Here is a 1,153,433-nt window from a genome sequence, read left to right on the forward strand (position 1 = left end):
AGTAGAAACGGTGGAGCTTGAGGCTCGAATGACCGAAAAAATGAGATTTAACTCTTTGAAAAATCGCAAAATGCAGTAAAAGCTCGCGAGCTATAGCACGAGGACTCCCAACACTTGAACGTGCGGTAAAAATCTGAAGATGGCTGCCAGATGAGGGGCTTATGTAGAGGGCAGTCATTGGCTGGGGGCAGTGCGACCCAGAGACCAGTGATTGGTTATTAGGAGAGACAGTTCAGAAACAAAACTGATTTTTTCTTTACCGAGGATTCCCAGCCTGACGGGGAATATTCATGAGCATGCGAATCCATGCCAGACCCCATGCTGGCGAAATATAAAAAGAAGAAAACTGTGCTGATGGAGGGGGATAAGGAGAGTCATGGCCAAGAAGACAACTTAAGAGGACTATCTGATGAATCAGACATATTTAATCGTATTTAGCCCATCTTTGCTAATAAGCAAGACAAATGAAAACCACAGGCCATAGTTAAACAGAGAACGTATATCAGTCTGTCATGATTAAAATATAATCCTGGGAATACTCAGATCTGTAAGGCCATGGCATTTCATGAAGGTTCCTGTCAAATATTGCAAAGGCAGCTTGTACAGTAATGGAAAGTAGATGAACATACATACACACAGTGTTTAGCTTTGTTGTGCAGAGTCTCAAGGGTTCAAAAAATGAGATTTATATGAACAAAGAACAAATAACGTACCTTTTGGTAATGTTCTTTCTGATGGACGTTCCTCCCATTGATTCCTTATTTATGATATCCCTTATCCCATCGCAGCTGTTCTCAAGAAACATTTATGCCACCAGGGGGGAACAGCCCAGCTCTGCATCGGCTCCGTCTGATGCCTTACGTGCCTGATATGTAATTGGGGACAGTAGATACAGTGGTGCCACACCCCATGACCTCAGTTCCACCCTTTTTCCCCTACCACTCTCAAGCTGAGGGACCGTAGAACCGATGGTGTGCTAGCAGGCACGGAGGGCGATGAGGAATCCATGGGAGGCACATTCATCAGAAAGAACATAACAGAGAGTTAAGTAATTTGTTCTTCTAATGGATTCCTTCCTTTCACGGATTCCTCATCTATGGTAGTCTCCCAAAGCAGTACTTAAACTTGGAGGAGGGAAGATGCAAGAACACCACCTAAACCAGAAATCTCTGGAGGACTGCCCTACCAAAATGGGCACCCTGACCCGCAAGGGAATCCAAACAATAATGCTTTGGAAAAGTGTGCAAAGATGCCCACATTGCACCTGGAAAATGTCCAGGACTGGGACTCCCCTCTGCAGGGCAGATTTGGCAGCCACTCTGGTAGAATTAGCTCTCAGACTCACAGGTGCATCCTTCTCAGCCAGTTCATAGCATCCAAGTTGCAAAGAATTAGCCACCTGGATAGGGTCTGTTTGATGATAGCCCAGCCAGTATGAGCACCAGTGTAACCAACGAAAAACTGATCCTCTTTCCTAGCCTCTCTTCGAAAAACATATCTTCAGGGCCTAAATCAGGTCCAGCTGATGGAATCGTTCCTCTGCCTTGGAAGGGTCAGGTGGAGGGAAAAACGCAGAAGGATTGATCTGAGAGAGATGGCAATCCAAGACCACTTTCGGCAGAAAGAAGGACCTCACTCTCAATGTCAATTTCTCCTTGGAAAATTAAATGGGGAGGTAACAGACAACGCCTTTGAGCACACTCATGGAAGGGAGGGCAACTAGGAAAATCACATTAAAGGTGAGGATTCTAATAGGACATAAACAAAGGGGCCTGTAAGAAACGTTAAAACCAAATTGAAATCCCACGAAAAAAAAAACTGGCGGGGAGGACCTGGTTACACAACCCCTCGCAAGAACTGTATAACAGTGGGGATTGCGAAAAAAGAACTCTGTTCTGGGGACCTTTTGAACACTGAAATATCAGCGAGGTAACCTTCTGCAGTGCCAATTTGAAGGGCTGCCTGGGACAAAGATAGCAGAAAACCTAACACAGGGGACAGAGGACAGGATAAAGGATCCAGGCTCCTATGCCAGCACCAAGTCGAAAATGTACACCACCTGCAGGCATAAATGGATTTCATATCGGGACCGAGATACACTCCTTGTATCTCAGCTTCTCAGTAGCCAAGCATGAAGGTTCAGGATGCTGAGGTTCGGATGGAGAACCCGCCCCTCCGATTGGGAGAGCAAGCACACACACCCCGGAAGGTGCCACAGAGTGAAGATGGACATATCCAGCAACTCCTGATACCACGTTCTCGGGGCCCAGTCATTGTGGTTCCGAACAGGGGCAATCTCCTGAGAACCAGCAGGATGACAGGGATCGGCGGGAATGCATTAATGAGTTTGCATCCCCCAAACCTCCATGACAAGGAAATTTCATAGAGCAGAACAACTCGCACTTCCTGTTGGCACTGGAAGTGAAGAGGTCCACTTGCGGAGCTCCCCAAAAGGAGAGGATCTCCTCCAGAACATCCTAAATGATATCCCACTCGTGGCTTTCTCTTGTCCGGCCAGATGAGTCACCGTCAGAGAGAGACTTTTCTCCAGAGCCCAGAACCAGTGTCTCATTGCTTTGCTGCAGAGAGGCAAGGACACCACACCACCTCGTTTGTTGATGTAGTGCATGGCCACTGCATTGTCCATCAGAATCAGCACAGCCTTGCATTTTAGAGGGGAGGAAAGTGACCAGGACCAGTCTGAACACCCTCAAATCTAGCAAGTTGATGTGTTCCTGAGACAAAAGACGCCTCAGCAAGTTGTACTGCACTGCCCCAAATGCCAGATCCTGGGCTACCAGGTTCGAGACTTGTAGAAGGTGAAGGCAAGTCTTTGTTTACACTCACACCAGAATTAAAACAACCCTCTAGGGAAAGAAGCCAAGAGATAGCTTGCAAGGATAACAAGGTTTAATGGTACAGAATACAAAATATCAGCAAAGTACTTTGCTGCTCGAGAACATTCTGGTCCAAACTAGTACAAGCAGAGACTTAAAAAACCCTAACACATCAGTACACAGTACAAATGTGTGCCTCTGATTGGTGAGACCCTATACATGGGCCTGCTCCATAGGGAATGCCAGGCTACAATTGGTTCATTTCTTAGCTGTCTGTCGATCCCCACGTGTGTCAGCTGGGCTCATCCCTCCGTGGAGTGAAGGTCAGGTCTCTCATAAGTTACATTCATCAAAAACAGCTCTGATACACTAAGCCTACTACTACATCACTATGGCATGCACCTGGGAGGCTTGGGGACTAGTGCAAGGGGGAAGGGAAGAAGAAATAGTCATACTGACCCACACATTCTGTGCTTTGTTGATACCGCTCCACTCGCACCTAAGGCTTCAAACTCGTTTTGATCTATACTTTATCCTCCCTTTACCCCATTTTACACAGGATGTATTTATGTGAAGAGGTGAAGCAGTCGCTCGTGCGTAAATCTTTTATGGCCCGTAGGTTTATGATTTGGGCTGGGGTCATTCACTATCATAGACTGCAGGGGTGTGGGGATCAGGTCAGCAGTCTGGGCCATGGCTCTGGGTAGGTTGAATGGGGGGATTAGAGGCCTTCTGGCAGATTGGCTGTGAATGGGCACTGCGAGAAGCCTGGTGTTGTCTAACGGTCAAGCAGGGCGCATTCCTCCCAGTGATACTGAGTAATTGCAACAATGGAGGGACAAGATACCACTTTCGTGAGAACTGCTTATGCAGGCTTATCCCGTCTTAATGATCGTGGCCTAATTGAGTCCTTCCCTGCCGCGCGGCCCTGTCAACTATGCATCAGCCATTATTACAAAATGGAGGTTCTATGCACACTCTAGGGTTATGCATTTATCATTCTTGTTATATGTTATCCACGCTGAGTTTCATAGCATGTTCCTCCGACACCCTTTTACACTTCATGATTTTGTATGGGCTTAGCCTCCCCTTAAAGCTCCTAGGGGCGTGGGATAGGCTAATTTCCATCCCACAAAAGTCCAACATGTGTCCCTGGAACTGGGACCTTGGCAACGGAGAAGCCACTGAAGCAATCTTCTGCGCAGCCTCGCCTTCAGCACCACAAGCATGCACATGAAATTTGAGGCACCGACTCATTCCTGTGATTGGAGGACATTGACCAAACCGAAAGATATTCGCCACTCGATCCTTGGGTGTTAAGACCCTGCTCAGGCAAGGGTCCAAGACTGCCCTGCTGAATCAGAGAGACTGGGACAGCAGAACCTGAGACTTTTTCAGGGAAAAGCTTAAACTGCGTAATAGAGTGCATGTGCGCAGTAGATGGTCTGACACTAGCTCTGGGGAGTGAGTTCAGACGCGCACGTCGTCCAGGTAGGGAAAGACATGGATGCCTTCCCTCCCAAGGCGAGCTGCTACAACTGCAGCAACTTGGTGAAAACCCTGGGTTGGGTGCCAATGAAAGGCCGAACAGCAGGACCTTGAACTGGTAATGCTGTTGGCCCACTACGATACTCCGGTACTCCGTGGGCTTCAGATGAATCAGCAAATGGAAGTAGGTGTCCTGAAGATCCAGGGAAAACAACCAGCCCTGGATTCAAGGGCTTACTGGATCCGTGCTAGAGTAACCATCTTGAACTTGTCTTTGTATAAGAACAATTTCAGCAGACGCAGATCAAGAATGGGGAGCAAGCCTCCATCCTGCTTTGGCAGCAGACAGTAGGTGGATTACCAGTTCCTTCCTTGTTCTGAGCATGGGACTAGTTTGATCACGCACTTCGCCAGTAGCTGACTGACATCCTCCAGGAGGATGGTGTCTGGAGACTAGGGGACCATGGTAATGAGGGGGGTGGGTCGAGGAGAAACTTGAGGCAATAACCCTGTCTGATGACCTGCATGGCCCAAGAATCAGACGTGGTCTCTGGCCATTCTGTGCTGAGAAAGGTGAACTGGAGGCTTCCAGCCTTTTAAGATGAGTAGCAGTACCCTGCTTTTAATGTCAAGTATCTTAAAACAGTGAGTACAACGAACATCAGCAATCGCTCGATACTTTGACTACTTCATAAAAAAACGTGGGCTTTTGTACCCAAAATTGGTCATTGCTGACGTGTTGACCTGCATCATTACCAATGTCATACTACGTGGCAAACTACAGAAACTTATCGGGAAGTGGGATTGGTTCTAAGTGAATAACTAAATATAGGTTCTATATTTGTATGGCGTAACGGAGAGAGGTAATAGGATAGTTAACATCAGGTGGGGCAACTAAGGCCTCCCTTCAAAATGGCCACTATGAATGTCACTAAATGTACGACGTCCCATTAGCTACACAAACTATCGGACCCACAACTACGTGGTCCCCTACAATGGGTTGTATACTAACCCCTGTCAGTAATTTTCCACCTACGTGAGCAGCACGCAGATTGAACAACCAGGTGCGGGTGAGCTTGTCTCGATACCAGCTTCCCACCAATTAAAATCACCTCAATGGTCCAGTGTCAATTAGTACGCTTAAGTTGGCCTTGAGTCTGTACTTTTCTCTGAGAATGTTTAAGGAGTATGGGCACTATCCAGCTTCCGTGCTTAGGTGTGATCATCTCGCTCATCCAACTTTCTTCCATCACTTGACTGGACACCATAAAATTAAGCCTTTCTGTGTATTTTATTTTCGAGAGTCTTCTGACGTCTTGTTTTTACTTGACCTCTCGAACAGGAGCTTCTGTTCTTTCACATTAATTGTATCTGATGTCAGCCAACTCCAGTTTGATAAGACCATGGCCTTCTTGGGTCAGTGAACTCCTTAGCTGCACTTTTATTCTGTTAAATTCAATGGCTTTTCTCAACTGCGACACTAGAATGAGGCCTTCCTCCTTGTTCAGTACTGTTTATACTCAGTGGAAATATTCATCCTTTACTTATCCATATGTTTTTATGAGGTATATGTATATTTTGGCGCTTGCCGCAATCTAACTATTTTAAAAGCAGGTTGCTAGCTTCATGATTACTTAGCTGCTCGCATTACATTGCATCTGTACACGTTTAAACTAAGTTTCTTCATTAGGTTTGTGGCATAAGTTTCTTCATCTTGATCCCAAGATGTCCCTTATCCTTGGCATCTCTCTGGTCCAGTTATCTTTCTATATGGGCGTCAATTCAAATTTGTATGATGTCACCATTCATTTTGGTCAGTTTCTTGGCTTCTTCAGGAATCTCATTCAAATGGCCATCATATTGTCTTGTATGCAAGTATGGTTTTCTCAATGGGTACTTTACATCCCATATTCTCTTAGGTATATGTACTGTTATGGGTACTGCACAGAGGCGTGCTCTTCTCTTTGCTGGTTCATCTGTTCAGTATACGTCACATATTTCGGTTCATACACTTCAAGTAATGTAGGCGGGGCAGGCGGAATGTGGGTACTTGGCTCCTCCTCTACAAAGGAAAGCCCCCACCCCCAACTGGAAACACGCGAGAGAAGACTTCACAAAGGTTTGGTGCCTTGGGGCACGGTGGGGATAGAGGCCACATCCACGCCACCCTTCTGGGCACCTTTTCCCCCTGCCTCTCAGGAAGACTCTTGCCTCTTCCCAGGGAGATTGACAATGGCCTCTCGGAGCAAAGGCGTTGAAGGGGTGAAAATCCCTGTCCTGGGATGACAGTTGTGTGGAGGGATGTTGCAAGTCAAGCCCCAAGGACTTAGCAGTTGCGTTTGCTCCAAAAAGGTTGTTGCCATCGAATGGCATGCCAACAATCTGGTTTGAACATTAGCCACAAATCCAGACTTCCGGAGTGGTGCCGGACCAACGTGCTGGTGACCATGGTCCTACCTCCTCAGTCTGCTCTGTCCAGCCCTGATTGCAGCATTTGGCAGTGCCGCCTCCCTGCCATAAAAGACCAGGGCCTTGAAACCTTCCCTCATTTCCCCTTCAAGAAAACTTTGCCATGGCACATGAGACATTCAGGGTGGAAGTGACATTACACGACCTTTGACCTCTGATGATAGAGGAAGTGATGCTATTTGACCCCCACCCCCGAAGTGATGGAACAGGACCTTTCACCCCTTGACAAAACAGTAAGTCAAATCACACAGCATTGTTCCCAAGTACAATACAAAAATGATGGTTCCGATTTCAATGTAATGTGATATATATTTCATACAAGAATGGATCATCATATGCATCGTTAATATCAGTATGTACAGGCCCATATTACCAAACTACTGTGAATGCAAGCAGATGTCTAAGGCCAAATGTTAATGATGTGTTATTATATAGCGCTTATTCTTAAGTGCTTTATATAGTACAAATATACATATAATATCACCCAACCTGTGTTGCTACTCATTGATCAACCTCTGAAGGATGAAAGGCCGAGTTGGCCCTGCCGGGATTCAAACCTGCAGATTTCACACACACTGCAACAGTGAGCACTCAACCCACTGAGCTATCTTACCGGTTATAGCTTTCTGGTGCAATGTTGGCCACATGTCAAACCTGCGTAGGAACTACTTTTCAGGCTTCCGATGTTGGCAAACTCCATACCATTGGAAGGGTTCATAACTGTGTATTAAAGAATTTAGAGTAGCGCAGGGAAAGCAGCGCACTCGTTACCTCGTACATGCAAATACACATCCTGAACAACATGTCATGAAGATAGGAAAGATAGACACATTACAACAAAGCATTAATTGTGGCAAAATGAAAGAAAGGGCCACTTCATGTACTATGGTCAAACATTTCTACAGTGTACACAAGCTTTTAGGCACAAGGATTTTGTCAAGTGACCGAGAACACATAGATGGAATGTCTTGTGATCATCGTAACAGAGACAATGGCAGAAAGAAACATGCTATAACTCCAACTTGTGAAAAGCAAGATACATAGTACGAAATTGATGCTTATTATACTCTAAATACTTTTAGGCGTTTTTGTCTTCATTGTGAATTTGAGGTGTTTAAGAACAGACTAAATCAGTGACTCACCTCCTGAAGTGTGCCTGAAATAAACCTTTAATGAGTCCAGCAATTATTGTATAGAATTGCAGAAAGGTAGCACAACACAATGGTTCAGTAGGACAATGGTTATTAAAAAAATACAGTGTCTTGCATAATCTTACATAATCACATAGTAATGCAAACAGGGGAGACAACCAAACTAAAAAAGCTAGCCCTGGAGAAGAACATCCTAAACCCTAACGGGGGTGCCTCACCCTAGGTGGTGTGCGGTGCAACGCCTATCTAAGAGGGATAGAGGAGAGAGCTGTCCCTAACCTATGATGATGGCATAAACCTGTTTGGACACTGTAACACAAATTCAGAACAGCTCCGACTGGCTGATTAAGATTATGCAAGACACTGTATTTTTTGAATAACCATTGTCCTACTGAACCGTTGTGTTGTGCTACCATACTGTACCGGGTTAACGGTTAGGGATTGGGATCGGCTAGTCCATCCCCCCTCATTTTTCTCTCACAAATTTACCATGCTTGTTTATACACTAGAATTGCAGAAAGACATTATTTGTTATTCCTATTCTTTCTCATTTAGGGTCACAGGTCAAAGTGTTACACTTGTGGTATCCCTTTTTTTGTTTTATTTTTGTTTAGAGGTCTGAACAAGAAAGCCAGCCACTCCAGAAACAAAGAGCCACAATGCGCTGACCACAGCCCAGGAGTTTCAATTTTTGTAAAAGAAATACTTGTTTTTTTATGGGTAGCAAGAGAGACCTCAGGGGTTGCAGGTGCGACCCCTGCCAACCCCCAAATGACATCCCTGAGGCAGGGCCTGTGGGTGCTTAGCTACCACAGCTTCCATTGGACCAGGCACAAGCCCTTAGGCATGCGGGGGTGGTCCCTGAAAGTCCCCTGGTGATGGCAAAGCTTCCCGAGGACAGCTGCATTGGGATAGAGTTATCATAGGTGAGGAATCCGTGGGAGGAAGACATCCATTAGAAACTGTATTGTTTAAATATGACACTGTCCAATAAGTGTCACAGATGCTTGTTCAGAAGGAGTTTAAAGTGTTAAAGGAATTTCTAAAGTTGAATATATTCATATTGGCCTCAGGACAGAATGCGCTATTTGACTTCTTAATATTTGTTGGATTTTAAAAGCTGAGTTGTGCGAATACCTATGGAGGCATATAACTAAGTATCACATTTAACAACAATATTCCGGACCAAAATGGAGTAATATTATATTTAGGTTTCAAAATATAACGTTGGATAAATGTTAACTGAAAATATATTAAAGTTAACTTGTGAATGGGTTTCACTTTGGCCATGGGAAAAGGGTTGTATACTAATTGACCTTTTCAAAATTGACCTCGTGAGAATTGACCTAATTTAGAAGGTCAATTAGGACATATATGCGGGGGGAACCCGCTGCAACCCCCCACCCAATCCAAAACCCCCCGCAATCCCCTACCCAATTCCCTTATATTATTTATAATCCAAAACCAACCCACTACATATATAAAATAATTAAAATAATATAAAGGTCAATTGTGCAAAAGGTCTTTACTGCTTTTTTTTTTCCTGTCATGTTTTCTGCACAGGAGGTCATGTGGGACTCTCTTTTGGTTTGGTGAATAGACCCGTGGGATACCCTTATGGCACCAATGGGTAGGGGTACAACCTGTGCCCCTAGTGTATGTTTTTGGGCACCTGTGTGTGACCCACAGAGCAGGGTACGGGCTGGTGGCAGCTCCGTGATAAAATGACTGGTGCCTTGAGCGTCCTTCATTTTGGGATGCCCAGGCCCTGTCATTGGAATCGGTAAATTCCTGATGGAGACAAAATGGCCCCCATGGCCTCCTGCTTTCCATTACATGGTACCTTGATTTTCCCGAAGTCCTGGGAAGCCCTGCCTCTGTCCCTTCCTCCTGACTGGCTGCTGGGTGGAAGTTCTGTATATGGTAGTGTGGGGAAGTGCCGACCAGACTGGCTGGATCCTTCTCAACGACCGTATGTTGTGGGTACGCCTGTGGGTGGGACCTGGGTGAATGGAGTGTGTGACGAATATACATTCTATGTTGTGGCTGTCTAGTATCTGGTGTTTGACACAATGGTTGAGACAGCCCTGCCCGAAACCGGTATGAATGCAGCTTGGAGTGTTGAATGGCTCGGTACTTGTCCCAATACACAGCTTGTTGTGAGCGTCTGGAGAGAAGTGAATGGCCTGAATACCTTGTGTGCCTGATTGGCTGCCTTCCTGCATGAATGCCCATAGTCGTGATTGGATGCTTGAGTGTGACCCAGCGGAATGAATGGGAGATCAACAGTATATCTGGGGACCTCTCACTGCTAGGAATCGTGTTCAGAAGCTGAAGTCCACTACGACGAGTAACTGGAGTAACTGAAAGTTGATCCTGAAGCCCTGCTGGACGAGAAGAATTGCTGTTGCTCTCCTTTTCAATCTGAAAGCTACTGTGCTTCAAGAACTGACCCAGAGAGGACCTGGTAAGGCGCCTTCTTCCTGACCTACGAGGGACCATCGTGCACAGCTAATCTTTGCCTAAGCTCCCTCTTAGACAGACCTTCGACAGGCTGCTGACTCGATACGGGGACTGCTGCGGAACTCCAAGGAGAAGCACCCGGACTGTTTTCCGCCACTGTCGACGACCGCCGTCGCCGACTGGAGCCACCGTGCTCCCGTTGCCTAAGAACTTAATTGATCCAAGGACGCTCTCATCCGCATCGTTGCCACTGTATCCTGCTGGAGGCCTGACCGTTGACGCGCCGAGGAGCATTCACCGGTGGGTTTCCCGCCACCCAAAGACCACAGAGATGCCGACAACTCGACGCCCTTGCTGGGCCACAGTTCTTCAACTCTTTGCGGTCCAGAACTATCGATACCGAGGTGCCCCGCATGCCTCTTCCTGGCAGGACGTTTACGCTTCCCTGTCAACGAGCACCGCTAGGAACGACGCGGCCACTTCACATCGTAGCTCGACCTGTTCTCCGTCGGAGGTTCAACGACCCGTGACTCCTGCATGAAAGGGAGGACACTCAAGAAGGGTTGTCGATTTCCCCGACGAACGCTACAACGCCAGGTACTTTGGGGTTGCAGAACTATTGGAAAGTCTAGTGGGAACAATATATGGATTGGGCTTGTATCTTTATCCTACAGGTTGCCAAGGTGGCAGGATCTCTACACAGAGCTGTGTTTAACAGCAGTTACCAGTATTCTGCCTATTGCACAACCACCTTGCTTTCCTTCCTCTCTCTACTGCTGGTTTCCTCTTTATTTTGATCTGTGTGTCATTCTGACCATATGCACTTTAAGGAGATCAAATAACGTTAGTGGTACCACTTTAGAATTGTACATATTTACCATTGTTGATTTTCGGAGTACAAAGTGATTTATCGTGATTGTGTATATGACCTTGAATATTAATTATATAAAGACTGTTTTAACCGATACAGTGTGTGGACATTCCTTTGTGGGTGCTTGGGGACTACACTGTACTTAAGAACCAGCTCGCATCACCTCCTAAGAAGCTAGGCCTTGATTGCTCGACTACGTTACCATAATAGAGAATCTTGGCAGGGGTCTCTGTGCCTCCCCTCTAATATATAGAGAGCGGAAGTGCAGACCCCCCACCCTCCGGTCTTTACAGTAATACCGGGAAAAGAACATGAGCCTGAAAACATAACTTCGTATGAGGTACCACAAACGCCATCCAGTTGGCATCTGCTGACCAATCGTTGAAGCCCACAATTTTGAATCAGGAGCCATCGTGGTCTGCAAGCTTCTATGGGTGATAGAGTTACCTGCATGACTCTTCCCATATTTTCTCATCGAGGGTCTCATCATAACCGACATGGTGAATGCTCCAATTTGGAGAATTGTGGTCTCTTAGCCATTGTTCATAAATTCAACCAAACAAGAACAGGAGGAAAAAGCATGTTTCGATCACACACCCAAGAAACTTAGTGAACATAAAATGTTCATATAAATGAAACATATTAAACAATTGTGAATAAGACTATCAAGCGCTATGGTCTGCATTGTTTTCCAGTTTATTTTCTTTTTCTACTTTGCAAAGTAGTGAGTATTTCACATGAAGGCACAAAGCTCAATTAAAGGCAAAAAGTAGCTTCCGTTTCCATGACGTAAGACTATTGTCTGCAAAAAAAAGCTACAGGAAGTATTTATTGCTCTTGGTATTTATACAATGATAAAGCCATTTTAAAAGAGTAGAATCACTGTGATGTTGTAAAGACCTTTTTTTAAAAAAAAAGAAATCTATTTATTTGGCATTCACAAAATATCTGTGCGTTTATTTTCATTTTTTAATAAGCGTTCCTACATTTGTCAAGTCATCACAAGAGTGCATGTTTCTAACTCCTTGGACGGAATTGTACAGCCCTTCGGGTGCTTTCTGGTTTGGGAGGACATTTTACAAATGCTAGATAGATGCTTAGATGTGCTCTTAAAAGAATACAACTGAAACATTGCATTCAGAAGATAGAACAATCATTGTGAAAAACAGTGTACACGTGTTGAATTTCAACTTAAAAATCAGCGTTGGAAAAGTCCCAATCTACATACATGTTTGCTATACTAAGACCTGAAATTGACTGGTTTCAATTCTCTGAAAACGTAAACCGAGTTTGCAGAGAATGGCCCCAAACCGAATAGTGTTATGACAGTGGTAACAGTCTCCTCCTTAGTGGGCCTTTTATAGTGTTGAGAATCAAGAATGAATGACCGAATACAGTACATATATATTAAAGGCACATGTTACAGTACCACACTTTTCTTAAGAGGACTTAGACCCAAACAGAACCCACAGTCATAACTGGCATAAAACCTATGCAGAAAAAGAAGAACAATTATCAGTAGTTTTTGTTTTATGCAATCATTAAGTCGACATACACATTCCAGTTTTAATTACACCTACTAAGACTTAAACTTCCAAAATGGAAATTAGTGTCATTAGTTACCGTCATGATTATACAGGTAAAGTGTGCTAAGAGATCCGCGGACGATACCACCGGTACAACACAAGACAAAAGAAATCTGGACAGATTTACATAAAAATATTGATATTTAAAACTCATAAAATGTCATTATTTCTCTAAAAACAAATATAAAATTACAAAAGCATCCAATACTTTTCTTAAGTCAAATCGTGAGCTTGGAAATGTCAGTTAATGTAGGCTGCCGGTATGTCCTCCATTGACTGAATATAAAGGTGCAGTGTTCACGCTTAGACTAGGTGGTGGGCAGGGTCGCCATTCAACAAACGCAAAGGTTTGGGCCAGGACCCTGCCCGTGAGGCCAACTAAGTTTAGAAACTGCCCCAAGTTTCTTCATGACTGTTCCATTCCCTGCTTCTGTGATGAAAATGAAGAAAATAGATCACGTGATACAAATCTGAGTCACAGGCATGGCATTTACATAACACAGTAGTTACTTAAGGGACTGAAACGTGAAATGGGCTTCCAGGGATGTGCTGCTCGCCCCATTTCACAGCCAAAACGTAGTCTCCCTTTTCTTTCACAATGTATGTCACTGTGTACTGCTTATTTCCAAGATGTTTCACCGATACTTCCTCACAAGGGATTGTGGGCCCATGCACACCTACTAACAGCATGTTGGAGCCTAGAATAAAAAGATATAGCCTTGGTTAGCTCCAGCGGGTGGCAATGTATTATGTACCATAAGCAGATGAAATGTACACGAGTATTAATACAAACATCTACTATCACACAAAACCCTTTGCCTTCAGGTGAATGTACCTCTTTATGTTCTGAATGCCCTTTGTACATTGTTTATAAGGATGTAGCTGATTTGACCGAATCCATGTTTTTGAAAGAGTGAAGTGACGGAAAAATAAAATATTGTGGGGTGAGCCCCCCTGTAGCCCTCCTTCCTTCTCCTACCTTTATTAATATCACTTAACCCACCCACACATATATTTTATTTTTAAAAAATTCAGTAAAAAAAGAAAACAAAATAAAAATAAGAAACATCGATTTAGTCACTTCTTCCTCGAAAACGCTGGATTCAGTCACTTCTAAGGTATTGTTTTTATAAGTGATGAGATCCATAGACATTCATTAATTTAATTTGAAAGTCTAATAATGAACCTGACAAATCCTGTCGGGCCACTTTGATGAACTTGTGATTAGCGCAAATTTCACAGTCCTTTAATCTTCCAGGAAGGCCATTGCAGTTTATTTCTTGCAGTACAAATCTATTCTGCTGGGATCTGCACAGACCCATGGACCATGGCATTCAGTGTGTTGGAATGAATGGCCTAAGATATCGACAACTTGCATCTATCTGGCAAACATAATAGATGTCATTTGGAAGAATAGATTTTTTGTGAATGAAGAGGCTTGGGATGGACGGTGCGTAGTTGGGGCAAAGGAAGCGAGAGGTGTGTAATCACATATGAGTGGACAAGTTTAAAGGGTGGGTCTTGGGTACTTCTCAGAATTATCATGAAATGGCTCTGGTTTAAGGTGCAGATCCAACCTTTTCCACAGCATGGGAAAAGGTCTCGAATCCAGGGAGTTATTTCTCCATATTTCTTCCTTTTTGTTGTGCCATGATAAGGCAATGCCGCATTTCGTGGCCTAATGTTTCTGGTGGACAGGTGCAATAGCGTGTAACTATTTACTGAAGAGGGGGAGATGAACCCCCACCCACACCAATTAGTACAGATTCATTTGCCTGAATGTAAAGCACTAAAGAAATTGAAATCCATTCACGTTTTGTGAATTGACATGTAGTAACCACTGGGACAAAACCAAGGTTTCTTGGTCTCATTTTCTTGGAGAACAAAATCAAAGAACAGAAAAGCAAACAAATTACCCACTTGGGCTGGAAACAACCAATCAATGAACGCTGAAAAGTTAGAGGGTGGAAAGTGATTTCTCTCTAATCTCTTCAACAAAGATTACAAATTGTTGGGGTATTTTTAAGAGTATTAAATCATGCAAGGGATGTTGTGTTCCAATATGTCTTTAAAAAGTTTAGATTGTGTGTGAAACATGTCCATGTAGTTGCCGGCCAAACAATCTTACCTGCTTTACTACAGTCCACAGTGAAGGTGCTTTTTTGTCCCACGTAAGCCTTCGCAAGACCTGCCCCTTTAGACGTCACTTTGCTGGCATCAGATGCAAATTTGGGCATTGCACTATAGGAGGTCTCTGTTGTAGAACGGGTCACCGATTCCACCAGGATTGTAGAGGTTTCATTTGGACCACTTGTGCTCACGAGGCGCTGACCTGCAACCAATGACCAGTAATTGCTCAACGCACGTACTATTTAATGGCAGACCCCAATAGCTCCATTATCATACATCATGACTACACCCAAGATAAAATGGATGGTTGCAGCTCCAATAAGAGTAGTTCTTCGGAAAAGGTACTTTTCTAACAAGAAATTCAATCCTGCATTTTGTATGAATGGGATTTACAGAGTAACTGGAACTACTGATGATGGAAACTTATCAGATAATTATATTTTGGAGTTGGAGCACAATGCTGCAGCCAAGAAGGTCTAATTTAACACAAGCATACATGGAGCACCAGTGAGTTACCAGAAGGAATGGCAAATATAGCTTCTTTTGTGCTTTTCAGTACCTTTGAAAGTGCAGTTTCAAAGGTACTGTTCAAAGGCTGAACAGTACCTTTGAAACTGAATAACCCTGATGTCATTCTATAGCAACAGATGGGCTAGTGTTCTACAGCGCCCCCCACTGGAAGGCCTTAGTAGTGGAAATCCTTTTACAAAACCCTGCGATCTGCTTCTTGCAGGATCCTGCTGCACGCAATATTAAAGCTGGGTATTATTTAAGCAACCGTTGCTTTCTTGACTACTAGAAAGGAGCAATGAAAGAGCGATTTTTTAATGCAATCAATTCCCAACCTAAAAAGAATATATTTGTAAAGATGGTTCTTTTTTTAAGCCTTACAGAAAGCAAGTAACCCTTACCCCAAGAAACAATGTAACACTCACCCCATGGGCTGACTCTCAGATGCCATGGATCAGTGTAAGCCTCAGCCCATAAAGCAATATCAATCTTGCTCCATACGCTGACTCTCACATGCCAAGGACCAACATGAGCCATAGCCCAAGAAGCACTGCAAATCACACCCCATGTGCTGACTCGCAGATGCTAAGTGCTAACGGAACCCTTAGCCCAACAAGCAATAGAAATCTCGTCCCATGTGCCGACTCGCAGATGCCAAGGATTGATTTCACCCTTTGACTAAGACTCAATGCCTTGAAACACTTGTGTATAGGTGCATTATAAATGCCATATCAATGCAACCCGGTTTCCGTATTCTCTCAGATGCCAAATATCAACATAACCTTTAGCCCAAAAAGCAATGCAAATCTCTCCCTGTGTGCTGAATCAAATGCCAAAGATCAATGTAACCCATATCCCAAGAAGAAATGAAAATCATGCCCCAGTGCTGATTTTCAAATGCCAAGGATCAATGTAATCAATCCAACCCTTAGCCTCAGGAGCAATGCAAAACTTGCCCCATGTGCTGACGCAAATGCCAAGGATCAACGTAACCCTTCTCCAAGTACCAATATCAATCTCGACCACATGTGCCAACTCTCCGATGCTAATGGGAATATCACCTCATGTGTGGAATCACAGATGCCAACTTCACCGTTAGCCCAAGAAGCAATGTACATCTCTCCCCATGTGCTAACCTTCTGATAATAAGGATCTGCGTAGGCCATCGCACAAATATCAATGTCCCTCCCACCTCCTGTGCAGGCTCTCAGGCATCAAGGATATCCTTATCCCAAAAAGCAATACAACAGTCACACTATTGGCTGACTCTCGGATGCCGAGGATCAATGGAACCCACTACCCAAGGAGCAATTTTACACTTGAACCAAGAATAACGAAATCCCTGCTTGTTCTATTGCACGTCAGCACCAAGAGGCAATTACGTTTGCATTGTGCAGCTTATAAAAACAAATTAACATAATTAGGGTACATTTTAAGCCGGGTGACCTATGATCAAAACAAAGTTCTTTCTTTCTTTGCGTGTGGCGAACCCTATGGGATTAGGTGTATGATTTGTCACACTGATGATTCCAATTCCATAGCACTGTAGTAGGCAAGTTACAAAACCCTGGTCCAAGAAGTAATATAGAGAATGCTTGCACATACGGTTTCCTCTTCACAGATTTGTATTAAAACCTCCAAGTAGCTACTCCAGAAGGGAACACAACATTTTGGTACAGGGTATATCTTCAGGAATGTCTGTCCTCAATGTGTATATTCTTACAAGCTTTATCCACTGTGCCCTCGACTGAGGGGTCACTGAAGCATTCAAATCCCTATTCGCTAGTATTGTCCAGACTGACATTTTGAAGGGACAAGAACCCCCCTGAGCACCACGTTGAAGATCACTTGTGGCGAGCACAGAGTATCTGAGTAAGGCTCCATAAGCCATGACTTTTTTTAACAGGGCAAAGATATATACATATTGCCTTACTATGATCCGCCTATAGAAGAACTGACTTGTGCAGGGATCTGGTGATTTGAGAACCTCTAGGTAATGTGCACAGAGGTTTAGATGAAGCATGAATTTAAGAATCTAACGACTTCAAGGCATTGCTCAAATTTCTCCCGTAGCCTACCTATCCCTCAGAGCACCTCACCCTTCCTTGTGTTTCCAGCTGTTCAATGTCTGGGGAGAAGGTGGTAAATCACCTTACATAAAACTCCCCAGAGTCCAATCCATCTACTTATTGTAGTCAAAATAAAGATTAATGAAGGCAGGTCTGCCATATTCTTCCTGCAACCCTTTCCTTCTTGAGCTGTGCAGGTTCTGTTCTCCACTCGTTTTGTTCCGAACTCTCTGACCGCAGCTACTCTGTATCATGGTTTGGCCAACACTCTTCTGTGCTCCCTCTTCATAAAAGATTGCCCACCCAAGGCACTGACATTGGTCCTCTTCTGTGCTCTCTTCATACAATTCCCCTTTCAGCATTTATCTATTCTTTTAATCTCTATCATTTGTATGCCCAGTATTCTTAATTCTTCGGTTCCTACTCAACCTTTTCTGATTCTCTTCATTCTACTCTTTCATATGGCCATCCAGTCTTGGAGGTCCACTCTTTGTCTTCATTTGATCCTTCCAAAACGGAAGTTCTATTTTTTCAATCACCTCATTCCGTCTATTTTTTCCTCTTTCTTTTACCTCCTTGTTAGCTTCCGCTTTCCTCTTCTGCTCATAATCAGAGTAACTCTTGATTCTTCTGTTCCTTTCTCAGAGTTCTAACACTGCTCATTCTTGTGACTTTCATCTATACAATATTCGTATAGCATACATTTTGTTGTTTTATTAAGCTAGTAAGCTCCTCGTCTCTACATTAATCTTTACACATCACAATTTTTCATTCCTCCCAGTTGGATCCCGCTTCTACTGTGCTTGCTCCGTTTCACTGACTCTGTTTTGACACTCACTTAGTTTTACTTTCTCGGCACAGTCTTTAAAGGCATTCATCATATTTCCGATCTTTGACCTTCTGGCCACTAAGCATTGGAACCAGTTACCTCTTCCTATTAGATCCTCTTCTTTTCCTAATGTTCCCATTTGTCTTAAAGAGCACTTCATTCCCTCTCTTTCTTCTTAGTTTATTTGGATTATTGTAAACTACCATTTTATTTATTGTGTGTGCCAATTCCTTTTGTTTCAAAACCTTTGCTAAGGTGCTTTGTACGCTCAGCAAAATACAAACTAAATATACAAATGCAATTGCTCATTTGTACAAAGGTGATATGCAAGTAGTGGACCCATTTTGCCGTTAATGAGGGTAAGCAAGTCTCAAAAGCTGCATTGATTTCTACATTTGTCTAATAAAGCTTTTCATTTATCCAACACAAGTACAAAAAATAATGCCAAGACAGGCATAACTATTAATCACTAATCAAAAGAAACACACCTTCTTGACAAGTCAAAACGAGAAGTTTGGGACTTACCAATCCACTGAACAATAAAACCCAGTCATGTTTTCAGGATTTTTAAGAGATGAGAAAGAAATACAAATTTGCATAGTTTTTGGTTGGTCTAAACCCAACTGGATGTTGCTATTCTGTCGGTAGATAAGCCCAGTGCAAAAAATAAAACAAGAACTAAAGGAACACAGTGTGATGAAAAACCTGGTACATGAAAGCATTACACGTGTAAGCTCTGAGGGGATAATTGCTTTACCTGTTACTTTAGCTTTGAAGGGACTGCCCGAAATATGGTTGGGCCCGCCATATTTAACTCCGATCGAATAATTCCCTGGAGCCATTGGGGTGTACATGACTTTGTATCCTTCCGGGCTTTCTTGGCAGTCCATAGTCACCTTGGAAGGCCCTTCGATAGTAACAGCTAGCGTTCCTGGACCGGCTTTCATTGTATTGATGATGAACTCGGACTGTTTACCTGAAAATTAAGCAAGATGTCAATCATATATTCTTTATCAAAAAGAAGACCTTACCTGGTCATTAATAAAACTAAAATCAACAAAAGGTGTTTTCAACTAGAAAGAGAAAAATAGCCCTAGAAATTAAACCTTTTGGCATTTGTAGCATAGTTTTGCTTTTTTATAATTCTCACATTAGTGGTGACTGAAAACACCTCATGCTGCCCCCGTGCCAGACGTCCCTACAGCTTGCCACAGGGATCTACACTCTCCCTAATGAGATAATTTAGAGTGCTCAAAGATTAGCTTTCACAGCAATTCCTGGTGATTTTTAAAGTTTGCATGATTTGTACGATTCCAAAATGACAGCGGGAGAAACAAAACAAAAGTTACTATCACCCCCTTACTTACCCTCCCCTCCTCCCCGGATTTCCTTTTTATGGAATTGGGGGACACTCACGCACCACCAGAAGTCCCAGAATGTCGTTTGCTTTTCTCTCTATAATTTATACGGACACATATTTGTAAGGCCATGAGGAATAGGTCAGTAAGAGGGCATTTAGGAGTTGACATTATAAATGTCTGGATGATGGACAGGAAATCTAATATGAGCAGCTCAACCTCATGGTTGATTCCAAAAGTGCCCAGATGCAAGGAATCCAGGGATTTTTGCATAGTAACCTATGGATGGGACATCAGATTGGCAAGTTGTACCTGTATTCTTTAGCCTCAGTTTCCTTACCAGTTTTCCTTACTTGTTTTGAAACTGTGTGATCCTGGCAGTATCAGGGGTGGATGGGCAAAACATTGACTTCCTGTATATAGGTGTTTAACGTTTTGTGTCTAATCCAGAGTCCTGTTTGGAAATGCCAATGACCTTCATTACGAGTCCGGCGGTAGCCGTGCCTTTAAAACCGGGAGGCTGCTGCCGGACTTGTGGGGCATTACCGGCACCGGACTTGCTGGAATTACCGAGGCATTTTAGCCCCGGTGATCCAGTAATTACGGCACTGGCATTCCGTTACTCCCATTACCATAGAGTCCGTTAGGACTCCATGGGACTGGGGGCCGTGGAAACACCGGCACCATGCTGTAATGGTGCTGGCGTTTCCTTGTCCGTCTGTGGCTGGTGGCGTTATGCCTGCCAGGTCAGACCTGGCAGGTGTAACACCACACAGCCACAGAATGTGTAGATGGTCCGGTAAACGGTGCCGGCACGGTTTTACCGGCACCATTAAATCCAGACCGGCTAACTTGTAATGAGGGCCAAAGTGTTTATTAAAAAAATTACAGTGTGGTACCAACCAACCAGGGTCATGTGATTTGCCAACAACAGACCGTCCAACACTCCATGTGCTAATGCTTTAATAACAGAATTGACACCTTCGGACCTTGACATTCATCTCACCCTACAAGGTTTCCTAGCAACTCTAAAAACTGGGTTGTTCACTCAGGCCTTCACTTATCAGCACTATTCTCTGCCTTTAACAGTGGGTTTCTCTCGTAGTCCTTCGTGGATTCTTTAATGATCCATGTGCTTCCATTCCAAGGAGATTTATCGTTACATCAGCTATTAGAACATCATGTAGCATAAGACACATCAAAAAGCTCTATTGTGATGGTTTTCCCTCTAAAAATGAATGGATGCAGGTTTGCAGTGATATGAAAGTATGCCTTGGATATGTAGATTCATGAGGTTTCTTAGAGTAACCATGCTAAAATTCTTGCTTTGTTCTCAGACTCTGATAAAAGTATTTTCCTTGATAAGGCAGAATTGTCTGAAGCTTTCAACAGACAGGAATGCATTGTTAAGTGTATGTTCCAATACTACACTGTTATTGAGGAAAGTATATTGAGGGCCTCAATCTATTTGGTCCATCCTCCCAATCTGTGAGGATCCCTAAGATCAGGGTCCTCTAAATTTATAATTTGAATATCCTATTTCAGAAGGCTGCTAGTGTCAAAGTGTGGTTAAACTAGACAGTGGTCCGGAGCTTGGAATTTCTATTAATTGAAGCCTCAATTCACTGGACAATATCTGCCATTGACTATGTGATTGCTCATTACACAGAGCTTCCACTTGGCGTAGTGCGGGACATTTAGGTACTACAGAAAGCAAATGCTCGGATTAGGAAGTGGGTTAATCACAGACACAAAGAACATCTCCTACGTGACTTCAACCTCCTCGGCAACAAGGCCACCAAACCGATGAAGGAAGTTCACAAAAGACCCAATGCACGAGAAAGGTAACATCCTCGACCTAATCATCACTGTACTGCCTTACCTCCACTACAGTGCTCCTCCTGGCCGTGCCTTTTAACATCCTGCACACCAACCCAGTCAAGAAGAAACCAACAGTAACACATCAGACAAACCTTCAGGTATTTCAAGAACTTCCTGGTGCAAGCCCTCACGGAAGACCTTGCCAAACTCCACCTCACATGAACCGAACACCTCCAACCGAACTGCAACTCTCTACTGGAAGCACACAATGCCACCCTCTCATCCTCCATTGACTGATACGTGCCTCTGAGACAATGGCCCTGAAAACAACCTATCAGCACCCTGGTACACGCAAGAAATCAACATCAGCAAAAGAGTCATCAAGAAACAAGAGAAAACCTGACACCGCTCTAGGAGCGCATCAGAACTGGGGCTACTCAAGGAACTCAGAGCAACACACTGACAACTAATCAACACAGTCAAGGCCTCCTACTATCAGAACACCATAGCAGAAGTGGACAACAAAAGCAGAGCCCTCATCAAAGCGATCAAGCACTACATCAACCCACTACCCGACCCTGCCATACCACACTCCATCGAAAAATCCACTGCCATCAACACCTTCATCGACAAAATCAGCAAGATTCGCCAGCACAGAGACCAGCTCTGTATTCACAGATCCACCTAGAGTCCATCCTCACGAAATCTCCACACCCTGGACAACATTCAAGACACTCTCTACAGAGGACCTGGAAGAAACCCTGGCCGCCCTCAAAGCCACATCGTATACAGACAACAAGCATCCATAGTCAAGACCCTCCCAGCAGAAGCTCTCCTTCCCCAACTGGTGATCATCAACAGCTCCCTAACTCAAGGCACCTTTCTATCCACGCTAAAGACCCCCTCTACTAAAGAAACCCACTCTGATCCCAACAACCTAGGTAACTATCGCCCCATCACCCATCTTCCTTTCATAAGTAAGACGATCGAGAAAGCGGTAGCCGCGTAACTGCAGCAAAACATCGACACCAAAAATCTCCTCCAAACCTACCAATTCGGGCTCAGACCCAGATGCAGCACGGAGAAGGCAACCATACAGGTGTTCGACAATGCCCTCAATAACCTTGACGACAGCCACCCCTGCTTCCTAGTTCAACTCGACCTATCGGCTGCTTTTGAAACAGTAGACCACTAGGCGCTCACGGACACCCTACATTGGCACATGGGACTCAGCAACCTTTTTCTACACTGGTTAAAGCCCTACCTCACCAACCACCAGCAGTTTGTTCAGATGAACTCTTCTAGATTGCCAATGCTAGCTGTCATCTTTGGAGTCAGGCAGGGTTCCATCCTCTACCCAGTGATCTTCAATCTATACATGGAGCCGCTGGGAGCCCTACTAGCCACACACAACATCCACATCCACCAATATGCAGATGACACAGCTATACCTCAAGATCGACTCCATCAAAGACATACAAAGGATCAACACCTTCCTCTTACTGATCATGTCTTTGATGTCAGCTCAACCCCTCCAAGACCGAATTCCTACTCCTCACCAACAACACCGAACACCCAGACATACAGACCTGAGAACATCATAATCAGTACTGTATAGATTTAGAGGTAGTTCAAGGTGTAGCCAATGAAGCACTAATACTTATATATATTTTATAAGTAGATATGGTCCCTTAACCAATCCCTCCCTTCGATAGGTTTTGTATTTTGTCACGTAGAATGACATCATAGATGACGCATATTGGAGTATAAGACCTTCATGTAATCAAACGTGGTTGTGAATGTGCAAGCATCAGTCCGATGTCTAAATGACCCTGCTTTATTAAACTAATAATAAAGTAGTACCTTGCCATATTCTTTGAGTCTGTCCGGTTATTTGGTCTAAGATCTATTATTGTAATTCCATCTAGCACAAAAGACGCTTCAAGGTGCTATAGCACATTACATTATCATTAGGGCATCCAAAGGGGGAGGGTTTAGTGTTTTCAATTTATAGAGAAAATACTGCCACAAGAGTGCTAGAACTAAAGAACCACCTGATGCGTGGGAGAAAGCATGTTCCCAGCAATGCTGCAACAGACATGACTGCTCACCAGGAGACCTCCATTTCATTTCACCATGGAGACTTGAACCCTGGAACTACGTAAAAGTAGTTCCACACCCATAGGTGATGAATACAGATCCAAGATGGTGCCCTGTAAGGGGTGGGTTAGTGGGAGCAGCAGAGAGCCTGCAAACTATAACAATTCAGCCAATCCATTCCAGGAACACTATGACCCACAACTGAGTGTGGTTAGGCATGGTCGGGCTACTGGGAGCATGGCCAAGCCATTTTATAACCCAGGAGCTGGGACATAGTGGTGTGTGTGTGATTTGGGAATTAGCGATTGGTGAAGACAGTTGGTCGTGAAGAGAGAAGGAGGAGAAGGTGAAGCATGGAGGCACAGACTGGCGAGAAGTAGCAAGAAGGTGGGAAAGGAGGCGTGAAGTGGAGAATAAGTAGGTGGTGGTAAACAGGAACACAAGAAGGTGAGAGGTGGTAGAAGTAAGGGCTGTGGTTGGACAAGAGGCGGTGGAGCATATTTAAGGGCTGGAACACTCATAAGAGGTTTGGGGGAGATGAAAAACATTGATGAGGGAGGTACCCAGGGGGCCTGAAGACAAGAGGTTGGACAGGTTGAAGAGGGGTGGAGGCATGAGCATGTGTGGAAGCACAGAGGAGGCACACAAGGAGGTCAACTAGAGAGGTAGTGAAGAGGAGAAAATAAGAGATCTAGAAGAGAACCTGTTAGGCACAAGTCCATGTGAATTACTGAAGAGGTAGACAAGAATGGGATGTTGAGGACTGCAGGTGGGACTCAGTCAGGGAAAGAAAATACCAATTTGATGATACCTGTAGAAAAGTCTAGCTGGCCAGCCATGTGGACATGTTGGGCCCCATCCAGTTGCCATCCAGCCCAGACATCTATTACACCTGGCTGAGGTGAATGTGGAGCCGTCAGGACCAGGAGTGGAAATTGAGAAGCAGAAGAGCATAGACAACCAAAGGAAGAGTCAATAATTAAGTACAGGGAAACTAGATTGAGTGAATGAACAAATGCACTGGGGAAGGAACTGTAGACTTAAGACATTTTGTCACAAGTTAACCCACTTAGGCAACAATCCATCCTTAATACACTTTTAGGTTTGATCACACAGCTCTGCGTCACTCTTCTATTCATCAAACGTCATAACACCCTGATGATCAAAATGCTCAGTGGGTTGAGAAACCCCTACTGAGGTTTGCATGTAATCTGGAGTGGACAGGCTCCAATTCTGGGACAGTTCATTAGCCTGTACTCCATGTGAAATGATAATCATTCAGGGGGGTTATATTATTTATGTGGCAAGAGACAGACCACTCCATGTTATGCATCATACAAATGGTCACTATTTATTATTATTATTATTATTATTATTATTACTACCAGGGTGTTGATTGAGAACGGACCTTGCTTGGCAATCATAGGGTCAACAACAAGGTTAGGTAGCAGAGAAACAAGGGAGTGGGGATCTAACAGGGGTGGGTGGTCAATTGTCGGGAATGTGTATACAAGTAACTAGCACAGGAAGCAGTGGGGATCAGATCACCCAGTCTTCAGTAGGGTGGGGAGTTGGTGGTGTATGGACATATGTGCTAGGGAGGAGCCATTCCTTGAAAAGGAGGGTCTTGAGCTGCTTCCTGAACTGTAGAAGCAAGGGGGTGAGTTGAATGTTGATGGGGAGGGGGTTCCAGAGTTTTGGGCGTAGACAGAGAAACCAAATCAATCAATAACCGGTCTCTTGCATTGTGGGAAATCAAGTTGCCCAATAAGAATATTAATACTACCACCACATGTGTGCACGGTGCTCCACCTCAGATTATCTCTGCTGCAAGGAGTTGCAATAATAGGTGTTATAACATGGACGAAGGGCAGAGCCAACAACACAGTTGAGTGATAAAGTCAGGAAGGTATCCTACTGGCTAACCCTGTCAAATACCGAGAGACCTACTCAACATTTTACTTTTTGATGTGGGTTTTTACAAAAATGATTCACAAAATGGAACATAGGTGTTCATAACTGTATGACGCCTGCTGCTAAAATCATTAATACAAAGGAGTTAATTCACTACATCCTGCCAAGGCATCAGCCATGCCCCCAATGGAAGGAAGAAACACAGGTGCTTCCCGATACAGGATGTTCTGGACACACTGTCCCCACCCCCGCCTTTCACAGCTCCATGCATGGTCCACTGAGGAGGGTAAAAAACAGGATAATTCTCCCAGAAAACGTAAATATCATTCAAAAGTCCTACGAGCTAGCTACGCCAGTAGAAACACTACAAAATTACAAGAACTTGTTCAAAGAATATGTTTTCTTCTGCTTTCACTGGTTCCCAAACAGCCGAACACTTTACAACAATGTTTTAGAAAGGGAACTAACTGTGGGATGAAGTGACTCATTTGATGCAGACTTCTGTCAGTCTTATTTCTGTACAGTCCCGGGTCTCTCTGCCTCCTCAAAAGCTGGCGTGTTCTGGCATTGAATCACAGACAAAATGGCTGAAAAGACGTGCTATGCAGTAATTGGATTTCCAATCAGAAATCTGAAACAGATGAGCAAATCGGGAGACTCTAACCTTGCCCTGATGCTTTAAAGCATTTATAAACCCCAACAATGCCTCCTAAAGTATATACAACAGTGAGTGAACTATTTGCCCAATCTATAGTATTTTAATAAATGTCAGTCCAAAATCCAGCTCTGCTGACCTTTGGATTACTCAGACATCACATGCAAGAAGACTTGCAGCACCCCGAGACACTTCCAGAGTTCTGGGGCATAATATAGACTGTAAACAGTTGATGAATGAAGATGAAGCACTTAAATGAAGGGGGGGGGGGGGGGTTTAACAATAATTAGGAAAGAAACAATGGAAACACTAACATGTTGGATTTTTGTATAGTGAAAATGTTTTCATTGTGGAGACCGATGAATCACGGGTATTTGTCCCATCTCCCACGGCAGGAGGCCCCTGTGAGACTAGGGACGCGAGCCCCCGCTGCAATACCCTCCATAAGGGTCAAGGCAAATGGGACCTCACTGAGAGAGACTCCTCCCTCTTTGGGTACAAGGACTCCCGTTCCTGAGAGGAATTCACCAAGCCATTTCCCATGGTGGCATACATGGGACTATCAGAGGTGAAGAACAGGATAAAACCCAGAGAAATGGCTGCGGACAAAAGTGAAACAAGCTGTTACATCAAGAAATGGATCGGTCTCTTTAAAATGAGACCTCCATTTAACTGAGACGAGGAGGCTACAAAGAGCCGTACGCAGGCAGGGAAGCCCCTTGTCGGCATCACACCTGACAGAGGCAGAGCATAACATGAGCCCCCACCTTGAACTTAATTATTGCCCCAAGCATTATCCCTGCTGGCACCAATGAAATAAAACATGACAGGTATAAATTAGCTCCTTTTAAAGCGGTCTGTCTTTGGCCAGCACATGTAGATTTAAAGTGACAACCAATTTAGTCGTTGAACACAGATGTGTCCTTATTGAATATGTGCAAAACATCAACCCCATCTTGGGGTTTCATCCTGTGGCAGAATCCTAGGTGAAGAAATGCAACTAGGTGGGAATTGGCTGCAGATTATCCCAGGGCAGGTTTATTGACATCTGCATGGCAGCAAAAAGGAAGGCGGCCAGCAGGGAAGCTAAACACTTAAATGACCACTTAGGAGGAGGTTTCAACCGGACCATGACGGGCCTGGGTCATTTACTCACAGAATTCTTCTCACTGATTGTAAATAAATAGTCTATAAAGAACAGCAATGTATTTACATTATGCAGACTAGATGGAAACAAGACCACCTGGGGCAATCCTAAGTAACCTAAAATGCAGGTTTGTGGTTGAAGTATGTATTTTCTGAGGCAGGTGGCCTTGCCTAAGCCACCTTTTCCTTCTTTAGATCTACCCCAGCATGTTGGCCACAGCCACATTTAAGGGCCCACTGTCAATTTTGCGACCCGCTTAAAGTGCTGATGAGAGGGACAGTAGCGCTATAGAAATGGGCAAATGGGGAAAAGCATACTGGCGAGGGGAGTAAATTCAGGTGCAGTGCATCATGAGCTTTGCAGAGCACTAAAGCAGAGAACAGTAGTGGTATAACAGGCAATTACCAAAGTGCTGCACCTGACTGCGTACCGTGAGAGTTGTGAACTACAAAGAGCCCACTGGTAGATGCACCAGGTTGCAATATGCGACCAGTTCATGGATTACAGAGCATGCGTTAACAGCCAAATTGTGGATACTTACATTACACGGGTGCTGCCCACCTCAGAACAGTAACAACATGTGAGCATGACCAACGCGCCAAGCTCGTAGAGCTATTCTCATAATATTTGAGCTTCCTGTCTCCTGTAACAGCAGACTGGAAGAAAAGATAAGCCAGAGACCATAACATCAGAAATGCCTTGGCTCTAATAATTAAATGGTTGGTCTGCAGTAATGCTCGTCTGTCACTGAAAGTCAAAATCAAATAAGTATTGGACAATAGGTCTGGCTTTGCGATGGTCTCAGCAAAGCCCCCACAGGACAAAAGTGAATCTGAGCATATACCGTTGGACCGCCATGTCATGTTGGCTGCGCCAACGGTCGTTTAACTTTGCTTCACACCACTCTCGGTCAGGGCACTAGGAACTGCTAGATATGGATGAATAAGGTGGTGTCGTATGGCTGCCCCCTCCACTTAAGGATTTGGCACTGTTGTACAGGAAGCCGGGTGAGTAGAGTTAATTTTCACCAATCGAGTTACACAGAGTGAGGATTGTGATAATATTACGGTCAGGAACCTAAGGAGACTAATACTATTACTCTTAACATGCAGGTTTTGGATGACAAAATGCCAAACTACTAACAAAGGGACTTAAGGTCAGTGCCTTATCTCTTACAACAAGCACCGATAGTTAGATTACATTCAGTCTGCCTTTCACTTGTAGGTGATAACTCAAGTCTCGAGTAAACGGTTTTAAGAATAAGGAAATGTATGCTCCAAGGTCCTGAAGATGGATTTTTGAAGAATCCGAAAGGCGTTGGCAATCATCACCTATAATGGAGTTTACTAGGATGATCACAATTGTTCATATATTTGATGTTCTGATGTTCCCAAGTGACATTGTGTGAACTTTGTAATACAATCCTATTACTTTAATGTCCAAGCACGTCTTGGTGCACATTATGTTCTCACCTTTGAGTTTGAAGATCATTTTCCTTCATGATGCTCGTTATTAACACTATTCTAAAAAATAAAAACTTAATTAAGTATATGGTATTATTTTGAGAGTGACAATCTCTCACTTACCACATGTGTATGAATATTATGTGAATTCTCTAATTGGCAGAGTTGAATTTATTGATGAAAATTGAAGCATTACGATGGTAACGGTAGAGATGCGGTTACTCTGAAACTGTTCGAACATATCACATTACTACTGTATTAGAGAAGCCCAGTTGTATGGCCCAGCTCTTCTACATATATGAAGTGACTTGGGATAGTATGTCCTTTGGGAGTGCATATAAGGGTTACCGGTTGGCAACAACAGGTCTTGTTCCTGTATTCTCTTTAAGTCTCGGGTGGCCTTGAGACTCTTTCCCCTTTTTGCACCTGAAATAATTTAGAAGCCAACAAACCTACAGAATACTTATAGACATTTAAGTTACGCTCATTGTTTGAATATTATTTCTATAGTTGTGCCCCCGACCCAAACTTTTGTTTCCTAGGATATATCTACATGTCATGCACAGTAAACGCTTGTGGATTAGGTGCGCATGTCATAGGTGCATGTTATTAGTGTTTATATACTGTGACCTGCTGGAATAAGGAGTCTGACAAAGGGGTAGCATGTCTACAACAATCGTTATTTAAATAATGAGAAATGCCTACCTTCCCCCATCTCTAAAGGACTTTCCCCAACTAAAGAAGAACTTGGGTACTTGTCGTCGGGGTGGTTGTCAAACTCAAATTGTCCGTCCAAACTAACCCACTGTAGCCCGACAACCAACAAAAGACAGCAACATAAATGGCTCCAGGAGAATTACTCTCTTCTGCTGGTGCAATGAGATCAGTCCTAGGGGCATATTTCTAGTAGTCTCTGATAATAGTTAAAGTTCTCCACTTGCAGAGAATACCAGAATTACTCCCTTCTCCTAATCCAACAGTTCATCAACTGCTATGACCTCCTGGCAGACTTGGTCAGCCTCCAAGCTGCTGTTTGCTAACCTTTTGCCTTAGTTTCTGATTTAACAATTTAGGTGCAAGAACCCGGAGAAGGACTCCCATCTCTCCTAGTTCAGTTTGTTCAGCCGTTGATTGACTTTGGTTAGTTTCCTGCAACTGTTTTTTTTATCAACCTTTGCACTTCATTCCAGGCTTTTCTTGGGGCTTCCTTAAAAGTAAAACAGTTATTTCTGGTCTCCCTTTCCCTTCCACTTGTCGGTGAAAACAAAGGGAAATGTTCCTGTAGTGTCCTTGATTTCTTCTAACACTCTGACAAAGGAGATTGTTCTTGTGACACTCTCTAGCCTGAATGTCTCTTTTGATGATAAGGTGTTGAGGGAGAGTACTCCTGATATGTTATTCTCTTTGAGTCTCTTTGACAGAACAACTGAGACGAGGAAGATCAGTAGTGATGTAATCTTCACACTTGATACTTCTATCTCAACTCTTGAGAGACGAGGGAGATTACCCCTGAGGTTTTTTTCCTTCCAATACTCTGATGTCTTCTTCCCATTCGGTTCTGCTGGCACAAGTACTGAGATGAGGGCGATTACTACAGATGCATTCTTTACATTCAATAATTTTGAGGCAATTACTGAGACGAGGGAGACTTCTCCGGAGGCTTTCTCCCCATTCAATATTCTTAATACAGTTACTAAGACGAGAGAGATTACTCCCGATGTCCTCTTTAGCTACAGCACCCTTCCCCAGTCCCCTACAGTGACTCCGGTTACCTATTTTTTGCTGGAGCCACTTCGTCTGGGTCTTCCTGGGGTGTTGGGTCAATGTGTTTCCATGGAATGTACTCTGCTTCTCTTTCCGCTCCCCACTGCCGTGCTTTGGCTTTGCGGGGTCCCCGGGCAAACGATGCCGGCATAGTTAATGGACCACTCGGTCCACCTGCTCATTGTCACGTGACAGTCGGTCGGTTTCCAGCTTCCAGTCAGGCCTGCTCTGGGTACACCTGCAGAAGATTCCGGCAATCTGCTGTCGGTGCCCTACCTACTGGAGGTTCGCTTACCTGACATAGCTTCTTGCTTCCAGGTTGTAACTTCTGGGTTTGCCAGGCTTTAGGCCTGCTTCACTTGCTATGCTGCTTCCCCTCATTGGGTCCTTTCACCATTTTCATTTCATTCAGCTGGTTCCTCCCCAGCAGAGTGTTACAGTCCTTTGTGTCCATAGTGCATTCTTCATGCCTCCTTGAGGCTTTCACTTCCCAGTACCTTTTATACTTGGCAAAGGAGTAGTTTGTATAACTATGAATCATCTTCACAATAGTCCTGGAAGATGACTTGAGAGCAGACTGTATGTCCATTTTAGTCTTCCTGATTGTTTATTGTTTTTTATATGGCGCACCAAACCCGAAGGTACCTGGGCGCAAGGAGTACAAGGAGACTTTAGACTTGATGATACATAGAATTACAGAGATAGTATTACCAAAACAGGTGGCCATACTTACAGTTCCCAAGTTATGGCTCACAAGTTACAGGTGAGTAGTTAAAGATATATACAGTTACATTACATTGTATGCAGTTACATTCAGGGATCAACATAGGGTGTAATTTCAATTGCAAACTTATAAGATGGCATTGTTGACACTAAGATATGGGGTGAGCGTCATTGGTTCTAATCCATTTCTGTATGTTTCTTCTGAAACTAGGGTACGTTTGGTCAGCCCGGAGTGTGTAAGGGAGTGAGTTCCATGATTGGGCTGCCATGACTGGGAAGATTCTGCCACCAGATTTGGCTAGGTTGAAGCGCGGTACGCTAAGGTAGCATGAGTTAGAGGACATAGTTAGGCGATTGGCAGTTTTCTTAGCTATCTGCCCGGAGGGGATACCGTGGTGCGGCATGGTTGAGGCATTTGTGGGTCAAGGAGGCCGTTTTTAGCATAATTCTTTCTTTATTTGACAGCCAGTGGTTTTGTCTTCTAATCACAGATATGTGATCTTTATTTGGGATATTTAGTGCCGTTCTTAGGGTGTTATTTTGTAACATTTGGATTTGGTTTAAGATGTATTTGTTAGCCTCCATGTAGAGAGCATTACAATAGTTCAATCTTGAGAGTATGAATGCATTAGTAAGGGTAATGCAGCTAGTTGGGGATAGGTATGGTCTGCAGGCCCTGATTAATTTACAAGTGTATGCTGATGTAGACGCTAAGGAGTTAACTTGTTTGCTCATGGTTAGGGTGGAGTCAAGGTAGATCTTGGAAGTATGGAACAAGTTACTTACCTGTAACTCCTGTTTTTCAGCATGAGTCTTACATGGATTCACATGCTCATGAATATTCCCCGTTGTCAGGCTGGGAATCCTCGGTAAATTTAAAGCAGTTTTTTCTTTAAACTAAAAAACAGCTTTTCTCCTCCAAAGCCTATTCGTGTCACTTTGGGTCAAAATGACACTCTTCCTCCTAAGCTCCACCCCTGGAGACCATCTTCAAATATGGTAGCAGTAAAGTGGCAGTATGAAACAAGAAGAGCCAAGGCGTGGAGGGGAAGGTTTGCATATGAATCCATACACGACCCACCCTGGAGAACAAGAGTTACAGGTAAGTAGCGAGTTCCTATCTCCAGCATGGGGTCTTGCATGGATTTACCTGGTCATGAGTACGATTACACAGCCGTACATATACACAACCTCAGAAGGTGTCAAGGCTCACAGAAGCAATACACTTACCCCTGGAACAGACTCACCTCAAGCAAACAGGTTGCGCAGCACTGAATGGCAGACCCAGGACTCCAACCTGGAATCCCTGTTGATGCAGTAGAATATTGCGACGATGTGGGTAGACCTCCACATAGCAGCCCTGAAGATGCAGATGTCGAGCAGGGATACACCAGACAGGAACACCATAGTAGAAGCCACGGCCCTCGTCAAGTGTAATCTTGGTCTTCCTGGAAGGGGCCTTTTGGCCAGACGATAGCAGTGGGAAATGCACACTGACAGCCATCTCGCAATGGAAGACTTTGAAAGGGTGTTGCACTTGCCAACAGGTCTGAAGGCAACAAGCAATTGTGGTGACTCTCAGAACTCTTTAGTGTGAGCCACACACACACACACACACACACAACTACTCTGCGACATCCAGGAAATGTAAGGATCGCTCCGCCAGAGATTAAGGCGAGCAAAAGAACAGTGCCAGAATCAAGGGTTCATAAATGTGTAATGCAGAAGGAAGGGTTTGTACGAAAGACCACCTTAGATTGATGAAAAGTCAAGTTAGGAGGCTTGCAGGAGGTGCCCTGAAGTTTGCCACCCATCTGGCGGAAGTAATGCCAACTAGGAATGCCATCTTCCAGGAGAGAAACTTTAAGGAGTCTCTGTGTAGAGGCTTGAAAGGGGAGCCCATTAGCTTCAGGAGGACCCCGGTGGTGGTGTCCATGTCCTAAACCAGGTAGAACCACCACCTGTTGAAAGCCAATCATGGGAGTGAGGAGGAGAGAGAATCAGCGGGCATGTAGGTCCTGATCATTTGCCAGGTTCAAGGTGGTGGAAAGAGTGACTGGAGAAGTTATTTTCCCTGATCACGGCCCTCTGCTGATTTTGTTAACATTTGAAGACCTGCAAAATTGCTTACTCCAACCGCCTCCAGAACTCCCTGGTAAAAAGACTGATCTTCATTCACATTATAAGGCAATTCTGCAGTAAAGTCACTTTGCCCCGTCTGTCCCAGGCCCAATCACTGCTCTGACGTCTCTGTAACCTGTGGTTAACAGCACGAGACATTATTTACTTATGTAGGTCACCTTCTGTTTAAAAAAATTATTTGATTGGAGACCCAATTCCTTTGACAGTCAAAAGAATTCTCATCTGTAGTTTCTAAATTAAAGGCATATTGCTAGTTTGGACTGCATGGCCAAATGTCTACAAAAGCAACCATGAAACCGCTGCCAAAATAAAAGTGAACATGCGCTTGCAACACACAATCACAATTGTTTCCACTGCATGCCAAAGTCAGATGGCGTTGCCAAACACAATTTTCAAAAGGACCAGCGACGATCCGTCTTTCTACAAGCTAGCGCTAGGAAAACTAGGCGCTCAATGTGTGCTCAAGGGCCCGAGTTGCAGACTGGGATAACACTCCGGATTCGCCACTCAAGCAAGGACTGCGCGCCAGGGCAAACCATTTTCTCCGACTGTGCTTTGAGAAGTCCCTGCAAGCGATTCCACTCTCACTGTCTGCTTCCCCAAGCAAGCCTCAATTAAATAAACTATTCAAATATTGTAAAGCACGGGTTATGTGTTGCCTGGCTTACTCCTGGCACCGTCTTTGAATCGAACGTCTCTGGATCCCCTCGAGTGTCAAAGCCTCACTATGCGATGTCATTTTCTCTGACGTCACTGCATATGCATGTTAGGGAGTCAGCAAACATGTTGATGCCCACGGTGCCACGCATGCGAGGGCCGGCTTTGACCAGTGGGCTTTAAATTGTCCTGGAACGCTCAACTTCACGGGAAGCAGGAAGAACGGGGAAGCGAGTCTTGGAGTTACAGCCCTATCGCCACACCCAATCCCAAAAAAGAAATTCAACTTTCACAAACACACCCCTTGGAAAATGAAATTCGAGACGTCCTCCTTTTAACCTATTTTCTCGAAGAAACATGGTGGAATCTGAACCTCTCAAGCAAAGCACGAGGCGTGGAGAGTCTTGTGCAGAATGTTTAGCTAAGTGAGTAACTTTCTGGGCGCAATGGAAGTGCCATTTCCTGTCTCTACAGTCAACTTTCTGATGATTGTGGACATTAGTCAAGCATCCCCCAGCAGCCCCAAACACTTCCAGCAAATGTTCCAAAATGACACATCCTGTTGATGCAAATGGTCCTCTATGTCCATAGACAGCCACCCCTCCACCTTATATGTAGGAATGCATAGTGACTTTGGTTTAAAACACAGAACCCAGGACTGACCGAAAGGGACAGTCATGGCGTGTGGACAGAAACACTAGCCTCAATTACAAATTGAATTGGCTCTCCTGTGCTGGCATAGCACAGACTATGGCACTGTACCAGCAGCAAGGCACCTTAAAACAAGTAGTTGGCCAGGAGCACAAGGTGTGTGCAAAGTAGGTTTCTTATGGAGGGGATGAATGGGCACCACCCCATTTGAGCCCTGGGAGCAGGGTGCCAGCCACACATACTCACCTGTAGGGTATGTGTCCATGTAGCTCTGCGGCCCGGCAATGCAGGCTGGGGAGTGTGCAGCATGAGTGCGTAAAACATTGGTGGCACCGCTGCTGGGAGGCCAGCAGGTTACTCTGCAGGTGAGCATAGGTGCCCAGTGGCACCCAGGTGCAGACCTTCATATGCGGGCTGCCCCTCGGCCCGCCGGTAGTGCCACATGCTAGGCAGGCGCCAGCTGCTCGTCCTTAGGAGTCACCTTGCTCTTGCACCAGGGCTTGTACTTGAGCCAGGGTAGTCCAAGCGCATGGCCTGCTTCCCCGGCGTCTGAAGGCAGCAGTCACTAGGCGCCCAGGCGCTTGTTCAACTCGGATGCCTTGTGGATCTCCTGGACTATTTTGGCCACTGGCTCCTTATTCACAACATGAAGGCGTTTATGGACGACTACACCTTGTCTATGGGGTTTGCAGCTGACTCGGTGGGGGGTGGAGGGGGCATTTCTACTCGTTGCCAGGTCCAGCACCAAGGGACACAGCTGAACCTACTTCCATCCACGTGATAGATGGATCCCAAGTCTAGTTGTGCTTTACGAGTAAACGCAGGAACAGAGACAGTAATATAATGAGGACAATGCAATGGGCAACACCTCTGCAAGAAAACATCACTCCATCATGCAGGGCCACTAAACAAGCCATTGAAAGCAATCTTTAGCCTCTACCACTGGCTCATACGAAATATCTGCTGCTGTAAGAAATACGGGGAAGGAGAACGACCTGGGAAGACATTGGCTAGGGCAGTGAAGGCTGAACATGGCCAGGCTCAAATTGACTGTCCTGATTGCGCAGATTGTCAGACCAAGATATTCTGGAGGTCTTCCGTGACTTGTTAGGAACACTCTACACTGCAGGACGATCGCGCGGCGAGCAAGCCATACGCTCTTTACTTGAGGGGTACCACTGTCCCACCTAGATGCAGAGTATAGCGATACTAAGAGTACGCCACTAATGATCGAAGAGCTCTTGACAGTAATCAGGGAACTCCTCAGAGGGAAAGCCTCTGCTGGGCCTGATGAACATGGGGCGCTTCTGGCTGCACACCTTATTGAGGTCTGGGTAGAATCATTGAGCAATTGTCTGCTACCCGAATCCATGCGGAAGCCACAGTAACTGTATTACTTAAGCCCGACATATCCAGTGACAAATGTAGATCTTACTGCCCTCCCTCACTGATGAATGTGGACACCAAAATGTACGCAAAGTGCTGGCAAACCACTTGCTCCCACTAATGCCTCATATGATCCATCGTGATCAAGCTGGGTTCATCCCAGGTAGGTCCACATCTCTTAACATTCAACGCCTGTTTGATGTCATGGCCAGACTGAGTCCGGAGTGCGAAGCAGTGGCAGTGGCGATAGATGCTCAGAAGGTGTTCGATATGGTTTCCTGGAAATATCTTCTGGTGGTACTGGACATAATGGGACTGGGCACTGTAATGATTGGTTATATTAGGCTTTTATACAATCATCCCCTGGCCAAGGATCTTGTCAATTCTAGTGTATCGGACCAATTTGAGCTGGAGAGGGGCACATAGCAGGGTTGTCCCCTATCCCCCATACTGTTCGCCCTAGCTATTGAACCATTGGTGGGCCTGGTATTCGACCTCCATAGACAACGGGGTATACGCCTCAGGGGCCCCCCGGAAATAACATTGTTATACGCGGATGATGTGCTGCTACTCGTCAGAGGCCCACAGTCGAATCTTGATCAGATTATCTGAAATATTACACGAATGGGTGAGTACTCGGGCGTCACGATAAATTACACAAAGTCTGAAATGTTCCCCTGGACGAGGTGCATGAAGGAACCTAGAGGTGAATATCCCCCTGATGGGCCCCAGATAGTATTAAATATCTTGGAGTGAAGCTGTCTAGAGAAAAGTCCTCCCTTCTGTGAGATAACTACACAGTGCAGCAGTGACACGTGGAGGGCAGACTGGCTAGGTGGAAGTCACTCCCTATTAACTTGGTGGGCAGGCTGGCCTTAGTAAAGATGGTACTATTGCCCAAGCTTTTGTATGCTTTCGTTAATGTTTCCCTATGGCCCGGCAAACCCTTCTTTTCCAAGATGCATGGCACACTAGCACAGTTCCTATGGCATGAGGGGGCAGTGCGTGAAAAGTGGGCCGATATAGCACTCCCATATGATAAAGGGGGTATCACTGTCATACACCTCGAAATATACTGGCTATCTGCCCAAGCCCAGTTTGCTACATATTGGTACGGAGAGGGTCCTCATCCACCCCATGTTAAACTTGAGGAGTTAGTTGCGGGGGACACTGAACCCAGGACACTGGTCTTGGACCGAAAATATAGGGATGACTGCCCTTACGACCCGGTGGTGGTTACAGTGAATGCCTGGTGTACCATTTTGACCAGAACTGGGGCGGATCAGCTGTTGGGCCCACATGGGGTACTACATTGGCAACGTGATCGGAAGGTTTGGGCTACCGTGCTTTGGCGGATATGTTTTCAAATGGGAAGTTTATTACTCCACAGACATGGCGGCAGGACATGGGAATACAGCTGTAGATTTGTGCAGTATTACAGGATCCGTGCCGTATTTGTTGCATGGTGGGGGGAAGAGGGGAGTATCCGGCTGAAACTCCCGAAAATGCGGAACTGGTGTATATAGTGAACTCCAGAGACTGTCGGGGGATTCCATCTACATTATATGGGATGCTGTCTGGCAAAACAGTAGACTTAAATGGGCAGATAATCTGGGCGTTGGCCTATCTGACGGCTCAATGCAAAAGCGTGTGTTTGCATACCAAGAATGTATCGTTAAACTCAAGGTTCAAAATCATGCAATTCAAGATGTTACAGAGATTATATTACACACCCGAGGAACTTGGTAAAATGTACCGCATTGAGAATCAGGCATGCCCAAGATGTTGTGCACTAAATGCTGATCATATGCATATGTTTTGGAGCGGCGCCCGATTGGCTGGATTCTGGGACACTGTTCTGAACACAATGTCCGAGGCGATAGGATTTCGGTGGGAGCACACCCGTCTAGGCGTGCTGTTTGGGTGGTGGACGGAATTACCGGCCACGCGCCTCAGAGCGTTTCTATATATGGGTAGCACGATCGCCAAACAATGCACATCGCAAAAGTGAAAAGACAAGAACCCGCCTGCCGCTATAGTATTGCTGGTTGAATTTACATGGGCTCAGAACTGCAGAGAGGCTTAAATGGCGACGTTGCCCTGTACATCCAGACCCAAGGATGTGTGGCCGGAATTCCGTTCCCATTTATCCAGGCAGACCCGCGACCGGTCGCCTTGGGCATGGCTCCTATGCTTTTGTGCACCGACTGATGCCTGGTGCTGTGTGCCATTCCCAGTCGGTATGTTGAATCTGCATTTCCACATTATGCTGTGGGTTACCCCCTTGGACCTCGGTGCCTCGTTCTTGTTGCATGTGTATCGTAGTCAGATCTGGGAAAATATGTATTTGCTTTGCCGTGCCCGTGTATGCCAAGCCTAAGTAAACGTTCTTTTAAAAAAAAAAAATGTCTGCTGCTATAATGGAGCTTTTGACAGAATGCACGGTTATATATTTTCAGTAATTCGGCCAGGGAGTAAACCCCTTTCTATCCAAATCATAAAATGACTATAACCGTGACGGTGTTACTTTCACCAAGTGCCAGAATGAACTACATTCTATTACGCAACTGACATTGGTCCCTTGGGGTGGACTATGGGCCCTGAGAGTTAACTGTCAACCAGATGCTTACACTGGAGTGACAGGGAGCACCTGGATCAAGTGGTGTTCTTCTCTTCCACCACAACAGGCTATAACAAATGTGATCCAATCAAAAGTATGGAATCATTGTAACAGTGGGCGGGGCTTACAATTATTTCCGTCATAATTGCGGATGAAAATATACCCCATTGAACTAGGAATAAGACATGGACGAGGGACTAGATTAGGACTGGGGCAAGGGTGAAGGGGGGATTAAGACTAGGGACTGTCATGAAAGGAGTAGGGCTGAGATTAGGGCTGGGGCGAGAGACCAGGTGTAGGACTGGGAGTAGGATTGAGCCAAGAAACTGGGATGAGTAACTAGGAGTAGCACTGGGATGAGGAATGCGACAGATGACTAATCCACTGACAAAGATCTCAGGTTTTATTGTGCTTTATTGCATTTTTAAAAGAATTCTTCAGGCAGACTGCAACAAGTGAGACTTGGGGCCCAATTCTGAGGTGCATGCAAAAATAGAAGTGTGATGTTCCGTGAAGAAAATACAACAGATTCATTTGGAATGCAAAAGCGGTTGATTGCACTACAATCCACGGACTCACTTTGTGGTTGGCAAGAGTCGCGGTGACTGCTCTAAACGCTGAGCACCCAGTGCAGGCCTATTCTGCCAACCCAGCACCACATTTGCGCCTAAAAAAAGTTAAGCTAAAGTACGGCACCCGTGAGGTGTCGTTAAGGAAGAAATGTAGCCATGAATTGTGCTGATAAGCAGAGTAAGTATACGTTCCCTACAATATTATTTCCTAGTTTTGCCACAAGATGGCAGTATAGTGTAAAAAAAAAATCCAATAAAGCGCAGGTGTTTTAGGCATAATAACCATGCTTTCTTTAGCAGTGTGTCTGTCACATGTCCGACACTACCGAAAGTACTACTGAGGATCTGCAGAAGGAGTCCTTAAATGTTTCGGTTTTGCAGACGGCGTGCTGTGCACAGGGAAACCTAGCAGCGCAGCTTCTGCGCCCTCTTTACATGAATTTATAGGGCTGCTGCCACGACAACTCTCCACCACTCCTCCCCACACCTCAGAAAGGAAGGGAAAGGATTTGGAGAGGGGGAATGTCATATTTGGACGTGGAATTCAGCACGCCCTCAGAACTGGGCCCCAACAGGCTCCTATGATTCTCTCGACCTCCACCCACATGGGCTCCCTCCACCATAGCCAGGTGTCCCTAACTCTCAAGGTCTCAGAGGACTCCCAAGGCAAGGTAACCCCTACTGCCTTGGTCTTCTCTTTTTCAAGAGGGAAACCCAAAGGCCACCCCGATCCTGTCTAGCTCCCCCGGGGAATCTCTGGAGGATGCTCTTCCTTTTATCAGGAGACTGATGCCCCCAGCATTTCGCCCCCTACACACTCCCCGTCTCGTTGCACCTCCGTATCTCCCTCTATATCCATCTCTGAGCTTCTCCCTCCGAGATCTTCCTACCCTCTCCCTAGCTCCACCCAGCCTCTTCTCTACCTGCCTTCGCTCCTCTCTCAATATCTGCTCCTCTCTCTCTCTCTCCCTCTCTCTCTGTGCCTCACATTCTTTTTCTCCCCATTATCACTCACTCGCTCTCTCTCTGCTCTTAACCTCCATCTATGCCTGTGTTGATCTTAACGCACTCTCTCTGCCCAACTCTTCCAAAAATGCCCTCCTCCTGCTTCACTCTGCCCTATCCGCGACCGCCTTGCCCTTTCACCACACCCTCCTACCATACACTGACTCTCACACTCCCCCCCCTCTCTATCTTTAATTCTCCTGTTACATCATTTACACCCCCCCCACCAGACAGTCTTTAACTGCACACGCTGTAAAAACATGCCACGGTCTTCTCAGCCCTGCGCTCCACTGTTCGTCCTCTACCCGGCCTCTTGATCCACCACCACTCCACGATCATCTGTGCTGGCTGGGCTTTTTTAGCCAGCCTTTCCTCTTCTAAGTCTCCTTCCATCTACCATCGGTGCCACTGGCCACATGCTCCCCTTGCCAAATCTCTGGCTAAGATAATCCTCGTGAGGGTTGGGACATCCTCTGGGAGGCATTAAGGAGGCTTTTAGCAAAGCCCCCTTTGCAAACTCCATTTGCAGGGTGGCAGCCATGTGCGCAGGCTGCTTGCTTTCCTTGTGGCTTTCTCCACGTGTTTGTGAGCTGCGTTTCCAATTGAGTTTGTGGAGGATTTCTGTGTCCCCCCGCTCTCTCTCTCTCTCTTCCAGTCCCTTCTCACTCAGTTTCTTTTCTGTTGCCCGAACCCTCGCCTTGGGTCTGGCTGTGGTTGGCAGGTTGGGTGTTGGCGGTTTAATCTGTTTTGGGTAGGAACAAACCCAATCTATTATATTTGTATTCTCCATTACATTCCCCTGGTTATATTATAGTCCAGGTTTTCTTCTTTGTGCCCAGGTGCATTCTGGGAGATGTGGTATGAAAAAGAACTCTGGCAGAACAAAGGCCGACAGACATTGTGGATGGACAGCAGTTATACACACTGAGGGGGGAAAGCCCTAGTATCCGGCTCCCCCAACTCTGTCACTGCACCCCTGGGGTAGAGCCGGCTCTGGCATACACCTAGTAGGCCACCTACCTCAGGTTGGGAATCGTTTATGTTCCCCCCGTGACAGGGTCATGGCCCTGACCCTGTCACAGGAACTAGAAATGGCATGGGGACTGGATAGGACTGCAAGAGAGGCCGAGATGAGTGACTGGAAGGAACTAGGCCAAGGGAACAGGACTGCATCAAGGGGATGAGTAGGTCTGGGGCAAGGGACACCCACAAGGGAATGGAAGCAAGATTCAGACAATGCACTTGGATGAGGACCACGAGTAGGACTGGAACAAAGGACGGGTCTAGCACTCGGCCGAGGGCCTAAGAGGAAGACCGGGAGAAGGGGCCAGGATAAGGGGCTGGCCCGGGACGAGAGTCTACAAATAGGACTCAGAGGAGGGTGTAGGAGTGGGATTACTTAACAGGGACTGTAAACTTCTTTGGTTTGCTCCTGCCTGTGCTGAGACATGCTGGCAGACGAAGACATGGTAAGAACAGGGACCCACAAATGATCTCTGATGCAGCCAATGCATTCCATTCTAATATCATTAAGGATTGCCAGGCCCGCCCATTATTCCGCTTCTCAACAACCCGTTCCCTTCTCACTCGTCTGCAAAGCATTGCTGCGTTTGCACCACCCTGCGAACATGTCACTCAATGTCCCAAAACCAGGCATACCTCCGAGTTCCTAACATAGTGGCAATAAAATATCCAAGAGTTGAAGAGTGCTTACAAATTCAGTGTCACATCACAGCAACAAGTCGGATGATTGAAAATGGAGATGAAGCCCAAAACAAGCCATAGGGACTACGAGAGAAACAACATTAATAAAATAAACCTCGGCATTAGTGATTTTGAAAACCAGCTAAATATGTATGTATTTCGTTTTGAAAATCCCAAAAAATGTATAACGAGTGAACCATGCATGCTTCATAGCAGGAATTATCTAAATGATTAACCCAAGAACAAACTTTCTCGGGACGACGCTCATTCAGGTTTTTTTTCGTTGAGTTTTTTGCTGCCGATTTTCGGCTGAAAAAACGAGGGGGATGGGTAAAGGGATGTAAGGGCTAGGGTGGTGCGGGGAATGGGTAATAAATTACTGGGAAGGAGGGTTTGGTGAGGAGACCCCCCCCCTGTACCTCTGATGTAAAAAAATAAATACACATTTATGAGTTTTTTTGGCCAAAAATCGGCAGCAAAAAACTGAGTGGGGAAAAAAAATGCCGACCAAATGACAGAACCATATTTACATTTGCACAAGTGAAACGGTCAGCAAGCTGTTCCTGTTTGATAAACAAGAAGCAGTTGCCAGTGCACGCCGTCAATGCAAAAACAGATTCCTTGTTTCAATGTGCACATTTGCATTAAAAAGGCATGGACAGGATTTGTCTGTCTCAATGGAAAAAATGCCTAATTCATGCAGGATAAACTGACTATATCACACAAATGCCACCCGGACATTTGACTCCTTCCAGTCTTGGGGCCAACACTATATACCAGTCCATATGCACAACATAAAGAAGCTTTAACACACGTTTGTTTACTCTTAAATTATGCTCTTCGTATTGACCAATCTCTCTCATTAACCCAGACGATAGGATTCTAACCAAAATTACAGTCAATCAAATTCAGCCGTTGATATCTAACGTGGGAGACCCGGATCCGCTTTCTAGCATAGCTCCTTCAGAGTGGTACGCATCCCAGGGCGAAGCTACGGATACACAACGGTCTCTCCACAGAGATTCGGTGGCAAAGGGGCACACAGCAGGGCTGCCCACTTTCCAGGATGCTTTGCGCTCCAGCAGTTGGGCCTCCAGCTAAAATGCTAACAGAAAAGCACTTCCATTGAGGTACAAGGCTGACTTGGTGCTCTTTATTAAAAACCCTGAGCAGAGCCCGACACCAATCATGAGACATCTATGGGTTTGTTGAACACTCATGCCTTCAAATGAACGTTGCTAAATCCGGTTCATTTCCTCTCGCAGATACGACGACGGCCTAGGCCTCGACCAGCAAATGGAGAGCAGCCCTTGGGCTAGACATCTCCAATATACCAGACAAACTACTCGAAGGCGAGCGAGAAGCTGGAGTTACAAATTGCAAGATGATGCTGTCTCCCACGGTCACTTAGAGAATCTCATCAAAACGTCGACCCTTTTTAAATGTTCGTAGTTGTTTATTAGCGCCCCCCTTTGAGCCTGGACAAGAAATTCTTTGCTCAATTGAGGTGGTTGCTGCTGGAACTTGTATGGGCGGGGAAACCGGCAAGAATCAACTGGGACATTATCACCACAACTATAGAATGAGTCTGGCAGTGCCCAATTTTGAAATTTACCGCCTTACTGCCCTCATGTCCAAATCGCGAGAGAAATTGCAGCCACAGCACTACGGGAAACGGTAGTCCTTTATTTATTTATTTTTTATTTGTATATAATGGTCTGTGAATAAGGTTTCCTGCACATGTACTACGTGGAGGGGGTGGGAAATAAGTGGGGTCCAGCTGCCCATTCTCAGCCTTAGAACTGTGAGCCATGTGGCAGGGCCAACCATCACATCGGAGAAACTAGTTATTGATGCTATGGCCATGTTAAGGATATGCAACTTTGCGACCCGTTGAAAGAAGGCACGTTTATGGCACTGAATGCATGGGAAGGTAGAGGGGTGGGGGGCTCCCATCTTTTTTAGATTTCAGGATTAAGAGTGCTCTGCGGGAAGTCTTTGCATCCTTTCCAATGACACCAGAGACGAGGGGCATCCTCCATCACACAATCATGGCACGAGGGCAAGGGAAGGGACAGGAAGGGAACCTGGTCTCTCAACTATATTGCCCACTGAAGTAAACTAAAGGTCATGCTTCCCTCCTTACCCAGATGAAAGCAAAGGATCAACGAACACTGTTAATGGGGACAGCAGCCGAGGGCTGGGCTTATGTATGTAGTCAAATACAAAAGAACTCCTTTAAGCTCCTCCAATCCAGGTATCTGCATCAAGCAGATTAGTCTCCAGCTGGCCTCAACAGAATCTACCCACAATCTGAGGGTATGGGGCATGGCAGAGCACTAGAATGGGTAGATCACAGCGCTGATCACTGGACAATACGGGGGTCCCTGCTGCCGGTGAATAGGGTCTTGTGAAACGATGCCCTTCCGTGTTGAAAAGTGGTTCGGCCAAGAACAGAGTGCATGCAAAAGGTGTTTTGATGTGAATGCTGATTTTTCTCGCCTAGCCCGGACATGTTGGGAAATTAAAAAATTCTGGGCGGCAATGTTTTAAGCAATCAGCATATATCATATCTTATCATAGATGAGGATATGCCCCTTGACCCGTTAATAGGATTGTTGAATTTAACCAATCATGCTCTCCCTCATGCCTGGAAACTCACGGGTCTCTGCAGACTTTGCAATAACGAGGCAGCCCCCATGGTAGCAACGTGGATCCGGGAAGTTATGATACATAGGACAATTCTGCTCGGACGTTGCCCCTGGTGGCCAGAGCTGCCGCCATCTGGATTCTGTACAGAAACTACCTGATGAAAGCACTCGCGCAGGATAGCAGCTCCGCCCCCTAATCCTGGAAGTGCTTAAACCAGCATGCGGCCACCCTTTACCCCTTATCCTTAAGGGGATCGACCTTGGTCGTCATTCCACACTGCGATCAGAACGGCATGCCTTCCGAGGTTTCCTTCGTTAATGACTCTTATTAACTCAAAATTACAAATAAACACCACAACATTAAAATGACCTCTTCAAGGCCCATCCTTTGTATGTCAGGCCCGGATCTTGGGATTAGAGGCCAGCTGCAAACAAAGCGCCTCAGTCTGCACCTCCACATGGACGTCACACGCCAATGAATACTGCGCGTCGGCTGCTCACAGTATGTGCAGAGCCCCTTCATATTCAGCCGGCGTAGCACCCAGGCTGACCTCATACCAACACCTGGACAGATGTGGGCAAGGCTCATGATTACCACGTGGACAGAACAGAATTAAATAGATAAGTTAAGCTCATACCCAACTTCGTTCTCCTCCCCGCAAGCCACCTCAGTCAATAAATGAATCAGACAGGAACCGCCTCCCTAATAAAGGAAGTGCCATTATCATTGGCACATTCAAGAGTCTGGTCGATAAGAGCACTGCAGGTTCTAGTGCCGCGCTAGGATTGGTTTCAGGTTCTAGTGCCACGCTAGGATTGGTTTCAGGTTCTAGTGCCGCGCAAGGATTTGCTTCAGGTTCTAGTGCCGCGCTAGGATTGGTTTCAGGTTCTATTGCCGCGCTAGGATTTGCTTCAGGTTCTAGTGCCGTCCTAGGATTTGCTTTCCGATCAACTGGCAGCAATTTTGTGAATTAAAAAATAAATAAGGCACGTGTACAGAGATGATAAGAGATTGGTGTGTAACAGCATCGGCACCTAAAGGCGCTTGGACATTATGCAAACATGTACTCTTCTGGCAGCAGATCTGAAGAGCAGGAGGAGGAAGGGCTCACCTGTGGTGCCGCTTTCTAAGCCAGGACCATAAGCCGTCACAAGTCCAGGATCTCCTGCCTGGCCAGGCTCTCCGACACGTACTTTAAAGGGGCTGCCGGGGACATGGCTGCCGTTAAACCTCACATCAATGGTATGCACACCATTCTCACGGGGTATGAAGCGCACAGCATACCGGTCTGTAAAACAAGGAACAGTCTTTGGTTAATGATAGGGTGGCGTATTCAAATCAATACCCAGAGGCACTTTCTCTGCTGGATCAGAGACCCAGTGCTATGCATATTAGTAATTGGGTTCTGTGCCCACTACTGATGCATCCAGGACATGTGCCAATGGCTGGCCACCACCATACAGTCACAGAGTACGAGTGTGTGGCGGGGACAATGAGGGAGTCCCCGCTATTGCAGAGGGATCACTTCCTTCCGACTGAAGTCTTAAACCTTATATTTAATAAAGAGGGGTGTAGCTTCATGTAACTTCTAAAGGGAATAACACCAGCAAAACTTAAGTAAGGCTCAGAAACTGTTGATTTGCATTTCACAAAATAAAAATTAAAGTGCACATCCATCTAAAACTACAATTAGAGAACACGTCATGTTTACAGTATCTACAATAGTATTTTAGCCACAATCACCTCTTAGTGCCTAGGTATCTACAGAATACCTCACTGTCTGTATCTTCAATACATCACTCTAATGTCAGTATGAGCACGAGAAAGAGGGAGAGAAGAGAAAGAGGGAGAGAAAGGGTAGAGAAAGACGGAAAGAAAAAGAAAGCAAGAGGGATTGAGATAATGATGTTATTTATATAGCGCCTTTATCCAAAGCTCTTTAGAGAGCACATATTTGCATACAATATCACCCAACCGCAATTGGTACTCATTTGTCGACCTCGGAAGGATGAAAGGCTGAGTTGGCCTTGCTGGGATTCGAACCTGCGACCTGCAGATAATGCTCAGATCACAGCAGCGAGCGCAAACCCGATAGAGATGTAGAGCGAGAGAGCTCGAGATGTAGCATATGCAGGGAACCAAAGAGCCTGGGAAAAAGGTATAGGGGCAGCCAGTGTAAGTTTAGAGGTTGGCCATGATGGAGGATACTGATACCCGTCTTTGTAGTTAATGGGACCTTGATGGAGTTGTTAACAGCCCATAATACTGCTCATAATTTCTATGAAAGCAGCCTCTTGTGATTTGCATTCCCATCACCTGGGCCTCTGTTCCACAAGTCGGCAGCCCCTCCACAGAGAGTCCATGGAACGGGGCTATACAGGATTCCAGATGGAGCAGTCCCTTGGTTCCCTCACCTTGTATGGCAAGATGCTGTACTAGTTGCCAGTTCTTGCTCCAGGTTTTGCGTTTATGTAAATCAAACATTAGGGGTGGAGAGATTTCTTTGTGACTGCCGCAGTGGTGTGGAAGCTCCTTCTCATATCTCTTCGGAAGACTGAGGACCATCTACGCTTCCGAAAAGCCATGAAAACGTTCTTGTTCAACCAGTCATTTTTGGGGCACTGTTGAGGTGCTCTCTTTCTCTTTTTACCGTTTGTCGGGCTCCCTTCCTTTTGGTCGGCGGCCCTCTGCTTAGCGCCAGGATGCCTTCGGGCCCCTGCTGCTCTTAACAAAATGTTGTAACATAACAGCGACATTTGTAGTTGACAAGTATTCGTCTATATATTCAGAACTAGTGGGAGGATTTATAGTCATGGTGTGCACCAACTAAAAAGAACCAGTCTCCAGAGGAATACTACCACACTGAGCTGGGCCGGCTTCCTCGATCGGAGATATTATGCAACAATTCCTATGACAACAGTCTTTTTCACTATTGAAACCAGGCTCTGCCAGAGGTCTGCACGGCCGATATGGCTTTGAGAAGCAATAGCTGCTGTACCTTTGGCCTGATGGCCAGACTACTGCTTCCGAGGAGACAGGCTTTGTGGATCAATGTCCGGAGAATAGTCACATAAAAGTGGCCCACTAAGCGACTGCTTAGATTCTGCCAGGGATTGTAAAACTCGACCAGATAGGCTCGTGCGGTTATTGCACATAATGAGTCCACTGCACACCGAGCCCGTGTGAAAAAGGACAGAAAAGAACATAGCCGTAAACCCGTTTTCCTTAGACTGAACACCTGTCTTGTACTGTTGAAGCAATGATAACAATGGAAAAGGATAAGTTGATGTAGCACCAGGCTGTCTTAATTCAATAGAGTTGATGCAATCGTGGGAAATTCTAGCCGGCAAGCCCTACAACGGTCTCTAGTGCTACAGGGTTTAAGGCGTCTCATGGTCCACGTCTTCCTGTGGGGATAGGGGGTACTGCAGAGTGTGGTACTGGTGACAGAGATAAGGAAGGGGCGACTAGTGACATCTGTGACCAGTGTGATAACAAGGAATATCAGACAATTAAACATCCATTATGTAATTGCCCTGGCACTTGGAACGTGAGGTCCCGAAGACTTAGTGGGTTTGTCCATATGATATGATGCAAGTTGGTTAAACACCGATGCGTTTTGGTGCAGACCATCATCAGGCAATGAGAGCTTCCTATCTGTAGAGGTGGTTAGAATTCTGAAGGAACTTAAACTGATGGTAAACTGACACTTTCATGGTGAAGGGAAATGAGATGCGATTAAGAAGCTGTATGCAGCTTGATTTATACTAGGTAATGGACTAAGTGTTTCGCTTCTCTCTTTTGGTGGCTCATGTTTTACTCTTTGCTCTTTTTTCTTTTAAATTTGAATGTTTTGAAGGATTATTCGCAAATGCGATTGGATTATGTATATTGTCTCGTTTATATTTTTGATACTATATGTATGTCTTTGTTGAATGTGCTAAAAGTCAAAAAATGTGGCTATCGCACAATAAATAAATAATCATTTTTAAAAAAACAACATAGGGAGTAAACTGCTGACCACTATTCCACTACACAAGGCACTAGATAGCAACCCCCGATTTGGATAATGTCCGATGAAGAAGCAGAATCCACGATCCAACACCCTCTTTCGGCTTCCAGTTAGCAGGCCCTGCACATTATATCTGTGAAGAGCCCCACATGCTTACATGCAGCCTGCGCAGAGAGTCATCAGAAACATTAGCAGACAGGTATGTGAAGGGGACCCCCAGAAGGGAACTCCAGGTTCCAGCTATTAATGATCACTAATAAAGGAGGTGTTACTTAGACCATAAAGTACAGGCAAGATGGATATCTAGGCAGCAAACTGGGTAGTGCGCTCTGTTTTTGTACAGTCATGACTGATAGTAGATGCCACCTGCTGGCATGACTACCCGTGGAGGAACCTGGCCTTCAGTCGACGGAAGCAAAGCTTGCATAGGAGTCCGTCACCTTCATGTGAATGGAATCTATTTCCAGGACTCCCAGCAAATGTGTACATATTTCAGAGAAGAGTGCGATTATGCACCCTCAGTTATGCAGTGGCTGAACGCAAACCCTGGTTTTGAATTTCCAAGTGTAAATGGCATCGCAGTAAGTATTCTACTGCGCATTCATGCAATATAAACTCTGGATTGTGGTCCAAACCTTAAGATGCGCCATGTGTCCAATGGAGCTGCACGCCAGGAAGCCGCTGTAATAACACAATTTGGCTTCTCGTTCCAGACAATTATTTAACAGAGAATCACAGTTCTCTTTTTGTATGTTAATCAATCATTTAATATTTGAAAATATGGCCACTGTTGACAACTACCCAACAATGGTTAACATAGTTCAACATATTGTAAACATGAACGTCGTCATGGCATCCAAGCAACAGCTGGTTGAGGAGCTACAGCGCATCTCCGCTTAGATTTCTGCTGGAAGCAACAGACTACAAGGTATGGAAAATGCACTCACTTATCATAGGAGGCCAATAACCTAAAAAGCTCACCCGGATGCTGTGATTTAGGGCCCCGCGGGCAAAGTGCCACTGTGTTCCACACCCAACCTTGCAATGCACGATCCAGCAGCCAGAGGTGCCCTTCTGCTGCTGTTTCCCAAGGCAGTCGCCTACAATTTCCAAGCAATGATCTACGGCAAACTCACCTGGCTCCAGTTCAGAGACCAGACATTCCTCTACGGCGCCAGAGGGGCTATGGACTTTGGCATCGATCTTGCCCTTTGCGCCGTTAAGTCTTAATGCAAAGGACACCGGCTGGTTCACCTTTTGTCCGGTTTCCTGTGAATGAAATACAACTTAGTTAGCACAGTAGCAAGTCTGGGATTACTAGTTACCTTTGAAAGCTGCTGAAGAATTTATGGAGATACGTTGTAAAATAAATAAGACTATCCTAAGAGATAAATTACTGTCAAAACATACACTTGGTATAAGTTAGAAGGCACCCTGATTCAACAGAGCAAGGGACAGGACACACTTATGAAAAGATTGCCAGAAATAACTACTACGAGCGCGCCTTTTAGATTGGTTAAAAATCACACAAGGTAAATGCCAAATGTGTATTCCCGTTGCATTAAGGATCTCACTGGAAATGGATACAGACTGACACAAGCGTGGCCATTTGGGTATTCTTCATGCTTGAGCACATAATGCACAGGAAGCGATCCGTACACTGGAGTGATGCGTTTTCAAGAGGTGTTTTGAATCAGCTGTAGGATATACTTGCTTTAAAACAGCCAAGGCAGGATCTCTCGACCAGACCATCATTTCCCGATGAGATAATTAGTGTTTTCACACATGACAAAAAGCTTCCTTATGCCCCTGGCTTTTGCCCTGCAATGAATGAGGTTCAACAGATGTACATGCCTAGCTGTTCAGTCAAGCTGGCATCAAGAGTCACACACAGATGACCATTGTGCACCCACATCCTTAAGAAACCTCAACCTATACCACAACTGCCACACCTAAGAGAGGGGCCAAGAGGGTGGCCAAAGCCTCAGGCATCCTCAAGAGTCTAGTATACAGCTCTGATGGAATACACATACCACACACTGAATCACCCAGCATGACAACCAGACTCAGTCTGCAGTCAATCAAAGGCCAGGGAGCGGTCACAAAGCCGAGCAGGATCAAGAACACAGAAGTTTGCCCAGAGTTTACACAGTATTTATTTCAAAAATATGAGCTGAATTTGATTGGAGTATAGAACAAATGCCCAAAAGCCTACTCTCAATCTCGAGTCTTCCCTCCCCACCTCATTGTGCCTCCTGCTATGTGGTTTCCGGGTCTCAACTGGTTGATTTACTTATTCCCTCCCCCTTCCGGTTTAACCCAAAAAAAAAAAAGAAACAGAAGAAACAGGATGGCTTCTTCTCCATGCTTTCCAGTAAAGCGAAAACAAAAAGTGATGAATGAAGCCAAAAATTCTTTGGGTAAAAGTAAAAGGTTTCCTGATGTAACACAAAGTCTCTCAATGTGAAACATCGCCCTGTGACTGTCGCAGACACGGACAGTGTAGATGCTTAGGGACGCTGCACTTTTTTCTTGGTTGTTGGTCCCCTCGGATGCAATCAGCTTCTTCTCGTCCTGGTTTCCCCAGTTTGTGCGAGACCCTTTAACCCGGGTATCAGGGCCCGAGTGTACTTCCGTCTTACACGTAGGTAGCCAAGAGAGGACGGGAAAGAGCATTCCCAGGCCAGTTGAATGGTTGCGACCATGGCCGGGGCCGCTCTAGTTGGTATTTGGGCATGGTTTGGTACTGTATTTCTTCTCCCGGCTTCCAGAACTTAGCTCGCTTGCCAAGCGCCACCTCCTGGTCTACCTCCTCGATGAGTCGTAATGTCTCGTGCCGAAGGGGCTTTCTCCTGTTACAACTAGAGTCTTACTCTTCTTGCTCTCCTTTCCACCCCCTTAATGCTTCGCAGGATGCTGGGATAGAATAACCGAAGCTGGCGGGGTGGGGGTGGGGAGAACCCTGTGCACAGCGCAGCCAGTATAGTCGCCCTCACTATCCACCAGAGCAGAAGAGAGGGGTGGCGGTTAAAAGCCGGGATGGCTAGCTGGCTTAAAGACCCAAGCTGATAGGAGAGTGAGAACATTCCCATCCTTTTGTATGAGGGACACTAGCCTTGGGGGACTGGGTGGGTCCAGCCATGACCAAACGTGCCTCAAAGAGGGTGGAAGGCGTGTGATTCCCTGGGCTCGAGTAACTCTTTACTTCTAAAGAAACGCATTTCACCTGAAAAGAAAATCCAGGACTACATGGTCCAGCATGACCCAGAAAACATAGGCTTGAGTGATCGAGACCATGGCTCTTCAAAAAGCTATTTAGCAGAAACCCCCAGAACGCAGGTAAACTTCACAGCTTTCCTTTGACAATCTTGCCCAACGAAGGAGAGGCAGATTGCAGAAGCTCGTCTGATGTGGAGCATTGAATGTACATAAACTGCTTGAAACCGAGGCAAATGTTTAGCAAACACTGCCCACGGTGAACCGGCTGAGCACCATATGCACCAGACTGCTCAATTAGCAAACACTGCCTGCAGTGTACCGGCTGAGCACCATAAGCACCAGACTGCTCAATTAGCAAACACTGCCTGCAGTGAACCGGCTGAGCACCATAAGCACCAGACTGCTCAATTAGCAAACTCTGCCCACGGTGAACCGGCTGAGCACCATATGCACCAGACTGCTCAATTAGCAAACACTGCCCACGGTGAACCGGCTGAGCACCATGGACCGGTGTAGTCGCACGTCTGCTCATATCTGTAAATAAAAAGTGGCGCAGAGGGCTTGATCCCCAATTTAAAGACTCGGCAGAAACAGTTAGAACTGCTATCCAATTTACAAATCAATGAAGAGCCGAACAATGCGATAGAGAAGTAATAATGAGCCTAAGGTTCAAAAGGAAACAAAGGGAAGTGCACAAGGGAAGACCCACTCGGGGAGGAACACTAGGAATAAGCAGACAGGCTTCATCCAATCCCTGCACACACAGGGAGAACACTTCTTGCAAAGAGCACTGCACGTTGACAGGGATCACAGGCAAGCATTTAATGATGACATGGGGTGGGAAAAGTTCTTACAACATAGTATTCAATTTATGAATTTGGCAGTGTATAAATTTTGACAGTTTTAATATTCTATGTTGTTAATGTATGTATGATATGATAGATTATTTATAACACGCTTAATACCCAGAGATTTCTAACCACGGACCCGGAGATCGAACCTGTGTTGCTCCGTGTCGTCTTGCTTCCAAGGCGATCACGCTGCCCCTGAGCTATCCTTCGAGACATTTATAAGAAATGTGTTATAACTGTTAATGTGTAAGGTTTTGTAAACCGAATCACAAATAAATTAATTTTAAAAAATCAGCATTTACTACTTGAACTTGCTTCCGTTTTGGGTAGCAATGGATAGATAACATTAAGGCTATGAAAGAAGACCCTTTACAGACCTCAATAAACAGATAACAAGGAAGATTTGGTTCATACCGAGACCCCTTTGGAGAAAATGCACACGAAAAAAGCGTAATGTAACGGGGTGGCAAGAAGACAGGTGCTTGGCGTTCTGGGAATGTACGCGATGGTCGGTTCCGTCCAGAACTATGATGGGACAAAGAGCCAAACGACCTCTGTTCTGTTCCCAAGAAAACGGTCAAACTCTCTTAATCCCCTCGCACTGGGAAATGTATACTTCAGAACTAAAACTCCACGCTACATGCCACGCAGGCGTGCTCATCTTCTCCCGCTTGAAATCCACAAGGTTGAAAGGATTCTAAATTTAGTGACCAAAACATTTAGAGACTATTTGTTCCACCTGACGTTCCCACTCCATGAGGTGCAAAGAGCTGCATGTAGGAGAATATAGCTCAGGGATCTGCAACCTTTGGCCTTCCAGATGTTTTGGACTACAAATCCAATCCGCCCTAGTCATCAGTCAATGATGAGGAATCATGGGAGTCGTAGTCCAAAATACCTGAAACAACACAGATCACCGAAACCTGATAAAGCTCTGCTGAAGCCATTACTCAATAAGACACTGAACGCCGCTATGCTTTACATGCAAAAACCAAATGTTTGGCACACCATACGCAGTTTCTGCCGCAGCTGCACTCCCTACTTTTTGTATTGTGTCATGTTCACATAGGTGTGCACTGTGCACAAAGAACTTGCCCCAGGATTCCGAGCACAAAGGCTCTACGTTGCTATCGCCTATAACCCTGTCAATTCCGTCCCAGAAAATAGATCGGGCCCTTGCACGCTAGCCAGATGTTGTTATGCTAGGGGAAAGAATAAATATTTAAATAACCCTGCCCCGAAGGCAAAGCCTCGCTCGACAGCTACAAGTGCAGTATAAACAGACAGCAGCAGTTTTATGAGACGCATTTTATTTTGCAGAGACTCTAGTATCCGTCGAAGCTTGCAGCTGTGGCTTTTCCCCCAAACAGTTGTCAACTTTTCTTTTGATTCTTAACTGTTCAAAAAACGCAAAGCAACAAGAGAGAAGGGAAAAACAAATAAAACGACCCGTTAAAAAGTAGCTACAACCCACCCACTTGTAAAGATAAATGGTTCAGAGCATTCAATTATAATGACATTTCCATCCGTAGATTCTTGAATGAGCCTCCTCTTGTGTTTTTCTATCTGGGAGGGTGGGGTTATGAGGTCATTGCGTAACGTCTACATATAATGCTCCGATTACTCATTACTAACCTTCATTATTCCTCGTCCTACTCTTCCTCATTAAACTACTTAACGCCAAAGGCATCCCCCTTCAGACAGGAGCATAGTCCCAAAAACCTTTTAAAAATAAATTCTTACCCGCTCCCTTTAGCATCCAGGACACAAGGATTCCTCAATCCCTAGGAATAACCTGTATTATACAAAGAAGGGAGAGGAAGCTGCCTGGAAGACATGTGTAGGCACATTCAAAGAGGTGGGGTTTTCCCAACTCTTTAATGGAGACACACATCTCTCCTATGCCAAACCATGATGATGCAGGACTCGCACCAATGGGAAAAGCGGCCCACAGACGCCTTCCATCAAGCCACACTGCCATCCCAATTTACACATGATAACAGGCATTGCTAAACCAGTTCATTCTGCAAAATGTTAGGCTATGTTATGGCTCTATGAAATGTCTGGTTTATGCAGACAAAAGGATAGCGGAGAAGAATGCACAAACTAAAGAATGCACAAACTAGTTTCTGCACAAACATCCCTAGTTCTGAACAGAGATTCTGAAGCCGCCTGAAGCCTACTCGTCTAGTGGCAATGGGGATGGCCATATTTAATTCAACTTCAATCTGAACACAACGTATTCAACTGAGAATGAGGTTGCGTAACTGGAGGACGCCTATAAACCAACCAAAATATCTTAACAATATACTTGAACAGCCAAAACACCTCAGCAGAAGGATTGCAACCGCTCCCTACGCAGCCCAAAAGAGTCCACTTTCAGAACTACACAAGCCAGTTAAAGGGCAGATGACATATTCAACAAGGGTCATTTCCAGTATCCAGAAACAGAGCCAGTAACATTTGTACTCTGCTTTGACAAGCTTTCCCTGGCTCTCATCAAGACTGAATTTCTCAAATACTTTCAGGGTCAATGGAGCCGGGGCGTTGGAACGGCATGTAGACTTTCCATTGAGCAGCCAATCAAAACAAGCTTCTTTCTGAAAGCCCTCCCCCTTTGTCATCAAGCATGTACTCCATTTTGAATTGTGCGGTAGCAACAGAGCTCAATTTAAAGATCTGTTTGTACACCGTGTAAATCCATCTCCCATTTTTGTTAGGGACCATGTAATCTGTTGATGCAGTTTGCCTTAAGATTTTTATGACAAACGTAGAAAAGTAAGCCTCTGTGGTGTTGAGTGCGTTGTCAAATCTTCATGACCAGCCAGCAGGAAACAAGCTTTGTATTCCGTGCTGCATTAAATGAAAATATGACTGTGCGTTGCCCTTGTAGACAAGACCCAAATTCCACTGCAAAGGAGGAAGGAAGAATTTCAGTGCTAGAAAGGTGTTTTATACTTCTCTTAATGGTCTTCGTATTCTTCCCTGCTGATATTCTTGGACCCTCAAGAGCATCCAGTGACCCTACACAGGAATTTGTAGAGCGTGATGGTTTAAAGCCTTCAAGATTCTCAGTAGCCAGGAATGCCAGCTGACCCATGTAAAGCAACGGTAAATGCTAGAAACCCTGGCTCTTACAGAGGGGTGTTACATGAGTCTTGATGTTCAGATAGGCAGGGATGCTGTAGACAACAATCCACTCCTGATATGATATGGCATTTATAACGCGCCTATACACAAGTGCTTCAAGGTGCGACGAGGCAAGGGCGGGGGAACAGAGGGAAGACAGACAACAATCTTACTAGGCCAGGTGGCATTGAGATCGCACAAGTGCAGGGAAGGGGGAAGGGGAAACGTGCAGAGGGGAGGAGGAGGGGGCAGTCCAGTACATGAATAAATAGAATAAAAGCAATAAGTAAAAGGTGCGTGAAGGTGAATTGTTCTGTTTCATGGCACTCAATGTGGTGGATAACTCAGGTAATGTCCCAGGGCCCATACCAGACTGGGTAATTGAACCCCCCCCACACCCGGTGAGGGGCTTATTGCCATTAGTACCCTGGCCCTTTAGACTGGTGTGTTAATAGTGTCATTTCTCAGTTGTGAACCGCTACAGAAAAAAATAAGATGGCCACCATGGAATGGGATACATAGTCCTTTCTCTGTTTCCATTGCAGCCATCTAAAAAAGTAAACAGACAAGATGGTCACCATGGAAAGGGAGAAGGTACTGCACGTAGTCCCTTCTCGATTTCCATGGTGGCCGTAGCATCGAGGGACGCAGCGGCGACCGGTGCCTTGTCGGACTGGTAAGGACCCGGCGAGGGTCAAACAGATCGCTTGTTGCAAATTGATTGACCCACGCCTGGTACTAATAAAGGGTAGATCTAGGTGAACAGATTTGGCATGGCAGAGGTAGAAGAGGCGTGACTATGGTAGATATTTGATACTGCAAGTTGTAAATGAGGGGAAGTTACAGAAATTGGCAGCATTACATATGACATTAATCAGGACCAAATATGCTTTCATTCACATGGGCGCACATATCCACAGCTGTAAATCAGTAAGTCATTTTGTGATGTCTCAGTAACCTTTTCCCAGGAATGAGAGGTTTAATCTGAGTGTGAATGTCCTGATGGAGGGCATGATGAGGGGGAATTAAGAACAAGCACTGACAAAGCAAATTGTTCTGGTTTGTTAAAAGCGTGCATGTTTCTATTGTTATGTGAATGAATGGAGGAGTCTGAGTATGTGTATGTATTTTGGTGGATGGATACAGCCTTGTTTGTGGTTGTATACATGGTTAGTGGATGGAAGAATTGTGATTGCGTGTGGATGCCTAAATGAATAGACAGTACGTTTTTTGTGTGAATGGTTGGGTAATAAATCAGTGTTGCATGGATGAATAAATGAATGATGGGTGAGGTTGATATGTGTTGTAACCTAGTGCCTAGATGTAGGTTAGTGTTTGGTATGCCATCTGCTATTTGAGCTGTGTGTCTGTGTGTCTGTGTGAGTGGGCAGTGGAGATTGGAGTGTTGGTGTGAGGCCTGGAATGGGGTGAGTGAGGAGTCCAGGATTGACGGTTGGGGTCTAGCAGGGAGAGAGCCAAGGGAATCAGAAGCGCATCACCTGATCTCCTGTCTCACCTTTCCTACTTATAATGTAACAAAGAAGACTTACCTTTTGATAACCCTGGCTCTGGAGTGGTTCCCCAGTATCCTGCTTGCGTTATTAACCACTCCCAAGTTACATCAATATGCATATGGATGGATTGATGGGAACTGTGTGTGTAGGGATGAATAAGCTGAAGGTAAAATGTGCAGTGGGTTGTCAGTTTACCTGCGTGTGCATGTGTAAGATAGGTTGGTCTGTGTGGATGACTAGACGGATGATAGTTTGTCGATAGATGAGTTTGTATTCATGGATAAATGCAGTGTGTGTGTATATGGATGATTTGATTGTGTGTGCATGCGTGGATAATTGTGTGCGTGTGTTTGGGTAGAGGCTAGTTGTCCTTGTTGATGGATGTGAAGTACATTTGTGGGTGGATGGATGGGACTGTATTCTGTACTATGGAGATACGTGTGTGTTTGAGCTAGTGGATGGAGAGGGAGTTTGTGATGGTGAGTTTATGGTTGTAGATACACGGGTGGCGATTTTGTGTATGCTTGCCTGTGGTTCATTGGATTGATGGATGAATTGTGCATGTGTGTATAGGTGGATGGTGAATATGTGTAAATGGACTGGTGGGTGCTGAGCAGGAAGGACAATGGAAGTGGTTTTACCTTAAACTCCACTTGATGCTGCATAGGTCATATTTGTGCATATTATGGGTAATTGGTCTGGGTGGGTGTGTGAATGGCAAGCAGAAATCACAGGAACGGGGAGGGAAGGGAATGCCAAGATTGGGGCACAGAGAGATCCAACACTAATGGAGGATGCAATGGGCGGCCTTGTACAACTGCAAGGATATCTAGCCCAGGGTAGGAGTTTGGGGGACTCTGGAGTCAGGATAAAGAGTGTGGGTCAAGCATTGTAATAAGAAGGGGGACAGAGAACCAGAGTGAAGAGGCGGATCTGATCTATAATTAGTTTGAATAAGAAAGTGGTGATCTATTCTGACAGAGAAGATGAAAAAGACTGAGGCAGAAGCATTGGGAGTAGAGGGGATAACACAGTCGGGTGGGAGTGAAGAGAAGGGAGCGGGTAACAGCACAGGGGAGTGGAAAGGACAGTGGAGAAAGCAACACAGGTCAGCAAAAAATAGTGGAGACCGAAGTGGTGAATGGGGGCAGAGGGGGGGGAATCGGGGGATTCCATTATCAGTTGCTGCAGCTTCATAGGATAGCAGTCATATTACGTAGCAAGCAACAAGGAAGAGAAATCCAAAACAGTACACTTTGCCCACTGAAGAGCATCTGCCCCCAAACTCACCTGGCCTAAGCCCTGCCCACTTCTTAGCCCTGCCTCTTCCATTCTGCTCTCAACTTCTCTGGTGCTGGGGTGAGGACATGTGCTCCATGGCAAAGTAAGTGGTGCATTTATAAAAGTTGTATTCTCGCACTGCAGCGTATGTGTGCCCACTCCCCCCTCCCTTTGTTCCGGTTGCTTCCTTGTTCGTTGGCCCCCCTCTCTCCCTTCCTCCTAACACGCTCCGATTGGTTGGGGGACCCTTTAAATCATCTGGCCAAGGCACCCCCTGCCATGGCAGGCCCCTCGGCTAAGGACCGCTTCAGTGGTGTCTGCCGATGTCCGCCGTGGTAGCACCTAGCCAGAAGCCCTCGATTTGCTGCAACTGTTCAGGTAAGTCAAATCTGGGTGCGTTGTATTATGCTGTGCTCAAAAACCTAGCCTTCCCCTCCCCCTCTTTTGGGAAAGTCGAGTCTGGGGTTTTGTAGTGTGCCATTCTCAATTACTTAGCCCACAACTTGGCGTGCACCACTTGGACGTATGTGCTCCCTTGCTTCTCTAGCCGTGTGCACTCCCTCACATCGTAGGTCCCCACATCCTGTTAGGTTCCCCCCTGCTGCGTTTCTCTTCCTTCCTGTTGCATCTCAGCCCTTCCCACTTTGATCTATTGAGCCTCATCATGATACTGGCGGTAGCTGTGCCGGTAAAACCGGCACGGCTGCTGCGGTATAATTTATTTTCCGGCACCCGCGAATGGGCAACTACCGGATCATTATGGCCTTGCTGTATCCGGTTATTGTCCATTCCCAGGCGCCGGAAAATAAATAATGCTCCCTATTCCCATTTGAGGCCCATTGGGCTCAATGGGAATGGGGAGGTCGGATGCACCAGCACCATTCGTGAATGGTGCTGGTGCATCCGACATGCTCTGCTCGCGGGTGCCGGTATGCCCACCAGGTCAGACATGGCGGGCTGGAAGGCACATGCGAGCAGAACTCGTCGTCTGCCGGTCCGGTAACAACGGTACCAGTAGCTTACCGTTACCGTTGTTACCGGATCGGCAAACTTATAATGAGGCCCACTGTTTACTATTCTAACACTGTCTCATGCCCCACTGTTTTTCTGGCATTATTTTGCATTGCCTGCATTCTTTTTCTAGTTTCCTGCTGTGTTCTGTTCCTTGTTGACTGTATGAACTGTGTTGCTTTCTACGATTCTTGATATTGTGTTGCTATCTGTGGTTTGTGGCATACCATTTCAATTGCCTGCATTCTTCACTTTTATGGTCCCTGCTGACCTCAGTGTTTTGCTTTTGGTCCTTTATTGAATCTGCTTTTTCTACTTCTAGGCTCCCTCTTGTGCTCTTCTCTTTCGGATGCTTCTGTACTGCATTTGATTTATGGGTCTGTTCTTGTTCTTTTTTGTTCCCCCCCTGTGCCTGCCTCCTGTCTGCCCCCCTGCATGACCTCTCCAACCCCCTACCCCTCTTCCCTCCCCACACCTCCCATGGTCCCCTCCATCTCACCTATCGTTTCTAAATGGTTTTCAATCGACTATCCTATCCCTCTCACTAAGTCTGGCAGGAAGAAGCTCAAAAGGGACACCCTGGTCTCAAACCCAGAACTCCCTATCACGGATACCTATACCAGTGCTTCCTTCAGACAGACCCTTACCAACATACTCTTTGTTGTCCCCTCTCCAGGACTATGGACCCACATATGGTCTCTGTTTTGTCTCCTTTTTCCTCTTCTCCCATTAACGGTGGCACTCAGTGGAAGGCCCTCCTGGCCCCCTTCCACTACTGTAAGACCATCATTAATGTCTACTTAAATGGCACTGTCTTGGTCCAAGGCACTCAGGCCAATCTCTTTGATAGACGCTTCCCGTCCCTTAACTTCCTCTCCCGCCATCCCTTCTTACCTCTCTCTGGCTCCTTAGCCGCCTCCTTCCTCTGCCAACTCTTCGGCACCCCTGCTGCTTCTCTGCCCCCCCCCCCATGTTCCCACCCTCCTCTGCCACCCATATGGCACTCTCTTCTCCTTCTCAAACTACCCTGCCTTCTCTTCCTATCTCCTCTGCCCATCTTCGGGCACCTCCAACACTTCTGCAGGGTATACCTCTGGCCAGTACCCCTTACCAGAAGTCCTTCAAAATGTGGCAACCTGCTCCACATCGCTACTCTCAACTCTCGTTCAGCTGTCAAACATGCCTCTGACATCTTCCATCTCCTGGAAGAGCTTGATTTGGATGTACTCTGTCTCATGAGACTTGGTTCATGGCCAGCTCTGTCATGAGTTTTGACACTCTCCTTGCCTGATGGCTACAAGATCCTCTCCTAACCCAGAATCAACCGTCCCGCATGGGGGTGTAGCCTTGATTTACCCGGAATGGATCCCTTCTTCTATCATTCCAATGCAGCACTATTCCTCTTTTGAATGCCTAGTCTGCAGGCTCTCTATCTCTCCTAGCCTCTCCTGCACTGTGGCCACTATCTATAGGCCGCCTGGCCAGGTTGCCCTCTCCTCTGAGTGGTCTGACCTCTACTCCTTGCCTCTACCTCCCAAAGTCTTCTCCTCAGAGACTTGAACATCCACCTGGATGCTAACAAGCTCTTCTACAGAACTCTATTTTTCCCCCTGGCCCGACTCCCTCTGCAGGGCACACCATGGATGTTCTGATCTACTCAGACCTCCCCTTCTCTAACCCTATCACCACTCCTCTCTCGGAGTGATCACTTTCTCATTTCTTTCCACCTCTCTCGCTCTTCCCCGCAGGTTCAGCCGATTCCAGCACTGCCACCTACCTTCTCGGTCATCCGACCAATAAAGCGTTGGTCAGTTGAGGCTTTCCCCGCTACTTTCTCTCCTCCTCCTGCACCTTTGGCTGACTCGCACCCCGACACAGCCCTCACTAACCTTCATCTCTCTATCTCCAACACTCTGGATGTCCTTGCCCCTGTCATGAGGATCAGCTTGAAGCCCGAATCCAAGTGGAACTCTTAGTACGATTCTGACCTCGCTGCCCTTAAACGCAAGTGTAGGGCGGTGGAGAGGAAGTAGAGGGCATCAGGCGCACCCCCTGATAAACCGGCCTGCTGCTGTTCCAAAGGCAGGTAGACTCTCTGTTCTCTCTAAGAAGCAAGCCTACACCCAAGCCTGCATCTCTGCAGCAACTAACAACTCAGCCGAGCCTTTCCAAATCTCCAAAGAGCTGGACAATCCTACTCTAGTCTCTACCTCTCCTGTCCCCTACCAGGCCCTCTAAATGGCCTTTGCCTCATTTCACTACCAAAACTCAGGACATCCTGTCCACCCTCTCCTCCTCCTCCTCTCCTACTCCTAGCCTGTCTGAGGTAGTCTCTCTTCCTTTCTCCTTCTTTCCCCTGTTCACCCCTGACAATGTTTCTAGATAAGTCTGATCTATGACAGTCTCATCAAAGCAGGTTCTCACCTGCTCATCCAGAACAATCAAGGACCACATCGACACCCTTGCTCCAGCCTTGGCCAATTTCTGCAATCACTCCTTTGCTACTGGAACTTTCTCTCCCTCCTCCCCCTTTAAGCACGCTCTTGTGCACCCCCTTCTAAAGAAACCCTTGGTCGATCCTTCTACTCCGGCTAACTATCGCCGGTCTCCATCACTCATTTCCTGGGCAAACTCTTTTAAAAGCTGACCATCTCCCAGCTTAATCTACATACTGAATCTGTTGGTTGCCTCCATGACCACCAGTCTAGCTTCAGAGCTGCCAGAAGCACTGAAACGGCTCTCCTGAACACCCGTGAAGACTTGCTCTACAATCTTGACTCTAATCTCCCTTCTGTCCTCATTCTCCTCGATCCTGCTCAATCCTCTCTGTGACAACATTGGTATTACTGATCAGGCCGTGGCCTGTTTGACCTTTCTCACTGACTGACCCTCTCGAGTCCAACTGGGGCCTTTCCTTTCTTCCATCTCTCTCTCTCTCTCTCTCTCTCTCTCTCTCTCTCTCTCTCCCTCTACTTGTGGTGTTCCCAAGGGGTCTAACCTCTCTCCCTGGTTCTTCAACCACTACCTGGTACCTCTTGCTCACTGCATTGCTACTTTCCGCTCCAATTTGCAGTGTTATGCGGATGACACTCAGCTCTGTCAGGCTCCCCTCAGCTACCTCTGCTTCTTCTCTCATAATAGACTGCAAGGCCGCAATTCAGGAATGGTGTGCCGCCAATTACCTCTGGCTTAATGCCAGTAGGACTGAGATCCCCCTCATTGGGACATCCACTCCCTCCTTTCCTCTCTCTCTCTGTCTGTCTGCCCACTCTGCGCCCTCTTCCTGCTCCTTCCTGTGAGGCTAAGAACCCTGGTGTCATCTTCAACTCCACCCTCTCCTTCTCTACTCACATCTCTGATGTCTCTAAGAAGTCAAACTATCAGCTGCACCTCCTCAGAGGTACTCTACCTTTTCACACTTTCCCCCAGAAGCTGTCTCCAGAGCTCTGGGTCCTCGCTAGGTTGGACTATTGCAATCGCCTCTATCTAAATCTTCCTGCCTCTACTCTTACTTTACAACTTATCCTGAACAGGACTGCGAGACTTATCCTTGGCCTCAATCCCAGGGATCGTATCTCTGCAACTCTGAAATCTCTTCACTGGCTCCCCGTGGCTGCAAGGATCAACTTGAAGACCCTCTGCATCATCCAGAAGGTGCTCTGGGGCCGCTCTACCTCCAACTTTCTCTTCCAAAACATCTTCCTTCTTGAGCTTTCTGCTCATCTACCTCCAACTCTCTAAAGGTGAGACTCTTCTCCAAGCAGAGAGTTGGGGGCAGATCTATATCCTCAGCTGGGACCTTACTCTGGAACACCCGCACTGCCTCTCTCAAACTTGTGCAGAACCACCTCTGGTTTGGGAAGCAACTCAAGACCTTCATTTTCGCTTCCTCTTTCTCTCTTCCTCTCCCCTGCTGATGCACCTGACTGCTCCACGCACTGGTCACCCTCTGAAATCTGGCACAGGCTCCTGCATATCCAGTTGCCCTTGCACTGGCTCCGGGTTCGCCAGCACTTAAGGGTCTGTATCTGCAACCCTACAGTCTGTTCTCTCTGTACTTATGAGCCACCCGCTGGATGCACTTGTGAGTTAACTGCACTTCCCCCTTCGCCTCCCCCAGCACTTCTCTTCCCTGCACTTGCACGATGTCAATGACTCAAAGGCCTAGTAAGATCGTTATTTTGTCCTCCCTTTTTTTCCCCCTCCCCGTCTTGTCATGCATAGAAATACTTGTGTACAGGCGCGTTATAAATGCCATATCATCTCACTAGTCAACAATAGGGCCCCTATGAAATCCACAACTCCCAGGTTCAGGAATCATTTATTAAAGGTCATGCATGTAGATCGCCAGATGTAAAATACTCAGATATTGCAACACATTGAGAATAGAGCAGCCCCTCTAGTCGATGGTCTGGACAAACACTAAAACACCTCTTCAAGGCATTACAGATGTTATAATGACTCTCCGTGGGTTAAACAACAAGTTTACGGTGCTGGGTTTGAACCAGTAGAGCTTTTTGGCAAGTAGGCCCAGCATCCTTCATCAATAGGCTCAACTACACCCAATAAAGAAACCTCTGCCCATCCTTTGCAGACTCCCCAAACCACCTGATTTAAGAAACAAAATGGGACCATCTCCATCAGATTCCCGGAACTGTGGTGAAAGCAACATAGAATCTTCAGATTCAAACTGAAGAAGCTTAAATTTAGGAAGGCTTTGAAAATGCAATTTTTCTGTGAAGCCTTTCTGAGTTGACCACCTAAATCATTCTCATCAGCCTGATCTCGGTTCGCTCTTGGAAGGTCTGCTGCTTGTGCATTCTAGAACACAACTTGTCTTTCTGCTGGGAGGTAATCCTGCAGTTCCATGTTTTTGACTTTTCCTATTGTCCCTACTCTTTCTTCCCGCTCCCTTTCTCTAGGCACGCTCAAGTGACTAAGCATGTTGCACATTACAAAACTCCAAATAACTAGAAGAAAATGACTCGGCAAAGACCAATGCAAACACAAAAACCTCAACTGCATTCAACAGAAACCCCTTTGTTCTCAGTTGCAAAGGTTTTTCAGAGTACTCTAGAAAGATCAAAATCTGATGTTTCATAGGATGTCATTGAAACAAGTTTGGCAATGTCATGCCGCAGAGCCTGAATGTGGAGAATGAAACCTTTCTAGGAACACGAATAAAGACTAACCTTCCATCTTTGCCTTAAGAATCCTCCCAGATGAGTGCCCCAGCAGTATTTACCCAGACCAAGGTGGGAAGGGTTGGTACAGAATCTGCTCCCGATATGGAAATAATCCCCATCAGAGACAAGAACTGCCAAACCCATGGCAAGTACTCACCATGACCGAGCTGACGCGCTGGACCTGCTCTCAGTGTGTACGGGTGGGTATTGTTGTACAGTTGGCATTTCTCTAAAAGGAAATGTTCTAGACTGTTATTTATTAAACAGTTTCTTACCCACGTGCCAGGAGTGAAAGAATAGGCAATCACATGTCTGCTTGTGCAGCCAAATATTGTGCAGTAGCAGGAAAGAGATCTTGCTGTAGAAACCCTAATACACACAGCATCGCTTGCATGCCCAGGGTTAAGTGCCACATCGCTGGTCAGACGCTTACAGCCTGCAACAACAAGGATGCGCTTCCTGGTGCATTGTGTTCCACATGGCACATGCACCGCTCCCTAGAGAAAGTCTAATTACTGTACCACTTATAAGCTATAAGTCAGACAGAGGACATAGCTGTGACACCAACTCCTAGGTCCAAGTGACTCACAGGCTAGACACTTTGGGTGGTATGAAACAGGTGCCCATTACTCTATATGAAGCTTGACACCAGAACTAGCTAAAGGAAGAAGAGACTGTGCTTATGAAAAACCCAGATTTTATTAGCTCTGCAAAAATAGAAAGATGTTTTAATGGTATGAAACATGGTTAACGAGTTTGCTATTGTAGGCACTATGGCAGAGATGACCATATAATGAAAGGCTGGAACCAGTGATCCAGATAAGATTTTGAAGTGGCATTATTTGACTCCCTATTTTGTAAAGTTGGGAGTAGAATTATGTTTTAACTGGGATACGGAAATGTTTTTGTAATAATGTATTTCTTTGCACCTAGTTATGCATACAGATTAAAAGGCACATGTTTACTTCTTCCAGCCATGCAGTAATAATAGCAGTTTCTTACCGTAATACAACGTGCACTGCTGGATCAAAAATATTAATATATTAATGGAGCTGTGTACGTGAAAGCAGGGGCACAAGACCATATGCGTCTGTTTCCCATTTTTTGTTGGGAGTATGTTTACTCCCTGTTTTTATTTTTTGGGAGCATTTGCCAATTTTTAGGGAGTAAAATTGGCCGGTACACACCTTATCTGTAGGGCTAGCTGGAGCCGACAAAAAGTTCAAAAATCAAGAATCTTATTTTTTTAAAGAAGGTTGCTAGGACTTGGTACTTAAAAAAAATATTCTACAGCTAATTAGAGGCTGGTGAAGGGATGGGAGAGGAGGTGTCCAATCGTCCCACATTCTCAAAGTGAAACAGTAATATTTGATAAACTGCAGATATTTGATGAGATGCAGTTGCACTGAAAGATAAAATGGCTTCTAGTCGTCAAGCCAGGGGTGGATAGTTGCAGAGAACATTGGCGTTTGATGTTGTGGAGGCAGGAACTTAAAGTGCCGAATGTTGATGTGTGCATGTCAACAGGAGGTATCTCAAACTACAGGCTGACCAACAAGCAGAAGCAACAAAAATTTGTGATGTGAAGCATCGATCAGTGGTCACTTAAGTGCCAATGGCCTCCATGCAGATGCTGAACAGAGATGGCATTATCCAAAACCTGATCTAATCAAAAATGTATCTGAGCTTGACCAGATTGAACACTAAAGGTGGGAAGGCAGAGATCTGGGGCACCTCACATGACAGTAGCTATGGTTGGGAGTGAAAAAGGAGCAGACCGACTGACTGCACACATTTATACAGATAGGACCACTCCACAAATCTGAATGTCGGCCAGGTGACCAAGTAAGCAGGTATGGTTGAGAGTGTCAAGAGCCATAGAGACTCAATGCTAAACTCTTAGACCTCCATGCTGCATCTATTCTTCTGGGCTTTGTTGAGACCTTAGGTTCGTCGATCAAGCATCTGCTCATCTATGGGCAACTGCATCATGGCTAGTGGTGGCCCTGGGCAACCTGCTCCTGTCTTCCATGTTGTGAATGTCACTGCACTGACTCGCTAAGGTCAGTCGGTGGCTTTTGACACTCTCTGCCTAACAGCTTACTTCATCGCCTAGCTGACATCGACATTTGTGGAACAGCCCTTTTGGTTTGCCTGTGTGCATATCACGCACGTGTCGACTGCCAGTGGCAATTGCCTTTATAGGCAGAGGGACTCTGCAAGATGCACAAAAACCTGCCGTGCTAAGAAGTGTCAAACGGGCTTGTGCATATACACTTGCGTAGCATTGCCAATATTGTCAGAAATGTAAAAGGAGCAGTTTTAGGATGCATCCAGCTTCAATGAGTTCTAATGTGCCCTTATGTTGAGATGGAAAATGAAGGAGCAGATAAGACATACCAATCATGTGCTTCAAGAGGTTTAAAGTGCAGCTGAGTAGATGCCTTTTTCTACAGGGGCCACAAACAGGTATCTTATGGCCAGGGAGAACAGCTTCAGATGTAGGAAAGATGTGTGCTGTTAATAGCTAATGCATGACCCTGGAACCAAAGCGTTTGTATAGTACATTGCAAAAGATTAAGAACTCTCCATTGGTACAATGTCATTGAAGGTCTCACCTGAAGACTAGTAACGGTAAGTCTGCGTGCATCATCGGACGGAGCAATTATCGGAACCATGTAGGGACTATCTGGAATATGTTCATCGTTAAACTTTATGGATACCTCATAATCGCCTATAGACAAATGAGGAAAGATTAAGCGAGGTTAAGAAAGATATTACATGAATTGCACAATCTGCATTTGTACTGTCAATGAATTGACAATCTCAATGAACCAGCAATGCTAAATAACACTAAAAACGAAGCAGTCTTTGGAGCCAAGTGCATTTGGCACTATGGCAAGGCAATACTTGACGTCCACCCACCAGGTTCTTGTGCAATGTACGAGACACCACAGGAGCCATCCTTGCGGTCCTCAAAGGAAATCTCTGCCTTGCTTGGGCCTTCGACAGCGACGGCGAGCCCACCAGCCCCTGCCTCTCGGGTCCATATGCTGAATTCCGCTGATAAGTTAAGATACAAGATAAAATGAATGAGGCTATTGCTATATTAAGACATGTCAAACCGAGGATACATACATGCCATGCAAGACTAAAAATGGCCCTAGAGAACATGCAGCACGAGTTACATTAGCTAGAACAGGTTATCTTGCTCTGATATACATGATAGGTTTAACTGCAAAAAGTGGACATATGAATGAAAAAGATATATCTATATTTATTAACACATCCCTGGAACAAATCTCAGAGGCCAGCCTGAATACACGATGAAAGCAATGCTCAAGGTCAAAGTGAATACAGTCTGCCAGGGATGCCAGGGTAAAAGTGATCTCACTGCAGCCTGCGAGCAGACACACGGTGCTGCAAAAGTGAACCATTATCTTACAAAGGAGGAACACATTTAGGTGCAAAAAGGTAATACACACTAAGAAACAAATCATCAAGGATGAGCCATGAATGGCTGATCGAAAATGGTGCAGGCACAGGTCTTCTGATGAGAGCAAAACAGGCTAGCAGAGGTTGGGCCGAGGCTTTTGAAACATATAGAGAACAGACCACTGATGCAAGTAGCTAGGGTGCTCATTGCAAGGCTATGAGACCAGGCTAAAGAAGAGCCTTCAAAATGCAGGGGTTGAGCATCTGGATGTCAGGCCATTGCAGACTGCAAACCTGCAGATAACAGCTGCACAAATTGATCTAATCATGTATCGCATATTTTAGAAGTAGAAAACAATGAAGTCGTTTGAACACCTAGCATTTTAGAATATTCTCAATTATGAAAAGGCCACAGAGCACTGGAAACGGGTGTTATTTTGTTTAGGATTCAATGTACAAATAGAGGCATTGTGATGACTGAAATGCCAGCATTCTAATTCATTTCAAAAACATTCTGTGTTGACCATGACTGCGTGGATATGGAAGGGGATTCAATCTTCAAAGGAAGTTATCTTTGCATGTAGCGCCATGAAATCCTGAACATTTACTTATCCAATCGTAAGACAAAAATCCCGGAAGCACGCATACCTCCCAAGAGCATTACAAGATCGACCCCAAACATGGCGTCATTAAATGCTGCTTCAGACATGTACTGAACTCACCTAGACTAAAATTGGTTCCTTCGCAACGTGATGCCGCTTACCAATGTTTGATTGGAGTGGAGGGAGGAAGAGGTGGTGAGGGTGTGACTGCTTTTTGTGTGCAAGTAAAGTTCAGAGATAGTCTTTACAAAACAAAACACGAGTTTTGGACAAGTGGAGACTACATCTAGCTTGCTGACTTCATGTGCGCTGCTCTCTCTCCTGCCAGTCACAAGTGGAGGCTACACCTAGCTTGCTGACTTCAAGTGCTCTGCTCTCTCCCCCGGCAGGTCCATGTGGAGGCTACACCTAGCTTGCTGACTTCATGTGCTCTGCTCTCTCCCCTGCCAGTCACAAGTGGAGGCTACATCTAGCTTGCTGACTTCGAGTGCTCTGCTCTCTCCCCTGCCAGTCGCAAGTGGAGGCTACACCTAGCTTGCTGACTTCAAGTGCTCTGCTCTCTCCCCTGCCAGTCACAAGTGGGGGCTACACCTAGCTTGCTGACTTCATCTGCCACAGCATTTCCACAGCTCTATGGAAGCTCACCTGGAACTCCGGCTTCTCCTCGCTGCAGTCCGGGACCGCCGGCTCTCACTTTGTTCGCACCGCCTTCCCCCAGAGGTCCAACTGTGAACTGGAAGGGACTGCCTGGAACATGCTGGCCCCTGTACTTAACGTCCACTGTATGAACTCCCATTTCTTGAGGTACAAAGCGAACACAGTAGGTGTTTTTGCCAAGGTCCAGAATTTCAGCATCATTCACTCTTCCGGAAGGGCTGGTGACCTGGGCTGTCATATCACGGCTGTCAATTTCTGAAAAAGCAGAAGGCAGGGGTTTGCTTATGATTTAAACAATGCAACAACCAAATCTACAGGCATGGCAAATAAATGCTCTGCTCGGGTCCAACAGTGCCCAACAGATATCTAATTACATCTTAAAGTAATTAGCAACAAGCTTCAATATCTACATAAAAATGAACACCCGCTTGAAGTCAATTAGTGTTCCAAAGAGAAGCGTGGTGTACCGACATTCTTCTAGCGTAGTTTGTGTTCATTCGCACTGCAGAAGGCAGAGTGGATCCAACAGTTAATGACAATGGAGTATTGCATACACATCACCACAGTAAAGACATCTGATAGATGTGAAGACATATATGGCAAAAGTATGCTTTTATGACCCGCAAAGAAAGTGCAAAAAGAAATATCCTGCTAGGTTTGTGGGGCACTACAAAAAATATCAGGCATTACTAGAATAAAGAACGATAACTGCACCCACATGCAAAGCAAAGAACGCAAAGAAATATGACAGTCTGGCACGGACAACACAATCTGGCAGCTAATTTTTGCAAATTATAAATTACCCTCATAAAAATGTCCCAATACTAAAAAATGTAATAACATTTTAGTCACCATGATAAAAAGTGATCACCAGCTTCTGAGATAAATAATTAAATCTAACTGTTTCCTGCTCATCTGCTTAATTTTATGATCTCGGATCTGTAGCTCCACAGATCTCCTAAATTGTCAAAGTGAAAAACCACATACCTATTGGTCATCGAAAATTGAATTATGTTGTGCACAAAGAAAAGCAATAAGGATTTATAAAATACGTTTACTTAGTAACGTACAATCATGTTCCCCGGGTAGACAATACATGGTTTGGATATAATACAGAGTCGGTTTCCCCTTTGAACAAATCGTAACCATTATAAGCGCAGGATCTGCCTCGTTCCAGTTCTGTAGTCAGCATGTGAAAATCAAGCTGCAACTTCAATGCCAAAATAATGCTGGGGAAACATGAAACTATAGGAACATATGCAACTTGCTTACACCCAAATACGATTAATACCCAGTTGCTAAGGACTCCTTTCAACTTGATTCCATTATTTCAAATAGAAGAAAAGACTTCCATTATCCAATTGAAAGAAACACCCATATCTCCCCTGCTAACAATAAGCACCAAGGGTAAACCAAAACACCTCCCTCGTAATGGAATATATTCTGGAAAATAGAACTTAAATTGCATGGGTGCTACATTTTCAGATAAATAAATGCAATAATAACATTTCAGACCATCAGGTCATCCAAGTATGCGGTATAATTAACAGTGCATGACATGTGTGTTACACAACGCAACCAGTGTCACAAAGCACCCGCAAACAAGGGCATTAATATGAAAAACCAAATTATGTTCATCAAGTTTTTCCAAAAGTAACTGAAAGCTACAAAACACATATGCTTCCAAATCTGCATACATTTTAGAACCACCCCGATCCTTGATTTTCACTTTTTAATATGGTGAAAAAGTGCAAAGGAACGGCCACCATATTATTAATCTCAATTCTAAAATAACTTTTCATAAAAAAGCATGCTGGATATTTCAAAAGAGCACATTTTGCCAACCTCAGACTTCACATGCTCAGTGCTATAACGCACCCGCCGTCCCTACAGACCCTGCACTCAACGGCGCGGCTTTTGATTGGCCCCAGATGTAAAATGTCGATTGGAAACGCCCTCTCCGTTCACAAGATGGAGGTTCTACAAGCGCATGGCGTGGGGTCTGGCTTAAGTGAGTCGGCTCGATTTTCTCCCGCTTAACCAACAGGGAGCCGCTCTCAGAGAGGGGGAAGAGGCTCTCCCAAGAAGCAGCCAGCTGGAACCAAGAAACTACAAGAGCAGGAGAGGAGAAAAGGAAAGAGAAAGACAGTACAAGGAGATTATAGACTCTAGCAATAAAGAAATGAAGTGTGGTGAAGGCAGACAAATTAGATGACAGAGTTCATGCAACGTGCCCTTTATGAGGGTGCAGCATTTCCTTGAGATAATGCATGATGTAGTGGAGTCATCCATGCTGTGTTGTGGTATTGCTTAGAGAACATTATTTTCCATACTTCTGTTACCTCACCAGGCTAACATGTCTAGTAGCCGCCAGGTTATTCATGCTCCTTTCTTTTACGTCACTTGTTTCACCTCTGGCAGTCGCAGTTCCGCAGTCAGTCATATTTGCCCGTAACACTTTTGTGCCCAAGTCTTCCTGCTAGTATTTTCACAATCCACCAACATCCCACGGTTTCATTATTTCATGTGCATGGTGGGGCTTCCTGGATGGCTATTCCTTACACAATATCTATCCCTTAGACAAAGACACAGTGGCAGGTCAAATGTGACACAGCAGTGTTGCACCAGAAAACAGCATACCTGGGTGGGAGGTTTGGGTCCAGGCTAAGGAAGCCATGGAAAGTTTGATTTTCGGGAAGAGATGGCTCTGAGGCAAGGAGAAAGACATGCCGCAGGCACGAGTGCACATGAAACACCCAACTTCAGGACACTGGAAATATGGCCATGCCAACCCTTTCATTATAATGTGCCTGTCCTCTCAAAGAAATTGCTGTCTTAATGCACACCCCTATAACAGATCTAGACACTAGCTCTTGCTTCCACCTCGTCATATCTTCCCTTCTGGTGATATGGGAGCGGCCTGCTGACTACACCATGTTTAGGAACTATTTTCAGCTTCTCAGATTTCTGCAAGGCAACGTGAAGGGGCTGTCTCTGCTCTGTTGCTAAAAAGTTATGGCAGTGGTTGCCCCTGAACTACCTTCAGCCTCAGTGAGTACATAACAATGACATCCATTAGTGGTTACAAGTATACCTCTGCCAGGGCTATACATCCCAAGTTGAAAGCTATTAGTCAGCCATAAAAAGTCACTTGTCATGTCAATTCTACCCATGCGCACAACGTACTGTTTTTCACTCGCAGGGTCAATGATCACCAATGCCTAGTGGCAAGTGCCCGTTTGGAATCCTGCTTCCACCATGTGCAGTCCAAAGAGACACGTGAAACTGTAGGAAGCCTACTTTCCTATAAAAAACATTAAATGTGCAAATGAACAGGAAGGTTTTTTTCATGTAAACTTTCTTTCAGGAGCCCTCATGCACTGAGGAGAGAGGCTTATAAATACAGATGTCTCGTTTCACCTATATAATTAAGACGGATTTGGAAAAAAAAAAGTGATAAAATAATACTAAAAGCCTACATTTTCCTGCCAGTCATGTGGCTTTATTTCAATGTTTCATAACACAAGTGCTTTTTAAAAAAAACAAATCTTTATTAGTATATGAATCTTCACAAGTGCAATCTCACACTATGCACACAATTATCTCCAAAAGATCTTACCAACAATCAATTTACCCAACCCTAGTGCTTTTTAACGAGGATTTATTTAATTGAAATGATCTATTGAAAATATAACAGAGTTGATTTTTAAGTGACTTATGTCCATTCCACCAGTTTCTATTTGCGCAACGTTTCGAGCACTCATGCTTTTCTTCAAGTGACCAGTGGATTCACTAGTGGATTCACATTTTTCACATTATCACCATAAATTGATCATTTTATCCTGATTTGGGAAATAGGTGAATTGCAAGAATAAGCACAGTTCAACGAAAATGTTTACACAAGTGGAATTCACACTAAATGGTCACTGGAAACCATAAGGCGTGGTGAATACCTTTCAGTGGAACATGAAAACGGTGTATACTACATTTAGAACTACACGGATCTCTGCTATAGAAACTAAAGACATGATACTACATCACGTTTACTTGTCAAACATTATTGATTAATAAACACAATCTGTTTGAATATGTATTAGTACCTTGTGAGGGACCATTAGATTGTTACAATCAATTTGATTGGGTCTGGCCGGGTCGTTACCTGGCTGGGTAAGACTTACCTCTGGGAGGGATGCACGCGGCGTCCCTCACTATTCCTTTCCTTTCTCCGTCTGGCTGTCATGGAAAGGGAGAAGGGACTACGTGTAGTACCTTCGTCTCTAGCCATGGTGGCCATTTCTTTCTCCAGTTGAGAAACTGTTGCAAGGCTGTGTCCCAACTCGAGACCAATTGCTATTAGACCCTGGTACAATGTGCCGGCATACCAATAGCAATAGAACCCGAGGAGGGGGGGGGGCATTACCGGTCAGTCACTGCCTCTGGGGCTATGTTAAAGCCTTCGCTTTGCTATTAACCAAGTGGTAATGCCCCCCTCCCTCAGGTTCTATTGCTTCATTGAATGAAAAAAAGCACCACCAGTAACTAAAATGTAATCCCACATAAGTCTGAACTTCAAACAAAAGCAATAAAATATAGTACATTCTCAGGCCAGACATTTTAAAACAATAAATCCACTAAACTTGTTTCCTCTGGTCTCAGAGTATTGGGTGGCTGGACATCACTTCCAGTACTTGAAACTTAACTTGGGCCACTGTGTGACTGTTTAAAACGTCGCAAAATGGGCGATTTAGTGTTTTAGAGCCAGTGCATTTTGTAGTTTGCATGAGGCTTTTTGAGAAGGTAACTTTCCACGGTACTCAGGACTGGGGTCCATCACGCATACTGTTCGACCACTACTTGCTTTCTATTTTTGATGTTTGTAAAATCTGTCATCTAGTGAGGGTATATCACACATTCTTCGTGTCATTGAGTCCATTGATCAACAAAATCAAGTTAATTGTGCATAAACATTTGGGCCCTTATATAACAAAAATGTATCCTTAGAACCCACTATTTGCTGCAAAATGTAATACAAGTTACACAAATGACTGCTCCGTGTGGACATTATCGACACGACAGATATATGTTATGCATTTGATATACGATAGATGTATTCTTTACCACATTAAAAGGCCGCCTATACATGTCTCTCCTGCAGGTGCCAATGTTATCTGAGGGGGGAGGCGGATACTGTAATGCATTCTTAATCAGGTGTGCTAGGTCAAGTTTCAAGTAGTTGAAGTGATTTCAAGACACCCAAGTGGTAGAGACCAGACGAAGCAATGATAAAGATCTGAAAGATCAATGTATTTCAATGTCTGGCATCAGGCAGAATTAACTAACTTCTATCCTTTACTGGTTTTATTTGAACTTCAGGACGTATGTGTTTTTAGATTGTAGTTACATGTTGCACATTTCGCCCATTCAAGACACATTGGACAAGATGACATTTATCAACAAATGTTTGTCGCGAAAATGCGTTGCAGTAGTATGTGTTTTATTTCTAGAGTTCACTTGAAGATATAAATATTGTCAAATTCTGGATTCAGGTTTCACTGAAAGGTATTTACCACGCTGCATGGTTTCCAACGCTGTGTCAGAACGTTCAGTGTGAACTCCACTCCTATGTGGTTATATGATTAATTTAATTTGCACTTACAATCATGGCTGTTGGAAAAAACGTTTGTTGAAATGCTCCCGTTGCATAAATTAGGTTACAATTCCTCAATGTATGCTAATACGCTAACACAAGAATGTTAATGCTCAGAAAGTTGTGGAAAAAGAAACTGGTAGAATGGTCATAAGTTACTTTACAATCGACTCCGTTACACTTCCGACAGATACTTGCCACATAATAAATGAAGCACCCATGAAATGCACCAGTTTTATGAAACAAGCGTGTGCTCTTGAACCTTGTTTCATCATTTCTCTTGGATACCATCTCACCACCTTCCTTCAATCGGTTCCTGGACCTTTTACACATGCACTATTCTTATCCTTCCCTGCTTTCTTCTCGCGCTAGTCTACTCCCACAACTGTGATGTTCCCCCTTTCTCTGCTCCCCCCACCTCTCCTCAAAATCTCGGCTATTCCTCCTCTCATCTATTGCTCCAAGTCTCTCCTCCAACCAACTCCATACCAGTGCTTGCTTCTTCTATAAACACCCACTGGTCTCTCCTTTTCGTCCTCCATGTTTTGTCCGTCTTGTCATGTCCCAAGGAAGAATTCTAATGTAGTTTGTTTCAGGTGCCAGCAGTTCAGTTGTTTTATCAGGAATTGGAGGTTTCCTGTGCTTTGGCAGGACTCTTGTTTAACAACTTTGGCCTGCTCCCTCTTTAACCACAGACTGAGGTTTTGGAAGTGTTGTCCTCCATTTTGGAATCATAATGCCGTTGGAGACAGCCATGCAACACTCTGGCGTACTGCAGGCTGCATCAAACTAGACTCTGCGTCAAGCGACCCCAGTCCTCACATTCTCACTCACTCACTCTCATGGTGGCACATAGAGCACCAAACATGAATTTCATAGGGTCTATCTTGTGGTTGGTCCCATGTGAGGGTTGCGATTGACATATGCCATCACATGGCTTGTGGTGGCACCTGGGCCCCACTTGTCAAAACACCATAGAAGCTGATGGTCAGGCAGGGACTTTGTCATACTGTACATTTCCTTAAAAAGATATTCCTATAGGATTCTAGTGCAAGGCTGGAGATGCACTAATCCCCTGCTAGCATTTGGTTATAAATGTGCTGGTAGACAATTATTCATTGATTCATGTTGGAACTGTTGACAGGCTAAAGCTCCCTTCCATGAGGGTGATGACATCCATCCGACTAGGGAGCGAGAGCCTTTCCTCTAACCGTCTCAGGAGCACACACCGCTCGCACCCAGCTGGAAGACTCTTTGACACACTCGTTTCTAGCGCTGAGAGAGAGAGACATAACCTGCACATTACGGTTCCAGCACAAAGGTAACAAATCTAGGCAGCCTTGCTCCAGCCTCCGCATTGCGCTTTATTCTATGTGGACATGCGGCAACTTTTGACCGTGCCATTCTGTTGCAGATTTCAAACATAATGGAGCGGGAGGCTCCAGTCCATGCCGGGCACATTTTCGAATTGTGCATGGCTTCCTTAATAACATCTTAGTGCCCTGCATCTACAGAGAGACGCCATGCGACTATTGCACAGCTTCTCCAATTTAAAGGTAGAGTTAGCAACTGGTTGTTGCCAACATGTATTTTGTTTACAACCTCTGGATTACTATGCTAATGCCGGTTCGCCTATACTAATTCCATATGTTGATTTCACCTTTGAAATAGTAACGTCAATTTGTAAACGTGAAGGAACGTATCTGATCTTGAGCCCCAGACACGTGAGTGCGTACATTTGGTGTTTTACACTTTTTGGTGCACTTCTTTTTATTAGTGCAGATACATATAAGGTGCTAATATTTCAAAACTGGATCGCACTGCACTACTTTTTAACTGTAACTCATGGTTTTTGATTAACCTCGCTCCATGGTTTAGTGGCTATGCTCTCTGAAAGCTCTATACATATGTCTGCTTCATGACACATTACTAATGGTTTTACATTGGTTTTTATCCGGTTCTTTTAAAATAATGTTTCTTTGTTTTTTGCACAAGAGGTGAATATTTCCCACAGGCTCCCTCTATAGAAGGATTGGTTTCATTCACATCGCTCTGTTTTCACAGACTCATGAGCCCAATGCATTGTGGACCTTGTAGCTGCATGCCCCAAGAGTCACGGGACACATTATTTTGAGGTATCTTGATTGTGATCCTGTGGTTCCTAGTGAGACTATGTTTCTTTTCTTTTTCTCCTTTTTATTATTTTTTCTGCACCTCAGGGGTCATGACTTCTACTGGTCCTGAGGAAGGCGGAATGGCCCACTCCGCCGAAACGTAGTTTACTCGCACTTTTTGTTTTATTCGTGTGCGAGTATGACACCTTCTAGATTCATCCTGGTGTCACACGTAGACCCCGAGTTTAGCTAGTAGACCCTGAGTTTAGCTAACCAATTGAAAATGCCCCCGATGGAACTGAAAATTTATAATTCAGAGACATATGGTTTCAACCTCTGAGTGGGGGTCTATCAACTTCAAAATTTATATAGTGTTGACTATTCTGAGAAAAAGTTTTTTCAAATGTTCTTTTCGAATGTGTGTATATAACTGTCTTTTGCATTGTATGAAATTCTGTGTACATGAACATTGATATTTATTGGTTCTTTTTTGTATATATTGTGCTTGATGTGGAATTAATGTTGAGCTAATAGTGCTTGGTAAGTGACAGACCTTGCTTATGAGTAATAACTGAAATAATAAAGAGTTACTTCTGTATAATGCTTAAACAGAAGTACGAAATGGTGATTTTTGTATCATGTATCCCAATGAAAACTTAGGTGGACACAGAAAAATGTAAAACACATACCTAGGAAATACTTTAGATAGCTTGTGCCATATTTCTGGCATTGAGAAGTTTATTATAAATTAAATTTATACATATGTTTAGTGAACCTGTCAGGACACTTTTTCGTTTTGTGGAAGACGTTTGAAGCCTGACTGTACTGAAGGGCCCTTTTGCCAGGGCACCCAACAACCCTGTAGGTAAGTGCATTTCTATAGGTACGTTAGTATACTTCGCTGGTCCGCTTGTGAATCACCCATCACCTTCTAAAGCCCAAGGTCATTACTGCTGGTGTCCAGCACTTCATCTAGTTGCATTTGAGACACTGATGACATATTGCCAAACTGACATTGATACATGGTCCCCACGCACCTGCTTGATTCTGGTACCACAACCGCCTACTTTGCCTCACATAGTTGCCCAGACCGCCAGCTGAGATGCCTACTCCCTCCACTGACCGAGCCTGTTCAAGCTGACAGGCCACAGCAAGATGACTGGATTGAATTTCAGCTTCTGTTGCATACAGAGGCACCAAGAAGCCTGCCTGACACTGTCGAGGCTACTTAAGAGGCTAAGCCAGTGAGCACATGCAGTAGGTGTCATTTCCCAGCCATTCCAGTTAGCGTGGCTACTTAGCCTTTCTTTTGGTTGCCTACAGATTAGTTAGGATTCCTTTTCTCATAGTTTCGATAACAGATTAAAATTAAGCATTTACATGTATTCCCTATGTATTGATTTCCCCTAAGAGTTTCCCTCCCACAGTACAATAGTCTGCATTAACTGATTTCATGAACGGGTGGGTTTTAGTGCTGGGGACAGACCAGTGTTTAAGTAGATATTTGTATAGAAAATTACTTGGACATACCTTTTATTTTGGCACATGCCATGCTATTGCTGGTGAAGGCTTCTACTGCTGAAGCGTATTGCCTACTCTAGGCCCATGCTTACAATACAGAACCGAAGGTGGCATACACCATTTGTTTTCTGACAGAAATGCCACTAAGCCAAGTTAAAGTATACATCATAGAAGCCTTTCAACTCCTTCCTTCCTCTGGACAGTATTGGATAACATATGTCTTTCAGACTAAAGCTATATGCTATATCAAAAAGAATATTCTGCATGCCAGATGTCACGACGTTCAATCATCACTAAACAGGGTCTCCAAAGGTCAAACATCAGTTGAGACACAATATGCGGATGCCTTGCAGCTCTTTTTCAGGCTACCCTCTTCCTCCTCCTCTTCCTCCTCCTCCTCCTCCTCCTCCTCCTCCTCCTCCTCCTCCTCCTCCTCCTCTTCCTCCTCCTCCTCTTCCTCCTCCTCCTCTTCCTCCTCCTCCTCCTCCTCCTCCTCCTCCTCTTCCTCCTCCTCCTCTTCCTCCTCCTCCTCCTCTTCCTCCTCCTCCTCTTCCTCCTCTTCCTCCTCCTCCTCCTCTTCCTCCTCCTCCTCCTCTTCCTCCTCCTCCTCCTCTTCCTCCTCCTCCTCTTCCTCCTCCTCCTCTTCCTCCTCCTCCTCCTCCTCCCTGTCTATCCACAATCCTCAAACCATCAAGGACCACATTGACACCCTCGCTCCGGCCCTTGCTGATTTTTGAAATCATTCATTTGTTTCAGGATCCTTCTCTTCCCCTCTGAAGCACTCCCTTGTGCATCCTCTTCTTAAGAAACCCACAGCTGATCCTTCCTGTCCGGCTATCTATCACCCAATCGCCATTACTCTCTTTCTGGGAAAACGCTTGGAAAAGCTGACCATCTCTCAGCTTAACCTTCATTCAGATTCTGTTGGCTGTCTCCATGACCACCAGTCTGGTTTCAGAGCAGCAAGAAGCACAGAAACTGCTCTCCTGAACATTTGTGAAGGACTGCTTTCCAACCTTGACTAACATTCCCTCTGTCATCATCCTACTCAATCTCTCTTCTGCCTTCAACACAGTCAACCATAAAATCCTGCTCAACCGTCTCCGTGAGAACCTGGGTATCACTGATCAGGCTCTGGCCTGGCTGACCTCTTTCCTCTCTGATCAACCCTCCCAGGTTCAACTGTGGTCCTTCCTATCCTCTATCTTCCTCTCTTCCTGTGGTGTTCCCCAGGGGTCTAACCTCTTGCCCTGGCTTTCCAACCAATACTTGGCAACTCTGGCCCACTGCATTGCCACTCTGGTCAAATTTCGAGTGCTACGCTGACGACATTCAACTCATTTTCAGGATGCCCTCGGCCACCTCCTCTCCCTCCCTCATCGCTGATTGCCTAACTGCCATTCAAGATTGGTGTGCCGCCAATTATATTTGTCTGAATGCCAGCAAGACAGAGATCCCCCTCACCGGCAACCCTTCTCCATCCTTTCCCCTCTCTCTCTCTCTGGCCGGCCTCGCTTGGCCCGCCTTCTATCCCCACCTGTGAGGCTAAGAACCTCAGGGTCATCTTTGACTCCACACTTTCCTTCTCCGCCAACATCGCTGAGGTCTCTAAAAAGTCAAACTTCCTATTGCACCTCCTCAGAGACACTCTTCCTTTCCTCTCCTTCCCCCAGAAGCTCACTGTCTCCCAAGTTCTGGTTCTGTCTAGGTTGGACTATTAGAAAGAGGCTGTTACAAATCTACCTGCCCCTACTCTCCGCCCTCTGCAACTTATCCAGAACAGGACTGCGAGACTTGCCCTTGGCCTCAAGCCCTGGGATCGTATCTCTCCAGCTCTGAAATCTCTCCATTGGCTCCCAGTGGATGCAAGGATTAAATTTAAAACCCTCTGTATTGTCCACAAGGCTTTCTGGGGCCTGGGTACAAAATACCTTCAGCTATCCCTTCGCAAATAACTCCCCTCTCGAGCTCTGCGCTCTTCTACCTCCAACTCTCTCAGGGTCAGTTGTTTCCCAAAGAAATGAGCCGGGGTTGATCTCCATCTTCGGCCAGGGCTACCCTCTGGAACAGCCTCCCTGCCACTCTAAAACTTGAGGAGAACCATCTCCGGTTCCAGAAGCACCTCAAGACCTTCCTCTTTGCATCTGCCTTTACTCCCATTCTCCTTTGCTGATCTGCTCTCTCTTGGCACTGTGCATCTGGCCACCCTCCGTCCCCTTGACCCAGTTACCTGCTCACCCTGCCACCCTTCTGCACTGCCTCCCGGCCACCCCTAGCACTGCGGACTGTATCTGTACCCATACAGTGCCCCATTCACCCATTTTCTTTTTATGCACTTACCAGACTTACCCAGTTCTGCTGCGGTAAACACAGCACTTGCCACTTGCTGGCTGCACTACCCCTGTTTATTGCTCCATTATATATTTTATTTGTATTTATTCTTATTTATCTGTTTATCCTCTGCTCTGCACTTTCCACTCTCCCCCTTCCATGCACTTTTCCCCCTTCCCTTTCCCATTCACTTGCACGATCTTAATGTCACTGGGACTAGTAAGATCGCTGTTTTGTTCTCCCCTGTTCCCCTCCCTTGCCTTGTCGCGCTCTAAAACACTTGTGTACGAGCGCGATACAAATAAAATATATCATATCAATTCAGTCTGTGTGCCGTTAACAATCTCTGCCTGAACGCCTCATTGGGACCCTTGCTCCCGCTTTCCCACTTCCACACTGGCCGGCCTCCCTTGGTCCTGCGCCCTCACCTACCAATGAGGCAAAACATCTTGGAGACATCTTCTACTCCACTCTTCTTCTACTCGTTGCACAGCTCAGACATCTCCAAAAAGTCTCACTACCAACTGCACCTCCTTGAAGGTATTCTACCTTTTCTCACCTTCCCCCACAGGCTCACCACTTCGAGAGCCCTGGTTCTCTCCAGGCTGGACTATTGCAACAGCCTCTTTCTCAACCTTCCTACTTCTACTCGCCATCCTATACAACTCATCCAGAACAGAACCGTGAGACTTGTCCTTGGCCTCAAGCCCAGGGACCACACCTGTCCGGCTCTTCGATCCCTCCACTGGCTCCCCTTGGCTGCAGGGATCAAGTTCAAGACCCTCTGCATAATCCACAAGGCTTTCTGGGGCTGGGTCCGCACCATCTACAACGCTCTCTTACTAAATACTCTCCCTCTAGAGTCCTCTGCTCGTCCTCCTCCAACTCTCAGCGGGTGAGTCGCTTTCAAAAACAGATTTGGGAGAAGATCTTTATCCTCTACATCTGCCTCTCTCTGGAACAGCCTCCCTGCCTCTCTCCGTCTTGAGCAGGAGCACCTTAAATTCCAGAAACTCCTCAAGACCTTCCTCTTCTCTTCCCCTCTTCCTTCTCTCTCCCTCTACCATGCTAACCTCTGTTCCTTTCTCCACCCTCCTTCCTCCTTCTCCTCCCTTACTCCGTTCAGTTTTTGCTGACTGGTTGCCTCGTTCACCCCCAGAGCCTTACAGGTCCTAGGCCCACCACTCCCCAATCTTTGCACTTGCCTCAGGGCCACTGCACTATGTTCAGCATCACTGCACTTTCTGCTTATGCTCTATGAGCGAGGAAGCCTCTCTGCACTTAACCCAGGGCCCTGTTGTGACTGGATGCGATTGTTCTCCCCACCCCCTCTTCCTCGCACCTCCAACTGTATGCATGCGTTACCTAAATGTAGTAGGACTAGTAAGCTCGTCTGTCCTGCCCCCCCCACCTTTTCCTTCGGTCCCCCCCACCCCATCTGCGTTGAAACTAACACTTCATGCACTTGCACTAGGAGAAACGCTGTCAGGCCTAGTGTGCTAGTTTTCTGTTTAAATCATTCAGAAAACTTCAAGGCCAAAGAATGATTAATTTATTCCCTCATTCCCTTCCCACCTTGAAGTGCTTTGAAGCACTCCACTTGTGTATAAGCGCTGTACAAATAAACAATTACACAATTACACAATTACAGTATAGGCATGACTGCACCATGCTACTACACGTGTCTGAGATCCAAAACCATTGATCATGCAGATCAGAAATCAGAGCAGTTTAGAACTTCAACGTTACAATTCATTAATAACCAAATTATGTTTAAACTGCAAATTAAGCTATTCATTTTCGAGGATGTCGAACAAGCATCGGGTTAAGTCCACTCAAATTCCCATAAAACCAATTAATTTCAAGCTATATTGCTTTTGACAACATATTGGGCTTCATTATGAGTTTGCCGGTCCGGAAACAAGGGGGCCGATAAGCTCACCGGCTCCCTTCTTTCCGGGCGGGCAAATTACGTGTCTGCCTGCCGTGGCCGCTGTGCCCGACAGGTCTGACCCTGCCGGGCGCTGCAGCCACGGTAGGCAGACTGTTCATGGAAGCACCGGCACTGTTACCAACAGTGCCAGTGCTTCAGAGTCCCCATTCCCATAGAGTCCTACTGGACTCTATGGGAATGAGGACTTACATTTTACCAGCGCCTGACTTCCCTGGCCGCCGGACTTGTATTAGCCCGTTGGCACCGGGAAGTCAGGCACCTGTCAAATGTCACGAATATGGCGGCAACGGCAGGTTTACCGCCGGACTCGTAATCAGGCCCATTGTCTTAAAATATTAATATTGAAATAAGTCCTCAATGACACCCTGAGGTGCACCGTAAAAAACATACAAAAGTAGGTGCAATCTAAGATTGTGCCACACAACCCCCATGTACATGCTTCCTCTACTGAACAAGAACCATAAAATGTAACAGAATCAGTAGCTAAGAAAATTATTTCAGGCATATTTGTATAATCTGTGCAGTGAGAAAGCATGATCATAGTAAAAATAATAGTGATAACTTAGATACTTTAAAATATACCAGTTTGTAGGTTTTATTTATCCAACTCAATCATATTTATTAAATAAAACATTTGATGCAGCCCTATGGCCCATGGGTGCCTAGCTCTATGATCTAGAGCACGGTCTACCAAAAGGGCCACGTATGCTACAAGCAGCTGAATCGTCACATACATGTTATTATAGGAACATTTTCTAACCAGAAAAACTACAAAAGCAGGCAAGCAGGAGGTGCTGGCAACCCAACATTGCATCCAGCCAGATCTTGGAGAATTGCCTCAATATGCTACGCGTTAGTCATTGAACAGTGCTCACGGGAGGCATTATAAGCAGCCTAAACAGAATCTTAAAGCTATATGCAAAGGTATGGTGCTTGCTTGATCTTTACCACATTGAGAGGGTGATGGCACACACAGTACATATAGAGATGTAGGATGAACACATTCTTCTCAAGTATGGTTGATATTCTTTACAATTCATGTTTGATATTTTTTTTTAGTGAATTTAGAGCTGGATATACCAAAATACTGAATTTTAAAATCAATTGTTTCAAGTAAGAAATGTAATGTATAGTCAGTGGCAGCTCAGCTTTTTGTAGTCCATCAGAGAGATGGGGTTATCTACCTATATAATGGCCTATTAAAATAATGTATACATTGACAAAGATGGGTGGATTCAAATTGCAACATAATTATCCGCACAATTCTACCAATTCTGCAGGCAATTGTCTTAATAACACCTTTGTAGATGCATTTAAATGTAGTTGCGGTCATAGGTGCAGGCCACAGAACCCGAAGGATTCAAGGCTTCACAGATTACTGAATCATGCCAGTACACCAATAGGCTGAGGAAGCACTTTTCATTCAAAATGCTTAAAATAACAGAAATCAGGAAAATCATTTAAATTATTTTGGAAAAATAAGTATTAATGTATCAAGCCCACAATAATAAGCAAAGCTTTCCAGAATAAAATAGTCATAAAATAATAGGGGGCATAAGGGATATGGTATCAAACAATATATAAAAAATGATTTTCCTTATTACAGACTGAACGTTATTACCTGGGATCTTTAAATTAAGGTCACAAATGCCTCCCACGGTTGCAACAGAGGGAGCCCGCCGTTTCCGTGTGATGCTCTCCTTTACCCGTCCTTCTCCGGTTACCTTGGCAGTGTATGGGCTACCTGTGAGCATAAACCACAAACAAGAAACCAACAGTCAACCAAAGATGGCAAGAGCATAGTACCTGCTGGTTTTAAAATCTCACACTTGCAAGTAAGCCCTCAGCATATTGGAATATAATACTACTTTGTCACTCTGTCTTTAGAACAAAGTCTTAATTCTCTTATACTATCAAAATGATTTATACGACTAAAATGGATCAGAGGACAAATGACCTAAATGATGTTTAGATGAAAACCTCACTAAGGATATTGTAAGTAAACCGTTTACAGTAACACAATACATTATAAAAAGTACCATGCAACACAGAAGTGCACAATAGTTGAGCATTTCAATTATATATTCAACCACTATTGAGAACAAATTAGTTACACTAACTTTCCAAATACCAACATTCTTTTTTAATTTTTGGGGAATTTCAATTTGCAAAAGATTTTCCCAATTCCCAATCCTTTAATATCACAATCGGCCAGTGTGAAACCTTGACAAGACCTTGATCTTAATGAACAAAAATACATCTCTTGCCTTCTCAATGACCTGGAGCAGAACTTTTCAGCTCACATTTATATGCCTTATTTAGTAGAATGATTGTTTAAGTTCCACTTTAAACTTGACAGGTTTACTATAACAAAAAATGTTCCGAAGTATTAAAAGTTCTATTTGGCAAAACAGATTAATATGCAAATTGTGGGACAGTTTGTTACCGTTACACCACTGGCATAGCTGTAGGGGATAATTAATTTCTAATCTATGATCTAAATATGGATTAAGCATTTTTCCTTATGTACTCAATAAAATGGTTGGAAACACACTTGGTTTTATTGTTACAAATAACAGTACAGAGTAGTATACGAAATATCTGTATTTCTTATGATTGCTATTAGAGGTAGAAAAAAGTTATTTGTTAACATTTCACAAGACTCTCACATAAATATTGTAAAGTGATTGTTGATGGAATGCAAATGAAAAATTCAGAACCTCGAGATAGCTTTTCTGGTCCTGAAGGGCCATTGTGGAATAAACTACTATGTTGCCATGTTCTAGGTAATTGAAAACTAAGCAGTCCCAAATCTACCTACAGACCTACTCTTTTGTAATCATTGCTTATTCAAGTATATTGTTTTGTTATATTATTTATGTCATTGCATTGCTATTTAATGTAACTATCTGCATAGGTGTAATTTTAGGATTGTTTGTCAAGCACTCTAAAAAGTATATGTAATGTTTCTGATGATTAAAACTGCTACAAAAATGAGAACACTTAAAGGGATTCATAGCTGCTTGAAAGGTATGGAACTAAAGATCATATGTAATGCAAAACTAAGTTACTTATCTTGAACTCCTATTCTCCAGCATTTGTAGCTTTCATAGATTCACATGATGTTTGAATATTCTCAATCAGGCTGGGAATCCCCAGTAACGGAGCAGTTTTCATTTGAACAATGGAAGTCATTTTAGTCTTCTCTGAGTCATTTTGGGGCATCGAGCCCATTAGCAAATAGGCAGGGTCTCCCTTAGCTCTACCCTTCGAGGCCATCTTCAGATTAGCAAAGCACACGTGAGAAGACCAAATGAGCCAGGAAGGTGGGAGGGTCACATGTGAATCTATGAATGATTCCAATGCTGGAGAACAGGAGTTAGAGGTAAGTAACATATTCCTTCTTCAGAATGGGATCTTTCATAGAATCGTATGCTTTCTTAACAGCTTACGAAGCAGTATACACATACGCATGCAATGCCCAATGGAAGAAGGAAAAAAGTCTCACTTTCACGACAGCTCACACTACGCAAACAGATGACGAACCACTGCTTGACCAGCTCTGGACTCCTCTGTGGAGTCTGTTGACACAGTAGAATCCTGTGAAGGTGTGAACAGACCTCCATGTGGCTGCCCCGCCGATGTACATCAGCAGAACACTAATGACAGAAAAGGCCCTTTTGGAGTGTACTCTAGGCCGGCCAGGAAGCAGCCGGTTAGCCATGTGATGACAGTAGGAAATAAAAGCAGACAACCATTGCAAGATGGAGAACTTAGACAGACCTGCTCAGAGCTGTGGGGCTAAACACCTTGAACAACCAAGAGGATTTCCAGAATTGATTGGTATGGGTGACCTAATATTTTAAAGACTGCATAACATCTTAGGAATGCAGAGAGGGCTTCGCCAGAGAGGAAGGAGAGCCAAAGAAGGCAGAGGACTAATGGCTAATTGAGATGGAATGACAAAGCCATCTTAGCATTAACGTGGAATTAGTTAGTAAAAGGGCCCTGGACTTGTGGAACACAAGTTAGGTGGTTTGCAGGATAAAGCTTGGATCTCACCCACTCTTCTGGAAGAGGGGATGTTGACCAAGAAGGCAGTTTTCCATCAAATGAACTTGATGCTTGCTTTGTGCAATGGCTCAAAAGGCGGACCCATTAAATTGGAAAGAATAAGGTTAAGTTCCCAAGTCAGAGCCAGTACCCATACTGGTGGGAAAGTATGGAAACATCCCTTTAGGAATCTTTTAATAAGCTGGTGAAAACCTAACAAAGGCATGGTAGAGGTTCAAATCATGAAATCACAGCCAGGTGGACCTTGTCAGAGGAATGTGCAAGGCTACCACGAGCCAAGGACAGTAGATATGGATGACTTCTCAGAGGCTGGAAGTGGAACGGATCAATATTGTTTGCACTACACTTAGCCGTCAAGTGGGAGGCAGTCTCAGCTAGATTTCCGAGACCAGCATGTGCAACGTTATCAGTAAGTCCAGGGACACGTCCCTCGGTTGAAGTGTGAAAGCACCAACTGGTGGTGGTTCAGGAGATTTGTTGGCAAGGTTGTGGGCGAGGTGGTGAACCGGGCTCCCTCCGTGGAGACCCCTCGCGCTGAGGCGGGTCCCTGACTCCTTTCGTGGTCCCAATAATAATCTTCGGGCAGATCATCCTTGCCCTCGTCCAAGCTGGCATAAATCTGCACCAGCTTCTCGGAGACAGCCCATGGGCTTTTACCGTTCTTAGGATTGGCCTTACCCCTTCCCCTTTCTGCAGAGACCTCTGGAGTTGAGCGGCCAGGGAAGCGGTCCCCTTTTCAGGGGCCTTCGTAGGCACCACAGAAGCCACCTCCCACCTTGGTAGCAGTGACACTCTAGGAGTAGCTGTCGTCCTGACAGTGGATACCACCTTTGTGTCCTGTACCGCCTTCAACGAAGAAGTGATGGGCGTCCACAAGGTCATCAACAGTGTGGTTGTATCCTTCATCGTTGTGGATGCGGGTGCCGATGACAAAGTCATTCTGGCCAACTGAGCCGCCGATGGTGATGGCGTTGCTGATGGAATCAGCAAAGGCCACCTTTCGAGCTTTCCTTTGGTGCCTTATCTGCCGATGATAAGCAGAGTTTAGACAGCGTCAAGGATTTTCTCTAGAGGGAGCACCCGTCGCTGATCGGCTCGTCGTAGAAGTAGTTGGTGCAGGGCGTCCTCAAAGGACCTCCTGGAGGGAGCATGGCCATGCCCTGAAGCAGAGTCAGAGTCTTACCCAATTTCAAACAGGCCGCCAGCCTGCTGTAGCAGTCTTTCTTTGTCTTGTCCCCAGCAAACCTTGCATCCCTCATCATCATGGTCCGGATGCAGGCAATACAGACATTTGTCGTGTTGTTCTTTGACATACACATTCCTCAATTCACACTTCGCGCAGAGTTTGAAGACATCTCTTTTCTTTGGTCATGGTGAAAAGGCAAAAAGTAGGCCCAAAGCTGGGGCCATCTCTAAACTTGCTGAAGATCTGCGATATAGTATGATCTTCACCGACAGCAGGTCTACGCTGCCAGTAGCCGACCTCCGGTCAAACGATGACACAAAAATCAGTCAAAATCTGGCGAAAAAACGCTCAATATATGAAAAATTGCTTGGAGAGCAAACACAAAACTCCCAACACTGAAGCGTGGAGTAAAAATCTCAAGATGGCCACCAGGGATGGAGCCTAGGGAGAGTACTGTCATTGTATGAGGGCAGTATGACCCACAGGACAGTGATTGGTTTAGAGGTTTCCCAGCCTGACGACGGGGAATATTCATGAGCATGTGAATACATGCCAGACCCCATGCTGGAGAATGGTCTCCCTTCTTTGCTCGGGTGAACAGAACACGGAGAAGAGGGGTTGGCAGATTGTTTGCGGGCTGCTGCAAATACCAAAGAGTTTGGACTGGGTTGGGCTTGCAGGCATTATCTGCCCTATACTTATTTTTGTACCTTTTTACGAGAGCTGTAAATGGGGTTTTCATGGTCAGGATACCATCACTCCTATATGTTTTCCATTATCGGTATGGATATGATGGTTTTTCGAGCCTGTTCTCTGCGCTGATGGATAGAAACCCTCTTTTCCTGGTTCAGTAACACTTCTTGGTGGCTCTGGACATGATGGTATGAAATGTCCCAATCTCATCAGAGAATCCCTGATCCGGGGATTGTCAGCCAGGACAAAGTCATCAAACTCCTCGTTAGTGGCAGTGCAATTAGAGGTCACAACCTGGGAAGCATTGTCCTCCAATACAGACTCTGAAAACTCAATAGATAGAGAAGGGGTTACCGGAGGGACACGGTTATGGAACATAGTTGGAGTAGGAGGTAGGTCCTGTGGTGGAGAACTGGCACTTTGGACTGCAATTCCGAAACCAGTGCTTACAACGTGGACAAAATAGCCATTGACAGATAGTGGGTGACTGGGAAGAGGCATTTGTGGAGGTATAGGAGGCTGAAGGGCAGGAGGTGCACAAGTGATTTAAGGCGGCTGCATGGTAGGTGCAGAAAGTGGTTGAGCCAGAGGCAACAAAGAAAGGCCTTCTTCCTTGTCGTCTGAGTAAAGTCCTTGCGGACCCTCAAAGTCAGTATCTATGGCGCTCTCCAAAATGTCTTCTGGAGACACGTGGGAAGGACTTGGAATAGCAGGAGGGACCTAAGGCACCAATGTAATTAGGGGTTATCGTTGTGCAGGCGAGCTAAGTGTTGTGGACATAGTTTGTTTAGACAATATCACCAGATGCCATGGAGATGGCTGAAGATGTAGTCACTGACAAGACCATTGTTGCTGTTGATAGGGTTTTGTCATCAATGAGGGCATCCGTGATGGAGTGGGTGACGACGCTGGAGTGGTGGATGAAGTCATGGATGAACACTTGCTGTGTTCATTGGCTGTCGATTAAGAACGCTTCGATGGGGAGATTTATTTTTCGATGAGTGCTTCATGTACGATAGGTTAGTCATGGATGTTGAAGGCCTGAACGAAGGAGTTGCCGCTGCCTTGTTGACACAGACTGTTTATGCAAGGATTTGTGTGGTACGGCTGCCTTTTCCAGGGCAATCTGGGTGGCATTCCCCTCCTTCGCCCTTTTCCCACATGAAGCCTCCTCTTGGGATATCGACCGCGAGTACATTCTTGGGATTGATTGTGATGGAGTGCAACATGAAACAGAAACCAAATCTGAGGCCACAGTTCCCTCACCCAGCCAAGCCACTAACCTTCTGTGCCAGTCTGTCAGCGTTTTGTTGGAAAACGAGTCCTAGATGAAACACAAATTGATATTGTGGTCTGGATACAGGCAATATAGTGGAGTAGGAACCACACTAAACAAACCTCAACCCAGAGGGGCAGAGATACGCTCTGAAGCAGAGCACCAGTGGACCCAAGACACCCCCCAAAGGTTAGGAACTTAGATTTTAGGCTTTCCAGAGATGTAAAAAGGAAGTCGTAAATGTGTCCATTTTGTAGATAAAATGCTGAACGAAGTAGAGAACTTGCAGAGGACTCCCTACACTTGAATCTGCTGTAGGATATTTGAAGATTGGCCTCAGGGGTGGAGCTAAGAGAGACACTACCTATTGGCCAATGGGCAAGATGACCAAAATAATTACTAAAATAACAATAAAGTGACTGCAGTTTCTCAACTTCAAAAGGAAACTGCTCTAATACAGAGGATTACCAGCCTGACAATGGGGCATGCTGAAAAAGCATGAATCTATGAAAGATCCAATACTGGAGAACACTCAATGCCCTTTTCCTCCCACACTCCGGACTGTATGTATGGCTCAAAAACAGGTTTTGTTTCTTTTGTTGTTCTTTGTGTCACCAAAATTGTGTAATACAATAATAGGAAATGTAATAGATTTTGTTTTTCTTACCTGGAACATGCTCATCTGCAAATTTAATGGACACGATGTAAACACCAGGTTCAGTTGGACAGTAGGAGACCTTGCATGTGCCATCATCAAGATCCTCGGTTTGGATGTCAACTTTACTTGGCCCTTCAATTGCCAAAGACAGTCCACCATAACCTAGAATACAATCATTCTAAATGATTTCAGAGCAGCTACTTTACTTTCACAAATTTACTATTCATGCCTTGCACATAATTCTGTTTACGAAAAGGTCACTGAACTACTCTTAAACAATGAAAGAAAAATTAAGATACTCCAAATATTGCGCTACATTTTCTTTGTCTATAAATAATGGAGAGGTTGGGCAAGGTGCATCGGCTAGTAATAGCCCACTCCACCTGTTTATGACTATTTGCACCCGTACTTCATGTTTGCAACCCATGAGTGCCAATGTGATAATGATAAATAAGTACCCTTTACCCATTTTAATCCACTTTATCACTTCCTGCCCATGGTAGTCCTTTTTCGATAGTCATAGCAATGAAGAGTGAAAACAGACTACGGTAGCTGGGAAGCAGCAAAGAGGAAAAAGCCTGCAAAATGTTACGTTTATTTGTTTTTAATTTCATAAAAATCAAAAAGAGAGCAGCGCCAATAGCTTGCTTGCAACATGGGTGTTTACCTGCATATACAGCCTGTGTTCAGAGCAACCTGATAAGATGCTACACCCAGCATATATGTTTAAGATATTTAATTTTTACTAAGTATGACATTTAACAAAACGGATTAGGTGACATGGTATCCTATACAATTTTAAGTACTATAATTGGAAAATAAATTGTAATTAATCCTATCAGAGCAAAGTTTGTTAATTTTTACCTATCGGAGGGACTCGCTTAACCTAACCAAGCTTGTGGATACCAGTTTTCACCCTGTCATCAGACAAAGATTAAATTGTTATGAATATATTTGGGACTTCCAAACCAAAAACAATTTCAGAATTAAATTAATTTCATGCAAGCACTACCGTTAACAGCAGAAGAGTTCTATGAGGCATCACTGACCTGCATCTCTTGTGTCTACAATGAAATCTGACAGTTCAAACGTGTGACCTTCTGTCAGGCCAGGTCCAGAAACCTTTACTCTGCTGGCATCACCGATCTCAGACTGTACGACCATGATGGTGACAGGGCTGTTGGGCACATGCTTGCCATTCTTCATAATGCTGACCAAGTGCTCGCCCACTTCTCTTGGAATGAATGAAATACCTAGAAAGTAATAGGTCGCATTTCAGAAAAGTATTTCATTTAACCTTTTGTTAATAGACAAACGTTCCCCCATTCCAATCAGCACTATTCATTTTGAGGCTAAAATAGTAGAGGGTTTACTAACAGGATGCACAGTTTCTGTATCGCCGAAGTATCACAATGCGCAAGAAAAAGGTTTTCATTTCACAATTTAAATTACAATGTAAATTCAAAATAAAGTTAACAAAATGGCTAATACCTGGTAAATGCGTCATCATACAGGTAGAATATTAACATAATAGTAGAAATTACCATTAAAAGCATGTCTAAAATTTGACAGTCATGGGTGTGGACTTGTGAAGGGGGGAGAGCGGTCAAGGACCTATCTCAACCTAGGGTAAATGGCATACAAGGACAACACCAGAAGTCATGGGGGTCACAGAGGGGGGGGAATTGAGAGGGACCCCTCTCCCGGTATGGATGGAGCCGTGCATGTATATTGATGTCCTGATGCCCAGCAGCCTCTGTCCTGGCCAGATCTCTTTCTCTACTCTTTCAGATAGCTCCAAAGAAACTACAGTGACCAGCATGCACCACACTCTTCCTACCCTTCAGATGGACAATGGTTGCCAGGAAGCAGCACCATCTGCTGGAGAAAAACAAAAAGTAGCTCAATACACCAGGGCCAAGACTCGGCCTAGGACAGGAGGAACAGGCTAGTTATCCACATGGGAATTGAGTGGGTTTCCCCATTCAGGAGTTGAATGGGAGACCAAACACCTACCCAACACACACCCCAGGCTGTTTATAGGAGAGCAGCGGGGTGACAGAGCTGGAACCAGCTGGGAGCTGCCCAGGACTAAGGGATACCTGGGAGGCACTTGATCCAGGAGTGTAACGGAGAGCAAACGATCACAGTGAGTGCATAGCAAAGAAGAAGGCTGAAGAGGGGGTGAGGCTTAAAGTCATTATGAACATTTCCAGAGGAGGTCCCAGACCACAAGTGCATAGCTCAGAAAGAGATTGGCCCAGGGAAGCAGCTGACTCAAGTAACCAATGGGACCGGAGGGAGGCTTCTAGGAAGGGGGGGGGGCTGTAATAAGCCAGGAGAGTCAGTGGAGGTGAGCGGTGTACGGATGTGGTCAGAGCATGTGAAGGACCAGAGAGGAGGGAGGAGGGTGTGTCGGAGGGGACTTTGGGGTGTTTACTACAGAGAGGGGAGGTAAGATGTTGGGGTGAGAAAGGAGTGCCAGTTGGGGGTGATTGGGAGAGTGGTTGGAGGTAATTTTGGAGGGAGAGTAGGAAGAGAGAGCTCGAGAGAGGGAGGAAAGGGAGGTGGACGTGTGCAGGAGAGCAGAGGCAGGGCAATGGCTATCGAGGGGAGTAGATAAAATCAGGAAGGAGTTGAAGAGTGGAGAAAGGATATGGGAGAGGGATCAGGAAGGAGCTGGAGAGAGGAGAGAGAACAAAACCAGGAGATGGAGTGTGGTGAAGAGAGAAGATGTGGAGAGAAAGTAGTCAAGCCAAGGGATAGGAAAGTGAGGAAAATGTTGAGACTGTCATCGAGAGGATAAGGACTCCAGGGCAATCAAACTACCCCACTATGTCACCTAGGAAGTGTCTGAGAGATGGGGCCATAAATCATAGGCCCACCGTAGCATAGGGACAGACCAAACAGAGGTACCCCTGCTATAGTGAATCAGCACTGCAAAACAACCTATTGGAGAAGAGCGACTGAGCTATGATAGCAGAAGCCCCCTCAAAGGTGTACAGAGACCCCACAGACTGCATACCCCAACTGCCTGTTTTTGTAACACCATTTTAGTAAAAAACTGTAAACCTATTGGATTTGTCTTGCGACTCATTCCGAACCTTGCAACAACAATATCAGTCTCTTATCCTCACCATGGTCTACCATACACATTGCTCTTACGACCCTGAGCACCTGTGCCTTGTCCTATTTAAAGCTAAGGCTGGTGCTGTGAAAGTTACATGTGAAAGCTATGCCCCCAAATCACTTCTTGATCCATCATCCCTCACTTCTCTCAGAGGACACTGACCTTGGATTGATCTATATAATCATTAGTTGTGAATGCATACCCCTTTCCTCCTACGCACCTGGGGAAGGGCCCTTAGCCATCAGTTGACTGGCACAGTGGGTGAGAATATACATTCTCTGCCTGCTTTTCCAGCCACCCGAGGCTCTTCCCCACATAACAAACATTGTATAAAATGTTAGGTGGGGTGGCAACAAGGAGCCTCTCCTTGTCGCCTCTGCACCCCCAAAACCAACCAAAGCCCTTGCCCCACCAAGCCCCCCCACTTACCTGCGAGACTGGAGCTTTGAACTCTGCTCCCCGCACTCCTTCTGATCCCGGATGCCGCCATGGAAATGGAAAAGGGACTTAGTCCCCTTTCCCGGTGGCAGCCGGCATTTTTTTTTCCATTTGTCCCCTCCTCAGCCGATTGGCTGCACGGCGGGTTTGGAGTGGGGAGCAAGCCATATTTCGCTTCCTTAGGTAGTAGGGATGAGGAGAATGTGAATGAACTGCGACAAGGTGGTTGAGTGAATATTGAATGCTTTACTTGGTTGTAAAGACAAAAAGGGGAAAATGGTTGCCATGAAACAAGACTTAGGGGGAGAGAGGACAGGCTGGTGTCAGACAAGGAGCCAGTGGGTTGTAGTGAGAATGTTGCATACCTGTATGGTACTGGTTCAACTTTTAGGGGCCAACTCATCATGGCCATTTTGCCACATTTTTGCACAGCATTTTTTTCGGGTTTCCTGTTAGGATATATATTTTGAAATTTCTACGGGTAGTTAGGAGTGGAATAGAGGGGTATGGTGGTCTTGACCCTATAAAAATGCTTCAAACATGCGGGTAAACAGCAATGAGGAGTTGGCCACCTAAGAGGTGCACGAGATCCACCTGTACATGTAGGGTAGGGAAAGTGTGACAGGAACGTCTGATATGATATCATATGTTATTTATAACACACTTAATACCCAGAGGTTTCTAAGCGCAGCCCTGGGGATCGAACCCATGGTGCTCTGTGTCGTCTTGCTTCCAAGGCGAGCATGTTGCTGCTGAGCCATCCTCCCGAGACTTATCTCTCTGTTGAGCCCCTTTTACTTTTGTCTGAAGTAGTAAAAGTTGTTTACTTTCAACAACTAGATGGCAGCCTATCCAAAGCATGCAAGCATAATCAGATTCACAAGCCTCTAAAATAGACATGTGAAAGCCTGCGTTGGATACAACTGTTCACCTTAATGAGAAGAGGCAGCTGAATGGATAGAATGCTGAAGATCCAGTGGTTACATCTTAAGAGGATCTATGTGATCACTGCGACATTTAATTGCGACGGCTGAAAATGCCGACTTTTTTTGTAAATTAAATCCCCTTTACGCTGCATAGATATGCGGGGGGAGACCCCCGCCACACCCCATATTTCTATAATATCCCATTACCCCCCACATATATATGTGGTGTAAAGGGGGTGTTAAAAAAAAAAAGTCGGCATTTTCGGCCCTCGTAATTCCCAGGTCGACATTTTTGTACGATTCCATCTTAATATGTACATCAAGGATAAGGCATCCAGTGTGAGTAGGGAGTTTTACACAAGAACGTCCGTCAATGTGTATCTGTAGAAGACAAATATACATTGAAATTAGTGGAAACATACAAAAATGTTGCCCCGAACACTGCGACATGTTAATTACTGTGCCTTTGCGCAGTACTAACATGCCGAACCACGCTACACAGACTAATGGCTGCAGGGGTGCCCCCCTGCTCCCTTTTGTTGGTGCAGTGGGTGTCAGGGGTTGCCGTGTTGTCCCCGCTCCCTGTTGTCGGTGTAGTGGGGGTCAGTGGTTGCAGGGGTGTCCCCCACTTCCATTAGACGGTAGCAGCGGACAAGAAAAAAAAAGTAAAAAAAGGACCCTGCTGTGTCAGTTCAGACCCGCATTAGTGGGAGAGAACCGACGCCGCAGGGACAGAGGAGAGACAGCGGCACTCCGAGAAGCGTGCTGCCGAAAAGGTAAGTGGTTAGGGGGGAGGCGGGCAGGGGATGCGGGGCACAGTGATCTATGTGATCACAGTGCCGTGCCATAATGGGAGTCGGCAATTTGAATTTGAAAGTCGACATTATGGGCGGCGCAGTGATCACATATATCCAAATAAGCAGCATCATGAATATGAGGTCCAATTATCCGTTGTGCTTGAGCACTACATGGGAATGGACGTTTCCAAGGCTACGATTAACCATCCCCTCAAACAGCAAGCTCCAGACGCAAAGCTGTACACAGTCCCCCACAGACACCTCCACACATCGCTTATGTTAAGCGCGAGTCTCTTCCATGTCTAAGGTCGGAGGTTCTGCCTGCGAAGGTATCGCCATTTTGACCAGACAAACAAAATGATCCCAATGATGAAAAAAGTCACTTCAGGATTACAGATTGGATCACTCCATAGATTGGATCACTCCATAGAGAAGTTTGGGCCAGGCTTTAAAGTTGGTAGGGGGGGGGGAGAGAGAGACTTCAGGAAGCTATATTACTTTGAAGAACAGTGTCTTGTTTATTTTTACAGACCTCAAAAGGAGGCCTTCTTCCTAGGATTTAAAGGAATGTGGTTTCTAGTCGTGAGCAGTAATCAGTTCTTTGTTCTCTGGTTTTAGTGTCCAACCTGGGAAAGAGCATGCGATGAGGATCTTAAAGGCCCCTTGTCATCCAGAGGGAGCCCACAGAGCTCAGACACACAGTCACAAAAGCGCGTGAAGGCTGCGGCTGTTAAGTAGCATCATCAACAAAAGTTCCACTCACCAATGTGGTTGTTGGGCAATCGTTTTAGAAGGCAGGGCTCGTCATGCCCAGATGGAGCCCTGATGCTGGCCGTGAGCAGGCTGAGGTCACTCTCATTGATGTCCAGCATGAAATCAGCAGCTGAGCCAAGTTTAACTTGGGAACGTCTCCGGCTGTCATCTGCAAACGCAGAATTAAAGGTGGCAGATTTGAGAGTTTAAACTACATACGCCAAATAAAAAGTTAAACGTTCCTAAATTTCAAGCTGTTTCACAGTAAAAGCCAACATTGCCCTCAATCGGAGACCAACAATCTATGATATACCATACAATGGGTCAGATATGTAAGAGCAGTTTTCTATAAGAACTAACTTTAAATTAAGCTTCATTTAAATGTTGTCAAGTGGTTTTATATGGGTCAATATAGGTGCAGCCAGCTACTCAGGATGTTGGTAAAAGTAATTAGGTTTGCTTGCAAAACTGCTTTGAATGACAGAACCATGTTAAGCGGACAGAGGTTTGCCATCATAGTTCAGTTCAGAGAGCTATGGTACCTGTGATTTTGGCAACAAAAGGACTGCCTGGGATATGGGTTTCATTGTACTTGACAATAATGCTGTAGTCGCCAGGGAGCGTTGGTAAGTAGGTTACACTGCACGTGCCGTCCTTATTATCAATGCAGCTGATCTCCGCTTTTGAAGGGCCTTCAATTGCCAAATCCAGTCCACCTGCAGTGAAACACACTCATGTTAGGCTGATAAACAACTGCTATTATGTTCGTCTAATAAATAGGAGCAAAAGGTCAAAAGGCCGAGCCCATGCAGAGCTTGTGAATTATAGTCACGCCTGGTTAGAACCTTTTCTCATTTCTACGGATGTTTGAATTCACTAAATAGCAAATGTGAAAAGAAAATTAAATAGAAGTCAGACAATTTTTCCCTACCATGCTATTTGTGGAAAAGATTTCCTTTTCCTTTTCAAATTACCCATGTATGTTTCTTTATGACAGAAGGGCTTTATTTGTGCGTATTACTGTGTAAAAAAATAAAAAGCAAGCGGTGGGAAAAGGGTTTTTGAACAGAATGTGTAGACATTTTCCAGACTCTGCCATCTTTTGGCCAGATGTTACCATCATGTGTCCATTGGCCATGCTACCCACTGAAGACCATTAAAATGGCAGTGGGGAAGTGGCTAGCAGTCCTTACATTTCTTCCGATTCTAGGTTTATTTCCTTATTTGGGAGGAAAATAAGCGGTTCACGGCAAACACCTACCCTCTCCGGCGTCTTCCGTGATGATCGTAAACGTCGCTGGCTTGTTGGCTACCCCATAGATTAAGCCGGGCCCAAAGGCGGAGACATTTCCAGTGTTGGGGTAGTTCACAAAGAACTGCAGCGGGCTCTCTGGGGAGAACATGCAAGCAACATGGGGGTTACACTTTTCAGTCATGCAAGATAAACAATAGGGGGCGCAACAAACAACACCACAAGGGCAAAGAAGCGGCTTTGGAATCTCGACTGATGGGCAAAGCAGGATAAACAAACCAGTCTACAAGATTCCACGACTTTCTGTTGACCTCAATGTTTTGCGCCTAGAAAGAGTGTTTGACTTTCGGCTTCATATTTCTGTATTTGGATCCGTTGCTAACCAGGCATAAATGTTTAAATCTGTGTGCAAGGCTCCATTTCCTACAGCTTTGGAGAAACGAGCACCACAGACATAAACATTCTCACAGCCCAGGGCTCTGCCATTCCCAGGACGCGAAGTGGGTGCCTTGCATTGGACATATTGCATACACGTTTCCCTTTCCTTTTTATGTCACACACTTATCCGAGGTTTGATCACTAAAGGCTAAGAGGTCTCCTCTGTCTTGTTAAGACTAACTCAATTCAAGCGAAGAATTCAAAATAGCCCGAGGCAGACAAGTGCCGCCAAATACAAGCCAGTGGTGTTTGCAGAGTGTTACCTTATCTAATAATCACTGACATGTGGGAAAAATATAGAGTAACCTACCCCACAGGCCTTGCCTCGATGTCTAGAGACACAGTGCAACCATGCAGGCATATCACTTTCATGGGTGTGCATGTTATTATGATTTTCCCTGCCTTGCATCTAAAACCTATAGAAATCCCCTCAGAATGAACAGCAAGACCAAACATCTTTTTGTGGTGTGTGTGTACTGTGTGGATGGAACGCTACACCAATGCAACAGCACTTTTACCCAATTTTCAATCAATTTGACTGATCCAAAATGTGTTTGGCAAGGAATATTAAGCACATAGGAACACTAGCTCCAAACATTTAGATGCATAGTTTGCCAACATCTGTGTATTTATGGTGACTTCATTGCTACTGCACTGCTATTTTACAATAATAGAACCGTAAATTAAGTAACACAGTGAAGCCAAACAGAGGAACCGAGGGTAATCATGGGAGCACTGATGGTAGGGAAAGAGTATTCTTCAACTAGCAATGTCTATGACATGCAATTATTTAATGCCATCACAGTCCTAATGAGCTGCCCTTGGTGCACACTGACAACATCTACAAATCTCAGGGGGGGGGGTAGTGCATCCAGCAGGCAACTCCATCACATTCAGGGATTCATGTTCTGCTCAAGTGGGCATACTAAGAAACAGGGGGGGAGGGGGGTAGTGCATCCAGCAGGCAACTCCATCACATTCAGGGATTCATGTTCTGCTCAAGCGGGCATACTAAGAAACAGGGGGGCGGGGGGCAGATGGCTTAGCGCTGGTGGGGTCAATAGAACACATCAATGCGGCCCAAGCCGTGCAAACACTTGCCTGTGAGACAATTTACAGGTGTGAGATCCGATGTCTATACAGCCACCCCATATTCCCATTATATAATGAACAGCCAAAACATGTGCAGAACACTTGGTAAACACTTTATTGTTGCCATCAGGATGTGAATTACTGACATAGACTTCAATGCGAATTACGAACAAAACCATGCGCAAAAAAAAAATACATCTTATGTGGCTGTAATAAGCAAAATCTCCTACTTAGTGTGTGGTGAGTATTATGACACGTGAGAACCTATGTGCAATCGTTAATAAAAACAGATCACGACTAGGGAAATGCTGAAATAATGCTTCTAAAATGACTGCGCACAGCCCGCAAGCAATGGCTCGTCAAAAGCGCGAGACCTACATGAACGAAGAGCCCTCACTCGGACACTCAGCATTGCCCTGGCTCCCAGCATTGCCCTGGCTCCCAGCACTGCCCGGTCACATGTGTTTGAAGCCATTCAAGTTCATTGCCAAGACAGTTCTCCATTCTTAGTTGCCACTACCTGGAGCCCCGCCCCATCTTAAAACTCCCACCGAATGCGTCAGCGGCACATGACTAACTTGGCATTGAAGCCTTATTTCCAACAAAAAAAATAGTCTTTCCCATTTTGTAAATCACCATTTCTTGTTAAATTGTATTCTGGGACACAGTAATAGGTTTGCAGGTCCCAGAGGTCTCTACACCGAGCTGAGCCTTCCCCTGCGCTATGTCTGAAACGTTGTTGGCGTAGTCACTTGAAAAGGGAGGCCACGAGTGCTGATCTGGAATAAGAAGCCGCAGTGATGGGATGTGATGGGGCATGACAGAATTAATTAATACCACCAATCATAGGGTTACTGATCAATGGCAGCTTTATCTATTGTGAACGAGACGATGGAACGCCTGCCGAGCCATTATCTAGCAAAAGAAATCTATTTGGCGACAACTGTGTTCAAGGAGGGTCCACAAACGGAGAAAATTCAAATGATTTTTACCTCCACATAACTGAGAACAGATCAAAAACAAAGTCATGAAAACTCCCTAAAATTCCACAGCAGACTGTAGCGCAGGCCTCCAGAATAGCCTGTCCATTTGCTTCACATAATAGCATCGTATAATAAAATGTCAGACTACCAACCGGTACTTGAATATCTGAGGGTGCTGAGAAATATTTTGGAAGCATTTCTCACCTGGGATATGAAGACCATTATACTTGATATGCAGTTCATGTAGTCCGGTCTCTGTTGGTGTGTAGCGAACAGTCACTGTGCTATCCTTATTGTCCACAATCTCCGCAGGTGCAGTGTTTCCAGAAGGCATATGAACTTCACCTGAAATGCAATCAAAAACACTATGTTTACAACAATAGATCTCGTGTCGGTGATGTTGCCAATATTCAAGAATGCTCTTCCTCCTGCACCTTCTATGTCAGATTAATTCAACCATCCTTCAGCAACCCTCAGGACTCTAGAATTGGTAATGGAGTAGTCTATGTGTCACCTGACAGTGTGTTCATCATGGCACCCATCCGAGTAAGAAAGAACATTTATGAAGCAGATAAACTCCATCTCATCTCTAGGGAGTAGAACTACCTTGCTTGGGTTCTAGTCCCCCAGTGTCACAAGAATCGTGCAACTAGACAGGACAGTGATCTGGGTGGGAAAGATTGAATAATGCACATTTGATTCTAGAGGAAGCACAAATGAAGGTAATAAGGTTAAAATCTAAAACAATTAAAGATGAACATCAAGGACTAGAATAAGGAAATGCTTACTCAAGCAGCTTTTCAAAGAAGGTTTCAGAGGTTTAAAGAATTGCGTACTATAGTTGATTGAGGGAGCATGGAGTGAAATGTGTGACGCTCTATAATTTTGTTTCTTGTTATGTGTGCATTATTTGTCTCATTCTATCTTGTCTTCTGCTGAATGAATCAATCTTAGTTGAAAAGTGCTTTAAGACGGTCTAGTACCGCTATTAATGTACATGAAAATTAGAAAACCACTTCAAAATTAACAGTACAGACAGTGATCACTTAGTAATCCTTACAACCACAAGTGCCATAGCGCTAGAACAGACCCGATTTCAAGCTTCAGAGTTATACCGGACGATACTTGGGCAAATATGTAAAATGTTCTCCTTGGACTTGGCTAAAAACAAAATTAATAACCCTTACACATTGCTGTGATCATGACTTGCCGTCAATGGGCACTACAAAGGTATTGGCTGCACAACCATAGACAGCAAAGGACCTCCATCTCTCGTAGGTGGAGCAGGGCTTCCACTTTTTGCTTGATGATGTAAAAGGATGAAGCGTTCTAGGTGAACGTTTGGAGTTGGCTTTAATAACACTGGTAGAGCAAAGTCTGTTTTTCAGAAAATATGTTTTATCCTACAAGAACAATTGAGAACAGTCAGAGGGTAAACATTTGAAGAGTTGTGCAAAAAGGTGCGACTCCTTTGTAACCCTATATTTGGAAATCCGTGCTGGGGCTGTGCTTAAAGGATCAACTTGAACCCCTGAAAGATAACACGGGCTAATTAACACATTGATTTGGACCTGCTGAGGAACAAAGATCTGCAGCCATGTCTTTAACCCTGCAATACTGACTGGCATGCACAAGGTAATGCCACCATATTCTCCCTTACATTAAATATCATTACTGAGGCTGCAATCTCAAGGCCAACAAGGCCATTCTAATGTGATGCACTGAAATGGCACACACATTTATATATATGTTAACATTACACAGCCCATTTTATTTATAGCTTTTAGGAAACATCTCTCTTTTGGCAACTTTCCCTCCATAGTTCTACGGTCCCCCAACCCTTTTGATTTTCGAACCTCGAGGAGTTCAAGGTGGGTAGATTACCCATCCAACTATGCTAACACCAAGCGCAAACCACAGCAAACGGGCCAGTTATCCATGGAGCTACCGAGACCCTGTGAAGGAGAAAGAGAATCGCAAGAAGAGTACGTCAGCAAAACCAACCCGACCATGAAGAGGAATTAAAGCGAAGGTCCCAAGCCAATACAGGACCCAGAAACATTCCTCTGGAGCAGTGACGGTAACAGGGAGAACAGAAAGAGCAGGAGGCCAAATGGGACTCGTTATGTAACCAGAGATACTCGTCCCAGTATAAGTGACGAACACTTGAAACAAAAGCTAATGAACTTGAACTGTATTAATGCAAGAAAGAAAATCACAGAAGACCCTGAGAGGAAATCCAATAGTGCTGGGGATCACAACCCCGGGAAGAGGGGAAAGTGTCCCATTACTCAACAAGGAAAGAGTGGAATATACCAAAGGGAAAACACTGACCTGAAAGACAGAAACCCCTAAGATAAATAATATACAAAAGAGACCAGGTTGGAAAGAGCTGAACTGTAATTGTCGAGGGAGCAAGACCCACACAGGGAAATATACTTTCCAAGGTTACTCAAAAGTAATTAACCTGGATCCAAAGGTACGACAAAGGTTAAAGAAAGATATATCAAAAGGAGAGAAAAGCGAACAATATCTTGAGACAACTATGTGAAGTAACAACTATTTAAAAATTGCATATTAACTAGAGAAAGAAAGCAGACTACTGCAAGACGCAATCATCAGGAAAAGGGAGTCATTCTCTTGACTGTATGTTGGTTAGAATAGCGGCGGGGCCAGATAGGGCTAGCTTTGGACAGCTGACCAATTCATTTTGGACATTCACTGACACAGGGAAAGATAGGACTTTGGGCCTCATCACGAGTTTGGCGGTAACCCTTAAATGTAGCGGTAATGCTATTACTGTCACATTTAAGGGTCCACCAAATCACAGGCTTGGCAGATTTTCCCCCAGCTCTTGAGCTGGGGGCAAATCCGCTGCAATGTTGCCGATTTTTCGGCGCTATTAAGGCCAGCGATAATAGCGCTGGCGGTAATAGCGCCGAACATTCCCCATTTGGCCCAATGGGGAATGTGAAATTCCCGAATGGGCCCAATGGGGAATGGGGACTTACCGTTCCGCCAAACCCATGATACAGCACGAATAGCGCTGGGGGGGTTTGGCGGTAGGGCAAATAGCCCCAGCTGTAATACTGCTGGGGTTAGCGCCCAATTCGTGATGAGGCCCTTATTCTTAAATAAACACACGTTGCAAATGTCCTCAGAGTGTCCATGTCCTCCTCCTGAACCGCCACATATGGTGTGGGATGCTTAAGTCCCAAGACAGACACAAGTCCCAACTCTCCGCAAAAGTATATGACCACACCTATTGAGATACTTCCCTCCATCGGATGCCTGGCATAAAACGTTACTTAGGAAAAAGATCCCACAGTGTCCTAGTTGACCACTTTCCATCTAATGGCCCTTAGTTCCAAAATACCTGATGATTCAGAATAGAAGGAAGTCTAAGACGGCACAGAGGCCAGCGGTAATTTGGAGGAGTGGGAGGAAGCAGGAAGTGATTATCCCAAGACTTCCTCCTCTTCGATTAATCCACATTTAGAAATGAGAAAACTTGACTCCCTCCTCAAGCATTTAGTAGAACATTAGCTCCAAGTGGATCGGCTTCTCCAGGATGAGCTGGATCAAATACAAACAAATCCCTCACATCGGAAAGGTCCCCATGGCCTACTCCAACTGTACCAGGAAGAGGAATATTTGGGAGCATTTGTTTTTAACTTTGAGCGGCTTGCCACCAAATTTAATTGAGATGAGACCCTAAATATCTGTTATTTGGCCCTTTCTTCAAAGGAGACTTGCAAACCCATCAAATGCTAATCCATCGGGCACTACTCCGTTTCCTGAAATCAAACAGACATTAGAGCGGGTGGAACAGACAGATGGCTTTTATTAGTTAAAATGTTGAGAGATCCATCTTTTACCCAAAGAAAGCCTATTAGAATTAGCAGGACGAGTACAGAATCCGCTTACCCAATGGCTATAGAAGAAAATGCTACGAGAGGTCCTTGAGACCCTAGCATTAGAATAATTCATCAACAGCCTTCCTCCGTCCTTACGATGAGGGATATCGCTGGAGATGGCCTTTCGGGTGGCACAAGCCCAATCAGAGGCAGCCAAATAAACATAGTTTGGCCCCAGGTTCGGATCAGCTGAAAAATGACCAAGAACTGAAAAACTCCCCAAGAAAATCGGACTAAGAAAGAAATCCAGAAATGTAGCCCCCCAATACCACTAATTAAATCTTGAATGCCACCTCGAGAAGAAATAGGGCAAATTAAAACCCCCCCTTTACCCTGCCGCCCTCATGGTTTCTCATGTAGATAAAAAGGGACATATCTATAGGTTCTGCCCCAATAATAATATATTTTTAACGAATCTGCCTGTAACCATCCTTGCTTTATTGTACTGTACTGCCTGTATCTAAGCACTAGCGCTGTGAAACTTCTGGGGCTGGGCGCTATCAACAAATGAAATAAATAAAGAGCCTATGCAGATAGAATGGCTAACAGCAAATCCATGGGAAAAGGGGAACGAAGAAACAGAGGTAGACCCTGAAAACTCTGAAATTAATTCCTGCAGGTCCCAAGCTCATCAGACCCACGGGAAGGTGCAAACAAATGGGGTATAGGCTATCACACACTTAAGATATTATCAGACCGGCAGAAAGTTCAGATCGACTTAAATGAGCTTACAAACAGACAATAATGGCAGAGTAATGAGGTGGTTCTTGGACTTGCAACCTTTTTCTTTCATTGTCGAACATCGAAAGGGTCGAGAACAAGGGAATGTTGACTTCTTGGAGTGCTTTTCTATCTGTCAAGAAGGGGCAGCCACAAACATAAGGGGAAGGGTATGTGACAAATCGACGGAATTCTGCCCTTCTCCCCAAGTGAGGCTAGGGAGGTGAGCCCGCTCCGCAATACCCCTCCTAGGGGTAGAGGCAAGTGGGACCTCACTGGGAGAGACTTCCCTTAAGTGACAAGGACTGCTGTTCCAGTGAGGAACTTCCTAGTCCATATCATTTGATGACATATATGGGATTATCTAATATGCCAAATGGTTGAGTCACAGACCATTTTGTAAACTGCAAGAAGCAACCACCAGGAGAAGGGAGTCATTCTCCGGACCTTAGCTTGTTTAGAATTGTGATAGGGTCAGTTAAGGTTTGTTTTGGAGAGCCGACTTCTTCCTTTTGGACATTCATGGACAAGTTCCCTAATTAGTAAAATAGATAGGGAACACTCCGTAGTTATAGGGAAAAATTGGCCTTATTCTTTAATAAACACACGTTGGAAATGTTCTGCATCCTTCTGGCCTGCCACACCTCCTAAAATCCGTCTACCAGGCCAGATTCTAGAAATCCATTTTAACAATAGCAATAACCCAGATTATTTTACTACAAAGTATCCTTCTCCTAGTGTGGGGCAAACTTAGTGCTATGATCTAATCGATCGATTCATAGAACACACCATCATACTAGGGTCTCTAGCATTCATAAAAGTTATTTAAAGAAATAGCCTCTTTGTTGCTTTCCAGATGACTATTCAGCTATCATTTCACATCGGTAGGATCTGAACAGTTGACTCAAAAGGCAATTTCAGCACCTTGCATTTAAACCTCAAAGGATCAGAAATCTTTAGCAGACATTCCAACTCTGGGTAATTCTGTGTGGGTGTCTCCAATCCCCATGCCACAAAACGCATAGCTGCTCCCACTGTGGTATAAGCATCTATCTGTTAAGGGGAGGCTTCTGCCAATGCCTCTGTCATAGCATTCACACTTCTTATTAACCAAGTCTGTCCTCTGTGTTTGTCTCCAACAGACAATTCAAAAGGTAATCAGCAAAACATTTAGCCTGGTAAAATTAGAGACTGCAGTGCCTGTAGTGACTCATAGAGAAAATCCTTCAACGTTATCCCATCCCTGATAGAACTTAACGGTCCATAAAGTCCATGAAGGGCAAGGAAAAGGTAAGCAGGAGGAAAAATTTGAGAACACTTTTTATTCTGTTTTATGCAGTCATAACACTGACCAGCAGGCAGCTAAAAAAACATTCATGTCCAGTAGCAACACTGTCCTATTTGAAAAGGATGCCATGAAAGGGTTGCTGTTGCTGTTTGAGCACAGTCTATGGACCTTCAGCACTAGAAAGATACCAAGCGCAAGTTCCCAGAAATCCCAAGACTTAAAAAGGGTATGGTTTTGCATTCTTAAACAAGATGTTCTTTTACATATTTGGACTCAAGAGGGGCCATGATGTCATCTTCAAAAAAAAGAAGATACTTTCCAAAAGGAGGGAGGAAATCCACGATATTTCTTGGAGTATCAAAAGCATTGTAGTGGCCTGCTTATACCACTGTAGTGTTAGCAAAATGTACTGTGAACTCTGGCATTAATAACTTGCATCTATAAACCACAGGGCTAACCTCATTCCAAACTATCCCACCTCTAAATGCAGGGAAGGACAGGGTATTTTTTGTTATCCTGCTCTTCCTTGTGAGAAAGACATTTATATCCTGCCAAGATGCCGTCCAGTGATGAATGTCTTGGACAAATCTACTGGTGTATACCCAGAATGAATTTACTTATCTAACCCCATGTATCTCTAGATTTGGGATATGGTCAAAAGAGGAGAAAACAATTGGGACTTTACTCCGATTGTCTCAAAGGAGAAAAATATTGGGAAGAAACTGCCACAGGCTGGATCGCTGAAAGACATAAATCATTGTGTGATCGACGAGAAACCCAATAATCACCCTTATGCGGGTCATAAGAGTGAGATCAGGCCAATCTTTCCTCTTGCAAACCATAAAGTGATACAGAATTTGGTTGAATTGAAGGCAGCTACCAGATTCCCCTGGACAAGAACAGCTTATTCATCTACCACAGAATGGGTTTATATCCCATATCATGTGAAACAGCATCTATATGCTCAAAGATCAACTTAAACCAGACTGAGGAAAATCACAAGTTGCATTTCTAAGGCCAACATCCAAAAATATACTTTATGTGCCAGAACGCTTTTCTCGCCCAAAACATGTTTTAACTTTGTTCAGTGTGGATTGCTTACATTAATACTTTAGCACAAGGGTACTAAAACATTTTTTAGGAGGCCAAAATGTTGTGTGTGTGACCTTTATCGGGGTCCACATTGACCACCGCCAAAAACACAAAGGTGCCCCAAAACTCAAACATTCCATTTAAATTATTTTTGCTATTCTTAAAAGCACACTGAGCCCGTAAAATTGATAAAGCATGACATTATTTAAATACCAACCATGGAATTTTGGTTGCCCCTTGTGCCAAATGATCTATTTGAAAGCACACTGGCAAGTAACATGTTTGGAGTTCCACCAGAGTAACATTGACCAACAAAGTCATGGAATTTATTGAAAAAATACAAAACATTTTCACTGGGGCTTGACAATTTCAGAGACATTTTTAAATATCGACTGAAATTCCACAGATGTCGAGGCAAATTGGGCCAATATCATGCACAGGAGGAATGAACTGCCATCGGATGGCATTACTGTAGCATTTAAGGCTCTGCATGACTTATGATGGCAACACATGCATGTGTCAGGCTGTACAGTAGATCACGCATGTTAACTATGTAAATATAATCAGAAGCAGAAAGCCAGTCAGAATGGTCCAGGAGGGTACGCAACCTGAGAAGAAACACCACAGGCCTGACGAAAGAGCTCCCTCACCGCTGGCGCAGCCAGACATGCAGGGTGGACAGTAAGGAAACATTATAAAGACTTAATAAACTCTGGGAGAGAGACAACTTTAACACTGAGAAGTCAGAGAGACATCTGATGTCTGGACCGGAGGAAGCCCCTACAAAGACATATGGATAAAGCATAAAGGACTGGAAGAAGACTGACATGTCACTGGTTGGCCTATCCCAAGTGGTGTCAGAAGTGTGATGGCGAGAGACGACGTGACTGCAGCCCCATTCATCCTCCATAGAAACCATCTTGAAGGTGGCACGAATTTGCATGAACGCCAAATTGTCAACCATAGCCAAACCAGGTTTGTCAAGCCAATACCTATTTAATACCGGGGATCTTACGGTCATATCTGGCAGAAGAATGTGTTAGGGGCCAAATTACATCACAATACCTACGGATGTAACGCCACCAAGTCATGCTAGAGTACACTACCATTCGGTGGACTTAAGGGTTCCTACACAATGACTATCGGTGAGAGAGTGAGCTGATACTCTCCAAAAACTCATGACTAGCCCTTTCATGCTGGTGATGTCATTGCCCAAGCTCATGTGTGGGGTAATCATGCTAGTCAAACAAGAGGAAGTTAACAGCATAGAATCCACCCTTCGATGTCAGAGCAGACATGGCTCAACCAGAGCCATCCACCTACTTTTTCTACGGATTACATTGGTCAACTCCTGACATATAAAGACCTTCATATATAAGACGTGCCCTCACCCTGGTTCACCTGCATGTAGCACAATTCCAATTCAAGAGACACCTTTAACCAAGTCATCCCTAACGCAGCAAGGAAAGACCATCCAAGACGGTTAGAGATGAGGCTTGTATCGGGTGCAACCAAATCCAAAAGGGGATGAATGATATCAGCTCTTCATGCACACTCCTTTTGAATAGGAAGTATTGGAAACCCCAGGCGCCCATCTCACGACTGGACATGAAAGTGTCCATCAGACTCAGGATCGAGTCATAACCAAATTTTACTGAGTTGGTGTATACGGTGGATGCACATTTGTTTTATTCATTCTGATCATGTTTTCTCACTGCATTGTTTTATCTTTCTTTAATCTAATATTTAGAATAGGCTTCCTAACATCTTTTTTTTTCGTTTCTAGCTATTATAGCTGTACTTAATATTGCAACAATTTATTTTTTTGAGTGTTTTATGGTTTCCGCTGAACTTACTTACAAAGAAGTGTGTAATATAGAGGTGGGATGTGGAAACTGCTGATACAGGACAACAGTGGTGTCACACGGTATGGATATACAAACTGAAGGCTTATGCAGGTAGCAATGGAAAAGTACCAGCATGTGGAGTATGGCAAATGGAGATTCTGATCTACCTCTGAGTGAGCGTTTTATGGAAATATCCATGTCAGGTGATCGGCATAGAAGAGTCATCTGCCTCGACGAGGGACTCACAAAAGGAGGAAGCCTTGTGAGTGGGTCAGGTTGTTGTGGGACTGTCCATTTAGAGTAAGCATGCACCCCTGGATTGCCTTCCATAGAAAATACTTCGTTCTCTGTCTTTTGCTGGAACCCTAAATTGACTTGTGTGCACTTTGTTTCTCTGATAATTTTGTTCTGTGTGTCAGATTTGTTCCGCTCTGAGGTAACACAGATGCTTGCGGACCGCCTTCCACCAGGACTTCTTCAGCACCGGAACTGAGAGGTAAGGAGTCCCTATAAAAACTCCAGCCAAGTGGTCTGGAGGAGTCTTACCAAAAGTGATGTTTCTAATGAGATGCACGTGGAACCGACGTTGACAAAGTAGTGGGATCAGATGCAGAGGCAAAAGGGTCCATTAACTGTCAGGTCAAGAGCAGAGAGGTACTGCAATCAGAAAATGGCCACATCTGGTAATGTAAAACGCTCCCTCAGGTTTAACTGTTAGGCAGAATATTATGATGTCTGACCGTACGTTTTTCTGCCCCCTACTGTTAAGACGGATTTCTGAATGGCACAGAAGTTCAGAAGGCCAACCTAATTACTTGGAACAGAGTAACCTCTGGACAAGCCAGACCAATCAGGGTAGCGATCGCGGCGGTCAAGACTAGGTCTCAAGAGGGGTGAGGGTGACTGAAAGCCCGCAATGAGCACACAAAGCAAGGACACTTACAAACTACTCCAAACAGGTGTTATATTAAAAATATATACACATTTATTCCAAGGCCTTTGCAATAATGACCGTAGCGAGAAATCACAATAAAACTCTAGTAAACCAACACATACCAAACCAATACAATATATATACAAATACAAACGAGTCTAAAGCGTTAGATGCACGAAATGTGTAGTCCACCTAGAAGGGAAGGAAAACAGGCAGTGCGGAATAATGATTAGACCCAGTCCGCCTTCAGAGGCACCTAACTAAAAGGCAGTCCAAGCCCTACGAAGAGTGGACCCTTGTGCTCAAAAGTACCTGCACACGCTGGTGCCAACGGGCAAAAAGGGGAGTCTCTTCGAGGGAATCAGGCAGTTCAGTTTGGTGCACAAATGAAGAAGAACAGAGTTCCGCGACTCAAGCGCAGCCTCCACTGTGGGCAGAAGCAGAGCGCGAGTACGGAAAGGTGTGCTGTTTGACACAGCGGGGAAAAGCTATGGGCTCCTGCAGGAGGGCGACCAGTTCCTACCTATGCTACTCACCGGTCCCCGATGCAAGCAGACCCAGGCTTCTCCGCGTCAGTTTCAGTGCTGGCAGGTTCAGGGGAGCAGGGGACGTCTCGTCGTCGTGTAGATTCTGCAGCAGCAGAGTTGAGTTAAAGATGTCCCAAACAAAGTGAACCCGCACAGTTTGTTACCACAGCAGGGCAACGGAGCGGCCGTGTGTATCTCAGCCAAATGTACACTACTCACTTCAGACCTGGGAACGCCAAGGGTACGAATCGTGTGAGAGTGACAAGGACTCGAAATACAACACAACCTGGCGGCGGTTACAGAGCAAGACTCCTGGGTAGGCTGGTCAGTCTGCTGGATGGCCCAGAGACACTTCCGAAGGCTTACGTGCAGGAGATGGTGAAGATGCCGAGAATAGCTGTTCCTGTTACTCCAAGGGTCGAAGTACCAGTACAGGCCTTCTGGTTCGATCAGAGGTAGAAAGGGTTTCACAAGGCGACAGCAGTGCAGAGGAGCAGTCCTTCAGCGGGTCACCAGCGATTCCTCGGTTCAGCCTCGTGGTTGCAGGATACTTGGCTCCTGTATTCCTTTGTTCGTGAGAACTCAGGAAGATCGACATGGTAGTGGCGTTTCCATCCCCCTCTTATCCATGGTTCCCTTCGCGCCAAAACGGAGGGGACCCAATGGGAGATCCGCTCATAAAACACTCACACCATACGTGGACCTATCACGGACCACGGTGGTCCCAGGCATTCACACCACCCTAGACTCTCTGGCACCCAGGATGTGTATTGGGACCAGACATCCCAGCCCACATTCTGGAGGCACACACAAGGCCTGTAGAAGCCCGCAAAAGTATCTGTGTTTCGCGGGAAAGTACATGCCCAAATAAGGAAGGCCCCGGGTCGGCTCGATCTGGGGAAGGTGAAGGGGGCAAGACGGTCAGCGGACAGGACAAAAGGAGCCTCGTGGTCTGGCCATTTTGGGAGCCAGGCCACCATTTTGGGTTAAGCGCGAGAAACGCGCTTAAAACGTCAAAAGGAGCTCAAAAACACAAGAAACGATCGCTGCCACCATTCCCGTCCGTGATTCACTTGCACCGATCAGTTACAATCCAAAAAGAGTATCTAGGGCCTGTAGAAGGCTAGAGACCCAAGAGAGCAGTAACTTAGCTTACAGTGCCCTCTTGTGTCATGTTGCACGAAAGCCGCAACATGATAAAGAAACTACAGAAAACAGTGTTTCCCGGTACTGACTGTCTTAAGGGCATGTCAGTTTCCCCGTAAGAATGGAGCGAAAGCCCAGAGGAGTGCGGCAGAAGGCTGCACTTCTCTGGCAAAGTTTAGATCATGGTGAAAACAACAGCAAAGAGTTTAGGGGTTGCCACATGGAAGGAAAATTACCCACAATTACGAAATCTTTCCTAACACCTACTCAGACCCATACTCCTACAATAATTGGATCTATGTGATCACTGCGCCGCCGGTAATGCCGACAACTAAAATGTCGACTCCCATTACGGCGCAGGGCAGTGATTAGATATATCACTTTGCCTGCATCCGCCGGCCCACTTTGCCCTAACCGCTCCTGCCCCCACTTACCTTTATGGCAGTACAATTCTGTGCGCGCCGCTGACTCTCCACTATCCCTGCAGCGTCAGTTCCTCCCACACACGGGGTCCTTTATCTTTTTTTACTTTGTCCCCCGCTTACCACAGCGGGTATGCGGGGACACCTCTGCAACCCCTCAACTCCCATTATAGAGATCAAAGGGAGCAGGGGACACCCCGGCACCCCCTGCTCCACTTGGCCGCAGTAATGGGAGTCGGAATTCTTTAAAATGCCGACTGCTCAGCAAATGTGCAGTCAGCATTTTAAAGTCATAGTAATGGTATGTTTCCTAATAATTCAAATGCTTCTAACTTTAAGCCAAACAAATCTGTGTCAGAAGCCCCAGATGAAGATCAGTATTAGCAGCCTGGGTGACAGACCGCTTTTAGCCGCTGAGAAAACCGAGCGACAGCCGGGTGCCTTGACCTGAGGAAGTCCCTGCAGAAGCTCCCTACAAAGACGCGCGAAGAAATCACAAACAACTGAGAGGAGTCCGTCCTGAACCTGAACGTGAATCCTGGGAACGAGCTTAGAAGTTAAGGAGGAACAGAGGGGCCTGGAAGAGGGCCAGACTGTGGGTGCGGGCTGTGAGAGAAATGACATTGTTGATATTAGTTTAGAGAATGACTGTTAAGAATAGGTTTGAACGTTTGATTGTGCTGATCCCTGGAAAGTTTTGGGTTATTAGATTAAGGAAGTCTTCTGTTGGTCATCGATTGGAACTCACTTTGATTTCTATTGAAGAGTCTCTCAAGTGGCGACAAGGACTTATCAAGATTAGGGACTTCGATAAAATGTGGGGGAGGGACTTTACCTTCCATACACCTCTCAGTTATCCTCACCTTCACTCTATTAATACCTAGATAGAATTTATGTTCGAAGAGTAAGTAGGCGTTAATGCACCCTGGAGTGTGTATTCATAGTGTCATTCTAAACCCATCCTATTGAGTCTGGTGACACACTCCTTGGCCTTCCACAGTAAATACTCAACAGCTGATGGGATACCATTCAGAATCCTGTAAGCCTAAGACCCTTCTCCCTCAGCGTACTGGAATAACTGGTTTGGAATAGTGGTTGGTCACTTTTCACCAATATAAAATGTCACTTCTTTGTGCTGGTATTTTCTATTTTCATATATCATAAATAATGTTGTACACTGTGAATTATATACCATACTACCAAGCATTTAACCATGAAAAGATTTAAATGCATAGTGGTCAACTCTGCTCAGAAGCCCATGTCCTGCATACACACCAACAGGTCTGGTTTGAAGGAAGGGCCGGCGGGAATAAAACCTATTTGTTTTACCACAGATCTTCACAGAGTGGCACAATGGTGTTTCTCACCTGTTATCTCTCCGGTCCTTACTGAGAATGGAATGACCATGTCGAACGGCCTATATCCCATGCCGTTCATAGCACTTACAGGAGCGTAAGGTGTTTCCGAGACCTGAAATGTACAAGAAAATGTCAAGCACAAAAGCTGAAACATCTTAGACACCAAGCACAACTGGAAATTCCACAAATAGACCACTATTATGGGAAGAGTATGGGTCCACTTCTGGCAAAATGCACGGTGTGGCTTGCTGTATTAGTTGTCCATTACACACTTCTAGGTCTAGCCCGTGAATGCTTTAGCTCTCTGCCAGAGATCTTGCAGGAGTAGGTAGGGGCTATGGTGCCAATCAGATGCTCCATAGTGCATGGCCCTGTTATAGGATCAGACATTTTGTAAGAGCCAAGGCTACAGTATAACTTTGTGGAAGTGTAGATATGACTACAAACATGATTCTGACCAAAAGCATCTTTTCAGACATTTATGTGTTCGAGCTAACGAGGAACAATAAGAACTCAGGAAGTAAGTTCTTGTATGCATACACGAACTCAGGGACCAAGCATTGTGTGCCACATTCTTAATTTTGCATAGTCTATTTGTGAAATGACCAGCAGGCTTTAAAGCTGTAACTAACATGAAAATGAAAAGCCAAATGAGGTGGCATGAAAGTCCCCAATGTCTCCACCTGAAAGAGAGGAGTTTAGTTGCATTTGACCTGAAAATGGATATGAATTCAAGTAGCCAGGCAGGATGAGGAATGAAAGTTAACAAACCATGGAACACATACATTTCTAAAATTGGATCAACCTAGAGCGAATCATGAAAGAAAAATAGATTTTACACCAACATGTGAACCCGATCACTGGAATTTATTTAGAAAAAAATGATTTCTTTGGATAACAAGTCTGCGAAACGCACAAACAAAAGACAAGGTCAGCAGGGCAATAGACATGCATTCCGCTCCCAAAGAGATGAAGTTTTTGAGCAGTTCTTGATGCAAACCTCTGCAAAAAACCGGACTTTAAAAAATAAAAATGGTAATCTCCAGTAAATTCAATGCAGCAGGGATCCAATCAAAGGGACAACGTGAGAATAAAGGATCAGAGAGGCGGGAATGAGGAAGACGTCCCAAGAAGCAGTCATGTTATTTCTGAAATGGAGCATGTAAACAGAGAGTAAAATAAGGTGTACCAAAGGTTCGAATCCAGGGGGCAATGCACTAACTTGCTGCTGCTGCTGCTGCATCATAACCGGAACTTCATCTGTGGCCTAGTTAGTGGTAAAAGGAGGTTAAGTTGACAGAATCGCTTTCATCGTTGGTCAAACATTTGCCTGGAGTCCAGAGAACATGGCTGATAAGTCGCTTCATGACTGCCATAGCAGCAGATCAAAACTCAACAAAGTTTACCAGAAAACACCATGTCACCAGGGACACCATGCTCCAGTCTTGGGCTTTCATTTCTTGAACAATTGCATTCTGGGAAGTGTTTCACTTCCATTGAATGAAATGGACTAAAGTGAAAGCAAAGCCCAGAACTGGAATAGGGTTCCTCCGGGGCACATGAAATCTTGACAAGCGGCACACTGTGCAGCATGGCTACCCAGTGCCATCGGCTGCTTGAAATAAGCCTAATATACAAATGAACAGTTACACAACAACAAGCACTGGGGACAACTTGAGCGAATATCACAGAATAACTAGAGCTGTCAAGAGCCAACCAACTCTTTGATAACCGTAATTTGTCAACGACCATAATCAGGAAATTAATGTGGGCACTAAAAAGCAGTCCCCCGGCTAGATGAGGTGCTCAACATTACATACAAGAATAATCCCTAGCATACAAAAGGCTAATTTTCAAGGCCTATTAATGCAATAGATGCAGACACTTTTCTGACTTGCATTTGACGTCCATGGGTAGCGTGTAGCCTTGGGAGTAGTTATATCTGAATTTGGGGACTGTATTTACTGGCTAACTTTCTGGCTGTTTAGAAGAGTTCATCAGATTAAGCCGCATAATGCAGGTCTTCCCAGTGCAGAAGGGGAACCACCTTGAGTGGGTCCCCAAAAGTTACATTCAATAAAGATGTTTGAGTGCCAAGCACAGAGTAGGATTCCCCGATGGCTGACCAACAGGAAAACAGAGCGGCTTGCCAAGGTTGCTCCACCTCATTTTGAGGGTGTGTGCGTGCTGACGCACCTTCTGGAACGCTTGATGTCCAAGCAGAGAAGTGACGGTCAATGAGGCCAAGGTAGAGAGAGGGTCAGTGGTAAAGGTAAACCCACCTTAGATTACAAGGCCACCATCCTGATGTGCTACCCCTGGAGACACACTGTCAAGTCTTAATTACATTTGTCACCATGCATAATGAAGCAGACGTTGAGGTTCTGCTTGCCTCTCCCATGAGCAGATTAATGACCACACAACTTTGACAGTGTGAACATGATGAGATGAACGTGCGTGTATAGATGAAGGGGTTCATGTACGATAATTGGGTAGACGCAACTCCTACTTCCCCCAATGTGAGATCCAAACGCCCCCCTCCCCTTCTTTGAGATAAAAAAATGACTTTAATGTGTCTGGTCGCACTGAGGATGCTAGTAACGTGCAGGTGGTTGCTGGGGATGGAACTTGGCGGGCTAGTCTGAAGGTTACAGTGAGCAAAAAGCGTGTGCTGCAAACTCTCATCTCAGAACAGGTTATCATGCCATGTTCTTTCTGGAGTGGAGCGCCTGATACCTTTTTTAAAATATTTGCAAGGAGCATGGGGTTGGTCACCCCGAGTTACCTGGGGGCAACCAGTCATGGACTCCCTGCTCACTGTGCTCAGAGAGGCACAGCTTCAGCTCACTGATGAGGCCCAACAAGGCTGAAACACGTGTATGGGGTTGCTGGTGGTACTCTTGTTCAAAGAGGAATTGCCATAGCATTTCGGTGCTGGACTGCCCATGTGGGCGGGACAAAGACTGATATGCAAATCGTTATTTCCCATCTGTGAAAGGTACAGTGAGCAAAAAGCGTGTGCTGCAAACTCTCATCTCAGAACAGGTTATCATGCCATGTTCTTTCTGGAGCGGAGGGCCTGCTACCTTTTTTTAAATAGTCTGAAGGTTGTAATTGGAAGTGACGATGAGATAATGGACAATGCACAGGGTACATAAAATATATTTGCATGATCAGGTCAGACCCCAGAACTCTGGGGTGTGGCCGGCTCCCCATCAGGACTGTATTTTTAAACTCCGATATGAGGCACATATAAATTACCCGCTGCGCATTAGAGAGACATAATCTTGGCCTTAAACTGAATTACAACCAGGAGTCAGATTACAGAAATGTTGCACTGCTGCACGGCGTTAGCACCAGGGCAAAGTTTGCCCTATTTTTAAAAACATTGGGACACATTAAACAACCATTGCCCTGTGACAAGTGCAGTTTGGCATATTAAAAGCACCAGTGCAAAAATGTCCTTAGTGCAAAAAAGATGCCCTCGTGCTAATACGATGCTAACTTTGCATTTCTGTAATCTGCAATTAGCCATGGTATAAAAGCTTGGGGCCCTTTTCGCCCGCTTTGGCAACAATCATGTGAAACTCCAGGGCGTTCTTTTGCGCCAGCAAATCTTCCATCGTCTGCACTCTGATTTTCTGGACTAGAAATACACTCTAAGGAAGGCGACATAAATAAACTTCCGCAGTTGGTGACTTAGTTCTCTGCCACAGGAATGCCCCTTTGAGACAGAGCATACATACATGAATTTACTCTGATACATAAGGCTTTTTTGTGGGGGCGGGGGAGGGCGGGTAGGTTTTGGCAGCACCAACCAAGGCATGAAAGAGTGAGTGGCACCACTGACTCCCAGGTGCAAAGCATTAGCGGTTTATTTATGCATTTATAGCAGCGCACGCAGCCCAAGGGCATCTAGGTGCTAGTTACATACAGCAAGTTGTCGCATGCCAGACATTATAACTATTAATACTGCAAGCCGCTCTGAAGATCTAGAATTTTAGGGAAACTGTTTGCAAAGTTTTAGACAAAAGCCATGTAGTTCTGCGCACTTTTTGGCCGAAGGGGCTGAGAAATAAATATGCTCTTTTCTGTGCAACAGGGTGTTGGATGTTCCCCGAGTTCAGTACTCACTTTAGGCCCCTGCCGTAATACCATAAGGTGGAACTTTATAACAGTTCAATGCCCCCCCACCCCTTTATAGTTCTAGGGATGTTTTTTTCAGGTCGCCAACAGGCAACTTCACCGCCTTTTACGGCTGTGGGAATGTTGCACTGATTATTATTTTTTCCCCCACAGCAACACTTTTTTAAATTTTTTTACAGGACACCTTTTTATCTGCATCACATGTAAAGTGTCTGCAGCAACAGGAAGTTTCCCGGGCCACATTTTATGTGCTATCACCATGTTTTTTAGTTTGAGCTATTAGGTGCCACTTTAGCACCCCCTATAAACAGAAACCACTACATTGGAGAATAGATAGTAGGGAGATGGGTTGTGAGGAGGAACACACACGTTGTGGATTGACTGTCAACGCCATGCAAATGCCAGTCTAATCCCCGTGGCCAGCCCCACCCAATACTGCCTCTTCCTGCCAAAAACAAATCCTCCTGGGAGCTCTAGAGACAGCTCTATCAAGCAGTAACACCAACCTGTGTGCTGCACACGGCATGCATGCTACGTTTATTTCTAGGCAATCTTCTGAAAGTTTAAGGATTGCTTGTAGCTATAAATTCACTTCTTTTGTTATAAAAATGACTTGAATAAGTGTGGCATTAAGTAGTATGCGTGTTCTTGTATCTATTCCTTGCACCAAAGTCATGTTAAAAACAAGCACTGGCATGTGCATTGATATTAGAAAGGTATTTGCCAGGCACTGCTGCCATATGCTCTAGGAGGTAACACAGAACTACCTGACAAATAAATGCCTATAGCATGCCTAATCACAAGCCAGAACTGTTGGCTTTGCCAATGCTTGCTACATTATTGAAGGCATGATGTGGCATGATGAAGCGCTTATAGGCGGCTCCAGGATCACACTGGGGCTCTGATCCCCATTATCAGAATTAAATAATATGCTGCTAAGCCACCCACTCTGGTCGGGATTCACGCAACACCTTTCACAGAGCAGGGGATTCACCAAGGGGAACTCAAGATGGCACTTCATTGGGGTGTAAGATTCTAATGAGGTCAGCTTGAGGGGAGGGTCTTATGATTCACTGCAGTGGGGGCACTTGAACTTATGCAAATGGATCAATGGATAAGATTAGCACAAGATGGTGGCTTCCAACGCATGAGTTTCGCATGTATAAATATGACAAAATCTAAGGTAAAATGCATTGGATTTTATTTTTTAGGATTGCTCGATATATGCTAAAAAATACATGCCCTATCCATTGGGACAGTAACATTCTTGAGCGAACTTCCCCTTTAAAGAGTTTAATTGGATTCATTAATGATATCCACTGAAAGGGGTTGCATGTTGTCCCACTCTTGCATCTCCCTCTCCTTATTGGCTGAAGGTAGTGAGGAGAGCAAGGTTGCTAATGACTCAAGTTTATTTCTTTCAAATCGGGGCATAACCAAATCCAGAAAGCTGAAAAAGAACACAGATTTGTTTAGAAGTATATGACATCAAGCAACACCCATTTTTATTTTGGGCTATTCAGTGTCGATTGCAGCACATATGAGCCAAAACTATTGCATTAGAGTACAGGTAGGGAGAAATGGCATATGAGGAGGTGTTTAAAGCTTGTAGGATTTTGGTTATTTGCCCACTCACGGATTGCTCATGGCCATGCTAATCCCTACGGCCATTCCCACCCGGTTCATGTGCCTCCCTGCATAAAACACCTCCTAATGGGAACTCTTTGAGCTCGCTTTAATCAAGTCTTACCATCAAACGTTGCACTGGAAGTGCCTGCCAATGTTTTTATAAAGCAGTCTTCTGAGAATTAATGGCTTATCTGGAGCTGTAAACACCTACTGGTGTAATAAAAATGTCCAAACCAGGTTTGGCTTCACCCACTCGTTTTTATAAAAATGACAGTGTTCTTCACTGAAGTCCTATTTAAAAATAAATAAATAAATAATAATAAAAAAACCGTTTCGGCTTGTGTGCACGTGTTAGGCATTTGCCGGGCACTGCTATTAGAGGCCCATGTACTCGCACCATTTTGCACCTGCTGCCATCAATAGCCAGTTAATACCATAATGACAGTGCCTGGCAAGTGCCTTTCCCATGCCTACACAAAAGCCCAAACTGTTGACATTGCCAATGCTCGTTCAATGACCCTAGCTGAATGGTCACCAGCTCTGTATGAAGGCTTGCCATAGATAAGTCATCACACACTGTAGCAACTCTACATCTATCCATGGCTGGCTATGTGTGATGGCTCCTACAGAAGGCAGGTTGCACCACTTGGTGTAGCTCCCATAAACGATGGCAAACAGGCTTCACCACAAGGTCTGCACCCTCCTGCTTCGCCATTAGAGTTATCTGCACTGTAGAATACTCAAGTCATTTTTATTGAAACTTTTCCCAAAGGCAATCATTCAGGAACCAATCACTGCCAGTAAAATTAGTTAATTAATCGTTTATAACGCGCAGCCACCCTCTAAGCACGAGCCCGGGATTTTGTAGCTGCGTTGCTCTGGGTTGCCTTGCTTCCAAAGCAAACTTTTTGCCACCGACCCATCCTCCCGGCCTTAAGTATTACAAAGATCTACACGATGATCCAAGTTGGCCTCAAAGGTGTACATCCACAGTTGGGCAGATTGTATTTCATTGACTTCAAGGGTTCCCTTACGCTGTACGCCTCCTGCTGGGGACATGTTGGTTTTTATCCCCCTTTCGGAAAACCTGTTACTTTCATGTTCCCCTTTCAAGGACATACGCACGCTCCCCTTTCTATTCCCATTGTTGAGGGCACACCATCAGATGTCTCTCCCTTGTTCCGCAGCACAGAGGACACATTAAGCTGACCTTCCAGGTTTCCAAAAATCGGATCAAAGGGTTGGTTTGCCTTGTCATTTTAAGGGTTTCCATGTTAGGTTCACTTCCTCTTCCAAAACCTCAACTAACCTGAACTGAGTTCCTGCCTAACGGAGACAACGAAGGACTTACCTTCTGGACCACCGTCTATTCTATGCCTCCTAGATCTCCACCTTCCCGGAGCGCCCGCTCAGCCTCTTCCTTGCTAGCCACGGACTGCCGGGCACTGTAACTCAACCATGAGCAAGCCCTGGATTGGGAAGATTCCAGATGCAGAAGCCATCCTGCTTCCTTACTCTCCTCATCCCCAAATCCAGCAGGCTGTCAGTTACCTTGGGCAGACCTCCAAGCCTTTCACTCACACAGCTGCGATGCACAGTTTATTATCTCAGTCAACTGCACAGCCACACTCCCGCTGCCTCTCTAGCCTGGTCCAAGACACTACATAACCTACAATGGAAGAGAACACCACATGTATAGCATCATCTCGTGATAGGGTAAGGGACTTCACTTTGTGAGGGCGTAACACGGATACTTCCCGACCTGGAGTAGCAGGCCTACCAGGGCATAAACCAGAGCCAGTCCTACCCCAGAAGTGTGGTGAGGGATTCCGGGGGGCTTCCGTACCTTCATCCCCCTATATGTGCCGTGTGTTTAGATCTGGATCGCATTTCAAATCACGCAATGCCTCCTGACAAATTTGCTAGCCAATATTTTGTCTCTTTTCAGAACTCCAGGGCCCAGAATATTTAGCAGCCACCCAAGCCCACAAATGACTGAAGAAAGAAACTGAAAAGCACACACACACTGAACAATATTAGCATCTCACAAATCAAATATTACCCACCGCGGCGAAAGCAGACGAGCAGCACGCCAAACAAACACCATCCACCAGCATCCAGGACTGATTTCAATGTCATGCGTTGGAAGGGGCGGGACTAAAAGGGGCTTTTAAGGATTCCCCATGTGATTAGCTAATCCCTTGGCAAAGACTAATGGGGATTGGGCAGCAGAGTCATGCAATGAGAAGAATCCATTGGGGGAGGTGGCAGGATACACGCGCGTATAAAAAGGGCAGCAGGAGTAAGGCAAGGGGAAAAGTGAGGGCAGGCGATGCGGAGGGAGAAAAATAGACCAACAGGAGGATGGGAGGTGAAGCGGAGTGCTTGGGAGGTATTGGTATTGCTGGAGGTTGTGACAGGTGAGGTGTTGCTTGTGAAAGTGAGTGGTACCAGTTTAGGAAGAGGTAAGCGGAGTAGCGAGGGTGATTGTAATAGGGACTAGGAGAAAGGGGGTATGACAGAAAGAGTGAGGAGAGGGGGATCAGAGGGGAGAAGAGAACAAAGATGAGGGGCAAGGGGAGAGGAAAGGGAAGAACGAGAGGGTGAAAGGGGGTGAAGGCGAAAGGAGAGAGAAGATGGAGAGAGTAGAAGGGGAGAAGGAGTGAGGATGTGAGAAGAGTGGTGAGGGGAGAGGAGAGGAGCATTGAGCAGAAGCAAAGAGGGGAGAGGAACACCAAGACTATTTGACACGATCACCCGGAGAACGTTATACACATACACCTAATGAAATGATGAAAACGTTAAAAGTAGGGGCTGCTATTTTATTAAATAAATCTTGGACTCAATTGTATTTACTACACTCCTCAGGTGAAGAACATTCATGTTCCTAAATGGGGGCTTTATCATGGGATATGTGGTGTAAGGAAGGATTTCGGACTAGTGCTCCTGACTAATTGTGTGATCTTGACATCTTTTCTGTGAATGAGTTCTTTTTTAACTTCTATCACTAATTCAACTCATTTTGTTTTGGGGCAAGGGTTAGTCCCTAAAGCTACCAATCAGAAGGACCCTTTCCACCATTGATTCTTTTGTTCAGCACTACAACCTCCCTTAAGGATAGTAGTACAGAGGAAGCCTACCCCCCTTCTTTTTATCTTAAGTACTTGACCTTAAGCATTGTGGCTCAGACAAGGCTGGTGCAGCGATATCCGCTGTTAAAATGGATTTCCAAAGTCAGCCCTGATGGCAGGATTTTGGGAGGCCACCATATTATGGTGAAGAAGTCACAAAGGTTAGCCAAATCCAATTAAGGCGAGGTTGAAAAAAGGTCAAGGCTTAGTCTCAGGAAGGGTGGGAGTGGTCTAGACCTACAATTACATAGAGCAACACTAGTAATTCCAGATAGACAGGAAGAGTTATTTATTAGGCCTTAAGTTCACAAGCTAAGAACATAAAATCACAGGTAAATATTGTCACATACAACCTTATAAAACATATAGGCACATCCACCCTTACAAGAAATAGAATTGCATAAGAATCACCAGTGCAATACAGGTGAGATGCAAGGAAAATAGGCAGAACTCTTTAGAATCAACGCAGAACAGATTCCCTCAATCTTGTAAAGTCCAACCCTAAAATGGTTTGGGGCCTTGTGCGCAAATGTTGCAAGGCAGGGTATGACAAACAGGAATGTTAACTTATTCTCCGGACTCCGATTCTTCCATACACCGCTGCAGATTTTCCAGAATCCATTGGGAACACAATCGTCTGTGCTTGGTCTGGTTGGGGCAGGCCCAGGGGTTGCAGGTGCCAAGGATACTTTTAGCATCAGGATTTAATTTCCATCAGTCGCGGTATAAAAGAATGGGTTGCAGACAGCTTCCTGTAGAAGACTCAAACAAGGGAAGATGAAGACTTATGCAGTGCTGACCATTTCAAGACACCTCACCGGATTGGTAAAGGAGTCACTATGGTCAGGCGTCGACAGGCGATTTACATGGAGGCAAACAAAAGAGCAGGTTCAGCAAAGATTCCCTTGGTGTGAGACGGCTAAAAACCAGGCGCAGACAACTTGTGGCACAAGGTGAAGATCTGCAAAGTTCTACATGGAACAGCGACGGCTGCAGCAAGGTAGCCCAGAAGAGAGCTGGTTAGTCTACTGGTTGGTCCAGGGATACATCTGAAGGCTCAGCAGGCAAGGAGACTCAAGCAGGGGTTGGGACTGGTTGTTCCCACCATTTCAGGGGTTTAAGCACCAACAAAGGCAGAGGATCAAGGCATCACCAGGAGAACACTGGAGTCGATGCTGGTCAGTTCCAGAGGTCGTCTTTGGGTCGTCAGTGTGGCACAGCTATTTTAGGGTGCAGGGCACCTTTAGTAGCCATTTGTGGTAATTGCAAAAGTGCACAAGCAAAATCTCATGAATGGTAAAAATATCACAGCTGCCACCAGCTTGTCTTAGGCACATAGTAGAATTAGCCAAAAAGCTACAAAGTATCCTAACTATACTTCACTGTAAGGTGGTGTGTGCAGTTGTAACAATACAAGAATTCACAAAGAAAGGCATAGTTTCCCTTATATGAACAAACCAAACAGGGAATGGAAGTAAAGTAGAAGGCTTTACTTACCACCAAAAAGTCAGGACAGGGTTCAAAACAAGCAAAATGAAAGGGTGTCCTATAGAAATGTATAGAGGGAAAGGTGCAAAAAGAAAATCTTTCCTAACACCCTCATTTTACATTTTTAGGAGAAATCATGTGCACCATAACCATTTTTACTGCATGGGAGAGTTTTCACCAAATTTATGGTCAAAATGGCTAACCTTGTTGTCTAAGCCCATTCCATTTGTCTCACCCAGCCAGGTTTTATGCGTTTTCCAAAAAGCAAGGTGTGAATCAATTACCCCAAGATACAATATGGCTTTCACGCCCCAGTGGGGATCATTGGGGGGGGAGGGGGAGAGGGTCAGACATGCCTGGTAAAAGCCCACCAGCCTGAGACGTGGTAGGCCCGAGCAAAGAGAGGGCCTCAGCGGGGGCTGTGGGCCATTACCGCCCATGTCAGACTACCCTCAACCCTTTGGGTTGTGAAAGCTATTCGCACCCCGGGGTTCATCTGGGGTTCGAAAGGCTTTCTTTTTTGCTCCATAGATTGGCTGCCCTAAGCGACACAAAACCCTCCCAAAAATAAGGTGCCCGCCGCCATAGGGAAAAGAGAATAAGTCCATTTTCAATTTCTATGGCAGAGGCGGGAGGTGAGCATTTAGCTCCAGTCCTGCAGGTAAATGTTGGAGGGAGGGGGTGGACAAGAGGTTTGAGTTTGGTCATCGGGAGGCAACACGGAGAGGCTTCCTGTTTTTCCTCCCTTCATAATTTTTTTTTTTTTTAAACTAAGAAATAGCACCACCTGGGGAACGCCTTGGGTGGCTGGAACAGCGGGTGGAGAATGTATATTCTCACACGTTGCTCCAGCCACCTGATTGGCTAATGGCCCGAATGTAAGAGTGTTCCACAACTGAGGGTCCTGGTAGAAAAAAGACCAACCTCCCGGTCAGTCATTTTCAATCAGAAACTTTTTCCCCAGATCCAGGTGTTCTAGTGAGGATATATGGTTGGATTCTTGCTTTGAGATATTCAGGCGCTCACTTATGCATAGCTTGGTGAACAATGTGGGCCACTGTTAACCAACGTTTCCTGTAGCCTAGGTGCATTTTTGCCATCAGTAAGTCCACAGGTTGATAATTCCAAAGGATGGCATTCCTATCATCCACAGTTCTCACACCATAAAAGCATGTGCTCTGTAAAAGAAGCCCGTTGTATCCTCAACGCTCTCCAAGATTTAGGAACTAGGTGGATTTTTCAGGAGTAGAACGAGATTATTCTCCATTCCAGGGTAGGACCTCCTTGCATAAAGTTTATAGTCATGCCCCATAAAACTTTTGAGTGGGGTGGCACAAAATGTCAAGGCTTAAACAAATGTCTGCCCATTCATGACTGGGTGAGAGGGTCACAGGAGTTACTCTCAAACCCCTCAAATTAGGACGTATATGCACTAAAAGCAAATTGAGACCACTTGTTTAGGGCGTAGCTATAAAAGTGGCACTGAAAGGGTTACATTGAGTGGCCTACTCAGTCTTCTCCTTTGCTTGGTCTAACAATGAATGCAATCTCTCTTGATTTCATTGGTGGCTAATGGCTCTTCCACCAAAGTCGGGATTAAAAACCCCAGCTAGCCTGGTATACTCGTCTCTTCTCTGATGCGCTCTTAAACAAACGTGTTAGTCTTCAGCAAGTGTTAAGTTAATGTTCTTGGAGAGTTTGCCATTCCCACCAGAGTCCAGAGTTTGGATCCCGGCTAGCTTTATCTGTTAATTCGTCTTTGCATGGCTCTGCTTCTCCTAGGTCTTTAGGTTTTAGCACTACCAGATTCATGGATCAGAACCGCAATGCTTTCAAACTCAATCACTCTGGTCCCTTGGCTGCACTATAGCATTTGCACCACCGCGATTTCCTTCTACCTCTCCACACCACTTCCAGCTCATGGCGCTCATGGCTTTGCCAATCCTGGTTCCTTAGAGTGAGCCTATACGTATACCTCCTCAACATCTAGTTGTCCTCCTCCTCCTTCTGATGCCCTTTGGTCTCTTTCTCCTCCTGCTTTATTTCCTTCACCGTCCACTTTCCTGTCTCCTCCTCCAACAATTTCCTCTTCCTTCTCTTTTCTGGTATTTCTTCTACAAAGCCTTTATCTCCTCCTCCCTTCTACTCTCTTCAGCCTTTTACACTCCTCCAACGCCTTGCATTTCAATCTTTCCTGCTTCTCTCCTCTCCTGTTCTGGTCCCCACTGAGCACAGTTCACCTGTTTCCAAAGTCCTTCATCTCATGCTAGTCCCATCCCCTTGTATACATGGGCTCTTACTATTATGGGGCAATGGGGATGCCACTGGAATCACCTGTGCAGGCTTACTTCCTCTAACGTAGGATTGGATGGTTGCCTTGGTTCCTCTTCCCACACACATGCATCTACTGAAGTGTGATAAACATGTTCGGCTTGTAGCTCCACGAGCAGAGTATATAGTAGCTCCAGACGTCAATTTGAAATCAGAAGGTCCTTTAATGGGAGCGGTCTGATTCCTCTATGGTTTCTCCCCTTTGCAACGTGGCTCTCCGATTCTCCTGCCACTCTTGTTTTCAGGTGCGTGTGGCTCTTCTAAATCTGCTTGCAACTGCGAGGTACGTTCTCACTAGTGCCCAAAGCCCCATACATGGTTCATACGAGGAACCATGTCGCTGTCCTCGGTTATGCAGCAATCACAAATGGGGACGGTGAATCCCAATCACAGAATTAACCCTTTCTGTAGAATGGCCTTCCTGTAGAGCTTAGAAATAGGTCGGATGGCCTGGGGAATCCCCCATATACCTCCTCTGCGATGATTAGCATCACAGAGGGTGTGGCCTCCCCAGAACCTGGGTCGAACTCAACCCACTTCCTTGCCTCAGGGGTGGGACTTCATTGCAGGTGGTAGAGATTTTACAAATGGCTACAAAATCAGTTAAGATCATTTACAATTAACTTTGGGACAAAAATCAATCACAAAGTTTGCTGGGAAGGGACCCATCCAGTACCCTGTTTGAGAAACTAAGATAGGGCATATATGTTATGTTGGGGTGGATGAGGGCGAGTGCTACCACTCGAAGGTATCCAAGCAAGTGACCGGGAAATACATAGAGGCCAAATACTCACCATAAAGGCTAAAATAAAGCAGCTTTTATCTTCTTTCTGAATTCCGTCGTTCTGTATACAACCTCTGGTGACCTGTACAGGATACTGTCTGGGGGCACTCGCCCGTGGAGGAATAAATAAGTGTGCTTTCAATGCACCAAAGTCAATAATAACCAAACCTCTGACAGGTCTGTCATGGTGCTAGGAGATCCACAATGATATGGTTGTATCACATCGGTGTGCTTTGCTGGACACCAGGGAACCCATGCTCAATATGGAGAATGTAGAAAGCAGGACAGAGGCAGATAAATGTGCTATGGTAATATGGCTATTGCAGAGGCAGTGTACCTATGACAACTCAAAGTAAGAGGCGAGATATACACTATGCACATATAATTAAGGAATATAACTGCTAACCCAATCTTGAGAACGAACAATAGACGCATTTTCCAGAGTGCAGTGCCACTCGGTAGGTGGGCTAAAGAAATAAAACCAGACAGTAGTAGGGGTTGCAGAGTGTTGAGACTACCTAAAAAGAAAGACTATGCTAATGCTCCAGATGTAAGGATTGAAGTAGACTTGAAGCAGGTGTTGCAAAATGGAAGTCAGAAACCTACAATGCAGGGATGGAACTAGAGGAAGGGTACCCCAATGCCAAGGCTCCTTTCATATCCTGAGGTGTCCTCCCTGCTGCCGACACATTAGTGAAATGGATTTCATTGGTGCCTCATGAGTAGCTCTTTGCTCTCTCTGATAACAAAGCCTGCCCCCGTCACTGTCACAAGTGTACTTCAGCTAGAAACTAAAATCACAAGAGCAGGCTTATTCTGTGCAGTAAAATACCTGCAATTAAAAAGCAGTTGAACTGGATATCCCAGCCCCTTTGATGAGTATCAATTACCCTGGAGATGGATGGAGATGCAGATTCTATTTATACATCAATAATCAAAACGACTCGGGTAGTTTGGCAAAAGGAAAACTGTTTTAATGTCAATTATCTGAATCAGGGAGTACAAAGAACATCAGCACTCGCTTGATCCTCTTACTCAACAAATCTTACAAAAAGAACAGAGGTTATATTCCGAGAATTCGTCATCAGTGACGTTTGACCTGTGTCATTACCAACAACATCCTACCTGGCAAACTACAAAAACCCATTGAAGGAAGTGATAGGCTCTAAGTGAATTTCTAAATCTACGTTCCATATCAGTATGGGACAGTGAATGAAAGTGAGAGTACTTATCAGGTGGGGCAACTAAGCCCTCCCCTTAAAATGGCCACTATGAACGTCACTAAATACATTACGTCTCATTGGCTACACAAAGTATAGGACCCTTAATTACGCAGTCCTCTACAATTGATTGGCTTCTAACCCCGTCAGTACCTTTCCACCTACGTCTAGCAGCAGGCAGGCTGAACATCCAGGTGCTGGGGAGCTCGTCTTAACCTTAACTTCCCACCAATTAGCAAATCAATCCATCATCATCTCAATGGTCTAATGTCAATTAGGGCTTTGAAGCTCGGCCTTGAGTTTGTACTGTGCTCTGAGAAATGTAAGGAGTGTGGGCACACTCTGCCCTCATGCGTAGATGTGACCACCTCGTTCGTTCAACTTCATTCTTCCACGTGACTGCATACCATGGAATCAAGCCTTTTGGTGTATTTAATACAATTTAATAGACCTCTGATGTCTTCCTTGTTATGTTCATGCCTTCTGAACAGGAGTCTTGTTCTTTCACACGTGTTGTATCCAATGTCAGTTCACTTCAGTTTGATAAGACCATGGCTTCTTGGCTAGCCCAGCCTCGTTTGCTGAGATTGACTTTGTAATTCAATTTGCGTTTTAAATTCAACATAATAGAAATGAGGCTGTCTTGCTAATGTCCAGCACTGTTATAATGTGTAGTGGAAACATCCATCCTATACATATATATATATATATATATATATATATTGGCGCTTGCCACAATCTATTCACTATAAAGCTAGCCTCATGATTACTTCGTCTGCTTGCGTTTCTCTTGCATCTGTACACGTTTAAACTAGCTAGATATCTTCATCAGTTTCTGTGGTATAAGCTTCTTCACCTAGATCCCAAGATGTCACTTATCCTTAATACTTTCTTGATGCCTTATAGAATATTTGCATTCTCTGGTCTCTGCATCTCTTCTGTACGTCATCTCGATTCTGTGTGACATCACCATTCGTCTTTGCCATTTATTTGCTCTGCTTCTTCAGGGATTTAATTCAAATGGTCATCATATTTTATCGTATGCAGGTATGGTTTCCTCGGTGGGTACCTTTCCTCCCAGATTCTCTTAGGTATTGCCACTTTCACTGGTACTCCAGTCTCTGCTCTACGTCTGTTCAACTGCTCCGTGTATGTCTCATACCCTGGTTTCCAACAGAGAATTGACGTGGGGGCACTTCGCTCCTTCTCTACACAGTGAAAAGCTGATACTTTGCATTACTGCTCTTCTACCTTATGATTTGACGGCACTGTATATGGCAGTCTGTACAAATCCAATGCCAAACTTAGAAGCAGCATTTAGGTAACCAGATGTGCAGGACTTCTGAGCTACTGAATTAGGTTTCTGATATAGAGATGTATTTGGCTGAAAACCCATTCCTATTTGTTTTATTTGGAGTTCAGAGATCAGTTACATGGCATGAAATGGGAAGCTATTGCCAAATTGCCTTTTTTGTATACTGAACAGTATATTAACAAATATTCATTGTGGTCCAAATCTGAAAGCTCCTCCTGCTCCCAGCTCTAGTTAAGAACAATTTGAACACATTTTGGAATGTGGAATGTGGTTGTTTGGTTATTACTGACATTTATTATCTAGTTGAAACCTTGGGGTAAACTTTTCTTCTTTGAAACTCTGGAAAGTACCGCAGTGATTTTTGTTAGATGTATTGAGATGCACGTACATCTCCCACACACGGCCAAACAATTCAGTCTCACAAAAATCTATTGGCGCATGAGAAAGTGAAGGTGCGCGGCGGCAGGGAGTACGGGGGTTGAGCGCAGTTGGGAGCAACAAATGTATTCCTAAATTAGTTCTAGAGGCTTAGGTAGGCCTATGTATAGGGCATGGTTGATATTGTGTAGCATATTAAGTAGCAGTAGTGCAATATGTGTAACAGGTATCGCCACATTGGAAATAAGGGCTAGCATTTTGTTTTCCCTGTTGGTGGTGTAGTAGCGTGGCATAATGACGAGTTCAAATAATTTTCCCTTTCCCAAGTCCCAGGAGCGAAGCTGAGAATAGTGGCATTGTTTAATTGTATCAAGCTGTAGGCCTGTGGAATCATAATGGAATGTGAACGGCAGAGTGAGGGTAGGGCTATGGCCTTCCCAAAGGAGAAATCCATGGGAGCAAGGGTAGAGGTCTCAAGCTGCCAACATGCTGTTTAGATTTAGGAACTATTGCTCCCCAGGACAATGGCCGTCCTACTTGAACTGCCAGGCGGCTGGAAAATAGTACATCCATCCTTCCAAATGGGCCAATTAATGTGGTCCTTGAAAAAACAAGGTGGTGTACCGCAGGTGGGAAACTCATAAGGGGGTAGCGAGGAGCAGATCATCTTGTAATTTGTGATTTTAAGATTAAGAGGTGATGCCAACAAATCTAGTCCAGAGCTGGGTAGACATTGCTGGGGCACCTGCATGTCTGGTATTAAGAGGAGCGCACTATATTTCAGAGGGCCCTTTTGACGTCAGAAGTGCCCATTGAGCTCATGCCAACGACCAAATGTACACCATGTGACTAGGCCGATGAGGCTGGTAACATTCCAGGTAAATCTGCCAGTCCAGTAGCTAGGAACTAAAGTGATGGAATAGGGGGACCAAGTGTTAGAGGGAAGGGGTAGATTAGGATGTGGCTAATCCATCACGAGACTATAGGGGACAGGTTGTATGTATATAGGCGGTAGCCAGTGAGGATGCGGGATAACACTGTACATTGCTCACATCATGAGTGACTATTTCTTTTGTTAAATAATTCGTACTTGCTTTAAACTAACAGAGCTCTGTGTCCGTTTGGTTCTACAGGACCTTCCAAACCTTTTTTCTTTTTGTATACAAAATAAATCTTGTTTTCCTTGAAAAGTGATGCACCAAGCCATTTTCCTTAAATAAGTGTTTATTGACTGGAAGGCTTGCCTTGCAGATGTATTTCCTGAAATTCATCACTAAAGTTAGCAGGAATTGGTTCTTCAGAGTAAGAAACAGAACATGGTTGTCTTCTAAAATGACCTGCATCATATCCAATAATTATGTAATAATCTGTTTATCTAGTTACGAAATCTTTGTATTTCAGAATTGGCAGAGTCATTTAGGGGGAAGAGTTTAACCATCCAACTTTCTAAATACAGACACGACTTATCTTTAATGTGTAATGCACCATTTGCGTTCTGAGAGTATTTAGAAACTGCATTAGGATTTAATATGGCGAGTCTCAGTGCAGTTTTGTCTTTTGCACCCTTAATCAGACCACATAATTTATAGTGGTTTTGTGTCGACAACAGATATGTAGAATATAACATTGTCAAATGCCCCCCCCCCCCGAAATGCTGGTAAAAAGGCACCTTTGGTATTTCACCCTTCTGCCACTCATTGTAATTAGTCTGAAAGAAAAATCAATGTCAAGTTATATCTGAGGACTACAGCGCCAGTTTTCCAAAGCTCCACACACCATGTAAATGTTTAAAAGCTTTTTTTCAATCAGGAGACACAATAAGGACATCGACACTGAATTTGTGTACATTTAGAACTTGCTCATTACCATTTAGGTTATGCATAAATGCTTCATAATTTACAGATTTGAGCCACAATGTTTCCTTTGACCAGCTAAAGTTGTGTGAAATCATTGCTACTAAATGGTCGAGATTAGGCAGGTTGTAACGTGCCAGTAAACCAGTGTCGAGTTCACAACTCTTTTGGACTGTCTATATCATGACGGGAACCGGCCTTCACACAGCTGCAGAAAGAGTGGTGTACGATATCAGATAACACAACACACAAGCTGTAGTTTATAAGAGCCAAGACTAGAACGCAATGGAAAGCAAACATGTTTGGGGTTCACCGAATGAATCCCCTCGATACTCTGCATGTAAATGCATCATACCCATGAGACAGGGGTATCCTTCCAAAAAAACACTGAGCATGGGCATCAAAACACGGAAAGCGTACCAGGGAGGAAACCCCAAGCCTAGATGGTCCTCTCGTTTATTCAAGTAGATCATTCCCTTCATTTATTATTTCACAAGATGAACTTACCATTACAGTGAAAGGGCTGTTGGGAATGTCAACTCCACCAAAGCGGACGTGAATGACATATGGTCCAGGCTTAGCAGTAGTATAGAAAATGTCATATGTGCCGTCCTCATTTTCAATGACATCTGCTTCCGCTTCTGTGTAGTCTGGATTCAGCACTGTGCAGGTCACCTTGCCTTTGCCCGCAGATTTGGCATCCACCACAAAGCCAACTTCCTCACCAGTTTTAACAGTGGGTTCGATTCCTGGACCTGGAGTAAAATATTTGTTAGGAAAGTTACAAATGGCTGTACAGTGAAACTTATCCCAGAAAATTATTAAAAGGCCACACATCCATTATATATGACTTTAAGGCAAACTGATCTTTATATTTATATCGTGCAACCAACTCTGCACTCATGCATACACAACACACACTCATCACACTCTAATTATCACACTTATTCTCACACCCTTACACCTTAATTATCACAGTCCAAACCCTGAAAACAACATCAACCTGTTGCATTAATGTTTTCCTCAGGATATTCGGGGGCCCAAAACTCTGCTATCAATACATTACATAAATGACACCCTCAGATCTACCGCACTATAACATTCTGGTCAGTTTTCAAACCCTCCCAGAGACTGGGTGGGCATGACAGAAATGTCTGAAGCAAGGCCACTCTGGAGGTTATTCATGGCTCCAATATGCAGCAACTCCACACAAAAAAACATTTACATTAGCAAAGGATGCATGTCTAAAATACCCAATAGTCGGCTGTATGAGCTCAATGTAGATCGGCAATAGCTTAACACGCCTTTCACCTCCATATTATATTATGTTATGTTACAAGTCTTTCAAGGTGCTCCAAGTCACCACTGCAGTGCTCTCAGAGCGCCCAACTTATCTGGCAGTTGGTGTATTGTGACCATGCCTGGATAAATTAGTTTGTAGATGTAAAGTAGCAGGGAGAAGATAAGTGGGTGGAAAAGCAGGTGGAAAGCCACAGACTTAGTGATGTAGACGGAGAAAAAGAATGTTTTGTGGTAGCGCGGGTGCCTGCAGATCCATTAAGGTGGACCGTAGATCCCCATTTTTAAAAGGATGCTATGTTTTGAGCAGGCTTGGCATCAAACAGATTTTCCATGTTCAAGCAGTTTAGAGGAATAATAGGTAGTTAATAACACAGAGGATTTGGCTGAGTGGTGGGTTCAAGGGGTGCCCCAGGCACCTTGTTAAATCACTGTGGCCTTTTGACGAAAGACTACCTTTTAAATTATTCCACGGGGCCAACTCCAGAACTGCCATTCCAGGAGGCCAGATGTGGCCTGCTGCAGAACAGACTAGGTGACAGGTAAAAGTATTCGGAGAACAAAAAGGTAGTACGAGCTGCCAGGGTTCTGTGAATGCCTTTTAGATTATGTTGCAAGCCTGACACTCAGAAAGAAGGGGGAGGGGTGATGTGTGATATTATTCACCAGTACAGAAGGTTCGTTAACCGCTGAGCTAGTGACTGCTCCATGAAAACATTTGGAATGAGTGTGGGCTCGAGCCTGGCTCCTCCCACACTTTCAAAACCCCACATTGATGGGCTGAGCCTTAATGAAGAGACTATGGAATCCTGAGGCTGGTAGAGTATTTTTTTCCTGTCTTGTACGGCAAGAGCGGGAAGTCAATGTAAAGTAACGTGGCGTGTACATGATGACTCTATGGGAGGTTTGACCATTTTTATGCCATGAATTCCCCACACCAACATCCAGTAAAAAAACAAATGAACAAAACATTAAATAAGAAAAACCACAGAACCAAATCCCACATTTCCAGACCACCAAATCCAATAAATATATGATAAGAAGTATTTTCTGTTCTTCTCCCCATTCCTCAGTTTTGCAAATCATAGTTTGGTGATTTGATTGGACTTTCGTAAAGAGAATATTTTTAACGCAACAATGTCGGCTTCATGGTGGGGGCGATATAAATAATAAGGTAGGTAATCTACTATAAAACAAATGTGGGTTCAAGCTCAAACACAAGATGAAGCCCAACAGAGAATGGAGATCAACAAAAGCGAAATATGGAAAAGATTGACCTCGTACATCAAATATTGTGTCAATCAGACCGTGATGATGTTTAAATAGAGCACCTCTAGAGCCCAGAAATATGAGCTGCCATTGGAAAGGAAGCTGTCACAAGCTAGTAGATATCAGGGACTGGAGAGGCGAGGAAGGTAGTGAAGCTTGCTCTCAGAAGGGAAAGTTAGTCGATGGGCAGTTACTGTCTGGTACCCACCAGTGCCGGCAGCTGAGGGCTCTGAAAGAGCTGCAGGGGCTACTGTTACTGGGGATTGCAAAATGGCACCCCTCCAGTGACAGATGCTGAAGACCAGTTGGAACCACCCTATTGGTCACAGAGCAACACCAACTATCGGTGTAATCACTCACGCGTTGCCACGTTCAACTGGGGGAGCAGGCAAACCGTCGGATGAACGGCCCTATTGAAAGAACCTGGCATGGAAGCAAGGAACGCAAGGGGCACTTCTCAGAACGGACTGCATCTCCATCATTGGTTATTTCACCTTCACAGTGCCCTAGCAAGAGGAACGTCACATCGCTCACAATTCCGCTCTAAGGAGTGAAGCTTGAATTGCAGTTCTGCTCCGGGGGCAGTTACTGTACAAAGCAGGATGCCTATTGCCAACTGCCAATGTCGGGCATAACCTCGTTTGCCATCAGAGGATGCCTGGAAAACAGCACAGAAGACAAGCCTCTGATGCCACGGCTGACAAACTCTGAAAGTCTTCCTGCTCAGGTTCAATGCATCCCCAACTACCGACCCTTCTGTAAGGAGAACAAGGCTACAAGCGTTCAATCATAGACACGGGTTGATCGTTTTTATCTGGTTTGATCTCACCCAGGCAGATGCTTCGTGGTAAATAATTACTGTGTTCACCACAATAATTATAACTGCAGATCAACAGTGGCCGCCAAAAGAAAATTGAATTTAAACAGCCCAAGGCGCTAACATTAAAGCGCCTTGAAACACATCGTGTATAGGCGCCACACAAATAAACAATCAATTCAATTAAATGATGACCAGTTATCCTTCAGGGCCCAGCAATTACCCATCTTCCCAAAAATTATCATTCTAAGCGATCTCAAGGATTGTGTTGCCATTCGACGCCAAAGGATTTACCCAAATTCCGTAATAACACGACCCACATTACTGGACATCAGGCTTTCTGCAGCAATTGGTTTGACACAAGACATCACAATCTCCTCAAGTAATGGACTGATCACGTGCTTATCCAATTACTGATTAAAAAAAGAAAGATAATTTCACCCAATGCAGCAGTGGCTTTGTGGGCACGGAATCACTCTCCGAGCCCCTCTGAGTGAGGACCTTGTAGAATAATGCAACCCTCACCAGTGAGCACTGGGTATAGTCTTGCCCTGGCAGCTCAAATGTACACCACAACTCTCAGCTGCAGATAGATTCGAATTGTTTGATTCACATTAAGGTATACACCGGCAGCAGAGGCAGGGAAAAGAGTCGCACACTGAAAGCAGAACACAATACATCCTAAAACACATGCAGAGGATAGCAGAGGCTCTACGGCCTTATCTCAAGTCACTTGGCTTATTCCTTTGGTGAATAGTAGCGTACCACCCTATCACAGAACCATCAACAAGGTCTGAAAATCTACCACGCAATTAACTCTTACACTCAATGTTGTCACTCATTTTCCAAGACCTACTACAAATACCATTACCAAGGTAAAAGCAAATCACCTTCTCTGCTATAAAGCAATTTGGCAACTTCACTTCACATCAACTACCATTTCTAACATCCCTAGAATACATTTTAAAAATTGTGGTCCTAGTCTTGAAGACTGCACACTACTCAAGGCTAATGTAGCGCTCTGGCATTATTAGACTATTAAGCCATGAGTTTAATTCCTCAGCTATGGCAGGGATTTCCTCCAGCTTGCATGGTGTTTCACTTTGTCCTCTCCCTTGCCACGCCAGTATGTTTGGCTCACACGGTCTTCGTTGATTTGCTGTAGCTCATTTGGTCTCTGCTAACCAGAATCCACAGCTTCCCCTCAGTATCCAAGACTCTCTGTGGAACTCTCCATTCTCTCTTCTTGAGCTATCTTGTGTCCCAGGAAGATTGTATCAGCATGGAAGAAAGACTGCTAATTTACCCTCTGTTTATGGTCCAACAGAGGAGATATGCCAAAACTCGATATATGAAGGTATGTGGACAGGGAAGTAAGGAGGCGGGTGTGCGATAGGGGGGGAATGGTGGGGACCCCCATAACAAAGAATGGTCAAATTAAGGTTGACAAAATGTAGTCGACCAAAATGAAAACTAGTTTAGCAAACAACGTAGAACCATCCTGCATATCTAAAGAAACAAACAAATTTTCAGGTTCTAGACCGTACAGAGAAAGTGAGCAGTGTCACCAAATGAATTTGTCCTTCAAGAGAAGCTGGTTGAGGAGCGTCAAGTCCTGAATTGGTGTGGGTGCCCATTATTTTGTAAAGATGTGGAGACTTCCGAAGATGGTAAAAGTTCCACCTCTCTCTTCATAAAAAGCTGAACAAACTCTGCTAGGATGAGCAGCACAGACAGGGATTGTTGTCTTATCTACAGGATAAAGTAGCCTTTGGAACTGATCTTTAGGATTGGGACCTGCCGGTGGATCAATAGATGATTTGGGGTTATAGGGTTCAATGGTGTTTATTAAACCAGGAAAATCAAAGGTTTAGGGATATCTGAGGTTGCTTGACAGGAACGCAACCAAAAAATATCAATCAATACTCTCTGTAGGGCTGTGGTCCTCAGTTTTTCCTCTCCCTGTGAATCCACCTTCTTGGTGAGAAAGCCTTTGGGAGTTCATGTGCCCTGCACCTCTTTCTTTCTTGACTATAGTATGTGTGCTTGTCTTTTACAGACGACGCCAGGATGTTGCAGACTAGTGGACATTATAACTTCTAGTTTCTTGGGTCATCTAGATGTGGGCTGGGCATAGACTAAGATCCTATGCAGGATTTTGGTGGACCCTAGGGTTTTTGAGCATAACCTTCTTACAGACTGTTGAAGACCTGCCTGGGTAATACTCCTCCACCAAGCTTGTAGCTTCCCTAGTGCCATCCTCCTAGTGCTCTCCTTCACCACATACGCACATCTCCCTCTCTTGCCCTCTCTTTCTTTCAGGCTCTCTTAATCTCAGTTCATGTACTGGTTGGCAGCTTCTACTCTCACCACTACTGGATGGTCCTCAAGAGGGAAAACGGGACGATCCCTTCCCTCGATTCTCATCCAGACCATGGCCTAGGACGTCCGACCCAAGCACCCACCATGAGAGGAATTTGACTCACTCATGGCCAACCCAGACATCTAGATCCACTGTGGCCACACCCCACACAACCAAGGAGGCTGCCCGTCAATCAAACCACGTGCTGGAGCCTCAGGTGAAGTTGATATCGACCGCATGAATCAACTGGATTAGACAGCAACCATTAATACCGCTATCGTTAGAGATGCCATGACGACATAGCCAGTGGACAAGGACTCACGTGCCACCAAGCACATTGGACACACGATGAACACTCTGCTGTGACATAGAGGACCACTCACATTCACACATGCATCGTTGTTATTTTCCACATAGGCCAGCTACAGCACCGCAGAAACACAAGACGCCAGAAGAGCTTGTGTGCATGCTTGCAGATGCTTCCTCGCCACTAAAAACCATGAAGAAGTAACCACTGTATATGGACTAATGCATATGAATCTCCATCACCCCTCGCGACCCCCATTTAGCCACCCATAACCCAGGCCGTGCTAGGCCGCAAAACGGGTGTCCAGGCCGGAGCAGTTCAGACAAATCTGCAAGGTGCTGATCGCGCAGGACAAGGCCCCCGACAAGAGCCCCAAGCCAAGGCCGCAATGTTGCAATCTACATGCCGCGCTCCCTGCGCCAAGGTTACACCTGCTACTGCTAAATGCTCCTCGAGCCGAAATACAAATCAAATGCTCAATTCTGCTCCACCCACGATCCCGCAACACGTGACCAGGCCAGCCTGATACGATGCCAAGCTCCAGGGACCAGAGAAGTGCTGGGGTCTCACGTCTGGGGCACAGACTGCAACAATGAAGTGACAAATCGGACACCAATAGCGATGGGAAAGACATGCACACCAGCTAATGGTCAGACCTGTCCATTGTCTGCCACTGACACATAGTCATACTTTGTTGCCAGCACCAGGTACACCGCGAGCTGAGAACATAGATGGTCCCAGGCTTGGGGGCTCGGGAGTGAACCAATCAGAATACGAGGGGAACACTACTGATGCCATCATTGCTTTGCCAATCACTAATCGTCCCCATGTAACATTTCACTTGTAGCGATTATTAGGGACGACCCAGGCGTACCACCTGACCCTTTCTCAACCACTAACTACCTTCCCTATATGTGCCTATACTAACCCCACCACTTGAAGAGCTAATCCAAGGTGGCATTAGGTTTTGGCGCTAGTCCTCCCAGGTGACGTACGTAACCGCGTCATACAGCTAGAAAAAGGGCCTGCGAGCCCACCAAGAACGAGAGGTCTCTCGGATGCATATGACCTGTGAGCCCGTCGCTGCTTGTTTTGTGTAATAAACAGCAGTAACTCTTTGCTCTTGTGTGTGCCTCATACTCTGTTGGGACGCGGGAGGAGTTGTGGCCTATCCAACCCCAGAGGCCCGCGGACGGCCCTGTCGGCTCCTGGGAAAACTACCCCGACAGTCCCCCACTCCATCTTGTGCATCCTATGCGCCTCTTTCTACAGATGTTCTTTACACCTCTTGATTACTCCTTCAGAGGCCTATTGCATCTTGCCCCTCACATGGCATCTCTCCTCCTTGACTCTACTTGCTCTGATACTTCAGTTCACCAGACTGCTCCTCTCCTCTCTCTCTAGTCCTCCCCTTCTCCTCCTCCAGGCTGCTCCTCTTCTAATTTATCTCCTCCGCTATACCACTTTCCTCCTCACTGTTGTCTTTCTCCTCGCGTCTTCAACTCCTGACTCAAATGCCCCACATTTCCTCTGCCCCTTTTATATACCAGGAGATCTAGTTTCAGCTGTGGGCCAACTATAAGCAAATTCTGTGATTAGTACTCGCTGTAGAGAACTACAATGTTTGCAGCCGTCTTTCATATGTGAGTGGGGATTGGTGCAGGTCTGCATGCCAGCTTGGGTTCAGATGGCCTGCATCCATTCAGCGCTGATCTTGGCTCGAAGGGCAAAGACTTATAAACGGGCGTGCTGCTGATTGTCGACACTGCTCATAGTCTATGTTCCTCTTTCCCAGCCCAGTGTTTTGCAGGATTACACAGGAATGGGTCCCTGGCTGAGTTCATGGCATTCTGCCTTTATGAAGCAAAACAGCAGCAGAAATGGGCACAAAGAAGGCTATATTTTCCTTCAAGGAATTTGCTTACAATTTGTTACTATAATTTCTGGGGGTTTCAAGCTTAGGGGAGGGGGGCACTCCTTCTACAACTTCCTGAAGGATCACTTCCTTTCTCTAGATTATGTTTTATTCTGGGCTAGTTATAGACTGTGAATCCTAGGTGATAATCCATGTACGACCTCTGGGGCCTATATCATGCAGCTGCTGCAGAAAAGATTAACACTGGCAAACAGAAATAAAATATTAAGAAACAGGCCATGCCTCACCACAATCTCAGTTATTAAGTAAAGGAGTATGCCTGTAGGTTATGTGGACAATTGAGATGCATAGTAGGTCTGAGTGCAAGCTCAGTAACCAAGTGGCAGTGAATGCCTGCATGTAGTGCCACATTTTCAGTAACAGAATATGGCTGGATCCAAGCTCAGTTATTTACTACACTAATAGGAGCTCCCTAGTACCTTACTATTTTTAGATGCAGGCCCTACTATGCAGGGTATCAGCCCATAATCCAGCTGCAACAAATGGCAAAGACGAGGTGGAGTGGGGTTTAGGGTAATAAAACATAAGGGGAGTATGGGGGGCTGCAGAGGGGTCTCCTCTGCACATAAATGGGGGAAATGTGTAGGGGAGGGGGGGGGGAATACATTCTGCGTTTTCGTGTTCTAAATGTTTTTGCACAGCAATCGCACAGATGCCTATGCAGTGCTCCTTAGTAATCTACTATTTCTAGATGCAAGCCCTACTGTGCAGTGTTCCCTAGTAATTTACTATTTCTAGATGCAAGCCCTACTATGCAGTGCTCCCTAGTACCTTACTATTTCTAGATGAAGGCCCTACTATACAGTGAAAGGGTAAAAACTGTGAAAAACCAAAGGGTGTTTTCACAGCTTAGTCCCCGGGGATCCCTTACTTGGGTGGCCAGGGAAAGGCCATCGCTTTTGGATCACGACCCTGGGGGTGGACAAGTGAGGGAGGATCACCTGGGTAGGGGGTACTTGGGGAGTGGGAGTGCAGCACCTGATGGCGAGACATAGTATCCCCTTTTTGCTTAACCCGTCTAACCCCTATCCCTGCTTATTTTATGAGAAACTACATCTCAACCCGATCAATCACACCATCCTGATCAATCGACTCTGTGAGAACCTGGGCATCATAGATCAGGCCCTGGAGTGGCTGACCTCCTTTCTCCTGGACTTACCCTACCAGGTCCAACTTGGGTCCTTCCTCTTTTCCACCTCTATCTCCACATGTGGTGTTCCCCAGGGTTCTAACCTCTCACCCTGGCTCTTCAATCTCTACATGGCCCCTTTGGCCCAACTAATCTCTACCTTCTGTTCTAACTTTTAGTGTTATGGGGATGACACGCAGCTCTCCTTCAGGCTCCCTACAGCCTCCTGTCCTCTCTCGAACACTCCAGACTGTCTATCCGAAATTCAGTACTGGTGCACCTCAAACAATTTCTGCCTTAATGGCAGTAAGACGGAGACCATTCTCACTGGGACCCCTGCTTCCACATTCCCTCCCTCACTCACTCTGGCCCCACTCCATGGGCCCTCTTCCTTCACCTTCCTGCGAGGCAAAAAAACCTTGGTATCATCTTCGACTCCACTTGCTCCTTATCTCCGCACATCACAGACCTTTCCAAGAAGACCCACTACCAGCTGCACCTCCTCAGAGGTACTCTTCCTTTTCTCACTTTTCCCGGTAGGCTCATAGTCTCCAGAGCCCTGGTTCTCTTTAGGCTGGACTAATGCAACAGCCTATTCCTCAATCTGCCCTCCTTTACTCTCTGCCATTTTGCAACTAATCCAGAACAGGACCGTGAGACTTATCCTTGGCCTCAAATCCAGGGACTGTATCTCTCCAGCCCTGAAATCCTACCACTGGCTCCCGGTGGCTACAAGGATCAAGTTCAAGTCCCTCTGCATCGTCCACAAGAGTTTCTGGGGCTGAGCCCCGCAATACATTCAACACTCTCTTCCTAAATACCGTCCTTCTCAAGCCCTTCACTCCACTGCCTCCAACTCTGAGGGCCCGATGCGTCTCCATGCAGATAGTAGGGGTTAGATCAATTCCTCTGCAGGTGCCTCCCTCGGGAACTGTCTCCCTGCCCCTCTCAAACTTGAGCTGAACCACCTGATTTTCCAGAAGCAGCTCAAGACCTTCCTTTTCTCCTCTGCTTTCTCTTTCCTCCTCTCCTGCTAACCTGTCTGCTGCGCGGACTATTGCTTGGTTACCCTCAAAGTATCACTGGGTACCAGGCTCCTCTTTGACCAGTCTCCCTTGGGCCCGTCTAGCACTAGGGGCTGTAACTGTAAACTACAGTCCCCTGCCTCCTCGCACTTAAGCAGAGCTGTGCTGCCCTGGCTGCACTTACTGGAAACACTACTGTCCTGATAGCACTCTCCCCTTCCCCTACCTGTTCCCTTCCCCTGCACTTTGTTTTACCACAGTTGCACGATCTGAATGACAAAAGGCCTGGTAAAATGGTCTTGTGCTCCCTCCGTACCCTCCCTTGTCTTGTCGCGCCTAGAAACATATGTACAGGCATGTTATAAATGACATCATGCCATGCCTTCCTTAAAACACTAATAATACAAGCTCCCTAGCACCTATCTATTTCTAGATGCAGGTCCTACTATACAGTGCTCCCTAGTAATTTACTACTTCTAGATGCAGGTCCTACCATGCAGTTACAGGGTATACACTAATAATACAAGCTTCTTAGTGCCCATTTCTAGATGCAGGCCATACTATGCAGTGTTACCTAGTACCTTACTATTTTTAGATTTTTAGATGCAGGCCCTACTTTGCAATGCTCCCTTGTAATTTAATATTTCTAGATGCAGGCTTAACTATGCAGTGCTCCACAGCAATTTACTGATTATAGATGCAGGCTCTACCATACAGTGACAGGGTATGCACTAATAATACAAGCTCCCTAGTAACTGCCTAACTATGCAATGACTGGCTCCACACTAATAATACAAGTTCCCTAGTACCTTACTATTTCTAGATACAGGCCCTACTAGGAAGTGATCCCTCGTTATTTACTATTTCTATCGCAGGCCCTACCATGAAGTGACAGGGTATACACTAATAATACAAGTTCCCTAGTACCTTACTATTTCTAGATGCCAGCCCTACCATGCAGTGCTCCTAGTAATGTACTATTTCTAGATGCAGGCCCTACCATGCAGTGCTCCCTAGTCATTTACTAGTTCTAGATGCAGGCCCTACCATGCAGTGACAGGGTATACACTAATAATACAAGCTCCCTAGTAACTTACTATTTGTAGATGCCAGCCCTACCATGCAGTGCTCCTAGTAATGTACTATTTCTAGATGCAGGCCCTACCATGCAGTGCTCCCTAGTCATTTACTAGTTCTAGATGCAAGCCCTACTATGCAGTGCTCCATAGTAATTTACTATTTCTAGATTTAGACCCTACTATACAGTGCTCCCTTCATTTACTAGTTATAGATGCAGGCCTTACTATGCAGTGTTCCCTAGTAATGTACTATTTCGAGATGCAGGCCCTACTATGCAGTGCTCCCTAGTCATTTACTAGTTCTAGATGCAAGCCCTACTATGCAGTGCTCAATAGTAATTTACTATTTCTAGATGTAGACCCTACTATGCAGTGCTCCCTTCATTTACTAGTTCTAGATGCAGGCCTTACTATGCAGTGCTCCCTAGTAATTTACTAGTTCTAGATGCAAGCCCTACTACACAGTGCTCCCTTCATTTTTTAGTTCTTGATGCAAGCCCTAATATGCAGTGCTCTCTAGTAATGTACTGTTTCTAGACGCAAGCCCTACTATACAATGAACCCTGGTAATTTACTATTTCTAGATGCAAGGCCTTCTATGCAGTGATCCCTAGTCATTTACTATTTCTAGATGCAGGTCCCACTATGCAGTGCATTGGAGGGTATTCACCAATAGTTGTTCCTTAGTAACTTACCATTTCTAGATTCAAGCACTACTTTGCAGTGAGAGTCTACTCAAATAATACAAGCAACTCTGTGTAGTGACTCAGTTGGTCTAGATCATGGGTGCAAAACATACGGCCCGCGGGCCAGTTGCGGCCCGCCATGCTGTTTTGTCCGGCCTGCGAGGCACAAACACTTTCCTAATGGAGGGCGGCCCGCAAGCAGCATCGGCCGCCCTCCATTAGGAAAGTCTTTGTTGTCTTCTGGGCCAGACAAAACATTGGCCGTCATTGGCTCAGCACACACGCACCACGTCGCTCCTACGAGCCACGTAGTGCGTGTGTGCTGCACCAATGGAGGGCCAGCACTACGGCTGGCGTGGCCAGTAAGGCTTGAGGCTGGAAGGCATTTCAGCCTTGCTGGCCACGCCAGCCGTAGTACCACTCATCTCGCCAGCGTTCCAGCTTACCTGCCTTCCAGCACGTCCGGTAAGTGGTCTGTTTGTTTGTGTGTCAGGTCTGTTCTGCTGTATGTTTGTGTTGTGTATGTTGTGATGGGGGTGGGGGTTGTCGGATGTGTATGAATGTTTGTTTTTGAGTGTTTGTGTTGTGTGTGCTGAGTTGCGGGGGTGGGGGGTTCGGGTCTGTATGGGTGCATGCTTGAGAGTCTGCTGAGTTGGGGTGGGGGGTTCAGGTCTGTATGGGTGCATGCTTGAGAGTGTGTGTGCTGAGTTGGGGGTGTGGGGGACATGGGCATGGGGCATAGTGTTTGGTTGGGGGTGACGGGGCCATGGGGCATAGTGTTTGGTTGGGTGTGAGGGGCCCATGGGGCCTAGTGTTTGGATGGGTGTGAGGGGGGCCATGGTGGGGCATAGGGTTTTGTTGGGGGTGAGGGGTCTATGGGGCATAGTGTTTGGTTGGGGGTGGGGACATGGGCATGGGGCATAGTGTTTGGTTGGGGGTGAGGGACATGGGGCATAGTGTTTGGTTGGGGGTGAGGGACATGGGGCATAGTGTTTGGTTGGGGGTGAATGGGCCATGGGGCATAGTGTTTGGTTGGGTGTGAGGGGCCATGGGGCATAGTGTTTGGTTGGGGGTGAGGGGACCATAGGGCATAGTGGTTGGTTGGGGGTGGGTGACATGGGCATGTGGCATAGTGTTTGGTTGGGGGTGAGGGACATGGGGCATAGTGTTTGGTTGCGGTGAGGGGGCCATGGGGCATAGTGTTTGGTTGGGGGTGAGGGGGCCATGGGGCATAGTGTTTGGTTGGGGGTGGGAGCCATGGGGCCTAGTGTTTGGTTGGGGGTGAGAGCCATGGGGCCTAGTGTTTGGTTGGGGTGCGGGGGGCATAGTGTTTGGTTGAGGGGTGGGAGCCAATGGGCATAGCATTTGGTTGGGGGTGGGGGCCATGGGGCCTAGTGTTTGGTTGGGGGTGGGAGCCATGGGGCCTAGTGTTTGGTTGGGGTGAGGGGGCCATGGGGCATAGTGTTTGGTTGGGGGTGAGGGGACCATGGGGCATAGTGTTTGGTTGGGGGTGGGGGGGCATGGGGCATAGTGCTTGGTTGAGGGTGGGGGACATGGGCATTGGGCATAGTGTTTGGTTGGGGGTGAGGGACATGGGGCATAGTGTTTGGTTGGGGGTGAGGGGACCATAGGGCATAGTGGTTGGTTGGGGGTGGGTGATATGGGCATGTGGCATAGTGTTTGGTTGGGGGTGAGGGACATGGGGCATAGTGTTTGGTTGCGGTGAGGGGGCCATGGGGCATAGTGTTTGGTTGGGGGTGAGGGGGCCATGGGGCCTAGTGTTTGGTTGGGGGTGGGAGCCATGGGGCCTAGTGTTTGGTTGGGGGTGAGAGCCATGGGGCCTAGTGTTTGGTTGGGGTGCGGGGGGCATAGTGTTTGGTTGAGGGGTGGGAGCCAATGGGCATAGCATTTGGTTGGGGGTGGGGGCCATGGGGCCTAGTGTTTGGTTGGGGGTGGGAGCCATGGGGCCTAGTGTTTGGTTGGGGGTGGGAGCCATGGGGCATAGGGTTTGGTTGGGGGTGGGGGGGCATGGGGCATAGTGTTTGGTTGAGGGTGGGGGACATGGGCATTGGGCATAGTGTTTGGTTGGGGGTGAGGGACATGGGGCATAGTGTTTGGTTGGGGGTGAGGGACACGGGGCATAGTGTTTGGTTGGGGGTGAGGGGGCCAAGGGGCATAGTGTTTGGTTGGGGGTGGGGGACATGGGCATGGGGCATAGTGTTTGGTTGGGGGTGAGGGACATGGGGCATAGTGTTTGGTTGGGGGTGAGGGGGCCATGGGGCATGGTGTTTGGTTGGGGGTGGGAGCCATGGGGCATAGTGTTTGGTTGGGGATGAGGGAGCCATGGGGCATAGTGTTTGGTTGGGTGTGGGAGCCATGGGGCATTAGTGTTTGGTTGGGTGTGGGAGCCATGGGGCATAGTGTTTGGTTGGGTGTGGGAGCCATGGGGCATAGTGTTGCCCTCCAAGAGTGAACCCAATAATAAAGCTAAAACAGGCACAGTTAGGAGATGTACATCCTTTGCTTTTTGAGGAAACCTGAATCAACGAAGGCCATACTCCTCTTGGGCAACCCAAACAGCAAACTATAGCAGTCCAAAATAACAGAATGTCCAATCATAGGTCAATAAAATATATATAATTTAAACAGACGATATACAATAACTAAATAGAAATAAATTATAACAATGGAAAATGTGTAGTACAAAATGTAAGTTTGAAATGCAATAAAAATCGTTACCCCTCAAAAACATATATTCTTTTTCCATGTGTTTTACACAAATTGGGGGTTGAAAAATCCTCCTGTCCCGCCCACATTTACTTTTCGGCCCACTACAGCCCTCATGTAAGGTACCTTTGGCCCTCTGTCAAAATTAGTTGTGAACCCCTGGTCTAGATGCAGACCCTACCATGGAGTGAGCGAGCCCTGTGAAGTGGCGCACTACTCACACAGGTAGGTTCTGTAATGCTGTGACAGGATAAACTAAGAGAACCCCAGTTTAGTGACTGACTGTTCCTAGATGCAGTGGCAGTGACTGACTGCCATGCGGAAACCCTGAAAGAGCTTGTGTGGTGCTTTAAAGTTGAGCGTCTCCAAAATGGCTTTCTTCTTAGGGGATTACTAAAATAGCGGCATAAAACTGCATTTGCTATTAAAATAATCCCTTCATCGAGTTGCCAGGCTTGAGGGATATGCATCGCGAGACCTAGCTCAAACCCGTCGGGCTTTCTATATAAACAGCTATAACCAACAGTGGCGCAGTCTCGCTGCCCGCCGCTGTAAACGCCTCAGGTCACGGCAACATAGCCGGGCTCTGCGGCCTCGTTTTAGGCCCGTCGCAGCCGTAAGAAACAGCTCGAGTTTGTTTGTTTTTAGCAGCGCGTGGACCTGGTCTGCCCTCCGCGCCTGACTGGGAAGTCTCTCTGTGCATGGCGCGTTTGTGAGCTGGTTGGAGGGAGGGGGGGGGGGGCTCTGAAGGGGGGTTGGCAGGATCAGGTTTTCAAAAAAAATAAGATTTCCTTCGGATACCTGCGGTTACTGCATACGCAATAATATACGCTTCACCAAATTCCTGTTGAACAAAAGTAGAACAGAAATGTATGAGGCGTAACTATTACTAAAATGTTAAAGCCATTTAAAGGATACGTCATTATTCACATCACACATGCGAAAAAGAGCAAGTTCAACAATGATCTACGGTGGTGTGTTCATGACAGCCCATCATCTGAAAGGCATGGGAGCACATGCTTCTGGACAGCAGCTTTGCAAGCTTAGAAGCTGCTGGGTTAAGTGTGTATGCTGTTAAGCAGGCCACCAAAAAAAAAACTGCGTAATATCTAATGTCCTTGATAGCTGGAAAGCTCCGTTAACGTACCTTACGACTGCTACGCAATTGTTATTGTAATTGGTTATTTATAAGCAGAGGTTTCTAAGCACGGACCCGGGGATCGAACCTGTGTTGCTCCACGTCGTCTGATCCTTCTAAGCCGAGCATGTTGCCCCTGAGATGGCAACAGTAGGGGAGGGGAGGGCAGATAATTAACATAAAGTGTCTAAGCAGAGGATCTGGCTTAGCTCTACGAGACAAACACCAGGGCTGTCAGCAAAAGAACCTGTATGTGGCACCCGGCTACATCCCAGCATCACGTAACACAGCAACGATGTTTGGCACTCTGCCCTCCCTCACCACTGCACAACACAAAATCCATAGCGGGGTCCTGTCCAGAGGCGTAGGCAGGGTAGGGCCTGAGGGGCAAGGCCCACCCAAAATCTGTAAATGCCCACTCAGCAGCGCTGTGTGGGTATTTACAGATATTTTTGTCAGTGCAGTGGTCCACCTACATTAGCATCAGGCCCCATTTGCTAGACAATCCTGGCTATGCCTCTGGTCCTGTCTCACCAGCCTCCAAAACACAACACTCCCCTAACAAAACAAGCACTATGCCAAACGTGGGACACTAAATGTAGAGATATCATGGGACTTCCAGTCTCGCGAGATCTCACACGTAGGTGGAAGCGAGAGCTCCCGCGCGCGAGGGATGAAGCTGGAGCAGACGGTACGGAGCAGCATCAGCTCCCGAGTGCTCCTCTACAGACTGATCATCACTCATGCCTTAGATCTTAAGAGTTATATTGCTGAGAGTCGTTTTGCAGGGCCTGTTGCCCACAGTTTACATGCGGAGTTATTATTGCATAAAGAAAACCGATGATGAAAAGAGAATAAAGGAGTTCCATCAGTAAAACCCGCATTATTATACAACACTAAGTATAGGGCCTGATTCACAGAACGTTTTCCTATGGGATTGTGCCATTATAAACCACTTCCATGAATCAGGCCCTGTATTGCGCAGGATCCTGCAATTTAGCAGTGAGGTGAAATCAGGATGTGAGCCCTTTCTTCACTTTAGATACTTAACATATTTTATCAGCTCTAGCTAAAATAACACGAAATTCAATACAGATGACCTAAACTGGACACATCACATTATAAATCAACCTGAAAAATATAAACATGTTTACATAAGCAAAAAGTATCAGTGTAGCTTGCATTCCCCCGCCCCCCTCCCTCCTGTAAGAAAATAACAGGTCACTAAGCACCCTAAATCCTCTCTACAGACAAAGTTTTGAATGCTACAAGCTGATAGAAAAAGTACCATCAAAGCTCTTGAAATGCCTATCGACTCCCCTTCCATAAACTTATTACGCAAAACTGTAGACCAGAAACTAATAACTCGAATTAAATGTGGATTTTTACGTTTAACTGGTATCACAGAATTACTGCATATGCATAGCCACTAGCTAACAATAATAAAAACGCAAAACCTCCAAGACACAATTATTTATGTACATAATTGTTTCATAAAAGCTCCAAACAAAAAACAGTGCATAATTTACTTTGAACCCCATTTCTATGTTAACACCATTATACTGCCTTTAATGTAAGAAGGGAAATTGGAGATCGTTTTACTCAAGGTTTTACAGAAAGTCTGATATAGTTTTTCCTTGGATTGCCATTTGACAAGAACCTTCCATGATCATTAAGTCGGCCATGTTGATCTGTTATCACGGATTTTCACCCGATAGTCGTGGTGGCACAACTGGTAGGAGGTTAAACCATTGCTGGTTTACTGGCATAGAAAAAGAGAGCATGGGCAGCGGAGTAGGGCGTGAGGGGGGCACCACGCGCACTGAGGGTTCAGTGGAGAAGAGGCTGCACCAGAGAGCGCCTGCGCCGTCTACATTAGATGGGGAGGGGCACAGCTGAAGCGAAGGAGACATATGCTGTGCCACTTGCACTGGGAGCGGAATGGGCATGCGGCTGAAGCAACAGTGGTGTGCCACAGGCATTATTAGCATACTAGGGGCTGAGTCCATGCGGAAAAATGGGGTGCTGCCTGCGGTCATCATGAAGGGCGTTGGGCCTCCCTTGGGGTGAGGCCAGACAATCCGTATTCAGAGGGACCGGGTCAGTACTACTGACCGCCAGAGAGAGCGGACGTCAATACGAGTTCAGAGGGAACAGGTCAGTACTATGGACTGCCAGAGAGAGGGGACGTCAACACAGGTTCAGAGGGAACAGGTCAGTACTACTGACTGCCAGAGAGAGGGGACGTCAATACGAGTTCAGAGGGAACGGGTCAGGTGACCGCCAGAGAGAGGGGGTGTCAATACGAGTTCAGAGGGAACAGGTCAGTACTACTGACCGCCAGAGAGAGGAGATGTCAATATGAGTTCAGAGGGAATGGGTCAGTAATACTGACCGCCAGAGGGAGGGGGGTGTCAATACGAGTTCAGAGGGAACAGGTCAGTACTACTGACGGCCAGAGGGAGAGGATGTCAATACGGGTTCAGAGGGAACAGGTCAGTACTACTGACCGCCAGAGGGAGAGGATGTCAATACGGGTTCAGAGGGAACAGGTCAGTACTACTGACCGCCAGAGAGAGGGGGTGTCAATACGCATTCAGAGGGAACAGGTCAGTACTTCTGACCGCCAGAGAGAGGAGATGTCAATACGGGTTCAGAGGGAATAGGTCAGTACTACTGACCGCCAGAGGGAGAGGATGTCAATACGGGTTCAGAGGGAACGGGTCAGGTGACCGCCAGAGAGAGGGGGTGTCAATACGAGTTCAGAGGGAACAGGTCAGTACTACTGACCACCAGAGAGAGGAGATGTTAATACGGGTTCAGAGGGAATAGGTCAGTACTACTGACCGCCAGAGGGAGAGGATGTCAATACGGGTTCAGAGGGAACAGGTCAGTACTACTGACCGCCAGAGGGAGAGGATGTCAATACGGGTTCAGAGGGAACAGGTCAGTACTTCTGACCGCCAAAGAGAGGGAACGTCAACACAGGTTCAGAGGGAACATGTCAGTACTACTGACCGCCAGAGAGAGGGGACGTCAATACGAGTTCAGAGGGAATGGGTCAGTACTACCGACCACCAGAGGGAGGGGGGTGTCAATACGAGTTCAGAGGGAACAGGCCAGTACTACTGACCGCCAGAGGGAGAGGATGTCAATACGGGTTCAGAGGGAACAGGTCAGTACTACTGACCGCCAGAGGGAGAGGATGTCAATACGGGTTCAGAGGGAACAGGTCAGTACTACTGACCGCCAGAGAGAGGGGGTGTCAATACGCATTCAGAGGGAACAGGTCAGTACTTCTGACCGCCAGAGAGAGGAGATGTCAATACGGGTTCAGAGGGAACGGGTCAGTACTACTGACTGCCAGAGAGAGGGGACATCAATACGAGTTCAGAGGGAACGGGTCAGGTGACCGCCAGAGAGAGGGGGTGTCAATACGAGTTCAGAGGGAACAGGTCAGTACTACTGACCGCCAGAAAGAGGAGATGTCAATACGAGTTCAGAGGGAACGGGTCAGTACTTCTGACCGCCAGAGGGAGGACATGTCAATACGGGTTCAGAGGGAACGGGTCAGTACTACTGACCGCCAGAGAGAGGGGGTGTCAATATGAGTTCAGAGGCGGTAAAGTGGTGGAGTGAGGGGGCTACCCTTCTGACTTTGTAGAGGGGTGGACCATGGTTTTTCAGACAGGGAGTAAAGTGGAGTCCATTCATTCAGAGGGTCATTCTGTGAGTAGGGGTCGGGATAACAAGGAGAGGTGGTGGTGGTGTGGGGGGTGGCTTTGTTTAAGATGGACAGCTTTTGTCAACAGATCGGTTTAGTAATGTAGGTCGCGGGTAGTAATGTAAGTCTCACACACTGAAGGTGTCACTTGACCAACACCAGCTGGAGTAGACTCAATGCTCTCACTGGTATAACCTGGAACCAAACCCGCGTTGATAAACGTTCTTTGCGCCAATCCTTACAAATCTTACGCAATTGTCAACATTAAAAGAGGGCCACTTCAAATGACGCACTGTCAACCGAACACAGCTATATGTGAAGTAGGTGTGCTTGGTTGGATTTGGCAACCGCCCCTGGAATGCCCTTGGCATACCTTGAGGCATAGAATCTTTAGGGTGGCATATACCAGGCAATTCGAATGCTCAAGAGGTAAAGCACACCAGAGAAAACCCATTCCCTACCCCGGGTGCCAGGCACTTTAGAGAACAACTTCCCACACTCATCCTTCTTAGGTCTTTCACAGGGCAGCCCTTATTCCCACCTCACAAAGAAGACACGTGCACGTGACGGCCACGATTGGCCCGTCTTAACCTTCCTTGATTATATGTGGGAATGTTGATTAAAGAGGCTTTTCCAGCAAAAACAGCACAGTTACCTAGATGATATACCATCTTGACCTGTCTGCACTCTCTCGTCGCATGCCTTACCTGTGGCGCTGCACTTGCTGGCGTCACCGGCAGGTGTTGCGCGGATTCTATAGGGGGACAGTGGAATATCTTCACCTCCATACTTCACGGCAACCTGATAGCGCCCCGTCTTGTCTGGAATGTAGGACACTGCATAAGTGCCGTCTTTGTTGTCATGAATGTTTGCTCTCTTTGGTTTTCCTTCTTGGTCCTAAATACAAAATTAAGAAATTGGTCAATCAAATGCTACTTTGCGTGCAAATCCGTAGTGAAGTCAATGCGCTGCGCGGCTCACAAGGAGGATGAAGTTGTGGCGATTCAGAGCTTGGGATAAAATGTGGCGTCAACACCCGATCTGGCGGGCTGGATCTGGTGTCAAGGCCATTAGCACCCCGAGTTACCAAATCGGCAACCCGCAGTGCAAACAAATTACACGTTTTTTCTTCCTACAAAAAGGGACGTGCGCAGTGTCACAGTGTACGAAGGAAAAACCTTTACCAACATGACCGCTATGGAAAGGGAAGGCGGGGCTCCATACAAAGCCCTTCTTCCCTTTCCATGGCAGCCGTTGTGAGCAGAGAGGAAGGTGCAGCTGCGAGTGCCGCTGCAGCCGCAGTAAGGTAAGTCTGGGGGCAAGGGGCGATTAAAAATTAAAAAAGAGGATGGGTGGGGGAAGATGGCAGCAGGAGAGCAGGCCGTCAGGTGGCCTGGAACGTAGTCTTACACTGGCGTTTCGAGTCTGCGTTCCTGTCCACCTGATTGGCTGGCTCCCCCCCTCTCGTTTTCAGCACCACCTGGTATGGAACATTTGGAGCGGAGATGTGCTTTCCTGCTGTAAAAGCTGATGTCTTTGTGGGGCCACCATGTGCATCAGTTACATTGTGAGCCTTTTGAAAAAGTCTGCCACTTTTCTTATTTACGAAAGGATCCCTGACCCTTCAGTAAATAAGAAAGTGGTGCCAGCTCAGAGGAATCTTTCAAGGTCTCCTCGGAGCTGGCGTGGTGGGAGAATGCGTGGCAGGCGCCCTATTGAAGTGAAATCCGGTCTGCTCTTTGGAGAGGAGTGCATTTAATAACAATAGGGAGCCGACGCAGAGCATCAGCGCCTTTTGGTAAATTTGCCGCCCTCTTCCCCCCAGGACCAAGGGGAGCACGAGAGGGAGGGCGCAAAAGGCTTGTTTTGCCACCCAGGGCGCTACGGCCACCAAGGCTGGCCCTGGGGGCGACATTAGGAGTGTGGCGATAATGATCAAAACAGGCAGCATCTGGAATGCTGCCTATTTTAGCGACATGACAGTTGAAATACTGATGTGGTAGATTAACACGAAAAAAAACCTCTGTATTTTTACCTCCACACAAAAAGTGCCACAAACATATTCATCCACCGCAGCGTGTTCGTTTACTCACTTATGGGACAAAAAGATGCATGCGGCCACATTTAAAATGTAAGCGCCAGCCTGGGTGCTCACATCTTTGATAAACCATGCACACGAGGGTCAGATTTGACCCTTCATGCGCTGCTGTTCCATACGCATTACCATCCTTCCCCTTAAGGGTTTGGTGAAAACCCACGTTACCCCCAAACTCTTGTAGCGCTGCCATGTGCAGAAAGGCGGAGAGACAGCCGACTACGTAGCGCCAAGCCATCGTTATTATTTGCAATTTCACAAGACTCTATAGTAATAATCAATATAAAAGTGATATGACAAATATTCTGGCATGTAACATAATATTGATTGTTACTTTGAAAATTGTCGAGCCAAATGTTGAAATCAAGAAGAAATAACCAACTTACTGTTATCTGGACTGAAAGCGGCCCTTCTCCTGCATCTTTGGTATCGACGGCGAAATTGACGGGTAAACTGGCGGGGACGCCTTGAGAACTCAGCCCTGGCCCACTTGCCTTCACCATGCTGGCGTCACATGTAGGAAGCACCCTGACCTTGAAGGGACTAGACAACACAGTGGAAGCGGCGGTTACTCTTTAAAGAAGCAATTCATGGGTCAACAAGACAATGCACTGAATTGGTAGATGGAACTTTCTTATCAGCGCAGGTCGCTGATGAAAATATGGCATATATGTCAAGGTATACGTCACTCTGACCCACCAAAGATCCCCCTGGAAATATGACCTATTCGTCAAGATGTTTTTCTCAGACGGCAAAAACCATGTTCTAATGGATCAAATTACACTCTTTACCACATGGATAAGACTAATAGTATATATAACAAAAAAAGGGTGTAAACACCGTACAATATACCCACAGAGGTGACAAACACCAGGAATCGTATACTCCCGAATATATTTATTCATACAATAATTTATTTAATTATAACACTCTTAAAATGATCACGTTACATAAAATTCATAGTTAAACACACAATATATAAAACATCAAAAGACTGTACTCCACAAAACACATGAAAATCCCAAATATGGGTTAATTCTGCTGATTTGTAAATTGACTCCGTGTGGAACTCCACACTGGAGTGATTTCTCTTTTAACTGGGTTATTATTGGTACTTGCTCAGTATCCCAATTCGTCAAGATACCTGCCCAGGACCTGCTAAGAGATATTCCACTTGTTGATATTTAGAATAAAAAGTATATTGTGTCGTTTTGGAAACAAACATATGTCTACAAGCAGTCTGTAACAAGGAAATAACGTAGATTAATAATAACCCCTTTAAAAGTCATGTTAATAGTTTAAAATATGTTGTGGCTTTCAGATAGCTTCTCCTTGCCTCTGCAGTAAAACCTGTTGGCATACATCTCTCCTCAACAAAGAAACATGGATCTCGGTAGGATAGCTCAGGGGCAACGTGCTCGCCTTGGAAGTAAGACTACAGAGCAACACAGGTTCGATCCCCGGGCCCGGGTCCGCGCTTAGAAACCTCTGGGTATTGAGCGCATTATAAATAACCAATCATATCGTAACTGTCAGAGAAAAAAGTGAGAAGCAAGCAATCTGCATTGATGTAGTAAAGTGATCTAGGGTCACAGGGTGTTGTGCTTTTGTCTGTTTGGGCGATAGGCCTTCTGCTGTCACAGCAGTAATACGTGATTGCAGTTGGATAGCGGTGCCATTTATTTTTCTTTTACAGGTTAGGAATGTCAGTACGAGGCAGTATGTTAAGAGGACACTGCAAGCCACTGGAGTTCTGTAAACGTGCAGAGGCAGGACGCCACAGGCGGAGAGCCTTTATGAGGTTGGGCAAGTGACAAGGTGACTTGTAATAACTTTATGGCAGATGGCTGGGGGCGTTAAATAGCTTTATGGACTCGCAGCTAGGACGAGCATTATGGGCCCGGAAGAGCGAGGGCCTTTAATGAGGGACCATTGCGCTGGGTATGGTGCTTGCTGCAGGCAAAAAGGAGGCTTTTAGAACGCCATCAGTCTGTTTATGGAAATAGAAAATGGATAATCAAGCAATACATTGAGGAGAAGGGCAGCAAGGAGGAAAGAGCTTTACTAATGTTCAACTCTACTTTAAACTAAGCTGGGCATTCCCGTGGGCATTGAGGGGGCAGTAAAGAACGCTGGTTCCATTGTTGGCAGGCTGAGGCAGTTGGTGAAGATGAGGTGGTAGAAAGGAAGGAAGTCTGAACCAGTTGGTTTTCCGTCACTTTGCAAAGGCGCAGACCATTGGCTTTTGTAGAGCCCTGGGGGCCTAGCAGCTGCTTATGGATAATGTATTCCTGAGGCCCACGAGGGACATCATGTCACGAGAATCTAGTTCTGCATTAGACAACATCTGCTCAGCAATTACACGCAGGGACTTCCATGGGCTGTTCTTTCTGCTAATGGTGTGTATTCTTCTGGACAGTCCTTTTCTACAAAGAGACATGTTGGGGTGTCCAGTGCGTTCATGTGCTGCTCTGGTAGTTGGCATTTCTTTGGGGGAACAGTTCAATGGAATCGAGGGGGAAGGGTGCATCTCCTGGAACTTGCATCTTGAAGGCTGCTGCTGTTTTTTCCTGTGTTAAAGGGTGGGGGCTGGCAGCTTTATGGTGGCATATATCTGTGTGGCTCGTTCAGCGGTATGAACAGCGACAGCTCGCTCTGCGCTCCTCCCGTCCACGCCATGCAGCATGGAGTCGGATATCATAACACTTGATTGCAGGGTGATCGGATGGTCTCTAATGAAAACGCTGCTAGTTTTCCGTTTCAACAGCTCATATTTGCTAATGTAGTAGGGGTTGTTGGGTAGGACCTCTGCCCTCGTGTGTAGGCTTTAATGATGGAGGTGACAATGTGTCTGGCAGTCTAAGGGCCTATTTCACAGAAGCGCTTTATAATGACACAACCCCATTGGAAAACGCTGTTTCTTAGCTGTTCATTAGGTTTATAGTGTGCTTAAAGGCGGGGGCTGGGGGAAGGGGTTGCTATTAGGCCTATTTAGGCCAGAAGTGATGGCCAGTGGGCTGAAATTCAGAGCCCGATGAATCTCGGACTTCTGCATACATTTTGTGCTGGTAATTGTTTTATGAAAAGTGTGCCTAGAAACATTTTGATGTTCTCCCCAGGCAGCTCCTACAGGTGCTTCTTCTCCCCAGGCAGCTCCTACAGGTGCTTCTTCTCCCCAGGCAGCTCCTACAGGTGCTTCTTCTCCCCAGGCAGCTCCTACAGGTGCTTCTTCTCCCCAGGCAGCTCTTAGGGGTGTTTTTACTCCACAGGCAGCTCCTACAGGTGCTTCTGGTAGCACAAGGAAGTATATCCACTCAAAGAGGCGATGTCGAAATGTGACTTCATGCAGGTCTACTCCCTTTACAAGGAGAGGGCTGCGTTGCGCATCAAAAGAAGTGGGTGAAATATCCTCATACCCGCTTGCCCTCCAATTCCCAGGTGATTTGACTAAATGCAGGGTTTGTAGCTGTAAGACATCATTCTATTAGGACAATCTCCCAGATGGATCAGTAGTGAAATTAACTATCCATCTGATCACCTACAGAAGGGCCATGAAAGGTGCTGGGTACTATATGTGTTGCTACACGGTGGCACACATGTTCACTACACTCTAAATACTCTGGTCTCATTCAAAACGTAAACGTTATAGGATGGAAAAAGAAAAATCATGTTACACTGGATTTATGAAACGTACTCCATTCCAAAATATTACTTTGGCCCAAGAAACATCTCCTTTCCAAAGACCCTGTACCAGCATTGATGAACACTTCTTGCAAACCACCAATCACCTTTCACAGACTGCCAATGCCCCATTACCATAGTCTTTAACGATGGTACATTAGAAGTGCTCCCCGATCCCTCTCTAGCACCACCCATCCCCCTCCCCCACATACAGGCACTTTCTTCCCCACAGATTCACGAACCTACTACTCATGTAACCTACCTCCGAGGGATTTCCTCATCTGCATACTGGACAGAAACCGTGTATGGACCCTCCTGTGTTGGGGTGTACTTTACTGTGTGGATGCCATCCCCATTGTCAGCGACATCAACAGGCTCCACCACGCCTAAAACAAACAAGAACAGCATTACTTTGCTCAGCCGGACAGACAGGACTTCCTCCGGTGTGGCTTTCATGCATCTCCTAGCGGGTAAAGCCAGCCCCGAATTTACACTGCACCGGACACTGGGCCTGGCAACTACCGGAAGCAGCACCTGCTTTACTCGAAAGTGTTCCAAGAGAACATTTACATTCAGCCCACAATGTTGCTCTAGCAAAACATGCTGCCAACAGTTCTTTTATATTCTATATTTTATATATCAACTCAGATGGCCCTTTTGGTTGTGCATAATACTCTAATTGATACCAAGAAGTGGTGCGTGTGTATGCGCACGTGCATGCTCATCACCGTTATGGGCAGACAGTCCGTGCCTTCCTCATCCACCTCCACGTTATCCTGCCCTGCTGGGCCAATTTACACAACATCCCACTGGCTCCCCTCGCCTTTTGTTCCAGGTCAGGTGCAAACTTGGAGCCATGGGCATACAAACCTCTGCCACCCCTGCTATTCCTTCTGCTCAACATTTACCCAATTTCTTGATCCAGGGAAAAGTTGCATTCCCAAATGGCGCCCAATGGGGTTAGTTGGATGCGCAAATCACTTCTGCCCATTACATGCCCAAAGGCTGATGATCAGCTCTGCTGGTGGCCACCGAGGATTTCCAGGAGCATCTCCTCGAGCTTTGGAGGAAGAAGGGACACCATTTCCACACTAATCATGGGATTAATCTGCCGATAGAATTTCCAACCATGACCAGATGGAGGGCAGTGCCTACTACTAATATTTTAACATATAATGCCTCTTTCCCTTCCACCTGCTCACCACAATCATGGAGTTCTCTTGGAGAAGCCCCCCTTCTGTCTCACCACAGCCGCCCTCTACTTATTCCGCACCATATCATCTTGTAGTCTCGTCACCCAATCTACATCCTCGTGCACCACCTTCAGCTCGGAATACTTTGATACGCCTTTGTGAGCTCCCCTAAGCAGCCTCGCCTTTCCTGTGCTCCATGATGCTCTACCCACATCCCTGAAGCTATCCAGGTGATCATTTCTTATGGTAGCCCTCTCAATACTGACCTGCACTCACTCGCTCACTTTATCCAGATCAGGAGACCCTGTTTTTGATTTCTCCATCCAAGCTGGATACAAATGGGGGTTCAGCTTGCGTTTCCTCAGCAATTCAAAAAGTGCCTCAAGAGGGGCAATGGGATATTGAAAGACACTCCTCATTAATGCTCTCGACCAATCTGCTCCAGTACAAACTGCTAGCCAGATTGATTGCATCAACATGCAATTTAGCCGCTCAACATATCCATACTCTTAGGATGATATAATGAGGTGGTGGTGGCGGCGGCATGTACAATTCCGTTTCCCCACATCAACTCCTGAAATTCTCGAGAGACCAACTGAGGTTTATCATCTGCTCCCTGCTTTCTTGTAAACCCTCCCTCCAAACCAAAGACTTCAGGAAATGAATAATGCTGTGAGAGTTAACATTTCTCAATACATTTCAAGCCACTGGGAAAACGGGTCAACAACCACCAACAAGTATAAATCTCGTGCCCCATTAAGCGGTCTCACTAAATCCACAGCAATCTCATCCCATGGGACATGGGAGCTGTGGTTACTGTCATAGGTGTTGTTCTGGGGTGTAGAACTTTGTCACTACCTGCACGCTGTTCTCTGTAGTCTTCCACGTTTTGTTCTATGACGTTATCCATTCTTGGACACCCAAAATACATGCTAATTATGCAATGTGGTCTTACCAATTCAAATGTCCAGGAATCCCCAACTCCCCACTTTGTTCCTCATTTCTTCTGGTACTACACCACTCCATACCCCTGCACAAATAATGTTCTTGGATACTTAATCTTTCACTTTCTTGTATTCTTTGACAGTTGGATAAGTGACATCCGATGGCCAGATGTCTCCTACATATTCCTTGATCAAACCATACAATTCAACCACAGACATGCAGCTCTTAACTATCCACTGCCGGAATCGTCCAAAAAGACAGTTCAAAAGCCTGAATGCCTGATTTGGCCGAATTTCGGCAGTTCTAAAATTCTGAACGGCTGAAAAATGTGACCAAATCACACATTCGGTACTGGGAGCTGCGGGGGTGTGCCCCCACACTCCTGCTCACTATATTGTGAGCAGGGGATGCGAGGGAGTCCCCCGCAGCCGGTCCCGAAAAAAAAGGAAAGGCCCTGCAGCGCCGATTCCCGATCACAGAAGTGAAAGGGAACAGGCATCGCAGGGACACAGTGAGTCGACAGCAAGGTAAGTAGAGGTTTGGGGGTGTGGGTAGGGGTGTGGGCGGGGCCAAGTCGGAAATATTCAGGGGAGAAAAGACCAAAGGTTATTTCGGAAAAATAATCTTCAGTCTTTTCTCCCTCGAACATTTCTACCTCGGGCTTTCAACCCCAATCCCCACCGCCAAGGCCTCTCGTTCACTTACCAAATATCTTGTCTTGGCATCCGTGAGGGATCGAAGCAAATCCCACCATATGCTCCTCCATTCCATCACACGGCACCTAGGCCTCCTTCACTCGCATCAGTATATATCACAACTTAAACTCCTCTTTAAATCAAACTGCCATGGGTTTCCCCCCCCAGTGCCAAGGCCTATTTTTGTACTTCGCCATTCAATGCCTTCTAACATTTTCTGTTTCATTAACATGGGTGCTTTAGACAAGTCCTTTTTTATGAAATAAAATTCCTGATCACACTCTGCAGTCCAGTCAATTATATTCTTTTTTTGTGAGCAACCTCGTTGTTTTCGTTTTGCTCATCATGCCTTTCAAAAACGTGGCATATAATCCCAGGAATGAGGCCAGTACCATCAAGACTTCAGAACTTGGCTGCGAGACAAGCAACAGGCACTCTATGGTTCTCATATCACTCCTGCGCTACGCTCCCTTCATTGGCTGTCCGTGGCACAACGCATTCTGTTCAAGTCTCTTTGTATTGTTCATCGGGCTCTTCACAGTTTAGGCGCAGAGTACCTGTCCGCCAAATTTGAACGAAAAACGATATGTCCCCAGTCGCCCTCTCTGATCAGCCTCCTCTGGTATTCTCTGCGTCTCTCTCCATCGCTGCTCTCAAATGGGCGGCCACGCCTTTTCTGTTTCAGCAGCACTGCTGTGGAACAGCCTTCCGCCCACCATCAAACTTCTGTCCAACCATCGAAGACCCCTCTTTTTTTAATTACTGCCTGTGACCTTGCTTGGTATTCCTCTTTGTTGTGGTCTCTCTCTCCAGTGCCAAGATGCCTTCTGGTGAACGTGCGCTATATAAATTACCATAACAAGGACATGGTAGCACTGGCAGGGTTACCGCCGGAATCGTAATAAGGCCCCAGGTCATTGGCAGAGGGTAAATCACAGATGCGCAGTGCATGGGCAGTCAGAGATCTCACGTTGATGAGTGCTGCTTTGAACGCAGTACCTTCAATAAGGCTACGGTTGGGTGGTAGAGGATTCTGCTGAGGTAGAGGGGAGATCAGTGGTGTCGACTGAATCTGAGCCTGCGAGATGGATGTTGGGCATGTGAGGTTAGAGATGCGTGACAGCAATGCCATTATGTAGCGGCATGGTACAGGCAGCATTGAGAGAACAGGTATTGTAGGCGAGCCGATATGGGAGAAGGTAGGTGGAAGTATCAGCCATGTAGGTCAGTGGCTCCCCACTCTAGGCAATGTTGGGCAGGCCAGTGAGGTGGGTGGCTAGGGTGGGCATGAGATTAAGTGAGTTACTGTTATGGCGCGGCGAAGGGGCAGGCGTGCCAAGATCCATTCCAGTAGGCGAGGAAGCCCCCAGAAGTATTACGTTGGATTGAGTACTAGGTCTGTCTGTATGCAGGCTAGGGTCTAATGTAAGAATGCAGTCTGCAATGGATGATGCCGAGTACTGGGGTGTAAGTTGGGCACATCCATGAGGGCTTAGACTTGGGAGGTTGTGAGTCAAGTGGTGCATGCCATTCAAATATCGGTGTCTTGCGCTGAAATACCCCATGACTGTTGGGGGAACGCCCTCGCTATTAGGCAGTGTGCGACAAGATGTTTTAGGCTGTGGATGTTATGTATAGAAGGCATGGATGCTCTGGGTCGATGTAAGCCGACGGCTGCACGACAGGACCAGGATGCCGGATAAGCTTCTTTGAGTTACAATAGTTACAAATGTTTTGCGATACGAGTTGCTTGTTTCTTAGGAGGGTGCAAAGCGGTTTAAACACGTAGGAAGACTTGCTTAAAGAAACCATAGTGGCCAGACTTGGCGTGGCACATGCTTGGTGGAGTGGCATTTTATAGGTAGCAGTTTGTGAGGGCGTTTTTACTATCCGTGGAGGGTCAAGTATACGAGTCAGGGTGTAGGCGTGGCAAGTACAGGCTTGGAGGTGCTTATTTCTGCAGCTGTTGGATGGCGGAGTGGCAATGTGGTTCGGGGGACATTTTGTACGCGATGTAAGGGGAGAAGCCTTAGTGCACCTATGCACGAGCTAGATGGGTGTTGTCTGTTGCAGCATCCCAGAGGTCGCTAGCTCAGTATCTTTAGGGACATGGGAGGCTTGAGCAGGACAAGGTATTACGGGCGGCAGAAAGGCAGTTGGGATGATAGAATCAGACGGTGGCAGATTCAGTGCCATGGAGAGTTTAATACAGTGTTTAGAGTTGCGAATGTGGATGTACTGTTGCTGATGAGACGAGTTAGGTTGACCGTACACGGTCAGACAGGGCCAGACAGAGGATGTCTCAGGCCTTAGCAGTTGGTCTTTGCAGGGGGCCGACATCAATAGCCGGCTCCCATAGGTCCTGGGAATATGATCAGGAATGGGATAATTGGTTGCAATTAGAGGTGGGCTATAGGCCTGCATCACATCAGCTGGGCACCTTGCAGAAAACACAGCAGCCATTTTAACAGGGCCAAATTCAAGTATGGGCAAATTCTAATCTTGATATTTTTCGGCAGGGGTCTACATAAGATAATTAAAAGGAAATCAATTGTAGCCCATCTGGGCTTACCTCACAGAATATTTTGTTAGTTTTTTCTGTTTCAGCAGTGAGGATGGTGCAGCTCTCCTGAGCTGGGCTGCTGGCTTCACAGGAACAGGGCCAGGCCGGGGATGTCTGAGGCCTTAGAAGTTGGCCCTTTGTAGTATTTGAATGTATTCCTTGCTGCTAGTAATCTATACATGATCTTTTGAAGGACATTGGCTGCCAACACCAATCCAAACTGCGTCCCCTTGCACCTGGATGATCCAAAAAGTATTAGAACCATGGTGAATTGTATTGACTGAGGATGCAATCGCACCAGATGATACACTGATCTGTGGTCCAACAGAACCATGTTGTCTGAGCCAGTTTTGAGATTTGGATTTTCTAGAGTGAACAGCAATAGCATAATCCCCCACCTCACACCTATAGGAGTAGTAGCAAGGTGGCGTAGAACTGCTTTTTATCTTTATCGAAAGGTTTGAGATGCATTAGTTTATGGTTCTGCATCCGTTGGATCATTAAGTCCTTCAGTCATCAACCTCCTCAGTTCATTTTCCACTTCAGATTTAAGTGCCAGTGGAATGGGGCTGACCTTGGCAATAGTGCGCTGTGAATTTCTATTTAAGTTAATCTGATGCAGAAAATCTCCCAGACACCCTACCTCTCGCTTGAACACACCGAGTGTATAGGCAATTATGTCATCTACAGTTTCTTTATGTGTGTCTTTTTCCTTCAGCAAAATCTGCTCAGGATGGTTTGGATCCCCAATTTATATCAACTTGATCTGTACTCCAGCCTGATCATACCAGGGCAAGAAGTTGCCCTCTACTTTTTTGACAAACATTCCCATGGTTTCCCTACCACGGGATCTCATTTCTGCTTCAACTTGCCTTACAATTCTTATTGGTTGTTCTCCATAGGCATTGGTACACATTATTGCCCGATTCAGTGTACAGCAAAAGTGTGTGTCTAAATTGATAAAACAATCTGCCCAACTATCCAATAATACATCAGTTTCTACTCCACTGCCCTTTAATTGCATTAAGTACATATACTTCCTCTTCTACCGTTGGAGCAGCTCCCATCATTTGATCCTTGGAAATTTCATGAATGCTCTGGTGTTCCGACTCCCGAATCTGATGCATCTTGCCAAGTGACTCTTTTTCCCCACACACTGGGTAAACTATGTGTACTTCCATGCACTCTCCGTCCTAGGCTAGAAGGCTGGTACTGACACATCTGAAGCATTTTCTAAGGTTGCCAAACTGATTATCCTCCCATGGTTTTGGTACCGACATTCTTGAGTCATCCATGTTGTTGCGAATTCTGTATGAACAAAGAATACCCCCCTTTCTCCATGCAGGTTTATCCTGTCTGAGCATCATTTTCCCAATACCTTTTTAACAATTCTCTCCAGGATGCCTTTTTAAGCAATCGCACTGGTTTCTCCCGTTCTATTTGTGTCTACACGCGGAGCTTTGATGCAACTCTGTGTGGCCCATTTTTGCTAACTTCATGACGCGGTCTGATGAAGGGTCCTCTTTTCTCGCTGAATTCTTCACCGATTTGACTGCTGATGCACTTTATTATTAAATTATCTCTAATGTGTTCTTCCTGACAGTGGTCGAAAGCACATTTCATAGCCAACCCTTCCTATGCTGTGACAAATTACTCTTTGTTCTCAACATGTTCTCTAGTAGCAAATTGGTATTGAGCCAATAGTTGTTTTCCCTTATCATAAGGTTTGTATACATTCATTATACGTAGTTCAATTTAATATCTATACTCCGCTCTGGAATATATGGCAGCCTTTTGAATATTTCTTGACCTGCATGTCCGAGGAAATGGAATAACAGTGCATCCTTTCTTTTATTGGGTCCCTATTCTGCTAAAACATTCCTTCCATTTTATAAGTGGATTTCTGGGGGAGGGCAGAAACAGTGTGGTACCTGGTATGTTGGCCATTCCGTCTGCTTTATGTTCTTTTCCTTCCCTCTCTTTTCCCCTTTGTTTTCTCACCCCTTCTTTTCTCACCTTTCCCATCCTCATCACCAGTGTTACATTGGAAGTGTTGATCATGTGTCCCTCTGGGAAGCATGCATCTCTACTGTAAAAGCACCTCAACATGGTATGTCAGTACACTCCTCCTTGTATTTCTTTATATTATTTAGCAGTTCCCAATGATTGTTCACAGCTACCCTCGCCACTAACCACCGACCGCCTGCTTCTAGAATCTCCAACCCTTCACCATAGTGAGGGCAGCCTCAAGCTGTACAATGCTTGCTACTAATATGCATACATATAAAAGGCTAGACTGGAATCCTTGGAGCATGGTGCCCCTATTTTGTAGCATCACCATATCCTTGAAACAGGTCTTTTGAACTGTGAGTCTTACACACCCAAAGGATCACCCAGGATTCCAATGGCTAAGCTGAGCTGACCCTCTTCTTGCGTTTGGGCTTCTGGGTGCAGGCGGATGGAAGATTTTATCTTGCCTTCTTGCTAGTGTCAGTGTCCAAAGGAAAGACACAATAGAGACACCCAAAGAGAATTGGCACATATAAATGGGTAGAAATATACGGTGAGGACTGGCACAACAGTGGGAGCAACAACCTTTGTTTTATGGTTGAGTCGCATTCAAATTGGCTTTCCCACTTGGTGTTCCAGTCAAGACAGCAGAGCATAAAAATACATTCTTAAAAGTCTTTGTTTGAAAACAATGAACATTGAAGATGCTTCAAAACACTAAAGCAGCGTCCACCCAGGGCCATCTTGGTGCAGAGGAATATAAGTACCACTAAAAGGACAACATCCTGAGATCTAAAATAATAGGGTTTTCAATGAGCGCTTAAAACGCATGGTGTTTCTCTGTCGCCCGGAGAGAACATGGCAGTGTTGTTTACCTCACTGTGCCCACCACCAATTTCTCACAGGAGGCCTTACTTTCAGTCTGCTACTGAACAGCGAGTAAGGGATCGTGATTTGTGCAGCACTATTGACAGATTTCTCTAAGGTCTACCCCTCTGCCCCCTATACACTGCTACCTGTACCCCCATAAACTGAGGATTAACAAGAAAATCATCATAAGTCTCAAATTACTGGGATTTATAATACACACCACTGCCATTTGCATGTTCTCCAAGTGGGTTAACCAAAAGACGAAATAAATCACAGTTCTCATAAAGAAAGAGCAGACAAGGTTTTGTTATCTGGTCTGATGCGAATAGGCATCTGCCATGGCCGTTGCTAGATAGATCATGATTATTAAAGTGCCGGATAACAAAATTAAAAGCCTGGAACATTAAGTATTGCCGAAGGTAGTGTGCTGGTAAATATAGCTTAAGTTAAAAGAGCCTTTGTTATCCAGACCTTCCTAACAATCTCCCCTGTGGAATCCAGAATATTTTGTTATATGGCACTCTTGATTATTTAAGGATGCCTAATGCCTTATAATAATGGCAATACAAATAGCGCCCAAGCCACTTGCAAGATGCAGACTGATGCCACCTGATGCCACAATCCAGTATATGCGCTTGGCCACATCTACAGAGGCTTTAAATGCACAGTACCAAGAGATGTCCTCCCTATAGGAGGGCAAGTAAAATAATATTTTACATTTACACACATTTAGAAATATTTTCAAATGTAAACTGATGCCCTAATGGCCCAACCAATATGATCAGAAAATATATTAACAATTCGGCAGCATCCATGCATAAAAAAGTGGAATTTGAATGATATGAAAGGGAAACCTTATGAAAGCCTATGCAGTCCTTATTAATTCTGATCACACTGCACATCCACCAAGCCAAATATAGTAAAAAAACAAATCATCAAGAGTAACCCAACCTTGTGATAGAGGACATTGATCCAGAATTATCTTAAATGTTACAGGGCCGGTCGTAGTCCAGATACCGGCACATCACTTTATGAAGTGTTTATGCTTTCCTTCATGTTTACCACTTAGCAGCATGATTTAATCACAGGCACAGCTATAGGATTCACAAAATAAGTAGTGTTCATTCATATAAGTCAGCACAAACATGATTCATCAAATCTAACGGTATAGAGCTGTTGGTGGTGTCTTTGTCTTAATTAGGTTAGGAAGAAGAGCTTTGGCAAGAAAATCTGTACATAAGCACATACTGCTCACTGGGCAATGCCAAAAAAGGTGCCTTGCAATAAAAGATGAGGTGCTTGGACGGATGCATCAACCAGGGGGCAAAAGGGGGAAATGCCCTGGCACACGATTACCAGCGTAAACATTACTGGATAGAGATGTGGCGTATTTGCCTATGCTGCGAGATTAGCAATTTGCAGTGCTTACACCCGGGGGGAGGGGGGCGAAATGTTACAACTGTGCGGGTCCCACCGTATCCAGCTGCAAAATACCTCACTAATATCAGGGTTGTCCCAAAAGCTTTGAAAACTGTGGTTCTTAAATCCCTTCACAAAAATCTCTCTCCGATCCGCCTAATTTCAGGACTATCTTTGCTCTTCCTGCTCCCGCTAAGATAGTGGGCTCATGTCAAATTCCATCGGTTCACTGTGCTGAGGACCACGCCCTGCTCCATACTCTTCTGGCAGGTTTTTGTCCTGGCTGCAGCACCAAATCCTTTCTAGTGGCAGCACTTGAAGAGCTTTGCAAAGATATAGATTGCCAGTGGGGTCTGGGCACCGAAGCTAGATCTGCCCGTGGCTGCAAACCCGGTTGGCCATTCGGTTCTTCCAGATCCCCTTTGGTTTTATGGCATCTAAGGTAAAGTGGTGGGTGGCTTCAGCCTTCTCTGCCTGACAAATTCCAGTTGCTCTCCCTTCTCCCTTTTATGTCCAAGATCTATAACTTCCCTGGGGGCTTCAAGAGTGATCCCCCCTTATCCCTATTCTATTTAATGAATAGATTAGGCACCTTAGCAATCTAATAGTCTTCAAGCTCATTTTTAGAAAACATTATGTTGAGGATATTTAGGTGCTCATCTGGCCGTATAATCATGCTCTAGTGGCAGCTGAGAAACTATGTGCGCATGACGTAGAATGCTAGATGAACATGAATAATTAAAAATTAAACAATGATAAAACTGAGGAAGTGTTGTTTGGTAACTGCTTGGCAGCCGGTTGCCCCAGGTTCTGGCCTGACATTGTGTCGTGCCCCTTTCTGGTGGCAGTTATTTACAATCTGGGAGACTTATTTGATAAGCAGCCCTCTCGTCCCCCAGATCAGATCATTCCTCTTCTTGTCCCATTTCAACACCCTCGCTGGACAGTCCCATCCAGGCTGCACTACTCAAATGCCACCAATCTGGTTTCCACAAGGAAAATTAAAATGATCTGACATGCTGCCCCAAACACCCTTTGAACTCTAATAAGCGGCATCACATTAGCTTGTAAAAGGTGCTGTATTGTTCATCGCTACTTCTTTCTTCTTGCCTCTCTGCTATTAAATCATGGATGTCCTCACACCTCCTTACTCTTAATGCAGATAAAACCGAAGCCCTATTCTTCCATGCCAGCACTCTTCCTCCTCCCTGCCCTCCTCCTTTCATTCTATTTCCCCCTTCCAAACTCCCCTTCTCTCCCCACGCCCGCAACCTTGGTCTCCACATTTACCCCCACCTCTCTTTCTCACCACATTTCTCTCACTGCCAGATCTTGCCGCTTCCACCACTACAACATCCATAAAGTTCGTCCCTTCCTAATCTTTCATGCTACTAAACTCTTAATCACCTCCCTCATCTTCTCCAGACTCTACTGCTCCATTCTTTTCTTTGGACTCCCTTCCTCTCACCACTGAAATCTATCTACCACTCTGCCATCCACTCCCTCTGCCTTCTCTCACCTTACGACTCACCTCCTCTTAACTCACTAGGTTGGCTCTCTTTTCACTCCCAGCTCAAATTTAATGTCCTCTGTCTAGTCTTCAAAGCCCTCTATGGTCTTGCCCCTCCCTACCTATCCTCACTTCTCACCCCCTTCTATACTCCTTCTCGTTCACTCCGTTCTGCAGATCTCTTCCTTCTCTCTCCTCCTCCTCCACCCTGTGCCCCTTCCCACTTCCGCTCCTTCCAACTCCTCGCTCCTTTCCATTGGAACCGCCTACCCCTCCCCGTCCACTGTATTACCTCCTAAACTTCATTCTGCACTTCTCTAAAATCCTATCTCTTCCACTCACCCCCTAGCATCTTTTTGCTTCCTCTCTCACAACTGTTTCTACCTCTACCTACACCCCTATCCCCTCTCTCAATATGGTCCCTCTCCATTAGCGCTTAACCTCATCAATAATGTAAATTGTTCCTTGTACTGTTTTCTGGTTTAGATTCAATTGTCATGTATTGCTTGTTGTATTTGCTTGTTCCTCTTGTAAAGCACTTTGCATTAAAGCACTATATAAATTAAAATAAATACAAAATACTTCTATGGCGATGGCCCTTGTTTTGCACCTCCAGCAATATTTCCTTAAGAGGTTGCTGCATTCCTGCGGTCATCTCCTTATGAAGGTGTCTTGATTTCACAGGTCTCACAGTGGAAGCAGATGATTCTCTGCATTGGCATTCACAATATGGATGGGCACCAAATACCATCCCAAATCCCTTGCTCTCAAGCATCATTTTTAATTTTGCTATTCAGGGATCCTTAAGCACCACCTATATGTAATCCAAAACTATTGCATTGGAGTGCAGCTAGCCGAGAGATCAAATGTGAGGGGGGTCACACAGCTTGGGGGTGTTGTTGGTTAACTACCCACTCACACATTGACTCTTCATGCTAATCCCTATTGCCATTGCCACCCACTATCTGCCCCTCCTTGCTTAAAGCACATCGTCTTGTGCTCTCTTTGTACTAGCTCTTTCAAGCAGTAACATCACAATTTGATCTGCCACTGTTATTACTAAGCAGTCTGTGGAGAGAAGAATTAACAACAGCTGAAAGTATGCTAGGGGTGGAATAAAAATGCCCTAACAAAGTGTGCCTTCGGGCCAGTTTATTTCTCTTCTTATTTAAAAAAAAAACAAATATTGAGAAAGACATTCATTTTGTAGCTTGTGTATAGGAATTGGATAGGCATTTGCCAGACTACTATCAGAACAGGTTGCCATTTTTTAGCCAGGTGGTGGCATTCGGGCAGTGCCTAGCAAACAAAACTGTTGGCTCTGCCAATGCTGGTCTTTCCTTATTGTTTAAGCTGGGCATTTTTGTGAAATGGAGGGTCTGTTCACTCTAGTCCACACTTCCACTCAGTGCCAAGCACCCCATCCCTGATCTAGGCCGCCATTTACAAAGCGGCTGGTAGGGCATGATGTATCCTAGAACTGTAGCCTTGCAACCAAGAAGAAATTGGTGCCCTTTATGGGATAGGACAAACAGCAACTATGTGAATGGGGCAGCCAGGAACAGCCCCAGCCCAACAAACGTTAACCAGCATCTCCAACACGAAATAACCATAAGTAGTAAACTCGGCAGCAATGCCCAAGAAAGCCAGCGGGCAATGCGTCGTATAAAGCTAAAGAGAAAAAAAGGGACCTCAGGGCCGCCGCAGTAGCTGCTCCTGTGGAGTGCTAGGTGGGCTCACAAGGGAGCCATCAGGGACTCTGGTAGTGTGACCACACAATTGATTCATCGTAAGACTTTGAATTAGAGGTTATGCGCCTGGACCTTTCATCAAATGAAAGGGCGCCCAGGTTCAGGGTTTGTCTGGCAGCCGTGGTGGAGTGGATGGGCAACAATTGTCTCAAGCTGAATGGTGACAAGACCAAGGTGTTAGTGGTGTGCCCCCTCTTGTGCCAGAACTCTTTAAACTCCTCTTTGGCTCCTTTCCTGTCTCTGTTCCAGTCGTGAAGGATCTGGGAGTAAAGATCTCTGCCACTCTTTCGGCTGAAAAGCAGATCAGTGCTGTGCATCGGAAAGGCCATCGCCAGCTGAAAGTTCTTCCTCTCATACCCGTTCAGCTTCAGGCTCTGGGGGTTGCCTCTCTTGCTCCATCTGCATTAGATCACTGCAATGGTCTCCTTCCGGGGAAACCAGCTTACTTCACACATCAACTCCAGGTTCTACAGAACTCTGCAACCAGAGTGGCTATGTCAGCCCCTCGTTACTCTCACACTACATCGGTACTCCGCCGTCTTCACTGGCTCCCTGTGGTCAACCACATCCTTTTAACGTCCCTTTGTTTGGTACATCACGCTTTTTATGGCGTGGGCACGGAATAATTACAGCTGAAATTCTGCCCCTATATCCTGTCCCGGCCTTTGCGCTCGGCCTCTGGTGTTTTGTCGTGGTTCCATGCGTCAAGTTTGTGCGGATTGGAGGCTGTGCAATTTCTGATGCTGCTGCCAAACTTTGGAACTCCCTTCCTCTGTTCCATCAGGGATCCCCTGTTATTTATCCTATCCCTAAAAAAAAAACATCTGTTTTAAGGCTGGACTTGATAGTTCTCTAAGTTTGCTGCTCTAGCGCCATACTGCCTTTGGGCGAACAATGCGCTTTATGAATTCTCGATACATACATACATGCTATCTACCATCTTACATTTCAACTGACCTCATACGGAGGATGAGGGTCTGTGGTCAACCCTCTCCAAACAGGCAGTACTTGCGAGTATCTGCAGAGAGTACATCGGCCCGGCCTCTGGGAACTTCCAGGAGATGAGAACCTGTTCCATACAGTGTGCTCCAGTGCAGGAATTGTATGCCTGCAGCACAGAAGCAATTGTCAGGGACAGTGGTCGAAGTGGTGGAAGCAGTACTCCTACTTTTTTTTTAAATTACGTTTTATTGTTCCTATACTTTTATTTAAAAAAAGAAACTGTTCCGGAATGGTTTCGTTTTAAAATAAAAGTGTAGGAAGAAGTTCAAACCTGTACTGAACTGAACGTTCCCCCTAAACAGCAGGTGCATGTGTTTGGGGGTTTGCGTTGTGCGTGGGAGGGGACCTGGCAATGGGGTTTGTGGGGATTGGGGGTAGGCCAGTAGGGAACATTGTTCCACTACTTTTTGTACACTTTGACCACTGGTCAAGGACCATGTTTTGGATCCTAGTTTGAGGAGGCTTCCCCCCACCCCCGCAAACAACCACTGAGTTTCCCTTTTCATTTCTATTTCTGTCTCCAATTTGTATTATGCCAGAATCTCATAAATAGATTGAGACTTGATTTATTCTTAGTTGCAAGACGGCATTTTCGGGATACAAAGGTGAATACCCACAAGACCATTCATCGCCAACCAACCCACAAGCACCCTTCTAGTACACTCACAAAAGCCAAACTCTGTGTTCCACACATCAGCTCTCACCGATGTCCCATTCTCACATCATCATTCACAGACGACAAGACAGAACACTAATCGCCTTACTTCACCGACAGGACAGGACAGGAGATGACAAGCAGCAGGCAGACTAGAAACATAGAACATCCTGCAAGTGCTGCTTAATCTAGGAAAAACCCCTTCTCTTAAGAGGATGAAGGGTGCAAAATCACCAACAGGAAAAAGTGAAATTGAATTCTCCAGGAGCACTATGCATTCTTAAATGAAATAACTTCTGGTGAGACTCTGGCAGGTCCCAATCAGGGAAGGGGAAGAAGACAGCAGGAGAAATGCAGAACAAGGGTAACTATGGGATACACCAGGAAGATATAGGGCCTCATTACATGGAATGCGGTAAGGGTTTACCGGTACCAGTAAGGGCACTGGTACTGGTAAACCCTTACCGCCTTACTACAAGGTCCCTTTGCGGGACCCGACCTCAACGGCTGGTTTTACCAGCCGTTAAGGAACGGGCCCGCAAAGGGACCTTGGTGCCAATTACGGTACCGCAATTAGATCCTTCCCCATTCCCATTGAGCCCTATGGGGGCAAAAATGGGAATGGGGAAGTGCCTTGGTGAATGGGGAATTACCACCCCCGCTCACCTTGGAGTAGGGCGGTACTTCCGCCATCCACCAAGGCGGACACGGTAAAATACCGGCGGCAACCATGGCGCTAATAGCGCCATGGTTACCGCATACCATGTAATGAGGCCCATAGACACTGCAAACAGGCTTCTAACACCCATGTGTTTCTAATTTGATGAATCAGGGTTGTGCTTCTTTTCTATGAAAAATTATTCTCACTGTGCTGGGTATTTTTGACAGAGCCAGAACGAAATTAGGACAAAGGCAAGATTAAACCTGTAATGTATGCATTAGTGCAAATGTATATTTTGCATTTAAATAAATAACGTGTCTGATATTAGACAGCTTGGAGAATTAATTTGGAGACAGCAGTGGATGTGCTGTATGTGTGACATGCCAATGAGCTATAAGCCATTCTTAACTGAGCCAGAACCCCAATAAATAAAAATTAAAAAGAAAAAGGCCAATCAAAACCCATGTGATCTCATTTCCAGTTAACAATTTTAAAGCAAGATTAACGTGTGTAACGTCATAAACGTTCCCCTTTCATTGATTTAAGATTCTGCATGCAATCAATCGGTGCAATAATCATAGAATCAGCGAGCGATATCGGCCACGAACATTTGCGATACCAACTTTATTACTAATAAAATGATTCACAGGTGTTTATAATCATTGCTGCTCTGGCTGCATGAAAGCGATTTGGCTTGTGCAAACGTCATCAGAAGCTTGGCGCCTTTCGTGCTTTGCTGTGAAGCTCAACATGGACAGCATAGGTGAAAAGGTTCTAACCTGTCTCACTAACATCACCCCTCGGATCACCTTTAAAGAACTCTGAAATCACTTTCAATGGACTGCGCCAACCACCATGGGAATCCGTTTCTTCGGCTAGAATCAAAACACTGTTATTTCAGTCGCAGTAACCAGCGCATACATGGATTGTCATCACCCACCCCCTTGCGCCTGCCACACGGAAGTCTACCATGCTCAAACACTCCTCCTACATTCAAACAATGGCTCGCCATCAGTACCAGCACACTAGCTATGCTGGCGCTGCGTCTCCTTCCCAGAAGAACCAGCATTCCATTTACACTAGATCAGTCAAATTAGAATATTTCAACAGGTTTTAAGGAGGCACAAGTGAATACTGTTATACTGGACATGGATTAGACCACATAAGTAACAGTTTATCTGAAATTTCATTAGAGTTGGTTTCCAGTTATTATTTTATAAAATTTCTTTAATGATATAGCACAGACAGCTTGCAAGCATCAGGGCGCCGACATCGAGACGATTCGACATAATACTCAAAAACACAGGACATGGCACTCAGTAAAGTGTCCTAGGTCCGGCTTATTATTTAAAGAGGCGTGTCTTGCGTATTTCTGTTCTGGCCTTAATGAGATGGGCAGATTATTCCACATCGTGGCTGCTTTGTATGTGGAATGCTTTTCAGAGTCCATTACCTTTCTTAAATCTGGCTATTTCGATATAACCTTTTGAGTCTGACCTAAGAGCCCGTACATACATGACCAGTTTGCTTTTAAAGGTAGGATGGGGCCTTCCCATGGATGCATCTATGTGTCAGCATCAAAGCCTTAAATGTAATTATTTCCTTAACAGCTAACCAGCGTAGATTCCTTCTATCATCACTGATGTGTTCCTTTTTGGATTTCCTTTTTATGATCCCGACCGCATTATTTTGGATGGTTTGGCAATATGACCCCTATGTGCTCCCAGCATAAGGGCGTGGCCATAATCCAACCTTGATAGGATGGTGGCTCTGGCTATTGTTGAGCAATTGGCTTCACTCAGGTAGGGGCAGATTGTTTGGAGGAGCCGAAGATGGTATGAGCAGTTCTTGCTTAATTGGAGAACGTGGGCTTCTGCGCTCAAGGTTGAATCCATGTACATCCCTAATGTTTTTACTTTGTCTACCACCTTAATTTGGGTGTCGTTTATGGGAAAGGATTGATATGAGCGGTTAAGTTTGGACCTGGCATGGTTAGAGCCAAAGACCATTAGCTCTATCTTATTTGCCTTTAAACACAGCCACAGTTGTTGTTCATCCAGTTCTCAATGGATTTTTAGACTCCCTCCACCCTTGCGCTATCTTGTTCGTAGTCCCCGCTCATCCCACCTTGAGCACACCCCTTGCAGAACAGAGGCTCACCCCTTCCAACTGCCCCGGGCCAAGCGGGCGCTTTCTCCAATCTTCCTGATCCGTCTGCTCCCTTCATTCATATTAATGGTTTCTCGATCCCTCCCATTGCGACCTCCTACTTCGCCTCTACCCCCAACGTTTGCTCAGATTCCACCTCCTGGATACCCATAACGCCTCCTGATTCACCCTGCTCCACCCCCTCTACTCCCAACATCAACTGATGATCCATCCCCTCCCACTAATGCTTATTCCCCTGCCTCCCTCCCTCCGTCAGCCTCCTGACATCGCCTCTTCACTTTCCAGCTCCTAATGTTACCCATTTCCTGCACTTCTCCGCTTAATGGCGCCTCCAAACGCCACCTCCTCAACTTCTCGCACTGCCTCTTCTCCAACTCTATACCTACCTCTGTACTATCATCTCGTCACACCCACACCAACCATTTCCCTACCCGGCATCGATAATTGGGAAATCCGCCCCCCACTTCTCTGCTTCCTTCACAGGTCTGCATTTAGGTGTTTTCATTGTTCTCCCTTTGTTAGGTTATAACCTGTTTTTGAAGTGATTAATGCTTTCAGGTGTTCTGTTTCATTAGCAGGTGTTCATATTTCATTAGAAGGTGTGTGACGCACTCTACGTACTAACATTATCAATCTCACTGTCAACTCGCGCATGCATCGTAGAGAGTGAGCCACGTTCTGGCACAGACTTGGTACTCAGTCACAATGAACACGTATGAAATGGAGTCATAAGTATAACGTTTGCAGCCCCATATGCAAATGTCCAGGATCTTCACGATTTGCAAAGTCTCCAGTCGATTTTACTGCACCAATGCAGAAAACCGGATTGGATGTGGAGCTCTTGTGGAGTGTTACAGGCCATGTGACTAACCCCTGCTATGCGCTGTAGACTAGGGAGGGGCGGCAAAGAAAATCTTCCCCAAATCCCCTCCCCGGACCCATGATACTGTGGGTGGAGGTACACAGCAGTCTTGGTCACCATAGCCTATGCCCCCCCCCCCCTAAAGCCAGACAGGGGATTCTGTCACAATCTATTCTCCAGCCTTCGGAACAGTCTGTCCTGATGCTCTTTTACAATTCTGTATTCTATATAGTTCCTGTAAACCTGTGCCCTGGACATTAGTGATGACGTCCCACCCGCTACTGGATTCCCTACACTTAAGGGACAAGCAAAAAGCAGTCAAAGAAAATTCTGTTTTCCATGTCGATTTATACAGCTGTATTAGGATGGTGAACAATTTGATTACGCATTTCGGAAGCATACTTGCAGCAAAAATGGCAAAATGACTCTAAAAATCATGAAAACGTGAAAATAGGTACAATATTTGGTTCAGACTGCAACAAACCAGGAATTCAAGTTAATAGTAGCTCATTCTGATGCAAGCATTCATACATGGATGCATTGAGTGAGAGGAACATGGTGTGCCAAACAGGCAGCTCTTGGGGATAAGTGGCCAAGACACCGGGGACACAGGCGGCTACTGCAGGACTGTTCACAGGGGTTTCCACTTTGTCTATCCTTCAAAAAAAATTTCTTTCAGGTGGGAGTGATCACAGCAGGTTTTCCTCAATGGCTTAGTCTGGGTAAGAAGGCCTGGCCAGAAATGACCAGAAACCACACTGGGTTAGAACAAGATGACTGAAAGACAATATCCCCCTTTGTAGGCTGCCCTCACTTGTACCCCAAAGGCAAGGCGAGATACGTACACCAAAGGCAAGTCACGCAATTTAAATATTATTTGTCCAGGCCACAAATTGAGTAGTCAATACGAAGTCAAAATATGCATTCAACAATAATGGAAAATCTGCAAGTGTAGCCGAATAATGTATGGTGCTTACCTCTAGGGCCTTGTACAAGCACTTTGAGCGGTGCAATGCCTGCTTTACTGGAGTCCACAGTAAAATACTGAGGGATGTTCGCCCGAACTCCTGCTCCCACGCCAGGACCTGAAACTTTTACCTTGCTAGGATCAACCACATCTTTCACAGGAACTTTAAAAGGACTGCCTGTAAAATAAAAACATTGACATAGGTTAAGGAACTAGGACAATGCAGTACAATAAATGTCATTATGAGGCCTACATAACCTTTAATGAACTATTCCAATACCAGAGCGCTTGTGTACCCCTGCGGCACACAATTCGTCAAACATCTGGACCGGTGTGCAAAAGACCATAAACCCATTTTGTTTACCTTGCCGGCATGAGACCATGGCATATCGCATGCCAATAGACCATGTAGGAGATTGCATCATATACATATTGAGTGAAAAAACTTAGGTAAAACAGATCTAAGATGATCAGATTCATTGCAACAAAAGCTAGGAAATGCAGCGTGTGTGCGATTGCAACAAAAGCTAGGAAATGCAGCGTGTGTGTGATTGCAACAAAAGCTAGGAAATGCAGCGTGTGTGTGATTGCAACAAAAGCTAGGAAATGTAGCGTGTGTGATTGCAACAAAAGCTAGGAAATGCAGCGTGTTTGTGATTGCAACAAAAGCTAGGAAATGCAGCGTGTGTGTGAAGGGACGACCATCTTTACTTGCAGTCCTCAGCCGTAGATCTCACCAATAGTCATGTTCACCTTATTGTTGGTCCACATGGGCTGAGCAACGGCGGGGTTGAGGGGCTGTGGGAGGAGTTAAATTGGTCGTCGGTTACCACACCTGCTACATTTTCTGGGTTTTGTTGCAATGAATCGGATTATCTTAACTCTGTTTAAACTAGCCACTGAATTTCAAAGGTTTTGTTATGCTATATATTCTCCAGGATTCATTAGCAATGGCAAGTGCCCATTGTCTTTGGCCGTGGCCAATGTCAGTGTTGCACCAATTAATATAAATAGACTTTGGCCCATACCTCAGTGTCTAGCAACTAACTTCATATCAATGTGCATGGCCTTCAACCATGGCCAGTGGTCACAGCATTTGGCCCTGTCCACTCTCCTTGTTGCAACAACTATGCCAAAAGACCTTGGCCAAGTGGTTATGGCTTTCAGCCATGGCCAGATGTCCCGCCCTACGGCCACTTCCCATATTCCCCAGCCTCCAGTATTGCTCTAGAGTCTTTGAGCTGCTGCTTGATGCGGACGATGGGTTTATGAGAAAGGTTGGTGTTTTGAATACTTCACTAATCATCTTCTTTCTTCCCAATATAGTTAGAGACCTGTCGGGTATATGGGGACTATTGTCTGCAGTTCTGTCCCCTGGGGGTTTTACAGACACACAGACACAGACGCCCCCCCCCCAAAAAAAATTGGCAAATAGCCAAGAAAACAGTGCGTGATACTTCTGAATTTTACAGCAAGTTTCATTTTAATCAAAACACAATGGGCCTCATTACAGGTGGTATTAAAGGTGTTAAGGAATTACCCTCACCACTTGTGGTAACAGTGAAGTCTCCACCTAATCATGAGTTTCTTTTATTCGCTTTGCTAAGTCCCACCATACATCATTGGGAATGGCGGTACTTCTGCCAGTGATGTTACCGCCAGCGGGAATACATTTATTTGACAGTAGACCCCTAGAGAAGGCAATACACCACTGAAAGAACCGTCCGAGCACCCTAGCGCCAGGGAAGGTAACGGGAGAGGCACAGAGACCGTTGGGGGTCCAAAGGTGCAGGAAGTAAACACAGAAACCTGAGGGCGTCCTCACATCTACTCCCCGTGGGTCCTCTTCTCAGGTGGCCAGGGAAAGGCAAACGCTTTTGGATCCCGACTGTGAGCGGAGAAGGGAGGGAGGATCACCTGGGTGTAGGGTCCTTGGGGATTGGGGTTGAGACATCCTTAGGTGAGACGTGGTACCCCTCATTTCCATTTCTGGAAGAGCCCTCAATCCCAGATGCAGTTATGTGGTATTGCTACCCCTGTCCCACTGACGGAGAAAACACCAGGAGATTTTACCAGTATAAGAACAACAGGAGGAGGGTGAAGAAGAGAAGGTTTAAGGGGGAAACAGGAGAGACATGGTATCCCCCTTTTCCTATTGAGAACCAACCTAGCCCTCCCCTGGCCTTTATGGGCTACTATAAAACATCCTACCTCATTTTCCCACATTCATCCTATGACAGTACTGGGACGAGGAAGGGGCAACTAGGAGTAGTGAACACTAGTAAGTCAATTCACCACTGTAGTACTGGGACGAGGAAGATGCCTGCAAAGTACTGTAAAGGTCAGGCATGTCCCTCTAATTACTGTCAGGTAAGTCCAATTTGGACCTCACACCTGCAACCTGTCAAGTGGTTGCAGGTGTATAAGAAGGGAAGGAAAGAGCAGCAGAGAGACAAACAGTGAGGCCTGTGTGCGAGAGAACAGCAGAGGATCCTGTTGAAGAGGAGGCAGCTATTGTGGGTCCTGAAGGGAAGTCAGGATGCCGGCAGACGATCCCCAAGACCTTTGGAGCCCTGGGCACGTTGGGCCACTAGAATTCCATAGGTGTGGGAGCCTGCAAAGTCGGAAAGCTGAAGTTGGAACTGCACGCAAAGTAAAAGCACCAAGGTTGCCACCAACGTCCGCGGAAGAGAAGCGGAGCTGCCGGCAAACAGAGAAGCAACAGAAATGCGAGCAAGCCAGCAGGCGGAGCAGCAGTGGACCATCACAGCCGCCCGAAAGGACCACCGGAGACCGGTGAGTGAAGAGTAACGTCACTCCAGACTGGTGTCCTCCGAGGGGGCTGTGTGGGAGTGAAAATATTGCCGAATGAGCAGAAAAGCGTGCACAGGTTGAAACCAACCCGTACCTATGGGTTGAATGGAAGTTAAGCGACAAAGTGAATATTGAATACTGATTTGAATGGAACTTTGTGGGCAAAGCCACAAGCTGATAACCGATGACTGGCAAAGTGCCCATTGGAACGCAACGTACAAAATGAGAATGCAAGTGTGAATAGTTGCAAAAGAGCATGACAGAAAGGTGGGGAAGAAATAAAACCACCAAGAAGTGAAATTTGTACATGGATACGGAACGGCAAGGCCCCAGACTGGCAGAAGGGAGACACATTGTGGCAAAGCAAGAGGCTAACCAGGAGAAGCCAATTAAGTGTGAACCTTCATATAACGCTAAGAGCCCAACAAGTAGAATCCAAGTGAATGTGAATCTGTACACAGGGGCAGATACAGAAGAATCTGTGTGGGCTGGAGAGCCTCGGGTTCATGGTTGCGCGACATGTGATGGGCAGACCGTGTGGTCTGACAGCAGTGCTTAGACCAGAGTGCCCACAATTGTGAAAACTAAAAGACATTGTTGAATTAAACCAAGAAGGAGAATCTAAGTGAACTGTTAGTACTATCCGGAAGGCATGATAAGTTGATCTGGAATTGTGTTAAACATTGAAACCAAGCATGCCTGGGCAATTTGAAGTCTTGAGGAAGGGAACCCTGAGACTTGATGAACTGCAATGCTGTCTTGAGGACGGGAGCCTCAAGGCCCTTTTTGTTGGAACTGTGTTGCCTTGAACTTGGGACAGGGAGCCCAAATGATTTGTGGAACTGTTTTGAACTTCGGGGAAGGTAGGGGCGGCCTGGGAAGTGTGGCAAGGTGGTATTTGCCACCCAGGCTAGCTGGGCTATTGCTCCCTGGGGCAGATCTTCAACCCGTAACAAAACATTGAAAAAGGTGAAATCCTTCAGAATCTAGTCTGCATTGAATGAACTGAACGCTCTCAGGCCTACTTGGCTTCTGTTTAGATAGATTGACACACGTCTTGATTTCAGCAGTGTAGCAGATGTGCCTGGGTGGCCCCTACTCATGGCCCTCCACAGAGGGTATGTTAGAGTGAGGAGAGCCTACGCACTGGAGCATGTTCATATAGTTCAACGGCAATGTAAGCATTTAAATGGCAAGATTTTATGACCCTGGATAGTAATGTTGGCAACACTGTGGGCTATACACCATTGGACTGTTACAATCATCAGCAGCTTATCACGACTCCTACTTGCCAAGGAAGTAAGGGTTCATATTTTAAGAGTTTGTCCCCAGTTTTATTCTGCAAGAATGCTTCCCCGTTCCTCTGGGGAATTTCTAGATCCCTGGTGAACTCATTACAAAAAGATGTATATAGCACCCCGAATAGCACTGATGACTATTACTATTTGGGGCGTATAGCTATGGATGGTGGTACTCCCTATTGGGTACACTTGAAGGACAGGTGCAGAAAGATGTAACACTTAAGTATTAATTATTACAGGACTACTACATTCAGAGTTGGGTGGATTTGTTTCATTAAATACCGCTGGAGAAAGTTACAGCCTCCACTAGTGGTATTTGTGTAAATCTGTCCAAGTTAACCACTGGCAGAGATGGTATTTTTGGAATATCACTGGAGGTATTTTTATAAATACTACCTCTGTAGGTGGTTACATAAAAATGTATTTTTATAAAAAGAAAATGTCATCTATTTCCAATGGTTGATATCACTATTGTAAATATTTACCATTCTGACCCTTTTATGCAAAACGTAGGTAAGATGGTGAGAGAGGGCATCAACGATGCTCACCTTTTCACCCTTACCATGACCCTTTGTAAAAACATTTGTCACTATATTGAAAGAAAGTGCCTGTAATTCCCATCTGTTCAGAGAAAACATTGTTGTCTGGCAGAGGCCGATTAGCAAATGAAAGTGGTCTATTATGTACCTGTGAGCCAGTTCAACGGAAGGGGCGCGTGACAAGGAATTGGTGACTGAGCAATGTGGGCAAGTAAATGGGGTGTGAGAGAAAGGGATTGAGTTAAGGGTTAATGGATGGTACAAAAGGAGAAAGGAAGTCTGAAAGGGTGTGGTGCAAAGGAAGGTCAACACAGCGTTATGGGAAAAGAAAATATGGTAAATGAGATAGAAATCTGGAAATGTAGGTTAGCAGATGTTTCAATTAAGAAATGTCTTATACTTTGTCAGGTTGCTTTGTCATGTGACTCGGTGCTTTGAAAACCAGATTTATTGAACAGTGTACTAGGTTAGGCCTTGAATAACAACTTTGCAGAAAGTGTTTTGTTGGTTGTATTATTGAAGATGGAACAAGAGAAGAGGAAGTTCCCACTGTTGTCTACGTTTAAAACTGTGGAACCAGGAAGATAGGGCTTAAATCTCCTCCTATCACAATTGACACATTATGTTAGCCTGAGCAAATCACTTTTTATTACTGTTGTTAGGAAGGATTTCATTATTGTGTAATTTTCCCTCCCCCCAACCTTTTGCTTTTGTTTAGCTAACCTAACCTGACTTTTTCCAGTGGAGCCCAGCCTTCAGCTGAACTCCCCTGGGCTTTTGCTCACTTGTTATTGGGAAACTGACACGTCCTTCAGACTGTCAGTAGTGGGAAACTATGTTGCCATTTCTTGGTAACTGTTTAACAGTGCTCTATGTACCTTCCAGTACCGTGCACTGGGGTTCATTTTGGTTTTATGGCCCTAGACACCCTCAAAGGATTTTTTGGTGATTGTACGAGTGTGCCTGGGAAGAGCTGGTGGTAGCAGTTACTTTTCATAATGTTTTACTTCTTTTTATCGAGTTAAACTGCATTTAACGTGTTTGGCTCAAGACTGTGGCCAGGTCCGAAAAGGGCCGAACCACAAAGAATTTTGTTCTGTCCCATGGCCATGTTGTCCCTTGCCTTCACCCAGGTCGAGTAACCCGGGTTTTCCTTATTTGGGCATGCAGCCTCCCACAAAAAAACAATCTCTTTTGCAGGCTTCTGCCTGTCACGTATGTTTGCCCAGGAAGATGGCTGGCACTGTGTAGTTCCAATCCACACTGCTTGTGCCAGGAATTCTGGAGTGAATGAATACCAGACCACTGTGGGCCATGATTAGTCCGCGTCTGGGATGCCTGCAAGAGAGCAGATCTTCTATTGGAAGTCCTTGATTTTGGCGCAAAGCTAATCTTGGAAAAGAGAAGGGGCTCTGCAGCCATTCCAGGCTTGTCACCTGTGTTCTCACTGAACTACAGAAGGAGGTAAGTCTCTTACACAAAGTAACAGACTCGTAATGCTACCGGAAATGCTTTGGGCGGTTTTGGCACGCTTTGCCCTCTGCTGTTCTGTCAAACCCATACTTTCTTCTTCCATCAAGCAGGCCTGCGAAGGCGCTTCGTCCCTTTGGAGTAGTGGAAACTACTCTCGGTGCCCCCTGCTTAACGACCAAATGAGCCCCTTTGGAATTGTTACTGGGCCATCCATTGAAGTTTCCAGCTCTATCTCAAGGTATCCCGCAGCTCCGCCGCTGTCGAGTGCAGGTCCCGTGCAGTCTCCCGCCAAATTTCATAGGCCTAGCCCCTCTGGGTGCCGAATTAGAAGAGCGTGTTACGTGGCCCGCATCCTAGATTCCCGCGTCACAACCTGGTGGTGACGGTCGCTATTGTTCGCCTGCTGTTCTGCTTTCCTGTGCCCTGAAGCCAGATGCACCAGAATTTTCTTCATACCTCCTTCGGAAGCTGGGAAAGGACCGCTGTCCTGTCACAGACGATCGTTGTCCACTGCAGTCGCTGAGAGCCGGAGCAGAGCGAAACTGCAGGACTCGAACCTACTAGCGACCTTGACTAAACTGGCCAAGTTTGATCCGGTCTGTGCAGAGGGTCGGTGAGAACTTGCATAACTTACCGGTGGCCTCCTGGCACAAGCGATCATTTTTACGCACAGGTATCCCTGAAGGGTATTCAAACTTGGCTGGGTTAACCTGCGCTCCCTAGCTATTCTCACCACTGAATACTGCTTTGCCGCCAAGGGCAGGGCCTACTCGAATAGTGGGAACGTATTCTTCATCGCCTCAAGCCCTTTCCTCACTTGCTGCAGCCCTGCAAAGAAGAACTGCTCCTTTGTGCGTTTTTACGCACAACTGTACTGTTGAGCACTGTTGAGTACAAGGCTCCCCTCTTAGAGTTGTAGACGAAAATTTCGGACCGAACTCTGAAGAATAACCTATTGCCATTTGTGTACTAAACTTCCCCCCTTTTATCACAGGTTGTGGTTGTAGTTTGGAACTGAATTGCACTAGGAAATGTAATCCATATATACTGTATAGTTTAAGGATTTGTGTGATCATTGTTTTACTCCGTGCTAAAGTGCTTGTGCCTATTTGGTCTGTCCGACAATAAATGTATAGATATTTTTCATATACACTTGTCTAAGCGTAATTTGTGGTTTGTTGCGGTGTGTGCTCATTGTGGGCTTCCAATCACTCTCACCCTCCTGAGACTTAGGGCCTCATTACGACCCAGGCGGTAAGTTACCGCCTGGGTCGTACCTTTACCACCATGGCGTAAACTACGTTTACGCCATGGTGGTTGGCGGACTTACCGCCCCATTCCGAGGTTGGCGGGGCGGTAAGTCCCCATTAACCCATTTACCCTTCCCCATTCCCCATTCCCATTTTTGACCCATAGGGCATAATGGGAGTGGGGAAGGCGTTAATTACGCCACCGTAAATTACGGTGGCGTAATTAACAACAAGGTCCCTTAGCGCCATGGATTTTAACACCTGCTAAAAGCAGGTGTTAAATCCTCCATGGCGCTAAGGGACCTCGGAATCAGGCGGTAAGGGTCGGCGCTGTTTACGCCGCCGTAAACCCCTTACCGCCTGGGTCCTAATGAGGCCCTTAGTCTTGAACACCTGCCAAGCTACCTAGATTATTCTGGCTTGTCCAGAAGGTTCCCCTGTTTCACTAAACCGAGGGTGGCCTCCTAAACGTTTGCCTACCAGGTCAGAGTTAAGAAATCTGTCTTAACAACTGTGCCTTGTTTTCCTTAGCAGTCTGTGGGGAAAGTCTCACTCACATGAGTTTATAATCTATAGTGTTTCTCCATACATAAGAATTAACCATTTATGGAATGTGTACTGGTGAAGAGGCAGTACGCCAAGTGAGGTACTTGTGGTGTGGTACATTGGTAAACAGGGTGCCAGGTCTGGCTTTTGTGTGTTGCAATAGGGAGGCAGGACGCCAGGTATGTATATGTTGCCGTGCCAGCCAATACAAATATAGACTGCTGTCCAGTTGCAAACTAGGAGACGAGAAACCTGGATTCAAATCTCAGGTTTCCCATTTCACCAAATTATATCATGCTGGTTAAATAAGGTTTCTAGGTTTGGTATGTCGAAGAGGTTCCCTTGGGCCAGGGTCTCCAAGAAAACACAAACATAACTGAAAGATATGTTGCATAAAAGGAAAGTAATGTTGGCGAGTACATGGGGGGAGAGGTTGGTGTTAAGTTTAGTTGTTCGGGAAGTCGGGGATGCTGCATTGTGGGGTTGGGCCACTGCACCAGGGGCCAGAAAATTGTACTTGCCCCCCAGGCCAAAAGTTTCTAGTCCTCCCCTGGGGAAGGGGAGCTGAAAAGGAAGCTAGAAGCTGGAATAATCTCAGAACTTTGTGTGTGTTGATCACCATTTCTTTTATTGTTGACATCCCTACATATTGTTTAGCTTTAGTTGTGAGGGCAAGGATAAGTTTTGGACACATATTGAACTAGACAAGAGTGGATAGTTACCCCTCCCTCAGGTGCCCAGACCTAGTGTTACCTCTAACTTAGTGCAGATATGGAGTAAATATTGCACAACGCCTTACTTTACAATTACTTGATTTCAGCACCTTATTCGTTCGCCTAACCCTTTTTGTTTGATCTGGCAACTGCTCAGAACCTGGAGAAATAATTTCATGAAATGGATAACAATTCCACACGACCACAGGAATGTTCCCAGATTGGTATCTTCCTCATTTAATGAGATGAAGCCTTTATATGGTTGCCGCTCCTCATGTTGAAGTCACGTTGTATCCTTGATCATTGTGTGGCTGCACGCCGAACATGCAGCAGACAACGTTGTTGGCTTACTTAGATCACATAGACAGACTTTTAAGTTTAACCTTTTGACTCAGACTTTCCTTAGTTTAGTTCAGGTAGGGAAATCCCACCTTAGCATCGGGCAAGACGGGCTTTCAACCATCCTGACATTTGAGTTAATAAACAATTTTGCTTTGAGCTTTGAATCGGTTGTCTGTGTCTTGCTTCATGATTTCCTTCACAACACCCCACCTGGCAGTAATGCCCCAAAGCATCCCCTTTGTGTTAGTATTTGGACAGAGAGACAGACATGTGGGAGGAAGGAGAGAGAATCGACGGTCTACGACCTGAACCACATTAACAATTGCAAGGTTACGAGTCATCTTCCTCATGGCAGTACTTGGCGGGGAAGTGAACCAAGTGGGCCAAACAAAAGAGAAACTGTTGTCAGGGACCCAAACCAAGAGAGTGATACAAGTCACTTCCATGTGGCAGTAGCCGGCAGGAAAGTGGGCCAAACCGAAGAAAACTGGGGTTGGGGACCCAAACCAAGAGTGATACGAGTCATCTTCCTCATGGCAGGAAAGTGAACCAAGTGGGCCAAACCAAACAAGAAGAGAGAAGCCACGGTCGAGGACCCTCATAACACTCAGAGTTGGGTGTTGTAAGTGTGAAACCTAATGAGCAGAAGACATGGGGAAGGGATTCATTCTTCCTGGTTTTAAGAGATTGTTTTATGATTACCAGAAGATGGGAGTCATGATCCTGGTCATTTGGACCGGGTTGAATGTCCAACAGGCCTAGTGAAGGGAGTCATTCCCTTGGGCTAATCTGAGACGGAACGCCGGGAGAAGGGAGGCATTCTCCTGGGACCAGAACAATACTGCTTTACTCTTTAGTTTATAGTGTAAGGGGCTGAAGTAAGGTTTATTTGACACAGGTGTGAGAAACCTGCCGCGTTTCTCCCAAGCTAGTGCCAGGGATCCTTTATCAAGTGGCCAGTAGAGGGCCATCGCTCTTGGATCCCACCCCTATGGCGGACGAGTGAGGGAGGATCACCTGGGCAGGAGGTCCTTTGGGAATATGGGAGAGACACCCTCGGCGAGCCATGGTATTCCTCCCGTTCCAATACACCCCTACCAGACATCCCCCTCAGTTGTCATGGGCAGAGTCCCATCATACCCCAGTACATTTCTGTATTAAAAAGGAGAAAACGACCAGGGAAATGAAAACAAAAAAAAATCCATTCACCCATCACAAAACATTTACCCCTTCATCAGGACGAAAGCCTCCATGGTTTTTCCATGATCTCCAGGAAAGCCTACAACTCCCACAATCCCTACTTCCGTTCTGGAAGTCCAAATACTGTGTCGAAGAAGAGGTAGATGTTAGTCATGAGGATTACCCATGGGAATCTATGGGCAATGTATTCCTATGGGCAGTCTCCATGTTGTCCCGGTAATGAGGTCAGGAAGAGTCAGGCATGGAGGCACAACTAGTTACACCTGTCTCCAATCAACTCATTTAAAAGTATAAAAAGGTCAGACATCCAGGCACACTCTGAGCAAGTTGGGGATGCTGAAGGAAGCAGGGAAGCCAGGAGGAAGGAGGCAAAACTTAAGCAACCCTGTAATGCTTGGAGTGGGAAGGACTGTCAGAACACTGAGCATGTAAGCCCAGGAAGAGAGGTGGCAGTGTGGTGGGGGACCTATACACCTAGAAGGCTAACCCAGGGGAAGTTGAGGCTGCCTGACGGGGACCAACCCAGAACTCCTCCCCTGGGTCAAACTCAAAGACCCAGGCTTTTGAGGGGGAGGTAGTAAAACAATGACCTCAGGAGAAATCCCATTTGAACACTGGTGCATTGAAGGAGGAGTCTGAACCCAACTGAGGGAGACCCCCGAGGAGTCGAGCACAAGGCGAGGCACGAGAGGAGGCTGTCCCTCCAGAGCAGTAGCGAGAAAAGCAGAGGAGAGCGGAAAGCAAAGGGGTGAGCGTCAGTAGCTGGACACAGAGGCCCGTTGTGCGAAAGTACACCTTCTTCTCAAAACCACAAAGGTTGTGTTTGCCAGCCCAGCTGCAAGAGAAAGGAAAAGTTATCATGCTTCAAGGTTATCAACAAATCCTCCTGGGTGAACGGTAGAATTGGGGAGACGTAACTTTATCAGGGACCTTCTTGACTCAGACATTAAACCAGCGCAAAGATTGAAAGACTCCAACCCCAACCGGTGAGGTAAGGAAACTGACAAAAGACAAGCATGAGGTTTGGGAGCGCTTAAAAGTGAATGTGAAAAGTAAAATAGACAAGAAGCTAAAATAGGTCCAAGCCTGACAAAGGGAGACCCTACATGGTCTGATCCCGGCAGAGGGAAACCGATGAGAATGAGAAATGTGAAATATTAAAGTAATTGTACAAGTCACAAAAGGAACTACAAGTACCAGCAGACACTGGGAAATAAGGTAGTACCGTAAAGGTAAAAGTGGTCGGGTATGGTATAAGTAAAACCGCCTTCCCATTTCGAAAGCCTTCGACGATAAAAGCTTGGAGAAGGGAAAGCCCAAGGTAACAAGTAAAAGAAGTCTGTGTGTTTTGACAAGTAAAGTGAACTTTTGTTTCAAGGCGGAGGAAGCCTTTGTTTTGACAAGAACTGTTTCTTTTGAGAATCCTTTTTGTTTCTTGAAGACCTTGCCAGAGAGGTGTGACACCAGCTGAACCATTTAACTGTGTTCCAGTGCCCAAGCAGCCAGAGTGTGCACGAAGCTCGAATGTGCTGCCTTGTGTCATGCTGAAAACGTGGGGAAGGGAAGCCAATTGCTCAACTATCCTGACATATTATTTCTTGAACACTTTTCCTTTTTTGCATACACTACTGTCCCACACCATTTTGAATTTAGAAGTAAGGCTTGACAATAGGTTTATTAGCATAGGCCCATTTATTTTGACAGACTCAACTTGGACTGCATTATTATTATTTGATGGTTGTAGCTTGCTCCTATCCTTACATCTAGGTTTAGATGGGCATTTAACCAACCCTTTAAAATTCAAGAAACACCCTTGAACTGCATCTTATTTCTGTCGGTCTTCATTGACGATACAAAGCCTTTCCTTACACATGGCACTTAATTTAACAGACATTCGGACAGTCCTCTTAGATCTTTAGTTAAGACAGGGAAACCCCTCTTAGGGATGGAGAATGGTAGGATTTCTCTTGTTGTATAACTAAATAAAAGTCTTCAGCCCCAAACATGCCACCTTTGTGCCAGAGTCTTTCTTCTGCACCCTTACAGCACTCCTACTGTAGAGGTCAGGCAATTAGAAGGTTAACAGGAAATACATTAGATACCTTTGAGTGCCCGTCCAATAGATGCTGGTAGAACATGCTGCATTGGAGGGCAGTGGGTATCACTTAAAGTGCTAATCACACTCAAGAATGGCTTACCAGGTATGTGCTCTCCGCCATAGGTGATATTGACGTCATAATCTCCCGGTGCATAAGGAATATATTCCACACTACAGCTGCCATCTTTATTATCTTTGCAGGACATTTTGGATTCAGATGGGCCCTCAACTGTTATTCCAAGGCCCCCAATTCCAGCACCTCTGCAAAAAACCAAGAACATTTATCACACAATGATATTATCCATTCAAAATATTTATATTTATGTTTAAGCAGGTAATCCATATTATGAACTCTTCCCATTTATACAATTTACAGAAAAGAGGATGTTCCCACATGAAATATTCCACAGAATCATATGTGATTTCAACACTCTTGTATTGTTATTGACCTCTTATGCTAGCTGGGTGGATCTGTGCATTTCAAATAACATACTATATTTCTCGAAAAAATGACGCATGCATTCTAATGAATTGGGCAGTGCACGGCAGGGTCTACATGTTTATTAGGTTTATCTCCAATTATTATTTTATGAAATAGGATTAATTCAAATAATAGTACGGTTTTGTGAAAAATGTGTGTATAATACCGGAAGTTTGTAGCTCCCCTCAACTGAAAGAATGATTCGCTATTGCGACAGGAAACCTCTGGCTTTGTTTAAAGTCTGCAAATTAACAAGGGGGGTTCTGGGAGGCCCTCTGCCAGACATTAGTCCTGGTTACGAGAGACTTACCCAGAGTCTTTAGCCCACTATCTTTCACAGAGAAGAAATATCCCAAACATATCAGTCTTTGTCCTGCCCTGGGGCAGTCCAGCACCGAAATGCTAGGCAATTTTCCTCTGAGACCCAAGGTTACTTAAATATGCAAATTAACAAGGGGGGTCCTGGGAGTCCCTCTGCCAGACATTAGTCCTGGTTACGAGAGACTTACCCGGAGTCTTTAGCTCACTATCTTTCACAGAGAAGAAATATCCCAAACATATCAGGGGCAGTCCAGCACCGAAATGCTAGGCAATTCTCCTCTGAGACCCAAAGTTACTTAAATATGCAAATTAACAAGGGTGGCTAAAGACTCTGGGTAAGTCTCTCGTAACCAGGACTAATGTCTGGCAGAGGGACTCCCAGGACCCCCCTTGTTAATTTGCATATTTAAGTAACTTTGGGTCTCACCCTAAGTTACTATGGGAATCCAGACGTGGACCCCTTGCTCACTATTCTTAGAGAGGCACAGATCCACCCTACTGATGAGGTCCAACCAGACCGAAACACGTGTCTGGGGTTTCTGTTGGTACTCTTGTTCAGAGGAGAATTGCCTAGCATTTTGGTGCTGGACTGCCCCAGGGCAGGACAAAGACTGATATGTTTGGGATATTTCTTCTCTGTGAAAGATAGTGAGCTAAAGACTCTGGGTAAGTCTCTCGTAACCAGGACTAATGTCTGGCAGAGGGACTCCCAGGACCCCCCTTGTTAATTTGTTTGTTTAAAGTCTGGCAGCTGCTGGAAACAAGAGGTTAAATGACAGGTGCAGTCTACACCGAGTTTGGAGATTAAACATATGAGGATATGTTCTGAACATTGCTAGAATATGAATGTCAAGCGTCAGATGAAAGATCACTGATAGGTTTAGCTATTTGAGGTACACAGGCTAATGAACTTAACTCATAATGCAATGACCTGGCAAAGCTAGTCATCCACAAAATCATAAAAAATCAAATCAACATTCAACATAAAAGCAATTCAACAAAACAAACCAGGTACTGATCTTCGTATTCTCTCATGCACTGATCTTTGTACTTACCAGCAAGGAAACAACCAAAAGCCGTTCCCCACCAAACTGCCACACACAAGCAGCCAGAAGCAACCACTGAACATCGATAAAGAATACAGACAGCCAGATCCAGCCCAAAAACATCCTTTCATAAAGAGAACATTCCAAGTCTACTACAAACAAGGAGCCAAATCCCTACTTAATAATTAGCACTTTCAATTTGGCTTCCACAGTTACTGCTCTACTGACTAAATCTCAGAACAACCATGATCCGTAAAACATATATTCTCCTATTGCAGGTGCAGAGAAACAATCGCAAACACCTTAATCCTCTATGAAAATGTCCATGGGAAGAGGATGGTGAGGATACCTGCCTGCTAGAGCTACTAGGTCTTCAACATGGCTTTTGAATAAGCATGGTGTCTATTTCCAACAGAAGCGGACAACTTAACCCTTACTGTCTGAACGGTCTCAGGTGTGATGATGTCCCATATCTTAGGCTGGATGATTGAGGCCGGCTGTCAGCCCTAGCTCAGCAATGTGGAGCCACAGGGAGGTAGATGTAGAATACCCACAGCTCCAGAGTCCATCACTCGACTTAGAAAGAGTATCTATCCGCATCTATCCAACTCTACAAGCTGCTTTCTCGTAATCTCCGATCTGCCTCCATGACTACCCCTTGTGGCTCTTGCCCTTCCTGTTCATTCTCTCACTTCCGCTCTTTCTCTTCTTACTCTGCTAGCATGGAATTCTCTTCCCGCAGACACCCGAGAAACAGTCCACACGATTTGTAAAAAACCAAACTAAAAGCCTACCTCCTCGTCTCAAAGTTTACCTTCTTAATCTACCTCTAATCTGCCTTCTAGCTATCATTTTCCTCTCACCTCTACACTGCCTCTGTCCCTCACTTTCTACTGCTTGCACTGTAGCACTACACCCATTATGTTCACATCCCTAATACAGCCGGCCGTACCGCCTGCCTGCATTTAAAAATGTCTAATGGTGGTTGTAATTGGATATTTGTAACATGCTTAATAGCCAGAGGTTTCTAAGCGCGGACATGGGAGTCGAACCTGTGTTGCTCTGCGTTGTCTTGCTTCTAAGGCAAGTGCAATGCCCCTTAATCTATGTATGTCCACCCATTTTTTGGGCCAGTGACTGTTCAATTTATCCCCCCCACCCCACACAACCTGATCCTAATGTCACTCGAACTCACCCCATTGTAAGAAGCTCACTGCTTCCCATCAAACGCGATTTCTTATCCATTGCACATTCTTTTGTGATCAAACAGCATCCTCCCTGCATATACATATATAGAAATAAGGAATGAAGGCCAAAAAAAGAATGAATAAGAGTTACCTCTTCATTAAGCTCTAGGGACCCAGGGACCCTGAGACAGGGGAAGTGAGTCCCAGTGAGGGATGGGTAACTGGGGAGCAGAATATCTAAGAACAGGTTGTGGGACTCCCAGGCCTGGCAGAAGGGAACCACCTGATGGGATCATGTATTTATTTACAGTTGAAGGCACCTTATGTGAACAATGTCACTTTGTGGCATAATAAATTGAAATTACGGGGACGGCGAAAAGCAATGTTCAAAGGCTTATCACATTCAGATCTCTTGGGTGCTAGGGGAGAGGTACACGCTGGTACCCAACTATATAAACAGAAGGGCAGATCACACCCACAGGAGCAGAGAAACAACAGAATAGTACCAAATACATGACAGCATACTGCTAAGGAAACTGAGGCAGACAGACAACAGGTATCCGCCACAGATCTGAAGGAGGGTTATCTCGGAGTCCTCGGCATGTAGTACTTGCACACGTCGTATTGGAGGTACCCATGTCATGCTTCAGTAGGCCTGATGCATAGTGTCCTGAAGGTGATCTTGGGCTCAACAGGGAGCCAGTGGTGGGACTTCAGAGCAGTGGTGATGTGGATGAGGGGTCTGAAGATGTGTCTACACCCCTCGTACTGGAGGATCCAGGAGAAGGTTCTTTTAGAGTCCCAGATAAAGGAAATGACAGAAATCCAGCCTTGAGAGGACCAAGACTCTAGTCAGCACCACCCTGTGAGGAAAAGTAAGGAAAGGCAGCATGCGGTCAAGGGAGTGGAATTGAGAAAGAGACTCACCCAAGGGCTCTAAGATTTGTGGTCAGTGTTATCAAAGAAAACAACCAGGTATTTAGGTGTTTTGACCAATGTGGAAAGTCCAGGAAAAAGAAGGGAAGGAGGGATAGGGGCGCCCGACAGAAGATTTCAGTCTCAGCCACATTAAGAAAAATATTACTCTCGATATCCACGCACAGCAACACAAGAGGCATGAAGCAGTCTGGCTTGGGGCAGCAGAAAGGACTGAAAATGGGCAAGACAAGGGTCAAATGGGCACCAAAGAGACAAGAAGTGATGGAGCCTTAGGGAACCCCACTGTCGTAGATAGAAGGCTGAGTAAAAAGGGACATTATCCACCCGGTACCTCTGTGTCCATGAGAAAGAAGGAAATCCATTTAAGGACAGCCCTTGGTGCAAAAGGTGTTTTCCAAGTAGCAGAGTGGTTGTCAGTGTCAAGATATGAAAAATAGACTGGGCAGAATAGGGATGGTCCATCTGATACTGTAAAGTAGCTGGAGAGGTTAGCTGTCACACAGAGCATCCAGATAGGGGGCAGAGTATCACTGGATATGCCGGGCAAAGGACCACCTGATGAGCTGACGCCTTTATTTTAATTACTGAGGACACAATACCAGAGAGCGATACTAGTGTGAAAGTAGAGAACCAGGAAGAAGGACTCACTGCATTGTGTGGAGGGAGGAGTGATTTTGGTTTCGTCAGTGATGGTGGCCTGGTTGATCTCTAGGTTTTCAGTGAAATATGCAGATAATCTGTCTGCCAAAGACTGAGAGGCAATGGGCCAGAAGGCACAAGCCTCAGGGGAACCCCATTTCCTGTAGACTGGAGTATAGCCTCTATCTGTCATCTGACGGTAACATAAAGCACTTTTATGTCAAACACGCCTACCAGTTTATGTTCTTTGGTCTTGGATCTTCTCCCATAGAGTTCATGTTTTCTAGTGGCAAATTCAGAATCATTCCAGCTGTTCCATTTCTATTAGGGGGGCACAGAGGGGTTCTTTTTGATAATGGGGCCAATGAATCCATGGTGTTGTATGTCTTAAAGGCAAAATAAATTTCTCTGGGAAGATGGATCTTGGGAACACCTTTCAAGGACCATCTCACCACCTGCACAAATCCTGAACCCCCATAACCCATGAACAGAATGCTTTGCTCCCTTCTGACAGCAGCCTTCCTGGCCCTTTGCTCACATTGTCCACAACCTCCCAACTGTGCTGTCCCATCCTCTAAAAACCTTAAATCTGACTCTGGCCTTTGATCCACTTATCCCTAAAAGCCACGCTTGTCATCAGGGTTCATTTGGACAGTGGTGGTTGCAAGAGCACACTGCGCCTTTCAACCAACCACTCTGCTTTATGGACGTGGTGCCAGTTGGGTAGATGCTTGCCCTGGAGATCTGCAGACAAAGTATGCAGGTCTATCATGGGATCAAAAACAAGCATGATCGTGCAGACCAGGACAATCAAATATCCAACAAGGTTTTGATTTACACAGTTAAGCGTGACTTGTAGCTCGCAAGACAAAGGGGTGGATGGGCACTGGTATAAAGACACTCAGCATTCCAGGTTAAGTGTGGGTATTTTTATGAGGAAGAAGGTGGCAGTTTGTAGTGGCTAGTAGGTGAACGTCAAGAGAGAAAAAGTGAGAAGGAGGGGTGTAAAAGTGAAAAGTAGAACGCCATTGGTGCAGAAACAACTGGAGGGTAGGAGGAGGTTGAAAGAGAACTATTCCCCAATCTTTCATACGTTCGTGGCTCCTTGGATCCTTGTTTCTGCTCCCACAGTTACTCTGCCTCGATTTCTCTGAAATAGCACAGCTCCCTCACTAACTTTCTCTTTTTCAGATTAGTCCTACCGATTATTTTCCAGTATTGTGCCTGTGGACTGGTAATATAGGCCCATGGTTCCTCCTACAGGCAGAAGAAATGTCTTGCAGCAAGCTTTGCGTTGGTATCTCTCCAAACTATTCTGCGAGTGACTGTTTCCCCTCTGTGCCTTTTGGTTGCCTGCATCTTTCCTTGCAATACCTTTTCAGCACTTGGGTCCTCGGGCAAGTCCTTGTCTGCTACCTTGTTAGGTTTGTGAATTAAATCCATTTCCACTCAACATTCTCCCCTACAATGTGGCTGCAGCGCCACTCAAATGAACATGAAAGTCCATGTGAAATTCAAGCCTTGCCTCCTTGAATGGCTTTCTCACTCTGATACTCCCATTTCAAGAAATACCACATCATTGGGGTGATTGTGTCCTCTTGGGTCTCTGACTTTCTGGGCTCTCTGACCCACTGGGCCCTAATGCAATGTCTAAATAACAAAGATGTCAAGTTATATGCAACATTATTAACATCAGCGTACAGACCTTTTGAGAGAGCGGGTTTCTGCACCTTCCCACAACTCACTCCTCTGTGCTCAACACAACAAGCTATCATCGATTCTTATCCTTCTTGATCTATCCGCTGCTTTTGACACTGTTGGTCACCCTATTTGTTCTCTTTCCTCTCTGGGCCTGTCCTGAGGTGGTTCAAATTCTATCTTACTAACCGTTCCTACTCCGTTTCCCGGGCTGGTCAACTTTCCTCCCCCAGCCTGCTTCTTTCTGGAGTCCCTCAGGGTTCTGTCCTCTGCCCCTTTTTGTGGTCGCTGTATACCCTTCCCCTCTCTGCACTCATCGACTCTTAATCTCTCCTGCCATTTCAACACTGATGACACTCAAATGTTCTTTTCTTTCTCCCCTTCTCTGCAGGACACTGTTTCTTCTTGCCACTCTGCTGTTGAGGCTTGGATGGCCTCCCGCTGCCTTCACCTCAACTCTTCCAAGACTGACGTCCTCTACTTTTCTTCGGCCTCCCCTTCCCTGTCTCCAATCAGTATTGCTTTTCTACCATCAATGCTCCCATTCGCCTCCTCTGCCTGAAATCTTGGAGTCACCTTCGAACCCTCTTTCTTTCTCTCTTCATATCTTCCAAAACTGCTCGCACTGCCGACTATCATCTTTATAATCTCCGTCAAGCTTGTGCTTTTCTCTTTTCGGGCAACTATGTTTTTGGTATACTCTCTGGTCTTTTGCATTTTATTTGTAACGTATATAGCGCTTTACACCAAACTCAATTGCTGTTGTCCTCTTGCTTGGCCTCCCTTCCTCTTAGCTTGCTCCTCTGCACTCTGTCTTTAACTCCACCATTCACTCACTATTTTAGCTCCCTCTTCGTTCTTCCATTACGCCTTCTCTCATCTCGGCTTCTCTTGTTTGATCTCCATCTTCTCTTTCACTTTGTTTCATTTACAAAACCTTGTATGGTTATGCCCCCTCCCTATCTCTGTTCTTTGGTCTCTTTGTATACCCCTGCTTGGTCCCTTTGTTCCCTGTTCCTCTTTCTTCTTTCTGTCCCGAAACCACCATGCGCCTCTTCTCGTTTTTGTTCTTTTGCACTTCTTGCGCCTAAACACTGGCACACCCTTCCTTTACATTTCACTTTTCCTCCACTTTCCATATATTCGAAGTTCGCTTTAAACTAATTTTCTAATCTCTATTGGTCACGCCTTCCATACCCTTCATTATGAATTGTACCGATGTTCTATTGTAAAGGCCAAAGGATTTTGGTGAAAGTGCTGTAAAAGTAAAAATAGATACAAATATACCATGTTCAGGGAGCATGCAGCTCTTGCTCTGAAATTCTAGAAATCCAATTACTCTGGGATGCAGGGGCCCCTCTCGTTCAAGCGATGAAAGTGGTGTCCAGACTTCATCACAGTTCGTAGATCTTTATTTGCTTGATCCTGTAGGTTTGAGACTTTGCCTACATTTTCAAAATGTTTTATTCTTCTCCAATCATACGATCTTTCAAAACCCTCAGCATCTCTCTTACTAGAAAGTTGATGTGTTAACTGGTAAATAGCCAGCGTGTACTCATAGAAACCTGGGGAGAACTGTGTTGGTAGAATCAAGTACACTGCCTTGCCTAGCCTTGCTCGCCTGTGGTATACCCTTATTTCTTTCCAAGACATGAACTAAAGATACATTTTTACATACCTAAGAACAATTTGCAAAGGGGCAGTGGTAGTTATGCACAGACCTTGCAAGTAAGAGCAAGAAAATGGTAATTGGGTTGTCCTCAGCCAATAAACTGTGGGAACTGTGAGTAGTCGGCCTTTCTGACAAGCTCCATTTGGTGCACTCAAAGCCCCACGTGCATGGAAATATATTTGATAACAATAGAATTGTTACTTTGTTCCTTCTAGCAATGCTGCTGAGGAAAGAAAGGAATCTGTGGAACATGTGCAAATACATTTCGCTCTCTGCCGACAAAAATATCAAATAGCATTTTCCCACTCCGGCAAGCATCATTGAAGATGAAATTAATCAATTGCTTAGTCACCAAAAACCGACAGAAGGATTAAAAGATATCCTGTACTTCCACACAAGCTTACCAGAGGAGTTCTGTATACAAAGAACATACACTGGGTTGATAGAAGAGCAGGCAGCCTTAAGGAGAGATTCTGGTTGATGAAATGCACATAGCCAAGGCCAGTGCAAAATGATGTTTGGGTCTAATATTACCTTAGGCCGCCCCCTGAATGTCCACCTGACAATGAGCACATGGCCCAATGATGTGGTACTCTCTGTGTGAAAAACCATAGGGTATGTCACTGCTGCCCCCTTCTTTATTCAGGGGATTAGAGGGAAAGTTCCTCGGCCAGGTACACTTCATTCCCCCTCCCCTATTTTCCCTCTACCCCTCTTCCTCAGTCATGAGATATTCACCTACACATTCCGTCTCCCCCTCCCCAAATACTGAGATGAAAAGGAACAAAGAAAGAGGAATAAGATTTCCCATAGGAATAGCAATATCATGATTTCCTATGGGAATCCACCATATTGTCACACTATAGAGGCAAGGCAGGATCAGGCACTGCACTCCAATCACGTACACCTGCAACCAATTGACACCACCCAGGTGTATAAAATGAGTGGCCCCGTACAGAACAGAGTTGCAGTTGGAAAAACAACAGGGGGGCTGCGAGGAGGAGTCCTGCAGGGGATCCCTGTCCTGCTACACAGAGACACACGGGAGGAAAAGCTGGAGGCACGGAAGGACAACTTCTGCAAAGCTGCAACAGCATGGCAAGCAGAGAAGTGTACATTGTCCCTCATTGAGGCCTCAGAAGAATGTCTGTTCGAGCATTAAATGTAAAAGAAGGGAATAGTGGCAGTGGGGAAAAGAATGAGAAGAGTTTCAGGTTGGAGAAACAGCAAGGGTTGCTACCTGGGAAGAGCGCAATTAATTGGAAGGGAATATTGAGGTTTTTAGAGAAACAGGAAAAGACTTCTTGGGAAGAGTACTCGCTTGGAGAAAGACCAAAGGGGTACCATCTGGGATGCAATAGTGAATGAGTAAACAATAGTGAGATTTGTGAGAAACCAGAAGGTGTCTCACCCACTAGTCCCCAGGGATCTGTCATCCAGGTAGCTAGGACACAGCCATCGCTTTGGCTCCAGTTCCTGGGTGTGGACCAGTACAGGAGGATCAACTGGGTGAGGGGTCTTCTGGAAGTGGGACACTGGATGGTGAGACATGGTATCCCCTGTAACACTTTTACCCCATCCTACAAGGTAAGATATTTATGAATTCTACCCCCTCCACCCACTTTACAATACAAACACTTTCACATGGACAGCCTGCTATGAGAGAAAATAGACTAACACCCGAGCAGCATGCTCGATGTGTCCCAATACAATGGTCAGGCGAGGTTAGGCAGTTACTGACCATCACACCCACCTGACTTGCATTAAGCTTCCCCACACGGATAAAAAGGCGGAGCACAAGAGCACACTCTGAGCGAGGCAAAGTACACGAGGAAACAGCAGTTTCGAGATTTTAGCCAAGCGAGAGTAGAAATGCGGCAAAACAGAATACCGCGCAAGGAGGGAAGTTCACTTGACCTTTTAGACAAGGAACTGTTACTTTCCAGAAACCTTGAGAATAGAATGTGTAAGATCAGGAAACCAGGCTGAAGAATTGTGTGTTGGAGGTACCCGGGTCCCTCCCGCGTCAATCAAGGTGGGTAGAATCATCAGCCGCTGTGGTACCATCCTTGACTCCAAGAATAAAGCAGCATCGGTGTAATAATTACAGCCGATGAGCTCGGGAGACCGTTACAAAACCATCTGTGTTAAAGCCAAGGTTGCAAGCAGAAACATTGTATGGCAAGCGCAGGAATGAACATGGTTAAAACGTGTGTTATAAGAGACGCCAGTTGAACTGCTGATTGAGTGACTGAACTTTAAAGGCGACATACAATACATTTGACAGAGTGGTCCGGCAACATGAGGGTGCTCAATTGAAGGTCTCTCTAAGGTATCCAGCTGAGAAGTGGCAAAAGTGAAAGTGAGAAAAAGGTTATATCAAGAGGAGAACGAGTAATTGTGAATCGAATTGGTCCTGCGACGATTCAAGCAAAATTCCACGCAGAATCGAAAGTCTTTGATTTTGATGTACTAGAGAAAGTTTGAAAAAGTAGATGAATTTGCTCCGAGCCCGGCAGAGGGAGACCAATTGAAGATTTTGTGTTAAAGTGGGTCTGAGCCCGGCGGAGGGGGGCCCAGATTGAACAGTAAATCAGAAGAGAAGTGGTATATGTGAAATCCTAAGAAGAAAGGAACTTTGTTTGTTGTGTTGCATCAGGCCCTCTGAAAAAATGACTTTGGCACAGAAGGCCCTGATGTTGAGGTTTTGAACTGCATCCTCGTGCTAGAGAAGCCAGAGAGTGTGCTAAGCTCGAGTGTGCCGCCTTGTCCCGTGCTGAAAATGTGGGGAAGGGAAACCAACGGCTTGAATATTCTGACGCATCATTTCTTGAACACTTTTCTTTTGCATAACATTGTATCCCAAACTATTTGTATTTAGAAGAATTGGAAATAGGTTTATTAGTATAGGCCCTTTCATTTTGACAGACTCGACGAGGACTGCGTTATTATTTGATGGTTGTAGCTTGCTCCCATCTTTAGGATGGCATTTTTCAAACCCAATTAAAGGTCGATAACCACCCTTGAACTGTGATCAGTTGTGTCTATCTTACTGTTTAATACCATGCCTTCCTTACAGATTACACCAGACAAAAATAATACTGGAAAGGCAACAGAAGATGATAGAGGCAGGTAGGAGACGACAGTTGGGGAGAAACCTGTAGTGAAAGAGACCAACAGGGAGAGAATTGTTGGCACGAAAGACAGAGTGAGAACGTGAGAAGTTACCATGAGTATGAGAAGTTATTGAGTCTGCTGAACCGGGAGCACGATGGGTATTGGTGGAGTAAGTAGAAGCAAAAAGGCTAGAGAGGTGGATATAGAGCAACCGTTTGAAGAACGAGTCAGAGAAGAGACAAGACAGCAAATACAGGGAGGTTCCTGGGGACCACATTGGTCCGGGGAAGAGTGTGGAAGTGGGTGGTGGTTTCAGGCGGCCTTGTTACACCAGGGGCCGTGGATAACATCCGGCTAGCCAAAGCAAATAGGGAATCAAAGGGAACATTTTCCAATCTTCATGTCCATCTTCTGGCTAGTAGACCTCTAACTTAATGAGATGAACAACAGGCACACCTATGTCGACATCCCCCTTCGATTCTCGAAAGGCAAAATGCAATACTCTGCGGTTACCACTAGATGTCGGACTATATGCACAGCATGGGATTCTAAGCAGATTCACAAGGATCGGAAATGGCCTTGCTGTAACCTAATTGTCAAAAGTTAAAAATCTTTTTTTTTTCTTTAAATCTCACATGTAGAATTATGCCTCCCCTCTCCATCAGTAACAGGATGTTTGCTGTTGTCAGGGCAGCAATGCATTCAAGACTGGGCAATTACAATGCCTCTTACTGAGGCATTTCTAATCATCTCCATACCAACCTGCAACGTGTCCAGAATGATAACTTATGCATTGTTTGTGGTCTTTGTTCGTTTGACTGCATCCAAAGCAAGAGATTCCCCTTCATCAGTTACCAGTTTACCACCAAGTCCAATTTAAAATTGCATGTTAAATCTTTAAATGCCTTCATGATCTGATGAAGGTGCAGCCATATTCTCCTTCACAATATGATATGATATTTTATTTGTATCGCGCTCGTACACAGGTGTTTCAGAGCGCGACTAGGCAAGGGAGGTGAACAGGGGAGAACACCACAACAACGATCTTACTAGGCCCAGTGACATTGAGAATGTGCAAGTGCATGGGAAAGGGAAAAGGGGAAAAAGTGCATGGAAGGGAGAGTGAAAAGTGCAGAGGAGAGCAGATAAATAAGAACAAATAAAATAAAAAGAAAATGGAGGCAATACACAGTGGTAGTGCAGACAGCAAGTGGCAAGTGCTGTGTTTAAGGCAGCAGACTGGGTAAGTCTGATAAGTGCAGAAAAAGAAGAAAATGGGGGGGGGGCTGTATAGGTACAGATACAGTCCCCAGTGCAAGGGGTGGCCAGGAGGCAGTGCAGGAGGGTGGCACAATCACATCCTAGTTCCAACTTCTAACTCTCACCCGGACCCACCCTTGTAAATGACAAAGAGTTGGATAGAACTGTCGGGTCCAAGGCATACAAATCTAGAATGCATTACAATTGGATTGTGCCAAGTCGGATTGATTTCAGAACCCATATCGAACAATATCTTTTCTCTTAGGCAACTCGGTCACCAGCACTCGGAGACCTTTTATATAATGGTGTGCATTACAAATGTAGTAAATCAATAAAGGGAAAGGCAGGCCCTGGAGAAACCATCATGGGAACAGGTAAGCAGCCAAGAGCAGGACACGTTTCTCCATTTAATTATTCCAGTGCCAACGAGACCTCCCGGAAAGCAGAACTAGAACACCTTTCGTAGAACCACTAGGAAAACATCTTGGAGTCAGAGGTCTGGCAGACCCCAAAAACATCAGTTTGCTCAGGAGCTGTGGGTCCATGGCAGAGGACAACCTGTGGGTCAAGGAGGGGGCCACTCTAAGAATATGTTTATAGTCTTTTTAATGCATGCGGATAACAACACGTCAAAGAAAAATAAGTAATCCATAAGACTTCAACCGAACTAAATGAATTACCTGGTGATGACAGAAAAGGCATTTGGCTTATTGGTGAGGCCTTCTTTCAGCCCCGTTCCTTGGGCTTGTACGTGTGACGGATAGCAACCTTCGGTGACACCCACTTTAAAAGGGCTGTTTAGAAGTGGTTCGTCGTCATAGGACACATCCACTGTGTGCATACCTTTAAAGGATTTGAAATGCATGCAAAATGTATTATTTGAATGTGGAATCCCAACACATGAATGAACTGTGCCGAAGGCTGTCCATACAGAAACATCAGAGAAACAGTACATCTTTTTAGAAAATGTTTTTGTACATTGTCAAAAGTCCAGACATAGAGTGATACGGTATACGTAATTGACTAGCCTTACAAAGCACAATTTATGAAGACAATCTGGAGAAGACATCACTCCTCAGAGTATCATGTTTTGATTCCTTTAGAATTAACTAAAGAGGAGTAAGGTGCAACTAAAATCACCACAATGGACAACTTGTTCTCTTAAATAAAATAAGTGCATATATGTGTATAAACTTCAAATCACAAAATACGTTACTCGCAACACTAAAGTCACCAGAGTCCGAGATAAGGAGGGTCAGGTAAACAAACACAAATTATTATGGAAAATTAATAAAATAATGTATTTTCCTAGGTGGACTTAAAGGCTGAAAAGGAGAGAAAAGAGGGCATCCTATGCCTGCAAGGGCAGTTGTTGGCTGCGTTTTCCCACCTTGCACCGGGCTATGGACTCGTAACATTTGGAGGACACAAGGTCAGCAGTGGCATTGGGTAGAAAACAGGAGAAGGCTCTGCTAACAGTTAGCAAATTTGGCCAACCATAATGTTTGCTGAGTAAATAAAAGCAATACAGAGCAGGTGGCTGCAATGTATGGCACAATGACTGTAGCATAATGTGGATAAATTATGGGTTTCTCATTTACTAAGAATTTCAAAAGCCAAGGATTCTTTTCTTAAGGGAATTAAGAGCGGGAACACGCAATATAGTGCTCTGTACTGCACTAGGAGCAGCAATGAGCATACCCAATGAAGCCAGCCGTTTTCTGGCATTACTTTTGTAATTTATGGAGAATACCATTTAAGCAATAGTCAGTTCTTAAGATTCACATGAGCTAAACAGCAGAGCAATAATATATAGGGTGAATGGCTCCATGTGAAAAAATATGGATTAAGATGTAAAGAATTGCGCTTAAAGATGCTGCTCTTATTAAGATATAAAAACAAACATAGTTACTTGATTTCTATTGGTTGGGATATGTGATATTTCTGATGACTAATTTCAGCCAAATGATGGCAGATCGCTTTGATTTTCCATGCCTTACTGCTTCTTTCAGACAAGCAATGCTTCTCCAAGTTCTGTGGGTCCTTCTGATAAAACCCGGAAGAGAAACTAGCCCCAGAGAGGACCACCTTGAAGGCATAACCACTTCGCAACTGATGCTTCCAAGAATGTACTTGTGGACCAGCATTCTTACCGCCATAGATGGATTTCGATTAAAGTTGCTTCATTAAGCTAGCCATTTTTGAATCACATTGTATGTTCAAGTATACTACCTTTTTCGAAGGGAGTGTACTCCACCGCGTACGTTCCATCAGTGTTGTCCTTGACTAAGCAATCGGTGGACGCTCCTGAAGGATTAGTGATGCTAGCTTTGATGTGATCCCCACCAGTTTTTGTTAGTGGCCGCGCATCCACCAAGAAGTTGGTTGTAGCTTCCCTGAAAACATCTTTAGGGTGGTAAATAGAATTGAAATGATTCAATCACTGTGAAGTCATCAGTCCATAAACAGATATATTCATTTGCGGTGCAAAGAGATATGCATTTTTAAATAACATTACATAATAAAATCAAGGTGACAAATGTGTAGGTTTGCTTTAAATACCCCCCCTCTCACTTATCAAGGAGCACAGAGAGGACTTATGTTCAATGAAGAAGGGACTGGAGGCTGAGGAGACCAGAGTTGTCCAGAGAAGAAAGTGAAGATGGGTCTTCATGAAGACAGGCAGTGCTGCCTCTGCACAGGATAATGCAGGACCAGATGCCTGCTATGGAAGGTGACATAATGCAGAGACTAAAAAAAGGTGTAGGAATTTTGGACAGCGACTATTGATTGTTGTAAAGTAAGCTCACAAAACATCAGTATGTATCGGTGGAAGAACAGTGGAGTTTATCCACATGGCAAAATTAAAATGTGAAAATCAGACATATGCTCAATAAGGAGGCATTTGCTTTACAATACTTATGTTTACAGACGAACGGGAAAAAAAGGGGATGAAGTCTGTGCTGATGTTAAGATTTGGAATTCAACATATTTAAGCAGTGCAAAGTTAATATTTACAAGAATTTGGAGTTTATTTGATGGAAACAAATAACCAAAGTGAATGGTATAACGGTAAAAATGGAATGAGATTGCAAGGCAACACATTGTGGAAAATGAAGCATTGAAATGACTGTGGTTTAGGTAATGTGTAAATAGTATGCACTGGACTGCAGAGACAAATAGCCAAGCTTGTGATAGAGGTGTGCAAGTTGAAAAAGGGGCTTCTTATGTTGAATCAAAAAGGTGGTGCCAGAAACATAGGACAGAGAGATGTACAGTACTAGCATAAAGATTTTGGTTAGCGTAATGCAAGAACAATTATTAACACCAAAGAATAGGTCTCCCTACAATCTATTGCAGGAGTAGCCAACCAGCCACCCATCTGTTAGTTTGGACTACAACTCCCATCAACCCTAGCCAGCACAGCACATGGTCCGGGTTCATGGGAGATGTGGGTGAAACCATGAGTAGGGTTACAAGTTGCTCCCCCTGGTATGTGTTCACTCAGTAGGTGGAAAAAGGCACAACTGTGCCCCTAAAGCTGAAGCAGCAAGGGATAGTGTGTCGTGCTGACAAAATATTTCACAACAAAATATATTTAACGATGTTTGTGAATCAACACCAAAGAAACAGAGGACAGAAATACATCAGAAAAGTTGCTAAAGTTGGTATTAGACGAGTCAAATCCACAGTTCCGTAAAGGTATTGTAGCAGTTTATCCGAGGCACAGAGGAAGGAGTCCATGCCACTGTGGAGGTCTCAAGAAAAGGCACGCTCTGACCTCCCAAGCGTTGGGGACACTAGGAGGGAACGTAGAATACTGCTTGATCCACCTACTGCCATTGTGTGGATCAGAAGAATTATTAGACCATAAAACCTTACAGAGGTATATCCAAGTGCACAGTAATAGACATTTAAGAACACTAGGAATCCAACAAGTCACTAGAGATAATTGGGGGGATGGAGGGGCATGGATGGGATGTGTGTGTGTTGTATGTGTCTATGAACAGATTAAGTTATTCATTTCACAAAATCACTTACCCTTTCCTTCTATTCCTGGGCCAAATATTTTAACTTTACTGGTATCCACAGCTGGATCAACCTTTACACGCGCAGGGAACGTTGGAACGGGTTCTCCGCCATATTTCATGGCGAGCGTATACATCCCGGCAGAGAGGGGTACATAGGTGACTGCATAGGTTCCATCTTTGTTATCCTGGACTGCAACATCTGCCTTGGCACCAGAATCAGACACTGCTTCCATAGATAGTTTACCTGGTCCTGCTTGTGAACAGTCAACGTTAAGTAACCCGGCTTCCCCAACTTTCCCGCGCTCAAGACCAGGACCGGTCGCAACAACCTGGGCGGGGTCGAACGGCATTTCAATCTCTGCTTTGAATGGTGAACCAGGGATGTGCGTTTCTTCAAAAAGGATGTTGACAAAATATTCTCCAGGCTTAGTGGGCAAATAAGAAACAGAACATGTCCCATCACCGTTGTCAGAGCATTCAATTTTTGCTTCGCACGGTCCTTCCACAGTGAGACCCAGGCCTCCTGTCCCGGCTCCTTTCGTGTCAATTGTAAACTCTCCCGCTTTTCCAACAAGCCCACCTTCAAGGCCTGGACCGTAGGCTTTCACCTGCAATAAATGATAACAGAACAAAGATTACATTAATATTGCAGAGATGTCTGTGGCTAGATTCCAACACCAATAGTTTTATGCTGTGTAAAATGCGATCATTATTCTATGGAGCAATGTGTCGCAAATACAAGTCTATGTCCATGCAAGAAATGGACTCCCACTATTGCATTAGTATTGAAACCATATTCTCAACCCACTTAACACATTTAATGAAATGCTTAAAAGTTAAGAGCATCAACCTAGGCATAAACCTCTTGTAGAGTCACATAATTGTTTTGGGGGTGTGGGGGGGATCTTATATCTGAAAATTGTCCTCTCTTACATGGCCCTTTGCTACCTTTTGCCTCTCTGACTAATATGATGGTATGAAAAACAGCCATCCAGAATGCCCTTAGCTTGATGACTGGTCCAGTTTAAGGAAGATTAACAACGGTGCTTATGCAAACTCCACAGCACCATGCATACACATATGCATGGACAATTATATCAGATTTGTCGATGGTGCTTCATAGCTAAGATACTCCCATTTCTAAGTGCTGCAAAAGTTGTTCTTATAGCCCAATTCAATGGGACTTGATATGTGAAATTCTCAGAAGAATTAAAGACGGAGTTGGCACAACTGAGTCTATCTTGGGAAGTGCTACAGTATAGTTTATTACAGGGATCTGGCAACCTTTGGCTCTCCAGATGGTTTGCACTACAACTCCCATCATCCCTAACCAGCATTGTCAATAGCCAGATATTATGGGAATTGTAGTCCAAAGCATTTGGAGAGCCAAAGGTTGCAGACCTTTGAGTAACTGCTCTTACTGGCACTTGAAATCTGCAGCTAATTTCCGCAGATCAAGTGCCGGTAACGGTATTACCGTGTGGTGGTATCCCGACTGATTTACTGGTGGGATACCACCAAACCTATGAGGCAAAAGGTCAGTAAAGTTAGTTCACTGATTTAATTGCATGTAGTGATGTAAGCATTTTAACAAAAAAACCTTGTCGAAAGATCTCTCTTTACCTTTGTGGGATCTGGTGGTAAAGTTGCTTCCACAGTGTATGGACTTCCTGGAATTGGATTACCGTCATAACTCACATCCACCATGTAAAGGCCTTCTTCTTTTGGGATATACTTGGCAATGCTGCGCTCTTTGCCGGGCACTTGTTCAACTAGACACGGGACAGCTTTCCTGGTCGGGCTAGCAATCACAACGTCTAGTTTGCCCTGTCCGCCTGCTCCGCTTGTGTCCACTGTAAACTCTTCATCTTTGCCAACTTCCACTCCTAGAAAGGGGTGAGATCACAAAAGACTTAACTTACTGCAGGCACAATAACAGTACACAACTGGCACAGGAAACTTCTCTTGATATGATATGGCATTTATAACGCGCCTATACCCAAGTGTTTCAGGCTTATTAAAGCAGGCAGGCGCCCGCCGCGGCCCTGCATGCAAGCAGATGCATGATCAACTACTCACAACAGAATGCATTTATTTTGTAATGAACAAACATGGATTTAATTGAATTTGAATAACTTCCAGTATTCCTATAGAGGTATACATTGGGCACTGAGTTGCAGACCCTTATAAATCCAAGACTCCACTATTTTGAACCCCAGGCGGCTGCCACAATCACACGCACACAATAGGATGGCATTGTCCTACATTCTACTGCCTTCTGATTTCCAAAGTGTAGGGCATTGGTGCACACTGTTGGGTAGGCTGAGAAACAGATCACTCTGCTAACCAAAAGAAAGGGGCAAGGTTCAGCAGCAAGTAGTTGGACAGCTTGAACATTCTTCAGACTGGAAATTCCTTTGAATTTATAAAGTCATAATTGGGGCAAGACATGGAGAAATATCAGAGACTTCCACTTGGCAAAAGTGAGCTTTGAGCCCTTGCTGTGGGTCTGGAACGCATAGTAGTTGAGCACCATGCCGCAGCGTGTGGCTGACAGCAGCAGGGCCTGCACTATTCTGCGTGCAGTTCACCGATGAGGCCCATTTTGAAATGACCAAACAAAATGACGACGTTCGTTTACTGATTCCATTAGGAAATGGCAAACAATTTCACTGCTGCAAGGAACGCGTCTCGAGGAATTGATGAAATGGGTATCACTTCGAAATGTGCGCACACAAAAAGTGAAGATTTAAATTCATCTTTGCCTTGCTGGCAGTGGGTGGAGGCGGGTGAAGCAGGCTTTCATGAACTAAAAGGTGTAACTATACAATTTCAAGGAGCAGAGTCTGACAGCAGTGAAAGCAACACCCCTTGACCGTACCATTTGAGACTTTGGGGGTGGGGTGGGGGTGTGGTGGTGTGGGGGGGGTGGTAGGTACTTAGCTGTGTGTTCCATTTCAGCACACGTTCCCATTCTTTTAATGAAGAGATGTGCACTTGGTACGCTTCCCAATTCAAAGAATAGGCGACTTGTGTGATGGAGAAACTCGCCTGTAGTCTGGATCGCACGCGCCTCTCCAGATGGGCAAGCCATTGCAGGAGCCCAGGGACCACCGAGAAGCAATATAGCTATTGCAGACAGGAACCATTCTCCATAAAACGGCACATTTTAAGACGGCGCAGTCTTAAAATTCAACAGTCACGTCCGAGAAGCAGGCCCCAGGCCCCCACCGTCGGCGCTACTCACTGCTTTGTAGTCCGGCGACTTTGACCTTGCTCAGGTTCAACGGGGCAGCGACTCCTACGCTGAAAGGACTCTTTGCAACCGGATCTCCGCCATACTGGACCGCCACCTTCATGTTGCCCTGAGAAGAAAAGGTCACATTCCATAAGAAATAAAAGTTCTCGGGCATTCTATTGGATTAATGCAACATCAAGTCTACCGCAATTTTAAACCGCCCCACAAAAAGTAGAATAGCTTAGTAGAGAATGCATATTCAAGTGCACGGGACACGGCGTGCAGTGAACGAGTTCTCATAGAAGAGTTATGAGGCCAAAAGTCTCATGGCACCTTCAGCAGTCAAGCGCAGAAAATCGTTTTGGCGGGTGTTTTGATACTTAAAATTGTCCTGTGGGGAAATAAAACCTCTGATGTGTTTTTAATATAAAAACAGTTCACTGTTAAGCTCCCTCTACTCCCCCCGACCCGCCGCCCCACCAGTACTTTAGCTGAACCGCTGGCAAACTAATTATAGAGCATTTTCATGGCTTTCTCTTTGGCCGACAACTTGAGGCAGTGCCATGAGGCAATTGACGGTGCTATGTGGTCGATGTAAATACGTACTTGCAGTATGTTATATTCCTGGTGAAATCAGTACAGCAGCCCGTTTGTAAGCACTCCCACTTTTGCCAAAGGAGAGAAACGAGGCAAAGTGATTTGCATGGAATCCTCCAATGTTGATCACATGGACAAGCGGGCAATAGAACGCAGGCCCTGTGGTTCTTCAGCAATGACACTGTGCGGCCACGGCATTAGAACGCAGGTCCTGTGGTTCTTCAGCAATGACACTGTGCGGCCACGGCATTAGAACGCAGGTCCTGTGGTTCTTCAGCAATGTAACTGTGCGGGCACGGCATTAGAACGCAGGTCCTGTGGTTCTTCAGCAATGTCACTGTGCGGCCACGGCATTAGAACGCAGGTCCTGTCGTTCTATAGCAATTTTACCACGCGGTCACACCTACATCCCCAACATAGAAAAGTGCTAAGCCTTCATTGCTCTATTTTGTCAGACTATTTAGAAAAATTGATTGGCAGGGAGAACACCTGATGGGGTCAGGCCCTCTCCTACATATGAATATACACTTCTTCAGAAAGCTCCAATACCTGCCGCTCACTCTCTTTTTAGAGTATGCTGGCAAAACCAGCCTGAATCCTCAACGGCACGTGGTGCATTTACTATAGGAGCAATTACTCTATACACTTCAAAGCACCGCAGGCGGAAATACACTAGTTATAATCCTAGGTTACAGTCACTGCAATGAGAGCACAATCGCTTCTCAAAGAACCAGGTCATACCAACTTCATATGCCTATGCTTGGGTTTGCTTAGAGTTCCATTATGAGGGGTTTCCCAGCCTCAATGAAACCAAAGTATGTCAGTGTGAGAATGTGCAAAAATAAAGAGTTCTCTGTCCTGTGACCAAATTCCTATCCTGACCCATACAAGCTAAACTTAAAAGAAATGTGCAAAGGGGTAAAGTATTTCACTTGTCCATCTGTAGGTTTTTCCAATGTTCTAGCACAAAATTCAAATGGTGCACAAATGAATGCTCTAAGTTCCATAAGGTTTTACAATCCTTAGGGGGGGGGGGTTGAGGGATCCCTTCCCCTGAGCCTGACAGCTTCCTCTCAGCTCTCAACTACAATTCTCTTTCCCAGGAATGTGCAATTATCCAATCCAGGGGGATTGGCTCCCTTCCCTTAGATGTCACAGACTCGAGGGTCCTTTTTCCTCCTCTTGACTCGCTTAGCTCTACACAGTTCAATCACCTCTCCAGTCCAGGGAGTATGGTTCCTTGACCCTGGGTTTCACACACTTTGAAGAGGTTGCCTTTCCTCCTCTGGCACCTCTTATTTGCAACTGAGCGCTGTCTGCTCTCCTGAAGACTTCTTCCACACATTATAATTCAGTTCTTTCGGATACTGGGTCTTTGAACCCCTTTCATTTGCTTCGCTTCTATATGTACTCTGCGTCCCAGCCCCCTTGCCCGGGTTTGCCCTGCAAGTGACTGCCTTCCAACAGCGTGCGGTATATGCCCCGAAGTGCCCCGGTGTCCCACTACCCCTCTCTGGGCTCACCAGTGTTCTCTGGCAACTTCGGCATTCTCTGTGGCTCTCAGTTTCTCCAGCTGTTTACCTCCTCCCTCTGCTGGTATCCCGCATGTCCTCCAGTGTTCACTCTGCCTTGGTCTCCTCTCGTCAGCCTCACTTGCTGCAGGTCTGCGTACATCGAATTCTCTCGTCCTGAACCTCACATGACTGTGCCGGTAGAAGCTCTTCTGCTCCCTGCTGTAGATGTTCTGCTTCTCGCTTCCCAACCCGCATCGGGTAAAGTGGATTTCTTGGCTTGGTGTCACGCAGGCAGCTCTCCCCAGCAGTGGGACGGTGCTTCTTTGGCACTCTGGCTCCCTGCACCGGCATGGAGCCCTTGCTTTGGCTTCCTGCCTCACCACAACAACTCTGGCACCTTTGAGGACATGCCTCTGGTCCAGAGACCAGCTTCTCTCTGTTTGCTGCTCCTGCCTCGCTCTGAACGCCAGCTACCGAGCTCCCGGTCAACACTAGGAGGAAGTCTCCCATCTTGGTGCCCCTCCTGTCTTTTAAATGAGCTTGGATCAATCATATGAGGGAAAAGGATAGACCGGGCATTTTGGTTCTCATAAGTGATCTTCCCTTCTCATGGCTTCTTCTTCGTCTCAGTACTTTCATTCGCCCAGGATGTAAAGGGGCTCTGCCTCGTTTCAGTACTACCCAGAATTTTTAACCTGAGACCACACTACAGCTTTGGTATTGGTACCAGTGGACGTTTTGGTGTAACATTACAACATGCCATAGTATCTTGGGGCATCACAGGGCTATAGTCAGTTGCTAAGGAGAAAGGGGATACCCGTCTCCTCTGGCGAGACCCTCCCACTCCCATGAGGATTGTCTCCTCATGTGGTCCTCCCTCAGATAGTCACCCCCCAGGGTCAGTGCCAGGCAGCTTCTGCCTATCCCTGGCCACATGGGGAGAGACTCTCCGCAGGGAAGAAGTGGTGGCATTGCCAGATTCATCACACTAGGCTGCCCCTTTTGTGGTGCGACCAAGCCTTAGCTTTCTTAAACTGGAAAGCCACACCGAGGACTTAACGAGAACACCTGAAATAGTCACCCTGTAGCTTAATACTTACCAAGGTATTTGCGTAGCACGCATCCATGAAACCACAGATCAACATGGCCCTTTTCTCCCAGCCTACTGCAGATAGTTCGTCAGATAATTTTCATAAAATATAGCTGGCTCGGGGCTAGGAGGCGGGATTCCATTGAGAAACAAAGTTTTGCAAAGCCAATTGTTTGGGTGTTTGCAGCCATTTATCTCATTTTACACATCCAGGAATTAATGCAGTAAATACTAGAACCCTACGCACCCAGTAACTAAGAGTCCCAAGAAAGACTGCAAAGGTTTCCATGCACAGGACATTAGTAATAGGCAATAGTGAAATGCCCTCAGTTCACCACAGTGCACAACAGCTATCAGTAACGTCATGTTTTTGCAAACATTAAGGAAGGCATTAAAAGGGATAATAAATCCCAGGCCCCTAAGGGAGGAGGGTGTCTGCTGAGACTTCGTTGCCCCCCCTCTTCCTGCCCAGCATGGCACTGCGGATGGGGGTAGTGGAAACAATGAAGGAACTAGTGCTACCTATACATCCAAGAGCACTGCAACAAGTTCCCTGGCCGTGGTAGCTTTCACAGTTAAGGTTCCTGGGCTATGCCATGATTATAGAGATGTGGTGCCAAGCACTCAAATACACCATGTACCCACGTTCCACTGCATACAGCTGAATTAAGCGAACATTTGATTTGCTACTTGCTCCCCATCCCTCCGACAGGGTTCAGGTTCCAGCATCATTAGTTGTGGGATGGCGGCTGGAGCCTCCCAATTCTACATACTTGGTGCCCATTATTGCATGCGAACCTCACTGTTCGTCAGTTTCTTCTGTTGTGCCAAGTAGAAGATGTTAAGATGGATTTCTAAACTCTGGGCAGAAGTTTAGGAGGCCACCCTTGTTTTAGTGGAACACAGCATCTTTCTGGACAAACCAGACCAATCTAGGTAGCTTGGCATGCAGTCAAGACTAAGGGCCTGATTCATGGAACGTTTTCCTATGGGATTGCGCCATTATAAAAAACTTTCATTAATCAGGCCACAAGTCTGAGGAGGGCGTGAGAGTGATCGGAATCCCACAATGAGCACGCACACAATATTGAACCACAGATTACTCTTAAACGCGTATATAGTAAACATAAATATACATTTATTGTCGGCCGTACCAATTGATGCAAGTAAACTTCACTTATATAAAAACAGTTACCACACAATTCCCATACTAAGTAATATATATACAATACGACCCTCGGCACAGTGTGGACCAAACTTTGCCAGTTTAGTCGAGGTCGGTAGTAGTTCTGCAGTTTCACTGCTCTCTGGCTCTCAGCGGCTGCGGGATAGAACGATCGTCCGTGACGGGACAGTTGCCTTTTCTCAGCTTCCGAAGGAGATACAAAGAAAATTATGGTGCAGCAGGCATCAGGGTACACAGGAGGGCAGGTCAGCAAGGCACCTACAGCGACCCTCACCAACAGGTAGTGACGCGGGAAACACAGATGTGTGCAGCGTTACGCACTCTCCTAATTTGCAACCCAGAGGCGCTAGGCTCACGAGATTTGGCGAGAGATGGCACGTGACCATAAGCAAGCGATGTTCCAAGTGTTGGGTTGCAACTCAAGACGGCTGTGATTCTGGGGGATACCCACAGGTGGAATTGGACAGTTCACTGGATGGCCCAGGAACACTTCTGAGAGGGCTGTTTCGGTGGGTAAACAGGGGGTGCTGAGAGTAATTCCCACTACTCCAAAGGGACGAAGCGCCCTGGCAGGCCTTCTTTATCAATCAAGAAAACAGGGGTCTGACGGAACAGCAGAGGGCAAATGGTGACAAACCTTCCAATGCGTCACCGGCAGCTTCACAAGTCTGTTTCTTCATTACAGAATACTTGGCTCCTTCTGTAGTTCGGAGAGAACTCAGGTGATCAGCCTGGACCTGGAATGGATGCAGAGCCCCTTCTCTTATCCAAGATTAGCTATCGCCAAAATCATCTCAGTCATGGACCAATCACGGTCGACGATGGCCCCAGTCATTCAGGCACTCCAGATATCCTGACACCAGTAGTGTGGTTTGGTACCAGACAGTCCCAGCCCGCTTCCTGGGCACGCACACACACGTGACATGCAGAAGCCAGCAAAAAATATCAGTTTTCACGGGAGGCTGCATGCTCAAATAAGGAAACCCCGGGTTACTGGACACGGGGGAAGGTAAGGGACAAAATGGCTACTCGACAGAACAAAAGACTTAGTCACTTGGCCATTTCCGGACCTGGCCACAGTCTTGAACCAAACGCGATGTGATCCTGTAAAAAGAAGTAAAACACTTATAAAAAGTAACTGCCGCCACCAGTTCGTCCCAGGCACACTGTGCAATCACCAAAAAATCCTTTGAGGGTGCCTAGGGCGATCAAACAAAAAGCACTCCAGAGCACAATACTGGAAGGTACATTGTGCACTGTTAAAAAGTTACCAAGAAATTATAACATAGTCGAAGCCTGAGGGAAACAGTTTCCCACTACTGACAGTATGAAGGACGTATCCGTTTCCCCATTACAAGTGAGCAAAAGCCCAGGGGAGCGCAGCTGAAGGCTGTGCTCCACTGGCAAACGTCAGGATAGGATAGCCAAACAAAAGCAAAAAGTTGGGGGGTCCACAAATGGAGAAAAATGACACATTGATGAAATCTTTCCTAACAGATGACCACCATTGTTTGCCTTATTACTGCAAACACCCTTTGTAATAATACTATTCCCCTTGCTGTTCCTTTAGAAATCCCAGGCAATGTTTTACAAAATGATGCTTGAAACTAGCTTTCGAATTTTTAACTCATGAAAACCTGCATTCGTTTTTGCAAGTAGATTACATTTATAATTTAAATATACATTTAACGCATGTGTACAGCAATATCAAAATAATTAAGAGTTTTTCAATGCATAATCAAGTTGCATAGGAAAAACCACTAATTCATTTCAATTGAAAAATTCATGGTTCGGTCTGAACAACCGCCCTGCCCCGAGTTAAACTTTCTTTCTGCACTTCGTAATTTTGACGTGCCCTGTTGGGAGTTCAACAAACAACTGTAGGATTGGATGAAGTGTTAGGATTGATGGGGTAACGGAACATATAATACATGTATTGGGCACCTCTACAGTGACTCTTCTGATTTCCCGCCGCGTGTCCTTCTCAGCGCTTTGGTACTTTCCCCTCCAATGTGTTCCATTAGCTGCAGTCTAGCTTCAGAGTCTGCCCATTGTCGCTTCTGCTTTCATAAGCCCTGGTACATCTGGTCTGCCAACTCTCTCCATATACAAATGCCAACATGCACATTTCCAGACGTATCCCCCCCGTATTACCTGGTTCTCCAAAAACGAAGTGGTCATGTAAACTGTACTGCAGCCATTGCACCATGCACAGTGTATAACAAAAAGCACAGCCTGAGGAAGATGGGATTAGTTTGCAAGTCTAGTGTAGGTTTTTCGCTGGCAGACCTTTAATTATTTTAAGACCTATGCAAAATCATTCTCTTAATGAAATAAATCAATAATGGGACATATCAGAAACACTGCTCCTTTACTGGGCAAGAGTCTCGAGGTGAAAGGCAGGTGAGTGGAGACTCAATGTTCTTTGACATTATTTGTGTTACTCTTGTAGGAGTCAATCACACAAATCATGTGTGGGACTTTGTATGGTTCCATGATCTTTCGGGGCCTGAAACCAGAGTTTCCAATTCATGGACTCCATCTATGTGCTACGGCACGGTCGGACTTGGCATGAAATTGTATCGGGCCCAATGAAAAAGTGTCCTACAGTTGCAAACGGCAATTCATTCCTTTCGTGACACCCCAAGGGGGAGGTTTCTGATGAAATGTGATGCAAATTGTCGATTTTAAAGAATATTTATTCAGCAACACTGGTAAAAACTACTAGCCGCACAGAGAAGCAACTCATCAAACTAGCCCACTACGACCAAAAAAAGTGGCCCACAGTAACATGTTGCGTTTTTGGTTCGGCCATGGGCCTATTGCCTATAGGCCAGTCCGAGCCAGGCTACGAGGTTAAAAAACGTTGTAGAAACAGAATGCACAAATGCAAATATTTACTAATATACTGGACACCGCGTATACAACAGTTTGTGAGTGCTAGCATATTTGACATGTATTCTGTGTGTTCTGTATATGCTAGCTTTTATATAGTGCAAACTTAGCTTAGCTGTGAATCAACTGAGTGCTTTACAATGCGATGAATTCAATGAGTAATCACTGTTCTCCCAGCAGTGACCTCCTCCCATGTGGCCAGGGGACGGCAGCCGCTACCTGATCCTGCGGCCAGCTATATGAGGGAGGATCACATAGAAGGAGACAACCTCCGGGGTGATGTCATGGCTTCATTGGATGCAACATGGTATCCCCCATTTGCCCTTGTCCTCTCATACCCAATACCCTCATGGCATATTGTCAAACTTCTACCCCTCCCCATTGGAAGAATAGAAAGAAATCTTCCCCAAATCATATAGGCCAAACCTCCATCTTTGGCCTATCATATGGAAATGACAAGAATTCCTTCACCAGTTATTCTTGCCCCAAAGTGTATAGAGCAAACTTCCACCTGTGGTCTACCATATGGAAATAACAATTCTTCAGTTCCATTTATTTATCATCTAGAACTTCTTTGCCATCCAGACCTATTAAAAATGATTATACAGACTCTTTTCATCAGCCATTAACAATGGACTACTTAGCCGAGAATCACCCGAATTCTGGGAAGAGTAGAGGAGCAGTGCAGAGTGGAAGGAGCTTCAAGCACAACGAGCACTCTAGGGGTTGGCTGAAAATATCTATGCCTGGGAAACATAAAAACCGGCAGCCAGGTGTCCAAGGCTGCTGCTGCTGTTGGCGAGAGAACGGTTTGCCGCTCTGCAAGACTCAAGATCTCGAACAGTTGTGGCAGAGCTGCGTGCCTCACAGCAGAGGAAGAAGGGAGACGCTGAGAGGAGAGGATGTGCTGCTGAGATGCTGGAAGCCAGGAAAAGACTCCTGGGAGTTTGCCAACAGCGCAAGAGGAGCCCGAGAGGAAGCCGGTGTGCTGAAAGGAAGCTACGGGAAACAAACGAGCACCGAAAAAAAAGCAGTCACAAAGGGAAAGCAAGCAGATTACCTTCATCGGTTGACCACAAACGAGTCCAAGAGCGCCAGGAAAAGCCGGTGAGTCAATCCAAGGATAGTACCAGCGATCGCGCTGAACACAAATAACATTAAGAGAAAATACTAATTGTGAAAAGGGGAAGAGACATACAATCAAGATCCTTTAACAGTATGTGAAAGAATGGAATGTAAATATATGAAAATACCAAAGCACATAATATACCAAGAGGATATATTATCCAATCAAGCAAATGCACAATTGTTAAAGTGGATGAACAGAATAAGTCCTGGCAGAAGACTATATCATGCAATTACAAGTGCAAGAATATAAGAAGTCCTTGCGGGAGAGTATACTAGGCTTCTCGAGTCCTGGCAGAGTATAGCAGGCAACAACAAGGACATAAATACAAGATGCCCCGGCAGGAGACTATACTGGGCAATGTGCAAGTGTGTGTGGAAACAAGAAGTCCTAAGAAGGATATTCGGACTGTGTTGACCGGATGAGCAGGAGAAAAATCCTTGTAGAAAAACGGAATTTCTGAAGTTAATAGAATCATAAACCTTTGTGTGTGACAGTGCCACTAAGGGCCCAACAAGACACAAGGAACTGTTGTGTGGAGATCGATTTGTGATAGAGGAATCTATGGGAAGGGATTCACCCTATGGAACAAGGACTCTAACTTTGAAGAATGTTGGAGTTAATTATTCTTTCTTCAAGAACCCTTTTTGCAAAAGCATCAAAAGGTTAAAAAAATTTCCTTTTTCACCTTTTTATTTAGTTAATAGGGTGAGCGTCAGAATAGAACTTTTGGACACAAGAACCAATTGGTTTTGATATCCGGACACAGATCGAGCCCTAATTTTTGGTGTATGCAGGGAAATTCCTTAGAGCAAGGTCAGAGGCCTTTTCCCAACCCTTTTGATTTCAATAAAAGTCTTTAACCAAAAACATGGCTAACTTGTGTCCGACTTTTATTCCTGAATCCTCACAACAAGCAGATACAGTAAGAGGGTGCAATAATACGGATACACCTAGAAATATACGCTATTAAGGGTACTCTTCAAAGCACAGAGAGAGAGAGAGGGGAAACCTTGGTTACAGGCAGGGGATACAGGTCAGGGCGGGAAGATATTATGCATTGACCACAATGGCTGAAGCTCAACTATTTACAGTTTTGCAGTTATTTCCAGCAGGACCATTGGCACTTCCTGGGGTATGAACATCTCCAGCTCAATGGCCTATAATAACATAGCAAATAACTCCCACACAGTGAAGCGCTAATAGGTGGGCTTGGATCCCCGAACCAAGAATCCTTTTAAGCAAATAGCACTCAGAACTTCATCAGATATGTTTTTGAACGTAAACCAGATCTTAAATGGGAGAACCCTTCAAGTTAGTTCAGATCTCTGTGGGAGATTCATTTTGCAGTATTGATTAGAAAAGAGCAGATTACTGTGGGAGATCACTTTTGCACTGTGTTACAATTGGCTACAGCACTGTTTCAAATTCGTATGAGAGATCTGCTGAAGACTTGAAGCAAAAACCTAAAATAGAATATTTGATCTGCATTCTACAGGAGATAACTTTGTAACTTTTGTCAATTAACCCACCTATTCACAGACCCTTGAAGACGTTTGTTAGCTAGCGGGCATTCAAGTAGCTGCGAGTCTCTCTGCTGCTCAGCTGAGGCCAGTCCTTGGATCACACACAGACCCTGAATGCCTTCAGAAGCTCACATATCCCACTTGGGAAACCACACCTACCTCAGAACTATGCAGTCCAGTGCCCTGATCCTGTCGGGCCCATAAAATAAGCAGGCAGTTGCCTTGGGTTCTGCCATGTTATAGTGCTAACGGGGAACAAGAGCAACTCCTCCATTCTCCTGTTCAGTCACTCCTCCCACACCTCACCGACAGAAATCTGGTCAGCTCCTCTGGTATATATTGCAAGTCCCCAGTCCATTACTCTCACCATGACAAACGCAACCTTCAACCAGCAACATCTGGGCAATGGCCTGCCACTTACTGCATTCCTAAACTCCCCTGTGAAGAAACCTCTAGGCCTAAGCTTTCACGCTGCAGAAGAGGTCCTTCAGTCACTGACTCTCTCTTAGGCCCTCATTACAAGTTTGCTGGTATCCCGCCAGTAATTCCAGCGGGTTACCGGCAAAGTTACCCTACCGTTTCTGCCACCTGATATCCTGGAATTACAAGTGCGGGATAGGGGGGTAAATCCCGATTCCATAGGACTCCATGGAGGGGATTGCCGGCATTTCCTGCACCAGTAACACCAGTGACGGAAATACTGGCAGTTTTTTGCCAGTGGGGGCCTGATTTAACTCCAGCTCTGGCTGGAAATAAATCGGTGAACCCCCACCGGCAAACTTGTAGTTTGCCAGTCCAGGAAAATTGCCAGCGCCGGAATTACCGTCAATTTTCCCGGACCAGTAAACTTGTAATGAGGGCCTTAGTCTGGTCTATGCCTTTTCGATGTAACCTAGTCACCCAGTTTAAGAGGGAATCATTTGTTCATTATATAGTCAGCATTTCAGAGTTTATATTACAAAGCTGGCGAGAACCCAAGCACTGAGTGAATAAAACATGATTAAGCTGACAGCTATCAGCAATCCCTGCACTTTTCCAGGTGCATCCTCGGGTTCCCAATGAAATAAACGTTGCCATAAAAGTATTTTATATCAACTGACAGAGCACATGTGGAACAGATCGCTCAGTGTGTGAAGTTAAAAAGAAGAAAAGTGTATATTGGTTTAATTTTACACTTCCGATGGTTGACCGAGTTAGTTCCGTCAGCGCTGCATAAAAGCAATACAGGGTCCCTGGGCAGCCTAACACCCGCAGTTGCAATCCTCCATTTAGAAGGAAACTGGCTCAGTAACAGTGATCCTGGCCGAACCGGTCTTCAGGTGTCAAACAAAGACCACAGACTGGAACATGCTAAAAGGAACACAAAGGGAAATAATAATTCGGGAGGGGAGGTTTTGCTTCTACTCCTTCATTAAGTCAAAGACCAACTGGAAATTCAACATCCATGTCTGCCCACAACAAAATGTCTTCCTGTTCTGCCAATGTTTGGGATTACAAAACAATCTCCATTATGCATAGATATTATTGTGAAATATCTTCCGCTGTGTAATGCCAGAATGTGCTAACGGAAACTAAATTCCTTTGGAGAATGGCATCGAGCCCAGCACCCTGACCAGTATGAGTTATATCAGAGATGCAACACTTTGGAAAGCCACAATTGATGAAAACAGACATGCAGGGATCAGTTGGTTCTTTCATTTCATTGCTTCCTATTTTTCCTCCTACACGTGTAACCGCCCTTACCTCCATGTCAGTCATCCTCGTCAGTCCTTAAGCGTAAAGACTGTGGCAAGTGTTAATATGGGGATGTAACATACTAAACGCAAAAAAAAATATCAGCTTAGGGACTGCTATTAACATGAGTGCTTTTTCAATTTTAGTAAATTAGGCCTTGTTTCTGCATCATTGTATAGAGTCCATGGACTGCCAATTATGCGGCAGAGTGAGTTAGTTAGTAGCACATATATGAACCATTGTATCAAGAAGTAGGCCTCTGAGTTTTCCACCATGTTATTTGAGTGTCTGTGCCATTTTAATAAGATTTCGTTTCTGCTCCATCCTAGAGAGCCTTCGGGTTGCTGAGTACTTGGCAGGATAACCCGGCCGCACAAATATTAGCTATTATTCTAAGACGTTAGCCCTCTGATATACTTTCTCATGAGAACTTTCCCAAGGGAGTTGAGCACACTATGAAATCATGGTTTTCATCTTTGGCATAGCCAGAAAAGTATGCAATAGTAACGAGGATAGGCTTTAACGTGGGAGAGGTGCGGGTTGTTGGGTGTCCTGACCCACGTTTGAGCTATCATGCTGCAACATTTGGTGCTGTGGGCTTAGAAAATCCAAGATGGCCAAAAAGCCCACATGTACGCCAGAATAGGAAAACTGTGCAGTACTGGCATGGAAAACATCATGATGGCCAGAACTTCCCAGAAAATGCACAGGGAAATGCATGAAGAATAGGCTGCCGCCCATTTTTGCCTAGGTTGTGAGCACAGGAGGGCACTGCCTAAAACCAACATTGGGCTACCCACACAGTAGCCTGAAACCATTGGGAATGGCAATGCTGATTGCCAAAAGCAACCTAGAACTGTGGGGAATTCATTTTCTTAAATCCCAAAAATGGTTGCATTACCAGTACTCACCACTATCAGAAAGCCGGCGTTTTAAAACCACCAGACTTGTGTAAAACTTCAAATGAAACAAAACCAGACCAAGGAAAGACTTGCTAAGAGGTGGATACAATGTAAAACTATACTCTGAAATGACTTGAAGGAAGTAATTATTTAATGTGTATGTAAAAATCGTAATATACTTAAACTGGGGGACAAAAAGTGACATTTAGCTGAAACCTGGCTTAATGAAACTGAATTCTGCATGACATCTACCCTCACAGGAGTTAAAACCTGCTCAGCCACTCTTCCCCTTGCGGCACACCAACATTGGCTAGCCCCCACCCACACCCACTCATCTTGGCCGGCACCGTTTGATTGGGCCTGATCCTCTGTTCTCTTTTCACCTAGGGCCCACTTCCGACTGTCCGTGTCCCGGTGGTACTCATTAACATTGGGAAGTCGACCGAGTTGTTTTTTCAGCCTTTTTCCACTTGATGGTTTCCGGTCTCTCTTTTACTACCTTCGGACCAAGGACACATATGCGAACCAGGTAATCTCTCCGTTTGCTCCTGGTCCTACCGGATAATTCTCCGAGTCATTGTGCACTTGCCTACTGATGAGTTCTCTCACCACGGCATCTAATTATGGTTTCCTACCAATTACAGGTCCCTCTTTTCTGCCTTTGTTGTACGCGAATCACCTTTTGGACCCTCATACACTTCATCAGACGGTCGGACTCTGCGACACCAGCCATCAGTACCCCACGTCCATTGGCTCACTTAGACAGCAGCCCTTTTCAAGTAAGCATTTTTCTTCATTATTCAGCCATTCCTGCCCGGTCCTGTTGCACCCCCGGCTCCCTCCGGCGGGTGGGTGACACACAGGGACCCATGCATCACTCCTCCAAAGGGGACCCAAGGCCACAATTTATATTCTCTGCCCCCTCCCTGTGGGGAGACGCATCGGAATTACTTCCGAGTTCTCCCCGACTCCGTGTGAGGATTAATGAGTTTGTGGCCATGAGATACATCTACAGACTCGACTATTATCGTTGTCTGTTTTTGCATTTGTGCTTTACGCTTTACATGTAACAGGCATCCTGTACTGTCCCGCCTCCATGGTTGATCCATTCTCAAGTTTCAATCGCAATTTGTCTTTCAGATTCACTCCAGTTTTCCCCCCCCCTTTTTGTTTACAGGGTCTTGCCAAACACTGCCCTGATGAAGGCGGAGGACAATCCTTGGATATGAAAAACACTTTCTTCTTGTCTTTATCCAATCCTGTTCCGCCGAAACGCTTTTCTTCTATCAGAGGGGAATTACAGGTCCTTCACAGCATCACCTGTGGACACTAGGATCTCTCTCTTTTTTTGCCTATGTGACATGTATCCATTAATGGGACCATGTCCTTTCTGTTAAACATGTATCTAATTTTTTGCTTCCCCCCAAAGCGTTGGCAGACCCCATTCTCATCCCTGAGTCCTTGGGGATTGATTCAAAACACTGAAGAATATTCATTTTTGAGTTTCTATAATTTCAAATAGAGACAGTATGGTACTTATCACTATATTTACTCTAATGTTTAGAATATTCATTTTTGAGTTTCTATAATTTCAAATAGAGACAGTATGGTACTTATCACTATATTTACTCTAATGTTTTGCTATTTGATCTATTCCAATACTCTAGTGATAAATAACTGTTGTTTGGCTAATAGGAGAATTGTCGTATGTATTTTTATGTATGTCTTCTTTTTGATGCACTAATCCTTCTCCTTTTTTTCCCTTTGTGTTAAAATTGTCATTCTTTATTTCCACAAATGGAAGATTTGTATTTATGTCTTCAATTATATATGTACCTCCAAGTTGGTTTTTATTATATGCACTAAGTTGTGATATAAAAGTTTCTTTTCTAAAAAACCTTTTTTTGTTCCATTATTGTGGAAGTTTCCAGCACACCTTCTGTGCATGTAAATTTTGATAAATTATCAAGACTATATGGGTTGAGACCAGGTGAACCTTTCCAATTTATTTAGACTTCACAGTAGCCAACCCAACACATACCAGTATCCTTTCTTTCTTGTTGAGATCATATACTTTGCCCCCCCACTGGTATGTGAACCCACGGGGCTAATCACTGTGGCCACGATGTGGCCCATTTATGCATAGACTCTTCCCCTTGCCAACAGGAGTTGTCACCTCTCTGATTAGATTAGGGGTGGAGCAGCTACAAGGAGTTGAACAAAGGCCTGTCCTGGGCCCAGGCAGATGGTTTATTGGGGGGATCGTAAATGGCTTCCTTTTGAACAAAGCCCTTCCTTGACTCAGGCAGAGGTTATATTGGGGGCGTCGTAAAAGTGGCTTCCTCTTGGCAGAAACGGGGAGGGGCAGCCCCCTCTGAGGACAGGCTGAGCTTAAAGAAAGTGGATAGACTGGTTTCTCCACCATGTGACCTGGGAAGACACACCCCTGTTGGCCAGAATATGATTTTAAGAAAGATGTATAACTCATGGTGCGGACTTGTCAAAATTATCTAAATGATACCATAATTCTTGTGATTTTTCTGCCCACATTTTAAGAGGTTTTAGGACCCGGTGGTATGATCTGGGGGTTGCTAGCGGAAAATAGGGTTTCACTCCAAATGTCTGCATGTTAAAAATCTGACACTTCATCAATTAATGTCCATACTCCTTGCGCACATGTGTGTAAATTTGGGTAAATGTCCGATATTGCAAACCCAGTTAAAAAGTGCAAAATGTTGCCACTTCTGAATGCAAGCCCCCAGGAAGAGCAGAGTTTGAACAGAGTATACCTCATGTGATATGTGATGGGTGCATGTAATTTTAAACAACTGTGTATCTGTGCAATATGTATTTGAATCAAATATAGATTTGTGGGCAAACTGACCAGGGGAGGATCCTCTGACCCATAAAACCTACAGCATCACTCTGACTCACATTTCCTTCCCCCAATCATGGGAGAGGGGAGAATTGGGCCAATGACAAGTAGAGAGGGGTAGGCTTAGCTAGGCCCAGGCACACACCCATTTTCAAAACACATAAAAAGAGACTGCTGGGACAGGTAGAGACATTCAATTCCATTTGCTGCGGTGCATGCTGACCGACGACTTCACATCCAGAGATCCTACACTTATACTTCCAAGCTAAACAGAGACTACAGAACTTTGAACCAAGAAGGCCCACTGCAAGCAAAAGTATTTGTCAGCATGCCCAAAATCATTTGCAGACTATTCACAGCCGGGCTGAGCAGTTGATTCTGGCCTGAAACCCTGCGCCAGAAAGATCCAGAAGCAGTGCTGTACCCAGAGAAAGCAGAGCAGTATCCAGAACCAGAGGCCAGAGATCCAGAGTGACCCAGACCGCTGTGAGCAGAACCAGAGAGCTGACCCAGATCACTGAAGTGCCGAGACCAGAACCGGAGTCCAGTCCGTGGCGAGGCATATTTCAAAAAATATATTGTGAGTACTTAGGTCAGATTGTGACAGAAATAAGCTCTTTGTTTAAAATAATCTAATCCAAACTATTTTAATCTAACCAGAACTGCCTCCTAGAAGTTGTCACTTGTCATTTTGTAAAGCTGCACCACTGTCACTTGTCAATTCTGAAGCTGCAAGCTGTAACCTGTCATTTTGAGTTTACTTTAAATCCGAAAAACTACCTTTATTTAATCGTCCGTATCTCTGGAACCGTTTCGGCTTGGTTTAACTTTCCTCTGAAAGCTTAGAATCTTACCTTTCCAACAAGCCTAGAACCGACTTCCTACTCCTTATACTTTTTCCGCAATCACGATTCACGCACTTGCGAATTTTACCGCGATTTGGTTAAAAATCCAGCCACGTGTAACCATCAGCAGTCATTTCTTTCCCTGCTAAAAATTCGTTTGCCTCTTAATCACCATCTCTGAATCATTGCTAAAGTGAGCCTGCACTCATCCCTAGTATCCCTCACTCACCCTGAACCTCCTAAAGGGAATTAAAAGCATGTGCAGCATATTTCTCACTTCATTGCCACCACATTCAAAGCACTTGGGCCTGTGTTTTAAAACTCCTACCGGTTTTGTATTGTATTTGATTGCATTCCTGAGAACTGTGTGCTCCTCTTTCCATCTACTTCCATATCTTACTTTGCATAGGGGAGGGGGGTGAATTGCCACCAGGGGAAAAGTGAACATATGATATCTTGTGAAACCATATTAGTTAGTTCTGTACTGTATTTCATTCAACATTGCATCCATTTGAAATCATAAAAGTATTTTTGCTACTCGATCCATCCTATACTAACTCCTCATTGATTGTAAAGAAGTGTGCTAGTGCCAGATTACCCATTGTTGATCAACATCATATGTCTAAGTGTACTATCAGATATTAATTTATTATAAAGTGTGATATATATATATATATTGTTTAAATTCTCAAATAAACCTTTTAAAACTTGCAAAACAGAACTACTTCTTGGCTCAGTGGGGTCAGGGAGATTCCAAGAGAGGGGTGTTATATAGGGGTAGTCATCCAGAACTCATGAACTGGACATAAAGATATATCAATAAGGGTTTCCATTCAGTATCCCAGACTAGGCATTGACTTAGCTGTAGTGTTGAATTGAATCCTCTTACAGGGTAGCAGCACGGGGTGCCAAGATAGCTGGTCTCACGGAGTAAATGGCCTACTTAGTTTATTGCTGGAGATGGCAGATTTCGCTCTTCGTACGGACTGTGCATGATTATGTCATGTGCGGGGGGGAATTCACATTTAAATGTAACCTGTACATTTGTAACCTGTAAATGTACTAACTAATCAGAATAGGGCAATCTACTCACCAATTGGACTAGGCTAATATATGCTGACTTTTTTATATATGCAGGAATTAACAGGGTACATTACATTGTAGTTACACAGAATGTTTAGAATGTACACCAATTTATTCTAGTTTTGTGGTTGCAGTCTTTAAATGCTACTGTCCGATGTGGGAGGGGAGAGTTCTCAGCTTTTCGGTCTCATGAGACTGTCTGACCCTGCCGGCTGTTATTTTGCAATTGCAATAAAGTTGTGGTAATTCTGGCTCTCTCATCATTGGTTGGATTGTCTTAAGGGTCTACACAAGGAAGACCTGGAATAACGACGTCTCCTTGTCGCGGCTGTTACTTTATGATGTCAGGGACTGTGACGAGGAAGACCTGGCCCTTGGCCAATGATGACTACCAGCAAGTAATCCGGTCATTCACAGGTATCTGATGAAGGCAAGGTTTTTGCATTAAATTCCACCAAAAAGTCTGTAAACTGTTCAAAAGTTTTGTAATCTGTAGAAATATTTAACAATAGTCTCCAGGTTGTCATGAAGATAAACTAAGGAGCTGAAGCATTTCTGAAATATGCAGTTAAGTGCAAATTAACTCTATGCATGCTGTAAATTGTAGTACAACCGAACAAAGTTGCATGCAATCTCGATTGCATGAACTCCAGAAAACTGCAATTTACATTCCAATTAAGAGGAACGCTGGGCTTGCTGAACCCCTTAAATAGGACGCAGTGGTCACCTCCGGGCCCACGGACGCACCTCAAGGCTACCCATGTAACTAAGTCACATTCTTGAAACAGCGCCGCAATGCCTCTGGGCTGCCAGGCACTTTACAAATATGAAAATAAAATAAAGGCTCATTTTAAACCCCATTCCAATCAAAAAAGTAGTCCAATAATCGTCATTCATCTGAATATCAATCCATGTTCCAGTGCAAAGGACTGCAGTAAGATGTGTGCATCAAGCAGCCAAAGTAAAACCAAGATTTAGCAAGCTGGGTACAGAATTAGGAAGCGTGTCAAAGGAAGCCAATGCCAACACGGGACGGGCAGGGGGAGAGATAATGGCCGAGGTGCCAGGAGGTGCACAGAGCAATACGTACTGATCACAAATGTTACCGTTCTCTCAATTACAATGATAATAATCTTATTTAAAATGGCGCATATGCCAAAGCGCCGTTCTTAGAAAATTGATACAAAATGTTTGTATAATAGAGATACACAACACAAGAAACCCTTCCTATGAATGTCTGCATTACCAGAAGGATGAGGTAGGAGACACCCGCCCCACCCCCGCCCAGACCCTGACCTGAAAAACCACCAACACTAGCGGACATTAGTTGCTGAAGGCTCACAAGCTGTGGGTTTGAGGCGCCCAGTGATTGTTAGGACAGGCGCTTGCAGAGACTGTTGGACAGGATGAAGGCTTCTCGTGCTCTCCTCCGAGTAGCAAGGAAGGGCCCCTCAAGAGCAACAGACAGGAGCACACGAATGGCGTTACCCAGGACAGGGTTGGTGGGCCCTGGAGAGGAACACGGGCAGAAGTTGGGTTCAAGCAGGCCCTACCTCATGGTGAGAGATGGCAGCAGGAAGTACCCACACAGAAAAGAACCTTTGGCTGTTGGTGGTTTTGGAGTCCCTATGTTACAGGTGCCATCACTGTTTCCTGTTCATGCTGACGAGCCATGTGGCTGGGATTTTCTTGGAAGAAGGACCAGGTGTCCAAGACTAGGTACCTTGCAGCACGCAGTGCAACTCTGCTACTGCGCTGCTCACTTGCACTATGCAGCCCTCACGCAATGGCCACAGCTGTGCTGCCCCAAATCTGTACCAGGCTGCACCTGTAACATGCAGGCTGCTTCTCTTTGAATTCCCCCGCAGGCCATGGTGCTAGAGGCCATCAATTTGATTGACAATGCCCCCAGACTTGACTTAGAGATGTGTTTCCAGTGCAGTGCAGGCCAGCAACCCGCATAAAGGCCTCCAGCATGGGGGCTGCCCTACTGCTCCGGTCCAGATGCTGCAAACCGCCAATGGCAGGTGGCATATTCATGGGAAGCAGTGGGTGCTGTTCTTTACTGCTCAACCCACTGCAGCTCGTACAGAATTCGACGAGTCTCTGCTTGAAGACCTCCTACTTGCTAACTTAGTGTCTTCCAATGGGAGAAGGTACACAGAAACCAAATGTACGTTACGTAACTCTTTTAAAACATAAGTTACATCTTGCATAGTTCAATGCAAGACCCACTGGCTCCCTCCGCACACGCAGCACCCCCCTATCCTACCCCTCGTCAACTGCCAAAGATAGAAACCTAAAGGCGCAAGACTGAGGGTGACATCACCACTACTCATGACATCAAAACAGCCTGCTTCAGAAAGGAGGTCACGGAGGGCAGAATGCCACCATTTTCATAAAGATCTGACCGTTTCCCATTCCCTCTTAGGTATCTGAAGCTGTGAATCACAAAGTCATCAGCGACATAAGGTACCCTCATTTCCGGTTCTTCTGCTGCTCTGAAGGCATTGGCCAGGATGGTGCCGGGATGGTGCCAGGATGCTCACTGGCATTAGCTCTTGGCACCCGATTTGCATTCTTTTCTATTGGAAACGTCAGTGGATGCACTGCAAGGAGGCTAATGGGAGTACACAGAGACAATACAAGCAACAGTTTATCTCAGACTCCCAGGGAGAGTGCAAGGAGGCTAATGGGAGTACACAGAGACAATTCAAGCAGTTTATCTCAGACTCCCAGGGAGAATGCAAGGAGGCTGATGGGAGTACACAGACAATACAAGCAACAGTTTATCTCCGACTCCCAGGGAGAGTGCAAGGAGGCTGATGGGAGTACACAGAGACAATACAAGCAACAGTTTATCTCCGACTCCCACGGAGAGTGTAAGGAGGCTGATGGGAGTACACAGAGACAATACAAGCAACATTTTATCTCAGACTCCCAAGGAGAGTGCAAGGAGGCTAATGGGAGTACACAGAGACAATACAAGCAGTTTATCTCAGACTCCCAGGGAGAGTGCAAGGAGGCTAATGGGAGTACACAGAGACAATACAAGCAGTTTATCTCAGATTCCCAGGGAGAGTGCAAGGAGGCTGATGGGAGTACACAGACAATACAAGCAACAGTTTATCTCCGACTCCCACGGAGAGTGTAAGGAGGCTAATGGGAGTACACAGAGACAATACAAGCAACAGTTTATCTCCGACTCCCTGGGAGAGTGCAAGGAGGCTAATGGGAGTACACAGAGACATAAAAGCAACAGTTTATCTCAGACTCCCAAGGAGAGTGCAAGGAGGCTGATGAGAGTACACAGAGACATAAAAGCAACAGTTTATCTCCGACTCCCACGGAGAGTGTAAGGAGGCTAATGGGAGTACACAGAGACAATACAAGCAACAGTTTATCTCCGACTCCCTGGGAGAGTGCAAGGAGGCTAATGGGAGTACACAGACATAAAAGCAACAGTTTATCTCAGACTCCCAGGGAGAGTGCAAGGAGCACCAAATAGTTAAAAGGTGTGTTCTCTGGGAGACATATGGACCTGGCAAGATCTGCGGGAATAGAGAGATTTTCCGGTACAAAAGAAGGGAGTGTCCCTCTAAAATGCTGGAACCCATTGCTCCGACAAAGCATCATTGTTTTTTCAGCCATTACGTGGAAAATGAGCTCGTGATTCCACTCCTTGCAAAATATAAATAAACAGACTGCCAAACCTCCCAGCTACATGCTAAGTGATTTATCTCTGTTTGCAGAACTGGTTAGTCAGTGCTCTCCCAGCCTCATAAAAGGATCAGAGTTCTGTAAAAAGAAACGAAAACAACTACTGACCATCCCAATAGCTCAGGCGGTGTCAGACGAGGACAGCCTCACATGTCCGGCTACATCCCTACATGGTGAAGCGCTGCAGTCGCATGTCTGTGATAACCTGGGCATCTGTCCATTTATTATGCCAACATACATCACCCTTGCTCATTCTTTTGGCCCCTTCCGTTTCCCACCAGTAAGGTGCAGAATGAGACATGTCTTCTTTTGGGCATAAAAAGGCCGCAGATTTATTTTCACACATAATAACACACAGCAAACAATAGTGAAAATAGTTTCAAAGGGCGGCGACTGCTCCGTGTCCAAAACCTGCTTCCCCCCTTTCCCAGCAAAGTCCATAATAGGCACAACTGCCCAACCCTTTGTGTCTGAGACCCGCCTGCCCCGGCAGGTGTTCCTGGGGTGAGAGAGCGCCGTTTGTTGGGGGGGGGGAAGCTGAGCCCTCATTGCTACCACCAGACGCCACCGCCGCTTAGGCTCCCAAGAGGTGCTGCTCCGAAAGAGCAAAGACACTTCCGGCTTTGCAATGGCTCATTCGGAGTCTGTCTCTTGTCACTGGTTGCCAAAACACTGCGACGCCGAAGGTGGGCTCCCGCCCACCGCAAAAATCCTCCTCTCCTGTGGCGGGTGTCCTTTGGCTGAAAGTTCTTTGCAGCAGGACACCTGCTGCTTATATGGGGCTTGGCCCGCCCCTTTCTTTTGTCGCCCTTCGCGGGCGTTCCCAGTGATTTGGCGTGCTTGGACTTATCCCTCCTGCTTACCCCAGGGGGAGGCAGGAGGACCCTGCCCCGGTAATCGGGGTGCCTCCTCCATTTTAGTTATTTTTCCGTTGTCACCTTCACAACCTCGTATGTTAGTAACAATAGGAATATCATATTTGCATACAGTGCTTGTGCCAGACTCCTCACACTAAGCATTGTAATTAATACACAATGTTCTGTGCTCCATTTATCTACCTTGGAAGAATGAAAGACCGAGTCATCATTGCCAGGATTCCAATATTTACCTTCAGGGTTCACACCATTCCCCGAGGCAAGCTGTTAACTCGCAAACTTATGTTAAAGAGTCATATTTCCAGATCCAACTGGGTTTTGCAGGCATAATCTAATACACCCAGCGGCAGCTACTATTGGCCATGTTCAACCTCAGATGCTCACACATGGACGTTTATGCCATCACATGCAAAGCACAGTCTTATATGGCCAGGTACAGCCATCATGTGCACGTCAAGGTTTTTTTATGCCCAGGTATAAGACACTATATACCCATGTGCAGCAGTTATCGGATCAGGGACAGACTCACAAGAACTGGTACAGCCATTGTTTGCTAGGTGCAGCCTCTTGTCAAGGTTAAAAATGGCATGCTCAGTTACAGACATGTGATCGCAGATTGATCATCTAAGTATCATTAACTTGAAAATAATGCTTCACTGGCTACTATTTACAGGACAAATCAGCACAAACAACTCTTCTTCTAAACTCCCTCATATTAAGCCAAACCTGACATATATCCATATGTAGTTCATAGTTCTACCTATGCCAGGCATGTGTGTGTGTGTGTGAGTCCCCAATGGAAGACCAGACTCGTCCAAGTCATTACTTGAACTTTGCACACAATTTGGAAAGTCATGTCTCTAGTCGAGAATAAATTGGCATCTACCCACCAAGTGCTGATCTGCAAAATGGACTACTTAAAATGTACACACAGGTATTTTTATTTTTGTATTTTATTGTTTGCTTGTTAGGCGCTTATACAATAAGAAAATACTGTTTCAAAGTGCCCACAGGACAAGGGAGGGAGCGAGGGTGGGAAATGCATTAAAGTGCATTACAAACACAATAAGTAAGAGCAGTGGGGGGGGTGGAATCGGGATGAATCTACTATGCCTTGTGAGTATTCAGAACGTACAAGTGCAGCAAGGAAGAAGGCAGGGGTCAGTGCTGTGAAGTCTGAGGTCATGGGTGCGCCACAGATGGAGTGCTAGGAAAGTTGAGTGCTGCACGGCCAGGAGCCGCGAGGGTTGTAAATGCGTGCACCAGGGCAGAGGGTGCAAGTGCAGATAGACAGAAGCTGGGCAGATTGGGTGCAGGAGGTCAGGGTCCTGAGGAGGCACAAGGGCCCAGTACACCAATCACAGCAACTGTGGGATTAGCAGGGGAGAGAAGAAGGGAAGGAGGAGGTAAAGAGGAGTGTCTTTAGGAGCTTCCGGAATTTAAAATGATCCTGCTCAAGGCGCCGAGGGATGGGGAGGCTGTTCCATAGGAGGGAGCCAGCTCAGGAAAGCGAACAATCTCCTGCCCTCTATTCAAAAGGCTTTACACACAGAGTTAGAGCCAGCGGAGCGTAGAGGTCTAGAGGGGGAGTATTTAGTAAGATAAAGTTGAAGACAGTGTGGTCCCCGGGCCCATACCGCCTTGTAGATGATGCAGAGGGATTTGAATTTAATGTGTGCAGCAACCGGGAGCCAGTGAAGACCCTTTAGTGCAGAAGAGATGCAATCCCTGGGCTTACGGCCAAGGATAAATCTTGTGCCCTATTCTGGATTAGCTGGAGAGGTTGCAGAGTGGAAGGAGGGAGGTTCAGGAGGAGGCTATTGCAATAGCCACGCCTAGCGAGAACCAGGGCTTGGGTCACATTGAGCCTCTGGGGGAAAGTGAGAATTCCTTTGAGAAGGAAGAGCTCTATTTTACTTTACTTTTCTGTACACAGTCGCACGCAGCATTGTGACAACTAGTGCAGGCAAGGAGCCATTTGATCATTTACCCGAAAGGAACACAACATCTACATTGGTCAGGACACAGTTATCAAGGGGTCCAGGAGGCTTTCATGTAACGCTATGAATCAAAAGCCAGTTAAAGATGGCCGTTTACAGCTGCTGTGTCCTGAACTATGGGTATTAGGTTTGGTCTTTTAGGTTTGGGTCCAGTGAATTATAGAGACCTTTGTCTCTGGGGTTCATCTTCCATATGTAAGCATACCGGTGCATTACAGTATGGTCCGATGTCAGGTATTCGGCCAGGCTGTCCGGCTAGCTTCTGCTTCAGCACAGGAATAGAAGGGAGATCAGGCACTGCCTCCACTCTTGAACCCCTAAACGTTGTTGTACGAACAGACGACAGGTCAGTGGCTGGAGGTAGAAGCATGCGTTGGCCATGGACGTCATTTGGGGATAATCAGGGGTAGTAGCTGCCTTTGGTACCCATGGCTCTGCCCTTGTAACCCCCCTAGGTCCAAGAGTGCAGGATCAGTGTGAGGGACACAAAGCACACACATTTGAAGTGCTGTGGATATACTGCTGCAATTATCCTAGAACTGAAACATGCAGCCTCTTCCTGATACAGAACAGTCTTGCTTGTAGGAACAAGGCTGGTGCATTTTGAAGAAATTACAGGCTGTACAGTTAAAATAAATATGATAAATCCGTATTTAATCCCTTCCTGTGAACCAGGGGCACTTTTTAGTGAAAATAATCAAATGTAGAGATGAATTGGGACATTGATCACGTTTGCTTTCATTGAAGATGGATTTCACCATAGCAGGCCTTGCAGACTTCTTAGAGCGTCGGAGGTCTAGAAAGAATTCGAGCCCTGAGATCTGTATGGCCGATAACCTCAAATAACTAGTGTTTCCATTTACTTTAGTGAAAAGGTAGCATTCTGACCACTGTTGACAATGGCCTGCATCCCTGCCCGAAAGGAGACCCAAAAGAGCCAGAGAGTGTGTTCTTACTAAAAGAAGATGGTCAAAATATGTATGACTTTGAATAAATAGCATAATAGGGCCACACCTGCAGCCAACACTGGTTAACGAATAGAACCTTATATACAGAGGTAAGGGGTCTTTATCGTGGATAATTAAACAAACAGAATTATGGCCCGAGATGAAGTACAGGGTCACAAAATGGAAGGGTCATTATCCCAAATGATAACGCCCTCACCCAAGAACTATAAGGATATTAGCACAGTGTAGCTAATAAATAAAAGAGATTTTGAGTTGTGGTGGTAATTTAAAATACGTTATTTTTATAGTAATTTATGGCGATAGGCAAAATGGAATTGTGTGTTGCTATAACTAAATAACAAGGTGTTCTTCCTAGGGTAAGCATTTTAATTGTAAACTTGGTTGAACTGGAACAGTTTTAGCTCGAGCATGCATTGGGTGTACCGTTAAAGCAAACGTTTTTTCTAGAAGAAAGCAATGCCACTTTTAGCTTTCACTTTGATGCCTGAACTTGGATGTTGCCTGTCACATTGAAAGTGCAGTGAGAAAGGATTCTCCTAGAGAGGGAGTGTCTCATGGAAATCAAATGCTTTCTGTTCCCTGTTGCTTTTGATGTCAGAAGGTTTGGAATGCAGACACTACCAGTAGTTATTGACTTCATTTCGAGTACTCCGATTGGCTGACGGGCGGTCAATAACCACCATAGGCTAACAAGGTGTACTGGTACAGCTTTGTATTTGGAGAATACTGCTGCAATGCACTGGTGGAAATTATGCACAGCTCTGTTGTGGCAACAATCTGAGGTAGCATGATGCGTGCGTCTGTTCTAGTAACACTGCAGTGTCAGGCTCGGACTGGCCTATAGGGCAATAGGGAAATGCCCAAACCAAAAATACAAAATGCTAGTGTGGGCCAGTTTCTTTGGTCAAAGTGGGCCACATTTGTGGCCAATGTAGGCCACTTTGATGAGTTACTTTGCAGTGCAGCTAATAGTTTTGACCATTGTTGATTAATAAATATTCTTTAAATTGCACAATTTGCATCACATGTTGTCAAGCAACCCCCCCCCCTTGGTACTATTCAAACACAAGGGGGGGTCTGGAAATCTCTCTACCAGCACAAACACAGCCCAATTACCTGTTCTTGGGTGAATAACCCCTGGGAGAGACTCTACTAAGTCTTTAGCTCACTGTCCCTTTCACACAGAAGACATTTGCCCGCATATCAGTCTTTGTCCTGCCCAGGGGCAGTCTAGCACCGAAAAGCTAGGCAATTCTCCTCTGAACAAGAGTACCAAGAGCAACCCCATTCACGTGTTTCAGCCTTGTTGGGCATCATCAGTGAGGTGGAGCTGTGCCTCTCTAAGAACAGTGAGCAAGGGGTCCACGTCTGGATCGCCCTGGTAACTTAGGGTGAGACCCAAAGTTAATTTATGCAAAACAAAAGGGGGGTCTGGGAGTCTCTCTACCAGCATGAACACAGCCCAATTACCTGTTCTTGGGTGAATAAAACCTGGGAGAGTCTCAGGTCTCAGGTCATTGGGCTGTGTTCGTGCTGGTAGAGAGATTCCCAGACACCCCTTTGTTTTACTATTCAAACAGTGCCACAAAAGGAATGAAATGCCATGCGCTTCTATGGGTCACTTTTACATCGGTGACCGAGAGAATTGCATGGCCCTGTCTGACCCTGTGCAGTGGCATGGCTCAAACAATAGTAATACGAAGGGAAAACACATGTAATCTATGTATTTCACACATGGACTGTGTTGGTGATTTGGGTTCTGCTGATGAAGCTATCTGGTCTATAGGGTCACTGGCACTGCTTTGCTTCTTTTCAGTATCAATCTGCATTAGTAACAGTCTTTTTTATGAAGTCACCAGTGATTCAAAAAGAGGCATGAAATATAAATGAGGGTGCATTTGTCAGCTGGTGGCAGCTGACCCGAGGCATGCAAGGCTGTGTTTTAGATATGAGGTCTATATCTGAAATAAGTGCATTTACAATGGGAATACTTGGGCATTTCAGAGTGCCCTTGGGATAGGATGGCAGCACACATGTATGAGAAGCTGTCCCTATATCTTGTACTGCGATCTGATTCCGGTACCTGTGTAAAGTGTTTAAGGTGATACCTGGAGGCGTATTCAGCATATGATGGTTAGACTTGGCACGTAAGGCAAAAAATGGCATGGGATGGCAGCAATTGTGCCTCAGAGGATTTCGGGGCATAGGATAGCAATGTCCCAGGCCTTTGAAGTACCTGGCATGTGCAACCACAGCGTGTAAAGCAACACCTTAGTTTCTATACAGCTGGAAAGTAAAGTAGCCTTGTGTACGCTCCAGTACAATTGTGTTAACATTACTCTTACTGTAGTGGTTACAATATTTTTGGTGCTTCTTGGAATGTAATCCAAATCAAAGGACGCACGTCATCACTTGCTGTGTGATATCCCTTCTGCTATCCCTAGAATGCTGGTGAACTGATATCCGTGGTGTTGAAACTGCTCACTTGCCACCCCCCCCTCGGCCCTGCTTCAGCAGGACATTAATTTTAAGTCTGCCAGCTTGGCACACAGGGCAGTGCAGCAGAGGCAGCCAGCCTTCCTTGCTGAGAGGCTGTAGATATTCATTATGACATGCTATATCTGGGGGTGCAGAAGTGTAGAAAGCCCCTGGGCCAAGATGTAAGCCTTTTATTATATTGTTTAGTTTGTTTTTGCATTTATAGTAGTGCACAAAACGCTCAGGCACCTAGGCACTAGTTACACTAAGTGCAGAGTGACAGTTTATAAAGTGCAAGACCAGGCATAATGGTTGCAGCATGCGGATGGAACTTGAAAGCATACTTTGGCAGACCCGCGCCTCATGGTATGGGGCTAATGCAGGAGTACAGGCAAGTATAAATAGCAAAGTTAAGGTAGATGCACAATCGGACAAACCTACGCCTCATGGTATGGGGTGCTACTTCAGGTGTACAGGTAGGCATAAGAGACAAGCAAGGTGCAGGTGCACAAACTGGCAGAGCAGTGCCTCATGGTATGGGGTGCTACTTCAGGTGTACAGGTAGGCATAAGAGACAAGCAAGGTGCAGGTGCACAAACTGGCAGAGCAGTGCCTCATGGTATGGGGTGCTACTTCAGGTGTACAGGTAGGCATAAGAGACAAGCAAGGTGCAGGTGCACAAACTGGCAGAGCAGTGCCTCATGGTATGGGGCGCTACTTCAGGTGTACAGGTAGGCATAAGAGACAAGCAAGGTGTAGGTGCACAAACTGGCAGAGCAGTGCCTCATGGTGCGGGGTACTACTTCAGGTGTACAGGTAGGCATAAGAGACAAGCAAGGTGCGGGTGCACAAACTGGCAGAGCTGCGCCTCATGGTATGGGGGCTGCTGCAGGAGTACAGGTGCGCATAAACAACATTTGATTTGTAAGCGAATCTAGTAACAGACGCAGACCATCACAACCTCAAACCATAATGAGGCACAGTTAAAGTGCATGAACACATCATATTACAGCAGGTCGGGACACAAGAGCGTTGGTGGGGGCTCTGTTGATAAAGTGCGCACAGGACGAGTCGCATGAAGCAAGTGTCAGGGTAGGAGGGCCTTAAATCATGCTCCGGCAAAGGCGCACCAGTGTAAAATCGGGGTCCATCTGTGATGCAGGCGCTCGAGTCAAAGTTAGTGAGGATGAGCTTCATGCTGCGTCCTGAACGGACCAGGAGGAGGCCATGCGGTAGAAGTGAGCAACGAAGCAGGCTGCTGGTTACGTTCCTGTAAAGTTCATTTTGGGGACTAATCTGCCACCATTTGAGAGCTATCTGCCTTTGGCTCAGATCAATCATGGACAGGATTGTTAATTATTCATGAGTTAGGTCGGTCTTGAGTCTTGATGTTTCGTTTCTATATCAGGTGATTATATAAGTGTTCTCTAACGTTGATTTAAACCAAATCATTTCTCCAACTATCCAGCACGTTCCCCCGCATACGCTAGGACTGGGGTTGGTTTATATATTGATCCTGGTCCTAGAATAGGTTGTGAGTGCTAATTAAGTTGGGGGGGGCATTGTTAACCCCAACGAGGTTTCCTGTAGTTACTGCATTGTTTTGAAATGTTTTATATGGTTTGATCAAGTATATATATATGTGTTGATTTGTTGTACGGCACTGAAGCACGGTTGTGTGCTCTGTTCACGCTTTACAAAAAGGCCGAAAATAGAAAGTATACGTTGGCATTGCACACAGGGTCTTGAGGTGGAATACCTTGATTAAACAGTAAGCCAATTTTGACCTTCTTGAATGAATAGTGGCTTAAACCCGCTCACTAGATTGCACAGTAGCAGGAACTATTTTAATATTAAGTTTTGCATAATAACTATTCCTGGGTGGTTTCATTAAATTACGTCAGGGAACAAACACAGTTGTTTGCCCATTTTAGTGGCTTATCCAAACTGCTATAAAAACAGCCTGAATATTCTTTACAGGGTTGGCCGGGTCTGTAGCTGACATGCAAGTGGGGGTCCACTATAACCTTGTGTATGTTATATTGTGTCCTAACTTCCTATTTTTGAAAATCACAAAATCGGCAAACTCCCGAAACCACCTATACTGATAGCGCAGGGCCGGACCCCGCTCCACCCATGTGCAGGGCGAAGGGGTAGGGTTGGTCAAATTTCACTATCGCCAGTACACCCCAGACTGGTATGCCAACCTTGGGCCAATATTTCAGCCCACCAACTGTTGTTGGGCTGGAGCCAACCCCGAACATACAGAGAGATAATGGGGGGAAAAAATAACAAAGCAACACTCGCCATGTTTAGTTTCGGTATTGGGGGTCGGTTGCAACACCTATGAAGCCCAAACTATTGTATTCAGAGTACAGATTTTAAGTGCACATAGGGAGGAATGGCATATGACGAGTGTGATCCAGAGAAATTACATACGAGGAGGGACATAGTGTTTGGTTATGAGCCCACCCAGTCCTGCGACTCCGTGTCAAAAAGCTGCCTCACGGGAACTCTTTGAGCTCTGAGCTCGCTTGTACGTGCAGCTGGCTTAAGTAGGGCACAGGCCGTATTGTTGAATGCGTATTATGTTAACATTTTGAAAATGCAGAATCTGCAGTAAAAGCATCTCTGGATTTTTGTTTTCCAAATTTTGGCATTCATAATTTTATTAGCAGCCGAATGCGCAGTAAAAGCGCATTCGGCTGTTACTAAAAAATCTGGATTCAAAAATACCGAAACAAGGGGTGTGGGGTGTGGACTCGCCTTGTTCAGTATTTTGGGATTTGGGGGATGCAAGGGTGTTCTCGCAAGCATATAATGTAATGTGGGGGAAGGGGGAATTACGTTTCTTTAAAAAAAAGAGAAAAAGTGACCCTGCAACGGAAGTCCCTACTCTCTTTAGGGACATGAAACCTCAGTTGCAGGGAGACGGGCGAGAGACGTGAGGCTGGACGGCAGGTAGGTCAGCAGAAAGAAGGTAAGTATATATATAGAGGGGCAGTGTGATCTATGTGGTCACTGCACACCGCCGTTTTAGTAGTCAGTATCGTAGTCTTTGATATTACGGGCACGCAGTGATCCCATAGGTACAGTTGAATGCCTGTAGCTCACAATCCCCAAACCCCCACCCCTCGCAGTCCACGACTGCAATGCTTCCCAATTTTGGACTTATTTAGTACTTATCTCAATCGCTTCTGTGGGTCGCTGTGGAGTGTGTTTGTGAGCGGCACTGGCAGAATCCAAGCTCTTTAGGAGCCATCACTCCAGCCTTCCCTTTAACTTATAGACGGCTCGGGAGATTGACAGATCGGCGCAGCTGCCTGATGCAGAGGGTCACATGTGAATATGCAATGTACTGTGCTCTCCTGCACCCTCCAGCCCTGTTGGGAGGCAGTTTCCTTTAGAAAGTCAAGGTGATTGGCGGCATACCAGGAAACACAGCAACGTCCATGTCGATTACTGTCGAATGGGTTGCAAATGAAAGATTTAACGTTTTGATATGTTTACCCAGTGCTTTAAGTGGGCCGGGGCCCAGTCTCCAGAAAGTGGGGCTGAGCCGGGGCCCCCGGTCCCACACAACATTGGTGGGACGCATTATCCTGCCGCGGCCGCCGCCACAACGGGAGATGCATCTGTCATTATGTCGGGCAAGCTGACAGAAGTGCCAGCCACAGCGACGCTGAGGCTGGCGGCACTTCTGTCAGTCATGTAACTTCCTCTGATGACCCCTCATCAGGGTCATCAGAGGAAGTTACTGTCCCTTTGTTTGCCCTCGCCAGGTCACTGACCCTCGTGATCTAATATGCAGATTAGATCACGGAGCCTGCGGGTTCGCAGAGGGTGAAAGGTGCCTCGGGCTCTGTGATCTATCTGCTCTGAGCAGAGATCACTGAGCCTGAGGCACCTTTCTCCGTTGGAAAAGTTTTATAAAAGATGCCTTGAACTGTGTACGTTTCAAGCCGTCTGTTATAAACATAGAAATATTTCTATGTTTATAAAAGATGGCTTGAAACGTGCACAATTCAAGGCATCCTTTATAAAGCTTTGTCGACGGACAAAGCCACATTGGGTTTTGTCGTCATCAAAGCTTTATAAAAGATGCCTTGAATTGTTTATGTGTCAAGCCATCTTTTAGAAACATGTTACAAATGTAGGTTTGTAAAAGGTGGCTTGAAAAGTACACAAACCATAGTAAGGTAAGCACACAAGTGTACGTAACTTATTTGTGTTCTTAGTAGAAACGTAGAGTTAGTTCTCAACAAAGGCTTTAATTTTGTCACCACCAAATACCATGATCCTTTTGATTTTAGATCGGAATTTCATAGTTTCATGCGTAAGGTTCATTTGAATGAGTTCTTTCAGAATGATAGCGTTTATGAGAACCTGAATCGCACTGGTTTGAGAAATAAATCCACCTTTAATGCACCAGCACACAGTTATTCATCTGAATCTCGGGTGTTTGAAAAACAGGTACTTAAAGAAGTTCATAAACTAGAACAACGAGGCATCCCCCGTCATTCCAATTTTGGCAGTGCCCAACGGTCATTGATTTCTAAATTAGCCAAGGTGGAAGACGTTATAGTGAGGCAAGCAGATAAAGGTGGGGCCATTGTGCTACTCAATCGCAATGATTACGTGGGCAAGTGCCTACGGTTATTGAACGACATTAAGAGCTATCGTCCCAGCCCTTCTGATCCATCGACCACTCTGAAGGAAATTCTAGAAAACAAGGTACAGAGGGCCTACGAGGCAGAAATGATCAGTAAACAGGAATGTGACTACCTCAGTAGAAAACAAGGGCGGATACCAGTATTCTACATCTCACCCAAAGTGCATAAAAGCCTTATTAACACTCCAGGAAGACCCATTGTATCTGGAGTCAGCTCCATATTAGAACCTTTATCAAAATTTGTTGATTACTATTTAAGACCATTTGTCCTCAAAATGAGCAGCTATCTAAGGGACATATCAGATGCCATTAATAAAATTGAGAACTTGCCTTTTACTCCAGGACAGTTTTTACGCATTAGCCTCGATATACAATCCTGTATACAGTTATTCCACAAAGGGCCACTCTAGAAGTGGTACAGGAAATCTTAAGAGACAGAGAAGATGGGCACCCAGTGAGTAATGCTTTTATCATCTGGTGTGCGGAGTTTGCTCTAACCAGAAACTTTTTTCAGTTTCAAGGAGCTTTTTTTGAACAGATTGAAGGCACAGCCATGGGTGCTGCTATGGCACCAAACCTTGCTAATCTTTATGTAGAATACTTTGAGAAATGGGTCATCTATCCAGTTACCAATCCTTTCAGAAAACATCTATTGAAATGGCTACAGTTCATATTATGACATGACATTTTCATAATATGGGAAGGCACAGCAACAGAGGCAGAGTCCTTTGTGGAATGGTTGAATGTACAGAATCTGTTTCTAAAATTCACCAAGGAGATTAATGTGCAAGAGATTAACTTCCTGGATATTACCATTTTTCATCATGGTGGTCATCTCAAAGTGAAACCCTACAATAAAAAAACTGATAAAAATGCTCTTCTACATTTCTCTAGCCACCATGCTAATCACATCAAAGCTAATTTACCCTTTGGGCAATTTCTCAGGCTTAAGAGAAACAGTAGTTTGCAGCAGGACTACAAGGATAGTGCTGTACTTCTGTCTAAAAAACTTCATAATAAAGGCTATCCAGCCAAACTGGTGAAGACGTCCTCCAAAAGAGCTTACAATAATAACCAAGAGGCGCTATTAGAAAAAAAGCAAAGAGATGACAGAGACAATCATATTGTGTTTGTAAATACTTTTTCGAATTTGTCATATAAAATTAAAGGCATCATAAACCAAACATGGAGAAAAGTGTATAATGACAAATCTACTCCTCCTCTAGTGGCTTTTAAGAAAAGCCAGAATATTAGAGAGATGCTGATCAGGAATGACATATTGTTTAAGCACACGACAGACCTAGACAAACCACCTCGTGGGGGCTCCCACCTGTGAAAGGACATTTCCCCTGTGGAAAATGTGTGATGTGTGCCTTGACTAAAGAAACGAAACAGATTATGTTGAATTCAACTACTCAGTGGATACTTAATGATATGACTAATTGCAACACAGAGAATGTGGTTTATTTAATCACTTGTCCGTGTGGACTACAATATGTAGGAAGAACAAATAGGAAATGTTGTACACGGATGATTGAGCATCGGAGTTGCATAAAAAATCAAATATTGGTGGCACCTATGGACAAACATTTTGTTCAAATGAAACATTCCCATGAAGAGTTGAGATGGGTCATCCTGAAGAAGATTGTTGGTAAAAATAAATCAGGTACTGACCGCAAGCTAATATTGTTTGAACAAAAAATGATTTCATATCAGAGGCCTCAATGAGGAATTGGCAACACACGCATGAATAACGAGGAAGCTGTGGGGTATGTAACACTGTTTTTTAAGCAATATCTGGTGTTTTTGAAAAAATGTTTTGCCTCTTTGAACAAAAGTGTTGATTTGCAGGTATTGATTTGTATAATCAAGCAGAAACCATATGCCTTGTCAAAGGAAGTTTGACCTCTGTTTTTGGACCATTGTGTCCAAATCAATGATTATGTATTACTCTGAAAAATATTTCTCGTGTTAGTGCCGTTTAATTTCAAATTTAACCTGCCCCGTTTTTGTAAAAAACATCCGGGTAATGCTGTGAAAATGTAATTACATTAGACACTTTTGATTTTCTAACATGAAATCCAGTGCCGGCTAAATACATATATATTTTTTTTTTTTTAAACTGTGTTTATTGGTTTTACTGAAATAAAGCAGGTGCAATTACATTTAACATTAAACCTTTCCCTCCTCCCACCCCCCTCCCTCCCCTCTGGTCGGATGAAATCTTAAAGTCCATTGTTCCACCTATGCGTTGAAGATGTCTGAAACCCTAATACATATTTTTTAAATAACCCTGGGACTATGGTCATTTTTCTTTACTTAGCATTGGGGGTATTTAAAAACAGTGAAGTTGTCTTCCATTTCCATGCTTCTTTTTAGGACCGCCACCATATCTGGCATATCTGGCATATTGGCGTTTACTAGTTGCTTCTAATGTTGGCAGAACTGTAATTTCGATATTCACATTAGAGAAAGAACGGTGTAATTTGATGTGGTGTTTTCTAGCCGGTGAAGCTGGTGTTTTCTAGCCCACATTTACTGGATTCATCTCCAGAAATAAGGTAAATTAATGGCAGACGTTAGTGTGAGTACCAAGTTGGTATGACATTGGGGATAATGTTTGGAATATAGGTGACCATGAGGTTATTGATTTCGCCCTTATTGTTTAAAGGTACCTTATTTGTGAAGGTGCGCTGGTAACGTGAGAGAGAAAAATCGCTCTGACCGTGGAAAGAACTATGGTGGATATGCTACGGGCATTTATCTACTATACAGGAGGTACTATGGCAGCACTGGTGGTGGAGGGTTAAAGGTTTTAGCCTTTTGTACTATTATAGCATTTTTGGAAATGCATAATACAATTGTTTTAGAAACGGTGGTGCATGTGGGAGGATGGTACTTAATCCTCAGTTTTAGATTGAAAAAGCATAAAATGGTGTTGAACATGATGACAGTAGTAGTATTGTGATGGGACAAGGAGTTTGAAGTGGTCTTGGTGTTGACAGGCTACAAATGGATTATGTGTGTGTGTTTTTTCTGCAGCACTGGTCAGGACCCAGGTTATTCAAGAACCATAAAGGAAATTACAAAGACTTGACAATAGAAGTCTTCAGCTACTTTAATGTGTATTGACACACCAGCACTACTAATACCCTACTAGGAGGTATGTAGTTTTTGTAGTATTTGTGAGGCAGGGTTGATAGCAACCTATGGGCCTCACCCAGTACATTGAAAGTAATGAGCATGTCTACTGGGTTGTTTAGCTATATTAGTGTGGAGCTTTTACTGGCTTATATTCATGGATGGTGGTGATACATAGTGATAGCCCCCCCCCTTTCTTTCTCTTTATTGGTTTGTTTTAGGAGTACTATTGAAATCTCCTCGCGTGGCCCTGGATTGCATGGTGGAGACTAAGAAAATAGAGTTCTTCCCCTGAAGAAAGTTCATGCAATTAGTGCAAAAATGTACTCAGTTTTTGAAGAAGTGTTAAAATCATTTGTGTGTGTTTTTTGTACTGTGTTGTATTTATTGTATATGACTATATGTGTGTGGAATTAGTGATTTGTACTGGTTTAATATCTACCATGTTTTGTCGTATTGGGTCATTTTCATGCAAAACATTTTTAGGAGTTTTAAATCCTTTGTGAAAAACTTTATAAAAATACATTGTTTTGATATTGTGGAAAAACATCACGTACTGGGCATATTTTTTCAAGACTATATGTACAGGTAGGGGTTGTCACACCAGTCCAGATGTATAGATCAGCATTTTTTTAAAAACGTTAATTCCGTCTCCTTTATATATAAATAATTGTGGTCGCCCCCGACCGTGCGAGAGAGGGAGTATTCTAAAGGGGTACTGTTGGCCTTCAATAAGGTGGGTGAAAAGTACACAAACCATAGTAGTACGAAATGCTCACATGCATTTATATATTTGTTTGCGCACCTTACTATGATTTGTGCACTTTTAGGCCACGCCCACAATGAAAGCCACGCCCCCACACGAGGGCCCCCCCTCAATTTCTTACCCCACTTAAAGCACTGCGTTTACCTTTATGTGCAGGCATTCAAATAACATTTGGGAGGGGGGTGGGTGGGTCAGCATTAAGTTAACACGCCCGTTTTGACCTCCCTTTTGATGGGGAGCAGCATGATCCCATCGTGAAATACCAGAAGCAGTTTTGGGATCTGTGTTCAGAATTAAGTGTTAAACGTAGAGATTAATCCAGGCAAGTTCATGGCGTGAAACCTTGCCCCCGACATTTAAGTCGGGTCAGGAACGGCAGGCAGTCACCAGAAATGTACCCTGTGCTACACAAAAGTGTGTGCAACAAAAAGACGGTCAACAATCTATTGTATTCAGAGTACAGATTTGAAGTGCACATAGGGAGGAATGGCATATGACGAGGGACCCAGAGAAATTACATACGAGGGGGGACATAGTGTTTGGTTATGAGCCCTCCCATTCCCTGCCCATGATAATCCCCATGGCTATTCCCACCCATTCCTGCGACTCCCCGTCAAAAACCCGGCTCACGGGAACTCTTTGACGGTCAACAGATTCAACAACCCAGAAATGACCTCACATTTTATTTTACAAATACCGACACTATCAATGCTACCAAACTGTTGTATTCAGAGTACAGATTTTAAGTACATTTATAAGCACTCTGCATATCCTTGACTGAGGTCCCGTTAGAAACAAGCGATGGCAAAGCCAGCATTTTTGGCTTGTACACAAGTTTTAAGATTTTTCCGGGCTCTGCTATTAGATGCCCAGGTGCTCGCACCATTTTGAACCTGCTGCCATCAATGAACAGTTATTACCACTACAACTGTGCTTGGCAAGCACCGCTCCCATACCTACACAAAAGCCCAACTGTTGGCATTGCCAATGCTTGTTAAAACTGGTGACACTGGCTACATAGAACTTGCGCGATGATCTCCCTAGCTAACTTTAATAGCCACGTGATCCAACACAACAAAGAACGAGGATTTTGAGAGGAGAAAAAAGGCGCGTGAATGTTGATTTTGCACTGGTGCACGTGCATTTACCTGCTGGACTGGAGTGTATCTGACTGTGTGCGAGTAGTCATAGTTGTCGATGATCTCAAAGTCTTTGACGGGGTCGCCGCCTGCGGGACCGCTGAACTGGACGTCCACTGGGGCCTTCCCAGCTCCTTTCGTGAAGACCGTGAAATGGGTGGGCTTCCCGTTCTCAACACCTGGAAGGGGTGGGAGGAATGCAAAGCAAGTGTCAACAAGCATTTAGATGCAAAATAATACTGTCTCGCGCCGTTCATTTTTAAGCATCTGTGCAGCGGAAGTGAAAAGTAATAATGAAAGTGTCCACAGTTTGATCACGAAGACGTCACTAATATTTCCATGGCCCCATTTTCACCCTCTCTGCTCCCGCCGCTTCCACGCTCCATTTTATGTAAATAAAAGGCAGTGAAACAAAGCTCCCTTTCAGAGCACACTCTACAGCTGTGCTTCGTCCCAAACAATCGCTTTTTAACAGCACGGTTTGCAAGGAGCTTACCGGTCCTACTCAGCCCGGGTCCTTCGGCTTTCACCTTGCTGGCATCGTGAGAAGGCTCCACTTTGACCCGGAACGGGCTCGAGGGAATTTCCTGCATTTACAAAAACAGTGCTTCAACATGTCGTGCCTGGCAGCAGTGCAGAAAACGCGCAGGGAAGCAGCATTCACCTGTGAGGCTCAGGCGAAGATTCCTATTTCAAACAGAATAACCTCACAGCTTCAATAAGGTAAGCATGGCAGTCTGTGCCAAATGCCCACTGGGGTAAGGCATCGCATGAACTAGATGTTCCCCCTTTGGATGACAGCAGAATGAAACAGTGAGACCCTTGTCGTGCAAAACGCTACTTTGACCGGGTATTACTGAGTGCACTGTGGGAAAACAATTTACAAGTTGAAATAATGTATTTAAATTGAAATGTAGATATGTGTTGTACTTAAAAACAATTGGTTAAAACAGGAAAAGCGGCACACAAAAGCCACCAAGTTCCCTCCACCTTGCACAACTGTACAGCACCAAAAAGTTTGCTTTAGATTTTAAATCTTCTGCTAAATTAAGTAATATAAGTTTTTATTTTACTTGTTAATTCATACTCTAGTCAAAATGAGGGGCCTTTAAGAATTGTCTTAGCAAACTGTTAACAGAATGCCTAATTAAGCAATAATACCGAAACCTCCCGAGGCCCAAGTTACAGTCCTGAGTGCAGCTAGGGCCTTAACGATGGCCTTTTGTGCTGTTATCACCCGATCCACCCCCCAATCAGGTATTATTGCTATTACCACCCCGGGTTTGCAATCCAGACACCCGAAGTGCTGACAGAAATGTGTTTTGTATAAATTAACTTGACACAGCAAAATACAACTAAGATGGCCGCCGTGGAGCTGGAAGACAGGGCTCCAAGCAGAGTACCTCTTCCATTTCCATGGTGGCCCAGGAGGCTGGAGCAGTGTCGGTGGTTGAGCTTCCGCCAATCTCGGATGGGAACTAGTCGCGAATGGAGAGTCGGCTCGGAGCACCAAAAACCGTCTTCGGCGGGTGTTTGGATTTGGCGTGTGTTGTTGTTGGTTGGTCCTTCCACGCCGGTGGAGGAGGAGGCGGAGAGGAGCACCGCGGCGGAGGCCGGAGAAAGGAACACGTTTTGCCGTTGGCCGGTTTCCTATGTGGGTGGACTCAGGCAGGGCGGAGCGGTGCCTGGGAGGAGGGTGTTGGGCTTGAGGAGGCTAAGAGGTCTCCTTAGGCGGGAGCAAGGGGAAAGTGTGTCCAGAGGAGGAGGTAAGGATGGGAAAGGGGGACGGGAAGCCTAGAAAGAAAGGAGGGGTGGAGGAAAGGGAGAAGAGGGGGAAGGTGTCATCTGTGAGATCCTCATCTGTGGAGGAGGGGAAAGGGGGAAATGGGGGACGGCTTTGCAGCAGGTCTCCTCAGAGGAATAATGAAGGAGGGTTGGTTCAGGACATCTCAGGGTCGGAGTCTCAGGAAAAAGGTGGTTTGGAGGAGCTGGGGGCTTTGGGGAGCGGTGTGCTGGAGGAGGACAAGATGCAGTGTGATAGTGTGTGGAAGGTGGTATTGAAGCCTGATAGTCGTGAAAAGACATTTCTGGGGGTGAATCCATTGGAAATTGCTAGATGGATAGAGGCAGCTGTGGGGGATGTTACTCGGGTGCTAGTGGTGGCTGGGGGTCGGTTGCTAGTGGACGGAACGAATGCTGATAGCCAGGCTAAGATTCTGGAGGTGCGTTGTTTGGGTAGACATGCGGTACATGCGATTGATCAAAGTGGTGTGTCGTGTAAGGGGGTGTTGTATGGAGTGCCGGTGGCTGTGAATATGTCTGAGATAGAAGATAAATTGGTGGATGTTGGGGTGGTGGAAGCGTGGAGGTTGGGGAGGAGAGATGCACGTGGGGATGTAATATCCACGACAGTAGCAGTGAGATTTGCGAGGAAGGAGTGTCCGGAAATGGTGGAGTTGGAATATCAGAGGTTCCGTGTGAAAGCTTATTGTGCGATGCCAATAAGGTGTTATAAGTGCCAACAGTTTGGGCATATGGCGAGAGTATGCAGGAATGAGAGACATTGTGGGAGGTGTGGAGGGGACCATGATATTAAGGAATGCAAGGTGGAGACCCCGATGAAGTGTGTGAATTGTGGGGGAGGGCATTCTACTGCGTTTAGGGGGTGTGAGAGTCACAGGGTGGCGAGAGAGGTGGTGCAGGTTAGGGCGGCGGAAGGTTTGTCTTATGCGGAGGCTGTAGCAAAGGTGAAACCGGCACAGGTAGTAAGTGAGGCGAGTGCGAAAGAGCTGGTAGTGGAAGAGGGTGTGGGAAGGAAGAAAGTGATGGGTGAGGTGAAAGGCAAAGAAATGGTGATTGTTTCGAAAACTGAGTTTATGTGCTTCATAGTGAGTGTGCTGGAGTTGGTTCAGAGGAATGCGTCTATCAGTGTGTCGGATCTTACGAAAGGAGTGGTGGAAGCGGGGAGGAGGTATTTGAGTGTTGTGGATGTGGTGGAAGAGGATGTATTTAAGATGGTTGCTAAAATGCGGAAGCAGAGTGGGGTCCCGGCATGAGGATTTTGCAGTGGAACGCGAGGAGTTTGTTGAGGAATGGACAGGAGTTGAAAGCGGTGTTGTGTGGGGAATTGAAAGTTGACGTGGTTTGTATTCAGGAGACGTGGTTGAGGGGTGATCTGAGGTTTGCGATTCCGGGTTTTGAGCTGTTTCGTAAGGATAGGTTGGAAGGGAGAGGGGGGGTGTGGCTCTAGCGGTTCGAAAGGGGTTGGTAGCAAGGGAGATTGTGGTGGAAGGAGCAGTAGAGGCGATTGGGGCAGGGATACGGGTAGGAGGATCGGAAGTATTGGTGCTGAATTATTATAATCCGTGTGAGGTGGTGGAAGTGGGTGTGCTGTCTGAAGTGATAAGGGGACATGTGGGACCTTGTGTTTTGTGTGGCGTTTTTAACAGTGCCAACACGTTGTGGGGTAGCTATCGGACAGATACGAATGGGGAATTGTTGGAGGACATGGCGGATGAATTGAGTCTGGTTTTACTGAATGATGGTTCAGGTACGCGGTTGGATGTGAGGACTGGGAAGTTGTTGTGCTTGGATTTGACCTGGGTGTCTGCTGCAATAGCGGGTGAATGTGATTGGGAGGTGCGTGTGGATGGGGACATGGGGAGTGATCATTCTGGTATCTTGGTGACTGTAAGGGGTGAGGTAGGGATCAGGCCACGGATGACTGGGAGACGGTTGAATTTTAAGATGTATAAAAGAGTGTGTCAGGAAGTGATTGTTCCTCGAGGTAGAGATGGGGGGGGGTGGATGAATGGAATTAATATTTGGTGCAGGGAATGAGAGCAGCGTCAGAGGCGGCAGTTCCAGAGATTGAGAAGGGGAAGAGTGGGAAGATTGAGGTACCTTGGTGGACGGTGGAATGTTCGAGAGCTGTGGCGGAACGTAAGAAGGCTAGGGCTAGGGCGGTAAGGTCAGGAATGATAGTGGATTTGGTGGCATATAAAAAGGCTAAAGCTATGGCGCAGAGAGTAATTAGGGAACGGAAGCGTGGTTATTGGAGGGGTTATTGTGGGTCCCTGGGGAGTGATTCTGGTGTGGGTGAGGTATGGAAACAGTTCAAGCGGATGTCTGGATTAACGAGACCACAGGGTGGAATGTCAGTGTTGTTGAAAGGAGAAGAGGTGATTAGTGAGGATGGGGAAAAGGCGAATTTGATGGGGGAGTATTTTGCGGGGGTGCACAGTTCGGGGAACTTCCCAGAAGCGGTGAGGTTACGAATGGGTGTGGTAGAGGAGGAGATGCGGGAGGTGTTGGCGAATGTTGGGCCTTGGGAATGAGGTCCCGTTTTCGATGTTGGAGTTGGATGGTGCGATTCGAAAGGGGAAGTGGTCAAGTCCAGGGGTGGATGGTGTTATGTATGTATTTTTGGAGAAGTTGCCTGTAGAATGTAAGTTGGAAGTATTAGCTCTGATCAATGAGATTTGGAAGAGTGATGTTTTGCCGAAGCTGTGGAAAAGAGCGATTGTGGTGGCGATTTTGAAGGGTGGAAAGGTTCCAACGGAGTGTAAGTCGTATAGGCCGATTGCGTTGACTGTTGTGATGTGTAAAGTTATGGAACGGATGGTGGTTGAGCGATTGGGGTTTTATTTGGAGTCGAATGGGTGTTTGAGTGACTTTCAGAGTGGGTTCAGGAAGAATCGGTCGGTGGCTGATCCATTAGTGAGATTAGTGACTGGGGTGGAGGAGGCATTATGTGATGGAGAGTTGGTGGGAGCGTTCTTTTTGGATTTGGAAAAGGCATATGATATGGTGTGGAAGAGTGGGTTGTTGGTAAGATTGTTGGAGATGGGTGTGAAGGGGAGGATGTTTCGGTGGATAAGGGCATTTTTGGCGGATAGGACCTTTCAGGTGAGAGTGAGGGGGGTGCTGTCTGAAGTTTGGAAGATGGAGAATGGGACACCGCAGGGAAGTGTGATTAGTGCAATGCTGTTTAATGTGATGGTGGATGGGCTGATTCGGGCTATGATGGGAATCGGGTGTCAGGTAGATTTCTTTGCGGATGATGGTCTGGTAGGGGTAAGAGGGCGGAGTTTGTTGATGGTGCAGAGTCGGTTGCAAGCTGTGATAGTACGCATGGAGGAGTGGTGTGGGAAATGGGGCTTTTCGGTGTCTGTGGAAAAAAGTGTGAGTATGGTGTTTGAGGAGAAGAGTGCAGCAGGAGTTGAACTTGGTTTTGAAAGGTGTGAGGGTGAAGAGTGTGAAGGAGTTCCGGTACTTGGGGGTGATTCTGGATAGAAAGTTGAATTGGAACGTGCAAGTGGATGGAGTGATGGACAAGTGTAAACGCAGGCTGAATTTGTTGCGGGCGGTGACTGGGAAAGAGTGGGGTGCGCAGCAGAAGTGTTTACGAATGTTATATAAGGGATTGATTTTGAGTGTGTTAGATTTTGGATGTCAGGTGGCAGTGGGTTTCACAATGAGTCAGAAGTTGCGGTTGGATAGGGTGCAGGCGAGAGCATTGAGGGTGTGTTCGGGTGTGATGAGGTCCTCTCCAATGAATGCGGTTCAGGTACTTGTGGGGGAGATGCCATTGGGGTTGAGAAGGGATGTGTTGAATATGAGGTGGTGGGTGAAGTGTAGTGCGAAGAGTGTGGTTCATCCGGTACGTGAATGTTTGCGGTATAATTGGAGGTTTGACTATTATGGGGATCGGTGGAGGAGGAAAGGGGGCACTTTGGGGTTTCACATGTGGGAGAAGGGGGTGCAGTGGGGTGTGGGCGAGTTGATGGTTGTGACAGATATGGATCTGGTGAGGTGTCCGATGTGGATGATGGGGTCTCCAAAGGTGTGCTTGGAGTTGACGAGTGTGGTGTCAAAGAAGCGGGGATTGCGGGGTGAGATCAAAGCTTTGGGTCAGGCATATGTGGCAGAGAAAGAAGGGTGCAGGGTGTTCACGGATGGTTCAAAGGATCCGGTATCTGGAAGAGTGGGAATGGCGTATTATTTGGAAAGCACTGGGGAGTATAAAGTGGGGCGTCTGACGGATGATGTGTCAATTTGTACGGCTGAGTTGGTGGCGATTGCAATGGCGATTGAAAGGGTGTGCGAGTTGAGGTTTGAGAAAGTAGTGGTGTTTTCAGATTCGTTGAGTGGGTTGCAGGCGATTGTGGCAGGGGATGGTGATAGGAAGGATGTGATTTTGGATATCAGGAGAAAGATTGATCGGTGTGTGCGTGGGGGGATGGATCTGGAGTTGGCGTGGGTCCCCAGTCACAGCGGCATTCTGGGAAATGAGTTAGTGGATTTGGCGGCGGGTGAGGGTATGAGAAGGGAAGCGGTTGATGTAAGGTTGCCTTTGAGTGTGGATGAGATGAAGGCAGTGATGGTGAGGCGGGTCATGGATGAGTGGCAGGAGAACTGGGTGAGTGGGGTGAAAGGCAGGTGGATGTTTGGTATTCGTGAGAAAGTGTCAGTAAAGGTGGATCCGGGAAGTCTAGAATGGAGGAGGGGGAGGAGGTGATGCTGAATCGATTGAGAATAGGGCATATGGGGCTGAATGACTGTCTGTTTAGAGTGGGGAAGCGAGAGTCGAGGGACTGTGCGGTGTGTGGAGTGTCTGAGACTGGAACATTTTCTGTTTAGGTGTGAGAGACATGCTGTAGAGAGAGAATTGATGAGGGTTCGGTTGTCTGCGCAGGGTGTGGCTGAGTTGAGTGGGAAGGCTTTGTTGGGAGGTGACGGGGTGAGAGGCAGGAGGAGGAGTAGTGTGTTGTTGGATTTTGTGAGGCAGACAGGGCGGTGGGAGGAATTGTGAGTTTACGTGGGTTGAATGCTGAATGGTGGATAGGTGCACATCATCCAATTGGATGGGGAAGCGCCTGCGTGGGTCCGCCCACGCCTACACTAATTTAAAGAAAGAGCTTCCACCAAAATAATTAGGTGAGTGGGGTAATGGGATAGGGAGAGGATGGGGAAGAGAGGGTACTGAGTGAAGGAGAGGGTGAAGGGCAGATGGTGGGGTGGGAGAGCAGCCATCGGATTGCTTGGAACGCAAGTTTGGATCGCGGGATTCAGATCGCGATACAAGCAACACGATTGGTTTGCTCCCCCGCACTGCGTGCTTATTAAGCATTTACTAAGCCCTGGCAAGGCATGTACAGGGCACATAATATCATAATATTTAAATTAGATAATGCTTCTATGTTTAAAGCTGCTTAGGAACAGTTTTTTTTTTTTTTGCAAGGGCTATGCCAGTAAACACTCATTAAGACCATACCATTTTTGAATACACATATTACAAACTGTTTAATAAATGCTAATGAATAAAACGTCACTGAACTTTTTATAAACAACTTACTCAATTCTCAAGGAACATATGAACTGCTTGTAGGATAGAATGATGATCATTGCTGGTAAATGTTATTTAAACCTTCCAACTGCTCGATAAGGGCTTGAGAAATATTAAGCATGTAATTTGCTCAATCTATTGCAGCTAAGAATTCTCCTAGTTGTCCATTGTAGTTTATGTTATACAAATAAAATCAAATATTTTTTAATAACAAAGTAGTTTTTGGTGCCATATGTTGCGTCACACACGGTCTACGCAGCAAGACAAAGTGCAAGCCTATGAGGTAGGTTATTACCAAAAAAAGTACATTTCCAAATGTGACATGATAGTATGTTTTCTGTGCCGGGCTGCACTGGTGGCGAGGGAGGGTGCTGGGCAGAGGGGAGCTAGCAGGTGTGTTGTTTGGAATACTACTTTTTAAACGGGGGATTCCAGGGGAATTAGTAGCGAGGGGGGAGCAAACCTGGTCCATATATATATATATATATATATATAATCAATTCAGGCAAAGAACATTTTTTGGGACAACACTGTGTATGGAGTATTCAACCTAACAATGTAAGCCACTAACCCTAGAGACTGGTACCAAAAATGTTCAGAGACCGGGATCTTTTTTGGTCCAGTGCGGTCTGCAATTAACAGGTTTTAGCAGCATGCCCCCCCCCCTTCCATTTTAGCAATGGAAGTTACTGTGAGAAGCAATAACATCACCATGTTCTTTTCAAGCAAGTGGTTGCTATTTACATTGACAGGACATAAAATGCTATGACCTGAAATTTTAGTTGAATCAGGTAATTTCTTTCAAACAAATGCTGCAAAAATGAAACACATGGCAATACACAGACAATACAAACCTGGCCTGCAAAGAGCACTTTGATGGTGTAGCGCCCGGCTCCCGGTGGCATGTATTTCACTGTAAATGTGTCATTCGCATTGTGAATGATATCAAAGTCGATGTCTTCTTCATTCTCACTGACCACCCGTGCTTCACACTTGATCCCCACACTGACATCCCCTAGAGAAGAGAATAAAAGTAATTGAAATAACGAAATACACCGCTGCACATGGGCTCAACATTACACTTTGAAATATCAATGGAAGCTCTTCTAATGCGGTCAACGATCCCCTGCTGACAGGGGAGGAATAGAGCAGGGCTGTGCCAAGGTAAGTCATACTTAATATTGATCATGTATAAGACACTCATTTTTGCAGTGAGAACTGCTTCAAAGCACAAGAAGCGGGTACGCAATGAGAGCAAACTGTGAAACACCAACTCAAGATGCAGGGCTGCTGCCTACAGATTTCAGGATGCTCAGAAAGCCAGGCTCAGTCAGCCAATGGGCGTCCAGCTTCTCCTGGAAGATGCAGTGGTCATGCTCATCTCTGACGCGGCAAGGAAGCGATTTCTGAAAAATGGCCCGACTATATGGCACTGGTTTAGGAGTCTGGGTTTTGAAGGGAGTCTAGCAGTGGAGAATCTCACCAGGTGCTCTGGTGCACATGAAAACACCAGAGAGCGTGAGGATAATCACCAGAACCCCCTAGGCCCAGGCTCAGTCTGCCTGTCACACCCGTACACCCCTTGCCTATCGCCTTCCACATCACCTCTATCAATAGAACAAAATCCTTCCAATGATGCTCTTAAATCCCATTCCTGATGGACTTTATAACGTGCCGGCCTGCCTGGTATGTATCAGAGCGCAGGAATAGGGGATGCACTCTGGGAGCTCCATGGGTGCAGGAGTATGATATATGATATGATAGGATAGGTTATTTATAACGTGCTTGATACCCTGAGGTTTCTAAGCGTGGGCCCGAGGATCGAACCTGTGCTGCTCCGTGTCGTCTTGCTTCCAAGGTGAGCGCTCTGCCCCAGAGCTATCCTCCCGAGACAGAGAAGCTAGGATGAATAGGGGAAGGAGCTTAGCTCCAGAGGGGGAGATTTAGAGTCAAGTTGAGCGATCCGTGCGATTTATTTATTGGGTATTTATAATGTGCCTATACACAATGTGTTTCGAGGCGCAACAAGACAAGAGGGTGGGGGGTGACAGGGAGACAAAACAAACAAGATCCTACTAGGCCTTGTGACAAACGGATCGTGCAAGGGCAGTAACAAGAAGCTCAGGGGAGAGGGTGCAGGTCAGGGCAGATGGGCCGTGAGAAAAAAAAGAGTGCCAGGGGAGGCCAGGTGGACAGAGCCAGGGGAGGCAGAGAGTGCAGGGGACAGAAGGTCCCCGAGCTAAGTGCGAGGTAAGGGGCTGGAAGGCCTACATATGTGTAGGCCCAGCCAGGCTAGTGTGGGGGAGGGGTCTGAAAGGGCAAGTGTAATTTAAGGGGTGGGGGGCAGGGAAGACCAAGTGCAGGGGTAGACTGGACAAGGAGGGCCTGCTCCCCTGTAAGACACTGGCGGAACCAGGCAGCCAGTCAAGATGCAGACAGGAACATTAGCTGGGGAGGGGGAGAGGGAAGGAAAAAAAGAAAAGAAAGGTCTTGAGAAGCTTCCGGATCTTAAGGAGATCCGGCTCAAATCTGAAAGGGGCAGGCAGGCCATTCCAGATTGAGGCACCCGTGGAGGAGAGAGATCTACCCCCACTTGCCGCTTGGAAAAGCATATGATCTGCAGAGTGTTGGAGCTAGAAGACCGAAGGGCTCTAGCAGGGAGGTATTTAGGGAGAGAGAGTTGGATGTAGCAGGGTCCCAGGCCCCATAAAGCCTTGTGGATGATGCAGAGGGTCTTGAACTTGATCCTTGCAGCAACCAGACACCAGTGGGGGAGATCTTATAGCTGGAGAGATGCGGTCCCTGGGCTTGGGATTTTCATTGAAGGGTAGGGTCTTTAGTTCCTCTCTGAAGTGGCAGGTTGTCTCATCTGCATTGGTAACGTGTTCCAAAGACAGGGGGCAAAATGGGCGGGAAAGGCTGGTTTTCTGTTCTTGGTCCCTCTTGCAGTTCTTTGCTTGCAACCTAACAATGTTCTGGCTTCTGGTGGTGCACTGGCCTCCAGAGATGGCGAGTTCTCAGCCAGGTACGTGAAGGCTGTCTTGAACATGATGCATGCTTGAAGGCATAGCCAGAGCAGCTCTTGGAGGATGGGGTTGAATTTTCGAAGCCCTGTGATGGGTTATGATGCAACATGCTGGGCAGCCTTCAGTGGGGGCTAAGGTGGCATCTGGGACTCCTGCAAGTAAGACATTGCCACTCCCCAGGGGAAGATGACCAGGCCTTGCAAAGCCGTACTGTAACTTGGGCAGGGATAAAATGCTCCCTAAATGCCTCTCTCGCCCCCTTCCCCCAACCCATCCCTATCCTTTCACTCACTTCCAGCTTACAACCCTTGTAATCGGGTCAATTAATGCTTGTGTGGCTGATGTTTGTTTACCATGTGTCATTCAGTTGCTGTTCAGCAAAGTTAGATAGTTATTGTTTTGCTACTGTTGTCTGAAGTTGGCTTTGAAGATGATGCATTGTTGATTTTCTATGATATATTAATCTAAACAGTGGTTAGGTAACCATTAGGCCATAAAAGCAAAAGAACAAAAATGGCTAAGACAGTATAAGGCAGAAAGAGACAGAGTTGGAGTTACGACTGAGATTCAGAGAGGTGGTGCAAGGGGAGAGAAAGTGAGAAAGAGCGCAAGGAGTGCACTTTAATGAGCATTGCATATCATTCTTGTCAGCACGATTCCAAGGGCCTGCTCGGGGTCTGTAGCTCAGCTAATGGCAGGGGCCAAAGAATCTAAGAAGAAAGAGCCATTTGAAAGCCTGATCAGTGTGATAGCTCAGAGCCTGGCGGTGCCATAGAACCATCAAGAGAAGAACAACGATAGCCAGAGGCGGGCTCAAGACAGGCAAGGCAATCTTTGGATGGTGGATGAGAATAACTTTGGTCTCAGGTGGGGAGTCGAAACATTCTTTCTGGAAATCGGTTTTGCTAACCCCTAAGGAAAGGAAGAATCACAAGTTTGGGCTTGAAAGGCATGTGCCGACTCTACATCCCAAGAGCCCAGTTAACATACCTTAAACCAAGGACGGAGTAACTAAGAAAGCGCGCCCGGGTGCTGTAACCACTGTGACTGAGACCTGTAGATAGCCAGCACGGCTACATCCCTGGAGCTCTGCGTTTGGAGACTAGGCCACTGAACTTGGAATAAAACAATAGGTGAACTTAGATGAGATCCTCACGCTTGATGAATTGTACCTCCACCTGAAACTGTTCAACCGAGTTATTGCTATTATGCTCTAGCAGCAAATCCTTAAAATCCCGTAGGCGCTCATCCAATGCATAATCCCCGAAACCCACCCCCAAAGGAGTGCAACTAACTCTTAGAATGAGGATTCAGATCCTGGCTAGGGTTAACCAGATTTACTCTAGAGACTTTCAAGATCAATCTCCAGACTGGATTTCCTCCCAGCCAGGTCACGGTTTTGAAAATGCAGCCAAGCGGGACATCTTGTCATAAATCCCATGGTGACCCTTGGGTGTTTATCCAACCCCCCCTGATAACAGGAAAAAGAGTTGGACTTAATTTATTCTGTGCAATGTTTTCTTTTGCTCCTGACTGTGACATGGGCCAGAGTCATTTTAAGGAACATAGAATCCCTTTTTAGACTTGCAAACGTATTAGTCAGGGGAGCTCAATGATCCTATTGACCCTTTCACGGCAATCAACATTGACAAAACCGGCCCTGGTCGTAAGAGGTGCCTAGTACCACACATCCAATGTTGGTTGATTCCTATTCAAGCCTGATATTCCATTTCTGGGATATTTCTGGTATCTGAAGGATGAAAGGCTAGGGGGTTAGGGGTAACTAAAGTTCATGATGACTAACAAAGCCTCAGATGAGTTTGCAGCATTATCCTATATCGCAACAAAATCAATGCATTGCCTAGCATTTGCTAACCTTTGATGACTGATGGTCTGGAGGGTGGCCCAGAGCAATTGGCAGAGGGATAAGAATAATTGTAAACCTTCCGTCTATCACCTATTTTGTTTTGGCTGGTCACCCTAAGGGAAACAGGTATGCCCAGATATGGGTCCCAAGCCTGCTGGGCATACAGATCAGCTCCTCTGGTCTCACTGAAGCCCAATGAGGCCGAAACGTGTCTGGGTTTGCTCGTGGTCTTGTGCAGAAGGGATGTGACCTAGCAGTTTGGGCCAGACTACCCCTTTGGGGTGGGACCAAGCCCGATTTACATATGGTCTTTCCTCGTTCTGCAATGGCTTGGCAAACTGAAGAACGATGGTTTGGAGGGCTGCCCAGAGCAATTTACAGAGGTTTAGGATTTATTTGAAACCTTCCAGCCACCACATCTTTTGTTTTGCTTGAATTAGAAAAACCTAACAACCCGTTAGATTTGCATTATACTGGACTGTATTGTATTGTCTTTCCTTTGCTTAATCTCGCTTCATTGTATTAATATTGGTCATGCAGTGCAGAGAATTCAGTGAATCCATAATGATACACGGATATAGCTATAACCTTAAATATTTAGGTGATAAGAGAAAAAAGATTGGTTTTAAGCATTTGGTTAAAAAAGCACTGGATACAAAATAGAAGTGGAATGGAAGAGAGGGCATACCCCCAGTGGTTACAATGGTAAATTGGGAGTTCTGAACTTTTGAAAAAGCCGCCATCAATTTTTAGGCAGAGCTTCTCCGATGGGTTACATACCCAAAGGACAACTTCTAAAGCCGAGAAAGCATCAATCTTCCAGAGGTCAACTTTCCATCTATCCTTTGCTTGTCTTAGGACAAAAACGGACTCAAAACTTGACCATTTTAAAGCCATCCCTCTTTCTGCGCTCTAACTGCAGTGTGGAATGGCTGGAGGTAGACGAGGGGAAGTGGGTGTGAAGGGACCTTTTGTTTTGTTTTCGTTTTACTCTGTTCCCGGCAGGTTAACCAGCTGGATGCATGCACGCTTAGAGTGCCCCTACTTTGGGGTGCTGAATCATTTGTCAGTGTCCCCCTCAGAACCGTTCTTTTGCAGCCACATTTTGGGATGCCTGTTTGCCGCTTGAAAACCGCTCTCTTGCAAAGGTGGCGATGCCCACCTGGAATGACCCGGAAGCTCTATTAATGGGCGCTGGATGCTGCAGGTGGGAAGACAAAGCGGAACCAGTAAAGAGAACAGGAAAGAAGATCTGATCATACTCACCTCCCCGGGATCACAAGTCATTTGTGTCTAAAGGAGTGGTTTTTTGAAGTACATTTTTACATCTGTGATGGTCTATATATATATATATCGTTCTGCCCGCTCTATACGGTGCTCCCTTTCAAAATGACAACAATATAAGGAGCCCCTAATCACACATCCTAGTGCGTATGGTCATTATCACCATTAGGGATACCGGAGAAAGGACAAACTGGCCCGAGTGCCTTCAGCTCCTTGCTTGCAGGACATGTGTCCCCCTTTTCAGGGGCACCAAGTTACACGCAAGCGCATAGAAATGAATGTGCTTGCAACATGCACTATGCACAAATCTGCTGCACGTTTAGGTCAAGATTTCAGAGAACACTATTGGGAATAAGATTTTTAAAGCACATTTGTCATGGCTGTCCAGTTAAATGTGTACCTTCTCCTGCCTCTGTACAATCGACTGTGAAATGGGTAGGCTCATTCGCTTTCAAGCCAGTTCTCTCCACTCCAGGTCCAAATACCTTAACCATCTTAGGGTGGCTTCCTTGTCCAATGTTGACCTGGCAGGAGAAAGAATATTTTTTGTTTACAAAGGCATTTACATTAGATAGCATTCATATATTCTTTCAAATTGGATTTTGCACAGAAATAAAGTATTTGCCTATCCCCAGTTCTCTGCTTGTATGCTCCCCAGTGGCAGAAAACATCTACTAATACAGTACACTTGTGTAGGTTGATATTGATATTTTAGTTCAATCGCGCTCGTACCCAAAGTGTTTCAGAGTGCAACAAGACAATGGAGGGGAACAGGGAAGAACAAAACAGCGATTTTACTAGGCCCAGTGACAATGAGGACGCGCAAGTGTATGGGAGAGGGGGAGGGGAAACGTGCATGGAAGGGGGAGAAGTGGAAAGTACGAATTAGAGGAGACACAGATAAATAACAACAAATAAATAATAAAGGCAACAAACAGTGGTAGTGCAGCCAGCAATTTGCAAGTGCTAGGTTTAAGGCAGCAAACATTTTAATGTTAATATGTATGTATTCGCCTTATGCAGAATAAGGTCGTCTATGTGTACTGCAGTAAATAATAAGTGGACTGGGGCATCCACAAGTCAAGTGAGGTGAACTAACACACAGAAAGATGTGCTGGTGGGCACATTTGTGTGTGTGCATATTTCCAGGGCATGTACACGCAATCTGAGATGGTGACAACCCTACCTACCACTATGGAGTAATATGCATGGTTAACTTGCTTACTAGCTTGGTATTTGTACAGGCCCTTTTGTTTTCGTTTAGTGCTTTGTGTGGCGAATGGATGTGCAAAGAGGGGGTGATATTGTTTGAAATTGGTGTGCGTCTTCTTCATTGTGTTACAAGACTGGGACCAAGCTGGAGAGACATTTTCCTTGGATAAGCCATGAAGCATTGAAGGTCGCTTCAATCAGATCCATTTGCTTTGCCATAGAAGGGAGTTGGACACGAATGATTCAAGAAGGATGTGTCATCATATGGGCACTGACATATTTGAGGACCAATATTTTTGAAAGCAATGGTTCTGAATTGACTAATCACAATCTACTGAAAAGTGTGACAAACAAAACAATGCAAAACCTTTGCAATGGTACATGAACATGCTTGCAGTTCAGAGACCATGCCTTACGTGTGGAAATACACATTGCCTTTTATCCAAATGGCAAGAGAATGAGATTCCATCAGAATTTAAGTAGTCCTTTTATGTTGGCCAAGTCTGGGATACACAGGTTTTCATTTTCTTTTTTAATCTGCAATTCTTGACCCAGTTAGGACACTGATCCATTCATTATATTCCTTCTCCAAGGACAGGGAATGAAGTTTGTTGAGTATCCATCTGTATTATTGATGGAACTTTCCAAGGGAACCATCTTCTTCTTTTGGTATAGGCTTTCTGACGTCCTGTACCACCGGAGACACTAATGTTCAGACTTGTGAGCAGACGGGCCAGTGCACATGTTCAGCAGGGAGAGCTACCAAGGGGCGTCTGCCTGGCCTAGGTGTCCTCCCAGTTTTTCTTGCCCAACCTCTCTAATCTCAATCTCCTTGACCGCATCTCATTCCTTCTTGCACCATCTGGTCCTGCCTAAGGCCGACCGTACCTGCCTGCGCCGACTCCCTAAATGTGCTCATTCACTCTCACCTCAGTCCTTCTCTCACCACCGGATGTTCTTGTCCCTACCCTCATCTCTCGGGGGGTGTGGCACCCTGGTCTGCTCTAGACTCTTGGCCAACCATTAGCTCTAAGCCACCTCTTACTCTGGACCTTACCTTCGGCGTGGGAGCCTCTTCTTCACCTTATATTACGCCTTCAATCTCCATTGTACATTCCACCTCCACCATGTGGTATTCCTTTCTCTGCCTCTGTAGGACTACCACCAGCTGATGTTCTATCTTTGTCAGTTGCACCGTTTGAGGTTACGTTCTCCTTCGGTCTCACTCACTTCACCTGTATTTCCTATCACCTCTACTTAACTTCTACTCCTGTGCCACATGTTACCCCCCTCCTCCTGCAATGGCCCCTGCTTATTTTATTACCTCCTCTACTACTGCTAACTCTCACCAACTCCTCCTGCTCTCCCTCACCCTCTTTAGTTACCGCCTCATCCTTGGATACCAGTCCTCCAGTCGAATTCTTTCCTCTTACTATCTGTTCCTTGCTTACCACCACCTCCAGTTGACGTCTTCCCTCTGTAACCACTTCCGCTTCTCTCCTACCCTCTGATGTCACCACCTCCTCCTTGACCTGCTTAGCTCGCACCAACACCTCTTGCTTTCCACTACCACCTCTCTTCTGTCTCTCCAGCCTCTGCTTTTCCATCACTCTACAGCCTCCAGCCTTCACCAAACACAAGCCTCCTGCAACCCACACTAATTAGCAGTGGCTAGGGTCTTTTATACAGTGCTCTTCCCTCCCTGTGTGTGGGGGAGGGGGCTTTTGGTAAGGGTCTGAACCTGTGACCTGTAATTGGATTTGTAATTGGGACGAGGGCTGTGTTTGATGGTTCTCCCAGACCAGACGTGAGGCTTCTTTGGGCTCCAGTGCCTAGATCAATCGTATAATTGGGCTGTCAGCCATCTTGGTTTTAAATCGTTCTTCTCTGACCCTCATGGGTGCTACTTTTACTCTGGTGAGCTCTTCAATGCCCGCAGTGTGTGATTTATTGGCTAGTAACACAGTGGGCAAGTTTTCAAAGAACTTGGTGTCATTGTAACATTGTATCCCCCAGAGTGGGAATATTTTGACAGGTAACATGCTTCTGAAACTCTGCCTCTCACGCTCCCTCTTTGGAAGTCACAAACTGGCAACATTGCATTGCCAGAGCTACTGGGTTCCCTGTGGATTTGAGAAACTTTATGAAAGGAGTAGTGGGTGAAACTTTAACAGTATCAAGCACGTTTGTTACGATCACCAAATGCAGAGGGATCATTTCCCTTAATGGAGATCTTTTGGTCCCCCCCAATAAGCGAGTGGCTGTATAAACACTGCCCGAAGGGTCTCAGAAGCGGTTTGTGCAGGACCAAAGCTTCCAGGCTAGCCTGCCTTGGACTAGTGGCAAGGGAGGAGCTATGCCATTGTGACTGTCCCATGCCATGTGAGGGGAACCAAGGTAGGATGACAAAGGGCTCCTCCCCATGCAGGTTCAGGGCCCAACAAACCACAAGCTCGCTTTGACACCCGGCCCTATGAGTCACCAATTTGGAGGGCGTCAGAGCCAGGGACTCATAACAATACATGCATATATATTTTCAAACAGTGACCTATTTTAAATAGACAATTTTTCCAACCTGTTTGAACACACAGAGATGCTATTAGATATGATACATTTTAAATTAACCCATAACAATTTTACATCCAATGACATCTTTTACCAGCAAATTCATAGCACAATCTTGGGAACTAAACATGCCCATGACATGTAACTTGATGGAGGAAGGGGGACAGATAAAGATCCGGCATTCCCAAGAGAACATTTGGAAAGAGAATGTGGTGCTAGGGCTTAGGCACATATATGATGTGTTTGCCATTCACCATGTCTATCATCTTTCAACATACTGTTCATGCCATGTGCAGGCCATACCTAGTCTGCACAGCCCACCCAATCATTACACCAACATTCATTCCAACTCTGACCTACTATACAAAACCCTTTCCAAAAACTGCGTCATGTTCTACAGCATACTACACTGCTTATGCGGTTACTTACAGACCACACTAGGTCATTCTCAGACCTTACAGTGACTGCATTTAGACAGCGAGCTAGCAAACTGCAAGGGTTACTTGGAAGGACAACTGATAACACTCTAAATGAACATGCATCACAACTGCAACACTGATAGACAATGAGCAGGCTAATTCATCCCAGTTCTGCCTTATCTAGAGCTGACAAAATCGACTCTTCCCATCAAATGCACTGGGCTATACCCCTTTACACAACTTTACTATCACTTTTTATCGATAGGCATCTCACCAATCCAATTATCCTCCCACTCAGCAATCTCAAATTTGGCATTTTTCCGATTCTGCACACAAATCGATAACATTAAACTACTATCACCATTTCCCTGGCCCTTTACATGTATTATTAAGCAAATGTCATGTCTTATATATGTTCTGTATTAACACGCTTCACTAGAGTGACTTATTGCATTGTGTGAAGCACTTTACACCATCTAAAGATGGCTAAATATGTACAGTACTTTGAAAATCCGACTGATCTAAATTGTGCTTTAACACAGTAGCACAATATGCCCTGCTCGAATAATCACCCCAAGCAGGAAATACCACACGTAGGTACTCGAACTGTTTCCAATGCCTGAAAGCAATGCTGACGTTACAACCACACCATAAAAACGGTCATGGTCAATTTCACAGTTGTCTTCTCTCGACTTGTGCCTCCTCCCCGTTTTTCATTTTGTCATTATTATTTCTTTCTTTTTGTACAACTAACCTTCTCTCCATAATTATAAACACTCTTGTGTACTACTTAAATACAATTTTGTTTTCGTTTGTTTTTAATTTTTTATTTTATTTTTTTTTTTATTTTTTTTTATTTATTATTTTTTTTTTTACACACCCCATACAGACACACACACCAACAGCTTTGTCAAATCAACTGTTCTGAAGATGTGAGGTGAAACAGATTGGCAAAACGAACCTTGCCCCATCAGCGGCATGTAGGTTCTTTGTGCTCACCATAAATAAAAGTGAATCTCAAAAATAAAATATAAAAAGGGATCACTTGTTCGTTATTACGTCATGAGTACACTGCGCAATAGCCGACATGTTCGTGTATAATTGCATGTACGATGCAGCCATTTCATTTTTATGCTGACATACTATTAACCTAGCGAATAAACATTATGGATTCTTAACCATGAGCTTTTTGTCAGTGCTCATTGCCAAGCCTTGCGTGTGGATGGGGGTTCTAGGGCAGCTCATTGACAAGTCTTGCGTGTGGATTGGGGTTCTAGGGAAGCTCATTGCCAAGCCTTGCGTGTGGATGGGGGTTCCAGGGCAGCTCATTGCCAAGCCTTGCGTGTGGATGGAGGGGTTCTAGGGAAGCTCATTGCCAAGCCTTGCGTGTGGATGGGGGGGAGGGGTTCTAGGAAAGCTCATTGCCAAGCCTTGCGTGTGGATGAGGTTCTAGGGAAGCTCATTGCCAAGCCTTGCATGTGGATGGGGGTCCCAGGGAAGCTCATTGCCAAGCCTTGCGTGTGGATGGGGGTTCCAGGGAAGCTCATTGCCAAGACTTGCATGTGGATGGGGGTTCCAAGGAAGCTCATTGCCAAGACTTGCGTGTGGATGGGGGTTCCAGGGAAGCTCATTGCCAAGCCTTGCGCGTGGATGGAGGTTCCAGGGAAGCTCATTGCCAAGCCTTGCGTATGGATGGAGGTTCCAGGGAAGCTCATTGCCAAGCCTTGCATGTGGATGGGGGTTCTAGGCAAGCTCATTGCCAAGTCTTGCGTGTGGATGGGGGGGTTCTAGGCAAGCTCATTGCCAAGCCTTGCGTGTGGATGGAGGTTCCAGGGAAGCTCATTGCCAAGCCTTGCGTGTGGATGGGGGTTCTAGGGCAGCTCATTGCCAAGCCCTGCATGTGGATGGGGTTCTAGGGAAGCTCATTGCCAAGCCTTGCGTGTGGATGGGGTTCTAGGGCTGCTCATTGCCAAGCCTTGCGCGTGGATGGGGGTTCTAGGCAAGCTCATTGCCAAGACTTGCATGTGGATGGGGGTTCCAAGGAAGCTCATTGCCAAGACTTGCGTGTGGATGGGGGTTCCAGGGAAGCTCATTGCCAAGCCTTGCGCGTGGATGGAGGTTCCAGGGAAGCTCATTGCCAAGCCTTGCGTATGGATGGAGGTTCCAGGGAAGCTCATTGCCAAGCCTTGCATGTGGATGGGGGTTCTAGGCAAGCTCATTGCCAAGTCTTGCGTGTGGATGGGGGGTTCTAGGCAAGCTCATTGCCAAGCCTTGCGTGTGGATGGAGGTTCCAGGGAAGCTCATTGCCAAGCCTTGCGTGTGGATGGGGGTTCTAGGGCAGCTCATTGCCAAGCCCTGCATGTGGATGGGGTTCTAGGGAAGCTCATTGCCAAGCCTTGCGTGTGGATGGGGTTCTAGGGCTGCTCATTGCCAAGCCTTGCGCGTGGATGGGGGTTCTAGGCAAGCTCATTGCCAAGCATTGCGTGTGGATGGGGGTTCTAGGGAAGCTCATATTGCCAAGCCTTGCGTGTGGATGGGGGTTCCAGGGCAGCTCATTGCCAAGCCTTGCATGTGGATGGGGGTTCCAGGCAAGCTCATTGCCAAGCCTTGCGTGTGGATGGGGGTTCTAGGCAAGCTCATTGCCAAGCCTTGCGTGTGGATGGGGGTTCTAGGCAAGCTCATTTCCAAGCCTTGCGTGTGGATGGGGGTTCTAGGCAAGCTCATTGCCAAGCCTTGCGTGTGGATGGGGGTTCTAGGGAAGCTCATATTGCCAAGCCTTGCGTGTGGATGGGGTTCTAGGGCAGCTCATTGCCAAGCCTTGCGTGTGGATGGGGGTTCCATGGAAGCTCATTGCCAAGCCTTGCGTGTGGATGGGGGTTCCAGGGAAGCTCATATTGCCAAGCCTTGCGTGTGGATGGGGGTTCTAGGCAAGCTCATTGCCAAGCCTTGCGTGTGGATGGGGGTTCCAGGGAGGCTCATTGCCAAGCCTTGCGTGTGGATGGGGGTTCCAAGGAAGCTCATTGCCAAGCCTTGCGTGTGTATGGGGGTTCCAGGCAAGCTCATTGCCAAGCCTTGCGTGTGGATGGGGGTTCTAGGCAAGCTCATTGCCAAGTCTTGCGTGTGGATGGGGGGGTTCTAGGCAAGCTCATTGCCAAGCCTTGCGTGTGGATGGGGGGTCCTAAGGCAGCTCATTGCCAAGCCCTGCGTGTGGATGGGGTTCTAGGGAAGCTCATTGCCAAGCCTTGCGTGTGGATGAGGTTCCAGGGAAGCTCATTGCCAAGCCTTGCGTGTGGATGGGGGTTCTAGGCAAGCTCATTGCCAAGCCTTGCGTGTGGATGGGGGTTCTAGGCAAGCTCATTGGCAAGTCTTGCGTGTGGATGGGGGGGTTCTATGCAAGCTCATTGGCAAGTCTTGCGTGTGGATGGGGGGGGTTCTATGCAAGCTCATTGCCAAGTCTTGCGTGTGGATGGGGGGGTTCTAGGCAAGCTCATTGCCAAGTCTTGCATGTGGATGGGGGTTCCAGGGAAGCTCATTGCCAAGCCTTGCGTGTGGATGGGGTTTCCAGGGAAGCACAATAGTTCTGGGTGAGAATGGCTGGACTGTGTAATCATGTTTTGGTAAACTTACAAGGATTATCATAGCAAAAGGCCCTCATTCACCAGCCCCTATGCATCATTTCTTCCAAATGGGGGTGACACACCAGGTGAGGAATTGCTGTCTTGTAGTGGGGTCATATTACGTGATTTTGCTTTGAAAATATTTTGTTCACAAGGCGATTTGCAAGCATGGACTAGAGGCATTTTGCATGACTGATGTGGGTTTCAGATTTAATATCAAACCGGTCACCCAGTTTTGCAGTAATTGTGGCTGCACCACTCCTTTCTTGGAAAAGTCCGATGTCACATTAACATCAGCAAATTGGGGGCTGGACCATTGAGGGCACGAGGGCGCGACGCCCTTGTTAATGCATGCGACCTCTGGGTGCCATTTCATAACTGTAACCTTCAAAGCAAAAGGTTTTTGTTTTGCATTTCATGGTGTAAATGTAGTCCTTGCATTTGCAAAGAATCTAAAAATGTTTCGTTTATTTGCAAATGCAAGGACTAGTGGTTTTCCCACTTTCTATTGTCAGTGCCTTTCTCTGAAAGAGATTAGGGCAATGCCACCCGACCTTACAGCATTTATTTCCCTGCATGGCTGCCGACATTCCAGTCCCTGCAGGCAAACAAATGCCTCTCTGCCTGTGTCCGGCGGGGGCGGGGTCAGACTGCTGACCCCGCCCCTCAGTCTGACAAAGACCCGGAAGAAGGGTGAAGGCTGCTGCCCGCTGCCCGAAGGTAAGTGACATATTGAATTGTGTGTGAGAAAGAGGGGGAGAGAGAGAGAGTTAGAGAATGTTTTTCTGAGTGCTGTAGTGGTGTGTGAATTTATGATGTGTGTGCGTGTGTTTAAGAATATTTGGTCTGTGTGTGGGTGGGGGTGGGGGTGGGGGGGTGTATGATGAATGACAATGTATACTCTCAGTCACAGAGTGAGGGGTTCAGAAGGGGGCATCACACAACCCTCACTGTGTCTTGGCCCATTATTCCAGTAATATTGACAATATTACTGGAATAATCGACACAGATAAGGAGACCGTTTCTTTGCTCAATAATGGAGTAATATCAATAGTATTGGAATAATGTGCAAAGGCACATTTTCTTTGCTCGTTCTTGCAGTATTATTAAAAATTAAACTGGAATAATGGACAGAAAATGCGACTGTTCTAATGTGGGGAAAGGGAGGTCTTTACATGGGTGCACTGTGCAGCCAGTCTGCATATACGTTCTTACTATGAATGCTATAGAAAGAAAAGATGTCCACACTGGCTTTGGTTTGGCATTTCTTTACTCGGTATCAAAAGTAAATCAAACATAATACGAGTTAATACGCAGCTAGACTGGCCTCCATGGGTCTAGCCAGTCTGGATGAATCTTGTTACTGTGGTATGGCATTTTTTACTAGGCAGCAAGGGTTTAGCCAACATCGTAGGTGTTCATACATGGCCTGCCATACTGGCCTAGATTTGTGCAGCAAGACAGAAAATGTATTATTATGGCTAATGCAATAGTAAAAAAAAAAAATGTGTACAGCCTGGTTTTGTCATGCCATTTCTTTACTGGCCATTAGGGGTAAAGCAAACATGATGAGTTACTATGTGGCTGGACATGGCGAGACATACAGTGTCTAAGCCAGCATGGACATCATTTCTTACGGTATCATTATTGGAATTATGTGCAAAGGAAACAAGAGTATGTTCTTATATGTGAATACTGGCATATATTAGTGCAGTCAGCATGGACATGCATGGACGCATCCAGCATGGAAAGGGGTTGGAAAAGGCTCCTGTGCATTGTTGGTGGCTTGCAAAAACGATTGCAATCTGCGTGTGTTTTTATCCCAATTCTGCATAGAATGTGTGCAGTAAAGTTTTCAATTTTAACCCATTACTGTAAACATTGAAGGTGGCAGGCTAGCAGGGAATTCCAAATAGGGAGCAGCATGAAGGATTGCTTTCCAAGTACCAAATACAATTCTCTGGGCTGTCTTGTCGACCCTGGTGATTTTTGTAATGTCTTGAAAAGGGATTTCTACAAGTGTACCAGGGCTCAAGATGAGTATAGGTCATTCAAGCCAACTTTATCAGGCCGGGTTTTTTGCTGGTCTATGTGGCAGAATGTGGGCGTTATTGAACCAATATACTTTTACATGCATGGCACCACATTCTGCACAAACCTATATATATATATATATATATATATATATATATATATTCACCCTAATCTGTAACTTTAATAAATGTTAATTTGTGTTTTTCAATACACTGCTTCATGCTGGATCCGGCTGGCTTCTAAGCACTGGTGCTATTATTATCCAATTTAATGGTACTTGATTTAATAATAATAATAATTTTGCATTTATATAGTGCTACGAACCCTCAGGTGTCTGAGCGCTGCTTATTATTACCCACGGTGTGTGGTGCTCATTTATCGACCTCAGAAGTATGAAAGGCTGAGTTTGGCCCTGCTGGGATTCAAATCTGCGTCAGCAGGCTCTGCACGGATTTGAAAGCAAGCACTCTACTCGCTGTGCTATTTGACCAGCTATTTATGAACCTCAAATGTACAAAGTGCAATTTGGTCCCATATCTGAGACGAATGCTCAACTCCTGAGCTATCTACCTAAGCTTAATTTCTGAAAAGCATCTGTTTGTTCATGCATGGGGGAAAAAAAAAAAAAAAAAAAAAAAAAATCTACCGCATACATAGTTTAAGTTTTTGTTATTTTAACAATATTGCTAAAAATGTATTTTGTACCATATTCTTTTTTGAAAACCTTGGTTTTTCCATCTTTATTAAATGGAGGGGTTCACCCTCCCACACCCATCTTCTGCTGGCTCTGCCCTACTTGTACCTTACATTTTAGATTGTCCTTCATTGTTCACTTACCTCTCCCTGTCCCCCTTTCTGTTAATGAACATCATTTATTCGTCAGAAGATTGTCATCAATTCTGTAGTCCTCCTTTTTTCCCCTCAATATCACCGATTACAGTTTTCAATACGAACAGTATGAACTAGCAGGAACCCAACACACGTATCAGAGAACACAGGCTACATTGATACCTACCCTAAAGGGACTGTTGGGCACACTGACGCCTCCCCACGTGACAGCAATGGTATGTTTGATTGGCTTGGCAGGATTATAGGAGCAGGCATAGGTGCCATCCATCTTGCTCTTCATCTGAACACCAACAGGGTTTCCTTCCAAATCCTAAGAGTAAAGAAACAACAAAATAGCAAGTTTATCACTAGACACTTGAAGCTCCCTGTTAAATGTGCTATCCAGAATATGATGGAATGGGGACCTGATGTCCTGTGCGCGCCATCTGCCATTAAAATGAGCAGTACAGGCACAAACCCATATACACATGATCTATTGCATATCTTTCCAAGATTGAGAGTCTTTCCTACGGGGACAACAATTTCTGTACTTGTATAACTGCAGGATGTACCACCGGGCTCCTCACACAATATCAGGGGACACACTATGTTGGCAGCCTCATGTCATTCCCTCACTCCCCCCACACCCTCTTGCCACCCCCTTCCGCATCCACATGTGGATTAGTACTGATGCGCTGTTGCTATTTTAAATATATTATCAGGATACACCCAAACAGCTCATATGTTGGGTAGCAGCAGGAATAAGTGGCAGCGGCTACCTATCCTCAGGGATAAATGCATGTCACTCCCTGTGATGAATTGGAGAGTTCACGGGTCTTGTGATGCCACTTCCGCCAAACTTATGATATTTGTGGAATGCTGCCCATCTTCATACAGGAAAGATAGTGCTGTACTGTGGGTAGTGAGTCTATTGCTCGAACAAAAACTGCTCGGATTCATTTTGCTAAAATATTCTCAAATTTGATGTGGGTCGGAGTAAGGCAGTACTGGTGGGGGTGGAGTGATGGGGCTGGGGACAGTAGTGGTGAGGTTATGGAGCTCCCCCATATGAAACAAAAACCAAGCAATAGACCCACATCCTTACTATGCATCTAGCCATCTAAGTGCACATGATTTAAATCACAAAGACAGAATTATTCACAAACTGAGACCATATTAATGTAAAAGACCTGCTAATTGACAGTTGCACCAAAACAAAATGCATTAAATTGTTCAGAAACTTTTTTTGAAAGGGTTAGGTAGAATTTGCATCTTTTGTGATATTCTCCTCACCTGGTGAGAGTCCCCTGGCACTTTTTGTTGGACTATTGAGTTTTTCTGACTTATGAATGAGTGGAAATCTTTTTCCTCACTCACCCATTCTTATTTGTGTACTCTGGGCACCCCTCTCAGTTTATTTTGATGGAGTCACTTTCCTCCATCTTTTTCTATGGGATCTGTAATTTCCTATTGTAGCACACAGCACCTTATGTGCAGTGTTACTGGAAGCTCCTTGGGGAAGGTCCTTGTGTGTCTTTGGTCTTCAACAGAATCCCTTTGTGAAGCCCTTGCAAAGGCGTCAGTGTGTCTGGGAGGACAGCAAGTTGGGAGGACTCCTAAACTCCACAAGTATTTGTCCTCCAGTGTGCCTTCTTAGATCACTTCCAACTCAGAGGCTGGCTGTCCTAAAAGGACAGCTCCCACCCCAGGTTTGACTGACAGCATGCATGTTGAATGGCTGGGTTCCTGCATAAAATGCGAGGGTCTTGATGCTGAAGCCAGATTTGCCCACTGGAAGATCCATTCCGAAGAGGAGAAGGAGGACATCTGCAGCTACCTCCAGAGACTTCCACAGCCATCTGACTGACTGCTGCTGCTCTAGCCCTCTTGTCCAAGTGACAGGGAAGCACCGATCTGGATGACTTCCTCCCTTAGACTGGTGGGACCAACCAGTCTGAAGACGATCTGCATTTAAAGCCATCACACAATCAGCTGCGACGTTCACAGGTGGCAAACCGCCAATACCCTGCGACCTTTGGCCAGTTTGTGGTGCCTCGCCTTCTGAAGATGGAATCCTCACGAAATCTGGTGGACTCAGAGGCAGGGCCGCGAGAGCAAGCGGAGTCAATCAGCTGTAACCGTTCTTCACTGATGCTTTGACAAGGGTGTCAAAGCACAGAACCGCAAAGAATCCTTTGCTGAGAGCCTCTGCACTCGACTGCTGCTGTCAAGATCCATCCAGTGTCCCTTCTTCAGTCTGTCTGACCAAGAAGCCGGTGACTGGGTCTGCTGCATCATGGAAGCTTTGTGCTGGAACTTCTTTCTGCTTAGGGTACTGTGAGACTATTAGTAGAACTTACCTAGAGTTGCTTTGCTGCTCCTGTGTTGCTGGAGTACAAATTCGTACATTTGGGAGTTTGCCCATAAACGTTTGTCCAGGACTAACGCTGGTACACCTACAGGGAGTCTTCTCCGAAGCCTCTGACCCTTTTTCACACTTGTTCCAAGTCTTTGTCTGGAACTCTGACTTTCTACAGCCTGTGCCTTACTTATTGTTGTCCCCCCCACCCCAATCTGACTCCGAGACTCAAACCTAGATAGGGATGGACGGGTAAAGCCTAAGGTGTCTGAATTTAAATACAAGTCTTACCTGCACTGTATCTTGGTCTTGATTCATTCTTCCTTCCTTGAACCAGTGATTCCAAAGTATCATTTGCCAAGTGCTTTACTTAACTTGAATTGCTTCCAACTATTCTACAAGTGTGTAACAAGTTATTTTACTTACCAGTTTTATCAGTTTATGAGTATTGTTTGATGAATACTTTTACTAGCCTAAAAAAACATTTTCACTTACCTGCATTCCAATTTAAGGTTTACCACTGAATTGAGATACAACTGCAAAAGCCTTACTGTATATATTTATAAATGTTTCTCCTACTTAATTTAAAAGTGAACTTCACACTGCTTAGTATGTTTAATAAATAAATATTTATAACTGTGGGGTGAGAGGTTTTTGTACTCTACTACGGCCCTTCTCTCGCCTAAAATAGGCCTGGCTGCTCAGCCACAGTTACCAAACCTTTTGGGTAGTTCAGGCCTATACTAAGAGTTGGAGCCCTGTACACTAAAAAGGAGAGTGCTCTATAGTCCCACCTTAGGTGGACTTTACTAAAACTCTTACACTACTGTTCAAATTATACTGCTTATAAAGTAGCTCTGAAAAGGTTTTCGGCTGGATATACTGAAAAAGGAACCATCATCCAATAAAATAGCTGGCAGCATTTCAGGTTACTTTTATGGGAAAAGGGAAATCTTAAGGATTGTACAGAAGCCAAAAGACACTCCTAAAGAACCAGAGGCAACTTTAAAACTGGAATCCACATGCTGGCCAGAACAGTAATGCATTGTGCACGAATAGATCCTTTACTTTAACCAGTGGACAATCATACCCCAGAGAAACCACATATTATATGGTGTATCCAACTCGCTCCAGAACATGATCTATGACTTGGAGTGGCTGTATGTGTCGAGTGAATAATGCCACCACCATATGGGCATCCAAGCACTCCGAGATGCTCATAAAGATGGCTGCCACAGGACCCAAACCGAGATGCTTAAAATAAAGAATAGCACTTTTAAAAAGAATAAAGAATTTGCAGCTGAATCGATACAAATTATAAAGTGAAAATTGAAATTGGCAAAAAATCTCTGTCATAGTTATGATCAAATGAACCTGCCACTGTAGATGTTGACACGCATGGACAGAAAATAGCCATGCTTATGTAAGCAAAAGGAAACGTGTATATAGCAGCGTTCTCTGTACGGTTAACTACATACATCTATAATAAAGTGTAGCTACAATAACGTTACCCGAGGTATCAAACAACAAAATAAACCACAAACAATAAATAAAGATCAATTCACCCATTAAATAAAAGATTAGGATTGATGGCCTGAATCTGTGTGAGCTCCACATTTCAGAAGCAGTGCTAATCGGAGCTCGAAGCTCCCGCCCCTGCATGCAATGAGGAAGTATGAGAGAAGGAGGAGGAGGAGGAGGAGGAGGAGGAGGAGGCCCAGCATTGCAGACAGAGGTCATGGTAATGTGTAAACAGGCTAGGTAAGGATGTCTGTGTTCATAGAAGTTAAACAAATAGTTAAATAGCTTACTTGAGCATATATCTTCAAAGGAGCTTGTTCTGCATCCGCTGGATCCACAAAGAATTCTGCAGGGTTATTCACAATGCAACCCGCTTTCTCCAATCCTGGACCATACGCTTTCACCTATTCATGAAGAAAGAGTAAAGTAAGGTTCTCTTTGGCTGAGTGATTATAACAATAAGATGGCAGTTTACTGTGAGGAGCACGAGAAACTATATCCAAACACTCCTAAAATTGAGATGTAGTCCCCAGTGACTGTGGTGGCGTACATACCCATGACCTGTCCACGTGATCTTGAGGGAGACGGTGCGCGTTCCCTCAACAACAATGCACAGTGAAGCCGCTTCAAAAATTAGCCATGATTAGGGTAGACAGCCAATGAATAAAAGGGAAAAACACCTACTGCCATTTTGGAAACTCTCCGTTCACCGTCACCCGCTGGCTGACCCACCATTCAAACAACTATTGCTTGATTCCCAATCAATACATTTTCTATAACAATACAGTGCAGGAGCGACTCAACAAAAACCCTGCTAATGTTCTATGCAATGTGCTGTCCACCATCACCACTCAAATGTGTTAAGAGCAAAGTCTCCTATTGGATGAAGTCACATGGATGGCGGGCAAGGGAATGGGACTGGGGTGATCCAGAGGCTGGGGACCACCACCCACTCCATGATTCAGGCCACCAAGTGGTATATGGGGGATCCTAGGATCAGGAACACTAAATGCAAATCTGTGGCTGTCAGGGAAGCCTCAGTACAGAGGTGTAGAGAGAGAAGTGGGATGAAAAGCAAGCAACAGGTGGACTAGCCAACAGTCAGAGAGGCTATATAAGAGGGACAGAGATGTGTGAGCCTTCCCTACAGGGAGAACTGCAGGCTCCACTTGCAGGGCCCCACGCATAGCATGACAGAATTAACAATGATGTACAGCACTAGAGGTGCTAGCTCTCGTGGGAGGCTCCAGGAGCATGAGTTGCTAGCCAAATGATTTCAATATTGCAAACACTTGTTCTACAACCACAGCTAGCAGATCCACTTGGGCGGGTTGCTAGCCAACACAGTGCAACTCACATGCCTCAAACAGCTTAGCACAGTCAGACAATTATATGCCTCAGCTCCAACTTTACTGATCTATAGGAGGGTCATGCATCAAAACTGACGTGTGGGAGCTAGGAGTGTGGAGTTGCAAGTGTAGATTAGAGCTGTGGGCGGCTAGGAGGTGAAGGAGAGGAGAATGTGTGGAGGGGAGGAGGAGAGAGAGACCAGAAGGGAGAGGAAAGGATGAGAGGCGGTGGAAGAGAGACGAAATCCGAGGACCAAAGGGGGTGAAACAGAGAATGAGGGGAAAGGAACAAAAGAAAGGGGGAAGAAAGAGAAGAGAAGCAGAGGAGGCAAGGAAGGATGACATAAGAATGGTGGAGGTGGAGAAGAGAAGGAGATTGAGGGGAGAGGGTGGTGGAGTGGCTAGGAGGACGACAGGAGAAAATAGCGAATGGGAGTGGAGGAAGAAAGAAGCAGGAGAACCCACAGAGTTGAGAAGGATAACGGGCAAAATGTTAGAAGGTGAAAAGGGACATGAGCAAGAGCTAGTACCAAGACGCTTCGTACTAAAGAAGATTAGACAGTGGTGGTGGCATGTTAGGTCATTAGCAAAGGCTTTGAAGGATAGCTAAGCGAGTAGCTTTCACAATCACTGGAATCTATCCACATGTGTAATTGCCGATGCTAATTCCTATCTGAGGGTTAAAGGGTACCTACTGGGAGAGTCGAGAAGGACCAACATCACAAGGTTGATTGCATCAGCAATGGCCAAGAAAGAAACAGCAAATTCCTGTGAGATACAAGAATCCCAGAGAATGCAAGTGACTTTTCCGGCAAGGAGGAAGACCTGATCCAGGGGAGAGAAACAGAGAGAGAAGAAGGACCTAAAGGGAACCTGACAAATTTGTGGACATCTTTCACCCATCCCAGTACAATCCTAATCCCTGTTTTGTTTGAAGTCCAAACAAAGTTGAAAGGTGAACTTTATCTGGTTGTGAGTTCCCATCAATTCTTCGTCTGTGACATAAGGTGTGAGAAGTAGGATCGCAAAATTGCACCAGAGAAAATCTAACTCGAGCAGCCACACCCTATTCAGAAGAACCTGGACTGGTGGATCACAGCCCCCTAGTTTGTAATTCCCTCCTTGGGGGTAAAGGAGGGAGCAGTCCAAAGATGGGATGTTCTCCCAAGGGCCTGTCTGGACCAGACCAGTTTATTTTGATCCCCTTTATTGCCTATACACAAGCTGGGCAACGCTACTCAGTACATGGTACTCTACACCTTACTGCGCATTGGAAGGGTTTTGATGCATAGCTGCTTTCGCCATCCCTGGATCTTCATCTACAGTTAGTGTCACTGGGGAATGGATTGTGAAGATGCACATGACCTGAAAAGCATGCATTTTCTGCTCCAAGAAATTGCCTTTGTCTTGTTGGGCAGCTCTATTTCATACAAAGATGTAGCACACCAAGACATTGTTCAGGAATGCAGACAACCACATATGCGCTTAACCGCAATTAAGGATTATCATTTTTCAAGCAGATACTTCAGCTGAAGGAACCATTCAGGTTATGATGCAAAAACAGAAAACACTGAAATTTGCCAGTGATTTCTCGCAATTCTACCAGAACTGTGACCATTACCCCCCGGGTGCACCAACCTTGGCTGCATTACCACAAGGCACTGCAGATCGTTAAAACAGGGCATTGCCTATGGTAATGCTGGGAGTGTGCTGTGCGCTCCACCCCCGACTGTACCGGCACTAATGTGGGGGTCCATGGGCCTCCTTAGCTAACCCCAAGTGAGCAGGTCTATTTATAAATGTGCACTGCCCCACCACATAGGACGAAGAGCGCAGGACATATGCCAGTGCACCGTGTAGATAAATACCCCCCATCTATTGAAGTGATGGGCTATACAACAATCTGTGGCATGCCATAGCCGTCGCTCGTGACAAGGCATGCTGTTAAGTGTTGCATATGTCCCCTAGAACCTTGTCTCAATTGGGACACCACACAACACAAACAATGTAACTTTCTTTTCATTATAGAATTTGATCCAACTATTACTACCAAGCGAGATCTCTGGATCTGTAATGCTGTAATACAAAATTTAAAAAAATCTTTAAAAAAATCTGCGCTAACAAAAAGTAAAGTTTGCAAACTGTTGAAATAACAAAGTTGAGGTACACACACTCTAAATCACTACAAGCTCCACCATGAAACTCTTATTATACCCACTCGCTTCATACCATTACAAGTCCAACCTTAACACTTAAAACATTAGGCAGGTTACATCAACACTATAGTTGGAAGGGCTATTAGGGTTGGATTTGTAGTGGTATAGAGTGTGTGTTTACACTTGTTCCATGATTTTATTTGTACTTGTGTAGAGTGAGTACATGATTTTCTTCTGTTGTATTTCAGTGGTTTTTCATGGCAGTGTTGTGTAGGTGCCTGTGGCAGTGTCTGTGGTGTGAGAGGGTGTGGACTACGAGCACGAGGTGTGTGGTGTGGCATAAGTGTGTGTGGATAAGTGGGTGTTATGTTAGGGAGAATTCTCCAGCATGGCTAATTTCCCTTACCTACTGAGTCCCTCAGCAGCTTTGCTGGATTTCTAGGATTTAAACATTTCACCTGGTAAGAGTGTGGGCTTTTTCCCACTCTTACATGTGTTTTTGCAGTGTGTTGTAAATGTTTTTGCTCATAGGCTATGGAGTCTCACCTACTCCATGGGCATCTTTTTACTGTGTGCGTCACACAGCACCTTTAGTGCAGTGACACAGGGTTGTCTTTTTAGACTTCCCACTCTAAACTCCATTTTCTGGGGATGACTGCTGTCTCCCAGAACATGTAAAGTTGCCATTGACTTTACTAGTCTTTTTAAACTTACAGATCCAGTACAACCTATCTTCCAATAGAGTACTGGAAGGGTTAATAGGTATCCCTTTTTGTCTGTCTCTCATGGAACATTGTTTCATTCTCCTTTCTCTAAGATTTGGCTGGTGGCAGTGGTATCTACCATTTTTATTCTACCGCGAGCTATGAAAATTGCCTCGGTAAAGTTAGAGGCTATGGTAGTAGCCACAAACTCTAACCCGCTGGACCCAATTTATTTTTATTTGGTTCCAGTTGGGTATATTTGCCATTTCTTTGTGTAAAGGTCTTTCTCATGTTTACTCTGCGCGCCAAACCAGGTTTGGTTCCTTTGTTCGCCGTCCTTTGGCGGGCTTCTGCACAGAAACCCTCCTTAGGCGCCCGAGTGTCTGGGTGGACAGAATGTGAGGGAGGAGTTTTAGGACATGTACGGTTTCACTGGGGAGCAAGTTTGCACTCATGAATGTGACAAAACATTCAAATCCGTAAGTGTGACCATTAAATGTGGTGTAGTGTATCAAGATTGTGATTTTCTGCTGCTTATATTACTGAACTGTTTTATAACTGATGGTGTAAATAAATGTATATTATTTTACTCAGAAACCTTGAGTCAGTGTTTGCTTGAACCATAGTCATTGCTCTCCTTTGTGTAACTGTTGATACTACTCACTTTATTCTTGAGACAAGTCTGGCTGCTCAGCCATCGCTACCACTTTACTGTGTAGTACAGGCTTCTACTAAAGGTGAATTTGTACTTACACTTGTAGTCTTAATTGTGTGTGGTGTTCCCAAAGGGTACTGCATATGATTCTGCCTAACATGTACTGAAGGATTGTGTGGCTTAAGTGCATGTGGTATAAACACATTGCGTGTACAGGTTCTACATTTCGTACATGTACATCCCTTATACATCTCATGTACACGTGATGTTAGTTTTAATATGTGTAGTAGCTAACATGTAAAGTCTGGATGTGAAATAGACATTCAATCTGGGCATGCATGAAATTTAAAAAATCGTAAAACTTGGTTATTTCAAAATTGCCCAGCTCTACTCTAAAAAAAAGAATTTGGTGCACCCAACTCTGATAAGATGTAGCAGCATGCCAAAGATTTGAGCAAAAAAAAGTTAAACTTGGATGCTGTGCTCACAAAATGCTTACAATTGTCTGTGTTGGGGCGTATAACTACTAAATCTTCTTTACCAATTTTTCAGAATTTGTCATAGAAGGGTTGAACGGTTATTAGGAAATTATTTTTTCTCAACTTCCATAGGCAGATACATCCTAACCTTTAGTATCTATGCTATACTCAACTCTACTCTCGTGCGATAGCATAGAGAAAGCAAGAGAGAGACTAGCACAGAGTGAAGAGAATAATTGCAAGCCGTCCAAAGTTCAAGTTGTCATTAGGATTTACACTCTAGAAAAATACTTACAGTTGAGAGACTATGAAAAGATTTACTGTTTAGAATAATATCAATATAAATCATAACAAGAAAAACACGTCCTGTCAGAATTAGATTATATCTGAAGTTGCTCCTGTAGACCGTGATGGATCAAATCTGGTTAAATGATTAAGAAGCAGCGTAGATCCAATTTGTTTCCTTGCCTTTTCAGAGTGACAGTCTCTAGACGCCGGCTGGATGAAGGCCATGAAGGGGCTGTCTTTGATGTCTTCATCATCACACATGACATGGACGGCGTATTCACCGGTCTCTCTGGGCCAGTATTTCACATTACATGAGCCATCATTCTGGTCATCGCACTCTATTTTCGCTTGGGAGGGGCCTTCAATTGCGAATCCTAAAAGCAACAAATACGTTTTACCATGTGCAACAGTGAAGACTTGCACCACAAAGGAAGAACAAGGTTTGGAAGGCTGAAAGGCTATGCCCCAATGACAAATGACTTACCTGTTCCCTTCACAACACTTCCTAGAGCAAGGGCCTTGTATTTTGGTTACTTTTCGCCAGGGGCGGCTCGTCCTTAATGGGCGAGGGATCCTTGACCCATTGTTTTTGGCCCCCTCTCACACATTATGGAGGATCCAGCCCAGTAAAATACGAGCACTCCCTCAGCTGTTTTTTCAGCTGAGGGAGTGCTCTTTCCCTTTCACGGTTACATTTCCCCAGCCACGCAAGCTCAATGAGCCATGCAAGGCTGGGGGGCTTTGCTTCCTCAGCCTTGCATAGCTCATTGGAAATACTGTCTGGGGAACTGCACATCTTTATGTGCAGGGGGGCGCTGCTGCACCTCCTCGCACATACAGACAGGGCAGGCTGGAATGGGGCATCTCTGGACCCACGCTATGGCCCCTTGCACGCATGTGCAGGAACCAGGAAACAACCTGATTCCGGTTCATGCTTGCAGGGGGCTGGAGCAGTGGCACCTCCGGACCCGCAGCAGAAGGTACGTTTGTTTATGTTAATTTTTTCAAATTTAAATTCTGTGTATGGATGCGTGCATGATTGTGTTCTTAGGTGAATGTATGATGATGGATGCTGGTGTGAATAAAAGTGATTTCTGTGTGTATGTTGTGTAAATGTTTGTATGTTTATTTATTTACTATTTAAGTTTGTGTTGTTACATGTGATGCATGTATGCTTGTGTTATAAGTGAATGCATGATGGATGTTCGTGTGAATGAAACAGTGTTCGCTGCATGTGTTTTGTGTAATGTGTGTTTGTATGCTAATTTATTTATTATTTAAGTATGTGTATGGAGGCATGTATTCTTGTTTTATGAGTGAGTGCATGATGGGTGCATGTGTGTGTGTGCGTGTGTCCGAGATGATTTTGGCGAGTGGAGTAGGAGGCTTGTACAACAAAGGCATTTTTTAAAATGCCTTTGTTGCCCAAACCCCCTTCCCCACCAGCCAAAATCAGCTCTCCGTCTGAGAGGTGCTGTGGGGCCCAGGGATGGTATTTTTTTTACTCGACATCTATGATGAAGTCTACTAAAAAATAAATACCATACCTGCCCCTCTGGCCCCCAGCACCTTGCATACACACATAATCACTTTGTGTGTGTGCATTTGGTGCTGTGAGGCCCAGGGGACAGGCATGGTATTTTTTATTTTTTTTCTGGACAGCTATGATAGAGGTCCAGTAAAGAAATATCATCCCCGTCCCCATGTTGCCTAATGCCTGGCATACACACATAACCACATTGATTGTGTGCATGTGTGAGGAGCTCGGGACCCAGGGGACAAGCGTGTCATTTTTACTGGGCTTCTGTGATAGATGGCCAGTAAAAAAAAACATGCTTTATCCTAGTGCCTCCAGGACCTCGCAATCACACAATTACATTCATCATTATTGTGATTATGTCTGACTGCAACGCGCTGGCATGTCGTGGATCAGGCGTGGGATTTTTTAATGTGCATGATCGATAAAGCAAGCATGATAAGTGTTATTACGTAGCTAGATTTGAATTTTAATGCAACCAGTCTAGCAGTTTTACTGAGGCATGACATTTTGTATTAGGCACCTTTGGTAAAACAAACATACGTATTATGATGTAGCTAGACTGGTATTCCAATGCAGCCAGTTCATTCATTTCGTATTGTGATATGGCATTTTGTATTGGGCATCATTGTTAAAGCAAGCATGATAAGTGTTATTATGAAGCAAGACCAACACTTGTTTGCACTTAGTCTAGCCAGGTCTTATTGTGGTATGGCATTTTGTATTGGGCATCTTTGATAAAGCAAGCATGATAAGTGTTATTGTACAGCTCAACTAGACTTTTAGTACAGCCAGTTTGTGTACGTTTTCATACTTTCGCATGGATTTTTAAATGGTAAAGCCAACTGGAGTAGGTTCTTATGTGGGGATACTGCCATATATTGGCAGAACAAACATGGACATGTCTTCTTATAGTATCATTACTGGCATTATCGACAAAGCAAACTTGAGTATCTTCTTATATGGGAATAATAGGGTATAATGTTGCAGTCAGCATGGAAATGTATGAGCCGAGACAGTGTGAAAATGTTTTATACTGGTACATATTGTGGGAAAAGGTATCATGAAAATGTGTTGGGAGAAATGCTCCTGTGCACTGTTGGTGAGTTGCATCTATTGGATTTTTTACCCTACAAAACCCAATTGCAAACTGTTCGGCTTTTTACGCAATTTTTCTAAATGTGTGCTCTAAAATGCACCATTTTCACCCATTATTTAAAAAAATTATTTGGGGTGTGAGCCTCCCCACGCTCTTTGAGTGATGTGGGCTGCCTCATTATGCTCGGCCGGTCTGGCATATCTGGAACAAATATGTACGCCCCTCCAGTTAAAAAATTCACCAGCCACCACTGCTTTTCGCAACCAAATAAACATTTATTTATTTCCTCAAAGCCGAGAATCAGAGATTTCTAGCGCTTTTTGTTTTGCTTGCATTGTTTTTGCAACAATTTCTTTTGAATACCTACCTTTGTATTTTATTGCATCACAAACAGAACCCAATACAAGAGTTGGAATACGGTTCACCATCCAATGGTAGGGGAAAGGGCGGGATTTAATGAGTAAATAATAATTTAAATAGGATCACTTCTCATTCTGAAATATAATCTGGCCTTTCCCTGCCTCAGCTTTGGTGCCTCGGTCCTTGAACCCGGTCTCTTATCCAGGTCCAATCAATAATGCTCTTGGGGTTGTTCATGACTTCGCAGGATAATGGTCGCTCCCAGGTACCAATCAGTCCCTTGGCAAGTGATTCAAGTCAGATATTGGTGACACTCCTTCCCCCATGGGGAATTGACTGTTCTTAACCAAATAAAGACAATCTGGAACCAAACCAAAGGTATCTCAGGGGGACGCTTCCTCTAATGGGCAAAGGGGAAATATAGCTTCTGTTTCAGCAGCTTGGGAAGCTCCCTGCACTTGCTGGGCCACTTCGGAGCGTCTTAGGCAGCAGCCGCTTGGGAAGCTCCCTGCACTTGCTGGGCCACTTCGGAGCGTCTTAGGCAGCAGCCGCTTGGGAAGCTCCCTGCACTTGGGAAGTTCCCTGCACTTGCTGGGCCACTTCGGAGCGTCTTAGGCAGCAGCCGCTTGGGAAGCTCCCTGCACTTGGGAAGCTCCCTGCACTTGCTGGGCCACTTCGGAGCGTCTTAGGCAGCAGCCGCTTGGGAAGCTCCCTGCACTTGCTGGGCCACTTCACAGCATCTTAGGCAGCAGCCGCTTGAGAAGCTCTCTGCACTTGCTGGGCCACTTAGGAGTGTCTTAGGCAGCAGCCGCTTGATAAACTCCCTGCACTTGTTGGACCACCTGGGAGTGTTTTAGGTGGCAGCAGCCGCTTGGGAAGATCCCTGCACTTGCTGGGCTACTTCAGAGTGTCTTAGGCAGCAGTCGCTTCTACTTCGCTGGTTCTTCTGGTTATGTTTCCTGTCAGTTTAATACAATGTAGGAGAAGTCCTCTTCTCCATCTGGCAGGTTCCAATGGGTAATTGTTCAAAACCGCCATGTAAGTCTTTGCCAGAAGGGTCTAGAGTAGTCAGCCGGCCATGTCCGCCTCCGCGTTTCTACACGCTGTTTATTTAAGGCCCGAACCACTTTCCTGCCTTAGGATAATGTCCATGTCCCGGACCTCACCTTCTGAACGCTAAACAAGGAGCACGTTCCCGAGGGGACCTGCTCCAATCCCTGTCCTGCTTCCTCCTCATCTCCTCCTGCATATCCAAGTCACCTGGTCACATGCTTGTTCCTCCATTCATTCCCGAGACCTCTCCTTGACACAGGGCTCACTGCTCCCTCTCACACTGGCTCACAAGCCTGTGGCTTGATTCGTTCCACAACCTCCTCTCCTAGCCTTCTGCCTGCAATGTTCCTCTACCTCTACTCACTACTTCGCCCCACTTCCTCCTCAACATCTCTCCTCCACCCCTCGCTTTGCATGAACTCTACCTCTTCTGCCCCACTAAGGATCCACCTCTCCTCCTCTGCACTCTCTCCAGGCTGCTCTCTGATGTTCCTCCAGTCTCCTAGCCTTCTCTTTCTAGCCATGTTATAGCAACAGAACGATTGCATGTGAATGAATGCTGAGGGTGTATGAGCGCTTGCTTACCTGGTCTGAATCCCAGAACAATTAAGTAGTGCAGGGTCCAGAATATAAACATGTTTTGCACGTCCCTCGACCAAACACGCAGAGAGGCCACGTATAATGGGAAATGCAATTGTGTAGAAATGGTCGTGAGAGCATTTAAACAAAACTAGTCGCTGCCTGGCAGCTACTGATCATTTAAGCACTCTGCACACGCCCATCATTTCTGACTAAGGTATTCACGCCTACCACTCTACTATATTCCTAAGTAAATGCTTGAGGCGGCCTGGCTGAGGTCTTAACCTCAATGCAAATGTTATGTATATCTGCATTGCAATCAAAGGAAAACAGAACAAAACCAAACAATAGCGATAGAAACATACGACTGCACGAAATGTTGCCAGGCTTGTCCAAACACCTTTGTTTATGACAACAGATTACACAAGCACTACCCAATTCCTACATATTTTTCGTGAGGCACCTTCTGGCAGTCCTTTAACTCGAAACTGCTTAGGGCAGTAGCACAACTAAAATGTTCCCAGAACAGCCAGCAGCACAAGGCCTGTTCACCTGCCCCTTATCTTCGGGAAACAAAAGCATTCATGCGCAGAGATGTAGTTCCCAGGGCCTTCTTGTGCTGTTTTTGGCAGTCATTCCAGCACATTCTGGGAGGAGCACGGATTTCGCCATTGTAGTTTGAAAGGAAGCCAATGGCAGGGCAGGCCCACCTATTGAATGTCTTCATGCTGCTGTCCGTGCCTTCCTTTTGCCCCCCTTTGTGAGGTTGCTCTTGGAATCCGAATGCAATCAGCTCTCTGCATGCAGTGAGGCAGCTGCAGCTGGGCTAAGCTGGGCAAGAGGTGGCCTCAGAAGGGGGGCAAAGCTGGATGAGGTCATGTCCTGACCTGTAGGTCAAGTCATCTGGCATTTCCAGCACTTGGCAGAGAATGCTGGGAAGGCGGTGACCATCTGGGCTAGGCCACGCTTCAGAGATGCAGCGCTTTGTGACTGCCAAGGAAAATGAAGTACCTGCTCAGAAACATTCACCATCATGTATGCCCGATGGCCAACATGCACAGTGAAATATGCAAAGGAATAGGAGCCGTTTTCCCAGAAGCTGCGGAAGAATACAGGAAGCTAACTATCCTGGGTTGATAAAATCACCTTAAGAGTGAAGGTGAAAGGGGGAATCGAATACCATGTGTCTGTGCAGGACCCCTCGCCCGACGGTCAAGGTCTCAATGTGCAGAAGGCTTGAATGCACAGAAGGGAATAAACATGAACCCATTGGAAGCTAGACCCCAAACAGGGAATTGTCCAATGGGACATATACTACATTCAGATCTCACTGGGGATGATGTTCCTTCACACGTGGGAAAGCAGTCGAGTCGGCTAAAAGGTACGTCATTTCTTAAAATGAGAAAGGCTACTATAACGCGTTCTATAAACCTCAGTAGCACATCCACCTCAATACGTGTCCAAGCAAGTGCACGCAAAAACCAGGAGCCATGCCAACAGTTCAAATGAGATGATTAACCTGAAAACGACATTTTAGCAATCCCGGAGGCATTGCAATCTGCTCGATGAGCTGCCAGGGTGTCGGAAACCATGCAGAGACTAGATCGCCCCGTTACATACGCCCCCCTCATATTATCCCAGGGGGGCAGAGCTGGGCCACCACCACCATTACAAATGGGACAACCCCAAGATGAGCAGCATGCTTGTTATCATGCAAGAACTTGCACCATAAATGTCATGGCCATTATAAACCTGGTGTCTCATTCAAACAGTACACACCCTTCAGGTAAATCTCCACGTGGAAAGCACAGGCATGTGGAGTACACACCCTTCAGGTAAATCTCCACGTGGAAAGCACAGACATGTGGAGTACACACCCTTCAGGTAAATCGCCACGTGGAAAGCACAGGCATGTGGAGTACACACCCTTCAGGTAAATCTGAACGCTCTCCACGTGGAAAGCACAGGCATGTGGAGTACACACCCTTCAGGTAAATCGCCACGTGGAAAGCACAGGCATGTGGAGTACACACCCTTCAGGTAAATCTCCACGTGGAAAGCACAGGCATGTGGAGTACACACCCTTCAGGTAAATCTGAACGCTCTCCACGTGGAAAGCACAGGCATGTGGAGTACACACCCTTCAGGTAAATCTCCACGTGGAAAGCACAGGCATGTGGAGTACACACCCTTCAGGTAAATCTGAACGCTCTCCACGTGGAAAGCACAGGCATGTGGAGTACACACCCTTCAGGTAAATCTGAACGCTCTCCACGTGGAAAGCACAGGCATGTGGAGTACACACCATTCAGGTAAATCTGAACGCTCTCCACGTGGAAAGCACAGGCATGTGGAGTACACACCCTTCAGGTAAATATGAACGCTTTCCATGTGGAAAGCAGTTATTGAGTCGGAAACGGTCAAGCAGGGCCTCTGGTGGCATTGGTGGTCAGGTCATTGGAGAGCTGTACCTCCATGACTGCTCCTCGTCTTTCTTTATTAAAATGGAACACACACATCCCGGGAATCTTCTGCGGGAGGAAATCCTAGAACTGTACAATCCATTATTCAATGTTCACATTGGACCCAGAAAGGCCTAGGCTGTATCTGCGTTGATAGATTGTCACTCACTGCGTATGCTGGATCACTAGAAATTGTACAAAGCTAATTCATCTGCAGGTACAACATCTAGAACGTGGCCTTCTCACTTCATCGCTGCACACCCCGCAACATACTGTGCACAGAGTTTGATGAGCCAAAGGACCATCTTATCAATTTTGTGGCAATACTTCTGGCCACAATAGAGGCCATCATGACATTTTTGAAAACATTTTGTGCCAGCTCCTCATCTTCCATAACTGGTTTATCTGGATGCTGGCTCTTGGACGAGACAAGAAGAGATAACAAAGCCTATGGGAGCCACTGCTTTGACCAGAAGAGATGATAATCTCCTAAGGGGAGGAATGATCTTGACTAACAAAGCCTACGGGAGCCACTGCTTTGCTATTGTAAGTGACTAGGCATTTGTAATTGTGAATTGGGGCAGGCATAGTAGACTTAGATGGAGGAGAAAAAGGTGAGGATTTAACACGGCATGCTAAGAGGTAGAACCTGTGCTGGGACTGCCGCCAGCTTCAGGCCACTGAGAGACTGCGTTCATACATTACGTCCCTGTAATGCATCGATCTAAGCAGTGCCTCTACGTCCTGCGTTCATAAGGGTGATAGAAGATAAGTGAGATAATCAATCTTAGATTACAGGGTGCATTGGCTCCCAGGGAGCACTTGAGTCATGTTGGGTGTCTCACACCTAACACTTTATGCCTACGCGACAGAGAAAATGACTAATTCTTCTAATTGAAATCTCTGTTCAAGAGACCTTGCACTACTTGAAGTCCCAGCACGGCCAGAAAAGCCATTTGGCTACAAGTTTCCACCTTTTTGAAGCCACTTTTATTAGGCCTACAAGAAGGAAAGCAACAGGAAGACGGCTGTAAATTCCAAACGGTTCCAAGAGTCCATGATTGGGTTGCTTTTCCCTGGCTGGTGTTCTACCCATTTCCCTAGTGTGTCCTAATCCAAGGAATCCCCACGTACGGGATTCTGATGCACCCCCTGAGATACTCCCGTGCTATCCTATCAGGGTTCAGTGTCCCAAAGAAAAACATTTTCCTCTGCAAGTAGTACTTGGTTTACCCATTTACCAGTGTGTGCATTTTTCTAGAGTTGGAAAACGGTTTCCTGTGGGACACTCTAGAATGTGTCTCTATGTCAGAAATCCAATGAGAGTTGTGCAGCTAAACCTCATTCCTTTCATGAAAAATCAACAGATGTACCCTTATTTGGGCATTAGCTTTGCTTGTAACAGAGCCCAGATCAGTAGCTGTTCAGAACCAGATGAATGATGAGTAGGATGGCTGAACTCATTACAAGAATGCACCTACTGAGCAATAACAAGGGACAAAAGCCTGGGTCCCTGAGTGATGGGTGTTTAAAAGGATCCACCTGGGTCTCAGAGTCAACACTCGGCTCCCAATAGTCCAACCCTGGGATCGGTCCCTAAGCAAGAGAGGCCCGTGAGGAAGCCCTATTGCTGCATCTTGCCAAGACCAGTCCAAAAGTGAGACTCTGCCAACCCTCTATCCTGGTGGGCAGTTGAGTTGCAATCCACAAGTGCTTGCCTGCTTCCTGAGAAGCAGTGTGTCTTGTCCCTGCATGATAATGCCAGAGGTTTATTGAAATAGAAGCCAAACAACTTTAAATAACTTTTCGAAAGAGTTGCTGGAACTCTGTAGTTTGAGACTCCAAATGGAACTGTATCGGCTGACCAACTACATCCCCCAGTAACCAGACCTGCAACATCAGCTACAGAAAGCTGCACCGTGATCCGGGTGCATTTTGTCACCTTTTCCAGTTGGCCTTCTGTCATTGTTCCTGTAGCACATTGTTGTCACCCAAACTGTCACCGGAGACCAGAAACCAGTGCTGGCAATGGTTATCTTACAAACTCAACAAGTTTTGAAAGCACAGGCCATAAACCACTTTATTTTTCAATATGAGTGAAGACCATCCTACAAAACCAAGCCCATGGCCCAATATTGACATTATCCCTATTCATTCCTATTTGAGTCTAATTCCTAGTTGTGCTTATACATGTCCTACAGTGCCCCAAAGGATGAAATAAGGGAACTGGGTACCCAAAGATCCCGGTTGACCTTTGACAGTGCCTGTGACCCAGAGGGCACTGTAAAGTTAAAACAAACTTTCTTGAACAGTTTACTTACAAGTAAACAGCACAACTGTTAACTCATCCGGCACAATTGATGAATTCATATTTATAAAACATCTTTGGTGTGGCCGTTCCCTTATTGAATGTTATGTGTGTTAACCTGTATCTGATGCCACCCTGAACACCTCCTTTAAGTGGTCGTTGCTCACCTGCCCATTTACCAGGAGAGCCATGGAATACTCTTAGCTTGTGGGCCGAAAACTCTTGCAACCTGAACACACAGCTGAGAGAACTCATCCAACAGCTGCCAAGACATCTACTTGTGTTCATCTCAGAACCTACTTTCAATAATGGCAAATGCTTTTGTGGCAGAAGAGCTCTAGTGCCTCAAGATAATTACTTCTGCTCGAAGCACCTTGGAATGCCTATACTACTACCTAGGCAGCCTGAAAAGAGCAATCCACTATCGCTGGCCAGAGCACCTTTGACTATTATGAATGCTCCCCGTACGTAGGGAGCCATATTTAGATGGCCAGATTGGGCTAGCTAGAAGTACAAAAGCATATAAACATAACAGACCAAGAAGTGAGAAAGGTTAAACCTTATGACCATTACAAAAACCTGGCACCACTTCACCTCCCACTCCACCAAAACCCAGATATCCTCTCTTGTACTCGTCCATCTTGACAATTACTTGATCCTTCTCATTACCTTCTCTCTTCGCCCCACTCGACCAAGCACTTCATGTTGCAACCCGCACACTCTACAACCAACCACACTCCTTTCCCATCTCTCCCCACCACATCCACATCACGCGCTACACAATCTCTTCAAATCTCACCTTTGGCCAATGTGCACTCTCCGCTCTGAAGGCGTACTCCGTCCGGCGTACCCCATCTCTTTGTCCCCCGACCCGCCCTACTCTACCTCCTACTTCTTCTACTTCACCCCACTTGCTGCACTTTACATGCGCTCAGTAACCCCCAGCACCAGGAGACACACTCTATCACCTGCAGGTTGACATCGAGTCCTCTGGCCATGAAACCCTTCAATGCGCGTGAGGCTGCACATATTCCTGGGGTCAATGCGCAGCAGTCAAATGTGCTTACAGTATCTAGAAGAAACCTAAATCTTCCACCCAAGTTTAATCCGTAACCCAAGTTTAAATTGCTAGTGTGCTTTTTTCAATCGTATATAGTTTCTCTATTGATCATGATTAATGATCGCTTAATCATGGTCAGATACATGTTTGTGCTGTACAGTTTATTGCTAATTCTAGATTTTATCGCCTGCTGTGTAAACTAGATCTGATGTGATGTGATTTTTATCCCCTCGCGGTCTGTGGATTGTAAGGCTTGAACTGGTTTATGGATTCAATACTCGGACAAATGATGAATGAAAGGAACACAACATGTTAATCATATGATCACATCTGCAACCGCATGTTTACAAGATGCAAGAAGACATTTTGTTCCCTGATAGTTCGAAAAATTCCTTTAATTTTTTCATTGCAAACATATTTTTCACAAACTTAATTGTAGGGAAAATATGAAATCACTCCAGGATCCTAATCAAAAACCAATGTACTTGGATCCCACATAAACTTCCCAACTTGCAAATAGATCCACAAAAACATTCGACTCGGCCATCATTTATCAAGACTTATTGCCATTCGGGAGATGTCAGACGTGCAGACAGACACTGCCAGCACAAACCCTATTCAGACGTGGACATGTGCTAGCCGTAAAATGCAAGTGCATACCAGGTGCACTTCCACAGATCAAGAACTACACTAAACCAACTGGTGTAAACTGGATAGTGGCCGAGCACACATGGGTAAAATAAGTGCCAGGCAGAACATATGGGGTGCAAAACCATTTACTGCAGTGTTCAATGGTATTCAGTTTCACTTACCTAGGGCACCAACCTCTGTACCAATCGATTCCACCACAAAATCTGCAGATTTACCAACAACACCTCCATACAGACCAGGCCCCCATGCCCGGACCATTTGAGGACCAGCTTCGGGTCCCACCTGCACTTCAAATGGGCTGAAAAGACAAAAGGTAAGTTATCAATATGCAGGTGTCACTATACTGAAACAAACTATATATGCGCCCACATATTGAAACCACCATCCCACTACCCAGCAATAATTATGCATTCTTAGATATTGCTTCTTGCCAGACTTCTCTAGCTTCTAGGCACTTTAATGACAGGTGCTATTAATACCCCATTTTCAATGGTTCTTTATTTATTAACCTCAGAAAGATGAAAGGCAAAGTTGGCCCTGCAGTGGCTACACCCATTCCAGTCCTAGCGTCTGTGTTCCCCTGCAGCCCAACCTGGTCTCAGAGGATAAAGAGGTACGCAGTGGTAAGGTAAAGTGGTCCTATACAGCGCCCTTCTGACAATGTTGCCTTCTCTGCTCGTTTGTTTACCCAGCGTGGTGCCCCAGAAATCAAGATATCCGTTTCCTAACTCAGGATTCATGTCTTTTTATTTAACAGTTGATTAGTTGAGGCCATGTGGTGAGAGGTTTCCTGAACGTCAGGTGGTTGATTTCCAGGCAAAGTTAGTTCTGTAGGGTGTTCCAGAGTTCTGTGGCCAGTATGCAGAATGACGATCCTCCTTGAAATGTTTTATTGAATTTAGACACTATGACTAGTGCAGTGTTGCTGGGCCATACTGTGAGACTTCAGCATTTCATGAGCTATGACAGGTGGCGTTATCGTGGGAACGTCCAGGCTGGATACAGAATCAGCAGAGTACTCTGAAGGAAGATGCTGAAGTGGTGCAAATCACCCCGAACAGCAAGATGGCTGACCGGGGCCACAGCGGCAGACTGATCTATATGGGCATGAGGAGGAGACAGTCCTGCCGAAGAGGAAGGCACTGGTCAGGACCGGTCTGTGAAGAGGTTCCCGAAGGAATATATGGGAGAATAACCCCAAGGGCCGGTTTAGCCCATAGGCACTCACTGGATATGGGAGCAGGAGTGATGGAGAGGGAGATCAACGTCGTCCTCTTCAACCTAAGGAGAAAACCCTACTAGATTAGATCTGGCCAAGTTATAGTGCAATTGGTATGTGAAAACATTATGATCCCGAAGGTGGAAGAAGTTGAGTATCTGGGCCAACACAGCAAGATCGGACGTTGGGGAAAGAAGGCGGTCACACAACAAAAGGACTAAGATCCGCTATTGTGGCTGGACCCCATAGCATCCAACTTAGCCACACACCTACGGGAAGGCCTTGAGACGAATACCGGTTCATGGGCCTACGAGCCAGAAACTCGAACTGCAAGATCCCAGCCCTTCTGGAAGAACAGGAGAGGTTGGTCTAGAGGCAAGGACCACCAGAGAGAAGAGGGGAGCCCTCCACACAATCTGGGACTCATACCTGATGGAAGGGAGCGACTTGTTACCCCTGAAATAGACACAGTCTAGCTTTGCCACCAGATGTGGCAGACTAACCAGGACCGTACCTTCCCTACATGACGAGCGAGGGTAGCACGCTTCATCCAGCAGGGAGAGGTTGAGGCCGAGAAGGACAAGGCGTGGTTTTACATGGTGGCAGAAACCCCTAAAGAGAACCATAACTCGTAGGGGTTATTGGACGCCCAATTGCTGGAGACTGCCGCAGCAAAAAGAGAAAGTCAGCTGGAGCTGGCAACCAGCTGCACTGAAATCTGTAGAGGCCCAAAGGACAGCATCTTTTCTGTGACACAACAGAAAAACATTAATATCAGAGGAAACCTTAAAGCCTGGGCATGGTATAGAGAAAAGAGGGTAACACAACCCCATCGCCCATAGAAGATCTCTCAAAGGCTCCAGTGGAGGCAAAATGACCATAAGACATTAGTACCAAGAGCCCCTCTTCACCGTGAGAGGAGGCGTACCCAGGGGACACGAACACTTACGGAGAACGACCCCTGTCATCCAGCAGTTAAGGACAAAGTAAAACCTAGGGTGCAGACATGAAAAAAGCAAAGCCAACCCTGAAGAAGTCAAGTCCCACCCAGCACATCCTGGAGATGAAGACCAGGTCTACCTTACCAGCTGACTGGAGCAAAAGACAGCTGAGCCAATGTCAGTATGAGATGAAATGTCTCTGCAAAGGAAAACCTTCATACCACCAACTCTGGCCCGAAAGCACACCAGGCGGAATCAGTGGCGATGGGGCTCATACGCCCTGGACTAGCGACACCACGGGAAGAGATTATGCCAGATGGCGGAGTAGAACCAAACGACCCAGAGTACCTGGGCAATCTCTTTACGGATTTAGAAGTGGGTCCCATACCCACCCACCCCCAGTCTCCTGACTGTATTCACGACAGGGGAGACTGGTCAGAAATTCGAATGTATTTCTTTGTTTTTCACAATGTTTTCTTTTAATGGATTTTTGGCAGTTTGCATGGATTAGCATTTCTACGACTACTGGATATATTGGATTTCTGGACTTCACTTGGTAAATTCATTGCATCTTTTTTCAGAATTTTAGATTAAATGCAACGCTTTGTAAACAAGCAATATCTTCCACTTTTTCGAAATTGAGAATACATTCTTTTAAACCTAACTGAGTCTCTATACTTCATTCTTTGTACGTCTGTTTTTCTCTTGCGATTGTTTGAGCCATTTGAATTTACTGGAATGATTGTTCCTTTTTTACACCTTACTCCAATTTCGCCATATGCATCTGCCGTATTTGGGTTTCGTTATCGTGACACCTTTCAATACATTTAATGAATTTCTTTATTTTAGGTTTTGTTATAAAATGTTTATTTGTAATTGTCGAAATGTAATTTTCGGTATTAACACATGTACCCAACCCTGTCCCCTCCCCATATGCCTACTTCTATACGTGCAGTACCAAATTGCATCCCCCCATGCCTATGACACAAAATGCTGACAGAATTTGCTTTTCTCATTTCAGAAACCTAATCAAGTTGGATGAACCCCCAAGAAGTAGGGAGGATGTTAGAAGAAGCTACAGGAAACAAGAAGGTGTGGGCTGTTGTGGAGAGGTCAGAGGAGTGGAGGTGGCAGACCAGGGGCCCAGCAGGAGAAGGGAAGGTAGAGCGCACTGTGGCAGCAATTTTTGGAGCATGTTGGGTGTTCTGACCCACGTTTGGACTATTATGCTACAACATTTGGTGCTGTGGGCTTAGGAAATCCAAGATAGCCGAAAAAGCCCACATGTGCGCCAGAATCTATGAAAACCGCGCAGTTTGTGCGCACATCAAAATGGTCGCCTGACTTGCCACCCCCGGTGCGGGTGTGCTGGGTCAGAAGAGCCATGAGTGAAATGGGGTGCCAAAGTGAAAAACAGCAGTGCCTGTTCGCTAGAAAGCACTTTAAAAATCACCCTTTGTTTCTCTGAAGGCAAGCTCAGAATGCCCATTTCAAACATTGCAGAATATCCAACAATCTCACTGAACACCAGCAGACATTTGACAGAATAAAGTCTTGTGGGCATACAAAATCTGGAAAGAGGATGAGCCTAAAATAATGTTTAAAAGAAATGAGTGACCTACTTTTGAGTGTCACATAGGTTGCAATTGTTTAAATGTCATAGTTTTAAACTTAGAATCAGCATTCTAGCTGCATGCGTAAAAATTGGAAGTTTGATTTGGACAGGAAAACTGGCAGCCAAAGAGACATTTAGCTGAGGCCTGGCTTAAAAAGAGAGGGAATTTTGCCCGCCAGCTACCCCCGACAGGAGTTGAGACTTGCACAACAGCTGTGTTCCCAGGCCTAGCTGCCTTTTGCTGTTCCCACCAAAAGGGATATGACACTTCTCTGATTGAATTACCTGGGCTCTGCAGGAAATTGAACAAAGCCCTGTCCTGACTCAGGCAAATGTTTTATTGGGGGGGGGTCGTAAAAGTGGCTTCCTCCTGGAAGGAAAGGGGAGGAGCACTGCCTGTGAGAGCAAGCTGGCTTGGCAGAACTGGAAAAACCAGAAATTCAACCTTGTGCTGGGGGGAAACCACACCCCTTTGGGGCCAGAACATAAATCTAAAAAGATGGATCATTCATAGAGCGGACTTGTGAACATTTTATAAGTGATATCATTATTCTTGTGATTTTCTGTGCACATTTGAAGACGTGGTAGGACGCGGTGGTATGTTCAGGGGGGTTTTAGCGGAAAAGAGGATATTACTCTAAATGTATGTATGTTAAAAATCTGACACTCCACCACCTAATGCCCACATGCTTTGCCAACATTTGTGTAAATGCGGGGACAAATCCAATATTGGTAACCCGACCAAAAAGTGAAATATGTTGCCATTTTTTAACCCACGCTCCTAGAAACGACAGAATTGGAACAGGGGCTACCATTAGTAAATGCATGATGTGTGTATGCAATGCCAAACAACTGTCTATCGGGGAAGTATGTATTTGGATCAGATATAGATTGTGTGTAAAGTTGACAGGGGTGGGTTCTCTGTATCATAAACAGACCTCATCATGATGACACTTCATTTCATTCCCCAATCAAGGGGAAGAGGAGGAAGTGGCCAATAACAAGTGGAGAGGGGTAGGGCCTAGAAAGCTAGCCTCTCCACCCACTTTCAAAACACATAAAAGCAGTCAGGACAGATGGGGACATTCTATTCCATCTGCTGCGGGACGCTCTGCCGGGAAAATCCATACTTTACCTCCATCAACCTCCAGAGAGCCAACACAGAGACTTCAATCTATCCACCTTCAGAGACCAAGACTTTACTTCAGAATTTGTAGCAGAGAGGTCAACTACAAGCTAAATCCCTCTTTAGCAGGCCTCAAATCATTGCCACTATTCACAGCCAGGCGAGCTGTTTGAATTCTTTGCAAGAACTCTTGCCATTTGCCAGAAAGCAGTGTTGTATCCAGAGAAAGCTGTGCAGAAAGATCCAGAAGCAGTGCTGTACCCAGAGAAAGCAGAGCAGTATCCAGAACCAGAGGCCAGAGATCCAGAGTGACCCAGACCGCTGTTAGCAGAACCAGAGAGCTGACTCAGATCACTGTGAAGTGCCGAGACCAGAACCGGAGTCCAGTCCGAAAACCTGACCAGATCCGTGGCGAGGCCCATTTCTAAATATATTGTGAGTACCTAGCAGAACTGTGCAGAACCAATTTCTTTGTTAAAATAATATAATTCAATCTATTTTAATCTAACCAGATTTGCCTCCTAGAAGTTGTCACCTGGCATTTGCAAAGCTGTCACTTGTCATTTTCTAGCTGTAAGCTGTAACCTGTCGCTTTGAACTTTTAAAATTTCAAATCCGAAAAACTACCTTTATTTAATCGTCCGTATCTCTGGAACCGTTTGGGCTAGGAACTTGGTTTAACTTTCCTCTGAAAGCTTAGAATCTCAGCTTTTCAACAAGCTTGGAACCGACTTGCTTTTGCCGTAATCACGATTCTCGCACTCGCGAATTTTACCGCGATTTGCGATTTGGTTAAAAATCCAGCCACGTGTGAAAACAGCAGCTTCATTGCTTTCCTTTGCCAAAAATTCGTTTAACCTGCTAGTTACTCGTAGATCCTTGCTAAAGTGAGCCTGAACTCATCCCAAGTATATTTCACTCACCCTGAACCTCCTAAAGGGAATTAAAACCATTTTCAGCATATTTCTCACTGCATTGTCACCATATTCAAAGCATTTTGCCTGTGTTTCAAAACTCCTATCTGTTGTATAAGCTGCTGGGGGGGGGGGATTGAACTGAATTCTATTTGATTGCATTCCTAAGAACTGTGTCATCTTCATCTCCTTACAGTGCATAAAGGGGGGGTGAATTGTCCAAGAAAGTGATTACATTGTCTTTTGCTGAAATCCTATCAACTTAATTTCTGTACTGCATTTCATTCCACATTGCATCCATTTGAAACCATAAAAGTATTGTTGCTATCGTATCCATCCTATAACCACTCATCATTGATTATAAAGAAGTGTGCTAGTGCCGGACTATCCATTATTGATTACTGCTCAGATTAAGTGTGATATTCAATTATTAATTTATTATAAAGTGGGATATATATATATATATATATATATATATTGTTTAAATTATCAAATAAACCGTTTAAACTTGCAAAACAGAACCACTTCGTGGCTCAGTGGGGTCAGGGGGATTCCAAGAGAGGGGTGTTATATAGGGGTAGTCATCCAGAACGCATGAACTGGACGTAAAGATATATCAATAAGGGTTTCCATTCAGTATCCCAGACTAGGCATTGACTTAGCTGTAGTGTTGAATTGAATCCTCTTACAAGCAGGTGAGGAATGTGTTAGTGAGTGCAAGTGGTACTGCTTTGTGAGTGTGCATGACAGCGGTATACGTGTGTTAAGGAGAGGAAGAGTAGGGAAGTAATGTGTATTGAGTGTGTGAGCAAAAGAAGGTTGTTGGAGTAGAAGTTAGGGTGAGAAATAGCAGTAGCATGGAGGAGGGATTAGCAGTGTGGAGGAGGAAACGGGTGTGTAGAGGAGGAGGTGGTAGTGTGGTAAGCAGTACACAGGAGGAAGTAGTTGTTTGGAGAAGTAATAGTTTGGAGGAGGAAGTAGTAATATCAAAGGGTCAAGGCGAGACATAGAAGGAGTGTGAGACATCGGAGGGGCAAAGGAATAACATGCAGGAAGTAGAAAGAGGCAGTGAAGTTAAAAAGAGGAAAGTAGCGAGAGAAGATCAGGTTTTGAGCGAGAGGAATATGAGAGAGTGATAGGCAGAAGACGAGTCAGGCAGTGTCTAAGACACCCTAACATCCCTTAAACCCACTGGCTAAAGTAGGGACAACCTAGGAAGTCTCCAGAGGGAGTTTAGAAAGAGGACTTTACTACCTGTAGGTCTTCAGCTCCAGCAGAAACCAGAACTTAGACAATAGGGGTCAATCATTTAGGTCAACGAACCTGGGGATAAAGGATACCATGGTAAGGGAGGAGGTGCTTTTCTAGACGCGATAGCAGGATTGTCACAGGGTCTATTGAAATCTTAATACAAAACCTTGCGCCATCTGTGGCACTCTTTTTGAAATCATCATCAGGGCAGTAAGTTCAGCAGTCTCGTGGCCCCCTTTCAATCATCTTAAACTAGAAACTTTATTCACAGATCATTTCCTGTGACAAAGTCAGTATCTTAACCCCTCCTCAAGAACTGCGAGGGACTCTGAACAGGAAAGCTTGACTACCAGGAACTTCGGTTAAGTGCCCGTCTAGAATTCACTATACATGGACAAATGTGGGCTCTGCAGTCATCTATCCAGTTCAGAATCAACATCCTCAAGACACGAGGTTCAGTGTAGAGGTCCTGTTGACAATTCTCTGAAGGCAAGTAACCATTCTTTTATGAGGCCATTCAACTCGTGTGGAAGATCAGAACAGAACAAGACATGCAAGTATGCCTATGAAGAGTCAAGAGTGTCTGTTGTCACCACCATGGATCCCAGGGCCTCTGTGGAAATGCCACAGCTGTGTGGACACTTGGACCGGAGTGCAGAGTTCCCCACACTCTGGTCCACTTATTTCATTTGTTGATGATTTTTCTAGCGCTAAGTGCAATGCAAGGTACTTTGTGACACTCTGAGATTGCTCAGAGGGGCGAACAAGACAAGGAGGGCAACAATGAAGTAATCATTCACAGATCCTGGCACATTCAGATCAGAGTAAGCCCTAAGGGAAGGTGTGGGTGGTGCAAGAGCAATAGAAGTGTCATCAGTGAAGTGCTAGAAGAGCAATGCAAGAACAACATCATGATATTGCAGGAGTAGTTTACAGGCAGTTGTGCGATAGGAAGCCAGGCAGCCAGCAGAGGCTCAAGTCCATGTTTGATGCAGACTGGAGGCCTTGCCGGACCTGCAGCGCAGCAGGGAAAAGTGTCAGGCTGGTTGAAATGTTTGTTTCAATAGGGATTACTGTTAGGAGAGATTGCATAAATGTATGTAATTTTCCCTCCATGTATCAACCCCCAAACTTTGTGCTGCTGTTAAAACACCATAGACTGACTTTGCCAGAGAAGCACAGCCCTCAGCTGCACTCTGCTGGGCTTTCGCTCACTTTTTATGGGGAAACTGACATGCCTGTAAGACAGTCAGTACTGGGAGACTTTTTTCCCTTAGTCCTTTTCCTCATGTTGCAGCTTTTGTGCAACATGTAACAAGTGTGCAATGTATCTTACCATACAGCACACTTGGGTCTCTAGTCATTCCAAAGGCCCTAGAAACTCTCGCTGGACTTTTGATGAACGTACAGATAGATGTGTCATGGACAGGACTGGTGGCAGCTATCGTTTTCATACATTTTTAACCCTTTTTTGCCATGTTAAGCGCATTTACCGCGGTTGGCACGAATAGGTGGCTTGGCTCCAAAATGGCCATGCCACAAGGTTCTTTGTCCTGTCCTTTGGCCATCTTGCCTCTTCACCTTCCCCAGGTCGAGCCGACCCAGGTCAGTCCTTATTTGGTCATGCACTTTCCCGCGAAACCCAATGCTTTCGCTGGGTTCTGCATGCCTTGCGTGTGTGCCTCCAGGATGTGGGCTGGGATGTCTGTTCCCAATACACATCCTGGGTGCCAGAGAGTCTGGAGTGTCCTGAATGCCTGGGACCACCGTGGTCCATGATTGGTCTGCGTATGGAGTGAGTGTTTGTGAGCAGATCTCCCATTGGGTCCTCTCCGTTTTGGCGCGAAGGGAACTTTGGATAGGAGGAGGCTGAAAACACCACTATGATATCGATTTCCTGAGTTCACACCGAACAAGGGATAAGGAGCCAAGTATCCTGCAACAAGAGGCTGAGTCTAGGAACCGCTGGTGACCCACTGGAAGGTTTGGCACCCTGAGCCTGCTGTCGTCCCGTGGGACCCCTCTGCATCTGATTGTCCTAGAAGGTCTGTGAAGACGCTTCAACCCATTGGAATAGTGGGATCAACTATTCTCGGCACCTTCATCAAACCCTGCAAGTAAGCCTCTTCAGAAGTGTCCCTGGGCCAACCAGTGGGCTGACCAGCTTACACAGGACGTTTGCTCTGTTACCACCGCTGTTTCGAGGAGGCCCTCGAAACTTGGTATACTGCTAGCTCTCTGTCCATGGCACCCTCACACTGAATTTCGTACACTTGGCATTCCCAGGTCTGAAGTGAGACGAGTGCGCCCGGACCGGAGTAAACGCGGTTACCTTGTTGCCCTGCTTTGTCAACGACCTGTGAAAGTTCGCTGCATTTGTGACCCCCCTTAGCCCTGAAGCCTGCTGCAGTGGAATTGGGCTGATTCCTCCACCCAGAGCGGAGAAATCGCCACTGTCCCATTTGGGAATCCTCGCTGCATCTCGGGAACTACATGGCGTCGAGACGTCCCGATTGTCGCATTCGAACCTGCCAGCGAAGTGGACTGTACTGGCGAAGTTTGGTCTGCCTGCATCGGGGACCGGTGAGTAGTCCTTACCCCAATCGGTGGCCCCTAGCGCAGGAGCCCATTTTTATGCACAAAGTGGCCCCTGAGGGCCCCTTTCCTTTCCACAGCTATTGCAAAATAGCGACTCCATCCCACACTCTCAAACTGCCTCTGCCCTCAAGTGGAGGTCCTTCTTGAATAGTGGGAACTTGTTCTTCAGCGCCTTATCCACCTTCCTGAGCTGCTAAAGACCCTTGAAGAGACCCTATTTTGTACATTGGCACCAGCGCGTGCAGGTACTATTGAGCATAAGGCTCCTCTCTTCGTAGGGCTTGGACTGCCTCTTAGTTAGGTGTATCTGAATGTAGAACTGGGTCTAAAGAATACTTGCACTGCCTGTTTTCCTCCCCATCTAGGTGGTCTACATATTTCATGTGGTTAACCCCTTAGGCCCCATTGGTCTTGTATATATATTGTGTTGATAATGATGTATTGGTTTGATATAGTGTTACTGTGATTCTTTGCTATGGTCTATGTTACAAAGGCCTTGTAATAAATGTGTCTATATTTTTAATATAACACCTGTCTGGAGTAATTTGTATGTGTCCTTGCTTTGTGTGCTCATTGAGGTCTTTCAGTCACTCTCACCCCTCCTGAGACTTAGTCTTGACCGCCTGCCATAGCTACCCTGATTGGTCTGGCTTGTCCAGAGGTTACCCTGTTCCAAGAAAATATGTTGGACTTTTGAACCTCTGCCCCTCCAGGTCAGAGTTCAGAAATCCTTCTTAACAATTACTAATGGGAATCTGAAACATTAATATCATGCCAAAGCCGCCAAACCCACAGAGCAGCAGGAGCGGCATAAACCAGATGACAAGCAAGCAGAGTTGCACATAGGAGGCAGGACCGCCACCCGATGCCAAGATGGCTGCCCGGCTACAGGCACAAAAAAACACAATAGGCCTGCATATCTTCATGGGGGCTCTGGACCAATCAAAACCGCTAAACCAAACCTTTGAGAAAGAAAATCAAGTAAGTCTTTTCCCCTTTGGAGGAAAAGGATGCCAAATACTATGAAAAGGGCAGCCAAAGCTACCAAAACAGACAGCCAAAATACCTCCAAGAGCTCGGGGACAAAAGACCAAAAGCAGAGAGAACCAGCGGTGCTGAGGAACAGAAAGAACCAGAGAAAGCTCTGAGACTTGTGAAGCCAAGGAGAGCCGAGTGGCCCGAGTCTACCTAGGAAGGGAGGGCTGAGAATATATGGGACAGACTACGAGAGCAAGGTGGGCTGTACTCCTAAATGTGACGTGTGCAGGGTGCTACCTTATCGACACAGCATCTAGAGTAGAGAGCCATAGAGAGACTGGCATCCACATCATATATGCCAACCCCGATGTACTAGAGTTTAACCCACTCCTTTTACTTCAGACAGTTCAGAGAAAGAAACAACTTTTTCAGTTGCACAGTGGCTTAGTTTCATTCATCTGGATTTAAGGAATTGGAATACAGTCTTACTCCTTAATCAGATTTGAACACATCTGTGTAATTTTGTAGCGTCACAGCATAGTATTACTCGCTGGGTAGATCATCAATTGAGTTAGACAGTTGCCTATAACATCTAAATTCAATATATACGCTCACAAGTTTCAATCCCAGACCGCCCGAAAGAACCAGTCATCCTTGAGATAATAAAAAACGGTTAATAATATTTAAAGTCACAGCGCTTGGAAGGATATAGTATCATTATAATTGTAATCTATTACATTATAGCTGGCAGAAGGTCAACGTTTGGTGGCTGCCCTTTCCACACTCCTCCTACTCATGGCAGGATACATGGTTAGCAAGTGGCCGGTTGTAGCTGAGGGGAGGTGATGATTAATGAGGGTCTGGAATACATTTGTATCCCCCCATGGAGAAACAAGGAGCAGAAAACTGAGGGAGTCATTGAAGGTACCAGTGAAAGGGAACCTCCACCACCCAAGAGAACAAAAAAGAAAAGCGTCTGAGAGGAGGGAGCTATGCCCTCTACCCCACCCCGCCCCATACACAGCAACCAGTAAGACGCCATGCTTCTCAGAGCAACCAAGGTAGAGAAATGGAAACCATAAAGAAAACATGCCGGGGAACTAGGGCGGGGAAGCAGAGAAAGGAAAGAGGAATGACAGGCCGAGATGGCCTGCAGAAACGGAGAAAGGAGCAGCGCGTTGGTCACAGCACCACGGAGACGGGAACTGAAGGGACCGGGCAGAGGCCGGATGTGAGTAGAAAGAGGAATCGCAGTGAACATATCCTCCCGATCCATTCTAGAAGCTCCAAGCTCTCTTAGCATGTGGCGTTTCAGAGTCCAGCTAGGGATCAGTTTGGTAAACAGTTCTTTTAAATCTGCTCATGTTCTCGGAACACGATCCCCGTTACATTGGAAGACTGCATTAAAACGGCATTATAAATGCATGCAGATGGCTCCCAGGCATGTATTGCAAGAGATGGTCAGTTTAACAATGGGCCATTGTCCACTGCTTGTCGCGCTATGCTGATTGGATAGGAGGTACTTTGCTGATGGAAAACCAACGTTTCCATTGGGAGCAGAGGAAACGTCTGTCAACTCGTTATCCATTAGTAGCTCCGCTAAAAATATTGGACTTCAGATGTAAAATAAAACTGAGCAGCAACTCCACAGCTGTCTATACACTTCTCCCTGTGAAAACCCACCATGACGGCCACGTCTCTTGTGTTTGCAACCCTTTTATTCCAATCCAACTCCCGGACTGAATATCTGAGGTTATGTTAAAAGTCTGCAAGACCACACCAGTAGACACAAAGTAAAACAAACTCCCCGCTGTTTTTCCATGCATGTTGAGGGGTGGGTGGGGGGTGTCTAAAACGAGCAGTGCGAGTTACCCCATCTAGGAGCCCCTATATAAATACAGCTCAGCCCCTAAATCCACCCAAGGGACGGGGTATTCAGTGAAATATCCCATTATTAATATTGTGGGTCATGGGCATTAGTCTGGCGAGCAGTGGCCTTGTTTAAGGGGAGACCAATGCTTTGTTAGAAAAATGATGAAAATGTATTCTACGGCAAAGCATCCAAAATAGCTTCAGTATTACGCAAAACAATGCTTTCCCTCCTCTGATGCCAGTTATCAAAAGCCTTTACATGCATGTGAAGCTCACATTCTAATTGAATAGTTTATTTATCTATTTCCCAATTAACTAGGCTGAGAGTTAAAATGTACTCACAGTCCCTGTTGTGAGACAAAGAATTGGCAAATATTTTTGAAAATGTTATTGTAGCCTTCACATCCCACTTGTATCTTCAACCATGCAAACGTTTCTAAATAGTGCAGAAGAACATTAAATGAGGGTGTGGGGGAACACTCCCAGTTGCCATGCCATACCTTACCTGGACTGCATTTCTCATCTCCGGGTTTTACTTTATTTAAATGCAAGTTCTTCATAAAGCTCAGCGTCACATACACTTTGCACTGGCGCAGTGCAATGTCTGCGCCAGTGCAAACACGGATTTTCCTTAGCGCATGGGCCCAGGTCAGTCAACATTTGAGTAGCATTTTGCAGTGTTTTCACTCACCTCTTGGGTATATTCTGTCCGCCCCAGGTTATTGTAGCGACATGCTTCCCCGGCGTGATTGGATAGTACTCGAAGGCATATACGCCGTCCACCACATCCTTGGACTTGACCAGCTCGTCCAGGCCTTCTGTTAGGGGAACAGAGCCACATAGCACGAGGCTTAGCAATAACAACATTCAGTCTGGAGAATGACAGCCTCTATTAATCATCCCCTCGCACAGCGCGCCACACGCCAGTTTCCCCATAACTTCATGGCTAGTCGCAGAAGAGGAACACTGGCTTTCACATGAAGGCACCTTATTTATTCTATGTTTAGGTCCTTGGAAGGGATATACTACATTAAGCTGTTGTAATTGTAGGCACCATGCGATACACACATCTGGCTTATTTCTCAAGAAGGGCGATTTCGCCCTTGGAATGCATGGTCTCCATGTCAGAAACCCATTTTGGATGTTCTGCAGGCCAGGCGTTCCATCAATACATGGCCTGCAGTGGGACTTTAGGGAGACATGCAAAATACCAGGACCTAGCATGACCACCGGCAAAGCATTATATTCACTCATTAACACAGGAATCTGGCACATTTGGCATTACACCGGATTATGGTTCCGTTTCCCAATGTCAAATGACCTTACAAAGCTACATAACTCCGGCCGGAAGCCCAACGCCCATTGAGTTAAACACTCTACTAGCTTACTCTATGGCGAAAGATCATGGTGTGTCGCTAGTATGGTAGTCGGAACAGATGTTTTCTGCTTTTCCTAATTGAAACTCTCAAGTGTCTTGAAACAGCAGGAAATACATGAAACCTTCTCAGCTTAGTTTGGAAGTGCGTTCTAACACTAGAAGCACAGTCTACGGGCAAAGTATCCAAAACATCTAACAAAATAATGAAAAATTAATTTCCTCCGATAATGACGGGATCATTGGTCAGTATTCTATTGTTATCGAAATAAACAGGGGTCACACCAGGTTAAAAACGGACCCAAGCACCCTCTACAGAATATGCATGCTGGACTAGAATGGCGCCATGAAAGTTAACTCACTGATGCCAACCTAGTGTATTCTGTGATGTGGCATGCTGGGAGAGACTTGATGGTGGACGTGCTCCGTAAAATTTTTACTGTGCCCTTGAGTTGAGGTGAAAACCAGGCTGGCATGACTGTCTGCCATAGTGGCAAAGATATCTGCAATGATACATGAGGGAGGGCGCAGTATGGAATTACTACAGACACCCGGATCCCTGGAGGAGCCCCCAATAATCAGAAAACACCCTGGGGGCTCCGGTATCAATGACATCCCCCACCGACATTGTAAAGACTGTCTCTTGGCAACATGCGAGACGCTGCTTCACTGTCCTCCCTACCCAAAGTCAACCTACAACTTTACCCGCACTACTCAAGCACCCGTCACAATACTTTCCCAGCAGGACGTTGTAGGTAGCTCACATGCATCCACGCAATAGGGCCTCTTGTAAAGTCGGTCTGTAGTGCAAGTTAAGGATTTATTCATAGTATGATGGGCTTTCTATTAGGGAATTCGTTTATAGGTTGAGCAATGATGCTCAAAGCAGATTGTACAACCATAATAGGATTTGTGCTTAGAGGGGGCTTCGGTATGTGTGTGATATGCCCATTGGGACCACGCCAACCTTACAATGCAAGCTTTTCTAACAGCTGTGCCAACCTTTCAGTGCCCACAAGTACATATTTTGCTAGACGAAGCGCTCTGAAGAAAAGAACATTCTACTTAAAACCTCGATTGCTATCAAGACATAAAACTACTTAGAAATATCTGCCAAAAAGAAAACAATTAGAATCATCAGACAACAAAATGAAGCAACTGCTCAAAGGCAGAACCCTTGAATAGCCGGGTTTCTTGGGGTGTAGACCCGCCGAGTGGTTTTAAGAACGACATGAGTACGTAAATGCTTCAACAATTCAGGGATATTATTTGGTCTATTTTACACCTCTAGCGGAGTAACAGACCTGACTGTTAGCTACAGTAACGATGTCACACAAAACGAGTCGGCTATCCAAATTCGAATTAAACTTATGTCAACTGTTGCTTCACCTGAGGAAGAACACTCTGTCCCTCCGTGGTGTACCTAGATAGCGCTGGCGTTACTCCTCTCTAAAAGGGGATGGAGAGAATCTCACCCTAACACTACAACGAGATCATTACATACAAAGAAAGCTTTCATGTATTTTCATAAAACGCACAATCGGGGGGGGGGGGGAGGGGGCATCTCCCGTGTGCACTGGTGACAGATCGGGCAGGCAGATCTCCTGGGAATTACTTCTAGCTGGTAACAATACCTATATTGCTTTATAAACCCTCCGAGAGGTGGGCCTGGCCTTACCGTCCAATTGTTTCCATAAAATAGTCAAAAGGATTTGTCTCGTGAGACAGCGGGATGTTATATCTTGGTTACACATACTCGTGATGTTTAACTATTTAAAATTTTCAAACCATAATTCAAACATACATGATGCGTTCCACATGGACCTGGTGTCCTATTTCGTGTAGGCTCTGGCCATTTATCATCGGTATTATATTAAGGTGTCTCTCTTAGTTTGGAGGCATCTGTGGTAGATTCTGAATCCACCACAGATGCCTCAAAAAATAAGAGCCTAAACGAAATCGGACACTAGGTCCATGTGGAATGCATCATGTATGTTTGAATTATGGTTTGAATATTTTAAACAGTTAACATCACGAGTATGTGTAACTAAGATAGCACATCCCACTGTCTCACGAGACAAAAAATCCTTTGGACTATTTTATGGAAACCATTGGGCGGTAAGGACAGGCCCACCTCTCGGAGGGTGAATAAAGCAGTATAGGTATTGTTACCAGTTGGAGGTCATTCCCACGGATCTGCCTGCTCTATCCGTCACCAATGCACACGGGAGATGCCCCCCCCCCATTGTGTTTATAAAAATGCATTAAAGCTTTCTTTGTGGGTAACCATCTCATTGTAGTGTTCGGGTGAGATTCTCTATCCCCTTTTAGAGGGGCGTAACACCAGCGCTGTCTAGGGCAAGTACACCACGGAGGGACAGGGTGTTCTTCCTCAGGTGAAGCAACAGGGAACACATTGATCGCATAAAATTGAAATAAGTTTAATTCGAATTTGTATGCCTGACACTCGTAGGTAAATGCCAGGGGGCACAGCTAGTGCAGCCCGCACTTCTTCGAGCAGAGAGTGGGGGGTAGATCTCCATCCTCTGCAGGCGCCTCTCTCTGGAACTGTCACCTAGCCCCTCTCAATCTTGAGCCAGATCACCTCAAGTTCCGGAAGCAGCTCAAGACCGTCCTTTTCTCGGCTTTCTTTCTCCCTCTGCCTTGCTAATCCTTCCTGTCTGGCTGCCCGACACTTTACCCAATCAACGCCACCCACCGCAGCCCCCCCCCCCCCCTTCCGCCTTGCACTTTTGTTGTCGCAGTTGCACGGCCCGAATGACGCAAGGCCTAGTAGGATTGTTTATCCCGTCTTCCCTCTAGCCCCCCTCCTGGGCTTGTGGTCCCTAGGAGCACTTGTGTACAGGCGCGTTCTAAATACCAAATCATATCATACTTGGCCCCTTGACGGAGACATCCAGATCTCCGCTGCCTGCAGACTTGGTGTCGACTTTGAAATCGGCCACTTCTCTGATCCGCACTCCTCGGGGCTGCAGGCCGCGCCCACTGGCGCGACACGCGTTGGGATTGCAAGCTGCAAGGGAAGTCAAAGGCAGTTACCACCACACTGAACACATACATGAATACTGCTTTTGTTGAAAATGGTTTTTGAACTATGCATGCAGCACAAAATAGCGGTGACAAAAAATGTGGACTTGCAAACATGCATGGACAAGTTTAACAGCATGATGGCAAGCGACCTATAGTTTAGCGCATGCGCGGTGATCTCTAATGATGTCCATGGTGGTTTAGTGACCGTATTCAGATGTGAACAGTAATGAAATCTTGGAATGGAATAATGGCCCACCTGCGGGTTATTGCAGGGATATAGTTTTGGCATGGGGCATTTCCCCCCCAAGCAAGAAGGACCCGTGCTGAAATCTGCAAGGCGCTGGGGACAATGCAAGTGGGTGCTGTGCGTCGTACACAACCGAATAACATAACATAGGATAGGATAACTTAAAAGCAAAGTACACACTTTGTGCCTCACTGATCTTCGGTAGTTTGGAGAATTGTACAGTGAATGCTCATCTCTGCATTTACACAGCTGAACGCCACTGCTTCTGCGCTGCTTGCCCGTCTGCTGCTCAAAACAATGGAGTGCATTGTGATTGGCTGGCAGAAGGACTGTAATGTAATCCATGTGCTAAAGCAGCTTACCCTACAAATTATGGGGGACATGCCTCTGATAGTCCAATAATCCCTCAGAGAATTCCTACCACTTTATGAACTAATCGAGATCCCAGTCATGACCACTGCACACACAGTCCCCGCTTCAGGTTACAAACATCAATGCCTTACCTGGCTTAAATAGTTCATAGTTTAATGATCGTCAAAGACAAGTGAGCACGCAGCTCTAACAATAGAAACTAGGATCAGCAAAGCCGTTGCCATATGCAGGCTGCAGCCTCAACTGCGAAACTACTCAGTACTTTTTGTGCCACAACTAAACAGCACAATTCGTGCCACAACAGAACAAAAAAGTTCACACCATTGAAAATTGCAGTGCACAAAACAAGGACACACTGCAAACAAATAAAATAGAAGAGTAAACTAAATTATTGTTCTGTCAAGCCTCAGACATCTGGGACTCCTCCCATTAAAATGACAGCTGGGTCAACAAATTGCGATTTAGGCATACAGATAATGTTCACTTTTTGTCATTTAAAAATGCAAGAGAAATACAAAAGGAGGGTTTCGTGACATCACTAACAGAGGTGTGTATTTGGGCACAGTTGCCATGTACCAACTATCCATAGCAATATAGTTTGCGCGCGGGGAGAGGAGGGGTTCCGGGGGGGTTTGTTAAAGTGAAGTATGTTAGTCAAAACCGAAAAACTAACTGAGCCCTCTTATTTAAGTCTGTGCAACATGTTTCATCATGCACATCAGTATTAAGCAGCATATTGTATAAAGCGTCTAGTTCTTTTCAAGGATCCAAACCAAGCCCAACATTAAATGTAATAAAAACACTGAAAGCGAGACTGAGAAAGATCCGTCTCACTGTTGATTGGCCGAGTCAGACAAACAAACCTCTTCCAGCCTTGAGACCAAGAATGGGCTCTACTCTCCGCAAGCTGATCTCAATGCCGCTGGCCAACATATGTCAAGAAAACAAGGGGGCGCGAGAAAATCACATGAAATATACCACCACCCATTCATGAAGAAGAATTGTGCCATCTTCCTACACACGAGCTATTCATGTTCCATTATTTCTGTTTCCGACACATCCATCACAGAAAGAGTGACAGGAAATTGTGTTTGCGGAAGCAGGAGGAGGCCTGGGGGAGGGGGTGTAGTCAGCTAGGGGGTTCCCCCAGACCTTTTAAAAAAAATACCTTTTAGGAGCTTTAGTGAATACAGTGTACCAGATCTGCGAAACAGACTTACTTTCAAAAAGTGCTCTGTATTTTAAAGTGGCGTTGGTGGGTTGGTACCCAGATGGGCCTATCGGCCATTGCGTGCTTTAGTGAATTTACGAACATCCATACAACAGTCACCGTATGTATACTTTCTGCTGTGTGGCATGCCAGCAGAGTGGCAGACCACAGAGGGCCTGAAACATCAGTATGCACAGCCAGGGTGGGCACCTGCAGACCCGGAGTGACAGCGTCTCAGGGTGCTTGCCTTCTTAAACGCATGCACGGCATTAAGGAAATCCTTTCTCATCACACAGCTGTCTATTGACACATCTCACCTTATCACTCCAGTATTACAGGGCGAGGGGAAGTGTGTGTTACAGAGGAAATAGCCAATGGGAGACACTGAGCGAACAGAAAGCGAATCTGACACTGGTCATCTCCAATTGCCACTCAGAGGCAGGCGCGTGACAGGACCCGGCGCTGCCGTGACAAAAACCTGGCCTTCACACGCAGAATGATCCTGCCTGTTTCACACGCCATTTACGTTCATGGAGGGCCCAGGCATTTCTGTTCTGAGACAAACGCTAGGGCCCACGAGCCTCAGCATGCTTCCCATAAGGGGGTCGATAAACCGAGTACCATGAATGGGCTAATAACGGCTATTATTACAGTGCTTAGAAGCTGGAGAAATCAATCAAGAAGTTCCATTTAGAAACCGGATGTTACATGTTGACGGACAAGATTGCTTATTTTGCCTACTCCTGACATGCTCATGTCTAGGGTGAGCAGATTTCCAAAACGAAAAACCAGCACCATCAACGACATAAAAGAGGGACTATTCCATTGCAGCCCACCAATTACCGCCCATCCGCCAACACGCCCCCACAACCACCACCTAATCCTATTTCCAGCACTTCTCCTTTCTATAAAGTGTATATGATCTCATTTGTGCAGTTTTGTCTGTGAATCTTGGCATGTTAATTCAAAACAAGCGTTTGCTCTCATTGATATAACATGGCTTGCTGTACAACCATTTCCATGCCAGTCTCAGTGGCACAGCCAGTAAGTGTTGTGACTTGTACCTGAAAGGTTGGGGCTTCGAGCGAATCCAACTTCAGATTCTGGAAGTATTGTGAAAAATAATTACAATTTTAATTACCGTAGCCACACAACCATGCAAACCCCGGACGAGGTATCTAAAATGAAACCCGGGACGGAGGGTGATTTCCCCGGACTGTCCAGGGAAAACCGGGACGTCTGGTCACCCTACTCATGTCACGCACCATGCACATGTTCTGATCACACATATCTGTGGTATATGCACACAGGTTCTGAATCTCCTTTGTGAATCGGCCCCTATGCTGGGCTAAGGGGTTCTGGGAAACGGGGAAACTGCAAGCAACAGTGGTCCAGTGCTTCTAGCCTGGCATCAATTCTGGTTTCTCCAATTCAATTTTTAGTCAATAGTGCCATGGCATATTGCCCTGCGTTTCAGTTTTGTATTTTTTTTAAATATTTTATTTTGATTTGTAGAGCGCTTTACGCCAAAACGCTTCACAGTGAAATCACAAGAAGGTACAATATTAATGATAAAACAACAAGAAAACCCAAAAAGTATAGGGAAAGCAAATGAGCCTTGCGGCACAAGCGACAGAGGGGACAGGAGGAAAGAAAGCAAAGAGGGAGGAAGTGTGTTCCAGTGACGCGGGGCCAGCGGGGAGAGGGAGCAAAAGCGTGATTGAGCACATGGTGGACGGGAAACTGACAGAAGGAATTTTGACTGGGAACGAGAGCTCGAGTGTGTGAATACCATTAGAGGAGGGAAGAGGGTTACGGGGGAGCAAGATTATGAAGAGACTTCTAGACAAGACAGAGAAAGTTGAACTTGAGGCGAGAGTGGAGAGGTAGCCAATGAAGGGGAAAAAGGGCAGGAGGGATGAGTCACGAGGAGCAAGTGAGAGAAGTAGATGGACTGAGGAGTTATAAATAGATTTGAGAGGGCTCAGGTGACAAGCAGGAAGACCGAAGAGATTGCAGGAGCAGTAGAAAAGATGGGAAAATATAAGTTGCACGATGAAGAGTTTGGAGGCATGGAAGGTAAGAAAAGGTCAGGCTTTGAGAATATTAAACAAATGGAATCTGCATGAACGAGAGAGTGAGATGAGATGTGGGAGAAGGAAAAAGGAATCAAGATGGACACCTAGATTGCATGCTGGTGGAGAAACGGGAAGCAAAGAGGGAGGAAAAGAAATGGTAAGAGGAGGCAGTGGAGGATTGATGAAGCAGGAAAGAAAAGATCTGCCTTCCTATGGATGTGCTATAAACAAACGAGGGACCATATTTTTAAATGAACCTCATCTATTGGCTAAAGGTTGAGATCTGAAAATCGACAGCTGAAAAAAGCCCAATATTGCTCAGGGACCGATGTGCTTGATGTGTGTGACCCCCCCCCCCAACTCACAGTTTTCATCCCTTAAGGAGCGATTACCCAGCTAATGTTATGTTAGATGTATTTATACAGCTCAACAACCACCGACAAGGGCATCTTGGCGCTAAAACTGAAGACGGGGGCAGAAACCTAAAACCAAGAATAATTAAAACAGACAAGTTTTCAACAACTGACAAAAAGATAGATAATGTTCCGTGGCACAAAGAGACAAAGGTAATTATTCTATAACCGAGCAGCTGCAACAGAAAAAGAGCGGCCTCCAGGTCTTGCTCGGTTAAACCTAGGAACATGAATCAAGAGATGGGAGTATAATGGCAACATTTGGCTTGCAAATATTCGAGCCCGGCATGATTAACAATACGAAGTGCTTTAAATTCCACCTGTTTGATGACGAGAAGCCAACGTTGAAGACAGAGTGCAGGGGGTATATGAGCCCGGAGAGGAGTGGAAGTAGCCGCTCCGGCAGCTCAGTCTTGTAGTGCCTGGAGTCAGTGCAGCAGATAGGCAGGTTGAGAGAGAGAGAGAGAATTGCAATAATGGCATGAATGATCACAGGGCTTCCAAGTGGGAGGAATCCAGCATGGATTCCTTCATAAAACCACGAATATTACCATTAGTATAGGCCGCTTTATAAAAACATGATGAGATCATCAATATAGCCTTCCTATCAACAATTACTTACCCCTGCCTCTTTAGATCCTGAACTTTGGCAGAGATGCACCTACAGGAGCAAGAAGCTTACATAATACAACACTTTAATAACAGTCAACTCAACTAGAAATATCCTGCTACTTATACAGGAAAAAAAGAGAAATTAAATTAACAACAAATTAAGAGGCAGCAGGTAATCTAAAAAAAATAAAAAAAAATGCTGTTCAATATTTCCCAAGAGGGTCAAGCCCTAGAGGTCTCAACTGAACAGTATCCAATTATATGGGCACCTTTCCCCGAGGGTTAGCACTCGGTGTAGAGGGACATAAACTAGTTTGAAGTCCATTCCCAGACAAGTTTCCTGAAAGCCTGTACTCGTGAAGTTGTATACCAAGCACTAGACAGGACCTTATAGGGGGATATTTTGCTGCGTTAGGGAGGGGCTTTATTTGCTTCTACGTCTAATCTACGTTTAAAAAACACCTAACCCGGGATTAGAGTTACGCACAGCCCTGTACACGGTGGGTGGGTAACGCTTCATCGTCACTATCATATACTGGAACACAGTGCAGTACATGTAACACAGCCAGAAGTGGAGAAGTAATAGAAGTTACCATGGCAGTAATCTGAATTGTACATAAAATTGAAGAAATAATGTAGCACTAACATCATCCATCATTCGACCTGGACCGCTGCCGGCACCTTCGAAGAGATTATTAGTACAGAACAATTGAAACATCCCGACCGTACCTCAGAACACTAAAAACATAAAGAGTGCCAAGTCCACTGTTGGCTTTTTCAAAATCTCACAAATGTTGGAGACATCTGCAACATGTCCTTTTTAAATCACCAGCACCCATTTAATGATGCTAGCTTTGCATCGACGAGAAGGGATTTATAAAGGATGATGTATCGTCTTTGGGTGTTACCTATTCAACACACAAAATCTTCTTAATCCTAAAGAGATATTGATGGATACGTTAAACCACTAAATGTTCCCCTGGCTAACCCATCAATATGATGAAATATCACCACAGTGGCATGATCCAGAAAAATATTTCCAAGAGAGAAAACAAACAGACTATTCAAAATACCAATCATGATCCCCGGAATGAAGGCAATGATCCTCAAGCCTGCCACGCGCAAGCTAGATCATGAGACACAGTAAAGCTAAACTATGATGACATAGAATTCATACTGCAACTTTGTGAGGGAAAAAATCTACCAACTGAAACGCAAGTGAACATATCTGCCACGTGTGTAAAAAGGGAAAATGTACCGGGATAGTGTAAAGCTAATTTAGGATTAAGAGTCGGAGGCACACTAAAAAATACCAATTCTGGACAGATATAGCTATGGAGGAGGAGATCAAACACGCGGAGGATCCTATAGCGTAATCCTGTTTTAAACAACGCCTTTAAAAACAAGATAGGTGGTAAGGAAGGAGACTAATGAAAACGATATCTAAACTAAACCACAGACACAACGCGGATTTATTGCAAGTAAATCTGCATGCCTGAATCCTAGGCAACATGGCACAATCGCCCATAGCCCGGGGGCCAATTTTAAAGTTAGATACAGAAAACAATTTGCACCGAATCCCTGGAGTTAGACTCTCTCACAGGAGAAATTGTCCACAAACAGGCCATTCTCAAAACACATACACGTATATAATGTCAGAGGCACATGGACCAAGGATACAGAATATCACCACTCATAAGCACTCATGCTTCTGTACGAGACTGAGAGGGTAATGGAAAAAATTGAAAGGATATGAGGAAATTGATGCTGGAAAGACATTACATGTCTGATGACGTGGTGCAAAAATTGAAAAAGTAGCCATAGCTGAAAAGGGGTTTTTGTAGAAAGAGCGAGGATGAGGAAACCAGAAGAGTGAAGTGGCCAATCAGTGAAGGAGATCCAGAAATCTGGTGTAACCAGCCAAAGAACATATGAGATCCGCCAAACCTCTGAATGAACTGTGAGGAGGCCAGCATGCAACGCATGAACATTAGTGAGGATCCTCAATTAGGACACCGGCAAAATGACACCAATATGTTGGGCGAGTCTCTAAAAGTGTTTAAAAATCATATTTAAAGTGACCTGCTCACTTATGGACATATAATATGCCCTATATGTGTACTGCATGGAGTAGCGGGAAATGGCAGCCAGCTTGTATGTTTGCTCACTTCAAATGGAGTAGTATTAATACACATAAAAAACCTTATCTGGCCTTAACGGATGTCAGGAGTGGGTTCCAAGTCAGTTAGCAGAAAACAAATGCAGTCGCTGAGGAAGTGGGGAAATCCTCAGGGCAAAGTGTCTTTTGAGCCGTAAGCTCAGGAGAGCAAACGTCTAATTGCATTCTTATACAGGGTGGAGGTGCAGATTTTAAATCCTTTGTTCCTGCTCTGAAAACTAAGTACAACTATAAGTACACTTAAGCCATTGCAACATAGTATTTTTTTTAAAGTATAGTACATTCGTCAATACTTCTGGGTAGAGAGTCCAGATTTATAAAACGAATACATGAAATACAAAAAATATTATGAACGCTAATAAAATTGTAAACGAAGGCAAGAGGATGCTCTTGAAGAGACACCAGTTGATCGCCTCAGATAACACAATAATTCTAGCTATGGCATGTTCCAGGCTATAACCCATTAGAACCAATTGCTGTATAATAGTGGATGGGCAGCATAGTAAAAATATTATAAATAAGCAATCTAAAAGCATTGTGAAGTAAAGCTCATCATATGCATAACAATGAGATTAGTATAGAATCATGAACTCAAAAATTCTTTTAGCAAAAGTACAGAACACTCAAACTTGTGAAATGTCTAATGGGACGGGCTGAGCTGGCAATGTTAGTGGTAGTACAACTCTATGGAACACTGAGAATCTGCTAAAATGTTTTTCATATTTTCGCAGAGTTAGAAATTCCAAAGTTACAGAGGGGAGATCTGCTGGAACTGTCCAAATATTTTTAAATCTGCCAGCGATATTTAAAATCTACAGGGATTTATTTGAAAGACAGTGCTCATAAGAAATAGCTATGGTTTCTGAGCTATGCCCAAACACTTTGAGGTGTGCATCTCACATTGCCAGCTTGAGCACTTGCATTTGTAGAGGATGTACCTTAAGTTATAACCAATTTGATCGTTTAGATGAAGAATTGTTAGACAAAGGTCATAAGTGGAATACATCCCCTTAGCTCAGTGGTCTGCAACCTGTGGCTCTTCAGATATAGTTTTACTAAGTTTCCCATGATCCTTCACCATTGACTCTGATGGTAGGGCGGATGGGAGTTGTAGTCCGTAACATCTGGAGAGCAAAAGGTCACGGAACACTGTCTTAGCTACTATGCATCCTAACCGTAATTAACACCTGGTGCAAGTAACATGAAGGTCAAGTCAGAAATATAGTTTAATTTTCTTTCCTTCTCACCCTTTGTGTCAAACCATTATGTGCCAGTCAATTAAACCCAGTTATAAGGACCACACTTAATTCTTGAAAAGATAATGATTAGTTTTTAGTCACAGAGTATGAATGGGAAAGACAAGAAATGTAAGTCAATTACTTTATAAAACAGCCACAGTCAAACACAGGGGAAGGTGCTTTTCAGACTTAAAAAAATACCATGCAATGGTTAGAATATCTCCTCTTTAAAAGTGAAGAAGGGCTCGTGTACAGGCTCAAATCCTGATAACAACGGCGGTTCTCATTTTAGATGAAGTCCAGTAGATCATTTCAAAACTCAATACTGAAATGTTTTCTCAAATACCCCTATGCAGTCTACCTATGTGCTGTGCACCACACGGATGGCACCCTTTTCACCACCAAGTGCACCTTCTTTCTTGACTGCACAGCGTGAAACACATTTAGTGCAAACCACAGTGGGAAAACACACAGATAAAGACGTGGCTTGACAGACAGCAAAAAGGGCGAAGATCGCACCAACCTACAACGCCTCTTACCGGCACGGAGTACACTGAACAGCCTTTCCAACTAGGAGGCCATTAGCAGGGCAGTCCAACATTCCAGAAATGAAGTCAAGGTCAGGAAAAGCAAGCAGGGGTCTGAAAGCGTAGGAGACAGGAGGCAGATGAGAGCACAGGAATTTGAAATGCAAGCGTCAGTGCTTGAGGAGGAACCAAAAGACACATTACACATTGCAGAGTGTTAAGATAAAACTGGATCCAACCAATTAATCCCCTGAAAAGAAATCCTTACAAATGAAGCATCAGAGAAAGGCTGAAGCTGTGCCAAGATGGATAAATGGCTGCTGTCTGCTAGATGATTTTGCAGCCTTTTTCTAAAGCCTTCCTGTATGATGTCTTCCATTTCGCACTGCACCCTTTGGCAAGCCATACCTTGCTCCAGAGACCGAGGGCCGCCCTCCCAACTTATCATTGACACACTGGGCCTCCTTCTTCTGAGTTTTTTGAGGTTGAACAAGTTGTTCTTTTTCATAACTCGAAAGAGACGGACAAATGTGACCCAAATATTGATGTGAAGAAAATTAATTTTGGGTTTGACAGTTCATTTTTTGCAGAAGGATCTCGATGACATAACTTGGCGGACATAAAGACCACACCACACAGCAAGCGCATGCACTGGAATTGAATGTGCATTTTGCCCTACGTAATCGACGTACCATTTGTGTAAATATGGATGTCTCGACGAGGAAGACCCACTGCTACTTGGATAACTCACTGTATGGCATACAGAGGCTGTGTTGATAAATGGACCATAATGATCACTGTCAAGGCAATGCACATCACTGCATCTCTTCTATGTCTCTAACCAGAGGCAGACTCAGGAAATATACCCGATTCCATTTTCTGACGTAGTTGGCATCAACTACATTAACTATGCATGCAGAGAAGCGTTTGAATTGATATAAAAATACTACTTGATCTTGCATACTTGAATAAACCAAATGAAAATATAGTAGATTCATAACTAAAGGGGCAAGGAACACTGCCTGTGTTTGTTTTAATTCGGTAAACTTTAAAGTGTCTGTAAGGTCAGATTTATTCTTAATATGCCCTCTCATTGTGGCCTTCTATTGACCTTTCTGAACTCCCGATGGGTTATAAAAACACATAGAAAGTAACTTACTCTAACATGCATCTTCTGAAGCTGTAGAAGGTTACAAATGGAGCACCAGCCTGCTCAAGTAACTCTCAAAGTGCTTTGCAAACTGCACTGGGGCCAAAGCAAGGATTCCCAAGGAGCTCAAGATGACAAAGAGGAACAATCAGTCCCTTACAGCCCTACAGGCATCTGTTCACTTACACGAACTATTAAGAGCTTCAACATGCACGCATAAAAAAGAAAATAATTGATAGAGATTTTATGATGCTAATAAATCTATTGAATGTCACCAGAATATTTTGTATGAATAGGTTTTCATCTGTAACTTTCGGCATACGTTCTCCATTAAAGGCCCATTTCAGCTTACCTTCTCCCACGAGAACAGTGGCAGGGCTCTTGGGAATGACCTCTCCCCCAAAGGTGATTCCAACATTGTGCAGTCCAGCTTGAGTAGGTTTGTAGGTGCAGCGATAGACACAGTTCCCCTTGTCTTCCAGCATAACATCAACTGTATTGCTCTGGCCCTGAGGATCCTGCACCTCCACACCTATGTCTCCAATGCCAGCACCTGCTCACACACAATCAAACCAAAAGGAACAATCATTGTGTTACTTGCTTCACCAATGGCAGACTCAGAAAAGGAGCAAAGATAAGATTTCAAATTGTCCCCAATCCATGTGGTCAACAAACTGGGCAACGTCGAACCATTCTAGAACACAAGAGCTCATTTTATTCACTTCAAACTATTACATGCAAGGATTTTCACCAGCTTCATATGCCTAAATATTTTAAATCCAACGAGCCCTTCAGTTTATTTATTTAAAATACCTCTATTCATTTGGTGGGTAACATTTTCAGTGAGTTAATTTAGATGATTTGGAGATGAGGTAAGCTAGATTCAGTTAAGTGAATGATAAGGAAGTGAGACTGTTCCTTTCATATACACACAGTTTTCAATGACTTGACTCACCCCCTTCCACCAATGCGACAGTCCACACAATGTAAACATAGATTTACAAAATGAGGTGTGAAATTAGTACTCAATGACTAGCCCAAAGCCCTTTCTGTGACACAAGTCGATATTCTGCACTATCACCGCTACAAGCAAAATGATTCACAGCCAAATAAAAGTAACTACACACGAAAAAAAAAAGGTTGTATAATAATCCTGTTGGCACGGAACTGAACCAAGTGGGCCAGAAGAAGAAGAGAAACCAGGGTCTGGAACCCAAAGCAAGAGAGTGATACGACTCATCTTCCTTATGGCAGGGGAGTGAGCCAAGTGAGCCAGGTCAAAGAAGTAGCAAAGCTAGGGTCGCAGACCATCCTAACACTCAGAGGGGGTGTTGCAGGTGTGAATCCTAAGGGGAAGGAAGACCAGGGGAAGAGATTCATTCTCTTGGTAACCCAGACTGGCAGGAAGGTCCACAAGGCCTGGGGAAGGGAGCCATTACCCGGGCTATTGGACAGGAGAAGAGAGACATTCTCCTGACCAACCAAGAAAGTATTGTATGGAACTTTGCTATCAGGGGAAGGGAGCTATTCCCCCTGCCAATGCGTGAGACACGAAACTGTTCTAAGATTTGGGAACTGTTTCAACTAACCAGGAACCATAACCCAGGGGAAGGGAGTCATTCAGAACAGAACTGCCCTATCCTTTAGTTTTTAGTGTAAGGGCAGAAGTAGGGTTTTCATCACACAGGACAGTGGACACTTGAGTTGAAAAGACATCCTGACAGACACCTTAGCTATAGTTGAATAGGGACAGACTAGTTTTCTCTTCCTTTCTTCTTAAATAAAAGTCTTTAGCCCCAAGCATGCCACCTTTGTGTCAGTCTCCTTCTTCTGCACCCATACAAGGGGAACAGATTCCCAAGTCTCAGGGAAGTTGAGGAGTGGAGAGTGAGTGACTTAAGCATTTGGGAGGAGCCATTCCTTGAAGAGGATCTTGAGGTCCTTCCTAAACCATAAAGGGAAGGGGCAACACACACACACACACACACACACACACACACACACACACACACACACACACACACGCCCCCCCTCCCCCCCCTCAGAGATAAGAATGTGAACCTACACAGTGCAGTCGTGGACTCAGACAAGATTAAACAAAGACGGCTCTAACCCAAGTGAAAGCTTAGCACAGGAGGCCCACGCACAGCATGCATCGCCACACAAGGCAGCTGTGCAGTTTGGGGATTCATCAGAGATTGCTCATCATGAACCCCACAATGAATGAAATTAAGCACTTACATTGTCAGCTGGTGGACATCTTAAAAGGGGGAAAATGATCATTAAAGGAGCGTGAGTCAGGAATTGGAGGCTAAGGGATCGAGTGTGTGCCATAAGAATGAGGAGTGGAGCAGGAAGGAGGAAAAATGAGTAAGATTGAAGATAGGATGAGTGTAGGAGGGGGAGGCAAAAGGAGCATCAGAGAGGATGTAAAAAAAGGAGCACAGGTGTGGAGAGGAGGTATAATGAGAATTTTAAAAAAAGGCAGTGAAGGAGGTCATAGAAGATCAGACAAGTGGGGAGGATGGAGAAGAAAACAAAGTGAAGGAGCTGAGGGATGAAAGGGGGGCAGAAGAACACTAAGCGGGAGGTGTAAAGTGGTAGAGAAGAGGAGGGCAAAGTGGAACGAGAACAGTACCCAAGAGGGGAGTGATAAGAGCCAGATAAGAGCATGCTGAATCGCTAAGGCGTAAAGGGGATAGTTGGACACATACAGGAGGCAAAGAGAAAGATACACAGCCAGGAGGAGGAGAGGATGAGTACTAAGAAAGGAGACAAGAGTAGAGAATGTAGCGCTCAACTGTTTTGGGGGAGGGAGTGACCCCAGAAGGTCTCCAGAAGTTTGAGAGGGGGTCAAGCCTCACATCCCCCAGGGCCAATGCAATGCTGCCATAGACCTTAAAGAGTCGGACAACTGGCCCAGGTTCTGATGACACAAGGTTCATCGTTTTTTATGTGTCAAAAAGTATTAAGGAGGAGAAGCGGAGGAGTGACAACCTGACAAGAAAGACATTTCAGACAAGAGAGTAATGTGGGGCATAGAAAATTCCAAGAACTGTCAGTAACTCTGCTTACCATTAGGCAAGCAGAGCCTGAAATGAGAGAGGAAAGGGCTGAGGATAACAGTTCTACAAGGGAACAGAAGTTTGACTTGTTTTGTTGAACCCCGACTCACACACTTAAGTCACACATACACTTGTTCATATAGTAAAAAAAAAAACTTCGATCTTATGATCTGGCTTAGAGTTATGCGTGCACCCCTTCGCTTGTAATGAGAACTTTTTTTATTTCCTGAAAAAAACTTCATGCTAACTTCTGAAAGTAGATTTGAGTAAGACTACTTGCACCTACAAATACCTAAACCCTTCTGTCTTTCCCGGGATGTTTGTCCAATGAGCATAGATCATCCTCAGTTCACAGCTAGTTAGAAGCATAATCAGGCCTAGATTAATTGTGTGTGCGCTCAACGGTCTCAAAGGAATGTTTCCAGCTAAGAAGGTTGCGACAGAACTCTTGCAGGAAGAGGCATTGCTAGGGGGGAGCTAAAGGGGCTATAGCCCGTGGTCTTTTGGTTGTAGCCCCGGATAGAATCTCATGAGCTACAGCCAAAAGGATAGCTAGCCCCCAGTCCCAACAGTTCCGACATCAGCGTAGCCCCGGGTCTTTTCCAGACCTAGAAACGCCCTTGCTTGCAGGTGTGCCACTTCGAGTGGGATGAGTCCTGGGTATCAGTGTTTCAGCAGCAGATTCCCCCAAATGTTTCCATGGAATGACTGGGGAAAAGATCTTGCACCTTTCCTGGAGATCCTTCTCTTCACCCCAATTGAAGACTACTTTGGGCAGACTGATACCCTAGTAAAGTTACAGCAAAATCCTTCTGGAGTCAAGAGATGATTCACGTAAGGAACAGCGTGGGGGGGGGAGGGAGGTGGACACTGTCTCATTCCCCTTATTTAGTAATTTTGCCACAGCACATTTTTCAATTTCAAGACTTCTGTAAAGGGCCAATCCCAGCAAATGAAACAATCGTTTTTGCCTTCTGATGCAGCTCTTAGAGTGACTTGCCTGCATGAAATTGGGAAGCAGGACAGAAAGGAAATGTAGCAAGAAATGTAGCAAGGTATTTCCAAGATGGTGAACACTCCTGGCTGCAATTGCTCTCCTGCGCTAATTTATAGTCCCCCCACTCCCTCGGCTTACCCAAGATCAAAGACTCCACTTGTTATCCACTTGGTAGGATCCCCCCCACCCACCCCACTGTGCTGGAAATTCTTACTTTCAAGCACTGACTCCCACCTTACCCCTGGGGTTATATCCTGCTCTTCTGGGGAGGTGTCAAGTCTTCATGGGCACAGCAACCATTTCTGGGTGCATCCCAGCCCCAGAGAGTAATACACAAACACTTTGACATTTGCAGGAGTCACAGGGAACCAGTTGATCATTAAAACACATGATATTGCACTGGCAATGTAGGACTACTTCCTGATGGGTCACCCTATCCATTGAGATAATGCTTTATATTTAATGTATAACAAAACTGCCAGCACCAGGCCTTGGAGCTTTACAGTTCTATATATTTGGGGGTTTAAGGCGTCCATGGCCGATTTAGATTAGGTTGTGGTCAGAAAAGTACATGCGGCTTTCTGGCTGCCATGTTGCCGAACTACATGGCAGCTACTGGAGTGCCAGTAGGCATGCTTGTATTGTACTGTGATCATTATTCCTAATGTTTTCTTGATGACTTAAATTGTATCGTAATGTAAATTCTCACTCCCAATGACCTGCACAGCGCTCCATTAATCCTGAGCTAAGTTTGTGCTATAAAAATATATAATACTAACAAATTTTAGAACTGTTTTTAAGAATGTCCCTATACAAGTCTTTTAGTCTTTTTTATCAGTGCTTTTACCACCTTCAATTGTTTTCTTGTTTAAACTGTGCCAAGTCGTGTTACCATACTGCCGAGACCGCTCATAAGCAGGACTTGCTGGACTTGCAGTTGTTGAAGGTTTGACACGCGCTCAGCGGGACCAGAAACTACAAATTCCAAGTTTTCTGTAGTTTCATCTTATATTACGGCACGGCAGACGCATCAGCACCGGCGCATCAGGGGCGTTTTGTGACGGTTCGTGCAGGGAGGCAGGAGGCTGGCCGAGCCCTTGCCTTCCCGGGAGCCACATAAGTTATTTAAACCACCAAGGGGTTAATAGATGTGCTTCAGCTATTAAGGCCGCTAGAGCGATGCCACATGTCTATCTCAGACCTCTTGTTACAACCCGTTCCCTTCTTCCAAGCTGCTGTACAACGTTTCTAATGCTCCGGACGACCATAGCGTTGGTCCTCGTCAGACTTCCACCCCCACTTCCAGGGAGGTTGCTGCTAAGGCCCACGAGGAGGGGGAGCTGGTGTTCAGCAGATAATTTGGTCGGCACATGTTGGTTCCTACTGCAGGGGCTAATCTTTCAGTCTCAAAACCTTTGAATACTCACAGATGCTATGATAGGACAAAGAACATTGGGGAAGCCGTCTAATCAAGCCCATACTCTGTGATAAGGAGGTCCTAGCTGGTCCTCTGTCATGCACACTCAAATTTGTGTTGCTAAATACAAAATCATGAATTAAGCACGCTACGGCTGTTGCTACGCATATTGAAGAGCGCAATCTAGATATTTGCGCTCTCACTGAGACTTGGAGCCATGAATCAGCAGGACTATCCTTGCCATTAGCCATACCAAAAGGGTATAGTATGCCGAGGCATGACAGATTAGATAGCAAGGGGCGGGGGGGAGCAGCCCTAATTTTTTAAATGTTTTTCAAAAATGTGTGAAAGCAAGGCGGAAGATATCCCAGGGACAGAACTACTTTTAGTAAAAATTGGTATCAGTGCAGAATCCACCCTTAATATCATGTTATATAGCCCCGACGTCAACACCAATCCTTAAGGCCCAGCTCAGTAATTCTCTCTTATCCCTACTGAAACCGAACACCAAACAAATTTTGTTAGGTGATTTTAACCTCTGGTTGGGCAGCAGCAGTGGCGTCGCTAGAGGAGGGCCTGGGGGGCCGGGCCCCCCTTGTGAAACCCTGTGCCCCCTCTTGTGCCCCCCCTACCTAAGACGAGCAGTGACCATGTTCTCTGTCTACTTTTGTCTGTGCCCCCCCACTTTTGTCTTTGGCCCCCTCTGTTCCCCTCCTAAATTTGATTTCTGGCGACGCCACTGGGCAGCAATATGGAAGTCACAGCAGGGTCCATGGACACAGCATTACAAATTGACATTAGAGAACCTTAGACCATGGGCCGCGACCCTGAATGCTGAGATTCTCAATTCGGGAAGACTAGATGACAATACTGACACTCTCCTCAAATCCTTGAGAGATCACAGAGGATCTAGCACCCTTAGAGGAAAAACACTGCCAGGTCAAACGCATAAGTAACTTCTGTTTTAATGCTAACCACAAAATGTAAGTTTTGACACGTGGAGAAAGAGCCACGATTTGCCAAGCTTGGATTCATATAAAAAAGCAGCGTCAATTTATAAAATGGCTCTCCTTTCAGCTAAAAAAGAATCCCTCAATCACAGAATTTTGAATGCAATATCGGACAGCAAGGAGCTTTTCAAAATACTTCAGGAACAGGAACAGCCAAAGGGCCCTAATAGAGACCCTATATTGAAAAATGAAATCTGGAATACAAACATTCAGTCAGCTATGTTTAGCAAACTGGAAAAGATTAAAGAGAACATTGAAGGAAAACCAAGGGACATCAAACTTCATTTCTCAACCCGTATCTGAAACAGAATTATCTGAGATCAGTGCACAACTGAAAACTACGAGCTGTAAGGGAGATCCCTGTTCAGCTGTGATCATTAAGGAGTGCTCACCTATACTTATTTCATCTCTCACAAAATTCATTTACACCTCTTTTGCTCAGAATGGTGTCCCAAATGACCTCAAGAATGCTTGTATCTCCCCCCTGTTAAAAAAAAAAAACAACCAATCTCTGCCCTTTGACTCCTACTAATTATAGACCCACAACCAATACCCCATTTCTTCTGAAAATATTGGATAGGGTCGCCTATAATCTGATATCTCACCATCTTAATAATTCATATTCTACTCAAATATCAGTCTGGATTTCGGCAGAATCATGGGACAGAGACTGCTCTCCTAGCATTGAAATCTCAGCTACTCCAATCTTTGGATAAGGAGCAATCATCCTTGCTCATGATCTAGATCTTTCGGCTGCCTTTGACCTGGTGGATCACTCCATCTTGACCACCAGGTTAGGGGATATTGCCCACTTCTCAGATCAGGCCATCCAATGGATTGCCTCGTTCCTGAATGGGAGACAGGGGAGAGTTTATAGTGGGTAGCAGAGGCGAACCATTCCCTCTGCTGTACGGGGTTCCCCAGGGAGCATGTATAGCACCATGTCTCTATAATATCTTCATGGTGCTATTCTTCCACATGTTAGAACTAGAGGGGATCCCTTTTGCTTACTATGCAGATGACACACAATGTGTCATCCCGTTATCAGGGTCACACGGCACTGATGAGGAAAACATTAACAAAGCATATCAGGCTATTCATACTGGGATGATCTTAAATGGTCTGGTGCTAAACAGCGAAAAAACAGAGCTTATGATCGTTGCCACGGAAACTAAACTTGCGAAATTAGGCCCGATGTATAATAATTGTTACATCGATAATTGCAACATTGAGGTGAAGAATAAAGTAAAGACACCAAGTATCATTTTGGATAAAAATCCAAACATGAAAGCTGAAGTGAGCAGCCTAGTCTCCAACTCATCATATTATATCAAGTTACTTCGACATCTCTGCCCGATGATAAAAGAAAAAAAAAGAAAGAAACCTTAGCCAGAGCCATTATTGGATCCAAAATTGACTATTGTGGTAACCTCTTGGTCGGCATTAGTCAAGCAGATCTTCACCGCCACCAGGACATTCAGAATGGCGCAGTGAGGGTTGTGAAGGGCTTGAGGCACAAGGATCATGTGTCTGAAGCAAGGCGAAGCCTGCATTGGCTTCCTGTTGAAGCTGGGGTACAATTTAGGATTCTACTCACACATAAATGTCTTACACGTCACATGCCAATCTATCTTACAGAAGCTATTGCAAAAAAGCATTGCCCTGGATCTCCAAGATCTAATAATACCAATCTTCTAAATAGAACTAGGTGCAAAACTAACAAAGCTTGCAATGGAGCCGTTAATATAGCAGCTCCGTTAGCCTGGAATGCCTTTTCCCGCGATCTCAGGACTATTGAGTCTACAGACATATTCAAGAAGAAACTGAAGACACCTTGTTTTGCTTGTCTAATCAACACCCTATTTTTCTGAAGCAGGTCCTCTGATTCCCCCCTATTCCCCCCATCGTCTCCGTCTCTTGTCCTATTTTGTTTTTCATTCTGCACCCTTAAGCCTGCCGTACCTGGAGCGCGATAGACATTTTAAAACATATACATAAACAGAGAGAGAGAACAAGTGAGTTTTCATAGAAATGGATAGAATCAGCTGTACAAATCAAAGCAAGCTCTTGTTTTGGACATACTTGAATCAAAACACTTCTGAATAGGTTAATGACTATTTTCACCAACATAAAAAGAAAACCGTATTACCACAGCATGGCCCCTGTCTCTAGACAAGAGGTAGAAGTCTGGAGGAATGATCCACTAGATTGAGGAGAAGACCCAAGGGGACAGGAGGACGCAGGCCCAGTAAACTGGGGAAAAGCACATCATGGGGGTTGGAGAAAGAGGGTTAAGAAGTTGAGGCAGATAATGCCTAGAAGGTTGGAAGAGGAGATACAAGGGTAGCTGGGTAGGAACAAACCAGAAGATAGGATGGAGAGTGACCCAAAGGAAGAAGAATGCCTGGGCAAGGAGAGGTTTGACAGGAGGTTGGGCCGAGGAATAAGAATGTCTCAAAGAACAGCACATAAACTAGAAGTAAAGGAGGAAGGAAAATATTTGAAAAAAAGTAGAATATTCTGAGGTATTACTGAGAGGCAGATGATTGGGAAAAAAGAAAATAGGAGGAGGCAAAGGGCCATCAGGAAGAGGTAGGAGGAGGAACAAGGAGGAGGAACAAGCATGTGGCAGAGGAGCACAGAGGAGAGAAAGATGGACACTGGGGGCCAGAGACCAAAGGCTTGAGGGAGGGAAGACCAGAAGAAAAGTATTTTAAATTGAGGGCTCATTTTTGGATTCCAGTGAGATCTGAATAGCCCAAATATAAGTTGAATGTAAGGACCTTTATTTTATATTAAAGTTAGTTTTTTGCCCTTTTAGGGGGTATGAAAACAAGAAGAAACATGAATTGACCTCAATTTAGATGTTAAGATTAAGCATGGACCCCATTACAATGGGCGTTTCTGCACATGAAGCTACATCATCCACTCAGGCGCATTTACAACTCTACATGGTTACCTCAATATTCAGCTCCTTTGTAATTCAGAATTAATTGCAGGTTCTCTTGTTACAAAAGAGTGCTCTGTGATATGCCATAGTTTGGTGCCTGTCAACCCATAACTATTTATTTGGTTGTGATTTCGTCCAAAGAAAACAGGTAAACGTATGCCTGTATTACATTTGATATGCTTACTAGGACTGTAGAATATGAAACAGTAATGAACATTATCTATGATTTGTAGATAGAAAGACCACATTTTTTAAAAATGTTTTTGACAGTTCACTTCCACCAAACAAGAAACATTTACTATGCAAGAAATGTAGGGTTAACTTTCATCATAAAGGAAATCCTTACTATACCAGAAATTAAGGTTTTTTTGAAAATAAGTCCCCTGAAGAATGTCCTTAACTAATGCTGTGGAAAAGAAACATGTTGGGGATCATGAACATATATGCAAGTGAGCCATGTGTTATGCTTGTAATCTTATGGTCATGTTTTTAAAGTGGAGTAATGTATTCTATGTCTGGATTTTTTCTACAATTGATGGCAATTCCGGACAATATGAATTTGGCAATTTTAAATTTGGCCTCTTTGTATGGAAATATGTGCTTTATATATTGTTATTGGATTTTTCAATAAAAGTAAGCACATTTTGAAAATGTTGGTCTGCTTTCAATTGTTAAACTATTCATGCTTTCCTTTATTTATTGGTTTACATTTTTTGTGCACCACCATACCACAAAATGTAACTTCACTCCACCCTCATCATCACTGGTCCCTGCATAAAAAGGTAACCTCAGACATAACACAATAATAACACAACTTTAATGGGAATGCGCATGCAAATGAGGTTCAGGTTATTAATGAAACATTTGACAATGCATTCTCCTGTTATCTGTAATCAACATGGAGAACCCATGTACCACTTAAATGCCAAGGCAGTTTGAAAAGAATCAATAAGAGAAAAGAAAGAGTATGAAGATATCACTACAAAATGTATTAACACATATGCAGTATATTCACAAACAGTAACAGCAAACTAAAACAAAGGTTTATCAAGCAATCATTACATAGTTCTGGGGTAAACACATCAACCCTAACATACCAACCACCAAAACCTTTATGTCAAACATCCATCCACATTCTTACTACAAACACAACAAACACTGACAAAGTGCATACATTCAGTTCTGTTGAAAAACATGTGATATATACGAATACCTAATACATACTCTGGCCCGCTGCTATACATCTTGTGGCAGTGGGAATATTTGAAGCCTACATACACGCTCAAATATAAAAAAACAATTTGTATTCTGTTACCTGTGCTGAGGCTCCCCCATTAAAAAGAAAACCAAAATAAAAAGATTTAAAAAAAAAAAAAAAAAAGAAAATCGCACTCCCCTGGGTCAATCTAATTGGGATGCTCGTACCTGCGGTGTAGATCTCGAAGTATGTAGGTTTATTGGCAATGTTTCCCGTTGCCTCCAGACCGGGCCCTTTGGCTGTCACTTTGCTGGCATCTCCTTGGGCTTTGTCCACGTTGACTTCATATGGGCTCTTGGAAATATGCTGCCCCGCAAACAGGACGGAAACCTGAAAAACAGACGGTCACAGAATGGCATCAACTGCCTTCGCTGTAGTTACCCCAGCAGAGCCAAATGCAAACCAAAAGAAGGGCCTGCAAAACTACGTTATTATGCAGTGCAATCAGGCCTTTGCATTCCATTGGGTTCTTGGGTTATACAATTAAAGCAGAGTTACGTACTATTAGATGCTTTAAAACAGTTTCCCTGAATGAAAAATGCATTTTTATAAATGAACATGTTTTTAACTGATTGGGGTAGAACTTAAAGCTTGCCTGACTGCTGTGGGCAAGGAACCATGACGTGTGTATTCATCACTTCACAGTTCTTGAAGTTCGTAAATACCTTCCTCCCGAGCTCTCCGCTCCTCCAACTCCCTCAGAGTCATTTGCTTCTCCAAGCAACAAGTTGGTAGTAGATCTCTTTCTTTGGCTGGGGCCTCCCTTTGGAACAGCCTCCCTGCCTCTCTGAAACTTGAGGAGAACCATCTCCGGTTCCTGAAGCACCTCAAGACCTTCCTCTTTGCTTCTGCCTTCTCTCTTCCTCTCCCTGCTGATTTCCTGTCCGATACTGTGCACTGGTCACCTGGCAACCCTCTGATTTCGGGCCCAGGTCCCTGCCTGCCCAGTAGCACACCTGCACTGCCTCCTGACCTTGCACTTGGGTCTGTATCTGTAACCCTACAGTCCCCCTACCTGCACTTTTTGACACCTGCTGTCTGCACTTACCCTTGCACCTGTCACCTGCTGGCCTCACTTCTTGTTATTGTTTTGATCCTATGTACAGCACTGCCCCCTCCCTTTTCCCCTGCCAACTTTCCCCTCCCCCTCCCTTGCACTTGCGTGATCTCAAGGTCACTTGGCCTAGTAAGATCGCTGTATGTCCTCCCTATGGGCCCTTTCCTTGCCTCGTCGAGCCTTGAAGCACTTGTGTATAGGCGTGCTACAAACACCATATCATATAATTTCTTAAAAACATTAAAATCACTGGCTTGTTTAACTGAAGGCTGCATGCCGGAGGAAAGAGTATCGGAACGGATAAAATTGCCAACGACTGAAAAAAGGGGTCCATTGTTGGTGGAGTGAGTCTTTTTATAAAGAGAATTTCACTTGGCTTTATAAATAGCCTCCTTATACTTTTTCAAGGCTCTCTTTTTAACTAAGGGCAAGTCAGGGGTTCTAGATTGCCTCCATTTTCTTTCTGAAACTATATATTTAGCCCTCAATGACACCAAGTCCTGAGTGAACCATGATTTCGATTTTTTTTCCACCAATCGTGAAATCCGGGGGGCAAATTTAGTACAAGCCGCATCCATAATTGACGCTCCTTCAGAGAATAAGTCATCACATTATAACAAGGGATCTATAGACACAAGAGCGCCCCATAAGGCGGCCACTGGTAAATTCAATAAATGTTTAGACCTACGACGTAAAATCATACAGGCTGGGGTGGAATAAGGTCCTCTTGCCTTGCTAATATTGAAGGAAAATAGCCTGGCAAAATGATCCAACTAAACGGACAGGGTATCAAGCCTGGTTATCCCTGCACCATGAACCAGAATGGGGTCAAGCCAGTGCCCTCGTCTATGCAATGGGGTTACTTCAAAAAGGCTTTAAGCTGTGACATTCCGGGACTACCCTAAATTCCTTGATGTCAGGGACATTTAAGTTGTCTAGCCAAATATTAAAATCGCCAATGCCGACCAACTTATTGTACTTCATTCCTGTGGTTTTAAAAAAAAAAAATTGAGATTTTCAAGAAAGGGGTTTGCCGGACTCAGGGGTCTTATCCCAATAATAAATTGTAGGAAACTGATGAAGGAAGCCAAATAGTTAGCTGTCCTAACCGAGACAGATCGTTCCAGTTAAGAGAAACCATTTGGGAGATATTTAAAGTATCTTTGTAGATCCTCCTCCTCCTCTTCGTCTTCCTCCTCCTCTTCCTCCTCCTCCTCCTCCAAGGCGGTTAATACATTGAATAGTCTTCAGGTACTAATGTATGGAACATTGCATGAGAGGTATCATTGAGCCGTAAGTCAGTAATAGAAAGTATGCCAAGCTTGTGCTCTTCTATGAAGTCGGATATTTCGACTGCGTGAAGCACAGTAGACGTAGCATTCATTAAAGCAGCCTCGAGTCTGAAGGATAGGTGGGCCACTGACGCTCTGACAGGGTTTGAGTGCTGTTCCTCTGATCCAAGTGCACGCATTCAGTTTAGGGTCTGAAGCGTGTTGTGGCCCAACTTATTATTCAATTCCATGAGGACGGTTCTGTTATGCATTAGGACAACTAAAAGTACATTCAAATCTAAACTCCATGACTTGTTGCCCAAAGTGGCAAATATCCCGAGCAGACGGAGAGCATCCCCCGCCGACCGCTGATACAACCGTAAACAGGGCTAAAGAGGTCTAAGCCGGCCTATGCAGGCTTCGAGCTGATCAAGTCTATTAAGGCCTATGGTCCTCACTAATAGCGTCACAAAAGTGGGTGCCTTTATGGAGGATGGGAAATGAAGCTCAACAAATTTAAACCCCCGGTTAAAACATAAGGTTCTAAAACATATGTGGCGTGTCCAAAATCCTACCAATGTAAAACCCTAAACACACTTTACATTCAATTTAAAATGTTAACGAAAGTCAATTTAAAATAGACTGAATCAAATGCAGCGTTCACGTGCACTGAAACATGAGCAAGTGGTGCAATATACAGACACCGCTCAGCCATTCCGAACAGCACCCACAAGCTGTGTGTCCCTCCTGCATGTCATCTCCCCCCTACCTCTAATGCAATAGTTTTGACTAATAGGTGGCGCTTAATGGCCAAACTAAAAATTGCTGTACACAGGTCGGATATAGACGCCATATCGGCGAAAATTGCAGACCATGGATTGCTCCTGGCTAAAAAGGGTCCCAGACAGACCACTAACAAAAAACAAAACCACAACCCATATCAGTGCATATCTTTCCAACCCATATCACGGCAAGATTAGAATGTTGTGAACACATGCATTCCAGACAGACAACAGCTCTACAAAGACAGCCAAATGAGTGATGTTCACTACACAAACACTGGCAACATAGCATAAGCTTATACCAGACATAACCGTGGCACTTGGCCACTTCTAGGTTCATACAACCCCCCCCCTCCCCGCCCCCGGGTATTTTTTCTGGTAATGATGTATTACTAACACCACCCGCGGCATAATCTTTACAGTAATAACAAATTTCACTTCCCCAGCTTATTCTTCGTGGCTTCAAAAAGCTGCAGGTTTTATTACATATATACAATCACATTTATTCCGTTGTACTTCATGATTGTCCATTCTGCAAATCACTCCTTCGTTACATTATTAATCCTTGGTTCCAGACATATTTGTAATAAAAACATTTCTCCTTAAGGTTCAACCAAAATCACGCTGAGGGACGTCGAGGCACACGAGGCCTGCCCGCCAAGGCAGTGTCTAGTACACTGCATGCAGAGGGTCCACAATTACGACTTGAAGGCCATTGTTTTGAGGTTTATCAATGTTAGTCATGATAGGGGCATGATTTTAGTGCTATACCTTTAAACATGCTGAACCAATAGAATCATTCCTTGTTGAATTGGATTGGAGGAAGAGGCTAGACAGCGGAGCAGAAACAGCGGCTGTCGTGCAGGCACGCCGCCACCTGCAAGGCTGAGCCTGCAGTTGGCAGACAGAATATCCAGACACATGAATCACAAGAAACGACTGTAATTAGAGGAAATAAACAAGCATTGAAAACGAATGCCATCTTATGCCCCAGATGTATGTTTTGCAAGGAGAAGCAGTTCATCACCCGGTGAAGGGAGGCTGCCAGGCCAGACACTGCTCCCACATAAATCTGTCTGTTTGCAAGCTATGCCATCATTGTTTTTTAGGTTCCTTCCTCCCACTCGGGAGGGAAATTTAATTTGACCATGATTAAATATTTCCCGCATCTCTGATAGCCCTCTGCATTTACACACATAAAGAAGGCTAGACTAAAGCCACCAGCCGCCAACAACATGACCCATATAGCCCTTCCAACTACACGGACTGGAGTTCTCATTTACGAAATGATCACGCCGTGGCATAGTGTTCAATTGAGAAGGTAGAGGAAATTTGGTAACAGCGGTGAAGAGGATGGGCAAAGTAACAAGAGGAAGGAACTGAGAGCAACCATTTGTTCCAAAATGCCCAGGTGTGGCCGGCAGCATTTTGGGTGTGGTTGGTAGTGTTCATTGCAAACCTGTGTCTTACAACACGATTGGATTACCTGTCAGGCACTGTAAGACTGGCAGTAATAACATGTTATACACAAGGATCCAGGTAGAAACGGTCATAAACAGAGCAGGCGCGGTTACAGCCAGAACACGCCGAGTGCCCTTGCACGAAGTAGCTCTGCATACCCAAGTTGTTACCATGGGACGGATTCTCAAAGATATCCAGTGCACCAACATGTGGCGAGCCTGTGGACATCTCCTGGGTTCCCTTGAAAAAATCCCAGGAAAATCATTTGCACACGAGCACCTGGAAGATTGTTTAATGGCACATAAAACCACATTCGTACCACTAATGAAAGTTACAGCGACCATGACATGTTACGGCTTGTTTGGTCACAAGAAAGTTGTGACGTGCCTGAAAACTATGCTCCCAACCTGGCAATAAATGCGTCAGGCAACCGGCTTTCAACATCTGGTCCTCTAATCACAACTTTATCTCATAGACTTCATGAATCACAGAATGTGGAATATACACCACTGCTGGCTGACTTCGCCCTGAAAGAGGTGAACTCGCGAACAGTAGGCCACATTCCTAAACATCTATATTGTCATGAACTAGCTACGGCAAAAAAGAAAATGAGAAAAGAATTGCGCAAGATCAAGAAACAACGGATCAATCAAGCTGTCAAATTAATGCAAATCAAAGAACGGCAACAGCTTTACCGAAACTGGTTGAGATCTCACTTGACTCTAATTGATCAAAATCGTGCAGAAACCATGTTAAAACTATTCATTACGAAAAACACATGCAAAATCTGGGCGATATTGAATAAAAGCAACTCAAATTCTATACGTGCCATCTCGAATGAAATAAGCTGTGATACATGGTGCAAATACTTCACAATGATCTAAGAAAAGCCTAAGGTTCTATTGGTTCTGCCCCCGGCGCCTTCAATTCTTAGTTGGGACATTACTCCCTCATCACATGATCTTGACTGCGCCATTGGAAAACTCAAGAATTCGAGAGCTACTGGCCCGGACCAAATTTCTAACTTAATGTTAAAAAAACGCAAAGTCCATTGGGCCAAATTTATTCAAGGCATATTCCTGAGGATCTCGACAAACAAAGAAACACCTACCTCATGGTCCAAGGCGATAGTGGTCCCTATTTACAAGAAGGGCAATAGAGCTGATCCTGCCAACTACCGGCCTATTGCCCTTCTTGATACTATAGGGACATTTTTTGGTTCCCTCTTACGTCAAAGGTTGGTTCAGTGGGCATGTAACACCGGAAAATCAGACTGTCGACAAACTGGGTTCACGCCACAAGTAGGCGTGGATGTAAATCTTATCTTACTAACCATCTTGAAATTAACAGCTCTGGAGGCCAAGAAAAAAGTTTTCTTTGCCTTCGTTGATTTACGACAGGCATTCGGCTTGTGGGATGTTTTACCCATGCAACCGAGCCCTACCACAAAAACTGTGCATTACTGGCATTGAAAACATCATGACGGCCAGAACTCCCCTGAAAATGCACAGGGAAAACAAGAATAGGCTGCCACCCATTTTTGCCTATGTTGTGAGCACAGGAGGGCACTGCCTAAAACCACCATTGGGCTACACACACAGTAGCCTGAAACCATTGGGAATGGCAAGGCCGATTGCCAAAAGCAACCCAGAGCTGTTGGGAATTAATTTTCTTGATGTCAAAAAGTTGCTAAAATCATGGGGGTGGAGTACCAGCTTTGTCCACAAACCGGCGCTAGCGGTCTAAACTCTGACAGGAGAACTGCTACTTCAGAAGCTAATCAGCCTCCTGAGACAGCTGGAAACTTCAAAGCCTTTTTGGTTAATTAAAAATGTTTTAAACACCTGCTGTTCCCTCAAGACAGGCTGATTCAATTAACATTGCAAGAGGCTGGGAAACCTTCTCACCTCAGAACAACACACAAGAAGCCAGGAGATCACATGGACATGCTAACCAAATGCAGAGTGGCCCCTGGCTGCTGACCTCGGCCGACACAATAGACTCTTGCAATTGAATGGGGTTAATTTGCGCGTGGACTGTAAACAGAGCTCTGCCTGGCAGAAAAGACATGTGGTCCCTGACTCCCAAGTTTCTGGGGGCGGACCCAAACACTGAAGTGAATTGAAGGCAAATATATGTTTTATAAAAACACTGATAACTAATTGTAACCAGATGACAGAAATGTACAACTTTGGGATCTTTAAATTGACACATTCACTCCCAGTTCAAAACTAGGCTGGTCGCTCTGTGATGTTCTGAGCCAAAACCCCGCTAATTATTAATACTACAGACACTGTTTATGCTAGAGACCTAGTAAATTAATGGAATATGGGTAGAAAGGTGGTGTACATGTGTGCCATTTTTGGTAAACGTCCGATATTGGTAAATCAACTAAAAACAAAAATAAGTTGTCATTTTTGAATGCAAGCCTCCAGGAAGATCAGAGTTGGGCCAGAATGTACCTTAAGTAATCTGTAATCTGTACATGTAATGTCAAACAACTGTATCTGGGAAATGTGTAGTTATGAAAAATGATTTCTAAGGTAAAAGCAAAGGGGCGTTTCCTCAATAGATCGTAAATGGCTGACATCACTCTGACACACTATCCTTTCTCAAATCAGGGACCAAAGAATCCTTTGGCCTATCAAATCTTGAGAGGGTTGGGCATGCAGAATTAGCCGATCCACCCATTTGCAAAACACATAAAAGGAGACGGTGCAGGACAGGTAGGACATCCAATTTCCATTTCCTTGCGGAGCACGCTGACAGACAACTTCACATCCAGAACATAGAACTTAACTCCAGATAGACTACAGAACTCTGAACCAAGAAGGCCTACTGCAAGCTAACGTATTCTCAGCTGGCATTCAGTACAAAAAAGAAGGTGGGTGAGGCGCGCACTCCCGGTCCTGGTCAATTGAACCTGTTGCAAAAAATATAATAAGTAGCTGGGTCAAATCCCAAAATGGACAAATATTCACAGGGTTAGATCCCTTCTGCTGCAAATCAGGTACTCAGTAATAACAGGGTTAGATCCCTTGCTGCAAATCAGGTACTCAGTAATAACAGGGTTAAATCCCTCAGCTGCAGTTCTGTGGTCTGTAGTTGTTCTCCTCCTAGCGCTTTCTTATCTCAAATAATCGTCAGGGAGGCTGTTGAGCAGGTGTGTCTAATTAGACTCAAAGGATTCTGGTAGCTGTAGTGAAAACGTTTTTTCTGTTCAGGTGACCAGAAACCGACACCCCTCCAAAGCACAAGTCCTTCCCAAATTTGGGGGAGGGGAGAGAACCATCTTTATGATTCTCCAAAGTGGGGCACAGTCACCCCGTGGCGCTGCCTCTGGAGCCCGGGACTCCCATACCATTCAGTACAAAAAAGAAGGTGGGTGAGGCGCGCACTCCCGGTCCTGGTCAATTGAACCTGTTGCAAAAAATATAATAAGTAGCTGGGTCAAATCCCAAAATGGACAAATATTCTGCTGCAAATCAGGTACTCAGTAATAACAGGGTTAGATCCCTTGCTGCAAATCAGGTACTCAGTAATAACAGGGTTAAATCCCTCGGTTGCTGGTCACCTGAACAGAAAAAAACGTTTTCACTACAGCTACCAGAATCCTTTGAGTCTAATTAGACGCACCTGCTCAACAGCCTCCCTGATGATTATTTGAGATAAGAAAGCGCTAGGAGGAGAACAACTACAGACCACAGAACTGCAGCTGAGGGATTTAACCCTGTTATTACTGAGTACCTGATTTGCAGCAAGGGATCTAACCATGTTATTACTGAGTACCTGATTTGCAGCAGAAGGGATCTAACCCTGTGAATATTTGTCTATTTTGGGATTTGACCCAGATACTTATTATATTTTTTGCAACAGGTTCAATTGACCAGGACCGGGAGTGCGCGCCTCACCCACCTTCTTTTTTGTACTGTATTCTCAGCTGGCCTTGCAAGTTTGCAAACCGATTACCCCAGATCTCCAAGGGGCACATCAGAATAGAACAGCTGGGCTGCGCCGTTTGATTCTGGCCTAGAACCCTGCACCAGAAATCTCCAGAACCAGAGAGCTGTATCCAGAATCCACTTGATCCAGACCAGCAGAACCAGAGATCCGTGTAGTGCCAAGAACTTGACCTAGACCCAGACCAGATCACTGTGCAATGCTGAGAGCTGACCCAGATCGCTGTGCGCGGAACCAGAACCAGAGAACCGCAGCCAATCCTGACACGATCCGTGACGAAGTTGCATTCCTGTCCAAAATCTAGTGCGAGTACTCAGCTAGGATCGTGCCAGTACTAATCCCTTAGTTTAAAATAATCTAATTCAAACTATTTTGACCTATTTAGAACTTCCTCATAGGAATCGTGTGCGTCTTTCTGTCAATTCACAACTGCAAGCTGTCATCTGTCATTTTGAGTTTTACTTTAAAATTTAAAATCCGAAAAACTACCTTTACTAAATCGTCCGTATCTCCGGAACCGTTTGTGGAGTGAGTTTTAACTGTCATTTTGAAGCTTAGAATCTAAGCTTTCCAACAAGCCCAAAACCGACTTGCTACTCCCTATAGTGCCTCAGTAATCGCGCCCGACACACTCAGAAAATTTGCCACGATTTGATATTTTGCTTCATTTTAGCCACGGATAAAAATATTTGTCTTTGCTTCCATCCCTGAAATCTGTTTTCAACCTAATAACCATCCCTGAATCATTGATAGGGCTAGCCTGAACTGATTCAAAGTATCTATCACCTACCCTGAACCCCCTAAAGGGAATTAAAAGCATTTTTAGCATATTTTTCACTTAATTGCAACCACATCAAAGTATATTGCCTGTGTTTAAAACTCCTACCTGTTTTACTCTAAGCTTGCTAGGGGGGAATTTAATTATATTTGATTGCATTCCTGAGAACTGTGTGCTTTCCTTCCATCTCTTTACCTTGCATAAAGGGAGGTGGGGGGGATGAATTGTCAAAGACAGGTGATTACATTGTCTTTTGTTCAAGTCATATCAAGTTTATTTTCTGTACTGCATTTTCATTCATCATTGCATTGTCCTTGAAGCCATAAAAGCATTCTCAGCTACTTTATCCTCTCTATATCACTTCTAAGCCATCAAAAAAAGAGTGTACCACTGTAACCTTATCCATTGTTGACCACTATCATCTTCACAAGTGTGCTATCAAATATTAATTTATTATAAAAGTGTGATTATATATATATATATATATATATATTGTTTAATTTTCAAATAAACCTTTTAAATTTGCAAAACAAACCTACTTCTTGGCTCAGCGGGGGTCAGGGGGATTCTGAGAGAGGGGTGTTATATAAGGGTGGTCATCCAGAGTACACGAACTGGACATAAAAATATATAAATAAGGGCTTCCCTTGAGCAATCCCAGACAAGGCACTGACTTAGTGGGACTGCTTGATTGGAGTCATTAACAGACACAATCAACCGTCAAAAACTATGGGCCAAATTACGATCATGGAAATGCCCTGAACAGCTCTTGGACCCAATTATCGCCCTACATACCAACACGACAATTAAGATAAGACTGAATTCTCAAGGAGACCTTACCCCATCAATAAAGACATATAAAGGGGTAAAACAGGGCTGCACACTCGCAGCCGATTTCTTCAAATTGTTTCTTGCTGATTGTTAGGAAAGATTTCGTAATTGTAGGTAATTTTCCTTCCATGTGGCAACCCCTAAACTTTTTGCTTTTGTTTTTCACCTTGTTCTTGACTTTGCCAGAGAAGTGCAGCCTTCTGCCGCACTCCTCTGGGCTTTCGCTCCTTTCTTACGGGGAAACTGACATGCCCTTAAGACAGTCAGTACCGGGGAACGCTGTTTCCCGTAGTTTCTTTTATCATGTTGCGGCTTTCGTGCAACATGACACAAGAGGGCACTGTAAGCTAAGTTACAGCTCTCTTGGGTCTCTAGCCTTCTACAGGCCCTAGATACTCGTTTAGGATTGTATCTGATCGGTGCAAGTGATTCAGGGACGGGAATGGTGGCAGCGATCGTTTCTTGTGTTTTGAGCTCCTTTTGGCGTTCTAAGCACGTTTTCCGTGCTTAACCCAAAATGGTGGCCTGGCTTCCAAAATGGCCAGACCACGAGGCTCCTTTGTCCTGTCCGCTGACCGTCTTGCTCCCTTCACCTTTCCCAGGTCGAGCCGACCCGGGGCCTTCCTTATTTGGGCATGTACTTTCCCGCGAAACACGGATGCTTTCGCGGGCTTCTACATGTCTTGTGTGTGCCTCCAGGATGTGGGCTGGGATGTCTGGTCCCAATACACATACTGGGTGCCAGAGAGTCTAGGGTGGTGTGAATGCCTGGGACCACCGTGGTCCTTGATTGGTCCACGAATGGTGTGAGTGTTGATGAGCGGATCTCCCATTGGGTCCCCTCCGTTTTGGCGCGAAGGGAACCGTGGATAAGAGGGGGCTGGAAACACCACTACCATGTCGATCTCCTGAGTTCTCACGAACGAAGGAATACAGGAGCCAAGTATCCTGCAACCAAGAGGTTGGACCGAGGAATCGCTGGTGACCCGCTGAAGGACTTCTCCTCTGCACTGCTGTTGCCTTGTGAAACCCTTTTCACCTTTGATCGAACCAGAAGGCCTGTACTGGTACTTAGATCATTGGAAAAGCGGGAACAGCTATTCTCGGCATCTTCACCATCTCCTGCCAGTAAGCCTTCGGAAGCGTCTCTGGGCCATCCAGCTGACTGACCAGCTTACACGGGAGTCTTGCTCTGTAACCGCCGCCAGTTTGTGTAGTATTTCGAGCCCTTGTCACTCTCACACGCTTCGTACACTTGGCGTTCCCAGGTCTGAAGTGAGTAGTGTACATTTGGCTCAGATACACACGGCCGCTCCGTTGCCCTGCTGTGGTAACAAACTGTGCGGGTTTCTTCGATTGGGACGTCTTTTTACTCAACACGACGACGAGGCGTTCCCTGCTCTTCTGAACCTGCCAGCTACTGAAACGGACGTGGAGAAGCCTGGGTCTGCTTGCATCGGGGACCGGTGAGTAGCATAGCTAGGATCTGGTCGCCCTCCTGCAGGAGCCCATTGCTTTTCCCCGCTGTGTCAAACAGCACCCTTTTCCGTACTCGCGCTCTGCTTCTGCCCACTGTGGAGGCTGCGCTTGAGTCGCGGAACTTGTTCTTCTTCTTTTGTGCACTAAACTGAACTGCCTGATTTCCCTCGAAGAGCTTCTCCTTTTGCCCGTTGGCACCAGCGCGTGCAGGTACTTTTGAGCACAAGGCTCCACTCTTCGCAAGGCTCGGACTTCCATCTAGTTAGGTGCCTCTGAAGGTGAACTGGGTCTAAGCATTATTGCGCACTGCCCGTTTTCCCTCCCTTTTAGGTGGACTACACATTTCGTGCATATAACGCTTGAGACTGGTTGTATTTGTATATATATTGTGTTGGTTTACTATCGTTATATTGTGATTTTCTCGCTACGGTCATTGTTTTAAAGGCCTTGAAATAAATGTGTATATATTTTTAATATAACAACTGTTTGGAGTAGTTTGTAAGTGATCTTGCTTTGTGTGCTCATTGCGGGCTTTCAGTCACCCTCACCCCTCTTGAGACCTAGTCTTGACCGCCGCGATCGCTACCTTGATTGGTCTGGCTCGTCCAGAGGTTACCCTGTTCCAAGTAATTAGGTTGGCCTTCTGAACTTCTGCGCCACCAGGACAGAGTTCAGAAATCCGTCTTAACACTGATCTGCCAGAGTGGTTGGAAGACGTCCACAGCTTTCCGCCAAAGTTAAATGGTACCGAATTTAAATGTCTGATTTATGCTGACGACATCGTCTTAATTGACCAAACACATATAGGGCTACAGCGTTTTATCCAGAGGCCAAATGAATATCTGACTATAAATGATCTGTCCTTAAACACTGAAAAAACAAAGATCATGTGTACTGGACATACATCCTCAAAGAAGGATAAAACATTGAGATGGTTCATTGAAAACAAGGGCCTAAATACAGTGAAAACAAGTATTTAATAGATGGAACAAACATCCTAAGCTTACAAGGACCCAAAATCAATAAAGAATATGGTAAATTTGCAATTGCTCCTGTAACTATGTTCTATTTGCAGAAAGTTATACCAACCCTCACTTTCGGCAGAGAAGCAGGTTGGAATGTGAATCACACCCATTGGAATTATCTCGAAGGAAAGTTTTGGAGACGAGTATTGGGCCTTCCAAATTACATCTCAATCAATGCCCGACGATATCAATTAGCTTTAAATTCATTATATATGACGATAGTCTGGAAATCGCTATCTTTCCTCTGAAAAACATCTCTTGCTTCAGAAATTCCTGCGTATCAAATCTTTTCCATCAAAAATGACTCCCTACATGCTTCACTTCTAATATCTTGGGTGCACAAATTAAAAGCGATAATGGTTGACGCAAATATCAGTGAGGCTTAACTTCAATTTCGTCCTCAACATGCCAAAAAAAAGCTTGAGATTTGCGACTGGATCGCTACATACAACAGTCGCTCATCCCTTAAATCAACTCTGCCCCTGTCTCGAAGCATAGTGAAATTGCATCTTCAACCGAAGTATCTTACGAACTGCTCGTCACGCCATCATAGGAGCCAGTTCTTAAGATTCCGCCTAAGTGCCCTATGCAATAAAGAAATGCAATGGATTCGGCATCATAAAGATATTAGGGACAACAAATGTCGGTTCTGCGACTCTCAGGCGGTTGAGTCCTTAAAACATCTTGTCACCGAATGTCCCATGCTAAGTTCTCAACGGGAACTCCACCTGAGTAAATTCAAGCCCTCTTGTTATGATGTGGATGACTGGTGGGATCTTGTCGTTGCCGGCAGAAACATCAATCTTTCATGCAGCTTAATCAATTTTTTAGATATGATTTTGAAGGATGCCCCGATTTGAGCTGACCTTGATTATAGCTATGAACCTGGAGATTTTGCTTTGGACTTCCTCACAAAATGACGTAACTAATCTCATGAAGGGAGATAACGTTTTGGAAACTGATATAATTCTCTTTTGCTTGATGCCTTTCTCTCTTTTCCTTTTTTTTTCTTCTTCCTTCTATGAGATTGTTCCGAGTTTCTTTTTTTTGCTCCGAGTTAATTAAGTTGGTCTGGAATTCTCTATTGACAAAGGATGTTGACTTAATGTAACAAAAGTTTGGATATTTCAAATTGAACTGTAGTTTTACAATAAAAAAAAAAAGAAAGTTCATCTGTCAACTTCTTTCAGACTATGGACACCACGTGTCAGATTTTTTGTTTGGTTTCGTTAAGGGTTTTCCGGTTTCTCCAAGGAGCAGGTGGATATTTGTTTTACAGTTTAAATAGCATTCTGGAATGAATGAAAATATTTGGTGGAACTCATTTAATTATTAATGTTCAAATTACACTTTTTCATGTATGTACACAGATCAGGCAAGTATTGTTGAGAAAATCCGGCTCATAGTGACTTAAGGATGGGGGCATCTATGACAACAAGGGATGCACTTCCAATGATGACTCAAGAAATAACTGGAATACTCTTATCTTCTTATTTAGTTTATGGACTCCAACCTTGATTACAGTTGCTTCTTTTCTTTTACTTGTGCCTGGAACAGGTTTTCTTTTTCATGTTTTTTGCTTTCTTTTGCATTTTGTTTTTTTGTTTGTAAATGTTTGATAATTCAAAAGAGGACACAAATGAAACGTTTTTATACCACATACGATAGGGTAAAGGTTTGGTTTCCAAATCATGTACCCAATAATACAAATATATATATATATATTGTTGAGAGATACAGGCTGTCTTGCTAGGTTTATTGATGCGGCACACCTCAATGTATTTATTTCACATTCACCAATTGCTTCTTGACTGCATTTGTTTTCCAGCAGTTATGTCTGCTGTATAACAGCAAAGTTCTACTTTTTCATCTCCATAGCTTTTAGCCAAATTGGTTGTAAATATTATATTCAGCGTCTTTTTTATACTTATAATATCAGCACTTAATAAAGAGCGTGAACGCCTGAAGCATGCTGAACTCTGCAACGCCTCAAAGGTAAGGGAGAATAGATTTTTTGGTGTTTGGACAGTTGGGCATAAATAGATTTATGAAGACTTAGTGGGTGCACGACTTCTTGAGTGAATGCTCTCCATTTAAAAGGCAATTAAATTCCGTGTTTAATTTCATAATGTATAAGCCCACAATGTGGGATTGGAGAGAGGTTCTGCTCAATGAACCTTAATTTAATATCTCAAATAGGCTCCAGGCATGTCCGGATTTACTCCCATTATAGGCGATGGCAGTTGGGTATAAGGCTGCTCGTGCCAATCAGTGGTGCTCACTGGCATCTCTTCTTTTCCTCCTCTTCAATTCTTTAACAATCAGGCCCTAAAGCGGACACCTGGCCTTTGCTGCTGCGATCGATACACAGAAGGCTCAGCAGAATCTAATGCCGCAGCACAACCAGGGCACATTTTGGTCCCTCCAAATGTGCACCCATTCACAACATACTCCCACCGCAAAACCTTCTTGCTTCCATGAACCATCATTTATGACCAGCCACTCTAAGCGTGCACATTAGGCGCAGCAAGAAGAACTCGTAGCAACACATTACTGCCCCTCACGCATTACGGTTGACGTAATCCACCCACGTAGGACGCTCTCCAACCAAACGCACTTCTGCTCATACACTCAGACCAAGATCGGGCAGAATCCCAGAACTCAGCCTCGATGCCTGCCTGCTGCATATACAAAGAGCACCACAAGCCCATATCAATGCCAGGTGTGTGCAGTGCTACATAGATGACAATGAACACAACACATAACATCTAATCTCGGAATTCTATGCATTCATCCACAGTTTTGGGATAACACGTCCAACCCCCCACCCGCCCCCTATTCATGAAAGTAGTGTGCTCCAAAACCCTACTCGCTCCCATTAACCACGTCTTGTGTTTACTGCACAGTGCCAATGGGCTAGACACCCAAGTCGGACAGACAACTTCATTAACCAGGTTACAAAAAAGTTTCTTGGGCCACTGTCCAAAAGAGCCAAACACAAACATAAATTCAATGAATTGTTGGGTCTTAAAAGTAGAAAGGGAGCAAACAGGTAGTGATTTTGGCTGCTTAGCTACTTGAGTGGGGATTCTAAGCTCATTGGCCAGGAGGATTGCTAAGGGGCTACGCGCTCGCCTTGGAAGCAAGACGACATGGAGCAACACAGGTTCGATTCACAGGTCCGCACTTAGAAGCCCCTGGGTATTAAGCGCGTTATAAATAACCAATTATAAATTAATAAATTATACATTATTGGGAACATCTATATTGCAAAGAGATTCTTACTTCAGTACGTGCTTGAGACAGAGGACCGGAAATTAAACTGAAGGGCTTATATGTCTGCATGATATCTTATTTTAGGAAGAGACAGTGGAATATACCTTAAAGAGAATTTTACATTCATAGTTGGCTTAAATTAGATTTCGAAATACTGACATATCGATTTTAAATTTCAATGGAAAATTAACATACTAGGCAAGTTCCTGCTAGGAATGTTTCAATGTTAGTGGGTGGACTATCACTTAGAGAAGAACGATGACAAAGATTACTTACCAGGAAGGATGGCGGCCGATGCAAAGCATGCGATTCTAAGCAGAGTAGAAAGCCCCAGAAATAATATATATTCTTATAGTGCAAACCTAGCTCTGGAGCAATGGAGCACTGTACAGGTCAGAGTATAAACATTGGTAGTGAGAATTTAACAAGGCATCAAGTAAATATTAGTGATAATTATCACAGTACACTATATGGATGGGATTGTGCACGAGATAGCCAGAAGAACAAGTTACTTTCTTACCTGGTAACGTTCTTTCGATGGGATGGTCTGACGACGTATTCCAGATCTATGACAGGTAATGTCCACAGCTGTGCTGCTTCGGAAAATCTTTGGCGTCTGCGTCCTGCGTCGATGCTCCGTCCCCGAGGACCTCCTCCGACGGCCGACATCACCTGATGTGATAAGTAGGACGCACGACGCCCATAGACTCAGTTATAGTTTTTCCCAGAACGTGTGCCACCAGTTTTCTGCCAGTCAGACACACAAGGCCTTGCGGAACGCAAGCTGCAATCCCAAAAGAAATTCTGCAGCAGGGAAGGCAGGGAGGGAGCGATATGGAATACGTCGTCGGACCATCCCATCGAAAGAACGTTACCAGGTAAGAAAGTAACTTGTTCTTCGAGGGGATTGGGTCCTCCGATATATTCCATATCTATGACAGACTCCCAAAGCAGTACCAAGCAAGGAGGTGGGAAAGAATTTAGAATACAAATTTAGCATGCCCAATCAAATTGCGGAATAGAGAACTGCCTTGCCAAAGGCCAGATCTTGCCCTCTGATGGAATCAAGGGAATAGTGACGTACAAAAGTATGTACTGAAGCCCAGGTGGCTGCATCACAGATGTGACGAATAGGAATTCCCCTCTGCAGGGCAGTAGATGCAGCCACTCCTCTGGTAGAAAGGGCCCGCAAGCCAGGCCGAGGGTCCTTACCCGCCAAGCGGTAACACTCGGAGATAGCTAAAATAATCCAACGAGACAAAGTCTGTTTCGTCACAGCTTGTCCCAAACGCTTTCCAGCGTAACCAATGAAAAGTTGATCGTCCACTCTGACCCGGGACATGCGCGAGATATAAAAGCTCAACGGTCTCCTAGGATCAAGCCTATGGAGCCTCTCCTCTTCCTTACCAGGATGTGGAGGAGGATAGAACGCCGGAAGAACAACCTTCTGGCTCAAATGAAATTCCGAAACCACCTTCGGAAGAAAAGAAGGACGAACTCTAAGGACAACCCTGTCCTTGTGAAACACAGTGAAGGGTGGCTTAACTGAAAGTGCCTGTAACTCACTCACTCTGCGAGCGGAAGTAACCGCAACTAAAAAACACAGTTTTCAGAGTTAACAGCCTCAAAGGGCAAGAATGTAAAGGATCAAACGGAGCACCCATAAGAAACTTAAGAACAAGGTTCAAATCCCAACCTGGCACCAAAAAAGGTGACGGTGGGAACACATTAGTGAGCCCTTTCAAAAACTGCGACATTAAAGGAATCCTAAAATAGGAACACTCTTCAGACGAGCGCTTAAATATGGACAGCGCCGCCAGGTAACCTTTAATGGTCCCCACTTAAAAGCCCCTGTGGGCCAAAGAAAGCAAAAAAGACAAAACCATGGGAATGTCGCATTCAAAAGGATCCACATTCTGAACTCTGCACCAGTCGCAGAACTTTCTCCAACGTCAACAGTACAGAGACTTTGTTGCCGGCCGCCTGGCCGAGAGCAACACCTCCGTCACGTCTTCAGGGAGGTCCCAATCCTTATACCTCAACCTTTCAGAAGCCAAGCGTGAAGATTGAGGGATCTGACCTCTGGATGGAGAACCTGATTCCCCCTCCCGTAAGAGCAGATCGTCTCGGTAGGGAAAACGACGTGGAGGGCAGATGGACAAGTCTAGAAGGTCTGGGTACCACGTCCTCCGGGCCCACGCCGGAGCAATGAGGATCATCCGGGAACCAAACCTCTGTAACCTCCGCAACACTTGCGGGATGGCGGGGACAGGAGGAAACTTGTACAGCAGTGGGAATGACCACTCCACCACGAATGCGTCTCCTAAGGCTCCTTTTGGAGGAAATTCCCGCGAGCAAAACCTTTTGCACTTCCGGTTGACACTGGAGGCAAAGAGATCCACTTGAGGGGTCCCACAAAGGGCGAAGATCTCCAGGAGAATCTCCTGAGCCAGCTCCCACTCGTGAGAGATCATGATCTGCCTGCTCAGAGCGTCCGCCGTCTCGTTGTCGTCTCCGGCCAGATGAACTGCTGAGATCGAAACTTCCTGCTGGATGGCCCAGAACTCGAGCTGCATCGCCTCCCTGCACAGCGGAAGTGACCCTGCCCCCCCACTTTTTGTTGAGGTAGTGCATGGCCACCGTGTTGTCTGTCAGAATCAGGACACTCTTCCCGCGCACAGTCGGCAGAAAAGCCTTCAGGGCAAGCCTGACTGCCCTGAGCTCCAACAGATTGATATGGAGTCTGGACTCCGACGGAGACCGACCGCTGACTGTCAGCTCGTTGGCATGAGCTCCCCATCCCGTGAGGGGTGCGTCCGTCACGATCGTCACCTCTGATCAGGGCAGCCAAAATGGGGCACCCTTCATCAGATTGCCCTCGACGGCCCACCACAGAAGGTCCCGGGCTACCGAGGGAGGCACCTGAACAGGGTCCGACAGCCTGCCGGAGGACTGAGACCACCGGAGCTTGAGTGCCCACTGCAAAGATCTCATCCGCAGACGAGCCTCTGGCACCAGAAGAATGCAGGATGCCATGAGGCCGAGCAGTCTCAAGAACTCGGACACTGGGAGAGTCTGGGCAAACTGAAACTTGTGCACCATCTGCTGAATGTGAAGAGCCCTACCTGAGGAGGGAAACACTGCCCCAGGGACGTGTCGAGCACTGCTCCGATGTACTGGAGCCGCTGCGTTGGTGTAAAATGGGACTTCTTTAAATTGAGGGAGAAGCCCAGCCTGTGAAGGGAGTGGCAGGTGACGGACAGATGATCCAGGACTTGCTCGGGAGAGCTCCCCCTGATTAACCAATTGTCCAGGTAGGGGTAGACGTGAATCCCCCCTTTCCTGAGATGCGCTGCCACCACCACCATGAGTTTGGTGAAAACCCTCGGGGCGGAGGTCAATCCGAACGGCAGGACCCGAAACTGAAAGTGCAAGTCGCCAACCGCGAACCTCAGGGATTTCTTGTGCTTGGGATGGATCGGCACATGGAAGTAAGCATCCTTGAGGGCGGGAGACACCAACCAGTCCTGAAGTTGAAGGGCCTGGAGGACTTGAAAGAGAGTCACCATCTTGAACTTGTCCTTCCTGAGGAGTTTGTTCAAACTGTGCAAGTCCATGATGGGTCTCAATCCCCCCTCTTTCTTTGAAATCAAAAAATAAGGGGAATACCATCCCTTGTTCCTCTCCGCTACAGGCACCAGTTCTATGGCGCCTTTCTCCAGCAGGGCTTGAATTTCCTGCGCAAGGAGCGGATCCGGACTCTTCAAAGATAGGTTCCCTGGTGGATTGTCGTGAGGCCTCTGCCAAAAAGGAAGACAGTAGCCATGGGTTATGATCTCCAGAACCCACACATCCGAAGTAATGGCTTGCCACTCTACAAGATGCTGCGCCAGCCTTCCCCCAACCAGCGAACCATGGGACCTTCCCTCATGACTGAGTGGTAGCGGCTGCGGCGTTGCCTGAGGGCAAAGAGGCAACTGCCCGAGTGGCCTTGGCACCTCGAGTACCTTTGTTTCCACCTCTGGCACTCTTACGATGGCCTCTTTGACTGCTAGCTCCTCTCGCTTTACTGAAGGACGAGTAATAGCGAAAGGAACCTCCCCTCCATTGCTGTCCCCTAGGACGAAAAGGCGGAGGTTGGCCAACTGCAGCGTCCAACGACTTCGCTGCAGCTTTGGAGGTCTGCAACCTCTCAAGGCTCTCATCAGCCTTGCTACCAAAAAGGTGTTCACCGTCAAAGGACATGTTGAGGAGCCGGGACTGCACTTCAGGAGCGAACCCAGACTTCCTCAACCACGCAAACCTGTGCATTACGGTGCTCGCCGCCATGGACCGGCTGACACAATCCGCCAAGTCCAAACCCGACTGAACGGCCTCACACATGGCTTCCTTGCCATCCTGAACCATAGCAAGGAAACCATCCCGTTCGTCCCCTTCGGGAATATGATCAGCCGCTAATGCAACACAGTTCCACAGAAGTGTGTGTGAAACGAGACAAGGCACATATGGAGTTGGCCACCTGAAGCGCCATACCCCCAGAAGAAAACACTTTCTTCACCCAGCCGTCAAAACGTTTGTCGTCCCTATCCGGAGGGATGGTAGGATACGACGCCTGCTTTGCCGGAGCCGTAGCCGCCTGCACCACCAAACTCTCCAGGGTGGGGTGCCTAGACAAGTAGCAGGGGTCGCTACTGGCTGGACGGTATTTTCGCGACAAAGACTTGCCCACTGACGGGAGACTCTCCGGAGCAGTCCAAGCCGCCGCCACCCTTCTCTGCAAAGCCATATGAAAAGGCAAAACCAGGTCAGTGGGTGGACCGAGATCAAGGATGTCCGTGAGATCATCCTGAACGAACTCCCCTGGGGGAGCTGACCAACCCAAGTACTCGGTAACCCGAGACACAAGGCGCCGATATGACGAATCGGCATGAGTGCCAGGCTCCGGCCAACAAAACGCCACCTCCGGAGAGGTGTCCAGTCCACTGGCATCATGCAGTGACTGCCTCAGGTCATCAAACTGACTATGGCCCAAGATAAGGTCATCCGGAACCGTAACCTGAACCAGGCCGCCATCAGAGCCTTCATCACCCTCTGAAATGTACTCCAGGCGGGGAGAGGAAGACCTCTGCGGACCAAAGCAGTGCCGGACTTAGCCATAGCCTTTTTAGGGGCAAACCCTGTGCCACGGGGCCCCTCCGACACGACCACCTCGAAAGGCGTCGAGGGCGCTGAGCGAGTCGGTGCCGACAGTAAAGGTGTCGAGGGCAACGAGCGAGTCGGCGTCGAGAGAAAAGGCGTTGATGTCGAGCGAATCGGCGTCGACGTCAGCTGCAACGCCTCCAGCATCTGCGGCGTCGACACAGTCCTCGAAGCCGGAGCTCCGAGCGTGTCTCTCGACAACCTGGGCACCGACGGCCTCAAAGACAGAACCTCGAGAGAAATCGTCGACGACCTCGGCGTCACAGGTGTCGACGTCTTCTTTGAAGACGGCACAGGATCACCAGTCTCGAGGGCGTCGAGGACCAGGACCTGGAACGGGCATGGCGAGAACGGCTACCACCACGAGCCGTGCCGACCACCCGAGCCCAAAGGCGTACGGGCGGTGTCTCTCGACCGGTGCCAACCGACCCCACTCGGAGGCGCAGACGGACCGGTGCCCTGCGATTCCAGAATCGCTAGCATCTGCTTCCCGAAGGAAGCCCATTCCTCCGGTGTCGCTTGTCATGGAGGGATAAGCGACCCGCCGATGGGCGGAGTCCTTGGAAGAGGACGGGGAAGGCGACCTATGCCGGCGCTTCCTGGAATGCCTAGAAGAGGCGAAGGAGTGGCGGGACCGACTCCTGGAAGGAGACCCACCGGACGTCCGACGACGACACGGAGAGTCACCCCTCGAGTCAACTGTCGAAAGCCCCGCAGACCTCGACTTCCGGGTCTTAGACACCCGACCTACCGACAGTTTCTTCTTGCGTTCTCGCAAGGCCTTCGCAGTGAGCGACTGGCAGTCGACAGTCGTCCGCATCGTGGGCCTCCCAAGGCACCAGAGGCAAGCGTTGTGCAAGTCCGTGACCGACATCTTGGACCCACAGTCCCCGCAGTTCTTGAAGCCCGGACGCGGGGTCGAAGATGAGAAAGACATCGCCACAAACAGGTCTTCACACCAACTGAACAGGTTCAATGAACCGAGAAAGAAAACAGCAACTCCAACGAGTCGAGGCGTACCGAGATTCACGAAGATTCACGAAGCGAACACGTTCGCGGAAAAAACGGAACTGAGGCTATGGGCGTCGTGCGTCCTACTTATCACATCGGGTGACGTCGGCCGTCGGAGGAGGTCCTCGGGGACGGCGCATCGATGTCATCGACGCAGGAGCCAAAGATTTTCCGAAGCAGCACATCTGTGGACATTACCTGTCAGAGATATGGAATACGTCGGAGGACCCAATCCCCTCGAATCTAGGTTAACTCATGGTGTTGGTTGGAGGAAAGAGGTTTCAGTCCTTTCCTAAACTGAAGGAGACTTGGAGCAGTCCAGCTTACTACCGGACTGTAGTTCAAGGAGACTAGAGGGTAGCATGAAAAGGACAGTTTCCTACTTTTCTCTTTTCGAGCCTGGCTAGTTTCCAGTTTGATGATAGTCTTACTGCAAAATGGCAGCGTGCCACCCAATGTTAATAGGTTGGCATTCAGGTAGACCAGAGTAATGGTGATGGTTGTCTTGTAGGTGAGAAATGCAGCTTTGAACTAGATCCTAGCCAGGATGGGGATTCAGTTTAATTCACACAATCTGGAGGTGATGTGGTCAAGTTTTCTCAAGCTGGTGATGAGGGGAGCCTGGGAGTAGTGTGCTGCTTTGAAGTGGGCTCAGTGAGCAGCCGGGAACCTTGCAAGGAGGTCATTACCCCAATTGGTATGTGAAATCACTAGGACTTACACCACACTAGACGTCCTGGGGAGCGAGGAAGGCTTGATCTTGCAGAGAAGAGATCCGATACTAAGACATTTGACCCTTTTTGTGAGGTCCTGTTGGAAGGAAATAATGCTTGCCACAATGATGCCTACACATTTTGCTGAGTGGGTGAGGTGAGTGTTAAGCCCATCCAAGCGCTTTTTCTCCAGCCACGGTTGAGTGGATTCCTGCTTGCAGTGGTGGCCCAGAAGTACAAATTCGGTCTTGGTGGTTTTGAGGAATTCAACCATCCACGCGGTAGGTGTGAGCTCACCTGGGCTTTTTTCGAAATTTTATATGAAATTGAATGATGGTAGATCAACCTCTGGAAAATGCATGGAGCTAATCTGCACATATTTTCCCAAGCTCACTGCACAACATACACATAGACCTGTGTACTCCCTGCCATATTTAGTTAGGATCTGACAGATGGAGTACACAATGCATCTCAGAAGGGGGAGTAACAAAACCTTTCTCCTGCCAAGGCAAGCCTAATTAACTATCAAAGGCTCCATGGATCCACCCTTTCCGTTTTTTACCCTCTGCAGATGGTGGCAGCAATTAACATACTAATAGAGTATACTTCAAACAGGCCCACACATGGCCTGGCTGCAGAGGCTAAAACAAAGGAGACAGGAAGCCCCCAACACCCATTTCATGTGCACTGTGTCAACCTGAAGCCAGCTCCCACCCTAAAGTATCAATGACAGTGAGCTGTCATGTCTTGTACATGTGTTTACAGTAGGCAACCCCGCAGGGGGACCCCATCCAGAGGGCAAGAGTATGTGATTTGATGAAGACAAAGTATGTTCTCGCCACAGCTTCAAGGGAGACCTGCCGCCTTAATCAGGAACCCTAGAGAGCTCCATTAACTATAGAAACCCTTTGATCCAAAACAGACAGGAAGATGGGTGTGACTGAGTATTACATGCTTTCACCCCTTTACCTTTTCTGTTGCAAAGCACTCCGATTATGACCTCATACATACAGAAGATTGTTAGTGGGGACCCAGAATTGGTTAAATAAGGTAGGCTTAGCCTACACCAATCACTGTGACCCATTTGGCTTTAAAAGAGGGCTGACGATCTTTTTGGGCGGATCTTCTGAATGCTGTGCAAGAAGAACCCAGCATTGGACCCTGGCTGAAGGTACAGTCTGCCTTACAGCTGCCACCAGTGAAGGATGGCAGGAGTACCAAAGAGGGAAGCAAGATCACTGCCCTAAACATCTCCCAAGTAACAGAGGGGGATACTGAATCCAGAGTACCCACCAGCAGCTCCAGAACCGGTACCCAGCCAGCACACAGCATGCCCTGCTAGGCTCTGCAAGCAAGCTTCCTAGGTGCGAAGTGCCAGAGAGTCTCTGAACCAAACCAAGGACAAGGCTGTTGCCCGCAACACTCTCTTCAGTTTTTGGCAGTCTGCCTTAAAGGACGACAAGCCCAGAGAATAAGCTATGATGAGTGCATCAACCAGCATCCGCCTTAAAGACATTTTCGAGCCAGTCGAGCCCCTTGAGCTGCAACAGACTGCACCGCTGACTGTTGTCACGCAGCAGTCGCTAACATCGTCCGAGATATCTCGACCAGTGCTTTAGACCAGCCAACCTGCACTGAGAACGATTCCTGACCCATGGGCTGCCGTGTAGGCCAGCCTGCAGGTGTCAGTCCAGCCTTGCTCGACGTACTGCCTGTCGCCTGATACTAGCAGCTGTCTCCCCTCTTGAATTCTGTCACAGAAGCTGTAAAACACCCTGAAACCGACTCGACCCTGTCGAGCACCAAGAACATCTACAGCACAAGGTAAATTGTGGTTCTGTCCCCCGGTCCTTCTCCGAAGGCCCCTAGGGACACTTTACGACTCATTTCTCTCTTTGTGCTGAAACCAAGTACCCTTGAACTATTGAGATTAATCAATCTACCAACTACCCTCCCGTCAGTATTCAGAGTGCATCCTCTTTCCTTCTTGAAACTGTCTGTCCCCTGCATTCCTATACAGGGTGGGTTGTATTTTGTAGTTTTCTAGAACTGTATGTTCTGATAATAATAAAGTAAATATTTGTATACAACCTTGACTGGACAGTCCCTTTTATCATTGGGTAATAATTGTATTTTCGCTGTGTTGCAACTATCCAACATACCTCAACCTTGAAGAGATAAGTCTGCTGTTCCATCCACGTTACCAAAATCGGACAATTAAGTTTATAATTTGCTGGTGCTTCCAATATGCTGGGATCCCTTCTGGTGTACTAGAGGTATGGGGCCGATTGATGGTTTAGAAACTGATATTCATCCCTGGACCACTGGTGCCCCAGAAGTTGATTTGTCTCAGTGGGGACAAACATATCCACATTTGAATGGTTGTTGGCCATGAGAGAACGTGAGCGAGATCTTGTGTGCCCTTGACCTTTAGGTACAACTATCATCTAACAGTGCTGGCTTTTTCCAAAACTGATACATCCAGGACCAGAGCAGATTATCAAGTGAAGAGAACTCATCAAGATCTGGTTCAACTCTGGTTTACTGAATGATGATGAATACAACTATGTGAATGTACAACAACCTATTATGGCGACCATATACTTTGCACTAAAAATACAAAAACAATACAAGATTTCCATTAGGCAGGCCAATTATTAATGGGATAGGATCACTTACTGAGAGGATATCTGAATACATTGATGTTCATCTCAAACCCTTGTCCTACAATTTAGCCTCCTATATCAAGGACACTAAACATGTGATGTGACAACTTGATTCCATCGCCTGGCAAACAAACGACAGTTTTCTAAGTCTGGATGTGACATCTCTGCACACCAGTATTCAACACCAAAAAGGGTTACAAACTATGCAATATTTCCTGAAATCCAGATCCATTTCGTATTATGACCAGAATCAAATGATACTATCAATGCTAGAATTCACCCTCACCAACAAGGTCTTTTGTTTTGATGAGCAATTATACCAAAACAAAAAGTAACTGATATGGGTGCAAAATGTGCACCATCGGGTGTAAAATATGCACCTTTGGATGCAAACTATGAAATTGAACATGTATGGACACAGTCGGCCTTCAATGACACTGGAAATATTTTTTGGGGTCGGTTTAAAGAAGACATCCTACTAATATGGGATGGAGCCGAACCATCTCTGCTCCAATATGTAATATATCTGAATATGAATGACTACAATATAAAACTGACAATGAACCACGGCAAAGAAAGGATTTGTTTTCTGGATCTTGATCTATATGTCAAAAACAATATAATATACACAATGTTTTACCAAAACCCTCTGCAGGCAACAATATTCTCCATGCCAAAAGCAACCATCTGCAACGCATCATTCAAAATATACCATATGTAGAAATTCTGAGAATCAAAAGAAATTGCAGTGAAAACATGGAAAATCTAAAACATGTTAACACTGTTCAGAAATTTCAAACAAGGGGTTTCCAATCTAGGATTTTTCAAAAGTCAACATCAAGAGCCAAAACAAAATAGAACAGAATTATTATGCAACAAGGAAACCACAACAAAGACAAGTAGAGCCAACAACATCAGATTCATAACATAGTTCTAATACCCATATCATTAGGAATATTTGAAATAAACATTGGAACACATTACATTTGCATAACGACATTACCAACTACCTTGATCAAAACATTCCATGACATATCTAAAAGCCAAGACAATCAAAAATCAGATTGACCCTAATTTCATGACATGTAGTAAAACGGAGAAAGACAATGCAATGCAATCTATGTGGAATATGCCAGCAGTGATAGGCAACCACAAATGTGGAACCTGCTAAATCTGTCCACAAATAATGGATGGCAGAGACAAAATTCTTTTTAGGCAATTAAGATTGGTTAACCGAAATCGCAATAAAAACAGCATTCTCCTGCTAAAAAGCATTACAGATTTTCTTTATTTCAGTAAATAGGGTGAATACAAACTAAAACTACCAGGTTTTTCAAGCAGCCCTCATATTTTTCAGATATTAGATGAATAATGGGCTGACAATTTTTTGGGTTGTGAATCAGCAGTGGCAAAATGATAAACATTTTGGCGATAATCTCAAATAGTTGAACATATGTCTGCACCCTTACTGGAAACGACTTAACATTTCTGTGCGGGTGTATCGCAAGGTTGAGGTAATCGAGGAGTGAGGAGCACTGCAGTTCCATACACAGGTTCTAGATGACTGGGGATAGAATGGCACCCTGAGAAATTCCACAGATGTTGGACACCTGTGGAGTGTTTACATCAGAGGGAACCCATCTGAACAGTAGGTGGGGGGTCTGCCAGGTAGGTAGAATATCAGCCACTTCATGATGGTGCCAGAGAAGTCCATCCTGTGTGCAGCGTAGGGGAGCAGTGTGTGATCGTCAAAAATAGTCAAAAGGTCTAGAACCACACCAACCGGCGAAGGTCCCTTTGTCTATAATCTTAATAGATTAGGAAGGATGGAAAGTAGTTAATGTTCTCTTAACAGTTAGTTCTCTTAGCCTCTAGGCAGATAATCATGTGGTTACTAAAATGCAACAGACCTATACAATTTTGGTCAATAAATGAGCAAATGCATGCATGGGAGGATAGCTCAGGGGTAACGTGCTCGCCTTAGAAGCAAGAGGACACAGAGCACCACAGGTTCGATCGCCGGGTTCGCGCTTAGAAACCTCTGGGTATTAAGCGTGTTATAACTAACCCATCATATAATGCACAGCATTTGTTCTGTGCACCCAAAGCAATGTTTCTGGCCCATTTATTTATTTAATTGGTTTGTTATAAACACGCCTAATACCGTTCCCGAGTTCGGTTTCTAAGCGCAGATCCAGGTTTCGAACCTCTGTTGCTCTGCGTGGTCTTGCTTCCAAGAGCAGCGCGTTGCCCCTATGCAATCCTCCATTCACAACTAAGAATGTTGATCAGTCGTGTGTGTTATGTCGAATTGCAACAGTCGAGCTAATCCTGTCCTCTGGAAGAGGGCTTGCAGAGTAAGGAAGGTTCATCCGCATTAATCACTACAAAATCAAGAGGCTCGCATTGTACAGCAATAATTTCTAAATAAAACAATCTCATTTACAGGCAGTGTTGATAAGCATTCCCTGTCTGGCCCTGGCTTGAAGAAAATCACACAGTGCTCCCACATAAAAGTTTCAACCTGCATCATGAGAAATGCTGCAGAAATTAAGGTAAGCCATGTCGGCTGGAAGTTGCATTTCCAGAATTAATTTTGAAAACTGCCGTAATTGAAATATCGCCTCTGCTTGACTGGCCCTGCAAAAATGCTGAAAACGATTTACTGCCTGAAACAGTTATGCCTCTAAAAGTTGCTAAATACGAATTCCTGCCTTTACTGGATTTGCAGTATACATCCCTTGCCGTCCACTGAAAAATGGCTGCCGCTGCTTCAGAGCCTTGTATTGTGCAGGCCTTTCTCCTCTAGGCCCGCCTCTGCACCTGCTCGATTGGCTGCTAGCCAATATACCTGGGAAAGCCCATGGAGTGGGCAGGCAAAGCCAGCCTCCCTCCAAGGCCCAACACTAAGGCCAAAGCCTTTCCCTGTCTGGCCCGGTCCGGCTATGTACGGCATAGTCCCTACCACTTTCAGCTCCATACAGCTTTTTGCTCCATGGCCGCACACTGCCCTCACCTATAAATCTCCCCCAGCCTTTCTGCTCCCCAGGACCCTCTCCTCTACCAGGACGGCTGCAGAGACGCAAAAATCCTCCGGGAACCATCCGGCAGCGGGAACCACCACCCGATGGTGAAGGTAATCTTTTTCATGAGGCTGTATTGCAGTCACCTCACCTACTCACTGCCCTATCAAAACCCTCTATCTGCACCATATCAGCAGCACAGCTACACACGCCTAGCATTCAGCAGCTTTTTCTCTGTGGCCCAGCCATTCTGACACCTCCTACACCTTTCCTTCCACCCCTCAAACACCTCACATCTACCATTGTCGATGGTCTCCCAACATCTATCTCACAGAGGACCACTCAGCAATACTACTTATCCACAGAGATGGATACTAGGACCTCACATACCATATACTCTACCCTCAATCCTGACTCACCTTTCACACTTGTACTCTTAAGGCCTCCTTGCCTACCCGGTGGTGTCCCCTAGCCCAGCATCACAAAGCCCAGCCCTTTCTCAACCAATATCTACTCACCCCTACGCCTACCCCCCTCACAAGCTGCCCGCACACTGGCCCGCCTCTGCTTGGCTCACCCAGCCCTCCTAGAAAACTCAGGGTGTCATCCCGCACCATCACACCTTCCCTACCTATCTCCATCCCAGCCCACATAAACTTCTGCCTCTCACACTTAAGCCTACCCACCTCCAGTGCCCTGCACATCACCCTCCCACCTTAATCTGGCTACCCCAGGAAATGCTCCCCTAAATCGGCCTCTGTGCCAATTGCTTGTGCCCTCATCAATGCCCGCTCCATCACAGCAAATGCCCATGAGATCATAGACCTCATAAACCATAATCTAGACATCCTTGCAGTGACCGGGACACGGCTACACCCAGCAGCAGGCCCAGCCCCGACTATCGCTACCCCCCCCATGAACTCCCTGACACCAAAGGGGGTGGAGTCACCATCATCCACAAAAACACTTGGTCCTTCAAAACTATGCAACCAAAGCTCTTACCACCTGTGAACTACTCACTGCCAAGCTTGCACTATCACCCACAACAACCATCACTTTTCACATAATATATCGGCCCCTTTGTAGACGACCTAACAGCTCCTTACTACCAGTCTCAAGCCAACATCCAATGTTATCACGCTAGATGACCTTAACTTGGGATTGTCAGACCCTTCTGACAAGGAGGCCATCTCACTCACAAACTCTCTCGTTCTTTGGGACTCGCTCATCATATAGCCAGCCCTACACTGCCTAGGAAGGGCACCAGACTGGCTCATTGAACTTAACTGCAGCCTAGCTAATGTAGACATCTCCCCCAATCTCTGGTCCGACCACCACACCATAACCTTCCCACTACCTTCTTCCAATGCCCATACACCGAACACCCCCCACCTCCTACCATCTCTAGATGCTCTCGTAATCTCACCAAAGATGATGCGGACATACTCCATATGTTTCTAAATGTGTAAAAGTGCAAAGGTTTTGGACCCGAATAGAAGAGGTCTGCGAAATAGTAGGGGTTGTTAGATACAACTCGGACCCTACAGAATGCCTCCTTGGCACATACCCTACGAATAGCAAACAAACATATTAATACATTTATGGATCCGGCTTGGATCCTAGCTAAACGCTGAATTGCTATGTCCTGGAAGACACTGTGGGGCCCACGGTACAAACAGTGGTACTGAGAATTTGAGGTTTGGTGTGAAGCTGAAACAAGTGTGGGCTAGATCATTGCATGGCTTGGACGACACCCTTGGGGACTCCTATGAATCCTGGAAGACGCTTGTTCTTGATATGTTCACCCCTCAGATGATAAACCACCGTGAACAGTTTGCAACCTGCCTGCTACATTGGATGCATTGTGAGCAAATGCCAGTGATCTGAGCTCCCACCGTGCCCCTCCACCCCCCCAGCCTGATTTTGCCCGATCCCACTGTCGCCGAGTTCCCCACCCTATGAAGTTTGGAGTGAAGCATTGCTGTCACTGTACACCATACATCTTTTATTTATGTCTGAGTCTAGTCAACATGCCTGTATAGTCATTTTTCTTTGTTATGTGTTTTCTTATTTCTTCTGTTCATTTGCATTTTTATCTGTTTGCATCTGGTTACACATCCAGCTATGTATGATACTCATGCAGTCTTCAGAGCGGACTGCTGTAAACACCTGCTAGTTGCTTATTATACCAATAAACAAATTTCAAAATAAATTGGTCTCCACCCTCTCCTTCTCTCCTCACATCACAGAACTCGCCAAAAAGGCCCACTTCCAGCTGCACCTCCTCAGAGGTATTCTACCTTTCCTCACTTTTTCCTAGAAGCACACTGTCTTCAGAGCCCTGGTTCTCTCTGGACTCGACTACTGCAACAGCCTCTCTCAATCTGCCATACTCTACTCTTCTCCCCCAGGCAACTAATCCACAACAGGACTGCAAGATTTATCCTTGGCCTCAAGCCCAGGGACCGTATCTCTCCAGCCCTAAAATCTCTCCACTGGCTCCCGGTGGCTGCAAGGATCAAGTTTAAGACGACCTGCATTATCCACAGGTCTTTCTGAGCCCGCGGCCCGCACTACATCCAACTCTCTCTGAGGGTCAGAAGCTTTCTCAGGCAGAGAATGGGGGTTAGATCTCTCGCCTCTGCAGGTGCCTCCCTCTGGAACGGCCTCCCTGCCACTCTCAGACTTGAGCGGGACCACTTGAAGTTCCAGTAGCAGCTCAAGACCCTCGTTTTCTCCTCTGCCGCCTCTCTCTAGCTCCCTTGCTAATTTACCTGTCTGCTGCGCCGACTGTTTCCTTTGTACCTCAAAGTCTCACTGGGTACCAGCCTCCTCCACGACCACTCTTCCTTGCACTGCCTCCTGGCCTACCACGCACTTAGGGGCTACAACTGTAACCCGTACAGCCCCCTGCCTTCTGCACTTACCTAGAGCTGCGCAGCCCAGGCTACACGTGTCTCATCAACACTGCACCTGCCTACCTCTCGCAAAGGATCTCCAAGAAGAAATCCTCCATGCCCACAAGATCACCCTACTGCAATCTAGGGGCTACCCTGCGCTTTAAATGTAGCAGAGCGTGAGGCTCCAGCCTCCCAGTCACAGCTGCTCGCCTCTGTAATAAACTTCCCGCCTACCTGCAGTCTGAGCCTCGCAACTGCCCCTTCAAAAAACTGCTGAAAACCTGTGTATTTAATTGACTTTGACCCTATACCATTCGCCTTTGCTCACCCCGTCCATTGGGTGCTTTTCATTAACTTTGTCATTGAAACGCCTCCCTCTCCTTTCATCATTGTCGTCTCCTTCCCCCTCCCACCCCGCCCCCTCCAAGGCTTAGCGCCAGGATGCCGATTTTGTTTTGGGCGCTTTATAAAAGTAAAAACAAATAAATTAAACAGAACCAATACTTCAGAGGTCAGGTTTGTCACAATATTCAGTAGCACTACCCAGCAGTTGCAAACCACAAATGTACCAGTCAGAAAAAGAGTGCACCAGAAAAAAACATTGGCTGCACAGTGCACAAACATGTGTGGCACAACCCGGAAGTATTGGCTGATACAGTGTTCCGATACAACACTGAAACATTTCAATCAAATTGTACTCTAGTGGAAATAACTCCTATTTCAAAATTGTACCTTCAGATCTACACATCATTGTGTCTTCTAAAACATCTCAGCAATAATCAGGATTTCCAAAACGTAAAACACAATAGGAATTATCCGTCCAGAACTACAATGCCACCAGAAAATAAACATCTAAGTATTACATTGCCCCCCCCTTAAATGCAATTATTTGACTGCAACTGCAGGACATTTTCTAATTGCCATTTGCTCAACTCCGGTGACTACCTACAGACTACCCACTTTCACATTGCCTCCAGAAAACGTTCTAGAAAATGTTCACAAACCCAACCCAAGTTCACCTTCAGCCCATCCCGGTCTAGTGTTGAAATAACCCACACACATTCTATCTGGCATGCTGTGGAGAAGAGCACCTGCCAGTCAGCTACCCTACCATCACCACATGACACGTGGTGCCCTCTCCCACACACATAGGCCCACATGCATCGCTTTGATTCTATTTGATCCATGGCAGCGGTGGCACGGCCAGAAATATGAAAGAGTGACAACCACTCCCATAATCATTGCTTCAGCAGGCACAAGTGAGCGAATGATGCTCCAACAGTGATGCTGGAGCCAATATGTGGCCATTGAATCGTTTGGTAGACATGGCGCCTTAGAGGTCTACGCAACACACATTGGCAGACCAACCACTTTGGTGGATGAGCAGGATGCTTAGCCACAGGACTAGACCTACTACTCTAAACCTGGGTGCTCTCTTCACAATGGTGGTAGAACATTGCCCCCATTTCATTGTGGGAGAGCAGCCGCTGCTGTTGATGAAGCTTCCCGTCTATGCTACCCCATGACACTCTTTTGGATGCTGTTGCTCATGTAGAAACTTGTAGTGTTAAGGTGAACAGTAAAGGTACAGTAAGCGGTCATGGTAGCTCCACAAATCCCTGCATGTACAGACTGAATAGCATGGGGGAGTGGACCGACCAGTGAGGTCATCTGGAAAGAACAGCAAAAGAGTAGTTGAACGCGTTGGCGTAGTCCGATGGAACAGAGGAGAATGAGAACCTTTAAGGTGTCCAGGGTCTCCCTTTCATGTGTTCTGTAGATTATTGGGTTGAAAAACTTCCAAAGGGCTCTCAGAAAAAGCATGCAAGGGGTGCTGCACTGCGGTACAGCTGCTGCAAAAAAGAAGGAGCTCGCAACAGTATACCAATAAGTTGCAGTTTCACAAGTTGTTCTGGAGTTTACTTTTTTTCTTGAGGAATAAGGAGGTCGTTATGACTTTATAGTAGAGGAGTAAGGCTGAGCCTAGTCTAGCTTTCTTACATGGGCTAGAGTTGTTTTGATCATACCGAGATATGTGGAGCAAAAGGTATTTTTCTCCATGATAACATTTGTTGGGTCATCACTTGAGCAAGGTGTGTACCCAATAGCATATTTAGTATTCAGACAAACACCGATTAGTTTGGCAAGTGTTTGACTGGAGCCGAGTAAGGAGCCACATAGGTTTTTTTTTTTTTCATAAATCAAGTTCCAAACTCAACAAGCATATTTTATCTGGAAAATGTGCATCTTAAAAAGAAATCGCATGCCAGTCAAAAGCCACAAACAAGGATCAGAAGTATGAGAGGACCCAGCACTTTGTGAGCCAGCACTATGCAGTGACAAGCTTTTGAGGGGCAAAGTCACAGGTCACAATCTACAAACTGGACACTGCAAGCGGCTATGTATATGTGTCCCCCATTCCTTGTGATTCAAACACAGGTTTCCCACAGTTTATGGGGGTCACACAGCATTACAAAGGCTACTCTCCGACACACTCCACTGCAAGCAATAAACCTTCTCAAACAAGAAGCAGTCTATGGTGGACTGCTCCCACTGTGGATGGAGCAATGTCCCGCAATAGGGATGCATGTATTGGTCATCCGAGGTTGCATGTCCAATAAGCTCTTCTCAATGCACCTCTTTAATATGTGTTGTGACAAAGTGGTGAATTGGCAATAACTGATTTGCCGGCTGATTTCTGCTGTATACCCATCCTCAGAATGAAGCCCCTTAACGTTGCTCCAATACATAGTATTAATGTTTACAAAAGGTTCTCTAGACTGAAACAATAGCTCCTTAAAATATGTTTTTACAAGGAGGGGGTGGGGGGAATGTATGTAATGATTATTGATCACACATCAAGTATAAAAGTACCCCACTGATGCTTATATGACTCCTTTCTTACCTTATGAAGTCCTGTAAACTTAGGGACGTACTGAACAGAATATGTCTTGTTCTTATCATTGTTGGGGATTGCAGGGACCTAGAAAAAAAGGAGGAGAGTATTACTGATAACATGAATTCAAAAAATAACTATCGTGTGTACAAAATATTACAAACACTAAAAGTTCAAACAATGTTGATGGTTAAAGGTCCAGACACCTTCAATGAAGTGGTGCCAATAGTCAAACAGACTGCAAGAAATACAGTATTAAGACATATAATAAATCATACACAAGGATAGGCACGAATCTTCAGATACAAGTTAGCACATTCAGCAAACAGTACTAACGATCACAATTACCCAACAATGTATCTTGATTTTCCAAATACATATGTGAACTAAACTAATGAGTACAGTATCGGGAAATAGAAAAAAACATCTTTTAGAGATCGCTCTTGTTCTTTCTACTAAAACACCACAAGTTTGGTTATTCATTATGTGGCCCACCAGAATCTTTGGACTTCAACTCCCATCAGCCCTATGCAGCCCTTTCATGCGCATTGGAGGCAAACAGATCTTGAGGGCCACTTAATGAGTACCCATTTGTCAGACCAAATCGAAGTTTAAATGCAATAGCAAATAAAAAGCGTCAAAACACATGAAACTGACCTAAGTAAATAAAAGCACACTGCCAAATGCTTGCATAATGCACTGTGGGTTATTCCCAGATTATTATTCCCAAATTCCCTGGAAATCTATTTACCATATTCAATAGACCATATGTATTTTACATTAGGCTGCCGATTCGAAAAATGTCCTCACCATTTCTGTAAGACGTATTTTAAAATGGCTGTCATCACAGCTAGAACTAGCCCTGGGGTATTGGGCATCACCTAGTAGGCAGGAGCAACACCTAGAGAATCAGGAGCTAATGCATCACGTACTACAAATCTAGCCTACAACCCAAGATGCTTCCAATGTCTTCTAGGTCCCTTTGGTGCTTCTTTATAGACCTTCCCAAATAAGAAAGTTAATATCACATCAGTATGATTGCATGCCAACAGATGGCAGAGAGAGCCAAAAGTGGCTCCTGGTAGCCATTGGTGTCAGGTCAACAGGCTCTCCAGGTCTAGAAGCAGAATCTGAATAGCCACCAGCTCCCAAAAATTCCGAACTCCATTACATTGCTATTTATTAGAACAACACTAAGATCGTCAATAGATAAGGGTGTGGGAAATCAGCTGATAGAATGTGCTAGAGTTCAGATTTCTGATCACTGGCTACTCCAGCATAGCGAATGTTGCCCAAAGCACAGCAACATGGCCAAACCACCACCAATAGGTCACGCCACTACTCTTTGCTCAGCAATTACTAAGGAGGACTAGCAGCAGGCAGATTGATCAGCCATCTTCTGCAAGGGCATACACTGATGCTCCATTTTCCAAGATGATCCGGGACTACCACTTACACACGGATACGGTCTAGGTGACCTTAGAAGACTTGCATGGAAGGTTTTCAATTGCCCCCTGTAAAGGAAAATCGCAATCCCTAAAAAAGACTCTCTGACCTGGCGGTACTGTGCAGGGTGGGACAACAGACTTGGTGCGGCTGAGGGGTCGGTGCATTTACCTGGGTGGAAGAGGCACCCGTATTGGACCCAACATTATTAATCTGTGGCCTGGTACCACAACACCAGAATGTGCTGGGGACAGACACCAAAAGCCCTTCCCTCCCCACCCCCCCTCTGCATTCATTACCTTCACACGGCAGCACGTACAACGTAATGAAAAGAAATCTCCATTGAATAAAAGTGCTAACTTAAAAGACACCATGCAGGCTGCAGCTTGTGCACAGCAGTTGGTAAACACAGGCACACACGAAACGTGCAATGTTTTGCAGCCACTGAAAACCACAACTGACAAGGCTTGAGATGAACATTTCAAGTACCATAAAATAACCTGCAACGTTTATTAAAATGGTGAACTGCCTAACCCGAGGAGAAAGAACAGCAAGTTATAGAAAGAAAAACAGATTTACATTTTCCACTGCTGTGTGTGTGTGTGTGTGTGTGTGTTCATTTTCTTTTACAGAAGAGCCAGGATTAGGAAACCTACAGATATTGAGAAAATGGACGGTTGATAGGAGTTTGATAAGCCAATGCATTATGAACTGCAAGCAGTGTTTATTGAAAATAGGCACATTAAAAGCTGCAATTGTGACTGAAACCAACTTGAAATGGAGCCAGTCTGAATTCTGACACATGAAAATCCAACTCACAACCCCGAGCATACAGGATGGAAGGACAGATCATTTCCCTTCCCTAACTAATTCACTTTGAAGCCTGGCCTCTTCAGATCAGGATCATCCTGCAAACCAGCGAAGCAAACCAGACCACGCTATAAAGTTAGTATTGAGTTTTATTACTTGCTGAGTGTGTATGTTACGGGTAAACCTTGGAGGAAAAAAATGTAAACTCCTGAATGAAAGAATGTAACACTAGACAGGACTACAGGTCTGGAAACTTCCAAGAGGAGACAGAATTAACACCATAAAAACACAGATATATTCAAATTGCAAAGGATCTCATCAGCAAAACCCTGAGCCATAAATCACATAAAACAGGCCGGAGTCTAAAAGAGCACATTTCCAGCCATCGCTCAACAGAAACAAAATACTATGTTCCTAGTCTTGGTATCTAGGCAGAAGAACAGCAATTGTAATGCAATATTTTTGTATACAGTAGTAGTAGTAGAAACGTTTATTTTGGGAAGACAGAATGTCCCCATAAAAACAGCAGCAATAAACAATTAGAAATCAACACATGAAAAAAGATTCCAATTTCATTAAAACCATAAAACACTCTAGAGAAACAAGGAAAAACATTTCAGACAAATTTCAATACAATTTTCACATCATGCATTCTTTAAAAATGATAACAGAGCCCAACCCACACAAACTGAGTCCACCCATAGCAGATATCACTTAGCAGGTTCATACTGACGAAATCCCTGACCCTGCAAGAGTGGTTTAAGCGTGCGTTCTCTAATAGGCGCGAAAGATGGGCAAAACAAAACGCGGCCCAGGTCTTACTTAGGCGCATCACAGAAAATACATGATTGATTCTCATTCCCATTAGACCAGGCCGCCACAACTGCTCTCAAATGAATGCAATTAAAACATGCCCTGGTGATAACAATGTGCTGAGAAGGATTCTGAGCCCATCGCAAATACTTCTGGAGACCTGGGTCCGCGATGATCATATGCTTCCTATTAGCAGGCCTCAGATGATTTTTGTTCAGGATATGCTGGAGCACCATTACTTTCACAGACTTAAAAACCTTGCAAGGCATAACATCTATTAGGTAGAAATATGGAGCCATGTCCACTTCCACCAGTGTGGCTTTTACATGCCTATGCCAGGGGTTCTTCAAATGGGGTTCCCTGAGAAACAGGTATCTAATAAGCTCATGAGTCAGAACAGCTTTGCTGTTCCCCCAACCTCTGATGCAATGAAATACATGCTGCACTGTAATAGGATCACTAATAAACCTACATCCATATTCCTGCTGCACCGCAAAGTTTGGGGCCGATCGAGGAAGCCCCAATGCGGTTTAGAAAAAGTTGTTCTCTACCACCTGGACGGGCTCAATCTTACCATATCTCCACAGCTTCATGCCATACCTAGCAACAGAGGTAAGCTTCTGTAGAGAAACAGCTGCATGCCTCTGCAGCAAGTCCCGCCCCGCTACCTCCTATATGTCGGAAAGCGGAGATCGTGTACTTTGAAACCAGCAGTTGTGCCAATACCACAGCGTATATTAGAAAGAAGATGCCCATTTAGACAGCCCTATCGAATGTACCCCCGAAGAGATGACAATCTGAGGGAGGAACTCCCTGAAGGAATATGAAAAAGAGCAAAGAGAGGAGCTAATGACGTCACAAGAGACATGTGTGACGTCCCAAGATGTTGGCTAAAGCGAATGCATGGATCTTATAGAAACTAATGACGAAGTTAAGAATCGAGTAAACTTTCACATGCAAGAAGATTGCTTGCGCACGAAATACTGCAAAGAATCAACCGTTCAATAATTGTACAGATGCTTAAAAGCAAGGTAGATTAAGTTATCATAAAGGCTGACTATACGTAGCAAATAGAATACAGGCGAAGAATGTATAGGTGCTGCACATCGGCGTCATGAATTTTAGTAAGCCAGGACCCATGAAGAGAAAAGGGTGAGAAAAGGTGAGAATTGTTTTGCAGCAAGAATAAGCAGAACATCTGAGAGGCTGTCTGGCCTGGCAACAGTATCAAAACTGCAGCAGCCAAGGTCACTTATCTAATCTTGAAAGGAGTTAACGTGCGTAGGATGAATCATCTCTTGTTAAGATGCAAAGAAAGAACACAGATTGCCAAGTTTTATTCATTTAAGACATTTAAAAACCTGCAAAATGGACCAAATCATGGTCTACTGTCATGTGAGCCAAGGATGAAAATAGATTTGAACTTGGAGTCTTAGAACAATGATAGCGAGTGCCTGCACTCCCAAATATTCCGAGAGACAAGGATATTTGCAAGGTCAAATTCAAAGCCAATCTGCATAGCAGAAGGCTTGAGTGATGAGATGTTGGGTTAATTGGGTGAGGAGGTAAAGTCAGGTCCACCTCCTTGCACCTGGGTCTGGGCTTACATGCTGCTAAGCTAGTTTGAAGACCTATTGAGAACCGTTTACTTAATGATTTTTATGATGACATAGTCGAGGTAGGCATATATTGTCCACCTGACAGTGGGCAGCCAATTACTATCCTAGGTCCTACAATCCCTGGTAGGTTTTTCATTATTTGCCACATAGTATGATGTCACCTAGATGTATTTTTAGTATTAAGTCTATGTTTTGTGAAGAAATCATTGATAACCGAGCTAACGTCCGTTTATGATCGTTGTAAACTCCATGTATCTTTGCCATAATCACCAATTCGACGCTGCAAGGCTCAGGGAGTACGGGTCAGCAAGACTCATCTGCATAGGCCAATCTAGGGATACCTGGAGTAGATTCAAGTAAATGGTCATGTAGACGATTAATATACAAGCAGAAGAGCAGGGGGACTTGTATAAAGGAAAATGCCCTTTTAATGTACATTGAATTGTTTATATTGCCTATATCTCTGGAACCAAACATTGTAGAGAACCCATTACATGCTGAAAAGTTCAGCTAAAAATCTATTGAATAGACCAAACTAATTTTTTAATGTAGCTTTATTATGCAAATTAGGTGAATTGTGTATTTTGTCACAAAGAATTGGCACATGCCAGTGAATGATATGTCATAGTGTTCCCAGGGATGAGCCTGATGCATTGGGATCTGGCCACACCATAGGTCATCACATTTGTTGGTATTCCATAGAACAAGAAAATAAATGGTTCTTGCTACTGCCGCTGGCGGAGTTTGTACACAACAATCATCATACTTAACTTGCAAATAACACTTGTCATGTCTTCCAAGGGTTCCACACAATCAAGTTTCTATTACATAGTCATGACCAGTCCCCCTGGTGCCAGCAGCTTGCAACCAGGTCGCTCAAATTCCACAGGGGTTCCAAACAGCAGTGAAACACACCCAACATGCCCTCACCTAAGCCAAGAACACATTGAGATAAAAAGAGAAGCTTGTTCCTGGCCTAGAAAGCCAGTGACAAAGTCTAGTTTTCCACAGCCCATCTATACATACCCTTCCTGTGTGCATAAACTCAAGCTGCGACACATAAGAACATTCCAGATCTCAAACATCATCAATTCTGTGGCTATAAATCTCCTCTCTATGTTCAAAGTCCCACTGCTTAAATCCATCACATTCTCTACAGTGTATCCTGAAATTACTTATTGCTGTACCCCAGCAAAGGTGCTCCAAGACCAGTATAAGGCACAAGACATCCTAGGCACTCAGCGTCCTCATCTTTCCCTCAAAAACCTTGTACACTGGCGGACATGGGCTGCAAGAACAAATGTGGGTTATCTCGAGGGACGTCAGTGCCCCTAAACTAGTGTGCCTATTCCACACAAGGTCCTTGGGAAAGCCATACATTGGACATGCTAAACGCAAAGCCAAGACATTCAATAGATTTTGCTAAAGGGTCAGTAGAAATTCATTTTTCAAACTGGTTGCCACATAAGATGTCTCAATTATGAGGTCATATGGCGATAAACTACAACCTCAATCTGAGGTTAAGCAGAGCGATTGCGCCACATTGGACTCAAGAAAGTGGAGTCACAGGATAGATCATTTTAGAGGAAGTGACTCCCTGACGATTTGACACATTGAGGAAGAAAAAGTACCATGAGTACATAGAGTAGAGAAGCCTCAAAGAACACGTTTTGCCGTCAGCCTTAATGAGACTCCTGGTCTATCGAGGAAACCTCATAGGGTAACAAACCCTGGAAAAGACGAACAGTGAGTTGAAGGTGTAGTGGTGTGTGCATCAATAGGCCACCCCTTGGCATAGATTGGCAAACTTCGACAATGAACGGCACCATTGTAAGTACAGTATGCTATGTGCTATGAAATACCTAACAAGGCTGTAAACTGGCCTTGTCAAGACAGGATGGGAACCATACTCCGAGGGGCGGAGGGCCTACAAGGAAGCAATCCAAAGCCAGTCTTTCCCCAGGGACAGTGGAAGTTGAAAGGGTCTCAGATCCAATCACACTTTGTGCCAGCATGTTATGATAGAGCACTGATTTGTCTCATGCCATACCTCCTTTTACAAGATGCTTGTCGGTCTCTTTCCTTTTCTTGTAGAGTCAACACACAAGAAAGGGGACAAAGCCAACAGCAAAGAGAACAGCTTTCCAAGACCCATACTGTCTGCAACCTATGATCAGAGGCTTGAACCCAAATATGCAATGAAACCTTCCGGTACCCAGCAATTTTGGTGACCCACTGCCGCCGGAGGTAAACCATCAGCAAGTGAAAGAGCCGTCAGAACAGCAATACCACACCTGTGGGAGAAGATGCAAAACGCTCTCCAGCATCAGCAGCAATGCACTGTAGCCAGCAGTGCCTTCCCTAGACCACTAAGGACTTTATCAAGTGGTCTCAACCCCTAAAGTGACTATTAGTTAACACGAAGGCACGCAGACGTAAACCTCCAAAAAGGACATTGAACAATATGGGCCACCATCAAGGTGCCGCGATGGGCCAGCATGGAAAAAAGAATCATGATTTATCCTGGCTTTTAACAGTTCCCCAGATGGAAAAGTCAGGCTTAGATTGGTCAGAGAAATTGAGACAATCGCAGGAGAAGGAGAAACATAAAAGGAACAGTTGGAAGCAGGAAGTTGTGGGCTGCTCAGGTGAGGTTGAGGTGGCAGACCAAGATACCAGCAGGAGGAAGGAGTAGCGGAGTGTGGAGGCGATTGCTGGATAAGGTGAGATATTGATTAGTGAGTGAAAGTGGTACTGCAGTGTGAGCGTGCATCAAAGTGTGAGGAGTACAGACATGTAACATAGTGTAAGAAGTGACTGTGACGGGTATGCAAATGAGTGACAGGAGTTAGTCTGATTAGGAGTCGCGGTGCAGAGGGGGAGTTGCGGTGCAGGGGGTGGGAGGGGTAGTAGTAAGCCTTGGGCACTGGGACAAAGAAGAGGAGCGGGGAGTTAATGCAGAGCAACAACGATACAAAGTATAACATGAGGTCTAGTTATTCATTACTCAATCAGCTGCGCTGGACACTTAAACTCTGAAATCACCAGCAGGTGAGAGAAGGTGAAGGAGAACTGGAAGCAAACTGCAGAGTGCACGGAGTGGCAAGCAGACCTAGAGGCAGATGCAGAAGGGTAGAGACGAGCCTTGCTGGGAAACGGAGATACTTGCAGGCAGCAGCCTGGAGATGTAAGGTGCCAGAGGAGACAAACTCCAGTGATCTCGTAGCGGGAGCACTGGAGGGACCGATAAATTAGAAATCTTCACAGCAGGACTGGAGGGGACACAGTCCTGGGGGATGGAAATGGTTCCTTCGGCAAAGCAATAAGGAGCTGACGTGGGAACTGAGAGAGACCTGGCCTGATGGGAGAAGCCTACCGAATCAAAAACCTCTGCTGCAGCTGCACGTATAGGCTGTTAGTCGACCCAGAGGAAGGGAACAAACTCTGGACCCAAGACTTATTTGGTTGAACATATGCATATATATCTATATCAGTAGAGGAAAGAAGAGGCGCACTCTGGTGTTCTCTTCCTACCGGTTTCAGTGCTCATCACATCATAAGGGAGGCAGTCTTTACTTGCAGTTAACAGCCAGTACAGGTGTTGTCAATCAGTGTTGATTGTGTTGAAAGGACTTCTGGGAGCTGTAGTCATCAGGTTGGCAGGCAATCCGCTCACACCCAGACCCACAGTGGGAATGGGGAGGGGGAAAGAGAAGCCCACAAAGTGGCACTCCAAAGCAAGACATGTGTCGCCCTGTTGTAGCACCCTATTGGACTCTGGAGCTTCCACCATCCAGAGATCCAAGAATAATAACAGTACAGGAAGGAACAAGAACATCTCCCCTGTATTTTTGATTTTGTATATTAGTGTGGGGATCGGATGAATGTTGGCCATAAGGTCAATTTGCGTTAGTTTCACAGTCAGAGACATTCTCTTTTGACTAAAGGAAGATATGCCTTCTTCCACCCCACCTTTCTTTTAAAAACATGACTAATGTTGAGAACATTACAACTTTGTGTCCGCTTCTCATTGCTGACCCCTCACAGTATCCACCAAACTAGCACGGAGCCACATCAAATATGTAATACTGGGAGCCTTTCGCCTACTTCATAAAGTTTTTGCATTGAGTAATGCAGCATATGTGGGCTCCCAGTGATTATGGGGGTGGAGGCTGGACCACTATGTCAGAAATCCATTTGTCAGTGGTGATCAATCAGCTTCTGCAGGCCAGAAGTTACAAAGTATCTCATTCTTTGTTGCCAGTACTTGGACCACAGCACTCAGAATGTTGACACCCACTGAAGAATTTTATCATTATAATTGGTTATGTATAACGCCCTTAATACCCAGAGGGTAATACACACAACCTGTACTGCTCCGCGCAGTCTTGCTTCCAAGGTGTGCGTTGCCCCTGAGCTACCCTCCGCAGACTAGAATGAATGTTTCATTTGAAATATGCATCCACAGCGTTCATGCTGACTATACTTTCTAACATCTTCAGCACCTGCATCCCGGCCCAGTACTGTATTAGTGTTGCAGGCTCATCCTACACTCCCAATGCAGTATGGGGGACAGGGGTGTGGTTGTTAGGAGGGCATAAATGGATCAGGATTGTGGGTACATTATAATGAGAGAGAACCCTGGGGAGTAACCAGATCAAATATTGTCTTTATAAGATCAGCGGGCAGGCGGTCTGGAATCGAAAATATCTCAACGGGATTGGTCAATATTGAAAAAAACTGGAATACGTAGATCTATGTATTTGATAAAAACAGAAGGAAAACACTGATGGCGCACCTTTTACTTTGCAGGACAAAGCCATGCCTTGTTGCAGCTTGAATAAAAAGCATTTGATCTAGTCTGCAACAACATGATGTAAAGATTTGCTTCCAATGAATTTAGCCAGCCCAACCCACATCCATTTAAGTCTATTAAGCATTTTCTTTGTGTTGGCCAGATTGATACAATGGTCCTCCATCATATAGCCTCATACAGCCACCCCCAGGGCCAGTATCAGGTAGCGGCTGCCATCCCCTAGCCACATAGGGGAAGGCTACCTTAGGGAAAGAGGACATGGCCAGATTAATCACACCTGCCATGACAACATCCCAAATGTAGTTTCCCCTTGTCCTTTACTCTTGTCGCCGATTAATGCTGCTGCTTGGAGAGTTTTGGATAGGATGAGAAACATAATAGGTTGCTATCAAATGACCTTGTTACTAACATGAATGCTTGGCCATTGTTTTAGCATTTGTGTTTTCTATTATTCAAGACAGTCAGATTATACTTGCCAGTGTGCATATTCTTCATCTCTAGTCATAAAAAACAATAAAATGCATTAACTAAATCTTACAAACCAACATATAATAGTGTAATATTGCATACTCCCTTCATTAGACCCACAATGGGCCTCATTACGACCCTGGCGGAGTGGGTTTACGCCAGCGTTATTCGCGGCGGACCCGTCCGCCCTACTACGAGTTCCCGTAGCGCCATGGAGCGTTTTCCGCCTGGTTTTTCCGGGCGGAGAAATCCATGGCGCTACGGGACCTTGTTGTTAATTACGCCACCGTATTTTACGGTGGCGCAATTAACGCCTTCCCCACTCCCATTATACCCTATGGGGCAAAAATGGGAATGGGGAAGGGTAAAATGGGGAATGGGGATTTACCGCCCCGCCAAGGTCGGCATGGGGCGGAAAATCCGCCAACCCCCATGGCGCTATCGGCAGCTTTCCGCCGTGCTCCGCGGTGCATTTAGCACCGCGATTTCCGCCAGGGTCGTAATGAGGCCCAATATGTTCTGCAAATTGCCCTTACTTGACTCATTGACCTCCTTTATAAAAACCCTAATAAATCAAGAAGTATAAATTGATCCAAAACGCAAATTTTGCATAAATTAATGGTGGCTCGGTGCACTTTAGTAGGTTTATAATATAATAACTTGATGTGTTGGTTACCAAAACATACCCAAAATCAAGTCTATGGAAAATGTATTCATAGAAAATTATAAGTGAAAAAGAATACCTCCTCACGGTTTCCTTCTGGATCCTCCACAAACACCATCACTTCCCCTTGCCCAGCACTGATTGTCTCGACAGTAAAGGTTGCAGGTTGCTTCACCATGTTTCCGGTTGGATCGATTCCTATACAAATATTGATGTTAAAGATGACTGCCAGTTTTTGAACAGTAAGTTGACCTACAAGAGTACGGCTTTCATCTTTACAGTACCAATAAAACAAAATGAAATCAACCAAACTATACATAAATATTATAATAAAAGGCAGAAGAGGAAATGATAAAAAGACGAGGACTTGGCCAAAGTACAACATGTGTGGCAGAAAGTAAGCATGCCTTATGTGTTCTGTGTGTCAGTTACAGTACAGCAAGATAAAATGTGCATTAGTAAACGAGGTGTGGTCAATCTCTGGTCAAATACAGTTGAGACAGGATGTGTGCGAGATAATGAGATTAAACAACGGAAAATGAGTTGCGAAAAGAGTAGCTGATGCACACGTCTGCCTCAAGATGCTGAAGACTGGCTCAATCAATGAGCCATGTGCCTGGGAAAAAAGTCATGCATCTTGTTGCGCAACTGAGGATTACATGTCACAGTGACTAACCTTGCATTAATTTCCAAGAAAGGTTTGATGAAAGGTGGGCTTTAGGAGTAGATTCATATTCTAAAGTCCCCATAAAAAAAATATGGTGAGGAAAGCACAACTCCAACACCAGCTTCCCAACACAAATGGCCACCCCTCCTAGCTGCGACATATGCACTGTAGCACAGGCTGTGCCGATATTCAGATTAGACTGCATAAAGGTGCTAGTGACCCGGATGGACGCGAGTAATCCAGCATTATAAGCTGGTTTTAGGAACATGACTCAACACCCACATCACACCTTTACTAACTTAACTTCACAGGCACTTCAACACTGCTGCTTCAAAACGGCATGCTTAACCTATAAAGCAGTTCAGCTGGACCCAATACCATTCAACAAGTGCAAACTCTTGTGCTTTATGCAGAAAAGAAGAGCTACACCAGGAAATCTACAGAGTCAAACAGCAGCAGGTAGTCAATCATTCTTGAGATCTACCCCAAAGAATTGAAACACTACTAACTAAACTCTTCCTGGCTCATTACTTCAACTAAGAGAGAAACTCTGACATTACACAGCTGCCTCTCCTTGCAAGTCCTTGATATTCTAGCTCTCCACCCTCAATGTATGCCATCCTAAGCATACTTCTGAACACACATCAGATAGTCTTGAGGTGCTGCCTACAGGTAGCCTCTGTTTCAAGTGCCCCAGGCGTCTAGGGTTATACCTTGATAGGCACCCCTGCCACTGAACCCAAAGATGCTGGTCAGCTCTACCAGTAGATTTTACAATGTTTCCCAACCCACAATCAAGTCTGAAGGGTTTTGCCCCCTCTGCCAAGTGTACCTCCATCACCCATCTCTGCTCAGACCCTATTCCCATTATTATACCCCATACTTTTCTTTTGTTCCAATTTGCTTTCTTTCTTTCCACTTTGAACACTCTCTGGGACTTTTAATAGTTTTACATGTATGAGTTGAAAAGGTCTCCTGCGGTACAATCCTCCCTCGGCCAAGAAGCATCTTTGGGGGAACATAAGTGTTATATAAAAAAATAAAATAAGATCCAACCATCAAAGTGAAACCCATGACTGCCATAAGGGAATTGCATATCAATTCAGGATTGGCCTTGGAGACTGGCCCGGAGGGAGTCAAGGCAGATCAGGTGAAGCCTTTAACTACCCTACAACATGGTTTCTACCAAGGCAACTTCTAACAGGGTTACATCTTTTTGGATCGCTCCCTGTTTGGGTTCCAATCCACCTTCGGAATCACTTGTCTCCTCCCAATTGTATTCCTTCTCCTGTCTGTCATTTCTACACCAACTAATATTCCATATGTGGGACAAAGACGACAAAACCTTTTCAACAAATGCCACAGAGTTGAAAATCTTGTTTTTACTTCATCGAATTATCCCTTTCTCGTATTGTTTCATATTTTACATAGTACTATTTTATTTTTCTATATCATTTTCAATTGCCATTTGTCTTGCTTTTTGTGATTCACCTAATCTAGTGTGAAACACACCAGAAACCTCATTCTTACCGATCCATGTTTTTTTAAAACTGATTTATTCTTATTCACTGTCATTCGATTACTAACAATGCGCTTTGACATTTTTGTTCAATGTTTACAAATCTCCAATTAGATTACTGAATTTTTATTTTAAATGAAGACTTATATTTGAGTGAACTTCAATTAGTACCATGATTATTCTTTCCTGTACAATTTATTAATTTGATTAATTTCTGAACTTGTGAATTTGTGATTGACAAAATCTATTAAAATGACTACAATGCAGTGAACTCATTTTCAAGAGTTTGGGATCAGATGGCAGGCATCTAGATGGGCCAATGGCAGATGGAGAAAGGGATTGATGGGGTCAGAGGCAAAAGGACACTGGGCCTTAAGGTTAGGACTTGATGGACTAGTGAGAGGTAGGCCAATGGGTGTGAATGTGGAGGGGTCTTGGGGTTGGTAGCCTGGGTTTATATGGTACGGGTCTAGTAGGGTGGAGCACTAGGTGCAGCAATAAACATCAGATATGTAGGAATAAAGACTCCGACTGTCTGAACAGAGAAATGGGAGTGGTGGCCTCAACCCATTCCTGCATGCACTTAGTCCCCCATCGCTTGAATTAAGTGAAAGTATGCATGGATAGTTTTTTGTCAATACATCAATTGTAATCTGGAAAGACCCATTTTAATGAAAGGCCATCTGTTTATTTCTGCACACATACGCTATACATACAATTACAATCAATTGTCTTACCAAACCAACACAAACTACAAGCATGCATCTACTGTTAATTGCCGTATAGCCCCTGTGGTGACGCGGACTAAATGATACACTTGGTGCAAGGTTCCTGGGTACAAAATCTGTGTTCGTTTTAGTTACCGGTTTCTAGGTGGTGGTGTGACGGGCTGGAAGGCGTCGGACAAAGGGGTGGCATAATGAACACTTCTTTATAAAATTATAATCAAAACTGCCTACCTCTACCTTTTCTAAAGGGAATTCCCTACCTAACTAAGAAAAACACAGGTGCTCGTCGTCAGGGTGGTTGTCCAAATGAAAAGGTCCTGTTCTCTGTCCAAAACTACCCAACTCTAGCTCTACCACTATATACACAAACATAAATACCACCAGGAGAAGGACTCCCTTCTCCTGGTTTGCTGGTACTCAGCTTGATGATTGGATTCAAAGGGTCTTAACTAAGACTTCATGTTCCAAAAGGATATAGAATTATCAAGAAGATATGGTCCACTGGTGAAATGTCTTAACAATATATTTGGCAACCGTTGTCGTAGTTTCTGAATCAACTTCTTATTAAGCCTTGTACTTCTTTACTGGCTCCTATGCTGGGTTCTGAGTTAACAAACTGTGGGATATAATCAGGAGTATGCCTCCAATCACCTGGTTCACTTGGATGTCTGGTAACCACTCTTCTTAAGCCTTGAGCTTCTCTCCAGGCTTCTCTCACATTTAGTTAAATAATCCTCATCCTCTTGGTTTCTGTGGTTCAATGATACTTTGACAATCTTGTAACATGTACTGGGACGAGGGAGATCTCTCCCAAGATTTATTTCACTTTGATTGACTTTGCCTCATTCCATGAAACGAGGGAGATTACTCCCGAGGCTTTTACTACAGTTACTGAGATAAGGGAGATCACTCCCAATACACTTCTCACTGACAAGGTCACTCTTGGCACTTCTCCACTAACCACTGTGATGAGGAAGATCCCTCTTAATGCTTTAGATATCCTCTCCCAAATGCCTACTGAGTCCCTCATAGTTCCCATTACCTCTTTCTTCCTGGGACCACATCGCCGGCCCTTCCTGGGATGTTGGGGCTGCTCTTCCGCATTTGTTGTCACTCTTCCCTCACTACTCACTACCCTGCATCGTTTCTGCAGGGCCTGCAGTTCAGCAGTAAGGCCACCGTTAAGGTACCAACCGGTCTACCTCACTGAGGTCAAGCCACCATTCACCAGATTATGACGTCGGCATTGGTCAGGCCTCTTTCTAGCTCCTGAGGCTTCCTCTGACCTTCAAGCCATGTCCTTTCACCCAGGGACTTGCCTCTCCGTCTTGCGTCTTAGTAAGCAGGTTTGAACTTCCCGGCAGGTGCGACTTCACACTGACTGCTCTCTGGTTTCCATGGTTCACTTTCAAGCAGTCATTTGACATTGCACTGGGGAGGATCCAGCTACCAACCATAAAAACAAAGTCTCTTGCATGTATCGATGATGCACTCTTCGGGCCTCCCCGCAGCCACCTCTTCTCAGGACTTTGGAAGGCACATGAAGAGTAGTCTGAATAACTCCTGTAATAATCTTCACAGTATTTCCATAAAACACTGAATTTGAATTCATTGGAAGAAAAGGAGGAGTGTCACAATAACATACAGTGGTAATGTCAGGGGCTTTTCTTACGGGTCTTAGGGATTTCGGGGGCTCTGGATTAGGGAGTAACCCTCTACCATGGAACGGGAGTCACCATCCCTATGAGGGAAGTCCCTCCCTGTGAGTTCCCCTCGCTTTTTACCATCCCTATGGGGAATATCTGGTAGCAATCTCATTTACCAGGCCTCACAGGGAAGGGCTCCACATGGGAAGGAGTGATGTGGTCCCACGATTTGTCACAACTGGAATAATGCCTAAATGGGTTATATTCTAAACAAGACTCTGCACGGGGGATCTTAACAGAAATGTGGGACATCTTCCAAAAATATCTAATGCCTAGTTCCTAGTCTATATATGTCTGTGTCTTCCTTGAGACACCCTGGTTTATAACAAAGTTCCAAAGTTTTTGGCCAACGAAAAAGTACAAACCCTAATCCAAGAGTCCTCTTGACCCTAGGTTGCCCTTCTCTAGTAACACAAGGCACATACGAAAAAAGTCTTAAATCTATTATTCACATGTCCATATCCAATCTAAAAACAATATCTTCTGCAAAGACTTAACTGTTCCTCACAATACGGCTCCTTCTCGCTCCAGCTTCTCTGCTTTCACAAGTTTCTTTACAATTTCACCCTGGAGTTCAGTCTCTCCATATTCTCTCTCGATAAGTTTCTCACACTTGTCATTGTCTTTTCTAGGTTTCCAACAGCCCTGTTGATTATTGGTAAATCCATTCTGGGCCTAGTCTCACCACATACCCATTCTGGGTCTTGAGGTCCCACTGGCTTCAGAATAAGTATCTGCTGGACATTGGATTAAACCTGGGGCACGCTATACCTTGTCTTACTAGCTGGCTTTCACAACAGAACTCTTCTGGACCTTACCATCGCAAGGGTTCAACAACATCTCCCTCCTGGACCTTGGCTTTGCTATTGGTTTCACAATGGGTCCCTCCTGGACCTCAACTTCACAGTGGATTCACAACTCTTGGAAATGGGCATTTCCTTCGCCTCACTCTCACCCCCCCCCCCCATTAGGGTCCTTGTCAGGCAGCTGATATTTTTCAGCACACCTGCAATGGGTCTTCCTTCTACTTTAGGGTTGCTGGTAACGGCCTCTGGCTTCAGCCTTCCGATTCATGGGAGAATAGTGCTACACACTGTCAGGATATCTTCCTCTTCCAAGTACGGATGGCTTGCACTCCGCTCCTCCCAGCTGGTTCCAGAGTATCTTCACTTTCCTCCACAACGTCTGATTTTGTTCCTTCTGGTTTTCACAATTCAATCAATCAAGGGATCATGGGTAGGCATATCTGCTTCATCCAGGAGACTCTCCACCTCCATTTTTCCCCGCTTCCTTTTACCCCACCCTGCTTTGGGCGAGTCATCAATCGCGCCCCTTATAGGTGTTCCATAATTGATGTTTGACCTCTTACAGCCAATTAGGTAATTGCATGGCAGGCTCAATACCCCTTGTTAAGGCCACTTGCATGGACCTGCGAGTGGTTAAATGAACCTGTTGTCCGACATATGGCTCGGCTCTGCATTGCTCCCAGTCTTATCTCTTCCACTGGAAAGTCGGGTGCTGCAGCGGTTAAGAGCTGTGTCTTGGTGTTTGCTCAATCGCCTGATAATAAGCTTCTTAGTTACTCTCTTTGGAGCCCATGATAAAAACCTGAGGTTCTTCACCAATACGTGAAGGCTTCTCCAGGTTTATGTCTTGGACAGTGTTATGAATGGCAACCATGTGTTAACTCCTAAGGACCTAATCTTTGCAGTGCCACACCTGTTGGGACATTACTGCATCACTGGAGGGACAGCGAGCCCCAGTAAATCCATTCCCAATCCTGCCTAAACATCCAGCGCCTTGGCTGACAAGTGGCTTGATGTTAGCCAATAATAGCATACTAAAATTGTCCAAGTGTAGCCTGCTGTTAGGCAGCTGCCTTCGAGCTAGCTTGTGGAGCCTAGCCACCAGGGAATAACTATCATACAGATTGAAGAGAGTAAATTCCTATGCTATATAATGACTAAAGCAGTACGCCGATTTTCAAAATCTGCGCTTCTACTGTTCAATTTGCTGATTGCAACAAAATTCTGTTGCTGCAAAGCAATTTCTTCCATATTCTGCCAAAGTGGGCACTGTCAGTGACCCATATATATATGTTACTTTTAAAACACCAGAGCTTGCCATGGTACTTCCTATCCTATCATAAACATGTTCTTAATCCCAAGACACCATTCGCCATCTCAACATCTGCATTATATGATTTGTTCCTCTGAAAAGCCAAACAAATACCAGCTACAAAAAAGGGACAGGTCTGACATTCTCAGAGTCTGAAGTCGCTTAGTCCAAGGCCGGGCCCAAAGGCTGGTAGAGGATGTTGCAGCTCTCTTCCTGTAGGGCCTCCAGGTAGTTCCGTCTCCGTCTCCTTTGTTCTCGTAGGTCAGTTTTGGTTCCATGTGATAATATCCCTGCAAAAATATCGCCATACAAAAATTTCGCCATATTTTTGCAGCGATATTACCCCATGGAACCTGCGGGGGACACCCATGCAACTCCCATATATTTTTAAAGGGAGCGGGAGACACCCCCGCAACTCCCCCACCCATTTACCCCATAAATTATCCCCACCAAAAATATCGCCTATGGCTGTTCCCGACGACCATATGTACGGCAATATTATTGGTGGAGATAATATTACCCGATACCTCAGTTTTGCTGGGGCAGAGATATGAATGCCCCCCATCAAAGCATCCATTTGCGTCTTATCAAGATCTCCCTCTTCTACAGGACAATGTAAACTACACAAAAGGCCTTTCATGACAAAAACCTGTTCTTCCTACAGAAGACATATTTGCAATATTCGCCAACATTGTGGGAATCAGACGATTCACCCTATGGCTCCATTCAGGATAAAACAATCAGCAGAAAACAACATGATCTTAATTTTCCCGAGCTATCAGTAAGGTCAAGAGGAATTTACAGGCCATAGCGAGTGCTGTAAAAATGTATAACATAACAAGTCTCCAAATCCTAGACCTCTGTCGTGTCTGACCTGGAAAGCGCTAAATTAGGCCACTGATATGAGGCAAATGTAACCATTCTCGCTTTATTGAAGATTATCAGCACACCAGGTTCAACTCTGTTAGCGACCGGTGAGCTTCAGTCATCTTGAGGTAGTCATGCTTTATTCTCTACCAGACAGGTTAAGAGCAGCGGTAAAAGCCCTGTGCAGCAGAGGTACACATGTGCAGCTGTGTGTTCTCTCTGCCGCTGTGAAAACAGAGATCCTGTCCATCTAATGAGGCAGAGTATGAAAATCCGATACATTAAATTTCACGTTAGAATGTGGAGATTCAAGGATTTCCTAAAACGGTCAAGTATCACGAAACAAGAGAAGGCATCAGGTGCCAGCAGAGTAGATGAGATTTACTTCTTCAGGGGCACCTCTAAGTAAATACACGCTTCCCATTTGAAAACTGAGCCAAAAAGCAAGGCCCTGCCACGGGGAGGCTCAGCACCGTTTCTGCGGTTATGTCAATGTGTATATGTGCATGACCTGGAATCCATAAGGGAACCTATCTTTTGGTACCATAACATCAATTCGAAAATATTAAAGGTACTCATTGCAATGTATAATATCTGGTTGAAAATCGAAAATCTCCTAGGAATATCATTTAAGACATTTGGATTACATTGCTGCTTGGTCAATCATTGGCTGGCCCGAGAAATTGATATATTGTTTGCTTTTAGATCAGAGCCAATCATTGGTGACATTGCTAGGTGAGATTACAGAGAGAGAGAGAGAGAGAGAGAGAGAGAGAGAGAGAGAGAGAGAGAGAGAGTATTATGTTTAAGCTCAATCAGTCTATCGGATATGAATAACATTAATGGAAAATGAAGAGGTGCCGGGATGCTAAACTGAGAATTTCAAGCTCTATATCTGTTATTCTAGAGCTATTAAGACTTTATAAGCACTGCATACTTATCTGTCAACACATTGTAAGTTATTCTTATGTAGCACACCGTGTATTTGAGTAATGAAAATATCACCATTATATTTGATGTTTTAAATGTAATTGTATATATTTTTTTAAATATATTTTACTTGAAATTTGTGATAATAAGTTAGATGTATTATGAGCTGATTTGATGTGTTTTTTTATAAAAATATGTAAAGTTAACTTATAAACTATCACATTATTAATAAATAAATACAATTGGAATGTATACAATAATTTCCTTATGAAGGCAATGCAACCTTGGGTAAAACAGGTTTCACGTTTTTAAACTCTCAACACACAAAGGACAGCTCTTGATAATTATCTTTTCTGGACAATCCGAGAGGTCTTCATCCGAAGTGCACATAGACCTTCTGTGAAATGCCATGTTATCTTTTTAGGCCAAGGCCAAGTATTTGAGTAAAATAAAATGGGTGTTTTGGATACCCTGCGTTTGAGTCCTGGCTCAGGATGTGGATTTCACTTATCTTGGTCTGAAACAGTCTGCAGAAGCTAAAGAACACAGGTGCTCATCTACTGCGCAGACTCCATAGATTTCACCAGGTCTCCCCCGCACTTAAAGACCTACACTGACTTCCGGCGAGCAGAGTGCATGCATCTCGCTCGACAGGAAGTTGGCCCTCTCTGGTCCCTGCGGGAAATGCTCAAATACACCCTCCAACTCTTTAAGGTCATCATCCTTCCTCATTATATCAATATCTGAAACTCAATGAATGGGCACATTATCGATCAGCATGGCCTCTATTTGGAACCGTTTACAAATCTGTGCACACTGGTCTGCCACACAGAGCCCCCATCCCCATAAAACAGCCATTGAGAACAATGAACACAGAAATTCACTTCGCCATCCTTTCCCAAATATGCATTTAAAACTAAAAAGGTGTGTGTGCGCTCATGTGCTTGGATGCAAGTTTGCATGATAGGAGGGCCTTCTTGGCTGTATGCCACACATTTCTTAGCATGATTGACACGCCCCTACCGTGCCTCTGCTGGCACTTGGAATGCTGCCTAAACTAGATCTCCACGCACAATAACAAAGAACCATGAGACCCCCTTGCAGAGAGGTGCACGCGTCCTTACCGCGCCCATATGCTCTGGCCTTCTTTGGATTGAGTTTGGGTTTAAGAGGTGCTCCCGGTTTCAATTTGGCTTTGGGGAACTGTGAGAGGTAGGTCATCACTGAATGCTCATCCACATCCGGGTGAATAATCTCTTCCGGGGTAATGACCTGAAAGACATAGTGCATGGGCGATCATGATCAAACATGTGTTTGCACATATACATATGTGTTCCAATGTACCACACAACACTATTTCCTTAGAAAAGGCAAAGGAGGAGAGAAACAAGTGCGGGCAGAGCATCGTACAACTCAGTCTTTAACACGGTTCTTACCTTTTTTGTCCACAAAGGCACACAGAGACACACACACACACAGTCAGAAAGACACACACACACAATAACATCCACAGAATGTTAATGTTAAAGGATATTTGTACCGCGCACTACCACCACTGGAGTGGTCCCCTGGTGCTCTGACGGCTCTGAAAAAGAGAGGGGTGGGAGGTGAGTTAGTGGGAATAAGCTGGAAAAGTGCAAGAGAGCAGTGATGGCCTGTTGGCAGCCTCGGCCCGGACGTCCATTGGCTGGGCTTGGGGTGTTTTACAGTGAGTAGTCGTCGTGTGCTGTTGTGCGGGTCTATGTGAGGTTTGTTTTGTTATTGCAGTGTAGTAACGTTTGTGCATATTGTTGTGTTGTAGGCTTGTGGTTGTGTTTATTTCGAGTTTGAGAGGTGTATGCAGAGGGGTGAAATTGTTAGCGGGTTGGTTAATTGGCCTCACGGTCTGGAAGCGAGGCGCTAAACTTCTGTATTCTCTTCAGGTGGGGTGTGTGTGCATCGCTGCGTCTGCGTTCAGATCTGGGGCTATCCCACATTCACAGTCCCTTTCCCACGTGGCATCCACTCACATTCATAAGCTTGCCCAAGTTGGAAGGAAGGACAGAAGGACACACTAAATCACACGCAAATGCCTCACTATGAATATATACATGTGACGTCCTCACAAGGTCTCTCACATTTGAAACGAGCCCCTGTTTTACTAGTGAGGACATAAAGTCAAAAGTGAGTTCTTGTTGTCACTTAACCATTCTTGTGAGCACCCATTAGACACCCCACCTACAAAAACGTCGACCCTCACTATGAGAAAAAAAAAAAAACACAGGATACCTCATGTACTATTTACCAGTGGATTCTAGGGTCGTGCACCAGCCCACATGCGAAATAAAAACTCTGCACGGGGGATCTTAGTTTTTTTATATATCCAGCACTGAATCAATGGAAATTATTGACATATCTAAATGTTGCAATAGCAGTGGGCGAGTTTACCCCGCTCATTTTATCTTCCACAACGTGGGACCAGTTCTCTTCAGCTCGTGCATCAACCCACAAGGCTTTCATATGCGTAACATTTGCACTTCACGCGTGTCACCACATTGCAGATTAATATGCATTTTATTGGGAAAGTCGTGACTATGCTTTGAACTCGGGTGACCAGACGTCCTGTTTTTTGGTGCTCTGACCCCCCCTTTCTCAAGATTAGGTTTCCATTGGAAACTGCAGTGGTCCCGGTTTTTGGTAGGCAGGAATGCACAATTACGGGTTTACGGCGCGGTATAAACAAATACGTAAAATAAATCATCTATGGTGGCAGTCAAGATGGACAAGACACATGGGTAAGCAATGAAGACAGCCATGCCAATGGTGGACACCGATGGAAGACTGCAAAACGTTCAATTATGGAAATGGAAGGACAACAAACAAATTGGCAGATGTGCAGACCAGAACATTGTGGAGGCAGACCTCAGACTAGAACGCCTGGAGGACACATCAGGGCAGGACCACAAGAGGATGCGGATGTCTCTATGTCACTGGGAAGAAGGGTATGTAAGCCTTGGGACTGCCGAACAAGTTTTTGAAAAACTGGGGTAAAAAGAAGCGAGGTGAACTCTTATTCATTGGGTCTGGCTTTGGGGGGAGTGGGTATTGTTTTGATGGTCTCATGACCTGCTTATTCAATATATGTCCTGATTTGTAGATCTTTCTTTTTTGCTGTACTCGTATTTGCTAAAATGTTTAAACTAAGAAAATGTGAAATTAATTTTAAACACAAGAAGATAAGGGGTTTCTCTGCTCGGGTTGGTGTTTAGGAGGGGTAAGGCAACTTAAAGAGCTCTGTTGAGGGCTTCCTTCATTCACGTTTCCCTCCATCCTTCTGGACTCCAGTTACAGTAACCATGTCATGAAGACTGCCTGGAACAAATAGCGGGGGCCGAGACAACCCAGGCGGGAAGAGCACGTTGGTGCTTTCAGGCCAGGAAGCCCTCTCTTGTGTAGCAGCCATTAAAGAGGAGGTTTGGTATGAGGGCATTATGAGCCCATTATTCCTCAATTTGAGCAAGGGGCTACTCTAAACGACTTGATGAATGTGTGATGGACCCTGTAAAAAAGTAAACAAACAGGAGGTAAGGGTCGTGCACAGGGGAGGGGTTCTTCCTCTGGCAGGGATTCCATTGTTTTATGTCTATGTGTTTTGGTTCTCAATAAAACATCTCTTAAATAAAAAGATTTTCTTGTTTAAAAAAATGTGGTTCATTGAAATAGTTCTATAAGCATAAACGGCCTAAATACGGCCAACAATTGTAATAGCTCTCTGGTTGTGGGCGTCCAGGCGCTAGAATAGGCGAGAAAGACCAAGCCCTTAAAACAGCTCAGCGGACTAATAACGCGACTGCAGAGATCTGTGTGTACAATGGAGGCTACAGCCACTAATCCCAGTAGATTTACTCAACGTCTCCTTTTCGCAATCTCAACAAAAGAAGTAAGTACCCTGGAACTGTGAAACATATGTTCATGAAGTCACGATGATGCAGTGTGTAGGTATCGCATTCATAATCAAGCAAACACTGAGTGCAGACCAGTCAAAACCCCTCAAGGGGCCGCCAGCCAGCAAGGGGCCTGTGGCATCCTAGGCGTGCCTGTCCCACCAGTCCCAAGACCCTGTCTGTTGGCATCTGCTGCCACACGGAGGAATCCCCATATGCAACGCGTATTCCTAAATGCACGACAGGGGTGCAGCTGCCCTAGGAATGCCCGCCTGTCCCTGCCAGACTATGTATCAGAACTGCACTGGGTCTGTGGTTGCACTCGGACAACTAAAATAAATGAACACTACAAAAAGGCAGGTAAAATCAATAGAAAGGAAACCATGAAACTCTGCCTTGCTCTTCGCATGCACTCGGTGAATTGATCTTTGCAGCATTTAATGTATTAGGAAGATCCACATGATTTCAACAGGCCTATGGAAGCAGACAGACCCACGGCGACCTGGTTTTGCCCACCGTCCCGTCCTACCTGGGGCACGCCCAACCAGTCATCGGCTTGCTGCATGGCTTCTCGGGCATTATCAACAGGCTTCTGCGAATCCCAGGACTCCCAATCAGGACACAGACCTAGAGACAGAAAGAACAAACACTTAAACTTGCTCTACTTTGCTTCCTTGTTGGCATTCCGTTTAGAGAATAAGGCACAACTAGATACACAAGAGGGTGAGCAAGCGATTACTAGTGTGAAGAGTGCACCGTCATGCAGAGCAAACCACTTCAAATCGAGTAGCAGAGAGAAATGCAACTTTATTTCAGAACGTTTGCAATGCCATGCACTTTCCCCATCACCTCCACCTGTATGGGCACCCCACGTGCAAGCATGCATTCCCGTGCACTCACCACATCCCTATGGGGAAGCATCTCAGACCCAGTACAGAGGGAGGGAGACGTGCGCATGCTTAGGAGTGGGGGAGAAGTAGGCATGCTTATGGATGGGGGAGAAGTGGGCATGATATGATAGGACATTCATAACGCGCTTAATACCCAGAGGTTTCTAAGCGCAGACCCGGGGATCAAACCTGTGGTGCTCGTGTCGTCTTGCTTCCAAGGCGAGCATGTTGCCCCTGAGCTTTCCTCCCGACAAGTTCTGGGGAGAAGTGTACATGCTTATGGGTGGAGTGTGAAGCGGGCATGCTCATGGTTAGGGGAGAAGTGGGCATGCTTATGGGTGTGGAGAAGTGGGCATGCTCAAAGGTGGGAGGCGAAGTGGTCATGTTTATGCGTGGGGAAGAAGTGGACATGCTTACGCGTGGGGGGGGAGCGGGTGTGCTTAAGGGTGGGGTGAGCCGCGGGCATGCTTAAGGGTGGGGGTGAAGTGGGCATGCTTAAGGGTGGGTATTTTTCAGAACCACACTTTTGAATACCTCCATGTTCCAGCTTTTTCTGTCATGTACGCTCCTTTGATTTCACCTCGGTTTCTACTCTGGGGTTATGTTGTACTTCACCTCCCCTAGGTTTTCAATCCAGTTCTACCTGAAACCAACCTAGGTTTGTATCTGGACTCTCACAGCGGTGCGGCTTAATTAAGTGCCACCTGCTGCGTCTCATCACCCATGAACAGGCACGTGCAGGAAGATTCCTGTCCATGCTATGCAGGAGCTGGAGTGCTGGGAGGAAACTTAAGGACCAGGGTAGAAGGTAAGGTTATGTTAATTTTCTATTTAATTATGTGTATGGATAAGGGTATGTTTGTGTTGTGAGTGAGTGTATGATGGGTGCTCGTGTGAACGATTGAGTGCTTGTGTGTGTCGGTGTGTGTGTGTCAAATGCCGTTGTTGCACAAACCCCTCCCCACCAGCCAAAATCAGTTCTTCTGATGCGCTGTGCGGCCCAGGGACAGTATTTTTTACTGGACATATATTATACATGTCTAGTAAAAAAATATGCCCGTCCTCTGGGCCACCAGAGCCTGGCATACACACATTATCACATTGATTGTGTGCATGTGTGAGGAGCTGGGGGTTCCAGTGGGGCAGGCATGGCATTTTTTTACTGGGTATGCCCAGAAGAGAATGCCAGCCCAGTCCACTGGATTCCTAGCGCTTCACATGCAATGGTATGCCTGCCCCCTAAACACTCCAGCACCTTGCATGCACACCCAATTGATTATCTGTGCATGTGAGGTACTAGAGGGACCAGGGGGAAGGCATGCCATTCATATATGAACATCTATGATAGATGCCCACTAAAACATTCCATGCCTGGGAAACCCCAGAACCTAGCACACACACAAAGGGTGGGAATGGTAGTATCTATTGGGCATCTATGCCCAGTAAGAAATGCAATGGCTGTACTTTTGGACCCCCAGCATCTGACACATCTGCTCCCTGGACCTCTAGCCCCTCACACTCACACAATCATATTCATAATTAATGTGATTGTGTCTGAGTGAGGCACTGGCGCACCAGGGAGCGGGCATTGCATTTTCTACTGGGCATGGATAATAAAGCAAGCATGATAAATGTCATGTAGCTAGACTGGCATTTTAATGCAGCCAATTTGGACATGTTTTCATAATGTGGGATGTATTTTTAAAGGTAAGGCCAACTGCAGTATGTTCTTATGTGGGGATACTGGCAGAACAAACATGGACATGTTTTCCTATAGTATCATTACTAGCATATGTACAAAGCAAACATGAGTATGTTCTTATAAGGGAACACTAGGGTATAATGGTGGAGTCAGCATACTGGCAAATATTTTGGGCAAGAGGCATCATGGAAATGTGTTGGAGACATGTTCCTGTGCACTGTTGGTGACTATTGGATTTTTTCATGATTTACTCTACAAAACCAATTGCAAACTGTTTGGCAGCTTTGCTCTAAAATGCACCATTTTAATCAATTGTTTAAAAATATTTCTCGGGTGGGAGAACTGTCCCGAAACCCCCTTGATTGGTTTGGGCTCCCTCACTATGCTCGGTATGCCATATCTGGGAGAAACAGTTACGACACTGCACTTAAAAAAATTCACCATCCACCACTGCTTTTAAGTAAGATGAAGGGATTCTCACCCTCTCTGCATCTCTTACTTAAAGGAATACCTGTGAGAAGGGGTGATGATCAGGGGAGTATCCAGCATTGCAAGAGTGGGAGGGGGGGGGGGGGGTGAGAGGGCGAGTCACGAAAAAGGTCCTGCTACTTTCCCCCCCCCAAATGCAGTGTGTGCAATTCTATATGGGCTAATTCACGCTCACACACCACCCACCCCTGGCCCCAATCTACCTTTTTGGTAACATTAGTGGTAGATGGCATTTCAACAAAAAATAAAATGGAAGAATTATTACAGATGCAAGAAATTCATCTATTAGAGCTGCTCTGTCCAGGCTTTGAGGGAAGCTCTGTCCAGGCACTCTTGGGCAAAATACATACAAACCTCCTAATTTGCATAAGAATTGCACCAACAGAAATGACTTCACAGAAAAGGACATCGCAAGGAGTATCATCAGTCTTTGATACTCGGAGGCACCATGGAAGCCACTTGAGAATAAGCCAATAACCGGCCATAAGTAAGCCAAGTGGCAAATAACTTAGTGGTGCAAAATACCTAAACTATACTATTGTTACATATGGAGAAAGTCTATAGTGAGGCTTTATTTTATTTTTTATTTAAGCAACAGAGCTCATCTTCACAGGTTTAGTTGATATAGATATTTATTAAGGTTTCCCTTTGCATTTCCTGTGCTTAAATAATACTTTATTTATAGCAGTCCCTTGGAAGCAAAGCACATTACATAAGAAACTAACCTTTCATAATTAACTTTACACTATATACATCAACATAGAAATATATTGAGCAATAAGGAGATGGCTGTAGTTTTATTCTCCCCATCCTGCATGCAAAGTCACAATAGCATCATACAGATTAATGTTAGCTTAACAAATCCCCTTGTTACCCAAGCCATAGTGGTTATTTCATAAAGCCTACAGCATTATGCACCGTTCTCGCTGCTGATCACCCACTCCCATGCACATTTCAAAAGGGACAAAAGTCCCTGCTAATACCCGCCCTCCCTCCCATCAGTCACATTAGCTCCTTGGGACATTGTCCTGGCAGCGGGACACCACTCCCATTCGGAAAGGGTAAGGTGTCCTCATGCTAGGACAATGAGCGTGCCGAGCAGAAATTGCTCAGCACACATTGTCTTGTCAGCGGGACACCTTTCCCGTTGGGCACCCTCATTGAGGTGCCGAACGGGAGAGATGTCCCAATGACAAAAGTCCCAGTCAGGCTCCCAAAAGAACCTTTAGGGAGGAGAGGGAGGGGCGTCAGCGTGCCATCCCCTCTACCCCTGCTCAGGTCCCCACTGGTGATGATCTCTTCATCTGTTAAAGAAATGCATGGTGGGGTTGGCGCCACAATCAAGGAAGAAAAGGTGAGGTGGGTACACGGCAGGGACTTTTTTCTAAAGCCTGAAGATCTGCGTGTAAGCGAGAGCTTCAGGCTTTAGAAAGAAATGCCTTGGCTTCTAGCAGCCTGATCTGCTGGCGCTACCAGGGGACTTTAGAGAGGCCCAGGAGTATGCCGTCTCCAAAAAGCTTTTCTGACATATCCTGGGCTATGCCTTGGCTAATCCCGGTGCGGTCTTAAAGCCCTGGGCCCATAAACAAAGACACCCAGTATGCCCTCCTCACTTTTTTGCACGGGCTCATTGAATCGAGAAATGCAAAAGAAAAAAACCAACACGAAACATCGAAGATGGCACAGGTGAAGGCGGAAGAGGACAGATGGTGAGAAACACCAGTGGCGCGTGCAAGGTAAGAATGCTAGCCTGGGATATAAACAAAACCTGTGCTTAATGTCCAGAAGCGTAGCACGTTGATTGGCTGACAGCCAACTTTCCAAACCCAGATACTTATCGAAGATGGCTGCCAGCACACACAGTAACAATGCTTACATGGGGGCTGCTAACCAATGCTCAGGTCACTAATTGAAAATTAAGCCCTGCTCGTAAGGTCAGTTGTAACTCTCAAACTGTTTTATCACTGGAGAAATACGCCCAGCAATCACTTGCAAGAAACCCTAAAAATAGTCCAGCTATAAAAGCAAAAGATTGTTGTTTGGGACAGCTTAAGATCAATTTTAAGCGCTGAAAAATACAATACACGTGTTAGCGCTGACCTACGCTTTAAGCAGATATGCATACAAGTCTCTACTACATGTATCTGCAATACCGAGTGTCATTTTGACAAGTATTTTCGATGTCACACAGGCCTGATCCACAAAATGCTGATAAGACATACAAGAGAAAACCTATTAGCGGAAGTTCTGAGCTGTGTTATTATTGATATTTATACAGGAAGAGTATTTTAGTGCTATAATACTATATAGGGCCAACACCTGAAACTTTATATACTCAAGTGGAAGGAAACAACTAGGACTTGATGGTTTTTAAGTGATCAACAATATTTCTAGATATTGATCCGGATGAGAGTTCCTGAATTAGGTGCTCGAGGTCAAAATGCACAATCCTCCCTCCTCCCACCCCCCCCCCAATGAAGAAAAAATGAATACTGGAATTTGATGTCAACTATTATTACAATCATTCAATGGTCTTGATAGTTAATTGCGAGCTATCTTGTCACTCGAAAGTTTGAACTAAAACTATGAAAAGCCTGGTATCTTGAGGAAAGGACCCTACATTGAACATGCACACTTACTGGCTGCCAAAGCAGGAAGCAGAGCGCCAGGGTGACATGGTCCCTTCCCTAAGATGACCCTCAGAGAATGAGGGCCAATGCCTTTTGGATGCTTTGCAGTCTAGCCTTTAAGTTGCATTATGAGATGCGGAAGCACACTGCGTTGCAGTGATTCCGTCGAGCAGAGACAAACGCCTGCACCACAGGTAACTCGGTCTGAAAAAGACATATCCAAGAACTACATCCGTCAAAGACAGCAAAGTTATAAAGAAATGTCAATAATTTGATGAGCTCATTTGTAGTTCTTTGGAGAGTTGTTGTATTCAAGTTGGAAAGCAAGCTTTATATATTCAGTTCAGGCATGGACCTAGTATTGAGTCATGCCTTAAAAGAAGTACCTCCAATTTGCTGTAACTTGGTTTCAGCCCCCTGCAAGACACCCTGTCAGAGGACAATCAGGATGTCACAAAACAATAAGCCTAATCCTTAACTCGGCGGCGATAGAGTAGAACCCAGCGACACTCCCATATGAAAGTCACTCGAGTAAAGACGAGGCAACCAACTTGTACTTGTGCAACAGGAAAGAGGTTACCCATATAAAAGCCAGAGTATTGTAAGCTATCAAGGAGGTTTTCTTTAGATTTAGGGTGTGTAATTCAGCTGATCAATGTAATGAAATCAGGGGTTTGACATCCAGCAGCCACCTGCTATCATCCACTGCCATGGATACCACTAAAACTATCCATGTGCGTCCGCCTTGGTGAAATCCAACCTGAAGATGGTCATGCAGGCAACGGTGCAAAGGGTTCCTCCTGGGTATCATGTCCCCTGCTTGACCAGAGGGAGATTGGGGGGATGGGGAGGGTAATCATGGGGCCTGGGTGCCACCATTGTCTACATGATGCAGGAACAAAGGGTGGTGTGGGGTATAACCGCTAGTCACCCCCTCAGCATCTGGGTCAGGTGGTAGGACAATGTCACGAATGTCAATCAAAAATATCCAACCCTTCGAGAATTAATCGCAGGGACTTTCTCAAAGGGCAACCGACCTATTACTTTTACAATTCTTTTAATTCAGGGCTCAAGGGGTGTGCAATCCTTGCATAGAATGAGGAACCCAGAAGAAAAAGCTACCACAGAGCTCACCGCACAGGTGAAGTTATACTGCTGGGAAGTTGCTTGGGGGACTGTGGCATTCCTTGGGGAGCAGAGCATAGCTTTGCACCTCTATGTGTGCGTTCAAGATGGTGGGCCTGGACTTTGAAACCTTGGTCTACACATCACGAGAAGCCTACGTTTTCACAGAAACATCATTTGAGATGAGCAGTCAATGTGGAACCGGACAATACCTTTGTAGAAATGTGTACGAGACATATCTAGACCATCAAGGAATGCCCAGTCCAGGAGGAGGCAACAGAGGTAAAAAACAAACCCAGGGAATCCTTGAGGAGGAAAAGGAACAATGTTCACAGCCGTTTGTGAAAGGAGAGGCTGGTGCAGGAGAGGAGACTGGGAGTGACAGGTAGGACAGAGGATTAAGAGGAGGAGGAACGGAGGAGTAGAGGAACAGGATGATGAGATGTGTGAAGCAGATGAAAAAAGGGTCAGGAGGTAGAAGGAAAATCTGATGAGGGGAAGGCTGAGGCTTGTGAGGTTGGAGGAGGGACCACAAAAAACGGAGAGGAGGTGGTGGTAAAAAAAGAGCTAACAAATTAGTGGGCAGAAAAAGACTTTAGTAGGAGGAGGAATATTGAACCAGAAATGCACTCTAAGCCCACTGGGTGTGTGAGAAAGGTAGAGGCACAAGCATATTGTGAAGCTTCAAGGATGTGATTTTAAAGATAGTCGTGAGGCAGACTCTTCTATGAAGAGAAAGGAGAAGCCCTGTAGTCCAGAGTTACCTCTGAGGCACCAAGGAGGAAGGCCACGGTGGGAAGTTGGGCAGCCAGCTTAGAATTCAAAGAGGGTAATTTGCAGAGGGCAGTAAGGTTGCCCCCGCGGATGTTTTTTTTTCTTTTTACAGATGTGTGTCAACTAAAACAAGTCCCCACTCAATTAGAAGACATAGATAAATGTAGGGGGAATGTGTTCCCCAACTCATTATTTGCATGGTGAAGTGCCCGCTGGGGCTGTATACCATTGGCCAGAGTCTTTTATCAGTCATTATCACCATGCTGAGAAGAAAAGGGATAGGACCCCGAGAAGAGGTGCTTGCTGGCAGGAGGAGGTGCAGTCCAGCAAATGCCAGAAGCTGCTGAGTTGCATGCAATTGATGTAAAGCTAAAGTAGGGTGTTTGCTGAGCAGAGCAAAAGAAGCGAAGCTCTTGCCAATTCCTTAGACAGAAAAAGTGAGTAAGACGATGTACTGGGGCATAACACAATGTGATGTGTTGGCAAGAAGTAGGTGTCTTAGGCATCCAAGAGTAGGACAGTCAGAGAGAGACATGCACCCATAAAGACTGTCATTGAGCTTATGCAGGGAGGAGGGAATCCAACACAAGGAGATACAAGCAGAGACTCAGCAGCTCAAGAGGGAGCTTATTGCAGTTTATGACAACAGATGCCGAGCGTCCCACTTTGCGAAGCAGAGCAAGAGATACTGGAACATGAACCCGATGCCCAACTGAGGAGAGAAAGAGGCAGCAAGTCCAGCATGGACTAGAACATTGGAAAGCAAAACAAGATGCTGAGAAGCAGCCACCAGGAAGGCCAGCTCCAAGAGGTGGCCCTGACGCCCACGTGACCAAGTGTGTTAAGAATGGCCTGGGGAAATGGAGTAGATTTTCCCAATATCTCCCGGGGAGAGCATGTGTAGAGACATTATTAAAGTTTATAAAAGTTGCTTTGTCGGAATGGAAGTCTACATTCCCAAAGCATCTGAGGTGCATCCATGAGGTCAAAGTACTTAATTCCCCACAATTCAAGGTTCATACACTTAAGTCCATACTTTCAATACCTATGAGGGAGAGGTAGCGTGGGAAACCCATTCAAGTGTAGAACATTGCATACTGGGAACTAAGATTCACATTTCCAGAACCTCAAGGGTGGAGCCTGAACTAGTCAAGACTGCATACTGGGAAATGAAGCCCAGGCTCCCAGAGCCTGTAAAGAAAGACTGTTTACCAATTTACAGAGAGTGGGAAATGAGGTCTACGTTCCCAGATAAGCCTACGCAAGAAACAACTCGAACTGTGGCCACTGACCTGGCAAAGGTGCAATACCACCTGGCAAGGCTTGCCACAATGCACAACTGGTCTTACATAATCTTTTGAGAAAATGCCTCAGGCAACTGGTTCCAGAGAAAGACAAGGTGCCCTGTGTAAGGTCTCACTGCCTCAGAGATTATACGCAGAGTGGTGCATTGTGAAATAGGACTGATCAAGTTGGAGAGAGGCACATCAACTAAGGAAGTGGACAGTGGCCCAGTGAAGATCGGACAAATGGTGCTCCCCAAAGATCAAGATCAATAAATACCTGTCCATTATGTTACCTAAAATCTAATATCGCCATGAAAATAAAATAAGGAGTCACAGTATGCAGGTATCTTCCCCGTTAATGCCAGCTCCAATACTCTACGGACGTGCTCAGATCACTGGCATCAATTGATGGGTTTAAATGCGTTTCTGATCTTAGGATAGACTTGAAGATAAAATACAGAAATTACTGAATTCTAATGAAGTGCAACAAAAACATAGCGGGTTTAAAATAACAAATATAATGTATTCATTTACAAATAAAGTAGATAATGGAATCTACGTTTTACTCCTTAAAACTCCCCTTTTCTCCCAAATATCAAAAGTAGTAAGTACAACATTCTGGAACAGTGGAACTCAATATCTAAAGATTTAAAACTGAGATGTTGTTAAGTAGGAGGGAGAGAGGGGGAGAAGGCGAGCAGGAGAAAGAGAGAGGGAGAGGGAGAGGGGGAGAATTGTTAGCCCCCCAAGCACTAAGGGGCAAAAACCAAATTAAAAGTAGAATGCATTAATTCTACTTAAATTGGGGAAAGCCTCGAATTTAGGGGACAGCAAGGTGTGCAAGAGGTGAGGCAGAATAGAGCCGGATGGACTTTATTTCCTAGCCCTTCCTCCCTGTATATAAATACTGTGCAGGCTCAAAAGGTACTGGAAGTAAGGGAGAGCTACACATAAGAGCAACGTATTCTGTATTCTCTTTTAAATCATGCGTGGGTAATGCAGAGTAGGGGACTGTTACTGTCCTGAAAATCAATCCGCTAAACGTTTAGAATGGAAAGACTTCCTTGTTACAAAATATTGGCCTTTCAACCCGGCCTTTAAAAAGAGCATTGCATCCCGGGTAAGCGCACGGCACCAGTTAAGGATGTGTTATTTATAAAGCGCTTGCGTCCAAGCGCTTCACATACAATATCACCCAACCGTAGGTGGTACTCCGTGAAAAGGTAAACGTGTGTATGGAGATCAGGAGAGAACAAAAGGACCAGGGCAGAGGATGGGTGGAAGATAGAAAGGCACCTTTCCAAAGTTTTTTTTTAAAAACTCACCTGGAGCACAGCTGTCCACCAGGGCACCCAGAGCTTTGCCATCGTGCCAGTTGTGACTGAAGTTGGTGATGGGCATGTCTGGGATTTTGTTCTGAATCCACCCCAGGAGTCTTTGTTTCGGGGTCTGCTTCTTGGCGTCTTCGTCGCCTTCATCTTCCCAGACGGGCATCGAGATGGAGTAATGCAGGATGAGGGTCCAGATCATGCCCAGGATCAGCTTTAGGTTTCCATCCACAATGGCTTTGCTGTCTGAAAAAAAGAAGGAAGTCCAATTCTTAGTACAGAGATCGGCCCATAACGGACGATTAAAACAGTGATATCATGCATAGGGTATCAACATCCAACACCATTCAGAGTTGATTGCACAGATCAGAAAGGGTGCCCTCTGCGGCACAAACATCTTGTATGAAATTCTACTAATAATGTAGCTCAGCTAATTAAGTGCTTGCCTCAGGCATTTGTGTTCACTCTGCAGAAGACAGGTTGGAATCCTGGAAGGGCCCCCGCAGCCCTTCATTCTTCTGAGGTCGATGAATTGAGAACAGCTGACTTTGGAAATAATGGTGGTTACATTGCTTCGAGCATGAAGATGGCTCCATGAAGCGCTACGCATGCATTACTGTGCATTACTGTGCATTATGAGATTTAAGGGCATCAACAGAGGGTCTCGTCTGGACCTTAAATCCACTTCTCCCAACACCCACCCCATATGCCTCAACCACGCTTCACGTGATATTAAAGGCCACAGTCACTGTTTCCATCCAACGTAAAAAGGGCTCCAATGCTGACGACTTCTGTAGACGGTCCATTGGTTAATTCCCAGTCATTCAAGGCTAGAATACGCTTTATCCCATGTATACAGTGTCCTAATAACTAAAATCATCTGCGTTATTTACAAGTTTCCCCAGAAACGTGACACCTTTGTAACATCAATCTTCCTCAGCAGCAGAACAGTGGCCCCGCTACACCCCCTTCAGCATCACCAACAGAATCACTGTCACGAGGTCATGGGTCGAGAAACCATTCTGGATACAGAGCAGTACCTTGGCTGTGCACTCAAAACCTGTTCTCCATTTAAAGTAGCTCCTTCAATCTACCCACTGTTTACACAATCCTCTCCTGCAGCCAAACCCCTCTCTCACTCCAAGAGTCTTTATCTAGGGTTAGTGGAATTACTGGATCCCAGGGCTTTTAAAGAAGCCCAGTCATAGCACAAAGGAACTGGGCCACTGTTTTATGGTCTTCAAGTAGAATGGTGTCAGTACTACTCTCTGTGCTAGATGATAGTCATTTGGAATCAGAAAAAAAGATACCACAGGGTCAAATGGTACTTTTGGACCTTTAACGCCATTCAAAACTGTGGACTATTACACTTCACTCAACAGGATGAACCTGATGAGAAGATCCAGTCTTCCCTCAGTAGCATTGCATGTTTCTATGTGAAAATGTCCCCAGGAAAATGTAGTCATGTGAAAACACAGTCAGCAAAAAGTAGTTTTCAAAAATGTAGTCATTCAACACAAGCAATCCAAAGTGGGAAAATATTTCCAGTAATAAGGTCACCAAAAAAGTTATTTTTAAAAACACAAAAGTACAAGGCTGTAACCCTAAATATGACCCAAACCTCTAACGAAACCTCCACAATCACCCGTACTCTGTCCATTAGCAAACCTTGCCTGAACTCTTAATTGCATCGCTATTCTGCCCTGAACTCTTACAGAACACTAACCCTTTATAACACGCTAGAGCATTTCATTTGCAAGTTACACAGTACAGAATAAATAGAAAATGAACAGTGGACCCATCTCCAGCCCCATCACCAACTGGCCACAAATTATATGACCCTTGCCCAAACAAAACCCCTACTATAGTAGCAACCTATCCTCGCCCTAACTGCAACTCTCCCACTTACCCTGATGCTTACTGTACCCTAACCACCAGTATTATCCTAACCCCTATCCTATGCCAACATTACCAGCTGTCCCCAACCACCCCATCCCTTTCTTTAACACTTAAGCCATTTCTATACTAGCCCTAGCCTTACAATAAACCCTACACTAACCCTGACATAATGACTAGCCAAACATCTTTACTCGAACTCCCATCCTTAACCTAGCCCAGATCCTAACCCTAAAGCAGGCAATCACATGCCCCCTAAACCGTCTGTAACCCTAACAATTACCCTAGCAGCACTACACTTTTGGCTACTTTTCAGCTGCATTTATTGTCTACTTTTTGCTTGGCAACTTTTTCACTGCAGAGGTATCTTCACCACAAATATTTCACTGGCATTTTTGTTGGCTGCATTTTCACTGGATACCCATTGTTTTTTTTCTTTTTAGACAGTAGAACATCTGCAATCTGTTTGCCTCGTTTGAGTGTGGTTTTAAGCCCTAACATGTTGTGTTCCACAAAGATCAGATGTGTAGCCATTGCCATTTAGCATGGACATACTTCTTATGCAAATTATTCAAAACCACAGCAAAACACAAGCACTTCACTTTGCCCACTTCCATCAAACATCCTCCTTCTCTTACCACTCTCTCCTCTTGCATGCCTCAGTTTTGCCACCCAGGTAGACTAAGTGCTGGAGCATCCCGGGCAGGGGCACAATACGCTACGGACAAGGATCATGTGCTCTGAAACTACTACAGTGGTGATTTGGCACAGTATGAAAGAAGAGTAACATAATAGAGGCCCGTCTACCCTGCATTCAGAAAATATGCCTTAGAAACAGCAATGAATCTACTCATTTCTGTGCTGCAGTGAAGGGGAGTCCCTTCATGATGTTCTTCCCACAAATGCAGAACACTGGACTTACACTGAGAACATTCGACAGTGAATGACTTAAATTAAAATAAATATGAACAGACTGCTCTGCGATCCAACTTTATTTTCACAATACAGCAATCATGGCACAGACTGGAATCACCCAATAGAAGTCTTTCAAAACCTTTCATACATTCTGCCTGATGCACAACTTAAATGTTGGCCCAATTTTGTCAGGTAACAATCCATATAAAAGGAATGGCTTTGTAGTTCATTTGATGAAATAAATGAAGTAACTTGCCATTTCATTCACTTTCACAGGTGTGTTGTTAGCATGACATATTGGAAGATTTAAAGGGCCAATGACCAGCATTAGGTGATGGCATATGTGATGAATCTGAAGATGTCACTTCTTTTCCCCAGGTAACCTCATGTGCCCAGGGTATGCCCATTACCGGACCCTGATCCTGGGGGTGGCTATTTAAGGGATGATCACATTTAGTGTGGGCGGCGACCCTCAAGGGGATGACAACATCGTTAGGTGAGATGAGTTATCTGCACCAATCAAGGGACTCTAGAGCCCCTTCCTACAACCCTAATAAGCATCCCTTCCCTAATGGACTCATCAGTTGTACTTCTCTTACCATTCCCCTTAAAGGTAATGAAGATCCCTTTTCCAGTACTGAGACGAGAAAGATCTCCGATGACTCACAAGAGAGTTATACGATTTATAAGATCAGTACTGTGACGAGGGAGAAGCATGGAGGAATGAGGATTACCTGCCAGAACAATATACAGCAGTCTAGTCTTTCCCCAAATCCTATTGGCCAGAGCCAGTATAAACGCAAGAAAAGACTCAGGAAGTGTGAGAGACCCCCTCCACGCCCCCGGAGAACCTGGCTGCAGGAGTAGTTTGTTGTGGAAGAAGGGGCCTTGGACTGCTGTTCCAGAGGAGAGGAGGGGAGGGGGAACCCTTGCACCCAAACAGCCTTTGGAGAACTGGGGAAACCGGGGAGCACTGGGGGAACCCAGGGAACCGATGTGGCCCCTAAAAAGGGGGGGGACCCTAGCCACCAGTAGGGTGCCAGATGGAAGCTGGAGGCTCCCTCACTGGGGGAAGTACAGCTGAAAGCTGTAAGTTTAAATCCGCTACTGTTACAGCTGACAGAGAGAGATCGAGAGAAGACACTGGCTTGAGAAGTCTTACTCTCTCAGTGATGAACAGGCGATTGCTGGGCTGGTGCGTGGTCCGTGGAGCCAACCACCTCACCAAAGAGGCTGAGGAGAATAGACTGCAAAAGATGCTACACTGCAGGGATGCCAGGGAAGGGTGAAGAAAGAACTCCTGGCGTGCTCAGGTACCGAACAGCAGCCTCCATGCTGCTTGAGTCCAGAGAAGCCCAGGACAAGTGAGCGGGATTCGCATGAGCCACAGAGCAGAGGCGGCGTACCCAGAGAGCAAACACAGGGCACCGAAAAGCTGCTGCAGGAGATCCAACGTATGCTAGTGAGAGCCAGTAAGTCCACCCAAAGGAAGCAGGGACACTGAGGAACTTTGGCAAGCCTACCCAAGCCAAATGGAAGTGAATGAAGCATATGAGAAAGAACAATATAGTCAATATCTCCTGGAGAGACAGAACAGAATAAATATAAGAGACTGTCAAATTTGCAAGTGTGCGCAGTGTGCCTATGAGAAAGCGCTGGCAGGAGAGTACACCAGCCAGATTCAAGTTGCAAGTCTGTTCCCATGAGAAAGTACTGGCAGGAGAGTATGCCAGGCAGGGTCCAGTTGAACAGTGAAAAGTATATCATATGTGGGAGTCCTGATAAGGATACATCAAGAATAGCCAAACTCTGTATTTCAATCATATAAAGAGGATAGGAAACGTGGCAGGAGAGTACACAGGTATCCTCCCAAGATTAAATCTAACAGCCAAGTTGTTATGCACACCAGTTTTGTTGAACAAGAGGAACTCAAGCAAACCGATATCCCTAAAAGTGAAAGGCACAGAGAATAGGAATTATCAGAGAAGGGAACAATCCCCTGAAACTGAGAACTTTATCCATTGGGAAATGTTATGTTTGCGTTACGCCTTTCCTTTTGAACTTGAACATTTGTGCACTTTCAAGGCCAACGATATTACCCTTTTCACCTTTGAGTTAATTTTGTTAGAATGAGAGGGCCAGAATAGAACTATGGACACAGGACATTTTGCTTTGGACATCTTTACATCGGACATACCCTTAGTTTCACGTTAGGTAGGGAAATACCTCTTATAATAGGGACAGAAGAGCATTTTCCAACCCCTTTTGTGTTTCAATAAACGGTAATGGCCAGAATTCAGAAAATATGCCTTAGAAACAGCAATGAATCTACTCATTTCTGTGCTGCAGTGAAGGGGAGTCCCTTCATGATGTTCTTCCCACAAATGCAGAACACTGGACTTACACTGAGAACATTCGACAGTGAATGACTTAAATTAAAATAAATATGAACAGAATCCCGTGTGTCCGCGTCTCATTGCTGGCTCCTCGCACATCTCACATTAAGCACAGATCAAGTGTCATCACACTAAACTAGTTTGATAACCTAACAGGGTTAGGTATTGCATGTGGTTGCATATGCAGCTGAGATATGGGGTCAAGACATAATCAAATGTTTGGAAATTCAGCAAAATATTTATCTGAAAAATTGATGGATGTCCTCTGGTCATGTTGAAAGGATCTTTCAAGAACTAAGAAGAGCCAGAGTTGAAGAATTGGCTGGGCGGAGAGTAGAGGCTATGTGGATTCAGCTTCACAATAGTGAGAAAAGCAAATTCCACAGGGAAGCACTACTAAAGGTTTTCGCACTAGCTAGAGCGATAGGTTAGGTTTTTGAGAATATGGTTACTCAATCTTGGTATGCCAGGCAGGTGGCTGCATGCCACAATAACTCCAAATTGGAATAAAGAAAAGGCAGTTGTCTGGCCTGAGGTGTGGGAACAAATGCTTGTATGTAGCATATACTTCCTTTTTATGGAAAGTGTAATATGTCCAACCAGCTATTCAGAAGAAATGGTATGTACTCTGTAAGGGTGTAGTAGTGAGAGGCCGACACAGGTGGCATTCTTATTGCTATAAACTTTTATTCAACTGATCATTATGGTTGGGGAAAGGCCTCACTAGCCGTAATGCTAAGAAGGGTTTTCCTGCCTCAACATACATTTCAAAGGTGTCCCTCCCAGTAGTCTTTGGTCGGTATCGGGGTCTTTCTACTTCTGCAGACTTCTCCCCTTCTCCCCTTCTCCGATGTGCTACTGCAGCTCTGCAGCATGTGATCCCTCGCATCAAGCATGTCTTCTTTTGACCGTGAAGTCCCCTGGCTTCGCCCACAAAGACTGCCGCTTCGCCTTCTAGCAGGACAGCCCTTCCACCTTGGACCACTTGGGAGCACCTCTGTAGCCTCAGTAAGATCCTCTTCTGCAGCCCATTCTGTTCTGTTCGCTGCCATTTCCTCCAGGGAAGACTTGACCATTTGTTAAGTCCTTCAGTGTGCGATTCTCAACGCTTCGCCCAGCACTCAGCACTTCGCCAGCAGTCAAAGGTCCCCCCCTTTCTCTGGTAAGCAGACTGGTCCACAGCCCCTTCTGTTTCAGCAGAGCAGCCCTGCTCCTTGCTCCACCAGGGAAGGCTTGACAACACTTCCTGGTGCCCCCCCTCTATTCAACTACTGCTGGGCCAATAGGAAATAAAGCAACCATTACACCACTCATTATGGTTCATAGAGGTGCCTTCTATACTTCCACACCTCTTCTTAGTCCCAGTACTGATCCTGAGAACTTCTAATGGGTCAGTTGGTCTCCCCTACCCCCCCCCCCCGTCTCATTAGAAGAGGAACGGATTGGGGAATACCTTGTTCTATCTTGGGTGTCTTCCCCTTCATGAATAGTGACGATGAAATGGGATTTGCCACACCTCTTTCATGTTGAGCAATTACAGGTCAATACCTGACAAAAGTACATTGCCTTGAACAGATGTTCCATTAATGATGGATCAAACACATTTGAGGTAGTAAGCTTTATGATACAGTGAACTAGTGGGACAAAACCTTGGGTCATTATTATGGACGTTATGGGCTGTCCCTAGACTATCATACGGATTAACTAAGAATTCTACTACTATTTCCTGGAGGCCACAGGCAGCTAGATTGTCGGCATTAAACCAACTCCAACCATACTCCAGTGTAGGGTGGCATTTATTTCAAAGTGTTTCAACAACCAAAAGGAAATTATGGCCATAAAAGTGTATATTATGCCAAAAATCTGCTAAAAGAAAAAAGTGATGCCTAGCTAATCAATTGTTAGAAGTCAAAGTGGATGCCTTTATTATGCTCTCTGGACTTGGTGGCAAATATGAAAATTGTACATTTTGCACTTTGCTGCGGAGGCAAAAACTTCGACCTCTAATTAAAAAAAAAACATCAGCATTTATGCAATAACAAGACAGGAAAATGAAATTTAAACTGCTTCATGGTTGTGCTTTTAGAGATCAATTTATTTTAGAAAAAAAGTGACAAGATTACAGTTCCTGGAGTTGCTCTCAATGCATTAATAAGGCTTAATTTAGATGGGGTGGCTACTTTAGGAGATAAAGGAGAAAGATTAAATGCTCCAATAAGAAGACATTTTATGATCTAGCATTGAATTGGATCATAGCTATTGTTAAGGGATCAATACGTTAGTAGGAATAACAAATAATTTTAAAACAGACTTTAAGAAGCAGTATAATTCCGAAATCCTGGAGTGAATCTATCCATATTCCAGTTTACAAGAAAGGTGCCCGGGACGCTCCAGAAAATTATAGACTTCTGGCTATGCTGGACGCCCTGGGCAAACTATTCTGTAACTTCCAGCTTGAAAAAATACGGAAGTGGGTAAATGAGAAAAATCTCCCTAAGCAGCAAACTGGATTAAGGAAAAATATGGGCACCGCCCATAACATCTGGGAGTCGCGGCAGCTAATACGGAATTATAATAACGCCAAAATATTCTATAAATGGCATTCATAAATTTCTTGAATGCCTTTGATAGAGTCAATCGACAGACTTTGGGCAAAATTGCACAGTTGGAGTACTGATAGCACCTTATTGAATTTCATAAAACTATTTTATGAGAACACGGCAGGGAGGTCATTTCACCAAAATGCCTGGGGTAGCGGAAGTGACATCACACAACCCTTGACCCATGATGACATCACAGGAAGTGATGTCATTTGACCCCACCCCGAAGTGATATCGCGGAAAGTGATGGAACACGACCTTTCACCTGTTGACAAAACAGGAAGTGGCATCACATAGCATTGTACACTACGAAAAATATGGTTACGATATCACTATAATGTGATGTACATTTCATACAAGAATGGATCGCCATATGTATTGTTAAGATCAGTGTGTGTAGGCCCATATTACCTAATTACTGTGAATGCAAGCAGACGCCCATGACCAAATGAAAATGTGTTATTATATAGCACTAACGCTCAAGTGCTTTATATAGAAAAAATATACACCCAATATCACCCAACCTGTGTTGGTACTCATTTATTGACCTCAGAAGGATGAAAGGCTGAGTTGAGGCATTTAAGAACAGAATAAATCAGTGACTCACCCCCTGAGGTGTGCCTGAAATAAACATTTAATGAGTCTAGCAATTATTATATAGAATTCCAGAAAGACACATTATGTGGTATTCCTATTCTTTCTTATTTAGGGTCAGTGCTGAAAGTGTTAGACTTGTGGCACTCCTGTTCTTATTATTGTTCTTTTTTTTTTTTAAGGGGCCTGAACAAGAAAGCCAGCCACTCCATAAGTAAAGAGCCACACGGTGATGGCCACAGTCCAGGAGCTTGCATTACAAAAACAAAAAAGAATCTCTTATTTTTTAGAATTTTTTTTAGAGGTTGCAAGGGAGACCACAGAGGTCGCTAGGGAGGCCTCAGAGGTCACAGTTGCGACCTGTGGCGACCCCTAAATGGCGTCCATGGAACACGGCTGTAAGGGTCAGACTAGATATGCAGGGGAGAATCTGTGGAGAATCTGTGGGAAAATATCCACTAAAGACAGGCTGAAATAGGGATGCGTAAAGGCACTTATTATTTAATCTGTGTATGGCTGATATGGATCTGGCATTGGCAGGTTGCTATAGTAACTACTGCAAGGTTAGAGTGTAATGATTGGCTCTTTCAAAAAAGGAGGTCCTGACATTAATGCAATATTAAAATCATTTTATTCATATGTATCAAATACAAAAATACTAAACTATGCAAAGTAAAAATGGCTTACGCTTCACCTGCACTCTGAAGTGAGTGATACCACCACCAATGACTCAAAATTCTTTAATATGATCCAATGCTAGAACTGTATCAATTTACTTTCCTGGACCCCAAACATAGGGGTTAGTTTAAAAGTTGTGTATTTCTTGGCCAATAAATACCCTGGCACCCATTTGCTCTAAATGGCATGTTTCATGTAACGGGCTTTCACCAATGCCCTCCTGCTCGACAATATCACACAATTATTGATTTTCTTATTTTTCAATATGGTAAGTATATACATATTTCTTTGGCCTTATTAGGCCCCTTTATGCAGGAATTGCCTCCTCTGTAGCGAGTCTCATTCGACTTCACTTCTAATGTGCGGACTTTCTTGTTTGTATGGTGCCGGATTCACTTCAATAACCAGAGGGTTGTATTGCAATTGCAGATATTTATACATGCATGTTCATTAGCTTATTCTCCTGTTTTGACTGCTCTTCTTGAGGTGCCCTTATGTTGCCATTAACCTCACGCAGATTCCTTTATATGCTTAGTCTGCATTGCGAATCTCTGCGTTGTCCTGTTTCTTGAATTTGTTGCAAAGAGGATTTTGGGCTCATGGAGTAGATACGGGGACCCTGAGCATTAGTCGCCTTTGGCATAGCGCTATGACTCAAACACCGTTTCACCCCTCTACAACTTGTTTGTTCATGCGAGGCGGAGTTTGTCTCTACCATGGTGTCGGTAGAAACAGAGAAAGGGCTCCCTAGCATCGTAGAGGGTCCACACGTACATTGACAGGTTGCAACAATCCTCCTAGATTGGTTGACAGCTCTGTATTATGGCGGTCATATGCAGATGATATAGGACACCCACCGGTCTCTAGTACAGTTTGACTGCCCTATGTGAATTTTCCAGCGAAAATAACTTTAAAATGAATAGGTCAAAAGCCAAATTCATGACCCTTGGAAGAAGGCATACTTAGGGCAATTTTGCCTGGAAAATAGATGGGGATGCATATAGAGGAGGTTATGACTTAGGTATATTTAGGAACCCTCCTCACAGCAGATATGCCCTCATCAAATCATGTGTGCAATCCAGAGGTGGATACTCTCTGGAAGGCATGTTTGAAATATGCAAAACTAGCTTGACTCGGATATTATACATGCTTTAGAGGCAGGTCTAGATAAGCATGTACTATGGCTAAAAGGTTTAGAGGGAAAATGATGGCACCAAAGTCGAGGACTACCTAGCTGACTGTCAGTTGAGGCAATACGCTTAGAACTGGGTTTGATATCATTACCCACGTTTGTCAGAGTGATGAGATCATTATTTCCTCTGAAAATATTGGCAGATGAAGGAGACACTATACTCCGCTGGTATAAAAAGCAGCCCATTACTATAACGCAAGATACATATTCAATGAGACTGTTAAAGGAATCATGTGCACATTTTCAGGACCAGATAGGCTGATCCATGAACGAGGATATCCCCTGTTGTGCTGCTAGACCGAGCATATAGATGAGGCAGGCTACGGAGTATCTTCATGGTAAATCTACATTGAATGAATACTCAGGGCAAGCATTCGCTTATTTAAAACCTGCAGAATATATAAAATGCACGACTGAGCAGGGGATTAGGGGCTGCATAATGCTCCTACGGTTTAATCTGCTGCCCTCGTTGGTGATAACTGGAGCCAGGGAGGCTATTCCAATGGAGCAAAGGGTATGCAGGATATGTAATAAATCATTGGAATGCACTGGGCACCCTTTGACTCCGTGCCCGGAGCTCACACAAATGTGCGTGCTACATTATAACAATTTTGCAACCCATATAGAGGATGTAGGAGAAGACCAATTTTGGTCAGCCCTTGTGGGGGCGCCTTCCAGGAGTATAACTAATGCAGCCTACTCAGTATGGAAGAACACTTGCCATAAAAGAAGCCCTGACGTGGTTAGAGAAGCCACCAGAGAATCAGATTTGTTTCAATGATTCAAGAAAGAAGATGAATGTGTACGTATTATGAAGGACTAACGCTTGGAAGTGGGGAGGAAGGTTTTTGGATTTTAAACACTTGTAAGTTTTATTTAAAACCAGGCAGGAAATTAAGCTTGGTATGGATATTGTATATGGCCGTTGAGTTTTATATGTTTTTGCATGTGGTTAATGCACTACAGACTAAGCCAAATAAACAACATACGCTATTATTACCACTGAGATGCCATTGTCTGTGGAACAGAATGGCAAAAAACAAGCTAAAAACCTGAAGGAAACACTGGGTGCAGTGGTGTCCATGGAAGACTACAGCAATTACCCTGCAGTGGTTACTGTTGATACAGTCAATGACGTATCAGATGTAAAGGGAGAAGGAACATCTCTTGAATGTGAAAACTCCCCGTTGAGCACTCCTTTCTAGCCACAGAAAGGAAATCACCCCGCTAACAGCTTTTCCTTGAGTGAAACAGGCCTGAAGGTGTCCTGGAGGTCTTCAAACTCGGGATGGACTAGAGATATTCCAAGACAGAACAAAAGCTAAAAAAGATTAAAGATAAAAATAGATCAATCGTGGATCATTGGTTTTATTTAAATGAATTGTATTTGGATATGTTATTTCATTTGGCATTTTGTATAAAATGTGTCTGTGTAACTAATTATGGATGAATGCATTAGGAGAGATTGGTTACTGGGTGGGTGTGAATGAGTTGTCATCTTTCACCTGTCTTTTCTTTGGTTGGACATACCTGATAATTCACCTATATTCAATTGTTGCTCCTCTAATTAATTGACGATGTCTTTTGAGTCTTATGATGTTGTATCAAATTAAATACATATTTGATACTTTTGTATAATTATACCCTCTGGAACTTCCTTTCAGTAAATGGCTACTTGTTGATTCTGCACTCCAGAGGGTAGAGATCGCCTGCTTTTTCAGAAGAAGAGTGGACTTCAAAGCTAGCCTGGTATTCATGGACACCCTCGTCAGAAATGTCTGTTCTCATGTGGCACCAGAATGATGAATATGGTGAAACTGAACTCATTTGTGGCTAACCTTGGGTTGAAAATGGCTGCATTAGGCCAAGACGATCTAGGAAAAATCAAATCAATGAATTTCAGGTTCCCAAAAACCTATCCGCTCTCAAACATCCACATTCCTTACTCTCAGGATGCATTCAGTCTTTCCAAAACCACCGGAATTCCCCGGTGATCAGCCATTTTGAATGTCAGATTGCTTGTACAAGGGAGAAACCTGCCACACAATAGCCTAAGATGCAACGACTCTCTCCCAATGTCTACTTCACAAGCTGTGAGTTAGCTGTTCTCTGTGCACTGAAATCTGTATAGGCAGGCCCTCTAGACTGTCAGTATGGAAGGGCTCCTCACCTAGCCCACTAGTTGGATTGGTCACATCACAGAGACAGACTTCTTATGATAAGGGATTTACCCTGCTGGTGCTGGGTGTGACCGAGTGCAATACCTTTCTAATTCTTCTACACCGAGCAGTTCTCTTAAAAGGTGCAGCATCCGGTGATATTTACATGTTGCAAGCCCCTGCCTCCTGCTCTTGACATGGTTGGGGTAGCCAGGCAATCTTCCCGACACTGCCCCCAGATCTTGCATTAATTACTGGGTGTCAGAACCAGGCTACTTGTGTGACAAAATCCACAGCCTGACCCTAGATGTGTATAATTGGGTGGTCAGAAGATGTTTGACATCTATTATATGGAATGCTTCCCCTCCTTTTCCGATGATGGCACGTATGGGTCACTGAGCCCTTACCTTGCTCGCAAAGCTCTGTCCAGTGAGGTTTTTGGTCAATGTTCCTCTGCTTAACAGTCTTGAAACGCTCAAGTCGTCTGAGGTGTAAAGGAGCATGTGACTAAACTAAACTGGGATAAACCACGTCAGCTGATCCTTGGTCTAAAAGAGCACACTAGCTCAAAATAAAAGCTAAAACTAAATACTAATATTGCGCCCAGAAGATGAAACCTTAAGGCCTCACACACAATCACTGAAGCCGCCTCCACCGCCCCCAACATCAAGGCCAAACGCCTACAACCCTTACTAGAGGCAGAGGGGAGGAGGACGTTGCCAAGTGTCTAAGTCCAGTGGAATACTCAGAAATCCCACATGAAGTTAGAAGCTTCCTGCTGCCATCATATTTTGAAATTCCCTTTAATCAAATCACAATTAGAGGCTTTTTACAGGGATACCCTTCCAGCAAAAAGGCAAATTAAGTTCATGCGTCGCTCGAGGTCTTAAAGAAGGTGGCTGCCTGAAGGATTAGCTCTTTCCTCCACCTGCTTCCCTTTTAACAAATCACTCTGCAGTATGCCAGGGGGTACATTTCAGTGACAGAAATAGGGTTCAGTATGCGGGGCAGCAATAGAGCCAGCTCCAATGCACCCATCTGGGGTCTTTCCCGTAAAAGGTGGTAGACCACAAAGGTTCTGCCAGGTGATTTGTAGCTGTGGGTTAATATATTAACCACCTCTGCATGCAACTCTCCCCATGCACACAAGCACGTGCATGCAGCCATCTACATAGGTCACTGCCTGAGAGCACCTCGAAAAGGAGGGATAGTTCAGCAGCATTGCCGATTGCACGGAGGGAACGTAGAGTGCATTGCGGACTCACGCCTCAGTGGAAAGAGTGACTTGCTTAACTCAAAAAACAAATCACAGTCAATAAATAGCCCAGTGGTATTATTACGTCATCGCTCAGTGACCGCAAGTTCCACGCGGTGCTTCTTTAGTAGAAATTCTGACTAAGAATGCAAGTGTTGACGCGGCCTGTCCAATGTCAGTCTTTCGCAAGCCACCAAAGCATGTTGCCTAACGAGGCAATTCAACTATTGATGACGCCTTGCATACAATATGCTCCTCGGTGCATGCGTGTAGAGCAGCACGCCAAGTATGACCACCCAGTGACACCAACAGGCACTACACGTGTATGGTAATGCAAAACCATCAACCCGATGTGTAAATGTGCCTGAAAGGAGCTTTTCCTGTATATCATTCACTGTGGGGGTAGTCATTGGTGTGGCCGGTAGCAGATCATTGGGTCATATGTTACTATTCACATCGTAGGACAGAACCTTGCTCGGCGGTCCCTTCTCATGCAATACAAACATGTTAACATGCCACCGAGCAACAGCCCCAAATAAACCCAAGACACCCATTTGACCCATACATATTAGCAGGTCCCATCAAAGACATTTATCTTTTTCAATATATTCCCATGACCAACTACATCAACATATTCTTCAAATTTCATTAATTAGCAGCCCCACCCCCAAATTCCAGTTCACAAGCCCCAGATAGGCCACTGCCAGGGAATGAATCAGTCCATTAAGCTGGGTGAAAATGCTGGAGAGCTGCGTCCGCTGCAAAGGGGCCGAGCCCCAGCCATCTGGTATCTTTGACCAAATACCAGTGTGGAATAGGCCATTCCAGCGGAAAAGCCACACATTCACATCACCACCTAGTACCCATCACTGGAAGTTCACTTCCAGATCAGAGTCCCAAAGCAATGCACTATTGGTCTGCAAATTAGCTGAAACGCTTGCTTTTTGCTCCATAGGAAAGTGGCAGTGTTTTATAGGACAGTGCTACTTTATACATAGTGTGAGGGTTGCATGTTGATTGGCAAATACTTTTATTAATAACAAAAACAGGGGGAAGTTGGAGGAAATCCTAACTAACCCTACCGCCATGAGGGTTTTCCCTGCCTCAACAAAAAACTAGCTAATGAAACTACCTTGGACATTCTGATACAGACAAAGTTCACCATCCTGTGTCCAAATCCTAATCGGTCCTTCACAAGCTAAACTCAACATGAGGTGAAAAGGGAAATTCCTCTTGTCTGTCAACCTGCTGCACAGCTTCGTAGTTCCAAATGAAAGTTCCAAAAAGGGGTAGAAAAGAAAACAAAGTTCCACAAGACTCAAGAGGTTGATGCCCTTCCCCGGGCTCTTTCCATGTTTTATCCAATTGTTTCTGTTTCTCTGGTTTTCAAGATAGGTCCTTGTCTTAACTTGACAGACCTGACACCCAGGCCCTGCGACAAGAAAGAATAGCCTGTATACCTTTCCCATGCAGTCTTGAGGGTCCCAGATGCTTTGTTGCAGTACCTGCAGTCTGTTCACAAATAATAGCCTAGATTTCTCTTCCAAACTGTGATGAGGGTCCGCGACCCTTTCTGAGCAGACCCAGCACCCAGGTACTGTGATGAAGAACAATAAGTGCAGATCTTCCTCTCAATTGCTACGGGTCCCAGAATCGGTTCTCAGTGACCCCCTTGGTCCACTCTCCTGCCAAGTAGAGTACTCAATATTTCCATTCTAACAGTTCTCTCTCTCTGGTTTTGCTTCCACACACAGCCTTGGTTTACTCTCCTGACAAGGTCTCCAAGTGTCACGTGTACACACAAGCTTCGTATTACTCTTTATTACTGTACCGGGTGCATTTCTCGAGTATGGGTCACAGTCCCCCTTTCACTTGGTTACCCTCACAGTTCTCTTTAACTTCTCTTCAAGCCACAACCTTGGTTTAATCCCCAGCCAAGGTTTGGGGGTACCACTTGTATATGCAAAGTTCATATACCTCTTTACTGCTGTTAAGGATATGCTTCCCCAATATGGTTCCCAGACCCCCGTCACATGGTTACTCTGTCCCAGTGAAAATTACTTCTGTATTTTGCTCATGGCCTCCTGCGCCCTCTGGGTCTCACCAACCCTGGGATTAGTCACCCTAGTACCTGCAGGGTATTGGCCGTTACCTTCTGATTGTTTGTGGGTCTCCCATGATCTTAGGCTGCTTCTGTGGGTCACCAGGGCTTTCCCCGGTCTTCCACGCGTCTTCTCTACAGTTCCTCTGTGGTTTCTCTGCACTCCATCACCCATGGTCACCGTTGAGTATCTCTTCTCTTCTCTGGTCTGGTCTGCCTTCTGCTTTACAGGGTCTCTCATGAGTGCATCGCTCTCCTGTACACGCTTCTCTGCTCTGCTTGTCTGTGCATAGCCTGCCAAGCTCTTGTTCCATGTCATTCTATTCCCTCTCTTCTTTTGAATGACAGCGGACCAAAGGATCATTCAAAAGACTAGAGTGTGTGTTTGTTCTTGTCAGTGATCTTCACTGCTCTTGGCCTCTTCCTCATCCCAGTAGTCCCCACTTGGGATATACCACAGAAATACATGGGGCCACTACGTAGTGTGGCATTGGAGGGTTTATGAGGGTGGGAGGATCAAAGGGGTAGAGTATTTCGCGGTATCATTACTCTCACTGGGGTCCTCCCTCCACATGAGATCTTCCTGCCGAGTACCAACCCCAGGGTGACTCTCGGGTAGCAACCTCCCCTCTCTGGCCTCATGGAAAGAGGCTCACCCATGAAAAGAAATAGGTTTACAAGGCATACATTCTTTTTCAAAAATTGATTTGCAGAATTTGCATATCAAAATGTTCTTGATTAGCAAAGAAACTTATTTAATAAGCAATGTTGTGCTAATATTGTATGTCACCAGAGGTTATTTACACCCAATACATAAAATTAGCAACAATTCAGGACTTACTGCTGAAATAAGGCATTAGTGGGAGTAGTAACTAAAATGTAAAAGGTTAGCTGCATGAATGTAGACCAATAAATCAATATGATAGAAAAGGCAAAGAAAATATTTTTTAGTGCAGGTATTTGTGCAGCTGGGTGCAGTCAGTGTTGCATAGGGCAGCGTCCTGCATATTGTATGCATGACCCATCATTCCCTGTGGCTGGGAACAGAGCTCAGGTGCAAGGTGCTTCTCTTGGAACAAGACAACACCATTCAGCACAGGTTCAAATCCCAGGCCCAGTCTTAGAGGAGAGGTTAAGAGGTTTCATAAAACCAAAAAGTACACAATGTTAAAGGAAAGTCCTAATCTTAGAATGGTTTTGCGGCAGGCAGGGTAATTACGATCAACTGTTTTCAATACAGTGTATGGGGGTGGGGGTCAGGAGGTGGCAGGACCACTGTTTTTCACTTACGGGGGGGGTGGCAGGCCCACAAACGGCCCTCAAGCCTGATTCAGGTTTGCGCAGCATTCCAGTCTGTGCATCCATGAAAGCCGTATTTATCACCATTAGCACTCAGAGGCATCATCTGGGTGCTGATACTTTTATTTGGTTTGCGTTTAAGGGAACCAGGCTTTGCGTAGTTCATGCTAACCTTAAAAAGAAATTCCCCACATTCCTGCGATTCGGAAATAAGTATTTACAGCACCTGCTTCCGAGCAAGTTGTGCAGATGAATGGGCAGGGCGTTGAGGTGCGACACTCCAGTGTAGACCTGGCCCGGGGCACCGCCTCCAAGGACAGGGTGAAGGCTGGCAAGAGGCGCGGCGGCCCAGTATGAAAGGTGGCCAGCTCCTTAGATACTGTGTGTTCCCAACCTCCGGATTGGCCAGCACACTCATACAGGTGCTGAGATATAATGCAATCATCCTCAAACAGCAAGGCGAGCTCTGGAGGCTACCTATAGTGTACAGTATGATAGTAGATCTATAGAAGTACAGACTGGCTGGAACTATTGATCACTACTTTGCGTAAATATCTAGTTAGCTTTGTGTATTCATTATGTAAGAGGATAGATAGTAAGAGACTAAGCACAGGGGATGGCGTAGCAGGCAGAGAACCCGGCAAACGGTGTAATATTGTAGTTCTGTGGCCATCTCACTTTCAGGGTAGCTGGTATAAAGAAACTGGGTGATTGAGCTAGAATGTCAAGGAGTTTGGGATCAGCTGATGGGTTGAGTACCAGCTGCACAGATGAATGCAACCAGCCGGGTACAGAACTAGGTTTGCTATTAAAAGCATTTGCTCTTGTGATCCTATACATTTTCCAAAGTGTTCACTCGTCAATATGATGCAATTTCCCCAACAAAATGAAATATAGTTTACACTATGACACATGCAGACAATGCAGTAGCAATACTGTAAGTATGCATTATGTAACAACCTACACCTTTAGAAAGAGAATTGCAGGAGAGTTTAAAAAAAAAAATTAAGTTAACACATACTTGTCTTTGCCAGACAGGATATAGTTGGCTTAATAAAAGTGTCATCCTGATTACTTCTGATTTGCAATTAATTAAAAGAGAAAGTTTCTTGCCTAGCACTCCCACACAGGCCTTTGGCATGGAGGAGATGATTACTGTTGCACGCTTTCCTTGGGCCTCTTTGAATTTGCAGTAAACAAAAGAGGGTGGGGAGCGCCACAACGGCAAGAGAGGAAAACAAGGCGAGTTGTGCTTTACCTTCAATAAAATTGATGGCCATTGCACGAGGGCGGACATGCTATATAAATGGCACGTAACATAGCAATTACTAAACACTCTGCCATGTTGCCACCATTCAAACTCCAGATGAAATGACCCACCTAGTCATTAGACAATCCATGGTAACAAACCATACGAGGCCCCGACTTCCACTTTGACCCTGTTCACAAGACCAACACATGCTAGGAAGCAGCTGCAAGCTGACCATTTAGGTTATTGGTGGAGCACTGTATGCCTTTCATTCTAGTACTTAAAACCAAGAAGGGCGGTGAGGTGGCCCGATTCTAACCACTACCCATTTCTTAGCATATAATGGAGATAGACCAGGCACAGGAATGAAGAGATTTGTCCAAATATAATTTGTTCAAATTGGCAAGCAAAACTGACAACTATGCAACTGTTGTATAATTACACTCCTCCAATTTCAACCAGCTTTATTTAATTTCCCTTGTTAAAGACCAATGCATGGTTTAAAATTGAGGGGATCTGGGAGCTATGCAGATCCTTGTTGGTGCCTTGAAGAGCCCGATTAGCTATCAACAGCTACCAGCAGCTACATTTTGCTCTCCTGGCCAACTGATGCAGAATGGACACACCTATGTGAATTTAGCTGTGCATTTGGGATGATCTATAAACATTAGGACACATCTTTAAAGCATAAGGGTTCCTAAATATTGACAAAAACGATATGTTTCTATTTTATATGGAAGTTAGATTTGCAGAATGCTATGTACTAGCTCGTTCTCCAGTGGTAGCTCCTGGTCGCCAGTTAATGCTAGATACCCATGAGCTGGTTTTTGCTCCTGCTTACCCAATCTTAATTTTGATCCCTGCAATGTGACTGTCTATTGGAGCAACTGCAGATAAAATGATGAAAAAAGAGATTCCTATTATATATGAAGTAAAAAAAACAAGAATTGCGAAATCCAACAGTTTTGGTGAAACTAACGGCAAATACTTTGGCTTCGGTGGCCTTAACAGGTCCAAAACAGGGAGACCATGGAGGCATGACCTAAGAAACACAACTGCAGGAGAAGAGTGCAGTGCAACCCACCTCCCAATCCCAACTACCTGCCTTGTCCTTATACCCTTCAGTGTAAACTTTTCCATGCCACATCTACCGCTTTGGCGATGGAAGCATCGTCTACTGTATGAGCCAAATTTACATAGCCCCACCATGTGACGGTACAACACCTCTAACATGCCAAAACTATGCAGCTTTAGGAAGGACACCCCCATACCTTATTTGTCTCCATAATGCCACTCCCAGATTTTCTACAAGCTATATACACTCACTTTTAAATACTAAATACTTTGCTGTCCCAGTTCCTTCCCTGCAATCAACCTTTCTAAAGTAATAACTTCTACTATATAGCATGACTTCATATCCTTCCCCACCACCTGCCTGTCCAATCTAATGACTACTACTGTATAGCATGATGTCAGAGCCTTTACCACCACAAGCCTGTCCAATAAAATACTGTATAGCATGACCTCAGCTCCTTTCCCGCCACCAGCCTGTCCGTAAAGTCCGTCCATCTCTCACCTTCCATGCTACCAAACTTTTCATCTCCTCCCTCATCTTTTCTCGCCTCTTCTATTGTTCTTCTCTCTTCTTCGGTCTCCCTGCTTCCCATCTTGCCCCCTTTAAATTCCTTTACCACTCTGCCATCTGCACCCTCTGCCTTCTCTCTCCCCCCACGACTCCATCTCCAACTCACTTTCTTACCTAGGATGGCTTCCTTTCCACTCCCAACTTAAATTTTACTTCCTGTGTCTTGTTTTTAAATCTTTACGACCTTGCCGCTCCTTACCTCTCATCTCTCCTCTTATTCTACACCCCCTCTCACTCCCTTCGTTCTGCTGATCTCTTCTTACTTTCTGTTCCCCCACCACCTTGTGCCTCTTCTCATTTCCACTCCTTTCAGCTCCTTGCCCACTTACACTGGAACTCCCTACCTCTTTTTATCCGCTCCTCCCCCCACCTATTCTTCCTTCCACTCCTCATTAAAATCACCTTGGCTTCATTCCCCTCCCCAACACCCTTTCCTCTCTCCTTCCTTCTAGTACCCTTCTCCCTGTTTCCCTTTATCTTTTCCCATCTCTCGTAAGATCTCCTCTCTTCCTGTTGCCACTTTACTCACTACTTTCTTTCTCTTCCTTCCTCACCCCCTCCTCGCTTCTCCTTTTTTATATCCAAATTGTTCTACATGCCGGTTTTATGGCTTGATTCATGTATACTGTTATTGCTTCTACTGTTCCATGTTTCATGTGTTTTTTGTTGTTCACTGTAAAGCGCCTTGGATTAAGGTGCTATATAAAACAATAAATACAAATATAATCACTACTACTGTATAGCATGACCTCAGCTCCTTCCCTGCCACCATCCTGTCCATTATAATCACTACCACTGTATAGCATGGCCTCAGCTCCTTCCCTGCCACCATCCTGTCCATTATAATCGCTACCACTGTATAGCATGGCCTCAGCTCCTTCCCTGCCACCATCCTGTCCATTATAATCACTACCACTGTATAGCATGACCTCAGCCCCTTCCCTGCCATCATCCTGTCTATTATAATAACTACCACTGTATAGCATGGCCTCAGCCCCTTCCCTGCCACCATCCTGTCCATTATAATAACTACCACTGTATAGCATGGCCTCAGCTCCTTCCCTGCCACCAGTCTGTCTATTATAATAACTACCACTGTATAGCATGGCCTCAGCCTCTTCCCTGCCACCATCCTGTCAATTATAATAACTACCACTGTATAGCATGGCCTCAGCTCCTTCCCTGCCACCAGTCTGTCTATTATAATAACTACCACTGTATAGCATGACCTCAGCCCCTTCCTTGCCACCATCCTGTCCATTATAATAACTACCACTGTATAGCATGACCTCAGCCCCTTCCCTGCCACCACCCTGTCCATTATAATAACTACCACTGTATAGCATGACCTCAGCCCCTTCCCTGCCACCATCCTGTCTATTATAATAACTACCACTGTATAGCATGACCTCGGCTCCTTCCCTGCCACCAACCTGTCCAATATAATCACTACTACTGTATAGCATGACTGTGTAGAAGTGAAGTACTCAGCAAGGGGTTCACACAAGACATCCATATACCATTTATACAGTACTTGTGTGCGCTTTTTATTTTCAATAAAAAAATACAGAACACATATGCAAATATGTTTGCCTTATCAGGTGGGACTAAGTGCCACAAATGAGCAAAAACGAGAAGTACCTTGCCAATACTACTCCATGTAGGAATTTCCTTTTTAGCTTCCATCGTGTTGGGTTGTTTTGAGCCTATTCATGTTTCACCAGGACACTTAAAGGGCAACATTATGAATGTTTAAAATCAAATCTACCAAAATGACGATTACAATTAAAATAAATCCTATTTTGCACCTTTGAAGACCAGCTCGCTGGCGCATGCGCCGCTTAACCATGTGTGGTGTGTGGATTCTATTTCCTACACTCCAGGGCCTGCATGGGCGGGAAGCGATGCGCCATTTTGCATTGCTGGACTATCCACAGTAGACCCATTGTGTCTGGTAAGAAATCAGACTATCTAGAAAAAACATCCAGACCCGAGCTGCACACTCAACAAGACAAAAAGCCAGACTACGCAGGAAAAGGTCAAACTTCATCAAACAATTGCTTGTCGCCGACCTCACTTTCAAATCAAATTCAACAGTTTGCAGATGTTTTCCAATCACTGACGGACTCTGAACACCGAGCTCACCCCAACGCATTTCACAAATGTAGCAATGGCAGAGATTAAAAGTGCTGCCACACTCACAATCACAACACGTGTTGGAAGGTGCCTGTGACGAATTGAATACTGCACTGAAGGAAGGAGTACAGGGATGGAGGCTCAGTGTATAGACATCGCAGTGAGTGCCTCCTTTCTGCCCCTCTCTTTTAGGTCTCCCTTCGTATCCGTGCCTGCTCTGCTCCTGCCGTATGTATTTTATCATTTTTCCTCTCGCTCTGCTCCCGCCACATTTATTTAATGTTTTGCCCCCCGCTCCACTCCAGCCCTGTCACGCCTCCCTCCACCAGCTCAGATCTGTGCAGAAAGGCTTGCGCAGTCCCATGTGGCTGGAACAACCTACTTTTGGACACTTCGCAGGGCAGCCTTGCCCGGGCAGTTGGCTAAGGGCCACAAGGCAAAGGGCAGCTCCACTCTAATCCCGGTTTGCCCCTGTTCGCCCATGGACGCCGGACAGAGCATGCTGCAGCGACAACTAAAGTAAGGTTGGTGCAGGCCGTGAGCACAGCCATTACTGTGCTCAACTGAAACCATACCACTCCTTCCTACATTACCACCATCATATTAAAACACTGTAGAATACTTGTAGCACTCTTAGATAGTACGATAGATTTATTAGGAGTCACCTGTGTATTGCACTTAGCTCTATTTTGGGGGCAGGAAAGGCGTTGGACAGATGGATTTAAGGAGTAGGAAAGGCGTCACACTTAGACTTGGAAGTGGACACTTCTGTTCCACTTTATAATGTTAGTCTGTCCATTGCGCTCAAAGATATACTACAATAACCTATCCATTGCTCTTAGAAGATCTATAAGTTAGCCATTGTAACAAAGATATATGCAAGTCTCCTTGATATTGCACTTAGAAGATGCTTGAATGTAGCCCATTATAGGACTTAGAAGATATTTAGACAGACTATAACGGTATACTGTCGAATTGCGTTTAGAGATTCCGATGATGCCTAGATCTTATGGTAGCGTGGCTGTCACACCTATAAGATTTACTAAGTTAGCCGGTCTACTGCGCTCGGAAGACTTTGAGGATAGCCCGTTCATAGTACCTAGAAGAGATTAGGAGTGTGCCTTCTCTTTTCACTCGGATGTTACAATCACACAGCAAGATCAAAGATAAGCTCCATCTGAGCTTAAGGAACATATAATGCACCACTTCGGTGGACATCTGCTGCATGCACGGCTATCCTTCCACACACTTTAGAATGCAGCTACGACAAATTCGGTCTAGCTGGACACGCAACGGTTTCGCCCCTTACAAAAGACTTGCCTCAGCACATCTGCCATTAGAATACAGTGACAACCTACAACAATTTTTGGTCTGGCAGGGCACACATCAAGTCTCTTGCACTAGCACTCTGCCGTGACCTCCCTCAGCACCTGTCCACATGCCCAAACTCTTGGGTTGCTTTCCTAGAGCTTAGCCAGCCCAACTAATTCCTAATCTTGGCCCAATGCACACACGCACTTTAAGCATTTTCTAAGAATGTTCTCATACTGGGACTTTGGTCCCAGCGGGCTTTCCTATCACGAAGCGTGTTGAGGACAAACACGGGAAAAGGTGCTATATAAATGACAACCACAATACAATACAGTAGTGCTTTCTCACCACTTTTCAGACCTCCACTACTACCAAACAAGCAGCCATTCCAATCTAAGATGAAAAACAACATGAATGGTACACTTCCTTCGCCTCTTTGGGTTCCGCAGGCAAAGGGTAGGCTGTACTCTTCAAGAGAAATATGAGCCAACAAAGCAGCATCCAAAGACCCATAGTACTCTGCTACCAAAATAAAAGGATGTGATACGAATGTTCAATAAACAATAGGCACAAGCAAACTACTAAAAAACACAAACAACCAACACCTATAGTGGACGATAACGAGCATGCAGACGTTTGGCTAAAAGTGACACTGGGGCTGAAGAGTGGGGCGACGGACTGGCAATAGTCTTGATAGCAATGTTCAAGTTCAAAGTATATGTCTTTCAGAAAGGTAGAGTGGAGTCTTAAATGTCATTGGGGCTCTTAAGACCAAGCCAGAGCGACAGAACCACTACAGATAGCTCTTTAAATCTTCTACTTTGGGTGCAACATCTTTAACACAGTAGTCTCTGAGCTTTCTGAGGTGGTGAAGAGCGTCGGGTTGCTGAGTGGGTTCACACTGGGTGCAGCAATAGCACTTGGCACAAAGAAGCTTGGGGCAGGAAGGAGATGTTCAGGTTGGTATAGCTCAGAAGCAGATTGAGACGGGAATCAGTGGACAGAGCTGTTCCTTTGTCTGAGTTGCTGTGAGGCCCAGTCCCAGTTCTCAAAGGTTAAGGTGCGTCCTTCTGCCCTTTCCGGCCAGGAAGATGCCGGAGAACACTTACAGGGGCTCCAGTGGCTGCAACTTCCAGTGGGCAGAGTCCTGGTTAGCAGTGGCTGACCAAAGCAGGGGCCTGCCACCCCTCTACAATTTCTATTTTTTTTTTTAAAGACGTGATCCTGGTGTGGCGACAGCACTTACAGGAGCACGTCTGCCTGACCTCCGGTCGCCGCCGCCTGACTTCCAGGACCAGACATGACCGTAAGTCAGGCAGACTGGCTCCTGTAAGTGCTGCCAGCACACTAGGAGCAGGTCTTTGTTTTTTTTTTTGTGCCGCCCTAGCCACATATTGATTGGCTGGGGCAGGACCGTAACACTTCTTGGTGGTGCATGGAAGCTGTGAAGGTGCAGCAAATTAAAAAAAGGTAAGCGATACCCACTAGCTCCTTTTCTTCCCCCAGCCCCTTTAGCCCCTTTTCTTGCCCCTTTAGCCCCTTTTCTTGCCCTCTAGCCCCAGTCCTGTTTAGCTCCTTTTATTGCCTCCAGCCCCCTTTCTTGCCTCTGAAGCCTTTCAGCCCATTTTCTTACCCTGTTAGCCTTTTTTGCTGCCCCTAAACCCCCGACACATTCCCCTTCCCAGTTTCGCATGGCCATTTCCCCGGCTCTGCTCCGATTTGGCCTCAAGAGCTAGGCCACACGCCCAGGGCTCGGCCCTTCACATGATTTCCCTGGCTCTCCCAGGTCTACCTGAGCTACTCCAACTGTGCACTCTCTCCTATCTGCCATGCATCAAGGAGACTCCTGTAATTTGTGCAATCCAATTCTGTTGTATAAAGTGCCTTACAAATACTCAATAAAATAAAATAATAACTTGTCCTGCCAGAACCTGCTTTTGAAGCATTTGTTCCCAGCAACTTCCTGTGGTATATCCTGCCCTCTATGGAAGGTGGCAAAGCTTCCCAGAGAGAACAAAGGGAGCTCCTAAGGCTGGGCCCAAATGGTTTGATTTGGGTAAAACTCATTCCCAGACACCTCACACACAAAAAGACCCCAACAGCCGAATGAGTCACTATAAACCAGACAGACAAGGACATCCAAAGGGTTTTTGCCAGCATACATATATATTCCAATAGGTTACCACATCGAATTATTTATTAATCGAACTACCACCATGCCTGGGGTTGTACAGTTATACTGAAAACTGCTGTTTACTTTCAAAGGGATTGACGTTTTTACTCCCAAAAAGACCAATGTGAAATTTAGAGTAACTTTGGTTCTATAAATGTCAGCGATAAATCCTTCATGGATGTTCACTACAATATATAGACTTTCCGAGTAGATTTGGCAACTAAAATGGGTTTCCACTTTTTAATGAACAAACTGGCTTGGGCACTTTCTAAAAGTGAAACCCAATTTCTGCTAAGAAGCTGCTGGCATGCTAATTACTGATGCCCTTCAGCAAATATACAGGGGTTGCTATTTTTGGTATATATTCACTCAATGACTGACAGTCCCCCTGGGTGCAAACCCACCAACAGTGTGACAAACACAGAGCTGTCTGAATGTCAGACTGTTCAGCAGATCCGATTTCATGGCAGAATCAATTTACCATGCCTTCGAAAATGGTATTCCCCCATGAAGTGTTCCTTATCTAAGCAGGATTTACACAAATATATTTTTCAAAATGCGTATCTTGGAGAATGTGGGAAGGGATTGGGAGCAGAGGATGCAAAGCACAAATAAGTGTTCACTTTTTGGGAGAAAACCTACCAGAATGGAGAGCGCTCGGAAGACCCACACAGGCATTTGTGTATCAAGCCATGGTAGAAGGAAAGCCCCCCCCTCAAGTATCTGTGTGTGGGGGATACTTAGGTAACAAGTGTGGGCGTGTGGAGGGAGCCATGGGGTGGTTGTGCCTGGTGTGCGAGCGTGCAGCATGTTTGAGGTAAGAGATGCGAGAACGTTGTGGTGTGTGCGAATGTGGCCATGTGTGTTTGTATGGGAGACGTGTGTGTGTTTGGTGTTGGTTTGTATGTGGGGTGAATTATGGTGTGTATGGGATTTTTTATGTATTCAGTGGAAGGAATCACCTATCAATAGAGGACTTTCTTGTAAAATGTGGGGGCAAAGAAACACAAGGGGAGATAACTAAGAAACATTCTAAGTGGCCTATCGACTATATTCCAGTTAACCTAAATCACAATTCATATATCAGTGGGTGTAACACGAGGTGGAACTGCATGTACCTGAAGACAGATGGCTCATGGAATGCACCAAGTTTCAGAGATAAGACAGTTCGCAGTTGTTTATTGGACTTTCAATGGGCCCTAGGCTGTCCCTCTCTATCTGGTCTTTTTATGATCTTATTCCATAACCCCAGGTTAGTGCTACCTAATATTGACCCTTACTGTCTAAAAACTGACATACTAAGATGGATTCCTGAATATCACCCGACTAGAATCCCTCAGGGTCTTCCCAACTGTCCCTACTTTAGTCCAACTGTTGGTGTTCTATAGGGATAGGGTATGTACAAGACAGACACCCGGTTGTAGGGAGTGACAATTACTCTCCTCTTTTCTTACCAGTTTTCCGGCTACTCTCCCTTCCAATCTCCACCCACCTTTGGTTCTCTCCCTTCTTCCTATCTATCCCTCCAATGTAATTTACTCCTTCCAAGCCTTATCTTACCTCCACCTTTAAATGGCACTACTTACTCTCGCCTCCCCACTACCATTACTCCCCACTTTGCACTACTACTTCTACTCCCTCATACATCCTACTAGGCCCTCCACCACTACACCCTCCTCTACTCTACTACTCCCTCCTCCACTCTACTACTCCCTCCTCCACTCTACTACTCCCTCCTCCACTCTACTACTCCCTCCTCCACTCTACTACTCCCTCCTCCACTCTACTACTCCCTCCTCCACTCTCCTCAAGCACCCTCCTTTCGCTCAGTCCCATTCACTTCACAATCAATCATTGACCTAATCTTACTAATATCAACTTGCCACACAACCACGCATACTCACACAGCAGTACCCTGCACCTCCTGAACTAATGCCTCAACTTCTCCAACAATCACTTTCACACTCCGTTGCTCATCCCTTCCTCCTGCTGGTCCCTTGGTCTCCCTCCTTCTCTTCCTGCGACCTCACCCGAATAACCCACACATTCCAATTTTCCAGATATTTTTCTCGCTCCCTATCCTCTGACTGTCTGCTATTCTTTGCCAATGTGGTACCGTCTTCTCCTACTGGGAGGTATTACAGTCACCCAAGTTTACAATTAGTGGGCAAAGCCCCACCCACATTATCGATATGGGCTTGCGGCGTAGTAGGGATGGCAGCCGGGGAGACTGAATGTTCAAGTTTGGATTAGGAGGCCTAGGGCTCTTGGCCCCCTTCAAGTAAGTCCAGTCTGTGGGAGGTTCTGTGGCCCTTGTTTTGGTCTATGACGGTCTAGGGAGTGAAGTGCTGGCGCTGGAGAGGGATGCACGACTTCCATCATTTCATGGTAGCTGTAGCGCTGCCAGTCCTAGCTCTAAACGCTCGGTCTCTGTCTACAGTGGCATCAGTAATGCAGATTGTGTCCAGGTTGACTGGCGGTGCAAGAGGGTTCTTCTCTCCGGGGTGGCATTCTCCTTTGTACAGAGCTTGTTCGGCGAGTTTAGAGAAAGCCAAAAGAGTAAAGCAAGCATTTGATTGGTAAAGCATGGAGCGAGATGAGTTTGAACTGCCTATAAGCATACTGGCACAAAGGAAAAGGACAGGAAGTGGGGTCCTCTCAACTATCGCTGTCCTCCACGACTGGTTCTAAATTGCTTTGTTGCAGATCTTCCCCCTGCCCTCCTGACAAGGCCAGGTCACACTGCAACTGCACGACATACAGTATTATGTAGTATCGTTGTTTTATCGCATGAAGTCACACAACTAGTCCACTATCTTGCAGGGCTCCTCCTGGTAAAAAAAAACAGACCACCATGGACAGAGTTATTAGTGATCCAGACGAAAACTACATATGAAGAAATAAGAAATGTGGATGATCCAACTTGAATTAAAAAAATTAAAATATTTTTTTTAAAAAAAAAAGGTAAAATGGGCCTCATCAAGAGTTTAGTGGTGCAGAAAAAAAAATGGTAATTTCATTAGTGCCGCCTGTTTTGGTAGTAACAGAATCACTGTCACTTATACCACACCGATGAAATCCTACTTTGGAGGTTTAGTGGAACATTCATCTCCAGAAAAAAGCTGGTTATAAATCCTCCAAAAATGAGAAATAACCCCACTGCACCGCCACTCAAAACTACAGGACAGGGTTGCCGGAAATGGGGGGATCGGGTTTGGCGATACATTGGCAGATTTACCACCAATTTACTGCCAATGAGGCAGAGGGGGCCTTAAGAGATTGGAGGCAACTGAAAAAGCTGGGGGGTCACAGAATGACCTCTAGTTTTTTTCAAACCTCTTGATTATGAGTTACAAACAAAACAGCAGATGATGCCTTCAGCATATGCATGGAGGTAGTCACAACAGTGAACATGAGGCGGTGCCTCTGGTGGAATTCCCGCCAGAGACAATCCCACCCTTTCTCAATGCAGTCCTACAGGAATTGAGAATGGGTATTAAACCCAACTCAATCAGTGAGAAACTTCACAGTTGCCAGTGGTGGCCACGGCTGATTCCTCCAAACTTGTAACGAGGCCTGAAGGCTGGGAAGGGGGCTTGAGTGGTTTCAACTTTGAACTGCAAAACATTCAAAGAGGCCAAGACATTCTGATCTATAAAAAAATATATATCAAATGTTGCACAGGATGTCGAGCAGCAAACACACAGAGAACGCTTTGAAGCGACGATTTGAGCTTCCCGTTTGCTCGCCTATTGTTTTCTTTGTGTTGCCTGGGAAACGGCCACTAACTGAGATACAGCGGTCATAAATATCAGCAGCCGGGAGGACGTGGTTACTGAGCAATCCTCACATGGTCAAGGATCCGTGTTGTTCTTGGTGACGGGCATCTCCAGAGCTGAATTCTGTCCCAAACCCTACGCTAAGAAAAGTTGTGGACACACTGAAAGAATGCAGCAAACTTGCCACATTTGTTGGGGTTAGTGTTAAATATTCGTGTTCTAATCTTCATCATCAAAGCCCTCTGTGTGAGGCCTGTATGGCTTGAGGCCAGCATTCCTGGCGAATACATCTCGTGGGGTTCGTGGTGCCACAGACAAACTCTTAAACAAGCAACATCTACCAAAGATCACATATTGGCGATAGACGATGCTGATGTTAGGATTGAAGATTCTGGACTCGCATCCCACGAAAACTCCGAGAAACCAGGGATCTGAATGGTTCTCACAAGCTGGCAAAGACTGGCTGTGTCTTCCTGTTACTTAGCGCCAAGATAGCGTGAGATAGCGGTGTGTGTAATTTCGATTTCTAGGTCATATTTAAGGCAATCACTCTATTCCTTGTCACAGTGGATAGTTACAAGGGTAGTCTGCCGTTTTACCCAATAGTTCTCCAAAATATTCCTCTTTTTTAAAGGACCGCTCCTTCCCCTCCTGCCCTGTGATATAAAAGAAAAATGGCTGACCTCTTCACAATTCCCCCGTTAAATAGCTAAGGTGTGTGGCCGTTCATGTACCCGAGAGAGGGAGATGTGGTCATCAGGACTGTCGAGGAAGAACACGTCTAGGCCAACCGAAGCTTAAAGTTAAGTAATCTGAGAATTACCACTGCATCCTCTATTCCTCGTCCCATTCCATGTAATAACGTATGCCAATTACTATTTGTCCCACTGACCCATACAATAAAAACAAAACCCAGATGTACTGGGAAACTCAGTGTACCCATATTAACTAAGAGAGAAAAGGAGCGGGACCTAGTTTCCGATACCTCCTGCACTAAGCTCCAAGTTCTTGGTACTCGAGTAGTGATCTATGCAAGGTCACAGGTTCGTAGAGGTGGAGCCCACACCTCTAAGGTAAGGTTGGAGAGGGAATCCTGGCTACAGTGCACTGGTATATTTGGAAAGGATTAAGTTCCATGCTCAGTGCGGGTAATATGGTGTAAGTTTATTTCAGTGAAGACTCTTAGTGGTGGTCAGCCGACACGTGGTTCGAAGCTACTTGTGATCTCCGATTTGCTGCTAGGCTGATGGGCAAGTCCTGTGAGGTTGGATACACTGTGCTCAGGGAGTCGCCCGGTTGATTGTGAATCCCATGATATGATAAGCCTCGAGAGAAGGAAGGCAGGCTACTCTCCTCCCAGACCCTGAAGGCAGCAGCAATAATGCCAGCTGATGAGACTCTCTGACCAATTTAAGTAGTCTACTGCGTTGCTGGTTTGAGGTCTGAGTATTGACAGACCGACAAGCAGGAAGCACATTGGGTCTGGGGTTCATAGGCTTTGAAGGAGAGTCAGAGGGGAGCACACACAGGTGAAGACGTGCCACTGAAGTGACAGTCCAGTCTCTACCATCAGGGCCTGTTACACGTAGCGCTTCAAAAAACTGAACATCTTGAATTTGAGTCAGCTGGGATAACTTGCTGTTCGGGAGAAGACCATGAGTAGAGGCGAGCCCCTAACACAGCATCTTCTATGCTTGCTTGTGAGGGCCCCCCCCCCAAGAGTGAGCACATTGTCAACTCAGAGTAGATGGCACCTCCATTTCCTGTAGCCTTCCCCATCAAGGCAGCCAGGATCTTGAATAACACTCCAGGGGAGAATCTTTAGTCAAATGGGAGGACAGTCGATTGGAAATGCTGCTCCTCCCTGGCTAACCTTCGGAACCTGTTGTGTATTGACCTGATGGGAATGTGTAGATCTGCATTCCTGAGGATTGGAGATGCTAGCCAGCCCCCAGTGGATATGAGGGGAGGATACCTCTTCAGATCCAGTACCCACAAGATATCTTGGGCACTGGTATCAACACTGCACCTGGATGAACTGGAGTGATGGGGGTCTCCTTCCAAAGATCCAGCAACTCCTGCTGAAGGAAGCCTTTGTTCTTTGGATCCTTGAGGCTAGAACTGTTCATTGGGTCTGTGTCGGACGAGATGGTGTTGAACTCAATTACATATCCACTCTAGATCCATGGCCCAAGTAGTCCAGAAGGGCATGCTAGGTGTTGGAAGTGCAGCTTGAGGTGAGCAGGAAGAGGAGGACACCACCCACATACATTACCTCTGTGACATAATGAATACTGCTGTGCAGGAGTACAGGAATATGTATTGGTTAAAACCACCTACTCAGTACCACACTACTACTAAAGCAGCAGTGATCCCAATGATGAAGGTGAAACAGGCACAGCCAGAGAGGTATACCTCCTTTGTCTCTTTTGGTAGCGCAGGCTATAGCTTCAGAAGGGGTGTGAGGTGATAAGGATTCTGGCAAAATAGACTTTTAAGCAACTATAGATATAAGTATAGATAGAAGTTCAATTACACGGATGCAGGGGAAGGTCTATGGTGAAGACTTATTGACGGTGACAAGATTTCCCGCGTGTTACATTTTATGAGGTTTTTACATCATTTGAATGAATTACTGCAGGACTTTCATGTATTTGTAAGGATTGAAAGATTTAAGATACATTAACTTTGTATTTAACGCACCAACTTAAGGCATTTGTATGCCAAGTGTTTTGATGATTTTTTGTACTTTGTGAAAGGCTTTAATATAAACCAAATCAGAATAAATAAAATAAAAATATGAACACAATACATACAAGCAATTCAGGAACTGTGGCACCCTGAAGTACGATTTAAATGTAACTTAATTACATTTAAATGTAATTTAAATGCAAGGCTGTTCCCTGGTTTATGATAGGTATGATAGGTTATTTATAACGTGCTTAATACCCAGAGGTTTCTAAGCGTGGACCCGGGAATCGAACCTGTGTGGCTCTGCGTCGTCTGGATTCCCAGTGTGCAGGCACAACGTGCTCGCCTTGGAAGCAAGAGAGCCTACTATCCAGCCATCTGGGTCCACTGGGTTAACCATCCAATGCAGAGTTGCTAGAGGACAACCCGCGCAATAAAATGCCTGGCCCAGGTGACATGATAATTCAACTAAAGGGCATGCAATCGGACGAAAAATACATTCAGGAAGGAGAAGGCGCAGGCACAAAGTTAATTCCAAAGTCCTCCAGGGAAGGAAAGTCACTAATTCACAAAGCTGGAAGGAAATTCCAAGATTAGGTCGGGGACAGACTGGGGTCAGAAAACAAAAACCTCCCAGACAAGTTCACCAATGTCCAAAGGGGGACTGCAATCGCAAGTCGGGACAGGCTGGGGTAAGAAATTAAGTGTGTCCATACCAGCTCGCCAAAAGCCAACAGCGAGATCAAGAAGCAGGTCAGGGACCAACAGGTTTGTAATGGATAGTCAGACAGTATCCGGTCAGATTTTCGAAAACTTATTTTCGAAACACCATTTCGAAAAAATGGCATTCGAAGAAATCACTATAAACCTAGTTAGACATCGAGGAATATAGCTTCAAGTACCACCGAGCAGGATAACTAGCGTCAGCTGTTGAGAAGCAGTGTCTTCCATTAAGTAGCTTTCTGGTTGCAGCCGCAGCCGGTCCAAGCCACATGCATGGACTGACATAGCAGCGTCACGTATGCGGCCGCCGAGGGCCATAAACAAAGGGACAATCAATCCCGAGGTCCATTGCAGTGATCTCCTAGGCACCACATTAACTGCCAATCCTGGTGCTAGCGACAGGGTCCTTTCTATGAAACCGAACTAACATTTGTTATGTATTTTCACTCGTCTAAATGTGTTCACACTAGAATAAACTATCATTATGATTGTTTATGTTCATTCATTTATATTGTTTGCATATGGGCCGGGCGGCGGGCGGGTGGGTGGGGATTAGAGGGTCAGAGGAGTGGACGTATGTAAGGACTGTCCCACTGAAAGTAGAGGAATTGTGATCGGAAGTGTGGTTTGTCGGAGTAAAAGTATAAGATTAAGACTCCTGGTACGAATTGAATATGTAATGTATATAAATGGATTGAGCGCAAACCAAGGCCAGAAGGCATCTGGGCGCTAGCAGCCAAGCAAGAAAAACTACAGGACCACACCCATCCTTAAAACAGGAAGGTTTTGAGAGCTCTGCGGAAGCACAGATGATCCGAAATCTCCTGCAGGTAAGCAGGGAGAGAATTCCATGTAGGGGCTAGGACCGAGAAAGAACGCCCTCCAGTTCGAGATTTACAGAAACATAGGACTTGCAGCAGATTAGCAGAGGCTGAACGCAGAGAGCGTCTGGGACAACAGCGAATCAGCTTAGACTGAAGAAAAGAGGACCCGGTGAGAAAAAAAAGCACAATGTCCAATTCAAAGGACCTTAAACTGGTTCCACGTGATAATGTCGCAGTGTAAAAGTCGCCAGGTAAACGACTTTTTTCCTGAACCCTAAAATTCTTTCCCCAAATATTCCAGGAGGGGTATAATTATATTTTATTACCTCCAATCCTAGAATATTTGGGGAAAGTGTTTGATTCGAAGCAGGACATTTTGGCAGATGTGAATGCACATGTGTGAAGATCTTCGATTATCTGCATCCCCCAAACCCCCGCATATACCTTCATAGCCCCTCTAATAAGAATACTGCAGCAGGTGCCAAATGTATTCCATTTTAAGCACAACACGTTAGCATCCATATAATGTACACCTTCACATAGAATACAACTGTAATGAAACCTCCGAGAGAAATGAAAGAGATTGCAGGTTAATTGATGCTTGCTTGTTGACGTGTTTGAAGTATTAAAGTAAAGTTTCTTGACCTTTTGAGGATACCGGATGCTGATTCTGTTTGCCATTTCCTACGGGCTCATTATTGTGCGTTGGGAAGGAGAAGTCAGCCTGTAGCTCACCTGGCCCTTCCCCATCACACCTGAACCATAGTGGCATTTCCTGAGGAAAATGCTAAAAGCCCTTGACACATTGCAAGCTGGGCAGGTGTGCTTGTTAACTTTGCATGCATAGTTCTGCTTCCCCGATGCAAAACGATGAGCGCTGTGCTGCACCCAAGCCACACACCTTGGTTACCCTTCATGGCCAGAAGACTGAACGCAAATCTAGCTAAAAGTCTACATGACCGTTTCCATGTTTTACGAGATGCGCATGATTTCATTAGCATGGTTTATATGCTGGTGGTATGTGCAGGAAACTCTTCCTGGCTCTTTACGTAACATTAACGGCCAAAAGAAGTCCGTGTGTCTTTATAAAACAGCACATTACATTAATCGTTTCAAGAAACGCGTCTAAACATCCCTCGGACCAAATCAACGGCGCTGGCATGGCTTTTGCACCAAAGTGGGCACGCCAAAACGGGCGCTGCAGCCAAAGAGCCGTGCCAAAACAGCCCAACACACTGCAAGAATGGTGCCGAAAAGGGGTGTACCATGTTTGATTGTCTGGAGGGTGCCTTTTTAGACAAGTGTCGCCACCTACTGGCCTTTTCCATGGCGATATCGTCACTGGATACCCTTAAACTTCCTGCGGCTTCTAACAGGAAGCCAATGGCTATTAGCCAGGAACAACAAGGCGGAGGACCGTCTCAGGGTGTTCAGCACCAGTCGTGCTGCAGCATTCTGTAGGATCTGGAGACCGTGGACTAAAGTCAGGTTGACCTAAGTAGATCCCCGTTGCAGTAGTCCAGCAAGCCCATAATAGAGGCTGTGACTAAACTAGCATGAAGCTGCAAAGGGACAAGCGGAAGCACTTTCCTTAGAAGTCTCAGTTTGGAGAAACCTGCGCTACAAACTGAGGCAATCTGCCCCTCTCTTGAAACAGAGGGAAGGAGCTTGACCCCTAAGTTCTTAACAGAGGTGCTATGTGATTAGTGATTGATCAGACCTAAAGCTTAATGATGTAATACTGTGAAATGCACTGTGATTTACTCTTTATATAAGCAAGATGTCTAACTACGCCGCAATACCTCTGAGTTTGGGTGTATAATAAATGCAATAAATAAATAAATAACTAAAAAGAGGACAGGCAGTGTCCTAAAGATCCAGGCCAAAAATAAGAATGCCAGAAAGAGTGGCCGTTTGGGGCACCGACTACCAGAGTCTCTTTTCTTGCCATTAAGCCTCAACCAGTTTTGCGACATCCACCGACCGATCTCTGACAAACAAGATTTTAGTTTGGAAAGAGGGTCAGATACCAGCAAACTTAATTTAAAAATGTGCGTATCGTCGGCGCATGTATAAAAACATGCACCAGTCGAAGCAATAATGTTCCCCAGTGGGCGCAGATATAAATTAAAAAGAAGAGGAGATGGAGATGACCCCCTGCAGAACACTGCACTGGATTGGAGTAGGGGTGCATGGAAAGAAGATAAGGAAACAGTCTGCATGCGGTCTGACTGAAAAGAAGAGAATATGCCAAGACTCTTCCGGACAGCCCTACTTCTTCCAGTTGCTGCAGGCAAATATTGTGATTGATCGTGTTGAACGCCACGTAGAGCTCAAGGAGGATCAAAACTCCAACCTCCCTGCGGTCCTGAAGTAGGGTGGTCGTTGAGGATCGATATTAGGGATTTCGTCTCCATAAGCAGCCTAAACCCAGACTGGAAAGGGTGCAAAAGACGTGAATTTTCAAGGTTTCTTGAAGAAAATGGAGTAACAATGGCTTGCATCAGTTTCTTAACAACTCGCAGGAGGGAAATAGGGCGGCACGGGATCCAATTGCAGCTTCTTCAGCAATGGCGTGACCATTGCATGCTTCAAAAGAGGCTGGAATTACACAGCTCGTGAAAGACTGGTGACACCTGGAGGTAAAGAGTGCGATTGTATCCAGAGGAAGAGATTGGTGGCGCTGCGGTGGAATGGGGTTGGATGGAGATGCTGAGTTAATCTCACAGATTGCAGCCAGAACTGTCGCATCAGAAACAGGCTCAAAACAAGAGTGTGCCACACTACACACAGCCCGGTCATCATGATTGACTTCCGGAAACTTTTATCCGCAAAGGACGAGCTCATAGCATTACAGGTATCGTGAGAGTGAGAGGTATCAAAATGGCCAGCGGGTGGTGCAGAAAATTCCTTTGCGACACTAAACATTTCTTGAGAAGCGCAGGGAACAGTAATTCTGCGTCCCGCATAAGGCTGAGACTTGCCTGACCTCACCGCCAGTCTATACTGAAGTTGAATCCGTTTATACTTTTCTTTGGCTTTCAGCTCATAGTAGATGTGCCATGTACGCTTCGCCTGGCAAGACTCCTGCTTCAGAGCTCTCAGGTCCGGCGGGAACCAAGGAGCTGAGGGCTTCTGGCGACATACACCCCGCTTAAGGGGCGCCAACAGGTCGGCCGTGGCGACATGGCTTTTATTTAAGCTCCGCCGTGATCAGCCAGATTCTCCAAGAGAGCAGTCTGAGAACTAGACTTCAAAGCTTCTGTGAGCTGCACAAGGGATACTTTAGCCCAGTGGCGTCGGCTAGCATAGACTGTGTGACGTGTCTGCCTGCACATGGGCAGGACGACGAGAACTGGGAGAAGCAAATGATCTGATCAGATAACTGGTAGTGGGCGAAAAGTCACAGTACGGGCTATATCCGAAAAGAAATCAGGCCAAGAAGGTTTCCTCTGTTATGGGTCTGCAGATACAGAGGACAGTCAGAAAGCCTAGCATTGGATTATGCTAGCGGCATCATTAGGCCAGACATCACGAGCATGATCAGCTTGCGCCAGGTCAGCAGCCAATTGAGAAAATCATTAGTCAGCTGAGACTATACTGCCCCTTTCACAGAAGCCAGGAAAGCATTGCTTAGAAGGGCACGCATTATCCCATTGCAGATACAGAGGTGGTGCGTGTAGACATGGAGGGACAGGCATTGTCTAATTAACCATACAACAGTCCCAATGAGTGACCAATGTAAATCACATGGAATGGTGGCGAATTGGAGGGACTACCCTGTTAACAGCTGCTACTCTCCCATTAAAAGTATAACAATTGTGTCTAAAAATGCCTTTCCGGTCGCATTAAAATGGCCTGCAAATGGACAGACCAGAATAAATGTTTCAGTCCTCTACCTCTGACAAAAGTACAAATTCTGCCCACTTGGCAATATCCGATCATATAAATGACAACCTGCATTACTGCCGCTGCACGGAGGCATTCTCCAGCAGCCTCTCCCCCAGGCAGATTACCTTCATCCATTCTCTTGAAGCCTTTCCCCCAGGCAGACTACCTCCATGCATTCTCTAGCAGACCCCCCCCCCAGGCAGATTAGCTTCATGCATTCTCTAGCAGCCTCTCCCCCATGCAGATTACCTTCATGCATTCTCTAGCAGCCCCCTCCCAGGCAGATTACCTTCATGCATTCTCTCTTTTATCCGCAAAGGACGAGCTCATAGCATTACAGGTATCGTGAGAGTGAGAGGTATCAAAATGGCCAGCGGGTGGTGCAGAAAATTCCTTTGCGACACTAAACATTTCTTGAGAAGCGCAGGGAACAGTAATTCTGCGTCCCGCATAAGGCTGAGACTTGCCTGACCTCACCGCCAGTCTATACTGAAGTTGAATCCGTTTATACTTTTCTTTGGCTTTCAGCTCATAGTAGATGTGCCATGTACGCTTCGCCTGGCAAGACTCCTGCTTCAGAGCTCTCAGGTCCGGCGGGAACCAAGGAGCTGAGGGCTTCTGGCGACATACACCCCGCTTAAGGGGCGCCAACAGGTCGGCCGTGGCGACATGGCTTTTATTTAAGCTCCGCCGTGATCAGCCAGATTCTCCAAGAGAGCAGTCTGAGAACTAGACTTCAAAGCTTCTGTGAGCTGCACAAGGGATACTTTAGCCCAGTGGCGTCGGCTAGCATAGACTGTGTGACGTGTCTGCCTGCACATGGGCAGGACGACGAGAACTGGGAGAAGCAAATGATCTGATCAGATAACTGGTAGTGGGCGAAAAGTCACAGTACGGGCTATATCCGAAAAGAAATCAGGCCAAGAAGGTTTCCTCTGTTATGGGTCTGCAGATACAGAGGACAGTCAGAAAGCCTAGCATTGGATTATGCTAGCGGCATCATTAGGCCAGACATCACGAGCATGATCAGCTTGCGCCAGGTCAGCAGCCAATTGAGAAAATCATTAGTCAGCTGAGACTATACTGCCCCTTTCACAGAAGCCAGGAAAGCATTGCTTAGAAGGGCACGCATTATCCCATTGCAGATACAGAGGTGGTGCGTGTAGACATGGAGGGACAGGCATTGTCTAATTAACCATACAACAGTCCCAATGAGTGACCAATGTAAATCACATGGAATGGTGGCGAATTGGAGGGACTACCCTGTTAACAGCTGCTACTCTCCCATTAAAAGTATAACAATTGTGTCTAAAAATGCCTTTCCGGTCGCATTAAAATGGCCTGCAAATGGACAGACCAGAATAAATGTTTCAGTCCTCTACCTCTGACAAAAGTACAAATTCTGCCCACTTGGCAATATCCGATCATATAAATGACAACCTGCATTACTGCCGCTGCACGGAGGCATTCTCCAGCAGCCTCTCCCCCAGGCAGATTACCTTCATCCATTCTCTTGAAGCCTTTCCCCCAGGCAGACTACCTCCATGCATTCTCTAGCAGACCCCCCCCCCCAGGCAGATTAGCTTCATGCATTCTCTAGCAGCCTCTCCCCCATGCAGATTACCTTCATGCATTCTCTAGCAGCCCCCTCCCAGGCAGATTACCTTCATGCATTCTCTAGCAGCCTCTCCCCCAGGCAGACTACCTCCATGCATTCTCTAGCAGCCCCCTCCCAGGCAGATTACCTTCATGCATTCTCTAGCAGCCTCTCCCCCAGCCAGATTACCTTCATGCATTCTCTAGCAGCCTCCCCCCAGGCAGATTACCTTCATGTATTCTCTAGCAGCCCCCCCCCCAGGCAGATTACCTTCATGCATTCTCTAGCAGCCTCTCCCCCAGCCAGATTACCTTCATGCATTCTCTAGCAGCCTCCCCCCCCCCAGGCAGATTACCTTCATCCATTCTCTAGAAGCCTTTCCCCCAGGCAGACTACCTCCATGCATTCTCTAGCAGCCCCCCCCAGGCAGATTACCTTCATGCATTCTCTAGCAGCCTCTCCCCCAGCCAGATTACCTTCATGCATTCTCTAGCAGCCTCCCCCCAGGCAGATTACCTTCATGCATTCTCTAGAAGCCTTTCCCCCAGGCAGATTACCTTCATGCATTCTCTAGCAGTCCCCCCCCCCAGGCAGATTACCTTCATGCATTCTCTAGCAGTCTCTCCCCCAGGCAGATTACCGTCATGCATTCTCTAGCAGTCCCCGCCCAGGCAGATTACCTTCATGCATTCTCCAGCAGCCTCTCCCCCAGGCAGATTACCTTCATCCATTCTCTAGAAGCCTTTCCCCCAGGCAGACTACCTCCATGCATTCTCTAGCAGCCCCCCCCCCAGGCAGATTACCTTCATGCATTCTCTAGCAGCCTCTCCCCCAGCCAGATTACCTTCATGCATTCTCTAGCAGCCTCCCCCCAGGCAGATTACCTTCATGCATTCTCTAGAAGCCTTTCCCCCAGGCAGATTACCTTCATGCATTCTCTAGCAGTCCCCCCCCAGGCAGATTACCTTCATGCATTCTCTAGCAGTCTCTCCCCCAGGCAGATTACCGTCATGCATTCTCTAGCAGTCCCCGCCCAGGCAGATTACCTTCATGCATTCTCCAGCAGCCTCTCCCCCAGGCAGATTACCTTCATCCATTCTCTAGAAGCCTTTCCCCCAGGCAGACTACCTCCATGCATTCTCTAGCAGCCCCCCCCCCAGGCAGATTACCTTCATGCATTCTCTAGCAGCCTCTCCCCCAGCCAGATTACCTTCATGCATTCTCTAGCAGCCTCCCCCCAGGCAGATTACCTTCATCCATTCTCTAGCAGCCTCCCCCCCAGGCAGATTACCTTCATCCATTCTCTAGAAGCCTTTCCCCCAGGCAGATTACCTTCATGCATTCTCTAGCAGTCCCCCCCCAGGCAGATTACCTTCATCCATTCTCTAGAAGCCTTTCCCCCAGGCAGATTACCTTCATGCATTCTATAGCAGTCCCCCCCCAGGCAGATTACCTTCATGCATTCTCTAGCAGTCTCTCCCCCAGGCAGATTACATTCATGCATTCTCTAGCAGTCTCTCCCCCAGGCAGATTACCGTCATGCATTCTCTAGCAGCCACCCCCCAAAACAGATTAAGTTCATGCATTCTCTAGCAGTCTCTCCCCCAGGCAGATTGCCTTCATGCATGCTCTAGCAGCCACCCCCCAAGGCAGATTACCTTCATGCATTCTCTAGCAGTCTCTCCCCCAGGCAGATCCCCTTCATGCATTCTCTAGCAGCCACCCCCCAAGGCAGATTACATTCATACATTCTCTAGGTGCCTCCCCCCCCAGGCAGATTATATTCATACATTCTCTAGCAGCCTCCCCCCCCAGGCAGATTACCTTCATGCATTCTCTAGCAGCCCCCCCCCCCCCAGGCAGATTACCTTCATTCATTCCCTAGAAGCCACCCGCCCCCCCCCCCAGCCAGATTACCTTCATGCATTCTCTAGCAGCCTCCCCCCAGGCAGATTACCTTCATGCATTCTCTAGAAGCCTTTCCCCCAGGCAGATTACCTTCATGCATTCTCTAGCAGTCCCCCCCCAGGCAGATTACCTTCATGCATTCTCTAGCAGTCTCTCCCCCAGGCAGATTACCGTCATGCATTCTCTAGCAGTCCCCGCCCAGGCAGATTACCTTCATGCATTCTCCAGCAGCCTCTCCCCCAGGCAGATTACCTTCATCCATTCTCTAGAAGCCTTTCCCCCAGGCAGACTACCTCCATGCATTCTCTAGCAGCCCCCCCCCAGGCAGATTACCTTCATGCATTCTCTAGCAGCCTCTCCCCCAGCCAGATTACCTTCATGCATTCTCTAGCAGCCTCCCCCCAGGCAGATTACCTTCATCCATTCTCTAGCAGCCTCCCCCCCAGGCAGATTACCTTCATCCATTCTCTAGAAGCCTTTCCCCCAGGCAGATTACCTTCATGCATTCTCTAGCAGTCCCCCCCCCAGGCAGATTACCTTCATCCATTCTCTAGAAGCCTTTCCCCCAGGCAGATTACCTTCATGCATTCTATAGCAGTCCCCCCCAGGCAGATTACCTTCATGCATTCTCTAGCAGTCTCTCCCCCAGGCAGATTACATTCATGCATTCTCTAGCAGTCTCTCCCCCAGGCAGATTACCGTCATGCATTCTCTAGCAGCCACCCCCCAAAACAGATTAAGTTCATGCATTCTCTAGCAGTCTCTCCCCCAGGCAGATTGCCTTCATGCATGCTCTAGCAGCCACCCCCCAAGGCAGATTACCTTCATGCATTCTCTAGCAGTCTCTCCCCCAGGCAGATCCCCTTCATGCATTCTCTAGCAGCCACCCCCCAAGGCAGATTACATTCATACATTCTCTAGGTGCCTCCCCCCCCAGGCAGATTATATTCATACATTCTCTAGCAGCCTCCCCCCCCAGGCAGATTACCTTCATGCATTCTCTAGCAGCCCCCCCCCCCAGGCAGATTACCTTCATTCATTCCCTAGAAGCCACCCGCCCCCCCCCCAAGGCAGATTACCTTCATGCATTCTCTAGCAGCCTCCCCCCCAGGCAGGTTACCTTCATGCATTCTCTAGAAGCCACCCCCCCCCCCCAAGGCAGATTACCTTCATGCATTCTCTAGCAGTCTCTCCCCAGGCAGATTACCTGCATGCATTCTCTAGCAGCCCCCCCCCAGGCAGATGACCTTCATGCATTCTCTAGCAGTCTCTCCCCAGGCAGATTACCTTCATCCATTCTCTAGCAGCCTCTCCCCCAAGCAGATTACCTTCATGCATCCTCTAGCAGCCGCCCCCCAGGCAGATTACCTTCATGCATTCTCTAGCTGCCTCCCCCCCAGGCAGATTACCGTCATGCATTCTCTAGCAGCCACCCCCCAAGCAGATTACCTTCATGCATCCTCTAGCAGGCTCTCCCCCAGGCAAGAAACATCCAGCATCCATTCAAGCAATCATGTTCATCAACCCATCCGTCCATCCGACATCCACACAAGCAAATTCAACCATCCAGCATTCCATCTATCCACACAAAAAACAACACAGTTCGATCTATAAATAGCCAGGCCTATTGCCTTTGCCAATGCTAGTTAGTTCTGGCAATATATTTCCTATTGAACCAATGTTAAACAAAATAGTTCCTTCAACGACAAAAAAAGGGCGTTCGAATATTGCCAATGTGTTTACAATACTGGCATCCTGCTAAATAAAGTCAATTTGACAAAAATGTGTGCTTCATTGATTCCAATACACAACACAAAAAAAACTATTTTTCATCTTTGCATCATGCCAATGTTTGCTTCAGTGCAGATATATCACAGTATTAGCTCTTGTACAAAAATCCTTAAGAATACATATTTGCACTAGACCATTTTTGACAAAATTATAATTGAGCTGGTGAATAATTTCTGCATTGAGGAGTTTAACTGGAGTGCTAGACTTCAAAATCGGTTCGATAATATCTAAAACCGTCGGGGAGAAATAAAGAACGACCATTTTCCTTAGCACCGGCTCATTGCTGAGGTTTTGCTCCCGCGGAGAAACTTTTGCTAAATACAGGCTACCAGATGTTACTGCTCAGAAGTGAACTGGGGGCAGGGAGGTCAATTATTCATGGGCGGGGAGCGCGTGAAGCTCTTTCAACAGCCAAAAGCACACTCTTATCCTCGACAACCCAAGGAAATGTGGTCACTACCGTCAGCACGCGACTGGTTATCATTGCCAAACTTCACGCCGCTGTCAGACACTTCCTGCCCACGTACATGCGCTTGGGCCGTCAATGTAACGGGATATACTACTGTTTAGAGGGATGCGAGAAACAGTATTTTTAAACCGTTTTAAATTCTTTGACATGAACCGATTGAGATGTACTTCGGTCCAGCAAAACCTCCTTTGCTTACACGGTCACAGTGAAGGTCATTCCCTCCACACCCCTCTTGCTTGTCCCAGGATTTACGTGTCAGGTGGCACTCCTTCTGTAGGAACACTACTTCACTTGTTACTACTGTTGCGTTTATGCCTCGCATTTCCTCTGCCAGTAGAACGCCCCCAACATCCTGACATGCCTCCGTTTTTTAGATTCCTGCCTTTGGAAGACACCCTGAACGGTTAACCCCTCCATTCTGGAAGGGGGGGGGCAACACGTTTGCATGCCCACCAGGCCATCTGTGCAGCAACTTAAATATAGGGGGAAACTGTCCTGGGAGGATTGGTGGAAGTATCCAAAGCTTTAACACAAAGGTTCTGACCCTACTCCCTTGATACAGGGCATCAGAACACAGATCGAGTTCATGTCAGACGTTGCGTGTGACCATGTCAAGGTATCTGCCATGGTCATGGAATGTGCAGTGGCAGGGATCAGGATGAAGCACATGAAAGACTGGCAGATCGTAAGTCCACGGCCATGAGGATTCCACTTGGAGGCAGCAATTTTGAGGATACTTTGGTAGACAAAGTTCACCACGTCAAGGCAGAAAAAAAATGCTGGAAAATTGAGAAAGAAGACGGATACACAGACAGACCTTCTTATCCAAAGATATAAATCAGATCTTTCCCTAAACTCATCTGGGAACCGCAGAGTCGGAGGAAAGCAGAGATGGAAGCAGAGCTAAAAAAAAGGTTCCTTCACCACAAAAGACTATGCACTCCTGACTTCATTACAGTTGGAGGATGGCTGCAGGGTTCCACAAGAACTAATCAATGATCTTCACGGATGCCTGGGTGAACGGGCTAATTAGACAGGGATATTGGCTGGAATTCTGCTTCCTTCGTCCACAGTCAGGGATCATTCCTACCCTGGTACCCAAGAACGAAATGGGCCAAGGGTTTTACTCCATTGTGTTAATGGTGCCCAAACCGAATGAGAAGGTCAGAATTATTCTGGACTTAAAGATGGTGAATCAGTTCATCATCATGAAAACGTTCAAGATGGAAGATTTCCAGAAGATCATCCCACTCATTCACGAGGGAGATTATCTTGCATCTCTGCACCTGAGGAAACACCATCAGCAATGTCTATGGTTCACCATTGGGAAGGATCATTTCCAGTTCAGTGCTCTCCAGTGTTTCCTGAAGTCAGCACCAAGAGTATTCAACTATGACGAAATCACAGCTTCGACCATCAAGGGACCTTCACTTCATCAGATCTTGCTTTCTCTGTGCAGAGGGGAAGGTTTTTACCCCGGACAGCCAAGTCCAAAATCTACTCTCAAACCTTAGTACTCTGCTAGCCGGGTCTCAGGTCCCAGCTCAGGACTTCCTATAGGTTCTGCAGCAATTGACATCCTGCATGTTCTTGGTGCCATGGGCACGCCTGCACATGAAGCCGCTATTGTACCACCTGCACAGAAACAGGAGGGGAGATTTCCAGAACTTCGACGAAGTTATTCCAATGTCAGAAACCCTGAGAAAGAGTCTGGACTGGTGACTAGACAGCAACAATCCATTCAGAGCGTTTCCACATAAGAGGTCCTTGCTGACCATTGTTACTACGGATACAAGTGAGATTGACTGGGGAACAGCAGGAGAGGAACAGACAACCAGAAAGATGGGCAGCCCATGAAATTCTAACTGGAGGGAGCGGGTTACAGCCCTGAGGGGCCTGAAGTGTTTTGCCCCAACTCTTCAGTTACTCTGCAGGCTGACAATACTACGGCTCTGGCATATGTGAATAGACAGGGGGATGTACTTGTTCCAAACCTCTCCAGGCGCTCACCCTGGAATTAGGAGCTTGGTCTGAGCAGAATCTTCTGCCGATCAGGACTGTTCACATAAAGGAAAGGACAAAATGGATGCAGACTGAGTAGAACATTTCCATCAGCCTCCTGGGAGCTCCTTCCGAAGATTTTTCAAGAACTTTGCCAGGTGTTTGGGACTCCTGCACTGGAATTATTTGCCTCCCCAGAGAATGCCAAACTCCTTTTCCAGAGGTCTTGGTCAGTGGTTGCAATGGTCATGAAAAGACTGAACGGACTGTTCTATACCTTCCCTCCACTTCTAAAGCTCCAGAGGGTAATTCTCAAATCTGGGACTTGGCAGCAGAAGTCATTCTCATTGCTACTATTTGGCCGTGCAAGTCCCGGTTCCCCCGGATCCTGAATCTAGCCTTGTCCCTGGAGTTTCTTCTTCTAAGCCACCCTTATCCCAGAGGTTTCAGGGGAGGGGAAGCTACAGAAACTAACATGAATGCCTGGACATTGGCAGGCATACATTTTGACAAATGGGCTTTTTCAGATGAGTTCACTTCTGCAATCCAGAATGATGAGCGTGCGTTCAAGAGCTAAAATAGGCATTGGAAACATTTCCAGAATTGATTTACTAGGAAGGAGGCTCTGACCAGGAGCTGTGGGATTCCCACGTGTGCTCACATTTTTACAGGAGTGGTTTACACCTTAGGTCTGGCAGTCTCCACTTTACGGGCACACTATACCATCAGATCTTTCAAGGGGGTGGGGTCACAGAGGTCATGGTGATCTCCTGAAGAGTGTTATCTCCAAAACTAGGATTGCACCCCCTTTGGGATCTTCCATTGTTCCTGAAGGTTCTGCAGGATGGCTCCCTTTGAGAAGACTGAAGATTATTTTTTTTAAGTTGATGACCTTCAAAACTGGTGTAAGAGACAAGTAGCCAGGGCTCAGCCATTAGGACCAAACAAGATCATGAAATTGAGTAGCCTAACTTCATGGCAAATACTTTAGTCATTCCAGTAAGAATCCAGAAGCATGAGGAATTCACAAGGTCTCTCCTACATGCATTCTGGCCTAAGGAAACGCTCCAATTACACAACAGGTCAATACACAGGTTTTAGAAGCCAGCAAGTGGTCCTAAAACCACTAAACACTCAGGTCCACCCATACAGTAAGTGTATTGAAGGGACCACTCTAAGCATGCCAAACCACTACTGAGAGTGCAGCGCTGGGTTCGCCAGGCTTGAGCACAACAGCCATTTTAGGCTCACCTCTTGTTTCCAACAAACAAAGGAGTGTCCCAAAACAGAATGCATTTGTATGCCAAGGACTGTGACAAAGGCACATTGGCTACTAATGAGGTAATACCAGCTGCACCTCTTGTGAAGCCAACATTGAATTACAGCTGCCACCAGCTTCCTATACATGTGTAGGGTGATCTAGTCACCATAGGACTAAAATAGGGTGCTTAGAAAGCACCCCTGTCCTTGGAGCCAAATGGGCTAGCATAGGAGAGCCTAGGAAAAAGGGTGCAATGGCAGGGGCACTTACTTTGACCAAAGAAAAAAACAATAAGATCGAAGATGCAAGGAAACCAAAAGTAAAATGTTTAGGGCTCCCATAAAAGGGCATAGTGGAACCTCCCAAAATGGAATTCTGCCCCAACAGTAATGACGACACGCATCTGCACACCGTGAGTTACGTGTATGCGTACCTACCATAACTGAATGAAGCAAAGCTGAAATTATTTAATATTCCCAAAATCAAGTTTCAAACCCCATTGCAGGCGTTCAGCAATTCTGAGTTACTTCAGCCCAATTACAAATGAAAGTACACATTTTCATTTCAAACGGGGTCAAGCTTTCACAATTGATTATTGCAAATCTTTTTTGAAACGAGAAGATTTTCCAATGATAAGCATCTTACAAACTACTCTACTCATCACCGCTCCTTGAGCAAGCACTATGAAAGCTACTTCAACTCCATGTATGTCCTCAAGTCCTTCAGGTAAGATTTTGAAGGGGGGAGTATTTTACTTCCTATTTTTTAAAGTTGGGAGAAAAATAAGTCCTTTTCCCAAAGGAGAAATTTTTTAACCGAGAAAAAATAGTTTCAACTGTAAAACAGAGACATTATTGTAATAAACAAACCTGAAAGCCCATATATTATGGACCTAAATGACATGATTAATGTAACTGTTATATACATATGACAATGCTTTACTTACCGTAAAAGCATTTCTGATGGTTGTATCTACTTAGATTCACATGCTGTGCATAGTCCGACATCCAGTGGTCACTGCAGAGTATTGCATTTTGTTTTTCGTAGTCGAAAAGGGGACGTCGACAAGGCATGTCTGAAACACTATCCCTATAGTGACGTGCAGTGTACCCACAATCCCTCACGCGTCGAGGTCCCTCTGTTCGTATTTTTTCTGCCCTGAGGGAGCCTATCAGTCGTGAGTGAGTACAGAAGAGAGAGAAAGGTAAGGATGTCTATGTTCCTTCCATCCGAGCGGGGTACAACCATCAGAAATGCTTTTACGGTAAGTAATGCATTGTCTTCTGATGTTTGTTAATCTGCTTAGAATCACATGCTGTGCATAGACTAGCGAGCAGTACCCGGAGTTGGAGGTGGGTTGTGAGAAGGAACAGTAGAAAAAAAGATGTCTTAACACTGCTTGCCCCACCTGGGAATCAGATCTAGAGTGGGCATCTAGACAGTAGTGTTTTGTAAAGGTGTGTACAGAATTCCAGGTTGCCGCTTTGCAAATGGACTCCAGAGGGACATTTGCAATGAATGCTATGGAAGCCCCAGTGCCTCGAGTAGAATGTGCTCTTGGCTTGAAGTGTAGTTCTCTCTTAGCAAGAGAGAAACAGAGAGTGATGCATTGGACAATCCATCTAGATATAGTGGATTTTGAAACTGCATCTCCTTCTCTTCCTGCTGCCACCGAGACAAGAACTGATTAGTCTTTCTCAGAGGTCTAGTTCTTTCCATGTAAAACATGACAGCCCTGCATACATCTAGTGTATGCAGGCTCTTTTCTCCCAAACCCGAAGGGTTCTGAAAGAACGTTGGTAGTTCTATTGATTGGTTGACATAGAATTTATAAATGAATTTTGGTGCAAACCTAGGATGTGTGCGTAGAACCACCCTATCCTTGTGAACTGATACAAAGGAGTCTAGTATAGAGAGCGCATGTAGTTCACTCACTCTCCTAATGGAGGTGATAGCTATTAAGAAAACAGTTTTAAGAGTGAGGTTCTTAATGGATGCTTTGTGCATGGGTTCAAAGGGTGAGCCCATAAGCCTGGTAAGTACCACATTAAGGTCCCATCCGGGAGCTGGGTTAGCTATAGGAGGGTGTATTCTCTTTACTCCCTCCATGATGGCCTTAATAACTGGGACTCTCCACCATGACACTTTGTGTTGAGAAGTGGTGTATGCGGAAAGTGCAGCCAGATGAACTTTAATGGAATTAAAGACCAGACCTGAGTCTAATAAGTGAGTCAGGTAAAGAACAATCAGTGTGGTAGAGCAGTCAACTGGGTTGATGTTCTTATCTCTACACCAGATGACGAATCTTTTCCATTTGCTGGAATAGCAGTAATGAGTGTTGGGTTTTCTAGCCTCCTTAAGAATGTCCACGCATCTTTGAGGGAGTTGTAAATGTCCAGATTCTATGACCTCAGGAGCCAGGCTGCTAATTTCAGGGTCTGTGGGCATGGGTGTAGTGTTTGCCCTTGTCCTGTGACAGCATGTTGTACGGGCAGGGAAGTTTCACTGGAGGAGATAAGAGACATTTCCATCAAGTGAGCGAACCATGGCTGCCGGGCCCACATAGGGGCCACTAGTATCATGGTAACTGGTTCCTGATGCATCTTGCGCACTATCTTGTTGGGAAGGGGAGTCGGGGGGGGGGGGGGAAAGCGTAAACAAATTTCCCTGACCATGGTATCGATAGACCGTTCCCCTTGGATTGGTTCTGAGGGTACCTGGAGGCGTAATCTTGGCACTGGGAGTTCTCCAGAGTTGTGAACAGATTTATGTCTGGGAATCCCCATTGTGTGAAGACGTCGAAGACAATGTCTTCTTGTAACCGCCATTCGTACTCTGCGGGCAGAGGGAAGACTCTGCTGAGTTAGTCTGCCAGCAGATTGAGTTCCCCTGGTACATGTGACAACAGGAACATGTGTTTGAGAGCCCACTTCCAAATGTTCTGGGACAGCTTGGACAGTTCTGGAGAGTGAGTGCCCCCTTGCTTGTTCAGATAGCACATGGCTGTGCTGCTGTCTGTGAGGACCATCACTGTCTTCCCTTGCAGGTGTGCCTTGAAAGCCTTCAGTGCTTTGAAGACCGCTAGCAGTTCCAGCAAGTTTATGTGTTTGGAAGCTACGCTCAGAGTCCAAACTCCGTGTGCAGTCTGATGGGATAGGTGAGCCCCCCCATCCTGTGAGGGATGCATCTGTGGTTAGAGTGGCTTCCACTGCGGGGGTGGCGAATGGTTTCCCTATTATAAGGTTTTCCTTCGACCACCACCGTAGCGAGAGAACCAAGGCCTGCAAGACCACCACTAGATCGTCCCATTGTCCGGTGGCCTGACTGACACCACTGGCTGTTGAGCCACTCTTGCATTGGGCGCAGTCGCGCGTGAGGTACCAAATATATACACATGACGCCATCATTCCTAGTAAACGCATTGCTTTGCGCACCGTCACCTGTCGACCAGCCACATATTGAGGGATCTGAAACAGCATATTTTGGACCCTCTCGGAGGGGAAGACGAGGCAGGCGGTCCTTTGTTCGAATTAGAGCCCCTAGGAATTGTTTGATCTGGCTGGGGTCTAGGCTGGACTTCTTCTCGTTGATGGAGAAGCCCAGTTGGAATAAAAGGTCTACAGTCTTTTGGGTATTTGAGAAGCAGGTTTCGTAAGAATCCCCAGTTATGAGCCAATCGTCGAGGTAAGGGTATACTGGGATGGACAACCTGCGCAGGTGGGCTGCTGCCACTGCCAGTACTTTCGTGAATACCCTCGGCACTGACGCTATGCCGAAGGGTAGCACTCTGAACAGGTAGTGTTTGCCCTCTATCATGAACCTGAGGTAATTTCTGTGCGCTGCCAACATTAAAATATGAAAGTATACATCTTTCATGTCCAGTGTTGTCATGTAATCTCCCTGCGAAAGTAGGGGGATTACTTCCTGTAGGGTCACCATGCAAAATTTTTGAGGTTTGACAAATTTATTCGCTGGGCACAGATCTAGTACAGGGCGCATGGTTAAGTCCTTTTTGGGTACAAGGAATTATACTGAATAAATACCTTCCGTTACTTGTGATAGAGGCACGACATCTATTGCTCCTTTTAGTAGCAGTAGTTCCACTTCTTGAAGAAGAATGGCGAGTTGTTCCGATGACAGGCGTCGTCCCCTTGGGGGTCTGTACTTGGGTGACCGACTGAATTCTATACAGTACCCGTGGGCTATAGTTGACAATACCCATCGGTCTGATGTTATTCCCTCCCATGCTGGTAGGAAAGATGTTAACTGGCCCCCGACCGGTGATGCATGGGAGGGGACCCGGGTCTTCGTGTCATTTGGTGTTGGTAGCCGGGGAGCCTCTGGGAGTGGGGCCCCAACCTCTGCCCTTGCCACGGCGCTGTCCTCTTTGCGTGTACTGGCCACTGGTTCCCTGAGTAGAGGACCAGTTGCCTGAAGTGTACTGTTTTTGTTGCTGCTGTTGTTGGCGTTGCCCTCGAAAAAAGCATCTGTTGCCAAATCCTCGCTTATTGGGAGGCCTTGAGATTTGGTCTAAGGTCTTGAGAGTGTCAAACTCTTTCTTTGCAGTCTCCAGTGCGTCGTCCACTGCCTTCCCAAAGAGGTTAGACTCCTCTATTGGTTTGTTAATGAGTGACGCCTGTGTTTCTGGTTTTAAACCGGAATTGCAGAGCCAGACGACGCTTCAGAAGAATTCCCTGTACTAAGGAACGGCCAGCTGTTTCTGCAGCATCAAAAGTATTTTTAATGATGCTCTGGTTAACCAGAGTACCTTCTGTTACTGTGGCCAAAAAGTGAGTTCTTAAGGGCTCAGGAACTTCCTCGAGGTCTTGCCGTAATTTTCCCCATTGTACATCAGCATAACTTGCCAGTAGTGTATTATTATTGGCAATCCTGGTTGAAAAAGCTGCCGAGGTTGTAATTCTCTTCCCCAGGGCATAGAGCTTTCACCCTTCCTTGTCTGGGGGTGCTTCACTGGTTGACAGCGGAACCCCCGCTCTTTTCCTTGTGGTAGTAACCACATGGAGTCAGGAATTGAGTGACCCCTAATGTATAATGGGTCTGACTAAGAGGGAGTAAACAATTTTTCAATTCTGGGATTGACTCCTCTTACCAGTGCAGGTGTGTACAGCGATGGAGTAATCCGTCTCTTAACTGAGGTGAGGAGGGGAATGGTTTGGCTAGTGGAAGGTTTTTCTTTAATGATCTTTTCCACAAAATCAGTATCAGGGGTAACTTCGCCAGTCTCAATCTCGAAATGCGCTGCAGCCTTTCGAAGTAGCGCATTGAAGGTGGGTTGATCATCTATTGGAGATGGATTCCTGACCGGTGTGGTCTGAGGAGAGGGAAGGTTTAAGATGTCAGGGTCTGTACACTCTGTTGGTGACTGCCAGCACGGTGAGCCACCTTCATCTGGATCTTCCTCGAAGCCCCTCCCCACCCATGTCAGTGTTTTCCTCAAAAACAAAAAAACCTTCTGTTCCTAGGTTTTGTTGGTCTTCACTATTTAAGAACTCCTCATCTTCCTGGAAGTGATGGTCTTCCTCAGTGAGGTCATAAGTATTCATGTCCTCTTGGAGGTGGTTAAATAATCTGGGATATTTAGCCCTAGGGTCCTCCTGAAGTGCCTCCCATGGTCTCTTAGGCGTTTTATTTTCAGGAGTGGACATAAATCTGTCCAGCTTGTCCATGCATGACTGGAATCTCTCAACAGTCCAGTATGGTAAACCAGAACGGTCTGGAGGTGAAAAAGGAGGTCCCTCTGCCTCTATCCATTTAGATCTGTCCCATAACGTCGAGGATAAGGTCCCTTCGCCTTCTGAGAAACCTTCTCGCAGGCCAGGGCCTTCTTTCGACGACGGGAGCGATCCCTGCCTTTCTTCTGGCATCCTCGGTGCTTCCCTGGCCTTGTGAGCGGTTTTCGGCATGTCACTCGCCGTCCGTTTCTGGCCGTCTTTGGGAACTATACGCGCCAAGCTCTCGACGATTAGTTTCTCCGTCGAGGGTTCGCCTGGCGTCGTACTGGGCGGTGCCGAGTCTTTTCGGCGACGATAGCGCTCTTGCGAGGCACGTCGCCTGATGTTTTGGTGGTAGCGCCCTTGTCTGTAGGTAGCCCAGTCGCTAGTCGCAGCTGCGGTGGCGGCAAGGGCTTGCGACCCTTACGGTCGGCGGAGGTCGCCGGTAGGCCCGTTGTCTCTGTTGGCGCTAGGGCTGTCTTCGTATTTGACGAAGACGTGCCGTGGGTTGTGTGCTTGTGTTTTGTGTTTTCTGTGTTCGTCCGTGTCGCCGAGGTGTTCATCCCCATAAGCAGGGTGTGAGCCGTGCTTGTCGGGGCCAGACGACGAGGAGCAGGAACGCTCCCTAGAGGGGTGTACGACCCCTGATGCGGAGATCGGGTTATCACTATCCTCGTCACACTCGGTGGCAGCGGCGGGTGAGGAATCAGACCTAGACATAGTGTAGGCTGCCCACCTTTTGACCCTGCGGTCCTTTAAAGTCTTAGGCTTAAGAAGCTTACAGGCCACACAGCCGTCCTCTTTGTGGTTGAGGGGCAAGCAACGGTTACACCGTTTGTGCTCGTCTTTCCAAGTGAATTTGCCCTTGCAGCGCGGGCAAAATCTAAAGGGAGTCCTCTCCATAGCTGAGGATACAGATAGACATGACGACCCCGAAGGAAAGGGAGGGTAAAGAGAAAGGCATTCTCAGAAAGAACAAGAAATGTCCCACGGCCCCACTCTCCCTACTGTTTTAGGCCAGCGAGGCCAGGCCACGTGTTCGGCAGCGTCGAAGGACCTCCTCTGTCGAAGTCACCGCCGACGAGTTCTTATTCGGCGGTGAAAAGCTTCTCCGCTACTACGTCGAAGGAGGGTTCTAATGTATAATGTTAAATAACGACCAAAGGGTTGAGTAAATGTTCTTGCAATTTCTCTTGAGGAGCTCCACGTAAAGGCGACCAATATCTGGGCAGAAAAAAAAACAATCTGAGGGACCTCGACACGTGAGGGATTGTGGGTACACTGCACGTCACTATAGGGATAGTGTTTCAGACATGCCTTGTCGACGTCCCCTTTTCGACTACAAAAAACAAAATGCAATACTCTGCAGTGACCACTGGATGTCCGACTATGCACAGCATGTGATTCTAAGCAGATTAGCAAACATCAGAATGTATATTACCAGTGGGGCCATGGAAATACACACAGCGAACCATCTAACAGTGGTGCGTAAATCAAGCTGGTCATAAATGACTTGATAAACCAATAGTAAATGACAAAGAAAATGCACGGATTCCTAAATCTGCACACGTCATGCAATGCATACAACGCACGCATGGAAAGGTGGCAAAATAGGAATTTAAAACATTCTCGATTTTGATTTTTTTCTCTAAACATATTTATTTGATTACATTAATGTTTCTCCCTCATCAATTATGGATCATATTAAAAAATAAACATTTTGCACATGCATACATTATGGCACTGAGCGCCATACTTCGGGCACAAAACAAATCTCTCTAGATCGGCCACATTCTTTTTTTCATTTGTTAAACAATTGGACTTGTCCAAGTAGTGTCCTGCGAAAGATGAAATGATCAGGAGCCCTGGAGACCGTGCGCGGTGCCACAAACTGCATTGCAATGTGAGCCTACGAGAAGACTACTGCATTCCTATATTCACTTGCTCAGAGTTAGCGGTTCCTACAAATGAATGTGTGGACGGTAGGTATTCGATTAGTAAGGTCACAAACTTTCATTTATAATTATTTTTCTCAAGGATTACTTGTGAATTGTTTTCTCGCTGAATCACTACAATTTGCAACCACTTTTTTGAATACATAGATGTCGATGTTGTACTTTATAAGTACTTTACCCCATAACTCCCCAGTTTGCCCTCAGTCTTTCAAAATTCACTAATTATATGGTAAATGGAGACGTTTTTGGAGGAAGATATTTTAAAGCAATACGTTTCTAGTAAGGTCTTATTCAAAAGTAATATTAGCATGTTATGTTTTAATTAGTCCATATACAACCCAATTTCAAGGACTTGGCACTCATTGAAATTTCTACAAGTACTAATGATCCGGTCACCAGAGGGGCATGTTTATGTGAGCTAAAACATCTAGTTTTATTTACATCCTTGTCTTAATTAATCTAAAAGTACTAATTTCTGAAAAGAGGAGCAAGTGTTATCCCCTCCCCACAACTCTTACATATTTTAGAGAAAATCTCAGTGTCAGCCATTTACCATAGACCAACAATGTTGATCTGTCTATTCAGCACATACCATTTAGTAGCAATTGCTAAGATGGATTCAAAGATCTGTGCGTAGACAACTTTCCATCCTTTTGAATTCAATAACTATCATTGAATTGAAAAAAATTAAACTAATTGCAAAAACCTGAAAAAAAAGCATTCATCTGGCATGAAGCGCTATATGAAATGTATTAGTCAACAACAACAATATGACAATTTTTTAAGTATGAATATATAGCACATTTCCTTGACTCAAGGCCTGTGGTACTGTATGTTTGCCCACTCCACTGGTTACTGAATTCCTGCCTCTGGGTTCGTTCCCAGGGTGAGGGGTGAAGAACGGATCGAGCACTCACTCAGGTAAATTGACTTTACACAGATCTACCCAGTTCACCATCAATACTTATGAAAGTATTTGCTAATTGATGACTTTACCGTCCATCTGTTTTGCACGCACTTTATTAACGGTGGGATTCTGTGCGTCAGTCTTTCTCTGGCTAATCTGGTGGGCTTTATACCACAGTAAAAACAATAGTAAAATAAACTAGGAAATGAGTCACTATTCCATTCACTGATCCATACAAGTAGCACAAGATGACTGCAGAGGGAATACATGATAACTCAAAGACAAAGCAGAAGTAATGAGATGGGCAAAATGCTTTGGTAAGAACACCTCGAAAACGTACTCCCTAGAAAAAGAATGATTGGAAGAAAAGCAGGGCTAAAAGTTGCAAGTTGCTAGTCAGGCATAAAAATAGTGCACCGGCAGTTCGTCCATATGCAAAAATCACACCATTTCTTGGTTCCAAGAGTCAATCACTCACCAGTGGCTAGTACAGTTTTTGAGACCTCATTTGAATATTTAAGTTTAATACTAACAAGTTCCCCTACTTCGCAAAAACACAATGAGATTCATCAAAAGTAGAAACTGTGGCTCAAGCAATCATGGGATTAATTCAGGCCAGTAACACGAATAAAATAATGACGTCATGCAAGCTAAATTTGATATGGCCAGATCCTGAGAGTTGTGTCGTTTACAGGGAATCCCCATATCTAATCTCAGTTCTGCATGGAACATTTGGAAGAAGCAGGTTGCTTCCATGCTGGAGGATCTCCTGCCAGTTTACCACAATTTCTACATTTCTAGGACCGGGTCTGGTCTGAACGGCTAGATGTTAATTCCATGGCTGATCTTTCGTTTGGCTTTTTGGCTCCTGGGTATCTATCATGGCCCACCTCCCTACTCCTTCTGGCCACAATTTTGTGCTGGGACAGGCCTTCCATGCTGCGACCGACTCCATGTAGATTAGCCGCCACTTCCTGATGTTTCCTGATGAGGAAACCACATTGGTGCTGTTTGCTGCTGTTGCCTGGAAAGGGATGGAGACCCCAAAACCTGCCTCATATGCTCTTCAGGGCTGTCCTGGGTCCCTCTCCATCATCTTCTGCTAGTGGGCACCCTTTTCTCTTCCGAGCCGCAATAGCCTGCCGTGTCGGTTTCTCCCGCCTTTCCGGAGTATTCCTTCTGCTTCTGGCTTGAAGGGCACCCTTCTGGGAAGGATGTTTCTTCTTCGTTTAAGCCAATGAGAGTGGTTGTTGGCTGGAGGGTCAAGTCCCTGAGATGTCTCATCCTGGAAACCTTCTTCCTAGGCTCCTGGTCTAAAACTAACCTCCGAAACTTACTCTCTAGTCATTACTGGGATTGTTTGCTGCCAAATCCACCCCTGTGGGTACAGTAGGATGTTTTAGATCAGGCGACATCTTAGTCTGGGGAGCTTTCCACCCATCCTAAATCAGGCACGCACAATTTTCTCTCATTTAATTCAGTTCTTTTTATGAATCTGGAACCCCCAATTTAATAACATTGATTTCTTACAGCTTCCCTCCACTTTCAGGACAGGAAACATAGATTTGGCGAATACCAGGATATCATCACTGAGGTTCACCATGCCTTTCAGGTCTACCAGAGCCCCCCGTATCAGGTTTTGAAAGACTTCAGCGGCTGACAACACAGCGAAACAGAGGCGCTTGTATAGATACTGCCCTCGGTGTGTCGTGAATATCGAGATTCTGGGTGTAACACCACTTGGTGGTACCCCCTCCCTCAAGTCCAGCTTAGAGAAGAATCTTGCACCCTGCAGCTCTGCAATGATATCGTCAATAGTCGGGGTAACGTGCCTCTCCTGCTTGATGGCCTTGTTGGGGAGTCGTCTGTCGATGCAAACCCTGACGGAGTCTGGCTGTGTGGGGTTGCGAGCGAGTACGATGGGCGAGACCCATTGCGAGACCCAGGGCGATCCACCTTTTCGATGATGTCAAGGTTTACAGGGTTTTCCAACTCCTTATCCACTAGGTCCCACAGATGAAAAGGGACCTTTCGGTGCTTCAGGGCCACCAGCTGAATGGACCTTATGTGTAGCCTTATGGGATTGCCAACCATCTGCCCAATCCCTTTGGACAGCTCTCCAAACCATTCAAAGACCGCCAGCACATCCTCCACATACATGTTGTAGGCAAAGCGGACAATGCTTAGCGCTTCAGCTGCAGCACAGCTCAGAAGGGTGTTGGTGCTTACGTCCATCACAAAGAAGCATGCCTTGATGGAAGTATCACCATGCTCGACCTTTGACACAAACGCCCTTACCAGCGAGATGGGCCTGTCGCCCCCGAATAAGAATATCCGCGCAATCTGACATTGCAGGGTTGGGGGTTCTCAGTTCCTCATACTGTACCCTGGCCATGACAATGACTGAGGCACCTGTACCCACCAACACAGGTACTGGCGACCCATCCACCTGTGCCATACACTTCAGTTGCCTCCTGGCCCTAGCCTTCAGGACACTTGCACTTTAGATGAAGAATAGGTTTTCATCATCCTCCTCTTCCTCAAAGTCCTGGGAGGTTCCGTCCTCTTCCTGATCCACAAGTGCCACATTCGGCAGACGTTGTCCCTCTCTGGACAACCACCAGCAATGGGGCACAGAACAAGCAGGCATAATGGTCCATCACGCCACACCATCCACATGCCTTGCCTTTTGTGGGGCACTCTGAAGGGTGCAGTAGATCATACCCACACTTCATACATGACTCGGTCCCCCAGGTGTTCCTGTCCCTCTGTTGAGCAGTGGGCCGATGGGCCCCTCTCGCCCCGGCCAAATGGCACACACCTCTTCCGACCTGGCAGGGTGAATTGCCACGTCCATTCTGGAAGCCCGCGTCTCTGCCACCTCATGTGACCGTCCTAACTCCAGGATGTGGGTCAGCATGAAACCTGGCTCCCGGAAAAACTGAACGTCAGAGATACTCCGACACACAGCCCTGAATGAGCTGGTTCCGAATCATAGTCTGTTCATTGTCCCACACACATGAGATAGTCATCCGTCGGAGGCGTCCATAGAACCCATCCAGAAACTCGTCCTTTTGACTGGCGCTGCACGTTATGACCCTCTCGTAGTCCACATTTGCTAAAGGCATAAAATGTTTGCGCAGTGCATCTTTCGCCACAGCATATGACGCATCCACAGGCTCCAACGACTGAAACAGCTGATGTACTGCCGGACCAGCAGAGTACAAGAAAGTTGCCACCTTACTTACCTCATCAGTCTCTCCCGTGACCTTGCAATGTATGTCCAGGCGATCAATGCAGGATTTCCAGCATGGACCCAGGTCTCGATGGCGCCCCTGAGACGTCAAACTCAGGCATGGGGGGGCCAGCGTACCTTGTTGCGGGATTCGGGACAGTGGCAGATCTACCGCAGGCAATCCGCCTGCCTGTGCTTCATCCGCCATGTTGATGGGCACACAAGCACCCCTTCCTTGTTACGGGCTACAACCCTTCATGGCTTCACACAACTTAGCGCTCAACCTACTCATCAGAAAGGTAGAATCATCGACTGGGTAGCTGCTCTCAATTGTGATATGACCTGCAAAGCCCCCAGCTCCTCGCATGGTCTGACCACCATCTCATCCCTTTAGATATCAATATCAACAACCCAGATACAAAAAAATGCCCTACTGTACCAGCCTGTCTGACCAGGAAGAAGCGTAACATCACTGCTGAAGCCCCAATACCTTTGGTCCTCCCCACGCTAAACGCACTTCCGGCCACGGCCGGCCACAACCTATTGGTCAATACCTACAATGATTCCATGGCCAATGCCATCGACACTATCGCCCCACTAAAATTGCGCAGAGGAAAACCCAGAGCTCATTTGAACTCCTGGTACACCCCCGAACTCAAACTATTGAGAAAAAAGAAAGCAAGGCTAGAAACACTTTGGAAAGCGGCACCCTCTGCTGAAAACAAAACCAATCTTATGAATATCTCCTTATATAAAAATGAGATAATTCACACCAAGAAAGAAGCCTACAACGTTAGGATAAACTAGGCAGGATCCTGCACCAGAAAACTTTTCAATATACTAAAGGAATTAGAAAATCCGAATACACCTACAGATACTTGCACGAAAGAAACCCTGGTGCACTAGTATTCGGAATGCCCTCGCCAACAAAATCACAGGGCTCCAAACCAAAATAGAGTGTAAATAACAACAACTCACCAGCAGAAAGTCCACCAGCTCAAGTACACCACCGCCCACTGACGCCAATCTAGGCTTCACATTCAAAAAGGTTACTATACCAGAAGTACAAAAAATGATAGCCTCTCTAAAACCATCCAATTGCAAAGGGGACAGCTGCCCTGCCCAGATTATAGAAGATGCAGCCAGAGACCTATCCCCTTTCATCACCAAACTAATAAACCTGTCTTTCTCCAATAATGCAGTCCCTAACAACTTGAAACAATCTTGGGTTCTCCCACTTCTAAAAAAAACAATCACTAGATCCGGCCATACCCACCTATTATAGACCCATCACCATGGTCCCATTCTTGCTAAAAATCCTTGACAGAGTTGCCTACCTGCAAATTTAGGACTACTTAGAGACAAACCAACTATTGGGAATACGTCAATCTGGCTTTAGACCTCAACATGGAACATAAACTGCCCTTGTTGACCTCAAAAGTCAGTTGATTAAATCAAAGATAAAAGGTAACGCTGCCATCCTACTCCTTTTAGACCTGTCAGCAGCATTCAACGTGGTCCACCAAAATATCCTCTGCAACCACCTATCTTCCGCTGCTCACTTTTCTGCTTCTGCTGTCATGTGGATTCAATCCTTCCTGGCTAACAGAACCATGAGGGTCTTCTCAACAGTAGCGGCAGCTGACCCTATCCCTATTACCTGTGGTGTCCCACAAGGCTCATGTGTTTCGCCCACTTTGTACAATATATTAACAAAGCCAAACTGGACCATCTGGGTGTCACCTACACCAATTATGCAGATGACACCCAGATACTCATGACCCTCTCAGGCAACTACAATGCTGACGTCATCCGGATTAATTAAATTTTTACCATCATTCAGGCATGGATGGCCACACACGCCATCTGCCTGAATGATTAGAAAACTGAACTTCTCCTGCTCGGCTCACCCAATAACGTATTGAAACTCAGCCCAAACTACAGCAGCATTATCATCAATGGTAACACTATTCCCATTCTTAAAAGTGTGAAAACCCTTGGCTTTTATCTTGATGCCAACACTAACCTTTCCAAACAAATCAGCATGACTGCCTCAGACACTGCCCTGATCAGGTAAACTGATCAGGGCCTGCAGACTGTTCCTGTCCTATACCTAGGCGCAAACCAATCCATAATTAATAAACTACAGGTACTCCAAAATAACGCGCTACGAGCAGCACTAAATATCCCCAGGCGAGAGCACATCTCCACCATCAGAAAATCGTGTAAATGGCTCTCCATCTAGCCCCTCCTTATCTTATCAACAAATTTACCTTGACATCTGTTGCCAGAATCACTAGATCTTCCAACACACTATGCCTAACGGTGCCCAGATGTACCTTAAAAAGAGCTGGAGGATCTAGTTTCACTGTTCTTGCCTCCCAACTTTGGAACACCCTACCTCTCGATATCAAATCTATCGAGTCCTTCCTTTCAGTCATTTAGGAAGCAGGTCATTAGCTGGCTACTGAACAAAATCTAGCATCTACCATTTTCTCTCTACCATGGCTGATATGACTAACTATACCGTAATTATGTTTTTACGTACAAACTGTATAAATGTATAATTGTAAACTGTATATTATGTACCATGTCACCGTGTACCAAGCGCCCTTTTACCTCCGGGTCCGGAGCGCTATATTAATAAAACAAACCCATGTTGGAGGCAGAGGATACAACGAAAGAAAACAAACCCACCAGATTGTTCAGCACCACTGGGACTTTAGCAAGTCCTGCCCCTCCACACCACACAGAGGGGCTGAAGTAAATATTGAGCCCAACCTGGAAGGCAGATCCTCCCCAGCTGCACACAGTAAAAAACAGTCACTGAGAAAAGGCACTCCTTCACCAGCACAGATGATTGAGTCACAAAGGAAAAATGCTGGAGAGAGAGAGAGACACCAAAACCATGTGCTGCTCCTCCTCCCTGCCTCCCAGTCCACGATCTCTCGCCTTCCTCATCTTGAGTGGAGGATTCCTGACCTCCAAAATGCAGTTCAACGCCCACGTGGCAATGGGGTTTCTAATAATTAGGCGTGGGAGACACACAAGCACTCCTTATGGAGCCGCAACCTCTCGCACCATGTTCGGCAAAATGGCGGTCGAAAACGCTGTATGCACCGGCTCTGTGGCTTGAGAGAAAGTCATGAGAGCCGTCGCTCTGCTCTCACCACCGCATGGCCCAGCTGGTCCGTGTCAGCATGGACGACCACCTCATTGCCAATGTGGTATGGGGGCCCCTTTATAGGAACCTCCGGTGTGGCGCAGGCCTCCCCTTTTACCCCCCCGGCATACAGAAGACTCAGGAACTGCTGTATCTCGTCCGAGTACACGTGACCAGCCCCTTTTATTCACAACCACACGCAACGGAGTTACATCACTCTGCCTCGTGTGCCAACTTAAAAGGGACACCACAGTCGCCATTGACTCTCCTTTGCATGCCTCTTTGGCTCCAAACCGTGAATGGGGCAAATGAATCATCAAAATGTGGATGGTTTTCAAGCAAGTGCTGGTCTACAATATGTCTGAAATGGGACTTCCAACACCGGTGCCAAACCTGTACGCTGCTAAGGGTCTCCGTTTTAGAAAGGTGGTGAACCCAGAGCCCACTCCACCCCCCCCCCCACTAAGAAACCTGATACCGCCTTGTGATGTTAACAGCTCGGTGTCTACAATTACACAAAGCTCCACGTATACTCTAACAGTACTTGTGCACATTAGCTCTTGTTAATATGCTTATTTTGTGTGCTGTCTCATGTTGTCACTTTCTTTATCCCTTAAATCTTCACTCTTTGCAGTCACCCGTTTTATGTTATTCAGAAAATAGATGTTATATGAGATTGGTAGTAGAGAAAAAAAGGCACTGTTTTAAGTATATTTCGTATTACGTTAATAACTATATAGTCTTGAGTTAATATGTTTATATGCGCCTTTTCTGAATTATTTTCCCATACAATTATACTGTGTTGAGGAGGTTTACAAACTTTTTTATTCATATATACCTATATATAGTTTTGATTTAAAAAAAAAATAACAATTTGATCAAAAGAATGAAATAGATCGGTGTGTAACAATTCTCCTAATGTATACTTTTTGTAATATTGATTGTAATCATATGGAATCCGATTTCAGGATTTTGCGGTTTACAAAGCCAGTCTCAAGTAGATCTTTCTTCTACCCCTATCCCTTTCCATGCATCAATTCCCTTTCTCTTCACACCCCGTCCTTTGTCCTGCATAGGTGGGTAGCCTCTACAACAATAGCATCTTGCAATCTCTGCACATAACAAGCAATGGGAAGTGACATCACAGGAAGTGAGCATGTTCTCGAGTGATATAGGAACATTTCATTCGGTTGCCCTTTCCCAATCAAAGAAAATGCACAGGAGAAAGAAGCATCGGCAATTAATAAACCTAGAGAAGAGATTTTCCTACAACGTTGCTGGCCAAGTATAAAACGAGAACACGTGTTACACTTAGGCGTCTGCACCGAAACATGTTGTGCATAGCAAAATGCCAATTTGAGACATTTTACATATTTATGAAACAGACATTCTTGTGGTCTGGCGATTAGTGTCTCGACTCTACTCCTCGTTGCAGCCACATCACTTTTTGTAGCCGGCCGAGCCCACTAAGCAATTAGTTAAATTTAATGGCGCAAATTTTAAATACTGCAAATACCCATGGGAAATGGAGTCCGCCCTCTAAAGTGAGCGGACACCCTCCACCAACGTGTACCTTCGACACATACCTTGGTACTATCATGGCCACTCAGAGTTGCCTGTAGCGGACTCTCGAGCTTAGAACATATTGCATTAAACAGGAGTGGGTCATGACGTGTGTCCAGGTGGCCTCTGCCTCAGTAGAACACATCCAGTGAGAGACCACACCCGCTTAGCAGCCAGATCATGAAGCGGCTTCCAGCAAACACTGGTACGGCACACATAGGAACGGTCCTGGGCGTCTCAGCAAAAATGAAAGGTAATGCTCAGTACTAGTTACAGGCTACTTATCAGTTAAAACAACATATTTAGGGGAAGGGTCCAGTGCCACCACAAATGTATGTGTGGGTGGTTTGTGAGGTCTTCAAAGAAAAGCAGAATTATGCCTTAGAAATGAAGTCCCCAAACCTTAGGCAGGTTACTACTGGATGATTATTTTGCTTGGTTCAGTAGGCGAGATTTTTCTTGTGATTTACACAGGCACGACATGATTAGGCGAATGCAAACCACATCAAACAGTGGCTAGAGAGAACGTATCCACAACCGATAAATGGAGGGCTGCGAATGGGACCTCACAGCTCATCTCCCCCACTGGTGGTTTGGTACTCCCGATTGTTGGGACTATAGTCCCCGTGAGCCTTGTCCAGCATAGTTAATGGTTAGTGATCATGGGACTCAGTTCAAAATATCTGGCGAGCCACAGGTTGCCAACTCCGGCTTTAGAGCAAACCTCTGTAGAGCTACAATGCGCAGTAGCTAGAGCAGTGCAATGCTGCTCGGATAAGAATCGAAACCTCAATCTCAACAAAACAAAGATCTCACCAACAGAAGACCTGGTTCTGTTCCCTAAACTATCAGAAGCTTGACATATTTCAAGAACAATTATCTCGGTCTGTATGTAGCTGCAGGAGACACTTGGAACTAACACTAACATAACACTTAGAAACCATAGTTTTCTCAGAAAAAACTCCTATTTTGATTGAACGAGCAGAAAGTAAGACCTAGAAGACTTCTGTGCAGTTCATGGCATAATCTGATCTAAACTGGGAATTGTGTATATGGGTGTAAGCTGCAGAGGATTGTCTGAAAAAGTGCAGAGTTTGAGCTCAACCCAAGCAGCATAGACATCCTACCCAGCACCTCTTGATAGAAGAGCTGAAAAACTGTCCTCAGAAGAAATCTGAATTTGCTAAAATGAAGAAATTCTCAAATGGCCAACTGGGCCACACTAACATGGAGGATTCTGAGGCCAAATGTCACCTTTGCCAAGCAAGCTAGGGTGTAGGGAATTGCTTTCATTATATTATAATTGCTATTTTATAAAGCTGCTTAATACCAGCAAGTGGTTCCTGAGCGCAGGATGGGAATTTGAACCTATGCTGAACTGAGTTGTCGTGCTTCCAAGACGAACGCGCTGCCCCGGAGCCATCCTTCCTCCCGTTCAATGTTACGAGCTCCTTGTTTCATATTAGGTGCCCCTACTTGCGACTGCTGTAGTTGAATAACCTCATTTAAGGTCATGGAGGCATTCGCTCCCTGTGCTACATGCCATATGTCTGAAATCACTGGATTACTGTGGCTTTCCCCGTCGGTCCTGCCTGGATCTACTCAGGGCCAGACATTTCCTCAACCAAAATCAGGGTTTTCATTCAAAGTTGCTACAAGGCCCCCAACACTTGCCATCCTGTTCCCTGGAGATCATCCTCCCCTCTTATCAATGCCAAGTCGTAGCACCTCAACCACCCGACCGACCGACCGACCGACACGGCGCAGGACATGGCGTTCAGATCTTCGAGGACTATGAACTTGAAGCATGATCATGTTGTCCCTGCCTTGTATATGTGTCATCTGCATTCTGGGTACAGGTGGATTCAACAATTGCCCTAGTGCAGCTTTTATCGACCAGTTGGGTCCAACTGTCGTGATAGTAAACAAACATTCACAAATAATCAAAAATGAATTTGCGCTCATCCTAGGATTCTCCAAACACCTGCTTCCTCTACACGAACTCCAGCACAGCTGCAGTGCTGAAACAAAACAGGCAGGGAAATGCAGACTCTGGGGCCCATGCAACGCTTGCAATCTGCTGTTCTGCTCTCCCCCTCTGTGACCTAAAGCTCCATCTATGGTGATGTGGACTACACTGCCCGGCGGGCAGGGCTTGGGCTACTCAATGCGATTTAGAGCTGCAGCGCTAGGTCCATGGGACATGGCTGCAGCACACAAGGCTACTCCCCACAGGTTGACAGAGCAGAACACCAAGATTTCTCCAAGTTGAGCGTAAACGAGCGAAAGTCCTGCACACAGCACGCCATGCACACTCATAAAAAGCACCAGTGCAATGAATCTAGGAAAACCTGAAGAACAGGCCTGCTCGTGCTCGGTCACTTTCCCACACACGAGTTCCCTTTCACCCATATTAATGTGGAATGCCATTAACCTCCTGACCCGATTCGGTTACTCCTTTTGCAGACCTGGCTCTTGGAGCAATGTATCTATTTTATAGTGAGGGAGCTATGGGTCGCGCTGTTGACTATGTTGCGTCGTTGGTAAACTCTCCTAACACAACAGGAGCATTTGTAAAGCGTAGGTTCACCGGACGGGCATCTTGGCGCTGAAATATTAAAGAACAGGTGATTATTTTTGGGTTTATGTATTCTGAAGAACATGTTTTAAGAACAGCGTTTTCATTGTAAAGTAGGATGTTTCATGAATCGCCATTCACAGCTTGTATTTTCCTCAAGCAAAATGCAGATTAAACAAGGCAATGAAAATGATAAATAATTCACTTTGATTGGATGATTAAGGTGTCCTGCAATCTATTCCTGAGTGCTCAGAATAAAGAGAAACGCTTCCTCTGGAAAGAGTCCTCCAGGGTATTCACTTCCCGTCACAGAGCAAGTTCTCGTTCACCCGGGACGGGGGCACAATATGCCACTATCTGGAAAAGCCCCTGGCCAGCGCCACTGCACTGGTGATGGGCTCCATGTTAACGGTGGATCACTTCTCTAATCCTGGGGGTTGTATTCTTGGTTAAACTTAAGCACCCGACAATGTCAGTATCCCTTCCTGGGCAAGCCCCTGGAGAACCTGGCCATCTACCAGCTTAATCTCCACACTGAATCTGTTGGTTGTCTCCATGACCATCAGTCTGGCTTCAGAGCTGCCAGAAGCACGGAAACTGCTCTCCTGAACATCTGTGAAGACCTGCTCTCCAATCTTGACTCTAACACCCCTTGCATTCTCATCCTGCTTGATCTCTCTTCTGCCTTTGAGACCGTCCACCATGCCATTCTGTTCAATCGTCTCCGTGATAACCTGGGTATCACCGGTCAGACTCTGGCGTGGCTGTCTTCTTTCCTCTGCGACCGACCCTCTCAGGTCCAATTTGGGTCCTTCCTCTCCGCTATCTTTTTCTGTACCTGTGGTGTCCCCCAGGGGTCTAACCTCTTTCCATGGCTATTCAACCAATACCTGGCACTTCTTGCCCACTGCATCGCCGCTCTCTGCCCAAACTTTCAGTGTTATGCGGATGACACCTAGCTCATCTTCAGGCTACCCTCGGCCTCCTCTTCTTCGCTCATCTCTGTCTGTTATCCAGGAGTGGTGTGATGCCAATGACTTCTGCCTTAAATGCCAGTAAGACTGAGATTCTCCTCATTGGCACGCCCACTCCCTCCTTCCCTGCAGCTCTCTGGCCGGCCTCTCTTGGCCCTCTTCCTGCTCCCACCTGTGAGGCTAAAAACCTTGGGGTCATCTTTGACTCTACACTCTCCTTCTCTCCTCACATCTCTGACGTCTCTAAGAAGTCACACTACCAACTGCACCTCTCAGAGGTTTTCTTCCTTTCCTCTCCTTCCCCCAGAAGCTCACTGTCTCCAGAGCTCTGGTTCTCTCTAGGCTGGACTATTGCAACAGCCTCTTTCTAAATCTGCCTGCTTCTACTCTCCGCCCTCTGCAACTTATCCAGAACAGGACTACAAGACTTGTCCTTGGCCTCAAGCCCAGGGATCGTATCTCTCCAGGACGGATATCTCTGCACTGGCTCCCTGTGGCTGTGAGGATTAAGTTCAAAACCCTCTGCATTGTCCACAAGGCCTTCTGGGGCCTGGGGGCGCAATACCTTCAACTCGCTCTTCCTAAATACCTTCCTTCTCAAGCTCTTCGCTCATCTGCCTCAAACTCCCTCAGGGTCAGTCGCTTCTCCAAGCAACAAGTTGGTGGTAGATATTTCTTCGGCTTGGGCCTCCCTCTGGAACAGCCTCTCTGAATTTTGAGGAGAATCATCTTCGGTTCCGGAAGCACCTCAAAACCTTTCTCTTTGCTTCTGCTTTTTCTCCTCCTCTCCCTTGCTGACTTCCTGGCTGACACTGACTTTGCACTGGTTGCCTGGCCGCCCTCTAATATCGGGCCCAGGACCCCTCCCCCGCCAGTCGCACTCCTGCACTGCCCTCCTGGCAACCCCACACTTGGGGACTGTTTTCTGTATCCCTACAGTCCCACTACCAGCACTTGACACCTGCTGGCCGTACTTTACCTATTGTTATTTATTTTCTTATCCCATGTACTGCACGGTCCTCTCCCCTTGCCCCCCGCACTTCTCCTCCCTCCCCTTCCCATGCACTTGTGCGATCTGAATGACTAGTAGGATCGTTGTCTGTCTTCACCCTGTTCCCCACCCTTGCCTCGTCGCGCCTTGAAACACCTGTGTATAGGCACTTTTTTAAATGCCATATCATAAGAACACATCTCACTACTGTAAAAGTGACGTCATAATATTGCCCTAAATTGTACCCATGCCGTCATGCTTCTGAGTAAAGTGGCCCCAATGCCCGGCCCTTAGACTTTGTGGGAGAGAAACAGGGATGCTGTATAGACTTAGCGGGCCACTCACTCTGCAGCCTCGCAATTGTGCAATGCCGATGAAACCTATCTGTGCGACTCATGATTGGCCAGCAGGAAAGGAGGCTTGCGATTGGGCTCAGACCGATGTCTTCAAGACATGCGTTTCTTTTTATGGTAACATTGATTTGGACAAAACGTAATGTAGGCATAAATAGGATTCGTGAAATATGCATTTGGAGTGATAAATAGATGCCTACCCGGCAACTTGGAGGGAGGACTCCGGGTCACGGGAAACCACCTCATCGCCAGTGGTTAGGGCACATGGCCTAATGATGGAGGACGCGACACCGGAGAGTGTTATGCGACTTCTTTATTCAACACCTTAATACATACTGAACTTTCCCTTTCCTCCTCGCCACGTCATAACCCGTGCATCTGTCCATTTGGACCCATTACATAGCAATTGCTCATTCCACCTTTCCCCCCAGAAATGTGTAGAATGAGTGTTTTTGGCATAAAAAGGCCGCAGATTTATTTTCCACAACATCATAAAATCATACTGTACACATTAGTGGAAATAACTCAGAAGATGCGGCGACTGCTCCGTGTTCAACAACCTGCTTCGCCCTTTCCTTCCAAAAGTCCAGTATAGGCCCAACTCGCCCAACCCTTTGCGCCTGAGCCTCGCCTGCCCATGCAGGTATCCGTGGGCGGGGAGAGCGCCGTTCCTTGGGGGAAGCTGAGCCCTTATTGTTCCCCCCCCAGACGCCCCTGCCGCTTAGGCCCCCAAGGGGCCCTGGTCTGAGAAGAGCAAAGACCCTTCCGACTTTCTCCTGGCTCATCCGGAGTCTGTCTCTTGAGCTTGGTCGCCCAAACACCGCCACACCGCCTCCCAGTCCTGCAACGTTGACGACCAGGCTTTTCTGTTCCTTGCCCTAATTGTAGGGTGGGTGGATGGGAAACGAAATCCTCTTTCTGGTCCTTGCAGGCGGGCGTCCTTCTGCAAAGGCTGGATGGAAGCTGCCTGCAGTAAGGAGCCCGCCTGATATAAAGGGGTAGTTCCACCCCTTTATTTTGTAGTCCTTTGCAGGCTTTTTCCATTTCTGCCGCGCTTTCCGGCAGCGCCTCCACCTCATTCCAAAGGGGAAGGGGGAGGGCAGGAGGAGGACACCGCCCGGGTTATCAGGGTGCCTCCTCCATTTTCTTTGGTCTTTGTTCGTCGTCACGGTCATTCCCACTCCCTCTTAAAGGGAAAGTCTCATAACATTTCACTGAAAAAGTTATGGTTTTTACTCGTGGCTTAATGTAATCTTACTGACAAGAAAGGGCATGAAGTGCTGTCTTTAGTGCTTTACCTCAAGTTGTCAGAATAGCATTGGTAGTTACCCATTGGTGCTTCGAACCCACATACTTGAGCATGTAATATGACAAAGCAAAGTCATGTGAACTGCTATCCCTTAACTGGCCACAGCGCAACTGCTGGGAATTCAGCTGCACGGTGCACGCATTGGCCCGAGATCCCATCTTGTCTCATGCCAGGACAGAGCACGCCAATTGTTTTTGATTCCGTCTTCTGGTACTTGTAGTTCTACATGATCAAGTCACAAAATGCAAAGAAAAAAAAAGAAGGCGGCGTGCTGTCGCTGGGGAAGCTAGTCGCACCAAAAAGGGACCTACTAGTACGCGCCTATATAGGCCCGCAGAGGCCATCGCAAGACTGGCGTCCCAGCATGCTTTGGGAAGGCTGCAGGTGGTTTCCGGACTTGCTCATTAGCTACCAGAAAGCCTTTGAGGTGGACCTTGTTCCTCTGCAACACGCCCTTGGTGCCGAGGTAACAGGTCGCGCAGAGAGATTTCCTGGCGGGCTGCAGCTATGCAAACAGTGTGGGAGCGAAGGGCGTGGAGCGGAGGCCGCATCCAGACACCAGGGCACGATGATGCAACGCTGTGAACACCTGCCAACCTACGCTGCCTCCACGGCTGCTTTTTTCAGTTTGTAACTTGCAGCGGGGTAATTAGGGATTCAGGGTGAGGTAACCGCTTTTCCCGCATTCCCGCCACGTGACAGATAACAACTTACCCTTTCTTACAAGAACATGATATGTGCGGAGGCCCTGAGGGTGCACAGGAGGGGAGACAGAGCAGGTGTATCGTCCTGAGGTCTTCGCCCATATGTCTCCATGTTATACAAGCCTCAAAGAGGAACCCCCTGCCCCCCCCACCCCCACGTGTTGATATTGTTGGGACAATGGATGTTTGCACAGAGATAACAGAGCCCTCCACACAGATCATAAAAGGGGGCCACTCAATAAATACCAAGTGGTGCGGCCTGCATTCGTAGCCCATAAGAGCAGGCTTGTGAATGAGAGGTGGTTAAACTGCTGACCTTTGAACCAACAGACGGGAGTTCTCAGCCCAGCTTTGGCACTTTAACGAAGCTAGTACTGCCAAAACAACCGCGTCCCATTTCCACCAGCGCCCCCATAACATCCCGGTTTCTGCAACCTGCTCTCAACCAGAGCCCACACCTCGCACTATTTTTATGTATGCTTTACAGAAAGGAGGATGCGCAGTAAACACTGCCTAGAAGGTGCTGTACTTATTTCTACGTCTGCCGGAGGTGCTGTACTTATTCCTACGTCTGCCCTACTATAGCTGGGCGAGCCCCGTGGGGTAGGGATTGGCCCAGGCCTAACCTGGGGGCTCGGATCGGAACCTCTTCTCGGGTTAGTGGCTGCCCAAACCAGGGGCCGACCACGAGCCCCACCTGCTCGCCCGTAACACAAATGTAAAAAGTAAATAAAATAACACGTGCTTACAGGAGCCAGGCGACTCACTTCCTGCCCAGCCCCAGCCACTTGATTGGCTGGTACAAGGCCGGAGCACTGCCTGTTACGACGCTGTAGCGGCTGGCAGTGACTTTTAAGTTAAGTGCCTGCCGTGCACGCGGGTAGACTCCCACTTTCCTCAGAGGGTGGCCACCCCCCCCACCATCCACTTGTTCTCTGCCCCAGCCTCCCCTTCCCATAACAAAAAACAAACACTGGTGCTGTCCCTACCCTCATCACCAGCGTCACAATCCCCTTCCCCTGTCCTAAGACTGGCTGCCTTCCGCATGCCAAACATGTATGAGAAACAATGAATGTCCTCTTTGAATGTATGCATTACAGCCAACCACGGGTATCGAACCTCAGTTGCCAGGTTTGCAGGCCAGACAATTCACCACTGCACTATATAACCTATTGAAAAATAGCAAACAACTAAAGGTGAAATGTCCCATTTCGGTACTGCAAGTACCGGGGGAAAACGTTTGTATTGGTTCGTGGAGTAAAACATGCACACGTTTCAACGTTTTCAAAAACACTTTTATCCTCTCTTGGTTTTGTGGGTGTTGATTTTATGAAACGCAAATGCCATTCGTCCAGTTCAATTTGGGTGGTTATAAAAGCCAATTTAATGAAATGTGTATGTTTCACCTTGATATGCTAATTTCTGCCGACGTCACATCTCATTGCATTTGTCGAGTCCTCCCACTTTCATTTGTAGGACTTGACTCCTGCCTACAGCGCTTGGTCCCCTGCCAGCTTCCCTACTCCCAACCCTTCCAAACCATAGCAACGCTATCCCTGCATCCCCACCCTCAATTACCTCCACCCTTGCTCCCTGCTCCCCTCGCCCTGCCATCCCCAAAATAGCAGCATCGCCACCAAGGGCCACCATTGCCTTGTTCTCTCTACACACCTGCTATCCCCAAAACAGTACTGCCCCCACACTAGCGCCACCATCCACGTGTTCTCGGCTCCAGCCTCCCCTTCCCATAACACAAAACGCAAACACTGGCTCGGTCCCTGACCTCATCTCCAGCGTCACAATCCCCTTCTCCTGTCCCAAAGAGAAATGTCCCTGGACTGCCGCTGCCTTCCACCTGCCACCATCAGCAGACCCCCACTCCCTCCCCGCATCCAGCCAGTCACCACACGGCTTGGGCTCAGCCTGCATTGGGCCCCCTAGAGCCAGGCCAGACCACCTGGCGCGGCCCCACCCCAGAGTTCTCTGGTTCTCCCAACTCTACGCCCTACGTGAAATACCAAAGAGGTTTTTTGCAATCCAATTAGTGGGCCCTAGTGGAGTGAATCATATCTGAATATGGGCTCTTGGTCTCAATGCTTAGGAAAAAGAGTTCTACCTATTCTGACGGCACAGGAAATGTGGCCACGTTTTACTAAAAACAATGTGGTGGTGGTGGGCAGCCTCCAATACTCCTGTTCTATGCCAGCCTCCTTCTTATCCTTCCCTTCTCCCAAACTCCTATCACATCACCCCTCTCCCCGCCCTAAACTTACCACAGTAAAATGCGGTGAAATGTCCCATTCTAAAATGCGGTCAGTCGACTGCGGCCAGATTGGGGGGTAGGGGGGGGAAGAGGGAGGTACCGTTCTGACGGGGAGGAGATTATAAATCATTATGTATGCCAGCACTACACAAGTGAATTGTTTGAATCTGTTAGTTGGGGTTAATTTGTGAAGTTGTAAATTTCATAAATTGCAAATAAAAATAAAATAAGTAAATAAATATAAAGTGGTTGTGCCTGTGATATAAGGAGGTTATGATTATTCCTCGTATAACCATAAAACTCACTTCGCTGATGGTTAACTTGCACCCCAACATACTGGTGTCCTGAATTAAAAGCAGAGAACTCTTCAAATGCATCTTAATTAAGCCTCCTGGATTGAAAGACATTGGAAGATCAGTGTGTTTGTATGCTCATATGCATTTTAATATTGTTACTTTCAAACTACTGATGGAGGTTAACAGCCACTGTCTAGCTATTTACCATAAATCTAAGCACGTGTTTAAAAACTTTAAGTGGGTCATTATAAATCTGGAGGTAGGTGTCCCCCGCTGGATTTCCCACCCAACACATTCAGGTTGCGTTAAATATTGTGCCAGTAATCCCTGGGAATACCACCAGTGCCATTCTCGGTGGACTTTCATCTAAGAGGAAGTACTGTGGCAGAAATCCCTGGGACCACCACCAGTCCCATTCCCTGTGGATTTAGATCTCAGAGGAAATACTGTGGCGGTAATCCCTGGGAATACCACCAATTCCAAAGTGAGCACATTTTTTTTAAAGACTTTTATTATTTTATTTTTTACTATTCAGAAAGCACTTCCCTTTATTAACGTGAACAAAGATTGTATGCACATAATTGAAAGTGGCTGAAAAAGAGGGGGATCTCCGATTCCCCCTCCAACTGCCTTAGCCATGGAATCCATAAAAGAATACACATTTCACTACTGCACATTAGTACCCGGCACACCGGGAATCCAACGTGTTGATTGGCTCTTTTCCGAGCCATACCACACAGTATTCCCATGTGCGCAGTGCGTGCCGGGTTCTCGGTTCCCGGCGAGGGGCGTGGCAGCCCCTTAGCCAATGAGGAGGCTCGAAACGGGGCAATCCCCGCTCTGAGCCTCCCCATGGCTGGAGGCTGCCTTCGTCCCCCGCCGTGGACTCGGGTAAGATATTTTATTTTTCCCCTAAATCCTCCCACCTCCCTGCCCTCCCCACCCCACTTGCCTTCTATGCCTTGGTCTCCGGCAGAGGACGATGGAAGCCTCCAGGCGTGTGGAGACTCGGAGCGAGGCCATCCCCGCTCTGAGCCTCCACAAGGCTGGAGGGAGGCTTCCATCATCTCCCGCTGGAGCTGCGGTACTTTTTTATTTTTTTATTTTCCCCTTCCCCCACCTCCGAACCCCACTAACCTTTTTTCATCTTTGCTTGGGAGCGAACGTGCTGGAAACACTTTTGTTACCACCGCGTCTGCTCCCGATGGCCACCATTGAAAGGGAAAACCGACTACGTTTTCCCTTTCCCGGCGGGCATATATTTTTTTTTCCACTTTTTTTTTCTGTTTTGAAACGCGGCAGCATTTCTAAACAGAAAAAAATGCCGTTAACCGGTCCAACAGGCCGGGGTACTAATGGCAATAAGACCCTCGGCACGGGCCAATACCGCCCACGGTAATGCCCCCGGGGCTTCATTAAGGCCCCGGGGCCATTACCTGGGGCGGTATTGGCCCGCCGCCTAGGGTCTCATTGCCACATTATCCATGGCCATATTCACATTGAAGGTGGACGAAGGAAGAACAAGAAATGCTGAAAAAAAACCCTTTTAAAAAGGTCACCTCAGGCAGAGGTGGTATTTCTGGAATATCCAACTCTCGATTGGGTGGATTTTTTGAAAGACCAGAGGAGGTGGTAACTGCTGAAGGCGGTATTCTCTCCCCAACCCCCCAAAAAATCTGCTTGATGTAAAAGTGGTCTTAAATCCCTGCTCTGCTCTAGTTCCCTATTCCTGAGATACAAGTGTGTGCTCGGGGCCTCTCAACCCACCCGCTGGGCCGTCACAGTGCGTTACAGGAAAATACCAACAAGGTGTGGCTGCACAAGACGGATCATGTCTTCCCTTGTATTTCCTACCAGCGCAGCCAAGAAATGTGTTTGCCAAAATAGCTTTGTCCAGGCATACAGTCAGGGTCAGCTGACGCCCTCCCACTTCCGTGTTAGGCAATTGACGTTTTGTTTTCGCCGTATCCGAATTCCTGTTATTTTACACTGGCAGAAGAGGTCTCCATCCCCCTCATTCCAGTTACTTTGCTGATGAAGGCAGACGCTCCATTCCCTTTAATATATCGCATGTTTCCGAAATACCTCTTTATAGAGCAACAGATTTGCATGTTATTGTTTCTTCCCCCCCCTTTTTAATTTTTGACCTAAATCAGCAGTTCACTTCTGGTTTTACGTGATCAAAATTAAATTCTACTCATCCAATTTTATCATTTGCAGAAATGATTTCCCAAATTCTACAGTAATTTTCAATATTACATGCCAGGTCCAGGTGGGGGCATGGCGGGCAGGAAGAGAATCAGTCTAATTGAACAGTTATACACATCCATTTGTCTAGTCTAGATCCCATATGAAACAGTCGGTAATAAAAAGTGCTTCCAATTGTATGAGTTTCAGTTCTCTAAGGAGTTCTCACAATTAGTGAGGAATGTTAATTTCAGCAATCAACGCTGAATGCCACAAAATGCCACTGCTACAGAAAATTACACTTTCCAAGGGCATTACAAGGTTTTCACTGCCCTCCGCCCAAGTTAAATGCCCATGTGAAACGATGGTGTTTAATGAGGGCCCAGGGACATTATCACCTCTAATGGACTGAGAAAGTGGGGCAGTATTGAAATTATAGCATACCACACACCCCAGTGAGGGAAGACGGTTTCTCTTAATTCTAATGTTATACTTTTGTTTTAAAATTAAGCAATGCCCACCCATTCCAAGGGCTGGAACAGGTGTTAATGGCCGGGGACCGGAGTTTAACGAGGGTCCCAAGTGCTTTTATCACCCGTTTCAGCCCTTAGAATGGGCGATTATTGCCAATATCTCATGATAATGGGATTAGCAACTAAATCGCATTTATTTTCGCCATTTTGTATGCATTAATAAGACACTTAAATAAATCGGCCAGTTTATCTAGATATGAACGTGACTTAATCATCAAACCTTATTGGGCAGTAGTTTTCTGAAACCAGTCTCTGTGCACCCCTCAAAGCATTACAACATATTTCGGTTCAGGGCACTCACGTGGGTCTTTAAGGTTGCTCTGATTTGAATAAGGGCTGTGCTATGATCTGAATAATTAACAGCACAATCTGAACTCCCTGTGTTTTTAGAGTTTCCAATATAGTCCGTCGGCATTATTTCCTAATCATCCTCCCCCGAAGAGTCGCCTTAACAAATCCCTTTCTTGGTTTGTTCATGCATGTTTAATGCAACTGCGTTACACCCAGTAGAGCAGAGTTAATAGCTGCGGGCTGCACATGTGCAGGTTTTAGTGTATTATTTAGTACTGTGAAATGTATGTCCAGCAATTCCCCGTTTCCTTTGCATACAGCATATACCTTTTAATATTCCAAATAGATCACAATCTGTGTCCCACACAATCAGGTGGTTGTCTATTTACCAAAATACTACAGGTGGGCGATGCTTTTTAATAAATGGAAGCATGCCTGCTCCAACACCGCCCCACAAGCCCAAAAGGAGATTCACAGGGGCAAACCTAGCCCCACGGCCAACCATCAATCCGTCACCAACATTGTTCATCAAATAAATACATTTTTCTCCTGAATATAATTCAGACTACTGAATACATATTTTGTTTCTTTGATTTATGAGGGCAGATTTTGCACCATTACCAAAAATGTATTGACAGATATTATTTTTCAGTCACAGGTGCAATGCTTGAAACTGGAAGTCTTCTTGGAGGACTTTTACAATCGTTATGTAATTTTGACAGGTTACAAAATGCAGGATCACTATAAATTGAACAGGCCCTACCGTGTCTACGCCTCTGACTACGGCTAGGCTGACGGCCCCAATAAATAAAACCCAGCTTGGTTTTCAGAATGACCGGATACGTAAAAGTAATCACAAATGAAATTCATTGCATAGATATCTTTCTCAAACATATGGTAGCTCATAATACAAGATGTATGGACTGAAACTATTCCCTTGTTACAGGTTCTTCAACCTGCAGCTCTCCAGGTTATTCCGACTACAACTCCCATGATCCCTCTGCTCTGACTATGCGGGCTAGGGATGTAGTACTAAACACCTGGAAAACCAAAGGATGCTGACCCCCACTCTACTGGAATGTTCATGTTTCTCATAGCATTAGGTCGCTTTCAAATTGTGGGGTACATTTATCCACCCAGCAGAACTCCCCTACATCACCAAACCACATCTCAGCAGTCCCCAGCAGAATGACTGCACTGGCTCTGTTGAGCACCATCGCCTCGCATTAAAACTGCGCTTTGCAGTCACCAAAATAATGGCTGTGCTGTCTTACCAGCCACACATGGGGCAAGATGAAACTCAGGACATCCCGAGAATTGCTGTCAGTAATTTCTTCATTTGCATCAGAGAAATGAAGTCAAAAGGCAGTGTTGCTAGGCTGCCAGCTCAAAACTTTTCACTGAAAAAGAAAATATTCTGCCTTTTAAAATGACTGCGCCCCGTGCTCTTTTTCATCTGTTCAAAAGTACACAGTTCTGATCCAGTGAGACCCAGCTATGTCCATCCAGATTCAGGTTGTGCTCCAGCAAAAAGGGGGCATTTCTCATTGAATGACAGGCTTTGCCAGGCAAGATCTGAGAAATAACAAAGAACTTAATTTCAGCTGTATGCAAAAATGCTTTACTTTTGCAAAAAAATATCACAGCTAAACTCTCCACAAAAAGCCCTCTCCCTCTCTCCTAGCGCATGTCGGTTTCAAAGGACCTTTTATTTGAACAGATGCCTATGCATTCGAAACATGACTGGGGCTTTGGAAAGGTTCAGAAATTGGATGAGAGGAAGGCCGCATTGCAAAGTGACAGCAAAGGAAAATTAACCGCGTGTCAAGTGGTGCTTTCTACAAACAAGAAAATATCTGTTTAAAAGTGAAATGTTGAATTAAGGCACTGTCCTTGCATAGCAATGTGATGGGTGTTTGTTTTAAAACATATATAGTCTTGCTTTCTGGTTAAAAGAAAAAGAAGAATTATTTTGCTGTGAAGCCAGCAAGAAACAGGTTTGACAAGTCCTGGCTTCAAAGGGCCCTGCCTTTCCTGACTACAGGATCTATCTCCCCCAAGTAGACCAGCATCTGGGGCATATGAATAGGCAAGGGTGAAGCATCTTGCACCCTCATCAGACATTGCAACAGTGCTCCAGCCTGGGATAAATGATTTCCAGGACACATAGTTGTGACTTTCTGGTAGCACCTCCCCTCCACTCAAAATGGATAGCTTAAAAGACAAGCAACACTTGACTCAGGCTGGCTATAGCCTGACATTTGGCTGTGGGTTGGGAAAAATGCCCTTATTTGGAAGGCAAAGCTGGCCCAGGCAGGGCAAAAGACTGTCTTATTGAATAAACTTTAAGACTTATTTCTGCAACCGGAAAACACAGTAATGCAAAGGTTTAACAGTTTAAATGTAATTTTTGTGCCATCAAAACAAGACATTGTGGCTTTCCCTAGCATGTAGGGGACGCAAACGGGAGGAAAATGTAATTAATTGGAAAAGTATACTTGGTGCAACTTTGAAATTTAATGCAAACATGCTCTATGATAATATGTACACATATATAACATTGTAGAACTTTTGGTGAAATATTTCCCACCAAAAATTGTGAAAGATTATTAGAACGGCTAAAGAACATAGTATAAGCTTGGGAATTGGAAATACAGGTTCATTGCAATATGGAATCTGCCTATGTGATTTTCCAAAGTGCCACAACAACTGTAAAAATATGCAATTTATGTAATGAACTGATTTTGGCAAAAATAACTGTGGGAGGGCCATGGGCATTTTAAGCATATACCATAAAACTGAGGTCATGTTCCTGAAGTCCAACCGGCTGACAGGAAGGTGGTATCAGTTGTTAGAGGCATGCCAAGCGCAGGTCTGCCCCATAGTAAATCCTGTGATGTCATTCGCCTTATATAAGGTAGAGTCTCAGAGAGCCAAAGGACTGGCTGGCTGACTATCCTGACGGACTCTCCCGACTTCCCGCTTCAACATCTCCAGAGATCCAGACTTTACTACTCACCCTGCAGATTCCACTGCCAAGAAAGGAGAGCTGATCCAGACCCTCCTATCTAGGCACGACTACCCTTCAAAATTAAAACCCACAACTATCCCACTAATTCAGGGAGAAAGGGGAAAGGTGGCTGAATCATCATTGGGATTGTCCAGCGCTACCTGCTCTCTCTGCTACCTGCTTTATCCAGCTGATGCACCTCACTATCTATTGAGACCAGACCCCTGTTACCAGCTGTGCCCTTCTAGGAGAGCCTGCCACTGTGCCGTGACCAGATCCTTGTCCTGCTGTGCAGACACCCGGTTGGCGGTCCCAAATTCCAAATTCAAGTGCTGATGGTAAGTATCACCCCATCCCAAAGCAAAACGTAGCATACCCCATTTTGATAACTTGCCTTTGTTCCACCCTATAAGTCATCCCACCAATACCCTGCTAACCTGTTAAAATAGTCAGAATCCTCTGTGCATCCTGTTTTTGATCTCCATGTGTTAGCGCCATTCTTTCCGATCCTTCGAGTCCATTGCATAAATCCTTAGTCATATTTTGAATAACTGTCACGCTCACCTGATTCCCACGGAGGCGCAGGTCTGGCTTCGAGTGCTGATGCTTCTTCAATGGTGAAGCGCAGGACTCTGATGATGGACAGGAAGGGCCCCTCTACTCTGGCTTTTCTGGCTCGCAGGAATATTCCCCTGTGCGTGAAAAGGGAGTATTACCTACTGACGGAATAATGCTCAAGCCTCCTACTCCCTTCCAACCCTCCTCGATACCCTTCCACGATTCCCCGTAAAGTCTCACCGTAGGGTCTGAAAGGATGAGTTCTCCATCCTGCTTCTGATGCAGGGACGCGTTGAAACCCAGTTACTTCACTGGATTGAGGTTTGATGGGAGTTCAAAATAAGCTTGACTATTCAGGTGAGGCGCTGTAAGAGTTCTGTTGCAAGTTCAAAAGTTCAAGCTTAATAATAATGTTCTTTGTCTTCTTGCAGCAAGCGCTAATGCTTATGTCTTTTTCCCCTTAGGGGCCGGGGTTCGGAATGCCGGAGATATGGCGCCGACCCGAAGTGTAAGTTCTGGATGAACGTTCAGGTTATGTCTTTGCATTCGCTCATTCAATGTCTTTGTCTTTTTTCCCCATTGGGGCCGGGGTCCAGAATGCCAGGAAGCGGCAGGACCCAAAATGAAATGGGAATGACCCAACAGGTAAGTCTTAGAAGGAAACCGAGCTTTTCCTTTTTCCCTTCCTTCTCTCACCTTGTTTTCTTGTCTTTTCTCTCTAGGCTCTGGGAAGTGGGTGCGGATCCGGATGATCGCTGCTGAAGATGGAGACGCCCAGGAAAGGTGAGTGAAATGCAGCGCTGCAGCGATCGAAGCGAAATGCTTTTAAAATGATGTCTTCCCTTTCAGGATCGTCGGTGTGATGTCCCCGTGATGCAGCTTTAGCAGGTAAGGTCTTCTTTCTCTCCAATTCTCTCTAATCTCCTTTTGCAGGCGACCCAGGATGCTGACAGGCGTGGCTGAAGTCCAGATGCAGGAGCTGACACGGTGAGCGTCCAGCTGCGAGGAGCAGAACAACGCGAAGTGCGAGTTGCTGATCGGGCGTGGTTTAAATAGCTTTGGAAGAAGTTCCAGGCATGTATCCTTCCACCGAACAGGTATGTATCCTTCCCCGACCACACCCAGGTGGAAAGTAATCCCACAGGTAAAGTAGTTCCATTCAGGCCTCAAGAGGGCCTGGATGTAGCAGCATGGTCTGCATCATGTAAGTGCACATTAAAACACTTGAACACATGTCTAGCTTTATGAGCCTGGCGCCTAAGGCGCCAGGACAGGGGTCCAACATGAGCCTGGCGCCTAAGGCCCCAGGACTGTGTCCAAAGGTCCCCAGTTTGGGCCTGCTGGCACTTCCCTGGGGGGAATGATGCCTGCCTCTGGGGTTGCTGGGTCAGACCTGGCTCCTTGGAGGTAGGCATCATGACAATAACTTAATTCCCATATAGAGCTGAACGCGGCATGAACAGGTTAACTTTGCAAATTAACCTTCGAGCAGGCCGTGTCTTTCTTTAACAATCTAGTTACTAAAATATAGTTTAAGTGAAATTTATCATTTCCTTTCCAAACCGATTTTCCTTGTCCACTGCTTTCACTTTTAAAACTGAATTTCCTTTCCTGTTAAGAATCTCAGCCAGTCAGTCATTTAGAGTCACATTTTCACTTTCATATTGTCCCTGTGATGTGCATTTGTCCCTCAGCATAAAAACCACATTCCGATTTTGTCTGTTTCACCCATTTTTAAAGCTGTTTTGACATTTAAACCTGTGAAAATTAGCAAATGCAAGTTCTCCACGTGTGATTTTGCTGCATTGTGTGTTCCTTCCAACGTTGATTTTTTTAACCATATGCCCATTGCTAGTACATTGGTTTGTAGTTTACAAGTGTTCTGACTTCTTTGGTACAGCCATACTCATTTCTACCTTATTCATTCAACCGCGCATGCAAAACAAATATTTACTAATTCGGAATGCTATTTTGTGCAATTGCAAAGGTTTTTAAATTTTGCCTCCCATTTCTTGGGGGAAGGTCAGATTTTAATTCTGTTTGCTGCCTAGTATACCCGACTCCTTGCTACTCCTTTCTATCCACCCCAAATGCTGGGGTGCTATCGACCCAAAAAGTAAAATTGCTCCCATTCATTTGTGCTTTGTATGTGTTATATTAGAGGGTCAAACTAAGTGTATTCCATCATTTTACAGTGTTATCACCCCACTGGTGATTGCTGCCCAATATTAAATGTGTGCGATTTCATTTGGATTTTCAAAATAAATAAATATTGTATTACCACCCACCCGCCTGGTTCCTGGTCCATTGTGGCCAAAGGTAATTGTAATAGGGGGTGCGAGACGGGTTGGGTGCCATCTCGACTTGAATCCTTAGTGAAATAAAGTGAAAGTGTTTTAATTGTGCGATGCAGCCTCGGCCAGTATCAAGAGTCCTGGTCCGGTGTGTGACACCTTATTAGAATCCTTAACAAAATGACACATTTAAATCAGTTCTGTTCTGAATGATAACACACGGCCCACCCACGATGTTGGGATGCACGTTCAACGTCCCAAAGCAGAAAAGAGGATTGTGTTGTCCACGTTGTATTAGATCAATGGTGCAGCTGGGTTTGATGAAATGTTGCTATTTAGTATGTGTTCAGTGTAGTTAGAGGAAATGAGAAGTGTTTAAGCAATAAGCCCTGAGCAGTGGGGGGCATTACCACTTCAGGTTATGGCTCAGGGCCCATAGAAACAGCCCCGAGAGAAGCCCATAAGACTGGAGTACTAAAAGCATTTTCTTTCTGTTCCGAAATACTCCAAAAGAAAAATGGCCACTGGGGAAGGGAAAACAAAGTCCCTTCTACCTTTAAAAAAATAGGAAACCATGTTTAAAAAAAAAAAAAAAGAAATGAATGCCATTTATAACCCCTTCTTTCCAATGGCGGCATGTCGCAGATCGGGAGCGGACGCACTGGAGACAGATTTATTTCCAGAGCGTCTGCTCCCTAAGAGCAGCAAAAAACAGGGGACAGGGATCTGGAGGGGGTAGTTGGAGGGGGGCAGTGCACTTAGCTCATTCCCTGGCGGGGGAAGATGGTAACCTCCAGCCGTGAGGCAGCTCGGAGCGGAGGATTACAGTCTGGTAATTCCCCCGCTCTGAGCTCCTTATTGGCTGAGAAGTTGATACCCCACCCACCCCCTCACCGGGTACTAATTGTGTTTAGTTCTGGATACATTTTAGATTTGCATCATCAAAAGTTATGTGGGAACAATGTTATTGTTTGATGTACAATGGGTAGTGCCTAGTAGAAGGAAGGGAGGAGCTTTGTGCATGCAAGATTAGAAGTCAGCTGAGGGGAACACCACTGTGAGGGGATGTGGTAGTCTTGAACAATGTATATGTGGGACTGGACAATAGCTCTGATTGAAGACATTTTGTGGAATATGATGTAAGTAGGTGTTAGTTGTGAGTAATATGGACATATTGCAGTCCTCTCATAGCTGAACTTTGTTTCGGTCGCAGGATCTATGGTTTATGGTGATGAACTTTGCTTGCCCTGAAGAGGTTGGTGATGGGGTCAAGGAAAAGGGAAGGAAGCGGACGGCATTTGGACAGATGTTGATATCATCAAATGGTCACTTGAAGCGAGGACGAAATGAGGTGCCATTAGGTTGTGGGTTTACGACTAGATGGGTTTGCGGATACAGGGAATAATCCTCCTGGGAGCACAGAGTTGTTAAGTCCAGCCAAATGGTGGGTTGAGTTGGGGTTAGTTAATAAAAAACATTAAGGGGTGCTGGAGGGCAGAGTTTGCCAGTGTTTTATGGGTTTTGTTTGGACTGTGGAAGATAAGTAGGATGTGTGCTCGAGACTGTATGATCTGAGATGCTACTCACAAATAAGGCAGCATGAAGGAATAATACAGGACGCCAGTGGGTCTGGGACAATAATCATTCTTTTGATCAAGCAAAAACATCTTATTTGTTTCTGTGCCTCCACTTGTTTTGAAGAATTCTGACACAAGCCTTGCACATCCCGTATGGGGTTAAGGTATCTCTGATAAATGGGACAAGCTAACTGTTCTGAGTTAATAAACTAATTATGTTTCAGGATGTCAGACCATGTTAAAAGGGAATTCTGATTTGTAATATGTTCCTATGGGATTAGAGATTGCAAGGGATAATTAGATTTTATGAAGAGGGATAGCCAATGAGGATCGTTCGATAACAACTAGAATGTGTAATTATGTAAATCATGTAATTCTGTGTATAAAAGCCAAGTGTTTTGAGCCTGACAAGGAACAGTTAGTTTTCAGATTACCGTCTAACACCTTCCAGCGGTGTGCCTTAAACTCGCTTGTTCTGACAAAGTGCATTCACTCTCTTTGGAGTTATTTTTTCATATTGGATTTTGGAGTTACCTCTGTTCTGTGCCATCCCTCTCTTGCTGCAAGGCTGTATTGCCAGTACCATAGTTTCTTGTTGGTCTTCCAGTACATTCAGCCGTTTCAAATTGGGATCCAAGCACTTTGGCCATCTCATTCTGGGAACACTGAGGAAGCTACTCCTTCTACCAGTTTTAAAAACATGTTTTCTTCACTGAACATCCTCAAATTGAGCATCTCGAAGCAATTACATTGCATTAGGCGCTGTATGCATAGGAAGTGGTGTAAATGTAGACTAGTTTTCATCCCAATTTCCATATAATTTATGTGCTGCTTGTATGGGACAGAATGTGACAGACTGCTGTTGTCAGAGAGTTCAATCATTGTTTGCAATTAATTCCCTCTCAGAATTTACATTACCAATTTACTCATCAGAAAGCCTAATGTTGCATATTTGATTAGATTAGCAATTTAAACATTTGCTTCCAATGCATCATGCTACACTATCACTCAGCACCACATTGTTAATAGTTATACATTTAAGTGATCAATTAATAGTTATGGATTCAATCAAACCCCAGAAATAGGTTTTCAAAATTGTACATGGAATTCCAGTCGCAGTCCCAATGTATAACTTGTTCACGCACTGAAAAGGTTAGAGAGGAGCTAATTCTTTGATGAAAATCATACAAATGGCTGCAGAGTGATCTTGGCAAGTGCGTCAACAGCTCACCTGTGGGGTTTAATCAAAGGCCCCAAACAAACAGAACTGAAGGGCACACTAGGAAAATGACCTGTCAGCATTCACAAACCTGCACGCTGAAAATGGGGCTATTTAGGCAGACTATGTGGGTGTCTTTCTGCAGTTGAAATCCCAAGAAAGCGAAAACAAAAATGTAATTCAAGTGCAGATTGGAAAAGCACATCACATTGCTGGCTGAGAAATAAAAATGCACCATTTTCACTGAAAATGACACCCATCAAAAGATGGTGCACTGTGGCATCTCAGACCCATTTTTTAGCAGAAAAACCAACAGAAGATAATAAAAAGTGTATTTTATTAATGACTGAAAGAAACAGCCCTGTACTTTCAGCTGTTATATTTAAAAACAAAAAATAATGCTGTGTGTAAAGAAAGAAATCCATCGATGCAAAAGCAAAGTGAAAGCTGATCAATAATACACCAAGTATGTCAAAGAATAAAGACTTATTTTAGAAAATGCAATATGTGACTTCCTTTCAAACAGGGAAAAGAAAAAAAAAAAAAAAAAAAAAAAAAAAAAAAAAAAAATCGGTGGGTCTCTGGGCAGAATTTGCAAATAGCTTCCCCCACTGCAAGCCTGGTTCGTGCATCCCAACGTTTACAAGTGCAATAAAATGTGACCTGCCAGTTGAAACTCAAGTTTCCCCAGACCTGCTGTCTCTGAAGGCAGTTAGGTGGAGGCCAAATGTCCCAGCCATTGTGTGACTGGAATGTGGATAGGGGCTACAATCAAGGGAAGCTGAAACTCTGGAAAAGAAAAACAAGAAAAGAGAAGCTTTACAGATCGAAATGGTCTACTCCTGATAACCGGACCAGATGCCAGATGTCAGCAGCACCTCGTGACATCACAGGGCCAGCCTAGCTCATTATCTGAAGTGGGGGGTCGGGGGTGGTCTCTGTGCAGCTGAGGCCTCACAAGCAATTATGACCTGCAGCCTGCTAACTTCAAACAAAGAGGCTAAACACAGTCCATGAAGCTCTGGTCACATGCTGGCTAGGAATGGCAAATGGCCTGGAGGAGGGGGAGGAGGTAGAGCTAATATTTGCAGACCTGTGAAGGCTCCCCATTATTTTAAATGGACTATCACAACAGTTGCATTTCTCAGTAACCACAAGTCACAGCATACAGGTAGGTTTCATTTTTTTTTTTTTTGATACTTTCAAGGCGATTTGTTGAAATAAAATGTGTCCACTTAGGGAAATGTAATGGCAAGCTAAAATGGGTTTCTAGTGGCTCTGAACATATCCTGAATTTCATAACTGATGTGCTGGTGGGGTGTAAAATTAGGTATGTGGAGAGTAAATTGCATGTGCATAACTATTATGCTTTTTTGTAAAACCGGCCGAAAACTGCCAAACGCCTGTGCAACACAGTGCAGACCCTGCTGTTTTATTTACTTCCCCAGGATAAGCTGAATCAGAAAATATATCCATTATGGCAGTTACTAGTACATCACAGGGTTTGCCATACAACTGTATTGTTGCCAAAGGTTGACATGGAAACAAAAGGTATTTCAAATGGAAGTTGCCATATTTCTGCTCTGGACTCCTAAACCAATCCTGAGAGAGATGATGGGCTGAAGGGGGTTGTGGGGGGTCGGGGGGGGGAGAAGGGTAACCTTCTAATCCTGGTTGCGGGAATTCTTGCAGGGCACTGACCAAAACTGAAATCTTGATGGGGTCATCACTGGTATATAAAGTGGATGCACTATGAGAGCAAGAGAGGAGCTGCTAAAAATGATCATCTCACAGCTGCAAGGAAACAGCAAAGGAAATTGCATCTGGGTGGAGCCATCTATTGCTGCTGTGGAGGCCTAATCCTGACTGGGCCCTACGGTGAAGAGCTGGGGGCCATCCTTGAGAACGGAGTGACCAAACCCCTGCCCTGTCCTCCAAGAGGGTTCTGAAATGCAGCTGGCTTTCCTGAACTTTAAACAAAGGTTTTAAATGTAAGTAGAATTGAGCCATTTGAAACCAAAAGGTGTCAAAGTCTGCTTTCCTTAAATCCTTTCCCTTTATAGTGGGTGAGGGAGCAAAACTGTTCAGATCCTTAGCCCGTTTAACTAAAAATATTAAATTAATTCTCCATTAGGCGTAACACCACAGGGTGATTTTTGTTAAAATTAGAAATTCACAAAACACATTCCCAGTGTGCGCTGAAACTAGAGCCCGTGATTTAATTGGGTAATCCCATTGGTCCTACACAGGCCTTTAAGTGGAGGGGCGTCTGAAATCCAAAATTCCCAAATCATTCCAATTTTTCTGTTAGACTTCTCCAACACAGACCAAAGTAGGAGGGTTCTGAAAAACCAACTGCTAAATCACCCCGTTTTTATTTTAAAACAAAAGTGAGGGTGAAATAATTGCCATGTGCATTTGTACAAATCTGTACTCCAAACTGCTACATAAGTGCGCTGGAAAATCGAAAGTGCCCAGCATTGCATATGTACATTGATTGTGTGCATTGATCAGTGTTGATTATTTCTTGAATTGAACTCTATAGAAAGTAAAGTATTGTGATTTGTGTTTTTCCCCCCCAACCAATATGTGTGATTTAGTATGTAACAAGAAGTTTAATTGTGAGACAAAAAGAAGGTGGTGTGTGTCGTTTCAGTGTGATTTCCATTTTCTTGGCACATTTGTAGCTCAGGGGGGGGGGGGGGGGAGATCCAAGGGGCATTATACAAGTCTGAAATGGGGCTGAACATAGAACTGACATTAAACAGTTTATTGTGCGACACCTGGCTTGGGGAGGGAAGGAACTCCACGTGTTGAGGGTAGCCTCTCAAACCATTACACACCAGAAAAATAATGTCATCTTTGTAAGCAAGGCTTGTAAAACAGATTTAAAAGAAAAATTAAAACATTTCTCGGGGAAGGTTTTCTCTTCTTGTTTTCTTTAAGGCAGAGATTCTCCGCCCAAAGCATATTCCTCCCATAAATAGCTGAAATACTCACTGAAGTATTATTATTATTATTATTTGGGTATTTATTAAACATAGACATAGCTTTGGGAAGCAACAGAGCTCTTTATAAGTCATTGAGGGAATTACACAGTAAGGAAGCAGATTTCAAGAGATCAACACAAGGGAACGGAGTGAACAACAGGGAATGGGAAGGGAGAGCAATCAAACAACCAGGGGAGGCAACAGGTGGGAGCAGATCACTTAATCACAGGTCAGATGGGGAGAGAAGGGTGTGCCAGACACTATAGTCAGTGGTGTGAGGAAATTGAAAACAATGCACAAAGGGCCGAGGAGAAGTCCATTAACAGGCCATAAGAGCATGAAGATATACCTACGTATGGCTGAAGCATACACATGCATTGCAAAAACGGTAGATAAGAGGGGAATGACCAGAGGTAGTAGAAAAGGAAGTACAATGCTGCAGTCAGTTAAAAGGAATAGAGAAAAGTACCAGTGGGGGACGAGTTGGAGAGTAAATGAGTAGAGGGGAAAGCAAGAAAGGATCTGTGGAGGACGGGAACAGAGAAAACGACTTCAGAGTTGGTAGAGGAAAGACAATAGTCGCCATAGAGTTTCTTCCCAGTCTGTGGATCTGTGAATTAATGCATCCACTGGAGGGAGAAGCGTTTGACCACAGGCTCGAATCTCAACAGCACCACACAGCCCTTTATCCTTCCGCAGTGAAGGAAAAGAGTACCATTTAGATGGTAATAAACATCTGCTATACAGAATCAAGATGCCCAAGGGTGAACGTTTGCCACACAAATACACCTGCTGCATGGCCAGAAGCATAGGAGAAGGGGTAAAGCAACCTAAAGTGCAGGAAAGGACATTATGAGTCTTATAGTGGAGAAGAATTAAGTGGAGTGGGGGTGAAACGGATAGAGGACTGGAAAATAGTAGGTTCTCTAGTGCAGGAAGGAAATGGGACCATGCCCAGTTATCAACGTACATGTGGGCACGATTGGTGGTAAAGAGAAATGGATATAGGACACAAAAAAGGATGGAAGGGGAGGGAGGAAGTGGTCTGAAATGGTAACAAAATGGAGGGCCTCACATGGGATGCAAGGTAAGGACATAGTCAATGGTGGATTTGGAGAGAGAGTGGGACCTGTGCTTCATTAAGTGACTGCCGACACTTGGCAGGTTCCCTTTTCCCACGGACAATCAACAAAGCGGTCACCCTAACCTTAAAGCAACTACTATTTACTAGCTGCCTGAACCTTTTCAGGGAGTGCCTTTCCTGTACCCAAAGTGACTTCCAAATCTTCTGCACCTGAAAGGGCGAACCCATTTTCATTAGTAACTTAATTTTGGCCAAGGTATCAAGTATTATTTAGTAAGCTCAAACTTCTTCCTGGCGTCTTTGCCCGAGGACTTCTGCTAGATTATATAGGCATTTATTTTATTTACATTTTTTTTTGCACTTGTGTAGCACTTTTACCAAAGCACAGTACACAAAATAAAAAGTGGTACCAATTAATCAGAGAGTACAATTAAGGCAGCATCATGAAGACTATACTAGGAATGATGAGCGGAGAACAGTAGGTGGGATTCTAAGACAGAACTGAAAGCACTAAGAGGGGAAAGAGCAGAAGGAGAGGGAAAGCGTGATTGGTAAGTGAAGAAAAAGTAATGACACCAGGACTGAAAAGGGAGGAAAGGGACAGCGGACAGGAACTAGCATGATGAGCAAAGATGGGGCGTGGCGTTAGAGGGCAACACTACCAAGGAGACAGGGCAAATGCATCTACTCATTCCAAGGCCATCCTGGAAAGCTGACATTAAGTGAAGCATAGTGCGATGGTAGCAGACTATGGTGCCACGTGTACAATGCATGCTGAATTCCATACAGATGAGTTCCCAGAGCTACACAACACGATCACGAGCAATGCTCCCCCAAATGGAAAATCCTTGTGTAGAAAAGAAACAATTTCCACACTTGGTTAGTTCAGAATGTAAACATACAGAACTGTAGCAAACCACAACATTGCTAGTATCCATTTCATGTTTGACGCAAGCTAAGCATTTGAAGATTTTTTTCTAAAGTTGGAAATTCCACCAAGTTCAGATAAACCAGGCATTGGGAAACCGCGACAAGAGCGTCGGGGTCAAATAATGTACGCCTCATGGGTTTCTTTAGAGATTATGGGGCTTCTGTCTCTTGATTGCAGTTTGAATGTAACCCAAGCGGAGGATCAACGGTTTGCCAATTCTGGCCAGGGTGGATTAAGGGGAGGGCTCTGCGTAATGCACGGCACGCACATATCTGCACGCCGGCAAGAGAAACCCCACAGATGTTATGAATTGTCCAATATGGTGGGAATCACTTTGACTGGTGATACAATACGGCCTAGTACAACAGCGAGGCCTAATACCTGTAAATCGAAAATGTTTCATGACCGTTCTGCCAAACAAGTTCCACTATGTTTTACAGCATGTGTAAAGCACACACGTCTGCCATTTGCGTGGACTCTTGACACAAACAGCTGTCCCTTTACACGCATTGCATAGTTGGTCCTGGAGTGGAGGGGTCACAATGTGTAAGCAGCAGAGCCATTGCCTGCTATGAGGGACACTATTCCATTTCAAAATTGATCGGCCCGCTCCTTGCTGTTCCAATCAGGTCTTTTTCTCTGTATTTACTTTTCCATATTGTGCTGCTTTGTTCCTCTTTCCTCCTTGTTTGTGGTCTGTGCCTTATACTCCATCGATCATCCTTTAGTCTCATTCACATCCGTTATTAGTTTCCCGTTTTTTTTCTCTCTTGTTGCCACTTCTCTCCACATCTTCCCCCAGCTGTATTTTCTGCATCTCTTCATCTCTATTTTTCCTCTTATCTTTGCTCTTTCAGGATTCCTGCCTTTATAATGTCACCTTCATTTTATTTAGTTTTTTTATTTCCCCCCTTTATTTCACTGTCCACTGTTTGAGTCTATATAATACCATCTGTTTATCTCTGGTTTGCTTAGAAGATTTCCACCTTCATGGATACTTTGAGGCTCCCTTAGTTTTAGCTCAGAGGTGACGCTAGCCACATACATTGGAAAAATAAGTACTGGTTTAGAAAGTATATTAGGCTTGGCACTTTTCCTGTCGTCATTTGTGTAGCGATAGAGATACGCCAGTCCCAAAATCAATAGGAAATTTACATCATTCACATTAATAGGATTTAAACAACCATGCATGCTGGCAAAAGCAGAGGGCTGAAACAATGTGTTATCTGAATTCATACCACAATAAGATGGTTTAGAGTAGCCATTTATGCCTGTAAAAAACATGACAAATAATGGGTTGATTGCAGCAGCTTGATGCAATAACAGACCTTTAACCAAATGTGCCAATTTGGGGTGCTCTTGTTGCAAGTCCCCAATTCCTAGTCTTCTTCCACCATTGTTCTTATAGGGTGCTTTTCTCAATCTAAGATTTGTTAAAGAGATAGAGTGCGAGTGTGTGTCTCCTTTTTAAGCTCCAACAGTGGCACTGATCAACCTTCTGTTGTCACTTGCACTCTTTTCCTCTCTTGGATGTGGGACACCTTCCAGCCATTTGAATCCTTGGGGAAAATCACAGCTCCCGTTTAATCATGTGGGCAGTGGGCTTTCATGTGTGTACCTAGTGAGGAAACGGATAAAGAAACGGCATGCACAGCTATGCAAGGAGCATAGAAGATGAGCGGACAGGTCATGTCAACGTGAACGTTTGAACAAAAGTCCATTTAGCCGACATAGTAAAATGACTTCTAGTCAAGTCTCATTGTGTAGAATATTGTGCAAACCAACTAGCACATGCTCCTCACCCATCAAAGTGCATTTACTACGTATATTGGCATTTTTAAGTTCTCTTTTTGAAATTGAAGACCATTTGGCATTGGTGATTTTACCATCCAAGAACACACTGTAATTTGACAAAGAATAGCTAGATATACCTTTGCTTGGAAAAAAGTATGCAAACTAGGGTTTGCACACTATTTCATTTCTTATAGGCATCATTACAAAAATAAAAAAAGACACTGTTTTGAACTATGACTGGGTCTTTACTTAATCTAAGATTATGCATATTGTTACATGGGCATATGCTGCCAAGTTGCAGCAAAATCACCACATGTATGTTCTTCTAGTCATGTGTGTCCCGACAGTGGCAAATACTGACATTTTGGCGTAAAGCCATCACAGGGGTGTCCTTACAGAGCCAAAAACTGTTAATATTTGGAAAAGCATCACATGTGTGTCCCTACATCTTCAAATGTTGGACATTTATAGGCAATCCATCACAGGTGTGCTCTTACAGGAGCAAATGCTGCCATTATGTTGGTATTATTGGACTATACTGTATATCCAGGCCTCAAAATGCACACTCGCTGTTGGCAATGGATAACTTGTCGAGTAAAAAATGGTGTGCCGTGTCTATGGTTAGTATTCAGTGGCTTACGCCTGGTGTGTTGCACGTCACGTGACATTTTTACCCTTGTTCTATCTCCAGAATATTTCAAGGAACAAGATTTATTTAAAAAATACTTTTTTAGTCACTCAGATGCATGGCGGGAGCGTAGTGCTCATTGCGTACATGCATTGACACCTGTGACACGATCATGAGTGACACTTTTCTTTCATCTTTTTTGGTGTTTTGATTCTAGGGAGCACACTTTCTCAGAGGTCCTTTGTCTACTTCGGTCATTCTACCACTGCAAATCTGTAAACCACCGCACTTTATTTCTCAGATTATAATTCATAATAGAACATTCATAAGGGAACACTCAGCAGCTTTTCGTCCTTACATTTTATGATACTTTTATCATGTTTCATTATCAACCCCCCCCCTTGTCCCCGCCCCTCCACACGCACCCATCAAACTTCCATAAAGTCCAGAGGACACCAAACATGCCCTTGCAGCACACAAATAAGTGTTGCAAGTGTGAGAAACCAGAAGGTGTCTCACCCGCTAGTTCCCTGGGATCCGTCATCCAGATGGCCAGGAAACACCCATCTCTTTTGGATCCAGTTCCTGGGAATGGACCAGTGCGGGAGGATCACCTGGATGAGGGTTCCTCCAGGAGTGGAAGTGGGACAGCAGAGGGTGAGACGCAGTATCCCCTTCCCTGTAACATCTTTACCCCATCCTACCAAGTAGGATGCGTAGGAACTCAACCCGACCCCCTTTCTCGACACAAACCCTTTCTCATGTGACAGCTCACTGTGAGAGAAAACGGAACACCCGAGCCGTATACCCGACATGTCCCAACACAATGGTCAGGCAGAGTCAGGCAGTTACTGATCATTACGCACACCTGACTTCCATCACACTTCACCTCTCCGATAAAAGGCAAAGCACGAAAGCACACTCTGAGCAAGGCAAAGCACACAAGGAAGTAGAAGTTCCAAGATGGCAGTTTAACACGAGCAGAAAGAGGGCAAGACCAGAGGGTTGCAACGAGGGAAGTGCCCTTGACCTTTCCAGAGAAAAACTGTTACTTTCATGCGCCTTTGAGAATAAGAAACTTAAGACCTGGAATTAAAGCTGAAGACACCTGCATTGTGTGTCTGAGGTACCCGGGGCTCTCCCGCGTCCAGAGCCAAGGCGGGGAGGAGCGTTTGCTGCCATAGTACTATTGTTGGCTCCTACAACAAAGCAGCGACAGTAATGACAGCACAACCAGTGAGTCGGGGAGACTGATAGCAAAGCAGTGTGCTAGAACCAAGGTTGCAAGTGGCAACATTGTATGGAGAAATCTGAAGAGTACAGTGTGTGAAGCATATGTGACGAGCAATGCAAATATAATTGCATAGCAAAGGACCGACTGAACTTTTGAAGCCAAGATAGATACTGTATACAGAGTGGTCCGGCAGCACATGGGTGCCAATTCAAACGTCACTTGGGTATCCAACTAAGAAGTGGCAAATGTAAAAAGGAATTGTGAAATCGAAGTGGTCCTGCAATGGATCAAGCTAAACCCTGTGTGCACATTCGAAAGTCTTTGATAGTTAATACAAACTGAAATTGGTCCAAACCCAGCTGAGGGAGACCAATTGTGTAAGAGGAAGGATCTGAGCCTGGCTGACGGGGATCCGGGGTGAACCGTGAGTCACCCAAGAAATAAAATTCTCTGTACATTGGAAAAGGGGATCGGAGCCTGGCAGAGCGGAGGATCCAAAGTAACAACCGTTGAATGAAAGGGATCCAAGTCCAGAAAAGGGGGGAAATCACCTGCATTGAGTACTTGTAAGAGGAAAAGAACTTAGTTTGTTTTGGTATATCAGGCCCTCTTCATCAAGAGACTGATAAGTAAAGAGACTCGGGCAAAGAAGGCCCTGATGCTGGTAATGGAACTGTATCCTCGTGCCGAAGAAGCCAGACAGTGTGCTAAGCTCGAGTGAACTGCCTTGTCCCGTGCTGACAATGTGGGGCAGGGAGGCCAACGGCCTGAACATCCAGACATATCATTTTTGGGAACACTTCTTTCTTTTTCATAAACACTACCACCACACTATTTGTATTTAGAGGTAAGGATTAGTAATAGGTTTTTCTTAGTATAGGCCCTTTTATTTTGACGAGGCTCCACTAGGACTGCATTATTATTTGATGGGTCATAGCTTGCTCCAATCTGTAGATTTAGTATTAGATAGGCGGTAATCACACCCTTGTTAAAGTTCAATAAACACCCTTGAACTGTGGTCACTTGTGTCTGTCTTACTGTTGCTACCATGCCTTCCTTACACAAAGCATTACATTTATAATCAGATACAACAAACTGGAATCCTCACCCCTCTAGACTTACTGAGCACAATGAACGCCACACACTCCTGACCCGACAAGGGCAAATGGCTCCTGGGGAAACTTGCAAGATCAGTCCTCACTTGGAAATATCCAACAGCTAACCTACAATTTACGCCACTCCATCCAGACAGCCATGACACTTATTTGAATTGACAACAATCTCCAGCGAGGCCAAGACAAACCTGCTATTTCTGACTGCCACTGAACACCAGAGGAAGAACACCATCATACAGGTCTCACAAAGTCAAATGAAGGACACTAAGGCGTTGTAGATGTAGAATCTACCAATTGGTTATATTGGTTATTTGCACTGTGGTTGTTGGTTTATTTTTTTGCTTGTATGGCTTTGGTTTCCTTCGGTATGCAACTGTGTAGTTTTTGAATGATAGTATTGCTCATATCTGTATTTAAATGTGATTTTAACTTTATGCATTTGGTATTGCAATGTCCTGTTTTCTGCTCTTTCAAGTGTATGTCTCACGTCGATGTATACATGAAAATTGGACATTTCTAGCGTTAAAGGGCACTAAATGAATTGCTATTATCTTTTGAAAAAGAGGAAAAAAGAAAAATATAACAAATAGAATAGGCAGTGAAAAATGCCCATCAGGAAAAATTCTGTTTCACAGAAAAAGAGTCCGTTATTGAGCTATTGTATAACTTAAAATGAAAGGAATAAATATTGAATACCAGGTTTAGGATTTCTGAATGACACATGCATTTAAGATTGATTGAATTTGACTCGTAGGACACACTGTGTTATACAAGTATTCACTGAACACCAGAGAGCTTTCACACACGTCCATATCCACTTGGTAGCATAATCATATTTAAAGAAATTGCTGGGACTTCCCCGATGTTCAAACAACACAGGTGTTGGGAAAAGTTTCAAAACCCAACCACTCCCACCTCTTGGAATTCAACCTTGGGGCGGATGCAATTCCAGTGATCTCCATATGCCACAGCCTGATCACACCCAGCGGAATGACAAAGACTGCATCTTGTACACGACACACGGTTGCTAGGGAAACCAAATTTCACACAAAGGGTGTTGGAGATAATGGAAAGATCTGACAAACGTTCCAATACCCTTTGTGTTTCAACCCATGGTTGAGCCCGCCAGCAACAAAGCTACAATCTGCCAAATCCGATCAGACACACACACACACACACACAATATCCAGGCAATAAAGGGCTCATGGGTCTGAAAATCTAAGAGCAGACACCTCCACTCCCATGAGCAAATCAGCTCCAGCGACAAAATACAGAACTACTGACCTTAATATGGCAAACCCAAACCTGCACACGAAATCCATATTAATCAAGCATCAAACTTGTGATCCAAGACACACCAAAAGGGAGCACACACCTGCCACAGTGCGTGAGAGGGGAGTCACAGGTTTCCACATTCTCCTACCTCAACCCGTACATGGAGAAACCGAAAACCAGCAAACATTGTGCAGAGGCTCATTCCAAACAGGGTCAGGGCCAGGATGTCCTGGACAGTTAAAATTCCGATTTACAGATGCCTTCTAATACTTTGGCAGATCGCTCTTTTTGATCACAAGACACAGCCACTTCATCGACAAATAACACCATTATTCTTTCCCCAAAATATTCCTATTACATGGACAAAGCATTCCTTTTTTTCCATTGTAGGCAATTTAAGGTCATACCAGATAATTAAAAAAAAAAGTCTTGGCACAGATGGGAGAACCCAGCTCACAAGGCTACTCGCTTTTTTACTAAATCAGGCATCCGACTTTCTACACTAGAAATGCTGTGATTATAAAGCACGCCACAGCACCACGGCAAATCTTTGTCATGGCACTAAACGCCTACACTGTTGATCAGTAGGTCATGGGAGATGGCAAATATGGCTAATGTTTTGAACAAGGCAAGAATGGAGTGCATATAGTACTACACCATGAAGTTAGTGTGTAGGTGTAGTAACTTTGCTTTCATGTGCATCGGGTATAGGGAAAGAATGTGTGGGTTGAGGCTGAGATGCAGGGCTTCGTGGCACTGCAAGGGGAACATCGTGTTTTTTTCTAAGTGCTTTGAAGCAGCCAAAGTGACAAGAGTGCTATATGAACACCAACAAACAATATATGCTTCAAGGTGAAGCCATTTCTATCAAGAGACAATTCTAAACAATTGTAAATTGCATTTTTGATGGGTTGTTGGGGTTGATTTTCAACCACGAAGTGTCACAGTGAAAGAAACCACCAGTAAGAAGATATAAAAACTAAAAAAGGTAGAGGACAGGCTTAATATAGGTGTGTCCTCTTTAATGTGTCGAGCCTAATTTAGACCATCAACAGATTGCTTAAAGGGATAGTGCTATCATATTTTATTGACTAAAAAGATGGCCATAATCAAAAATATATATATAGAAAATATTTATAAACAAAGTTCCTATGTAAGGTTTTGAGCAAATGAGGCTCAAACCAATTTTAAGCACTAGGAGGGATCAATTTTGTGAAGTGGATGAGCCTCCTGTGCTTGTGTTAATTTCTGCCCTTGTGGCACTAATGAAGTAAAAGCCAGCAAGCTGTAATGCACAAAAGCTACCAGCCAATGGCTTTTGCTTCATTATTGCCGGAGAGCAGAGATTAACACAACCTGCTGCTGGTAAGTGCTTTTAAATTTAATTCTCTTTTGAAAGCACTGCAAAATGAATGCTGCAGTTTTCTTTCTAAATTAGAAAGGATGGAAAAATTGGAAAAAAGGATGACTAAACCGAAAAGACACAGACATCCCTGACCTGAGAGAGTAACGCCCACGGCACCTGGACAGGTGACACCGGATAGACTGGAACACAGGCGGCACGCACGGAGACTGAGTCAACTACCCCAGACAATCCCAACAACACTTTCGCCCTTAATTACTGCCAGGTACCACATTGGTGTGGAATTATTGAGATATTGGCAATCACCCCACTACCCGAGAGGTTGTCATTGGCAGGTGCAATGGCCACAGGAGTATGAATGGAAGATAAGGGGAGCTATGAGTGAGCATGATAGAGCCGGGGGCAAGAGGAGTAAGGAATCTGTATGCCACTCAGACCAAGATCTGGACAGAGCCGCAACAGGGGAAACTACGCAAGCAGAGCGCTTCAAATCAGGATAGAGATGCAAACTAACCAACCCTACTAACAATTTACCTTTCTGCATACACCTCTCAAACTCCAAACCAAACACAACCAAAACCTACAGCACAACAAACCGCACAAACTTCACTACATTGCAACAACAAAACAAAAACACACATAGCATTGCACAACAGTACACGACGACTACCGGCCGCAAACACCCCAGGCCCAGCCAACGGACCCACCGGGTTGAGGCTGCCAACAGCACATCACTGCTCTCTTGCACTTTTCCTGCTTCCTCCCACTAACTCAACCTCCCCTCCTCTTTCAGAGCTGCCAGAGCGCCAAGGGACCACTCCGGTGGCGATAGTGCACGGTACAAATGTCCTTTAACATTAACATCTATAACGTATTTATGTTTGCTGTGGCTTCAGCTTTGAGTCTCCTGGGCTCCCCTGACCCGGAGCCCGAGAAACATAGAAAGAAAACTGCGGCATGTATTTCTGACTGCAGCGGCTTTCGTTTGGAGTCTCCTGACTCCCCCGACCCAGGAGACTCCAAGCAAAAGCCGCTGCAGTCAGAAATACAACATTGTTGTATTTGCCGTGGTTTTCCAACCACGGCAATCACAAATACAACAACGTTGTATTTATAATTGGGGCGCCTTTGCTTTTTGCCTTTCATTTTACGCTGTGCGCTTCCCTGGGCTTGGGGAGCACCGAAAACGTAAAATGAAAGTGAAGGCACCCTCCCAAGCTCATGTACAGCTCTGCTCTTGCTGCAGTAAGCAAAAGCTCCCAGTAGGGGGCTTTTGCTGCTCAGTGCCGCCAGGGAAGAGCTTAACATGAGCTGAGGAGGCTGCCTGAAATGGCAAAATGTATGCTCCCATGTAAACGCTTTGAGCATTGTTTACATAGGAACTTTCATTAAAATTATGTTTAATGCATGTTTTTCATTATTACCCGTCTGTTGGGACAATAATATTTTTGAGCGCACTATTACTTTAATACAGTAGCATCGGCCAGTCACCACCGGAATTCTAAGTAAAGCTTTGCATAGCAAGGGGGAAATATTGTGCTGCCAGCATCTCATACGCATCATTCCATAAGTCCACCATTGCGGTCCACGTGATATTGAAGAGATGACGAATTGTTGTTAAGATAGGAGTGCGCTTGATTCGCGGACCTACGCAGTGCTGGTCATTGGGCCGGAATTCCTGGACCCGAGATCCAGCAAAAAAAATTATCCCTTGTCTCGATCCGGGAAACCTACTTGTGCCTATTAAGGTAACCAATCTACTTTTTGTTCCCGATACTGGAAGTCGAGTGACTTGTATTGTACAGCAATTTATGGTTCCAATGCTTGCCAATATTCTTGTCAGGACTGTACTCTGCTGAAAATATTCAAGAACAGCTTTATGAAGATGTTCACCTTTTCTAATTTGCTTGCAACATTACAGGAAACTCCTTTCTTTAATAATGTATTAATCACCTGAAATGGAAATGTTTCACTGTGGGGGTTGCTTTCTCCCTCACCTTAAATTACAGCCCCGGCGTGCACGCCTAACCGCCCCGCGCCCCCTTCCCCTGCGGCTGGAGGGATCCCCCAGTTAATTATTTCCATTTCCAGCACTGCTCATCTAGGCTTGTGCAACCTGCAGTCCAAGGTTCTCAGCCCAGCAGGGCAAACTCAGCCCTTCATCCTTCCAGAATTTCTTTAACTGGGTAACAATAAACTGGGTAACACCACTGGCAACTATTACAGCGCTTGGAAGCGTGAGAAACACTTAATGAAGCGCTCTATAAAAAAAACTGATTCTTATTATTGGGAACCTCCATTTTCATTGCACTTACACTTTTTTGCCTCATGATCCAAGGTGGTTGTTTTTTCCCCCTGTTACTTCTTTTTCTTACCTCGAATAAATATTTTTAAGTAAATCACACCACGTCTATAAGCACGCACAGAGAGAACGAAGCACAGCGGAGGCACGCTTGTCTGGCACGTCTCGGCACGGCATTCCTGACGTGTGCAGCATTCCCGCTAACTGGACCGCACGGCAGTAGCCTACTCTCCTATTTATTTTGGGGGTGGGGGAAATCTTTCCAATGGCCGTAGATAAGTAACCCAATGCGTTTAGTTGCCCATGCCGACAGCGCGCTGAGGATTTGCCAGCACAAGTGGCTGGCAGGACTTCCACTCCAGACTAGAGACTTTCTTTCAAAAACTTCATCCGTTCAGCGTGGAGCTTTTCCAAAAGCGGCTTTTGTTCCAGCAGTGCCGAAGCAGGAAACCTTATACAATAGCTTAATGATCCACGTGACGGATGGCAAAGCACGAACAGCGCACGTGCATCCGCAATCCCAAAAGCCTGCTGCAAGCTCATTAAAGCTACTGACTTACACTAGCAGGCCTACCAATGCACACTAGGAGCAGAATGCTGGCGTACACTGTGGTGCTGTGCTTAATATACATACACAAACATTTAGTCAGGTGTTAAGTGGGACTTGCTTTTTGATGTAAAACCTAATTTACCAATTCGTATTTTACTCATAATTCACAAAATGTAGCTTATAAAACTAGGGAACTTGTATGGTTCTAGTGCGTAATTTTACAATGGAGACCTGGTACGTTTGCACTAGGCGAAGGCAGGTCCCGACTGTCAGTTGTTCGTCATTTGCACGGAGGAGTGCAAATGTGCAGGGCAAAAGGCGGCAAACGTGTGTAGGCCACCTTTTGTCCTCCCCTGTGCGTGCAAAGCTGTGTGCGCACGTCAATCAGCGTTTACTTTTAATTACACACGCTGGCTGCAGTGTGCGCCTGTTGGGCAGCGTTTCCTTTGACTTGTGAACGCTGCTTACCATGCCTGCATGGTAAGCAGCGTTCACAGTTACAATTAAACGCTGTCACACATGGCAGCCAGCGTGTACAATGGAGGCCTAAGGGGTCAGCCTGCTTTATGCCATAGGGATCTCCAGCATTTGCACCAGCATAAAAATCCATGCCGCAGCAAATTGAAATGAGCTGTGGCATCAACGGAGGGTGTAAAAGCTTTAAGCAAGGCGTTTACGCCTCCATTTACATTACGGGTCATTGGAACATGGCCCTTAGGATTGCATTGTATCATTTGTATAGCGCCTTTTACCATTGGTATGGTCACAACGCACTGTAGGGTGAACGGCCCTGGGGGACTGAAGTCCAGGTATGGGAAAATTCGAGGAGTGCTAGTATGCCTGTGTGCAAAATGGCCACTACGAAGATATGAAGGGGAGACCAAGTCCCTGCTAGCCACACGTGTCGAGTCGGCGTGTGGATGGGTGGTGAGAAGCAGTCTAGAGGTGGTATGTGACAGGATAGTTCAGTGCAGCTATATATAGAATTCTTGCCATGAATATCTGCATTCTTTTGGCAGAGGCGTTGCACAAAGTTTTTTTTGAATACTGTATGATGGTAGATACGTGTGGGTCTGTGGCCGTGACTTTGGTTCAGGTTGCTAAAGCATGGGGTGCTGGGGTGAAACAGGTTTAAAAGCATTGGCTATAGCTTAATGAGTGCCTCAGTGCCCTAGCTAACTTCACCTAGAATCCTTGCACTAGCTACATTCTGCCCTCCCCTAGATAATATACACTTGATGGTATATTCATTAGGCTTACTCCACTAGCTATGTTCTACTCTGTTCTTCTAAGTGTGATGCATGGTATAGGTATAACCTTCACAATTCCTCTGAGCGCAATACAGAGCTACCTGCACATTTCTTCTAGCTGCCATACATGAGCCAACCTATCCTAAGTAGGCAGAGTAGTTGTGCCTTGCCAGTAGATAGTGGACCACTGCATCTAGCTAAGCTAAGTTTGACAAAATGGATACGCTCAACATTTCTCCACGTGCAACACACTGCTCACCCCCAAAATACATCCAAGTGCAACAAACTGCCTGTCCCAGGACTCATGTAAGTGAGGGAATGGCTAGGTAAGGAGCAGCATAGGGATAACACAGTGGCTATCTGGACCACTCAGAGGAGTGGGCATGAAGTTATCAGCAGCTGGTAGTAGTGTACGGGTAAGAATATAAGTGGCAGGGTTTTGCCACAGTAAAGACTGTACCCTCTGCCCATACCACCATACCCGAGTATAGCTGTAGGGTGTCATGTTGGCGTACACGGGCGAACAGGGGCAAACTGAGTGGGAGCTGCCCAAAAGGGGAGCGCCCTTTGCCTTGCAGCCCTCAGCCTGCTGCCCAGGCAAGGCTGCCCTGGAGTCCTCATTAAAGAGGGCCAGCTCATGGAGGAAGCAGCCAATCGTGGGCAGGAGTGGGGCGGGAAGAGGACAGGAGCACGGAAATCAAACTATGGTGCAGAAGCGGGGGAAATAAATAATGCAGTGAGGAAAATAAATAATGCGGCAGGGATCAGAGAAGTAAATAAGTAATGCAGTGGGGAAATGATTAAATGAATGCAGGTTGGTGGGTGCCCTGGGCATTTACTTCCATCCAGTGCACCAAGCATCAACAAAGGAGCAGTGCCCATATGTACGTGCGATGCATGCACCAATGTGTCAAAATGTACTAACCAACATGTATTGGTGAGCGTTACCATGGTTGTATCCTGGATAGGTGTGCTGAGGGATTTGAAGATTGACACAAATTATGTTGCTCGTCCAAAAAAAAAGTGGAGCATGAACTCACCATGATAAATCTGTGCACTGCACTCACGACTTGTGAATTAGTGGTGCCGTGAGTGTGCAGGAGGGGGATGTGGCGTCTAGGAACGCAGCACTCCGGGTGGTAGCCAGTAACCCCCAGGACTGCAGCTGGCTGCACAGGCAACAATACACCCGGTGTCCTCTCACGCCTTGGGAGGGAGACTGGGAAGTGAGATCCGTGCATTAGGTGCAACTGGCAAGCCCTTGTATCCCAACCCTGGCTTCGGGGCATGGCATCATGAATGTTGCGGGCACTTACAGGCATGTTTGCCACCGATTGCCAAGTAAGGAGTAAAACAGGCCCAAGGGCTTCCCTGGAGCGATGTGGGACTAGGGTTCATCTCCCCGGACAGTCCTCAGACAAGGAGCTTCCCTGGCAAGAGATTTTGTGGCACAGGGGATAGCGTCCCATTGAATGACAGACGCCGGTGGAAACGTCAGCACATTGTAAGGGGGAGGAAGCGACTCGATCTATGGTCCTATGGAGATGGGGTCAGGCACAAGTTCCCGCTTTCACCCCGGTTTAGAGAAAGGGAGGGAGTAGTGAGGGCGCAGGGCCAGGAAAGGGCTTGGCTGGACCCGGAAGAGGAAAGGGGGCATTATGAAAGAGCACATCGTTAGCTGGAGAGGAGAGTTAACCGAGAGGTAGATTTGCCCGCTCGAGTCGAGGCAAAGGCTGAAAGCATGGAGAGCGCTACCCAAAAGAGGCAGAGGATGGCGCCCCTTACCTCTGCTGAGAGAGGTCTGAGCTAGGTAGCAAGCTGGCCCGAGTGAGATATGACAGCCCAGGCAGGCAGCGAGTCTCTGGCGCCTGCGACCACATATATGATCTGCAAACAGAACATATATACGCAGGCCCTCATTCGGGGTCGAGTGGTAATAGTAAAAACGTGATCTTTCAAATATCTTTTATATTTTTCAAATATATCTAATTGGTTTAGAAAATCATTTAACACATGGTGTGTATTCAGAAAGTGTTGCCTGGGGCATTAACTGATAATAATTGCCTACACAGGATCTGACACTTCGTGTGAGTGTGATCACCTCCCCCAACGGACTGATGTTGCCAAAGGGCTGCATCTGGGTGATTTCTTTGACATGTGTACAGGAAGGGACAGCGCTACTGGAACATTATTGACAGGAATGGTACAAACGAGAATCATGTTAGCAAAGCACATTAAGGCGCACACTCTGCTCTGCACAATGGGGGACTAGGCGCTACAGCCTTCATTTAAACACGTTGCACGTGGCTCTGTGCGAATAACGTGTCCACTCGTACACTACACCTTATTTTTAAATATCCACAGCATATATATGGACACGGATGCACTAGACACCGTATACTGCTCACAAAATAAACAAAGCACGCATTTTTAAACGTTAAGCGCCGTCTCCCAAGCACGGTCACTCGCCTGTGTGCATAGATTTGCAAAAGGGAGCGACCGTATCCATATTGAAGCTGCATTTGCATGCGCAGTCAAACGAGGGGTGCTTTTTTTCTGAAGCTGTGTGCTGCCTTCAGCAGTCCTAGGAACTCGTGCACTGTGTCTGCCAGCGGGCCTCCGAGGGGAAGCTGCCTTTCAACACCAGTCTGTAAACAGATGCGCAATTAGATCAGAAAGGAGTGGTGGCTTGGCAGGCAAGCATAATGCGCCGTGCGAGGTGTGAGGCCTGGCTCTGCTGCGAGCCGTCAGAGGTAGGCCTGCACAAGGGCTGTTCCCTGGGTGCTGTTTGCACTGATTGGATAAAGCACGGGCCATATGTCTCGGGCGCTCGTTCTTTATCCTGCCTACGTGAAATACACCAGGGAACTTCCCTTCTTCAGGTTGTTCCCTCCCACTGTGGCACCTGGTGCGAGGGTCTTCCCTTTCGAAGTGGAAGCAGTGCGGGGTAAAATACACCAACTTTGTGAAATGTTGGGACGTAACAAACTGGACTTTGGGGCTCAGGTATGTCCAGGGCTAACAAGTACTCCATTTATTCTATTTCGGGTAGCAGCAGAACACCGTCATCGCCCCCCAAGGAATAGCCGTGCACCTCACACAGTAATCACAGGCCCTGGAGAGCTAGTCCTTCATGATCAGCAACGCCTTGGAAAGCTGTCCAAGCAATGCAGAGGCGGGGCAGCGGGAGGGGAACTCAGCCGCTCAGCTTCAACACCCTTTACAATGTTCCTCTCGTTTTGAGGATGCAGCGGTTAGCGAGGCAGTTCATTTCATCGCCTGGGTGTGCGACAGGTAAAACGCTCCTTTCTGGTGCTCCCCGTGCACGCCTAACGGATCTCTAGGGTGGCCAGAGAAGAGCTTATCCGAGTTGGGCTGACCATGCTGCAAGCAAGCACTGTAGTAGCTGGCTGAAGAAGCGTAGGGGCTCCCGGGGGCCCCACATGCCTGCTAGTGATTAAGGTAGTCTTTGGGCCTTACACAGCCATTCGTGTGTCTAAGGGATATCTGCATACCATGAGCCCCACCTGGCTGCTTCACTGTGTAGCAAAATCCTAAAATAAAGCAACAGAGGAGCCGGTGGGGGGTGGGGGAGGTTAGCTTAACAGACATTTGTATTGGCCTCTGCGAGGAAGAACAAAGAAAGGGTCAGGGGCAGCTGAAAGATCACGTGGGAAAGCCATTCTTTGTCAGCAAGGTGCTATGTGGAAACCCAAAATGAAAAGGCAATGAAGTCATAAGAAGTAGCGCTCTCCTGGATACTGCAAGGCCGGAGGGGCTGGATGGGCCAACTAAGCCAGCAAAGCAGTCTGTAATGTGCAGTTACCCAACACCAGGGTTCCCTGCAATCCCACGTAGACCAGGGTAAGGTAAACTGAATACACAGAAACAACTGCGTGGGTCTTCCCTCGCTAATTAATTAAAACCAAATACTATCTTTATTTAAACATTGACCAACAATGGTCCCAGTACTTCACCCCAAAATATAGATCATTCTATGCACAGTACAGCACGGAGACGAAGCCTGAAGCTGCCCCGATTGCCTTTAGCGGCTAAATGTGGGAACCCAAACAATGAGGAAAAAAAGAATCCGCAAATTATATTTAAGGAGGCACACATTTTTTATCCTAGTGGAGCTGGTTCAACTGAGCCCCTTGGTCTGCATTGTTCTAGTTCACTACGAGACTGGCGGGTCATGATTTCTTTATTTGTTCAGTAACCCTGGAATGAGGTTCAATGTGGTAGCTTGACTGGGTCACACCAATGTATGCAAAGGCGCCCCGTGAATGCTGTTTGCACTGGAGCAGGGCAGTCACCTGTAATGCTCGCTTGTCTGCTTCCATGGCTCTGCCATGTTCCACCGTCAGCCATCAAGCAGAGCGGCCTGGAACCTGGCTGGAAGGAGACCTCAGGGGCTTAGAGACTGGTCCCCGGCATGAAGCACGTTAGAAAAGATGAATTGCCCAACGTCACCAGCATCCTGTCCAGCCCCCATATGTCGTCAGCACCCTCCCGGTCCAAACCCTGCTTCACGACCCCAGCAGATCTATGCCTGTACCCGAGACAGTCATGCTCATCCCAGGTGACGCAGCAGTGGACTTTCAATGTTACATTCCTATCACCCTCAAGAAATGTGTTTAAATTGGCTCATATCCTCCAGATGTGTCCAGCACTGTACTACTGGTCATTTGCCCCCCACCGCCGCCCCCCGCCCCCAGTATGTTTCCTGGTGTCCACTCAAGGCCCGACAGCAGTGGGCACAAGGTCACAGACGGCTCCAGCCAACAGGATATATTTAAGCCACCCTACATTCCAGCAGCATAGAAGTCATTAGCAATCCTCTTCTGAAATTGACTAGACCAAAAAAAAAGGTATTCTTAGCTTTAGTCTGAATTTAACAGACTGCATTTGTGACAGGGTAGGAAAAATCCATAGATTTTTATACAACGAGGTGGGGGCAACTTTCTGCAGTCCTGGGCCATGCTTTAGGGTCTCCTTAATCACCTACATTATAGAAGACACCGGTCATCGCACATTCAGGTAGGACTGGAGACACTGCTCTTCTAGCACGTCAACCTACTACCATCTTCTCAATGGGCCATGGTTAGCGTAGTTAAGAGGCACAAGTAATCTGTATTGCTGAGACATATAACTACACTCCATAAATCAATGAGGGTGTTGCAACGTTCTAGATGTTTGTTTAGTGCCTCTGCTTCAAAGGTTTTTGTATTAATTTTCTTAGTTCCATATTTATGACCACCATTAATGTCCCCCACTCGTGACACGCTACGGATCATGAACCAAGTAACGCTGCTTCCTCTCTACCTGCTGTAGCTGGTTGAAATGGTCAATTCCCTGCCCAAAACACTGCCTCGTGGGAACTCTTTGAGCTTGCTTTTCTCTGAGCAGTCTTCTGCGAATTAATGACTTAGAACTGTAAACTTTCTACCGGTGTAATAAAAATGTCTTAACCTGGTTTGCCTTCAGCCACTCCATTTATAAGCACTATGTGTGCCCCTTACTGCAGATCAGTTAAAACAAGCATTAACAAAGCCAACAGTTTTGGCTTGTGTAAGGATTAGGCATTTTCCAGGCAGGCTATTAGATGCCCAGGTAAGCACATCACTTCCTTACCCGCTACCATTAAATGGCCAGTTAATATCACGCCTGGAAAGTGGCGTTCTCATGCATACACAAAAGTCAAAACTTTTTGCACTGCCAATGCTTATTTGTTTCAGAGCGTTCAGACTGTTTTAAATGCTGCCTTGCACTAGAAGCAGGGATTCAAACTGTAGTCTCGAACCATGATCATTGGGATCAGGGACAAGACACTCGCAAGACTACTTCAGCCTCTGATCTCGTTAAGATTCTACTGTGCAGGAAATACTGAAGTACAGCTTCTTGGGTTTAAAAGGTGTGCACCTTTAATAGTTTGCTTGCAACATTATAGGAAAATATTCCTTGGGTTATTTTCCAGGTGTTCGTGATTAATCTTCTGAGGGGCAATTTAAGTGGGGTGTGGCCAATACCCACCGCTGGTTTGATTGATTTATTTATTATGTGCCTATAGACAAGTGCTTCAAGGCGCAAACATACATTAAAAAGAATTCCCCAATTGCTTTGCTGCAATTTTCCAGTAACATATGAGCCCTTTAAAGAGAGAGAGAGAGAAAGAGAGAGAGAGAGAGAGAGAGGGAAAGAGAGAGAAAGAGAGAGAGCGAGAGAGAGCGCGAGAGCACATCTGTCCTTTGCAACATTCCAGAACATAGCTCACTCTTCATTGCCCACCTGGCCGTAACGCTCTCATGGTTCGCCACACATTACTCCAAGCACGCCTCCTATTATAGGGGGTGCCTCCCATCCAGAACTCTGCCCATTGCATTGCGGTTCTGGACTTCAAGAAGCGAAAGCCTCCTCTTCCCACTTAGCACTTCTCTCTCCCGTGCTCGATCCCTGCTTGGCTGCTTTCCGACCGCACACACATACAACCCTTTGTAAACCTGAACATCTCGGGTACTTGGGGCCAAGTCTTGAGCAGCAGCGTGGGCCGGATGGATTCCCAGACTGAAGGTGCCTCCATGCCATAACAGGCGCGGACTCTGCTCATTTCCACGAGATCCGCAAGACTTTCTCTTCCCTCAGTGCATGCTTTACACATTAGCACTAGATCGTGTGGGTCAGGCAAGACCAAGAGGGCCCTCCCCTCGCTCCCACACAGCGCCATGAAGCATCATGTTCCCGATGGCAGCCTTATGAACAACACTACAATAAATAAAAAAGAATAGGTCTGCCGAGCAGGTGGAGCGGATAGATGCCTTTCAGCACAGAGTGACCAGTGAGGGCATCCTCTCCATAGTGAAGCCGGGAGGTGGGCGGGTGCTCAGTACCGCGGGGGCGAGCTCAGTACCGCGGGAGCGAGCAGTGCTCATAGACTGTCACACACCTACTGCCGAAGAGACCTCCCTGGGAACCCGCGCTCAAGGAGGAAAGGCTGGCCCAGCACTTCAAAGTCGAGCCCTGCGATTCATAAATGAGTTCCGAAAATGCGGACTTCGTTTTGCGTTTCCCAGTGTTCCCCAACCTGTGGCGTGCACCCTATCAAAGTGCTGGGCGGGAGCATGCAGACATGCTGGGCTGGGCACAGCTATTTCAGAATTCCTCTCTCTTGGAAGTCGTCACTTTGCGAGGTCGCTGGCACTTAAATAGTTACCGTGGCAGCAGCGACAGGGTTAACAGATTACTACTTGGCATGTGCCTTGGAGCCCAGAGTGAAGGCGCAGGGGCACGTGATGGGTCCTTCCCAGTGGCTGGTGGCGGGGGCACAGATGTCAGTCATCACTAGCTGCCTTTCCTGGCTCCTCCTCCTCCTCCTCCTCCTCACGGCATTCACCATGGCATGCTGCTGACAGGCTGACGCTGGAACGAGGACGCACGTGACGTGTGCCAACTGCATCCATTTCCCAACGGAGGAGGCACACGCACAAAGACGACAGCGGCCCACCAACCCACTCCCGCGTCATAGATATTCCTCAGTGCGGTCCACTTTCTTTTTAAATTGGCTAATGCAAGAGCAAGCCTCATGCCCGAGGGGATTTAGTTGCGATGACCACGTCATTATTATGCATAACTCCAGGGGTTACACACACAGATAGAAACATCGACCTTTGAAATGCCACAGTTGGTCTTTTCCTTCATGTCCGTTTCTTACTTCTTTAAATTCAGTGACATCTCCACCCTGGATTCCGCCTCTTAAACTTGGCTACCCTTGTCTTGATTTTTACTGGCCCACAATCAACCACTGATGAAAAGCGACACCTTTATCTTGAATGCGGAGACTAGACCGGTCACACGAAACCTTCAGTCTCATGGCCGATGAGATGGCACAGACCCATTTGCACACCAACAATATTTTTTTGAATGTCACTGCGGTTCCCGCACCCTATATTGGGGGAAAGCAGAAATGGAGTATGAAGGGAGTAGAAGGCACCTTCACGGTCATCTTTCCAAACACAACAAGCAGAGGAGCCAACAAGTGATTTTACATAGACTGCCCACGCGCTAACTCTCGGGAAGGTAAGGAGGGATGCAGGGGCATGGCCTTGGCAACTAGCCGGGTCTGTGGCTCAGTGGACTAATGCGTCCACTACAGGGGCCTGTGTTTGACCTCATGGTCACAGGTTAAAATCCCGGCAGGTCCACTCAGTACTTCATCCTTCCGAGATCAATATAATGAGTACCGTTAAGTTGGCTAACAAACATCTGTTATTAGCGCCAAGATGTCCCTTTGGGTTGTCCATACCCTTTACAAATAGGCCTGTTAAGTTATGTTAAGCGAAAGGAATAAAGTGACGCCTTGTCATCATTTGGTACATTTAATCAGTAGGCTCTTGTAAGGAGGTACTGGGTACCGTTTTAATTCCGCTCTGAATTGTGTGGTTCTTTGCTTTCTCTGAAGTTATTCCACAGATGCAGGTTAACGGCAAGTCTTTCCAGCGTGGCATAACATCATCGCAACAGCTTTTTGGGGCCATTTGCTTTATATCCGTGATCTAAATAACCTTCTTATATCCACCCTCATTCATTTGATTGGCCGTTGCCATCACACAGCCATTTGTTTCTTGCGACTCTCACCTAAGCATTACTATTGAAATACTGACGCTCCCATCAGTGTTGCTGCTGGAAGACAGACACATGCACTCGGAGGTGTTGCTACGATCAGGGGCTACACTAATGTCAGGACTCTGGGCTAGCTAGCCTTTTGGCTAGGGCCCCTGAGCTTCTATTTGGGGCTACAACCAAAGACCTGGGCCAATGGCTCCCTCACACCCCCCCCCCCCCACCAGCAACACCTCTTTATAGGTATGTGGTAAGGGAGGCGTGTTGGGTTCACTAAACTAGTCAACCCAATGAGTTATCTGATTTTTTGGAAACAAATTTATCCCAAAATTTTAAAAAGTCGGTTGGTGAAGAAAATGGTAGGTCTTTAAATAAAGTCTGTACAGTAGCTCAAGCAAGATCTTCCTGAAAGCATGTTATAGGGAAGGACCCCCTATGATAAGCCATTCATAACGCGCCTGTACACAAGCGTTTCTAGCAGGGACTGGAACAAAAGGTGGTCTCGCAATAGGCAGATGCGTTGACGCTAGACTCTAGAAAGTAAAGCAGACCTTAGCCCCCCCCAGCCCCCCTCCGGTAGGAGGGACCCACTTTCCTAAAGTGTCATATATATTATTGAGGAATGCATGGAGGGTTGCCCCGCGTAGAGTCTTAAGGATTGGGGAAAAAGGCCCACATGATTTGTCCAAAAAGGCACTACAGAAATCCCAGTGGACTTCAAGGCGAACACTTGATTCGGTTGTAACACTGCTATATATGATATGATAGTTTATTTATACAGCGCCTACACACAATGTGTTTCAAAGCGCTTCAATTCTTAAGCTTGCAAAAACTAAAATGCTGACTACTGCACACTTCGCAAGATACTGCCTTTGTTCCTTCCAGAAAAGCCAATACATTTCCTGAAAATGAAATCTAGAGGCCTCCTGCTTTCATGAAGGCCAAGCAGAAAGCTATGCAGCTAGATAACCTGAATGCCCAGGTCGCTAAACATTGGCACCCCTGGCTGTTCAATGAGTGCAGAGTGCGAGCGACACGCAGCTGGGAGCCACTACGGGTTAATGATGCATTCCCAGGCTGTTGGAAAGTGGCCTTGAGTAACCTTAGGCTGCAGTTGCTAAGCAATCGTCTCATCTTGCTGTGCTGTTCAACAGAACACCCCACCCAGACATAAATCACAGGGAGAAAGCCCCTGGCCTCCCTTTCCAGGCCAGCGTGGCCGTAGCAATGGCCTCCATGACGCAGCGGTTACTATGGGGGATTCCGGTCGAAATGGAGAAGATACGCATGGCTTTCAGGCAAGACGGAAACATTCCTCGGCAGCATGTTACGCTTCAGATCCTAAAAAACAGACACAACCACTGTGACCAACGACTTTACCATCTCACGCATTCTCAGGTCCTCTCTTCAGAAAACTGTATGGAAAGATATTGAAGGATGTGCACGACGCATTGATGCCCAGCGATGCAGCTGTCGGGTGTCGAAGATGGATGGAACCCCTGGGGTCCCTCACATGCTATCTCTGCAGAGCCTTCCATGGCATCAATCTCTATGGAGATATTCTATCTGGAAGATGACAGGACAAATGTACATCACCGTCCATGCAGCCGGAACTCATTGAATAGACCAAATTCCTCCATCCAGAGGCATCCACCAGGAAAGGTTCCCTAGGTAACATACATGACCATCCTTATGTGCCACAACATATGTCTTGCACAAGAACTACAGGAAACAGTCTTTGGCAAGATTTTCAATCTTGATCAATAAACATTAATGTTTGGAAAACAAGCTAACATCTGTTCCAATCTCTGTGTCTCAGCATTAGTAGTTTCATAAGGGTCTTTCTGATTTGTCGAAAAGGAGGCAGGAGTACCTTATTAGCCCAACAAAAGATATAGCATAAAGCAAACAGGCCGTGACCAACCTGGGAAGGAACATACCTTTCCAAGTTTGACACAGTTTTTTGTTCTTTAATCTTTTAGGATGACATGTGCCCAGTGCCTTACAACGCCCTCTCATTTCTCCAGCTCGGAAAGCTCTTCACTGGCTCCCTGTGGCTGCAAGGATCAACTTCAAGACCCTCTGCATCATCCACAAAGCTTTCTGGGGCTTTGGACCACGCTACCTCCAACTTTCTCTTCCAAAACATCTTCCTTTTCGAGCTCCCCGCTCATCCGCCTCCAACTCTGAGGGTCAGAAGCTTCTCCAAGCAGAGTGTTGGGGGCAGATCTATCCCCTCGGCTGGGGCCTCCCGCTGGAACAGCCTCCCTGCCTCTCTCAAACTTGAGCAGAACCACCTCTTGTTCCGGAAGACCTTCCTTTTTGCTTCTGCCTTCTCTCTTCCTCTGCCCTGCTGATGCACCGACTGCTCCATGCACTGGTCATCCTCTGAACTCGGGCCCAGGCTCCCGCAGGTCCAGTTGCCCTCACACTGCGTCCAGGCTCCCCAGCACTTAATGGTCTGTATCTACAACCCTACAGTCCCTTCTCTGTACTTATCAGCCACATGCTGGCTGCACTTTGAGTTAACTGCACCCCCCCCCCTCCTCACCTCCCCTCCCTCCAGGCACTTCTCCCCGGCCCTCTTCCCCGCACTTGCAGGATGCAGGATCTGAATGGCAAGGCCTAGTAAGATCATTATTTTATCCTCCCTTTGTTTCCCCCTCCTGGTCTTGTCACGCCTAGAAACACTTGTGTACAGGTGCGTTATAAATGCCATATCATATCACTATAAACACACAGGAAGATTAACAAGAATTCATTCCTAATGTACTTACTACAAGTACTAGAAACAAAGAACATCCCTATAAATGATATCTTCCAGATTTCATACACGTGAAAACAATCATGCACTCTCTGTAACCATTTTTCACAATGATTTGTGTATGTATCCATACCAAATTGTGAATCCATTCCAATTCAACAGCTTCTGCAAAATGCAAATCGTGGCATATTATGCTCTTTTTGCAATTCAGACAATTGATTACACATACAAATAGATTCACATGGTCAATATGCAATACTAATAGGTTTAAGTGACAATGCAGACGATACCAAAAATAACTAAGCTCACTAGCTTTACTCACGGCCAAGTATCTCTTGGCAAGAAAACCTTCACAACAGTAACCATAATCTACCATGCTAGTGCCACAACCACTTCATGTCACTATACTGCCTATATGAAAAAAAAGAAGTGGTTGGTTTAAATTTAACACTTGCATTACTCAGAAACATAGGTTACTACTAATTCTAACACATGCCTACATAATATTCCTTAAAACAAAATTCAGTCATTAAAATACACTGAAAAATCTTAATGACTACAATCCACAGTTAGAACATGTCAATGGGTATCTCACTTCTTCAAACACACACAAGATTATGTAACAGGCACATTTTAAAACCATGTAAATGTCAGCAAGTTTAACTGTATGCAATGTTTTTCTTCAATCCACCATGGATTTTCCCCCCAATGATTACTACATGTTAATACAATACTGCACATACACTAATGTTCTACCAAACATAGTACATACAATGTACTAGTGATGAGGGTAAAAAATGTAAATATGTATGTACAACTGTAACTAATACACATTTTCAAAGTATGTTCTATAACAATGTATACTTTCTTTTCTTTAGAGAGAACGCAGCCTTCATACCATATTCAACTAAATGTCCATGCCAAGTATCAATTACTATGGGCATATCACTGGAGCCATAATGATTGAGGAAATTATTGTGGACATAGTCAGTTTTTCAGAACATTATAAACTATATACACTTAAATGATAGCCTTCAACCTGGGCATATTGCTGTGGTCATTACCACTGAACAAAATTACTGTGGCCATGGCCAGTGTCCACATTATTGGCGGCATAGCCTGCGGCTATGCCCCCAGGAATCTTGACACTGATCATGGCCACAATACCCTCCAACCTGGTAAATGCACTGTATACACTTCAATAATGCCCATCAACCATGTTACAAATAGTGTACACCCCCCCTATAATAGCCATAATTATTGTGCACATATTACTATGGCAATGGCCAGGGTCCAGATTATTGGGGGCATGGACAGGCCACAACAATACAGTTCAACCATGTCACAAATACTGCAAACACCGCAATAGCCACTAAAATACATAATTTGTATTCCAAACACATGTATATTGCTCACATACACTACTTTCATGAAATAGGTCTAAATATACCAAGAAACTGAACACCTTCCAGTCGAAATTATGTCAGTGGACAGATGTTCATGTTCGCAGCTCAGAATATGGCCGTGGACAACAAAATTGGCTGCTGACTCGACAGCACCCCCCCCCCAGCCATTTCCCACCTATAAAAACAGTTCCATCCTAACTTTTTCCCACTCCCCCACCCTTCCCAGGCACTCTTTCATGCACAAGATAACCCCAAATGTATTTTTCAGAGCTTTTTTCTGCTGTGCTGTCTGCAGACTAAAGCTGTAGTTTGCGTATCCAATATGGCAACCGTTTTGGAAAGTTTGATGCAGCTCTCATTTTTCGATAATCAATCAGCATGCGTTTTTGACATCTGCGAATGTCATACGCCTCCTTCATTGGTTCAGAGGTATCCGCAGACCCCAAATCAGGAAATAAGTCTGCAGACCAGATGGAGATATCACTCATTTTGGCCACCTATTTGGTCCAAAAGAGACATATTGGCAGGACAAGTATGGTTGACATGGCCAAAGGCCATGGCTAGTGAGTGGTCCGTCATAAAACTATGGTATAGAAAACCCTTGAAATTCACTGAGAAAAAAAACAAAAAAAAATTTCAGCTGCAGGGACATTAAGGTGAGCAATAAACTAACAAATTCTTTTAACCTTTTATCAGTGATGTCATATGCAATGTCACCAGTGATGTCATCAGTGTGATAGTAGGCTGTGCAACAGGGGATGCAAAGTTAAGGTAGCTTTGCCTGAATTCTGTGCTGAATTTCAGAGGGTTTGTTGCATTCAATTTTCACCTTAAAGTCCCCACACACACACACACACGTTGTATGTCATGTATGATGTAATTAGTGATGTCACCAGTGACAAAACCCCTGAAAATCAACACAGAATTCAGGCAAAGCCTGACGTGGAGGCCTGTCCATTCTTCCAATGACCCACCATTCTGTTTCCCCCAAGAGGGGCCTTATGATGAAGTCAATTTCCTTGTAGGAAAACAGGCAAGTGCCACTTTAAATAAAAAAAACATATGCCAAAAAGTGCGTTCCTTCCCATCCTGGTCCGAGTGCCCTGGTTTATTTATTCGATAATACTCTGGGGGTGAGCAATATAACCCCACCCCCCCATCTCACCCCATGGCCGCGGCCTAATTTGGCCAGGGGCTACAATACAAAGGCTCGAATTTGATTGCCCCTTTCTGGATGGAGGCGTTTCATCTTTTTTTGGGTGCGCCCTCCTGAGCAGCCAGTAGGCGATAGTCCGGGGATGCCAACGCAGTCCGTCGAAAGAAGTGTATGGAACGCTCAATCTAGAAAATATTGGAGAAAAATACAATTTTCAGAAGCAAAGACCGTGTCTAATTCTTTATTGGAAACAGCTGGCTGTAATGTATTATAAGCAGTTGTGTATTTTGAGCTGTAACTAATCCACCAAGAGAAGCATGACTCCTCAAGCTTTACCCACTCTACAGAACAAACCTACTCTTGTCCGGCCTGGAACCGTGCTGATTGGTTAATGGTCAGGGGCCTACAGTCACATTTCCGACCATAATGAACGACGGGACATGTATACACACCAAGGTTTACTGCATCAGGCATTGTACTGCAAATCTCTCCAGGCAACGGCGTGTCGGGCGTGCGTTTGCCAGAACGGAGCAGGAGGTGGTCTCTCCTTTTGGTGTAATTTAGCTACAAGGCAAAGATGCCGAAAAATAAAAATGCGAAATGGCATCCGTTTTAGAAGATTTCATGAATGGCATCTTTTTCTGAGCGGCCAGTAAGAGATAGCCCAGGGATGCAAGCGTCGGAGCGCGCGGACGGCTTTTTGGCCTGGACTGTAAAGGCTTCCGTAGTAGCCTCATTCCAGGCGGCGATGGCACCCGCTGCAGCACATCCATGAAGGCAGCTTCACTGGCGCGCACAGCGGCTTCTTGGTTGAAGGCCGCGGGACCGACACCAAGAAAAATAGCGCATCACGCAGACTTCTGCTTTCAATAAACAGTCCTGCTCGGTTTGGAGACAGGCGAGCTCGCCTCAAAATAGTACTTGTGGATTAGAGGGAAGGTGGAATCGAGAATGCCAAGCCCTCCCGCCCTCCCCATACCACACACCCCGCATTAAGGGCAGGGTAAATTACAGAATTCCTCTTTTATAACGCGCTTAATACCGGAAACTAGCCTCCAAGCGTGGACCAGGATTCGAACCTGTATTGCTCTGGTTGTCTTGCTTCCAAATCAAAAGGGTTGCCCCGAACCATCTCCCCCATCATGTATTAGAATAACGACCGACTGTGGTCTGTATTTACAAACTGGTGTGATGGAAGGCCATCAGAAACCGTAGCTCAGCAAACATGCACACAGAAAGCAAGGGCCTTCCACGTATTTAAACAACTGTGAGGCCAGTCTGCACTGGACGAATCCCAGGGTGCGAGGAAGAGATTTTCACTACTGCCAACATAGAAATGGGCTGGAACAAGACGGAACAGTGCTCCAGGTGGACTGGTCTTGACGGAGGGCTGCCCCATCCCCAGGGGCTTGCCTATAACACTCACGGATTTGCTCTGAAGAAGTGTAATCTCACGGAAGGCAACGCAAAATTTAACAAGCAGGCGGCTTTCAGGAGACTCTGCAGTGCTGCCTGAAAGCAGACTACTCGTCGAAGCGCCATGTGCTCGTGCGTGTGATAACTCAGCTTTAGAACAGGATCCCAGCAAGATCTGTCCTTAAGCAAACCCCCAGGAAACTGAATACAGAAACAGCCAAAGGATCACATACTATCCTGCAATGAACAGACATTTTTTTCTTAGGGTGAGTAGTATGATCAATCAAAACTGCAGAACCCACCTTCCATTATTCACTCAAAAGTGTTTCTTACTGAAATACTATGAAACATGTTACACATTTAAAATAGTGGACATTATATTCCCATAATGCTCTTTGTTTTTATGCAAATCGCCAGGATTGGGTTCTATGAAGAGATAATGTATTACATGACCTGGCCTTGGACCACGCCCTTCGACACAGCCCCCCACCTCCCCTTGGACCCACCCTTTCAAGGAGAGGGTTTCCCAAGTAAATCTTTTCCACTTAAAGCACTGGTCTCAAGTTTTGCCAACCTGTATCAGAGAAGCTGGACACACGTGAAAAGTACCGACAATCACATACCGAATTGTATTGAACAAAAGAACAGGTAAAACCAGAGCCTACCCACGAAGAACGGTTAACAGGCTGCAGAGGCGTTGCTAGGGGTGGTCTTGGGGGTCTGTAGCCCAGGGTCTTTTGCATGTAGCCCTGGATAGAAGCTCAGGGCCTACAACCAAAAGGCTAGTTAGCCCCCAGTCCCGACATCAGCGTAGCCCAGGATGTTTTCCTGGCCTAGCAACACCCCCGACAGGCAGGCTGGAATAGGCCAGGATTACCCTCTACTAACGCTGTTAATCCTAAATGAACAATCTTTTTCTTTACTAATCGGGAACAGAATGCATTTTAAGCACACGCAGCAAGTAGACATTTTGTATTTGGGAAGCACCTTTTCAGCAGCTCTACTGGTGTACACATTTCTAATAGTGAAGACACGCACAAGCACAAGCATGCTAAGCAACGTGCCACGAGTGCGATCTTCAGATAGAAGCAAGTGCCAGAGTACCTTCATGCGAAGGATATAGAAATTCTATCTCAACACGGGGGCAGAGGGCAGGCAAACGCTAATAAACGAGGTATAGTACCAGCCCTTATACCTCAAGAGTAGGTCATTAGATGTGGACATGGGAAGGACTCTCGCGTTAGCCGTTTGGAGGCTGGGCTTCTTTCCCTGTTAAATGGATTCTGGTTTACAAAAAGGACATGGAAATAGGACAGTTTTCTGCTAAGATTTATTTATGGGACGTTTGTAAGGCGCCTATACAACAAATGGTGTTTCAAGGCCCCACAAGACAAAAAAAGGGGAGGGGGCAAGGGAGAAGATAACAATAACAGTCCTATGAGGCCTTGTGACATTCGGATCATGCAAGTGCAGTAACAAGAAGTGTGAGGGCGAGGGGGATGAGTGAAGTGCCAGTCACCGCAAACGCCAAGTGCTAGGGTAGGAGGGGAAGTGCAGCTAAGAGGAGAGTGCAGTTGGAGGGGCTGGAGGAGGGAGGGGGGAGGCCAACGGGCCAGATCTAGGTGAGTGCTGAGGGGGGGTCAGGAGGGCAAGTGCCGGGGAATTGCATGGAGCGCAGCTGGAGGGGGTCCACATGCTAAGTGCTTAGCAAAGCTTCTGATCTACAGAGATCAGGAGCTAGAATCCTCGAGGTCTTCAGTCTCCCTGCCAACGCGCCCTGCCACGCTCGAGGTTCACCTTTATGTTTGCCTCCTGATACCAGTAAACCATGCAAGATGTCTAGACTGGGAGAAGGAAGAGGGGAATGTGTAAGGGCAGCGGGCTGTTGAGGCAGCAATACTAGGGCAGCGTGGGCTAGTAAGCACGACTCACCCAAGAAAATGCACCACAAGCATGGGGGAGGGGGAGATCACTGTCCAAGCATTTTCTGTCAATGATTCCTTGACATCAGAACTATGTGAAGGTTTGTTTAAAAACATAAATAGCGCTGTTCTATGCATGGATGGTTTTGAAAAGCAGCAGCGAAGCAGCAATATTTAAATCCCCTTTCAGGCAAGTGCTTGGTTAGGAGTGACTAATTCTATTACAAGGTGCTGAAAGACCACAAATGCATAGGATGTAAAAAATAAACCTCAAAGTGTCCAACATGCAAAACACGTCCGACACCAGATGCTCATAGGTTCTCTTAAGAGTCATTAAACATACTGTTTCCTAAGGCTTTGGAACCGCTGCCTCACATGAAGCTACCCTTCAGGTTTATTCTTCTTCATCGTGTACTGGTTGTCACTGTCAAACCATGGACCTGCCCATCACCCTACCCCCCACACTCCACACCCCAGGGGGCCCAAAGGATATCCAGGTGGGGCACGAGACTTTCAAAATGGAGGACAGCTTTGAATAGAAAATATAAGCAGATATGACATTGGGGGGGGGGGGAAACAAAGGTTTAAACACCACTGCCCTAGACATGATATTGTGTTGCCGAAGCCGCTTTTCAATGATCTTTCAAGAGTTTGTCAGGATTCAATTGTGTGATTTTGCACTGCATCCTAAACTGTGCAGCACCACATTACCTTTGTGTTAGGGCTGTGCCATTTACAATTTTAAAATAAATAAAATGCATCACGCACATCTGAAGGAAGAACTATTCAGGGGTTACTTGCTACACAGATGTCTACATGCACCTCCTTCAGTGGGACGGTGGGCATCGGACCTGCAAGACATCACCCAGGTGAATGGTGCACTTTCTCCTCTCCCCCCCCCCGCCCCAGAGAGCCCTCCAAACATCCCCTAGGACCAGACCAGTGTCATTATTTATAGAAACTCCAGCCCTAGAAAATGCGTGTGGTTGGGGGGGGAGGAGGGGAGAGTTCTGGATAGTGCAGGGGAAAAACAACAATGTTCTCGTGTGCAGTGTTTTGCACGTGCCGTGAAAAACATGTATTGTGCAAAACAAAATGGTCCCTTGCCTGCTCATATGACATTTACTGGAACAAATGCAATGACCTGGCAAGGCTTGTTCATGGCCAGTGCTCGGCTTTGCCCCAGGAAGAGCACTCTTGTTTCATGGCTTATGCCATACACGGAGACCCAGGAATAGCAATATTATTTTCATGGCCTGTGCCCGACAGATGCCCAGGAATTGCGATCTTTCTTTTCATGGCCTGTGGCAGACACATGCCCAGCAATACTGAGCTTGTTTTTATGGGTAGTGCCCGGCAGTGGCCCAGGAATAGTGGTCTTACTTTCATAGCCTGTGCCAGAAAGAAGTCCAGGAATAGCAATATTTTCATGGCCTGTACCAGACACAGGCCCAAGAATAGCGATCTTGTTTTCATGGCCTGTGCCGGACAGAGGCCCTGGAAGCGCTCTTATTTTCATGCCCATTTCCAGGCATGGGCCTAGGAATAGCGCTCTTACTTTCATAGCCTTTGCCAGAAGGAGGCCCAGGAATAGCGTTCTTATTTTCATGGCATTTGCCAGAAGGAGGACTAGGAATAGCGCTCTTACTTTCTTAGCCTTTGCCAGAAGGAGGCCCAGGAATAGTGGTCTTACTTTCATAGCCTGTGCCAGAAAGAAGTCTAGGAATAGCAATATTATTTTCATGGCCTGTGCCGGACAGAGGTCCGGGAAGCACTCTTATTTTCATGCCCATTGCCAGGCATGGGCCCAGGAATAGCGCTCTTACTTTCTTAGCCTTTGCCAGAAGGAGGCCCAGGAATAGCGCTTTTACTTTCTTAGCCTTTGCCAGAAGGAGGCCCAGGAATAGCGTTCTAATTCTCATGGCATTTGCCAGAAGGAGGTCTAGGAATAGCGCTCTTACTTTCATAGCCTTTGCCAGAAGGAGGCCCAGGAATAGCGTTCTAATTCTCATGGCATTTGCCAGAAGGAGGACTAGGAATAGAGCTCTTACTTTCATAGCCTTTGCCAGAAGGAGGCCCAGGAATAGCGTTCTAATTCTCATGGCATTTGCCAGAAGGAGGACTAGGAATAGCGCTCTTACTTTCATAGCCTTTGCCAGAAGGAGGCCCAGGAATAGCGTTGTAATTCTCATGGCATTTGCCAGAAGGAGGACTAGGAATAGAGCTCTTACTTTCATAGCCTTTGCCAGAAGGAGGCCCAGGAATAGTGGTCTTACTTTCATAGCCTGTGCCAGAAAGAAGTCTAGGAATAGCAATATTATTTTCATGGCCTGTGCCGGACAGAGGCCCGGGAAGCACTCTTATTTTCATGCCCATTGCCAGGCATGGTCCCAGGAATAGCGCTCTTACTTTCTTAGCCTTTGCCAGAAGGAGGCCCAGGAATAGCGCTTTTACTTTCTTAGCCTTTGCCAGAAGGAGGCCCAGGAATAGCGCTCTTCTTTTCATGGCGTTTTCCAGAAGCAGGACTAGGAATAGTGCTCTTATTTTCATGGCTCTTGCCAGAAGGCCGGCCAGGGATAGCGCTCCTATTTTCTTGTGCATGGTAGGAAACGAGTGGCTTAATTATCAACTTAAGCGTCAATGAAATAGGGCGAGAACAAGTTCATCTTTTAAAAGCCAACCATCGTAATGCACAGAGCTGGGAAACCAGCCAGAGACAGGGTGCCCGTTTCATAAAAAGTTAGAAATAAAAACGGCCTCACACCGAGGAAACATGGACTAAAAGAAACTCCTGTCCTCCTTTTCAGGAGCCGAGATTTACAGCCGCTTGAATCGCTTCCCAGAAACGATAAACCTATGTCCTTTAAATCATTAGAGTAGTATATCGTATCTTTCAATATTTGCTATAGACCTACAGTCACCCATTAAACCTTTAGTCGCTTTTCTGGTGTCTGTAGAACTGTGCACCCATTGTGGATACATACTTCGGTTTTTGGAACGTTTGTCAATTTTTGGTTGAGAAGTCAGCAGGATGTACATACAAACCGCAGAATAAAATCAAACATTTGCCAAGTCGCGGTAAAAGTAGGTCAGCGCTGGAAAAGTGCAAATTCAACTTTGAATCTCGTCTATCGAGCACCAGCGGACGGCGCTGAAGGCTTCCCCACCTTCTGCAAGCTTAGCTTTGCCATCACCAGTGTTGCGGCCCTGTGCTGGAATGACACCAAGGTAGTGGGGAAACAGGGCTGCTATAACCTATGCAGACGTGGTACATTTCTTGCTTACCAAACACTTTGCCATTGTGGAATTTATCATCAGCAGTCATTTGATTAGTACTTTGATCATATTTAAGCAATATATTATAGGCATATTTAAGGCATATAGCTATTAGTACCCGGCCCGCAAAAACTAGGGGACCGGGGCAATAAAAGCTTTTTTTTTTTGTTCCTAAATGCTGCGACGATGAATCACAGAAGCGTTTCCAGCGTGTCGGCTCCCGAAAAAAAAAAAAGAAGGTAAATGCGGTTGGGAGGAAGAACGGGAGGGAGGGGAAGAGAAAAAATAAATAAATAAATAAACGTACCTGGGTCCCCGGCGGGGAATGATAGAAGCCTCCAGCCGTGTGGAGGCTCGGAGTGGGGATGGCCCCGCTCCGAGTCTCCACACGGCAGGAGGCTGCCATTGTCCCCCACCGGGGTTAAGTGGGGTGGGTTAAGTGTGGTGGGGAGGGCAGGGAGGTCGGAGCAGGGAGGGAGGGGAAAAAAAAAAGCCAAAGCTTTACCCGAGTCCCCGGCAGGGGGGCGAAGGAAGCCTCTCAGCCGTGGGGAGGCTCGGAGTGGGGATGGCCCGCTTCGAGCATACTCATTGGCTGAGGGGCTGCCACACCCCCCACCGGGGATAAAGGCCGTGGAATCCCGACAGAGGGATTCCCGGCCTGGTAATGACTCGCCGAGGGCCAATCAGAATGGCTCTTTCATTCGGATTGCGCCTTCGCCGGGTACCTATACCTAGAATATCATGTTAACTGAGACCTCGTCTCGACTGGTGATTTAAGAATTAACATAATGTAACTGATACTTTAATAGCGTTATTGCACACAGGGGAAGTCATGCGTCAATGAAATGAAGGTTTTCAGTCTTTGCAGAAGACAAAATATTGTTCCTGGCGGTTTATTTCTCCGTTATGGCGTTAACTATTTTTTTTTGGAAAAAAATGTATTTCAAAACATGTTTGATGGGGAGGAGGCGGGAAGAGGAAAACTTAAGAGTGAGGGAGACTCTGGGTCTGATTTACAAAGTGTTTTACAATGGCGCAGTCACATTGGAAAAGGGGTTTGTAGACCGGCCCCTCTGTTTCTTCCAGGAATGAAGGAGCAAAATAGTGAAATGAGAGAGAACGAGAGGGAGCGATAGAGAGAAGAGGGAGGATGAGAAATTAGGATAGAGGACGGGAGGAGGAAGATCAGAAAAAAACTATTTGTTTCAGGAGAGACAAGAAAAGAGGAAAACAGTGGAACTGAGACACGAGAGAAAAAGAAAGAAAGGGGAAAGAAAGACAAAAGACAAGTATGAAAATGACAGAGGTGAGAAAAACAGAAGACGGAGAGGGGAGCTGTGGGAAGAAGGGGATGAGAGATAATCCCTTTCTTCCAGGGTGGTCACTAGGTACCACACGTTTTTTACCACAAATTGTCGTTTGCGTTTCATGGGAAGGGTTTTGGTGCCGCGGAGTGGAAGTAGCTCAGAGGATGTAGACAGTGGCCAGCGCTGCAGCTAGGAAGATGGCAACCGAGGGAGTTGATCGCAGGCCAGTAGTGGAGCAGATTATCCCTGCCTGGTAACCTTCCAGGTGGGCCGCTTCCACCTTGGGGATTGGCTTTCCCGACGCACACATTGGCTGTATTCTCCACGTCCCTGGTGGCCTCAGTCCATTGAATCGTCAAACTGGGGCTACTCATGTTCTGGAACACAACTCCGGCTTCGGTCCCATTCTACAGCCGACAAGCCCTTAAAGAGCAGAACTGCTTGGCTGGCTCTCTGCACCACTTTTACCTGTGCTCCTTGTGATTCCTAGAATATCCCCACTCTGCCCCCCGCCCTGCCAGGAAACCTTCATTTTTAGTTTAGGCTATTAAGTGTCACTTGCAACACCTATAAGTTGAAACTATTGTGTTGGAGTACAGATAGGGAGGGATGACATGAGGAAGGGCACACAGCTTGTAGGTGTTTGATTATGTGCCCATCCATTGCCATGATAATCCCTATGGTCATTCCCACCCATTCCTGACTCTACTCGCCCAAAACACCTTCTAATGGGAACTCTTTCAGCTCTCTTTAAATCAAGCCTTACCATCAGGCTTTGCATTCAAAGTGCCTGCCAGTGTTTGTTCAAAGCAGTCTTCTGAGAGTTAATGACTTAATTGGAGTAGTAAACACGCTACTGGTGTAATAAAAATGTCTTACAAGGTCTGCCTTCAGCCACTGTGCTTATAAGCACTCTGCGTGTCCTTCACTAAAGTCCTGTTTAAAACAAGTATTGGGAAAGCCAACATTTTTGGCTTGTGCATACGTTTTAAGCTTTTTCTGTGCACTGCCATTAGAAGCCCAAGTACTCGGACAATGTTGCTCCTGCTACCAACAACGGGTAGTTAATACCACTACGGCTGTGCCTGGCAAGTGCCTTTCCCATGCCTACACAAAAGCCCAAACTGTTGGCATTGCCAATGCTTGTTTGGACTTGCTAGCAATCCTGCCATCTTAAGTTTGGGGAGTTAGTTACTGTGCCTGGCAGAACGGCGCACCGCCACAATGGTCAAACAGCCGCACTGTTTGGTACCACACAACCCTCCCACCCCTTCTAATGTTGCCTTTCGTTTTTGGCTGTTGCGACAGACTTTGTGAGTCCCCATTCATCAGTATGGCATCGGCTCTCCTGTCCGGCCAATGTTATTAATTATTCATAATGGTTTCTCATGGCTGTATTTTCTTGTATCCTTTGTGGACAGTAAAATGCGGTTCGATTGTTCTTGTTCATTCCCGAGATCAGTGAAGCCTTTTGGTGTATACAAGTGTTCTTTGCACAATAGGTTAATTCATTCAGACTGCATCCTGCGCCCTGCTCCTCCTCGAACTACTCCGAGCTTAAAACCGATTTGGATGCAAGTAAAGGGGCAGACAGCGCAGAGAACTACAACCTCCCGCTCTCAATACCTAGGCATCATCCCAGTTACTGTATTCCAGAAAGCCACCGTCGACAAGGGCCAAACACATCCTGCCACTTCATCTGCCAGAGACCGGGGGAATTGTGTCTACCTTGTAACATCAAAGGGTTTGTATTAGTGAAAGTATCCATACACCTGTCTGGTTGGACTGATCGAGTAGCTTTTAAAATAAAGGAATTTTATTAGTGAGAGGAAACATCGTGACTTGTTTTGGTACACCGAGCGAGTAACTTGGTACCAGAAGAGGAGTCGTTGATCTTTTTCGGGTCCGGAAATACACTCTCCGGCCCACAGTTTTGCAAATGAATAAAACACTAGACACTTTCACACCCTCCAGAGAGGTAGAGAAGAATTATGGCTGCATTTAATTGTAGTTATGTCTTCAGTTTTTTCCAACCAACAGCCGCACAGATAGGAGGGGGTTAGGTTATGTAGTGTTCAGTGACATTGAAAGGTCCCCTGACAGTGCTTAATTTGTTGGGGGGGTGGGGGAGGGGGAGTTTGACAGACAACCATGCATATGGGACAAATAACAGTGTTTAAAGAACTATGACACATTTAAACAATGGATCATACATAATAGGTAAAAACGTACTGTGCATCTCATGTGGAAGTTCGATTTGGCCAGGCCAGGGTCTCTGGTGGGCTAGCTCATTGTTATCCATGAACCTGATGACCCAGGTTGACAGGGCTATTTATCCATTTTCATGAATATCAATGAGTTGGACGGTGATAATGCTGGGCACTGATGCTGGCCATGTCCACACACTGCTCCACTCAGCCTGCATGACATTGCTGCAAATTCTCTACTGCAATAACCATCAAGGTCGTTTGACAACAGCAGGAGTCACCAGTCAACAGCCCCAACACTAGGCCAAAGTCAGCAAAAAGACCAATATCGAAGAGGAGTTCCTGTAATGAGTGACAACCTATATAAGACAATCTTGCTGCAGTGTTTGATAGGCAGGTTTATCAGTTAAACATGTTTCTGCACTTGGCCATCAATTTACCATGGGAGGAAAGCAAGCTTGCTCTTTTTTCTGCACATAGATGGTTAAGATGTTCCACTTGCCACAGTCAGATCAAACTTTTTACAATGTGTTTTGAAGAAACACTTAAACATTTAGTTTAATTCAAGACACAAATAATATGTAATATCGATTGATATCTGTAAATTGCACAGTGGATCCACCATCCTCAATTAACTGGTGGGAGTTGCAGCTTTAACCACAAATATGTTGACATGGTATGGAGCAGTTGTAGGTAGCGTCAACAGCGGGCAGGGAGTTGGCCAACCCAATGTGTAACAGGCGTGCTAGAAAATATTTGGGCCCTGGCACTTATTTTCTTACAGATGAATCACTGGTCTCCCGCAAGGAAGTAGATCAATTGGAATACTTTTACACACCTTCATGCTCAGTGTCAACCCCTACTGCCTAGTAAGGAGAAACCTTGGCGCAAACAGAGGCAAATGGCACCAGCCATACGGGCATGGTCCAGAGAGAAAAGCCAAGGCATCTGCGGGCCTAACACTGTGGAAGACTGTGCAGCGTTCACCCCAGGCCTGTGTTAAGTTACAGGGTGTCCACTGCTACACGGATCTCATTACTTGACAGTTTAATGGAGGCAGAACCAGTCTCTTATTCATTTCTTCGATTGTACGAAATCCAGAGAGTAGCTACTCCATAATTCAGGCAACGAGCAACTAAAGAGAAAAAGGGTAGGTGGCTACTAAGGAAGACACCCAAGGGCATTTTAATGTCTCTACATATTAATAGAACCCTGCTGCACAAGAAAACACATACATCCAAACCTAGCTACGTGAACATGATCATAATCATATGGATGGTGAGATCTTCGTTAAAGCATTTCATGTAAGTGCTTTAGCTACACCCAATGCCTTGATGACAGTTCGCCCCTCATCTGCCTGATACTCATCACAGCCAAGATTCTGAAAAGCAATCTATCCGAGTGGAGAAAAAAGAAATGTAGCACGAATTCCACTGGTTTCTTTCTGATCAATCAAGCGGCCCTTCTGCGTCTTATAGACTAAATCTTTCTCAAGACAAGTTTTATCTCGCTTAAATAAAATGCTGCCTTTAATCCATCTTGTGTGCTATTTAACTTTGTTAAAACATTATTCTAATACCATTTCTTCGGCTATGCCTATATTCCCATCTACTCTCGGTAAGATAGCTCAGTGGGTTGAGCGCTCGCTGCTGCGATCTGACCGTGATCTGCAGGTTTCATCCTTCTGAGGTCAATAAATGAGTACCAATTTCGGATGGGTGATATTGTATGTAAATATGTGCTCTGTAAAGCACTTTGGCTTAAGGCGCTATATAAATAACATCATTATCATTACTCAAGATAATTGAATAAAACCCTTTTTTATTGAGAACCTTGGTAACATCCATATTACTATTGGTTCTAAAGCTTTAAACTCTAGGGCTGCTTTCTTACTGGTTATTCCTCGCTCTGTGCCTACTTGGGACTCTTCCACTGCTCTTTCTCAAGCCGGCTTTCTAACAACTATCCAGTACGAAAGCCACTTCTTCACTTATTGATTCGATTCCAGCTACCTGTTTTAAACCCATTCCGGCTTTACTCTGCTCTGATTTGGCTTCCACTGATAAACATCTCCTTTATTCAATTTGCTTTCCGAGACCATCTCAAAAGTAGCTACCTCTTGCCACTTAGGAAATTTGGCCTTTGGCAAATTGTCAGCCCATCACCCAGGGGTGTTGCTACGGCTGGAAAAGATCTGTGGCTACGCTAATGTTGGGACTCAGGGCTTGCTAACATTTTGGTTGTAGCCCCCAAGCTTCAATTCGGGGCTCCAATCAAAAGACACAGGGCTATAGACCTCCCCCCCTTCCAGGCTACCCTAGTGACGTTTCTGCCATCACCAATCTCTCATTTCTCTGATGTTTCATTGAGAAGAAAGCAACATCTCAGCTTGCCCAGCACTTAAGCACTCACTCACGTTTGCCAGACTATCAATCTGGCTTACGCCCTAGGTGTAGCACTGTGACAGATACCAACAGGTGTTGGAGGATGCCCGTTGCGTGCTGGATTCTGGCAGCATCTGTCTTTCCGTGTGTCTTGATCTCTCAGCAGCCTCTGACACGGCGAGTCATGAAGCGCTGCTTAACATCCTATCCATGTACACAGGTTTGGGTGACCTAGTCTTTCTTGTTTCTGTTCACCACACTCAATCTGAACACCCAGGTTTCACATCCTACCCTTGCATTGTGGTGTGCCTCAGGGCTCTATCCTGCCACCCATGTTTTTCCACACCTACATGAAACCGCTGGGAAATCTGTTGGTGGTATGAGTGCCAAGATACATCATCACGCTGATGACACTAGAAATGTCATCTCTGTATGATCACCGCCACCCCTAGGAATTAACTGCCTTGGTGCCATTGAGGAATGGATGTACAAATCTGGAGAAGTTGTCACTAGACCCCCGGGTAGGGTCTTCCCCCATGTGGCAGAGGTTACCCGACTCCAACCCTGAGGATGGCTGTCTACAAGAGGACAACATGAGGGAGGAACAACCTTGGTGGGGTGACGGCTCACTAGAATAAGACCTGTCATACCCCCCCTCACCACCTGTGTGGGGGATATTTGCCACCAATAATTGCCTTCCCAGCTATGTAGGGCATATTGTAATATGGAACATCCCGTTAAAAACCATAAACAAACAATTGTTCCTATGGTCCTACTGGGAAGAAGAAGAGTGCCCGAGTAATGAAGATCACACCCACCGCCAAGAACCACACAGTGCAGGCTAGCTGTTCCGAACAGCTGACCAATGCTGTGAACTTTGAAACACCAGACAAGCCGGGAAGATGTAGAGACACCATACACAAGGCCGGTTGGGAAACCGGAGGGATGCCGAGCAGACCGGAGAGCAGGCAATTTCATGACAGTGTCGGAAGGCGATGCTCCAAGACCGAGATCCACTGCACTGAAGTAAGGAGCAAGAGACTCTACTGGGAGAACTGGTGCAGTGCGAGGCCCGGGGAGCCTAGACAACACTGGCCAGAAGACGAAGCTTACTGCTGAGCAATGCACAGACCGCAGAGAAAACCGAAACAGCCAGGAGAGACCGGTGAGCCCACACAGGGAGATTAGGGCACTTTGAGACGTGCACTGCATGCCAATTGAAAATAATTGGAAAGCCTTGGAGAACCCAAACAGGGGAGCCGTGGGAACCTGGCAAGTATGTGAAGTTGTGAATGAAAGATGGGCAAAGGCCCAATACTCGAATGGAAAAGAATATGAACATATGAGAGTGTTGCAACATTGGTAAAGTCCTGGCAGGAGAGTATACCAGGCACCTTTCAAGAGACTCTGGTTCCTGCACCCGAAATACAAGTAGTCAAGTCTTAACCAAGCATTGGCAAGAGAGTACACCAGGCCCCTTTTGTTTATGGGTCAAGATACTCGCCCCTTAACTGTGATGAATAAAAAATGGAAAAAGAAAAGTCTTGTGAAGAAGTGAAAATACCAAGCAGGGAAGGAGCAACATCTTGGCCCCTTTCTTTTGTTTTGAACTTGGAGAGAGAGAGAGAGAAACCCTTTCTACCAAGAGAGGAGGGTAGTCTTTACACAAGTCAAACCATTTGCAATTACAAAAAAGTAGTTAAAAGACCAAGGGGACAGAAATACTTTATTGGTATTTTTGGGTTAAACTTGTAAACCACTGTGCTGAAAGCAAGCACAAGGAGAAAGTAAAGCAACCTTGCAAATGTGTGAGACCCCAGGGAAAAGAAACCAGTCCTTTGAAAGAAAGAATGTAACGAGATGAAAGGCAATCTCTTAATGCGAAATCCTTACCATACATTTGAAAGTGGTGTAAAGGCTGAGAGGAGACAAACACCCTCTTGGCACTTCTCAGACTGTGAAAGAACTAAAACGTAGGGGAAGGGAACCACATTCCAATGATGCTGGAACGTTGGGTTGTTTATTTCTTTGACATGCTTGTGGAACTACAGCTGCAACTGGCAGCTACAGGACATTAAGCCCTTTTGCACTTTGATAGGTTCAGTGTACGAGGGTCCATGTAGGGTTTTGACAAAGGACAGAAGAATTTTTACTTTGGACTTCTTGACAGAGACCGTAGTTCGTTTTGTTGAGGCATGGAAACCCCTCCTAGAGTTAGGGAAAGACAGGCTTTTCTCCAAACCATATCCTTTAATAAATGTTTTTAGAAATCAACATTATCCCTCTGTGTCCTCACACTGTTCTCTCCACGAAAGCAAATCCCTCAAAAAGGGAACTTTTTCTAGTTTACTCCTCCTCCTCTGTATCGCGCTTTCAGAAGTGGCTTGCTCCACTCTCTTTAGGCATCACTCCTGCTGCAGGTGCCTACTGTTCAATAGCCGAGTTTCACTCTGGATTAAAATCTTCCTTTTAAACTCATACTTTGCGTCACTCTCAATCTTGAATCTTTTTTCTCTCCTTTGTACTTTTGCACAGCCGTTCGGGCTTTGATGCTCTCCTGATGGCGGAAATTTAGTGCACACGAAATCTCCCAGCTTCCATGGTTGGCACAGCTGAAATACTGTGTTACATTCAGCTGTCTGCCTGATTACTAGCACGAGAAAGTTAAAATATATATTACTTCAGTTCCATCCTCTTTGCATTGGTTCCCTCTTCAATTTCGAGCAGTGTTCAAGATTGCCTTACTTGCCTATGAGGCAGTGGTGATGGGTCAGCTTTCTCATCTAGCAAACAAGTTGCATCTTCTGGGAGGCTGATGGAAGACTAGCAAAACAAAAGAGGTGATGGCTGGAAGGTTTGGAATTAATCCTAACCTCTAGCATTGCTCTGGGCAACCCTCCAGACCATTGTTCTTCACCTGCCAAGCCATTACAGAAGGGGAAAGACCAGATGCCGATCAGGCCTGGTCCCGCCCCCAAAGGAGTGGAAGACTAGCAGCACGAATGTGCTCTGCCTGGAAGTGCCTTGGTTTAGGCATACCCACTATGCCGCTCAACCTTTTTCATCTGCTCCTCGAGCTTGAAACTCTCTGCTCCCACTCATTTATCAAAGCCTATCTTGCAGTTTATATATATATATTTATTATAACAAACATATCTTAAAAGGATTCTACTGCGAGTTAACATCTTTGGTGAAGGAAGCATTTTTTTTAAATAATGTAAGCTAGTATTACATCCATTGGGCACTCATTATGAAGCTTAGCGGTTATCAGTAAAAACAATTGCAACGTGAGGAAATAGCAACCTGGAGGCAAGCCCGCTGCATTACACATGCTGGCGCATCCACCATTTAAATAAAATTATATATATATATATATATATATATATATATATATATATATATATATATATATATCTCAGAGCACCAGTCCTGCGGGAGGCAAGAGTGCGAACAGGCTGCTTCCCCCACACAGATCCCATTTTACTTGTGTCCATAGTACTATTGAATCCTACATCCTACAACTATCCCCTTGTACAGTGCCTAGATGCTCAGCGAGGATGACGTTGTAGAAAACCCAACTTTCATACATACACAACTCTGGTTTACACCTCACATACAAAACGTTCACCTGGGGCACTCCGGTGTAACTTAAGTGTGCTCACAAAACTTTCCATACAGCTTTCAAGTGATGTGAAACAACTAAATGTACCCATTTGTGGATGTGTACCTCATGCCTATTCTGAAATTTACAACACCATCGCAGGGCCCCAAAACGTCCTTTTTGGCTCGTCTTTGACTAAGCCAGTGGAAAATTAAAAATCATTTTGTGAATTTCGATTAACTTTCTCCTGGAAAAAGTAGTATCTTAGTCATGGTCCGCAAGGATACCTCAGGGGCAACGTGGGTGTCTTAGGAGCAAGCCAACGCAGAGCAACACAGAGACTGGTCTCTGGTATTAAGCAAATAACTAAAGATTAATTAATGAAGAAGTCAAACTAACTCCATGAAAAAGGCCTGTGGATCGGCCTCTATGTCATTTGAACGTACTCCAGATCTGTGCAAAAATATTTGATAAGAGATCGAGAGTTAATTGTATACAGTCAGAAAGGAAACTTAACTTTGCCTCATAGCCAAAAAGCGTAGACATCCAAACAGAAGGCATATGTGTTCCACTGTGAACAGCTGTGCACCTTCATGAATCTTTCCTTAGTTCTGGCTCACGAGTTTCTTTAGCACTTCTACGAGACAAAAATAATGGTATAAAATGGGCCACTCTTTGATCGCTTTTGGTTTGGTGGTGTTTACCCAACTTTTGCCATGTCAATCACTGGTCACATTACAGCGATTTGTTGGCACTGGACACTTATAGACTTCAGTAATCTACAGCCCTTTTTATATAGGCTGGTCATGGTGTTCTGCCTGCAAAGACAAAAATCTGAAAGCGAATGGGTTAATTGCAGCCATTAAGCGGATCCACAGCTGGACTCCCGTGGCAAACCTGCAAACGCCTCTGGCTGAAAGGCAGGCAACTATTGGTTAATGCATTGCATTACTGGGATTTATACTACGCCAGTTGCCATTTGTATGGTCTCCGGGCGCTCTGGTGAATAGGAAACGTGGGGACATTACATGTCAAAAATATGTGAATTGGGGAACCGCTTTGCCTGAAGAAAAGCCAAAACTGCTGACGCTGCAGACGTGTGTTCGTAAATTACTGTGGAATGGTGCAAGCGAGGGAAACGCCCCCTCTATTATTCCACGGGTCCGGGAGTTTTGGCGCTCATATCAACATGCTGTAACAAGGTTTCACTTTGGAAGCTGTTTAAACACAGTGACATCACTTTTGGGCTCGGCACATGCCATGAACAAGCTACTTAGGAAACCACCGCCATATCATGTGTCACGCGCAGACTGTTCCAAAACATGGGCGAGGAGGGGGGTTAAAACTGCGTCTCTGAAAAGCAAAGGCGCGACAAAAAAAAAAGCAATTTCCTTTCAAATGAGCTATTAAAAGACAATAAGAATTAGAGGAAAGGTGTATTATATGTACTGGAGTAACATCGTCTTTGCTAAACAGATTTATGCGAGAGGCACGGGGAGCCTGTCATTGTTTGCAGATGTGAACTGGTTCTGCAAGAAGGGATCCACATTATAAAAAGTACAGTGCTTAGATGAGGTATTATTTTAGGAATGCTGCAGGCACATGCTGTCACTTTGAAGAGCTGAACCGTTCCCCTTTGCCGTCTATAGAACTCTACATGGAGACACTGTATACAAATTATACATGTTCAGCAAATGTGTGTATGTCAACGAGGTCTACAGTTTACACTGTCATTTCAGGAATCATTCGCAGCCGGCAGAATGTAAGGGGTCAACCTCTCTACGTGTGTGGGTGTGGAAACGTAAGGGGGGGTCAGACCACCCAAAGAAAATAGCACTTTAGGACATGTTCAAATGATGAACCATTTTCCCTTTCTGGCAGGTTACACTAAGTATCACTTGTGCTTTTAGTAGAAACACATGGTCTTAGGGAGAGCTGTGGCGAGAGAGACATGGAGACTGCGGGGGGGGGGGGTCGGGATGGAGTTTTCACTTCAGGGTTGAGTATCAAGGCTGAGCAGGCGCAGACACTGGGCCGCTCAGACTAGCAGGAAAGCAGAGCCAGGCACAATGACTGGTAGGAGTACTGGGATGTCCCGGTTTTACAGGCACTGTCCCGGAAATTTCACCTTGGTCTCAGTGTCTTGAGAGTTGAAGAGGGAAAATGGGACGTCCCCTTTCTCCGATTCTCAGCCAGACCATGGCCTAGATCGTCACGGCCTAAGCACCCACCACGAGAGGAATTCCACCCGCTCACAGACGTCCCAGACGTCAACATTTACTGTGGCCATGCCCCACGCGGCCAGGGAAACTGCCCATCAGTCAAGCCACATGCTGGGACCTCTGGCGAAGCTGACAGACCATATGGATCAACTCGACTAATGCAGCAGCAGTGAAAGTCACCATTGTTAGAGATGCCATGACGACATAGCCGACTAACGGTAACACACATGCCACCATGCACAACTAGTCAGACCCACACCAATCTTACACGATGAACATATTCACTACCAGGACGTAACGGACCATCTACACACACTGATGCATCGTTATTTTTCACATAGGCTAAGCTACAGCACCGCAGAAATTCAAGACGGAAGAAGAGCTTGTGTACATGCTTGCAAATGCTTCATCGCCATTATAACCACGAGAACATAAGGCACTCATGTATAAGGACCCCTGCCGCTCACCGCGACCCCCATGTTATGAACCATATGCCGCCTCTCATGGATCAAGCCAACGTAGGCCTCAGCCCCAGAGTAGGCCGCAAACTCAAAAGCCACAGGCCCAGAACAGCTCGGACGGAGCTGCAAAGCACTGATCATGCAGTACAAACCCTGATGAGGGCCTCACAGCCAAGGCCATGAAGTTGCAACTTACATGCTGCGCGCCCTGAGCCAAGGTGTTTTAGCCCATCTTTTGTGTTTATGTCCGCTAAAACTGTTGTCCTTCTAGGTCTATCGCGTCCCAGTTTTTTATTTTGGAAATCCGGTCACCTTAGATAAGGGGGCACGCAGTGAAAAGAGCAAGTGTCAGGCGGAACAGTGGAAGAGGTGGAAATAACATTATGTGGGGTACATTTGCCCCAACAGAAATCCCCTGCATCACAAAACTGCATTTCAGCAGTTACCACAAAATGGCTGTGCTGTGTCTGCTGAGCACATATGGGGCGGGAGTTAAACACAGCCACCACAAGAATGGCTGCATTTGCGGTTCTCCATGTGAATTCTGAGAAAATAACTTAAAGGCAGAAGGGCCCTGCATTTCTCTTCTGTCAGTGAAAAATTCAAGGCTGCACCAGAAAAATTACCTGCATTTCCGATGACATTGCACTAGTGTCTCTTCATTTTAAACAGCACATAATGTGTTCCATTCATCACAGCCCTGCCTGTGTATTGTATTTGAATGCCATATAATCAAACTAGCCCTGTAGAACGGCATTGTTTTCATCAAATAAAGTCCATGAGGAGCATTGCAACAAACTAACACATGCGAGGAACTTCAAAGATGCTTTCCCTTGCTGTGTATCAATTACCAAGAAAACTATTTTCAAGCATATTTCTGTGCTCCGAAATTGACCTGATCCGTAAAAGCCTTTCAGAAAATGAACGCCCAAGAAACCGCTAAGAAGCACACTTGTAAACCCGCTTTTGCAAAGCAGAGAAATGGCACTTCGAAAACTAAATGTGAAAGAATTCTATTACTCGCACACAAACATTATTATACGTGTGGGGATGGGGTTTGGTTTCAATTTATATTATATTTATTTACAAAAAGACTTGGGTTCAAAGAAAGGGAAGACCTTTTAAAAATAAAAAAACAGCAGAACCAGTTTGGCAAGGCAGGCAAATCAAAAGGCACCAGCCCCCACGAGAAAGGAAGCCCCTCCATAGATATGAAAAGGCAAAAGTGTGGAAATTTGCAACCTCGCCAGACTGGCGGGCATTTCTACAGCAAGGGACAATGGACCCAGGGGAACTAGCCCTGTCACAAAGAATTGTGAATTCCTTTGAAACCCCTCCTCAGCTTCAACTGCCTAGGATCAAAGGGCGCCATGGTAACCCTGTTTATACTGGCACAATGAGGGCAGGTTGGCTGTGGAGATTTGAAGGACCGCCCATACAGTGACAAATGCCATCTATAGACTTTATAAAACTTTTTACTTTAAGACATTTCTGTCAATACCCTGAACAAGTAGTAATGTGATATTTTAACAGTTTCTATGGGACTTTTAGAGACACAGAACAAGACTAGGTGTGTCTTTGTAGCCTATGGTGAACTGCAATGACAGAAAAATTGTATTTCGGTATGAATCATAAATGGCGCAGACATGAAACTTGAGGAAAATATGCCAAATCATAGTACGCATATATGGAATATTAGTAGAATTTAAGGTATTTTGTTTCTCCCAAAAACAATGGAATTGTGCCTAAGGGTGAATCAGCAGCGCACAGAATTGGCATTTGCACTGGCATATTCCTTGTGAAAGATGGGATTTGCCCATATGATTTTTGTGATGTGATTATTGTAGATATGTTATATTCCATAAATCCTTTTTGTGAAGAATTAGGCTGGTGGGACAAAAGGAGTCATAAAAATGCATACACATAGGGGGAGGTCACTTCCTTCAATCCAATCAGCTCGGAGGGAGGTGGCGACATTCATAGCCTGGCCTATCCTACTCAAGAGGTATGTCCACATTAGTCTGCGCACATTGTAAACATTCTCTGATGTCATTCTGCCTATATAAGAGGTAGGCAGGGAGGCATATGGAGATTCACCATTCAAAATTCACCCTGCAAGATTCCAAGACTCCAGAACCAGGTTCAGAGGTAGCTGACCCAGATCCAGGCAGGACCACCTATCCAGAACCACCTCTCCAGAACCAGATTCCTCCCCATAATTCAGGGAGAAAGGGGGGAAAGGCTGCTGACCCCTTGGGGAGAACCCCGCAACCAGACCGTTTGCCCAGCTGAGGCCCTGCTGTCCAGTGACCAGACCACTGTTGCCCAGCTGGTCCCTGAAGGAGAGCCAGCCGCTGCCCAGTGACCAGATCCTTGCCTCGCTGTCCAGAGACCCGGTTAGCTGTCCAAATAACCCACTCCAGTGCATTTTGCAAGTATCACCCTCCCCAGTACCCAATAAACTGCATAACCCACTCTGTTACCTTGCATTCTGTCCAAATCCTATAAAAAACCCATAAGAATCCTAGTAATTTCCTAAATTGTCAGCATCCTCTGTTTATCCTGTCCTTAGAATAATCTGTGTTAGTCTATATGTGTCAGCGTAATTCTTTTTAAATCATTTCAGCTATTTGCGTAAGTCCTTAGTACCATTTTTGAGATCAATGAATTCCCCTATAAGGAGGTGAGCAGCGCAAGTTGGTTACAATTGCAAACTCACCCCCTTGCATGCAGCATCTTTCTTTAATAATCTAGCCATTAAAATATAGTCACAGTAGAACCTGTCATTATACTATCAAAACCGATTTTGCCCGTGTAATTATTGGCCTTAAAAAAATCCGATTTACATTTCCTATTGAGAAACCATACTGTCACCACATAAGCGTCATCCTTGCACTTCATTCTCCTATCTGCAATGTGCCTTTGTTCCCCATCATAGGAACCGATTTCCAATTTTGACTGTTAGCCTATTTTCATAGTTGTTTGCTTGTTTAAAGTCTGTGTAGAAAAAGAAATTGCAATTCTGCCACGTGTGATTTTTGCTGCGTTGTTTTCCTTCCCAAAGTCGATTCTCACCTGTGTTCATGTTTAGTTCCCTGCCCAGTAGCTTGTAACCTTCCTTGCCTCTTTAGTAGAGCCACACAAATTCCCATCCTCTTTCTTCTACTGCAAATGTAAACTGTCCTTTAAGTATCCAGTGAGCTCTGAGTGTGCCAGCTTGCTCCTTTTTCAAGGTTTTCATTTCGGTTTTGGCTTCCCATTCCGGGACGGTAGGTCGAATTTCAAATCTGATTTTTCCCCCTTATTTCTGATTACTTGCTGCTCCTTTCCACCCACACAAAAATGAGTCAGCAGAGGTTTGGGAGAGTGTTGCAGGGGGAGTGCATAACAGTTGTGCCATCTATAAGTATAACAAAAAGCGATCTTGCTTCCATCTCCATTTAAAATGTATGCATCGAATGTCAGAAAGTTAAATTAAGTGTATTATAACATTTTGCTGTATATTATCACCACATTGGTGATTGCTGCCCTAAATTTGATTTGTTTGTTTTTGCATTTGAATTTAAAAATAAAGAAATATTTCATTATTACACACCCGCCTGGTCCATTGCGACACAGGGTGTTTGTTAAGGGGGGGTATGACACTGGTTGGGTGCCTTCTCAAAACAGAATCCGAAATAAACTTAAAAGCGTTTTTATTGTGCGCCACATCCCTTGCCAGTGGAAAGAGTCCTGGTCTGGAGTTTGCCGTGTCGTAAATTCTGTTACAGTACCAATAAAGAGGCGTGCGCAGAGGTTGTACCTTTACTTGCATAATGCTGCCTGCAGGAATGTAGCCTTACCTTAATTAATATTTTATAATGTGCTTACGTGTGATCTGGATTCGAACCAGTGTTGCTCTGTCTTGTCTTGCTTCCAAGACAAAACACGTTGCCTCTGAACTATCCTCCCGGCCTTGCTCTGTGACTTTGCTTGGTTAGGTGCTTGTTTGTGCTCCCGTTTTCCCAACTCCACACATGCCAGTTCGGCTATGGCAAAGCCCACTATGTATTATTTATTTTTTTAACAAAGTGCTAATCTGGGGTAGCAGAAAAGATTATTGGCGTAGCAAGGACAAGCATAGGGGTAGCAAAAGCTATCCTTAAACAGCATCCAGGCTTCACATAGTATTCACTCCATTCTGCAGTAGTGTAAAAATTAAAAGAGAGAGACATACCCCCTCACTAGTTGTTCCTGGTCTAACATATTCAAGGTTTTTAATGAAAAATATCATGGGCTTTATTTTTGTTCAAAGATTTTTCTATATGTTCAATTGTCAATTTTGTGTCTTCAGTCATAGAAAGCGAATCCAACTATCTTACTCTTGAAATAGTAAAATACGACTGCCTATCGCGGGACAAAAAAAAAAGACTAAAATAAAAAAAAAAAATAGACTAAGGAGATACTCAGGGGTAGGTGAACATAAATTACAACTGTAAATATAGAATGTGTGTGCTCATGGGTCACACTATACATACCTAGACGGGCAATGAGTGATATGCTCACAGTGGAGCACATAGAAATTATTTTAATATTGAAAAATTGCACATAAGAAAATACAGATATAAGCGTGACTACAATAGTGAAATATTTCAAATATTGGAGTCATGTTCCAATCTATAAAATGTTAAAGCACATTTGCAGTACATTACAGAAAACAATCACCGTTGTGCGAGCCAAAAAAGCCACCATGGCTGGACACAGGTCTTGGTCATGAAGACATTTTAGCAAAGGGTGGAGCTTTGTGCCTGGTGGAAGGGAGCTTGGTAGGGGCCTCGAGAAGGATACCTTTGGCGCGTTATGGACATGCGGTCGAGGGTTTGAGCAGGCTTTATTGGGGTGCTTGGAGTAGGTGCATACTTGCCAACATTCTGTGACCGAAAAGATGCAGGATTTCTCAAGTTTGAAAAATAATAATTCCCATAACAATGACATCACACGAAAATACAAAACAAACAGCACAACATGGAAAGATGTTGAAATGTTAAAAATGTATCATTCTGAATGGTAACTGAACACCAAATTGTCAGCAGATGCTGTGTGATGGTGGTACACTCTTCCACTTGCTTTCACTGGTGGTTCACCTAAGGGTTGCCCCAGCAACAGTGCAGGACAGAGTCATGCAGCTGTCAGGTCAGTGGATTGGTCTGAGTGAAATCAAAGTATTCACCTACCAGTCCACTGTATAGACAGACTAATGTGTTGCTTGCTTGGTCCTGCAGCTTGCCTTAGAGTCGCATAAACTACTTGCCACTGTAAAAAGCAGTAGGATCTGTCACTGAAATATGTAGGCGGTAGGACTGCTTCAAAAGCAGTAGCCTACTGCCTAATCTGTGTAAGTGCGGGCCATGAGTAAGCATGTGCCTGTCGACATAGCTTGGCTGAATCCATTCTCTGGCCGATTCCAGCCTGTACCGGAAGTCGATGCGTGAGAGTGACCATGATGTGGGGACTGTGCGAGAGTGTGCATTGGAGTCGAGCGCGGTGGGGAAGCCCGTTTGTTTAGAGTAGGAAGAGGCAATCTGACATTAGATGAGCAGTGCTGCAGCAGGTGTGCATTCGTCTGTGCGGCAGACTCTGATCACCTCTTCTTGCCATGAAACAGGCGGCACCACATGGAGGTGAATTTGTGGTATCTCGACACAAGTGATCTTCAAACTGAGGCTGGCCGCTCCCTACGAGGGCCCAGCCCCGGGGCTCTTCAAAAGGGGACTACGGTGACTGCTTTCAATGGAAAATATAGGGAGATATGGCATCTGGGGGGGGCCTGGTAGCAATATTTCTACTCAAGGGGGGGCTCAGCATTAAAAAGGTTTGAATACAACTGCTCTACGCCGGCGATGTGGCGATTCCATGCCCGTACCAATGGACCCCAATACAGACGGTGTTCGATTCTGTGGCATGTGCTGCCTGGGCAAATGCACCATCTCTGCTGATGGGGGCGTCTCTTCTCCCATTAGTCTGCATCGGCCCATGCATTGTAGCTCCGCCACAGGGTGACAAAATCTGTCAGTCTGTGTCAGCCTATGGGCAACACCACTGACGCACTGCTTTATACATGGATTTTGGAATTTAGGCACTCGTATACAAATTCAAAAAATAATTAAAGCAGGGCGACATCCCTTTAGTCTAAAAATATGCTAAAAACACCGCTTTTTAAAGATACTTGAGCGATATCATTTATCATGTACAAACTGCTCCCACAACGGGACACCTTTTAAAAATTGCACCTCTGAAAAAGAAAAGCCATGGAAAATAACATTGATCTGTTAGACGAAATGACACGTACAGAAAGACCAAGCTGTTTGAGGCCATAGTATCTTTGCTGGGCAGATTTATCTGACCTGCACAGTGAGTGTGTCATTGCTTACAGATGTGAACGGGGTCCTCTTAAAGGATCCAGATTAGGACCAGCATTGGGATGATGTGTACGTTTAGGAATGTTAACAGCACGGAAAGCTGATCGGGGAAGAGGGTGCAGCCAATCAGGTTCTGCAGAACCCGGTTACATGGTATCCCGGAGGCTGCCTCCCCGCCGCAGGCCACCATCGTCTACGGGTCATTTCCCTTTAAAACTTAATCCAGCCCCCTTCCTCAGCCCCACTTACCTGATCGTGGCAGCGGCACCTGTCACAGCAGCTTCCATCCTTCTCGGTTTGCGGTCACTGTGGAAATGGAAGAGGAATCCATATGGAACCCAGCCTTCCATAAGCAGGACGGCCATCTTGGCACAGTATTTTCATTCAATGAACCGGACGCCGCGTGCGTCCCATTCTTTGAATGAAAATACTATGTTTTTTTAACACCGGAACCTACAGCTTTGGTAACCCGGGGTGCTAATAGCATTAGCACCCCTGTTCCAAGGGCTGGACCAGGGGGTAACATCCTGGTGCCCTCGTTATAACCCAAGCAGGCTGCTGGGCCGTTACCCTGACAACTCCCAGTTCCAGCCCTTGAAACGGATTACTAATGCTATATTATGGCAGCACGGAATGAGTGCAAGGATCAATATATCACCCACAACCCACTTCATTTCGTATTCAGTTAGAAGTGTTTATTTTGTCACTGAAATGTAGCTTTGTTCCCAATTCTGCCATTATTCATTACCACAGCACCAAGCATAACCTCCACTACCCTGTGCTCCCCAAAACCTTGACACTCCCTTCCTCATGTACCCAGGCTAAACATATCCACCACGTCTCCTTCCCCACTCTTGAACACCACAGGTGTTCATACCTCGCCTTCATTTTCTCCACTCTCATTCCACCCGGTCCCTCGATAGTATTGCACGGTCCCAATCAATGGATATTGCACACCATAACCCTACCGGTAATGTTCTTGTGTTCGCCTTTATCTTCCTGAGAACCTCAAATGGCACTACCTCAGTGGTGGTATTAGGGCAATCTATAGATCAATACTCTATTCTCTACCTTCTTTTCCCAATTGCTATCTCAGCAACCACCGTTCTGATGCAATTAAAATGTTTAACAGGTCCATTGGTCTCAAGATGACCGGTGTTTCGTGATGCTGCACACTACTTTGTTGCAGCAAATACACTTTCATCACCTGTGATGTGAACTGCACACAGTTCCCCAAGTATTTTATTTGTGTAACTTTCCAGTTGAAAATAATTGTCTAGTCACTGCTCATCTGCCCTGGTGCCTGCCTCATGCATCAGCTTCACCTCCACCCACATGGAACAGAGGTTGATCAACAAAAGGATCGACCTTCTCCAATATTCCCCTTCTAAAAAAAACAAGACCTCCAACGTCATATTTGCAACTCTGATCACCTCAAAGCTTCAACATGCCACTTACAGGACTAATCACTGCGGCACATCGGACAACCCGTGGCTACCTTCTCAACATCAGCAGCCACATGGGGCCACCAGAAGTCATTCCGCACTGTCCCCTTTGCTTTGGTCAACGGTAGGGTGTAGAAGAAGAAGACTGACAAGAGGTTGTTTTGTCGTTATGAACATGTATTGTGTAGCTAAAGAAATAACTCTCTCCCTACTTCTAACAGGCTTGCCATGCTTCAACCTTGGAAGACTTTAGTGAGCTGTCAGAAAGTCTGTCAAAAATAAGTGTTCTCTGTCAGAAATCAGCTAATCTAACCTTAACATTATAACCATACATCTTTATCTAAAGGGAAGTTTGTCTTTTCTTCCCTAGGGGAATGACTCCCTTCTCCTGGTCCTTCTAAAAAGTTATTTACAGTGGTCTTAATGCACTATTGCAGAAAACATGGATGAGTCTCTTCAACTCCTTCCAGTAAGTACAAACACTCTTAGCCTTCCTTGTCTTCCATTTAGCACTCTGATGATGAACATCTTCTCCAGGTTTTTCCTGGATGGCTCTCTACTGGTTTCTATATCATAACGATGGCATTGTTTCCTAAAGCTCTGATGTTCCAATGACGTTGGTTGGGCAACAGCAACGAGGAAGCCAATTCCTGAAGCCCTCTTTTTCAACAAAGGTATTTAATGAATCAGTATGATGAGGGAGATGGCTCCCATTCCACTCTGCTTGGGCAGCAACATTGAGTCGGCCACTGCAACTAGGGAGATACTCCTGATAAAGTTTGCTTGATCAGTGGTATTGATGAACCACTGTAATGAAGGAGAGGACTCCCGATGCACTCAGTTTGGACTGTGGTATTGATTGGCCACTGCGATGAGGGAGATGAGTTCAGAAGCACTCAGAGTTGGGACTCTTCCTGGACCCCACCCGGTCTTCCCGCTGTTCCTGCGGTATCTTGGGGACACAGCTCCAGTTATTCATCGGGTAGCCGGGGCCTTTGCTACTTCTTGCTTCCTGCATGGCTCCGCAGCAGGCTGGTGGTCTCAGCACAGTTTCTGGACCCGACAGTTCACCTTTTTGCACTCTCGCTACCACCAAGCGAGTCAGTTCCCTGCCAACTCCCGCGATGCTCCAGTAATGCCCTGTTCTTCCCGTCCACCTGCTGGAGAAACAGGTCCGATTCAGATGCAGCGTTCCAAGTGTCCACTTCCCTGGTCTTGTTCGCATACTCCTGGCTTCTGCGATGAGATCACCTTAGTCTGTTCTGGCTTTCTACTGTTGATTCCACCCTGGTGTAACATCAACACCATCTTGGGAAGTCTCTTTGGCACTCTTCATGCCTCCAGTGAGCCACCTGGTTATAGTACTCGGCTGACTTTGCATATGGTTATTCCATATGCTTCTCATGTTCAGTATGTGTTACATTTGTCACAGTTATGGCTTTACAACAACACCTGCTTCACCTATCAACAGTGAGGGGATGGGGGCGGGTGACAATGATGGTAGGGTGTTGTGACATGGATTTACGGAGGCTTTTCTCCAGGTGGACCTCCTGATCCCCAGGAGGGGAGTGCCTCCCCATGAGGTCCTCCCGATATAATACCACCCGTAGGGGGGCAATCGGATAGCAGCCTCACCTACCTAGCTTCATAGGAAAGGGCTCCTCTCTGTGGAGAAGACCTGGCGAATCATCAAATCATCCAAATGTGTCCTTTATGGCACACATCCAAAATCCTCCTCCTGACACCCACCAGAGACATTTGTTTATGCCTTGGTGTTGTCCTCAACACTTAGTTCATACTTTAGACTCTGGCAAGGCTTTATATTCCCTCTGTCCGCTTGTTTAAGAGCACCCATCATCATCACTTCCAGCCGGTGGTTGAAGTGTACGAAAAGAAGTAGTGGAACTATGTTCCATGCTGGCCTGCCCCCGCTTCCTACAAACCCCATCGCCATGACCCCCCCCCACATGGAATCCAAATCCCCAAACAAACACGCCTGCTATTTTATTTAAGGATAATGTTCGGTGCAGTGCACTGAAGTGCACGTTTCAACTTCTTCCTAAACTTTTAAATCACTCCGGAATGTTTCTTTTTCAAATAAAAGTAAAGTAAAAGTAAAAAAAAGGTAGATGAGCACCGCTCTCAACCGCTCCTGCCCATTTCGACCACTGCTTCCGGCCCTTCCACCACTCCCTTTTAGTCACTTCACCTATACCCAGCTGGAACACTTTTACCCCGGGCCCATCTTGCTCGACCACATTCTGCTAATCCACATCATCCTAGAACAGCTTGTAGGGCCGTAAATCAGCTACCAAATGCTCCATCCCAGATGCCTGCAATGCCCCACAATATCCTTGTAGGGTTGTGACCCATAGCAGCCTTCCAAGGCACCCCCGCCACAAACCTTGTCCTGTCAACACTGCAATGAGAGGTTTATGGTATGTCCTCGTGGTGAGGTTGCTTCCCACAAGAAGGTGCAGAAAGTATGGACCACCCACACACACAACTCAAGGCTTCTCTCTCGTTTATTAAAAAGTGGTACCTGCCTGATAACCCCCCAAACCCCTAAGGGTGTAAGTGGGCAAGGCAATTGTTTTCCTACAAGCCTCTGATTCTTGAGCAGGACTACCCCAGTCTAAAGTCACTTGCATACATCACTGTATTATCACATTCGGAACCAAATCCTGAGCAATGGCTTCCTTGATAGCCCGGAACTCAACCTCCCAGCATTTGAAATCTTGCATAGATTACAAATGGTACGAGTTCCGTCTTTAAAATGTCCCGGCCCCTTTTTTGAGTAGTACACATTTTGAGTAGTTTTCAACAAGTACCTGGAATGACATCAGTTTGACCTCGGCATATCCTGGATTGTTTTAACAAGATTCTCCTTGGGCTCCACTCCCGCCCTACTAATACGGTGCCCTAAGTAGTCAATAGAACTTAACCGAACCATACATATTTCATGCTGTATTATGACACCTCCATCCCCAAAGGATACCTCCAAATTCCTGTCATGCCCCTCTACCGTCTTTCCACACACCTCAACGTCATCCTGGCAGCAGGGATATGCCTTGCACTCCCAGAAAGAAAGTGTGCACAATGTTTTGAAAGACTACCATGGCAGACAGCAACCCAAACAGCATTTGCTTGGCCTGGAAAGTACCCTTCGGTGTAATAAATGTTGCCACACTGCAAGAAGATACGAAAAACTTTTTGAGCCCTACTGATAGTGTGAGATATAACCTAACAAAACCCTTGAAATTCAGTGTTGGTAGCTATGCCCCCTTAACTATGACCCCCCTCCCAACCCCCATTGGACAGCACGTGAGCACACTAGGCTCTTAAACAATGACATCATATATGACATCACTTTTGACAAACACTGGACACTAGTACACACTTTGCCCAGGGCGTAGCTATGGCCATATCCCCAGGCATGCCAAATCACCCTAATTACCAAATGGGCTTGCCCAGTGTACACCTCCAAGTCATCCAATGTGCTGAGTGGGACCTTTGGCCATGGCATGGCCTCCCGTAATGCGCCTGGTGCCTCCAAGTACTCAATGTGCCCAGGGGCCACCAACAAAATCAATGCGCTGACGGGGAATAGTCTGTGGCCCACCACAGCTTCTACTCATACCTGGCTCTGCACATGCAGTCCCAGAGAGTCCAGGGGACCCAGGAACCTGGCTCAGACCCAGATCAGAGCCCACCGGCCATAGGAAAGAGCAGTCTTCAACCCAGCATGAATCAGCAGACCTGGTTACAACCAGTTGACCCCGTTTTGAACCTGCCGACTAGGTCATTAAACAAAAATGGCAATTTTTAGTCGCATGTTACTTACCTCTTTCAACAACTCGCCCCCCCCTGACCTTGCCTAGCATGTGGTGGAGTACAAGAGGCTAACAATATGCCGATTTTAAAAATGTGTGCCGTCCGGGATCGGCAGAATCCAGTGCAAAATCTTCAGGCACGATGGCAGCCATTTGCAACATTTCCAAATGGCTGCAGCCAATAACAATGGCTGTGTTTTTAAATAGCCCGTCGGATTGGCACTTATTAAAATTCAGCAGGGCTAGTGAGTGACATCGAGCACCAGGGGAGTTGCTAGGTCTGGAAAAGACACGGGGCTACGCTGATGTCGGAACTGTTGGGACTGGGGGCTAGCTACTCTTTTGGCTGTAGCTCCTGAGATTCTTTCCGGGGCTATAACCAAAAGATCAGGGGCTAAAGCTGTCGAGCACGGCCGTGTGCCCGAAAATACACCAGCAAGCTTAAAATATAAATAACGGGATTTCATCCACTTTTGAGTATTTTTTTGTATTAGTGCGTTTTAGTTTACTAAGAAACTTTTCACACATACACAAATAGTAAAACACATGCTAAAATGCTTACAAAATTACAAATGGTTAACGAAACTTCATTTCCTGTAAGGACCAGAAATATTATCAAGTGTTGAAGGCTTTCTTTTTCTGCCTCCAATTCACAATGTTGGCAATTAGTGGTTTTCTTCAGATTGCAATCCTTTTATTATCCCGGTCGGCAATAGATTGAATCTGACGCGCATAATTTGGGTGAGCCAATAAGCATTTGTGAGTTTTTCTAGGTACTTTGCTAAAACGTCAATGCCTCTAATATCCATGTTCAGATTTGTATAAGGTTAAAGGCTTATCTCGTGTTTCACACTTGTCTTTTTAAAAAATTTTTTTAAAAAGACTAGATTTTTCACCATGCAAAGCATGTAAATGGACCAGACACCGGCTTTTCACGGCTACTTCATGCACAACCGTCCTGTGATGTTTGCAGTAAATTAGAGCAAAGGTTGGCCTTTGCGAATGTCCATGTTATATTATTCACTTCCTCCCCGAGGAACAGAGTTGCACAAGCCATCCCAAAATCATTCAGAGTTGAATGTATTGTGATGAATTGAGGGAATGTGTCCCTTCTCCACATGGACTCCCCCCAACCCCCTCGTAAGGTAGGGCAGTGAGGCCACTTTGATCACCCTCCCTAGGGGAGGAGGCAAATAGGACCGGAACCGGAGAGTCTCCCCCCTTTGGGGACAAAGACTCCAGTTGCCGTGAGCAACACCCCAATGTCCTCAATGTGATGGCCTATATGGAATTATCTAACACTCCAAATCAGCACACGTTCCAACAGGGGTGCAGAGAAAATGGACTTATACCATCCCCAGAAAAAGAGCCCATCTCTGGAAGTCAAAAACTCTGAATAACTGTGCAGAGTACGCTAAAAGAAGGGGTAGAGGCAGAGAGGGGAGAGAAGGAGAGAAGGTGGGAGAGAAGCAGAGAGGGAGAGAAGCAGAGAGGGAGAGAAGGAGGGAGAGAAGAGAAGGGAGAGGGGGAGGGGAAGAGGAGGGAGAGGGGGAGGGGGTAAGAGAAGGAGGGAGAAGTAAAGGGAAGGAGAGGGGCAGAGAGGAAGACGCAAGCAGTGGAAGCCCATGCATGGAGACAGTCTGATGAAGGTGGAGCCAACGCAGGCCATGGAGCCAGCGAGTTTCAGAATTGCTACGGCGAGGAGCAAGAGACGCTGAAGGGTCAGCGTGTGCGAGGAAGGAGAAGCCGGGAAGACCGGAATGGAGACCTTGGTGGTGGTGTGTGGCCGCGCAGGCAACGTGGTGGACAGGCTGTCCCCTCAACTAATCGGATACCATTGCACCGAAGAACCGACTCACGGGCAGAGTATCCATAACAATACTGAGACGCTGGGAAGGAGAAGCAAAAGCGTCCAAAGCAGATTCATGGAGAACAAACACAGAAACGAAGAGAAGGAAAAAGAAGGTCCCAGACACCATTGGGTACCAAGACGTTCCTCCTCGAGACTGAAGGTAAAGGGGAGAACAGGAATACTGGGAAGGAAAAAGGGACTCCTTATAGGATCAGAAATACTCTGCCTATTACCAATGGCGAGACTGAAAATCCCACGAATGAAATGGAACTTTATTAATGTGATAAAGAGATGCCTAGAATCTACTCAGTGAGAAAAACAAAAGTGAAGCATTGCTACCCTGGGATATGCTCATAAAATGATACGTGAAGCGCAGTCACACCCCAAGCAGTCAAGCCATTCATGGAAGAGTGCCAAACCTCTCGGCAAGAGGATGTGTCACGCCAATGAGTCACATGAAAAACCCACAACATCAGTTTTGAAAAACAGTTTTCACATTTAAGAAAGCAGCAACGGAATAAAGAAGCCTCCATCCAACAGATCAATGGCGCGCTCCGGGAAAGGCGTGGTTCTGGATGAACCACTGTTCCAACAGACACGCCCATTAAAAAAGAAAGGATGTTCACATGTAATGCGCAGGCACACACTTAGTTTTATCCAAATAAAGGGAAGCGGCTTCGATACCTTTATAGATCCAATAGGACACTGAAATAAAGAGTCTTTTTTAATGTTTTATGCAGCATTACATGGATATGATATCATAAGTTATTTATGACGCGCTTAATACCCAGAGGTTTCTAAGTGCGGACCCGGAGATCGAACCTGTGTTGCTGCGTGTCGTCTTGCTTCCAAGGCGAGCACGTTGCCGCGGCGCTATCCTCCCGAGACAGGTCGTGGCTTTCCGGTGTTCCAGGCGTTTTGTATCCATGCTTTTCCATACACAGAAAAAGCACATGCAGAATTCCATAGCTGCCAACATGATCCATTCCAATCTGTAGGTGCCTATCCAGTCCTAGCTCTTTCAATGCATTTTTCGACTTGTAATGGGTAAAAACGTAACTACAAGTCTACAAGAACGATACGTCCCACAATGCAAAGATGAAAAAACGAAATCGGACAGGATAAGCACGTATAGATTGCAATGGATCATGTTGGCAACTATGGCATTCTGTAAGCTCCATTTAGCTGGGTGGGGCAGAATCACTGCGTTTTTATGCGGTTCCGCCTACGGGCGATCAATGTGAGCAATAACTATATCATATTACAATATTACAGCATGAAATCTACAAGAAGTCATGCATGGCAGTACAGGCACATACACAGCAGCCATAGGAACAAAGGGGCGTGGGGAGTAAGCAAGAAAGTCCCCACTCAATAAGTTAATTATCCAAGAACAACATCAACTGAAAGCACCTAATACAACACAACTATTTTTTTTAAAAAAGGGGTAAACCTAGTCGGCTCAATCGTGGAACGCAAGTTGATGGCACATTGCTCGCATGCGGACCACAGGCTGCAAGCGAAACATCCCTGGTGGGGAATGTGACCAGCTAGGGGACTCTGCCAGTATGCCCCTCACACTGGTCTAAGAGGTGTGTAAGCAGCCGAGCAGATCGGATACACATGCGTTTATGCAAATGCATTGCACAGAAGAGAATATTGCGATACCCTGGAAACCATGTGGAACGCATTTAATAATGCCAAGAAGGAGATCTGTAATGAGAAGTCAAAGGACTTGATTAGAATAGGGGGTGGAGGGGATCTGGGGGGGGGGATGGGAAATCAACATCAAACCTGGCAACCTGGGGTCTAGAAATGCTGCAAATGAAGAAATGGAAATGTCAGTGTAGAGTCCCCTCCTCTAGAGCAACAGCAGAGCTATCCTTGCATTCCTGTAGGCAGTGCGTGTAAACTGGTTTCATTATTAGGGCTCTGTTCAAATTCGGTTCGCTTTCACCAGTTAGTATTCTACTGTACCTGGAGTGTTGCAATCTATTCACGCTATGCATTTGTATAATCATCCATGTTTTGTGCCCCAGTCAGCATTCAGGTATTGCAATGCTCCCGTAATACAATGCAAATATGTTGGTGAGGAACAAGGGAGATGGGGAGTGTTTACATGTAGTGTTCCTAGCAACCGTGAAATAAACCTATATAGTTGACATGGTTTAGATTTGCTCTGCAGAGAACTCAGACATGTGTGCAACCCAACATATATTTATTGATGCGTGCGTAGTATGTAATTTTCATTCCAAGAGCTTGCTTGATTTATCTTACGAAGACTGAATTGTATTAGACCATATAGTTTGATGAAGCCGCTTGTTCGATTAGAGGAGAGTCAAGGTTTTGAATTATGGGGGGTGGTACACATGCGATATCTATTTTCAATCCCTACACTCAATGTATTCGTAACAGAATGCAGCTCAAAATATTCTCCCACAATTGCTAGCCGCCATGCTCATGTTATTTCTCAAAAACACACCATGCTGAAAAACCACTCGGGTTGGTTTGTGTGACAGCATATGGTGTGTGGATTAGGTCTAGAGGGGCCCACTGTAACTTAAGTGGCAGTCATTTTGGTCCGCCATCTTGAAAGTTGTGGAAGTTCCCGCTCGGAGTTTGTACGCATGCCTAGTTTTTACACCCAATGCCAATGGGGCAGAACTGATTGTTTGAGGCAGAATTCATGGCCAAAGCAAGCTGGGCAGAGTGCACAAAAGAGGTTCACGGTGAAGGAACTTTTGGCTAATATTACCTTCCTGAACAGTAAACAATTGTTGAAATGATCAGGACAATCCAAACAAAAAAAATGTTTTCATGGCTCAATTTCTTTGACGTCATTACATGTCTCCTGAAAACGGGAGTCTAGCATTTTACTTGGCTTGGGTTTCTGCATTTCTTCTAAACCTTAGACATGTTGATAATGGTTGCAATAACTGTAGCAAAGCAGGGCTGCTAATGGAACGGCGCGCTCGCCAAGACGGCCTATTGTGCAACATCCTGCTTCATTGAATGATCCTTGTCTATGGAGCCCACCTGCGAAATGCCACTTCCATTTGCAATTAAAAGGGGGAGTACAGTTCTGGAAGCCTTTCCGGAGTCCTTCAAGTATGTTTTTTCAGTACATTACATCACTGGGAAAAGCACTTCCTTCTCGCTGCCCCCCTCTTTGTGTGGGGGTCCCCTGAGCCGTGATCTTTGATACCCATCAGTGGAAAGAAAGCACATTCCTGGTGTGTGAGGTCACCTGGTGGTGGATGTTGTCACTGTGTTGCTCACTATACAGGATCCTCGGGATCATCAATGGTCTATGTGGAATGGGACCGTTCATTGTCTTGCAGTCATTGCACGCACTTTCAACAGTGCAGGCAGGACAATGGGGGCGTGCTTCATTCACATGCGGGGCGCGTCATCTCTCGGACCCTCTTCAGAACACTCCGGGAAGAACTTGGTTCCAAAGTTAAGATGCGATGGTTTTGCAGGCTTATCAAAGGACACTGCTCTATGTTTCCATGGAAACCCAACTTGCATACACTCCTAATGTGTAAACATTCACTCCAGATCAATGAGGATTAACCTCATTTAAGTGGAAGTTATTATCATCTTTTCAGAACTAAGAATTTCCAAAACAAAGTCACAATGTTAAATGATTTTCAGCAGCCATAGTTTTTTTATTGACCCGATAATCGTGAAATGCCTTTATCGAGTTCATCATTTTTTTTAGAACAGTAGCCTATACCCTAGCCTCATCTATCCCAAGGGATATCACTTCTATAAGTGTTAATTCATGCAGGATTCAGTCCCGTGCCTACCAGGAGCAGAGGCAGCAGTCCCGCGACCAAGCTGGCATCGTCCTCTTGCTGGATGAAGGAGGCCCATTGTCCACCTCCACCTCCTTGCTCTGATCTGGCAAGCAGAGGATCATCACCTTTCAAATTAGAAGGCTTCCTCTCCATATCCCTACATGGCCCAATGTATTGTATTGCAGATACATGGCTTTCAATTCTGTACAATTTGAGGTACTTTTTTTATTAAAACATGCTCTGCATGACTAGCAGAGTAAGTCAGCACGTCTATGTAAGCACACGCATGAATTTGCTGCATTTCAAAGACAAGCTCATCCATCAACCCCAGAACTTAGTTCCATCTGTCCAACTCTTCATGCATAAACCTGGGCACGGTCACCAATCAAAAACAAAGTTCTGTTCAACAGACCATCAATGTTTGATAGTATTTCTATAAAGCCTGAGGAGGTGGGGTGTAAAACCCAGCAGCCAGTAGCCGGGTTCCAAACCGAGGCGGCTCGATTGAAGCAAGGGCTATGGATGAGGAGTGGTTTCTGCCCAGTTAAGCCTATCGCAGAGGGGTTGCTCACCATTAGCACCCCGGGTTTCAAAGTTACACATTGAGGGTAAAAAACTGGCAGTGGAGAGCATGCAGCCCCTTTTCTTTTACAGATGGTCACTATAGAAATGGAAGCCGGGGTTCTGAGCGGAGCCGCTGACATTCCCAAGATAACCTATAGAGCCAGACAGGAGAGGGAGCGGCAGATTCGGTGGGAGAAATAAGTAGGTTATTTGGGATAAAAATTGAGGGATCTTGCTGCTAGGAGAGAGGGGAGCGGGAGGAGGGTGGAGCGAGGGGAGCCAGTGGAGCATACAGTGGGTGCAAGCAACCAACAGATTGCTCACAACTTGTACTTATGCCAGTACATGAAGTCTGCAGCCCATCCAAACAGATTGGTTGCTCGCACTCAGCCAGATGTTATAAGAAATCGCACATATAACAAAATGCCACAAGGACTGAAGAACGACAAGATTTTCATAGTAGGCCAAGATGACCGCTCCGATCCTGGTTGTCCGTTTCCTTCATTGTTCTAACACTGTGCTCTGCTTTGGTCTTCATTGCCAATTGTCACTATTTCCAAGTACCGTGTGAGATAATGCACAAAAAAGGTCAATACTGACCTTTGTGCATTAAATTACAAGGGTGACGAGAATGTGGGCATCCGAGATGCCCACATGTTCACCACAATCGGGGATACTCCCTCATGCCCCCAACCTTAAGTTGGAGGACAAAAACGCTCATTTTATTCTAAGGACGGGGAGCACAATTTCTGATATTTGCCCCTACCCACAAGGTTGGATCCCCCAATCATGCATTATTTACCACAGAGTATTGCTCTGAAATACCACATAAATCACCATCAACCGCCTAATCAGAGACTTGGTGTCTGGCTCGGACTTTGCTCTCACTTCACAATGACCTACCGTACATCTTAGGCTTCTTTTATTTTTTTAATAGTTCCAATGAAAAGTTCCCATCCATTTACCTAATGATCTGTAAAGGGGAATGCCCTCATGTTACAGCTGGTCCTTCCCTAGGAATCCTTCTCCCGCTAACACTTTTTCGGAAGCTGCACCACCACTGGAATATTATCGATTCCTGAACCACATTTTTACCGAGAGGAATTTTAGTGGAGAGGCCGGATGCTGCCCCACTTCACGCTTAGATAATACACATAGAGAAGTCCTTGGATCTCCCTTGGGAAGATTTCCTGTACAGGTCTTGTTGTATGTCGGTAACTCTCCTTCACGCCTCACCTAATCTAGCTCCATCACAGGTCATGCTGCTCTCAGGAGAGCAGCACAAAGACAATCTAGCTCCATCACAGGTCATGCCGCACAGGAAAGCAGCACAAAGACAATCTAGCTCCATCACAGGTCATGCCGCACAGGAGAGCAGCACAAAGACAATCTAGCTCCATCACAGGTCATGCCGCACAGGAGAGCAGCACAATGACAATCTAGCTCCATCACAGGTCATGCAGCACAGGAGAGCAGCACAAACACAATCTAGCGCCATCACAGGTCATGCCGCACAGGAGAGCAGCACAAAGACAATTTAGCTCCATCACAGGTCATGCCGCACAGGAGAGCAGCACAAAGACAATCTAGCTCCATCACAGGTCATGCCGCACAGGAGAGCAGCACAAAGACAATCTAGCTCCATCACAGGTCATGCTGCAGCACAAAGAATTTCAGGTGATGCTTCAACAATCATTTATACCCGATTTACAGAGCGAGAAGAAGATGGTGTTCCGTGGTCTGCTAACTTACTGTACCAAAAAGCAGAGCTCATGCAGATGGAGTCTAAAACTGACAGGAAACTGACACAACCTGACCCGGCCTAGGTCAGTAATTGAACACTAATTTGCATTTCTTTCACCCGTCAGTTTGCAGGCTCTGATCTGGCTGAGTGGTAAAAATTCGCAGAAATCTATAACGATTTACAGGACTTTCAATGTTACCACACGATACCATCTCAGTTGCCAAGCAACGTATGTTTCTGCTGTAAACCCATTAGTGGCTCCTTGATTGCATTCCGTGGTGTTTGAATGGTCCAAGGTTGGGCTGGCATGCGATGCAGGCATGGGCACCAAATAAAAATAAAAAAAAAAAAAAAGTGGCTAGCAATTGCAAAGGCCGTTTGTTACTTTTCCTGACAGCTTGAGTACTACTGGGGTTTTTATTTGGGGAGGGGGTGGGGGGCAAGAGGGGGCATGTTGCAGGGGCGCACTTGGTCAAATGCGTTGCAAAAGGTGAATTTTGACCATTTTTGCTGACCAAATGAGGCTTAAAACTACCAGCTGCATAGTGCAGCAACTCAAACTGGCCCAGTAGGACTGAAAACTGGCAGACGGTGGCATGCTAGGCCATCCATTCGTGCATTGCCCTATATGCCAGTGCCCGCCTGGATCCGTCTTGGACCCGGTCTCCTCGTCTGGCTTTCTTTACTGTGACTCCCAGCCTAGATTCCAAACATAACTCTTGAGGAAAAGGGTGAACGCATAAAAGAACATTGCATGCCTTGCAAAAAAGCAACCTGGTGACACTGACTGAAAAGTGGGTGTGTTTCTGCCAACTCACGTTTCCCCTTGAATAGTGGGCCTTCGGACAATCAACACTTTCATGCCAAGCGATTTCTCCCCTGTCTGCCAGAAAAGCAGCAGATGAGCCCAGCTACTCTGTCACAGCCTTCCCAGTGAAGGGGAGTGTTGGAGCCCTTTCAGGAACCAAGACCAGAAATCCTAAGAATGTATTTAGGTAAGTGTCCAAGCTTCTCATGCACCCATACATCCAGGATTGTTTTTACACACCTTATTTTAATGGATGACTCATCGTGCTTCCTCCTCCAACTGACAGCCGCTGGCAGACGCACAGCTTAAGCAGATTCAGGAACCACCATCAAAGTAAAAGAATAAGAAAAAAACAGCAAATACACGAGACTCTTGGCTCGACAGCGTTAAGACTACACGCAGAAAGCAGCTTGGCTGCAACGCAGACGATTCATCCTGAATATCCAGTCACTAAAAGCCCTTCCTTACACGGCCTTCCTGGGTCTCGTTTAGTTTTGGCTCTAGCCACCTCCACGAGAAAACGCTATTGGTGTAGAAAGTATATGTTAACTTGACACGTTCCCCAGCCATTCGCAGAAGGATAAATATATGCGAGTGACATGGCCAGTGATAGGATGGGGGGCACAGTGGCCGTGGTGCCTAAATCCATCTCACATGAGGACTTAAAAAGAGCCATTTCCTCCCCCCCCCAAGGAGAGAAAGCTACCTGGCTAGCATTCAGTTAAATGCACGCTATCCGATAACTTGCCCTGCTATGGTGATTTAGAATAGCTGTTTACGACTGAACGGAGACTGCACGAAAATGTAGGCATTACTTTGCATTCAACAGCCCTGGCTTTATTAAAAAAAACTCTGAACCAAGGTGCCATATGCTTGATTTCTAAGGTGGGCTACTTTTTATAAAGGTTAATCTAATAGTAACAGTTTATTAAATGAACTGGATGATGTGTGGAAACGATTAACATACTGCAGCTGTAATGTTAAACATATATGGTGGGGGATGGGGAGCAGCAGGTTTGCCTAGGAAAAGACAAAATTATTAGATGTTCCAATGCTTGCATTTACCTGCACCGCACAGAGAAGCGTAGGGCCTTCAAGAGCATGCAGCCCATCTGCAATACCGGATGCATCACAACCTTTATAGAATGCAGTAGGAAATGGGGCCATGTCACAAAGCACATGGATCACACAGTTCATTACTTTATTCAATCAACAGTTTGAAGTGGGCAGTAATCACCAACACTAGCCTATAGTGCAGGATTTCCCAAACTACCTCCTCTCCCTTGGTGTCCCCAGACCAAGATCTGGCGACACCATGACAGGGTCACAATATGTCAACCTTCGGACAAGGACAGGCGCCGTCAGACCACTATGGTGGTGTTGGATGCAGTATAAATATTGGATAACATAACTTAGCACACTGCAGCTTTTCTCAAAAGGTAAGCAGGAGCCCATAGCACCCAAACACACAGAACCCTGTTAAGCAGATGTGCCACATGCATGGATTACACCATCTTCAAACCTACCACCATGAATGATGCAAGCCTAAATAAGGGCACATCATTAAATTCAGTCTGATGTTGAGCTTGTGTCAACAACCTCTCCTTGACGATAGACAGAAGTGTGGCTGGGTAAATAACCCCCACAAATGAATCTTTTGGACTAAGAGCGATGCAGAGCTGGAAAACATGTCTTCATTAATAGTAGCGAGCTAGATACAATTATATGCTGTGTATTCCCCTTCTGCCCCAGACTGTCCCCCATCAACCAACAAAGCAGAAGAGGAGAGGAGAGGATGGTGAGACGAATCCCAGGATGCCGTAACTGCTTCAAGAGGAGGAGCCCCTTTCCATGAGGCCAGGGAGGTGAGGCCGCTACCCGATAGTCACCCTGGGGTTGGTACTCAGCGGATGGGTCTCATGGGAGGGGAAGCCCCCTATGGGACCAGTGACGACCATCATGGAAGAACGTGGTTTCTGCATAACATCTCAAACACTACTTCACCCCCACACTCTCCACTCGTACCTTCCCACCCGATGTATACTTCAGTAGAACTCAGAAGGAAGGACTAAGACAAGGAAGAGTAGAGTTAACTTCCATGAGGACAAGGCACTGTGACGAGTAAGAAGCACGGATCCGCAAAGATCTCTCAGGGGACTATGTGTGCGGTCTAGTCTACACAGGGGTCCAAGTGTACGAAAAGAAGTAATGGAACTATGTTCCCTAATGGTCAGCCCCTGCTCCCCACAAACCTCATAGCCACGTCCCCTCCCACGTACAATATAAACACCCAAACACATGAGTCTGCTGTTTAAGGGAACGTGCAGTGCACTGAAAGTGCAAGTTTCAACTTCTTCCTACACTTATTTTAAAACAAAACCATTCCGGAACGGTTTCTTTTTAAAATTTTAAACAGAATTTTAAAAAGTAGAGGAGCACCACTCCCAACTGTTCCCACCCACTTCGACCACTGAGTCCACAACTACAGACCGTGTTGAACACGGACATAAAAATAGACCAAGGACCTACCAGAATTTCAGATCCTCCCTGGAGGAAAGGAGAGTGTAGCGGACACTCACCGCGGAGAACAGCAGGAGAAGACTAGGTCGCCAAAGAGCGAGAAAGGCGTTGTCTTGCTAACCCAACCAAAGGAGCAGAAGGCTGGTTGGGAAAGTCACCGGCAGCAAGGCACTGCAGGACCTTTTGGACCTTTCCAGCTCAGAGAGATACGCCGAGCAGGGCCAGGAGCCACAGATCCACTGCGGCGAGACAAGAAGAGTCCCAGAGAGCCAGCAAGCCTGAGAGGGACACGAGTAAGCTCACAACCGACCGGAGGGCTGCAGTCAGGACGCTAAAGGTCCTTGGGTGGCTGAGCCTATGGTTGGGAGTCCCCAGAGGGCAGGATAAACCCTATAGCCTGCATTACATAAGAAGTGGGGGGAAGAGAACTCAAGAGAAACCTTGTCAAGACAGTATGAAGAGAATAGGGTCAGGAATACCCAATCTTCCTTGTGACGGTAATTGGAGAGAAGCCAACTCAGAGCTGTCAAAAAGAAGGGGCGAATGCAACAAGAACTGTCAGAATAAGATATGTGAAGACAGTACTTGGCAGAAGAGTGAACCAAGTCCGTATGCGTGATTAAGAGACTGAAGAGGACTGGGAAAATAATGCAAATGAGACCAGGACTTGGCAGGAGAGTAAACCAAGCCTGTGTCTGAACCCAAGAGGCCTCGGAGAGAAGGGAACTATGTCTGCCAACCAGGGTCAGGGACCCACCACCATCTGGTGTAAGCCTATGGAAGGCGGAAAGGGAGAGATTCCCCCGCCAAATGTTGAACTGTGTTGTAAGCCAAAGGAAGGCTTGGGAGGGGAGACGTCCGCCCCCCAGTAGTCGTTTGAACTGCACCAGAAGCCTGACGAAGGGAGAGATTTCCACCCCCACCCCCAACAATGGAGTATGAACTTTAAGAACTTTTAACCGAGAACTGCCTTTTTGTCTAGGGGGAAGCGAGTCACTTTTCCAGACTAGGAAGATATCCTTTTCGTCCTTTAGTTAACTTTGAGTGCGAGGGACAGAGCTAGGATTCTGCCATGGGACAGTGAACTCTTGTTTTGACATCCTGACTGCTACATTAATAATTTTGGTTGAGGCCGGGAAACCTGCCATGACACAGACGGTCTTCTGTGCCCTTATAATGGCTACTAGTGGCCCTTATAATGGCTACTAGTGGAACCAAAGAATGTGAGGGGAAAATAAAGGTCTCCCGCTACCCTCCTTAAGGGTCCCTCTCTCAAAAACTCAAACAATACAAGTCTCCTACCTCACCTTTACTAGCTTCCGCAGTGCTTTAAGTGAGATGCAAAATGGAGGTGGGGGGCCTCAACAAGGAAGCCTGCCGCATACACCAGGAGCACATGTAAATTTGTATTTTGGATCCCTCTGCATTGTCTCAGGTTGTCCTGTTTGCCTCCAGCATGCATCTTGTCAAGAACTCAGTGAGAAAAATCGCCATCATTCTGTAAATAAATCAATTATGAAAAAGGGAAGGAGGATGAGAAGCACCAATTTGGATGCTTGCCAGCTTTGCCTAAGATCAAAGAGTATTTGGGGACATAATACGTACAATAGACCTTTATATTTGACAGATATATCTGTGATAATGAATTCCGCTTCGAGGTCCGTGGACAGGAGAATAGTCTGTGGACGGATCCTCCAAAAGGGACCCACCCATTTCTTTTACCCATCCTCAATCTGGCAGACCAGGAGAGAGCATCTTTTTTGGGGAGCTACAAGAGACTACCTGCAGTTTGAAATGGCATCCATCATGGTCACCCCTCCTCCCCAGGGTCCGCTGCCGCCACCACCACCACGTCTAGAGGACCTAGACAGGGGAACAGGGGCACAGGGGCACTTCAGCAGAGGAAGATGAGGAAGAGGAGGCAGCTACTACATCGGGCACGCAGGCGCTTAATGAATCAAGCATGAAACCACTCTGGGCACAAAATGCACAAAATGCACACTGGGCTTGTTGCTCATTTCATTTGGCACGACACCTTAACAGTAAAAGGTCTACACATCACGTACCATACAAACTCATTTGGAAAGCCTCTGCTTTTGGCTGTGAGGCTTTATGTCCCCCTGCTTGAGTTCCTAAGAACTTCCTTCCAGAGATTGTAAATAGGTTGCTGGCTCGCTTTTAAAGGGGAAACCACAACATCATACAAAGGCCCGGATTTGAGAAAGGCGCAGTATATATGCCGAAACACGTGTCATCCGCAAAGGGCTAAGAAACAGAATAAACGGAACAAATTAAAACTGTACTTGAGATACAACGGCTGTTTCAATTTTGTTACTTATCTATCTTGGCGCAGTAGGGTGCGGGCACAAGCACACTTCCCGTATTATGTACAGACTGAGTTGAGGGACTCATTGTCTCCGTCGTGGCCTGCACCCATGCGACAAACAATTGGTTAATATAGGATGAACTACAAATACAAAGAAAATACGATAATCACAAAGAATAAACATCATAAATCGCGCAGGTACAAACACAAGATAGCTTCACAAGAAAAGTTCAAGGTCTAAAAAAGCACAATATTACAGCCACTACCGACCTTGTGGCTTTTATTTTATACACGGTTACAATATCCCACTTCCAGGGTTTCAAACAGCTGGGAGCTATTTAGATCCTGCTTTTAGTCCAGGAGAGCCTGGCTACCTGGAAACCAACAGCTACCTGGAGCTATTTTGGGCTCCCAGAGCCAACTTGTGCCTTACAATCAGGTGTACTTGACATTAACTTTAAGAAAGTTCATTAACAAGAATTACACATTTAAATATAATGGATCAGGCATAATGGGGGGAAAAGTTACAGTGTGCATCTCATGTAAAAGTTGAGATTCGCAGGGTGCTTGGTACTCGCTCCTGGTTCCCCTGGTAAGCGCTCCTGCCTACTGGGTGATGTCAGACACCCAGGACCTGGTTTTAGCTCCTGCTCATCGAACCCGAATTTCGTGCCCAGCACTTCACACGTTTAATCGTTAAAATCGCGTGCAACACCCGGTGAGTATCTTGCACATGCAAGTCAGTTCGTGACTCAACACCGAATAGAAAGCGTGATTCGGCAGCAGTGGACCTAAGCGCCCAGACACCAGGCTGGTGACGAACTTGCCAAGGCTGCACCGGAGCAGACACTCACGCCGAGCGCTCAGGTCCAACTGGTTGCCAAAAGCCTGCGCAGAACTCCGCGGAAATCAAGGATTCTATGCACATGCATTTGATTTACAGCCCACGTCCTCCACGCACACGCCAAGACCCAGCCCAGCAGTCACAATGCATAGCGCACGGTTTGGCTCCAAGAGCAACATCTTGGATGTAATCAGAAGTGATTGCTGTTTGGGGAAACCCTTGGCTACAATGCAGGCCTGTGTTCGCTTTTTCCACTCGAAGCTCTCCAGCGGCCTCACACGCTAACACGATCTTGGCAGAGGGAAACCCCCATTCATGAGGCCGTCTGCCCGCCCGGCCAAGAATGCGCAGGATTTAAATCAATCCGGATTAACTCGTCCCGATTTCAAATCCACTGCGCGTTCATAAAATGGTTGATTATGAGCACAGTTTCCAATACAAAGAATGCACTCACCCTCAGGGCGAGCGTTAAAACAACCAGCATTTTGAAATTTCCAACAGAAGTGTATTGACATGTATGTGTTTTTGTGGCCCTTTAACACTTGTCAGGAAAAGCTACCAAAAAAAAAAAATTACTCATTGCGTCAGGCGGGTGGCATCACTAAACTATAAACTATAGAAATATATTGTACTATAAAACATTAAAGCTACAATGTGAAATTACAAAAATAAACAAAAATACTGATGCTTAGCTCTCAACGATGGAGATGTTCCATTGGCAGACCGTCAAGTGGAGCACACACGGTGGTGGATAGAGGTCCACTTCTAAATGTGAGGTCATGTAGGTGCCCCCGCATCCATTTCGTACACATTGAGCTGCCTCCCCCCCCACCACCACCACCCCATGGATCAGCAGTGCAGAGGAGAGGCGGGAAGGCAAGTGTCCCTCCGCACTCCTGCCCCACCCTCAGGTATGTATGCAGATTCACAGAGAGATCGTGTGGTGCCTTAATTGGGAAGCTATCAAAATATAACATATGCCATCTAGTGAGAAAACATACTGTGCGCCCCCACAAAGGCTGGGCTCAACAAGGATGTGAACGCACAACAAACAGGCTAGGCAGGGAGAGGAGGGCCAGATGTCTGCATTCGCTATGCAGCGACTGCCTGGCCCCCTTTTGCATGAAATATTTTAATAAGGGGGTACATCTTTGGCTCAGGGAGGATCCGGCTTTTAAGCCTTCCACACAGCGCCAAGGTGTCCTTGAGCCTGGATGTGCTGAAACCATTCAAGGCAACAGGAACGCAAGTCACCCTTTTACTTGCTCCATAGGACCCGAACAACCAGGTTACATCCAGAGAAAAGAGGAGAGTAACTACACGCACTTTTAAAGGGGGATGGGGTTTGGCACCCCTGGGAGCTCTGGCCCAGGCATCCTGGTCATTCGTTAGGCCGGCTAGGAACTACATGAGGGTGTTCTGCAATGAGGTGGGAGGCAGGATCCGTCTGGGGCTGTGTTTAGGCTCTTCTTGACGTGAACCCACATAATCCATCCTTGGCCGCCCTTCTTAACCAGGACTGCGCCTCCGTGGTCTTCTTAATAAAGGGCAGCTCTGGGCACTTGGTACAAAAGCTGTGTAGAGTCTGCTTACCAGCTTACATTTGGAAATCTACTTAGCGCATTATGGCACTTTTCCGAAACCGGGTGCTACCCACGTGTAAGTTATGGCTGCTTCAAAGCGCTTAATATTTGATATTAATTAATAAGAAACCACATAACAAAACATGACGAACTATAACAGGACAGGACACGACACGACCTAATCACCTAGCATAACAAAGCCAGCGCCATGTCAGAAATAAAATGAGTAAAAACACTTGTAAATTCATATTTGGCTACAAAATCACAATTGGCAAAGGAGAACTATAAACGAAAAGACACAAGGGTGGAACAGGGTTAGTTTTAGATGGAGTGACTGAGGAACTGAAGTCTAAGCAGGGGGTGGGGAGAGGGAAATACACGTTAAAGCAAAAGGAAAGTGTACATCAAAATCACAATTTCAAATTCAACTTGCTAGCAAAAATGCATTTGGCACCAAAGCACGTAGATCCTAGCACACCGCAAACATGTTGCTGCTGCTTAAACATGACATGACATAAGCTAACACACTGTAGCAAGCGAAAACTAAGGGAGCACAGCATTTCAAAGCTGTGTAGACTGCAGCCAAGATAGCACAAGGAAGCGCAGCACAGCCACACAGCACAAGTATCTACTAGGGTAGCACACCAAATAAATAATACTGTGGACCAGAATAAACAGCACTGCAAAGGCAGCATGTCCCAAACAAGAGAGAAGGGGAATCGTGTGTATGTGCACACACATCTGCTTGGCATGTTGGGGCTTGAAGGTCTGTAACATGAAGGCAATTGCCTTGGGCGAGGGTGGCCGGTGGTCAAACGTCCATTTGTTCTGTCACTAGTAAATGCGCATCAAGTTTTTTTCCTTCATAATTATAGAATCAATAAAAATAGTTATTTCATAACGCGCTTTATAGCAGCGAGAGGTTTCTAAGCGCAGGATTGGAATCTGAACCTGTGTTGCGCTGCGTTCTCTTGCTTCCAAGACGAACACGTTGCCCCTGGGCTACCCTTCCTCACCATACAACTCATACCTGTAACAAAGTTCCCTACCTGGAGTATCTTTGCTGAGGAAGAGCACAGCTCTCCAGAAGGTTTGCTCGGCCACGCCAAAAGGAGCAGTGAATTGTCACTCACCCCCACAATCCCGGTAGCAAAGAACATAGTTTGCGAGAACCTCGAGGAACAAAGGTCCCGGTTGTTCGGTTCCAGCGGCTTGTGTACATGCCTGATCCACTGTGGAGCACAGCCTCTGGAGAGCTAATTGAGGGATCCGCGATCTCTTACCTGCTGACCAGGTACCATGGTCAGGTATGGGGGATGTAGCTCACTGGTGCAGCGTATCTGCCCGAAGAGATCACTTACTCCTCGGTGGATTCTGAGATAATGATGGCTTCAGGAATATCCGACAGCAAGTGTGTGCCAAAAAATTCTTGCACAATTACAGCCCCCATCCCTGATGGAAACAATGGCCGCGTGATGAATTACATCAGTGACATTATCACATAGTACTTTGTATTGGAAGTCAAGTAATTGAAAGCACATTTACAAAACCCTTAGGCCACTTCTTTAGCCTCGCGCTGAAATCCACTCTGGTAGTTGTACCCTTCCATTCAAGATGCGGAAAAGAATGCTAGAATCAATCATACCCTTTCTTAATATATTTTGTATATTCATTCATTCATTTACGTGAGAGTGGTTTATTATAATGTGTCCTTTCCAAGTCATCTTTAGAAAGCGGAGTATTGTTGAAAGCCAATCACATTGCTACGACCTACGGCTAGGAAGATACATGGGCAAGTGAGTGACTTTACAGACTGGCCTCAAATCCCGAAAGTGTGTGATCCCTGCTGTCTGCCCAAATTAAGAATACCCCGAAGTGGTTCAGTCCTACCCATGGTACTATGCTGCATGTATGTATCTGTGGGATTTCTAAAACACGAAGCTAGCTGAGAAGCAGTAGAGTGCTGTACATATATGATCAATAATAAACCAGTGAACATACATTCATTCATATACTGGACAACACAAAGTATATATGACTCTCGAATTAATCATGGCAACTTCTCCGGATCCCCTTAAGAATCAACAACTCCTGCCATTCTTTGTGATGTCATTATTGTAATGTCACTACATATGCAAATTAGCGGGCCCCGCATATCTTCTGCTGCCCATGGCCTCAGAAACCCTAGAAACGGCCCGGAATATAAATAAAATAAAGGGATTGTGAAAATGTACAACCTCCTGCTTTCTAGAGGGACCCACAAGTGCCCTCATATAGTGTGACACTGCACACGAGGAGCAATGCATTGGCTTTATACAAAACTGCTTCCTACGTTTACATCGTAGGATTAAACACCACAACACAACCACTGCGGCGAGTGCATAACATCGACCTCAAACGCAACTCCTCTATTGTGTTTGTCAGCAATGTGAGCAATGTGTCCTATAGATCACAACTCTTTACAAATAGGGTTTCCTTTTGTATAGAGCATTTGAAATGCAAAACGCAGTAAACCAAATTGTCAGCGGGGTGAGGTAAAGGATTGCTCTGGTTCTGGGAGATAAACATTTGATGCTCCCATGCATTGTTTCTGGAAGACTGATGTCTTAAAATGGCGCTGACCAGAGGCCAGCACAAAGCCACCTAACAGATCGCCGGGGTGACTGCAAATCTACCTTTTCTACAAATAACACATGGTTGATTTTAGCTCGGGTCGCCAGATATGCAAGTAATTCAGCCGTTACAAAACACCACTACATCTACCCGAAACATTGTCTCGGGAAACACTTTTAGGAACAAAGGAAAGTGTGCCTAAGCACAGATAGGGGTGGCTGGGCTCTTACCGAGGAAGTGAAGGCTGACTAGCAGCTACACCAGCAGTAGTGTCTGTGGCATGGTCTTGCTGACCGGGAGCTCTGCTATCGCATGGCAGCAGTAGGTGGTTGCGTAGTGAATTCCAAGGGGGCGCAATGCTCACCATCAGCACAGATCAGCAGGAAACGTCTATGCAAGCACCCCATGTAAATCACTAAACCTGGCCAAGTTCCAATGAGTCAAAACAACCAGGGTCCACAACAAACTACCTGCTCGTCGTATTAGGCTGGGAGATTCACATGGCACCTCAGGTGAGCAAGGTTAAATAAATATCGTCTTAATTATACAGACGAGAGTCGGAATTAACAAAAGTGTACATGTAATTTTATTATTTCGCACATAGTAAAAAAATGGACAGGAAGGATGAAGCCCATTCAAGTAAAAACATTTAACAATGAATCACATTAAAAACACAACAGAAAGAAACATACAAACTGGTATTTTTTGCCATTCAAAAAAATGTTTGTCCTGAACCCTCAAAATGGTGTTAGTAATTGGTAGGCGACTTAGTAAAAAATGTTGTTATACAATACGAAACAAAAGTCCCCACTAGAGGACACACAGAATCTCCGAGCCTAATATGACATGAGCAGGTAGTTTGTTGTGGACCCTGGTTGTTTTGACATGTTATTAAGTCCTCTCCCAATAAGCCCCTAAAAAAAAAAAAGAGGACACCACTTTTGCTCGTTTAACGATTGCACAAGTTCCAATGAGGTCACAAGACTTTGCTCCCGGGAAGATTGCAGAGTGTCCGACTGCCTGGTAATAATTCCTCAAACCCACTGGTCATTGCAGGGGAAGTGGTAGGTTAATGAACCGTGCATGAGGGTCTCTGCAACTGGACCTGATGACTGACAGAGAAGGACGGGAGGCTTTTCTTGATTTAAAGCACCTGTCCAAAGCAAGTACAACTACTTTGCCTATTTGTGCCACCATGGTCAATTGATCAACCACATTGGCCTTCAGCTTATGCACTATATCAGTTGCAGAAGGGCACGGGGCAAGGTCAAATGGCCAGCAGTATATTACATCTTTCACCAGGGAACATAAGACCATTGCGAACAGCACCTTAATTGGGCGGCTATAGACATGGAAGACGGGCCATGAGGGACCAATCCAAACATGAGCTTCTGCAGCCTGTGGACAGCCCTGGTCCTCTGACCTGCGCCTGCATAGGGCCTGCAATCCAAGCACTCAAGGGATGCTCAATGCAGCATGTAGCACTTCATAAATCCAATTAATACATCAATTCAGCAGTCTTAAGGTGCCCCTCTCGAAGGCACATCACTCTACTTCGCCGAGAAACTCATCTCCAGAGGCCAGAGCACCACCGCAAGCCACAGCATCACCAGGCTGCAAACTAAGACCTGCACGAGGGAATCAACCACGAAACAAGCCTTCTCCTGCTATGCACAGTGTCTCTGGAGCAAGTTACCACGCAGAGAAGACTCCACTCCTCCTCCATCATACACTGCAAGAAGGACCTGAAGACCCTACTTTTCAAAGAACATCTCGACAATCTCACAGTGAGCCACTCAACCCCATTTCTCCCTTCCTCCTTACCATCCCAGCTCCTCTGCTACACACGCCACACGTGTAACCCCAGGGTGCCTCCGGTTTCTACAGTGCTTCGCTGCTTCCCGGCTAGGATCGTGCTTTATGAACCCCATACATAAACTGTAGGTTTTACTTTCAGAAGAGGGTTGTGATCTACTTCCTGTCATGATTGTAAAGTTGAGTCCACACGCAACCAATCTTAAACTCCCTCCCACTGCACTGCCTTTCCTTAGCTACCACCTACCGTGCTCTACCTGATCTCACTTTCTGCAACTCTTATCAACCCACCCCTTCTTCCCACCACAGGCCAAGGCCTGGAACCTCATGGGTTTGCACAATGTGCGCTGTCGCCTCAGGCAAGGACTACAGTGGTAACGGGTACAGTCTAATTCCCATCACATTGCATTACTTAAAGGGCAATGGCAATTGGCCCTATAAAATGGCCGTTCAGTTTATTTTCTTATTGATTTCATGAATATTTGATTAAAAGCCATTTCATTGTCTCCACCAAGCAATCAGTCAGAGTCAGCAGCTCGGTCTATCGTGCCTATTGGGGCCCCACTTAGAAGAGGACGGCTGCCTTTTGAAATTAGAGCACGCCTACAAAAGAGCGTGAAGGTAACCGCATGCTGCAGACGCAGCAGCTCCTAAATCCATGCCTGCATCAGCTTACAAACCTGCTCCAATCAAATGGCAGTAAAATTGGATTTTCTTGAGACAGAACCCGTTTCTATAAAAGCATTTTCCCATTATAAATATATCTGTATTGAGCACATGGTTCATGCAAACAATATGCAAGGGCAAACAATTCACCAGGGCAAACATACCAACAGTCGTGGCACACACTGTTCAATTACGTGTTCAGTATATCTCAATTAAGTGCAGCTTTTAAAGCGGGAAGCTACATGATTAAGGGATACAAACTACGGCTATTAATTCATCACCTGCAGTCATGATCCACTCGAATAAATTTACTAAAGGAAGTGTTACACGAGGCATGCCCTTCAATAGATGCACAATGGAACTACTATCTGGGTTTCTTAACCAGCACCTACAGGGCACACTACACCTGTTACTCTGAGGAGGTTTTAGTCCTGTGTGCAGCTAGCAGCCAGAAATGTCCCCGGGTAATGCCGCAACATAAACAAGTAACCTGCAGACCTGCATTGATTGAAAGCAAGGTTCCGTAATAAAGACATATCTATACTTTTCGGAGCGCGGGTGCAGTGCACAGAGACACTATTTCGATCCACTCCTAATGAGCAGGTACTTGCAGCCAGCAATGAGAATTGCAAGGTAGCCAATGAGTGTGGAGCCAATCCAGTCCTATTCATGGACAAATAGAATTCCGGGCCTAGCTCAGACTTCAAAGCGAAATAGGTTCTCATGGTAGTTGCCCGGTAGACTTGTTATTAGGATAGGAGGCAAAACTCCCCTATCCTTTCACTAAGCAATCTGTGGCAAAGTTGAGGACTGACAAATCAGGGGACCATACCCAAACTTGGAAGCCCTGTTTCTAGACTTTTGGCTAGTCCTATAGGGGATAGGAAACCATCGACACCTTCTGTGATATATGGCGTAATGGAGAAACCACATGGACAGCAAAGTTAACAGGCTCCATTTTAACCTGTTGCAATTCTTTCTAGACCTGCTTTCATTGGTTAGTTGCGGTTGACTGAGGCCACATCAATAGGAGGTTTTAAAAATGTAACTTCTGTACTCCCCATCTCTTTAGGATAAACAGAGCTCCAGAGACCGTTTGCATATTCCCCAATTGCCACAGGCTTTGCCTCAATTACATTAAAAGTTTGTTGGGCCATTCTTGCATGTTCGTTATCCCCCCCCCCAAATTCTTGTGAAAGCCTTAACAGGACAACAGCGTGTGGATCCTATGTAGTGAGCTATAGAAGTGGTCTATACTGACAAACATATTTGCTTTCTTAAGTCTTTCTCTGGCCTTTACTACTGCTCTTGATTTTGGGTTTCGTATTGCTACATTAGTGAAATTATGTATGTGTAATTTCATCTTGGGAAAATACAAACGCTTTTCAGTGTATAACATGACTTAAGAGACAACGCCCATGCACTGGTTAATTTTAGGCTGGATGGTGAAATTGCAATGCTTACTCAACTTCCCCTTCTGGCTCCACTCCATTAATATTATTTAAAACTATTTCTTAAAGAAGCAGCCAACAAAATGTGCGGGTATGATTATCAGAATGTATTCAAACCAAATAGACACAGCAGAAACTTAAGAATAAATGCAAGCAAAGGTTTGAGGCAAAAAGCCAATAGTTGTTTCGAGAAGTGTGGGACATGCATTTGCAAGTACCCATGTAAACTGCACCTTGCTGGGTGTTTAACATTTGAATTTCCATCCCCTACCCGCTCTCGGACTCACTCTTGGGACACGTGCTTTTGCATTACTATATACAAAGACCTTGCAAGAGCTTGCTTCACGATCCAAAAATCCCTATGGATTAATATGCAGATGACACACAAATATACCTAAAAGTCTGCTGCATCAAAGACAGACCACTGCCAAAACGCTGCCTTGATCAGATTCATTCTGGGATGCTAAACTTCTACCTAAAACTCAACCTTCCTAAAAGAGATTCTGCTCCTTGGCAGCAAGACAATGTGGTGAATTCGATGATCTGCCTAGGTTATGTGAGGATGGGGAGTCACTAGAGACTAGGTTGGTCCAACCGCAATCTGATGCATTTCCCAGATGGTGAAAGGAGTGGGATCCTGCAGCTAGCCACCCCCACTCAAGGTGTGGTCTTCCACCATTAAAGGTGTTAAATATCCCATTAGGATCATGAAAACCACATCTTAACAAGCCTCTCTGGTGGGGTGGTCAAGAAAGGTCATCGTGATTACCAGGGGTTCACGTTGTGTGCACCGTATGGCTAACTGGAGGTTGCAGTGAGCTGGGCGCCATGTTGCAATTTCATAGGTATTAAAGTGTAGTTAATCATGGATGGGATTTGTTACTTTAGTGCTCCTGTTGATCTAGAAATTGCTACAAATTAGCTGGCACGCGCGCATAAGATAAAATGTTAAACTCACCAAATGTAAAAACATACATATACAATAATACAAATACATGGGGAATTCAAGAATCTCACAAATGTATCTGAAACATGGTAGTTGGGAAATGTACTTTGAATTTTAAACCGACATTGGCAGGTTTTGCAGAAGGCAGGTGAATGACTAACTTCAACCTTCATGGGCAGTACATAGAGACAATAGCCATGGGTTTTTATGGTCTGATAAGTATTGTAAATAGTAGATGTAATCTCTTGATGTCTGAGATCGTGACAGAAGGAGTTTCGCTATTTATTTTGGTCAGTAGTAAAACGCAAGGTAAACCATTGCATAAGGCTATTCAGGAGTTTCAACTGTGCAATAAAGTGGGAGTTTCGTATACTGGAAAGTTTCAATGAAACACTGACCTGGGGAATGAGATAGCTTCACTAACTCAAAGAGAAATCAATCACCCAGTCTACCTCACGTCGCAGGGAATATTCATACGAGCCATGTGGAAATCAAGAGTTAAGGTTTAAACGGCTTAGGCCAGTTATCGCTAGTAATTAATTATGTTTGAATACCAATGTTTAACCATGTGCTGACGTCATGGCCTACTACGGACGAATCCTAAGGTGATGTGTTTATGAATATGATCTGAAGAGGACTATTAAGATAAAACTGGCCAATAAAAAAGTCAGAATTGAGAAAAGATGGGATTCTTTGCAGAGGGTTTTGTCCAATCATGTTTGGAGGGTGGACTGCAATAAAGTATTTGGGAGTGTTTTAACTGTTTCAGAACTGTATAAAAGATGTGAACTGATGTGGTTTGTTGAGACTTGGGTTAGTTTGGGCCTGCAACACCATCTAACTGCTCCCTGGAGAATTGTACAATAAACTTGCTTTATGTACAACCGTGTACTCACTTCTTAAGTGGTGGGCCAGTTTGTGTTAAGGTGATTTAAAAGGCCCACTGGCACACCTCTCGAAGAATGCCATGAACACGCCCCAACTCACGAATGGCACGGGTATGAGAAAATGAACGTCTAAAATGAAGTGTGCAAAAAAATAAAATTCAAGCTTAAAATCTGAACTTCAATCATAAAGGCCCCTGTGTAACACTACAAAAACAGAGATGGGCAATAGAGTTCCTGAACCTACTTGGCATTCAAACCGAGTGAATCAAGTATCCACGAACAGACACCATGCAGATCATTCTCCCCCAACCATGCGATGCCGGCAGAAGGCAAACACTCAGGAAGATTTCTAAGATGACAAAATGCTGCATGCCTCATATGAAGCCTTACATCAAACAGGTGAGAACGATATGTTAATTAGCAAACGCAGAGAAATGAAATTAAAATAAAGATTTTTGAAAAGCCAATAGGAAACATCCAATCCTGCAGCCAAAAACAGACCTCTAACGAGTTTTACTAATCAGCAGGCCTAACACATAGAAAGCAAATTTGGAACCTAGATAAAAAGGGTCTGGAAAAGCCTACCGACGGAGACAGAGGCATATGTGAAGTAAACAGTACAGGAGAAGATCCTTGCAGCTTCCTGCTGCAGGGGGAATGCCAACTGGAGGACGTTGGTGACTAGTTTAGTCCTAGCATAATGGTGCAACATGGGCCCGGTGACCAGCAGGAGACCTGGCCAGAGGAACATTGACCAATCTGGTCATAGTGAAACCCAACAAGGTAGAAGCTGAACATCAGGTTGTGGAAAGACCTGACAAAAGGAATACTGAATCCCAGGTCAATATGAAACCTAATAAAGTGAATGTTAAAACCCAGGTTCTGGGGAGGTGAGACACAATCAAGTAAAGGCTAACAAGGCCAAGAAGCAAGGGATCTGCCAGAGGTCGCAGTATCAGAGTAAAAGCAGGAAGACCACAGAGGGAGGAGTTTCTTTCTTTTGTTTGAGACTGGGGGCAAACACTTTAGACTACGATTTGTGCACTCTTTTCTTGGCCAAGACTTGGAACATTTATGGTTTAGCTTTGAGACTAAGGAATTATTAAGTATAGGTTTGAAACTTTCTGCTGGCCTCACACTGTGTATGTCGTAAATTAGGGCTGGGTCCCTGCAGAGACCACAACGTGTAAGAATAGGATAAACTTTATGTGCTGCATGTACGCCTCAGGAGGTGGCGGACACTGGCGGAATCCCTCACTTTGTGTTACTCCTTGACTGACTGGGGATCTCCACAACTGAAAAGGAATCTCTAGAGCTAAACCCCCCCCCCCCCCCCCCCCCCGAGTTAGTTTAGGCATTTATCCCAATCCACACCTTGAAAACTACCAGAATGAAACCTTTGCTTTGAAACTACAACCCGCCTCCAATACCAGCACAGATCATATTGAAAACATCCCCCATTACATCCAAGGCAGTGTCCACTTGCACTCCCCTGTACCTAGATGAAAGCCTACCATCTACGGAGGCTAGAGTAATTCCAGAAGATGCAACATCACAGGAGTGCCGAAAAAAATGTCAGAAAGAGAAAAAAGGGAAATAAGGCTTTCTCCTTTTACACATCAATAATTGTGTTGAGTGCAGTGGACTTCTGACGAATCAACTTCCGGGGGTGGCGGGGGACCACTGGTCCAGGGATAAATATATCAGTTTCTAAACCATCAATCAGCCCCACACTTTTAGTACACTAGAACGGATCCGAACAGATTGGAAACACAAGTAAATTATAAACCTCCTTGTCCAATTTTGGTAACGTGGACGGAACATTGTTGGTAAGTTGCAACACAGCAAAAATACAATTATTACCCAATGATAATGGGGATTGTGCAGTCAAGGTTGTATACAAATATCTACTGTATCATTATTACAACAGACAGTTCTAGCACACTACAAGATACAGCCCACCCTCTAAAGGAACACAGAGGACAGACAGTTTCACGAAGGAAAGGGATGCACTCTGATTGCTTTACCCGACTAACCACCTGTCAGTATCCAGTCTTAACTGTTCAAGGTTATTTGGTTTCAGCACCAAGGGATTGTAAATGTCACTAGGGGCCTTCAGAGAAGGACCAGGGGGACAGAACCACAATGTACCTGATGCTTGCGATGATCTTGAAGCTCGAGTTGCTTCCAGGACACTTTTCAACTCCTGCGACAGAGTGTAAAATGGGAGACAGCTGCAGTATCAGGCGGCAGGCAGTTCAACAAGCGAGGCTGGACAGACGGCTGCAGGCTGGCATACACAACGGCTTGTGGTAAAGAAACATTTTCTCTGTGCTGGTTGGCGGATCTGGAATGCTGGTCAAGGCATCTTGGACGGCTTTAGTGACTGCAGCATGACAAGTCAGTGGTGCCGTCGGTCGCGGTTCGAGGGCTCGATGGCCTCAAAAATGTCCTTAAAAGACAGACACTGGTTGATGCTTGTTGTGGCACTCCTCCTAGCTTTTTCGCTGGGCACATGTCATCCTTCAAGGAGGACGGCGCAAAGCGGAGGAGAGTGTGTGCAGCCAACAGCCTTGTCTTTTGTTCAGAGACTCCCTGGCACTTCCCACCTAGGAAGCTTGCTGGCAGAACCTAGCAGGGCATGCTGTGTGCTGGCTGTATACTGGTTCTGGAGTGGCTGGATGGGTCATCTGAGCCCGGTAGAGCCCTCTGTTCCCTGGGTGATGTTTAGGTGAAGGATCTTGCTTACTTTTTAGAAATCCTGGCCTTCCTTCACTGGTGGAGGCTCTAAGGCAGACTGTAGCTTCAGCCAGGGCCCGAATGAGTCCTCACTCCTTCCAAAGTCGTCGGGAGGATCTGCTAATTGAGCGGCTCAGCCCTCTTTTAAAGCCAAACGGGCCAAAGTGATTGGTGCAGGCTAAGTCTACCTTTATGAACCAATCCTGGACCCCCACAACAATCTTCTGTTATGCGTGAGGTCATAACCAGAGTGCTTTGCAACAGGAAAGGTAAATGGTGACAACATGTTCTACTAAGTCCCATCCATCTTCCTGTCTGTTGCGGATCAAGGTCTCCCTCTGGTCAATTGAGCTCTTCTTGCACTTAGCCCTAGTAACGCTTAGATTTAGGCGAGATCTGTGACTCTGGATCAAAGTGCAGGTCTCCCTTGAAGTGTGTAGCAAGAACAGACTTTGTCTCCATCAAATCACATACTTCTTCTCTTTGGAACGAGGTTGCCCTGCAGGGGTTGCCTACTGTAAACAGTTGTCCCAGATATGACATTCACTGCCCTTCATACAGAGGGATGGGAGGTAGCTTCAAGCTGACACATTGCATATCAAAAAAGGTGTTTGGGTTTCCTGCCCTTTGTTAGTTATGTGAACAGGTCTCTTCCAGGTCTGTTTAATTAACTATCAGCATGCGCTACCACCAGACAGAATTTAATAGGCAGGGCAGACCCATGGAGCCTTTGGTATTTTAATTAGGCTGGCCATGGCCGGAGGAAGGTGTTCCCTTCCCCTTTTGAGATACTTTGATGTACCTGTGGCTGTCACATTCCAGCTGAGCATGACAGGAGGACTGTACCAGTAGCCTGTGTCCCCTAGAGTACACTTGACTATGGGTTTGTTGTGCGGTGAGCATTGGAAAATGTGTGCAGATTAGCCCCACACTTTTCTCAGAGATTATCTACCTACATTCAATTTCTTTAAAAGGATATATTAAAACAGCCCAGGGGAGTACACACTCCCCATGCGGATGGTCCAATTCCTCACAGGATTGACCAGGCAAGGGTGCAACTCATGAACACACTCTTGTGCACCCCACTGCACTCATCTTTCAGCTCTAGGGAGGTACACAATTCTGTGTCACTAGTCCTGCCCCCGCCCCATCTCCTCTTCTCCATCGATTTGACTCAAGCAGGGGGCAAGAATAGAGCTCAACACTGCCCCAGCTGCTCCCTCCCCAAGCATACCCAGTCAGAGTAGGGCGTCTGAAAAACACATGAAACAAATAAAAATGTGCGGGTGAAATAATGCGAACTATGGTCTTCCTTCCCCAGCTCCAGTATTCGTAAGGACAAGACAAGAAGCAGAGTAACTTTGCCCAGGTGTTTTTCCATTGCAAAGGCGGAGGCGGTTTGAAGATACCCTTTTACACCTGGGGCTTTTCATTGAAAAGTAGCTTGATAAAATGTGTTACGTTTGCCTGAAATAGTCAAGGGTTTTGGAGGGGGAAATTGAGGTTGTAGCTTAAATATTTTATCAAGCAATTCAACCTCAATTTGCGTTTGCGAGTTCTCATTGATTTCTTCCAGCATCATTTACTGCCCTCTAGTCTTTCCAACGTTCCCCAGAGACACACTAATCTTCTGACTATTGGAAATTCTGCAATTCATTTCATGGAGCGTCGCTCAACTAAGACATGCAAGTAATTGTAAACCGGACAGCCCGACATTGCATCCTCTCAATGCCCGTTGTCCATACTAGCTGGTTTGTAAGCAGTGCGGTTATGAAGGAGTACGTTAAGCCCTACAGGTATGCAGCGTACCAGACACTTTTACACCCTAAAAACAGGCAACTACTGCCAAAAACAGAAAATCAAAAACATGCCCCCTGCTTTCACCCAAACATCTTCACAGAACTGTTCAACTAGGGGGTGCGAGCAGGCCAGTACCACAGAAGGCGCTCCAGTAAAACGGACTGATTTGAAGAGGAAATTTGATGTTTAGCTATATCTCTTAATTTGCAAGATTTACTAGGTGCAAGGAAGTATGGATTACAAAAAGAGACATTTTTACACCCTAAAAAGTTCTTTCTCCTAACTTCAAAAAACCGAGAAAGACACTCCTACTTCAATATGTCATCTGAAGCCCTGGGCACGTTCCTTGCACTTAGTAACGCTTAGATTTAGGCGAGATCAGATTATATCGGCACATCCCAGCTTCTGCTCTTGGTAGGTCCCTGATCCTATAGATACAGAAATAAAAATAATTCCATTAAAATGCCGTTCATGGGAAATTGAGACTTTGCACAACAATCCTTACCCTGGGACTGGGGTAAACATCTCTTCGGCCGACTCTTGCACCCCCAATGGAGAAACTGATGTTGCAGCAATTCTATTAACACACCCAAGTCCCAAAGCTGTCCGAATGAGTAAACATGGTTCCAAGTAAAAATAAAAAACACATATTGGGGAGAAAAACTAAACCAGCACCAAGCCCGGCGTTCATTATATTCTCCCGGACTCAAGCATGCCGCCATTTTGAAACAGGGTCTCCGCAGACCAAGAACCTGGGCTCCCTGCCTTCCCCCGATGTGCTGCCTGGTGTCATTCTGATGCCAGCCGCCCGACCCACCCCACACTTATCGTTTTTTCCTTGCATCAATGCAAGCTGCGCTTTCCGACTTGCTGCACAGGCCGTCCATTGGGTGCTCCGGTAGGTGCGGAGTGGGTGTCATTTCATGGAGTAGTAAACCGGTCTGAGAAATGAAGACACGCTCCCGCCCTTTTATAACAGAAATTTTTCAAATGTCATGATTCTTATGCCCCTAAAATACCCAGTGTTTCATGGAGGGATAGCTAGAGCCCTCACTGGTGTCATTTATACCTTTCCTCTTTCTTAGATGAATATTTTGAAAGAACACAACGTGTCAACCTCCCAATTAAAAAAAGTAATAAAAAAATTATTTATATGGTAGTTTTGTATGCTCAGTAAAACATTTAATATAGGCTGAAAGTGATCATTAGAAAGAAACGTTGTAAAATGTTCACCAAAAAAGAGGCAGTTTACAATGTTAGCAGGATTAAATGTCCTTTTGAATCCTGATTTTGCAACAAAAAAAATACAAGTAAAGCTTTCTTTTTAATCCCCACAACGACGATATCTGTTTTTTCAATGGTTGTGTAAAGATCAGCTGGGGTGGCGCTATCAAACGCGCACCTGATGAGGGTGACGAGAGAGACGGACGATAAAGAGCGAAAGAGAGAAGAGAAGCAGAAGAGCATGATATGCGAGCACAGCTTGCAACAATAATATTACATTGCTATATAGCGGTGCCAATAGAATCTGCCCTCTTCTAGGCGCTGTTAATAAATCTGTTGTATTATTACACAAATCAATGATACTCAAGGATGATGTGCTGAGTCAGCACTGTCGGTATTCAAACCTGTGTCCCCTCTGGCAGATCAAAGAGATCTGGGGTACTAGTTTACAGGCCATCTTACCAGCCTAACATTTTTTTGCATTTCTATTGTTCTCGCTCCTCCCAACTATAAAAATCGTTTATACTGGTTTTGTCAGTAGCCTAGTGTAGCCCTGAATGTTACTGCGCGAAACCTTTACTTATTGTGACAAGGTCAGCCCATTAACTCCGTCAAGGCTTGAAGGCATCTCCGCAATGAAGGAGACCCTTGGTGGCTGAGGCAGCCAGTCCAAGACTTAATGGATTCAGCTCAAGGGAGGCGAGAAGGAGGGGAGTCTCTTGGGAATTCTATCCAAGGAGAAAAGGCTCTACAGAGCATACAAGGTGCTAGTTTGCTTGCAGACAGATGCAGGGGCACCGTATCATTTAGATGGGAAAAGAAACCTATCCTTTAGCACAGGGCTCAAAATGTGCACTTGCCACTAGCCATGGGCTAAGTGACTCCTAGTGAGTAAGCAATGTGGTGTGCTGGGTGCATGTGTAGAATTTAGGCTGCAAGTGACTTCATGGCTGGCTAGTAGTTTACAACTTTAAACATTTACCCTTGCTTTAGAGTGGCCCAGACCAGCACATCTAGACCAGCGCGCTTTAGAGTGGCCCCAACCAGCACATCTAGACCAGCGCGCTTTAGAGTGGCCCCGACCAGCACATCTAGGCCAGCGCGCTTAAGAGTGGCCCCAACCAGCACATCTAGAGCAGCACGCTTTAGAGTGGCCCAGACCAGCACATCTAGACCAGCGCGCTTTAGAGTGGCCCCAACCAGGACATCTAGAGCAGCGCGCTTTAGAGTGGCCCCAACCAGCACATCTAGAGCAGCGCGCTTTAGAGTGGCCCAGACCAGCACATCTAGACCAGCGCTTTCACCCTGGTCTGGATAACATAGAAGACAGGGCGCTATAATCTGGGAAGAGGATCTTTGGCAAAAAGAGGCTCTGGAGTAAATACTCGTGCCCAGGACGAAGGGTGCAATGCCCCCGAGACAATCTTGTATTTAGAGCATCTAGGAGACCATGCTAACAGTCGAGTTAGAAGAATCCCAAGGAGGGAGACCATTTTGTGTGACAGATAAACCCCTAAGCCAAGTAGGCACTTATCTAAAACCTATAAGGTGTGGCCATAAAAGGTGAACAGTTTATCCACTAGTCCCCAGCAATGGGAATACACCTCAAAATGTCTTGACAATCATAACAAGTTTGTTCCATGGTATATAGTATGATAGTATCAGTAACATGATTGTTTTTATACACAGCCAGTAAAGGTCCCTGGGGATGCAGAGCTTTGTTGTGGTTGAAATGGTTCTACTTATTAAGGAATTGCTTGCTAGACCTTGTGGGGGCTAAATTAGGTGTGGGTGCATTTTTTTTTGTTTAAGGTTGGAATGACAGATGCCACCTCAACCGCCGATTCTCCCCACTGCCAGCAGAGGGCTATTGCAATCAGTCCAATCCAGTTTTCAACAATGTGATGTGGGATGCGAAGCTTGGCTGGAATGCATAGCAAAGAATTCTGGTAAGAATTCTGGCCAATCAAGACATGTAGAATATTTCAGCCCTCCTATCCGCCTTAATGGCCGCCATCATTAGCTGGAATTTTCAGCCCGTCAGGTTGGCTGGCATTCCACTAAATGAGAAAAGCCGATTATGCTCAAAGACAGATTTTCACTCCACAGGTGTAACTGCAGAGGGTGATGATTCTCCCCCCACCCCCCTCCCCAACATGCCATTCAGTTCCTTGAATTATTGATTTGTCCCGGGAGGATAGCTCAACAGCAATGTGCTCGCCTTTGAAGCAAGACGTCACGAAGCACAGGTTCGATGCCTGGATCAGCGTTTAGAAACCTCTGGATATTTAAGCGTGTTATAAATACGCAATTAAGACAAAACAATTACGCAACTAAAAAACAAACAATTCCTGTAACAGCGCCTCGATGCCCGTGGGCTGTGTGTGAGCGCTTTAAACATTTTGTTTGCTAGTGCAATGAAACCTGATCAGTAGACTCTGTGGTGAATCAGAGGTGGCTCGAGAAGAACTTGTTTAAAATGGTACTAGCCATCGTCCTTTTTCCAGGTCAAGACAGTTGCAGTTACAAATCCGAAAGAGTCAATGGCAACTCTTTCTAGTTAAGATTGTAAACTATTGGTGGTAATCTCACAGAGTGGCCTTCCAGCACTTATTAGGTATTCCTCTCTGCCCCTATGAGACAGGGCCAACTACATGCAAATCCGTACCCTATATATTTTTCACCTTCCTTGGAAAGGTGCCTTTACATATATTTCCCTCCCTGATATTTTTCTAAAAACAGCTTTACCTGGAGCTGGTCTTTCTAGAATATCACAACCCACAAACCTGCAGAAAAAGAAGAAAAAGAGAAATAAAAAGACAGCGGATGACTGTCAGGGGCAAACGTCATCTACTGCTCGATAGAGCCTTTCCTTTGTGATAGGTTATTTATAACACACTTAATACCCAGAGGTTTCTAAGCGCAGACCCGGGGAATCGAACCTGTGTTGCTCCGTGTCTTCTTGCTTCCAAGGCGAGCACGTTGCCACTGAGCTATCCTCCGAGAGAAACTTGTGCAGTGGTGCCGTTTTCCAATTTTAAAATTGCAGAAGCGTGTTCAGTGAACGGGAGGCAACTCACCAGGAGAGATTTCAATTTGTTGGCTTCTTAACTGGATGAAGACCATATACCCCTAAAGCTATTACAGTCCAAGCAGCCAAACTTCCTCACCCCAGGTTCATGACTGAATGAATAGCCCCGACCTGCTGCAGATACCACCCTCACTGCAGCAAGGGAAAGAGTGCAGAGAAAGCAAACCGCCTCAAAACAACAAGCCCTCGAAAAAACAGCAAATTCTCCTGAAGTGCACCGGGCAAAATAAAACACATTTTCATATTTCTTTGCAACAGAAAATAAACTTATTTTCGGTGTTGCAACTAGTTCCTGCGTAAGGGAATTTGCCATGTTATTCTGCCGATCACATCAATTCTTCCTGGAGCTCTGAACTACTGTTGCCAACTTGGTGCAGTTCTGGTTCTTGGTGCCATGTGCAGCGAGCGTCAGTTCCACACTGGGGAGTGGGGTGTTCGTAAATGCCATCTCAGGAGTTTTCCAGAGATCTTCAAGAGCACAGAGGATGTGAAGAGCATCGTTTTGATTGGGTGTGTGCACAGTCGCACCTCGGGGTGGCGGAATTGGTCATCCAGAACTCTACTTAATTGTATTAATTGTGTTTGTATGTCGCTTTAATCCTAAACACTTTACATTATAACAAGATACATAAACGTTTATAACAGTAGAAGCAATTTACAAACATAAATCAAACTGATACAAAACAGTAAGTAGAGCAATTAATCTGTTAGGGTAAGAGGGAGAGGGGGATTAGGGTAAGAGGAAGAGGGGGTGAGGAGAAGTGCAGAGAGAGAAAGGAGGGAAAGGAGAGAGAAATGGGAGAAGGTAAAGATATCAGGGTGGGGGATGGAGAAGGAGAGATTTCGGGGAAGCACAGAAGGGGGAAAAGGTAGGTATGGAGCGGATAGAGAGAGGTAGGGAGTTCCAATGCAGGGGGGCTAGGAGCTGAAAAGAGCGGAAACGGGAGGAGGCACATGGGGGAAGGAGGAACGGTGAGAAGGAAAAGATCAGCAGAACAAAGTGAACGGGAAAAGGTGTAGAAAGAGATGAGAGGTAACGGGAAGCAAGATCATGGAGAGATTTAAAGACAAGACAGAGGAAATGAAATTTAAGTTGGGAATGAAAGGGAAGCCAACCGAGGTAGGAAAGCGAAGAGGAAATGGAGTTGTGATGGGCAAGGAGACAGAGGGTATGGACAGCTGAGTGATAAGAGGGATTTGAGGGATTTAATGATGATAGCACAGGGGCCTATGGGTTTCAGAAGCAGAAACACTCTGCGCAGGACCTAGTACACTCTATACGCCTGTACTGGCTCAGTCCAAAATTCCAATAACAGCCATGCATGTTTATTTTAACAGGTCATTAGTGCCTGCAGCCTTGACGCCCATCTCTATGCAGAAGAGAAGGCCCAACCATTGTTTCCCTTCTAGGGTGTAAGCGCCTCACTTCATAACGAACACAAGGGAAGCAACTCCAGTGTGAAACTTGTCTGGCCAGAGTGGGTGCAAGCATCCACCCCAAAGATGTGGATATCCCTATGCCATCAATTAAAGTTTAAGCCACTGTCTATTGTTGATACATGGTTCCTTGGTGCTTTAACTAATGCCACTGACTGTCAAATGTGTTTTTTTCTATGCCGTATTGCATTCTCTTGTATTATGTATATATTGACTGTAACTACTGTAACTCACGCTAAAGTAGAATTGTAACATTTTGTAAATGCGCTCAGATACCTGCGGGTTTGGTGTGCTATGTAAATCAATAAACAACCACACTTTGCCCCACAATCCCAGCAGACACAATTCCAAGGACAACAAATGTTCTTGAGAACGATGGATGAGATGCCATATCAAGACCTGGAACAGGGCTATGACCAATACAACACAAGCACACGGTTTGGTGACTAGTACGTCAAATCCCCACACCCGTATTGATACTATGGGGAGCAACAGCAGTAACTAGTCCATCCGTATGATTACACAAATAACTACAACCGCCCCCCTAAGCGGACAAATGCGTCAAACTCATTCAGGACGATCAAGAGGCGAAAAAAGCACCAAGAATCTCTGTCAACCTAGAAAACAGGCCCTCTAGTTTTTTAATAGACTTGGGTGCAACAGTAAATATAATGGGTGAAGAAGAATACCTACTGATGCCCTAGAAACCAACCATCACAAAGACCTCCTCGAGAATCTTTCAATGGGGTGAAGCACAAACAATACTTTGGCACCCACTAGTGCACAATGGCCAGGCGGTCAACACCACCATCCATGTGATCCGCAGCCCCACCAAAGGTCAGTGTCTGTTCAGCTACCACACAGCAAGCCACCTGGGACTGATAGATTACCAAAACGGAAAAGTGATTCAGTCGACCGAGTCACCGACAGACAACCCACAAATAGTGTGCACCATGGACAATACTACCACCAGAGACTTCCCGATCTCAAGAGAGGTCGTCCAGACTAAATTCCCAGACTTGTACAAGGGACTTGGGGAAACTGAAAGACGTGTTAATCAAGCTACATGTCAAAGAGACAATATGGCCTGTCCCCCAGAATCCCAGGAGGGTAGGATTCCATCTCCAACAGGCAGTATCACAGGAACTGAATCAACTGTTACTAAAACGACATGAACGATCCGGCCACCAGACCCAGACCAACACCGTGGGCTTCTCCACTAGTGATCGTCCCCAAAGAAGGGGATGCGTATACGGCTGTGAGTTGATAGGATTGCCAATACTGCCATTCAATGGGAACGACTCCCAGGCCCATGTATCGAGGGCATGATTGTGCAGCTGAACAAGGCAACCAAAATGGAACACTTTGGAATCAGGGCCGGACCTAGGATTTGCAGGCCTCTGTGCGGCATCAGTGATATTAAAGAAAAATTAGATCATAGAAAGAGTCTTTAATACGCAAAGGTGGGGAGTTCTATTAAAAACATGTTGCCAAGAGCAAAGCAAGAATAAACTGAAGTATAGTATAGTATATAAACTTTCACTGTTCATATTTACCTATGTGTCAATGTCTGGAGTGAGGCTTTAAAGTAAGTGAAGGTGGCAAACAAGGACGGCGAGACTCAGCGCAAGGACCTGAATTATAAGAGTGGTGTGAGGAGCGCTGCGGGCGAGTGTGGGTTTGGGGACTTGCCAAGTCCGCCACCAATAAGACAGAACCAAGTTGTTTTTACAGACACACTGCGCGCACACAAAGTATAAATTGCAGTTGGTATACGTTTATTTCCCAAGAAGGTAGCCTAACACGCGTTTCGAGCTCTTGCTCTTCTACTGAGGCTGGGTAGTGGAAAATCTTTAATATCACAATAGATGTGGTAAGCAACAAAGAATAGAAGAATCGTGGGCTCCACTTGATATGCAGTTGCAAGGACAATTGAAAGCGTAATCGCGTGAAACAGCGTCTCAGCTGTAACAGTGAACAGGAGCCGTTGTAATACTTAATTTTCGTGTAGCCTGGAGCTCCACAACTCCTGGTTGTCCGGTAGGCCCAAGAACAAATTTGGGAGGCACTCAGATTCGCTGGTCTTCTCGGAACATTGAGACTTTAAAATCACATACTGTCCGATGTTATGAAGTACAGCAATTTGGAGTGGAAAATTGAAGTGTTCAATACACAAATGTTTGATACTTGTATTTCTGAATTGAAGAGTTATGCCTCCTGTAATCGTGTCGCTAAACAGAATAAGAAGAGTGTTTTTTGTCCACATGTGTAGGATGCCGTTTTGGCAGATGAAAATGCAGAATGCTGAGAACTGTTAGATCAATTAAAGGTTCTTTGGCTGATAATCTCACTAAAGTATCAGCAACGAAAAAAACAAAGCAACAGTATAAACACCTCTTTAAAGCCCGCTGGGCTATTCGTCTGCAGAATGATGCAGAATTAATGTTGCAAATTCTTTTACAAAGGGATGCACAGGCGTTTTGGGCTGTGATAAATTCTTAGGAGACCAATTTTTCTACTATGCAATGAAATGCTGTTTCAGAACCACAGTGGGTGAAATAAATTCAGGAAGTATATGGTTCTCTAAATACAGAGGGCACTGAGACATTGAACATTAGTTGTGAAACAAAAAATACGGATTGGGTCATGCCGATTGAGACAGACACAGTTTTGAATTTTATTAAAAAGTGTAAAAGATCGAAAGCACCTGGTCCTAACGGACTGACGAATACCACTCTTAAGGCAAATTCAAGCAACTGGGCGAAGGTTTTGTCCCTCTTATTTAAAAAAACATAGGTTCTGCCCATTTAGAACACTGGGTGGATTCCACTCAGACTTAAGCAATTGCAAACTGGATTTCAGAAAAAGGCCCCTCAACAAACCTTAATGGTCTAGTCCTTAGGGAAATTCAGGAACGGGCAAGGGAGCAGCCAATAGGCCAGACATATGTTGCCTCGGTTGACCTCTCGGCAGCATTTGATAGAGTGGACTGTAATAGAATCTGGTCTAAGCTGTCAAAATGGGGGCTGCCGAGGGGTATGATATGATAAGGCATTTATAACGCACCTATACAAAAGTGTTTCAAGGCACGGGTCTACTAAGTTTGGTGATTGGCCTGCACTCTAACACTGCTATTAAAGTGAGACTGAACAAGGAAGGTGATCTGTCTCGAAGGATTGAGGCTCATGTGGGGCTCAGGCAGGGGTGCATTCTGGCCCCCTGCCTGTTCAATCTCTGTTTCTCAACCTTTGAATGATATTGCCTTTATTTCTCCAAAATTGGGCATCTTCAGGGTCCTGTGGATTGTTTGCGCAGATGATTTCCTCCTCTTTGATAACACCCGGAGAGGTCTACAGAGACTTTTGGATGGATTTTCGAATTATGCCATGGTTAATGGATTAAAGATAAATCCTAGTAAAACTAAGATCCTGTTGTCAAGGGAGAGGAAGCAGGGGCTTAGTCAGTGGCTCCTGGAGAAGACCGCAATCAAGTGCTCACATAGTTTTGTCTAATTGGGATTTCATGTCTCCGCCAAGCCTGTTCAAAAGAACAGTTGTGAAATGTTAAAACAAAAGGCTTATTCTCTGTCCAATCAATTGGTTAAGATTGAGCGGAAGTTTGGCAGATTTTCTATTAAACTTGCAAACGAATTTTATGAAGGTAAGATTGCGCCCAAGCTTATATATGGTTTAGAACTGCAGCACCATGCCATTATTAAGTAGTTGGACACTATTGAAGCCGTACTGTGGAGACAAGTCCTAAACATCTCAAATGCTATACCAGTATCTGCCATCAGATTGGAGTTGGGTCTGCTCTCTCGGTGCTCGTGTGCGCTGGAGACTTCTAGCTCCGTTTTGTAAATTGATTAGTCCTATACCCGACTCACTGTATGAAGTTCTGGGGGCGTATATGAACACTAAGTTATCTATGAGTAAAACCAGTGATGTGGTTGAGTCTATTGCTAGGAATTGCAACTGGCTCTTGTGTGACCTCTCAATGGACTGGTCGACCTTAATGGTAAATCCAGAAAAAGTAAAGAACATTCTGTATGACAGAGACTGGTCTGAGACAGTCGATTGATTCCATGAGTATCCTTCATTGTATCATCTTTCACACGTGCACAAAAACGGGCATGATCTCAACCATTTTAAATCAGTTCCCAAATTGATTTTAGCGCATGTTGTTGCTAAGATTACACTGGAACTTGCTATTAACTAGGGAAGTCCGGTTGAAAAGAAGAGTAATTTATGCAACTGACGCCTTCTGTCGTTTTTGTGGTAAGAATGGCGTTTTAGAAACCAGCAAGCATTAATTATTGGAATGTGATGCATTAAAGGCTCAGACAGTGATTTTGATGGGAAATGATTGTACTCTATAGACTGGCATGAAGTACAGTACTTATGGCGACAAATTGTTAGCATATACAATATTTCGCATAAGACAGCAGTTGCAACATTTTTGAAGTTCCTGCATTTGGGTTAATGTCATGTAATCCAATTATTTGTATGACTTAATGGGATGAATGGGTATAGGGAACCATGAATTATTACTGATTGTATACTATTTAAATGTATCTAATTATAATAGGGTGGATTAGCTTTCTGTTTAGAAAGTGAAAACATGATGATGTTTCTTAATATGTGGATGTTTGAAATGTATTTTATGATTACGATCTATGAATTTGTTTTATTGAATCTGTACTGGCTGTCTTGCTTTTTAAACGATATGTATTGCTACTTAGTCGTTTTCTCTTTGTTAAGGTTTTATCCTTATAGAACCATTCTAGGCAAAAACTGTTCCATTGTTGCATTCATGCCTGCAGGGAGCCCTGGGCCCCGCATAGACAGCCAATGCCTCGGGCGGTCCCGTCTGGAATGCTTCATTCCATCTGGCAGGAGTAGCTCCCCCCCACCATTACTTTTTTTGAGAAAAAAAAGTTCGTCTTCTCAGCCCTTCTTAAAAGACCTGCCTTGCCTGGTTCGCGTTTAGCATTGCGCGCACACTTCAGAAGTGATCCAAGAGGTAGTGAGTGGGCAATGCCACTTCACCTCCCTGCATTGCATCCCACTCCACACCACAAGGTGGGCACTTGCGCCACATCGCCGTCGCTGTCTCCACTGCTCGCCTCACGCACCTAGTGTGACCCTCGGCATATACCATTAATCATTCAGTCCATACGTTGCAAAGGCCATGTTCTGTTTACTTCCTGACACACAATCCCAGCATGCAGCAGTCTTGGATTCTCAGCTCAGAAACTGGACGCAATACTTGAATGCAAGTGTGACATTCCTAGGAGTTTGCAGTCTTCATTCTTCTGTATGTGGCATTTCAGACTTCCCTGCGACTGTGTCTTCAATTCTTGCTCATTAAGTGAGCTTTCATTCCCAACGGCCTAAAAGAATCGGAGTGAATCGAGTAGAATCCAGCTCTACCACAATGACAGGTTTGATTTGCCCACAACGTATTCTGCGTTGGCAATATGCTAACGGGCAGCGTCTTTCCATAGAGCAAAGGCGTGCTTATTTGGGGAGGGAATGCGTGCCCAGGGCGTCAATATCCAATGTCTCCAAGAGGTGCAATGGGCACCTTGTGCACGCACATTGGTGTCAAGATGTGCGTGCACAAGGTTTGCCTAGTGTACGTGTGCGAGCGTCTCCCACATAAAGGCTGTTGCCCACAGAGGGCCTAACTCTAATTTGAGATCCACAATCCTGCTCAGCTGAATAAGCATCTCGCAATTCCTCTGATCAGGTTCTGGTGTGAATCACTGCCTGTAAGAGCACTGCTTCATAGTAGTATCTTCTCCATGTTTACACCCTCTCAAATACAACTCACACCCCAGGGCAAGAAGGATCCGGAAGACTTTAAAAAAATTATTAATTAATGCTTAATGAAGGGGACCAGCCTCCAAGCACGGCCCTGGATTCGAAACGGTGTGCTCCGTGTTCTCTTGCTTCCAAGACAAGCACATTGCCCACGAGCTATCCTCCCGTATGATATATTTTATACAACATATTTATTTCAAACTAGTAGAGACCCAATAAACAAAATACTGGGGCCGAACACTTTACAGGACTGGCACCACTAAGGAATGAAAGCTCCCCAGCAGTCAATCGATTTAACGTTTTGTAAAAGTGATGGCCAAACGTTTCCTGTATAAAGTGAACCGGCCATCAGTGCACTGGTTATCAATAGGATGTAGATGGCCATCACTTTTTTCGTTTCAGTTTGTCTCCCTATGTGAGAGAGGGTATGCCCAGACGTGGGTCCCTTGCTCGCTGCGCCATAGAGAACCAAGCTGCAACTCACCGAGGAGGCCCAACAAGGCCGAAACAAGTCTGGGGTTGCTAGTGTTTCCGACCAGAGGGGACCTGGCCTAGCAGTTCGGGCAGGGCTGCTCCCATTAGTGGCAGTACCCGACTGATTTGCATGTGGCTGGACCCCATTTGCAATGGCGCAGAAGGGCTAAAAACGGTGGTGTGGATGTTTGCTCAGAGCAATGCCAGTCGTTCAGATTAATTCAAAACCTTCCACCCATCACTTTTTTGGTTTGATAAAGCAGAGCTACCTTTACAGGTTCACAAGGAAACCGGATAATATTGGTGGACAGGCATGTAGACTGAATAGCATTTTTGGCAACACCCACGACATGCAGGATTAATGGAACTTGGTGTACTCTAGAGTATTGATGGGCAACCTGCGTCCTTCAGATGATCTGGCTACAGTTTCCTTCAGCCCTAGCCAGTATAGTCAATGGGGAGTAATCAAGAGAGTCGTGGGCCAGAACATCTGGACAGGATGCAGGTTGCCGACCACTGCTCTACAGGATTCAAGAGTTTTGCCAACTTCGGGTGTGTGGGGGTTTATGGAGCGGGAATACTTGTGTGTGGAGGTAAGAGTAAGGATATATATCACATGCCCCACACCTGGTGGTGTTTGGCTACTGTGCTACCAGCAATCCAGAGTGCACACCCCTTCAACCTCAAAAGGGACAAAGGATCACCACAAGCCTTTGGCCATCATCTGCGTTACTCCAGCAACAGGTTAACCCCCCTCCCCCTCCGTTTATCCAAGAACTGACTAATTGTGCAGGTGTGCACACATCCATCCTTACGCTATAACCTTATGGTCAATGGCACCACCTTCTGCAAGGAGACGATGACACAGACAGAGCAATAGTCACATTGTTACCGAAGCTATTGGTAACCTGTGTGCTAGTGGGCAAGCTATTTCCGCATTCAATCTGGCACTTGTCAAATTCTGTTCCAAAAGACGTAGGCATGTAGACATGCAAACCTCAGAGAAATGGATGGACCTTTGCAGGTATTCAGAAATTATAATGTTACAGAATTTCTCGCCATCACGGTCTTGAGCTTTTATATCATGACAGATAGTGCAAGACCAACATGCAGCAAAGCTGTGAATTTTTCACACACGACTCGTGAGCATGATGAGCTACAGGATCAGCTGGCCCCATAATGTGCACATGGATAGCACTGATAGATCTGCTATTGGAGAATAGAACCCAGAATGCTCTGAGCCCACATCTCGGGTTGGGACCATGAATGCAGGTTTCTCATAAGCCAGGTCGATGTGGAAAGCAGTATGCGGTGTGACCACTCCAAAGAAGGGAGAAAGTCGACTGTCAATGTGAAAAAGTACTGGAAGCCAACAAATCTTGGCACAGATAAAGGACCAGACAGAGGTTCTTAAATCACAAGTTGTTTGCAGTTTGAGAATGATAACCTGTTTCCATTTGGTCCTTGCTGACGCTGTTTATTGCCATTCTACAAGTGTAAACAGCACCGTTACTGTTACCCAATCTGATTGTACTAATTTTCTTGTCTTCACAAGGATGAGAGGATGAGCCGTGATTCAAACGTGTCCTTTCAGATTTAACACAGACTCGAGCGCTTAAGTCTCCGGTCTCAAACTGGAAAAGCGTACTGTGATCCGATGCCCAACTTCATCAGCTTGAAGAAGTGCAAGACACATGCAGAATGATGTTGCAAAGGATGCACGGGAGGATAAAAAAAAAGAATATATTATATATATATTTTGTAGAGGGTTCCAAGAGCCGCTGCATTCGGTAACTTGAATGCATACAGACCAATAACAGGAGACAGGAATGTAAGCACGGAAAGCATCTGCAACCCCTTATAAATTAAGAATAAACTGCTCGTCTCGGTGAATGACAAACTAGATCAGAACTAAAGGTTAGTTTATGAATGAGGTGGCCACCTCAGATCTTGAATGGATACATGATGTCATGTCCACCTTGGTTACCCCAGGTCATGTCTCCACACCAGCTGGAATATGAGATTTCCATATAGTACTAGTAAGGGAAATACACATCAATTAAACAAAAAAGATAAATGATCACAGTTACAAAACCTAACTAAGGTTGTGAAATGTACTGGATAGATCTGGATCTGGTATTTTTAATATACTGAGTAAGACCAGAAAAATGTGGCTGTCTCTACAACAGACTATTGGAAACAATAAATTACAATGATCCATAAACGAAAATGTGCACAAATGACCAATACAATACAATAAAAACAAGGAAGGACAGTAATGTGCTATTTTTGAGTGCTCCATTTAAAATATAATCTCTGTAGAACGTATGACTGCTTGCGAAAAAATTAAATGTATTTGATAATCTGACTGAAAAAAAATCACTCAATGTACAGTTTAAGAAACAAAGGTTTAATTAGCAAAGCACATATTCTGCTGCAGTAAATGAATAACAGGAGAGTTAATCAAGTGCACATGGGTAGTCTTACGGTCATTAGAAGGTGTGTCTGTCCAGACTGGTTTGTGGGCTGCATTCAAAGGCCCCAAACAGAATTACCTTTCACATGAAGAGCAGGATCTTTCAACAGGGACCCCAACAATGTCTTGCAATGTGTATCAGCAGTTTAAATGTGAAAATATACAACTACTAACAGGAAAAATGTCAGGGGAAAAGACATGGTGCGTGACAAAAAGTAATGTATATGAGGTTTCACATACAAAACATCAGTGACATTTGAAAAGACACTTTGTTTTCATGGGAAAATGTCAGCCAAAGGCATATCCTGGATGTTACAGCTTCCATCTAATTACCAACTGCAAAAAACTGTCCTGCTAAAGGTGTGGAAAACCAGTGTTCCTCCAGACTGGCTGGCTGGCTCTACTGCAGGACAAGTTCCCCTTGAGAGCATGGCCAAAAGGTGTGAAAATGGAGGCAACCAACTTCAAAGAGCAAGCGGAAAACACAAAGAGAACAATACAGGCTGACCAAGTGAGACCATATGGTCTGAAGGCAGGAGAAATGCCGTTTGTCGCACATGAAGATTCAAAATTAATTTAAAAGGACTATTATTCATTTAGGTCTTTTTCTCAGCAACCATAAGTCGTACTGATTACATGTATGTGTTTCTTATTATGTAAATTCTGGGTGAACATTGCTAGACAGTCATGCCACATGGTGCAAACCCGGCTGTTTGATTAAATGCCCCATGATTAGTTGAAAAGGAAAATATATATATTATGGCAGTTACTAGTAAATCACTATGTTTTTGATACATAACTAGTTTTTGCCAAAATTTGCAAGGAGAACAAATGAAGATTACAAATGAGTATTGCCATGTGTTGCTCCAGACCCCTAAACCAATCCCGACTGGGAGACTGGGTTTTGGAGGAGAGAGAAGGGTAACTGTTCAATCCTAGTTGCTGGAACTCTGGCAGGGTTCTTCACCAAAATTGGAGGTGTCATCGCTGCTATATAAAGGGGACACCACTAGAAGGAAGAGATCGACGGAGCTGGGGAAATCAACCATCAGGAGGGCTTCTAAAACTTGCCATCTGACAGCTAAGGAAACACTAGAGGAGATTGCCGAGAGTGCATCTGGGAGGAGCGGTCTATTTCTAGGAAGGCCTCAAATCTGAATGGGTCCTATACTGGAGATTGGGAGGCCACCTTTCAGAGTGGAGTGACCAGACCCCTGCCCTATCTTTACAGAGTGTCCGGAGATGCAGATGGCTTTCCTGAACTTTAAACAGAGACTTTCTATGTAAGTACAACTGAGCCCTGGGAAACCAAAAGGTGGGGGTGCCTGCTTGCCTTAAATCCTTTCCCTTTATACTGGGCGGGGGCGAAGGCGAAAAAACTGTAGATCCATAGCATATTTAACTAAATATACATTTTTATAATACCCCATTTGGCAGAACACTACAAGGTGAATTTTGTTAAACTTCGGAATTAACAAAGCTCACTTCCCAGTGTGCGCTGAAAACTATAGCCTACAATTTAATTGGGAAATTATTTTTGTCCTGCTGACCCAGACTTCAAGAAAGAGGTGTGTCTTGGTTTGTAAATCAGTCATGGATGACCGACTTACCCAACTTCCCCAACACAGGCCTTTCAGTGGAGGGGGGGGGTCTGAAATCCCAAATCATTCCACCTTTTCTGTCTGGCTTCCCAAACACAGACCAAAGTAGGGAGGGGTCTGAAAAACACACTGGTAAATTACAACCAAAACCAAAAGTGTGGGCGAAATCATAATTGCCATATGTATTTATACCAATCTTCAAACACTACTGCTAGCCTTATAAGCCTGCAGGAAAATCTAAAATCGGACAACAGTACATACAAGTTTGTTTCCCTATACTTAATCAAGATTCTTTCTCAGTATTAACCCCATTAGGGAGTGCTTTAAAAAAAGTGCTCATTATGTGGTACTTTTGTTCCAATGGGAACATCTTATCTTATATTGACTTAAGAGGCCAATTGTTTGTGACGTATAGTTGAAGATTCTGCCATTACCCATGAAGACAGGCCCAGGAATGGGGTGGGCTTTCAGTAATGGTGGATTGCAGATACCCATTGTGAGAAACACAAAGGTGTCTCACCGGCTGGTCCCTGGAGAACTGTCGTCTAGTTGGCCAGGACACAGCCATCCCTATTGGTGGACTAGCGTGGGAGGATGAAATGAAATGATAGTTTATTTATATAGCGCCTATACACAATGTGTTTCAAAGCGCTTCAAGGCAAGGAAGGGAACAAGGGAAAATACAACATTCTTACAGGCCATGAACATTAAGGATGTGAAATTAACTATCGTACTCAGCCTGACGACATTTCAGATAGTGCAAGTGCTAAGACATAGATAAGGAAGGGAGGGAGGGGGAGAGTGGGAAAGAAATGGAAACAGACAGGCGACTACCGTACTAGGCCTGACGACATTTCTGGTTGAGCCAGAGAAAAACAAAAGGTAAGGGAGAGGGGTGCAGAAAGGGAGGGTAGGAACAAAACAAGTGATTATCGTACTCGGCCTGACAATGTTTCAGATAGTGCTGGAGGGAGGGGGGGCAACAGTAAGGGGATAGAGGAGCGACAGATGAGGTTGCCATCCTAGTAGGTCCAGGGACAATTCTGATAGAGTAAGTGCATAGAAGAAAGTAAGGGGAGGAGGGGAGGAGATAGGAAAAGGGAGGGGACAGGGGAGGAGAGGAGAGAACAGAGATGAAGCAGTCAAAAAGAGTGGAGAAGCAAGAGAGGAGAGCTAATACAATTGCAGAAGTCAGTAGTAACACATAATGTTGCAATCCAGGATACAAGATGAAGATGGAACAGCATGATTCAGGGCCACCATGAGTACAAGATGCAAAGGAAGTCTAGCATGAGAGTTGAGAAAGGGTGACGCACCGTGAATGAATGAAATCCATAAAAGTAAACTGCAGCATTGGCCACAAGATGGTGATGGTGAAACCAGAATGTATCAAGACAGACTCCTGTGTGCAGGAAGGGGGGGTGCACAAGGGAACAACACGGGGGCATCAGAGACCGTGGGGATCGCCTGTTGGGACAGAGGGTGTAAACACATGTTGGTGCATGCTTACCTGCTGTTTTAGCAGGGGATCGGACCCTGGATCCTCCTGGTCTGAACAGGTTCAAACAGCAATAGCCCTTTTCTTTGACTGCCCTTCACTTTGGACTCCCGGGCGAGAAACGCCCTTCATCTAAGAGTTAAGAGCAGGAAGCAAGAGGCAGGGCTAAGAAGGTAGGCGGGGCTTAGGCCAGGTGACCTAGATCCACTTACAGCTGCTCCCCAGCTGCAAAGGAAAAGAGGCTGGAGGGCTCCTTAAGTAGGGAAAAGAGCAGCAAGCAGGAAGGCATCAGGTGGGCGGGGCTTGCTAAGTGGTGAAAAGGAGCGGCAAGCAGGAAGGCACCAGGTGGGTGGGGCTTGCTAAGTGGTGAAAAGGAGCGCAAGCAGGAAGGCACCAGGTGGGCGGGTCTTAGGCCAGGTGACCTAGATCCACTTACACCTGCTCCCCAGCTGCAAAGGAAAAGAGGCTGGAGGGCTCCTTAAGTAGGGAAAAGAGCGGCAAGCAGGAAGGCACCAGGTGGGCGGGGCTTGCTAAGGATCACCTGGGCAATAGGTCTTCGTGGAGTGTAAGTTGGACACTGAGGGTTGAGACGCGGTATCCCCTTCCCTGTCAAAACTTTTCCCCATCCTATCTTGTAGGATATTTGGAAGCTCTACCCCCCCTCTTTTTTTCCCCACACAACACTCTTACACGCTAACGGACAACGGACTTACACCAGAGCCATTTACCTGACATTTCCCAACACTCTGGTCAGGCAGAATCAGGCAATTGACAATAACCACACACACCCGATAGTCCTTTACGCTCCTCTCAGGGATAAAAGGCAGAGTACGAAAGCACAATTTGAGCAAGGCCAAACAAACGAAGAGACAGCTAAACCAACCCAGCACTACAATGGGAGAAGAAAAGCAATGAAACCTGGAAGGACGACGAAGTGGGAATTGCTTTAGCCCTTTTCAACTCAGACCTGCGAAGCCTTCAGAAGGGGAATTGTAAGACTGGGTGTTGCAACTGGCATGCGGAGCAGCAGATGTCAATGGTAGTCGGGGCCTCCAGCATTGATAACGCAGGCGGAGAGGCAAGCTGACTAATGTGGTACTATCCTCGATTCCAGAGAACAAAGAAGCCAACAGGTTCAGTACAGCTGTTGAGTCGAAGGAAGCCGATATCAAACCAAACTGTGTTAAACCCAAGCTTACGAGTAGCAACATTTTGAATGCAAGAAGAAAGAACTTGTATGTTTGAACTTTAAAGAAAGCCCAGTTGATGTCCAGGTGCAGACGGGTCTGGCGCCACGTGGCCGCTCATTCGAAAGACTCTGACCGGGGGAAAACTACAGCAACCAAAAGGCCCTAGGAAAAGGTGGCATGAGGCGTCAGAGTGGTCCAACAAGGGTCACGTCAAATCCCTTGTACAATCAAAAGTCTGACCGGTTGCTAGAGGAAAGCAAGGGGAAGGGAACCCCCCGCTTTCAGCTACGATTGTGAACTGTGATAATTGGCAAATGGGACCCTGAGACAGGGATGCTGACGAAAGCTAAAGAGAAAGAAACCACGCTTTCTGTCAAAGCTAAGGAATACATGTACTGTGTTGAAGAAAGGCCATAGTGAACCCGACGGATGTAGGCCTGTTTTTGCAAGAAAGGATGCAAGCCCGGCAGAGGGAGATCCCAGGGGCAAAGAGCAATCACTCAAAGAACATTTGTTTGTCATTGTGAAATCGGAGCGAAGAACAATCGCCCAAGGTGCAAGAACACAGAGAGAACTTTTAATCAGCAAACCTTCTAAGGCAAGAGACCTTTGCAGGAAAGAGACTTAGCCTCTGGAGGGGTTTTGATGTCGTCAAACTGAAGTGTAAACCACATGCTGTCAAGGTCCAGGAGTGTACTGTGCTCAACAGTCCAGCCTTGTCTCGTGCCTCAAACGTGGGGAAGGGAGACCCAGCCATACCATCCATCATTTTGTGAACACTTCTTTCTTTTCTAGTGAACATTATCCCACAATCTTTTTTTGTAACTATTAGTAAGCATTGGCAATAGTTTTTTTTTTTTAGTACAGGCCCTTTTTATATTTATTTGACAAGACACCACCTGGACTACCTTATTGTTATTTGATGGTTGTAGCTTGCTCCCATCTTAGATTTAGCTTTATATTAGGCGTTTATCTCACCCATTATAAAGTTCATTAAACACCCTTGAACTGTGATCCCTTGTGTCTGTCTTTACTGTTGCCACCATGAGTACCTTACACCAGTCAGTATTTGAAGCATGGAGAAAGAGTGGGGGAAATAGACTTAGATTTTGTAAGATAAACGCACACGAGGAAGGAATGTTAACAAGGACAGTGGTGCATGCAAGAGGAGGGAGCCTTGACGGCCTCAGCACATAAGGTGTGGATTCAGGAGATAACGGAAGTACCACAATGCAAAATAAGAGTGGTTTGCAAGGTAAGAGAAAAAAAACGGGCTGGGACGATCAGTGTCAAGAGTAGGAGATTGCGAAGGATGGAGATAAAGAAGACCTAGAATGATTGTTGTGAGAATGCATGATAAAGTTGGGGATATGGAACAATGCATTGTTGTTGGAATGGTAGCTGGAGTACACTGTAGGAATCATATCAGTAATAGTGGAGTCAGTTGAATGCAAGGCATCAATATTTGGAGAATCATGGGAAGAGCAGCCATGGGAGTAGCGGAAGGGAGTAAGGTTGGTGACGGTCTTCGTTTTCTGGAAAATGGGAATGTCCCAAGCAGTTTCAAAGTAAGGGGCAGAGGGAATATACTTGTTTTGAGGGAGGGGTTGAGAAGGCAAGTGCCTGAAATCAACTAACAAAGTGCCTTGAACATTTGTAGGTAATCGTGGTCCAACATGTTCCATGATGTGTGACTGGCAGTCAGAGAACAGGTCAGGAGAGTGAGCTGGGCAGAAGGTGAAGGGGTGTAGGGGGGCAAAGGGAGCACAAGGGGGCCAATAGGAGTATTTGTTTGTGGATCTCTTTTCTTTAAACTAAGAATGGAGGGCAGTTGGTAGAGGTGCAGAGCCCAGTAACAGACTTGCTGGAGGCAGGAGAGACTGCAGGGTATTGGTGTGCGTCATTATCTGTATGCATGGCTTGCTTCAGTTGGACATGAAAATAGTTATCTTTACACATAAAACTTTTTTTTAAAACTTTAAATCGTATAAAACATGTGCTCTACATAGTTTCATGATGTTCTGTTCATGGTTCGGTCATGACAGGCAGCTGTGATTTCTTGAATAAATACCTGGTGCAACAATTCTGTCAATACTCGTTGATTCACATACAGAAATTAGGTTTGCGCCATTTCATCTGGTGGCTATTGCAGAATGCGAGCACATAAGCATCTGGAATGTTATATGGTGAATCTTCAGGATGCGACAATAGTACATCTAGCGGAGATGCAGATGGAAGTGGGGCGTGCGCCCTCAGAGAAGAGAAGAGGGCCCAGAAGTCGAATCCAGGCACGCCAGCTACAGAAGTGGGTCCTGTGCTGCCCCAAAAGAGTCGGTCGTCTTGACACTGGACCCAGGAACCTCTGTTGCTGAATTGGGTGCCATAAATTCTAGAGGCCATGACAGTTACGTCACTCAACGATTACATGTAGAGGAGCTTCAATGGAAACCTGTTGCCAAGTCAAAACAATCGTTGCATGTTTAGATGTATGTTACAAATGCACATTTGATAAAGTTCTGTAAAAGTCATTGACACGTCAGCCAACTCCTCCCAGTAAGTGAAACCAAGCACAGTGTGGTCCTATTTTTGAATTGGTTTATAGCACTTCACTTTAGAAATAATACCTAAAGAAATTATAGCTGTGTCCATAAAGATCGTAAACCTTCATGCAGATGTCATATGTGTGACTCTGCATTGGTACCTCTTCTAGATTGTCCTTCTGCATTCGGACTGCACCTCTCGAGATATTTAGGAGTACGCTTCCCAGGATTCCTCACCATTGGCTATGCTGACGAAGCCCGATGGGAGTGGAAGTCCAAAATATCTGGCGAGCCATATGTTTCAGAGCCCTGTTCTATATGGATTCAACAGCTTGCCAAGATAGTCAATTTTTACACATTTCATGTTTGTGCCCACCACCCTTTCTTGCTCAGATGGCGCATCTCCATTAACAAAGTTCCCATTTGTAACATTGAGAGTAAGGTCACCCACCTTCCATTCCCTTCCCTTCCCTTTTTGTATAGTACTCACACATACAATCTCGCACAGCATAATAATGAAAATTGGCACCCTGGGTTGCCGCCGGAGCCAATCGGATTGCTCAGGATGCGGGCTGGACCTCACTATGAGCCCACGTTTTGAGCTGGCAGTACAAACCCTGCTATTTTCCCTCCCTTTCTCCATCAACCTCACTTTACTCCCAATCGCTTCCCTCACTCCCGCTTACCTGAAGAAGTTGTGGTGCTGCAGCACCACCGTGCCGTGCCTCCCATGTCCATTGGCCGCCATGTAAATGGAAGAGTGGATCCAATTCAACCATTGCTTTCTTTGACATGGCAGCCATGTTAGGTTAGTATTTTTTTTTTAAAACAAGGGGGCAGCTGCTCGTCGCGACTAGTTTTTCTAAGAAATAAATGCCTATTCACACCCCGGGACCCAAGTCCGGGGTGCTAATAGCCATAACAACAAGTTCTGAGGGTTGTACCTTGTGCCAACGTCCCGGGTCCCTCATTAAGGCCTTCGCTGCGCTCTGACCCATTAACTCGGCCAGGTACCACCCAGTACGTCTCTCAGACCTTGTCATTATCTCTAAAGTGAAAGGAGCTTTGTGTTAAAAGGCATGTTGCAGAACAACACATTTAAGAGTTAATTCTTCGCTTAAATATTTGGAGTACCTGAAGGCATTAAATGCATTAACAGTGGTACCGTTTTGCCCACAGGAGCTATGCATATGCCCTCAATTATGGGTCAGGGAGGATGTTTTGTACTCCGAAATCCCAGTGACCCACCAGAAAATATTTATTAGGCTGCACTCTGAGGGTTACGCCGAGAACTGAATAAAGTCCAACAATCCCAGTATGGTATGCGAGGTGCATCCACAACACAATCAACACACACCCAGTATAGCAATGCAGCACACCTCCCACGCCCTAAAACGCATCCAAAGGGCACAGATTCAGATACATTTGCTGAACTTGTGTTGTCGTATTAGTCCTACTAAAGGTCCGGACAAACCCAATTCAGTTCCTTCTTTACAAAAAAAAGAATCAAAAATACAGCTACTCCTTCAAGGTGAAAATCACTCTGAAATACACAGGATACATATTTGTTGTATGTTTGATGCAAGCCAGAGCCACATGTTATTATGTTTCTCTAGTGACTCGAAAAGCCAAGTATCCTTAAAAAAACATTCTATTCTGGTATGTTTAATTGCAATAACATAACGATTAAAGTGCACATCAACACCGCTGCATGAGCGCTTCCCTAAACGCTCTCCAGGCTGCTCTCCTTAGCAAGTGTGTTCTCAATACTATTTTACATTTAATGAACAGCTCAACTGTGTGGTGAACTACTCATGTACCTCCTGGACCTATAAAGAAGCCACATCAGGACCATTGGCACGCTGGCATGCTACCGCCATCCCGTGCCGGGCTTCAGAAAGCATCGTGGAGAGGGAGCACAGGAAAGACTTAATAGCTTTCAACCACAAGGCCCAGCAAAGGCTACGACAATTCAATCTTACTGCTTTCCTCCAAGTAGCAATGATATGATATTTCATTTATATCGCGCCCATACACGGGTTTCAAGGCGCGACGAGGCAAGGGAGGGGGTACATGAGAGGATACCACAATGGTCCTATTAGGCCCAGTGACATTGAGAACGTGCAAGTGCAGGGGAGAGGGAAGGGGGACAGTGCAAGGGGCAGGGGAGGAGTGGAAAATGCAAAACACAGGATCAAAACAACAGAAGGTAGTGTGGCCATCAGGTGGCCAGCGCATGACTTAAGGGCAGACAACGGGTGTCAAATAAGTGCAGAGGAGGGGACTGTAGGGTTGCAGATACAGACCCAAGTGCAAGGATTGGCAGTGCAGGTAAGTCGCAGGATGGGCAAGGGATCTGGGCCTGAAATTAGAGGGACTCCAGAAGCCCAATGCAGGACAGAGATCATCAGGTTAGAGGACGAGAGAAGGCAGAAGCAAAGAGGAAGGTTTGAGGTGCTTCCGGAACCGCAGATGGTTCTCCTCAAGTTTCAGAGAGGCAGGGAGACTGTTCCAGAGGGAGGAACCAGCCGAAGAACGATCTACCGCCAACCCGCTGCTTGGAGAAGCGACTGGCCCTGAGGGAGTTGGAGGAGTGTAGGGCTCGAGTAGGAAGGTATTTACGCAGCAAGAGTTGGAGGTATTGAGGACCCAGGCCCCAGTAGGCCTTGTGGACAATGCAGAGGGTCTTGAACTTAATCCTCTCAGGCACTGGGAGCCAGTGTAGAGATTTCAGGGCTGGAGAGATCCGTCCCTGGGCTTGAGGCCAAGGACCAGTCTTGTAGTCCTGTTCTGGATGAGTTGCAGAGGGCCGAGAGTAGAGGCAGGCAGATTTAGAAAGAGGCTGTTGCAGTAGTCCAGCCTAGAGAGGACCAGCGCTCTGGAGACAGAGAGCTTCTGGGGGAAGGAGAGGAAAGGAAGGATACCTCTGAGTAGGTGCAGTTGGTAGTTAGACAATCAAGGGATCTATCTCACATCTGCCCGTTAACCACCATACACGGGCAGATGATTGAGGGCAAACCCCCAACCCTCCCCTCCAAACCCCCCCACCCCCCCAGCATCACGTTTCTGTTCTTGTGCATTCCTTTGACAGCCAATTGTATAACGGTACCTTAGTCCAAAATCTAGACCAGCGTTGCGAAGACGCCTTGGTTTGATAAATGAAAAATCGATCACAAGAATCATGGCCTATTCCCCTCGCCCCCTCGTGTCCACAACCAAAGGACCACTGGCCATTGCAACACACAATAGTTACAACAAAACAGACTGTTGTAATAGGTCATGAGTCCAAAGGAGGAAAAACACTACTGCTTGCCACCTAGATTTCATGGGCAAAGGCATCCCAAGAAGAAGAGGAGGAGGAAGAGAATCATCATGGCCCCCCATGCTTAGGACACTGCACTTGCGACGATCTGGTGGACTAAGCTCTTCAAGCTACTTGCCATCACACACCAACACATCTACAATTAAATTTACACAAACCAGAGGATGGGGCGTCTTTTCGGAGATTCAAGTTGGACACTTTTACAAAATGCCTTATTACTCCAAATCTACAGTAGTCGGTGTCTTGCGCAAGGAATCAAACTTGCTCGCCCCCGACTACTAGCTTGCGCTCATCAGTTCAATATATACTTACTACATAAGTGGTGGGCCCAAAGGTCTGCACTGGTCACCCTACAGCACTACGATGGGCCAGCACACAGATGGCAGGAGGTGCCGTGCCATGCCATGTAGGGCACTTGTAGCTATTCCTCCTTTCTCTCCAATCCGCACTCTTTGTTATGGGAGTAGTAAGTGTACACTCAGAATGGGGAACACAAACCTACAAGCCCCCCAATACAAAGTGATCATAGTTAAAAAGACGAGACTGTCTCAAGTTGTTCCATTTGAAGTGAGGTAGGTAGGTAGGTGCACTGTTGCTGGGGGCAGACTACAAAATAATCACAATGAACATAGAAAACTAGGTTATTCGCATGTCCTGTGCAGATGTGCACTTTCCACTTCCACACACAGCTCCTGCCAATCTTCATGCCCCCTCTAGATCCATTGCCAAGACGCTTCCGGATACTGAATCCGTGGACAAAAAACCAAAATAACCGCATTGATTGCACAGCCCCGCACAATGAATGCAATGCACAAGAACACAACTGCTGAACTCCGCAGGTAAATGTCCCCAGAGACCCCACTCCAGAGCAACCTGTGCCCGATGAAGCAAGCAAGATCACAGTGTGGCTAACGCTCCCATCACGGCATCCTAGACTCTTATAGCCAGCCTATAATGAACCTAAATTCGGTTTCATCTCAGGGACTAGTGATTATCTAGAAGGACTTGGAAAATGAGTCATAAAAACCGACAGACTCAACAGTAGTTCGTTGCGCTTTAATTACCTCCCTGCATCGCAGTGGAGACCACACAGAGGCCCAGGGAAAGCAAAAAAGAAACGGGCACATCTGCCTTTGTTGTTTAGAAAACGTTCAGACAGCACAGATCGGAATCACTGGCAAAGGGGATCCATTTCGGAGCGCTAATGGACCAAACCTCCGAACTGCAGAGAGAATTGAGAAGGCGATACATTTACAAGAGCACAGGGCAGTAATTAACACTTGAGAATAATTCAACTGATTGAACTGGCAAAAAAAAAAATTTCTTCCTGGTTTCATATTAGTCGACACACCCACAAATCAGCACCAAAACGCCATATCAAAGATGTATCTATTTTTAAAAATAGACATAAAATGTTCCAAAAAAACAGCACATTTATAAAAATGCAAGTGCATCTCTTAATGGTCGTCAAACGTGAACCTTAAAAAATGTCACTTCTATCGGGCAAACCGAAAACCAAAAATAAAATGTGATGGCGAGTTTATAATGTTATATACATTGACTGATGGGGCTCCATTGAACAGCACACCGCTGGATGGCCACACAGATGGGGTGATAAGGAGCACTTGCTGGTAGTGTTGGGGTCCCTGCGCCGAGGCGAACTGGTAGGTTTTCTGAAGTTCAAGAGGTTTCGTTTTGACGAAAGAACTACTGCTCTGCCGCAGTAGAGGGATGAGCAGGGACTAAAGCTCCTTACTCAGCCCCAGTGACCCCAATCACAGGCAGAACAAGGCACAGCATAAATAAGTCCTTCGCCTCTTAGGGTAGTGCAGGCCAAGGGCATGGTATACTCTTTAGGAGGAGTGCAAGCTAGCACAGAGCATCACAGACAGCAATAATACCACCGTGGGACCAAAGTAAAAGCAAGGTCCAATCAAGGTTCAATAAAAATACAAAACCTAAATAAAAAAAAAAAAAAGAAAAAAAAAAAAAAAAGAAAATTAAAAAACACACACACACACACACACACACACACACACACACACACACACACACACGCGCACCCGCGCACCCGCATCCGCACCCTCCCCCCACCCCGATAATTCGCCATTGGGTGAATGGGAAGTAACTGTTAGCGCCCAACCCATGATACGGCGGTAATACTGTTGGACGGGTGGGTGCTAACGCAAATAAAGTGGGTCGGTGTCCCAGTTGGGATGCCACCCAACTCGTGATGAGGCCCATTGTCTTTTAAAAAGGTGATAGTGGGCTCTTACAAATCACCATGGTTCTTTAAGATGAGCGAGGAGGTCAGGGCCACTTAAAGCAACTTTTGTTCTGTGCGCAATAGCTTTAAAACAAGTTTTTATGGGATTCCTGTGGCAGTGATTTGGCACTGCGTTAGGGAGCCGTTTGACTGAACCCAACACACTTTGTGGTCCAAGAAGCAACAGCATGTGGCAAAAAAAGAAAAAAGGAAAGCTTTGTACAGGTAGAAAATGTCCAGGTAGGTATAGCTCACAATCGGAATGAGGCGGGAACCAGGGCCCAGGGCTGTTACTTGACATCTGGGTTGCAGGAAGGCCCCTCTCCATGGTCTACATGGGCAAGGGCAGTCCATGTTCTGCACTTCCACGCTGGGGCGGTTATCAGCGAGCACCTCCAGGAATTGCAACTTCTAGGGAGCTGGATTTTGCTTCCAGTGTTCAGTCTGCAGGTAAAAGCCTTGTTTCACACAGCTACTGCACCCCAAATATATCCCAGCAATGGTTGGGGAGAAATACTTGCCTCTTGCTTGATAGTCTCTGGCCTTCACCTCTATGGCATAGGACTTTGAAGCAGACTGTCCTCCCACCCAAGTACCAGGTGAATCCTTCAGTAGTAGAAGGATTAATTCCATATAGGGAGGGTCTTCCCCAGCCCCTTGTAAAGGCAAAATGCTATAGTGGATTGGTCAGGGGCAAGCCTGTTGTCAAGGGTTAAATCCCGGCTGCTGAAAGAAGTGTCCTTTTCCAGCTAATGTCATTCGCAGAGTGGGGAGGGGAACAGGAGGTTTGACAGCGATGGCATAGTCGAAGATGGTTGGAGCTCTCGATGGTGTGAGCCACACTGGCCTACTCCAACTCTGCCCCTTCCGCCGTCTGCCTTCATAAAAAGGCAGACATCAAATCCACTCCCTGTTGCGATTTATCCATTGTACTGGCAGTAGGGCTGTTTTGATGCTCCAGTTACCAGTTAAACCGCAATGGCCACACCCTGCTCTCTAGAAAAGGTGCAAAATCCTCGCAGGGTATCAAATGGAGGGTTCCCTGGCTACACCCAAATGGTTGTTCTGGATGTAACTTGGCCCACACTGAATCCACACACGCCCGGACAAGAACGACTCACTGTCCGCCAGGCTGGCAATAAAATGACATCAATTGCTTCTGGCCGTACAATTGTATAATCCCAGCATTCACCATGTCAAAACATAGATATGATTTTTGTATTGATTATCAACTGCTACCAAATGAATGGGTTTATACAGTAACATACTTTTATACTGCTTGTTCACGTTCAAAGGTATGAGCCGTAAAAAAGACTAACTTGAGTTGTATGCAGGTCCGCTACAAATCCTTTGGAGTCCACCTTTCTGAGGCAGCTTTGAATGGTCCCTCCAAAATCGGCTTTGCACTTTCTAAACGCAAAGCCCCTGCAGTTACAAATTCCACTTGCATGCAATTTACTGATGCCAAGTAGCAGGTACACATAAGGGGTATGGGGTGTTATATGTGAATGTTAAGTTTCCCACCTAAACTTTCTTTCAATAATAAACCCAATGACCGGCAGGTCCATCGGGGCACAAACCCACCCACACCAGTTTGTAAAACAGAGTGCTGTCTGAAAGTGAGACTATTTAGCAGATCCGACTTACTTGGTAGGATCAAATTACTAGAGCTAGAAAATCGGGGATATTTCCCTAGCAGGTGGAAATCCATCACACTGGTTCCACGAGTAGATGGGTAAGAACGGAGTCGCGGAGTGGGAAGGCTTTGAAATGGTGGTGATCAGACCCCAAAACCATTTGCATCTCGGCTGTCATACTGGTTCTAGGATCCCAACCATAGCCATCTGGTGGGCTGAAAGGGAGGAACATTTTGGAGAGGTGGCTTGGGGCAACAAGCACCATGGTAGCCTTTCTGTGCCAGGCAGGGGATCTGAGCCAACGCAGTCTAAAATTTGAAGCCATTGCAGTCGATGCAGACTAATCAAACGGGGGTGGGGGGAGGAAGATATTGCACTCTTTGGAAACGATTTAAGCAGCAGGCAAACATGAATATCCTTGCACGCAGCGGCGTTAGTGTACCAGGAGCAAGTAGATCTTAGACAAAGCGTGGATAAGGGCATCTCAGCGGAGCAGACGGACAGGTCAGATAACTTGGGGCAGTGCAAATGGAGAGGCACTGACACACGTAAGTAACCCGTAGGCATAATCATGACAATGTCATGCATGTAAGAGAAGGGGGCAGGAAACGGAGGGCTGGGGGGGGGGCCTGGAAATTAAGGCGGAGGGACCGGGACGGAATGGAGATTAATTTGCAAATGACGTCAAAGTACTTTCTCCAGTCAGGGGAACGTGAGGAATCAGGGGAGCAAAGTGCGTGGATGTTCCGGTGTCCGGGTACCTGCATCTCTAACTATGGCCATATCCTTTCAATGCCACTGCCTTAACATTGGGGCTTCAGCACCACAGGGGAAGTTCATAAATTGGTCCCATTTATATCTCCCAGGGGAGCCAAACTATAAGATGCTGCAAGTGTTAGCATTTTGTTTTCCAACCTTTGCTTTCAAAGCGCTCACTAAAGCTTCTGGGTCACAAGGATAATGTGGGCTGGTATTCTAAAGGTTTATGCACATTGAAGTCTGACTAGACAATGCAAACAGATTTGGACATGGACTCCGATTTTCCATCTCACTGATATTTTATTAACCAAATTAGGTGAAACCTCCCAACTTTCCCTAGTCTAAAGGACTTCCCTACCTAATGAAACTAACTAGGACACTCGTCATTGAGAGTCCAAATCAAGTTCAGTCCACTGTCCAAACACAATGAACAGGAGAAGGAAACCCCTTCTCCTGTGTTATGTGGCTCTTCCTACAGGTTAATCCAGAAGAAGAAGTCCACCAAGTATTTTCCAACAGTTCTTGGCAACTATTTTCATCAAATTGTACAGCTCTGAAAAATGGCTTTTTAAAGTCTCAACATTCTCATTGGTTTTATTATTCTATCTTTCCATCTTGTGGAATTCTACGTAAACTTGTCCTATCATCGAATGAGCCGCCTTCTTTCCTTTTCCTCTTAACTGGCTGCCCACTCTTTATCTTGACTAGAAGAAATCTGAGAGTTCCGGTATGGATTCTTAGTATGTTCGTGTACTTCTGACACTATCTTCACTAGGTGGAAGTAGACCTTCCAGTAATGATGTCCACTCTCTTATGGTCTTTTTAATACTTAAACCTAACTGGTACAAGAATACACTTTTTTCCCCCAGGTATGATTCTCAGTGCTTTATCTGACTGGGACGTGTATGAGCATTCCAACATTCCAGTAACAAATATCACTTTTTTAAAGTATTCACTATACTTTATCTGTACTGGGACAAGTAGTATTCTGGTTCCCCTTCCTGGGTCTGCAGATTTCCACATTACCGGGATAACTTTACCGGGGCTCACATGCGACTAGGACCTCTTCCTGCCATGCTGGCTCCTCGTTTCTTCCGCAGTATTTTGAACGGTTATGAATGGACCTCTGGTCCACCTCATTGCATTAGCAGTCACGCCACCACTCCCTTTTGGCTCGAGACACTGTGTGCTTCTGTCTCTCGCTTCTCTGGTCTTCCGTTACACCAAGCAATGTGCTCCGTACCCAAACGCCGCCCCAGCATCGGATGCTGCGTATCCAGTCTCTCTTCTGCAATTCCCAAACAGCTGATTTGAACTTCCCGATGAGGTCTCCACCTATTAGTTTTATGACATTGCAGTGGGGCTTCCCCTGCACATAGTCAAGTTCTTCTTCCTGTTGGTGTCAGACTCTGAATTGCTCTCTGGGTTTCTTTGTCCCAGTAGTACATGAGTTTTCCTTTGCCGGTATCACTAATGGATTTGAATGACAATAGCAGACTGAGGAATTCTTCATTCTTTTCTGCAGAAGATGTCAGTAAGGGAGGGTTAATGTGTCATTTAGGGAGTTTTTTACTAGCAGAAGAGTCCTTGTCCCCAAAGAGGGAGTCCCTCCCGGTGAACTCCTGCTTTGCTCTGTCCTTAGGGAGGGTATTAGGTAGCGGGCTTGTCTCCATAGCCTGAGGGAAAGGATACTCCCTAGGGAAAAGTGATAGAATACAGTGATTTATCACAGTACCCTCCCGGGTTTATGAAACCTACTGCCCATACATAGCAATGTAGTTTTCATTAACTCAGCACATCATCTATACTCTCATCTCTTATGCATTTTATATTATGCTTTATGCCAGATTCCTCCCCTTCGAAGCACTGTGATCATATGCATTCATTACCCAATTTAATGGTACTTAAATTAGTGACCTCAGAAGGATGGTGGGCTGAGAACATCATCAGGGTTTTGAACTTGCAAGAAGGGCCCATGCCTGGGATGAGAGCTTAACCATATGAGCCATCTGCCCAAACATCAAGTAAAGGGCATTAGGCAAGGTTCCAAACAGCATAAACATGCATTGGATAAACCACACTCAATTCTAAAATAAGCAGGAGCCAGCTTACTTGGGCAGTTCTAGGAGGTGGCAGCAGCTCATGCATAGGCCTGCAGAGAAGGTTATTGTGGGCACATGAGAAGTGCAATGTGCTGACAAACAGAGAGCCCTGGTTTAGGTTCCCTCTCCTGGAAGGACTCTGGCTTGCTGCAGAGGTGGTATGTCCGCCCAGAATGGCAATACTTGTGAGAAAAGAAGCCCTCAAAAAGAAGGGACAACATCGATAGTTTGGCCTCAAAAGTAATCCGGTAAAGCCCTCACCACTTTTTGGAAACCTCATGATTCAAACTAGAGGGCATGGACAAGATCAGGAATCCCAACCTAACAGATTGCGGTCACACACCCTCACAGCCTCAAGTAGGTTATTTTTGGTGGACAATTGCATCTGTATTTAGATGGACCTGCGGGGGAACGGGCGGGATCACTATGAACAAAGGTGACGATGAACCCCAAAAGAGGGCTGTGCGAGAGGCATGAGCTGCGCACGAATCACACAGAACAGAGACTGGAGAAGGAGGCAAGTCGAAGCGCAACCTGGTCGCGCCCATTTAAAGGCGATGTAGAATAAGTCATGTATGTGGTATCTTAAGCAGGCGGAGCAGGTGAGCAATGAGGTCGCTATACATTCTGTAACTCACAGGAAATGATTGTCGATTCTCTTCTCTACACTTTCGGGAAGTGTCTACCTGTTGAAATAGTCCCGGATGCGCTCCAGGGCAAACCATCATGCTCTAAAGCAAGGAGCGGCCTCGAGTGATGAATGCATGCGATAAACTCTGCAAAGCAGTACACTCAAGATCAATAAAGCACTTCTTGTGCACACACACCCAGAGTCTATGGGCTGGCAGAATGCTGGTACGCCTGAGGCCAGCCCTCAAGCAGTTAAACCTACAGTAGCTCCTCCATGCACATGCTCTGCAGAACAGTGACGAAGTCTGCAACAAATTATCTGCTTTTAGCAATGCCAAAGGATCGGTCACACTTCATATTAGCAAGAGCCTCCTCAGAAGCCCAACACTGTAACAGCGGCAAGGCAGCCAACAGTTCAACAACAGGGCAGCCACTGTATCCCTGCAAAGACTCCACCGCACTTCACAATGCATGCATTCATGCATGCATGCAGGTTTCACAGCATGTTTCAACAACAGGTCAGCCACTGTATCCCTGCAAAGACTCCACCGCACTTCACAGCGCATGCATACATGCATGCATGCAGGTTTCACAGCATGTTTCAACAACAGGTCAGCCACTGTATCCCTGCAAAGACTCCACCGCACCTCACAGTGCATGCATGCAGGTTTCAACAACAGGTCAGCCACTGTATCCCTGCAAAGACTCCTCCGCACTTCACAACGCATGCATTCATGCATGCATGCAGGTTTCACAGCATGTTTCAACAACAGGTCAGCCACTGTATCCCTGCAAAGACTCCACCGCACTTCACAACGCATGCATTCATGCATGCATGCAGGTTTCACAGCATGTTTCAACAACAGGTCAGCCACTGTATCCCTGCAAAGACTCCACCGCACTTCACAACGCATGCATTCATGCATGCATGCAGGTTTCACAGCATGTTTCAACAACAGGTCAGCCACTGTATCCCTGCAAAGACTCCACCGCACTTCACAGCGCATGCATACATGCATGCATGCATGCATGGAGGTTTCACAGCAGGTTTCAACAACCGGTCAGCCACTGTATCCCTGCAAAGAGTCCACCGCACCTCACAGTGCATGCATGCATGCAGGTTTCACAGCAGGTTTCAGACCCGGAATTTAAACAAGGTAATGTTTGTGCATACATGAGATGACCTGAACTAACCTCATTCTTGAAGCAGAGCATGCTGGGATAAAGTGCTGTTGAAAAGGGTTCTCTCCAACAGGTGTAGACGATATACGCATGCCTGAGAACATGGGAGGGCAGGTGAGAAACGGTTAGGATAGGATACGTGAGCTGAACCCATAACTTTTGGAAGACTAAGATATTATACAACTTTGAAGTCGCTCAGTTGTGGTTATTTTGTTAAGCTTTTTGGTTAAATGGACAGACTCAAGTTTGAGGGTCATCTGCCCAATTGCACATGTTCAAAGATGTGAGGCATTTAGGACCTAAAAGGGTAAAGAACTCTGTGAAGTGGCAAAGTGGTGATATTTCTGCTTTAAAAAAACGCTCTTGGTTTAGGACACTTGAAAAAGGAACTCAGGAACCTTATGGGAGTGGGCAAACAGAGCTGCCAGAATATCCCCATGGGCTTTAAGCCCCCTGCAGAGTTAGTTGGTGCTACCTCCTGCCGATCGCAGCTGGTCTGTCAAAGCAAAATTAGGTGGCACAGACTGTGCCAGCACTAGAAGGAAACCAGAATGCAGCAAACTGGACCTAGATAAAGCAGATCCGGCCCCACTGCTAGGGAGTGGGCACCTGCCCAGATGAAGCAAAGACCATTCCACTGGCACTTGCCCAGTGTGCATCGGAGAACATGGGACCGCGATCCGCATCTCTCTCCCCAACACAGCTCCCAGACCGGCCATTCAGCAGAGTGTAAGCTTTTTCATTGGGTTCACTGAACAATCTACTGAGATACTTCTTGCCTAATCTGAAATCCATTTTTGGGGCCCTCGCATCATCTAGCATTCAGTGGCCGACTAGCAGAAGAGCCATATTCGGTATTGTAGCATCTACACGAGCATCTTGGAATGACATTGGAGTTGAAAATGGTTAGACTTTTAAACAAAAACTTTCAGGAGAAAGTAAAAAAACACCATGATGAAATTTAAGCAAGTTATGTCAACAGTCCCAATTTTGAAATGTAAACTTAGCCTGGCAGTAAAAACAGCGGGACCCCAAAAGTGCTTGATCAGTGCGCAGGTACATGGCAAGCATGAGTGAATGAAGTGCCTTTGCACAGTGTTAGGGCAGGCTGGGGTTCTAGAAGGCCTGTCGGTTCCCAGCTGCTGACTTCGCCATCATCCTTGTCTATCTCAAGAGGCCGAGAAGGTTAACCAAAACGTTCCCCAATAGGTTGAACGCAAACGTAAAGTGAGCGACTGGCCTCCCGTTGATTGAAGGGTGAGAGGTCCCTGCTAGCTTTTTCAATCAAACCTTCCTACAAAGATTCAGGTACCACCTTTATCACTGAAGAACCCGGTTACAGACGGGATATATCATTTACTGCCCAAGAGAAAGCAGCACCCATTCCATGAGGCAAAAACACATCACCCCAGCACAAATGTAGAGCCAGAGGTAAACGTATTAAGGCTGGCAGAAATTCATTATCAACCACTATCCCCATCACAGAAAAAGTCAAAAGGTCTATAAATAGTAAAAAAAAATACATATATACCACCCAAAATAATAGCAATTACAAGCAAATTATAAAAAACAGAACCCACGCATGATTTTTGCTGCACGGGTCTCGTCGTGTTCCGAAAGACGGTCTTTGTTTCTCCTAGCCATACATTTTGACCCATGGTGGTGCGACTAATTGCAAGAAAGGGAAAACATGTCATCTGCAGACAGCATGCTCACCACCCAAGTACCACTCAAATGATTCACCACAGCTGTAATGCCATGCCCCCGCCCCAGCAATAGTGTGCCATTATGATATGGGCGGAAGTTGCGCAGGGACGGATCGGTCATTTCAGCACAGCGATAGTTTTCCAGTGGTTGGATTTTTGTGTGTACTGGGGCCCAAGGGATTTACAAATAATCAGAAATTGTTTAATAAGTGTTTCTTAAAGCACAGAGTCCACATGTAAGCAGAAGATTTAAGATCTGGGAAGAAAAACACATGTCAGCACTGCAGAGAAAATCACGAAGTCCGAATAACCTTCCATTGCCTTTGAAGTTATGAAGGGATTTCAAACCGTCATAAATAATGGACGGATAGGATAAGGCAGGGATCGAAACAAGGATTTGCCTAGTAGGGGCTGAAAGCAGCGCCTGGGTGTTTGGCATAGCTACGAGAGCAGAAGCTACCTTTAGGGAACCAGCAACTGTCCTACAGCGTTCCCCAAATAAGGTGGCAAAAATATAACTGTCAATTCCATTCGACCAGTTATTCTTTAAATGTCTTCTAGTGTCTTAATGCTCATTTATACACATTCCCAAACATACGTATATGACATTAACTCTATCTTTATATAGCAGTGGTTGGCCTGAGGAGCCATATATAGTGCCTGGAAGCTGTTGATGTCAAGCCAGCCAGCATCACCAAGACTATAACCAGGAGCTAAATAGCTCCTAGCAATTTCGAACCCTGTAATGTTGCACACCTAGCGCTGGTCTCCGAGATGGCGATATTTTTCCACAACCTAATTTCGGCACCAGTTTTTTTACATATTTTTCTGAGGGATGGCTGCAGGGCTTTTCTTGCAGGGTCTCCTCTCCCTCACACCTGCCCACAGCCTTTGTTACCAACCCTCTCATGCGCCCATTCCTTACCCCGAATTATCCTTCAATACAAATGTCTATTCACTCGCCTCTGTCTCTCCCACGCTTAAGAATCCCCAAGACGGGGACAATTCAACATGGAACACTGCTTTTTCTCTGGTCACGCCCTTTTTTTGTTGCCCCGGCCTTTTTTTGCTGCTGACAATCCACCCCTCATATTTGAAAAATAGCCGTCACTCGTGGAGGCTGCAAATAACTGTTGTTACCGACGCCAATTTTTCTCTTCTTTTTTTGTGCGTTATGGTTTATTAATCAAACCTTTCACAATTTTAATAAATAAGAATACAAAATCCATATAATACAATTTGTACAATTGGATTTCACTAGTTAAAAGATTACATTAGTAGTCTAACATTCTACACAGTGACCGTATCAAAAGTCCATTAAGACCCTCCAATAGCCCGTTCCATGGAGTACAGTCCACATCCTCACAATCTATATTAATAAAGACATTAAAGTGCAAAATGTGCAAGTCCATAGTTTCCTCACAGTAAAGCGTCAAGTGCTTCATAGTTGGGTTAACGCCAGCCTTTAGAAATAATTGGCACTTTTGATCCCGAGGTAGTAAACCACAGCGAGGGCCAGGAGTAGAAAATTGATTACATTTAAAACGCATGCAAGTCATTCGGCCTTTGCATCAGGGAATACAGTCAAATTCGGAAAAGGGGGGGTTTATTTTCCTAACAGTCTTGTCTTCTCTGTAAAGTTTGTAGGAAGCCAGAAGATCAATAGTTGCACAACAAATAAAAATCGTAAGGTTACCAACAGTGGGGTATTAATCAGTTCATCCTGGGACGCCTCCATGTAAAGCAGGACATCGATCATCCTGTCAAAGAAAACCTGAATGGAGCAGACGGACATCTTTAAATACATTTCTGACGAGACTTATAAAAATAAAGTTCCCTTACGTGGACAAATCACCTTAGCATACAGATGGAGTGGTTTCTAAATAGGCTTAAGCTCCAACGAAATTAAGGCGAACTCGTGTCTAATTACTGCATTGGTGAAGGCCAAGTGCATTTGCACGCCAGACCGTGGATTGGATTGGAAAACGACCCCAAATCCAATGGTACAAGCTCCAACCCATAACTCACAGCGACCCAATCCAACTAGATGCAATGCATCAGCCTACGGGCGATATAAAGCAGATTCGACTGACTCTGCTGGGGTTTACCCTCTGCCCTGCACGAAGCACACAGATCTCAGCAACCCTTAACCCCCTCCTTGGGTGAAAGGAGTGGGAACACGGGTGGTTACCTTGAGAGGTTCATCGAGGACACAGGCAAGTCGATGCCTCGTGCCAGTGACTTGGCCCACGCAGAAACAAGCTGTGGCCAACAGAAGTGTTACATCAAAAATTAGACACCGCGGATCAAAACTAAACATACATGTTCTTATGCGCCCTTTAACAATGTACAGCGACTGCGTCACCAAGGGACGAAGGCCTGCCTTCAGGATTACGCAGGCATTTAGGGCAGGAGAGGCTTCCCTACTGAGCAATCATGACCCGTGTGTGTGCGGCTTAATCAGATTAAAGACAAGGTCATCTTCGAGGATTGGGAACGTGTCGACTTTGCTGTAATCAGACCATATAGGGCACCATAAGCATACATCACAGGTGATCCACCGCGGGCATCTCATGCTACATGAGCATGTAGCATGTACATATTCATCGCATTGCACCTAGGCAAAGGTCTGTGCCGGGCCTAAATGCTGATTGGACAAAAATCTACGGGCCTTCGGTCTAGTTTCCCTGACCTAGTCATAAGAGCGGGAAAGAAAACTAATACGATTAAGGACGTGCTGCCATACTGTTCCCAAATTATTTATTTATATCATAGACCATACAACAGACACACAAAGCCAAAGGAAAACAATAATAAACTCATACGTTCAGCTCATGTTATAAAACATACTACACACCATTATAGAAAAAGCAAAGAGTAGGTCACTATTCTGCCGCTGTTACTAACAACGCACCCGAAGCTTTAAAAATAAAATGCAAACAGATAATGACAAACGGCAGTAGAAACTTATGTTAGAATCAACGTTTTGAGAAATGTCTAAAGGAGATGGGTTCATGTGCTGTGAACAAGTCTTTAAGTGGGCTGGAGCTGACCTGTTTAGCCGGTGCTCCATCCCAACAATAGGGCACAGTCCTGCTCTGCAGCGGGCGAGTGCAGATGCTCTTGCACGGGCCCACCCTGCTCCGCGAGTTGTGCGAGCAAGTGCAGCCTGTCTCATGAGTGCTTGCGGGGCTTGCACCCCCACAGGCCTGTCCTGATAAATGGGGGTGTTGCAAAGCGTTTTATGTGCCGGGCTTTAAGTGGGCCGGGGCTAGTAGAGGCAGAGCCCCGGCAGTCTCCAAGTACTATGCTGGACCCAGAGCAGTCCTCCACTGGGGGCACCCAACAGAACTTTAGCCACAGAAAGACGTGTGCAGGGAAGCGTCTGTGTGCCTGTTAAACAAGGACAGCCATCAATTGTGCGTTACCTTCCTCCCTCACACCCAGGACATTACCAAGAAGTCCAACTATCAGCTCTTCCTTCTCAAAGGAATCTTACCGTTTCTCCCTTTCCCTCAGAGGCACAATGTGACTCAAGCCCCGTTTCTCTCTAGACTGGACTGGACTACTGTAACAGCCTCCTCCTGACTCTACATTCTTCCACACTGCGACCCCTCCAGCTTATCCAGAATAGGGCAGCAAGATTTATCCTTGGCCTTATGCCCAGGGACCGCATCTCTCGTGCTAAAAAGTCTTCACCGGTTGCTGCACTGATTAAATTCAAATCCCTCTGCATCATCCACAAGGGTGTCTGGTCCCGGGGACCACACTTTGTTCAACTCATCTCACTAAATACTCCCTCTAGACCACTTTGTTCTTCTGGCATCAACTCTGTGTGTAAAGCGTTTTGCTAAACAGAGGGCAGGGGGGGGGTCGCTCACTTTCCTCTGCAGGCTCCCTCCTAGGGACTAGCTTCCCCCTCCCCCTCGAGCAGGATCTCCTCAACTTCCAGTAGCTCCTTAAGACTTTCCCCATTTACCTCCTCCTTCTCCCCCTTCTCTCTTCTGCTAATCCCACAGTTGCTGAATCAGTGTCCTGGGCCCTTATGCATCCTCGGTGCCCTGACCTCCCACACCAATTCTTCCCAGCTCCTGTCTATTCTAAGCACTTTGCATCTGCACACCCTCCACTCTGGAGGCTCGCACTTACACCTCCCGTGGACTAGTCCGTGTTGCACTGAATATTCCTAGCACTTCATCTGTAGCTCAGTCACGAGCTTGGATTCCCCAGCACTTACCCCCCTCTTCGTTTCTGCACTTCACGTTCTGAATACTCACAAGGCATAGTAGGTCCGCCCCTCTCCCTCCGAATTATTGTGTTTTAATGTATTTCCCACCTCTGCTCCCTCCCTGCCCCGTGGGCGCTTTGAAACAGTATTTTCTTATTGTGTAAGCGCCTAACAAACAAAAGCACCCCCCTCGATTTCGTATCCCACTTAAAGCACTGGTTGTGATCCATTTGTGAGCAGCTCTTGGCATCTCCATTTTGCGCTGATGCAACCACCCATTAGAAAGAACACAACAGAGGCGAGTATTTGATTCGGAGTTGCCAGCACAAGGGTCTGTGGGAAGGGGCAAAGCTGTGTGAGGGGTGGGGGGTTACTGGCTGAACCACAAACCTGCCCGACTCCTCCGTGTCTTCGCATGAGGAAGATGCAGAGAAGCCATTGTTGACTCTTTCTCCGCACCGCCATTTACAGGCGCCTAGAAGCCAGTGTGTGGGCGCGATGTAGGGGACTGGCATATCTGATCTGGACGCATCTTTTTTGGATGGTGGGGGGGGGGGAACATATGGCCGCCTGATGCAAAGAAGACTATCCATTTTATTTTTAAATTATAAAGCCAACACGCCCGGCAGTGGCGTACTAAGTGGTGGGGCTGGATGGGGGGGGTAGCTTGCCCATCCCCAGTGGCTCCTTCAGTAGCCAGACCGGGACATTTGGGCTGGTGGCTGGGCACAATCATTCATTGTCCTCCTGGCAGCAGGACGCCAGGTGTCATTGACAATGAGGGTGTTAAACGGGAGGTGCCCTGTTGCCAGGTCAAGGACGGTGCTGAGCAGAAGCCCACCACATTGCTAACAGGTGTCCACGTCCTACCCCGCTCTGAGCCACTGTAGCAGCTGCAGCCTGGAGCATGCCAGTGCTGTGTGCTCTGCTTTTAGCTCAGCCCTGAGCCCATTCACTAGTGCCACTTCAGAAAGAAATGATAGGACTTCTTTCTGGAGTCATAAGTGGGACTAGTGACTGCACTCAAAACTGGAGCTGGAGGGGCACACAGGAGCACTGTCTGGTGGCCTTTTCTTCTGTGCATCTATGATCAACCGTTGCTTTATCATACATTCCCATAAAAAAAAAGTCAGGTCAAAGTAATAAAGGGCTAGACTGGCTGCCCCCAAATGCCAGTCTAGCCAAGTAATCACAGATAACACAAATCATACTGGGAAGTTTGCTATTACTTGGCTAGTGCATTTGGGGACAGACCAGGGACGGCATCAGGGCTTTCAATCTTTTCTAGTGAAAGGGGCCTCGAGCCCCAGGGGAGCCCCCAGCGGGTGTCCCCAGGTTGCCAGCCAGCAGTCTTGTAATAAAGCAATATATTAATTTCTCCATTTTCCTTCTGGGGCTTTAAATTTGCGATTTACTGTACTCGCATTACACGCTGTGTTTTCTCTTCCCACGGGATATACAGAAGTATGATCACCTCATCGCTTTCTAACACTGGATCCTTCTTATCAGCCACTTGATGACAAAGAAGGGTTTAGAGCTCTTCGGTGGGCGTTTAGTGTTTAAGCTCCTTGCTGGCTGACCATCTCGTGATAATCGGCGGCTATTAACCTTATCTTTGTCACCATTGTAATGTGTGCACCCCACGGGTGCCTCCGACAGTCTTCTCTCTAAGCAGGGGGCCCCCAACCATCATGTTGAAATGGGCCCCCACACATCTTCAGTCGGGCCTGAGGCAGCCAGTCTACCCTTTCTTACTGTGGCATGACTTTTTTTCTGGGCATCCAGTGTTGCTGTATGCTCCATATTTGCCTGAATGTTGCAGGAAGAGGGTACGGAGTCAAGTCATATGGGGAGGGGGCCGGAAAGATTGTGCATCAGTTTAGCATTACTTTTCCAAGGTGCATTTTGGAGGGAAAGTAGAAGGACATTTTACGTTGCCCTCCCCTACTCTTGCAATGCTGGATACTACCCTTACATCAGGATATTTTATAGTGCCCGAGTGAGATTATGAATCTGCTGTCTAGCTGTTATTGAAAAGTACATTCTATTCCGATCAATTAATCACAGAATGGTTCCTGTGTTTGCTGAATTGTATAAATGTTGTGCGTTTACTCTAACACAATGTTCTGTGGCCACACACCTCACTTAAACCACACCCCCAAATAAGATCCTTCTCCCCATGATTTCACAATCCCAATAAAGCACTGGCTGTGAACGCAGCGATTGACAGGATGACTGGCAAACATACGACAGGGACATGCCAGTCGGTCCTCACTCGGATCAAAGAACACTGGTCCATATACTACAAAACTACACAAGATACACACAAGCAGATGGGCTAAACCCGACACTACATTGCCCATTACCCTGCATTTGAATGGGCTTCCCGGATAACCTGGGAGGTTTGCATCAATGTATGGTGCAGGTCCCGAGCGATGGGTGTAACATTTTCAGTGATCGCCTGCACACTGGCTCAGCTGCAAGCAAACAAGGGAGTAGTTGCCTGGTCCCTCTGGCATCGCCCGGCCTTGGCGTCACGCCACCTTTGACCCAGGGCTATGCTAGGTGCCTGGCTTCCCACGCCCGAGCCTCGCAAGCCACCTCCCACGTCACATTGCTGCCTTTGTGAGAATACCCAAACATTCGTTGACTTGCTTGAAAGGTTGTGCAGTCCTGGCATACACCTAGAAAGCTGAAGTGTGTCTTCCTGTTAATCCACCCACGACTCCTCTGTCGGCAAGCCCTCGGCCCCTCCCAATTTCTTGCACTGTTGCACTTCCAACTTTCGTTTCTTGAAAATGGTGTTTATCAAAAGGTTACAATTGCTTTTGAAATAATCATAGTGTACATTTTCGCAAACGAGAAACCGCTTTACAAAATATTTACGTAGCCAGGCTGGATTAAAGTGTCAACAAAAGTGCACTACACGTAGCACAGATCTAAACTCAGACTGGGGAGCATCTTGCTGCGACAAGATAAAGAGGGAAAAAATCTTCAGAGTAAAATAGCTCAGTGGGTTGAACACTGGCTGCTGCGATTTGTTTGATCTGCAGGTCGCAGGTTCGAATCCCGGCACGGTTAACTCAAGCCTTTCATGCTTCCAAGTTTAATAGAGTACCAACTTCGGTTGGGTAATATTGTATGTAAATATGGTCTGTGTAAAGTGTTTATGCCTAGGCCCTATATAAATAACACATCATTTTAACAGTGCAAATCTGCTTAGCAGGACCAGGGTTAAGACACTAAACCACAAGACCACTTGACCGTTTGATCAGGGTGCCTGTGAAATAGTTTGTTAGTTAATTATTTTCTGCAGAGTAGTATCCCAACTAGTTTTTTTACGTTTAAAAGGTGCGCACCGTTTAAACTTTCCTTGCAAGATTATAGGCAGTGAAACACTCCTCTAATGGGTTATTTTCCAGGCGTCCATTATTAAACTCTCCTCAAAAGCAGATTTGTGTTTGTGTTGGAGTGGGGGCTTGGGGGTGGGAGAAGGGGTGAGCTGTGAGAAATCCCAACCCATCCCTGGTGGAATCCCCCAGAAAATAATTCCCAGCACTGCCCATTATATATTTCTAGATTACATTGATAGTCGCATCGTTGTCCATAAGAGGGATATTGCAGGGGGAAAGGGACGCCCTTGGAGGCGTTTAGAAGGGTGAAATGGCTACCTGGAGTTGTACCAAAGGGAAATATTGCAGTGTAAGGGCGATGTATGGATTGGATTGTAATACTGGTGGCCAGTCCAGAGTAGAGATTGCTGCACAATGAAGATGTGTTTAACAGAACTACTGCTGCCGTTGCACTAGTAACAGTGTTGCCTTGTGAAGATGTGTGGAAAGGTAATGTAGCTGCTGCAGGGAAGGATTAACTGGTTATAACGTGGTTTAGTTGAGATGCACTGCAGGGTAAGAGGGCTACCTTGTACTTGAAAAGTAATCATTGCCACTGAAAATGCATTAACTGGTGGTGTTGTAGTCTAAGGATCTTTGCTTTCTCACTCTATGCGAGTGCCGCACTTGCATTTATGACGGTTTGCACATGCAGGGAAATCTTTGAGCAGGAAGGGACTGGGAGTATCGCAGGCAAGGTGTAGATGATGTCTCCAGAGCCACTCGATTCAGGTCATTTACTGGTGGTTTTACCCACTTCATTAAGTAGGACTGGGATGTCCACGTTATTCTGGTGTCGTCGGCTACCACTGAAGCGTGCACTGCAGTAGAAATTCCTGCCGCTTCAAATAGCAGTATTCAAAATTAAGATATCATGTGCACAAAATCAGCAATATAAATAATAATGAATAGTATTCAGTAAAAATATAAAACCTCATCTTCTAGTTTTGTTAAAAAACATTATTCAGACAAAATATAAAAACATCTTATAATATTGTTAAAAAAGCATTAGGCGCCCGCATTAAATCCAGCTGATGTTTCCTTGAATACAATACCATTCGAAGGGGTGAGATAAACAATCGGCCAACCTTGGGAGTGTCTGCCCAGAAGACGTATGATAGCATTGTGCTAAACCGTCTCCCTTAATATTATTTTCAAAGTATAATTTCTGATACTTGCAGACTGGACGTAGGAATACAAAACGGAATAGACCTGCATTAGGTGCTCGACAGACGACACGATTTGTCCCTTAAATTATTCGACCATGTGGATAGGATCGCTGTCAGCGGCTGATAGTTAAATTTTACCCTTGTAATTGGGACACGTTGACCTGGATTGGTAGGCACTAGCAGATATTTTTGTAGAGGCCCGTTGACCTCATTGGTAGGCCATAGCAGATATTTTTGTAGAGGCCCGTTGACCTCGATTGGTAGGCCATAGCAGATATTTTTGTAGAGGCCCGTTGACCTCGATTGGTAGGCCATAGCAGATATTTTTGTAGAGGCCCGTTGACCTCGATTGGTAGGCCATAGCAGATATTTTTGTAGAGGCCCGTTGACCTCGATTGGTAGGCCATAGCAGATATTTTTGTAGAGGTCCGTTGACCTCGATTGATAGGCCATAGCAGATATTTTTGTAGAGGTCCGTTGACCTCGATTGGTAGGCCATAGCAGATATTTTTGTAGAGGTCCGTTGACCTCGATTGGTAGGCCATAGCAGATATTTTTGTAGAGGCCCGTTGACCTGGATTGGTAGGCCATAGCAGATATTTTTGTAGAGGCCCGTTGACCTGGATTGGTAGGCACTAGCAGATATTTTTGTAGAGGTCCGTTGACCTGGATTGGTAGGCCATAGCAGATATTTTTGTAGAGGTCCGTTGACCTCAATTGGTAGGCCATAGCAGATATTTTATGTAGAGCACCTGTAGTAACTACGGGGCAGCGGTTAAATGGTTTTGAAAGCTCCATCGCGTCTCTTCTGTCCTGAATACGACCGATTATGTTCTTATTTAGTTGATTTGCCATGAAACGTGATAAAACGTCAGGGGCATTAAAGTGATTTAGTGCATTCATTTCTTTAAGTATACTTTTTTGTGTGTCTCAGCCATGGTATTGCCAGTCCCTTATCCTTACCCGAAAGGGTTTCATTCGATATTGTGTAAGAGTCGATTTTTCATTACTCTACAAACGGTTCCAGTGGCGGGCTGGTAGGGAGGTGGGGGGTTAGTAGGTCTTCTTCAAAGTGATGGAGGCCCAATTCTAAAGGTAGCCCATAGTTTGCGGACGACCGGGGTAGGCCGAGAATTTCCTTAAAGAAGATGTACCTCTCATAAGTACTCCCAATGCTTAAACGTCCTTATATGTCTGAGAGATTGTTGAATGTCTGCTTGAGCTGCATTCTGCTTGTTGTTGACATTCCTCCAACGAGCATTTATTTATGCAGGCCCCGGAAATCGGCCACGTTTCATTGGTCTACCCATGAAGCCCTGGTGGATTAGCCCCTGCCACTTTCTTCCTGTACAACACGTATGCCTTCTGCAGGACGGGTTACAAGGGGGACGAGAGGAGAAAGGTGAAATGTGGGCAGTGAGAATAAACGTGGGGACAGAAACCGTGCTTTATATAATTTCAGAAAAGCCTGTGGGAAACACTAGAAATGTGGCAAGCAATAGAAAACAAAACGTTCGGCACAAAAGTCCGAAAGCCAATGTATTAAATGACAGGGAAAAATATAAGCTCTTAAAAAGCTCTTAAAAAGCAACATTAAACAAGTCTCGGCCAAGCTTACACTAAATCACCAGCTCCTACAAAATGGCCGTCACTGTAGCAGAGGTTTCAACGTGATGGCTTCTTCTGACATCACAGCCCCTCAGCATACTGCTGCAAGAGCTCTCTCAGAGACCTACATTTCTCTCCATCTACCCAGATCTTAAATGAAGAGCCCTCCTAGATTAAAATGTGAATCCCTTCACTGCAGCCACCTAGAATAAGAGATCAGGAGACCACCATTCAATTGGACTCATAACAGTTCATACAGCCCCCGACGTAAATGCAAGAATTCAACTTAAATTCACAGGCTACATGACCGTCAGTATCTCAATGCTCCTCAAAAGCTAATTTAATGTACCCCACAAAGTAGCTTTCGAAGGCAAATTTTGGCCAGGTGTTACTCTGTTGTAAACAGGCACTTGGAAAGTCCCAGTACCAGCAGAACAGGCAGGCCGGGAAGTCCCACACCCAATGACGGAAATAGTCAACCTAAATGGCAAAAGCCGTTTTTATTAACAATCCATATAAAACAGGGACTGCAATAAACCACCAAGTCTCTAGAGCTCTCAAAAGTCATGATACAGAACAAGTTACTGACGATAAACGAGTCTAAGCTGGTGCAAAATCCCAATCTTAGTTGTAAAAACCTACAGAGTGGGGTTTGGTTATGAGAATGGTCTACATATATAATGTGTAGGGATTAGCCTTTTCATTCAGCATACCCATCTGATGGCCGCACCTTAGACTACCCCTAAATTGATACAAGAAAAAAATACATCTTATCATTAAGTAATTGACTAGTTACAAGGCAGCATCATTCTAGAGTTGCGATTGGCTGGCACTGGTCTTACCAACCTTGAATATTTGGAGGGTTATCAGCACATGAGCAAAAATAGTGGTAGGGGAAGTGACGTCAAGGAGCTGCATCTTCCAATTAAATAAGAAACCATCCCAGATTTCCTAGGCTACGGTATCTAGCTTTGAACGTGGCCTTGTCTGGCACCTCTCGCTCTCGGAATCTATGGTGAGTTGACACAGGTGTCTGTCTGGCGCTTAATGAATAGCCACTGTTCTCCAATCATAAGTCACGTGTGAGGAGAGCACGTTTTGAATCATTCCGCTTGCTTTTATTAGGATTTTAGCACCTACAAATACGGGTGTTTTTACCCTCTCTGGCCACTGAAGACTTGTTCGAGCTACTCTTCATTCCGTATTAAGCTTCCAATTACTAGGCCCTTGGCATTGAGAGGCTGTTTATTTTTTTACCTGAACTAAGGGAAATATTCCCCGCTCTTGGGAATTATCTTCTGTTCTTCAGAGCTATATGTGATGAATCCAATGGTGTCATCACGGATTCCCCAGCGAGAACCTCCTCCAATGTGGCCAGGGGATGGCAGCCACTCCCTGATCCTGGGGACGGCTATATGAGAGCGGATGTCATGACTTCATTGGATGAGACACAGTATCCCCCCCCTTTTTGACATGAGGAAGACCCCCTGATGCCCAAGACCTTCATGGCCTTATAACGGTTTATTGAGAAGCCAGCCTCAACACAGAAAGTCCCTTCCCTCCCCACTCAAGTGGTTATTCAACAAACTGTTTAACAGACACTTTTTTTTCTTTTTAGCCATATCTCAGATACATATCATGCCCCTTGGATCCCTCGCCCCTGAGCTAACAATGAGCCAAGAACCAGGCTTGTGTAGGGGAAATATATTGGTATTTATTTAAATTAAAAGTAATAGAAATTAGCATGAAAAGGTAAAAAAAAACACTTGATCCATGGGACAACATAATCAACTTCTCTCCACAAATATAAACCACAAAAGGGAGTTAAAAAAGAACACAACAGTTGTACATGTTCTGCCAATTTCTCTTCACAAAATCATTACACTGATCAATAATATAATTTCGCCCAACCATTTAGTTTAAAACAAACACAGGGTGATTTATCGCTTTGTTTCTCAGACCCCCACAACCCCTTGCTTTGGTCTATGTTGGGAAGTTAGACAGAATAATTGGAATGCTTTGGGGAATTTTGGATTTCAGACCCGCCCTTACTGAAAGGCTTGTGTTGGGGAAACTGGATAAAACGGTTGGACAGATTTAAGAACAAAGACACCCCTCTTCCTTAAAGAAGTCGGGGTCAGCTGGATAACAATGATTACCCAATTAAAAATTAAATTATAGGCTATAGTTTTCAGTGCACACTGGGAAGTGAGCTTTGTTCATTTTGAATTTTAACAGAATTCACCATGCAGTGTTCTACCAAATGGGGAATTAATATTTTTGGTTACATAGGCTAAGAATCTACACAGTTTAGCCCTCCCATCCACTATAAAGGGAAAGGATTTAAGGCAAGCAGACACGCCCCACCTTTTGGTTTTCCATGGCTTAGTTCTACTTACATATCAAGCCTCTGTTTAAAGTTCAGGAAAGCCAACTACATCTCAGGAAACTCTGAAAAGATGAGGCAGGAGCCTGGTCACTCCACTCTCAAAGATGGCCTCCCGCTCTCCACACAGGACCCAGTCAGCTTTGAGGCCTTCCTAGAAATAGGCAGCTCCACCCAGATGCACTCTCAGCAATCTCCTCTGGTGTCTCTTTACAGCTGTCAAATGGTAAGTTTTAGCAGCCTTCCTGATGGTCTGTCTCTTCTCTTTCTCCTTTTTCTGTCGCCCGGTTTGTGTGTTGTCAAGGGTTTTGACCCATGTTGAATCAATAGACTGGGTAGATGTGGGGATGAGCTGTCGCCGCCCATTATTCTATCCCAGAACAAACTAAATCAATAGACAGGGTGGATGTGGGGATGAGCTATCGCCGCCCACATTCACGCCAGAATAGGAGAACTGCGCAGTTGGCACGAGACCACTCCAAAGATACAACCTTCTTGTGGGGGGGTTCCACATCATCACTCTACTGTAAGGATGCCATCAAAACAATGTTAAGCAAGGGCCCTATACTATCAAACAAAAGACCACTCTATTGAAATGCAGTAATTCAAGACAACTCAAAAAAGGATGCAGTACTGACAAATTCCCCAAGGTGGAGCTAGCGGTCTAAACTCTGACAGGGAAACTGTATTTAGGAGTTGCAAGATGGGCAGGGACTTCAAAGCTTGTTGGTTAATTGAAAACCTTAGCCACCTGCTGTTCCCAGAGGCCAAGAGGCTGGGAAACCTTAACACCTCAGAGATTCCCACACCAGGAGGCAGGATATCACATGGCCCTGTTGATTGATTGAGGGGAGACTTCCAGGCAGCCTGCTGGAGCCCACACAAAAGGCTCTTTCTGTTGAATGGGGTATGTTAATTTTGAGTGTTTCCTGTCAACAGCCCTCTGCCAGCAAGGAGAGACATGTGATCACTGACCCACCCAGACTCCTGGAGGTGGACCCAAACACTTTGGGGAGTTGAATTGCAACAAATATATAGTTTATAGAAACAGTGATAATTTATTGTAACCAAATGACAGGAATGTACAACTTTGAGAGTCTTAGTTTGAAAAATGCCCTCACGATTTGAGTCCAAACTCCAATTTGTACCATGTTCTGGGGCAAAACCCCGCTAATTATGATTATTGTAGACAATCTGTTTAAGCTAGAGACATGGAAAGTTACTGCGATATATGTGGAAGGGAAATGTACCTTTGTATAATTTTTGATGAAAAACCAATGTTGCAAAACCCACTAAAATCGAAAATAAGTTGCCATTTTTTAATGCACGCTCCTAGAAATGCCAGAGTCGGGACAGGGACTATCTTTAGTAATATATGATGTGTATATGTGATGTCAAACAACTGTGTACCTGGGAAATATGTATTTGGATCAGGAATAGATGTGTGTGCACATTGACCAGGGGAGTGTCATTTCTGCAGGTCATAAAAATGACATCACTCTGACACACTATCCCTTCCCAAATCAGGGACCAAAGAATCTATTGACCTATCAAATCAAGAGAGGGGCAGGCTTAGGGATGCTAGCCTCTCCACCCACTTTTTAAAACACATAAAAAGAGACTGCTGGGACAGGTAGAGAAATTCAATTCCATTTTCTGCAGGACGCTCTGCCGGGAGACTCCAGACTTCACATCCATCAATCTTCAGAGACCAGAAATTTACTTCAGAACTTAAAGCAAGGGCCTAAACCCACAAACTGAGAACTCTTCTCAGCAGGCCTCAACATCCTTAAAATCATTTGCAAACTATTCCACAGCCGGGCGAGCTGTCTGAATTCTTTTGCCAAGAACTTGTGCCGGAACCGCAGACCAGACCCAGACCGCTGTGAGCAGAACCAGAGATCCGGATCGCTGTGAGCAGAACCGGTGCCTGATTGACCCGCCGTATCCAGAGAGGCTAGACCAGCAGAGCAGAGCTGACCCAGACGCTGTGAGCAGAACCGCCCAGTCCAGTCCAGTCGACCAGATCCGTGACGAGGTCCATTCATTTCAAAATTAGGAGCGAGTATCCGCCAGAACTGTGCAGAACCCAATCTCTTAGTTAAAATAATCTAATTCAAGCTATTTTAACCTAGTTAGAACAGCCTCCTACAAATCGTGTCATCTGTCATTTTTAAAGCTGCACAACTGTCACCTGTAAATTCTGCAGCTGCAAGCTGTCACCTGTCATTTTGAGTTTTACTTTAAATCCAAAAATCTACCTTTATTAAATCATCCGTATCTCCGGAACCGTTTGTGCTAGGAACGAGATTTAACTTTCTTCTGAAAGCTTAGAATCTAGGCTTTCCATCCAACCTAGAACCGACTTCCTACTCCCTATATTTTTCATAATCGCGAGACACGCACTCGCGAAATTTACCACGATTTGGCCCGATTTCTTCATCTGTGGAAATCAGCAGCTTTTTGCTTCTCTTTGCTAAAGTTCGTTTGCAATCTGCTAATCATTCATAGAGTATTGTTAAAGTGAGCCTGAACTAATATAAAGTAGCCATCACCTACCCTGAACCTCTAGAGGGAATTAAAAGCAATTTTAGCACCTTTTCACTTCCTTGCAAAACCACATTAAAGTAATTCGCCTGTGTTTAAAACTCATCCCTGTTTTCCCTAAGCTTGCTGGGAGAACTGGAACTGTGTATTGCATTATAAAGTGTGATTTGTTGGAATTCTTGAAGACTGTGTGCTCTCCTTCCATTTCTTGTATTGAATAGGGGGGGGGTGGGGAGTGAATTGTCAAAAGAAAAAGTGATCATATTACCTTTTGCTAAAAGCATAGCAAGTTATTTCTGTACTGCATTTTATTCCACCTTCCGTTTCCTTGAACCATATAAAGCATTCTTTACCACCTTATTCTTCTGTTCCTATTCATAAGTTACCTCTTGCTGACTACTGCTCATATTCACAAGTGTAATATCCATTATCAATTTATTTATAGAATTGTGATAAATATATATAGTTTAAATTTTCAAATAAACCTTTTAATTTGCAAAACAAACCTACTTCTTGGCTCAGTGGGGTCAGGGGGATTCTAAGAGGGGGGTGTTATACAAGGGTTGTCATCCAGAGTACTGAACTGGATATAAAAATACATCAATAAAGGTTTTCCTCAGCATCCCAGACTAGGCATTGACTTAGCTGTAGTGTTGATTGAATATTGCTTACAGTGTGTCCTCTGTCCTACTGCAGTCCCCCATATATAGCAGCAAGGACATCACCAATTTTACAATCTTGGGGAAGCATCCTGCAATACTCCCTGCCACTCAGGTCAGGCAGTTACCCTTCTCTCTCTGCCCCAAGTCAGGATTGGTACAGGGGTTTGGAGCAACATATGTCTATTCCTATTTGTCATCATCCTTTGTTCTCCTTTCAACTTTTTGGCAAAAACCAGTTATGTAACACAACTTCATAATTGTACTAGCGACTGCCATACTAAATATATTTTCTGTTTAAGCTGATCATGGAGAATTAGATAAGCCGACCTCCAAATTCATACGATGTAACATGGCCATGTGGCACATTTCCGACATTTACATAAAAAGCACAACAGTTATGAAGATGTAAATTACTAAGCATATCCCTAATTTAATTTTCCAGCCGCTCCCCAACTCTCACATTTGGAACATGTTCTGAGTAGCCAGAAACCTAATCTAACTGGCCATTACAGTTCACAGAGTCACAGGTAGATGCATTTTATATCCCCAAAATCACCTGGAAATTTTAAAAATGTATTTTTAATGGTATTTAAAAAAATGAAATCAATCTATATTATGATTGCTGAGAAAAAGGCCTAAATGCTCTGGGCAACCCTCCAGACCATCGTTCTTCGCCTGCCAAGAGACCCAAGCTACTCCTCACTGATGACACCCAACAAGGCTGAAATATGTTTGGGGATGCTTGTGGTCTCGTGCAGAAGGGATGTGACCTAGCAGTTCGGGCTGGAGGGTTGCCCAGAGCAATGCCAGTGGTTTGGATTCATTCTAAACCTTCCAGCCATCACCTCTTTGTTTTTGCTATGTCACCCCGAGTGGGACGGATATGCCCAGACGTGGATCCCGTGCCTGCTGGGACTAGAGACTCAAGCTACTCCTCACTGATGAGGCCCAACAAGGCCGAAACATGTTTGGGGATGCTTGTTATCTCGTGCAGAAGGGATGTGACCTGGCAGTTCAGGCTGGACTACCCCTTTTGGGGTGGGACCAGGCCTGATTTGCATATAGTCTTTCCCCTTCTGTAATGGCTTGGCAGGCGAAGAACGATGGTCTGGCGGGTTGCCCAGAGCAATGCAAAGGGGTAGATCAGTAGAAGCACTCCCTGGTATTCTAAAATTAGAGATTGATTTATTCAATAATGTGTAGAAGTATACATATTTTTTGAGGTGCGGGGGAGGAAATGTGAACCTGGCACAGGATCACAATAACAATATAAGTAGAAACAAAAGACTAGGATCCAAAATTAGGAACCCAATAGAGTGCAGGGGACGGGAGGGTTCCTAATTTTGGATCCTCGTCTGTTGTTTCTACTTGGGTTGCCCAGAGCAATGCCAGTGGTTAGGATTAATTCTAAACCTTCCAGCCATCACCTCTTTGTTTCTGCTCCCTCCCCTTTAGCCAAAACCAGGACGCCTTTCTTAAATTTAAAAAAAAAACTCTCTCTCGAGAACTGGGGAAATGGGGGACAGAGGGCCCAATTCCGGTCTGTCCCAGCAAAGCCACGATGGCTGCTCAATCTAGGAAAAGGGCAAATAAAGGTTGGACGGGTCGGTCAGGTAGGGGACTACGGCAGTTAAAAAAAAAAACAAGGCCCTTATTGTTAAGGGGACCAGATATTCAAGGCAAAACACCGGGACTGCCAAAAACATCAAAGGAGGACTACCCCATTCCCACCTTATCGCGCCACCCGCATCCCTTCAACCCCCACCCCCCCAATAGAATAGCCTCCGCCCTTACACATCCGGGACGTCTAGTTACACTACTTTTTGTGCTCACCATTCATCCCACCTACGAGAAGCAGACTGGCTGCTGCAATGACAATAAGTAATCATGGCGTGCCCATGTTCGCTGCGATAACAGCTGAGCCCTTGAGATAATGTTCCAGTTTTGGAATCCATTATCAATCGATAAAGGCCCCATGTACAATGTTAACCAGATGTGACGAAGCACCAACGGCAAACACTTCCTGACCGCAAGTTAGCTGAGAGGGTGGCCTCTGAACGGTGCACTCCCAGGCAGTGAGATACTGTATAGTGGCACAGCAAAGCCCACAAACCAAACAAGCTAGTGCCGCGCCCCACCCACGTCACGCAGCAGCAGACAGGCGTGTATGCGCACATCCGCCACCCACCACGGTATCACGCCGCCACAGAGCCCAGGCACAAGCAGTGGCAGGACAGGCCACGCGAGCGTGTCACACAATACATAAGCGTGCTCGTGTCCGTGCTGTGCTGCTGCGCGTCTTCGCGGGAGGCGTGGGCGCAAGAATGCTGCTGCTTATCTAAGCTACTGGGACTGGCTATGCCCACTGTGCAGGGAGTGACACAGGGTGCGACAAGGCCGCTCGATGTCTGCCACTCCCCCCATTCAAACAAGAGTCTCTTACTCACCAGCTCCACCGAACCCCCGCCCTCCCCCCAGCAAACAGCAAAGGTGTGGGAACTAGAGCACCACGGCTCTGGAGCAGGTGTCAGCCAACTGGGCACATCTAGGCCCGTTCCTAATCCGCCTGGACTGTACCGTGCACCAAAAGCACGCCGTGTCTGTGCGGGAAGGAGAGTGCCTGCCCAGAGTCGGAGGCCTGGGCAGTCACCCGAGGACCCGGGGAGACAGTCGCTGGGCGCCTGTTTGGCGTCGCACTGCACCAAAGTGCACACAGTAGCTACAGAGTGAGCCCATGCCATCCAAGACAACCGTCGGCCTAATAGTTTGAACTGAAGCCCAGGTTGAAAACCTTTACAATATTTCCCTTCACATGAAAGGCACTGAGCTCAGAAGCACCGTAAGGAACTTCACGACTTCTGCTGAATTTCTAAAGCGCCTGCGCAGAGTGCACAGGCCATGATCAAACCGACAGAATCGACATAGTAAGGTGTGTGTGTATATAGTGCTTCTTACCCACAGAACGGGTGCCAATTAGCTACTTTAATGGAACAGGTTTTAACAACTCCAAAAAGAAAAGAAAAAAGTGAGTTGGCCCATCCAGAACTTGAATAGGTTATATGCAGTCTGAGCACACATCTCAGCATTACGTGCCTTGCACGGTGAGCTATCTCTTCTGGAGGCGGGCATAGCTAGCTGTGTGGCTGTAGCCGACTAGTGCACAGCCATCTGTTTCGACAGGAGAACTGCTGGGAGTGGTGAAGGTCTCACACTACCTATACTAATGTGCGATTGGTTGGTCTCTGCCCTTCTCCTGAGTGGGAAGGGGGTATGGAAGTGGTGTTCACATGTAGCAGGGCAGCCTTAAACCGGCAAGTGCATGTTGCTGCTGACTGGCCTACAGGGCGAACGCCAGGCCCATTAAACGGGCAGCCCGATTCTGCCCGACACCCTTCAGCCAGTCTTTGCTTTTTATGCAAACACGACGTTTGCACGCTGGGGACTTGTAGGATCATGTTTGTATTGTAACAAAAGGCACTCCAAGCTTTGTCTCGATTGGAAAAACAGGACTCCTTTAAATTGCCATGTAGCAACTATGATGCTCCCCCCGCCAGCATAAACAACACGAACTGACAGGCTTTGCCTGTGTAGTGGGGTGGGGGTAGATCCGGCGTGAGCTGGTTTTCCAAATAGTTGTGCCACGACATTCTATAACTGCAATGTTGGTTTTACCAGAGCAATTCCAATGTACGACCAAAAGACGAACCTTCAAGTAAAGTAGCATCCATTCTTCCGCTGGGAGGGCAAGGGTAGATCCGATGGGTTTGGGGGTTCTTATGTGCCAGCATTGCCGCCAATGACCTTTACGATATGGCTGCACCGAGGTATGCTACATACAATAGCTGGTGGCACATTTATAGGGAAAAACTCCCGCGTCAGTCCCCGCCACCGCACTCCGCTGCTTTTGGCTCCATTTTTAAAAATGACTAGTTTCCTCTCAAAGATGGCATGCTATTTTCTGACAGAAGCTTAGACCACATTGCAAAGAGGGATACTTGTATTTGTTGCGCACCTAACCCTGAGGTAACTGGGCGCTGCAAAACTTCAGCATGTTACAGGCATACATACATAAGACAACAGGTGGGTGGACCAAGGTTACAGGTAGGTCTGGCAGTCAATCAATACAGATAGGAGCATAGAAATCTGATGAACCAAAAAAAAAAAAGAAAGGGGGGGGGGGGGCTCTTATATAAAGAAATTGGTGCTCTGAAGGTGCTAGGTTCAAACTATATAAAATCCAGGGAAGGCATAACGAGAAAGAGAAGACATGCTTCTACCATTGGGCGTCTAGATCTGGCCCTACTTTCCAAGATGGCTTATGGGCCTTTTCCAGCCAAGGGCCGCAGGGACCTCAAGCCAACAGTACACAGCACGGACAAGCTCCTTGTGACATGTGCCGACAGGAGATTTGAGGAGGCGGTGGCAACGCGCGCCCTGCTCCGCGAGAGGGCAATTCGGCCACTATAAAAGAAAGCCTCTGTATACTTTCCCCTTCCTTCAACAAGGACGCCTGTCTGGATCCTGGGTTATAAAAATAAGATATTTTAGCAGTTCATCAAAATGTGAAGGGCATTTCATGGACTCTTGGCACACATCATCCTTCACACTGCGCTCCTTGTGAGCACACATGCAGCGCCATCCCTTTGTTTGCCCCATAGCAATGATACATTTCCAGGGCAAGCGCATATGGTACTGCAGCCAATTGGGCACGTTCTCATATGGTCAGCAAGCATCCAAATGAGCACATTAAAAAAAAAATGCTGATGCACATTATTTCTGATCAATAGATTTTAATGTGCTGGTGCCATACTGGTGTGCCTTTGACTGGATGGCACATTCAATATACCTGCACGGGCCAAGCTTATTAAAGAATACCCTACTGGACAGCATCACCCTATTTGCTTGGTGTTCTACTGGTACATTAGGGCATGCTTGGGGTGGCGTTAGGGTTGGTATTCCTTCCTGCTTGGTGTGGTTGGGTATACTTGCTGCATTAAGGGAAGGAGTTGTTAGGGTTGGTATTCCTTCCTGCTTGGTGTGGTTGGGTATACTTGCTGCATTAAGGGAAGGAGTTGTTAGGGTTGGTATTTCTTCCTGCTTGGTGTGGTTGGGTATACTTGTTGCATTAAGGGAAGGAGGCGTTAGGGTTGGTATTCCTTCCTGCTTGGTGTGGTTGGTTATACTTGTTGCATTAAGGGAAGGAGGCGTTAGGGTTGGTCTTCCTTCCTGCTTGGTGTGGTTGCGTATACTTGTTGCATTAAGGGAAGGAGGCGTTAGGGTTGGTATTCCTTCCTGCTTGGTGTGGTTGGGTATACTTGTTGCATTAAGGGAAGGAGGCGTTAGGGTTGGTCTTCCTTCCTGTTTGGTGTGGTTGGGTATGCTTGTTGCATTAAGGGAAGGAGGCGTTAGGATTGGTATTCCTTCCTGCTTGGTTGTGGTGTGCATGGTCTGATGTCATCTGTGGAATGTATGCTGTGAGCTTGGATTGGTGAGTGTGGAATGATTGTGGATGAATGTGTTCCAACCCAGGCAGTTGAGATGTGAGCCTGGGTGGTGGGAGCCAGTGGGCTCTTGTCCTGATTTCCTCTTAATCTCCTAATGGACCTGTTACAACTGATGAACTTGTATACTGGAATAAACATCACCTACTTGAAAGTGTATCCTTTTATGTATGCAAGCCTAACCACTGGTCATAACAGGTGGGCACAATAGGTTCACCGGGACATGCCTCGGCACTGAGATACGACGGTAACTGACAGTATAAATGTGCCTTACACTACTTGCAACACCCTACACGCTTGGCTGGAAACATTAAGATACTCCAATTTAAGAAGCGTGCCCCAGGTTTCCTAAGTTTGATCGTCTGTTGCAAATTAAACAGCACTAGAGCGCAGACACAGGCATGCGCGCGCGCGCGCACACACACACACACACGCGAGGAAACATCACTGTTAATAGTCAACGGCAGTGATCATGTGGAGACCGGGTGAGATCATTTTTTCTGGCAGAAACTGCACTCCAACAGATCAAGGATTTTTTTTTTTGAGAATTTTACAAACCGTGCTCACCTCAAGTCCCACGGTCCCATTAACCACAGCACAGCATGGTTTAGCTGCCAACCCATCCTTGCGAGGGTTGCTTTTCATTAGTTCTGGGCACCGCTAAACCTTTGTATATGGCCTATGTGCTACCGGGTGCGCAGAAGTGTTGACTGTAAATTCAGTCGAACAGAACAAGCAAAAAAGAGCGGGAGAATGAATACAAATAAAACATGCGTCACACATCCTTGGAGAGTAAGGGAGGGCCAGTTCCACAGGGTGGAGGAGCAGGATTCTGCTGTGTGCAGTAAACACCTCTGATCCCCAAGTACAACGGTGTAGACAAGCAGAAAAAAAACTCGAGGCCCCCTTATCCCCCCAAAAACCCACAGAACTTCCCTAGCAATATTGCCATCGTCTGTACTTGATGTCTGAAAACAAGCGTGGCGGGTGAGATTGCCCCCAGGAGCTTGTAAAAAGGTAGAGAATGTGGTTATAAGTTGAATACGTTATATTTATGGGACGCAGGGAGTCATTTCGAAACACCACATAAGGCGTTGGGGCCCGAGGTGATTGGTGATGAGCCAAGGGGGTGTCGTGGTAACTGCCAGCAGGGCTGGCAATCTGCTGATCGCCCCTGGGGCTGAGGGTAGGAACAGAAGAGGCAGGTATTGGGCACAGATATGCATTTCACACAGCGGCCTCTGTGATCTCACTGGTTTGTGTACTCCACTTCCGCTGTGGGCCTGTCAGTGGGTCGGGAACATCCGTGCTACTCGGTCTTTGGGTCCTGCGGCGCTATTAAGACGGAAGTGTGCACCTCCCCATGTAAAAAGAAGGAAGAGTCGAGACTGACACAGGCCCTCAGGAAAGGCGAGGCTTCCTCGAGACGGGAAGGCTAGCCTTGCTCACAATGACTCAACAGCAGTGGGCCGCCCCCCCAGCACAGGCGTGCAAGCGCCCTCCCGTTTCAGGGACCTTTGCCATAGTCCTCATTCTTTTCGACTCAACTCATTGGACACGTTCTTTCAACTGGGCGGCTGGTGACCAATCTAAGATCACTGCCCTGCTGTTACTCTCTCAAATACCTACTACACATCAGTTACTTGTTGCATTTCAGGCAAATAAATGCAATGCCATTACAGTCTGTCAAAATGCCTTGTTTGCCAAAAACTATTCAGACAAGCATTGGCAGTGCCAGGAGTTTGGGCTTTTGTCTAGGCGTGGGAAAGTCACTTGCCAGGCACAGCCGTGGTGGTATTGGCTGGCCATTGATGGTAGCAGGTGCAAAATGGTTCGAGTACCTGGGCATCTAATAGCAGTGCCTGGCAAATGCCCAATACTTCTACACAGCCAAACTGTTGGCTTTGTCAATGCTAGTTTTTAACAGGGCTTCAGTGAAGGACACAGTGCTTATAAATCAAGTGGCTCAAGTCAGGCCATAAGACACGTTTATTACATCAGAGGCGGCTTTACAGCTCCAATTAAGTCCTTAGCTTTGAAACACAATGCACTTGATGCATAAGCGCCTTACAAATGCGCAATACAAAAAAATAATATAGACTCTCAGAAGGCTGCTCTGAAAAAACACTTTCAGGCAGTTCAAATGCACATTTTGATGCTAGGGCTTCGTTAAAGGGAGCTCAAAGAGTTCCCATGAGGAGGTATTTTGGATAGGGAGGGAATAGCCATAGGGATTATCACAGCCATGGGCAATCAATGCGTGGGCAAATAACCCACCAACACCTACAGGTTGTGTGTCCCTCATATGTTATTCCAGGGCATACATTTATTAATTTGTTTGACACTTGTAAAGCGCACCTAACCCGCAGGTATCTGGGTGCTGGACAGATATTTACAGACAATTAACAGATGCATAGAAATACGCATATCATATAAATTAAGATTTACAATGTACCATATTTACAGCTCTAACATGTATTTACAGGAGGCTACAGGATCATTAGTTTTCAAAAATTGATTAGCAGAGTTTGCTTATTAAAATGTACTTGATTAGCAAATGCACCCATTTGATTAGCAATGTTGTACTAATCTAACGTCACCAGAAGTTATTTGTACCCAAGACATAAAATGAGCACCAATGCAACAGTTTTGTGTGACAATGAAGTAAGACATTAGTGAGAGGAGTCGGGCTTGGCAAATTCTTTAAAATTCTGCTAGACCTTCTTGTCGAGTAACTTAGTTTACCCTCTTGACCTAAAAGAAATGCACTTGACCCCTGGCAAACTGATGACGATGAATATAAATGTGCATGTCACACAAACCCACTATGTTTGCTAGACTGCTGCCACCCAGAGGCCAGCCGTGCACCTTGATGCGACATTTACTGCAAACAAAGTAAATGTAAATTTAAAGGTTCAAACATCCCTTGCAAATGGTACTTGCCCTTTATCAAATCTACTTCTTTATAAGATTGGGTAAAAAGACTGAGCCCTGTGTGCGTGTTAGCTGCATGAATGGACACAAACAAACAGATATTATTAAAAGACTCTCTAAAGAGTTTTGCCAGCTCTCTCGTGCAGGTGCTAATACATAATTCAATCAAAGAGAAAAATGAGCTCTAGAGACCAACTACATTGTGTGGTAGTCAGTAGATCAGTGCAAGTACAGACTGGATGGAACTATTGATCACTACTTTGAATAAACATCTAGTTAGGGGTGTTTATTAATTGGGTAAGAGGAAAGAAAGTAGGAGACTACGCAGAGTGACTGGAGTAACAGTCAAAGAACTGGGCAAACTAGGGGGGGATATTGTAGTTTGTAGGCAATCTCGCTTTCAGTGTAGCTGGTATAAAGCAACATGATGATAAAAGAGTGTCAACGTGTATGGGATCAGCCCATAGGTTGAGCACCAGCTGCACAGATGTATGCAACCAGCAAGTTACAGAACAAGGTTTGCCATCAAAAGAATTTGGCCGTGCAATCATGTACATTTTCAAAAGTGTTCACTTGTCAATAAGATGCATCTTCCCCGACAAAATGAAATATGGTTGGCACTATCAGATTTGCATACACCAACCTAAACTTTACTGCAAAGCATGGAGATGATGCAGTGTTTTACAGTATCACTGCTGTAATTATGCATTATATAACACCTTACATTTTTAGTAACTAAATTGAATGGCTGTCAAGTTAATACATACTGGGCTTTGCAAGACAGAATCTAGTTCGCTAATTATCATTCTGATTATTTCTGGTTTGCAATTATTTGAAAACAAAAGTCTTTCCTAGCAGTCCCACACAGGCCTTAAGAGTGGAGGAGATAATTATGGATGCACTCTCTCTCTCCCCATTAGCCCCTTTGAACTTGCAGTGAACAGAGAAAGAGGGTGGAGCGAGCCACGAAGGGAAGAGAGGAATGCAGGGCAAGCTGTGCTTTCATTTAACAGGGTAACCACAATGGCTATCTTTGCTAAACTAGTGACAATTTGATTAGCAAGACTACAGAATTGCATAGCAAATTGCTATGCATCACTGCTCATTTTATGCTTTGCTTTCCTCCCCGTCTGTACTCAAATGCCATAGTTTTGGCTTAAAGGTGTTGCAAGCAACACCTAATAATCCAAACTAAAAAAGGTTTGAAAAAAATGCAGCCTTCCTCAGCAGTTCAGTACAGTAGGCTTCCCTCATTGCTATCCACGATACTCTCATTCCCCATTCTCAGTTCCTGTTCAACCTAGAAGAGAGCTCTCTCACATCTCCAGCTCAATTGCTACACTTCCTCCAACGTTCCAAGATTGCTGCTGCCCATTTGAGAGCAGGTGCATACATCTCCACAGCCTTCACCATGAAGCTTCCAGAAGGACCCACATGTTGGCAAGTTCAGGGCATTGCATTCATATGACCTGCATACTGAGGGCAAGACTCACCTTAAGGGAGCTCCTAATCTAAACCAGCTTTTATTTCCCTGCTGCTTGTGTAATGAGAGCGATAGAATCCACTGCATGCTCGCCACCTGAGCCCTAACAGTGCGACCCAGAATTGGGACTCACATCAGGATATAGTACACATTATGAAGGATAGATTTTACGTGATGATCAAGAGTGGTCCCGTCCCTTGCAGGACCAGAGCACTCAGTAGATGTGGAGATAACAAGGTCCTCAGATTCAGCTCATCTGGTACAATGCCCTTCCAATAGGTCATCCAACTGGATTCTTACCAAAAAGTTTCAGTCCAGCAGGAAGAACCAGATTGGATAGGCAATGCTTTAGGGTGCCGCCTCAAACATGGTCATGGAGGACACTGCACCCTCAGCTGTGGTCTTCACAGGCATCCAATGCAAAGTCCCAAATAAAGCTCTCTTGCTCCCACCCTGCAACTGTTCACACAGACTTTGTGCACTTTTTTAGCAACTATGGTGGGGCGTAAGGGGGTCTTAAGGCCTAATCAAATTAGCTATCTACAACAATGTATGAAGCGGTTGTGAACTGCACGACTGGCTCCCAGATAGAAATTCCAGCTGACCACAGAAACATTTTCTATTGGGTGCGCTTGCTGACATCGGAGCTTTTAAATGTTCGCTGCGCTGCTATGGATACAATTCCAGTTGATAAGTCACATTCTGAAGCTATATTGTGCTACCTAACTGGGAAGCTATTGGTTTCGCTTGGTCTATTAAGCAGGTTCAAATTCAATTGGTTTCTTTCCATTGACATGGATAGCCCAATGTCTGAAACCCCTGTATGTTGAAAATGGCTCCAGTTGCAACCTTGTTCAACTGTTTTCTGGGCCAGGGTAGTCACTGACTGAATGCAGAGGGTAAACTTGCAATGGAAACCAGTGAACGCCCTGCGCCAGCATTTATCATTAACTAACCAAGTGAGGAGTTCTTCAAACCTTGACAAATTTGATAAGATTTTGGATTGTACGTTAACTCGCACTTCTGTATCACACGGCGTCTCTGCCTTTAGGCCTGAGCTCAGCACTCGGTGTGTTTGCACTCACGGCCTCCCGCTGTGAGTCACACAGAATGGAATGCTCCGGTAGACGGTAAAGAATGCCTTTTTCAGGATGTGGTCTGTGTGGCCTTGTCTATTTGTGCTGATTTATTTGCCTGCACTAGAAGAACACCCTTGGTAGACTGCTGATCCAGGCTTATCACACAGAATCACTACAGGTGTGTGCTTAGCCTTCAAAACACTGGTAAACATCTCCATGGATACACTCCGGTTGGCATTGACCCAACCCAGCCGCAGCAGCACCAGGCGACCTCAAATACTCATTACTGTTTTTTTTATAACAGCGACATGGCGGTGGGGGAGGAGCCACTGCTTATCAAGCACTGATGTGGCAAGAAAAGTTTGGAGCAATCATTGACATGTAGCGCTGGTCACATTTGTTAAAGCAATGATGGGACAACCAGTCAGGGTCAAGGAACAGACATGTTATTGTGCGTTAGCATGTGTAATGCAAGGTGGTCACGTATCGAGCAACAGGTGACATTTTGGAGGTCTCCTGCACCTCCTGTACTCTCAATGTTGTTGCCTTCTCCCTTAGCGTATATCTGAACACCATGCGCGGCAAAGAAATCACACACAAAAATAGCAATCATTTGAGTGTGACACTTAGCTTTCCCCAATTGCTGGGAATTGTTTTTGTTGCTATACCCTGCCTGTGCTGGGCAGATGGTTCTGTGTTGTGGTCAGCGTAGGAAATGGGCCGGAACGAGGCGGAGCAGAGCTCCAGCAAAGATGGTCTTGCTGGAGCAGTGCTCCATCCCGAGAAGCAGGGGCTGGCCAGCCCAGGGAACTCCCAGGTCTGCTCTGTGTCGGACGCAGGAGCAGCCCAGGCTTCGGGACTCGAGACCGGGTGCAGAATCATCCCGTTCAGTCGCTGCCTAAACGCGTATGTATGCCTTGCAATTTACAGATTTTTCTTTCCTTAGGGCAAGTATTGGGATCCATGAACATAGCAGAGTCCAACCTCAATCGCTCAAAAGTTTCCTGCTGAATCACCATCAAAGACAAGTTTAAAAAATAAAATTGTGGGCATTCTTATGTAGCCAAAATGCTATTTGCTTTTCATGCAAATCGCTAGGCTTGGGTTCCATGAAGAGATGCTGTGTTGTCACCTGGCCTGCATCCACACTACTCTGCCCAGCCCACCTCCCAAAGAGGACAGGGGTCCCAGAGTACATTTATTTTCCATTTCAAACCCAGGTTGTGGGTCTGGATGAAAGAGTAGCTAGCAGTTGTGATTACACTCCCACTTATTTATTACTAGTAGGCATACGGTGGCTTCCCAGCCCCAGAACATTCTGGAATTCTCCTCCAGTACCGTTGGATGTCTGAAGCCTACGTGTATATGCTCTCGAGCCCCTAGCACGTCCATTAATCCTCTGAAACTGCATTGGAACCACAATATATACTCTTCTGTGTTGCCGCCCTCTAGAAGATAAGCCAATATGCAATGAACGGACACGCATCCATCATGAGCCATATTACATTGAGACAATATTTGAGCCTTTAAAGTTATGGGATTTGGCTCCATTGTAATGAATGTTCTGAGGCTCATTCGCTGCAGCCGACCCTTCGTCTTTCTCCCAAGAGCAGCTTTACCTCACTCTGGAACGACCCTTCCTACTTCACTTCTCAAAACTGCGCTATGGAGAACATGCAAACCGCCCAATGCAAATGCACACGCTCATCTTCAGGGAAGTGCATTACGTGGTAAATGGAGGTACAGCTAATCAATGAATTGCAGGGACTCATGCAGGCCAAGACATGCCAGTTCTAAATATTGAAAATACACATCTCTCACAGAAAGGACAGTGCAGTGACAGCTCGTCCATAAAGATTGACAGGGCAACAACCGGCCACCAGTGAAAAACCCGAGCACTACGGCAGCCATGAGCGGAGGACGCCCACCTAGGCCGGAGTGTTAAAGGGTGGAAGCTAAGTTTACCCGTAGCACCACAACTCGTCCTGCTGAGTAGAGCATGCAAGGCAAGGGGTATTTTGCTTCCACAGCCGTTTATGGCCCCCTGTGCATGCAGGCTTGGGACTGTGGGTTCAAAGGGGTGCACACAGGTATCCGAGCATCCCTGCAAAATAACAATATATGGGGCAGTGAATTCCTTCAGCTTCCTGAACGCCAAGAACCAGGACTCAGGAGAGATGTTTAACAATGCCAACCAAAGCATCAGTTTGCCAGCTGAAGACTGGTTCTGAAGCAGCAAGGAACAGGTAAAAGAAAGGGAGAGTTAGGTATGTGTGGACTAATGGTGCGAGAGGGGCAGACAGCGGTGGTGGGGTGATTTAAGGAATGAGGTGCCAGAATTGAACACGTATTAGTGCAGCCAGCATGGACATGCTTTCTTACAGTAGCATTGCAGGAATCCTGCTGATGAAATCCTCTGTTTTTTCTTCCATCCTTGAACCAGCAATGCCGATTACAGCATTGCAAAGAGGGGTAATCACTGGCATCGCACAACTCATTATCCAACACTACACCCGGAAAAACACGCTGTCACACACATGCTAATCAGTGATCCCCCACATTCAATTCAATATCTGGAGATCACACGCCTGCACCCCACTGTCCCACTGCACCCCCGTCAATGCGGCATTTGAAGATCCCCTGCACAGCTTACAAGTGTTTGGCGTTTCACCATACATATCCCGATCAATGTCACGGTAACATCTGCAGATCCATTACAAACACTTTCTTACTCTACCCCACCAATGTAAAAACCGCAGATCGACAGCACACCCCACCATACCCTCATTGTTGCACTACACCTTGAGATCATCGGGGCACACTTTTATAGCTAGCTACCAGTCTTACAACCCCCTGAGAAATACAACATTTAGGAGGCCACCGCTCACACCTTCTTTCCATTCAATGTCTCACCACCCCTTGATAAATGCAACATCTGCATAGCGGCAGCTAAGGCCTTCTATCCCTCCTCATCTGGCCACCCACAGACCAGCGCAACATTCAAGAGAGGACGCGCCTTCCCCTTTCATCCTGTGCTGTTTGAACAGACACTGATCAGTTAAACACCTGAACGGATCAAGGCTAAATCTGAAGCACACCCCCCTGCTCACCACACACCGACCATCACATTCCCCACAGAGACCAATTCCTACATCTTCTAAGCCTATCCGACCATGACATGACCAGTGTGACTCCTGGGGATCACTAGTCATCATTTTGTATAGGACCATCCCCACTTCTCAACCACCCTAAGAGAGTATGCCCACATCTTCTAACCCTCATTGCCCAAACACACTCTGCAGAACACACCCCAGGATAAGCACGCGCTTCTGACATGGCGTATCCCCTGCACTTAGTAATTTTGATCCTGGCAGGCCCTTCTCAGGTATATGCACAGAGTATCACTAAGTTGAATAATAACATCCCTCGGACAGAGGCGGAAACAACAGCCTTGAAACATTATGTGAACACCGGAATAGATCACTTTCCTGTACTGATACACAGAACATCTGGCCATCACCCAGCCATTAGAGTTTACTCGCACCCTAATCCAATCAACATCCCAAGGAGGCATGACGGCGCCTCACGCTCACTGCCCAGCCACGCCCTGATCACGGTAAACACACGAAGACCAATGGCTCGCACCTGTTAAGCCACACTTCCTGATGCCAGCCAGCCCTTGTACAGTGCGACACCCGGAAGCAGTGTTGCGGGCAGGTGGGCCGGCACGCTGCAAGCAGCGCCCGAGGGTGCACCCGGAAATTGCCCGATGTTACGCCCCGGCCCGGTGCACCCATTTCCACGAAGGGTGCAGGGCGGGTGGGCGTACGCAGAGAACCCTGAGCTAAAGAGACAATAGCAAACGGGAGATTGCCACTTACTACCGCTTTGCCATGTTTGATGGCGTGGAAAGAGTCCACGTCGCATACTGAACGGGGAATTCATTCACATTTGGGGGTACACAGAAAACAGTGCGGAAACTTCGCGTACTGTACGCGTGTGGGGCTTATCAGGCGCGACTTAACGCTGCCGGCACGTGGAAAAAGCGCCCTTCCTCCTGTCAAGAGGAGTGTGGGCAAGGATTGCAGCGTTCAAGCTTCACGCCCGCTTACAGAGACCCACAGCAGGCGGGCAGACGAGACAATGCTGGCACGTGACGTATACGCCAACAAACCCCAAACACCTCTAGGGACCACAGGCGGCACCCGCCCGCGAACACCAGCTCGCCGTAGTAGTGTTTGGTGCACTCAATCTACGAGCAAGAGTTAGCTGCTTCTGGAGACTATCCACAATGTATAGGTAATATAAGCTCAGCCAGAGAAGCCACGTGCCCCTTGAACACTGGTCGGAGGTTCTGACAGCCTCGTGTGTATGTGGACGAGCATCTATAGGATACCTGCACTTTCTTGAATGCACTCACCCACAGAATCCATTTCACTTTCCCCAAGTACAGCTACACAACTGCATGTGTTACATATACAGCCCATCCATTATAGGGACAGCGCAATGACCTGCAAGCACGGGTTCTCTAGCCCAGGGGACACCCCTAAAGAGGCACAATGCCCTCTATAGCCAACTCTCCACCCAGCTTCCCCACAATATATGAGCATTGGTGCATACCACACAATGCACCTCAACCTATGAATCCAAGCGTGCAACAGGAACTCGCCCACAGAGCCCACCCTGCTCCCCTTGCACATACACACTATGGTTGAACTTGCCGCCGGAACACTTGGCACACCTCTGGCTTGCAGCTGCCACACCCTATTGCAACATTCACCTCCGAATATGCCTTGTCCCTGCTGCACGCTTGCCTCTAGACCCCGCATACGATGCTCGCTCTCTGCAGGCAACGTGTATCAGTTAGAACTAAGTGAGGCGCCCGCAGAGATCGGACGGCTTCCCAACGTGCACTTTACGGGTACCACCAATGGAGCCCAGCTTCACCCACCTGCAGGCTTGCCACTATTGCTAACACCCACGGAGAGCACCTTGCCGGCCTTCCCATGTAATAACTGACATGCATATAGCCACCTTCTGGCCCCGATCGCACTTCCCTGGCAGCCTGGGCAGGCGGCTCGCGCGTGGAGCCGTGTGGGCACTCACCCATGGAGAGCACCTTCCTATGTAGTAACTGACATGCATGTAGAGACCTTCTGGCTCCGATCGCACTTCCCTGGCAGCCTGGGCAGGCGGCTCGCGCGTGGAGCCGTGTGGGCACTCACCCATGGAGAGCACCTTCCTATGTAGTAACTGACATGCATGTAGAGACCTTCTGGCTCCGATCGCACTTCCCTGGCAGCCTGGGCAGGCGGCTCGCGCGTGGAGCCGTGTGGGCACTCACCCATGGAGAGCACCTTCCTATGTAGTAACTGACATGCATATAGCCACCTTCTGGCTTCGATCGCACTTCCCTGGCAGCCTGGGCAGGCGGCTCGCGCGTGGAGCCGTGTGGGCACTCACCTATGGAGACCACCTTCCCATGTAATAACTGACATGCATATAGCCACCTTCTGGCTTCGATCGCACTTCCCTGGCAGCCTGGGCAGGCGGCTCGCGCGTGGAGCCGTGTGGGCACTCACCTATGGAGACCAGCTTGATGTTCTCGCGCTCCAGGAACTCGAGCGCCACGGACACGTTCTCCAGCTGCATCTGCCGGAAGGTGGGCCGCTGGTGGTACTTGCGGTACATGCGCTTCTGGCTCAGCACCTCGAGCAGCGCGATGAGCCGCAGCCCGTCGCTCAGGTCCGTCTGCAAGTTGCCGATGCGCTTGTTCACGCACTTCAGGTGCTCGTTGCTCCAGCGCGTGAAGGTGTTCTGCTGGATCTTCTTCCAGGGGGCGTCCTCCGCCAGGTCCTTCTCCGTGACGGGCATGGCGAGGCTGGCTGCTGGCTGCTGGCGGCGGGACTGGGAGCCGAGCTTCTGGAGCTGAGTTGCTGCCTCCTCGGCTGAAAGAGCGAGCGGAGTGTGTCAGTGCTCTGGCGCTGTCCCGGGACTAGCTCACAGTGCGCATGCGCACGCCGAACCCTCTCTGAGTAGTCAAGAGCCTCGAGCCCTGCCTCTGCCTCCTCTTTCCGAGCGTGCACGCGCCTCTCTTGCGCTGCCCGGCCTGGCGCCTGCGCACCGAGCTCTTGTCAAGCGGCGAGACTAAGTACTGCCGACGCTGCCTGGGCCGTCCCTCCCTCTTCCTCCCTTGTGTCACTGCCACTGCCAGTGCCACCAGGTCACGTCCTTCAACAAACGAGATGCAAGTGGGCAGAGAAAGTGAAGGAAATGCAATTGGTATTTGTAAGGTGTTTCAGTTAACTTTTTGGGAGAGGAGGCCATACAATTCCAGCCCTTAAAATATTGAAGTCCTCCCATTTTTTTATGTTAATGTTAATTAGTCTTATTATACCATGCACTGTCTCCACTTGTGTGGTCTCTTGGCGCTCTGGCGGCTCTGCAATGGAAGGAGGATTGTGGGTCTGTTAGTGGGTTGAGAGAGAGAAGAACAAGAGAGCTTTCATGTGCTGGTGGCAGCTTCATTGTGGAGAAAACGGTCACTGAGCGTTGGTGCGTTTTCGGTTGGTATCCATCATGTGATGTTGCGGTGGGATTGAGTATAGTTTGTTTTGATGTTGGGTGTTGTGAAGTGCGTGTGGTTTGTGATGTGGTAGAGGTATGGTTGTGTTTGCTTCAGAGTATGAGGATATATATGCAGAAAGGTGAGTTTTTAGTACGGTTAGTTAGTGGCAATACTTTTCCTACATCTGACATTCCGTCTAAATGTGATATAAATGTGATACATTTCCCACCCTAAACGGTTCATTATAACTCCCCCAGCAATTCATCCGGGTGAGACACATTCCCTAACCCCAGCATTCAATCCTAATGTAGCACGGTTTTTGCCCCCTACCAATCCCTCTTAGTGCCATGCATTTCTCACCCCCGCCAGCCAATCCAAGTGTGACACACCTCCCGTCTCTAACCGTTCATCCAATAGAGACACCCTTCCCACCCTTAACACTAGATTCAGGTCCGATACCCTTATCATCTCCAACAGCCGCCTGCGTGTGACGCATCTCCCATCCCCTGCAATCCATTCCTGTGCGACACAGCCCTCTCCCTAAAACAATTAATCTGGGCGTGATACATTTCATGTCCCCAACAGTCTATCGAAGTGCGATGCATTTCCCACCCCACACAGTCCGCTTCAATCAGCCCATCACGACACAGAAATTACATAGTGCCTGTCTCAGAGCACAGCAGGGAACATAAGGCTTAGCTATACAAGTCAAAGTCAAAATACTTCTATAGGTCAAATTGTGGGAGCAGAACAAGTACAAAAATAGGTAAGAGGAGTGGGAAACTAATCTGTCCTACTGTTTTCCATGCCTGGGTGCAAAAAGCAGGCAACAATGGCACATGCTAGGAATGGTAATAAAAGTTAAGAACTGATAGAAGGGCGTGGAGGGAGAGGCTTGTGCATGGCACAGACCACAAGTCAGTACAGGAATACGTTTGAAGCTCCTAAACTGGAAGCCAAATTTAAAAACATTGCAATCTGTGGAAGTATCTGACTTCCTACATCTTATTTTTGGAAGTTTCAAAAAAAGGTTTTCTTGTACTTAAAAGGGCTAAACTAAAGCACTCGGCAACAATCCAACTTTTAAGAATAGCAGTGAGATTTTAGAAAAGGGAGAGTTGAGTTTTCCCATTGGCTTCCATTCAAAGTCGGTGTGTATATAATAGAAAGGCAACAGGGCTACCAGCTTTTTAGTTTCAGTTTGCATATGGCTGATAGTCCCAAATCGCAGGCGTGACATGTTAAGTGAGATCTTAGTAATGCACTCATCTCTGATATACATTTAATTGCATCTCTATCTCCTTTTAACATACTATGCAGTCGAAATGATCTGATCTTAAAATCTCTGTAGATCTTGGGGCACTGTCGAGCAGCCAAGCAAGATGGCCACCTGATTGAGAAGCTCCAGTCCCACGATATTCTGAGTTTGAATAACTCCTGATTTCCTGGCGATAAGGACAAAGCACCAATAGTCCGAAATTGGCGCTGAACTGCCTTGTGTGCGAGGAGCATCTGAGCGCGCACCAGCAGCAAATGCTGTGTGGCCTTGGTGGCCTTTCGGCTTCTACAAAAACCCTTTCAGACGCAGGTGCTGGAGGTGGTGCCCGCAGCCTCGTGCTATATTGGTGGCCCTAAGGCGGGTTACCAGCAGCTGACTCCGGGGCGAGTATTGGAGTGTACCAGTGTGGCAGGGCGTGCACCCGCGGACGTGGCAGCGAGCTCCCTGGACGGGGGAGGTGCAGCGTGTACCGTGGTGCCACTGACCCTTATGGACAAGCCATGATGTCGGCGGAGGACGCCTGATCAGGGCTCTGTGTGTTGCTGGGTGCTCGGCTGGCACTGCTCCCCCGCAATGAGGCGTCTACTAACCCGGTGATTCCTACTCCTAGTCTTGACCTGCCTGTGCCCACAGTTGTGTTTGGGGATGGCAGAGGGGGGCCAGGACTGGACGTGGTACGGGCACGCCAGGTCTCCTGGACATAATACTTCGAGGCTGCTGAGGGGCGACGGTGGTGTGGATCGCTGCGCCGGCCGTGCCTTGGCTGCCCAAGGCTTTTGCCCATTGAAGGCTGCTTCTTGACCACAAGATCAGCTGAGCATTGAGCTCAGGACTTTGGCTCACAGTGCAGACCTGAGAAACGCGGCAGCACCCTTTCAATTTTTGAAGAGATCGGCCCTGCATCCTGAACTGAACACTGCTCTTACATGGTGGGGTACCTGCATGCTAGACTTGCTGATATTTGCCACTTGCTGACACCCATGCTGCTTCCTACGGAGCATTGGACAACGTGAGGCCATATTCGAGGTGGCTGGGGCTGACACTGGGCCATTTCTCCTACTACGCTTCCTCCACGGTTTCGGTGGGGGATACAGGCTGGGTCTACGGTGAGTGTGGAGCTCTGTCTCCCCCCGCGGCAGGAACCTGCTATCTCGCTGCCCTGTGCGGTAAGGCTGTGGTGTGTGGGTGTGTGGTTTCCTCGGGAGAAACTTCTTTTCAGCGCGACCCTACGCCTTGTGCACATAGACCACTATGCAGAGAATGTGGCCAATGAAACCCCTGGATAGTTGTTGATTCGGCGGACACTGGAGTGACTCAGGGGCCTTGTACTAACCGCCAGGCCACCTCGCAGAGCTGGGCTCATTGCTATAGCAGCACCTAAACCACTGCATGGCCCTCTGGAGTGGATGCTGATCAGGCATACAGACGTCTCAGCTGGGAGTACCTTGGTGGTCCCAGTGGCTTTGCTAAACCATATGTGTGATGGTGTGGGGGTGATCTGAAGGGGGTGCAAGATTAGCCCCCGTGCTGATGCCTAGTGAAACAAACAAGTATCCCCGGAGGTGGCGCTGGGGTGCGGGGCTCGCTGCACGAGGAGCATGTCTTGGGGAGCCCGCCCTGGTCAGTCAATCCTGGACTGGGCTGAGGACTAAGAAAATGTCGAGGAGATACCCTGAGGTATTGGACGTGTGCCGGGTCCAGAGGCGCTCTATACAGAAGTGACCGATTCCCCCATTGAACATTGTGATACATCTGCCTCAGGTACATGCAAGTCATGGGTGGAACGCATCTGACCTCTTTCCGGCTACTGCAGTGTCCAAGATACGGTTGGGTGGTTCTTCTACTGGCAGATAACTGACTGGCACATCACCCCTCCGGGCAAGGATCCTACAGTAGGACATCTGGAAACCTGTTGGCATGTTTTCTAAAATGACCGTATCCTTCTTTTACTATGTGGTGAGACAATATGACGAAGGGCTCTGGAGCCAAGAAAAAAGGGCCAATGGATTTGTATACTAATACCCCCGCTAAAACTGTGGGGTCTATTGAGCCACCAACCGATGATGAACAACCCTCGTCTTCTAACTCCACCAGGGACGACCACCTCCTCGCAGCGATGCAAACTGGATTCATGGCAGTAAATATGAAACTGGATGAAAGGATGCCTGAAGTGCAAACTAGAGAAAGAGGGCGCCCGTATCACAGAGGCGGGGACGAGGATTGGCGAGACGGAGGATAATGTCGATAAACACGAGCGTGATATAGCGCAATTGCAACAGGAGGTCAGCAAGATCTGCAATAAATGTGACGACTTGGAATCGCAATCCCGCTGCAATATCATCCATATCATTGGGATCCCGGAGGCAGGCCTGTAAGGGCCCGATGGAACATTTAATCGAAAACATATTGAAATCAATGTTCGATCCATCTAAATTCTCCCAGCACTTCCTTGTGAAGAGGGCGCATCATGTTCTGGCACCGGTCTCCAAGCCGGGGACTCCTCCCCGTACCACCCTTGCTAAACTCCTCAGCTATCAAGACAGGGACCTCATTTTGTGCATGGCCAGAGAAAAAGGGACCCTGCGGTATGAATTTTTGGGTATTCATATATATCCTGACTTCTCCGCCAACATTCAGGCTAAGTGTAAATCGTATGACTCAGTTAAAAAGCGACTACGCATGAGGCAGGTCCCATATACACTACTATACCCGACAAAATTGTGCACACAACATGGTGGATGGCGCATTTCTTTGAGAACCCAATGGAAGCAACAGCTTACATTGAATCCTCCATTCCTATACCACTTCCAAGGACAGGCCGGGGCGGCGGGGGCAACCCCCCCACATGCAACAACGAGCCCGATAAAATGGACAATGACTGATCATCACACATGGTGCTATGTCATCCCTCATCATTAACCGTGGGTGCACAAATTCCGCGAACAGGGGCGAGCTGCTGCAGGGCGGCCATCTGAAAAGTAACGTTCTCTGCTCACGGTGCTCCCCAGGGGATATCCAAGTGTGGTTTTTTTTTGTTTTTGAGTTCCATCGTCGAGTTGGGGGTGATGATGAGGGAGGTGGGGAGGGAATGTGTCAAGTTTGCGGGTGATGACACACAAGTAAATCATGGGTGTATGGGTTTCACAAGTTTTGTTTTGATGTCGTTAAATACATTATTGAAAATCAGTCTAGACTGCTCCTCGACTACACGTTACAGTCTTGTTCTTTGTCTCTCCCATCCAAACTTGGGCCCTAATTTGTTACAGCTAAGGCACAATAGATAATAATATCTTATTCATGTCATGGAACATCCGTGGACTCAATCAACCTATTAAATCGCGCAAGGTTGTGGTGTACATTAACCGTCAAGCCCCAAGGGTGGTGATGCTACAGGAGACGCACGCTCAAGGGGTACTTAATGATGGGTTTGCTGCTATCTGGGAGCCTCAACGAGATTACAATAATTATTCATCACAATCCCGAGGGTTAATGACGCTGATACACCGCTCTATCCCTTTTCAAGAAACCAAACGCTGCATAGACTCACAAGGGAAATATGGTCTTCTATGGGGTGAATTGGCAAGTATCGCCACAACCTTGGTGAACACATATGGCCCAAATCTCGATGACCCTGAGTTCTACAGTCAGGTTTTGGGTGGCCTATTAGGAGGGGCTCACACGCATATTATTTGGGGAGGTGACTTTAATCTGATACTAGATATGATATGATATGATATTTTATTTGTATCGAGCTCGTACACAAGTGTTTCACTGTGTGTTGGATAGATCCAGATCCACTCAACGTGAATTAACGAATGCAGGCCGCACAAGTTTGAACATAATGCAATTCCTTGATCTTATGGATGTATGGAGAGGCCACAACCCTGGTATACGAGAGTACACATACTATTTGTCAGTCCATGACATCCATTCAAGGATCGATTATTGGCTGATTCCGGCCACGCTGATGACACAGGTAAACAATTTTTGACAACTCCTCCATCACCATGACTTTGCTGTGGGATGGAATGGCCACCTCCCCACACCCCCCATGGCGCATGCCTCCCGCATGCCTGTCAGACCTGGTTTTTCTGGAGACGCTTTAAAGTGAAGTAGTCAATTATTTACATAGAAATTAATGAACTGTGCAGCATCAAAGCACGGTATGGGAAGTGTTCAAGGTGTGGGTTAGAGGGGAGGTGATTTATTTTTCTTTGGGTGCACTGAAGAACACTAGACGGGAACTGGGCAGGGTAGAATCAGGCCTCAAGATGCTTGAAAATGAATACGGCAACACGCAAGATTGTGCCCTGCTGGGTTTTATTAAGGGTAACCTTCTGAGGTTCAGGGAATTGGTGGATAGGGAGGTCCATCTGTTGTACTATCCCATTTGAGCGCGACGGTACGGAGAGGGGGTTAGACCGGGCCAGGATCCTTGCTAATGCGGTTAGATACGAGAATGGTATGCAACATATCACGGGGATTAGGGTATCCTCTGGTCTCATTCTTACTACCCCAGAGGCGATAAATGGTTAATTGCATAGGTTCTAATCTCTTTATTCAAGATCGGATGGCTGTTCTGCTGCCGAGCTGGAGAGCTATTTGGATGAAATACTGCTTTCTTTTTTGCCATTAGAGGCGCAACTGTCAATTAATCAGCTGCTGACCCCAGAGGAGATTACTGTTGCCATTATGGCACATCCGTCTGGCAAGGCACCTGGCCCTGACGGCTTAGGTACTGAATTCTACAAGGAGCTACGGGTCACCCTTGTTCCGAGCCTACTGCGAGTATGGGAGGAATCGCTCTGACTCGGCCGACTGCCCCCCCTTTCTGAAGCTGTAATTACGGTGCTGCTGAAGTCCAACAGACCCACCGCGGACATGGGCTCCTACAGGCCATTATCCCTAATCAATTTGGATACTAACATTTTTGCTAAATTGCTGTCCTCATGACTCCTCCCATACATACCGAAGTTGATGCACCCGGATCAATCAGGGTTTATCCCCGGACGTTCAAAGGCGTTTAACCTGCAAAGGCTATTTGGTATCATTTCACAGCTCAATCCGTGAGCACAGGCAGTTGCTGCCTCACTGGATTCCGAGAAGGCTTTTGATTCTGTTTCCTGGCAGTTTTTATTTGCAGCGCTATGGCGGATGAGAATGGGGGATTTCTTTATTCAATGTGTCCGACTGCTATACGCCTCTCCGGCTCTGCACTGCAGTCACACTTTCTCCCGCATTTTTACTGGTGCGCGGCACAAGTCAAGGTTGTCTGCTGTCCCCTTTACTATTTGCGCTCACAATAGAACCCCTTGCATGCATAATACGTCTCAAGCACATTCACTGTAGTTTACATATAGCTGGCCCGCCACAAATAATCTCTAATTATGCCGATGATACGCTGCTATACATACAAAATCCGGCTTTAAACCTGGCTCAGCTATGAGAGGAGGTGCATACGCTCTCTACCCATTCAGGATATCGTATTAACGAATCAAAGTTGGAGCTATTTCCGCTAACCGATATTTCGACCACTCCGGCAGATCTGGCTGGATTCAGATGGGTCCTAGACAAATTTAAATATCTAGGCATAGTGGTCTCTTGCACGCTTCACTCCCTATTGGATGAAAATCATGGGAAATATTTACAGACGTTAGCAGACAACCTGGGTCTCTAGGCCAGGCTCCCTATCTCCTTATATGGCAGGCTCTCCTTATTAAAAGTGAACGTGATCCCCAAATTACTGTATTACTTCCCTAACATTCCAGTTTGGCCTGGCCGCGTGTTCTTTGATAGGCTACGATCCTTGACAATCGGCTTTGTTTGGGGCGCTGGACCCTTCGGATGAGATGGGGAGGGTATGACCAAGCCGTTTTGAACAGGGCAGCCCGCAAGCCCCTGACTTTGAACTATACTACGAGGTGTCGCAGGCACAATGCGCTGGCTACAGGTACTCACCACAAGAACGGCCAATGCACGTGGCCCTGGAGAAATACAGCGCCTCCCCCTCGAGCTTGGGTGCTATTGTTCTTGCCAACCAACATGCGGACACATGCACATTTGACCCGGTCTGCACATCTGTGAACGCATGGGCTAGAATATTCAAGAGACTCAGTGCCTCTACACCCTACTTCGGTGCACTCCCACTCTGGAACTGACTGAACCTTCCCCCGAAATACGACAGGAACATACAAAAAGAGTGGGATCCCGAGGAAACATTGACATTACATTATCTATTTCCAGATGGCTTCTTTGTTTCTCATTCAGACTTTTCCGAAAAACTGGGTAATAATCTAATGAAATAATTACAGTACTATAGGATGAGAGCGGCAATGGGGAGGCGTTGGCCATCGTTCCCCGCAGAGCCCGGACTGTGGTAACTGGTGGGAACCCCAGAGGGCTGGTGTCCAGGCTGTATAGGGAATGTCAGGGTGCTCAGATACCCGATCAAAATGTCAAGGGAAGGTGGGAAACAGATTTAAACAGGACGATAGACAATGATCAGTGGCTCAGCTGGTGTTGTGTAACCAAGGAGCTATCCCTTAACACTAGATACAGGCTGATACAATTCAAGATTCTAAATCGGTTGCATTATACCCCCGCACAAATCGCTTGGTTTGCTCCTGCAGCTGGTGACAGCTGCGCTAAGTGTGGGGCTGACGTGGCCAATTCTTTTCACATGTACTGGAATTGCCCACGGATAGCCCAGTTCTGGCAGTTGGTCCGTAATTGTCTGCATGAGATCACAGATGTCCCTCCCAAGCTTTTGCCCCCCAAATACTTGTTTGGTGACATTGGCAAGAATCTGTTAAAATACATTGCCTCTTCAATTTGGGGTGTTTGAACGTCAAAAAATGTACACTGAACCATTGGAAATCGAAGGTTGCCCTGGACATTAAAATGTGGATTAAAGAATTGACATATGCTAATGAGAGGATGGAGAGCTATGTTTCCCTAGTGACACTAAGTTGCAGGCCTAAGGACATTTGGGAACCATTCTGGGAATACCTACGGAAGCTGAGGTCAAACCAGCAAATGTGTTGTGACTTGACGTTAATTATACATTTTTAAGTTGAACTTTATAATGTTTGTTTATATGTCTATCATATGCTCAACTTTGATGGCAACATACTGCTATAAATATGTGTTTCTGAGGATTTATGTCTTACACTGCACTAAATAAAGTTTAAAAGTCACATTTCCCTTCTAGAAATGATTTGAGGGTCTGGCCGCTGAAAGAATGATTGATTTAAGCAGAAGTTGGCACAGTGCCAGGAATAAGTGCATCCTTATAGAGATTTCCACGCACTAGTGGCCCCCCCTTGTGAAGGGACAGAGGTAGCATGTATGGTTTAGTGGCCCTTTGGAGGAAAATGTGGTAACTGCATAGATACTTTCAGTCAATAAGGGAACACAAATCCAGGGGTGCATGTGAAGAGAGGGTCCCAGGGATGCCCCTTCTCGCCCCAGGAACATGACAGGCCGACGGGCCAGAAACACTTGAAGCTACTCATCCTTTTTCGGACAAGCCCCAAGTGCACCACTGGCTGGCACGTACACAGAAAGGTATCCCCTCCGTCAGCCATTCAGACCTAATCCAGTGCATATCCTTTCAGGAACAGGGGACTTCACAGAGATTGTGGATGGAAATACCCTAACGGACAGCTTCGATTAAGCACCAAGAAGCCACTATTCTGATGTCATTACGACACAGCAGCGTTAGTCATGATGCACACTCAAAGCCCTGCACCGCATTACACAAACACACATTTGCATACATGAAGAACATGCTTACACAGTTCTATAGCTGGAGAACGGATGCATATACATACTGTCAAAGCTTTGTTATTTTTTGCATTAGCCAAATGCAGTAACGCAGATACGCAGGCTAACAAGAGATCCTGAGCAGGCTTGCAAATGCTTATGGCGAATAACCATATGGGACTACAGGAGTATGCATGGAGCCTGGTAAAACCACATATAAATAACCTATAGATTACATAACACACTAAGAGTATGTAGAAATCATATTATAAGTCTAAGTAAAATTACAAAAGGCCTCAAGCCACAGACCATAAGACGAGAGGAACTGGCTCAGGCTGCACAAATCGCAGATCGAGACCACAGCCAAGGTCAGAAATACACAGTACATTTTAAAACTCCAGACGACAAGGGTACCAGCTGCAGGGAAATCGAGTAAATCCTCATAAATGCAGACCCAAGAGCACGATTTTGTGGTCCACAAGCACGTGATGCAGTTAAACTAGACTATGGGCATTCACACATGGAGAGCTGATCCTAGCAACCCAGACGCAGAGTGAAACAAGTGTTGCAACGTGGAGATGCACACTCATATGCAAAGCTGGTACACTACCAAATACAATTCAGACACATAGGACCTCATTACACAGAATGCGGCAAGGGTTTACTGGTACCGGTAACGGCACCGGTACCAGTAAACCCTTCCCGCCTTACTACGAGGTCCCTTTGCGGGACCTGACCTCAACGGCTGGTTTTACCAGCCGTTAAGGAACGGGCCCGCAAAGGGACCTTGGTGCTAATTACGGTACGCAATTTGCGGTACCATAAATAGCTCCTTCCCCATTCCCATTGAGCCCTATAGGGGCAAAAATGGGAATGGAGAAGTGCCTTGGTGAATGGGGAATTACCGCCTCCGCTCACCTTGGAGTAGGGCGGTAATTCCGCCATCCACCAAGGCGGACATGGTAAAATACCGGCGGCAACCATGGCGCTAATAGCGCCATGGTTACCGCATACCGTGTAATGAGGCCCATAGTCATTTCACATCACCTTGAAAAGGTGCACAGAGGGCTGAGAACCGAAATGGGTCCCAGACCTGGGGAGTCCAGCCCCAGCCAATCATGAGACAGAAATCCAGGGGTGGATGGCAAGGGGCAAGAGCCAATGGTAAGCCCACTACTTTGCACAATATAGTAGATAGTTTCTTGGGGAGGGGACAGGTCCACCACCTGACATGCGAGGGCCTGTATAATAACCTCTATAGGGGATGTCTCTATTGGTTACCACTCTCACCAACCAATCGTTACCGGAGATAGGTTTTTTGAGAAGAGTCCAGGTGATGACGACATACCACAACAAAACTGGGGAGCACGCATTGTAAAGTTGAGATGTACCAGAGAATCTTGATTGTTTTTTTATGAACACTGTTGGTTTTTTGTAATAAACCCAGTACTAACTTTCCATTGGCTGAGTCTTCTGTTTATTCTGGGGAAGGGTGTTGGGCCCTTGGGGGTAGGATGGACCCCCAGACGACCTCTGGCCGACCTGGGAACTACCCCAACAAGTTGGTAGCAGAGTTGATGGTTGGGCTATGTTAGCCCGCCACAAAGCCGTCTCTCCTGCCGGGGAGCCTGGAGGCTGCCGGCTGCCTCACGGGTTTTGAGATAACGGGGAAAGCACTGAACTGGAGGCTTCCAGCCCTTTAAGATGAGTAGCAATACCCTGGAGATGGATGGGGATGGCAAAAGTTTGTCTGTTTTAATGCATGTAATTAAAACAGGGAGTACAATGAACATCAGCAATCGCTCGATACTCCACTCTCTCCACATTTCATAAAAAAGCTTGGTTCTTAAACCCAAAATTGGTCATAGCTGACGTGCTGACCTTCGTCATTACTAACGTCATCCTACGTGGCAACCTACTAAACTTATCGGGAAGCAGGATTTTTTCTAAGTAAATAACTAAGTATAGGTGTTATATCTGTATGGTGTAACAGAGAGAAATAATTGGATATTTAACATCAGGTGGGGCAACTAAGTCCTCCTTTCAAAATGGCCACTATGAACGTCACTAACTGTACGACATCCCATTGGGTACACAAACTATAGGACCCCCAACTACGTGGTCCTCTACAATTGGCTGGCTACTAACCCCCAACAATAACTTTACACCTACTTGAGCAGCACACAGACCGAACAACCAGGTGTGGGTAAGCTCGTCTTAATACAAGCTTCCCACCAATTAAAAATACACTCTATCATCACCTCAATGTTTCAGTGTCAATTTTGAAGTTGGCCTTCAGTTTGTACTGTTCTCTGGGATTTTTGAAGGAGTATGGGTACTGTCTGGCTTCTGTGTGTAGGTGTGATCTTCTCATGCGTCCAACTTTCTTCCATCACGTGACTGGACACCACGATTTGAGCCTTTTTGGGTATTTGATTTTATTCTCCAATAGTCCTCTGACATCTTTTGTTTTTGCTTGACCTTCTTGAACAGGAGCTTCTGTTCTTTCATGTCAATTGTATCCAATGTCAGCCAATTCTATTTCTTTTTTTTTGTTGCCTTTAAGTGCCTTTATTACATGTTACATAGAATAAGCTGTGAGGAGACGATACCAGGTCCCACCACCAATTCTAGTTCTGATAAGACCTTGGCTTTCTTGGCTCAGTGAACTCCTTAGCTGAAATATATTCTATTTAATTCAATTGCTTTTGTAAATGCGACACTGACTTGAGGCCTTCCTCGTTGTTCAGGACTGCTTTATACGTAGTGGAAACATTCATTATTATTTAATCCATATATTTCTATGAGAGATATAGGTATATATTGGTGTTTGCCGCGGTCTATTCACTATTAAAAGCATGTGGCTGGCTTCATGATTGCTTTGCTGCTTGTGTTTCATTGCATCTGTACATGTTTAAACTAACTAAGTATCTTCATCCGGTTTATGGCATAAGTCTCTTCATCTTGATCCCAAGATGTCATTTATCCTTAGTACTTCTTCGTTCCATGTAAATCGTCTGCATCTCTGGTCTGGTTATCTTCAATATGGAGTCAATTCAGCTTTGTATGACGTCCCCATTCATCCTGGTCAGTCAGTTTCTTTGTTTCATCAGGAATCGCGTTCAAATGCCCATCATATTGTCTTGGATGTAGGTATGGTTTCCTCAATGGGTACTTGACTTCCCATATTCTTTTAGATATAGGTATTCTTATGGGTACTGCACAGAGTCGTTACGCTTCTTCTTGCTTTGTTATTGGTGCAGTATACGCCACATACTTTGGTTGATACTTTTCAGGTAATATAGGTGGGGCAGGTAGAGTTGGGGTACTTGGCTCCTCCTCTACACTTCCCCCTCTGGGAGATTTATCGACCACTCTCACATCATCTTCTATTCCTAGACAAGGTGGTCTGAAAAAGTGCCTCTTTGGGACCCATATTTTTACGACTCCCTTCAGGCATCTGGCTGATTTCACATGCTCATCCTTGTTCCATGCCATGAACATACACTGTCCACTGGGACTGCAGTAGACCCATCTTCCGGCATATTTCCTGTGGTCCTTTGGATACAGGAACTTTGTTCCCTCGGGTACATGGATACTAGACTTCACAAAGTCTCTGATTTCTTCATCAGTCAAGTCTTTAGGCTTCTATCCTGGTTGAACATTGATCATGATCTTCATCCCTGTGGCTTTCTTTGCTGTCTTCTTGCATTGTGAGATTATTATCTTTATCACACAGAATCCAAGCATCACTAATAATAGCAAAGCTCCAAGAAATGTGAACATATCTGCCATCCATTGTGGAACCCACGAGTAGAGTGATCCAATCCAGCTGTCATCAGCAATATCTTCTACTTCTTCTATCATCTGGCCATGGAGTTTCGTCAGCATGTCTATGGCCTCTGTCAAAGTTCCATTCTCTTCAACGTGAGAAGGTATAAATGTGCAACATGATTCTCCAATTCTGGCACAAACACCTCCATCCATGGCTGTGATCATGTCCAGGACGTATCTGTTCTGGAGAGCCATTAGTCTTACAGCTCTCAGTTCTTCTCTGATTGCATTGAATCCTTTTATAGTTGTGTTAATTGTCTGTAGCAATTCCCAACTGGTGATTTGTAACCACTTGGTATTTGCTCCAACCTGGATTCTTGGCATAAAGATCATTGTGAACACTGATGAGGTCTGGCTGAACAGCCTGTGTTCATACGGGATAGCATCAAAGGCTTCTATTGATTTAGCAGAGAAGTAGTTCTCTCTCTTTGTTCGATTTATCAGTTCTACCAATCTCCTCTTTCTTAGATGAGCATCTGCTTCTGGAAAACTATCAATGTTCAGGTCACCTTTAGGAATCACCAATGCAGGAACATGGACATTCACCAATGTGCAAATTCCTCCCCAATCCTTAAGCAGTCTGATGTAAGCTTTTGATCCACAAACCCAATAGTGATCCATTATTACTGCTGTTCCAGTCTTCACTCCTGGTGCATTGAATATTCGTCCACAGTTCTGATTTTCCCCCATTCTTCTTGTACCATTGATCCTGAAGCATTACTTAGAACTTTCTAATGGTACTATCTGCAAGGGTCCTCCTCTGTCTACGACCCATGTCAGTAGTTTAGCAAGTCTTGGCTACAATTCTGCACTATGTTTGTTTGTTTGTTTGTCTGTTTGTTTGTTTATTATTTGTACAGCGCGCCACACCCTGAGGTATCTGGGCGCTTTTCAAGATAACCTAGTATGCATACATACATAAGAGAAGGTGTTGATACAGAATGCAGTGAAAAGGTATTAAGCACAGTACATCAGAGAAATAACGGTAGAATCAAAGGTTTCTTCCACAAGCCACAAGCTAAGTATACATAAATACATTTGTCAGTGAAGAGGCTGTGGGTAGTAGTATAAGTTACAGGCGAGATTATATCGTATCAGGCAGTGAGTGAGGTATCCTTCGTAAAGAGCCATTCTTTTGTGTTAATCCTGAAACTATGGAGGTTACCGTCAGTACGTAGGTTAAGAGGGAGGGCATTCCAGGCTATGGCTGCTTGCACTGGGAAGCTGGTACCTCCGGCTCTTTTTAGGTTGTAGCGAGACGCAATGATGCAGTGGAAGTTAGCTGATCTCGTAGGTCTGGATGAGATTTTAGGGACAATTTCGTCAATCAGGTATTTAGGGGCAGCGTTCTGAAGGCATTTGTGGGAGATGGAGACAAGTTTAAAGAAGATTCTATCCTTGATGGAAAGCCATTTGTAGCTTTTTCTTGTTTTCGGATATGTGGTCTTTCTGTGGGATGCTCAGGGCGGTTCTTAGTGCATTATTTTGTAAGGTTTGGAGTTTGTTCAGAACGTGTTTATTGGCACCTGCATAGAGAGCATTGCAGTAATCGAGTTTGGACAGAATTAAAGCTCGAGCCAAGATCATGCAGCTATTGGTGGAGAGATAATTTTGACATGCATGGATAAGTTTACACGTATAGGCGGTAGCTGTGACAGTGGCATTAGATTGTTTCTTGAGGTTCAGGGCAGAATCGAGATCGAAGCCTAAGGTTTGAGTTTTCTTGGCCGTGGTGACCAGGTTCCCGTCTATGTTGAACAAGATGTATTTGGGATTAAGTTTTTTGATGTAAATAGGGGCGCCTAGTATAAGAATTTCGGTCTTATCGTCATTCAGGCACAGGCTATGGGTGGCCATCCATGCCTGAAAGACTCAGTAGATTTTGTTTAGTCTGTCATTGTCAGAGTCGTAGTTACCAGAAAGTGGGATCAGTATCTGGGTGTCATCAGCGTAGTTGGTGTAGATGACACCCAGACGGTCCAGTATGTCGAATAATGGTTTGTTAAACAGATTATATAATGTAGAAGAAACGCAAGAACCTTGTGGCACTCCACAGGTGATAGGGATGGGGTCAGCTGCATCTGAAGAGGAAAATACTCTCATCATTCTGTTGTTTAAGAAGGATTTAATACAAGTTGTAGCCTCCGGGGATAAGTTAGCTGACGATGATAGATGTTCACAAAGTATATTGTGATCGACCAGATCAAAGGTGGCGGAGAGGTCTAATAGCAAATGTAATGCGCATTGTTTATTGTCTTTTATCAAGTCTATTTGCGTTTTCAAGTCTAGAAGGGCTGTTTCGGTCCCATGCAGAGGTCTAAATCCAGATTGTCTAAGCCCTAGGTGATTGTTGATCACTAGGTGTCACACCTCCGCCAGTCCGCAGGTCTCACTGGCGTCTTTGGAAGGCTTGGCGCTGGCGCCGCCATTAGAATGTTCCGTTCTAGCCCTTCCTGGTTAACGGTCTAGTCTTTCTGGTCTGTCTTGTTTTCCTATTTAGTCCCGCCTCCGTTTCCGGTTCGGCGCGTTGCAACTTTGCCTTTTCGGTTTGTTGCTGTGCTCTGCTCCGTATACTTCTACATTGTTTCCTCTTGCTTTACTCCCGTTACTGAGCCCTGCTCGCTCTTTCCCACTTCTCTGTGGACTCGGCGGCTGTTTCCCCGTTCCGCACGCTCCTCCTTGATCCCTCTCTCCCTTTCTCTCCTTCTTGGCTTTCCCTGTGTCTGCCTTTCCGTTTCCCTCTTCTCTCTGTTGTCTGGTTCTCCAGTTTCTCTGTAGCGTTCCCGCTCCTCGGGCCGCGCTGCAGGGTATAGTCCGAGTGCCTTCCCTAACGGGTTGTTTACTCCACGCTGCCATTCCGGATTCACCCGCCTGCTACACTCTCCAGACTTCCATATCTTCAGTGTATTCTCATCTGCATCCACGCTTCCTGGGGCACCTTGCCACTCCATCCATCCCATCGATCATCAGAACTGGAAAGAATCCTGCCTACCTGTATCGCACTGGTACAGATCCGCTAGAAGAGGTTTTTTTTAAGCGGTTGCTTTTTTTCCTCTTCTTGTGGTCTCTGTGGAGGAGGGGACCCCTGCTTCCCTGTTTACCAGGGAATCAGGGTGGCTTCCTACCGCGGAAGACCATTTCCCTTCACAAAAAAAAGGAAGACCAAAAGAAAACCCCGTCAATGCCGAAGCTCCTCTGAAGAAACAGGTGAGGAAGAAGGGGAGGTGGACTTGGACATAACTGATATACAGCCAGTTACAGCGGATTTTGACACTAGGTACGACTGTATTTGGAGGTAGGCTGCCTTATCGATGATTTTAAGGAGGAAGGGGACAGTGGTTATAGTCCTATAGTTGGTTGGGATGGTAGGATCGAGTGAAGCTTTTTTGAGCAGAGGTAGTACCCATGCATCTTTTAGGTTAGTAGGAACCTGGCATGATTTAAAAGAGGCATTTATTAATCTATTGATAAAAGGAGTGAGAACTGATGATTTGAGCAGGGCAAATGTCTCCTTGGCTGCGTGAAGTTTTCAGAGAGTTAATGATTTTGTCAACCTCAGTCGTGGTAACTTGAGCAAATTTGAATACTGGTAGAGTGTTAGTGAAGGTGGTGGTGTCTAGGTTCAGCACTGTGTCAAAACCATTGATATTGAGTCTTTTAGAGGAAATTTTATTTTGGAGGGTGGTCCTTTTATTGACCAGGGCGTTTTGTATGCCCTTGCACCAAGCTTTGTCTTTAGGGTTTGTTTGTTTGTTTGTTTATTTAGTATTGCGCACCAAACCCTTGGGTAGCTGGGCGCAGAAGGATAAGATAACTTAAGCTTAGTTTACAGAAATGTGTACAATGAATGCATATACATATACATACAGATAATAGAGAGTTACTGGTTACAGTGGAATGGTACATTACAATTTTCTATATAAATATGACAAAATACAGATAATGAGACATGGTTAGAGTCAAAAACAGTGGTAGTGCAGGGTACAGATAGGGCAAGCTATCGGTCATTAGTTCGTAGCCATTTAAGTACATTAAGTCTAAATTTGGGATACGGTTGTTCCTTTCTGAGGTTAGGCGGGAGTGCATTCCAAGTGCGGGTTTGTGCCGCTATAACTGGGAAGCTAGATCCACCAGCTGTGAATCGTTTGAATCTAGGCGTCTCTAGAGTGGGGCATTGGCCGCTCTCGTTGGACGGGTAGTAGATCTCCTGTTTATCCTTTCGGCAAAGTAGGGTGGTGCTAAGTTGTTCAGGCATTTGGAGGTAAGAGAGACTGTTTTCAAAAGGATCCTGTCCGATATTTTTAACCAATGAACCTCTCTTCTGGCATTGGAAATGTGTTCTTTGATGGGGAAATTCAGAGCTGCTCTTAGGGCATTGTTTTGCATTCTTTAAATTTTATCAGTGACATATTTGTTGGCACCTGAGTACAGGGCATTACAATAGTCTAATCTAGACATTACGAGGGCATTGGCCAAGGTGATACAACTTGAGGTAGAGAGGAACGGTCTACGTGCTTGGATGAGTTTGCAGGTGTAGGCTGTTGAAGCGGCAAGTGAGTTACTTGTTTCTTATAAGAGAGGGTAGTGTCAAGATAGAAGCCTAATGTCTTGAACATGGGCATCACCTTAATGAGATTGTTGTCGATATTAAAGGCGGTATAGCTAGGGCTGAGTTTTTTAATATTGGTTTCGGAGCCTAGGATTAGTATCTCGGTTTTATCGTCGTTCAGGCAGAGGCCATGAGATGCCATCCATGCCTGAATGAGGAGGTATATACCCTGTTTACTAAGGCTGTGTCCTCTGAAAAATTGCCCGAAAGGGGGATGAGGATCTGGGTATCATCTGCGTAATTTATGTAGGTGATGCCCAGTCTGTCCAATTTGTCAAACAGAGGCTTAGTAAAAATGTTATACATAGTGGGTGAGACACAGGATCCTTGGGGTACTCCACATGATATTTGAATTGGGTCAGCCGCCGATGATGGGGAAAATACTTGCATTGTCCTGTTGGCCAGGAAGGATTGGACCCAAGCTATGGCTTCCCCTGAAAAGTGAGTCACCGACCTAAGGTCGTTGCATAAGACTGCATGATCCACTAGGTCGAAAGCTGCAGAGAGGTCCAGGAGAAGTAGCATACCTGTATATCCATTTTCGTTCAACTCGTCAATTTGGGTCTTAAGGTCTAGCAGGGCAGTTCCGTTCCGTGAAGTGGGCGGAAGCCAGATTGTCGTGATCCTAGTAGATGATTAGCCTCTAGGTATTCCTGAATTTGAATATAGGCTACTCTGTCAATAATTTTGAGTAGAAAGGGGACAGTGGTAATGGGTCTATAGTTGGTGGGGATGGTAGGGTCTAGCGTTTGTTTTTTTGAGCAGGAGGAGGACCCAAGATTCTTTGAGGTTATTGGGCACTGTATTTGTTTTAAAAGATGCGTTAATAATCTTGGTGATAAACGGGGCTAAGTCTCTAGCAGCGTTCTTTATGATTTGGGCAGGGCAGCTGTCACCCTTGCAATTTGATGGTTTTAGAGAGAGTATGATTTTCTCAGTGTCAACGATGGAGATTTCTTTGAATGTAAATGGTAATGTCGTATTGTTCCCAGTGTGAGGGAGTGGTTGTTGCTCTGAGGGAGGCAGCATGGCCTTTTTAATCGCTATTTTCTGATGGAGCGATGTAATCTTATTAGAGAGGGCATTTTGAATTGCAGTGCACCATGGCTTGTCCTTTGGGACAGTGTCTGCCAGTGGGGTTGGGGATTCCATTTCACGAAGGATAGTGAAAAGTTCCTTAGTGTTAGATCTGGCCTTTGCAATTCTCTCATTGAATATATTCTTTTTAGTATTGATTATTTCTTTTTTATAATGTTTGAAGAGTTCTGTTAATTTAGCCTTATTGCCAGTGGTAGGGGAGTGGCACCAGCTAGATTGTAGCTTTCTTTTCTGTAATCTTAATTCTTTAAATTGAGGAGTGAACCATGCATTGAGGTTATATTTCTGTCTAGCTTTGCGCATTTTAAGTGGGGCAGTGGGGCAGTAGTGTCCAAGGCCTTGGTCATGGCATTATTAAAAACCTCTACTAATGATTTAGGGTCAGCATTATTGATAGCGTTGTTAAGAGAAGGGAAGAGGTGAGGGAGTAGTTTTTCTGCTGTAATATCCTTTTTACTTCTGGTGGGGAGATGAGGTGCCATGTCAATAGTTTTGGGACTACGGAGGTCAAGCGTGGCTGAGAAAGTAATAGGGTGATGGTCAGTCCATGATTGCGGTGCATTATCTGTAATAGTAATAGTACAGTTCAAATCGGCCACCCAATCGAGGGTCCTACCTTTGATATGGGTGGGAGAGAGGACTTTTTGTAAAAGTCCATGGTCTTTGAGAAGCGTGGCTATAGTTTGAGCATGTTTGTTGCCGACATCGTTGAAGCCAAGGTTAAAGTCCCCCAGCAGCAGAGTTTGTGAGTGGTCTTTAGTATTGTTGGCTATGAGGTTAGTTAGGTCCTCCTCAAAGGTCCGAGTGGGCCATGGGGTCTGTATACCAGGTAGATAGTTAATATGCAGTAGTTAGATAGAAGAAGTTTAGCCGTGAGCACCTCACATGACGGACATGGAGGTGAGGTGGCAAGTCTGATGGGAAGGTTAGTTTTATAGATAATGGCTAGGCCACCGCCTCTAGAGTTAGGCCTGTCTACTCTGAGTATCTGATAGCTATCAGGTATCGCCACCATAAGGGCTGGTCCTGCTGCCTCATAGAGCCAGGTTTCAGTTAAGGCTAGTAGGTCTAGATTCTCAATATGTATGGTGTCAGCAATTTCACTAGCATGGGCCACCAGACATCTGGCGTTGATGAGTGATCCAGATTGGGCCTCATTCCGAGGTTGGCGGTAAGTATTGTTTTTTACCGGCATGGCGGAAAGACCGAGTCTGATCTGGTACCACGCCGCTATTTACAGGCTATTCCGACTTCGCGGGCACGAGCTTTCCGCCATGCCGGTAAATCCCCTAGCGGCATACCGCTAAAGGCCCCGTTAAACCCCTTAGCGGCATGAAGCGAGACGTTCTTTACCACACTGCCATCGAAGCTTTGCCGTCTGTAATTAGCGGTGACCGTAATTTACGGATACCGTAAATTACAGTCACCGCTAATTAACGGATACGGAAATTACGTCATCGCACAGGAACGGGAAGGAGCGGGGCGGCCATCTTTAAAAACACAATCCATTGCCATCCTCTTCATACAGGACCCGGAGGCATATTTGGATCTTGAAAATAGCCATTAGAGACCAGCATCATGCCGAAAGCACTGAAAAAAGGTGCTGCCCTCATAAGGAAGGAGCGCTTTACGCAGGACGAGCTCCAGGTCCTGGTGGACACTCTGCACGAACATGCTGAGATAGTATTCAGCAGTGACATGCGTAGGCCCACCGTTGTCAGGAAGAAGGAGATCTGGGACTTGGTTGCACAGAGGGTGAGCACCGTAGGAAACACCCCCCGCACCACGAAGGACTGCAGGAAACGGTGGGATGACCTCCGTCTCAGGGTGCGGGCCATCCTATCGGCCAACCGAACCCAGGCCCTGGAGACAGGAGGAGGCCCAGCTTCTCCCATCAAGATGATGCCCTGGGAGCAAACATGTGCGGACATGATGGGCACAGAAGCCATAGAAGGGGTTGGCGAAATGGATTGCGGTGCACCATCATCCGCTGATGGAGGTGAGTGTCATGAGTCAAGACAGTAAATGCATTCCCAATGTAAGGCACCGCCAAGGGCTGGGCAAGCTGTCACATCACGTATGGGAACCCCCCCCCGCCCAATGAAATCATGCCGTAACAAGTGGGACCCAGGCTGATGTCAGGTGCAAGGCTCCAAACCATATTGGCCATAGCACAGAAAGAGGCAGTCAATGTGAGTCAGCACAGTACTCCGCCAACATGAGTGACCCAGACATCTGCATGCATTTTCCATCCAAGCCCAGATCACTGTCCCTCTCACCACCCAAATGTCAACAAAACGCTGCAATCCCATTGTTATACCATAGGCTTGAAGAAATGCTGACCCCCAAATCATTGCTCATGCCATCTCTCTCTTCCCTCCCCACAGGCAGCGGGCATGAAAGTGAGCACCAGGAAGCCACCCAGCCCTGTACCTCCAGGGGCACAGCCAGGGGACACCGTATACCTGCAAGAAGGAAGAAAACACAGGCAACACCACCTGCTCCATCAACCCCCATGGAGGGTGCACAACCCCCACCCGCACCCCTACCCATGCCTGCAGTGCCGCCGGAGACATGCCCCATGGTGCACTCTGAGGAGTCCAGTGTGGCAGGGGAGAATGCTGCCATGTGCCTCCTCAATGTGCCAGATAGCCCCACATTAATTTCCGTTTCCAACATGGAGGACCCCAATGACATTGGACATAGCCCAGACACTCCATCCTACAGCCAGGTGGCACACAGCGACTCCGGGGAGAGTGACACCCCAGGGCTCACAGGCCAAGGAGTACCACCTGCCTGTCCTGGATCCACCTCCCCTGCAGAAAGTCCCGAAAGGGCTGCAGGCTCTACATCAAGCCTGCCAAGCACATCGGCCCACCGGCTATGGATGCAGTGCACTCCCAGCACCTCACGGGCCTGATTGAGGACTTTATCCGGGACAACCGCGAATCGAGGTCGGAGTGGCACAATGACCTTCAGGCTCTGGACGAGGTGATCACTGCCAGCACAAACCGGCTCTGTGAGGTGCTGGGCCGGATCGCAGATGCCCTGGAGGCAGCACCCCCCAGACCACAGCCCCAGTGGGAGTACCCACCCTCCCAAAGCTCCTCCACGCAGACCAGCCCTGTCCGTCGGTCACTGCGTACATTGCGCCGCCACAACATGGATCCCCCTGGCTCTGGAAGTGCACATTGACCATACTGCCACACACATGTGGCCTATGTTGCACTGATGGGACTATTGTGGGGTTGTTGTGGGGGGAGGTGAAGGGGGGTGAGGGTGTGTGTGGGAGTTGGGGGAGGGGGGTGAGGGTGTGTGTGGGAGTTGGGGGGGTGGGGGAGGGGGGTGAGGGTGGAGGTTTTGTTGTACACGTTTCTACATTATTGTTAAATACACTGGTTGATCATCCCTAAAAAACAGAGTGGACATTGATCATTGTGCATGTGTCTTTTAATGTCGCACAGTGCATGGTGTACATGTATCCCCATACCCAGTGCCCAATGTCCTGTTATCCTCACACCCTCAGCTGACTTGTGAGTCAGAAATATTGTCCAATCAATGATTGCCGCACTGAACGTCCCTCCTGTGCATCGGCACCGTGATGCTGTCCTGCCATTCCTTCCTCCTCCCCCTCATCATCATCTAGTGGTAGCAGTTCCACGTCAGGGGCAGTGGCACGTTCCGACGGATGCACATGTTGTGCAGCATTACACATGCCATGGTGATCTTGGACACCTTCTCGTGGCTGTAGATGAGTGCCCCACCCGACTGGCTGAGGCAACGTAATTGTGCCTTCAACAGGCCGAAGGTCTGCTCTATCACCACCCGTGTACGGGTATGGGATCTATTGTAGTCCTCCTTGTGCCTGTTCTGTGGGTTGCGGACCGGGGTCATGAGCCACGGCTTCAAAGGGTAGCCAGCATCACCTGCATGAGAGTGGAATGAAGGTAAGTGTTTGTGCATTCATGGTGGAGAATTGTACTAGTCTTACATGGCCGCAGGTGATTACTGGCCATACACACATGTCCCAGGATACAGTCACCCCATTACTGGACCGGCTATGTGTCATGTGCAATGGAATGATGGAGGGGGTAGCTTCTCACTGATGGGTCATGGTGTGCACTAACGTCGTGTTGCATGTGCATCGTATATGCATGCAGCAGTGTTGGACTGCATTCATTGATGTCTTGCGCGAGACTTGGTGAAAGGGGGTGTTGGCTGTATTTGGTAGCATACTCGTCACTCTGCACGGATCCCTAACATGGTGAATTGCAGCAATCCTATGGGGGTGCAGGACCAGTGACACGCTGTAGGATCCCTGTTAGACTCACTTCTATGCACTCCCAGGGATGACTGTCCTGTGTGTTGAGATGCAGGAGTCAGCGACATTGCACTGCATGGTGCAGGATGCCGCTACGGTGTGTAAGGTCCGCCGATGAGTGGTGCATGTGTTGTGGTATCTGCCCAGGTTTCCTGTTACTCATGTAGTGTTAGGTGTCGGCTCAAATTCATCACTGTGTGGTTATGTGGTCATGTGCCGTGTCACTTGCCTTGGGGCACAGTGTGCTGTGAGGTGAACATCGTGCACTGGCGTGGACATTCCCACCCAGGTGGAGTATGCATCCCCCCCTTTCCCACCCAGGTGGAGTATGCACCCCCCCCTTTGCCACCCAGGTGGAGTATGCATCCCCCCCGCCCTTTCCCACCCAGGTGGAGTATGCACCCCAACCCCTATCCCACCCAGGTGGAGTATGCACCCCCCCCATTCCCACCCAGGTGGAGTATGCACCCCCCCTTTCCCACCCAGGAGGAGTATGCACCCCCCCATTTCCCACCCAGGTGGAGTATGCATCCCCCCCTTTCCCACCCAGGTGGAGTATGCAGGCAACCTACTCACAGCCCCAAAGCACTGCCATGGCCCATTCAGGTTACTCACCAAGCAGCCAGGCACGTCGCCCAGCATGTCGCTCCATGTAGCGTGGTAGTGTTGAGTTCCGCAGGACCAAGGAGTCATGAGTTGATCAGGGGTATCGGGCATTGCAATGTGTGATGGCTTTACTGGCATTACACACCATCTGGACGTTGATGGAGTGGTATTGCTTGCGGTTGCGATACGGCACCTCCATGGCATGCAGGACCACCAATTCAACGTGGGTGCAGTCGAGGGCCCCTATGCAATTTGGCATGCCTGCCAGTGCATGGAAGGCAACTTTGGTGTCATATATCTCCTGGGGAGTCTGGGGTAGGGATATGTAGTCCCTTGTGTGGGTGAGGAGGGCATCCAGCACTTGGTTGAGTATCCGGGAAAATATGGGCTGTGAAATGCCATGCATGTGCCCCACTGTATGCTGGTAGGTGCCTGTGGCAAGGAAGTGGAGCACAGACACTACCTTCAGTAGAGGGAGGATGGCAGTGCTGATTTCTATGCGGCTCACTATATCGTCATGTATCAGGTCCACTATGGTGGTAATGGTATCCCAGTCAAGCCGGTACAGGGTGTGGATCTGCTCTGGTGTGAGGTTGAAGGGGGTGGCTCTGATGCGGGGGATTGGGGGCTGCCGGCGTGGTAATGGTGGCTGCACCGGTAGGGCATGCTGGGCCTGTCTCACCCTCCTTCTCCTCCTGTGTATCCTCTGTGGTGGGGTCTGTGGTTGTTGTTGTTGTTGCTGTTGTTGTAGTTGCTGCCTTGCAAGCAGGACCTCCAGCTCCAGGAATGCTGCTATAATTGGTATCATCTTGGTGTGGGAGTGGGTGTGGTGTGTGGGTGTGCTCCTTTTGTGCTGTGCCAGACTCCATTGCCTCCACCTGTGCTGATTGAGTGCACCTGTTCCTCTTGGAAACACTGCTCAGGGTTCTTTACACCGTCTCGGCGATGCCGGTATTTACTCCATGGCGGTAAGGTACTTTGCGGTCTTGTGGAGGCCGTTTTTTCCATGTCCGCTTTACTTCCGCTAATTCCTGCATGGCGTGTCGGGCGCGCGCCACTAAACTGCTATTTACGGCCTCGTACTTTACGACGCCGTAATTAACGGTCTGGTGGGTCAGAATGGGCCGTAATGGGAAACGATGCCGGTAGTCCTTTACCGGCATCGTGTTTCCATTACCACCCAACTCGGAATCACCCCCAATGTGTCCTTAGTTGTGGAACTGGATGGAGGTTTAGTTGCACATTTATTGGGGCTTGCAGAGTTTTTAGCAACTGCATTTGAAGGATTCCGGTTATTAGGATTGGGCATCAATGTTCGGTTATTTGTGTTAGTATTTTTAGGTTCATAGAGACGGGACAGTTTGGATCTAAGTCTCATATTTCTGTCCTGATGAGGGCATGTTAGGGGGGTGGCCAGAGCCATAATGGCTAGCAGACTAAGTATAAGTACTAAGGGTTGGGTTCTCTGGTTGTCAAACATATTCGGTAAGCTGCACTGTTGTATCTAGACTAGTATCAGACTAGATCAGTTGCACATAAGGACAAAGTGTCAGGCTAGAATCAAATTGCACATATAGGCTAGTATCATACTAGATCTAGAATCAAATGCACACGTAGGCTAGTATCAGGCTAGAATCAATTGCACATATAGGCTTGTATCATACTAGATTAGTTGCCCATGAGGGCGAGTATCAGGCTAGAATCAATTACACATGTAGGCTATTATCAGATTAGACAATTGCACATATGGGCTAGTATCAGAGTGGATCTAGAATCAATTGCACCTATAGTCTAGTATCAGTAGGGTCAATTCGACCAAAAAAAAGGATCTATTTTTTTTTTTTTTTTTGGGCTCCCCCCCCCAAAACCCCGTTTTTGGTTAAAAACACATTTTTTAAGCTAAAATAGAACAACAAAAAAAAATATATACATTTAAAAAATGTTTTCGATCCTTTTGTTCTCGGTCGAATGCACTCTCACCTTTGGCATTCGATCCTTTTGTTTTTGAAACTTTAACTGGACACCCCTGGAAGCTAAATATGCGTCAGGCAGTAGATGCAGCGATCGTCGGTGCGCTTTTAAAATGCACTTTCAGCAAAGATGGTCGGCGGGGAAGCGATGCGGTCAGCTGGGTCCTGGGGCTCACCTTGATGGAAGGGAGAGAGTCATCCGGAGGTATAGGGGATTCTAATTTGCTTAGGATTCCAAATAGTTCCTTAATGCTGGAACTGGCATTTTGGATCCTGTCATTATGTTTCTTGCTTAGTTTTGATGATCTCTGCTTTGTAGTGTGCAGTAATTTCTGTGACTATATTTTTGTTCTCCTTGGAAGGTAGGTTTTTCCATGTGGTCTCACATTTTCTTTTTTCAGCCCTCAGGGCTTTCAGTTGTGGAGTATACTAGGTATTAACGTGGTCTTTGGGTTTACTCTTGCATAGTTTCAGAGGGGCAATAGCATCAAGGGCCATTGTCATAGTGTTATTGAAGAGGTTGATTAGTTCCTCAGGATCTTCAGATTTATTGGCGTTTAGTATTGGGATCAGTAAGGGTGCTAGTTTTTCAGCTGTAATGCTGCGCTTGTTTTTTGTAAGTAGAAGAGGCGCAATAGGCTTGATTTTCATGGCTGGACGATTAGCGTTAATGCTGAAAGCGATGAGGGAATGGTCAGTCCAAGATTGTGGTTCAATAGCAGTAATTACCGTAGGGCAGTTGTGGTCTGCCAACGTGTTCAACCAGTGTTCAAGCTGTGGTCATCCAGTGTTCAACCTTTTATGTTGGTAGGTTTGTTGATTCTCTGTGTGAAATTGAGTTCATTTAGAGATTCTTCCAGTGATTTAGCAGCCTGGTTGTTTGGGTCAGATAGGCCTAAATTAAAGTCACCAAGTATTAAGATTTGTGACGTTGGTTTAGTGTTATCAGAAAGCAGTGTAATAATGTCCTCCTCAAAGTCTCCTGAGGGGCCGGGAGGCCAGTATATGAGGTGAATGGTAAGGGTACTGGAGTGGGAGGTTGTTATTTTGACTGTGAGAAGTTCACATGATTTAGGAGAGAAGGTGGTTGATGGTCTGAGTGCCAGGTTAGTGCGAGCTATCAAGGCATTTTGGCATTTTCTCTGTCAACTCTGGTAATAGTGTAGGAGTCTGGAATGGCTAACATGAGAGATAGCCCTGCAGCGGCATGGAGCCAAGTCTCTGACACTGCTATGAAGTCAAGGTCGTTGTCTTTAACTAAATCAGCTATGTAAATTGTGTGTGCAACTACAGATTTTGCGTTAATGAGTGCACCTTTGATGAGCACAGGCTTAGTCAGGACTGGTAGGTGAGGTTCGTTAGATTGAGCTGAGGGTGTCGATGGTTTGTCTCGCTTTGGTTTCAGTTTTTTAGGTGGTACGCCCGAGCTACTAGGGCTTGGTAAGCTCTGCATGGGGTTGTTGGAAGTGATGAGTGACTTATCCTAATATAGGTTGACTAGTGGTGCCACGATGGTAAACCTGGGGGCAAGTCTTTCATTTCTGTGGGTGCCACAGCAAGGTTGATTAGGAGTTGGCTTAGTAGTGAACCGCTCAATCCATTGCACAGAGGTGAGTGTAGAGAGGTTGTTAGAACTGTTTGGTTTCGTTTGGCTATTTTCCCAGTTAGGAGTTATTAATTTGGGTAGGAATAGGGTAGGTTTGATTGAATCCAAAGGCAAGGTTTCTTGTAAAGGAGAGAGAAAAGGAGTCGGTTTAGTCTTGTGGTGGAGCATTTTCTTTGTGAGTAGGGGGGCAGACGGCACAAATGTTGAATAATGTCCTAGTAAAGGGAGACTCAGTAATACATCAATGACAAGCTTGAGGAGAATCATAATGGGGTTACAAGCTCGATTGGAGCTATCGTAAGTTATCAGTTGCCTAAAGAATAGCACAGATAGGATACAGGCATGGCTTAATAGGAGGCCTTCAATAGAAACAATAGTCTAGTCCAAGATTAGTTTGTAGCGCAGTAGGCCTTGTGGGCAAGTCTGGCAGATACTTAGGTTCAGCTAATGGGGACAGTAATCACAATAAGTATCATGGTCGCTTTCTCAATGTCACATTCAGCGGTACAGTTAATATTGATTTGTAAAAGTTGGTTTAGCAAATACGATGTTTAAGGGTAATAAGAGCATCGGATTGCAGTAAGCACAATAGTCACCTTCAGTGAGACTGATAGACTAGTCTGGCATTAATTTAGGGCGTAGTAGGCAGTGTAGCCTAGTCTAGTACATACATATGTTAAGCTCATGGGAACCCTAATCATAATAAGTAAAGTAATCACATTTCGTATACTAGGTTGCGAATACGATTGTTTAAGGCTAGCAAAGCACATGAGCAGACTGGTCACCTTCCAAAGGATCGGTAGGCTAGTCTCGCATTGATTTGTAGCACAGTAGGCAGCGACGGCTCGTTTAGTAGATATATTTGTTCAGCTATCGCTAGCAGTGATCATAGATAATAGCAGGTCACATTCAACAGGTGCAATTGGCTAGGTAGGCATTAGTTTGTAGTATGAAAGGCAGTGTGGTAAATCTAGCAGATGATTATAATTCAGGCTAACAACATCCGCAAGGTGCAGTAATCACAATAGTCCCCTTCAATGAGGACTTGTAAGCTAGTCTGACATACGTTTCTGGGGCGGTAGGTGCAGTGAACTATCGTGAGTTGCACATAGAGTTATGCGATAGTCAGAGCCACGGTGATCTGGCATCCAAATAGGTAATGATGGTGGTCTCTGCGAACGGGACAGGGCAACAGTGAAAGCACTTCATGGCGCGCTTCATTGCAAATGTGAGACAGACTTGAGGGGTTTACTGGTATAGCTGTAAACCTAGCAAGATTACAGTGTCGGTGGGAAAACGTACATAGAGTTAGTGCTCTCAGCCAAGTACAACTCCTGTAATTTGATCAGCGTTATGTGTATTTGCGTTTGAGCAGGGAAACAAATGCAGAGTTTTTGAAAGCGTTACTTACCACGTCTTGGTTGACCAGAGGTTCTGGGGCGACGCGATGCCGCGACACGACAAGACAGGCACAGGCAGGCACAGACAGGCCCTTTGGCAAGCCCTTCGGCACAGGACTTCCACACGGTGGCTTTCGCCTGGCGGTGGGGTTGGGGGCAGGAAATGGATGCGGGCACCCAATCAGGGCTAAGCAGTAGCCCAGGCCTCTCAAGTGTTGCAGGTCGCGAATAGGCTGGCGGCCATTACCGCGTTTCGGACAATGGCCGACCTGTAACCTGAAGTTGTCTGGAATCTCAGAAGCATCGGTGAGGGGTCAGGCCGTTTAGCAATCTGTTGCAAATTTGTAGTTGTAGCCCATATGATGGTGCAGCTAGTGATATTGGGCCATACAAATTAAGGGAAGGTGTAGGCGCCGTAACTCACCCTCGATAGCAGGGTGATTCAATGAAGCTGCAATCCGATGAGGAGGAGAGGGGGCTCCTTCCCGCTCCTCTCGAGCAGCGCAGTGATGGTTATGTGAGGAATGTGCACAGACAGGCCCTTTGGCAAGTCCTTAGGCACAGGACTTCCGCACAGCGGCTTCCGTCTGGCGGTGGGCTTGGGGGCAGGAAATGGATGCGGGCACCCAATCAGGGCTACGCAGTAGCCCAGGCCTCTCAAGTGCTGCAGGTCGCAAATAAACTGGGGGCCATTACCGCGTTTCGGACAATGGCCGACCTGTAACCTGAAGTTGTCTGGAATCTCAGAAGCATCGGTGAGGGGTCAGGCCGTTTAGCAACCTGTTGCAAATTTGTATTTGTAGCCCATATTGTGCAGCTTGTGATATTGGGCCATACAAATTAAGGGAAGGTGTAGGTGGCGTAACACACCCTCGATAGTAGGGTGATTCAAACAATGAAGCTCCGATCCGATGAGGGGGAGAGGGGGCTCCTGCCCGCTCCTCTCGAGCAGCGCAGCGGCAATGTCAATAGTAGGTTGATAACAGCCAATAACTACCCATGCTCTGCAGATCACCACTCCTTTCCCCCATCCATCTAGTGACAGTACTGTTCCCCAAATTTGCATTTGACCTCTGTTCTTCCATCTTCGAGTGTCTTCTGCAGATTTGCAAATTCCTTTGACATCAAGTTTTTTGTTCACTTCCCATCTAATGCCAGCTCCTTTCACTCCAGGCTTCTCATATCTGATCACATGATTTCTCATATGGGCTCTGTTTCTTGTCTTTATGTCTTGTATGTAGTCATCTTCATCTGGATCTGTCTTTTCAGTTGCCCATTTAAGAGAAGCATCACTTTTTCATAAATTGACCTCTTGTTTTGCAAAGTGCTATGTGCGAAAGGCAATGAGCTGTCTGGACATCAATTTCAATTGCTACGAAGATCTTTGACTTCCCCATGCTGTATGGCAGGAGTGCACATACAAAACATTCTTCATCTGACTTTCTTCTTCCAACTTCTTTCATGTGTTGGTACCATATGTTGTTTCCCAAGTGTGCTGTGCTGTCTAGATAATCATTCAGTTCATAATTGTCTTCTTGGCTGCTTCTTTTAATTCTCAAAATCTTCATGTAGTTTTGTATAACCACATCTCTGAATACATTGGTATAATTTCTTCTGGCTGGTCGATTTGCAGGAAAATCCATCCGGGTTCCCTGAGTAGAAGAAAGTTCTGCATGTCTTTCTTTATCTTTCCGTCTTTTCCTGGCAATAGCTAAAATCGGCCATATAGATTATGCTATCATCTCTGCACGTGATTTTTCTGTGAGGCTTGTGCTTGGGCTTCTTGTTGCTGGACCAGGTGTGTCTGCATGCATTATCTGTGTGGGCCCAACCTATGTCAATCCCTTATTTTGCCTGTTCCGCCGACCCTGTCTCCGGCGTTCAAAAGCAGTGTTTGAAACAAGTGCTGTGTGTGATGTATTACTGATAACATCTATTTCGAGCTCAGGTATCTGCCAATTTATTCTAGGGACAGGATGACTATGTATGCCTTGTAGTTGCCACGTTTACCTTTTCCTTCCGCTCAGAAACATATACAGAAATCTATGCATCATGTGCTCCTATATAGAATGCAGTTCTTACTGTCAGTGAAAGCAACATAAGTATGAATATAATGCATGTGTAAACAATACAATGATATGTAATGCAACAACATCTACTTCTGGAACAATTTGTATGCCTGTCCTCTTGGGGCAACACAAAATTGCTGCTTTGATTACCCATCTCGATCATTTGATGCTAAGGAAGGAAACACTTTTTAATGACACTGCATTTTTAGATTGCTTCTGGAAACTTGTTGTCTTCTTCAGCATTCGTCCTCGATCAACTAGCTGCTGTCTAGAGCCAATTCCTTCACCAGTCGTGGTGGAAATGTTCCTTTATCGTGAAAAAAGATGATTTATGCGAGCTTCTATAAATTCTGCTCCATTAACCAGTTCCCAATCGATGACTCAAATTTGCTTCAGTCCAGATGACATTGTAGCTTCCCTGTCAACATCAACAAAATGTTAGGTTTTATTACTTCCTTGATCTGTCCCTCAGATGAAAGTTTCTACACAGCTCTGTGATTTCTTTCTGAATAGATTGCCATCTGGATGATGATTCCTTCCAGGATCAAATTCAAGTTTGCGTCATTTCATGGGTCTCTAGGTTACCACATCAGTGTTACTTCCAATTAGATGCGGGTAGTCTTCAATTAAACAAAAGAACACCACACTGACCAGTATATGTGCTGCATCGGGTGATAGGGCATTTGTGTTTTCCTCACTGAACTCAGGCAACTTCAAAAACTCTTCAGTGATGATTATGAGCAATCTTCTAATAATTTTTTCGTTGTCACTATTACCAATAAAATCTGGAATGCGGCAAGTTCTCCCCACTAGTGACGGATACGAACGTACCACCAACTCAAAATACATAAGTATATGCCTAGAAAGGTCATCACTGGGTAACACCATGAGTAACACTGAACAAGAGCTCTGTATAGAAGGAATCAGAGCACTTTATCCTTTTCCAATTGCTGCGTCCACGATCAAAATTTGGCATATCCTTATTCTTATCAAGGCTTAAGTGTGCCTCAGTCCAAAGTTAATACATCTTTCTCACTCTTCTGGGGGACGTGGCTCCAAAATTTGGAGAACTGCGTCCCCTGCACACTTTCAAAAGGGCCAAAGACCTAAATGGATTAAATGAAAAAGAATTTTTTCCAAAAAATTACTCAGCAATGCAATTTAGTGTCTCTTTAGGATTCAGAGTTCCAGTGTGTAAAGGTTCAAGAAAGAAGGAAACATTCCAGAAGTCGGTTTCTTTAGAAAAAGATTGTCTTCTCTTATTTATTGATTTTTTCTAGTTGCCCAACGCGTTTCGAGATATCATTCTCTCTTCATCAGGGGCTTATGTTTCAAAATCAAATGTCACAAGCATCTACAAAAACATACATAGAAAATAAATCAGATTCAATCATTTTATCCAAAACATCTTTTTACACCTAAATGGTAGAAAAAACTCATTATGCCTCAAACAGTTTAACTTGTCCAAGCAGAGCTTAATTTTAAACAGTGTTTTTATTTTCAAAACCTAGGATTATTACAAAATGGATAACATATCCTTTGTGTCATTGGCTGTCAGAAATGCCTTGATCTCAAACATTTAGTAATCAAACATTGTTTTTAAAGAAAATAACAGTGTATTAACAAAGGCCCATCTTGTGTTAGAAATGAAGATGGAAAGATAACAGGGTAAGATTTAAGCTGTACTATCTCACTTAGGCTATGTAGGTCTAAAGATATTTTTGAAAAGCAGTAAGAGAGAGGGGGGAACTCACCCTTCTTCAATGATCTAAAAAAGGGAAGCTCGGTGCCAGGGCTGGGAGCTGGTATTCTCCCTGGTGAATATGGTTCAGTGGAGACAGACAAGTCTCAAGTAATGAAAGCCAGTATCTGACTCCTAAAAAAGGGAGTGCGTAATGTTAAAGTGTAACAAAGAAAGTCAGAGTGTGCAAAGATCAGTTAATGATGGTAAAAGGATAAAGGGGCATCCATATTACCTTGTTTGTACAGACGGCTGTCCCAGAGCAGCAGTCAGGAAGCTCAGCTTTCCGACTGCTTCCGCTGCGGCTCTATTTTTATATGTTGAGTGGGTCCTGTGACGTCATCCACGTGCACGAGCGGCGTCACCCACACGTACGAGCGGCGTCAGAGGTGATGACGTCACTCACGCATGCGCAAGCGGCGTCAGAGGTGAAGACGTCACTCGCGCTAAGCGCGAGCGACGCCAGTATTGCTCATTTGTTGAACAAAGTCTGTTGGGCAGATCATAACAAAATGCGCTAACGTTTTATTGGCGTCAGAGTTAGTGACGCCACCCGTGCCCGGGCTACCCATCTGGTAGGGTATATCAAGTATGTGTCAATGACCTTATTCGCGAATGTATGTTGGTACTAAAGATGAAAGCTAGGAGTGTATGGATAAAAGAACACAGGTGGAAGAGGGTGTAATACTTCCCGTGTAGGGAAGGTGGAAAGCCTGTAGAGACTGGTTATTCGAGAAACAGGAAAAAAGCTTTAGGGTCCATATTAAAATCTTCATGAGTGGAATCACATAGAAGTAGAATCACATAAGTAATGTTTTACATAAAAATAATTGGAAGAAGTCATTTTTCAATATTGTCTAACCCCAAGATAGATGGGTGTACAATCTTGTGTTGATCTCAATCGGCATTTATAATGTTCCAAATTTTGTTTGCTCTACTTGGAACATTTGTAACATAATCACAAGCACATAGTGGTGAGATTCAAAGAAACTGAATGTTGACTTTGTACGTGCAATATGAATGTATGCCTACTGGAATGGACCTAGGTAGTATTCTTCATTTAGTCCTAGGGGAGTCATAGCATCAAGTTTATTGATCCAGAACAGTTCCCTTTGTGCAAATAATTTAGGTAAATTGCCCCCTCAGCTGAACGGACTTATGACTTCCAATATTGTTAGTCTCATTTGAGAGACGTTATGTCTCATGTCTTGGAAATGTCTGAAGACTGGTGAACTTAAGTTTTTAGTTCTTATGCATGATTTATGCTCCGTCCACCTGTCTTTGGCCCTTCTGTTGGTTTTCCCAACGTAGTATTTTCCACAGGGACATCGTATCGCATAAATGACATTTTTTGTGTCACATGTCGCAAAATGTTTTAGGAAAATCTTCTTGCCTGTTTGTGGGTGACGTATATGATCACCTTTAATCAGATTGTTACAGTGCTGGCAGTGTAGACAGGCGAAAGTGCGAACTTTAGGTTTGCTTAACGTCCTTTGTGTTGTTGGTTTGACTCTTTCTGCTCGTATCAATTGATCTCTAAAGTTCCTTCCTCATTTGTAGGCCATCATGGGTGGATCAGGGAATAGTTGTGACAAAGTTTCATCAGATTTAATTAATTCCCAATTTGTATGAATGATTCTTTTAACTTGAAAACTCTGGCTTGAGAATTTGAGCGTGTGTATTAAGTTTTTTTCTTCTTCCGTCTTCTGTTTCCCTTGAATGAGAGCATTTCTGTCATGAGTTTCAGCTCGTTCAATAGCTTTGTTGATCGTATCTGGAGGGAATCCTCTGTCCAGGAATCTTCTTCTCATGGTATTATATTCATCCTGTAGTGTGTTTGTGTCTGACGTAATCCTTTTGACGCGCAGTAGTTGGCTGTAAGGTAAATTATCCTTCAAGTGTTTCGGATGGTGACTCATGTGGTGTAGGCAACTATTCACATCTGTTGGTTTCCGAAAAAATCTTAGTTTTAATGTGTGTGCCTGTGTATTCCAATGTGACATCAAGGAAGTTGACCGCAGGTTTACCAATTTCAATCGTGAACCCTATTCTGGGGTTACAAGTGTTCAAATAATTCCAAAATTCAAGAAGCTCTGTTTCAGTACCTTTCCAAATTCCAAATATATCATCGATATATCTTAACCAGATTAGTATTTTGTTTGTCCAATTGGGGTTGTCCAGTACATGTGTTTTCTCATAGTGGTACATAAAGATGTTAGCATAGGATGGGGCCACTGAAGACCCCATTGAGGTACCCGAAGTTTGTAGATAGTATCGTCCATTGTGCCTAAAGTAATTATTGTAGAGGATGATGTGTAGTAGTTCTAAAGCGAAAGCTTTATGGATGTTGACTTCTCTGTGGGACAGCAAGAACCATTCCATAGCTTCAATACCTTCTAGGTGCGGGATGGAAGTATATAGACTATTCACATCCATTGTAAACAGTAGTAGATTTTCTTCTGGTAACTGTAATGATTGCAGAATTCTCAATCAGGAATTCTACACATTCAGGAAGTGTGTAGTGTCCTTAAGGTATGTGCTTATAGATTGTACAAGTGGTTGAAGAGCTGTATCCAGGTAGATAGCTAGAGGTTGGAAAATGCTGTCAGTTCCTGCAACTATTGGGCGGAATGGTGGATCACTGGCATTCTTATGTATTTTTGGGAGTCCGTAAAAGACCGGAGTAACAGGGTGTTTCTGGATTAGGTAGTCTGCTGTTTTCTCAGAGATCCAGTTCATGGTTTCAGCTTTATCCACCGTTGTTTGAATAATGGCAATTGTTCCTAATCCTGGGTCATTGTCAAGTAGTTTATAAGTACAGTCATCCTCTAGGAGTTTCATACATCCCTTGTCGTAAAGTGTGGTGTCCATGAGTACCAGGGCACCCCCTTTGTCTGCCTGTTTAAGAGTAAGCGTGTTGTCCTCTGCTAGTTGTTTTATGATTTTTAGTTGGTGTTTCCTGATGTTATGTGTTTTGGGGGGAACGTATTTGATACATTTTAGATCCTTCATTGTTTTTTGTTTGAACAGATTTATAAGAGGGTGGTTCACCTGAGGGTGAAAGGTACTCTTGTTTGTCATTTCAAATACCTAAGAGTTTCCCTAGGTTGTAGATTCTCCTCAATGTTGTTAAAGAATACTTTTAGCTCTATCTTTCTTATTAATTTAAACAAATTAACTTCCTCTTCAAAGAAAGTAGTGGAGTTGGTTGGAATGAAGGAAATTCCTAAGTTTAATGTCTCAATTTGTGCCGTGGTGAGTTGCTTAGATGAAATGTTGATGACCAAGTTTTTGTTTATTTCTTTTTCTGCCGTAGTTTTCTTCTGTCCTCGTCTTGTTTTGCGTTTCCTAAAAAAGTACGTGGTTGTGTGTCCGTTACAGGTCCTGATCTTGAGTCTTCAAGAGTTTCTGGGTTCAAATTGCCAGTCGAAGTTGTTGCTGCTGGAGGATGGCTTCTGTCCTCAACTTCACCGCTTAGTACTTCACTACTGTCGGTGTTGCTATCTGGTGTATTGTGGGGTCTCTGTGGTCTCCTTGGTGTTGGTCTATTGTTTGCATAGAACTCCTGCCACGAGTAGACAATATCTCTGGCGTAATCCAAGGTGTCACGGCGAAATTTCCTGATCTTGTATTGTTCTATGTCCTGTTTGTATGCGTCCAATTTGTTATTAGTATCTTCCAAGATTTGTTTAAGTTCAGTTTCGGTCTTGAGTTTTGACAATTGTACTGTGACTTCTTCTATTTCTTGTTGTAGTGTTAGTACCGATTTAGACAGTTCTTCTATGGTAAGTAAAATCAGGTCCAATGAGCATTTGTTAAGGATATGTTCCCATCTGTTGACGAATTCTTTATTTTCTTTACAGAGGGTTGGTTTGAGATAGATTCTCAAACCTCGTGGGATTAGTTTAGCTCTATAGTACTGGGCAAGTGTAGTTGCGTGGAGTTTTTGCAAGATCTCTCTTCTGATTAGGCGTTCTACTCCGGCCTAGATACCAAGGCTGAGCCTTTCTCCCCTGCACCTTAAATATTACTGACCTACTTTAAGAATGACTACTACCCATGCTTTGTGGAATTCTGATTGAAAATTGGTGTGCAAGTGTTTTTTGGTGTTTTGGACGTGGCTAACTAGCCATGGAATAGGACATGTCTCCGTGCGCCCCTCCAGCCGATCCGACAACGATCCTCGAAACTATGCTTTAAATTGTCCCAGGTGTTCCAGAAAATGAAGGATTGGGCGTGGGAACCAACGCACTGCAATAATCCTTTCTGGCGAGTGCGTTGAGCCCAGTATTCAGGAGAAAATAGGAAGTAAAGCGGGCGGCCATGTGGAAACATTGTCGCCAAGATGGCGGACAACAAAGGGATTGTGCCCGCAGCCTCGGAGGAGACCGAGAGAAGCTGAGCTGCAGGGCAGAGCAGGAGCGGTGAGCCGCTGCAGAACATGCAACGCCTCGCCTTTGCGGCTTGCTACTGCTGCTTCCATGTGGCTACAATGAGATGGTGTTCCGGAACCTGAGCGGGTGAGCTGATTGATATAGAGGCAACAGTTGCCATGTAATGAAGACAGGCGGCTGGTGCCTACGCGGCTCCCTGGCGCTCGCAAAGGATACTGTTAAAGGTCTGTGTGTGTAATTCCGGCCGTGAGCGGCTTATGGATGATTGCAGCCGAGCCCTGGCTGACTAAGGAATGAAATAAATGATCACAAAGCACCCGCGAGCGTAAGGCGAATAGGTGCTGGAAACGAGCTGGGCATAAACAAAGGATGGTGGCGAACCACATGGGATAAATAACAATAAACATCCTTGGTGTGCAGTGGAGCACAAAACTCTAACTTATATGCAGCCCTATTGCAATGATAGTTGGGTGCTGTGTCCCTATGGAAAGCTGAGTCACTTAAGCACCTGGAGTGCGCCGGACGCCTACGTTTCGTTGTAAGGGGGCCCAGGAACTATATTACCACAGAGGGCAGGGAGAGCACCCAGAACCTGCACGAGGAGACCGGTAGTGCACCCAAGCACTGCCAGGTAAAACGGATATTCGGGTGTACTGCCAGTTTGGTAGCAAGAGCAGTCCATGTGCTGGCATCTCCTGGATATTTGCCGGATGCTATGATAGTTACAAGACAGGTGGCAGGCATTGAAGCGCATGGGCAGCATTGAACATATCTACTGGCAGCGCAGAAGGAGGAGCACCCAGCAATCCAAGGAAATAAGCAAATGGGGGCTGACTACAGCAGCCAGAGAAGATACGTGGGAGGACACGACCCACTCTGGAGTTTTGGAGACATAGCCAAGCCTGTATGACACAGGAGGGACCGCAACGGAAATAAGCAGTGGCGTGAAGAGCACAAGGAGCCCAAAGATGGGTGGTCATGCTGGTGGTAGGAAGTAGTCTCCAGGAAGCAGTAAGATAATTAGAAACGTGGGAGGACACAGCCCACCCGAACACACAGCTTAACAAACACAAACTTATACAGGGGCTCCTCAAGGACAACTGCCCTGGGCCTGTAGTGACACACTGGTGTTACATCACGACAGAGAAGTAGGATTGATACGCCACAGACCAAGTAACCTCAGACACATAACTGAGATTACAAGATGGCGGGGCGAGGAACCGTTAGTAAGAGCAAAAACAAGCAATCCACGATGGAAGCATTTGCCAAGACACAGCAGTCTCCTGCAGCGACAACGCACAGCGACGCGTCAGCACCGGCGGAGAGCACCCTTTTGGCTGAAAACCACCAGATACTAGCGGCTATAACGGAGCTGAGAGACTCGTGGGCGATAGTGATGGCGGACCTGCGAACATCCTTGGAGGCTAAAATAGACGCAGTAGGCATAGAAGTCACCCTGCTGCGACAAGATGTTAGGATGCTGGCAGAGAGAACGAGCAGCCTGGAAAGTGCGGTGAAAACCAACACAGACACTAGCACCAGCAATACAAAGGAGGTTCATATATTGAAGCAACAGGTGGCCAACCTGGAGAACCGTGCCGAGGGAGCTGAAGGGAGGGCAAGAAGGAACAATATTCGCGTGGACTGCCGGAGGAGGAGGAAGACCAAGACCCTACAGACTATGTGGAGAACTTGATCCTGCAAGAAATTGGAGCTGACAAACTCTTGTAGGGGTTCACGGTGGAGCGAGCACATAGAGCCCTCATGAGGAAATCGAAGCCTGGAGCCCCTCCTTGTGCGATAATCGCAAAGATACTGAACTATAGAGATCGCAAGAAGATTTTGGAATACTTTCGTAAAGGGGGAACGATCAAAAGGGCCTTGAACACCATCACGGCGTATCTTGACTACACAATGTTGGTCCAGAGGCAACGGTACAGCTATGTGGTAATCAAGAGGGGGTTATGCAGAGCCAGAATCAAATACATGCTTTTGTACCCCGCGAAACTGAAAGTGTTGCACAAAAGCAGAATGTTCTTTTTTGACACCCCAGAGGAAGCAGCGGCATGGCTGGATCTACAGGGTTGCCCGGAACCAGATGCGGAGAAGGCCCATGAGGAGCACGATAAGTGATTGGGATATTATATGCACATTGAAATGACGCAGAGCGGGTACCGCAGTAGAGACTATGATAGTGATAAGATAAAGGGGTGCGAACGAGTAATGCTGATATTTGGTAGGATGTTTGTGACTGGAATATAGAAGATTGAATATATAAGTAAATTGAGTATGATATGATATGATATGGCATTTGTAATGCGCCTATACACAAGTGTTTCAAGGCGCGACGAGGCAGGGAGGGGGAAACAAGGGGAAGACAGACAACGATCCTACTAGGCCAGGTGTCATTTAGATCGTGCAAGTGCAGGGGTAGGGGGGAGGGAAAAGTGCAAGTTGAAGGGGAGGGGGGAAGTGCAGTACAAGGTAAGTAGAATAAAAAATAAATAATAGGGCCAGCTGGTGGCAAGTGCAAGGTAAGTGCAGACAAGTGCTGGGGAGGGGGGCTGTAGGGATACAGAGACAGTCCCGCAGTGCAGGGGTTGCCAGGGAGGCAGTGCAAGTGGAGAGTGGCTGGGCCAAGGACCGAGGTTGGAGAGAGTGGCCCAGTTGCAGATTCAGTGCAGTTTCAGTGAAGAATTTAGCAGGGGAGAGGGAGAGAGAAAGCAGAAGCAAAGAGGAAGGTTTTGAGGTGCTTCCGGAATCGGAGATGGTTCTCCTCAAGTTTCAGGGAGGCAGGAAGGCTGTTCCAGTGGGAGGCCCCTGCCGCAGAGAGAGATCTACCCCCAGCTCGTTGCTTCGAGAAGCGGCTGACCCTGAGGGAGTTGGAGATGGATGAGCGAAGGGCTCTGGAAGGAAGATATTTAGGAAGAGAGAGTTGAAGGTATTTAGGCCCCAGGCCCCAGAAGGCCTTGTGGACAATGCAGAGGGTTTTGAACTTAATCCTCGCAGCCACTGGGAGCCAGTGTAGAGATTTCAGTCCTGGAGAGATACGGTCCCTGGGCTTGAGGCCAAGGACAAGTCTCGCAGTCTGTAACGCTCACCTGATTCCCGCAGAGGCGCCGGTCTTGACTGGGTGAATGCCGTATCTTCAAAGGTGATGTGTAACACGGTTGGCTCTTTGGGCTGGACCTCTGTGCACTGTATGTCTGACTCGAAGAGTAAGATGTCTGCAGATAGAAAATATGGGATTAATGAACTGGGGTTATTGGGTGCCTCTCTCCTCTTCCCTTTCTCTTCTCCTGTAGAACCCCAATGGTTAACGCCCTCACCTTAGGTAAGTGAACGCCGAGCTCTCCATCTGCCTCGGGGCAGGGTGCCGTAACCAGTTTCTTCACTGGATAAGGGTGCAGGCCTCTTGACCTCAGAGGACTGCTGTCCGTCGTTAACTGCACGAACGGTAAGTTCTGGGCACTTCAAATGTCTTAAAAGTCTTTTGTAATGATATCTCTTGTTTTGCAGGGTTCCGGCGATGGCAGATGGCGGGCTGATGAGAGTTGAGGATCGAACCCGCGTGAGGAATAGCAGCGCCTGGAAGCACGTAAGTAAGCGCTTGTAGCCTGCTTCACGATGCGCACTAACTGTCCCTTTTATCTTGCAGGTACAAGTTCGGAGCTTTAGAGAAGCTGAAGGGTGCTGGAATACCCACTGGATTCGGCGTGGGAAGGAGTAATGGCACGTGAGTAATAAAGTTGCCCAATGTCTTTAAACGCACCTTCTTTTGTCTTTCAGATGCGGGATGCAGCGCCGAAGGCCTCCGGAGCGTGCGAAGAGCTGGTAAGCTTTTGTCTTTCAGATGCCGGAATGCAGTGCGAAGACCTCCGGAGCCTGCGAAGAGTAGGTAAGCCTTTGTCTTTCAGATGCCGGAATGCAGCGCGAGGCGTTGGTGACAGCCGATGGACCAGGTAAGAGATGCGCTGACACAGAAGACCGTAGTGCTAACCTGTTCTTTCTTTGTCTTTACAGGTGCTGCTGAAGACTGGATTCCAGGATGGTAAGCCTTTGTTCCCTTAGGCCCAGGATCAGAAGCAGAAGACACGATGAGCGTTCTGCTGCAGAGAATGCAGAATAACACAAAGCAAGATTCATCCATCGGGTGTGGTTTAAATAGCCTCCTGTAGTGCTTAGGTGTATCCTTCCACAGCCACGGCAGAAGAGTTCCAGTGTTCTGAACCTAGGGAGTGGCTCCTGCCCCACCCAACAGGAAAAGTAGTCCCAAACAGAAGAGGATCAGGGGTTCAACTGGCAGGTAAGTAAGCAGCATGGTCTGCTGCAGGTAAGTCCACCCAAGCATTATGAGCCCGGCGCTTCCAGCGCTGGGACTGGGCATCTTTATGAGCCTGGTGCCACTGGCGCCAGGACAGGATCCAAAAGGTCCCAATTGGGACTGGCTGGCACTCGGAACCGGGGTTATGGGTCTGCTTCCAAGGGAGTCGGGCAAGTCCTGATCTTTTGGAAGCAGAGATCATGACAGCAGCCCCCCTCAAGGCCCCTCCCAAACCGGGCTTCTCCGGGGGTTTGGGCTTGTTAGGAAATGTTCGATGAAATCTTTTGATTAGACGAGGCGCGTGGACATATTCTGCAGGTTCCCAGGATCTTTCTTGGGGACCGTAGCCTTTCCAGTCAATCAGGTAAAATAGTTTAGATTTGGAGATCTTGGAATCCAGGATGCTTTTGACTTCAAACTCGAGTTCTCCATCAACTAGGATAGGTTTTGGAGATGTAGTTAGTCGGGTTTGAGGTTGCACGGGTTTTAATAGAGAGACGTGGAAGACCGGATGTATCTTCATGTGAGGGGGCAAGTCCAACTTGACCGCTACTGGATTTACTATGGTAGTGATGGAATAGGGACCAAGGTATCTTGGGTTGAATGTGCGTGGTCCTTTTAGAGGTAGATATTTGGTGGATAACCAGACTTGATCTCCTACTTGATATTGGGGGGCTTCCTTCCGATGTTGGTCTGCTCCTTTCTTGTATTGTTCTTTAGCCCTTTGAAGGTGAGAAACGGCTTCCTTAAAGGCTTGGGTGATTGTAGAATGCAGGTGGTCTACTGCTGGTGTTCCAAGATCTTGGAGTGGATCCAACTCCGAGGTTCGAGGGTGACTACCGTATAAAAGAAAAAACGGGGTCTTCCCAGTTCCCGAGTGGACAGAGCTATTGTAGGCATATTCGGCTATCCAAAGGATATCTTTCCAAGTTTTTTCAGTTTGTTGTAGCATGCAGCGCAAATACTGTTCCAGAGTTTGATTGGTCCTCTCGGTTTGTCCGTCGGTTTGAGGGTGGTGGCTGGTCGAAAGTCTCACATCAATTTGAGCCGACCGACAGCAACTTCGCCAAAAATGAGAAATAAATTGACTACCTCGATCCGAAATTAGAACTGAAGGAAAACCGTGCAGTCGGACGATGTTTTCGAGAAATTCTCGGGCCAGAGTTGCTGCTGTTGGTAAGCCTTTGAGTGGAATGAAATGCCCCATCTTGGAGAATAGGTCCACGATTACTAGGATCGTATTGTATCCGGAGCATGGAGGTAGATCGGTGATGAAGTCCATAGAAAGCGTATGCCAAGGGCGAGGTGGGATGTCAATAGGGCGTAAGAGGCCGACTGGTTTTTCCTTTTGACTCTTGTTTTGGGCGCATACTCCACAGGACATTATAAAGTCTCTGATATCTTTTTTCCAAGACTGCCACCAGAAGTAGCGCTTGATCTTTTCCGAGGTCTTGGTCATACCGGGATGTCCTTCCATTAAAGAATCGTGATAACAAGAGATTACCTTTTTCTGTAAATCTGTGCTGGGCAGGTATAACCGTTCTTGGAAATATAATAGGTTGTCCTTCACCGTAAAGTCCTTTCCCTGCAGATGCCAATTCTGTATGTCTGCTGGAGTTACCAGTAGCCTGGCTTTATCCTTAACTTCCTCTATGGATTGTGTGGCGATTACACCTAGAATTCTTTGTTCGGGAATGATAGGTACAGGTTTAGGATTGATCAAATGTTCTTCCACTCCCATTCGAGAAAGGGCATCAGCTTTACCGTTTTTTGTACCAGGTCGATAGGTAATTATGAAGTCAAACTCGGCAAAGAATAGTGCCCAACGGAGTTGCCTAGAGGATTGAGCTTTTGCGGTTTTCAAATATTGCAGGTTTCGGTGATCTGTAATCACAGTAACGGTGTGTCAGGCCCCCAGAAGATAATGCCGCCAAGCCTTAAAGGCGGACTTGATAGCTAGAAGTTCCTTATCAGTAATAGTGTAATTGATTTCAGGAGGCGAGAATTTGCGGGACCAAAATGCCACGGGATGCAACTGATTGGTTACTGGGTCCTTTTGTGATAGAACTGCCCCCATGGCAAGGCTCGAAGCATCAGTTTCAACGATGTAGGGGAGTTCTGGGCGAGGATGTTTTAAGATCGGTGCAGAGATAAATCTAGTCTTCAAATTCTGGAAAGCTTGTTCCGCCTCGGTAGACCATTCAAAACGTTTGTTTTTCTTTAACAAGGCGGTGATGGGCTGGACTATTCGAGAGAATTCGGGGATAAACCTGCGGTAAAAGTTAGCGAAGCCTAACATGCTTTGAACACCTTTTACGGAGGATGGCGATGGCCATTTGAGAATTGCATCGACCTTCTTTGAATCCATACGCACTCCGCTAGGTGATAATATGAATCCCAAGAATTCAACTTCAGTCACGTTGAAAACACATTTTTCCAACTTAGCGAAAAGTTTGTGTTGACGCAATCTCTCGAGGACCATTTTCACGTGTTTCCGATGTTCAGTTTCCGATGAAGAATAAACGAGGATGTCGTCAATGTAAACAACAACACACACATCTATGAGCTCTCCGAGGACATCGTTCATAAAATATTGAAAGGCGGCCGGGGCATTGCAAAGTCCGAAGGGCATGACCTGATATTCAAATAGCCCATACTTGGTGCGGAAGGCCGTCTTCCATTCATCGCCCTCTTTGACTCGTACCAAGTGGTAGGCTCCTCTAAGATCCAGCTTTGTATATATGCATGCTTTTCTGACTTGGTCCAGGAGTTCAGGGATCAAAGGTAACGGATATCTATTCTTAACGGTGATCTGGTTCAGGGCGCGATAATCTATACAAGTTCTAAGGTCCCCTTCTTTTTTTGGAACGAAGAACAAAGCTGAGGAAGCAGGGGACTTGGAAGGACGAATAAACCCATTCGCTAGGTATTGATCCAGGTATTGTCGGAGGTGAAGATTCTCAGGCTCGGTGAGGGCATAAATTCTACTACAAGGAGGAGTAGATCCAGGTATCAGGTCTATCTGGCAGTCATAAGACTTATGAGGAGGTAGAGAGTTAGCCTGATCCTTCCGGAAAACATCTTGGAATTCTAGGTATTCAGGAGGTAACTGGGGAGCCTCCGAGGAAATTGCTGCCAGTGCAACACCAGGTCGAGGGTGACAAGTAGAGACACATTCTGGAAACTGAACCGTTCTTGCTCGCCAATCGATCTGAGGATTGTGCTTCTCTAACCAAGGAATTCCTAGAATAATCTGGAACTGAGGGGCCTTGATCACATCGATCACGATCTTCTTGTGGTGTCCATCTTGACTTACTAGCGTCACTTCTTGGGTGGTATGCGTTACTGGTCCTGAGGCTATCTCCGTACCATCCACCGTAGTAATGACGTCCTTTACAGCCTTTGGACAAAGAGTCAGATTCATCCTCAAAACCATTTCATGATCCACATAATTGCCGATGGCACCGCTGTCGACGTAAGCTTCAATCGCATGTAATCGATCCGGATGTTCAGGGCTAATGAGGACCATAGGTATCACGAAATGCGAGGTCACTGAACTGGTTTTAACGCTCGGCAAGAGGACCTCTATTCTTGTCAGGCGAGGTTGTTTCCCTGCTCAGAGTTTGTGACCCTGGTAACTGCAGCTCCTACTGCCTTCTTGGCTGGTTTCACCAGACAGTCTCGAAGAAAGTGCCCCGAGTTTCCGCAATAGAGGCATAATTGCAGCTGTTTTCTCCTTTCCCGCTCCTTTTGTGTTAGTGGTCCTTTCAGGCCCCCTATTTGCATGGGTTCCCCGGAGTCTACTCCTTTGGTAGGAGTTGGTGGTTTGGAAAATACTCGAGCATCAAACTTGGAACGATCGGCCTTCCTGTTCTGCAGTCTGTGGTCAATTTGAACGACTAAGTCAATATAGTCCGAACAGTCTTGCGGGGGATTCACTACTTGGGCTAACACATCTTTGAGCTCTCCACGTAGACCTCTATAAAACAGCGTAATCCTTTTGTCCTCAGGCCATCGAGTTTCCACTATCAGTCTGTTGAAAGACGCAATATAAGCCAAAAGGTCTTGATTACCCTGTCGCAATGAAAGGAGCTCATTGTCCAAGGCCTGCCCCTGTGAATGTCTTGCAAACAGTTTTTCCATACTGAGCTGAAAAGCTTGAAAATCATGGCGAACCGGATCATCTTGATTAACTAGAGGGATCGACCAGTCTGCCGCATTGCCACTAAGGTACGAAAGCACGAAAGCTACCTTAGCTTGATCAGTTGGAAAGGCTGCTGGCCGGCATAAGAAGTGCAACCGGCACTGATTAATAAATACTGCAAACCTCTTTGGGTCACCAGAAAATCGTTCGGGCGGAGCCAGAGGTACATTCCCAGGTAGGTTGATCTGCACTGGGTTCGTAGAGGATGTTGAAGGAAGATTTGCCCCTGATGCGGGTAACGGAGTTTGTCCAGCTTGTGACTGTAGCAATTGTCTAGCGAGATCGTCTGTTCGCTCCTTGGAAATAATCAGTTCCCTTCTTAGAGCATTCATTTCCTGACGGGCTGCATGCACTTCTGCTCTTAGTTCCCCAAGTAACTGGGCTAGCTGGTCGGTATCCGAGGTTTCCATAGCGCCTGGGTGGGAGTTTTGCGGTTGGCTTTGTGTTCTGTAACGCTCACCTGATTCCCGCAGAGGCGCCGGTCTTGACTGGGTGAATGCCGTATCTTCAAAGGTGATGTGTAACACGGTTGGCTCTTTGGGCTGGACCTCTGTGCACTGTATGTCTGACTCGAAGAGTAAGATGTCTGCAGATAGAAAATATGGGATTAATGAACTGGGGTTATTGGGTGCCTCTCTCCTCTTCCCTTTCTCTTCTCCTGTAGAACCCCAATGGTTAACACCCTCACCTTAGGTAAGTGAACGCCGAGCTCTCCATCTGCCTCGGGGCAGGGTGCCGTAATCAGTTTCTTCACTGGATAAGGGTGCAGGCCTCTTGACCTCAGAGGACTGCTGTCCATCGTTAACTGCACGAACGGTAAGTTCTGGGCACTTCAAATGTCTTAAAAGTCTTTTGTAATGATATCTCTTGTTTTGCAGGGTTCCGGCGATGGCGGATGGCGGGCTGATGAGAGTTGAGGATCGAACCCGCGTGAGGAATAGAAGCGCCTGGAAGCACGTAAGTAAGCGCTTGTAGCCTGCTTCACGATGCGCACTAGCTGTCCCTTTTATCTTGCAGGTACAAGTTCGGAGCTTTAGAGAAGCTGAAGGGTGCTGGAATACCCACTGGATTCGGCGTGGGAAGGAGTAATGGCACGTGAGTAATAAAGTTGCCCAATGTCTTTAAACGCACCTTCTTTTGTCTTTCAGATGCGGTATGCAGCGCCGAAGGCCTCCGGAGCGTGCGAAGAGCTGGTAAGCTTTTGTCTTTCAGATGCCGGAATGCAGTGCGAAGACCTCCGGGGCCTGCGAAGAGTAGGTAAGCCTTTGTCTTTCAGATGCCGGAATGCAGCGCGAGGCGTTGGTGACAGCCGATGGACCAGGTAAGAGATGCGCTGCCACTGAAGACCGTAGTGCTAACCTGTTCTTTCTTTGTCTTTACAGGTGCTGCTGAAGACTGGATTCCAGGATGGTAAGCCTTTGTTCCCTTAGGCCCAGGATCAGAAGCAGAAGACACGATGAGCGTTCTGCTGCAGAGAATGCAGAATAACACAAAGCAAGATTCATCCATCGGGTGTGGTTTAAATAGCCTCCTGTAGTGCTTAGGTGTCTCCTTCCACAGCCACGCCTAGGTAAGAAAAGAGTTCCTGCTTTCCAGAAGAGTTCCAGTGTTCTGAACCTAGGGAGTGGCTCCTGCCCCACCCAACAGGAAAAGTAGTCCCAAACAGAAGTGGATCAGGGGTTCAACTGGCAGGTAAGTAAGCAGCATGGTCACCTGCAGGTAAGTCCACCCAAGCATTATGAGCCCGGCGCTTCCAGCGCTGGGACTGGGCATCTTTATAAGCCTGGTGCCACTGGCGCCAGGACAGGGTCCAAAAGGTCCCAATTGGGACTGGCTGGCACTCGGAACCGGGGTTATGGGTCTGCTTCCAAGGGAGTCGGGCAAGTCCTGATCTTTTGGAAGCAGAGATCATGACACAGTCCTGTTCTTGATGAGTTGCAGAGGGCGGAGAGTGGAGGCAGGCAGATTAAGATAGAGGCTGTTACAGTAGTCCAGCTTCGAGAGAACCAGGGTGCCGGAGACAGTGAGCTTCTGGGGGAAGGAGAGGAAGGGAAGAATACCTCTGAGGAGATGCAGCTGGTAGTGTGACTTCTTAGAGACGTCAGATATATGAGGAGAGAAGGAGAGTGTGGAGTCGAAGATGACCCCGAGGTTTTTTGCCTTGCAGGTAGGAGCAGGAAGAGGGCCAAGAGAAGCTGGCCAGAGAGCTTCAGGGAAGGAGGGAGTGGGTGTGCCGATGAGTAGAATCTCAGTCTTACTGGCATTAAAGCAGAGGTCATTGGCGGCACACCATTCCTGGATAGCAGACAGACAGTCAGAGATGAGGGAAGGAGAGGAGGAGGCCGAGGGTAGCCTGAAAATGAGCTGGGTACCGTCCGCATAGCACTGAAAGTTGGGGCCGAGAGCAGCGATGCGGTGGGCAAGGAGTGCCAGATACTGGTTGAAAAGCCAGGGAGAGAGATTAGAACCCTGGGGGACACCACAGGTAGAGAAAAAGATGTCAGAGAGGAAGGACCCCAGTTGGACCTGGGAGGGACGATTGGAAAGGAAAGAGGTCAGCCACGCCAGAGCCTGACCAGTGATACCCAGGTTATCACGGAGACGGTTGAGCAGGATGGCATGGTTGACAGTGTCAAAGGCAGAAGAGAGATCAAGCAGAATGAGAACACACAGAGTGTTGGGGTCGAGGTTCGAGAGCAGGTCCTCACGGATGTTCAGGAGAGCAGTTTCCGTGCTTCTGGCAGCTCTGAAGCCAGATTGATGGTCATGAAGACTACCAACAGATTCAGCATGGAGGTTAAGCTGGGAGATGGCCAGTTTCTCCAGGAGCTTGCCCAGGAAGGGAGTGATGGAGATTGGACGATAGTTAGTCGGGCAGGAGGGTTCGGAAGAGGGTTTCTTAAGAAGAGAGTGCACAAGGTAGTCCTTAAGGGGGGATGGGAAGACTCCAGAGGCGAAGGAGTGGTTGCAAAAGTCAGCCACGGCAGGAGCCAGGGAGTCAATGTGGTCCTTGATAGTTTTGGAGGAACAGGGGTGAACCTGTTTAGACGAGACTTTCATAGATCAGACTTGTCTGGAAACCTCGTCAGCAGAGAAAAGGGGAAAGGCAGAGAAGGAGGGAGGAGGGGTGGCTGCAGAAGGGCCGGAGGAAGAGCTGGGAAGAGAGGGAGGGAGGTGATAGGAGGAGAGTGAGGACAGGATGTCCTGAGTTTTAGAGATGAAGTGAAAGGCCAGTGCAGTGCAGAGGGCCTGGGAGGGGACAGGAGAGGTAGAGACTGCAGCAGGGTTGGCAAGTTCCTTGCAGATTTTAAAGAGTTCGGCCGAATTGTTAGATGCCGCAGAGATGCGGGATTGGATAAGGGCTCTCTTCTTGGTGAGAACGGAGAGACGGTATTGCCTTTGGAGCAGGCAGCAGGCCAGTTTGTCAGAGGATGAACATGAAGCACGCCATTTCCTCTCTGCCACCCTGCACTTGCGTTTTAGGGTGACGAGATCCGAGTCATACCAGGAGTTGCAATTGGCTTTGGGCTTCAGGCGGATTCTCATGACAGGGGCAAGGATATCAAGAGTATCGGATATAGAAGAATGGAGCATGGAGAGGGCTGTGTCAGGGTGGAAGTCAGCCGAAGGAGGAGGGGGGGCCAGAAGGTGGCAGCGAAAGCCTCAACTGACACATGCTTCATGGGTCGGATGACCGAGAAGCTGGGTGTCAGTGATGAGGGTGGCTTTGCCTGTGGGGTAGGGAGGGTGAGGTGGGAGGATAGGAGAAAGTGATCACTCCAGGAGAGAGGAGTGATGTCCACTCGGAGGTAGCCCCTCCTTTTTCCAGCGCGCTAATCCTGTGTGAACTGTCGATGTCACATAGGCGGAGTCGCTGTACACTGTCACTTCCTGGTTTGCATGATTCTCAACTGCGAGTATCAACGCCAATAATTCTGCAGCCTGCGCTGAATAATGTGATGGCAATCGACTACTCACAAGCACTCGAAAATCTCCATTTGCCAAATGTTTCACTACCGCGGCGCCTATATATCTTTGCCCGTCATTTTGATCGATCCTTGAAGAACCGTCAATAAAGACAATCTCTCACGCTGCGAGTGCATTCTCCTTTACCCTAGGAAGCTCATCAAAGAACTCTTCATAGTTCGCACAATCGTGTATAGGTTCTCCTTCAGTAATAGTCTCAACTATAAACATAGCTGGATTCACTATTTTAAATCAGATTATTTTAATCGCTGGAGTCTATATGACTACCTCATAGGCAGAAGCCCTTTGAGTAGTGAACGTGCCTTTTGGTTTTTCTAAAATTGCAAATAATTCATGTTCAACAAATAAAGTCATGGAGCATCCCATCACTATGTTTGTAGCCTTTTCTATAGCGAACGCTAAACTTTGTTCATATGGAAAGTGACCTCTCATTACTGGGTCCAAAATTCTACTGTAATATGCAAGGGGTTTGTACCCCAATGTAGTTCTCTGTGTGAGTACTGCTGTCATAAAAGTACCATCCATGTGCGAGAATAAAAAGAATTCCTCTGCATATTTGTGAATCCCTAAAACTGGAGCCGTGCAAAAGGCTTTTTTCAATTTGTCAAACCCTTCTTCATTGCCTCAATCCACACGATTTTCTCTTGCGTTGCCTGTGCTTTCTTCAAGGCCTGTAAGAGCAGCCTAGTATACGAACTGTAGTCAAAGACCCATGCTCTGACATAATTACATAGTCTTAGAACACTCTGCATATGTTTTATCATGCGTGGCTTAGCTGTTTTTAAAATGGCCTCAGCTCTTTCAGGAGTAACTTTCTTTCCCTCATGTGAAATCAATTGGCCTTTGTACAACACTTCTTGTTGGCAATATTGTAACTTTTCCTTGTCAACCTTATATCCTTTGTCAGCGAATATAATCATTAGCTGAACAGAATCGCGTCCACACTCTTCCTCTGTGGTGCTGCAAACTAAAATGTCATCTACATATTGCAACACAATGCTTTCTAAAGCAATATGGCTCAAGTCCATCTGGAGGACTCTATTAAATATTGATGGGGACTCACAGTACCCCTGGGGCAGGCTCATGCTTTTTAATCTTACTTGTCTAAAAGTGAATGATGTCAAATCTTGTGAGTCTTTGTGCAATGGGATTGAGAAAAATGCATTTTTCAAGTCAATCACCGTGAAATATTGTGCATCAACAGGTATATTACATAGAATCATAGAAAGGTTCAGGACTAGGGGGAACTCGGCTTCTACAATCTTGTTTATTGGGTGAAGGTCTTGGATTCGCCTTCACGACCCCTCTTTCCCTTTTTTCACTGGGTAAATTGAAGTATTACATGGTGACTCTGACGTCACTAAGATACCTTGGTCCATAATGGTAGAAATCGTCTAGAAAATTCTTTCATCTGCTTCTCAAGACATGGAATATTGCCGTGCTCGAGGCAAAATTGCTCCTGGTTTCAATTTAATCTTCACTTCTCCAACTCCTTTCAGTAAGCATACATCATAGGGGCCAGTGGTCCATACTGAAATTGGCATTTTCACCATATCTTCATCTAAATATTTAGGACGTTCTTTGCTAACATCATTCTCTGAGGGACCTCTCTCTTAATCGCTTTGACCCAATAAGTAATGCACATTTCAAATATCACAAAATTGTCAGATCTGTCATCTCCAAACAGATCTTCATCAGTGACGTCAGTCACTCTGCAGCCTTCCTCAATGGCAAATATTGTGCTCCATCGTCTACCCTTATCATCAGTAGCATCAAGCAAAGCCATATTTCCTCAGACTATAGCTGCTTCTAAGGCTAGGGGGAACATTTGCCCCTCTTCTTCATCCATAGGTATCTGAGGTCTAAATAGAAACTCATCTGGTATTCTCATGGTTCTGCCTACTAGACCTGGCAGCCATGTTAACAGAATGCATATTCCATAATGGAACACTTTGGGTTCCAACGGTATTGCTCTATGTGCTATTTGTCCTGCGTATGCCCTGATAATTTCGCACACGTTTAAATAGTGCATTCCCGGTGTTGAACATACCATACCATTGTCTGTAAACAAAATGGTCACATTCATTTTTGTCATTAAATCTCGTCCTAATATGTTGACAGGTCTTTGCCTCGAATGAAGCAGTGGCACCTTCATATTACATTCTCCTATAGAGACTGGTAATTCGTCTGTAAAAGGAACACGACTTGTTGCTCCTGTAAAGCCCTGAGTATACATTGCATTGCCAGACATTGAAAATTTGCCCTCACGTATACACGAGCGTGTTGCACCCGTGTCCACTAAGAAGGAAAAAGCTTTGCTGCCTACAATTACGTCTACCCATGGCTCCTCATGAGGATTCAGCGTAATAGATAGGACTGAACGATCAGGTCTCCCAGTGAGCTGTCCTATTGTGGGTTCAGCCTCACTCCATCACTTGTGAATGGATTTCCTCCATCAATAGTGACACCTCCTATTCTCCGCATCATAGGTTGCTCTGTGTTTGTGTTCTGCTGAAGTAGCATATGAGATTGTTGCGATTGTCCTTGCGGTTGATTACCTGTCACTTGCTGTGTTTTCAAGCCTTGTTGCACTCTCGGCGCTTGCTGCTGCACTGTTTGATCTTGCACAACTCCATTTCTGCTCTGCTGCGAATATGCAGGTGGATTTGGCATTCCCTGTCTTGAAAACTGAGCATTCTGTACCATCCTTTGGATTCTACACATACGAGCTATGGCCCTGTCATTCCACATGTCCAACATACAAGAGGTTGTCTACCCATCTGCCCACATTGCATGTTTTGATTACCATTTTGCATATTCTGAAACCCTTGCTGATTATTGCCAATGCCATTGATTACCTTGCCAACCTCTTCCTCGATATCCCCTTCCTCCTGGAGCATATCCATTATTTGTCTGATCAAACTGTCTTTGGTCATTTACTTGTAGCATGTTCACTGCCTGCTGCGAGTTTGATCCACCCATGTTAGTTAACATTGTCCCTTCAATGGCATACTTGGATAATTTTTTTGGAACTAACTTTGCTTATTCATCTTTTCGTGCATCGTCTTTTTTGCGATTCTTTTCCTGCAGGAGTCTGCAATAATGTGCAATGGTTAACTGAATTTCAGACCATGGTTTTCCTTCTATTCCCACTAATTTCTTGAGCTGTTTCTGCACTTGCTCTGGCAGCCCTTGGCATAATATATGATAAAATACAGGTATAGACTTCCCCAAGCCTCACATGTTTCAAATGCCCATGCGTCTTGAACATTTTGAATGTAAAGCAATGGATCCTCCCCTTCCTTTATTTTTCTTGTCATTATAGCTCCCATATCTGATTGATGTGTCCGGACACAGTACTATAAGTGCTTTCAAAATTGCTGCTCTACAATTGTTAAACGGTACTCCATCATGCATGGTGCTGACCATAGTCACACCAGGGTAACCTGCCCGTGTCCATACGTCATCAGCTCTTTCACCAAGTATGGAGATTAGAAGACCTTTAATATCCCCTATAGCTAATGTATTCCCTCCCATCATTTTTCTAACTCATGTATCCATTTTTCCAGTGCCAGAAGTTAAATTCGGGAGTTTACATTTTAAGTTTTCCCTTTCCATCTGGGGCCATGATATATACTGTGGCCTGGCTCCTCCCTTTCCTAACAAGGGGAACTGTGATGCTCCAAACTAATTCTCATCTCTCATCATTTGTCTATCTATTGCTGGAGTAATATTCCCACATCGCCGTCTACCTGGCAATGACCTTAGCCTGTTTGCATAGGGCGGGGACTCCCCCCTCTGACCATGTGGTTGCCCCTTATATCGATCTGACTGTGTCAGAGGCTCTGATGCCTTGGACCATCTTACTCCTTTATCCAAAGGGGAATATCTGTCTGGATCACATATATCACCTCTCTCTTCCCTTGAGTAGGTTTCCCTTTCTTCATCTGATACTTCTTGTGCCCAACTCGTGCAACTCCTCTCATCATCCTCTCTATTTATTGTTAATCTGTCTAATGACAGCTCCTTCTGTCTCATACCACCTGAGGCTTCCTCCGTGTCATACAACTGAGTACTCTCAAGACAATCATTTTTTCCCTTCCTTTGTGCTTCTTTCTGGGCTTGCATTTCGTGGCATACTTTATCGATTGTTTCCCCAATGATTTGTGAATCAAACTCATCTTCTAGATTTATTCTAGACGTACCTGGTAATGGCTTGGTCTCGGGAAATAATTCCTCTATATCTTCCCAGTCTACACGTGGATTGGGATCTCTTACTTCCCTTTCCAGATACTCAAGATCGCATGCTCTCTGTTTCCTTTTACGTTCCATGTCGTCATCGACTTCTCTGCGCTTTCTCGCCTCTTCTCTTATTCTATCTTCCTCTTTCTTTTTCATATCCCTTCGTTCATATGCCCTTTGTATTTCCTCATCTGTTCGCCTCTGTATTCTTTACTCTCTTATCTTTTCTTGTTCATTGGCTTCTATTCTTTTATCTTTTAGCCTTTCTTTTTCATCGGCTGTTATTCTTTTATTATCACGCTTTCTTTGCTCTTCTGCTATCCCTTGTTTTTTAGCTAGCTCATATTACTAAGTATAGGTGTTAAATCTGTATGGAGTAACTGAGAGAAATAATTGGATATTTAACATCAGGTGGGGCAACTAAGCCCTCTTTCAAAATGGCCACTAAGAACGTCAGTAAATGTACGACATCCCACTGGTTACACAAACTATAGGACCCCCAAACTATGTGGTCCTCTACAATTGGTTGGCTATTAACCTCCGTCAATAACTTTCCACCTACGTGAGCAGCATGCAGAGCGAACAACCAGGTGCGGGTGAGCTTGTCTTAATTCCAGCTTCCCACCAATTAAAAATGCACTCCATCATCACCTCAATGGTTCAGTGTCAATTAGTGTTTTGAAGTTGGCCTTGAGTTTGTACTGTTCTCTGGGATTTTTTAAGGACTGTCTGGCTTCCGTGCGTAGGTGTGATCTTCTCATGCATCCAACTTTCTTCTGTCACGTGACTGGACACCACGATTTGAGCTTTTTTGTGTATCTGATATTCTTCAATAGTCCTCTGATGTCTTTTGTTTTCGCTTGACCTTCTTGAACAGGAGCTTCTGTTCTTTCACGTCAATTGTATCCAATGTCAGCCAATTCTAGTTCTGATAAGACCTTGGCTTTCTTGGCTCAGTGAACTCCTTAGCTGAAATATATTCTGTTTAATTAAATTGTTTTTGTAACTGCGACACTGACTTGAGGCCTTCCTCGTTGTTCAGGACTGCTTTGTACGCAGTGGAAACATTCATTCTTATTTAATCCATATGTATCTATGAGGTATATATGTATATATTGGTGCTTAACGCAGTCTATTCACTATTAAAAGCATGTGGCTAGGTTCATGATTGCTTTGCTGCTTGCATTTCATTGCATCTGTACACGTTTAAACTAAGTATCTTCATCCAGTTTATGGCATAAGTCTCTTCATCTTGATCCCAAGATGTCACTTATCCTTGGTACTTCTTCGTTCCATGTAAATTGTCTGCCTCTCTGGTCTGGTTATCTTCTATATGGAGTCAATTCAGCTTTGTATGATGTCACCAATCATCCTGGTCATTCAGTTTCTTTGTTTCATCAGGAATCGCATTCAAATGGCCATCATATTGTCTTGGATTTAGGTATGCTTTCCTCAATGGGTACTTCACTTCCCATATTCTCTTAGGTATAGGTATTCTTATGAGTCATTGCTCTTCTTCTTGCTTTCTTATTGGTGCAGTATATGTCACATACTTTGGTTCATACTTTTCAGGTAATATAGGTGGGGCAGGTGGTGTAAAGGCCGCCCAGAGCCAGCCTGGAAAATATCCTGCCCCTGGTCCATGAGGAGTCCAGCAGACCAGAAAGGTGAAGTGGCAGCTTTGGGGAATGCGGCAGCCGAGCAGCATCAGCAGACCACAGAGTGTAAGTATTTACCCAGCCATATGGCAACCGAGGGGAGAGGGCAAGTAACAGGGGGGAAATTGTGGGATCGAGGATTGTTGAGTATCATAGAGTATTGTCAAGTATTGTCTAGCATTGTCAAGTTTAGTAGGGACAGGAGCAGAGGTAGATGTAATTTTCTGTGGTTAGGGCACATTCGGTTTAGAGGTAAAAGGTTCTGGTGAACAACATAGACTATTGACTCGAGGACACGGATGACAGAAGTTATGTAAATAATGGATTTCCTGTGGGTTGAGCGTTTTAACTTGGGTCATAGATGACGGTATCCCTGAAAGGTTTAGCAAAGGGAGCTGGTCTAGATTGCGGAAGGTGACGCAACTGGTTAAGTGTTGAGCAGGCAGTTACTTACAAGACGATGGTGTATGTACAGATTGAACACAAGAAAATATTGGTATGCTCTGCTAGGAGGCAGGAAGACAGCTGTGGGGTTTGTGTTGGGGGTGTGTGTATTTTTTGAGCAACAGGGTTCTAGCATTGTGCGTGCTGAAAGTGATTTTTAGCACCACCTTGCTTAGGAAATTGGTGATGTCACCCATAGGTTTGCACATAGGACTTGAAGAGCATGAGGTGGTGAGGAATCGGTGTTGAGAAACTTGAGATTGACAGAGGAGGTTATCCAGTGGCGGTGCACGGAAGCCGCATGCATGCAATTTGTGGGTGAGCCTGAGGAGATGGAGATTTGTGCTGGGGCAGTGCACGGAGCACGGCTGACAGGTGGTTGTGGAGCCAGAAAGCCACAGAGTAAATTGAAAGAATTGTCATTACACTGTGTTTTTTCCATAACAGTGGATTGTCGAAAACCTCGACTGGAGGTCAAGTAAGAGTAAACATAATGTATCAAGGGAAGTGCGGGGGCGACACGCCCCTGCAGCACTTATGTAAGACTCTTCCACCCTATAAAGACAAGATTTGCAAAGGAAGCGTGGAATGGACTAAAAGCACTGAGGGTAAATTGACTAAACCGTGGCCACAATGTGGAAGTTTCTCCAAGGATGTGCAGCAATCATTACTGACACACTTACAGGGTACTTTTAGCGGTAAGAAGCAAAGAACCGCATGGCAATATTCGAGTCCTGGAGGATGTTTCAGGAGATCGAGGGGGATGTAGCGAGGCGTCAGTGAATGCTGAGCCAACAGGAGGCACAGGGGCCCGCGCCCCTACCCTCTGTTCACCCACCCTCTCCTGCAAGCGAAAAATGAAGGACACAGACAATGAGAAAGGGATGTACCCACTATGGGAGCTAAAAGCATCAGAGGGCTATTCAAATCCAATATTTACACCACCACCATATAACAAGGAGGAGGGACAGAAAGGAATGGGGCAAATGATCAGCGAAAGGGGAGCGAGCAGTGAGGCGCAGAATGGCATTAAGCAGGAGCTATAGAGCATAGCCACAAACGAGTGAGTAGGGGGACAGATTCTCCTAAAACGGGAAGGGAAGATAACTAAAGAGGTAGAGAGAGCAACCGATGGGATCGAAGGCCTTAAGGGAAGCAGCAAAGCAAGGGATTAGGCAAAAATAATGGAGGAAGTAAAAAAGAAGGAGAGGGAAAGAGAAGAGAGACTAGAGAGGGAGCGCAGAGAAAGTAAGAGAGAGGAAGAGAAGGAGCAGGAGCAGCAAGAAAGGAGGACAAAGGAGCAAGAAGAGATTAAGAAGTGAAGAGAGGCAGATGAGAAGGAAAAACGAATGTTAGTGGATAGGGAACAGATAAAGTGGCTGGTAGAGTGAGTAGCATGAGAGCGCACATGAAAGGAGGAGGAGGCGCGCACAATCAGAAACATAAAAACACGATGGACAATGAACATGGGAAATGACAGAGCAGGAGTGGGCAGACGAGCAGAGCCAGATAGCCCGACCAGACAAGATAGGACTACTACTGTACCAGATAGAAGAGGCCTGGGGTCCAGCAGGGAAGGAGGCAGGCACGATTTGCGTGACATTGACTTCACCGTGTAGCCCAACACAGACACAACTTTTACGAGACTGAGCTTTGTGGATGGTTTTTGCAGTAATATGGGATCCGACTCGAACCATGAAGCAAGGGATAGTGGGGATGATCTAAGCAGGCAACCTCAGCACCAGTCCACGGGGAAAAGTATAGACAAAGGTGTGACCTGGGACATAGGGAAAGGTACAGGGGGATCTAAGGGAGACAAGTACGACCAAACACTGCAGTCGGTGGATGAATTATGCAACATAGATGACCTGGTTGCATATGTTGAGACACTTAGGGACCTCTCAGGATGAAGGAAGGGCGAGACGGCCATAGCATGTTTTGGCATGAGGGACACAGGGGGGGTCTGACAACTGTGCGCGATTGACTAGCAGAGGGCCAATGGACCCCATATGCAGACATTACAGACGCCAACAAGAAGATTAGACTGACTCGAGGAGCAAGCAGGGAGATAGGGTTCACACAGCTGCCCCTACTGGAAAAGGGAGGGGGTGTGACCTCAATATAAACCATGGAAAGATATTGGGCCTCATTACACGGACGGCGGTAAGGGTTAACGGTCACCGTTAATGGCAACGGTGACCGTTAACCCTTACCGCCGTACTACGAGGTCCCTTTGCGGGTTGGAGGAATTAACGCCTGCTTCTTGCAGGCGTTAAGTACCAACCCGCTAAGGGACCTCGGAGCTAATTACGGCACCGCAAAATTGCGGTGCCGTAATTAGCGCCTTCCCCATTCCCATAGAGCCCTATGGGGCAGAAATGGGAATGGGGAAGGGCAATGGCGGAAAGGGGATTTACCGCCCCTCCAACCTTGGAATGGGGCGGTAAATCCCCTTTCCGCCAAGGCGGTGCCGGTAATTTACCGGCATGGTCCAGGGTGCTAATAGCACCCTGGATTACCGCCTTCCGTGTAATGAGGCCCATTGACAAGGAAAAAGTAGGCTACCTTTGTTAACCGCGGGTGCAGGGAAATGGATATGCGAAATGGAAAGAATGACAGCGGGACAATGACTTGCAGTGGGGGACGCAAAGGGACTATTAGTGGCGATACTCAGGAGGCTGCTGATGACGTATGAAAAGGGTGGGGTTCCCAAAAGTGACCATCCAGGACCCGGCACATGATGGTTCACCTTTTGCAAACTGCCGAGCCGCAATATGGCAATCTCTAAGGACACAATACCCAGACACGTCAGACATTAGTGAGATTATGGCCCGCAAAATGGGGGAAGATGAAGACCCCCTACACTATATTCAGGCGATGCAAGGACTTTGGCACCTTGAAACGTGCGAACCGTGCGACAAAACAGTAACTTTATTTTACCACATATTGTGGCCAAGGTTGCCAGAACCGGTACACAAGCAGCTTAAGAAATTAGTAGGCATGGAGGCAAAATCTTGGCCAGAAATACAGCTCATGATAGTACACCATTGTAGGTAATTGCAAGAGAAGATCAGGAAGAAGAATGAGGAAAAGCACCACAAGGAAGCGAAGCTAGTGCAAAAGAAATGATTCAAGTATGGCTTGGAATGGGGGGCACTGATGAGTGCAGGGGACAGGGGACACCACAACAGCAGTACGCACCGCCACCCGCGGGGGGAAGATTCATGGGGTGGGGAAACATGCAGCCTGGGTTTCGTGGAAGAGGGGAGCCACCCAGGGGACGTGGGTATGGGCCACAGGTACATCACAACCAAGGGGATTTTCCAGGAGTGTTCCGAGGATATGGGCAGCAAGTGCAGCAGGGCCCAGGGGACTATTCTGGGGGTTTCCAACGGGCAAGGGAGGGAGCCACCACAGTGCTGGTTGTGTGGTCAGATAGGGCACACCTCGAGAGTGTACAGAAGCAGGGGGTACAACAGAATGGGGAGATGCAATACCAGCCAGCATACTAAGGGGAACAGTATGTGTATTACACACAAGACCAAGCACAACAACGAGGACCGACACAGAGAGCATACCCACAGCCACACCAGCCACTGACACAGATACCAAAGATGCAAGCTCCTATACCGCAGTATTTGCAGGCACCACATATGCCCCAGACTCAGGGTAACATACCGCATGTGTACACGCCACAACAAATGCAGCAGATATAGAACAGCATGGAACGAAACGACGGGACAGTAGCACGCACAGACTCCATGGCAACAACCCCCCATTAGAAAACTGGGAGGGATCACCATGGTGGGGAACAATCAATTTTCTGGGAATAGGATGTCCTTATATCCTCAATAGGACAGCCCACAGACAGACTTGATGTGTTCAATCCTGTCGATCACACCCAACCCTGCGGAGGAACCACGCACATGGGTGTCGATAGGTGACAAGACTTTTTCCTTTCTTGTAGACACAGGGGCGACTAAGTTCTGCATCCGAGAGGGAATCTATAGGTTGCCAGGTGATGCCATGAATACTCAAGGATTCTCTGGGGCTATGGAAGTGGTTCCTTTCATGGACAATATTTCCCTTTCTATAGGGGAACATGATTTCTTTTTGCCTTTACTTTACTCTCAACAGACACCTGTAAATGTACTGGGGAGAGATATCATGAGCAGACGTAACATGACGATTTCATTCACAGACAAGGGATTAATGTGCTCCACACCAGGGATACATCTTCTCAATGTAAGGGAAATCATTCAGTCATAATGTGGACGGAATGTACAGAGGGGGGTGCCAGTGGACGAGAAGCTGTTCCAATACGGGACTGAGATTGTAATTGGATGGCTCACAGGGATTCAAGGGAAGATGTGGTGCATCCCAAATGAGTATTTGTTCCAGGGATGCCAATGGATGAGGCAGAAGGGACAATAGTGCCACTAGAATTGGAGGCAGTGATTGTAGGAGACGAGTGGATTGCAGTACACGGGACAGACAACACAGGACGATCATGGTGAGCAGTGATCGCCAAAGCTGAGGGGTACAGATGGGCCACAGTGGCAGATGAAGACATATTCAGAGACAACAGGCCAGACCATGAGATGGTGTTCAAAATTAGTGTGACATATTGGATAAAGATACATTACAGAGGTACCACAGAGGATAGCAATGGCGCTAAAAGCACCAATGTCCTTCTGCGAGGGGGATCTGGCCAAGCTGCCCAGGATTTTATTGACTACTAGTCCCTATGATGTGGGGCTTTTGAAGGGGGTGGGAGGGGTGAAGATAAATCTGAAGTCAGGAGCAATTTTACGCAGAGTCAAACAATACCAACTGTTGGGACAAACTCCCAGGTAGGTCAGAGGGCCACTAGGAGTTCGCAGACTGTTGAAAGGCCCAACACCTTCCCCCAAAAAGGAACATAGACCCAGTCAGACAGCAAGTTCAAACTGTGGTTTATTACAGCAAAAACCAACAGGGATCAGTACAAGGATAGAAGAAAGCCATGAACCACTCAACGTCTCCTGGCTCGCAGGCCAGTTTTGTCCTAAAGTTGCAACAGAGTGATGTCACAACCTGGGCCCCTCTGCAGAAAACCTATTGAACTACTGGATTCGGTACTGAGTAATAGTCCACCTATAGTGGACACTTTGCATGTTAATCCACTGCCTCTCGCATGTCAGGTGGCTGGCCTGGTCCATCACCAAAATGTTATTTCTAACAATGTTGCAGTATGAGGGTCTTACCATTGGTTCTTGCCTGTTGGGACCCACCCCTAGGAGCCTGACCTGTGATTGGCTTGAGCTGACCCCCCCAAGCCTGGGATCCGCAAAGGCTCTGAGCTCTTAGTGTACCTTCCCATGGTAATAAGAATTACTATGTGTCTGTATTGTAACTCGTGTGTACCACCTTAGACTATGAGAGTGCTTGTTCATCTTGAGCAACACTTGTCTCACATTGTAACATCTTTGTTGTAAGCTTCTTCTGGCGGCATGAGATTGACTCCCTTTCCTAGTGCTGCTTTCTGTCCATTATCTGAGTCGGCCGGTTCACGTGTTCAGAGAACATAATTTGGAACTCTGCAGCTCTGAATTAAGAAGAATTATTTGCATTTATTGCAGCTGTTGTTACTTTTGTTCAGGGAATGGAATGTCATTCATATCTGGTGGCATTGGCAGTGGGACCTGTCTCACACGTTTGCTCTTGTCCAGCCTGAATTCAACTCTGCTCAGCTCTTCCTGAGAGGCTTGTGGCCAGCTGTAATTTTCCTAAACCATAATGCGGGTCCTACAGCGTCCATGTTATTCTATACTCTCCATATGTTAGTCACACTTGGCTCTTTCAGGTCCCATAGGTGCTCCTGCAGTTCCATACATTTATTTGCATATAAGTGTGCAGGAGGGACCCCCGCCTGTCCATAGGACTGGGGTTATCACAAACAGCACTTTAAGATGGAATAGCAGCACCCGTGAGATGGATGGGGATGCAGATTTGTACTCAAACTTCAAATGAATATTGAGAACTCAATGGTTTGGCAAAGGGAGTCCGTTTAATGACAAGTAAAAAAAACGGGGAGTTATGACTATCAGCAGTGGCGCGATCTTCCTTCTCGCTTCAACTCCAATGAACTTTACAGAAATCTCATCCTTTATACTAAAAACTTGTCATCGCTAACGTGAAAAACGTTCAAAACGTTGCATGCAATTCTATTGGTTATAGGAAGGTAACTTTACTATAGGTACTATAACTGTATACGGTAATGGGGAGAGGGGATTGGATAACTAGCATCAGGTGGGGCATCTAAGCCCTTCCTTCAGAATGACTACTGTAAATGTCACAAACAGTACGACGTCTCATTGGTTCTATGAACTATTGGATCCTAGATTACTTGGTACATTGTGATTGGGTTGATACCACGTCACCTTGTACTTTTCCACTTTGCCTAGCAGCATGCAGAATGGTCGGCCAGGTGCAGGATACCCGTCAGTTCCCCTAGCCTCCCACCAACCAGTACCACCATCCATCACTGACCCACTCGCCATGTGTCAATTAGTTTTCTAATTAGTAGGCCTCAATGCTCTCTGTCTGGGAGAACTCAGATATCTGTGCATTGCTCAAGGCTGCGCATAGGTGTGAAGGCCCCAACTCTTCTTGCTTGGCAGGTCACGTATCTTAGGCACCGTGAAATCGACTCTGTCTCCATGTAATTTGTGTATTTGATTTTAGCTTTCTGTCCACCAAATGCCTTCTGCTGCTTATCGTGACTCCTTTGAACATGATACTCCGCTCTTGGTGTCATAAATTGTATTAGCCTGTGTCATATTAAGATGACCTTGGTTTCTGTACACGTGCCTCATTCCTCTGAGTTTCATTTCTGTCCTTGGCTTCCGATTCCCGTGTTTGAGGGCCTTCGCTCCTGGGACCTCTGGTAACTTGCAGTTGGTTCTGCCCTTTTGCAAAGTGGACATGTATGTTATATAAAGTGCTCCTTTTAAGGTAGATATGTATATGTGGCGTTTGCCGCATCTAATTTCCTTCTAAGCATAACAAGCCGCACAATTTCCTCAGCTTTCTGGCGTTTCCATGCATATGTACACGTGTAAACTGGTTGCATATCTGCATCGCTCTTATGGCATAAGCTTCTTATACTTGACCTCGTCCTTTTACGTCAACTCAGGATGTCGCTTATGCATGGTGTTTAGTCTCTTTTGTTATTCATAGGTCATCGTTTCCTTTATCTGCAAGTCAGTCCAAGTTCTTTTGACATCACCATTAGTCTTCTTTTAGGACTTTCTTAGTCTCTTCAGGGACTGTACTCAGACGATCTTCATTCCGTTTTATTTGTTGATATGGTTTCCTCAATGGGTACTTTACTGTCCATGTTTTCTTTGGTGTTGGTACTTCAATGAGTGCTGTCGGTCTGATCGGTACCGGGCAGAGCCCTACTGTGGCTCGCTGCTGGTTTATTTGCTCATTGTACTTCACATATCTCTGCGTGAACGTTCCTGGTACTTCAAAATGGGCGCTTTGAGTGCGGGTCATGCTTGGGACCTCCTCTACACTTCCCCCTCTGGGAGATTTATCGACCAGTTTCCCTTTTCCATTGGCACCCACTTTTTCTGCATCTTCTGCATTCAATATCACTTCATCGTCTGGGTCTGTTGATGATGGCCTGAAGAAATGTCTTTTTGGGGTCCATATCTTTATCACTCCCTTCAAGCTTCCTGCTGTTCTCACATGTTCATTTTTGTTCCATGTCATAAGTTGACATTGTCCATATGGGCAGCAATAAATCCATTCCTCCATATAAGTTCTATGTCTCCTTGGATATCGAAACTTTGTTCCTTCTGGTGTGTGAGTGCTAGCTTTTACAAAGTCTCTTATTTCTTCATCAGTCATGTCTTTGGGTTTCCGTTCTGACTCAACATCAATCATGATCTTCATCCCTGTGGCTCTTTTCGCAGTCTTCTGGCATTGAGAGATTATTATCTTGATAACACAAAATCCGAGCAGTATAACCACTAGTAGGGCTGCTAGGAATTTGAATGTGTCTGCCATCCATTGTGGAACCCATGATAACAATGATCCAAACCAACTGTCATTGTCTACTTCGTCGGTTTCATCAATCATTTGATTCTGTAGTTTTGTCAGCATACCTATGGCTTCTGTTAGAGTTCCGTTTTCTTCATCATGAGAAGGCATGAATGTGCAACATGATTCTCCGATTTTTGCACAAACACCTTCATCCATGTCTGTGATCATGTCAAGGACGTATCGGTTCTGAAGAGTCATTAGTCGAATCGCCCTTAATTCTTCCGTGATTGCGTTGAATCCCTTTATGGTTGTATTGATTGTCTGCAGTAACTCCCAGCTGGTTATTTGGAACCATTTAGTATTTACTCCAACTTGGATTCTTGGCATGAAAATTGTCTGAACACTGATGAGGTCTGACTGAACAGCCTGTGTTCATATGGAATCGCGTCAAAGGCTTCTATTTATTTGGCAGAGAAATAATGTTTCTCTTTTTATTCTGCTTCTTACTTCCACAGATCTCTTCTTCCTCAGGTGAGCATTTGCTTTCTGAAAACTGTCAATATTCAAATCACCTTTTGGAATCACCAGCGCTGGAATATGGACATTTAGTAATGTGCACCTACCTCCCCAGTTTTTCGGCAGTCTAATATATGCTTTGGATCCACATGCCCAATAATGATCCATGGTCACTACAGTACCGTGTACCATTCCTGGAGTGTCAACGATTCGTCCACAGCTCTGATTTTCTCCCATTTTTCTTGTACCGTTATTTCTGAAGCACAGTTTCGGATTCTCCAATGGCACTATCTGTAGGGGTCCTCCTCTGTCTTCGACCCATGTCAATAGTTTTACAAGTTTTGGCCATTGTGGCTTGCATATCTTCTACGCATTTTCAATTGCTTATTTGCAGGCTCCGGTGACCATCCATGCTCTGCAGATCACTACTCCTTTCTCCCATCCGTCCGGTGAAAGCACTGTTCCCCATATTTGCATTTGGCCTCTGTTCTTCCATTTTCTGGCCTCTTCTGCAGATTTACCTTTGACATCAAGTTTTTTATTCACTTCCCATCAAATGCCAGCTCCTTTCTCTCCTGGCTTCTCATATCTGATCACATGATTTCTCATATGAGATCTGTTTCTTGTCTTTATATCTTGTATGTATTCATATTCATCTGGATCTGTCTTTTCAGTTGCACATGCTATGTGTGATAGACAGTGTGCTATCTGGGCGTCAATTTCTACAGCTACAAAGATCTTTGATTTCCCCATGCTGTAGGGTAGGAGTCTGCAAACAAAGCATTCCCCCTCTGAGGTCCGTCTTCCAACTTCTTTTATATGTTGGTACCATATGTTGTTTCCCAAATGTGCTGTGCTGTCCAGGTAATCATTTAGTTCACTGTCATCTCCTTGTATGCTTCTCTTGATTCTCAAGGTTTTCATGTAGTTTGCTATCATCACATCATTAATAACATCCATGTAGCTTCTTCTCACTGGGGGATTCACAGGCACTTCCCTCCATGTTTCAGGCCTCTTCATATGTACCAATGAGGTAGGCGAAAGTCTTGCAAGTCTTTCCCTTATCTCCTGTCTTTCCTTGGCTCTGGTTATGAATGGCCAAATTGATTCTGCCACTATCTCTGCACATGATAGTTTTGTGGGACTTGTGCTTGTTCTCTTCATTGGATCAGGAGTGTTTATCAATGCTGTCTCTGATGGTTCGTTCTTCATCTCCTTTGTCTTTTCAAAGGCTCAGCTTTTCCTCTTCGTCTTTTCTCTTCACCTGTGGGGTTGCTTCTCCCAGTTGGTTGCCCTAATTTCTCCCCTTCTTTGGCCTGTGGTTCTGTAGCTATTGAAATTAGATCTGGTGTATGTGCACTCGTCGTTTGCATGCGTGTGTTTGTAAGAAACCTGTTTTCACTCACATTTTGCCGACCCTGTCTCAGGCTTGTTAACATGCTTGTTACTGCAACTAGGTGTGTGTCATTGCTAATCACACCCAACTCAAGTTCACTCACTCCATTGTCAGATCTTCTAGGGACCGGAATGACTACATAGGGTTTCGGTGCCTTTGTGGGCTTCATGTGTGCATCGTTAGGTGGGTGAACTGGACTCTGAATGCTTTGTCTACCAATAAAAAATGCAGCTCACATCGTCAGCAACAATAAAACAATAATGAATTTAATGCATAAGTACATGATACCCTTATAGGTTAGCCTGCAACATTTACTCTCCTCCTGGGGGAGAACCTGGCTGCTATTTACATTTCTCATCTCGAACATTTTAAGGACAAGGCTAACGCTTTAATGCAATCTTAGACAATATTATTCCTGGATACTGCTGGTTCCTCTTGTGGATTGCATGTACAGAAACAATTGTCCCTCTTGCCTGGACGTTGGATTGTCTGTTATCTCTGGATACAGTTCTCCTTTTCTACGCATGAGGAAATATCAAAATCGGGTAATGAGGTAAACACGTTTCTTTTCTGTGCATGTTCAAAGTATACGAGTTCCCAGTTGATGCGTTTTATTTGCTTCATCCGAGACGACATGTTGCGTCTTTATTGGTGTAACAAGAGTGAGGTCTCTGGCAATGCTTTCTCGATCTGTCCCTTGGCGGGAATATTCAAGATTTCTTCTGGAAACTCTGGTGGAGATTGGAGAGCTTGATTTGTACTACAATACCATGCAGGATTATGCTTAGCTGGGTAGATTTTGCTGGGTCTCTGATGAACGTGAGGAGGTCAACACCGGCAGGTCTCCGTACAAGTTCTGGAAATTCCTCAATTAGGCGAAAGAAGACATTGTTCGCCAATCTGCTATCTTCTGGTGACAGGGACATTTGTTTTTCCCTTGCTGAATTCTGGAACAGTTCAGTACTCACTGTGAATAGCTTCTATGATCTAGGTTGATGTGGAGCGTGACCTGGATTATGATGCCGTTCAAGATTATGCTCAAGCATTCTTTGTTTGCCGGATATCGAAGAAATGTTAATACATCAGTGTGTCTTCTGACAAAGTTTGGGTGCTCTTCAATTAGACAAAAAAATATCATGTTGATGAGTGTATTCGCTTCTTCTTCCACTTGGGACATTTGTTTTTTCCCCGCTGTATTCTGGAAGTCGGAAGAACTGCTCGGCAATCATGGTGAGCAGCCTTCTTAATATCTTGCTGTTTTCAGGATCTTGCAGAAATTTCGGGCTGCTAGTGAGCCTTCCCAGTAGTGATGGGTGTAACCTCAAGACTAGGTCAAAGTAGTTCAAAACGTCTTTAGGGATGTTGCAACTCCAGGAAGCCATTTGTGAGTCCAAACAGTGGTCCTGTCTTGAATTAGCCTGGATACTGTATTTTCTTCCAACTCGTGTTTTTGCGATTGAAATTCGACATATTCTTTTCTTATTGGTACTTCAGTGTGCCTCATTCTAAAGTTCAAAGTCAATTACCTACATTGTGGCTTGCATATGCACTTCTCTCCTTCACCCTGCAACTAGGATGCACAGTGTCTGTATTTTTTATGTCCTTATCCTCTTCTCTTTTTGTTCAGAGGAATGGCAATTTTCAAGCCACAAATTTGCACAAACGTTCTTTGTCTCTGCTTTGCTGCTGGTCATGCTTCCTTCTTCCTCATCAGGGATCTCATCTGCATGTGCTGTGGTTCTTCCCCATTGTCTGTAGTCTCTTTGCGGTGGGGTGCAGGCAGGGGGATTTCTCCGACGTATGGCTTGATACCGCCCAGGAAGATCCAAGCTCTTCTTCCTTGTAGCTTGACTGCAGATGGAGTAACGTCTTCAACTGTGAACGGTCCATTGAACCTTGGCTCGTCCCACTTTTTCCTTGTGTGATTCCTCACCGGGACGGTGTCTCCAGGGAAGATTGAAGGAACACATAGATTCGGAACTGTGTCTGCAGTAGCGTCTCCTTCTGTGCTCTGTGCTGCCCTGCACCCTTTTCGTCATCGCTGCAGCTGGCCTGCAATTACAGTAAGACAAGATGTCATGCAGTTCAAGTAATTTTCCATTTCAGACCCTAAGATTTCACTTGTCGGCTGAGCATCACACCTAGCTCTGCTTCGGGGTGTCAGTGGAGTGTGCATCCTTCTTCCTGTTCCTATTTTGTGCGGCATAAGGTGGTGGTCAGAACCAAGTTGGTTTCTGAGTGCATACAGTGCCAGTGGGAGGCAGTTCCGCCATCCTTTCTTTAGAGTAAGCTTCAACTTGGCTATCCTTTCCTTTAACAAGTCGTTGAGCTTCTCACAGATCCCGTTACCTTGTGGATGATATGCCAACAAGAACTTGTGCTTTATACCAAGCAACAAGCTAATTTGTTCAAAACCTTTGTTGACAAAGTGATCCCCATTGTCTGATCTCATGACTTCACATACTCCCCACCTGGGAAATACCTCTCTCACTAGAAATTTGGCCGCACAGGTAGAGTCTGGATGTGTACATGGACCTGCTTCTATCCATCTAGAGAATGGACACAACATAACAATTAGAAACCTGCACCCATTACATACTTGAATCATATCGATGTTATCGACATGAAAGTGCTGAAAAGGTCCTCTAATTGCTTTTAGTGTGTGCCCAGCTGTGATCTGATGGCAGATTATATAGTTCATCATAAAAAATGCAACATGCTCTGCTAAGTTCGATCAGTCTTCAGCGAGCGTTGCCGCAAGATTCTCTTTTGTCATATGTGTTGGATAGTGCAACTGCTCCAGTGCTAATTTTAACAGGGCTATAGGCATTACTAGTTTACCAGTGCTGTCATGTCACCACAAGCTTTCGGAGGGGTTTAATGAAAACCCTTGCCGCTTCCAGAGATTCTTCTCTTCCTGCGGTGCCTCCCCTTGGAGTTCCATTAACTGGATCTGCCCCATATTATTATAGCTCTCAGGTTCATTTCGTGCAACAATCATCTTCTCGTTTACATCAGTTATTTCTATGTCCATTATGAGTACACCCTTGGATGCCATACGCTTGGCCTTGGTGTCTGCTGCTTGATTTCCTCGTGAGATAAAATCTGTCCCCTTCGTGTGGGTGGGGCATTTCCCGACCGCTATGCCCACTGGGAGCTATAGTGCCTTGATGTGCCTGTCCAATAAGGCTCCGTGCTGCACTGGTGTGCCGTCTGCTCAGAGGTAGCCCCTCCTCTTCCAGCGTGCTAGGCCTGTGTGCGCATGCACTGTTGATATCACATAGGCGAAATCACTGTACACCGTCACTTCCTGGCCTGCGTGATTCTCAATCGCGAGTATCAATGCTAATAATTCTGCAGCTTGTGCTGAATAATGAGATGGTAATCGTGCACTAAGGAGCACTTGAAACTCTCCATTTGCCGTGTGCTTCATCACAGCGGCGCCTGTATATCTTTACCCATCACTTTGATCGATTCTCGAGGAACCGTCAACAGAGACAATTTCTCCTCCTGCCAATGCATTTTCTTTCACTCTGGGAATCTCATAAAATTCTTCATAGTTCGAGCAGTCATGTATTGGCTTTCCTTCAGTAACTGGCTGTGCTATAAACATAGCTGGGTTCACTATCTTGCATCGAACGATCTTAATTGACGGATTCAATATGATCACTTCATAGGCAGAAGCTCTCTGAGATGTCAACATGCCCTTTGGCTTCTCTAGAATAGCAAATAGCACATGCTCGACGTACAACGTCATTGAGCATCCCATCACAATGGTTGTTGCTTTATCTATGGCGAACACTGCGGCAGATAAACTTTGTTCCCACGGTATGTGGCCTCTCATCACTGGGTCCAAATTTCCACTGTAGTATGCCTGGGGCTTATACCCCAATGTGGTTCTCTGTGTGAGTACTGCCGTCATGACGCTGCCATTCGTGTGGGAGAACAGGTAGAATTCCTCTGCATAGTTGGAAATCCCTAAAACTGGTGCCGTGCAAATGGCTTTCTTGAGCTCAGTAAACCCTTCCCCCATGGTCTTGGACCACCCGATTTTTTCTTTCATCACCTGTGCCTTCTTTAGGGCCTGTAACAAGGGCTTGGTATATGAGCTGTCGTCAAAGACCCACGCTCTGACATAATTGCAAAGACCAAAAAAGCTCTGCATCTGTTTTATCGTGTGTGGCTTAGCTGTGTTCAGTATGGCTTCAGCCCTTTCTGGGGTAACTCTTTTCCCCTCATGTGAGATCAACTGACCTATATACAGCACTTCTTGCTGACAATATTGTAACTTTTCTTTGTCAACTTAATATCTTTTCTCAGCCAATATAGTCAATAGCTGAATGGAATTTTGTCTGCACTTTTCCTCTTTGGTGCTGCAAATTAAGATGTCATCTACATATTGCAAGACAACACTCTCTAATGCGATATTGCTTAAGTCCATCCATAGGACAATATTGTAAATTGAGGGAGACTCACAGTACCTTGTACTTTTCAGACTCATCTGTCTGAAGGTAAATGATGTCAGATCTTGTGAGTCTCGATGCAATGGGATTGAGAAAAACGTTTTTTTACAAGTCAATCACCGTGAAATATTTTTCCTCATCAGGTATATTACATAGTATTGTGGCCGGGTTCGGGACTAAAGGGAACTCAGCTTCTACAATATCATTTATTGGGCGCAGATCTTGACTTAGCCTCCAAGACCCTACCCTTGATTTCTTGACAGGGTAAACTGCGGTATTGCATGACGACGTCACTAAGATGCCCTGTTTCATCATAGCTGAAATCGTCTTGAAAATTCCCTCATCTGCCTCCCTAGGCATGGGATACTGGCGTACCTTTGGTAAAATGGCTCCTGGTTTCAGTTTAATTTTGACTTCTCCTACTCCTTTCAATAAGCCTACGTCATAGGGGTCTGTGGTCCATAGAGAGACAGGCACCTGGGCCATATCAACCTCAAAATATTCAGGACGGTTCTGTGCCAACATAATTCTCTGGGGCACTCGTCTTTTGATCATCTTCGCCCAAAAAGTGAGAATCACTTCAACTGTTATTTCCTCCGCGTGTGTTCGTTTGTCGAACAGATCGTCATCCATGACGTCAGTCAGCCTGTACCCTTCTTCAATGGCGATCACTGTGCACCATTGTTGGCCTTCATCATCACAACCATCTATCAAAGCCATTTTCCCTTGCACTATGTCTGTGTGCATCATCAAGGTAAGTACTCATCCCTTCTCCTCGTGCATAGGTATTCTTGGTCTAAATAAAAACTCATCTAGTGTCCTCATCATTTTGTCTGCAAGGCCTGGTAGCCATGCCATCAACACATGTACTCCGTATGCAAATATTTACTGCTCCAATGGGATAGCTCTTAGTGCTATGTGTCCTGCGTACGCTCTAATTATCTCGCATACGTTCAAATAGTGCGTTCCTGGAGTCGAGCATACTATGCCCTTCTCTGTGAACTAGATCGTCATGTTTAGCTTTGTCATTAAGTCTCGTCCCAATATATTTACTGGGGTTTGCCTTGAATATAACAGTGGCACATTCATGTCACATTCTCCTATAGAGACTGGAAGTGTGTCTGTAAAAGGAACACGACTTGTTGCTCCTGTGAAGCCATGAGTGTTTATAGCATCACCGGACAAGGAAAACTTGCCTTTACTTATACACGAGCATGTCGCACCCATGTCAACTAAGAAGGAATATTCTTTACCCCATATAACGACATCCACCCTTGGTTCCTGGTGAGGGTCAGGTGTCACTGATAGGATAGAACACATTAGGTCTATCAGTGAGCTGTCATAGTCCATATACAATCCTGTCCCATTTTGCGTAAATGGTCTTCCCCCATCACCAGTGTTAACTCTCATCCCATCGTTCACAGCCTGACCTATACTTGTTGTTTGTGACATTTGCATCGGTAACTGTTGGGACTGTCCCTGTGGACAACTTATCAATTTATGAGGTTGCGAGCTTTGCTGTGCTCATGGCGCTTGAGGTTGCACCGTGTGATTCTGTGCAACTCCATTTCCTCCCTGTTGTAATAACACAGGTGGATTCACCATACCTCCTCTGGTTCTTTGGTCGTTTTGCACCATGCCTTGAATTCTGCATGTGCGTGCTAGGTGCCCTGTCATCCCACACACCCAACATATTGGTGGTGGTCTGATCATTTGCTCCTTTGACATATCCTGACTTCCATGTTGCATGTTTTGGAAACCCTGATTATTTTGCCATCCTCTTCCTCGAAAGCCTCTCCCTCTGGGGTAAAACCCATTATTTCCCTGATTCCCCTGCTGTTGATTATTGGCCTGCTGCATGTTTGATCCGTCTGTGTTAGTTATCATTGCCCCTTCCATGGCATATTTTGACAATTTCTTCTGCACTAATTTCGCCTATTCACCTTTTCGTGTAGCTTCTTATTTGCGATTCTTCTCTTGCAGCAGCCTGTAATAGTGAGCTATGGTCAACTGTATTTCAGTCCACGGTTTCGCCTCGATTCCTACTAATTTCTTGAGCTGCTTCTGTACCTGATCTGGCAGCCCTTGGCATAATATATGGTAGAACACGGGATTCCCGCATTTAATTACCCACGTGTCTTGGAAATTCTTAATGTAAAGCAAAGGGTCTTCTGACTCCTTTATTTTCCATGAAATGATAGCTCCCATGAAGTATCCGGATAGAGCGATCGTAATGCTCTCCATACTGTGGCTCTACAATTGTTAAACGGTGCTCCGTCATGCGCGGTATTGACTGTAGCCACGCCAGGGTAACTTACACGTGTCTACACATCGTCAGCTCGATCAACAAGTATGGCGATTAAAAGACCCTTAATATCCCCAATAGCCAACGTGTTCCCTCCCGTCATTTTCTCTAACTCATGTATCCATTTTCCAGCTCCCGAAGTCAGCATTGAAAGCTTGTTTTTCAGGTTTTCCCAATCCATGTGTGGCCATGGAATATATTGTGGTCTCGCTCCTCCTTTCTCGAGCAACAGAAATTGGGACGCATAGCCCTCTCTCTCTTCTCTCATTGTTTTCCTATCTACTGCAGGAGTGATATTCTCGCATCGCCGCCTACCTGGCAATGTCCTTAGTCGGCTCACATAGGGTGGTGGAGACACCCGCCTCTGACCGTACAATATTTCTTCGCATCGACCTGACTGTGTGGCTGATTCCGATGCCCTCAGTGCAGACACACTGGAATCCAACCATCTTATTCCCTTTCCCCTTGAGAAGCGTCTTTCACGTCTTCTCTCGTCTTCCTTTTCCTCATATTCCTTTCTTTCTGCGTCTGAATTTATCTGTGCCCAACTTGTGCAATTTCTCGCATCCTCCTTGTTCATACTGATGTCCAACCTATCTAGGGATAGCTCTCTATTCTTTCTATTTAGGGAGATGTCCTCAGCATCATAAAGCTGAGTGCTCTCCAGGCGCCTGTCCTTCCCTCCCCCAGGGGGTACTTGTTCTAGCCTCATCTCATCATATATTCTATCGATCGTCTCTCCGATGCTTCTGGTGTTGAAGTCATCCTCCATATCTGACCTAGACATGCCTGGTACTGAATCGTACTCAGTAAAAATTCTTCAATGTCTTCCCAGTCTACTACTGGATCAGGTTTTTGAACCTCTCTTTCCAGATATTGAAGAGCGTGTGCTCTCTGTCTTTGCTTACGTTCTATGTTGTCACTGAATTCTCTGCGCTTCCTCACTTCTTCTCTACCTCTATCCTCTTCCTCTTTCTTTTCAGTTCTACGTTCATTTGCCCTTCGTATTTCTTCATCCCTTCGTCTCTTTATTCTTAACTCCCTTATCTTTTGCTCATCTTCTATTCGCCTTTGTTCCTGTCTGTCTTGATCATTAGATGCTCTCTGTTTATGATCTCGTTGTCTTTCTTGCTCTTCGCGATATAAATGCTCTCGTCTCTGCCTATCTTTTTTACCAAGTTGTTCATCTCTCAATCCTTTTTCCTGTTCCTTCTCCATTCTCCGTACATCGTCTAACTTCTCTTTTCGATTCGCGTCATCAATGCTTTTACCATCGAGTTTCAATAGAATCTGACCTCCCATCAATTTGTTTTGTGCGAATGCTATCTCATCAGTTCTATCCTCATTTCCTTTCCACCTCTTACCTTCTCTCTCTGTATCGGGAGATGTACTTGTTTGTACCTGGTCTTTCCTCTCGTTTTTGATTCTCTCCTTGTCCCTTGGGACCTTGGAGGTGATATCTCTATCTCTGTCTTTGTCTGGGCTTTCGTCACTACTTTGCGTAGGTGACTCATATGCCGGGTTGCTGTACCCTGTGGCTGCTTTAAGCTCTCTTAGCGGGTATAATCCTTCGTCCTTACTGACTTTGATTTTTGGTTCGGACGGGGCAGGTGGCGCAGAAGGCATCTCACCCCCCTCTGTACATACGTATCCAATCTAACGGTGGCTCCTCCTCTTTATCTTCCTGATATATTTTCCAAAGCTCTAAACTAGCTAGGCGTTTATCTAACTTTTTACCTTTATATGTGGCGTGCAAATATGTTGTCATGTGTTGTAGGACCGCTTTAGACAGCGATCCACCCTGGGGCCATGGCATAAACATCTTGTTCACGGTTCCTTTAAACCATTCTGCACTGTACTTTTTCAGCTTGGGTGCATGTTTTGGCAATTAATTGCACAGGTGTACTAATGGAGTCAAATCCTCCATGCTTAAACCGGTTCCCCTTTCATTCATATAACACTTGTTATGCCCTTCTGTTTCCTTAAACAACTCCAACAATATGAGCGAGCACCAATCGTCGCAAGCTCCAATCCTGTTTTTTCCACAAAAATGTTTCTTCTTTTTTCAACTAACAAATATCAATTAGTATTCCACAATATCTCAGTTACTTAATCGCGTAATTTTTTATGCCCGTTCCTTAAAGGAAACATTTCATCCTATGATGTCACAACACAAAACACATAAGACAGACGTTAACGGACTAGACAAACTCCAGCTGGCTACACAGAATACTGCCCCTAATCTTACCCCGACATGGGGTGTAAGCCCATCCCTTTCACAGAATCTAAAACCGCTGTGGTCTCCTATTTATTCCTGTTTTATTCAGGACTATGGATGCAGTCTTCTTCTAACCGCTTCCTAAGTGTAGGAATTTGGGTGTATCCTTTCTCTTCTCGGGTGTCCTCCCCGGTATTCCCCTCTTTTCTCAGGTATCCTCTTGGTATCCGCCTCTTCTCGGGTGTCCTCCCGGTATTCCCCTCTTTTCTCAGGTGTCCTCCTGGTATCTCCCTCTTCTCAGGTGTCCTCCCTGGTATTCTTATCCACTACTTGATCACCCCTTGAGTCTCTATTTCCTTCCCCATATATATATAAATATATATATATATATATATATATATATATATATATATATGTATATATATATATATATATATATATATATATACATTCTACTCTACTTCTAACTATAATTTTGTTTTCCCACCTTCCTCCGTTACCTTCTCTTACTTGTTCAAAGGCATGCACTTTTGCCAAAGTATTTAGTCTTTTTCACTCACCGTTCGCATGTTTCCTCTCTGGATGCTTGGGATTATCGCCTTCATCACCGCCTCTCCTGACGTTCGCCTGCTCAGCTGCCCGTAGAAGTGGGAAGGGGTTTGTAGGGGAAAGTACATGTCCCTTCAGGCCTACACCTGCAGGTTTTGCTCTTTACTCTAACCACTATCTACGGGGAGATTCACGGTCTACTTAGCTGGATGGCAAAGGATTTGTGATATTGCAGAGGACCTAGAGTTACTTTATGTCAATGGTCAATGGGTGTCTTATCTAATCGATAATCAAAAACATTCAATCTCTGCTACCAAGTGTGCAGGAGGTGACCCCAGCTGGTCCATAGGACTGGGGTTTTCCCAAACAGCACTTTAAGATGGAATAGCAGCACCCATGAGATGGATGGGGATGCAAATTCGTACTCAAGCATCAAATCATTAATGACAACTCAATGGTTTGGCAAAGGGAGTCCATTTAATGACAAGTACAAAAAACAGGGAGTTATGAATATCAGCAGTGGCGCGATCTTCCTTCTCGCTTCAACTCCAACGAACTTTACAGAAATCTTATCCTTTATACTAAAAACTTGTTATCGCTGACGTGAAAAACGCTGAAAATGTTCCATGCAATTCTATTGGTTATAGGAAGGTAACTTTACTATAGGTACTATATCTGTATACGGTAACGGGGAGAGGGGTTTGGATAACTAACGTCAGGTGGGGCATCTAAGCCCTTCCTTCAGAATGACTACTGTAAACATCACAAACAGTACGACGTCTCATTGGTTCTATCGACTATAGGATCCTAGAGTACTTGGTACATTGTGATTGGGTTGATACCATGTCACCTTGTACTTTTCCACTTTGCCTAGCAGCATGCAGAATGGTCGGCCAGGTGCAGGGTGCCCCACATTTCCACTAGCCTTCCACCAACCAGTACCACCATCCTTCACTGATCCACCGGCCATTTGTCAATTAGTTTCTAATTTGTAGGCCTCAATTCTGCCTCTCTGTCTGAGAGAACTCAGATATCTGTGCATGGCTCAAGGCTCTGTGTAGGTGTAAAGGCCCCAACTCTTCTTGCTTGGCAGATCACGTGTCTTAGGCACTGTGAAATCGACTCCGTCTCCATGTAATTTGTGGATTTGATTTTAGCTTTCTGTCCACTAAATGCCTTCTGCTGCTTATCTCAACTCCTTTGAACAGAATACTCTGCTCTTGGTGTCATAAATTGTATTAGCCTGTGTCAGCTTAAGATGACCTTGGTTTCTTTGCACAGGCCTCATGCCTCTGAGTTTCGTTTCTGTGCTTGACTTTTGATTCCCGTGTTTGGGGGCCTTCGCTCCTGGGGCCTCTGGTAACTTGCGTTTGGTTCTGCCCTTTTGCAAAGTGGACATGTACATTATATAAAGTGCTCCTTTTGAGGTAGATATGTATATGTGGCGCTTGCCGCATCTAATTTCCTACTAAGCATAGCAAGCTGCACGATTTCATTAGCTTTCTTGCGTTTCCAAGCATATGTACACTTGTAAACTGGTTACATCTCTGCATTGCTCTTATGGCATAAGCTTCTTATACTTGACCTCGTCCTTTTGCATCAACTCAGGATGTTGCTTATCCATGGTGTTTCGTCTCTTTTGTTATTCACAGGTCATCGTTTTCTTTATCTGCGAGTCAGTCCGAGTTCTTGTGATGTCACCATTCGTCTTCTTTTAGGCCTTTCTTGGTCTCTTCAGGGACTGTACTCAGACGATCTTCACTCAGTTTTATTTGTTGATATGGTTTCCTCAATGGGTACTTTACTGTCCATGTTTTCTTTGGTGTTGGTACTTCAATGGGTGCTGTCGGTCTGATCGGTACCGGGCAGAGCCCTACTGCGGCTCTCTGCTGGTTTATTTGCTCATCGCACGTCCCGTATCTCGGCGTGAACTTTCCTGGTACTTCAAAATGAGCGCTTTGAGTGCGGGTCGTTCTTCAAACCTCCTCTACATAAGCACCTGCAAGCTTCATGTATTCGAGTGTGTGTTTGTGTCCTGATGTGTGGATGGCACGTGTGCTTCATATCTAACGTTGCTAGGTTGTGGTGTCTCTAACAACGTCAGTAACGTGGCCTCTTGGCGCTCTAATCAATACTGTAACTTGAGGTCTCTTTAGTTGCAGCCTGGGGCTCCTCATCCACTATGGTGTAGACTTGTACCGCACCTGGCCTGTAGGGCTGTCTTAGAGGGAACCTTTTGACATACCTATCTATCATTGGAGTACTAGGAATTGGTCCGAAATAGTATGGGCATTCACAGTATCTTCTGGCATCTTCCATGTCATATATGTTATAGGAGGGGTGAATTTCCCCAACCCTCTTCAGTCCCCCCTCTGGTCAACTTGTCTACCACATCCTTATATGACAGTCCTTTTGCTCTGGGCTGCCATATTTCGTTATTCCTCCAAGGTCTCCAGAATAGTTTGTGTGGTCGTCGAATGACCAGTACACATAACAGCATACTCCCCCAGGGTTGCACTGAACTCACTTCCCTTCATAGAACTTTGGGTCATGCAGATTGTCCAGTTTTATGGACCCTGCTGGAAATAGTTCACACTGCGCAATCTTCGATCTCAGTTTGTCTTGTTCTGCGACAATCTCATCTTTATTCCTCCGATGTTCACATCCATCAGGATCTGCATTTCAATAGCCTCTTCTGCTGTTTTCTTGCACCTTGCCATGCAAATCTTGATCCGACACAATGATGCTGCTCCCAGCACCAGTGCTCCTGCTATCACCTTCAGTCCGTCTGATATGATATGATAGGTTATTTATAACGTGCTTAATACCCAGAGGTTTCTAAGAGCAGACCTGGGGATCGAACCTGTGTTGCTATGTGTCGTCTTGCTTCCAAGGCGAGCATGTTGCCACTGAGCTATCCTCCCGATAGCCATGATGACATCAATGACCATACATACGCTAACCAGCTCTTGTACTTCCCTGTTCCTCGTGGTTAATCTTCCATTTTTGCATGCATCTGGCCCAACTGTGCTACTGCTTCTGAGAGAGTTCTGTTATCTTCGTCATTAGCTGGTATAAATGTGCAACAGGAACTCTGTATCTTTGCACAAACTCCTCCTTCCATGGCTGTGAGGAGGACCAGAACATATCTATTATGGAGTGCCACCAATCTTATTGCTCTGAGCTCTTGGTTTATGGCATTGAACCAATTCACTGTAGAGTTAATTGTTACCATCAGCTCCCAATGAGTGATCTGTAACCATTTGGTGTTTGTGTACCTCTCTGTTCTGGGTATTGATGCAAAGAATATTTGTGTTCTGCTAAACAACCTGTGTTCTGCTGAGATCTCATCCAGTGTCGTTTCTGATGCCTCAGAGAATTAATTCCCCCACTTTTCACTCTGTTCAATCCGTCCCGCTTCTCCACCTTTGCTGTCTAGGCTGTTGGTGCCACCTTGACCAACCTCTTCCTTCTCTTGTTGTTATTCATCTTTGGGAAGTCATCAAGCTTCACATCCTTCTTGGGGACAACCAACGAAGGCATGTTGATGTGTATCAACAAGTGTACTCCTCCCCACTCAGGTGACAGCTTCTCATACGCCTTTGATCTACACAACCAGTAGTGATCCATCATTGCTGCCGTTCCTGCTCTCATTGCTGCAAGCTGTTCAGTTGTTTTGCATCCTACGTTCTCGCCAACTTTAACATCACCATTGTTCTGATAGCACAGGGCTGGCATCTTCAGGGGACTTATTGCCATGAGTCCAGCTTTGCTGTCCACCCATGTCAGCAACTTTGCGCTCGCATCCCATTCCATTAGGCATTTTCTTCCTGCACTTTGTTCACTGACAAATGAGCTAGTGTCAGTGCCTTGCTTCCCCCCACTCCATCTTGCCATCCATTGTTGGTGTACACTCGTCCATACACTAATATCTGTTGCCTCTCCCAGCATCCAGGCTCTCCTCCTATCTCCTTCACTCTTGTCCAAGGACATGGCAATTCCTTAAATGTGATAGTCTTTGTTTCTCCTTTCTCGGGTCCGTCAGTTATGTACTGCAAACCTTCATCTAGCTGCCAGTAATTGTTCTTCATGTCTAGTGTCTTTATATAATTATCTTCATATGAGAAGGTCCCTTTGGACATCCATCTCAGTGTTGCTGTCTTCCCTTGGAATCTTCCTTGCGCTTGACCCATTGCAAAATACATCAGACACTGTGCTCTTGCTGCTGGTATTTCAGCTGCTATGAACATTCTGGAGGCGCTCATTGTGTAGGGGATTAAAGAGCTGACATAACAACTCTCCCCAGTCGTATCCTTACTTACTTTGGTGATGTGTTTGTACCAGATGTTGTTAGATACCCGTGCTGTGTCAGTGAGATACATGTCAACTCCCTTCATGTCTGTGTCAACACTGCGCTTACCTCTCCTTACCTTATCAGCAGTTTTTTCTCATCCACCTGACATGGTCATCTCTCCTTCTTGGGTCGGGGTAATTTTAGTATATGGTACAGCGGTAGTGCTAACAACAACATATAATTGCCAAAATATGAATCTCATCAAGCCACTGGGAATTAATAGACACAACATGATAATAATGTTCTTTATTGTTTCTTTCATATCCACGTATGCTGCTTGAATCTTGCAGCCTGGTGATAAAGTTGCAAACCTGAAATTCGCAAAAGAAGGCGTTACTCTGTCAGCATTTGTCAGTACCCTCCAGCCCCGTGAACCAAATAATCACTAATGGCAAAGACCTCCTCCCAGACCTTTCTTACAGAGGGATCTCTCAATGTAGCCAACACTGGGAATTCACTGTGTTCAAGTTGTGGGTATGCTTGGGCCAAATACTCAACAAAGACAAGATAATATACTGCAAGGGATCATGCTCTGAATCGTCTAGGTCTCCTTATATAGTGCACCACCTGGTTAGAAAAACATTTGGGGGTGATGGATGGAAGATAGTATCAGGATAACAACCTATACAATTCCCACAACATTCGCGTCAACCTGCATGTGTGAAAGGAAAAATAACAAACAGACAGTGTTTCTTTAATCAATCTGCACTAGTGTTACATTGGCAACTTCTGCTGCTTGGGATCGTCCAACCATGGGATGACCGTGTCTCCCTAACTCGGTAAGGTCTGCACGCACTTGTAGTTCATTGACGTCCTGAACGTTACCCTGTCGGTCACTGGGACTCTGTTGCCAGGTGAGGCCACTGTTTTGTAGGGCTTGACGTCTTGAAGGTGATTCCAGACGGACTTCCCTACTAATATAACAGCTATGTCTGCTACGGTCTCGACCATGTGAGGTCCGATGAATCTGGGCGCATGCCAGCACCTCACGAAGTCCCGCAGGATAATACTATCTCCCACGTTCACAGAAGGCTTTAAATCATTGTCTTGTGATGTGTCGTCGCTGTCGATGTCTCTGCTGTCTTCTGGCCCCCTCTGGATCCACTGTATATGGCGAGAGATAAAAGAAGCACTAGAAACTAGAGTAGTAATGTATTCATACATTTCCTGTCCAAACACATCTGCACTGTTCTCACAATCTTTCAATGCTATTTCTTAACTCTTGTGAAAGGAGTCAGTGGAAGATGAATGGGCTGTCCTGTCACCACCTCATGGGGCGTTAAATGGTGGTCAGTCCCTGGCCTATTGCGCAATTCAAACAAGGCCAAGGGTAAACAATGCAACCAGTTATTATTGGTGCTCTGCTGAGTTTTTGCTATGCACTCCTTTAGGAGTCATTTCAGGTGTTCACACATCCCATTTGCTTGTGGGTGGTACGCAAAGGCGAATTTATGCTTGATGCCTAGCAGGGTGGTGATGTGTTGGAACAGCTCATTGGCGAAGTGAGGGCCGTTGTCAGACTGCAGGACCTCACACACGCCTCATATTGGGAAAACATCCCTAACCAGAAACTTAGCTGATCTAAGGGCGTCAGCATGTGAACAGGGCACTGCCAATATCCACCTAGAGAACAGGCAGACAACTACTATCATGTAGTGGTAACCTTGGCAAACTTGAACCATGTCTATGTAGTCCACGTGGAGGTGCAAAAATGGGCCTACAGGTCTTGGTATGGCTCCTCTCACAACTCTCAAAGTATGCCCTGCTGTAAACGGTTGGCAGGTCAAGCAGTTACTTATGAAATCAGCTACATGTTCATTCAAATTTGGCCAAAACTATGTTTCTCCAATGCATGCAGCAATGACCTCCTTTCACATGTGTGTTGGATAATGCAATTGTGTTAATGCTGTCTTCAGTAATGCTAGTGGCATGACCACTTTCCCTGTGTTGTTCTGTCACCATAAGGCATCTGTTGGAGACATGGTGCATCCTCTCTTTATCCATAGCTCCTTTTCCTCCCTGCAGTTCCATAATCTGTGTCTCTGGTAGAACATTGTAACCTTCCCTCATCACCATGTTCCTCACTCCTCCCTGAGCCTTTGGTCTCTCCTTCAGTTCCCACAATTGCCCAAAATATTGAATGTTTATTTTGCCTCATTATCTGCTGCTTCATTTCCTCTTGAGATATGGTCTACTTCTGTTGTGTGGACCCGCACTCCACTAGTGCTACCTGTTTCGGATACGCAATCACCTCGATCAATTTGACCAATAATAGCACATGCTGGAAGGGGGTCCCATCTGCTCTCCTTAACCCCTCCTGAGCCATCCCGCCAGTCCTGAATGTACTGGCGACTCCACGTAGGCAGAGTCAGAATACATTGTCACATACTTCTCTACACTGTTTTCTAGTGCTAATATAAGAGCCACTAGTTCTGCTGCTTGTGTTGAATAATGGGATGGTAGTCGCATACTCACAACCACCTTGCTGGTCCTGTCCTCCTTCAGTCTTACCACTGCAGTCCCACTACGTCTGATCCCATCAATTTGATCAATTGTCAACAAACCATCAATGTACATCACATCTCCCCATTCAAGTGCGTCCTCCTCCACTTTGCGAGTCTCACTTAACATATCTGTTATTTGTGCAGTCAAGTGCATAGTCTCCTTGCTTTGGGACATCTGCCAAAATATTGATGGATTTACAGTCTTGTACCTCACTATCTTCAGTCCTACATTTGATAGCATCACCTCATACCCTGATGCTCTCTGCGTGGTCAATGTGCTCTTTGGCTTATGCAGTATCGCAAAGAGGGCGTGTTCCACGTACAATGTGGTGGCGCATCCCATTGTCACTGCTGATGACTTTTCCACTGTGAAGGCTGCAGCTGCCAATGATTGTTCATACGGATAATGTCCTCTCATCACTGGGTCAAGTTGTCCACTGTAGTAAGTAATTGGCTTATGAACCATGCTTGTCTTCTGAGTCAATACCGCCTTCATCACTACTCCATCATTGTGTGAAAACAAGAAAGATTGTTTCTTGTAGCCAGGGGTCCCTAACACTGGAGCAGTACTTATGGCTTCCTTCAGTTCTTCATAAGCTTCAGTCATTTCTGTGGCACATGTCAGTGGCCCTCATTACAAGTTAGCCTGTCCGTATATAACGGTGCCGGTAAAACCGTACTGACACCGTTTTCCGGACCGGCTAACTACAAGATCTGTGGCCATGTGGTGTTACACCCGCCAGGTCTGACCTGTCGGGCGTAATGCCACCGGCCGCAGACAGACGCGGAAACACCGGCACCATTACCACATGGTGCCAGAGTTTCTACTTCCCCATTCCTGTGGAGTCCTACAGAATGCCGACTCCAGTATTACCGGATCACTGGGGCTGTAATGCCCCAGTAATTCCGGAAGTCTGGAGCTGGTAAATCCCTACGGGTCCGGTGGCAACCTGCCAGTTTTACCGGCATGGCTACTGCCGAACTCGTAATGAGGGCCAGTGTCTTTGTTCCCCTTTGTGCCTCCTTCAGAGCACCCAGTAGTGGTCCCGTGTATGTGCTGTAGTCAAAGACCCGTGCTCTGCAGTAATTGCACAAACCCAAAAACTGTTGCATTTCCCTTACTGTCGTGGGTTGGGGTGTTTCGTGCATTGTCTCTGCTCTCTTTGGGGCAATGTGTCAGCCGTCATTAGATATCATCTGTCCAATGTACAGCACCTCCTTCTGGCAGTACTGTAGTTTGGTCATGTCCACCTTGTGCCCTTTGTCAGCTAACACTGTCAGCATGTGCATTGAGTCCATTTTGCACTCATCTTCTGCCTCACTGCAAACCGAAATGTCGTCTACATACTGCAAAACTGTGCTTTCTGTCTGTATGTTACTTAGATCCATCTGGATCATTCTGTTAAAGATAGATGGTGACTCGCAGTAACCTTGTGGTAAACAAGTGTGTTTCCACTTCTGATTTCAGTAATTATCAAATCTTGTGAGTCTGGGTGCAGTGGCACTGAAAAGAATGCATTCTTTAAATCAATGACTGTGAAACAGGTAGCTTCCGCAGGAATGCCACACAAACTTGTTCGCGGGCTTGCTGCTACAGGATACTTGGCCTCTACAATATGGTTAAGACTGCACCCTTCTGCAACTGCATTTATTGCTCTCCATGCCCTCCCAGTGTCATCCACTCCATGTACTGCAATCCAATCGTCCCTTGCCAAACCCACCTCTATCTCTATTGATGCTATTGTTCGTTCTGGCTCGTCCAATGGTGTCTCTGGCCTGAACAAGTATTTGTTTGGTACTCACCACACCTTTCCTGCAATGCCTGGCATCCATGCAATGGCGATGTCAGTTCAATATTCAAACATCTCTGGATCTCTGGGTCCACTGTCACCCCCCTCTGTACTGTGCCTCCACAATATGTTTGGACGATCTGCTTTACATTTAAAATGTCCATGCCTGGCGTTGAGCACACTATGGCCCGAATCATGGACTATATTGCGTGGAAAATCAGGGACCTGCGCACGAAATCGCACGCAAGTGCCTGTTCGTCGATTCATGGAACACAATGCGCAGGGCTTACCTGGGACTTGCGAGGATTCCTCGCCGGTCCAACACGTAAATGCGACAGCACAAACACCTAGCGGGAGACCCCAAGCGAAAGGCCACCCGGGTCTGTGCAGCCCCTTAAAAAGGGCCGAAACATGTGGAATGGGGAACAACAAGTGAAAATGTGGGTGTTACGAGAGAGGTTACACAGTCAAACAATCGCAACGCCCATACGTGCACAAAGAAACCGTATTCATGGATTCAAACAGGGACTAACAGCGCCCGAAATAGTACGTGCAAATCCCAAAACAGCTGCGCCACGCGATAGCAGGCGTAAACGTCAACGCACACACAGGAAAAATGCATAAAATGCACTCGCGATCAACAATCCCACGTATACTGCTACGATGAATGTACTGTTTGTTTCAGCAGTGATCGTGGGACACCGCAGGAGGAGGAAGATGGTCAGGGCCCAGATTTTCCACCCAAGGACCACCCTTTTAGGGATGCCTGATGACCAGATCTATTCCAGGTATAGGTTTCCCCCTCATATCATCTTAGACCTGGTCACGGAGTGGCAAGAGGACCTTACATCACCCACCCTCTGCTCCCAAGCACTGAGCCCCTTGCAAAAGGTGCTCAATGTACTGTATTTTTTGGCCACTGGGTCATTCCAGCTGACCACTGCTATAGTTGGGGGCATTTCACAGGCCACGCAGTCACGCTACCCACACCAGGTGTTGGCAATAATGGCTGCACGCCCCTAAATTAGCCGGCACATCTATATACCCAGAACACCTGCTGAAAGGCAGGCGGTAGTCCAGGATTTTCATGGGGTGGCACACTTCCCTAAACTCAGCGTCATTGATTGCACCCATGTTGCTCTACATCCACCCAGGGCAACAGAGCATATATATCGCAACCGTAAACACTGGCACTCCATCAATGTTCAGGTTGTATATGAGGCCAAGGGCATCATTACTTCTGTCTATGCAAACTATCCTGTCTCCACCCATTATAGTTATATATTCAGAATGTCACCCCTACGCCGGACCCTCGAAGCTGGGAGGCATGGCAACATATAGCTCATTGGTGAGTATAAATGGCCCTGCACATGCGTGCATATTTGACACAGTCAAATAGACACCAATGACAAACATTCTCCAGGGGACAGTGCATACCCTATGAGCACCTACATGATTACGCCAATACGGAACCCCACCACACCTGCCTAGGTAAGATACAACAGTGCCCAAATTGCAACTCGAGCCATAGTGGAGCGCACATTCGGAGTGTTCAAGTCACATTTCCGCTCCCTTAACCACTCTGGTGGTGAGTTGCTATATGTACCACCAGTAGTGTGCAGCATCATTGTGGCAGCATGTGTCCTGCACATTGTTGCAACACAGTGTGGTGCACCGGTGGACATGGTGGTGCCCCCACATCCACATCCACAGGCACGCCGCTTGCATATGGCTGGGCAAGGGTCACGTGGAGAGGCTGCCCGTACCTAGCGTGTGACTTCTTTTTTCACCTAAACTCCATCCTCTGTGGAGTGCACATGACCATGCCACATTCCAGATGCCATTCAAAGATGACAATGGGCCAATCAACTGTGCCCACCAGCTCACCCTGAGCATGTGCCCTGAATTTGCAAAATCGTGTGCATCCCTTACAACCTAAAACACATTCCCCTTTTACCACCACAGGTAACATAATGACACCACTACCAACATGCCAGACCTTTGATTAAGTGTCCTCTGTGTCACTCAACCCATCCCATATTTCATGTAAAATGATCACTATACTGTGTCATGGTATGGCACGTCATGCAAAAAAAACTGTATTCTGAAATGCCTGATACACAAGGCAAGTGTCTTAACACGCTCAAGGATGGATGGAACAAGGGGTGAAAAAGAACACTCGTACAGAGCCCTACATTCACTGAAATCATAGTAGTCACTCCAGGCTGGCTCTGTGCATGGCTCTGTGCATGTCATACAATCAACACTGGTGGCAACAGGGATTATGTTTGATGATGAAGCTTCTGTTTCATCAAGTGCATGAATGTGACAACATGCAGGGAGCGAGGACAGGGTTGAACAGAAGGAGCAAGTGCACAGACATTTACAGAGGAGTGGTATTTGGAGGGAGGAAACACGTTCAGGGGTGGTCCAAGTGCGTCCAGTCAGTGGAGGCGGGGGTAAGTGCAGAGAGATGCAACTCTTTACGGTCATTCGCCAAAAGTGCAGTGATGATGACACTAGTTGAGGTCACAGAGGCAAGTGCACAAAACATTACCGGGTGTGACAGGGGCCTGTGAGACCCAGAGGTACATCAAGCAGCCAGTCATCAAGCTGCAAGGAAAAAAGCATGGAGAGAGTGAGAGAGCAGAGGGATCGCTTAGCAGTGAATGTCGGTCTAGGAAAAATGGACACCTCTCACGATGGACGGCAAACGCATTTTGGTGGCCAAAGGCCAACCGTCTCATGTACGAAACGATAGAAATACAGGTTTCCGAGTTTGACCAATGAACGGCCATCTTGATGTAACAAGGATCGCCATTTTGTTTTCTAACGGTTGCTCATTGCTTTCTGTTCAAATTGCTTCGCAGCACATTTCTGCTTACACTGCTTGACTGTTAACATTGTTGTCTGAACGTGAAAGGACAAGGCCGCAAGGCCGCAAGGCTAATAAGAGTTCGTTGAAACACAACGTAGGCAGCTCCGGAGAGGAATGCCCGGCTCCCTCCCGAATGTAGCCTTGAAGCAGAGCCGCAGGGCATTTAATAATTTCACAGCTGCCAGCCAGTCTCGTTATATGGTAGAATATGTTAGAATAAAGCAGCTAAAGACTTGAATTATGCTCTTCGTACGGCCCCCCTTTTCCGAGCCCTGTAGAGCGTGTCGGCTCCCAGGACACGAATAGCACCTCATAGATAGCAAGGTCTGGAATGTGACTCTTCCCCTGTATGTAGCTTGCTTACAAGAACAGAAGCACTGTGTTCTGTTCAACAAAGAAAAGATGTCTCTGCACTTGCAAGGTTGCATATTGTTACAAGAATAGATATTTGAAGGTGTCATATTCGTCGGAAGTGTCCATCATCAAACCGAGTTCAAAGAAACCCAATAAAGGGGGGTGTTAAACATGTCACAGCTGATTTGTATGATATGCATTTTGTATATAAGTAACTGATGTACGTAATTTACTCTCTTGCATCCCTCGAGGTCTAGAGATACACGTCACGGGGCGTGAGACCAAGTTGGCCAAATGAGACTATTTGCTTTGCAATAAACCCTAGCTTTGGGAATACAACCTCGTGTCTGGCGTATCTATCGTGTGTGGTGACTTGCCTTGTTTCCATAACGCGAGGGACCCCTAGGGGCCCCTTTCAAGATGGCACCCGAATAGGGATCTTCCCCCACTTGTTCCATCATGTACGTTGTAATTGAGTAAAGGCGGAGAACGACGAGGATGGGACGATTGAGCCGGGATCAAGAGGTGTTCGGGGCGCCCTGTAGAAGTGATGAGAGATTCCTTTGCAGATCTGCACACATCTGATCCCTGATCGACGAATCTGGCTAGAGAACAAGGAGGCGAGGGTCCCGAAATGAGGCAGAAGCCAAGAAACGCAGACACAACGTCATTGGTTGTGTCAGTATACAGACAAATTGTGTCCTGGAGGACAAATTGATTTATCAGGTGAGTCATACCCCGATTCAAAATAATCCTGATATTGGTTGAGAGTTGATTTTGCAAAATCAAACGCCGTAGGTAAGGTTGATTAACCAAGAGGAGGTTGAAACATGCCTGGGGTATTGTCCACCCTAGCGGGGTCTTTCCTCTGCGATAGACAATCTTTGGAAGATGGCCAAATTGCACCACCTGCGTTTGAGATGTATGTGAAGTATGGTGTGGGAGCGATAATATTCTGTGAGACTTGGCATAGGCAAACCAGAAAGCAACAAGACCATCAGTGGCCGATAAATGGTAGTTTTGAGATAGCGAGAATAGATAATTTGGAAAGGGTGTTATAAGAAAGAAAGCGCGAACCGCAGCATTTGATATCGTTAAGGACTGGAGAAGGGAAGCAATGCTCCGAATTAGAAGTAGAGCGAAGCATGCGCGCAGTCATAAATCGAAAGGTGAAGTAGCGGAAGAAAAGGAGGAGGAGGAGTGGACTGAGAGTCTAAGGAGGTCAGGTAGACGTGACCAGTTGAATATAGAAAAAATATACACACAACGACAATTGAACATAGCAGATGAAGTGATGGAAAACATATTGATCCATACAAAACAAGGCCCAAGATCAGAAGCGAGGCCAAACACGTCAGTAACTATTGCTCAAGCCTCTCCCGTAGCTCAAACTCTCCCTCCCGTAGCTCAAGCCCTCCCACAGCCACAGACCGCACACATAACACTTCCTATTAGCCAACCAGGCCCACAGCAGACACTCCCCGTTCCTATTGTCCCATCTGCACCTCCCATCTTAGATACAGACTTGGTACCGTCCGTCCCTCCAGGGGTTGAAGTTGAAACCACGGGGGCAAGAGGCGGGACTGAACAAAGTGGATGCACGAGGGTAACTCGCAGTGCGATCAGCAAAGAAAGGAAGGTGGAATTGCAGCAACAGGCAGAATGTATATAGACGGGAATGATGGGACGGCAGCATTGGCTTCGATGTATGACTTCCGAAGAAGCAACGAAAGACAGGTAGTGTTGGAATGCATGGGTGAATATTTGGTGGAGAGATGGAAACAGTTAATTGGGTAATTACCACCACAGTGATTGTTAGACTTAAATACATTAGCACGCTGTAGACAAAGAGATGAAGAAGTGAGGGAACATGTGTATGGACTTTTTGAGCTTAAAAATGAATTGGATAATGATTATGCTGAAATGTTTACTGCACCTGGGTACAGGGGTAAGGATATCGGGAAAGATAGGAAGGAAGTGCTAGGGCCACACAATCAATGGCAACAGTTACCATCTCCGGGGCGAAAGGCGATGGTGGACGAATTATTGTTATTAAAACAGGTGGGGGAAGACTTGAAAGAATGCATACTGAAAACAAGGGTGTTACTGCAGCAAGTAGCAGGACATAATAGAGGAAGAGGGAACACACAAGGGAGGAGTAATTTGAATATGCATGGGGGCCACTGGGACCAAATCAGTGTGCATACTGTAAGGAGGAAGGACACTGGCGAGCGCAATGTCCACATTTACACAATAGAAATGGACCTGGTCAGAGAAGACAGCACATAGGGCACCAAGGAGCGAATGGGCCAAATAGGAATAGTATGCAGCAGCACCACAATAATGGGAACATTTTCAATACGCAGCCAAATACGTATTACAGTAATAGTAGTGACTACACATCGGATGATGTGTTATTTCCCCAATAGGACAGCCCAGGGCAAGGGTCGGAACCAGTGTCTATTCCCGTGAATCAGAGAGGACGTAGAAATGGGAGTCGGGAATAAAGAGCACCGCTTCCTTGTAGATACAGGAGCACAAAAGTGTTCAATAGACCATCACTTGGTTTCCAGATATACAACTGTCAGGGCAAAAGAATGTTTCTGTAGGGTTCGCAGGTACACCAGTCATAAATCCAGTGTCCCAACCAGTCCCAGTTACTATAGGACCATTCACTGAACATTGTCCCTTTCTCCTAACAGAAAATTGTGGGGAGAACTTGTTGGGATTGAACTTGTTGAAAAAGCTAGGTACGATTATACATTGTACGTCAGACGGGGTGTTTCTGACGATTTGGCCACAAGATGCCCCTGTGTCAGAATTCATGTCTGAAACCTTGCCAGGAGAGTTAAGAAAAGTGCCAACCTGTATATGGGCGATGCATGACAACGATGTAGGATGCTTAAAGATAGAGCCAGTGAGGAGGCCACCAGGGGGCGCAGGCAGGATGGTCGCCCGAGCTTCGAGCTCCGTACCCAGCCCCGGGTAAACAACAGCGTTAGCACGGAACGAGGGTCCCATGAGCTACGTGACCCCCACCATACACTGTGGGAACTTGTGGCCCCCCGCTACACCCAACTTCGGTGCCGATCCGACACCCCCGAGCCGAGTTCCACAGACTTGAAAATTCCCGCGGCCCCTCCCCTCACGGCTCGGCACGACACACTGAGGGAGGCCGTAGCTGCCGCGCACACGAGGCCACTGTTGGAGTGAGGAAGCCGCGGGCGAGTAGAAGGCCAACCTGGAGTGATCCCAGGACCCCGGAGCCGGGTGAAAAGAGACGCGGGAGAGGCCTGAATCAGAGAGGGCCACCTGCCCACAGAGCAACAACATCGCCGGGGGGGCCGACAAGGGAGCGCGCCCCCCAACCCCCCCACCCCCGATCGCAGCGGGCGGCTACCTGGATTGATCCCAGGACCCCGGAGCTGGGTGAAAAGAGACGCGGGAGAGGCCTGAGTCAGAGAGGGCCACCTGCCCACAGAGCAGCAACATCGCCGGGGGGCCGACGCGGGAGCGCGCCCCCCGACCCCCCCTCCCCCGATCGCAGCAGGCCGCAACCTGGAGTGATCCCGGGTCCCCGGAGCCGGGTGAAAAGAGCAGTGACGGGGCCCTGGAAATTGGGTGCCCGTCCCCTCCCCACATTGAACAGACCTGCCGGCCACCAGGAGGCCATCGCCACACAGCGAGTCCCCCGTGACCCGTGGGGTCCGGGAGCCGGGGGCCGACGCGGCAGCGCGCCCCCCAATACACACCCCACCTCCGCGGTCACTGGAGGAGGGCATCCAGGGGCACTTGTGACTTTTTTGCGTGGACCCCCCCCACTACAGCGAGGCCTGGAGATCACAGGAAGCCATGCGCTGACGGTGAGGGCCCTCGCCCAGTGCCCCCTTATCCTCCTCGGGGGACTCGACCCCTTAAGGGAGGTCCACTTGAAGGGTACTTTGATTGAATGGGGCTCCAGAGGGGACACTATCCACGCTTGGCCTTCAGATAGCCCCAACCACTGCAATTCCAGAGCCCCCTAGCCGAAAAACCCGGAGACCACCGCCACAAGGGGAACTAACAGATCCAGATAAGCCTGGCACCTACTGAATCACCGACAACCACGGAAAATGCGCTCCCCCTCCACCCGGTGCCCTAACGGACCCAGACACGGCCAATGACCGAGCGGTGACCGCCAATAACAGGTGACCAAAACAAACCTCCCATGAGCTGGAAAGAAAACCTGTCGAAATACCAATTCGTGGCCAGCGAAGATGTCATGGCGACCGGGGGACCCTCCACCCCACACCCAGACTTGGGTGCCATCCAGAACAATATCCAGACGATTCTGGAGGAGATCCGCGGGATAAGGACTGACCTGGGTGCCAAATTGGCTGACCTCACGACTAAAGTCATCACCTTGGAGGACCGAATGGAGGGAGTCGAAAACAATCAGCTCTCCACAACTCTCCTTGAGACCCAAATGGAAATCAGATTCCGAGACATGGAAAGACGCGAAGAAGAACTCCGGCTCAAGGTGGACGATATGGAAAACAGGGAGAGAAGGAATAACCTGCGTATTTTTGGTTTAGTGGTGGCCGAGGGTGAAACCACACAAGGCCTTGAGGGCAAAGTACATGACATCGTAAGGATTGTCTTGGGGGCGGATGCCGAAGGTGCGATCAAGTTTGACAGGGTCCATCGGGCAGGCAGAGGGGGCAGAGGCCCGCTTTCGGTCCTGGCCCGGCTACACTATTACAAGGACAATGGTAAAATTCTCGAGAAAGCGAGGAACCTTGGCAATATTCAATACGGCGACTCCAGGGTCTCCATCTTTCAGGACCTATCAGCCCTCACCCTGTCAATGAGAAGGAAGTGTGGGAGCCTCACAAGATGGCTTCAGGGAAAGGGGGTCAGGTACCGCTGGGGCCTCCCTTTCCATCTGGAATTTGAATGGCTGGGGGAGAAACATTCTGAGGAAGGCATTCAAAGGGCCACGGACGACCTGGTTGGCGACCAGGCGGCCCACTCAGGTGGCCAAGATGGAAGAACCCGGGACCCCCCGAGGGGCCCCGACAGATCAGAAGAGCTTAGCGGCAAATCTAAGGTCAAGGGGGCCCGGAAGTTTCGAAAAAACCAGACACCCATCAACGACCTCCGAGGACCACCCCAAGTCATAACAGCATCGCCCTTCCGGAGGTTGAGGAAATCCTACGATGATCATCAATTCCAGGCTCTGGCAGTAAGGGGACCTGGGGCCCAGAGGTGCCGCGGCAGGGCGCCACATTGGCGCGGCAAGCGGCCTGCCGGGTTGGAGGGCGGGCAGAAGTTTATTAAATGTTAACTATTTTGTTGTGGTGACCCACGTAGGAAGTCTGAGTTCGAAGTTTACAGGCTGAAGCGGGGGCTCACGGTTCCAGAATTCCACCTCGGACATCTGCACCAAGGATTTGGTGGGGTAGACCTATATTGACTTTAAGAATTGGGATTCCCTAACACAAGAAAATCCCGGGGCTGTGGTTAGAGTCCTTGGTGGTTCGTTGACCAACCCCGACACTTGTTGGGGGGCTTGGATGAACGCCTTACATTGCAAGGGAAAGGGGGGTGGGGGGAGAGGGCAGGAGGGGAGGCTTGGGCCTGGGGGGGTGGGGTGGAATGACCAGCAAGAAAGACAGATAGGAAGGGGGGGAAAACCAGTTCAAATCACAGATACTTGCTTGGCAGCGGGCTCGGAAATGCAGATGTTATGAGGGGTTCAAGGTGCACAACCTAAAAGACGATAATGATTGAGGGGAGGATAGGCACGCTGAACATCAAGGGCCTTAATTCCCAAAATAAGAGGTCCCTTACGAGCAATATGTTCCGCAAACAACATCTAACAGTCCTCTTCCTACAAGAAATGCATTACAAACGGGGAAAATAATCCAGAATTAAGGGGAAGGATATTGGTTGCAACTACTGGGCCTCACATGCGAGCTCCAAGAAGGAGGGGGTGGGTATTCTCCTGGGGAGGGCGCTCCATCTCACAGGGGTAGAAACCAAGAGAGGTTTTGGGGGTCGATTCTTAGGTGTCAAGGGGTTCTGTGAGGGACAACGCATCACCCTGGCCACCTTATACGCACCCAATTCAGGTCAAGTGCAGTTCCTCACTCGGATCTTTAATGTCATGGACGAATGGGCAGAAGGGGCCATGATACTGGGCGGGGACTTCAACCTGGTAGCTGACCCCCGTCTGGACTGGTGGTCTGCCAAGGGAGGGGTGCCCAAGGGGATTTCCAAGGATAATCTGGCCCTGCAGACCCTCTTGAGGGACCATTATTGGGTGGACATCTGGCGCAAAGCATATTCAGGCCAGGGCGGTTACACCTTTTTCTCTCCCCCACACTGTACCTACACTAGAATTGACCTCCTGCTAATTTCCGAGGAGGGGAACGGGGTGGTTCAACAGCCGAGCGTGGAGGCCATAACGTGGTCGGACCATGAATTGCTCGTAGCTGACTGGTCACTGCCTGTCGCCCCAAGATCTTCCCGTTGGCGGTGCAACGACACGCTTCTTAGGGACCCCGTATTTCGGGATTTTATGAAGCAAGAAATGTTGGCTTATTTTGATACGAACGACAATGGTGAGACCGACATGTCCATGGTATGGGAAGCCGGAAAAGCCACTTTTAGGGGTCTCCTCATAGCAGAGGGCTCGAGGCGTAAACAGGAAAGAGGCTTGATTGAGGGCAAGCTCCGTGCAGAGTTGGGGGTCCTGCGGGCCAGACTGTGCGTTCCTGGGGTAGACCGAAATGCACTCCTGGAGGAGATGCAGGGCAAAAGACAAGAGCTACACACGGTTCTCATAGGCACCTGGTGGGGACGGCTACACGGCTGATTTCTATAAACAGACCCAATCGATCCTGGTGAAACCGTTGGCCAAATTGTTCAATCAGATTAGGAGCCGAGACTCAATTCCACCGACGTTTCTGCAAGCCCTCATCACCGTCATACCCAAGCCCGGTAAAGACCAGACAGAATGTAGGTCCTATAGACCCATCTCGTTCCTTAACTTAGATGGCAAGATTTTTACCAGAATCTTGGCCTCCAGACTTGAGAACTGCCTTCCATGCCTGATACACCCTGACCAGGCGGGATTCGTCCTCAACAGGCAGGGCTCTGACAATTTACGAAGACACTCGATATACTTGCCACAGTGGGTGTCCGGGACGAGGGCGTACTCCTATTGGCTCTCGATGCGGAGAAAGCCTTCGACAGGGTTAGCTGGGCTTTTATGGGGGAGGTTTTCACATCTCTGAGGTTGGGCCCTAGGTGGCTGGGGTGGATGACCGCGCTTTACTCTTCCCCCTCGGCTAGAGTGGTGGCAAACGGGACAGAATCGAGAGAGTTCCCCCTCGAACGTGGCACAAGGCAGGGATGCCCCCTGTCCCCGCTAATTTACGCACTAGTAATGGAACCATGGGAAATCTCGGTCCGCAATGACGAGGCCATTAGGGGAGTACAGATGGGAGACATGCAATGCAAAATCTGCCTCTTCGCGGATGACGCCCTACTCTATGTCACCAAACTGTCCCAAACAGTCCCCCGGTTATTACAGGGCCTCTCGCGCTATGGAGAGCTATCGGGGTATGAAGTCAACCTGGATAAATCAGTGGCATTTATAGGTGGGAATCTGTCGGACCCGGAGATGGCCTTTATGAAAGGGCTCCCCTTTAGACGGAATGAAGAGGGATTCCGGTATTTGGGAGTACAGATTACGCGTGACCTTGAGGAGCTGTACACGGCCAACTTCCCCCCCCTCTGGTCCGCAATCAGAAGAGATGTAGAGAGGTGGGCTGGATCGGGTCTCTCCTGGATGGCACGCCTCAACCTCATAAAAATGGTTCTCCTCCCAAAGTTTTTATTTCTCTTCCAAATGCTCCCGGTGCTGATCCCCAATACCTTCTTTATAGAAACGAAGCAAGTCCTTCTTAACTTCCCCTGGTCGGGTAAAAAGCATAGGATCTCCTACGAGGTGTTGACTAGGGCTAAGGAAGATGGGGGGGTGGGTTATCCCGACCTGGAGACGTATCACAGAGCATCTCAGCTGAGGGTTTTGGTTGATCACTTCTCCCCAGATACGATAAAACAATGGGTTGCCATGGACAATAGGCCCCTTGCCCCTGTCACAATAGAGGAATGGCTTTGGGTCCCGGGGAAGAAGATCCCCAGAAGCGTCCTGAATCATCCAATCTTGAAGGTGCTGTGGTCCCTGTGGAGGGAGGGAGGTAACTATCGGTGGCTCACAACGTGGCCATCCCCGCTAAATTGCATTTGGGCCCCTCCTTTCTTGGCCAAAATAGCAGAGCCAGCGGCGTACCAGACATGGTTTGAGGCAGGCCTTAGCAGGACTGGCCATCTTTGGGTGCGGGGTTCTTTCCTGCCCTTAAGTGACCTTGAGGAGGCCCTGGGAATAGGTACCCTGTCCCCCTTTCGCTACCTCCAGTTTAAGGGTGTCCTCACTGAGCCATCCTGGGGCGACACCCTCAGGAGGGATCTCACGGATTTCCAAAAGCTTCTCCTATCTGCGAGGGGCTGTAAGGGGATAATATCTCGCCTTTACAAGCTCTTCCTGTTCTCTGTCCCCAGGGATCCTCCACCGGCACGCACACAATGGGGTAGGGACCTAGGAGAGGAGATTGATGATGAAAGATGGGCGGAGATGTGCAGGCGGGCCAATCGATCCACGGCCTCCCTCCAATATCGCCATCAAGCCCTCAAGATACTACACCGATGGCATTACCCCCCCGCAGAGGATTGCTAGGATGAAACCAGGATACGACCCACACTGCTGTAAATGTAGGACTGAGAGAGGGGATTACATCCACATGTGGTGGGGATGCCCAGTGGTCCAAAACTATTGGGAAAAGGTACTGGCCTGGATCAAAGGGGTGGACGGGGTTCAGCGGTCTTCCTGCCCTTGGCTCCTCCTCTTCGGAATCGACACTGGGGATGGTCAGGAGGGCACTCAGGACCATATTCTCCAGGTCATGTTGGTGGCAGCCAGATGCTGCCTGGCACAAAAATGGAAACACCCTGAAATGCCGGGGGAAAAAGCGTGGGTGACCAAGGTGCGGGCCATCTATGACATGGAGCTTCTCACACACCTACTCGATGAGTCCAAGTCCAACATCGAGGAAATCTGGCTCCCCTTTTTTGACAAATATGGCTGATCAATTTAATGCTCTGTGCCTGGGCCGAGGGTCTTCCCCCCAGGGGCGCTGGGCCATTGCCCACCGACCTGATTGTGAACTTCTCCCAGATGGACCCATGATTTCGGCGTGCCAAGTGCACTGTGTAACGACACTTCTGTTTCTGAAAAGCCCGTCAAACAAGCAACAAGCAACTAATGGGAACTTGAACTGTAGGGGGATCGGGGGAGGGACGGGGGCGAGGGGGAGGTGGGGTGTTACGATTGTTTTTTTGTTAATCCATCCTTACACATGCTATGTAATGTCGTAATACATGCACGAAACTTAATAAAAATTGATTTAAAAAAAAAGATAGAGCCAGTGAGGATCATTTTGAAAGAAGGAGTTTCACTGCCAAGAATTCCCCAGTATAAAATTTCGGCAAACGGAGAGAAAGGATTGAAAAGTATTGTTTCAGATTTGGTGAAATTAAGGGTTATTGAAGAAATTACAGGCAAAACATGTAACAGCCCGATTCTTCCAGTGTTTAAGAAAGGAGGCAATGACGTACCATATCGTTTCATAATTGATTTGCGCGCGCTAAACAAAGTAGTAGTTCCTTTGGTCCCAGACGTCACTACAATATTGACAATGATACCTGCCTCAGCAGAATACTTTAGCGTAATTGATCTAAAAAACGCTTTCTTTAGAATTCCGGTGGACAAGGACAGTAGATATTTGTTCGCGTTCACATTAGGGGGACGATCATTTACATTCACGCGCATTCCACAAGGATATATGGAAAGTCTGAGTATTTACAGTAGAGCGTTAAAAGAGCAGCTAGACATGCTAGAATTACCAGTGGGTTGCGGACTCTTGCAATACATAGATGATCTGTTGTTAGCTGCTGACACACAAGAGATTTGTAAAGAAAGCACTGTATTACTACTGTCATACCTAGCGGCACATGGCCATAAAGATAGTTTGAAGAAGTTTCAATATAAACGAAAGGAGGTAGCTTATTTGGGCTACCTACTTTCGAAAGAAGGGAGAAGGCTAATGCCAGAACGAATAGAAAGTATTTCTTGTATGCCTATTCCAAAGACACAGAAAGGAGTCAGAGCCATAATAGCCATGGCTTCTTATTGCCAGCAGTGGATCGGTAATTTTGCGTTAATTATGAAGCCAATGGTGCTATTAACTAAGAAGGATGCAGTGATGCCTTTGCAGTGGAATGAAGAATGTCAGAGAGCGTTTTATCAATTGAAAACTGCATTATGTTCTGCTCCAGTTCTGGGCACACCGAATTATGAAAACGTTTTTAGATTATTTGTATGCGAGAATGAAGAATGTACATTAGCTGTTTTGACACAGGAACAAGGTGAAAGAAATAGGCTTTGCGGCTATTTTTCTTCTGCGCTGGACCCTGTAGCGCACGCACTACCACGATGTTTGCGATCTGTCGCGGCGGCTGCTGCATCAGTGAAACAAACGGAAGGGATGGTATTGGGGCATACTTTAATTCTGATGGTGCCACATGCCATAGATGTCCTATTAAATAGGACACAGACGCAACACCTCACCTCTGCTAGACTGACAAGATATGATATTATCTTATTCGAGCCCCATATCCAAATTATGAGGTGTAGCGCTTTGAATCCTGCAGAATTAATGTCACTGCCTATAAAAGAAATTGGTGACAACGAATCACCAGCCCATGATTGCTTAGTGGTCACTGAGGAAGAAACGAAGGGGAGAGTTGATTTAAGTGACATCCCACAAAACGAGCCAGATGGAGAGTTATTTTGTGACGGTTCTTGTTTTAAACTACCTGATGGCACGTCAACTGCTGCTTACGCTATCACTACCCTAGAGAGCGTTGTAGAAAGCAAAAGAATTCCCTACAACGCGGCACAAGCCGCAGAAATAATAGCATTGACCAGAGCCTGTGAGATATCTGAAAATTTGAACATGAATATCTATACTGATAGTCAGTATGCTTTTGGGGTGGTTCATAACTTTGGTCGACTCTGGGCTGAGAGGGGTTTCTTGACATCGCATGGAGCCAGAATTCAACATGGCCCTTTGATTGTACGATTTCTGTCTGCACTCACGTTTCCAAAGCGCCTAGCAATAGTGAAATGCGAGGCACATAAAAAGATAACATGCAAAGTGGGAGAGGGAAACGCATTTGCAGACAGAATTGCAAAACAAACTGCCACTGATTTAAATAATAAAATGATGACAGTCCAGACTGAGGAAGTACCCTGTATGATAGAAGATGGAATTGCCACTGTCAAAGAGATGCAGGCCGAAGACACGGCCGATGAGATAGAAGGGTGGGCAGAGGGCTCTGCTGAGTTAGATTTAGAGGGTTGTTGGGTGGACAAGGGAACGGAACTAAAAACTGGATGTTGCCAAATTCTTATGTGACTGCAATGGTCACAATGGCTCACAGCCCTACCCACATCTGTGCAAAAAAAATAATACAGCACCTATCTATGGTATGGCAGAATGTAAACATAAAGAAGAATGCAGAGAGGTTGGTGCAGAACTGCATTACGTGTTTAAAACACAATGTAGGAAAGGGAACAGTGACTCCAATAGGCAGTTTTGCCCCGCCCTCTATGCCTTTTGAGGTAATCCATTTTGATTTCATAGAGATGGAGAGGTGCCAAAACTTGAAATATGTCTTAGTGGTGATCTGTGCATTCAGCAAGTGGGTGGAGGCATATCCCTTAAAAGACTGCACAGCAATGAGTACGGCAAAAGAATACTTTTCCCGTTTTGGCTTGCCCCGTGTCATATGGTCAGATAACGGTCCACATTTTGTGGACGCAGTGGTATTACAGATATGTGCAGGTCTACAGATTGATAGATTTCATAGTTCGAGGCATCCGAGTTCAGCCGGTCTTGTTGAGAGGCACAACGGAATCCTCAAGTCAAAAATTAGCAAGATATGTGCAGGGAGCAAGTTGAGTTTGGTGGATGCATTACCGATAGCGCTATTGTGCATGCGTACGTCTCTACAGCTGTACAGACTAGAACTGGGCTCTCCCCGTATGAGATTGTGATGGGGAGGCTGGCGAATGTTTGGTGTGCACCTCAGCCAAAGCGACTGAGTGAAGTGGAACATCCTGTACTTAGCACTTATTGTTGCCTTTTAATGCAGAAATTGCGTTTGATTCATCAGCAGGTGCAGAAGGCTCTACCCGTAAGATATACTGGCCCGGGGCACGTGCTGGAGCAAGGAGACTGGGTGCTGCTTAAAAACTTTGAGAGGAAATCGTTGTTAGCACCCAGGTGGCGCGGCCCCTATCAAGTGCTTCTGGCAACTCAGACAGCAATACGGGTGGATGGGAGGAAGTCGTGGATCCATGCCACCCATGCCAAAAAGATCCCATCTTCACTGAAAGACTTGCCCAATCCGGATGGCCGGAAAGAGACAGCGGTCCCAGAAACGAAAGAAACTGCTGCCAGTCCACCGCCGCTAAATCTGTCTGAGCGGGAAGTGAAACTCGAAACAAAGCCTGAAAAGATTGCCAAAAAGGGGGAAGGGCAAAGAGTGCCCCAACGTTGCCCAGCAGAACCTACATCACTGTTGGCCGACACGAAATCTGCATTGCAAATAACGACAGATACTAAACGTATACCCCTTTGGCGCCCACCAGTACTTGCCATTGCGCCAGAGCCAAAGACCGAATCTGCATCACTGTCGCGGCGCACCCCAGCATCTGCCATTGCGCCGCAGGCTGACTCTGAGCCTGGATCTGGAAGTGCACCAGCACTGTTCACGGATCACACAATACCAGGAGTGAGGCGATATGATTTGCGGCCTCAAAAGACAGAGTGATCCACAGTTCTTTGGTGTTTATGCTAACCTCTGGTTCCGCTCATGGACGGAGAAGGAACTAGAGGTGTAGAGGAGAGAAGCATGAGAATTGTGCAAGTCGGACAATTCAAGACTCACGGCTCCTCGGTGCGATCATAAAAAGTACATGTGTCCTGAACCAGAGCGGACAAGCTGGGCGCACATGGTACAAAGGCAATAGACAACTGTTCAGAAGTCCTCTGAGCAGTATGAGAGAGGATAAGTGATCTTGCTTAGAACGAATAAGCAAACCAGGCTGCAAAGGGCTGGCAGACTAAACTGTTGACAATTCCTTTGAACTTATTGACATCCGGACAAGTGCGACGAAGAGAGATATCCACGACGAACTTTGTCAGGAAGAAGAAGGACGGTGAGAAAAATGTCAGGACCGGTTTCAGCCTCCTCCTGCACCACTGCTGAGAATGAGTTAGTTATAAAGACTGTAATCTTAGGGAAAACGCATGGTAAAAAAAATGGTATGCTGGCTTTGACAATAATCATGTGCTTCATGAGTGTGGTAGCACCAATAACGACAGCCTTTGTGTTATGGTATGTGGAGTCTATACACCCATTGGGAAAGTTTTTACCAATAGTTAATATATCCACTACTGAAAGCCTGGTTCAGGTGATTACTTATTTATTTATTTATTACATTTATATAGCACGCAGGCAGCCCAGGGGTATTGTGGCGCTGTTACTTGAATGGGAACAAAGATGCAATTCCCCCTTCTTACACGGTGAATTACAAACCGAGAACTGTCCCGTTTTGTCTAAAAAAGAAAGGCTCCTATTCAGTAGGAACATTTACTGGATGCATGAATACAGCGGTACTAAAATGGGAAATAGAACAAGTATATGTGGGAGAACCAGTCTATTTTATATGTGGAGCATATCCTTGGTTGCCCAGAAACTGGGGAGGTACATGTTACCTAGGTCTACTGTTCCCGGGAGTGTTCCTCTTAGAAACAGCAGACATGGCCAGGCTATCCAGATCTAGAACCCAAAGGAGTAGCGCAGGTGTTTTGATAACAAAGGACATAGCAAAATCATTCATACCATTCTTGTCCCAGATAGTGAACTCTTATAACATAAGGCGGCTGTCCAGAATAATAAAAGATACCATAAACACAATGACAGATATACTATTTAACATGACGTTAGAAGAAAATGTCATGCCTGCGCCATGGGCGCATACATTGGCGATCATTATGGACTAATGGTCATTCATTTATCTACAGAAAACTATTGGATCAACCGCTATTCACTTCTTGGACCTTATTTCCCATTTGCGAGACTTTGGTGCTTTTCTATTTTTCCCAACAAACTACACTTAACACAATGCACTTGGCTATAACTATCTATTCCTGGCTATTCCTATTTGTCATCATCAGAACTACAATCCCCAGAAGCCCGAGGGATCAGCTCTGCTTCCACCAGCTCAGGAACAGAGAGGGAGGAGGCAGATTGTATGCAGGTGTGCTGATCCGGGTGCGACCAATTAGCCTGCCTCTGTGCTGGGCAGGGCGGTATAAAAGCTACTGTCTGCAGGGGCTTAGTCTCTTGCATTAAGAGTCCTTCCAGCACCTTTTTGCTTCGAGCTTCGGATCTTTGTATGCGGTTCCTCCTCACTCCTGCTTTGGATCCAGTGCCCTGCCGGGCTCTCTGCATTGCAGCCGATCACGCTCTGCTGCTTTCCAGCCTCCGCCTTTGCCCTTCCGGGCTCCTGCCTTGCAGCCGATCACGCTCAGGTGCTACCTTCCGCCTTTGTCTTCCAGGCTCCTGCCTTGCAGCCGATCACGCTCCGCTGCTACCTTCCGCCTTTGTTTTCCAGGCTCCTGTCTTGCAGCCGATCAAGCTCTGCTGCCTTCAACCTACAGCCTTCGTCTGCTGGGCTTCCTGTCTTGCAGCCTGCTACACCCTGCTGCCTACAGCCCTAGCCTTTTGGGCTCCCTGCCTCACAGCCCTGCTTCTCTGGGCTTACTCCTTGCTGCCCGGCCCTTCTGGCTCCTTGCCGCGCAGCCTGCTTCACTCCGCTGCCCTAAGCCCTTTCCCTCTGGGCTCCTTTCCTTACAGCCCTGCTCCTTTGGGTTTGCTCATTGCTTTCCTGCTCGTCTGAGCTCTCAACCTTGTACCCTACCGTCCTCTGCTATCCACAACAGTTCACCTACATTATTTACTTTCAGTTATTGCAGTCCCCCTGTTTCCTGACTGCTGCTCCCTTGCTTTCTTCCTTGTTTTCTACCCTCTGTTCTTTATCCCTATCCAATCCTGTTATACGGCTTTCCCTTCATTTCCTTCTGCTAGTTTGCTTATCGACTTCCTTTTCCCTGGATTTGTCTGTTAGTGTCTTCTCTTGTACTGTTTGCAGACCCCTTCGTACAGAGCTTGTCTGTTGGTTTCCGTCCGGCAACCTCTGCCCCTTCCCTGGTCTCGTTTCTGCCTTACAGACAACCATAGCTGTTGTTCCAAGCCATGAGCAAACAGCGTGGGCCTCTGTTATAGCAAACTGTGCAGAAGGCTAGAGTTTTTCCTAAGGTCCGTGGAATACTCTTTTCCTATATCTGCATACACCCCAAGAGGGAATCCATTCTGTTGTACCTTATTTCCTTGCTATACTTGCCTACTCTTCGTTCTCTTTACTTTCAGCTGTGTGTGTACTTATCTGTCCACCTTACTTCGGCACAACCACCCAAACCCTTCCTGGGTGTCCTGTGCCACTCTTAACAGAGTGCCATCCATGACAGAAAAAGGAATTAGGTTAATGACGCTGCAAAATAGAATGGCTCTCGATGTAATCGTGGTTGATCGTGTGGGAATTTGCAAGATTGTGGGATCAGCGTGCTGCGTATTCATAGATGACTACTCCCCTACGATTTTTGAAGCAATAAAGAAAATGCATGTCCTAAGCTCCGAACTCCCTACTGAAGAAGGGGGATGGGGAATAGAGTCCTGCTTTTGGAGAATACTGCGTTCTTGGGGATGGAAGTTGATTGCGATATTAATAGTAGTATTTTGAATATTCATAACGTGCTGTTGTTGCATACACTGCCTACCGATAGTTTGCACTAAAATAACTGAGGTATGTACGAAGGGATGTATGCATATGATAACAAAAAGAAAACAAACTTATGGCCGGGATGACAGAGACACAAATGAAATGAAAACAGTGAAAGAATTAATGGCTATAGATATTAATGACGATGATGATGCTTATAATAGCATGCAAAATTCAGACATAAGTACTTCAGACTTATCATCATCAGAGGAGGATACCATGAATGAATGAGACATTTGGCATAGGGCCAAAAGGAGGGATTGTCGGTCTAGGAAAAACGGACACCTCTCATGATGGACGGCAAACGCATTTTGGTGGCCGAAGGCCAACCGTCTCATGTACGAAACGATAGAAATACAGGTTTCTGAGTTTGACCAATGAATGGCCATTTTGATGCAACAAGGATCGCCATTTTGTTTTCTAACGATTGCTCATTGCTTTCTATTCAAATTGCTTCGCAGCACATTTCTGCTTACACTGCTCGACTGTTAACATTGTTGTCTGAATGTGAAAGGACAAGGCCGCAAGGCCGCGAGGCTAATAAGAGTTTGTTGAAACACAACGTAGGCAGCTCCGGAGAGGAATGCCTGGCTCCCTCCCGAATGTAGCCTTGAAGCAGAGCCGCAGGGCATTTAATCATTTCACAGCTGCCAACCTGTCTCATTATATGGTAGAATATGTTAGAATAAAGCAGCTAAAGGCTTGAATTATGCTCTTCGTACGGCCCCCTTTTCCGAGCCCTGTAGAGCGTGTCGGCTCCCAGGACACGAAAAGCACCTCATAGATAGCAAGGTCTGGAATGTGACTGTTCTCCCTTATGTAGCTCGCTTATAAGAACAGAAGCACTGTGTTCTGTTCAACAAAGAAAATATGTGTCTGCCCTTGCAAGGTTGCATATTGTTACAAGAATAGATATTTGAAGGTGTCATATTCATCGTAAGCGTCCATCATCAAACCAAGTTCAAAGAAACCCAATAAAGGGGGATGTTAAACATGTCACAGCTGATTTGTATGATATGCATTTTGTATATATGTATAGAAGCACAGAGTTTGAGCAAGAAGCAAAGGCAGTAGTGCCGTCTGGCTAAAATCAGGGCTGTGGAGACAGTGATCTGCTGGGGGAAAGTGAGAAAAGAAGCAGTAACTCAGAGGAGGCATAGCAGATAGTTGTACTTTCAAGAGATGACTGAAATGTGACATGAGAAGGAGAGAGTTGTGGCGAACATGACCACAATCATTAATATCTGTGCAGGTGGCTTTAGGGCCAAGTGAGTCTGGCCACAGATAAGGTGGCAAAGCTGGTCCTGGGGCCACAATGCAAATTAACTTAGTCCTGCTGGCGTCAAGGCAGAGGTTCTTTGTAGCACACCATGACTGAATCGTGGACAGACAGATAGATATGAGTGATGAAGATGAGGCGGCTGGGGGTAGCCTTAAATAAAGTACAGTGTCATTCACATAACACTTGAATCCAGAGGTGAAAGTGCTAATCACACATGCTAAGACAGCCATGTACACGTAGAATCACCAGGGAGATAGCTCACATCCCTGTTTAGTGCCACAGTTTGAGATAGCCACAGAAGCAGGAAAGCATGTGAGGTCCACGTGGGCTGGGTGGGCAGAAAGTAATAAGGTTAACCACAACATAGCTTCATCCCTGAACCATGTGCACCATACACACTGTAGTGTACACAAGCTGCATTGGTGGATGTCAAGAACTAACATGCTGGTTAAAATTGTAACCTTACATAACGATCAATGTAAATAAACATCTTACCTGTACCCTTGCCATGCAGTTGTCCTAACATGAAATACCCATCATTACCAGATGTAAGGATCTGCAGACAAAGAAAAATTTGAAACTTTGTCATGTACCACATAACTGCATAAAAATACTTGAATTCACACGTGCAACCGTCTGTGAAATGAAACACATGCAAACCACAAGTCCCAATTCAGCCATTAACACATGTTCTTGCACACATGAAGAAACACCTGTACACTGCTTGCAATTCAAACACATAATACACACACACTCACACCCAACAGTTCCTCAAAGACTACCCGTCCACATCAATGACATACAGCAAATGTGCATGCAACACATCCACAATCATTACACATTGTCACATACACAATGCACACTTTACTCCACATGCCGCATCAAACTGTTATGAAAGCACACATGCCGAAAACCTAACCAAAACAAAACATGGTATACCCTTGAAACACTACCAATGTCTGGATAAGGCAGCCCATCACCTGCGTATTATAGGGACATTGCACTGCACACAGTCATGGAAGCACATTAACAATTAACAAATGTGTTGCGCATTGCTCAGGCATACATCCAATATCCAAAAAAGTTTGCAAGAGCACACAGGGCAACAGGTTGGAGGCAGGAGAATGTAGACAATGATTTAGTAATGCAGATCAATCAGATTACCAATACTACTGAGAAATCATGACCATCTCTGGAAGGGGAGACAAGGCCACAATGCCTTCATCATCTAACGAGTGTTTACAACGTGCAAGTGTACATGTGATGTTGTTAAGCCAAAAGGTTGGGATGAGCGCATGGAGACCATCTTGTGCAGAAAAGGCAAGAACATTGTACACTAATGGAAGTGATTAATGATGATGGTAAGTGTCAGGGGTGCAGAGGTGTGGAGGGTTGTGTTTGAAGAGCCTATCACTAGTTGGTTCAGTCAGTCATGTGTATTTGCAAGGCATACATGGTGCAAGCGCATACCAAAAGTACTGTGAAGGGGTTCTTACAGTATATACAGTCAATGGGCCTCATCACGACTTGGGCGGTAATGGTAACGCTATTAGCGCAGGCGGTATTAGCCCTACTCCCCGGCGCTAATAGCGCCAGATCACGAGTTCAGCGGTAATGTAAGTCCGCATTCCCCACTGAGCCCATTCGGGAATGCCCCATTCCCCATTGGGCTCAATGGGGAATCTTCACGCTATTACCGCCGGTGGGAAATCCGCCGGCGGTATTAGCGAATTTTCGGCGGATTTCCCCCCAGCTCAGAGCTGGGGCGAAATCCGTCCAAGCCCTGATTCGACGGACCCTTAAATACGGCGGTAATAGCGCTACTGCCGGATTTAAGGGTTACCACCGAAGTCGTGATGAGGCCCAATGTCTTGCCAATCATTGAGCCACTCACCTCTTGCACCTCCGCCAGACCCAAGTACTGCTGCACACCGATGGAGCCGCAATGGAAGACATAAGCAGACAACACAAAGCAAAATGATATATTGATCAACAATTAATTCATGCTAAATGTACACGGTTAACCACCAGACCATGATCAATGCAGACGTCATTTTTACTGCATAGCAATGGTCTAATACTGCATCTATTCCAATGCAGCATCATCATGAACCCAGACGCGTTGCACTAGAAGCTGCATACACCATGGTGCTGCATGCATGAGAAATGAAAGAAAACCCACTAATAACACGAAACCTGATGTGCTGTTAGACCAAATATCCCACATAACATCAGGCATAGCAACATGTTTGTGGCTCCACAATGCTGTAGCACATCCTAATAATTGATCCATAATTTGGACGTGCCAAATGTGACAAACAGCCATAATACCACTAACCTGCTAGGGATCCGATGTGTCACTCATTAGACATTATAACAGTTCTATATATCTGCACCTGCCACAGTCCACAAACTGTTGACCATACTACACACACTCCAAAACAACCATGATAGTCCAGCCCACAGTTAGAAAGCACAGTTATCATAATCAGTAAACAGTGGCCCCAGCAATAAATCTAAAAAACATGACCATAGCCATTCATTTTTTACTTTTTTATTTATTTGCATTTGGTTTTTACCAACCTTTACGCACATTATTTACAGACTTCAAGATATCACATAGATCCTAACGACATGATATCATTTAGTTACTAAAAGATTTTTTAACATCACATATTTCTTATTTAAAAACAGTTTCACAACAAGTATGTAAGTTCCAGTTTCAGACTGCTCTCTAATTTTTTTATGTGCAAAAATAAAGTGTGCAAATTTCATAGTTACAATCCGATTAAGAAAATAAAAGATACTGTCATATCAAGAGAACCCATTTGACACTTGGGTAAAACCTATGTTGATTTAAAAACAATTCAGATAAAAGGCTAAAATTCCTCTTTTTGAGATATTTCATCATTAATTGTCTTCAATAGACGAGCTAGTGCTGAAATCAATGAGATGTTATTCCCCCACATCATTCTTATCCACAATAAATTCATTGAAAATTCTGCTTCATCACTAATATACTTTCTTAAAGCAAGCAATCTAGAAGCTCTAAAGTGAGGACATGCTATAACTAAATGTTTCAAGGTTTCAAAAGGCTCATTACAATTTGCAAGTCTGCACTGCGTCCTCCGTTTTATTAAGCAATCGGGTACCCAATGTACGGTTCTTTCGTGTGTATGAAATTGATTTAACTTGAAACGCATGCACAGATTATGAGCCTTACTACATGGAAAGCATCTTAGATAAGGACATCGGGGACTTCTTTTCCTAAAAAACTTAGCATACTCCTTATACAGACTATATTTATTTAAGTTATCAATGGTGGAGATCCAATCAAGATCATAACGTTTTTGGCGTGTAACCAGCTCTTGCTTCACAACATCCAATTTAGTCAACAATTATTGCATTTTTCTACAAAATAACACAAAGGAATGGGGGCAATCATCATGCATCATTTCAGACAAATCAATATAAAGTGAATTTGGGGGAAGATCAATGATTTTGGAGTAATTAGTTATCATTCTCCATTCATAACTGGAAGCTAATGAGCGAAGTCCCAATTCGTGGCACAACAAGGAATTTGGGAGTGAAGCAGCTAATCGCAGAGTTTGCTTCCATATGCAACCTTGTAATATATTCAAAATGGTCTAACGTCTATCAAGCACATGTCTAAGCCATATAATAGTACAGGCTCTACCTTTAACATATAAACATCTATTGCTGGTAATATGGAATACTTACGCTATTTACTATAAATAACTTTTATTTGAGAAAGTAGTGGTCTCAATTTCTCATTTAATGTAGCCTTCCGCATTACCAAAGGGGAGATATTACATAGATTGTATCCTAGATAGAGCATATGCAGGGATCATTCAATGGTAACTTCCTCAAATGACCATTTAAAGGACCTCATTTTCTTACCACCAGTAAAAATCACGATCTTTGATTTATCTGGATTTGGATGTAAATTATGGTTATGCTCAAAGGAGGAAAAGATGTGCAATTTATTTTGTAATCCAAATGGTGTTTTTTCGAAAAATATAAGGTCATCTGCGAATGCCATCCAGTTAATACATGAATGTATTAACTGGAAATATGTGCGGTTGAGACCAAATATCATCAAGGTCACTTAAGTGCAGGTTAAAAAGAGTGGACGCAAAATTGTATCCTTGCTTCATGCCTACATACGTAGGAATTGCATCTGTCAGTGAGCCCTCCTGATTGATTCTTACCCTATACGTAATATTCTGATGTAGCATAGGTATGATAAGAATCAAAGATTGAGGAATGCCTATTTTGACCATTTTGTTCCACAAAATATTGTGAACAATGCAATCAAAAGCTGCCGTCATATCTAGGACGGCCATACACACTAGGTTTGAGCCTTTTTCCTTTGTTTGTTCCAAGATATGTGAGTGTACGGTGGCGTTTAGCACAGTGCCCATTTTTTTTGCAGAACCCCATTTGAAATTTAGATAGAATGTCATGTTTCTAGATATGATTCTCCAAATCATATATAATCAGAATTGCAAATATTTTTTCAGAGCACCAGTCAGGGCAATAGGCTTATAGTTCTCAGGAAGAGCTGTATTCCCTTTTTTATGAATTGGAACAATTATTGAGATCAACCATGATTCTGGGATAGTTTGTGCTTTAAATATAAATTCAAATTTAGCTTTGAGGATGGGTCCCAGAATTTCGGATCAGATTTGTAAACACATGCCGGAATCCCATCTGGACCTGCTGCTTTTGAAAAGTTAAGTTTCAATATGACCCATTCAATATCCACCAATTCCCATTCACTTTGTCCCATTCTCAGCTTTTCAATATTTGGATGAAAAACTCAGAATACAATACAGGCAATTGATATACATTTATTAGATAGTTCTTCCACTCGTCAGCTGAAATGGAAGAATGCATCACCGCCCTCGGAAAGCCATTAGTTGCTTGATCAGAGCCCACATTGATTTAGTTTTTTGATTGCATTACTGTTTTATAATTTTTTGATTGTCCATATTATGCATTTGATTTTGATTTGTTTAATTTTGTTTTTGTAATTCTGAAGAACACATTTCATATTTTTTTAATATTGAGCTTGATCTATATCTATGCCTCTCAAGCCCCACAAGTCTCTATTTTGTTTTCCGTTTTAGCATAGCTAATTCTGAGTTATATGTGAACTTATGACTACGAGTATTTGGCTTCTGTTTACTAGCTAGTTGGATCAGCTGTGTTTTAAAGTTATTATTTGTACACTCTTCCACCTGAAGAAAATTCATCTTCATATTAAACAAGGCCACCTCCTTCCTTACTTTTAGTCGCACCATGTTGGTAATTTGTAGGCACAATTTTGAATTCCAACGTAAGGAAATGTGTGGGTGATCAGGTTGTAACAGCACCATGCCGTAGTAATTCCGTAATTTTCGTACGCAATATTGACTTTTAAATTAATTATCAGATGATCACTGAGGCGTGAATCATGAACAAGCACAGGCACACATGGATTAATCAGGGTTTTAGAAACACCGAAATAGTCTATGCGAGAACTTGAAGATCCACGTTTCTATGTATACAAAGGCGAGTTAGCTGCAGATTCGACTATAGAAATATCCCAATCAGATAGATACGCAACCCATCTTTTCCCGCTACGCTTTGATACTGTTTCACCATTTAACATTGATTGTATAAGACTCTCACAATCCACATCATACCAAAAAGAGTTAAAATCACCACCAACAATTACCTCATACTGAGGATTATTCAGAAAAGAGTCTCCCAGGATTTTAGCTAGTGGCTTGAAGATATTATCCAATGTTATCTTCGCAGGGTTCCAATACAAACATATATATAATAAGGCCATTTCTACATTATCCTGCAAGCAGAGCTCAACAACCAGGAGATGTTCAGAGGAGAACGAATTGTCAATGAAAATCGCAATGCCCCCTGACGGTCTACCTGCTAGGCCCATTTGTGCAGGTGAAGAGTAGGCAGTGTATCTATTTAAGTGAAACTGACTAGCTCTCATGGTTTCTTCAATCATTATGGTAGTTGGTTTTTCATCAGACAGTAGTGAGGAGGACCATGCCTGAAATTTTCTATATCCACATGCATTCCATGAAGTAACATTGAACCCCTTCTGGATACGCTGGCTACACCGATATAGTAGCTGGTGTTTTGGCCATAATAGTTTTAATTAGTGGTTCAACCCATGTCCAGTCTTTTACTGCTCCAGCCAATGACAAAAACTGAGTAATAATCTCTTTATTGGGTAGATAGAAGTTATCACCATTGGTTAGTATAACAAGATTAACACAAGTTTTCACAAACACAGTTGCTTCCTCTTTTATTTTAAAAAGCTTAATGGATAACCCTACATGTAACATGAAGATCTGTGCTCCCAAATTAATTTTAATATGAGGAGTGAATGAACTTGGCAAATCATATGATAGTTATTACCGAGTGATAAAGTTATCCAGTCAATATCCTCTGCGTTTAAAATTCTCAATGAACGAATTTGATTGAATACATTGAGCAGAAACAAACAATTAATTCAGGAGTTACCTAATAACTTTGAATTGCACTCCCATCCTAAGATATTCGAGATTTGGTGAGAGAGACCATATGTTATTGTGTCAATTCTGTATGATTTAGAGTAGTATCAATTTTATTATCAACAATGCCTGATGGATTCTCATTTGAGTTAACGTTAGCTGGTGCTGGAGGCACAATGTCTGTAGGGGGAACAACAAAAGGGTTATGACAAATCATTCTGCGCTGCAGTATTACTCCTCACATTATCACTTGAGCCAGATGACATTTGAGGAGGTAAAAAATTACTACGGTGTGAAGGAGTTATTTGCACTGCCACAGAACTCGAAGACAATAAAGAGGGGCCTTTTATTCTACCAATGATAGGACAAAAGTTGGACATCTCTGCTTGTTTTTTGCAACTCAACTCATTTATAAGGCGCAGAGAGACATGCATCTCGTCAATGGACTTAAAAGGGAGTACTTTTTCCTCAGCTAATGTTATTTGAGCTGACTTAGTTACTCTGCCCATTGTTTTCCTATTTCTCTTGCCTTCTACAGACATCAAAGAGGCAGAGTTCAAAGAATTGGCCTCTCCTTTCAGCTGTAGATGAGACTTACTTTCTTCATCTAATTGCTGAAGATCCAATATCTCATCCTCGCTGGAAATTGCACACACCTTTTTTATACTGGAGTTATGCCCTTTAAGTTTTGCCAAAGGTAAGTTCTTTTTTTTTTTTTGCCTTCAGATTAATTTTGATTTTTTCTGTTAGCTCTTCTTTTAGCTGCCCTCAACTGCAAGTGTTTGGTTCTAAGTGAAAGGAAACATTTAGAATTACCATTTACTTTTTCAACAGGATCGGAGATGGGCAAGATGGGATAACTCGACACCACCGGCCTTTTCTCTTGTTCTATATAGTCAGTCAATGGAGACGGACTATTCGGGTAATCGTGCTGTATAGGGTTAGACAACCCGGTCATCCCGGGAGTCCCATTCTCCCATTTCCGTTCACTGGAAGCACTACCCTTAGCATACTGCATCATAGTCTCAAGATCATTAATTTTCGCTAGGTTAGAATGAATTCTTTTCCAGATTTCCGTGGTATCTGCTAATGTGGGGTTTGTCCATTTCGTAGGTTCAATACCCGGTTGCACAAAGCCCACAAAATTGTTCATGGATGTACTATTAAAGTCCCCACATGTTTGGGACGACTTATGTTTACTTAAGACCTGAAGTGTTTTGACATTGCACAGAGAGTATCTCTGTATTTTGGGAAGCTGGAGCAGGACTAAATGTTTTACAACTTTCTCTAGAAAGCATGAATCCCTCCAATTTGTTAAGCTTTGCAAGTATGTCTGAGATAGAGATCTTAATATCTCGGATCTCATAATGAGTGACCTCATGTCCTTTATGCAGGAGGTTCAGTATGCGGGTTAGCACAGGAAAGGAATATGAGTCAGGTGCATAAGGATCAAACGACAGATCAATACTAGAAGATATTCGTTCCTTATTTGAAGTTCTCCCTGAATATACTGGTTGTTGACTATTGGGATACTTTGGAGCTTCATTATAACAATCAGCTACCCCTTTCATGTCCTGAGAAGCTCTGCAAGGGAGGACGGACGCAGAGCTTGTTATTGGTGTGCCCTGAGTCTTGTTATGAGGGATAGCAGATGAAAGAGTAATATTCCTTTGACAGTTCAGCCAGCCCGGAAGCACTCTCTCAGCTGGAAAAAGCAGCTGAGGGAGTGCTCACTGTTTCACTGGGCTGGCTCCTTAGCTCCTCCATAATGGGTGAGGGGGCCACTGGGTGGGCGCTCCCTCGCCATTATGGATGAATCACCAGGCTCGGACTGGCCTATAGGGCTATGCCTGTACCCAAAAATGCAAAATGCTACTGTGGGCCAGTCAAAATGGGCGACCTTTTGTGGCCCAGTTTGATGAGTTACTTCACTATGCAGTTAGTAATTTTGACCATTGTTGCAGAATAAATATTCTTTAAATATCACACTTTACTTACATTTGAACACAAAGCACCCCCTTGGGTACTATTGAAACTGTCTGTGACTAAATAAATGAATATCCATTTACAAATGCGGGCCACTTTTTCATTGATGCCTGAGACAGTTTCATGCTTCAGCCCGACCATGTGAGCCGCCCCATCCCATTTCTTCCAATCTCAAAGAAAAAAACTTTGTTTTAAACATTTCATGCTGGGCTTTCACAGCTCCCCAGCTCCCCATGGATGCACCGGCAGGCCCCTGTGGGGGCGCGCCCCATGGTGTGAATACCGCTGGTGTAGATTAATATTTCAGTTCTCACTTTCACTGCACGTACCAGCATACAGCTCTCACATTTAAGTATGCGCCGATGAGTGAATGCAGAGTACCAACAAAATGACAGTCAACTTAACATCGTTTCACACACTATTACGAAATAAGATGCAGATCACATGACCATTGTAAAGATCCGTGCACTACCAGTGCAGTAATGAGTAAGTCCTAAGGAGGCCAGATCCTCGTGTGATTTTTATGAGTGTAGTAAGCACTTCTTTCAGTTAAACCTCTCGCAGTGCCCAATACTACATACACAATTGTAATACGTCAATAGGACATATAGTGTACAAATACAACACTACGTAGGTGAGATGTAAAGAAAGTGAAGTCTTGTAAGCTCAATGCAAACCTGATCAAAGAGCTTACCGTCACACCAGCAATATGAAAAGTGCTGTGCAACGTTCCAAACAGAGAATGTGATGGAGTTACTTTACTTGAACAAGGTAAAACATCCCCATTAACCATCGACCACCCAAACAGCCAAACAGGCACTTTCGGGGCACTTCATTAGAATAAACCCTGTGTGAAAGATGCCCCCCTCAAGAATAGTGTTTGAGGACAAGGTAAGTCAATCCAAAGTGAACACACACAGTGCCACACTCCCATGCAAACACCACAGAAGTGTCAGCAAACGCCATGCACTTACCTGTCCATGGAACTCACCTGCCACACCATCGGGAGACGCTTCATCTAAATGTAATACTTTGCGGAGTAACAGCACAAACAACATGCACATACATGATCTGACATGATAATTGGAAGAAAATATGCATGCAACACACACAGTGCAGGGGCAATACAGGGTGCCACAGGGTGAATGGAAATCGATAGTGATTTGTCCATGAGTACAGTGTACCATAACAAAGAGAGGGAGAGAGAGTGACACAGAGAGGGAATACCAAGGAAATTACAGATCAAGGAGTACAAGGCCTGGTCTTCAGATGTACAATGACATGCTGTACAGCACAGTAGGTGCACCCATAGAGGTATCCACATAGGTAGGTAACACAGTGACCTGAGCACCACTCAAATTACCATAACGGCATGTCAGCATGCAAAGGACATATAAAACAACCAACACATGCAGCAAACATGCCCACCAATGACGCATGCTCAACAGGTAAGACAGTTCAAAAGCTTACCAACTGACTGCGCCTGCATGGTGTCAATCCCACATCACCTTTTCCAGGAACTGTGTTTCCTAATCTGGTACAGGAAGGACAGTGTCTGGTGGAGGGCATAGGGAGCATGTACTTGAAATGGTACAGTGTGTCTCCCCCAGGACAGCAGTCACCGCCACATCACGGATTACTGAAACAACATGGGAGAACACATTAAAACAGCCATTGTGAAGTCCCATTGACACATCACACATGTGCAACGGAACACCAAACCTACATGCACACATGCTAGTTGACTTCACTAGGCATGCCTGCATGTACACCACAGCACATGTGTTGTGCTTGAGGAGTTAATGGCACACATGAACGGAAATCAAGATAAAAAGGAAAAAAGTAACAAAACCAGAAAGGGGCGAAAAAAAAATATGTATACTTGCACTGCAGAGTCTGTGTATTTTGCGCATGCACTTTCTCCTTGTATACAATTTACGGTTTGCTCAAAATATAGCATGATCCACTTGAATGTTTGTCACCTCTATGGACCTAGCCGAAGTGCAAAAATTTCAGCAGCCTGGAGGAAGCTTCATTGGCTTCCAGTCCAACAAAGGATCAAATTCAAGGGCACAGTCATAGTTTATAAATGCCTAGCTGGCACTGCTCCCAACTATCTAGCCAAACAAATAATGAAGGCACCTCTTAGAAGAGACCTCCGTTCAAATGGCAATCATGATTTACATCAACCACGTCAAAATCTCAAAAGAGTAGGTGGCACAAACTTTGCCTTTTGGGCACCTATGGTCTGGAACTCTCTGCCCCCTTTGGCTAAGAATAGTGTGTCTCTTACTGTGCTCAAGAAACAACTCAAGACACATCTGCTTGATGAGGGAGAAAATTAGGGTGATGCGAACCCTCTCTGCGCTCCACATACCAGTTGAAGCATCAGCTTATTTGTTATCTGTTGTCTGTCTCTGTGAGCGCTCTGTGGCCTACGGGTGATTTTTCACTATACAAAAACAATGATAGATAGATAGATAGATAGATAGATAGATAGATAGATAGATAGATAGATAGATAGATCGATCATTTTTATGTTCTATCTCCACTTTTCCCTCTATAGTTGAATTCTTCTTCATTCATCTATGAGTATGTTGGTTTTGAACCATTGAATTCACTTCATTCAATAATTTTGCATTTTTCTTCAAAGAATCGTGCTTCAGTTATCTTCTTTTGGCTCCCCAATTGGCTGATTTATTGCTCCCCAACACGTGTTTACCCTTCTTCCTATGTGATGGTTCATCAGGAGGTGCAATTTTGACTTGTTTTAAGGTATTCAGTTTGATTTAATGGTATTCTTGTTGCTCTAATGTCTCTGATCTTGTTTTTTTTCTGTAGTTGCATGTCTGGTTTGCATCTACAAATAGATCATGTTATATTTCGAGCAAACCATAAATTGTACACAAGGAGAAAGTGCATGCACAAAATACATGGACTCTGCAGTGCAATTGTAGATTATTTCATAGTCCTGGTCAGCCTCAGGACACTGAGTCCGCATCTTGCAGCACACATACAGATCATCATACTTCCAAAAAACCATCTGAACAGGAGAAGCACCATAAACTGTTAAAGGCTTAACAATTGTTAAATCCCAAAACAAAATATGCTATGCCAACATCTGGCCAAGGGGGTGTAGAATAAAAATGTCCATAATGGACCGGGGGGGCGGGCCCACACAGGAGGGAGGAGGGGAGAGATGCAGAGTGCACGTCAACTCCCACAAGGGTGGATGTTGAAAAAAAACCTTCCCTCCATGGGCTCATGGACCGCATGGCTATCATGTACCGGGATGTAAGTCTCTGCTGTGACCACCTTCCTGAGTAGAATCAGAAGGTGGTAGTGGTAAGGGAGGTTGACCACATAGTGCCCCGGCCTGGTCCTCAGTGGCAGCGGCCAGGCGGGACACTGATGAATGCATCTGCAACATGAATCCTCAGAGGTCCTCATGCAACACCTCACGGGATGCACGGATTTCCTCCGAGATGGTCTGCCTCAGTAGTTGAATCTCCTCTTGGTACTGTGTCCTGCGGGCTGCCTTTTGCACTTTCATTGTAGATCTGAGGGCCAACAACTCTCACCTCAGGGATTCCCTGTGGGCTCAACCAACTGCAAGCAGAAATGCCTGCAGAGACCTCAGATCGGCCCGTCGGTCCCTGCTGTTGGCCTACATGTGCAGCCTGTGTGAGCGGCATGTGGACCGCAATGCCTGCAGCTCATCCTCTACCTGTGTGTCTGGTAGTATCATGCAACTGGCCACCCTATCCATGCCCTCAGCCAACATCTCATAGGCAGCACACTGTTGTTAAGCAACAAGCAAGCCCACACCTGCCTGACCCAAGGAAGCATGGCCCTTGCTGTGATGCCACTCTCTGTGGCTGCAAGACTGCATCCCTCCCTTGGACATCTTGTTCAGGACCAGAAACCAATACTGTGAAGCGTGGTCTTGCAGCCGTAACCACCACAGATGGATGTGACACCACTGACTGGCCCTGTGAGGGCATCTGACCTCCTGAAGACTCATGGGAAACAACAGCTCCAACAATTGGTGCACTCACCTCCAACAGCATTGAGGATTGGACATCCGGTTCAGCACCAGATCTACTGGTTTCATAGGACTCAGTGTTGAATGAGACATTCCCTGAATGGACTGTGGCACCAGTGGATTCTCATGGACTGCCACACCACAACCTCCACAGGCTCAGACTCTGTTCCTCCTCTACCTCCTCCCCTGCATCTAGTGCCTCATCACCTGCACAAGGAAATATAAAAACATGAAGAATCATGTTAAATGCATCAACAATATACATCTGTATCACAATGCTGTCCTGCAACACATTGCTGTGCATATCACCATACCAGAAATTAAACACACTCTGTACAAGAAGCGATCAGATCATGGCGAGACTTGCAACAGCATCCCTTGTTCCTGACCATGTAGACAGTGGACACATTGACATCAGATATGGTTCTCTGAAAGCAAATTGTGTCCCATGGCACAGCAAACTATTGACAAATAAATGTTAAATGGACATCGCCATGTGGCTATGTAAGATGCTATTACATTACATGTGTACACGTAGGCCCATATTCACAGCAAAGTGCACATCAATTACATGCCACACCAGTGTAGAACTGGCACAGGGAGTGCACACAATGTGGACATGGCCTGAGTGTGGAGTCCCAGGTCTGTGATGTGGAGAGGGTAATCACATGCACTAGGAAATAGGAAGAAGGGACAGTGACACTCAAGAGGAACGGGGCATGGACCCATGGAGTGTGTGCTGAGTGTCGGAGATTAACATGGATGAATCCTGACTAATATTTGACTACGGAGTCAGTGTCATTGCTGCACCGGGGATGTGCACAGTATTGATAAATGCAATGTCACTCATGGCACACTGTGAGGCCATCGGGTAGTCTTAGTGGAAGTTATCTGTAGCAAAAAACCACCTACGAACATGTGTAGATGGACTATCTCCACCATGCACTGCATGATGTGTTACATGTGATTCCGAAAGAAGCACTTGTCTAGCAGAGCATAGTCACTGACATTACTGATGCTACTAACCAGATGGCACGTTGTGGTTGCATGTTGAAAATGTTGTTTGTGTATGCTGGTGGCTGATGACTACTGTTACAACGCCATGTGCAATGGATGTACAACACATGGGTTGTATCTACTCTAGAGTACACTGTGCATGAGTCAGCACACCATGACATTGTTCACCCAGTGCAGTCATTCTAATGCAGACACAAGTGCAAAACAATCATACTTCTTGTATCTTTTTTCCCACCACATACTCAGGAATCACAAGCTTGGTCACTCACTGGACGTGGCCTCGTAATCTTCCAGACCTTCCACACCTTGCACCTGATCTGCATGAATCAAAATGAACTGGCTCATAGCCTCTTCATGCGGTGTGAGCTTCTGATCCTCTGGTGACGCCCCTCCAGTTGTCAGAGCAGAGGCGAGGTTGGCACCCAGCTTGAGTTTGGTGCGATGGTGGAGGTTATTCCACTGCTTCATGACCTGAGCAGCGGTGTGCCTCTCATTACCTAAGGCATTGTGTCATCCATGACATGCTACCAATGAACTAGACGCTGAGCAGGTGTCAGTATGCTCCCTGGATGCATGCACATGTCACGGTGGCATGCGCCCACATAGTCCATGAGGATCTGGAGTGCCTCATCATTGAAGCTCCTCTTCCTCGATGTGGCAGTGTCCTGTGCCGTGCATTGGGCTTGAGCCTCTTCATGTTGTGCACACTTTGCCTTCTTGGCATGTGGTACAGACCCTGTGTGGCTGGGACCACTCGGGGCACCAGATGCTGGACCAATAGTGGCCTGGGCCATGGCATCACCCACTGATACCTTGGCATACAATATCTTTGGACTTTATCACAGAATTCCCTCCATGTAACGGTTACAATACCATCCTAGTCGTCGCCAACCTTCTGACCAAGATGGGGCATTTCGTTGCTCTGAAGGGATTGCCAAATGCAGGGACTCTGGCGCAAGTATTTCTAGCAAACATAGTCTGGTTACATGGTTTTCCATCCATGGTTATATCCAACCGAGGAAGTCAATTCATTTCTAGGTTTTGGAGGAATTGCTGTGCCAATGCTCCGATTGAGATCCGCTTATCAACCAGTCATCACCCACAGACTGACGGCCAAACCGAAAGGACCAATCAAACTCTTGAACAATACCTGCGCTGTATGTTTACTCAAGCAGGCAAAAGTTGGGTTGATCTTCTTTGGGCAGTAGAATATGTGTATATTAATACTATCCATAGTTCCACTGGCTTTTCACCCTTCTTTTTCTGCATGGGAGAGACCCACGCACCACTGCTTTAGATCCACCCACACTGTTTGATTTGATTGATTTGATTTGATTTTGTAACAGATTTACGCTATTCTTTAACCATGTTTCCTCTTTTTCTTTGGAGAAACACCAAACCAACCTTGCAGGCCACAATAAGAAACTTCCTACCTTGTCTTCGGTTTGTAGGAGTGCGTGTAAGCTGACCGGAAACTCCCTTGCCACACCTTCCAACATAGGTGCCGAAAGGAAGCCTCTGGGAAACCCTCTTGCGGGAAGAAAACCCGGTGCCGAGAGTTGAAGGGGTGACTGGCCTTGTTGATCCTTAGCGATGGAGGACGAAAGTCTTGCGGGGAGTGTCGGGATAAGTCTTCTTGAATGGTTAATCGAACAGCCCTTTCTGGAGGGATGGAAAGAATAGTGTTACCCTAATAGTCTTTATAAATAACCACTCTAGCGTATATAGTGAGACTGCAGGGAAGGTACCTCAGAGGAATTCTCGAGGGCTATTGTGAAGAGACTCTGGTCGCTAAGAACAGGATCCAGTCTGTGCAGGTTTAAAGAAAAGAAAAGGAAGGGTTTCTGTAGAATGTATTAAAGCGGAGATGTCAGGAAAGGAGATAAAACTGCCAGAGGGTCCTACCTGGGAGAACGTTGGTGGAGGTACTTTGAGGATGGGACCTGGGGAGAGTTGTGACTGCACCGGAACGTGACTTGTATGTGCTGGATACTGACAGGAGAGGCAGCAAATATTAATAGAAGGAAAGTACAGACTGTTGGTGTATGCTAAGTCAGAGAAAGGGATTGCTTACAATGGCCTGACGCGGGTTTAGTCCACGTGTACGAGCCGGTAGTGTGTGCGAGGCTGGGACAAGCGAAACAGAAAGGCGCAGTGCCCCTGAAGAGAAATGAAAGCAGAGGTGAGTACGATATCACAAGTAGAAGCAAAAGGCAATGTAGTGTGAGACGCGTATCGCAGAGACGATAACTCACAGAGTGTAGCTGTTGTAAACAGTAGCAACGCGCCGTACTCCTGCCGCTTCAGATCCATATAGTGTTTTCGGAGAGGGGGAGAAGCCTCGCTCTCATCCTGAAAAGCTATACCGCTCCTTCTCGGTTCGGGCTCCATGTTGGAGGTACAGACCCTCGTTCTTGGCTGTAACCTCCAACGATGCCAGAGCGAGGTCTTCCGAAGACTTGCCATAACAGTATGCCCCCTCCCAAGAGAGGCAAAACCTGGCTTGCCCGGATTCAAATGATGAAAAGAACGAATCAGACGGGAGGCATGTATGGCAGAGGCAGGCTCCCACGATCGTTCAGAAGGGGAATACCCTTTCCAGTCCACCAGATACTGAAGGAGTCCACGATGATACTGTGAGTCACATATTCCTGAGATTTCAGATTCAGGGCCAGCGTCTGTCATCACCAGAGGGGGGGAAGCTACTGCGGTTCTATGGAATTGGTTCCGAACATCGGGCTTCAATTGCGAAACATGAAATGTTGGGTGAATACGACTCCATGACCTGGGGAGCGGCAAGGTATAGGCCACTGGTCCCCGTCTGGCTGTAATAGGAAATGGGCCAAAATATTTGGGAGAGAGTTTTGATGGGACGAGCCTTCTAGGAAGGAACCTGCTAGCCAACCAGACTTGCTCACCAATCTGAAACTGAGGGGCTGGAGTGCGATGTCTAACCGCCTGGGTCTTACTCCGAGTCTGGGCATCCCGGTGAGCCGAGCTAGCTGTACAATGGCCTTGTTGAATGATGTCTACCATCCTCTCCAATTCTGGAAATTTAGTGTTAGGAGAAGTAACAACAGGGAACACAATTGGGTGAAACCCATAGGTACAAAAAAAAGGACTCGCTTTAATTGCGGAATGTGCAACATTATTGTAGGCGAATTCTGCCAATTGTAACTGACTCTTCCAATTATCCTGAGCTGAGGAAACATAACAACGGAGGTATCCCTCCAAGGTTTGGTTCAGTCGCTCCGTCTGTCCGTTGGTCTGCGGGTGGAAGCCAGAACTCAAAGCCCTGGATATCCCCAGAATGGTGCAAAGCTGTTTCCAATACTTTGAGGTATATTGCGGCCCTCTGTCCGATATAATGGTCTCAGGAAGACCATGCAGAGAAAAGATGCGCTCCAAAAATATTCGAGCCAACAGGCGGCTGTAGGAACAGCAGGTAGTGGTATAAAATGAGCCATTTTTCTCAATGTATCGATCGTGACCATGATGGTAGTACAGCCTTCGGATTTAGGTAAGTCTACAATGAAGTCTGTAGAGATTATTTGCCATAGCCTGGTGGGAATCTGAGTCTTGATCAGTTCACCCAATGGTGGTATCCTAGGGGATTTGGTCTGAAGACAAACTGTACATGATGCGATATATTCGCGTACGTCCGTTCGGACTGATGGCCACCAAAAGTGTCTTTGAATCAGTTTGAGGGTGTTCGTAACTCCCCGATGCCCGGCTGCTTGTGAGTCATGACACAGCCTCAACACTTCCTTCTGAAGATCCACGTCTGGTACGTATACCTGCTCGCCCTTGAACAGGAGACCCCGACTGCTTGTTAATCCCTGTGTGAGACACAGTTCCAGTTCTAGGGTTAACAGGTCTTGGGTTTTCTCTTCCAGAGTTTGTAAGAAGTGATGTACCACTGGAATGAAGACTGCCTTTGGGAACATAGGTTTGGCGTGGAAAGGGACTTTCTCTTGAGGTTCTTTTCGAGATAAGGCATCAGCCCTGAGGTAGTGTTCCCAGGAATGAAGGTAAACTTTATTCGATATGGGGAAAAAAATGTGCCCATCTTGCTTGCCTGCTGTTGCATGTTTGTGCATATTGTAGAGAGCGGAGGTTGTGATGATCCGTTCTGACCTCAATAGGATAACGCGCACCCAGGAGGAGATGACGCCACTCTTCAAACGCCCGTTTGATGGCGAGTAATTCCTTCTCGAGGACCGTATAATTGATCTCGGCTGGCGAAAGAGTCTTTGACAGAAAGGCCACTGGTCTTTCAATATTATGGATATCCGGCTGGAGCAAAACAGCTCCCAATGCATACTTCGAGGCCTCCGATTCCACAATGAATGGACGTTGTTGATCCGGTACTTTCAGGATCGGAGCCTGAATGAACAGGGCTTTCAAATGGTCAAATGCTTTCTGTGAATCAATAGTCCATAGGAATGGGCTACCTTTCTTCAAGAGTAGAGTTAAGGGTTTGGTAAGTAAGGAGAAATTTGGAATGAAACGCCTATAAAAGTTGGCGAACCCCAAAAACCTTTGGATGTCTTTAACGGATCGTGGAGAAGGCCATTCTGTAATAGCCGAGACTTTTGCAGGATCCATAGCGATTCCCTCTTGGGAGAGGATGTATCCTAGATAAGAGATGGTGGTTTTGTGAAATTCACATTTCTCTAGCTTGCAATATAGATGGTTAGAATGGAGTCGTTTCAGCACCTCTTTCACATGGAACTGATGTTCTTCCAAGGAACTGGAGAAGACTAAAATGTCATCTAAATAAACAATGATATAATGAAGACTAATATCTGTGAAAATGTGATCCATAAATCTTTGGAAGACGGCGGGGGCGTTCATAAGTCCGAAGGGCATGACCCTGTATTGGAAGTGCCCAAAGGGGGTTCGGAAAGCCGTCTTCCACTCGTCACCAGCTTTAATGCGAATCAGGTGATATGCCCCACTCAGATCTAATTTGGTGTACACTTTGGCCCCCTGCACTGCCTCAAGTATGTCCAGGATGAGTGGCATTGGGTATTTGTCCGGGATGGTGATCTTGTTCAACCCACGGAAGTCAATGCATGGGCGGAGCTCAGACGTATCTTTTTTTGGAATGAAAAACAGAGATGCTGCTGCCGGGGAAGTAGATTCCGTGATTAAACCATTTTTCAGATGGGTGTCTAGATATTCCTTTAAGACTTCTTTCTCCCTTGCTGACAAAATGTACATCCTGCCAAAGGGAAGAGGTGTATCTGGGAGCAGGTCTATAGCACAATCGTCCCTTCTATGAGGGGGTAGTTCTGAATATTCTGAATGAGAAAAGACCGACCGAAACTGGTCATACTCTATAGGTAAGGAGGAAATCTCGTTGACCATAGTACTGGAAACGTCCGTCCCTGAATTTGGGTCTAGTGAAGGGGTTTTAACAGTTTGATGATGTTGTATACATTGTTCTGACCCTAAGAAAAGTGTACCGGCTGTCCAATTGATATAGGGATTATGGTGTCGTAGCCACGGCAACCCTAAGATAACTGGATAATGGGCTGTCCTAATTATGTCTAGCTCAAGACTTTCTTGATGAGAAGCCACGTCATTTTCAAGGGTTTGGTCTGATCTTTAATGGGCCCTGAAGTGAGAGGACTTCCATCCACACTCTCTACCATGGTTTTGGTGACCCGAGGTATGTTATGGGTTTGTGCCCAGGCACTGTCAATAAAATTGCCTGCGGCCCGCAGTCTATCAGGGCTGGAACATTGATTAAGGAAATGCTGTCCCATGACAGAGTGACTCCTAAACTAACCATAATACTTCTTGATGACTGGGCCGAGAGTCCTCGTGAAGTGTGAGGGAAGGGACTAATAGCTGCTGAAAAACCCGAAACCGTCGTACCTTTACAGTCGGGTGATGGCGTTTCCTGGCCCCGGTTTTCTTGGAGGAATCAGAGTACATTCCTTGATTATGTGACTGTTAGACCCAGAGTACATGCACAATCCTTGGGATCTCCTTCGGCTTCGCTCCTCGGGCGATAATGGACCTCTAGCTATCCCTAATTGCATAGGTTCTTCTGTGGGTCTTGGTTTAGGAGAGGAAAACACCTCTGTATGGGATCGGGGGCTTTTTCCCTTTCGTTTTTCTCGGTTTCTCTCCTGGAGTCTGTAGTCTAATTGCATGACCAATGCAATATATTCAGTGAGGTTAGTGGGTCGGGGAACTTGGGATACTTCATCCTTTAGATCTTCCGAGAGACCTCGCCTAAACAGGGTCATCAAAGCATCATCGGCCCAGGAAGTATCCGCGGCCATTCTTTTGAATGCAGTAATATAAGCGAGTATATCTTGATTCCCCTGTTTTAGGTCTAGAAGTTTCTCTTGTGAGGCTACTACCACTTCCTGTCGGCTAAACATGCTGTGTATACTATTACAGAATGCAGGATAGGAATCAAGAATAGGGTTATTGTTAGTGACTAACGGAGTAGCCCAGGCTAAGGCGGCCCCTGTCATCTGGGCAATCATGTGCCCCACCTTATCACTATCGGTGGGGAAAAAGGCCGCCTTGAATGCAAATTGGATGGTACATGATTCTAAAAACTCTTTGACAGCATGAGGGTTGCCATCAAAGCGCCCTCCTGGTAGTGGCCCTGGCGGCACTTCTGAACTCTGTGCTGAACGCCCTGCTTGTTGTCTTAGCGTGGCATTCTCTTGTTTCAATTGTTGAACCTCTGCAGATAAATTCTGCATTGCGGATACCAATTGCTGTATTTTCTTTTGGGCTTTGCTATCTGTAACAGATTTACGCTATTCTTTAACCATGTTTCCTCTTTTTCTTTGGAGAAACACCAAAACAACCTTGCAGGCCACAATAAGAAACTTCCTACCTTGTCTTCGGTTTGTAGGAGTGCGTGAAACTCCCTTGCCACACCTTCCAACACAGGTGCCGAAAGGAGGCCTCCGGGAAACCCTCTTGCGGGAAGAAAACCCGGTGTCGAGAGTTGAAGGGGTGACTGGCCTCGTTGATCCTTAGCGATGGAATACGAAAGTCTTGCAGGGGAGTGTCGGGATAAGTCTTCTTGTATGGTTAATCGAACAGCCCTTTCTGGAGGGATGGAAGAATAGTGTTACCCCAATAGTCTTTAGAAATAACCACTCTAGGGTATATAGTGAGACTGCAGGGAAGGTACCTGAGAGGAATTCTCGAAGGCTATTGTGAAGAGACTCCGGTCGCTAAGAACAGGATCCAGTCTGTGCAGGTTTAAAGAAAAGAAAAGGAAGGGTTTCTGTAGAATGTATTAAAGCGGAGATGTCAGGAATGGAGATAAAACTGCCAGAGGGTCCTACCTGGGAGAATGTTGGTGGAGGTACTTTGAGGATGGGACCTCGGGAGAGTTGTGACTGCACCGGAACATGACTTGTATATGCTGGATACTGACAGGGGGGACAGCAAATATTAATAGAAGGTAAGAACAGACTGTTGGTGTATGCTAAGTCAGAGAAAGGGATTGCTTACAATGGCCTGACGCGGGTTTAGTCCACGTATACGAGCCGGTAGTGTGTGTGAGGCTGGGACAGGCAAAACAGAAAGGGGGAGTGTCCCTGAAGAGAAATGTAAGCAGAGGTGAGTACGAAATCACAAGTAGAAGCAAAAGGCAACGTAGTGTGAGACGCGTATCGCAGAGACAATAACTCACGGAGCGTAGCTGTTGTAAACAGTAGCAACGCGCCGTACTCCTGCGGCTTCAGATCCATATAGTGTTTCCGGAGAGGGGGGAGGAGCCTCACTCTCGTCCTGAAAAGCTAAACGGCTCCTTCTCGGTTCGGGCTCCATGTTGGAGGTACAGACCCTCGTTCTTGGCTGTAACCTCCAACGATGCCAGAGCCAGGTCTTCCGAAGACCCGCTGTAACAGATTTATTGATTTATAAAGTGCTTTACACCAAGGCGCTGTACAGTGGAACAACATAATACATAACAACATCAACAAAATAACAGTGGAAGCAAAATTACATCATGAATCATTCGACAAAACAGTGAAAGGAGCAATTAACTGAAGTGGAGAGGGGAAAAGGGGAGTGGGATTAGGTAGGGAGGGAGTGGTGGTGAAAAGTTGGAAGAGGGAAATGGAAGGGAGAGAGAGGAGGGGTAGGAGAGGGAGAGAGAAAGTCAAGGGGAAGAATGAGGGGGAGGGGTAGCAGAGAGAGCAGAGGGGGAGGTTTCAAGGAGGAGAATGGAGGAGGAGGGATTTAAGGGAAGTGCGGAATGAGGAGAAGGTCGTGGTAGAGTGGATTGTGAGAGGGAGTGAGTTCCAGTGCAGAGGCGCTAGGAGTTGGAAGGAGCGGAAATAGGAGGATGCACAGGGGGATGGAGGTACAGTAAGAAGGAAATGGTCAGCAGATCGAAGGGAACGGGAGGGGGAGTAGAAAGAGAAAAGGGAGGAGAGATAAGGAGGAGCAAGTCCATGGAGGGATTTGAAGACAAGGCAGAGAAAGTAAAATTTTAGCTGCAAGTGAAATGGTAGCCAGCCAAGGTAAGAGAGCGAAGTAGAGATGGAGTCACGGGAGGTAAGGAGACAGAGGGTACGAACAGCAGAGTGGTAGATGGATTTAAGGGGGGCAAGATGAGATGTAGGTAGTCCAAAGAGTAGAGAAGAGCAATAGAAGAGGCGGGAAAAGATGAGAGAGGAGATTAGGAGTTTGGTAGTGTGGAAAGTGAGGGAGGGACGGATTTTGCGAATATTGTAGAGGTGGTATCGGCAAGTGCGAGAGGTGAGTGAAATGTGTTGGGAGAAGGAGAGAGAGGAGTCAAAGAGAATGCCTAAATTACGAGCTTGGGGAGAGATAGAGAGATTGGAGGTCATTACGACCCAGGCGTTAAGGGTTAACGCCGTCGTTAACCCTTAACGCCTGATTCCAATTTTAAAGGCTGCTTTTAGCAGGCGTTAAAATCCATGGCGCTACACCGCATTGGTGCTAATTACAGCACCGTAATTTACGGTGCCGTAATTAGCGCCTTCCCCACTCCCATTATGCCCTATGGGGCAAAAATGGGAATGGGGAAGGGTAAATGGGAAATGGGGATTTACTGCCCCACTCACCTTGGAATGGGGTGGTAAATCAGCCATCCACCATGGTGTAAATGTAGTTTACACCATGGTGGTAAAGTTGGTGTACTTACCGCCTGGGTCGTAATGACCTCCATTGGAGGGAGGAAAGTGAATGAAAGGGGGAGGAGAGGGAGTGGGAAGAGAGTTGGAGGGAAAGAAAAGGACTTCGGTTTTATCGGTGTTAAGATAGAGAAAGTGGGAGGACATCCAGTCCTTAATGGCAGTAAGGCAGGAAGAGAGTTTTAGGTGAAGGTCAGTTGAGAAGGAGGAGAAAGAGAGAAAGAGTTGAGTGTCGTTGGCATAGAAATGGTGGGAGATGCCAAACGAGGAGATAACAGGGGCAATGAGGGAGGTGTAAACAGAGAAGAGGAAAGCACCAAGTACAGAACCTTAGGGTACACCGTAATCAAGAGGAAAGGAAGGAGAGGTCCGGCCACCCCAAGATACAGCAAAGGAACGGGAAGAGATGTAAGAGGATAGTCATTTGAGAACAGGGCCTTTGAACCCAAAGGAGGAAAGAGTGTGGAGAAGGAGGGGATGATCGACAGTGTCAAAGGCTGTGGAGAGATCAAGGAGAATAAGGATAGAGGATTGCTTGGCATGGCGAGCAGCGAGGAGGGAGGTAAGGATAGAGGTGAGAGCAGTTTCTGTGGAATGTTTGGGACGGAAGCCAGATTTGAAGGGAGGAAGTAGTGACAAAGGATGAGAGCTGAGAGTAGGCAAGGCGCTCAAGAAGCTTAGAGAGGAATGGTAGAAGAGAGATAGGTCTGAAGTTAGCAGTGAGAAGTGGATCAGCAGAAGGTTTCTTCAGAATAGGAATAATCGTAGCATGCTTGAAAGCAGAGGGAAAGGTTGATGAGGAGAGGCAGATGTTGAAGAAAGAGGTAAGGTAGGGGATAGGAAGAGGGTAGATCCTGGGGATAAGAAGGAAGAGGGTCAGATGGGGCGGACGTGGGGTGGGCTTTGGATAGAAGGGAGGAGACTTCGGAAGGGGAAACGGGTGAGAAGATGGACATGAAGGATGAGGGAGGAGAGGGGGGAGGAGGATAGGGGGAATCAGAGAGGGAGTTAATTTTTTGCCGAAGGGTGAGGATTTTGGAGGTGAAGAAGTTAGCAAAGTCGATAGGAGAGAGTGTGGAATTGGATGAGGGATCAGGAGTGGGAGGAGAGAGAAGACGAGAGAGAGTTTGGAAGAAACGACGAGGTTGGGAGGCTTGACAATGGAGAAGGTTAGAGTAGTAGGAGGATATGGCCGAGGCAAAACAAGAGTTGTAGAGTGCGTGGTAAGAGAAGTAAGAGGTTTGATTTGAAAGCGAGGGAGTTTTGAGTCAGAGTCGGAGAAGACGCCGCATAGAGCAGAGATGGGGAGTAAGCCAAGGTTGAGAGAAAGGGGGTAAAGTTGATCAAGGGCAGAGGAGATAGAGGAGGAAAGGGAGGATAGAGCATCATTCGCAGAAAATAAAGCAAAGTCTTGGAGAGATGGAAGAGAAGAAGTGCAAGTGTCGAAAAAGAGGGTAGCGTCGAAGTTACGAAAGTCACGTCGTGAGTAGGCTGGAGGGGAGGGATTAGCAGTAGAGGAGTGCGAGAGAGGAGAAAGGGAGAATGAGAGTAAGGCATGATCAGAAAGATAAACAGGAAGAGAAGAGACTGGGGAAGAGGGATAGGAAGAATTGGAGATGAGGTCAAGGGTGGAGTCAGAGGAGTGAGTGGGGGAGGAAAGAAGGGGGGAGAGGAGGTAGGAGTCAAGGATGGAGAATAGGGGAGAAGATTCAGGGGGAGAAGGAAGATGAATATTAAAGTCGCCAAGCACTGATAGAGGAGAGGGGGAGGGAGAGATAAGTGAGAGGAGGTGATCAAGCTCTTCATAGAAGGAAGACAGAGTGCCAGGGGGACGATAGATGATCAGGAAGGAAATAGGGTCGGGAGAGGAGAAAGACTTGTAAAGGAATTCAAAGGAAGGGAAAGAAGGGAGAGTTGGAGAGGAGATGGAGATGTATTTGGGGTGGTAGAGGAGTCCAACGCCTCCACCACAGCCAGAGGGGCGAGGGGTGTGAAAGAAGGAGGAAGAGGAGGTTGTTAAAGAAGTGGGGACAGAAGTGTTATGAGGGGGAATCCAGGTTTCAGTTAGGCAGAGGAAATGAAGGTTGAGGCGAAGGAATAAGTCAAGAACAGCTGTGGTTTTATTACAAGTGGATCTGGCGTTCCAGAGAGCCATGTTCATGAGGGCGGAGTGGCTGGCGGTAGGGGGGTAGGGGTGTAAAGAAGATTAGGGTGGTGAGAGAAGGTAGGAGTGTGACTGGAGGAGTGGGGGCGAGGATAGTGGAGAGGACTGGGCATTAGGAGGAAAAAGGAGAGAAGGAGGGAAAGGAGAAGTGCCCGCTATCACCTCCCTGCACACAAGCATCAAAGAAACCCTGAAGAAAGCCACCAAGACACTTCATGACACAAAAGCAGCTCACAAGCACTTCGCAAACAAATGGAGGCACCCACTTACCACATAGGGGATAGGGTATGGTTACAGCAAAACAAATCCAGTTGAAAGGTCCAAAGAGGTCCAAAGAGATTCCATCTGAAATATATTGGCCCATACCCCATTGTTTTCATCATCAAACCCTTTGCAGTTAAGCCAGAGTTACCTTCCATATTATGAATACATCCAGTTTTTCATGCATCATTATTGAAGCCTGTGCAACCTGGTACTCGGTACTCCACAACTAGACCCCCTCCAGTGGAAACGCAAGGAGAAGACATCGAGTATGAGGTCCGAGATATCTTAGATTCTAAAGTCATAAAGAAGAAACTTTATTATCTCATCGAATGGAAGGGGTACAGAGTAAAAGACAGGACCTGGGAACCAGCGGCTAACATACATGCACCACGTCTATTGGCTCGCTATCACCGTAATCATCCAGGTCGGCCAGGGCCAGGTATAGCCTTCCTTGGGAGGCTTTGGAGGGGAGTGCTGTCATGACCCACAGCAGAGTAAAGAGCACCCTTGCACAAAACAGTGGGGAAGGCATAGCAACACCGGTAAGGTATGTACACTGAAGGTCGCTGGCTGATGTAGGCATCTATCGGCAAGCACTGGCAGCCTCCACCAAGATGGCCGCCAGGTTGGGACTCAGTATAGAACTCAAGATGGCCCCCAGACAGCCCATGCCTCAAGTGTCCCTGGTGGCCTAGTGTTGCAGGGTGCAGCCCAGGGATATAAAACCACGCCCTGGGCCACACCCTGTGCTTATAGTTTTTCCTGGTGACTTTGGAAGCAGTGTAACGCTTTCCGCTCTGCCCGATTTCACCTGCAAGAGGATTCCTGCATTCTGGCTGCTTACTGGACCCTCCACTCTGCCTGATTCCATGTTGAAGAGGAATCCTGCAGTCCACTTGTTCTCCGGACTCCTCACCGACTCGCATACTTACCCGGACTTGACTTAGGAACGGAACGCTCCATCGATCCTGCACCACAGCGTTCCTCTGCTCCTGGAACAGAGAAAACACACAATAAGCATTAAAAAAACTCAAAACCATGCGCTCTCTGAGCCCACCTTCAAAATCTGCTTACCTGTGGTTGTGGTTTTGCGAATTACCGCACTTCACCCGCTAGCGCTCCAATGACTCTCAGCGCATCAACTGCAGCAACACACAGCACCTGCAGAGAAGCACCAAAAAGAGACAAGAACGTTATTAGCACACAAATCGCGCACCGCCCAGCATCGTCCATAGGACTTGGGAACGCTGCTGCAGGGCAGAAAAGGACATTTGCACCGCAATATAGACACTTACCTGCAAAGAGCATCAATTGCACCACAGCTGGACTGGGCCACCACTCACCAGTTACGGAACAGGACCAGATGCTTACCTGGCACTTTGGGTTCACAACCTTAGTACAAAAGGTGAGCCAATCTCCTTGCCTTGCCAGACAGCAAACCTTGGGGTGCAGAAGGGAGGTTGGGGGAGAACAGGGAGACATACACTAATGCCCCTCACTTGTTTGTCCATAGGTTCGTATACAGACTGTCCCACAACCATTCCCAGCAGTACTGTGGAGCCTTACCAAACCACTTTCAGCTGCACCGTACACTGGGCTATAAGCCACTCAGCGGAACTGTGGGGAGGGAGTGGCTTCAACTACGCATCCAATCTCAGAGGGTCAGGCTTCCGGCAACCGAGACCAGGCGCTCCTGCAGGGTACCATAGGTAAGCGTTACACCCAGTACCAACATCCTGCTTTACAAGCCCTGCAAGCAGCCCAGGACAATGAGCCTGCTCCACAGGCCCAGGCAGTGGTACACCCTGTGTGCCCATATATAGGGCCCATCACCATCAGGCCCCCACATACCATGGCACCGCCTCTGATGAGGCTGAGGCAGCAGATAGAGGGCAAGACACTGATGCCACACCATAGTGATCCACCTGTCCCTCCCCCACCTTCGGTCCCTCAACCCTCGACAGCCCATCCCAACCACCAAAGCCAACCACCAAAGTCCATCTAAGAGATGGATGAATGCATCTGTCAGATGGGGGTCTGCCATAATGAGATGGGTGAAATCCACACCAGCACCTGACGGAGGCCTGGCTAATATGGGAGTTAATAAAGGTAACTGGCCGGTGCTGTGCCTGTGCCCGCGGACGTAATACGTCTGCACTCATTCTCCTGGCTCAGAGGGTCTGTTAGGGCAATGTGTGGGTGTCAGCACTTGCTGAGTCTAGGGTCCTCTCCCTCTAGGCAAACCTGGATTGCATTGCCGCTCAGGGTTCAGATACCACATCCAGTACAAACACCCCTGCTAACTCTGTGCAGAGCAGCCCAGTGCACCGCTCACAAAGACTTACAGGCACACCTGCCCAAGGCAAGGTTCATTCCATGAAAAGGCACAGAGAGTAGAGAGTGAGACTGTGGACATGGACAGGTGACACTTTATTATTAGGGTGTGTTGGGAGTGGGAGGGGGTAGTGGGTGTGTGGGGAAGGGTTGGTCAGTGTGTTGGGACGAGGGGGTGGGTGTGTGGGGAGGGGGTGGTGGGCACAGGGTTTGAGTGAGCACATTGAATACAGTGTTGTATCAGGGGTGGTGCACAGTGAGGGGCTTCAGAAGAAGTTGTCTATGATTTCTTGTCAGACAATACGTTTGTCCTTGGCATCCATGTGCACGTGCCTGTGCCTAGCTGGGGCTTCCTCGCCATCCTCATCATCTCTACCATCTGGTGGTGGCATGTCCAGCTCTGGAGTCAGGGGTATGTTTCGTCTAATGCAGTTATTTTGCAACATTGTGCAGGCCAGGGCTATCGGCCTCACCTTCTCTGGCCTGTACATAAGTGCACCCCCTGACCAGTGTAGGCATCTGAAACACGCTTTTAGCATTCCAAACGTCTGCTTGATGGTTGCCCTTGTTCAAACATGGGAACAATTGTATGCCATACTCTGCGGCAAATGTGTATCCCTTAGCAGGGTCATTAGCCAGGGCAGTAGTGGAAATCTGGAATCACCTGCAAGGGGGGAGGGTGAGACACAAGGGGAGCCATTGCACTCATGTGGCAGGACTGACTTTCTCATAGCACGTTTTTGTATTCCATGATACTTCATGCATCCCGGACCATGGTATGTATGTGTGTCATACACTGTGATGCACCTTCTGGTGGCCAATGTGTGTCATCTGTACAGAGATGTGTTGTACTCCCTTGGGTGAATTGATGTGGGTGGGACTACATTACCCACCAACAGGCCCTGCATGCATAACCCCATGGTGTGGTGTGGTAATCGCCATGCCACTGCCCTAACATTGTCAGCACAGACTAAATGACACCCACACTGAGGACTGGACATACACATGCATCAACACAGCATGAGGGCTCACATGCACAGTAGGCACAGTATACACATTACTTCCTTGGCATCACAGTAGCTAGCAACAGCACTCTATGGACGTGTTGTCCCCCTCCCATCCTATCCCACTGTTTTACTCCCTTGTGCGTGTCAGATAACAGTAACAAATGTGCACCGGGCATTCACAAAAGTGGCAATGGTGCACTGCATGGGGCACTTTGACGTTTGAATTGAATGTGTAAATGCATGGCAGGTGGTGCACGGAAGTGGTGTTGCTTGAGACTGAGGGTTCTACACAGTATATGCATGCATTCAGTGGCAGTGTTGCATTTGGGTATCTGTAATGTGTTGCCTGTTTACTTCCTCAGGGTTTATGTATGTACTTGCCACTGAATGAAATGACACCTGTCTGGTGATACACCTGTGCTTTGTGAACTGAATTTTGGACATTTGCTGGTTGTTCCCTTTGATGCATGGTGGTTATGGGACATACATTTATGCCATGCCCCCCTTTGGTCTATGACCCAGGCAGCATTCTGAGTGTACTTGTCCATGCACTCACCCAACATCCAGGCCCTTTGTCCGCTGTGCCGCGCCATGTATGTTGGCAGGGTGCTGTCCCGCAGAACCATGGATTCGTAGGTTGACCCTGAGAACCGGGCACAGCAGTGTGTGATGGTGAGGTCAGCGTCACAGGTCATCTGTCCATTGAGGGAATGGTACTGCTTGTGGTTCCCCTCCTCTGTGGCGTGTGAGGGCACCAGCTCAACATGTGTGCAGTCCAATTCACCAATCACGTTTGGCATGCATGCAAGCCTGAAGAAGCGGGCCTTGGTGGCATTTACCTGTACAGGGTGGTTGGGAGGGCGATGTGCTGGCCCACATGGCGCAGGAGGGCCTCCAGTACCTGAACCAACACTCTGGAAAAGGTATATGCCATGCAGCTGGCTCACGGAGTGCTGGAATGTGCCTGTGGCTAGGAAGTGGAGGACCGACACCAACTTCAACAGCAGTGGTATGGCTGTGCCTCCATGTCCATTGCTACCACTGAGAGAGGCAACGTGGTTGTGTTGGTGGAGTGTTCTGGGTGTGGGCCTTTTCTAGTGTTCTTGGTTGTGTTGGGTGAACCTGGGGGGAATTGGTGCACCTGTGGCCTATTTACCATTTACTGCCTGGTCCGTGATGCTGGATGTTCTGGCATGGTTTTTTCAGTACTACCATCATTTTTATGCCAGTAGAACCATAATGACCATGTTCGTAATGTGCCTTTGGCTCCGTAGTGCCGGTATATCTGGCAGGTGTCTCGGTGGTGCCTCTACTGCCGATGTCTGTGTCTCCGGCACCGGTAGCACAGGGTGTGCTGTTACCACTGCTGGTGTTACTGGCAAGTTGACTTGGAATTGTCTGATTCGGTAATAGTGCCGGTACACAGTGCTACTGGCACCTTATTACTGGACTGCTAGACTTGTAATGAGGGCCTATGTCCTTTTCCTCCCTCTTCGCACATCCTTCTTTTCAAAGCACTCCAAAACCTAACAGCCTCTGCTTTATCTATCACTTGGGTGATCCCTATATTCGAACCATAACATCATCTTCCCTCTGTAATACCCACTACTAAGATTGGTGAATTGGCAGTTTAATTCTACACAGACATACTTTCTGTATCCATTGAAGATTTGCTGTTTTTTTGTCCTGTGGTTTCCCCATGTCCTGGTCCCCTCTCCTCCTCCTACATCACAGCATAGTTTACGTAACTTGCATCGATCCTTTGCAAAGCACTGAGAAAATTGATTGCTAATGTTCTTTTTGGGCAGTACTTCTGGGAAAGTAGCTCCCCTTCTCCATTTAAGGAATTTTATTTTCATTAGATTTTTCTATTGCTTTTCTTTTGTTTCTGAAGTTGTGCTAACATACACTGCCATAGAATTTCTGAACATTTGTCCAAACACGCATAGTATTAAACAAAGTGCAAAAGGCAGTGGGCAGATGAAGAAACTCCAGGAAACAGCACCAGGGGTGTCTTCCTGCCAAGAACTTCCGTAGGAGTGGCAAATATGCCTGGCTTCTACAGTTGAAACGGCAGCCAAGCAGCTGCATAACAAATGTAATTGATGTAAGTAGCGCCCCATTTACGTCTGCAGCTGCAGCTGCAAGGCTCCATGCTGAATCGGTGAATATTAAGCGTGAAGGTGTGATACGGTGTGCTTGAATTCATTAGCTTACACATGGCAGGTTGTGTTCTGTATCTTTGGAATACTTTCTGTTGCGTCCTCTTTCTATGCCCCTGTTTATATGTCCTTATCTCCCGTCCGTTCTCTGTGTTTAGGGAACGTGGTGACGTGGGGAGAGGAAATGAGGAGGCGGGGTTACTGCCTCCGCAGGTCAGTTCGATTAATGATTAAAGAAGAGCAGTCACCCCTGACTCCGGCTCCCGCGTCTCATTTACTTTAAAGTATATTGCATTGCTATATATATATGTTGCGCGGCGCGCCGATTGCCGCCGCGCCCCTGAATTGCATCACGAGTTCGTAGGAACTCAACACTGGCGACGAGGACGAACCACCCGCTGGCAGCCCCAGCGTCGCGTGCGGGCCGTGATTACTCGCAGCTGCAGCTGACACGGCCGCACTCCAGCAGCAGCAACGGAGCTGCATCCGACATCAAAGGAAGGGGAAAGAAACACCCGCCTCCCTACACGCTGCAGGAGAAAGCTTCACAGTGCAACAGCCAAGGGCCACCATTGAAACTACATGCAGGCCAGGTCACCACTAGCCCCCAACTTCAGCCGGCAAGGCCGCAGTGGTGAAGGACGTAGTGGTGGATCCTCCGCACACGACACTCCAGTGAGTAGTGACCTACGACAGCGCAGTGCTTCCGCGCGCACCCACGAACAGCGCAGCCCAGCCGTTAAATCTAACATGTCGACAGACAATACCGACAGCGGCCTACAGAGCCCCCAAGCCAGCTCCACACCGAGGGCAGCCAACAATGCAGAAGAAAACGCCTCTGAATCTTTGCAGCTACAAGCAGTCCCGCACTTTGATATGACTGACACCAACAGCCTGGCACCCCGGTGGGCTCGCTGGTTACAAGAATTCCACATTTATGTCGATGCCTCTGGCGTGAGAGAAGAACGCCGCTTGAGAGCCATTCTGCTCCACTCCCTGGGTCCCATGGTGAGGGACATCGTATTCGAAATGCCTGAGGCCAACACCAACTCATTTCAAGGTATAATTAACTCATTAAATGCGTACTTCGCACCCCTACGGAATGTCGACTACGAGAGACACGTGTTCCACACAACTACACAGGATAAAGACGAAAGCATGGATAACTTTGTCATGAGGCTAAAAAAAAGAGCCAAATATTGCGATTTTGACAAATACTCCACTGACGAAGCACTAAAATCGCAGGCCATTGCTGGGTGCGGTTCTCCGGACTTTCGCAGAAAGTTGTTACAAAAAAGCAGGACATTGGAAGAGATTCTTCAAATTGCAAGAGCAGACGCTGCACTAACCCTACAAACCGAGTCTTTGGGCAACATCTCCATAACGCAAAATGCCAAGTCAGCGTCCCTCTGCCCCATCCGCACGCCAGTTGGCCCGTCTGAACAGAAGAAATGCTATCGCTGCGGGTTCCGTTTTCCCCACGTAGGCCCATGCCCTGCTATTGGACATCAGTGTGACAAATGCGGAGGGGAAAACCACTTCCAATCCGTATGCCGAAACATCAAGTTCCTACAAGGCTCAGGAAGCACAAAGGAAACCGGACGACAAGAAGGTGGACGCTCCAGGCGGGAAAGCCCACGCAAATACTCACATCGAGTCTCCACACATGAAAGGAGGCGCTCTCATAGCTCAACCAAGGAATACGCGCCATCCTCGAGGAGGCGAGAAGAGAGGAGAGAGAGAGAAACGTCTGGCCACCGAGAAAGCAGGCGTCACTCCCCACACCGCAAAACAAGACAAAGGATTAGATACGTGGATAATTCGCCTCATGACAGACAGACAACCAGGTCATCCTCCTCCAGTGGAGACAGAAAACGGGCATACGTACATGCTATTGGGAACGCTACAGCGGCGGAATATAGTCCGACCCTGCTACTCCAACTAAACGGCCAAAATCTAGAATTCCTAATCGACACAGGTGCCACCGTGAATGTCATCAATGACATAATATACAAGTCGCTAGAAGTCAAGAAAGACTTGAAGAAAGCTGACACGCTGATATACCCTTACGGATCCAACAGACCACTAGACTGCATAGGAATGTTCAACGCCCGCTGCCAATACAAGGAGAAGAGCCAGAAAATAAACATATACGTAATCAAAGGGGAAGTTCCAGGCGGGAGCATCCTAAGCTTCCGCACGGCAATACAAATGGGTCTCATTAGCATCATGTATCAGATCATGTCGGCATATACCTCCAGCGCCAAAGACATGATACAGAAGATATTCCCCTCACTCTTCAAAGGATTGGGGTGCCTAAAAGGCAAGCAAATCAAATTACACATCAACCAACAAATAAAACCCATCGCACAACATTACCGGGGCATTCCCCTCAACATACAACGGCAAGTAGAAGATGAGATCCACTCACTACTCCAACAAGACATAATCGAACCAGCGTCAGGCCCGACCCCATGGGTTTCGCCAATAGTCCCAGTACCCAAGAAAGATGGCACCTCCAAAATACGCATCTGCGTAGACATGCGTGCCCCGAATATAGCTATTGAAAGAGAGCGACATCTAGCTCCACGCATGACGGACATGATACATCTCTTGCATGGTGCCACCATCTTTTCAAAACTTGACCTGAACAAAGGCTACCATCAGCTCGAGCTTCACCCGTCATCACGCTATATAACCACATTCTCGACCCACCTAGGACTCTTCAGATACAAGAGACTAAGTTTCGGAGTATCGTCCGCGGCCGAGATTTTTCAAAATGAGATACATCAGATAATCAAACATATTCCACACTGTCTAAATTACAGTGATGACATTCTCATTTTTGGCACATCCCAAGAAAGCCACGATGACACACTAAGAAGGGTCTGCATGGCGTTAGAAAACGCAAACCTCACGCTCAATCCGGAAAAATGTGAGATCAACAAGTCCACACTCAAGTTCTTTGGACATATATTTTCCAACAAGGGCATGCGTCCTGATCCAGAGAAGGTACAGGCCCTGGTGGATGCACCCACTCCCACATCATCATCGGGAATACGATCATTTCTGGGCATGGCGAGTTACTGCACGAGATATATCCAGGATTTCGCGTCAGTGAGCACACCACTAAGAGTCCTCACCGGCAAAAACCAGGAATTTGAATGGACAACAGAATGCGAAACAGCATTCCAGGAAATCAAAAGACGCATATCTTCAGCGTCATCCATGGCATACTATGACCCCGATTACGACACGGAACTCACAGTGGACGCCAGTCCTGTAGGCCTGGGTGCCATTTTAGCTCAATCCAGACCAGGAGCACCACCCAACTCACCCAAGCGTATTGTAGCATATGCCAGTCGGAGTCTATCAAAGGCAGAATGCGCGTACTCACAACCTGAAAAAGAAAGTCTCGCAGTAGTATGGGCGTGTGAGCACTATCACCTTTTCCTATATGGCCGCCCTTTCACAGTCGTAACTGATCACCAAGCTCTGACCACAATATACGGCAAACCTACTGCCAAAATGCCACCCCGAATCGCCAGATGGGGCCTGCGGCTACAAGAATACTCCTTCAAGATCATACACCGCCCCGGGAAAGAAAACAACCCTGCTGACTTTCTTTCCAGATATCCACTACCAGCTCAAATAGAGAGACAGTCCACAAAAGCAAACCAATACGTTAATTTCTTAGTCAACAATGCACTTCCAAAGCATGTCTCCCTCGCTCAACTTGTGGACGCCACAGCTGCGGACATGCTGATACCCAGAGTAAAAGAATGCCTGAGAACTGGCCGGTGGCATGCCAAAGAACTAACAGAAGCAGAAAAAGCTCACTTCCACACTTTCAAGCTAATACGCCACTCATTATCTGTGTCCCCAGAAGGATTGCTCCTCAAAGAGAACAGACTTGTAATCCCCTCCAGCTTGCAAAAACAAATACTGGACATAGCCCACGCGGGACACCGTGGAATAGTGTCCACCAAGAGGCAGCTGAGAACAAAGGTCTGGTTCCCTAGATTAGATGAACAAGTGGAACAGATGTTAGGCAAATGCCTCACCTGCCAAGCGGTGGGGCCCCGAACATTCCCAGCACCCCTTCAACCATCGGAGATACCTCCGCAAGTGTGGGACCGAGTGGCAGTGGACATGTTTGGACCCCTTGCAAACGGAAAATACGTCCTGGTAATTGTGGATGAGATGTCCAGGTTCCCGGAGGTACATCTTATTCACTCAACGAGTGCCCAAGCTGTGATTCCCGCTTTGGACAAGACCTTCTCTGATTATGGCATACCGTCAATAGTAAAGTCAGACAATGGCCCACCATTCAGTGGGCATGACTTTGCAATGTTCGCAGAACACCTCGGCTTCCAGCATAGAACAATCACACCACTGTGGCCACAAGCCAACGGAATGGCTGAGAAGTTCATGAGCTCCCTCAAGAGAACGCTCCAAGTATGTGCCATCACAAATCGTTCGTTCATGCAGGCCATCTGCATTCTCCTGCGTGAATACCGGAACACTCCACACAGCACCACAGGGGTATGCCCGTCTACACTAATGTTTGGGCGCATCGTACGAACGCAATTGCCCCACAATCCCCTTGCTCAATCATCGGCAACAGTCGTTGGTGATGCCATCCAAAGAGACAAGCGGAGCAAAGAAATGACAAAAGCATACACCGACCAAAAGAGACAAGCCAAGCCGTGTCACATTCGAGTAGGCGATGTGGTGTTAGTCAGGCAAGAACAAACCACCAAGGACACCCCGGCGTTCAGACCGGAACCCTTAGAAGTGACACACATCAACGGCTCCATGATAACAGCAGCCAGCCCCAAAGGGACCATCACAAGAAATTCGTCGTTCTTTAAAAACTTTGAGGGACACTCCGAACCGATCACTGATCAGTCAAGGACCGACTATGAATCCTCAGATGTGGAGTCAGAGTACCAGGTGGAAGCATGTGATGCGGACGACAGCGACAGTGACACCCCTGTGCACGGGGAGGAGACAACGCGGAGAAGCCTTCCCAAAAGGACTACTCGCCGACCCACTCGATGGATAGAAGAAATGTAGCAAGGCTCACTCTTTTCTTAAGTGGGGGGGAGATGTTGCGTCCTCTTTCTATGCCCCTGTTTATATGTCCTTATCTCCCGTCCGTTCTCTGTGTTTAGGGAACGTGGTGACGTGGGGAGAGGAAATGAGGAGGCGGGGTTACCGCCTCCGCAGGTCAGTTCGATTAATGATTAAAGAAGAGCAGTCACCCCTGACTCCGGCTCCCGCGTCTCATTTACTTTAAAGTATATTGCATTGCTATATATATATGTTGCGCGGCGCGCCGATTGCCGCCGCGCCCCTGAATTGCATCACGAGTTCGTAGGAACTCAACACTTTCATGGTTTGTTCCTTTCCTACCATCAACCTGTAGGGGAGAGACCTTGAAAATGCAAGCAGGCAAGTGGGCAATATGGAACAGTGTGTGTGAGTGTGTGTCAGTGGTTACATTTGTTTTATAACTAGGTGATAAAGGATGTTAGTGTTACCTGGAAGAGGTATACAGGGGATTCCCCAGTGACCGGCCATCTGCTCTTGGCCATCTTGCTTCTTAAGCACAGGGGTTAGTGCTGTGCCATCTTTATCTCACTGACAGTAAGGGGGAGGTGTCATGAACATGCCCCCCCCATTCTCTAAAGACATATCCCTCCTGTCCACCTCCCCTTCTAGAGGTAGGTAATGATGAATGCCTTATAAACCACCCTTAGTGCCTCACCCATCTCCCTCATTAGGTCCAGAGACGGGTGCAAGTGTTATGGCCCTTAATGACAGGCCATATACATTCCCCAAATCGGTTTGTCACTGCATTTAAAAAGCATCCTGCGAGTGACTGAACCACGCATAAGTGCCGGAGGGATACTCACAAGCAAAATCAGAGTGATAAATGCGGGTCAGCCTCGCACCACCAGCGTGACACTGGCTCGTGTTGCGGAACTGCGACAGGATCTAACACGTCTGCGCAATCCTTTAAACCTTTGGGTTCTTCCAGAGGGGGTCCATTAGGCATTATTATAAACAGGAGAGTAGGAACCCGGGAACCAGCTGTTGGCCAGATTGGGAAGTGGGAATAACTAGTCAGAGTTCAGGAGAACAGGGGGTACATGGCATTAGCAAATAGACTGGATCATTAGAGAAACGAACTTCACTATACAAAGGCACACACTCTGCAGAGAGTGCCACAGTCAGGACTACCAACCGGTGACTAGAGGGAAGAAGAGACAGCTTCTTAGAGAGACAAGGCGTAGTGTGGGTGTCAGACCGTAAGAGGCAGCCAGAACCACGGGTAAAGTTCACTGAGAGAGTCTGCACGTGGAAGAGAAACAGACGCTAGGTAAGACGAAAGGGACAGGCTTAATAGAAAGAGGGGATCAGGGGGGCGACAGAGAGAGGAGGAGTGTGAAAGAAGAGAGAAGGGGAGGAGGAGCAGAAAAGGTCTCCAAAAAAATGGTTACGACAACAGCAGTCCAATCCTCCACAAAAGTTGGTCGTGGAGGATGATCATTTATGTATCTTTTTGAATCAGCTCTTTGAGAGCTCTAATAGATATCCTTTGAATAGACAATTCCTAACTTGAGATTGTTGTCTTCAGGGGATTTTAGTACGGTTGAATCTTTATATGATGACTGTCTGGATACAGTAAAGCTCCATATGAGATCCCCTTTAACAAAAGAAATTATCATGGCTGAAAAAGAGCGCTTCTTGGCACTAGGGTTCGAGGTAACTGATACAGGACCTTTGATATTGTCGAGTTTAGCACCAATTTATCAAGATAAGAAGGGTAAAATGCAAGACTTAAGAGATATTTGTAACCAGGAGATCTATAGCTCAAGAGGCTATAGCCAAGACCCTATGAGAAGGAGAGAGGAGGGACCTTGGGAGAGGGGAAGACACTCACAATATACATGATGGTCTAAGTGGTCACTTAATACGTGGAACACCAGAGGTTATAATAACATTATGAATAATCATGACCTTTTTTCCTCATCTGACATAATTTGTTTACAGGAAACTTTCCTCCAGGACAGACCGTTAATAGATGGCTTTGATGTTGTACATATTAAGGCTCGCCAGGGAATAAAGGGTAGACCATAAGGTGGTCTAATAACGGCCGTTAAACGGTCCCTAGGGGTTACTATGCAGAAAATTGAAAAAGATAGGCCGGACATTTTGGTGGTGTTGTTAGAATGGCAAGACATGGGGAGGGGGCCTATAAGTAAATGTTTTTTGGTTAATGTTTATTTTAGCCCAGTAAAGGATCAGTTGGAGGAGGCCCTGACAGCCGTGTCTTTCACATTATTGGGTGAGCTTCCCATTGATGGGCCTTCTGTTATAATGGTGGGAGACTTTAACGCTGAATGTTTAGAGGATAAGTGGTATCTGGACCAAAATAGGAAAACTGTGGGCAAGGAGGCTCGGGAAAGGGGCAGAAGAAATACTCAAGAGTTTGAGGCCTGGAATTTAGTAATTTTGAATGGCAACATGCAAAAGGATATTCCCCCGGCTTTTACATGGCAAAATGGGTTATGGAAGACGACATTGGATTACGTCTTTGTCTCACAAGATTTAGTAGCAAGAGGGGACAATCTGGAGGTAACACCCCTGACCTGGAGTGATCATTCTATGCTTGTATATAGATTGTTTGGTCCATTCAAGAAGAGGAAGTCCGATTCTTTGTCACTGGTAATAAATTCAGGGAAGAATGAGGTAAAATGGGTCCCAAGAATAGTAAAAGCCTTTCTTGGAGAGATTGGAAATCTCTCTGTAGATAGGATGGCTTTTTTATGTACGGCAGAGGGATTCTCAGGGACGGTTAGGGAATTGCTGGGTAGGTTAATCACAGAAAGAGGCTTAAACCGGGGGGGGTAAAAAAAATGAATGGTACTCACTCTTTTGATCTAGAGGTGCAAGCACATAAAAAACAATTGCACGGAGAGGTAAGGTGCCTTAAGAGGTCTGCATCCATTGGTTACAAGGACGAGGTGCATAGACTAAAACAAATATACAGGAATTGGGTTAACCGAAGGAAATGTATGTTGTATACTAAGGATGCTGAAATGATGTTGGCTTGTATTTCAGGCAATAAGACTGAAAAGTTTTGGGATTTGATAAAACCCAGAGGAACTCAGGATTTCTTACAGGCTCAGGCGGTTGGTGATACAGCCTGGGTCAAGCACTTCTCTGACCTATACAGGGTAGAGGGGTTAGAAAGGCCAGTGACCTGGTCCCAGGTGGAGTGGAATGGGGCCTTGGTCTGGGACCTGGAGGTCCCTACTTATTTGATAAATAGAAGTAAGCAGTCTAATGCGCCGGGGTCAGACGGTCTATCAAATTTGATTTACAAAAATAATCTGGAAGTCTGGTCAAAAGTTCTCTCAGATTTATTTAGTAGCATTCTTCTAAACAAATTGTTCCCCAGTACCTGGTCTGCAGCGACTATAATTCTGATTTTTAAAGGTGGAGATAGGTCATCACCTTTATATTACAGACCAATATCACTCTTGGATGCTTCAATACCATTTTTGCGAAAATGATATTGAAAGTTTTGCAAAAATGAGCATTAGAATCAGATTTGCTTGATTTCTTTCAGTCAGGCTTCCGCCAAGGTTTGAGCACTGCTACAAATTGTTTTGTTCTAGATCTATTAGCACACCGGGCCAAGACTCAAGCTAGGCCTGTGTTTCTAGCCTTTCTGGATAATAGTAAGGCATTTGATCTTGTGAACAGGTCTCGTCTGTGGAAAAAGTAACATGATTGAGGCTGCCCAGCTGGTGTGTTGTGTATCCTGGAGGCTTTACACACAGACACAAAGATTAGAGTTAGGCTTGATGCTTTTGGAAATTACTCAACCTGGATACAGACCAATAGGGGCCTACGGCAGGGCTGTGTATTAGTCCCGTTCCTTTTTTGTTTCTATGTATTAATGTTTCCAGAGCCATCTAGGAACATTCCATACCTTCTCCCCCAGATTGGGTGCCCTGGTAATCCAATACTTATTATATGCGGATGATATTGTTCTATGTGATTTAACAGCTATTGGCTTAGAGAGAGCATTATTAAATACAACAAAATCAAAGGTGCTTATCCTAAAAAGTGGGGGAAAAAGTTGTAAAACATTACCCTGGCATCTGAAAAGTGGTAAATTAGAAGTAGTGAATACATTTTTTTAACTAGGCCTTTCAGTTTATGACAAGGTTGTGGGCCCAGAGCCGGAAGAAGACCGTAAGGCCAAATTCCTGGGGGCCCTTGTGAAGCTGCGAGTATTTGATGGTAAATTTGGCAGATTTTCAATCCTTCCAGTTTTGAAAATATATAAACAGCAATTAGTTCCAAAGATAATTTATGGTGCCCAAACCAGGAGTCAGAACGTAGATTGGCTGAAACTGGAGGGCGCACTGTGGAGGGGCTTTTTGCAGTTACCACAGTCAGTACCACTTTCAGAGATTTTGTTTTGAGCTGGGACAGCTCCCTATTCATACAATGGTGGAATGGGGGAAGCTCCAGTTATTTTCAAACATTTTAAATCCTCCAATGGCTTCAGTTTTTGAGCAGCTGAACCTTGTGAGGATACAGGGTGGCTGCAGGGTTTTATCGGACTGGGTTACGACCTGTGAATCAATGCTTCATGGTGCAGACATATCAATTGAAGAAATGGGTCTTATGCCAAAAGTAGCTAAGCTAAGATGGTGTAGATATGTCTGGACAAATGTGAGAGGAATGATAATGGACTCTAAATGTTTTGGTGATCATTTTATGTGGACCTGTAAAAGTTTTAATGTGATGGCTCCTTATTTGAAAAAACATCCATCAATAAGTTTTAGGTCTCAAATATTAAGAGTAAGGTTGAATTTGGTCCTAACTAATGAAATACTGGGACGGCGAATTAACATCCCACGGGACCAGAGATTATGTCGTCATTGTAAGACACAGGTTGAGACCTTAAAGCATCTATGTGTTGGGTGCCCTAATTTGGAAATCTTGAGGATTCAAACTCTATCCGGGATAGTTTTCTCCTCTGAAGATGAGCTGTGGAGGAGGATTTTAAATTGTAATGAATTAAGTTTGAATATACATGTTTTAGAATTTTTAATGAACGCTGCAGTATCTTTTTAGTAGATTGGGGTACGTTTATTTTAATTGTAGTATGAATTGTAAGACTGAAAAATAGGCTTTTTACATTGCTGTTGAAGTTAATTGAACTGTATTTTGAAAATGAATCTGAAATTGTAATGGATTTGTTAAATTATTCTTTTTAACATAACATGGTTTTTGAACACTGTGTTAAAAGTACATTTGTACTATGGAACACAATAAAATAAATAAAATAAAATAAAAAGAAAGAGAGAGGGAGAGTGGGAGTGAAAGAGAGAGAGAGAGAGAGAGAGGGAGAGAGAGAGAGAAAGAGACAAAGAGCAAGTATTATGTCTCACACTCTGCAGAGTCCAGAACTGAAGAACGAGATAGATCTAGAAGGCTCCTGAGGTATATAGTTCAGACGCTAGAAGAGACCAGACCCAAAGACTGGGGACAGAGAGAGAGAACCATGGGCATGCTGAGGGCTAAACCCCCAACAGTGGCAGAGAGATAGGAACTTTATCTAAAAAATGGGCAGCGGTCATTCACAGAAAAGAGGAAGAACCAGACAGACTGCTGAGGGCTATCTGCTAGACAGTAGACACTGGCCAAGACGGGACCCCACAGAGGCGAGACCACTGTGGACATCCTCACAGACACTGGTACGGACCAGCAGTAGAAAAGGAAAAGAACCGAAAAGCATGTTGAGGGCCTTTCTCAAGACATAGGGAAACTGTCAAATGCTGGAAGGGAACAGATGAAACATTTGCACAGTAGGCCGCATCATGACTGTTGGGTGGCAAAACCCGTGAGCAAGGGATAGGATATTATACTTAGAGGTAGGAGTATGTAAAAAGGTATTACTAGCAGCCTAGAAGGGCAGCCCGTTAAAGGGGTGAGAATTATCTATGCCAAAACCTGGCAGCAAGGAAGGGGAGAGAAGTACTTGCTAGTAGGAGAAAAAGACTACAGAACGTATTGAGCGCTATAACCCTGAAACTGTGAGTTGTGCCAAGATGTGCACCGGAGGCTATAACGCGAAACAGTACACTAAAATGTATACACCCGAGAGGACCAGGGGTTCCCTTAGATTGGCCTATGCACCACTTGAATAACCCCACCCATCCATATTGTGTTTAATTGAAACTCCTGGCCCATAGGTGTTACAATTGCCCATCGTTTTGTGCATAACAATGAGTGATTAACCTCATGACAACTCCAGTGTGTTAATCCCTTTGTGACAGTTCTTCACTGGGTTCTAATACCATCTTATTAGATCCCCATATTGTTTTCTACATGCCTGTGGACCCCCTCCTTCCCAGCGACCACTGAACTATAATTTTTCGGTTAGCTTTTGTGATGGTATCACACTTTGTTAGTAGGTCAATATACATAATACAACATGGATATTCTATGGTCATGTTATTGCAAGCCCTTGTTACACTGATGGCCATGAGAAGCATTGAGTGAAGAGCTAAGAAATTAATAAGTAAGAAAATAGGTGACGGTGCTGTGTTTCCTCCAGGATATTGGCTTCCATTGAGTGGCCCCAACACTGATTACAAATATGTCAAAGAATAATGATTCAAGTATGTTTATAACATGTATTCCGTAACGCAAAAATGAACTCCCATCATCACAAAGGATCCAATATATGCCAGTGTGGCTGTCCGCTCAGCAAAGACAGAGATGGAGCATGCCATGTGCTTGCCACACCATAACCCGGAAACGAAGTTGGGTCAAAGCTGGAGAAGTGGAGCACAGCCCCCAACTCCATCATCAGTGCATGTGTCTGTAAGTCTGTGGAGATACTGAAAGGAGACTTGTGAATCTGCTTTTTGGGCATCTGCAGTGTGGACCAACACACTCAAAGCATGGAGGTGTCTGTGTGGCAGAGCCATGCCATCAGGTTCCGTGCACTTGCAGACTGAGGAATCAACAGACAAGAGGATAGAACTGTTGTGGATTTGTTTGCCTGGACTTGGCGTAGAGTCCAGTTAAAGAAGACAGTCCAATCAAAGACATTGTTCATATTGGCGCTTTCCTGCATAGGTGGTGTGAATTGTGATGCTGCAGGGATTTATTTGTTCCTACAAGATCTATTAATGGCCTCCTGATAGCTAGACCTAAGGGCGAGTGAGCTGCCATAAAAGCCTTTTGTAGTTCCCGGGGAAAATGGTTATCATCTCGGTTCTTGAGATATTTAGTGGTGTTACTACCTCTTTCTATGGTTCCTTTACAACACTGGACTTCATATTCTGTGCACTGAAGGTGGCAATCCGATCCTTTTGAGTCACTACTGGAAGTGGCTTGGAATTGTTACCATTGTGTCTGCTTGGCTAGAGGAAATGATGAATTAGGATTATTTATGTCCAAAGAACAATATTTGAGAGTGTGAATCACTGCTATCTGTGCCTCCCTACCTCTATGTTAACATACCTTTCAGCATCCTTTCAGGTAAAGCCAGTTTCTAAGTTTCTTCCTAATGCTGACTCTTTGGAGGAGAATTCATGCCAAACACTGGATATTTAGCAAGTGGTTTTGATTTTCTTACACGAGGCACTCTACCTTTAGAAAATGTGATCGGCCTTTAAATTAAGAAATGTACAGTCCATAGGTGGTTCGATCCAGCTCGGCCTACTTTATTCAGGCAGTTATCAAATGAAAACTATGCAATGAATTCCATACATTTTATTGGAAGACCTATGAGGAAGATACTTTGATGTCAGATGAGAGATTAAACAACTCCTTCGATAATTTCTAGTCACTGGAGATAATGCCAGGTAGAAGATGAATCAGGCTGGACAATTCTATATGATGGAGGTTAAGAAGGCCAATACCGGGGCGCAATCTGGAAAATCCTCAGACCTTGATGGCTTTCCTGTAGAGTTTTTTAAATGCTTCATGAATCTAGTAAGTAAAACTTTCATGACGATATATGATGAAAGCAGACATATAATATTTAACTACCCACACACCAATTTAAAGTAATTATCCTAGTAGTATACAATCAAACTAGACAACTGGATGATTGCTCAGGCTTTTCACCAATGTCCTTGAAGAATTTGGACGCGTACATTTATGTAAACATCTTTTTTGCAAATTGACCTGAAGTGCTCCTACCAAAGCTTACCAACAAGATACAGCAGTGGTTATTAGAGTGAGAGAAGGAATTCCTAACACAAGGCACCTCTGAACATTTCCTTCCATGATCTCTAGTGAAAACCTCTTTAGTTGCTGAAAAAACATTTGAATGCATAAGCTGGAAATGTGTGCTCATGGCACTAGAAGGCTAAGGCCTGCTGGAGGAATTGATTCAAATGATCCAGGTCTTGTTACAGCCCTTTGGGCAAGTGCAACTGGCAGCTGGCCCAGATCAGCCTTCTTCAGTCTTGAGAAGAGTACCAGGTGAGGCTGTCCGCTGTCCGATTTGCTGTTCGACTTGGCATTGGAGCTAATTCCGAAAATATGCATCTACATTGTCAGGAATATTTTATTTATTTTATTTATATATTTATAACGCGCCAGAAGACCGCAGGCATCAGGGCGCGACAAAGACACAAGTACGGTGGAGTGACAGGACAGAACAGAAAACGGGAAGGATCAGGCTCCACATGGCCACAGAAAGTAAGTGATAAGGGATTTCTTACTTGAATAGCGTTGTTTTCAGCTGTTTCTTAAACAAAAGCAAATTGCTTTTGAGCCTGAGATTCCGAGGTAGCTCATTCCAGTAGGAGATGGTCTTGCTAGGAAATGCTCTGCCAAGACCTGTAGGTTTTGCTCTGGGGTGACTAGGCTTGAGCAATCCTTGTTTAGCGGATCTCAAGCTTCGTCCTGGCTCGTACCAGTTGAACTCTTTCTTCAGGTATACTGGAGCTGTTCCATTAAGGCAGCGGTGAACAAGTGTCAATGATTTGAAAATGATACGGTCAGGGACCGCCAGCCAGTGTAGGTCTTTTCTGTCTGTTGTAATGTGTTCGCGTTTGGACTTTCCCACAATGGCCCGGACGGCGTTATTCTGGATGATTTCACATTGCTTTAAGCAACTGCTACTGGCACCCAGTAATAAGGCGTTTCCGTAGTCCAATCGTGACAAGATGGTGGCTCTGGCTAGTGTGGCACTGTTTTGGTGTCAAGAAGTGGTCTAATGCGGCAGAAGAGCCTCTGGTAATATTGACAGTTCCGTTTTAGGTAGGCGGTTTGTGCTTCGGAACCTAGAGATGATTGTAGGTTATGCTGAGTGTTTTGTGTGTTTTCAGGGCCTAGGTTTTTTAAGGCTTTTGTGGAGCCAAATGTAATGAGCTCTGTTTTAGTGCTATTAAGGCACATCCAGTGTGATGTCATGCATGTTTCTATTGTATTATAGATTTCTGATAATCTATTGTTGTCAGTATCATGGTTCCCGCACAGTTCCATGATGAGCTGTGTGTCGTCTGCAAAATTGGTGAACAAGAACCCTAGATGAGTGAGAAGGGTGCAGAGACAACGGATATACAGATTAAAAAGCAAGGGGGAAAAACTAGCTCCCTATGGAACAACACAGTCCACTGGGCTGGAGTGCGTGGAATGTCCTCCCCAGGTAATTTTAGAATTTCTATTCTCTAAGAAGGATGAAATCCAATCGATAGCTCCTTAGAGCAATTACCAGCTGTGTCTAGGGCCTCTCGGAGCTTGCCGTGATCTAATAAATCAAATGCAGCCGAGAGGTCCAAAAGCACTAGCAGACCTGCCTTTCCCTTGTCCAGGATGCCTAACATTTTAGTTTGTAAATCCAATAGGGCAGATTCTGTGCTGTGGGCACTTCTGAAACCTGATTGTTGGGGATGCAATAGGCAGTGTTTGTCTACGTACTCTTGTAGCTGTTTTGTGTCAATTTTATCAAGGATTTTCAACAGAAAATTGCAGTTGGTGATAGGCCTAAGGTTTGTCAGGTCCTGTTGGTCTATACCAGGTTCTTTTTACCAATGGTGTAACTGTGACTGTTTTTATTCCAGCGGGGACTTTCTGATCCCTGAATGAGGCGTTTGTCATGTGACATAGAAAGGGGGTGAAAACTTCTGTGTTGTTTAGAATGAATTTAGGAGGTAGGATGTTTTCAGAACAGCAGGTGCAGTTTATAGATGAAAGCGTATCCTGCATATCTTCTACCGATATGGATAAGAAATGAAATTCGGGAATGTTAAGTTCTGGAATCCCTTGCCTATTTTGGTCTAAGGGTATTGTTTCTGATAACGTACAATTAATTATGTTATCTCTAGCTTTTGTGATTTTGTTGGCGAATGCTGTTTGAACCCGTTCTCAGTCTGCTAGGGTAGGTAGAAAAGGTGGTGATAGAGTCGGTGGTTTTTCAATAGATTTTAAGATTTGAAACAGCTTGCCTGTTGAGTTAGAAGCCCCAGTCATTTGGTCATTGTAGTAGTTCTTTTCGGCTTCAGTTAATTTGGCTCTATACAGAAGGTCAGATTTTTTCCAATTTTCTTTGTCGGACTCGGAGGATGTTTTATGCCATTTTCTCTCCAATTTTCTTTTTCCAGTTTTAAGTGTGGCAAGTTCGGTCGTGTACCTGCTCTGGTGGTTGGGAGTGGGTCGGACTTGTTTACTTTTAAGTGGAGCCTGTGCGTCTAATAATTCCTGGAAATGGGATCCGAATGTGGACGTGATGGAATCGTAAGGGTCATCATCAGTAGTATTGTCCATGATGTGTGTAACAGCTTTTCTTAGTATTTCTGGAGTGATTGTCTTCAAATTCCTACTTTGGATGGATTTGGGAGAGTTGTCAAAATTTTTTGTCTTGAAATGTAATGACAACAAGGCTTCGATTTTATAGTGATCAGTCCAGACACAGGGTATGGTGTTTGTCACTGTGAGTTCTATATTGTTGGTGATAATCCAGTCGAGTTGGTTCCCAGAGTGGATGGTAGGGTCTTTATTAGCTATAGAGTAGTTGATGTTTTGTAGGTTCTTTTCGAGGCTTATGGCGTCCTTGTCGCTAGGGTTTCCTCGTCATCTGTTGAGATCTCCTAAAAGGACCACCCCCGTGTTTGTTCCCTTAAGATTGTTAAGGATGGGGCAAAGTTCATCATTAAACTCTGATATTAGTGATGGGGGCCTATAGATGGCAATGAGGTTAATGCAATGGTTGTGGGAGGGCGTGAGCTTGAGGTGAAGGACCTCACTACCAGAGCACTGGATTTTGGCAGTGAATAGTTTTAAACTCTGTTTGGCTATTATGGCGACCCCTCCTACCTTACCTGTTTCTCTATTTCAAAGTAAATATTGTAGTTTGGGGGGACAGCACAGTCCATAGTAGGGCCTGTTGGTTCTTGTAACCAAGTCTCAGTAAGAAAGAGGATATCTAAGTTGTCTTCCAGGATATAGTCATGTATGTCTTGTGCGTGTTTATTTAGTGACCTGGTGTTTAGTAAGGCAATTTTGATGTTAGTCATTTCTGGGCTAGGGGGTACCTTTGGGTTGGAAGTTGCTTTGGTTCTGCCTGATGTAATTTGGAGAAGGTGTGTAGGTCTACCGTCATCATGTTTTTGTATGGTCTGTGCTTTTTCTGCCTCTGGGGTTTTGTCCGAGGTGGGTGGTTTGGGCGGCATATCCTTGGTACATCCTTGGTACATATAAAGTCTACGACTAGTTGCTCGTTTCGTAGTTGTTGGCCTTGGAGAGTAGCTGCGATAGGGTAGGGTAGCCCATTTCTTACCCGTCTTGTCTTCCCAGTTGGCAAGAGAATTGGGCAGCGTGGATGGCCGACCGCCGATGTCCGCCAGGACCGGCATAGACCGGCACTGTCCCAGAAGCGCCGGCACTGAAGCGCCTGACGTTTCCCTATGTGCAGCTCAAATGCTGCTGGGACATGTAGTTCATGGAGCTGCCTAGTGAGCTATATTAAAACCAAAACAATGGGCTTTTGGCTTGGATTTCCTTCACTCGATTTTTAAATGTTTACCAAATATAATTAAGTAAATGCGGGCAAACAGAGTTGGTTAGTTTCTTTCTGGTAAAGTTCGTATGGGGTAGAAATACCTTTCTATGCAGTATCAAAACAGCAATTTACAGATGGCACACTTGAACACAGTACTCAGAATCAAATAATTATGAACTTCAAACACTTCAATCAACTTCAATAAGTTCTTTATGTGTGCAGATGGCACCTTCGTCTTCGTATCAGAATTAGACAATACCATGCCAGAACCTTTGACCACACTGCAGAAACTTTGAAATGCTTTCTGGATACAAGATCAGTCAAACAAAGTGAGAAATAATCCATCTTTTCAAGAACTGTCCTCGAGGACGTGTGGAAATTTGCTCTATGAGGTGGGCATTGGAAAAGGTCATGTACTTAGGGAATGTGCTCCCCAGGAAATAGCTAACAGGTTTGACATATACTTTGATGACCTATGCAAAGACCTGAGCCTAAAGATAACTCCATCAAAAATAATTTGCTCCAACGTCACTTACAGAAACTACCATCCTTATCCATGGCAACTTCTGTGGTGTGCAGGAAAAGATTGCCCAAAGGGATTTCTCTGAGCAAAGCTATGCATGCTTAGCTATCCATGGCTAAGCACTTTGGCCCTAAGAAGAAAGCTTCTTCAATCTACCTGACATGAATATGTATCATCGCTTTGTCATGATTCTAGGAGCTACAGAAATACCATGTAACATAAAAAAAAGTATTGAAATCTTATATTTTAAACCCACTACATGTTGTGAGTTAAATCTGTACACGTTTTCCCTGACCTTTCCCACTCTACCTCTTTCATGTTGGCCTTGTTTCCTTTCCACCCCACAGACAGCAGTCTGGGAGCCACCCTGTGCAAGATCAGAATTCACCCCAACAAGGGCAAGGCTTAGTGCTTTAAGACCACTATGGTGGTGATGCATCCTGAATAAAGGCCAGATAACATAACAAAACAAAACACTCAGATTTCCATACTGGTCATAAATAGGTATGGTTGGTTCTGGAAAGGAAAGGGAAGGAAGGTGGGGAGTAAAAAATAAAAAAGTGCAAGGATAAAGGAGGAATTTGGTAGAAGCAAAGGGGGGCACGAGGTTCGAATGCTCTCATACAGAAAACTAAAAAAGAAAATGTCAAATTAGAAATGAAATAGTTTGCAAATTGTTCATGGAGTTACGAAAATGGGCCATGTGCACTGCTGACAAACCACCAATCCCGCCTGATGTCATTAAAAATCTTTTCCATGGGACTGAAGACTGTTATACAAAAAGCAGACTGTCCAGTAATCTGAGCTGCTTATGCAGCCATTTTACCAACCTATCTCCCAGTACAGGTACTCTGAGCTATGCATCTAATGCAATCTACGACAATGTTATCTGAGTAACACATTATTCTTCCCTTTCTCTGAGTGCTAGGCTTGCAACATGACCTATCATGTGTCGAAGATCCATAGCAGCCCTTCCTAACCCTTTTGTTCTCTCCCAATCTATTCTAGACTGGGACACATCTGGGCTGCCCGTTTGGCACCCCAGAATTACTAATTACTATTCCAGAGTATGTTCTGTGAAAAAGTGTAAAGTGTTTCGATGTCATTGGAGGTGTCATAGTACACCCCTCGCCGGACAAGCTTCAGTGCTCTTAAACCACAACAGGTGCAGTATAAAATAAATAAGTAAATAAATATATACATGCATTAAACCCACTGTTCAGCCTCCTTCAGTGTTTTGGAAAGTGTATCACTTCTGCTGGACTGGAGAGAAATGCTGCATTTAGTGATGTGAGTGTGTGTGGGCGGGTTCAAGGAGCTCACGGTGGCAACAGTAAAGTCAGACACAAGTGATCACAGTTCAAGGGTGTTTATTGAACTTTATAATGGGTGAGATAAACGCCTAATCTAAACTTTAATCTAAGATGGGAGCAAGCTACGGTCATCAAATAATAATAAGGCAGTCCCAGTGGCGTCTTGTCAAATATAAAGGGCCTATACTAAAAAACCTATTGCCAATCCTTACTACTAAATTACAAAAAGAGTGTGGGATAATGTTCACCAGAAAAGAAAGAAGTGTTCCCAAAATGAAAAATCAGGATAGTATGGCTGGGTCTCCCTTCCCCACGTTTGAAGCACAGGACCAGGCAGGACGTCTGAGCACAGCAGACTCCTGGGCCTCGTCAGCACGAGATTCACAGTTCAGGTTCAATGGTATCAAAACCTTCAGAGGCTAAGTCTCTTTCCTAATAAAGTCTCTTGCATTAGAAGGCCTGCTGCTTCACAACGACAAACAAACAAACAACAGGTTCCTTCGGTACTCTGGTACCTTGGGCGATTGCACTTCGCCCCTTGGATCTCCTTCTGCCGGGCTCGGATCCTTCTTGCAATTTGGGCCTCCCTCCATCGGGTTCACTACAGCCTTTCAAATATTGCTTGTATGACAACCGTGCGGTATAACACTCGACCGGGTTTACTCTTGTTGACACAATATTCACAGGTGTATTACTCTTGTTGCCTCTCAATCAAATAAACCCAGTTCTCTAAGTGGTCTTGCACCTTGGGCGCTTGCCTCTCACCCCTAGGATCTCCCTCTGCCTGGCTCAGATACTTCTTGTAGTTTGGGCCTCCCTCATTCGGGTTCACTACAGCCTTTCTTTAACACAGTTCATGTATTTCTCATGTTCATCAGAAAGCAGGGTTTTCCTTCTCCAAGCTTTCCCTCGGCATCCCTCTGTCGGGTTCATACTTGCCTTTTTACACAGTTCACAATCTTCTTGGAAAGTTAAGTTCCCTTCCCCAAGCTTTCCTCTGGTTACGGGTCAGAGAATTTCGATTGTATAAGGGATTTGACCTAACCCTTATAGGACCAATCCAACACCTCACGCCACCCCTTACAAGGGCATCTGGTTCCTGTAGTTTCAAAGAATAGGTCCTGGTCAGAGTCTTTCTAATGAGCGCCCACGTGGCACCGGACCCCTCTGCACCTGGGCCTCAACTGGGCTTTCTTTGAAGTTCAATCACATACACAAGTCCTTTGTCTTTCCGATTCCTTATGTTCAGAAATGTTGCCCCTTGCAACCTTGGGCTCAACACAGTTCGGTTTACTATCAGTTTACTCTGACTCACTGGTTCTGCTGAACCCGTTGGCTTCTTTATTCTTTCGAGTCAAGGATAGTACCATGGTAGCCAGCTTGCCTCTCCGCCTGTGTTATCAAAGCGGGAGGCTCCCGTGTACCAATGACGTCTGCTGCTTTGCACGCCAGCTGCAGCTCCCGGTCTTATGTTTTCCCTTTCAAAGACTTTGCGAGTTTGGGGTGAAAAGCACATGGGCAATTCCCCCTTCGTCGTCCTTCCAGATCTCACCACCTTTCTTCTCTTCTTGAACTGCCGGTTTGGTGTAGCGGACTCCTCGTGCGTTTGGCCTTGCTCGAAGTGCTCCACCCTTTATTCCTGTGGGGAAGGTAAAGGGTCATCAGGTGTGCTTGATTATTGTCTATTTCTTGACTCTGCCTGACCCATGTATTGGGACATGTCAGGTAACTGGCTCTGGTGTTAGTCCGTTGTTTATTATAGTATAAGAAAGTGTTTGTGCGGGAAAAGGGGGTGAGGGGTAGAGCTTCTAAATAACCTACAGGGAAAGATGGAAAAGGTGTTACAGGGAAGGGGATACCGCATCTCAACCCTTGTTGTCCCACTTTCACTCCCCGAAGACCCTTCTCCCAGGTGAACCTCCCCCAGGAGCTGGATCCAACAGTGATGGCCGTGTCTTGGCCACTGGGACGACAGATTCCTGGGGACTAGTAGGTGAGACACCCTCAGGTTTCTCACAGCGGGGCAGTAGTTAATCATTTGTCTGATTTCTCTTCCACCAAACACCTAGAAGACAACATGCTTGCCCCACTGACCTCTGGAAACACCTTGAAGTAAAAAGATATTAGGAGACATCATGACGCAATGAACATAAATGCACTTCTCAATCCCAATTCTGTGAGTTAGCATTGGTCCAAATATATGTGGGCTTCAACAGGTTTTCAGATAATCCTAACTGGACTTTAAGGGTTTGTGCTACTGGAAAAGTACTGTGATGAATCAAGGGAATGTGTCCCTTTTCCCCAAGGGGGATCCCCCGCCCTCTTGTGAGGCTAGGGAGGTGAGCCCAATCGCAACACCCTCTCCTTTGGGGTTGAAGCAAGTGGGACCTCACTGGGAGAGACTCCCCCTTCGGGAGCAAGGACTTCTGTTCCTGTGAGGAACTCCATAAGTCATACCCCATGGTAGCATACCTGGGAATATCCGATACTCAGAACAGTATACAATCCAAAGACTTCGGTGGAGAGAAAACTAAAATATACGGTTACCAACAAAAAAAGAGGATCCTGCAGCGTTACCAGCTTGCATGGGGAGAGAGCACTAAGAGCGGAACCCCAGAGAAGACGGAGACGTTGAGAAAACAAGCAACCGAAGAGACCCCAAGCAAAGAGAAGCCCTGGAGACGTTCCTCCACAGAATCCAAGGAGACTGCTGTGGGATCATTATGCAATAGTAGGAACTTGTCTCAGTAGAATTGACGAGACAGTCACATTGAAGTCGAGGAAGTGGAACTATAATAATGAGAAAGGGCGAATTACAATATATTTTGGAAGAAATATCAGTAAGCCTGCGATATAAAGACCCTGGGAAAAGGGAAGAGTACTAAATATTTTAATAGGCAGAGACTGTAAACCAGAAGGAGAATTCTACGAAGGGCAAGAAAGGTCAACAAGAGTAAAGATACTCCAAACAAATCACACCAGGAGAGGGGAAAACTTAACTATAAAGAATGAATCACAATTAAAGCTGGAAAAAATATCAGTAAGACTGAGACAGAAATAACCTGGGAAGAGGGGAAACTACAAAATATGCTTAGAGGCAGAGACTGTAAATCAGAAGGAGAATCCTATGACTATGATATAATATGATATGGCATTTATAACGCGCCTATACACACGTGTTTCAAGGCGCGGCGAGGCAAGGGAGGGGAAACAGTGGAAAGACAGACAACGATCCTACTAGGCCAGGTGTCATTCAGATCGCGCAAGTGCGAGGGTAGGGAGAAAGAGAAAAGTGCCTGGGGGAAGGGAGAGGGGAAAGTGCAGTACATGGGATACAAGAATAAATACGATAAATAAAAGTGTCCTGATGGTGGCAAGTGCAAGGTAAGAGCAGACATAAGTACTGGTAGGGGAATAGAGGGAAAGAGAGGCTGAGAAGAGTAAAGATAAGCCAAAGAAACCAAACCAGGAAAGGAGGAACTTTAACTATGAAGAAAGAATATAAAAGCTAAGGAAGCATTTACTACCAAAGTACAAACGGCACTTCATTGTAGAGGAAATAATAAGAGAGAGAGAGACAAAAGGGAGTTTGTGAAAAACAATCCCTAAAGAGGATAGAAACCCTACAGAGCTTTTGAAAGCATTGCAAAATCATATGCAGAGTGTGACCAGAGACTATTTGAAAACCTACTAAGAAGAAGCTTGGAGCCAAAGAGAAACTCTTGAGAGAAAAGACAATCAGGAGAAGAGAGACATTCTCCTGACCTTATTTTTTGTTAGAATAGTGGTATGGTCAGTTAGGATTCGTTTTATGACTTCCTGACAAGAACAATAGGGAAAGGCCTTTTGTCATCATTAAATAAACACACAAATAGAAATGTCAACACTTTGTCGGCATCCTTCTTCTGAATCTACACAGTACCCAGTGTTGCGAGCCTGTTTTGGAAGAAATTGATTAGTGCTTTAACAGGTTTTTATGCAATCCTACTGGCTCGCAGTCATACATTTGCAAAAAGGTTGAGAACCCAAATGGATGTGATCTTCCACAGGTTTTAATGTAATCCCACCCACGTTTTGAACAGGCTTGTGATGGATTTGCCTGCTCATGTACTGGCCAGTTCATCATTTACAGTGTTGTTGGTGAAGTACCTTCGCCTGGGAGTCTGCTTGTTTTTGACATATTTTAATGGAACCCCACTGGCTTGCTGCCACATATTTGACGTAGTCCCCTACTCACACATGCACAGACACATATTCACGTGCGTACACACACAGTCCTGTTGGACTTACACTTCTTTCCTTCCTTTTGTTTTATTTAATTCTTCCTTCTAAATCTTGATTTTGTTACCAAAGGCCAGTTTTCAATTTTAATGGAATTTAGCTAATTTTTTGTTTTATTTACATGTACATTAACTCATCTCTGGTCACCCCCTTCAATTGTTGTATATAATTGTTCTTTCGTTATACAAGCATGATTTGATACATTCTTTTATGTCGTGCGTTATTACATCATGTTTTGTTATGTCATATTTGAAATGTCATTTAAAGGAATAGTTTGTTCAGAAATATTATTGGCCAAAAAGATGGCCAATAATAAAACAAATATCTGAAATATATATTTTTTTAAGTCCCTACGGAAAGTTTCGAGCAAATAAAGCTCAAACTTTAAAATTGCAAGCACTAGGGGGCATCCATTTTGTGAAATGGATGCCGCCTGTGCGTGCGTTTCCGGCACTGATGAAGCAAAAGCCAGCCAGCTGTAGTAAACAAAAGCTACCACTGGGTGTCTTTTGCTTCATTGGTGCCGGACACAGAGGACGGGGACTAGAGACTACAGGCAGGAAAGCTGCAGCTGCATCGCGGTAAGTGCTATTTTTTAAAAATAATAACCACTAGCTGCGTTTTTTTTCCTAAGTTTTCCAGGCTGGAGGACCCCGGGAAACTTAGAAATAAAACCGCAGCTTTTAAAACATTGTATTTATGTTTGCCGTAGCTTCAGCTTGGAGCCCCATGGGCTCCAAGCTGAAGCTACGGCAAACATAAATACAACGTTGTTGTGTTTCAAAAACGCTGCACTTTTTCTTTTTAAGTTTCTCAGGCTCCTCCACTCGCGTGGAGTCTCCTAGACTCCCCCAACCCTGAGGGAGTGCAGGAGACTCCAAGCGAAAGATGCCTCAGTGAGAAATACAACATTTTTGGATTTGTAAATGCTGCAGTATTTACAAATCCAAACACGTTATTCTGAATGCGGCAGCTTTCGATGGGAGTCTCCTGCACTCCCTCGAGGTTGGGGGAGTCCAGGAGACTCCACGCGAAAGCTGCCGCTGTCAGAATAACAACATTGTTGTATTTGTGATTGCCGTGGTTTTCCAACCACGGCAATCACAAATACAACAACATTATATTTTTAATTGGTGCGTCTCGGCTTTTTGCCTTCATTTTACGTCTTCTGTGCTTCCCTGGCTTGGGGAGCACAGAAAACGTAAAATGAAAGTGAAGGCAGCCTCCTCAGCTCTGCTCAGTCTGCAGTAAGCAAAAGCTCCCAGTAGGGGGCCGAGGAGGCTGCCTGCAATCCCAAAATGGATGCCCCCTACTGATTGTAATTTTCAAGTTTGAGCTTCATTTGCTCGAAACTTTCCATAGGGACTTAAAAAAAATATATATTTTAGATATTTGTTTTATTATTGGCCATCTTTTTGGCCAATAATATTTTCTGAACAAACCATTCCTTTAATTTTGTACAATGCTGAAGTGTGAAGGTGACATATAGCCATCCAAAGCCCCCCAAAATTTAAATAACACATTTTAGCGGCACTCAATTCATGAAAAGGGCACATCACCCATTGTAGACCTGCAAAATCATCAGATTCTACACAATTATGAATCGACGATTACCCTACTACCACCTATTGTGGGATATATTGACCCACTCAACGCATTGCCCCACATCACTGAGCTGCATTTGCGCAAGAAACAGAAACCTGGCTGTGCTGTCTCCTGTGCGCACCAGGACCTCAAAACTGCGTTTTGGCAGCAACAGAAAATGGCTGCACCATCTTGCCTCGCACACTTCAGGCAAAATGGAACAAGGGGACACACTTAAAAAGTATCCCAGTGTGTTCTGAGACATATATATGGAATCAAGGGAACCGGCAGCACTGCATTGCTGCAAAAGCCAAAAATTCCCCTTCAGAATGAAACTTTTCTTCACCCTTTCAAAATGCTGCGTTATGCTATTTCCATCTGTGCATTCTGAAACCACTGTAAGTAAAAAGGCCCAGTCAAACCAACTCTCAGAGAAATTAAAAGCAACGTAATTTTCCCTTGCACAGGAACACGCGTTTATTTCTTGACAAAATGTGTCCAGGCGCAGCAGTTCAAAGAGAATTTTTACTTTCTGAGCCAGGTCAAGATAAATGTATCTATACTTTAGATAAGAGTCCTGCTGCAAGGAAAATGTCTACAGCTGCCAAGACAGTGGCAATCTGAGGAGCTGCAAACCGGATTAAAAAAAAGAAATGATAGGAGTTTTTAAGACATGTTGAAAAATGGACTGTGCTGACTGAAGAGAAAAAAAGACCTGTTTAAAACTCAATTGTTAAAGAAAGCCTGCTTACATAGCAATGTAAAGGAATTATGTTAGGGGTGACAATACACACATAGGATATCTTCGGTCATAGGTTGGTTGAATTCAAGACCCAAAGTAAGAAATTAAACAGCTTAAAACACATAGGCTGGAGTTGCAAACTCTCAGGAAAACCTGTTATTCCAGTTGCCGGCCCTGAAACTCCTCCAAGGAAGGAAGATACAGCCTAAATCCAAAACACATAGGTGCCAAGTGCCAGCTTGAAAAACTTTGAATGGGATAGGACAATGAAAGTTCACATGCTCATCAGACATTTGTCTGTGCTCCAGGCTGGGACAATAGCAGTCCTGGGACACTCACCTGTCAAGTGTGAAAGGGAAATAAAACCTTCAATTAAGACTGGAAACCCCCTTGCCTGGGAGGAAATGACAGCTGCTTGCAGTTGAAGGAAGAAAAAAAACAGGATCAAGTAACAAAGGGACTGCCTTTTGGTGCCAGAGACTATGTTATAAAGAAACTTTAAAAGTTTGCAGTTTTTAATCTAATTCTGTGGGCCATCTTTTAAAACTTGGTAGAACTCATTGCCACATGGGGAACAGAAGTTATGAAATATGACAGATTCCCAAGAAAGTATTAATGTGGCAAACATAAGATTTTGTACATACATCCCTGGGGACAATTTGTATTTGACTATAAAATTGTGGAATTTTAGGACAAATCTTTAATGTGTAAAATTACCAAAATGTGTCAGAAAAGGTCACACAAACTGGAGGTTTGGACTAATCTGTGCTGCACATCACATGTAACCTGTGGGTATAATTTGCCAAGAGATTGCAAGTGTATAAATGTATGTTTTTAGCAAAATCAGATTTTCAGTAAAGTAAATGTGGGAGTTTCTGGACATTGTAAACCTCACCTCATAAACCTGACATCATTCCCTTACAAATCCAACCAGCAGAGAGTAAGGCATAGATTACTACCCATGCCCCATCCTATTGTTAGGGGTCTGTGTAGTAAAGCCTGCCCCTGTCATATACTGTGATGATGTCGCCTGGCATTATAAATAAGAGCCCCTGACAACACACAGGAACAGGCGCTGATTACTGATTCCCTTCGCCGGTGTCCTGTTCCTGTCTGTTCCTGTCGTCATCTTGCATTATCCATCTAAACTCCAGATCCCAACCACAAGGCCAAGCATTGCTGATCTGCTTCAGCTAGGCCTAGGGTCTAAAATAATCGCAATAACCAAGTGAATGCTGTGGTGTTTTGGGAAGCATCCTGAACTAACCTGGCTTGCCACTAAATGCATGCCTGCTGCAAACCTGCTATCCTGATGCCCTATAGTATCCAGTAACCAGAATTGCCAGCCCAGAAGAACTATCCTTTGGTATCCAGTCCCTGCCCAGCTGACCATGTCCCACTGATTTTGTCTGGCTGTCCTGGGTTAGACCAGATCAGTGTGGCGACCAGAACCGCTGACTGTCCAAAATCCAAACTAAAAGTGGACTGTGAGTATCAATAGGAACCATAGAAACATAGTATACCTTGTTGTGCCTTGTCCTTAGTTCCAATCTCTAAGCTATGCTATTATGACCCCAATAACTTATAATATTGTCATAATCATTCTTGCTACCCTGCTTTGATTTCTTGTGCTAGCGCCAACTTCTTTAATAATTTTGTCTTGTGAAATCCTAAGCCACTAGTCCTGTCTCGAGTGATCAGACTGGTTCTGCCAGGGCGGGTGCGGAGTTGCTAGATTTGGACCCACGAGTCAACCCCCGGAGCTTACTGTGTCTCAATCTGGTAGTCTAGCCTGAATGCTCTCGTGTAGAGTAAAACTGTCCTTGTCAAAATTGATTTATTTTCCTTTTTCGCGCCTTCATTTTCTCAAAAACGCACCTCACTAGATTTTGCCTAACTCACTCAATTTAACAGCTAGACACCTCATTTCACATTTATATTGTACCTATGACCCATAGCTACACCACACCACTAAACTGCATCTACATTTACCATTATTCACCTGTTTTTATTAAAAACCATTTTGGTAAATTCAGGCGGGTATTGCAAAAGTTTGTCACATTTCCAACATGTCATTTTGATTATCAACTGTTTTAAATCTTCCATTTAATTTCGAATTGTATGCTTTTGCTCAATCCATTGCTTGTGATTGCTAGTATCTTACTAGTATTGCTCCAGTAAACAATTGTTTTTTTTTCAAGGTAATACCCATTCATTTATTCATCCATTTCCGAGTGTCAGTTTAGCATTGCCAGGGCTTGAAATCATTTTTTCTCTCTTGTTTGGGGAGGGAAGGTCGGATTTAAATTCTGTTTCTTGTCTGTCATTCCTGATTACCTGCTGATTCTGTTCATCCACTTAGAAATTGGGGTTTGAGGGAACATTGCAGGTGGAAACTCTAACTCAAGTGCTATCTTACCTAAAATCAAAAAGTGCTCCTATTCCCTGGTGTTTTGTAGCTGTGACAATAGAAGGTAAACTAAGTGCATCGCTTACATTCATATTGTTCTTATCACCACATTGGTGATTGCTGCCCCAAATTAAAAATTGTATGATTCTTTTAATGTTTAAATAAATAAATACATATATTTTATCAACCAGCCTGGTTCACGGTCCATTGTGACCCAGGATATTTGAAAAGGGGGTGTGATATGAGTGGTGTATCATCTCAATATTGAATCTTATCTGGGGGCGTGGCTTGGAGCCGATGGAGGGCAGAAGCTGATCTGCCGGGCTCCGGCCGAGACGCCGCTTCCTGATCCTTTTTCTCCGGTACAAGAGTGGTTGCAGCCAGCGGAAAAGCACGCATCGGCGGGGGAAGTGCTCCCCATTAGGAATTACTCGATTGTTGGTATTTTCGGAGCCCCCGTGAGGAAGAGCGGGCTCCGGATCCCACCCTCCCCTCCGTCGAGCATTGATCCAAGATGGCGCCTCGCACAGCTTCACGCAGCCCCTGAACCAGCGTCCCCTGACGGAGCGCTTTGGGGATCGGCAACAAGGCCGGGGGGGGCGACCCCTGTCTGAGACTGGTTCGGAATCGACACAGGCCCCCAGGCCCCTGACTCCGCTACCCCCGGGCTGGCCCAATTTACGCAACGCGGACTACAACTAGAACCACGCGGAGGGCATCACATAAAGAGAAACTCGCCACCTCTGAGAAGCAGCACCCCGCCCCCCAGCCATCACCCGAACGACCTGATTCCAGCCGAAGCACTCGGGGGCCCTGAAACTCAAGGTGCGTGAGCCAACATAATACCCTTTGGTGGGCCCCTGACCACCACCGCACCCTTGGGCCGCCCCACTTGGCTCCCCGACTCGGCGATCTACATCCTGCGGCTACAAGATGGCCACCAAGAACAAGAGCAGGGCCGCCACCATGGACTCCTTTGTCTCGACCAAGGCGAAGACCTCCACCCAGTCCAGACCTAGCCTCTCCGAAATCACTCATCCGAACGAAGGGGAGGTCAACGACAATCGTTCTCAGATATTGGATGCCATTGCCTCACTGAGAACCCACATCGACTCCAAGATTGATGAGTTCAAAATAGACATACAACTCATCCGCCAGGATGCCCGTAATTTGACGGAGAGGGTAACGACCGTCGAGAATTCCACGACGGAGCTGTCCGGGGCCACCACAACCTTGAAGTCCGAAGTCTCCGATCTAAAGAGGAGGGTCGCCTTCCTGGAGGAAAGGGCAGAGGAAGCCGAAGGACGGGCCAGACGGGGGAACATCAGGATCCTGGGTATCCCGGAGGGAACAGAGGGCCTAAACACCACATCCTATGTCGAAACCCTTCTGCTACAAGAGATCGGGGCCGGAAAACTAACCCAAGGCTTTGCGGTCGAAAGGGCACATAGATCCCTCCAGAGACGTCCTCCCCCCGGCTCGCGTCCACGGCCAATAATAGCCAAAATATTGAATTTTCAAGACAGAGAAACCATCCTACGGCACTCCAGGGAAGCAGGTCCCATTGAAAGGGGGGACTCAAAAATTACTATTTACCCCGACTACACCCAGAAAGTGCAGAGGGAAAGGAACTCATTCGTCCCGATCAAGGCGAAGCTTCGCCAACTGGACATTAAATACAGGCTGCTGTACCCCGCGCGCCTGAGAGTTGTTTATAATGGACGAGCGATATTTCTCGAAAACCCGGAGGCGGCCAATATGTGGCTAGAAGATAATAACCTAGCCGATGGCAAGGATCCTCCTCGGAACGACGATTAAATCCCGAGTCTCCTCGCACCACCAGTAACCGGACCCCAGCAGGTAATCCAAACAACAGTTTAACTTACGGAAGCGGCCCTCGCACGGCCCTGCCGCCTCGCACCAACCCTACCCCCAGCAGAAAATCCAATTGGGCCAGTTCACCGCCCGACCCAGCTCACGCCCGATACCCGGATGGGTTCAGACGGCGCGAGAGCGCCTGAGCACCGCGACAGTGTTGTAGTCGCTGGGCGCACCAGTTTGTGTTATGTTATTAGTTTAGTTGGCTTTGCAGTCTACGAATCATCAATGTTGGTAAAGTACAAGATGGCGGCAGGTTACGACACAAGACTTCATGAACCAGGGGCCCCCCGCCCGCAGAACGCCACCTGTGGTTCGTTGTGCCACCGGGCCAGCGGGCCAGAACTCCAAGACGAATTTAGAACACCGATCCGATGGCGTCGCAACTTGTTGTGATGACATGGAATGTGAGGGGAATGGCTTCATACCTCAGAAGGAACCGCGTGCAGTCCTACCTCAGGAGGAAGAAGGTCTCGATTGCGCTATTACAAGAGACCCACCTTACAGCGGACTCCATGTCTAAGTTAACAGATCGATGGGACGGGACCACGAGGGGGTCTCCTTACTCCAAATATGCGAGAGGCGTACTGATATAGGTGAACCCGAATGTGCCTTTCCAGCTAGAAGGCTGGGATTCTGACAAGGAAGGGAGATATACATCAATGTGGGGCACCATAGAACAAACCCCAGTGTGCTTCATTAACACATACTTTCCGCAGCATGGAATCCCGTCATACTTAAGCACGTTGAGTGCTAGACTGGCACAACACCGAGGCAGGACCTTCGTGTGGGGGGGAGACTTCAACTGCGTCATGGACTTAAGCAAGGACAGATCGCGCCCTCCTCCTCAGCCAAGTAGTCCCGCATCCACCTCCTTGACGGAAACACTCGACCAGCTCAACCTGGTAGACATCTGGAGAGTGCAACATCCAGAGGCCAGAATTTACTCACACTACTCAGCTCCACATGGCGTCCACACTAGGATCGACTACTTGTTTGTTGATAAGGAACAATCTCCACTGGCCACATCCACTGAATATTTGGGGAGATCGATCTCCGACCACTCCCCGCTCGTCATGCATTGGCAGCTGCGTGGACCCAAACCTCCAATTCCCATGTGGAGGATGCCTACAGCAGCGTTGGATGATCCGGAGTTCAGAGAGGACCTTGCTGAGAAGCTAGAAGAATATGTCGAAATCAATAAGGGGTCGGTGGCTACCTGGTCCACACTGTGGGAGGCCATGAAGGTGGTAACCAGGGGAGAAATCATTTCAAGAGCGGGCGGAACCCGCAGACAACTACAATCCTCTCTTGAGGCCCAGGAATTAGAGATCGCAAGACTAGAGTCCGCCCCTGACATTTCTCCAGAGTCCGAGAAGATCCTTAAAACAGCCCGTATAAAATGTCAGGAATCATGGGTCAGACTGGAGAAATTTGACTTCGCAACACATACCGCCAGATCCCACAGCGAGTCTGACAAACCCGGCAGATTGCTTGCCTGGCTCTGCAAGCGGGAACACCCCAAACACCTGCCAACGGAGATAAAGGACGAAAAAGGAGTAACACACAAGACGCAGATGGAGATTAACGAGACTTTTGCTAAGTTCTACTCCAAATTGTATGCCCACGAGTCCCAGGTGCCCGCCGCAGAATTAATCGAAACATTGGAGGAGATAGGCCTCCCTCAAATCTCCAGCGAGCAGAGGGAGGAACTGGACTCGGAAATCACTTCCGAAGATGTGACAGCGGCCATCAGATCGCTCGCTAATGGCAAAGCCCCCGGCAGTGATGGTCTCCCGCCCGAATTCTACAAGACCTACGAACCCATTCTCACCCCCATCCTGCATGAAGTTTATCAAGAAGCCTACACAAACGGCATCCTGCCCAACACCATGAAAGAGACCATAATTATTCCAATGCTCAAGCCGCACAAGTCACCCACCGATTGCGATTCTTATCGACCTTTGGCCATGCTGAATTACGACAGCAAGATCCTCACTTCTATATTAGCCAACAGACTCGCCAGAGTGGTAGGATCCATAATTCACGAAGATCAAAATGGATTCGTCCCAGGACGCAACACCACGGCCAACCTCAGGAGACTACAACACATCATGGCCGAAACCCACGATCGAGAGGAGGACCTGGCGATACTGTCACTTGATGCCATCAAGGCCTTCGACTCTATCTATTGGGAGTGGCTTGTGGAGGTTTTGAGGGGCTTCGGCTTCGGTGCGGGCTTCATCAGATGGATCCAGGTACTTTATAATTCGCCAATGGCAAGGGTTAAAACAGGCAGAATTGTCTCGGGATCCTGGGCAATACAAAGAGGCACGAGACAGGGGTGCCCACTCTCGCCCATGCTGTATATATTGGGCCTAGAACCAATAGCCATATACTTTCGCCAACAGATTTTTGATGCAGGCATTAAGGTGGGCAACGTTTACAACATAATTTCATTATACGCGGATGATGTACTTCTCTACTTGAGGAACCCTGAGCTCAACGCACCCACAACGCTAGAAGTTCTCGACAATTATGCAAAGTACTCAGGGATACGATTCAGCAGACACAAATCAACTGCATTCCCCCTAGCTAGCCTGAGGGGCACTGCAGTAGACAACCTCCCGCCTATCGGAATACAGTGGCAACCTGACAAGTTCCGGTACCTGGGAATCAATGTGGGTCACACCCCGCTACTCACACACGAACATAACACTATAGCAGCAGTCACCGGCCTTCGGCGTTCAATCAAATTTTGGTCCAAACTACCACTGTCAATGGTGGGTAGAGCGGCGATTGCCAAAATGATAATCCTTCCTCGATTCCTGTACTTCTTTGCCAATATTTGCCACTACGTTCGCCCGCCTTTCTTCAAGACACTAGAGGCCATCATCAAGGACTTCTTGTGGGGTCCGCGCAGACACAAGCTCACACTGGCCACGCTGTCTCTCCCACATAAGGAAGGCGGAATAAAACTCCCAGACCTTCACCTTTACTACTTGGCGGCCCAGCTCAGTCACATTACGAAGTGGCTGTCTGATGACACGTCGGCCGAGCTGGAACTACTCAGGCAGTCTTCCACAAACTTAATCCCCAAAGAAATTCTATGGTTTCCCCCTCGACTACCTCCCGAAACTCTGCTGATTGTCAAGCTGGGCAGGCAGATATGGGCCAGGGCCTGTCACATAAGGCAAGCGAAACATCCGTACTCACCGGATAACCCCATGTTGGTGGATGTGTGCAAGTCAGAGGCGGAACTTTCCACTCCCAGGAGATGGGAAGAAGCAGGCATATATACATGGGGGGACATGTTCACTGATGGGGAATTCAGGGACTTCGAGTCGTTACAGAACATTGAAGGACTATCCAAGGGCCAGTTCCTCTGGTACCACAGGATCAAACAGATCGCTAAGAAGCAGTGGAACAGCTGGCCAGAAGAGCCCACCCCAGACCCACTGCTACAGGAAATGCACGACCTCTCAGATGGATGGAGACCTGTTTCCAGACTTTACAACAGACTCATAGACAAGCCTAACCCCAAAGGTCAGGCACTGAAGGCGAAATGGGAGGCAGATCTTGAATCACCACTTACTGACAAGGAATGGGAGAGAGCGCTGATCTACCCCAAGAAAGTGTCCCGGAATTCCAGATTCGGACAAATACAGCTGAATGTCCTTTACCGGACATACATGACTCCCCACAGGATTGCCTCATTCAACCCGAAAATACCCCCGACGTGCCCATGGTGCGGAAATGACAAGGCAGACATGATCCACATGTTCTGGTCCTGCATCAAAGCGAAATCACTCTGGTTCAAAGCCAAACAATCCTGCGCAGAAGCTGGCATGGTAAGATACGACTGGACGCCCGGAGAGTGCCTACTAGGTATATATCCTAGACCGGGCAAATTTAAACATTTGGTGAAACTAATGGATATCTCATGCATTTTGGTCAAGAGAACAATAGCGACGGCCTGGAAGACTCCAGCGGGCCCCAGCCATGCCCGGTGGCTGAGCGAACTTGTGAGATGGACGATTGCTGAAACCAGGGCCTGGCAAAACGGGATCACAACCAGCGGAGAAGCCACAAGTGGAACCCTGGACTCCTGGAAAGCCCTCCTGAGTGACATGCGCTTCAAGGCAGACTATAAGCCTCCCTGAGGGACTGTAGCGTCCTACAACACCCGATTTTTCATACTGATACAGAGAAGGAATTACCCGAATCTGTTCCCCTCGCTTCCTGTAACATCGGAACTATAATTTTTACTTGCCACCAAACATCTCATAATTAACGCTACATGTAGACTGCTGTTGTTTTGGTTGTTCTTACGTTACTCTTTTTTTTTTTTTTTTGTTTTTTTTGTTGTATCGTTTCTTTATTACCACACTTGTAAGTTTGTAATGTTTCTCACTTTTTTGAAAAAACCAATAAAATACTTTACAAAAAAAAAATATTGAATCTTATCTAACATAAGCATCTCAATCGCGCACTGCATGCCGGGCCAAGACTAAGGTGTGTGTCGCCTGATTGAAATCCTTAACACTATTAACAAGACAGTCCTGGTTGAGAAGGGTTACCACGTGGGGGACCCTTTACAAAGATAAAAAGCACTTCCTCTGTGCGTGAGTGGTAAATGGTTCAACTGAAATCCCAACCCTGACGAAGGAGGGCAGGAGCGCCTCCCGAGCTGTTGGTGTAAAGCAAAGAGAGCACTCCCCATGAGAGTCAGGGGAGTGTGGCGCTATTGAAAGGGCTTGCTTTCCTGCCAGGCGCCCCACATGGATTCCCTGGGCACCTACTGGCAGATGCAGCCCGGGTGTGAGTATGTTTCTGGGGGCCCCACACTGCAATCGAAACCAGGCAGCTCTTGGAATACACGGCCTGGCCATAACAAATAAAGGGATGGCCCCCTCCCCCAAGTTGTTGCTGCTGATTGATGGGCTGCACTTGACATACACAGCTCCAACACATGCTTCTGCTGCCCTACCTGCCGAAGAACCCTCACAACCTAGAGGAACAGAAAGAACTACAGCAGAAAGGACCTTGAGACAGCCATTGCCTGGCTGTTTCCAAAGTAATTTTTTTTGGTTTTTTTAATTCTATGGTTATTACATTTTTCAGAGCAGAATACAAAGACGCATCAGACTCGTCACAAATAGAACGCTCCCCTCTCCCACCCTCTCACCCTAGCCTGCTCTCCTCGGATGCAGACCCCGACCGAAGGGCATAGTTAAAATATCAAATAGTCAAAAAAAGGCAGGTAACATCCCCAAAACAAAATCGGCAGGTATACATGTAGGTCCCTAAAACCAATGTCCACTTCCGCCCCTCTCTGACCCAGGAGGCATCACTTGATGATCATAACCCTCATTGGGCTCACCCTTCGAAGCGCTACCAGCTCTCATGGATGGTAGAGACTCGCTTCCATGCTATCGTCAAGCAGGTCAATAATGTAAAATTAGGCATATGTGACAAAGCGCTCCTCCCTCCTTCAATTCCTCTAGCCCAAATAATACTAACATAAGGTCCAACTCTTGTTGTATTCCATCCAAGCCCCTAATTCATCCCAGAACCTCTTTCCAATAACCCTGTACCTCAACACAGAACTACAACATATGTCAATAATTAGCTCTGTGTCCACAGTGCTTCCAACAGAGCGTGCTCACTCCGGGAACATCTTGGAGAGCCTTACTAGATCATATTGCCACTGATGCAATCATTTCACACCATGCAATTTATACTGGCATGCTATAGGCGTCTTATGCACCCCCATGTACAACCTCCTCCACAACTTGCCATCCAACTCCCTTTCCATATCTCTTCCAGTCCTCCAGTATCCCTACCTTTGCTTCCACCAACACCATATAGAGCTAAGAAATCAATGCCCTAAACTCCACATGCGTACCCAATACCTTCTCTGTCGGGGTCAAGTCCCTCTGTATTCCACTTTGTAGCAGTTAAGACTCACTTCAAAATCGAAACACTGATAGCTCACCAACATTAAGCCGAGATTGCAGCTCCTATATAGAATTGTAAGCACCTTTAACATAACGCTGACCTATCCGCTTCAAGCAGGAAAGCAGAAACCTATGTTGCAGCTGGAGCACGATAAGAGGTGTCTGGAGTGTGCATCAGGGAGTTTAAATAATCCACCCGCATGAGAGTAGTACTCCTGAATGCTTGGTTGGTGTTTTTCACCAACCAACACACATTCCGCTGTACCACACATGCACGGAACCCAGAACCTGGGCCACCGCGCATGCCGATGGAGACAACATGGTGGCGCCCACCAAACGATGGGTTCCCGAGCCGGGACGTGATCTTTGCCAGCTGGAGTGTGGACCCCACAGAGGATACAAGCTCCAGAATGGACTGTGCAGGTAAGTATGTGCAGGGCCGGTCTTACACCAGATTGCACCCCAGGCGGAAGCATCGTTTGCGCCCCCCACCCACATCCGACCCCTAAAAATGACAACCAAAAAATGTGTTACAAAGACTAGTCTCGGGACAACAGGTCAAGGAAGGGCAGGCTGCCCATGGCCAGCAGCTCTCCTCCAAGCTGAGTGAATAAACCCTACTCAGCAGGGGTCAAGTCCTAAAAATTAAAGTGAGGGGACTCCTCTACAAATGCAATGGGATGTGACGTTGCCAGAAATTAACATACCAAGGTGAAATAAGCACACTACACCAGCTGCACACATATCCGGTGCACCCACGCACCGTACAACGCTCTCTCTCTACTGACTTGAACTACGGTTCCCAAGGGCATTCAACCTACCAGCTCTTTGCGATCATACCAATAATACATAAGTCGCTATACAAATGCCAAGCAACATAACATAACATTTCATTAAATTGGCTTTGCATAACCACCCAAATTGCACAGGACGAATGGCATTTGCCTTTTCATAAAATCAACACCCATACTTGCCAACATTCTGTGACCAAAAAGATGTAGGATTTTTCAAGTTTCAAAGATAATACTTTGCATAACAATTACATCACAGGAAAATACAAAACATACATTGTTGGCACCACTGGAGCATTTTAAAATACACAACCCATCAAACAGCACAACATGGAAAGATGTTGAAATGTTTAAAATGTATAATACTGAATGGTAAGTTAACACTGAATTCAATTACCTAACTTCACAAAAGGTAATCAATCACACAGAGTTGGTAGCCAAAGTTTGCCACTGCCCTGTATCAGCAGCCTGGGCAATACATATTTATTCCCGCAGTGCAAGATGAATAACTGAACAACATGAAGAGTGATCCCCTCCTCAGTCTGATATGCACATGCTGTGTGATGGTGATACACTCTGCCACCTGTCTGTCTCTGCAATATTCTGCAATGCCCCCACCACTCCTCTGTTATCTGCACCTGCACTAGTCCTCTCCTCCTCCTGTCCCTGCCCCACACCCACCTCTCCGCCTCCTGTCCCTGCAAGACATGCACCACCTCTCCCCGCCTCCTGTCCCTGCAATATTCTGCAATCATGCACCCGCCACTTGTCCTCCTCCCGTTGCCCCCCTTTCCTTCACAACCATATTTCTGGTTTATAGCTCCTGCCCTGCCTCGCCCTCCAGTCTCCCCATGCCACTTTCCAGCTCTGCTCGTGCCCTGCCCCCACCCCATCCCTCCCAGCACGTCCCCTCTCTCTCGCTGCGGCTCGGTGTGTCTATAGTGTGTGACTATAGCACATGAATAATAATGCATAAAGAGCACATAACAGCCTTAATTTCCCCTCATAGTTTGTGTCACCATCACTTGTGAGCCATGGTATCCCGTTACAGAAAAAGGATATCATTTAACTCTCCCAACATTTGGTGGGCGAGGGGACTTACATACGCTATTTTACTCTTGCGCCCACTCCCCCCACCCAACTAGCCTAAAGGCTGTGGCCAGGCTGCCTCTACCTGCTGCACAGCTTGTGAGCAGTGGGTGATTGTCTACACCTGAGGCTTGCCACCGTCCACATATGGCTATATTTTTGGCCTCCTCTCTCCCCCCACCATGGACATGTGGTTGCTTCTTTCTGTTTCCATGTTTGTTTGTTGGGGGCAGCTCCCTTAGAGTGCACCTTAGCAGCTAATTTTTACGCTACCCTGTTCCTCCCCAGACAGGTGGGCATGAGCTGACTCACTGTTTTGTGTTCTTACATAGCGCTTCATGCAGGTTCCACCAACTTCTAACCGCTGTAGTAACAGCTATCAATATTATTTTTCATGTAACTCATTTTGTTAGCCTCAGTCAGAGGCTTACAATTGATGGTGATTATTGCAGGATACATGCTTGTGACCTGCAGCTTGTGAACACATCGCCGCAGCAGGTGCATCCACTAATTAAGCTACCGTACACAATGTTCATGTTATGAATGATGTGGATTTACTTACTTAAGGGCAGGTGAATAAATGCGAAAATATAAGACATGCAAGTTTGCTGGGGCAAGCAAAGTACAATGAAAAAGTCATACATTATAAGGGGGTTTTGTGTAGTATGATTACTGCCATCCGTCGGACATCTTGGCACTACAAAAGTGATGGATGCAGGACTTTAAAATACCACCGTCATTGCTCTGCGCACCAAGTTCCATAACGTTATTATTTTGATTCTGCCCCATTACAAATGGGAGCCAGCCAACTTCAAACCAGTGTTGTTTGTGGGTCCAATATATGGTATGTAGGGTTGTGGGCCAATAGCAATGATAGTGATTCATGCATCTAAAATGTTGCATATTCGCCCTCGCCCCAAACACAGTACACTTTCTAGGGCACTTTTTGGTTCACAGCCTGCGTGGGTAACTTGGAGCGTGAAAATGGCCACTCACGCATGGTCAGTGGGTATTCATATTGTGCGCGCCTCACCCAGACATCATTGCAAACTTCATTTCAAGGGGGATGAGAATCTGCCGAACCCGAAGCACCTTTCAGGTAGTACTAGTCTGCTGAACAATGGGGACAGCCTGCACACCTCTGTCCAACTGTCAGCAGGCTACCCACCCCTTTAATGCTGCTGCTCAGAAGAGCCCTGTCAGGGCAGGCACCTCACCGGTGAGCCAAATCACAGTGTCGGATGTTGGAGCCGGTAGCACAGCCTCCCCACACCCCTGTGGCACGAACGCAATGATCACGAGTTGCGTGCACCCCACAGGGGGAGGCCACGGCCGGCCCCAATGATTTCCCAGTTCGCTGCTTCACCGCCGCATATACGGCCCAGGTCCCACTCAGTGCAAGTGCTCAGCTCCGTCAGAGGCACTGCTGCGTCTTCTGCAGCTTCAGAGGGCCTGACAGAGGGACGCCACTCACCGGACAGCACGCCGAGAAACAAGCAGAGCGGCAGTGGCCCCCTACCGTACCACAGCTGCAGGCCTGGCGCTCTGCTTCAGTGTCACTGGTCCTCCACTCCACTACCACCACAGCACCTACAGGTGCCAGCTCACACCCCCTCCAGCAAGTGGCCACTCAGTGACGGCACTCAGTCGCAGCAGGCTAGGCATGGCAGAATGGCATTAGTCCTCTGCAGCATGATCGCCAAACCCCAAACACAGTAAACTTACCTGATATTGTGCTGCGCCCTGTGCATGCATCCACTCCACTCGCTCGGCTCGGCGCTCCTGTTTTCCGAATGGAGCCGGGGCCTGACAACAACGCCAGCAGCCAGCCCCAAGCCCCTAATCATGAAACTAGTGCCATAGCCTGAGGGCCCGCCGCACGTGCGCCCATGAGCCTGGCTGGCGCCAGCGCCATGGTGGGGGGAGTGAAAAAGCAACAAACAAATGTTGCTAATTGCTAATTTATTGTCAATTGCTGCTGCCCTGCCTGAGGGCAAAGGGCAAGGCTACAGCCTGAAGCAGTGCTCACTGCTCCTACACAGGCGTCAAAATCAAGGCCTGGTTGGTGCGTGTAGCCGGCCTGGCCTGGCAGCAGGACTCAGAGCACCGCCGTGCCACGCCCCCTAGAGGCTGACTGACGTCAGGCAACCGTCTGAGCTGCCTGACACAAAGACCGGCCCTGAGTATGTGTACCTTTAGTGTGTGGGTGCATGGGGCATATAGTGTGAGTGTTTGGGACAGAGAGCGTGGGATGATTAGCAAGTGGCTGGAGTGGGTGCGTGACATCATAACCCCTCTCAGGGAGCCCCGGAGCACCAGGTTTCCACAGAAAACGCTTGAAGAATTTAAATACTAGGCGGGGGACATGAACAAATGAGGCCGGCTCCCAGGAGCGATCGCACGCTGCATAACCCCCATAATATACCAAATAATACAAGCGCGCATGACTGATACGTGAGTCACAAATTTCATGCACTAAGTATTCAGGATCTGCGCTGTGCGTGACAGTCGGAGGTGGAGCATGCCCAAAGGGGTCAGGCAGATGGGGTTTCAAGAGAGAAACGTGGAAAACAGGGTGCACACACTCTGAAGGTGGTAAATGAACACAGAAGGAAACAGGGCTCACAAGATGTTTAACCTGAAAAGGGCCCAAGAAAGGCGGTACCAGTTTGGTGGGCAGGTTAGCCAGAGGCAGATTTATCGCGCGGAAAGCCAGACCTTGTCTCCAACCCGAAGATGGGTCTCAGGAGTTCTCTGTCTGTCAGCTTGCTGCTTGATGGCTTTTTTAGTGTGAGGGAGTGTGGTCTCTGTCAGACTGTGCTGGACTGGGATTTAAGCACCATTTCATCCACCGTAGTAACCGTACTGGTTATGGGACTGTCCATAGGTATGATTTTAGGGTGTCGATCATAGATACTGTAAGGGTGCAGAAGCAAGACCTGAAAACAATGGTGGCATGATTCTGGATATAAACCTTTATTAATAATGAATGCATTGGAAAATGCCTCGCTATCCCTACCTCGAAGGAAACTAATGAAGTTGTCATTAAGTCTGAAGTTATGCGGTTTACGATGGCTCTTGGGAGCTGGCCTCATTTGTTCATGTCCCCCGTCTAGTATGTGAATTCTAAAAAGTCTGTCACTGTTGTGTCCCAAAACTCTACTTCTGTCCCTAGCACTAACAAACTAACATAAGTGTGCAGAGTTGATCTCTTCTCAAAGGAAAGGGTGTTTTCTGTGTTTTCATTCAAACAACTGAAAAATTCCCAGTTTTGCTGGCAAAACAAAGTGTTGCAAAAATAGTGTTCCAAAACGTAAAGTTGCAATCTTAGGGATGTACTCCTTTCCCCTAGCTTCTTTCTTATTATACATCTCTGAATGACTTGCGAGGAACTACCAATATAGGACGACTCTATCTTCAGTCGAAGGGTTCTTTACCCGTTCTTTAAATATTAACAGGGTAATTCATAGAATTTCGCACAAAAGTGCTGCACGTGGCTGGCGCACAGTGTGCGTGTGCGAAAGGCTGTGCCAGCCGCGTGCGCTAAAATCGATTTCCGCGCACAGCGTATTCATGGATTTTAGCCTCCAAAACCAGCCGTGGCGCAGAGTGGCGCAGCGACCCTGCAGCAGCGCCAGTTACGCCCCCAAGAACGCCCTTGCGCAAGGAAAAGCCATCAAAATCCCCAATCCAGCGCAAAGGGCTGCGCTAACCCTGGACCAGTTTACAGGGCTGCCAAACAGCAAACGCCAAGTGGGGAACGTGTATTACTGGGGTTCGCGTGAAGTTTCACACACGATTGGAGCAGGGTACGTGTATTACGGGGTCCGCGGGAAGTTTCACACGCGAAAGGGCCTGTGCGAGTGGGGTACGTGTATAACTGGGTTTCGCGGGAAGTTTCACACGCGATTGGAGCAGGCACTTGTATTGCGGGGGTTCGCAGGAAGTCTCACACGCGATTGGAGCAGGGTATGTGTATAACTGAGGTCCGCTGGAAGTTTCACACGTGATAGGCCCTGTTCGAGCGGGGTAAGTGTATGACTGGGGTTTCATACGCGATTGGAGCAGGGTATGTGTATTACGGGGTCCGTGGGAAGTTTCACACGTGAAAGGGCCTGTGCGAGTGGGGTACGTGTATAACTGGGGTTCGCGGGAAGTCTCACACGTGATTTCAGCAGGGTATGTGTATTACGGGGGTGCGTGGGAAGTTTTACACACGAAAGGGCCCTGTGCGAGTGGGGTACTGTATTCCTGGGGTTCACATGAAGTTTTACACGCGAAAGGGCCCTGTGCGAGTGGGGTACGTGTATTCCTGGGGTTCGCGTGAAGTTTTACACGCGCAAGGGCAATGCCCATGCACGATACGTCACAGACGCGCTTATGCGCTTAGGGCCTTTGGTCCAATGAAATCGCGTACGTGTGCTGACCTGCTTACGCGCTAAGGGCCTTTCCACGGATTACACGCTGACATGCAATTTTTTCACATGCCAAATCACTCCGTATCAAGCTGGCCACGCATACACACAAGGAAGACCACGCTCCTGCCCTGAAGGCCATTTTGCTGCCCCCAGAGCCCCGAGCACGCTCCCACCTGCCATCTGCTGCTGCCTGACTGTCTGCTGCACACGTGCCCTGCTATTTGGTGCCTGCACATCAGCCATCTGCAGGGGTCCAGTTGCTGTGTCCACCCCTGCTGGAACAGAAGACTCCCGACTGGGATACTATTGCTCCACAGCCCAGCCCCAGAACCCAGTTGCCCACCCACTCCTGCCTCTGGGGTTGCCATGTCAGGCACATCTCCATCTGGCGCCACTGGCAACTCCCAGCCAGAGAGGCAGAGGGCCACCAGCTTCACTGCCACCGAAGTTGGTGTCCTGGTGGAGCATGTCCTGGGGCATTATGATGCCCTCTTCGGAACATCACGCGCCAACAAGGAAGGACGGGAGAGGATCTGGGACGACGTAGTGGTTGCCATCAACGCGAAGGGGGTGGCAACCCGCGACATCAAGCACGTCAAGAAGCGCTGGGAGGACTTCAGGTCCAGGACCCTCCACAAGGCCCGGCGCCTCGCAGAAGGGGGCCGGGCACGCATGAGTAACATCCAGATGAGGGTCCTGGAACGCGTAGGCCCAGCGCTCCACGCCCAGATCCTTCAGAGGCAGACCCGTCTGGAGTTGAGCGGTAAGTGGCCAAGCATTGCTGTGTGAGACAGGGCATGTTGCAGTGTGCTGGTAGTCTGATGCTTGCCTGTATGTGTGACATAGGCCATGTATGGATGTGTGTGTGCAGAGACATCATGGTCATGCATGTGAGACCAGTTATGTGTGAACCACATGGTTGGTGCATGTGTTTTAATGCAACATGGGGAGCTCTATGCGGAATGCACACATGAAAGCATGGCTGTCTCTGTTCCTGCACATGAAGGGGGGTGAGGAATGGGTGCTGATGTCATGTACATGTATGGTGCACATGTGTGTGTGCCTGAGAAGTGTGTGTGTGACTTTGAAACGCCATGGATGCATGTGACTTTGAAGGCAACATCTTGGTTTACAGGGGCCCTTCTACATGGATGTTGATGTTGATTGCAGGCGCCAGGACTGTTTCTGCATGTGTGTTGTGTGCATTCACCCATGTGTTTTGGAATGACAGGATGGAAGTGATATTTGACAGTGCCTCTCATGTGTTATTGCTTCCTGTCTAGGGTATTTTGTACTGTACCCTGATGCTTGTGTTCTATGTCTCCCTCTACGCAGCGTCAAGTGAAGAAGAGGGCGGAGACGGCGCTGTAGAGCTAAGCGGCGGGGAGGCCTCCACTGGGCGGCGATGCAAATCCCAGCCACCCTCCCAGGAATTACCATCATCCGGGAGCGAGGGGGCTGGTGCTGCGTCTGCCACAACGGCTGTGGCGGAAGGGCCGGGTGAGCCCCCACAGGGGCTTCCAATGGCGGAAGACGGTGTGGAGACATCCAGGTTGGTGGTCTCCACAGAGGAGGAGGAGCCCGCTACTGAGCCGCACATGGGGCCTGGTGGGGGTAGTACCACTGGTGCAAGTGGTGCAGTCCAGGGTCAGGAGGCAGCACAGGTCACCACGGAGGGGCCCGTGTATGTCGCTGTCCCTGACCCTGTGACTGCACCACCATGCACCAGCAGGGAGGCCCCGTCCCAGGCCCGTCCGCAGTTAGGGAGAGTGCCATGTCATCTGCCTCTCCACTACCTGTGGACGAGGGGTCCCACGAACGTATGGGCTCCGTCCTGGTTGGTGTCGCCTTGCGCACGCGTGTCATTCGTGATGACGTGCGTTCTTCCTGGGCGGAGAATGCACGCCATCACGGAGAGCAGCGTCATGACGTGGCACTGTTGGGAGGGGCCCTGGTTGGTGGGTTCCTACATGTGTCGCGCACACTGGCAGACCTCTCCTCCTCTGTGGAGACTATGCGCCAGTCGTTCTCCACACCGTCTTCTGGCCCAGATTCCACCAGGGGCCCCTGTGGACCTGGCCCGACCAACACAGCCAGCTTGGTGGAGCTCACATCCCTGCCACAGTCGGGAGTCGGCGGCCCAGCAGGGGTGGACACCACAACTGGAGACCAGCTGATGGAGGATGTGCAGGCACCATCAGACACGGCACATGGACAGCAGCAGCAGGAGCAGGCTCTACGTGGGAGCAATGATGGCTCTGGGCCATCAACATCAGAGGGGCAGGCATCGGCCAGAGGGCAGGAGGACCCAGGACTGGAAGTGCCTTCCTTGTGGCAGCGGTTAGGCCATGCTATAGATGCGGAGCGGCAGCGGGCAGAAGAGGCATGGCTCACGATGGTCAGGGCGGATAACTCCATGCGGAGGGCCCTGAGGCGGGCCGAGTGCCTTGAGGAAATTTGCAGGGAGTTGGAGGAGAACATGTTGTCGTCCCTGCAAACCCTCGGGGCCATGGAAGAGGACCGCCTCCAGGACATTGAGCAGGAGTTCGATGATGCCCTGGCCAGGGACATCCAAAAGTGAGCCGTCGGACTAGCCCGCTGCCCTTGTAAATAGTTTTTAGAGTTAGGTTTCCTTTTCGTTTTCCTTTTATTTGTGGTCAATGGACAATGCCACACAAATTTGTATATAGTTATATTTTTAGGTAGTTTGTTAGGTAGGTTTCATTTGTTTGGTTGGGATCATGGACCCTTTACATCCTTGGACAATCGATTGTATATAGTTTCATCATGTATTCATTTTTTTTTTTTGCATTATGGACATGGAGCAATGGATTTATTTTTTCCGGACAATGGATTGTAAATAGTTGGACTATGGATTGATTTCTCTTTTTTTTTTATTATGAACATGAAGCAATGGAGATTTTTTTTTACATTTCCTTTGGATTTGCGTTGTTGGAGGGTGACTTTGGACTGTTTTTCTTTCACATTTGTTTGGATTGGTTATCATTTTCATTCAATCATCTTTTTCACATGCTTTTCATTTCATGTTTCATATTTTGGTATGCTTTCATTTAATTTTTGATTTCATGTTCATAATACATTTTAATTTTTTTGTTCCATGTGTGGGATTCGCTCATTGGGTTGATGCATGTGAAAATGTGGGTTTACGTGAGCAATGCCAACCAGTGTATGTTGATGTATATAGTTGACTTTTGGTTTGTGTCATGAGATCGGTATATCACTGCTGGGGGATGGGGGTGCAGGGGGACATGAGTGGGACATGAGTGGGGGCCTGCTGGCAGGTGCCCCTCAGTGCTGGGGGGTGGGGGTGCAGGGGGACATGAGTGGGGGCCTGCTGGCAAGTGCCCCACAGTGCTGGGGGGTGGGGGTGCAGGGGGACATGAGTGGGGGGCCTGCTGGCAGGTGCCCCACAGTGCTGGGGGGTGGGGGTGCAGGGGGACATGAGTGGGGCCTGCTGGCAGGTGCCCCTCAGTGCTGGGGGGTGGGAGTGCAGGGGGACATGAGTGGGGGCCTGCTGGCAGGTGCCCCACAGTGCTGGGGGGTGGGGGTGCAGGGGGACATGAGTGGGACATGAGTGGGGGCCTGCTGGCAGGTGCCCCACAGTGCTGGGGGGTGGGGGTGCAGGGGGACATGAGTGGGACATGAGTGGGGGCCTGCTGGCAGGTGCCCCTCAGTGCTGGGGGGTGGGGGTGCCGGGGGACATGAGTGGGGGCCTGCTGGCAGGTGCCCCACAGTGCTGGGGGGTGGGGGTGCAGGTTGACATGAGTGGGGGCCTGCTGGCAGGTGCCCCTCAGTGCTGGGGGGTGGGGGTGCAAGGGGACATGAGTGGGACATGAGTGGGGGCCATGTAATGGAGGCGGTCCTCTTCCGTGGCTCGAGGGTTCGCAGGGACGACGACATGTTCTCCTCCAACTCCCTGCGAATTGCCTCGAGGCACACGGCCCGCTCCAGGGCCCTGTGCATGGAGTTCTCCGCCCCGACCATCGTGAGCCGTGCCTCTTCTGCCCGCTGCCGCTCCGCATCTATAGCATGGCCTAACCGCTGTTACACGGAAGACACTTCCAGTCCTGGGTCCACCTGCCCTCTGGCCGATGCCTGCCCCTCCGATGTCGAAGGCCCCGAGCCATGATGGCTCCCACCTTGTTGCTGCTGCTGCTGTGCCTCTGCCTGTGCCCTGGCTCTTGCTGCCTGCACATCCTCCTCCAGCTGGGGTGCAGTTGTTGAGGTGGCCACCCCTGCTGGACGTCCGACTCCCGACTGTGGCAGGGATGTGTCCTCCACCAGCCTGGCTGCAGGGTCAGAGGCAGCTCCACAGGGTACGCAGGTGATACATGGGTGGGAAGATGGCATGGAGGATGACTGGGGTATAGGGGGTTCAGTTGAGGAGGGGGTCGGAACAAGGTCCAGAAAACGGAGGAATCCGGCCCTGGTGAGCTGTCCCAGTAGGTCAACGTGGTCAATGAGCCATTCGAGAAGACGTGCAGTCTCCTCATGAAAAGACTGTAGGTCACCTCGCATGGCCCGTTGACGCAACGCCACCCCACCCCACCCAGGACAGGCTCAACCCGGTCCCAGATAGCCACGTCCGCAGGGAGAGGAAGGCCAGTTGTTGTAAGCGGATCCCCTCCCTCAAAACGGGTCTGGACGTAGGCATCCCTGCTGGTGCGGGATGATACAGTCACAGGATCGGGGACAGGATTACACACAGGCACCTCTGCGGTGGCCTGTGCTGCCTCCTGTCCCTGCACTGCACCACTAGCACCAGTGGAATCCCCACCTCCAGACCCCGTGTCTGTCCCTTGCACGGCCTCCTCCTCCACCAAACCCCCCACCAACCTGGATGACTCCGTGCCATCTTCCTCCATCGCACCCTGTGGGGTCTCAGCTGCCCCTTCTGCTGCCGAGGAGTCCAACTCCGACCTCCGCCTCTTGGACCTTCCCTCGGCAGCTGCGGTCTGGGACGCGGCACCGGACTCCTCACTCCCCGACAAGATGACAACCTGGGAGGGGAGCCGGGCCTTGCGTCTCCGGCTGGCGGGATGATCCCTGCTGCTGTGCTCCACAGCACCCTCTCCGCCCTTTTCTTCAGTTGACGCTGCAGACAGGGAGAGATAAAACACAGGCATCAGGGCACTGTACAATGGACTGATACACACATGACAGTTGCACATGAGTGGCATTGTTTAACTACAGACACAGCATCACACTCCACGACACACATGTCATTTTAACTCACACACATGAACATTTCAACAGCAATATTGCACCAGGCAGCACCATCCATACACATACAACAGCATGAACAGCCAAAGGTGAGCCTGACATCACATAAAACACAAGGAGTGCACTAGACATGCACACACACCACCACACTTACATGCATGTCTACATCTCTTCCAACTGTTGCAGTGATGAGAACGCCATAAATGTCACATCTGCCATTCATCCTTCTACATATCAGTGTCACATACATCCATGTTGCATCACAGTTGCACACTTGTCAGATACACATACATGCACATGTACACAGTGCAGATACATGCATTGTGAACCACCATCCATGTCACAACCATGCCAATGTACATACACAGAAATTCAAACATGTGTGCTCCCACACCTGCATTTGCCCAGCATGCTTACCAACACATACACCATCAATGTGTCTCACAACTGAGAGGACTCACATGTAGCAGCCTCACGCCCATGTTCATACACATCCCTACATGGCCCTACATAAACACATGTGCAACCTGCACACCACTGGCACACCATGACACACAGAGCGTACTATCAACATGCATGTACACTTACCGCTTGACTCCAGACGGGTCTGCCTCTCAAGGATCTGGACGTAGAGCGCTGGGCATATGTGTTCCAGGACCCTCATTTGATGGTTCGCAGCTGGCCCCGGCGCCCCTTGGCATCCGCTGCCTTAGCGAGGTGCCGGGCCTTGTTGAGGGTCCTGGACCTGAAGTCCTCCCAGCGCTTCTTGACATGATGTAAGTCACGGACTGCCACCCCCTCCGCGTTGATGGCAGTCACGATGTCCATCCAGATCCTGGTCCATCCTTCATTGTCGGCGCGCAAACTTCCAAAGAGGGCATCATACTGCCCCAGGACTTGCTCCACCAGGACACCAACTTTGGTGGCAGTGAAGCTGGTGGCCCTCTGCCTCTCTGGCTGGGGGTTGCCAGTGCTGCCAGATGCTGTTGTGCTGGACATGGCAACCCCAGAGGCAGGAGTGGGTGGGCAACTGGGCCCTGGGGCTGGGCTGTGGAGCGATGGAATCCCAGTCGGGAGTCTTCGGTTCCAGCAGGAGTGGTCACAGCAACTACACCCCTGGCTGACGTGCAGGCAGCAAATGGCAGGGTACGTGGGCAGCAGGCAGTCAGGCAGCAGCAGATGGCAGGTGGGAGCGTGCTTCGGGTTCTGGGGGGCAGTAATTCGGCCTTCTGGGCAGGAGCGTGGTCTTCCGTGTGTTTTCGCGTGGCCAGCTTGATACGGAGTGATTTGGCACGTGAAAAAATTGCACGTCACTTGTAATTCGAGGAAAGGGTCTTAGCGCATAAATGCGTCAGCACACGCACGCGATTTCATTGGACCAAAGGCCCTTAGCGCGTAAGCGCGTAAGTTACATTACGCGCACGGGCGTTTCCCTCATTGCACGTGATGACAGAGCACACGTGGAAAAACTGCACGTCCGAGTGTCTTCGCGTGTAATTGGAGGAAAGCGCCCGCGTACACGCGTATCTGACGTGTACGTGTGGGCCGGTTTAAAAGCTACGTGTAGAATGCCATTTCCTTGTACGTGCTTTTCGTGGAGAGCGAGTGGGTGAAATCTGTACTTCTTGTCGGTTGACACGCGATTACTTCACAGCGTTTCTAGTTCGTACTCCCTGTTACCTCTGACAGCTCTTTTCTGATTTTTTGTTGGGCCTGTTTCCTCAAACATAGTTCACTTCTCCTTTTGTCCTGTCTCCTCAGACAGCGTACAATTCTTCTTTTGGCGAGGGTGTGCCAACGCGCACACGTGTGTATTTGTCACGTTCTTTTTCCAGGCAGACGGTGAGTTCCGCACGTACTTAGCAACTGTGCTTGCCCCGTGTGTCGCGTTCCCCTTCAGAGGTCATTGTAGGCTGCGTGTATTACACGTACGCTTAGTTTTGTGTTTCTGGGTGCCACAGCGTGGTGCGGGTTCATTTTTTCACCCACGTGGTCTACGAGGTGTTGCGTGCACATACATTTTTGATTTTGGGCTGCCTGTGCGTTGCGTGACCCGTCATCTTTGCCCAGGGGTCACAGACAGCCTTGTTAAAGCACTAGGGTACGAATTCCATCTGGTATCCTACCCCTTTGACCCCCAATTGACCAGGGCAATAGTTTACTGCAACTCCCATATGCACAACAACATCAGTGCCATGGTTAGGAGGCGACCAAGCGGTAAGGGAGTCAAAGGTGGCCCACCTTCAAAAGGTGGGTGTGGTGGGCATGGTAGGGGACGTGGCCGGGATTTGCAGGGTGCCCCTATACCCCCATGTGTGGAGGAACAATCAGGGACACCCATGCCCGCCCCCCATGGTTGAGGGAAACGTGGCTGACACCATCCCAGCTCAGCCCCTGTTGCACCAGCCCATTGTGGCACCTGACCTGGCACAGGATGACTCCCTGTGCTGAGTTCCAGATCAGCAAGTCTAGGCCACGTGTGGCGGTGCAAGTTGTTGTCACCAAGCCACGTGGATCTGGGGCAGCTATGTCATCTGCTGCCCCAAGTATGCAGGGTGGGGAGGCTGCAGGGGCAGCTGCAGCTCCATCCGCCCCAGCTCTGACTCTCCCAGCCAGGACAGTGTCAGTCCAGGTCCATCAAACTGACGTTCCCCCTGCCAACATTACCCTTCAATCAATGCCTGCATCAAGACCTATGGTCATTGTGCATTCCCACACTTCTACTACCCAGTCCACCAGTGATTCTGCCCCTACTGACCAGAGCGGCGCAAGCCACTCTGGCTCTGGTCCACCTTTAAAGAAGAGGAAGAAGGGTGCTCTGGCACGACAGGCTGAGACCCCAGACGCGGCTACACACTCCGGTACCTCAAGGAAGCCTTGCTTTAATGATCCGGAACTTGATGCACTTGTGGCCTATGCGTCAGCACATAGCCGCGAAATGGTGGTGACTGCAGGGTGCAAGACCACACCTGGTCAACGTAGGGCACACTGGCAGACCATCGCGGACCGCATAAGTGCCCTTGGATTTGTGAGGTGCACAGCTGATGATTGCTACAAGCGGTGGAATGACCTGAAACGCAGAGCAAAGAACAAGCTGGCCTCAAATCATGCCGCTACTCTGGTGACTGGCGGTGGGTCTCCACAAGAGGACAACAAACTCACTGAACATGAGTCTGTTGCTGGGGCCGTCGTCACAGAGGAGCAGATCCAAGGTGTGGGAGAACTACCTGATTATGATGCATTGTCCGGTGAGTGCCCATGCATGTATGTGTAATGCATGTGTATGTTGTTTGGGTGACGGGTTCTGATTGAGTGCCAGGTGAGGGTGTGTGTGCCTGAGTGGTATGGGTCACCCATGTGCTTCATCCAAAACATTCAGAGGCCTTGGATTTGGGTGTGACAGTATCCCTTCTGCCCACAGTAGTAATTTAGCGCAACATTATGGCAGTTGCCCTTGAAGTGGCATCTTGCAACAACATTGTTAGTATTTTTCATTGTTCGTTCAGGCTGATTGTTTCAATTCTCCCACTTTTGCTACGCATTCCTCAGCCCTATTCTCACATTTGTGACATGCTTCTGTCATTGATGAACCCCACATTGGCCCACATGTGTTACCTTGTTAGGTGAATGATTTGACCATTCAGGCTGATTGAGTATTGGCCTGATCACATACATTTTTGGGGCCTGTTTGAATGTGGAACATGATAGTTGTTTCCTGTCATCTTAAAGTGCACAACCATTGATGTGTACATCGGCCTGTAATCACTGTATTTTTGTACACTGGATGTGTTGCAGTGTGTGGCACATGCATATTTTGTCACACTATGTACCATTTTTCATCTCATCATGTCCATCTCACATGGATGGCTGACAGTATTCATTCACTGACATATGGATGCACTTGTGGAATGTACCATGGCTATGGTACATGCCATCTTTGTGATGGCATGTGTCATGTATGTGTATTGGACATGCCACTCACAGGCCAATGTGTGATGGCAGTGCTACCCAGCATGCAGCAAATGTGTTGCTCTTCCATCTTGGTGTCATCAGTGTCTGCCTTTTGCCTCCCCTTCCAACTCAGTGACGGTGCATGCATGGGAGGGTTATAGTCATGTGGGACATGTGTAAATCATGAACTGGTTTTGTAGCTTGTCAGGCCTATTTGTGTGCTATGGTGCTAATGCCTGTTTCCATTTTTTGTCTTTCATGTTTTTGCAGGGGATGACGCACTTGATGCTGTTGAGGTTGAGGAGATGGTGCACGCCCAGGAGGGATCTCAGGCACGACCGGACACCAGTGGGGGACGTGGCGTGGTGGTGGGTGAGAACCTAATCTTGCTGCAGACCATTCTGTCTAGGGGTGTCTCTGGGTGCACCTCCACAGACCTCTATTCAGGTGCTGATTCGGATGATGAGACCTATGTGGCGTTGCAGGTAAGTGTTTCTGGCAGGGATTCTGATCTGTCCAACCCACCTGCACCAATGGTAGAACCCTCTATGGGGATGTCAGTGTTGGTAAGACGGCCTTTGGCAGATATGGATGCAGGGTCACACTCCACAACATCTGATCCTGTTCCTGGGCCAGCAGATCAGAGGGGGAATTGTCATGATGCCTACCCCCGGAGCATCAGGCCAGGCCCAGCACCCCCGGAAGCAGGCATCATGCCCTCGGGTAAAAGCCCAGCGGCCCCTTATAGGGACTCTTTGGACTCAGTCCTGGCGCCTTTGGCACCAGGCTCATGTTGGACATCAGTCCTGGCGCCATAGGCGCCAGGCTCATAAAAGGAGGTGTTTTGTGCACTTACCTGATGCAGACCATGCTGCACGCTTCAGGCCTCCCTGAGACCTGAAAGGGACTATTTTTTCATAGGGACTATTTTTTCACTCGGGCGTGGCCAGGGAAGGATACATACCTAGTTGGGGAAGGATACATACCTGGGACTTCTTTGGAGGCTATTTAAGCCACGCCCAGACAGCAGCTCATGCTTCCCGTTGTTCTGCTTCCTGCAGCTTAACGCTCACCGTGTCTGCTCCTGCTCCTGGTCTACAGCCACGCCCGTCTTGAACCTGGAAGACCTGCAAGGAAGGAAGAGAAGAGAAAGGTGAAAACCAAGGATTATTTCAAGCTTCTTACCTGCATCCGGAATCTTCTCGCCAGCATCCCTGAAGGAAGACTTCAATTTAAAAGCATCGCGTTGCTCGCTGCAGCGCCAAGCTTCACTCACCTGTCCTGTCCTCGAGACATCTCCCGGCTCCATCGCGGCTGTCAGCATTGGACGCCACATCTCTGCACCTAGGGGAGAGAGGAAGAAACAAAAGGTGAGCAGAAGGACACACAGAAGGAAAGCCTGATTAACAGCCATAATACTTACTGGCTTTTCTTCCACATTTCGGGTCGGCGCTGCCCCGTTGGCAGGTACCGTACCCCGGCCCCTATGGGGAAAGGACTAGAGACATTTCAGAGGAATGATTAGGACATCTAGAGGAATCGCCCTCATTACTACTCACCTCGGCAGGTTAACCCCTCGACGCATCGCCTTCATTCTGCACCTGAAATAAAGGACAGATCACAGGTGAGAAAGACAGCATAAAGGGGGCCTCACTTGAACTTTGAACTTTCATACTTACGGCGCATCGCTCAGGAAAGTCAAGTGGATTTTGCCAGCGCCATTCTGAAAACCAGTGAAGTAACTGGACGAACGTGCGCCCCTGCACCAGAAGCAGGATGGAGAGTTCAACCTTCCAAACCATAAGTTGAGCTTAAACCGGGTTTGGAGGAATAGAGAGGAACGGAGGGGGGGAAGGGGGGAGCTAGCACACAATTCTGCAGACTGTTAATCCCCTTTCTCATCTGCAGAAGGATATTCCTACGGGCCAAGGAAGCACGATTTGGAGGTCCTGTCCAATCGGTGTTCCGGGTCCTGCGCATCACGCTAGAAGAGGCCGCAGTAATCCAGACTAGATCAGCGCAACCCGTGGGAACCAGGTGGGCGTTACAGGAATGCAGTCCTGCAGCCTCAGGCAGTACCGGCACAGCATGGCCGTACGCCACCAGGCAATACTGCATGGGAGCAATCTATGTACGGTATGGCAACCCAACAGGCAGCATCAGTTGAGATGATGGCTCAAGCAATGGAGAGGGTGGCCACTTCCATTGTCCCCCCTGAAAGGCAGATGGAGCAAGTACAGCAGGCAACAGACTCCATTTGCCACAGGGAGGACATGTTGGCATCCAACAGGGACAGACAGGCAGCACTGGAGACTCTACGCCAATCGATATCAATAGAGTCCCAGGGCCACAGGGATGCCCTGAGGGTACAACTCCATCACCTCAGGGAGACTCTTGTTGACCTTGAGGCTTCCACTAACTTGAGGACTGAACAGCAGCTGGAGCGGCTCACACGTTCGCTCTCAGCTGAGATGCAGGCAACTCGGGAGGAGATCCGGGCATCACGTCAGGTGGTGCATGGGGATCTCCGCACTATAATCCTCCAGAACGAGACCTTCCACACCCGCATGCTTGCTGCCATGGAGGACCATACCAGGGCTTTGCGTGGGCCGCCTCCCATCGCACCACCACCTCCAGTGGCAGTAGCAGAGGGTGATGAGAGCGACAGCAGCAGTTCTCCCACATTGGCATAACCGTGCAGGCCATGAGCCCATGGAGGTGTTTTTTTCCCCAACATCCACACAGGTGGCTGTTGGTGCGCACCCTGTCCTCGGACCTCCTGGGTAGCCTCCCCTCCCCCCATCCCCCACAAGGCCATTTTTGATTTTTGATTTTGTTTTACAGTGTGTTGCCTTGTGTGTCTCCCGTGGGCATCCACTGTATTCCGGCTGGGCACATGCAGGCTTGTCCTGAGTTTGGGTTAGATGCTTGGGTTTGTGAGACACACACCCCTCCTGCTTCCCGTTTCCATGTGCTTGGGTGTGCCCAAGTGACAGTGACTTACACAGTGACGTTGGACGACCATGAGCTGTGTGGGCAGTCTGTAGTTAATACTGTGTATACATTCCTAGTGGATATTGTTGTTGTATTGTTCACTGCATGGTGTATTGATATGTGCTTGTGCATCCATGTCTTCCTCCTAATTTGCAGGTTCATTCCTCATGTCTTCACAAGGCCGTCTACTTTGGAGATGGAGTTCATGTTGTAAGCAGTGCACTTACACATTTGCGTGGCAGCAACACTGTACAATTGGACGTGGTCGATGTGCTGGCATAATCAGGTTGTAAGACTACCACTACTTTAACTTAGTACTGTCATGTTTATGCTATGTTTGAGGTTGTGTAGCTGCATTGTATTGTTGGTAAGTATTTGGTCATGTGTGTTGTTAGTTCTACATTACTGGGAGCATTTTGTGTGTGGCCAGTTTCCATTAGGGACACTGTACTTTGTGACACTTGTGTCATGTTTTGGGGATTGCTTTGTTTGCTCTCACATAGCATGACATGCCATGGTGTGTTGGGTGGCGGTGCTGGGGAGGGGTTGGGTGACATGGCACTGTTGTCATGTTGTATTTTGCAAGGGGGTAATGAATTTAGCAGCATAGAAGTGTGTCTTTTGATGACACACTTCTTGACACAGCACAGCAATGACACAGCATTGGTGGTGTTTGTGTAGGTAGGGATGCACACAATGTAACACTTCCAGGTGACCAATCTCAGGCTGGTATGGTTGTGACAGTTGACTGTCCCTTATGTCACCATCATTGATTGTCAGATGGTATGTGCCAGGGCTGTGTGCACTCCACAGGGGTGTGATTTTAGGTGAAGTAATTAGCCACCAGCTGCGTACGGGCTGCCTCACCCCGTGCCCTTTCCTCTCCCATGCGCAGCGACCGTGCATGTGGTTGGGGATGTGGGGGCACCACCATGTCCACGGGCAGGCCCCGGCGTGTTGCAACGTTGTGCAGGACACATGCTGCCACTATGATCCTGTACACTACTGGGGGAGCGTATAACAGCTGCCCGCCAGAACGGTCAAGGGAGCGAAAGCGTGACTTGAGCACTCCGAATGTGCGCTCCACTATGCCCCGGGTTGCAATGTGGGCTGTGTTGTATCTTACCTCGGGTGGCGTAGTGGGGTTCCGAATTGGCGTCATCATGTCGGTGCTCAGAGGGTAGGCACTGTCCCCTGGGGAGGTGGTGATGGGTATCATTAGTGGGGTTGTGACATTACTCAGTATCTGACATGCATGCATGTTCTGTGGCATTTATACTCACCGAGCAGCCATGTATCGCCATGCCGCCCAGCTTCTAGGTCCCGGTTTAGGGTTGACATTCTGTAAATAAAACTGTCGTGGGTGGGCCCTGTATAGTTGGCATATACTGAGGTGATGATTCCCTTGGCATCACATACTACCTGGACTTTGATGGAATGCCAGTGCTTTCGGTTTCTATAGATGTGCTCAGATGCCCTGGGGGGACGTAGAGCCACATGGGTGCAATCAATGGCACCTAGGACTTTTGGGAATTGTGCCACCCCGTAGAAATCCTGGACGGCAGCCTGCCTATCTGCAGGTGTTCTGGGCATGTATATGTGCCTGCGGACTGATGGGCGTGCAGTCATGATGGCCAAGACCTGGTGTAGGCAGCATGACTGCGTGGCCTGTGACACCCCCCCCCCCCCACTATAGCACTTGTCTGCTGAAATGATCCAGTGGCCAAGAAGTGAAGTACATTGAGGACCTTCTCCAGGGGGCTGAGTGCTTGGGAGCACAGGGTGGGTGATGCAAGGTCATCCTCCCACTCACTCACCAGGTCGAGTATTATGTGAGGTGGAAACCTGTACCTCCCATACACCTTGTCATCAGGCATCCCAAAAAGGCTAGTTCTGGGTGTGAAAATTCTGGGCCTGACTATCCTCCTCCTCCTGCGGTATCCCACGACCACTGCTGCTAGGAACGGTATATTCATCCTGGCGTCTAAGCTTGTTTGTTGTTTGCGCGCACTTTTATGCTGCGTGGGTCCACGTACGCCTGCTTCCTGCTGTACTTCCCCCGTGACGCCCACATTTTCACACGTTGTTCCCCATTCTGCGTGTCACACCCCCTGTTCCTCCTACTTTTGTTAAGTGCGCCGCGCTATGTGTGATTTCGCTGTGCGCGTAGCGCACGAAGTTTGGAGACGTGTGCGCCAACGTGCGCCATGCAGAATTTTGGCGCACATCCTGGGATTTACATGCGCACGGACTTCCATGTATCGCTGTGCGCGGGTTTCGCTGCGATTTTCGCACTGGCACTGCGATTCGCGCGCTTTCGCACGCTTGCGCTGAAAATTTCAGCGTATATTAATTCCATGAATCAGCCTCATAATTGTCTCTGTCAGGTTCCAGACCCTCATTGCTTTGAACTTACGTATCATTAATGCATGCACTGCCCAGACTCGCAACGTTGTATCGCATCCACTTGGTTTACTCTCCTCCCAAGTTTGCAACTCTCTTCCATCTGTTTTAGGATGCAAGACTCTTGTGGTTTTGGGTGCGGGTCCCAGACTCACACAGATGCATTGTATTCATTGGTTTCACTCGCCAGCCAAACATATATCTGTCTCTTATTTGGTATAGGTTCCCAGACCTCTCGTTTGTTTCAGGGTCTATTTTGCTTCTGTTTGGCCATGTGGGGGAAGCACTAACACTTGCGTCTCCCCGGCCCCCCTTAGCAAAAGCGAGTTATTGGACTCGGACAAGCAACAAGTCACACATAAACAATACAATATCATAAAACTAATGGCTTGTTATAGGCCCTTTATTCACTCAAAATATATATATATATATATATATATATATACAAATAAACAAACATACACTTAGATATATAAAAATATGGATATAAGAAACATCACTGTTAAACAGGATGCAGGAGAAAACTTCATCCTGGCTACCACAACACTGCTTAGTCCCTCAGCAGGTAGGCAAAGAGATCTCTGAGTCTAACGGGATCTGAAGCAGAGTGTCCTCTCTTTTAGCGAGATTGCATCATCCGGGGTTCCAGATTCTAACTAACTTTTGCCATGCAATGCACTCTCCTTTATGGGGGCATTTCCCCACCCCTCTCAGTTGTGTTTTGCCCTCAGCCGAAGAGCATATCACAAGTCGAAGGGACAGAGGGTGGAAAAATCCAATTAGAAGTGGAACAACCCCACGCCCCTCTCTCTTGCATTCATTCCCAGAATCCCTTATCATACACCGGCAGTGTGGTCCGACTCCCGTTCTGTATTCGTCCTTCAGTGGACAATACAGTAACTATTCTCCGCAGTAAGTCCACTCAGATAATATTTATGTGACCTTGCTCTGTTTTCGCTGCTGTTCGTTCATTCTGTGAGACCTGCTGAAATGCAGGTTTTATTACAGTAATGGGAGACGAGTTTCCAAAATGGCTGAGCATCGACACCATGTTGTTCTGGCTCTCTTTTTTTCAAAAGTATTACAGGGTCACAGACCCTCGTAGTTTTGGGCCGGGTCCTGGACTTGCAAAGGTGTGTTATATGAATTTGGTTAACTCTCCAACCAAACATGCAAGTGTCTTTTATTTGGTGTAGGGTCTCAAACCTCTCTCATTTGTTTCAGGGTCCCAGACCCTCGTGGTTTTGGGTGCAGGTCCCAGACTCACATAGGTGCATTGTATTCATTTGGTTCACTCTCCTGCCAAACATACAACTGTCACTTGTTTGATGTAGGGTCCCAGACCCTCAGACTCTGGCTCTTTAGCTCAAACCTGTGCTTTCCTGGACCTCCTACAGCTCCTGAGCATCCCACGTACCTGCTTGTCTTCTTTGTGGTGGTCTCCATGGTCCCAGGGCAGCTGTCTCCTTCCTGGAGGCTCCAGCAGAGTTTGGACATTCAACTAGGTCTGCAGTTTTGCTGCAGACTAAGGCTCTTCCCCTTTCGCGCGTTCTGTCCCTTCCCTGCATCGTCTCTCATCCAGTTCTGCTTCCTGCTTGTCCTCTTCGCGGGACGCCTCTCCCTTTCTCATATCTCTCCGATGCTTTTGTTTGAGCCTGAGCTTGTACTCCGTTGAAACTCCTGTTTTGGATTGATACATTTCTTCAAGCCAATCGCAGGACTTTGGAAGCTAGACCACTTGCTTGCGAGTGATCTTTGCCCTCCTGGCTGTCTTCCTCGTCACAGTACCGTCTATTAGGATACCTGCGCAATATTTTCCATCATCAGTGTTGTTATGGATGCTGATTTGGCTATATGAATTTTCAATATTATTATGCTGGTCAGTTTCACTAACTTGACAGTAAAATATAATAGTTGTATTGAATGAGTCAATAGTAGGATTTAGTCTTGGAAAAGGGTTAAGGTGAAGTAAAACAGAGTGATGCCACATTCCCTGTTGATGATTGTCCCCAATCCCATAGGGAATTCCTTCCCCATATGATCCTTCCTTGGTGCACCACCCCAGAGGAACTATTGTACTGTGGACACACCACCCTGGCCCCATGGGACAGGTCTCCACCTAGGGAAGAAGGTACAACATCCTCACATTCATCACATTACACATGAAAGGACTGCATCCAGTAGCAGTACGGAGAGTATTGTTATTCGCCACCTCAGCCATGTTTAGTTGTTAGGCCCAGTTATCTTGCATGGCATTAGCATAGAAGCGTAAGTTCTGTCCTAGAGTTTGGTTCATGCATTCTGTTTAGCCATTTGTTTGAGGATGGTAACCGGAACTAAGGGCATGATGTATTTTCAAATGTTGACAAAGAGACTTTCAGTACCATGATATGTACTGGGACCACCTATCAGAGGTTATGTGGAAGACCATAAAGGTGATATATTTTGTGAAGGAAGGTTCATGCCATGAGGGCCGCCGTAGGCAGTTTGGGCAGAGGGACCACGACCAGTATGCAGGTAATTCCACTATGAAGTCCATGGATATTGTATGCCAGGGATAGGGAGGTTATTCCAATGGTTATTCCAATGGCTGCAATAATCCAACAGGTCTTGTTTTACTGGATTTGGTTTGAGCACACACTGGACAGCTAATGGTGCACTGCTGCACATGTAGGGCCATTTCGGGCCACCAGAACTGTCTCTGATTAACTCCAAATGTAGCATTTCTACCACATTGACCACTGTGAACACATCATGAAGTAAGACACAGACAACAGATTCACTTTTTCTAAAATAAAGAATTTTATTTCATATTTTGTCATGGTGGAGTAAGTCCTAACTTGCCCTATGCTTAGGTGGGATTTTCCTACCTAAAGAAACTAAGGATAGTCTGTGCCATTAAGTTCATCTCAAAAGTTTGACTGTGTCCAAAACCTATATTTGCTGCCCTCACAACTAAAGATATACAATGTGCAGGAATGTCAGCAACCCAAGAGACAGTTCTGAGCTTCTTCTAGCTTTTGTCATGTCCAGAGGAAAAGGGCCACTATCTTTATCATCTAAAGGGCACAAATGGACCCAGTCCTGGCGCCTTTAGTGCCAGGCTCATGAGAAAGTGTGCTGTGCACACTTTGTGTCTTGGGCACGTGCTACTTACTCCCCAGCAGGCTCCCCACGTGCATCCAGGACGGGTGTGGCCATTAGGAAACATTGGGGTGCACGTGTAGCAGTCTCTGGGAGTGGCAAGGTGGTGCCACAAGGCGGGTCCAAAGGGGAGTGGCTGGGACCCGGCTATTTAAGCCAGCCCCACCCTCATGCAATCGCTTTGCGTTAGTCTGCTTTCTGCAGCGTAACGATTACCGCAGCCTGAAGTGCTCTTACCTGTTTCCAGCTCATCATCTCAGCGCGCATCTCACCAGATTCTAGTACTTCAACTTCAGCACGCTGCTTACCTGATTCCAGCCACACCATCGCTTAAAGCGCAGCTTACCTGACTCCAACACTTCATCTTCAGCGCGCACCTTACCTGCTTCCAGCAATACCATCACTCGATGCACAGTTTACCTGACTCCAGCAGCACCATCGCCAGAGACGCATCTTACCTGTCTCCTGAAATTCCATTGCCTGCATCGCATTTTACCTGATTCCCATTGTCATCGAAGTTGGGGCGCATCCTCACCTGTTCCAAGCGTCTAGCTACGCAGGAGCTCTTCTCCTCGCCCAGCATCCTCACGGATCCATCGATCCAGTAATCGCTGGCAGGTCTTCGGATAGCCACTTCCCGTCTGACGCCGCCAGGCCATCCCTGCAAGAGAAAAGGACATACAAGGTTAGAGACTGCATAAATATCTTACACTTGGCTGCTCAACACGTAAGCCTGGCGTTCGACCTTGAAACCCAACTTACCTTCTATTTGGGAACCTTGTAATCCCCTCTGTTACCATTTGGACTTGCTCCCAACACTGCAACTCCGCGTGGCCATCTTCACGCCTATTGGGGAGAGAAAAGACATTACAAGGGTTACGAACAATAATCACGAAAAAAGACATTACAAAAGGATACGGACAACAATCATTGTTAAGAACACTTACGTTCAAAGTCGTTCGGCCAAAGCCGGTCTGGGCCACTACGCACACGGACCAGTGAAGCAACTAGGTCCATCAAAGGTGCCCCTGCTGATGGGAGGCAGGACGGAGAGCTCATCCTCACAAGAAAACAGGTGAGATTATATGGGTAAACGCATGATCCCCTCATTCTGGAACAAAGGGTTTGAGGGAAATCACAATCCAACCACAGCATTCTCACTGCCTGTCGTATTCTCTCAGGGGCAGTGCCAACAACCAGATCAGCCCACACTACAGCAGCTAGGGAAGGAGTCTGATCCAGGGGAGCCAAGTCCAGGGAGGGCTCAAACTGTGCCCCAACGTCCCCGCATAGACCAGGTGAGCGCAACAGCTCTTTGGCTTGCGTTTTAGAACCTTCCCCAAGTTCAAAACAGTTCCACACAAAATACCTCAGGGTTCCCTTCCCCAAGTTCAACACAGTTCCAAAAGGCCTCTGGGTTCCCTTCCCCAAGTTCAACACAGTTCCAAAAGGCCTCAGGGTTCCCTTCTCCATGTTCAACAAAGTTGAAAAAGGTCTGTCATGGCCACAGGCCCCAGAACACAATAACCACACCATCTAGTGATGGGGCAATGGGACACTTGACTCACTTATGTCCCTTTGGGACCCATAAACACAGGAGCGCTGGCTGGACTCAGTCCTCGCGTCTTTGGAACCAGGCTCATATAGAGATGTGAGCAGGAACACTTTATTTCAGTGCAGGAGTGCTTTTACTTTATTTCAGTGGAGGAGTGCTTTTATTTTACAAGAACTTTCCAGGAGCTGAAAGCCTTTATTCCAGAGAACATCCTCATGTGCTGACTCATCGGGCGTGGCTGCCTAGGCCTGGTCTTCTTGTGCTGACTCATTGGGTGTGGTGAACCTGGTGGGCGTGGCTTCAGAAGCTCAGCTATATAACCTGCTCCATGCGTAAGGTCAGTGCTTCGCGTTACTGTGCACTCGGGTGCAATGTGACGCTCACCGCCGCTTGGACCAGTTTACTTACCTTTGGAAACCAGGTGTTTCCTGCATACTCACCTCCAGGAAACCAGTGCTTCATCGCTTCATCTACAGACTCATCTGCCGACATCCAGTGATCTTGATCCTGACGCCGCAGAACTGCACTCTGCATCCACAAACTCGGACCCTGTGAAGAAGAAAAAAGGCAAGGTTAGAACATCCATCCTAGGGCCATGCCGCATTTGAACCCCGCGCGCTCCCTAGTTAACAATTTACCAGCTACTGTACTGCTGCTGCTTCGTTCCTCATTCCCTCCGGCTGTCGCCTCGAGCTCCGCAGCTTCTGCCAGGCCGGCAACATCACCTGCAAGGGAAGAAAGCAAAAGAGCAAACATCAAAAGTGGAATGGACAACAATATAAGACAACAAATTTTACAATACAACAAAAACAGATGAGGAAAGACAAAGGCAAACAGGAACTCTTACCTGAAGTATGGTGGCTTAGTTGCAGCAGGACTGGACTACCACGTGCAAGGGACCAGTGAAGGAATTAGGTCCAGATCATACATGCGCCCCTGCCAGAAGCAGCAGAACAGAGTGCTCGCCAAAACTAATCAACCGGTGGGCTTTCAAGGGACAGCGCATCCCACGGGTACCACAGTTTGGGAGAAGGGGTCTGGAAGGGGATCAGGTGCACAAACTGGAATACTCACACCCCCTATTCTCCACGCAGGAGCAGTCCCGAGCAGTATCACCTATTGCCACCAGTCACCACATAAGCGCAGAGGGTGAAGTCGGACCCGAGTGACCTCACCCCCGGGAGGGCTGCAACCGTGCCCCAACACCACCGCAAAGACCAGGTGAGCATATAAGAACGCAAAGCCTCTTCGAATTTCTGCCTGGGCATCATGGAAACTTCTGAAATGGACCAGTTGGCCCGATTACTGGGAGAGTTACGGACTGAGGTTCATGCTTCAAGACAGGAAACCAATGCCCTAAGGAGGGATCTAATTGTTAACCGCGAGCGGACAGATGAACTAGCAAGGCAAATGCTCCAGGCACAGGCAGGCCAGGTCCTACTACTGGGGTAAGCCCCTCCTGTCACGCCTCCACAACCCAAGCCATTACAGGTGGTTCTTCCAGGGGGGTTCCCCTGCCCCACCAGAACGCTTCACAGGCGATCCGAATAAGTATGCCATCTTTATGAATCAATGTCGCCTACATTTCTTGTGCAGACATGGGGCATTCCCCAACGATCAAGCGAGAGTGGCATTTGTACTCTCATATTTGGGAGGTAGTGGACTGGTCAATACCCTTGGTAAACCAGGATGATCCTTTGCTTCGAGACTTCAGAGGTTTCCAGAGTGAAATGGAGAAACTATTTGCTCAAGGGTGGGCTCTAGACAATGAACTGTTATCACTACGGTAGGTATAATCAAGACCTACTAACATATATCGCTTCCTTCAATCATCTGATAGCACAAAATAACTGGCCAGAGGAGAAAAGAACTACTCTCTTTTACCGAGGCTTGCGAGGGGAACTGAAGGACATATTAGCCCAAGTAGTAAATCCCCCGGAAAGATGTGCTGAATACATCGACCTGACAGTGCAGCTCGAACACAGATTGCAGGATCGGAAGATGGATCGGGCCAAGGCCGAGGGGCGGTCGGTCTACGTGCGACCCTGTGAGAATCAAACCAAATCACATGATCAGTCCAAGCAAATGCAAATTGGAGGCTTGCGGAGCCCCCTCACCAAGGCAGAAAGGGAGAAAAGGAGACAGCAGCAGCTTTGTTTGTACTGTGGTAAGACAGGTCACTATCTCCGAGAATGCCCGGTAAAACCACCCAGGAAAGCAGTTGGAGCAACTGACAAGGGTGAAGATGAAGAACAGGACTCGGGAAACTCCAACGCCCGGGAAGCATAGGGGTCCACTTGTCGAGCGGTGAAAAAAACCCTATGCAGACCTTACGTCTAGTCATCCCTGTGCTCCTGGTAAACCACAAGCAACCATCGATAATACATGCCTTGGAGGCATACATTGACAGTGGGACTGTGGGAAATTACAAGGCCCAAGATCTGGCTACCCGGATAGGCCTTCCTCTCCGACAGAAGCAGGTTTCCGAAAACATCACAGCAGTTGGTGGATCTCAGCTATCATCCGGCCCAGTGACGCATTACACCGAGAAGGTCATGCAGATGACATCACTGTCACAACTCAGAGATGGTGCTCCAGTTGTTGCAGATAACACTCCCCCAGTTTTGGGAAAGTTTCCTTCACTCCTCGAATACGAAAGTCTCTAACGTGATAGGCCAAAGACTTTCCCCCCAAGAGCTCAGCCTACAGAAATGTATTCCACCTGTCAGGCTGGGGGCTTGAGTGAAAAGGCAGGAGCAGACTCAGCAGAGCATAAGGAACAAAGAACAGAGCAGACGTTCAGAATATGCAGCCAGGTATTGCCAGAAGAACAGCAAACACCACCCCTGAGTACCCACTCTTACCTGTTCCGTAGAGAAATGTACCAGTAACCTACTAGTATTGGATGCAGAGATGAGGACTATATAAATGGTAAAGGAGGAGTACACCAGTATACCAGGACACCGATGTCAGTGCAGCAAAGCGTCCAAAAAAGTACCCAAAGCAATCCAATGTAGATTCAGCAAAGCGTCCCAATTAAAAGGTGCCAAAAGTGTTTAAGCAAACAAAAGGAAAAAACCAAGGAAACGAGCGTTCACCTCACGCTAGTTCCTTTGAAAAATGTTCGAGTGAGAGAGCGTCAAAGCCTGAGGACTTAGCAATTGGAGGTCGGAATGGCAAGCCGAGTTCGAGTATTCCGGGGGAAAGCAGTCGAGGAGGGCAGGCGTCGGGAAACAAGAAAGGGCAAGGCAGAGGCAGGGTCTTGATTTAAGCGCGGAGTTCGAAGTTAAACAGAAGTCGGGAAACAGCGCTCGTAACTAACACAGTTTAGGAGCACCTGATGTTCGAGCAGACAGTATTTAAATATGGTCTTCAGAAGGGCACGGCAACGTAGTACGCGTGTGTCACATGACTACCATAGCAGGAAGATGGGAAATGTAGTGTTAGAGGGCTCTGTGTCCTGAACATCGCTCAAACAAACGCCATGGCAATTTCCAATGGAAACGGGACGTGACAGTACCCCTCCACAAAGGGTGACTTCTCCTGTGCCCGCGCAAGCGGTGCAACCAAAAGGCACGCAACAAACGGGGTGCATTCAGATTAGAGGCCGGTTCCCAGGACCTGTCCTCCGGACCATGCCCCTTCCAGTCGATCAAGTAAGATCGAACCCCACGGCAGAGGTGGGTATCCAGAATGGCACGCACCTCATATTCATCCTCGCCACTGACGTGAACTGGGGCTGGAACGCTAGGTAGTCGGGTGCCAGGTACAAAAGGCCGAAGCAAGGAGACATGGAAGACCTGGTGCACTCTCCAATGTGTTGGAATGTCTTGACGAACAGCAACGGGGATGAGACACCGTAAGATCGTATAAGGTCCCACAAAACACGGCAACAGTTTCCATTTACCCCGAATGGCCAGGTGCTTTGTTGAGAGCCATACGCGGTCACCACAGGAATAAGAAGGAGCCGGCGCACGCCGTTTATCCGCTTGCATTTTGGTGTGACGTTGTGCAGCTTGCAGATGTGTTAATACTGACTTACGGATGGCAATCAGTGAATCCCTCACTGCATTGACTGCAGGAATTTGCTTTAGGGAAGGCAGGAAGAGTCCTTGGGTGCAACCCATATAACACATAGAACGGGGAAAAGCCAACCGATGAGTGCAGAGAATTGTTGTAGGCAAATTCTGTGGCACCTAATACCGACAACCAGTTTGATTGATGATGCAGACACAGACAGCGAAGAAATTGTTCCATGGTGCCATTTGTACGTTCGGTCTGGCCATCCGTTTGAGGGTGGTAGGCCGAAGGACAAGCGGGCATCAATACCCAAGGAGGAAGTTAGACCGCGCCAAAAGCGCGAGGTAAACTGAGACCCTCGGTCGGAAATCAGAACCGTAGGTAGTCCAAAAAAGCGTACCACATGGTCAAAGAACAAGCTGGCCAATGTGGGAGCAGTTGGTATTCCCGAGCATGGTATAAACCGAGCCATCTTGGTAAAGACATCCACTACCACAAGAATGGTGGACATACCCCCGATACAGGGGAGTTCCACCACAAAGTCCAGGGTCACCGTATGCCACGGATGCGGTGGTAAAGGCATACTCATTAGAAGACCTACGGGTTTGCCAGGCTGTCTCTTGCATTGTGTACATACTGCATACTTAGAGACGTATTGTTCGGTGTCCTTCTTCATGCCAGGCCACCAGCACCATCGGTGCAAAAGATCATAGGTTTTGGCCCGGCCAGGATGGGCTGCTAACGGGAGATCATGGGACCATTCAAGAGCCTTCCGTCTGGTTTGGTTGTCAGGTAGGTACAGTAGACCTTTAACATAGGGAAGACCGGAGATAAGTTCGGCGTCCATCTCCTTCAGGACAGAAATATGATCCCTGCCCCATCTCCTTAATCCGTCTATAATTGACGGAGAGACCGAACAAACACATATAACAGCACCTGAGGGGTTGTTTATTTTACAGATTCCATGTATGTACCAATGCAGGATAAAGTACCTGCCTTTCAATGTAATGGACCAGGGCGATACGTCACTGTGAAATCAAACATGGTAAAAAACAAATGCCAACGTATCTGCCTGGCGTTGGTACATTTCACATGAGACAAGGCCTGAAGGTTTCAATGATCTGTATACACAGTTATCGGGTGCCTTGCACCTAAGAGATGGTGCTTCCACTCCTTGAACGCCACCTTGATTGCAAGTAGTTCTCTTTCCATAATCGTATAATTACGCTCAGCTGATGTAAGTTTCCGAGAATGGAAGGTCACTGGATGTAGGCGTTGAGTAGCGGGGCAAACCTGCGAAAGGATGGCCCCTACCGCAATAGCTGAGATATCTGCTTCCACGATAAATGGAAGAGCTGGATTGGGGTGCTGTAATAAAGGAGCGGTGGTAAAAGCGTCTTTCAAGTTCTGGAATGCTGCCTGCGCTTCATCATCCCAAAGAAAAGGGACGTTAGGCCTGGTCAACCGAGTTAATGGGGCTACTATTTCAGAAAAAGAGGCGATGAAACGCCTATAAAAATTAGCAAAACCCAAGAAGGATTGAAGAGCTTTTACTGAGCTCAGGACGGGCCAATCCAAAACTGCCCGAACCTTGGAGGTGCACATGAGCATTCCTTTTTGGGAAATCTGAAACCCCAGGAACTCCACAGACGATGCATGGAACACACACTTCTCCAGTTTTGCAAAGAGGGAGTGCTCCCTTAGACGAAGTAGAACAGAGCGCACATGCTATATATGTTGGAACAGAGTTTCCGAATATATCAGGATGTCATCCAAATAGATAACAACGTAGCAATCCAGCATGTCCCTGAAGATATCATTTACAAAATGCTGGAATGTTGCTGGGGCATTGCAAAGCCCAAAGGGCATTACACAATATTCATAGAGCCCAAATTTTGTCTTAAATGCAGTTTTCCATTCATCTCCCTTTCGCATCCTCACCAAATTGTATGCACCCCGCAAGTCCTACTTGGTGAAGATAGTGGAGGAGGTCATTTTATCGAGGAGCTCCGTGATAAGCGGTACTGGTTCTTAACCGTGACTTTATTGAGGGCACGGTAGTCCACACAGGGCGCAGATCCCCTTCCTTCTTTGGTACTTAAAATATTGGGGAGGCCACTGGTGAGTGGGACGGACGTATGTGTCCCAAGCGCAAGGCTTTGTCAACATAGCTCCGTAGATATTCCTCTTCCTTCTGTGTGAGGGAGTAAATACGACCATGTGGAATTACTGCTCCAGGTATCAGGTCAATGGGGCAGTCATAGCACCTGTGGGGGGCAGATTTTCTGATAGGCCTTCGTCAAACACATCAGAAAATTCCTGGTACTGCAATGGAAGTACCAGAACCGGGTTAGATGATGTGGCATTGATAGAAGGGAGGCTAGTTACCATTGCCAGGCAAGGAGACAATGCCGCTACGTCATGAGACTCAAGGCACTTCTGTATACAAAAAGAGGAAGAGAACCGTACTGTTTGTTCAACCCAGTCAATTACAGGATTGTGTGTTTGCAACCAAGAAAGACCCAGAATGATGCCAAACTGAGGGGCCGTGATAAGGTCGAAAGTGATGGATTCCGAATGACTTTGTAAAGTGGACATTTGTAGTGGACCTGTTTGATCCGTCACCTGTCCAGATACTAAACGTGAACCATCTACTGCATGTATTTCCTCGGGTCTTGCTTTAGGAAATATAGGTAGTCCGTAGCGTTCGGCCAACTTGAGGTCCATATAATTCCCGCTAGCCCCTGAGTCTATCATTACCGGGTTGGAAAAGATATTGACGCCAGGAGCCGTAAAGCACATAGCAAGGTAAACATGCGAATACGGGAAACACTCACCCGGGCCCGGGATCATTTGACTCATCCGGAAGGCCAGGTTTAAGGATGAGTCCTGGCGTTTCCCGTCGACTTGGCGGGCCTTTTGGGACACAGACGGATGTAATGACCTGACTGGCCACAATAGAAACATAGGTTATTCACCACCCGTCTTTCTCGTTCAGCTTTGGACAATGGACCCCTGATTGCCCCGATTTGTATAGGTTCGGCTTCTCCATGAGAAACAGGAGCAATTCCATCTGGTCGGGGGGTGGTGCGAATATCGGGATACCGACATTCGCCACGTCTTTTCCGGAGTTGAGCATCGACTTGCAAGACTAAGTCAAGCAATTTGGGAAAACAAGGTGGAAGAGCAGGTACCACTGATAGGGCATCTTTCAGATCATCTGGCAAACCTTTATAAAACACAGCCGCTTTCTTCTGTTCCGGCCATGTTGTTTCAGCCGCTAATTGGTTGAAACGGGCGAGATATGTCAAGAGATCCGACGTGTCTTGGCTAATAGACAAGAACTCCAGATTCGAAGCCTGTGCTTTATATCGCATATCAAAAACACTGTTCATGGCTTGGATTAACATATCAAAATCATACAGAGCCGGGTCATTTGCTTCCAGCAATGGATTAGCCCATGCTGCAGCAGTGCCACCCAGGTGGGAAAGAAGAAATGCCGCCTTTGTAGTAGCGTCTGGAAATGCCAAGGGACGACAAAGAAAATGAAGGCGACATTGGTTCACAAAGGTCCGATATGCCCTGGGATCGCCCAAAAGCGTTCTGGCAGAGCCAAAGGGAAGGGCCCAGGGAGGACAACTGGGGCTGGAGCCGGAGGCGGTACAGGTGGTATAGGAGGAGGCGCCGCAGCCGCGGCATCACCAAACTCCTCGTCATGGGGTAGGAGTTGCACAAAGCTCTGTAATAGATCCATGCGTTGATGTAAAGTCGCATGTGCTGACGCCATATCGGTACGAAGAGCAGAAAAAGCCTGCATGAGGGCTGCCATTGGGTCCGATGCAGCCTCCATAACCGAGAGGCGTTTTGAGGGCTCCTAAATCTGTCACAACTCAGAGATGGTGTCCCAGTTGTTGCAGATAACACTCCCCTAGTTTTGGGAAAGTTTCCTTCACTCCTCGAATATGAAAGTCTCTAACGTGATAGGCCAAAGACTTTCCCCCCCAAGAGCTCAGCCCACAGAAATCTATTCCACCTGTCAGGCTGGGGGCTTGAGTGAAAAGGCAGGAGCAGACTCAGCAGAGCTAAAGGAACAAAGAACAGAGCAGACGTTCAGAATATGCAGCCAGGAATTGCCAGAAGAACAGCAAACACCACCCCCAAGTACCCACTCTTATCTGTTCCATAGAGAAATGTACCAGTAACCTACTAGTATTGGACGCAGAGATGAGGACTATATAAATGGTGAAAGAGGAGTACACCAGTATACCAGGACACCGATGTCAGTGCAGCAAAGCATCCCAAAAAAGTGCCCAAAGTAATCCAATGTAGATTCAGCAAAGCGTCCCAAAGAATACCCAAAGCAATTCAATGTAGATTCAGCAAAGCATCCAAAAAAGTACCCAAAGCAATCCAATGTAGATTCAGCAAAGCGTCCAAAAAAAGTACCCAAAGCAATCCAATGTAGATTCAGCAAAGCGTCCCAATTAAAAGGTGCCAAAAGTGTTTAAGCAAACAAAAGGAAAAGACCAAGGAAACGAGTGTTCACCTCATGCTAGTTCACTTGAAAAATGTTCGAGTGAGAGAGTGTCACAGCCTGAAGACTTAGCAATTGGAGATCGGAATGGCAAGCCGAGTTCGAGTATTCCGGGGGAAAGCAGTCGAGGGGGGCAGGCGTCGAGAAACAAGAAAGGGCAAGGCAGAGGCAGGGTCTTGATTTAAGCGCAGAGTTCGAAGTTAAACAGAAGGCGGGAAACAGCGCTCGTAACTAACACAATTTAGGAGCACCTGATGTTCGAACAGACAGTATTTAAATACGGTCTTCAGAAGGCCACGGCAACGTAGTACGTGTGTGTCACGTGACTACCATAGCAGGAAGATGGGATATGTAGTCTTAGAGGGCTCTGTGTGCTGAACAACGCTCAAACAAACGCCAATGGCAATTTCCAATGGAAACGGGATGTGACAATCACCTTCGATCTCCTCAGCGCTCCTCAGTTCCAGATCATATTGGGAATGCCCTGGCTGGAGACCCACAATCCCAGGATTGACTGGCATAAACGAGTTCTGACCTTTCCCCAAGACTGCGCCGACACCTGTTATAGCAAGTGATTCTCATTAAAAGGTCTTACCAACCCAGGTTCATCAAAGAAAGAAACCATACTGGGCCTCACTAGTTCACTACCACCTGAATACCTGGATTACCAAGATGTCTTTCAAAAAGAGCAAGCAAACACCCTACCTCCACACAGACCGTATGACTGCCAAATTGATCTGTTACCTGGAGCTCAAGTTCCCTGCAGCCAGATTTATGCCCTAACAGAACAGGAAAACCAGTATCTAAAAACCTACCTCGATCAGTATTGGCAAATGGCTTCATTCGTCCGTCCAAGTCCCCTGCATCCTCGCCCCTCTTTTTTGTGCCTGAAAAGGAGGGAGACCTGAGAACTTGCATTGACTACAGAGCACTTAACCAGATAACAGTAAAAAACCAGTACCCGTTACCGCTTATCCCTGAACTCTTGGATCAAGTCAAAAATGCTCAGATATATACAAAACTAGACTTACAAGGGGCCTACCATCTAGTAAGAGTCAAAAAAGGAGACGAGTGGAAGACAGCCTTTCGCACGAAATATGTCAACGCAGACCGCAGCATGCGTCTCACCAAAACAACCAAAATAGAACTAGATAGGCTTGTATGTGTCACTACCTACAGCCCACTGAGCAACCTCCTCAAAAAACAGTTAAACAACAACGGCCTCTGATAAAAAAATGCAGGATCCCTTCAGAAAGTCCCACTGTTCGCATTCAAAAAGAACCATAACATCAAAGAAACCTTGGTACATACCTTCTTCAAACCAACCAGGCAGACCAATACCTCATGGAATCTACCACCAACACAAGGCCACTACAGATGCAGCAAATGCACGGTATGCCAATTCACTGAAACCACCAAAGTATTCCTCCACGATGAGATCAAGTGGACCCTACTAGAACATATGAGCTGTAACACCAAACAGGTCAACCTGTCCATGTGGGCTCCTCTACGTGGGCAAAACCATGAGACCAGTCAAGACCAGAATCTGTGAGCACCGCTCATGCATAAAAAACAAAGTAGCGGACAAACCACTAGTTGACCACTATGTCCGCAAAAACCACACTAACATGGACTTAAGTGGGTGGTGATACAAAAGGTCTCTTCAAGCAGACGAGGCGGTGACATCGATAAAACCTTGACCTGCCTTGAACAAAAATGGGTTCATAAGTTGGACACTGTCAAGAAAGGGTTAAATATCACTGTCGAATGGAAGCATTTCCTATGACCCGTATCGGTCCCATGACATAACTCCCTGAGTATCTGTTCTTTGTACCACCATTTAAATGCTTGACTTTAGCCTCCAGCTGGACAGATTGTGTATTGATTATGCACCAACCAATGACACTGGCAACCATATGTAATGCAGTTGCCCCGGAACAATGCCTTCTTATGGACATACTCCGCTGCCAATCAAATGTACCTAAAAAGAATGTGTAATGATTAAGTACTTAACATTGACACTGGAAACAATATGTAATGTATCTGTGTATGATGCTCCAGGCAAATGGAAATTCACGAGTGTGTATACAATTTTCGTGGACTCTCCGGTGCTTTTCATACCTTGGGATCACGACCAGTTATGACTTCTCATGTACACCCAGCATGCATATAGATACAGCTCATGCTCAGTCAATTCTCTTCTGTACTACCTGCATGACATGTTTTAGTCGCCCGAGCCGATTGCCTGCACTCACGTGCTAATTCTGGAAACATAATGGTGCCTATTACACAATCACATGACACCTTGTCAGCCCTGCTTAGGGGACACAGCTGTGATAAAGGTCCCCCAATTTAGACAACGTGCTTCAGGCACTCCCATGAACACCCCATCAGTGAACATCCCAAAATGGCCACCTAATGTGATTCCATTTACAAACGGTGAACCAACATGGTGCGCCATCCATGGGTTTCGTGTTTGTCTACAGACACTTAGCTGCAGACGTTCTGTCTCCTACCTCGAGGTAAGTTGAAATGACACGCTAGAATAACCATAATGATCCCTCTCACCCTGCCGCACGCACGGCCACGTCCAGCACTTCCTTTGTGTTTTCAAACACGCACACTTTGATATGGCCAAGCATTTTGCCACATTTTACCGCATTTTCCCGCATTTTGCACAACAAACGTTTATTTTGGGCATAACTGTTAATTTTTACCATGCTCCACGGCCTAATGCATTTAGCATTTGAGTGCTAGTCTGTACACCTTACATAACAGCACAGTTTGCTATGGCCAAGCATGTTGCTGCACAAACGTTTATTTTGGACATAACTTTTAATTTTCACCATACTCCACGGCCTAGTGCACGTAGCATCTGAGTGCTAGTCTGTACACCTTACATAGCAGCACTCCCAATTGCACAGTTGCACGTACCAGCTTTGCAAATCTATGTCATCACTAATGGGACACCATGGATAAACGCAGGCTTCTCCACACTAGCGCTTACCATGCCTGTCTCACCCCACTGTGTCACACGGGCACCTAGACATTCATGAGACCCTGGCACACGTCTTTATCTGAACCTTATGTTAATTTTATCCACAGTCATCCAGCTTGGTGGATTGACACAGCGTTACCCTACGCCCGCCTGATGGAACACCCAGCCTCAGGTTACCTATAGGTAAGTCCCTACCTACCTGGCTATATTTCCTCAAATCAACAGAGACTGGCAACTAAATGCCGCTTGTCTTTTCTACAGGATCAAATAGACCTCATAATCCTCACAGTGTATTGGGACACTGTTTCCTTCCGAGCCACTGCGCTCTCAAGAGCCGGTAAGGACCGGCTCTTTTCTCTTGTGATTTCTGTCACTATCTCACTGCTAGATCCTCCTTATTTGACTCACTCCTAAAACATGCCTGTCTGTTTACCTCAACAGACCTCTAAAGATACCTCCACCCTTGGAATCATCTTGTCCTGATGAAGGCCATCCTACCAGAGCTCAACTAACTCACTTCCTGGCTGAAACACTGTTGTGTTGACCTTCTGTATTTTTGTGTGTTGTTGTTGTTCAACCCTACATTGTTCTGATTATTTATATGCTATCACATCACTAAGTCCGCTGGTCTCCTTCCCAAGGACACCTTAGTGGACGTAGAAGCAACTGACTGATACTACAAATATCCAGCATTTGTACCCGGCTAACTGGTTAATTAACCTCAAAAATATACACTGGCTGATGTATCTTTTTCTCATGATTACGTGTATTGATAACACCCGCTGCAATCTAATTAAAACCCTATTGCAGCTCACTGAATCGTCTCATCAAAATATTTGTTACAACTATTCATTCTAGTAGAAACTCCACTACTCACAGGTGGCTTTCTCTTAGGAGTGTTTTCATCTAAGTGCTCAGCAGTAAGACTCTTATGTCCTTACTCAGTTTTGTTCTTTTCACCATGTTACCCGCCTGGGCAGAGTAAGCCATCAACCAGGTGCCCTTTTTGATAAATCACTTTATGAACATCAGGTCATGCCCTTTGGACTATGTAATGCCCTGGCAGCGTTCCAATTTTTCATGAATGACGTGCTCCGCGATCTGTTGGACGTCTGAGCTCTTGTCTATGTTGATGACATCCTTATCTATTCGACCACCAAGGAGGACCACGTCAACCATGTGCGGGCATTTTTTGAGAAACTGCGGCAACACTGGCTATATGCCAAATTGGAGAAATGTTTCTTTCATGTGACAACGGTAGAATTCATCAGCTTTATTCTCACACCACGGGGTATGCACAAGGTAGACGCTATTCTTAACTGGCCCTCACCGACATCCATAAAGGGAGTGCAGAGTGTACTCAGGTATGCCAACTTCTATCGCCGGTTTATTCCCGGGTTCTCCCAGATCGTCCACCCAATCACCTCTTTACTACAGAAAAATAAACAATTGAATTGGTCCGCAGAGGCAGAGAAAGCCTTCCAGGAGCTAAAACAAGAATTTACCACAGCACCAATTCTACAGGATCCTCGACCAGAACTACCATACGTGGTCGAAACTGATGCTTCCAACATAGCAATGGGAGCAGTCCTGTCACAACAAGACTCCAAAACAGGTCAGTTGCATCCCGGGGCATTCTGGTCTCGCAAGTTTTCAGCCCCTGCATTGAATTATGCAATAACTGATAAAGAACTGCTAGCAATTAACACAGCGTTCAAAGCCTGAAGACATTATCTTCTTGGAGGTAGACATACAGTCACCGTCATCACGATCATCGCAATCTACAATATCTGAAGACCGCTAAAGCACAATCATCACGCCAACGCTGCTGTGCTCTCTTCTTTGCAGAATACGACTTTGTCATCACCTATAGACCCGGAGTACGCAATGGAAAAGTGGATGCCCTGTCTCGCATGATTGAGGGAGAAGAGGACATACTTTGGTTAGCAGAATACGCATATCACAACTCCATTCACACCAGTACGGGACAAAGCCCATTCTACATAATGTACGGTCGACATCCACGGACATCCGTTTTCGACCGACTCGAATCATTTGAAATGCCCGCTGTAAAGACCTTACACAAAACCATCACCCAGGTTTTTAAGGAAGCAGCAGAACATCTTGCCAGAGCCAAAGAGAAACAGAAGCAGTTTGTGGATCGACACCGAAGGGAAGCTCCCAACTACCAAGTCGGAGACAAGGTTTGGTTAGTATCCAAAACCATCCCCCTGAAAGGACCACGGGCATTCTGTGGGAGTGCTTTTACTTTATTTCAGTGCAGGAGTGCTTTTATTTTACAAGAACTTGCCAGGAGCCGAACGCCTTTATTCCAGAGAACATCCTCATCTGCTGACTCATCGGTTGTGGCTCCCTAGGCCTGGTCTTCATGTGCTGACTCATCGTGTGTGGCAGGGTGTGGCAGGCAGGCTGAACCTGTTGGGCGTGGCTTCAGAAGCTCAGCTATATAAGCTGCTTCATCGTTAAGGCCGTTGCTTCGCGTTACTGTGCATTTGCGTGCAACATGACGCTCACCGCCGCTTGGACCAGTTTACTTACCTTTGGAAACCAGGTGTTCTCCTGCATACTCACCTCCAGGAAACCGGTGCTTCATCACTTAATCTGCAGACTCATCTCCTGACATCCAGTGATCTTGATCCTGATGCCGCAGCACTGCACTCCGCATCCACTAACTCAGACCCTGTAAAGAAGAAGAAAGGCAAGGTTAGAACATCTGTCCTAGGGCTGCGCCGAATTTGAACCCTGCACGCCCCCTAGTTAACAATTTACCAGCTACTGTACTGCTGCAGCTTTGTTCCTCATTCCCTCCGGCTGTCGTCTCGAGCTCCGCAGCTTTTGCCAGGCCAGCAACATCACCTGCAAGGGAAGAAAGCAAAAGAGAAAACATCAAAAGTGGAATGGACAACAATACACAACAACACATTTTACAATACAACAAAAACAGACGAGGAAAGACAAAGGCAAACAGGAACACTTACCTGAAGTATAGTGGCTTAGTTGCAGCAGGACTGGACTACCACGTGCAAGGAACCAGTGAAGGAACTCAGTCCAGATCATACATGTGCCCCTGCCAGAAGCAGCAGGATGGACTGCTCACCAAAACTAATCAACAGGTGAGCTTTCCGTGAACAGCGCATCCCACGGGTACCACGATTTGGGAGAAGGGGTCTGGAAGGGGATCAGGCGCACAATCTGGCATACTCATGCCCCCTTTTCTCCACACAGGAGCAGTCCCGACCAGCATCACCTATTACCATCAGTCATCACATAAGCGCAGAGGGTGAAGTCGGACCCGAGCCACCTCACCCCCGGGAGGGCTGCAACCATGCCCCAATGCCTCCGCAGAGACCAGGTGAGCGTAACAAGGTGTTGGGGTTCCCTTCCCCAATTTCAACACAGTTCCACAAGGACTTGTTGTTCCCTTCCCCAAGAAGGCAGCTCTTTTAACTTCAATATCACAGTCAGTCTCTTGGCTTTCAATAAGTATTCGAAACCAACTTTGCAACCTTTCAGGCTTTTCAACATTTCACTTAGCTTTCTCTTTTCTTGAATCACTTTAATACTGGATAGGCACAACAGCTTCAGTATCTTAACTTTCCTAAATTCACTCCAAGTAGGGGTTACTCATAAGAGGCGCAGTGTTGAGACCACACGGTCCACCGACTACAGGTCACACAACCGATAACCCAGTGCACTTTGTTATATTCACTTCCTTGTCAACACATGCTCCCTCTTCGAACCTGTGTCAATTGTCCACTTGCAGTTCTTTTTCTCCTTGGTAGTTTCTTGCCTCTGCCACAACATGTCTTTCACACCATTCACTTTATGGAGTGTTCCTCCTGTCACCATCTGGCTTTCACACTTCACAATAGTGCTTATCATTGGCTTTTCATTTGCTTCCTAAGCCCTTGTTATTGGCTTTCATTTGGTTCATACTTTCACATTGTCCATCAATGCTTTTTACTTGCTTTGACAGTATTCGAAAATGCACATCACTTTTATTTCACCAGAGCAGTACTTTCATGTACTTTGCATATCCTTTCCTTAGTTCGGTATTCAATAATGCATGAAACACTTTGCAGCTTATTTGGTATTCACAAATCTTTCCTTTGGTCTCCCGACCCTTTTATCCTAAGGTTTCATCTGATCTGCATCTCCTTGTGCTCAAACCCAGCCCTTGGAGCGCTCTGGCGTGACAATTCCCTCTCTGTCACTCATCGGTACATGGCCGCTTGGTGCTCTGTGTTTTCTCATTTGTGGTCTCTCGCTCTCCTTTCACTAGCTGGGAGCTCTGACGAGCAGCTCTCACCTTTTCTAACCTTCCTGCTGCTTTTGGCAGCTCCCTGGATTCTTCAGTGCTCCCCATCTCCAGTGGGGGACACACAGCACTGGATTCTGCAGGGCTCACAACCTTCTCACAGCCCGTTCGGGCTGCAGCATCTTTCGGGCTCTCATCCAGCGCTCAACATCCTTTTCACCGGTTCCTCTCCAGCCTGCTCTGTAGCGGGTTGCTGCATCCTTCTCCCCAAGCGGGTTTCTCCCTCCAGGCGGGTCTATTCTCCCTATATAGACCTGCAGCCATTGAACAGGTTGCAGGTGTAAGTCCTTTGCCTGCCCCCAATTAGTGGGACATGCCTGACCATGGTTGGTGTTTCACAGTCCTTGTCTTCGTCTCAGTACCAGAGTAGTGAGCACAAATGGAAGTGTGCCTTACTCCTAATTGCCTCTTGTTTGTTCCAGTCTTAAAGGCATATGAATATGGGACAGTGTGTGTGAAAGAGGAGAAGACTAATAACAACCTACAAAGGAAGAGGGAGGGCAGAGTGTACTCTGACATGTTCCCGTATTAACAAGAGAAGGTTGATGTAGGTTTAACCTGCTCATACAGGGCTGTCAGAAGATGTGGTGAGGCCCGGGGTAAAACATTTGGTGAGGCTCCCTTACAATTTTTTGCACTCGGCCAGTGGCGACACCTACGCAAACAGGAGACTCGAGAAATCTCCCCTTGAGTTTGTGTGCAGGATCCCAAATATGGTTTATTACTACAACTCCAAATCAACTACAACAAAGTTAGATTTCTCTACTGAAGAAAGGTTCATGCCAGACTAACTTTTGTATCATATGAATAAATATATATAAGATGGCATGAGCTCTCCACTGCGCCACCTCCAATTCTCTGAGGGTCAGTCAATTTTCCAAGCAAAGAGTTGAGGGCAGATCTCTTTCTTCGGCTGGGGCCTCCCTCTGGATACAGCCTCCCTGCCTCGCTGAAACTTGAGGAGAACCATCTCCGGCTCCGGAAGCACCTCAAGACCTGTCTCTTTGCTTCTGCCTTCTCTCTTCCTCTCCCTTGCTGATCACCTGCCTGATCCATGCACTAGTCACCTGGTCAAGCTCTGAATTCGGGCCCAGGTCCCTGCCTGTCCTGTTGCAATCCCGCACTGCATAAGGCCTAGCAAGATCTGTGTTTTGTCCTACTCTTTTGTTTCTCCCTCCTTGCCTTGTCGCGCCTAGAAACACTTGTGTACAGGCACGTTATAAATGCCATATCATATCATTAAGAAGCAACCTGCCCCTGTGTGCGCATTAAAACACACATCTTACTCAGTGACAAATGATGTACAGTGGAGGCTGGTACATTTCTGAACTTAAGAGGCTTAAATGTTTGTGCCAATCAGGCAGGATCAACAGAGCACAGTGAGGGAGCCCAAACCAAACAAGGGTTGCTTGAGGGGGGTTCTCACTCCAAGAAAATGTTTGAAACATTGGGTTAAAAGTATGCATTTTACAGCACTTTTTTGCAAAATTGGGTAGAAATACATACAGTTTGCAATTGGTTTTGTATGGAAGCACATGGAAATTCCCAATAGTTGCAAATCACAAATTGTGCATAGGAACATTTTCCAATACATTTCATGCCGCCTTTCCATGCGAGATATGCTAGTATAAAAATATATTCATGCTGGTTGTTATAATTATGTCGATGCAGGCTGCATCAATATATGCCATTATTACCATGTACGGACTCCGAGCTAGTAAAAATACCATGCCACAGAAAGTATATCCAGGCTGACTGTGTACCATAAGTGTTATTACTGGCTAGATTGGCCTACATTCAATGTGGGCCAATTTAGCCAAGTAGTGTGTTTGCTTTAACCTTGATGCGTAGTCCTGTGCATCAAGGGTAAAGCAAAAAGAGCGCTGGCAATGCTAACAGTTTGGGCATTTGTGTAGGCATGGGAAAGGCACTTCTGTATTGGTATTGGTATTGGTATTAGCTGGCTATTGATCGTGTCAGTGCAACATGGTTTGAGTACCTGAGTAGCAAATAGCAGTGCCTGGTAAATGCCTAATACTTATACACAAGCCAAAACTGTTGGCTTCGCCAGTGCTTATTTTTAAAAGAACTTCAGCGAAAGGCAGCAGGCCGTTTTTAAATTGAGTGTCCAAAGGCAGACCTGATTAAGACATTTTTATTACACCAGTTCCCTGTTTACAACTCCAGTGAAGTCATGAACTATCAGAAGACTCCTTTGAGGAAACACTTGCTGGCACATTGAGAGCAAAGTTTGATGGCGAGGCATGTTTAAATCTAGCTCAAAGAGTTCCAATGAAGAGGTGTTTTGGGTGGAGAGGGCAGGAACTTGGTGAGAATTGCCATAGGCATTAGCATGACCATGAGAAGTCATTTCACTGTTAGCACCTGCATTCATATCCATACATTTTTAGATAATTGAAATCGTGATGTGGTGTTAGAACTTGCATGCTAGGGGAGTAATTAGAAGGGAAGTGGTGACATGAGACATCTCATTCTCACAGCAGTCCTTAAGTGTGACATTTCAGAAATGAAGGCAAGAGGTAGCTGCTTGTAATGGTGAAGCTTCACCAGAATCGACTCATTCGAAAATGTGGAAAGATGTTAGGTGCCCCCACACAAGGAAGTTTGCCCCTTCCTCACAGCCTCTGACGTTAGCGCCTCTCCCAACATTTGAAGGGTTAGTCCCCTCTCCCCCCTGACATTTTAGCCTAGGTGCACCTCTCATGCCATGAACCCACCCCTTAATGAAGTGGCCCCCAGGGCGGCTACATTTAGGGATGGTGCTGAACACACACTCACAAAAAACAGTCACCCATGCATTCATCCACCAATTACACAACTCCATACATGCATGTATACATAAAACCAAACACAGCATTGACACAAACACCAACATGCACGCATGCATTCATACATACACATATACATACTAATTTAAATACACATATACACTTTTAACTTAAAATAGAAAACACTTACCTTACCTCTATGCACCCTTAAAAAGCATCCACGCAGCCGACATGTAGACATGCTGCCTGCCAAGAGAGAACTCCTCTCTCATCAGTCAGCGTGATCACGCTGACAACATGAACACACTGACTGACAAGAGAGAACTCCTCTCCTGTCAGTCAGCGTGGTCATGCTGAGCAACGTGAACACACTGACTGACAAGAGAGAACTCCTCTGCTATCAGTCAGCATGGTCACGCTGAGCAATGTGAACACACTGACTGACAAGAGAGAACTCCTCTCCCATCAATCAGCGTGATCACGCTGACAACATGAACACACTGACTGACAGGAGAGGAGTCCTCTCCCATCAGTCAGCATGGTCACGCTGACAACGTGAACACACTGGGCCTCATTAGGAGATTGGAGGCAGCCATGGCGGCCTCCAATACCGGGTCCGGTTTGGTTGGATGGGGACTTACCAGGTCATTCCGACCCTGGAGGACCCGGTAAATCCCCATTCAACCAGCCATACCCCATTCCCATTTGAGCCCGCATAGGGCTCAATGGGAATGGGGAAGGCGGTAATTACAGGCCTGCTAATAGCAGGCCTGTAATTAGCGCCCTGGTTCCTTAGCGGGACCCGTAAAGGACGTGTGGTCAGACCACACGTCCTTTACGGTTCCCGCTAAGGGACCTCAGAATTGGGCGGTAAGGGATTACCAGCACCGGTCTCCTTACCGGTGCCCGGTATCCCTTACCGCCCAACTCATATTGACCCCCACTGACTGACAAGAGAGAACTCCCCTCCTGTCAGTCAGCATGGACATGCTGAGCAACGTGAACACACTGACTGACAGGAGGGGAGTCCTCTCTTGTCATTCAGCATGTCCACGTTGTCAGGAGGCAGCAGAGCTCATGTCTGAGCCCTGCTGTCTCGCATTATTTTGCTGTTTGTTGCGAAGCCAAACGGCTTCGCAACAAACAGCAACATCATTGCAGGGGCAGAGAGCAGACAGCACAGTTCCCTATGTGAATAAAGGACACGGGAGACTGTGCTGCCTTCCACTTAGGAGAGGGGGCCGTGAGGCCCCCCGCAAGTGTGAGGCCCGGGGCAGTTTGCCCCCCCCTGCACCCCACTCGTGACGGCCCAGAGCTCATATAAGGAGGTGTCTTCCTGGCTGATCTCTTTCTTGTCCTTTTATACTGATGACATATCCGAGGGTCATTTTTAATGGAAGAAAAAGATGGGGTCTCACACTATCCTACAAAGATTTTTGGGACAGAAGGTTCATTGGTAAAAGGGAATGGGAAATACTGTGTCTTGTCTGAATACATCCTCTTTCCACTCCCCAAGTTCCCCCCACCCTTGTGATCCTCCCTCACATATCCACCCCCAGGGTCAGGATCCAAAATGAATGGCCTTCTCCAGCGCCCTGAGAAGAGGATCCAAGGGGGGTAGATGGGAGAATGTCTCCATGTTCCTCACACCACCCACCCAGGAATCATGGAAACGTGTTATTATAGCAGTGCAAAGGTCATTGGTGGGAACGTACAGTTTGCCAAAACGGAAGAGAAGCCCATTTTAGGACTGGATACATGGTGTTCCAGCTAGAGCTGCTATCACTGGATCAAGGCCCAGGTATTGGCGTTTTCAATGGAGATACAGTAGTACAGCCCCAAGAAGTGCTTAGTTGGATCCAAGAGACAGAACGTGTGATCTTCACCAGGCGTGTCTTCAAAAGATCTAGAGAGTGCATCAGGTCTTGTATTCTGTGTTCCAGGTATGTATGTAATGTTGAAGTCATCATGTGAAAAGAAAAAGGCCCATCTGGCTTGTCTACTATTACGACATTGCAAAGATCGTAGGTATTGCTGATTCCTATGGTCGATTTGGACTTCTACAGGAAATAGTGCACCTTGTAGATGATAGCGCCCTTCGCTAAAAGCCTCCCTGATGGCTAGCAGTGTTTTTCCAATCATGGCATAGTTTTGTTCACAACTGGTCAGTTTCCTAGAATTGTATGCCACTGGATGTTCTTGATTGGTGTCATGTGGTAGTTGAAGGAGGATGGCCCCAATGGCTCCATGAGAGGCATCCGTCTCCATGATAAAGAGTAGAGAGTCATCAGGATGATGGAGAATGGGGGCTGAAGAAAATGCTTGCGCTATTGAAAGGACTGCTTGAGCGTTACCCAGGAACAGATGAGTCAGGACAAAGGTAAGAACGTTGAATGGCCTTGATTTCCTGGGGGCTCATCCAATTGGTGATAGCCTGTATCTTATTTGGGTCCATCTGGAGCCCTTCCTGGTTTATTCGATACCCCAGAAATGTAATCTGTGACTGATGGAACTGATCCTTTTCTGCCTTTTCGTACAAATGATGTTCAATCAGACGCTGGAGGGCACTACAGACATACTGTGTGAGCTGATCAAGCATAAAAGAGAAAATGAGGATATCATCAAGGTATACCCAGATGGTCAATCCAATCAAATCTGAAAATACATAGTCCATAAATCATTTGAAGAAGGCTGGGCCATTGCTGAAGGGCATGACCCGGTATTAAAAATGCCACAAAGGTGATTTGCAAGTCGTCTTCCATTCGTCTCCCTCCTTGATCCTGATGAGATAGTAAGCACCTCTTAAATCGTGTTTTGTGAACACCTGTGTGCTCTGAAGGGACTCCATGATGCAATGAATCAAAGGCAGAGGGTAATGATCTTTTCTCGTTATTTATATTATGGTAGTCCACACATGGCCTGAGGATTCCCGCCTTCTTAGGGACAAAGAACAGGGGGCCCGGACGGGGACATAGATGGCGGGATCTAGCCCTTCTCTAGGATTTCCTAGATATATTCCAGTAGGACTTTCTATTTGTGCGTGTTAATGAATAAACACTTCTGTGGGCTATCTGTCTTTCAGGTAAGAGGTCAATCTCACAATCGTATGCCCTATGTGGTGGTAATGGGATTGCTTCAGGTCCAGGAACAGACAGTGACCAGATCCTGGTAGTCGGTAGGTATTGTAGAAAGGGAGCATATGTGCCTAGTTCCGTGGGACATGGGTGTAGCCGTACTTGGAAAAACAGATCCACCAACAAAAGATGATGGTATGCATCCCCCAGTTGGCATAGTGCTCATGTCGGGGGCAAGAAGGAGATTGAATCACATCCAAGGCAATGCACTCTTGGTGCACTCTTGGTGACCAGTGATTTGCAGGAGTAAAGGGGCAGTATGTTGCTTGATGAGTCCTGAAGCCAAATGGGTTCCATGTATGACTTCCACAGTTGTAGCCAGAAATGGAATCGAGGCCTTCCCTGCCACAGTGCAATCTATGTAGTTCCATGAGTCCCGAGTCAACAAGGGCCACAGTGGACTACCACTTGGAATTCAAAACCAGGAGGATCACCAGGACAAACAAAGGAGCAATCAGCATTGGTTCTTCTTTCCAGAGTGCCAGGGTACTGTTGGGGTCTGTTGTCACCTTCTCGACTGACAAGAGGCCTGCTAGTTTCCCATTGGTCTTGATGATCTCAGTGGTCAATTTGTAAGGTAATGTCCTGCACCTTGACAGTACAGACATAAGCGATTTTGCTATCTTCATCTTTGTTCTGCTTCAGATATAGGAACATGCAGAACCCACTAACTGCATTGGTTCAGGCATGCTGTCTCCCGGAACAGCAGGTACTGGTGTCATCATTGTGGGACGAGATAATGAGAGCCGTTACAATCTGTTCGCCTTTTCTTTCTGTGAGGCGATGGTCAATATGCAAGACCTGTTCTATTAAAGCTTGCAGGGAAATTCTTCACGTAACCCACCGTGAAATAAGGTTTTCTGGGTTACCTCAGGTCATTGAACTTCCACTGCTAATTGACACAAACGGCTAAGATAGGGCACGATATACATGGACCCCTTAGGGATGTCCAACACACTGGTTCTAGTCAGAGGACAGCAAGTTGGGGGACTGTAAGACCTCCATGAATGCCTTTTCAAAGTTGGTGAAGTTATTCAGCATAGGACTGTTGGTGACCACATAAGGGGTAGCCCATGCTAAAGCATTACCAGTGAGATTACTTAATATGTAACCAATCATAAGCATGTCCTATTGAAAGTGTGACGGGCAGTAAAGAAGATGAATATTGAAATGGTTACAGAATTCTGTTAACCTATGTGGGTCCCCATCGTACTTCCTAGTAGAGCCACGGGCGACCGCACTTTCCGTAAAAGAGGCAGTAGCACCTTATGCAACAACTTGTTCGAGAGCAGTGTTATCTTTCTGAAAACCAACCACAAGTTATGTAATTCACCATGGAGTTCCTGAATGGCCTCCATATCAAGAGGGATAAGGTGTCTTATTCTTTTAAGGGCGGCGCCCTGCCGACACTGCATACCGATCTTACCAAGTTGTCCGTTGTGACTGGGCTGCACAGGATGCAGCATGGTGCAGTACGAGGAACCAGCTTGACACACACAAGGGCAGTGGAGACCTGGTGTTGTCACCTGTCAGGGAGTTATTCAAAGGTTAACCTTTTGTGTATATAGTAGCACTATCCTTGAGAAGCACACCCTACCCCTATAGGGTCATGCTGTCCCTAGGTCAGAGCTGGTGTACCCCCTATCTAACAGGAAAGGCAGAGAAGGTCTATCCCTATCTCTACAATGTGTGATCTTCCAACAAGGTTAAGAAACACAACAACAATGGTTGAGCCAGTCTTATTGCTTCATGAACATTTTGAGGGGGAGGCATTTCCTTATGGCAAAGTGCTGTTTTCTTTTTTTCACCCCCACAGAAGTGTGTTCAGTCTGTAAAGGTCAGTTGGTATAGTGTGGTTCAACGAACTAAAAACAAGTTAAAAAAATGAATACTTATTGTTATTAGATCTATCTTATCATATCAGTTTTTTTGTGGCCTGGTAACTAGTAGTGTCCCAGTGCGGCATTGGTTCTGTATTCAGTTTAAGAAGAACCAGATGCATCTGGAGAGTGTCGACAATTTCAAAGTCGGATTTCCGACAAGCCGATATTGAATTCCTTATGTTGTATCCCCGGTTTCCTTCTCGGATAATCCTCTAGTGTGGTCGACCAGTTTCGATGACATCAGGGGTATTGTCATCTTCTTCAGGACCTTTATTTGAATTACGTGTTATCAATTGTATAGTCCTTCAAGCCCCTAGCAACCAGTCAGTCTACTACCGGCTAAAGCAACGCAGCAGCAGGAAGGAATACCCATCTCCAATGCCACTACCTGTATCCAGTTATTAGCAGGGAGACGGCATGAATAAAAAGAATGAAGAAAAGTTCCCCCTAAATCAAAAGGAAGAGCATGAATTGGGAGTTTGAGGTAGGAAATTGACTGCTCCTCCTTACTTGAAGGACTATACGATTGATAATACCGCTCCTGCACATCTACTTGCCTTCCGGTCCCGGTGAGGGTAGAGTTGCTTCCACCAGATGCCGAATACCCAGGAATCGTCTCATGGTTCCTAGCCTTTCTGCGGCCCTGCTTGCTTTCACAGTGATTCGGTTCCTCTTTTCTGGTGAGCTCCTTGGCTCTGCCACACTGGAATGTGCCTCTAGCTTCCGCATGCCTCCAAAGGAGATGCAATGTGTTCTCTTGAGCTTCCTCCCATAGTTTGGTTTACATTTTTAAATGTCCCACTCACAGGTGTTCTCTAAAAACGACTAGCATGCTCATTGAGCTTGTGGCTCATTCTGCTCTGCATCCTTTCCTTCATCGTCCTCATCTCAGTACTTCGGTGGTTGTGGGATTTGGAGTGCGCTGATATCAACTGAAGCACAGTATTTGTAGAACCTCTCTCAATGATTCCATATGAAGGAGAATTATAACTGGAAAAGGTTTTCTTGGAGTTTGGTCTGAATAACGTTGGGAAAAGGTTTCTCTATTTTCCCTAAGTGGGGTTAACAGACACATGCCAATAGGGGATTAGGGTAGTGGGTATAAAGGGGTTTTCTCCATGGGAAAATGGAGAAGACCCCTTCTCATCCAATGAAGCCATGACATTCCTCTGGTGGCTGTCTCCTCCCATGTGATCCTGCCTCATATAGCTGGTCGAAAACCACAAGAGTTCCCTACTGGAGGTCATTGCCCCCGACAGGCCACGGAAAAAATGTAGAGAAAGCCAGATCCCACAAGTGAAGACTGCATTGTGCTTAAAAGACACCAATGACCCTACCAGGTAAATGGCAGAGTTGGGGAGGCAAGGCCAAGACTGTGGAACTAACCTTGACTCGTGAATTGGATATCGCAAAACCAAGAAAAAGACGCACACAGCAAGTGAGTTGGCAAGCGACCTGAGAGATCGGTGTGTGTTCAAGTTTGAAATAACAACATTATATTGCAAGTGAAGGCTGTATGCATGTGGATGAGATGCAAGAAAAGGCAGACCTGTGAATGAACTTTGAAGTAAAAGACAGCTGCGAAATCAGTGATACTAAGCAACGGAGTAGTCTTTCGAAAGGAAGTAGCCCACTCGAAAGTTTCTGTGAAAGGTACATTGTTTGAAGGGATAAAGCGAATGAACAGCAAAAGTGAAATTAAGAAGTTTAACTTCTAGAGAAGGGGAGAGTGAAAGTTACACACTTTGAGTCGAAGTGGTCCTGCTCTGATCTGTAAAGAAAGCCATGCACATTCTAAAATCTTCGACCTCTGAAAGTGGTGTGAGCACGAAAAAGAGAGACCGAAGTAAAATAAGCTTGGGGAAGGGAGCCCCCTTGCAATTTTGTGTTGAACTTTGTCATGAGAGGTCTGAGCCCGACAGAGGGGGACCTAAGTGAACTGTATGGTGAAAGGTCTGAGCCCCACAGAGGGGGACTTTTTGGTTGAAACATTTTGAAAGTCAGGAAAAGAGACTTTAACGTGGAAGGCCAGGCAGGCCTCGATCCACATTTAAAAAATGGTTTATTGTTTTGGAAACCGAGCCAGAGTGTGTCATCCTGCCTACAGGGACGCCTTAATCTGCGAGGTCTAACATGGGGAGGAGAGCTGGTTCAACCTCATTTATTCATTTGAACACTGATTTTTCCATTTGCATACATTTGTCCATTTTTAAACTTTTTGTACAAGAGATAGAACAAGCATTAGGTTTTGTTAGCATAGGCCATTTTGATTTGACAGACTCCACTAGGACTGTGTTATTTATTATTTGATGGTTGAGACTACTTCCATCTTCGTTATAGGGCAAAGTAGGAGTTTCTCCAACCCCAACAATTTTAATAAAGAGTTCACAAATTGTACCTATTGTGTCAGTGTCATACTTGTGATACCATGCCTCCCCTACATATGGTGTAAGGCGTGGGATCTGACTCAATATATAAAAGTTGAGAACCCATGTTAGTAATTGTCATCCCACTGAAAGGAGAGAATAGGATTATTGAAGTCCTTGATTCTGATCGAATATCCAACATTTAGAAGACTATATTCTCCCAACTTCAAATCCCAGTTAGCCAACAGGATTTGGTTTTTCAAAACCTAGGTGCTATTAGAAGCCCTACCGATAACCCATTATCAAATACAACCATGGGACCGAATAGTCTGAAAAATAAGACCCTCCCATATATTCATTAGACCTAGCTCCTTAAAACCACTTTTTCTCAAACCTTTCTTTTTCGGGGCTAAACCCCCTTCATCAAAATCAAGCTCGGAAGGGTCAGACTACTTTGAAACCTTCTCTGAAGAGGATGAGACACTTTTCTTCTCTGAGTCCGAAAACCCAACAGAGGGAACCCTTACCCCCCCCTGAAAATATGGACGATATCGAAGCAGTCATGGCTCAGCTGGCCACCCATCAGATTCAGGCCGAAGCACACCTTCAAGAAAATGTTACAAAATTGGTGGATTTACAAGCCAGACACCTATTACCTCAAGGGATATTACAACCCTACCATGAAGGAGAAGACCCAGGGAATTATTTTCTGAATTTTGAGTGATTAGCTGAACAGCTGGGATGAGGAAAAAACTTAAAACAATGCTACTTGGGCCCTCTATTAAAAGGAGAGCTACAGATCGCTTATGAATTGCTTAATTTAGCCTTGGGAGCCACCTTCATATCCACGAAGGAAGGACTCCTTAAAAGAGTAGGACAGGCCAGTCATTTCTATCGACAAAAACTAAGGTCCATCACATTAAATCCTTGTGAGACCCCCCTGGAAGTAGGGGAACAAATTAAAAAACACTGTTTCCCTGTGGGTTGGAAATAAAACTCCGGAAGAGGTAGTAGAAATTATTATTTTGGAACAGTCTACCAACTCGTTACCTCCTTTTCTACAGAAAGCTGTATTATAATTAAATTGACCCACCCTTAGCATGGCAATTTAGACTGGCCAAAATCAATCAGATGCAGTAAAACATTTCCATTCCTTACATAAAAATGAAGATAGAAAAGATCAAAAACCAACCTATCACTCTCAAAACCTGACATTAGAACAAGGAGGACTCTCTTAAACCCGAGAGTGGATTCCAAAAGAGAGGGTAGAAATACAAAAACCTGATATTAAGGTTAAGGAAGAGCTATGGAGAGAAGAACCCAGAGGGATTAAACCATCACCACCCACCTGCTTCTCATGTAGGAAGACAGGTCATTTGGCCCGGGATTGTCCCAAAAATCAATAGGAGGAGCCTATGGAAATAGGATGCCTAAGAGGAGAGGAATTGGAAGAACAAGAGGAAGATCTAGAAACCTTTAGCATATGTTTATGCCAATCCTCAGTTGAGTTTACGTATAAGAGCACTCTGGTAAATGGGAAAATAGTGAAAGCATTAATTGGTTCTGGCAGTAAACAGGCAGCCATAAGAGCCAATTTGGTCACTCCAGCAGATTTAGAATATTTATTGTGCTGGAAACTGAGCCAGAGTGTCTCACCCTGCCTACAGGGCCCACCTTACTCCACGAGGTCTAACGTGGGTAGGAGAGCTGGTTCAACCTCATTTTTTCATTTGAACACTGATTTTTCCTTTTGCATACATTTCTCCTTTTTACACTTTTTGTACAAGAGATAGGGCAGGAATTAGGTTTTGTTATCATAGACCATTTTGATTTGACAGACTTCACTAGGACTGCGTTATTTAATATTTGATGGTCTAGACTACTCCCATCTTAGTTATAAAGCAAAGTAGGAGTTACTCCAACCCCAACAATTTCAATAATGGTTTTACAAATTGTACCCATTGTGACAGTGTCATTCATGTGATACCATGCCTGCCCTACCCTGAATTTTTGTGCTGTGGGCACAGTGCGGACACTGACAGGGGAGGTAAGGAGATGATTTGCCTGCATGATTCCTGAGGCATCCCGTAGATGACAAGCAGGAGCAGGCTGGTAGTGAAGTCAGCAGAAAGGTAGAAGAAGCAAGCAGAAACAGGCTGAAAAATAGGAGGACGGAGGAGGACCAGGTACACAGGAGGAAAAGTCAGGCACCAGAAGGAGGATGGGGCAGCAAGGTAGACCAGGGCAAGAAATGGTCAGAGGAATCAAGGGGTAGGGAGCAGGGACAGGCTCAGCTGCAGGTCAAAGCAAAAGAGAGAGAAAAATATGCGGATGCAGGAAAGCAGCAGTCTATATTGTAGCTGGAGTGCAATAAGACACACCTCGGATGTGCAGTAGGGAGTTTAAATGCTCCTACGGCACGAGAGCAAGGCTCCTGAATACATGGATGGCGTTTTTCACACCCCAACACAGATTCCACCGTACCACACATGTGCGGTACCCAGAAGCCGGGCCACAGCGCATGCGTAGTGAAGACAACACGGCAGCGCCCACCAGATGATGGCTTCCCGAGCCGGGACATGATCTTCATCATCCGGAGTGTAGACACCACAGAGGATCCAGGCGCCAGAATGGACGGTGCAGGTAAGTATGTGTACCTGTAGTGTGTGGAGGTGTGGGGCATTTAGTGCAAGGGTTTGTGGCATGGAGCTTGGGATTATTGCCGTGAGGCTTGCATGTGTGTGCGACACTGCCGCACTGGCACCCACAGCCATTCCCCCACTTTCAATGGCCGCAACCAGTAGTTCTCCAAGTAAACACATTGTTTTTCCTTATTAAGCCTTAAGTGGGGAACCAGCACCCTTAATTGTGCTGCCTTATAATACCTATCTAAATCAGTGAAACCAACGCCACTGATTTCCTTTGTAAGAATCATGGTGACATAGGCAATCCTCCATTACCTACACTGCCAGAGAATGCGCAATATCCATCCCATTGCATCCATCAACATCACCTCTTGGACCTTAATCGGGAGCACCTGAAACAGGTAAAGAACCCTGGGCAACAGGTCCATTTTCAGCGCATTGTCCATTCCTATCAAGGAGAGGGTATGCCAACCACAGGATTCCAAGTCACAATACAGTTGTTCAAAGAGTATGGAGTAACACCCAAGTAACCAATACTGTCCCATTGAATCTTTTCCAAAAGAGGCTCCAGGTCCACCACATCGTTCCACGCACCCCTGTCAAACGGGAAGAGAATCAAATTTCACTCATTAATATTAAACCCAGACTGGGAACCGCACTGATCTATAGCTTCAAACACTGCAGGAACCGAGATAAGGGGGGTTATCAGGTGTATGAGGACATCATCTGCCTACATTCCCAGCTTGAACTCTTTATCTCCCACCTGTATACCCTCTATCAAGGGGGAATATCTTATAATTTCCGCCATCGGCTCCAATGAGAGAGCGAAGAGCAGCGGCGACAACAGACACCCCTGTCTAGTGTCCTGTTCCAATGCAAAATGAGCCGAACGCCAACCATTAATGGCAACCCGTGCCTTTGGATCTATATACACCACTCGGAAACCATTCAAGAACCTCTTGCCAACAGTACCGGAACACCCCCTTCCCTTTCACCCACCACATTAAATTCAGGGTCTTTTGTATCGTGTCCGCTCCCTGTCTGCCCGATAAAAAACCCACCTAATCCGGGTGAACCAATCGCAGCATGAACTGCTCCATTCTAGTAGCCTATGTCTTAGTGAGAATCTTTGAGTCCACACTGAGCCGGGAAATTGGCTTATAAGACATGCACTGAGCCCGAAACTTAACATCTTTCGGGATCACTGTCACTATAGCCTGACAGAATGACAGGGAAGCCCTCCCAGTATTCCAGGCTACATTGAACAATTTAGTCAAGTGGGGTACCAAAATGTCAGAGTGGCGCTTATAAAACCCAATCGTAAACCCATCTTCCCCCGGGGCCTTCCCCGCTGATATCCCTCTTAAGGCTAATAAAATATCCTCCGGTGTAACTGTGAAGACAACTTGCCCAGCCATTCCGGGATCCAAAGTTGGGAGAGGGATCTTACTCAGGTATTCCCTCGCTCTCATCAGTGTAGTACTCACATCCTTGCGATAAAGATTTTCATGGAACTCTGCAAAACATTCGTATTTCACCAGATGAAATGCAGGGTTGCCCATTCAAACCCTGAATCTCCTCCACCCAGCACTCAAACCCTCTTGCCTGCAGTCTGCCCACTAGCATCCCATCCACTTTATCCCACTTCTCATAAAACCTCTGCCCCAGGAATGGTAACGTCCTGGCAATGTCCTGCCTACTCAGTGATTTCAGCTGTTGTCTTTGCCTCTTAATTAACCCACAGAGTGTTATAGAATCCATTCAATCTCCTGTGAACCCTGTCCTCCAAAGCTGTGATTTTCTTGCAGAGTCCATTCCCCATAAAACCCCTCTACCTCCTCTTATTACTGGCTCCCTCCTTTATCAAAATTCCCCTCCAATTTGCCGTTGCGCTTTCCAGACCGCAGAGAGATACACCTCCCTTGTAATAGTTCATCTCGAAATAATCTTCTGTTGTCTTCCGCAATTCACTCGCACAAATACTGTCTCCCCATAGGAAGTCATTACAGCACCACATAGAGTCCCGTTTAAGCACTCCTATCAGAATCACATCAAGAACTATTGAGTCGTGATCTGACCATCGAATCGGAAAAATGTACAAGATTCCACCTTGCTCGCCATGCCCATCTCAAGGAACAAATATATGTTCCATGCAGTTTAGAAAAAACATATACCCTCTCACTTTCTGATGCATTGAGCCTCCAAATGTCCACCAGGCCTCTGAAGTCCAAAATACTTCCCAGGCTATCATGTTCCTGTGGCACCGATCCCCGGGGCCCATCCCTCAAGGGTAGTCTGTCTTGCTCAAACTTGGCCAACATGTTAAATTCACCCCTATTAGAAACTGAGCTCTTCCCTCCATCAGAACAAAGTGAAGGATCATCCTGCAAAAGTCACCTGCCCAGAGTTCGGGCCATATACTGCCACCACCAACATCTCATTTCCACCCCACTACTCCTCGTACCAGCAGGAGATGACCCTCCATGACCCTATGTACATGGGGGTCCGTAACCAACCACTACCTATGAAAGAGAATGTCCACACCACCCCTTTTTGATTCCCCAGAGACCCAAAAGATTTGGCCCACCTGTACGCCGGGAATGCGCCTTTCTTCTCCAGCCTGATGTCCTGATTCCTGTAAGAGCAGAATGTCAAGACCCATTCTCTTAAACTCCCTGATGACGAAGGCTCTGTTTTTGGGAGAATTCAGCTCCTTTAAATGCAATGCCCCCACTTTTCAGACGGCTCTGCCGTCCCTTTGTGACAACCTCAGTAATATTGGCCTACGTGGACCATAACTCTCATAACGTACCCCTCCAAAACCTGCTCAGCCAAATATAAAACAACAACCCGCTGCCATATCCCGTCCTGATCCATACCCGTCTCACCCTGTGACCAACTCCTCCCACCCTTCCTCAAACCCCCAACAACACACCAAACAAACTCCATCCCCCTACCTGAGATGGGCACAACGTGCAACCCGTACCTCCTCCCCCTCATCTTCACCAACCCCTGCACACCAGCAAAACATAAATCCCCCCCCAATTTGCCCCCTTCGATTAAGAGTCAACAGCCCGGAAACAGTCGCATGCCATGTCCAACACCTCACTTCACTGGGCAGGGAGTACCCAGTTGTCTGAACTTCCTCCCACCAAGCACCGCTCCCTCAGGGCTGGGCCTCTCAGCGGAGACCAGTCCTCTCGGGCCGACTATCTTCTTCTTGCCACGCCTTTGAAAGGTACTGGAATGCCAGCGCAGCCTCCTCCCCATCTTTATCCTGAAATCTTCCTTGTAGTGCTACAAAATCAGTGCAAAGGGGTAGGCCCACCAATAACGAATTCCCACCTCGTTCAGCCAAGGGGTAAGTTGCCGGCAGTCACTCCTCCTAGCCAGCGTAACACTGGATAAATCCTGAAATATCCTGATTCTGTCCCCCATCATAGTGTACTTCCTTGTTATGTTATGTTATTTGCACTTATAGTGCGCCCGAAACCCGTGGGCATCAGGGCGCAAAAGAAGAGAGAGCGGATAACAGAAGGGAGAATGAGAAGCACCTGGGGGGGTTCAACCGAAGACAACAGTTTTAACTCCCTTTCGAAACTTCAGGAGATCTGTTTCGGCACAAAGAGACAAAGGCAGCTGGTTCCACAAAGGGGCAAACTGTAAAGCAAAGGACCTACCCAGCCCTCTAGCTCTCTTACTCCTGGGGGCTGAGCTACGGATTCCTTGAAAAGAACCAGTAAGCCTGTTCGGAGTACAGATGTTAACAATGTCTTTGAGGTAGTTAGGGGCTTGCCCATTTATGCATTTTTGCACTAATGTCAAGGCCTTAAACTGGATACGGGCCTCCACAGGAGGCCAATGAAGACTTCTCCTGTGGAGAGAAATAGGCTCATGTCTCAGAACATTCTTCACGATGCATACAGCATCATTCGGAAGGACTTGGAGCTGTCTAAGATTGTTAATGCTAGTGCCCAGCATGAGGACGTTACAGTAGTCCAGCCGGGGCATCACGAGAGCACGTACCAGGGTGGCACAATTTGCGTCGGAAGCAGAGGGTTTAACTAACCTTAACAGCCGCAGTATGTACTGTGCCTTGTTCACTTCACTTCACACTTCACTCTCTGTGCTGGTGTTAAAGTTCAGAGATGTTGTGACCTTGCACTCAAAAAGCTGCGTATTTTGGGTCCAACTTGGATCTTGCCTGAGGTGAGCCAAAGAGCATCATCTCCGTTTTCTTGGCATTTAAGCACATGCCATTTTCAGTCATCCACTGTTGCATAGCAGTATAAACTTTGTTCACAGTATTCAAATCCTCTGTGTACTTGCCGCTCAGTTCAAACACGAGCTGGGCGTCTTCCGCGTAATTTGTGAAATGAACCCCGTGTCATGATGCCTACCCCCAGGCATCCGGACCAAGCCCATCAGCAGGCATCTAGACATTTAGTGAAACCTCAGCAGCCCCGTCTAGGGGCTATCTGGGTTCAGTCCTGGCGCCTTAGGCGCCAGGCTCATAGTAGGAATCAGTCCTGGCGCCTAAGGCGCCAGGCTCATAGTCATTACTTACCTCAGGCAGACCATGCTGCAAATGACTCCAATCCAACATGAAGACTGAAAGGGACTATTTTTCTACAGGGACTATTTTTTACTCGGGTGTGGTTCGAGGGAATTCTTACCTGGGACTACTTTTGAGGCTATTTAAGCCACACCCGACCAGCAACACACGCTTCGCGTTATTCTGCATCCAGCAGCGTAACACTCACCGTGCCTGCAGCCTGCACCCAGTCATCTGCCACGCCCGCCTTGAATCCGGAACTCCTAAAACAAAGAGGAAAGAAAGGGACAAGGTTAGAAAACAAACTTATTTCTATTCTACACCTGATTCTGGATCCATCTTGTCTCCGGACCTGTAAAGAACATCATTTCTGCACGCGCCACACCTCCAGCTGCAGCGCCACGCCATACTCACCAGTCTTCACAGCATCCTTCTGGACGGCGCTGCCTCCATCATTTCTTCGCCGAACTTCAGCACCTAGGAGACAAAAGAAAACCACAAGGTGAGCCGAGGGAACCAACAAATATAATTCTTACCACCATAGACTTACCTGATTTACCACCGGAGGCATCCTTTTGTGACTCGCCATATTTTCACGTGCCGCATCTGTAAAGAGAGACAAAACAACACGTTTTCCTCATGCAACATTTACCGGACAGCACCGGGTAATACAGACTCTTACCTGAGCGCCACCAGCTGCCACAAAAGCATCTTTTCACGAGCCAGCTGCAAGACAAGAAAGGAAGGGGGGAACAAGAGTGCACATCGGACATATTGAACTCTATGAACTTAATACTTACTGGTCCTCACCAGGAACCTTAGAGTCAATACTCTCCGGAACTCTCCCGAGCATTCAAACCAGTGAAGTAACTGCAATCGACGCGCCCCTGCAAATCCATGCAGGATGGAGAGCTCATCTTTCAAGAATATAAGGTGAGATTGTTGTGAGGGCATTTCGGAGGTGATTAGTTGGGGAGGACTGTGGGGGTGCCATCACTTGAATCCACAGGTGGCTAAATCCATCTCTCCACTTGCAGGAGAATATTTCTACGGGTTAAGCAGACAAGATTAGGAGGGCAGATCCAGTCAGTCATCGCTGCACTACGCATCACGTGGGTGGAGACCGCAGCTGTCCGGGTCCGACCGACCCCCCCTGTGGGAGCCAGGTGAGCGTAACACCCCGAAGCAGGCCAGTAAATTGCACAATGAGCAGCAGTACTCATTGAAGAGGCAAGGGGACATGCATACACCCTGAGGAACCCCCCATTTCAGTAGTTCCTCAGGAGACGTAGCATTCACACAGACAAATCGAGACAGATGGCCTGTCAGGAAAAACGTGATCCATGCCAGGGCATTACCTAACATGCCCCCCGAAACACTCAACCTATGCAGCAGCTTGTCATGGTCAACAAGGTCAAAGGCTGCTGATAAGTCCAAAAAGATCAGCCGTCCCAACCTTGCCTTGATCCATGACCTGAAGCATCTTAGACTTCATGTCCAATAATGCACTCTCTGTCCTGTAATTAGTGCAGAAACCTGATTGTCTTGAATGAAAAGCTCCTGATTTTTCCAGGTATTCCTGGAGCTGTGTAGTGGCGAACTTGTCCAAGATCCTCAAAAAATATGGGGCATTGGTTATAGGTCTAAACTTAGTATAGGCTTTGTGATTGAGGCCCGGTTTTTTAAATAAAGGAGTGCCAGAAACCGTCTTCAAAGCCTCAGGGACGCAACCATCCTGAAAGCTGGCGTCAATGAGGCGGGTAAGGAAAGGGAGAAACAGAGTCCTGTTATTCAAAATAATTCTGGACGGCAGGAGCACTCCTGCATAACTAGTTGGCCTCATGCTAGTCGTGATTTCAGACAAGGCATCCTTGGTTATGCACCTGAATTCAAACCCCAAAGAAGGGGATTGATCAGGAGCATCAGACAAGATGGTAGAGTTCCTTTGGTCCCTCCTGATCAAATTACCCTGGATCTTAGCTTGGGCTGTCAATATTTTCGCTGCAAAGGCAGCTTGAATGTTTTTACAGTCAGCATTAGTGGGGGTAGATTTCTGTAGCATAGCAGGTGGCTTTTCAAGATCCCTCAGGATCTGAAACAGTTTCTTTGAGTTATTTCCCGCTTGAGTGATTTGATTGTCCAGGAAAGATTTTGCACGTAGGACTTCTAACCTGTAAGACATGCTTTGCTGTGACCAGGCAATTTGATTTCTTTCTGAAATGATGGAAGCGTACAACCAGAGACCTGGAACCCCACCGGCCTAGGCTCCACCCCTATGCTCTCTGTCAATTTTGACCTCCTTGCCCCCCTCATCTGCAAACAGGGAGTTGACTATCCCCTTGACCTCAAACTCGACATCCTTGGTTGTTTCCCCTTTCTGCTCCCTGAGATCCAACACACTCAGATTTTTTCTCTCCGTTTTTCCAAATCATCGATCTTTAAGAGAGCGTCCTCTTCCCGTGCCTCGAGGTATAGCAGTCAGCCATAATACTGAATCTCAAGGAAGTCGGCCCTATCTGATTATGCTCAAGACCCTCCATCTTATTCTCCACAGTGTCCACCCTGGTACACAAGCCTGTTATGGAGGTTTGAATGGGCCCTCCTAAAGGCTTGATTTCCTGGATTATAACCCTTCCTCCGACACACTCAGCGAGGCCCCACTGTGCATCCTGTGGGCTATCCTGAACCTCTGCAGGAGCATCAAACCCAGAACCAAGATCTCTGGACCGGCCCCTTCCAGCCTGATGGATAACGCTGAGCCAGCACCGTACCCCTGAAGTAGAAAATCCCATGATGCCCCCACCACCATCTAGCTCACGGAAGATCCACTGCCACAGGCCCATGCACCACAGTCGCCAGTACACTGCACACACAAGGATCAGCCTACAGTACCTTGTCGTTCCCGTGGTTGCCTCCACAGGATTCAGGCTAATCCGCGTTGAGGGCCCCAGTAGATCTCTGGTCCCCTACTAGTTCACCACACCAGTACACACCCACCACTCCTTCACATCAATTATCTTCATCCCCTCTCTGCAGCCGTCACCAAACTTTCTGCACCTGCTCAGTCCACCATGCAGATGCGACACCACATGGCCCCTTCCAACCAAGAGCCATCCAATATCTTCCTTCCGTACCTGGGGTCAACGACTCCAGACCTCATGTCCCTCGCCTAACTCCAACCAGGTTGCCACAGTATCTTCCCCGAACTCCATCACCAGTTCCGGACCCCACTCTACAAGCCCATCATCTATCTTGCTGCTGCCGTCCCAGGCAACCAGGCATCTGGGCCGCCTCCTGGCTTCTCGTGCCATGCTCCTGGGCACCAGAGACTCTCTCCTGGTCTCTACATCTTCCAGGAGGGGGTAGGGGGTGCGGCTTTAACAAGGGGTCATCTCCTCGATTTTAGCCCTTATCTGGTGGAATATATATACGGAGATGTAAATCAGGCAGCCATTTAAGCTCACGCCATATAGTGGTCTCTCCTTCATTTTCTTTAATATATATAGTTATCATGCACTGCACAGAGACCCTTTGGTGTATACGCAAAGGACTTTATTTAATTTTTAACAAACCTTTTAATATTTTTCAAAGGACTATTTTTAGTATTTTTGAATGTCTCCCTGACATGATATGATATTTTATTTATAGCGCTTATAAACAAGTGTTTCAAGTTTTCTTAGTTATGCAGCTGCTTAGGTAGGCTAAGAGTGTTTTTAGTGACTTGTGACTTGCCATTTTTAAATAAAAAAGTTAAACTGCTGCTGTACAGAGAGAAGGGAGAAACCAAAACTAAATATCCACTAAAGAAACCTTACACCAGCATTTCATTGTCTACCTTTCCTTTTTTGTTACAAGTTATTATAACCCAGTGCTTCTTCCCTAGGGGTTTTGAGTGAATCCGAACCTAACGGTTGCCTTTCATCCCACATCCACTTTTCAGAGAAGTGCTCCAACTGCACCAAGGGGATCTGGAGCTCAGGTAAGCAAGGTTTGGAGACAAGTAAGATGTGAAGTCTACAAGGAGTGTTAACAAAGAGTTTTGTCAGGCCCGCCTACACCTGTCTCCCAATAAATGCATTGTAACCATCCCACCCTACACCAGCCTCAGGCCAAGAGGTATCCAACCTCCCACACCACCTCCATTACATCCCCATGAAGCTCTTAGCATGAATCAAGGACTTCCAGGCATCCCATTCCCGTCCATTGTTCTCAGTGTAGGCACAGACAGAAAGCCACCCTCATTTAAGGGTGTCGGAAGTTCCTCACAGCGTTCTTGTCTATAGCACCTGGCTGTTCGTGGTAAACGGAGTAAGTGGAAGAGTGTGTGCTCTCCTGCTCCTTTGGGCATCAGTTGGATGCACGTAGGTAGTTCAGGAAGGTCTCAAAGCCGGTACTTAGACAGCCTCTACATATGGCCTTACAATGGACCATCTAGAGTGTTTGCCTTAGAGTTCAATGCTACTTTTGGCCTAACAAGTCTGCCAGACATTATTCTATAACCTCATCTCTAATATTTAATTATTTCATACTTCCTTCCAGTGGCTTATTTACTAACTCACTACATTTAAGGACAACACTCATTCTATCTTATCCACCTGATGTCAATCTCAAACTCTCCTTTTGTGCCCCGCCCACTCAGTCTGTACAGAGCAAATTCCTGGCTCTGACTCCTCCATCAACAGGCTTTGCTTTATCAGAACCCTCTCTGGCTATCAGCAGGAGGGAATCCAATGTGAACCCCGGTAACTTCTAGGAACTCTTGAACACACCCCAAGGCTACCACGCACCAACTAATGTAACACCACTGCAGCACTAGTAATGGCCTCCGTGAACATGCTGCTGGCCAATAAGGGAAGCTCTTGTCACTTCTTTGGATTACATTTTAGTCTGGTCTAAAAAACTGAAAAGCTATACATTCCTCTCAATGATCTCTAAACGAAGCCCATGTGTACAGCTCTCACTGCGAGAGGCAATTCCTTCTGAGAATTGTACATTGCATACTCTCTTTCATAGTGATAAGAAGCAAGAAAACCTCTAATATGAAGTACAACACTAGCGTAAGGTTTTCCTGCATTGTTTTGCCTTCATCATACTATATGTACATCTAGCTAAGAGCATTTTTCTGGCCTTTCAATGTCATATAGGTCGGGTCATTCTCAAACATGGCCTAAAAAGTGAAGATTCATTCAATATATTTTTGACACATGTGACAAAAGTGCATGCAATTTGCATGCGATTACATGTTATTCGTTCTACTATAACTTTTGATTTTTCAAGAGCAAGTTATTCAATTATGCTTGCATATGTACAAATCAAGGAATATGATCATTGATTGCCTATTCTACAAAAATGTGTTTTTCATTAGACATGTATTAAACCATATGAAACAATCAGTTTGGATTACAAATATATTTTATTTGAGATTATATCTTCTTGACTGTGTGTGGCAGGGTTAGCACCCTGACTGTGCCAAGAAGGGGTGGGGTCACCTCTCAGCATGGGGTGGGGGGCATACCATAGTGGCTGGCAATGCCACTCCTACCCCACAGGGTGAAGGTGGCAGTTGGAAGGGCCCCAGTCCCTGTGCCTTATCTATGTGTCTGAGTGTTTGAAAATGGTACCACTCTTAATCACCCCATATCTCAATTTCCAAATGCTGCGCTGTTTCTCTCTACTTGTTCCAAGGAACTACATATACTAGCAGTTCCAGGAATGAACTGAAGAGAGAACAGCCCACAAGATCCTCTTCAGAGGTACCCACTGTCAGCAGCCACCAATTGGCAGCACAATACCATGAAACCAGAAAGAACAGACCAAAACAAGGGCCAGTGTGTGGGCGGAATGCTACCATCCGCTCCTTGCACAAACTCGCACTCGTCTGCATCAGAGCCATAGAGCAACATTGTAACACACAGACTATCCGTCACTTAAGTCGAAGCAACTATTCACTGGTAACAGAACCATGAAGCGGCTCTTTACCAAACACTACTATGCCTAGGACTTGGACCCCTGCACAAACTTGAACTTTGAGAATAGCATGCTGCCATTGACGATCTGCAGCGTTTCAACACAAGTGAAAGGAGTGGGGCTTACACCCTGTTTTCTGTGTTTTGATGTCTGTAAAACTTCCTGGGCGGGGAAGGCAGGGAAAGATTGGTCCGGAGAACGAGAATGGAGAGCCAATGGAGGCAGAAGGGGATGGATATAAGTGACAACCGGAAACAGGAAGGTATGGGTTGTGCAGGTGAGGTCAGAGTAGGAGGGGGTGGCACAGCAAGGCCGACTATCTTCTTCTTGCCACTCCTTTGAAAGGTACTGGAATGCCAGCGCAGCCTCCTCCCCATCTTTATCCTGAAATCTTCCTTGTAGTGCTAAAAAATCAGTGCAAGGGGGTAGGCCCAGCAATAACTAATTCCCACCTCGTTCAGCCAAGGGGTAAGTTGCCGGCAGTCACTCCTCCTAGCCAGCGTAACACTGGATAAATCCTGAAATATCCTGATTCTGTCCCCCATCATAGTGTACTTCCTTGTTATGTTATGTTATTTGCACTTATAGGCGCCCGAAAACCGTGGGCATCAGGGCGCAAAAGAAGAGAGAGCGGATAACAGAAGGGAGAATGAGAAGCACCTGGGGGGGTTCAACCGAAGACAACAGTTTTAACTCCCTTTCGAAACTTCAGGAGATCTGTTTCGGCACGAAGAGACAAAGGCAGCTGGTTCCACAAAGGGGCAAACTGTAAAGCAAAGGACCTACCCAGCCCTCTAGCTCTCTTACTCCTGGGGGCTGAGCTACGGATTCCTTGAAAAGAACCAGTAAGCCTGTTCGGAGTACAGATGTTAACAATGTCTTTGAGGTAGTTAGGGGCTTGCCCATTTATGCATTTTTGCACTAATGTCAAGGCCTTAAACTGGATACGGGCCTCCACAGGAGGCCAATGAAGACTTCTCCTGTGGAGAGAAATAGGCTCATGTCTCAGAACATTCTTCACAATGCATACAGCATCATTCGGAAGGACTTGGAGCTGTCTAAGATTGTTAATGCTAGTGCCCAGCATGAGGACGTTACAGTAGTCCAGCCGGGGCATCACGAGAGCACGTACCAGGGTGGCACAATTTGCGTCGGAAGCAGAGGGTTTAACTAACCTTAACAGCCGCAGTATGTACTGTGCCTTGTTCACTTCACTTCACACTTCACTCTCTGTGCTGGTGTTAAAGTTCAGAGATGTTGTGACCTTGCACTCAAAAAGCTGCGTATTTTGGGTCCAACTTGGATCTTGCCTGAGGTGAGCCAAAGAGCATCATCTCCGTTTTCTTGGCATTTAAGCACATGCCATTTTCAGTCATCCACTGTTGCATAGCAGTATAAACTTTGTTCACAGTATTCAAATCCTCTGTGTACTTGCCGCTCAGTTCAAACACGAGCTGGGCGTCTTCCGCGTAATTTGTGAAATGAACCCCGTGTCATGATGCCTACCCCCAGGCATCCGGACCAAGCCCATCAGCAGGCATCTAGACATTTAGTGAAACCTCAGCAGCCCCGGCTAGGGGCTATCTGGGTTCAGTCCTGGCGCCTTAGGCGCCAGGCTCATAGTAGGAATCAGTCCTGGCGCCTAAGGTGCCAGGCTCATAGTCATTACTTACCTCAGGCAGACCATGCTGCAAATGACTCCAATCCAACATGAAGACTGAAAGGGACTATTTTTCTACAGGGACTATTTTTTACTCGGGTGTGGTTCGAGGGACTTCTTACCTGGGACTACCTTTGAGGCTATTTAAACCACACCCGACCAGCAACACAAGCTTCGCGTTATACTGCATCCAGCAGCGTAACACTCACCGTGCCTGCAGCCTGCATCCAGTCTTCTGCCACGCCCGCCTCGAATCCGGAACTCTTAAAACAAAGAGGAAAGAAGGGGACAAGGTTAGAAAACGAACTTATTTCTATTCCACACCTGATTCTGGATCCATCTTGTCTCCGGACCTGTAAAGAACATAATTTCTGGACGCGCCGCACCTCCAGCTGCAGCGCCGTGCCATACTCACCAGTCTTCACAGCATCCTTCTGGACGGCTCTGCCTCCATCATTTCTTCGCCGAACTTCAGCACCTAGGAGACAAAAGAAAACCACAAGGTGAGCCGAGGGAACCAACAAATATAATTCTTACCACCATAGACTTACCTGATTTACCACCGGAGGCATCCTTTTGTGACTCGCCATATTTTCACGTGCCGCATCTGTAAAGAGAGACAAAACAACACGTTTTCCTCATGCAACATTTACCGGACAGCGCCGGGTAATACAGACTCTTACCTGAGCGCCACCAGCTGCCACAAAAGCATCTTTTCACGAGCCAGCTGCAAGACAAGAAAGGAAGGGGGAACAAGAGTGCACATCGGACATATTGAACTCTATGAACTTAATACTTACTGGTCCTCACCAGGAACCTTAGAGTCAATACTCTCCGGAACTCTCCCGAGCATTCAAACCAGTGAAGTAACTGGAATCGACGCGCCCCTGCAAATCCATGCAGGATGGAGAGCTCATCTTTCAAGAAATAAGGTGAGATTGTTGTGAGGGCATTTCGGAGGTGATTAGTTGGGGAGGACTGTGGGGGTGCCATCACTTGAATCCACAGGTGGCTAAATCCATCTCTCCACTTGCAGGAGAATATTTCTACGGGTTAAGCAGACAAGATTAGTAGGGCAGATCCAGTCAGTCATCGCTGCACTACGCATCACGTGGGTGGAGACCGCAGCTGTCCGGGTCCGACCGACCCCCCTGTGGGAGCCAGGTGAGCGTAACACCCCGAAGCAGGCCAGTAAATTGCACAATGAGCAGCAGTACTCATTGAAGAGGCAAGGGGACATGCATACACCCTGAGGAACCCCCCATTTCAGTAGTTCCTCAGGAGACGTAGCATTCACACAGACAAATCGAGACAGATGGCCTGTCAAGAAAAACGTGATCCATGCCAGGGCATTACCTAACATGCCCCCCGAAACACTCAACCTATGCAGCAGCTTGTCATGGTCAACAAGGTCAAAGGCTGCTGATAAGTCCAAAAAGATCAGCCGTCCCGACCTTGCCTTGATCCATGACCTGAAGCATCTTAGACTTCATGTCCAATAATGCACTCTCTGTCCTGTAATTAGTGCGGAAACCTGATTGTCTTGAATGAAAAGCTCCTGATTTTTCCAGGTATTCCTGGAGCTGTGTAGTGGTGAACTTGTCCAAGATCCTCAAAAAATATGGGGCATTGGTTATAGGTCTAAACTTAGTATAGGCTTTGTGATTGAGGCCCGGTTTTTTAAATAAAGGAGTGCCAGAAACAGTCTTCAAAGCCTCAGGGACGCAACCATCCTGAAAGCTGGCGTCAATGAGGCGGGTAAGGAAAGGGAGAAACAGAGTCCTGTTATTCAAAATAATTCTGGACGGCAGGATCTCTCCTGCATAACTAGTTGGCCTCATGCTAGTCGTGATTTCAGACAAGGCATCCTTGGTTATGCTCCTGAATTCAAACCCCAAAGAAGGGGATTGATCAGGAGCATCAGGCAAGATGGTAGAGTTCCTTTGGTCCCTCCTGATCAAATTACCCTGGATCTTAGCTTGGGCTGTCAATATTCTCGCTGCAAAGGCAGCTTGAATGTTTTTACAGTCAGCATTAGTGGGGGTAGATTTTTGTAGCATAGCAGGTGGCTTTTCAAGATCCCTCAGGATCTGAAACAGTTTCTTTGAGTTATTTCCCGCTTGAGTGATTTGATTGTCCAGGAAAGATTTTGCACGTAGGACTTCTAACCTGTAAGACATGCTTTGCTGTGACCAGGCCATTTGATTTCTCTCTGAAATGATGGAAGCGTACAACCAGAGACCTGGAACCCCACCGGCCTAGGCTCCACCCCTATGCTCTCTGTCAATTTTGACCTCCTTGCCCCCTTCATCTGCAAACAGGGAGTTGACTATCCCCTTGACCTCAAACTCGACATCCTTGGTTGTTTCCCCTTTCTGCTCCCTGAGATCCAACACACTCAGATTTTTTCTCTCCGTTTTTCCAAATCATCGATCTTTAAGAGAGCGTTCTCTTCCCGTGCCTCGAGGTATAGCAGTCAGCCATAATACTGAATCTCAAGGAAGTCGGCCCTATCTGATTATGCTCAAGACCCTCCATCTTATTCTCCACAGTGTCCACCCTGGTACACAAGCCTGTTATGGAGGTTTGAATGGGCCCTCCTAAAGGCTTGATTTCCTGGATTATGACCCTTCCTCCGACACACTCAGTGAGGCCCCACTCTGCATCCTGTGGGCTATCCTGAACCTCTGCAGGAGCATCAAACCCAGAACCAAGATCTCTGCACCGGCCCCTTCCAGCCTGATGGATAACGCTGAGCCAGCACCGTACCCCTGAAGTAGAAAATCCCATGATGCCCCCACCACCATCTACCTCACGGAAGATCCACTGCCACAGGCCCATGCACCACAGTCGCCAGTACACTGCACACACAAGGAGCAGCCTACAGTACCTTGTCGTTCCCGTGGTTGCCTCCACAGGATTCAGGCTAATCCGCGTTGAGGGCCCCAGTAGATCTCTGGTCCCCTACTAGTTCACCACACCAGTAAACACCCACTGCTCCTTCACATCAATTATCTTCATCCCCTCTCTGCAGCCGTCACCAAACTTTCTGCACCTGCTCAGTCCACCATGCAGATGCGACACCACATGGCCCCTTCCAACCAAGAGCCATCCAATATCTTCCTTCCGTCCCTGGGGTCAACAACTCCAGACCTCATGTCCCTCGCCTAACTCCAACCAGGTTGCCACAGTATCTTCCCCGAACTCCATCACCAGTTCCGGACCCCACTCTACAAGCCCATCATCTATCTGGGCCGCCTCCTGGCTTCTCGTGCCATGCTCCTGGGCACCAGAGACTCTCTCCTGGTCTCTACATCTTCCAGGAGGGGGTAGGGGGTGCGGCTTTAACAAGGGGTCATCTCCTCGATTTTAGCCCTTATCTGGTGGAATATATATACGGAGATGTAAATCAGGCAGCCATTTAAGCTCACGCCATATAGTGGTCTCTCCTTCATTTTCTTTAATATATATAGTTATCATGCACTGCACAGAGACCCTTTGGTGTATACGCAAAGGACTTTATTTAATTTTTAACAAACCTTTTAATATTTTTCAAAGGACTATTTTTAGTATTTTTGAATGTCTCCCTGACATGCTATGATATTTTATTTATAGCGCTTATAAACAAGTGTTTCGAGTTTTCTTAGTTATGCAGCTGCTTAGGTAGGCTAAGAGTGTTTTTAGTGACTTGTGACTTGCCATTTTTAAATAAAAAAGTTAAACTGCTGCTGTACAGAGAGAAGGGAGAAACCAAAACTAAATATCCACTAAAGAAACCTTACACCAGCATTTCATTGTCTACCTTTCCTTTTTTGTTACAAGTTATTATAACCCAGTGCTTCTTCCCTAGGGGTTTTGAGTGAATCCGAACCTAACGGTTGCCTTTCATCCCACATCCACTTTTCAGAGAAGTGCTCCAACTGCACCAAGGGGATCTGGAGCTCAGGTAAGCAGGGTTTGGAGACAAGTAAGATGTGAAGTCTACAAGGAGTGTTAACAAAGAGTTTTGTCAGGCCCGCCTACACCTGTCTCCCAATAAATGCATTATAACCATCCCCCCCTACACCAGCCTCAGGCCAAGAGGTATCCAACCTCCCACACCACCTCCATTACATCCCCATGAAGCTTTTAGCAGGAATCAAGGACTTCCAGGCATCCCATTCCTGTCCATTGCTCGCAGTGTAGGCACAGACAGAAAGCCACCCTCATTTAAGGGTGCCGGAAGTTCCTCACAGCGTTCTTGTCTATAGCACCTGGCTGTTTGTGGTAAACGGAGTAAGTGGAAGAGTGTGTGCTCTCCTGCTCCTTTGGGCATCAGTTGGATGCACGTAGGTAGTTCAGGAAGGTCTCAAAGCCGGTACTTAGACAGCCTCTACATATGGCCTTACAATGGACCATCTAGAGTGTTTGCCTTAGAGTTCAATGCTACTTTTGGCCTAACAAGTCTGCCAGACATTATTCTATAACCTCATCTCTAATATTTAATTATTTCATACTTCCTTCCAGTGGCTTATTTACTAACTCACTACATTTAAGGACAACACTCATTCTATCTTATCCACCTGATGTCAATCTCAAACTCTCCTTTTGTGCCCCGCCCACTCAGTCTGTACAGAGCAAATTCCTGGCTCTGACTCCTCCATCAACAGGCTTTGCTTTATCAGAACCCTCTCTGGCTATCAGCAGGAGGGAATCCAATGTGAACCCCGGTAACTTCTAGGTACTCTTGAACACACCCCAAGGCTACCACGCACCAACTAATGTAACACCACTGCAGCACTAGTAATGGCCTCCGTGAACATGCTGCTGGCCAATAAGGGAAGCTCTTGTCACTTCTTTGGATTACATTTTAGTCTGGTCTAAAAAACTGAAAAGCTATACATTCCTCTCAATGATCTCTAAACGAAGCCCATGTGTACAGCTCTCACTGCGAGAGGCAATTCCTTCTGAGAATTGTACATTGCATACTCTCTTTCATAGTGATAAGAAGCAAGAAAACCTCTAATATGAAGTACAACACTAGCGTAAGGTTTTCCTGCATTGTTTTGCCTTCATCATACTATATGTACATCTAGCTAAGAGCATTTTTCTGGCCTTTCAATGTCATATAGGTCGGGTCATTCTCAAACATGGCCTAAAAAGTGAAGATTCATTCAATATATTTTTGACACATGTGACAAAAGTGCATGCAATTTGCATGCGATTACATGTTATTCGTTCTACTATAACTTTTTGATTTTTCAAGAGCAAGTTATTCAATTATGCTTGCATATGTACAAATCAAGGAATATGATCATTGATTGCCTATTCTACAAAAATGTGTTTTTCATTAGACATGTATTAAACCATATGAAACAATCAGTTTGGATTACAAATATATTTTATTTGAGATTATATCTTCTTGACTGTGTGTGGCAGGGTTAGCACCTTGACTCTGCCAAGAAGGGGTGGGGTCACCTCTCAGCATGGGGCGGGGGGCATACCACAGTGGCTGGCAATGCCACTCGTACCCCACAGGGTGAAGGTGGCAGTTGGAAGGGCCCCAGTCCCTGTGCCTTATCTATGTGTCTGAGTGTTTGAAAATGGTACCACTCTTAATCACCCCATATCTCAATTTCCAAATGCTGCGCTGTTTCTCTCTACTTGTTCCAAGGAACTACAGATACTAGCAGTTCCAGGAATGAACTGAAGAGAGAACAGCCCACAAGATCCTCTTCAGAGGTACCCACTGTCAGCACCCACCAATTGGCAGCACAATACCATGAAACCAGAAAGAACAGACCAAAACAAGGGCCAGTGTGTGGGCGGAATGCTACCATCCGCTCCTTGCACAAACTCGCACTCGTCTGCATCAGAGCCATAGAGCAGCATTGTAACACACAGACTGTCCGTCACTTAAGTCGAAGCAACTATTCAATGGTAACAGAACCATGAAGCGGCTCTTTACCAAACACTACTATGCCTAGGACTTGGACCCCTGCACAAACTTGAACTTTGAGAATAGCATGCTGCCATTGACGATCTGCAGCGTTCCAACACAAGTGAAAGGAGTGGGGCTTACACCCTGTTTTCTGTGTTTTGATGTCTGTAAAACTTCCCGGGCGGGGAAGGCAGGGAAAGATTGGCCCGGAGAACCAGAATGGAGAGCCAATGGAGGCAGAAGGGGATGGATATAAGTGACAACCGGAAACAGGAAGGTATGGGTTGTTCAGGTGAGGTCAGAGGAGGAGGGGGTGGCACAGCAAAACCATAAGACGGAAGAATGGAAGAATGGTGGAAAGGTGCGTGCTGGCAGTTGATAGAGAAGGTCATGTATTGGCTGTTCAATGAAAGTTGTACTGTTTTGTGAGTGTGCATGTAAGGTGTGCGGAAGTGGTAATTGGAAAGTAGGGAGTAAGTAAAGGGTGTCTGGTGGGGTGGCGAAGGTAGGAGGAGTGGTAGAGTAGAGGTAGGAGCAATAAGGGAGTGGAGGTGGAGGAGCAGATGTATGCAAGTGGGAGGCATGGAAGAGTAGAGGTGGGAGTCATAAAAAAGCAAAGTCACAGTGTGGAGTTGGGAGGAGTGAAGTGAAAGTGAAGACGCAGAAGCAGTGGTTGAAAGGGGAGCAGGGAAAGTAGTGGTGGGTAGAGGCAATATGGAGCAGAGAGGGAATAGGTGAGTAGTAGATGGAGGACCATCAGAGAGACAGGAAAGGAAGTGGTAGTGAGAGAAAGAGAGAGGACAGATGGTGGGTGGATTAAGAAGGAAGAGGGGTAGCATAGAATGAGGAAAGGAGAGAGAAAGAGAGAGAGAGAGAGAGAGTGAGAGAGAGAGAGAGAGAGAGAGAGAGAGAAAGAGAGTTAGATCCAGGAAAGAGTAGAAGGGCACGGAAGACCAGTCTCATGCCTAGAAGGCACTATCCACTGGGGTCCCTGATAGATGTCACCTAGTTTGTTCCCAGAGAAGGTGTTTGTCGTTAGCCCATTACCCACAGACAGATAGCATTTAGATACTAGGGGTTATCAATCACTAGGACCTGTCTGGGGTAGGGTGGGACTAAGAGAGAGAGGGACGGCCACTAGGCCTGTTACTTAGAACCTCATCTGGGAGTTTGTGTCCGTAACATTTTATTTATTTTCTTTGTTTACTTATTTTGCGCCAAAGCCCGCAGGCCACTAAACAAAAACAATACATCAGAAAATGCCATAACATAAGAATCAACTGAATAATAGCATCTTCAAACATTTACGGAACGCCCACAGATTATTTTCCTTGCGCAGGTTAGCTGGTACCTTGTTCCAGGCCGAAGCTGCTTCGACTCGAAAAGATGGGCCTTTACCTCTAGCACACTTGCTTCGAGGACAGGTTAGATACATACCATCAGTAGAGCGGGTAGCTCATGTAGGATTTTTCTGTGTACATTCCTCACTTAAATATGGTAGTACCAGACCGTAGAGACATTTATGTGTTAGAACATTGACCTTGAACAAGATTCTGGCTGCGACTGGCAGGTCCCTTAAATATATCCCCTGCACTGCCTCCCTGGCAACCCCTGCACTACGGGACTGTGTCTGTATCCCTACAGCCCCCCTTCCCAGCACTTGTCTGCACTTACCTCGCACTTGCCACCAGCTGGCCCCTGTTATTTATCCTGTGTGCTGTATGCTAATAACCCTGTACAGCACTTTCCCCTCTCCCTTTCCTCCATGCACTTTTCCCTTCCCCTCTACCCTTGCATTTGCGCAATCTGATGACACCTGGCCTATTAGGATCGCTGTCTGTCTCCCCTTGTTCCCCCCCCTGCCTCGTCGCGCCTTGAAACACTTTTGTATAGGCGCGTTACAAATGCCATATCATATCATATCATGTAGAAATATGTTCCCTTTTTGATACTCCTTTAACAATGGGAACAGAATCGTTCTGCAAAACCTGATGCTTTTTATACAGCCCTTACCTGCACCACTCAGCAAGGCATTGCAATAATCAGGCCTCAGCATTATAGTTGCAAAAATATGAGCTGAGTGTCTTCAGGATAGTTGGTAAATTGTACATCCAAACTCTCCAATAGAACACATAGGGAGCGGATATACACATTGAAGAGTGCTGGGGAGAGGCAAGCACCATGGGGCACACCACCGGTAATCAAGGCTGGCTCCGATGTGGAATTTCCCCAGCAAACTTGTTACCTTCTATTTCTGAGAAATGACTTGATCCATTCTGAGACCTTTTCAGAACAGCACCGTGTAGTGGCCAAAATGGTTACAAATTTATCATGGTTTACAAGATCGAAGGCTGCTGATAGGTCTAATAACATCAGCAGACCCGATTTCCTGAAGCCTGATTGTCGCGGATGAAAGACAGCTGCTTCTTCCAAATGTCCTTGTAGTTGAGCCGTAGCAGTTTTATCGACTATTTTTAGTAAAGAAGGGACACTTGTAATAGGCCTGAATTGACTGTGTGTCCTCAGAACTTGACCTGGTCTCTTAATCTTGATGTTATCTGGAACAGCGTTATGAGCAAAAGTTGCATTTGTAAAATGTGTCAGAAAAGGGGAAAACAGTTCGGCATTATTAAGAATGATCTTTGACGGGACGACATCCCCGGGACATGTTGTCGGGCACATTTTTCTTAATATAGTCTCCATTTGATACTCCGAAATGGGCTTGAATGTAAACAAATATTTTGCAGATGAGGCTGAGACATCTAGGACTTTATCTCTATCAAAATTGATATTTGTTGTTGTACTATTAAGTATTTTGGAGTGTGATTTCTTAATTTTACCTGCCAAGGCTGTTTGTACCGCTGTACAGTCCTCATTCGTGGGAGTAAAAACATGTGACTGAGCCTGGAGTTTCTCTAAGTTTATAAGTAACTTGAACATGCTTTTTAGTGTCACTTCCTGACTCTGCAATCTGTGTGTTAAAGTAGTCTCTTTCAGCTTCGTAAATCCCCTTCCTATATATTTATTCACTTCATACACTTATTATGATTTTCACTAAGCACGATTATGTACTCAGCTAAGTAAAATAGGAAAATCTTCAGGGGTACAGGGCAAGACAGCAGCTCTACTGAGTAGCACATGTGCAGGTGTGTATTATTTATTAACTCAATTTAATTCAGGACTAGGCGCTAGGGAGGATACTTTGCAATGCCACAACAGTAATTGTATACATAACATAACATTACATAGCAAGCACATTCGGTCACAGAGACAGCACAGCTCTGCCAGTGGCGTAGCACAAAATTTGGGGGCCGCTGCGAGCCATGCTGAGGGTCCCCCCAACTCGACAACAAATCACTGGTCGTGCCGTACTCTGGGCCGACCTAGAGTACCAGGCTTGCGCAAATGCGCACGAACGTGCGCTGCAGGGGTACGCTGCACACTGCACTAGGAGAAAGATATAAATATGTGTTTTATGCAGCACACATTCTGAGAAAAATTTGCTAAAAAAGCAAGAGCATTTGCAATTGTTTTGTAGGGTAACACTAATCCAAAAATCCAGTACATGCAAGTCACAAACAGTGCACAGGAACATTAATGTTTTAATTAATATAATGCTTTGCTATTAGAAAATGCCATGCCACAATGAAAACTTGTCCAACTGGCTGCACAATGTAGACCAGTATAGACACATTATAACATATTACAGTAAAGCATGGCAGGCCACATTGAGACACACCTGGACTGGGTGCGCCAGTCGAAGCAATAACACTTATCATGGCAATTTTATCACAGATGCCCAGAAAAATATGCAATGCTGCAGTAAGAAACAACTAGACCGGCAGCACCCAAATGCCAGTCTAGCAAGGTAATTACACTTAGCAGGCCTGCTTTATCAGAGATGCCCAGTTAAAAAAAAAGTCAAGCCAAACTAAGAAATTACTAGACTGGCTGCACCAAAATATCTCTCTAGCCACTAATACCACATATCATGCCTGCTTAGCCCGGACATGGATGGTCATTATGATTTATTGCACTATGCCCATCCCACCCCCACACATACCCTCTCACTCCCACCCACTGCCTCAACCCCCAAAATCAGCTTCTCGGACAAAAATTACCTCCACGTTCCTTTTTCTTGTCCCAATGCTTATGTATAAGGCTCCTTGCCTCGTAGGTAAGTACTGGGATGAGGAAGAGTGGGACTAAGAGTAATGACGATTACCAATAAGCAACCAAGGGCTTAAACACAATTAGTGGTGCAACACCATTGAGCTGACTGGGTTTATGCCCTCTCCACCCAAAATCCCCCTTGAAATGTTGGGCTATGTTGATTCGACCTAGCTGACCCACAGAGCCGTTGCTGGAAAGAACAGAACACAGATGTTAAATGGCACCAAGGCCCAGCAATTATTAACGTAAAGCATTTCACTGTTAGTACCTGCATTCAAATGCATAATTCTTTAGGCAATTGAAATCTTGATGTGGGTTTGGTACTTGCATGTCAGGGAAGTGATTGGAAGGGTAGAAAGGGGGCAGGAGATTGCTTATTCTCACAGCAGTCCCTAAGTAGGTGCTTTCAGACTTAAATGAGAGAGTTGACTGCTTGTGACATTGAAGCTGCACTAGCATAGTCTCATTAGAATGCATAAAGAAGTTAGATGTCCCACACAAATACGTTTTCCCCTCCCCCACCGGCAGTGAAGTTAGCATCTCTCCCAATATTTGAAGGGTTAGCACCCGGCACCCCCCTCCCCCTGCAATTTAGGTTTTGTTGCACCCCTGAACACTAGCACACACACCATTCACCGTACCCACACGCACACCCAGCCACCCATACATTTAAGTGTGCACCCTTTCACCATACACTCACACAGGCAGCTAGCTATACATTTAAGTGTGCACCCTTTCACCATACACTCACAGACACGCACGTCATGGGGTTGAGCAGAGCCCTATCACTTCAAAATGAAATTATTTCTTTTTGAAATCGTTCCGACTTCACAAAGAAATTATTTCCATTAAGGACCGAACGATAATGGAAATAATTTCTTTATCAAGGCAGGGTGACTTCAAAAATAAACTATTTTTTGAGCCATAGAGCTCCCACACCCCATGACATGGAGGCCTTCAGTCTAGAGGCGTCCATGTCATGGGGTGGGGAGAGCCCTCAGACTTCAAAAAGAAATCGTTTCTTGTTGTCGTCACTCTTCCTTCATACATTATTTCTGTTACATTGTAACAAAAATAATGTTTTTATGAAGGCATAGTCCACGGGTGCCCCCCTACCAGAACATGTGTTGGCGGGACACTGCACCGCTGGGGCTAAGGGGGCCCTGTTACGCCAGTGAGCTCTGGTAGGGGTAGACAACTCTGCTCGTTCAAAGACGTGTATTTACTCCATCTTCTGCCACAGGCCCAGAGAGAGAGAGAGAAAGAGAGAGAGAGAGAGAGAGCGAGAGAGTGAGTGAGGCAGACAGAGAGAGACAGAGAGAGAGGGGGGCACAGCAGGTTAGTTCACAAGCTCAGCATGGCACTGCGGAACAGAAAAGCATACAAAAGCATACATACACGCCTAATGTCAGATTACTGAAACCTGCACTAAACACACAGGCCCTGCCCAAGCGCCCTCTACACACACAGGCCAAAGTCCAGCTTACTACTACAATTGTGGAATCTCACAGGATCCCTTCCAAGCACTCTCTGCACACCATTGGCCTCTCCGCGCCACTAGTCAGATAGACCTGAAATAAGACAGGCAAAGGTGTCGGACCGAGCGGACAGACATATTGACAGTTCACATGCCAACCCTAGACCATGGGCTTCCCCAAAATGGATTCTATAGAGACAACTTTGAATAATAACAAAACATTCAAAATCTCCCATGGTTGTTTGAGGCATTATTACCCTGGGAGGCGAACCAGGTCTGCTGGTAACGGGCCCCTGCCCAGGTTAAGGGCCTGAGATAAGCGAAGGAACTTAAAGTAGGTGGTGCCACCATTACTGTCAGGGTTGGCCCACCTCCTAGTGAAATGTTACGATTAGCACGAGAAGATCATCATCCTGGATGCTAACAGTGTCTTTTGAAATGTCTTTCTTTGATGAAATACAAAAGTAAGGAACCATGGATACCATTGGTTACAGAGGTGTGGGAGCCCCTCTACACAGGACGAACATGGTTCAAATAACCTGTTCTTTGGGGTGTATCCCACTCAGAAGAGTCTAAAACAACGTTTTTGCTCACTGCACCCTTCACAGAGGAGAAATATCATTTGCATATCAGTCTGGTCCCACCATTGGTTTAAGTGAAAGAGCGCTTTGTAACGTAAGAACCAGACTGGAGATGTATTTTTCTATTTATTAATTGATTAATGTATTTATAGTTGATTTATAGGGTGGTGTCTATGAACACAGTAACGTTGTGGCTTCACAAGTGGAAAAGGGGTCAGGGGATGAAACAGACGTTCACAGTCTTGTCGCATTCAGATCGGATAAGAGCGGCAAATGGGTAGAAAAAGTGGAAGTGTAATGCAGCCTAAGAGCCAGGAACCAAGAATGTTTTAGAGGCAACTCCCTGGAACAACCCAACAAGTAAGTGCAAGGGAGATTAGTGAAAGGTGGAGGAGTGCAAGGGGTTGAGCAGAAGAGCCCAGAATCCAGGTCACAGACAGGAAGCAGGGCACAGACCAGAGGGCATAGAGACCCAGAACCGCAGCAGAGGGAGCCAGCTTAGGCAGCAGACAGAGGGGAGTAAGAGGAAGGTGTTTGGAAAAAGGAGGGTGCCCGTTGAGGTGCAACCCAGGAGGCAGTCCACAAGAGAGGAGTGTAGTCCAAGACAGGAGGGCGGTCAGCCAGGGTAGGCCAAATGAGGGGGAGGGGAAAAGCAGCCCTTCCTAAGGGTCAAAGTGGTCCTTGAAGAGCTTTTAGTCCTTTCCTGAAAGGATGATGGCTTTCACATCTCTGACTGGAATAGAGAGTGTTCCAAAGACATGCCCTGGCATCTCTCATGATCTTGTTCCCATGCTTCCATCTCCTGCAAAGCCAGGCAATAAGAGTCTTAGAGAAGGCCAATCTCAAGGATCTGCAAGCCGGTATGTGGACACCATTAGCTGGAGGTAATCAGGCCAATGCCCCACTGGGCTGAGTGAATGATACAAATGGCTTTGTAGGAGATCCAGGTCTCTACTGGGAGTTAGGAGTGAGGCCCATAGATGGGAGAACAGGGGTATAGTAAGGGAGAGGGATAGGGGAGCTAAATTCAGTTTTATCAGCATTTAGACACACATTATTCTCAAACATTCAGGCCTCGATCCATGAGAGGCAAGTTAAATACAGTAGGCAGCTGCTGAGGAGTCGCCAGCAAGCCTGAATGTGATTTTGGTGCTATCAGCATAAGACTGAAGATAAGATCCCAAGAGGAGCTAGGTGGGTGTTTAGGAACCAGGGGGACAGGATTGAGTCTTGGGAAACCCCACAATTTGAGATATTGGGCCAGGAAAGAAAAGGCCAGACCTGCCCTGGATATCTCTGTTCAGAACAAAGGATGCAATCTACCAGGAGTACAGTCTTATATGCCAAGGCTGTTTACCAGGTGGACAGGAAGGGTGGAATGGGTGATAGTGTACACAGCAGAAGATAGATCAAGCAGGACCTGGCTGACAGGAGACATATTATCAAGTGACTGCAGGAGTTTGTCTCACATAAAGCGCTGGGCTGACTAAGTAGCGCTGAAAGGCCGTAACCCAGATTGGTGGTCATGCATCCTGTTGTTCTAAATAACAGGCAGGAGATGGGATATAGCCATCTTATCCAGGAACTTGCCAGTAAAAGGTATGGCAGCAATAGGATGGCCTTGGCTAGGACTGTCAGGTCATCAGAGGGCTTTATGAGAGGAAGAAAGCGTGTCTTCTTTGGCTCGCGGGGGGACGACCCTGGAAAGAAACAAACAGTTGCACAGGGCAGCCAAGTTGAGAGCAAGGATGACAAAGTTGTTTTTGATTGTGATGGCTGGACAATATAAAACCGGTTCCATGACAGCCTTCCTTTTCTGTACAGGAAGCGTGAGCATGGACAGACTGATTTGTAGGAAGGGAAACAGGCATAATGTCCTACGATCTTTGACAGAGTGGAGGGGGTTGATAAAAAAGCCTGCGAAGCAATGGTGGACTGAATCCACTCCAGGTTTTCAACAAAGACGGCAGACAAACTATTTGTTAAGGGTTGAGGCCAGGTTGGAAACTGGCAGGTAGATTAGTGTGTTTATTTATAGAGGTAGAGATTGGCTGGCAGGAGAGGAGCAAAAACAGAAGGGGCACTGCAGTGCTTTGTCTTGTACCAGTCAACACAGCCCATGTTCCCAAGAGAGGAACCCCTGATTGGTTCTGCGCACCAAACTGTGCAGCTGATCAGTAATAATGTTTGGGATCTGCTAGATCAGTATATGTAATGACAGGCGCATCTAATATTTCAATTATTACAGAGGCCTGTCCAAGATGCTGACACTTACAGTAATACAAAGTGAGATTCAACTACAAGAGGGATTGTGACAATTATTTTGCTTTTTCGAGATGCACTATTTACTGTTGAAGTCAATGCATTTAGCAGATAAAATATTAATCTCTTTCCAGTGTGCCCAAGGCAGATCTGCAAAAGTCAGACACTGAACACAGGCAAAGTGCCCATTCATAGGAAATGCTGACATAAAGGCACAGGGCCCATTGTCACAGACAAAGAGGAACAGGTGCAAACATGGATGAAGACTAATGACCCTTTGCCTCTGCACACGTTCACAGACGTGAACTCAGGAAAAGGATATGGGGAAAGGAAGGAAGCAACCGGCATACAACATCAGGGATTGCTATACACTGAACCAACTGCTTTAGACAGGCCTCAGTTTACGTGTGCTAAGAAGTCACTTTTCCACTGTGTGCATTCAGAACTGGTTGGCAACTAAAGCCTGAGCTCTATTAGAGATTGTATTTTAAGTCAGTACTTGTGTAAAGAAATGTTAGACGTCGTGTTAGTCCAGTTTTAAAATCACCCAAGTTGCAAATTTTGATACCTTTTATTGGACTAATAGAAAAATCTATGCCGAGATGGAACAAAACATTAACTTACGAAGTTCCACAGGACTCTTCATTAGATGTTGCAGAGTGAAATGATTTGTAAAGGAAATCCACAGCAAAGATCATTCTCAAAATAAAAGAAAAAAGGTACATTTCCTTTCCTGGAGGAACAGAGAGAATGGAATGTGGACCTGGAATGGCTTTTTCTATCTAGAAGACCATAATCACTCCTGGAAGTAGGCGAAACAAGGGGTTGAAAACAATACACATTCTGAGAGTTGCACCTAACAAGAAAAAGGAGAAAAAAGTGTATTATTTTCATATGGAACCATTATTTTAGGTCCAAGAAGCCCTAAGGTGGGCCCTGCTAGTTTCCTAAAATTACTGATGTTATTTTAAAAGGCATATTGGAGTGAGAGGTCTGAAAACATATCATTGGGAAATGGGGACATTTTGTATTTTAATCACAGAGTCTAAAAAAGTGTTTTGCAGACTCGAAGTAGCACGTGATTGCAATGTAGCAGATGCTGCTTCCAGGCTGGTGTACAGTTTGGCACTACAAAAATGTGCTATAAGGTTTAACTGAGGCAGTCTCGAATGTTACCTCACTATGCCCGAAGCTTCACAATGGTTTCCTGGCTTGCATACAGTGTGGCAAAGGAATAAAAAAAGTTGCCCATTTATGGATGGTGCAGTGTACGCTGTTATCTCAGCTCATCTCGTGCTCTGTAATGGGTGCCATACATTTGAGCTTAGACTCCAAGGATTTGTGTTTTGGGCGTCCTGTGCCCTTCACGCATTAGGGATCCTGAACAGTAGTGCCTGGCAGCTGTTGGTGAGAAATGGTGCTGGAGGGGAGTCTTCTGACTTGGTTGATGTGATTGCACTGCTGGACCTGGGCTCAAAGTTGGCCAGAGTGGGTCATAAATCCAATGTTGCTGTTAGGACGGCTGTCTTTCAGTTTAGGAATCCTCAGGTACTTGAGCTCCCACGTCTTCTGTGTGTGGTATTTGAGAAACCATCAGAGGGAAATCCTGCAATGAATGCCCATCCTGTGTGAAGTGTCACATGTGAAAAGAATAATTTTTTTCTCTCTTCATTCTGTTAAATGCAACTCTCAGAATATGCACTGTTTTCACCCACTTGCGTCATCTACCTCCAGGAGTGTTTATGGCCTTTTAGATAAGAAAGCAATTCCAGACCCATGTTCCATTCATTCTGTTCCTCCAGCCAATGAAATGTTATTTTTTCCCATTTTGGGAATGATCTGTACTGTGGCTTTCATTTACAAATCATTTCACTCTGAAACACCTGATGAAGAGGTCTGTGGGACTTCGTAAGTTCATGCTTTGTTCCATCTCTGCATAGATTTTTCAGATAGTCCAATAAAAGGTATCAAAACCTGCAACTTGTGTGAAGTCAATACTTTTACTTTAGCTGAAAGCAAAGTTTGGCTTCTACCAGCAGGTTTATATTTTGGGTGACATTACGTTCATTGAAAAATGGCACAATCCTTTGTGTTTCAGAAGTCTAAGAGCAGCAGCCATTATATTTATTACAATATTGGTGATTAATGACAGGCTATGCACAAATGGGGTGCTACTGGATAGGGCCAACAGTTTATGAGGGAGGAGTGTGCTGAAAAGGAAATGCAGAGTATGTTTAGGATGAGATCTGATGGAGGGAATCTGCACATGGGATTGGTCAAGAGATGGTAATGACATATTTCTCAGCTTAAGAATGTGTCACATTCCAGGCAGATGGTCATATTTAATCATTGCTCTCAATAGCTAAAAGCAAAAGGTTCAGATTACATGTGCAAACCATGGAGGTTTGGCTGGTATAAGGTCTCAGTCTCATAAACATCCACAAGCTGGTTCACATGTTTGGGCTGAAGCATGACATCAATCGAATATTGCACAATGGCTTGACTCTTGTCAGATCAAGCAACCTACGGATGTTAATCATTGTTTTCTAATTGGGGCATAGTGTTTTACAAATGTATTGAGATATTTGGGTTCAATGGGTCCGCATGCCCAGTAGATGTTCCAATATTCTTTGACAGTCACTCTTTACTCAAATCCAATCCAAATACTTTATTGCTGGGATAAGGTTGCCTTCATTCATGAGACCAACAAACATTAGGCTGCCCAGCTTTCAAGTAGTTCAATGTCTTCTAACAGTTTATTGGGCAGGCTTGAATACATGCTGTTGCCGAAGTCTAGATGCACTAGTACTGGAGCAGTGTCATCCGTATTACATAATTTCAACAGCGGTGGGATATTTTGAGTAGATGGTGTTGTTGACAGGCCTTACTTGTCACTGCATTCTCCTCTGAGCTACAAGTATGTCCAACTCAAAGATGAAACTGATTCCTTGCTTTCCTTTATGACTATTGGAGGGCTACCCATTGCATTTGGCCAGATGCAAGACAAATTTCTTTAGATTTGTAGCACAACATGGAAGCTTTTGAGTTATAGTCCCATTAATGCAGATTTAACAGTTGTTATTGTTCTCTATTTAGTCCTATCATAAGCATGATTTGTGTGTTATCTGTATAGACTTGGAATATAAATTAAATTATCTTGATGAAGAAGCTTATGGTCCATTGTAAACAATTAAAATATAGGGTGACAAAGATGAGCCCTGCACAACCCAACATTATGTGATGAGAGGATCCATTAGGAATTGGATGATCATCATGTGACCAGAATGGTCTTCATAAAATGTCATTTTCCATTTGAGTACCTTCCCTTTCACCCCCATGATACAGTACATTTTGGAGAATTCTGCGGATCCCACACCAAAACACTGCCTGAAGTCTCCTCCCAGGTGGCAGGACAGGGCAGACGCTTCCTGATCCCAATCCTGGGGGTGGTGTACTGCGGGAGGATCACCTGGGTGGAGACAAGGCCCAGGGGAGTGGGGAGATTTTGCATTTCTTCTTGGAGTGGGATACTCTTACCACTGAGTGAAAGGAGGAATTATCTCATTGATATTTTGAGATATCTCAACCTCCTACTAAGGATTGAAGAGTAAAATACAAGGGTGTACTCTAACAAATTATTGTGTCCCAAGAAAAAGTCTTTTGTATCCTTAACATCAAATATTCTCCCCAACGTCAAAGGTATACCAAAAAGAATTATGGAAATCCAGCCTTTTCTCTCTCATCTGTCTCTAAAAAGGTTAAACCCTACAATCCCTCTTCTAAAAACACAAGGGGAAGTAAAATCACTATTAAAAGTAGAAAGGACACAGAAAAACCTAATTTCTATAAAATAGACTACATGTCCCAGAATCCCTCAGGGACTGTGATGATGAAGAGGGCTAAAGAGGCATGCAGAGGTAAAGGACAGGCAAGTAGGCCTAACAGCCTTTAACAGGGTCAGGAAACAAACCCTAAGGGCCTGAACCTGAAACCAATTGCCCCACCTAGTAGGCATAAAAGACTGTGGCAGGGAGGAGCAGCAGAAAGAAGGAGGAGCAGGAGGTGGAATGTTGGCAGCAGTAGCAGAAAAAGAAGCATAGCACAAGGCTGGCAGTTCACTAGGAAGTGTAACCACAGAAGGGATGCTGGGACGAGAGAAGAGCAGATTCCACCTGCAGGTTCTGACTAGGTCCTGTGCTCACAGACCCGATTTGACTGTGGCTGCATTAGAAGAAACTGGAAGAGGTTAACTGTATTTCCAGGTGCACCTGATTGCTGTGAATGTATAGCTGAATTTGTGCATCTACCAAAGGCCCGTGTGTAGAAGCAAGCCGAGGGAACCGATAGAAAAGGAGACTCTCCATGGTCGAGGTCGGATCTGAGACACCCGTACTGTAGAGGGGTGTTGGTCCCAAGAGTGCCTGCAGAAATAGAAGCAGAAAGAACATTGGGAAGTGGAAGCAGCCCGCAACGTTTGTGAATTTGGAGCTGGTGAGTGAAGCTCAGTACTCAAAATCATGAGAAACCCCCTGCCGGTAACTGTAGCCAGCTGAATTAACACTCAGGTTGAAGTGAGTAAAGATGTTCGTAATAGTGGGAAGTCTTCACAACAAAGGGAAATTGTAACATGCACTTATTCGCCACAAGTTAAAGTGCTCACGTAGAAAGAAAACCTTTCTTTTTCTATTGTTGCATTTAAATCATTACAGGAGTGGTCACGTGTCTCCTATTAAGAGGGAGAGCGTTGCCTGTAATAACTTCAGAAGTTACCGCTGAATTTCCCGAATGGTTTTACAAGACTACGAACATCAAAGAAATGTTGCGTGTTAGAAATTGTGTTTCCTGATCCACGTTAAAGCAGAACGCTGTATGGATAAAACTCAAGTCATTAAGCTGAAGTTCAACATCAAAGAGTGGTCGTGTGTACCTAAATTATTTTTTAAATTGAAACCTAACTCTTGTAACATTCAGAACAATGTCTTTGAAATCATAGAAATGACTGAAGTCACGAGAAGAACAAGCAATACCCAACAGAGTAGGCAGATCTTTTGGATGGTGAAACCAGCCCAATTAAAATCTAAACACTGATGGTTTGAAATTGTTCAAGCTGTTTTAAACCCAGAGTCCCCTGATACAAGGGTGACACGGTTATCCAAGACTGGAAGTGTGGCAATACAGCTTTGGGTTAACTACTGGAAACAAGAAGGTGTACATAAAGCTGGGGAAAGGAGCTGGGTCCTTGTTACAAGAATTGATCAACAATCTGTGAAGCTGAGACTGTTGAAGCTGTGAGAGAGAAGCAGTCTAGAAGCCAAGAAAGACTTCTGTGGTAGCTGTAAGACAGAAGAGGCAAAGAGGCTGTCCTTTCTTATGGCATAGAAAAGAAGAGTGCCTTGCCTACCTGTAGAGGGTTCCATGTGTTAATATCCCCTCCAAAATTTTGCCATATAAAAATATTGCCATATTTTTGTGGCGATATTAAGGCATGTAACCTCCAGGGGACACCCCCGCAACCCCTGCATTATTTTTAAACGAGCAGGGCACACCCCCGCAACCCCTGCTCCCAAAAACCCCAAAAAGTATCCCCCCAGAAATATCGCCTATGGCTGTTGCAGATGACCATATATACGGCGATATTTTTGGTGGGGATAATATGTAGTGATACCCTGTAGAGGTGAAGAGTCTTGTTGAAGTTGCCTTATAATTTCTTGAAGTATCAAGTTGCAGTAGAGCCAGTAGACCGGTGGTTGTCTATAATTTGGTCAGAACATTTTATATGGAATGTAGTTGAAGCAGTAGTAGACTGTGAAGCAAAGAAGCCAGCTTTCACAGTATCATTTGTAGCAGGGCGTTGTCAATGAGAAAGCAACCATCTTAGAAGAAGCATCCTGGCAAGTTATATTAAAGACGCTGCAGAGGTTACAAAATAGGAGTCGTTGTTGAAGCAGGAGTGGTACATTGGTTTATAACTTTATCAATTCTATCCTGGAAGGAGGTGTTCCAGGATTACCATTGGTGCTGTTTTCTTTGTGGAACTTGGAAAGGGAACTTTTCAACAAACGAAGAAGGAACTGTTAACAGTGGATTTTTGTTTGAGTGAACGTTTGTTTCTTTGATACTTTTCAAGAACTGATTTAAGACTTTGCTTTTCTTTGGTAGAAATTGACTTTAGACCTTCCTGGGGAACAAGAACTACCCTGGATAGGAAGAACTCATCCAAGATCCTGGTTTATTTTCTAAACCTTCATTTATATTGTTTATGTTTTGTTTTGACTGTTTTGTTGTTCAGTGTGAGGGCCAGTTTTGTGTGTGCTAGGGGAGTTTCTCTTAGATCCTAGACTAGGTAGGAAATCCCCTGGTATAGGAGGCTTAAATAGGTTTTCTTTGCATTTCTGTTTAAATTAAAACGTCAAATACTGAGAAAACTACAAGCAGTTGTCCACCTCGCATTAATTTGAGAAAACTACAAGCAGTTGTCCACCTCGCATTACTGACCCCTCACAAGAGGCAGTGTCGAAGGATGTAATATTTGACTCTATATCCCGTGATAAAGTCCATTAGGATGAGTAGGGAGGCCTGGTGGTTATTCGTAAACTTTAATACTTGCACTCGTATTTATTCTGAAGTGTCAATTTAATAGGATAATTGGTCTAAATCCTGATTGGTGATGATGTAACAACGAGTTATTTTATAACCGTGCCTTTCATATATTCCTCCCTTTTTATCAGGAAGCAGGTGCACAAAGTATTTACGTTTACACCCTGATCCATGCACATTTTTCGGTTTCATTATTCAGCTCTGTATTAAAGATATCCTGCTTTGCAAGAAATTAATATATACACAATCATTTACACCACATTTTGTCAGTGATAGTGAATGACATTTACTCCCATAACTTTTTGCAATGAAAATGCGTAAACATTGTTCCCGAAATAAAATGGTGGAAAGGGCTAATTGGTAATGCATCATTTACTATTTATTTTGAAAATATACTAAACATTATATGTAATTTCTTGTTTAAATAGCACTCCAATGCCACACATTTTCAGGTATGAGTACAATGGAATATAATTCAACAATCAACAAATGACCTTGACTTTAAAGATTACATTGGAAAAGCCATCCCCGCCCTTCTGGATTTTGCAGCTGAAAATTCTATCTCTGTGGGGGACTTGTGTCTTAATGTGGTAGTAATAAGTTAAATGATATCCTCTGAATATGGTTAGCAATTATGTCAACAACATTTCAATGATCGCCTTCAGTCTAAAAACAGTGAGATGTACATCAAAACGAGTCCATGCCAATACAACCGAAAGTTCAGGGCAGGTGCAAAATTGTTTGCCACTCCAGTCGATTAATGTGCTTGGGTCAGTCCTGTGCTGCCTACTGGATGTGCTATATTGCTTTACCATATGCTCATGCACGCTATTATGCTATGCTCCACTTGCATTGTGCATGATGCAGGATTCATTGTTGAAGTTTATGCATTTTACATATAAAATAAGTTTCTTTTGGCAATTTGCGTGAGCTCATTCTGCAATAATCAGAATTGAAGATCTCTTGGCAGATTCCTTGCAAGGGAGGCAAAGCTGCTACAGAGTTTGTGGTCTCTAACTTTACCATATATAGTTAAACGTTTCAGGAATTTGTGGTTTTATGCCTCCTTATCCACCAGTTTCGAAATTGAAGGTAATCCTATTTTCACCAATGAGATAAAGTCGCAGTTTGTCAGAGAGGTGACCTCAAGGTCTTGCTCAACTTCCCCTGCATTCAAACATGGATGCAAAGACACTTACTGTGTAAAAATGCCTTTCTTGCCCTGCTAAGTCTTCAAAGGTTCCTTGTTCCTTTAATGGACTGAGTAGGCCCTGACATGCACTGAGCATAGAGACAAGAGTCTGTTTATAGAACCTGGGGTCAATTGAACATTTTCGTGGAGTCAAAAAGAGTCATTTTATGCCATGGCTAACTTCAAGTTTATGTTGACAGTAATGAAGCCTTGAAGACATACAAGCCTCAGGAGGTTTTGCTTCTTCCCTTTCCTTGCCATGTTTTAGGCATATGATTCGTCCGGGTTGGTGTGGTGTTAGCCATACAAGTATGGTCTTAACTTCATTGAGAACCAGCCATTTCCAAAATACTCTCAATTGGAGTCATTGGGCCTCATTACGACCCAGGCAGAGGACCATGGTGCTATTAGCACCATGGTCCATGCCGGTGTCCGCCATGGCGGAATGGGGAATTACCACCCCATTACAAGGATGGCGGGGTGGTAATTCCCCATGCCGCCATGGCCCTTCCCCATTCCCATTTTTGCCCCATAGGGCTCAATGGGAATGGGGAAGGCGCTAAGTAAGGTGCCGCAAATTGCGGCACCGTACTTAGCACCAAGGTCCCTTTGCGGGTCCCTACTTTAACGGCTGGTAAAACCAGCCGTTAAGGTCGGGTCCCGCAAAAGGACCTCGTAATTAGGCGCTAATTGGTTAACGGCGCTGCAGTCTTTTATGGCACCGTTAACCCATTAGCGCCTGGGTCGTAATGAGGCCCATTGTCTGACAATAAACACCACATACTCAAGTGGTGTCTTCTCCCTGGTCTTTGAGGGTACCTTGCACTGGTTTCCAGCCCATAATTATATGCATTTAACAGAGACATTAAGTCTCTGCTATAATTCAAGGCCTCCTATATAGGTGATGTAGAGTGAGCCTCTAGCAAGGTCTCACAGGCCTTCTGGTATTCATGGGTCCAGCTGACCAGTTAAGCTTGTTCAGTTGAGCATCTGGTGAGACTTGGTATGCCTGCCACTGAGAAAATGATGTCCTATGTCTGCTGGAACAGAATCATTATTGAAAACCTAAATATAGATAACCCCTACATGTACTAACAAGTAACATGTGGATTTAAAATTCAATCTTTGGCAGATTTTTTGACCTCAGAAAGACCAGCCCAAAACAACCTGCCATGTCCTTCTTGGCCTGCAGCAGTGCCTCTTCCTGCTTGAAGCGTTTTTAAGACTGCAGGGACTCTTCACCAAAAGTTTTGCCACGCTTCCTCAAAGCCCAGCATCTTTTGCCAGCTCTAATGCAGATTGCTGTTTCCACTTTCCCCGTTTTGGGGTCCAGAATTTCAAAAAAATGTGATTGTAATGTTTGCCACTGATCACTACCCCATACCTCAGGATGACCAGGCCCACTCGCAACCTACCTTCCCTTAGGCCTTGGTCCAATTGAAAGAAAAATCAGTGACAGAAAATGTTCAGACATTTAATCTCTATAAATGTGAATGGATCTCCTTTGAACCCCATTATAACGGTTTCTGGTAGACTTGAAATAAATAGGTTTCCCCACTGACTTGAATGATAGTCGTTGTGAGTCCATTTCCCTTCATTTTGAATTTTTAACATATTAAGTTGTAACTGATTCATTAAATTGTAATTATATTAATTATACCTTGATTTGGGCATTGAGCGTTTGAGGTATGGCTTATGCTGGATAGGGCGATGTGGGAATGCACCCTCAAAAAGCTAAGTGTTACATCCAAGAACTAAGTAAGTCCACCATGAGCTTGATTTCTATCTTCTTTATTAAAGGTTCCTCTGAGTGCCCCTCTCCACAATCAGCCTGCATAAACTGCCTGTGCTTCACCAAGGAGCTTCTTATCTACATTCTTTGAATTAGGTCACAATGCAGCAGCCTGGACAGAAGGCCCAGCCTCAATATAAACAAGCAACTTTAAATGAATACATGTGTACATCAAGTTGGCTTAATGCAGTGGATGCTGTTGAATACCAATTTGAATGTCAACATTGAATGTGATGAATATGTGCACAATATCGCACTAAGACTCTGGTTTCTAACAGTTTTTAAGTAAAATTGTGAAAAGATCAATGGGATGATATGGCTTCTCGTATCATTGTACTAGAGGCTTATAGAGGGAGGGATGGCGGAATAATAGTGGGAATAGGACCCACCTTCACTGAGGTATGGGCCCATAACTCCCAGTCTGGCCCATAGGCCAGATCCATAAGGCTATTATGATCAGCATCGCTCTTAATATTATATATAATGGTTATTCATTAAATGGCCACCCAGATGTTTTGGACTTTAACCCCAATGATACCTAGCCATAATAGCCAATCGTGAAGGATCATTGGAGTTGAAATTGGAAACATCTGGGCAAAGTGGATTTTGCCTTGCAACTGTAACATCCCTTTCACAAAACCTTTTCAGCGAATTTCATAGGTTTTTAGAAGTTAAACTGTTTCATGATGTTACAGCACTGTAAAAAGGTTATTAATAATTCCTCTTTTAACATATATGAAAGAACTATAACTTTCCATTAACAAACATATTTTTTGCAGCACCTACTGATGTGTGTCATTGTCAGCTCGGGCATTAACCCTACCCAACCAAACCACCCTTGTTATCCACGGCACCTGGCCTTCACCCTGGTCCGGTGTCACCTTTACCCCCATAATGTGATCAATGGACAGTGTTCACCAGTTTCTACAATCCATGGGGCATAGGCTTCGGCCATGCCGGTAGCCCCAATAAGAAAATCAGAGTAGACATTTGACCTTGCCGAGGGCCAAGCCCACTGTGAATGCACCAACGTTATATCACTATTTTTTTGTACTTACATTTTTACACTTTAGAAAAAATAAAACACAGAACAGATTTGCAAAAGCATGCTTTCGGGTACTTGCTGATGCTCCTGCACAAGTTTGCTGCAAACCGCTCCAGCATTTCCAGCTGTAGCCACAAGCATATATATTTTTTCCCATTCAAGCCTATCCCGAATTAAAAATGTTACCACATAGCCGGTCCCTGGTGGCCTGTTCCACTTCAACCCTATTGCCGGTCCTGGTGGCCATGGCCAGTGGCCAGGTTGTCCATGGCCACAGGCTATGCCTCAGGCACCAAAGTTACATCCCTATTATTTGCACCTGTCTTTGCCGGGGGCAGGCCCACTGCCAACTTTAACCACATAGATGGTCCTGGTGTCCATGGGCAGTGGGCATATTGTTTGGGGTATGGCCTCTGGCCATGCCCCAGACAATTTGGCCTCTGGCCACAGCCACAGGCTATGGCAAGTTGTATCACTATTTTCTATATCTACATTTTGACATTTTTCAAAGCATAAAAGACAAGATGGATTTGCAAACAAATGCTTTTGGTTCTTTGCCGCAAATCCGTCAAGCGTTTAGGGCTGTAGACAGGAGCAGAATATTTTTTCCCATTCAAGCCTATCGCAATTTAAAATACCCTACAATTTTGCCCTCTCTTGATAAAATCCCTTCAAACTGTGCACACACATTCAACGCCGGGTCTATAATCTTTTTGCAAATGTTTGTGTGGATTCATCATTCATCATTCATCAAGTTATAAGAAATCCAAACATTTTGGGACCCCTCCCTCTCTAATTTTGCCCCTCTTGACGAAAAGGCAGGAAACTTTGCAATAACATTCAAAGTTGGGTCTATAGTTGTAGTGCAGCTTTGATGAATGGTGCTGTCTAATAACTGCTCTTCACTGATCCTGTAATGCACACATACATACATTTGGATGTCCTCAAACATTTGTCAAGTGACCGAACATCACAGCAGACAACGGAGAATAAAAAACACCCAATGTGTGGCTTCTTTGGACAAATCCCATCCTCATCACCTCCTCACCTCCCCAGAGATCATTTCATTTGTTTGACAAGTGTAATATGTTTTTTAGTATGTTTTTTCAGGCAGAGCTCACAAATCCAACATGGGATCCATTTCAAAAGTTTGATGCACCTCACATTTCTCTATTGACCAATCAGCGGCTCCCTGATTGGCTCAGAACCATCCATGGACACCGAACCAGGAAGTAGGTCCGCGGATCGGGCGGAGACATCACTATTTCTTTTTAGTTACTGAAATCTACTGGACGGATTAACACCAAATTTGCGAAAACACGCTTTCGGGACCAGGCCACCGATCCTCGAACAAGTTTGGTGCAAATCCATACAGCTGTTTTGGCTGTAGCTGCAAACAAAATTTGTTTCCATTCATGTCTATCGGAATTTGGAACGTTTTGGCACCACCCCTGTAACTTTCTGCCCCTTGACTAAACTGCACCAAACTTTGCAAAATAGTCAGATCAATATATTTTTAAACAAAGTTTCCTGTAAATTAGTCGAACGGCACAAAACGTATAAGCTGCACTGAGAAGTGCAACTTAACCATAACTACAGGGTCGCTATCGCAGACGCTGTAATGTGCAAAGACGTTATCAGATGATAAATCCACCGGGGCAGTCCCAGGAATGTAGCTGCGAGTTCACTCTGCCCCGCTGTTATCTTTGAGATGTAGCATTCTGTATAATCTGTGGGCTGTACTGGTTTCAACAGCCCACCGATTGCTCCATAAGGGTGCAAAGTGAAGGTTCCAAGGGTTAGAAATTAGGCATTATAGATATAGACCGAGGGTGTTCCAGGAGTTATGGGTCCATAAAACCAAGTTATAGGGTCAAGCAAAGCGAGGGCATTTAACAAGGTTTAAAGGCACATAAATCCAGGTACGGGCCGAGGGCGTGATCTATAAAGCTATTAGCGCACTCCAATTTTGAGGAAAAATAAGAAACAAAACCCACACTGCAGATGAAGATGAAAAAAGCCATTTATTTTAAGTGTCATTAAACATGTTCATTAAAAATGGAAGGTCTGATGGGTGGTTTCTTTTGGAGGGTAACACTTAAGACCATTTAGTTAAGGTGTCGTTAAACATTTTCATCAAAATGTAGGGTACAGTTTCTAAATTGGCCTTGAGGAAACAAACTGTTGATTGGGACTTCTGTGTTGTCGTTGGCGAGAGGGGTGGTGGATGAAGTAGGCTGAGGATTTTGGTGAGATGTGGATGGAAGGGAAGCTTGTATAGTTATTGGGGAAGGATCGCCAGCATTGTGGAGGATGGTGGACTATGTAATCCCTTCAATATCCTGTGGTGCCCAAAAGCTGCGAATGGAGCATTCATTTCAATGACAAGTGACAGTCAGAATTTCACAAGATTGTAGTCCAACATTTGCCAAAGTTTGAGCGGCTGAGATACGTAGGCAATGATTTGTGTATATTCTGCTTAATGTTATTTTTTGCTAATGGTCTGCTCCATGGAGCCTAGAGTGTTTTTGCTGAGGGACCTGTCGGTTATATGGGTTCTATTTTGGCTTGTTGGATTGACATATTTTTGGAAAGTTAAAGGAAGCAGGGGACTTTTAAAAGGCATGTTTTGAATACACAGTCGAAGTGAAAGGATGAAACACATGGGATCACCTGGAACTTCATACATGGTCCATCAAAGGGCATCTCTGTTTTTTTCCAGAAATTGGCTGATGGTTCTTGGCTACTTTTTTGACATTTGGGGGTAGTGTTTGTTGACCGCTGCCTCGCCTGCCAAAGTTCAACTGGATGTCATACCACTCCTTCAGTTGTGGTGTGATGGGGCGATCAGTGTTGAACATGCCACTACTTTCCATCTGTCTGTGATGCTGGATTTGTGGGTTGTTGGATCATAACCTTCACAGCGTAATTTTGTAATCATAGCAGGAAAATATTGTTGGCATTTTGGAAGTCTGTGCTATGCATGCAACTCAGGTTGTGTGAGTGGGGTGGATGTTAATGTGGTGGTTTAAAAATGGCTCAAGCTGAATTTTAAAGTTTGGAGGTAGTTTGTTTTCTACAAGCTAGTTCTTAAAGATTTCTGCCACCCATCTTGGGGCAGCCTGTGTGTAAACTCCACTTTTATTAATTTCAATCTTAGTGCTTAACAGACTGATGTCTCTCTGGCCATTGGACAGTAGGGAGAGCTTCTTCCACATTTGGAGGGTCTCCTTTGCTGTCTATATCAGCTAACCACTCCTTAGGTTTGCTTCTCGCAAGAACATTGAAGCTCATGTTGCCCATGGCTTTGTCGTGGAGAGGATGGTCTTCCTGCATTGATTTGGAGCCTGCCACCCATTTTTTATCTATTCTTTTGAAGTTCAATGCGCGGCGATGCTGCGTGATGGCATCACCACTGAAATCTGCAGTGAGGTGGCCCGTTCAGTGAGGGAGCGCGGCGCAGCACAGCAGCTGTTCATTATTTGAAGTAGTATTACTGCGTGATGGTGGCATCGCTCGCTGAATGCGAAGAGAGAAATCCTACATTCATGGGACCTTTAGTTTGCTTGTCCTTGGTCACCACACTGGACACAGCTCTGGTACTGCAGTAATGGCCAAGCTCAAACTGAGATGGTAAGATGTTGGTTTCAATGTGCGAGCTACATTGGTTAGTATAGCCCGCAGATTGGCCAATCGCCATAATTGTCTCAGGCATGGGGTGCACTAATAAAAGTTACTGTCCAGGTTGTGAAATGGTTGTTTTAATAAAATATGAATGTTGCTTTTCCCCAATTGCCAGATATTATCCAAAACCACACCAAGGTCTTTGAAAATCATCTTTTGGTACTGAAAAGCTTTTTGTTTAAGTTATTCCAACACTGTCTAAGGTTTGATAACCCGGGGTGGCGGCACAATGGGTCTCCAACACAGATTCAGAGCTTTGAAACGACTACGGTGGTAACTCGGTGCAGTACAAAAACATAGCAACATAACTTAACATAAATTGTTCAACCAACATATGTGTGAAAAAAGCGATTTGGTGTTTTAGTCTAGACCAGGATGAACATTAATTCAGCTATGTTCGGTGTGGCTGCATATTTTGTAACTTGTACCATGTACTTTTCCTTCCAGTTTTTTGGTGGTGTGTGTGGTTGTTTGCTGGCCATTCATTGTTTGAGAAATGTTTTGCAAAGGTCAATATTTCAATGCTGCCGCGTGAACCTCAGTCAGAGGTATCTTCAGCTGAAGTGAAATGTTTGACAAAGGCCTGGTGCTTACATGATGAAGGACATTTGCATTAGGGTGTTTCTCCTAACACAATGCCATGCTGTGGGTTTAAGGAATGTGTGTTCTTAGCCAGATGTGTTTACTGAGCAATGTCCAAGCTTCTCCGCGAGCCAACACCTGATCCGGGAAAGATAATACAGTTTCCTCCCAGCTACCAATTCTTTTTTGTGAGTTGCTGTTTCGTTGATACCAGTACGTTGCACTTAAACCATTTTAAAGCACTCGTCTGGCAATCAGACGTCGAATTGATGAGAGCTTGTATTTCACTATAAAAGCTGTGCTTTTTGCCTCAGTGGCCCGTTTAAAAAAAGATAAAACTATAAGGGTAACTAACTAGGCGAACAGCAGAGTGTACTCTGATTGGAGAACAATTACTCAGCAGTGTGCTAGTTGTGGCGTGTCACTACTTAGGGAACACATATTATATTGTAGAAGCAGGTTGATTGATGGTGCTACGTTCTGTAAAAACGGAATCATCGCCGGGCGTGGCCTACAGGCTTAGACTTTAAGGACAATACGTGCCAGTGACAGGACAGAGAAACCTGGAGCGAGTTTGGAATCTGGGGAAGAAAGTGACATAGAGACATCACTAGAGGCTGATTGAGAGAGAGCCCAGTCCCTCTCCATATGAAATGTGCAGAATTGCCTTTCCTGCTGCCCCCCCAACCCCCTACCCCCTCTCAACTGAAGAGGTAGTTGAAGGGAGAGACAGCTAGGGATGAGGAGTCTTCCATGTAATCTGCTTCAAATTGTGGGTTATCAAGGGCCAGATGGAACCTTGTTGGTGATGTGCAGCTATCAGGATGAAGAACCCATACTGAGGTCAAGGAGCAAAACACTGTTCCAAACAGATGAATGTCTAGGACTTCCTGAAATGCAGCATGTGGTCCCTCTCAAGGCTGACTGGTAGTTCCATAGGGGGGAGCCTTGATGAGGTAGACATCTACCCCCAAAACATTTGTACCTTGTCGGGGTGGGAACCAGCCGGTGTTGGGAGGCTATCATAGGCCTCTGCTAGGCTGGCAGATAGTGGATACGCTGATAAGATAACATGATAGAAGAAAGGCCAAATGCTTGAGTTAAGTATTTATTTAGTGAACACTGGTAGTTCAGGTTTTGGGTTGGAAAACCGCCTACAGGAGGTAGGGTAAGACTCTAGAAATAAGGAGTAAAACTGTAAAACAGTGTCAAGGATGGCACAGCACAAAGTGTGGTTCTCCCGTCTGCTCCAATGAACATGAAATATTTAGAACCTACTATTAACAAATGAAGATCTAAAGCTGTGGGGCAACAAAAGAGCTCAGACGTGCTCATAACAAGTCCTTTAGCTTCCTAGCTAACTCCATGCTTACAAACAGAAATGTTCCAAGCCCTGACCAATTAAAAATCTCACAAGCCTAATATATCATTGTCAAACCCTAGTCTATAAAGAAAAAGCAAAGATGATTCTCTGGGCAATCCCCTACATGGAGTACTCATGGTAATACATTCTTCACACTCTCTTGGCTTCTATAGACCTCTCCATGGTGTTTCCCTCTTCTAGACCTCTCTATGATCCTTCTATTCTTTGCACCTCTCCACAGTTGTTTCGCTTCTATTTGATTCATGTTATTTAATGTTGACATTTAAAGAACCGCACATACCCCACAGGCATCTAGGGGATAGTTACAGTAAGTGCAAAGTGACATTTTACAAAGTGCAGGACCAGGTATGGGGGTTACAACATGCGGGTGGTTCTTGAAAGTAAGAACTGGCAGAACACTCATCCTGGTGCACGGGGGCTGCAACAGGTGTACACATATGCAAGGACATAATCAGGGTTGGTGCACAGTTACGCAAAACCATGACTACATTAGGTGTACAGATAAGCAAGGGCACAATCACGATAGATGCACAGTCTGGCAAAGCCACACATCATGTTGCGCGGGGGCTACATCAGGTGTCCAGATAAGCAAGGACACAATCATGGTAGGTGCACAGTCTGGCAAAGCCACGTCTCATAGTGTGGGGGCTTCATCAAGTGTACAGCTAAACAAAGGACACAATCGGGGTAGGTGCACAGTTTGGCAAAGCCATTCCTCGTGGTGCGGGGTCTACATCAGGTGTACAGATATGTGGTAGGACATGTTGCAGACAAATTAAGATATGTATACAGCATGAGAATGCAGGTCAAATCTGGTGTGTTGAAGGCAGGTTCAATGTATATGTACAGTACAAGGCTACCATCCAAGTCAAGTGTGTTTGCAGGCAGGTTGGCGATCGGGTATGTAATAGAAAAGTCAAATTGCAATATGTTCTATGACAAATTTCTCAGGCTCCCATAACCTCATCGACCTACATAGCCTTCGCTCAATGTGTTTGTGCCTCTCAGCAGTACGGTCTCCATCGGGTTTAACAGGTTCCCGTAACCACGTTGGCTTTCCTTGTGGCTACTTGTCTCGGTAGCTATGGTTGACTTGTGCAGAGCTTGGTGTCCCGGGCTCCCTCATAAGATCTGGTCTCACAACCTGTTACCGACCTACCGGCTAACCATAGCTCCTTCGTGGTTATGCCACCAGACGAGACGGGTGTGTTTCCATCTTTGCCTCATCTCCGACCTCGTCTCCTCAGTCAGGTAGAACGCAAACCTTCAGGCGTTCGGCTAGCATTTTGATTGCCCTCATTGCTGCCTCTGGCTCCGCCCCTCCAGGAAGTCGATGGTGTGGATGCTCTCCTCTTTGTAGCCATTCTCATACCTATGTAGGAGTCTCTCCTCCCTTTACAATCTCTTCTCTCTTACACACATCACAGGAATAAGCATAACAGTGTCCTTCTTTAACCATTGCATTCATGCTGAGTTCAGCATTGTCCCCAAGAGGGGAGTCAACTAATTGTCCAGATTTGTCACAGCACCTTTAGGTTTAGAACGGTGGCTCCTTTCCCCTTCACCACTTACATGTTTATCTCTTCTGCATATAACAAGTATTTCTCCCCACTCAGGCAGAGTCCTTGTCAGGCAACCAATATTGTTACCCTCCTGCCAGGGCTCTCTTCTTATTGGGCTCACAATACTGTGTTATGCTGTGGGATAAACCTCCTTCACACCATTAGTCCTTATGCTCTATCCTCGGCTTTGCATCTAGCAGAGCTTATGTTCAGTAATCTTCAGCAGGTAGGCTCATGTAGTTGTATCCCTGTACCTTCAGGGAGCAATGAGCAGCATGTCTTCTTCCCGGTTTCTTGCAGCCCTTTATTTACACCTGAGGTGGTGGGTGTCTTTATAAGCTCGGAAGAGATTGACCTTTGCCTGGGGTGGTCTTTATCCTTTGGCTTCTTAATGTGGTCTTGATGTGGTTATTACTAGTCTTGTTATATTGGGTATGGGGTAAATTGTTTTCATTGTTTAATTACTGGCTCCACGTCTTTAAATAGGTGTATGTCGTGTGACGAATCCCCGGATGTTGTTACTTCTCCCCTAGGGGAAGCCCCTTCCCATGAGGCCAGGAAGGTGAGGCCTCTACCCAATAGTCTCCATGGAGGTGATAATCAGCGCGTGGATCACATGGGAATGGAAGCCCTTTATAGGATTATTGACAAACTGTCGAGAACATGGTATCCCCATAGCCCACCCAACCCTAACACACCTTCCTGGACCGCCCTCCAAAACAAACACGTTCCCTAGTGTTCCTAAATGTTTCTGTCATGCAACCAATATATGAAGTTCTGGGATGAGGAAGAGTGTGAACTCCTCAAGGAGCATGTATCCCTTCTGACTGAGACGAGGGAGAGACCAATGGACTCACTGGAAGACCTAAATATCAGTACTTGGATGAAGAAGCAGTGTGGAAGCATAGAGAGCACTCATGAGAGCCTGCATGAACAGTCTAGTTTTTCCCAAAAGCTAATTGGGCAAGACCCATTAAAAGCTGAAGTGGGAATCCCTGGAGGAATTGCAAGTGTGGGGAATGCTCGGCTCAACAAAGGACTCGAACAGTTGCATGAGAGCTTACCTGGCAGGTGGAGAGGCTCTTACTTGGTCCGACATGGAAGGACCATCCAGCGAAGCATAGAAGTGGACATCCTGGCCAGCCAAGCAGACTGACCGGGTGGTTGCAGGAAGTTGCATCCGCTGAGAATCTGCGAGTGCTGAGGAGACACCTCATCACGGTGGAAGAGCAGAGAAGCCTAGAGAAGTCTAAAGCAGAGGGTGGAGAACCCTGAGATCGACTAGGCCGTGACGGTAGAGACCCTAAAGGTACAAGGGCTACTGGGGTGGTTGGAAGGGGTACCAGAAGGCACTGGCAGATGCTGGAGTTATGATATTGGGGTTGAGGCAAGCCCCTGGGGTACAACCTAAGACCCCTAGTATAAAGGAACTGCAACACCAAGGGGATTGAATCCCACGGGTTGGGGCGCCATCCTTCTATGAAGAGTAGCCTAAGTCATCTTCATAGTCACAGTACCTGGCAGGATAGAGAACCAGGTCTGCGGCACCTAAAGGGAAGAATCCCAATGGCTTGGGACCTGCATCTTCTTATGAAGATCAACCCCAGTCATCTTCACAGTCACAGTACATGGCAGGAGTGACTCGGGACTGCCGAACCCAGTCAGAGAAACACATGGGTCAGGGACCTTCATCCATAAGATTGGGAACTAATGTGAAATAAGAACCAGGGGACAGGGCATATTCCTCCCTGAAGATTGTCTATGCACTGTGAATTGTGAAAGTCTGAGAAGGGTTTGGGGAAGGGAGTCATTCCACCTAGCCCTTGGGAAATGGAAAGCAAGGAGACCTCAGGAGAAGGAGACAATGCCCCCTGCTGTCTTCCCAGAAGGTTGGGTATCGTGAAACCAGTCAAAAAAAGGCTCATGGAACTGAATCATTTCCCAGGCTCCGTGAGGACATTGAGAACCATATCCCTGGAGAAGGGAGGCATTCTCCAGGAACCCAATAGTGAAGTACAACTATGTTCGAGAAGGAAGAATGTTTTAGTTGGGACTTTTTCTTTTGCCTTGGAACTGAACCATTAAGATGCTACAAGCTGGAACTGAGACCTGGAGAAGGGAGTCATTCTCACAGGTGAAATTCCCCCTGCAATTGGAACTGATATGATATGATATGATAGTTTATTTATATAGCGCCCATACACAAAGTGTTTCAAAGCGCTTCAAGGAGGGAGGGAACATAGGAAAATACAGTACATTCAGTTAAAGTCCTTAAAGCAATACAGAATGTGAAAAATAACTATCGTAATAGGCCTGTCGACATTTCTGATAGTGCAAGTGCAAGAAAAAAAACAGGTAAGACAAGAGGTAATGGAAAAGAGGGATAAACAAAGCAAGCAGTAACATTACTATGTCTGACGACAATTGATGTAGTGCAGGAGGTATACAAGAGGAGGGTTGGGGGGGCTACTGAGCAAATTTATCAAAGATAAAATTAAAAAGCAGGGGAGGGGGGATGGAGAACAAGGGGGTAGGAGGGGAGACAGACAAGCTACTATCAAAAGTCAAGAAACAGATGATAGTGCTAGGAGGGGAAGGCCTCGAGAGAGTGTCCAGGTCCCCAGAGGAGGGGGAGATGCAGGCAAGTGAGAGTAGGAAGTAGAGTGGGTAGAAGTAGAGGGTGGGTTTGTGGTACCCAGCACAGAGAACAAAGGAGGCAAGCACCCCAAGAAAGCGTGAGTAGAGTCTACACGGAACAGAGGGCGGATGGTCACGTATGGTGGGGTGGCAAGTGCATGCTGTAGACATATGTTTGGCATTGCCAGGCAGTAGCGTGGACCAAGTCTCGGCAAGGGCGGACAGCTGACACACTTGCAGGGGTGAAATGAGGAGGGGTTGCAAGACGACCAGCGGGGAGGGGGAGTAAGGCAAAAGGAGGGCTGTGGGGGGGGATAAGATGCTGATGGATCAGAAGAAGTGTACATGGCACGGGTTATAGCTGACACATGTCGCACAGAAGTAGCAGTACACGGAAAGTCAAAACAGTGAATGCAAACGGTGGAATCATGCATAGATAATGGACAAAACCTTTGCAGTGCGTCTGATTAGAGGAATGGGTGAAACATGCATGAAATACGTGTAATTCCCACCAATGTCATGAAGGACAGATGTGCGGCATAGAATAATAAAAAGCGCATAAACAACTTCGTACAGTATTTAACAGTGTTGAGTTCCAAGATTCCGCCGAAGTGGAAATAGAGACTGTTGATGATAGGTTCACAGAAGGTTGAAAGACGTGCAAAAAACATGTGCCAATATCAAGAATGTTTGTTGGGGCACTGAGGGTCGGGTCCATTGGCAGGAGGAGAGGATTCGGTAGCAAAGAGTCAAGAGGTGGAGGGCGGTGAAAGAGTCACGTTGGTGCAGCACAAGTGATGCTGCATAGTCAAATTCACTTTGGTGCTGGGTTTTGCAGACTGATACAAGTGGTAGACCAGAGGGGATATTATAGAGATGTAGACATGGAACAAGGAGGGGAAAGGGTAGGTTCGTGCACATTTTACCTCTGCACAGTGACCCTTCGTTTAGGTGTTGCAATGAGCGCTGGATGACCAGGAGGATAGGCTGCAGACAAGTCCACGGAAAGGACAGGAAAAGACAGGATGAAGCCCTTAAGCGCTGCCCTTTAATGCGCGGACCCGGCTTCGCCTCCCGGCTTGGCCGGGTCTCTGCATTTGATGAGGACAGGGGCCAATCAGAAGGCAGGGAATGAGGAAGTGCCTCCAAGCACCGAGGAGGGTGCACAGCAAAGAAGGAAAGCTCGGCGGCCATCTTGGCAGGGCCTCGTCGGCTGCTGCTGTGGATGTTCAACACAGCATTCAGGGTCCCACGGTGGACGAAGGGGACATCGTTCTTGGTGGAGGTCCTCAGGAAAAGACAGGACATCTGGCTCATTGTCCAGAAAAAGGCAGTCATTCTTCTGGACCAAGAAGACCCACTAGCCTTTTTCGTAGTAGTTATAAGTGCAAGGGATAGAAGGTGGTATTTTAACACGACAGTGGATTTTTTTTATTTACTTGGACATTCTGACTGACTCATACGTTCTTTATTAGAGGCAGGGAAACCCCTCTCAGAGTAAGGAAGAGTCAGGTTTCCTCTTTAATTTTGCCTGAATAAAAGTCTTGGCCAATCACCATGCCACTATTGTGTCAAACCCTGTCTTTTTATGGTTCTGCAGGGCACTGTGACTGCCTTTGTTCCCGGAGTGAATGAGTGCGGTGTTCTCACCAGACTGCACATTTTGCAGGTGACTTGGGCACGCGAGTAAGTTGCTTCTGCAGTGTGTTTGCTGTTCTGGTTTAATTCCACTGCATGAACTGTCCCAGCCAGAGCCATGGGCTGCTCAGACTTGTAGTCCCATTTTGCTATCTGAGATTCTAGCGTTTTCCGAGGGGACAACATAGTATCATGTCTCGTAGGGTGGGATGACCCCAGGGAATCCCACTCCATCGATCCTTTGGGAGGCACATCAGCCCGAAGGCATCTAAGCGCTAAACTAGATTTTGTGAAATATATTCTATGTAGAAAAGTGATACAGAAAGAGGAAAATTAGAAAACCGTTGAGTTTTTAGAATTTTTCTAAAAGTTAAAACATCACTTATATAGCATAACTTGCTAGTAGCTTGTTTCAATTTCTGGCAGTCACGACCAGACAAGTGCGAACTAAGCCACAAAATCACTTGAATTTGAGAAATTGCAATGTAATGTGCAGATTAGGTCTTAGAAGGTGGTTAGAGTTATGCATTTTCATCTGACTCTTGATGTTTGTAGTGCAATTTTCATATAGCACTTCATGAATAATGGAAAGAAGTTTGAAAATAGTCCTAGAGTTTACTGGGAGGCAATGAGGCCTTCTCTATACTGTAGTGATGTGACAATTTCTAGGGGTGTTACTGACTATTCGCAGCGTGGTATTTTGTCAAGTTTGGAGTTGTTCAGAAACACATTTTGAGATATGTCTGTGTATAGCACATTGCAGTAATAATAGTAGTCAAATGTACATCCAGTAATGGGGCGAACAATAACCGTGCAGTGCGCATCAGAGAGTAGCGGCTACAGCTGTCTCTGTAGCTTATGATAATAGTTGGCTTAGCAGAGTACAGCATTAATCTAAGGTTGCATCGAAAGAGTGGAATCAAATATGACTCCCAGTGTGTTTACCTTTAATTGAACAGGCATTTTGATATCGGCCAAAGTCATATCCTGAGGTTTATGAAAAGCCGCATTCATGGACATGGAAGAAGATACAATCAGCAACTCTGTTTCATCAGGATGTAAACCTTGCCAGTTACGCGCCATCAGCTTTCAATTTGATTGAAGATGTATTCTATTCAATGTGTATTAGATTGTGTATCTCTTCGCAGGCTAAAGACATTCTGTGCATCATCGGCATAGCTCTGAAAGATCGAAGTCCAGTTAAACATCATAAAGGGGTTTAGGTTAAATATTAAAGAGCAATGGTGGCATGCAGGAGCCCTGAGGTACACCACAGGTTGTTATTGAGATGGAAAAGACATTTCCTACCTTCACCCTAGAGAATGTCTTTAAGTGAGACCCTACGAACTCTTGTAAGCATTGGTTTACGGCAGCAGGATCCATCGTATGAAATGAGGAAGGAAGATGTAGTAGCATATGGCGCACAATGTCTCCTCTATCCATGATTCAGGATTTGTTATCCCAAATGTCAATAAAAGCGAGCTCAATGCCTCTCCCAGGGCAGAAGGAAGAATGTCGATCACCCAGTAAATTAGAATTTCCTAAGCCATTCTGTAGTTGTGTGTAGCTGCTTGATCTAAAGTTTTAGGCAAACATGGGACATTTGGTATGGGACAGTAACTGGTGCTGTCATTGGGATTTGAGGTGGGTTTTTTCAAAAGTGGATTGACCCAAGCTTGTTTAAGGACATATAGGCTATATGCTTCCATAAACATAGCACTGATAAGCGACATAATAAATGGGCTTAAAGTTTCCTCATGGTCCTTAAATAATTTGGAAAGACATGGCTCATTAGGACAAGTTGGATTCACTTTACTTATGCTATGTCTAGACTCTTTTAGAGATATAGGCAACACATACATTGAGTAGGGACATCTTGGGAAATAGTTATTGGATGTTGTATGTCTACTACATCAGCAGGCATAGGTATATGTTACGGAAGACAGCAGTGTGGTCTGATAAGAACTGCTTAATTGTTGCTGGATAAGAAGGCAGGAGTTTGCAGGAGAAAACCCAGCCTATGGCTAAGGTGCATCCTTTATTATGCATAGCATCTGTTTCCAAGTAGGAAAATCCAAGATATATAAATTAGTCTTTTATATGAGTTGCCTAAAGATCAGTACAGCCATTAAAATCAAGCTTAAGGTTACATAGCATAAACTAAAACTCTCCTCTGTGAACACCATTAATTAACCCAGTGTTTATGTCCACTGTGTGGAGGAGTGCCAAGCAGGATTCTGGGACTATTCTTCCATATTTTCCAGTGCGTAACTGAAATTCAAGTCTGGTCCTAATTTCAACCCTTCCTCCTGCCAGGTGTGGTGGGTGACCTGTGCCACACGAAATAGGTCAAGACCAGCAAAGCCTAGAATGGCCTTGACCTATTTCATGTGGCACACAAACATTTACGCACCTGCAGTTCAGAAATTCACCAGTGTTGTTATCTGGCTAGATTGGCCTACTCTGAATGTAGGTCAGTCTAGCCAGGTAATAAGACTTATCATGTTTGCATTACCCTTGATATCAAATAAAAAATGCCATGCAACATTAAGAAAGCATATACAGGATGGCAACACTAGTGTCTACTACTAGTGACTGACACTACAAGTGCCGTTGATGCCAAGTAAAAAGTACCATGCCACATTAAGAAAGTATATGCAGACTGGCACTACTAGTGTCTGTCTGCATATCCTTTCGTAATGTGGCATGATCATTTTTTAACTTGGCATCAACGGTCAAACAGACATGATACGTGTCATTACATGGCTGGCTTGGACTATGGTGTCAGTGTGCATTTACTTGGCATGGCATTCGTTCCTTTTTACTTGACATCATGGGTAAAGCAAACATGATGAGTGATATTATGTGGCTAGACAGGCTAACATTGGTAGCTCCAGTCTAGCCATATACTCTTTATGTGTCATGGCATTTTTTAACTCATCATCAAGGGTAAAAGCAAACAAAAGTGTTATTACTTGGTACACTGGCCTATCTTGGTATAGCCAGAGTGGATATGCTTTCGTTTTGAGGAATGGTATTTTTTACTGGACGGGAGTGTTTATCTGGTAGCAACTGCATGGACATTTATAGGCGTAACCAGCATGAAAATGCTGTATATACTGGCATATGTTGTGGGCAAAGGCGTAATGAAAATGCAGTGGAAAATGTTCCTGTGCACTGTTGGTAACTTGCATCTATTGAGATTTTTCATGTGAAAACTTGATTACAAACTGTGTGGCTTTTTACCCAGTCTTTATACAAAGTGCCGTAAAACACACCATTTTAACCCATTATTTTAAAAACTTTCTCTGTGGGGAAACCCCTTAATCCCCTTTGTTTGGTTCGGACTCCCTCGCATGTTAGACACATACATTTATGCACCTCCAGTTGAAAAATGCACCTGCCGCCACTGGTCTGACCCAAATTCCTAGCATCGAAATGCTCTTCCCTGATGTCCATTTAGGCAGTTTGTGTGCTTCTTTGCAGGCGAAAGCCAGATTCATAGTCACACAGAAGGGCGTAAGATTCAAGGAAGGCAGGTAGCCGAGAGTTAATGATGGATTTAAGGGTTTTGACTGTGGCCAAAGAACAAAGATGGTCAGATAATTGACCAGGAATTCAGGGCACACCAATGTGTTTAAGGGATCAGGGTAATGGCAGTTTAATTGAACATGGAGTGCACCTTTATCCTGTTCATAGGGGCTTTGATGAATTCATTAATGATTGACACAGTGATGAGGAGAGCCACTTTGGATACAACGTATTGCAGATGTTTAGTGGTGTAGCAGATCATGTGAATGCCGACAAAGCCCTTGTGTCTTTCAGTGTGGTGACAAGTGAGAAGTTGGAGAAATATGTTGAAACAGAACTACTTGCAGAGCTTGCATTCCCTGAGTTTGTACTGTGAGGGATAGTAGAAGAAAAAAGGTTTTTTATCTTGAACTTGAAAAGTGTCATAGAATCATTACTTTAGGGTGTGCTGTGCCATGGTAAATTAGAAACAGCTCCTTGGATGAGCTATCAGATAAGTCGATGATTTTAGAGGTAGACTTTTTTTTCCGCATTTCCAGTAAACACATTGTAACCTCAGTTTTGGATTCAACAGTCAGCAGGGTCAGCAATCAACGGGCACTGCTACCATTATCTCGCCAAGGCTAGTCTACATTGTCATTTACAGTGCAGGATTATTTTGGGAGAAAAAAAGAGGGAACCCATTCAAGATGCTTGCCTTTGACTCCAGATCTCCATACCTATATATTATATTGATCATGTTAGTTTACTTCATGCATGTTGCTGTTTGTTAGAAGGTGGGGAAGCACTGCATAAAGAAGTGGTGAGGATTCCAGCTTGGAATGTATGTATGTGAGAATGTTAAGTTAGCTGTAATTTGGAATAGAGAGCGAGTCAGTTGGTGAGAAGAGAGTATCCAGCAGAAGGTACTCGGGGTCCTCCTACCCATGCACTTGTAACTAAGAAGAATATCAATGCAATCCCAGGAGGATAGCTCAGCGGCAACGTGCGCGCCTTGGAAGCAAGACGACCCGAAGCAACACAGGTGCGCTCCCCGGGTCCGCGCTTAGAAACCTCTGGGTATTTAAGACAAAAAATAAAAAAATAATTACGCAAACTAAAAAAACAATTCCTGTAACAGCACCTCGATGCCTGCAGGCTGTGTGTGCGCTTTGAAAATGCTAAAATAAAAAAATTAAAAAGAAGCTCCCACCCGTGCAAGGCTCCAGACTCTGGTATATCACTATCCTGACCTCACTAAATGTGTTTTCTTTAATAAGCCAAAGTATCAGAAAGCAGAGATCTCAGCTATCAGCCCCTCTTTGCAAAAGCATTTCATGTGATCCCGCAAAGTGTCCCTCTCTAGGTTGACCAGCTTTAAGAACATTGCATGAAGACCTTCACGCGTATGTCTGGATTTGCTGAATTTGCTGAGAAGGCTAAGAGTGCCTTCACATTGTAAACAGCTGTAGATCTGCTGTTTGCAGATGGACAGTCAATCTCCCTGTCCTTATTTGATTTTGAAACATTTGCAAAACATATTGAGCGGACCTTTTAGATTAAAAAGACTTTACCGTTTTATTATACATTTGGAAAGTTTCCATCCGAGAACATCATGATCACATGGTTGATGTTTCCATGTCATTAATTAAAAATTAATAATCAATAATTCCCAGCATTTTATTTGCTTGCGTGACTCATGTTCCCTTAATGATGAATGTATTTAATATCCCATTATTTTATAAAGGCATGACGTTCTATACATAGGCTACCTATGGTGAAGATACCATATAGTATCACAAATACACACAAATTTGGCTTATCTGTTATAGTCAATCACTGACAGAAGCAGGAGCTCAGCCAATCACCCTTGATAAACCAGGATAACAGATCACACTGACCTCTGACAACCAGCTGCAGAAAGAAAAGGCAATGAACTCAAAGGTGGTGTCCAAAGGTTTCATGGCTACATGAGGGTATAATAATGGTAAGTGACACAGCTGAGAGTAGCTGGAAAAGGCTGTAGCAGCTGAAGCCTCAAGACAGATGCCTGAGAGCGCTGTGTGCACAAGCTGCATGGAGTTTGGTGGGGATGCACCACTGTGAAAGACTGTGCAAGAGAGCCCTGGTTTTTCAATGGCTTCTGATGCCTGGAGGCATCAGCAGGAAGTCAGAAAAGAACCCGGGATACAGTTGTGCCTGAGCTGTAAGGGATGTTGGAGATGACGTCACAGGATCCACGGGAGGTGCTTTCTGAGTTGAAATGGCCCAACTGATAGCCAATGAGAGAGAGTGTTCTGTTGTGCTTGATGGTCGTGCAGATTAACAGGACCTCCGTCCCCAAGTACCACACTGATAGAAAATAAACACTACCAGTGTAATCTTTGAGGCCACAGGTGTTGAGTGCTGAAGGCCGGAACCAGGAACGCCGGAAGGACCCCCTGACCACTGTAAGGCAATAATGGATTAGGTCAGACAACAGAAACAAATGACCAAGCAGCATAAAAGGATTAACGTGTGCAGGTCCAAGTCTGATGGCCAGAATGCTTTGAAGGGATAAGGGAAGAAGGAAGGGTCGCTGAAGGCACTCGGGATGGAAGGGTACCTGAGTCGAGCAGGGTAATCAAAGGGGAAGGCGAAGTAATCCAATTAACAGTCCGAGGTCAATAACCAGGAATCACCTCAACAACAAGACAGAGAAATGTAATCCAAGAAAGTTCCGTGGTCGAGTAAGCCAGAGTTCCAAAACAAGTGTATCAGGGTTTAGGCAGTTCAATCCAAAAGAGTTCCGTGGTCAAGTAAGCCAGAGTTCCAAAAACAAGTGTATCAGGGTTTAGGCAGTTCACTCCGAAAGAGTTCCGTGGTCAAATAAGCCAGAGTTCCAAAAACGAAGTGTCAGGGTTAAGCAGTTCAATCCAAAGAGTTCCGAGGTCAAATAAGCCAAAGTTCCAAAACGTGGTAACAAAACGCCATACAGCACTCAAGAGATGAAGTAGCTGTGAAGCGTTTGTTGAATGTTGCCTTCGTTCTTTTAACGGCGTACAGAGGTCATGTGACTCGGATTTGGGAACGCGGAATCGCGTCAGGTGAACCGCGTAGTGAAGGAAAACAGCCGTCGGCGTAGAGACACGTGATCCGATGCACTGTTTTTCCTCGTTTGTTACCATGACGTTGCACGCAATGCGCGTGATTCCGTGTTCTTGTAGACCAGCATTGTTTGGAACAGAAACGCCAAGGTAAGTGCCAATACAAGAAAGGTTGCAGTTTGAACGAAGGCTGACGATGATTGTAGGATGTTCGAGAGACGAACCGTGTGGGCAATGTGGAAGCGGGAGACATAGAACAGGACGTGGATCCGGGACGTCTGCTAGAAGCGGACCTGGGAGGAGACGGGGTAGACGTGACAGAGAGGAGCAGTGCGCCATAAAAAGCCAGTGACACTAAGTCCATCAACAAACCTGAGCTGCAGTGCAAGGAAGTATGATGAGATGGACAATTGGAAGAGAAATCCTGAAGGCACCTGTGCATGATTTGGGTCTGAGGCTGCACATTGGGCAATGTAGTCAAAGTATGCCATAAAGACTTTGACAGAAGAAAGACACTGCACGTTGGGAAATAACGTTTAGTGCCAAAAACAAAGCTCTATGAAGCCCGTCAAGAAAAGCTCAGACAATGAATTCTGTGAACTGGAGCCCAAGTACCAAAGTGTCCAAGAAAGAGAGAAGGGCAGGTTTGATGCTGCATTGTAGAAAATGTCATCATTCACCAAAACATCCAACAAAGTCTACGCACAAAGGAAAACTCTGGCAGTAGGTTCTGGGAAGTGTAGTCAAAGTACCAAAGTGTCTGTGATAGAAGGAGAGCTTTCATGCTGCACTCTGGTAAACTTGGTCACAGCACCAAAGTGTGCAAAGGAGGACAATGCATTATGGAATTCTGGAAATTGTGGTCAATGTACAAAAAGAAGTGTTCAGTAAAGGCTGTGAGTGAAGGGGAACACACCCCGTGCACTCTGAAAGAGGAAGTATTAAAGCCTGTTCAAGATACTGTGTGAAAAAGGCTGAATTCAAGGCTTAGGTTTGCATCTGGGAAATTAAAGGGATGTATTTATTTTATTTTTATTGACTGGGGGCTGCACACTTCCTCATCATTATCTATGAATTAAACACCTTTGGAATCACACAGCTAATGTTAGACAAAGTTAAGGAAAAGTCGAGACTTAAATGCTGCACATTTGGTGCTTCTATGGTCTTCAAGCACCCGAATCATAGTGCTAAATATATGTCAGTATACAATATATCCAATCAAATGAATGGATCTATGGATTGTGATTATGTAGAGAGCCATACAAAGTTACCCTTATTAAAAGGCTGGCATTATGCCCGCTACAAGTGGCTCTTGTATTGCCCACCAGTGCATGCGTCCCAATTGCCCACCAGTGCTTGCTTGTCACACTGCCCATCAGTGCATGCTTCTCACATTGTCGACCGGTGTATACTTCCCAACTGCCCACCAGTGATTGCTTCTCACACTGCCCACCAATACATGCTTCTGACATTGCCCACCAGTCCTTGCTTCTCACACTGCCCACCAATACATGCTTCTGACATTGCCCACCAGTCCATGCTTCTCACACTGCCCACCAATACATGCTTCTCACATTGCCGACCAGTGTATACTTCCCAACTGCCCACCAGTGCATGCTTCTCACATTGCCGACCGGTGTATAATTCCCAACTGCCCACGATACATGCTTCTGACATTGCCCAACAGTGCTTGCTTCTCACACTGCCCACCAATACATGCTTCTGACATTGCCCACCAGTGCTTGCTTCTCACACTGCCCACCAATACATGCTTCTCACATTGCCGACCGGTTTATACTACCCAACTGCCCACCAATTCTTGCTTCTGACACTGCCCACCAATACATGCTTCTGACACTGTCCGCCAGTGCTTGCTTCTCGCACTGCTCACCAATACATGCTTCTCACACTGCCCATCAGTGCATGCTTCTCACATTTCCGACTGATGTATACTTTCCAACTGCTCACCAGTGCTTGTTTCTCATACTGCCCACCAATACATACTTCTGACACTTCCCACCAGTGCTTGCTTCTCACACTGCCCACCGATACATACTTCTCACACTGCCCATCAGTGCATGCTTCTCACATTGCCCACCAGTGTACACTTCCACACTGCCCACCAGTGCATATTTTTCACACGGCCCACCAGTGCATGCTTTTCACGCTGCCCAGCAGTGTATGTTTCTCGCATTGCCCATAAGTGCATGCTTCACACATTGCCCACCAGTGTATACTTCCACGCTGTCGAGCACAGCATGCTTTTCACACTGCCTGCCAGGGCATGCTCCTGGCATTGCCGCCATTGCCTGATTTTTATACAGCAGACAAATGTGTGCTACCTACACTACCCACCAGTGCCTCACACTGCCACCGCTAGTGTGTCTCAGACATGTTCAGTCATGTGAGAAGGGAGTTGAGGCTCCATGCGCATTACCTGCTATGTTTCTGTTGAGACTGTAAGATGGAGTTTCCTATTCTTGCAACTGGCCCAGGAGGAGCATGGATACTCTGATTTCTTTCAATTCAAATTAAAACACAAACAAGTTTGCCAGCCTACAATAAAGGTGTTCATTTTCAGGCATATGTGAGTTTACAAACATAACAATGAGGGGAGGCAATTGAGTCCTCACTGGCCCGTAATGGCAGGGCATGTCCATTAGAGAGCTGGACCCATGGTACTTGTACGTTGCCACTTTATACCATGTCTGGCTGGACATTGGCTGTAGCAAAACATGTAAGCTTCACTCAGGTGTATCATGTTCATACATGGCCATCCGAGAACATGGCGACAAGAGGGCATGGCCATCCGAGGACATGGCCACAAGAGGACATGGCCACAAGAGGACATGCCAATCCGAGAACATGGCCACAAGAGGACATGGCCATCCGAGGACATGGCCACAAGAGGACATGGCCATCCGAGGACACGGCCACTAGAGGACATGGCCACAAGAGGACACGTCCACAAGAGGACATGGCCACAAGAGGACACGGCCACAAGAGGACATGGCCACAAGAGGACATGGCCATCCGAGGGCACGGCCACAAGAGGACATGGCTACAAGAGGACACGGCCACAAGAGGACATGGCCATCCGAGGACACGGCCACAAGAGGACATGGCCACAAGAGGACATGGCCATCCGAGGACACAGCCACAAGAGGACATGGCCACAAGAGGACACGGCCACAAGAGGACATGGCCATTCGAGGACACGGCCACAAGAGGACATGGCCACAAGAGGACATGGCCATCGAGGACACGGCCACAAGAGGACATGGCCACAAGAGGACACGGCCACAAGAGGACATGGCCATCCGAGGACACGGCCACAAGAGGACATGGCCACAAGAGGACATGGCCACAAGAGGACATTGCCATCCGAGAACATAGCCACAAGAGGACATGGCCACACGAGGACATGGCCATCCGAGAACATGACCACAAGAGGACATGGCCACAAGAGGACATGGCCATCCGAGGACATGGCCACAAGAGGACATGGCCACAAGAGGACATGGCCATCCGAGAACATGGCCACAAGAGGACATGGCCATCCGAGGACATGGCCACAAGAGGACATGGCCACAAGAGGACATGCCAATCCGAGAACATGGCCACAAGAGGACATGGCCATCCGAGGACATGGCCACAAGAGGACATGGCCACAAGAGGACATGGCCACACGAGGACGCATGTGGGTCTGTGGTGGCCATAGAGGGCCTTCAGGACCCTTCTGAGTATGTAAAGGGAGTGCATGTTGCCCTTCCCTGCTGTACCTTTGCTCTCCATACCCCTTTGTTCCTTCTCCTTGTGCCCATCCCCCTCCCTATGCCACCACCTGTGTACCTTCTCTCATTCTATGGCATTCGTTCGCATTGTGGCTATTCTCTCTTTTCCCCTCCGGCGTGTCTTCCTGCACCCATTCACCCTGCCCAGGGGTCCTTTTCAATGTGGCCCTTCTTCCAGGGCATATAATCCCAGGACCCTTCTCTCTTGGGTTCCTTCTCTTCAGTTGCCCTTCTCTCCTCCTCCCATGCCCATATGCTCCTTCCCTGTGCTCGTTCGCTGTTGCCCTTCTCCACATGCCCCGCCCCTCTGCACCCATTCCCTCCTTTAGCTTTAAAACAGTGAACATCGTTGCTATGCATAAACCAAAACGATTGGCTTTGTCAGTGCTTGTTTCTACCGTATTTGATCTCAGCTCAGCTTCAAGACAGACAGCCACTGTTCTCCTCTGACAGAACATCAAACACAGAACAAAACCAGGAGCTGTACTGAAGTCCCACTCAGATGTTCATCAGCACGTTTCAAAAGGGCACGAGTTTTTACTGCTTGAATTGATTGCTTTAATTTACGGCGCCTCCGTGGAACTGTAGAACACCGGATGAAGTTGTCCTGTATTTGAGCGGATGTGAACATGAACTGTTCGAGAAATACAATTATACTGCCACCTAGTGCTAACACTGAGTGCTTGCAGGGCCCAGTATAACCTTGCACGCCGCAACATAAAAACCTAGTTTAGCAAGCTGTGTGTGGCTCGACGTTACTTACACAAAGCAGGGCGATCGGAAAAGCGCGAACCCCATCCTTAGAAGTAGACAACAGTTGGTGCCATAACGGGATGATGAGCTTTTGATGGGACAATAACACTGAATTGCATCTTGCGTCCCTGTTCGTTTGGATGGTAAACTTTACCAAATGGTTTTGCAGAACACTTCAGAGGTGCAGCAGGTGCATGGTAATAATCAGTCTGTGGTGTGCGTTGTCCCTTACAGAGTCCTTTTCTACACCGTATCCTGTTGCACCTTCGCTTGAGGTGCGGTCTCCGTGGGCGTGCGCGCTCGCGCAGCAATAAAACACGGGAGCCGATGCGTAGTGCTTCTTACTTTATTGATAACATCGGCGGAACTGCCGAACCCCGTTCCCGTCCCTCCCCTTCCCCTGACGTCACGTCCGGGCGTCATGTCCGTGGGGCCTCAACGGAGGCCCACCCACACAACGATGTGGGCAACCCGACATCTCCCCCCTTTTTAACATGTAAGACCTAGGGCCTCATTCTTACCCCATTTCTTCAATGAGTCGCATTGGCTTCATGCGGCTCCTCTGGGGTCGCTGTGCCTTGCTCTGGGTCGGTCTTTCTCCAGTGGGGTTTGGGAGGTGTGCTTCTTCTCCTGACTCTTCCCCGTCTCCTTGATACGCCTTTTCACCTGGCCTGTCGTCGTAGCTGTCTCTGTCCATGGTCCATTGATCTTCCTGTGCTGGACTGACGCGCTTGAAGTGCGAGCTGTTCCTGATCACCACCGACCAGTCGTCCCTTTGTGCGGTGACCATGGTTCCTTTCTTGTGTGTCACTATTAGGGGGGTGGACGTGAACGTGGCTTCTTCCTTACGATTCTTGGGTTGCTTGAGCCATACTTCGTCCCCTGGTTGCATTATGCTTTCATGAGCTCTTCTTTTCCTGTCCGAGAATTCTTTTGTCTTCTCTTTCCTCACAGTGTCATTAGCTTTCGCTTCCTGCTCCAGCTGTGTCGGCTCTTGCGGTCTCGGATCCTCAGGCAGCCTCGTGGTGATCGGCCTCCGGAATAGCAGGTCCGCAGGGCACACTCCCGTCGTGCTATGGGGCGTGTGCCTGTAGTCTCGTAATAACTGATTGAGGGCCTGTTCAAACGGCTTATTTTGGACATGGGCGATTTGTAAGGTTCTCTTTATGTTGGCCATGAACCTCTCGACCATGCCATTTGCTTGGGGCCATCGGGGGGTTATTCGTCGGTGTCGAAACCCCATGTATTTTGCGAAGTTTTGGAAGTCTTGACTTATGAAGGTGGGGCCATTGTCCGACTTTATGATCTTTGGGATGCCATAAGCAGAGAGCATCCTATCGAGGGCCGGGATGACGCTCGATGTGGCGCTGCTTTCTACTATCTGAGCGTCCGGGTATCTTGAATGTTCGTCCATGAGTTTGACCACATGTGTCCCGTTGTTCAGTGGTCCAAATAAATCTACCGCTAGCTCCTCCCACACTTTGAGCGGCATCGTGACGATTGTAGTGGGTTTGGATGTGGCGGGGGCGCCACTTGCGCGCAGACATGGCAGCTCCCAACGATGGATTCTACTAGACGGTCAAGCTGTGGGAACCAGGCTTTCTGTCGAAGGAGGCGCTTTGTGGCGACTACTCCTCTGTGCCCTTCGTGTGCCAGGTGTACTATTCTCTCACGGAGTGATCTTGGGATGACGACCTTGCATCCTTTTAGTAGCACGTTGTCTTCTACTACTGTCAGCTCTTCTTTTACTTGGTCCAACCACCTGACGCCCTCCCTTGTTGTTTCCGATTCCTCCCTGGCCTGTTGTCTCATGAGGGTCGTCTTGTTGGCCTGTAAACAGTGCCTTGCAATTCGAAGCGCTGGGTCCGCCTCTGACTGCATCGACAGTTCCGACCATCCTACTGGGAGCGGTTGCAGGTGATGTATGATGTAGTTAATGTATGCGTCCGCCCTGGACGGCTGTGAGACGGTTGTGAACATGGGGTGTCGTGAAAGGTAATCCGCGGGGTTCTCCTCTTTCCCCGGGCGATGCTGTATTTGAAACCGTTAGTCCTGTAGGCGCAGGCCCCATCGGGCTATCCTCGGCGGCATCCTGGCTTTCGGGCTTCCATATATGGTGAGCAGTGCCTGATGGTCCGTGATGATGGTAAATTCCTTGCCAAACAGGAAGAGGTGGAAGTATTTGCAAGCCCAGACGACCGCCAGGCTTTCCTTTTCCGCCTGCGAGTAGGCCTGTTCTGTGGTCATCAGGCTCCGGCTCGCATATGCTACCACGTGTATGATGTGTGGCTCCCTGGGGTCTTTCTGGGTCAGTATGGCGCCGAGTCCGACCGGGCTGGCGTCCACATTAAGTTCGGTGTCACGGCTGGCATCAAAGTATGCCATGTCCTCAGCTTGTGATATGGCCTTTCGTATTGCCTCAAATGCTGCTTGGCATTCTTGTGACCATATGAATGGCGTGTCTTTTCGGGTGAGTAAGCGTAATGGGTTGCTGACAGTGGCATAGTCTTTGAGATATCTGGAGCAGTAGCTGGCTAGGCCCAGGAATGATCTTAAGTCTGTGGTGTTTATAGGGGGCGAGGCCGAGTTGAGGGCTTCAACTTTTTCTGGGTCGGGCCTCATACCTTTGTCTGAAAAGATGTGCCCGAAGAATCGCAGGGATCCTTTTGAAAACTCACACTTGGATTTGTTCAGGGTTAGTCCCGCGCCATCTAGTGCCTGGCATACTCTGTGTAATGCCATGTCATGTTCTTCCTGTGATTTGCCGTAGACTAAAACGTCGTCCGAATAATTTAGACAGTTGGGGATGTGCCTGATCACCTTGTGAATCTCCTCGTGAAAAATTTCAGCGGCCGAGGAAATGCCAAAACTGAGTCTTTTGTACTGAAAGAGTCCAAGATGAGTAACAAAGGTGGTGATATATCGGGATTCAGGCGCAATTTCAATTTGGTGGTATCCCTTGGTGAGATCTAGTTTAGAGAAGACTCTCGCGCCGTGAAGGAGGTGGATCATGTCGGTGATCCTGGGTGCCTGATGCCTCTCCCTTTCAATGGCGGTATTGGCTCTGCGCATGTCTACGCATAGACGTATGGATCCTTCAGGTGATTTCTTGGGGACGATGGGAGAAACCCAGGGTGTTGGACCCGACACGGGTTCTATGACATTCATTTTGATGAGCTTGTCCAGCTCCTCTTCCACTTGGCGTTGGATGTTGAATGGAATTCCTCGCTAATGTTGGGCCACAGGTTTGACTTGAGGATTTATATGGAGATGAACTTTCCTGTTTCGCAATTTTCTGAGGCCGGTGAAGAGTTTCGGAAATGAACTTTCGATTGCTTCCGGTTTGGCAAAGTATTTGTGGGCCATCAACCGTTGTAAAATGTGCACTAGGCCCATGTCAACCGTTGTCCGGAAACTCAAAATGCATCCGCTGTTGGCCTCCGTGTCCAGGATGTATAACGGAATCTTGGCTGTGTGTTCTTTGTGGGTGCACCATGCCGTGATCATGCCCTTGCATGGCAGAGGGGTAGTGGAGCCATAGGGGTATATATCTACTGTGGCTTTCTTGATTTTGGGTGGCGTGGCCAGTGATTGGTATGCTCGTTCGCTTAGGATGTTGACCGTCGCTCCGGTGTCTATGAGAAATTTCACTGGGGTATCATTCACTTGAAGTGTCAATATGGGACTGTGCTGAGTCGCCGCGGTATTGTCCTTTAGGGCCCTCACGTAGCCTTTCCTCCTTTGATCCTCCTCTGATAATGGGGAGTCACTGCTGGTGGGGGACCGTGTTTCCACGTATCATACGAATCGCCGTCTGTGTGAACGTCTTGTGTCCTCTGATGAGCGTTTGTCTTCCCGGGTGTATCGGCTTCTGCGGTCGCTGTCTTCTTTCCTGTTGTGCCTTCTTTCGCTATCTCCCACTGATCTGGGGGGGCTCTGACGAGTGTATCGGTGTCTGTCCTGATTTCGCTGTTTAGGTGGCGTGTGTGTCGGTGCGTTATTGCACGTGGCCCTGTAGTGATCCCTTCCTCCGCACGCGGCGCATTTTTGTCCTATCGCCAGGCATTGCCCTGTGTGTGGGTATTCGTATCCGCATTTGAAGCATGTGGCTCCGAGGGGTTTGTTTCCTTGGGCGGGGTGGGTGTGCAGTTTGTTGATCGATTCGGTGTTTTCACTGTGTTGTTGTAGGGTCACCTTGCCCAGGCTGTCCAATTGAGAGTCCACCGCGGCTTCCATGCGGGCCAGCGCTAAGATCTCTTCTAGTGACCTTTGCTTCTGTAGGAGTTGCTTGCGAAATGGTTGCGAGAGGCACCCCGCTATCACTTGTGACCTAAGCGCTTCTTCGTTGGAGTATCTATGGAGCTCACAGTGTTTGAGTTTAATACGGAGGCGCATTAAGACATTGTCTATTGACTCCCCTTTCTCTTGTCTGGTTATGTGGAACATGTGACGTTCATAGTCGACATTTGTATGTGGCGCGAAGTATTCTGATAATTTGGTGTGTAGCTCCCCATAAGTGACTGTGTCAACATTTAACAGTTCTCCTGCAATGTCTCTTACCGCAGATCCCACTGCCATGAACAGTGTGTTTTTTAGCCTTGTGTCATCTGTTAGCCCAATGGCGCCCGTGTAGAATTTAAAATTTCGGAGCCATATGTTCCATCTGGGTCCCAGATTTGAAGTGTCTCGTATTTCAAAGGGGTTGGGCATATGCATGACTTGGGATGCCCCTCCCTCATTTTGTACCTGTTGGCCGATATCTTGCGCCGTGTCCGCATTTCCAGGTGCAGTTGCCGCTGTTCCCGCCCCTCCAGAGGAGGATGCCGTGGTGCTTGCCGTGTCTGACATGGCTGCAAACCGAAGATGTGCCCGTGTGTGGGCGAGTAAATGTGGTGCTTGTCTTCCCCACGCTCCTGGCTGGTGTCACGTGGTGCAGGGAAACGGAGCGCTGTGTCCTTCAGCGTGTGGCGTGGGGATGGCCTTCCGGAGACACCCGCCGGGTGTGCAGCATGCACGTGCGTCCCCTCCGTCGTCAAAAAGGCGGACGCGCGGTGCCCGTGTGCTTCTCCCAGGCTTGGTCGCGGGAGACAGGGCGGCGTGGTTGTAGATTGCCGCGAGCTGGCCTTATCAGTGTGCGCTCGCGGGGGCCCATGTGCTGCTTCTGGGCCTTCGGTCACGCGGGAGGCGGGGCAACGCTGAGTGCAGCTCACCGCTGCCGAGGTGCGCCGACGCGCAGAACTGCCGATTGCAGACCTCGATGCGGCTTCGGCGGGGCCCGTACCCGCTCGTCGCCAGTGTTGCACCTTCGCTTGAGGCGCGGTCTCCATGGGCGTGCGCGCTCGCGCAGCAATAAAACACGGGAGCCGATGCATAGTGCTTCTTACTTTATTGTTAACATCGGCGGAACTGCCGAACCCCGTTCCCGTCCCTCCCCTTCCCCTGACATCACGTCCGGGCGTCATGTCCGTGGGGCCTCAACGGAGGCCCACCCACACAACGATGTGAGCAACCCGACATATCCACTTTTTTTTTTTTTAGACATTTAGTGACAAATCGCATTTTCGTACACACACAGCACAACAAACTGTAGAACCATGAAGCATATAGGGCACTTGTTTTTCACTGCAGGGCGTGTCCTGAGATTTCCGAGGCCCTGTGCAGCAAAAGACATGAAACCCCCCTAATGTGCACATGTAGACATCAGAAATAGACAAACCAGAAAAGAACATTGCAAGGAGTGGCATCAGTCTTTGACTGTGGAGGGCATCATGGGAAGTGACATCTTATGTTATGTTATTGGGCATTTGTATAGCACCTTTACCATTGGTATGATCTCAAAGCGCTGTGGGATGTTTTTATCCACGCATCCAAGCCCTACCTCAAAACTGTGCAGTACTGACATGGAAAACATCATGATGGCCAGAGCTTCCCAGAAAATGCACAGGGAAATGCATGAAGAATAGGCTGCCACTCATTTTTGCTGATGTTATGGGCACAGAAGGACACTGCCTAAAACCACCATTGGACTACCCACACAGTAGTCTGAAACCATTGGGAGTGGCAATGCTGATTGCCAAAAGCAAACCCATAACTGTGGAGAATTCATTTTCTTAAATCCCAAAAAGGGGTGCAGTACCAGTACTCACCACTATCCAAAAGCCGGCGTTTTAAAACAACACCAGATTTTACTTTTTTGTAGAAAACTGAATAAATGAACCCAAAACATGCCAAAGAAAGACTTACTGAGAGGTGGATCCAATGTAAAGTTATATTCTGAAGTGACTTGAAGGTTTATAACAAGACTGGCTGAGCTGTGGATTTCAGCAGTTTAAGTAAATTTGGACTGAAAGACACTACAAATCTAAATGTTTAAAAGAAATGAGTGACCTACTTTGAGTGTCACATAGGTTGCAATTGTTTAAATGTCATAGTTTTAAACTTAGAATCAGCATCCTAGCTGCATATGTAAAAAAATGTCTTGACTTAAACTGGGGAACAGAAATGACATGTAGCTAAAAACTGGCTTAAAGAGATTCCAATTTTGCCTGGCAACTACCCCCCATCAGGAGTGAAACTTGAGTCACAGCTGTGTTCCCAGGCCTATCTGCCTTTTGCTGGCCACACTAAGGATATGCTATCTCTCTGATAATTGAATTAAGGGGAGCCCCCACAGAATACAGGAGCTCTGAACAAAGCCCTGTCCTGACTCAGGCAAAGGTTTTATTACGGGGGCTGTAAAAGTAGCTTCCTCCTGAAGCAAAGGGGAGGAGCACTGCCTGTGAGAGCAAGCTGGCTTGGCAGAACTGGAAAAACCAGAAATTCAACCTTGTGCTGGGGGAAACCACACCCCTTTGGGGCCAGAACCTAACTCTAAAAAGATGGATAACTCATAGTACGGACATGTGGAAATTTTTATAAATGACACCATAATTCTTGTGATTTTTCTGCCCACATTTTAAGAGGTTTTTAGAACCAGTGGCATGTTCAGGGGGGTTTTAGCGGAAAAGAGGATATTACTCAAAATGTGTGCATGTGAAAAATCTGACACTTCATCAACTAATGTCCATACTCCTTGCGCACATGTGTGTAAATTTGGGTTAATGTCCGATATTGCAAACCAGTTAAAAAGTGCAAAATATTGCCATTTCTGAATGCAAGCCCCCAGGAAGAGCAGAGTTGGAACAGGGGATACCTCCTGTGATATGTGATGGGTGCATGTAATTTCAAACCACTGTGTAGCTATGAAATATGTATTTGGTTCAAATCTAGATTTGTGTGCAAGTTGACAGGAGGAGTGGACTTTCTGCAGGCTGTAAAATGACATCACTCTGACACAACTTAGCTCCCCCAATCAGGGGAGAAATGAAAGCTTGGCCAATGATAAGTGGAGAGGGGCTGGCTAGTGATGCTGCTCACACACACCCATTTTAAAAACACATAAAAGCAGAGAGACAGGACAGATAGGGACCTTCAAATCCATTTGCAGCTGGAAGCTCTGCCAAAATTCCATACCTTACCTCCATCAACCTTCAGAGAGCAGACATAGAGACTTCAAATCTATCAAATCTCCAGAATCCAGAGAGAGAGCAGACCCAGACCGCTGTTAGCAGAACCAGAGAGAGCTGACCCAGATCACTGTGAAGTGCAGAGACCAGAGTCCAGTCTAAAACCTGACCAGATCCGTGGCAAGGCCCATTTAACTCAAGAATATAGTGTGAGTACCTAGAAAACTGTGCAGAACCAATCTCTTAGTTAAAATAATATAATCCAAGCTATTTTAATCTAAGTAGAACTGCCTCCTAACTGTCACCTGTCATTTGCAAAGCTGTCACTTGTCATTTTCTAGTTGCAAGCTGCACTTGTCTTTTTGAACTTTAAAATTTCAAATCTGAAAAACGACCTTTATTTAATCGCTCATATCTCCGTAACCGTTTGTGCTAGAGACTTGCAGTAACTTCCATCTGGAAGCTGAGATCCTAGGCTGTCTTAGGACCCCAAAACGATAGTGATAGTCCTTGTAGTGTAGTTCCTCTGTAATCGCGTCCGGCGCATTCGCGAATTTTGCCGCGATTTGCAAATTTCTTCACGTGTAAAAATCTGCTGCTGCTTGCCTCCCATTTGCCAGAAATTCGTTTAACCTGCTAATTATCCCTGAATCATTGCTAGTGTGAGCCTGGACTAATATTAACTAGATACCACTCACCCTAAACCTCTAGGGGGAATTAAAAGCATTTTAGCATATTTTTCACTTTATTGCCAGCACATATAAAAGCATTTTGCCTGTGTTTTAAACTTCTGTAGTCTAAGTTGCTGGGTGAACTGAATTACATTTGAATTGCATTTCTGAGAATTGTGTGCCTTCCTTCCATTTCCCTGCATTGCATAAAAGGGGGGGTGAATTGTCCAAGAAAGTGATTACATTGTCTTTTGCTGAAATCCTATCAAGTTATTTTCTGTACTGCATTTCATTTCACATTGCATCCATTGGAAACCATAAAAGTATTGTTGCTATCTTATCCATTTCATGTCAACTCCTTAGTGATTATAAAGAAGTGTGCTAGTGCCAGATTCTCCGTTGTTAATCTTTATCATATCAGATTAAGTGTGATATTCAATTATTAATTTATTATAAAGTCTGATATATATATATATATCTATTGTTTAAATTATCAAATAAACCTTTTAACTTGCAAAACAGAACTACTTCTTGGCTCAGTGGGGTCAGGAGGATTCCAAGAGAAGGGTGTTATATAGGGGTAGTCATCCAGAACGCATGAACTGGACATAAAGATATATCAATAAGGGTTTTCATTCAGTATTATAGACTAGGCGTTGACTTAGCTGTAGTGTTGAATTGAATCCTCTTACAAATTGGGGGCTCGTGCCGGACGTTTGGGTTAGATCTACCATTTGTGCAGATTAATACAGCGTGCCAGCTGACCAGATACACATATCCGGTCGGATCACCACGCTGTGTTACGCTGTAAAGCACTCCTCATAGGAACGCTCTTAGGAAAAGGTCTGTTTTGCAAAAATAAAATACAAACTTCTGTAAGTCAGGACAGAGACCAATCTCTAGAATGACGACCTTAGTAGACATGAAAATAGCCAGAGAGCACCTCTTACATAAACTATTTGTGAGAGGTGAATGGACTGAACAGGGCCAGGATGCCTGGTTGCAGGCCATCACGCGACAGGTCACTGAAACAGGGTCAGACCTATGGAGAGATCAGGGTCCATTACATGTGGCCCTGAGTGAACTATATATGGCTCCTAAAGCCAAAGATGAACACAATAAGATTGCCAGGATAGCAGCATACCTGTACCTATATATGGGAGACATGCAGGATAAATGCACTGAAAGCCAAGATCTGGCAAATAGGCAACAGATGGCATTAGAGAAGGCCCGATCTGATCTGGCCTCTTCTGAGCAGAGGCTGCAGAGGAGCCAGGAGTCAGAAAATGATAGTAGGCAATATATCATTAAAATAAAAGAGGATATGGGCATCCTACAACAGGAAAAGACAGACCAGGATACCAGATTTCTGGCCCTGCAGAAGGAGCACCAAGACAGTTTGGACTCCTTACTGCAGAACCAGAAAAAGTTGGAGCAACAGATCAATTTCAACAGGGCATGCGCGGAGCAGGTAGTCACCCTGCAAAGCCAGCTAGATAGAGAGAAAGAGGAGAGCAATAAACTGATTCTGAAAGACCTGGATACCCAGGCAGAGTTTGATGAGGAGCGCCAAAAAGCTGGTGCCTTTCAACGACAGAGGGACGACCTGGCAGCACAGATGCAGGCTCTCAGTCAGGAAAGAGACACTTTAGGCCAGGAAGTCTGCCACTTAAAAAAGGAAATTGAAGAAAATCACCTGGCCCTCCAGGGGCTGGGTGACCTCCAAAAAGAAAACCGGAACTTGGTAGAGCACACCAGAAGGGTGGAAGATGCTCTGGCAAGAAAGGAGCAGGCCAGTAGGGATGGGACTCAGGAGGTAAACTTCCTGCAGCAAAGACTGGCCCAGTTCTCCAGGACCAACCAGGAAGCACAGAGGGAAAATGAGGCCCTTTGTCAACACAATGATAGGCTCCAACAACAGGTAGCGATGCAGGAGAGACTGATAGAGTCTAGTAAGGCCTTGACTGAGGAACTGAAAGCACAAATGCAGGCTCTTGCATTGCAACAGGGAGCAGGGGCGGATAGAGATGAGGTCCGCTGGGAAAGAGAGACTCCTGACCATAACCTCAGGAGCCCTAACACCAGGGGCCTTCATCTCTCCCAGTCCCTGGACTCTACCACCCCCATGTCCCCTGGCGCACATGAGCACAGGGCCACAGGGATGGCAGATTACTATCCAGCTAAAAGTATGGGGCTCATAGGCCAGTACCACTCAGGAATGGAGGGGTGGGCATCCGGGTATGGGCACCCAAGTACAGTACAGTTCAGTGGGGAACCCCAGGAGAGTAGGCGCCTTAAGGGCATCCTGAAAACCTCTGCCCAGTTAGGTCAGTGGGGGGGGTACCCAGCAAATCCTGGCAGCAAGGAGGGAACTGAGGACTCCTCTGAGCACCACAGGAAACAGGAGACCAGGTCCCCACATTCTGCCAGCCATTCCCAGGCTCGCAGAATCCGGGAAAACCTGGAAGAACAGACAGGAACCTCTGGGAGCAGTGCCTCTGAGTCAGAGGATGAATGGACAAGGGTTACCCGAACCAAAAAGGCCAATAAGGCAAAAAGGGCCTTGCTTAAGGACCCCTTAAAGCAGATTAAGGCGATCAGGAGCGTCATCACGCCTTACCATAAGAACGCTAAGTATTCTGTTTGGGAGCACTTAGAGTTGTTTGAGCAAATGATGGAGACTTTCCATTTGAAGGACAGCCAAAGCTGTATTCAATATGTAAAGTGGACCTTCTCCCCGGAATACTCCAGTTTCTTTGCGGGGCTGGAGGACCAAAATCATTTAAGATGGTCCACCTATAAGGCGGCCATCTTGAAACATTTTTCCATTCATAGAAATCCTCAAGAGGCTCGCAAGGCAGCCTACAATTTGCAATGTGGGGAGGATCAGGCCCCACAAGAATTTGTGCAAGAACTGAAACGTGCTTTTGCGCAGACCACCAGAAGGGTGCGCACAGACAGTAGAGAATTCATTAATACATTTTTTCATGCCTTGCCCAAATACATAATGACCCAGCTCGTGAGGGATTTTCACGAGAAAAGATCTTTAGACTGGGTCATTGAACAGGCTACCCGGATCTATGAGGTGCAGAAACCGGTAGATAGCAAAAATAATGCCCAGAAAAACCCCAAAGCCAACAGCACCCCTGCTGCTGCCAAGGTGGCAGAGGTAAAGGTCACCCCCGTTTTAGAGTTGGAGATGGGGGGGCCTAAAAACCTACCTGCACCTAATAATGCTAGGCCCAGAAGGTCCTCGGGCCAGTCACAGACAGGGAGCCAGGGAGGCAGCCCCACAAATGGGGTCCCTCGCTCTCCTGATTATGTAAGCCCCCGTTACAAGGGAAACAGACCCATCCTGGGTTATGTGTGGACTCCTCCAGCCCAAGGGGGGGGATCCAGCCAAGCACCTAACCCAGGGAACTTCCCTCCCAACTTCCCACAGGAGGGCAGAAATTCTCCAAACCCTGGGCAGAACTTTTTCCCCAGGTATCCACCCAATTTCCAGCCCCAAAATCCTCCACCCTTCTTTCCCCAATTCCCTGAGCCAAGACAACCTAATCCGGGAGAGGGGAGGCCAAGGGTGGAGGGGTACCCAAATCTTCCCAATCCGGGGTATTACCAGAGAAGGGACAGCTACCCTTCCCGGGATCAGCCCAGGGGAGAAAACAGGGCCCCGTATCAGCCTGAGCGGGTTTCCCAGTTAGAGCGCCAGGTTCAAAACATGGCGCGGGATCTGGGTCACATACTGAGGGCTCAGCAGAACCCTCAGATGGGCGTGCCGGCGCAGAACGCACCCAACTCTGGACCTGGTGCTCCAGAACAATGACGGGGGCAGCACCCCGATAACTCACCGGTTCCCAGGGAGGAGGCACAAAGGGAAGGGGGGTGTAAAGCCTTGGAGGAAGCTTCCTTCCTCACTTGTAAACAGCCCCTGGAAACCCAGGAACCGGAAACAAAATCTCTTGCCCCTGAAAGTCTGCCTCCTAAGGAGCAGAGGGGGGGGTAGGAGAAACAAAAGACCCAAACAGACTCAGTTTGAGGAGGAGGTACAGATCTTCCAATTTGAGGGAGAGGGATCCTCAGAGGATCCTGGGAAAAGGATCTTCTCCTTCAGAGAGGGGGGAACTCCTCCCAAAGAAAAATGGGTCCCTAGGGATGCAAATCCAGACTGGGGAGATGTGGAGACTGAGCTACCGCCGCCCACCATCTCATCCCAGAACCAACAGCAAGAAAATCCCCTGGTTCAAACCCATCCTGGTGACTGCCTCCAAAAAGGGGGGGGCGGCCCAGAACCGGAGCCAGGGGAACCCACAATGGCTCTGATCTCCAGTTGCCAACTTTTTCTTTCAGATTCCCAAGGCTCTCCGCAGAATTCCGCCCAAATCTCTTCGCTAGCGATGTCCAAAACCAGAAAGTTAGCCCACCAGTTGTCCAAAAATGTGCATTATCTGTGCCCCCTTGAGGAGAAGGAGGGAAGATACTATGCCCCGGTACAAGTACAGGGGCAGGGTACAATTTTGGCACTGGTGGACACTGGATCTCAAGCCACCCTTCTGTCCAGAAGGGCCTTTGATGAACTGAATGCAGGAAGGGGAGAGAATTACCAAATTCCTCTCACCTCTCTTCCTGGACAACTGCAGAACTTTGACGGGAAGGAAATTCCCGTTGAGGGGACTGCAGACTTGGACATTAAGATCGGGCGACACAAGGTGAAACACCCGGTCATAGTAGTGACTCCAGAGGGCACCCCTTGTTTACTAGGGAATGACCTCCTGAGAAGGTTGTCACCCCTAATAGATTGCGTAAACAAGGTCCTCTGGACCCAGACTAGCCGACCAATAAAATTAAAACAGAGTGTCAACCATGTTAGTTTAAACGGCACCTGCCACATGGTTGAACAAAAATATGACCAAGTAGAATTTCACTTCCAGAACAACCAGATTCCAGACGTGACAGTAATAGCAGTAGGACAACAGACTGGTGATGGGGGGTCCTCTCTATTTCTGAAAATCAACCTTCCTTCCAGTTTAAGGTGGTATTCCACACTGGAAGGAAACACCCTGAAATTCTTTACTAATCCACAATCAGAAACTCCCACTCCTATAGTCCAAAAAGATGTGAAATCAGCTCAGAGCCTGGCTGAGATTCAGCAAATTGGAGAGCAGTTGTTCATCCCTGTCCAGTTAAATGATGGGAAGGACTCTGTTCTCGCTCGAGTGTGCGTGAACAACGGTAAGAGCTTCATCAGCGAAGCCATGTTCCGCCAACTCCCAAAAGATCCAGCCATTCCCACCTTCAAAATGATAGACAAATGGGAAATGGACCTGGAAGCACCCAATTCCAAACATCTCCTGCCAAGCAGGTGTATGCTCAAAATCTCCATTGGCAACAAGAGCATAGTCCACAATTGTTGGGTCGTGCGAGACGTCCCTGCCGCCTTTTACTTAGGCAGTGACATTCTCAATCGCTTTGCCATTAGTTTGGACCTAATAAACTTCAAAGCTTGGTCCCGATTAGCGGATAATCCCATGGGCTTTGATGATTCAGAAAAAGCATTTAGGTCAGCTCAATTGCTACCTTATGCAGTTGAAATTCAGATTAAAGAGGAAGTCACCATCCCAGAAAGGACCCGACAATTCTCCCTGGAAGTGAAAGTTAAAAGAGGACAATATTTGAAAAACCCTGATGCTTACATACATCTCAATGCTTCTCTCCAACAGCAAGGGTTGGGGGTAAACCCAACTCCATTAGTCAACATAGAACATGACACCATTCCAATAGAGGTGGATAACAGCGACTTAAAGAGTATTACTCTAGCCGCAGGCACCATTATTGGAATGGCGGTTGATGACCGACATTTCTCCATTGATCTTGGAAATGAACTGTTAGGACCAATCCCCAAGGACTGTTTTGACAGTGACAGTAATGACAATCCAACACCAGACATGATTTTTACCGGGCATGGGGGGAACTTGCTGGTGTACACTTCCTGCCCCTATGGTAAGGAAGATGTGACTTGTGACTTCAGGAGGGATGAGGTGATTTTCCAGGTCCATGAGGGCTGCCTGTCCCACCTGAAGCCTCCGGTCCAAATCAGCACTCTGACCAGGGACTTCTCCACCCAGCTGGAGGAGGCCGCGGAGATAGCCAAACCAGAAGTCTTTCCAGGCTTCAGGCAGATGGTGGAAGAGAGAGTCAACCTAGCTGATGCCTGTGTGACTCTGGAACAAAAGCAAAAGTTGAAACAAGTTTTCTTGGATTTCCAAGATCTCTTTGCGGTAGACTCATATGACTGTGGTCGCACTGACATCCACACAACAACAATCCCCACGGACCCTGGCATGACTCCAGTGTTTGTGAAGCAATATCGCTTGCCTCTCGCATCAATGGAGTCCCTTACTGAAATAATTAAGAACCTTGAGTCCCGGGGAATAATCCGTCCAGTCCACAGCACTTTCAATAATCCGGTGCTGGGAATATTAAAGCCAAACGGCCAGTGGAGACTCTGCGCCGACCTCAGGGAGCTCAACAAACGGGTCCATACTTCCCGATGGCCTCTGCCCTACATTGACCAAGGGCTGGCCCAGATCCAGGGGTCACAGGTATTCACTGCAATAGACCTGACCAATGGATACTGGACCGTGCCGGTCAGTAGGGAGGACCAATACAAGCTGGCTTTTACCTTTGGGTGCCAGCATTATACATGGACCCGGACTCCCTTCGGATACCTCAACTCCGGCAATGAATTCAACATTTTCCTACATAAGGCCATGCCCGACCTGGGTGCGAGGGGCAACCTGGCTTATGTAGATGATGTCCTCATCAAAAGTTCATCTGTGGAGGAACACATAGCGGAGATCCGTTATGTTCTGACACAGTTGAGGGCCGCCGGAGCAAAACTTTCCTTTCAGAAAGCACAGTGGTGTAGAACCCGTGTTAATTTCTTGGGGCATGAGATTACTCCTCAGGGCCTCTGTCCCCAGGAAAAGAAAGTGGAAGCACTTCAGAAACTGAAAGACCCCACAACTCTGCGAGAACTAAGGAGCCTCCTTGGACTGACTAATTACAGCAGAAAGTTCATTGAGGGCTACGCAGAGATCACTAGACCCCTGATTCATCTCCTGAAGGGGGGGGTCAAGTGGGAATGGGGTCCAGAACAAGCCGAGGCAGTAAGACAACTCAAGAGAAGCCTCTCACAAGCGCCTTGCCTAGCTTACCCTGTCAGAAACAAGGAGTTCTTCCTGGAGACAGGGTTCTCTAATACGTGCTTGACGGCAGTATTATACCAAAAGCATGACAAGGTCAATAAAGTAATCTCCTATGCGAGCAAAACTTTATCCTCTGTGGAGGAAAAATTCAACGATTGTGAGAAGGCACTCCTGGCAACGGTGTGGGCATTGAAGAATTACCGCCCGTTTATCCAGGGGGAACACATCATAGTGGAGACTCCACACCAGCCTCTGCAATATCTCCAAAGTGACAGAATCCGGGGCGGAAATGTGAGTAATTCCCGAATTACTTCCTGGATTCTGTCAATGCAAGGCTTTCCTGTGGAGGTCAGATATGGCCAAAACAAGAAGAGTCCCCTCGCGCAAGGTCTGGCTGACTTGCAGGATTGTGCCAGAGAAAACTGTCTCGAGGACGAAAGTCTAAAAATCAAGGACAACATGGAGGCATACCTTAATTCCCCACACAAAGTCTTTGAAGAGGACAAGTGTGAGGGAATGCCCACTGTCTATGTGGATGGATGCTCGTACCATGTTGACAACAACGGGGAGAAAGAACTGGTGGCCGGCGTAGGGAATGCATGGGTGAATGAGTCCCCGGAACCCTCCGCTGGATACAAAATTGGTCCCCGAAGTAGTCAGGTGGCAGAATTGATGGCTGTGCATCAGGCCATCCTCACTGCTGTCCAGCATCAACTCCACGAACTGGTCATAATCACAGATTCGGATTATGTACGGAACGGGTTCGTGGAGCACCTGGTTAATTAGAAAACCAGAGGCATGTTATGTGCTAACAACAAACCCTTGAAACATGGGAAGTTGATTCAAAACATTGATGACCTGGTCACCTCGAATGAGATGACCATCTATTGGAAGAAGATCAAGGGTCATTCCAAAGTAGAGGGACCAGACAAAACTGGAAATGACTTAGCTGATCAGCTGGCCAAAACCGGGGCCATCCAAGGGGATCTAATTGAGATTGAGTCCCTGTTGGGGGAAGTCCAGGTCACTGCTATCACTAGGTCCCAGACAAATGCTCACAATGATCTTTCAATTGCACAATGGAGCAAGGAGACCCCTGATGCGGATTTGATTACCGCTCAGAAGGGGGATCCAACAATTGGTAAATTTTACCAGCACATTGAGGACCCTGAGAACTTTCCCCTGACGGATACCGATTACATTGGGAAAGAGGACCTAAGAGTGTTGATGAAATGTCCAAAAATGTTCCGAATCCAAGACGGTTTGCTGGTAAGGAAATCCAAAGCTGGCCACGATCAGTGGGTGGTTCCTACCTCATTCCGAAGCCTGATGTTAAGTCACGCCCATGATGCGGCCACCGCCGGTCATAGGGGGTTTCACACAACATTGGAAATCTTAAGAGAGGTTGCATACTGGCCACACATGGGGCAGGACCTCGACCAATACTTGAAGGGGTGTCTTGTGTGTGCACAATTTCAGCCATCATCCCTCACGCACCGTGCGCCTCTCCAAAAGAGGGGGATGACCCTGCCATGGTCAGATTTACAAATCGACTTTGTAGGCCCCGTGATTCGCTCGGCTAGGGGGAATAAGTACATGTTGACTGTGACATGCTTGTTTACCAAGTGGGTGGAATGTCTCCCAGCCCCAAATTGCAAGGCAGAAACCGCAGCTGCCTTGATGATTAACCACATCTTTTCCCGTTTTGGTCTACCTCAAAGGATTGAGTCAGACAGGGGTAGCCACTTCACCAGTGAAGTGATGACAAGGATGTGGGAGATACTGGGGGTCAAAAGGAAGTTACATATTGCTTACAGGCCAGCTTCTTCTGGGGCAGTAGAGAGATATAACCGAACCATTGTGAGCATATTAAAGAAGTTTGTGGCAGATTCTGGGCCAAGTTGGGACATCCGATTACCTCTGGTCCTAATGGCCATCAGATCTACCCCTTCATCTGCAACCAAAATGTCACCATTTGAGTTGATGACTGGACGCAAGATGGTGCTTCCTCAGCATTTGCTCTACAGGACCCAAGAGCAGACACTGATAAATGCCTCCACCACTCATGAGTATGTGGAGAATTTAAGGAAACACCTTCAACATGCTTTTGCTTATGCTCAGCGAAATCTAGAAAGATCAGCTGATAGCATGAAGACCCACTATGACCTGAAGACTTCCAGGAAGGAATATCAGGTGGGGGACCGGGTCTATCTATACAACTTCCAAAGGAACCAGGCCAAGCAGCGCACATTTTTGCCTACATGGAAGGGACCCTTTGAGATCATCGACAAAATCTCCCCTGTGGCCTACAAAATCCACATCCCCAAAGGTCCTTTGGCAGAGGGGGAAGACAAGTGGGTCCACATAAACCAGTTGAAATGTTGCCATCCCAGGCACACTCTGCAACAACTGGAGGAATCCACTGGAATCCTAGCGGGTACTGTCTCAGACTAATTCAGTTCCAACCATAAAACATACCACATCTAGTCTCTAAAATATTGTGATTTGCATGAAACTGTCTCTTAGATACTGTTTTTTTTTTAAAAATAAGAATGTAATGTTTCGTTATGATGAAATGCATATGCTGCCCCACTATCTCAACAGTGGTGGAAGAAATGTCCATGAATAGGTATTGCCGCTCTTCCTTTGTCGTCCTAGGAGAAAGAAAACCTTGAGACGGGCCAAGGAGGACGATCCGGAGACCGGGAGCAGAGACGCAACGGGCCCGGGGTACCGCCCAATTTTCCCATCAGGACCGGCGAGGAGAACCGATCGATCCGACCGGATGGAGAAAAAGATGCTGAACTGTGCCATCTATAGGAAGAAGATGAGGAAACATCCCAGGTCTTGCGAGTCCCATTAGTGAAATAGAATGGCCATCGCAAGAGGGGGGCTTGTGGGATGTTTTTATCCACGCATCCAAGCCCTACCTCAAAACTGTGCAGTACTGACATGGAAAACATCATGATGGCCAGAGCTTCCCAGAAAATGCACAGGGAAATGCATGAAGAATAGGCTGCCACTCATTTTTGCTGATGTTATGGGCACAGAAGGACACTGCCTAAAACCACCATTGGACTACCCACACAGTAGTCTGAAACCATTGGGAGTGGCAATGCTGATTGCCAAAAGCAAACCCATAACTGTGGAGAATTCATTTTCTTAAATCCCAAAAAGGGGTGCAGTACCAGTACTCACCACTATCCAAAAGCCGGCGTTTTAAAACAACACCAGATTTTACTTTTTTGTAGAAAACTGAATAAATGAACCCAAAACATGCCAAAGAAAGACTTACTGAGAGGTGGATCCAATGTAAAGTTATATTCTGAAGTGACTTGAAGGTTTATAACAAGACTGGCTGAGCTGTGGATTTCAGCAGTTTAAGTAAATTTGGACTGAAAGACACTACAAATCTAAATGTTTAAAAGAAATGAGTGACCTACTTTGAGTGTCACATAGGTTGCAATTGTTTAAATGTCATAGTTTTAAACTTAGAATCAGCATCCTAGCTGCATATGTAAAAAAATGTCTTGACTTAAACTGGGGAACAGAAATGACATGTAGCTAAAAACTGGCTTAAAGAGATTCCAATTTTGCCTGGCAACTACCCCCCATCAGGAGTGAAACTTGAGTCACAGCTGTGTTCCCAGGCCTATCTGCCTTTTGCTGGCCACACTAAGGATATGCTATCTCTCTGATAATTGAATTAAGGGGAGCCCCCACAGAATACAGGAGCTCTGAACAAAGCCCTGTCCTGACTCAGGCAAAGGTTTTATTACGGGGGCTGTAAAAGTAGCTTCCTCCTGAAGCAAAGGGGAGGAGCACTGCCTGTGAGAGCAAGCTGGCTTGGCAGAACTGGAAAAACCAGAAATTCAACCTTGTGCTGGGGGAAACCACACCCCTTTGGGGCCAGAACCTAACTCTAAAAAGATGGATAACTCATAGTACGGACATGTGAACATTTTATAAATGACACCATAATTCTTGTGATTTTTCTGCCCACATTTTAAGAGGTTTTTAGAACCGGTGGCATGTTCAGGGGGGTTTTAGAGGAAAAGAGGATATTACTCAAAATGTGTGCATGTGAAAAATCTGACACTTCATCAACTAATGTCCATACTCCTTGCGCACATGTGTGTAAATTTGGGTTAATGTCCGATATTGCAAACCAGTTAAAAAGTGCAAAATATTGCCATTTCTGAATGCAAGCCCCCAGGAAGAGCAGAGTTGGAACAGGGGATACCTCCTGTGATATGTGATGGGTGCATGTAATTTCAAACCACTGTGTAGCTATGAAATATGTATTTGGTTCAAATCTAGATTTGTGTGCAAGTTGACAGGAGGAGTGGACTTTCTGCAGGCTGTAAAATGACATCACTCTGACACAACTTAGCTCCCCCAATCAGGGGAGAAATGAAAGCTTGGCCAATGATAAGTGGAGAGGGGCTGGCTAGTGATGCTGCTCACACACACCCATTTTAAAAACACATAAAAGCAGAGAGACAGGACAGATAGGGACCTTCAAATCCATTTGCAGCTGGAAGCTCTGCCAAAATTCCATACCTTACCTTCATCAACCTTCAGAGAGCAGACATAGAGACTTCAAATCTATCAAATCTCCAGAATCCAGAGAGAGAGCAGACCCAGACCGCTGTTAGCAGAACCAGAGAGAGCTGACCCAGATCACTGTGAAGTGCAGAGACCAGAGTCCAGTCTAAAACCTGACCAGATCCGTGGCAAGGCCCATTTAACTCAAGAATATAGTGTGAGTACCTAGAAAACTGTGCAGAACCAATCTCTTAGTTAAAATAATATAATCCAAGCTATTTTAATCTAAGTAGAACTGCCTCCTAACTGTCACCTGTCATTTGCAAAGCTGTCACTTGTCATTTTCTAGTTGCAAGCTGCACTTGTCTTTTTGAACTTTAAAATTTCAAATATGAAAAACGACCTTTATTTAATCGCTCATATCTCCGTAACCGTTTGTGCTAGAGACTTGCAGTAACTTTCATCTGGAAGCTGAGATCCTAGGCTGTCTTAGGACCCCAAAACGATAGTGATAGTCCTTGTAGTTCCTCTGTAATCGCGTCCGGCGCATTCGTGAATTTTGCCGCGATTTGCAAATTTCTTCACGTGTAAAAATCTGCTGCTGCTTGCCTCCCATTTGCCAGAAATTCGTTTAACCTGCTAATTATCCCTGAATCATTGCTAGTGTGAGCCTGGACTAATATTAACTAGATACCACTCACCCTAAACCTCTAGAGGGAATTAAAAGCATTTTAGCATATTTTTCACTTTATTGCCAGCACATATAAAAGCATTTTGCCTGTGTTTTAAACTTCTGTAGTCTAAGTTGCTGGGTGAACTGAATTACATTTGAATTGCATTTCTGAGAATTGTGTGCCTTCCTTCCATTTCCCTGCATTGCATAAAAGGGGGGGGTGAATTGTCCAAGAAAGTGATTACATTGTCTTTTGCTGAAATCCTATCAAGTTATTTTCTGTACTGCATTTCATTTCACATTGCATCCATTGGAAACCATAAAAGTATTGTTGCTATCTTATCCATTTCATGTCAACTCCTTAGTGATTATAAAGAAGTGTGCTAGTGCCAGATTCTCCGTTGTTAATCTTTATCATATCAGATTAAGTGTGATATTCAATTATTAATTTATTATAAAGTCTGATATATATATCTATTGTTTAAATTATCAAATAAACCTTTTAACTTGCAAAACAGAACTACTTCTTGGCTCAGTGGGGTCAGGAGGATTCCAAGAGAGGGGTGTTATATAGGGGTAGTCATCCAGAACGCATGAACTGGACATAAAGATATATCAATAAGGGTTTTCATTCAGTATTATAGACTAGGCGTTGACTTAGCTGTAGTGTTGAATTGAATCCTCTTACAGCGCTGCAGGATGAACACCCCCAGGGACCGTAGTCTAGGTCAGTGGAGAGAGAAGGGTAGTAAATGTTGCTAGTTTGCATTCAGTATGTGTGCAATCTGGGCGGATTACATGAGGTGTAGCTGCATTCCAATGCTAGGCGTGGTGCGGTGGCTGTGTGAGATCAGTAGAAAGTGTGCAGCAAGGCCGATTTGACTTGGTAGCTGCATTCTGGCGGAGGTGGAGCTTGTGTATGAGATTATGTGTACAGCTAGGCTGTTTTTTTTTGTGGGGCAAAGCTGTGTTTTAAGACTGTTGAGGTGCTCATGGAGGTGTATAATTATGTGTAGCTGCACCACATTAATCAAGGGGTATAGCTGCATTCTATTGTTTGTTGGTGCAGAGGAGAGAATAAGCATAGGGGCATGTGTGAGTGTTTGTGTGGATTGGAAGGGGTCTCCTGTTCCTGATTACCTTCCTGTGCCTGTCGAGGTGACAGTAACACCCTGTTTTATAGGATTGGAGCTTTTTAGCATAAGTGCTAATGGGTCCAGTTTTCAGGGTCCCTGTGTATTAGTTTACTTAGAGAGGTTGGGTAGTCCCATCCTAGTTTATGGTTACAAATTGTGAATTCACACCGCATCATTGTCCCTTGGGAGAGCTGACTGTGCTAGAAAGCTCATCTGATAGGAGAGCGTAGTGTATATCCGCAAGAGACAAGGATGTGGGAAAGTGATTTCACTAAGAATGCACAATGCAGTGTAGCAGGAAGCAGACTGCTTACATGCTTGCTACCCCAACAGAGCCTGTTCCAAGGGCTTGTCCTGTTTTGTAAGATATTATGCAGGTACTCCGACAGATTCAAGCTTGCACACCATGTGGTTATGGTGTCGAGCATGGAGACAGCAACTAGCCAAAGTGCAATACTCATGCCACAGCTATTGATCCCCCCACGCAGTTCCAGATCCTTGCACCAACAAAGGAATGGTGTAAATGTATAATGGAGGAGCCAGAAGGACTGAGATGGGTATGCATTAGGGCTTCAAGAGAGCGAGCTCTCTAGGCCAAGCATTTTTGGATGCAGGAAATTCCCCCAGAAACAAAATTGCACCAGCAGCACTGAGACACCAGTCTTGAAAAACATTGGAGAAAATATACATATGTCAAGGTAATTCTTTTTCTAAGGGCCTTCTAGCTTCATATAACCTCTTAGTTTGGTCACTAACATGATGATTAGGAGCGGTTTTGGCCCTACCATTACCACCCTAACTCCTCACCTTAGCAGCACGGCTGACACATGTGCTAGACTCCAACATCCCAAATTCTTTGCAATCCAGATGGACCTGCCGGCCGAGTAACTATTCAAACCCAGAGAAATTCACTCGACCCATGCCGACAGTATTTGCGCCTTCAGTAAAATGGTGCAGGTCACCACACGTCCATTTCATGTTGCACGCACTACTGCCACCCAGAGGCCAGCCATGAGCAGAGAAACCTTTGACATCTACAGAAAACAGCCTTCAGTAAGTGCCCAACAAAAGTTTAAAACATCCCAGAATTTCATTGTACTCTCTGCCAAGGTCAAGTGCCATGCAAATGGTACTCAACCTTCATAAAATCTGGACTGTGCGAATGGTCGAGTAGATTTTCAGAGGCCTGTGACTCCATACCCTAATAGAAGTGGATGGCATGCCTACAAAGTAGCAGATCAGACACTGCTGTAGCAGCTGAACCATTTGTTCACCGTCTTATGGATAAAGTACCCCCTACCATATATTGCTAGGATGTTGAAGGTTACCAAGGTGTATTGTGACCAAACAGAGAAACTCAGACGAAGGCGAACCTCCTTTACACCGTCATGGAACTGCGAGGTGACTTGCAAATATCCCTTTTTACACATGGTAGGAGTTATTTTATTCGGTTTATAGTGACTTTTTCAACAGTCACTATTTCGACATATCAATATGTTGAACAAAAATTGCAGATTTTTATTTTTCGAATGCTTTGTTTTTTTCAATTTGGGGGGGAACCCCCCCACAAGCCCGTTTATTATATTTTTTTAACAACAATTTTTTTTTTAAACTAATCAAAACTAAACCCTACAAAATAAAAAACAATAAATTTGAAGAAAAAAAATGTCGGCACTTTTGGTTTGACATTTTGGTATGTCGAAAAAAAAATTCGACATATTAACTGGATACCATTTTATTCATCATAATACATGGCCACAAACTGTCATACCCTTGATACCTGGCCTCTTGAATAATCTAATGCATGAGAATGCTCACATCATTATGCTGATACATTTAATTATTATTAGAATCTGTGCATCTGAAAAGGTTTTGTGCTATAACATGCAGAAAGATTATTGCTCTCAAGCTTAACTCCAGGAGTGCACACAAAAAACACACTACCGTGAATAGTTCTTTATCAATTGATGTCTTAGAAGTATCACAGAAAGCTAGTTTACAAAAAAGGAATTGTAATAGCTTGTCATGGCTTACCTTAGGTGCTGCAGTGATGTTACAACTGATTACAGGGCAGTAGTGATGTCATTTTCTTGTTACAGGTCAGTAGTGATCTCACAGCTAGCCTGTAATAAGAACGCAATTTGCATGCTTTTTTACAGGTATTGCAGGTTGCTGTGAATAAGCCAAGAGAATAATAACTTTGTGGTGTGCAATGTATGAATGGTTAATATTATACATGGAGCAACTCAATAGTCTACTAAATCATCAGGGAGGCTATTATTATTATTATTATTATTATTATTATTATTATTATTATTATTATTATTATTATTATTTGATTTGTGCATGTGGTTATATTACAGACCTTTTACACAAAAATACAATATAAATAGTTCATCAAAACAATTAATCAGAAACAAGTAAACACATTTTAAACAGTGAGCCAGCAAATACACAATCACTATATAAAACATGATACTTATCCATTACAATTATACAATCAATGTAAGCACAGTTTGCATATATCACACAACTTTTACCAATTCCTTCCATATGAAATACAAAGCAATCACGGAAGGATCTCCCTAAAAAGTACTACTCCAAAATTGGTCATTCGTAATATACATAAGGTTCTTAAAAAATAACCAGTAACCCTTAGTGTATTTATCATAAAACCTAGGGCAACCCTATGTCTAGCCATCTCTACTTCCATGGAGCACTGCCTACATTTCTGTTGCTCATATGGAACTTTGGGCCAAGAACCCACGATTTCTTTAGTGTGGACAAGATTAAACCTTAAATTCATTACAAATTTTATTAAGGAGCCACATTGAGTTTTTATGATATAAGAAAATGACACCGGAAGTGGAATCCCTGCCTAGCATACACACAATGCTTTAGTTTTGGGGATAATCGTTCTACCAGATTCCCTCGATCCCACAGTTGCGTTTTATTTTTTATTTGTTCTAGGCAGACACCCAGATTAAAAAGCATTTCAATTTTAAAATCGATCCAAGCATGAAAATGTTGCACTTCATCTATAAAATTAATAAAAACACCACTGGGCTTCACATCACCTTTAAGCATTAAAGCAAAATGCTTAAGTAAAGATGTCGAATCGGCCTGTTTCATGATGTTCAAATATAATGAGCTCCGTGCTGCGTCATAAAGGAGGTTAATTCGAATTCACAACATAATACCTCTGCCGAAACAAATTTGGATAATCCAAGGTTACCTCTCTAGATTTTACCCTCCAACTGTTGGATCCATGTAACCTTGTTTTCTCTAAATACTTCAAGACCATACAAAATGCATGGTGTAATAATAGTTCTATATATTGTTAAGAGTCCTTCGATCGAATACCCCCCTCGAGCAGTAATGAAGTTCTTTATTAAACGTGTTTCCTTCATAATTTTGGGCACAACAAATTGTGTTAAAGCCTTACGCGCTAAATATGGACTAACAAGTACTCCCAGGGAGACATATTCATTGACTTTTTCCACTGGCGAATCCTTAATTTTCCAAATAAACATTTGCTGTGCCCTGTTACATTCAGTTATAATCATAACCTTATTCTTAGAAACGTTTATAGCCAATCCATTCTCTGTAGAAAAGTTAACCAGGGCATCAAGGCTTTGTTGCAACCAAATGGGTGTCTTGTCTAAAAGGTGTAAGTGGTTTCAACTCAGCACTCCAACTAAGTCAATGCCTAGCGTGAGATGCCCAGCTGGAACCCTTAATATATATATTTTATGTCAAAAGTTATTTTATTTCTGGATGATGTACCCTTATATAACGCCCCTCTCTTTGAATCTCCCCGTCTCACTGAACCAAGAAGAAGGTTGTTTTGTGAAGTTAAAAGATGTATTTGATGAATTAAACAATATATATATATATCACACTTTTATGAATATGAACAATATCTAGATATCACACTTATTAATATTTATACACTGATCAGCAATGGGTGATATCACAACAATCAATAATCTTTTGAATCAATAGGAGTATGGGTGAGAAGAATAAAGTAGCAGAGAATAAAACTTTGTGTGGGTTCAATGAAATGCAATGATATGAGATTAATGCAGCACAAAAATAATACTTTGGTGTGTTCAATCAAATGCAATGTAATCACTCTTTCCCCCTGTTACTACTCAATCCCCCTAATATGCAATATGAAGAGATGCAATGAGGCACACAGGTTTCAGGAATATACAATCAACAAATGCCAGTTCAATCCCAATTCCCCCAGCAAGCTTAGAGAGAACATGAATGATTTTAAAACAGGTCAAATGCTGTTGAATGTGATTTGAAATGACTGGGAAAAATGCTAAAAATGACTTTAATTCGCTAAATGGGATTCAAAACTAGTGGGAGCTGCTTTGGATAGGTTCAGGTACAAACTAGCAATGATGTTTGAATGACTGGCAGATTGGAAATTGAATTTAGAGGTTGAATGCAAGAAATAGCTGTTGGAATGAAATTGAGCCAAATGCAGAACGCAGCAAACTTTTCAGTGTGCGAGAAATGCGATTACAGAAAAACTATAAGGAGTTGGAATGCGGTTCTTAGTTCGTTTGATAGCTGAGGATGTTAGCTTCAATTTGACATTTAAAGCATGTACGGTTCAGAAGTTATGAAGGTTTTAGTAAAGGTCGATTTTTCAGAAAAGAGTCAAGATTTCAAATGAGATGGGCTTTTGAATTGCAAACAGGTTCTTTACACTAGAGAGTCTATGAAGCCACAAGCTACACGACAGCGCACCCACCAGCCCAGTGGCGCCACCGGTTGATGGGGCCTGCCAAGACGCTTGCCTTTCTTCAAAAATATATTAGCGCAAAGATGATTTATCACTACAATTATCACAATTATATGGATGAGAGAAGGATTCAGGATGGACAAAAGAGATTCTACAATGCAGTTCTGGATATGTTGGAATGGGTTGGATAGGATTACTTAAAACTAAGAGATTGGCTATGGACAGTTCTATGCTAAATACTCACAACTATGGGTTTGGAATGGGCCCGTCAAGATCTGGTCAAAGGTTCGGACTGGAATTCGCTCGCCACCGGACATGATTCAGGCGCTTGGTTCTTCACTTCAGCAAGGCACTCTGGTCTCTGCGCAGCCTCTTGGACTGGATCTGACAGGTTGGTTCTGGGTTACAGCTCTGCTCTACCGGTTTGGATCTCTGGGTTCTAGCAAGGGTACTTGACCAGAAGCAGCAAAACAGCACAGCCAGGCTGTTGAATTTCTTGTGCCCATTGGAAGTTTAGGGTTAAAATCAGGTTGTAAGATTTTAAGGGCCAGCTGAGAAGGGTTCAGCTTTTTGGATTGTGCCTTCTACTTCAGGGTTCTGGAGTCTGGATCTGGGTTCTGGAGTCTGGATCTGGATTCTTCCTGCAGGGCGCTTCGCCAGTAGATCAGTTGAGGAGTGAATGTGTGTGTCTTTGGGCCCTCAATAGTCCCTATTTATGTATTCCCCAATGGGGTGGGTAGGCTGATTATACTATCCCCAACCATCTAAGAATCCGATAGGTCAGAGAATTTCTTTTCCCCTGATTTGAGAAGCAACCAGAGTGTCATGATGTGTCATGATGTGTCATAATGACACTGTGTTTATGGTCAAGAGAAAAACCCTCCCCTTTGTTTCTTTACAGAAAATCTATTTTTCATATAAAACATATTTCCAATATCACCAACTTGTTAATAATACATATTTACATTACAGATTAAATAAGGCACGTATCTGGGTGGCGCTGTGGAGCAGCCCAAGATGGCTGCCTAGCCACTGAGCTCCGTGTGGGATCGGTGAAAATCTGCTTACATCTGCGGCCACAACGTGCGTTTCGTTCCTGTTTTTACAGTGCCGCTACCCTACATCACTGTGCTGCCGCCAGGGGAACTCCGGCTATTCTTCGTCCCTGGGAGCCCCGGACTGGGCCTTCTGCCGTAGCGGCCCTCTACATCGCGGAAGCCGCGGCGCTAACCCGGATCCCGCCCCCGCCTCTCGGCCCGCCTGCCCCTCCTGGCGCTCTGTTGGGCGGACTGCGGCCCGACCGCGATCCTTGAGGCTCCGCGGCGAACCCGTGGTCTGCGGCTGGGGCCGTCGCGGGAGCGCGCCCCGGCTTCACCTGCCCATCCGACTGTGGACCTTCGTCGCCGTCCCCCGCAGGGTGTCGCGGCCCCTGGGGAGCGCGGAGCGGCTCCCCCCGAGGTGAGGATTGGCTGCCCACACCAACTTGGTCCCCTCCAGGGGGTGATCGGTTTGCCCCCCTTCCTCCCCCCGCTACTCCTCTGTCCATCCTTCCTGGGGGGGCGGGCGGACTGCGGCCCGAACTGACCCTGTATTGTGTGGCGCGCGGCGGCGGCCTCGTCCAGGCGAGCTGCCGCGTTTGCGGGTTGCTGCCGGAGCCATCGCTGAGCGCCCCCCGTCGCCCAACATCTCCCGACTGGCTCCGCTCCCCGGTGGCGTGGAACGGCCACCTGCTCACGTCCTGCTGGGGGCGGTACAGGGACCCCTCGGCGCGAGTTCTGCCCGGGGCGCGCACCTCTTGCCCCTGCAGCCTGGTAGACACTGGCTCCAACCCCTGTGTGACTCTGGTGTTTCAGCGGGGTGGCAGGCGGGATAACAACTACTGAGCCATACCCCGCTCCCGCATCTGTGCCGCGACGCCACCCCCCGGATCCTTCTACTGAGGCGGCTGACCCTGTGGTCTTAGCACCTTCTCATTGACAGTCCCTGGAACCACCTTACGCCACCGTACCAGTTGATCTCTGCCTACCCGTGCCCCTCCTGGGCCCTGCTCCCATCTCTGCTGGGGTAATCCCAACATCTACAGTCTGCACCCCTGACCTGGGACCACACTCTTCCCCCCTGTGGCCGGGCCCTCTGTCTGCATTTTCCGTGGTCCTATAACAACAATGCCTGGCAAGGCCAAGGGGAACCATAAGGGGGGTGCCATGGACAGATTCGCTAAAGCTGTCCCGAGGGGAGAGGCGGAACAGGACTCGCCCATTCAGGATGATCTGGAAGTTGACCATCACCCCACTCCCGCACCCCCAGACCTGACTACGCTCATGGAATCGATGGCCAAAAACTTTGCGTCTTTTCACGAGAAATTAGACGACATCAATGCCAATGTTGCCTCCCTAAAAACGCGGATGGATCAAGCGGGGACCAGAATCAGCGACGCTGAAAATCGTATATCCACCAATGAGGACGAAATACATGCACTACAGGACACAGTGGCGTCCCTATCACGTGACATGCGCAGTGTGAAAGCGAAGTGCGACGACCTTGAATCGCGCTCTCGCAGAAACAATCTGCGGATCGTCGGTGTCCCTGAGAATACCCTCAAGGGACGCATGGAAGACGCCGTGGAATCCCTGCTAAAGGACCTCCTGGGCAACCCAGTCCTGTCCCCATACTTTACCGTTGAGCGCGCTCATCGGGCTCTGTCACCGAGGCCCAAACCTGGCGACATCCCAAGGCCCATTATAGCCAGGATCCTCAACTATCGGGACAGAGACCTCATCCTCCGGCTGTCACGAGAGAAAGGTGACCTGCGCCTCGAATCTCATACTATAAGGATCTTCCCGGACTTCTCAATAGCGGTCCAGCAGGAGAGGCGTCAGTTCATCGGAGTTAAAAAGCTGCTCAGAGAACGAAACGTTCCGTATGCCATCCTGTTCCCGGCTCGCCTCAAAATCACACATGATGGGAAACTTTATTTCTTCACTGTTCCAGAGGAGGCTGTGAAATTCATTGAGACGCACCTACCGCTCCCCAACCCAACGGGGGCCCCGGTTGATGAGGGGTGAGGAGTGGTAACACAGGCCGGACACTATTTCTCCATCCGGAACATCCGTCACCTTGAACGTGCATATGGAAACAACACACTACAGATCCATCGCATCAGGCTCCCCCAGCGCCTGACCGGGCTGAGACTAGACCCAACCACGGCGGACAATGCTCCCCCTGCGGTTCGGAGCATCGTGTTGTCTACGAACCCTAGAACTTCCTTCATTCTGGTCTCTCCCGCAAAGCTCTGCTGGACATGGGCTCCTGTCTTTAGATCCGCTCATCGCAGAACCTACTCACGACAGCCTAGGCTGTCCTACATCTTTGTCTAAGAACCGCCCACACGGCTACAGCACACCTCGCTGCAATGGCAACGGTTTTGGTTTATTGGTTGTCACTGCTTCGGTGCCCCTGTTGGGCACAGAATGGGCCTTATCCCTGTTGGATTTCGCCCTCCGAACTCCACCCCTCGGGGAGATTCGGTACTGTTGGTGATACATTTTTTGGGGGGCAAGGGAGTTACACTGCAAGTTGGGGGTGGGCAGTGAGGGTGGGGGGAGGTATGGGTTGTTACCCGGGAAATGTTTTAGAAAAAGGCAGTGGCGGAATGGCAGGGCGCTACACACTGGCTCACCTATATTTGTGCATGCTCACTCTTTTATTTGAAATTCAACAAATTTCGTGGGATGTACATTAAAACCGTAGAGATGCATGCAATCGTCTCAATCACAATCACCCTGGGATCGGGGGTTGTGGAGACAGAGTTTGCGGCACACGGAAGGGGACACTGGCGCGAATGTCACCTAGTGGGAGATTGTCCTCCATGGGTATTGTGTTTAGCGATATTCTTGTCTGATGCGCTAAGATGTCAGTGACGATAATGTCATGGAATGTCCGAGGCCTAAGTAATTACACCAAGGGCCGCAGGATCATGGCTTATGCCAATAGACACGGCTGCAAGGTACTGCTCCTGCAAGAGACACACTCCACTGGTCCACTGGCCAGAAGCATTGCGCCTACCTGGGGACCCCACAGATATTTTACTTCTTATTCCACACGCGCCAGAGGAGTCCTAACATTGATCCACAAGTCTCTTAAATTTGTCCTCCATAGGAGCTATATAGATCCTTGTGGAAGATACACTGTGCTGTACTGCGCCATTGCCAATAGAGATTTCCTACTTGTAAATACTTATGGCCCCAACGTCGACTCCCCCGAATTTATTGACCAGGTGGTCTCCATACTGCTAGGATACACGGATGTGCAAATCATCTGGGGTGGGGATATGAACTTTATTCTGGACACCTCCCTAGACAGGACTGGCATAGCGCCCAGGCCCCCGTCGGGCGCAGCGCGCAGACTCCTATCTCACTGCAAGACACTTGACATGCATGACGCATGGAGAGCTCTACATCCGTTAACACGGGAATACACCTTCTACTCATCGGTCCACGACAGTTCGTCCAGGATCGATCTATTCCTACTATCTGGTCCTATGCTAGGCAGGGTTTCCAAGACATGTATACTCGCTCGCACACTATCTGATCACTCACCGATCCTGTTGTCTGTTGACATGGGCATGCCAGCCCCCACTATTAACACATGGCGCTTTAAATCTGCTGCCCTACAGGACATAGTCTTTAGAGCAGACATACTTGCAGATATCCAGTCCTACTTTGACAACAACTCACCACAGGACACCACCCGGGGGATCCGCTGGGACGCCTTCAAAGTCTTCATTAGGGGGGCGTCTATCTCTAGGGAGGCGGGGGTACTCAAATCCATAAGAACCACCCTATCACGCACTGAAACTAAGCTACGAGACCTGGAACGGGCCCACCCGGCCTCCGTTGACCCTGGTATACTCTCCCAGATCAGTGAAGAACTCAAGATCTTCAATGAACAGGCAATCAGGGAAGTGCAGTACTTCAGTCGTCCACAGGCTGCACGGAAATACGGTGAGGGAGATAGACCCGGCAAGACACTCGCTGCCCTGGCCAGGGGGGAGTGGGGCCAAGCCCACATTACCAGTGTTAAGGATAATCATGGAACGACTCAGTGGGCCGACCAGGACATACTGGAGGTCTTCACAAGCTTCTATTCCAAACTATACTCTCAACCCCCTGAACATAGCGAATCCCATATGCGCGAGCTTTTAGACCAGATACCCACCACTATCATCTCCCCGGCAACGAGGGAACAGTTGGATTCCCCCATTACACTAGATGAGATGGTGGAAGCCATATCTAGTCTCCCGAAGGGGAAAGCACCGGGCCCCGACGGGCTCACGGCTGAATTCTTTCAGGAGCATGTGGCCATTCTGGGACCCGAATTGCTTGAGGTATGGAATGAGGCCCTCCGGCTGGGATGCCTTCCCTCGTCTCTACGTGAAGCCGTTATTACGGTCCTCCTCAAGCCTGGCAAACCAGCCGATGACTGTGGTTCGTATCGGCCCCTGTCACTCATGAACTTGGATACGAAAATCTTCGCCAAGGTGCTCGCCAATCGTTTCATTCCTATTATGTCATACATGGTACATGAGGACCAATCCGGCTTTGTCCCTGGTAGATCCACATCGCACAATATTAGACGGCTCCTTAACGTCATGGCTCGTATCAATCAAAACGTGTGTGCGGTGGCGGTCACCTTGGACGCCCAGAAGGCCTTCGACATGGTGTCCTGGAAGTACATGTGGTTGGTCCTGGAAAACATGGGCGTCGGACCCGGGATGATCGCATACATCAAACTATTATACACATCCCCAGTCGCCAGGGTTCGCGTCAACTCCCAAACATCTGCCTTGTTTCCTCTCTCTCGTGGCACCCGACAGGGCTGCCCGTTTTCCCCGATCCTGTTTGCCCTTGCCATCGAGCCCATGGCGGACTATGTCAGGGAGCGTCACTCTTGCAAAGGGATACGCCTCCAGGGTACACCCGAAATTATCTCACTCTACGCTGACGACATCCTGCTGTTCGTCAGGAGCCCAGATCTCCACCTTGACCCTCTCCTTCGGGACATCACTCGTATCGGAACATACTCAGGCTTTACTATCAATTACACCAAATCCGAAATTTTCCCCCTCACACACTCCACGCTCCAGCCGGCCACTGAATACCCACTCCGCTGGTCCCCCAACGGGATTAAATATCTGGGAGTTCAGGTGTCTTTGACCAAGGAGACTCTCTTGACTAGCAATTACCTAGCAGTGGCAGAGTTAGCCGAAACCAAGATTGCGCGCTGGCGCCCTCTCCCGTTGTCACTTGCTGGGCGGTTATCACTGGTCAAGATGATACTGCTTCCCAAATTATTGTACACATTCACAAATGGTCCCATATGGCCTGGCAGGAAATACTTCACTGATCTGCACAGGCTGTGTGCGCAGTTCCTATGGCACTCCGGTGCTGTGCGGAAAAAGTGGGGGGATATGACTCTGCCCTACGACAGAGGCGGGTTCACGGCCCCTGACCTGATGCGATACTGGATAGCAGCGCAGGCACAATTTGCCACTTACTGGTACCCCGGACCCTCCCCTCGCCCGCACGTCAAGCTTGAAAACCTTGCTGCCTCCGGCGCAAATATCATGACTCTAATTTTACATCGTCGGTACGTACCTGACTCACCTATAGATCCAGTCCAGACCACACTATCAGCCTGGGGGCGGTTGTTTGCTGCAGGCTCCGCGGAACACCCATACTATAAGTGGCTCCCCGCCTGGCAGCTCCCCGGGTTGGAACCCACGAATGACATAGCCCTGGCGAGTCACTGGCGGTCCCTAGGATACCTGGCCCTAACTGACTTCTATCCGGATGGGGTGTTTATAACACCACAGACTTGGAAGCCATCCCACTCTGGTACACCGCTGGAACTGCTGCAATACTACAGACTCCGAGCAGCGTTCCGGACCGCTTGGCCTGTGTTCCCTAACGAACCCCCCGACCATCCCGCTGTTGCCTATATCGCCAACTCCGGTGGGGCTCGAGGGGTAGTTTCATCGCTATATAAACTCCAACTCACAGCTGCCACACCACCGCCCTTACGGGCTCGGGACGACTGGGCCTCTGAACTGGGGGTTGACATTACAGACCATCTGTGGGGTAAATTGTGTTCCCATACCGGCAAGGTATCCCTGAATTTCCGATACCGCACAATACAATACAAGTTGCTGAGTAGGCTATACTATACCCCGCGTAGACTCTCCAAGTTTGCCCGCTCCGAGATGCGGCTCTGCCCCCGCTGCGGAGCGGAAGACGCTGGCCATCTCCACATGTTTTGGGACTGCCCCCAACTTGCCCCATTCTGGGATGAGATCTTTAAAACACTGTCCGAAATTTGCGATGTGACGATTGAGCCTGACCCGATGGGGGTGTTGTTCGGAGTGTGGGGTGAAGAAGGGGTCAGAGGGGAGGCCAAACTCTTGAATATATGTTGTATAATAGCCAAAAAATGTATCCTTCAAAATTGGAAATGTGCTGCTCCTCCCACCTTTCAGAAATGGCTGAATCTACTGACCTGGTCCCGAAACTGTGAGGAAGATTATATTGCTACTCTCCCATTCCGTTCCCGGCCAAAAAACATTTGGACTGCCTTCAACAGTTATCTTAACGGTCTTGATGTCCCCTCCTCCGGTGTCGGTTCTCCCTAGGTCTCCACTGTTATGTACTGAATTCTCTGCAACACTGTTTTGCTTTCCTCATCTTGGGGGTCATCCCTCGCTACCTGTGTACATCCCCATGTATTACATTTGTCTTGCACTGTTATCTCATAATCGGCCTAATGTGTGTGTATGTCATCTACCACTGCCAGCAAAAATAAAAGTTTAAAAAAAAAAAAAAAAAAAAAATAAGGCACGTATCTGTCAAAGTCTCATCTTCCTAAGAGTTTTGGTTCACAAATGACAGTTTTTCGCACTTTTGGTTGGTTACCCTTTGCGGGATCTGTACACATTTTTCCACATACATGCACATATCATCTGGGCATACTCCTGTAAATTTTCATATTCCTAGCATAATCATAATAGCTACAATATCAACATTTTCATGGTTCAGTCTCTGAATATCGCACAGCTTCCAGGGTAGTTTTAAACTGTGAGCGACATTTTCATTTTAATAACCTCTAAATTCCATATTTTTACCAGTTCGGCACAATTTTCTATAAGTCTTTTTCTCAAACATATCGTTTCTTCAGTTCCAAATCCACATTTTCAGCCTAGCCCCGCCTCCAAGGCTTGGCTGAGCCAGAGATGCAACCTGTACTTGTTCCTGCCAGCAGCTGGTTTCTGTTGACGGCCCAAATTAGCATTCCATTTCAGCTCAAAAAGCCCATTTTCTCTTTACCAGAGCAGCAGAGCAAATCCCCTCCTCCTCTCATTAGCATCCACATGAGATTTCCTGTCCTTTTGGTGGGAAGGAGAAGGGTGGTGTGTTCCTCAGTGGGGGAAACCTCTTTGAAGTGTAGCTGAATCAGGTTACCTTACAGTAAGTTGTTCACTGTTCTTGGTGAAAATTAAAGTTACAAATTTAAAAACAAACATATCTTCAATTCCAGTCTTTTTTAACATACAAATTAAATAGTGGCAACCTATATTGCATTTGATGGCAAGTCTCTTCTTTCCCCACACTTTGATTTTAATGTACCAGTTTAAAAGACAGGTTAAGTAATCGCCAGCTTCTGACACAGGCGAGCGGCGGTACTGCGCCCATTTTTAACATATTTTTCCAAGCAAGCATCTTTAAATGTGGATTTTCTTCTGATAAATGTACTTCTGCTGACATTGTCCTTAGATGGATTCTTGAAGTAAAGTGATGTTTAACACCCAACAAGGAGGTTGGATCTTTTGTGAGGTTTGGGAACCATGATTTTTGCAAATTTAACAGCCAAGAAAAAACGGATTTTCAAGCAGCTCTGTGTTTCTCTTGCAATCTAGCACTACTTTTTCAAGTAGCTTCATTTTCCTCTGTGGGCAGTCAAATGATAGGTTTTGGCAGTGGTCTCCTGTGTTACCACTGACATAGGCAAAAGTGGATTGGCGGCCTATTTTTCAGGTTTTGTGCACTTCTGGGTGATTTTTAGCATGCATAATGCTTTCTAGCGGCCATTCTGATGTTCCTGATGCGCACAGCGCACAGTAATGTTGCAGGGCATAGATTAGTGGGTTAAAACATCCCACAAGCCCCCCCCCCTTGCGAATTGGCATTGATCATCCATCAATGGGAATTCACAAGACTGTGGTTTTCAGTCTCATCTCTTCTGATTCCCAAAATGGCAAAGTTCATCATGTTTTCCTCCATCAGGGGTGGATCGATCGGTTCTCCTCGCCCAGTCCTGATGTGAGTATGGAGCGATACTCCGGGCCCCTCAGATCTTTCCTCCCGGTCCCCGGGTAGTCCTCCTTGGTTAGTCTCCATGGTTTCCAATCCTAGGATGACAAAGCAAAAGCATATTTGTAGACATTTCCCCCCCACTATTAATGTAGTGGGGCGGAAACATACATTTTGATAAATCAGGACACATTTTTCTTATGGTAAATCATGGACTATATATGGAATATTTTATAGTTGGGTTCTAGGGAACTAGAGTGACCTCCTCTGGGGTTCCAGGAGACTCCTCCTGTTGCTGCAGAGTGTGCCTAGGATGGCAACACTTTAGTTGGTTAATATGGACCCACTTATCTTCCCCCTGCCAAGCTGCCTTTGGGGATGCAGATTTTGTAGGCGACTGGTGAAATTTTGTCTACAATTTCAAAAGGACCCCTCCAGGTAGGCAAAAATGTGCGCTGTTTGGCCTGGTTCCTTTGGAAATTGTATAAGTAGACCCGGTCTCCTACATTGTATTCTTTTCTGGTAGTCTTTAAGTCATAGTGGGTCTTCATGCTGTCTGCAGATCTCACTAGATTTCGCTCAGCATAGGCAAAAGCATGTTGAAGGTGTTTTCTCAGATTTTCAACATACTCATGAGTTGTGGAGGCATTGATCAATGTCTGCTCTTGGGTTCTGTAGAGCAGATGCTGGGGAAGCACCATCCTGTGTCCAGTCATCAGCTCAAACAGTGACATTTTAGTTGCAGATGAAGGGGTAGATCTGATGGCCATTAGGACAAGAGGTAATTGAATATCCCAACTCGGCCCAGAATCTGCCATAAACTTTTTTAACATGCTCACAATTCTCTTGTTGTATCTCTACACTGCAACTCTAGAGGCTAGCCGGTAAACAATGTGTAGCTTCCTTTTGACCCCAAGTATCTACCACATCTTTGTCATTACTTCGCTGGTGAAATGGCTACCTCGGTCTGACTCGATCCTTTATGGGTGGTCCAAAACGTGAAAAGATGTGTTTGATCGTCAGGGCAGCTGCTGTTTCTGCCTTGCAGTTTGGGGCCGGGAGACATTCCACCCATTTAGTAAACAAGCATGTCACGGTCAACATGTACTTGTTTCCCCTAGAGGAGCGAATCACCGGCCCGATGAAATCGACTTGTAAATCTGACCATGGCAGTGTCATCCCCCTCTTTTGGAGAGGCACATGGTGTGTGAGGGATGTTGGCTGAAATTGTGCACACACAAGACACCCCTTCAAGTATTGGTCGGGGTCCTGCCCCATGTGTGGCCAGTATGCAACCTCTCTTAAGATTTCAAGTGTGGTATGAAACCCCCTATGACCGGCTGTGGCCGCATCATGGGCGTGATTTAACATCAGGCTTCGGAATGAGGTAGCGACCACCCACTGATCATGGTAAGCTAGGGATCTCCTTACAAACAAACAGTCTTGGATTCGGAAAATTTTTGGACATTTCATCAACACTCTGAGGTCATCTTTCCCAAAGTAATCGGTATCCGTCAGGGGAAAGTTCTCAGGGTCCTCAATGTGTTGATAAAACGTACCAATTATTGGATCCCCTTTTTGAGCCGTAATCAAATCAGCATCTGGGGTCTCCTTACTCCATTGTGCAGTTGAGAGTTCATTGTGAGCATTTGTCTGGGACCTAGTGATAGCAGTGACCTGGAGCTCCCCCAACAGGGTCTAAATCTCTAGGAGATCCCCTTGCATGGCTCCGGTTTTGGCCAGCTGATCAGCTAGGACATTTCCAGTTTTGTCTGGTCCCTCTACTTTAGAATGACCCTTGATCTTTTTCCAGTAGATAGTCATCCCATTCGAGGTGAACAGATCATCAATATGTTAAATTAATTTCCTATGTTTCAAGGGTTTGTTGTTAGCACATAACATGCCTCTGGTTTTCCAGTTAACCAGGTGCTCCACAAACCCGTTCCGTACATAATCCGAATCAGTGATTATGACCAGTTCGTGGAGTTGATGTTGGACAGCAGTGAGGATGGCTTGATACACAGCCATCAACTCTGCCACTTGACTACTTCGGGGACCAATCTTGTACCCAGCAGAGCGTTCTGGGGTCTCATTCACCCATGCATTCCCTACACCAGCCACAAGCACTTTTTCCCCGTTGTTGTGAACATGATAAGAGCATCCATCCACATAGACAGTGAGCATTCCCTCACACTTGTCTTCTTCAAAGACTTTGTGTGGGGAATTGAGGTATGCCTCCATGTTGTCCTTGAGTGTTAGACTCTGGTCCTCGAGACAGTTTTCTCTGGCACAATCATGCAAGTCAGCCAGACCTTGCGTGAGGGGACTCTTCTTGTTTTGGCCATATCTGACCTCCACAGGAAAGCCTTGCATTGACAGAATCCAGGAAGTAATTTGGGAATTACTCACATTTCCGGCCCGGATCCGTCACTTTGGAGATATTGGAGAGGCTGGTTTGGAGTCTCTACTATGATGTGTTCCCCCTGGAGAAAGTTTTGCTCGTATAGGAGATTACTTTATTGACCTTGTCATGCTTTTGGGATAATACTGCAGTGAAGCATGTATTAGAGAACCCTGTCTCCAAGAAGAACTCCTTGTTTTTGACAGGGTAAGCTAGGCAAGGCGCTTGTGAGAGGCTTCTCTTGAGTTGTATTACTGCCTCGGCTTGTTCTGGACCCCACTCCCACTTGACCCCCCCTGCAAAAGATGAATCAGGAGTCTGGTGATCTCTGCATAGTCCTCAATGAACTTTCTGCTGTAATTAGTCAGTCCAAGGAGGCTCCTTAGTTCCTGCAGAGTTGTGGGGTCTTTCAATTTCTGGAGGGCTTCCACTTTCTTTTCCTGGGGACAGAGACCCTGAGGAGTAATCTCATGCCCCAAGAACTTTACACGGGTTCTACACCACTGTGCCTTTTGAACTGAAAGTTTGGCTCCGGCAGCCCTCAACTGTTTTAGAACATAATGGATCTCCGCTATGTGTTCCTCCACAGTTGAGCTTTTGATGAGAACATCATCTACATAAGCCAGGTTACCCCTTTCACCCAGGTCGGCATGGCCTTATGTAGAAAAATGTTGAATTCATTGCCGGAGTTGATGTATCTGAAGGGAGTCTGGGTCCATGTGTACTGCTGTCCCCCAAAGGTAAAGGCCAGCTTGTATTGGTCCTCCCTACTGACAGGCACAGTCCAGTATCCATTGGTCAGGTCTACTGCAGTGAATACCTGTGACCCCTGGATCTGGGCCAGCCCTTGGTCAATGTCGGGAAGAGGCCATCGGGAAGTATGGACCTGTTTGTTGAGCTCCCTAAGGTCGGTGCAGAGTCTCCACTGGCCGTTTGGTTTCAATATCCCCAGCACCGGATTATTGAAGGTGCTGTGGACTGGACGGATTATCCCACGGGACTCAGGGTTCTTAATTATTTCAGTAAGGGACTCCATTGATGTGAGAGGCAAGCAATATTGCTTCACAAACACTGGAGTCATGCCAGGGTCCGTGGGAATTGTTGTGTGGATGTCGGTGCGACCACAATCATATGAGTCCACTGCAAAGAGATCTTGAAAATCCAAGAAAACTTGTTTCAACTTTTGCTTCTGCTTCAGAGTCTCACAGGCATCTGCTGAAGCCTGGAAAGACTTCTCGTTTTGCTATCTCAGCGGCCTCCTCCAGCTGGGTGGAGAAGTCCCTGGTCAAAGTACTGATTTGGACTGGTGGCTTCAGGTGAGAAAGGGAGCCCTCATGGACCTTGAAAATCAACTCATCCCTCCTGAAGTCACAGGTCACATCCTCATTACCATAAGGGCAGGAAGTGTACACCAAGACGTTCCCCCCATGTCGGGTAAAGATCCTGTCTGGTGTTGTGTTGTCCTTGAAACGAGTGGGAAGGCGTCCTGCCACTTACTTTAGGACCGTTTACCTATATGGTAAAGGCTGAATTTCTTTGCATGCTAAGTATGACAGTGGCTTTATTATTTAGCTGACTGTCATAGGTATTCTAAGAAGATGAGCAAGAGATAAACCCTTTTGGAAATGCATCATAGCATACTTTTATTATTCTGCTAGTGCTAGTAGGTGCACAACATATTTTATGCTTTTAAAGTTTTTTCAAAAATATATATAAAAGATGCTATTTCATAATATACATCTTAAATCAAAATACATTCATTTTGTTTTGCAAATGCATTAGAAAAAAGAAAGAGTGAGTGACAAATATGATTGTGACAAACATTCAACAAATGCAAAAAAGTGTAACAAATGTGGTATACAGAATCACCATTAGTAGTGTTTGTTTGTGTCTTGAATAGAACATATATACAAGACAGTATGGTGTTTGTAAGCTCTAGAGGAGACAGGGACCTAGTCGTTGTGTTGTCATCACTATCACTGTCAAAACAGTCCTTGGGGATTGGTCCTAACAGTACATTGCCTAAATCTATGGAAAAATGTCAGTCATCAACCATCATTCCAATAATGGTGCCTGTGGCTAGAGTGATACTCTTTAAGTCGCTGTTATCCACCTCTATTGGAATGGTGTCATGTTCTATATTGACTAGTGGTGTTGGGTTTACCCCCAACCCTTGCTGTTGGAGAGAAGCATTTAGATGAATATATGCATCAGGGTTTTTCAATTTCTGTCCTCTTTTAACCTTCACTTCCAGGGAGAATTGTCGGGTCCTTTCTGGGATAGTGACTTTCTCTCCAATCTGAATTTCAACTGCATAAGGCAGCAGTTGAGCTGACCTAAATGCTTTCTCTTGGTCATTAAAGCCCATGGGATTTTCCGCTAATCGGGACCAAGCTTTGAAGTTTATTAGGTCCAAACTAATGGCAAAGCGATCGAGAATGTCACTGCCTAAGTAAAAGGCGGCAGTGATGTCTCGCACGACCCAACAATTATGAACTATGCTCTTGTTGCCTATGGAGATTTTGAGCATACACCTGCTTGGCAGGAGATGTTTGGAATTAGGTGTTTCCAGGTCCATTTCCCATTTGTCTATGAGTCTAAATGTGGGAATGGCTGGATCTTTTGGGAGTTGGCGGAACATGGCTTCGCTGATGAAGCTCTTACCGTTGTTCACACACACTCAAGCGAGAACAGAGTCCTTCCCATCACTTAACTGAACAGGGATGAACAACTGACCTCCAAATTGCTGAATATCAGCCAGGCTCTGAGCTGATTTCACATCTTTCTTGACTATAGGAGTGGGAATGTCTGATTGTGGATTGGTAAAGAATTTCAGAGTGTTTCCTTCCAGTGTGGAATACCACCTAAAACTGGAAGGAAGGTTGATTTTCAGAAATAGAGGACCCCCCATCACCAGTTTGTTGTCCTACTGCTATTACTGTCACGTCTGGGATTTGATTGTTCTGGAAGTGAAATTCTACTTGGTCAGATTTTTGTTCAACAATGTGGCAGGTGCCGTTTAAACTAACATGGTTGACACTCTGCTTTAATTTTATCGGTCGGCTAGTTTGGGTCCAGAGGACCTTTTTTAAGCAATCTATTAGGGGTGACAACCTTCGCAGCAGGTCATTCCCTAGTAAACAAGGGGTGCCCTCTGGAGTCACAACTATGACTGGGTGCTTCACCTTGTGTCGCCCAATTTTAATGTCCAAATCCTCAGTCCCCTTGATGGGAATTTCCTTCCCGTCAAAGTTTTGAAGTTGTCCAGGAAGAAGGGTGAGAGGAATTTGGTAATTCTCCCCCTTCCTGAATTCAGTTTATCAAAGGCCTTTTTGGACAGAAGGGTAGCTTGGGATCCAGTGACCACCAGTGCCAAAATTGTACCCTGCCCCTGTAATTGTACCGGGGCATAGAATCTTCCCTCCTTCTCTGCAAGGGGGCACAGATAATGTACATTTCTGGACAACTGGTGGGTTAGTTCTTTACAGTGGCGGCTGGTGACTTTGAAAGGTGGTGGGGCGTATATTTTTCCAGGCGAATTCTGGAGCGAGCGAGCGCACCGGGTGAGCCCAACCCACATCCATGGGGGTGCGGGTGGGATCTCCCCAAGTGAAAATTTGGGAAAAATGGCTTCCAAAATGTGCAACTTACCGTCCAAACCCACAGAAATATGACATAAAAAGCAGTAGGTTTTACATACTAATGGCGGTAACATTATTCTTAAGTGTGCGTTTGATTGTGTATTTTACAGCAGCTTGTATTGAGAATAGCTTGTACTATGTTACATGCATAAAGAAATTCATTATATAGATATCCAGTAATGATGGAAAAATATAATTTTGTCATGCTGTCGTTGGCCTTCATATGCGTTCATCCTCTTACTAAGGTGGGATTTTAGACATTATCTGAAAGGGGAGAAACTAAGCTAAAATATTACTTGTTTACCACATATTGAGAACACATAGTGTTCAGTTAGTTCTCACAGCAGTCCTCAAGTGTCTGGTTTCTGACCTGAAGGAGAGAGTTAACTGCTTGAAATATTGAAGCTGCACCCTAATGGTCTCATTAGAATGTGTAAATAAGTTAGAAGCCCCCACACACAGACAGGCACACGCATATATATGAACAATGAGAACAGGAGATGACAGCTCAGATGTGAGGAGACTCATCTCGGCTGCACAGTGCACATGTCAGCAGGGGCAGGTTTTAAGACATCAAAACGGTATTGCGCATGAGTAAATATTCTATGATTTCCTGCGAAAGAGGCTATAAAGAATACTTGGGTGGTGAGACCCGAACGAACCCCACTGCATCATAACAAGGTACATGAAACGGCCTTCCAGAATCAGCATTGACACCCAAGATGACTACACAAAGTATGAAACCGCAGTACAAACTACACAAGCCACACAAACTGTGTAACACCAGAAGGACTGCATTCACACATGTGCAAACAAACAGTATGGCAGTGGCAATACCAACTGTACAAGTTGGAAACAGCAGCAGATTCACAAAAACAGTATCTCAGCAGGTGCAGCTGAATGAGGTTTCGAGGCGCTGTGGGAGGGCAGCTGTTCTACCAGAACCAGTGGTAGATTAACAGTTCGACACCTCATTTTCATTAGCAGCTGTACTTGCTCCTTAAAAAATAAGAAATACCCTTGTTATAGTCCATTTGTGTTGTGTACAGTAAATGTACATTGTTTTCATTGAAATCATCTTCTGCATTTAAAAGGAATAAAAGTTATTAAACTTTTAATCCACTGCAAAACACCAACATTAATTTCTATATTTTGTTTGCCAAATGATGATAATGATAATGATGTGTTTATTTATATAGCGCCTTTATCCAAAGCGCTTTACAGAGCACATTTTTACATACAATATCACCCAACTGAAATTGGGACCAAAGACCAAAGACCAGGGAGACTCCCGCTCGGGGAGGCAGAGAAAACGAACATCGCACCATTTCAGCTATCCCATTCCCCAATACCAATAACAACAAAATTATATTGAGAGCCGAGCGTTGCTGCAGGCTGCATCAACGCTCGGCTCTCAAGTGCTAAATACATTAAATCCCGGAAACCCTATGGGTGCATGTCCTCCTCTTAGAGGACATGCAGCGCCCACTACACCCTCCCTGGCCCGGCTGCATTCCCCAGGGCAGGCCTCCATACGGTCTGGAGAGCACTGCGCTGGGAAATGAAGACCGGGCCGGCACAAAGTCTTCCTTCATAACTTAACTTACCAGAGTAAAGTTGGCAACTAGGCCGTGCACGTCAAGCAGGCCCTCTGCTGTTGACTGGCGTGGGCAGCTCCTGCAGTCAGCCACTCAAGTCAGCACGATTCACAATGTGAGAGAAGGTGCCGATCTCCCTACCACACCCACACTGAATGTTATTGGCTGGCAAACAGCCAATGACATTCAATAAATAACTCTTTGTATGACACAATTAAGGCTGGTGCGCTGTTTGCGCACAGATTAATACTGGCGGGGCCACCCCTCTAGCGCCCCGCCAGTGTCCTACATTGTGATAGCCAACGTAGAGTGCGTGGAGCTACGAGCTCCACGCATTTAAAGTAGAAAAAAGTTGCGTAAAAGTGGACGCGCCCCTGTGTGTTAATGGGCAGGCCCAATCAACATTGCAGTCTGCAGAGTAGAGCAGCAGATTAATTATTTATATTTTTTAAACCCTTCATTACGTTTGTCGCCATGCCCCACTGCTATATAAAAAATAAAAGAAAACAACAAAGAACGTGATCTCTGCAGAGAACCTGTTCTCTGCAATGTCTGGACTCTACCTGCGTGGTGTGGGGCCGTGATTGGGGGGGCGGCGCCCCCCCGCCCTATGTAAGCGGCTGCCACTGGTTCTTTAGTTTTGGAAAGTGATAGAGAAGAGATTTGGGCAGAATTATGTTTGGAGTCTTGGGAATCTGCAAAGAAAAGGTGACAACTAGATATGGGAGAAGTTTTGGGTTCCCCTGGTTCTGGTGCTGGGCTCCTCCATCCCGCTTTTTGGAGGCAGTCACCAGGATGGGTTTGAACCAGGGGATTTTCATGCTGTTGGGTCTGGGGTAGGATGAGGGGCGACGCTAGCTCAGTCCCCACATCTCCCCAGTCTGGATTTGCATCCTTTGGGACCCATTTCTCTTTGGGAGGAGTTCCCCCATCTCTGAAGCAGAAGATCCTTTCCCCAGGATCCTCTGAGGATCCCTCTCCTTCAAATTGGAAGATCTGTACCTCCTCCACAAAATGGGTGTGTTTGGGTTCTTTGTTTCTCCTACCCACCCTCTGCTCCTTGGGTGGCAGACTTTCAGGGGCAGGAGATTTTGGTTCCGGTTCCTGGGTTTCCAGGGGCTTTTTACAAGTGGGGAAGGAAGCTTCCTCCAAGGTTTTACACCCCCCTTCCCCTTGTGCCTCCTCCCTGGGAACCGGTGGGTTGTCGGGGTTCTGCCCCCGTCATTGCTCTGGAGCACCAGGTCCAGAGTTTGAGGCATTCTGCGCTGGCATGCTCATCTGAGGGTTCTGTTGAGCACTCAGCATGTGACCCAGATCCTGTGCCATACTTTGGACCTGGCGCTCTAGTTGTGACACCCGCTCAGGCTGATACGGGATTCTCATTTCTCCCCTGGGCTGATCCCAGGAAGGGTAGCTATACCTTCTCTGAAAATACCCCGGGTTTGGATAATTTGGGTACCCCTCCACCCTTGGCCTCCCCTCTCCCGGATTAGGTTGTCTCGGCTCAGGAAAGTGGGGAACGAAGGATGGATTGTTCTGGGGTTGGAAGATTTGTGGGTATCTGGGGAAAAAGTTCTGTCCAGTATTTGGGGAATTCCTGCCCTCCTGGGGGAATGGAGGAGGGAAGTTTCCTAGGTTAGCTGCGGTTTGGTTGGACCCCCCCCTTGGGCTGGAGGAGTCCAAACATAATCCAGGATGGGTCTGTTCCCCTTGTAGCGGGGACTGATATAGTCAGGGGAGTGAGGGATCCCATTTGTGGGACTTCCTCCTTGGCTCCCTGTCTGTGACTGGCCCGAGGGCATTCTGGGCTTGGAATTGCTCTGATTTTGTGCAGGCGGGTTTTTAGGCCCCCCATCTCCAAATATAAAATGGGGGCAACCTTCACCTCTGCCACCTTAGCAGCAGCAGGGGTGTTGGTTGGTTTGGGGCTTTTTTGAGTATCTTTGTTTTCTATGGGATTTTGCACCTCATAGAATCGGGTGGCCTGTTCAATGACCCAGTCTAGTGATCTTTTCTCATGAAAATCTCTCAGTAGCTGTGTCATGATGTACTTTGGTAGAGCATGGAGAAAAGTATTGACAAATTCTTTGCTGTCCGTGCGCACCCTTTTTGTGGTCTGTGCAAAGGCATGCTTTAATTCCTGCACAAATACTTGTAGGGCCTGATCCTCCCCACATTGCAAGTTGTAGGCTGCTTTGCGAGCCTCCTGGGGATTTCTATGCACAGAAAAATGCTTCAAGATGGCCGCCCTATAGGTGGACCATCTAGAATGATTTTGGTCCTCCATTCCTGCAAAGAAACTGGAGTATTCTGGTGAGAAGGTCCATTTCACGTATTGAATACAGCTACTGCTGTCCTTCAAATGGAAAGTTTCCATCATCTGCTCAAAGAGCTCTAAGTACTCCCAAACAGAATTAGCGTTCTTATGATAGGGCGTGATGACGCTCCTTATCACTTTGATTTGCTTTAAGGGGTCCTTAAGCAAGGCCCTTTTTTGCCTTATTGGCCTTCTTGGTTCAGGTAACCCTGGTCCATTCATCCTCTGACTCAGAGGCACTGCTCCCAGAGGTGCCCGTCTGGTCTTCTAGGTTTTCCCGGATTCTGCGAGCCTGGGAATGGCTGGCAGAATGTGGGGACGTAGTCTCCTGTGTCCTGGGGCGCTCAGAGGAGTCTTCTGATTCCTACTTGCTCTCAGGATTTGATGGGTACCCCCCCCCCACTGTCCTAGCTGGGCAGAGGTTTTCAGGATGCCCTTAGTGGGCCTACTCTCATGGAGTTCCCCACTAAATTTCACAGTACTTGGGTACCCATACCCAGATGCCCGCCCATCCATTCCTGGGAGGTGCTGGTCTATGAGCCCCATATTTCTGATTGGATTGAAATCTGCCATCCCTGTGGCCCTGTGCTCATGTGCGCCAGGGGACATGGGGGTGGCAGAGTCCAGGGATTGGAAGAGGTGAAGGCCTCTGGTACTAGGGTTCCTGAGTTTATGCTCAGGTGTCTCCCTTTCCCAGAAAACTTCATCTCTATCAGCCCCTGCTCCATGTTGCCATACAAGAACCTGAGCTTTCTGTTCCTCAATCAAGGCCTTGCTAGTCTCTATCAATCTCTCTTGCATGGCTACTTGCCTGTGGGGCCTGCCATTGTTCTCACAGAGAGCCTCATTTTCTCTCTGTGCTTCCTGGGTTGTTTTTGAGTACTGGTCCAGTCTTTGCTGCAGGAGGGTTACCTGAGTCCTGTCCATACTGGCCTGGTCCTTCCTTGCTAGAGCCTCTTCCACCCTCCTGGTGTGCTCTAACAATCTCTCATGCTCTTTTTTGGAGGTCACCCAGTCCCTGAAGGGCCAGGTGATTTTCTTCTACTTTCTCCTTTAAATGACAGACTTCCTGGCTTAAGGCGTCCCTTTCCCGAGTAAGAGCCTGCCTCTGTGCAGCCAGGTCATCCCTCTGTCTTTGAAGCGCACCAGCTTTCTAGCGCTCTTCATCAAATTCTGCCTGGGTGCCCAGGTCTTTCAGGATTAATTTATTGCTCTCCTCTTTCTCTCTATCTAGTTGGCTTTGCAGGGTGGCTACCTGCTCTGTGCATAACCTGTTAAAGTTTATTTGTTGTTCCAGCTTTTTCTGGCTCTGCAGTAGAGAGTCCAACCTTCCTTGGTACTCCTTCTGCAAGGCCAGAATTCTGGTATCTTGTTCTGCCTTCTCCTGCTGCAGGATACCCAGGTCCTCTTTTATTTTGACTATATACTGCCTACTTTCATTTTCGGACTACTGGCTCCTCTGTAGCCTCTGCTCACTAGAGTCCGGGTCAATTTGGGCCTTTCCTAATGCCTGCAATTGATTACTTGCCAGATCTTGGCCTTCAGCACGTTTATCCTGTATGGCTCCAATAGATAACTATAGATATGCCGCTATTTTGGCAATCTTGTTTTGCTCATCCTTTGCCTTAGGGGCTGTAACACTCACCTGGTATCCACGGCGTCACTCAGCCTGTTCTGACCTCTTACGACCTCGAACCCTTTCCTGGAGTCTACTCGACTGGAGACTGGGCCTGAAACACAGGATTGGTAGTTTAACTCCCTATAGTCTCTGGGTGCTTGAACCCCTTCTTACCGGGGTCCAACCCTTCCCTTTGATCCACAGCTCACCTTGTTTCCTTAGATAGTGTGCTCTCCATCCTGTTTTCAGCGCAAGGGCGCATTGATTGATGCGGGCTAGTTGTTGCCTAGTTACTTCACTGGCAAGAGTCCGACAGGTAAGTATAATGAGTCTTTTGAACAGTTCTCTAACTTCGTTCCTTTCCTTCCTTAGATGATGGCCCGCGTCCGGGGATAGCAGCGTGATACTGAGATGAGTAGCGCTGAAGGTGAGTGAGAGCGCGATGTGCGATGCAACCCTTTCGTATTTGTATTGAACAGAGTTCTTTTTCGGTGTCTTTTAGGTGCTGCAACATTTTCAGCGTGGATGCCGGTTGTGAAGAAGAAATGCGGTGAGTGAGCGCGGTATGCGGCGCCTCTAGATGTTTCCACGCTAACCTGAAGTGTCTTTTCCCTCTTGCAGATGGATGAGAAGTTCCGGACAGAGAGTTCCCCCAGAGCGGCTGGGATTCAGGTAAGCGTTTGAAGCTCGTACAGTCTTTAAAATAAGCAAAGATGTGCTGAATGCTTACTAATGCCTTTTTTCTGTTCTTTTCCCTTTGCCTTAGGAAGCGGCGTGCCAGGATGGGAATGACACTGTCGAAGATGCCCGCAGAACAGAAGAAGCGATGAATGATGGGCAGAAGCGCCGTAAGGTAATGCTGTTCCTAACGATGTTCTTGTTCTTGCAGGGGCTGAGCGCAGAAGAAAGATGCAGGCCTACTGGAGACCGATCGGAACACGGTGAGTGTCACGCTGCAGGTGCAGAAAACACAAAGAGTGTTTCTCAGCCTGGGCGTAGATTAAATAGTCTCTGGGTATCCCAGGTGTCTCTGGGCTGAACCACACCCAAAAGACTAGACTGCACATGCAGTTCTGGGAACCGAAATATGTGGGGGTGTCCATCTTGTCCCCATCAATGCACTACAAGCCCAATCCCCAATGTTATCCCATGGGAGTGAGTGAGTCTGGTGCCACAAGCGCCAAGTCTGACTCCAAGTGGGTCTTTGGAGGGATGGAGAGGCCCTTGAGGGCCATGTAGGTGATCGTGGCCTAGCTCCAGCCTGACATCTTGGAGAGTTGGAGACATGAGGGTCAGGAATTATGACAGCACTCTGCCCCCAAGGCCCCTCTCAAGGTGGCTTTTCTGTCTGGTTTGGTTGGATGGTTTTGATGAAATCGTCTAAGCAAGCGAGGTGCATGTATGTACTCACAAGGCTCCCATGTCCTGTCTTGTGGACCATACCCCTTCCAGTCTACTAAGTAGTATAATTTGGATCTGACGTACTTTGAATCCAGGATGTCCTTGACTTCGAATTCTGGCTCCCCGGCGACTACTACTGGCTGCGGTGGCGTTGCTACCCGGGTCCCAGGTTGAACAGGTTTAAGGAGAGACACGTGGAACACAGGATGAATCTGCAGGTTTGACGGCAAAGCTAGTTTGACCGCCACAGGATTTATCACAGAGGTGACGGTGAATGGACCCAGGTATCTTGGACAGAAATTTCGGGTTCCTTTAATGGACACGTGTTTAGATGCCAGCCAGACTTTGTCTCCCACTTGGTAGTTGGGGGCCTTTGCTCGGTGTTGATCAGCAAAATTCTTTTGGCGATTCTTAGCTTGAAGTAGGTGTTCAGCTGCCCTTTTAATGGTTTGAGAAATGGTTGTGTGCAAGGTTTTGACTGCTGGCATTTCCAGGGTTGTAAGAACGTCCAACTCAGAAGTACGTGGATGCCTGCCATACATGGTATAAAAGGGTGTCTGCCCAGTGCTGGTGTGTAGGGAATTATTATAGCATATTCAGCTATCCATAATAGGTTGAACCAGCTCCATTCAGCTTGGTGTAACATGCAACGCAGATACTGCTCGAACGTCTGATTTGTCCTCTCAGTTTGACCATCCGTTTGAGGATGGTGACTGGTGGATAGCCGGATGTCGATCTGGGCCACAGAGCAGCATTTTCTCCAGAAGTTAGATACGAATTGAGTACCTCGGTCTGAGAGCAAAACTGAAGGAAACCCATGGAGCCATACGATGCCTTCAAGAAATACCTTTGCCAGAGTGGAAGCATTTGGGAGCCCCTTAAGAGGAATGAAATGTGCCATTTTTGAAAATAGGTCCACGACCACAAGAATAGTGTTAAACCCTTGACTGGGTGGTAAGTCAGTAATAAAATCGCGGGACAATGTGTGCCAGGGTGCTGGTGGAATTTCCAATGGTTGTAATAGCCCAGCCGTTTTCTGCTTAGATGTCTTGTTTTGAGCACACACTCCACAAGATAGGATGAATTGAATAACGTCTTTATGCCATGTGGGCCACCAATAATTTTGTTTTACCTTGGCTAGGGTTTTAACGATTCCGGGGTGGTCCTCGATCAAGGAATCATGATAACCGGACATGACTTGTTCTCGTAGTTCTTGGTTTGGTAAGAATAAATGATTCCTGAAGTAGGGTAACTGATCTTTTATCATGTAATGTTCTCCTTGTGCACTCCACGCTTGTAATTGCTCCGGACTCATCAGGTTTTGGATTTCTTCATGTAATTCTTTCTGAGTTATGGTAGCTGTGATTCCTAGGAGCTTGTCACTCGGAATGATTGCTATTGGGTTAGGGGTCTGGTACCCTTGCTCTTCCACCCCCATACGGGAAAGGGCATCGGCCTTCCTGTTTTTCACCCCTGGTCAAAATGTCATCACGTAGTCATATTCAGCAAAAAAAAGAGCCCAACGTAGTTGTCGTGAGGATTGGGCCTTTGCTGTTTTTAGGTACTGGAGGTTCCGGTGGTCAGTTATTACGGTGATTCTGTGTCTGGCGCCCAGGAGGTAGTGCCGCCATGCCTTAAAGGCTGACTTAATGGCCAGGAGTTCTTTGTCTGTAATAGCATAATTGAGTTCAGGGGGTGTGAATTTACGTAACCAGAAGGCAACAGGGTGTAACTGCCCCGTTTCGGGGTCCTTTTGTGAGAGGATGGCTCCCATAGCCATGCTTGAGGCGTCCGTCTCCACCAGGTATGGGAGATCAGGGCGAGAGTGGCGTAAGATTGGGGCAGTTGTGAATCTTGCTTTGAGTTCCTGGAAAGCCTCCTCGGCTTATGTTGTCCACTGGAACTTTTTGTTGCTTTTCCTTAGCAATGACGTGATGGGATGCACGATTTGCGAAACTCCTGGGATGAACCGGCGGTAGAAGTTTGCAAAACCCAGCTTACTTTGAACCCCCATGAATGAATTTGGGGATGGCCAGTTCAGGATAGCATCTACCTGTGTACATCCATTCGGATTCCATTCGGGCTGAGATTAAAGCCCAGGAATTCCACCTCAGAGACGTGAAATGAGCACTTTTCGAGCTTGGCGTAGAGCTGGTGTTGACGGAGTTCCTCCAATACGGATCGGACGTGTTTAACATGGTCCTGCTTTGATGCGGAATATACTAGGATATCGTCGATGTACACTAGAGCACAAACATCAATCAATTCCCATGAAGTTCATGAAGTATTATCGAGGACAGAAAAATTGATATACAAACTGAAAGGTAAATTGTCTGCATATGAGAAGATCTGGAACGTGTTTAACGATTTCTTTTAGTTATTTTTTTTTTGTTTATTTTGTTTTTGTTTTTTCAGTTTTTTTTAACGCATTTCTGTACTGTAGTTTGCTGACTTTGTTGTTTCTGTATTCATGTATATATTATAAATAAATGAATATAAAAAAATAAAAAAAATGAAGTATTTGAATACAGCAGGCACATTGCAAAGGCCAAAGGGCATTACTTGATATTCGTACAAGCCGTATTTGGTGCGAAAAGCGGTTTTCCCTTCGTCCCCCTGTTTTACGCGAACAAGGTGATGTGCCCCCCTCAGGTCTAGTTTTGTGTAGATTTGGCATCTTTGACTTGATCAAGCAATTCAGGGATCCGTGGCAGGGGGTAGCGTTTTTTTACGGTAATCTGGTTCAGTGCGCGATAGTCGATGCACGTTCTCAAGTCCCCCTGCTTTTTCGGTACGAATAATAGAGTACTGGCTGCTGGAGACTTCGAGGGACGGATGAACCCGTTGGCCAGGTATTGGTCAAGATAGGCCTTCAGGTGCTGGTTTTCTGGTTCCGTGAGTGCGTAAATTCGCCCACAAGGGATTTGTGCGCCGGGTATCAGGTCGATTTGGCAATCGTATGGTCTATGCGGTGGCAGGGTATTAGCCTGTTCTTTCTGAAAGACATCTTGAAAGTCCTGGTATTCACTTGGTAGGGTGCCGATTGCCACAGTCGCAAGCGTGGAGGCTCTGGTGTCTATTGGTTGTTTCTCTTGGCGATAACATGTGTGGGCGCAAGTCTCGGGAAAGGCCAATTCTTTTGCTCGCCAATCGATTTGAGGATTGTGAGCTACCAACCATGGCATTCCCAAAATCAACCGGAACTGTGGTGATTAATGAGGTCAAAAATGATAGATTCTTGGTGTCCATCCTGGCACAGAAGGGTTAAAGCTGCAGTGCATTGGGATACTGGACCAGGAGCTATTTCTGTGCCGTCGACAGTGGTAACAGTGTCGGTGGTTGATTTAGGGCGTAACGGAAGCCCCATCTTTGCCGCAAGATCCTGGTCGATGTAATTCCTAAAGGCTTCACTGTCTATGTACGCTCTTACTGCATGCATCCGAGATGGTTGTTGGTGATTGATCAAGGCCACAGATAGTGCAAAATGGGAGGTCTGTAGTTCACTTTCTTCGCTCGACAAGTGGACCCCTACACTTGCCGGGCTGGGGAGTTTTCCGATTCCTTGATGGTATCTTCCTTGTCCGTGGCCCCTACCGTCCTCCTTGGTGGCTTCACAGGGCATTCTTTAAGGAAATGACCTGACCTTCCACAGTACAGACATAACTGCTGCTGTCTCCATTTATCCCTTTCCGCTTTAGTCAAGGGGGGTTTGACCCCACGATTTCCATTGGTTCTCCTGAACCTTCTGTTGCTCGGGCAATATTGTCCTTTGAACGCACATACATAGGGCGAGGGTCCGATCTGGTTCGATCTGCTCTTCGGTCCTGCAACCTATGATCCAGTTGAACAACAAGGTCAATGAATTCTGAGAAGTCTTGCGGGGGGTTCACTACTTGTGCGAGAACATCCTTGAGCTCCCCCCGCAACCCCTGATGAAATAACGTGGTTCTCTTCTCCACTGGCCATTCTGCTTCAACTACGTGTCTATTGAACGTGGCTATGTATGTTAATAGGTCTTGATTCCCTTGGCGTAGGGACAGAAGTTTGTTGTCTAATGCCTGCCCATGAGTACAACCGGCGAACAGCTTTTCCATCTCCTGCTGAAAGTCCCTGAAGTCATGCAGCAAAGGATCGTCTTGGGCCACAAAGGGTACAGACCAGTCCGCAGCGCTACCACTCAGGTAGGATAGCACAAAAGCGACCCGTGATTGGTCATTCGGAAAGGCCCCTGGCCTACAAAGGAAGTACAGGCAGCACTGGGTCATGAACGTTGCAAACCTCTTGGGATCCCCCGTAAATCATTCGGGCTGGGCCAAGGGAACTGCCCCAGGAAGGGTTATCTGAACGGAATTGGCTGATGGTGCTGGCATCGAGGGCACGCTACCCGGCGATGGTGCATGCCCTGCTTGTGACTGGAGACGTTGCCGGCTTAAATCATCAGTGCGTTCTTTGGCTACTATCAGCTCTCTCCTCAGGGTGTTGGTCTCCTGCCTGGCTGCATGTACTTCTGAAGGTAGCTGCCCCAACATGTGGGCTAACTGGTCAGTTTCTGACAGTTCCATGACACCCAGGTGGATTTTGATGTGAGGCTTTGCATTCTGTAATGCTCACCTGGTATCCACGGGGACGTCACTCAGCCTGTTCTGACCACTTACGACCTAGAACCCTTCCCTGGAGTCTACTCGACTGGAGACTGGGACTGAAACACAGGATTGGTAGAGTTCAACTCCCTATTGTCTCTGTGTGCTTGAACCCCTTCTTACTGACGTCCAACCCTTCCTTCCCTTTGATCCACAGCTCTTCTTGTTTTCTTGGATAGTGTGCTCTCCGTCCTGCTTTCAGCGCAGGGGCACGTTGATTGATGCAGGCTCGTTGCTGCCTAGTTACTTCACTGGCAAGAGTCCTACAGGTAAGTATAATGGGTCTTTTAAACAGTTCTCTAACTTCGTTCCTTTCCTTCCTTAGATGATGGCTGGCGTCCGGGGTTGGCGGCATGCTGCTGAGATGAGTAGCGCTGAAGGTGAGTGAGAGCGTGATGCGTGATGCGACCCTTTCGTATTTGTATTGAACTGAGTTCTTTTTCTGTGTCTTTTAGGTGCCGCAACGTTTTCAGCGTGGATGCCGGTTATGAAGAAGAAATGCGGTGAGTAAGCGCGGTATGCGGCGCCGCTAGATGTTTCCATGCTAACCTGGAGTGTCGTTTCCCTCTTGCAGATGGATGAGAAGTTCTGGAGACAGAGTTCCCCCAGAGCGGCTGGGATTCAGGTAAGCGTTTGAAGCATGTATATTCTTTAAAATAAGCAAAGATTTGCTGAATGCTTACTAATGCCTTTTTTCTGTTCTTTTCCCTTTTCCTTAGGAAGCGGCGTGCCGGGGTGGGAATGACACCGCCGAAGATGCCCGCAGAAGAAGAAGCGATGAATGATGGGCGGAAGCGCCGCAAGATAAGGATGTTCCTAACGATGTTCTTGTTCTTGCAGGAGCTGAGCGCAATAGAAAGATGCAGGCCTACTGGAGAACGATCCGAACACGGTGAGTGTCACGCTGCAGGTGCAGAAAACGTAAAGTGTGTTTCTCAGCCTGGGCGTGGCTTAAATAGTCTCTGGGTATCCCAGGTGTCTCTGGGCTGAACCACACACAAAAGACTAGACTGCACATGCAGTTCTGGGAACCGAAATATGTGGGGGCATCCATCTTGTCCCCATCAATGCACTACAAATCCAATCCCCAATGTTATCCTATGGGAGTGAGTGAGTCTGGTGCCACAAGCGCCAAGTCTGACTCCAAGTGGGTCTTTAAAGGGATGGAGAGGCCCTTGAGGGTCATGTAGGTGATTGTGGCCTGGCTCCAGCCTGACATAATGGAGGGTTGGGGACATCAGGGGCAGGAATCATGACAGGGGCCATATATAGTTCACTCAGGGCCATATGTAAGGGACTCTGATCTTTCCATATATCTAACCCTGTTGCAGTGATCTGTTGTATGATTGCCTGCAACCACACATTCTGATCCTGCTCTGTCCATTCACCTCTCACAAATAACTTATGTAAAAAGTGTTCTCTAGCCATATTAATCTCTACAAATGTCGCCATTCTGGAAATTTTAATTTCCTTCCTGACTTACAGAAGTTTTCTTTTATTTTTGCAAAACAGACTGTTTCCTTAGAGCGGTTCCCTTTTGAGTGGTGCTTTTACAGTGTAACACAGCGTGGTAGCCCAACAGGATTTATGGACCCTGTCAGTTAGCACACTGTATTAAGCTGTCACAAGTGGTATATCTAATCCAGAAATCCCGCTACAAGCCCACAATCTGTAAGAGGTTTCAACCCATCACTCCAACTAAGTCAATGCCTAGCGTGAGATGCCCCGCTGGAACCTTTAATATATATATTTTTATGTCAAAAGTTGTTTTATTTCTGGACGATGCACTCTTATATAACGCCTCTCTCTTTGAATCCCCCCAGTCCCACTGAACCAAGAAGAAGGTTGTTTTGCGAAGTTAAAAGATTTATTTGATGAATTAAACAATATATATATATCACACTTTTATGAATATGAACAATATCTAGATATCACACTTATTAATATTTATACACTGATCAGCAATGGGTGATATCACAACAATCAATAATCTTTTGAATCAATAGGAGTATGGGTGAGAAGAATAAAGTAGCAGAGAATAAAACTTTGTGTGGGTTCAATGAAATGCAATGATATGAGATTAATGCAGCACAAAAATAATTCTTTGGTGTGTTCAATCAAATGCAATGTAATCACTCTTTCCCCCTGTTACTACTCAATCCCCCCTAATATGCAATATGAAGAGATTGAATGAGGGCACACAGGTTTCAGGAATATACAATCAACAAATGCAAGTTCAATCCCAATTCCCACAGCAAGCTTAGAGAGAACAGGAATGATTTAAAACAGGTCAAATGCTGTTGAATGTGATTTGAAATGACTGGAAAAATGCTAAAAATGACTTTAATTCGCTAAATGTGATTCAAAACTAGTGGGAGCTGCTTTGGATAGGTTCAGGTACACACTAGCAATGATGTTTGAATGACTGGCAGAATTGGAAATTGAATTCAGAGGTTGAATGCAAGAAATAGCTGTTTTATATGGAATTAAATTGAGCCAAATGCAGAATCGCAGCAAACTTTTCAGCGCGCGAGAAATGCGATTACAGAAAAACTATAAGGAGTTGGAATGCCGTTCTTAGTTCATTTGATAGCTGAGGATGTTAGCTTCAATTTGACATTTAAAGCATTTACGGTTCAGAAGTTATGAAGGTTTTAGTAAAGGTCGATTTTTCCGAAAAGAGTCAAGATTTCAAATGAGATGCGATTTTGAATTACAAACAGGTTCTTTACACTGGAGAGTTTATGAAGCCACAAGCTACACGACAGCGCACCCACCAGCCCAGTAGCTCCACCGGTTGATGGGGCCTGCCAAGACACTTGCCTTTCTTCAAAAATATATTAGCGCAAAGATGATTTATCACTACAATTATCACAGAATTATATGGATGAGAGAAGGATTCGGGATGGACAAAAGAGATTCTACAATGCAGTTCTGGATATGTTGGAATGGGTTGGTTAGGATTACTTAAAACTAAGAGATTGGCTATGGACAGTTCTATGCTAAATACTCACAACTATGGGTTTGGAATGGGCCCGTCAAGATCTTGTCAAAGGTTAGGACTAGAATTCACTCGCCACCGGACAGGATTCAGGCGCTTGGTTCTGCACTTCAGCAAGGCACTCTGGTCTCTGCGCTGCCTCTTGGACTGGATCTGATGGGTTGGTTCTGGGTTACAGCTCTGCTCTACTGATTCGGATCTCTGGGTTCTAGCAAGTGTTCTTGGCCAGAAGCAGCAAAACAGCACAGCCAGGCTGTTGAATTTCTTGTGCCCCTTGGAAGTTTGGGGTTAAAATGAGGTTGCAAGATTTTAAGGGCAAGCTGAGAAGGGTTCAGCTTTTTGGATTGGGCCTTCTGCTTCAGGGTTCTGGAGTCTGGATCTGGATTCTTCCTGCAGGGCGCTTCACCAGTAGATCAGTTGATGAGTGAATGTGTGTATCTCTGGGCCCTAAACAGTCCCTATTTATGTATTTCCCAAGGGGGTCGGTAGGCTGATTATACTATGCCCAACCATCTAAGAATCTGATAGGTCAGAGAATTTTTTCTCCCCTGATTTGAGAAGCAACCAGAGTGTCATGATGTGTCATGATGTGTCATAGTGACACTGTGTTTATGGTCCAGAGAAAAACCCTCCCCTTTGTTTCTGTACAGAAAATCTATTTATCATAGAAGCGTCCCTCTCCTGCGGCTCCCCTTCCCTCCCTCCTCCCGCCTCCCTGCCCACCCCCATCCAGTGATTGGCCAGCTGAGGCCTATGTTTAATATGGAGTTGCCAGCACTCCCTGCATGCCTGATTCCATCTCAGCGTTGCAGGTGAGTGCGGCACTCCAGGTAAGGCTGGGCATGGGCTGCCTCCATTTTGGCCAGCAGTGGCCCCGGCAAGCCCACACTATGCCCCGAAGCGTCCCTCTCCTGTGGCTCCCCTTCCCTCCCTCCTCCTGCCTCCCTGCTCACCCCCTTACCCCTATTGGTCCATCAAGCCTCTTAAGCCACCTTCCCAGGGCAGCCCGTACAGCTAAGGACCCTGAGGCGAAGGACGGATACACGAAGTGTCTGCAGGTGTCAGCAGGGGAAGCCAAGGAAGCCAGCAGACACCAACAAAACTGTGAGTGTGGCAGGGGTGGGGTGTAGAGCAATCACTCTACTCCAGAAAGCCCCTGTGACTCTACCTTACCTTCCACAGCGTAGACTGCCATAGACTTTAATAATATATACTTATGAAGACTTGTGAGCATTGTAAATTGAATGTAGATGTTGCCATGAGATGAATATGCTAGTGCCACACATGTATGGAACTGAACCCTAGCTTGCGTCGCATCTAGATAGAAGTGTGATTGCTAGCATTTGCCACACTCGGGATTCTTGCCTTTAGCCTGCGCCACATCTAGATAGAAACGTGACTGTTAGCATGTGCCACACTCGTATGGAATTCTGAACTTTGGCTTCCGTCGCTTCTGGATGGAAGTGTGAGTGTTGGCATGTGTCGCACCAAGATGGAATCCCATAATTGCAATATTTGCATATGCCACACTTAGATGGAATTTCTCAAGCCTAGTCTGCGCCAAATCTAGACAGAAATGTGATTGTTAGCATATGCCACACTTAGATGGAATTTCTCAAGCCTAGTCTGCGCCAGATCTAGACAGAAATGTGATTATTAGCATATATGATTCTCAGCATGCACCACACTTAGAATTCTTAACCTAGCTTGCGTCGCATCTAGACAGAAATGTGATTGTTAGCATATGCCACACTTAGATGGAATTGCTCAAGTTTAGCCTGCGTCGTATCTAGACAGAAATATGATTGTTAGCATATGCCACACTTAGATGGAATTTCTCAAGTTTAGTCTGTGCCAGATCTAGACAGAAATGTGATTGTTAGCATATGCCACACTTAGATGGAATTTCTCAAGTTTAGTCTGCGCCAGATGTAGACAGAAATGTGATTGTTAGCATATGCCACACTTAGATGGAATTTCTCAAGCCTAGTCTGCACCAGATCTTGACTGAAATGTGATTTTTAGCATATGCCACACTAAGATGGAATTTCTCAAGGGTAGTCTGCGCCAGATCTAGACAGAAATGTGATTGTTAGCATATGCCACACTTAGATGGAATTTCTCAAGCCTAGTATGCGCCAGATCTAGACAGAAATGTGATTGTTAGCATATGCTACACTCATATAGAATTTCAGAAATGTGACTGTAAGCATATATGATTCTCAGCATGCACCACACTTAGAATTCTTAACCTAGCTTGCGTCGCATCTAGACAGAAATGTGATTGTTAGCATATGCCACACTTAGATGGAATTGCTCAAGTTTAGCCTGCGTCGTATCTAGACATAAATATGATTGTTAGCATATGCCACACTTAGATGGAATTTCTCAAGTTTAGTCTGTGCCAGATCTAGACAGAAATGTGATTGTTAGCATATGCCACACTTAGATGGAATTTCTCAAGTTTAGTCTGCACCAGATCTAGACAGAAATGTGATTGTTAGCATATGCCACACTTAGATGGAATTTCTCAAGTCTAGTCTGCACCAGATCTTGACTGAAATGTGATTTTTAGCATATGCCACACTAAGATGGAATTTCTCAAGGGTAGTCTGCGCCAGATCTAGACAGAAATGTGATTGTTAGCATATGCCACACTTAGATGGAATTTCTCAAGCCTAGTATGCGCCAGATCTAGACAGAAATGTGATTGTTAGCATATGCCACACTCATATAGAATTTCAGAAATGTGACTGTAAGCATATATGATTCTCAGCATGCACCACACTTAGAATTCTGAACCTAGTTTGCGTCGCATCTAGATAGAAATGTGACTGTTAGCATGTGCCACACTTAGAATTATGAACCTATCTCGTGTCAAATCTAGATAGAAATGTGACTGTCAGCATGTGCCGCACCTAGATGGAATCCCACAATTGCAAGGACAGCAATGCCAACTAACCAACCAACTAACAATTCCATCCCTCTGCATACACCTCTCAAACTATAACCAAACACAACCACAAACCTAAAACGCAGCAATCCGCACAAACTTCACAACAATGCAACAACAAAACAAACCACACATAGACTTGCACAACAGCACACGATGACTACGGACCACAAAACACCCAAGCCCAGCCAACGGACCCACCGGGCTGAGGCTGTCAACAGCACATCACTGCTCTCTTGCACTTTTCCAGCTTATTCCCACTAACCCACCCCCTCTCCTCCCCTTTTTCAGAGCCGCCAGAGCGCCAGGGCGCCACTTCGGTGGTGATAGTGCGCGGTACAAATGTCCTTTAACATTAACATTAACATTAACATATAAAACATATTTCCAATATCACCAACTTGTTAATAATACATATTTACATTACAGATTAAATAAGGCACGTATCTGTCAAAGTCTCATCTTCCTAAGAGATTTGGTTCACAAATGACAGTTTTTCACGCTTTTGGTTGGTTACCCATTGCGGGATCTGTACAAATTTTTCCACATACATGCACATATCATCTGGGCATACTCCTGTAAATGTTCATATTCCTAGCATAATCACAATAGCTACAATATCAACATTTTCGTGGTTCAGTCTCTGAATATCGCACAGATTCCAGAGTAGTTTTAAAATGTGAGCGACATTTTCATTTGAATAACCTCTAAATTCCATATTTTTAACAGTTCGGCACAATTTTCTATAAGTCTTTTTCTCAAACATATAGTTTCTTCAGTTCCAAATCCACATTTTCAGTCTAGCCCCGCCTCCAAGGCTTGGCTGAGCCAGAGATGCAGCCAGCAGCTGATTTCTATTGACGCCCCAAATTAGCATTCCATTTCAGCCCAAGAAGCCCATTGTCACTTTACCAGAGCAGCAGAGCAAATCCCCTCCTCCTCTCATTAGCATCCAAATGAGATTTCCTGTCCTTTTGGTGGGAAGGAGAAGGGTGGTGTGTTCATCATTGGGGGAAACCTCTTGGAAGTTTAGCTGAATCAGGTTACCTTACAGTAAATTGTGACATTGTTCTTTCTGAAAATTAAAGTTACAAATTTAAAAACAAACAAACATATCTTCAATTCCAGTCTTTTTCAACATAGAAATTAAATAGTGGCAACCTATATTGCATTTGATGGCAATTCTCTTCTTTCCCCACACTTTGATTTTAATGTACCAGTTTAAAAGACAAGTTAAGTAATTGCCAGCTTCTGACACAGGCGAGCGGCAGTACTGTGCCCATTTTTAACATATTTTTCCAAGCAAGCATCTTTAAATGTGGATTTTCTTCTGATAAATGTACTTCTGCTGACATTGTATTTAGGTGGATTCTTGAAGTAAAGTGATGTTTAACACCCAAGGAGGCGGTTAGATCTTTTGTGAGGTTTGGGAACCATGATTTTTGCAAATTTAGCCAAGAAAAAATGGATTTTCAAGCAGCTCTGTGTTTCTCTTGCAATGCAGCACTACTTTTTCAAGTAGTTTCATTTCCTCTGTAGGCAGCCAAATGATAGGTTTTGGCAGTGGTCTCCTGTGTTACCACTGACATAGGCAAAAGTGGATTGGTGGCCTATTTTTCAGGTTTTCCTGCACACTTCTGGGTGATTTTTAGCACGCATAATGCTTTCCGGCGGCCATTCTGATGCTCCTGATGCACACAGCGCACAGTAATATTGCAGGTCATAGACTAGTGGGTTAAAACATCCCACAAAGGAAGGATGGTATCAATGTTTGCATGCAGTAAGATTTTCACCCATATATGCCACATAAAGATTATAAAGCAAAGGTACTAGCACGCAGCCCTGCTTTACTCCATGATTAGTTATTATGTCTTCCGACCCTCCAAATCAAGTCATCTTTGACCGAGAGTGTCATCCTAATTAAATACAATAATACCCATAAATTGTGCAAAGTCCCATATCCCTTCCTAAATTCTTTTTGCTGACACGCTGGAAAGCCCCTGCCAATCAACCATTCACTTAACTTTTGAAGGATTCACATAGAGAATATTTTGGATATAGTGTCCGTCAATTTCAGCAGGCGATAATGTTTAGGGTTTCCTCTATCGTTTTTCTTAAAAACTCATACTAAGTTAGCTTTCTTACAGCTACAAGGTATGATACTAAAATCAACAAATTTCCTAAATACGCCCTGCAGCAGGTTTGTCCAATAAATGGGAGATGCCTTAAAAACCACATTGGGTATGCCATCCATCCCGTGTGCTCTGGAGGATTTTAAATTTACAATAATTCTGAGCAAATCCTCAACACTGAAGGTATACCCCTCCCCTCGGATGCAAAGGACGGGCAAATGGGTACTTCCATCAGATCAGGGTACAAAACAGCAATCTGCTCTTTATAACATGATGCCTTAATATGAGCAACCCATGTTGTTTCTGATACAGGTGTGATTTCCAAATTGCACTTCCCATTCATATGTTATAGTGCCAGAATTTGCGACAATCTTTATCTCTCAGAGCAGAAAACACTATTTGCCGATTTGCATAATTTATAGACATTTTATGTGAGTGAATCTAGTTTTTATACTTAGTACGACTAATACATTGTCTTAATGACAGATCAAGCACCCATTTCCTAAAATACCTAACATCAGCTCCCAATGCCCTTTTTCTAGCAACTATAGCTGCAACATAAACCTCCCCTGGTTTGAACTTAGAGTAGACAGATCTATTCTGAGTATTACCAAGGTGAAGAGTCAGTCCTTAACAACATCAAGGATCTCAATAACTGTAAAGACTTGAAGGGGGTGTCTGTATTATTACTCATTATATGGTGGGAGTAGGGGCACAGAGGCACCCCAGCCAAGGCTCTCAATTGGTAAACGTGGGCAAGCAGCCAAGGATGAGGCTCAAGTGAGGTGATGCAGGCTGGTTCTTAGGTACAGTTAATCCCCAAATTCCCACAATGGAATCTCTACACAGTATGTTAGGTGCTACCCTAGATCTTTTATTAACTAACATAGGTTTAAATAAGTCAAGTGGATGTTGACAATAAAATAATACTCACTTTGTACTCAGAAATCTAAACAAATGGTTAACGCAATATGTATAGTTCTATGTGGTACCACAGTTACCCTTATTCTGTTATAATGCAGCAACTGCTGACAGTTATTAAAACGCATTACTTTATTAGGCAATGTTTAACCTCATAGACATTGATGTAGCAATGCAGTCAATACTTAGAACATTGGCAGAATGCTTTCTTTAGTGTAAAAATGCAATACTGTGTTAGGACCCCCACTCCCCTAACCTGGGCAACATGTAAGAAAGTGTTAGTTGTACTTTACTCTGTATATTACAGCCCAGTCCTTATACGTTCAGTAATTGTCTGCTTTTGGTTATACAGATCCTACCACCCCAAAGTACCTGGGCATCCACAGGAGAATATGATCCAAGATGAATCTGGGACCCTTGTATGAACCCTGAGGATGGAATACACTCTTCCTCGTCACAGCATGTTGGGTGTCCTGGAGTGTAAATTGGTGGAGTTTCTCTGTTTCACTCAATGATGCCCTTCAAGGATAGACCCCTTCTGGAAGAAGGAGTCACTGGGATGTATATGTGGAGCAGGGGAAGGGAACCAAGCAGTGTCGGAAAGGCAGTAATGAAGGTATGTCACAGTAGGCTCTTTGGACAGGTTGTTACACCGGCTGTGGATGTTCCACGTAGATTATACTTGCTGTGCACCTCAACAAGGCTTGGGAGGTAAAGAAAGGTTATTTGGTTTTCATAGATGACCTTTGGTGGTGGCGGATGTAGTGGCAGAATTTGGTGTTGGGTTTCTTCAGTTTGTGGTTTGTTTCCATTTGGTTCTTCCGTGAGGCAGCCACAGCACGGGTGACAAGATGGCTTCTAGTTAGTAGGACCCGAACACTGGACCACTCTGTAGATTTCCATCAAGCCTGGACTCTCAGGACTCGATCTTCAGTTTGGAACAGCGGGAAATCCACCAGTGGGCACTTTTCTGCAGGCAGCAACTCTGAACTACCTCAGCCAGGGAAAAGTGGACAGATGTCGTGCTTTCAGTGCCCCTTGAAGATCTCGTTGGTTGGTTGGTACTTGGCAAGCTCTGAGCGTCAGGCAGCACTATGCAAGTGTACCCCCTCTTCTGGGTAATACACCGCTATCTGGCTTCCCAGCAGTCACAGACAGCCTCTAGACCCTGGATGACACTGGTGGACATCTTGGGCTCAAGATGCCTGGACACCCCTCTTCAGGACCCATGAAAACACCTCATCAGGATGGCAGGCACACAGCACTGGCTTCCAGGACACTTTGGGTAAAGAGCTGTAGTTGCACGATGTTCCCTCATAGCTATGGAAAGAGGTTGCCTGTGCAAGATGCTCTCTGGTTCAGCCCTTGAATCAGCAAACTAGCCTTTGAATGTATTGAAGAGTTGCAGCCACAGACCTCTTCTTCCAGCTGGATTCAGGGTACAAGCTTCCAGAATACTCCAGGGTTCATCTTCTTCTGACTTCAGCTTCTGACAAGTAGACTCCAAGTTTCTGACAAGGAGGCGAGTGTGGGGTCCTTTGATATACACAAATGTCCCCCATTCACTCAGCTGAGGTAGGCTTGGCCAGCCAATCACACACTAGTGCATTCATAGAGGCAGCATCCAATCAGGCTCACAGGCATTCAGCCATTCACCCAAATCCAGGCACCCAAAACAGTGAATGTATATTGGAGGCAAACCCTAGCATTTCAGAGCACACACTGCATTAATTCCAGTTTCAGTCAGGGCTGGCTCAGGCAGACCACAGGAGTTATGATACACAACTAAAACCAGACACCCACAACACATATTTTGATTTGACTCCTCTCTCCTTTCATTCAGGTGCCAAAACAAGCAGTCCCTGGGGAAGGCTCCAGCCAGCCTGGCAGGGGCAGCCCCAGAGCCATATATGGTCCTTCCACCCAACATCCAATCAGGGGAAGAGAACAGAGCCAGGGCTTCTCAGGACTTTGACAAACAAGAAGGCAAAGGCAGACATCCAGGTGGACATCTTGCCTTTGTTCATTAATCAATTGATTCCTATGGCAGGATGTGGGGTGCAAAGACAGCCCACAAGTGCCAGAGATGGAGAGGCCATGCTAGGCCCGATTGTGAGAGTGAAGCTGTCCAAGTGTGGAGTTCCATTGAAATATAAAAATCCAGTACAAAACAGTGATTTTGTCATAAGGCCTAGTGAATGAGCAAGAATGGGCCTCCCTCTATTTCCTTTGAATGTATAGGCACTCAGCTGAAGAAGAGTGTGACTCAGAACTAAAATATGACTAACATTGTTCAATGGATTCAAAAAAAGACATGTGGCATTGCAGATGCTGACTTTGTGTAAAAAGGGAAAATGCCCACTTTGACAGATTCAAAACTGCAACAGTGCACACAGAGAGAAAAGATACATTTTAAACACTGGGCATTTGGAAGCTAAAAAGGAGGAATCATGCCTCACATTTAAGAAATAAAGTAAAATGATAGATTGTGTTTTTAGGAATAAAGAGACTCAATTTCAGCACATAAAATGACAACATTTTTAGGGAAAGGCCTATTTCGTTTTGTGTAAAAGTGAACACTGGTTTCTTATGTAACTATGGTCTATCTTTGTGACTAATATCCAGAGGGAACTTAGTTCTGTTCAAATATGATGTAAAGAAAGAGTTTATTTCTTGCCAGCAGGCCCAGATGCAATACAAAAGGTCATGCGTCCCCACATTGTCCATTTAAAATGCTATTCTCTCAGAATTGTGAAGTGCATCTTGTTTTTCTCTCTTAGCTGAAACCTTGACCCCAAGACCTTTAGGGATGGGCCCATCAAGGAAACAGGTCTGGTTTTCAGTCCAAATGTTAAAAATACAGAGAGAGATTGGAACTACGGTGATACAGATAACATGACCAACAGAAATTACCTTTTATGGTCAGGTCCCCCATTAATTGTGCATTAGCTCCAAGCAAAGCCCTTTGAAGCTCAGGAGAAGAGGGTAGAATAAACATTGGCCCGAGCAGATGGCCTGGTCACATGTTTAAGGAGAAAGGGAAACTTAGAGGGGGGAAAAGATGGTGGCCAGAATTGAAACTACCTCTCATATAATGCATTGCCATATGTTTAACATTGAACATGTTTTCCTAAATAAAAAGATCATTGTGTGTCCCAGTGAGCCCAGCCTGAATTCATATTAAAGGGTATAAAGAGCCCGCCTGGACCATATACAAATTACATTTTTGTGATGTACATAACTTAAGTTACGATCAAAATTCTGGCATTTTCATACATCTGAGGAACTGGAAATATTGATAGACGGTGAAATTAATGTTGGAAGTATATGGTGTCAGAGTTGTAACTATTACAGCGCAGCCACAAAGCAAGAAAAATGGTGGCGCCGCCCAGGAAGTGCGTGCCAGAATAAAATTAGAATTAGAAAATATATAGATTTATGTAGTTATCTGAAAAATGTGCATAGCTGCAATGATGTTAAACTTTCAGAACCCAAAAAGGAAAAACCCACCTGTCATTTTTGGATGATGTATTTTTTCTCCTTCTTCAGCTTCCACAACGCATACCTCCCAACTTCTGGTCCTATCAGCAGCCAGTGGGTGTCTTGGTGGGATGTGAAAGGAGAGTGCTAGCCACTCCTTACTGTGGGAATTATGATAATATAGTAGTGTCATCAGCCAAGAGGTCAATTTTGCATCAGAACTGGGCTTTTCCACTTTATTCCTGGAGGTAGTCTATGGCCGGTCTCTTGCGAGGAACAACTAGCAGAGAGGCCTTAATCCTTCATTGGAGATAGTGACAGGGAAATCTAGAAGTTGACAGTGACCCCCATAAGAGAAGCAGACGAAGTCCGGGTGCAGGAGAAAATCCTTGACTGAAGCCCTTGACCAGATCTGTGCTGTCCTCAGAGGAGCCCTGCTGTTTTCCATGAATGCGACATAACCAAGGCCTCCCATGTAAGTAGATGTATCCCAAAGCCATCAAAAGTGTGTGTGGGGGAAATTCCAGCCTTAATCTCCATCTCGCATAGCGGGTAGTGGGGTGGTACTGGGAAAACACTTGGCACATTTTATTAAATCCAATTAAAATTAGTTCCACTATAGAAAATCACCTTATCCATTTAAATTCAATTGTGTTGGGAACAGCCTGCCTAAATACTTCCCATATAAATTGTGGGTTAGGGGAAGCTGTGTAGATCCTTGGGTCATTGAATTGAAGTTAAATCAATTAATTCCCATATAGAAAATCACGGCATGAGTGTTGTTAGAATTCAAAACTAACAAAGTTCATGCCCAGTGTGTTAGAGCCGGTATAGACAATAAAGTAGTTGGGTGACTCTACCTTTCTGAAACCCCTGTCTTCTGTACCAAAGGGGGGTGTGCATAATCTCAAACTAAGTAACCCTAAAACGCAGCTATTAAAGTGAATGCAGAGGGCGCAAACCGAAAATCCCCATTTATTTCCTTGCATCCCAACCCAGAATTACCAAGCATTACATCTCAATTACATGTTTGTTGCAAAACAAAATTCCCCATTTACAACTTTGCATCCCAAACCAGAATTACCAAGCATTAAATTTCATTTGTAGCTGTGTGGTAAAACAAAATTTCCCATTTATTCCATTGCCTCGCAAACCAGAATCCCCAAAGCACGGCATGTCCTTTGAAGGTATGTTGAAAACAATGTTCCCATTTTAGTTCCTTTTCCCAACCTTGCCTTTCCAATAAAAGCCTAAAAAACGATTTCCACGTTTGAGTTCCTTTTCCAAACATTGCCTTTCTAAAAATAAATCCAAAGTGATTTTCCCATTGAGTTTCTTTCTCAAACATTTCCTTTCTCAAAATAAAGCCAAAACGATGTTTCCATTGTATCGCAAATGTTTTCCATTGGTTCATTTGCAATTAAATCTGATGTAAATTGTGACTGCCAACTTCAAAATGTTACCTGCGTGTTAAAGTATGTGTCAGTTCATTGGAAATATAAGTAGTCAATTGGTGCAAGAAATTTTAATTTGTGATATTGTGTAGTGGCACAGTATTGGTGGTTGAGGTTTCTGGTTGCTATTCCATTTTGTCAAATCATAAATAAGTATATATATTCTTAATATACACTGGCCTGGTTCTTATCTTATTAGTGGTACATAGTGTATTTGTTGGGGTGGTGCGAAATAAGTGGAAGGCCTCACTAAAATTGAATCTGTATAAGCGCTATGGGTGCACACCACCTTACTTGGGGGGAAAGGAACTCCCTCAGTGAAGTGTGACCACCCAATATAACGCGACAAGGCCCTATGTATCCCAAAGGATGGAAGACAGCCAGAGCCATTGTTTAGTCAGCATTTTGCTGCCACCAGCCCATACCCTGCGCTGTGGGCAACACACAGGTGCCCATAAACACGCACTAAGGGCACCAGGGTGTACCTCTACACATGGGTGCCATAGGTGCATTGTATGGGTATTATTCACCAAAAATGCAAATGCAGAGCTGCGCTGCCAGAAGTTCAAACTGGATTCCTGTGCAGAAAACATACAGAAAACACATTCAGGGAAGTGGTAGGACAAGGGTGAGGATGCCCTGGCCCTCCAAACGCATTTCCAGCATCACACTAACTTCCAAGTCATCAACTACATTCGGGCCTAGTCCTATGCATACATCCAATGTAATGGCTTCTTCAATGGCTCTATTAAGCGTGTCAATATTTCTAATAGTCCAGCGCAGCCTATTGCCCTGCAAGTTACTCTCAACAAGCCCCAATTGTTCATGCTGTACACCTTCATCATATAAATGTAGTTGACATTTTAAGACCACATGATCACTTACTTCTGTCAACAACAGATCATAAATAGAAAAATACTTTCTTAACTTTTTTGTGAAAAAAATTCAGTCAGTTCTTGAATTTGATTTCCCATTATACCAGGTATTGAAGATCTTGCCGTTCAATATCGGGAGAACAGGATTTAGGCACCCCTATCTAAGCCAATGGGACTATCTAAATCATAGTACTCTTCCACCGCAGGACAGAGTACATTGAAATCAGAAGCAACCATGAATTCCAAGCCAGGATACTCATGGATCCATATTGTCAAAATGCATTCAAAATATGTGAAAATCAATCAGGAGGCATCACCCCCAGGAGAAATGTACACATTGATCACAAGGAGGTTCATTAAAGACTTTCCCAAGGGAATAGAAACAATTACCAAAAGTATAAAGAAGAACTGAGAGTGTGCACCTCTTGTTAAAGATGTGCAAAAACAGGTTAAAGTATTCTATACCAATTCAAAGGTGCACAGGAGAGAATGCAACTCTGGCACAATAAGTCATTAATATGTACAGAAAAATAAGTGCCCTTAACTGATGGACACTCGCGTCCCCTGTACACCTCATATACTGATTAAATTATTGTCAAAACGTATCCTAATTCGGGAATTATCATTCAGATTTTAAGATCAAACAAAGTTTATATCTGTCAATTTGATAACACCATTTGTTATTCAATTCTAACAAACAAGTATTGCATAGATTTATACATTAAAAAAATCATATAATCTAATATGTACATTTTAGCAGTCAATAAATTAAAAATGAGCTTGACATGTTTCGGAAACAGTTCCCTTCAACAGGAACAAAACTTCAATTACATTCATGAAGTTCATACATTTTCTAGCTTCAATTGTGTTCTATGAAGTAAGACAAAAAAGAACTTGTGAGTGTGTTCTACAAGGAAGTATTTTAGTGAATCAGAAATAGTTTGTCCTTAAATGTCACCTTATAGGAGGGTTCATCAAGTGCCTCAATTTAAAAGGTTGCAAATATGGTGTCTGCGCCCATGCTAAATGTCTGTATGTGATTTTCACTTCTTCAAGAGTAGCTGAGTGAGAAATATGTGCTACACGAGTGAGCCAAGATATACGACATCAGTGATAAGGAATGAATCAATGGTGTATCAATGTGCATACCTATCGTATTGTATTTCAACAGAGTTCACTCATCTAGAATGAGTGTCACTTTGAGTAATAGCTGAAGTCTTTATATACTGTGAAAATTAACAGAGAGACAAGTATTGTCTTAGTAATAGCTGGGTAGTTAAGCAATATACTCAGAAAGTAAAGAAGCATGTATCTCTAAATGGAGTATCTGGGTGTGCTTGAGAAATTTTAGTCGTTGGTTAGTTCGATGTAAGGATCAAATGATCTGAGAACATGCAGTTGATGAAAAAAGGTTAAAAAAATTTGAAATGTAGCTGAAAAAGTAAAAAGGTACAAGATTAAAAAAATGGGGAAATGTTTATTTGAGGGCCTAATGATTTTCGCTGTAGCGAACAGCATAGATTGAGAAGTGAGTTGTTATTGTGAATTCCAGAATACACAGAAGAATCCGGTATAGTAACTGGCCGAGGAGAAGAGGAACAGGCAGCTAATAAAGCAGAGGTACTTGCAATACAATCAGGAGCCACTCCCAAAGAATGAAGTAATTTTTTGTGTCAAATTTATTTGAGGAGATGGTTCAACATTATCCAGCAAAGAACCACTCACAGCTGTTTTACTATTTGGCCCTCTTGTGACTTTGTCCAGAGCCACCATATTTGCTTTAGTCTGTTTGGCGCAAGCCGCGTGGCACAGCTGACAATTGCAAGGTCTGGCCAGCATATCAGATGTTATTTACTATTATTTACTGTGAGAACAAGTAAATTCCAGCAGCACAGGACAATCTTACCCGATATCACAAAACGGCATGCAGAAACATTTCCACTGCTGCTGAAGCTGCAGCCAGACAGCACTCGCAAGCACTCTGCCAATGTGCACGCTCTGATGCGTGCAGTGGCTGCTTTAATCCACTTCCTCCTCGAAAGGCGGGACAGTTCTCCACAGGCCACAATCAGTAGACAGATGTAGAGGAGGTGTCATGACCCTGATAGTGCTCTTTTTCACCTCTTCCATTCTGTCAGGCCCCCCTAGACAGTCTGGGGCCCTTTGTTGCTCTCTGTAACCCTCTCAGAAGCTTTCTGGAGCTCTCTGATGTTTCAGCAAAGGTGACCAGACAGCAGGCAAGGAGACAGAGTCAAGTTCATCAAGCTTTATTTCATGCCAAGCTGACACAGAGCACAAAACAGCATTATTGTCAAGTACACAAACTCCACCCCCCAGCTCAACACAAAGCTCTCTCTTATATCTTGTCGGAGAGAGAGAATTCAGCCTCCACTTTATCTAAACATGTCCAGGCAAAACTCTTCGTTGAGCATTCGCGCACCAGGCAATTATTTGTTACCTATTTAAACCTTCAAAAATGAAATATATTCTGGCACATATCCTGGCTTTTTCCAGGTGTCTGCCCCAAATATGGTTTATGCAGCTTGTTCCTTTAGCTAAGTTTCCAGACACGGCCCAATTAAATGTCTGGTTTTACCGCATTTGTCTGATTTCTGAAGGCATGGTAGCCTTGAATGTTTCAACTTCAGGATTACCTCATGCTAACACGCTTTGCAGCATTTCTTCATTTCACTCATTTTAGCAGCATTGTCAGTTACAGGCATTTCCAGTAAAATACATTGTCAGAGTTCTTTTCGGTCTGTGTATAGGAAAAACCTAATATGCATTCTGTACCTTGCCTACTTACTATACCATGATAAATGCATTTTCGACTTTATAAACATGACACCCTTTAGAATACTAATATCCCTTACCAATATGAATATTATTTTCACATAATTACAATACTAAATCGGTCTATACAAATTTCTCTGCTTAGCTTTAAGTGGGGGGGGCTGCCCCCTACTTCATTCAGTTGTTGGCACCTTATCTTCATCTCAGCCCCTCCATTACATTTCTCTGTCTTTAAAGTTCCTTGTTTGTTAAAACAATAACTTTCAACCACATCCATGTCCACCATCCTTGATACTTATCTAAAAACATCCTATTACAATCTTACAATTTGTCACATAATAACGTATTGTTATTCTTAAAACAAAACATGTGCGTGTCATATTCTTCCATTTAAGCCCCACTTCCTGTAATCATTTGCTTTAAACTAACTGTATGCCTTAGATAATTTCACAGCCATTGTGAGACTCGAGAGGTTGGTCAAGCTTTGAGGTAAACCATTAGGCCATTGTCTCTTCGTATGTCATACCTTTTCTGCAACTCCCACCCCAACAAAATACAATCTCTCCTTGATCTTCTTCTTCTGCCCATGCATATATATATATATATATATATATATATATCGTTCTCACTGTGTCTTTCCCTCTTTTCCACACTCTTTCTTCTTCCGTATCTTCCACTTTACTCGTCTTTAGTATGGCGTTGGTGGACCGTCTGTGTCCTGTCATCTTTGTCCTTTCTTTTGAGCTGTTTTCACAGTCAGTCTCCCAGGTTCCTTTGATGCTTAGACCAGGAGTCCATTGTCTCTTTCTTCCTTTTCACAAGAAGTACATTTTTACTAGAGTATCTCTCTTTCAATAAATTAATTGTTCAATGATTCCAAAAGAGGGGATGTTTCAGCATGAGGACACAGGGTTAGGGAAGTCTTTTGCAGACACAATTCAGCGTCTGGCTTTCACTGGGATTCTCTACGACCTCCCTCTTTTCTCACGCGGTTCAACGCTAATTTCCCAAGGCATACAGGTCCCTCGACCTATACCTGTAATATAAAATCGAATTAGTTTCTTTTGTAAAATAAACATGTCTCTTCTATTTAACACATTTCCTACCAACCCATTTCCTTAACCTCTCTTCTTCGCATTGGCCCTTCCCTATTTCCCCAAAAAAATTGTGAGACAGTCCCTCGAATTGGACACCTCTGCCTCCTAGACAAAGCTACAAAACAACTTTGCTTAAACATTCCCTTTTATAGGTCTTTCTCGCATTACAACAAAATACCCCCATCCCTAGCTCTGTGTCAGCTGGCTAGAACGGGAGTTTTCTTTTCAATAGCATATAATACATATTGTCCTTCATGGGACACATTTTTTCCCCTACGGGTGACACATGCAACCCTAAGGAGACAACAAAAAACAATTAAGGAAAGACATCTTCTTCTTTTCTGGTCTTCTAAGCACATCCGTAGCAGATGATAGAAACGTCCTTGGGGATCCCTGTCGTCTGTAGAAAGTCAAAATAGGGACAAAAGTCATTCAGGCACTGGCCGGGGATCGGATTTTCTTCCGAACTTCAACCCTTTCCTCCTTTTCTGCTATCAAAAATACTTTATGGATCATTCTCCCCTATTCGTTGGTGGACATAAACAACTATTTTCCAACCACCCTGCAGGATACTTGATTTAGGCTTGGTTCTTTGCTTAGCTCAGCTGCACGTGCTTCCTTGGTTAGCAGTAAATACTTGCTGGTTAGCTGCACATGCTTCCTCAGCTTAGCAGCCATTCTTCCCTTTCTCTTCTTGTCGTTGGTTGAACCATGGTCTTTGCTTGTGCTTTGCGTTCATCCTATGAAGACAAAACATAGGCGTTTCACTGCACACCGTCCCTGCCTAACTTAATCTAGTCTACCCCTGTTTTCCAAGACTAGGGCGCAAGATGAGATGCTCTTTTGAATATAAGCTACTCTAGGACTTAGATGGTTACAGGTCCAAAAGTGCGCCAATCTTTCGACGCCTATGATTTCCACATGTGTCACACATGGGTTATGTTTTACACTTGAAGTCATTTGTGTATCTTTCCCTTACGGGTTATGTTTATGTACTTTCAATTTAACAAGCACTGAGGACCCCGTATGGGTTATGTTTTGTACTTCGAATTTATTTATGTACTTAAAAGGATTTTGATTATTAATTTTTGATTTTACTAGCTTGTTTTGTCTAGATTATGGAATTCCGCCATATGGATGTTATTTATAAATGTTTATTGATGTGTTTTGAAATCAATACAAACTATGTATATCCACAGCCTTCGATGTGTGTGAATTTTCTTCTTTTTCCCTTTTCTCTTTCTGGACAATTTCATTGGTTATGAATTTAGGGATTTAATCCTTTAGTACCAAGATACCAGGCTCCCCAATTCCAATCACACTGTTTGTTTCATTTATTGACAAAAATTGGGTACGAACCTGGGTAGTAGCAGTTCCACCTCCCCTTTTGGTTTTCCAAGACTAGGGCACCAATTCTTACTACGTGCCTCCATTTTTTATCATACCCAACAATATTTGCCTCTTCTAATGATTGCATACCCCTATCACATCAATCTTTTTTGACATTATGAACACGAAAATAATTACTCACCTTCAATTTTACTTCTGTTTTCTGTGGTTGTCTGAAATGGCCATGTTGTCATCTATTTTCTACTCTTTCTACACCTGATTACACCTATCTTGGGAAAAACAGCTAAACACTTGAAGACATTGTGTCTCTTACTACCTCTTTCCTGTTACTCACCTGGATCCTCTTACTTTTATTGCTGGTCAATTGTGTGTCCACACCCTTTTAGCGTGAACTAGTACTTACCTTTTTCTTTTTCTCCCTAATTTTAAGTCCATGCTGACATTTCTCGTGCTTCCACGCAAAAGGTCCATAACTTTTATCTGTAAAATAAATCAAAATTGTTACAGGCAGTCAAAAAGTTGTTCTTTACTTACCTCACTATATTTTCTTAAAATGGCTTGTGTGATTTTCATTTGTTTAATTGACCCAATTTTTGTCAGCCATACTCCTTTTCTTGGTCTTCATGGTCACTGATGCTTTTTATTGCCTTCTGCTCCTTTTTTGCTGTTGGCCAGGAAACCTCATAAGTGCTATTTGTTTTCCAATTTTTTGATTTTTTTCTCCATTTTATGCCTTTGTGTTTTTTTTTTTTTAAATATATTTTTATTTTATCTCAACCAAACAACATTACAACGAAACATAAATAAAACACTTCAAACAACAAAACCAAACGAACAAAAAGTAAGGCACTGCAATCCCCATCCCTCCCCCCTATGAGCCTGTAGAGTGTTCGCCATCAGTGTCCGTTCCGTGCGGTGGGGCCTCATCGCTCTCAAGTCCAGCCGAGGCCGATCCCGCACAAAACAGCTCAGCTAACAACAACTTCCATGCCATGAGAGAGCCTATTTCTTCCCCATCGCCTGCCATACTGCCATCTTGCCACGCTGTCGTTTCAGCATCCGCCCATTTTTGGAGATCCCGCCACCAGACCTCCACTCGCGGCTTGTGACATTTCTTCCACTCCATGGCTATCCTACGTTTGGCAAGCACATAGGCCAGATCTTTAAGTTTATAAACATGTCGAAGCTTACGCGCCCTGGGATACCCTCCCAGCAGACAAGCCCACGCCGAATCCACCTTAAGTGTGATACCCCTTCCTGCCAGCCTCTGCGCCACTTCACCCCAGTAAGTTGCAATCACTGGGCACGCCCAGAACATATGTATCATGTCCGCATTCTCTTCGTTACACTTGGGGCACGCCTGGCGCCCACTACCTAGGAATTTGGAAATTCTAAGGGGGGTCATATATGCCCTGTGCGTAATATAGAGCTGTATCTGCTTGAACCTGGCGTTCCTCGATACCTTTTTATGGTACCCCAGGGCGCGCTCCCACATCCCATCCGACATCGGGGCCCCCACCTCTGCATCCCACTCCAGTCTCAGGTGCCCTAAATCCTTCCCAACCTTTGTCATCAACATCTCGTACAACCTAGAGACCTCGTGTCCGCCCTCTGATGCGTCATACATCGTCTCCAGCGTGGCATCCGGTTCATCGGCCAAAGTAGTTTCGGGCCACGTGCTCCGGACCTCCCGGACCACCCTGTGATATGTTACATATTGACCCCTGTGTAGTCCCGACCCTGCCTCCAGTTCATCGAACTCCATCAGGGTCCCCTCCTGCCAGATGTCGCCCATTGTAATCAATCCCACTGACTCCCAATACGTCCGGATAATAGTTCTCAGCTGCCCGTCCTCCTTTGCCAGGGCGATCAGAGGGAACTGCGACATACACGGCGTGGGGTCACCCATCATCCGACAGGCACGCCGCCATATGTTCCTGCCAAGGGCCAGCATCTTAGGACGCTCTCTCATCCATGGGCCAGTCACCCAAATCACCTCCCGCAGATAGAAGGGGGAACAGTCTTCCCCTAGCAGCCTATGTTCGGGGGTCTCTTCATCTGAAAGCCACCTGGCCACATATTGCAGTTGCGCCGCGATATAATAGGCCTCAAAGTTCGGCAGCTTCACGCCACCTTTCTCGTAAGAGTTCTGCAATTTCCATAATGCGACCCTGTTGCGCGTGCCGTGCCACAGGAAATTCCTACACACGCTATGCAACCTGGCGAAAAACTTCCTAGGTATCATATACGGGATGTTATTAAAGTAGTGCAGGAGCCTGGGCAACACCACCATTTTAAGCATGGCTCTGCGACCCATCATTGCTAAAGGCAATCTTTCCCAGAACCTCATGCACCTCTCAATCTTTCCCACAGCTAGTTCAGTATTATACTTGTGTTCTTCCTCAGTCGTGTGATACACGTCAATGCCCAAGTACCGGAAGGAGCTCGTTGCCCACGGAATCCGCAGCACCGGCAACCTCTCCGCCGGTATCCCCACATAACTGCCCAGCGGGAATAATACGGATTTCTGAGGGTTAACCGCTATGCCGGACAACCAGGCATACCTCTCCAATACCTCCAAGATATACTGCAAGTTCTCTTCCGGGTGTTTCAGGTATAACAGCATATCGTCTGCATACAGGGATATAAGATGGCACTCTCCTCCCACCTCTATGCCCACCGGATCATATTGCTGCCGGAGGTAAACTGCTAAGGGTTCGAGGGCCAGTATGTACAACATTGGGGACCAAGGACATCCCTGCCTGGCACCTCTGCCTAACTGCCATCTGTCTGACACTACTGCACCCTTACGGACCCTAGCCAGAGGCGCACTATATAATAGCTCGGCCCACCTCATGTAGCATGGTCCCAGTCCGAACTGCCCCAAAGCCGCCAGGAGCCATGGCCATCGGACGGAGTCGAACGCTTTAACCGCGTCCAGCGCCACTATTGCCATTTCGCTGTCATCACTGCTCCCCTTTTCCACCACCCTGTGAAGGCGCCTGTGATTGTGGGTAATATTCCTGTTCGGGACATAGCCCGTCTGGTCAGGATGGATCAGCTTGCCTATTACCCTCCGCATTCTGGCCGCCAGGACCGCTGTCAGGATCTTGCTGTCCTGGTTCAACATCGACAGGGGCCGGTAGGAGCCACAGTCATGCCCCGGTTTGTTGGGTTTGGGGAGCGGTACTATAATCGCCTCCCTGAGTGATTCCGGTAGCCGCCCCACCTCGAACGCTTCGTTAAACATCTCCAGCATGGGCGGGAGCACCTCCTCCCCATACGCTTTATAAAATTCACTGGGGAACCCGTCTGCACCTGGGGCCTTACATGTGGGCAGCTGCCGCACAATCTCCTGCAGCTCATCCAGAGTGATCTTAGCGTCCATCTCCTCTCGCTCTTCGTCACTTATCTTGGGCAGGCCTATGTCTTCAAGTACTACCTCTATATCCTCCCGGCTTCCCCCCTCTCGATCCTCATATAATGCTTGATAATATTCTGCGAATGCTCCATTCACCCCTTCCTGGGTGTTCTGCTCCACTCCCTTTTCAGTGATAACTGATCGGATCGGGGATCTTGGGGTCTCGCTCTTATACAGCCAAGCAAGAAGTCTGCCCGTCTTGTCTCCCCCGGCATGCAACCTCTCAATGTACTTCCTGTAATTCAGGTTACAAAGCCTGTCCCAATGTTCTGCGCACCTCTGTTGCAGTTTAATGACCTCCTCCATGTCCGTCTCCCCCTCCCCCAGCTCTCTCTCCAACTCAGTCTCGGCTCTACGCAGATCTGCCAGGACTCCTCCCATTAATCCTTTGGATTTAGCAATGGCAACCCCCCTCATTACAACCTTAAAGGCCTCCCACAAAGTACCAGCCGACTTGACACTGCCTGTGTTCGTTTCAAAATAAGCAACAATCTCCTCCCTCACTTCTTCTCTGAAGACTGAATCCCTGAGCGCTTCCGCCCTGAGGCGCCATGTTGGAATACGCACACGTGGGGGACAAAGCTGCCAATGCATGACCAGGGGCGAGTGGTCCGAAAGGACTCTCGCCCTGTAGTCTATCTGGTCACACTCCGCGACAATGTCCGGAGTGGCGAAAAAGTAATCCAGCCTTGTGTGTAACTGGTGCGGGGCCGAGTAATGTGAATATTGCCTCACGCCAGGGTGTCTCGTCCTCCACACGTCTGCCAGGCCAAGGTCTACCAGCAGCGCCTGCAGTACCCTAGCCGCCGGGCTGGGCCTGTCCACCCTGTCGTCTGACCTGTCCTCCTTGGGGTCTAGTACACAATTAAAGTCCCCTCCCCAAATCACAGGACCCCCCATCCCCTCACCCAGTCTAGTGGTCAGTGTCCTGAAGTATGTCGCCGTGTCACGGTTGGGGGCATAGGTATTTATAACGCACACTACTTTATTTTCCACAAGCCCCCTTACCATGACCAGCCTCCCATCAGACTCCACAACCTCCCCAAGTAGCTTAAACGGGACATGTGGTGCAACCCAAATCAGCACACCTCTAGCATAGGCAGAATATGTGGATCCAACTACAGTCCCTCTCCACTTTCTCCCCACCAGTTCCAGCTTATCCCGTGTCAGATGTGTCTCCTGTAACAGGGCGATGTCTATCCTTTGTCTTTTTAGGTACAACATGACCTTGTTACGCTTAAGGTAGCTGTTAAGACCTCTAACGTTCCACGTTAGTATCCTAAGGTCCCCCATGACGCATCAGTAGCTCCCGTCCCTCTCCCAGGACCACTCGCCTCCCCCCTACCGCAAGGGCCCCCATCCCCAGTTTCTCCCCCAGGCTCATATAAAAACTGACCCGCCCCACCCCCCTAACCCCCTTAACCCAACCAACTGCCCAGCTCCATCCCTGGATCTCAGGCATCCCTGTGTTCGGTTCTCTCTGGAACCCAAGTAGGGAACCCGACAGGGTGTCACCCCACACACAGTGACTAAACTAAACTCAAACTGGGGTACAAAGACCAGCCCCCGGAGGCTCCCCTCCCGCACTTCCGTATCCGCGCACACGGACCATGTTTCAAAGTCCTAACGCATACACTACCAAACAGAGTCATACCGACTATATTCCAGTCCCAATGTTCATAGCCCAACCGGGCCCGCAGCATCACTTATCTCTTCCCGTTCCATCCGCTGTCCGCTCATCTGGCTCCTGAGGACAGTTTTGTGCATCGAGCCATTCCATGGCCTCCTCCGGAGTGTCAAAGAACAGCATCTTAGTCTTGAAGAAAACCTTCAATCTGGCCGGGTAAAGCAACATATACTTGTACCCTGCTGCCCGCAATCGCCTCTTGACCGCCCCAAAGTTCATGCGACTGCGCTGCACTTGCAGGGTGTAATCGGGGTAAGCAGTAATGGTCGCCTCTCCTCGCCGTATGGTGCCCCCCTTACGAAAGTGCTCAAGGATCCTTTCCCGATCCCGATAATTGAGGATCTTGGCGATCACAGGCCTAGGTGGGTTCCCCGGCGGTGGTCTTCTACTCAAGGCCCTGTGCGCCCTCTCCACCGCAAACCCCTGCGACAGGGCTCCCCCAGTGATCTCCTGCAGCAGCAAGTTCTCAATAAACTCCGTGGGATTCTGGCCTTCAGCCCCCTCCGGCAGGCCCACGATGCGAACGTTGTTTCTCCGGGCACGTCCTTCCGCCTCTTCAGCCCTACTTTCCAAGTTGCCCACCCGCTGCACCAGGGCATGGATATCGCGCTTATGTGCAGTGCAGTCCGCTACAGTAGGGCCCATCTCCTTTTCCAAAGTTTCCGTACGCTCAGCCAGGGCTCGCACATCCTGCCTCAGGAGGTTCACGTCCTCCTGCACCGCCCCAACCTGCAGTTCCAACGCGGTTTTCAATTCGGCCACAGCAAGTTGGAGCCTGGTCTCCCACGTCGCCTTCAAATCCGCGATCACGGCGAGAACCTCCTGGTTCGCACCACCGGCGGCCATCTCCTTGGTCTGAGCCTTATCCTTGCTCCTGGCACCCTCCAGGCTGGGCGACGTCTTGGCGTATTCGTCGAGCGTGGGCTGTTTATTCTTCGCCCTCAGAGGCTTGTTCGACATATCTCCAGTCAGGAGCGTCCCTCCGGTCGCGCTCCGGTCCAAGCCAGGGAGGCACTGTGCCCATACACCACGACTCTGTTGAGAGTCTCAGCTCGCCCAGCAGTCTCAGGCACCGCTGTTGTCCGGCGCTCCCCCCAGATGGGCAGGGTCGCGCTGCCCCCTTCGTACCGCTGAGAGGGCGCTCGTATGTTGTGGTCCCAATCTACCGCTCCTTTGTCCCCTCGTCAAGCGGCGGCGGCCATTTTGTCATCCGTCGAGGTCTGGCCGCCAGTGCTTCATTCGGCTCTTAAGTATCCGTGCGCACTACGAACCCATATAAAAATGTGTCCTCGCGTGCAGCCGGACTTCATGTACACAGTCTTCCAATTTTCGCCAAATCACAGCGGTCCTTGCGCGGTATCAGTCGGATTATGTACGGATCAGCGGGAGCTCCCGTACAGGCACGTCCTTTCACATGGCTACCAAGCCACGCCCCCCGCCTTTGTGTTTATTCTCTATCCGTTTGTTCATTTGCCCAATTGTTCCTTTCCTTAATTTTTCATGTATTCATTTTTTATTCAAGGTAATCAAATAATTTTCATCTTTTCCTGATTTATTTATTGATTTATTTCCTGTTCCTGTGTAACAGAGGCCCAAAGTCTCCCTAACGTTTTTTAATCCTTTATTCAAATCGTCTTTTATTTATGTTGGGCATTGATTTCATTATTATTTTGTTTTTCATGTATACTAAAACACACTTCCTTCCTTTTATTTTTTCTGTTGCTGTGAGGAAAGTACAATTTCATACTCCATTGAGCCCTATATGGCTGCATTGTCCTCTATGATGTTGTTTAACCTAAATCTTTTTATCTGAACCATTACTGTCCTTCATGATTCTTACTTCATTTTGTTTGCTCCTTAATCATTTGTCATGTTTCCCTACGTTATGGCTGCCTTTAATTTCCTGGAGGTCACCTGTCTCTACCTCTTGTTCGCAAATATTCATAAATATTGGTGGCCTGTGCCTGAATTTATAAAATATTTCCATTATTTCTCCACCAGGTCATACAGCTGGCTATATTTTACCATGCTGCCACAATAATAAAATCTTAACATTTTCACCCAAACAATCTCATTGGCCTTCTGCCGCTTTCATGCCTTCAAAATTGTGCTTGTGTCTAAATGGGGCATGTCCTAAATAAACAAACATGCTTTCCTTGATAACCTAAACACTATCATCATGCTTTCATGCTTTGTCATTCAAACCTTTCTTCATCCATCTAAATCCTATAATGCCAGAATCTCAACTGATCGTCCCAAATCAAAAAGGTTTTTTTTCCTATTTAATAAAAAAATGTTCTCCACGCTAGCCACCAAGGCCTCAAAAATGGTAAAATACCACCCCTGGTATAACATCATTCAAACTGTCCTATCACTCACGGTGGAGCTCCTGAAAAATGACCTTTAGGAGCACCCCAAAAGCCCCCTTCAGTACATTTGTGCTTTCCTCGAAATTCCCCAAAAAGCAGGTCACAGAGGACCCAGTAACCCCCTTCAACTTCAGAGGGCATTCTAAGTCAAAAATAATAGAAAACATGAATGACATTGGACCATTCAGCTACATGGCGATGCCTGCCCCTGCCCGCACGTCGTTAGTTTTTTTTTTTTAAGAACTTTATTTTTGATTTGCGTGTCACAGTACACTCAGCATGTCTCACAATAACATCAATTAGGATCACAACACACAAAGGTCAACCCAACTTCCCTCTGCAAATTTTTACATCAAGTACATGTTTTTACATATTCACAAAGATTGACGTCACATTAGGCGTGTCACATGGCCAGAGTAGCATCCACACTTTCATTATCAGAGTTATCATCGTTCATGGAAGTTTCGTCTAAGTATGCCCTGAACGGGGCCCAAATGTCTTTTGGTTTACATGGAGCAGGTATCATACCCACGTAATTTTCTTCACATTCATTTACATAGGTAAGGGTTGTTAGGAACTGTTCTGCTGTTGGAGCCTGGCCGCTTTTCCATTTCTGCAGGATGCATTTCTTTGCTACTGCACAGGCGACGTTAAACAGTCTCCTCGTTTTTTCTGGGACCTTACCAATGTCGCCACAAAGGTATTTAGGTGGACTAAGGTGTGCAGGAATTTGAGTTATGTCCTCAAGGATATTGGCCACTGCAAGCCAGAAGCGCGCTATCTGGGGTCATGCCCAGTACATATGAAATGAATCCGCACCAGGGGCAAGGCATTTCGGGCAGTTATTGGGGAGGGTTCTATAGAACTTTGCCATTTTGGCCGGGGTAAAATGTAACCTATTCAAAACCTTAAATTGTATTAATCTTAGGCCAGCATTAAGTGAGGTCTTTTTATATAGGAGACAGTATCTAGACCACTGCCCCGCATCAATAGCAGTGTTCATATCTTTTTCCCAAGATGCCTTGATGGTATTTGTGGATTTCGTATGCGCTTGCACAATATTGTATAATTTGGACACTCCAGTACCCGCCTGGGAGTACAATGACTGATAGCATGCATGTTCGGGAGGTTCATCTGGGAATGTTGGCCACCTAGCCCTGAACGCAGCTTTCATACGGTGATATTGTAGGGTGGCTAGTTGGCTGTTCCCCACTGAGTTTGCAAAGTCTTCCGGAGTAACAAATTTACCGTTAGGGAACATAGATTTCATCGTGAGTACATAGTCAGGCAGCCAGGTTTTCTGGATGCCAGCATCGTATGTCGGTTGGATGCCTGGGAAATTCCAGAGAGGGGCTTGGGAATCATAAGGACAGACTATATCGAGATGTTTGCTTATTGCAGCCCATGCTGCCACTGTACAGGAAGCTGGATCAAACTTGCAACCATCCCTATGTGCCTTTGTGAATATTATGGATCTCAAGTCCGTTGGGTTGACCGAATGGCGCTCAATAGGTATGTGTGGTGTTTTGTCCAACGGGTCCTGCCAGAACTTTGCGTAATGAGCCTGTGCCACATAATAGTATAGCTCAAAATCCGGGGCGGCGAAGCCACCCATGTCATAGGGTTCGACCAATTTATTCCATTTCTATCTGTTTGCGCCACCGTTCCACACAAAGGTGGTGGCCATGGAACGCAGATTATCAAAGAAGAGCTTCTCGGGCCATATAGGCACGTTACAGAATATGTATAGGAGCTTAGGGAGTACTGTCATCTTAAGGACTGCTATCCGGCCGGCAAGGGATATGGGAAGTTTGGACCAAGTTTGGAGTTTGGGGTAAATGGTTTGTAACGTGGATTCATAGTTATCTATGTACAGAGAGGTCTTATCGTGAGAAACCAGGATTCCCAGGTACCGAATGTGATCGGGGGCCCATGACAAACCCTGGGTGTTTGTAGGACAAGTAGTAGCTTGTGTCAGTGGGAAGATCTCGGATTTAGCCATGTTGATCTTATAGCCTGAGTGTGTTGTGAATTCGGCGATCACCTCCAAAATGGGGGAAAGGTTCTTTTCCGGTTCCCTTATGTATAATAGTGCATCGTCGGCATACAATGAGATGGCTTGATATGCACCGGCCATTTTTATACCCTTGAGGTCTTGTTCAGCTCTAACTGCAGCTGCTACCGGTTCAATAGTGAGGGCGAAAAGGATGGGTGAAAAGGGGCATCCCTGTCTCGTTCCCCTACATAGAGTGAATTGGTTGGACAGGGTACGATTGGTAAGATCTCTGGCCTAGGGAGAGGCATAAAGGAGTTTGACACAACCTATCAGGTAAGGGCCGAATCCGAATTTGTGAAGAACCTCAGACATGTATAGCCATGATACCGAATCGAACGCTTTTTCGGCGTCCAACGAAATGGCAGCCGCTTGTGCCTCAGGCTTGATCTGCGCTAGAATACTAAACAGTCGGCGCAAGTTCAGGGCAGTAGATCTAGTAGGAATAAAACCACATTGGTCAGGATGAATTAAGGTGGTCACTTTGGGAAGAAGCCTAGTGGCCAGTACCTTCGCGTAAATCTTAGCATCTGTGTTGATCAGGGACAAAGGACGGTAAGAGGATTGTTCATGTGCCGGGCGTCTAGGCTTCAAAAGTACCGTAATGACCGCCTCTGACATGGACTCAGGGAGCGAACCAGCACTCATAGCCTCTTCCCAAACGAGGGCCAGTATTGGCGCAAGTATTGGAGAGCAGGTCTTATATAGGTCAGCATTGAGGCCGTCCGGGCCTGGAGTTTTACCCGATGCTAGTGCTTTAATCGCCTCAGCAATTTCCTCGCACGTCATAGGTTGTTCAAGGGACCAGTCGTCCTCTAATGTTAGACAAGGGAGGGAGATCTTATTCCGGTACGACTTCACGTCATCCCGTGTACATCTGTCATGGTTAGCGTAAAGATCAACGTAATAGTGAACTCAGAGTTTATTTCATCCTCCCCATGTACAGCAACTCTCTCGTAAGAATGCTTGCAATAGGGGTGTGATTGTGGTCGTTACGAAGTATACGGGCCAGGTGGTGACCAGCCCTATTGCCTTCCCCGTATCTGCGTGCTCTAGCCAGGGTGGCCATATATTGTTGTTCTTTGGTGGCCAGTTCATTAAAAGTCTGAAGGTGCAAGTTGCTGCCCGCCAGGGTGCATTTATCATGTGTGTTACTACAGGCAGTTTCGAGCAGTTGGAGGATCGATTCTGTATTACCCAAGTCAGTTCTGACGGCTCTGAGGAGACCAGACGTCTTGGACATGAGATTGCCCCGTACCCATACCTTAAATGTTTCCCAGATGGAAGCCCAGCTGCTCAAAGAACCCCTGTTCAGATGGAAAAATTCTTCCGTCTCCGTATATAGAGCCTCTATCACGTTCGGGTCTTTCAAAATATTGGGGGACATCCTCCACCGCTGTGCAGAGCGGCCGATGTTGGGAAGCCGTAAAACTAGAGTGACGGGGGAGTGGTCCGAGAGTGTGCGTGCAAGGATATCACAGCATTCAATGGAGTTAATGAGGGAGGAGGAGATGAGCCAATAGTCTATTCTAGATTCAGAATCATGGACGGAGGAATAAAAGGTGTATTTTCTTTCTATGGGATGAGTTCCTCTCCATGCATCTGACAAATCAAGGTCTTCCTGGGCTTGGGGTATAATGTTGGCTGCCTTCATGAGGGCTCTAGGCTTGTCTGAGGACCTATCTAGTGCAATATCAAGGATAGTATTAAGGTCCCCTCCCCACAGAACCCAGCCCTCCGTCGTAGGGCCTATCTCTGCCAGGATGTGTGTATAAAATTCCGGGTCATCCAGGTTTGGGCCATATGTATTAACCAAGATAAATTTCCTCCCAGCCACAGTGCCCCAGACCACCACATATCTGCCCTGTGGGTCAATTGTGCTTTTCTCGGTGGAGAATCCCAATGAGGGGTGTATTAGTGTGATGATGCCTCTATTTTGGGAGGAGTATTCCGTGTAGTGCCTATTGCTCCCCCACTGCCGAAGAATACTTTCATTGGTAGATTTTAATGCATGAGTTTCTTGGAGCATAGCGATGTGTGGGTGATGCCTATTAATATAAGCGCCTACCTTGCTGGCCTTCGCTCTGTTATCTAACCCCCGGATATTCCAGGTGAGAAACTTTAGTTTGAGCCCCTTGGGTGTACTAGTATTTTGCGCAATTTCCGTGCGTCATGCAAGAAGTTGGGGTAGTAGGTTGTCACATAATGGAGGACAGCTAGTGAAACTGTGAGTGCAATTTTACTAATGATTAAATCAACTACGCAACATGTCTGGTGCCCAACAGGGGCTTCCCGCAGCATTAACATAATGTCCGAACAGTGGAACAATTCCCAGTTACCCGCACCCACCCCCACCCACACCATCGTGCCCAACTTGATGATGAACCCCAGAACTAACTTGTGGATGTTCCCAAAGGAGGGGACGAGTGCAGCAACACAGCGTCAAATTCGGGCGCATCTCATCCGGCTTGCTCTAAGACGGGGGGGCATAGGCCGTCCCCCTATTCTGTCCTGTTTCCAGTGTTTTCAAGTACCAACATAGGCCAGCCGCGCCTGAGGCTAGGGCCATTAAATAGGAGGATAGATCATACAGGTTGTTGCAAATCGTTCTGATCGAGCTCCCGTCTCCCGGGCGGGAGGGGTATCGAGGCTTCCATGTAGGCCAAGGCGGTTGCAGGGGATTTGAAAAAACAAGCTCTTCCACTGTGTTGTATGCGAAGTTTCGCCGGGAAAAGAAGGGCGTAAGGAACCTGTCTCAGTCGTAGTTGACGCTGTCGTAGGATCGTCTCTGAGTCTGGACCCCTGCGGAGAAGTCCGGGTAGATATGGATGTTGTCGGTACCGAACCTCAGAGGTCCCTTCTCCCTTGCCAGCTTGAGGATGACGTCCCTGTCCCTATAGTTCAGCAGTTTAGCAATCACTGTGGGGGGAGGCGCACCCGGTCTGGGCGGCGGAGCGAGGGAGCGATGTTCCTGCTCAACTAGGAACTGGGACGAGAGGGCCTCCTCCCCAAGGAGAGATTTCAGAAGGTCTTCGATTCGAGTTTCCATAGGGCCCTTACAGAAGTTCTCCGAAAGGCCGACTATGCGGATGTTGTTCCGTCTGGAACGAGATTCCAAATCGTTGCACTTGTCACAGAGTTTATTCATTTCCCCTCTGAGTAGTGCAATGTCCTGGGTGTTTTGTCTAGTGGAATCTTCATTTGTGCCAATTCTAGTTTCAGTTTCTGTGATTCTGGCACTTTCCTTGTCCAGACGAGTTTTTAGTGAACCTATCGGGGGAATCAATGTCATCAAGTTTGACGTTTATGGCGAGGAACCCCTTTTGAACAGTTGTCAGTAGGTGGTCAAATTTCATGTCCTCTGCATTGAGGGGTGAAGCAGGAGGATGAGGACTCAGGCTTTCAGGAGAGGCTTGCGAGCTTGTAAAGGAGTCCATAGGGCCCATTTTCCTAGTTTTGCGCACGTTCTTTCCGGGCATGGTGGAGATGTAGAAGGGATCGGCCAGGGCCCCGATGACACGAGAGGGCCGTGCTGGAAGGTATGTAGGAATACACCTTAGGGAGGCACGAGTCCTACAGTGAGACCAATATGCTGGAAACCTCGTCTGGTTCAAGGTGACGTGCCTCGTGGAACATACAAACTAATGATCATTTGAGCTGGCAAGTGCAGAGCGCGCAAGTGGATGGTGGATGCCCCGGGCAAATTGAAAGTAGACAAAGGGTGACTCAGAGTACGTTCAATCCGGATCTGAGAGCCTCACGCTGAATGTGTTGTGTCCTCCAACGTGTATATGGGTGTCAGTGGAGCCCTTAGCTCTGCGCCGGTTCGAGTTGTGGTACGGAGGCCTGCAGGGATCAGGATAACAGCTGTGCCGGGGGCGACAGAGAGAGATGGAGGATATCAAAGTGGGCGCCCTGATGGGGATGGCGTCCGCGTATCGCTGCCACTCAACACATTGTCGCGGGCACAAGGCACCACAGAACAGCACCAAGACCGCTAAGCCGGCCTCTCGTTACGTGGCATGCGCCCAGTAGCAGCGCGAGCCCAGCCCCACACAACATCCACCTCCGTGAGGAAGAGCAGGAACGGGGGCGTTTGCTCCGGGCCGTCGGGCGGCCACCTACGATGTGCGCTGGGGAGCCGTGATGGCTCATCGATGCCCGCGTCCCGTGTGTACACGCCCGCCAAAGGCGCGGGCCAGCGAAGGATCCAGATGCCGGCAGCTGAATTCCGGGGAGGGCCGGTGCGACGCAGCTCCAGGGATGTGTAGTAAGGAGCTCAGGGGGGGGGAGACCTCACCACAGGTGTTTTCTTCAGCCGGAGACCTGCTACGAGGAATTATGTGCCGGTTAGAGCAACAGCACCACAGGATGAGTGGTGTAGCGTGTCGCGGTCAGGGTCCACCAGTGTCGCTCCGCCCACCACGAGGCCTGATGTAGCAGGGAGCCGCGGCGCTCTCGTGGATTCCTGTGGAGCCGCGAGGTGGCTCGGGTCTGTGGCCTCAGGGTCCACCAGGTTACTCAGGCATAACAGGTCCGATTTCAACCGGGATTTCGCCTGTAGATGCAGGATTGTTCACGGAAGCGGCGCTGGCAGTTTTCACAGCACAAAGCAGATTGGAAACAGGAGACAGTTAAGTCAGGAATAATGCCGGAGAGGAGCTCCTCATTTAAGCGGCCATCTTGTCGCACCACAGCGCCCCCTCTCCCCGCACGTCGTTAGTTTAAAAACCCTGTGTAAAATCACTTGCTTCTCATCTCATGACATTTATCAATACCTCCTTCAATCCCAACATTATTTCTGTAGCTGTAAAACAACCTTTAGGAGCGTTCTTCCACTCACCCTTGTCTATGTCATGTTAGGTTACATGCTACAATCCGTTCTATTGCACTTGTCATTTGAGTGCCATTGCTTCTGCTTCACTAACTCATTCATTAATGCCACCGGCCCTTTCCTTTCCCCGCAATACTTACAAAACCTGCTCATTCATTTCCCGTGTCATTATCAGTGTTACTTTGGATTACTACACTGCCATCCTTGCAGGCATCTTAAAAAATCTTCACAGGCTCTAAAGGTGCGGAGTGATGCTGTGTGCAACTCTCAGTATTCTTCAAAAGAATATTCACTACTCATGCCATGCGAGCTGCTCACTGGCTACCTGTGAAGGGTTGATTTCAAAATCACAAAGGTATGTCTCACAAAGCACCAGTATATCTAACTGATGTTGCTACTAAGGTCAGTTCAGCCTGACCCAAAAGAAGTCACCATATCACTCAACTGCAAGTCCCATTAACCAAAGGAGCTAATGCCAGAGGGCTAAGCTTCCCCGTCTTGTTCCCAAACCATGGAATGCTCCCTGTAGCGAACTTAGAGCAGAACCATCCCTCCTCATTTTTTCGCCAAAAACCCTCAAAACTACTTTGTTTAACTACCCTTGTTAGTTCCTCCCCCCAACAGTGTCTATACGCATCCCCCTGCTGCCTAGTTAACCTCTATGCCGTGTGTTTACTCACTTTCTACTCCATCCAATGTGAGCTAAATATGCAACTCATCCATTGTAACTACAATATGTGGTTATTTATCCTATACTACAGGCGAAGCTGTGGCATGTAGCCACTTGTGTATGCCCTTTTCATTGTAATCTGCAAGCTCCTTCTTTGCAACAGCACCACGATGCCTAATGGCTTCTGTGTGCTCCATGAATTCTAATAAATGAATAACTACAGGATTTTGTCATGCATTCAAACCTTCCCTTTCTACTAGGAATCGCTCATTCCTTGCCATACTACAGTAGGCACCACTATTGGATTAATACAGTGCCCCTTCACTGGGCACTCATGGACAACTCCTCCAAACCAGACAAAAAAATGTAAACTATATATCACACAGAAAAATGCGTTTAGGCAATACTGAAAATTCCCATACAGAAACCTCTCATAAGCCAGGGGAAAAGTGCACTGGCTATCGGTAAACAAATGCATTCCTTTATTAAACTCATGGGCAGCAAACAAAAGATGTCTTTTTGTCCACGCCCTTTCATACTTATTGGAATGAATCACTCTTGTTAGTCCATCAGACCCTCCTGGTCACACCAATATATATGCCTATCTTTAAAAATCCACAACTCGGGGCCCAGCTTTAGCCATCTGGCTCCTAACAACTGGAATGCCCGCCCACCAGCACTAAAAAATGAAAGAATCTTGCATTGCTTTCCTCAACATGCTGAAAGCATTAATGTGCAATCAAGCCCCTTCTTAATCTCATCATGATAAATAGCTAGGCTGGCTACAATAATGCCATCCATGTGCTAATTCTTCTCTTGTCCAATATATTCCTGTAACTGCACCATTGCATCCTCTGTACTTGTGCCAAAAAATGCCCCTGGGCTACTGTGCGCCCACACGTTTAAATATCTACCACTGAAAGGTGCCTATTAAAATCACACCATAGCTGACACATTTTCCTCAAAAGACTGCTAAACCAATGTCACATCTATAGTCCAAAAAGCCGTCTTTGCTACATGGATACACAGTCTCACTGTCTTATCATTAGACCAAAAATCGTTTTTTCTTGTCATATTTCTCCTTGCATTCCAAAACCCTAGTGTCAATTAACTTTTTTTAGGTACATCCGGACAACCTCTGGGGCTGTCCTAAAGTGAAAACACATTCATTTTCCTGTTTTGCAAAAATAGTCCTCATTTTTAGGTTGACGCCTTTTATTCCCAGGTGTCTCTGTGTATTCTGTGTTTGCATTTTGCTGACCCTACATGTACGCTCACTTACTCGCCCCCTGTCAACAAATTCATTTTGCATGTAATGCACCTTTTTTTCAAAAAATAAATGCAATGTATACAACACACTCACTTGAGCATTTTCCAGTTCACTAGAATAATAATTACATCAGCTGTACACAAAGCTGATACCTGCCATGCACTGCTGTCTCTCTCGACTGACTTAATCTATGGTTCTCTAGGGTGTTCAACCTATCAGTGCTTTAAAATAATACCACTGAATATGTAAGGCGTTATATGACTGCCAAATAACATGACATGACATTTTTGCTCCTTTTAACGTGTCTTTTTACCACATAAAAATAATGTATCTAGTGTTACCACCCTGCTACAACATGACCACCATGAGTCATAATTAAAAATTTAATGACCCAGCCAGATCCGAACCCTGCGCTTACCAGCCATCCCACTGAAATATTCAGCTGCTGTCGTCCTTAATAAGTATCTCCTTACCGCTGGGTTATTACATGGGTAAGCTGCAACTACACTTATGAATTTTTCCAATTTCCAAGTGTGGGCATCTATTCCTTAATGCGCAACAATGCTCAGAATGATTCTTCGCATCTGCAATCTGTATTTCACACATTGTTTCCAAATGAAGTAAAGCCTGCCTTTTACTGCACTCGCTTGGGTGAGATAAATACAGTCTTGCAAGACACGATCATTTGTTTTTCTTTCAACATGGAGCGATTGCTACGCTTGGCGGTGCTTATCTCAAAGAACTGCCATCGCACATTCCTGTCTTGATAAATCACTGCATTCATTCTCGTGGGCCATAATGTAAGCATCTTTCTTTTCTCTTGTATTACTTAGTCGCATCCTGCTTTAAACATTAGTTTTCAATTGCGTGTTTTTTCAAACAGCTGCTCTGATGTTATTTTTTATGCTACACGAAATATATTCATGTTTTCATCATCCCTTAAATATAAGCTAATTAAAATATTAAAAATCCACTATCTTTTACCCATGACATGCAACCCCAAAGAAAACATTCCAACAAAAACAGCTTGTTTCACTTCAGCACAACATTCTTATCAACATCTTTTGAATTTAGGCGCAAATACGACCTCAACTAACCTTTCACTAGGCTCTGTTTTTGCTTTAAAAATCATTCAATCATTTCTTGCCTAAAAACCCATTATCTTACACACCTCACAGGCTCACAGTTCATAATTTTAACTAGACTCTCCTACCCTTTATAATAAAAAGACACTTCTGCACAGTGCATTCCTGGCCAAAAGCCCTTTCATTTGAGCTCTCGCCTTGCTTTAAATAGAATTGAAAACACAATTGCTATTCGTGTGCCGGTCTGCCCACTTCAATTTGCACATAGCAACACTGTTTTAAATCTCAGATGGTTCTTAACTGGGTGCTTTTAAACCATTTTCTCTGACTTTATATTCAACAATGTTTGTAAGACTGCATTTCTCTTTAACAAAAACTGTAGTCTAAGCACGACATCATTTTTCTCTCTTTGTCTCGTGTTCTCAAAACACATATTTTTTTTCCTTCAATCTCCAAAACAAATGTGTCTACACTTTAAAATTAATTTTCTAAACATGTGCTTAGTTTCAAACACACACACAGACTGAAATTCCACAATACCGCCCTTCTTATCTAAACTTCATCAAATCCTTCCTTCACATCTGCACCATTCCTTTCCCATCAATCACTGTAAATCCAACACGATTCTCTGTTCACAAACGGTTTCTAACCAGTCCCAACCTCTCATTTTGTCTTTCAACTCTGCGCAGTTTCAGTGCCCACATACAACAGCCCCTTTAAATTACTATAACTTTGTCATTTAAATGCGAAACTCTACCATACTTAGCGCACTCATCAGTTATCTTGTCTAGAACTAGAAAATCACAATTTTAACTCCATAGTTGCTGGTTTGAATTATTGTGATGGCTTACAAGTGCAACAGTTTTTTACACTTATCTCAGTACTGTTTGACTCTTTTGAGATGAAATCACCATGAATTCATGTACCTTAAGTCATAGCATCTGATCATCTACATTATTGTTATTTTTTGGCATTTTCAAAACCTTGGTTTTTACAGTGCACACAGACAGTTACGCCATAAAATGAAACAAATGAACAGCCATAGCATATAACAAATCGACGCACAACATAACAGACAAGACTCCCCCTAAATATTGTGGGTTTCTTTACAAAACACGAGTTCACCCCTTTCAAGGAATCTTTAAATTCTCTTGGTCTCCCAATCACCCCATTTAACTGGGCTCTGGGTGCAAACTCCATCCAGCCATATTTAAATGCTCTGCAAATGGGCGTATCCTCTCTCTTCTCAGGTATCTTCCTGGTATCTCTCTCTTCTCAGGTATCCTCCTGGTATCTCTCTATTGCTCAGGTACCTAGTCTTCAGTAAGCTCTGTGACTGAAGACTAGATCATTCAGATAGATTCCACTGGGTAATTCAAGCAGCTCTGCGCCTCATCCTGGTCATAGTATCTTGCTTCAGATCTTCATTGTATTCATCCCTATTCTTCCTCGTCTCAGTCCTTCCTACTTCTTCAATACAGAAGAATTGTATAGGATAGGAGAGTAGGGGTGAGGAGAGTGGGGATAAAGGAGATGCGGGGCTAGAAGGTGGATACCACATTCTCCCACTATAGTCATCACTGGTCTCATAGTTGTTTTCCTCTCCCATGAGATCCACCCACTGAGTACCACCCCCAGGGGGACTATCGGGTAGCGGCCTCACAACCCTGGTTTCATGGGAAGGGCTCCCCTGTGGAAGCAGTGACCACCTTCTAGGATTCATCACACTACCTTGATAAAGGTACGGGAATGTCAGCATTCAAGAAACACAGAAGCTAATGGATTACTCCACCAATTAATGGGGACCATTCACAAATTAGCTACCAATAGCTTGAAGGGAACTGCAATGGCTGTTTCTGCCATGATTCCTCCAATGCTATTTCTGAAATACAAAACCAGGAAAGAATTAGATAGGCCTAACTCTAATAATAGTGACACACACTTCACATTACATGATCTCTGTGTGTATTTGCACATCTGGCCCTAAGGTGCCTTGAAACCATGATGCCTGGCAGCCACCAATCAATTAAGCTTCTGAGCTTCCCCTGGCTTTAAAAGGTACTTTTAGCAAGTCTTTTGAAGGATCGATGTTCAACACCAAGAGAGTCAGCTGTCTGTTAAAACATTGAGACACAAAATGCACCAGAAAGTGCATGCATAAGTAGTTAATAACCATTCCTTAAGCATGGGCACAAATATATCCACAGTGCTAAACATATGCTTTACATATTCTGAAAACAATGTAAAACAACCAGGGATACATTTTTCCTCCAGTCTTTTTTCAAGCATGATGTGTGGTGGGGTGGGGGGTCGGCGCTAGAGAGCCCAGAGATAATGGCTACGAACCCATGAGCGCTTGCTTCACCCAGCACTAACCGGCCAAATATCCTGCATTTGCAGTAACGAACAGCAGCTGGGGGAATACCTAAGGCACAAGCGTCCAAAATGTAGGCACCCACATAGCTCCCAGCCTCGAGTACAGAGCCACAACAGTAGCCGGAGTGAGGGACGGTGAGCCTGCACCGCATTCGCAGATACACAGAGGCAGCTACAGACACGGTGGGGTGGGGCGCTGCCATCTTCCCCCAATACAGAGAGAAGCTTGAAATCAGTGACCCTGCTCCCCTGCGCGATATATGGCCTGGGGAACAACCTGCATCATCCCCGGCCATTCCCAGCGGCGCAGGGTGGAATGTGAGCCCCAACATAGCAACACAGAGCCAAGGTGAGATACACTCTGGGGGAGCTGCTGCGCAGGAGGAGGTCTGGGCCGGGAGGTGGCCCGGAGACACGAGAGGTCCCCGAACAGGACAGGGGCCCACACAGATGCAGTGGGACTCATCCTGTATACCGCTGCCGACCCCCTCAGAAGTTAGCAGAAGCCCAAGGTGAAGGATAGCAGGCCTGCGTGGAATGCATGAAGGCACAGCAATGGCTGGAGATGCGGTGGGGGCGGGGCACAACCATCTCTCTGAAATGCTCTGAAGAATCCGATATTGGGCAGCCATGCCCCCTGTGAAACACACAGCCAGGTGGGGGCGCTTGCGCCATCCCCCGGTCACCTGGAAAAGCGTAGAGCGGAACACAGGCCACAGTATCACTAATACGGAAACGGGCAGGGGGGGGCCTTGCACAGACCCTGTGGGACTCATTGGCGCACCACTGCTGACCCCCTTTGGAGGAGACAGAACAAGAGAGAACACCACTATCCTTGGCTGCTGTGGCTTATCACAGATGGGGAGTGGCAGTGGTGTAACAACACTGACCTTATTGAGTGTGTGCTCCTGGAGGGGGAGATGGCCCCCACTTGGGCCCTAATCGGAGGTCCCCTGCAAGTCGGAGTGCGGAAGCCACACCAGACCCAGCCCAGGCCAGTCCTCAGGGCATATATGACGAACTCCCCACAATCACACCCAAGGACCCGCATCTCACTCCAGAGGACAGCGAGGGGTAGACAAGAAGAGCCACACTTCCGGTGTGCTCTCAGGGGGAGGTGGCGACCTCCACTTGGGATCTAATTGGAAATCCTCCTGCAGAACTCCTGTGAGGGTATCACGTGGAACCTAGTTGGGCCGGCGACAGGGTTATACGAGTTGGCCTCTATATAACCACCCCCGGGGGCTTGCTTCTCACTCTGTAAGACACTGAGGGGTGCCCCACCCCCCTGCAGCCTTCGGTCGCCCAGCCAGGGTGAACTGCTGGTGGCAACCACTAGTGCACATGAAACGGCCAGGACAGCGCCATCTTAACACAGGTAGATCTGCATGACCCAATCCCGCATCATGACTAAAGCACAAAAATCGCATAAACAACAGCCCAGGCTTCACTTTGAGGCTGCAACACCATCCGCATCCTCCGGAACTGGAGAAAGCCCCCGGAAGGAGTTAGCGCACACCTCCATAACAGTCCCTGGTAAGATGCTCTGTGGCATCAAAGCGATGCTCGGCCAGGTACAAGCGAGTATTCAGTCATTAGATGGAAAAATTGACACACTGACCTGCAAGGTGGACCACATGCAGGTCTGCCTGGATAAGCATGGGGAACGTCTCGACAAAGCTGAAGGGAGAATATCCACTGTTGAGGATGGGACCACACAGCAACAACAGACCTCGCAGAACTCAAGAGGGTGGTGAAATCACTAACTGATAAACAGGACAATCTTGAGTCCCGATCCCGATGTGTCAGAATAATCTAAGGATTGTAGGAGTGCCGGAGGAGGCAGACCAGCACAATATGGAAGTGATGGTAGATAACCTACTAAAGGAAGTTCTGGGCGATGAAGGCTTTTCAGCTGTATTCATCATAGAATGTGCCAATTGCATACCCAATGGCGGGAAACCTATACCCAGTGCTCATGTCCATCCGTACATAGTATGACGACTGAATTACCGTGACAGGGATCTGGCACTTGGATATCAGGGCCCCCTGAGATATTAGAACACCAAATCCTCACCTTTCCTGATTTTTCGGATAAAGTTCAATCATCTAGAAAGACAGGCACGGCCTCACGGTCTATGCCTGAATGATGACAAAACGGAACTTCTCGTCCTTGGCACCCCGGCAAACCTTAATAAATTCGGCCACAACTACTCCAACTTTAGAATAGATGACAATAATATTACAGTAGCCAAGGAAGTCAAAACCCTTGGCTTCTACCTAGACTCTACACTGACTTTTAAAAAACAAGTCAACTCTATGGCCTCATCAACAGCTTACACCTGCAAACTTATCAGAGCAGCTAAACCCTTTCTTTCTCCCAACAATTGCATTACCCTAGCCAGACCCCTTGTTTTGTCCAAACTGGATTATTGTAATGCCCTATATCAAGGGAGCAATAAACACATTATCAACAAGATCCAGATTCTACAAAACAACGCTTTGAGAGCTGCCTTAAATATCCCCAAAAAAGCCCACATTTCTGACATTAGAAGAGCCAATAACTGGCTCTCCACAAGAGATACAAATCCTTCTCAAAACAGCATCCTTGACACATAAATGTCTCCACCACACTGCACCTCAGTACCTCATAGCCAGATTCACAAGACAATCCTCTATCCGCCCCACGAGAACTGCCAACACCAACCTCCTAATGGTGCCTAGATGTATACGCACCAAGTCTGGTGGAAGCAGTTTCCCGGTCAAAGCTGCCCAATACTGGAATTCCCCCTCCCCCACCCCTGAGGGAAGTTTCACCATTCCTCCGCTTCTGATTAACCTTATACACTCGATCAAGGAAAAGGACCTCCGACCCTAGACTCTGTATAAGCCTCTTCTCATATGTCCATACTATGTACAGCAACAACTGTGTTTCTACATAATTGTGTAACTTACCTGTTTTCTTGTTCTCCTTTTTGTACATACTGGGCCACTTACTACTTGTATCATTGTATATTCCTGTACAGAATTTTAACCTAAGCTGAACAACCATCTTGATACTTATTGTGCCCTGATACCTCCTGGTCTGGCGCGCATTACAAATATTAAAACAAACAAACAAACCTTTCTGGACGTGAAGAGAAGGCTCAGAGAAAGGGGCATCAGTTATGCGATGCTGTTCCCATCCAAACTCAGGATTGAACATAACGGGAAAGCATGTTTATTTTACACCCCGGAGGAGGCAAATACCTTTCTTGAGATGTTACCGATTGCCCCACGAGACAGGGGCAATGAGGGCTGAGTGGGGACCCCCCGGTGAGGCTCTGTGGTGCCGCGCCAAAGCAAGAAACGGTGTGACCTATGAGGTTTCATGACAGCTACGACAGCAATTGGGGACTGGGTGTCCGGAATATATGGGCCCTGGTCAGCCCACCAAGCATGATCAATGGTTATTATTAGGGCGGAAGAGGAGGGAGGGAACTGGCAGGTTGGGGTTGCTGGTGGGGGTTAGCAGGAGGCCACAGTTGGGGTTGGTTGCGGTTCAGAAGGAGGAAGGTTCATCTCAATTACTGATGGGTTGGGGAGCATAGACTTGAGATTTCACTACATATCACAAGATCAGGAAGTATCAGGTTTGGCCATGCACTTCAATTTGTAAAGAACGTGGTTGCAATAAAGATATGGGTAGGTAATGTCTGGGTCTTTTAGAAGAATCACGTGGAATGTGAGGGGCCTGAACTGTCTGTCGAAATGTTGCAGGGTTCTACTATACATGCAAAGACACCAAGTGGGGGTAGCATTTCTACAAGAGACACACCTGACACTGGACTCAGAGGGGAAATTTGGGAAGAGCTTGGAATGCCATCGCTATTTCTCCTCATACTCATCATACTCTAGAGGGGGGTGTATTTTAATCCATAATGTTGGGTTTCGTCTAACCACAATGGTCAAAGACAAAGAGGGGAGGGAACTTGTGGTACAGGGAATCATACAAGGGAAATTGTATACTTTGATCAACTACTATGGTCCTAATCAAGACATGGTTGAAACATTGGAGTGGGTTGACTGTCAATTGGGGAAGCTGACACCCTTGGACACAATCTGGATGGGGACTGTAACGCGGTCATGGTACAGGAGTTGGACTGCGCCAGGGGAACTCACAGCTCAACATCTAAGATGACTAACAAATTCCAGGACATGTGCTCTGGGTGGCAAATAGCTGATGTCTGGAGGAATAGGAATCAGAGCATATCACAGTATATATTTCACTCCTCAGCACACAACTCGGTATCCCGGCTGGACTACTTTTGATCTCTCATACACTTATAGGGTCGGTTACTGAGAAGTCCATCCTGGCACGTACACAATCAGATCATGCACCAGTACTTTTGGCTATCAAACTGTCGGGCCGAGGATCCAAGAGGGCACCCTGAGTATTCAAGAGTGAGAGACTGACCGATACAGTGTTTCGGGACGGCCTGGCAGGGGCAATAGACACGTTCTTTGAAATAAATTTTGGATCAGTGGGTTCTGCCATGGCTCTATGGGAGAGTTTTAAATGTGTGGCCAGAGATGAATGCATATCGAGGGAATCTGGGGTAATAAAACAGATTAGAAGGGAAATGACAAACGCCGAAAGTCAAATTTGAAAACTGCAGACACAGACACCCACACCAACACCTGCAGAGCTAGCTGAGATTATGAAGCAAATGCTGCTTTTAAACAAACTGGCACACAGAGAGGTCAAATTTATATGGGGAAAAGCCACGGTACGACAATATGGAGAACGACAGAGACCGGGAAAGCTTTTGGCCACAGTTGCGAGGATGGACGTCTCCAGGAATCGTGTGCTATCCATAAAGGATACACAAGGCAGAGAGAAATTTGCAGATACAGACATAGGGCCTCATTACGAGTTGGGCGGTAACGCCAGCCCTAATAGCGCTAGCGCTATCTGCCCTACCGCCAAACCCACCGGCGCTATTAGCGCCGGATCACGGGTTTGGCGGATTTCCATGAAATCTCTCCCATCTGGGAAATCTCCCGGGCCAGACGGGTTCACTGCAGAATTTTATAAGCAATACACAAGAAAACTCAGCCCCCACCTACTACAGATGTTTCATCAAAGCCTGAGAGACTACCAACTGCAGAGTCCCTGAGGGACACAGTGGTCGTAGTGTTACTTAAAACAGACAAGGGCAGGCCCCGAACGACTGCTCCTCTTACCACCCTATCTCCCTTATTAATTTAGACAATACAATCCTAGCCAAAATACAGGCATCTAGACTGGCACCCCTGATGCAGAGGAGGGTGGATCAATCGGGGTTCATACCTGGTTGCTCCACATCCCATGACCTCTACAAGATGTTCGGATAGCTGGCCCCGGTGCCGCAGGATGAGCCAATACTAGCAGCACTTTAAATGCCACAAAAGCATTCGACTCAGTGGAATGGCTCTTCATGTTTGTGGTTCTGTGCAAGATGGGACTTGGGGAGCAGTTCATCTCACTGGTGTTGCTGTTATACACACTGCCCAAGGCCAAGATAGGGGTGAATGGTCAACTCACTCCCAATATTATGCTGGAGAGAGGCACCCGACAGGACTGCCCCTTGTCACCACTGCTGTTCGCATTGGCCATATAAGCAATAGTGGTGGCACTCAGGGATAGCCACCTACACAAGGAAGGTCATCTGCATTGAAACAGGGTGGTGGTGTCTCTGTATGCTGACGAAATGGTGATATTTGTGTCCGACCCCGAGTACAATCTCAACCCAATTATGCAGGGTGTAATTAAATTTGGGGAGATCTCCGGACCTAAAATAAATCAGATGAAATTGGTCCTTTTCCCACTGACAGGCAGCATAGTCCAATTTGTGGATGAGTGGGGATTCCAGTGGCACACCGATCACACTAGATACTTAGGGGTTCATATAGTTTGCAATCCAACGCCCCTACACACACATAATTACCAAAAAGTGCTGGATCAAGCCAAGTCGGCAATGGGGCGATGAATGAACCTGCCCGTTAACTTAACCTCTGTGGTAGGGTCTCCTTGATAAAAATGGCACGATTCCCCACATTTTTATACGTGTTTCGGAATGTCACACTGGCACTACCCGGAGAATACTAAGAATAACTAAGATCCGCAATGTTGGGATTTCCCTGGGCTGGGAAGCAAGCTAGGGTCTCATAGGACAAACTAGTGGCACTGCTGCATGAGGGAAGACTGGTACTGCCCGATTTTGAGATTTATTACAACACGGCTCAGGCCGGATTCCTGCTCTACTGGTTTGGGGACGGGAAGATGGGCAACATGTAGAAGTGGAGAGGGCGATAGCGTCGCCGTTCCTATTGCGGTCCATTATCCTGACTGCACCCAAAAGGACATCTAGAGCAAACAATATAGTGGAAATAACCTGTAGAGCCTGGACCCGAATAGAAGGAGGGGCAGAAAGCCGGATCAACTGCTCCCCGGAGTTGCCGATAATTTAAATCCCTGGGGTTGCCCTTACTAGCGAGAAGTGTTATGTCACATTTACGAAATGGTAGGAACTGACGTGCTTTGGAGATCTGTTCCCAGGTGGACAATTCATCTCACTAGCGGAGTTCTGAGACAGGGGAGAGCTCACCGCCCTAGAGGTGTTTTTGTACTTAACACTCCAGAACTCTATGAGACAGCTGTTCCCGTCCTTTCCCGGGCAGCCGGAGGTGGCCGCAATACTCGATAAGACACTTAAAAGCGGGTGATGGGATAATGCGGTTTCAATACTGTATTCAATGAGCCTTGCCACCAGGAAAGAGATGGGCACCTCCCCCCGCGAGAAATGGGAAATGGCACTGGGACTGGCCATAACAGGGGAAGTCTGGAAGTACGGCTCTGAAGGTAGTTGGGAGGATAGCTCAGGGGCAACGTGCTCGCTTTGGAAGCAAGACGATACGGAGAAACACAGGCTCGATACCCGGGTCAGCGCTTAGAAACCTCTGGGTATTAAGCGTGATTTAAGTAACCAATTACAATGCAATGCAATATGAAGAAGTTGTCCCTAAATGCTAGGTATAAATTGATTAATTTTAAATACCTACACCAGTTTTATCACACGCCTGTTCGGATAAGATTTTGCCCCGAAGCTTCGGACAAATGTGTGAGACGCCTGGGCACTTCAGCAGACGTCCTACACCTGGCATGGAGTTGCCCACAGATTGCCGCATTCTGGGGACAAGTGTTTGATGCTGTAGGCGATATAAGAGGGGCAAAACTGAACCTAAACACACTGACAGCACTATACTTGGATATACCAAAGCAGTCCGGGGGTATATGAGGAAGCTGGTCGGGCTGCTCAGGCTCCTGGCTAAAAGGAGGGTGGCAATGACATGGGGCAGCCACTGGCATAACGGGGCCCCCGCAGACCCTGCGGTGCGGCGGGGCCCCACCAGCACATGTCCTGGGAGGGGGCCCCACTTGGAGGGAAAAAAATGAAAACATTTTGTAGTATAATACCTTCAATGAAGACAGGAGCCTCTGATCTGGTGACAATGTATTTATTCACTTAAACAGCTTTGTGCAGCATGCAGACACATTTGTGCATTAAAGATAAAGGCCAACGGGCCTAAAGTGGCGGAGGGAATGCTGCCGTGATGATCTGGGTCCAAGTCGTGTAAGGAGCGGGCCCCGTAGCAGGAGGGCTATGCAGGACGCACCTTCGCGTCCTCCGCTCGTCCCGTAATGCGCGCGAAGCGCGCGGGGGCGGAACTTGGTCCACTGGCGAGATCTCGCGAGAGCGCGGGCTCTCGCGATGTCTCTACACATCTCCCCTTTTCAACACACATCAAACTCATTGTAAAACATAGTCATTATATCTCACCGGTCTTCTGTGTTCCCTTCTGGGACGATCAACAGTCTGGGTGAAATGCTCTTGTTGCTCCTGATCAGGATCTTCACCCAATGGTTCCGGTTCAACTTCTGTTTCACCCCTCTCTCTGTCGTCTCTTTCTGGTTCTCTTTCTTCGCCTGCTCCAAAATCCCTTTCGGTTTCCGCTGGTGGTCTCTCTGGGGTCTTTGCTCCTCCTCGATTCTTCTGGTATAATGCTACTCTTTCTAAATTCCACGCTCGCCCATCTTCCGTGCGGATGTGGTTTGCCCCTTTGTGGATCACTCTGATGGGTCGGCTAAACCGAGACCCTGTGCTTTGATCCTTCTTCGGTAACTGGATTTTGACCAAGTCTCCCTCTCCGATGTCTGACGTCTGCTTGGTTCTTCTTCTTCGATCGCTCCATGATTTCATGCGTGCCTTGTCGCTTTCAATTCTCCAGACTACTTCCGCCATGTCCACCGCATCATCCTCACGTATTTTCGACAACCATGGTGGGATCAGCGTGGATGCAGCACTCCTCCCTCTCAACAATTTGAACGGGGATATTTGGGTGATCCCATTTGGTGTGAGTCTGTGGGCTGCTATGGCCTCCTTGGTGGTTTTGAGCGGGTCCATGCCCGAAGCTGTCGCCAATTGGATGGCGCCTTTTATGAACCTGTTGGCCCTTTCGACAAGCCCATTTGCTTGTGGGTGATACAGGGCCGCTTTCTTTTGTTTTATGTTGTTTCTTTTTAAGAACTCCTCCATGTCTTTCGAGACTAGTTGCACCCCATTGTCAGTGACTACTTCCTTGGGAAGACCTTCCCTCTGAAAAATTTCTGTAAGTACTTCTATAACAGTTGCCGTAGTTATGTTCGGGACGAACGCGGCCTCCACCCACTTGGATAGGTAGTCAACCAGTACTACGCCGTACCGGTGTTCCGGTGCCATTGCTTCCAAAGGTCCTATGAAGTCAATGCCGACCTTTGACCACACCGCTTCTGGAATTTCCGTGGGTATTAGGGGTGCTTGGCGAACCTTGAGTCTCTTGTCACTGTTGAGGCATTCATGGCAACATTCTATCATGGATCGAATTTCCTGGTCCATGGATGGCCACCAGTAGGCCTCTCTCACTCTGCGACGGGTCATGGTGTTTCCCAAGTGGCCCGCGTGGGCTCTACCTAGGATGATTCTTCTCATACCTGTGGGAGGAATAATCTGGTCTGACTTCATGATTATTCCCTCCGTTTCCGATAGTTCATCCGACACCTTCCAGTAGGGTCTCATGCCCTCGGGTAACGCCTTTTCACTCGGCCAACCTTCCTTTGTCCATTTGCGGATCATGGCCATGGTGGGGTCTTTTCCATCTTCCTCTTCCCAGTGTCTCTCACTGAGTTCCAGGTACTCTGGCGCTCTCACATCCATAATCGATGCCGCTATGCATTCTCCGTGGAGGAAAGTGGTGGCTTTATCCTTACCCTCCGGCAGTCTCGACATGCAGTCGGCTTGTGAATTTTTCCAGCCTGAAATATGCTGGATCTCAAACGTGTACTCTTGCAGCTTGGCTGCGATGCGTGCCAATCTGGGCGTGGATACTTTTGTGCCTCCCGGGCTAAGCATATGGATCAGGGGCTTATGGTCAGTTACCAACTTGAATTTGGTGCCCCATACATATGTCCTGAAATGCTCCACCGCCCATGCGCAGGCCAACATTTCTTTTTCAATGGTGGAATAGTTCTGTTCCGCCTCTGATAATGCTTTCGATGCAAAGGCCACAACGTGTTCAGTGTCGCCTTTCTTTTGTGTGAGCACTGCTCCCAGCCCATAGGCACTGGCGTCGGTGGTGACAACCGTTTCCCACGCGGGATTGAACGGTTGGAGGCATGGTGCTTCTACGATATGCTGTTTTATCTTCACCATCGCTGTCTTTTGGGGTTCTTGCCACACAAATTCCGAGCCCTTTTTGAGTACTTCTCGAAGGGGTGCCGTGTTTTCGGAAAACTTCGGTATGAACTTCGCATAGTACTCAGCCAGTCCCAGAAATGACCTTACTTCCTCTTTGCTGACTGGTTCCGGTGCTTTAATGATTGCTTGCATGAGATTCTGTTTGGGACTGATCCCTTTTTCTGAAATCTTATATCCTAAGTATTCAACTTCTTTCACTCTGAACAGACATTTCTCATAGCGTAACCGCACCCCAGCTTCTTGTAGCTTATTTAAGACAATTCTCAACGTGGCGTCGTGCGTCTGCTCATCTTCCGCATACACGAGGATGTCGTCCTGGAAGTACACTACATTTTTAACTTTCTTCAGCAAGACGTCCATCATGCGTTGGAACGCCGACGCTGCCGATGACAACCCGAATGGCATCTTGGTAAATTGGTATGTGCCAAATGGAGTGATGAATGCCGTGAGGGGTTTCGATTCATCATGTAGCTGTATTTGGTGGTATGCATTCCTCATGTCCAGTTTCGAAAATATCCTGGCTTCTTTTATTAACAGAATGAGTTCATTTATGCTTGGAAGGGGGTAGTTATCGGTGATGACTTCCAAGTTTAAGCTGCGTAAGTCTATGCATACCCTGAGTTCCTGTGATTGGGGTTTCTTTATGAGCACGACGGGGCTCAGCCATTCTGATGCTTCGATTTCTTCTATAACGCCCTCCATTTTCATCTTTTCCAGCTGACTTCTAAGGGTAGCCCTTGCCGTGGCAGGTACTGGCCTCACTCGGTGCTTTACAGGAACGGCATTCCTTTTGAGTATTATCTTGTGGAGAAAACCCCTGATGTGTCCCGGCTCCTCAGAGAAAAGTGTTGGGTAGTCGCTTTTGACCACGGGTCCTCTCGTCACCCTGACTGACAGGACTTGTTCTTCAGTGCTGGGATCCAGTCTGATCTTCAGCTTGTCCTGGTCGTCCCACCCTAGCACTGCTGGGCCTTCGTGACTGAAATAGACCCTGGTCGTGGTTCCCCTTCCTTTGAATTCCACTTTGGCTTGGATGTATCCTAGTAGTTCGACTGACGCCCCTCCAAACACCGTAGGTTTGTGCTTCGTTGTGAGCACTTGCACCTTTTCCTTTCCCACCATGTCCTTGTACGTGCAAAGGGGAAGGATCGTTAGATCGGACCCTGAATCTGCCATGACCCTAGTTTCTATTCCATCAATCTTGATCACGCAGTGGGGCTTCTCTCTCCTCGCTCTTGTGCTGTTAACCATGATGACAGTGGGTCTCCCTTCATCTTCGGAGGATGACTCTTTCTCCGGATTGCGATCTGCATTGATGCTGGAGACTTTCTTGTTCCTCCACCGACACACGATGGAGAAATGGCCAATGCGTTTGCAAATGGAGCACTCCTTGTCTCTGGCTGGGCACTCCCTGTCAAACGCCAGGTGTTTCGTGCTGGTGCACCTGTGACACTTTAGGGGTTCTTTTCTGTTCCCTCTCCCTTCTTTCGTGTCAGCGGCCATCCTCTCTTTTCTTGCATGGTAACCCACTGCCTGTATTTCTGCCGAACTCTGGGCCCCCGTGAGCTCCTTACGTCTTCCTGCCGTTTCTTCGACTGCCCTGGCGATCTCAATCGCTTTCTCCAACTGCAGTTCTTTTTCGACAATAAACTTATCTTGGACCTTCCGGCTGTTGGTGTGGACGACCAACATGTCACAAATGAGACTCTCCGCGTTGTTGCCAAAGTTACACAGCGCCGCCAATTCCCTCAGCTTGGTGACGTAATCGTCAACTGGTTCAGATATTTCTTGCTTTCGTGTGTAAAACCGTATTCGGTGGAGCACTGTGTTCTCTTTACTGGCAAACCTTTTTATGATTCTCCTGACAGCCTCCTTAAAAACATCGTCATTGTCGCCAGCCACTGGTATCGGGGTGAGACTCTCAAATATTCTCTGTCCTTCCACTCCCAGGGCATTTAATAGCATGGCCCTGCGCCTAGCCGCTGAAAACCCCGCCCCTCCTAGGGCCTCCACATATGTCGTGAATAGGGGCTGCCATTGTGGCCATGGAATGGCAGGCCTACCTGGAGTTTGGAGAAATGGCGGCGGTGGCGTTGCTCCTTGCATGTTCCTCCGTGGGTTCTGGTGGTGATCCTCGTCGCCAATTTATGTAGTATAATACCTTCAATGAAGACAGGAGCCTCTGATCTGGTGACGATGTATTTATTCACTTAAACAGCTTTGTGCAGCATGCAGACACATTTGTGCATTAAAGATAAAGGCCAACGGGCCTAAAGTGGCAGAGGGAATGCTGCCGTGATGATCTGGGTCCAAGTCGTGTAAGGAGCGGGCCCCGTAGCAGGAGGGCTATGCAGGACGCACCTTCGCGTCCTCCGCTCGTCCCGTAATGCGCGCGAAGCGCGCGGGGGCGGAACTTGGTCCACTGGCGAGATCTCGCGAGAGCGCGGGCTCTCGCGATGTCTCTACACATTTGTTTTTCAGAAAAATGATTTTTTCTTTTTGCTTTCACTTTGCATTCATAAAGAAATTATTTATGTAACATAAATAATGTCTTTATGAAGGCTGAGTTACTACAAAAAGAAATTTTCTTTTTAAAGTCCAAGCGATCTCCCCACCCCTTACAATGGAAGACCGTAGGCTGGAGGCCTCCATGTCATGGGGTGGGGAAGCCCTATGACTTCAAAAGGAAACAGTGGGCCTCATTATGAGTTTTCCGGTCTGGAAACAACGGTACCGTTCTGCGAGCCGGTGCCTTTCAGCCTGCCAGGTCAGACCTAGCGGGCAGACGACACCCGTGCGCAAACCTCAACAGATGCACCGGCACCATTCAAGAATGGTGCCGGTGCATCCGGCCTCCCCATTCCCATTGACTGCAATGGGACTCAAATGGAAATGGGGAGTAATATTTTCCGGCGCCTGGGAATGGGCAATTACCGGGTCTGCCGGGGCTGTAATGCCCCTGTAATTGCCCATTCCCGGGCGCTGGAAAATTCATGACTCCAGCGGCAGCCGTGACAGTATTTACCGAAACGGCCACCGGCAGGGTCATAATGACTCCCAGTATCTTTTTGAAGTCACTCTGCATTTATAAAGAAATTATTTCCATTATGGTTCAGTCCTTAAAGGAAATCATTTCTTTATGAAGTCAACGTGACTTCAAAACGAAACAATTTCTTTTGAAGTAATAGGGCTCCCCTTAACCCCATCATGGGTGTGTGTGTGAGTGTATGGTGAAAGGGTGCACACTTAAATGTACAGGTGACTGCCTGGGTGTGCCTGCATGGTGAAAGGATGCACACTTAAATGTATAGGTGGCTGCCTGTGTGAGTGTATGGTGAAAGGGTGCACACTTAAATGTATGGGTGGGTGCCTGGGTGTGTGTGCCTGTATGGTGAAAGAGTGCATACTTAAATGTATGGATGGCTGGGTGTGCATGTGTATATGGTGAAAGGTGTGTGTGCTTGTTTTCAGGGGTGCAACAAAACCTACATTTCGGAGCGGCTAACCCTTCAAATGTTGGGAGAGGTGCTAACTTCACAGGCAGTGGGGGAACAGCGAAACCCAGGCGCTGTTTAACTTCTTTGTACTGTTCTGTCCGGCAACTGCTCTGAAGGTCAGCCAGGTCGAGTCAACATAGCCCAACATTTCGGGGGGGAAGAGTGCTGAATCCCAGTCAACTGAATGGTGTTGCACCACTACTTGTTTAATGCCTTGATTACTTATTGGTAATTTTCATTACTCCTAGCCCTATTCTTCCTCGTCACAGTACTTGTGTATGAGGCATTCTGCCTCATACACAAGTACTGGGATGAGGTAGAGGTACATGGAGGTAAAGCCTGATTTAGCTATGTGTAATCTTAATTACTCCTAGTCCCCCTTTCCTCATCCCAGTACATTACCTATGAGTGAAGGAGCCTCATATGTAAGCTCTGGGACAGGGAAGAGGGGCGTGGAGGTAATTCTGGGCCAAGGAGCTGATTTTTGAGGTAGGGGTGGGAGGGAGAGGGGATGTTTGTGGGGGGGCGGGATTGTGTGACAAATCATAATAGTTGTCCATGTCCAGGCTATGCAGGCATGATATGTGGAATTAGTGGCTAGAGAGGCATTTTGGTGCAGGCAGTCTAGTCATTCCTCATTTTGGTATGACTTTTTTTTATAACTGGGCATTTCTGATAAAGCAGTCCTGCTGAGTGTAATTACATGGCTAGACTGGCATTTGGGTGCTGCCAGACTAGTCGTTTCTTACTGGGGCATTGTATATTTTTCTGGGCATCTGTGATAAAAGTATATAAGTCATTCATAACACGCCTATACACAAGTGTTTCTAGGCACGACAAGACATGGGAGGGAAGTTAGAGGGAGGACAGGACAAACGATCTTATTAGGCCTTGTGTCATTCAGATTGTGCAGATGTGAGAACGAGAAGTTCAAAGGGAAAGAGAGGGGGGAGTCCAAGGGAGAGGGGAGGGAAAAACAGGGCAGCAATTCTCTGAGTAAGCGCAGCCAGGGCAGTGGGGCTCTGGGTAGTGCAAGGAGAACAAGGGACTGTAGGGTTACAGTTACAGCCCCTAACTGCATGGTAGGCCCAGAGGCAGTGCAGGGGTGACTGATCATGAAAGAGTCTGGACATAGTGAGACTCTGAGAATATCCAAGCAAGCAGTCGGTACAGCAGACAGGTAAGTCAGGTAGGCCAGGAGGGGAGGGAGAGAGAGAAAGCAGAGGAGAAGAGGAAAGTTTTGAGCTGCTTCCGGATCTTCAGGTGGTCTGGCTCAAGGTTGAGAGGGGCAGGGAGGGAAGCACCTGCATAGGAGAGAGAACCCCCCCCCCCACTCTCTGCCTGGTGAAGTGTCTAACCCTTAGAAAGTTGGAGGTAGCTGAGCGAAGGGCTTGTGAGAAGGAAGGTATTTTGGAATAGAGCGATAGATGTAGTGTGGGCCCGGGCCCAGAAAGCTTTTTGGACAATGTAAAGGGTCTTGAACGTGATCCTTGCAGCAACCGGGAGCCAGTGGAGAGATTTCAGGGCTGGAGAGATATGATCCCTGGGCTTGAGGCCAAGGATAAGTCTTGCAGTGCTGTTCTGGATTAGTTGCAGAGGGCAGAGAGTAGAGGAAGGCAGGATGAGAAAGAGGCTGTTGCAGTAGTCCCGCCGAGAGAACCAGGGCTCTGGAGACAGTGAGCTTGTGGGGGAAAGTGAGAAAGGGAAGAGTCCCTTTGAGGGGGAGCAGCTGGTAGTGGCACTTCTTGCCGATGTCCGAGATGTGAGGAGACAAAGAGAGAGTGGAGTCAAAGATGACAACCATGTTTTTTGCCTCGCAGGAAGGTGAAGGAAAGAGGACCCAAGGTGGGCGGCCAGAGTGCGAGAGGGAAGCAGAGACAGGGGTCCCAATGAGAAGGATCTCCATCTTTGTGGCATTAAGGAAGAGATTGATGGATGTGCACCAATCCTGAATCGCAAATAGACAGTCAGGAATGAGAGAGAGAGAGGAGAGGAGTCTGAGTGGAGCCTGAAGGAAAGCTGAGTGTCATCTGCATAAGAGGAGAAGGTAGATATCAAGTGGGCCAAAGGGGCCAAGAAGAGGTTGAAAAACCAGGGTGAGAGGATGGAGCCCTGGGGAACGCCACAGGTATAGAGAGATGTGGCAGAGAGAAAGGGACCAAGTTGCACCTGGGAGGGGCAGTCGAAGAGGAAGGAGGTCAGCCACTCAAGGGCCTGATCCGCGATGCCCAGGTTCTCATGGAGTCGATTAATCAGGATGGCGTGGTTGACCGTGTCGAAAGCAGAGGAAATATCAAGGTGGATGAGGACAGAAGGAATGCTTGTAATCAAGATTAGAGAGCAGATTTTCACAGGGGTTCTGGAGAACAGTTGCCATGCCTATGGCAGCTCTGAAGCCAGACTGATGGTCATGGAGACAACCAACAGATTCAGTGTAGAGAGTAAGCTGGAAGATGGCCATTTTTCCCAACAGTTTGCCCAGGAAAGGGGTGATGGATATTGGGTGATAGTTTGCCAGGCAGGCAGGAAAGGCAGGCGGCTTCTTGAGGAGTGGGTGCGCAAGGGAGGGCTTAAGGGTAGAGGTGAACATTCCAGTAGTGAAAGAGTGATTACAGAAATCGGCCAAGGCTGGAGCAAGTGTGTGAATATGGTCCTTGATGGTTCTAGAGGAGCAGGGGAGCACATGTTTGGACAAAACTTTCATAGATCGGACTGGCCTAGAAATCTCATCAGGTATTGTCAGAGAGGAAGAGGAGAAAGGAGGAAGAGAAGTAGAGCTGGCCAATGGGTGGCCAAGAGAGGAAGAGGGAGAGGAAGAGGAGATGGGGGACTGGATGTCCTGAGTTTTTGCAGAGAAGTGAGAGAACAGAGCCATACAGAGGGCCTGGGAGGGAACAGGAGAGGTAAAGACCGCAACAGGATTGACCAGTTACTTGCAGATTTTAAAAAGTTTGGCTGTGTTGTTAGAGGCCGCAGAGACGCAGGCTTAAATGTGTGTTCTCTTCTTGATGAGTGTTATTGCTTCGGCTGGCATTTTGGTGCAACCAGTCTAGGTATGTCTAAATGTGGGCTGACATGCTTTACTGTAATGTTATTACATTGGTCTACATTGTGCAGCCAGTTGGACATGTTTTCATTGTGGCATGGCATTTTTAATAGCAAGGCATTCATGTTCTTGTGCACTGTTGGTGACTTGCATGTATTGGATTGGTGTTATCCTACAAAACCATTGCAAAAACTATTGCTTTTTTGCATTAAAACACATTTATATCTTTCTCCAAGTGCAGTGTGTGGCATACCCCTTCAACAGCTCATTTGTGCATATTGCGCAAGCGTGATTATCTAGGCCGGCCCAGAGTGTGGTGCAACCCGTGATTTGTTGCTGAGTTGGGGGGTAGGGGCCTCAGCATTTTGTGTTACGCCACTGGGGGCGGCATGCAATCTCCAAAGATGAAACAATGGCATGCAGACATCATATACTTCAACGACATGGTACTAGTGTATGGTAGAACACTAGATCACCATACCACTCCCACTGACATATGGGGCCCATACACCAACTACCTGTTAAAGCAGTCAAACGAAACAGAAAGCGGCCTATCGCAACCCTGGGCCGATATTCCCAACACTGGGGCGGGAGGTAGCATAGAGATCCAAGGGTAGGGAGGCTAGTGCAACAGAATGGCGGTGTAAGTGATGTGCATTGTATGTTTCATAATGTTGTTTAAAATGGATGATCTGGCAAAATGGTACCCAACCACACTTTACTCGGTATGATGCACTGCAGCTCAATGTAAGTAGATGAACCAATGTCTAGAATTGTACGTTGCAGGTGTCACACTGGTGCCGGTTATGTTAAAAGAAATACTAATATAAAGAGATTAAAAAAAAAAAGCATGATGTGTGGTAGCACCAACACACTGACACAGTTGCCATCTCCAGCAGCTCTTCGCTTGCACCCATGCGCAGACATGACTCTGCATTTACATGAATGCTATCCGGACATTTCTCTGCCTCCTTTCTTTTTTTTATTTGATTTAGTTGCAAGCAACTTTTCAAATTAGTATAGAAAATACATACCAATACAATTCATATGCCTCCTCACAATCGATGGCTGCCTTCTTCAAATACAAACAGCTTACACACCTTGCCCACACTCTTCATCTCAAGTGGCGTCAAGTACAGGTTTGCACATATGCACTGCCTTGAAACTGCCTGAATATATGCAGTTGTTCTGGAGCTAATCCCTTTCAACAGCCATAACCTCCAGCTCCTCCTTGTAGGGTCGTTATAAGAAGGGTGCTATCTAACTTTCTTACACTCTTCAAGTCCCAGCCCTCTGTGTGTTTCACCTCTCAGAAGATACCCCTTCTTGTTGGGATGTAAGAGGTCTCATTTAGGTAATGAGAATGAAAATGTAGCCCAAATCCCTTGGCCTATCATGATAGAGAGTCTATCATGCCTGGTTACCATGATAGACTCTCTGCACTATGTCCTTTGCAGTCAATTAAAGAATGTAACTGGCTATAAAGGACTCGAGTATCCACATCTCTTGCATGTTAAACGCATGGGGATCTTCTAAAATGACTCAGCATGGACGAATACTGAAGGCGGCCAAGCAATGCAACATAAAATGTGGTGTGTACTTTCAATGACTCTTACTTTTCAATGTTATAGGGTGGGTTTAAAATACTCAATAACTCTGACTGTAAAGGAGCAACACATGCAGGGCACACATTCTTATGAGAACCAGAAATATGCAGATTGTGTGTGCCAAGCCACATGTTATTCCCAAATTAATAATCAGGAACAGACATTCTCTTATAATAAGCATATTGCTTTTACGGCTCTTTTGTTTTGTCTTGTTTACTACATCACTACATCACCATGAAATTGATGCATTCCACAATGGTCTCTAATGCTGCTTAACGCAGTCTGGTTTCCAGATCCATCTTGGCTCATTCGTTGTCAGCCTAGTATTGTGGCCTGGTATTGCGGCTTGGTAATGCCCCATTGCCATATACTTCTGCCTGGTGCTCTCGCGTATCAATCCCCAATCGGTCTGGGGTCTCACTCACTCCCTCACTCACTCAAGGTTTAAACTCACACACACATGTATGTGCACCAATACTCCCTAAACCATATGTAGCTATTTTTACTGGCTGGAACCAATTTCATATGAGGACTGGAAAAAAGTGTGTAGATTACGTCACCCATGGAAACCTGCAGCACTGCACCATGCAATGGCGTTCAAGGTAGGCATATGCAACCAATGTTTCCCACACCAGTGCTGCCTTACAAGAAAGGAAAGACCAACTACCCGTAATGGCAGCTATGGCAAAGCAGTCAGGCCTCAGTTAGAGGAGGGAGGAATGCTGGCAGTCCTGCACAGTTATACTCAATAATCACTCCCAAGAATACACAACACTGGTATACTGAAAAATATATACTTTTTAAAAAGGTTACACATAGATTATGACAATAAGTACTTTGGTTAAACATAACACACAGTGAAGCATAGTGTATTGTGATGAATCCAATGGTGTCATCACTCCTTTCCCAGAGGTAGCCTCTCCTCATGTGGACAGAGAACAGCAGCCGCTACCTGATCCTGACCCTGGGGGTGGCTATTTGAAGGAGGATCACATGGGGGGAGGCAACCCTCAAGAGGGAGTGGGGGGAGACATTGTTGGATGTGACATGGTATCCCCTTTCCCTTTTAGGGATACCCCTCCCTTCCTTATGCCTTGATGGCATATTGTAATAATCCCCCTCAGCAACTCACAAAGCCTGCTGACAACATCCTTCAATATTCTATAACCAACCTAATGACAAACACTAACACGAGGAAGAGGGCAACCAGATTGAAGATTGCTCAACTGACGCAAAATGAGCAGTTTAATCGTTGGAAAATTCCGATTGGCTCTGGGCGACTCCCGTTCTCAGAGCGGGAGTTGAAAGTTGGAACAGCTGAGCAACGCAGAGAAATCCAACCGGCTTGCCATTGGTGGAGGAGCCAAGCTGTCAGGAGAAAAGGCGAGCACAGACACACAGGTGAACCAATTTCTCTGTCCCCAATGTCTAACTCCCCCAGGGTCAGTTGTTTTTCAAAGAATCTAGCTGGGGTTAGATCTCTGTCTTCGGCTGGGGCCTCCCTCTGGAAAAGCCTCCCTTCCACTCTGAAACTTGAGGAGAACCACCTATGGTGCCGGAAGCACCTCAAGACCTTCCTCTTTGGTTCTGCCTATGCTCCCCCTCTCCCCTGCTGATCTGTTCTCTCTTGGTACAGTGCACCTGGCCACCCTCTGTCCTCCTGGCCCAGGTACCTGCTCACCCTGCCACCCTCCCGCACTGCCCCCGGCCACCCCTTGCACTGAGGTCTGTATCTGTACCAGTGGAGTAAATTTGCTAAAAATGTTGGGGGGACAGGGGTGGGGTGGAGTGAGGGCAGGTGGTGGCTCTTAGGGATCGTTTCGGCTAAATTATTCGATACAATTTGGTTGAATTATAGATTTGACTGAATTCGGTCACCACCATTAGTTCAAAGCCGAAGATACCGAACATGAAGAGCTGGGATTGCGGGGGTCTCCCCCGCTCCCCATGTTTGGTATTTTTTACTTCGGCGGTTGCAGGGTTGTCCCCCCTTACTCAGCATTGGTGGCAGGGGACCCAACAAATAAAAGAAGAAAAAGGGACCGTGCAGCGTCGGATCCGACCCTCGTTAGATGGATGGATCTGACGATGCAGGGTACAGGAGAGGCGGCGGATGAAGAAAAGGTAAGTGGGGGGGTTATGGGTGTACTGGCAGTTTGAGGCGCACATGGGTTTGTTTTTTTGCAACGAGGTAAAAACGTTTTCACAGAAAAAATGACTACGGTCAATTTCACAGTGATTTTGTACCTCTGTCAAACAACCTAAAACCCTGAGGAATAACACTAGACTACTACACCGCAAGAGTGCATTGTTGACGCTCTGTTATAACTTATATAGGACTGGTGGCCTATCTTTAAAATTCAATTGGGCCCCCACCCATCTCCAGCCAGCCTGCCATGCACGAAGTGACACAACATAACATTCACAAATTGACTTCCAATAGAACATACAAACAATGCATTATTTATCATTCATTCAGACCCAAAATTCAACACATATGCTTGCATACAATCTCACACACAAATGCACCCAGCACCTCCACTGACATACACTCTGTGCACACAACATGCATATGTACATATACAATAACACATGGAAATAGTGGCGGAAATAGTGGTGCAACGTCCATTGAGCAGACCAGACTTTATCACCCCGATCCATGAAATTTTGGGCTAAATTGAATTGACCTAGCTGAACTATAAAGCCATGGCCGAAAAGAACAGATTCACTGGAATGTCAGCAATTCCCCTGATTTTTCCTGTCATTCAAAAGCAGAAGCCATCGGTTAATGCAGTGCAGTGGTTGAGCAAGTATACTTGGTATCAATTTGTAAATGCCATTTATCTCCAAACTGGGGTTCTGCACAGTACCTTATATGTGTACGTGCTGATAGATTTTTTTCTACAAGATTCTGACTGATTAAAATTAAGGTATGTTTTCCTGTGTTCAAATGGCTCCAAGCAGTGGAGTACCAAATGGGAGAGGAATGGGGGGGGCAAGCTGCCCCCCGTGGCTCTTAAGAGCCAGACCGGGACATTTGTCATTGGGACACCTCTCCCATTTGGCATATCAAAGAGGGCGCCCAACGGCAAAGGTGTCTCGCTGGCAGGACAATGTGTGCTGAGCAATTCCTGCTCAGCACGCTCATTGTCCTGGCAGCAGGACACCTTACCCGTTCCGAATGGTTCCTTAGCCGTTCTGAATGCCAGGACAATGGCCCAAGGAGCTCCGGGCAGCAGAGGGTCCTCATGTTGCTCTGTATCAACAGAGCATTACAAGGTGAGCGCTGATGGGAGGGAGGGGGGTGACTATTAGCAGGGACTTTTGTCCCTTCAGAAATGTGAATGGGAGGGAGTGATAAGAAGTGAGAAGGGTGCATAATGTTGCATGCTTTAAGAAATAATGACTATGGGCCTCATTACACGGTAGGCGGTAAGGGTTTACCGGTACCGGTATTTTACCGGTACCGGTAAATCCTTACCGCCTTACTACGAGGTCCCTTTGCGGGTTGGGGATTTTAACGCCTGCTTTTTGCAGGCGTTAAAAACCAACCCGCAAAGGGACCCAGGGAGCTAATTACGGCACCGCAATTTGCGGTGCCGTAATTAGCGCCTTACCCATTCCCATTATGCCCTATGGGGCAAAAATGGGAATGGGGAAGGGCAATGGTGGAAGGGGGAATTACCGCCCCTCCAACCTTGGAATGGGGCGGTAATTCCCCTTTCCACCAAGGCGGTGCCGGTATTTTACCGGCATGAACCATGGCGCTAATTGCGCCATGGTTCACCACCTACCGTGTAATGAGGCCCTATGGCTTTAAAACCCAAGGGGGATTTGTTAGGCTCACATTAATCTACGTGATGCTATTGTGACTTTGCATGCAGAATGGGGAGAACAAAACTAAAAGTCATACTCCCATTGCTCAACATATTCCTATGACAATGTATATAGTGTATGGTTAGTTTACTATGAAAGGCTAGTTTATTATGTAATATGGTTTGCTTCCAAGGCATTGCTATAAATAAGTATTTAAGCACATGAAATGTAAAGCAAAACCTTAATAAATATCTATATCAACTAAACCTGGAAATTGTCCACATCCCAGTTTCACCATTTAACGTGTGATCCTGAGCAAATCATTTAATCACATTGTGCCTTATCTGCAGCTCTGCAAGTGACTCTGATTCACTTCAAAGCTTATGTTAATGTATCATGATATTATAATGTAAAAGCCTAATGACTATAGAGTTGCTCCACATATAACAAAAGTGCAATTTAGGTATTTTGCACCACAAACTTATTTGTCACTTGGCTTATTTATGGAAACATATTCTAAAGTCACTTCCATGGTGCCTCCAAGTATCAAGGACCGATGATGCGCCTTGCAATGTCCTTTTCTGTGAAGCCACTTCTGTTGTTGCAATCCATATAATAATTAGGAAGTTTGCATGCATTTTGCATCAGAGGGCTTGGACAGAGCTCTAATAGATGAGTTTCCTGCATCTGGAATGATCCTGCGGTTTTATTTTTGTTGTTGTGTGTTAAAATGCCATCTTCCACTAATGTTACCAAAAATGTTGATTGGGGCCGGGGTGGGCGGTTTGGGGGCGCCAATGAGACCATGTGGAATTCCACACACTGCATTTCATTGTTCCCACCTACCCCCCACTCTTACAATGCTGGATACTCCCATGCTTAGTTTGGTAAGTTTAAGCAGTTTTTGGTGGCCTGTAACCTGAACCATGACACCCAGTAACTAATTTGCACCAAACCGTCCTGAAAAAGTGTCTGCAAAACTCGAAATACATATTGACAGTTTGGTGAAGATTATTTTTGGCAGCAGGGGGAAAAGTTAAACAGGACTCCTAAAAGTGTGCTTTTAACACAAAATTCCATACGGTTCCTTCTGTGCACCTAGAGCAAAAACTGCTTAACAAAGGTTCACCATGTTTGGAATACGTATAGCACGCAAATTAATTTCACAGAATTTGCAGAGTACGACAGTTTTGGTTCACAGGTTTTCTCAGCTTGACTCTTTCCACTCTACTTGGGGAGGGCGCACCTTCCACCAACTTCTTTTTGAAATTAGGATAGGGGTGCTTTAGTAGTATCTGAAAAGTGGCAAGACTAATTTTAGAGGTGTTGCAGAGCTGTGGCTTTCCACAGAGAATGCACCATTTGTTATTGTTAGTGTGTCTTCATACCTGGGCCCTAATGTGTATTGTGAGCTCTGCTCACATTGTCCAAATCTGACACGCTCCCTTACTAGGGTCTGCCCGCAGTCCAGCCCCCAATAAACATACACAAACACAATTAAAAATGATAAAAATGAATAAAATAAAGTACCTCTGCTCTGCTTTCAAATGCCGCCCGGGCCACGTCTCATGTTACACCGACCTAACCTCTTCGCACTCACACACCTCCAGACAGAAACCAGCAAGCTGAATGAGCTTCCTAGTTCCTGTCTGTGTCGCACGAACACAAAGCCGGAAAGTGATTCTATGCGCTGCGGCCCCTGGAAGTGCTGCTGCTAGCGTGGCAGCACAGGCACCGGGCCCATGCAACACCCAGTCCAGCACCCTGGCTGCTGACTTTGAGTCAGGCCAGCCAGGTTGAGGGACTGAGCCATGCAGGGCATTTCGGCCCTGAATGTGTTGCAGCGCAGCTGCCAGGCATCTCAGCATTATGTAATGAGACAGCGCAAGCCTTGCTGGGCACCCCAGCCGGGCTTGTGCTGTCCAATTACATAATTGATGATTGCGGCCCCCCTGCTCTCCCCCCAAATGTTGGGGGGACAGAAAGGCATGCCACAGAAGTTGGGAGGGACAAAATCCCCTGTCCCCCCTATAATTACGCCCATGATCTGTACCCATACAGTCCCCGCCTTTTTCTTCCTGCACTTATCAGACCTACCCTGTCTGCTGCCTAAAACCCAGCACTTGCCACTTGCTGGCTGTAATACCACTGTTTGTTGCCTTTATTATTTATTTATTATTATTTAACTGTTTCTCCTTTGCGCCACACTTTCCACTTCTCCCCCCTTCCATGCACCCCCCCCTGCCATGCACTTGCGCTTTCTCATTGTCACTGGGCCTAGTAAGATCGTTGTTTTGTTCTCCCCTGTTCCCCTCCCTTGCCTTGTCACGCTCTGAAACACTTGTCTTGTATACGAGCGCGATAGAAATAAAATATCAATATCAATATCAACCGTGGAGAATTTTTCCCGGGCTGGGAATTCAGTAGGAAGCGAGCGAAGCTGAAGAGCAGTATAGAGAGCAGGAAAGGTGGTTTCGGTGTTGGCGACGCACGCCCAAAGACACTGGAGATGCCGACGAGGGACGCAAAGCAGAGAGGAAGCTTTATGTCAGTGAGGGAACCCGGGGCAACATGCAGACCACCATCTGCAGCAGAGCTGAGCCATCTGAACCGAAGAGAGAAGGCCAGCGTGAAGCAGGACCCAAACTGAGGTTTCGGATAAGCTACAGAAGCCGTACAAGCACCGGTGAGCCCATGGTAGAAGGCTGGAGCACAGGTGGGAGCAGGAGAAGGCACACCTAAGCACAAGTGGGAGGTGAATCCTTACGGCTTGCAACATGGCTAATCTTCAGAGACCCAGTACTTGGGGATGAAGGAAAATACAAGTACCCAAATGAAAAGGGGAACTTGGGAAGCTAAACCCCCTTGGTCTCGAAGTTGCTGACTGTTGTGTTGAAAGTCCTGGCAGGAGAGTATACCAGGCAAGCTCGAGAATTGTAGCAAAACAGAAAGGAAGATCAATACCCTTAGGGAAACCAAAGTCATACCCTTAGGATTTTGAACTGCATTGCATGTGGAGAAAATCTGGGGAAGGGAGTAATTTCGCAAGGGGTGAATTGCAATACCAAGAGGAGGGGGATTATCCTCTTGGGCTACAGGAACTTGATTATTCTTTTTAAACTTTTTGATTTGGTAAAGAGAACCCTGGGGAAGAGAGCCACCGCGTGGAACTGTGAATAATTTCTTTTGGTTTTAAATCTCTTGGGTGGAACATGATCATATGTGCATTTTTCAAGCCACCGACCTTACCCTTAGAACCTCATATTTATTTTTAGTATGGGAGGGCTAGGATAGGATTTCAAATACAGGACTTTTTGCTTTGGCCATCTTGACACAGGGCAGACTCTTCATTTTTGGTTGATATAGGGAACTACCTCCTAGATTAGGGACAGTGAGGCCTCTCCAAAAACCCCTTTATTATTTCAATAAAAGTCTGTTTCCACAAGCAGTCCTCTGTGTCCTCGTCTCATTCCTGGCTCCTCACAGTATGTACACAACATTAATGGTGAGTTAAGACCCAACCCACTGTTGTAATTTGTGGCTACCGTAGGATCTGAAGCCTTGTCACTCAATTTCTCATATTTTAGGTTTCCCCAACCTATGTCGGTTGAGCTGCATCCTATCCCTGACAGTATATGTGAGACATACATGGTATCAAGAGAGATGACACAGACAATAGATATATATTTCTTAACAAAACTTGATTAATGATCGGGATGGTGTAACACCTAACTAACCCTATGCTATGGTGGGATTTTCCCTGCCTAAAGAAATCTAAGGAAAGTCTGTGTCTACAAGACCAAACCAAAAGTCTGTCTCTGTCAAAACCTATGCTTTTCCTCACAACTACAACACAATCTAGTGGGGAAATGTTCTCAGTATAGTTCCAAAGTAACTGTTTCAAAGAGGTTTGATCACGTTTTGAAGTTACCTTCTGTAGATTTACGGGTTTCACAGTTTGCATCAAAAGAGGGTCTTGGGTTTCCCTTCCCCAACTTCAAATATAACCAAGTTCATACAATAATGTGATCATGGGACTCCCATCCCCAAGATAAACACTCTCCAGTTCTTTGGTTCTCAGGGTTCCCCTTGTAAAGACGGATACTGAGCAGTTAACTTGTTTCCTATGTTCACATGTTTAAAAGAGAATACACAGTCCACTTGACCCGTACTTTGGTTAGTTTCACCAAGGACACCCACTTGTTTGCTGTTTTTCCAATATTTAGTGGTTTCCGGTCTAGGCGCAGTTGTCAGGCAATACGGTTTATTCGCTAGAGGTCACATAACCAGCAACCACATGCCTTGTCTATAATTTGACTCTATATTTTGACAATGTCATTGTTCAGGACACTTCCTGGTCTAGGCGCAGTTGTCAGACCACACGATCCACCCATCACAGGTCACGCAACCATAAGTGACCCAGTGACTGTTGATCAGTAATATTGAAGACAACTCTTCAATGTCCTCATATGTCTTGCACATTATTATTATTAACTTTATTTTTTTTATTTTTTTAAACCTTTACAAAATTTGAGTTTAAATGAATTACTTTACAAAAGGAGTTAAAACACTAAATAGAATCAAATAGCAAATACACATTTCATACTCGAAAAATACATAGATACCATATACCAATTATACACTTTGTTATTACATTCATAAAATCTTACATAAAACATATGATCATTAGTCCTCACTTTACAGGAGCTTAAAATAGACAGTACATTAGACAGTAACTTTACCGAATTCATGATAAATCACAAACAACTCTCAGGAATTCATTAACACGTATTTTCAAAATCGTCGAGTTTCCATAAAGCATCTCATACCAAATAATATCCCTATTTACATTCGAGGTGTCAATTACAAAATTTGAAAAATATTCAATTCTCTGTTCAACAGGCTGGGACAAATCAAAAGCAGATGTATTAATGATTCCTTGATTCCGAGTACTTTACAATGTCTACAGGTTTTAAATGCTATTACATTTTTGGCTCTAATACTCTGTTATCTCAAAAGTGTTTAATACATTAAACCGGAATCTCATTGTAGAATTGCGAAAGGCTCTAGAGGGATATTTTACGAAATATTTCTCTGGCGCTACATACCATTTCCAAAAGGAAATTAGTTGTGAATACAGGGGAGAGTTTAAAATCACCACGTTATTTTTCGAGGCAGTCAAAAGCTTTTATCAGTTCTTTTACCTTACATGTTTTTTTTATAAGATTCTCAATTGAGAAGCCTATGTCGAATAATATTTTGTCGCATACATTTTTTAAGACTATCATGAAAACACCCTCCATATCCATACCCAAACAGTGATATAATGTGTTTCTTTCAGAGACAAGACACTTCCGCATTACTGATAACTTTTTCCAGGATACAATACTTTTTAACAATGACAAACCAAGCTCATAGTGTATCATTTCCATGGGTATACCTTTCGGAATATGCCTTAATACCTTACGCCACACACTTGCTTCTATAATTTCAAATACGGTGACAAATCATGCGAACAAAATTCAAGACCATAAGTCAGTCTTGGAATGACCTTGGTACGATAGAATAATATACAAGGACTTAATGTAAATTTTCCGTATCTTCTATCTATGATTTTCATCTGATTAGCCATGATCTCCGCATTCGTCATAAGAATGTTTAACATGTAGCCTAAAGTATGTGCACTGGAATAAGTATAACCCAGATATGTCAGAACTGATTGGTTTTTAACTTTATGCCACCACAAAACATTACTAAGGATCCTTGTTTCAGTGGTTTCAAACCCGTATGAAATATCACTGTTTTATTTGGGTTTATTATCAGTTTTCTTTCATTTATAAAGTCTTCAAATGAGGCCATCATTCTCTGCAAACCAACTTTTGTTCCGTCAAACAACAGGAAGTCGTCTGCATACGCAACCCACTTAATGATTGTATTTCCTAGCTTTGGAGAACTAAGCCACTTACGTACAAGATTTTACCTACCTGGGAAACAAAGATTAAAAAGAGTTGCAGCTAATCTACATCCTTGACGTAAACCATTGTTAGTCATAATTTACTTAGATAGTAAGCCTCTTTTACTTCAGTGTACCCTCATTACTATACCTGAGTATAACATTATTATCAACTCTAAGAGAACTTTTTCAATACCCAATTCGTAAAGAGTTTTCCAGAGAGTACACCTATCCACTTTATCAAATTCCATGGATAGGTCCATTGATGCTATATATAGAGGATGATTATTTTTGTTTCTTGCCTTACTCTGCAAACTTGCTACAACTAACCCACCCATCTCTGTTCCCATGCATTGTCTAAAACCTATTTGCCTCAGGTCCAGGATACCATTACATTCAATCCATATGTTTAATTCTTCCAGGACAATTGCTGTAAACATTTTTAGTTCAACATCAGATAACATAATTGGACGATAGTTTAGAGGGCTAAATCGATTACCTTTTTTAAATATTAAAATTGAATAAGACATTTTCCAAGATGTTGGAATCAGCTTCTCCCTTACAATCCCATTAAACATACAGTTCCGTAGGCTAGCCCACAATTTAATATTGTATTTTAATGTGGTGTACGATAAGTTGTTTGGGCCTGGTGTAGATGAAGCCTATACATTTTTGATATGTTGCGATATATTCTTTATAGAAGTGTCTAGCATCCATGCCTGATTACTGTCATAGTTCTCCATCATATCATCATCAGCGCAACTATACAAGTTTTCAAAATAGTTCACCCACACAATTTCTACTATGGGATTCATTGAAAGCTGCAACTGTGTAACTTCGGTGCCGTTAATTAAGGACCAGGTTTCCCGTGTGTTACATCCCTTTAAGGCAGATAGCATTGCTTCCCCGTCTCTTTGCCCCATATGGACGCGGTGAGACAGTAACCAATTTTTATACGATTGTTTACAATGCTTAATTTTTTTTAGAATTTCAGTTAAGTTATAATTTGATTTATTTAGATTACGCACTTCTTTACGCAGTTGCGCCTTTCGTTTTGTTACTTCGTTGTCAAACACATGGACACATTGATTCGATGGAATTTGCTCATAGGATTTCCTTACGTTTGCCTTATCTAACATTTGTAAGATATAGTCCTTAAAGGCTTTACCCAATATGTCTCCAGTTTCCATTCGAGCGGATGAGACGTAAAAGCTTGATATAACAGAGCATTTACTTTTTCTAAATTGTAAGGGGACCATTTAACCCTATTACCTGCAACATTGATTTCAACATTCAATTCATGTATAACCCCATTCTTGTTTTGTTTAAACCATGGAGTTAAAATGGTTACTAACTAATATATAATCCAAAATTGAACTAAGACCTCTGGCTTGCCATGTTGGATTGATATTGTACATCGGCCGCATACCCCAACTTGAGATGAATTCCAGCCATAAGCTACCTCTAAATACTTTGTTAGTTGCTGCTACAGAGTCTGATCTTGTAGATGCCAAGATCAATGACGCATCGATGTTCTTTAAGTTACAGTCTGCGTTAAGGTCTCCTGCGATCAAAAGTGCACCACTAGGATACAGGTCGAGCCATTCACCTATCCTGCTATTCAGCATCTCGAACAATTTTGCTAGCTGTTCATTCGTGTATATGGCTGCATTCCAGTAAATGTTTATTAGCATAATGTCAATTTTCATGTATTCTGAACTTAGAATGAATGTTCCAATTATTACGCAGTCCAGCAATAACTGTTCTGTTATCATAGTGATATTTGCATCAGACTTATATGCCAAGAGGAGACCTCCACTGGGCCGACCAGTTAAACCTTTATGTGCTTTCATATTTATCACGCCAAAGCCATCCCACAATAGATTACCAGTGGCCCATGTTTCCTGCAATAGCACAAAATCATGCACTTCCAATAGCTTCACGATTTTAGTGTTAGTGACTTTGTGTGAACAACCCCTTGTGTTCCAAGATATAAGGCTGAACGGTGTATTTTTGTTAAAGTGAAACCATGGCTAATTTCAATTTCTCTATGGAATCTCTCAAAGACATGGCAAGCGTCCTCCATTCTTGCATGTCAGTTAGGTGAGACCTCGCGTCAGCTATGGCAGACATATCGAGCTCCATACCAGCAGGTTTCTGGGTTCCTGATCTTGCTGTTCCATAACCCACAGAATCTTGTATGTAAAAATCTTGCTTTTTGAGAGCATCAACACTATGCGTACCTTCATGATATGGCAATACATCAAAGCCTCTCTTCTGTAAGGCACCAGCCTCCTTTAATATCAGAGCCCTCACCAAAGGAGATGTAATAATTAATCTGACATAGTCATACCTCTCATTGTGGATATAATCCACAAGCTGAATATCTGCTGATGAAATTAAACTTAATTCAGTTATTTCACTAAATAAGGTTAAAAGGTAATGGGCCTCATTCCGGGTTTGGAGCTAACCATGGAGTAATTAGCTCCATGGTTGCCTCTGAAACCGTCCCAAATCCGGCATGGTGAATAGAGTAATTACCGGTCCATTCCAGGGTTGGAGGGACCAGTAATTCCCAATTCACCTTTTGCCCTTCCCCATTCCCATTTCTGCCCCATAGGGCTCAATGGGAATGGGGAAGGAGGTAATTACGGCACCGTAAATTACGGTACCGTAATTACCTCCGAGGTACCTTTGCGGGTCCCGTACTTAACTCCTGCTAAAAGCAGGAGGTAAGGAAGGACCTGCAAAGGGAACTCGGAATACGGAGGCAAGGGATTACCGGCATCGGCACCCTTACCGGTGCCGGTAATTCCTTACCTCCAACCTCGGAATGACCCCCAATGTCTGTTTAACGCCCTCGGTCCACCCTCATCAAACACATAATAAATCACAATACTTGGTTCGTTCGGGTATGCTGGGCGGATTTTGCACTTCTGACCTCTTAAAACCTTTGTCCTTGTGAGTAAATTCAGATCTTAATGCAGATGCATAACCACCGTTGTACATGGCGTTTGCTGCCGAGATCTCTTGTGATAAACACTCATTAGCCTTGTACACATCATACGGTCTGTCAGCTGGATACTGACCACTTATGTTGTTCACACTTGTGTCTTTCATATACCAGTAATATTCGGTAAGATACTTTTTACTTCCTTAAGTTTATGATTCAAAAGATCTTCAATAAGTGAGCTGATTACTTCCCTGGTTAGCTGAGGGTCCTTAACCATGTTATTGTTAGACACCTCATGAACATCCCTTAGATTATTTTGGAGTTCCACAACGTTGGCATTGGGAATTGTGGATTGGGTACCCACTGTCTTTTCTGCAGGAGTCCTAGGCTTATGATCAAGTACTGGTTCAGTAATACCTATTGATGTTTTTTTCAGTTTTAATACCTTGTGTGGGCTGTATACTACTGGTGATATTTGGTACCTGCTGAATCGTAGGGATCAGGGAGTCTGCATTGACCACAGTAACTGGAGTATTAGGTCTTGATGGAGCATCTGGATTTTTGAAGATGTCAAAGATATCTTGGACACCTCTTTCAAAAGCATGCAAATTACTGTCAATCCTATTCGAAGTTGCTTTATTTTTCATTACCTCAGAAAGCGTGGAGGTACCCTCACTACATTCAGATGGTAGTAATATACTATTATCAACAATAATGCAGGCCTCTGTTTTATTGGATGTGACAATGACAGGTATGTCCTTATTGTGACTCAATACAGAAGACTTCCTTCCCTTAACTATAGCCTGTTTCTCTGACCATGCATCGCGTATATCAACATTTCTCATAAATTTACGGGAAGAGGTGTTACTGGCCTTCGTAATTTTAGCCTGCTTTTTCCTTTGTTTTTTCTCTTTTCTCTTTGAAATTCTTTCAACAAATGAAGAATTATCATCATCGCTTATCAGGGTTACACCCTCAGGTTTCTTAGAACCAAAAGTTGGATCTTGCATAGCTTTTACCTGATTTGAATCTACATCTGCCCCTGAATTAGTACAGCTAGTAGCACTTTCCAAGCATTCGCCTGCATACAGCGTATTAATTTTCAACCCCATTAACTGGTGTTGTGTCATACATGTTTTTACTAGCTACAGTACAGGTTTTAGCACTAACACCATTACACACATGCGAAAAAATGCTTGCGTGGTAACTGCAGCTTCAACCGCGAGTTTTACTTAATAAATCATTAATAATGTTAGCGGGCAATCCCGCCGCCCCCGTGAGCCCCCACACCCCCGTGCACACAGAGACACACGGAGACCGATGCTGTTCGTGTGGGCTCCCCGGTGGCTCTGCTGCCGCCGGGCGACGCCCCTTTATTTATATGGCACGCGACGGAGTGAACGTCACTCCGTCGCGTGCTTGCCCTTAAAGGGGCCACGCCACACTCCTCCTTTTCCATAACAACAAACACAAAGGAGGATACAATTGTTCTACGTTCTACAGCACACAAAACTGACTAATCACTACTTTACAGCACACACATTAGGAATCCCCCATTTATTGGCAACCACCCTGGATCCCCAGCGGTGCCTTCACACAGTCCGGCGACCCATCGCCAACATGACCCCAGATCAGTCCGTCACATAGTCACTCAGGTGGGCAGGTTTCCCACGCCCTGTTCTCAGGGGGTACCTCCTACCACTGTCCCTTACCGGAGTACTTGAGTCGGTTCTTCCGCGAACAGGCGAGTCCATGGTGGGGACATCTCCTCCACTATCGTCGGGTAGTTCTTCGCCAGCCTCTACTCGATTCGCTCCCGGGTCACCCAGTCTCCTAAAGAAACTGGCATTTCTGGTCACCGACGATGTCCCATCTGATGCAGTCACCATAGACCCCTTCACCGCTACAACATCCAGGGGGGCGGGCTCGTATGTGAGGGAGAGCTTGCCCTGCGGATGACGGTTCCTCACTAATACCTCATCCCCTGGGGCAATGTTGGGTGGCTTCAGACCTCTTCTCATGTTCTCCGCCCGAGTTCTTGCCAGCCGATCTTCCTCCACCTGCTCATTGTCAATGATGGCGGGCTCTCGGGCCCCTACCTCAGGTACGACATCCCGAGGGCACCTCTGGAAGAGGGCCTCCGCCGGTGCTACTCCCGTCGATGAATGGGGAGTGGTTCTGTATCCCCGTAGGAATACATACAGGGCCCTCTGCAGACATTCACCCTTGCCTTGGGCGATCCGGAACACCTTGTTAAGGGTGCGCATCATGCGCTCGGCCTCCCCGTTTGCCCTGGGCCAGAGGGGTGTGACCTTCCTGTGCTGAATGCCATAGTTCTTTAAGAGTTCAGCAAAGCTCTCACCCTGATACGGTGCGCCATTGTCAGTGCACACAACCGATGGAAGGCCATGGGTGGCGAAGATCTTTTCCACGGCGATCACCACGTCACCAAACGCCAGCGACTCCACAAATTCCACCTCCGGGTATCGCGACCACTCGTCGACCATCACTAGGAAGTGCGTCCCTCTAGATGTAGAGCCGAAGTCAGCATGCACTACTTCCCATGGCTTGGTTCCCCTAGGCATTGTCTCAATGGATGGGTCCCGCTGGGCTGGGGATGCGGCCTGACACCACCGACACGAGGCCACAAACTCTTCTACCCTCCGCTCTAGCTCCGGGAACCACACCTTCTGGCGAAGCCGAGCCTTTGTTTTGGGCGCCCCTTGATGGCCCTGGTGGGCGAGAGCGATTATCTGTGGGATCTTCGTCTGTGGCACCACTATTCTGTCGCCTCTCAGCAGGAGTCCCGATTCCGAGAATGCAAGTTCTTCCCGCACCTTCCAGAGCTGTTCCAGTGCCACCCTGGCTTCGCATGTTCGACGGTCAAGCGCTTCAAGCACCGTCTTCCACGCACCTTGTTGCATGGCCAGTCTCAGAATGGCGAAGCACTCGTCATCATTCGACGCCAGCTCCAGCTCCTCCACCTGCATGGAGTTGGGGGTGGCAGACTCAACGACGAGACGAACGTGTTCATCAGCCTCCTCCGCGGACACAGACGCCCAGGCATCCCCACATGGGTGACGTGACAGATAGTCTGCAGCGTTGCTTACACCAGGCCGATACACCAGCGACACGCCGTATTCAAGCAGGGCAAGCATCCAGCGCTCTATCCTTACTGGTGGTCTGGAGGAGGAGCCTGCCATGATGGGTAGCAGTGGTTTGTGGTCAGTGATGACAGTCACAGGACGCCCTAGAATGTATAGGCGAAAATGCCTGCAACCCCACAACACCGCCAGGGCCTCCCTCTCGATTTGCGAGTAGCGTTGTTCAGTGTCCGAGAGTGCCTTGCTCGCATAGGCTATTGGCCGAACTTCCTGCTCGCGCCCCACTTGAGTGAGGACCGCCCCCAGACCATAGGGACTGGCGTCCACGACTATTTCCGTCTGCAGGCTAGGGTCAAAGAACGCCATGGTGTCTTCTGCCGCGAGGGCACCCCGGATGTCATCAAATGCCGCCTGCTCGAGGGGCCCCCACTGCCACACGGAGTCTTTCTTGGTTAAAGATCTTAGAGGCTCAGAGCGGGACGCTAGATTCCTGATGAAGCGGCCACAATAAGTGACCATGCCCAAAAAGCTCCTCACCTCAGCGACGTTTTCAGGTGGGCGGGCCTCTCTAATGTCCTTCACCTTACGGGGGTCGGGTGACACCCCATCCGCTTTAAACACGAACCCAAAGAACTCGATTGTTGTCCTGAGGAATTCGCATTTCTCTTTGTGTAAGGTGAGTCCCAAGAGACGGAGGCGCTCAAATGTCTTTGCAAGGCGGGCCATGTGTTCTGCCTCTGACTTGGAGTGTACTAAGATGTCGTCACTGATGTTGATGACCCCATCCAGATCTGCTAATGCCCCTCTTATGATGTTTTGAAAAACTTCCGCTGCAGAGGACACTCCAAAACTCAGCCTCTTATACCGATACAGGCCCCGATGGGTGGTGAAGGTGGTGATGTATCGGGACTCAGGGTGCAGAACCACCTGATGATATCCTGCCCTCAAGTCCAGCTTGGAGAAGAATCTCGCCCCCTGTAATTCTGCAATGATGTCGTCCATGGTGGGGGTTAGGTGTCTCTCTCTTTTGATCGCCTTGTTGGGCAGGCGCATGTCGACACAAATCCTTACTGCATCTGGTTGTTTGGGCTTCCGTGCGACGACAATGGGTGAGACCCAAGGAGTGGGGCCAAAGCTGTAAATGCCATCACTATTTCATTTAGTAACCTCAAGTGTGTTTTCAGTTCTGACAACATTAGTGATTGTATTTCATTAAACGATATAACAGCAGCACTTTCAGTTTTAGTATGAGAGAGCTGTGGCTCCTCACAAGCCTCATGGAACACACTTTTGTCAAGATGCTGCGATAGAGCCAGCAGAGAAATTTCACCGGTACAGAAAATTTGGGGCATATCAGCAAACAGAAGGCTTTCATTCTCAACCTTGTCAGTATCAGGAACTAAGGCATTAACCTGATTCAACACATTCTGATCGCTGTCTTCCGCAAACAAGGATTGGGGATTTTCAGACATTTACATGTTATTAGCATCCACGTGAGACTCACCCTCCATTCTCTGCTCCAATGAACATTGCTGCGCACATTCAATAAGTTCTTCCGCCAGGGGTGTTGCTAGGTCTGCAAAAGATCAGGGGCTAGGCTAATGTCGGGAATGGGGGGATTCGGGGCTAGCTAGCTCTTTTGGTTGTAGCCCCTGAGCTTCTATCCGGGGCTACAGCCAAAAGACCTGGGGCTATAGCCCCCTCAGCCCCCCCCTAGCAACGCCTCTGTCTTCCGCTAAGTATGGGGAATCTGAGAGTGATGCTACAGCTGCACACGCTACGCTCATTCTGGTATCCATTTGGTTTCCAAGTTGTTGTTTGTTTTTCAATTATTTTTTTTACACTCATCTTTATCCAACTGCACACTGCAGATTAACTGACAAGTAGCTACTTATTGTTCCTGAAACCCCACACACATTGGTTTTGGCTGACACAATAAAGCTACAGAGCTAAAACCAGGTTCACGGGTAACACATGGTTACGTTGTGCAAACAATATCATATGTGATGACAGTCCTAACAGCCCCACAGACCAAACAGACACAACAGGCCACTTCAAAGGCCACTTCGCAAGGGCGTGCGCGCATGGGGGCATGTGCGACAGTTTAAATATCGTTCACCAGCGTTGGGGGCGTGGCCTATATAAGTGATAAGAAAAATGCTTATTTAGTACCTTGTAGGTGCATATATTTATACAATTACTGGTGTAAGAGGGTCCTTATGTAGTATATTCACCAGCAAGAAAGTCTGTGAATAGAAACTTGAATGTTAGTTCAATCGCCAAAACGAGACTTCTTCCGTGTAGCAGGAGCAACAGACACAACAGGCCACTTCAAAGGCCACTTCGTAAGGGCGCGCGCATTATTGCACATTATTCTTAAGGTGTTTTTCTGGCAGTAGGTTACTTGATACACTTGATTGTCCCAGAATGTTTATGCAGTCTTTAGCATTTTAGAGTCTTATCAAGTTACAACTTTCTTTTCATTTAAGACTTCATAATTGCAGCATTCACTTGTTTTCGCGCAAACCACGACTTTACTGTCCCTCAATATTCAGTCAATGTAATTGTGTATTGTATTTGTCAGGATAACACCTTTCATTCAATTCAGTTTTCAATAAAACCAATTTTAAGCTCTGCAGACTGGAATAGCACCTTTCATTTAGTTTGATATTTAATAAATTCAGTTTTAAGTAGTGCAGGCTTGATTAACACTTTTTACACAGTTAAGTACTTAGTAAATGCAGTTTTAAGTTGTACGTGTAAATACCTTTAATTTAGTTTGGCATTCAATAAGTGCTATTTTGCATTTCTTCCGTGGACCGTTACCATTTCCATGGTCCCTTGGAGCATTTTGGCGTTCCTAGTGTCTCCCGACACTTACCGGGTCTCTGCAGCTCCATTCAGCGGTTTCTTCCCAAGTGCGAAAACCAACTCACCAGTTCACTGGGTGCTCCACTCCTCACACGCTGGCCTTGGTTCTTGGCCCCACCTCTGCTTTCTGGCAGTGTCTGCTGTACCCCTTCCTTCACAAGGGTTCCCAGTCACCTCGGCAAGACTCTCTTTATCTCCGTTGGCACCTCTGTGTTTCGGCTTCTCGCCTCTCATTACGGCAACTCCTCGGTTGTCTGTTTCTTCTGCAACTGCAACTCTCATGTGCTTCTGATTTCCACATTTTATACTGTTCTCTACTACTAACAGGCTGCAGGTGAAATGAGGTATATTCAATTACCTGACCCTGCTTATGCCTATTAATGTGACAGACCTGATCTTTATTACTACATGCCTTCAGAGTACTCTTCTTCATCCCAGGAACAGAGTGGTGGTTATAATAGGAACTCTGCACTACTCCTAGTTGTTTCTTCTTCTTCTTAGTACTTAAACGAAAACTACAGGGGAGGATGGAATTAGATTGGCAAAAGCCCATAAAGGCTAAGGGAGGTGAGGGTAGGTCAATATCAGGAAAGAGGGGATACCATGTCTCGCCTTCGGGAACTCTCTCTCCAATCCCAAGGTTCCTCCACTCAGGTGATCCTCCCTCACCCCCAGGGTTGGGATCCAAAAGCGATGGCCCTTCCCTGGCCACCTGAACAGAAGATCCCTTGGGAGTATATGTGAGAGTACCTGCAGATTTCTCTCACCAAGACACAATCTTTTTATAGCCACAGGTGTGCTGTCCTTCTGCAAAATATGTTTTGCTGAGGGAGTCTTATAAAGTCAAACATTTCTTTAAACAGTTTTCAATCAGTATGGGGCATCAATGTTATCTTCCCACTTTTGCAAAGATCTTCGATCACATTTAAACTATATGACTGTTTCATTCAGTCAGTACATTTGAGATACTGTGTCTCCTTCTGGCCTGTTAGCCTTTCTACAAGTGTACCTGGCAGCCCAATTAAACTCATTGCACAGTGAGGAGAAAGCACTTCCCTGAAAGGGTCATATCTTAAAATACCCCTTGGGAAAAGTCAATATTTATCATGTGCGGTCTGGAAGGGGTCCAATCCTTCCCCTCAACGTAACTTTGACAATGCAGATATACCAACTTGGAACTGAGCACCAATATTTCTCAGCCCTTGCTTGCCTAGACACCCATCGCTGCTAATGGTTTCATGCTCTGTTGCCAATTCTCCATAGCGGTCTTTCACAAATGCAAGCAGCATGACCATGTTACTCCCTGACAATATAGGTATGGATTAGGACAAGCTTTTGCCATGTTCATAATCGCCATACTGGCTTCAAGCATTTCAGGGTGATGGCTGTATCGCTCTCATTCCGCCTTCAACCCTCAGCCTCTTCACTGAGGAAAAAAAGAGTAGAAATTGCATTTACAATTTGTTTGGAATAATATCCTTCTGGGTTATTTAATGTTCCAAGCGCTTTTTTACATGTGTTCAATTCAGTTATATCCATTGCATTCTCAAGACCGCAGTGCTGAAGCACAAAGCACAAAAGAGTGTCACGCACAGGCCGATGCACAGTGCATCGTGCTTCAGTCTCGCGGTCCTTGGACCACCATCGCTAGTGAAGCAATGGCACCGAAGTAAAGGTGAGGGACAGGTAAAGTCAGGGGGAGAGAGGAGGGAGCATGGCCATGCAGCATGGAGGGGGCATCAGGGGCACCTCCCCAAAAATGTGCAGTTCGAGGGTAAAGGAAAGAGTGACTTTGTCTGGGTGAGGGGTTTCCGGCCTTTACTGGGCATCCTTTCAAAAGGCCGCTTTTTATATATCCTGAGAACTGATGATTGCCAACGTTTAGGGATCATCAGGATGATATTTTGTTATATTTTAGAAATACAGTGTGATATCAGCAATAAGTTGAGGATGTATTGCTACTGCTAAGTTAACTTACCTAGAAGTATGTCCCATATGACAACTGCAAAGTTTCTCTGACATGCTAGTGCTTCATGATAATGCTATGGATAAGATAAGTCAAACGTTCTGGTAGTATTCCCCTGGCTCAATCTTTAAATGGCAAAGGTATTTAATGGTTCTGATTTTTGCAAAATGGCATGCCAGGTTTAATTCTAGATGTTCCATATTTGTGCCTCCGCTACCTGTGAAGGCATCATGCGTCAGATAAAGACAACATGTTCAAGTTGCCTGAACAAAGTTTTATTTAACTTAAAATGCAGGGTGGAGTAATACCTAACTTGCCCTATACTAAGGTGGGATTTCCCTACTTAAAGAAAATTAAGGATAGTCTACATCAGGAAGTCCAAAGTAAAACTTCTGTCTGTGTCCGAAACCTATACCTGCCCTCACAACTAACTGCATTAAATGTGTAGGGATGTCAGCATGAAAAATTAATAGGGTTCAAAGTAAAGTTCCGAGCTTCTTCTAGCACTTTGGCTAGTAATCAGCTCCCGTTCCAAAGTTCAAAGTAGTTCATCAAACACAGGGCTTCCCTTTCCCTACAGTTCAACTCTTCCACCTTTCAAAAAGAGTTTAAATCTTTGCACAACCTCATAGGTGTTTTCAGTGGCTTTTCCATTCAAGGGAACACGGTCTAGGTGCAGTTGTTGGACCACACGGGCCACCCATTACAGGTCACACAGCCGGTACCCTGTCTAGACTGCTTTTCCTTTAATACCAGTCCACTGCTTCTCCTCAGCAGTGAGGTTTGCCTCAGTCACATGTGTCACGCTCTCCTGACATTGTATCGTCGCTTGTTTGGCCATCATGCACTTGTTACACCTTCTTATGTTTCCTTGGCTCTTGCCAATACTGGTTTCCTTATAATTTACATTCTATACACTTTCTTAGCTTGGACCAATGCTGGATTCCTCATATCATGCACATGACTCTATTATATTCCCTTAGCTCTTGCCAATGATTGTTTGCCTTATGATAAACAGTTCTTTGCACTTTCTTGGCTGTGGTCAATGTTGGGTTTCTCATATCATGCATACAACTCTTTGTGCTCTCTTGGCTTTGCTAGCACTGGTTTCAGTTAATGTAGTTCATTATTTCAATGCAGTTTAAAACTTTCCTCTCAGTACGGTTCACAATCTTTCTTTAACTCTCAAGATGACAGAGTGTTCCCAACTTGTATTACATTTGTTCAGTATTCAAAATGCCTTGCTTTCATTTCGTTTGGTATTCAAAATACTTGTCATCTGCTTTAACTTTCTATTATTTCGTTCAGTATTGAAAATGCTTTGCTTTCATTTAATTAAATATTCAAAATGTCTTTCAATATCCAGGGGGCAAGAAGCGCAGTAAGAGAAAGAGAGCGAGACGCACTGGGGGGCAAGAGAGGGTTATCAAGGTACTACATGTTTTGGCTCAAGGAAGAGTAGTCACCAACCTGGAGGGATGAGAAGCAGGCAGAAAAGTCGAGAAAAAGAGAAAGGCTGACGAGTAGATAGAAATCAAAAAGGAAATGAGAGCATTGCTTGGGAAGTTGGGGCGACCAGAAGAGTGCGAGGAGCGTGTGCTGCAGGTAAGTAGATGCTAGGAGCAAATGGTAGGCAAGGAGCACGAACTGCCAATTTACGCAGAATGTCAGCAAATAAAGTGCGAGGAGCACAAGTTGCCAGGACAGCAAGTAGGACGTGAGGAGAGCGTGTGGAAAGCACAGCCCGGATGGCAGTAGTAGAACGCGAGGCATGCATGTGGGAAATACCTGACAGCATTGCCGAATGCTGGGGGAAGGATCAGAACTTCACTACGAGAGGGTAACTGGAGAAAAGTAGCGACGCCAGGAACTGCCTGTGTCCAGTACTTAAATGCAGATTTCCAGCGAACAAACTGGCACGAGACAAACACTAGTCCTTGTGTTTGGTTACACTTTCTTGTCTCTAGATGGAGGCCATCTTGGAAGTGGAACATGGTGTTCCCATGGCAGCCATGTTGGAGTGTAGCTATTAGTATGGGGAAGTTGAAACAAGTAGTCTTCCTTCTTCTCCACTTGTCCCAAAGCTTCCAGAATCGGAGTGTCTTGACAGTCTGTGTCTAAACCTCTGCTTGCACTCACTCTTTACAAAAATGTGACAGGAAGTCTTTAAAAATGAAAATACTGGTTCAACACAAAATGGGACACCAAAGTTGGTTTCAGGTGGTCTTCTCACCAGGTGCAGTTTGGTCAATGTCACAAAAATGAGTTCAATCAAAAGGGCTGTTCATAAGACCTTCTCCACACGGCCCTTCCAGTGATTTCAAATACCTTCGGTGTCTTTGAGTTCCTTCGGGTTCCCTTCCCCAATTTTCAACTTATTCAAGTTCTAAACACAACAAAAGAAATGTAACACAGATTCTTTTAAAGCTTCTTAGGGTTCCCCTCCCCACGCTTCAATCATTTCAACAATATAACAAAAACCAATAAGTCTCCAACTCGGTTGGGCCTCTTAGAGTTCCCTTCCCCAAGCTCAGGCCAACTCCAGCATTCAAACACAAAGTCAGTTCTCTCAGAATGCACTTGATTTCTTTGGTAGGCATCTCAGGCTTCCCTTCCCCAAACTTAGGCCCCTTCAAACTTTCAACACAAAACAAAATATATCACAATTCCTTTTATGCTTCTCAGGGTGCCTTTCCCCAAGCTTAGACCCCTCTAGTTCCAAACACAAGTTCAGCTGGACAGGATGTACCTTTTCTGTATATACAGTTTTTCTCACATACAATCCTTTTATGGGGTAGAATCAGAGGCTTTCAAAAACGGCAGGCTCTTTGCTTTTCCTAAGTGCGACCTCTCTTTATTTATTACTCTTGCTCTCCGTTGTACCTTTTATCTTCAGGTGCTTTCTGCACCACTTCATCAGTCTGTATTCCTTTCCCTTTGTCGTGCACACTTGCGCTGTCTTTTATTCCTTTCACTTTGTTATGTGCACTGTCTTTTTCTTTCTCTCTGTTGTGCCTCTTGTACGTTCCCCTCCTTCTGGCATGCACACTTGCACTCTCCTTTTCATATTGTGCCTCTTGCACGCTTCTTTCACTCTTCCGTGCACACCTGCACCTGTTACCTTCTTTCCGGGTCGCTTGCACCCTTTCCTTTTACTCTGGACTTCACTTTTATTTCTGTGCCGCTAATGTACCTTTTTCTTCCTTTTGTGCCACTAGGGCGCTTTGTCCTTCTTTCTTTCTTTCTGTTTCTTAAAACTGTCCTTGCTTTCCTTTCCGTGCAGCTTTAGAATTCTTGCTTTTCTCCCTTTCCCGCACCAACCACTGACACGCTTCTGAGTTTCTCTGTCTCTCATTTGAAACTCGGAGGGTAGCATAGTGCTGGCAAGCAGTCTTTCCTGGATGCCCAGCACATGGCCCAAGGGAATGATCAATTACACAGACACTGCGAGCAGGGTCCCAGCTGCCTAGCTCCGACTCTCAGGAGACACAGCTCAACAGTCACGCTGCAGCCTCTCTCAAACACCGGGCCAGCGTTGCGGCTCGCCGCTCTCCACCGGATACGTCTTTCTGCAGTTCCCTGCTTCGTGCCTTCTCTTGTCTAGTATGCCTTCCCAGCTCACTCCTTCACCTGTGCAAGACCACACCTTTTATAGTGACAAAACCAGTCAAGTGGCGTCAGGTGTGAGTGGTTATTATTAAATGCCTGACCCTGCCTGACTCTATTAGTGTGACAACTTGAGTTCTTTCTTTGGTATGTTTCCCTTATCTTCCCCATGTTATTCCTCTGGCTAATCTTTACTGATATTAGTTGCCTCCTCCTCATCTCAGTATTTGTTGGACATAGGGAGGGGGAGTTAACATGCAGTTGGGGTTTGGATTCGTTAATTGAAATATTATGAGGGGGTCGACAGGGGAGCTAGGGGAATCCTCCAGCCTTGTTTTTATAGAATGGGATGGCTTCCCCTTTTGGTAGAATATTCCACATCCCTGCCCTTCTGTTATACAAGTAAGGGCCTTGATAGTAGTTCCTCTATTCTAGATTGGCAGAAGATGAAAGGATAATAATATCAACGTCCTGTCTCTGAATTATATGTTTTTTCTTCCTTCTGCCCCTACGGGGCACTGCCTCTTTCCTTCCTCCCTATTTGGTCATGGATGGTCCTATGGCCATTCCATGACCAAAAATACACCCCCTTGGGATCACTTTGAGATAGCTTAAGTAAGCCTTAACAACAAACTTTGAGCTCAAAGTGCCTGCCAGTGTTTCTTCAAAGCTGTCTTCTGTGAATTAATGGTTTAATTGGAACTTTAAACACGATATTGGTGTAGGAATAATGTCTAATCCAGGTCTGCCTTCAGTCACTTCATTTATAAGTAGTATGCGTGTCCTTCACTGAAGACTTGTTAAAAAGTAGCATTGGCAAAGCCAACATTTTTAACTTGCATGTAGGTTTCAGAGAGGTATTTGCCAGGCACTGCTATTATATATCCAGGGTCTTGCACCATTTTGCAGCTACTACCATTAATGGCCAGTTAGTACCATTAAGGCAGTGCCTAGCGCCTTTTCCATGGCTACACAAAAGCCAAAACTGTTGGCATTGCAAATGCTTGTGTTTTTTTTAATCTCTTTCGCTATTCTGGCTTGGGGTGAAATGGCAGTGGCAGCTCTAGTTCTTGACTCCTATGCTGATCCACTGGCTGTGAGCTGTTTCGGCCATGTTCTTCTCAAGCAGCCTAAGTTCCTATTTGGCCACTTCCTCCGCATGTACACTGTGCTCCTGCACCCTGATTTTAATTTTCCACTCACTACCGTTCTGCCAACTATCAGGTGCACCAGCTACAACCCGCAGGTTGCAGGCACAGGAGGCCAGAGGCAATGTGAGGTAGAGCAATGTAATCGATTCTTACATTTATGTCTGCAAGCTACCATAACATATGCAGTTTTGAATTATCTCCACATCACGAGAAATTAATCCACTTAGGTGGCACCTGGTGCGTGATTTGAGCAGGACAAGCAATAGCCTCACAATGCTAGCAGACACATATGTTTAAAGTGAGCTCTTTTGGGTGTTAGGGTATCGTATTAAATGCATACGCCCCAAATGTTGACAATGCTCAGTTTTTCAACAATATCTCAACTGCTCATGGATTACACCACCCACATATTCAAATCCACCAATCCAGTACTACCACGAATTATCTCACACACCTCTGTACCGTATAGCAGGGGAGGTCTCAAGGGAAGGGGAAAGGCTATTTGGCAGAAAGGCGTGAGAGACAGGCAAGCATGGAAGAACGGAAAATTCGTTTTTTGGCAGAGAGAAGGTTTTGGAAGTCACTGGATGAGAGCAAGGGAAGTGATTGGGATACACACCAATGGATTTTTGCAGCGGCAATCTGAAGGATTGGTGTAGTATTTTCTTAGCCTGTTAGGATTAGGCCTTGTATTGTGACTGTTTGGGCAGTCCTGTTTTGTTATCCATGAATTTGAACTTTATTATTTGTTGCTACATACTGGCGTGGATTTACAGATCAGAATATGAATGGTGCTTCAATCTGGGTATTACAGATACAAGTATACGATGCAGTGCTTCATAGAATAGTTTTCTGGAGTGTAATGTGTAAGGATTTTAAGGCGCGATGTCCTTTCATCGACACCCGTTTTTATGACAGGTGTTTTTACAATTAGTTTTTGCCAAACAAAATTCTAAATTTTTTTGCGGGGTGGGGGGGTGTAAAGTGCATATAAACGGTTGGGTTTATAAAAAATAGGTAGAGGAAGGAGGGATTTGGGAGAACCCACCACAAAATATTGTAAAATAATTTCTATGAGTTTGATCGGCTCAAACTCGTTTTAAAAACACCTGTTGTAAAAACTGGTGTCAAAGAAATGACATAGAACCTATTTTTATATAATCTGGGGGAAATGTAGTTGGATATTATACCTTTGCAATCAGAGGAGTAGTGTTGTTGGGGCCTTTTGCATTGTTTTTATTTCAATCTCAACTTTGATATTGCACGGTACATTACTTGTGAAGAAGGGTCTAGTCGAGGGGGGGAGTTTTGCCCTTAGGGATTTAATTCCTCGATTCCTTGGTAAGGTTGTTGCCCCGTCTTTGTTTTGTTTGATACAGGTGGATTTTGTTTATTTCGTATCCAGGGTTTTTCTGGTACAGCTTGACATGCTGACCCCACTGAGCAATCCACAAATGAGACATCACACCTAAAACCATATCACACGAAAATCAGCCCTCAGATCCTGCAAGGTGTGTGTGCCTCAGAGGCCATATGCTGCAATAGTATGCTACACATCCTCCAGTATATTAACCCATCATAACCCAATACGCATAGGTAAACACCCATCATAGTGCACAAGTGTCTTGCAATGCCATGTACAAGTCTGCATTATTACTGACTAGTGTTAGGGAGAATTCTCAATTCTGTGCTAATGCCCTTCAACCTTAGAGACCCCCAGCTCTTTTTCTGCACTGGAAACTTTGGGACTTCTTAATTTTAACCCTGGAGTGAGTGAGAACTTGTTCTCACTCTCTCATGCATTTTTACGTTATGTGGATTTTTGTGTTTTCACTGTTCTTGGAGTCTGACAAACTACACAGGCATCTGCTTTTTGTATGGTGACACACAGCACCTTCAGTGCAGTGTCACTGAGAAATCCTTTAGATTTCTCATAAGGTTTAAACACCTTTTGTGTGAACTACATTTCCTAAGAATAGTAAAGTGAAATTGACTTTACTTACCTTTTTTCTTTGTAGGTCCAGCACACACCATGTTATGTGGATTGATGGGGGGGTTACCTAGTAGCCCCTTATCCTACCTACTCATGTAACATTTTTTATGTTACCATCACTACTTTAAATGGCTAGTAATTTTCCTCCCATTGTGCTTTTCTACCGCAGACTGAATCCGCAGCTAAAGTATAGCACCCATTGGTGACTATTTTGTCAAAATGACCGGCCTTCTTTATTCGCCATTTTCAGTTTGTGAGGTCGTTCTTGGGTTTTACTCTGGGCGCCAAGCCAGGTTTGAGCCCTTTGTTAATTTTGCCTTTGGCACGCTTCAGTCCTGAAACCCGCCTCTGCCTCCGGTGTGTCTGGAAGGTCAGGAAGTGAGGGAGGTTCCCGAAACACCCATGTCCTTTGTCTCTAGGAATGCCTGAACGCACCCACTCCTGATTGGCTGGCTAGCTGTCCTTTTAGGACAGCCACCCTGCTGATGGAGTGACAGCCTAGGCTGTGCATGAATGGGAGAAACCTGCTTAAAAGGCGAGGGTTTTAGGACTTGAGGCAGAGTCGACCAATGGGAAGAACACTCGATGAAGAAACCGTGAACGAAGCTTGCTGCATCCTCCTGGACCTTTGGATTGCCCAGTGAAGCTCTACTGCTGTATTGAAACTCCTTTTTCTGATCGTCAAGAGAAGCTCCGGAATGGGACGACTTCCTCCCTTGGGTTAGTGGGACCAAATAACCCTGAGATTAACTCCACTGAACCATCTTCCCCGATTGGCTGTACTTCTTTGCTGCTGCAGGAACCGAGTGCCAGGGGTCGAGAAATCTGTAGTCAAGTGCAACGTCTGCAATCCGGCCACAAGCTCCAGCAGTCTCCTAAGGACCCTCCAGAAGCAGGATGACAAGAGCTTGAGTCCCCTCACCAGAGTGCAGGACTCAAGGAGTTAAGGAAGCCCAACCGGTATCCAAGATCCGCGATGGTGCTGTTGACCGCGCGCTGAAACCGCAAATTGCAGCTGATCCGAAAAGAGCACATAGCTGCAGCCGACCTCCAAATTGATGCCACAGGAGTCCTCCAGATGTCCTCCCTCTTGTCCCCATGACTGAGGCTCAGGAACCCAGGATCTGCATCGCTGCAACAGGACAGAAGCCAGCTGGACCACTCGTCTTCAAACCAGAGGTACTGTTCAGACTTGGGGTACTTACCTCGGTGTCTTTTGCTTTGCTCTTCTCAGTTGAGACTTGCAGTAGCTACTTTTGTTAGAGTTGATTTGAGCTCTACCATCCACAAGTGTAACAGCTTGTGACCCTACAGTGATTTTCTACAAAACTCGCTAACTTTGAGCAAGACTTTTATTAACTACGAAGTGCCTCAGCTCCATAGACTGTGCTCCAATTGACTTTGGCCATCCTGGCTCAATGCAGACTCTTCGAGTCCATTGACTTTGATATATACTGTCCCTCAGAGGTGATAACTTGTCTTTATACTGTTATTGCGGGGAATTGTTTTCTCTAGACTTCATTGGAAGACTTAAGTATACTCACATGCCCTGAGAACCTGTTTACCCTTTTTCCTTCCTTTAACCTTTCCTTTCTGCAACCTCAGAGTCAACAAAGTGATTCAAATCAACAAATCAGAACCACCGGGTGTAGGAAGTGTGTAAAAAGCACCTCTAAAGAGTATCTACTAAGCTTATGCTGATTCTGGAAAAGTATTTTAAAGTATATTTAATGGTTCCATATATTGCCCTTTTTAACGAATGTTTATTTAAAAACTGAAGTTAAATAAATAACTATTTATAACTGAATCCTTGAGTATACGTGTTACTTGGCTACTTGTATTTGCACATTTCATTGCTACAGCTCTACAGCTCACATTTACCCCTCTTGAGATAAGCTTGGCTGCTCAGTCACACTACCATCTTGTGTAGGACAGGCCTATACCAAAAAGTGGGTTACCGAGAGGGCAAGTGTTGTGTAGTCACACACAGTGTTACTACATAAATTCTTGCCTAACTTTGACTGCATATCATTCATCGCTCAATAAGTAAATAGTCCACCCTGGGATTCAGAGCTGGCCTGAGTATATCTGGCAGCACATCTACATGTGCAAGCACCTCTGCCTCCAACCCTGAACCCGCAGTTATGGTGCATGCAGGAAGACACCAGGACAAAAACCCTCTGGCGCCAACACCTGTTGCCAAGTCCACTACTCTGCCTATGTCTGTGGGGCCACGTGATAACTCCCAAACCACCATGGCCACCCATGAGGTGGCACAGGCAACCCCTCTCCTGGCCCGGTCTCCCCCTCCTCCCCTTTGTCATCGATCCAATGATATCAGCATCTGGACTCTCACACAGGGACCAATGAAGATGGCATTGAACCAGTGGATGCAGGTGGTCAGGGGACCAAGTTCCCTAGTGACAGCCTAAGCCCTGTACAGACCCCTAAGAGCGAGCCACAGCATTCCTTGGAAGGGATATGGAGGAGGCTCAACACAATTGCGCATAGCCAGGAACATATAGAGAGCATTGCTGAGCTGCAACACCAACACCTGCAGACTAACAGGGATTTGTTACGCTCACCTGGTCTCTGCGGAGGCCTTGGGGCATGGATGCAGCCCTCCCGGGGGTGTGGTAGCTCGGGTACGACTTCACCCTCTGTGCTTATGTGGTGAATGGTGGTAATTGGTGATGCTGCTCGGGACTTTATATATATAAAAAGGAAAATCAGTGTATGACAAAGAATAAATGTGTCTTAATCAGCGCACCTCTCCACGACAGCACGGAATAAGGCAGTCTCTATATGCGGAATGACACACTCTGGCTCGACTTTAACACTGAAACAGTTCGAAACATGGATCGAGGCCTGCCTGGCCTTCCACGTTAAAGGCTCTTGTTTGAGTCTTCCCCAAATAACTAAACAAAAGGTTCACACCAGTCCCCCACTGTCAAACTGAGACATCTTCAAAAGTTCAACATTGGTCGCCCTCTGCCGGGCTCAAACTTTGCACAGTTCAATATTGGTCCCCTCTGCCGGGCTCAGACCATTCACAGTTCAGCGTTGGCCCCCCTCTGCCAGGCTCAGACCTTCAGACCTTTCACAATTCAACAACACTTGCCGGGCTCCCTTACCCCAGCTTTTTACACTTCGCGTCTCCCTCAGTCAGGCTCAGAGCTCATTTCGGATGTCAAAGACTTTTGAATGTGCGGTGCTTCCTTTACAGACCACCGCAGGACCACTTTGACTCAGAATTCAATGTTCAACTTTTCCTCTCCCCTTCTCTCGGGGTTAACTTTGTTCACTTCCGTGTTTACAGTTCATTCACTTTTATTGCCTCAAACAATGCACCTTTCACAGAGACTTTCGAGACAGCTATTCCTTTTCGCCGGACCACTCTGTTGCTCAGTGTCGCTGAGTCCACAGCTGTCTTTATTTTAAAGTTCATTCACAGGTCTGGCTTTTCTCGTGTCTCATCCACATGCGTCCAGCCTTCACTTGCGATGTATTGTTGCAAACTTCAGACTTTCTTAGCACACACCGGTCTCTCAGGGCGCTTGCCAACTCACTGGCTGTGTGCGGTTCTTTCTTTTTTTTTCGATTTCGAATTTACAAGTCAAGATTAGTACCACATGCTTGGCCTCGCCTCCCCAACTATGCCGTTTACCCGGGTGGGTTGCTGGCACACTGCAGTCTGCGATATTGGGATCTGGCCATCTCCACGTGTCTTTCACGGCCTTGTAGAGGCAACAACCTCCTGTTGGGAACTCTTGGGGTTTTTGACCCACTGATCTCGTCCCTTGGTCCATCACTCTGCTCCAGTAGGTTCGCCTTCAACCCAGAAGTACTGCTTGTACTCGTGTTCCATCTTGCTCAGAGTGTGTCTCTAGGCTCCACCTTTTATCCGTGTGAGGAGAGCTAATTGGAATCAGGTGTATGCACTTGAAGTCAAGTGCCTGACTTTACCTGACCTGATTAGCGGGACATTTCCAGTACGATGTATAAGAGTTTGTCTTGTTACTCTCACCCTCTTCCTCAGCCTAGTGTTTGTGCAGAAATGGGGGAGGGAGTTGGGACATCGGATCCTAAAAAAAAGGAGGGGTTGGATGTACAAAAAAGGGCAAAAACCACATCTCACCATCACCTGCCTCACCCCCACTCCCCACTCCCTGAAGACTCCTCACCCAGGTGATCCTCCCACACTGGTCCACCTCCAGGGTCTGGGTCCAAAGGTGATGGCCGTACCCTGGCACCTGAGAGAGAGATCCCCGGGGACTAGTAGGTGAGACACACTCTGGTTTCTCACAGAGGTCATGGGTATTGGGGATTGAGGGTGGTGGGAGGTCACGTGTGTTGAGGATTGAGGATGGTGGGAGGGCATGAGAGTTTGGTATTGAGGGAGGTGGGAGAGCATGGGTGTTACTTTGTATATATATATATATATATATATATATATATATATATATATATAAACACATTTACACTTTTGTAAGTTGGTGTGACAAATTTTACATGTGAGTATTGTAAGGAACTCATGGTAGGTAAATTAAAGACAGAAACAAGTGATCACAGTTCAAGGATGTTTATTAAACTGTATAGGTAGGTTGGAAAAATGCCTAATCTAAACCTAAATCAATGATGCGAGCAATCTTCGTCCATCAAACAATAATAAGGCAGTCCTCGTGGTATCTTTGTCAAATAAAAGGGCCTATACTAAAAGAACTATCGCCAATCCTTATGCTAAATACAAAAAGAAGTGTGAGATAATGTTCATGAGAAAGAAGGAAGTGTTCACAAATAATAAGTCAGAATGTGGTAGTTGGGGTTTCCCTTTCCCACGTTTTCAACATGGGACAAGGTAGGATTTTGGAGCACAGCACACAGTCGAGCTTTCCCAGTACGAGCCAACATTTCCGCTCTCAGCAGTCAGGGCCCTCAGTGGTTAAGTCTCTTTTCTATCAAAAAGTCTCTTGCTTTCGTGGACCTGATGTATCCAAAATAATAAACAAAAAGTTCTGTTTCTCATGTACATTGGGTGGTGCCTTTTTCCACCTTGGGTCCCTCTCTTCCGGGCTCGGACCCTTCTCAATATTAGATTCCCTCAGCCGGGTTCACTACGGCTTCTTAAAACAATCACTTCTGTGATATTCTTGAATCTTAATGTCCTTTTGAACAGTTCACTGTGGCCATCCCTCGGCCGGGTTCCCTCTTGTCAACACACTGCAATTCGGGACTTTGAGCTCACCCCCTCTTTATCGGCATCCCTCTTTCAAGTTCACTCTTGCCAATCTTGTCAATTGTGCCTTTTCCATTCAACTCACACGATGCAGGATTCACTTCCCCTAGCTTCACAATCATGTCGGTCAAAGACTTTCGACTGTACAGAGGATTTTACAAGACCCCTATATGACCACTTTTACTCCTTTTCTTGCCTTTCCCAAGGCCTTCTGGTACTGGTAGTTTCAACAATCGGGTTATTGGCCAGAGCTTTCCTGAGTGAGCACCCCCCTGGTGCCTGACTCTTCTGTTGCTGGTTTTCCCCCTTTTTGCTTTTACAGTTCAATCAGCCGTTTGCTACTTTTCATTCAACACAGTTCAGTTTGTTTTCGACCCTCCCCTCGACTCACCAGCTGTGATGAACCGCTTGACTTTCTTTCTCTTTGGAGTCAAGCTTGGTATCACAGAGGCAAGCGCCTCTCCCCGGCTTAGTTATCAGCGGAGGAGGGTCTTGTGTACCGCTGACATCTGCTGCAACACATAGTAGCTATTGTTTGTGGTCTTATGATGCCTTCTGCGTAGGTTTCACAGGCCTTGGTCGGAAAGGGCAAGGTCGCTTCTATCCTTGCCACCCTCTTGGTATGCACCGTCTTTCTCCTCCTATTGATCTGCCACGCTAAGTTAGCTATCTCGTTGTGCGGTCTGCCTTGCTCGTATTGCGCTCTTGTGCTCCACCTTTTATCCCTGTGGGGAAGGCAAAGGGCCGTCCGGTGTGTGCGGTTCTGGTCAATTGCCTGACTTTGCCTGACCCTGGTTTTGGAACATATCAGGTAAATGGCTCAAGTGTTAGTCCGTCGTCATTTGTAATATGTGAAAGTGTTCATGTCGGAAAAATGGGGCTAGACTGTTTGCATATCCTACATGGTAGGTTGGGGAAAGGATGTCATAAGAAAGGGGATATGTCTCACCCGTCGGTGCCCCACTTCCACTCCCTGAGGACCACCATGCTCGAGATGGGGGTAGGTTTGCGCCAAATAATCTACAAAGGCAAAATAGTATATTCCGGGGGATCGGACTCAGAATCTGCTGGAACTCCTCACAGCGTGGAAAAATTGGTTAGGGAAAGTATCTGGGTGATTGGTAGAGGGCAACATAAACATACACAACAGTAATAGTGGTATTGGCTTGCACATTGGCTCTGTGAGTGCGGAAGAGGAAAATAACAAACAGACAGTGTACCCTAATTTATATCTACAAGGGTTCCAGTCTCTACTTCTGCTGCTCGGGAGTACTTGACCATTGGATGTACAAGTATCCCTAGTCGTGTAAGTTCAGAACGTGCTTGTAGCTCTTCCAGGTGCTGAACATTGGCCCTGTCGGTCAAGGCAACCTTTTTGCCAGGTGAGGCTGCTGCTTTGTAGTGCTTGTCATCCTTCAAGTGATTCCAGGCCATCTTACACTCTAGTTTGGCAGTCCGGTCGGCCACTTTCTCCACAATGTGTGGGCCGGTGAACCTAGGTGCATTCCAGTGCCTTATAAAATTGCATAGGAGGAGAATGCCACCCACTTTTTAAGTCCAATGTCTTGTGGTGCACTGTCAGCAGCGCTCTCTTCGCTGTCTTCTGGGCCTCCCCGGAGACGTTGTATCTGGCGAGAGATAGAGGAAGCGCTAGCCACCAGAGAAGTAATGTACTCATTAATTTGCTGACCTAACACATCTCCACTGTTCTCACAATCCTTCAGTGCTCTTGTGAGAGGAGCCATGGTAAGATGCATGCACCGTCCAGTCACCATCTCATGGGGCATTAAATGGTGGTCGGACCCAGGCTTATTGCGCAGTGCAAACAGTGCAAGAGGTAAACAGTGCAGCCAATTCCTTTTGGTACTCTGTTGTATCTTGGCTATGCACTCTTTGAGGAGGCCATTCAGGCGTTCGCACACCCCATTTTCTTGAGGGTGGTACGCACAGGCGAACTTAAATTGGATGTCCAACAATGTTGTGATATGCTGAAACACTTTGTCGGCAAACGGAGGCCCATTGTCAGACCGCAGGACCTCACACACTGATCTATGGGTGCCTGCATGTTCACAGGGCACAGCCTCAATCCACCTGGAAAATGGGCACACAACCACTATCATATAGCCGTATCCTTGACAGACTTAGATCACGCCGACATAATCTACATGCAAATGCTGTAATGGGCCTATTGGTCTCGGTATGGCTCCTCTCACCACTCTCAAGGTATACACTGCTGTAAACTGCTGGCAGGCCAATCAGTTGCTCACAAATTCAGCCACATGTTCAGTCGAATTGGTACAGAATCATTTTTCTCCAATGCGTGTAGCAATGACCTCCTTCCCTGTTTGTGTTGGATAGTGCAATTGTGTCAATGCTGTGTTCAATAAAGCTAATCGCATTACCATCTTCCCTGTGTGGTCCTGCCACCATAGGGCATCAGTTGGAGACATTGAACATCCTCTCCTTACCCACAGCGCCTTCTCTTCCTTGGGTGCAGCTCCCTGCAGTTCCATAATCTGCGATTCTGGCAACACATTGTACCCCTCCTTGAGTACCATATTCCTGGTGCACTCTTTTGTATTTGAGGTTCCTCCTAGCTCCCACTGTTCTCCAAAATATGCTGTGCACTTTGCCTCAAAGTCTGCTGCTTCGTTTCCCCTTCAGATATGATCGCCCCCTTCGTGTGTGCTTGGCACTTTACTATTGCTACCTGGGTTGATAAGCAATTACTTCAATCACTCTGCCCAGTAAAATTGCATGTTCTACTGGAGTCCCATCTGCCCTTCCGATCCCTCTCCTGAGCCACTGTGGCAGTGCAGAATGTACTGTGTCACATAGACTGAGTCAGAATAAAAAGTCACTTCCTTCTCAATGCTGTTTTCCAGTGCCAATATTAGGGCCACTAGTTCTGCTGATTGTGCTGAATAATGGTATGGTAGGCATGCACTTGCTACCACTTCACTTGTACCGTCCTCCTTCTGTCTTACCACAGCATTCCCAGTATGCCTGACTCCATCTGTCTTGCCAATTGTTGACGAACCATCAATATAGAGCACGTCTCCCCCCTCAAGTGCATCCTCCTCTACCTTGCGAGTGCCACTGAACATCTCTATGTTTGCTGTGCAGTCGTGTGCATAGTCTCCTGTCCGGAGGATGTCTGCTAGAATGGTTGCCGAATTGACAATCCTGCATCTCACTACCTTCAGGCCTACATTTGATACTATCACCTCGTAGCCTGATGCTCTTTGTGTAGTCAGAGTGCTCTTTGGCTTCTGCAGTATTGCAAAGAGGGCGTGTATGACTGACTGCACATCCTGGAATCCTTGGTAAGGTTGTTGGCCTGTCTTTCTTTTGTTTGATACAAGTGGATTTTGTTTATTTAGTATCCAGGGATTTTCTGGTACAGCTTCACATGCTGACCCCACTGAGCAATCCACAAATGAGACATCACACCTAAAACCATATCACACGAAAATTAGCACTCAGATCCTGCAAGGTGTGTGTGCCTCAGATGACATATGCTGCAACAGTATGCTAAATATCCACCAGTACATTAACCCACCGCAACCCGATACGCTTTGGTATGCAGCCATCATAGTGCACGAGTGTCTTGTAATGCCATGTACAAGACTGCATTATGACTGACTGCACATCATTCATCACCCAACAGGTAAACAGTCCACCGGGGAATCGAAGCCGGCCTGGGTATATTTGGCAGTACGTCTACAGGTGAAATCACATCTGCCTCCAACCCTAAACCCCACAGCCATGGTGCACGCAGGAAGACACCAGGACAAAAATCCTCTGGCACCAACATATTTGTCAACAGTTTCTTATCATACTTATGGCACAATAGGGATCACTATGGTTGTCTATCCCTACATTATATGATTTCTCATGTACTACAGGGGGTAATGGGCAATGTCACTTGGGGATTGCCCCATTTCACACATCACTGAACCACCAGACAGACATGGCAATCATAAACTGTAACTGGATTTGCAATGAACATGTTGTCTGTGTAAGTCCCATACTGGCCTCTCATGCATGCGCTCTGATGAGCATACTGATAATTCTATGCACTTTGTGTTAGTCCTGCTCTTGGGGACTTACATTCATAGTTTACAGCGCTCATGCCATCACTGCATGTCAGTGTTGTGCTGTCATCATGCACAGGGAAACTGTGCTGTTGCCTGTGTGTAAATGGTTTCCCTTTGCAATGTGGTACCTGTAGTTCACACTTGTTAGGGTCGACCCCCAGCAGGCAGAGCCTTTGCTAAGAGTCCGTGGATGCTGAACTCATGGAAGGCCTAACTCCTTTATTTCCCAAAAGAACGCCAGGTCCACACAAGTAGCAAGGTACAACTGAGGTTTACCACAGCCAACAAACCACAGGGATTACATGCACGGAGCGAAGTCCAGGCACATCTCGCCGCACTTTAGCCCACAGGCCCGTTTTGATGATGAGTGGCGTCACAACTTGCATCACCTTCTCCAAAACCTAACTCCACTCCGGATAGGTTGCTGAGTGGTAGTTCCCAGATAGGAGCCCATATAGAAATTATTTTATTGGACAAGGCTGCGTCAGGTGGTAGGCTTGGACCATCCCTGAAAACTGATACTAACTATTTGTTACAGTATGCGGACCGAGTGATTGGTCAGTGACCCATATTGTCTTTGGTGCGTCTTCAGCTTGGAGGGTCTTCCGGGACGAGAGGTGTATTCTGACTTTCCCTCTTCACTCTTGTTAGGCAGAAACCTGTGCAGTTCCCTTAGGGACCACTGCAAAAAGTTTAAGACTGCAGGTGTTGGCAGTAAACCCAATTGGTAGCAGTCTGTACCACCCAGATTTACCTGGTAGCTGTGGCTGAGCAGTCAGACTTCTCTCAAGAAGAGTTAGGCAGTATATAGAGTATACACATTAGGTACAAAAATACAGTAGTACAAGCAAACACTGACCAGAGCTTTGGTATAAAAGTATATAATTATTTATTTAAAAACACACTTGTAAAAATACACTGGCACTAATATGTCAAGCAAGTTCCAACACAGTCACTAGAAATATATACACCTCCCTGATTAATTATTCGACAAGTCTTAGGAAAAGAACATCACTTATTATCAACACAGAGGTGAGTGCTTAACCAAGATGGCACTCCAATAATTATTTAAAAAGGGAGAGAAAAGGCAGAAATAGTAAAGCACACAATACCAACACTTTTAAAAAACCACAGCAAGTCAAGAAAGACAGGGTCTACTGTAGACCGAAAAGTTCATAGGCCAGGCCCACTCTTGGAGAGAGCAAGGCGGAATGTGCCCAGGATCACACAGTTGAAGTACACTTTAAAAGTCTTTGCAGATAGTTCAAAAAGGAGTTAGATCAGTTCAGAAAAGTTAGTTAACAGGTCCCAGGTCACCCCAGGATAGAGAGTCAAGGATTTACGGGACACCTTGAACAGTATGTTGCAAGGGAGACCAGGCGGGACACAGTACCTGAAATGGTGAGAAAGCTCCAGCGGGGGCAGTTGTTCCAGGCAGCAGGTGCAAGTCAGTGCTTCGTCCAGGGGAAGAGAAGATCTCGACGTGGAGGAAAGCTGGAGGTCATTTCACTGCCAGGGAAGAAACCAGCCACGGAGTTTCCCGGTTAAAAGGTACTACCCTTTTATTCATGGTAGTGGTGAAGCGTGGCTATCCAGCCGCCAGGGTGCTTGGCACGGGCGATTCGACCGCGAGACGATCCAGGAAGGCGAAAAGAGGGCAAACTGGTTAACCCCACCAGCTCAAAGGAAGAAGACTCTCCTGGAAGAAGATCTTCTCTGTCGTTGGGAAGTGGTGAGTCGGTTCAGCAGGGCTCTACCAGTGGTGTCGTCGTTGCAGGTCGGCTCAGCTTCTCCCTCTTCGGATTCTTTAGGTCCTGTGGCGACTTCTGAAGTTCCAGTCCCCAAAGCCCTGCTTTTATGCAGAAAACCCCCATTCATCAGTCCTAGCTGTCACTCAAACATGCTAAGTGGTGAGTCGGGCGGCTCACCACTGGGCCAATCACACAAGAGTGTGACTTGAGTTGCCGAGGCAACTCAGTCCAGGGTGCCTATTCCCCCTTCCCACACATCCTGTAGACCCAGACAGAGTGGCACCACCTTTGGAGGCTTCTGTGCAGAAGCCCGCCAAAAGTGGAACAAAGGGCACAACTTGGGTTGGAGTTACAGAGGCGAACACAAACGCCATTTTAAAACCGAGTCCTGGCAAAAAGACCCAACCGGGGAATAAATATTAAATAAATAACCCGGCGGTATCTTTAACATTGCACCAAAAAAGAGGTGCATTTAAAATGAATGGGAAAATCCCATAGGAAATATTCCGGTGGAATATTTCGCGTGGTAACCACTGCCACCAGCCAGAAACTCAACAAGAGGGGACTGGACAGTGCCCCCTTGAAAAACAGACCCAGGGGCAATCAAATTATACCAGTACTTCCACAATATGATGGTTTGTACTGGTTCTGTTCACAATTTAAGACTAGTAAAGTCAATGGTGACTTTACATGCCCTGGGAGACAGTAGTCAGTCCCAGGGTATGGAGTCTATGTTTGGGGGCCACTATGACACCTCTGTGTTACTGCACTCAGGGTGCTGTGTAACACACTTACCAAAAACACATGAAGCCCTATGGAGTAAAAGACCCCATAGCCCATAAAACACATTACAAAGTCAAAGGACATTCTCAAATCATGCCTAAGAGTGGGAGAAAAAGAGTCTCACTCTTAGCAGGAGAAAAAAATAAACCCCAAAAATCCAGCAAAGCTGGTGGGGGACTCACTAGGTTTGGGAAATTTAGCCTTAACCGAGAATTCTCCCTAACAACTCTTAATGTATTTCTTAGTTCAATGAGGATCATTCATTTCTGTCATGCTATGGCCTTGCCCTGCAGTGCCTTGTCCAGTGTGGTGGTGCTTCGTATGTGTTGTGTCAAAGGGCAGGTCCTTCATGCACAAGGCTGTAATAGGGCATGCACTGCATTGACATCAAATAGATTGCTCCCCCGAACCCCATAGCTGGGCCCATTATCACTTGTAAAGCATGTGTGTTTTGTACAATGGTAATTGTACTTACCCAGTATTCAGGTGTGTTGCCCTCTGTGCATTTCCATATATGTAAGCAGGGTACTGTTTCGCAGGACCATGGCATCATGGGTGGAACATGGGAAGCCGGCACAGTGAGGTCTATGTCATATGTTACATTAAGGGAATGTTATTGTTTCCTGTTCCTGTAAAACTGTTGTGATGCATGGGGTGCCACCAATGACACAAATGCATGCAGTACAGAGCCGTGGTGATGTTGGGGAAGTGGGCAGCTGCATGGAGGGAGGACTTTCTTGCATTTACCTCCGACAGTGTGGTGGGCAGGGAGATGTGCTCAGATGGATGACTGAGCACATCCAGCACCTAGGTGAGCACAATAGAAAACGTGGGTTGCGACATGCCATGCAGCATGCCCACAGTGTTTAGGAAGGTGCCTGCGGTAGCACCAATGCCAGCTTCAGCAGTGGTGATATTGCTGTTCGGATGTTGATTCTGCTGTATAGATCATCCTGCATCAGGGTGAGTAGCTCTGCTATAGTCTCCCTGTTGAGGCAGTATGTCGTTATTAACTGTCCATCAGTTGGTGTCCATGGTGATGGACTGACCCAGGAAATGGGTACACTCCCTGCATGGTGTCTCCTCCGCCTTTCTACTGCTTTTGCTCTGTGGTGCTGCTGTGCATGACTCTGCAGCTCAGTGTAGAGCAAGAGGTGCTGGATCTCCAGGTTTGCAACTGTCAGCGGGTGCATGGTGTTGTGAAGTTTGTTTGGGGAAGGTGTGTCCCTAACATAACCTTTCTGAGTCCATTGGGTGAACCTGTGGCTTAATTTCCATCACCTGTATGCATTTACTTCACTTTAGCAACTACTCCCATATCAATAGCCAATACCAATCAATGAACTACTGCCTTGAGGGCTGCATTAAGATCAGCACTGTGATCTTGTCACCAGTTCGTACTGTCAACATCGGAGAGGCGTCACATTTCAACGCCCAGAACTAAAGCAGATATACCTAATGGGGGATGCTGACAAGGTTTTTGCAACATATGATGAAACAGCAACAAGTTTACTGATTTCAACTCTCTTCAGTAAGAGGTGTTGTGTTACATTTGAACATTTTAATCAAGAGTCGATGCATCATTGCATATACCATTTTCCCCTGAGGAAGTCCCTGTAACCAGTGAAAACAATGTGATGGGATGAAGCATGGCAGGCAGTTTTTTGACACATACTTGAAATAACCTGCCTATTCAGTGTTAAGTAGCAGACTCAGAATATTTAAATGAGCGCGTGCAGGCACATTTGAAGATTGTGTATGAGTACTATGCCTAGTTGGTTGGTGTTGATGATGCAATATTTTGTCACTGGTGATGTCTTTTTTATAAATGTGTATTGCACATTTTAGATGTTTGTTATTTAAATAAAGATTTATACTTTTGTACACAATATTTAGTAATGTTATTGTTGTTGCACAGGTCTACAGAACTATATGAAAAGGCTGTTTTTGTTCCATGCATTTACTTGCACCTTTTAGGTATAGGTAACTACACTGTGTTTTTGATGGAATTACCGGCCATTTTTAGCGGTATTTCTAAGGTATTTACACTTGTAATGCAGTGTAATTACCATAATTATTAATGGCGATATAACTGCTGATGGAATTATCACCAGGGCTAATTCTGATGGATGTCGGCAGTAATTTCTTCGGTGCTAATTCCACCGGCGCTAACTCCGCTGGTGAGAGGAGAAGTACTTTTTCACGATGGTGTTACATTTCATGTTTTCTTTCACTACACTATTCATTTAGCATGTTATCGAAAAACGTCCTTGCCCGTTTTTCGTGGTGTTTGTTTTTCATGCCATTGTTCCACACGAACAGGAAGCCTGATTGTGTACAGCAGTGCAATGAAACCTCAGCCAACTTCACTAGCTGCCAACACATTCCACAGTACCTTCAAGCGAGTGATCCAAGCCAAGTGTGAACGCTAAGGGAAACAAATGCAGCAGGGGAAGCGGACATCCTTCTCCGTGTGTTCTTTGTTCAAAAATGCTAATTTTAGTGCAATAGAAGCTCGATATTAAAGACAGTCATGGATTGACTGGCACAACACCTTCTCTGGCCGTATGTTTTAACGTTTTTAATTTAGCTAAGGTCTTTAATGACAACACTGTTGATAATTATCCTTCACAAACCCACATTTTCTCATACAGCCTGTTTCCACTCCTTGCTACCAGGGAAACCTAGATGAACAATGTCTGCATGCCATAAGATGGTTACCAGACGCCCTCCTTCCACTCTTGCGCACATGCCCTAAAGTGCCCTGCTCACAGCACCTTCAGCAATGCACATCTCCCGCATAGTTTCATAATTCAACTCAGAAGCGGAAATCCTAGGATTATTGGATGCAATAGGTCACTGGTGGGCAGGCTCGTGGCTGGGCTGTCGCCTAATAGAGCAATGCCCGAACGGACAACCCAACATGGCAGCGAGTCAGTTTGATGAGTTATTTAAGAAGCACTGTTTAATATATTTTACCAAAAGCACGACCCTTCCTAAAATGTGTCACAAAAGACACTGGGCCTCATTCCAAGTACGGCGCTAACCAATGGCGCTATTAACGCCTTGGTTGACGCTGTACCCGGAACCGCAGCGCCTTGGTGGATGGCGGAATCACCGCCCCATTCCAAGGTTGGCGGGGCGGTAATTCCCCATTCACCAAGGCTCTTCCCCATTCCCAAATGAGCCCCCATAGGGCTCAATGGGAATGGGGAAGATGCAAATAACGGTGACCGTTCATTACGTTCACCGTTATTGGCTTGGAGGCCCCTTTGCGCCCTCGACTTTAACACCTGCTCAAAGCAGGCGTTAAGGGCGAGGGCGCAGAGGGAACTCGGAGTATGGCGGTAAGGGAATACCGCCACCGATCTCGTTACCGGTGTCCGCTATCCCTTACCGCCATACTCGGAATGAGGCCCACTGAATTGCTATTTGCATTTGTGGGCACTTTCAATTGGTGCCCCGCCTATGTTATGTTCCTCTTCGATACTGTTGGGGGAGATGGACAAATTGCTCTATGTGTTGGCTGTAAAAAAACAGTTTGTTTAAAATCCTTATAACAAATTAAAATTCGTTAATGGGGATATTTCAACATACTTTAGTTGGAGACATGTGGAATACAGTTCCCTATAAATGTTTAATTCCAAATCCTCCATTAGGTAGGTTTCCTAAATGTACAATCAATGGTACCCACGGATGGCTCCCCAAAACAGGAAGGTCCCCCGCCTAGGGAAATACAAACATTTTTCTGGTGGATTTCTTCATAGGTGAGATTTTACTCGCTAAACGCTCTTCACAGGCAAGGTAGAATTCCCCACTGATTACTCTTTGATGCTGAAGAGATACTTTGAACCTTCCCTCAGTAGCAATACTACTCCCTCACAGTGCCTTGAAGATATTGCAGAACAAGGTGTGCACAAAAGTAATAATTCATTTGAAAAATGTGGAATGAAAGCAGCTGATGTTTAAGTGAAAGAGCCCCGTATAGCACTGAGTGATGTAGTAGATCTGGAACTGTCAGCGAGAGATTAAGGCTCCCAGAAGACCAAAGAGGAGGAATCCTGCTGGAGTAGAAATGTGATGCTTCCTGCTCCTTCCTGTGCCTCCTGTGAGGCTAAGAATCTTGGTGTCACACTCGACTCCACCTTCCCGTTCTCTCCTCACATCTCTGACGTCTCTAATAAGTCAAACTATCAGCTGCACCTCCTCACAGGTATTATTCCTTTTCTCACTTTCCCCAGAAGCTCACTGTCTCCAGAGCTCTGGTCCTCTCTATGCTGGACTATTGCAACATCCTCTAAATCATCCTGCCTCTACTCTTCGACCTTTACAACTTATCCAGAACAGGACTGCAAGACTTGTCCTTGGCCTCAAGCCCAGGGATCGTATCTCTCCAGCTCTGAAATCTCTTCACTGGCTCCCTGTGGTTGCAAGGATCAACCTCAAGACCCTCTGCATTGTCCACACGGCTTTCTGGGGCCTGTGACCGTTCTACCTCCAACCTTCTCTTCCAAAACATCTTCCTTCTCGAGCTCTCCGCTCATCCACTGTCAACTCTCTAAGGGTCAGACACTTCTCCAAGCAGAGAGTTGGGGGCAGATCTATCTCCTCGGCTGGGGCCTTTCTCTGGAACAGCCTTCCTTCCTTCCTCTCTCCAACTTGAGCAGAACCTCCTCGGGTTCCAGAAGCAACTCAAGACCTTCCTTTTCACTTCCGCTTTCTCTCTTCCTCTCCCCTGCATATGCACCTGACTGCTCAATGAACTGGTCCTCTGGTCACCTTCTGAACTCTGGGCTCCCCAGCACTTAAGGGTCTGTATCTGCAACCCTACAGTCCCTCCTCTCTGCACTTATAAGCCACCAGCTGGCTGCGCTTGTGAGTTAACTGCACTTCCACCTTCCCCTCCCCCTGGCACTTCTCCCCTTCTCTCTTCCCCGAACTTGCGCGATCTGAATGACACAAGGGCTAGTAAGATCAGTATTTTGTCCTCCCTTGTTTCCCTTTCCTTGTCTTGTCGCACCTAGAAACACTTGTGTACAGGCGCGTTATAAATGTCACATCATATCATATCATATCATGCTGATGACCAGAAACTGGGGAGTGATTCATAAATGGGGCGCATACGAGAGAGCTGAATAGTATCATCCGACAAAATGTCTGGAAAACACAGAAGTGGTTCACAGTTCGATGTCCAACACCAAGGCCATAACCATAGGCAGCAGGGGGTGGGTGGAACAAGTGAAGGAGGAAGGAGAACCGAAGCAGCAAATTTCTCTGAGAAGGATATGATATGATAAGTGATTTATAACGCGCCGGTACACAAGTGTTTCTAGGCACAAGACAAGGGAGGGAAGACAGAGGGATGACAAGACAAAAGATCTTACTAGGCCTTGTATCATTCAGATCGTGCAAGTGCGAGAACGAGAAGTGCAGAGGGAAAGGGAGGGGGGAGTGCAAGGGAACAGGGGGAGGGGAGACGGCAGCAATGCTCTGAGTAAGTGCAGCCAGGGCAGCACGACTCTGGGTAGTGGAAGGAGAACAAGTGACTGTAGGGTTACAGTTACAGCATCTAATTGCATGGTAGGCCTAAAGGCAGTGCAAGGGTGACTGACAAAGAAAAAGCCTGGCACCCAGTGAGACTCTGAGGATAGCCAACCAACCAGTCGGTACAGCAGACAGGTAGGTCAGGTAGGTCAGCAGGGGAGAGAGAGAGAGAGAGAGAGAAAGCAGAGTAGAAGAGGAAAGTTTTGAGCTGCTTCCGGAACTTCAGGTGGTCCGGCTCAAGTTTGAGAGGGGCAGAGAGGCCATTCCAGAGGGAGGCACCTGCAGAGGAGAGAGATCTACCTCCCACTCTCTGCCTGGAGAAGCGCCTAACCCTTAGAGAGTTGGAGGTAGCTGAGCGAAGGGCTCGAGAAGGAAGGTATTTTGGAAGAGAGCGTTGGATGTATTGCGGGCCCCGTTTCCAGAAAGCCTCATAGACAATGCAAAGGGTCTTGAACTTGATCCTTGCCGCCACCGGGAGCCAGTGGAGACATTTCAATGCTGGAGAGATACGGTCCCTAGGCTTGAGGCCAAGGATACGTCTTGCAGTCCTGTTCTGAATTAGTTGCAGAGGGCGGAGAGTAGAGCATGACAGACTGAGAAAGAGGCTGTTGCAGTAGTCCAGCCTAGAGAGAACCAGGGCTCTGGAGAAAGTGAGCTTCTTAGGGAAAGTGAGAAAGGGAAGAGTACATTGGAGGAGGTGCAGCTGGTAGTGGGACTTCTTGGCGACGTCCGAGATGTGAGGAGAGAAAGAGAGAGTGGAGTCGAAGATGGCACTAAGGTTTTTTTGCCTCACAGAAAGGCAAAGGAAGAGGGCCGAAGGCGGGCGGCCAGACAGAGAGGGAAAGCAGGGGCAGCGGTCCCAATGAGAAGGATCTCCGTTTTAGTGGCATTAAGGCAGAGATGGTTGGAGGCACATCAATCCTTCCAAGGAAGTACAGACGCACCACTTCCAAGGAAGTACAGGCACCCATGTCTCAGGAGGATAGCTCAGGGGCAACGTGCTTGCCTTGCAAACAAGATGACACAGAGCACCACAGGTTCGATCCCCGGGTCCACGCTTAGAAACCTCTGGGTATTAAGTGCATTATAAATAACCTATCATATCATTGTTAGGGTTTCAGAGGGAGAGGAGCCTGCTGGTGAGTGACTACTGAGGTAGGGGAACATCTGAGAGGTGCAAGTCCTAAGAAGGAAGACAAGAAAGAAGAACGTTGGCCGAGGGGGAAGAGTGAGCATCCTGGCAGCAGAGTCAAATCCATTGTTATATTCCAAACCAGTGCTATAAGAAACCAAAACTGCATGTTAATTTTACCAATCCACTGACGTGTTGGTTTTACACAGACTGCACATTTATCTAATTATTACTTGCTTAGTCTGTTAAAATGCACTGCACACCTGATTCCTCCTTACCTCTGATCCCCATCACTGTCAGATTAATACTGCAGCCCTCCCATCAACATACACTACGCACCATAACGCACCTCCTGCTCACCTTTTGGGTCCTGATCTGGACACCTTACAACACCTACTCACCTCACACCTCTACCTCCCATTACTATCATTTACGCTCACCAGCTACCCTTACGCCATACCTGTATGACCTAAAGTCTCCTGTCAACATGACAATCTCTGATCCCTATCTGAATGCACCGGCCCTCTGACTACAACACTTTGCATCTAAACCCACGCCCAATCAACCTTGCACTACTCACCTTAGAAACCTGAGGCTTGGCTCACGACACTGCCATGTAACTCTCAATCAGACCCCGATTCTAAACAGTAAAGTCCCCTTATCTAATCGTCCCACCACCATCTATGCCAGAAACCAGAGACTAGGTACTAGACTTCGCCTAACCTTCTCAAAGGCGTTCACTGTTGCTAACAGTCCTTTGCCTACACATCTGGCTACTCCATTAATTGCTACTAACCAGACTATACTTACATACACAAGCCAACTTTGTGCCCCCCAGGCCAGAAACCAGAGATTAGCATCTAGACTCCACCATTTGAACTGCCGACAGTACCATGACGCTAACAACAAATCACCAGCACCTAACAACAACCTAGCCACTGTGCTGTCATCCATCAAAAATGCTCCAGACCTTCTGGCTACCAGCACTACCAACGCCAAGGACATTAAGGTCAAAGGCGCGCTCATCAATGCTCGATCCCTCCCTGCTCATGCCTTAGAGATCGCTGACCTGATCATAACTGAAAATTTAGATTTCCTTGCCATCACGGAAACATGGTTGCATGCTGCATCGGACCCCGCATTGTCCCTGGCGATCCCTGACAACTACTCCATCATTAGGTGTGACAGGGATACTAATCAAACAAAGGGTGGAGGATTAGCCTTTATCTTCAAGAGCTCACTTGAATTTAGAACTGTCCCTAACCTCCGGATCCCATCCGCTGAACTACTTTCCATTAAACTACCTATCTCTCCCAACCAAACTGCTACAGTGTACCTTATCTATAGGCCCCCAGGTCCCATTTCCACGTTCACTGAGGACATCTCTTTCATCTTTGCCACCAATACCAAGCCCAACTCACAAATCCTTCTACTTGGCGATTTCAATCTAGGGTACCAGGATGTGAACAATACTAAAGCGCTTGACCTGTTAAAGGACTTCGGCCTCACCCAACACATCAAAGAGCCTACCCACAATAGAGGACACACCCTTGATTGGGTCTCTGACCTGAACTGTTCTCTCAACCTGATCTCTGTGACCCTTTGCTTTTGGTCTGATCATCACAAAATAATCTTCTCTATTAACTCCAACCCCCAAACATCCAAACGTAACCTCGCCCCATCCATCCACATTCGTAATAAGAAGGATATCACGATGGAGAAATTCTATCGCTGATCCTCCATCTGCTTAATACTGCATCAACCACCTGCTCCGACCCCACAGTTCTAGTAGATACCTATAATCATGCCATGCTAAAAGCCCTTAACCACCATTGCGCCGTTAAAACTGTGCAAACAAAAACCTGGCCTTCACCTCAATACCTGGTTTACCCCACATTTCAGAGACCTTCACAAAGAAAAGAGAAAGGCTGAGGCACATTGGAAAAGTATACTGTCACTAGTTAACAAAAATAACCTAAACAATGTCTCCTCTATTTACAAAGAAGCATTATTGGCAGCTAAAAAAGATGAGTACAACAAACGTATTTTACTAGCACAATCCAACACAAAGGAACTCTTTAAGATCCTCAAGGAATTAGAGTCTCCTGTAGCCCCTTTGGACACTTGTACCCCTGACATTGCCTGGTGTACTTACATCCAAAAGGCACTTTTAGATAAATCTATCTAAACTTTGTTGCATCCCATTTAGATAAAATGTCTACGCTTCAAGCTAAAATCAATGCTAAAAGAAGCAACCTCTCAGACACTGCACTTAACCCCCCTGTCTTACAACCTACCCACGCCTAAACACGGCTTCAAACCATTCAGCTTCGCACCTCTCTCTATTCGGGGAGTTGAAAATATTATCCAGAAGCTCAAGCCATCAAATTGCCAAGGTGATCCATGCCCTGCTCCTATCATCAAGGAGGCTGTGCATGATCTTGCGCCTTTTATCACCACCTTTATAAGTGCCTCATTTAAATCTGGTATTGTCCCGGATACCCTCAAGGATGCTTGGGTCATCCCATTAATCAAAAAACCCATACTTGACCCGAGTAACCCATCCAATTACAGGCCTATTACCACTGTGCCTTACTTACTAAAAATTCTGTACCGGGGCGGCTTACCTACAAATCCAGGACTACCTCGAAACAAATAAACTAATGGGCCTTAGACAATCAGGTTTCCGACCCAGACACGGGACAGAGATCGCCTTGATTGACTTAAAAACACAAATTGAGGATCTAAAAGAGAAGGGTAAGTTGGCACTCCAACTTCTTCGTGATCTTTCATAAGCTTTTGATTTGGTAGATCATCAAATTCTATGTCACTACCTCAAAATAGCTGCCCATTTCTCAGACGCTGCCACATCTTGGATTAGCTCCTTCTTGGCTAACAGAACCATGAGGGTTTTCCCACCTTCTGCCTCTGCTGAACAAGCACCTATCCCGTGTGGAGTCCCACAAGGATCTTGTGTATCTCTCACACTGTACAATGTGTTTACTAAGCCGCTCTTTGACATACTTGACTATCTGGGTGTCTCCTACACTAAATATGCTGATGACACCAGATTCTCATCCCCATCACAGGCGACTATGTAATTGATTCTAAAGCACTCAATGAAGTCTACACAGTCATCCAGGCTTGGATGGCACATCATGGGCTCTGCCTTAATGATGAAAAACTGAGCTACTTGTCCTCGGCTCTCACATCAAACTCACTAAACTTGACCCAGCCTACAAATCATTTACTATTGACGGGAACATTATCAAAGCGTTCAATGTTACAAAAACACTTGGCATTTACCTAGACCCGACACTATCTCTTACCAGACAAACAAATGCTGTTGTCTCGGCTTCGGCCTACACCTGCAAACTCATCACTGCCTGCAGACCCTTCTTGACGACTGACAACTGCATTATCCTCGCTAGAACTTTCATCATGTCAAAAATCTATTACTGCAACGCCCTGTATTTAGGGACTAGCCAAAGAAACATTGATAAGTTACAGGTTACTCAGAATAATGCCATCAGGGCGGCCCTCAAATTCCTGAGAAGATTACACATCTCTGACACAAGATGCAATCTACATTGGCCCCCTGTTGCCCATCGTATATCGCTCAAAACCCTTGCTTAAACTTGCAAGGCCCAGAACAATTTGGCACCCGCATACTTGACCAATCGCTTCACGCGGCACACAGCAATCAGACCCTTGAGGTCAGCCCATGTACACACACTGACTATACCCAGTTACAAGCCTCGGACAGCCGGGGGATCTAGTTTCCCAGTCCTAGCGGCCAAACTATGGAACACCATACCCTCTACACTCAGAACAGAACCGTCCATCCACTCCTTTAAGAACAAAACACAATTCTGGCTCCATGAGCTTGATGCATCTGCCCCATCCACCTTACCACAATGGCCTTATGGTAATGTGTTAACATCGTTTTCTTAGCCTTACTTCCATTTGTACTGTATTTATATCTTCTGTTTTTTGCATACGTTGCAATATACCAAAAAACTTCCAGTAATTTTTATAGTAACCGCTGCTACGTTGTACTTGCTTATATCTTGTGTTTCCTTTAAGAACTGCATTGTCATTGTTAAGATTTGCTCTTTCTCTTTGGGAAAGCTGTTTTTGATTGTATGTAACAACTTTCTTCAATTTATGCGCCCATATCCCCAGGGCAACGTGCGCAAGACAAATAAAATAAATACAAATACCAAACAAGAATTGTGTTGTATGCTGGAGCATTGGAGTGAATGTGCCAAGTATTCAACAGCAACCAATACACCTTATTGTGGAAACAGAGAAATTGATATGAGGCCGGGAAGCCCAAAAGGAAACACACCAACACAGGTTACAAAGGACATACAAAGCGCTTTATTTCAAAGTTACAAAGTTACCAAAGTCAATTGACACGCGAATAGCTATTCGGCCCTCTGACTAACACGCGAACCTTCAACGTTAGGTTCGCACTGAAAGTGGGAGAGACCGATCATCGGGATGCTTGGGTTTTTATACATTTCGTACTGCATTGGCCAGCCCTCTTGCAAGTTAACCATTTCTGGAACCATGGCTAGGGTTCGTAGCCAGGTCGAACACACAATTTCCATATATTAGATCAGTTCCGCTGATACGGTTACATATTTACACATAGGTTAAAGAGAGGACAGGGTCTTAGTTCATGACCCTAACAAGTAGCCTGCGGACATTTTATTCATTCACGTGTGCGGAGGTCACCATCGCCGAAGTCTTACTCGAAATGTCATTCGGCCTCCATTTTGTGATTCAGGGTGACTTCCACACTGCAAGAGTACCTAAAATGGCGGCTAGATCCAAGATGGCGGCTTACACGATACATTAAGGTCAAGACCTTGCCGCGGAACCTATGTACATAGTATTCTTTAGACAGCTTGGCGTAGGCCAACATACATTTAAACAATGCGATTGGGGTCACAATATTATATCGATTTCCACAGACCCTCCTTTTGGCCTATGCCAAGTGCTAAAACATTATTTCCTAATACTTTTGAAAATACTTGAAGGCATTAGCATCCATAGGTTCCGCATCATTGTCTGAAATGTCAATAGCCATAAAGTTGTTCATAAGAACTTCTTGCAACATGAATTCTTTAGATGCTGTCTTCGGGGTGTATATTCTACGCCCTATTGCGCTCATAACTTGGGCACAACATCCCCCTATCATTCCGCATATACTCGGGAGGCATTGAAAACAGCAGCAAAGGAATAACAGAGTCCCTAAAATACCTAAAATAACAGAAAGCACCTTCCACCCCCAAGATCGTAGAGAATCCCAAAACCAAGTACTAAGGCTCCAGTCTCCTACAGGGATATGGACTTCAGAACTAAGAGTGTGTAAATTCTGAATTGCTTTGAATATTGTTGGTGAAGAATCTGGTACGAAAACACAGCAAGCGGACCCCACTAATTTACATACTCCACCTCGTTCAGCTAAAATGACATCTAATGCCATTTGATTTTGAAGTGCTACCAATCTTATCGCCTTTTGCTCTAAGGTCATATTGTAAAGTATGTCCGTGGTCCGGTTGATTGTTTTCTCCAACACCCTCGCTAATCCCCTAATGTTTTCTGAATTTGCGATTTGTCCCCAGAAGGGAACTACTGATTTGGCTATATCCCCGAACACTTGTCCAGGGGTATCTCCATCATTATCCCGTCGCGGGCGAGCCTTAGATACCTCTAAGGTACTGGCTATAAATACACCTGGTAACAATATCCCTAAATAGCAGGTCCCCTGCCAATCCTTGGGCAACCAGGGAAAAGCTAAACTACCACACACAAAATAAACGGGTCCCCCTACATACAAAGGCCTATTTTCCCCAGTCAAATTTACAATATTTATACAAGGCTCGAAATCTCCCATTGGCCTAGTGCCGTTTCTTTGTACACAGAAAGGGACAGAATCAGGACTATGATTTACAGAATAAGAAGGAGGCATGGCATCCTTATTGCCTATCGGAGCCATCTTGAAAGAAACTAGATTTTGAAAAGGAAAAGAAAGTTTATCAGACGGCCTAATAGAAGCGATATTAGGTCTACTCCTATTTGCGAAAAGCGAGCATCCCAGGGGAGTCAATTCACGTTTTTCAAATTCATTCAAATTAGCCCCATCGAAGTTCCCTGAGATGCTATCATTCCATCGGCCAAAAAAAAGTGCTCTAAGAGAGGCATAGCAGGAAGTTGTTAGAGGTAAGGGATGTATATACCATCCCAGTCCCTTGTTCCCATGTTGTGGTAAGTGGGTGCAGATCCAACAATTACTCCTATTAAAAATAGCATGCGTAGCATTCATCACTATCATCAGAGTGTTATTATAATATTTCTGTCTATGCCGAGAGTCCCTAGGGGACAGAGTGTGAAGGTGTACAGAGGGAGTCAAAACAGTTGGTACGATTTTGGTCGGTAACAGAGACTTCAAAGGATAAATTTCTTCAAAATACCAAAGTCCCACGGCAGCAGTTGCAAAACTAACAATAATCAAAACAAGAACACAACAGTACGTTTTCAGGGCCCAGGCACATTGTCCATTGTTCGAATTGGTCACCTCCTTATCTAATAGTTCAATACGAGGAGCAGCGGTGAAGGCGGCAGGCATCATGGTTATCCCGATCGATGGCCCCAATGTTCGTTGCTGGCGGCACTTCGGCCGCGCGACTTCTTAGTCCTTCCCAACCCTGGCCAACAGAACCCCCCTTTTCTTTGTTCCAAAAAAGGGAAGACGATAGTATTTCAATCACTCCTTTTTCTTCCAGATGCACGATACTCGTGCGGCGATTTTATTTGCGTGGTCGAAGGTTGTACCGGATGGTACCCAAGTTTGTTGAATCCAAAAGCAAAGTATCGTCGCTCCCTGAGGGGAGCGTCGTATCAGTGGCGACGGAAGTCGCAGAGCTCGAAACAAGATTTTCCGGAAGTGATTGATCAAGGGAGTGCGGAGACAAAATGGACGGCTCCCCGAGCTCCTCAGGCTCGGAGAACTTCTCCGACGCACTCACAGCGCTGCCTGCTACTCCGAGATCAGAGATCGTAGCATCAGCGAGGGGTTCTGTTTCTTCTGTAACGTGTGGCGTCGGGTGAGGGATCTTCTTCACATGCGTTGCATGTACCCAGTTCTTCTTTCCTGCCACCCGTACTGCCGTCCTGGTGACCAATAAAACCTGGTAGGGTCCCCGCCAGCGAGGCGCGAGACAGGAAGACCTTTCGTAGGCCTTCACCAGGACCCAGCTGCCGGGCAATATATCGTGTCCTGGGCCCGTAAACCGTACAGGTAAGGCGGCATTCACCTGGTGGTAAATGAAATACAGATTTTTAGTCAATTGATTACAATAATCTATGAGCAATACATTCTCCACATCCCTCAGGGCTTTAGGGTTAGGGAGACCCCAAATATTAGCAGGCCTTCCCATTACTACCTCGAATGGAGAGAGCCCAGTCCTAGTCTGGGGTGTGGTGCGCATAGCTAACAACACAATAGGTAAAGCATCTGGCCATTTTAATCTAGTGTCGGCACATGTTTTTGCAAGTTTGTTTTTCAAAATACCGTTGTGTCTTTCTACCAACCCCGCACTTTGAGGGTGCCTAGCTGAATGAAAACGTTTCTCTATCCCTAAGGCAACACATATCTGCAACATTACGGCTGCGATGAAGTGGGGGCCATTGTCCGACCAAATTATCCTCGGGAGCCCAAATCGAGGAAAATAGTCTTTTACCAAGATCTTTGCGGTGGTCATGGCGGTAGCATCTTTGACGGGGAAAGCCTCGACCCATTTGCTAAAAGCACAAATGATGACAAGAACATATTTCAAGTTATTACATCGCTCCATTTCAATAAAATCAAGGTGAATGGTTTCAAAGGGGACAGAGGGGGGCCCGAAACTTCCCCTTGGAGTCACTGTCCCTTTACCCACATTGTGCTGTAGGCAAATCATACAATTCTGAACATGTCTTTTTGCAGTTTCCAAAATTTTATCATTCACCCAAACCTGCTGTAATATCTTCGCAATTTGCTGGGCACACACATGTGTTGGACCGTGTGCCATCGTGACCATTGCTAATACATAAGAATCAGGAAGCAACCATTTCCCGTCAGATGCGTCCACCCAACACCCCTCGTCATCCAATTTCCCCATGCCTTCAGCCCATTTCCTAGATTCTTCAACAGAGGCATCAGTCTGAATATCTCGCACAGACCCAATGCCTTCATCTATTATACAACCATCTCTCACTTCCCTCGAGGTATACATGTCTGTGCTAAGGTCTGTGGCTGTTTGTCTAGCTATCGAATCTGCAAAGGCATTTCCTCTGCCCACATCGTCTATGACCTTGCGATGTGCTGCACATTTCATGATCGCTAGTTGTTCAGGGAGTGAGAGCGCTAAAAGTAGTTGTACTATTAAGGGGCCATGCTGAATCTTGGTCCCGTGTGAGGTCAGAAACCCTCTTTCCGACCACAGTTTTCCAAAGTTGTGAGCCACCCCAAAGGCGTACTGACTATCCGTATATATGTTAACTCTATGCCCTTGGGAGAGCTCACAAGCGCGGGTCAACGCTATAATCTCTGCGGCCTGCGCGGAGTTATGCGGAATCCTTTTAGTTTCTACGATCTTGTTCAAAGTAGTAACTGCATAAGCAGCTGTAGATGTGCCATTCGGAAGTTTAAAACAGGAGCCATCACAAAACAGCTCCCCTTCCGCGTTCTCCAAAGGAGCATCTGAGAGATCTATTCTGCCCTTTGTTTCTTGTTCGGTGGCATACAAACAGTCATGTGATCCATCATCGCCGCAAGCAGTAGTTTGCGAGAGAGGCAAAAGTTCAGCCGGATTGAGAACACAACACCTTTTAATTTGGATATGAGGAGCAAATAGAACTAATTCGTACCTGGTCAACCGGGCAGAAGTAAGGTTTTGTGTTTGAGTTTTATTCAATAGAATATCGACAGAGTGAGGCACCATCAAAATTAAATCGTGGCCTAGGACCATCCCCTCACTCTGTTTTACAGACGCAGCGGCAGCAGCAACAGCGCGCAGACATCGCGGCAAAGCGCATGCAACAGGATCGAGGGCGGAGGAATAATAGCCGCACGGCCTATTCTTCCCTCCATGTTCCTGCGCTAACACAGACAAAGCACATCCATTACATTCATGCACAAACAACACAAAGGCCTTATCGTAATTTGGTGTACCCAGAACCGGTGCTGAACACAGCGCGGCTTTGAGAAGCTCAAATGATCGTTGATGTTCCGATTCCCATGGCAGTGGCAGAGAAATGCCCTTCTTCGTCAAAGCCAACATCGGTTTTACCACTAGGGCAAAGTTCGGGATCCACAGTCTACAGTAGGACGCCATCCCTATCAGGGCTCTGACTTCCTTCTGTGTTTTTGGGACAGACATGCCAGAAATGTGTTTTATTCGTTCAGGCGTCAATCTTCTCCCCTCCTTTGACAGGAGGTAGCCTAAATAGGCAACCTCCTGGCAACAATATTGAAATTTCTTAAGTGAAGCTTTGTGACCATTTTCAGCTAAATGAACAAGCAACAATATAGTGCCTTCTTTACAAGCTTTCTCAGAGTCTGCAGCCAGGAGCAGATCGTCTACATATTGAAGCAGCGTGCAAGTAGGTGGCAATTCAAGGGTGTCGAGCTGCTCTTTTAAGGCTCTACTATAAATACTAGGACTTTCAGTATACCCTTGAGGTGCCCTTGTGAATGTAAACGAGCGTCCCCCCAAGGTAAATGCAAACAAATACCTGCTCTCCTCATGTATCGGAACACTAAAGAAGGCGTTTTTCAGATCTACGACACTAAAGTGTGTAGCCGTAGCAGGGATCATTGTTAAGATCGTTGTTACATCAGGCACGATTGGAAATTGTGGGGCTACCACCCGGTTAATAGCACGAAGATCTATTATAAACCGGTACGGAATTGCATTGTCGCCTTTCTTATATACCGGCAAGATCGGACTATTACATAAGCTACCTGCAATCTCTTCGATCACTCCACGATGTACAAAATCGGAGACAATGCATTTCAGAGCGCGCTCACCTTCAATAGAGATTTTATATTGGGGAATGCGCGGTAGCTTAACCCCATGTTTCAATATTATCTTAACAGGGTCGATGCGCAATATCCCGACATCATTGTCGTCCATTGCCCACAAAGATTCTGGGACAAGGTCAAATTCAGGAGGTAGAGGTCGGGTCAAGTATTGGGAGTTAAAGGGTTGCTGTGATGAAACTGTTAATCTTATTCCGTCAGGGGAACAATGAATCACCGCATTCAGTTTCTTCAACAAATTCAACCCCAGCAAATTTTCTCCACAATTTGAAGTAAGAAGAAAAGGGCACTGGTCTGTAAAAGGACCCAAAGAAACGGATACCGGCGCAGAAACCGGACAAACAGTTGGTATACCAGAGAACCCTATAGAGACGTTTGTTTGCCCTGACAGTGGGATGTTTGGAACCCTCGAATGGTCGATGGAGCATTTTTGTGCTCCAGTGTCGATCAAGAACTGATGTTTCCTATTCCCCACCAATAATTCAACATAGGGGCCCTTCTGAATAACGGGAATAGGTAAAGGTTCCAAACACTGCTTCGGGCAATCCTAATAAGGCAAGACTTCATCAAAGGGAAGTTCCTCAGAAAGATAAGCGGCGGAAGGGTGATCAAATATATTTCTCGAGTCCATACTCGGAGTCTGATTTTCCCGTGAAAAAGGTTGCTGGGGATCTTGTAGAAGCTGACCCCTATCAGGGTCCCCTGCTCCAGGGCGGCCCCGTGGTCGCCTACCCATTCCTCCGAATGTGCCTCCTGACCTCTGACGGAGGGCAGGGCACTGTGCTCGCCAGTGACCTTCCTGGCGGCAATAAGCACACTGATTAATATTTATAGAATTTGGAGGAGTATTTCCTCTTGGAATGTACTGACCTCTAGTTTGTGTCGTACCTCCTCTGGGGTTTCTGACAATTTGCTGCAACAATACCTTAGTCTTTAGGTCACCCCTTCTTTTTTCGATTTTCTCTTTTTCATTATTAACCCGATTCTCGTAATACTGAGCCATATGCAAGACCTCTGACTGAGATTTTGCCTGCCAAGCGCTCTCTGAGGACATAATTTGTGACTGGATGTCGGGCAACAATCCACGCACAAATTTGTCCACAAACAACCTCTTCCCCGACTCTGTACCTAAATCCTGTCCACTGAAGTCGGAGAACACCTGTTCGAATCTATTAAAGAATTCAGTAGTACCTTCAGTTTTCCCTTGGACGCAGGCCGTAAGCTTGTCCCAAATAATCCTTTTTTCTGGAACTATAGTTTTTAATTTGGTGACTATTCTATCGGGTAAAGTGAGTATTACCTGGGGTGGTTTCTCACCAGCAGGTCGTTCCCCATCTATTCTAACCAGATTTACCCATGTATCCCCTAACCCCGGCACATCATCTATTGATCGTACCTGTTTCCATACATCAACAGGCAAAAGTACTGGAAACAATAAATCCATGTCACTTAAGGTGAACACAGAAGATTGCAAAATGGATTCTATTTCTTTATAAAATCCTGTCGGGTTCTTCCTGATATCAGGAACTGATTGTCTAATCGTGTTCACTTCCTGTCGAGAAAACGGGACGTGAACAAACTGTGATACGTAATGTGCAGGGATATCCACCGCGGCAGTACCAGCCGCCGCGTTGGCGGGGATTTCTACTTTTGGGACAAGGGTCGGAGGGACCTCTCTCATAGGCAACTGAGATATAGGGACCTCCGACCGCTTACTAAGTAATAAGGCCAAATCGAGCGCTAAAGCAGTTGTAGAAGTGTCGGGCGAAAAAGCTCTTTTACAAATACCTAATAACTCTGTGGGGCAACCAACCTTCTTCCTTATACATTCCTCCTGTAAATGCTGTACCATCACTTGGATTACCTTCCTTTGCATCTCTACCGTGTATTGACTATATGTGTCATATACCTCATCTGGCGATATCGATGAATCCGAGATCCACCGAATCGCATCTCTGGTACAAATCCGTACTTCCTCAGGTGCTGATCTTTGGCACGAAAGGAACCGTTTCTGCACATATATCCTATCGTCTTCATCATCCTCGTTTTGTGACCTTTCAAAGTCCCTTCTAAACTCAAACAACCTATCAACATGTCCATATACCTTCTGCTCTGTATCCCTCGACAGTGCCAAAGCGTTCAGATCTCTCACCCCTTGTGGGAGATCCGAAGTCTGCAATCTACCCCACATTACACCTAAATGAATCCCCAGTCCTTCAATAAAAACGTTTTTCTCGGGAAAATCGTGCAAATTAGATAATGTCGAAAGTACATCAGTTCGATCACCTTTTTCCATGCAATGTTTAGCCCAAGCAAATAGTTCCTGTTTCCTGCCCGCAGGAACAGTACTACGAGTCACAATTTTCGACCCTGCACCGGGATCTGATTTAATGAACACGGGACTCCCCGGAATCGGAGGTGTAAGTGAACCTAGCAAGGGTGCAGGGGAAAGAGGTAATGTAGACAGAGGAGCGACAACCAAAGAACTAGGGGCAGTAGGCTGCGCAGGAGGAGTAGGAATAGCAATAGGAGCAATAGCAGGAATGGGCAAAGTGGCCACAACAGGAGCATACGGAGGTGGCGCTGAAGAATCAGTCCTCCGTTCGTTTAATATTTTCTCAATAAACTCCTCGGAAACATGGAAATCTTTAGAGGGGTAAATTTTCTGGACCCCGAGCGAGAAAGCTCTATCCATTTTCTGGGTTTCTTCTAGTCGTTTTTCCTTGTCATACAACAATGCCTTCTCGGCATTCGTTTTATGACGTCGTGCATATTTATCCCTACTTTTAAGCTGCTGTAATGCTTCCTTTTTCCAATTTTGTAACACATCAAAGGCTGCTGGCCTAGCCTTCTTCTTGAGCAAAATCGACTCTAAGTATTCAATACGGGGGATCTCAAAGCTACCATTGATTGGCCACTGAAATTCGGAGGCATTTCTGGTCTGTCTGTGCCAAATGTCATTAAATACAATACTACCAATGCCATACTTACAGTACATAGTACACGCCGGCGACCCCTCCTGTGGTGCCGGACGGCTAAATTCCAAAGATTGTCGATCGCTGCGGAACAGAACCCTAAAGCAGCTAGACAATTTCCCAGGCATTTCTCAAAGAATTGGTGTTACCTGGTCCAATAATTGTGTCTGCAGATACAATACGCCAAATTCAAATTGTCAGGGTTAAATTAAGAGCCGGGTCACGACTACACCTGACCAAACCTAAGGAGGACCGTACGGTTTACAAAGGACTTCAACTAACGAATTTTACCTGCGTTCGGTGGTTTCGGCAAATCTGCCCGCCTCGGAATTGGACCCTCGTCAAGATGCCGTGTCAGACCGCACGACTATCGCCCAAGGATCGGATCGTGCAGCGCTGCCGAGGTATCGCGTCTCGATCGGTCGGGCCCGCAGAATCACACCGTCCGATCCCGATTCGATAGTCTGCGTCAACCTTCGATGATCCGGCATCAATCTTGAGGGTCCCTATTCGGGCGCCAACTGTGGAAACAGAGAAATTGATATGAGGCCGGGAAGCCCAAAAGGAAACACACCAACACAGGTTACAAAGGACATACAAAGCGCTTTATTTCAAAGTTACAAAGTTACCAAAGTCAATTGACACGCGAATAGCTATTCGGCCCTCTGACTAACACGCGAACCTTCAACGTTAGGTTCGCACTGAAAGTGGGAGAGACCGATCATCGGGATGCTTGGGTTTTTATACATTTCGTACTGCATTGGCCAGCCCTCTTGCAAGTTAACCATTTCTGGAACCATGGCTAGGGTTCGTAGCCAGGTCGAACACACAATTTCCATATATTAGATCAGTTCCGCTGATACGGTTACATATTTACACATAGGTTAAAGAGAGGACAGGGTCTTAGTTCATGACCCTAACAAGTAGCCTGCGGACATTTTATTCATTCACGTGTGCGGAGGTCACCATCGCCGAAGTCTTACTCGAAATGTCATTCGGCCTCCATTTTGTGATTCAGGGTGACTTCCACACTGCAAGAGTACCTAAAATGGCGGCTAGATCCAAGATGGCGGCTTACACGATACATTAAGGTCAAGACCTTGCCGCGGAACCTATGTACATAGTATTCTTTAGACAGCTTGGCGTAGGCCAACATACATTTAAACAATGCGATTGGGGTCACAATATTATATCGATTTCCACATTATGAGGCGGCGTGGCCAGCAGCCGAACGATGAGGACGTGAGCTTACATTGCTCCCGGGCCGCCAGCTAGATCCTGAAATAATCCTGCTTTTCCTGCATGACTGAAAGTACCCAAAGCGCCTCATCGACGTGGAAACTTCTGCTGCACACCCCTACCTGATCCCAGAGCAAATCGGTGCCGGGAGACCCACTTGGCACAACTTGCAAAACGCGAGCCCACGCGCCGCAAGATGAACAAAATGGCTGCTGCAGACCGCGAATGAGCGAAGGATGCCGCGCGCCATTGCCAAACCCTGCCCGTGCGTTGGCGGCAAACTAGCGGAGGGAGAGGAGTTGGGCCGAGCTGCACAGCGAGCGAAGGGAAAGGCGAATCGCCCCCACCGTCGCTCCCGGATTGCGGGGAGCGGATCCCGCTGAGTGCCTCCCCGCCTCCCGCCTGCGGGATCCCCAGAGCTGTGAAGGTTTCCTTCCCTCCTGCGACAGATCGAGGAGCAGAGGGGAGACATCCTTGGTGGTGGCCCCTGCGGCTGACGACCGCAGACACCCAATCCTGCATTATCACGACGGTGTACGCGCCCACACACTGCTTCCGCCTGCCCCGACGACATCAGACATAACGCCGTCAGGCCGCCTGGAGCCGCGGTGGCACCGCGGGCGCTCCGCTCAGCGTCGAGCGCCTGCTAGACTCTTGGGGCGGCCCCCGCTCATCTCCGGACGGCTGCCGGCGGATCAATCCTGCGGTAAGGAGAAGAGGGGACGGGAGATCAGGGTGAACCCCCTGCGCAGCACACCTATACGCTCCCCCTCCCGTGGAATGGCTCATCGCCTGAGGGCCCCACTACAAGAACTCGTTCAGTGGCCCCATCCAAACCATAAATATAGACGGGCGACACACGTGGGACACTGAAATCCTGGTGCTTTGCTACCGTGCACAGGGACAATACGGTGCACCCGTCCCCGCGTAGGCAAGTAAAGTGGACCAGAAAACAAAACGCTACCCATACTGTGTGGGCGCAGATCCATGAGTACTTCAGGGGATACGACACAAGCCCCCTGAAAGCAAAATAAACTGACCGTTAAACCCAGCACGGAATCCAGCAGACCACACCTGGACCGCGGAGAAGATCCACACAGTGGGGCAGCCACTACCATAACGGTCACGGTCATACGACCCAGGATAGTAATCGCCCCCGCCACCGGATAAGCAGGCGGATAAGCAGGTGGAAACCGCGACAAACTGTCCACCGATTGACATCACAGACCATGCCAGCTGCGATGGGGAAAGATAAAACAAAAAAATTGACAAGTCAAAGCAAAATGGACCAATTCACCACGACCATGGCGAGCACCCAATCGGAACACGAGCAACCAGACACCATGGTGGAAACAGAGAACATTATATCCCTGAAGGACATCATGGCTGCAATAACAGACTCCAGAACCTCCATGGAACAAAAAATGGACAGCATTAGTACAGACGTTTCACTCCTTCGCCATGATTTACAAAAACTGACCTCCCGCACAGGGGAAGCGGAGCAACAGATCTCTGGGACTGAGGACGGACTCCACACTTTGGAACAAAGGATGGCTGGGGTTGTGACACGTCTGAAAACACTGGAGGAGAGGGCAGAAGACAGTGAAGGGAGATCAAGACGTAATAACGTCTGCATCCTGGGTGTACCGGAAAAAACAGAAGGCCCTTCCATGGAACTGTTCCTTGAACAATGGATAACCGATATGTTTGAGCCCCAGACATTCTCGAAGTTCTTCTCAATTGGGCGCGCACATCGGGTGCCCACTGGAACACCGATACCCGGAGTGCCTCCACGCTCCATAATTGCAAAACTGTTGAATTATAGAGATAGAGATGCGTTGCTCCAGACGGCACGGGCCAAGGGCACACTGACCTTCAATGGGTCCAGAGTGACATTCTTCCCTGACTACACAAGTGAGGTGCAGAAGGCCAGGCAGTCGTTCGATCAGCTCAAAAGACAACTCCAGACCCTACACGTGAAATATGGCTTACTATTTCCGGGCCAGCTCAAGATCTATCATGGAGGAACAACGGTGCACTTCACTGACCCAAAAGAAGAGTGGAACTGGGCCGAGAAACACATTGAAGGCGACTGGAGACAAGGGAGCAACAGGAACAGAAACAGGAGCCGACGTGAACCACCAGACAGAAGGCGCCCGGCCCCACAACCTCTGATGCAAGAACCACCACAACAAGAGGAAATGGGCTGAAACAGTAACACTAACAGAGTACTACCCTGCCGCGACCCAATTAATGGGTTATCATACCACCTCGGCATAAGTGTGGCGGGCAGCCCACGAGGCACAGATGCACTCATTGTAGCGGCCAACGCCACGCCCTCGACTTGAGACTTGAGACTTGAGACTTGAGACACCAGACCCGCTAAGGAGCAGTAAGTCGGGGGGAAGGTGTAAACAGTTCATATTAAGTTAATCTGGCGACATGGTTGTTAGGCGCCAGTAGTGTTAGGGCGACAGATACTTCATGTTGGGGAGGAGTATGGGGACGGGGGATAAGAATTTGTTTTATGTTAGTTACCTCCCAGGAGGTCATACTATTTATAATGTTAAGAATCACACCGTCTCTAGCACACTCATTGTCACACTACTATTTCTAGCAGCCCACGTAAGACAAATGGATGAGCATGTCCCGATGGGAAACCAACCTATTCTTAATCATGGCAACCATTACCAAAGTGCGAAACCACATAGCACCCTCAATAACCCGACGCATACAGTTGTCATCCACACACGTTTCAAATGGCGGGAGTTACTAACGTGAACAAAAACAGAACAATCCGAGTGTTGACATGGAATGTGAATGGGCTCGGCAACTGTATTAAAAGACGACTAGTACTACAATCATTGAACAGACACTCCCCAGATGTGGCATTCCTCACGGAGACACATCTAGCCGGCACCAATTGCACATTCTTCAGACGCACCAACTACAGACTAGCATTCCATGCCGGTTTTACCATGGGGTCACGAGGGGTACTAATCCTAGTACACAAAAGACTCCCCTTTGTGCCCACGTACATTACACAAGACACGGGAGGGAGGTTTGTGCTCACGACAGGAACACTCTGGGAACACTCTGTAACCATGCTAGCTGTATATGCACCTCCCAACCTACTAACCCCCCTGACCAATGACATCACGCCCCTAATAATGAATAACCTCACAGACCTTACACTAATTGGGGGAGACTTCAATGAAGTAATGAATGTAGACCTTGATAGAACACATATAAGATCCAGAAACCCGAACACACGCACCAAACTTGCCACATTCACTGATGCATTGGGGCTACGAGACGTGTGGAGGATGCTACACCCTGACACAAGGGAATACTCACACCACTCCGGAGCACACGCCTCGCTGTCTAGGCTGGACTATTTTCTACCACTGCGATTATCAAGAGGAATATAGCACAACTCTGGGGCTATGAAACGGCACCAAGCTATGAGCAGTGGACCACGGATGTGGACATTTGTGGACATTTGTATTGCAATGGAGAAGAGAGTCTACACGGCTAGGGGATGCCCTGAGAAAGGCCCTAAAATTTGGCAAAAGTGGGAAGACGCACACTGAAAAAGTAGCCCCCGCCAAGAATCGGGCTACCATCCAAAGACATGTACAGAAACCTAAAACTACGTGATACTAGCGTAGCAAATGTAATTAGATGTGTTAAGAGACTCCGCTGAAGTGGATACACGGTGTGAAGTTGTTGTTGGGTGGGAAAGGGAAATAACCGTTACATCGCTATGCGAGGCTGTATGTTTTCTCTATGTGCAGAAAAACAATAAAATGTTGTATTAAAAAAAAAATACACCTTATGAGGCAGGGACAGAGAGAAATAACACTAAATGCATTCCGAGTAGGAAAGATATATCATGCTGTGCTCTGGATCCTGGAGTGAAAGATCCCAAGTGCGTACCAGTGACAACTAGCCATTGTGACAAAGACAAGGAAAGAAAGAGACTTTGCTGCATCCTGAGAACCTGCAGTAAAGGATCCCAAGTGTGCCACCTTAGGAATTGGACATTTGGAGTAAGAGTGAGAAACCACACGTCACCCTCGAACCTGAAGTGAAGGTTCTACAGTCCACAGAAGTGCTATGTAAATATTGCGAGAATAACAAACCTTGTTGCACCCCAGAACTTGTAGTGAAGAGTCCCAGGTACGCCACCTTAGCAAATGGACATTGGTAGAAAGAGAGATGAAATGCACATCATCCTGAAACCTGGAATGAAGGTTCTCCAGTCCAGAGAAGTGCGAGGTAAATATTGTGATGAAGAGAAACCTTGTTGCATCCCAGAACCTGGAGGGAAGGATCCCAGGTCCGCCAACTTAACAACTGGACATTGGGAGAAAGTGAGAGAAACTGCACATCATCCAGGAGCCTGGGGGGAAGCTTCTCCAGTCGACAGAAGAGCTAGGTAAATATAGGCAGTATAAAAACCTTGCTGCATATTAGAACCATAATTCAAGAATCTCAAGTGTGCCACCTTAACAACTAGACATTGGCAGAAAGCTAGTGAAACCATGCCTCATCATGGATTGAAGGCTCTCCAGTTCACAGAAGTGCTAGGTAAATATTGTAAGAAAGATAAAACTTGTTGAATCCCTGAACCTGGATTGGAGGATCCCAAGTGAGCCACATTAACAACTGGACATTGGAAGAAAAAGAGAGAAACCACATGTCATCCTGGAACGTGAGGTGAAGTTTCTCCAGTCCACTGAAGTGCCGGGTAAATATTGTGAGAATAATACATCTTGTTGCATCCTAGAATCTGCAGTGAATGATCACATGTGTGGCACCTTAACACAAGAATATTGGGAACAAGAGTGAGAAACCGCATGTCAACCTGGAACGTGGAGTGAAGGTATGCCTCTTTACAAAAGGGCTAGGTAAATATTGTTAGAATAACAAACTTTGTTGCATCCCAGAACATGGAGTGGAGGATCCCAAGTACATGACATTGGGAGAAAGAGTGAGAAACCGCATGTCAACCTGGAAAGTGGAGTGAAGGTATTTATTTTATTTATTTTATTTTTTACATTTATAAAGCGCTCACACAGCCCGCAGGCATCGAGGCGCTGTTACAGGAATTGTTAGTTTTTCTTAGTTGTGATTTTTCTTTGTCTTAGTTACGTATTTATAACGCGCTTAAACACTCGGAGGTTTCTAAGCGCGGACCCGGGGATCGAACCTGTTGTTGCTTTGTGTCGTCTTGCTTCCAAGACGCGCACGCTGCCGCTGCCGCTGTGCTATCCTCCCGGTATGCCTCTTTACAAAAGAGCTAGGTAAATATTGTTAGAATAACAAACTTTGTTGCATCCCAGAACATGGAGTGGAGGATCCCAAGTGCACCACCTTAACAACTGGATATTGGGAGAAGGAGAGAGAAACCGCACATCATCCTGGAGCCTGGAGGGACATTTCTACAGTCCACAGAAGTGCTCTGTAAATATTGTGAGAAAAAGAAACCTTCTTGCATCCCAGAACATGGAGTGGAGTATTCCAAATGCACCACTTTAAAAATAGGACATTGGAAGAAAGATAGAGAAACTGCACATCATCCTGGAACCTGAAGTGAAGGTTCTACAGTTCACAGAAGGGCTGGGCAAATACTGTGAGAATTATAAACCTTGTTGCATCCTAGAACCTGGAGTGAAGTATCCCAAGTGTGCCACCTTAACAACTGGACATTGGAAGAGAGAGAAACCGCACGTCATCCTGGAACCTGAAGTGAAGGTTCTCCAGTCCACAGAAGTGCTATGTAAATATTGTGAGAATAACAAACCTTGTTGCATCATAGAACCTGCAGTGAAGGACCCCAAGTGTGCCACCTTAACAACTCGACATTGGTAGAAAGAGAGAGAAACCGCACGCCATCCTGGAACCTGGAGTGGAAGTTGTCCGGTCCACAGAGGTGCTAGGTAAATATTGTGAGAAAGAGAAACCTAGTTGCATCCTTGAAGGATACCAAGTGTGCCACCTTAACAACTGGACATTGGGAGAAAGAAAGAGCAATTGTACACCATGATGGAACCTGGAATGAAGGCTCTCCAGCCCACAGAGGTGCTAAGTAATGTGATGAATCCATTGGAGTCATCAGAAATTCCCTGGTGGTGACCCTCTCCCATGTGGCCAGGGGACAGCAGCCGGTACATGATCCTGACCCTGGGGGTGGATATATCAGGGAAGATCACATGGGAGAGGACAACTACCGGGGAGATGATTTGACTCCATTGTAGAAGACGCAATATTCCTCCATTCCCCATGAAGACGACCAGCAGACATCAAAGACCTAATGGCCTATTATCAGCTAACGGTTCCCCCTTGTAGAGGAAGTGAAAAAAACTCATCTCTAAACTTCTTTGGCCAGAACTTCACCTTTGACTCAAACACCCATAACCCACATATGGCACCCTTTGTTTCAGGTATACCTGTCAGCGACAGGCCTTACCTTAAGAGCTTTTCTGGCTGTAGATGAGAAGAGGTAAGGCCGGGCTTCTCTAGAAGCCACTCTGCTTCCTGAATATGTGACAGGAGCAGAAGGGGCTGCCTAGAATATTGGTCCCAAAAGTGTAGAAGGAAAAATCCCTTGTAACAGGGATAAAAATAAACTAAGATGAACAGCATAGCAGAGAAAACAAAGTTCAGTAGAAGGCAGAGAGCAGCTTAATCCCAAATGAACTGCAAGGTGAAGCACAGAGTCCAGGAGAACAGGGAGTTCACAGTCAGCGCAGATGAAAACATATGGAGAATCAAAGAACAAGAGGAGGAGATTTGCAGGATAGTGCAACATAGAAGGAGCAGGGAAGTCATGCAAACCAAAAAGGGCTTACCAGTAGCGAGGAGAGAAAAAGAAACAATGTGGAAAGCAGTAGCACTGTAGCAACGCGAAAGAGACACGTTGTGATGCCACTTTTGTTATACAAACAGCGTCTTTATCCCCACAGAAGACTACATACCTTCAGATGAGCCGGCGTTCCAACATTCGTATGACAGCAATGGATGCCGGCCATCTTGGTATGGGCTGCCAAAGCATCCGGTGTTGCCATAGAGACAAAGGGTCAAATGCATTCCCGAAGCCCCGTAATGTGGTCAGAAACACTAAAAGTATGCCTCCTTTTATTCCACGAGTTTCCGGGCTTCGACGGAAAACTGAGATGTTCTTGATCAAAAACAGGTCTTGATGTTCTTTTGGGGCTCCCATGATCTATCACCTCTGGAATATCCTTTCCAGTGTATTAAATACTGAAGTACCCAACGATAGAACCTGGAATCACAGATTTTTTCCACCTCATATTCCTCTGAGGAAGTTTCTTGAGTGGTTGGACGAATGCTAGAATAATCTTTTTCCCCATGTACTGTTTCAGTAATGATACAGTAATGATACATGAAATACTGGGTGGATCTGATGCCAATGGGTAGTAGACAGAAAACAGATCAAAATATTTAGGGGAACATTTTCCTGGAGTCAGACACTTGGGTAGATGCCTTGCTGAGAGCGGTACAAGAGCTCCCTTTTTGTATTCAGCTGCACAATCACCTTTTTTATTTATTTATTTATTTATTTATTTATTTATTTATTTATTTATTTATTTATAATAAGTTCACAGCCAAACAAGGCTTTGCATATACATACAGGTTAAAAATACAAATCTCACATTTTACAAACATTAAAAATGTTCATACAAATATACCCTCTGATAACTCCTTTGAAATTGTTAAAATTAATTCATAAAATTTCATCATGTGGTGTAACAAGTTTATATTGTTTCCTTCCATCAGTCTTTTCCAAATAATTACAATATCTTCTAGCAGACTGGAATTCTTATATCGTAAAAGATATGTTTCACGAAGGAAAACAAGACTCTCACAATAATATAACAAATGTTTGGCAGTTTCAATTTGTCACAGACCGCATAGTCTACAAAACCTTATATTTTGCTCAATTCCCAATTTAGCTCCAAGGATCTCCATCGTATCGCAACAGTTAAATTTAAACATAAAATATTGTCTCACAATTACTGCGGTAGGAAAGGCATATAGATATTGGGGTTTCACCAATGCCAAAGACCAATGTTCTAGAAATAAGCCACTAGTGGAATTTGTGGCCAGGGTGGTCATGTCACACTCCTTGGCATAGCTATATATTACTCCTTGAAGAAGTTTTTTAATCCTGACTTGCTTCAGGAGTAGCCAACTCTTTTCATTGACAGTCGCCCATTTCTCATATACCACATGTAATCTGCTTAAGGTAGAGAACTGTTTTTTGTGACCTTCCTTAATAAATATGTTCATCAGATCAACCACAAAAGTACTAGTAGCTAACATACTTAGTTTTGCATATAACATTTCTGATTTGTATTCAGGTATGTCTTTGGCGAATCTAAAATTACCTTCTAGTACAATATATTCACTCGATGTGGTACTGGGTAATCTAAACAATGATTTTAGGATTTTTCCTTCTAATTTACACATTTCATGCACAAAGTTACCTCCCCAAATCTCAGCACCATATAATAAACAGGATGTAATCTTACTGGCATGAAGTAATAAGATGGTATTTACTGAGATACCACCCTGTTTCCCTATAAATTTACTAATTGCACCAGTGTTTTTTAAGCATAAGAGTTTAGTTGCCTCCCAATGGTGTTTCCATCCCAAATAGCGATAACATTCAACTTTTTCAAGCCTTTCTGAGTGCACCATCCACTTAAACTTGTTGGACCAAGTATGTTTCGTGTTACCTAGAAAGGCCATTACCTTTGTTTTTGCAATGTTGATCTTTAGCCCATTCTTTTCAGAAAAGAGCAACAATCCCCTTTTTTGTCGGCATTCTTCTTTACCTGAGCTTGAGTGTGCCGCAGGTTTTGTGTAGCTTGTCGATGTACCGTATGAATATCCTGCAGGAGGGTCTGTACAGAGGGAAGATTAGTACTTACTGTAGGTATAACAGCCATTTGGGGTGAAACCCATAGGCACAATAGAACAGGGTAAGTTGGTGTGTTGAATGTTGAGTGTTATTATACAAAAACTCAGCAATGGGCAAAGGTGAAACCCAATTATCCTGGGCTTCATAGGTGAAACAACACCTGACTGATTTAAGCGCTCCGTCCGTCCATTTGTTTGAGGGTGGTATCCTGAGGATAATGTCCTTTCTATGCTTAGTTATGATATGATATGATAGGTTATTTATAACGCGCTTAATACCCAGCGGTTTCTAAGCGCGGACCCGGGGATCGAACCTGTGGTGCTCCCTGTTCTTCTGCATCCAAGGCGCGCACACTGCCCCTGAGCTATCCTCCCGAGATCAATTGATGACATAAGGCTCCCCAGAATCTTGAAGTATAATGTGGGCCTCTATCTGAAACAGTAACTTCAGGAAAACCATGGAATCTGAAGATGTCATGGTGAAAAATGTTTCTAATTTCTATTGCGGTGGCAAGCTTTTGTAATGCAGAAAAATGAGCACGTTTTGTGAAATATTCTATGGTAACCTTGATCACTGTACAATCCTGTAATGTTTGTAGTTCTACAATAAAATCAGTGGAAATACATTGCCATGGTCTAGTTGGAAGGCAGCCTTGGGTATGTTTTTGTACAGTCTGGCATCAAGGTGTTTTATTCTGTGCACACATGTTGCACTTTAGCAAATTTCTTTGTACACTGTTCTACATCTCTGGCCACCAGAAATATCGCTGTAGCAGATTCAATGTAGATTGTTGTCCTCAGGTTCCTGCTACCACAGAGTTATGAGCAAAGTATAACACTTTGTCATGGGATGGTACATAGATGTTTTCTTGAAAGCATAACAAGCCTTCTCAAAGAGTGAGGTATTTCTTTCATTCCTCAGATGGAGGGTTCTCTAACGTATCTTTCTGAAGCTGCTGCAGAAATGTGCCCACAACACAGACAAACGTTGCTTGTGGTAGAATGCATCCTCTTAAGGAAGGATCCTCTGTTACTTGTATCCCATTCCTAGACAATGTATCTGTCAAATGATTGCAGGATCCAGTAATGGATGGTAATACAATGAGAAAAGAAATCAGCCCATCTGGCCTGTCTGCTATTTTGACACTTAGAGTTCTGTAGTGACCGTAAATTGTGATGATCTGTTCTGATTTCAACTACCCAGTTGGCTCCCATCAGTAGATGCCTCCATTCCTGAAATGCCAATTGTATGGACCATAACTCCTTTTCCAACACAGAATAGTTGTGTTCTGCTGCATATAGCGTTTTTGAGAAATAAGCAATTGGGTGTTCTTGCTTTTTGGCTGATAGGTGCTTCAGTACCGCTGCCACTGCATATTCAGAAGCATCAGATTCAAGGATAAATGGACGCAAATAATCCAGTTGCTTTAGAAAAGGTGCAGATGTAAAACATTGCTTGAGACATTCCATGCCATGATTTGCATCCTGACTCCATATATATGGAACATCTTTTTTCTTGTTAGTGGTAACACTATTACAGAGAATTCTTGAATACATTTCTGGTAGAAATTTGCCATACCTATGTATCTGTCTACCTTTTTAAGGATCTTTAAAGGTTTCATGAGACATAATGCAGTCATTTTCTTTGGGTCCAGCTTTATGCCTTTGTCAGGCAAAATGTATCCAAGATAAGAAACAGAAAATACATCAAAAAGGCAATTCTCAGGTTTGGCTTTTAAACTATTCTTTTGGAGACGATGAACTACCTCACACACGATGGTAGTGTTCTTCTAAAGTCTTGGAAAAGACCAAAAGGTCATTCAGGTAAACCACGACTGAATGGAGGACGAGATCAGAAAAGAGATGGTCCATGAAATGCTGAAACACTGATGGTGCGTGTGCTAGTCCAGAAGGCATGACTTGGTATTGATAGTGGCCAAAAGGGGTTTGAAATGCTGTTTTCCACTCATGCTCTGCACATATTCTCACTAAGTGAAAGACACCCCTTAGATCTAATTTGGGGAATATACAAGTGCATTTTACTGCCTCGAGAATATCAGGGATGAGAGGAGGCAAGTATTTATCTTTAACAGTAATCTGATTCAATCCTCGGTAGTCGATACAAGGATGTAATTCAGTTGTTTCCTTTTTGGAGATGAAAAATAATGACGTTCCTCCAGGACATTTAGATTCTATAATGAGGCAATTTTTTTAGATTATCGTCTAGGTATGCGCGCAACACCTCTTTCTCATCCAGAGATAATATAAACATTCGACTGAATGGGATAGTGGTATTTGGTACAAGATCTTTGCAGTAGTCATTTGGTCTGTGTGGACATAAGGTCTTTTCTGTTTCATTCAGAAATTCCTCATGGAATTGGATATACTTGGCTGAAATTAGATTGGCAAGTATCAAACGAGATGATTGATTTTTCAAGTTGTCTTCTGAACAGATCAGGTCTATAACAGAGTCCACTAAACACTTAGAGACACATTGTTCTGAACCTAAAAAAAGGTTCTGGCTTTCCAATTAATGTACAGGTTGTGGTACTTGTGAGAAACCTAGGGGTATTCTCCCATGTAGACCCAGAGAATCCTCTATTCAGGTGGCCAGGGGAGGGCCATGCTCTTGGATCCCAACCCTGAGGGGTGGAAGAGCGAGGGAGGATCACCTGGGTAGGAGAGCCTGGGGTTGTTGTCGTGGGAATACCCCAGGTGAGATGCAGTATATCCAAGGAACAGTAGGAGAGGAAGAAGAAGTCACAGAGGACTTCATGGGATATGGAGGTCCCATGGTTCCCAAGCCAAGCGAGAGAGACAAATATGTCACTCTGGAACAAAACCCAGAAAGGGGAGGACAAGATAAGACAAAGACATAACGCCAGTCCCAACACTTTTTTATCTTCCCCTAGTTTAGATCATAGAACGTACTATGAAGACAAGCACCCTCCTGTCTGGGCGTTTGGGGTAGAGAGTAATCTGACACAAAGGAAATCACTTGTATTATATAAAAACAGGACCAGGAGATTCCCCTCTCTCTTTTGCCAATCACCTTACAACAATGTCAGCTTCAGACAAAAATCCCCATTCGGTCTTGTATCCCCCTCCCCATTTCCGATAAGTACTGGGATGAAGAAGAGGCAACTGGGAGCAATGAGGATTATCCATAGAAACATCATAGGGATACAGTGAGGCATTATCATCTAACACCTTTGAATTGTCCCATTAATAGAGTCAGGCAAAATCGGGCACTTTTCCCCAACTGTGCACACCTGACTCCCATACCTGCTTTAAAAAATGGTGGTTCTGCCAGAATCATTGAGCGAGCTTGGGTTGCTGGATGGAGCCTGGAGGCCAAGGAGCAGAAGGCTTCAAGAAGAGGAGCCCATAAGGACCAGTGGAGTATGTAACGCCGAGATGCTGGCCCGGTGTGTGTGAGGGGCTGCAGCGTGGCGAGGGAGCCGTGCCTCCAGGAAGCTGGAACGGGACGGAAGGCAGTCTATCGGCCTTGCTTAGGCCAATGCTCGTTCCCCTGGGGTGTGTGTGGGTCACTGGGATGTCTGAGGGGCAGGTGGTAAGACCCTGACCTCGACCCAAACCCGTTTGAACTACTCACTGGCGCTGCGCTACTGTTGGTTGGTTTCTTGAGACAGAGAGACACTCAGTAGCATGCGGGTGGCCGGGGTGGAGCAGCAGCCTTGTGGATAGAAGAACCCAGTGGCCGAAAGTGGGAAGAAAGCAAGCAAAAGCTGGAAAGCGGTGAAAGAATGCAAAGCAAAGCAAGAGAATGGTAAAAGCAAAGAGAAGCAAGCGAAAGCTGGAAAGCACTGAAAGAAAGTAAAGTGGAATGACAGAAAAGGTGCACTAGAGGTGCTGAAGTAATGAAAGACAGCAAAGTGCGCTGGTGGCATGGAAGCATCCAAGAGTGGCTGCGAGAGACCTGAAAGTAAGGAGAGGGGTGCCAGTGACCCGAAACCGAGAGAGACAGCAAAGGGACAGGGAGAAGGAAAACGGCCAGTCAAGAGAGGGTTTAGTAACCCGAAAATGAGAGAGTGCAAGTGACCCAAAAGAAATAGAGTGCAAGAGGCACGTTAAAGGGGAAATGAAGGTACAAGAGAGCACAGTGAGAAACTGAAGGTGCAAGAGAGAGCAGTGAAAAGCAAAGAGAAGTGTGCAAGAGGCACAGAAAGGTGGAAGGAAGGTGCAAGTGTGCACAACAAGAAAAGAAGGCGTGCAGGAAGCACAGTAAAGTGAAAAAGGAAAGAGTGAAAGAAGCACAGAAGAGGAAAAGGTGCAAGAGAATAACGAGAGGGGTTAGAGGTAAGAGTGGTCGCACCTGGGAGGAGCAAAGAGCCCGGTGTTCTCGAAAGTCTCTGATACTACCGCTGTGAAAGAACTGTACAAGAGGAACGTTTTGTTTGTTTGAGACCAGAGGGGCCTAGGCTTGGCGAAGGGAACACTAAGAGGCCCACATGAGACATTGTTGAGCTTCGTGAGGAGGGGTCTATGCTTGGGGAAGGGAACCCTAAGCGGCCCACTAGAGACATTGGTGAACTTCGTAAAGAGGGGCCTAGGCTTTGGGAAGAGAATCCTGAGAGGCCCACAAGGACATTGTGAACTTAACAAGATAGAATTGAGCACTGACCTTGTCTTCATTCAGGACCCATAGAATGTACGAGCAGCCCGAAGAACACTCAAGGCGCTGAAAATAACAGAGCCTTGAGGGTAATCCGGGACACAAGTCAGGGGAAATAAAGGTTTAAACAGTGTCTATGGATTCAAGAAAGAAGCAACACATCCGCTTACCGTGCCACTGCTCCTTATATATGAAGGCTGCCTTCTGCCGTGTCGCGTTCTTGAATTCCATCCAAAGCACCATCTGGAGGCAAGAATAGACTGTCACTTGTAGAATGAGACTGTGGATTAGATGGACGTCCTCTTGGGAAGGGTCGAACAGTATGTCTCTGATGTCTTTTCCATCTCTGCCAAAATGACCATGAGGAGGGTTTAGTTTTCCTGACAGAACTTTACAGGTGAGGCCTAGACCTGGAGAAGGGAACCCAGGGAGGCCTAAATGGAACTGTGAATCCTCAGCTGAGTTGTAAAGTAAGAAACTGTGAATCTTTTGACCCAGAGAGGACTTGGGGAAGGGAACGCTGAGAGGCTTGGAAAGAACTGTAACTTTTCATTTTGAAACAAGAGGGGTCCGAGCTTTGGGAAGGGAACCCTAAGAGCCCCAGAGACACTGTGAACTATATTGACATTTGGCAAGAGCCCTATGTGGAAGATTCCCAGGGCAACCCTTTTGAGTTGAACTATTTCGAACTGGCAGAACTACACCTATTGGTAAGAATTACCTGAAACCAACTGTGTTTTACATTTCCTTCTTTTGAACCACTATTTTTCTTTTAGAAGACTTCCTATCACATTTTGTCAAAGAGTGAGGGCAAGCATAGGTTTAGACAAAGATGGATTTTGGTTTTGGACTTTCAGACATCGAAGACCCTTAGAAACATCAGTTGATGGATCAATACCTTTAGAGTTAGGGCCAGTAAGGTATTACACCAACATCGGAACTTTATTAAATAAAGATTTTGAAACTGTTACATTTGAGTGTGTGTCTCTCTTGATACCATGCCTGTCTCACAGACACCAACCATGCTATCCCCAATGTTTTAATTTTTTATTGTCTTATGGTTATAAATAACCTTTAACAAAAGCACATATAAAAAGATCACATATTAAACAGTCATACAATTTCAATGCATTAAACGGAATACAGAATAAAATCCAATAAATTTTGTTCCTTATTGAACAATTGCAATACTTTAAAAAATAAAGGAAAAAGAGGGGATAAAAAGGACAGAGAGTACATAAAAGAGATCCATCCAATTTCCATACTAAAATACATCAAAATCAATTCCCTTAGGATAATTCATGAATGATAAACTAAGCACGAAAAAGTGCATTATAATAACTGGTAAAACTGCATCCATATAGTTAGTCACTGCAATAACGATAGCAGTAGTACTGCCTGATAAGCAAAACTGCCATATCATTTCCTCTTCAGACAGTGCAAACAAATCAAGGAACCTATTAAAATAAATAAATCTTTCGGCAGACAGTGCCGGGCAGGATATGATTAAGTGCTTAACTGTTTCAATATCTTCAGCAGACTGACAAAATCTAAACATACTAGAATTAGAAGATGACTGACCATATCGAATTAAAATCTCCCTTGTTTGAAGTAGGTTCAGGCGAAGTTTCCTCTAGTTCTAATATGAGGATAAATTGATTGATAAGGGGCAAGAACACCTGCTTTTTTGAGATTACTGCGTAAGTGCTCCAAGGACTTGTATGATTTCCTCTCATCCATGGTCAAATTCCAATCGTTATGAAGCAAATTAAATGTTACTCTCTCTGGTTTGTAGCTAGTTCATTCGTGGAGGACCCAATGTGATCAAGAAGGTTGCTGCAGAAGATCAAAAACGTATTTAAAAAACCATCCCCCTTATTGTTCAGCATAAGTCGTAAGTCTACAAAGAGGGAGTCCTTGGGTGGGTTTAAGATTTCATGATAGAGATTTATAAATGTCCAGCTTGCCCTTGCTTTCCATGAATAGATTCCCAGTTCATATTGTATCACAGCAAGAGGCGTGCAGTTTGGTATTCGCAAACAGCTTTTTTTAGATTAACCTTTCCAAAAATGATAGAAAGTACAACACCAAAACATCCTGTATTTCCAACCCATATAGAATTTTAGGGCCAATCTTCCCCTCGTAGTATCTCAGTGCAGGAATTAGGGTAAACTTTTCATATATAGTATATATTCGCCACAATTGGTTAAGCATTTTGTTCATCTGTGTTTTAAGCCAAACTTTGGTGTAATCTTTGTGATGTTTGGCCGAATATTGGAAAGCCTAAATAGATAAAGTTATCTTCTAGTTCCATCGGCATCGATTTAACATGCCACGTATATTGTAGAGCAATCTTACGCCGAGTACACTGCATTACCTTTGTCTTTTTAGGGTTCACCGTCAAAAATGTGCATTGGCAAAGTTCCAAAAATGCTGTAATCAAGCGCTGAAGACCTATTTGAGTGCAGTCAAAAATAATAAAATCCTCTGCATAAACTAACCATGAAACTTTCAGATTACAATTCTTAAGGGAGATAAACGCAGCTGGGCTCAATGTTTCACCAATATTGGACATATACAAATTAAAAAGGATAGGCGCCAGTATACAACCTGGCATCACGCCCCGATACGTTGGTCCAATCTGACTTGGATATTTCAGCCTTGATACAGACCAATGATAATGTAACGCTCACCTGATTCTCGCAGAGGCGCCGGTCTTGACTGGGCGACTACCGTATCTTGAAAGGTGATGTGTAGCACCCGGTTGGCTCTTTGGGCTGGACCTCTGTGCACTGTATGCCTGACGTGTAGAGTAAGATGTCTGCAGATAGAAAATATGGGGTTAATGAACTGGGGTTATTGGGGTGTCCCTATCTCTTTCCTCTTCTCCTCTCCTGTAGACCCCCAAAGGTTAACGCTCTCACCTTAGGTAAGTGAATGCCGAGCTCTCCATCTGCCTCGGGGCAGGGTGCTGTAACCAGTTTCTTCACTGGATAGGTAGCGCAGGCCTCTTGACTTCAGAGGACTGCTGTCCGTCGTTTACTGCACGAACGGTAAGTTTCGAGTCATTCGAATGTCTTTAAAGTCTTTAGTAATGATGTCTCTTGTTTTGCAGGGTTCCGGCGATGGCGGATGACGGGCTGAAGTGAGTTGAAGATGGAGCCCGTGTGATGAATAGAAGCGCCTGGAAGCACGTAAGTAAGCGCTTGTTGCCTGCTTCACTATGCGCTCTAACTGTCTTTTTATTTTGCAGGTACGAGTTCGGAGCGGCTGCAGGGTGCCGGAATACCCACTGGATTAGATGTGGAAAGGAGTAATGGCACGTGAGTATTAAAGTTCCCCAATGTCTTTAAACGCACCTTGTTTTGTCTTTCAGATGCGGGATGCAGCGCCGAAGGCCTCCGGAGCGTGCAAAGAGTTGGTAAACTTTTGTCTTTCAGATGCCGGAATGCAGTGTGAAGACCTCCGGAGCGCACGAAGAGTAGGTAAGCCTTTGCCTTTCAGATGCCGGAATGCTAACCTGTTCTTTCTTGTCTTTATAGGTGTTGCTGAAGACTGGATTCAGGATGGTAAGCCTTTGCCTTTCAGATGCCGGAATGCTAACCTGTTCTTTCTTGTCTTTATAGGTGTTGCTGAAGACTGGATTCAGGATGGTAAGCCTTTTTCCTTAGGCCCAGGACCGGATGCAGAAGACACGATGAGCGTTCTGCTGCAGAGGTTGCAGAATAACGCAAAGCAAGATTCATCCACCGGGTGTGGTTTAAATAGCCTCCTGTAGTGCTTAGGTGTCTCCTTCCACAGCCACGCCTAAGTAAGAAAAGAGTTCCTGGTAAGAAAAGAGTTCCTGCCTTCCAGAAGAGTTCCAGTGTTCTGAATCTAGGGAGTGGCTCCAGCCCCACCCAACAGGAAAAGTAGTTCCAAACAGAAGAGGATCAGAGGCTCAACTGGCAGGCAAGTAAGCAGCATGGTCTGCTGAAGGTAAGTCCACCCAAGCATTATGAGCCCGGCGCTTCCAGCGCTGGGACTGGGCATATTTATGAGCCTGGTGCCACTGGCGCCAGGACTGGGTCCAAAAGGTCCCAATTGGGACTGGTTGGCACTCGGAACCTGGGTTATGGATCTGCTTCCAAGGGAGTTGGGAAAACCCTGACCTTTTGGAAGCAGAGATCATGACAGTACCCCCCCTCAAGGCCCCTCCCAAACCGGGCTTCTCCGGGGGTTTTGGCTTGTCAGGAAATGTTCGGTGAAATCTTTTGATTAGGCGAGGAGCGTGGACATATTCAGCAGGTTCCCAGGATCTCTCTTGGGGGCCGTAGCCTTTCCAGTCAATTAGGTAGAATAGTTTAGATTTGGAGATCTTGGAGTCCAGAATGCTTTTGACTTCAAACTCGAGTTCTCCATCCACTAGGATAGGTTTTGGAGATTTGGTTAGTCGGGTTTGAGGTTGCACGGGTTTTAATAGAGAGACGTGGAAGACCGGATGTATCTTCATGTGCGGGGGCAAGTCCAACTTGACCGCTACTGGGTTTACTATGGTAGTGATGGAATAGGGACCAAGGTATCTTGGGTTGAATGTGCGTGGCCCTTTTAGAGATAGATATTTGGTGGATAACCAGACTTGATCCCCTACTTGATAGTGAGGGGCTTCCTTCCGATGTAGATCTGCTCCTTTCTTGTATTGTTCTTTAGCCCTTTGAAGGTGAGAAACAGCTTCCTTAAAGGCTTGGGTGATTGTAGAATGCAGGTAGTCTACTGCTGGTGTTTCAAGATCTTGGAGGGGATCCAACTCCGAGGTTCGAGGGTGACTGCCGTACAAAAGAAAAAACGGGGTTTTCCCAGTTCCCGAATGGACAGAGTTATTGTAGGCATACTCGGCTATCCAAAGGATATCTTTCCAAGTTTTTTCAGTTTGTTGCAGCATGCAGCGTAAATACTGTTCCAGAGTTTGATTGGTCCTCTCAGTTTGTCCGTCGGTCTGAGGGTGGTGACTGGTCGATAGTCTCACATCAATTTGAGCCGACCGACAGCAACTTCGCCAAAAATGAGAAATAAATTGACTACCTCGATCCGAAATTAGAACCGAAGGAAAACCGTGCAGTCGGACGATGTTTTCGAGAAATTCTCGGGCCAGAGTTGCTGCTGTTGGCAAGCCTTTGAGCGGAATGAAATGCGCCATCTTGGAGAATAAGTCCACGATTACTAGAATCGTATTGTATCCGGAGCATGGAGGTAGATCGGTGATGAAGTCCATAGAAAGCGTATGCCAAGGGCGAGGTGGGATGTCAATAGGGCGTAAGAGGCCTGCTGGTCTTTCCTTTTGACTCTTGTTTTGGGCGCATACTCCACAGGACATTATAAAGTCTCTGATATCTTTTTTCCAAGACGGCCACCAGAAGTAGCGCTTGATCTTTTCTGAGGTCTTGGCTATACCGGGATGACCTTCCATTAAAGAGTCGTGATAACAAGAGATTACTTTTTTCTGTAAATCTGTGCTGGGTAGGTATAATCGTTCTTGGAAATACAATAAGTTGTCCTTTACTGCAAAGTCCTTTCCCTGCAGATGCCAATTCTGTATGTCTGCTGGAGTTACAAGTTGCCTGGCTTTATCCTTAACTTCCTCTATGGATTCTGTGGCGATTACACCCAGAATTCTTTGTTCGGGAATGATTGGTACAGGTTTAGGGTTGACCAAGTGTTCTTCCACTCCCATCCGAGAAAGGGCATCGGCTTTACCGTTCTTTGTACCAGGTCGATAGGTAATTATGAAGTCAAACTCGGCAAAGAATAATGCCCAACGGAGTTGTCTAGAGGATTGGGCTTTTGCGGTCTTCAAATATTGCAGGTTTCGGTGATCCGTAATCACAGTAACGGTGTGTCGGGCCCCCAGCAGATAATGCCGCCAAGCCTTAAAGGCAGACTTGATAGCCAGAAGTTCCTTGTCAGTAATCGTGTAATTGATTTCAGGAGGCGAGAATTTGCGGGACCAAAATGCCACGGGATGCAACTGATTGGTTACCGGGTCCTTTTGTGATAGAACTGCCCCCATGGCAAGGCTTGAAGCATCAGTTTCCACGATGTAGGGGAGTTCGGGGCGAGGGTGTTTTAAGATTGGTGCAGAGATAAATTTAGTCTTCAAATCCTGGAAAGCTTGTTCCGCCTCGGTAGACCATTCAAAACCTTTGTTTTTCTTTAACAATGCAGTGATGGGCTGGACTATTCGAGAGAATTCGGGGATAAACCTGCGGTAAAAGTTAGCGAAGCCTAACATGCTTTGCACACCTTTTACGGAGGATGGTGATGGCCATTTGAGAACTGCATCGACCTTCTTTGAATCCATACGCACTCCGCCAGGTGATAATATGAATCCCAAGAATTTAACTTCAGTCACGTTGAAAACACATTTTTCCAACTTAGCGAAAAGTTTGTGTTGACGCAATCTTTCGAGGACCATTTTCACGTGTTTCCGATGTTCAGATTCCGATGAAGAATAAACGAGGATGTCGTCAATGTAAACAACAACACATACATCTATGAGCTCTCTGAGGACATCGTTCATAAAATATTGAAAGGCGGCCGGGGCATTGCAAAGTCCGAAGGGCATGACCTGATATTCAAATAGCCCATACTTGGTGCGGAAGGCCGTCTTCCATTCATCGCCCTCTTTTACTCGTACCAAGTGGTAAGCTCCTCTAAGATCCAGCTTTGTATATATGCATGCTTTTCTGACTTGGTCCAGGAGTTCAGGGATCAAAGGTAACGGATATCTATTCTTAACGGTGATCTGGTTCAGGGAGCGATAATCGATACAAGTTCTAAGGTCTCCTTCCTTTTTTGGAACGAAGAACAAAGCTGAAGAAGCAGGGGACTTGGAAGGACGAATAAACCCATTTGCCAGGTATTGATCCAGGTATTGTCGAAGGTGAAGGTTCTCAGGCTCGGTGAGGGCATAAATTCTACTACAAGGAGGAGTAGATCCAGGTATCAGGTCTATCTGGCAGTCATAAGACCTATGAGGAGGTAGAGAGTTAGCCTGATACTTCCGGAAAACATCTTGGTATTCTAGGTATTCGGGAGGTAACTGGGGAGTCTCTGAAGAAATTGCGGCCAGTGCAACACCAGGTGGAGGGTGACAAGTAGAGACACATTCTGGAAACTGGACCGTTCTTGCTCGCCAATCGATCAGAGGATTGTGTTTCTCTAACCAAGGTATTCCTAGAATAATCTGAAACTGAGGGGCCTTGATCACATCGAACACGATCTTCTCATGGTGTCCATCTTGACTTACTAGCGTCACCTCTTGAGTGGTATGCGTTACTGGCCCGGAGGCTATCTCCGTACCATCCACCGTAGTAATGACGTCCTTTACAGCCTTGGGACAAAGAGTTAGATTCATCCTCAAAACCATTTCATGATCCACATAATTGCCGATGGCACCGCTGTCGACGTGAGCTTCAATTGCATGTAATCGATCCGGATTATCAGGGCTAATGAGGACCATAGGTATCACGAAATGCGAGGTCACGGAACTGGTTTTCACGCTCGGCAAGAGGACCTCTATTCTTGTCGGGCGAGGTCGTTTCCCTGCTCAGAGTTTGTAACTTTGGTAACTGCAGCTCCTACTGCCTTCTTGGCAGGTTTCACCGGACAGTCTCGAAGAAAGTGCCCTGAGTTTCCGCAATATAGGCATAATTGCAACTGTTTCCTCCTTTCCCGCTCCCTTTGTGTTAGAGGACCTTTCAGACCCCCTATTTGCATGGGTTCCCCGGAGTCTACTCCTTTGGAAGGAGTTGGCGGTTTGGAAAATACTCGAGCATCAAACTTGGAACGATCCGCCTTCCTGTTCTGCAGCCTGTGATCTATTTGAACGACCAAGTCTATATAATCCGAACAGTCTTGTGGGGGATTCACTACTTGGGCTAAAACGTCTTTGAGCTCTCCACGTAGACCTCTATAAAACAGCGTAATCCTTTTGTCCTCAGGCCATTGAGTTTCCACTATTAGTCTATTGAAAGATGCAATATAAGCCAAAAGGTCTTGATTACCCTGTCGCAACGAAAGAAGCTCATTGTCCAAGGCCTGCCCCTGTGAATGTCTTGCGAACAGTTTTTCCATACTAAGCTGAAAGGCTTGAAAATCATGGAGAACCGGATCATCTTGATTAACTAGAGGGATCGACCAGTCTGCCGCATTGCCACTAAGGTACGAAAGTACAAAAGCTACTTTTGCTTGATCAGTTGGAAAGGCTGCTGGCCGGCCTAAGAAGTGCAACCGGCACTGATTGATAAATACTGCAAACCTCTTTGGGTCACCAGAAAATCGTTCGGGCGGAGCCAGAGGTACATTCCCAGGTAGGTTGATCTGCACTGGATTCATAGAGGATGTTGAAGGAAGATTTGCCCCTGATGCGGGTAACGGGGTCTGTCCGGCTTGTGACTGTAGCACTTGTCTAGCAAGATTGTCTGTTCTCTCCTTGGAAATAATTAGTTCCCTTCTTAGAGCATTCGTTTCCTGACGAGCTGCATGCACTTCTGCCCTTAGTTCCCCAAGTAACCGGGCTAGGGGGTCAGTATCCGAGGTTTCCATAGCGCCTGGGCGAGAGTTTTGCGGTAGGCTTTGCGTTCTGTAACGCTCACCTGATTCTCGCAGAGGCGCCGGTCTTGACTGGGTGACTACCGTATCTTCAAAGGTGATGTGTAGCACCCGGTTGGCTCTTTGGGCTGGACCTCTGTGCACTGTATGCCTGACGTGTAGAGTAAGATGTCTGCAGATAGAAAATATGGGGTTAATGAACTGGGGTTATTGGGGTGTCCCTATCTCTTTCCTCTTCTCCTCTCCTGTAGACCCCCAAAGGTTAACGCTCTCACCTTAGGTAAGTGAATGCCGAGCTCTCCATCTGCCTCGGGGCAGGGTGCTGTAACCAGTTTCTTCACTGGATAGGTAGCGCAGGCCTCTTGACTTCAGAGGACTGCTGTCCGTCGTTTACTGCACGAACGGTAAGTTTCGAGTCATTCGAATGTCTTTAAAGTCTTTAGTAATGATGTCTCTTGTTTTGCAGGGTTCCGGCGATGGCGGATGACGGGCTGAAGTGAGTTGAAGATGGAGCCCGTGTGATGAATAGAAGCGCCTGGAAGCACGTAAGTAAGCGCTTGTTGCCTGCTTCACTATGCGCTCTAACTGTCTTTTTATTTTGCAGGTACGAGTTCGGAGCGGCTGCAGGGTGCCGGAATACCCACTGGATTAGATGTGGAAAGGAGTAATGGCACGTGAGTATTAAAGTTCCCCAATGTCTTTAAACGCACCTTGTTTTGTCTTTCAGATGCGGGATGCAGCGCCGAAGGCCTCCGGAGCGTGCGAAGAGTTGGTAAACTTTTGTCTTTCAGATGCCGGAATGCAGTGTGAAGACCTCTGGAGCGCACGAAGAGTAGGTAAGCCTTTGCCTTTCAGATGCCGGAATGCTAACCTGTTCTTTCTTGTCTTTATAGGTGTTGCTGAAGACTGGATTCAGGATGGTAAGCCTTTGCCTTTCAGATGCCGGAATGCTAACCTGTTCTTTCTTGTCTTTATAGGTGTTGCTGAAGACTGGATTCAGGATGGTAAGCCTTTTTCCTTAGGCCCAGGACCGGATGCAGAAGACACGATGAGCGTTCTGCTGCAGAGGTTGCAGAATAACGCAAAGCAAGATTCATCCACCGGGTGTGGTTTAAATAGCCTCCTGTAGTGCTTAGGTGTCTCCTTCCACAGCCACGCCTAAGTAAGAAAAGAGTTCCTGCCTTCCAGAAGAGTTCCAGTGTTCTGAATCTAGGGAGTGGCTCCAGCCCCACCCAACAGGAAAAGTAGTTCCAAACAGAAGAGGATCAGAGGCTCAACTGGCAGGCAAGTAAGCAGCATGGTCTGCTGAAGGTAAGTCCACCCAAGCATTATGAGTCCGGCGCTTCCAGCGCTGGGACTGGGCATATTTATGAGCCTGGTGCCACTGGCGCCAGGACTGGGTCCAAAAGGTCCCAATTGGGACTGGTTGGCACTCGGAACCTGGGTTATGGATCTGCTTCCAAGGGAGTTGGGAAAACCCTGACCTTTTGGAAGCAGAGATCATGACAGATAAGATGCAATAGACCGTCCGGGATTCCCCACTTTTTTACTTTAGTCCATAACAAGGCCTGGTCAACCGCATCAAAAGCGGCTGAGAGGTCAATTGTAGCAAGAAAGATGGAGTCCTATTTTGAATAACATGCCTGGTTCATTACGCCTTTCAAAATAAAACATTGATACTGGTAGCCAAGTACTTGCGAAAGACAGTCTACCATTTAGAGATCCTCCCCACCTTCAATTGCCATTCTTCAAGATGCACCAACAGCAAGTCCGAAAAGACCCTGCTGTCTGCATCTAAAATGGCAATGGGCCGATAGTTGAGTGGGTCTGATCTAAGCCCCTTTTTGAAGATGTGTATGATAAAGGCAGTAGACCAGGAAGACAGGAACCTCTGAGAGGATGTGATCAGCTCAAATAAGGTAGCCAGGATCCCCGCCCACAGCTCTGGATGTCCTCTAAATAACAGGTTTGAGAGCTTGTTATGCCCCGGAGCCCTTAATGAACCAATTTGACCAATTATTTTGTCTATTTCTACAGGATTAATAGGCAAAAACCACTCTTCATTCCTCAACCTGCTCACTTTCCTATCCAAACCAACAGGCTTGGCAAATAAGGAGTTATAGCGCATCACCCAGGTTTGACTCTGGAATCGGATTTAGAGGGCTACTGGTACTGGGATATCAAACCCATTTATCACCTGCCAAAATGCCTCGGATTTTTCTTTTAGTAAAACAGAGAGCACGTGTTCGGCCTCCAGCTGACTCCTCAAACCACAATGACCTTTAAGCCAGTTTTTATATCCTTTTTTCTGTTTTTGGTTACACCTCAGCTTTTCGCGTGTAGAGAGTTTGGAGGATTTGCTAATCTTTATAACTTCGCTCGCAAAAATCTTTTTCTTGCAGCATCGTCCCATTCATAAAAGTGCACATGTTTCTTTTTTAAATCCCTGAAAGTTGTTTTATGTGTGGACAGGCTTTGATCCATTAAATATTCAATAGAATCCTTAATTGTGTCCACTGAGAAGCTTTGATAAAAGTTTAGTTGTGAGTTGAGACTAACATACTCAGCAATTATAGTATTAAACTTTAGAACTGCTAAGGCATTGCAGCTAATTTTGTTACCGGCCATGTTCACTCTCAATCCTGTTGTAATGTGGTTAAGGGCCGAGTACTTCACCCAACCTAAATGTAGCCAATAGAATGCAATGATCACTAAATTCTGTATAACGAATATTTACATATAGACATCTCTCAAATAGACACTGACTGGCAAATATATAATCCAAGGTTGAATAGCGCATTCCACTAAACCAGGTAAAGTGGTTTGGGAACATCTCCTAAAGTAGCTCCACTCAACATTACAAGACCAATCCCAGTTAAGGTGTTATACCAGACTTGGCCACGATGCTCCTTTCCTTATTTTATCACACCAGCTCCCTTTGTTAGTTGCGATGGGAGACAAGAGGCATTGATGCCACCAGAGAAGAGGATTAGTCCTCCTTCTCATGTGTCCAACCACTCATTAATGTAGACCAGGATCTCATTGATGAAGATGCTTAGGTCAACAAGACCAGCATTCCAATAAACATTCAAAATAAGAACGTCTTGTATACCTCGCACAATGCCTGAGGGCTTCAGGGCGCGCACAACAATGGACAGAACCAACAGGCTTAAATAAAAATGTTGTATGTTCAAGTAACACACGAATGTGCGTAGCTATTATCCCAAATTGTGCATTAGCTTCTCCTATTATAGATATTGTGTTGGTGGATTCAATTAATGTTAACAATCCGCTGAAAGGGCGGCCTGAAGGTCCCTTCTTTGCTGGTTAAAATGAATCAGCAAAACCATCAATCAAGGGGGCGTTCATCAGCCAAGTTTCCTGAAAATGAATCACCGAATTCATTTAAAAAAGATAGTTCACAGCTGGATTTGTCAAAAGGTGGATATGGCCCTGGGTGTTCCAAGATAAAAAAGATAAGGGATATGTCTTAGTGTTAGGCTAACTGCGGGGAGGCAGCTCCATTGCTTGCGCATAATGCACCCGAGATCCACAACCAGTCCCTTGATCTGATGTCCCCATTATGTTTTTACAAGGGACTAATTGTATAGGCCCAGTTACTGTCTGCCCTGATCAAAAGAGACAACATGTCCTTGGTTAAAACCACAGGCAAACCTCCATGCACATTCTAGTCCGGTTACAGTCCCATTCATTTTGTAGCGATATATCAAAACCAAATGTACGGACAGTATTTTGTTCCTTCATAACAGCAACAAAGATCAATCTGGGTCTAAAGTATACGTTAACCCGATCTGTTCTAAAGTGGTCAGAAAAGTGTATCCGCTCAATGCCCTGGAGGTCAGGGGCCTAAGAGATGGAATAGCATTTAGAAGCCTTAAAACGTTAGTACGATTTAGCATTATATGCTTATTGTCATGAAGAACACCCTCAAGTAGAATTCTGAACTCTTGTTCCATCTTAGGTCCGGTCCTGTGGGTCACAGAACTCGAGTGATCTCGATCTTTAAGCCCGTCATGCCCCTTTACCCCCTTATTCATATACACATATTCGGTTGGAAGGTAGGATCAGTAACCCCCCCTTTTGTATTAGTATGAGAGGACGTTGGGAATTTGAGTCTGAGGTGATTACTTTTTAAGAATAGTTTCAAGGGCAATGTTCTTTCAGTGGGCACAGCTCCCTCTGTAGACAGGGGGAAAAAGGGATTTTACAAATAAAGGTTGGCAAACCAGATGTTACCAGAGGGACCAGATTGTATGTTCCTTTCGGCCTCTCCTGCAATGAAGCCGGGTGGGTAGGCTGGTCCGTAGTGCCCAGCTGTGTAAGATCCACCACCAGACCAGTATTAGCAGGCCGCAGCTCCTCAAACATTACACATTCCAACCTCCTACTACCCAATTTGTTAATAGACCCAACCTTGGCATGCTAATGTACCGTTTCCACCCCTGCCACCACCCCCTCACCAGCCATATTCATTCTTGTCATACAGAGCAAACCTCTACTTGATTCATCAAGAACTACCTTGGATTTACCTTTCAAAACCTTTTTAACCAGAGGACGCTTTAGAAAGCTAGACAGAAATTTATTTGTGGCCTGCTTTGTAAGTTCACTAAGTGGTATGTTTGTTTTTTAAATTGTCCACCTGCCTTCTCTTCGATGGAAGAACCTCCCTCACTGACCCAAGAACAGTGTAATTTACAGCACCATCTACCATAGGGGGGAAGCAAGAGTCATCTCCAACAGATGTGATGTCCGAAACTGGTAGCTCCCATGGTGTTTGAAATTCCGTAAGCGTAGTGTTACCCACTTCCCCAATTTGAGAAGTTGGGATGGAGCAACTGTCTATTGATAGAACTTTAGATGGAACACAGTCCTTCTGGGAATTAAACTGTTGATCCCCTGATAAAAGGCTGCACACATTCGTACAAACATTTTGGTTAAAACTATTCACTCCCATACTTGGGCATTTAATATTAACAATAGACACGGTCACCACATTCCTTAGAATAGAGTTTTCTGCTGACACCCTGCAACATCGTTGACCAATAAATTCTTTCAAATTGGTGCAAATCGCAAGTTGTTAAACTTGTTTCGCACGGATTACAGAGTGCGATGGTCCCTGAATTAATTCCTTCATATAGCTAGACCAGGGCGCATTACACTTGATTAATCTCACTCAATACATCCTTCTGACCCCCTTCTATGTTCATTTCCCTGTGTTCAAACATGGTCAAAAGCCTGCGTGGTGGCAAGTCCACAGGTGTAGAGGCAAGTGAGGACGAAGAAGAGTTAGAGTGCGGAGGCTGAAGAGGAGAAATGCTCAGAGGAGAGTTGATCATGGAAGAGGTGTTACTATGTTTGTTTAGCTCCCACTCAGGTATGGATGCTATTTTCGTCCACCCCGCACCCCCGCAATATCACTTGGGAATGTGCTGCAGTGATTAGGTCAAATGTTATCTTTTCCGTATGATGATGAATCCTCATGATTCCTTCATGGGTGGCTTCAGTTATGGGCCCACTGCTCAACGGTCATCCGTCCACCCCTGCCACAGGTACTGGTAGGTCTTTTTGTCTGAAAGGAACACCCATCTTCAGTGCCCATGCTTTGTCCATAAACAGTCCTGCAGCACCCAAATCCACCATAGCTGAGGTTTCAATCTCAAGTTTGGGTGAATAGCAGAGAGTTATCTTTATGTTAACCAGCTGCACTGGACTCCTCTCTGAGCGTGGAGATATGCCAACAATTAAGGGACTAGTTAAAGACTCCTGAACTAACGTCCCTCCTGAGGACAGAAGCTGGCATTTTCCGCTCTGCGAGGGGGGCCAATAGGCATAGACATAAAAGCTGTTCAGAAGATCTGCTGTACATCCATAAACCCTTTAAAGGTTGTCTCTTTCTTTCTTCATCGATTAATGGTCCCCGAGCGACTCCTATTTGCATAGGTTCATCCCCTGATGTTGTTTTTTGGGAAGACTCGGGCACCAAGGGGTGGGAGAGTGTGCTTCTTTGTCTTTTTTTTCAATTTTCTTTAAATGTATTAAGTAATCCATTTGAATGACAGGTTTGACAAGATCTTCAAAAGTAGTTGGTCTTGGGACCCCCTGACAGTTTGTCTATTAAGTCCTCAGACAAGCCCCTTCAATCTAAAACAGGCTTTGTTAGGCCAGTTTTTTCTGTTGAGCCAACTGCCTAAAATGAGGAGTGTCGGTTAAGACGTCATGGTTTCCTTGTACAAAATCTAACAATGTATGCAATCAAAAAGGCCTTGTGCTTGTCCAGAATTGGGCATCCGGTGGTAACCAAGGGCTTTGCCCAAGCCATGGCACAACCAGACAAATGAGAAACAAGAAAACTGACCTTTGCATGGTCGTTTTGAAAGGTACCTTGTCTAAATGCAAAAGCCAGAGTAAAGGCATCTATACATTCTCTGTACTTTTTTGGGTCGCCATGGTATCGTTCAACAGCAGCACCTCGTGGCTGTAGGTTCTTTAATAGCACCTCCCAGGTTGCCATTGCTTGTCTTAGGACATCATTTTTAGTCTTAAGGTTTTAGACCTCCAAGGTAAAACCTTGCAGAGCCGCAATTAACTTCTGCACCTGCTCCATATTTTCTTGCTCCAAATGGCATCCCAACCTGTCAGCGACCGGGCCTTACCATAGGAGCTTTTCTGACTGTAGATGAGAAGAGGTAATGCCGGTCTTCTCTAGAAGCCACTCTGCTTCCTGAAAATGTGACAGGAGCAGAAAGTGCTGCCTAGAAGATTGGTCCCAAATGTATAGGAGGAAAAGTCCCTTGTAACTTAAACTCCTACAATTGCAGTGGTTGAAGATGAACAGCAAAGCAGAGATAAAAAAAATTCCAGTAGAAGGCACAGAGCAGCTTAATCCCAAACAATCGGCTAGATGAAGCACAGAGTCCAGGGGAACAAGGAGTTCACAGTTAGTGTAGATGAAAACAGGAGGATCAAGGAACAAGAGAAGATTTGCAGGGTAGCGCACCGTAGAATGAGAAGGGAAGTCATGCAAGGCATAATGGCTTACCGGGAGCGAGGAGGGACGAAGAAAGAATGTGGGAAACTGCAGCACCATAGCAACAGGAAAGAGACATATTGCAATGCCTTGTTTGTTTTACAAACAGCGTCTTTAACCCCACAGAAGACTCCAAGCCGGTCAGATTGGTGTCATCACAGCTGAGTCAGCATTCCGAGGAATTCTGGAAAAGACCGGTGAGTCTGCCCAAAGCAGCTGGGGACCCCTGGGCATTCCAACAAGCGCAAGAACAGATTGTTTGAATGGTATGAAATTGCTAATGTGGGCAAAGCCCAACGTTTACAAAATCTATACCCAATAAGAAGAATGCTTGAATGCAGACAAGACAAAGTAAGAAAAATGCTTGAATGCTGTCACGACAAAGTCCAAAGGCAAACCCCAACCCAATAAAGATGCGTGAGATGCCAATGGTGGGGGAGGGGGGTGCAGAAGTTTGAATAGGCATTGTCAAAGATAGATATACTAAGCACCTCACAGTATATGCTATTTCGATATAACTAAAGAACTGAGAAACAGTCCTGGCAGGCAAGTAAGCCAGACAATTGAAGTTGCGTACAGATTACTGGCAGGAGAGCATACCAGGTGATCTGCAAACCTAAAAAAGAAGTCCTGGCAGGTGAGTATACCAGGCAATTAAAGTTGTTTACACATGTCTGGCAGGAGAGTACACCAGGTAATCTTCAAACCTACAACAGAAGCCCTGGCAAGTGAGTATACCAGGAAATTGAGATTGTACCAAGATTCCTGGACGGGGAGTATACCAGGCAATCTAAAAAGCTACAAGAAGTTTCACAGAAATAAATACAAAACTGTACTACTTAAATAAGAACTTTGTGAGTCCAAAGCAGCTCTAAAGGAACTGTTACTTAAATGAACACTTTTGCCATCCTATTCAAAGAATCTAGGGGAAGGGAAACATTCTCTGGGTTCAAGGGTCTTTTACCTTGGAGAACATTTCCGTTAAAGTTATTTCTTTGGTTTTGAACACTTTTGCCATCATCAAGACAAAGACATTTATTTGCACCCTTTGTTATTTTGTTTATAGTGTGAAGACAAGGATAGGATGTTTTGGACATAAGGATGGATTATTAGGTACGGACTTCCTGACACAGACAATTCCTTAATTTTGCTTTCTAGGTAGGGAAATTCCTCTTTAGAATAGGGATAGAAAGGTATTTCCCCAACCTCTTTTCATTTAATAAATGCCTTTGTTTAAAAACATGAACACCTTGGGCCTCATTACACGGATGGCGGTAAGGGATTACCGGTACCGGTAAGGGTACCGGTAATCCCTTACCACCTTACTACGAGGTCCCTTTGTTGCTCCCTACCTTAACGGCTGGTTTTACCACCCGTTAAGCACCGGGACCCGCAAAGGGACTCTGAAGGTAATTACGGTACCGCAATTTGCGGTACCGTAATTACCGCCTTCCCCATTTCCATTGATCCCTATGGGGGCAAAAATGGGAATGGGGAAGTGCCATGGTGAATGGGGAATTACCGCCCCCGCACACCTTGGAATGGGGCGGCAATTCCGCCATTCACCATTGTGGACTCGGTAAAATACCGGCAGCAACCATGGCGCTAATAGCGCCATGGTTACCGCCTTCCGTGTAATGAGGCCCCTTGTGTCCGCCTCTCATTTTGCATTGTTTTGCTGTGCTTTTAGGACATTCGAATTCTGGTGTGTGTTTTTTTTAACATCGTGCACCCGATTTTGCATTGTTTTGCTGTGTTTTTCGAAATTCAAATTCTGGTGTGTCGTTCAACATCATGCACCCCATTTTGCATTGTTTTGCTGTGCTTTTTGGAGATTTCATTCGGGTTTGTTGTTTAACTTTGTATGCCCCATTTTGCATTGCATTTCTTTGCATTTCTTTGCTTTCTGGAAATGATACCAGAGTACCATTGCATCTGTTTCTAGCTTCTGCGGCTACTAAGCCACCTGGTGAGTTTGTGCCTGTGCTGTGCTGTGCAGGCCCTTCTCTATCTTCCATCCTATCCTTCCCTGTCCCTATGGCAATCCCCATCTCCCCCATCTGCTACACTATCACCTATCCTCCCTCTCTAACGAAGTCTGGATGAAGAAAGCATAAAAAAGACATCCTGACCACAAACCCCGGTCTACCAATCGCAGACACCTATGTCAGTGCAATTTCCAGACAGATTTTTGCTAATATCCACTTTTCCGTCCCCTCTCCAGATCTATGGACTCCTCATCTTATCTCTACTCTGTCTCCTCACACATTTTCACCCAGTAATGATGGCACTAGATGGGAAGTACTCTTGACGGGCTTCTCATCATCCAGGTGTATCATTATTGTCTATCACAATGGCACTATAATGGCTCAGGGTCCTCAACCCAACCTCCTTCTCTTCGACCGGCGCTTGCCGTCCCTCATCAACTTTTTTCTGCACCTCCTACTCCTTCTTCCTCTTCCTATATCTCTCTGTATCTGTCTCCCCTTCTACGAATGGTGTACCATGCCCATGTACCCCTCCTCCGAAAACCTTCAAAAGCAGTGACCTCTTGCAACTAGCCATGCTTAATGCTCGATCTGCCATCAAACACTATACTAACATCTGCTTCCTCCTTGAAGACCTTGACCTTGACAATCTTGCCCTTACCAAGGCGTGGTTGGATGCCAGCTCAGTCACTGCTTTTGACTCCCTTCTCCCTGATGGCTATGAGATCATCTCCAAGCCTTGCCCATAACCGTGCTGGCAGTGGGGTTGCCCTGATCTTGCCTTTGTGGGTCCCTTCTTCCCTCATACCCACCCAGCCTTACTCTTCCTTTGAGAGCCTAGTCGGCTAGCTGGTCATCTCTCCCACTTCCTCCCTGACCATTGTCACTATCTACTGACCACCTGGCTCTACCACCGTGATCCTCACTGAATGAGCTGATTTCTCCTTCTCTCTCCTCACAACCACCTCTAAATTCCTTCTCCTGGGTGACTTCAACATCCACCTTGACTTCTCAATCATGGCATCCACGCTCTTCCATGACCTATGCACATCGCTCTCCCTCTCCATTCTCCTCTCTGGTCCTACCGACTTGGCTGAAAATACTCTCAATGCTTTCATCCAAACTGATCTTTTGCACTCCTCCCCAATCACTACCCCACTCACTGGGTCAATCACTCTCTCCTCTCCTCTCCTCTCACCTGGGTCCTCTCTGCCATCTGACTGCACCTCCCCCAGCTCTGCCAACCTCGTTCACAAATATCCGTCCGATGAAATTAGCTTCAGCTACTGCCTTCACATTTACCTTCATCACCCCCTCCTCCCACTGCAAATGATACCTCTGACTCTGCTCTCAGCAACCTCCATCTTGCCATCACTAATACCCTTGACACTCTTGCCCATTCATGAGGATCTGTCTGAAACATGCCTCCAAGCGTAACACCTGGTATGGCTCCAAACTTGCAGCCATGAAATGCAAGTGCATAGCTGCGGAATGAAAGTGGCAGACCTCAGACTCACCCTCTGTTAAACTGGCCTGTCGCCTGCTCCAAACGCAATACTGACTCTCGATTCACTCCAAGAAAAGAACCCACGCCCAGGCTCACGTCTCTAGTGCATCTATCAACACGGCTGAACTCTTTAAAATCTGCAAGGAACTAGCCAACCCTTCTGCAGTCTCCACCACACATCTTCCCTCGCAGGCCCTTTGCAATGCACTGGCCACACACTTCACTGCAAAAACTCAAGACATCCTGAGCACCCTCACTTTCCTTTCCCCCTCTCCTTCCCCTGCCCCCGCTGGCCTCCCCTCCTCCCTCTGACTTTCTCTCCCCCATCTCTCCTATCTGACCTGATGAGGTCACCATAGATGTCCGCTCCATGAAGGTCTCCTACAAACAGGTCCCCCCTGTTCTTCCAGAACCATTAAGGACATTATTGGCACTCTGGCTCCTGTACTTGCTGATTTCTGCAACCAATCCTTTTCTATTGGATCTTTCCCCTCTTCCCTCAAGCACTCTCTTATGCACCCCATCCTGGAAAAAAACGTCTACAGATCCGTCTTGTCTGACTAACCACCGCCCCTTCTCTACCCCACGCCCCCTTCCTTGGAAAACTCTTGGAGAAGCTGGTCTTACCTCAACTGACTGAACACACTGAACTTGTTAGTTGCCTACACGACCATCAATCTGGATTACGAGGATCCAGAGGCATGGAAACTGCTCTTCTGAACACCTGTGAAGAACTGCTCGCATCCCTTGATTCTAACTCTCCAGTTGTTCTCATTCTACTTGATCTCTCCTCTGCATTTGACATGGTCAACCACTCCATCCTCATAAAACGGCTCCACAATACTCTAGGTATCTCAGAGAGGGCACTGGACTGGCTGATCTCCTTCCTCAATAACCGTCCTTCCCAGGTTATTCTTGGCTCCTTCTTCTCCCCCATCTCTATCTCCACCTGTGGCATCCCCAGGGCTCCAACCTTTCTCCATGGCTCTTTAACATCTATCTTGCTCCGCTCGCACACCTAATTTCCACCTTCGCCCCTAATGTACAGTGTTATGCAGAGGATACACAACTCTTCTTTGCGCTTCCCTCTGATCCTCTCCTTACTTACTCCATCATTACTGAATGCATATCTGCCATCCAGTCCTGGCCTCAATGTCAGCAAGACTGGGATCCTTCCCATTGGGACTCCTGCTCCGTCTTTCTTCCCCTCACTCTGGCCACCCCCCATGGGCTCTCCCCCTTCTCCTTCATCTGAAGCCAGAAACCTTGGAGTCATCTTCGACTTCTCTCTTTCCTTACTCCCTCACATTCGGGACCCTGCCAAGAAGTCCCACTTTCAACTCCACCTCCTCAAAGGAATCCTTCCTCTCCTCACTTTCCCCCAAAAGCTCAATGTCTCTAGAGCTCTGGTTCTCTCCAGGCTAGACTACTGCAATAGCCTCTTCCTTAATCTACCCTCTTCCTCTCTACGACCCCTCCAGCGAATCCAGAAAAAGGGCTGCAAGACTTATCCGTGGCCTCAAGCCCAAGGACTGCATCTCTCCAGCCCTAAAATCTCTCCACTGGCTCCCGGTTGTTGCAGGAATCAAATTCAAATCCCTCTGCATCATCTATAAGGCTGTCTGGGGCCAGGAACCACACTATCTTCAACTGGCTCTCCCTAAATACTCTCCCTCCAGATCTTTACGCTCCTCTGGCTCCTCCGGCACCAACTCTCCGTTTGACAAGCGCTTTGCTAAACAGTTAGCTGATGGCCGATCACTTTCCTTGGCTGGCTCCCTCCTATGGAACAGCCTTCCCACCCTCTTCATTCTGACAGCTGAGTATACAGGAGGACAGCCTTAAGAAGTTGTTGTTTAAAAGGACACGTTTGCCATCCTTAAGAAGTTGTTGTGTGAAAGAGAGACTCTTGCCATCCCACCTGAGATAATCCAGGGGAAGGGAACCACCCTCAGGATCCAATGATTATTTTTGTTGGATGTATCTACTTGTTTAATTTTGAACACTTTTTGCCAAACCTGAATAAGAGACATTGAGCCTCATTACAGTACTGGTGGTAGCCGTGCTGGTAAAACATGCACGGCTGCCGCCAGTATAATTTTTTTTCCGGCGCACAGGAATGGGCAATTACCGGGTCATCACGGCCCGCCAGACCCGGTAATTGGCCATTCCTGGGCGCTGGAAAATAATGCTCCCATCAGTGGGAATGGGGAGGACGGATGCAACGGCACCATTTAGATTGGTGATGGTGCATCTGGCATGCTCTGCTCACGGGTAGCGGCCCTCCTGGCAGGCCAGTCCTGGCAGGTGGGAAGGCACCCGCAAGCTGAACTTGTAGTTTGCCGGTATGGTAACAAAGGTACCAGCAAGCTTACTGGTATGGTCGTTACTGTACTGGCAAACTTGGAATGAGGCACATTTTCCTTATACTCTTAGTTGTTCATTTCTAGTGTGAAGGTCAGATGAATATGTTTTGGATATAACGACAATGTATATCATTTTGATGAGACACAGACTGATCCTTAATTTTAGCTTCCTAGGTAGGGAAGCTCTTTTTTAGGATAGGGACAGAAAGGCCTTTGTCCAAAACTTTTATTTGAATAAAGATGTCAATTGTTGAAAACATTACAACTTTTTGTCTACCTTTCATTTCTGACCCCTCACATTGATTATTGTGAGAATAATAAACCTTGTTGCATCCTAGAACCTGGAGTGAAGGATCCCCCAAGCACCACCTTAACAACTGGACATCGGGAGAAAAGTCAGAGAAAGTGTATGTCATCCTGGAACCTAGAGTAAAGGTTCTCTATCTTTGAAACACAGTTTACTTGATGTAGAAGCACCTTACAAATGCGCAATAAATAAACAAACAGAATTGCTAGGTAAATATTGTGAGAAAAATAAACCTTCTTGCATCCCATGAACATGGAGTGAATGATTCCATTTGCGCCACCTTAACAACTGGACATTAGGAGAAAGAGCGAGAAACCACATGTCATTCCGAAACCTGGAGTGAAGGTTCTTCAGTCTACAGAAGGGCTAGGGAAATATTGTTAGCATAACAAACCCTATTCCATCCCAGAGCCTGGTGTGAAGGATCCCAAGTGTGCCACCGTAACAACTGGACATTGGGAGAAAGAGCGAGAAATCACATGTCATTCTATAACCTGGAGTGAAGGGTCTTCAGTCTACAGAAGGGCTACGGACATATTGTTAGAATAACAAACCTTGTTGGATCCCAGAGCCTGGTGTGGAGGGTACTAAGTATGCCACCTTAACAAGTGGACATTGGGAGAAAGAGAGAATATGCACCTCATCCTGGAACCTGGAGTGAAAATTATCCAGTTTACAGAAGTGCTATTTAAATAATGTGAGAATAACAAACCTTGTTGCATCCCAGAACTTCTAGTGAAGGATCCCAAGTGTGCCACCTTAACATCTGGCCCTTAGTAGAAAGAGAGAGAGACACTGCATATCATCCTGGAACCTGGATTGAAGGTTCGCCAGTCCACAGAAGTGGAAGGTAAATATTGTGGGAAAAAGAAACCTGGTTGCATCCCTGAACCTGAAGTGAAGGATCCCAAGAGTGCCACCTTAAAAACTGGACACTGGGAGAAAGAAGGAGCAATCATACACCATGATGGAGCCTGGAATTAAGGTTCTCCAGTCCACAGAAGTGCTATGTAAATATTGTGAGAAAAGCAAACCTTGTTGCATCCTATAACCTAGAGTGAAGGTTCTCAAGTGTGCCACCTGAACATCTGGATATTGAAAGAAAGAGCAAGAAACTGCACATCATCCTGGAACTTGGAGAGAAGGTTCTCCAGTCCACAGAAGTGCTAGGAAAATATTGTGAGAATAACAAACCTTACTGCATCTGTAAGGGTGCCGAAGGAGGAGACTGGCACACATGTGACATGGTGGGTTCTATATTACTTTTATTTAAGATCAAAATAAAGAGAAAGCCTATCTTTCCTTTGATCTATTAGGGCTTTCTGTGCCTCAACGAGGTGCTAATGTGCCTGTCAGAATGTCCTTGCAACTAAAAAGCATCCACCATCCTGTGTCAAACATCCCTATCTCTGTCCCTTACACTTATAACTACACTAAAGGTTGTGCCAATGTTCTTGGTCCAGGAGGATGACTCCCTTCTCCTGGACTGGATGGCACAGTTCTGTTTGCAATTTCCTCACCGGGGGAATGACGCTCTTTCTCTGATTTTAGTACTTCCAAACAAAGGATTACTGATCTTCTAACACTCTGTATCAAATGTTTGCTATTTCTTCTTTCCAGGGGGAATGGCTTCCTTCTCCCAGATCACTGGTTTGATCCTTCTTGTAAGCCCAATTATCAAGAGAATGACTCCCTTTTCCTGATGTCTGGTTCTCAGTGTTTTTGCACACACACATAGCCAGGGCAATGGCTCTCTTCCCCTGGACTCTCATTTCACTTGGCTTCACAATTCCACAATGCCCTGGGAATGACTCCCTTACTTGGCTTTATTCTCAGAGTTCACAACATCAGGGGTGTTGCCTCCTTTCCCCTGGTTTCTTTTGGCTATACTTTCACAGTTCTAAATACCAGGGGAAATGGCTCCCTTCCCATGGCCTTTCTTGGCTTTAGTTTCACAGTTCACAACACCAGGGGAAATTACTCCCTTCCCCTGGCCTTTCTTGTCCCCTTTGGGTTTCACAAAAATACAGTTCATCTATCAGTAGGGTTCTTGACCCAGGGTTACCCACTATGGCCCACTTGTTTCTCTGACCTGTCAAGTGCTGCCCCGAGAAAGAGGGAGTATCTCTTCCCGCTGCCCTCTATCGTCATGGGTCCCAGACCCATATCTTTCTATTCTGCAGTTTTGACAGAACTTGTTCACTCTCCTGTCAGTTACTGTCACTAAGATTACCTTCCCCTTGCTGCCTAGCATTTCGGTCCCAGACCATTTCTCTCTTCCTCCTACTTCTCCAAGACTTGGTCTATTAGCCCACTGTTATGCTTGAACTAAAATGGCGCTGGTGCGCAATGCATTCTGGGAGCGCTCGGAGCCATGATGGATATTTACTTCATGCCGCAGTGAAAAGCTGCACAAATTTTGCTGAGTGTTAGATTCACGATGCTGAGAAAAATATGCTTTCCAAACCTGGAATGCGGTCAAGGACATTTCTGCTGGGAAAGCTAACTTTGTTATGGTTTGCTACTGTTCTCCGTGGAGTGTGTTTTTAGAGAAGGAGGGCACTGCGCTTCTTGGGGGGAGCTCTCGATTGACCCAGCTGGCAACCGACGGCTGTTCCTCAACTGCGCAAGTGCAATTTCCAGAAGGTTCGAGAATTGACTCCCCTTTGTGGAGTGTGTATATACGCGGAAGCCCGGAGGTGGTCAGGTGAGACTTCAGCCGGAGAAGGTTGCTTACGTCCGACCCTCCTGTGAGCTGTGGTGCTCTCGGCCTGGTTGTTCCTGGGGTCTTCTAGCCGCTCCTGGGCGAGATGAGGAACTCTGTTACGCTCACGGTGATGTATTTCCTTTTGAATTCTTTACTTCTTCTGTGATTTATGTCCATATTATTTTTGTGAGTTATTTCTATGTACTTCTAATTAAAAGCTGATTATCTTCTAAGAGTGCGTGGCTGTGAGTTATTGCGTCTGTCTACGTTCAAAGTATTTGCTCTGTAATTGCATTGGTGATTTATGTTTGTTCCGTGCACTTTGGGTGGAGCAATACACCCACCAAGTACTGTCACAGGGAAGATTTCCCCACCCGATATTTTCATAGTGGGTCTTGTTCCCCTGTGGTTTCCAAACCCCACCATTCCCTGCATGTTCCCGTTATCTTTGTTTTCTTCCGGGTGAGCGGCGGGTTCTTTCTGGGGTCTTTCTCTCCATATCTCGGTAGCGCGGGCATCTCTGTGGTCATGTTCCTTCCCTTTGCAGATCTGTTATCTTGTGCTGAGACTGAATGCTTCCTGTCTGCTTCCTGCATTCAGGTCCCCATTCACCAATGTTCCACTCAGACGCTGGGGGAAAAAGGAGATTGCTGTCTTTCCCAAACCAGAGAGCGGACTGCTCTCAGTTCCTCCCTATTCAGCTCTGCGTCCCCTTCCAATTTCCCATGCTTCACTTTCCTGCGGTCTGTTAGGCTGCTTTTCCTTTTCTGGTAGTCCTTCCTTGCTTTTTATGATGAGAGGACAACAACTAGAATGATTATGCCAGATCTCATCATGGCACTGCATTGCTCCACACCTCCTCCTCGCCTCAGTACCTGTCAAGGCAGTCTTCACCAGATAATCCCTACTCTTCCTCGTCTCAGTGGGTATTAAGCTTGTCGCCCTACAGACATACACGGGAGAAGTAACTAGGTCATTGTGGTTCCTAGTTCAAGGAGGGGTGTGAGGTGAGGGTTTTCATACTGCATTCTCCCGAGATGTTCTCCCTGACCCCCAGAGGGGGAGTCTCTCCCCATGAGATCCTCCCGCTGAGTACCACTCAAAGGGGGACTATTGGATAGCTGCCTTACCTCCCTGGCCTTAGGGGAAGGGACTCCATCTCAGGAAGAAGTGACGACATCCCGGGATTCGTCACGCATCCCACAACCTGGTGCAAAGGATCCCATGTGCATCACCACCAATGTAAAACTGTAAACAATGTAAACCTCTGAGGATGCACATCCCAGTGTTTATATAATTTCCTACATATTAAAAGCGTCTTTTGAGTAACACAGAAAAAATTGCACAAATCCTTTTGTCGTAAAACCAGGTTGTTTTTAATATATTTCAATCAATTTCCCTAAAGACAGCAAATATTTTGTAGCCCAAATGTTGGCTTATCATGAACAACGGCACCAAAGCTTTCAAAACTATGTTATAGCCAATTTGGAAGATCAGTCAAGAGGGTCAAGAGGGTCAAGTGGGTCCAATGAATTAGGTCAGGTGTGAGCGTTTTTCTCCAATCATTTTTCCATTGACATCGATTGGTAGGTGATGGTTGGTCAATGGGAACTCAGAAACAGTTGAGTGAAAGCTTCACTAATTTGTAATGCAGTCAGAGCATGTTGAGCTGATTGTGACCTGTGAATTTTATGCAACAGTCTAATTGTTTTCTGTGTTTTAATACACACCCTGAAAGGGCAGTGTTGACATATTGAGCTTTTTTCACCTTTTTTCTCAGATCCATGTAATCTACAAATTCTATCCAAAATATATAACCCGCAAACTGAGTATTTGATAAATTCAGAGCACCTGAAAGTGTTCCTAAATAGTAAGGGATGGTAGAGGGAAGGTTAACAAATCCCCCCGCTAAACAAATGCACACATTTGTAAAGTCATGGCAAGAGAGAGTACCAATATGTTAAACAGGAGAGCTTTGCATGTTGTTCTTTGGCCTACAAAAGAAAATCAGTATTGTCACAATACAGTCTCAAATCTTGCATTTGTGTTTGGGGGGTGATTGGGGACACTGCGTCATCACAAAATAGTGTGGCCAACATCATCAGCACAGCACAAGCAACAGTCAAGAGCTTTACAGGCTTCAGAGAAGAGATACCCATGCACCTATCCCAGAGCTGAGCTAACACCATTGCTACATACCGCTCTCTCGCAGCCTTGCAGAGCCACTGATGCCTTTCTGTGCCTACACCTCTTTAGTGCAGCTGCTCTGCATTGCCTTCGGGGAGATCAGTGCTCAGAAATGCAACAACGAGGGAACCTCACTTTCTATGGTAGATGTGCATATGGGAAGTCTTATTCTCATGAAAATGCTCTATTGAGAGTTACTTTACCTCTGTTGGAATGACTAGGATGTGTGGTGAAACCCAACTAACGTAAGGGTTCTATGGCACAGTGAGGGTGCCACCAAGGCAAAAACAGTAATTACTGGAGACTTTGGAGATCACTTGGGTGTGGTTGCGGCTCTGTAGGGATTGGAAAGACGACCAGTCTAGAGGAAGAAGGAAACTGTGTGGCAAAAAGAAGCAGAGCCAGATCGTGAGAGGAAGGATCACAGCAGCAGACGGAGATACCAGGCACGGGGGAAGCCATGTGGAAACGCTAGAAACCAAGGATTGAGAAACCAGAACAGCAGAAAGTAGAGGGGGTGGAACGCTGTAAAAGGTGAAATGAGAGAAAGTTGCAGAGCTGAAAGAATGGAGCGGATGGAGAGAGTGGCAAAATGGGAAACCATTAAATATATGCTAGTGAGGGAGGAGAAGATCAAGGAGAAAGTCTGCAAAAATGAGAAAGATGGAGATCCTTGGACCATCGCTGACAGGTATACTATGAGGAGGGCCCAGTGAGGATAATCCAATGAGTCATGCTCTTAATACGGATGTATGTGATTTCTTCTAAATATTTTACCTAATGGAGATTTCACTGAATACATTTCACGCTTTACTTTTTCTACATAATGCGGGGGAGACCCCAACAGCCCCCTATCACCCCTCCCTACCCTAATTTATACCCCTACCCCACACCCCACCTATCATGCATTACACATATACCACTTCACCTACCATTTTCGGTGAAATATATTTAGTGAAATCTCATTAGATAAAATGATATTTGGTGAAATCTACAGTAACGCTTAATACTGTCATGAGGCTGCCCCAAGAATTAACTGCCTAATTGAAGATGTGGTTCTGTCACTCCCTAACTAAGCGTGTGGTAACCTGAGTCAAAAGGGAACCAAGAGAACAGCGTTTGTTACACACAGAGTGAAGTATTTGAAGAGCAGCATGTGGTACGCTGACCACCAAAGTGAAGTATTTGAAGAGCCGTGTGTGATAGGCTGACTGCCAGAGTGAAGTGTTTATGAGCAGCGTGTAGAACACGTGAACTAATTGATGGTGTGGTATGATACGGCATGGTCCAGCATTTGTTAAGCGCAATCACCTCACCAGGAGGCATCAAGGTGCTGAAGAAGTGGTTACAAGATGACCCCAAGAAGCAGAAAAAACAGAGATCCATTCCCCGACCCTCATAACCGTCATACTCATGGTGGGAACAAGAAAGTCTTTACTTAGTGACGGAAGTCCAACAGATTTTCAATCCGTGCAGATTTGTCGGGAGCGAGTTCGACAGCAGGGCAGGTTGAACAGCAAACGAGAAACCTCCCCACTTCACCCATCATAATTTAGGCACAGAAAGAAGATTGGCAGAGGCTGAACACAAACATCTCCAGTGACATAGCAGCAGAGTTTAGTAGTGAGTTAGCATTTTGACCGCATAAAGCACGATACACAATGCACAGTGCCTTAAACAGTATTCGGTTCTCCACGGGGAGCCAAAGGAGCACTCAAAGAACCGATGATATATGCCCTCTCCGTCTCGCTTTAACCAACACGCTGGCAGCTGCATTCTGTACACTTTGAAGTCTGCCTACAGCAGTCTTAGGTAAGTCGAGATATAATGCATTACAGAAAACAAGACTACTAGATATAAAGGCATTCCTAATTTGGATTTTATGTGCAAAAGCTAAATATTCCATGAGACATTTCAGAGTCTGCAAAGGAAAGAAGCAGGCACTGGAAACTTGAGACATCTGGCTCTCCAAAGATAGAGTAGAATCAAGCAGACTCCTAGGTTCTTGGCCTTTTGAAGAGGGGGAAGGCAAATAGGCCAGAACTGAGACATCCATCTTGATGCCTCCTCCGCCCCAGAATTAGCAGGTCTAGGGCTAGCCGTATGGGCCTAGCAGATCAGCATCACTGTCTTCTGGATGTTGAACTTAAGCCTATTTTGTTGCATCCATACGCTGACGTGTTCCAGGCACAATTTCATACTATTACCCAGAAGATCATCATCCTTACCTATTTGAAAAATCATCTGTGTACAATCCGCATAGATGTAAAAACAGACCCCCACCAACCTCATTAAGTGAGCCAGAGGTCTCTTACAAATATTTAGAAAGCAGGTGGCTCAAAGAGGAGCCCTGTGAAACTCCACAAGAGACTGATTTTATACCTGATTCAAAGGGGGACATACCACCCCCTGTGATCTATCAGATAAGAATGAAGAAAGCCAGTGGAGGGCTCGATTTCTCACCCCATAGCTGCTTCATCTGGACAGGAAAATAGCATGGTTGACCGTATCGAAGGCCGGAGAGACGTCCAATAAAATTAATATCCCAGCTCCTCGACGATTGACTGCCCATCTCAGATCGTCCACTGCCGTGACCACTAGAGCCTCTGATTGATGTGAGTTGTGGTTCTGCCACTCGATGACACACGTGTGGTTCGCTGAGACCTAAACAGAACTGTAATCCAGAGAGGGATGCACTCAGTGCTTAATTTGTGTGGGTGTTTGCCTGGGCTCAGCCCAAGCACTTATTTCTGAGCCAGAGCACTTTCTTTGTCAGACACAGTCTGATTATGATGAGGTTGTTATAATTTTAACTCTCATTCAGTAGTTGTCACACAACAAAGAACAACAGTGATCACAGAGTGCAGTCTCTTCATTCTGGGCGCTTTATTGTTATTCCAGAACCTAATGACCCAGATGGCCAGGACAGTGCTAGTTTTTATGGGAAACAATGAGATGGAAGGTGGCACTGCTGGGTGCTTCAGTCATCTTGCAGGACAATGGTGCAGCTCTGCTACTGCAATGTGGCGTGACAATAAGAGGACAGCCAACAGCACCAATACAGGGGCAAAGCCTGGGAAAAGGCCACTGCCTAAGAGGAGTGTCTACCATGAGTGCCTAACCACACACAACGATTTTGCTGCAGTATTCAATGGGCAAGTTCATCAGTTCAGGAATTATTTTTCCAGCATATTTCAATTCATTTACACTAGAAGGGAAACATGTTTACTTTGTTTTCTATGGATAGATGGTCAACATGTCCCACTTGCCGCCTATTGAATCCAAGCAAACTATTAACACTCATGATGTGTTTTAAGAATCACTCAAACATTTGCCTTAAACTAGTATGTTATGTTACTTTATGTCGCTTGGTATCTATAAATTACACGTAAGCCAGGGGTAGTACATCCATCACCCGCAATAGCCGGTAAGAGTTGCAGGTTATATCCTAAATATACTGGCACTTTGGGGCGCAGCCGTGGATGGTGGCACCAGTGGAGTGGGATTTGAACACCCCAAAGTGTCCCAGATGTGCTAGAATATATTTGGGCCCAAGCACATATTTCTTTACACATTTAGTGCTGGATACTGTGATGAATCATACGGCTCTCTCACTGAAACCCTGCCTAAAGTCTCCTCCCAGGTAGCCAGGAAGACAGGGATTGTCAGACGCTTCCTGATCCTGACGTTGGGAGTGGTTTTCTGTGGGAGGATCACCTGGGAGGAGAAAAGGGTCAGGGGAGTGAAGGGCTCCAAAGGAATGAGACACAGTATTTAACTCCTTTTAGGGAGACGTTGCCCAGCTACCACAGGATGTGATGGCTTGTTGCCATAATAAGCCAATGGTTCCACAGATTAACCATTTTAATATGGATTGAATCCGTCAGAAACCCTGTGGTGTTGGAAGTAATTAACATCTTTTTAGAACCTCAGAAACTCATGCCAGTTTTCCTAACTCCCAAAGGTGTTACAAGAGGAAGTTATTGAAACTAAAAGCCTTATGACTAAAGATCCATATTTCCCTTTTCAAACCTGCATTGTGGCTAACTCTGATGACACCCCTTTGATAAATGTGTTAAAGAGTAAGAGTAAGTTGGGACTCGGTTGAAGAAAAAAACAACTTTGTCATAAGGGACTTCAAGTCCCATAATTCCTCCAGTACTGAGACGAGGAAGGGGGAGCTAGAGGAACACAGATGCAGGTGTGGTCAGATGATTGGTAATAATGACCCACAACTGAAGTAGACTGAGAGGCTAAAAAAGCCCCCCTTAAGTGCAGGTAAAAGGGAAGCAGAGGAATCAAGACTGGAGAAATCTGTACAGGCCCTGTACACATTGGGAAGCAAGATTAGAGGAGCCAGAAGACACCAGGACCAATGCAGGCTGTTTTGCTAAATTCTGGGGTCAGCAGAGCTGTACCTAGGGTCCGCGGACCTCCAGCTCACGGAAGGCCCTAACTCCTTCCAATGTCCCAAAGAAGTCGAGGTCCACACAAGGAGCAAAGAGTAACTGATGTTTTATTATAATAAACCAGCGGGGATAATATACAAGGGCCAAATCCAGTCCAAGCACATCTCACCGATTTTGGGCTCGCAGGCCCTTTTTGTACACTCGTGACGCCACAATCAGCGTCACTTACCAAAATCCTTCCCCGAACCTAGCGCCATTCTAGGTTGGCTCCCAGAGTGGTAGATCCAGTATAGGGACATATGTGATGCACGGCTATTGGTGGCCACGATGTCAGATGGTGCACTTAGTTCATCCCTAAAAATTGCTACCTGAGACATGTTACATTAGGGACCCTGATGATTGGCTGGAGATTCCGGCCGCCAGCCCATGACCCTCAGTGTCCTGATTGGTCAGGCTGCGAGCCCCCAAGCCTGGGACCACCGTTGTTCCCAGCCCGCAGTACACCTGCTTTCGTACAATATGTATCGACAAGGTGTGACTATGTGGCAGTGTGTAGCTGTCATGGTGCATGCTCCCAAAAACCTGAAACTGGTGAGCCCATCCCTGACTTTGGCTTCCTTAGGGACTTCCCAGGCCCCAGCTAGGCTCACCTGGACTCAGTCCTGGCACCGCTGGCGCCATGCTCATGGTAAGTGCTAAATACATGGGCCATATACTTGGCTCTGAGAGGCTGAGCCATTCAGTACAGGGTGTGGCTTGGGACTACTTTACCTGGAGACAGGATACGGTTAAGGGGGACTATTTTCCTGGGACTACTTGCAAGGCTATTTAAACCGCACCCTGCAAAGTGAACACGCTTCGCGTTATTCTGCACTCCTGCAGCGTAACGCTCACTGTGTCAGCTCAGCTCTTGCTTCCCTTCTTCTATGCCCGTCCAGAGTCTTCTTTCCATCGGCACCTGAGAAAAGAGAAGAACAGGAGTTAGAAACGTATTGAAGGCCTTACCTACAGAACATCCTGATCTCGCCTTCTGCTTACCCACACGGACCGCCGCATCTGTAGAAGATCAGAACTGAAGGTACCCTCTCGGGTAGCTACTCACCTGAAATCGGCCACCTCTAGGAACTCCATCGAGCAGTTCTTCATCATTCCAGTAACGCGCCGCAACTCAACCCGTCAAGCGGCTCTTCCATCTTCTTCCTGGAACTGCGCCGCACCTGCCGAACAGAACAGACAAAGCAGGTTATTCGCACACAGCAAGGAAAGCTAAATACAGCAAACAATTAGTGCGCCCCGCACATCGCTATACTTACCAGCTGGAATCTCACAAATGTTGGTTTATCATGAACAACGGCACCAAAGCTTTCAAAACTATGTTATAGCCAATTTGGAAGATCAGTCAAGAGGGTCAAGAGGGTCAAGTGGGTCCAATGAATTAGGTCAGGTGTGAGCGTTTTTCTCCAATCATTTTTCCATTGACATCGATTGGTAGGTGATGGTTGGTCAATTGGAACTCAGAAACAGTTGAGTGAAAGCTTCACTAATTTGTAATGCAGTCAGAGCATGTTGAGCTTATTGTGACCTGTGAATTTTATGCAACAGTCTAATTGTTTTCTGTGTTTTAATACACACCCTGAAAGGGCAGTGTTGACATATTGAGCTTTTTTCACCTTTTTTCTCAGATCCATGTAATATACAAATTCTATCCAAAATATATAACCCGCAAACTGAGTATTTGATAAATTCAGAGCACCTGAAAGTGTTCCTAAATAGTAAGGGATGGTAGAGGGAAGGTTAACAAATCCCCCCGCTAAACAAATGAACACATTTGTAAAGTCATGGCAAGAGAGAGTACCAATATGTTAAACAGGAGAGCTTTGCATGTTGTTCTTTGGCCTACAAAAGAAAATCAGTATTGTCACAATACAGTCTCAAATCTTGCATTTGTGTTTGGGGGGTGATTGGGGACACTGCGTCATCACAAAATAGTGTGGCCAACATCATCAGCACAGCACAAGCAACACTCAAGAGCTTTACAGGCTTCAGAGAAGAGATACCCATGCACCTATCCCAGAGCTGAGCTAACACCATTGCTACATACCGCTCTCTCGCAGCCTTGCAGAGCCACTGATGCCTTTCTGTGCCTACACCTCTTTAGTGCAGCTGCTCTGCATTGCCTTCGGGGAGATCAGTGCTCAGAAATGCAACAACGAGGGAACCTCGCTTTCTATGGTAGATGTGCATGTGGGAAGTCTTATTCTCATGAAAATGCTCTATTGAGAGTTACTTTACCTCTGTTGGAATGACCAGGATGTGTGGTGAAACCCAACTAACTTGAGGGTTCTATGGCACAGTGAGAGTGCCACCAAGGCAAAAACAGTAATTACTGGAGACTTTGGAGATCACTTGGGTGTGGTTGCGGCTCTGTAGGGATTGGAAAGACGACCAGTCTAGAGGAAGAAGGAAACTGTGTGGCAAAAAGAAGCAGAGCCAGATCGTGAGAGGAAGGATCACAGCAGCAGACGGAGATACCAGGCACGGGGGAAGCCATGTGGAAACGCTAGAAACCAAGGATTGAGAAACCAGAACAGCAGAAAGTAGAGGGGGTGGAACGCTGTAAAAGGTGAAATGAGAGAAAGTTGCAGAGCTGAAAGAATGGAGCGGATGGAGAGAGTGGCAAAATGGGAAACCATTAAATATATGCTAGTGAGGGAGGAGAAATCAAGGAGAAAGTCTGCAAAAATGAGAAAGATGGAGATCCTTGGACCATCGCTGACAGGTACACTATGAGGAGGGCCCAGTGAGGATAATCCAATGAGTCATGCTCTTAATACGGATGTATGTGATTTCTTCTAAATATTTTACCTAATGGAGATTTCACTGAATACATTTCACGCTTTACTTTTTCTACATAATGCGGGGGAGACCCCAACAGCCCCCTATAACCCCTCCCTACCCTAACTTATACCCCTACCCCACACCCCACCTATCATGCATTACACATATACCACTTCACCTACCATTTTTGGTGAAATATATTTAGTGAAATCTCATTAGATAAAATGATATTCGGTGAAATCTACGGTAACGCTTAATACTGTCATGAGGCTGCCCCAAGAATTAACTGCCTAATTGAAGATGTGGTTCTGTCACTCCCTAACTAAGCGTGTGGTAGCCTGAGTCAAAAGGGAACCAAGAGAACAGCGTTTGTTACACACAGAGTGAAGTATTTGAAGAGCAGCATGTGGTACGCTGACCACCAAAGTGAAGTATTTGAAGAGCCGTGTGTGATAGGCTGACTGCCAGAGTGAAGTGTTTATGAGCAGCGTGTAGAACACATGAACTAATTGATGGTGTGGTATGATACTGCATGGTCCAGCATTTGTTAAGCGCAAACAATCACCTCACCAGGAGGCATCAAGGTGCTGAAGAAGTGGTTACAAGATGACCCCAAGAAGCAGAAAAAACAGAGAGCCATTCCCCGACCCTCATAACCGTCATACTCATGGTGGGAACAAGTAAGTCTTTACTAGGTGACGGAAGTCCAACAGATTTTCAATCCATGCAGATTTGTCGGGAGCGAGTTCGACAGCAGGGCAGCTTGAACAGCAAACGAGAAACCTCCCCACTTCACCCATCATAATTTAGGCACAGAAAGAAGATTGGTAGAGGCTGAACACAAACATCTCCAGTGACATAGCAGCAGAGTTTAGTAGTGAGTTAGCATTTTGACCGTATAAAGCACGATACACAATGCACAGTGCCTTAAACAGTATTCGGTTCTCCACCGGGAGCCAAAGGAGCACTCAAAGAACCGATGATATATGCCCTCTCCATCTCGCTTTAACCAACACGCTGGCAGCTGCATTCTGTACACTTTGAAGTCTGCCTACAGCAGTCTTAGGTAAGTCGAGATATAATGCATTACAGAAAACAAGACTACTAGATATAAAGGCATTCCTAATTTGGATTTTATGTGCAAAAGCTAAATATTCCATGAGACATTTCAGAGTCTGCAAAGGAAAGAAGCAGGCACTGGAAACTTGAGACATCTGGCTCTCCAAAGATAGAGTAGAATCAAGCAGACTCCTAGGTTCTTGGCCTTTTGAAGAGGGGGAAGGCAAATAGGCCAGAACTGAGACATCCATCTTGATGCCTCCTCCGCCCCAGAATTAGCAGGTCTAGGGCTAGCCGTATGTGCCTAGCAGATCAGCATCACTGTCTTCTGGATGTTGAACTTAAGCCTATTTTGTTGCATCCATACGCTGACGTGTTCCAGGCACAATTTCATACTATTACCCAGAAGATCATCATCCTTACCTATTTGAAAAATCATCTGTGTACAATCCGCATAGATGTAAAAACAGACCCCCACCAACCTCATTAAGTGAGCCAGAGGTCTCTTACAAATATTTAGAAAGCAGGTGGCTCAAAGAGGAGCCCTGTGAAACTCCACAAGAGACTGATTTTATACCTGATTCAAAGGGGGACATACCACCCCCTGTGATCTATCAGATAAGAATGAAGAAAGCCAGTGGAGGGCTCGATTTCTCACCCCATAGCTGCTTCATCTGGACAGGAAAATAGCATGGTTGACCGTATCGAAGGCCGGAGAGACGTCCAATAAAATTAATATCCCAGCTCCTCGACGATTGACTGCCCATCTCAGATCGTCCACTGCCGTGACCACTAGAGCCTCTGATTGATGTGAGTTGTGGTTCTGCCACTCGATGACACACGTGTGGTTCGCTGAGACCTAAACAGAACTGTAATCCAGAGAGGGATGCACTCAGTGCTTAATTTGTGTGGGTGTTTGCCTGGGCTCAGCCCAAGCACTTATTTCTGAGCCAGAGCACTTTCTTTGTCAGACACAGTCTGATTATGATGAGGTTGTTATAATTTTAACTCTCATTCAGTAGTTGTCACACAACAAAGAACAACAGTGATCACAGAGTGCAGTCTCTTCATTCTAGGCGGTTTATTGTTATTCCAGAACCTAATGACCCAGATGGCCAGGACAGTGCTAGTTTTTATGGGTAACAATGAGACAGAAGGTGGCACTGCTGGGTGCTTCAGTCATCTTGCAGGACAATGGTGCAGCTCTGCTACTGCAATGTGGCGTGACAATAAGAGGACAGCCAACAGCACCAATACAGGGGCAAAGCCTGGGAAAAGGCCACTGCCTAAGAGGAGTGTCTACCATGAGTGCCAAACCACACACAACGATTTTGCTGCAGTATTCAATAGGCAAGTTCATCAGTTCAGGAATTATTTTTCCAGCATATTTCAATTCATTTACCATAGAAGGGAAACATGTTTACTTTGATTTCTATGTATAGATGGTCAACATGTCCCACTTGCCGCCTATTGAATCCAAGCAAACTATTAACACTCATGATGTGTTTTAAGAATCAATCAAACATTTGCCTTAAACTAGTATGTTATGTTACTTTATGTCGCTTGGTATCTATAAATTACACGTAAGCCAGGGGTAGTACATCCATCACCCACAATAGCCGGTAAGAGTTGCAGGTTATATCATAAATATACTGGCACTTTGGGGCACAGCCGTGGATGGTGGCACCAGTGGGGTGGGATTTGAACACCCCAAAGTGTCCCAGATGTGCTAGAATATATTTGGGCCCAGGCACATATTTCTTTACACATTTAGTGCTGGATACTGTGATGAATCATACGGCTTTCTCACTGAAACCCTGCCTAAAGTCTCCTCCCAGGTAGCCAGGAAGACAGGGATTGTCAGACGCTTCCTGATCCTGACGTTGGGAGTGGTTTTCTGTGGGAGGATCACCTGGGAGGAGAAAAGGGTCAGGGGAGTGAAGGGCTCCAAAGGTATGAGACACAGTATTTAACTCCTTTTAGGGAGACGTTTGCCCAGCTACCACAGGATGTGATGGCTTGTTGCCATAATAAGCCAATGGTTCCACAGATTAACCATTTTAATGTGGATTGAATCCGTCAGAAACCCTGTGGTGTTGGAAGTAATTAACATCTTTTTAGAACCTCAGAAACTCATGCTAGTTTTCCTAACTCCCAAAGGTGTCACAAGAGGAAGTTATTGAAACTAAAAGCCTTATGACTAAAGATCCATATTTCCCTTTTCAAACCTGCATTGTGGCTAACTCTGATGACACCCCTTTGATAAATGTGCTAAAGAGTAGAAGTTAGGACTCGGTTGAAGAAAAAAACAACTTTGTCATAAGGGACTTCAAGTCCCATAATTCCTCCAGTACTGAGACGAGAAAGGGGGAGCTAGAGGAACACAGATGCAGGTTTGGTCAGATGATTGGTAATAATGACCCACAACTGAAGTAGACTGAGAGGCTAAAAAAGCCCCCCTTAAGTGCAGGTAAAAGGGAAGCAGAGGAATCAAGACTGGAGAAATCTGTACAGGCCGTGTACACAGTGGGAAGCAAGATTAGAGGAGCCAGAAGACACCAGGACCAATGCAGGCTGTTTTGCTAAATTCTGGGGTCAGCAGAGCCGTACCTAGGGTCCGCGGACCTCCAGCTCACGGAAGGCCCCAACTCCTTCCAATGTCCCAAAGAAGTCGAGGTCCACACAAGGAGCAAAGAGTAACTGATGTTTTATTATGATAAACCAGCAGGGATAATATACAAGGGCCAAATCCAGTCCAAGCACATCTCACCGATTTTGGGCTCGCAGGCCCTTTTTGTACACTCGTGACGCCACAATCAGCGTCACTTACCAAAATCCTTCCCCGAACCTAGCGCCACTCTAGGTTGGCTCCCAGAGTGTTAGATCCAGTATAGGGACATATGTGATGCACGGCTATTGGTGGCCACGATGTCAGATGGTGCACTTAGTTCATCCCTAAAAATTGCTACCTGAGACATGTTACATTAGGGACCCTGATGATTGGCTGGAGATTCCGGCCGCCAGCCCATGACCCTCAGTGTCCTGATTGGTCAGGCTGCGAGCCCCCAAGCCTGGGACCACCGTTGTTCCCAGCCCGCAAGACACCTGCTTTCGTACAATGTGTATCGACAAGGTGTGACTATGTGGCAGTGTGTAGCTGTCATGGTGCATGCTCCCAAAAACCTGAAACTGGTGAGCCCATCCCTGACTTTGGCTTCCTTAGGGACTTCCCAGGCCCCAGCTAGGCTCACCTGGACTCAGTCCTGGCACCGCTGGCGCCACGCTCATGGTAAGTGCTAAATACATGGGCCATATACTTGGCTCTGAGAGGCTGAGCCATTCAGTACAGGGTGTGGCTTGGGACTACTTTACCTGGAGACAGGATACGGTTAAGGGGGACTATTTTCCTGGGGCTACTTGCAAGGCTATTTAAACCGCACCCTGCAAACTGAACACGCTTCGCGTTATTCTGCACTCCTGCAGCGTAACGCTCACCGTGTCAGCTGAGCTCTTGCTTCCCTTCTGCTATGCCTGTCCAGAGTCTTCTTTCCATCGGCACCTGAGAAAAGAGAAGAACAGGAGTTAGAAACGTATTGAAGGCCTTACCTGCAGAACATCCTGATCTCGCCTTCTGCTTACCCACACGGACCGCCGCATCTGTAGAAGAGCAGAACTGAAGGTACCCTCTCGGGTAGCTACTCACCTGAAATCGGCCACCTCTAGGAACTCCATCGAGCAGTTCTTCATCATTCCAGTATCGCGCCGCAAGTCAACCCATCAAGCGGCTCTTCCATCTTCTTCCTGGAACTGCGCCGCACCTGCCGAACAGAACAGACAAAGCAGGTTATTCGCACACAGCAAGGAAAGCTAAATACAGCAAACAATTAGTGCGCCCCGCACATCGCTATTCTTACCAGCTGGAATCCTGCTCATCATTGTCAGGAGAGTCATCCATCATCCGAAAGCCGCTTAAAGCCGCATCTGAAAAACAAGAACGAACATTAGATATCTCGAGCAGAAAGACTTAAGGCAGCTATTTCAAGGAGTTATTGGAATAGAGACTTACCTGCTTACTCCGGCCTTTCCACTTCAGCAATCTCCATCAGATCAGTGAAGTAACTAGATCCTGGAAAGACTGTGAAACCGCGCCCCTGCAAGAGTGTGCAGGACGGAGAGCTCGCCCATTAAAAAACCAAGGTGAGCCAATGGAAGAGAAGGGAAAATCGGAAGGAGGGGAAAACCAAAACCAGCTCCATTCAATTGGCTAATATCTTGTTTCGACTTGCAGACGAACATCTCCTGAGGCAAGAACGAAGGGAAGACGCGAGCTAGCACCCTCATTTAAGCACAGCAAAGCCAGTGCAGACATCATCCTTCGAACACGAGCACGCCCCCGTGGAGACCAGGTGAGCATACAGTAACAATGGTGTCTTTACTAATGCCATGAGAACAGCCCAGTCCCAGCGCATGTTGTAGATGAATTGTTACAATTATGTTGCAAGGTTCAGTCCCAGATGTGAGACGGCTGCATCTTCCCAACTTCCAGGCCTTGGCATCATGTCAGGTCGGCCGGATAATGTGTGAGGAGACAACTGGTGAAGCTGAATTACTTTGATTTGAATTGTATTTTAGCTTGGGGTATTCTGTTCTGTAGCTGGGCTCAATGAATGAGGAATGTCACTTAAAACATCGTGGCCTTGGCGGTGGCAGTCCCTGCCAGGGCTATTCTGCTCGCTCAGCAGCTTGCAAATTTGGGATCTCTGTGAGGCGATTTGAGTGTGCTGGATTTGTCTGAGACCTACTTCAACTCTGGCTATACTTCCAATATAATTGTTCATAGGTAAAAGCATGGGTGGTCAGGTCCCTTGAGTGCTCCTGTCCATCCATAGGGTTAATAGCGGGTAGGATCTGCAAGCATATACACAAGCTCTTCTGGCGTCTTGCGTTTCTGCGGTGCTGTAGCGAGCCTATATGGAAAATGACAAACATGCAGACAGTATGTGTGTCACTGTCCTCTAGCTCATAGAACTGTACGCGTATGTTCTTCATGTGGATTGGTGTGTGAGTGTCCCAATTGTGCCAACTGCACACGTGCTTCCTGTCTAACACAGCTATGTTGTCATGGAGTCTCTAACGACATGCAGCATGGCTTGCGTGGACGTCAATCTATTTGGTCCATATATAGGTCTCCATCTCGGTATTGGTTGTCGTTGCTTGTGTTGGCTAGGGCTCATGCCATCGCGGGATTGTATTGTATTGGTAGATGGCTGGATGTCTTTCGTGATGTCAGCTTATGCTGGGAGCAGTGGGACCGGGTGCAATCTCGGATAGTCGATAATTATTCTGTCCGGAGTGCTTCTTCTGGTTGGGGGCCCCGCTAGGAGGGACGAGACATTCAGATTTTCCCTCTTCATAGCCCTGAGAGGGTCTGTGCCTCTAATACGGCTAACTGCAGAGGCTCTGCAGTGGGAAGCATGAGAGGGGAATGCTTGCCCATCCAGAGTGCGTTGTGCAAAGATTGCGCAGTGGGAAGTAGAAGCAGTAAAAAGAAGCAGACAAGAGGTTCCAGGTGGCTGGGCTACCCCCGGAACTCTCAGGAGCCACATCGGCTCCCATTCAGCATGGCGAATGCGAAGGCGATCCAAAGGAATGTGTCTGTCTGACCGGGAGAAGCCACAAATACAGCGGTCCGGCGAGCATCGAACGGGGCACGTGAGAGCGACTTACCCGGTGAGTCTGCAGCATATGAATGACTCTGGAATGCTCTGATGCTGGACGTGTGTGTCGCGCAGACCGTTTAACTCGCGAGTGAGCGAAAACTGTGCTGATGAATATTACGAATACCAAAAGTAGCAAAAGCGGCATTCCTTAAAGATAAAAGACTTTAGAACTGAGTTTGCAGCTTGTGAGAGACTCTTACAACCCGGTGGGGAAGTCCCATTGGGCCTCATCACGAGTTTGGCGGTAACCCTTAAATCCAGCTCTGAGCTGGGGGAAATCCGCTGAAAATTCGCCGGCGGATTAGCGCAAAAATTCCCCATTGAGCCCAATGGGGAATGGGGCATTCCCGAATGGGCTCAGTGGGGAATGGGGAATCCCATTACCGTCAAACCCGTGATCCGGCGCTAATAGCGCCAAGGGGTTTGGCGGTAGGGCTAATACCGCCGGTGGTAATACCGCCAGTGTTACCGCCCAACTCATGATGAGGCCCATTGAAATCTAAGTTGCACAAGCAATACCCAAGCCAAAAGGGGGTGAAAACATGGCAATACCCTTCCATCATATATTGCCAAAGACCAGAGGGAAATGTTTAAAAGCCCCAGGGTTGTACAGACCACTTCACAGATTTGTGGACACAAACAACATGTGTAGTTGATACAAACCTACATTGCCAAAGCCAAAAGAGAAACCAGAGAAAACTACATGCTTCTCACTATTTGTTTACTTGTTTGGAAAGGAAAGGGAAGTGGCAACCAGGCTGCCCTTCTGAAGAAGGTTATCCAGAGGGATTGGAGCAGAGTTGCAAGGGAGTCCATAAGGGCTCAGATGAATGTTTATCCCTAAAAAGAAGTTGAACAATATATGTTGCCAAACACAACAGTACCTGGTTTACTTCTCATACCAGGTGTGTCACCATAACGGTGGGGACATTTGGGTATACTCGCCTGCCCGACTAACACTAAAGCAAATGTACAACAGTGGTCCCTCCCAACCTGGGAAAATAACAGCTTTGCAGTGAACGCTGGGAAGGCTGTGGCCCAGTTTGTTGTAGCTGAGTGGTATACACAATGCACGGCTGTAGGCTATGCGTTATTGTCCTAACTAAACATATTTCAGGAAAACCTCGGGTGTGATGTTGTCTGCCGGTGCTGCTGGTAGGGATTGGGGTGGATGTGCACCAGACATGGTAGGCCACAGGTCACGCTGCACAGCACTAATTGAGACACTTTACACGTGATGCTTGCCTGCGACCAAACTGCCGACTTCCAGTGAGCGGGCCATTTATGACGCCTCCACGTCACTGCGCATGCGGGACGTGAGGCGGACATAACATTCCTCCTTTTCCCCCAATTAATATAACATTGATCAACCATTTAACTATCTGTTCTATCCAGTCCTGCACAGATATAGCAACTGAAACGATAAACAAAACAGCAACTAAATTCTCACCATACATAGTCTCTCAGCTTCCCCGGGGCCCGCGGGGTCAACCTCAGGTTGTACCACTGGACCGCTGCTGAGGCAGTGTCTCTCTCTCTCTCTCCTCCCCCTTCCGGCTCACCTTCGGAACCTGGAGGCGCCTTGTCACTTTCCGACAGTTCACTGAGGTCACGGGCTTGGACTCCATCCTCTTTGGGCCTCTGTTTCGTGGTGTGTAGTGTGTTATTACCTATCTCTTGCTGCTGACTCTGTTCTTCAGTCCACATCTCTTTTGGCACCCTCTTGAACCATGAAGCATTTCTTGGGATAGTCTCTTGCCCCCGGCTCGCTTTTATCATCGTGCCTTCTCTCCTGATTACCCTCCACGGTGTATCTTCATATTGGGTGTCCAGCTTCGACTTGGTAGGGTTCCTTAACAACACCACTTGGTCCCCCACCTTGTCCCTGGAATCTCTTGCATTCCGCCTGTTGCTCATGTGTTTATTAGCCACTATACTCGCTTAACTTCGGTTCGTTCTCTGTCCAGATCATCCGCTTTCCTGCTGTGGTGGTGTGGTATTGAGGAGTTGAGTACTGTTCCATACATGAGGTCTGCCGGGGGTGTGTTTGTTGAACTGTGAGGACTTACCCCATAGTTTCATAAGAATCACTGTAAGTCGATCTGCCACAGGCTGTTCTGGCCTCTGGATATACAGAGGACTTTGTTCAATGTTTTCATGAAGCTTGCGGCAACCAGGGTGTGATGTGATGGTGGCGGATGTGCAGCTCATCCATGCATTTTCTTAACTCTCTCCTCTGGAACGGTGGCCCGTTGTCACTTTTGATGTACTTGGGCAGGCCATGTGTGACAAACATCTTCTCCACCGCCGGGATCACTGTGTCTGCTGCTGTTGACGATAGAATTTCCACTTCAGGATATCGCAAATAGTCCTCGATAGCCACCAATAGGTATGTCCCTTCCTGTACTGTGCAGAAATCAATGATGACAGCTTCCCACAGTGTTGTCCCTCGTTCTGCTAACTGAATTGGCTTTGGGCTCGGTGTGCCCCCGTCATTTGGCATGGGTGGCATGAGGCAATGGATGTTTCCACTTTGGCTTCGATCTGGGGAAACCATACCCAGTGTTGTATCCTGCCTTTGGTTCTGACCATACTTTGATGTCCTTCGTGGGCCAGTGTAACGATTCTGTCTTGTAGGCTGATGGGGATGACTACAGGTGTGCCCCTCAGAATTAGTCCCTCGCTGGTGACTGACAGTTCTTTGCGGACTGGGAACATCCCTGTGAGCAAGTCCTTGGCCGCTGGTGTGCGATTGTGCATGTGACGGAGGAACGACTTCCATTCTCCTGCTATTATCGTGTTCTTCACAATGTCACAGCATGGGTCAGCTTGTGTGGCCTCCAGGATGTCAGTGATACTGACTGCTTTGGGCTTCATCGTGTTGATGATTTGGCAAATGTGTTCTTCAGTCTCTTGTGACTCGTCCACTTCACGAGGTGTCGCTGCTCTCGGGTGCCTGGATAGGGAACCCCACAACACTGCAATTGCCTCCTTGTCTATATGTGAGTACCGTTGTTCGGTGGGCGTCTGTCATGATCTCTGCTTCCAAAAGATCAGGACTTGCCCGTCTCCCTTGGAAGCAGACCCATAACCCCGGTTCCGAGTGCCAGCCAGTCCCAATTGGGACCTTTTGGACCCTGTCCTGGCGCCAGTGGCACCAGGCTCATAAAGATGCCCAGTCCCAGCGCTGGAAGCGCCGGGCTCATAATGCTTGGGTGGACTTACCTGCAGCAGACCATGCTGCTTACTTACCTGCCAGTTGAACCCCTGATCCTCTTCTGTTTGGGACTACTTTTCCTGTTGGGTGGGGCAGGAGCCACTCCCTAGGTTCAGAATACTGGAACTCTTCTGGAAAGCAGGAACTCTTTTCTTACCTAGGCGTGGCTGTGGAAGGAGACACATAAGCACTACAGGAGGCTATTTAAACCACACCCGATGGATGAATCTTGCTTTGTGTTATTCTGCATTCTCTGCAGCAGAACGCTCATCATGTCTTCTGCTTCTGATCCTGGGCCTAAGGGAACAAAGGCTTACCATCCTGGAATCCAGTCTTCAGCAGCACCTGTAAAGACAAAGAAAGAACAGGTTAGCACTACGGTCTTCAGTGGCAGCGCATCTCTTACCTGGTCCATCGGCTGTCACCAACGCCTCGCGCTGCATTCCGGCATCTGAAAGACAAAGGCTTACCTACTCTTCGCATGCTCCGGAGGTCTTCGCACTGCATTCCGGCATCTGAAAGACAAAAGCTTACCAGCTCTTCGCACGCTCCGGAGGCCTTCGGCGCTGCATCCCGCATCTGAAAGACAAAAGAAGGTGCGTTTAAAGACATTGGGCAACTTTATTACTCACGTGCCATTACTCCTTCCCACGCCGAATCCAGTGGGTATTCCAGCACCCTTCAGCTTCTCTAAAGCTCCAAACTTGTACCTGCAAGATAAAAGGGACAGTTAGTGCGCATCGTGAAGCA

The 1,153,433-nt window shown here is 46.0% G+C and overlaps 1 protein-coding gene across 4 annotated transcripts; it reads right to left on the bottom strand.

Annotated features, from left to right (window-relative positions):
• Positions 1 to 11,959: 11,959 nt before the first annotated feature.
• Positions 11,960 to 638,210, bottom strand: FLNB (filamin B). 4 transcript variants are annotated; one of them, XM_069643779.1, is made up of 47 exons: positions 637,784 to 638,210; positions 396,133 to 396,381; positions 386,441 to 386,538; positions 383,113 to 383,260; positions 373,533 to 373,651; positions 362,827 to 362,904; positions 328,657 to 328,819; positions 318,145 to 318,345; positions 307,612 to 307,749; positions 304,032 to 304,158; positions 290,988 to 291,124; positions 279,898 to 280,091; positions 274,377 to 274,490; positions 270,394 to 270,537; positions 259,932 to 260,055; positions 254,209 to 254,369; positions 246,503 to 246,593; positions 246,016 to 246,185; positions 208,884 to 209,001; positions 207,260 to 207,522; positions 205,647 to 206,244; positions 203,838 to 204,011; positions 202,286 to 202,448; positions 189,346 to 189,506; positions 176,980 to 177,147; positions 173,751 to 173,846; positions 157,960 to 158,083; positions 154,403 to 154,559; positions 152,629 to 152,818; positions 132,931 to 133,178; positions 115,338 to 115,415; positions 114,158 to 114,260; positions 101,102 to 101,242; positions 98,394 to 98,522; positions 97,675 to 97,848; positions 97,143 to 97,301; positions 92,138 to 92,341; positions 91,098 to 91,250; positions 84,823 to 84,945; positions 69,623 to 69,889; positions 67,866 to 68,003; positions 67,559 to 67,674; positions 49,886 to 50,018; positions 45,849 to 46,025; positions 19,161 to 19,379; positions 14,994 to 15,197; positions 11,960 to 13,563 (listed from the first exon to the last, which is right to left on the bottom strand). In XM_069643779.1, exons 1-47 carry the CDS (start codon positions 638,073 to 638,075, stop codon positions 13,376 to 13,378), a joined length of 7,914 nt encoding a protein of 2,637 aa, XP_069499880.1. In that variant the 5' UTR covers positions 638,076 to 638,210; the 3' UTR covers positions 11,960 to 13,375. The 4 variants fall into 4 exon arrangements, with proteins under 4 accessions (XP_069499880.1, XP_069499881.1, XP_069499882.1 ...); XM_069643780.1 differs by lacking the exon at positions 115,338 to 115,415; XM_069643781.1 differs by lacking the exon at positions 173,751 to 173,846 and having other exon boundaries at positions 637,784 to 638,209.
• Positions 638,211 to 1,153,433: the final 515,223 nt, after the last annotated feature.

This window comes from Ambystoma mexicanum, chromosome 2p (assembly GCF_040938575.1).
Source record: "Ambystoma mexicanum isolate Mex_15411 chromosome 2p, UKY_AmexF1_1, whole genome shotgun sequence".
Taxonomy (NCBI): Eukaryota; Metazoa; Chordata; class Amphibia; order Caudata; family Ambystomatidae; genus Ambystoma; species Ambystoma mexicanum.

Bases quoted from the DNA above. Each gene is read 5' to 3' on its own strand.
- FLNB (XM_069643779.1), bottom strand. From the start codon at position 638,075: ATGCCCGTCACGGAGAAGGACCTGGCGGAGGACGCCCCCTGGAAGAAG. The intron at 304,159-307,611 runs GTATGATATGAT...TTCCCCTAACAG, and splicing joins TGTCTCCGTCAAGGGGCCAA to AAGGCCTGGACGAGCTGGTC. The intron at 207,523-208,883 runs GTGAGTAGCGCC...ACCCCTTTCTAG, and splicing joins AGTCGCCGGACTACAAAGCA to GAGTGGAAGTTGGCAAAGAT.